Source organism: Saimiri boliviensis, chromosome 6 (assembly GCF_048565385.1).
Source record: "Saimiri boliviensis isolate mSaiBol1 chromosome 6, mSaiBol1.pri, whole genome shotgun sequence".
Lineage (NCBI taxonomy): Eukaryota > Metazoa > Chordata > Mammalia > Primates > Cebidae > Saimiri > Saimiri boliviensis.
In genome coordinates, this window is record NC_133454.1 from 33,399,152 (window position 1) to 34,513,764 (window position 1,114,613).

Consider the following 1,114,613-nt stretch of genomic DNA (forward strand, 5'->3'; position numbering starts at 1 on the left):
CTTAAAATTCAGTGCTTTGATGTATCACACAGTACGTTGTTTTTAGGTCATTTTGGTTTCACTCATGCGCTTTGTTATTGTCTCCCTTTGTGTAAGAACCTGATGTTTTTGCTCATCATATTTCTTGTGTGACTTGGGAATGTTTTAAAACATTTTTATCTGTTGCATGAAAAATACCATCTATTCCCCAGTTTATACAATAATGTTTAACAAGTATAGACATACTATACGAACCTAACGTGTACAGTAGTTATCAAACTTTACTAATACACATCAAAACATGCTATTTCTACTAATACACAAATGTGGCAAACAAATCTAAGTCCATTATTTTCAGCTGTTGGCATTTCTATTTAAGGCGAAAACCTAATTTCTTCATACTTTTTTCATGTAACGGTCTGGATAGGCTAGGTTATGCTAATGGTAACAAAGCCAAAATTTGAGTTGCTTAAAAGAGAAGAGGTTATTTCCTGTTCATTGTGTGTGTGTGTGTGTGTGTGTGTGTGTGTGTGTGTGTGTGTGTTATGAGTTGGCTGGTGGCTCTTTTGCGGATGGTTGTTTTCCTCACATTGCAGCCTCGATTGAAAGAGGAGCCATGAACATTGCTGGCAATCTGGGAAGACAGTCAAAAAATAGTGTGGCAAATTGTCCACTCATTAACTTGTTACCTAGAATAAGAAATAGCTGGAATAGTTTGAACTGTCCAAATTACTAATAAAATCTGCAGACAAAACCCTATTAACCCTATTTGTGATCTAAATAGTTGTCTCTTATCAAATACTTAAAATTCTCTGTGGAGTGTGTGGGGTTGGGGGAGAGGAGAGATATCACACATTTGATGATTACCAAGTCAGGATCAAAACTTCCTGCATCTACCACAGAATTCTGAATACAGTAGGTTCAGAGAACACATCCACCATATGTAGCAAATACTCTACTATTGTTTGTGCTGTAGCTCCAAATTTCATGTCTTGAAAAACTGAGTTTGAAATAGTCAAACTCCTTTAGCATAACCAAGTAAAATCAGCGTTCCCCATCTCTCTCTTCTACTCATCTCATTCTTACACCCTTGGTTTGCCAACATAGGACATATCCCATAATGGAAAGCTCGGGTCCTTCCAGGTTGCACTCAGCAGCGTTGTCAAAAAGAAAGCAGACAAGAAGAATCCAAAAGATTAACAAAACAAAACAAATCAAAACAAAATCATGCTAAAAACAGAGATTCCAAAATAGAGAACAGGCCAATAAACCAGAAATGTGAAAGACCAAGAAAACTGGTTGGCCATTTCCATGTATCTTTCTCAAATCAACAACTAAAATCATCATCTAAATTTGTCCAGGATATTTTTATTTATCTTATATATTTTTTCACTTGCTTTTTTGTTATTGTTGTAGTTTTGTTGTTGTTATAAAGGTCAGAACTCCATATTTTAAAAATCCCCTGCATTTGGTTTGACTGTAGCCAGATAGAAGCATAGGAACGTATCTGGCTTGTGTTACCTGCTAACACGAAGGGCACACCTAGCCACCCAGTGGATCTGAAAGCTACTAGCTAACACAGTTAACCTAGTGTGATAGAAAACTGAGAGGGGAAAGGAAGAGACAGAGGCAGAGAGAGAGATCATTGGCATCAAGAAAAGATTTGTACATAAATGCCATTTTCCTGGGGAGGATTAATTTTTGACTTTTCCGAATTAATTTTTGTGCTAGTACTCAGATACTTAGTTTATCTCTCTGCTAGTCCATAAACAAATAGTGAATAATTTCTGAATGAATAATATTGGATATTGCAGATTTTCCTTTCCTGCAGTTCTCAATCCAGTCCCTTTGACCTCTATTACAGAAAGTTATTTTTGCTGATAATCTATGGTTTTAAGCCTACTGACAGGCCACTCCATGTGGTACATTCCTGCTAAGTAACTTAATTGAGATCAGATTAGTCTGAGACAATTACCTAGATTAACATATTTATGAAACCAGCCTTGGCATTGCCTGAAACATGAAAGCAATAAGAATGAATCTAGAAAAAAGAAACAAGAACTTCCCCTCCTCACCCTCAAAAAAAGAGTAGTTTAGAGAGAATGTCATAATTTTTCTATAATTTACAGATACTTTCATTTTCATGTATTAGAATTGTTAAACTTACAGTGCCTAGTGTTATTAAATTATAACTATAATTAGTACACTTTAAGCTGTGGGAGGTGATGCAATAGAGAAATCAAATAAAGTTTTAAAAATCAAGTTTTAATAGCAACAGCAGTTCACACAATTAAGCTAGCAATTCAGTGAACTGCATCTTTTACAAATTCCAAGCTTTGCCGCATCATGGGGTGACTTTATAGCCTACTGTTTTCACATCCTTGTTGATATCTTGAATTAGTCAAGCATCTGTTACCCCAATGAAGTCAGATATCTATTTCAATACTTTTGTTTTCAGCACTGCAGTCATGATCTCATTGCTTTTGTATATGTTTAGAAATGAAAAACTTGTTTCTAATACTTTCTGTATTTATTTTTTCCACATGCTTGTTAACAAAGGGCAGATATGAGGGGTTGTTTTTCAAATTGATCTATATAAAGGCACATTCTCTCAGTGTTTCCATTTACTTTTTTGTTGTTGTTGCCATAAGAAAACTATTCAAGTCAAAAAGAGGATTTATTCTGAAACTTAATGGAGTAAATTGGCAGGTAGTCATTAACTGTGCTTTGGTAAACCATGAGTTCTGGATCATTTTACTTCCATCATAATGTGTAGACAAAATAAGGAGGCGTTAACCTAAGGAGTCTAGATAATTTTTATTTGAAATACTTTAAGAATACCTTGACATCAAGTATATTAAACATATCAGGCACAGTAAGAAAAACGAAAAAGCATATAACCCATTTTAAATCTCATACTGTTAATAAAATGACTCATCAACATACTTTTCACTAAGTTCTGATTTTTTAATAGCATAAAAATGAAACACAAATATTTTCAGCTAAATACCTTTTCTAAGTTCTAAGCATTAGAGAAAAAGTCTCAAAATATATTCCTTTTTATATTAAGTTCAATCACTATTATTGAAATGCTTTAGATTCAAAATGCTAAGCTGACAGAAGAGTGACTGGCATGAAAGGGTAACAGATATCCGTCTTTAAATTTTGTTCACATGTCATATGGTTGTCTGGAAGACTATCATTTAATGCTAACTCTTTTTTTTCTCCCTGTTATTGTTGATACCCTTTCTTCCTGGGTGGGCAAAACAGATTACACCTCCCAATAAAAAGAATAAAAATATACAGCTGTAGGTGGTTTGGAGTTCTGAAACTATATGCTATCCAGAAAAATAAACATTGGAATTATATTAAGAATGTATTGATTGCATGAATGGCAAACAACTTTCAAATAACAGCACATATTATCCATAGTTTATAAATTCTCAAAAGAAAATAACAAAGGTGTTTCAATCAATCAAAAATAGCTATTTATAATGGCTTAAAAAACAACGGGTGATGTTTGACACATTATACCAAGACAGCAGACAATTCTAAACATAGCTCATTCTTCATACTTTAGTATCTGTGGATCAGAAAGAATCAATTACTTTATTTTTGTCTCCAAGGATTTATTGAAGGGCTAAGGAGGGCAGAGAACTGGGAAAAGTGACTGGCAGAGCAGTTAAAAAGTATTTTAATTTATATATCTTAAATCTTATAAAATCATGTCTAGGAAGACATTTTTAATTACAGAGGGAAAAAACAAAAGCTTGCCTGGGAGCACACAGTCAAACACAGGGAGAGATTTTACATGAATGCAGGGTTTCTGCACCCAGAATCCAGGTGTGTATTTATTCACCCTGAGTTTTCTCAAAAACAAAACTGAAAAGCAGAAACGAGAATAAGCTAAGGGAAAGGGTGGATATAGTTAAGGAGGCTTTTCTTTCCTTTCAAATTAAGGTGTAGCTAAGTCCAGTTTGTGGGAGGAATGGATGGAAAAACATGTACTGTGTTTAGGATTCAAAATAAATTGGCAGCTCCTTGAGGAAGGAAGAGGAGGATAAAGTAAGGAGAATGCAGAGGCTTGAACTGAGGACCCCAGGGATTCATTAAGGGTGGTTTCATCAGTCATACATGGCACATTCACTCTCTGTATTTAATGGGCATTGGAGGAGGAGCTCTATAATCTTTCCAGGAGTTTTGCTTCTTTCAGTTTTGTTGTGTCAGTTACTTGGAGGGTACTTGATTTTTGCATAAGGCCGTCAGGAAGGGCCAAGGGCACCTTTGTGAAAAACACATTAACAGAACACATGTTAAAGAAACCCAGCCCATATTTAGTATTTCTCTTTGTTCTACCTGATTGCCTAAGACTTCGCTGGTAAAAACTTTAGAGGAGACAATTTGAGAAGATGTATCAAAAATGTTTTTAATGTCTATTTTATGAATTCTAAAATATACAAAAAAAATTGTACAAGTACACAAAGATGTACAGAGGGTAACTGACATATATTCATGCTCACAAAATGTTAAAAATGACGGAAATATCCAAAAAACAGAAGCTGGTTTAAATACATTACTCTGTGTCTACAAAATGAGTTAATACGCAGTAATTGATTGTTATAATTAAGAAATGTATGACAATATGTTGCTAACGGAAAAAGCAGATTTTAGACATTATGTTCTGGTTTAAAATTATCTCATACATGTTTACATAGGTTGAGAGATACAAAGTTTCAAACAGATATGAATGTTTAAGTTCTGTGTTGCAGATCATTGAATATTTTGATACTTCCTTTTACTTGAGTTTTCTGTTTTCTTCTGACCATTTTTTTAACTGTAAAAATGGTAAGCAGTAAATATATGAAGAAAGCCTTCCCGCTACCAAATTTGAGTAGGAATACCAAATTTGACAAATAAAACTTGAGTAGCAATACCAAATTTGACATATAAAACTCAATACTGAGATATTTATAAGAAAGAGTGCCTTGCAATTCATTAATCAAAAGGGCATTTGCAGAATCCAGTGACTTTTTCAAGGAATCTTGATGCCAAGTTCTGAAAAAACTCCCTTTTCTGAAACAAGTCTTTCAAAAATAACACTTTGTATCATAATCCCTAAGTCTACATGACCTAAGTCATGTGTAAAATAAGAATAAATATTTAATAAGCTTGGATGATTATTCTTAATGCTGACAATATTTCGGAATACAAAATCTTATCACCCGAACATTATTCCCAGCAAACTGTAACTGAGAGATTGTATGATTATTTTTTACTCATTTTGATGGTTTTGCAAAAGAAACACACATATTTTCATCTATTGCAGGTCAAATAATTCCAGAAATCCTTGTGAACATTACAACACAGGTAAGATGAATCTTATAAGCCTTAATTATTCTGAGATACCTGATATTTGTATGTGAGCTTCTCCTTTTCGACCTGACTTATGATAGGACAAGGTTCATATCCTTCGCACTTTTGACATTGTATCTGGTGCTCCATCCTTTGGCTTGCTCAGTACCTGAATTAGCCCATGGACTTGCATTTTGTGGTGTCTACCCTGTGGGTACGCTTTTTGTCCTATTTTTGATACCTGTTTGGTACAGTGTTTTCTAGTTTGTGTCTTGAGCGCTGAATTTCTTAAAATGTTCCGAAAGTTGTACAGTCTACGGTGTTCTGCTTTGTAAATACTATGATATTTAATATGAATGCAAAGTGGACAAAATATATTCTTATTTATCAAAGTAAGTTAACAATATAGCATTTAAGTTTCTTTGGTGATGCTTGGCCAATTTGCTTAATGTTTTAAGTGCAGAAAAAAACTGACCGAAAAGTTCTGTCTAAAGAATTGTGAAATTTGGACTTAATGTAAAATAGAGGAAGTCAGTTTATTCATGTAGATTTATTGGAATCTCCTCCCCTATACTGACTGCAGGTATTGGGCCAAAGGTGATTTTTACCCAAAGATGGAAAAAGACCTCTTACTTGCTGACTTATAAATTGTCGTATCTCTGAGAGAAAGAACCAGTAAAATAAGATGAAAAAAGATTTGTGGAACGTAGAGCTAAACATATTTAGATGTGGTTTCTATTTTAGTTAGTTCTCAGCATGTCTCTTTGAGCAGATTACTCATCCTCTTTGACTTTTGTCTCCCTGTATAGCAAATGCAGAAAATAATGTGAAATTTAGAGTGTTGTCGAAATTAAATATACTTTTTTATATAAGGAAACAAATATAATTCCTGGCATTTGGCAGTTCCTTTTTCTCTAAATACCTAAAATGATATGGGTGAAAATGCTTGTTGAAAATAAATTTTGCAGAAATTGCCAGTGTCATATCTTGTTGTATTTAGCAAGGAATGTACAACATTTTGCTTGTCGGGTGTTATTTTAAATCTGTCTATGGAAACTTAATGTGCTCATTCACAGTGTTCCTGGCTACTTCTATTTCTGCCATTCAGCTCTGTTGCTTCCATAGCCTGTCCTTAGGTCCAAGTCTTTTGAACTTTTTAAGTCTGATTCTTCCTATCTACAATATGGGAATAATACTCATTGGAGATTATGAAATTTAAGTGAGATTATCTACATCTGTGGCTTTCAAATGTATAAAATACTATGCAATTATGCTGGCATGTTGTTGCTATTATTAAATGTAGATGCTTAAATCACTAAAAAGACTGATAAGAATTGAGAATATTAGCATGTGTCCAACTGTACAATTTGCAAATTCTAGCCTCAGTGAAAGAAGTATATTGGACTGTCAAAATGGCATGCTTGTGAATAATTGAGCAAATTGGCTTGGTGCAGTCTTACTATTCACATAATTTAGGACTAAGGAGCACCGAGGGCCACTGGCACAAGCAGTTGTATGCTGATGCCAGTTCATGCTGGTGCCAGTCTTTACTGACTCTTGATAGCTGACTGTGCCCAGGCTCTTTCCAACTCCAAATTCAGTGACCTCACACTGGTAGCTTAAAATTGGCAACAATCAGAGTACTTCACCAAGGAAATCGAGGCACTACAAATTAGGACTTGTTTTGAGACCCAGCTGTCAAACATTTACCAGCATGCCACTGGGCACAGCCATTGTTATGCCCATTAAGAGCATATCATGGTTAATAAAATTCCACTGGATGTATTTATACACAGTAAGAATGTCTGTTTGAAAAAAGTAACCTTTTCTCTAATGTTGAAAGGATGTGTTATTTCTGATAAGGTAAATTCTTTTTACATTATATTATGAAATAGAGAATACAGCCAAACAGAGCAGTGATACCCAGTAGCAGAAAGATTTCTTGCTTTCAAACTAAGATGTTTGAGACAGCTAATTGTCAGGTGAGAGCATTAAGGAGTGACTATTAACAACAGTAGCTGGTATTTGCTATTCACATTTTATTTGACAGTCTTTCTTGTTTTTTGTATCTAGCAATTTCTTTAGACTCGGAGGAAAGATTTAGTCTGCCTGTTGACTCAATGAAAGTGCAATTTGTTTCTAATTCATCAGGGCTTCTGAATTTTTGTTTGAATTTATAATTAAAATATGGTTCCTTTGAAAGAAATATAGAAGCTGAATTTATATATGCATTTTTATTATATTCCAGTGTACTGCCACCATACGACTCCATTTCATGATTAACAAACTTCTTAAGAACACCAATAGCACTTAATGTAATAGAGGGTCTTTCACAATTTATGCAACTTAAATTGAGATTATTTTAAAACAGTTATGTCTACTTAATAATGGCATAATAGTATCACTTTAATTAATAGGAATGAACACAAGACTCTTTCCTCTGTGTTAAGTTACTCCTTAGTCTTAAGTCAGACACCTTAGAAATACAGGTTCCAGGGTCATAAATGGCAATTTAGTAACCAAAGTGGTTGTTAGGTACATTAGATATTTAGTGGAGTGAATTTAAAATTAACATTCACTCAGAAACTATATGTACTGATTGACTGTTACATGCACAGTTCCACATGGATGCCCTCTATTTGAGAGTCCACAGTATATGCTTTGCAAATATTTGAAGGAGGAAGGAAGGGTCCTGAAGAATACACAAAAATGTAACACTCAAAGAGTTTTCTCTAAAAAGCATGAAAGTCTAAAGAATTGTAGTCAGACTTCTTCAGAGAAATAGGATATGGTGTGTATATATGTATATATTCATATACCCAGATTTATTTCAGGAATTGGCTCATGTAATTGTAGAGGCTCACTAGCATAACATCTGCAACGTAGGCTGGAGACCCAGGAAAAAGTTGCAAAAGCAGTCTGATGGCAGAATTTCATTTCCTTCTGGTGAACTCAGTCTTTTAACCATTAATACCTTTAAGTGATTAGATGAGGCCCATTCACATTATGGAGGAAAATCTGCTTTACTCAGTCTGCTGATTTCAATGTTAATCTCACATAAAAATACCTTCATGGGGCCAGGCGAGGTGTCTCACGCCTGTCATCCCAGCACTTTGGGAGGCCAAGGAGAGTGGATCACAAGGTGAGGAGCTCAAAACCATCCTGGCTAACACAGTAAAACCCTATCTCTACTAAAAATGCAAAAAATTAGCTGGGCATGGTGGCACGTGCCTATAGTCCCAGGTACTCAGGAGGCTGAGGCAGGAGAATCGCTTGAACTTGGAAGGCGGAGGTTGCAGTGAGCCGAGATGGTGACAAAGGGAGACTCTGTCTCAAAAAAAAAAAAAAAAAAAAGAAAGAAATCAAGTAACTTCATGGAAACATCTAGCATATTGTTACTCCAAATATCTAGGTATTGTGACCTAGTTGAAAAATAGAATCACCCCAGGAGGTAAGACTGTGACGCACAAAGAGTTAAAGCACATATTAAATAATGGACTAAAATTGTGATTACAATGTAATACTAAAGGTTATTATACAGAGAAACATAGTCTGAATTGGACCTTGGGACACAGGTGGGATTCTGACATAAAAGCTAAGTATATTCCACGAATAACAGAGTGTTAGCAATGTGAAACTGTTTTCAAATTATTACACTGATAGATCACCTAATCTGGGCTAGGTACTACCCAGGACTTCAAAAAGGATATCATCTGATTAAACCAGAGAGTCAGTGGTATGTTTCAGAAAGGATCTATGAGTTATAAAATATGATTAAGATGAAACATTAACCATGGACTGAAAGATCAGATTCACTATCTTATTAAGTAAGCTTCCTGCAAAATAGATTGGGTGCTTATTATTTCATTTAATAGAGGAGAGCTCATTGTGTGATAGATCTGCATCTACTAGCAGTATGAACAGTTAACAGTAACTTTCTTTATAGCAAGAGACTCCATTAACTCATCTATAAACTAGGAATACTTGCTTCATGGCTATTATAAAGCTAAATGTTAAATCATGTTATTTTATTTATAATATTGAATGCAGGTATATTACATTCCAGGCATTATGCTATTTGCTAAACCTAAAAGAACAAGCAGAATCATACATTCATGGAGCTTATATTTAGGTCATTCCTTTATTTAAAATGTTACATATGTGTGCTGCAACAGTAGAGGGCCTATAATAGAAAACTAATAGCAGACACCTATGATTAATGCAAATTGTCTTAATATTTTCCTCACTCTGTATGCAGAGACACATAATATGTTTATATATACTTACAATTGCAATATGAAGTTCTTCCATCCTTGACCTCCATTAGGTGTTAGTTTTAAAGTTACATTTCAAAGTACAAAAATATTTTCAAGCTAAATAGTCCTATCACAGAACCAAACCTGATGAAAAATCACAGGGCTTGACATTGATTTAATATCCAATCTTGCCCTTGGGTGTGTGAATCACATTGCAGTGTGTTTTAGAAAAACATGTAGTACGTTTATGAGTCAGACTTTGGAGAGAGGTTGTCTTAGACAAACAAACGTGATTCATCTATGCAAAATTTAGAAAGGACTGCATAGAGAACGTGTCCTAAAGACTTCACATTCAGACAGGTTGTATTCCCTTGGAACACGGCATGTGGGAAACTTCAACCCAGCAGTGTGTGAACAGTATACTACTCCTTTTCAGATAGAGCTATAATGGTTTGACGGCACAGGGACACAGAACACTGAAGAAAGTGTTGACCTTAAATATTTGTGGATAAACCTGGGTTTTCTTTGACATTTATTGTGGGTTCTCTGTATAATATAATCACGTCAGAATTTAACACACATTCTGCTGGCATATGTCAAGGCTATTCCTATTAAGGCCATAACTATAATTAATTATATTATGTGGCTGAGAAAGTAATTGATTGGCTACTTAATTTTAAACTACACCAATATCTTTTGTTCCTAAAGCTTGGAAGCCAAGGCAGGTGGATTTCCTGAGGTCAGGAGTTCGAGACGAGCCTGGCCAACATAGTGAAACCCTGTCTCTACTAAAAATACAAAAATTAGCCACATGTGGTGGCAGGTGCCTGTAATCCCAGCTAGTTGGGAGGCTGGGGCAGGAGAATTGCTTGAACCCAGGAGGTAGAGATCCTGCTACTGCACTCCAGCCCAAGTGACAGAGTGAAAAAAAGGTTTTTTCTCCTGGATATATTTTTATTGTGCATGGCTGTTGCCACAATCTACCTGTAGCTACTTACATTTAAGGGTTTAAGTCATGACTTTAACCTTCAGAAGCTCTGAAATTTCTGCCAAGTTGTTGAATGTACTGGTATCATCTAGATAATGAAAGTAATTATCCCAGGGTTGCTGGGAAAATTATATATGAGATTTTAAAATTGTGTTGGCACAAAGTAACTGCTCACAAAATAGTAGATAATAATTTATTGGTTTGGGGGAGTTGGGGTAGGACAATAATATTGAGATGCTAGACGTCAGATTTAGATAAATTTGTGCAGTTCTTTTAGGCAAAGTGCACAATGAGGATTTCAGGTGATGCTAAATGAAAAACCTTTTCATGCTTGGTTTATTTTGGGTAGCTATGGTAAGGATGCAGAGTGTTAAAAAATCTTGACATTTCATTGTATTTAAGTAGAATCCATATTACTGAGAATATTCATGTAACTATGATTCAGGTGTGAATGCCTATAGTAAGTTATATCATGATCAAAATCCCATATATAAATTTTTTTTCTACTTTATTTGCATACTTATGAATACTCTGCAGGAAAATCGCTTTTGGAAAAAAGACCTCTGAGAATTATTTTCTTCATGAATAAATTGTCAAAAATCAACTTTAGAGCTGGGGATGCTACCCCAAGATTTGCATTTTCGTCAAGAAAATGGCTGAATCTTGGTAAGAAGAGTGAGCTTTGTGGCTATTTAACTTGCCCTCTTCCCATGCCCTCTCCCCAGCTCTACAGTAACATCAACAACCGACAGGCAAACCACCCTGCTAGCAATGAACACCAACCTTGTAACATTCACTAGAGGGATCAGAATAGCATTTGGAAAATACACCAAGGCCCTTCCTAATTAAAGTTTTTTTCTCCTGGGGATGACTGATGCTGCAGACTCCAGAGCCCAATCTACCTCTAACTACTTACCTTTATGGGTTTTACACCTTAGGGCATAATCTCCTTGAGGACTGTCACCATTTGACCTGTCTGACAGTTACTCTGGAAAGGCCCATTTTCTATGATAGGCTTTATCTAACCCCAGGGCATAGTTAGAAAACAATTAGTGGCAAATGTTTACAAATGCAGCTACCTAAGTTTAGGACCACCAAAGGCAAAAAAAAAAAAAAAAAAAAAAACGAGGTTAAACTAGTAAATGAATTGTGAATTGGGGTGTATGTTTCTGGTAACACAGAAGGCCCCTTGCATGTTCAGGACCATTTAAAGAGATCTCTGACCAATCACTAGTTTATCGCTAAGCTACTGAGAGACTCTTATGGCTAAATATGAAAGAGAATAGCACAGGAAAATTAAACAAACCTTGAGGTAGCTGATTAGGAGAGAGGAAGAAACACACGTGAGAGAACCAGGAAATTATGGCACTTACACAAGAATAAAAAGCATTCAGTAGAAACAAAATTGGCTAATACAAATATAAGCAAAGAACTAAATGAACCATTCTTGAATCACTTCTTTCCATAGTTATTCAAGAATAACTGAAATAATGTCTAACAAAAGAGAACACATCAGTAAAGACTATTTAAAAACAGAATAGAAATTCTAGAGTTAAAGCAGAATAAACAGCCTACAAATATTTGAAGAAAAAATGACCACAGACTTCCAAAGTCTGAAAAAACTAACACATCAAAGTTCAGACAACTCTAACTTGGATAAACTCCAAGAGATGCACACTTAGACAAATCATAGTCAAACTCTGAAAAACGAAACAGAAATAGACTCTTGAAATCAGGAAGAGAGAAGTGAGTCATCACATAAAATGGCTTTAATAGATTAATAGCCAACTTTGAGAAAAACTATGGAACCCAGAACCCAGTGAGATGACATATTTACAGTGCTATCAGAAAAAGGCTCAAAAGAGTATCATAGAAATTTAATAGAATATTCTTCAAAAGGAGGAAAAATAAATACTTCAAATATAAAAGAAAAAACCCACAAGAATTACGAGAGAGAAGTTTTATCAGGCTGAAGGAAGGTAAAACAATTACCACGAATACAAAGCAATGCTGGAAATAACTACATAGGTAAATATGAAAGATGGTATTTTGTAGTAATTTTTTTTCTGCTTGATTTTAAGAAACAATTGTATAAAACAACAGATAGTAACCTTTGGAACTGGGTCTAGCTATTACAAGATGGCAGAGTAAGATGTTATACCTTGAATCCCCCTGTAGAAACAGCAACTTAAATTATTGGCTACATGCAAAATACACTTTCTTAAGAGCTAAACAAACCAGACGAGAGATTAAAGCATCTAGATGTAGAACAGAACTAAGAAAAAAATTGCATTAAACATGGGCAAAAGAGGAGTTTTTACATTGTCCCTGTTACCCCCTCCTTGACCAGCAGTACAACTTGAAACCAGGTACCCTGCATTTCCCAAGGAGAGAGGACTGAGCACCAGACTTTTCCTTGAACTCACAGCAATTTTCAGCAAAAGAACAAACCAGAGGCATTGCACACATTATTTGATTTCAAGTATACTACAAAGCTATAGTAATCAAAACATCATGGTGATTGTATAGAAACAGACACATACACCAGTACAATAGGGAACAGACACATACACCACTACAATAGGGACTGTAAATATTTACAGTCATGTGATGATGCCAGGAACACACAATGGAGATAGAACAGTGTCTTCAGTGAACTGGGTTGGGATTAATGGATATCCATGTGCTGAAAAATAAAATTGTACCCTCTCTCAGAACATATAAAAAAAATCAAAAGGAATTAAAGATGCAGCAAAAAACTAAAACTACTGGAATAAACTTCTTGACATTCATTTGGACGATAATTTTTAAGATACTTACACCACCTCATAAGCAACAAAAACAAACACAGACAAATGGGATTACATCAGCTAGAAACCTTCTGCACAACCAAGGAAAAAATCAACAGAGTGAAGAGACAAGGGGGTTAACATCTACAGCATACAAAGAGCTCAACAGAAAGAAAAATAACATAATTAAAAATCAACCAAGGACTTGAATAGACAACAAATGGCCAACAGTTACATTAAAAATGTTCATCACTAATCATCAGGTAAATGCAAATTAAAACCATAATGGGGTATCACCTTACATCTGCCATAATGGTATTATCAAAAAGACAAAAGGTTAGTATTGGCAAGATGTGAAAAAAAGGAAATGCTTACATACTGTTGGATGGAATATAAATTACTACATACATTATTAAAAAATAGTGTACCCGTACCTCAAAAAATTAAAAATAGAACTTCTGTATGATTCAGCAATCTCACTACTGGGTACATAAAATGAAATCAATATGTTAATGATATCTGCACTCCCGTGGTTATTGCAGCACTCTTTACATTGGCCAAAATATAAAAACAATCCTTATGTATCTGGGTGCTCCTGTATTCGGTGCGTATATATTTAGGATCGTTAGCTCTTCTAGTTGCAGTGATCCTTTTACCATTATGTAATGTCCTTCTTTGTCTCTTTTGATCTTTGTTGCTTTAAAGTCTATTTTATCAGAGATGAGAATTGCAACTCCTGTTTTTTTTTTTTTTTTTTGCTCTCCATTTGCTTGGTAGATCTTCCTCCATCCCTTTATTTTGAGCCTTTGTGTATCCTTGCATGTAAGATAGGTTTCCTGGATACAGCACACTGATGGGTTTTGGCTTTTTATCCAATTTGCCAGTCTGTGTCTTTTGATTGAGGCATTTAGTCCATTTACATTTAGGGATAGTATTGTTATGTGTGAATTTGATACTGTCATTTTGATGCTAGCTGGCTGTTTTGTTGGTTGGTTGATGCAGATTCTTGATTGTGTTGATACTCTTTTACCATTTGGTATGGGTTTTTGGAGTGGCTGGTACTGGTTGTTCCTTTATATGTGTAGAGCCTCTTTCAGGAGTTCTTGTAGAGCAGGTTTGGTGGTGATGAAATCTGAGTACTTGCTTGTTCGCAGAGGATTTTATTTTTCCTTCAGTTATGAAGCTTAGTCTGGCTGGATAGGAGATTCTGGGTTGAAAGTTCTTTTCTTTAAGGATGTTGAATATTGGCCCCCAATCTCTTCTCACTTGTAGGGTTTCTGCTGAGAGATCTGCTGTGAGTCTAATGGGCTTCCCTCTGTGGGTAACCTGACCTTTCTCTCTGGCTGCCCTTAGCATTTTCTCTTTCATTTCAACCCTGGTGAATCTGACGATTATGTGCCTTGGGATTGCTCTTCTTGAGGAATATCTTTGTGGTGTTCTCTGTATTTCCTGGATTTGAATATTGGCCTGCCTTGCTAGGTTGGATGCACACAAATGTTCACGGCAGCACTGTTTACAATAGCAAAGACCTGGAACCAACCCAAATGCCCATCGATGATAGACTGGACAGGGAAAATGTGGTACATATATACCATGGAATATTACGCAGCCATCAAAAACGATGAGTTCACATCCTTTGTAGGGACATGGATGAACCTGGAAACCATCATTCTCAGCATATTGACACAAGAGCAGAAAATCAAACACCACATGTTCTCACTCATAGGCGGGTGTTGAACAATGAGAACACATGGACACAGGGAGGGGAGCACTACACCCTGGGGTCCATTGGGGGGAGATTGGGGAGGGATGGGGGGTGGGGAGGTGGGAAGAGATAGCATGGGGAGAAATGACAGATACAGGTGAGGGGAAGGAATGCAGCAAACCACACTGCCATGTGTGTACCTATGCAACAATCTTACATGTTCTTCACATGTACCCCAAAACCTAAAATGCAATTAAAAAAAAAAAACCACCACATTGAGATACCATCTCACACCAGTTAGGATGGCAATCATTAAAAAGTCAGGAAACAACAGATGTTGTTGAGGCTGAGGAGAAATAGAAACAGTTTTACACTGTTGGTGGGAGTGTAAATTAGTTCAACCATTTTGGAAGACAGTGTAACCTGTCTTTGCCATGGCTGGTACTGGTTTTTCCTTTCTATAATTAGTACTTCCTTTAGGAGCTCTTGTAAGGCAGGCCTGGTGTTGACAAAATCTCTCAGCATTTGCTTGTCTGTAAAAGATTTTTTTTTCTCCTTCACTTATGAAGCTTAGTTTGGCTAGATATGAAATTCTGGGTTAAAAATTCTTTTCTTTAAGAATGCTGAATATTGGCTCCCACTCTCTTCTGGCTTGTAGGGTTTCTGCAGAAAAATCCACTATTAGTCTGATGGGCCACCATTGGTGGCTAACCTCAAGGATCTAGAACCAGAAATACCATTTGACCCAGCAAACCATTGCTGGGTATGTACCCAAAGAATTATAAGTCATTCAATGGTAAAGATACATAAACATATGTGCTTACTGCAGCACTATTTACAATGGCAAAGACATGAAATTGTAAAGACCATCGACACTGTGAAGAAATGACATCAACTAATGGGCAAAATAAACAGCTAGCATGACAGAATCAAATTCACACATAACAATATTCACCTTAAATGTAAATGGGATAAATGCCCCAATCAAAAGACACAGACTGGTAAATTGGATAGAGCCAAGACCCATCAGTGTGCTATATTCAGGAGACCTATCTATGTGCGAAGATACACATAGGCTCAAAATAAAGGATTTGAAGAAGATTTACCAAGCAAATGGAAAGAAAAAAAAAAAAAAGGTTGCAATCCTAGTCTCTGATAAAAGACTTTAAACCAACAAAGATCAAAACAGACAAAGAAGGGCATTACATAATACTAAAGGGATCAATGCAATAAGAAGAGCTAACTATGCTAAATATATATGCACCCAACACAGGAGCACCCAGATTCATAAAGCAAGTTCTTAGAGAAGTGCAAAGAGACCTAGACTCCCACACCATAATAGTGGCAGACTGTAACATACCACTGTCAATTTTCTGTCTCATTGATCATTCTAATATTGACAAGAATATCCAGGACTAGGACTCGGCTCTGGACCAAGCAGACCTAATAGACTCTATAGAACTCTCCACCCCAACTCAACAGAATACACATTCTTCTGTTTTAGTCTGTGAATAGACTACAAACCACATTGCACTTATTCTAAAATTGACGACATAATTAGAAGTAAAACACTTCTTAACAAATGTGTAACAATGGAAATCATAACAATCAGTTTCCCATACTACAGTGCAATCAAATTAGAACTCAGGATTAAGAAATTCACTCAAAACTGCACAACTACCAGGAAACTGAACAACCTGCTCCTGAATGACTACTGGGTAAATAACAAAATTGAGACAGAAATATTGTTGATTTTAAAAACCTACTTAAATAAAAAGACTTCCCATGCTCATGGATTGAAAGATTTAATATTGTTCACATGGCAGTCTCCCCAAATCGATCTATAGATTCATTAATTTTATCAAACCACTGTCTTGTTTTGTTGGAATCAATCCCCAAATTCATATAAAAGTTCATGAGAACCAAAATAACCAAAACGATTCTGAAAAGAACCAAGTTAAAGGACCCAAACTTGTTTATTTCACAACTTATTACAAAGCCACAGTAATCATAATTGTGTAGTACTGGCATAAAGACAGACACATAGATTAATGAAATATAATTGAGAGTCTAGAAATAAATCTTATGTATATGGTCAGTCGATTTTTGAAAATTGTTTTCAACCAATAGTGTTGCAACAATACACACATGCAAAAGAATGAAGTTGAACCTCTAATTATAACACACACAAAGATTATCAGATAATAATCAAATATTTAAATAAAAAACTATAACTTGTAAAAATCTTAGAGGAAAAATAGGCATAAATATTTGTAACCTAAGATTAGGCCAAAATGTCTTATGATGTAACACCACTGGGCTTCATCAAAATTAAACAGTTTATGTTTCCAAAGACACTGTTACTAGAGTGAGTAGACAATCCAGAGAATGGAAGAAATCATTTTTAAATCATATGTCTGATAATGCTCTATATTCAAGACAATATAAACAACTCTTGCAACTCAACAATAAAGAAATAACACAATTTTTTAAATGGAAAAATTATTTAAATGGATACTTTTCCAAAGAAGATAAATGGCCAATAAGCACATGAAAAGGTGTTCATTAGCATTAATCATTAGTGAAACATAAAACCTCAATGAGGTATCACTGCACATATACTAGGATGGTTATAATTATTTTTTTTTAAAAAAAGATGGATAATATGAAAAGTTGGTGAGCATGTTGAACACTGAACCTCTCATCTACTGCTAATGTGAATTATTGTAAAATGGTGCAGCTACTCTGATAAACAGGATGGCAGTTACTCATGATGTTCAACATAGTTACTATATGACACAGTAATTCTAATTCTAGAAATATACTGAAGATAATTAAAAACACATTTCTAAAAAAAAAATTCATGAATGTTTACAGCAGCATTATTCATAATAGTCACAAAGTAGAACTAACATAAATATTTACAGACTGATGAATGGAAGAATAAAATGTGGTATATTAATATGAGGGAAATCATTCTGCAATAAAAAAATAAAGTACTAATTTATGCTATAACATAGATGAACCTTGAAAACATAGTACGTATAAAAAGTAATCACAAAAGATCACGTATCACATGAGTCTCTATATATCGGATTTCCAGGATAGCCAAATCTATGGATAGAAAGTATTATAAAACAGTGGTAGCCTAGGGCTGGGGGTATAGGTTTGGGGTGATACTAGCAGTCATTGCTAAAGACTATGGGATTTCTTTTGGATTTCTTTTTGTGTTGATGGTTTCACATTTCTCTGAATAGACTAAAAACTACTGAATTGTATATTTTAAATGAATGGATTCATAGTACATAAATTATGTCATGTTATGAATGTTAAATACATCTCAATAAAGTTATAAAATAAAAACTCTTCAGAGACAGTGGAAAAATTAAGAGATCCATATTTGAGTATATACTACCCTTATTTTGATATGACATTTTAAATATGGCTATTTATAACAAATAGCTTGAGAATTTCTGAATATTTAAGACCTATTTTAAGCTGGCATCTACTGTCATCTATATTATATGCATATATGTGTATAATATATATGAGGGATATCATATATATATGTTATATACATATTATATACATATATGAGGGATATTAATGTATATATATTATATACATATATATGAAGGATATAGAGATATATATATACATAGTATATATACATATATATGAGGGATATATATATACACACACACATACATACATATTATATATATATATATATGACAGTGGATGCCAGTTTATAATAGTTCTTACATACATATATTTCCCTCATAAGCAAAACGTGGTTCTCATATATATGTAAACACATATATCCCTCATAAACAAAATGTGGATCTCAATTTTTCTACTGTCTCTGATTAAATTATATATACACACACACACACATATATATATATATTACTGTAAAAAAGACTGATTAAAAATACCTCAAGGGTGAAAAGAATTTTAGATTGGCAATGTTAGAAAAGCACACATATTTAGTAATACAGAGAGCAGGATAAAAATAATTATTTTGGGTTGTGAAATTCAATCTACCTTTTGTTATACGTAAGGAGAGAGGAAATCTTGTCTCAAACACTGAAAATGCAGTGGAACATTCTGCCTTGTTAAAATACGTCTAAAACTAGTAATCAGAAAGTTTGTTCTGTATTACAGATACTATGATGTTTCTTGTTAAAATACTAAAGAAAATAGTAGAAAAAATAAATTATAGTAATAAATAATATTCTTTAAAAAGATACTTTAAATTTAACGTGACAAATTAGGCATTCCAGAGAAGAATAGTGAGCTGTGCAGCAATGTTACTATACAGTAGCATTGGGAACTGTGAGTCTTTGTGTGCCTACTGGGCAGATGTTGGAATATTCTGAGATGGGAATGATGATGAATACTAAGACTATGTGACCTAAGGGGGCAGCCCCTAAGTGAACCATGCATGTGTTCAGTAGAAAAATAAAAATGAAAAATAAATAAATCCCAGAAAACATAATCACAGGTGACTCCTTGCATGAAGAAAGAGTGGAAATCCATATAGCTAAGTCCCTCACCCAGATGTGTGCTAGAGACAGTGGATGCCAGCTTATAATAGCTCTTAAATATTCAAAAATTCTTAAGCTATTTGTTTTAAATAGCCATTATTTAAAAGTATCGTATCAAAACAAGGGTAATATGTACTTAAAACACATCACTTCATATTTATTTTAGTGTTTTACTGTATTTATTTTAGTGTTTTACTGTCAACTTTGCTCTTGAGGTTGTTTATGTCTATTTCATCTCTGATAAAAATACTGCATAAATCTGCTACTGTGCATCTTTTCTTAACTCTCTATTTAGTGCTTTGTTAAAATCAAATATAGTTGAAGTATTTACACCATAGAACTGGCCATCTTCTACTAGGGCTTTGTTGATTTTGTAAATTTAAGAAAATGAAGAAAATATTAATAATTTGAATTACATCTGTTGCAACATCATTGGGAATAGCACAAAACTGAGGATTATTTATCAACTGTCACTACTTCTCATTTAATCTATACAGCACTATGAAGTTTTTAAAACTGTTATTTTCAATTCAGGGGTAAATGTGCAAGTTTGTTATATAGGTAAACTTGTATCATGGGGCTTTATTGTACAAACTGTTTATCACCCAAGTATTAAGCCTAGCACCCATTATTTTTCCTGATACTCTCCCTCGTCCCACCTCCCAGCTTCCAATAGGCCCCAGTATGTGTTGTTCTCCTCTACATGTGAATTTGTTCTCATTTAGTGCCCACATATAAATGAGAGTGTGCAGTATTTGGTTTTCTGTTCCTGTATTAGTTTGCTAAGGTTAATGGCATCCACCTCCATCCATGTCCCTGCAAAAGACATGATTGCATTCTGTTTTATGGCTGCATAATATTCCATGATGTATATGTACCACATTTTCTTTATCCAGTCTACAATTGATGGACATTTAGGGGGATTCCATATCTTTGTTATTGTGAATAGTACTGCAATGAACATATGTGTGATATGTCTTTGTAACAGAATGATTTATATTACTTTGGTTATATACCCAGGAATGGGAATGCTGGGTAGAATGGCATTTCTCTTTCTTTGATCTTTGAGGAATTGGTCTTCCATCATGAATGAACTAATTTACACTCCCACTGACAGTGTATAAGCATTCCTTTTTCTCTACAGTCTTGCCAGCATCTGTTATTTTTTGACTTTTTAATAATGGCCATTCTGACTGGTGTGTGATTGCATTTCTCTCACGGTCAGTGATGAGCTTTTTTTCTTTTTTGTTTTTTGTTTTCTTTTTGAGACAGAATCTCACTCTATTCACTTAGGAGGGAGTGCAGTGGTGCAATCTCAGCTCACTGCAACCTCCACCTCCTGTGTTCAAATGATTCTCCTGCCTCAGACTCCCATGTAGCTGGGACTACAGATATATGCCACCACGCCTAGATAATTTTTTATATTTTTAGTACAGACAGCAGTTTCTCCATGTTGGCCAGGCTGGTCTTGAGCTCCTGACCTCAGGTGCTTCACCTGCCTCAGCCTCCCAAAGTGCTTGGATTACAGGCATGAGCCATGGGGCCCAGCCAGATGTACTTATTCTCATATGCTTGTTGGCTGCATGTATGCCTTCTTTTGCAAAGTATCTGTTCCTATCCTTTGCTTATTCTAATAGGTTTGCTTTTTCTTGTAAATTTTAGTTCCTCATAGATGCTGGATATAACACCTGTGTCAGAGGCATAGTCTGTAAAAATGTTCTCCCTGTAGGTTTTTCACTCTGATGATAGTTTCTTTTGCTGTGCAGAAGCTCTTTCATTTAATTAGATCCCATTTGTCAAGTTTTGCTTTTGTTGCAATTGCTTTTGGTGTCTTTTCATGAAATTTTTGCCAATTCCTGTGTCCAGGATGGTTGTGCCTAGTTTGTCTTCCAGGTTATTTATAGTTCTGAGTTTACATTTAAGTCTTTAATCCATCATGAGTTAATTGTTTTATATGGTGTAAGGATAGAATCCAGTTTTAATCTTCTTCATATGGCTAGCCAGTTGTCCCAGCAGCATTTATTGATTATGGAATCCTTTCCCCATTGCTTGTGTCACGTTTGCAATGACTAGATAGCTGTAGGTTCAACTTTATTTCTTTGTCCTCTTTTCTGTTCCCTTGGTCTGTGCATCTGTTTTTGTGTAAGTGCCATGCCGTTTTGGTTACTATAGCCCTGTAATATACTTTGAAGTTGGGTAGTGTGATGCCTCCAGCTTTGTTCTTTTTTCTTTTTACCAGTGATCCCACAGAAAAACAACCATCAGAGAATATTATAAATACCTCTATCCATGTAAAACAGAAGCTCTAGAAGAAAGGAATAATTTCTGGACACATGCACTCTCCCAACTGAACCAGGAAGAAACTGAATCCCTGAACAGACGAATAATGAGTTCTGACCCTGAGTCAGTAACAAAAAGCCTAGCAACCAAAACTAAAAACAAAAACAAAACAAAACCATCCACATCCAGACAGATTCATAGCTGAATTCTACCAGACATATAAAAAGGAGCTGGTACCATTCCTGCTGAAACTATTTTACAAATACTAAGGTGGATGGACTCCAGCATCATACTGATACTAAAACCTGTCAGAGACACAACAAAAGCAGAAAATTACAGCCAGTATCTTTGATGAACATCAATGCAGAAATCTTCACAAACATACTGGCAAACCAAATCCAGCGGCATATCAAAAAGCTTATCCACTATGATCAAGTAGGCTTTATCCCTGAGATGAAAGATTTCTTCAACATACGCAAATCAATAAATGTGATTGATCACACTAACAGAACTAAAGTTAAAAAAAAATAGATGAAAAAAAGGCTTTCAGGAAAATTCACTCCGTTATGTTAAAAACTCTCAATAACATAAGTATTGAAGGAACATACATCCAAATAAAAATAGCCATCTATGACAAATCCAAAGCTAGTATCATACTGAATGGGCAAAAGCTTAAGCATTCTCTTTGAAAACTGGCACAAGACAGGGATGCCCTCTCTCACCACTTCTATTCAGCATAGATTAGATGTCCTGGCCAGGGAAAATCAAACAAGACAAAGGAAGAAAGTGCATGCACACAGTAAGAGAGAAAGTCAAACCATCTCTGTGTGCAGATGATGTGATCCTATATCTAGAAAACCCCATGGTCTTGTCCCTAAAGCTCCTGAAGCTGATAAACAATTTCAGCGAATCTAGGATACAAAACCAATGTACTGAAATTACTAACATTCCTATACACAAGCAGTCTAGCTGAGAGCCAAATCAGAAATGCAATCCCATTCACAATTGCCACAAAAAGAATAAAAAACCTACAAATACAGGTAACTGTAGAGGTGAAAGATCTCTACAATGAGAACTAAAAAACACTGCTCAACGAAATCAGAGATGACACAAACGGAAAAACATTTCATGCTGATGGATAGAAAGGATCTTTACCATTAAAATGGCCATACTACCCATAACAATTGATAGATTTAATGCTATTCCTATAAAGCTACCATGGAGATTCTTCACAAGAGTAGTAAAAACTATTTTAAAATTCATATGGAAACATACAGGAGCCCAAATAGCCAAGGGAACACTGTAAAAATTATGAATAAGGAAACTGAGACCTATGGCTATTAAGTAACATAACATGTTTATTATCACATGGGCTATGAGTAAATGTAGCCAGGATTTGAATTCCAGTCTCTATTCTTTTAAGTCACACTGAATTTCTTTGTAGCCTTTTCATAATGGGGATTTTTGTTGTTGTTGTTTCTTTTGGAGACAATTTCACTGTTACTGCCCAGGCTGGCATGCAGTGGTGCAATCTTGGCTCACTGCAACCTCCACCTCCTGGGTTCAAGTGATTCTCCTGTCTCAGCCTCCTGAGTAGCTGGGATTAACAGGCATGTGCCACCATGCCTGATTATTGTATTTTTAGTAGAGAATGGTTTTTTACCATGTTAGCCAGGCTGGTCTCGAACTCCTGGCCTCAGATGATCTGCCTGCCTCGGCCTCCCAAAGTGCTGGAATTACAGGCATGAGCCACCACACCTGGCACTTCATGATGTTTTATAGCACCACCAAGGAAGCATGAATTGTGATTGAAAGAAAAAATAGAGCATAACATGAATGAACCAAAAAGGATAACTTCAGTGACTGATGATTACCTGATGTTAAAAAGTCCAACTAATGAAAATTTGATTCAGAATACAAGTCACTTAAGTCACTGATGAATGAACTTCCAAAATACACATCTGTTGTTTAACATTTACCTTACTAATTAATGTAAAAAGAAAAAAAGTACTGATCAACATTGATGTTGTAAGTGTACCTGATCAGCATTTGCAGCCATGGGTTGTGAATGGATGATACATGATTTTGGCAAAAATCAATTAAAGCTTTCTGTGATAATTAACAGGCTTTCTTCAATGTATCATAAAATATCTTATGTACTTTATAAAAGTTTTATAGTACACATTTATACTTGTCTAATTTATAATCACACACACACACACACACACACATACATACATACATATATACACACACATACTGTCTTTTGGAGATCTAGTTGGCAAACTTTTATGAACACACCACTGCCCTCATCCCACTAAACACATTTATAAATAGTAAAGTCATTTAATTGTCCACTTCTTTCTCTTCCTCAGTCCCTTCCTCCCATGTATATCACTATACTTACAGCCCTCACTGATAGTTACTTCTTTTCACTACTTGGCTCTTGCTTTTTTACTGATACTGGCCAGCCCTGTATAGTCTTTCTACAAATTCCAGATCTACTGCCTCAACCAAGTAACTGTGACCTTTGTTTTTCCTCATTGCCCAAATGTTCCATTCTGCACAAGAGCTAGGCTGTGGCTTTATAATTATAAATTCCCCTTACTTCCTGTTTAAAGTTTTCCATGTCTTATCACACTTAAAATAATATTCAAAATCTTCCTATGGCTTACAAGGCCCAGTATAATCTGGCTTCTCACTCTTCAAGCATATTTTCTTTCCCTTCTCTACCATTTTCAGAATTGGTTTTGCATGGGGCCCCATCCTCAGAAGGGTCCCATGTTTGGTTTAATCATCTGCTGTTATTTAAAAAAACAATTACTTTTATTAAGATGGGTCTCTCTACGCTGCCCAGGCTGAACTTAACCTCTTGGCCTCAAGCAATTCTCCCTCCTTAGCCTCCCCATTATCTTTGACTACTGGTGTATACTACCACACACAGTCATTTTCTTGAAATCCTGTGTGATTTATGAACAAGTGGTCCCCCATTTTCACTTGATAGTAGGACCTACTAATTATGTAACCAGCCGTTCTCAATAATGAGGATAGCTTTAGCTTATGACCCTTAACTACTTTTTCTCAAATGTGACAAAGTATTTTCCATCTCAGGCCTCCTGCCAACCATTTTATCTGTTTCTGGAAAGATTTTTCCCTCAGCCATTCTCCAAACTGATTTCACTGTTGTTATTCAAGCTCAGCTCTATTTTAACTGAATATGAATAAAGATTTTTCTCTATGAAATTTAACACTGTATTCCCAGCAGGTAGAATAGTATCTAGCATATAGCATTAAACAAATACTTGCTAAATAAATAAATCTATTCCTTTCTATTATTTGTAATGACACAACTCTAGTTGCCTCATCTGAAAACCCTCCGGTTAAGTAACCTCACTGGTCTCCTCCTGTATCCGTCACTGAACAGATCCCTCATGATTTGTTTCAGTTTAAGTTGATTGTATGCAATGCTTATACATTTTTTTTCCAATAATGATGTCTGCTTTTTGGGTGTTATTACATAAGACATTGTAAGATGGCTGAAGTTTCCCATGGTCTAAGACATTGAAAAATGGTGTTCCGATCCTAGTTATACTACCTATAGTTTTGTAATAATGGGAAGCATATTAGTCCATTTTTATGCTGCTGCAGAAGGCAACCTGAGACTGGGCAAATTAGAAAAGAAAGAGGTTTAATTGCATTTACAGTTTCACATGACTGGAGAAGCCTCACAATCATGGCAGAAAACAAGGAGGAGCAAGTCACATCTTACATGGATGGCAGCAGGCAACAAGAGGTAACTTATCTAAGGAAACTCCACTTTATAAAGCCATCAGACTTCATGAAACTTACTCACTATCATGAGAACAGCACCGGAAAGACCTGCCCCCATGATTCAGTTACTTCTCATCAGGTTCCTCCTACAACATGTGGGAAATCAAGATGAGATATGGGAGGAGACCCAGCTAAACCATATCAGGAAGGTTATTGAAGGGTTCCAGGTATCAATTTCTTTCTCTATAAAACAAATATTCTGTAGAATAAGTGAGGAAATGCATGAAAACAATTTAAAAAAGAATCAGTTTATACAAACACCTCAAAATATACTGGCAATGAGTCTTACTCAACGTCTCTTCAGTTATTCTAATCATAGCTACTGATGTTAGGTGACAACTTCACTGACACAAAATTGATACCTAATGTGACATTATACTTAATTGTGGCTTTGGTTAATCACAAAGGATAAACTTACATGAAGGTATGTGTGTATATAAATATATGCCCATAGAACACTTGAAAATAAGAAATAAATAGTCCAGGATTAACAAGGTTGTTAGCACACCACAACCTTGTTAATTCTGAACTATTTATATCTTGTTTTCAAGTGTTCTATGGGCATATATACAAACAATATTTAAATTCTAAGAAATTGAAATATCATTTTGCTCCAATATTTCCTATAATCATGCTTGCTGGCTTTCTATTTTTGTCATGAAATTCTACATTACCCTGAAGTTTCAGTATTTCATACAACCCCAATTACATTTGCATACCACACAAGTATTTCTCTAAGCAACAATACTACTCTGTAGGGACATTTCTGTATCTTTTCTTCTTTTGAGACACATACATTTTTTCATCACTAACAAGAAATCAAAAACAAAAAACATCAACTTGGTTTTTTAGCAATGTCTACTGACAAAGATGCTGTAACATTTTGAAAAGGAAGTAAAGAGCAGAGTTGAAATGTTAAGAGCATAGTTTATTGTAAATGCTTGAATCAGAGCAAACAACCAGTGAAAGGTCAACATAACAGCCCATTGATCTGTACAAGCACATTTGCTAAACCTAGAAATAAATTCCCCAAGATCCACAGTAGCAATTCCTTCAAATATTTGTGATATCTTTTTGTATGAGGCAGCTGGTCAAAAAGTATAGTATAGCAGAATTTGGTCTTTATCAGTGTTAATCACTATGCCAGTAGCCTATAGGTCCATGGTACAATTTAAACATTATTGTTCCTACAAATTTAGTTTTACTGAACCCACATTTTGAGCATATATGCCAGTCAATGAGCAACCCTGGTCTTTTGGAAACAGTCATTAATAATACCATTAGTATATTGTCCCTGTGATTGAAGGGTTCAGTGTATTTGGGGAGAAATTACAACAATAATTACCGTAACGTAAGTATGCAAAGACTGCTACCAGATAATAGGGGTAATTTCTAAGTTTTTCTCTTTTTATGATGATGTGGTTATAGGCCTAATAAAAAATAATGTGGAAGAAAATACATTTGAGGGGTCCTGGAAATGTAAGTAGGAGAAAAAAGCAGAAATAGACTTAACCTAAAAAACGGTGGGACACATGTAGGACACACTGACTAAAGAAAAAATCAGCAGAGGCACACGATTCCTTGCTTAGGCAATAGCCAGGTTGTGTTAGAGAAACACTGTAGAAATTCCAGGGTCTATGCTATAACCCTTACAATATAGCATTGAATAAAATTAACTTAGCACAAGATAATTAAGATGTGAAAACAACAAAACACAAAGGTTCTTAAGACTTCACTATCCAAGCACGAATAATTTCAGTTCTCCTATTGAGCTGATCTTTATTCTCATTCCCAGTTTGTCCAATCATTGCTCAAAGCTTACTATCCAAGGTAAAAAAAAAAAAATCTCATATTTTAAATATACATAGTGTATCTCTTTGGTTATTGTGAGGGATGCCATACAAAATATAGGATGTCCAGTTAAATTTGAATTTCCAGTGAATAACAATTTTTATTGTAGCTATATTTCTAGTTTTTGTCTCATCTTTTTCTCTGTTATACTGTGAGTAATGTTACTTTTTAAAAAAAATTACTTAGCTGCTTTTAATAATTGCTGTTATCATGGTTTTCTAAAATTTGGTTAACATATCCTTTGGAGTGATTTTTTAAATTATAATTGACTTTGGATTGCTACAGTGCCTAATCTGTATACCCTATACACTATAACTGTATTTCAAATACTATATTTTTACCTCTACAAAGCTGGGCAGTTCTATAGATTGTGGATATAAAGAAAGTGCCAGAAAGGTATGAGTATGTATTTTTATCACTCCACTAACTGCTTTCTATATATTATGAAAATTTATACTTATAAAATTTCAGTGATCCTTTAACCCCAAAGCACTTTGCACACTAATTGTGGTTAGTGCTTCTCATAGCAAAATGTAATGAAGATTTCAAAAGTGGAAGCCCTGCTTCAAAAATTATTACTCAAATGCTTGGGCATATACATTTACTTATATAAACATGACACAGCTATATACTTCCTCTATGCATCTGTGTGCACACACACTCATGTGGTAAATATCATTTTTAAGGTCTAGTATGGCTTCCTGTAACATAATTTTTAAAAATGTCTTACTATAGTCTTGAGGCTCTGGCTTGAGGCTAGCCAGTTTTTCTTCTTAAACAGCCAATTAAGTCCATATTTCTGTCCATTTCCCTTTGGGGCTGTCACACAGCAGGCCACTATATACACTTGTTCTGTTTCCCAGAGCTTGCTGAAATTATTTAAGTTAGGCAGTTCTAACTCTGCTTGCCCTGCCTCCCTTTTTCCTTCCTGCGAAAAACACGATGCATGAGCGTGTCCACAGTTCCCCTCTCTCGTTTTGCCTCGACATTGGTTGCTGTGCTTCCCCTGAGTGGCCCTGTGTGATATGCCCTTCATTCTCTCAGGGCAATGTGTGCATAAAAACTGTACGTCTGATTTACCTTTCTTGATCTGTATCTGACTTCACCATACCTCACCTGAGGTAACGTGGTTAAAACATGCCAGGTGTTCTTTGTCCTAGACCAGGAGCTATTATAACCAGGTAAATGACCAAACTTACAAGGGTTGATCTAATTTTAATAAAACAATACCAAAAACCTATTTAGTGTACTTACACTATTTTTTACTTTCTGCATTTTCATCTAACTGGAATGAAGGTAAGTATGACCCTGTAACTCCTTTATTGAAAGGAGAAGTAATTATTTTTTAAAATAGTCTGTGAAGAATACATTTTAGTATAGAACTCATTATGAATGCAGTCTAGTTTTGTATGTAGAAAGGAATTGATTCTAGTTTTTGAAGTGGAAGGGATTTAAATCAGAAAGTTAGAAGCTTATGAAACTTTTAGAAGGAAGGGGTGTGAAGAGAAAAGAATAATAAAGCTAAAGCAAGTAACACCTAGCGTTCAGAAATTTGGAAATGGCAGAAACCGCTTCTGATGAACTCAACTGTCTGTAGCACCAAAGCAGATGATTTGCCAGAGGCTGCTCAAAACTACTTGTAAAAAAATTATTTCATGATGTCTGCTGAAGCCTTCACATGCTTGCCAATCCCACATCAGGCTTGTTTTGTGTCTTTCAAATCTTGTGAGGTATGGCTTTCCTTGGCAATTTTCAACTTGAAATTCTGCTAGCAGTGTTTGTAGAGTGTGTAGTTTTATAATATCCCAGCCCTGTGATAGGAGAACACTGGCAAAGAAACAGCCTGGCCTGCTACCCCATTCCCTATCAAGCATCCATCCCAGCCTCTTGGCAATATTCAGTTTAAAAGAACAATGTCAACTGGAGTGGTGTTCTTTATAAGCAACTGAAATCATGCCTCATGCAAACTAAGATTCATTCTCTGAAAAAGGAGAGACCGTAGCATAATCACTGTTTTCGTCTAAGTATGTTGTTTATTTTGCCCCTTTTCAGTCAGAATCCTCCTTTGATTTACTAGAAGACAGTATTTTAAGTATCACTAACACACCTTATAGAAAATAGCAAGGGAAAGAAAAAAATGGCTAATATTATAGAAATGTATGCCTAAAAGCATAGAAGAAAATAATGCTCAGTTACTACACATCTTGTTTGAAGTTGTTAATGCAGCCATGATTGTTAGTAAAACTGCTTTTCTCTGCTGGGAACAGTGGCTCATACCTGTAATCTCAGCACTTTGGGAGACTGAGGTGGGCGGATCATTTGAGGTCAGGAGTTTGAGATCAGCCTGACTAACACGGTGAAACCCCATTTCCACTAAAAATACAAAATTAGCTGGGTGTGGTGGTGCATTCCTGTAATCCCAGCTATTCCAGAAGCTGAGGCAGGAGAACTGATTGAACCCAGGAGACAGAGGTTGCAATGAGCAGAGATTGCACCACTGCACTCCAGCCTGGGCTATAGGGTGAGTGAGACTCCATCTCAAAACAAAACGAAAAACTGCTTTTGTCTACTGTCTTCATTAGTTTCTTTTGTCATTTTTTAAACAAATGATCACAAACCTAATTTTTCAAGAGTCTGATTTGTTATGCCTGGATTCCTAATATTATTTCATTAATCACTACCTCCATTAATTCTCTTACTGCTGACTATGAGAAAATGAAAAGGTGCTCTCTCTGGATTCCAGGTATTTTCTTCATCTTCATTATGAAGCACTGCCCCTACTTTAATATCCCAAAGCAGCTGTCCCCAACCTTTTGGGTACCAGGGATCAGTTTCATGGAAGACAATTTTTCCACAGAGCGGGTGGGGGCGGATGGTGAGGATGTTTTCAGGATGAAACCGATTCACTTCGGATCATCAGGCATTAGAAGTAGACTCTCATAAAAGCGTGCAATCTAGATCTCTCGCAGCACAGTTCACACCATTGTTCCTGCTCCTATGAGAATCTAGTGCCCCCGCTGATCTGCCAGACTGATACCAGTCCATGGCCTGAGGGTTGGGGATCCCTGCCCCAAAGGGCACGGTAACTTGCCATTTGTTTCAGTGGCGCAAATAGAACAAATCAACTCGCTATGAGTCACAGATTCCAATTCAATAGAAACACTGTTTGCAGAATGATAAAAGCAATCCTCTGCTGGCAACAAGAATGAACGAGTCTATAGTCAAGAATGGGAGGGAAAATTTCTGCAATGGTGTTACTGGGCAGTAATGTAAGGGGTCAGCCAGACTTCACTAATTCCTAGACCTGTACAATATCATATATTAACTACTGTTCAAAATGCTGCACATCTTGAAGCATAGGACTGCAAATTCTCAAGCTGTCTCCCTGCTGTCTGTGAGCCAGACTTCAATATTCCACCATTTTCAACATTTCTCAGTGATTTGAAATGTGCTATCAGTGAACTTTACTGGTGTATGCATATTGTCTCAATATTTGGTTGTAAAATACTTTCTTGATCACAATCCAAGATATAATTTAAACCATGACAGGGAGTAAGGCACTTTGTAAGATTAGATTTTGGTGCTTGGCAAAACTATATCTGACAGTCAAAAAAACCAAATTCATATCCAGGATAATTGCCAGTTCTGGTGACAAAACAATCGTCATCATCATCACAGAAGGGGAATAATGGAATTGACCTGCCACTAGGAGACCTTAAAAAATAAATCCTGCTGAATGTTGCCATGTTGGATTAAGCATTGGCCTCTAATGCTGCCAGGTTGGTATTCAGCAGCAACAATCCAATCTGCCTTACTGAGAGGAAGTCCATGTTGATGAGTCAATGCTCATTATTTCTGCAACTGTGATCGCTTTTGTTAAAGTCTATTGAATAAGATCTCTATAACTAGAAAAAAATGGAATGATATCCATATGGCAGGATACCTTGTTCATCTGACTAATGAGGATCTTCTATATTGGTGCCCTTTTGTTAGTGGCCCTATGAGTTAAATACATTAATTCTCAGCTGTGTATATACCACTTCCACAGAATTGTCATCAAATATTTTACATTTGCAGACTGTGCATCCATCCTTATAAGACCTATATTCTGATTACTTTCCTTCTGAATTAAGTAGGCAAATAAGTGGCTTAAATGTTTGCCCCCAGAGGTAACTTAGATTTTCCAATGGTCAAGCCATGCTCCTTACTCCACTGAATGGGACTATAATGTAATACCAGTACCCTTCCAATTGCTGCCAGTGTGTGTGAACTGAGCTTTTGTTATTCAAACAGCTAGTCACGGAAATAGTTTCATGAAACTGTATGTGTGGATTGAGAGAAAAGTGGGTGAACAGAGCAGGAAATGACACCACTGAGTCTAAAACACCTGCTCATATAAATTACTGTCACTTCAGGGACATTTTGAATCCATCACATATATACAACTTCCAATTACAGATAGAGTACTTCCAAACAACTTTATGGTTTGGTGGGTTAGATAATATCTATTTCATTTTGGTGGCTCAAGTTACATGGTCACTTGCATTTGATGGTCAAACTTTCACTCCTTGTTATGTCCCAGTAGCAAAGCAGGACGTGTTTCACAAATAGAGCATTGAAGAAGTCATCAGTGTCTGAACTTGAGCTATTTAGTGTCAAATTTTGTCAACACAGAAAATGAAGCCATTCAGGGATGAACTTAACTTTGTCCAGGCTTATAACGTATAAAAGTGGTATATAAATCCAGAAGGCTGATCTATTATCTATGTGATCTCAGTAAGTGACCATGGTTAATATGTTATTTCTCTGTTGTCTAATCCTTTGAAAATTTAGTCTATATAGAGTTGCATTGCAACTCCATTTTAACTAGAATGTTTACTCAGAATATTCTGTTCTCTAAGCTATCTTAGACATGTTTTAAAACTGTATATAGGTAATATAGATCTACCAAGTGACATTCTTTCTTTGATTGCTTATGTTCTTTTGAAATGTACTTTATGAGATTCTTAAAAAGATCTTAAATATGCATAAAAAGGTAGACCAATGACTTGGAGTCTTTTTTTCTGACAAGGTCAAGGCTCTAGAAACAACCTTTCCAATCCTAGCACAGTCTTTGGTCTGCACATGTTTACAAAGGCAAATAAAAGCAGAGAGCACAGCTAATTTATACTCCTTAAATAACATAAGCTTATATTTGTATAGACAATTTCTTACGTAGTAAATTTATTTCTTTCTGCAGATTCTGTTTTCATGTTTTGTCAGTCGAATCCCAGTGTGAAGATGGGTGAATAAAACTATCATTTATTCACCAAAAAAAAAAAAAAAGAAACAAAAAGACTTATTTTCAGAAGAAGGTATGGCTTTGCTTCACACTGGGCAAAGAGCAAGCTTTGTGAATCTGACAGGGGCTTGCCTAAAATTTCCTGGAGCATCCGATATGCCCCAAATATTTAGGACACTATTTAATCAGCTGGGTCCTAAATACCAAGTAGCAAAACAGCTTGCTCCTACAAACTAGAACAGCTGTAGATCTTTATCTGGCTTATGGCATCATTTAAAACTTGCAACCCTACTATTTAATCAATCAAAGCAGCACATACAGAGGAATTATATGTTCCTTCTATAATCTAGAGTCTCACTAAAAATCTGTCCATTTCTTAGTAGCAGGTACTGTAATATATTAAGTAGCTATTATTTTATTTTATTGTGGTTTTACACATATATAAATAAAAATTACCATTTTAATCACTTTTTAGTGTACAAGTCTATAGCATCAGTTATACTCACAATATTTTCCAACCATCACCACTATCTCTTATTAAATTTTTTTCCAACACCCCAAACAGAAACTCTGTACCAATGAAACAATAACTCCCCACTCTTTTTCCCCTAGCTGCTAAACTCTAATCCACTGTCTATATGAATTTGTCTAATCTAGATATTTCATAAAAATCGAATCATACAATATTCTTTTGTGTCTGCCTAATTTTATGCAGCATGTTTTCAAGATTCATCCATGTTATAGCATGCATCAGAATTTATTTTTATTATGGAATATTCCATTGTATGTATAGATCTCCTTTTGTTTATCCATTAATCTGTTGCTAGACACAAATTGCTTCCACCTTTTGGCTGTGATGAGTAATGCTGCAGTGAACACCAGCCTACAGGTAAATGTTTGAGTCTCTGCTTTCTATTACTTTGATTATATACGTATCCTAGGAGTTGAATTGCTGGGTCATATTTATAGCATGTTGTCTTTCCTAGGGAATGTTCCATGTGCACTTGAGGAGAAAGTGTATTCTGTTGTCGACTGGAGTGTTTTATGTCTGTTAGGCCTAGTTGATTTATAGTATTGTTTAAGTCCTCTATTTCCTTACTGATTTTCTGTCCAGATGCTCTGTCCATTATGGAAAGTATTGAAGTCTCTATTATCATAGAACTGACTGTTTTTCTCTTCAATTCTGTCAGTGTTTGCATCATGTACTTTGTGGCTCTGTTTGGTGTATGTATGACCATAATTGTTACAGCTTCTTGATGATTTGATCCCTTGATCAATATAAAATGTTCTTTGTCTCTTATGAGACTTTGACTTAAAATCTGTTTTTTTGTGGTACTAATATAGCCACCCTACATCTCTTGGTGACTATTTCCATGAATTATCTTTTTCTGTACTTTTAACCTCTTTTTGTCTTTGATTTAAGGAGACTCTCTTACAGTAAAGCCCTGGATGATGTTTTCTGTTCTGCTAACCTTTGCCTTTTGATTGAAGACTTTAATCCACTAACATTTCAAGTGAGTACTAATAAGGAAATAATTACTTCTGTCATTTTGCCAGCTTTTTGGCCATTTTCCCCACTGTTACAGCTTTCCTGTGTATTTAGTGTATTTTTTTATTGCATTTTAGGTTTTGGGGTACATGTGAAGGACATGCAAGATTGTTGCATAGGTACACACATGGCAGTGTGGTTTGCTGCCTTCCTTCCCCTAACCTGTATCTGTCATTTCTCCCCATGCTATCTCTTCCCACCTCCCCACCCCCCATCCCTCCCCTGTTTCATTGTTCAACACCTGCCTATGAGTGAGAACATGCGGTGTTTGATTTTCTGCTCCTGTGTCAGTGTGCTGAGAATGATGGTTTCCAGGTTCTTCCATGTCCCTACAAAGGACAGGAACTCATCGTTTTTGATGGCTGTGTAATATTCCATGGTGTATATGTACCACATTTTCCCTATCCAGTCTATCATCGATGGGCATTTGGGTTGGTTCCAGGTCTTTGCTACTGTAAACAGTACTGCAATGAACATTCGTGTGCACGTGTCCTTATAGTAGAATGATTTATAATCCTTTGGATATATACCCAGTAATGGGATTGCTGGGTCAAATGGGATTTCAATTTTTAGGCCATTGAGGAATTGCCACACTGTCTTCCACAATGATTGAACTAATTTACACTCCCACCAACAGTGTAAAAGTGTTCCTATTTCTCCACATCCTCTCCAGCATCTGTTGTCTCCAGATTTTTTAATGATCGCCATTCTAACTGGTGTGAGATGGTATCTCAATGTGGTTTTGATTTGCATTTCTCTGATGACCAGTGATGATGAGCATTTTTTCATATGTTTGTTGGCCTCCTGTATGTCTTCTTTTGTAAAGTATCTGTTCATATCCTTTGCCCATTTTTGAATGGGCTTGTTTGTTTTTTTCTTGTAGATCTGTTTTAGTTCTTTGTAAATTCTGGATGGGTAGACTGCAAAAACTTTTTCCCATTCTGTTGGTTGCCGATTCACTCTACTGACTGTTTCTTTTGCCGTGCAGAAGCTGTGGAGTTTGATTAGGTCCCATTTGTCTATTTTGGCTTTTGTTGCCATTGCGTTTGGCGTTTTGGTCATGAAGTCCTTGCCTACACCTATGTCCTGAATGGTTTTGCCTAGACTTTCTTCTAGGGTTTTCATGGTGTTAGGTCTAAAGTTTAAGTCTTTAATCCATCTGGAGTTAATTTTGGTGTGTCAGGAAGGGGTCCTGTTTCTGCTTTCTGCACATGGCTAGCCAGTTTTCCCAACACCATTTATTAAACAGGGAGTCCTTCCGCCATTGCTTGTTTTTGTCAGGTTTGTCGAAGATCGGATGGTTGTAGATATGTTGTATTTCCTCTGAGGCCTCTGTTCTGTTGGTCTATACCTCTGTTTTGGTACCAGTACCATGCTGTTTTGACTACAAGGCTATAGTAATCAAAACAGCATGGTACTGGTACCAAAACAGAGGTATAGACCAATGGAATAGTGTATTTTTTAATAATGAACCATTTTAGTTCCCTTCTCACATTCTTATATGCACATTTTTACTACAATGTAGATTTAGTGTCAAATTTAATTCCATAGCATACAAAACTTGATCCAGTAAAGCCACGTCTTCCCTTTTATATTGCTTTTGTCACAAATTACCTTTTTATATTGTTTGCTTAATAAATTTGAATTATAATTTTTATTCATTTTTGTTTAAATCTATGTATGCAATTAAAAAGTAGAGCTACAAATAAGAAATAGAAAACACTGGCTTTTATATATTTTCCCATGTACTTACCTTTACTGAAGATAATTTATTTCTTCATACAGCTTTTGGCTGCTGTCTAGTGTCCTTTCATTTTAAATAAAGTAATATGTTGTTGATAATGTATATAGCCATATGTATCCATGTCCTAGAGTAATAATCACAGGGTATATTTAAAATCCCACTGAGCTGATAATCAGTTGAGCTAAAAAAAAAAAAAAAAAAAAGAAAAGAAAAACTTAACTTATCTTTCATGTTTATAAGCCCCATGCAGACTGAGAGATCACAATTTAGATCTCTGAGAATTTGCAATTCACTTCTTTCTCTTAACGTACAATAATCCAACTAGTAGCTACAGATCACTGTTTAAAAACCTAGGAGATTATTTATGGTAAATATTTATTGAAGTATTTTAAGAATCTCCTTTTAGGGAAACAAGTATCCTCTTTATTAGAGGAGCTTTAAATCTACTTACTGGCTTCGTTTTAGAAATCGGATTGAATATTATGCTCTATTTTGGGGTAAATGAATTATCTGTTTCTATAAGGTACTGAATTTTTTTTTTTTTTAAGCTCGATCACAGATCAAGGAATTATTTAGATGACTATTTATTTCAGCAACAGGAACGCTATGACTTATTTAGCCTCACCAAACACTATGCACAGGTCACACAAATTTGGTTGTACCTCCAGATCTACTATCCAATATACTGTACTGTGTATCTGATGTTTAACAGCTATGATTTAATTGCTGTCACTCTGGAACACAGCTTTTATAAATTAAATTCAGAATTTTGTCAAAGTTTCTATCTTATTGCTGAACTGCAGAAGACAGCCACTACAAAGCATTTTAATGATGCTGGCGATCTTGATAATATGTATTATAACATCTGGATGAAGAAAATGTCCTCCACATATTTTCTCCCAGCAATGATGTATGACAAAATGCACAGAGTACTGCCAATCAAGAATACCCACCTGAGCATTGGTTGCTGGTACTTTCATTGGAGCTAGGTCTTGTGGACATTGTTGATTACCACAAAGCTGACTTAAGTTTTCATCCCTTCCAGATGTTAAGCTGGTAAGAATTTTTTTAAAATAAAAAACGAGTTTAATTTACTTGAGTACATAATAGTTGTATATATTTATAGATACACAAGATGTTTTGACAGGGCCATGCAATGCGTAATAATCAGATCATGGAGAATGGGCTATGCATCCCCTTAAGCATTCATCCTTTGTGTTATAAACAATTCTATTCTTAATAATTTAATCATACATTTAAAAATAACTAACTATAGTCACCCTATAGTGCTATCAAACAGTAGCTCTCATTCATTTCTTCTATTGTTTTTTGTACCCACTGACCATCCACACACCTACCCCAACCCTCCCACTATATATCTCAAACCTGGTAACCATTGTTCAACCCTCTGTGAGTTCCATCATTCTGATTTTTAGATCCCCAAAATAAGTAGGAAGATGAGATGTTTGTCTTTCTGCACCTAGTTTACTTAACAAAATGACCTCCACTTCCTTTCATGTTGTTGCAAATGACAGGATCTCATTTTTTTATGGCTGAATAGTAATCCATTGTACACAAGTAACACATTTTCCTCATCCATTCAGCTATTGTTGGACATTTAGGTTGCTTCCAGATCTTGGCTTTTGTGAACAGAGCTGCAACAAACATGGGGAGCAACCATCTCCCTGATATACTGATTTTCTTTCTTTGGGTATATACCCAGCAGAGGGATTGCTGCATCATATGAGAGCTCTATTTTTAGTTGTTTGAGAAACCTCCACACTGTTCTCCATAGTGGTTGTACCAGTTTACATTCCCATCAACAGCCTAAGAAGGTTTCCTTTTCTCCATAGCCTTGCCAGCATTTGTTACTGCCTCTCTTTGCATATAGGCCATTTTAACTAGAGTGAGAAGATATTTCATTATAGTTTTGATTTGCATTTCTCTGAGGATCAATGATGTTGAGCACCTATTCATGTGTCTGTTTGACATTTGTAGGTTTCCTTTAGAGAAATGTCTATTCAAATCTTTAGCTTATCTTTTGACCAGATTATTAGATTTTTCCTATAGAGTTGAGCTCCTTACATATTTTGGTTATTAATTCCTTGTCCAATGGGTAGTTTGAAAATGGGTTCCTCCATTCTATGGGTTGTCTCTTTACTTTCTTCATAGTTTCCTTCACTGTGCAAAAGTTTTTTTTTAATTTGACAGGATCATATTTGTCCATTTTGTTTAGAATGCCTGAGCCTATGAGGTATTATTCAAGGAATTATGGCCCAGTCCAGTATCTTAGAGATCTCCCCAATGTTTCCCTGTAGTAGTTTCATGGCTTGAGGTCTTAGATTTAAGTCTTTAATCTATTTTGTTTTGATTTTTCTATATGGTGAGATGTAGGTGCCTACTTTCCTTCATTTGCATACAGTTTTCCCGGACCATTTGTTGAAAAGACTGGCTTTCTTGACTCTATGTTCTTGGTACCTTTGTTGAAAATGAGTTCACTGTAGGTGTATGGATTTATTTCTGGATTTTCTATTGTATTCCTTTGGTCTATGTGTCATTTTTTGTGCTAGCCATTTGGGTTACTATAGCTCTGTTGCATAGTTTGAAGTGAGGTAATGTGATTCCTCCAGTTTGCTTAGGATAGCTTTGGCTATTCTCTGTTTTTTTGAGTTCTAAATTAAGATAGATTTTTTTCTGTTTCTGTGAAGAATGTTGTTATTTTGATAGGGATTGCACTGAATCTGTACATGGCCTCAGGTAGTACAAAAATTTGAAGAATATTGATTCTCCTAATTCATGAACATGAATATTTGTCCTTCTTTTTGGTGTCCTCTTCAACTTCTTTTATCAGTGTTTTACAGTTTTCATTATAGAGATTTTTCTCTTCTTTGGTTCATTCCTAGGTAGTTATTTTATATGTCGTTATTGTATGTGGCATAACTTAAAATTTTTTAGACTGTTTGCTGTTGCCATATAGAAATGCTACTGAATTTTTTGTTGATTTTTTGTCTGGCAACTTCTACTTGAATTCTACTAGTTTTCCTGGGGAATCTTTATAGGTTTTTCCTAATATGAGATTATATCATCAGCAAACAAGGTGACATCATTTGATTTCTTTTCCAATATGAATTCCCTTTATATATTTTTCTCTTGTCTGATTGCTCAAGCTGTCTTCTAGTAGTATGCTGAATAACATTAGTGACACTAGACATCCTTGTCTTGTTCCAGATCTTAGAGGAAAGGCTTTCAGTTTCTCCCTATTCAATATATTAGCTATGTCTGTAATATGCAGCTTTTATTATATTGAAGTATCTTCCTTCTATATACTATATTTAAGGTTTTTATCATGAAAAGTTGAATTTCATCAAATGCTTTTCCATCATCAATTCAAATAATGTTTTTGCCCATTATTTTGATATTATGTATTACACTGATTAATTTGCATATGTTGAAGCAACTTTCCATTCCAGAAATAAAACCCATTTGGTCATGATGAATGTTATTTTTAATGTATTCTGAAATTCAGTTTGCTAGTATTTTGCTGAGGATTTATTTTTGGTCAACATTCATCAGAAATATTGGTCAATAGTTTCCTTTTTTGATTTGCCTTTGGTTTTGGTATCAGTAATACTGGCCTTGAGGAATGAGTCTGGAAGTATTTCTTCCTTCTCTATTTTTTAGAATACTTTGACTAGGTTTGGTATTAGTTCTTCTTTAAATGTTTGGTAGAATTCATCAGTGAATCCATAGGGTTCTAGGCTTTTCTTTACTGGGAGACTTTTAATTAAGGCTTCAGTCCTGTTACTTGTTACTAGTTTTTTCGGGTTTTGAATTTCTTCCTGGTTCAATCTTAGTAGGTTGCATGTGTATAGGAATTTGTCCATTTTGACTAGGATTCCAATTTATTGGCATATAGTTGCTCATAGTAACCACTGATGATACTCTGAAATTCTGAGGTACCAATTGTAATGTCTCCTTTATTGTCTCTGATTTTATTTGGATCTTCTCTCTCTTTTGTCTAATTAAACTTGTAAGCTTTAACGTTTCAAAAAAACAAAGCTTTTTTATATTGATCTTTTGTATTTTCTTCATTTTATTTTATTTCTGCTCTAATCTTTATTATTTCTTCTACTAATATTGGGTTTATGTTGTTTTTCTGGCCCTTTAAGATGTATAATTACATGGTTCATTTGAAGTTTTCTTTTTTTTTGATGTAAGCACTTACAGCTACAAACTTCCCTGTTAGTACTGCTTTTGCTGGATTCCATACATTTTGGTATGTTGTGTTTTCACCATCGTTTATTTCAAAAATGTTTTGATTTTCTTAATTCTTCACTAAGGAGCATATAGTTTAATGTACATGTATTTGTTTAGTTTCCCAAATTCGTCACTATTGATTTCTAGTTTTATTCCAGTGTGGCTGGAGAAGATGCTTGATATTATTTCAATTTATTTTGAATATTTTAAGACTTGTTTTGTGACCTAACATGTGGTCTATCCTTGAGAATGATCCATGTGCAGGGACAAGAATGTGTATTCTGCAGCTCTTAGATGAAATATTCAATCCCTTTGTTGTACAGTGCATGTTAAGCTTGATGTTTTATTGTTTATTTTCTGCCTGGAAGATGTGTCCAGTGGTGAGAATGGGGTCTCCATCTATTACTGTGTTGAGACCTATCTCTCTCTGTAGCTCTAATAATATTTGCTTTATATATCTGGGTACTCAGTGATGGGTGCATATATATTTTAAATTACTATATTATCCTGTGGAATTGACCCCTTTATTATTCAGTGGCCTTCTTTGTTTTTTCTTATATTAGAAAAAAAAAAAGGTTTCAAGTCCAAAATTATAAGTTTCGTGACTTTCGCTCCTTTTTGGTTTCCATTGGCACAGAATATCTTTTTCCATCCCTTTATTTTCAATCACATGTATATTCATAGATGAAGTGTGTTTCTTGTAGAACACTGGTAAGAGTTTTCCTTTTTCATTCATTCAGCCAGCCACTCTCTGTGTATGTTCATATAAATTCTGGAATCTTTTTTCCATTTTATTTTTATTTTAAAAAATAAAAAATTGCCGGGCACGGTGGCTCAAGCCTGTAATCCCAGCACTTTGGGAGGCCGAGGCGGGTGGATCACGAGGTCAAGAGATCGAGACCATCCTGGTCAACAAGGTGAAACCCCGTCTCTACTAAAAATACAAAAAGTAGCTGGGCATGGTTGTGCGTGCCTGTAATCCCAGCTACTCAGGAGGCTGAGACAGGAGAATTGCCTGAACCCAGGAGGCGGAGTTTGCGGTGAGCCGAGATCGCGCCATTGCACTCCAGCCTGGGAAATAAGAGTGAAACTCCGTCTCAAAAAAAAAAAAAAAAGTTGGCACTCTGATAGGAATAACACTGAAACTTTACATTGCTTTGGGGAGGATGGCCATTTTGACAATATAGATTCACCCTGTTCATGACCATGGAATATTTTTCCACTTGTTTATTTCATCTGTTTTCCATGAGCACTGTTTTGTAATTCTCATTGTAGATATTTTCCCCCTTTCTAGTTAGCTGTATTCCTCGATATTTTATTATTTTTGTGGCTATTGTGAAAGAAATTACATTCATCATTTGGCTCAGGTTGGATGTGCTGATTAATCGAAATGCTACTGATTCGTGATTTGACTTTGTATTCTGAAACTTGACTAAAGTTGTTTATCAGTTCCAGGAACCTTTGGGCAAAGACTGAGTTTTTTCAGGTATAGAATTACACTGCCTACAGAGTGATAGTTTGATGTCCTCTCTTTCTATTTGGATGCCTTTTATTTCCATCTTTTAGCTGATTGCTCTGGCTAGGACTTCCAAGACTATGTTGAATAGGAATGGTCAAAGTGGGCAGCTTTGTCTTGCTCCAGTTTTCAAGGGCAATGTTTCCAGTTTGTGTGCATTATGATGCTGGCTATGTGTCTGTCATAAATGCCTATTATTCTGATTTATGTACTGTTGATGTCTAGTTTTGTGAAGAGTTTTTATATGTTACGAGATACTAAATTTTATCAAAAGGCTTTTCTTGCATCTATTGGGGTAATCATGTCATTTTTGGATTTTGTATTTATGCAAATTAGCCACATTTCAATTGCTAACTACTTGTCTTGCTAACTTTTGTACCACATAGGATATTACTGCTATAGAAAATTTCTATCATGACCAAAAATTCTGTTGGACAGCATTGCACTAGATTATTGAAAGTAGTGATTTTTCTATTCTAACCCATTTTTTCCTCAAATGAATTCAATGTGAACAGGCTCATTTACAATTTCTTCAATCTCTGTTTATCAGAATTATAGAATTTAAAAAATAAATTTTGAACTGAATTACAGTACAAAGTTATTTGACAGTCTTAAAAGTTAAATTGTCATACAATATAAAATTTAATAAGGGATTTGAAATGATTACAGTATTTGAAACTTCAGCTCTTAGAAATGTCAAATACACTACAGTAAAAGACTCCACAGGTGCTCAGGTAGTGAATCGTATGAAGAGGATACACAAACCGTGAGCTCAGGAAAATGCAGCATAAGGTTGGGCCAGTGCCCATGATTGGCAATCCCCCGTCAGGGGCACTGGACCAGCCTTATGCTGTGTTTACTAGCTGCAAAGTCCTTTCAGCATCACTTTATTTGCTCTGAGACTATTTTGTGATTTTTTTCAGAGACACTGTGTCTATCAAATTAAATTGTAGCACAAGAAGTGTTGTAGATGTCATAAAACCAGTGTGTTAGTGACATGGGAAAACAGAGCTAGGTATAAACATGTTCTTTTTCTTTCCTTTCTCATTTTACTAATCAGTGCACTGATCTTGAATTTAATGAAATGGAATGGGTTAGAATGTGGGCACTGAATCTAACATGATAATGTTAAAGTAACAGAAGCTGCACCTTCATGTCCCACAAGCCAAGGAGGGGCTGTAAATTTGGAAAACAAGTTATAAGTTTTATAGAGCATAGGTGAGAGGGTCTTCTGGAGGTACTCAAAAAGCATATTGCTATTGAAGAACATACAGGATTAATGACTAGGGTCTTCTGGTAATGGGTCTTCTGGTAATGGGTCTTCTAGCCTTTTCTGGTAATAGCAGAGTAAGACATCTTTTTATTTTTATTTTTTAAGAATTACTGTAACAGTAAACTTCTTACAGTTCTCAGGAATAATATGAGCATATCTCTTACAACTAAAACAGTGTTTTATGCACATTTCCAATATATCTTACTTAGGTAAAGATAAAGAATTCCTGAGACATACTTGTATAAGTGATGTAGAGTATCTTTGATTCCAACATAATTTCCTTTATTTTTATTATTAATTAATTTTCTGATTTTCTGAAAATTTCCATTGTCTTCTTGAAGTCATCCAGGTGTCTGTGGATTTCAGAGTACCACACGCAGATTGGGTTTTAGTTTCTATTTACGTATCCCTTATTTTGTGCCTCTATCTTTCCCTTGTCCATATTACACTTTATATTCACTAAAATCTATTTTGTTATGATTATGTTGGAAAGCTTTTATTAATTTAGAATAAGAAGAACTAATAACTAGATTCAATAGATAAGTGTTTCCTTTTTTAAAAGACTGAAAAAATGAACTTAGGAGAGCTGCAATTGTCTTCTACAAGATTATTTTATGAATAATGCTCTGAAGCCTGTATGATTCCACTTCTGAGGATCCTGTTCTCTTCACAAAGAAATTTAAGGAATGATCCTATGGTCTATGAACAGCCATTAATGCAATGTACACCGTTGTCATAATGGAACTTAATAGCATCATACATGGGGATCATGATTTGCTAAAATTTCAATATAGTAGTTTTTCACATGTACTACAAATACATATGTGTAATTTATAATATATAAATATATAATATAAATACAAATATACATAATATAAATAAGTAATATAAATACAAATATATGCCTAATTTTTATGTCCATAAAACACACGTATTTGTAGGGGTTGCTTCATATTACATATGTTATATATGTAGGACATACATATATATGAGCCTGGGTTATTCTCAGTGTTTAGTTTCTCCTCCATGAGTAGGTTGGGGACAAATGATGACTAAAATGTTTTAATGGAGAATAAGTTAGTCCTTCCTTAAATTTTTTACGCCGTTCAGATTTTTAAGCTAATGGACATTGCCTAAGGATGGTTAAGGTTAGCTAAAAGCAAAATTATACAGTGAAACTCATCATTTGGGGAAACCGCTATTAATTAGTATATAAATTTTTCAAAGGAGACCCTAGATCTTAAATGTGCTAAGCATCGTATCTCAGTAGATGGCATAAAGTACGATTCTGATTAAATTATGTCCTTCAAACTAAGCAATCTATATCTCATATGTCTATGCTTTATGCCTAGTTATCTTTCAAGCAAGTTGAAACAAGAGGAGTGTTGGAACACATTTCAGTGGACAATTTAGAAACAAGTGCATTACTCAATATAGAACCTGGAAGAGAATGGCTAACCATATGGATTTATCTTTGAACTGAGATAAAATCTGTGCACAACAGCTCACCCTATTTAGGTATCTGGGAAGACTGTGCCCAGTGAAGAGAGACATAAGTACAAAATCAAGACTGTCAAATAAAAATTATGTGATGCTAAATTTAAACTGAAAATATAGTATAAATTCATTGAAACTGTGTGTTCCTACTATGTCCACTGGAAAAGTCTAGCAGTGACTGACAACTCACCACTGATAAGCATCTCTACTGCCCAGATTGTAGTATGTAAGTACAATTTCCCAGTATAAGAAATCAGGATTGCTTGAGGGAAAAAAAAAAAAAAAAAAGGTTATTTCAAAGCTTTAAAAGCTGCAAGATAAGCCTGGGAAATCTTGTGTAAGAAATCAAGGATGTAACATAGAATGAAAAAAACAAAAGTTACCTTAAAAGTGCTTCGATAGTGTAAGATGGGGTGATGTATGCACTGAAAAGAAGAATAATTTCAGTTTATTGAAACATAAAATGTATAAAAGTCCGTATGTTTATACTACCACTTAAAAAAATCCTCACAGTTCATCAGTAAATAAGGTACCAACTCATTTAAAATTTAGGAAAGAAAGTAAATCAGTTACCTTCTCTTTATTATAGTTTAAGGAAATAATAAGGAAAATTTTTTAAACATAAAAAGATAAAATTTTAAAATTTAAGGAATTCTGATTATATATTAAACATAGTCAACAATCACTAGAGAATGATAAAACTACCAGGCAAAAGGTCAATGGTGAACTTTATATCAGATGGATTAGGCTGAGGATATCTGAATCATGATTAATTTTGTTACCAATGTAAGTGAAAAATTGGGTCTTATGCATTTGTACCAGTATTGTAGAATATGAAGCACCGAATACCATGTGTGAAAATATTGTTACAAAAATGCTAACTCACAATCCAGTCTACCCTCTAGAGATAACTTCCACTTAATGGAAATATAGAGGCTAAAGAGACAAATTCCAAAAAGGAAAAAGCAGACAATTCAAAAAGACAGGATATTCTAAAAGACCACTGAATCAGTATTTGCCAGCCAGTATCATAAAGGAACCCGTCTCTCCCTTCCAGTTCATTATTATATTACAATAGATTTCTGAAGAATGGTATTGGAGAGATACCATAGATGCTCAAACTTACACTGTCTTGAGTGTCATATCACATACTACTCATTAATTGTATAAAAAAAAGTAATCTGTAGGAAATAAATGGTGGATACTACCTTAACAAAGTAATATAAGGTAAAAATAATGGAGTAACTGATGTCATGTGCCTCCTATGATGACACACAGAGAAGAATGCATCTCATATGTAGTATTTTTGCCAACAGTGCATATCCTGAATTTAATAATCAGGAAGTCCCAGACAAAACCAAACAGAGTCATTCTATAGAACATCTTATTCATTAAAACAGTCCATTTAGTTTATGAAGAGACTAAAGTGGCGTGGTCACTAAATATGTGTATAATATTAAATTAAATTTGATCTTATACTAGAAAAAAAAAAAGAAAGAAGGCATTAAACAACTGAAAAATAACAGATGCCAGTAAGGTTGAGGAGAAATAGCAATGTTTATATACTGTTGGTGGGTGTGTAAATAAGTTCAGCCTTTGTGGAAGACAGTGTGGCGATTTCTCAAAGACCAAAAAGAGAACTATCATTCAACCCTAAAATCCCATTAGTGGGTATATACCCAAAGGAATAGAAATCATCCTGTTATAAAGACCCATGCATACCTATGTTCACTACAGCATTATTCACAAAAGCAAAGACATGGAATCAACCTAAATGTCCATCAGTGACAGACTGGATAAAGAAAATATGGTGTATATGCATCATGGAATACTATGCAGTGATAAAAAGGACAAGGTTATGTACTTTGTAGGAACGTGAATGGAACTGGAGGCCATCATCCTTAGCAAACTAACACAGGAACTGAAAACCAAATATAACATGTTGTCATTTATAAGTGGGAGCTCATTGATGAAAACAAATGGACATGCAGAGGGGAACAAAACATCCTGGGGCCAATTTGAGGGTGGAGGCTGGAAGGAGGGAGAGGATCAGTAAAAATAACTAATGAGTACTAGGCTTAATACCTGGGTGATAAGATAATTTGTGCAACAACCTCATGACACAAATTTACCTATAAAACCAATCGGCACATGTACCTCTGAGCTTAAAAGTTAGAAAAATAAATACAAAGCATCAAGTTTGAATGTTGGATTATATAGCAGTATCGTGTTAAAATTTCTTCAGGTTGATACTGTGGTTATAAAACAAAATATTCTCCTTAAGAAGTATACACCAAGATATTCAGGTGGAAGAAAGCAGGATATCTTCACAAGTCCATAGATGCATGTATACACACACACAGATGGATCAATAATAGATGGATAGAGAGAATAATTATTTTTAAAATAGTATAAAATGTAATGAATAGGTGGTGAGTCTGTTTAAAGGATATACTGTAGCTAACCAATGCAAAAAAACTAAGACCCTAGACAAGAGGTTAGATGAGATGCTAACTAGAATAAACAGCTTAGAGAAGAATATAAATGACTTGATGGAGCTGAAAAAAACAGCACAAAACTTTGTGAAACATACACAAGTTTCAATAGCTGAATCGACCAAGCAGAAGAAAGGATATCAGAGATGGAAGAACAATTCAATGAAATAAAATGAGAACACAAGAATAGAGAAAAGAGTGAAAAGAAATGAGCAACTCTTCCAAGAAATATGGGATTATGTGGAAAGACCTAATCTGTATTTCATAGGTGTACCTGAATGTGACAGAGAGAATGAATCCAAGCTGGAAAACACTTCTTCAGGATATTATCCAGGAGAACTTCCCCAACCTAGCAAGGCAGGCAACCATTCAAGTCCAGGAAATACAGAGAACACCACAAAGATATTCCTCAAGATGAGTAACCACATTGCACATAATCATCAGATTCACCAGGGTTGAAATGAAGAAAAAAATTCTAAGGGCAGCTAGAGAGAAAAGTCAGGTTACCCACAAAGGGAAGCCCATCAGACTCACAGTGGTTCTCTCAGCAGAAACCCTACAAGCCAGAAGAGTGTGGGGGCCAATATTCAACATCCTTAAAGAAGGGAACATTCAACCTAGAATTTCATAATCAGCCAAACTAAGCTTCATAAGCAAAGGAAAAATAAATTCCTTTATGGACAAGCAATTGCTTAGAGATTTTGTCACCACCAGGCCTGCCTTACAAGAGCTCCTGAAAGAAGCACTAAACAAGGAAAGGAACAACCAGTACAGCCACTCCAAAAATTTACCAAATGGTAAAGACCATTCACACCATGAAAAAAATGTGTCAACTAACAGGTTAAACATCCAGCTAGCATCAAAATAGCAGGATCAAATTCACACATAAGAATATTAACCTTAAATGCAAATGGGTTAAGTGCCCCAATCAAAAGACACAGGCTGGCAAATTGGATAAGAAGTCAAGATTCATCAGTGTGCTGTATGCAGGAAACCCATCTCAAGTGGAAGAACACATATAGGCTCAAAATAACAGAATGGAGGAAGATTTATCAAGGAAATGGAGAGCAAAAAAAAAAAAAAAAAAAAAGCAGGAGTTGCAATCCTAGTTTCTAATTAAAATGGACTTTAAACCAACAGAGATCAAAAGAGACAAAGAAAGGCAAAGGATGACAAAGAATGCTAAAAAAGGGACAAAGAAGACAAAGAATAGTAAAAGGATCAGTACGTCAAGAAAAGCTCACCATCCTAAATATGTATGCACCCAATACAGGAGCACCCAGGTACATAAAGCAAGTTCTTAATGACCGACAAAGAGACTTAGATTCCCACACAATAATAGTGGGTAACTTTAAAACTCCACTGCCAATATTAGACAGATTAATGAGACAGAAAATTAACAAGGATATCCAGGACTTGAAATCAGATCTGGACCAAGTGGACCTAATAGACATCTACAGAAATCTCTACCCCAAATCCACAGAATATACATTCTTCTCAGCAATGCATGGCATCTACTCTAAAATTGACCACGGAATTAGAAGTAAATCACTCCTCAGCAAATGCAAAAAAATCATAATCATAACAAACAGTCTCTCAGACCCTAGGGCAATCAAATTCCAACTCAGAATTAAGAAACTAACTCAGAAACGCACAGCTTCATGGAGACTGAACAACTGGCTCAACAATGAAATGAAGGCAGAAATAAAGACATTCTTTGAAACCAAGGAGAATGAAGACACAACATACCAGAATCTCTGGAACACATTTAAAGCAGTGCCTAGAGGAAATTTTATAGCAAGAAATGCCCACATGAGAAGCTAGGAAAGATCTAAGATTGACACCCTATCATTGAAATTGAAAGAGCTAGAGGAGCAAGATCAAAAAACTCAAAATCTAGCAGAAGACAAGAAATAACTAAGATCAGAGTCAAACTGAAGGACATAGAGACAAAAAAAAAAATTAACCTCAAAAAATCAAAAAATCCAGGAGCTGCTTTTTTGAAAAGATCAACAAAATAGACTGCTAGGCAGATTAATAAAGAAGAAAAGAGAAAAGAATCAAACAGGTGCAATAAAAAATGAGAAAGGGGCTATCACCACTGATTCCACCAAAATACAAACTACCATCAGAGATTACTACAAACAACTCTATGCACATAAACCAGTAAACCTGAAAGAAATAGATAAATTTCTGGACACTTGCACCCTCCAAAGCCCAAACCAGGAAGAAGTTGAAACCTTGAACAGACCAATAAAAACAGCTGAAGTTGAGGCAGCAATTGATAGCCTACCAACCAAAAAAAGTCCACTTCCAGACAGTTTCACACTGAATTCTATCAGACATACAAAGAGGAGCTGGTACCACTCCTTCTGAAACCATTTCAAACAATCCAAAAAGAGGGAATCCTTCCCAAATCATTTTATGAGACCAACATCATCCCGATACCAATACCCAGCAGAGACTCAACAAAAAAAGAAAACTTCAGGCAAATATCCATGATGAACACAGATGCAAAAATCTTCAATAAAATACTGGCAAACTGATTTCAACAGCACATCAAAAAGCTTATCCATCATCATCAAGTAGACTTCATTCTGGAGGTGCAAGGCTGGTTCAACATATGCAAGTCTGTAAACGTAATTCACCACATAAACAGAACCAAAGACAAAAACGACATGATTATCTCAACAGATGCAGAGAAGGCCTTTGACAAAATTCAACAGTGCTTTATGCTAAAAACTCTCAATAAACTAGGTAATGAAGGAACATATCTCAAAACAGTAAAAGCCATTTTTGACAGACCTACAGCCAGTATCGTACCGAATGGGCAAAAACTGGAAGCATTCCCTTTGAAATCTTGCACTAGACAACGATGCCCTCTCTCACTACTCCTATTCAGTATAGTATTGGAAGTTCTAGCCAGAGCAATTAGGCAAAAAATAATAATAAAAACATAAAATAAAATAAAGGGTATTCAATTAGGAAAAGATGAAGTCAAATAGTCTCTTTTTGCAGATGACATGATTGTATATATAGAATACCCTATCATGTCTGCCCCAAATCTCCTTAAACTGATAAGCAACTTCAGCAAGGTCTCAGGATACAAAATCAAGGTGCAGAAATCACTAGCATTTCTATACACCAATAACAGACCAGCAGAGAGCCAAATGCTGAGCAAACTCCCATTCACAATTGCTACAAAGAGAATAAAATACCTAGGAATACAACTAACAAAGGATGTAAAAGACCTCTTCAAGGAGAACTACAAACCACTGCTCAAGGAAATAAGAGAAGCTACAAACAGATGAAGAAACATTCCATGCTCATGGTTAAGAAGAATCAATATCGTGAAAATGGCCATACTGCCCAAAGTAATTTATAGATTCAAGGCTATCTCCATAAAGCTACCAATAACCTTCTTCACAAAACTGGAAAAAACCACCTTAAACTTCATACGGAAGCAAAAGAGAGCCCACATAGCCAAGACAATCCTAAACAAAAAGAACAAAACTTAAGTCATGCTACCTGATTTCAAACTATGCTACAATGCTACAGTAATCAAAACAGCATGGGACTGGTACCAAAACAGAGATGTAGACCAATGGAACAGAACAGAGGCCCTGGAGGCAATGCCACACATCTACAACCATCTGATCTTTGACAAGCCTGACAAAAGCAATGGGGAAAGGATTCCCTGTTTAATAAATGGTGTTCTAAAAATTGGCTAGCAATGTACAGAAAGCAGAATCTGGACCCCTTCCTGACACCTTACACTAAAATTAACTCCAGATGGATTAAAGACTTAAACAAAAGAACCTATCACCATAAAAACCCTAGAAGAATACCTAGGCAAAGCCATTCAGGACACAGGCATAGGCAAGGACTTATGACTAAAACACCAAAAGCACTGGCAGTAAAAGCCAAAATAGACAAATGGGACCCAATAAAACTCCAGAGTTTCTGTGCAGCAAAAGAAACAATCATTACACTGAACCAGCAACCAACAGAATGGGAAAACAATTTTGCAATCTACCCATCTGACAAAGGGCTAATATCCAGAATCTACAAAGAAATGAAACAGATTTATAAGAAGAAAGCAAACCCATCCAAAAGTGGGTGAAGGATATGAACAGACACTTTACAAAAGAAGACATATATGAGGCCAACAAACTTATGAAAAAAAAGCTCATCATCATTGATTATTAGAGAAATGCAAACCAAAACCACACTGAGATACCACTTCATGCATTTTAGAATGGCAATCATTAAAAAATCTGGAGACAACAGATGCTGGAGAGGATGTGGAGAAAAAGGATCACTTTTACACTTTTGGTGGGAGTATAAATTAGTTCAACCATTGTGGAGGACACTGCGGTGCTTCCTCAAGGACCTAGAAATAGAAATTCCATTTGACCCAGCAATCGCATTACTGGGTATGTATCCAAAGGATTACAAATCGTTCTCTTATAAAGACACATGCACACATATGTTCATAGCAGCACTGTTTACAATAGCAAAGACCTGGAACCAACCAAAATGCCCATCGACGAAAGACTGGACAAGGAAAATGTGGCACATATACATCATGGAATATTATGCAGCCATAAAAAATGATGAGTTTGTGTCATTTGTAGGGACATGGATGAATCTGGAAACCGTCATTCTCAGCAAACTGACACAAGAACAGAAAATCAAACATCGCATGTTCTCACTCATAGGCAGTTGATGAACAAACAGAACACATGGACACAGGGAGGGGAGCATCACACACTGAAGTCTGTTGTGGGGGGCCAAAGGAAGGACAGCAGAGGGATGGGGAGGTCGGGGAGGGATGACATGGGGAGAATTACCAGATGTAGGTGACGGAGGGATGGAGGCAGCAAACCACATTGTCATGTGTGTACCTGTGCAACAATCCTGCATGTTCTGCACATGTAACCCAGAAGCTAACATACAATAAAAAAAAAAACTGCATGTCAAAAAACAACAACAAAAAGACATAGTCATGAGCAAAGATTTCTTGATGAAAACACAAAAAGCAATTGCAACAAAAGCAAAAATTGACAAATAGAATCTAACTAAACAAAAGAGCTTCTGCCTAGCAGAAGAAACTATCATCAGATTGAATAGACAATCTACAGAACTGGAGAAAATTTTTGCAATTTGTCCATCTGACAAAGCTCTAATACTTATATTCTATAAGAAACAACAAATTTACAAAAAAAAAAAAAAAGAAATGAACAATGCCATTAAAAAGTGGGCAAAGGAGAGGAACGGATGCTTATTAAAAGGAATTGATGCTACCAACAAACTTATGAAAAAAAACTCAGTATCACCGATCATTAGAAAAATGTAAATCAAAACCACAATGAGATACCATCTTACACCAGTCAGAATGGCAATTCTTTTAAAAAATCAGGAAATAACAGGTGCTGGTTAAGTTGTGGAGAAAAAGGAATGCTTTTACACAGTTAGTTGGAATGTAAATTAGCTCAACCACTGTGGAAGACAGTGTGGCAATTCCTCAAAGATCTAGAATCAGAAATACCATTTGACCCAGCAATCCCATTACCAGTTGTATACCCCAGGGAATATAAATCATTTTAATATAAAGAAACATGTATGAGTATGTTTACTGCGGTACTACTCACAATAGCAAAGACATGGAATCAACGCAAATGCCCATCAATGATATACCAGATAAAGAAAATGTGGTACATATACACCATGGAATATTATACATCCATAAAAAGGACAGAGATTACTTCCTTTGCATGGACACAGATGGAGCTGAAAGCCATTATCCTCAGCAAACTAACACAGGAACAGAAAACCAAATGTCTAAGTGGAAGATGAGCAATGAGAACACATGGACACATGGTGGGGAACACCACATACTGGGACCTGTTGTAGGGGGTGGTACAGAAGTAGGGAGAGCATTAGGAAGAATAGATAATGGGTTCTGGGCTTAACCTAGGTGATGGGTTGATTGCTGCAGCAAACTACCATGGCACATGTTTACCTGTGTAACAAACTGACACCTCCTGCATAGGGACCCTTCAACTTAAAAATCTGAAGAAAAAAAGATAATAAACGGGTAATTAAAAAAAGGCTGAGTCATGGGAGAATTCACTCTCTCTCTGCTTGACTGTCTTTAAGATGGGATATCATTCTCATGACTTAGGGCTAGGACTCAGACTAAAACCTACATTAGTGATTCTCCTGGTTCTCAAGCCTTCTGATTAGGACTGGACCTGTATCAGTGCCTCTATTACCTCTCCAGCTTGCCAACTCTCAATCATGGGACTTAGGCTCCATAACAACGTGAGCCAAGTGAACCAATTCCTTATAACAAATCTCTTTAAAGATACACAATATATAGATATATGTAAATAATACATATTAGCATATGTGTGTGTGTGTGTGTGTGTGTGTGCAGCTCTATAAAATCCAGTTGTTTCTGTTTTATCAGAGAACAGAGACTAATTCTACCTATTTATCTATCAGTCTGTCTGCATTCAGGTAAACTGAAGTGTGCAAAGGGCAGAATTTTAAAATACATTGAAATCTCAAGATCACAGCTGGATAGAGGAGGCAGTCACTAAAAGATAACCTCAAACAGGTAAGAGCAATCCTTGTGCTGCTTCTGAAGAATTGTTGCAAGATGGGTTTTGTGCTTTCAAAAAGGCTTCACATTAGGAATGGTGCCTGAGTAGGCTCTAGAAAGAAAAGGCGTTTCTCAAGCCAAATGTTCAGCACGGTTATAGGCAATGAGGCGTAGAGCAGCATGACACAGCTAGGAGACTACAAGTTGCTGTGCATTGGCTTATCATTCAGAAATGTGCTGACAGTGGAAACCTGCAGAAACGGTAAGTTACAGATCTCAGGGGCCCTTTTATGTCGTGTTAGAGTATTTGAACACCTTTCTGCTGGGTGATGAGTAGTCACTGGTTTGGTTTTAATCAGCAGAGTGACAAAATCCATTTGTTCCCCTAGAACAATTGCTCTGTCAAAAGTATAAAAAATAGCATATAGTGACAAGGGGGAAGAGTTCACACTTATTTTCTTACTTCAGATTGATTTATTTTCTTGCTTTCCCAAAGGCTTTTGAACAAAACAAAATGAACAAGTAGAGCCTATAAAATATTTTCAAAATAAAAATGAAATTGCTTACAATGTTAATTTCAATAACTTTATCTTGAGAAATATGCATCATTGTTTTAACTGAGAACCAATATATATTTAACATCCTCAAGTATAACAGAAAAGATATACCAAATTGGAATCCAACTCAATGAGCTGAGCAAAACATTTGGGAAATCTCAGATTAACAGAACAGCATTTAGGCCAGGTACAATGGCTCATGCTTGTAATCCTAGCCAGTTTGGGAGGCTGAGGCAGGAGGATTGCTTGAGGCCAGGAGTTTGAAACCAGCCTGGCAAACATGGCAAAATCTGTCTCTACTAAAAATTCAAAAATTAGTCAGGCATTGTGGTGTGCACCTGTGGTCCCAGCTACACAGGAGGCTGAGCAGGGAGGATTGCGTAAATCCAGGAAGTCGAGGCTGCAGTGAGCCATGACTGCACCACTGCACTCTGGGTGAAAGAGGAGACCCTGTCTCAACAACAGCAACAAAAGTGCAACATTCTGGGCACAGTGGCTCACGCCTGTAATCCCAGAACTTTGGGAGGCCAAGGCGGGTGGATCAACTGAGGTCACGAGTTCGAGGCCAGCCTGGCCAACATGGCAAAACCCCATCTCTACTAAAAAAAATAAAAATAAATAAATAAATAAATAAATAAATAAAAACTGGGCAGGGTGGCCTGCACCTGTAATCCTAGCTACTCAGGAGGCTGATACAGGAGAATGGTCTGAACCTGGGAGGATGAGTTTGCAGTGAGCTGAGATTGTACCATTGCATTCCTGTGTGGGCAACAAGAGCAAAACTCCATCTCAAAAAAAAAAAAAAAAAAAAAAAAAAAAAAAAAAGAAAAGGCAACACACAGTAGTACATTACTTTGAAACTTAGGAAGGCATTCATGTGACAATAAGTGAGCAAAGAACAACAAAATTTATATGAGATAAAGCCTGAAATGCTTCTAAGCAGTATTTAATGTTTCCTGCTCTGTTTTCAAAAGGACAACTGGAAATGAGAAATGACCAATCTTCCGTCTAGACTAGTGTCCAGGTTTATGAGGGGAATCCAACAGAAGTGTCATTTGGTGTCTCCTCTTGAAATCTGCAACCAAAATACATCTCTCGCTTATTGTCAAACTTGCCTTTTCTTTTGGCTCTGTGGCTACTCTTCTGAAGTCTGACAGAACATTGGGATGGTTCATGAGTTATGAAGAGAAAATATGCTACACTCTCCATTGAACAAAAACATGTTTATTCTCTTGTTGGTATTACACATTTTACTACAACCTTTACACATACTCTAAAATCAGCCTTGAATCTTGTTGAAGGTAATAAAAATGACTTAGCCCCTGGAGGTTGAAAATTAGTTTCAGTGCAGAGAATACAGAGTTTATTTCTCTAAGTAAACTATCAATGGGTAAAACACATTTTTTTTTTTTACAGTTAAGTATGGGTCCTGTAATCTACTCTGAGAAATACTCTCTTCACACCTTTAGTCATAGTATGCCACAAAGAAAAAACATGATTGTGTGTTGTAAGACATTTAATAAAGCTGAGTTTATCTAATTCAACTTTTGTTTGCCACACACTGTGTGAGTGTTTGTGTGTTTAAGTTAATAAGTTGTTCAACAGACCATTGTAAAACAAAAACTACATAGTAATGAGCACAAAACAGGTACTGTTTTTTATGTAAGCTTCAGAAAATCCCATTGTTTCTAGTTCCTGATCCTTCCCTTGCTTTTCAAATCCTTTATATTTATATATATTTCATGTTTTCAATAATAGCAGTTTACAGAAAAGAGACAGGCGAAGAAGAGGCAATGCAAAAGGTTTTCTTACAGAGACACTTGATTGGTCTTTATTGCAATTTTTCCAAGGTTGGAGTATACATCAGGTCTCTTGAAAATGTAGCTCAGTGTCATCATCAATTTGGACTATAACCTGAGCTGTGCAATGCCTTCTGTTAGCTTACTTAGCACAGTGGCCCTCAACCATTTTTATGGCTGTACTTCATTTACATGTGCAGCAGTATTTCATCAGTAGTATTTTCTGCTTTGTATTGTCCTGCAGGTTACAGAGCTTGCAATAACCAAATGTGTACCAGAATTCAGACATCCTGATTTCCCAGCTAGTAATTTATTCCATGATAACACAGTATTTCCTAAGTCACTGCTGAAAGGGCTTGGTAAAAGAAAAATTCTTGGATCATGGCAGATTATGCTATGCTTAAAATACACAAAGTTTTTATCCTCTAAAGCAATGCTTTTTAAACAACTGTTGTTTGTAGCTTCAGTTACATGAATGGAAGTTATCCAACTGGTTGACAAATTATAATAGTAATATTAAGACCTATTACTACCCACCAATGAATATTTGGACAAGAGTTGTTAGTACCAATGATCCTTTCTGACAAGTGAGAGTAAGAAGAAATAAAACATTCAAAATTGTCTAAACAAGGCCATGGTGGGAAAACCTGTTATATCTTTGCAATGGGAAAGATAATGTTATGTTTTCCTGAGACAAACAAATATGGGTCTATCTATTAATGCTAACTTTCAATTATTGAAAACAGAATTCATGATGGGCACAAGTTGCTTTCAGGCTTGATTTTATAACTGCCAACTAGCATTCTTCTAATTCCCTCTTGATGTTGGTTAGATGGATCAGAAGGAAGTGAAAATGTATCATTAATTTCCTAGAACACTGATTTGAGCTCATTTTAATTAAAAAACTAAGAGCACTTTTAGAAAAACAGAATGGTTTTACAAAATGAAAAAGAACTGGAACACTCAAGTATCATTTACTTAAACAGTGACATGTCAAAAATTTTAAAAAAAATCTAGGTTAATCTTTTAACTATTATTTCTATAATCTTCCTATTAATTTCCTTTTAATTCATTTTTTACATGCTTTTTTCCAATTATGTACTTGGCTACGTTTATTGTATAGTGTGTATTCTGTGGCAGGATGGTTAAACACCGTAATTCTTATTTCCATTCCATAGAACCTCTCAGTCAAACTCTCCATTCCTCAGTCCCCTTTCATCATTTTGGCAGTCATGTGACAACTTTTGGCAACGGAATGTGATTTCCGGGCCTGAGTGTTCATATACCTCGTATTCATCCTTTTGTTCTCTTCTCCTTTCATAGGAAACTTGACCGTGATACAAGGAAAATGTCTACATCACAAGATAAAAGCAACCTGGATTCCCGAATCACTGCTTGGGAAAGAACCTTGCAATCAGGAATGTTCACATTGGACTTTAGGTAAACGAGCAGTAAATTTACATCTTACTCAGTTATTCAGGCTTGCTTAAACTCTCATTTTGTTGTTGTTTTGTTAAAGGAATGAGCTCACTCTAATACATATGTATAATCCTTAAAATAATCCAAATAAGGTACAATTATGTTTTACAGATAAATTTGACTCACAAAAATAAGTATTTGCACAAGTTAGGAAGTGGCAGGGGCCATACTGAACTAAGAACTGAATAAATATGTAGGCCACATGCTTAAAAAATAGACAGCTACAGGATAAGAACTTCTCTACCTTCTAACAGAATGTATTATTCAAAGACATTCCAGACATAAAAGAAACAGACATAAAAGAAGGCTGTAGGCCGGGCGCGGTGGCTCAAGCCTGTAATCCCAGCACTTTGGGAGGCCGAGGCGGGTGGATCACGAGGTCAAGAGATCGAGACCAGCCTGGTCAACATGGTGAAACCCCGTCTCTACTAAAAATTCAAAAAATTAGCTGGGCATGGTGGCGTGTGCCTGTAATCCCAGCTACTCAGGAGGCTGAGGCAGGAGAATTGCCTGAACCCAGGAGGCGGAGGTTGCGGTGAGCCGAGATCGTGCCATTGCACTCCAGCCTGGGTTAACAAGAGCGAAACTCCGTCTCAAAAAAAAAAAAAAAAAAAAAAAGAAGGCTGTATACTTGGGAACTGATTAGATTGTGCTGTTTCTCACAGCCTCCCCTTCTTCTTGCTATGTATCAATATGTAAATAATATTCCCTGAGCCATTGATTTGGGGTTTGGCCATGTAACTTGCTTTGGTAGTAGCATGAGTAGGCAAGTGATGGTGGGCCTGTTAGTGAAAAGAGCTTTAGAAGACATATGATTTTATGTTTCTTCTTGAGTTTTATACCTGTACATGAGAAAAATCAGATATTGGTTGCTCTGTGTACTAAGGTCAGAGAATAAAAAGATACACTGAGAAGTCTTAAATCTGATCCAGCCAAGCCTAGCTGAACTTGTCTAAAACTAGCTGAACCCAGCTAAATTCAGCTGAGCCATAAATAAACGACACTGGTATGAATAAGAAATAAATAAGTGTTTCATATTGCAAAACACTGAGATTCTCGGTTATTTGGTGACGTATTTAGTATAGAGGGACCGAGGTACATTTCGTAGTGTGCATTGCTGATAATGAAAGAAGATGTGACAAAAATGGTAAGTTGAGGCTAGGCTATGGTTGGGCTTACATGCCATATCAAGCAGTATAAATTATCTATTGCAAAAATTAGAGAGATACTAGAATGTCATCAGTGAGTGTTCCATTTTGATCTAGTTATATAGTTTATCCTCTGATGATAGTAAAATAAAACATAGAAAGCTTTTTGAAGGAGGCAGTTTTGGCATGAGAGCAATAGTAAACCGGCCATGGTGCCAACAAGTTTGATGTCAGATGTGTCAGATTTTGTTTATGCATCATCCCAGACTGGCCCACTTAACTTGGTTTCTGACCACAATAGCCCTCGCACTCACTTGTCTTATTATTGCTCTCATGGGCCTAGCTTGCTACTGCTCAAGCCATGGTTCCTCTAGCACAGAAACACCATGAGGAGTATTAACTGGTCAAGGGAGATTGCTTTGCCTGCTCACTAGCCAGAAAGTATTCACAGTTGCTCTGGTCTTCATTTAGCTGCCTAGGGATGCAAGGCAAGCTGAAAGTTCAGGGAAATAGATGGCCTATAAGATAGATGTTGTTGAAGGAGCCATGAGAGTGAGAGATGAGAAAGGGAAGGCAGAAAAAAAGATTTCTCCTTGTCCTGAGATGTAGTGGTACATATTGCCTCTCTGAAGACGTCCCATGAGATACTGCAATTGTATGCTATGGCCAGGCAAGAAAACACCTATTCCTATTTGTTATACCTCCTACTAGCTTACTTCTACACAATTTTTTGTGTGTGTACAGATTTTTATTTTTATTTTTTTTTTAGCCCTAAGGAGCCCAAATATAGTGAGCTAACAAAAAAAGTATTAGTTTCTAACCTTCACATCAGAGAACAGTGCTTACTAATAGAAATATTATTTTGACAAAAGGAGACCTGAGTTTGAGTCCCAGCTCATGCAGTTATGATTTCACTGATCTTTGGTAATGCTCTTAAACTGTTTACGTCTAAACCTTTTCTGTCAAAAAGATTGATCCTTGCTCGCAGTTTTCTGTACAATAACATGAGTTAATCTGTTCAGAATTATTATTAAATAGCACTGCCTAAATCCCAAAAGTGTCAAAATCCTCCTTGCAAGGAGATATTGGTGCAGCAGAGAAATGTTTGGTAATGACAAAGTGAACATATGATTTTGGAGTATTAGTATATAAATTCCAGACATCTGCTTGGAGAAAAATCAAGTAGTGTTCATTAAGCATTTAAAATATTACAAGTCTTTCACAAAGTCCCTGATATACACTAACATATCTAAAACTTAGAATAACATTTCAAGAGAGGAAACATGGAAACTAAGGAACAGAAATGCTTAGCACATATCTACAGGTTATCAACTAGAAAGCATTAGATCCAGGACTCAAATCCAACAAGTGTTTGTAATCATTATAAGCTGCCAGAAATAGTGAGAAAATATTGAGGTCTTTAAATAGTGACACAACTTAGTTAAAGTAGCTCTATACAAAAGCTGTCTTCACACTGTATGTTTGATGTATTATTGCTCATTGTTTAAAACTTCATTTTGTTACATATATCAATGTCACTAGTAATTGCATCTTTATTATCAGATAAAACTGCTTAGGAGAGGACAAGAATTTCCTTCTGACAGATCCCTGCAAAAATAAAATTCTTAAAAATAGAGAAAGGAAAAGTTACAATATATTTTATTAGTAGGTATTTATTGCTGCTTTGATGTATTCATTCAAGACCATAGACATTTTTTTTTTTACCAGTGCTTAGTTACATGTAATTTGTACCTATATGATTATGGTTTTAAAATGTCACTGAATCTTACTAATAATTACACAGAAAACAGTTCCTCCTTTTTAAACACTTAACTGCCATGGCTATATTTTAATATCAGTTCTAAGATTTCATTTCATATAATATAATTCACCAATTTTAAATATATAATTTGAGGTCTTTTGACAAATATATAGCATTGTGTATAACATGATATACAGTGTTTCCATTACCCCCCAATTTTTTTTTTTCTTTTTTTGCAGTAAAGGGGAAGAGAAACCACGCTGTGAATAAAGGGCATAATAGACTTGTATCCGAATTACAGAAAAGATGAAACATAATAAGAACAAATAACCCAACTAAAGATAACTAAGAGAGTAGAAAAAGAGTTGAACATATACTTCCCCAAAGTATATATTCCCCAAAGTATATGTTACCTTTTTTCTAAGAGAAGAGAAATCTGGGGCTTAGAGAGAATTAATGACTAGCTCAGGTTTATGTTTCGTAAGCAGTAGAGTTAAAACTCAGCTTATATCAAGTAGTATCAGTTTAAGACTCAAATGTGAGTTAAGTGAGAAAGAGGTAAGAAAGAGAGGAAAGGGAGGTAAGGGGACAGGGAAAACAACCTAGTAACAATGGTCATAATTTGAATGATTCGTCTTACCACAAGCCTGACAATTAATTCCACACTATGCTGTTGCAAAAAATGACTCATAAAATCAGTAATGGCCACATTTACATATTTTTTTTTTTTTTTTGAGACAAAGTCTTGCTCTGTCGCCAGGTGCCAAGCCAGAGTGCCGTAGCACGATCTCAGCTCACTGCAACCTCCGCCTCCTGGGTTCAAGCAATTCTCCTACCTCAGCCTCCCACGTAGCTGGGACTAGGGGCACGTGATACCATGCCCAGCTAATTTTTGTATTTTTTAGTAAAGAGGGGGTTTCACCATGTTGGCTGGGATGGTTTTGATCTCTTGATCTCCTGCCCGCCTGGGCCTCCCAAAGTGCTGGGATTACAGGCATGAGCCACCGCACCCAGCCAATTTAACTACATCACTAGTGCTTCTTGTAGAAACCAGAGAGAAGGCATCTATGTTCATTTTTACCAAGCTGAAAGAAATACCAACTTTTCATTTTGATTTGTATAGGGATTTAAAAGGTAATAGTATCACATGATATGGAGGAAATATTTCTGATGGTTACGTGGGGGTTGAGAGATTGGAATACCAGATAACAAGCAAACAGAAGTTACCTTTCAGCTAGCCTTCTTTCCTAAGACTATCAGGTAGAAAAATAAAAAAAAAAAAAATTTAAAACAAAAATATTTTAAAAACTTGTAATATGCTTTATCAGATGTATGCTAATGGAAGGTAAAGTGGAAGTAAACGTGTTTGTAAAGTTAGACGTGCGGAACAGCATTTTTGTGTGTGAAGGGGGAAGATAATGGTGTTTATTTTTGTTTAAAGGTGTTAAAGGAACATAAGTAAATACGAAAACAGCTGCAAAACATCTCACATGTCATAGCAACTTGTCATCTGTGTGTATGTGAACAGAAAGGTCCTGTGACTGCAACAACAGGAAGAAGGTTAGATTCCTAGTTTTATCTGACCTCTTAATTAGTCGCTGTTTTAATTTGAGAAGCCTGAGCTGTGAATCTCTCAGACTTAGTGAATTAAATAATTTAAAGAGAAAGGCCCTGAGATAAAACTGTCAGTTAAGAAAAAAGTGCCAAGAGTTTCAAATCATCACAGCAGTTTCCAGCATAGTTCCTGGGTCTAAAAAACATGCTCACAACTGGATGTTTTCTTTGCCTTCTAATCATAATCAGAATTATAATTTAAAAATTCTGCCTTATAGATAGTGATATAGAGTTTATGTACTACTTTCCCATGCTGTTTCAAGCAATTCTCTAAGAAAAGTAGTATTTTTATTCCTATTTCATAGATTTAAGATACTCCTTCCTTAGAGTGTGTAAACTTGCTGTTTTTTCCCTTTGGAGACTCTTCCTTCAGATGTATCAATAGCTAGCTTTCTTGTGATAGATTTTCATGAACGTGTCATCTCACTGAGACCATCTTAGCCCACTCTATAAAATTTCAGTACCTAACCTTTGAACACTCCTTATCCTCTTTCCCTGCTCTATATTCCTCCCTATCACAGCATTTATTGTCTAACAAAATTTAGTTTTTTAAATCTACCTTTTCTGTTGCTTCTCTCACCTCTCCACAGGGTAAACTCTGAGTCTATGTCTCTCAAGACTGATTTGACCAACACCATGTATTCTAAATGACATTTTATGATTGAATCTATAATGGAATCACAGTTAATGGGTGTTGAAGATAGAATGAAAACTGAGACTGATTACAGGCTCAATTTTGGTTTTTGAATACCATTCACAGAATGTTTACACGAAGGAGGCTGCACGAAGAGTTGGAATGATGCAAATACTGGTAATATTAACCAAATCCTTTATTTTTAAAGTAAATAAGCATTCTAACACGTTTCTTAAATAGCATTAAAAATTTGAATTTTTAAAATACTTATTCTTGTCAATTTGTTTTTACTCCTTTATGTGATAAAACATACTGTCAGGTGGGAGATGTCCATGCAGGAAATGGGAATGTGGGTTCTGTTTATGGCCCGCAAACTGTGGTTGCCAGAAAGTTGTCTATATTTTCTACACTTAAGTTTTCTCATCCAAGTATAAGGAAGAATGGGTGGGATTATTTCAAGTCCCTTTGCTGGTTTATATCAAAGATTCTCATCAATGTATAATTGTGTAATTATATGAACTGTAAACAGTAGTAAAATGGAAAAGACTTTCAAGTTCTAATTATGTTTCTGTTTCTAGAAATCCTGAAACACACATTCTATCTAAATGTATTTTAGTTGATAATCAGTCCTTTACAATGTTTATAAGCAAAGTGTAAATCAAATAAGCTCTGTAAAGCTTGTAATTTTCTGCCACTTTGATGGCTAGTTAGGTATTTTTTGCATGAAATAAAAACTCAATTCCATTTTCTAATCCTTGTAATTTGACTGAAGGCCGCTTCTTTACTTGCTTTTATATAAGAAAGCTCAGATGACAAAGGAGACAAGCAAGTCATTGCTAAATCAAAATTTATAGCATCAGATAATGAAATTTTACTAACGAGTAATAGGAGAGAAAAAAGCCTCTAATACCATAAAATTCTCAGGATAAACATTCCTTAAGAACATCAACACATCCGACTTGGCACTTTCAGTAAAGGCCTAGAGGAACCCTAATTCCAAAATATGTCCTATACTTCTTTATTGATAATTTGCTTTGCTCAGTGAGTTTCTAGTTTCTTGAGAAATGTTTACTTGTGATTTAGTACTACAAAGCTATTTCAGGCAAATTGAATGAGAGAGCATAAAGACTATTTAATATAATGCAGGCAAATTTTTTAAAAGCCCTTATTATTTAGAAGAAATCTTTCTAATGTTCTTTGGTCAGACTGACTGTCTACAATGATTGGCTTTGATGAAAGGGAAAAAAAAGGCCTGGCTAATATCTGCCGTAGAGAAGGAAACCTAGCAATTATATTATCCTTTGCTTAGACCTCAAACAAATAAGCTAATAGCTTCTTACTTAGCTGTTTGTGCTCTGAATACAGGCCATTAGTGGGCATTATAAAATGACAAAGTTTGCTTATATTCTTCCCATGGATGTTTCAACTGTGTACTTACAAGTCAAGTTCAGACCATCTTTTCATACATTAGATCCTTGAGGAAGCCCTATGGGTTAACTGAAGCGGAATAACAAATGGTTATCCAAACTCTGTAACAAGTTTTATATTATCTCAATAAAGATCTTTCCTTTTAAGGTAGAACAAAAGTTCCAACTAGGAATCTGAATCTCAGTAACCGTTACTAACAGAAAAATACATTTGAACTACCACGGGGATTTAGTTTGTCAGTTTATAGTCTCTGAAGATAGATACTCATGTAAATTCTCAGTTCCAATTTATATTTATTAGTACTTCACTGCCGTTTTTCAAGACAAGCAGAAAGAACTTGACTGTGATTGAGATTTTGGTAAGGATCAACAGGGAGAATGGATAATAAGCAGCAGATTCATGGAGTTAGAGCCTGGTGAACAGGGTATACATGGCTGGAGGACATTCCCATGGGTAATCATTGAGGGGAGAATATTTCTTCTAGTTGAAAGCCAAATGGCAGTACAGACTCTCTTTGAAGGCAACTGCTTTAAGAGGGAATAATTTTCACTTGGAAGAACTTAGGAGCAGATACTCTACTTCCTACTCTTCTGATATTTTTCCCCAATGAGAAACAACCTGTTCTACTTTCAAAGAGTAAAAGCCAGGTGTGGAGTATGATTTGAGATATAACAAATTATTTCTCTCCATCTCTGGCATCTTCCTTTCTTCTCTGTGTGTTACAATATTCTACATACTGTGTCTCTCCTCAGCAAAAATAATTAAAATAATGAAATCAAGGTCATGCCTCAGTTACACTATCATTTGTATATCACCATTCCAACAAAAAAGGTGGTTATATTTGTAGTTTTTTCTTACAAAAAATTAAAAGCACACATTAATATAACTCTCATTTTACATTTATGGAATTTGTGTCTCAGATATTATTTAATTATTTGCCAAACATTATACAGGTTTGATCACGCAACTTGGGTCTGGAACCTAAATCATGTGACACTTGGCTTGTGTACCCCTTCATAAGCACACTGCTAAATAAGACACCTTCTAAGCAATGTACGATTGAATAATCTCCAGTATTAAATTATTTGGAGGATATCCTGGAAGTGAAGAAGAAAAATGACGAATTGAAATTTTAGATGACATAAGCAATGAATATTCTGTTGATGGAGGTTTAAGGAGACGTAACAGAATAGATAAATGTTCATGGGGATTAAGGTTAAACTGATCAGAAAATCTTTCATGAAGATGATAGAACCTTTTCTTTAAACATAATTAGGATTTGACACGGATGGATGAAGAGGTCAGGACATTCGCACTAGAGAGAAAGGCATGGACAAGTCTAAAAGTTATAAAGCATAACAAATAAAAGGCTATTACAACTAGGATCCAAACTTATGAGACAATGAGAGGCATGTTAAAGTATTGTAAGATAAATAGAAACTTATATTAAAACATAAAACTACCTAAACAAAACATTGAAGAGTAGACTTACTTTACAAGGCGGTAAGAAATTTGATCAATATCTGATCTAAGTTTGATCTGGCTTTACCAAATTTTGAACTGAAGCAGGTATGCTAATCTGGAAGGAGTTTTACAATTATTAGTCATGGGAAAGAAAAGAGCTGGATTTGATTAGTTTCCATGCTGAGACTGAAAGAGTCCAGATCTGAGGTAAATTAAATTACACATGATAGTTAGACGTCAATGATAATAAGATATTATACATGTTATGTTAACGATTATGTGGTATATATATTTCACAGAGAATGGATTTAAGACTCAGATTTATTTCATGTTCATGGTCTATTATACATAGATATATATTCAAGATATTTCAATGTTGTTTATTTTCCTCATAAAAAATGAGGGCATATTATTGATATTTATTTAATATTTATCTCTGCAACAAATGTGCTTGGTGAATAATTCTCAGGCCCCCTTAAAAGTCAAATATGTGACTTGAAGCTGCCAGAGTACAAATGTAGCCAATCACAATTATAGCAGTGCTTATTAAACAGTTTTCTCATGTTGCTTTGAAGGCATCTAAAGTATTAGATCTATTAGTTTTATTTGATAAATTCATACTTCATAGTTTGACAAATAAAACTAATAATCTAGTGTTTTCTTTTTGTATTTTGGCAGTAATTTGATTAAACTTAATTATGCTAGGTAAAATAACATAGAATATGCAACTGTTCATTTTGACCAGAACAGTTCTGGTTTTGGCATTCAGAGTTTTACATTCTGGGAAACCTGTTATCTGAGGCAAATCAGGATGGCTGACAAGCCTCTTATTTCAGTACAACTAGAAGTAACTGGATGTTTATATCTATCATTGAATTGCTAATACTGATTTTTATTATTAAATAGCTTATGATATAATCTGGGATTCTCAGATTAATCAAATTGGAGACCTTAAATTCAAGCATTTACTCTGTTTTTGAATGATCAGTTTAGCCTCCTCCTGTGATAGCCGTTATCTAGAGTGTGTTTAAAATCTATAAGTGATATACAATAAATCCTCATTTAATGTCATCAGTAGGTTGTCAACTGCAACTTTCAGCAAAACTGCATATAAGGAACCCACTTTTTTTTTCTCATCAGCATTATATGAAAACCACACTGAACAAAACAACTTTATTTAAGGACCTACTGTATATCACTTTGCTTAAAGCTAGTTTCCAAGACTTTATAATGTTAACAGAGGACTTACTATATATAGTTTTGCTATTTTAAACATGCATGTATATTAGTCAGTCTGTTATTTATTTATATATGTGTGTGTGTAACCAATACAAACTTTCTTGCTGTTTCTTGTTTTGTTTTGTTTTACAACATACAACAGTGATGTCTAGCAAACAGAATTCTACCCATGATTCTCAATTCTGGGGAAGATGGACTTCTCTTTTAAGTTTTTTTGGGAAACAATGCAAAGTAATCAATGGTATTTTTTTTTTTAAAACGGAGTCTTTCTCTGTCTCCTGGGCTGGAGTACAATGGCATGGTCTCGGCTCACTGCAACCTCTGCCTCCCAGGTCGAAGCCATTCTCCTGCCTCAGCCTCCCAAGTAGCTGGGATTGCAGGCACCTGCCACCAGACCTGGCTAATTTTTGTATTTTGAGTAGAGACAGGGTTTCACCATGTTGGCCAGGCTGGTCTTGAACTCCTGACCTTGGGATCTGCCTGCCTCGACCTCCCAAGGTGCTGAGATTACAGGCATGACCCACCACGCCCGGCCAGTAATCAGTGTTTTAAAAGAGAAAATAAATCCAAGATTTTGGGACAAATGGTCTTTTTCCTGCAATAATGTGCTTCTACCTACATCTTAATGTGAAAACAAACTGAAATCATTATAATTAAAGTGATGCTACATCTAAAATGCAACCTGTTGGTGCAAAAGAAAGCAACAGCATATACATCTCTACACCCAAAACACATCAGCAACATCTCAAAAACTCAAAAGGGAGACAGTAGTTAACCACAAACACAACTCTACCTCTTTTGTGGAAGCATAGCTACAGAAGTAAGATGTTCTGTAAGAGATACATGGTGTAGCAAGCCTCTCTCCGTAATACTTCTTCCCCTATGTCTACTGAAAACAAATGTCATTTGAAGATAATTCTGTTTGGATATTTATTGAGGAGTAAAGAGAGCCAGACTCCCTTTATCAAGTGATAAGATGAGTAAGTTATGAGTGACCCTTGACTGGACAGCTAGGCAGACTACTGTAGGTAGTTCACACCTTGCCTGGCTTTCTGTCTCTATTAATTTATATTTCTTCTTCCCTTTCTAAATCATTTACAATATAATATAACCTTAACAGGTACATAAAACTGCACTCTTTCTTTTAATCAATAATCTGAGAAATATGCAGATTTAAATCTTTTAAGTTTATAAGAAATTCTAATTGCTAAAATCAAAGTGAGAATAAAATGGGGAGTTAAAGAAATATACTTCTTGTGAGGCATATCAGACAAGCAAAATGAAGCTGAAAGCCAGAGCAATTATTAAATCAATTTCTGAGTGAAAATAAACTTTGGTTCTTTACTGTAACTGCCAAATTTCTGAGTCACATCATTTTATTAACATAAAAATATAGTTTTTACATAGTTAGCTATTTATCTATAGAAAAACCTCATAAAAGACCAAGAAAACATAGAAACTGATAAGTGTTTCTGTATAACATAAATCATACACATATGACAATTGCTCTATGTCATGGTCTTGCTTCCATCATGAACTAATTGTATAACCTTGAGGTGTATCACTAATTCTCTGCACACGTATATCTAGGAAACTAAAATGGTTGTGTTTTCAGATCTTTTCAATATAAAAATCATAGGATTTATTTCTGATGTTTTGGTCACTTAGTCTTTAATTATGTCTTTTTGGTTAGCAAAAAGAATGTACATCTCAGGATATACTCTCTTATTGGCATCCAGAAACCTCAACTGTGTGATCACTCCAGGGTGATGTGTTCACTGAGTTCTAATCCTTCCTTAAACTATAGACAAAATGGCCTAGGCCATACAACTGTTCTTGATTTCCTTATTTTTTCTTTAGTCTCGTATGGATTTAGAGTACTTTTCTTATAAACAGCCTGATTGGCTGAGTTCCAGAGATTCTGGCCCTCTGTTTTCTTTACTCTCATCTGTAGCAGTCATCTAAATTCACAGTCCTGTCAAGTATTTAGCCTTGAGCAATGCTACCGCTCATTTGAAGGGATTTTAAGACCAGTATTTAAAGAAGTTCATTTTACATATGGAACCTATAGATAGCAACAGATTTATAGTATTCAAGTATTCACAAAAGTTTATGAAGTACTGGCATGTATACCCTTGCTGACATGAAACAGTGTGTGAGTTAGTATGTCATGTCTATGCTTTCCAAGGCCCTTGGACACTGACCCTTGGGAAAAAGACTAATGCCAAGTAAATTATTTTTGCTTTATCTCAAACATCTTCTACCTGTTTCCTCTTCTCCACAAGTTAGCCCATGACTGAGTTCCTAGCACATCGTGTGTCAGAACACACTGATATCTATTTCAGATGCCCCCTGTAAAATCACAGTTTTATTGTTTTAATGTTGTACTATACTTATTTTGAAATAGTCTCCTTCAAAAAAAAATCAGTAAAACCAGGGGATGATTTTTGAAACAATTTACAAAATAGATCACTAGTTAGACTAATAAAGAAGAAAAGAGAGAACTGTGGGGAATCCATGAGCCCCACATTCAGCACCAAAATGTAGGGAGCCAGCCATACATCATCCATGTGTACCCTGAGTTTGGTGGTGACAAAGGAATGAGAAAAAGACGGATTAAGAGAGACAGTGAGACCAGGGGGCCATCACTCATTACTTTGGAGGAAACAGTGAAGGCCCTGAGCTCTGATCTTCCACACTATTGGTTATAATCACTTTCATCTATAGCAGGCATCCCCAAACTATGGCCCGTGGGCCACATGCAGCCCCCTGAGGCCATTTATCTGGCCCCCCCTGCCGCACTTCAGGAAGGGGCACCTCTTTCATTGGTAGTCAGTGAGAGGAGCACAGTATGTGGCAGCCCTCCAACAGTCTGAGGGACAATGAACTGGCCCCCTGTGTAAAAAGTTTGGGGATGCCTGACTATAGGATAGGGGTGGAGTGATGGTGGAGTGAATCAGTGAGCTGGAACTAGTATGTCATCCTAAGGATTGATAACAGTGGTGGTTTGGGAGTTTCACAAAACAAGAACATGTGGTTATCTTTAACTTATTATCTATGTACAGCTTACAAGGAGCCTACAAGTCTGGCTATGCCATAGTGCTACAAAGGGGTTTTACATCCTTGAGCACAATGTTTATGGTAACAGAGCCTAGGTCCCCCTGCACCAGAACATGAGGCATGGAGAGGTCTTCCTCCTCAGAGGCCTCCTGCAAACTTCTGCAGTTTGTTGTTCCTTGTTTATATGTTATTCATAACCAATTCATGTAGGCACTCTGTAAGTCCTTTATCGTTTGCTGCTTTTCCCAAGAAGAATCAAATAGACACAATAAAAAATGATAAAGGGAAGAGTACCATTGATTCCATGAAAATACAAACTGCTATCACAATAATATAAACACCTCTATGCAAATAAACTAGAAAATCTAGAAAAAAATGGATAAATTCCTAGAAACATACACCCTCCTAAAACTAAAACAGAAAGAAATCAAATCCCCGAATAGACCAATAACAAGTTTTGAAATTCAGGCAGTAATTAATAGCCTACCAACTCAAAAAAGTCCAGGAATAGATGCATTCACAGCTGAATTCTACCAGAGGTACAAAGAGAAGCTGGTGTCATACTTCTGAAACTATTCCAAACAATAGAAATAGAAGGTGTCCTTCATAACTCACTTTAAGGCCAGCATAATCTTGAGACCAAACCCTAGCACAGACACAACCAAAAAAAAAAAAAAAAAAAAGAAAGAAAGAAAGTCTAAGGCCAATACCCTTGATGAACATTAATGAAAAAAATCCCCCATAAAATACTGGCAAACCAAATCCGGCAGCACATCTAAAAGCTTATCCACCACAATCAATTTGACTTCATCCCTGGGATGCAAGGCTTGTTCAACATATGAAAATCAATAAACATAATCCATCACATAAACAGAACCAATGACAGAAACCACATGATTATTTCAATAGATGCAGAAAAGTCCTTTGATGAAATTTAACATCCTTTCATGCTAAAAACTCCCAATAAACTAGGTATTGAGGGAACATATCTCAAAATAGTAAGAGCTATTTATGACAAACCCACAGCCAATACCATACTAAATGGGCAAATGCTGGTAGCATTGCCTTTGAAAACTGGTACAAGACAAGGATGCCCTCTCTCACCACTCCTATTCAACAAGGAACTGGAAGTTCTGGCAAGGGCAAACAGGCAACAGAAAGAAAGAGAAGTATTCAAATGGGAAGAGAGGGAAGCAGTTGTCTCTGTTTGCAGATAACATGATTGTATATTTAGAAAACCCCAACACTCAGCCCCAAAATTCTGTAAGCAGATAAGCAAGTTCAGCTAAGTCTTGGGATACAAAATCAATGTGTAAAAATCACAAGCATTCCTATACAACAATAATAGACAAACAGCCAAATCATGAGTGAACTCCCATTCAAAGTTGCTACAAAGAGAATAAAATACCTGTGAATATAACTTACAAGACATGTGAAGGACCTCTTCAAGGAGAACTACAAACCACTACTCAAGAAAATAAGAGAGGACATAAACAGATGGAAAAACATTCCATGTTCACGCGTAAAAGAATCAATATCATGAAAATGGCCATACTGCCCAAAGTAATTTATAGATTCAATGCTATTCATAATCAAGCTACCATTGACTTTATTCACAGCACTGGAAAAAAAAAATGTTAAATTTCATATTGAAACCAAAAAAAGCCCATATAACCAAGACAATCCTAAGCAAAAAGAACAAAACTGGAGGCATCATGCTACCTGACCTCACACTATACTACAAGGCTACAGTAACTAAAACAGCATGGCACTGGTACCAAAACAGATATATAAACCAATGAAACAGTACAGAGACCTCAGAAACAATGCCACACATCCACAACCATCTGATCTTTCACAACCTGACAAAAACTAGCAATGTGGAAAAGATTCCCTATTTAATAAATGGTGCTTGCAAAACTGGCTAGTCATATGAGGAAAATAGACACTGGACCCCTTACTTGCACCTTATACAAAAATTAGCTCAAGATGGATTAAACACTTAAATGTAAAACCCAAAACCATAAAATCCCTAGAAGAAAACCAAGGCAATATCATTCAGGACACAGGCATGGGCAAGGACTTCATGACTAAAACACCAAAAGCCAAAATTGAGTGTTAGTGGGATCTAATAAAACTAAAGAGCTTCTATACAGAAAAAAGAAAAAATACATATCATCAGAGTAAACAGGCAACCTACAGAATGGGAAAAAATTTTTGGATCTACCCATCTGACAAAGGTCTAATACCCAGAATTTAAAAGGAACTTAATATTTACAAGATAAAAAATAACCCCATCAGAAAGTGGGCAAAGGATATGAACAGACACTTCTCAAAAGAAAACATTTATGCAGCCAAAAACAAAAAATAAGAAAAAAAGCTCATTATCACTGGTCATTAAAGAAATGTGAATAAAAACCACAATGAGATACCATCTCATGCCAGTTACAATGGCGACTATTAAAAAGTCAGGAAACAACAGATGCTGGCGAGGCTGCAGAGAGATAAGAATGCTTTTACACTGTTTTTGGGAGTATGCATTAGTTCAACCATTGTGGAAGACAGTGTGGCAATTCCTCAAGGATCTACAACCAGTAATACCATTTGACCCAGCAATCCATTACTGGGTATATACCGAAAGGATTATAAATCATTCTACTGTAAAGATACATAAATGCGTTTGTTTACTGCAGCACTATTTGCAATAGCAAAGAAGTGAAACCAACCCAAATGTCCATCAGTGACAGACTGGATAAAGAAAATGTGGTACATATATACCATGGAATATAATGCAGCCATAAAAAGGATGAGTTCATGTCCTTTGCAGGGACATGGATGAAGCTGGAAACCATCATTCTCAGCAAACTGACACAAAATAGAAAACCAAACACCACATGTTCTCACTCATAAGTGGGAGTTGAACAATGAGAACACATGGACACAGGAAGGGGTACATCACACATTGGGGCCTGTCAGCAGGATGGGGAACAAGGGGAGGGAAAGCATTAGTACAAATACTTAATGCATGCAGGGGTTAAAACCTAGATGATGGGTTGACAGGTCCAGCAAACCACCATGGCACATGTATATCCGTGTAACAAACCTGCACATTCTGCATATGTATCCCAGAACTTACAGTAAAATAAAAAGTAGAAAGAAAATAGAATAGTCTTCCTGATTTGCTACGAGATTTCAGAGTGTTTTGGCCCTTTTGCTACCATTTCTTCCTTAATCAAGTGTAAGAATGTTTTAATTTTTATTTCTCTGCCTTTTACACACACACACACACACACACACACACACATAAGTATATAAATTTTAAGTGGAAAATTTACATGAATACAGGGTTTTTGGTTGCTACTTTTCTTTCATACCTCAGTATGACTAATTCTGACTTCTTCAAATTGCTTCAGATCGCTAACACATATTAGCAGTCTAAGATAGGTTATTAAAAGTATGTATTTAGCTGTGTCTAAGCTTCTGATTAATATACATTGAAATTTAGATCTCAGTGTATGTTTTTGAATATCTACCTGAGTTCTTTTCAAATCTGTTAATTTTTTATAATATCTTGTCCTTTAGCCATACATTTAATTAACTTACTTTAACACTAAACATATTAACATATGTATTTAATAGTCTTTCACAGCAAATGCCCTTAGTCAGGTTGCCGTGATGGATTGTTAACCTTCCTCCCCTCTTTCTTCTTTCTGTGAGACAGAACTATAGAGAATTTCCCTTAATTTATGGGGAAAACAGTACATATATGATCTCTCTGTATATAAGCATACATTTATAAAAACCTCTCTGTAAGTACACACATGCACACACACACATATGTGTGTGTGTGTGTGTGTGTGTGTGTGTGTGTGTGTGTCTACAAAATATCAAACAGCATTTTTTGCAATTGTTTTTGGAGTGAAATACTTGGAAAATGAGAATTATTTTTCAACAGTTTCCTACTCTTCTCCATAATTTGCCAACGAATTCCATCCTACAGAAATTTGTATACTCATGTTTCATTTATTAATATAAAACAAATAGGCAAGCAAATGATCATCAAGTAAGCACCAGGCCTTTTGGAGACTGAGTAGATAGAGTCTGTTATACAACTTTATGACATGTCAAATACAGGCCCCCATGAGTGGTATAGGAAGTACCTAATTTCTAAAATCTTAAGACAGGATACTATTTATAGGACATACAGACACTAATATAATATTTAAGAAAGGTATTTGATTTAATTCAAATGAAACTGTTTGTATAAATCCATGGCTGACCTGATACTTTCCAGAACAAATAACGTAATAGTATCCTTGATATCGTTGGTCTTTATAAAACAGCAGTATATAATAAAGCACTTTATGATATAATAATTTGATTAATACTAATTATACGTTCTAAATTTAATTTGCTTAGAATTATATTTCTGAAAATATGACCTTAAGTTACATTATCTGCTTTTTCAAACTTAAAGTAGTTTCCTATGTAGTAGGAATCAATGATCATTAACAAGTTTTACAATAATTTTTTTATGTGGGTTTGATGTATCACACATAACATGTAGCTAGGACAGATATCTCTGTAGTATTTTTACATATCCCTCTCAGTTAAAAATGAAGTCTCAAGCAGAAATAAAAACTAGAAAAATTTAAATAATGCTCTTTGAACAATCCAAAACGACAATAACAATTGTATCTATTCTTTGGTTTTAATGACTTGAATGACTTTTAAGCTTACAAATAAGTGAGTAAAAGTCTTTATTTCATTTTCAATTTTCCTCAGCTAAAAATTGAAAAATTACAGTTCTTGTTAAATTATGGAACTTATTATCTTAAATAATTTTTATTTTCTAATCAAATTCATACAAGTTTATGCCACCAGTAAATGTCAGTATCCCTATAAAGGCCTTCATCATTTGAGTAGAAAATTTTTTCTTTAATGAGCTTAATTGAGCAGATAGTTCTACCCAATTAAAAATTCTTATAAGTGACTAAATGCTACATAAAAATAGGTGTTTATTTTTTTCCCAGTGACAAGCAGTTTGTGGAGGCATGGTAAGGCACACAGGAAATATTTGCTTAATGAAAATATAAAAAGAAACATTCAAACAGTTGTCCACTCATACCTTCAAACACTCTTCTTGTAGCTTTCATAAAATCATAGTATTTTTTTTTCTCTTTCCTCACTGGCTATCTCAATCCCACTTGCTAGCTCATCTACCAATGAAATAGTATGCAATATTAGTTATTTAAGCACACTGTATTTATGTACATCAGTGTAATTGAGTCAATGATACAAATCAGTATTTTTAAAATTGTTTTCTATGTAACAGTTGGATTTCTCAGAAGTGCACTCAGATTCCACGAAACTGAGACAGAAAACTCTATAACTCTAGCATTTCCTATTTTGGCTTACTTTATTTGTATTTGTAAGGTCCTATTTCAGAGTATAACGTATACATAATTTGAGCCCTCTTTCTAGGTTTAAAACCCACATATGATGCATCCAGATCAGCAGACGGCCCCTCTGTCTCTCAGGTATACACTTCCCCAGAACAAAACCATGCTATCAGAAACACAGCTGCCCAGCTCACCCCATTGTCTGCCACTTCACTAGGACAGACTGAATAGGCCTCCTTGGCCATTTAGTGAAACTCAGTTCTGAAATCAGGACTTGGCTTTTCTTTCCCTCCTCTTCCTTTTTTTTACTGCTAGTATGACGAGTGACTCCTGGGAAAAGGACCTCTGTCCTTCCCTACTGTCTCCATTAGTGCTGTGCTAATTCATCCCAGTGAGTTCCAGAAACCAGTTCAGAGAAAAGAACTTCTAGTCATAATACCTTACACTTCAGTTAGTTATGCAAATTTGTCTACCTTCTCAGGCACAGATCTCAAGTTTGAAATATCAACGTTCCCAAAATGTGAGGGAGGAAAAGAGAAAGAGTGCGAGAATGGAAAAACATGGAGGAAAGGAGAGATTGCAGGTCTACAATACTAGATGTTTGTGTGTTCGTTACTATGCCACGTATTGCTTTGTTAGGTTGCCATAGTTTTGTTTTATTAGAACAAAGTGTTTTTCATTGAAAACTTTGAAAGTGAATACTCTACATTCACTACCATCAAATCAGATGAGTTTATTCTCACATAATCACAATATCCACTTTAAAGTTATGCCTATTTAACTATATTCAAACTGTTTCATCATTTATTTTCAACTTAAAAAACTATATAGCCTCCCTTTAAAACACTGAAAAATACAGATATGTATTAAAAATACAGATATGTATTATAAAAAGAAAAGAAAAATGTGTGTATACCTACCATCAAAGTAAACAGTAATTTTATACTAGATTATTTCACCATAAAATTAGGATGCAACTTTTTCACTTATTTTTTATTTCCTTGTTATAAAAAGATTATTAAATATCATTTAAAAATTTTGTATTTTATTCCATGTAGAACCAGAGTTTAATCTGTTTTTCAAATTTGTGATAATCATTAATACTCTCAAATACGTTTGTTTATATGTGATGATTACCTGAAGACGTAACCCTTAAAGAGGAACTGATAGACAAAACAGTATACCATACATATAATCTAAGGTTCTTGATACTGTAAGAGAGAAGATTTTTCTGAAGCCCTTATAAGATAGTTAAATAAACCTTGGACATTACATAATGGTAAAGCAATCAATGCAACAAGAAGAGCTAAGGATCCTAAATATATACACACCCAATACAGGAGCACCCAGATACATAGAGCAAGTTCTTAACAATCTGCAAGGAAACTTAGACTCCCACACAATAATAGTGGGAGACTCTAACACCCCACTGATAATATTGGACAAATCAATGAGACAGAAAATTTACAAGGATATCCAGGACTTGAACTCAGATCTGGACCAAGTGGACCTAATAGACATCTACAGAACTCTCCACACCAAATCCACAGAATATACATTCTCCTCATCACCTACTCTAAAACTGACCACAGAATTGGAAGTGAATCACTCCTCAGCAAATGCAAAAGAACGGAAATCATAACAAACAGTCTCTCAGACCACAGTGCAATCAAATTAGAACACAGGATTAAGAAACTAACTCAGAACCACACAGCTTCATGGAAGCTGAACAACTGGCTCTTTAGTGTCAACTGGGCAAACAATGAAATGAAGGCAGAAATAAACATGTTCTTCAAAACCAAAAAGAATGAAGACACAACATACCAGAATCTCTGGGACGCATTTAAAGCAGTGTCTAGAGGAAAATATAAAGCAATAAATGCCCATATGAGAAGCAATGAAAGATCTAAAATCGACACCCTATCATCAAAATCGAAAGAGCTAGAGGAGCATGATCAAAAAACCTCAAAAGCTAATAGAAGACAAGAAATAACTAAGATCAGAGCAGAACTGAAGGAGATAGAGACACAAAAAAAAACCCTTCAAAAAATCAATAAATCCAGGAGCTGGTTTTTTGAAATGATCAACAAAACAGAAAGACCACTAGCCAGACTAATATAAAAGAAAAGAGAGAAGAATCATATAGATGCTATAAAAAAATGATAAAGGGGGTATCACCGCCGATTTAACAGAAATACAAACTACCATCAGAGATTCCTACAAACAACTCTATGCACATAAACTAGTAAACCTGAAAGAAATGGATAAATCCCTATATATTTACACCCTCCCAAGCCTAAACCAGGAAGAAGTTGAAACCCTGAACAGACCAATAGAAACTAAGGCTAAAATTGAGGCAGCAATTAATAGCCTACCAACTAAAAAAAGTCCAGGTCCCGACAGGTTCACAGCCAAATTCTACCAGACATACAAAAAGGAGCTGGTACCACTCCTTGTGAAACTATTCCAAACAACCCAAAAAGAGGGAATCCTTCCCAAATCATTTTATGAGACCAACACCTTCCTGATACCAAAACCAGACAGACTTCAACAAAAAAAGAAAACTTCAGGCCAATATCCATGATGAACATAGATGCAAAAATCTTCAATAAAATACTGGCAAACCGATTGCAGCAGCACATCAAAAAGCTTATCCATCACGATCAAGTAAGCTACATCCCAGGCATAGATTGGTAATTCTTGAAGAAATAACCTCTTCAGAGTAATCTTTGAACTTAAGGAGACTAAGACATACCACTTTGGTCAATTTATTTCTAGAATTTCAGCTGGTATATAATTTGGGCTAAATTTGCCCAAATTTGCATTTGTAAAAATTGCGTTCTTTCCCTTTAATGATCCCATACAACACTTTTGCCCCCACAAATCCAAAAACGGTTTCAGAGAAAAAAAAAATAATAATCCTTCTGGAGAAAATGCTCTAGACAGAAATCTGACAAAATTTTTACTTAGGAACCAAAAATATAAGGAATGCAGACTTTCTAACTTATGGCAGAATGGAAGGTTTGGAATTCAGATTACTGTACCTCCACAATGAATAAGAAGGAGGGACATTCATCTTGAGAGCTGTCGGTCTAAGTACTTTGCAAACATTACATTCACTCTTTTAAATGAACAAATGTGTTGAAATAACTCCATCGAGTAATATGCATATTAGTTTCTGCATTATAACTCACTGAAAAACGGTAAATCAGGTTTTGATGAATTGCTTTCTATGTCAGCAGCTGTCTTTGTTATTAGTCACTGCTTTGTTTCCTGAGTCATGATGAACAAGTTAAAACAATATCTACCATACTAAAGATCTCCAAACAAGAATAAAATATATAATGGATGAACAAGGCATAAAAAACTCGGACTGCAAATTCAAAAACCATGATTTGCCAGATTTGAGTTATACAGTTTTCATAGTGATTTTCAGCTCAGTTTAATACTCTCAAGGTGCTCTGAGGAAACACTACTGTAATGTTCGGAATATCTTTACCTTAGCTTTCTGAATGCAGAACAAAAATTTCTTTTCTGCAAAATTATTTTTATTAGATAGTAAATATGCTGTAATTTCCACAATCTTAACAAAAACCCTCTCCCTCTACACCACATACCTCTTCCAATGGTTGTTCATTTTTTTCAGCTCCTCTTCATAACAAATTCCTTGAAGTTGCTGTCCCTACACTTTATCTCTGTGTTCAGATCTCCACCCACACTCTTGAAGCACTGCAAAGAGGCTTTCACCCACACTGCTCTATTTATCTCGCTAAGGTTGCCAAAGGCTTCAATATTACAAAACCCTAGAGTCAACTCCTAATTAAATATCATCACACCTCTCTGTTGGCAGCATTTAGCTGATCTGCATTCCTGTCTTTTCCTGACATCTGAGTTGCCTGCCTATTGAAATCACTTTTTCTCTGTTCCTTTGCTCATTATTACCTACCTTCCAACCTAAAAGTGTTGGAGCACTTGGCATCTACCTTTTGGAAGACCTCTCTCTTGATGACTTAATTTAGTCTTATGGTCATCTAAATAATTACAACTCCCAAAGGTATTTACAGTCTGGAATGTTCCCTTGAAGATCAAATTTATGTAATCAAGTGCCTACTCAACAGCCTCTTACATTAGAGGTCTGCAGACATTCCAAAATTGATAATGCCAAGGAGAACTTCTGATCTTCCTTGCCAATACCCAAACCTACTCTTCTCCGTATTAGAAAATGGAATATTGCTCATTACTCAATTAACTATGTATAAAAAAAAATCTTGAAACACACACACACAAAAAAATCCCTAAAACACCCTTGTTACCATCCATTCTTTTATACCCTACATCCCACCCATCAGCAAATGCCAATTGATCCAAACAACTATCATCTTTGGTGTGGAGGAACAACTTCCTACCCAGTCTTTTGTTTTCACTGTTGTCCCCAGAGAATAGCCAAAGTGATCTTTTAAGAAACTTAATAAAAAAAATTTAAAAAAAAGTCAATGCTTCTCATCTCAAAGAAAAAAAAATCCTAAATTCAGTGGAAATATCTTTCAGATCTTAGCCTTCCTTTTTGATCTCTATGTTGGTTCTGCCAGTTTGCACCTGTCTCACTTCACTGGAACCAAACAGACATCTTTATTGCCTGGAAAAGTTCAGAAGTGTTTGTCTAGTTTTGTTGTTGTTTCCTACCATATCCCTAGCTGTGAGAATAGTGCCTGCAATATACTGGGTAGTAAATACTTGCTGAGTTAGAGAATGAAAAAAATGTGATTGAATGAATAGAAAAATAAATCCAATTCATAATACATTTCTGCTTTAGTGGTGGCAGGTTTTTTTCAAATATAAATAATATTGTAAATTTCATAAAAAATAGTTGTGTCTTTACATCTAAATAGATGAAAATGCCAACGTCATTACTTAACAATTTAAAAGCTAGATTGAGTCTTATTCAACCTAAATATCTATAGCAATCTGTATAAGTCTAAGAAAATGATTGTTTGTTCTAGTGGTCTGGATATTTCAAACAATATGCTGAACAAAAATGTAACATATGGACACTTGTTTAAATTATCCACTTTGTATGTGCAGACTATAAAGGCTATCTTGACTAAAATATCCTAATCCGCATGTTCTATCAATCAAAGTATAATGGCTAAACTAGAGGAATTGTGCTCCATTGGACTTAAGTTCCTTCAATCAAACTCACTGTGGTTCACAAAAATCTCATTTATTTTGTGAATCTCAGTGAGTTTGCGGCTAATTTGGGCATTACAAAAAGTTAAAATGTATAAATTTCAGTGCATACTTACATTTTTTATTTTCAATTTAAATGGTTTTTGTTTATATCTCATCACCTTCTGATACATTTTTACTTATTTAAATGAAACATTCAACTATTTATCACATCATTTCATTGTCGCTAACAACAAAATTTTCATATTATAGTAGTTTATTCCTTAAGCAGAAAACCTTGTAGGTAAATATAACTTTCCATGGGAATAAAAGAAAAGCATTCTCTTATTTTCTCATGTAAACAATAGAATGGTATGGTAGATAAGAGAGAGTTTGTACTTAGGCTTAACACATTTCTCTGTTGATTGTGCTAAGTCAAGCCAAATTGTGAGTGATGCTAACCCAAGGGTAATCCAACACTTAGTTTTTTTCCTGGTAGTCCCAAGAAGCCAAAAGTGCCTTAGATAATGTATTCCAGTACAGAGGCCTCTTTGAGGTCTACTTTTCCTGTCCCAGTGTTTTGTTTATGACCAAGAAAATTATGACTGTAATATTCCCTAAGGCTCTTTAACAACGTTAACATTTACCCATGTGACTCTTAAGATTCTGGCCTCCCTAACACACTACCACCCCTGATCACCTTCAGAAGCTATTTTCAGTTCACCTTTAACCTGTTTCTCCAGTACCAAAAATTACCACAGACTGTTAAGGTTTAGTGTCTTTGTTATACAAACAATTTTTTCACTATGAAGCAGTATTGATTGTTGCTGGCAAGTTACTTTTAATTCAAAGCAGAATAAATATATCTGTATGAGAGAGAGAGAGAGAGAGAGAGAGTGTTTGTGTGTGTGTATCAGTCTCAAAATTTTACCTTTTTTATATCAAATGAAGTTTGGAGGCTTCTGGTAAAAATGTATGTTTATGAGTTTTTTTGAATAAATACAGCAGTTAACCCTTCTAATCTTAAAATTTGAGAAAATTACATTTTGTCTAATCAGAGTTTGTTTCTCAGGAAGCCAACCTTTAGGTCTCCTGGATAGTACTAAGGAACTGAAACCTACCAGATCAGGACATCTGGACAAAGAGAAGCCAGACTCCTCACCTGCCATGATTGCCTATGTCACCACCTGCTTCCTGTTGACCAACTCCTTTTCATTTCCTCTCTAATTCCTGTTTTTCCACATGATTACATTTCTTGTTGCAATATAAACCCCTAATTTGAGTCAGTTGGGATGATGGATTTGAGGCTGATATCCCATCTTTTCAGCTGTAGCACCTGAATAAAGTTTTTTTTTTCCCTCTGGCAATACTGGTTGTCTCAGTGATTGGTGTTCTATATATTACCCCTGGCATTTTGGTAATATAATGTTCAAAAGGTTATACATATTTACATACCTACCTGGTATACTGTAGAAACCCAAAAATCATAATATCTTTTAGGCGTAGTAACTATGAGTGAGCAGATCATAATGTCAATTATAAGAGCAGCTATCATTAAAGAGCAGTTGTCCACTAAATGCTCACTCAAATAAACAGGTCCAATATAAACATAATTGGTATCCTTCTACAACATGCAAATATACTTTTAAAAAAAAGTGCAGTCAATGTATAGAACCTTTCTACTAATTAGGGTAGACTGTTCATCATAACTAATGAGTGCCTCATTTTATAAACTATATTAGATCATAAATGTTTTCATGTATGTTTATCACGATTTTAGATACTGAGATTTTGCTATACAGTATAAAACATTTTAGGTTTAAAGTCTGGCAAATATGTTATGATTCAGAAGGAAATGATGGCTGATTATGTTCAGGGAAATTCTCAGGGACATTAACCATCAATCAGGACATAAAGCTAATGCTTGATATTAGTGGGCTGATCTGAACAAATTAGCTGATGATCCAGACTATCTTTAGTAATAATTAATACAGGATTTAATAAGATGTATGACTCAGAAAATAAGCAAATTGGAATGTTAACATCATGAAAACTGCAATCTTACTCAAAACATGTTCATAATGTAAACTAGCAGTATGTGTTTCACCCTCTATAGCATGTTACCAGCTTCCTTGTGAATTAAATGTAACTACAATTTATTTCAGAATGAGAGATACATTCTCACTTTTTCCTAGTTTTTTGTCCTTTTCTTTCTTTCTTTTTTTTTTTTTTTTTTTTTTTTTTTTTTTTTTTTTTTTTTTTTTTTGTTAAGTGTACCTGTTCCCTGCTTATATGGCACAAATCAGAACTGACACCAGTGATCTCCTGATAACAGCTTTCTTTGGGCCTGCATTATTTCTTCTAACTTAACAGAAAAAAGAAGAGAATGTCTCATAGTCCCCTTTTTGTTTCATTGTGGCTTGGTTCATTTTCTGTCTTCTGGATTCTGTTCATTTGCATTCTCCCAGTAGTTATTTGAGATGTCAGGGATTGCTTAAAATGCACAGAACAGAGAATTTGCTTCTGGCCACTCTTACAGATTCAAAACAAAGTATAAGCACTATCCATTCTAAACACAGAGGAAATAGCTAAGTTTTTCCAATGCCTTGGAGTCATGAATAAAGAAAATAAGTGTTCCTTTGTCAGAATCTTACTCTGTTTGTAGATGTCTTACTTCATTTTTAAAGGAGATAAACCTGGATTGAATCAGCAGTAAAATTTTCATGTCCTTTAGTTGGTTCACCCTTAACCATAAAGAATTCTTACACCAACCTTGTTAGTATTTTTTGATCAATGATCATTTTTAGCATATTGTACTAAGTTGTAAAATATGAAAGTATGTATCTAAAAAAATGTTACTAGCATAATTTTTTTCTTGAGTTTTATGCTGTATGTATGGAAATAACATATAAGGATAACATTATATTCAATTTAGTGTTCATGATTAGGCATCCATTTTAGCTGAGACCAGATTTTTAAAATGATTAACATTACAAGCACAGTCTACTTTATTTTGTGTTGAATTGAGAACAGAGATGCATTTTGTTTCTTGATAGACCAGTCTTAGAGATAAAGGAAATAGTTTTAACTTCCTTTTCATTCAATTCAATTCGTGTCACATTATACAGTAATTCTACCTTATCCACAGGGGATAGTTCCCAAGACCCTCATTGGATGCCTGAAACCTCAGATACTATCAAACCCCATAAATCCTATGTATTTTTCTATATGTATATGTGGCAAAATTTAATTTATAAATTAGGCACTATAAGAGATTAACAATAACCAATAATAAAACACAACAATTATAACAATATTCTATAAGAAAATTGCTAACCCAATCCGAGATGGCTGATTAGGAGCAGCTCCGGATTGCAGCTCCCAGTGAAAGCATGGAGGGTGAGTGGACGCTGCATTTCCAGACAGATTTTTATTGCCCACAGACCAGGAGACTCCCAGGCAGAGGAGCCCCATGGGTCACCACTGCAGCTGTTTTGGCTGGCAAGGAGGGTCTCCACACAAAATACATGAGTCCAGGTGCCATTTTAGCTGGTGATTAGAGCACCTGGAAGACAGAGTCACCCATTCAACTCATTAAAAACAGGACTGAGATACGGAGCCAGGCCAGGAGATTCCTGGGCAAAAAAGCACCACAAATCTCCGGGACGGCTGTTTCAGCCAGTGCAGTGGGTCATTGCACAGGACATCACACAGATCCCAACACCTTTTGAACAGGTGACTGGAATGCCTGGGAGACAGAGTCACCCATTCAACTGATCAAAAGGTGACTGAAACAGAGAGCCAGGCCAGGAGATTCCTGAGTGAAAATGCACCATGAACCCCCAGTGCAGCTGTTTCAGTGGGTCTCTGCACAAAATCTCACACAAATCCAGGTGCCTTTTCAACTGGTGACTGGAATGCCTGAGAGACAGAGTTGCCTGTTCAACTGAAAAAAAGAGGACTGAAATAGGGAGCTAGGCCAGGAGATTCCCTGGTGAAAAAGCACCATGGGTCTCCAGCAGCTATTTCAACTGGTGCAGTGGGTCTACACACAAGACATCACACAAATCCAGGCACCATTTCAACTGGTGACTGGGACGCCTGTGAGACAGAGTTGCCCATTGAAGTGAAAAAAAAAAAAATGGGGTCTGAGGCAAGGAGCCAGGTGATCAGGCTCGGCTGGTCCCACCTCCACAAGAAACAGCAATCGGAAATGCTCGGGATTGAGAGTTTCACAGCAAGCAGAGCTGAACCCAGGACGGTCCAGCTCTGTGGCAGAGGAGCGTCCACCATTACTGAGGCAGTCCACCACTATTGAGGTAGTCCGCCATTGCTGACATGGACCGCCACTGCCAAGGCAGTCCGTCATTACAGAGAGAGTCCACTATTACAAAGGTGGATCGCCACTGCAGAGGCAGTTCTAACTATACCCCTATAAACAGGACTGCGGGGAAGTTCACACAGCAGCTGGGCGGAGCACACAGCAGCTCACCCATGCTTCTGCAGGCAGATTGTGACTAGGCTGACTCCTTGCTGGGCAGGGCAGCCCTGAAAAAAGGCAGCAGCATGACAGAAACTTATAAATAAAGATCGACCTTCCTGGGACACAGCACCTGGGGGAAAAAGGCATTTATGAGTTCTGCTGCAGCAGACATGAACGTATCTGCCCAGCAGCTCTCAATGGAACAATGGAGCCCACAGCTCAGCACTTGAGCTCCTATGAAGGACAGACTGTCTCCTCAAGCAGCTCCATGACCCCCATATACCCAAAGAGTCACCACATAAAGGAGAGCTCAGACTGACATCTGGCAGGTATCCTTCTGGGACAAAGATAACAGAAGAAGAAACTGGCAGAAACCCTTACTGTTCTGCAGCCACTGCAAGTGATCCCCAGGCAAGGAGGGCCTGGAGTAGACCTCCAGCAGTCCTACAGCAGAGGGACCTGACTGTCAGAAGAAAAATTAAGAAACAGAAGTAACTTCACCATCAACAAACTGGATGTCCACTCAGAGACCTCATATGAAAGTCACCAACTACAAAGACAACAGGTAAATAAATACACAAAGACGTGAAGAAACAAGTGCAAAATGAATGAATCACCCAAAACCAAAACCCCTCTCCTCCTCCAAGAGATCACAACTCCTCAGCAGCAAGGGAACAAGGCTGGATGGACAATGAGCCTGATGAATTGACAGAAACAGGCTTCAGAAGGTGGATAAGAAGAAACTTCTCTGAGTCATAAGAACTTGTGCTAACCCAATGCAAAGAAACTAAGAACCTTGAAAAAAAGGTTTGACGAATTGCTAATGAGCATAAACAGCTTAGAGAAGAATATAAATGAATTGATGGAGCTAAAAATAACAACACGAGAACTTCAAGAAGCATACACTAGTTTGAATATCTGAATTGACCAAGCAGAAGAAAGGATATCAGAGGTTGAAGATCAACCCAATGAAATAAAATGAGAAGGCAAGATTAGAGACAAAAGAGTAATAAGAAATGAAAAAAAGCCTCCAAGAAATATGGGACTATGTGAGAAGACCTAACTGCATTTGATAGGTGTACCTGAATGTGACAGAGAGAATGAATCCAAGCTGGAAAATACTCTTCAGGATATTATCCAGGAAAACTTCCCCAACATAGCAAGGCAGGCCAATATTTAAGTCCAGGAAATACAGAGAACACCACAAAGATATTCCTCAAGAAGAGCAACCCCAAGGCACATAATCGTCAGATTCACAAGGGTGAAATGAAGGAGAAAATGCTAAGGGCAGCCAGAGAGAAAGGTTGGGTTACTCACAAAGGGAAGCCCATCAGACTTACAGCAGACCCCTCAGCAGAAGACCTACAAGCCATAAGAGAGTGGGGGCTAATATTCAACATCCTTAAAGAAAAGAACTTTCAACCCAGAATTTCATATCCAGCCAAACTAAGCTTCATAAGAGAAGGAGAAATAAAATCCTTTACGAACAAGCAATTACTCAGAGATTTCATCACCACCAGTCCTGCTTTAAAAGAGCTCCTGAAAGAAGCACTAAACATAGAAATGAACAACCAGTACCAGCCACTCCAAAAACATACCAAATGGTAAAGAACATCGGAACAATAAAGAAACTGCATCAACTGCCGGGCAAAACAGCTAACTAGCATCAAAATGGCTGGATCAAATTCACATGTAACAATATTAACCCTAAATGTAAATGGGCTAAATACCCCAATCAAAAGACACAGAATGGCAAATGGATAAAAAGTCAAAACCAATCAGTGTGCTGTATCCAGGAAATGCATCTCACAGGCAAAGATACACAGAAGCTCAAAATAAAGGGATGGAGGAAGATTTACCAAGCAAATGGAGAGGAAAAAAAAAAAAAAAAAAAAAAAAAAAGCAGGAGTGCAATCCTAGTCTTTGATACAATAGACTTTAAACCAACAAAGATCAAAAGAGACAAAGAAGGGCATTACATAACGGTAAAGCAATCAATGCAATAAGAAGAGCTAACGATACTAAATATATACACACCCAATACAGGAGCACCCAGATACATAAAGCAAGTTCTTAATGACCTATAAAGAGACTTAGACTCCCACATAATAATAGTGGGAGACTTTAACACTCCGCTGTCAATATTAGACAGATCAACAAGATAGAAAATTAACAAGGATATCCAGGACCTGAACTCAGACCTGGACCAAGCAAATCTAATAGACATTTACTGAACTCTCCACACCAAATCCACGGAATATACATTCTTCTCAGCACCACATCACACCTACCCTAAAATTGACCACATAATTTGAAGTAAATCATTCCTCAGCAAATGCACAAGCACGGAAATGAAAACAAACAGTCTCTCAGACCACAGTGCAATCAAGATAGAACTCAGAATTCAAAAACTAACTTAGAACCACATAGCTTCATGGAAACTCAACAACTGACTCTTGAATGTTGACTAGATAAACAATGAAATGAAGGCAGAAATAAAGATGTCCTTCAAAACCAATGAGAATGAAGACACAACACACTGGAATCTCTGGGATGCATTTAAGGCAGTGTCTAGAGGAAAATATAAAGCAATAAATGACCACATGAGAAGCAAGGAAAGATATAAAATTGATCTTATCATCAAAATTGAAAGAGCTAGAGGAGCAAGATCAATAAAACTCAAAAGCTAGAAGAAGACAAGAAATAACTAAGATCAGAGCAGAACTGAAGGAGACAGAGACACAAAAACCCTTCAAAAACCAGCAAATCCAGAAACTGTTTTTTCGAAAAGATCAACAAAACAGACAGACCACTAGCCAGATTAATAAAAAAGAAAAGAGATAAATAGATCCAATAAAAAAACGATAAAGGGCATATCACCACAGATTCCACAGAAATACATACCATCATCAGAGGTTATTACAAACAACTCTATGCATATAAACTAGTAAACCTGGAAGCAATGGATAAATTCGGACACTTGCATCCTCCCAAGCCTAAACCAGGAAGAAGTCGAAACCCTGAATAGACTGAAGTTGTGGCAACAATTAATAGACTACCAACTAAAAAAAGCCCAGGTCCAGTTGGGTAGACAGGTAAGTTCTACCAGGCATACAAAGGGGAGGTGGTACCATTTCTTCTGAAACTATTCCAAACAATCCAAAAAGAGGGAATCCTTCCCAAATCATTTTATGAGACCAACATCATCCTGATACCAAAACCCAACAGAGACTTAACAAGAAAAGAAAACTTTAGGCCAATATCCATGATGAACATAGATGCAAAAATCTCCAATAAAATACTAGCAAACCGATTGGAACAGAGCATCAAAAAGATTATCCACCATGACAAGTAGGCTTCATCCTGGGGATGCAAGGCTGGTTCAACATATGGAAGTCTATCAACATAATTCACCACATAAACAGAACCAAATACAAAAACCATATGATTATCTCAACAGATGCAGAGAAGGCCTTTGACAAAATTCAACAGTCCTTTGTGTTAAAAACCCTCAATAAACGAGGTATTGATGGAACATATCTCAAAATAATGAAAGCTATTTCCAACAAACCCACAGCCAATATCATACAGAATGGGCAAAAACTGGAAACATTCCCTTTGAAATTTGGCACTAGACAAGGATGCCCTCTCTCACCACTCCTACTCAATATAGTATTGAAAGTTCTAGCTGGAACAATCAGGAAAGAAAAAGAAATAAAATGTATTCAAATGGCAAAGGAGGAAGTCAAACTGTCTCTCTTTGCAGACAACATGCCTGTATGTTTAGAAGACCCCATTGTCTCAGCCCCAAATCTCCTGAAACTGATAAGCAACTTCAGCAAAGTCTCAGGACACAAAATCAATGTGCAAAAATCACAAGCATCCCTATACACCAATAACAGACTTAAAGAGAGCCAAATCAAGAATGAACTGCCATTCACAATTGCTACAAAGAGAATAAAATACCTAGGAATACAACAAACAAAGAATGTAAAGGACCTCTTCAAGGACAACTACGAAACACTGCTCAAGGAAATAAGAGAAGACACAAACAGATGGAGAAATATTCCATGCTCATGGTTAGGAAGAATCAATATCATGAAAATGGCCATACTGCCCAAAGTAATTTACAGATTCAGTGCTATCCTCATCAAGCTATAAATCGCCTTCTTCACAGAACTGGAGAAAACCACCTTCAACTTCATATGGAACCAAAAGATAGCCCACATAGCCAAGACAATCCTAAGCTAAAAGAACAAAGCTGGAGGCATCACACTACCTGACTTCAAACTATACTACAAGGCTACAGTAATCAAAACAGCATTGTACTGGTACCAAAACAGAGATATAGACCAATGGAACAGAATAGAGGCCTTGAAGGCAATGCCACACATCTACAACCATTTGATCTTTGACAAACCTGACAAAAACAAGGAATGGGGAAAGGATTCCCTGTTTAATAAATGGTGTGAGGAAAACTGGCTAGCCATGTGCAGAAAGCAGAAACTGGCCCCCTTCCTGACACCTTACACTAAAATTAACTCCAGATGGATTAAAGACTTAAACATATGACCTAAGACCATAAAAACTCTAGAAGAAAATCTAGGAAAAACCATTCAGGAAATAGGCATAGGCAAGGACTTCATGACCAAAACACCAAAAGCATTAGCAACAAAAGCCAAAATAGATAAATGGGACCTAATCAAACTCCACAGCTTCTGCACAGCAAAAGAAATAGTCATTAGAGTGAACCAGCAACCCACAGAATGAGAAAAAATGTTTGCAATCTACCCATCTGACAAAGGTCTAATATCCAGAATCTACAAAGAACCAAAACATATTTACAAGAAAAAAACAAGCCCAATCCAAAGTAGGTAAAGGATATGAATAGACACTTTTCAAAAGAAGACATATATGAGGCCCACAAACATGAAAAAATGCTCATCATCACTGGTCATTAGAGAAATGCAAATCAAAACCACACTGACATACCATCTCACGCCAGTTAGAATAGCAATCATTAAAAAATCTGGGGACAACAGATGCTGGAGAGGATGTGGAGAAATAGGAACACTTTTACACTGTTTGCGAGAGTGTACATTAGTTCAACCATTGTAGAAGACAGTGTGGTAATTCCTCAAGGACTTAGAAATAGAAATTCTATTTGACCGAGCAATCCCATTACTGGGTATATATCCAAAGGATTATAAATTGTTCTATTACAAGGACACATGCACATGAATGTTCATTGTACCACTGTTTACAGTAGCAAAGACTTAGAACCAACCTAAATGCCCATCGATGATAGACTGGCAGGGAAAATGTGGCTCATATACACCATGGAATACCATGAAGCCTGAAAAACAATGAGTTCGTGTCCTTTGTAGGGACATGGATGAACCTAGAAACCATCATTCTCAGCAAACTGACACAAGAACAAAAAATCAAACATCACATGTTCTCACTCACAGGCAGGTGTTGAACAATGAGAACACATGGACACAAAGAGGGGAGCATCACACACTGAGGTCTTTGGGCAAAACTAAGGGAGGGACAGCACAGAGGGGAGTTGGGGAGGGATAATATAGGGAGAAATGCCAGATACAGTTGATGGGTAGGAAGGCAGCAAACCACAATGCCATGTGTGTACCTATTCAACAATCTTACATGTTCTCCACATGTACCCCCAAACCTAAAATACAATAAAAAAGAAAGAAAAGAAAATGTATGTGAATGTGCCTCCCTTTCTCAAAATATCTTACTGTACTCACCTAGTTTTAGACCATATTTGACAGTGGGTAACTGAAATTAATAAATGCAAAACTGCATATAATGGGGACTACCATATATAATAATGCTCAAAGTAAGATCTTATTGAATGAATTACTGAATATATGAATTAAAAGCTAGCAAATCATATCAAATAAGCTGTATCACTTGCTATTAATAAGTCATTAGCAAGAGCAGCATTGTTAATTAAAAGCATTATGTCACAAGTCATGTTTAATTATTTTCCACTTCACATATGGTATATGGCTGACATGTCACTATTTCTCAATAATGAACAAGCATACCTTTAAATAAATTGTCTAGGATAATTTGACATTCATATAAGAAAACAGGAAACTGGATTCTCACCTTATTCCATACACAAAAATAAATTCCTGATCCATTTAAAACATTCTTGTGAACTGCAAAATTATAAAGATTTTAAATATACTATGCCTGGGTGTGGTGGCTCATGCTTGTAACCCCAGCACGTTGGGAAGCCAAGACAGGAGTATGACTTGAGCCCAGGAGTTCTAGACCAGCCTGGATAACACAGCAAGACCCCTGCCTTTAGAAAAAGCAAAAAGATTAACCAGACGTGGTGGCACACCCCATAATTCCAACTACTTAATGAGGCTAAGGTGAGAGGATTACTTAAGCCCAGGAGGGTAAGGCTGCAGTGAGCCCTGATTTTTACTGCACTCCAACCTGGGGGACAGAGTGAGTTCCCATCATTTATTTATTCATTTATTTGAGTAAAGAAAGTTTTCCTAATCAAAAGACAGAGAATTCTAACTCCATTTAAAACCCCTGTTAAAGACATTTTAATGAAAGAAAAGAATCAACAGAATAATGAAAGATATTAACAATACCTATTATTGACAAGAAAACTTCTGAATATGTTAAAAATTTCTAAAATCAGAATTTAGAAAACAAAACAATAAAAAATAGGCAAGATACTTTTACACTTTATAAAATGACTAGAACATATATAAAATAATCATAAATAACCAGGTAATGACAGTAAAAATCACTAAGTGATGCTCTTACACATATGACATTAGCAAAAACAGAAAATGGTAACCCTAAACATAATTGATGATGCAGAGCTACTTCACACTCCTGAACAGGGTGTAAACGGGAAGAGTTTAGCTTTTTCTGATAAAGTTGAAGGTGTACCTCTCTTAATACCTAGAGAAACTCAGGAACATGTGCCCCCAAAATCATATTCAAGATATGTGTGGTCGAATTTTTTATGATAATTAAAAATAGAATAGCCCAATTGGTGATTTAAAATAGCATGGCTGAATACACTGTTGTACATTTTTCCAATGAATTTCAAGGAGAAATAGAAATAAATGATACAATAAAAAGTGGATAAATCTACAATATGATTTTAATTAAACAAAAATCCACACAGCATAATTCCAATCATATATAGATTACAATAACAAAAATTATATTGTTTAGGGTTGTATTAAGAATTAATGAAATTTATTATGAAAGCAAGAAAATGATTATTACAAAAGTCAGAACTGTAACTGGAAATAAATAATCAGCACTGGCAAGAAAGGAAAGGAAAACAGGCATGGAGGGAAGCTGAAGGTTAGGTTGCCTCTGTTTGAGGTATTTATTTCAACAACACATTACATTTCAATTAAATATTTAAAATAGTTCCTTGCTCAAAATAAGAGCTAGATACCTAATATGAAGAGATAAATTAATTAATGAACATGAAAACTGATAAAGATAGCAAATTAAAGAACAAACAAAAGAGAGTCTTTCAAGGTAAATTTTTGTAGGAACTACAGAAGGAGAAAGATCCAAGATGGCTGAATAGGAACAGCTCTGGAGTGCAGTTCCCAGCGAGAACAACACCGACGGTGAGTAATCACATTTCCAAACAAGTTTTACTGCCCACAGATCAGGAGATTCCCAGGCTGAAAAGCACTATGAGTTTTCAGCACAGCTGTTTAAGCCAGCGCAGTGGGTCTCCGCACAAAAACTCCCACAAATTGGGTTGGCCATTTCAACTGGTACCTGGAACACCTGGGAGACAGAGTCATCCATTCAACTTTAAAAAGGGGGGCTGAAATGGAGCCAGGTGATCAATGCATTCCTAAAGAAGTTATTACTGCCTACAGACCAGGAGATTCCCGGGCTGAAAAGTGTCATGTGTTTTCAACACAGCTGTTTAAGCCAGAGCAGCAAGTCTCTGCACAAAAATTCATACAAATCTGGGCAGCCATTTCAGCTGGTGCCTGGAATGCCTGGGAGACAGAGCCACCCATTCAACTGAAAAAAGGGGGGCTGAAACAGGGAGCCAGGTCTCAGTGGGTCCCACCCCCACAAAGACCAGCCATCGAAAATGCTCCGGATTGAGAGTTTTGCAGCAAGTGCAGCTGGACCTGGGATGGTCCAGCTCTGTGGATGGAAGGATATCCACTATTACCAAGGCACTCTACCACTACCGAGGCAGTCTGCCATTGCTGAGGCAGTCCACCATTCCAAGGCAGTCCGCAATTACCAAGGTAGTCCACCATCACCGAGGCAGACCACCATTTCAGAGGCAGTCCATCCATTACTGAGGCAGACCACCATTACCAAGGCAGTTCCATCTATACCTCTATATACAAAGTTCACAAAGCAACTTGGCAGAGCCCACGAGAGCTCATCAATGCCTCCGCGGGCAGACTATGACTAGGGTACCTCCTAGCTGGGCAGGGCATCTCTGAAAAAAGGCAGTAGCACATCAGGAACTTATAAATAAAGACCCACCTTCCCAGGACAAAGCATCTGGGGAAAAAGGAGGTTATGAATTCTGCTGCAGCAGACTTAAACGTACCTGCCCAGCAGCTCTGAACAGAAAAACGGAGCTCACAGTCCAGCACTTGAGCTCTTATAAGGGTCAAACTGTCTCCTCATGCAGCTTTTCAATCCCATATATCCAAAGAGAAACCTCATAAAGGAGAGTTCAGGCTGTCATCTGGCAGGTCTCCTTCTGGGACAAAGATAACAGAAGAAGAAACTGGCAGAAACCCTTACTATTCTGCAGCTGCCACAGGTGATCCCCAGTCAAGCAGGGTCTGGAGTGGACCTCCAGCAATCCTACAGCAGAGGGGCCTGACTGTTAGAAGGAAAACTAAAAAAAAAAACAAACAAAAAAAAAAAAAAAAACAAAGAAATAACTTCATCATCAACAAAAACGACATCCACTCAGAGACCCCATCCAAAAGTCACCAACTATAAAGACCACAGGTAGATACATCCACAAAGATGGAAAAAAAAAAACAAGTGCAAAAGGATGAAAACACCCAAAACCTGAACATCTCTCCTCCTCTAAGGGATCACAACTCCTCACCAGCAAGGGAACAAGGCTGGATGGAGAATGAGTCTAATGAATTAACAGAAACAGGCTTCAGAAAGTGGTTAATAACAAACTTCTCTGAGCTAAAAGAACATGTTCTAACCCAATGCAAGGAAACTAAGACCCTTGAAAAAGGGTTTGACAAAATGCTAACAAGAATAAACAGCTTAAAGAAGAATATAAATGACCTGATAGAGCTGAAAAACACAACATGAGAACTTCACAAAGCATACACAAGTTTCAATAGCTGAATTGACCGAGCAGAAGAAAGGATATCAAAGGTTGAAGATCAACTCAATGAAATTAAATGAGAAGGCAAAATTAGAGAAAAAAGAGTGAAAAGAAATGAGCAAATCTTCCAAGAAATATGAGATTATATGGAAAGACCTAATCTATATTTCATAGGTATACCTGAATGTGACAGAGAGAATGAATCCAAACTGGAAAATACTCTTGAGGATATTATCCAGTAAAACTCCCCCAACCTAGCAAGGCAGGCTAACATTCAAGTCCAGGAAATACAGAGAACACCACAAAGATAATCCTCAAAAAGAGCAATGCAAAGGCACATAATCGTCAGATTCACCAGGGTTGAAATGAAGGAGGAAATGCTAAGGGCAGCCAGAGACAAAGGTCGAGTTACCTGCAAAGGGAAGCTCATCAGACTCACAGTGGATCTCTTGGCAAAAACCCTACAAGCCAGAAGAGAGTGAGGGCCAATATTCAACAACCTCAAAGAAAAGAACATTCAACCTAGAATTTCATATCCAGCCAAACTAAGCTTTATAAGCAAAGGAGAAATAAATTCCTTTATGAACAAGCAATTGCTTAGAGATTTTGTCACCACCATGCCTGCCTTACAAGAGCTCCTGAAAGAAGCAGTAAATATAGAAAGGAACAACCCATACCAGCCACTAAAAAATGATCAAATTGTAAAGATCATCAACACAATGAAAAAAATGTGTCAACTAATGGGCAAAACATCCAGCTAGCATCAAAATGGCAGGACCAAATTCACACTTAACAATATTAACCTTAAAGGTAAATGGGCTAAATGCCCCAATCAAAAGACACAGCCTGGCAAATTAGATAAAAAGTCAAAACCCATCAGTGTGCTGTATCCAGGAAACCCATCTGACATGGAAAGACACACACAGGCTCAAAATAAAGGGATGGAGGAAGATTCACCAAGCAACTGGAGAACAAAAAAAAGCAGGAGTTGCAATTCTAGTCTCTGTTGTAATAGACTTCAAATCAACAAAGATCAAAAGAGACAAAAAAGGACATTACATAATGGTAAAAGGATCAATGCAACAAGAAGAGCTCACCATCCTAAAAAAATATATGCACCCAATACAGGAGCACCCAGATACATAAAGCAACTTCTTAATGATCAACAAAGAGACTTACGCTCTGTCACAATAATCGTAGGAGACTTTAATACTCCACTGATAATATAAGAGAGATGAATGAGACAGAAAATGAACAAAGATATCCAGGACTTGAACTCATATCTCGACCAAGCAGACCTAACAGACATCCACAGAACTCTCCACCCCAAATCCACAGAATATACATTCTTCTTAGCACTACGTCACATGTAGTCTAAAATTGACCACAGAATTGGAAGTAAATCACTCCTCAGCAAATGCAAAAGAAGAGAAATCATAATAAACCATGTCTCAGACCACAATGAAATCAAATTAGAACTCAGGATTAAGAAACTAACTCAGAACTGCACAATTTCATGGAAACTGAACAACTGGTTACTCAATGTCAACTGGATAAACAATGAAATGAAGGCAGAAATAAACATGTTATTCTAAATCAACAAGAATGACTACAAAACATAGCAGAATCTCTGGGACACATTTAAAGCAGTGTCTAGAGAAAAACTTACAGCAAGAAATGCCCACATGAGAAGCAAGGAAAGATCTAAAATTGACACCCTCTCATCAAAATTGAAAGAGCTAGAGGAGCAAGATCAAAAAAACTCAAAACCTAGCAGAAAACAAGAGATAACTAAGATCAGAGCCAAACTGAAGGAGATAGGGACACAAAATCCCTTCAAAAAATCTATAAATCCAGGAGCAGTTTTTTTGAAAAGATCAACAAAATAGACCACTAGCCAGAGAGAGAAGAATCAGATAAATGCAATAAAGAATGATAAAGGGAATAACACCACAGATTCCACAGATATACAAACTACCATCAGATATTACTACAAACAACTCTATGCACAAAAACCAGTAAACCTGGAAGAAATTGATAAATTCCTGGACACTTTCACCTCTTAAGCCTAAACCAGGGAGAAATAAAAACCCTGAATAGACAAATAACAAGGGCTGAAGTTGAGACAGCTATTAATATCCTGCCAACCAAAAAAAGCCCAGAACCAGATGGGTTGACAGCCAAATTCTACCAGACATACAAAGAGAAGATGGTACCACTCCTTCTTAAACTATTCCAGACATTCTAAAAATAGGGAATCCTTCCCAAATCATTTTATGAGACCAACATCTTCCTGATACAATATCCGGCACAGACTCAACAAAAAAAGAAAAATTCTGGCCAATAGCCATGATGCAAAAATCTTCAATACAATACTGGCAAACTGATTGCGACAGCACATCAAAAAGCTTATCCGTCATGATCGAGTAGGCTTCATCCCAGGGATGCAAGGCTGGTTCTGTAATAACCTAGTTTGTGTTTGCCTAACTGACTCCATCTCAGCAGTAAGCTCCACCTTTGCTTCTCCCTCCCTGCCTCGGTCCCCACAGGTGTATTACTGGGTCACACTGCACTCCAAGCTTTGAACCGTTGAGAGTGGTTCACACTGTTCACATTACCTTTAACCATCGTAACCACATCCTGCCTGGCAAGTCTACCTGCTATTGTGAATACCCTCCTTGGTGAATGATTGTATGGAAATTTCCCCCTGCTACCCTCCTTAGTGATTGTATGAAAACACCCTTAGCAACCAACAATCCTGGCAACCTCCTGCCCCATGGTTACCAGCTACCATATCTAACTTGCTTATTCTGCTTCTGTAAAATTCTGCTTCAGATAGGCTCCCCCTCCCCTACCTAACTCAAGGTATAAAGGGACATCAAGCCCCTTCCATGGGGCCGAGAGATTATAAGCATGAGCTGACTCTCAGTTGCTGGCTAATAAAGGACTCTTAATTTGGAACTCAGAGCATGGCATCTTCCTTCTGACTTGCTCGGTTACAACAGTTCAACACACGCAAGTCTATAAACAAAATTCACCACATACACAGAACCAAAGACAGAAACCACATGATTATCTCAATAGACGCAGAGAAGGCCTTCAACAAAATTCAACAGCCCTTTATGCTAAAAACTCTCAATAAACTAGGTATCGACAGAATGTATCTCAAAATAGTAAAAGCTATTTATGAAAAACCTGCAGCCAATATCATACTGAATGGGCAAAAACTGGAAGCATTCCCTTTGAAATCTGGTGCTAGACAAGGATGCCCCCTCTCCCCACTCCTGTTCAATATAGTATTGGAAATTCTAGGCAGAGAAATCAAGCAAGAAAAAGAAACAAAGGGTATTCAATTAGGAAAGGAGGAGGTCAAATTCTCTCTACTTGCAGAGGACATGATTATATGTTTAGAAGACCCCATCGTCTCAGCCCAAAATTTCCTGAAACTGATAACCAACTTGAGCAAAGTCTCAGGATACAAAATCAATGTGCAGAAATCACAATCATTCCTTTACACCAATAACAGACTTAAAGAGAGCAAAATCAAGAACAAACTGCCATTCACAATTGCTACTTAGCAATAAAACTAACAAAGAATTTAAAGACCTTTTCAAGGAGAACTACAAACCACTACTCAAGAAAAAAAGAGAGGACACAAACAGATGGAAAAACATTCCATGCTCATGGTTAGGAAGAATAAATATTGTGAAAATGGCCATATTGCCCAAAGTAACTTATAGATTCAATGCTATCCCCATCAAGCTACCTATTACCCTCTTCACAGACTGGAAAAAACCACCTTCAACTTCATATGGAACCAAGAGAGAGCTCACATAGCCAAGACAATTCTAAGCAAAAAGAACAAAGCTGGAGGCATCACACTACCTGACTTCAAACCATACTACAAGGCTACAGTAACCAAAACAGCACGGTACTGGTACCAAAACAGAGATATACACCAATGAAACAGAACAAAGGTATAGGAGGCAATGCCATACATCTACAACCATCTGATCTTTGACAAGCCTGACAACAACAAGGAATGGGGAAAGATTCCCTGTTTAATAAATGGTGTTGGGAAAACTGGCTAGCCATGTGCAGAAAGCTCTAACTGGACCCCTTCCTGACACCTTACACTAAAATTAACTCCAGATGGATTAAATACTTAAACATAAGACTTAACACCATAAACACCCTAGAAGAAAATCTAGGCAAAACCATTCAGGACATAGGCACAGGCAAGGACTTATGACTAAAACATCAAAAGCACTGACAACAAAAGCCAAAATAGACAAATGGGATCTAATTAAACTCCATAGCTCTGTACAGCAAAAGAAACAATTAGAGTAAACCGGCAACCAATAGGATGGGAAAAAATGTTTGCAATCTACCCATCTGACAAAGGGCTAATATCCATAATTTACAAAGAACTAAAACATATTTACAAGAAAAAAAAAACATTCAAAAGTGGGCAAGGATATGAACAGACACTTTTCAAAAGAAGACATTTATGAGGCCAACAAACATATTTTTTAAATGCTCATCATCACTGATCATTAGAGAAATGCAAATCTAAACCACATTGAGATAGCATCTCACGCCAGTTAGAATGGTGATCATTAAAAAATCTGGAGACAATAGATGCTGGAGAGGATGTGGAGAAATAGGAACACTTTTACACTGTTGGTTGGAGTGTAAACTAGTTCAACCATTGTGGAAGACAATGTGGTGATTCCTCAAGGACCTAGAAATAGAAATTCCATTTGACCCAGCAATCCCATTACTGGGTATATATGCAAAGGACTATAAATGGTTATATCATAAAGACACATGCACACATATGTTCACTGTAGCACTGTTTACAATAGCAAAGACACGGAATAGACCCAAATGCCCATGGATAATAGAATGGACAAGGAAAATGTGGCACATATACACCATGGAATAATATGCAGCCATTAAAAAACAATGAGTTCATATCCTTTGTAGGGTCATAGATAATCTGGAAACCATCATTCTCAGCAAGCTGACACAAGAACAGAAAATCAAACACTGCATGTTCTCACTCACAGGTGGGTGTTCAACAATGAGAATACATGGACATAGGAAGGGGAGCATCACACACTCCAGTCTGTTGGTGGGGGAATAGGGGAGGGACAGCGGGGGATTAGGGAGGTTGGGGAGAGATAACATGGGGACAAGTGCCAGATATAGATGACAGGGGGATGGAGACATCAAACCACGTTGCCATGTAGGTACCTATGCAACAATCCTGCACATTCTGCACATGTACCCCAGAACCTAAAGTGCAATTATATATATAGTTATTTACATATGTGTGTGTGTGTGTGTGTGTGTGTGTGTGTGTGTGTGTAAAGAACTACAGAAAATTATGTGTTTAAGGGAGGAAATTATTAGCATTACTAGAAGGACATTTACCAATCCATTTTATTTAGTCATATATAAATATATTCAACAAATAGAAAAATAACAAATCCTCTACTCTGAAGATTTGGATTAGGAAGCCAGAGACAAGATGCATTTAAAACACTTTGGTTATAGAAATAATGGGGATTTGGTGATTTGATACACAGCAGGCCAAAGGTGATGGCAAGGATGATGCCTGGACTCTCTCTCTGGACCTCCCAATGATTGCAGACCATTAATGGAGACAGAAATATCACAGAAGACTAGATTTGGAAAAAGAATGAGGTAGGAGGCAGAGTCATAAAAGTGATACAGAGGTTTGTGTAGAATGCCTGCAAAATTTGAAAAATATAGACATCAGTGATACTGCTGTTTGTGTTTGGAGTTCTTAACAAAAGAATAGTCTGGAAATATGCATTGGGGGATTATCAATGGAGAAATGATACTCAAAATCATAAGAAATTGTAAGACTGTTGGGGGAAAGAGTTTACAGCTTGTCATGAGGAATCTGAAATGCCAAGTTTTGGGAAAATTCTGAATTTAGAAATGAGATTAAGAAGAGAGTTTTTTCAATGGAGACAAAGAAATAGAAACAAGAAATTCATTTCACTAAATAAAAAGTGTGTTTCAGGAAGCAGAGAATAAGGGTAGTTGCCTGAAGACTTCTTTGAGGATTTGGTATCTGAATTGTTACCTAAATGACAAGTGGTATCTGGAATGGCAGGTGGCATAGTGAATGGCATCCCCTGCTAAGGAAACCCTGAGGAGAGAGAGAGAAGTGGAAAAGTATGCAACCGACTCATAGGTATTTTCTTGGATTTTATATGGAAGTTAGTTGAACTGTAGGGAGGTATGTTATATGTAGGAGGTGAGAAAAGTAGTAAAGAGATTTATATTTTGCATATTTAACTATTTTTTTTTTCTACTTGTGTAATGGCACAACTAGGAGAGCAGAGAGTCATATATGTGAGTATAGAAGAAAGTTAGTTGTAGTAAGAGATAAATTCTGGACGGCACTGCACTGTAATTCATATGCATTTCAGTTGAAGCTTGATGGATGTTAGGACCCAAACACTGTTAGGAGAAATTGTTTCCAAGTGTAAAATAAATACAGATTTGACTGACTGATCAATCTCCATCTTTCTGACTTAACAGAGGTGGGCTCAGTCATGCTCAGATTTTCTCTCAGAGTTTCACAATCTATTTGAATAGATATGGGAACAGGGAAGTCTCTACTGATAAAATTTTCAGCAGTCATTTCATATTTGAAACAAATATTCCACTTGGCTATAAAAAAATGTTCATAATACTTTAGGCTATACCTAAAATCCTCAAATCATGTTGGTCAACTCCAGATCCAAATTGCTCTCAAAAATGTTCATATTAAAATAAATTTGTGATTTACTTTTAGTTTCCAGACACTTTTTAGAGTTTTAAGCTTTCCAACACCCAAAAATAGTATCAAGAAAAGCTTTTATGAGTCACAGTACTGTGTAAAACATTTCACTTATTTTTATGAAAATGTAATGGCAAATTTTCTCGTTTATTATGCTCTGTACATTTATACAAGGCACAAATAGTGTGATTTGAGGATTAAATATTTGCCAGCTAGCTAGCAAATGATCAATAATATTCCTGTCATTTTGGAAATTACTCAAGAATTATTACATTTATTGACAGAATGCTCTATGAATTTGCCAAACTATTTTCCTCAGTGGTTTGTACTGTAACTCTACATAGTTTTAAAGATTAAGAGTCTTAGCTTGATTTTTGTGGCAGGACACTTTAGAAAATATCCTTTAGATAATGCACCAGTTTCTTTTTAAAATTTGGTTACATATAAATAAAGTCCTAATATAGGAAGCATTTCCATCTGTAAACAAGTTCTATGTGCATTAAACTTTCCCTTGATTCTTATTTCATCTTTTGACTCTGAAGACAGAAAAGCTAAAAGCAGTAGCTGTTTCTAGTACCCAGTAGGTGGTGCTTTCAACCAGAGTTTGACAGTCCTGGCTCTACTTCTATTCTCTGTATCCTCGTCTTAGTAACTGTCCATAGATGCATTTGAAATCAATTTGGATTAAGAAAACTGGTTTGGCTTTTCATATTAAACCTTCAGGTCCATCAATGATGAACAAATATTACTAGTTTAAAAATGGTAATGCCTTACTATACACTTTTAAAAGTAAGTAAAGTACATAAAAACAACATTCCTCTTTCCTTCTTTCTATATTTTAACTTTTTTCTTTATTTCCTTTGTAGAACCAGTACAGCTACCAATAAGAAAGACAGGTTCTTTCTCATGGCATTTATCTGTTCCTGATGCATTTGTCAAATTTTTCTTCACAAAAGGAGTTTCTTGGCTATATGAAAAACAACAACAACGTAGGAATCTTCATCTACATCCCACTCTAAATGGGAAACATTTTTCACTTTGTAAAGTTTTGTGAACCTCTGATAATGAGGAAAAGTCGAGCGGCACTTTCCATGTGAATTCACCAAATGTATGCTTTTGATCTATGAGTAAAGTTGCTTGCTGAGAGCCAAAGGCTGACCTCTGCCAGCCAAACATTCACCTTAAATCTCCCATTCTAATCACTTTTTCTTACATTATACTAGCATGTAGGATTACCTGTTTAAAACCCCAATTGTGGAAGAGAAGACAGGAAGGAGTTGGATGGGTTTAAATAATTTTGTATTATGAGATCCACATATAATTTAAATCAGAAAAACTAGGATAAAACAATGAGTAGCTTGGATTCACATTTGATCTCTAACCTCCCCTATCTCTGATCACTATTGGGGAAGGCAATCATGGTTTTAACTCTTACTTACTTCATTCTGGTATATTGATGCTTAAAATTTCATAATCAGTAAATTGAAAACTTACTGATTATACACACATTTATGGGCTGCCCAGTGATTCTCAGATTTAACTCTGCCTGAAAAAGACCTGTGCCTTCTTCCCAACACCTGTGAATCCAAATTGAAAAAATTCTGAAGCTGCAACCTCAGAATTCTTATTCAGCAGATCTGATACGGAGCCAAATTCACAGGTAATTCTGAGAACAGTGTATGTCACTTCCATCAAAGCCATTTTTCACAAATATTTTCAGATAACAGATTTATAAATGATGAATAAAACAACATAGCTTCCTGCAATATTTCTGGGACGCATCTGAATCATGGGATCTCACTGTACTGGTTCACTTGTACAAGTGGAGGGAATGCCAGCATCCTGCTCCCTAAGTTATCAACATTCAAATATGGTAAACATATTCTATTTTTGTCTTTAAATGAATATCATCTATACCATTTGTGCATCATTCACTAGAAATGCAATTATTTGATGAAGAGTGAGAGGGGCGTCATAGACTTAGTGAAGACGTATGCCTTCCAAACTTGTATGTCTAAGGCACAGGATGAACGGATGGTGCATCTCTTTATTTCTTTCTTGTCTTTCTGTCATCCTTGCCACATCCTTCCAGCTACGTATCAAATCATCACCAAATTCCTATTATTTCTATATCCAAAATGTTTCGAACCTTCTTCAAGCTTAGTCCTTTCATCTTTGAAGCTCAATGAAGTATTTTCTTGTGTTCTTGCATATATGAGCATAGTGGTATCAACTACATTTCATTACCAAATTATAACATATTAAGAAGTTGAATTAACATGAATTACTACATAGAATATACTAAATAATAATTTTTAATTTTTTTTTACTTGATTTTAAAACTTCCTGGGCTTATACAATATTAAATATTTCTCATATGACTATTGAGGAAAAGATAAAAATAAAATGAGACAAACAAAACAAAATACAAGGCAAATATTCTGTTTCATTTCTGTAGCTTCATCTTCATGTTTCCAAATAACTTCTAAAAACTATTGCTTTTGGGTTTTTGGAGGGTTTTGTGGGGCCCCAACTAATAGCACATTTTTTGCTCCAAAATGCCTAACCCGATTTATAAAATAAGGAAAGATACAAGTGTAAAGGCACAAATATCAACTTTAAAAATTATTATTCCATCTCTGGACAAGCAGTCTTATAATACAAGACCCAGAATTAGTCACAATTATCTAACTAGTAATCAGCAGGACTGGAAAAGTGCAGGATTTCCTGAGTGGGAAGCCTGCCCTTATCATGAAGGCACAGTCCAGAACACATGGGTACTGTGGGCAGAAGAGGGAAAAATGCGCCAGACTACAGATTTGAAATTTCTCTCTCTAGTCTTACTAGTCAAGATCAGTTACTCCTCTACCCCAGGAGAGGAATGAGTGAGTAGAAGGCAGAGAGGATAAAGAAACTGCATCCAATTGAAAACCAAAAACCAACAGGAGGAATAGTCCCCCTTATAGTGCATTGGATATTGGTTCTTGTCATTTGTATGTAACAACATTTTAGTCAATCAGTCTAAGAAGAAAAGCAGTTTATCAAAATACATTTTGGAACCTTTGTACAACAGTTTATTTTCTTCATTATAGAATATTAAGTAAGTCAGAAAAAATTAATTAAATCATTCTGCACCCAAGGTTGATAACTTATATTCTATTTTCAATCAAAAATTATAACCAGTTATATCACTCTAGAGAGCATAAGAAATTCTGCAGTAAGATTACATTTTGACAAGATGCTTCCATAATAAAAAGTGAAAACAGAGATACCCAAATTTTGAATATTATTCCATTTTCCATTATCAAATTATCAGGTAAAATTCAAATTCAAATATTATATCTCCTCACAAACTAAATTTTTCAGACATTTAATTCCAAAGGAATTAAATCCAAAATCAAAATATATTGACCATGTGAGTAAAATCTCCAAAATTATTTTCCCATTTTTTTAAATTCTTTTCAATCTCTGTTAGAAGTATAACCAATGACTGAATTTAGCTGGTATGCATTCAATAGTTCCAGTGTCTTCTGTTTTATAGTGGACTGAGTATACATTTTTACGATTTCCAGAATTATAGTATTTCAGCAACAAACCTTGACTTCACTTTTAAGGACTTTTTTTCCCCTCTGTGCTTTAAATCTGTATTTCTTTGACATTCCACTTCTAACAGTTAACAGCATCATCTACACAAATGTATCAAGCAAATGTGTGTGCCTTTTCTCTTTGATTTACCCCCTACATTTATTCATTAACCAATACCTGCAACTGTACTCTTTGTGCCTGATCAAGAACAGATTATTGTGTGTCTTTCACTCCTGATATCCAATCACTAACTTAATTTCAACTATTTCTCAAATCTACATGGCTACATTCTTAGTTCATACTATAATTATCCCACATTTGGATTACTGTGAGAGTAACCCTGCCTTTCAGAACAGATAAAAAGCTCTGTCTGTCCAAGACATCATTCTTTACCTTGCGATAGAAAGCATCCTGTCTCTTACTCAAGCACTTTGAAATACATGGAAATGTATCTATTTATATTCCAGTTTCTTCTGCACAAGGAAACACATAAGAAAACAGGAATATGTAGACAATTTTAATTAGCTGTATTCCTTATCAATGCTTTCTTTGCTGTTTGCCCACTACAGTGTATATAACATGCCTATTTTCTTCTGTGTAATAATATTCACAGCAGAAAACATAGTATCTTGAATGTAATTATCTTAACAACAATTAAATCAGGATTTTTGCTCAGAGTAAAATATTGTACTCAACATTCAGTAAGTTGCAGAAATTAGCAATTTGAAAATCACGTTTTATCTGTCCTAGAAGAATGGTCACAAATATGATGAGGCAACCAGAAGTTAACAGTAATCATTGGCTATCTGAGCAGGTCTCTTAAGTGTGGTCTGGTTCCAGTTTACCAAATCTGGATAGCAGGATGTCACTGCAGAAGTGATGGAGAGAAAAACTCAATTAACTTTACTTCACTAGCAGGTTGCTATGGATATTTCTTAGCTGCCAGAGAGTCATTTCCAGGACCCAATGGGACCACTTTGTCTTGGTAATTCTCTTGGAGTCTCTTTTTACTTAGTCATTACTATCTTTGAATTTCTTAAAGATGCAGTCCAGTGTTTCAGGAAATGTTAGGAAAATTTATAACAATTTAGGTACAAACGTGTACCCAATAGAATCCTGGAAAGACCAGATTAATGGTTACAAAATTCAGCCCAAATTGACTCAAGCAGAGAAAAAAAAAAAACCAAAAAAATTATGCAGTATTCTCATGTGAGGCATTATTATATAGATAATAAATATTTTCAAAACACTTCCACTTCCATCTCTAATTCCTCCTTTCTACTCTATTAGGTCCATGTTCAGACACATTTTCCCCCATGTAGGCCCTCTCATCAACTGAAAGTGCTAATAGAAGGAAATGTTTTATTTTACACTGTTCCAAAAGAATTTGAAAATTAAATCTTGTTGACCTTTCTGGATTCTATTCCACTCTTTAAATCACGTACTCTGGTCCTAGAATGGAAGAATGGTATACTCTTGTGACTGATTCCTGGGACAAATAAGTTGCCTCCACATGTCAGGAGCTGTGAAGTGGAGTCAACCCTGTCTAATTCCAATGAGTTTCTTTCATACTTTGGAGAAGATATTTCTCAAAGGAATATAATTTTATTTATGAAAGTGAAAGAAAATGGATACAGAGCAGCCAAACAAGAAATTAACGTATTTTCCACATAGAACTGATGGAAGCAGAGTCCCATCTGCAGCAGGGGAGGTACAGCCAAAGATGTTTGCTCCACAGAGCTGGTGGAAGCTGAGAACAGTTGGAAGCCCCATCCCCTTCTAAGCATGGAAGCCCTGGCCTCCTGGGCACAGCTATAGCTACCCAGCTGTGTCTGTGGACCTGGGCATTCCTTTGTTCTCAAGGGGTCCAGAAGCATACCCTCTCCTCACAGCTTTGAAAATGTCTGCTACCACTACCCAGCATCTCCCTACTCCCAACACATGTTCGGATTTCTGAGTAAAGTTGACGATGAGCCTGGGTGCTGTCACAACCTGGACAGGTGTGGACAAACTCGGGGCAATGCTAACATGTGAGCCTCCTGCCACCTCAGCCCCCTTGGGACTTTGGAGAAGGACCCGGTGGGAGGTAATTGAATCATGGGCATGGTTACTTCCGTGCTGTTTTTGTGATAGTGAGTTTTCATGAGATCTGATAGTTTTACAAGGGCTTTCCCCACCTTTGCTCTCAACTTTTTGCTGCCACCATGTGACGAAGGACATATTTACTTCCCCTTCTGCCGTGACTGTAAGTTTCCTGAGGTCTCCCCAGCCATGCTGAATTGTGAGTCAATTAAACTTCTTCTCTTTATACATTATCAAGTCTCAGACAGTTCTTTATTAGTAGCATGAGAACAAAATAATACACTAAATTGGTACGAGGGAGTGGGGCACTGCCATAAAGATACTCAAAACTATGGAAGTGACTTTGGAACTGGGAAACAAGAACAGATTGGACAGTTTGGAGGGCTGAGAAGAAAAGAGAAAAAGGTGTAAAAGTTCTAAACATCCTGGAGACTTGAAGAGCTCTAAACAAGGGAAAAGTTGGGAATGTTTGGAACTTAGTAGAGACTTGTTGAATGGTTTTGACCAAAATGTTGATAATGACATCAACAATGAAGTCCAGGTTGAGGTGGTCTCAGATGGAGATGAGAAAGTTGTTTGGATCTGGAATACAGCTGATTCTTGCTTTAGCAAAGATACTGGGAGCATTTTCCCCCTGCCCTAGAGATCTGTGGAACTTTGAACTTGAGAGAGATGATTTAGGGTAACCTAGAGAAGAAATTTTGAACTGGCAAAACATACAAGAAGAAACTGAGCATAAAAGTTAGGAAATTTTTCAGCCTGGTCATGAGGTAGGAAAAAATACCTTGTTTTCCGGAGTGAAATTCAAGCCACTTAGAGAAATTTGCATAAGTAATAAGGAGCCAAATGCCAAATGTTAATCACCAAGACAATGGGGAATATATCTTCAGGAGATGTCAGAGATCTTCACAGCAGCCTCTCCCATCACAGACCCAAAGGCCTAAGAAAGAAAAATGGTTTCTTGGGCCAAGTCCAGAACCCCACTTCTGTGCCCAGCTTCAGGACTCTACCAGCTAAAGGTGGCTAAGATACAGCTTGGGCTATTGCTTCAGAGGGTGCAAGCCCCAAGCCTTGGCAGCTCCACATGGTATTGGTCCTTAAGGTGTGCAGAAAACAAGTATTGAGGTTAGGGATTTCAAAGAACATATGAAAACACCTGGACGTTGAAACAGGTTTGCTGCAGGGGTGGAACCCTCATGGAGAATCTCTGCTAGGGCAGTGCATAAGGAAAATGTGGGGTTGGGGCCACCACACAGTCTCCACTAGGGCACTGCCTAGTGGAGCCATAAGAAGAGAGCCACTGTCCTCCAGACCTCAGAATGGTAGATCCACTGGCAGCTTGCACTTTATGCCTGGAATAGCTGTAGAGATTCAATGCCAGCCCATGACAGCAGCCCGGAATGGAGCTATGCCCTGCAGAGCCACAGGAGTGGAGCTGCTGAACACCATGGGAGCCCACCTCTTGCATCAGTGTTACCTGCATATGAGACATGGAGTCAAAGGAGATCATTTGGGAACTTTAAGGTTTAATGACTGCCCTACTGGAATTCAAACATGCCAAGGGCCTATGGCCCCTCATTTATGGCCAGTTCCTCCATTTGGAATGGGTGTTTACCCATGCCTGTACCTCCATTGTATCTAGGAAGTAAGTAACTTGCTTTTGATTTTAGAGGCTCATAGGTGGAATGGACTTGCCTTGTCTAAGACTTTGAACTTGGACTTTTGAGTTAATGCTGGAATGAGCTAAGACTTTGAGGGACTGTTGGGAAGGTATGATTGTGTTTTGAAATGTGAGGACATGAAATTTGGGAGGTGCCAGGAGCAGAATGATATCGTTTCGCTCTATGTCCCCACCCAAATCTCATCTTGAATTGTAGTTCTCATAATCCCCACATGAGGTGGAAGGGATTCAGTGGGTGGTAACTGAATCCTGCAGATGGTTACCTCCATGCTGTTCTTGTGATAAGGAGTTCACACAAGATCTGATGGTTTTATAAGGAGCTTTACCCTCAGCTTCACTATGTACCTCTCCTTGCTGCTGCCATGTGAAGAAGCTTGTGTTTTCTTCCCCTTATGCCAATACTGTAAGTTTCCTGAGGCCTCCTCAGCCATGCTGAACTGTGAGTCAGTAAAATCTTTCCTTGATAAATTATCCATTCTTCGATAGTTCTAGATTAGCAGCATGAGAGCAAACTAATACAACATGCAACAGATTTAATGAGGGTGATTTCTATAAAGGATAAGTCAATAAGGAGAACTCAGAATATGATGTAGGTCCGATACCTGTGCAAGGACAAGGGAAAGAAAGGAGGATGGATAGGAAGTGTTTCAAATTAAACCACAATTCTTGGAAAAATTTAACCACACTGGTACTGAGTCTCCTAACCAAAACTGCCCATTACAGGAGTCCCACACTTCATAACAATGGGTCAACAATTGTGCAGGTACCATGCTCAGACATTGGCTGGGGGCAGCGGAAGGGAAAGGTGACCTTGGTTAAAAAAAAAAAATGTGGTGTTGGATACAATAGTATGGAAGCTGGGTCTGTCATGTCTTATGCTTCCTACAGTAGTTTCTCTTAAATGAGATCCAAAAGTGCATTTCCATGGCAGCTAAAATATAGTAACATCCCTGTGATTATACTCTACTATCTTGTGTGGTTGCCCTATAGTATGTGCACATATTTGTGTATATTTAATAGTTACCCTAACTTGAGAATATCAGTTTTTAATAGAGAACTTGTGTATAACACTACCACCTGTATTTATTTTTTTTTTCTAAAAAAAAAAAAACTCTAGAGTTGAATGGCTACTTCAACTTAAAAATGCTGGGAAAATAAACAGGAATGATTTCAGAAATCATAAATTAGCAATTCAGTGAAAACATATTAAAGCTTTATTGAACCTTGATAAAAGCACATAAACATATGTAAGCATGACTAAACACTGAAGAAAGAATATTATTCTAAATGTGATCTCAAAACAGTGTATTGTTAAAAAAGTAATTAGGTCATTTTAAATGATTATATTGCATTAATGAATTTTATGCAAAAATCAAGATCCCTGTTATTAATGCAATGCAACACCCTGATAAAAAAATACTGAAATATTTATAAATATAAAATGAAAGTTGAGAACAGAAGAATGAGATCTGGGTACATGACAAAAATGAAAGTACACAAGTGAATATAAGGTTTTAGTTTGTTAGGAGGGTATCATATAAATTAATTCATATATTCAAAAAATTTGTATTGGGTATCTACCATGTGCTATAAAACATCTAGAAATGGTGCTGGAAGCTGTCTCCCCCACCGCAAGCACACACACAGCCTTAATGTCATGAAGCTTACATTCTTGTGAACGTAGTCAGAATGTAAACAACCCTTTCATCCAAATACAAAGAATTATTTCTAAGTTGTCTGGTATCCTAGAATCTGTTTATCCAATTCAAGCATGACATTGTATAGATGAATAAAATAAAATGCAATCTCTTAAAGAGAGGAAAAAAACAGAACTAACATTTCCCAAACCCAAGCTTAGGAAAGAATACACAAACCAAAGTAGAAGATTCTGATTTTTTTTTTTTTTTCCAGTTTTCTAGAGTTTAACCTTAACTTTCCAACTTTATGCTCCAAAGATGAACGATAAGGCCACACAAGCAAATGTGAGTTTATGACATCCCTGATCTCTATTTGAAGTTGCTCTAAATATTATAATACATTTTCCCTTTCTTGTATTCTTTGAGGACAGTAAGTGTGCTTACTCCTTATAAGAGCCTGGAGCCTACCCCTTCCACATGTGATACATAATTCTCCACTATTCTCTCATTATCTTTGTCTCTCCCAACCCACCTCTGCCTCAGAGTGAACACTGCTATGGTACACTGTTACATGTTTTTCTAAGACTCTCACCAATATTCTAATAAGTTAAGTCGATATGATTTAGTAGAGTCTACAAGGATTCTCAAACACAAGATAAATGTTTAGGACCCTGCAATTTTTCAGTATCAGAAGAAGGGCAATGCCCTATTAGCTCATCACTTTATAAATTCTCTTCCACTGAGCTGCCTTTTGTCATAACCTTAGCTTTTATTGAGAACCATTAACAAAAACAGCCATATGAAAATTTATGCTGCATTTGCTCTATAAAAGTGATAAGAACCATTATCTACTTTGTAGCTCCAAAATTGTATATTAGATCCCTTGTGAAAAATGAGTTAAAGTATTAGTCACTTTCTTTCCACTGAGAAATGATGTGTTTTCTACTTTCTGAAAAAAAAAGCCATACAATTTCTGGTGGCATATATTGCATTTTGGCTGCTCAGATTATAATCTGATATTCCACTGTAGCAACAATGCTAATCACATTAATATTTCGACAGTACTCTTTTTCAGCTTTGTAAATATTAAGTTCTATGTCTGTGGGACTTGTGGCTGGAAATGAAAGTGGCCCTAGATCTTTAGAATAAATCCTTAACCTAAGATTGATCAATTAGTCAATAAATAGGAATGTCCCACTCTTTGGGGGTACCTAAGCCTCAGGGTTTTCCATGAATAATTTCATATTAGCCCTCAAAGCCTTGATCTTTAGGGGAAAAGCACCAAAAATATTCCAAAAAAAGCAGAGGCCATCTTAGGTCTGTGTGTGAGACCAGAATGCCAAAAGGACCCAAGTTCTCTTGATAAAAAACCATTCTATCAAGAGGAATAAATCTAACAACCCCACTAATGGTTAAGAGTACTTTTTAAAGAGCTGCTCTTGTAGATGATGTGTAAAGCTGCATTCCAGAAACAAGCACTGCCAGATAGCATTTCTCAGGCCTAGCAGTCCTTGTGGGAAGTTCACATACCATTAGCATGGGCCTCTTGAGGATTCATGGAAACTGCCTCGGACTTCCATCCCTGCATGAAAGTTCTACCTCTTACGTTTTGTTGGCCTAGACACATTATTTCATTTTTCTGTGGGTGGAATTCTCAACTGGAGTCAGCCCAGCTAGACTTTGTTTGATATCGGTGCCCTTTGGCTGTTAACCTGACTGAAACTTTCTCTTCCAACTGCCTCCAGTCCTTCAGTTTGTTCCAAAATACCTCCTTGGGTAGGAAGCCAATGATTCTAAGATATTGGTTTTATATTAAAGAACTTCACATTCCCCATATTAACTACTTCAGCGTTAATCAGACTCAACTCTAGCCACTGGTAATGATAAGATGTAATTCTTTTTGTCAGTATATCATCTTGGATTTGTACCAGAGATTTTTGCAGAATCTCTCTTTACAGGAAGACATGTAAAGTGTTCGACAGGAGCTGGTCTCTGAGTTCAGTACTTACTACTTTAAAACCCAGATCCATGTACCTCCTTAGTTCCAGAGCCCCAGTCCCGTACCTCTGTAAGCTCTTCTAGCCCTCTATTCCACTATTCCATTCATATCTGAGCAATCCCCCCATAAACCTCTCCATCAATTAGGGTCCCATGGACCCTAGTGTGGACTTACTGGTAGTCTTGCTTGGAACTGTGAATGTTTTTCTAAAACTGCTCATGCACCACGGGTCCACTATTTTGAACAGTGTATACACTTTGATTTATAATACACATATAATTTTTTCAAAGCCCTGTTTTGTTCTATAAATCTTCATACGAAATTCTTACTTTAACAATCCCGTTAAAAGTCTACCTGACTCTTGCCTTAATCGCCCATGATGTTGTACTAGACAGAGGTCTTTAGCAGTTCAAATATTTTTTACAGATTATGTTGAAGTTTCTACATATATTTTAAATTTATATAATTATAATATAGTATAAATTTTACTTTGTAAATATTTCAGTCAATAGAATGCTTTCAAGATTTCTCTATATTTTCAATTTCATTGGCATACATTTATTTGTAATATTTTATTATATATTAAAAATTGGCTTTATCTGCTTTCATTTCCTAGTCTTGTTTCATCGTGTTTTTCACTCATTAAAATTCTAAATAGTTTTATTCACTTTATTCATTTTTCCCAAAAATGTACTTTTAACTTATTGATCCTTTTTGTATTTTTATTTATATTTGATCAATTTCTATCACTATTTTTATTTCTTCTACTTTATCTTAGACTTATTTCGAATAGTACAATTTCTTAAATAGTACACTTTTTGCATTAACTTTTTGACTCATTTTGGTACATAAGCATTTAAAATCGATTTCTCATTAAGTATACTAATTTAGATGTATCCTACAGTTATGATGTATTGTATTTTTATTTCTTATTTTCTAAAATAACTACTGTTTATTGAGATACAAATCATATTACCTTTCATTTGCTATATTATAGTAAAAACTGTTTTCAGCACACTAAATTGCCTCGTTTTATATTTCTTATTGCCAAATTGCACATGTAAAACACTATTGTTGAAGTTACTGCTAATTAACATTTTTAAAGTATTTATACTATGTAAAGAATATAAATAATGTAGCAATAATGAATTTGTAAGCTTCATATAAAAATAATTATAAAATACTCCAAGTGTTATTCCATTTTGTTTCAGTTTAAGCAAATGGATTATCTCTTCAGAGTCATCAATTTGTTAAACTGTTAAGAAAGAGGTAAAATTCCTATTGAGGAAAGCCTACAAAAACTCACATTTTTTGTGTGAGGTTTCAAGAGCCTTGTTAGCTGATTTGAAAGTTGAATTAACTAAGAAGGAAATTGTATTTTCAGAATGTGTTGGTGTGAAAAGTTTATTCCATGGAGCTCCCTAAATATAAACTGGTAGCCTGGTAGCAGAGTGGAGAGGAAACAAAAGCCCTGTTTTTAGATTGACAGATCCCCCAATATTTTTGATTAAATATTTTAAAGTAGATTATTCTTGGCTAGATGTTCTCTTTAGAAGAACTACTTGTAATATGTCATCATATTACAAGTCATATCAGTCATCATCTAGTGATTAGATTATTCTTACAATCTTAACCAACAACATTCCTTGCTCTGTGCATCTGTACTTCTCTTCATTCAATTATTACTGTTGGGAAGTTATTTTCTCTCTAGGGGTTGAGCTGGTCTTCTTCAGGTTTTTACATTTTGATTCCAAATTCCTTTTTTGTCATGACTTTTTCTCTAGGCTAGCATTTTCTAAAGATGACCCTGATTCTGCCCAATGCTTTTGAATAGAAATATACTTGCAAAGGATTTCATTTCTTTTCCCTGAATCATTTTAGCAATAGTTTGAGCTAGATCTTTTTCCTCATTATATAAAATCTCAATGAAAATAAACTCATTAAAAAGCTGAAGACAGAAGAACATACCACTGACATTCACATAAAGCCATAATTTTAAGGACTAAGTTCAGGTCATTCAATGCTATCATTATCTTCTTGTGTAGCTACCCATGGATCTAGCTGAAACCAAGATCCACTATAGTCTGCAGCCTCTCCATAGTGACAGAGCCCATAGCAAAGTTTGTTAAAATAACCTATGGCTTCACAGACAACAACAACTTATATAAATGTCCTAGCTTTCAACTTGGAATCCAAAGTCAACTCAGGAAACAAGAAAGAATACAAATACAGATGGTAAAGGGAATGATGTATATAATAAGGAATGAACACAGTCCACTGTCCAGTGCCCTCTAGCCAATCTCCAACTTACCCTCTCTGTCCCCACAAAACAATATGACTACAGTTTTCAATATAAGAAACAGGACAATGAACACCCATACATCTATTATCCAAAATCAGTAAATTAAATTTTGCCATATTTTCTTAATCTTTTTCTCTCATTACACTTTCTCTTTTCTTAAAACCTTTCCAAGTAAATAATACGTAATTCAATACCTTGCCTTATATCACTAAAAGTAAAGACATCAGTTTTATTTGCCTTATACTGCTATCACACTTAATAATTCTAGTGAGTCACTTTAGCAAATGGCAGAATAGGACTTTCAACACTCATTTTCTAGCAGAAATCCCAATTTGAATAACTGTTCATGTCCAAAAATATCTTCACAAGAGCTACGGAATCCACATGAGAGATTATGGCACCAGACTAAAACACAAAAATAAGGAACTATTCATTGAAGAGGTTAGGAAGAACAATTTTACATTACCCGACTGACCCCCCCTCAAACATGTACAACACAGTTTAGAAGACATGTTTCCTATGAGGGAAGAACAAAGTGATCACTGGTTTTTGTCATGAAACCCACACCAAGGCCACAATAGTAAAACCTGGCTTGAAGATGTCACCTGCGTACTAAGCTTCCATGCTTGTACCAATATTAAGCCATCCTCTTAAACTCAAAATTGATGCCCCAGCCTTAGTCTTCAAGCCTACCCAGGCCTGTCCTATTTGAGTGGCTCCAGGCCCACTCAAAAAAGTGCCAGAGCCCCAGGCTCCAGGCCAGCTTCTGGGGACTCAGTCTTTAGGCTCAACCAAGGCGCCACACTGACCGCTGCAACAAGGCAGCCTCTGTGGCCCCAGGTTTCAGGCTTGTCCCAGTGCCAAACTGGTGTCTATGGTCCTGGACTTTAAGCTGGCACCCACAAGCCAGTCAGCCTCTAGACCTACCTTAGTGCAGGCTGGTTGGTACACAAGCTCAAGGTTAGCCCCTGCGTTTATGCCTGCTTAGTGCAAGACTAGCATCTCTTATCCCAAACCCCAGCAGATCCTGGGTCTATGCCCATTCCAATAGAGCCAAGCATGAGGCCAGGCACCATAGACCCAGCCTCCACATCAGTTGAGGTACTAGACCAGATGCAGTGTCTGAAGGCTTTAGGTTAGCCCTCACAGACCTAGACTGCAGGCAGGTCCACACAAACTCAACCTTAACAAAACCCCTACCCTAGGCACCAGGCCAGCACCAGCATATCAAGACTCTAGGCTGGTTCTTGTGGTCCTAGGCTACAGTGTGCCCAAAATACATGACCATCCCTGTGGACCCAGGTGTCAGATTCATCAACCTGATGACTCAGACACCATGACAGCATGTCCAAGGATGTCATCAGCAAGCTTACTCACGGATCATACCAGATGTTTTGAGCACGATCTCTGGATGTGATGTGGTGGAAGAGTTTTTTTCTACTGACACTAATCTATAGATACAGGAATAGATGCCTACTTTCTCAAATGTACAGACATCAGTGCATGGCCACAAGAATCAATCAGGGAAATATTACCCCAATGAAAGAAAAAAATAAAGTACCAGTAATCAACCATACACAAATAGAGATTTGTCTCAGCAGAAATCTTACAGGCCAACCAAGAGGAAGTGGGAAGATATAATGCTTTTAATAGCAAAACTGCAGTTATTTTTCACCAACCTAATATTTTTTAAAACTCTTCACAGAAATCCTAGAACTGAAAAATACAATAAAACAAATGAAAAAATGCAGTAAAAGGCAACAAAGGCAGCATTTATCAAGCAAAAGAATTAGTGAACTCAAAGATGGCATTTGGAAATACACAATGGGAGAAAATGAAAAAAAAAAAAGGAAAAAAGAAGGCCTAAAAGAATTATAGCAAAAGAAAGAAAGAGAGAGAGAGAGAGAGAGAGAGAGAGAGAGAGAGAGAGAAGGAAAGAAAGAAAGGAAGGAAAAGAAAAGAAAAAAGAGAAAGAAAGGGAAAAGAAAAGCAAAGAAACGCAAAAACAAAAAAAGAAAAAAAGAAAAGGAAAGGAAAAGAAAGAAAAGACAAAGCAGAAACAGGCTGGGCACAGTGTCTCATGCCTGTAATCCCAGCACTTTGGGAGTCCAAAGCAGGAGGATCATGAGATCAGGAGATTGAGACCATCCTGGCTACCACAGTGAAACCCTGTCTTTTCAAAAAATATAAAAAATTAGTCGGGCATGGTGACACATGCCCGTAGTTCCAGCTACATGGGGGGAGCTAAGGTAGGAGAATCGCTCAAACCTGCATGGCAGAGGCTGCAGTGACCCAAGATTTTTCCACTGCACCCCAGCCTGGTGACAGAGTGAGACTGTGTTAAGAAAGAAAAGAAAAGAAAAAAGAAACGAGAGAGAAAGAGAGAAAGAAAGGAAGAGATGGAAGAAAAGAGGGAAGGAGGGAAAGAAGAAAGGAAGGGGAGGAGGGAGGGAGGGAAGGAGGGAGGAAAGAATTACAAAACAGCACAAAAAGATGCCAAGTTTGAGTTATTACGGTTCAGAAAAAAAAAAAATTGAGAATGCCAAAAGAGTAGAAAGTTTATTCAAAGAGGTAATAACAGAAAACTTTCAAAATCTAGAGAAGTATATAAACATCCAGATACAGGAAACCCAAAAGTCATCAATCAGATTCAATACAAATAGTTCTAACCCAAGACATATTGTGATCAAATCCAAGGTAAAAGAAAAAGAGAGGATTCTTAAAGCAGCAAGTGAAAAGAAGTAAATAACACACAGAAGAGTTTGATTTTTCTGGCAGCAGACTTCTTCATAAAAATATTACAGGCTAGGCCGGGCGCAGTGGCTCAAGCCTGTAATCCCAGCACTTTGGGAGGCCGAGGCGGGTGGATCACAAGGTCGAGAGATCGAGACCAACCTGGTCAACATGGTGAAACCCCGTCTCTACTAAAAAAAAAATACAAAAAAAGAAAAAAATTAGCTGAGCATGGTGGTGTATGCCTGTAATCCCAGCTACTCAGGAGGCTGAGGCAGGAGAACTGCCTGAACCCAGGAGGCGGAGGTTGCGGTGAGCCGAGATCGCGCCATTGCACTCCAGCCTGGGTAACAAGAGCGAAACTCCATCTTAAATAAATAAATAAATAAATAAATAAATAAATAAATAAATATTACAGGCTAGGAGAGTGGGATATGTTCAAAGGGCTAAAGAAAAAAACAAAATACCTGTCAACCAAGAATACTGTACTCATCAAACCAATCTTTCAGAAATGAAAATGAGAATGAGACTTTCCAAGAAAAACAAAAGCTGAGATAATTTATCACTACAGAGCTATCTTTTTTTATATATCTACTTTAGGTTCTGGGGTACATGTGCAGATCATGCAAGATTGTTGCATAGGTACATAATGGCAAGGTAGTTTGCTACCTCCATCCCCCTGTCACCCACATCTGGCATTTCTCCCCATGTTATCTCTCCCACCCCCTACTGTCCCTCCCCTAGCCTGCCCCCAACAGACCCCAGTGTATGATGTTCCCCTCCCTGTCCCTATGTGTTCTCGTTGTTCAACAACCACCTATCAGTGAGAACATGCAGTGTTTGATTTTCTGTTCTTGTCAGTTTGCTGAAAATGATGGCTTCCAGATTCATCCATGTGCCTACAAAGGACAGAACCTCATCTTTTTTATGGCTGTATATTATTCCACGGTGTATATGTGTCACATTTTCCTTGTCCAGTCTATCATCGATGGGCATTTGGGTCTGTTCCAGGTCTTTGCTATTGTAAACAGTGTCACAATGATCATACGTGTGCATGTGTCTTTATAACAGGACCATTTATAATCCTTTGGATATATACTCAGTAATTGGGATTGATGGGTCAAATGGTATTTCTATTTATAGATCCTTGAGGAATTGCTACACTGTCTTCCACAATGGTGGAACTAATTTACACTCCCACAAATAATGTAAAAGTGTTCCTATTTCTTCACATCCTCTCCAGCATCTGTTATCTCCACATTTTTTAATGATTGCCATTCTAACTGGTGTGAGGTGGTATCTCAGTGTGGTTTTGGTTTGCATTTCTCTAATCTTATAAGAAATGTTTAAGGGAGTTCTTCACACTGGAAGAAAGAGATGCTAAAGTGTAATGAGAAAACATCTGAAGAAATAAAACTCACTGCTATGCAGGAAGTACATAGGCAAACCCTGAATATTCTAATGCTATAAACATCGATCAAAAACTACTTATAAATTAGGTATGAAGACTGAAATAAAAATATTAAAAGTCATAGCTACATTAATTTTTTAGGAGACAGGCAATATAAATACACATAAAAGCTTTAACTCCTGTAATATCACTAGGTGACAAGTTATCCCCCAAAACTCCAAAATACAGAGCTATGGTGACAAATTACTGAGAACAACAAGTTGCTGTGGTATCATCAAGTTATGAGAAAACATTTAAAAAGGCAAAATGAATTTAGGCCATGAGAGTAAGAGAAGCCACAAAACACTTCAATTCAGTTGCCAACCAGAAAAGACATTTAACAAATTGGGAAGAATATGCAAATGAAATGAGGTAAGGTTAGACTGTATTTGGGCAATCTGGGTCCTATGAACTGTAAAATTCAACCAAATTTTAAAAGTCAAAGGCAGAGAAACAGAGAATAAAATAGTAATTAATAAAGGCTGGGGAACTGGGATTGGAGAGATGATCGTCAAGGGGCACAAAATTTTAGCTAGTTAAGAGGAATACTTTCAAGAGAGCTATTGTATATCATGATAACTAGAATTGATATCAATATATTATAATTAAAATTTGCTGAGAGTAGATTTTAAGTATTCTTACCACAAAAAACTGATAAATATGTGAGATAATATGTTAAATAGTTTGATTTAGCCATTCCACTATATATATGTATCAAAATATTATGTTATATAATATACACATAATTTTTATTAATTAAAAAAACCAACTTATTCATTTATCTAAAAAGGCTTTATAAAAGAGATCATGATGGGAATAGAATATAAACTTAGAAATATAGGAATACTAAATCTAACAAAAAAGAGTAGTATGTGATATTATGAGGATTAATGAGAAAATTAAGAATATAAAAAATTTTACAGCAGGCAATCTGGGCTCTCTGATAAATAAATTATAAGGATAAAAGTACTTGTGAAGAGAACTCAATGTTCTAACATAGATTTCTAAGAGCCATATTAGCTAAATAGCAATACACGCTTATAATAGTAAGGAATAGAGAAGAACTTGTCTTTTGATAGGAGAAAAGGACTGTGCCATGTAATTTGCCATCTTATGTCTCATTTTCAGTGTGATTTGTCTCACTCAACTTTAGTTCTTGGAGATATATACTATTTTCTCCATCTGGACCAGTTGGCAATGATGGTACTTATGCTTATTTATCTTTCTGATTTTACCTTGTTACTTATTCAACCTCCTAGGCAAAATCAGCCCACTGTCATATATATTCATCCTGTAATTCTCCTTAATGTGACATATAAAAATATTTATTTTCATCATTTGTTTAATGTCTTCTTTCTTAGAAGGTGAAAGACTATTATTTTTATTTGTTGCTGTAGTCTCACTGTTATCTTGGTTTCTGTCATATAATACATCTTCAGTAGCTGGTCAGTAAAGAATGAATGAGTCAGAGGTAATAAATACATAAATGAAAATTCGTGTGTTACATATGACCATTTCTGTTTACAGCTTTAGATCCATTTCTTCCTTCTTTATACATGTTACCTTTCAGTGTCCCTTATGTGCACAACTAGGTGCCTTTATTGCCCTGTTTTGTTTTGTCTTTGACACCTCTAATTTAACAAAAGGACATCTCTCTTGTCGGGTAGTCAGGTCTACTCGAGTTTCAATTGAGGCTTTGGAAGTTTGAGCACAAAAAATATCGAAATAGCACCTAGAAATAAGACTCAAAATGTTCTCTACATGTTTTGCTGTTATTCAATATTACAGTTATATTAGGACTTCTGCAATAGTGTTTTTGAAAAAAATGCTTTAAATGTCAAATAATTATCTGAAAAGGGGGCTTGAAAAGCCTGACATCAGAATCAAGGCCCAATAAAACCATGAAATGCCCAGATGAAAAGCTGTGATCTCAATGTGAAGAAACCTGACAAGCATCTGAGAAGATCTAAGCAGGCAACATGAGGACATCCAGACATTTCACAGGGTGGCATCAACAAAGTGTAATGGTGGCAGACAACAGTCCAGACAGATGGGAGAACACACAACAGGAGGGTTTAAGAAGTAGAATTGGCTAAAATTAAGGAAACAGACATTAAGCAGAAGGATTTATTAAGAGGAATCTGTCAGACTGTCAGACAGAGGAAAGCAATAAACAGGAAACAATAAGTAAAACTTGTTTGGTAGTTGAAGGGTAGTCGTAAGAAACAAAGCGAAATACTCCAACAAGGACTCAAGAATCCAGTGAAAAGTAAATGGTGACAGTAATGAGGAAAAGTATTATATGCCTATACATATAATTTGAGAACTCACCGCAAAACTGACCTGGACTTACGTTCAAAAGATAGAACACCACAAAACCAATTATTATAAACAGTAGTCTGTGTAAGAAAATGTGCCTAAATATAGATCCCAAAATTTGTTTCATTAACAATCACACACACACACACACACACACACACACACACACACCTGTATTCATATTTCAGTATCTAATCTGAGGATTCAATAATTCGTTAAATATAAATTTACTTTTACTTTATTGATGTTATAGCTAATGGATGGTTAAATATAATATAGTATATAGAGGTACAATGAAACACAGAAAGAAAAGTCAATAGTAATGATCACAAAGGACTTCCTGGAAGCAGAAAGACTTAAGTGAATCATAAAGGTAGTTTTAAGTAAAAGATTGATATGTATCACTAATTGGTACCATAAGAAAATCTAATGCCAGTAACAGTACATAGTATCTTAAAAACATAATTTATAAGCTTGAGCTAATGGAGAAAAACCACCCAATAACTGCAGAATATATATTCATTTCAATTGATTTAAATGTCAATAAATCTCAAAGGATTTAATTAAAAATGTGTCATTTTACTACAATTCAATTAAGCAAGACATCCACAACTAAAAGTGCTTGATGAATGCCAACTTTAAACTATGATCCATACAGTTCTTATCAAACTAGAAATAGAATATTATTCAGATGAAGTATATCTATATAGAATCAATAGGAATCATAATTAATGTGAACTATTAAAGCTTTCTTTTTAGATTAAGAACAAATCAGAACTACTTTTCTTCACCAATTCTATTCAACATCGTGCTGGAGAACTAATCAGTAAGAGGAGAAAAGAAACAAAAGGCTAGGAGTTGGCCAGGAGAAAAAACAACTATCAATTTTATTTTCTTAAACCACAGATATGATTGTTTTAGAAAACATAAAATTATTGATAAAGTATTTCAATCAATATGAGAGCTACCATTGTTACTGGATGTAAAGTCATTTGACATTAAAAAAGTACATTTGTATATACCAAAAAGGAAAATAAAAATTTTATTATTTATAACAATATCAAACTATTAAACAGTGCATAAAGAAACAGTTATCTTGTAGTGGGCTTGAGGTATCTCTATGTTTATCTTCAGAGAACCTGGAGATGATCATGACCTTCAGCCAAAATACGGATGAGAACGTCTAGCTAGTGATTTATAACATACTATGTAAAACTGAAAATCTTTTGTAGGAACCATGTTCTAGCTTATACAGCTTTTTCAGGGATGTATAGATTAATGGCTTTTACTTGGTTTAATAATTCACAGGGCCTGCTTTTAAATATGTAAGCAGCAGATTATAAAAAAAGTTCCTCAAACTTTTGCCTAGTCTCCCCTGGAAATAATCTTACATACACCTTAAAGGTTCATAATTCAAAAGTGAAGTATGTCTGTGCAGAGAGAGTGTGCCAAGGGGTGTATGTACATGCCTGGACTACTCAATGATAGCCAATGTTTTAATTATCTTTCTATACTGTATCATTAGCTATATTAAAGCCTTATGTGAGTGTACTCTGCAGATTCATGAGTCTTTTCAACCAACTGATTCTGTGTAATTGTAATATTTAGTAACAAATATAAGATTTAACATTTACCAGATTCTACAAAGACGAATATAAAACATGTTCAGAAAAAATAAGATCAACATATATAGAGAGATATACAAATTTTTAATTGAAAGTCCCAATATGCTTATTCTCATGGTACTAATCTATAGTTTAAATACAATCCCTATCAATATCAAAATAGAAATTTTACTTCTGGCTAAGATATGTTACCGGGAAATGACTTATCCTCACATATAAACAACCAACAAAATAACTGTAAAACCTAGTGAAATATACAGAAGAACAACAGGTAGCACCATGAAGTGATTTCTAAGAGGAAGGAAGCAAGCAAGGTGGATCCTACAACTACTACTGATTTCTGCTTTTCCGTAGCAGGCAAAAGGGGAATCTAAGAACCTAGTGGTTGCATTTATTTCAGAAAATAGAGAATAGATTTCAGGAAGTCAAATATAGCTAACATTGCAGGATCAATTAAGAGAGAGAGAAAAGTTTTATAAATCAGCATCAAGTTTCCCTTAAGACTGGAAATGATTCTGCATGTATGTACAAGAAAAATATTCTAGGCTGGAGAATAAACCATGGAACAGTAGACTAAACAATTCCCAGAACTCAATAGTGGGAGTATCAATACTTCTTAGCTCACAGACTCATATATTAGTACCAGAAGAGTAAGCATATTGACAATACTGAGACTTTCAGTTAAAAATGTATCTCTAACGTATGTTGATATTTCCTTAACATGTTTTATAATTGTCTTTGTAGAATCTTAGCTCATAGTACTAAGAACTGTTGATATTCCTACTAGTGTTTAAAAAAAAAAAACATATACAGAGCATCAGAATCCTCACCGCTTACCACCTTAGTAATGGTACTATTAGCTCAACACCAACCACTGCCCTGAAACCACCATAACAAATGTGAAAAGAAAATTTTCAAAGTATTGAATTGATTCCAAGTAACTTAACTCTGGGCCTTAATAAAATCTAGTACAACTAAAAAATACAACAAAAGAAACCAACAATGAAAAAATCACAAAATATATTATCTCATAAAACATTCTGAATCATGTGGAGAAGCCCCAAAATGACTGATAATCAGAAGACAAACCCATCAATAGATCTAGAAATTATAGCGATGACAGAACTTGCTACAAATCAAATGCAAAAATACAATATCAAAGGATAGAGAGATGAGTAAGACAAAGTACAGAGGAACAAAAGACATATGAGAGATTTATCAGGCATTACACAGCAAAAATTAGGTGAAGCGAAACATCTGAAGAACTGAAAGAAAAAAAAAGATAAATCAACTTAGAACTGTTGCCTCATAAATATATTCTCAAAAACTGAAGGCAAAATCAAGATGTTTTCACACAGAAACTGACTGCCATAATGCACTACTGCCATAAAATCTTGCACTATAACAAATGTTAAAGTTATTCTCATAGAAGAAAAATGGAATCAGATGGAAACCTGGACCTACCTAAAGGAATAAAGAGTGATAGCAGAGCTAAAGGTGTTAGTAAATGTATAAGTTACTTCTTGATTTTAAAATATTTCTTAAAACATAACTGGGAGAATTCTGATTATGGTGATTTAAAGAAGTTGACAATTCTGCTCTTTCAAAAGAAGTATAAAATCTACAAAAGTATAAAGTAAGCATAGAGTATAGCATATAAAAATTAACATATTACAAATTCCAATAATTTATCAACAGAAATGATAAATATTGGAAAATCATACTATTTCTTCCATTTAAAATTATATATTTAAGGCAATAATTCTACATGGATGTATATAAAGGAAAGGTGCCAAGTAGAGCATATGAGCAACTTATATGTTACTATAATTAACATAGTATTAATTTATAATAGTTTTGGTATTTAAGATGAAAATTGTAATCCCAATTACAAAATCAATGTAAAATATATAGGAAAAATGAAGTAACTTCAATGTTATGTAAAAAACATTGTTTAATAAAAGAAAACAGTGAAGAAGGAAGAGATAGATGAGTAACAAGATTTGTATAGAAAACAAATAGCTAAATGGCATATACAGTCTAACACTACTGATAACTGCATTAAAAAAGTGAATCCACTATATACCAATCAAAAGGAAGAGAGTTTCATAGTGGGTAAGAAAACAAGATACAACTGTGTAATGTCTAAAAGAGATATAATCAGTTGAAAGCAAAAGGGTAGGAAAATATATAACATGCTAAATTAACAATAAGAGAATGACTATATTATCAAAAAAAGACAAAATAGGATTAGTTCTAGAGGAAAAGATAATTTATCATGATATAAGTGTCACTGCATCAGTCTGTCTCTCTCTATATTATATATATATATATAATATATAATATATATAAGAGAGTGAGAGAGAATGAGCCACAAGATCGAATATTTATAAAAATGAAACAATTGAGAAATAAAATAATAAAAACATACATTTATTATTTAAATACTCAGTAATTTATAGAGCAACCAGACAGAAAATTAGCAAGGATATAGAAGCCTTCAACAATACCATTAGCAAAATTAACATAACTGACATACAGAACGGTATATTTAACAAAGGCAGAATACACAGCCTTTTGAAGCCCATGAGGAATATTTAGAATGACAGTATGATAGGCAAAAAAAAAAAAAAAAAAGTAGCAAACTGATTTCAATTTACATTTCTCTGATAGTTTGTGATGCTGAGAATTTTTTCACATACCTATTTGCCATTTGTATGTCTTCTTCAGAGAAATATCTTTTCTGATTCTTAGCTAATTTTTATAATTAGGTTATTTGTTGTATTGCTACTGAGTTCCCAATATATTTTGGATATTAAGCACTAACAGATGTATTGTTAGCACATATTGTCTCCTTTTCCATGTGTTGACTTTGTACACTGTCTTTTTATTTGCTGTGCATAAGCTTTTGAGATATCACTTTACACATGTTAGTATGGCTATTATCAAAAAGACAGTTTAAGACTTATTGGGGAGCTTGTGGAGAAAAAAGGATTCTTGCATGCTGTCAGTGGGAATGTAAGTTAGGATAGCCATTATGGAAAACAGTAGAAAACTTCCTCAACCAACTAAAAATTGAACTATCATATCATCTAGCAATCTCACTTCCCTTCCAAAGGAAATAACATTGGTATGTTGAAGAAATTTCTACATGTTTATGATCATTGAAGCATTATCCACAATAGCTAAGAAACAGAATCAACCCATGTCCATCAACGCATGAATAGCCAAAGAAAATGTGGTTTATATATACAATGGAATGCTATTTTGCCTTTAAAAAGAAGAAAAACTGGTTATTTGCAACAACATGGCTAAATCTGGAGGACATTATGTTAAGTGACATAAGCCAGACACATAAAGTCAAAATACTGCATAATGTCAATTACATGTGGCATATAAAAAGCTAAATTCGTAGAAGCAAAGAGTAGAATGGTAGTAATTAGAGTCTGGGAAAGGGTGGAGTGCACATTTGTAGATGTTAGTCAAAAGGTACAAAATTTCAGTTAGATGGGATGAAAACATCCAAAGACCTATTGTACAGCATAGTGATACAGTTAGGAACAATGTATTGTATACTCACAAACTGCTAAGAGAGTAGATTTTAAAAGTTCTCATCACAGAAAAAAGAAAAACAGATGTTGAGGTAATTGATATGCCAATTAGCCTGATCTAGTTATTTTGCACTGCATACACATATCAAACATCATGTTTTATATCATAAATATACACAACTTTTGTCAATTAAAAAGTAATTAAAAGTCTAAATAAATTTAAAATAATTAAAATTCTACCAACAGTGTTCTCAAGATAATATGAAATTAAATTACAAAACATTAAAAAACAACTACAGAAAAAAACAGAAATTCACCAAATATTTATATATTAAATAAACACATTTAAATAACCCATTGTTTAAACAATAATTAAAATAAAAATTTAAAAATATATATACTGATCGATATCACTAGGGTGATTTTCAGAAAAGTTAAAAAGAAGCTAGCTAACTAAATCCTTACCAAATATTTCTAAAGTAATGGAACCATAATTACTGGTATGATTGATTTTCTAAATTCTTTGATATTTTACTCACTTAAGCACAACCTAGCTTAAGCTGTATGGCAGCAAATGTGTGTGAGGGGGTGTCGTACGTATAAAGTACATAAACCGGTGTATCATTTGAGACCATCCACTTTTAGAAAACTTTAGGTAGATACCGTTCACAATAATTAGCAAGAAGAGACACAGTTTATTTAAAATTAAGAAATATATGCAGTTAAAATCTGTAATTATTTTAGACTAGTTAGCCATTATTTCATAATTAAAAAATATATGCTCTGCTGTATGCTACTAATTATATCAGTAAATGAGTTAAATAAGTATAAATACCAACTTACTATATTTTTAGTTTTTTCTTCAAAATTTATTCTTAAGTTAATGTATTGGATATTATGAAATATCTATGTAATATATAACGTGTATTTTTTCAGCACAGATGCAAAGTGCTGTAAAAATATCCTACTTGCAAATAGATTTTGCTAACATCAAGCTTTTTAAATATTTCCTCAAACACTGAATAGAAACACCAAGGCATATTAATGATAGTAATGAAAAAAAAACAGTGAAACTATTTTAAATATTAGCTAATATCATTTAAAATCATACATATAGGACAAGGGTAAGATTGTTATTAGTTCTCCCTTATAAATCTACTTTGTAAATGTGGTAGTATAACATTTTTATAGAAGATCAGTGTGCAATCTGATTTTAAATGCCTTTTCCCTGAAATAAGAACACATGCTGAGAATACACAATTTCATTGACCATAATGTATTTACAATGCTTACAAAATAACTGTAGTATAAAATATGCACTATGCTTTTGGCAATTAACTAAGTGATTCCTGACACTAAACATTAATCTTTTCAATTAAATATATAATAGTTTTATAATAGTAGAATTTTTCTTACCTCATATTTGATTTGTATGAAGCTAAGGTTATTTTAGATGGCACATGTTTTCATCTCTGAAGGTACTGGAAGGAAAAGATTTAAGTCAACTGTGTGTTATTTGTTATTGCTAATATTTGTATTTGGATCTTCTGTATATTAGAAGCCAATGTGTTCGTGGAATAAAAATGTTTTAAACGTTGGTGAAAAAGAACCTATCTCTTAATGAGGAATTAGCATACTGAACTAGGGATTACATGTTTAGCCCAATTCTGTCTTCTACCTAGTTCTGTCAGGAGAAGTTAAGGTATATATGTACATCTCTATATTTACACATATGCAAAATTAGACCAATTAGAAAGTAAAATGTATGATATGAATTCATGGAGTTGTTTTTAATTTTTGTTCCATGATGTAATCCCTATTCCTAAAATAGTGTCTTTCTTCCCACCTTTAACAGTTTATTAAAATTTACTAACTGCCAGATACTATTCTTACTACTAAAGATACAAAAATAAAACATACATCCTGGAGAAGATGTCCAACCAGAGGTAACCAAGAAGAGCTTCTCCAAGTATGCTCTGAACATGGTTTCAGAAAGAAGGCATTGAGAGTGGAGAGAAGGGATGCAGACCATAGCTGAAAGAGAAAGTAGCTGGGCATCAGGACTCAATTCTGGCCCTGTGTGGCCCCTAGAGGGGAGGTGAGTGAAATAAAGTGGAGTGACTCACTCCCGCCCCAGACCATCAGGGTCCTAGATGCATGAGATCCCACAACACTCATGGACATCTGAGCTGGCAAGGAAGACTACCTGGAGAGTTGGCAGAGACAGAACTTCAGCCTGGGCAGAGCCCAGAAGTTTTGGCCTGGGAACGCCTTCAGTCATGGGCACCCATACTCCAAGGCTTGCCAAACACCTCTATGTGGCTTTATAGCATTTATTAGCTTCTGGACTTGGACTGAGCAGACCTGTCTTGCCTGTGGGACTAGGCCAGTCTGATCTGAGTACACACCTGTCAAATGTCAAAGTACACTTCTGCCAAGGTCCCTGCCTGGCTACATTTGCTTGTAGCCCATCCTCAGCTTGCCCATGGCCACTGCCATAGGTTTTTCACCAGTAGACCCTGACTACCCAATGGAGTGCTTTTGCAGACAACCCACACTAGAGTACACCTGCCCCCTGCCTCCCCTGCAATGGCATGTACCTGCCAGCAACCTTCCCCACCAGTACACATCCACCTACAGCATACCCCTGCTCCCCTGCTGGCAAACATGTTTTTAGGGAACCAAAGAGGGGAACATGCATGGACCCACTGCTGGTATTTTCACACGTAAGAAACCCTGCTCACATGGCAGGCTGCACACGCATGAGGAATCACTACCTCACTGCCAGAGCACCTTTGCTGGCAGTCCCCAATGGAGTGTCAATGGCAGCATACTGAAAACACCTCAGCCCTTCCAGTGCAGCTGGTGCTTAGAGACCAAAGAACAAAGTCACAAGCCAGGTCCAGCACCCCCAGGGTTAGACCACATGGCCCAGAAGTGCTGAGATTAAGCCCAGTTGATAACACAGTCAAATTCTCACAGGCATCAAAGAATATAAAATCAAAAAGCCCCATTCTAAAGGCAGCAATTTCAAATATTAAAGAGACCTCAGCCCACCCAGATGAAAAAGAACCAGTGAAATGGGCTGTCTTCAAGAGACCTGTTTTATATGCCGTAACATCCATATGCTCAAAGTAAAGGGAGGGAGCAAGAGTCCTCAAGCAAACAAAACACAAAAAAGAACAGGGTTGCTATTCTTCTTTCAGACAAAACAGACTTTAAACCAACAATGATTACAAAGGACAAAGAAGGGCATTACATAACGACAAAGTGTTCAATTCAACCAGAAGACTTAACTTTCTTAAATATATATGCACCCACTCTGGGGTACTCAGATTCATAAAACAAGTTCTCAGAGACCCGTGAAGAGATGTAAATAAACATACAATAATAATTGGAGACTTCAACACCCCACTGTGTTAAACCGATCATTGAAGCTGAAAACTAACAAATTCGAGACTTAAACTTGGCACTTGAGTAAATGGACCTAGCAGACATCCACAACATACTCCAACCAATAACCAAATATATATTCTTCTCACCTGCACATGGCCTATACTCTAAGACCTACCACATGGTTGGTTATAAAGCAATTCTCAACAAATTCAAAAAACTGAAATTGTATCAATTATACTCAAAAACCATAGTTTGATAAAACTGAAATCAGTATAAAACAGATCTCTCAAAGCAATAAAATTAAATGGGAATTACACAACCTGCTCCTGAATGACTTATGAGTAAAGAATGAAATTCAGGCAGAAAACAAAACAAAAAAAAATTGAAACAAAAGATAAAAAAAGATATAACATACCAGGATCTCTGGGACACAGAAAAAAGCAGTCTTAAGAGGAATGTTTATAGCACTAAATGGGAACATAAAGTTAGAAACATCTCAGGTTAACAACCTAACATCACACCCAGAGTAACTGGAAAAACAAGAGAAAATCAATCCCAAAGCTAGAAGGAAAAAAACAATAAACAAAATCAGACCGACTTGAAGAAAACTGAGACACGGAAACCTATACAAATGATCAACTAAAGCAAAAGTTGGTTCTCCGAAAAAATAAAGAAGAGTAATAAACTGCTAACTAGAATAATACAGGAAGAGAGAGTAGATTCAAATAAGCACAATGAGAAATAACAAAGGGGACATTACCATTGAACCCATAGAAATACAAAACATTATGAGGAACACCACACTGTAAACAAACTATAAAACCTAGAAGGAATGGATAAAATCGTGGAAAAAATTAAACCTCCCAAGATTAAACCAGGAAGAAATTGAAATCCTCAACAGACTGACAATGAGTTCCAAAATTAAATCACTAATATAAAATCTACTAACCTGAAGCACTGGCAGAGAGCCTTTCACAGCCAAAATCTGGTAGACATTTAAGTAGCACTAAAACTAATCCTACTGAAATTATTCTAAAAAATCAAGGAACAGGGACTGCTCCCTAACTACTTCTATGAGGTCAGCATCATCCTGTTATCAAGACCTGCCAGAAACACAACAAAAAAAAAGAGAAAACTTTGGATTAATATCCCTGAAGAACAAAATGCGAAAATTCTCAATAAAATGCTAGAAACTAAATATAGTAGCACATCTAAAAGCTAATCCAACATGATCAAGTAGGCTTTATCCTTGGGATGCAAGTTTGGCTCAACATACGCAGTCAGTAAATGTGATTCATCACATAAACAGTACTAAAAGCAAAACCACATGATCATCTCAAGAAATAAAGAAAAGGCTTGGACCTTTCCAAATTTTGGAAAGGGTGGAAATTGAACCCCTTCCTTTCACCATACACAAAAATCTGCTCAAGATTTAAAGACTTACATGTAGTATCTAAAACTATAAAAACCCTGGAAGAAAACCTAGGCAATACCATTCTGGGCATAGGTGTTGGCAAAAATGTCATGACAAAGTCTCCAAAAGCATTTGCAACGAAAATAAAACTAGAGAAGTGGGACCAAATTAACTAAAGAGTTTCTGCACAGCAAGAAAAAAAATGATCAATAAACAGACAAGCTACCAAATGAAAGAAAGTATTTGGAAACTACACATCAGACAAACATCTAATATCCAGAATCTATAAGGAACTTCAACAGATCAGCAAGTCAAACACAAACAATCTCATTAAAAAATAGGCAAAGGACATGAACAGACACTTCTGAAAAGAAGATATATACAGAACCAACAAGCATATTTTTAAAAGCTAATCACTAATTATTAGACAAACGCAAATCAAAATCACAATCAGGTATCATCTCACAGTACTCCCAGTGATTATTGTTAATTTCTATGACTGTAGAAAGTAGCTTAGAGATTCCTCAAAGAACTTAAAACAACTGTCATTTGACACAGCAATCCCATACTGGGTATATACCAAAAGGAATACAAATTACATTACAAAAAGACACATGCATACCTATGTTTACCACAGCATTATGCATAATAGCAAAGACATATAATCAACATAGATGCCCATTAATAGTTGACTGGATAAAGACATTGTTGTACACAGACACCATGCAACCAAAAAGAAGAGCAGGATCATATCCTTGGAAACAACATGGATAGAGCTAGAGGCCATTATACTAAGCCAATCAATGCAGGAACAGAAAGCCAAATACCACATGTTCTCAGTTATAAGTGAGAGCTAAATATTGAACACATATAGACACAAAGAGGGGAACGACAGACATCAGGGCGTACTTGAAGGTGGATTTGTGGGAGAAGGGTGAGAGTCAAAAAACTACCTATTGGGCATTATGCTCACTACCTGGGTGACAAAATCATTTGTACACCAAATCCCACAAAGATACAATGTACCCCTTGAACTTTAAATAAAAGTTGAAAAAAAAAAAACTACATCCATCCTGCATCAAGGACTTAAGAAACGTACACAGTTAAATGTAATAATATGTGACAAGTATATGGGTATGTATCTGGATCATGGTGAACATAAAAGGCAATAATAAATTATATACTCATGGAGTCGGGAGAAATATCACAAAGGCAGTATAAAGGACCTGACTTAGGGGTCTCCCAGATTTTCTTCAGTCAAGCTATTTGTCCACAAGGTATAATTTGAATATCTGTGCAAATATTTTATTTTTACCTAAGATGTTTTATGAATAAACACAAGAAAACTCCTACCATGAAATATCTTTTCATCTATCTAAAATAAACACTACCAATTACGTATCAGAAAGTATGGCCCCAAATTGAACCACAAAATAAGTTGAGAGCAGGAAGAAAATCAGACAGAAAATAGGAACAGAAATGACACTTGAGTAATCTGTTAAATTTGAATGAGAAGAGAAAACGTACTTAGTAGGCAAATAAATATTTTAAATTACTTAATTTTTATGGTCCCAAGTGCTCATGAAGAGAAAAATAAATTTTGTGGAATAATCAATAAATAAACACATGAACTTTTAATAGACTTCCTTTTAAAACAGAGGTATCCCACTTAGGGGTGACACATTTAAGTGCCTAACGATACTAGGGTTGAATTGATTAGCATCTTTTTAGCTGGATTTAGACGCATGAGAGAGGAACTTTATCAACATGAAAAAAATTTGATGCCTAGGAAGCAGAGTTGCCAAAGAGGACAAAAGATTCCTGAGGATAAATATCATGTCCTAATGACATTGCCATAAAAGCAGCCTCAGGTAGCACTTTTACACTAATATGATTTCCATCATTACAGTTGAGTTACAAACTTCCTTTAAAAGAAGTTAAGGTACTAGGCAAAAATCACACAGCCTATACATAGAATAAAATCTTGAATAATATTTTCATTCATCAACTATTTTCATTATATCCAAACTGAGTAATCAAAACTTTCCTGAGAATCTCAGCATGAGAACAAAAGGCCATCTCTCAAATGCTGGAAAGATTCTTATTGTTACAGTTCTGTGAGCAATGATGTCCCAGTGACGTGAGGTTAGGAAAATTGAAACTGCAGCACTCAATGAAGTGGGTTAGGCCTCTGCACTTATATTTATTCCCAACTTCTTTTTTGTCTCAAACTTCTTCTGACACTCTTCCTCGCTGACTCCCAGCCAATGGTCTTGCTGCATAATTTAGTAAAGATAAACAGATTTAAAGAAAGTCCCTTATCTTCCCTCTTGTAACAATAAATAAACTGTCCTTGCTTCAGACAAAACCGAAACTTTCCATTATGACTTTTGAATGTGTTCCATGTTCAAGTGCGTATTTCTAAAAATGACCCCTCCTTTTCTTAAGATAATGATAGCCAATTTCCACCTCATCCACCTCCACTCCTGAACACTTCCATTGCATCTCATAAGCATCCTCAGGCACGAATATATTCTTTAATCATTTAAAAATCCCTTCCTTAGTTTCCTTTCAGGTACCATCTTTTCTTTAATATTTTGCATTTTGAGAGAAAGAGTCATGCCTTTATCCACATTAAAATAATATATCAAATATCATAAACTCTGATCAACAATATAATTGTGATACCACAATTTTTAATTTTGGTAACAATTTGAGGAAGGAAAATGAAAATTCATTTTGATTTAAGAAGAAAAAACACTAGACCCTATGAAACAAATTAGAAATTAATAGTCTTGGTATTTCACATCTACACATATTGAGAATCTGTTCCATATAAGGCCTACAGATTGTTATAAGTAATTTAGAGCAGATGTCTGATGCTTGTCCTGTTTCATACCTGCAGGCATGATTGTTAACTGGTGTCATGTCTTATTTCTAAAACATTTAACCAAAAACAAAAAAGAGCAACATAAGAGTAAGGTGATTAGCAGCCCAGCAGCTGCCAGAAAATAGATGTCTTGGTGGTTTATTCTGAAAACTTAACTGATAGAGGAGGATCACAAGTGAATATATACCTCAGTTCACATTCTTTTTACTTGTTTAAGATGGAATTTTTCTCTGTCACCAGAGTGGAATGCAGTGGCATGATTTCAGCTCACTGCAACCTCCACCTCTTGGGTTCAAGCAATTTTTGTGCCTCAGCCTCCAAAGTAGCTAAGACTACAGGCATTTTCCACCACATTTGGTTAATTTTTTATTTTTTATTTTTTTTGTATTTTTAGTAGAGATGAGGTCACAGCATGTTGGCCAGGCTGGTCTCGATCTCGTGGCCTCAATTGATCCGCCTGCCTCGGCCTCCCAAAGCACTGAGATTACAGGCATAAGCCCTGTTGCGATTCATTTTTATTCTGACTTGGCATAGCCAGTAGGAACTGATCAGTGCCAAGACAATCTCCAGTGACTCACCATTCGCATTATCACTTTCCTGGGAAGTTAATGTACTAATCAGCCCTTGTTCACAAACTGATCTGTGAGGCATAACTGGCAGGTTGGAATGTGTGTTGTCAGTCATAGAAATAACAATCTACCCTTCATGTGTTATCTTTCTCAGAGCAACCACTGACATCATCCAGCTTTCTTTCTCAAGATATCTGTGCTGCAAACCCAAGAACAAATGCTATTATCTTGAATGTTTTGATAAAGAAATGGAAATACTGAGATAGCAAGTGACAACCTGAAGGTCAAACAAGTAAATGCTTCTTGATTTGAATCCTTTACTTTGTGTACTCAATACAGAGCACCAAGAGAAATCCTATCAAAACATACTAAATTATGTTACTCTTTCCAAATGACTTCTCACCTAAGTTCGGAACAGTTCTCCACAAACTACAAGGCTTTATATGAACTGGCTTCCATCTCTTCACATTCATTTTGCTCCTCTTATTCATTACTAACTCCATGCTTTCCAAATTTGCCACAATTTTGACACATGGAGAACAAAGGTAATATTTTTGTGGAACACTGGGTAATTTAAAGAGACTACTTACGATCAGCAGATTCTGCGCCAGGAGCTCAGGCCACATATACCTTGCCCAGTTGCCTTGAGTACTGAGAGCATGGATATCTCTGCACATCTGTAGGCCATTTGTGTCACACTGCTGCGACTTGGTCAAGTTGAGAAGCTCTGCACTAGCATCACAGCCCTTCATTTTTTCCCCCTCAAATGTGCTGAGCTGCTTTTCCTGCTCAGTGAATTTGTGCTTACTGTTCTTTCGCATTACACGTTTATACTTCAGGAGTCTAGCATGCAGTTGTCTTCTAATTCAAGTCTCAGGTTAAAAATATCTGCTTGGCCGGGCGCGGTGGCTCAAGCCTGTAATCCCAGCACTTTGGGAGGCCGAGGCGGGTGGATCACGAGGTCGAGAGATCGAGACCGTCCTTGTCAACATGGTGAAACCCTGTCTCTACTAAAAATACAAAAAATTAGCTGGGCATGGTGGCACGTGCCTGTAATCCCAGCTGCTCAGGAGGCTGAGGCAGGAGAATTGCCTGAACCCAGGAGGCGGAGGTTGCGGTGAGCCGAGATCGCGCCATTGCACTCCAGCCTGGGTAACAAGAGCGAAACTCTATCTCAAAAAAAAAAAAAAAAAAAAAAATCTGCTTGACAGAGAGCTGTGTCCGACCCTCAATCTAAAAGAACCCTTAGTTTTTTCTGCCAAATCCTGTGCCCTGCTCTATTTCCTTCCTAATATTTATGATTAGCTGAGTTCATCCATGTTATTTCTTCATCTGTCATCTTTGTCTCCCCTATAAAATATAACCTAATGAAAAATACAACCTAATTTGTCTTGCTCATTGCCTTTTTCCAATGCCTATTACATTTTTTCATATAAAAGGTGCAAAATATTTGTTGAATAGATTGTATACACTTCTTAGAATTTCTATTTTGGAATAATATTTCTAATCTTTTCAAAAGAGATTGCCATATAAAATGGTGTACACAGCCATAGGACCTTCACTGAGTCCTAATAGGTATGATTATATCTCTGCATTGAAATGGATTGTTTACTGTGCCATCGTATCACAGATCATAAAGGTTGCACCAAGAATACACAGGGAGATCCATCTTTCTGTGAGAAATAAATGTGCCAAATCTCCAGGACAACTTTACATTACCTTCTTCATGACTTAAACACTTCCAAGAGGCTGGAGGCATAACTTCCTTGTTAGGTTACTTAACAATAACATTGAGGCCCCATCCTCCCTCAGCTTGTCTTACATATTGCCATCATTAAGCAGATATGAAGAATTTGTAGCAGCACAGTGGATGATAACAGGCCAGATACTACAATGGGAGTCAAGATTCTTATCTACTAATCTTGGCTTCATTCTAACTAACACACTAGATAAACAACTTATACCCTACCCAGGTGCTCAGCTTTATGTTTATTAGCATATACATAGGAATGATTCCGCGCCAGGAGCTGGACATGAATGTTGTGACTAAAATTAAAAGTACAGAAATGAAAGTTTTATAGGTTTAAATAAATGCAGTGTTAATCCAAGTTCAAACAATGCTTTTCTGAAGTGAAGCAACATAAAAATAAAAAAGACATGACACAAAATAAAAAGATACAACACAAAGTTGCCTTCCTTTATCCCCTATTATTCCATGAATTCTATCCTCCTCCCTACCATACTGTTCCACTTCTAATAGGCAAACAATCTTATATTCTTCATAAAAAATATGGAGTTATTAAGTAATTGATCAAAATTAATTCATCAATACATGGTAGTATTAGTGTTGAGTAACACCCACACATCATATTCCAGCTAAAGCATTTACTACCTGAATGATGTTGGCCTTATTATTTAACCTTCCTCTACCTCAACTTATCATCTGAAAATGGGGATAATAATTTTAACCATTTCTTTCATGTGACTAAAATAAGTTAATACATTTAAATCATTTAAAGTATTTAAAATTGTATAACTTATCCTGAGCATATCATTGATGGTTCTAATATAATTATTTTTATTAGAAATCCACTAGTACCTCCTTTATTTGAAACCTCATTTTCGTAATAAATATCATCTCACATTTTGGTTAATTTTATTTTTGTTTTGTCAAGTAGCATACTAAATGCCTTTCATTTTTCATACAACTTTTAAGCATTATTTTCTGATTTATCACTGTCTCCACCCTCCTTTCTCATTTGATCTATTATCAAGGGAAGTATAACATGAATATCTAACATAGTTTTTCCTTAAATTTCCATAACTCTATAAAATAATTACCAACTAAACCACCTACATTATATCGGTCAAATAATTTCTGATTCATTTGCTTTCTGGAGAATATTCATTCTGGAGCCCTCCAGCCTCTGTTCCTGTCTAGCCTGGTGGCTTTAGAGAACTGCTATATGGCTGTTATATTGGCGCTTTCTATTTTACTATAATCTCATGAACATTCTTTTCCTCATTTTTTCTTCCTATATCTTACTTCAATTTCTCAGTTTTCTCCTAATTATATTGGAGCCCATGGTTCAGTAGCTTCTAAGATTAGTTGATTATTAGATATTCTTTTGAAAAATGCCATTAAGGTTGGGGCCCTTAAGATACTATTATAAGGTGATATTTCCACAGTAGCTGTCTTATTTAATCTCAAATTGTTCTGTGACTTCAGTTAAGTCCCACTGTATGACTGTATAATTGTTTTTGGTTTTTTGTGGGTAAGTGGAAAAATGGGGAATCCCTTTTCTATAAAAAAAGCTTCAATTCATTATTCTGGTCTGTGTTGCATATGTTACTTCTCCTTTTTACTGCATTTGCTATATTCAAGTATTCAAGCCCTTTTTGAAGTATTCTAGGTTACTACTTTTAGCATTTTGCCATCTAGTTCCTTTTATCAGACATTTGCCTACAAAAATGCATATGATAGAGTGTGTATGTGCACCTATGTAAATTTGAACATGGTATTGACAAAATAAAACATTTTCAAATATTTGTAGATTTATGTAAGTCATACAGGGAAATGTGTAACTATTCTAGCATAAAAGTTTCATTTGACCGTGTTAGATTTTTAATAATTTCTGAAATGAGAATAATATGTCTTTACTATGTCCTCCCTTCAGCTTCCACTCTTTATGCACAATAAAAAAGGAAAGATTTAAATACATGACTTATCCCCTTATTAAAATGGATTCTGTAAGAGTGGTTGGCTGACTTTAAAATAGAGATGACTTTAAAATAGAGATGACACCTCACTGACTTTAAAAATAGAGATGTACTGTATCAACCCACAGATATTTTAAATTAATTTTTCTACTATAAGGTTAAGACATCTGGATTTAAAACAAACAATCAAACAAACAACTTCTGGCCAGGTGAAGTGGCTCAGACCGTAATCCCAGCACTCTGGGAGGCCAGAGCAAGTGGATCACCTGAGGTCAGGAGTTTGAGACCAGACAGAACAACATGGTGAATCCCTGCCTCTACTAAAAAGGTATAAAAAATTAGCCAGGTATGGTGGGAAGTGCCTGTAATCCCAGTTACTCAGGAGGCTGAGACTGGAGAATTGCTTGAACCCAGGAGGTGAAGGTTACAGTGAGCCAAGATCCACCACTGCACTCTAGCCTGGGCGACAAGAGCAAGACTCCATCTCCAAAAACAAAAATAAAAATAATTCCTATGCTTATGCTGTTCAAACACTTTATTAATGTATTATAAATATCTGTTGTTTTGGTCACTATGCTCCATTGTGGTTTAATAGCCACAGCCTGAATTATTCTAAACTTACTAACAATTTTTAAAATCACAAATAGTTCTTACAGAACTGTGTGTTCATTTGGAAGCTTTTGTCCATTACCTTAAAATATGTTCTATTTTTAAATTAATCAAACAGAACACTTTTAATAAAAATTAAAATTCACATTGATACATCTTTAAACATATGAGTGGCAAAATATATTTTCTAACATCTCACTGCCAGGGACTTGCTCTGAAATATATTTGTCTTTTTACCTAGAAAGCAATGGGGAGAGAATGTTTTTAAGGTATCCAGTGTTTATGCAATAACTTTTAATTTCCATTTCTTTCTTAATTTGGCTTCATGACATTCCTAAAGGAAAGATGCATTTAATTTGCGACGTGCTACTTCAGGATATTCCTCTGCATAGGTGAACTCATTGGCTTTGTGATTGTAAAGCACCCAGTAGTAATAGAAAATAAAAAATCTCTTTTCATCAAGCAAGATTTTGACCTCATTAAAACTTTAAGATCAGCATTTGATACTCCTATAGATTATAAGCTGTTTAAGAACTAAACACATATTTTCTAGTTACTTATTCTTTCCTTCATGTGAATACAATGCTCATACCGTACAGAGGCAGTATGTGGAATCTTGTTTATCGTTCAGAGATCACAGAACTTTGAGAAGTGGGGCTATCTATTCCATTCCATTTCTAGTGTCCTTGCTGGCTATCAGAAAAAAATCATAGTAGCTATACTCTAAATAAATGCAGTTAAGATTCAAAGCTTGATTCACAACTCTAAAGGAAATAAATTTGTTTAAAGAAGGAAGACAGCATCAGCCCAAAAGTTACCAAAATTGCATTACATAGGAACTAAAGTGATGAAATGATGGAGGCAAATGGTGTTTTCAGAAGACTTTGAAAAACCTAATTTAATCTTCTGTAGCTGTTTTTTTTGCTGGAGCAAGGATAATTCTCAATGGTAAGGATACACTTGTGTCTTTTAGGGTATACAATATCTGACAGTAACTTATAGAGTATCTGACAGAGTAAACCCTTTATATATTATAGAATAAATAATTCAAAACATATAAACTCTTCCCCAAGTGAGTTGTGAAATTCTTGCTTATTGTCATTTTGTGATTTGGTGGGCGAAAAGGGGCCATCAATACTCTTCCCCATCTCATTGTCCCTTCTCTAAGAAGGCTACACTATAGACCTCACCCTGCCAGTGAGTAAAATTTGATGATTTATCCTTTTGTGAGCTGTGTGTGTGTGTGTGTGTGTGTGTGTGTGTGCGTGCGTGCACGCGCGCACGTGCATGCGTGCTGCTGTCTTGTCCGGAGATAATATTTAGTCAATCATATTCAATATTGTTCTAGCTCTCACAGGATTTTATTTTGCTTGATATAGCTGCATTTCAGATCCTATTACTAAGGTAATAATGTTATTGCCTTTTTCATGGAGAAGTGTATGTGTACGCATGTTTTTAAACCATTTCTCAGATGATACTTCAAAAATGAAAATTTATACTTATTATAATGGAACCGAGCACAATGCACTGTATGAATGCATCACTTTCACAGGTGATGTAAAATATTTTATACTCAGGTCCAACTTTTGAAATTATGAAGATAAACCGGTTTACTGACAAAGCTCTTCTCTATTCTTAGTTATCAAGATGAGTACCATTCACCTGATTTCCCTATCCAGTATGGATGGCTGCTACTATCAGACCTCCAGCGTTATAAAGAGAAGACTGTCTGTTCCAATGAAAACACCATAGGCAGTTTGGAAAAGAAGTCCTTCAGACAAATTCCCTTGGTGGGAAGAAATGTTTATCAGGCTTGTACACAGACACCTTCCTTCTCAAGGCAATTTCTCAAGACCACAGCAAATGAAATTCTACCCTCAAAACAAATCTCTGTTCAAGTAGTTGAAGTAATGTTTGTAGAATGCTAAGTAAATTCTATCATTTTTCAAAAAAACTATTTGCTCACACACTAGAGCATACTCAATAAATAAAATTACATGCAGTTTACTATAAAATTATTGGAACTACAGAAAAGTAACATCTGTGAGGTCACATACAAATAAACTATTTCTTCCTGCATGTTTATAATGCTCTAATTTCCCTAATGTACCTATTGGCAGAAATCATTCCTGATGCTATTTGAATTTTATTCTTTAATGTCCTTATATCATGCCCTTACCATTTTCTAAAATTATACATCCTTAAAATTGTATTTTATATTTTGAGAATCTATGTATTTCAATTACTGAAATAAAAAGCTGGCATCTCCTATTATCAATTAGCTAAAATATATAACTTACTGTTTTGAAATCGGACCCATAATGGGATTACAATGTATTCAAATTCATTGTTGCTGTTTCCTTTATGGAAACAACACTGTACTGGTTATCAAGGTCAGCAGATTACAGTCCTGGATTTCTTGTAAGTTATATAACCTTAAAAAAGTAATTCATTCCAGTTCTTTTTTTTTTTTTTTTTTTTTTTTGAGACGGAGTTTCGCTCTTGTTACCCAGGCTGGAGTGCAATGGCGCGATCTCGGCTCACCGCAACCTCTGCCTCCTGGGCTCAGGCAATTCTCCTGCCTCAGCCTCCTGAGTAGCTGGGATTACAGGCACGTGCCACCATGCCCAGCTAATTTTTTGTGTTTTTAGTAGAGACGGGGTTTCACCATGTTGACCGGGATGGTCTCGATCTCTTGACCTGGTGATCCACTCGCCTCGGCCTCCCAAAGTGCTGGGATTACAGGCTTGAGCCACCGCGCCCGGCCAATTCATTCCAGTTCTTAGACTCAAATTTGAAACGTGTGTGTATGCATGTATGGATATGTGTGACACAGAGAAAAAGAGAAATATGAACCAGATAATAGCTCTTGTTCTATCCAGTGCTTTTATTAACTTTTTAATAAAGAATACATACTGTAACACACTTTTCTATCAGGTAAACATATGGTGTCCATATGATCTAAAGACGTATTTTGGCTCAGTCATGTAATAATTATATGTTATATAGAATTACTAATAGTTTCTACTTTCACTCCCCAAAATATCTTAGTTTGGATGATTAATGATATGTTACCTTAGATTTCAGCAGTATTGTGAGCTAACTCCTTTGATGTGCAATTCAGGGCAAATAGCAAATAATGTAAAATACTGTAAATGGTTAATTGAGCTCCAAGATCATTCTTAGAATTTAGCTTTTGGAAATTCGGCGATTTTGAAATTGGAGACACTTTATATGCAATTTACAGCCATGTGACAGTGAGTTATGTCTATATATTCATAACAGATAATAATGAAAACAATTAAGTAACCATCTTGAACTCTTCCTACAGTTTTTCTAAAAACATATTTAATTGGAAGAATCTGCCATCTGTTGTCATTGCCACTGGATTTGAAAGATATATCTTGTGTTTCCTACCTTCCAAACATTACTGTATATGTTTATTTTTTTCCTTATGTTTGGAAAAATATTATTATGAAAAATCTCAACATATACAGAAATGCATTTTATAATAAACTTTCATATATCTACCACCTCTCTCCAAGAACTATCAAAACTTGCCAAACTTTTTCACTCATGTATTTATTTTGCTCTACCATGTCTTTCGTTTTGCTAGAATATTTTAAAGAAAAATCTGGTGAGAATGCTGGGAAGATGGCCGCCTAAGAACAGCTCAGGACTTCAGGTCCCAGTGAAAGTGCAGAGGGTGAGTGGACGCCGCATTTCCAGACGAACTCTTATTGCCCACAGACCAGGAGATACCCAGGCAGAGGGGTCGCCAGCGTCACAGTCCCAGCCGGTGCGGCTGTTTTGGCCCCCGCGGGGCTGATTCCGCCCACGCCCCTGCTGTGACCACGCCCTGTTGCTGTGGTTCTCCTTACAAAAGCCACTGGTCTGGGAGCCCTCTTAGCTGGCGAGCAGAGCCCTGAGACGGCAGAATAGCCCATTCATCTGAAATAGCGAGTCAGGCCAGGAGATTCCTAGGGAAAAAATCTGCCAGGAGCCGGCGCCTCAGTTCCAGCCGACTCCGTGAGTCGCAGCACGGGAGATCCTGGCGCCTTTTCAACAAGCGACCAGAACGCGGGGTCTTCAACTTAAAAGAAAAGACTCTGAGTCAGGGAACCAGGTGATCAGGCTCGGTTGGTCCCACCCCTCCACCCCCAACAACAAGGAAAACAAAAACAGTAATTGGAAACCCTCTGGGTTGAGCCCTTCAAACCAAGCACAGCTGAACCAGGACAGTCTGGCTCCGTGGGGGAGGGGCTTCCGCCATTACTGAGACTCTCCACCTCTACGGAGGCAGGCTGTCCTTGCCGAGGCAACCTGCCACAACAGAGAGAGTCCACCATAACGGAGGCGGGGCCACCATTGCCAAGACAGTTCTAACTACGCCCTTATAAAAAGGACTACAGGGAAGAGCTCAGGGCAGCTGGGCGGAGCCCACAGCAGCTCAGCAAAGCCCCTGCCGGCAGGCAGTGGCTAGGCGTGCTGCTAGCTGGGCAGGTCCGACCTGAAAGAAAAATCAAAAAAGGCAGTAGTGCAAGGGAAACTCATAAAGCTCCAACTCCCTGGGACAGAGACAGACAACAGGTGGATAAACCCACAAAAATGGGAAGAACCCAGCGCAAAAAGGATGAAAACTCCCGAAACCAGAACACCTCTCCTCCTAAAAGGGATCACAACTCCTCACCAGCAAGGGAACCAGACCGGATGGAGAAGGAGGGTGATGAAATGACAGAATCAGACTTCAGAAGGTGGGTGGTAAGAAACTACAATGAGCTAAAAGAACATGTTCTAACCCATCGCAAAGAAAATAGGAACCTTGAAAAAAGATTGGACAAACTGCTGACGAGAATGGACAGCATAGAGGAGTATAAATGAATTGATGGAGCTGAAAAACGCAACACGAGAACTTTGTGAAGCATGCACAAGCTTCAACAGCCGAATTGACCAAGCAGAAGAAAGGATATCAGAGGTCGAAGATCAACTCAATGAAATAAAAAGAGAAGGCAAGAACAGAGAAAAAAGCGCAAAAAGGAATGAACAAAATCTTCAAGAAATGTGGGACTATGTGAAAAGACCTAATCTACGTCTGATAGGTGTACCTGAATGTGATGAAGAGAATGAATCCAAGCTGGAAAATACTCTTCAGGATATTATCCAGGAAAACTTCTCTAACCTAGCAAGGCAGACCAATATTCAAATCCAGGAAATACAGAGAACACCACAAAGATATTCCTCAAGAAGAGCAACCCCAAGGCACATAATCGTCAGATTCACCAGGGTTGAAATGAAAGAGAAAATGCTAAGGGCAGCCAGAGAGAAAGGTCGGGTTACCCACAAAGGGAAGCCCATTAGACTCACAGCAGATCTCTCAGCAGAAACCCTACAAGCCAGAAGAGATTGGGGGCCAATATTCAACATCCTAAAAGAAAAGAACTTTCAACCCAGAATCTCCTATCCAGCCAAACTAAGCTTCATAAGTGAAGGAAAAATAAAATCCTTTGTGAACAAGCAAGCACTCAGAGATTTCATCACCACCAAACCTGCTCTACAAGAACTCCTGAAAGAGGCTCTACACATGTAAAGGAACAGCCAGTACCAGCCACTCGAAAAACACACCAAATGGTAAAAGAGCATCAACACAATCAAGAAGCTGCATCAACTAACCAACAAAACAGCCAGGTAGCATCAAAATGACAGCATCAAATTCACACATAACAATACTATCCCTAAATGTCAATGGACTAAATGCCCCAATCAAAAGACACAGACTGGCAAATTGGATAAAAAGCCAAAACCCATCAGTGTGCTGTATCCAGGAAACCCATCTTACATGCAAGGATACACAAAGGCTCAAAATAAAGGGACGGAGGAAGATCTACCAAGCAAATGGAGAGCAAAAAAAGGCAGGAGTTGCAATTCTCATCTCTGATAAAATAGACTTTAAAGCAACAAAGATCAAAAGAGACAAAGAAGGACATTACATAATGGGAAAAGGATCACTGCAACAAGAAGAGCTAACGATCCTAAATATATACGCACCCAATACAGGAGCACCCAGATACATAAGGCAAGTTCTTAATGACTTACAAAGAGACTTAGACTCCCACACAGTAATAGTGGGAGACTTTAACACCCCATTGTCAATATTAGACAGATCAACCAGACAGAAAATCAACAAGGATATCCAGGACCTGAATACAGACCTGGAACAAGCAAACCTAATAGACATTTACAGAACTCTCCACCCCAAATCCACAGAATATACATTCTTCTCAGCACCACATCACACCTACTCTAAAATTGACCACATAATTGGCAATAAATCACTCCTCAGCAAATGCAAAAGAACAGAAATCATAACAAACAGTCTCTCAGACCACAGTGCAATCGAGTTAGAACTCAGAGTGCAGAAACTAACTCAGAACCACACAGCTTCAATGGAAACTGAACAACTTGCTCTTGAATGTTGACTGGATAAACAATGAAATGAAGGCAGAAATAAAGATGTTCTTCGAAACCAATGAGAATGAAGACACAACATACCAGAATCTCTGGGACACATTTAAAGCAGTCTCTAGAGGAAAATATATAGCAATGAGTGCCCACATGAGAAGAAAGGAGAAATCTAAAATTGACACCCTATCATCAAAATTGAAAGAGCTAGAGGAGCAAGATCAAAAAAACTCAAAACCTAGCAGAAGACAGGAAATAACTAAGATCAGAGCAGAACTGAAGGAAATAGAGACACAAAAAACTCTTCAAAAAATCAATAAATCCAGGAGCTGGTTTTTTGAAAAGATCAACAAAATAGACAGACCACTAGCCAGATTAATAAAAAAGAAAAGAGAGAATAACCAAATTGATGCAATAAAAAATGATAAAGGTGATATCACCACAGATTCCACAGAAATCCAAACCATCATCAGAGATTATTACAAACAACTGTATGCACATAAACTAGTAAACCTGGAAGAAATGGATAAATTCCTGAACACCTGCAACCTCCCAAGCCTAAACCTGGAAGAAGCCGAAAACCTGAATAGACCAATAACATGGTCTGAAGTCGAGGCAGCAATAAAGAGCCTACCACCCAAAAAAAGCCCAGGTCCAGATGGGTTCACAGCTGAATTCTACCAGACATACAAGGAGGAGCTGATACCATTCCTTCTGAAACTATTCCAGACAATCCAAAAAGAGGGAATCCTTCCCAAATCATTTTACAAGACAAACATCATACTGATACCAAAACCTGGCAGAGACTCAACAAGAAAAGAAAATTTCAGGCCAATATCCATGATGAACATAGATGCAAAAATCTTCAATAAAATACTGGCAAACCGATTGCAACAGCATATCAAAAAGCTCATCCACCATGATCAAGTGGGATTCATCCCGGGGATGCAAGGCTAGTTCAACATACGCAAGTCCATAAACGTAATCCACCACATAAACAGAACCAAAGACAAAAACCACATGATTATCTCGATTGATGCAGAGAAGGCTTTTGACAAAATTCAACAACCCTTTATGCTAAAAACCCTCAATAAACTAGGTATTGACGGAACGTATCTCAAAACAATAAAAGCTATTTACGACAAACCAACAGCCAATATCATACTGAATGGGCAAAAACTGGAAGCATTCCCTTTGAAATCTGGCACTAGACAAGGATGACCTCTCTCACCACTCCTATTCAATATAGTACTGGAAGTTCTAGCCAGAGCAATCAGGCAAGAAAAAGAAATAAAGGGTATCCAAATTGGAAAGGAGGAAATCAAATTGTCTCTATTTGCAGATGACATGATTGTATATCTGGAAGACCCCATCATCTCAGCCCAAAATCTCCTGAAACTGATAAACAACTTCAGCAAAGTCTCAGGATACAAAATCAACGTGCAAAAATCACAAGCATTCCTATACACCAGTAATAGACTTAAAGAGAGCCAAATCAAGAACGAACTGCCATTCACAATTGCTACAAAGAGAATAAAGTACCTAGGAATACAACTAACAAGGAACGTAAAGGACCTCTTCAAGGAGAACTACAAGCCATTGCTCAACGAAATAAGAGAGGATACAAACAGATGGAGAAACATTCCATGTTCATGGTTAGGAAGAATCAACATCGTGAAAATGGCCATACTGCCCAAAGTAATTTACAGATTCAACGCTATTCCCATCAAGCTACCAATGACCTTCTTCACAGAACTGGAAAAAAACACCTTAAACTTCATATGGAACCAAAAGAGAGCCCGCATAGCCAAGTCAATTCTAAGCAAAAAGAACAAAGCGGGAGGCATCACACTACCGGACTTCAAACTATACTACAAGGCTACAGTAATCAAAACAGCATGGTACTGGTACCAAAACAGAAATATAGTCCAATGGAACAGAACAGAGGCCTCAGAGGAAATACAACATACCCACAACCATCTGATCTTCGACAAACCTGACAAAAACAAGCAATGGGGAAAGGACTCCCTGTTTAATAAATGGTGTTGGGAAAACTGGCTAGCCATGTGCAGAAAGCAGAAACAGGACCCCTTCCTGACACCTTACACCAAAATTAACTCCAGATGGATTAAAGACTTAAACATCAGACCTAATACCATAAAAACCTTACAAGAAAATCTAGGTAAAACCATTCAGGACATAGGCGTAGGCAAGGACTTCATGACCAAAACGCCAAAAGCAATGGCAACAAAAGCCAAAATAGACAAATGGGACCTAATCAAACTCCACAGCTTCTGCACGGCAAAAGAAACAGTCAGTAGAGTGAATCGGCAACCAACAGAATGGGAAAAAATTTTTGCAGTCTACCCATCTGACAAGGGGCTGATATCCAGAATTTACAAAGAACTAAAGCAGATCTACAAGAAAAAAACAAACAAGCCCATTCAAAAATGGGCAAAGGATATGAACAGATACTTTACAAAAGAAGACATACGGGAGGCCAACAAACATATGAAAAAATGCTCATCATCACTGGTCATCAGAGAAATGCAAATCAAAACCACATTGAGATACCATCTCACACCAGTTAGAATGGCGATCATTAAAAAATCGGGAAACAACAGATGATGGAGAGGATGTGGAGAAATAGGAACACTTTTACACTGTTGGTGGGAATGTAAATTAATTCAACCATTGTGGAAGACAGTGTGGCGATTCCTCAAGGACCTAAAAATAGAAATCCCATTTGACCCAGCAATCTCATTACTGGGTATATATCCAAAGGATTATAAATCATTCTACTACAAGGACACATGCACACGAATGTTCATTGCAGCACTGTTTACAATAGCAAAGACCTGGAACCAACCCAAATGCCCAACGATGATAGACTGGATAGGGAAAATGTGGTACATATACACCATGGAATATTATGCAGCCATCAAAAACGATGAGTTCACGTCCTTTGTAGGGACATGGATGAACCTGGAAACCATTATTCTCAGCAAACTGACACAAGAGCAGAAAATCAAACACCGTATATTCTCGCTCATAGGCGGGTGTTGAACAATGAGAACACATGGACACTTGGAGGGGAGTACTACACACTGGGATCCGTTGGGGGGAAATGGGGGAGGGGCGTGGGGGTGGGGAGGTGGGAAGAGATAGCATGGGGAGAAATGACAGATACAGGTGAGGGGACGGAAGGAAGCAAAGCACACTGCCATGTGTGTACCTATGCAACAATCTTGCATGTTCATCACATGTACCCCAAAACCTAAAATGCAATTAAAAAAAAGAAAAAAAAAGAAAAAAAAAGAAAAATCTACATAAAATGTAATCTCAACCATAAATACTTTAATATACATTTTAATAACCTCATATCAAATTCAATTAATCAGACTATAAAAATCTTGCAGTGTATTTTCTATAATTTTAATGTGATAGTTTTCCTCTATGAAATATTTTCATATCAAAACCTAGAAAATAGTTCATGATACAGAAACATTTATTCAAACATTTCTACTGTAATCTCTATAACATGACCAAGTACTAGATCAGTTTTGTTTTATCATGATTAGAAAGAGGAGGAAGGGTATACGATCTTGTCCCACAGACCCACTATCTAGTAATAAAAATGAAGCTAAAATATTTTTTTCATCATTTAAATTACCTCAAAATTGTCCTAAAGGAATGCAGCAAACATTAAAAATATAGATATTTAAGAAAATCAACTGTAACTCAACAAGGAGAACAAGGATCTGTGGCACCTGACACATAGCTCACTCTCATGCCTTTCCCTGTTGATTTGGGTGGAAGCTACACCATAGTTCTGGATGGATGTGGCAAAAGACTAACCCTCTCTGCAAAACATCAATTAAGGCTTACTCTATTTCCCCAGGAGGGCAAGTGCCAATAAATCTCATCGCCTCCAAATACACATTGCAGAAATTAAATTCCTGGTGAAGTTAGTTGGGAGGAGCTCCCTTTCTCCACCCAGCCCTTCCTACTAAGACCAAGGCTCTACCACTGGTGAGGCAAGATGAGAATAGTGAGGCCCTGACAACCTTAACTATGATTTGCTCAAAGAGCAGAAATAGCATCCAGGAGCAGGAAAACCAGAGCTTTCTGCCCTGTAAGCAGAGTATTGTCAGAGAATGACTCATAAAACTATTTCATGGGGAAAGAAAATCAGGAAGAAAGAGAGCTCCGAAACTACCCCCAAAAGGACTGACTCTATTATAAACAGAATGTGCAGAAGGTGAAATATAAAAGCACTCTTGAAAACAATAGATTATTATAATTAAAAATAGCAAGCCAAACTATAAGCTAGCTAATTTACCAGAGGGAAAGAGACCCCTAAGATAATACATATTGTGACCACACACACACACACAGATATATATAGAGAGATAGATAGATAGATAGATAGATACACACACATGTATGTGTGTGTGTGTGTGTGTGTGTGTGTGTGTAGTCACAATATGTATTATCACTCACTCTCATGCCTTTCCCTGTTGATTTGGGTGGATTTTATATATATATACTTATAGATATAATAAGTATATATATATATAAAATCCACCCAAATCAACAGATATATATATATCTCACATATATTTAAGTATATATATAAAATTACATATATATGTATATACAATCAAAATTTGCCTCAAAATAATAAACAAAATTTAATTATTGAATAAGAATAATCAAAATATAATGAAAATGTGCCTCAAAATATGTCTCTGACCAAATTTAATTGGATCAAACCGCTGAAACATTTATAATCTCAGGCATTATCAAAAACAATAACGCAATAAGCCTGTAATTAGTGGAGCCTGATATATGAGGTCTAATGGCAACTTAAGCAGACAGATTAACCGGGAGATTAAGTAGAAAGACAGTCAAGAAGAACTCAAAACCAGTCATTTGAGGACAACTGTGCGCATACCAAGGATAAGCCCTCTGATGAGCAATATCAAAGGCTTCACAATGCAGGGGAAATACACTTTAATAAAATATCCTAGCAACATCATTAATAAGTAAACAAACAAATAAAAACAGGTCCTGGAGAAGCGTGAAGGAAATTCATATCCAGAGAGTACACAGTATATTACTTAAATGTCCAGTTTTCAATTAAATAATAAGACAACCAAAAAACACCACCACCAACAAATGTTACCCATATAAAGGGGAGAAGGAGCAAGACAGGCAACAAAACCTGCCTGTGAGATGGACTAGATATCAGATTTAATAAAAATGTCAAGGAGTCCTTATAAACACATTTTAAAAAACTAAAGGAAATCATGCTAAAGAAGTAGAGATAAATACAGTGTTAAATCAAATAGAAAATATTAATAAAAATACAGAATTTATTAAAAAGAACAAAGTTAAAATCTTAGAGTTGACATGTACAATAACTGAAAATTTAAAAATTTACCAGAGGGTATACAGAGTAGTTTTTAAATAACAGGAGAAAGAATTAGTGGACTTGAAGACTGATCCATGCTGAATGGACTCTAAAGACCAGCAAGAAAACAGAATGAAGAAATTATATAAAGCCTTAGAAAAATATGGAATCTCTTTAAGCACACCAAGATACACATATTGGGAGTACAAGAGAAGAGAAAAAAGCAGAAAAAAAAATATTTTAATAGACAATAGCTGAAAACTCCTCAAATTTGCTAAAAAAAAAAAAAAAAAAAAAAAAAAAAAAAAAAAACCATTAACCTACACATCCAAGAATTTTAAAAACCCTCAAGTAAGGTGGATGGATAGCAATATATTCCTGGACATACATTAAAATAAAACTACTCAAAGTCAAACAGAAAAAAAACTTGAAAGAGGCAAGAGAAAAACAACTGACTACGTATCAGAGAAATCCAGTAAAATTAACTGCTAATATCTCATCAGGAACAATGAAGGCCACAGCCAGTGGGAAGACATATCAGAAAGGCCAAAACCTAATGATAAGAGAATGTGTGCCTTGCTTAAATAAATGAATCTAAAAGATTATAAGAATTAACCCTAAATTTTATTTCTCTAAGTCAGTGAGTTTAGTAGTATTCAATGGATCTCTGACCTCAATGGACATAAAATTTACTTGAGTTTCTTATCTAAAAAGCAGACATCTGGACTACAGTCTTAGAAATTCTCATAATGGATTTGGCATGTGTATCAAGAATCTGCATTTTAATGTGCTCTAGAAGTAATTTTATGTGGGTCATCTGAATTACAGTACAATAGCACAAGGAGATATAGTAAAGAGTGACCATGGCACTAGAGAGATGAGCATTTGAATTCTCATTCATCACTATCTGCCTATTTAACTGATGTAAATATGAGCTTCTTGCATTTCTCGGTGTTATAGTAAGTAAAAATGGTAACTCCAATACCTTGTAGAGTTGTGGTAAGAATTAAATAAGATAGATGAAGTTGACTACCAAATCTGATAGGCCTTTTTCTCTTATTCCCACTTTCTTGGTTATTCTACTGTCATTCTCATTTTCTGATGCTACCTTCCCCTAAAACCATAATTATTTTCATCTCAAATTGGAACTTAGTTTTCTTCTAGTATGTCTTTTCTCAAGAAAAAAAAATAAATTTTAACTGAAATTGTCTAATAATTAAAAGAAGAAAATTAAATTTTGGGCCTGGTTAGAAAATACAAATTTTGGATTTTTTTAAATAAAAATCCAAGTTTTCTTCTTTTAATAAATGCTATAGTATTTACTAAAGCTTGTTTCAGGCAATAAATGAATATTGTTATAGAAAACAGAGAACCAAATATCTCTCTTAATTTTTCAATATTTAAATTGAACATATTATATTTCTTTGTAAAAAGAAATACACTCACATATCCACATTTGTGTGTATATATGAGTATATATGCATGGATACTTAAACACTGCATTTATCATTGTATTTATTATTTTCTTAGGATGATTACATCAGTATATGAAAATCAACATACTCAAAGTTCTCTGTTTCTTGGGAGGATATCACCATTCATATGTGGTTTTTTATTAAAACCTATCTGAGGAAAGCATATACTGAACCTCCAAGCCACTCTATATATGTGGACAGACTCCCTAGTAAGCCCCCATGATCCCCATATATCCTGGCATGAACAACCTATGTGAGTCCCTCTGCTCTTAGTGTGTCTGCAGTCCTTATGACTCACTTGTAACCAGTGAATACAGCAGTGATGATGGGATATAATGATTACTTGTACTTAGTTGCATTATTACATTGCAAAAGATGTTAGCATTAAGAAAAGAAAAGAGTGACCGTGGAACTAGAGAAATGAACATTTGAATCCTCATTCATCACTACCTGCCTGTTTAATTAGGGGAAAATATAGAGCCTCTCAGATTTCTACTAAAAATGGAAATTATGATACCGTGCAGACTTGTTATAAGAAATAATATATATGAAGCTGACTTCCAAATCTGTTAGGCCCTTTCTTTTCTTATTCCTATTTTCTTACTCATTCCACTCTGTTGTCATTCTGTGCATATGGCCTACAGCCAGCGAGAAACTGACATCTACATTCGTACAACCACAGGAAATGAATTCTACACAACAGAGTGTGTATGGATTATACCCAGCAAGCAACTAAGGCCTACATTTCTACAACCACAGGAGACAAATTCTACCAACACCCTGAGCAATCTTGAGAGATTTTCTCATGAGATGACATCCCCAGACATCACTTAGATTGAAGCCTTCTGAGATCCTAAGCAGAAGGCTCAGCTAATCAGTACCATCTCCTGATCCACAGACGCTATGAACAAATCAATGTTTGTTATTTCAAACTGCTAAGTTAGTGGCAATTTATTACTCAGCAATATAAAATAATATGATACAATGTTTTGTTTTGTATTCGCTTTCCTTGTTTGATTACATATTCTTTGGAGACTAGACCATGTCTTATTTGGACTTGCTTTTAAGGGTTTTCAAAATAAAACACTGAGAATAACCATAACCTTTACAAATACACAAAACTGATATGTAAGTATACATACTAATATATGTCTGCGGTTTTGTTATTTTTTCCCAAGCATTTTAGTATATATAGTCTAATATGGTAAACATATTCTGTGGTAAAAGCAGAAAGGTATTACGCCTACTTCACAGGTGGAAAAACCAGGGTTAAGTGAGTTCCACTAAACTCACTAGAAAGTGAGCCAAGATGATTACAAAGCCAAGTTAATCAAGCCAGGTCACAAGCTTGTTCCCTAATCAAGGATTGGTTGAAAAGATACCTTAGACTATGTCGCTTTGCTTTACCATCAAACTGACAAACATGCAGTAAAAATATACAAACAGACAAGAAAACAAATGAGTGAAAAAAGTGCTCTGATAGGTCTCTAGTTCCTCCAAAAGGTACACCCAAATTTGTCAGTCAGTACAGCATGGACCAATTAAGAAAACCACCATGAGAGAAAAACGTGTCTTTGCCCTTTAAACCATTATTGAAGGGGAGTTTCCAAATAAGCACCCATTCATTTACTTTAAAATCACATAAATAATTCCTTGCTTTACCATATTACATAGTATTTATTTCAACTTTCTGGATCATCAGGCTAAGTATATAATTTTCTGCATGTAATTTTTCACTCGACTTGCAATTTTAAACTATTAAGAAAAATAGCTTAAGATAGAAATATGACTTAGAAATTTCAAATACATAATAATTACTTAGTTTCTAGATTTGAGAGATAATTGAGTGAAATAAATTGTAATGTTTTGAGTGTGTCTGTCCTGTTGAGGTAAGTTAGCATATTTGGTAATTGTATAAATAATTCATTGTGCTGTATAATGGGCCACTTCCAGCATTTGTGGCTTATACATGGCATTCTAAGAGATCCTCATAGGAGACTCTATGTTCCTAAGAGAGGTTGTAGTTCAGTGTGTTGAGTCAGCATGATGCCATTTGAAAGGATGTGTGTACAATCTGTGAACTTGATTCAGTTGGTTGAAGAAGTATAGCACACAGCAGGTGAGAATAAATTTCCTTTACTCTGATATGGTTAAAGTTACAAGGCGGTGAGTGACAGAGAAGGCAGTATCAGAGATGATACAAGTTCTTTCTAACTTGTCTAGGTTTCACTGCTACTTACCTGTGATTTACAATTAAAACAGTTTGAACTTGCTGTCTTTAAATAACCTCATCTGTTTTCAGCAAGGTACTTTAAATAACCTTTGCTGAATTATATGTGCGATTTCCTAAACTTAAGTAAACAAAAAGATAGTTGTGATCCAGGGTCAATTTTTAACATATTAAGAAGTTCTTCTAATTTATTGATTCAGTCATTTGGGAGCACCTTTGACCACTTATTACAAGCCAGATTTGGTACTGGGAACACAACCAAAAAATAAAACAACAGCATATGGCATTGGGCATCAGATCTTCAGCTCTGGGCCTCCTAAATGAGATGTAATTTTTTTCTCTCTCTATTACACTGCTCTTGCTAAGACATGCTCCTATGCTTAATAAGATGTAGACCTGGCTTGCAATGGAAAGTAACATCTCTTGGGATAGTAAAATGTTATAATAACTGGATTGCAAAGTTAAACATACGCTAGGCATGTGTAAACATTTTTATTACATTTCTCTGTCCAAATTTTTTAATCCTCTCTACTTTTTCAACCACATTTCTTTCTTACTTTGTGTCTTACTTTCCAGAGCAGTCTTAAGGGTCATGAAAAACTGGCATCAAAGGACAAAAATGTCAAATCTTTTTCATTTCGAACTTGTACAAAAGTGAGAAAATTCTGGTACAATGTAGCTTAGAAAACGTGCTGTTCAGCTATTCCCGAAGTTAGCAGTCTCCTATCCTTGAAGACAGGCTCGAAGTTGCTCAGCCATTAAAGAGATGTGTGATGCTGAGCCAAATTAGAATAAATAATCATACACTGTGACTATCACTGTTTTGTTTTTGAGAATCAAACAGTTCTGTTTGCAAATGAAGAGTACATACTGAGAGAAAGCTGTAGAAAAGTTTGAGCTGGACGTGTTTCGGGCACCTCAACAGAGGACAAAGAAAATAATAACATGAAAAGTGAATGAGATGAATCATGAGAATCTGTTCAAAGAAATAAATATTTAAAGGACAACCTCAGGAAAAGCAGAGCCTAAGCTTCATCACCTTCTGCCTGCCACAGCCCAGCTCCAGCCAGAGATACAGTGAGCACTTTGATATGAAGTTTGAGAGAAAAAGAAGAAAAGGAGGGAGACTATTAATAATTCAATAGTACATAGAACTGGAGGGAAAAGAGAGGGTAAAAAGAAACAAAACTGACAATACTTGTTTTGGCTTCCCTACAACAAAGACTATCAAAGAGACTCTATTCTGAAGAATGAGATCTCTTCAGATGAAAAATAGTAAAAGAAAAAAAACTATTAGTGAATACTTCCTGCCTGATATAGTTTCGCATATTATTATGCATTACATACATACATTATATATATTATTTAATTTTCCAGATAACTCTGAGCTGCAATATTATATATGAAAATTAATGGTCAGAAATATAATTTTGTTTATCCTAGGTCATACAATAAACTGAATTTCAAATTTGTATTAAAAATAGGTTAATACTAACACTCAGTAAAAAACAAACAGATAAATATAAAAACTGTAGTATTCTGCCCAGATGGTTGGTATTAACATACTGTATAGTCAACCTGAATCAGTTTATCTACCATCAATAGTAATAGGAAAGGCTGGCCACAGTGGCTCACATCTGTAATTCCAGCACTTTAGAAGCCCAAGGCAGGCAGATCACTTGAGATCAGGAGTTCGAGACCAGACACGGTCAAACCTTATCTCTACTAAAAATAAAAAAATAGGAGGCGGGGCTTGTATTCCCAGCTACTTGGGATGCTTAGGCAGGAAAATCGCTTGAACCTGGGAGGCAAAGGTTGCAGTGAGCGGAAATCATGCCACTGCACTCCAGTCTGGGTGACACAGCCAGACTGCAACTCAAAAAAAAGTAATAGGACATATCCACACACAAAAATAAATGTTTTTAAAATAGCACAGGGTCATGAATACCATGACCTAGAGTTTTCCTTGGACACTACATGTGCAATGGCAGGCCAAGGAAGAGGTTAATATGAATGCATATGTCATATTACAAAGGAATTTTGAGTAAGTAACACGGATAGGTAACAGCCTGGACTAGGCCTGAGTCCTCATGTAACTAAAGAGGAAACTGATGAGTCATGTTGGTTTTAAATTTTGGCCAACTGAACACTTATTTTTAAAATCAAGAAATAAACGTTTACCAAAGCTAATAAAAGTTGTATGTCTTTTCCTCTAACAAAATCAGAAATTAATTTATTCATTCATAAATTAAATGTTTATTGAGCACAAACACCTACTATGTGAAAGACCCGTGTTAGTCAACTGGAGAGAATCATGACTGGGGACTGAAGCTGACCCTGCTATTCATCAAAGAGCATACTGCCTAATGAAGGAGATAGGCACATAAACTATTATGAGATGAATTAAATAAAGTTTTACAAATATTGCACCACCAATAAGAAAATCAACTTATTTGTACAAAGCTAAGGACAGTTTTATAGTAAAAGGTACATATATATAAACACACGCATACATATACACATACTTTTTTTCTTTTGATTGTCAGTCAAATAAAGATAGTGGGGAAGGGCCCTCTGGGTAAGGAAGATTTTAAGAAGGAAACTGGAACATTTTTATATGAAAAACACAAATGCAATTTAAATCCTCATTTTAGCACTGAGTAATTTGAAATCTTGGGTACTTTCTTAACTTCTCTGTACTTTAATTTTCTCATCTATTAAATGGTAATAAAAACCCCCAAACAGTTGTGAAGAATGACTAAGTAGTAGGATGTCAGGCCATTATGTCTGATACTTGATGATGATTTTCTGTATATACACTGTCTGCATACATCTGATGTTTTGTGAGTGTAAACTTCAAAATTGGGTGAGGAAGGGCAATTCTATTTTTCTAAAAGTTTACTTAAAAACTCTGTTGGCTACTCACTGCTATGCTAGATGAATCACAGTTCTGGCTTAGCATGACAATTCTTTTGGTTTCCAGCCTATCCTTTTAAATCCCTTAGATTCAAGTAATAGCCTGGGTAAACGTTTTTGCATGTCATATACAAATAGCCACATCACACACCTTGTTTAACTTTAGCATCCCTATATTAAGAGATGCCACAGACACCTACTTTGCTAAGGAAAAGGTTGTTGTGACAGCTGAGATACAAACATTCTGAAAATGAGGAGCTTAGGGTACTAATTTGCATGTCAAAACCCAAATTTCACTTCTTTTTCATTTCTATTGACAATGACTGTGTCTAGTTAATGGGAGTAACCTGAAAGAGTTGCGCATTTCAGTAAGTTCTCTAAGAGCTTCGCTATAGTAAAGACTACAAATTAAAATAAAATTTTAATCATGTAACAGCCTGCAAGAACTGGACTAATAATGATTAAGGACCTTTTTATTCTACAAAAGGAGCCTGGACTTCCACAGCAAAAACAAACAAACAAAAAATAAAAAATATATATTTACTTTCTTCACTGGCAGCTTTTATTGAAAGCTTGCTGGGAAAACCTAAAAGTCTGCCCAATTTTTTATAGCCAGAGAGTACATTTTAAATTTTACAGTTTTGATAATACAATTTAGTCTTGGAAAAAACACATCTTTATGAAACCTCACCTATAAGCAGTGCTTCATTTATCATGTTCATCGTTAAATTATAGAATGTGGGTATAGATGAAAACTGAATTAAGTGAAAAAATACTTGGTGGATAAACCCCAAATCCAACACCCTTTGCTGTTATTTAATACCTTACCAGACACAGATGTAGCAGTTTATGTGTCTCACAGTTTGTATATTATATGCTTCAGGAAAATGGTCTTCCTTCCTTGCCTTTGTCACCAATTAGTGTGTGATTCAAATGAGCCGACATATATGAAAATATCTTAAATTTTGTCATGTTATAAAACGTGCAAAATCTAGTCAATATCCTAAAAGCCAAAATGGATATTTGTTGTAATTGTAAAATACAGTAAATTTAAGCTAATGTAAAAATTTTAACTGTACAAATAGTAATTTTAAATGTAAAGGTAAAATTATAGATCATTTTTAAAGTCAGATCAGACATCCTCATAGAGTCATTAAAACTTAGGGGTCAACAAGTTAAGGTAGTATATTCTTTAATTGGAGTAGTTCAACGGCATTCATACCTATATGATAACGTGAAAATAAATTGGGGGAGACAGTATCCCAGTAATGTTGATGTGGAACTATTAGTCCCATTTTTATTAAAAAAAATATTACTGCTGAACTCATGTCTTCACTTTGGCTTGGGTCCTGAAGCTGATGACCCCTGAAGATAAGGAGATATTTTCTCATTCCCTTTCATTTGGATAGCCAAATAGTGTTTACAAGAGTTTTAATAAATGAATTTATCTATTCTTAACCAATTTATAATCTACACTAGTTTATCTTTAGGCTATATTCACTAACATGGATTTATTATTCCATTGCTTGTAACAACCTGACTTAACTATTTCAAAAAACTCTTTGAGAAGATAAAGAATTGCTGATAACTTTACTGTTAGCTCCCAAAAGCAACTCCTCCCAGATTTACTCAACAGATAACTTCAAGCTATATGCTATAGAGTGTTAAATTATTAGTTATCCTTAAGCCTCTTAGAAGCCTATGTGTCAAAATCCTTGACTTGCTGTGTTTACTAATCCTAAACTACTCTCTCATGATTGGCTCAGTCCTAATCAAGGCTCCATGAAGGAAGACCCACATTATGGTACAATTCAAAACTACATAAATATACCAATTTTACCCAAGCTCCTCTGAGATGATAGGAATTTATCAAAGTAGTTCTCTCCATAACTGCCCTAAAAAATTAGCTCAGCTTCATATTATTAGCAAATTATCTTGGAAGAATTTAGTTGGAGCCAATATTTGAGAATTTTTGTTACTACAAAAATTCATTTGAAACCTTCTCACAGCTGTGGCCCAAGATCTTATCTCAGAAACAGTACAATCTTCTGGGGCTTGTTGGACCCCTGACCTGAAAAATTTCACAGCTATACCTGTAACACATGCATCGTATTGGATTCAAGCTCTGATTTCTTTCTTCTCCTTCCTAATTATCGTTAAGTATTTATATCTGTGAGGGGTCTCAACTAGTCACTGGGATTTTGACTTTATCTCATGTCAGTTATCAGAAATAAGATTACTACAGTCTCACTGTGACCCACCTCTGTATAAAGGCAATAGCTTCAGACTATTGGATATGTCTGCCAACTTGGTTTTAGAGCTTCCTTGAAGATTCATAGTCCCTTATTTGCTATACAACCTTTGCTGCTTACTGAAAATACAATTTCTCAACAGATAAGCTTACCTTCAATGAAATTCTGTTCCATTATTTCTCACCCATTTCTGTTCATGACTTTAACACTTTAATTCCTGCATTTCTTCCTCCATTATCTGATTTTTAAAAAATCACAATTAACTTCTGCTTCTAAGCTCTCTATACTTCAAATAAGTTTATTATAAATCCTTTAGTTTATCTAGCTTTATTCATGTTTGCTAATGGATCATATGCTATGACAAAAGCAAGAAAATATTAGGCAGGTTAAAATGCAGCATATCTCACTTTACTCCTCGAATAATATTTCTTACTGGAGGCAAATATGTCAAGATAGTAAACTTGTCCCATTCACCAGAAACATTGACTAGTGTGTCAGTCTGTGTCCAGTCAGAAGAAAGAAACCGCACAGTGATGTACACAGAGGAAATTTAATGAAAACAATTAAGTTTTAATAAAAGACTAGCTAAAAATGTAAAGGGATTACCTAGGACTGAGAAAAAGTGCTCATGAAGAGATAGACTTGGAAGTAGGACCATGCAAAAATAGGCCACAGGTCAGCTTTAGCATGTGGGCTGCAGTTTGCTGACTTTTGACCCAGTTGGAAATGCAGAAATCACCCGCCTTGTGTGTTGATCTCACTGGGAGCTGCAGACAGGAGCTGTTCCTATTCAGCCATCTTGTCAGCCATCAAGGTCCATATTTTAAGTATTGCTTTCTGCTTCCTTAAAGCCTCCTTGGTGTGAATACAGTAGCTGGCTCATATTTGTTCACAAATAGGTTAACACATATAATCAAACTGATCGGTAGTCATTTACATGTATTCTTATGGGATTCATGCAGCTTTTCCTTGTTACAGTATTTTTGAAATAGATCCTTCGGTTTGCTAGGTAACTGAACTAAATTGATAGGTAATATTTTAGATGGCAAACATCATGATTAGTCATGAGTCAAAAATCTAAAACCATTTTTCCTGTGATACCTAGAAAAGGAGGCTCCTTTCTCTACTAAATTAACACAGAGGAAGAACCTTTCGAGGATACTAGCTATGGTAATAAAACTTTCCCAGAAATAGAAATTGGAAGGGAACTAGGAAACAGATTGTGTATATTTGGAGGCTGCTTTAATTTCCCCAAGTCTTAAAAGATGCACAACTTCTTTTTCTTTAAATATATCAGATGATCACAAGAGGGCAAATGTTATTGCCTGACCACTGGACGAATTTTGCCAAACTATTACAAAACTATTTGACATTCTTCTATGGATAATTTGGCCAAAAACAGATTGTTGGTGGCCCTAAAAGGCTGGTATGCATTTGCAGCACAAAAGCTTCTTGGTTACTACCCAAAAACTAGACATTTACATTTTATCGTTGCAAATGGATGTCTGACTTTAGGATAGTACCTGATTTGCTAGTCTGTTTTGTTCTATTAGCTATTCCTCTATGAAAAGGACATTGTTAGATAACTGAATAGCATCAAAAATCAGAAGGAAAAATTAAACTTGAGAACTAAAACATTAACCACTCAAGACAAATTCTGGATTATTCTTTCTACCATTAAGACTTTTTACTTCATGCTTTACAAGAGTGTCAGAAAGCAGCAAAACAATCTGTTATTCAGAGGAGTATGTAAGAGAATAGCAGGAAAATCAGCCAATGCCACCAGGGCATTAAATTCTTCACCCAATGAAGTTCATAAAATCAGTCATGCAGTATGTGAAAACAGAGCCATTTTAGATAGAATGCTGGTCTCACAAAGGGGTGTATTCAATGTTTCCAAGAAATATTGCTGTGCAAAATATCTCTGCAGACTACTGTGGGAACGTCAATATTACTAGCAGAAAGCAAATGAAAGAAAATAAAACTAAACAATTTGTCTAATAATCCCATGCCTGGTTTTGTTGGCTCTTCATATTAAGGATAGGACCATACTTAATATGATGAGCACTCTTGGATCCTGGCTGAGAATTGGACTACAAATGGTGATAATAATCCTTCTGTAAGTTTTTATTTCATTGCAGTATTTTTATATGTATTGACCTCAAATGCTGCTGTGACAACTTTGTGCCATCAAATGATCTAACAAATTATCACTCAACAAAAGAACACAGACTGCAACATTGTTAAGGTTGAAGTAATCATCCCTGAAAAAGTGACACATGACCGTGACATCTTACATAGCAGTGAATATCTGATTTGATTGTGTCTTCAAATATTCACGTTCTGTTGGCTAAACATAGAAAATTGATGGCCTTGAACTCCATCAATGTTTCTGCAAAGGACATGATCTTGTTCCTTTTTATGGCTACACAGTATTCCATGATTTATATGTGCCACATTTTTTTTTATCCAGTATAACACTGATGGGCATTTAGGTTGATTCCGTGTCTTTGTTATCGTGAATAATGCTTCAATGAGCATATATATGCATGTGTCTCCATTATAGAATTATTTATACTCTTTTGGGTATGTATCTGCTAATGGTCTTTCTTGATTGAATGTGTGGACTAAAAGAGTTAAACTTTGTAAAATAGTTGAAGAGATTTATTCTGAGCCAAATATGAGTGCCCATGGCCCATGACACAGCCCTTAGGAGGTCCTGAGAACATGTGCCCTAGGTGGTCAGGGTAACACTTGGCTTTATGTATTTTAGTGAGGCATGAGACATCAACCAAATACATTTAAGAAATACATTAGTTTGGTGAGGTGTGGCGGCTCTCACTTGTAATCCCAGCACTTTTGGAGGCCAAGGTGGGTGGATCATGAGGTCCAAAGATCAAGATCATCCTGGCTAACAGAGTGAAACCCCATCTCTACTAAAAATACACACAAAAAAATTAGTGAGGTGTAGTTGTACGCACCTACAGTCCCAGCTACTTGGGAAGCTGAGGCAGGAGAATGGCTTGAACCTGAGAGGCAAAGGTTGCAATGAGCCAAAATTACGCCACCGTACTCCGGCCTGGCAACAAAGCGAGACTCCCTATCAAAAAACCACACAGGTAGAAATTTGAGCCAGATCAAAAATCAGAGCTTAGTTCCCAGTCCCCCGCTCTTGGCCATACAGCATTCCACAGAATGCATATGCAGGCCAAAATAGCAATAGGTCCCAAAGTGCTAGGAAGCTGGGGTTGTTTGATCTGGTTATTTGGTAAGACCCCATGGCCCTAGGAATGCTTATTCCTAGAGTAATTTGGTTGGTGGTAATAATTTTAAGTATTTGTGATTTGGGTTGTGGGGAGAGGACATAATCTGACCTGATATAACAGCTAATAGTTTAACGGGTGAGATGGAGTCAGGCCTAGGGATTAGTCTAAAAAAAAAAACCTCCCAGATCATACTTATTCTGTGAGCTATCATGATCTGGGTCTTTAATTGTACCTTCTTTATTTTACTGTATCTGGCATAACATTTACAAAATATATATAATGCTAATACTGTGACAAGTAGCAAATATTAGGCATCCAAGAAGGTTATAGGTAGAGTCAGAGGGCAGTAAACAACCTAACTAGCCAAGAAACCAACTGCATGCATCATCATACTCTTTGATTAGACTAATAGTGTATTTACCCTATTTATTAAGGGTCATTTGAACCTTATAACTAATCTTATTTAAGGATTGTAGGACCAACACTAAATCAGAATCTAATAAATTTAATCTCTCTTTTGGCCAATTTATCTCCATAGGTGTAACATCCTGAGGAGGATATAAATTAAATCCAAGGAATTCCTGGTCCTCAATGTCTAAATTGCTATAGGACTTGTTAGCAGAGAACAAATCCATTTTTCCCACCACTGTTGCATTTTACCATAGATTGGTATTCGGGAGACAAAAGGAAGTTTTGCACAGGAGAAGTTACATAATTCTACAGTATCATTTTGTTGTCCCTCTCAACAGAAGTGGTCCTTTTCCATCTACCAGATGCTTGGGAGTGGATAGTAGAGATCAAGTTTGGAAAAAAAAGTCAAGTTTCCAAGTAGTTTGATGGCATAGATACTCTCCTTTTCCGTTTTTAAAATCTGAAAGGGAGATGGGATGTCATGATTGTGTATTTAGAAGACCCTATCATTTCAGCCCCAAATCTCCTTAAGCTAGTAAGTAACTTCAGCAAAGTCTCAGGATACAAAATCATTGTGCAAAAATCACAAGCATTTCTATACACCAATAACAGACAAACAGAGAGCCAAATCATGAATGAACTCCCATTCACAATTGCTACAAAGAGAATAAAATACCCAGGAATACAACTAACAAGGGATGTAAAGGACCTCTTCAAGGAGAACTAAAAACAACTGCTCAAGGAAATAAGAGAGAACACAAAATGATGGAAAAACATTTCATGCTCATGGTTAGGAAGAATCAATATTGTGAAAATGGCCATACATCCCAAGGTAATTTACAGATTCAAGCTACCCCATCAAGCTACCATTGATGTTCTTCACAGAATTGGAAAAAAATACCTTAAACGTCACATGGAACCAAACAAGAACCCGCATAGCCCAGAAAATCCTAAGGAAAAAACAAACAAACAAAGCTGGAGGTATCAGGCTACCTAACTTTAAACTATACTACAAGGCTACAGTAATCAAAACAGCATGGTACTGGTGCCCAAACAGAAATACAGACCAATGGAACAGAATAGAGGCCTCAGAAATAACATCACACATCTACAACCATCTGATCTTTGACAAGGCTGACAAAACAGGCAGAGGGAAAAGGATTCCCTATTTAATAAATGGTGTTGGAAAACGGGCTAGCCATATGCAGAAAGCTGAAACAGGATTCCTTCCTTATAACTTATACAAAAAACTAATTCCAGGTGGATTAAAGATTTAAACACAAGACTTAACACCATAAAAACCCTAGAAGAAAACCTAGGCAATACAATGCAGGACATCAAGGACTTCATGACAAAAACACCAAAAGCAATGGCAACAAAAGCCAAAATAGACAAATGGGATCTAATTAAACTTAAGAGTTTCTGCACAGTGAACGAAACGATCATTAGAGGGAACTAGCAACCAACAGAATGGGAAAAAATGTTTATAATGTACTCATCTGACAAAGGGCTAATATCCAGAATCTACAAAGAACTTGAACACATTCACAAGAAAAAAACAACCCCATTGAAAAGCGGGTGAAGGATATGAACAGATACTTTTCAAAAGAAGACATTTATGCAGCCAAAGAAAACATGAAAAAAAATGCTCATCATCACTGATCATAGGGAAATGTAACAAAAACCACATTGAGATACCATCTCATGCCAGTTAGAACGGCGATCATTAAAAATCAGGAGACAATAGATGCTGGAGAGGATGTGGAGAAAATGAAATGCTTTTACACTGTTGGTGGAAGTGTAAATTAGTTCAACCATTGTGAAAGACAGTGTGGTGATTCCTCGAGGATCTAGATCTAGAAAAAACATTTGACCCAGCAATCCCATTACTGGGTATACACCCAAAGGATTATCAATCATTCTATTATAAAGACACATGGACACGTATGTTTACTGCAGCATTGTTTACAGTAGCAAAGACTTGGAACCAACCCAAATGCCCATCAATGATAGGCTGGATAAAGAAAATGTGGCACATACACACCATGAAATACTATGCAGCCATAAAAAAGGATGAGTTCATGTCCTTTGCAGGGAGATAGATGAACCTGGAAATCATCATTCTCAGCATACTGACACAAGAATAGAAAACCAAACATTGTATGTTCTCACTCATAAATGGGTGTTGAACAACGAGAACACATGGACACCAGGAAGGGAACATCATACACCTGGGCCTGTTCCCGGGTGGGAGGTTAGGGGAGGGATAGTTGTGGGTGGGGATAAGAGGAGGGATAGCATTGGGAGAAATATCTAATGCAAATGATGGAGTGATGGATGCAGCAAACCACCATAGCATGTGTATACCAATGGAACAAACCTACACGTTCTGCACACGTACCTCAGAACTTAAAGTATAATGATAATAAAAAAAGAAATACTGCAGAAAAAAAAATGTTCAATAATATCCCTAGGTTCCTGGGATACATCAGTGAACAAAACAAAGGTCTCTACCCTGTGGAGGTTACAGTCTATAATGAGACATTAGTCAAAATAGTAAGTAAATTATATAATGTTTTTAAAGGTGAGAAGACAGGAAAAGGAAAACAGAGTAGGATAAAGAGGATATGTAATTCTTAGAAGGGGAAGGAATTTAACTATTTAGTTTTGTGAAAATGTTTTATTACAGATATTTTTAAATATTTAAGATTTCATCCAAGAGCAATCAATGGAATTCACTGCTTCCTCCTAGGATAGAAATTCCTTGCAGTCAAGGCCATTTTTGAGATTTCAGAGTTCTCTCCTTTGTCATTAACCTCCTCGGATGAAGTTTAGAGCAACATGTAAAACCCAAAACCTGGCTCAAGCCAAGCAAAGTATGCCTCCTTCACATTGAATAGTTTTTTTTTTTTTTACAAAATCTGAATGGGTCTCCTCTCTCAGAACCAGGATATCGCTACATGGTAATTAGCCATAGTCCTGTGCGAATATCCAGCCCTATCTGACAACAAACCATGGTAACAGGTCGTGTGCAAGAGGCAAATACACAGGAGGGCCTCCCAGAACTCTAGGCAAGGGGTAGGCATCGCAGATGCAATGTAGCATAATTAGGAAGGACTCCATAATTGCATCTTTCTACTAATCACAGCTGCTTTCCAAAAGTTTGAGATGGGTTCAAAGATAAGCTCAGCAGCATAAAAGACCAGGCTTCTTGTTCTCAAATTCCTCAATTCTCAAAGGTCAGCACACACACACACACACACACACACACACACACACACACACACAGACACACACACACACACAGACAAGTGTGTCTCTCTTTATTAGTCTTGAAATCAGCTTGCCCCAGTATTCCTAGCTCTGCCCCAGTTCCTCTAGTGAGGTCACACTTCAGCTTTTTGGGTGGCCAGTTTTGGTATGTTCACCAGGAATGCTGTTGCCATTGTATACTGATGGCATTTGTACAGTTTGGATAAATGATGTTAATCCAGAACCATTCGGTATCCCAAACAATCGTCAGGTGAGTAGAGGTTACACCTAAGTATACATTTGTGTGGGTATTCCGTAAGGCTTTGCAAAGGTGCCCTGGTCTTAGGGTATAATTTATGATGTCAGGGACTTCTGACTCTCGACTGACTCCCATAATTAGTTCTCTAGGGGCTGTGTCAGTGTGATTTGTGCTGAATAGGGGCCTCTAGCCACAAGCACAGGGCTGGTAGTTATTTGGATGGGCCATGCTATGGCTGTTTACTCAGGAGGCAGCCAGATTTTTCCCACTGTAACCAGGCAATTGTCTCAACTGATTATCCCTAATATGTATTGTTATGCAATATTCTACCTGGTTAGAGCCCCTCAGTGATTCCTGATTGTTAGGCAAGTATTTTTGCAGGGCATCATATTTGCTGGCAGCCCTATAAAAGAGCTACCCTAAAAAGGGGGGACTGTGGGGAATGTTATATAGAATGGTGCTGTTGCATATAACAGTCTTCATTTCATCCTGGTCTATATCATAACAAATGATGTGGGCTCTGCCTGCAGGAAGATTGCTGAGGTTTACAGGGGACCAGGAGAAATTTTCAGTTTTGAAAAGAGAATGATTGTGAGGTAGGCAGACAGAAAAGATTGTGGGAAAGAAAATGAACAGTAAAATATATGTGTGTGTGTGTGTGTGTGTATACATATATATATATATATATCTTTCCCCCTAATTATTGCTCATAGCCTTTATCACTATCTAAAATATTTATTTAATTCCTGATTCTCACTATCTTAGTTTTCTATCACTACAACAGATGCATATTGGATAATTTATAAAGAATAGAAGCTTATTTGACTCATGGCAGTAGAGGTTAGAAAGCCCAAGAGCATGGTGCCAGCAGCAGTCAAGGGTTATTCCCTGATGGTGAACAAGCACAAAGACAGAGAAAATTGGGGCCAAACTTATGCTTTTATCAGGAATCCACTCCTGGGATAACTATCCCACTCTTGTGATAATGGCATTAATTAATTAATGAGAGCAGAACCCTCATGACCTAGTATCCTCATAAAGGCCCCACCTCTCTCTTAATATCATCACAATGATAAATTTCAATGTGAATTTTGGAGAGGGCATTCAAACCACAGCACACAGCAACAGAATGCAGGCTCTTATAGAACAGAAACTTTATCTACTACTATAATTTTAGCATGCAGTATAGGGACTCATGTTAAGTAAAAGATTAATATATAAAAATTAATGCAAAATAAATTATGTGGTAGTAGGAAATAATGAAGTGCGTATGTTGTAAAGAGTTATTACTAAGTAGGTGAAAGGGGAAGATAGGAAATTAAGTAACAGATCAAGAGAAAAATTTCTAAGGTTGATAGAAGGTTTTTAAGAATGAGAAATACATCTTCATGGGAAACGGCCAATGAGGAAAACAAGAAGCAATTAACAGAGTAAGACAGTTGAGTACCAAAGTGCATGGAATTTAGAATAGGGATGAATTATTTTGGTTCAAAGAGGAGAAATAACGCTTCAATTTTCACTGATGGTCTAAGGAAATAATAGGAAAACAAACAAATGATGATAAAAATGGTTCACCATATAATACCATTTTTTGAAAAATAAATAGGAGTTTTATGTATGTGGAGAAGATTCTATTTTGTCTATAAAGTTGGACGTGAGGTTACTTGCTACAGTTAAATGCGCCTGGTGGTAAAATAAGAGGATTAAACAAACAGGTGTTTTAAAATAGTAAATTATAATGAGCAGAAGAGAACTAATTAGGTACATTTTGGAAGAAACTAGGAAGCATGGAGAAACCATTTGATTTTTGAAACCATACATTTTCAGTGTTCTAATAGTTCTCCTGTGTTGCTCAACAGGAAAGATATAGGAATATAGCAGAGCAGTACAGTAAAAAATTATTGTAATTATGCATATTTTTTAAGAAATAATTACTTTGCATATCAACTTAATAATAAGCCTGTCATATTAGAATAACACTAACTAAATTATTTAAATTTTATGTGCTACCTATAGGAATTCTAAGACTTTTAGCCATAGGACATTTTAGCCATCAGGAGCCTGTAAAATTTTTATTGGGTCTAAATTTCAATGCTGTTTTAACTTTTGAAATTAGAGTATTAGTAAGATATCATTATTTATTAAAAGATAACTGAAAAGGCTTGAAACTTCAAGGTATTTAAGAAATTCTGCTTCATCCTCAAAACAGATCAAGAAGAAACTTTTTCAGTTAAGATCATTAACAAACTCAGATAATTTTCTAAAGTCATATTTAAATCTTTCTTATTCTATTCATGTCCTTCCTAAGACTAAAATTTATAAAGAAACAAATATGCCCATTCATCAGGATTTCAGCGTAAGGTTAAATTCAACCATGCTAACACATCCTCTTATTTCTTAAAGGGAATTTTCTTGAAAAAGGAAATTTAAGAAATACATGAGTCATTGTGAAAGTTAAAAGTGTGTGGCAGGTCTATGTACATAAATGAGCTTATTATCAGATTGCTTTGGTTTCTAAGATCTTCTTAGCTAGCTTAATTCATCAAACTTGAAAAGGAATTTTTAAATTAGGTGTTTAGCTATCATCAATTGTTATTCATTCTACTTAATGTGCTCTTTTAAAAGACTTGCAGTTTAACTTTTTACTCCATTAGTGTATAAATCCTTAGAGGAAGAACAAGGCCCTCTTTGTATTTATATAATCAGTACCTAGTATATCACCAGCACATTCAGGCATTCAGTAAATGTTTCAATTTAGGAGTTGGATTAAGGAAGAAAATTACAAGTGTTGAACTGTAGTAGAAAAACTTTCTAATGAAGATATACATTATATACTAAGCAAAGCACCCATCAGTTTTTAGCCACTGGAATAAGAAAGGTTTGAAACATTTATAAGAGCGAACATAAAATAAATTTTAAAGTATATTAGTTATCAACAAACCATTCAGAGTTGTTTACTGAGACAGTGCTATTGTTATTGCAGCAAAATCAAGCAATTATTATTCCCAAGGAGAAAAATGACATCCCATTGTCACAAGCAGTTGTAACACAGAAAAACTGTGTGATACTAAACATGACAACTTAAATAGGTAGATGAATTTTGACACAGGAAAATTTTCATTTTAAAACTGACAGATAAGACATTTAGAAAATCTTTTATTCACATATACACACACACAGTTTAACACAAATTAGAAATTGTTATGGGTCAATTATTTTTTGTTATAAAAATGATTGGTTAGTTATTTTTGGCTCCATAGAAATAAAAAATTATTTTTAGATTGCAAGCTTGGTAACCTCAGCACTTAATGGAGGTACCTTATATTTGTAAATGTGACAATAGCAGACTGTTCTACTGAAAACAAAGTATTTTGCCATTGGAGAAGTATTTTAACAAATATGTATTGGGCATGATCATTTGAAGTGCCACATAGAATTATGATTGTTGTTTTCCTAATATTTCAGATTGATTCTTCTAAAATAGATCTTACACAGAGCTATGCAGATGTAAAAAACTTATGTTTGAGGTTCAAATGGATTTGAGTTTATATTATTAAGCAGACTAATTTTTCTTTCAAAATAACTCCCAATAAGTCTTAAGGAAATTGCCTACTTTCAAATAAAATCTTTATAAGTTTTAGTTATTTTGTAGTCTCTCTTATAAGCTTTATTTCCTCCTATTCTATTATCAGGTATGGAACCCCAGATATGAAATAAGTTCAAGCATCTGAGGAGATTCAATGAGATGAGACATGTATTGACATTAAAACTAGTTTGACTTAATGTGCAGCAACATTTCCAAATTTTGCAGGAAACCACTGGAAAGCAAAGTAATTTCTTTTTTCAATAATCTGTATTAAGTCAAATCTCATCACTTTTCAAGATTGTTTTTGCTAAATCTGAAAGGCTTATATAGAAGTGAAAGTATGATTAAGACTAAATGAATGAGATATAGAGAGAGAAAATGGAATTCTACATAAAAAATTAGAATAATGTAAGTATTACAAAATTGAAAATGGAAACCTTTCATATATTTGTATGTTTCTAAAAGGCAGTATAGAGACATGTTATTCACAGGCTATGTGCCTTATACATGGTAGAATATATACCATGACAGAAATATGTTATATACTTCTTATATTTTTCAAATGATTTCATACTGTGCAGTTGTAATAGCTTTTGATTACCTTGAAAAATATAACACTTCCTAATCGCTAATATTTCTGATTTTAAAAATGAATTAGGTTGTTAAAATCTAGCTCTGTCTGAACAACATAAGCCTAAATCAAAGTTATGGAGTCTCCCAGTTTTTAAAATACAGACTTTATGTTTTAGAGCAGTTTAGGTTCATAGCAAAATTGAGTGCAAAATTCAGGAAGCTCCCAAATACCACTTTATCCCTATATGCACGGCCTTCACCATGACCATCCTCTCCCAGAGTGGTACATTTATTACGATCAATGAAGCTACATTGGCACCTCATCACCTCAAGTCCATAGTTTACATTAGGGTTCACTTTCGGTGTAGTGCATCCCACTGGTTTTGAAACATGTGTAATGACATGTATCCAACATTACAGTATAATACATAATTATTTCACTGCCTCAAAAATCTCCTGCACTCCACCTATTCCCCCCAACTCCTGGAAACCACTGATCATTTTACTATTTCCAAAGTTTTGCCCTTTCCAGAATGGTATATACTTGGAATCATAGAGCACATAGCCTTTTCATATTTGCTCATTCACTTAGTAATATATATTTAATTTTCCTCATATTTCTGACCTGATATCTCATTTTTTAAATTGCTGAATAATATTCCATTGCATGAATATAACACTATCCATTCTCCTACTGAAGGAGATCATGATTGTGTCTAAATTTTGGCAATTGTTGATAAAACTGCTATAAACATCCATGAGCAGGTTTTTTTGTGAATGTAAGTTTTCAACTTTTTGGCATAAATACCAAGGATGACAGTTGCTGGATTGTACAGTAAGAGTATGTTTACTTGGGTAAGAATCTGCTAAACTGCCTTCCCAAGTGGCTGTAACACTATGCATTCTGACCATCAGTGAGTGGGAGTTCCTGTTGCTTCAGGGTCTTCCACTTTTAAATTGAGAAACCCATCAAAATTTACTGAATGTACAAGTACATTAACTATGCATTTTTGAGTTTTATTATTTTTTCAGCACTCTAATACATACATATTAAAAATTACAGTGAAGAGACACTATTACAACACACTAGATTAATAAATAATAATTAAGAAATTGATGTAATGCACCAACATAGCTGAATTAGGTGGAGGAAAAATGTTTCACAATGGAAGCCATGCAACTTTATCTAATTATAGCAGCTACATGCTATCATGTTTTGAGCTCTTTGGTAGATCAAGAACAGTGCTTTCCAGAGATAAATCCCCATCCTTTGATACTTTTCTGTATATTTACTCTAAAGAAAACTTCACGGCAAATATGAACACAGTAACATCACATTGTACATCTCACATGCCAATTAACATTTGCCTCGAAAGTGAAATGGAACCAAATCTCACTCTATTTCCTCTCAACAGACTGTTTGGCTTTGGATTCAGTGCTATTTCTCTGTCACTTGCTCACACAATTATTAAATGGATGCCATTCTAGATATTTTCTTAATTGCCTTACTTAGGCAATTAACTATTTACTAATGGTATATCTACTTTAATCTTCACACCACCACTGTAGAATGGAATAATTATTAAAATTATATAAATGATGAAACTGAAGTGTGCAGAAAAATAAAAACATACATATACATTATATTCTTTGAAAAAATGCTTTTAAAAGTAAATTATACAAAGTAAGTTATAGGAAGTATAAAAGTTATAGAAATAATAGGCAGCATATATTAAAAGAAATTAAAGATATTTATGAATCCAGCATAAGAATTTTGACATTCAGCAACCTACCTTATGTGATTGTTGGGAGAATAAATTGGAATACTTGAGTGTTAAATGATCAATATATTCACTGAACCAAAGTATTTATTTTGGTTATTACTACTGTTACTATTTCATCTATTTATTCAGCAAACATTGAGTGGCTTCTGTATTTCTGATATTATATGCTTTCTGGACTCTGGGTTTGCATATCACTGTCACAGTCCTTTAAGCAATGCTTCAAATTTGAGAAGCTCTGCTCTAGAAGACAGACAAATAAGCAAGGTTTAAGGGGAGGGTCAAGACTGGAGGTTTATACAGTTGAGACAGTTGATGTGACAGAGATAAGAGGTAAAGGCATATTTACACTATATACATATTTGCATATATAGATAAAAGTATAACATATACGTATATGTATGTATATATGTATATGTGTATATATATGTATATGGGTGTGTATATATGTGTATGTATATAGAGAGAGAAGTATCGATATACACTTATCCATGTATTTATACTGTGGTTTAAGATTTAACATTCATGATCATCAGTGTTTGTGTCTAATAATGCTGAGAAAATCATTGTGATATTTATATAAATTCTTTATTATTTGTAACTAACATTAAGGTAAAAATGCAACTTATCTTATTGAATGAGGACTAATACATGATATGATCTTCATTTTAATCAATGTTCCTGCCCCCACTGAGTGTCCCAGACAATATATTGCTGCTTTGGACTATCTCTACCTCATTTGAAAAAATTTAAAGCTCTAAGGCAATTTTATCTTTCTAATTAGAAATTAGATAATATCACATGGGATTCTACACAAATTATATTAGGATCTAAAAAGGAAATATAGACTTTCTATAATAAACTCAAAAATGAATAATTTGAAATTTGAACCAACGAGATTGTTGCATTCACCTGTACCAAATAGAAGGGTTAAATATTTGAGGAAGAAACCAGTTCATTTAAATCCTATTACCATGGTATTTCCTGTTGTTTGATGCTCTAATTCCTGACATGTAATAAAAGCTTTTACATAGCTGTACTAAATAAGAGAAATAACCAGAGATTATTCTCCTTTAAACAGACATAAAAATTTGGAATTAAGATATATTGAGGTAGATGTAGAAATTGACTTCTGTTTTTAAAATTTTGTGTTGAAAGATGTTTTCATACAATGAGGAAAGAAAAAACATTCACTTTTTATCTAAAAGTTAACACAGATGTTCTAAGTCAAGATAATGTATGTAACAAATATTAAATCTCCTGTCCTCCAACTAGAGATCTTGAAGATAAAATGTGAATAATTAAGCAAGTATCTGCACTTAAAAAAATTAATATAGACAAGAAATAGAAAATGAAGAAAGCATGGGTTCAAGTTCTACAGAAAATGGCTTGTGGGGAGTTGAAGACAGGAAGGGAGCCCATCACTTAAGAGGATGGAGTCAAATTAAATCTCCATATGGTGTGAGACTGGGCTGCCTGTGCAATCAGAACTGATTCATTAATGTAAGCTGATTTACATAAATACTAACATCTTTTGAAATCATCTTCGAGAGATAATACTTATATATTTAAATCAGAACCTGATTAACAAGAACTACAAAGCTATGATAAAACTAATAAATATAATCAAAAGATAAAAAACTAAAATAAGGAATAGGACAAATGTAGCAATTTGAAAATTTTTTCATTCATTGTTTTTAAATTTTAAAAGAGGTAAATTTGGAATTAGCAACAGTGATTTAAAAATAAGAGCTTATAAAACAAAATCTGCTTGGTTATACAAACTGAAAACTATCTGAACAACTACCAATAGCACAACAGATACATATATTGTGACATATTCGTATTTTCACTCTGTCATACTATTCACTGATGAGCTATTATCCAATGCATGAAATAAAAGGGAGCTTCTGGGGTCCTGATAATGTTGTACTTCTTGATTTGAATACGTATTATATGAGTTTTTATTTTGGGCAAATTCATCAATATTTCCAACTGTAATATGTGTATATTTGTGGATTTATATAATACTTCCAATCTTTTAAACATGTAGTTGATAATTAGAAAAACAACATACTGAAAATAAAAAATGTAGTCACTGAAATTGTAAAGGCAACAGGTGGGTTAGTTGGCAGATGTAAAACATGTAAATAGGGAGTTAACAGATTAGTAGTCAATACCTATAAAGCTCTTACTATGTGCCAGGCAGTGTTCTGACCACATAACACACTGATTATTTAGTCATCACAACAAAACCCCACGGTCCCCTTTTTTGCAGATGAGGAGATTAAAGGACATAAGAGTTAAACAGTGTTCCCCAAAATACTTGGTAATTTTCAATTACGTGATAATCCTAGATTCTGACTAAGGTATTCTGGTTCCAGAGTCCCAGTCTTAGCTGCATATCTGTAGTTATTGCTTTACATTTCCAAGACTATAACAGAAATTCACCAACAACACAATGATGGTTATATGTCATTTCATTTAACAAATATGCATTGAGTACCTGCAGTGAGTCAACCACTGTTTTAGGCATTTGGGATGCATTAGTTGTTGCGGTGCGGGAGAAAGGAAACAAATACTTCTGTTTATATGGATGCTATATCATTTGCTAGAAGGTAAAAAATATATTAAAAGGGATTGAATCATTCTGTTAGGTGAGAAATCAAAATTCAGCTGTTGTACCAATAGCCCAATAACATTTTCAGAAAAAGGATACAGGGCATGGTGTAGAGGCAAAATTCTAAACTATATGATTGAAGAATTTCCTATAACTAAAGAAAATTTTAAATCCTTAATTTGACCATAACATTCAATAAAAGTTTTATACCTTATCATTTATACTTTTTTCCCTAAAGTTCTTGCAAATTTTAAAAAATGTATTTACTTTTGACACAATTAATTATGTATATTTGTAGGATACCCTATGATGTTCTGATATATGCATATATTGCAGAAAATTTTAATAAAGCTAATCAACGTATCTATCACCTCACCAATTTATCTTTTTCATGGTGAGAATGTTAAAAACCTATTATTTTTGCAATTTTCAAACATATAACATTTCATAGATTTACCTCTACATAACTTTCAGTTTGGGGGCCAATTGTGAGTGGAATTGTTTTCCAAATTGTATCTAATTATTTATGATAAATGAGAATTATTTCATATGATGTTTCTCATGTCAAATCAAAATCAACTGTTAGATCTAATCTACTAAAACATAATCTATAGATCTTGTGCTTACTATGTACACTATCAAAACTCTTAAAGAACAATTGTGTTTGTTTCTCAGATGTTTTGCCTATTGCATTCATGTATAATAGATACTTACACTTTTTGCCTACCAAGAATCGTTGAACATTTCAATTTTGTTTGGATAATATTTCACATTTTATTCTTCCTATCAAATATACAGATTAATCATTCATTTTCCTAGCATAACTCTCAGCTGGAGCTAAAAACTGCAAATTATGCTTTTAAAATCTGATAGACATTTCTTAGATATTTAAATACATTGCAACATAATTTATGTATAGTAACATGCATCAATTTTAAGTGTAGAGGTAATGATTTTGGACAAAAGTTTAAAGCCATGCATCCACCATCCCAATCAAAATATTTTCCAACACCAAAGAGTTTCGTCGTAAATTCACCCAACTTCCACTTCAGGAACAAAATTATCTGATCAATATTTGGTACAGGTTAATTTTTCTTTGTCAGTACTCAAACTTCATAAAAATGGAAAATACACTATGTAGTAATTGATGTCTTGGTTTCTTTTACTAAAATAATACAGTCACATGACATTTAATGATGGGGATATGTTCTGAAAACTGCATGGTTAAGTAATTTTTTTCATCATACAAACTTTATAGACTATACTTGCACAAACTTAGATGGTATAGCTTACTATACACATAGGTTGTATGAAAAGCCTATTGCTCCTAGGGTACATATCTATATAGCATGTTACTATAAAATGGATAGAGTAAAATTACACTATAAAAAGTAAAAAATGATACACCTGTATAAGGCAGCATAATTACCATCTTTTGAGACCACCATTGTATATGTGTCCACCACTGACAAAACGTCACGTGGTGCATTACTGTATTTCAGACATTTATCTATGTTGTTGCTTGTATTAATACATTCTTTTCCATTGCTGAACAATGTTCACTATATGGATATATCGCAATTTGTTTATCCATGCATTATTTTGCTGGACATTTATGTTGCTTCAAATATTTGCCTGTTACTAACTAGTAGAGGCAAAGCTCTGTGAACATTTTTGTGCAAGTCTTTTTTTAAAACATTTCTAAAAGTTGACTTTGGATGTAGAATTTATGTAAGAGCAGAGTCACTTGGTCATGTGTTAAGTGTAGACTTAACTTTATAAGGAACTGCCAAGGTGTTTCCTACAGTAATTATATTACTTGACACCCTAGCCATATATGACTTTCAGTAACTTTACATCTTTGTCAACACTTACTATTATCTGTCTTTTAACTTTCAGCCATTCTAGCTACCACATAGTAAAATGTATGGTTTCAATTTGTATTTTCCTGATGACTAAAGATGGTGAGCCTTTTTCTAGCACTTATTGTTCATTTCTGTATCTTCATATGTATAGTGCTATTCAAGTTTTTGCCCTTTTTTTGCTTTTATTTTTAACATTAAGTCTGAAAATTATGATCTATATTCTGAGCACAAGTCTTTTGTGATATATATAAAATGCAAATATGCCCTCATAGTCTGTGGCTTGCCTTTTTATTTTCTCAACACTGTATTCTGATGAATTACAATTTTAACAGCTGCTGATGTTCATTTTACCAAAGTTTTCTTTTAAATATAGTGTTTTGTGTTTCCTGTCTAAGAAATCTGTGCATAGTTGAGAAATTTTCCTCTGGTTTTCTTGGAAAAGAAGCTTAATAAGTTTACCTTTGAAACTCGGGCCTATGACTGTTACCCATTTTAAGTTAACTTTCATGCGTTTTGTGAGGTAGGGTTCTAGGTTTTTGTTTTTTTCCAAATGAATTTTTTGTAGAAAATTTTAATAAAGACTTTATTAAATACTCAGATATTTTAGTTTAACTGAATGAAAAGACTTCTCATTTACACCTAACTCTTACCCTGTAATTACTTTAACCCTATTGTTAAAAAGCCTTGACCGTATATGTGTAGCTTTATTTCTGAACTCAGTTCAATTACACTGAAATGAAACATCTTTACAATGAGTCTTGATATCCAAAATATGTCTTCACCTTCACTTTTGTTTACAGAATTATGTTGGCAATGATTAACATTTTGCATTACTGAATAATTTTTAAATGTGTGGAGTCTCTATCACCCAGGCTGGAGTGCGGTGGCATCATCTTGGCTCACTGCAACCTCTGTGCCTCCCAGGTTCAAGTGATTCTCCTGCCTCAGCCACCCAATTAGTTGAGATTACAAGCACGCCCCATCATGCCCAGCTAATTTTTGTACTTTTAGTAGAGACAGGGTTTCACCATATTGTTCAGGCTAGCCTTGAATTCTTGACCTCATGATCCGCCCACCTCAGCATCCCAAAGTGTTGGGATTACAGGTGTGAGCCACTGAGCCTGGCCAATTTATACAAAAGTTTTCTTGGATTTTGACTGGACTAGTGCTACATCAATTTTCAGGTAATTCACATGCCAACAATATTTTCTTCTGATCAAAGAATGTGCTATCTCTAAATTTATGTAGGCATTCTATTATTTCTCTAAGAAGAGTTTTATAGTTTTCAATGAATAAGTCTAGTATATATACATTACATTCCTTTTGCATATCTTATGTTTCCTGATATTATATAACTAGTTTTAAGTTACATTATCTAAAAATTTTTGGTATGCATGTTTGTGTGGTGACCTTGTTTCTTATGGCCTTACTAAATTCACATACACATTTTTGTAAGTTTATTATTTTTGTGAATATTATAGTTAATATTTTTCTAAATAAAAACAATTGTACTTCTCCTAAATGCTTTTTGATAATAAAGGGTTGGAGAATGATGCCTTATTATCTTACTTGAATCTCTACCTGTCGAATAGGAGTGGGAAGAGCCAACATCTTTGCTTTGTTTTATATTAGCAAGGAAAGTGCCCAACATTTCAAATCTAAATATGGTGTTGCAGGTTTTTGCTTAAAAGTGCTCTTGATAAACAAGAAGGAATTCCTTTATATTCCTGTCATTCTGATTTATTTTGTGTGAATGACGTTAGTTTTGATAAATATTTTTCTGGCTCTATTGAGAGTCTTATGGGATTTCTCTTTTATTCTGGTGTGATCAATTTTACTGATAAATTTTTGAATGTTAATAAAGCTTTACATTGGTGGTATAAACCCTAGTTGCTTGTGATATACAACAATAACGTGTTATTATATTTAATTTGATATTATTTTGTTAAAGATTTTTGCAACTTAAGAGCTATTACTCTGAAGTGTTATTTTTTAGTAAGTCCCTTCTCTGGATTTGGCCTCAGGGAGGCTGGCTTTCTAATATAAATTGAGAAATGTTTGTTCTTTATGAGAAAAATTATAAGATTATATAATTGGTATTAAACCATTCTTAGTATAATTCAAAATGATGTTTTACATAAATTTATGATAGTGGCAGGAGGCAGACAAATTCCTAGGCAGATAGGGGTGAATCCCCGGTGAAACTCAACCTTCAAGCCAAAGGCAGCCTGAAGCCTGAGAACCAGGCTTTCAGCTCCAAGTGGAATCCATGACCCAGAGTGATAACTTCCTTGATGCCTTTCAGCTAGTTAATTGGTGCTTTTCCAGGGCTGCCAAAGGACTGACTAGCAGGCACTTTGCCCATTCTGAGCTCACAAAAACCCTGAACTCAGTCACATGTCAGGACTACCCGTTGGTAGAAAATATCCATTTTGAATCTCCTCTCTGCTGAGAGCTGTTCTGTCACTCACTAACATTCTCCTCCGCCTTTCTCACCCTCCAGGTGTCTGTATAACCTCATTCTTCGTGAATGCAGGACAAGAACTTGGGACCCATTGTAGGGTGAGTGCAAAACAGGCTATAACACATTCCTGGCCAGCTCACCGAGCTGTGGGTTATAACAAGATTACATTTGTTAGATTTTGGCAGGAAGAGCAGTGACCCTTCTAGGGGCTCAGGTCTCAGGATTTCCTGAGCCAGAGCTATAACACTATAGCCCTCCTGCCTTCTGCTTGCATCAGGTGTCCACCCCAAGTGAAGCAAAGTGGTGGTGGGGTCAAGCCAGCCTGGAAGCCATGGGCCTGAGCAAGGTATCAGGACTAATTGAGTTGAAAACATGCCCCTCACCCCCACTTGCCAAGCTGATAGCAGTGGGAAAGACAGAGCTTAGCATCCTCCCCACCAATCCCTTGGGGATCTGTGATTGTTGGCATCTCCAAGTTTTTATGACCTACCATGTTCCCCTCATCCAGATGCTGGCACCTGCAGTGGAAGCCACTTGTAGTATGCCTGGTCCAGCTGCAGTTTTGCACAAAGCCAGTGCCTGGAGCAGCCTGTCCCAATGCAATGGTTGGCTCACTTGGCTGTGCACAGTGGCCAGACCCCATGCTCACTTGCTTACACACTCCTCATTGCTCTATGGCTGGCTCATCACTGACAGGCACGAGATCTGGGCTGGTAGCAATAGATGAGCACAGCCTGCTGAACTCAGTGGATGGAACAAGCCCAGTGAACATGAGTAAAACTCAAGCCACAGAGGTTTTGGCTGGTGAAACATTACCAAAGGATCACAGGACATTTATACAATAATGCAAAAATGATTTTTAAAAAAAAGTATAATCTATTTTTACTTCACAAATAACTTGTGCTCACTTATATTACTCTGGTTTTAATTGTAGAATTTATTGTTATTAGTCTTAAAGGTTCAAGCGTGATTTACAGATATTTAAAAAGAATTTAACCTTTGTATTAGCCACACATTTATCATTTCCAGCATTCTTTAATCCTTTGTGTTGATCCAACTTATAATCTGTTATCATTTTCCTAGTTGCTGAATGCTATGAAATTTCTTTTATGCATATGGTCTGCCTATAAATTCTTTCACACCATTTTCTGTATTCTTACTTCACCATCATTTCACTTCTTAAAATTTTTGATATGCCAGTAAAAGCAGTGCTTATAAGGAAATTTACTGAATTAAGTTCATATATTAGAAAAACAGAAAGACCTAAAAATAGCCAAATCTTCTACCTTGAAACATCAGAAAAAGAAGAGAAATTTAAGCTGAATATCAGCAGGATGAAAAAAAATTTAAAAACTGGAGCACAAACCAATCATTTAAAAACAGGAAATCAACAATAAAAAACACCAAGAAAACAAAAACCTGGATCTTCATAAGGATCAATGAAATCGATAAAATATAGCCTACTAAACAAAAAAGGGAAAACATCATTACAAGGTTCAGGAACAAAAGATGAGTTATCCCTATTCTCATAGATATTAAAATTGTAAATAAAAGAATATTGCGAACATCTTCATAACCACAAATTTGAAAACTTTAAGTGGACACTTTCCTTGAAAGACTTTACAATAAAAACCCCACACAGCAGTAGATAATCATAACAGGACTTTATTTATTAAAGTAATAGGACCAAAAATTAATCATTTTGCAAAAAATAAAAACATCAAACCAGATGGATTCACTGCTAATTTCCACCAAATTTTTAAGCAACATACTATACCAGTACAGCAGTGTCTATTTCAGAAAATAGAAGGATGGGTAAGCTTCTTGACTCATCCTGTGAGGTCTGCATTACATGAATACTAAAAACAAATAACCAACAAGCATCATGATGACAGCATCAAATTCACACATAACAATATTAACCTTAAATGTAAAGCAGCTAAATTTCCCAGCTAAAAGACACAGACTGGCAAAGTGGACAGAGTCAAGGCCCATCATTGTGCCATATTCAGGAGACCCATCTCACATGCAAAGACATACATGGGCTCAAAATAAAAGGATGGAGGAATCTTTACCAAAGAAATAGAAAGCCAAAAAAAAAAAAAAAAAAAAAGGCAGGGTTTGCAATCATAAGCCTCTGATAAAACAGACTTTAAACCAAAGAGGATCAAAAAAGACAAAGAAGGGCATTACCATTACATAATGGTAAAGGGACCAATGCAACAAGAAAAGCTAACAATTCTAAATATATCATGTATCCAATACAGGAGCAGCCAGATTCATAAAGCAAGTTCTTAGAGACCTGCAAAGAGACTTGGACTCCCACACAATAACAGTGGGAGACTTTAACACCCTACTGTAAATATTACACAGATCAACAAGACAGAAAATTAACAAGGATATTCAGGACTTGAATTCAGCTCTGGACCAAGCAGACCTAATAGACATCTACAGAACTCTCCACCTCATATCAACAGAATATACGTTCTTCTCAGTGCCATATAGCATGTATCATAAAATCGGCTGCATAACTGGAAGTAAAACACTCCTCTGCAAATGCAAAATAACGGAAATAATAGGACTGCAGTGCAATAAAAGTAGTACTCAGAATTAAGAAACTCACTCAAAACCACACAACTACATGGAAATTGAACAACCTGCTCCTGAATGACTACTGGGTAAATAACAAAATTAAGGCAGAAATAAAGTTCTTTCAAACCAATGAGAACAAAGAGACAATATAATACAATATCTGGGACAAAGCTAAAGCACTGTTAAGAGGGAAACTGATAGCACTAAATGTTCACATCAGAAAGCTGGAAAAGATCTGAAATCGATTCCTTAACATCACAATTAAAAAAAAAAAAAAACTACAGAAGAGCAAACAAATTCAAAAACTAGAAAATGGAAATAATTAAGATCAGAGCAGAAATGAAGGAGATAAAGACAAAAAAAAAAAAAAAAAAAAAAAACCTTCAAAAATTCAGTGAATCCAGGAGCTGGTTTTTTGAAAAGATTAAGAAAATAGATCACTAGCCAGACTAATATAGAAGAAAAGAGAGAAGAAACAAATAAACATAATAAAAATGATAAAACATATACCACCACTGATCCCACAGAAATACAACCTTCCATCAGATAATACTATGAACACTTCTGTGCAAATAAACTGGAAAACCTGGAAGATATGGATAAATTCCTGCACACAAACACTCTCCCAAGACTCAATCAGGAAGAAGTCAAATCTCTGAATAGACCAGTAACGAGTCCTGAAATTGAGGTAATAATTAATAGTCCACCAACCAAAAAAACACCCAGGACCAGATGGATTCACAGCCAAATTCCCCCAGAGGTAGAAAGAAGAGCTGGTACCATTCCTTCAGAAACTATTCCAAACATTAGAAAAAGAGGGACTCCTCTTTAACTCATTTTATGATTCCAGCATCATCCTGATTCCAAAACCTGGCAGAGACACAACAAAAAAGCAAAATTTCAGGCCAACATTCCTGATGAACATCAATGCAACAATCCTCAATAAAATACTGGCAAATTGAATCCAGCAGCACATTAAACAGCTTCTCCACCACAATCAGGTCAGCTTCATCTTTGGGATGCAAACCTAGTTCAACAGACATAAATTGATAAACGTAATCAACAAACATAAATCAATAAACGTAATCACATAAACAGAACCATTGACAAAAACCATGATTATCTCAATAGTCACAAAAAATACTTTAATTCAACATCCTTTTATGCTAAAAACTCTCAAAAAACTAGATATCAATGGAACATATCTGAAAAAAATAAGACCTATTTATGACGAACCCATAGTCAATATCATACTGAATAGGAAAAGCTGGAGGCATTCCCTTTGAAAATCTGCACAAGACAAAGGCATCCTGTCTCACCACTCCTATTCAACATAGTATTGGAAGTTCTGGCCAGGGCAATTAGGCAAAAGAAAGAAATAAACCGTATTCAAATGAAAGAGAGGAAGTCAAATTGTCTCTGTTTGCAGATAACATGATCCTGTATCTAGAAAACCCCATTATCTCAGCCCCAAAACTCTGTAAGCTGATAAGCAACTTCAGCAGTCTCAGGATACAAAAATCACAAGCATTCCTAACAACAAACAGAGAGTCAAATCATGAGTGAACTCCCATTCACAATTGCTACAAAGAGCATAAAATACCTAGGATTACAACTTACAAGAAACATGAAGGACCTCTTCGAGGAGAACTACAAATAACTGTTCAAGGAAATGAGAAAGGACAAAAAGAAGTGGTAAGAAAGTTCCATGCTCATGGAAAGGAAGAATCAATACCGTGAAAATGGCGATAGTGCCCAAAGTAATTTATAGATTCAATGCTATTCCCACCAAGCTACCATTGACTTTCTTCACAAAATTAGATAAAACTGATTTAAATTTCATATGGACCCAAAAAGAGCCCATATAGCCAAGACAATCCTAAGTAAAAAGAACAAAGCCAGAGGCAGCATGAAACCTGTCTTATATTACAAGGCTACAATAACCAAAACGGCATTGTACTGGTACCAAAGCAGATATATATACCAATGGAACACAACAGAGACCTCAGAAATATCACCACACATCTCCATCCATCTGATCTTTGACAAGCCTGACAAAGACAAGCAATGGGGAAAGGATTCCCTATATAATAAATGGTGCGAGGAAAACTGGCTAGGCATGTGCAGAAAACAGAAACTAGATGCCTTCCTTAACCTCATACAAAAATTAACTCAAGATGGATTAAAGACTGAAATGTAAAACCCAAAACCACGAAAATCCTAGAAGAAAACGTAGGCAATACCATTCAGGACATAGGCATCAACAAAGATTTCATGACTAAAACACCAAAAGCAATGGCAACAAAAGCCCAAATTGACAAATGGCATCTAATCAAACTAAAGAGCTTCTGAACAGCAAAAGAAACCATTATTAGAGTGAACTGGCAACAAACAAAATGGGAAAAATTTTTGGAATCCACCCATCTCACAAAGGGCTAATATCCAGAATCTACAAAGATCTAAAACAGATTTACAAGAAAAAAACAAAAGCCCATTCAAAAGTGGGTGAAGGATATGAACAAACACTTCTCAAAAGAAGACATTTATGAGTCCACCACACAAATGAAAAAAAAAATGCATCATCACTGGTCATTAGAGAAATGCAAATCAAAACCACAATGAGATAGTATCTCATGCCAGTTAGAATGGCTATCATTAAAAAGTCAAGAAACGACAGATGTTGGTGAGGCTATGGAGAAGTAGAAACGCTTGTACACTTGTTGGTGGGAATGTAACTTAGTTCAACTGCTGTGGAAGACAGCATGAGGATTTCTCGAGGATCTCCAATCAGATGTATCATTTGACCCAGCAATCTAATCATCATTGGGTATATACTCAAAAGATTATAAATCATTCTACTATAAAGACACATGCACACATATGTTTATTGCAGTGCTATTTATGATACCAAAGACTTGGAACCAGCCCAATGGCCATCAATGATAGACTGGATAAAGCAAATGTGGCACATATATACCATGGAATACTATGCAGCCATAAAAAGGGATGACTTCATGTCCTTTGCAGGGACATAGATGAAGCTGGAAACCATCATTCTCAGCAAACTAACACAGGAACAGAAAACTAAACACCACATGTTCTCAGAAGTGGGAGATAAACAATGAGAGTACATGAACACAGGGAGGGGAACATCACACTGCGTCCTGTTGTGGGGTACAGGGGCAAAGGGAGGGAGAGCATTCAGACAAGTATCTAATACATGCAGGGCTTAAAACCTAGATGATGGGTTGATAGATACAGCAAAAAAGTACCATGACACATATATCCTATGTAACAAACCTGCATGTTCTATGCAAGTATCACAGAACTTAAAGTAAAATAAAAAGAAATAAAAAGAAATCAGGACATTACAAAGATAAACTACAGCCCAATATCTCTCACAAATATATATGCAAAACAATCAACAAAATATTAGCAAATCAAACATAACAATGTATTAAAAGAATTCTACACCATGTATTTCAGGTATTCACATTCATGAAAAGTAGTTTCAGCCATTAGAAATAGAGAAGAACATTCCCAGCTTTTCAAAGAACATCTACAAAAATTGTATAGGTAGCATCATCTTCAATGGTAGGAAATCTCTTAGTGACAATTTACCCTAGGATCAGGAACAAGGATATCCTCTCTCAACACTCTTATTCAACATTGAACTAAAATTCCTACATAATGAAATGGGACACTGAAAGTAAATAAAATATACAGGTTTGGGGGAAAAAGTATACTGACATGGTTGTCTATGTAGAAAATCCCAAAGAACTCAACAAAACTTCTGAAATTTGTAAGTGAGTATGTCATGGTCACAGATACAAGATCCATATATAAAAGTGAATTGCTTTCCTAATCAAAAAGGAACAAATGAAATTTGAAATTAAAAGTGTAATACCATTTTGCAATAGTATCAAAAGTTTTAAATAACTAAAAATCTAACAAAATGTGTGCTATATATGAAAAAAACCTCCAAAAAGTTAAAAGATAAAAAATTTAAAAAACAAAAAGACAGAACTAAGTGAATGGAGAGATGTACCATGCTTGTTGCCTGGACAATTCAACATTTTAAGGTGTTAATTTTTCACAGATCACCTGTAGATTCAATGAGTAAGTACAAACAAAAGCCCAGAGAGCCATTTTATAAATAGCAAATTGATGCTATAGTTTTATAGGAAAGTAAAAGATCTGGAATAGTCAACATGATTCTAAAGAGGAAGGACAAAGTTAGAGGTCTCTTACTACCCGACTGAAAGCTTAATACAAAGGTACAGTAATCAGGACACAATAATATTGCCAAAAGGACAGAAACAGACATAAATAGAATAGTCAATCTAAAAATATACCTGTGCAAATACAGTTAATTGGTATTTTACCAATGATCAAAGGTAAATTGAATGGAGAAAGGGTAATCTTTACAGTAAATGGTGCTGGAAAGCTGAATATATACATAAAACAATGATTCTAGACTCATATCTACAACCTTCACAAAAATTCATTCAAAGTTGACAGACCTAAAATGCAAAATTATAAAACTCTTAGAAAATAGAATAATATATACGTGAATTTAGATTTGGGAGTTCTTTTTAGATATAGGAAAAAGTCGTAATACATGAAAACAAGTGATAATTTGGACTTCCTTAAAATTAAGCACTTTTGCTCTGAGAAAGACAATGTCAAGAAAATGAGAAGGTAAGTCACAGACTGGGTGAAAGTATTTGCAAAATATATGTCTTATGAAGGAATCCTACCAAAAATAAACACATTACCCCTAAAACTCAATAATATGAAAATAACCTGATTACAAAATAGAAAATAGATCTGGCATCTCATCAAAGAAGATATACAATTGGCCCATAAGCATATAAAGTGATGTTTATTTGATCTTAGTACATATCACATTTATTAAAAAGGATAAAATCCAAACATGCCAGCAATATCAATTTTTGGCTAGGAGATAGAGCAACAAGAATTCTCTTTCATTGCTGGTGGTGATGTCAAATGTTATATTCACTTTGGAAAATAGATAGGATAAATATAGCCTTGTCATATGATCCAATATTTTTACTCCTTGGTACCTACCTAATTGATTTAAAACAGGAAGAAATGTTCATAGCAGGCTTTTTCTTAATTGCCTAAACTTAGAAATCACCAAGATGTAAATGAATTAGCAAACTGCTATACATTCATACAATGCAGTATTATTTATGATAAATAAAAATGAGCTATCAAGTCATGAAATGGATGAAACAAATGCATATTTCTAGGAGAAAGAAAACAGTCTAAAAGGCTACATACTGTATGATTCAAATTACATGACATTCTGGAAAAAGCAAACTTATAAGATGTTAAAAAGATTGATTGCTACCAAGTATCCTGATGAAGAAGGTAAAGCACAGGGGATTTTTTAGGGTAGTGAAAATCTTCAATATGATAGTTGCATGATGGATACCTGACTTTACATACAAAACAAAACTCATGTAACTTCACAGAACAAACAGTGAACCTTAATGTGTAGGTAGAAAAAAAAGACAAACATTTTGTTGGTTGAGGGTCCCCGTAACAGAATGCTAGTTTTAACAAAAGATTCTAACCATACTCTGGTTATGAATAACTAATGTACAAAATAAGCTCATTAAGATAAGGATTGGGGGGATACATATTAACCCAAATAATTTTGAAGATGAGTGCAGTATCAGAGCAGTATTCTGATATTGCTGTACATGTATACTAGAATTCATCAATTAAGTAAATGGAAGATGGTTGGGGTCAGTCTACTTCATACTGGACTGGGAGTTTACATATAAGCAAGAATGCCAGAATAACCTATGTACTAATGGATGATATTCAGGTACATGAATATGAACTTATACTTAGGTTAATATAGACACAGATGGTTACATATAGAAATATATATGTATGTGTGTATACATACTGGTTTGGATATACACACACATTTCTTTTCCATTGACTAAGAATTTCTAGAAGCAGTGAAATCTCAGCTATATAACAATGGTCACACAGAACCTAGACCTTCGTTTCTAATACCATTCTTCAGTGCCAAGAACCAGGATTCCTTGGATTAAAATAACTGATTCTAGGACTGGGGAAGAAAATATACAAGAATAGTCTGAATTATCTCACAGTGCCAGAAAGTAAAGTAGTCAGGCTACTTCATATCACAGTGGGAGTTTACATATAAGCAAGAGAAGAATGCCCTTTAACAAAAATAACATGGCCTTTGCTGGGGGTGTATTAAAAAACACACAGAAGCCAATTGAAAGAGATCCCACTCAAAACAAGAACAATTTAAATAAAGTAGTACTAGATTATAACCCAAAGTATAAGACTAAATACCTATGAGTCCATATTAAGATAAATGAATGAGTACATAAAAGGGTAGAAGAGGAAAATCTACCATGCAGAAAAATTCCAAACGATTTATGTAGATATTTCATGCTCAAGAAGGGAGCAGGACTCTCACTCTTTAGTGTTGACTGATCATTGTCACTTCATTATGAAGAATAGAGTATGGAAAGAGGAAAAATCACATTACAGTGGAGAAAGCTGATGAGTACTACTTCTGCCAAGTAAGAAATATTAACATCAACAGCAATAGGTCATGTGACAATATATACTCTTGATTTGATGTGATGAAAAGAGCACTTTACTTACCAGCTTTCTCCCTCAAACCCATAGCCCTACTTTAATTACCAAAAAAAATTAGACAAACCCTAACATAGGAACATTCTACAAATTACCTGGCCAGTAATATTGGGAAATGTCAAAGTCATCAAAATAAGGGAAATCTAATAAACCGTCACAGCCAAGATGAGCCAAAGGTGATGTGACACAAAAATGTAATATGGTACCCTAAATGGAATCTCAAAACGGAAAAAAAAAGTGAAAACTAGTGAAGTCTGGATAAAGTATAAACTTGAGTTAGTAATAACGAATCAATATTAGATCACTGGTTCATTACTATTCACAAATATACTTGTTATATTAACATATATGTTATATTAACGTGTAAATTTAATAGGAAGGAAACTGAGCACAGGGTATATACGAACTCTACACTAACTTCACAAGTTTTCTCTATCATAAAACAGTATTAAACATAGATTTTTAGAAATATTATTTCGTTAAATGCTATAAATGCATTAAAATGTAAATGCATATAACATTTGTTATCTCCAGGTGGTAATGTTATCAATGTTTTGCAATTTTTGTGCATGTCCATTTTTGGCATCAAGGCTACTTTTTTTTAATTTAAAAAAGTTACTTTATAGACTGAAAAGTGTTACTATACACACCAAAAGGTAGATATTCAAGCAAAAAGAACTAAAATTATATGTGTAAGTATATGTGTGTAGACAAGTAAAATATCTATTTTTTGTACATTATATTTAATTATACATCCATATATATGTATGCACATAATATTGGCCTTAATTGAGTAAATACAAGGGCATAATATTTATAATGTTCAGTCTGGAGATAATTAAATCTTAATAGAGCAAAAGAAAAGTTAAAAAGCATTCCTTAATGCATTATATTAACATTGAAGAAATTAAATATGAATTTGAAAATGGAAATATAAATTAATATATTACATTAGCATAATATTTAAATGCAAATATATACATTTATTAATATGATAAACTAGTACTTGAAACAATAAGACTATTCAAACAAATATGCTTTTTATCCAATTCATTACAATTTTTCTGAGAACAATGAAAGTTTGATTATATATTTCATGATGATGATTAGAAATGCCATTTCTATTATATTCGCCTCCATATTTTAGCTGATTAAACCAAGAATTTGATTAACAATGAGAAACTGGAAGCAATTGGTAATATTTTTATCTTATCAAAATAGTTATTTTTACAATTTTATCACTGTAATTAAAATGACTAAAAATAAAAATAAATACTTATTTGGCTTTATATGTTTCTAAAATAGTACTCAAGTGCTTCATATAAAATTAAGTATTTCTAGGACACTCTATCTCTAGATTTATTGATAATTTAATCAAAAGACATTTGTAATTTTTCAGAAGAAATTTCTGCTGTAAATTAGCAACATTAGAAGCAGAGATAAATATTGACATAGAAGGCTCCATCAGTTGCCTCCAGCAAGAACACCAATTTAACAACTATCTACACAAAACAAGCAACTTCATAAAAACCAAAGAACAGGTGAGTACTCACAGTACCTAGTTTTAACTTTGCATTTCTGAAAGAGACACTCAAGAGGTTCTAAAAATAAAACCAGTCATTAATTGCTGACATGTCTCCTCTCCTATCCCCCAGCAGCAGCAGTAGCCTGGTGTGCAAAGTGTTACTGCACCCTAGGGAGAGGGAGAGCCAGGAATTGTGAGCACTGAACTCAGTGCTACCCTTGTTACAGCAGAGAGCAAAACTGAACCAAACTCACCTAATGACTGCACGTGGAAGGAGCATTTAAACCAGCTCTAGGCACAGAGGAATTGCTGGTCTAAGACATCCGAACTACAGTTCCCATAAGCCCTACTACTGTGGGCTAAAGTGGTCCGGAGCCTCAAATGAACTTGAATGGAAATCTAAACCACAAGGACTGCAACACCTAGCTGAGTCCCAGGACCGAACTGGTCCTACAGACAGATCAGGAGGGTACCTGATGGACTGAGATACCAGCAGAGAAAGCTAAGGGAGTGATGACATCATTCCTTTCCCAATACCAGGCTGTACAGCTCATGGCTCCAAAAGATGTCTCTTCAATTCATTACAGCAGAGGAAAGAATGAGGAAAATATTCTCTTTCACTTTGAAATCAGTTCTGCCCCAGCAGAATAGGGCAGTCAGAGTTGTGAGGCCCTCTTTCTAGGCCCTAGACCCCAGATGACATTTCCAGACACACTTTGGGTCAGAAAGAAACCTGCTGCCTGAAAGAGAAGAACCTAATCCTGACATTGCATTAACATCTAACTGAAGGACCCACAAGCTCTCTAACTAAAGAGTTTGTGGGTACTTGAATAACCAGCAGTGATATCCAGGGACTACACTGAGAGCCTTGGATAAGACTCTGAGACCCGCTGGCTTTAGGTGAGACTCGGCACACTGCAGCTGTGGTCACAATAGGGTGAGACTCCTTCTGTCTGAGGAAACTAGAGGAAAAAGTAAAGGGGACATTGTTTTGCATCTTGGATACAAGTTGAGCCATAGGGAAGTAGACCAAGAAAGGTCTTAGGGTTCCCCAATTCTAAAACTTGGCTCAGGGATGGCAATTCTGGACCTGACTTCGGCTAGAGGGGAGCCCATTTCCCTGAAGGATGAGTTCTAGGCCAGTCAGCATTTATCATAAGCTAACTAAAAAGGTATTTGACCTCAAGAGAACATTGGCATCAGTCTGGCAGCATTCCCCATGGGCCTGTGGTGGCAGGGGCCAGAGAGTGAGACCTTCTAGCCTTTGAAAAGGGTGAAGAAAGGGTGGGAAGGACTTCATCTTGTGGTTTGACTATCAGCTCAGTTGCAATACCATAGAAAACCAAGTAGACTTCTAAGGTTTTTGATTCTAGACCCTAGTTCCTAGAAGGTACCTCTGGATCCACTGTGTGTCTGGTGGAACTTGCTGCTCTGAATGAAAGGACACAGGCCTGGCTTGTTTTGCCACCTGCTTATTGTAGAGCTCCAGGGCCATGAGCAAATATAGGCAGTAGACAGGGAGTCCTCACATCAGCAATTGGGTGAGACCCAGTGCTGCGCTGGCTTTGGGTCTGACCCAGTGCAATTACGATGGTGGTAGACACAGGGCTGCTCGTGCCACTCTAACACCAGTTTCAGGTAGCTCAGAACAGAGAGATAAACACCAACTGTTTGTGAGAAAGTAAGAGAAGTGAACAAGAATCTCTCCATAATTATCCAGAGAATTCTCCCAGAACTTGTCCAACACTATCAAGGTGGTACCTCAACCAGTCTGCAAGAACCACAGTTTTACAGGGTTTGAGGTGTCCCCTAGAGTAGATACAGCTTAGATTACAACACCCATGTCCAGTCAAATATATTGAAAACCTTCCCAAAAAGGACGAGTACAAACAATGCTAGACAGTGAAGATTACAATAAATACTTATACTTAGCATTTTAACGCACCAACAGAAAGACATCTACGAGTATCAAGACATCCAGAAAAACATATTCTCATGAAATAACCTGAATAAGGCCCTAGGGCCCAGTTCTGGATCAACAGAGATACATGACTTTTAGACAGAGAATTCAAAATAGCAGTGTTAAGAAAACTCAAAGAAATTCAAAATGACACAGAGAAGGAATTCAGAATGCTAGCAAATACATTTAACAGAATTTTAAATAATTTTTAAAAAATAAAACAGAAGTTCCAGAGCTGAAAAGTGCAATTAGCATACTGAAGAATGCATCAGAGTCCCTTAACAGCAGAACTCATCAAGCAGAAGAAAGAATTAGTGAGGCTGAAGATAGGATATTTGAAAATACATAGTAACGAGACAAAAAAATAATAATAAATGAAGCTTTCCTGTATGATCTAGGAAATAGCCTAAAAAGGGCAAATCTAAGAGTTACTGGACTTAAAGAGGAGGTAGATAAAGAGATATGAATAGAAAGTTTATTCAAAGGGATAATAACAGAGAACTTCCTAAACCTAGAGAAATATATCTACAGCCAAGTACAAGAAGGTTATCAGATGCTAAGCAGATTTAACCCAAAGAAGACTACCTCAACACATTTAATAAGCAAATCCTGAAGGTCAAGGATACCAAAAGAATTCTAAAAGCAGCAAGAGAAAAGAAATAACGTATAATGGAGCTCCAGTATGTCTGGTAGCATATTTTTTATTGGAAATTTTACAGGCAGGACAGAGTAACATGACATCTTTAACGACCTGAAGGAAATAATAATAATAAACTTTCTACCCCAGAATAGTAGATCCAACAAAAGTATCCTTCAAACATAAAGGAGAAAGACTTTTCCAGACAAAATAAAAGCTCATAGATTTCATCAACACCAGTTGTCCCATAAGAAATGCTAAAAGGAGTACTTCAATTAGAAAGAAAAGGATGTTAATGAGCAACAAGTAATAACCTAAAGGTACAGAATCTACTTGTAATAGTAACCAGTACACAGAAAAACACAGAATGTGCTAACATTTTAACTGTGATGTATAAACTACAGTTTTCTTAAGTAAAAAGACTAAATGATGAACCAATGAAAAATAATAACCACAACATTTCAAGATGTAATACAATGAGAAATAAACAGAAATGACAGAAAGTTAAAAGGGGAAGGGAATAAGTTAAGGCATACTTTTTTATTAGTTTTATCTTTTCTTGTTTGTTTATGGAAATAGTGTTAAGTTGCTATAAGATTAAAATAAGGGCTTGTAAAACAGCATTTGCAATCTTCATGGTAAACTAAAACTGAGACATTCCAGAGATACACACACAAAAAAATAAAAACAAGAAGCTAAATCATATCACCAGAGAAAATTTCTTCACTAAAGTAATACAGGAACAACAACAACAACAAGGGAACAGAAGACCACAAAACAACCAGAAAACAAATAACAAAATGGCAGGAGCAATTCCTTAGTTATTAATAACATTAAATGTAAATGGACTAAACTCTCCAATAAAAGACACAGAGTGGCAGAATGAATTAAAAAACAAGACTTACTGATTTGTTGCCTACAGGAAACACACTTGACCTATAAACACAGACATATGAAACTTAAGTCATAGAAAAAGTTATTTCATGTAAACAAAACCAACAAAGATCATAAGTCACTAGACTGATATTAGACAAAATCAATTTCAAGACCAAAACTATAAGAAGAGACAAAAAAAAGTCACTATATGATGACAAAGGGGTCAATTAACTAAGAGGATATAATAATTTTAAATATATGTATATATGCAACCAACACTGGAGCACTCAGATATATAAAGGAAATACCTTGAGCTAAAGAAGAGATGGGTTTCAATACAGTAGTAACTGGAGACTTCAACACTCTACTTTCAGCATTGGACAGATCTCCCAGATAGAAAATCAACAAAGAAACATCAGAATTAATCTGCACTGTAGATTAAATGGCTCTAGTAGATATTTAAGGAATATGTCACCAAATGGCTGCAGAATACACATTATTTTCTGTAGCATCTGGATCATTCCCTAGGTTTGAACATATGTTAAGTCACAAAACAAGGCTTAACACATTTAAAAAAAAAAAAAAAACTGATATAATATCAAACATCGTCTCTGACCACAATGGAATGAAACTAAAAATGAATAGTGAGAAATTTTGGCAACTACACAAATACATGGAATTTAAAGCATATGCTCCTGAATGATCAGTTAAAGAAAAACATGGAGATTCAAAAATGTTTTATAACAAATGCGAATGGAAATAAAACATGTCAAAACCTGTGGGATACAGCAGAAGCAGTACTAAGAGGCAAGTTAATAGCTGTAAGTGCCAAGATCAAAAAAAAAAAAAATTCAAATATACAAGCTAACAGTGCATCTTAAAGAACTACAAAAACAAGAGCAAACAAAACCCAAAATTAATAGACAAAAATATATAAAGGTCAGAGCAGAAATAAATGAAATTGAAATGAAGAAAATACAAAAGATCAATAAAACAGTTGTTTTTTTACAAACGTAAAATTCACAAATCTTTAGACTATTAAAAAAATAGAGAAGATCCAAATAAAGTCAGAGATGAAAAAGAAGACATAACTGATACTGCAAAGTGTAAAGAATCATTAGTGACTATTATGAGCAATCATATGCCAAGAAACTAAAAAACCTCAAGTAAATAAGACAAATTTCTAGACACAAATAACCTATAAATATTTGAACCAGGAAGAAATCCAAAACCTGAACAGACCAATAACAACTAAGTACTATTCAGCCATTAAAAAAATGATATTCTGTAATTTGCAACAACATGGTTGGAAGTGGAGGTCATTATGTTAAGTGAAATAAACCAGGCACAGAAAAGACAAACTTCACATGTTCTTATCTGTGGGATCTAAAAATCTAAACTGAACTCATGGATATAGAGACTGCTACCAGATGCTGGGAAGGTAATGAGTGGGTAGGAGTGAAGTGAATATGGGTAACAGGTACAAAAAAAAAGAAAAAAAAAAAAAAAGTAGAAAAAATGAGTAAGACCTACTATTTTATAGCACAACAGGGAGGCTATAGTTAATAACTTAACTGAACATTTTACAATAACTAAAAGTATAATTGGATTTGAAGACAGAATAAATTCTTGAGGGAGTGGCTACCCCATTTTCTATGTTGTATTGTACACTGCATGCCTTTATCAAAACATCCCATGTATTCCATATATACACTACTGTACCCACAACAATTTAAAATAAAAATGTATTTATTAAAGGCTGTCTAAACTGCAAAAGTTATTCATCATATAGCTAAATTACTGAAATTTAAATTATTACATTAGACATCAGGATTTATTTTTCTCAACATCAGTTCCATATTTCTATTTAAGTAGAAAGCTTATGCCTCATTTTATTAAGTAATTTTTAAACTAAAAAAAGCCTTTACTGTTCTAAATATTCAGAGTAGGGAATCACATTAAAATACCAATTTTTAAGATTATTATTTGAGAAATACAAATCATTTCTCAGTACATGAAACATTTACAGTGCTAATGCTCATGGTTAATCTGAATTTTTTTTTAACTAGGGTGTAGTATTCTAATAATTTGGTAAGAAACACACGAATAGTGAGAATACTTATTCCAAAATTTCTTAGAACCTTCATTTTGCTGTAAATAAAGCTAACTTTCATGTTGACTTACTTTCCTGATTGGGATGGATAAACCAGTTCCATAATACTGTAATTATCTTGAATCATTGCTAGAATTCAAACTTAAGTACTGCTAAAAATTTTTTAAGCCCTCATTAAATGTCTTCTCTAAACCCTTCTGTTTAGCAAATATGTTTTTGTCCTATCAAAATTAGATCAGGCTACCAAATTTAAAAACTTGTATATACATTTTTTCTATGTGTCTTTGTGGAAATATATATTCATACTATTTATACATCATATATTATTTATCATATATTTATTTCTTCCATCTATACCTAGAGTTGGAAATGTTGAATCATAGGGCAGAAAAATTCTTGGCTTTAGTATATTGTGCTAAACAATTTTCCAAATGGTTTGTATCAATTCAGACCCTTCAGCAACATATGAAATAAGTTTCTCACGTGGTAATGTCACTTTTTGGTTTTCTTTTCAGCTATCCTGGTGGAAGTGTAGTGGTTTTAATTTTCATTTCCCTGAAAATGAATGTCACATATATTTTATATAATATTTGCCATTTGGATAGCCTCTTTTTATGAGGTCTCTACTCAATCTATACCCTATTTATATTGTCTTTTTGTTACTGCTTTGAAGTTCTTCATGTATCCTGTATAAGAGTTCTCTACCATATATGTATGTCATAAGTTTATCTACCTATCTGTCCTTCAGTCCATCCACAATAACAAACATATTGACTTTCTTCTGTCTGTACCTTGACTAGACACTTCATTACTACTGTATTTTAATGCTTATTTTTTTCTTTTAACAAAAATTATTTTTATTTTATGGTTAATACCGTTGAGTTCAATCTAAGAAATCCTTGCCTGTCCCAGGGTCAAAAAGAAATTCCATGAATTCTTCCCAGAATTCACTTTTTGCTAAAACTGGATGTGTGGTGTTTCATTGTGAACACAAATCTGATTTATTTTCTCACCTTGCCCTAATAACCACACTGCCTTATTTTATCTTTGTAATAAGTCCAAATTTTTGATAGAGAATCAACTTAGTAATTCTCTATCTATTGAGACTTGGGTTCATATTACATTAAATCTTCATAGCGTTTAGAAAAAAAAATGTTATTTTAACAATTTTGAATTTTCAAATACGGACATAGTCTACAATTTCTGTTGGTGTGTCTTCGTTAAATATTTCAACCATGTTTTGTACTTTTACGCATGGAAACTTGAACATCTTTTGATGGATTTTTTTCTCATGTAGCTTATTTTTAATGCTATTGTGGTATTTTAAGTTTACTGTTGTTAGTTGCTAGTACACAGAAATAAACTGAATTTTCTATATTAAATTATATTCAGTGACTATTATTTGTAACTTTTTGTAGGTTCTTTTGCATTTACTCTACATACAAACACACTTGGGAATAAAGATGTTTATTTTTTCCTTCCAATAGGTATGCCTTTTATTTATTTTTCTCTCCTTATTACACTGGTGGAAATTGAAGTAAATGTTTAATAAAAATAATGAGTAGACTTTGTTTTCTTCCTCCTACATTGAGGAGGAAAGCTTTTAATATTTCACCAATTAATTCTTATGTTAGCCATTTTTTGTTTCAGAGCTACCTTTCAGTAGGTCACAAAATATCTCTTCTCCTATAGTATATTATATATATACCTAAAACTGCTATCAAAATATGTTGAGAAAGACAAAGAATAATAATTATAATAGTGAATAGAAATGTTCAATTGTATTCAAAGTGATAGTTGGTCACATGCTATTTGCCATTTCCTTTTTGTTTTAAAGTATGGAAACATGACTCAGAAATTATAATATAGAAAATTTAGTATCTTTCAGAAAGACAGATTCATATTTGGTCCCACAGAGGTATTTAACACCTCTACAACAAGGTCCATTGCATTGGGTCCTGACATTTACCAGTCCCTCAGTCCCTCCTCTGTTCTTTAAAGTGTACCGTCTTCCTGGGTTTGAGTTTTTTGGGGAAAAGTACCCATAAAGGCAAGGGAAGTTCTCACCAGGAGCTTACCAGGAGATAAAATTAGCATTATGCAGGTACATCAAATCTACAAAATTTCTGTTCTGGTTAACATATGGGGAGGTTCTGCTTATTTTGTTCAACATCTTTTGTTTTGTCTTGATATTATTCTCCAAACCTCAAAATCTTGCTTTCAAAAGGTTAATTCTACATTGTTTGTTTGGCTTTTATTCTAACTCTGATAATATGTGACCATTTAGCTGGTTGACGTTTGCATAAATTTATTTTTTCCCCCACAGCATTTAGGCTAATATCAGACCTTTTTCTATTCTGGTGTCACTGCTTCCTATTAAAAAAGACGGTGCACTTGTCATCAAGTCATGACAATACTCCCATGTGTTCCATACTGATTTATGGACATTGGTATCTAGAACAAAAATGACACAGAATAACATTCAATAGGCATGCATGGTAGGATACCATGGGATTGTTTATCATTAAATTTTTGTTCTCAAGTCTTTTTATTATTCTGTGGTGTTCTTTTCATTGCAACTTTTTTAGCTTTCACTAATTCCCCTCTAATGGGTTATCTTATGCCTGCTGCAACTGTCCATATTCTTGTTTTATTCACAGCTTTATTTGTTCTATCAGGAGTTTGACACCAAATTTACTTAAATATAAAAATTACTGCCTATATCTAGTTTCTCTAGATAAATATATCTAGTTATCCCTTCTTCTAGGTTACTTGCAGATAATATGGATATGGCAATATTTTAAAAAAAATGGTCGAGAGATTGCTATATTTGAAGATAAGCATGAAACATGATAGTTAAGGATTAAATCAAGTAATCAACCACAATAATTTCATACCAAGGTCATAAAACTAAGAAATATGAATAAATCTTTACAACAGCTATAGCTATTATGAAAAAAATATTAAGTATTAACAATGCTTCTAATGTTAGACCCCTCACCAGACTGATGTCCAAAAGGCTCTTAATATCCTCAACATAGTAAGGATTAATCACCATCAATCTAAAATTATATATCACACTAAAAGTTTATTCAAGAATGACGGTTAAATAATGACAAGTTAAAATATAGGAAAACAGAGTATTAATTGTAGCTAATTGTTTAAGGAAATACAAGAAACAATGTACCACAATAAGGACATTGAATCCAGATGGAAAGACTGGACAGTAATTGTTGAGGGTGAACAAAGAAATTAGTCTACTTGACAGCAGTTCAATAGAGTGCTTCACTAATTACTGTTAAGAATAATTTTAATTATTTTGAATGATTATATTTTAATGAGTCAGTAGTTCGAACAAAAACAAAAAATAACTTTTTTTCTCCTACTTCCAATTCTCCCATGCATTTACTTTATGCTACGGTATAATAAAACCTTATGTATAAAGGCAGAGCTGGCATTTTTTCCCCTTATCCTGAAAGAGTGAGGATTATATAAGTAGAACATACTTAGAGCAATATGATTAATATGGAGTTTCCTGAAATTTTGCTCAGGCCACACGTAGAATGTATTCAGTAATTTGCAAAACAAAAGATTATGGTCCTTATTTACAATAAAATAAAATCTCCCATGAAGGTTAAAAAAAGTTGTTAGTTGGCTAGGTGTAATGGCTCATGCCTGTAATCCCAGCACTTTGGAAGGCTGAGGCAGGCAGATCACCTGAGGTTAGGGGTTTGAGACCAGTGTGAACAACATGGTGAAATCCTGTCTCTAATAAAAATACAAAAATTAGTTGGACATAGTGGTGGGTGCCTGTAATACCAGCTACTCAGGAGACTAAGGCAGGAGAATTGCTTGAGCCTGCAAGGCAAAGTTTGCAGTGAGCTGAGACTATTCCACTACACTCCAGCCTGGGCAACAGAGCAAGACTCCATATCAAGAAAAAAAAAGCTGTTAGTGTATTAAAAATGGAAATAGTAAGTGTATCTGATGGTTTTTATGGATGTGGATGTGTGGTAAGTGTAAACAAGTTTGCCAGATTTTCCTTTGTCAAATTACATACACTATCATGTGTTCTACAAAATGATTCAGTATGTATGGTCACCTGATTCTCCCTCATAGAATTCATTTGATTATCACCATCATTTTACTTTTACTTCTAATATAGTGATTTCTTGATATATTTTTAATATCTATTATGTACACCATTGTATTTTGCTAGAGATTTTTTAAAAATGTTTTTCACCTAAGTTTAGAGTTAAGAACATCTGGCCAATAATAGTAAGAATATTTTGAGGGCTCAAACTAATTACCTTGTTTTCCCATTTCAGTTAAAGAGAATGGTATCACATGAAAAAAACAGATGCACCAATATAAAAGTATATCTTGTAAATATTTTATGCCAGCTTTGATTCTAAAACATCTGTAATTTTATTTGGCACCTCATATTTTTTCTGGAGTACAAACAGTTGTGCTTTATAGTGGGACTAAATCAGCATGCATCTTCCCTTGAGTTTGTCTGCCACTCTTTAATACTTAGATTCTTGAATGTCTGTTGTCAGTAAAACAAATAATGCAAAACACTATGGGGGACAAGATTGTTGGGAGAAGCAGCAAAGGAGAAAGGACTTACAGAGTACCTACGTAAATTGGGTATGAGTAACATATAAACTCGGAACAACAAACTGCAGCAAACTGCGGGAGGCCTGTGGGGAGGCGAACTTCATGCCTCGTGTTCTGGTGCTGGGTGACTTAGGCTCTGTTACCATAAACATTGTGCTCAAGTATGTAAAACTCCTTCGTAGTACTATGACATAGCCAGACTTGTGGGTGCCCTGTAAGGCCTGTGTTCTAGCTGCTACACATGGATAATAAGCTAAAGATATCTACATGTTCTTGTTTTGTGAAACTTCTAAACCTCCACTGTTATCAATCTTTAGAATGACACACCACTCCAGCTCATTGATTCACTCTACCGTCATATCACCCTCTCCCCACCATCACTCCACCCCTACCCTATAGATCAAAGTGACTATAACCAATAAATTGTGTGGATGATCAAAGTTCGGGACATTCACTGTCTCCTCCAGTAATAAGTGATGGCCCCCTGGTCCCACTTTCTCTCTTAATCTGCCTTTTTCTCATTCCTTTGTCACTACATAACTCAGGGTACACATGAGTGTAATGTGAGGCTGGTTCCCTATACAACATGAATCTATAAGGTAAGTATTTCAATAACATCAGCCACTGTTTGCAAGAAAAGATTGCCAGTTGCTATGGACATATAATTAGTGGTGACTGCAAATGCATACAGATAAAAGCACTTCTCGGCAAAAAGTTGAACACTATTTTGTCATGTAATTTAAAAGGAAATGTGGAGGATGATCAATAAGCCCAATTGAATATGGGAAAGCTATTTAAAATGTTGAAATACTGACAGTTACTGTTAAAAAAAAAAAAAAAAACAGATTTCTTAATATTTTTGCAAAAAAAAAAATCACCAAAAGTATAAGAAACTAATATAGCTAGCATATCACACTTGTGGGCCAGGGAAGATGAATGCACTAAATACAAGTAGGATGTTCTTTCATTTGATGCTATGGCTATTTGAGTAATTCCACTCTAAACACATACGCTCCAGAGGAGAATTTTATATTAAATGTATGTAATATAAAAGGACTAGATAATATTAAAGCTTTACAACATAACTGACTCGTTATAATAAACAATGCAAGTATTTGAGAGTTTCTTTTGGTGTGTGTATGTTTCCAACATTGAATAAAAATATGATAACCACTATGAGTTTTTGTTTCTGGAATACTACCAAAAAGATCTTACCACTTTCTTTCTTTTTTTTTTTCTACCCTTATGTAAGTACTCTCAGAAGAGTCCAATTTATAGCTATTTTGAAATGGCAACATTTCAAAATCATAAAGCTTTGTTGTTCTAGGGTTATATATTATCCTCTAAATAATAGAATTCCAGTGAGCTGGAACAGTCTGCTGCAGCTGATGTTTTAGCAAACAGACTATTCCCTGAAGCACAGTTGGAATTGCATCCAACTGTCAAGGAGATCCACAGAGAGCATACCTAAGTATCTATATTGTCTGTGCCCAGGTAAAATGGTAACAAACATCATTCCTAATATTTTCTTGTTGTTCACTGGACCTCTTCCCTGTGGTTGAAAAAAATAGAAATTTGTTAATGAGTTTGTTAGATATGAGTTTACTATGCTATGTAAATGTGCATTTAATTGAATTGAATTATTTCTGGATTCAGTACATGAGGCTTAGAAATCAATGTGCCAGTGGGCTTCCTTTGAATACTGAATTTGCTAAAACTTAAGATGTTTAATCACAGAATAGGTGACCTTTTAAAGAGATGTTATAGCTGAGATGGAAGCACTGGAAGTAGCGCTAGACAAACTTTAAGTATGTTTTCAACCCTAACATTTTATTTGTACTTTAACTATAACTTAACAACTTAACAGTCCCATGAAGTAGAAACTTAAAAGACAGACCAGTGAGTGCATGTGAGAGGTAACATTTCTCTACTTGGGTATCCCTCATATAATTGCTTTATTAATGTTTTCAACAAATGTTTATTGAGCTTCCACTATGTCCTGTATCAGATAAGGTACTGGGCTTATATCTGTAAATGTAACACATATTATCCCTGACTTTGTGGAACTTAAAATCTGATGAATATTATTGATTTTAAACACTAATTTAATGATCACACTTGTGATCGCTCAAGTGATAAAAACAGGATCTCTAAGTATATATTACAAGGGTACCTGACTTCATTTCTTGAGAATTGAAAATGGTTTTTCCTGAGTAAATGTTTAAGTTGGGTACGAAGTAGCCAGGTAAACACAAAGCCAATTTAATTCATGTTAGAAGGACAAGACAGCCAAAGACAGTGTTTTGGTAAGAAAGAAAGGAATTAGGGTGACTGGGCCAGAGTTGGGGGATAATAGACATGATGCTAAAGAAAAGTAAGGCATCATGCTTAACTCTCACACATATATTAGTTATGTCTTATTATCATCAGAAGAATAAGAAATGCAGCATCATGAAAAGAGAAACAGCTTTGAAATTAGACGGATACATATTTGAATGCTTTCTGTTCCTTTTACTTACTTTGTTACCTAGGGAAACAGTTATCCTCTCTTACCCTTATTAAGGTTAAAATAATAATAGACTATTTGCAGGGTTGTTGCAAAAATGAGAGATCCTTGGAAGAGGGCTGTTTGAAAGACCAAAAATGCTCAGTAAGAGCTGATATAATGATGCTGCTATTAACGTTATTATTCAATGTTAAGATGGCATTGGCTGAGTATGGTGGCTCACACCTGTAATCCCAACACTTTGGGAGGTCAAGGCGGATGGATCACTTGAGGTCAGGAGTTCAAGACCAGCCAGGCCAACATGGCAAAACTCTGTCTCTACTAAAAATACAAAAAATTAGCCGGGCATGGTGGCAGGCACTTGTAGTATCAGCTACTCGGGAGGCTGAGGCAGGAGAATCACTTGAACCTGGGAAGTGGAGGTTGCAATGAGCCAAGATTGTGCACCACTGACACCAGCCCAGGCAGCACAACCTGGTCCACAATGCCAGAATCCATCTAAAAAAAAATTAAAAATAAAGAAAGTCCTCATATTTTTCAGTAGTTCAACAAACAGAACAGGGGAGATACAGATAGCTGTTACTTTGTTATTGGGGAACTTTCAGTAATTATTTTTGCATATTTAAAATCCTTTCCCATACACCTTTTTATGTAGTGTTTATGTTGTCAGGTTTTTCTGGATTCTTTTTCTTGTTACTGAAAGAATTGCTCTATTCCAGACAGGAAATGTATTCCTCCTCCTTGACAGATGTATAGCCAGGAAAAAGTCCTGGTATTCCAAATCATGAGTGATTTTTAAAAATGTAATCGCTTCATCTGTTGTCCAGTGATTTATTTTGGAGAATACAAGCCTGCTTTTCAAAATGTACATACATAATGGACCACTAGAGTACATAAGACACCTCTGTAAACAAACATCTGCATACCAGTAATGACCTTAATTGACAAGCAAACATTTGTAATAATAGCTGGAGCAAATAAGTTTTTCAGGGAAGGTTAAAAATTTAGAGTAAGAGAAATGAAATATTACACATTGTTTTCCATATTTAAGATTTTCTATGGAAATAACTTTGTAATTCAATGGTAACGTATGAAAAATAAAGCATGAATTTCTGACAGATATTGTTTTTATGAGGCATGAAGAGATTTCTGAATTTCTCATCATCACAGAGTAAGTTAAAATGAGTAATAAATGAATAATTGTTAAATGAATAATTGTATTCAGCCTTCAATAACTAGACCATGAAACAAATTGTTTTAAAGACTATAACTAGTTGTAAGAAAAATCAGATCAGGTATTGGGAGAAGTGACACTTTTTGCCAACCTTACTTTTGTGTCTGAATTTTTGTTACTTGTCAAAAAAAATTCTCATAAAATGAAAATATGTGTGAACATGATATTGTGCAAATATATGCAAATGTTTATTTATACATTTCTAATTTTAACTTTTGAGTCTCAAAATCTTAAATTTATCTCAAAAATACCTGGTTTTCAAATCTTCAAATTAAATATATGCTTTTATCATGTTGATTGTTTACAATTCGAAATGGCATTGTATTGACCAATGAATCTCTCAAGAACAGCAGAGAAGTCTATTGATAAAATTTGAATTTATTAAATTTACTGCAGCAAGGGAAAACATAATATAATAGGGTCTCTGAAGTAGGTTGAAAAAGGATATTTATAGGTTTTTGTGTGTCTAGGCTTATGTGATTTAAGGAAGGTGTTTCAGAGAGAGGAGCTTACATGGACTGGACAAAGTTTATGGCATACTTGTTATAAAGACAAAATATTGTTTTGAAATATTTCAAAATATTGTTTTGAAAAAATGTACAAAAATGTATTGTCTAATAAACAGACTGTTTGCCCATGTGAGCAATCTATTGTTTCAATAAGAGAAATGTCTGTCCAGAGGAGCAAACTATTTGGACAAAGTGGTTTGTGAGAACTTCCTAAAGCAAACAGTGAATTTCTTTGGTTTAAATTCATATTTTCTTTGGTAAGAATTTCTTCGAACAGCTTTATTAATACAGGTACTTAACTGAGTTATATTTATGATGATTCTATCATTCTCAGAATCCCCATATCCACCCTCCAACTGTGTGTTATTCTCTAGCCTAAACTGGAAGATGTACCTCTACTATCTGGGAATGTGATGAGATCAGATTTTCACCTTATTATTACTATTATTTTCAAAGACAGACAGAGTCTCACTGTAACACCTAAGCTTGTCTGGAACTCCTGGGCTCAAGCAATCCTTGTGACACAGTCTCCTGAGTACTTGGGATTTATAGATATGAGCCACCATGACTGACTCAGATCTCAGTCTTTATATGAAAGCATCTGTCTCAATATATTGAATTGTCTCAGCTGATATTTTGTTATATTTACATCATACATTGCTGAGAATTATCAGTCCGTAGTTTTAGTTATCAGTATTATGTGTGCTTTATAGAAGGGCTTGGAAAGATCTTCTGCCTTTTTAATATCTCAAATAATTCACATAATAGTTGGATTATTTATTCTGTAAATATTTGGCAGAATTATTTTGAGGTCTTGTAGGTCTGATGATATTTGGTGGGGTAATATCTTAATAATTACCAAGATCTTTTTTATTTATTTATTTATTGGAATATGTAAACTTTCAATAGGATCAACTTTTGTAGTCTTTCTTAGAAAATTAACCATTACCTATAAATGTTCATATTTATTTGTACAGAGTCTGCACGTTAGTCTTAAGATTTTTGAGTCACTTATTTTCAATGTTTATTTCCCCTTCACATTTCTTGTTTTCTTAGTGCTTTCTCCCTTTTATTCTTTAACTAGTTAGCTACCAATTTCTGAACTTTTTTATGTCTACAGTTTTTCTATTTTTTTAACCTCATTTTACCATTAGTATTCCCTCCATTCTCAATATAAAAAGATTTTTCTTTGTCTATTTTGAGGAAAGATATTTTTTCATTCTTTCTGTATTACTAAACTTTTTAATGACATGAATTTTCATCTAATTCTTATTTAAGTGTATCATGTATTGTGATGTGCAGTGATTTCCTTATCATTAACTTGTTTATTTGTTTGAGATAGACTCTCACTCTGTCTCCCAGGCTGCAGTGCAATGGCACCATTATATCTCACTTCAGCCTCAAATTCCAGAGATCAAGTGACCTTCCTATCTCAGCCTCCCCAAATCCTGAAATTACAGGTGTCAGCTATCACACCTGGACAAAATTTAAATTGTTTAAAGTATCTTTCCACTCATCTTTTTATTTGTTTTGAATTTATATGTGTATGGAAACGTTTTCAAATACCGTCATGACTCATGCTGATGTTTTCTCAGGCATCAAGGGATAATGGATGCAGAATTTCCTAAGTTTATGTTGTTTTTCCTTATAGCCCTGTTATTTTGAAGACCGAATGGCTTGATGTAACATTTTTCACCTTTGTTCACTGAATTAAAATAAAAAGAATGTTGCTTCATTGTTACCTTGCTTTGGATGTTGCTTTTGAAAAGGCTGACACTAGCCTAGTTCTTTTGCCTTGAAAGTTGTAATGTATTTGCTGTGTGGATTTTATCTTCGCTTTTCAAATCTGAGTATTTTGCTTGGCTATTTCTCAGAGTGGGACATTCCTCACCAGCTCCTGTCTCCCTATTCCCTATCCCCTCCACCCAGTGTCTTCCCAGGTAGTCAGTGTGCCCTTCCAAATTTTGGACATTTTCTGAAAATATTTCTTACACTTTGAAAGTATGACTATTACTCTTTCTTTGCCAGTTTTCCATGTCTCTTGTTTTCCTCTGACCTGCCAAGAGTCTTCCTTATGTCATTTCTTTTCTCTTTGTGATTGTTTCCTTGCCACTTATTATTTTTTGAGGCTATTGTGTCAGATAATTTTTGAGATAATCTTGAATTAAATCTTTACTTAACTCCATTTCTTCCCAATTTTTGTACACTTCTTTTTAATTTTTGTAATTCTGATTCCTAGTTTTTCATACCATTACATACTTGTCTCAATATATTTGCTTCTCTTTAGTGAACTAGTTATAGATTTCTTCTGGTTCATGGTTGTTATTCAGAGGAAGAAGGTTTTCTTCAGTTAATTTATGTAAAATTAATGGCACATACTTGTCAGTGTATTAAAATCTAGGTTGTTTGGTAGGCTTTGTTTCATGATGGTTGGGAGAATTGTTAGTACTCCAAATTTATGGTTTGCTTTTGCCTTATAGAACTATAATATTCGTATGTCGTTTTTTAAATTTCATACCTGAAATTCCAATGGGTGCTTTTTAACTTTTTCTCTTTTATTTTAAAATATATTTTATTAATTAACACACAATAGTTGTGTGTATACATGTGTTAGGAGGTACACAGTGATGTTTAGATACATACAATTTAGTGATCAGATAAGAGTATTATCTATCAGTCCTCCCAAACATTTATCATTTCTTTCTTTTGGAAACACTCAATATCCTCCTTCTACCTATTTGAAACTGTGTAATATATGAATCTCAACTATAGTCATTTTACAGTGCTATAGAGTGCTGGAACTTACTCTTCTATCTAGCTATAATCAAAATATGGTATGGCATAAAAACAAATAGCCCAATGCAACAGAATATTCTAACTGTTTTAACAGCAAAAGTAGACAACATATAGAATAACTGGATAATGTAAGCAAAAAGGTACAAATTCTAAGAAAGAATACAAAAGAAATGATAGAGAACAAAAATAATCTAACATAAAAAAAGCCTCTGGTGGGTTTATTATGACTATACATGGGCTGAAGAAAGAATCACTCAGCTTGAGATTAGGACATTAGAAGCTTCAGTTAAAAAGTGAAAAATTAGACTGCAAAAAAAAAAAAAACAGAACACTCAATGACAGTGGGACAACTACAAAAGTTCTAATTATGTATAATGAGAATGCCAGAAGAAGAAAGAGACAGTAAGAAAAAAGAAATTAAGCAATAATAACTAAAATTTCACCAACTTAATGCCAGAAATCTAATGAGACCCAGGAAACTCAGAGAACACCAAATAAGATAAATGCCAAAAGTAAGCTACTCTCAGGCATGTATGTCATATTCAAACTTGAGAAAAATCAAAGGTAAGGAAAAAATATGTTGAAAGAGGCCAGAGGAAACCAAACCTACCGAGGAGTGAAAATAAGAATTCCATCTGACATTTCAGAAAGCATGGAAACAAGAAGACAAGTATGGAGTGAAATATTTATAGTGTTGAGAGAGAAGAAGCAAACAAAGAAACCTGCCACTCCTGTAATGCCAGCACTTTGTGAGGCTGCGGTGGGTGATCACTCGAGCCCAGGAGTCTTGAGACCAGACTGGGCAATGTAGCAAAACCCCATCTCCACTAGCAATATAAAAATTAGCTGGTGTGGGGGCACATGCCTGTAGTCCCAGCTACTCAGAAGGCCAAGGTGGGAAGATCACTTGAGACTGGGAGGCAGATGTTGCAGTGATGCCATAAGCCAAGATCATGTAACTGCATTCCACCTGAGCCACAGAGCAAGATGTCCTCAAAAAAGAAAAGAAAAGAAAAGAAAACACAAACAAAATATAAACAACAAAAAACCCACTGTATTAGTCTACACTATTACTGCTATAAAAATACTACCTGAGACTGGGTAATTTATAAACAAAAGAGGTTTAGTTAACTCATAGTTCCATATGTCTTCAGAGGCCTCAGGAAATGTACAATCATGGAGGCAGGAGAACAGGAAGCAAGGCAGCTTACATGGTGGCAGGAGAAAGATCGAGTGCTCAGGGGAAAACTGACACTTGTAAAAGTACCAGATCTTTTAAGAGCTCCTCACTATCATGAGAACAGCATGGGGGAAACGGCCCCATGATTCAATCACCTCCCACCAAGTGCCTCCCTCAACACATGTGGATTACAACTTAAGATGTGATTTGGGTGAAGACACAGAGCCAAACCATTATCATTCCACCCTGGCCCCTCCAAAATCTTAAGTCCTCTTCACATTTCAGAACCCATCATGTCTTCCCAACAGTCCTCCAAAGTCTTAACTCATTCCAGCATTAACCCCAAAGTCCAAGTCCAAAGGCTCATCTAAGACAAGTCCCTATACCTATGGACTTGTAATATCAAAAGCAAGTTACTTCCATGATACAATGGGAGTACAGGCACTGGGTAAACATTCCCACTCCAATTGCGAGAGATTGGCAATAACGGAGGGGCCACAGGCCCCAGGCAAGTCTAAAACCCAGCCAGGCAGTCATTAAATTTTGAAGCTCTGAAATCTCCTTTGACTCCATGTCTTGCATCCAGGTTTCTCACTGTCTTGGGAAGCTCCACCCCTGTGGCTCTTCAGGAAATACCACTCCTGGCTGCTTTGATGGGCTGGCATTGAGTGCCTGTGGCTTTTCTAGGTATAAGGTGCAAGCTGTCAGTGGATCTGTCTTTCTGCAGTCTGGAGGACAGTGGCCCTCTTCTCCCAGCTCCACTAGGCAGTGTCCTAATGGGAACTCTGTGTGGGGACTCCAACCCCACATGTCCCCTCTGCACTGCCCTAGCAGAGGTTCTTCAACCCATGTGTTCTGCCTACCCAGAGGCACACCATCATATGGAAGCTTCCAAGGCCTGGGGCTTACACTCTCTGAAGCAATGGCCAAATCTGAACCTTGGCCCTTTTTAGCCATGGCTGGAGCAAGAGCAGCGGAGTTGCAGGGTGCCATTTCCCAGGGCTGCACAGACCAGCAGGGCCCTCAGCCAGGCCCATGAAACCATTTTTTTCCTCCTTTGCCTCCGGGCCTGTGATGGGAGGGGTTGCCACAAAGATCTCTGTCATGCCCTGAAGACATTTTCCCCAATGTCTTGGCAATTAATGTTTTGCTCCTTATTACTTATGCAAATTTATGCAGCAGCCTTGAATTTCTACCCCCCCAGAATGGGTTTTTCTTTTTACTACATGGTCAGGCTGCAAATGTTCCAGACTCTGCTTCCCCTTTACATTCTAGTTTCACATCATCTCTTTGTGAGTGCATATAATGGCATGCTTTTAGGAAAAACTAGGTCACCTCTTGAATTCTTTGCTGCTTAGCAATTTCTTCTACTATATATCCTAAATCCTCTCTCAGGTTCAAAGTTCTATAGGTCTCTACAGAAGAGGCAAAATGCCACCAGTCTCTTTGCCAAAACATAGTAAGAGTGACCTTTGCTCCAATTTCCAATAAGTTCCTTATCTCCATCTGAGACTACCTTGGACTGGACTTCATTTTCCATATCACTATCAGCATATTGGTCAAAACGATTCATTCAGTAAGTCTTTAGGAAGTTCCCAACTTTTGCACATCTTCCTGTCTTTTTCTGAGCCCTCCAAACTGTTCAAACCTCTGCCTGTTACCCAGTTCCAAAGTTGATTACCCATTTTCAGGTTATTTTTATGACAGTACCAACCTTTACCAGTAGTAATTCTGTTAGTTCTCACAGTGCTATAAAGCATAAAGATATTACCTGACACTGGGTAATTTATAAACAAGAGGTTAGTTTGACTCACAGTTCTACATGGCTGGGGGGCCTCAGGAAACTTACAATCACGGGGTTAGGAAACGGGAAGCAAGGCAATGTTACACAGAAGCAGGAGAGAGAGGGAGTGCACAGGGAAAAACTGCCACTTTTAAAACCATCAGATCTCGTGAGAGCTCCCTCACTGTCATAAGAGCACCATGGGGGAAACGGCCCCCATAATCCAATTACCACCCACCAATTACCAGATGGCAGAATCAGTGTTTTCAACCCTTCTCCCCTGAGTCACCTCCCTCAAAACATGGGGACTACAATTTGAAATTATATTTGGGTCAGGACACAGAGCAAAACCATATCAACCATCAACCTTGAGATCTATACCCTGCAAAATTATCCTTCTAAAGTCAGATAAAAAAACACTATGCCACCTCTTGAATTCTTTGCTGAAATTCTTGAAAGCTTTCTCAAACAAAAATTGATAATCTGTTGTTAGTTGACTTGCTTTTCAGGAAATGTTAAAAGTTCTTCAGAAAGAATTTTAGGCAGGTCAGAAATTCAGATCAACATAAAGGAAGAGCACTGGAGAAAGGAGAAGATAAGGAAATGTTTTTCTTACTGCTAATTGATCTAACAGATAACAGTTGATTCAAGATAATAATTATATCAATCTTTTCAACTATGGAAAATTATAGTTTCTTTGGTAGTGACATGCTTCCTTGATTTCTTGTGTGTTTGAAAAAGCAGTCATCCATCTCCTCCAGTCTTCACTTACTGGCTTCAGAAAGGCCTTCACCAGTAGGCCTGCCTATGGATTTTAGGAGTGTATCAGAAGTTTTTTTTAGGAATGCACCTGTTCTACTCCTACTGTTTTTCTCTTGGGAAAGTGGCGGGGGGCAGGGAGGGTAAGGAGTGTTAGGATTGTTATGCCTTTTCCCTCAAAGCCAGGCTGAGTGCTGAGAGCCTCACATTTATTAGTGCAATGTCCTGAAACACTCAACATTAAGCTACCTCTGCCAATCCAGCAGAGTCTACCTGTCTCTGGGTGTGCTAATGCATGACCTGTGGAGACAGTGCAAACTACTTGTATGGGGTATACCCAGGGTGGTAGCTACAGGGGAATAGGATGGGAGGAGTTCTATAGGTGTTCATGGGCTAAATGCAGGAGTCCACCGGGGATGCGTACTACAAGGTTAATGGGTGGGTTCTCTTAGTGGAACCAGCAACAGAGTATTAACTGTAGCTCACTGTTGAGTTTTGTGCCCTAGTTGCTTTGCCCTTCTACCCTGTTTTCCTGCTTCTAGCTGCCTCAGGCTGTTCAGACATACCAACCCCCTCAGTGCTCTGATTAAGGTGTGAAGAGGTCCTCTCCGACAGTGTCCAGCAAAGCTGGGGAAGCCTGGTGCTTATTGCCCTTTCACTTTCCTCAGTGACATATATCCTGAGCTGAGGGAATTCTTTCTTGGCACTGAGCTATGCTACCTTAAGGGAGGGAGTATTAAAGTGCAACTGTTCTTACCCTCTTCAGTGCATCTATTCTCAGACTGTTCTGCTCAAACAATGCAATGTCTTCAATGGTACTCTCATTCATGGGTGGTTATCAAAATGTTTTTTTTCTGTGGGGGAGAAGGGCTGAAAGCACACTGATTCTGCCATCCTGTTGATGTCACTTTCAATATTTTTACATTTTTCCCCCAACTATCCATCAAATATCCCCCATGGTAGATCATATTGTAGGCCATAAAATGAAACTTGATGAATTTAAAATAATTCAAACTATACAGAAAATTTACAATAGAATGAAAATGGAAATCAGTAACCATAGTACTAAGTAAAATAAAATCCCAAGGCTCCTCAAACCAGTTATGCAATGGAAAAGTTAAACCTGGCAACTCAGTTATGCAGCACTGCCATTCCCCTTTCCCAGATGGCTGTGACTTCATAACCCAGGGTCATAACATTAGAACCAAACCAGTTTCCCACAAAGTTAAAAGGCCTCATGCCTCTCTGGATGGCTGTCCATACAAATTGCTCACAAGGTAATTCCCTGATGGCCGCTAACCTTTCAGGATTTATGTCCTCCTATATAACAAGCACATACCAGTTGTAACCTTAGTCTGCAATCTAAGTTTAACTCGTAAAATGGAATTCTGTTAAAACTTCCACTGACAAGGTTGATTGTAAGGTATCTTCCCAGGTATATAATGCAGACAAAATGAGATCAATCACTCCTCCACTCACACAGAGACTGCTACATAATGGACACTTTCCTCCCTCTTCTTCAAACATTCACTTTACCTTCTGTAAAATGTAGACTTACTGAGCTCTAATTAGAGCTTTATAAGAATGTGATCATTTGCCTCAACGCCTGTCACCACTCCTGCCCACCCTCTTATTTTTCCTGCATGCTTTTCCCCTTAAATACCAAGCCTCCCAAACCTTCTTTGCAAAACACAAGAAACAGATGCTTCTGTAACATGCTTTCCCCCAGGTAGGTCTTCAAATTTTGGCTCAATGAACCTTGACCAGTTGACACTCTTGCCTCATTATGGGTTAAGTAAGAAATTGAGGAAAGTTCGCCGGGCGCGATGGCTCAAGCCTGTAATCCCAGCACTTTGGGAGGCCGAGGCGGGTGGATCATGAGGTCAAGAGATCGAGACCATCCTGGTCAACATGATGAAACCCCGTCTCTACTAAAAGTGCAAAAAATTAGCTGGGCATGGTGGCACGTGCCTGTAATCCCAGCTACTCAGGAGGCTGAGGCAGGAGAATTGCCTGAGCCCAGGAGGCGGAGGTTGTGGTGAGCCGAGATCGCGCCATTGCACTCCAGCCTGGGTAACAAGGGCGAAACTCCTTCTCAAAAAAAAAAAAAAAAGAAAAAAAGAAATTGAGGAAAGTTCTAAAATTAGTAATGTAAGTTTTTACCCCAAGACCCAAATAAGTAGAGCAATACAAATCTAAAGTGAACAGAAGAAAATAAGTAATTATAATAGTGCAAATAAATAAAATTGAAAGAAGGAAAATTTAAAAAAAAAATCTAATCAACTGATAAACCTCTAGTAAGAATGACAGAAGAAAACACAATTAGTAATGTCAAGAATGAATTATAAGCTATCACTACAGATCCTACAGACATTAAAAGGACAATAAGTACTATAAATACCTTTATGCTTGATTTTAGAAGTTTATTTGAAATAAACCAGTATCATAAAAACATCAAAAGATAAAAACTGAACCAAGATAAAATATATAATCAAACTTGCCCTTTACCAAAGCAATTGAACTTATATTTAAAACATGCCTTAAAAAATGTCCAGGCCCCAATAATTTTACTTGGCAATGCTACCAAATATTTTAAGAATTAACTTTAATTCTGCAAAATCTCCTCCCAAGAACAGAAGAAAACACTTCCTGAAAAATTTTATGAGAACAGAATTATTCATATCAAAATCAAACAGCACAAAATGCATATGACTAAACATTTATAAATTTACACGAAGAATACACACCAATACACACAAAAAAAAATTTTTAAATAAAATTATAAGAAGGACACACCATCACCAAGTGAAGTTTAGAGAGCCAGGCTTGATTATTAGAATATCAATGCCATTCACCATATTAACAGATTAAAGAAGAAAAATCATATTACATATAAATTGATTCATAAAAAGCATTTGACAAATTTCAGTGGTGATGAATGATAAAACATTTGGCAAAGTCAGAAAACAAAGGAATTTTTTGAACTTGATAGTGGATATTTTCAAAAAATCCAACAGTTAATGCCATCCTATGAATAAAGACCACTGTTTCCTATCCCATCCTTTGCCAAGATCAGGAATAAGGCAAGGATGTCCATTCACATCAATTTTACTTACATAATTTCTAGCCACTACAATAAGACAGGGAAAAGGCATACATATTAGTAATAAATTTACATGCATAATATGTGCATATATAATCGTATGCATAGTATACACATATATGATAGTTGTATGCATAAAATCCAAAGAAATTTAGATTTTAAAAAACTCATGAGTTTAACAATGCAAAGACTCATCAACACACAAAAATCAATATTACTTATAATTTTAGATATGAACAGTGAATATGCAGAAGTTCAAACTAAAAACACAATGTAATTTATAATCACTCCAAGTGAAATGGAATTCTTAACAAAGTATATAAGATATATATTTAATAAAATGTATGCAAGACCTATATGCTAAATTTCATAAAATTCTGATGAAGCAACTCAGACACTAAGATGAATGGATAAATTCTGTTCATTGATTGAAAGACTCATAATAAAGACGTGAATTATCCCCAAATAATTCTACAAGCCTAATTCAATTTCTATTAAAATTCCAGCATATTTGTGGGCATAGACAATCATTTAAAATTTGTAAAGAATAGCACAGGGCCCAGAATTTAAGGAAAAAGAAAATATTGACACCTAAGATGGTAAGAATTTCTCTTCCCAAGTTTCAGGCTTACTAAATATCTACCTAAGCATATCCAAGAAAGTGTGGCTTTGGCAGGATAGACACAAAGGTCAAAAGAATAAAAAAACTCAAATGGACCCACATGAATGCATTCAAGTGACTTTTTAAATACAAGAACAAAAGCAATTTGAAAAATAGTTATAGACTTTTCAAATGGTACTAGAGCAATGGGACATGTATAGGCCAAAAAAAATGAAATTTAATGCAAACTTCATGCTTTAATAAAAAATTAACTCAGATCAAATATGAAACAAAAGTATAGGAGACATTGTTTTGGATCTAGAAATAAAATTCTTATGATATCATAAAATTCTTTATGATACCATAAACAGTTCATAGGAGAAATAATTGATGAACTGTACTTCTTAAACACACACACACACACACACACACACACACACACACACACCCCTTTCTATACACAAGACCAGGTGAAGAGCATGGAAAGACAAACTACATTTAGAAATGAATGACAGAAAAGTAGTATACAAGAGTTAAAGATGACTGAAGGGGAGAAAGGGAAAAGAATTGGGAGAGTCAGTTGTGGTTATAAAAGGGCAAAATGAGAGACCAGTGTGATGATGAAACTTTTCTGTATCTTGAATATGATAATGTATATATAAATATACACAAGTGACAACTGTGTAGAATTAAACACGCACTAATACTGTACACAAGAGGGATATTGAAACCTTAATGTTGGGTTATATTAATGTCAATATCCTGACTGTAATATTAAATTACAGTTTTTAAAGTTATTACCATTGGTGAAAACTGGGTAAGGTTTTTAAAAATCTGTTTGTATTATTTCTTATAATCCACGTGACTCTACAATTATCACAATAAATTTTTCATTAAAAATAAGTATATGGACATAAATACAAAAATTATATGTCCAATAAAACTCAATTCTGTGAACAATCTTACTGTAAAACACATAGAAGTACCTAGTAAATATACTAACACCATAATTTTGGTTCAAGAAAAGTAAGGACAATACTTAGGGACAAATATTGATGAGAAAGGATAAAATTATCATGTCACACTGACGGTGATAAGCAAATATACAAATTTCTCTACAGGATTGGTAGCAGACACAAAAGTCAAAGAAGTGAAAGAATCAGTAACAAACATGGAGAGAAAAGTGGAACATAAAGGTAAGAACCGCAAATATATTTGCCAAAATTTAAAGGATGTACTAAAATACATCATTCCTAAACCAAAAAAAAAAAAAAAACGGCAAATGAGGAACTCAGATTATGTACCTTTCTTTTAAATGGTAAGACGCAGCTTCCCAGATTTGTTAAACACAGGTCTTCCCTCACCTTCATTTGAAGTTAAATATATATTACTTACATGATTTGGAAACCACAAGCTACTGCCATCCCCAGTTAACTTGAAGTCATTCTGGTATAAGTGAAAAGCCCATGCCCAAGCATTATAAAGGCAGACCATAAAAAATGTAAAGAGGTGGCTTATCCCTATAATCTCAGCACTTTTGGAGGCCAAGGCAGGAGGACTGTTTAAACTCAGGAGTTTGAGACCAGCCTAGGCAACCTAGGGAGAACGCCACCTCCATGAAAAATTACAAAATTAGCTAGGCTTGGTGTCACACACGTGTAATCCTGGCTACTCTGAAGGCTGAGGCTGGAGGATCACTTGAGCCCAGGAGTTCAAAGCTGCAGTGAGTCATAATCACTCCAATGCACTCCAGCCTGGATGACAGAAAGAAACCCCATCTCAAAAAACAAAAACACTAACAGAAGATCTTAAATGTAAACAAAGAAAGGACTACTTACAAAGAAACTACTACAACTGAAAGTACATCTGTAACAGTACCAAGGAAAGCCAGAAGACAATGGAACAGTATTAAAATACTGAAAAGCAAGGAAAATTTTAAAAATTGTATAGTCCAGTACACTTTACAGACATATAATCTGAACAAATTTAACTATATTGATGTTAAAAAGTTTTCTTCAAAAAAAAATGGTATTTTACACATTAAGAGGTAGATCTTTCCAAATACACACTGAAAGCATTAATGGCAAGTCTTTTAAAATACTCATATAAACCACTAAGAGAGGCCTCAAAAATGATTTGCCAATATTTAGTAAAAATGAAGAGGTTAATATGATGTAATTGGTAATTGCTTTCTCAGTTGTAAATTTTAGACACTTTTATGTACATCATGCTACCATTTATATAAAGTTTCAAAATGTGATGACAAATCTTCTGAGATACATAACTATAAACTATTTTTTAAGAAGACATCTGATGATAGAAACTACCTTCAGGTATATCATTACCTCTAGGCAGGAGAGGGGAAAATGCTGCAGAGAAGAAACATTTCTACTTATTAGTAATGTTTTCTCCTCTGTGTTTGTCACTGGTAGTCTATTCCGGATATATATATATGTACACACACACACACACACACACACACACACACACATAGAGAGAGAGAGAGAAAGAGAGAGAGAGAGAGTTTTAAATATTTCATACATGTAAAATTTCTAATTCTCCCAACCACAGCTGCCCTATTCTATTTAAAGACATCAGTGGTAACAGGCTGCTGTTTACCTTCTCTAAATATGAGGAATAAGATTATGAATACATAAATGTTTTAACAAAATGTCTCTATTTGAGTCATTCAAGGAAACAGATTCATTTAGTTGTCTATCTTCGTGGTAAAAAATAAAATTGACACAAGTGAATTAAGCAGAGGAAATGAATTCATATTCATATAAATGTATTTTGTTAAAAGACAGACATATGTGTTTTCTTGACATCCATACCAGATCACACCTCAAATTACCCAAAGCCCATTCTTTGTGTTTTCCTATCTTTACTTTTACCTCTAGGGCCTATAGTAGATATATGAATGACACTAGTATTCCTTTCCAAGTCTTCCTGAGCAATTGCCTATGAATGATGTAAACCAGTCATTTAAATTCTTTATTTAGTATTCATATTAAGTTTTTTCTGTAATTACATCTAGAAAATATGTACTATTTTTTTTTCAAGAAGATTTAAAAGTGGTTAATGCCATGTCTCAGCCACATAGAGAGCTTCAGGAAAAATAATTCACATTATAGCATTCATATTCATATAAATGTACATATAGATTTATTTCTGATCTGAGAAAGGTAAGAGGAGATTTCAGGTACACTATATTGATGCTTCTGAATTCTAGCTTCAGCCAAAATGTTATTGGCCCCTACTGAATGTGCTACACTATATTATATATTAAAGCAAGATTTAATATACTTATGTGAATACTGTTAGTCGTTATTAATGTCTGGAAAAATGACAAGTAAACATAGAAAACATATTAAACTAATATTTTAAAGCTCAAGCCACTTGAGAAAGCTCAGGTAATCAAGGTGCCAGTCATGTTTTAATAAAGACCTTTCCACGACATACATAATTGCTTAGTGTAACATCAATATTTTCGATTCCCTGAGAACTTAGAATAATAGCTCAGTATTATTTTGAGAATTTCCAATTAAAAATCCCTAGACATCGCTTAGACTCAGCCACATATTTGAAAACAAAAACCATGGACTGCTTGGGCCAAAACTAACTTGACCAGATGCATTTAGTAAGTTCTTCCCTCCCACCCCAACCCCCGCCCAGTTGGTGGTGAAACAAGAAGTCCCCAGTGAGTTAAGGGAGGTCAGCTGTGGAAGGAGATTTAACATGAGAACAACTGATCCTACTTGAAGGGCAATGATTACATCAACGCAAAATTTAACCCAGAAAAACCGTACTTTGAGTATTTACCATGGACAAATCAGTTGACCAAACATCACAAGTGACACAAATATGGCTCTATGTCACAATTTCTAAATTCTAGGAGCTCAAACTCGTCAATGTTGTAGACAGTGTTTTAAGGTGTACTGTCTTGATCTAACAAACAACAACAAGGAGAGAACAAACAGTGATCTCGAAGTGATTCTTCAAGACGTTGCATGGATAGATCTGACAGGATAGAGCACCGATGGACAAATATTTCAGGGCAAGCCTAGAGGGAAAGTTATGGCTACAAAAGACACTTGCTCAGGTGGCTATTTTGAGAGTTTGAAGATGAAGGAGCAACAGAAAAGACTAGAGAGGCATAAGAAATAGCTGAACTGCACAATCATCTGTGTATCTGACAGGTGAATTTGAAGATTTTGACTCATTAAGGCTTTCTTTTCATAATATATTTAGAGCCACACCAAGGATAAATGACTGGAAAGAAGTAACATATAGAAATATGAAGGAAGGAAGAAATTATCACTATCCCAATTTAGGAGAAGGAAAAACGAACAAAGAAGTGAATTTTTAAATTAGGCAGTTAGCGAGTGGTAATTGGGATATAAACCTGGGTCTCTAAATAAAAACTCATGGTTTTTCTACCATATCCAGCTGTTTTGAGGTAACTTGGTCACACAGCTTTTGTACGACCTACCACTGCGTCTTTTTTTTTTTAAGTTTGGATAACTGAATCCACATCACAAGGTGCTACTTCCAAAAAAAAGTCAAATACAATGGGCATGCAGATGCCTAACACACACACACACACACACACACACACACACACACACACCCGTTGGAAGAAATTGGTCCTAAGACAAACTTCTGTTGGGGCCCAGGGGATACTACACCAAAATATGACTATAGGAGACCAAACCAGGCCACCTCAAAAGATTCCTCTTTGACGTATAGATTAGTTCAAGCTGATTAAGAAACTGCAGACAGAGGTAGCTCTGAAAAGCTTCCATGTTGTAAATAAAACTTTCACCTATAAAGGAAGTTTTTTTACTAGTACAATATCCACAAGAGAGTTACAGATAACAGCTATCGCTTCAGAGATTTTATCTTTATAGCAACAACTACGTGCCATACATTTGCTCCTCTCATGCTCCCATAATTTGTCTCTATCATCACCCCAGAAAACCCAAGTTGCTCTTCTTTTCCGTAGCTCAAGATGCCATATAAACTCTAATCATCTGTCCCTTCTTGGGTCTCATATCTGTGGGACTCCTGTGCATATGTACATAATGTATATGGGTTTTTTTTTTTTACTAGTAATCTGTCTTCTGTCAATTTAATTCATAGCCCAGCCAAAGAACCCAGAAGGGTAGAGAGAAGCCACTTTTTCCCTGTCTACACTTTCAACTTATCATATTTACACTATATTATTGTTTAAAATTTCAGTACTGTAACCTCATCATTCACATTCTAAAAAGTGTTATTGAGAACCTAAAAATTGTCTACTTTCCTGTCCTAAGAATTCTGTGCTTAGTGAGGTGAAATTTATACTATAAAGTTTATACTTACTTTATAAAACATAGCATTTACTATTGTGAAAAACTGTTGTATATAATATATAAAACACTTTTTATAAAATTCATGAAATCACCTAAAAATGCAGCCTCCCAGAGAAACCCCCAATTAATCTGTTGATGTATTTGGTCATTTATATTGCTCAATGTACATATAAGAATGAGTAATATATTTGAAAGCATTTGCCTAGTTCCACTATTTCCATGAAATTTTCATTAGCCAAAGATTCCATATCTGATACCATGACTGGGCAATAATATTACGCTCTTTCAAAGGTAATTTCAGATTTGACATATAAAGAACTTTATATTCATCATCCCACCCTTACAACCACAAAGCTAGACATAAAAGAAGTAAACAACTTTTCTTGGACTCACCAGAGAATTGAGTTCTCAGGGCAAACTCACTGCAAGAGGCTTGAGCAGGCAAGGAGTCAGTGGAGGTGTTGTTTACCTGGAGCAAAAGCCGCTGGAGTCATTAATTCGTAGGAATACTTGAAACGCCAGAGGATAACTCTGAGGCATTAAACTCCATGAATCAGTTTTAAGGGGGCCCCCACACTTTTGTGGGTTTTACCTCCAAGAATCCCACAAAGTTCTCACAGTAAAGGGTCAAAAAGCTTTCCAGCAAGGCTCTAGCAGGGTAAGAGAAAAAGAAGCCAGTCTGAAATACTTCTAGAGGCTTCCTCCTCACAAAGATTTAGTCTTCAGGTGATAAGACTTTCAGAGAGCTTTATCACACCTGGAGAGGAGGGCATTTATCCACTGATAGTTACTCTAGAGCCTCCTGTCTCATGTAAATGAGGGGTGGGTAGATGATTAGAAACATCGTGAAGTGCTCATTGCAGCCCAGGAGCAAAAGCATTAAAATAACGTGATTTAATTTAAGATTATAAAGACCTTTCTCCCTCACACCTTAGTATCACATCAATAGGGGCCTAGTATAATGACAGTGGAATGCAGCTAAAAGAGACTTTTCAGGAGGAGTTCTTAGACAAAGACAACAGAAGAGCAACAGAAGGAAACTGGGCCTGTAGATGCAGCAATCCCACAAAACGCACCTCCTGGCAATTCACCTGTTAACCTCAATGAAGCCCAAACAACTTCAATTATCCTCAGATTACAGGCCTTTCCCTTAGTCTCTACTACCTAGTGAGACTGAGGGACAGGCCTAGCTTTTAGCACACAAAACAAGCAAAAACAAGAAATGCTATGGGTAAGACAAAGCATATTGTGAAGATAAAACAACAGAACTAGACTAAAAAATGACACAGATGTTATTACAGAAATAAGAAAGGGAGTTGAAATAACTATGATTTATCCAGATATTTACTCAGAATAAGTAGACAATATTTAAGAGTAGATGTGTAATGTAAACAAAGAGATAAAAACTCTTAAGAATTAATCGAAAGAGCCGGGCGCGGTGGCTCAAGCCTGTAATCCCAGCACTTTGGGAGGCCAAGGCGGGTGGATCACGAGGTCAAGAGATCGAGACCATCCTGGTCAATGTGGTGAAACCCCCATCTCTACTAAAAAAAAATACTAAAAATTAGCTGGACATGGTGGCACGTGCCTGTAGTCCCAGCTACTCAGGAGGCTGAGGCAGGAGAAATGCTTGAACCCAGGAGGCGGAGGTTGCGGTGAGCGGAGATCGCGCCATTGCACTCCAGCCTGGGCACAAGAGCGAAACTCCGTCTCAAAAAAAAAAAAAAAAAAGAATTAATCGAAAGAAAATGCTAGGATAAAAAACAAAAATAAGCACAGTGAATGTCTTTGAGATGCTCATTCATAGCTTGGCTATGGCTGAAAATGCATCAGTGGGCTAAAGAGATGCCAATGGAAATTTCCAATACTGAAACGCAGGGATAAAAAGTAACAAGAAATGCAAAACAATACGAAAAACAGACAATCCAATAACTGTGGAACAATTTCAAAAGATATAAAAGCATGTAATTGAAATATCAGCAGAAGAAAGAATGGAACAGAAAAAAATATTTTTAATAATATTCAAAATTTTCCAGAATTAATAACAGATAGTAAACTACAGATCCAGGAAGGAAACTGAGGAGAATGAATATACCCCAAAAAATCTACAGGAAGGCATACCACACTCAAACTGCATAAAACCAAATGCAAACAGAATCCTGAAAGAAGCAGGGAAGGGGTAGAAGGCGATGGAGAAAACATCTTACCCAAGGGTAACAAGCAGTAAAAATTGCAGCATTTTTCTCATCAAAACCATGCAAACATGAAGAAATTGAAGTGAAATAAATACTGTTGAAAGAAAGAAAAAAAATGTAACCTAGTATTTTATATTCATGAAAATATTCTTTCAAAAGTGAGGGCAAAATAAAGACAGCAAATAATTCAGCAAATCAAAAGACAGTGCAGCCATTCGAAACTATTATTTTCTTTGAAGCCTGAATCTCAAGATATGGTTAGCAGTCACTTCTAAAATAATAGTTTATTTAACTTTTCCTAGGTTCATACAATAAATACCTCATAAATTGACATTCTTTTAGTTTCTAAAATCATTTTTCCACCCACAGCATAGAAAAGGTATGCATATCAGTGTGCTATATAGATGGGTTGGCTAAATAAAATATAGTTAACAGAGTTGACTTGTAATTTATTATAAATAACAAAAATATTTTAAGTAGATCCCATGAATTTGAGATCTCCTTATATACAAATATTTTTGTTGTTTATATGTAACTCAAATTTAATTGAATATTTTGTATTTTGTTGGCTAAAGATGGTAAGCTTACATACAAGTAAAACAAACCACAGCCTCAATTACAGCCAAAAGTTGCCCAAAACACTAATCCCAATAAGGTAGCTTTAATTAGAATAATCAGATGTCTCTAGCAGTTCATCATGCCTTACATCTTAATAAATATCAGTTGTCACCAATAACAAACACCTGTCAAAACTCAGTCTATTTGTTGAACAAAATACTCTGTAACTTCAATTTTTGCTTATTTTTAAAAATAATAACTGTGATTTTTTTGGACTCTAAAACTCTTCAAAGTCTCCTGATTTTAACTTAAGCAGTCATCATTTAGTGGTAGCTGTTATTTTTCTCTCCCATGCCAATCAGTGTAGGGATTATAGTTGAGGTAAGTTGGCTTCTTGCTGCTTCTTGCAAATTTCAGACTGTAGTTTCTGTCACATCTCTAATGTCCTGAGCGCCTTTAAAGCAAATGCTATTAAGTAAACCACTTTTACTGTTACCGGCTGGGTGGGTTGTTGACTCTCAGTAAATAGAAATAAACTAAGAGTCTGAGATGGGTTTGAGCTCCAGCAGAAAGGGAAACAGCAAAAGAAAGAGACTTGAAGCTGGCTTCAGAAAGCAAGTTAGTCATTAGTCTGAGGTTTCATTTCCTTTGGACCTCCTCCAGGTGACATCATTGCATATTTGGGGTGGTCTGTCATTTTCACCTGTGCAGTTTCTCCTTCTGCTTCTTCATTGGATGCCTGTTTCATTAGCATCTTAAATCTCCACCGAGGAGCATGATTTTTACTATTAAAATGAAGCAAAGATCAGGATAGGACATTACTGGGCATGCACATTTGGGGAGGGTCTTTTGGAAAGTGCCTGCACTTGTTAACTAGGATGTTTGTTTCCAGCATGCTGGGTTCCTTTCTGTTCTGGGTTGGTTAACTTTGTGAAAGAAAATGTTCACAGTTGCCAGGCTGCAAGGTTGAACAAAGCTAGCACAGTCAACTTCACATAAGGAAAAGTGGAGAGGGGTCCCATCCAGTTTTCCTTATCTGTCTTAGTACTTTCCAGACTATCAAATCCAAGATTACTTGCTTCTTTAGTTGAAGATTTTAATACCTTTACCATCTTCATTGCCATCACTATTTAGAGCGTCAATCCTCATCTTTCAACATCCATGTAGAGGATCCATCCAATGCTCTAAACTCTCAATTGCTTTATCTCATGCCAACAGAATTTACATTTTCTCCTTCACCTTAGCCACCATAGTCATCTATGTGTCAAGTCTAACCAGCAGACTCAACAGCGCAATGGATGAAAGATGTACACTGGCACAGACTTGCCAGTCAGCATGGCCAGGAGACCTTTGCCAGAGTCAGCAGCAGCCTAGCTAAGCCAGCGATGCCCACATTTATTTAGTACAGATTAAATGACAAAGGTCTCAAGTAAACACCATTAGAGTGTAATTAACATTTCCAACTCCTCCAGCAGAAAGCAGTCATGCACCAAAGAATGATCAAAGCTCAGTCTTAGGACTGTAAACAAGCTATTTAGATAAACTCCTCTACATTCTCTTTTTATTTGCTTTTTGATATTAGTTCAAGGTAAGAGGATCAGGCTGCTTTCAGCCACGATCTTGGAACTCTCTTCCAAGGCTTTTGCAAAACCTTCCAGCCTTCCAAGACGGTTTGCATTTTCTGTAATTTCTCCCACCATTCTGACTGATCTCCTACATCTGTGGTCTTAGTTTAGGCCAGAGTCTCATCATCTTGCTGTGGCATACATCTGTGTCATTATTAAAATACAAGTGTATTCCAGGTTTTCACTTCAGTCACAAGGGTAGCTGTGTGGGGACTGCTAAGCCTAGTGTCTTACTGGTCCTGAATCTGAGCCTGGTGCCTCACTTGCCCTGAATGAGAGGCACCCTGTTTACCTCAGCTTGCCATGTACATATTTTCACTTGTATCTGTGCCCTGAATAGAAAACATTTGTGAAGCTTCTTAGTTGAATATTCACTACTGCACAACATCTTACTATTAATTTCTGGAATCCACCTTCAACCAAATTTCTCACACTTCCTGCTCATGTCTTCTAAATAACCTCTCTAACAATTTTGAATTCCAACTGAGGCCACCTACCAATTGACTCCACCATACTTACATTTTCAATTGTTCTTCTATCCTGACCAGACTAGATTGTAGGGTCTGTGACTGTTATCACATCCTCAAATATATACAATGGTTTAGTCAAACTCTCCTTGTTATCCCTTGACAGATATTTATCCCGGATTCAAAGTAGTTAAGCATGCCAAAAAAAATAAAATAAAAAGCAAGCACGTATGTTCCACCTTAAATAGGTTGCCACAAGTTACATCTGGTCTCTCAACACTGTTAATTATCTTATATTATTTCTCACTTAATTTCCCATTTAATTAAACACCTTCTCAGTTGACTATATCTTACCTTGTCTTCTCTACTCAAAATTTCAAACTACCTTCCTTTAATTTATTTGTAGTTTTATGTAGCTTCTTAATTTACTGAGGGATCAAAAATATTGCAAGAGATATTTTTATACCACCAACTCTGCTAACCATTTATGACCCATGTAATTTACTTTTCCTTCTTCTAATGAGGAGTGATTTTGACTTCTGTATTAGTTACTTTGTGGTGTCATAATAAAGTTTAAGCAACCGAAAACTGGGTGGCTTAAAATAACACAAATTTATTATTATACAGTTCTAGAAACTAAAAGTTTGAAATCAACGTGTTAGTGGGGTCGTGTTTCCTCTGAAACCTGTAAGGAACAACCCTTCTTTCCCATTCTAGCTTGTAGTAGAGGCTGTCAGTCTTTGGCAACCCTTGGCTTGCAGCTTGATGTAGTTTGGATGTTTGTCCCCTCCAAATTTCATGTTGAAATTTGATTTCCAGTATTGGAGCTGGGGCCTGGTCGGAGGTGATTAGATCATGGAAGTGGATCCCTGATGAATGGTTTAGCACCCCTCCACCCCACTTCATGATAAGTGATAACTCATTCAGATAGTTGACAGAAGATCTGGTTGTTGAAAAGCCTGGAACCCCATTCCCCAACTTCTGTCATGTCCACTATCACCATATGATGTGCCTATTCTTGCTTTACCTTCAGCCATGAGTAAAATCTCCCCAAGGCCGCATCAGAAGCTAAGCAAATGCCAGCAGCATGCTTCCTGTACAGCAAAAGACAGATACTCTTGAGACCTTTACGACTCCACCATTGCCTGAGAAATTAGAATAGTTACCCTCGCCAACACAGGGCAAGCTCAGATCCCCCTACTATTACCATAGTTGATACCCTCTAGAATACATGAGTGGGTTGCCTGGAGGCCAAGCAACTGAGGCAACTGCAGCAACTCATGACAGAATAACCCTGCTCCCAGGAAGGAGAACACAATGGCTAATTCCATTGCCTAAAAGTTAACCAGAGGTCCTGAGTCTGTCCACATGACAGCTTCCCTTCTAGCATAACAAGCATTTGAGAAAGCCAGCACACTAAACATATCTAAAACCAAGGACTCTCACAGAGCATACTTCACTCCCTTGCTACCTCCACCAGAGCAGGTAAGTGCTGGTATCCATTGCTGGGAGACCTGAAGATGAACGACATCACAGGACTCTTTGCAGACATTCCCAAGTACTGACCCAGAACCCAGTAGCTCCACTGGGTGGCTAGACCAAGAAGAGCAGTAATAATCACTGCAGTCTGACTCTCAGGAAGACCTAGCTCTAGGGGAGGGAGGAGGGCACCACATTAATGTATTACACTAAGGGATGAAAGAATCTGAAGAGTAGGACTTGAGTTCCAGATTGTTCCACTGAAATAGTCTATCCAAATGAGAGGGAACCAGAAAAGTAATGTAGCAAAATAACAAAACGGGGTTTGGTAACATCCCCAAAAGATTACAGTAGCTCCCCAGCAATGGATTCAAACCAAGATGAAACAGAATTGTCAGATAAATAATTCAGAAAGCTGATTATTAAGCTACTTAAGAAGATACCAGAGGAAAGTGAAAAACAAAAAAATTATTTAAAAAAAATACAGGATATGAATAAAAAAATTTTCAGAGAAATAGATATCATAAGGAAAGAACAGTCACATCTTCTGGAAATGAAAGACACAATTAGAGAAATGCTAAATGAACTAGAATATTTCAGCAATAGACTAGAACAACTAGAATAAAACTTCAGAGCGCAAAGACAAGGCTTTTGAATTAACCCAATCAGACAAAGACAACAACAACAACAAATAATAATAATAATAATAATAATAAACCTTTAAAAAATAGAATTTTATGAAATGGTCAAACCTAAGAATAATTGGCATTCCTCGAGTAAGAAGAGAAATTTAAAAGTTTGGAAAACTTTTTTAAGGAAATAAATGAAGAAAACTTCCTTGGCTTTGCTAGAGATCTATACATTCAAATACAAAATGCTAAACACACACACACACGCAAACACACACACACACACACACACACACACCAGGGGAATTCATTGCAAAAAAACATTATCACCTAGGCATATTGTTATCAGGATATCTAAAGTCCTGATAAAGAAAATAATCTTAACAGCTGTGAGACCAAAGTACCAGGTAACCTATAAAGACAAACCTATCAGATTGACAGCAGATTTCTCAGCAAAGACCTTACATGCCAGAAGGGATTGAGGTCCCATCTTTAGCCTCCTAAAACAAAATAATTTTCAGCCAAGAATTGTATGTCCAGAAAATCTAAGCCTCATAAATGAAGAAGAGATAAAGTCTTTTTCAGATCAACAAATGCTGAGATAATTTGCCACTACCAAGCCAGCACTATAAGAATTGCTAAAAAGGAGCTCTAAATTTTGAAACAAAACCTCAAAATACACCAAAATAGACCTTCTTAAAGCATAAATATCACAGGGCCCATAAAACAATAACATAATGAGAAAAAAAAAGATATTAAGGCAACAACTAGAATAATTAAAAGTAATTTATATCTCAATAAATGGTATAAAGAGTAATTTATATCTCAATAAATAAATGTAAATGGCCTAAATGCTCCACTTAAAAGATGCATAATGGCAGAATGAATAAAAATTTACCAACTAAGTATCTGCTGGTTCTAAGAGGCTCATATAACGTATAAGGACTCATGTAAATTTGAGGTAAAGGAGTAGAAAAGATACCCACGCAAATGAAAACCAAAAGTGAGCAGGAATAGCTATTCTTATACCAGTAAAACAGATTTTGAAGCAGCAACAGTAAATTAAGACAAAGTGGGACATTATATAACAAAAATTAGTACAGAAGGAAAATATCATTAGTCTAAATATGTATAAAACCAATGCTGCGTTTTATACATATTTTATACATAAACTATGGCTTCCAAATTCATAAAACAATTACTACTGGACCTAAGAAATGAGATAGATGGCAACAAAATAATAGTGGGGGACTTCAATGCGCCACTCACAGCATTAGATGGATCATCAAAGCAGAAACTCAACAAAGAAACAATGGACTTAAACTATTTTTAATACACAATCTTTTCATCAGCACATAGAACATATTCCAAGATAGACCATATGATAGGTCACAAAACAAGTCTCAATAAATTTAACAAAATCTAAATTATATTGAGCATCCTCTCAGGCCTCAGTGAAACAAAGCTGAAAATTAACTTTAAAAGAAGCCCTCAAAACTATACAAATACATCTAAATTCAATAATATTCTCTAGAATGATCTTTGAGTCAACAATAAAATCAAGATAGAAATTTTAAAATTTTTGAAAATAAAATCAAGATAGAAATTTTAAAATTTTTGAATGGATCAATAGTGAAACATCTTATCAAAACTTCTGAGTTACAGAAAAAGCACTGCCAAGAGGAAAGTTCACAGCATTAAATTCCTACATCAAAAGTCTGAAACAATGCAAATAGGCAATATAATATCATACCTCAAGGAACTACAGAAATAAGTACATACCAAATCCAAAGACTGCAGAAAACAAGAAATAACAAATTTCAGAGCAGAATTAAATGAAATTGAAACAAAAAATACAAAATATAAATGAAACAAAAAGCTGCTTCTTTGAAAAGATAAACAAATTTGATAGATTATTAGCAAGATTAACCAAGAAAAGAAGAAATAGGAACAAAATATGCTGAATTAGGAACAAAACAATACAACAGAAAAGCAAAAGACCATTCGAGTCTACTACTACATAACTAACTGGAAAATCCAGGGGAGATGGATAAATTCCTGGAATTATATAATCCTCCCAGATTAAATCATGAAGAAATAGAAATTCTGAACAGACCAATAAGTAGCAAGATCGAAATAGCAATAAAAAAAAATTGCCCCAAAATTTCCAGAACCATGAGACATTCAAAAAAGAATTGGTACTGATGCTGCTGAAACTATTATAAAAGATAAAAAAAAATGTGAATCCTTCCTAAATCATTCTATGAAACCAGTAATATCCTAATACCAAAACAAGGAAATGACATTACAAAAAAAGGGAACTACAGACCAGTATCCCTGATGAACACAGATGCAAAAATCCTCAACAAAATACTAGCTAACCAAACCCAACAGCAAATCAGAAAGATAATTCACCATGATCAAGTGGCTTCCATGTCAAGGATGCAGAGATGATTTAACATACACAAGTCAATAAATGTGATACATGACATAAACAGAAAGGAAAATTAAAATCTTGTGATTATCTAATAGATATAGAAAAAGAATTTGGCAAAATTCAGCATTGCTTTATGATTAAAACCTCAGCAAAAATTAGCATAAAAGGTACATACCTCCAGGTAATAAAAGTCATCTATGACAAACCCATAGCCAACATTATACTGAATGAGGAAAAGTTAAAAGCATTTCCCCTGAGGGCTGGAAGAAGACAGGATGCCCACTTTTACCACTGCTATTCAACATACTACTAGAAGTCCTAGCCAGAGAAATTGGCCAAGAGAAAGAAATAAAAGGTATCCAAATCAGTAAAGAAGTCAAACCGTGCTGTTCACTAATGATATGATTGTATACTTAGGAAACCCTAACCCTAAAGACTCATCGAAAAAGCTCCTAAATCTGATAAACGAATTCAATACAGTTCCAGGATACAAAATCGGTATACAAAATCAGTAACACTGCTATACACCAACAATTAGCAAGCTGAGAATAAATTCAAGAACACAACCTTTTTTACAACACCTGCGAAAAATAAAAATAAAATTGTGTTACCCGACTTCAAACTATACTACAAGGCTATAGCTACCAAAACAGCATGGGACTCGTATAAAAATTGGCAAGTAGACCAATGGAAAAGAATAGGGAACTCAGAAACAAAGCCAAATGCTTACAGCCAACTGATCTTCACAAATGAACTAAAAATAAATTGGAGAAATAATACCCTATAAAACAAATGGCGCTGGGATAATTTGCAAACCACATGTAGAAGAATGAAACTGGATCCCATCTTTTATCTTACACAAAAATCAACTCAAGATCAAAGACTTAAATCTAAGAGCTATAACTATAAAAATTCTAGAAGATAACATTGGAAAAACCCTTCTAGACATTGGCTTAGGCAAAGAGTTCATGACTAAGAAAACAAAAGCAAATGCTACCAAAAACAAAAATAAAAAGATAGGACCTTATTACACTAAAAACTTCTGCATATCAAAAGAAATAATCAGAAGAGTAAACAGACAACCCACAGAGTAGGAGAAAATACTCACAAACCATACCTCTAACAAAGGACTAATATCCAGAATCTTCAAGGAGCTCAAACAAATCAGCAAGAGAAAAACAAATAATCTCATCAAAAAGTTGAAATGAAAGCCAATCGTCAATTCTGAGAAGATATACAAATGGCCAACAGACATGTGAAAAATACTCAACATCTCTAATTATCAGGGAAATTAAAGCCACAATGAGATATCACCTTACACTACAAGAATGGCCATAATTAATCAATTTTTAAAAAATAGATGTTGGCATGGATGTGGTGAAAAGGAAACACTTCACTACTAGTGGAAACGTAAACTGGTACAATCATTATGGAAAACAGTATGGGGATTCCTTAAAGAATTAAAAGTTGATCTACCATTTGATCCAGCAATACTACTACTGGTTATTTACCCGCATTAAAAGACATCGTTATATGAAAAAGACACTTGCATGTGCATGCTAATAGCAGCACAATTCACTGTTGCAAAAATATGGATCCTACCTAAATGTCCATCAACCAACAAGTAAAAAAAAATTTATATATATATATGTATATATATATAAAATACATATACACACACACAGCATAGAATACTACTCTGCCATAAAAAGAAATGAAATAATGGCATTTGGAGCAACCCAAACATGGTTAAACACTATTATTCTAAGTGAAGTAACTCAGAAATCTAAGCCAAACATTGTATGTTCTTACTTAAAAGCAAGAGCTAAGCTATGAGGATGCAAAGGCATAAGAATGATATAATTACATAATAAACTTTGGGGACTTGGGGGGAAGGGTGGGAGAAGAGTGAGGGATAAAAGACTGCACACTGGGTACATTGTACACAGCTCAGTTGATGGGTGCTCCAGAATCTCAGAAATCACCACTAAAGCCCTTATCCATGTAACCAAAAACTACTGAAATAATACAAAAGAACTGAGCACGGTGGCTCAAGCCTGTAATCCCAGCACTTTGGGAGGCCGAGGCAGGTGGATCATGAGGTCAAGAGATCAAGACCATCCTGGTCAACATGGTGAAACCCCGTTTCTACTAAAAATACAAAAAATTAGCTGGGCATGCTGGTGTGTGCCTGTAATCCCAGCTACTCAGGAGGCTGAGGCAGGAGAATTGCCTGAACCCAGGAGGCGGAGGTTGCGGTGAGCCGAGATCGTGCTATTGCACTCCAGCCTGGGTAACAAGAGTGAAACTCTGTCTCAAAAAAAGAGAAAAAGAAAAAAAAAGAAATAATACAAAACAATATAAAATCACCTCCTAAATATATACATATGTGTGTGTGTGTGTGTGTGCGTGTGTGTGTGTGTGTGTCTGTGTGTGTCAGGCAAAGGTGTCATGCAGAATACAGAACTCATAAAGATTAATCTGGAAAAGCAGACAAGTACTTCAAAAAACTGGCAAAAAACTAAAGTATTCTTAAAAGAGGATATTCAAAATCCCAATAACTGTACTGAAGACATGCCAACTAAAACTACAATGAGATATGACTCTATATTCCAGAGTATCAAAAAAGTATTAGACTTTTCATAAACTGCCGGTGGAAGTATAAATTAGCATATGTACTATGAAATACTATTTGTCAGTATTTTCTAAAACTGAGTGTACACCAACCCTGTCACTTGGTATTGCTCCACTACATATATAAAAAAGAGAAATATCCAAAATATATACACAATTATGAACATAGTAGCATTATTCATAGTAGTTCCAAACTGGAAGTACTCTAAATGTCTATCAACATTAGATTGGGTTAAAGAAAATTATAGTCTAAGAATCAGTTACTTTTAAACACAACAGTAGATGAATATCAACGAGCATCACCGTCATCATAGTTAGTAAAGGAGCCCTGCTACAAAAAGCAAGTATTATAAACTTTGATTTGATTGGAATTTAAAATAAGAGAAAACTAGTCTATCATGATAAAGGTCAGAATATTGACTATTTCTTAGAATAACAATTATTGGAAAGAGGTACCACGGAGGCTTCTGAATATTGATAATATCCTACACATTGATGAGGCGGCCTCATTTTTCCAACAAACTAAAAAGCACAGCTATTAGTTTACTCAACTGGGTCATAAGGCCATTGAATGAAGAATACGGGAGGATGCAAAGCCTGATTTTCTCATGTTGACCATGGGATATCTGGAAATACAAGCTAGGGGTATCTATAGAAAGGGCAGTAATTGAAAGATTGGATATTTCACTGCTGGGATCATGCCGGGTAGCAGGTTTTTCTTTACCAATTGACATTGATGAAAACATGCCATTTAGTATTCAGTGGTTTCTAAGCCGTAGAGTCAAAGAAACAGCTATATATTACCCTTTAATAATATGAGAAAACAGACTAGTAGACAAACAGTGAGGATGGCTTATATCATTACTCAGGAGTCCAGTAAAGAAAATTATATAAGCCACTGCCCTACAAACAGATTTTGCTGCCTTTGAGAAAATAGTGTTTTCCTAACAAGGGTTGACACTGAGTCAAGTATGCTTGTTTTATAATGGCAGTGTTAGCTTTGATTTTAGATCCCTGAAGATGTTTTAAATTGTGAGTATACAAGTCCTAGAAAAATCTATGTTGCAAAAGTAAATATCTTCACAAAAATTATTTTTTACAGCCTTATTGTAGAAAATAATATTTTGAGAATTTTACTAATCTTAAAAGTTGCTATTCTAAAACTAAGCATTCTTCATATCATTTGGCTGAGTTTACTAAAGTAATAATATTAAAGAAATATTAAAATAAGAGATAGTCTGAGCTTATATTTTTTAGAAATCAATTGCTTTACCAAAATAATTATGAAATGTCTGCCAAGTATTCAAGTGTCTGGGACATGAGTTTAATAGATAGTTTCTATCGAAATTAATTATATTTTATATCAAAGTAAAAAAAAAGCTACATAACACTATTTAAATGATATTAACATTCTCAAAGACAAAAATAATTGATCCTAAACAGATCTATTTTCACAAAGTTAATACATCAGAGATTAAATACTCAGTAAAAAAATCTTAAAAATAAGGCAAAATAGTAAATTAATTGAATGCTCAGAATATTATTGTTATTTGTTAGCTATTTTTCAATTTTTACACAGTGGATGGTGTTAAGCATTTCTGTCTGAACCTTGTCATATCTTTCACTATTTTTAGTATATCATTTGTTCAGTTATAAAATCTGTTTCTGACACAGGTATCTATCGTTGATTCAAAATTTCTATGCATTAAAATATATTTTTAAATGTTTTAATGTATAAAATTTAATGTAAAAATGTATAAAACTTTATGTCAAAAAGTTTATATAGATAGATAGACAGATAGACATCAGTACTCCTGCTATTAGTAATAGCCAATTTTATTAAATTCTTACTATTCACTAGACTTAGCTTAAGGGGATTTATTCATATTATTTTTATCAAATGAGTAAAACAAGGCTAGAAGATACTAACATTGTTCCTGTTTTAGAGACAAGGAAAATAAAGCCTGGAGAGGTGTAATAGCTTACTCAAAGTCAAGCAGTTTTTAAATAGCAGCTAGAATTCAAACTCTGGAAGTCTAAATCCAAACCCAATTTCATTAAATATGTTTGTTTTTGTATAAACACAAACATATGATACAGAGAAAATAGTTATATACACCAAATGAGGATAAAAGTAACCCAAAACACAGAATTACATAATTTATCATATATTTCAGAGATATTATGAAATGATAAGGTAGACATTAATAAGTTGCATTAATAAATTTGGAAAATCATTAATAAAGTTTCAAAATGTCTCCAAAATCAAAGAAGATGACAAATAAATATGAAGTTAGTTATGTTGGACAAAATATCCACTTTATAATAAACAGGGAGATCCTATATGTGTGCTTTCTGAAAGACTGGGCTTTTACATAGACTTTATAATTGTATATGAAAGACATACGAAAAAGAAATCTTTTAATATATATTAGTTAGGAAAGAGGCATATGTTCCAATGGATGCCCTTCATGTGAAAATATAGAAAGGAAAAAAAATGTTGAAAGGAGTCATATTAAAAAGTTGAGGCTTTAAAATTGTGTTATATTTTTCTTCAAATTATGCACATGAAATACATATTACTCATATAGTCTCAAAAACAAATAGTTACAGGAATCAATAATACATACTACGTATAAAATTTTACATTTCTAACATTCTTATCTGGTTCTTTACGATAAAAATAAATTCTTTTTTTTCGTGAATTCTCTCTTCACTATAATCACATTGAAACTTTACTGTAGATGGCACATTTTACAAGTTGAAAGTAGACAGAATACATTTCCTCTTTCCATTTCTAAACCCTCTAGTGTTTCTATTCATGTGGTGAAATAGATTTTCAAAGCAAAATTTGCCTATCAGTCCCTGTTAAGAGGATTTTATGGAAGTAAGAGAGACAGAGGACCACTTGGGAAAAAAGAATATGCTAATATTTTTCTTTATCTTTGAAAATAACTTGAAAGTATTTTAAGTTAATATTAAAATATTAACTTTAGGAATATTGTTAAAGGATAAAGAAAACATTTATATTAAAAATCATAGGTGATATATATTTGGTTTTGGATAACAGAACATTTTCATATGGAAATCAGTGGTGACTTCGTGAGGTGTGGAATCTATGGCCCATGTCTTCTATTCTGCGGGGCTAGATTACTTTACTCTTTATTGACTAGGTTTCCTGTTGGGTCACTAAATCAGACAATGCCCGTTAGCCATCTTTCTTTTATACCATGAAGATTAATGTCTCTCATTGCAACTACTCCAGGCTAGTCAGTAAGTTTACTTGTTCCTTTTTTAAAAATAATAAATTATATAAAAAATAAAATTAAGGGCCAGCACAGTGGCCCATTGCCCTTAATCCTATCACTTTGAGAGGCCTAGGCAAGTGGGTCACTCGAGGTCAGGAGTTCAAGAACAGTCTGGAAAACATGGCAAAACCCTGAAACCCCATCTCTACAAAATATCTAAAAATTAGGCAAGTGTGGTGGGTCTCACCTATAGTCCCAGCTACTCCAGAGGCTGAAGTTGGAGGACTGCTTGAGCCTGGGAGGCAGAGGTTGCATGCGGAGAGCCAAGATTGCACTCCAGTCTGGGCAACAGAGAAAGAATCTGTTTCAAAATACTAAAAATAACAATTATTGTTAATAATAATAACAAGCATATGAAGTAGGATGCAGCCTATCTCTTCAAATTAGGGATCGAATAGACTATTATTTGTAGTTGGCACTAGATGAATTTAGATGATTTAGATATCATCTGAAAACAGGATTACATTTATTATTAGGACAACTTTTTCTTCACTACATGAGTACATTGAACTTAGAAAATAATTGTTTATACCGACATATTCGTAAAAGCAAAAGATGCCTCAAATGTATTTTTCATACCAGACTTTTATCCTTTAAAATATTGCTCTACAATGGTATGCTAATTATACATATGGGAAAACTGAGGCACAAAAATGGCATGGCTACTCATTAGTTGATTTTTCACTAGTGATACTTATTATTTATTATTTATCAAATGTAGTGCTGTGTGCTGGGAATATGATGATAGATAAGAATGCAGGCAAGAATGCCCTAAAGTAGGTTGCTGCTCACAAGAGAAAATGGACTAAATAGGAAATTACAATACTTGTTGAAAATATCTCTGATACAGAGGAATAATGGGGTTTGAACAGACTAAAGGCCCTGATTTTTCTACTACATAATCATATGTCAATAAAACATCAAAATAAATAGAAAAACTCAGTAAAGGAGACCTGGTTGGAAAATATAAAACAAATTTTCTTTAAACATTTTGAAAAGATCTATTCATTCTGAAAACAATGTTTCATGATGAATTTTATTTTAATCAATAATTTGCATCATTGAATTATGTATGGAAATTTTTCTTACTTTGGACAAATAGACTCAGTACTGTCAATAGTTTGTTTTACACTTTCTGCAGCTAATGATATATTAGGTCATAATATAATAACATAATATATGGTCATCATCCAGAATTTAAATATATATCTTAAGATATATAATGTATCATTTTCGTTTTTTTTTTTTGTTTGAGAAATCTGAAGAGAGGCAGAGGCTTTGAACACATTTTTGGAAAAAGTCAAATTACTATATCTAAAACTCATTATCTACAATAAGAAGAAAACAAAAATTTGCTAAGCATATTAATGAGATTTGTAGAAAAATTCCCCGTAGGGTTTGATCAAAATAAAACAAAGGAATCGGAATAGTAAATATTCATTTAATCCTTTCCTTATATCACGCTTTGTGTTGAAAATTCATAGATGCCATTTTATTTAATCAATATAAATAGTTTAGAGCTTAGAGGTCCCTAAATAACATCTAATACAGTACCTAACTCAGACAAAGAAACTGAACTCAAAGGAATAAATGGTAATCATCTAGTAGTCTTGACTGTCTAATGATATTTTTAAAATCCACATTTGGTCTTAATTTGAGGATCGGGAAGACTGACCTGTAATAATGCTTCTTCAATTAAAGTATTACATTATATTACCTACTTAATTTAATTGCAGATGAGATTTAAATGCATTTGCAAAACTAGGTAGAAATAAATATGCTGTTTTAAAAAAAACCTTTTGTGCATTTAAACCTAAATATGCACACATAAACACACACATACACACACGTCTCTCAGTATGAATCCACATGACTTGAGAGATGAAAAACCCAATTTACAACAATGTCCTCTATGTAGCTTGCACAGATGGCATATTCTTTTTGAGATGTAATTGGGCCGAACTCAGTGACCTAACTACCCTCTCATTCTGCTACAAAACACCCATAATACTCACTGAAAAAGCTTAAACCTCAGAAAAACAAAATGCCATAAGAAAGACCATATGTTAAAAAAAAAAAAAAAAATGTTTCCCAAAATGAAGACCCTGAACTTACCCAGGGTCTTTTTTTTTTTCTGACCAAAAATATTCTCTGAAATTCTATTTCACATGAACATGCCACTCATCTGCACCCACCTGGAAGATGGCACAGTTTTCCAGAATTCATGTAGTTCCAAGTTTAATCTCCATGACACAATTGACACAGTTGCTGGCAATTTCTAAGAAGTGGCCCTTGAAGTATTACAGGACACTCTGTACTTTCTGATTTAGTCGTTTTTATCCAGATATATTTAGAGCAGAATTAAAATATATCATTGAAATGGGGACACACATCAACAAAGTGCAATTACATTGCAGCAGAGATTTTTGTGGGAGTGTAATCTCACCCAATTCGTTTTCCTGAGATGAATCTGATTTGTTTGGTCTGTTGATAGCTAGAACTTTAGTGCTTAATTCATTAACTTCTGGGGGCTCTTTGATTGTCCAGTCCCTCCTCTGGCTCTCAGAGGTTCTGCACACACACACTAAGACGCCAGGGCAATCTTCAATATTCAAGCCAAGCCAAGAGTACTTTCATTTTAAGTATTACTTGTATTGCTCTTTAATTTACCAAAAACAGAAAAACTTTCAGGGAAAAGATGCAAACATTGTCCCCGCAGAAGTAAGAACTTGTAATTTTTCACTGGATTTTCTGTTAATTGTCAGCACATGCCTATGAGTAAAATTAAGCCTGGCCTCATGTAATTTGGCAGCCAAGGATATTGTGAAGATCGTGCTTCTTTTCCACTTATTAATCAAATATTGAATTTATTCTAGCCAGAGAGCTTTCTGAACAGTTTATTTTCTAATTCTATACAGTAATATTTTTATATAAACAGTGGGATGTCTTCGAAGCCATGACTTGGCAGGATTGACATTGTGTCAATATAAACAATAAAGTAAAAGGAACAGTATTATATATATTAGTGATAATTTGTAGATCATTTGCCAGGACTTTTAGTGTTTACTCTATGGCCTTATCCTTCAGGAAAACCATCAGTCTTGTTAGAAATGTATAACTTTCAATTTCTTAGGAAGTACCCTCCCATTAAGAACTGAGGAGACAACACAGATGACAGAAAGGAGGAAGAGCATGGATTATTTAGCATAAAGAACTCTCAGCCTCCTCTATTCAGCGACCATTTTTCTGAAGCTGCCTTACTGTAATTACAAAGATGAAGATATAGTTTCTTCCTATTCCTTGTTTCTCACACATTTGGCTACCATTTGCAAGCCATGAAGGTAGAAAGGTTACTAAAATATTTATATTTAAGAATTACTAATTCATTTAAACAGTAGTCATTGTGAGTATATCATAACACACAAAGTCAGAAAAAAATAACAAAATACATATCTCAGGCAATCAGGATTTGAGACACCAATTGCAGCAGATAGCATACTCTCCAAGAGCCTACAGTTAAGCAGAATGATAAATAGGACTTCAAACTGTATTTGTATAAGGGGTATGGGACTTCTGATAAATATGGGTAATAAAGCCAAAGTAGGATATACCTTAATGTCTATTTTGGATGCAAGGCCCTCATAAAGCACACCTTCCCAGTTGACCTATCTCATTATCCTTGACATCAAGTTCCTCTAAGTTGCTGGTGTGGCCTTTTGGATGTAAGAGCTAGAAAGTGACTACTTGAGGCTGATGCATTTTTCATAATGGCAACCCTGAGATACCTTGTGGCAGAAATTGTAGTTAATTCCAAGGTGATTAGCATATATTCCAGCTGCAGCCAGTCCTTCTGCTGATTTCCCCAATGAACTGTGAACCTCAGAAGTGTTTTGCTGACCTTGTGTTGAATGTGCTTTTCTGGAATTCCCACTTGGAAAGATATAAAATATATTTAACTTACAGTGGCAGCTGTCTTTTGCTTATGGGTTAACTTGGGTGGTGATGGCACCTGTGTCCAAATCATAACAATGTCATTTTAGATGGAAAAGGATGATAACTTTCAAAGACAGAGACAGCCCAACTATAATGATAAATTAATAGAGTGAGACTTTAGAACTGTAAAATAATTTATAATCTAAATCACTGTGAATGTATTTAAAATCTTTACCTGAAGTGGCAGTACAATTGTCCCAATGCTGTTACCATTGATCAAAACAGTTTAGGAACATTGAATTTTATTGTTAAAATCTTTTATACTTTTAGATGAATCACTCTCATTTACATATTTTTTCTGTTACAACCAGCATTAAACCTACAAATAATGCATTAGCACTAGTTTGAAATTGCAGGGAGCTGCACCTGTAATGTCATAATCATGAAATTTTAAATTATTTTCATGAAAGGTTAGTTTTAAACTCTCTCTAAGGAAATTTTTACTATAGTTTATATATGCCATATTCTTCTGATAAAATCAAATCGCCCCAAGGGACACACTAGGTAAATCTATAATATATGTTATGATACCATTCCTAGATTCTTAGATAAGATGATAGCAAACACAATGAAAATTTCCATCTGATATTTATAGCCTTCAATAAAAGAAAAAGATATCCCCACAGTCCCATTTCAAACAAAATACATGTAGAAATAAGCATCCCATAGTCTGAAGCAAGGACCTTTTTAATGTAAATTTTGATTTTGAATAAGCTAATATTGTAAAAGGAGAATAACAGCTACATAAATCTTCAGATGTCTTTCATTTACTGACATAGTCATTTTGCAAAATGCTAATTAAATTCCTAATGTGCAGTAGGTTATGCAGAGATTGGAGACTCTTAGGTAAAGCGCAAAAGAGTTGGTAATTTTATAGGGAATAAATTAATTCCAGTGTTCCTAAAAAATAGCTCATGGTTTGATCACTAAATATTAACTCAATGACAGCTTAGAATTCAGGATAACTTCAGAGCTAGAGGAATCAGACAATTCAGTATGTATTTCATAAGGTAAGAGAGAGAGGCAAATGTAAACGCACATCTGCAGTGATGGAGCAGGGAAGAATCACTATCATTTGTTGTGTGAAGATGTAGTGCAGATTGAATTCAAAGATATGATTTGCAATAGCCAGCAACAAAGATCTTTGTTTTCTCATTAACTGGGAATGTGAAGAGAAACCTCCTTCATGGACTGATGATAAAGGTTAAATGATGTAATTTCAAAAAAGAGAGAATAGCAGGGCCAGTAACAGCATAAATAAAAACTTGATCCATGAAGGAGGTGACAGTTGACATTGAAGATCGCTTAAGAAAATGCCTACTATTTAATATAGGTGGAAAAGTGGAAATAATGCATGTTATTACTCCACTCCACACACAAAATGAATTTCAAGTAATTAAATACATATATCTTAAAAGTAAAACTGTATAACTTTTCAAAAAATATGGATGAATACTCATATGTTAGGATTTGTAAGCATTTACTAAACAAGAGAAAATAAAAGCTATAAAAGTGGAGACTGCATATAAATGTTAATTAATTCCATCAGAGAATTTTATTGATTTTATTATTTGTTAGTCAGTTTCCAGTGCTTGAGAATACATCAGTAAGCAAAACAAAGATCTCTGCCCTCTTGGAGTTTATATTCTGATAACAAGACAGACTGCAAATGATTTTTTTAAATGTACATTATAGAAATGTCTTTACACAATATGTTAGAAAGTTATACAGGGTTAAGTTAAAAGTAGACTAAAGTAAAGACATTAGAATTTCTGAAGAGATGATTAGGAAAATTGTCATTTTAAAAAGGGAAACGTGGGTAGCTCTCGTGAAAAAGTGATATTTACAAAAAAACAAATTGGCAAGAGACAAAGCATCAACAACCATGGAGATGCTGAGGGAAAAGCACTCATGGGAGAAGGAAGAGTGTGTACAATAGTCTTAAAGCATAAAAAGTTTTAATGTATTTGAAAACACTATGAGGTCACTATAGCTAAAGCAGAGTGAACAAAGGTCAGAATATTAGTAGCTGATGTCAGAGGTAGAATGATGAAATAGATTACTGATTTCTGTGTTATGTTTCAAAAATCATTTCTTATTTTGGAAAATAAAGATATTCACATGCATTTTTCTCAGTGTTTTGACTCTTACAACTTGTGATATATTTAATCACATACAGCTGCCAGTCATCTTCAGAGAATTGTTATAATGAGGAGGCAGGTCTCACGTCACGAATCTGTAAATTTTTCTAGAAAAGCTGGGTTTATGAATTTTAATGTTAAGTATCATGTAGGTAATTTTTTTTTTTTTTTTTTTTTTTTTTTTTTTTTTTTTTTGAGACAGAGTCTCGTTCTGTCACCAGAAGCCAGGCTGAAGTGCAGAGGCGCAATCTCGGCTCACTGCAACCTCCGCCTCTTGGGTTCAAGCAATTCTTCTGCCTCAGCCTCCTGAGTAGCTGGGACTATAGACTCGTGCCACCACACTCAGCTAATTTGGGTACTTTAGTAGAGACAGGGTTTCTCTATGTTGGCCAGGATGGTCTCGATCTCTTGACCTCATGATCCACCTGCCTCAGCCTCCCAAAGTGCTGGGATTACAGGCCTGAGCCACTGTGCCCGGCAAAATTTTTCCACATTGATTATTTTCAATGATAAGAGAAAATTGTCTAATTATATATATTTTTCTTATTGAAAATCAAGTGCTCTACCACAGTCATTGAATAGTCCTTATTATCTCTACTGCTTTCTTTTGCCACCACTGCCATATCATTTTATGTATGCATATGTTGTATTCTGGGTTATTTTGGTCTTACTTTGTCTATTCCTATAACAAAACTACATGGTATTACTCACTATAGCTTTATAATAAGCCCTGTTACCTTGAGCCTCTGATGGCAAAATTGTCTTGCTATTCTTTGCCTTCTGATCTTCGTTTAAAAAAATAGAATTAGTTTGCTGAGTTCCAACAGAAATAACAATTTTAAGGACGTGAATAAAATTATACTAAATGAATAGGTTAATATAAACAAAACTAACACTTTAAAAAATTGAGTCTGACAATTACCCCTTATATATCCTGATTTCGTCAGAATCATTTCATATGTATGTTTATTTCAGTTATTTTATGTTTTAAATTGTGTAAAATTTTTAAATTATACCTTGAATGGCTCCTAGCATATACAATTCTTATTGATTTTTGAAATAGGTGTGTTATATATAGCAGTCTTATTAATCTATCATTTACCACTTAGTTGTACTTTTAACTAAGTACTGCTTAGTTGTACTTAGTTGCACAAATAAATGTACTTAGTTGTAAATTTATTTGTGTTTCTGAGAAGGGAATCATAGTATCTTTGAATATCTTTATAATGCTAAAATTTAATTTTATTGCTTTATTTTTCTATACTTTTGTCTGACTTAATCTATCTAGGTCTTTCAATCCAGTGTTAAGTAGAAATTAGGTTGTTGGATGCCTCTGTTTCCTTTCTTACTTCTAAATCTTTTTTTAGTAAGTGCAACTTTTGATGTATGATATTTGTAGACACACTTTAACCTGGTAAGGAAATTCAATTCTATTTTAAGGTAGGGTTTTTTTTAAACCACAGTTGTTGATAGTTTTGTACATATTTTTGCCTCTGTTTCAGTCATTTCATTTATATATGTATTTTTTTTTTTACTTTAATCTATTAATGTGGTAAATAATACATTCCTGGGATAAATCTAATTTGGTCATGATATATTTTTATGTACATTTTTAGACTTTTTTTGCAAATATCATGTTTTATGTTTTTAAAATAATCTGAATGCTTTCTAGTATGTATCATATCTGTATACGTTTAGCATAAAGAAATTTAAACTAGAAACAATGCAACTATTACTATGAATGTTTCTAAGAAAAAATATAATAAATTTATTATTCATGATCTTCAAACAAATAATTAAATATAAGCATGTTTCATTGTCATGTTTTGTTTGACCTTACGTTTCAAAATTTTAATATTGTTAAAAAAGAAATTTTTGCCAATCTGGAGATTTAACATTAAAATCTAAAAACATAAGTCCCACCTTTTCTTGAAAAAAATCTATAGATTTGCTAACATTAGAGCTGTCTCCTCCATTACAAGAATTCTCTGAATGTGAATAACAGCTGCAACATTTAGTCAAGAAAAACAAAGCTTGCAAGAGTTCTGACTACTGTCTATGGTTTAGACTCACCCCACTTACATAATTTTCATAACAATTCTGGCACACACAGCCCCTTTCTTGTATTTTTCATCTCTTACTCTCTTTACTATCTTGGGAAACAAAGAACTGAATCCCATTTCTAAGAAGATGATACTTATTTCTGTGCACGTGAGTATACATCCTTTTATCCAGCAATAACAACTACATCATCAGCTTTTATTTTATGTTTTATTGTTAGACATATCAGAATAAAATTTAGTCAGTTTTTTTTAGCACACTTCCCTTTGAAGTAATTGAGTAACATCTCTCTAAAATAAGAGCTCATTTCAAGTCTCATCTGAGTCACAAATTGTGTAATCTTAGTCTAATAACTTTATGCCTGTTTTTTTATTTGCAAAATGGAGATAATTTTAATTTCCATCATTTCATAACACTGTTTTAAGTATCAAATATATTCAAAGTGGAACTATCTCACAATCATGAGACAGTGGGCTGAAGTTAGGTAGAAATTTGAGGACCACAAATTCTCAGGATGTCTATCACCCTTCTTGTCATATCTCCTTTGTTCTCCAATACATTTTTTAAAAATTGGGACATAACTTACATACCATAATACAAACATTTTTAAAGTGCATAATTCAGTAGTTTTGGGTATGTTGAAAAGGCTGTAAAACTAACAATAGTAACTAATTTAGAATATTTTCATCTGCACCATAAAAACTTACACCTATTAGAAGTCACATCCTATACCTCTTACTCCAGGCCCTGGAAATGACTGGTCTATTTCCTGTCTTGATATACCTTCCAGTTTTTGAAATGTTATATAAATAAAATCATAGAATATATGATCTTCTCTGACTGGCTTGTTTTCTATATAACATGTTTTCAATGTTTATTCATGGGGTAGCATGTATTAGCATTTAATTTCTTGTATTTTACCTGAATAATATTTCACTGCATAGGTATCTTACAATTTTTCATGCATGTATCAATGTATAGACAAAAATTGCTATGAATATGAATAATGCTATGAATATTCACTTGCAAGCATCTGTTTGTTCATACCTTTTCATTACACTTACACACCAGGAATGAGAGTATTGGTCACCCTATGTTTAATTTTCTGAGGAACTATCAAATTATTTTCCAAAGTGGTTACATCACTTTATGTTCTTATAAACAATGTCTGAGAGTTCCAATTTCTCTAATTCTTTGCCAACACTTATTACTGCCTGTCATTTTGATCAAAGCCATCACGGTGAAACAGCAAGGTTTCCATATCCCCCTCACAGGGCATGTGACAGAGGTTTGGCTCACATCCTTGGTGCCCTGCTACTCAAACCCCTAGTGGGAGCATGCAGACAGGCAGGTGCAGAGGTTGCAGGGAGTGCTTTTGGGCTATGACCCCATGGCATCATCTAAGGGTGAGGATTTATGATACCCAAAGCCCAAGCGCATGTGTTTTACAGTGTGCTCTTTCAGCTTTGCCATCTTCAGACAGCTTATGTGAGCTCAGTTGGATCCTCTGCCTTATTGCAAGGGCAGAGGGCTTTCTGTATCCTGACTTCTTGCCCAGTGAAGCAGAAAAATAGGATCACATGTGGGCTTGGAGGGTGAGTGCAAGGTTTTATTGAGTGGTGGAGGTGGCTCTCAGGGATATGGATGGGGAGCCAAAGGGAGGTGGAGTAGGAAGGTGGTCTTACCCGGAGTCAGGCTGCCCAGTGGCTGTACTCTCCTCCAACTGCTCCCAGCCAAACTCCCGTCAGGGTCTGAGCTGTTCCTCCATCACTGGTCTGCAGGTGTCTGCTAGTGTGTCCCTCTGCTTCTTTTGACATCCAGCCACTTATGTCTTTGCCTGCTTAAGGTGTCAGGTTTATATGGGTTCAGGATGGGGTATACGGTAGGCCAAAAAGCAACTTTTTGGAAACACAAACAGAAATGCCTGTCATCATTCAGGTTCATTTGCACAGGCCCAAGGGCGGAGCCCTCACCCACCGGGGACCCTGCCCTTCCCTACCCAGCACTTTTTTTGCCCCCCTCCCATATCATTTTCATCCTCTGAAGAGGCACATCTAACTGCCTTTAGAATATGGATGATGACTGTGCTTAGCTACTTCCTGCTGACAAGCGTGTTGTTTTAGGGAAAATAGCAGTCAGATTCCTCCCAGAGGTCTAACTAAAGGTTCCTGGCAAAGGGGAGCCATCATCTGAAGCTCCAGTTGCCTGTTTGGAGTTTGATGGCCTCTAAGTAAAAGAGAAAAAACCTTATAAAAACCTTTATAAGGTCAAATATGCATGGATTGAACATGTATTATACAAGGAAAGAATTTAGTGCCAAAGATTACAGAGATAAGAAGTGAAAAATACTACCACCCAATGTGGTATGCGCCCATGAAGTAGGGAAGGCCTAGGGAATAGGAATTAATGGCCCTCACCTTTGCCTCCTTCTTCCTCTGCTGTTGACAACCTTTGAGTCCCTGGGCCTCATTTATGCCATGGAGTATGGCCTCCTTCCATGGGGTAGGAGTTCAGTCGGCAGGAATTGTTCCTGCCCATTGACATTGTGCTTGTCACCTGGCTTTAGATCCCTCAGATTTGGTTTTCCTTTCTAGGGCCTCAGCCTGAAGCTTGAAATTAAGTTCGAGACTAAAAAGTATTTCAAGGGGCTGCATGTAACTGTTTAAAGTGTCTCAAGTGGGTCCTGCCGAATTTGCAGTTATCAGCCAACGGTGGTCATTCCTCTGATAAGTTCCCTAGTAGAAGCAGAGCGCTGCAGAGGGGAACCCTCTCACTTAGAAAAGCAAAAAAATGAAAAAAACAAAAACAAAACAGTTTAAGTGGCCAAAGGGGGAGGTGCTGGGGAAGAACCACTTTTTCCGTGGAGGGGTGTCCCTTTAATCCTTGTATCCTTTTCCTGCTTCAGGCTGGAAGTACCAGACAATTCGCCCTGCAGGGTCCCTGTGGTAGCCGCAGTTTTCTCCCACCCTTTGTGGCTACTGGGCATGACCTTTGCGTGCTGTGAGCTGTGCATGCCTGAAACTGTCATGGTGGAAGCAGAAATGGTACCTCTAAGAACAATTGCTCTCATTTGTACCTTTGACATCTGAGCCAAACTCTCATTTTACATAGCTGCATTTCTGCAGCCTGTAGCAAAACTCTTAACATTATAAAGGAAATGATAAGAGCCATTTCAAACGGTGAGAGAAGCAAAGACACCAAACAAAGTCTGGGGTTTTTGACAAGTGCCCATTAAGGTGTTTAAACCTCTGTGAAGGGAATGGAGCCTTTTACCTGCCAGAAATAGAGGTGGCAGAGTCTTGGAAGAGACAGATCCAACAGTTTCACATTTGACCTTACTCTCTGAAGTCTACTTTGTTGGCCTAGTTGTCAGCTAATAAATGGATAGTAATTTCCTTAGATGCCTGGAACAAATACATCTCTTAGTCTTTACTGGCTCTGTGTTCATGTTGAAGCATACTTTGAGCAATCAGCCATGAAGCTTGGCCTTTCCTTTCTATTTGTGCGGAGTTTCCAGGAGCCCAGTGTGAGATATCAGGGCATTCTCAGTTATTTTTTGAACACTCACATAATTATGAGCATGCATTCACCCCTATATGTATGTGGTCTTAGAGATAACCAGCAATAAGTAGCTGCACTTCACAGCTCATATAAACATATTATGATCAAGCTTTTACTTTTAAACTTTTAGATTAGCCTATTGTTTTCCCAAACTTTTATTTATAACCTCAGGTCACGCCACATGGTATTTTAAAAATCGCCACTAATTATTTTCAACCAATGCTCCTACAGAAAGAGCTGTTAGTTCTGGGCAAGCTCCAAGTTAGGTCAAATAAAGACCTGAGTCAGGAAAACCTGAGAGTGTGCACTTCCAGGGACTCATTAGACAAATTAAACAAGGACAATTCTCTGGAAATGGAGCTGTGAAAATCTCTGACATCATTATGCCTCTTCACTGGTTTCCAAGCTTTTGGTTTTCAACATTACTGCAGGATGTTGGTTTTCAAGGATATCACTGGAATCATCCCTATACTATAAAATTAATTAGGGGGTCAGGTGTGGGGGCTATCTCTGTTATCCCAGCACTTTGGGAGGACAAGGAGGGTGGACTGTCTGATGTCAGGAGTTCAATACCAGCCTGGGCAACATGATGAAAGCCTGTATCTACAAAAAACAAACAAACAAACAAATACACAAAAAATTAGCCAGGTGAGGTGATGCACAGCACTTGTTCCAAGTCCTCGGGAGGCTGAAGTGTGAGAATCACCTGAATCTGGGAAGTTGGGGGTGCAGTGAGCCATGACTGCACCACGGCACTCCAGCTTGGGTGACAGAGTGGGACAGACCCCGTCTCAAAAACAATAATAATAATAATCAGGGAAGAACAGAGGAAGAGAGACAAAAATAAAGCAAGGTTACAGCACATTCAGCATTAATCATTAGGTCGGCTTGCCCTCTGACCTTCTTCCTTATAGTTGTTTGGTGCCTATTGTCCTAGAATCACATAGACCCTAGATTATAGTTTTCCTTATCTGTTCTGTAAATAACAACTTGAATATTACAAAACATGAAGTTTTCTCTTTGTTATATTCTTTCAGGCCTGCATACTGAGGAAACTACTGATTCAGCTGGGTCTGAAGGTCCCGACTGACACCAGCTTATCTGAAGAACTCCATGAGGAGCTGACTCACCAAAGAATGCAGATATTCTGAAGATTTCATATCCCTTACCACAACCAATCAACAACCTCAATTTTCTAGTCCTCCACACTCCATGATCTTAAAAATCTCATCCCAGAACTCCTCAGGAGATGAATTTGAGGGTTTTGTCTTATTTTCTCACTTGGTACCCTGTAATCATTACTCTTTCTCTGATGCATCCCTGCTGTCTCAGTGTAATTGGCCTGTTACTGCTCAGCAGGCTTACAAGCCTGTTGGTCCTATACCACCATGCAACTGGAGATAGAACAAATTAAGTTATTACAAAACTCACTGTTCTTGCATAGTTTCAGACATTTTCTTTGAATAAATCATCTCTGAATTATTTCAAGTCTTTGCTACACTCCATGCTTCATAGAAAAATGATTCTAACAATTACCCAGGATTCTCATAGCTTTTTTAGAAGAGATAATTTTTGAGAGTTTATTTCACCATTTCCACTGATAATACCACACCAAGTATTTTCTTACTTTGTTTACTTTTTTACAGACAGGGTCTTACTCTGTTGCTCAGGCTGGACTCAAACTCCTGGGCTCAAGCAGTCCTCCTACCTGAGCCCTCCAAGTATCTGAGACTATGTGTGTGTGCCAATGTGCCCACCATTTCTAAATTTTCAACTATCTTTTATAGATTACAAGCTTAGTGAAATATATTCAATTAATAATATATACTATATAATTTCAAAAGTATACTATAAAATGTATATATGTTTTTAGTTTACATATTTATAAAGTTTAAATATTTATAAAGTTGACATCTAGATTAAAAATATATCATTTACTGCTGCAAACATTCTTATACATTATTTGGTCTTATACAGTTTAATTCTAATTATATAATCTTTGTTCAAACCTATATTACTGATTTGTTTACTGTTTGTTTCCTTGATTATCAAGTACTGGAAAATGTGCATCAAAGGACAGTATAGTAAGGTTGTATTAATTTATTTATAGTCCTAGTTTTAGCAATATTTTTATGTCATTAGCAAGCAATGTTATTAAAAGCATATAAGTTTATAATTATTTCTTAATTCATTCAATACAATTGTCATGTGAAGAATTGGTTTTCTCCCTTAAAAGTAAAGAAAATAACTTGGGAAATTGGTAAAACTGAGATGCAGAGATGTAAATTAAGAATCATTATAGTTATTATTGTAAAATATGATGGTTAGTGGCAGGGAATGAGACTAGAAATCCAAGAGATATTGCAAAAGAAAAAAGAACAATGACTGATGGTGGATTTGTACTGAGAGAATCAGAGAGTTTACTTCATCAGAGAATATTTGTCAAGTATTAATATTGATAATAATAGCCAATATACATATATATTTGTATGCATACATACAAATATATATGTATATATAATACACACACATATATTTCATATGTCTAAACTTACCTCTGAAGTAGTACTATTTTTATTTCCTGTACTATATATATTATAGCATTGTAATTTAATTTCTGAAAGTCTGATTATAGAGTTGTACATTTTTTGTTTATTGATCAGCATTTGACATATATATGGCTTTTCATCATTTCACTTTTTAGTTTTTCTGCAGTTGGAAAATATCTTTTGTTAAGAATGTAGCTGAATTTCTAAAATGTTTCAGACAATATGTTTTTTAAATATATATTTTAAGAAGAGAGTTTTTCAGTTGTTTGTAAATATTTATTTTTCTTTGTATTTATTTGAAATTTAATAACAATAAAAATGATTCAGGTGTTTAAAAGTATCAAATGAACTACAACAGAAACCCATAATCACGCAAAAATTTGTTAAATCCAAATTAATCAGCCAATTTCTCATTCCAAGGAACATGGGTGTAGCAATTTTCCTTTCTTTTTCTACTTCCTTATTTATCAGTCCAACTCCAACAGCAATGATTTTTCTTTTTTCTTTTCCAGTATCTCTTAAATATTTGTTTTTTCATTCACTTCCATTAGCCACTAGATTTTACAATAATAACTATAAAGGCTCCTTAATTTACATCTCTGCATCTAATTTTTAACCAATTTCCCAAATTATTCTATTTCTCGCAACCAGCCTGGTCGGAGGTGTTTGGGTCATGAGGTGGATCCCTCATGGCTTACTGCTGTCCTTGTAATAGTGAGCAATAGTGAGATCTGGTTAAGTGGGTGGCACCCAACCCCCACCAACCTGGCTCCCAATCTACCATGTGACATGCCTGCTCCTGTTTCCACTTCCACCATTAATAAAAGCTCCTTGAGGTCTCCACAGAAGCTGAGCAGAGGCTGGCACAGTGTTTCATGTCCAGCCTGCAGAACTGTGAGCCAATTAAACCTCTTTTCTTTATAAATTACCCAGTCTCCAGTATTTCTTATAGCAATGCAAGTATGGCCTAACACAATTCTTCTCACCAAAGTATTTTGTGGCCTCTCTACTTTAATTTTTGTTCTCCAGCAAAATTGGTCATTGGTCATTAAATACATGTTACTTGCATTTGGATGTATTATTTCCAATAACTTTAGCTCTTTTCTGGAAACTCTTCACAAAACTGGCTTTTTACCTTCCTGTAGATCTCTGCTTATATGTCATTCCCTCAGTGTGCTCTTTCCTGAGTAAATACATCTCACTATTCACATCAGTGTTATATTTTCCATTAGAGCACCACTGTGCTTTTTTCCTTAAGAACCCTAAAACTTATAATAAAAAAAATAAAAATAATTTTTTTAAAAAAAAGAATCTTTGTTACTTTATAATCATGTACTTTTTCTCAGCAGAATGTGCACTTCACACAAACATAAACTATAGTTCATTCCAAGTAGTCCCTGTATGTGGCACTGTACACAGAGGGTTCACTCAAATGCATTACTCAGGTGAATTATTCTTTCAGAGTTGAATGCAATATGCTTTCCAGTAATCCTTTTAGTAAAATATAAGAGTATTTTATTGTTTGTGGAAAATAAGATTTAAGTTTGAAACAAACTTATTTACAAGCTGTTTCCCCTAGCTAGTTTAGTAAAGACCTCAGGGACTCAATTTTTCTTTATAAAGCATAGATAATTATTTACATATTATTCTTATTAGAATAAAATATGCAAAATGTTTTTCATGCTCAAGTATTTACATACAATTTTATTATTGATATTGAATTATTCACCAAGATTATTATGGACAAGGACTGCTCCCAGGGGTGGAAGTGAAAAAGAAGATGAATGAAGAGTGTTAGTTTAAAATGTTAATAAATAAATATGGTACAAATTGAGAACTGAACTTAAATAGTTCAGATCTGCAAAATGCCAAAATTATAAAATCAAGCACATATTGAGTATGTATCTTTCATACTCTTCCTGCCAGTATTAGTCAGGAAAGTCTCGCTAAATACTTCATTTCTGACTTCCCACTTACAATGAATAGTATTTCCTTTTCTTCTTAGAAGACTCATTATGGAACTGAATTAGCCAACTTACTCTTCATCTTGAGAGCTCTTGTTAACTCTCCTCTTTTTTCAGCTTCACAATGCTAACCACCAAATTGATAGACACATTCTCAAGATGTTATTTTAGAGATAAATTGCTTTTTTAAAATTGCACTTTAGGTTCTGGGGTACATGTGCAGATCATGCAGGATTGTTGCATAGGTACACACATGGCAATGTGGTTTGCTGGCTCCATTCCCCTATCACCTACATCTGGCATTCCTCCCCGTGTTATCCCTCCCCAGCCTCTCTGCTCCACTGCTGTCCCTCCCTTGCCCCCTCCCCAACAGACCCCAGTGTGTGATGCTCCCCTCCCTGTGTCCATGTGTTGTTCTCATTGTTCAACACCTGCCTATGAGTGAGAACATGTGGTGTTTGATTTTCTATTCTTGTGTAAGTTTGTTGGGAATTATGGTTTCCAGATTCATCCATGTCCCTACAAAGGACACAGGCTCATCATTGTTTATGGCTGTATAATATTCCATGGTGTATATGTGCCACATTTTCTTGTCCAGCCTATCATCAGTAGGCATTTTGGTTGGTTCCAGGTCTTTGCCATCATAAACAGTGCCAATATAATAAATTGCTTTTTTACGCTGTGTCTTTATATATTTCATATTCTGTTCAAAGTGATGAATGTATTTTCTGAAAATACTAATTTATAATCCTATTTTTGTACTGAGGTAAAATTATAAATTGAAATGAAAATATTACTATAATATAATTACTGATTAATACAGTTAAACCTTAACAAACTAACATGTTATTATAATAGCATTCCATGGCTAGTGTAGGGGTCAATGCAACAGAACTATTGAACTAAAAAGGAAATATACAATAAAGAAATCTGATGACATGTCATATCTTCTAGGACTACAGGTAAAAATTTGCTTTCTGATCATTATATAAACAAAAGGCAATACTTGTGAAATAATGTAAGTACACCGTTTTGCAGATTTTGTGCGTTCCCAAGGAAAGGTAAAGAATTACCACAGCCCAAACGCTCATAGGCTTGATTACTGGGCTTTGATTTCAACTCTCTTTCATTTGGTTTCAGTTCTCCTTCTCTTTTCATTATCTTTCTTATTTCATTTCTCTTTCTCTATCTCTTTATGCTTGACTCTGATGTCCTAGGTCTCGAATTTCCATTTATGTCTCAGGTCTTTCACAGTGAGTAGCCCTCATTGTTATGTTTCCTAGTGAAATGAGAAATATCTTCTTCAACTACTTCTTCATTTGGAATTAGATAGATTTATTTATTAATTGAAAGACTGGCAATCATGGGAGGGAGTCTTTTAGGATTTGGTACACTTCATTTGTTTATATTCATACTATAGTAGTCGGGATGCTTTCGGGTACAGATCACAGGAACCCAGCTCTCACTAAGAAAATGTGTCTATTATCAGACTTCATCACCCAAAGTTCTGAGAATGAACATGTCACTGACAGACCAACCACTGTAATCCATTCTTTTGACCACAGATATTACTTCAGCAATTGTTTCTTATTATTAAGTAAGCAGAAATGCACTTCATCTTTTTTCCAAAGTAGGCTACCTAAAATCACATCCAGGAACTGTACTGTAAAATACTCTCATGAAAATATTTACTTATGGGCCAGAATCTCTGGTCATACTCACACCTACTCTTTTTTATTAATAACATTTTTCAATAGTAATATGCACCAATATATTTAACCATAAGAAAGCAAAAGGACATTTTGTAAGTAAAATATTTGGCTCATCTCTCTAAAGTTTTCTAAGAAAAAAAAGCTGCTTTCAGATAGAGCTATTTTTAGGGGCTTGGCCACTATAATCAAAAGCCTGTGTCCATCTATCAGCTCTGTGTGGTTTGGCTTGACTTCAGTCTGCGTATAAACACTCCGTGAAATAGGTAAGAGAGCTTTAACAATCAGAGGCAAACATGCAGAACATCACATCCCTTTGTCATTGTCACTCATATATATCCTACAGTACTTACATTAAACATTAAGTATATGGCATTTACTGTAATATAGCTATGCTATATAGAATAGAAAAAAAAAACCTGTCAAATCCACAACAGAATTAAAGTGTTACTCCCCAGATATCTTATTCCAAAGTAATAACATGATAGCAAAATGAATTTAAGACACGCCAAATATATTTTGAATTTTATGGTGATCTTCTTTCAGTATTCAGCAATCTCTTATCTAAATAAAAAATGTAATCATCTACATTCAGTATGTAATGGTAGAAGATCAGGAGGAAAGATGAATAACATAAGGCATTTACAATTTTTAACACAAATCCTATTCCTTGGGCCAGGTTCAATATGAATTCCTTCCCAGATAGTGAAGGGCCTCCCACTGTGTTACTCAATATAGATAACTGAGGTCCTGTGTTCTTGGTTACGGTCCTCAGTTCACTGAATTGAGATAAGCGAAGCGGTGGAATTCTCTTCAGAAAGCTATTCAGACTCTTCTATCCACTGTCTAAATGTCCTATTATAGGGATTTGGAGGATGCTTTGAGGACAGCATTCATAATGACTCATTAACAAGTCTTACTCTGGTTCTATATTTTCTTACAAACACAGAAAGACTGGCCAGTTTGGGTTTTGCCTATGTCAGAGGCGTAATGAAATTCAGAGATTAAGTAAAGTTACAACGCTTGAATTTGGACACCCGTGATAAGATTTATCATCCTCTAAAAACAGCACTTCATGTACTGTACATGTCCAAAGCTTTCAGTCTAATAGACTGTCTGACTGTGGGATAAAGCAGAAACATGGACATAATATTTTTCTCTGCTTTAATCAAGTAATTCAGATGAAGAATTAAATTTATAGCAATTTTGTTAATTTTGTTAATCTCAGGTACCAGTCTTATATACTTCTGTTTACCATCATCACTCTGAATTCTGCTTAAAATCCAGATTTTCAGGTCTGTGAGGATCTAGTTATCTAAGTAACACTGTTTATGTTAGACAGAACTGAGTGCCAGTTAGAAGATATAATCAAACTAACTTAAACAAAAGGCAATGGATTTTGACCCAATAAATGTCAAAACCTAAGTGTGTAGAATACCTTTAGGCAAAGTGTTTCAAACTCTTATCACATTGTTTCTCTCTCTCTCTCTCTCTCTCTCTCTCTCTCTCTCTCTCTCTCTCTCCTTATATAACAGGGAAGGGGGGATCAAGTGACCGATAGTTCCAGTAAAACCCCATGGATTAGAAGAGAGGTAGATATTCACAGAGGTATGTTATCAGACAAAAGCAATATGTGTTTACTAGAGCTATTCTGCAAGATACTGCCTTAGGTACCTGGCATGAGTTAGAGGGTTTAAAGGAGTGATTAGCCAATAGAAAAAGAAATATAAGACATGCTTTCTTGGAAGCACATAAAATCTGATAATGTAGTTACTCAAATAAGGGATCTTCACAAATAAAAATAATAGAGAGTAAAATATACTAAGGCTAGTACAGAATATTTGTGGCAGCCTTTGAAGAGCAGTGAGTTGCTAATGTTGTTCCTGGTTCCTTCTGCATCAAGGCTGTTCCTGCAGCATTTTATTTCCTCTTGTGTATATCTCACTGCTAGCTAGCCCTGTAATCATTTTTTTCTCTTGAATGACCACAAACACTGGGAGGCAACATTTTACTGAAGAAAATACAGCAATCAATTTAGATATTTACAGTACAGGAAAACATTTTGCTCACTTAAAATGAAATAATTGTCTTTTTAGAATCCCTTGTATAGCTCCTACCACCGGTCTTTGAAATTTCATCATTTCCTCTGTTATGACATTGTGAAAATAGTTAAATACACCGCTTTTTATATTACTCTGTGTCAATCATGGTTTGGTCAGAGAAGCAGAGCTCTTACAATTGTTATGGGAATAACAGATTTCTTATAGTTAATTAGACTTTACACAAATATGGAAGGATCTGAGAAAACCGAAAGAATAAAATGAATGTTACAGAGTCAGAAAAAGGTGAATTACTAGCTCACAGGAAATAAACTGAGACCTTGCAGCGAAATTTTGACAAGCAAATGTGTCAGATCACCGAAGTGAGAAATTGTGAAACGGGAGCTTGAGGAAAGGTCTACTGGAAATTGTTACCTCTATAAAGGTAAAACGTGTGCTGGGCACCCAAGCTTCTGCTAGTGGTCCCTGGAGATCCTATTTATCAAAGAGTCAACAGTTGAGAAGATAAGCTCAATGAAGACAGAGAAAAGAGGATGAGCTGAAATCGTTTGGGTAAATCTGTGCCTATCTAACTACATAACTTATCGTTATAACCATTTAGTAATAGTGGCTCCATCCTACTTTTACCTTCACATCACACTCAAGTTCCTTTGTGGTCAACTCTATCCCACAGGCTTAACTGAAAGGGGATTATGGGAAATGTAGTTACCAGCTTCAAATATATGTTGACTAACACAATCAACTACACTCTACCATTCTCAGTTTGTCATTCATATATGCCTCATTTGATAGTCATATTGATTTATTTTATTTTTTTTATTATTTTTTTATTGCATTTTAGGTTTTGGGGTACATGTGATAGTCATATTTAAAATCCAAATAAAGAAATAGAAAAACCATGTATTGGCCTAATGAAACATTAGGTCAAATAACTAACCACGTATCAACCTTCTCCCAAAAAGAATATATGTTACTTTAGCCATAATTCGGTAATGTTTATTTTCCTCGAGCTGGTTCAACCTGTCTTTGATATGTGGCAAATTAATACAGATAATATTAACATATGTCATGTAACAGCAGTGAGAAGGAAAAGCGATATACATATGTATACAAATATATTAATATTAATACAGGAAAGATATACAAATACTACATAACTAGACCCATTTTCATAACTGGTCATTATGTTATGTGTAATAAATTACTACAAATTTCATAGCTTAAAACAACATCCATTTATTATCTCACAGTCTTATCATTGAGATACTAGGCTAGCATAACTGGGTTCTCTGTTCAAGGTCTCACGAAGCTGAAAGAATGACTGGAGCCAGGCCTCTCTCCCCTCTGATGCTCTGTGTATTATTCTAAACTCATGTGGCTATTAGCAGTATTTGGTTTCATGTGGTTATGTGCCTGAGGTTCTCTACTTTCTGGTCTCATGGCTAAGGATCATTCTTAGGTCTTAGATTCCATCCACAAGTCTTGACCTTTACACATCATTACACCTCACTTCTTCAAAGGCAGAATAATCTCTCCCAAGGAAGATCCCAATCTCTTACAGGCCGCTCTGATTATGAGAACTATCTAGAATAAGTCTCTTTAGATGAACTCAGATACGACTTAATTACTGCTATAAAATTTAATCATCTTTGTATGTAATATAATCTAACTATGAGACTGAAACCCATCATATTCACAGTCTATCCCACTCTCAAACAGGACACCTGGGATTTGGACTACGAAATTATTTTAGAATTCTGCTAACCATATATGGTCATAGTTTGTAATCCTAGCTTTTGTCTTCAGTTCCCAAGTATTTTATACACACCCGCGCATGTGCACACAGATAGATGCAGACATGTATATAAAATCTCCCTTGCTAGTTGTGGTCTCTTTCTGCTGAGGTGACTCAAACTTTCCTTATTGAAAGACCTAGTACACTTGTAGCTTTGCCTGTATTGGGTGGTTGTAGTTTCAATTTAGCTTATGCCACAAGACATAAAAGTGCTCAAAGGAACTACAAAGGATTACTAGGATTCTAGACACTTAACATTTTTCTCCATTATGCAATAATGGTTCCCCCTTGCTTTTCAAGATTAATTACCCAAAGCAGTAAAGTAGTCCCTTTCTTTTTATCTTACTTTAATGGCATATAAAAAGACAATTTTTTTTTTAGTAAAATAAAGCAAAAAGAACAGTCCATGGTTGCCATGGAAGCTGCTCCCCTACTTAAGCCACTTGACTCAGCAGGTCTAATGTTGTCAAAGATAGCAATGCTGTGTGGAACCCTGGCCAACTACGATAAATGACTAGGAGTGTGGACCTTTGAAATTCCAGAACAAGGTGATTCCACCATTTGCAGCAAAGTATTCTTTTTATCAACATATTTTGTCTTGCTATTGGGCCTTAGTAGGGACTAAATGCTTGGCCATAGGTCACCAGGTTTTGATGTAACATGAGCTGCTCGTCATAAATTGGACATAACTTAGCATTATAGGTGATAAAGTTTGGTATACAAAGCATCATTTTGTCATCAAACGGAAATGATATATGCAATATCTGGCTTCAGCAGTTCCTCAAGGCACAGATAAGTTGTGTGAGCAAGTGACTCCAATTTATATGTACACATTTTCTGCAATATCCCTGCCTCTGTCTCAGTCCGCATCTGTGGCCTCCATTAGTGAGGTGCTCACTATGAACAGTTGATTGAGGAACAAAAAGTTGGGTCTGGCTTACAGAGAACACTGAACAATATGCTGCCATGACCTGAAAGTGGACAGCAGTATCATTACAACTTTGCTCAGCATTTACATTACAGACAGTCTTGAAAAGGAATCGTCCCAGTGGACAGAATTTAAAGCAGTGCACATATTCAAGGACTTGGAAGGAACACATTTGAAAATTGGTTCTGAGTAGTTCTTGGGAAAAGATGTATGGATAACCTTCTTAGAATAATGAACAAGTATAAATATATATACATATATATGTCTCCCTCCATATTTATAATTTTACATTATATATAATATATGTTTATATATAATTTTACATTATATAATATATATGTTTATATATATAAATAATATGTCTCCAACTATATCCATCTCTATCTACATCTAATCATCTACCTATATCCATGTTTCCAGCCCTTGAGCCTGAGAGGAATGTTGTTTGGTTATACATAAAGAAGCAATGAAAGATAATGAAGAAAGAGACTAGCATCCCCTATAAAGCAGCTGCCTCAAGAATGCTCATTTTCCTTTCTGTGGGCAAGTGGAAATTGTCCTGCTCAAATAGGAAAGGAGAGCTGTTTCTAGAGGCAAAAGAATTTCAGGAAAAATTTAAAATTTAAAATTTTCATCTTTAGAGGAATCTATCTGTGCTCTTAACCAAGTTTTAAAGTTCTATTCCTTCTGAACTAATAACCCTAACTTTAACATAAGAGAAAGTGAAATGCTGTGAATCTAATTTGCTTTGTAATTAAGCTAGTAAAATGCACTTATATATAACGTCGGAATTGTTGATTCCCAGGACCGTTGACTGTTTACTGTCAGTCCCAACCATGTCCTATCCTCTGAGCCATAGTTAAGGCAAGAGAGCAGAAGTTAGGCCCCTCCCTGCCATAACTGTATCAACACCAGACAAACTGAAAAGTCACCAGAATATAAGCTTTTGGCATACCAAACCACATGATATTGTTCCAGGCTTGAATGTATGACCAATATGCTATACTATTACTCTTACAAATAAAAGAAAGAGTAAAAAAAAAATTTAAACAGATTGATATTCTAAGTTTTAAGATATAAGGCACTGAATGTTCATTATGTGTGGTTCTCAATCTTGTTTGGGGAAAAACTATAAAAAAAAATTATCAAAATGCCTTAAGGCTTTTTCAGACTCTACACAAGTTCCTGAGGCTTTCATCCCTCTTACCCAGTCTTCCCCCCACTCCTAACACTTATACACACAAAATGAATGCTACGCATTTCCTAAAACTGAGTTTTAATAAATTGATATTGTGGAAAATACAAGAAATATTTTAGTTCAGAGTATTAGAATATTTTAAGCAGAGTAAACACATTGAAGTCCAAGATAATATGCAAAATTCCCTAAAATGTTTTTAAATTTACATAGATTGTTCAAATTAAAACACAAAATCATTTTTCTATATATTATTGATTTTTCACACATATATATGATAAGACACAAATACCAGTTTTGCTCATACAAATAATCAAATTTCTATCTGCTTTTGTGATGTTTCAACATCTCAAACAAGTATGTCTTGATATATGTGTGAAAGAAGCTAAAGTGCTTTTTAAATTTGGTACATATCTTTGTGTATTATTTAAATAATTATCTCAAAATTAATTAAGGTCTTAGATCTTATGAAAAAAAATAAAATTATGCATATGATTTCAAAAATGTCTCCAAAATTACTAATAAATGAATGATTCCAATGCATGGTAAGAATTGATATCAGTTTTTATATTGTTTCTAATTTCAATTATCTGAAGAGATGACTAAAAAGGCACAAAGTAGTTCTAACTGATGGAATGTCCCTGCAATATAAGGATGGCTACCTGCTAAAACCTGAATGAAAACCTCAAACTCTAATAAATAAATGCTAATAGAAACAATGCTGTTGATTGATGTAATGTGACAACATTACTGCATCAAACTTTTTTAAAACTTTTGATTTGATTAGAAGTGAAACACAGGCTGGGTTTGGTGGCTCAAGCCTGTAATTTCAGCACTTTGGGAGGCTAAGGTGCGTACATCATGAGGTCAAGAGTTTGAAACCAACTGGCCAATATAGTGAAACCCCATGTTTACTAAAAATACTATAATTAGCTAGGCAGGTTGGCGCATGCTTATAGTCCCAGCTACTTGAGAGGCTGAGGCAGGAGAATTGCTTGAACCCAGGAAGTGGAGGTTGTGGTGAGTAAAGATCACACCACTGCATTGCAGCCTGGGCAATAAAGCGAGACTCTTTCTCAAAAAAAAAAAAAAAAAGAAGTAGAACACAAGGTTAGGTTTTAAATTATAAAAACCAATGAGACTAGATACTAGTTACCACTTTTTCGCACTATAACTACTTGAAAGCTGGATATTTTCCCACTTGTGTTCCCAAATATTTATAAGTGATTTTCTTGGTAAAATTATAAGAACTGGTTTTTTTGTGTGTGTGACTGAAGTGACAGAATAAATAATATTGTTTCCTTCATTTTATTCAGGCAAATTTACGAGATATATATAATGTCAAAATAATTGTTCACAGAAAAAAATGCAAGGTTTTATGAAAATTCCTAATTGTGTATTTTTTCTTTTGTGGTAAAATTTTCCACACTACTCTAGAAAATGACTAACAGTTTTGCTTAGTGCTTTTTTCTCCATTTCATACAGGCCTTCTGAAATTTATGCCATTGAATGAAAACAAAAAAGCAAAAAAAACTACACAACTCTATAGATTATGGTTCCAACCCAATTTCAAGTTGAATAGTCTAGGTAGAAAAATGTCAAATGGGTCTAGAGAAACCATATGGACATCATTAATCAGGGACCTTTTCTTATTCATGGATTTTCATAGCCTTTCTCATTATCAGGCTCAAATTTTACTGCATGCTATAACCCTAGGGAATTTTTCTATTCTTTCTCATCTTCCGTTTTTGTAGGAAGATATTTTTAAACTTACATCTATTCTTCTGTATTCCACCCCCATTAACTGCTGCACACAGCTTGCCCAAATGCAAACATTTTCGTTTGTAAAAAGATATTTTACTTTCAGTTCTAACTTAATGATTCATTCAAATCAAGTCCTTTTTATGTATGACTGGTACTTATCTTGTGAATAATTAGAGTACATTTTAATGAGGAAACATAACAAGATGATAATAAAATTGAATATTTACATTCAAGTTTACAATTTCTTAAAATCTATGTTGACACAACAATTACATGTTTGAATGTTTTAATAAATAGAATTCAATACACAATTTCAAGACATCGTGATGGGCAGAGCTAAGATGTTTTGATTAAGTGCTGAATGTCAATAACTCAGAAGTGTCTTTTAGATATGGGAACACATTTCAGGCTCAAAGCAAAACTCTGTGGAAAGAATTATCATTGAAAACCTACAGATAAGAAAATTGGCTCAGAAAGATTAAGAAATTTATTCGTGATCTTAACAGATACCAATTATTGCATAGAAAATAAGGAGCTATAAATCTCTGTTATTGTTAGTATTTTCCAGTTGAAAACAATTAGCTTTAACACAAAGGACAAAATTAGGGAACACAGAAAATATTTTAGGCAAATCTCAAATTGAGAAAAATCATATTCCACATATGTTCTAATTTACTACAATAACATATGCAAAGTATTTTTTTAAATTATTATTATTTGTTTATTTTTGACATGGAGTCTTGTCTGTCACCAGGCTGGAGGGCAGTAGAGCAATCTCAACTCACTGCAACTCCCACCTCCTTGGTTCAAGCAATTCTCTTGCCTCAGCCTCCTGAGTAGCTGGGACTACAGACATACTAGCTAGACTAATAAAAAAGATAATAGAGAAGAATCAAATAGATGCAATAAAAAATGATAAAGGGGAGATCACCACCATTTCCTCAGAAATACAAACTACCATCAGGGATTACTACAAAGAGCTCTATGCACATAAATCAGTAAATCTGGAAGAAATGGATAAATTCCTGGACACTTGCACACTCCCAGGACTAAGCTAAGAAGAAGTTGAATCCCTGCATAGACCAAAAACAAGGTCTGAAATCCAGGCAGCAATTGATAGCCTACCAACCAAAAAAAGTCCAAGACCAGATGGGTTTACAGCTGAATTCTTCCAGATGTACTAAAGGGAGCTGGTACATTCCTGTTTAAACTATTCCAAGCAATACAAAAAGAGAGAATCCTCCCTACTCTTTCTGTGAGACCAATATCATCATGATACCAAACTCCAGAAGAGACACAACGAAAAAGGAAAACTATAGGCCAATATCCATGATGAACATTGATGCAAAAAGCTTCAGTAAAATACTGGCAAACCAAATCCAACAGCACATCAAAAAGCTTACCCACCACAATCAAGTAGGCTTCATCCCAGAAATGCAAGACTGGTTCAACATATGTAAATCTATAAATGTAATCCACCACATAAACAGAACCAAAGATAAAAACCACATGATTATCTCAATAGATGCAGAGAAGGCCTTCAACAAAAATTCAACAGCCCTTTATACTAAAAACTCTCAATAAACTAGGCATCAGTGAAATAATAAAAGAACAAAGCTGGAGGCATCACACTACCTGACTTCTAACTAAAAGTCTACAGTAATCAAAACAGCATAGTACAAGTACCAAAACAGAGATATAAACGAATGTAACAGAACAGAGGCCTCGGAAGCAACTCCAGACATCTACAACCATCTGATCTTTGACAAACTCACAAAAACAAGCAATGGGGAAAGGATTCCCCTGTTTAATAAACAATGTTGGGAAAACTGGCTAGCTATATGCAGGAAGCTGAAACTGGACCCCTTCCTTACATCTGATACAAAAATTAACTCCAGATGTATTAAAGATGTAAACATAAGAACTAACACCAAGCCGGGTGCAGTGGCTCAAGCCTGTAATCCCAGCACTTTGGGAGGCCGAGGCAGGTGGATCACGAGGTCAAGAGATCGAGACCATCCTGGTCAACATGGTGAAACCCCGTCTCTACTAAAAATACAAAAAATTAGGGAGAATGCTGGGAAGATGGCCGCCTAAGAACAGCTCAGGACTTCAGCTCCCAGTGAAGGTGCAGAGGGTGAGTGGACGCCGCATTTCCAGACGAACTCTTATTGCCCACAGACCAGGAGATACCCAGGCAGAGGGGTTGCCAGCATCGCAGTCCCAGCTGGTGCGGCTGTTTTGGCCCCTGTGGGGCTGATTCCGCCCGCGCGGCTGCTGTGACCACGCCCTGTTGCTGCCGGTTCTCCGTACAAAAGCCACTGCTCTGGAAGCCCTCTTAGCTGGCGAGCAGAGCCCTGAGACGGCAGAGTTGCCCATTCATCTGAAATAGCAAGTCAGGCCAGGAGATTCCTAGGCAAAAAATCTGCCAGGAGCCGGCGCCACAGTTCGAGCCGACTCCGTCAGTCGAAGAACGGGAGATCCCGGCGTCTTTTCAGCAGGCAACCCAAACGCGGGGTCATTCAACTTAAAAGAAAAGACTCTAAGTCAGGGAGCCAGGTGATCAGGCTCGGTTGGTCCCATCCCTCCACCCCCAACAACAACTAAAACAAAAACAGTAATTGGAAACCCTCTGGGTTGAGTCCTACAAAGCAAGCACAGCTGAACCGGGAGGGTCCAGCTCCGTGGGGGAGGGGCTTCCGCCATTACTGACTCACCAGGGCTACGGAGGCAGGCTGCCATTGCTGAGGCAACCCGCCGTTGCCGAGGCAACCTGCCAAAACAGAGAGAGTCCGCCATAACAGAGGTGGGGCCACCATTGCCAAGACAGTTCTAACTACGCCCATATAAAAAGGACTACAGGGAAGAGCTCAGGGCAGCTGGGCGGAGCCCACAGCAGCTCAGTAAAGCCCCTGCGGGCAGGCAGAGGCTAGGCCTGCTGCTAGCTGGGCGGGTCAGACCTGAAAGAAAAATCAAAAAAAGGCAGTAGTGCAATGGAAACTCATAAAGCTCCAACTCCCTGGGACAGAGACAGACAACAGGTGGATAAACCCACAAAAATGGGAAGAAACCAGCGCAAAAAGGATGAAAACTCCCGAAACCAGAACACCTCTCCTCCTAAAAGGGATCACAACTCCTCACCAGCAAGGGAACCAGACCGGATGGAGAAGGAGGGTGATGAAATGACAGAATCAGACTTCAGAAGGTGGGTAGTAAGAAACTACAATGAGCTAAAAGAACATGCTCTAACCCATCGCAAAGAAAATAGGAACCTTGAAAAAAGATTGGATGAACTGCTGACGAGAATGGACAGCATAGAGAGGAGTATAAGTGAATTGATGGAGCTGAAAAACGTAACACGAGAACTTCGTGAAGCATGCACAAGCTTCAACAGCCGAATTGACCAAGCAGAAGAAAGGATATCAGAGGTCGAAGATCAACTCAATGAAATAAAAAGAGAAGGCAAGAACAGAGAAAAAAGCGCAAAAAGGAATGAACAAAATCTTCAAGAAATGTGGGACTATGTGAAAAGACCTAATCTACGTCTGATAGATGTACCTGAATGTGATGAAGAGAATGAATCCAAGCTGGAAAATACTCTTCAGGGTATTATCCAGGAAAACTTCCCCAACCTAGCAAGGCAGACCAATATTCAAATCCAGGAAATACAGAGAACACCACAAAGATATTCCTCAAGAAGAGCAACCCCAAGGCACATAATCGTCAGATTCACCAGGGTTGAAATGAAGGAGAAAATGCTAAGGGCAGCCAGAGAGAAAGGTCGGGTTACCCACAAAGGGAAGCCCATTAGACTCACAGCAGATCTCTCAGCAGAAACCCTACAAGCCAGAAGAGATTGGGGGCCAATATTCAACATCCTTAAAGAAAAGAACTTTCAACCCAGAATCTCCTATCCAGCCAAACTAAGCTTCATAAGTGAAGGAAAAATAAAATCCTTTGTGAACAAGCAAGCACTCAGAGATTTCATCACCACCAAACCTGCTCTACAAGAACTCCTGAAAGAGGCTCTACACATATAAAGGAACAACCAGTACCAGCCACTCCAAAAACACACCAAATGGTAAAAGAGCATCAACACAATCAAGAAGCTGCATCAACTAACCAACAAAACAGCCAGGTAGCATCAAAATGACAGTATCAAATTCACACATAACAATACTATTCCTAAATGTCAATGGACTAAATGCCCCAATCAAAAGACACAGACTGGCAAATTGGATAAAAAGCCAAAACCCATCAGTGTGCTGTATCCAGGAAACCCATCTTACATGCAAGGATACACAAAGGCTCAAAATAAAGGGATGGAGGAAGATCTACCAAGCAAATGGAGAGCAAAAAAAGGCAGGAGTTGCAATTCTCATCTCTGATAAAATAGACTTTAAAGCAATAAAGATCAAAAGAGACAAAGAAGGACATTACATAATGGTAAAAGGATCACTGCAACAAGAAGAGCTAACGATCCTAAATATATACGCACCCAATACAGGAGCACCCAGATACATAAGGCAAGTTCTTAATGACTTACAAAGAGACTTAGACTCCCACACAATAATAGTGGGAGACTTTAACACCCCATTGTCAATATTAGACAGATCATCCAGACAGAAAATCAACAAGGATATCCAGGACCTGAATACAGACCTGGAACAAGCAAACCTAATAGACATTTACAGAACTCTCCACCCCAAATCCACAGAATATACATTCTTCTCAGCACCACATCACACCTACTCTAAAATTGACCACATAATTGGCAATAAATCACTCCTCAGCAAATGCAAAAGAACAGAAATCATAACAAACAGTCTCTCAGACCACAGTGCAATCGAGTTAGAACTCAGAATGCAGAAACTAACTCAGAACCGCACAGCTTCATGGAAACTGAACAACTTGCTCTTGAATGTTGACTGGATAAACAATGAAATGAAGGCAGAAATAAAGATGTTCTTCGAAACCAATGAGAACGAAGACACAACATACCAGAATCTCTGGGACACATTTAAAGCAGTCTCTAGAGGAAAATATATAGCAATGAGTGCCCACATGAGAAGAAAGGAGAGATCTAAAATTGACACACTATCATCAAAATTGAAAGAGCTAGAGGAGCAAGATCAAAAAAACTCAAAACCTAGCAGAAGACAGGAAATAACTAAGATCAGAGCAGAACTGAAGGAAATAGAGACACAAAAAAACTCTTCAAAAAATCAATAAATCCAGGAGCTGGTTCTTTGAAAAGATCAACAAAATAGACAGACCACTAGCCAGATTAATAAAAAAGAAAAGAGAGAATAACCAAATTGATGCAATAAAAAACGATAAAGGTGATATCACCACAGATTCCACAGAAATCCAAACCATCATCAGAGATTATTACAAACAATTCTATGCACATAAACTAGTAAACCTGGAAGAAATGGATAAATTCCTGGACACCTGCATCCTCCCAAGCCTAAACCTGGAAGAAGCCGAAACCCTGAAAAGACCAATAACATGGTCTGAAGTCGAGGCAGCAATAAAGAGCCTACCACCCAAAAAAAGCCCAGGTCCAGATGGGTTCACAGCTGAATTCTACCAGACATACAAAGAGGAGCTGATACCATTCCTTCTGAAACTATTCCAGACAATCCAAAAAGAGGGAATTCTTCCCAAATCATTTTACGAGACAAACATCATCCTGATACCAAAACCCGGCAGAGACTCAACAAAAAAAGAAAATTTCAGGCCAATATCCATGATGAACATAGATGCAAAAATCTTCAATAAAATACTGGCAAACCGATTGCAACAGCATATCAAAAAGCTCATCCACCATGATCAAGTAGGATTCATCCCGGAGATGCAAGGCTGGTTCAACATAAAGCACATGATTATCTCAATTGATGCAGAGAAGGCTTTTGACAAAATTCAACAACGCTTTATGCTAAAAACCCTCAATAAACTAGGTATTGATGGAATGTATCTCAAAACAATAAAAGCTATTTACGACAAACCAACAGCCAATATCATACTGAATGGGCAAAAACTGGAAGCATTCCCTTTAAAATCTGGCACTAGACAAGGGTGTCCTCTCTCACCACTCCTATTCAATATAGTACTGGAAGTTCTAGCCAGAGCAATCAGGCAAGAAAAAGAAATAAAGAGTATCCAAATTGGAAAGGAGGAAATCAAATTGTCTCTATTTGCAGATGACATGATTGTATATCTGGAAGACCCCATCATCTCAGCCCAAAATCTCCTGAAACTGATAAACAACTTCAGCAAAGTCTCAGGATACAAAATCAATGTGCAAAAATCACAAGCATTCCTATACACCAGTAATAGACTTCAAGAGAGCCAAATCAAGAACGAACTGCCATTCACAATTGCTACAAAAGAATAAAGTACCTAGGAATACAACTAACAAGGAACGTAAAGGACCTCTTCAAGGAGAACTACAAGCCATTGCTCAACGAAATAAGAGAGGATACAAACAGATGGAGAAACATTCCATGTTCATGGTTAGGAAGAATCAACATCGTGAAAATGGCCATACTGCCCAAAGTAATTTACAGATTCAACGCTATTCCCATCAAGCTACCAATGACCTTCTTCACAGAACTGGAAAAAAACACCTTAAACTTCATATGGAACCAAAAGAGAGCCCACATAGCCAAGTCAATTCTAAGCAAAAAGAACAAAGCAGGAGGCATCACACTACCGGACTTCAAACTATACTACAAGGCTACAGTAATCAAAACAGCATGGTACTGGTACCAAAACAGAGATATAGACCAATGGAACAGAACAGAGGTCTCAGAGGAAATACAACATACCCACAACCATCTGATCTTTGACAAACCTGACAAAAACAATCAATGGGGAAAGGACTCCCTGTTTAATAAATGGTGTTGGGAAAACTGGCTAGCCATGTGCAGAAAGCAGAAACAGGACCCCTTCCTGACACCTTACACCAAAATTAACTCCAGATGGATTAAAGACTTAAACATCAGACCTACCATAAAAACCTTAGAAGAAAATTTAGGCAAAACCATTCAGGACATAGGTGTAGGCAAGGACTTCATGACCAAAACGCCAAAAGCGATGGCAACAAAAGCCAAAATAGACAAATGGGACCTAATCAAACTCCACAGCTTCTGCACGGCAAAAGAAACAGTCAGTAGAGTGAATCGGCAACCAACAGAATGGGAAAAAATTTTTGCAGCCTACACATCTGACAAGGGGCTGATATCCAGAATTTACAAAGAACTAAAGCAGATCTACAAGAAAAAAACAAACAAGCCTATTCAAAAATGGGCGAAGGATATGAACAGATACTTTACAAAAGAAGACATACAGGAGGCCAACAAACATATGAAAAAATGCTCATCATCACTGGTCATCAGAGAAATGCAAATCAAAACCACATTGAGATACCATCTCACACCAATTAGAATGGCGATCATTAAAAAATCGGGAAACAACAGATGCTGGAGAGGAGGTGGAGAAATAGGAACACTTTTACACTGTTGGTGGGAAGGTAAATTAATTCAACCATTGTGGAAGACAGTGTGGCAATTCCTCAAGGACCTAAAAATAGAAATCCCATTTGACCCAGCAATCCCATTACTGGGTATATATCCAAAGGATTATAAATCATTCTACTACAAGGACACGTGCACACGAATGTTCATTGCAGCACTGTTTACAATAGCAAAGACCTGGAACCAACCCAAGTGCCCAACGATGATAGACTGGATAAGGAAAATGTGGTACATATACACCACGGAATATTACGCAGCCATCAAAAACGATGAGTTCACGTCCTTTGTAGGGACATGGATGAACCTGGAAACCATCATTCTCAGCAAACTGACACAAGAGCAGAAAATCAAACACCGTATATTCTCACTCATAGGTGGGTGTTGAACAATGAGAACACATGGACACAGGGAGGGGAGCACTACACACTGGGGTCCGTTGGGGGGAAGTGGGGGAGGGGCGTGGGGGTGGGGAGGTGGGAAGAGATAGCATGGGGAGAAATGACAGATACAGGTGAAGGGACGGAAGGCAGCAAACCATACTGCCAAGTGTGTACCTATGCAACAATCTTGCATGTTCATCACATGTACCCCAAAACCTAAAATGCAATTTAAAAAAAAAGAAAAAAAAAAAGAAATATCCCATTATATCCCCAAAATATGTACAATTATGTTAATTAAAAAAATTTAAAGCACTAGCAACTTAAAATTGTACACTGCAGAATGAAGTTTTGGCCAAAGACCAACCATATATACGATGATGGTCCCATAAGATTATAATACTGAATTTTTACTGTACTCTTTCTGTGTTTAGATGTTTAGATACAAAAATACTTACCATTGTGTTACAGCTGCCTACAGGATTCAGCACAGTCATATGGTGTACAGGTTTTTAGCCTAGGAGCAATAGGTTATACATGTAGCCTAGGTGTGTGTAGTAGGCTATCCCATTCAAGTTTATGTAAGTACACTCTACGATGTATGCACGATGAGGAAATCACCTAATGACACATTTTTCTCTGAGCCTATTCCTGTCATTAAGCAGCACATGTTTGTATATGCATATGAGAGAGAGACAGAGAGAGAAACTACAGTATTTACACTTCAAATTTACGTACTGTTGCTGGTAAACATAGACTTTCCCCCCAGCATAGCTGGAGTTTAATGCCACTATCAATTTCATACACATTCTTTTTTTCTTTCCCAGCAATGAAGCATGTATCTTTAAAAAGAAATTTCAAATTCATCTCCTGGGTGGATGGTGATCACACAATAATCATGCTTTGCTTTCAACTGCTTCATAAATAAAATCTGTGAATCTGACAAGAAAATTTCTTACCTAAACTCTAATTGATGATTATGACACATGAAAAACTACCTTTCCCCTATCCTCACAAACCTCCAGCTGTAGATGGACATTAAAGTTAGTTCATCAGATATTTCTCTTCTGGGAAAGATTTCTCAGATATCTGAGCTTTAGTATTCTGGGTTCGAGGACAGTCAACCTCTACTGAACCCTCTCCCATAAAGTGGAGGGGAACTTTCATACACTTAAGCTCATTTTATTTCACAACTCTGTGTTACGGTTCTTTATTCTCATTTTACAATTCAAGAAATTGAGAGACAGAAAAATAAAGGTATTTACCCAACGTTTCTCAGCCATTAATTCATTTTTGTCATTTAAAAACATCTTTGATATAGGTAAAACCCCTGATGAACTTGAGGTTTAACGATGTTGATCTGCCCATGAACATATCCAAAATCAGTGGTTGAGACTTAGCTTGCATGGCTTCAAATCCAGCACATTCTAAATCACAATCATAATCTCTATTCATCCAGCCACCCCCTTTTCCCACTGAAATGTCTCTCAGGATTTCCATTCCTCACTGAGATCATGGGTTTGTGCTCAGTAATTTTCTAGTATATCCCTCCTAATCTAACTCTTTTATCTTCTCAATTCTCAACTGGAAAGATGATGAAAAGTGTGCCAACTGTCCATCAGGTGTAAAGTGAAGCCAGTGCATAAAAGGCCAGCCAGAAAATCTCAGAATACACCAGATGGATGTGTGAGAACTTCCTGTTAAAGCACACAAATGCTTCCAAATATAGACACAAAGAATGGCAACTCACATATACACAATGGACAAAGTTCACTTATTTCTCTGTCATCCATGATGGAAGCTTGCTGGTTTGAATAATTTACCAGACATCCAGAGGAATTTAAATGTTCATGGTCTTACTAAATATCAATATCCTTCCTGAATCCTACACATAGTTTTATCTGTATCTGCATGTTTCAACAACATATTTCTAAATTTGAATTTCTTTATACAATGAATCAGTGAATAAAGATTTTGTTTAAAAAAAAAGAAAAAAAAATACAAAAAAAATAGCTGGGCATGGTGGCGTGCGCCTGTAATCCCAGCTACTCAGGAGGCTGGCAGAAGAAATGCCTGAACCCAGGAAGCGGAGGTTGCGGTGAGCCGAGATCGCGCCATTGCACTCCAGCCTGGGTAACAAGAGCGAAACTCCGTCTCAAAAAAAAAAAAAGAACTAACACCATAAAAACCCTAGAAGAAAATCTAGGCAACACCATTCAGGACATAGGCACAGGCAAGGACTTCATGACTAAAACACCAAAAGCAATGGCAACAAAAGCCAAAATAGACAAATGGGACCTAATTAAACTTAAGAGCTTCTGTACAGCAAAAGAAACAATCATTAGAGTAAACCGACAACCAGCAGAACGGGAAATAATTTCTGCAAACTACCCCATCTGACAAAAGGCTAATATCCCGAATCTACAAAAGAACTAAAGCAGATTTACAAGAAAAAACAAACAAATCCATTCAAAAGTGGGCAAAGGATGTGAACAGACACTTTTCAAAATAAGACATTTATGCAGCCAACAATCATGAAAAAATGCTCATTATCATTGGTCACTAGAGAAATGCAAATCAAAACCACATTGAGATACCACCTTACACCAGTTAGGATGGTGATAATTAAAGAATCTGGAGACAACAGATGCTGGAGAGGATGTGGAGAAAAAGGAACACTTTTACACTGTTGGTGGGAGTATAAATTAGTTTAATCATTGTGGAAGACAGTGTGGCGATTCCTAAAGGATCCAGAAATAGAAATTCCATTTGACCCAGCAATCCCATTACTGGGTATATACCCATAGTATTATAAATCATTCTATTATAAAGACACATGCACATGTATGTTCATTGCATCACTGTTTACGATAGCAAAGACCTGGAAACAACCCAAATGTCCATCAATAATAGACTGGACAAAGAAAATGTGGCCATACACACCATGGAATACTATGCAGCCATAAAAAACAATTAGTTTGTGTCCTTTGTAGAGACATGGATGAATCTAGAAACCATCATTCTCAGCAAACTGACACAAGAACAGAAAACCAAACACCTCATGTTTTCACTCATAGGTGGGTGATGAACATTGAGAACACTTGGGCACAGGGAAGGATACAACAGTCACTGTGCTAGGTGGGGGGTGGATGAAAGGGGACGGAGGGACATTGAGGGGAGGGGAGGATGGGGATAGATAACACCAGGAGAAATTCCTGATGTAGGCGATGGAGGGGGTTGGTTGGAGACAGCAAACCACCATGGCATGTATGTGCCTATGCAACAATCCTAGTGTCTATAGTACAAATCAAAAACAAAAACAATAAATCCCCTAGAATTTAAAGAGTACTAAGGAAACATAAAACTAATATCACAGCTGACTTTCATAATACAGAGGGGATGTGTTTTGAGATATTTTTTTTTAATGTAGTGTGAAATTTTTAATATAATTCTCTCCATAATTGAAAGAGCAGATAAACAATAATTTAAAAATGAGAATACTTGAACAAGTTTAGCATATATTACCTAACTGACATATATAAGATACAATAACCTAAACTGCAAAATACAACATTACTTTCCAATGCACATTGAAAATTTACCAATATCGATCATATACTAACTAATAAAGCAAGTATCAACAATATTTAAGAGATTAAAATCTTTCAAAGTACATTCTTTTCTTGGCATTTGTATTTTATTTATTTATTTATTTATTTATTTATTTATTATTGTATTTTAGGTTTGGGGGTACATGTGAAGAACATGTAAGATTGTTGCATAGGTACACACATGGCAGTGTAATTTGCTGCCTTCCTACCCATCACCTATATCTGGCATTTCTCCCCATGCCATCTCTCACCAACTCCCCACCCCCTGCTGTCCCTCCCCTATTTCCCCCCAACAGACCCCATTGTGTGATGCTCCCCTCCCTGTGTCCATGTGTTCTCATTGTTCAACACCCACCTATGAGTGAGAACATGTGGTGTTTGATTTTCTGTTCTTGTGCCAGTTTGCTGAGAATGATGGTTTCCAGGTTCATCCATGTCCCTACAAGGGACATGAACTCATCACTTTTGATAGCTGTATAATATTTCATGGTGCATATGTGCCACATTTTCCCTGTCCAGTCTATCATCGATGGGCATTTGGGTTGGTTTCAGGTCTTTGCTATCGTAAACTGTGCTGTAATGAACATTCGTGTGCATGTGTCCTTTTAATAGAACGATTTATAAACCTTTAGATATATGCCCAGTAATGGAATTGCTGGGTCAAATGGAATTTCTATTTCTAGGTCCATGAGGAATAGTCACACTGTCTTCCACAATTGTTGGACTCATTTACACTCCCACCAACAGTGTAAAAGTGTTCCTATTTCTCTGCATCCTCTCCAGCATCTGTTGTCTCCAGATTTTTTAATGATTGCCATTCTAACTAGCATGAGATGGTATCTCAGTGTATTTTTGATTGGCATTTCTCTAATGACCAGTGATGATAAGCATTTTTTCATACGTTTGTTGGCCTCATGTATGTCTTCTTTTGTAAAGTGTCTGTTCATTTCCTTCGCTCACTTTTGAATGGGCTTGTTTGTTTTTTTCTTGTAAATTTGTTTTAGTTCTTTATAGATTCTGGATATCAGCTCTTTGTCAGATGGGTAGACTGTAAAAATTTTTAAATCTTTAAATGTCTTTGTTTGGGGAATATTTGTTATTTTTGTTAATATTTAGTTGGAAGTAAATAATAGGCTATTGAGATCTTATATAAATTGTTGTCTCCTAGTATTTGTCTTTCACATTCTGTGCTCTCTTTTCCATACACTAAATTATAAACTTATGTAAGGCTTTGTGATTAACTCAGGAGTAGTGAACAACTGATTAAAATAATGAACGCAGTAATTATGTCCCTCACAATTTTTTATTCACAGTCATGTAATTTAATGCTAGTTTACTGACTACTAGGGAAGAAATAAACTAATGTTTGAAAAATGAACTAGAAACCATTTTCATGTTCAGCTTAAATAAATCTTATACTATAAGTCTAATGAATGGTGATTCCTATATACATACTGATATCAGTAACATCACAGAATCGCATACTGGGAAATTGCCTTGGCCATGCCCACATTTAAGTTATTTTTTCTCTTGGAAAATATTGAAGCACTAATTATAAGATGAAATCTGGAACTAAATGAAAAAGAAAAATGTAAAGATTGTGTTCTTCATCTAAAATTTAAAAGTAAAATATTTACAATGTATCCAGAGTATATCTTCCTTTCTCATAGGTAAGAAAGAGAAAAGTACAAAAGGAAGGAATGTAAATTATTTCATATCATGATACTGAGATAAAGAATATTTCACTATAGATCAGCAAAAGTGCATCCTATACCAGGAAATACAAATCTAGTATATAGTTTGGTGAAAGGAATAAAATCATTATTTTTTATATTTTAAAATGACCTAAAGCAACCCAAGTAGTCTCAATAATTGATAATTGACATTAGTATTTCTAAAGTTGATTTTTAAGACATTATTTCATGAATTTCAATTTTATTTTCCACTCTTGTAAACAACAAAAAGCTTTGATTGGTCATGGTATGCTCACACCTATAATCCCAGTACTTCAGGAGGCTGAAGCAGGCAGATAGAAAATACATGGTTTGAAATATAGATGCATGTATGTATTTATACAATATATACAATATAATAATATAACTGTGTAATATTGTTAATTTTATATTTAATATATTTTAAATATACATAAAATATATATTTTAAATACGTATTTGAATACATGAGCCATTTATTTAAGAGAAAAAAGTACAATGAAATAGTTTTAATATCAGTAGCAGATTGATGATTACATTTTCATTTTAAGTGACTTAGGAATCCTGATTACCTTATCATTGCTCTTTCCCATTAAAAAGACATAAGCACAGAATTTTCTAATTCTACTGAAAATTAGCCATGGAGGAGTTCCCACAAATCACACTTCAGAAGAAAGTTACTCTTCAGCTTTGATAACTACTTTTCTTATATATATCTCTACTTGTCAGTTGGTGTTAAAATGTGTACAGACCACTTGAAGCACGGTAGTATATAATTCAAACCATAAATATTCATTTATTTCTGCCATTACATGTATCAGTTTTCTCCACTGCCCTCCCCTTCATGCACACACACACAAAATAAACTTTAAAACATGAAATAAAAAATTATGGCTTCCAGCTGCTAGCACAGTCTGTCCCAACTCTGAAGAAATATATAGTCCAGTAGGATGAGACAGATAATAAACATGACATGAACGTGACAATTTAAAATTCTACTTGTACTGTGAAGGAAATACAGCCTAGAAACTGTCGGTCTCCAGCAGGACTATAGTTTTGGATACAGTGGCATGGTTGACATTGCTTTGCTTGGTCTCAGGATCTGCTATCTATCTGCAAGCTAGAGACCCTGGACCTCCAAAGTTCTGAGGCGAGGCAGCTCACACCTGTAATCCCAGAACTTTAGGAGGCTAGGCAGGTGAATCACTTGAGGTCAGCAGTTCGAGACCAGTCTGGCTAACATGGTGAAATCCTATCTCTAATAAAAACACAAAAATTAGCTGAGCATGGTGGTAGGCACCTATAATCCCGTCTCCTTGAAAGGCTGAGGCATGAGAATCCTTTGAACCTGGGAGGCAAAGGTTGCAGTGAGCTGAGATTGCACCACAGCACTCAGAGCAAGAATCTGTCTCAAAAAAATGAAAAACAAAACAAAACAACTGAGAGGAGATACGTCTTAGCTCAAATAAGCAAAGAGATGTTTCTTCCTCTTCCTATTTTTCTATTCAGGCCCTCGATAATGCCCACCACACTAGGGAGGGTGGTGTGGTTTACTTATTTCACCAATCTCATCTGAAAATATCCTCAGACACACATCCAGAAACAATGCTTTATCTGGGACACCTACGACCACTCAAGTTAACACATAAAATTAAGCACCACAGAAGATCATAGCCAAAATTTTAATACATTTCAGTTTTTACTCCAAACGGAGTGTTGACGGTTAGATATAACATTGTATAATATCAATTTTCTTATTTCAGAAGGATTTGTGATACACTCTTCAAAATATTGTGTTACATTGACATTTTCTAACCATATTTGTAATTTGTATTTTAAGCATGATAATCAAGCATATTATCATTAGTTATCACATCTTTTACTTGGTCTTTTTAATTCTCAAATGCTATTACTGTATTCATCCATTCATAGAAGATAAACATTTACTTCCCTTTATGCTTCTTAGTTATTTCATAACATGTCTAGTCTTGTTGTACATAATTAATTTGTTAAGAAAGTTTGTGTGAAACTTTCCTGCTGTTCTGTAACCTAAATCAGAAAGGTACAAAAGCAGCTCCATCAGAGCTGCAAATGGCAATTGCTTGTTGATTGCTCATTATGAAAAAGCTTAGTTATGGTGCATTTTCACAGTGTTATTATATCTGAATTTTATCACTTTAAAATGCTTCTAGAACTGTTTCTATGTAGCTATGTAATCATTAATTTCTCATGTATTGCATTTAAATTGCAGAATTCAAGAGGGCTTATTCTTTCCATAATAAGATAATGGTGTTTACATATATGGCATCTTATAATTCTTCTATTTCAATATAACATGCATGAAAAACAATACTAATATTATTAAAATTATGATGGCATTTGAATAAAACATGATTTTCTGTGGTTTCCAAACTAATCAATGCTTATAACAGAGATAATTTTATACAACTTTGTTTTTTTTAATATGCCACATAACAATGTATGTGAGTATGTGTTTACTATCAGTATTTCTACATCTATCATTAAACAGATGAAGAAAATGGAAACAGGTATGTTTGTTGCTTTCTTAATATCCCAATTAGGCCTAGAATACTGGTATCTTGGTTATAAAACTAGTTCATCACAGTGAGTGGAATCAAAATTCAGTTTGTTTAAATAGGGTAATACAAAAACAAGAAGACAGCCTGTTGGCTATCAATTTTTAAAATAAATATGTAGTAGCTTATTTACTTTCATATTTCAGTAAAGAAGAAATAGTTTACTGTTTCTGAAACTTCTCTATGAAAGACTAAAGGCAGTTTAAGGGAAATAATGTATTTTTTAAAAAATACGTAAAAGTAAACTATGTGACAACAATAGCAAAGAGGCTGGGAGAGAAAACACAGAAGTACCTGCTATAACATTTTCATAATACAAGTGTGAAATAGTATGAAAATGCATGAAAGTCAACTATGTTAATATAAAAATATATTTAAGTCTAGAATACTCTAAAGATACACTAAAACATCACTAAAATATAAATTTTAAAGATACACTTAAAAAGGTAAGTAGAGATAATTGGAAGATAAGAATAATTTTAAATTAATATTTTAATTTTGATGTGAATATTCTAAAACAACCAGTTAAAACTCTATGAGCATCATAATGGCTAAAAACATGTAGATCAAACTCTTAGTTGTCTACAAGATACCCACTTCATATGTAAAGATTTGTATGCAAAGACACAAACAGATTTTCTTTAAATATTAAAAAAAATTAGTTTACTAATACTAATCCAAAGAAAACCAGAATAAAAATACTGTATCAGATTAAGCAGCTGTAGAGCAAAGAGTTTATGGTTAAAATGGAAATTGTGTACTACATAATACTTCTAAATGATTTTGTGCAAAATATATTAGACTCAAAATAAATGAGGCAACAGTGATAGAACTAAATGAGGAAATAATTCATAATTATAGTTGGATGGTTCATTAATTATTCATAAAAATATTACAGAACACATAAAACTACAGACTATATCTTCCTAACATTATCAAAAATTCTTCAAAAAATTTTGGAAAATTAACTCCAACAACATGTAAAAAGAGTAATCCATTGTGAACAAGTAAATTTCAGCTCAGAAATACAGGGTTGGTTTAAAATCCCAACTGAATGTGATCTACCATGTTTACATTCTCACAAAATTTTAAAAAATGGTAATTAATATATACAGAAAATAAGTGATGAACAAGCTGCCATTCATCATTAAAAATTATCAGCAGTTTATAAATACATAAGACCTTCATCAATCTGATAAAAGGTTTTTACAAAAACAAGCTTATTTTTCTTAGCATGATTGTTTTGGGTCCCTTTATTTTTTCTCAAGTGGTAGAATTGCTTTCTTTTTTAAGGCTGAATAATATTGCATTGTGTGTATACACCATGCTTGCTTTATGCATTCATCCACTTATGTGCATTCAGTTTGTTTCCATATCATAGTTATTTTTCATAATGCTCAAAAGAATAAGTGAGTTTGGGTATATCTTCAAAATTCTGACTTCAACTCCTTTGGATAAATATCTGAAGTGGGATAGTTGAAACATCCAATCACTACATTTTTAATTTTTTAAGCACCTCCATAGTAAAATTTTGGTTATGCAAGATAAGTTTCAATAATCCACTATGCAGCATAGTGTCTAGAGTTAGCAATATTTTACTGTATATTTAAAATTTTCTAGGAGGCCATATCTTATGTTAAATGTTCTTATCACAAAAAATGAAATAATAAAATTAAGGTGGTGGAAGAAAACTTTGGAAGGTTGTGGATACACCTATGGTCTTGATGGTAGTGATAGTTTCATGGGTGTATACTTATCTTCAAACTCATGAAGATGTATACATTATATGTACACCTTTTTATATGCTTATCATATCTAAATAAAATAGTTTAGAAAAATACTAACTCTAGGCTATGCGTGGTGGCTCATGCATATAGTCCCAGCACTTTGGGAGGCTAAGGTGGGTAGATCATGAGATCAGGAGATCGAGACCATCCTGGCCAACATAAAGAAACCCCGTTTCTGCTAAAAATACAAAAATTGGCTGGCAATTGTGGTCCCAGCTACTCGGGAGGCTAAGACAGGAGAATCATTTGAACGCGCGAGGCAGAAGTTGCAATGAGCTGAAATCGCACTACTGCACTCCAGCTTGGTGACAGAGTAATTCTTAAAAAAAAAAAAAAAAAAAAAAAAAAAAAAGTAATTCTAAAGATGTTTAACATATACATTAAGAAATAAATGGCATTAATAAAAACAAATATTATATAACTAATATCATGCTTAATGCTAAAAACTGAATGTCTACCTCTTCATCAGAAATAAGTAAAGCCTGTCCATTCTAATCATTACTGTTCAACACTGTACAAGAGGTTCCAACCATTGCGAAAAGGCAAGAAAAATAAATAAAATATATCCACAGTTTGAATGAAAAAGAATGAAATTCTTATTATCCATAGTCTACATTATTATCTATATAGATAATCTAAAAATACTAAAAAATTTTTAGAATTTAGCAACTTTACAGAATAAAAGGCATAATTTAAATATGTTTATGCATCAAAATGAATTTTTACAAGACAATATTATATTCAATAGTTTTTGAAATATGAAACACTTAAATATTTACAAGTGTATAAGACTTTAACAACAAAAGCTGTAAAACATTGCTACTATAAATTAGAAATCTAAATTAATAGGATGATATACCATGTGCATATATAAGAACACATAATATTGTTTAATCACTTCTCCCCAAATTAATTTAGAGATTCAATGAAATCTCAGTAAAATCGTAGCATACTTTATGGAAGGAAATTGACAAGCTGATTGTAAAATTTGTATGGAGATGCAAAGGACCTAGAATAGCTGGAACAACTCTGAAGGAGAGCAAAGTTGTATGACATACACTATTTGATTGCAAAAGCTAACATAAACCATAAGAATTAAGATCTTGTAATATTTACATAAAGATGAGACTATAGATCAATATAACGGATTAGAGAGTGGGAAAATATGCCCCAGAGATACGAAAAATTGATTTTGATCAAAGAACCAACACAGGAGAAAGCCAAGTGCAGTGTCTCATGCCTGCAGTCACTGCTTGGGAGGCTGAGGTTGGAGGATTGCTTAAGCCCAGGAGTTCAAGAGTAGAGTGAATTATGATCACATCACTGCACTCCAGCCTGGGTGAAACCATCTCTCTTAAAAATATGTGTGTGTGTGTGTGTGTGTGTGTGTGTGTGTGTGTGTGTGATATAAATATATATATTTTATGTATATACACACACATAACAAGTCCTTAATTTTATCTCAGTCTATGTACAAAAATTAACATAAAATGGATATAGTTAGAAATTTAATGTTAAAATTTTAACTTTTTTTAAAAAAGCATAAAAGAATATCTTAGTAATTGTAAATTTTTCAAAGCTTTCTTAACAATAAAAAAATCAGGAAATCCAACTCGGTCAAAATTAAAACTTTTTTAAACTGTTACTGATTTCTGGTTTCATTTCATTATGGTCAGAGAGACCAAAATAGATGACTCTTTATCAACTAAAATGGATCCTAAAACTAAAGAAACAGTTAATATTAGTTGAAAGTTCAAGACCTGGGTGGCTTGGCAAATTTCTAAATTCCTAAAGTACAAGAAAAATCACTCTGTTAAACTCTGATAATAGGTACTATCAGGCAAATTATCAGACCTTTCCTAACTCTGACATACAACCCAGACCACCACAACTCTGACTGGACAAAGGAATGGCTTTACAAATATTCCCTTCCGATAAACTACTGCAGACCTTAAGCTAGTTTCAAACGGCTTATAGTGGCTGCACATAAACTCTGGGTCTTACAGTTTACCTTTTATGTAAAGAGCCAAATTTCACCCCATTTTAATGCTAAAACCCCACACCAAGTGAACATGAGATGTATGTTACATATATGTTTACCCATTCCTCATGTACTCAATTCCCCTCATAAATATATATAGCTTTTCCCCCAAACTTGCTTAACATGTATGACTCTACTGTGTGATACAGGTCCCGTGTGGCATAAAACTCAACATGTCCTTCTCTCCAGCATACACAAGACTGTCTCTTCTTGGCTTGCAAACCAGTATCGTCAATAAAGCTCTGTTTTATACTATTTACCTATTCTGGTAGTCTTTCAGATGACAAATTTGATCTTCGATATGGTAAGAATTTTTTGTGGTCTAAATTTTCAGTGAAATTCTAGCAAACTGAATTAAACACTACATTAAAAAGATTATACATCATGGCCAAATGGGATTTTTCCCTGGCATGTAAGGATGGTTAAACATAGGCAAATTAATCAATGTGATAAACCACATTAACTACATGAAAGAAAAAGTGACATGGTCATCTCAACAGACACAGAAAGAGTACTTCACAAAGGTTAAGATCCATTTATAATTAAAACTGCTGATAAGTTAGGTATAATAGGAAGCTGAAAACAATACATGCCACAAATGAACAATCCACAGTTAACATCATAATCAAATGAGAAAAACTGAAAGCTTTTCCTCTAATATCTGGTCCAAGTCAACTCTCACCACTTCTATTTGACAGTCCTGGAACTCCTAGCCAGAGCAAGTAGATAAGAAGATGAAATAAATGGCATTCAAGTACAAAGGAAATAAAACTAATCTCTGCTTCCAGATGACATGATCATACAGGTAGAAAACTCTAAAAACTCCACAAAAATATGTAAGAACTAAAATTCAGAAAAGTTGCAGCATACAAAATCAACATGCACAAATCAATTGTCTATTCCAGGCATCCCCAAACTTTTTACACAGGGAGCCAGTTCACTGTCCCTCAGACTGTTGGAGGGCCGCCACATACTGTGCTCCTCTCACTGACCACCAATGAAAAAGGTGCCCCTTCCTGAAGTGCGGCGGTGGGCCAGATATATGGCCTCAGGGGGCCGCATGCAGCCTGCGGGCCGTAGTTTGGGGATGCCTGGTCTATACAAACAGAAACTATACACAACCAAGAAACTATCCACAAAGGGCATTCAGAAAGCAATTATTTTTACAATAGTAACAAAAAGAGTAAAGTACTGAGGAATAAACTTAACCAGGAGATACAAGATTTATGCATTAAAAACCACAAAACACTGATAAAAGAAATTGAAGACACAGATAAATAGAAATATAGCCTGTGTTCACATATTGGAAAAATTAAAATTGTTAGCATGTTTATGTTACCCAACATCATTTACAGATTCAATGAAATCTCTGTGAAAATAACCAATGGCAGGTTTTATAGAAATACACAAATATCTAAAATTTATATGGTAACACAAAAGGCCCTAATTTTAAAAAAGTAGTCTTGAGCAAAAAGAATAAAACTGAAAGTACCACACTGCCAGATTTCAAAATATTCAAAGCTACAATTGTCAGCCAGCAGGGTACTAACATAAACAGAAAACATATAGGCCAATGGAACAATACAGAGAACCAAGAAATAAATCGACGTATCTATAGTCAACTGATCTGCAATAACAGTAGCCAGAACACACAATGAAGAAAAGATAGTCTCTTCAATATGTAATAACCTAGTTTGTGTCAGCCTAACTGACTACGTCTCAGTGGTAAACTCCAGCCTAGCTTCTCCCTCCCTGCCACAGCCCCCTCAGGTGCATTACTGGGTCATGTACTCAGTACATGAACCATTAAGAGTGGTTCACACTGTTCACAGTACCTGTAACCATCATAACCACATCCTAATTGGCAAGTCTACCTCCTATTGTGAATAACCCTCTTGGTGATTGATTGTATGGAAAGGTCCCTGATGCCCCCCCTTGATGATTGTATGGAAATACCCTTAGCAACCAACAATCCTGGGAAGCTCCTGCCCCCCCACCGCCCCACCCCCCACCACCGGTTACCAGCTTCCATACCTAACTTGCTTGTTCTGCTTCTGTAAAATTCCTCTTCAGCTAGGCTCTCCCTCCCCTACCTAAATCAAGGTATAAAGGGAAATCAAGTCCCTCTCTCAGGGCTGAGAGATTTTCAGCTTGAGCTGACTCTCGGTCGCCAGCTAATAAAGAACTCTTAATTTGGAACTCAGAGTGTGGTGCGTTCCTTCTGACTCACTCAGTTACAACATTTGGAGGCCCCAGCAATATCATTGTTGCCACCAGGCATGGACTAGACTCATTCTGAGTTTCCTCAAATATGGTGGAGAACTATAGGGGAGGCACCCCCTGAGATGTATCAGGCCCCATAGGTCACCATCCTCCAGAGGAGATTAGATCAACCACCAGCTTGCCCACCAAATTATTCTTATGAGTCCCCAATCCTGCTCTGCAGAGAAGGTAAGTCAGGCCTGACCTGGTTATTCCAGGAAGTTACAGGAGTCATCCAATTACCAGGACACCAGAATTGACTACTGTGATTCCTATATTCTGATTTCTGCCTGGTTTAAGAAATTTCTCCTGTAATCTGGTTTTCTGACTCTGGGTTTTTAATTCATGGAGGGCCATTGGCCCTAATAAGGGCACCCCTCAGGGCTTTGCCAATACGCCACAACACTGGAGGACAGAGTCCTGGTTCTGCAGACTCTTTGGAGTCTGGTCCTGCTTGGCTCTTGGAGCTGTCATTGGTTTTCTAAGTTGCTCAAGTCTTGGTTTTGTCTGGATGGTTGTGTGCACACATGTGTGAATGAGTGAGAAAGAAAATTTCTCTGGGATCCTGACTGGTTTACAAAAGGTGCAAAACTGCCATAACCTCTGAGTGCATGCATGCATGCATGTGTGCATGGGGACCTTAGAGGCTTGCATCTATGGATCCAGTTTCTGGCTCCACGGTAAAAGCTACGGAGTCTGAATGAGCCCTAACCTGCAGTTCCATGATGACCTCTTTTGGCTTAACAACAGCATCACACTAGTTGTTCCACAGCATCAAACTAGTTCTGATCCAAGTCGGGGATTTATACTGACCTGTATATGTCAAGAGGCACCTAAGTCCACATAAGTGGAGTGGCCAGGCGGGCATCTGAGTAATCCCAGTACAGGGCCCTCCTTTCCATTGTCTGTCCTTTTGAAACCAAAATCATTTATCTACCTCAGTGCCCGATCTACCTCAGTGTCTGTTGTCCTGTTTTGCCCCTAACCTCTGAATTTGTATGTCTCATGTCTATTGTCCTGTTTGTCTCTAGCATTTGAATTTATATGCCCTGTTGTCTTTATTGCCTGAGATGATTGGGTAAAAACTTTTTCAAGGTCCTTAGTGCAGACTTCCTATCTCAGGAAGTCAAATCCCTCATTAGCAATTTGAGCTGGCCATCTCAGTCCTGTCTTTTCTGTCAAAAACATATCAGGTGTTTTTAAGGGAAAACCTGTGCTAAACATCCACCAGTCTGGAATTTCTGGCACCATAAAGGTTGTTTGTGTCTAGACTGTCACACACCATGCTCAAACAACCGGTCTGACCCCTTCTTGACTGAGCCGGACTTCTCCTTTACTCTGACCCTCAGCCTCCTGCTCCCCTGGGAACCCCCTCAGTCTCCTTGAAGTCATCTCCTGTGGTCTTTCCACCTACTGCCTCCCAAGTGCGGCCTCGGTTGGAGGAGGCTGCCTCACTCCTCCCTCTAAGGGAGGCACCACTCCCTCCAGGTATTGAGCGAGCTGTCCCATTTTTGGTCTATGCCCATTTTTCTACTTCTGACCTGTACAACTAGAAGGCTCAAAAACCCACCTTTCTCAGAAATCTCAGGTCCTAACCTCACTGGTTAGGACTTTGGACAATTTCCACTGGTATCTCCTTGTGGTTATTAAAGGAGCCACTCAAAATCCCATAAATCTGTCTAAGCTGACTGAAGTTGCCTAGGGGCCCGATACGTCACCCGGAGTATTTTTGGAATGCCTCCAGGAGGCCTATCGAATTTACCCCATTTAATCCAGCTGCACCAAAAAATAGCCATGCTATTAATTTGGCATGTGTGGCCCAGGCAGCTCAAGACATTCGAAAGCAATTATAAAAACTTAAGAGATTTGCCGGGTTGACTATCACCCAGCTCCTAGAAATAGCTCAGAATGTCTTTGACAATGGAGACCATGAGAAACAGAAACAGGCTTCTCTGGCAGCTAAAAATGCAGCTGAAAAGGCAGGCAAAAATCTTAGTGGCTGCACCCTAAGAAGTTAAACATGCGCATTCCACGTTGTCTGTGAGCCGTGACAGCAACCAGAAGTCTGGTCCAGGGTGGGTTTATTAGCTTTTCTCCCCCACGAGGTGTTTAAATCCAGCTACTCCCTGATCCAAATTTGACTGAACCTGTCCATGGCTGCCAAGAGCTGTTAGAGACTGCAGGAACTGGCTGACCTGATCTCCAGGATATTCCCCTGGAGAAGGCAGATGCCACCGTATTTATGGACAGTAGCAGCTTCCTTGGGTAGGGAGTCCAAAAAAATAAGCAGGTGCTGCCATCACCACAGAGACAGACATTGTGTGGGCTCAGGCTTTGCTAGCTGGAAAATCTGCCCAAAATGCTGAGCCCTCACCCAAGCTCTCAGGTGGGGAAAGGACAGATGTATTAACATCTATACTGATAGTCAGTATGCTTTTGCCACTGTGCAAGTCCATGATGCCATCTACCAGGAAAGGGGATTACTCACATCAGCAAGAAAGACTATTTTAAAAACCAAGAAGAAATCCTGGCCTTATGGAAAGCCATGTGGCTTCCCCACCAGGTGGCTGTTATCCATTTCAAAGGGCACCAGAAGGAAAACACGGCTGTTTCCAGGGGAAACCAAAAGGCAGATTCTACAGCCCGTGAGGCAGCTACACTCCCAGTTGCCCCATTAACGTTGTTGCCAGCTATTTCATTCCCACTTCCTAGCCTGCCCGACTACCCCGTCTACTCTCCAGAAGAAGAAAAGCAAGCTTCAGATCTTCAAGCCAGTAAAAACTCAGATGACTGGTGGATTCTTCCAGATTCCAGGATTTTCCTGCCCTCTTCCCTAGGAGAAGCCTTGATAAATCATCTCCATTCTTCCGCCCACTAGGAGGAATAAAATTGGCCCAGCTTTTGAGAAGTCATTTCGAATTCCTCACCTCCAGGACTTAGCTAATCAGGCAGCCTCCTGAGGTCCGGCCTGAGCACAGGTAAACACCAAACAAGGCCCGAGGCCTGAACTGGGCCACTGCCTCCAGGAACGTGGCCCAGGAGACAGGTGAAAAATAAACTTCACAGAAGTATAGCCACACTGGGCAGGATATAAGTATCTCCTAGTAATGGTGAACATTTTCTCTGGGTGGACTGAGGCATTCACCACCAAAAACAAAACTGCCTTTATGGTAGTTAAATTTTTACTCAGTGAAATTATCCCTCAGCATGAATTGCCATTTGCCATAGGTGCCAACAATGGGCCAGCTTACAAAACTAATCTTGAAGACCAGTGATGGCTGGACACACTTCCTTCCTTTAGCCCTTCCTAGAGTCAGATGCACCCCTTACAAGGTGAGGTTCTCTCCTTTTAAAATCATGTATGGAAGGGCTCCCCCATCTTGCCTAAGTGAAGGAATGCCCATCTAGCAGAAATATTCCAAGCTAACTTGTTATAGCACCTGCAGTCTGTCCTACAGGTTCAAGGCATCATCCAGCCACTTGTCCGGGGACCACACCCTAATCTTTCTGGTTTGTCCCCTTTACCTGCTCCCTCCAGTTATGTCACCTGGAGGACAGGTGCTTCTAACAAGGTTTGTCTTGTGGTTGATTTGTGTGCTTTGCTCTCAGAACCCAGCCCTCGCCCAGCCAGTGCTATCAGAGCAGGTGCCGCTAACCTCGCCACTGGTTTTGGACATACGGCAGCCCAAGTCGGATGTGAGACAGAAGCAGAAAGGAAACTTCAGTTAGTTGACTTTTACCTCTGTCCAGGAGATCACCCTGATACTAGCTGCTAGCAAGTTAATGAATTTTTCTGCCCTTATTAGACTTATGTAATCTTGGCTATTTATTTTTCATAGCTCACGCTTCTCACCCTAAAACATGTACTATAGGAACATGCAATCCTCTTAGCATAACTGTTCCTAACCCTAGCTTAACTAATTGATACTATGATATGACATGGGGATTAAGACTAAACTGTCCAGAGATTGTTGGCTGTGCCTAAAGGCTAAACCCCCATACTATATTGGACTGCAAGTTAAAGCCCCTTTCAACATTGGGCCTCTTTCTTGCCAGACACTCCCCCATTTCCTTACACTGAGGGATGTTGCAGGAAACACCTCTTGCTTAATCAGCAATGGGTATAAAGTGTCTAATTCTCCTTTTCAGGCTACTTGTAACAAGTCTTTACTTACTTCCCTGAGCTTCTCACTCTCCTACCAGGGACCTAAAAATACTTGGCTGGCCTGCACCTCAGGCCTCACTTGCTGCATCAGTGGAACTGAACCTGGACCTGTCCTGTGCCTCTTGGTTCACATACTGCCCCAGGTCTATGTGTATAGTTGACCAGAAGGATGGCATCTCCTCACTCCCCCTGGCTTACACTCCAGGTTTTGTCGAGCTGTTCCTCTCATTGTGCCTCTCCTGACCAGCCTTAGCATAGCTGGGTCGGCTGCTATTGGCACTGAGGCTTTGGTCCGAAGGGAAACTGGGCTGATGTCTCTATCTTAACAAGTAAATGCTGATTTAAGAAATCTCCAGTCTGCCTTAGTGTAAAGACTGGAATATAATCCATGGCTGAAGTTGCTCTCCAGAACCGCCGTGGCTTAGATCTAGTGTTCCTTTCCCAGGGAGGCTTGTGTGCAACATTGGGGGAAAGCTGTTGTTTTTATGCTAACCAATCTGCAGTCATTAAAGACACTCTTCAAAGGGTTCAAGGTAATTTAAATAAATGCCAACAGGAGTGGGAGAAGAATATCCCATTGTACCAAAGCATGTTTAACTGGAGCCCATGACTAACTACTTTAATAACTGGGCTAGCAAGACCTCTTCTTCTCCTCTTATTAGGCTTAGTCTTTGGGTACTGTATACTAAACTGGCCCCTTACTTTCATAAGGCAGCCCATAAACTCCGTCAAACTTACATATCCCAGAAGCCACTATAACCTCCTTGTTGTAACTGAAGAGTCAATGCTTTGACTCCTCAAAAACACAAGTTGGGAATGTAATAACCTAGCTTGTGCTAGCCTAACTGACTCCATCTTAGCTGTGAGCCTGACATGCTCCATCTTAGCTTCTCCCTCCCTGCCGCGGCCCTTCAGGTGCGTCACTGGGTCATGCTGCACTCAGAGCTTTGAACCCTTAAGAGTGGTTCACGCTGTTCTCAGTACCTGTAACCACTGTAACTGCATCCTGCTTGGCAAGTCTACCTGCTATTGTGAATACCTTCCTTGGTGATTGATTGTATGGAAAGTTCTCCCTGCTACCCAGCTTGATGATTGTATGGATATAACCTTAGCAACCAACAATCCTGGGAACCTCCTGCCCCCCGGTTACCAGCTTCCTTACCTAACTTGCTTGTTCTGCTTCTGTAAAATTCTGCTTCAGCTAGGCTCGCCCTCCCCTACCTAAATCAAGGTATAAAGGGGAATCAAGCCCCTTCCTCAGGGCCAAGAGATTTTCAGCTTGAGCTGACTCTCGGTCACTAGCCAATAAAGGACTCTTAATTTGAAACTCAGAGCACGGCACATTCCTTCTGACTCACTCAGTTACAACAAATAAAAGGTTCTAGGAAAACTGGCTATCCACATGCAGAATACCCATATTTCATACAATTGTTAACCTTAAATAAGATTCAGAAAAATATATTAACTATAGAGTTTATATGAGTGCAAATCTTGAGGATGAAAACCCATTAAAAAACCTTAATCAAATGGTGTTAGCATTACAAAGAAGAGAAGCTAAGTATTCACTTTTATAGGCAGCTGCATGCCAAATGACTCAGGCTGTACAGTCATATTTCCTTTAAGGTTCAGGATAGTTTAAAATTGCAATGGCTTTGGAAAGTGTTATTAATAGGCTAATAATGCATGTCATGCTTAGACTATTGTTAAACACCAATGACTGTTCTTGAGAAAAAGGTATCTATCTCTCATATTCTTTTTATTCCTGTCCTTAGAAAGAACATACCCACCATCATAGGCCAGACCACTGGAAAGTATCATGAGGTCCCATACCCAACCAAGTGTTTTTCTGTAATTTATCAGCATAGTCTTTAGCCCATTGCAAAGAGGTTTGCTTAATGAGCAACAGCTAGTGATAGTAAAAACAAAACATAAGAACTCAACATGAAAATTTTTTTAAAAAATAGTAGGAACCTGAAAAGGAAGACCTTCTCTATCTGTTAACAATTATTAAGTGTTCATTTAAATACAGGCCTGGTCTGGTGTTTTGAAAAATCTGACTACCTAAGATATTGTCTTTTTCTCAGCTTTGTTAGTTCTGCAAAATTTTAATTTTAGATCACTCACTTGAGATAAAATCCAAATTGGTGAAACACCTTTCTTTAAATGGGTGATGTGTATTCACGAGCTGATCCTTTCATCTTAGTGACACAAGGGTTGGTTTGAAGAACCCGATAATGTACATTTCACTTTGGTTGGAGAAGGTCATTTAAAAGTTGCTGTTTCTAACAGACAAAGCTTCCTAGTTGAAGTCTGTGGTCCTTGAGTTTTTACCTCCTGGAAGTTCATTGGAAAGAATCTTTTATGAAATTACAGTTTTTAGTTAGCTGCCTTAGAAGGCTGCTGAAACGATACAGCATATCTCCTTTGAATATCACAGATTCACAATTTCCAGAAGACAATTTTCATAGGTCTGCCTTTTGTAATTCCAATTAGAGACAGTTGATGTTTACCCACAGGGGTCAATTTTATGTTAAGCAAAAACAAAGGAAGAGCTTTTGGCCGAGGAATTATAAAAGCCCCAGATAATTTTGCCAATTGAGTTTGATTATTCCATTTGTGCACTCCACTAATTCAAATGACTGGGAGCAATAGGCACAATGGACATGTTGAATAATGGACCAGGTTTTACATACTGACTGGATTACTTGTCTAATAAAATGAGTATTTCTGTTGCTATGAAGTTCTAGAGGAACTTCCCAAGTTGGAAAATTTGTTTCTAAGATTTTATTTACTGCTATTTCTGTTGCTCTTCTGCATGGAAATGTTTCTACCCAATAAGACAATACGCAAACCATCATCAGAACATATTTGTATTTGTATGATGATGGCAGCTGACTAAAATCTAGTTGCCATGCTTCAAAATGCAATTCTAGTCAAGGAAAATCACCTTAAGAACTACACAAATGTTTCCCTGAATTGTTTTGGGCAGATGTGTCAGCCATCGTAAACCTTAAGAGAAACTATTGGAGATGATTTCCAACAACATTGTTCACCCAAAACAATCATTTTATTATGGCTCCAAAGTTAGATCATGTAAAAAAGTAAAGAAAATGACAGTAATTTGTTTGGAAATATGGGCAGATAATTGGCCTATACCATAGCACATTCTCAGAGGAGTACATTTCTCCTTTTGATTCCCAAATTTCTTGTTCTGTTTTTGGAGTTTTGGTTTAAACTAATTGTATATCAAGATCAAGGGCTTCCATAAATGCTAAAAATTGGTTGATTTTCTTGCTCATGTACATTAAATAACGCTTTTAGCTACATTATCTGCTAATCGATTTCCTTTGCTTTCTGGAATATCTAACTTTGAATGGCCTGAAATCTGGATAGTGGATAATGATTTGGGCAATGATATGGCTTCCAATATTTATGAAATGAGGTATTCATTTTTTATGGACTGACCCAAAGAGGTTAAAAATCCTTTGCTTTCATCACATTTCAAAGTCATGAGCTAGTTTGAAAATATATCTGCTATCTGTAAAAATATTATCAGTTATTCCTTATGCCAATTGACAGGCTCTAATTAAAGCTGTTAAGTCTGCTTGTTGAGCCAAGGTCATTCCTTGAAAGTAAGCACATTCTATTTCCTAAGTCAAAGATGTTACAGCATAACCTGCACAAAAAATTCCAGTTATTTCCTCAAATACAATCCATCTGTAAGCCAAAAAACACGATTGTTAGCAACAGGGCGTTCTTGCAGGTCCATTTTAGGAGAAAGAAGCCAATCAGTTAAGATTATGCAATCACCTGACATTTCATCTAAAGGCAGAGGCAGAAGAGGAGCAGGATTGAGATTATTATACCTGGAGGCTGTAATGTTGGGAACAGAAGAAATAACTTCATAAGAAGCCAGTCTACTAACTGAATAGTGCTGAGTGTGTGGCGAATTTGGGAGCACTTCCACACATAGAGGAAGGAAGCAAGTGTGGGAGATGACATCACTATTTCTTTGTTCTTAATAGGGTGGTAACAGTTATTACTTTCATGCAAATTGGAAATCTTTCAGCCATAGGTTCCAGTTGTTGACTATAGTATTCTACATGTGCGTTTTGATCTCCAAGTATTTGAGTCAGAATGCCAAAGGCACTTCTTTTCTGATTTTCATGAAAAGTCAATTTTTAAAAATGGATGCCTTAACACTGGGGCATCTACAAGACTATAATTTCTTCCAGTGGTGACTAGTTCTTCTCTCTTGATTCCAGAGGGTTTGGCTTAACTTGTTTTAAAACATGTTTTAAAACAGTATATAAAGACTGAGTTTTTAAGAAGTTTGAAGTCTAATTTATGCAGTATTCTACCAACCTCCCAAATTCTTTCAGTTGTTTCTTAGTTTTGGTGTTGGAGAAAGCCAGTATTTATTTTATTCTATCAAGATTAATTAAAATTTTGGTCTTAGAAATTAGGTGACCTAAATACCTTTCTTGTTTTTTGGCAGAACTGAAGTTTTCATTTTGAGATACTGTATCCCTTTGAAGCTAATAGTTGTAATAAATAAATTATTTCCTCTATGGAAGCTTGCTTATCTCCTAAACAGTGAAGAAAACAGTCTACATACAGTAGCAAGGTGGATTTATTAGGGAAGTCAGAATCTGAAGAATCTGCTTTTAATATTTATGAAAAATAAATTGAAATCTATCTCTGAGGCATAATTGTCCATGTAGATCATCTGTCTTCTCAAGTGAAGGTGAAGAGAAATTCACTATCATTGTCTACAGGTGTGATAAATAATGCACTACACAGATATGTTATAGTGAAGAATTCACCTTCAGTTGAGATGGCAGGTGACAACATATGGGGGTTAAGGAATGACTTATTAATTACTCTCAAATCCTGTGTAAATCTTCACATTCTACTGTTTGGTTTTCTTAGAGAAAGGACTTCAGTCCTTCAGCATTACACAGACTTGTGAAAGGAATAATCAAGGTTGGTTCTTTATAATTCAAATTTATAGGTCTTATCCCTTTCAAGCACTCTAAGCTTAGAGGGTTTTAGGATTTGAAACAGGTTTTGATGGATCTACTTGAAAATTAATTGGGGAAGATGAAAACATTTCCCAATATTGGTGGAAGATTTCAACCACAGTTGAGACGGTACTAATTTTAATAGCTCTTGCAATTTTTTATTATTTAACAATTTAGTTTATTCCATGACAAAATTAATTGCAATTTGTAAATTCAGAGGATCATATTTTTAAAAACTGTTTTAAACCTAAAAATTTTATTGTATCTTCTAATTCTAAATGCATTTTTTCATTTTGAAATAAAAAGATGTGGATATTATTGAATTCTAAAAAATTTAACCCTATAAAATGCATGAGGACAAAGGGAACCAAGAGGAAAACATGTGTTCCTTTTAAGAGACCTAACTGGAAAACTATAGGTTGAGATTTATATCCTGATGGAGTGGTATTTGTAACACCCATCATTTGTATTTTCTGCTCTGAGGAATAAGACCTTGTAATAAATAAGGTTGGATTTATTGCCAATAACAAAACTCCAGCATCAATAACAGCTCATGTTTTAATATTCATTTGAATTAATTTCACTTTCCTCTAAGGTGTTACTTAAAAGAATAAAGAAGGTCCCTATAATTTCCATGGACCATGTTTATTCTACTTTCTCTCTGGCTTGTTCATGTTCTTTACATTTTAGTTTTCTGTAATTCCTTTTGAAACATCCAGGCTTTTGCAGTAATTGCAGAACAGGGAATTCAGTTGACTTTGAAACTTATTAGGCTGTTTGGGGTTAGAGATTGGTTGGAAAATTGGTTGTAGACTCATGAACTTATTTACTTCTCCTCTCTGTTTAACTTCCTTTTCCTTTTCTTCCTTGGTTAGGGAGATACATACATTTGATCAACAAAATTAACTAAATCATGAGTTTGAGAGGGCAGCCCAAATTTGCCTTTGCTATCTAATCTTTGGCTTTACTTTTTGATGTTAACATGTGAAATAATTGATATAAATCAGATAATCCAGGGTCATAAGATCAAATGTTTAATTCAATCTATCTAATAAAATCAATCACGTCTGGAAGAGAATCTGGGAATTTTAAAATTATGCTTTTACATTCTATTTATAACCATGATTGCTTAACTAAGGCAAGTACTTCTCTACCATACACAGGATATTCCCCAAATGGAGCCAGAACATCAGAAGAATAAGGAGGAAAAAGAGAAAGAGAAGGAGGAGGAGGAAAAGAAGGAGGGGGAGGAGGAGGTAAGTCTAGACAAGACAGTTTTGCTAAAATAAAAGAAGTTTGAGAAAGGGGAGAAATTTTGGCATTTTTTTTTTCCATTCAGAAATTGTTTTAGACAATCTTTCGTTTTTCCTTTCAAAGAAATGACTTTTCCTGAACCTCTTTTGGTGGGTTTCTAAGTGCCACTGAATAAGTATGGTGCCTCTTCTTATTTTGCTTTATTTTACAGCCAGCTTTTTCAAATTGAGTGCACAGAAACTCATTTAGCTATTTCAAAGGCACACCACTTTAGCCATTGTAATTTGGGGTCAGCATGAGTTTGTGAGACCATTTTCCTAAATATTTACATGAGGAGGAAGCATAAGGATTACACAGAAATTTTGATGGTATTTGTAATGGTGGAGCTCTTCTGAAAAAGTAAGACTTTATTTTAGAAGTATTGTTTTCCATAATTTAGATTTTACTTTTGAATGGCCAAAAAGAGCTATGTGAATTGTTTAGCATCACATGTGTTGCTTGGGGAGATAGCTCCTTAAGAAATCACCCTTCTCTTCATTCTGCCATTTTATGTGCCTTCATCATCTCAAGAGACTTGAGTGCTTAAGTCACCAGGTCATCAAAATAAAGCAAGACACCCTGTATGTTATTCTTAAGGGTATCCACCATTACCAAGGCAGTCCACCATTTCCAAAGCAGTCTGCCATTACTGAGGAAGTCCTAACTGTATCTCTGTAAACAAAACTGCAAGGAAGTTTACATAGCAGCTGGAAGAGCCCACAGCAGCTCTGCAATGCTTCTGCTGGCAGACTGTGACTAGACCCCCTCGTTGCTGGGCAGGGCATATCTGGTAAAAAGCAGCAGCACATCAGAAATTATTAGTTCTGCTGCAGCAGACTTAAATGTACCTACCCAACAGCTCTGAATGGAACAACAGAGCTCCCAGCACAGCACTTGAGCTCCTATAAGGGAAAGACTGTCAAGGAAGCAGCCTCTGACCCTTGTATATCCAGAGGCACCTCATAAAGGAGAGCTCTGAGTGATATATGCCAGGTACCCTTTTGAGATGAAGATAACAGAATAAAAAACTGGCAGCAAACTTTACTGTTCTGCAGCCCCCGTGGGTGACTCCCAGGAAGGCAGGGGCTGTAGTGGACCTCCAGTAGTCCTGCAGCAGAGGGGCCTGACTATTAGAAAGAAAACTAAAAAACACAAATAAATAGCTTCAACATTAACAAAAAGGATGTCACCTCAGAGACCACATGAAAAAGTCACTAAATTCAAAGACCACAGATTGATACATCTATAAAGATGGGAAGAAACCAGTGCAAAAAAGATGAACACACAAAAATCCAGAACGTCTCTCCTTCTAGGGATCACAACTCCTCACCAGCAAGGGAAAAAAGCTGAATGGAGAGTTAGTCTGATGAATTGACAGAAGCAGGCTTCAAAAGGTGGGTAATAACAAACTACTCTGAGCTAAAGGAACATTTTAACTCAATGCAAAGAAACTGAGAATCTTGAAAAAGGTTAGACAAAATGCTAACTAGAATAACCAGCTTAGAAGAGAACATAAACAACTTGATGGAGCTGAAAAACATAGCACGAGAACTTTGTGAAGCATACACAAGTTTTAATAGCTGAATCACCCAAGTGGAGGAAATGATTTCAGAGGTTGAAGGTCAAGTCAATGAAATAAAATGAGAAGGCAAGATTAGAGAAAAAAGAGTGAAAAGAAATGAACAAAGCCTCCAAGCATTACGAGATTATGTGAAAAGACGAATCTGCATTTGATAGTTTTACCTGAATGTGACAGGAAAAATGAATCCAAGCTGGAAAACACTCTTCAGGATATTATCCAGGAGAACTTCCCCAATCTAGCAAGCCAGGCACACGTGCAGGTCCAGGAAATACAGAGAATACCACAAAGATATTCCTCAAGAAGAGCAACCCCAAGAGACATAATTATCACATTCAGCAGAGTTGAAATGAAGGATAAAAACGCTAAGGAAAGCCAGAGAGAAAGGTTGGGTTATCCACAAAGGGAAGCCCATCAGACTCAAAGCAGATCTCTTGGCAGAAACACTACAAGCCAGAAGAGAGTGGGGGCCAATATCAACATCCTTAAAGAAAAGAACTTTCAATCTAGAATTTCATAACTGGCCAAATTAAGCTTCATAAGCGAATGAGAAATACAATCCTTTATAAACAAGCAATTGCTGAGAGATTTCATCACCACCAGGCCTGCCTTACAAAAGCTTCTGAAAGAAGCACTAAACAAGGAAACAAACAACCAGTACCAGTCACTCCAAACATACCAAATGGTAAAGACCATTGACACAATGAAGGAACTGCAACAACTAATGGGTAAAACAACCAGCTAGCATCAAAATGGCAGAATAAAATTCACACATAACAATATTAACCTTAAATGTAAATGGGTTAAATGCCCCAATGAAAAGATACAGATTGGCAAATTGGATAAAAAGTCAAGACCCATTGGTGTGCTGTATTCAGGAAACCCATCTCACTTGCAAGGACACACTATGCTAAAAATAAAGGGAAGGAGGAAGATTTATCAAGCAAATGGAGAGCAAATAAAAGCAGGAGTTACAATCCTAGTCTCTGATAAAATAGACTTTAAACCAACAAAGATCAAAAGAGACAAAGAAGGGCATTACATAATGGTAAAAAGATCAATACAACAAACAGCGCTAATGATCCTAAATATATACAAACCCAATACAAGAGCACCCAGCTATATAAAGCAACTTCTTAATGACCTATAAAGAGACTTAAATTCCCACACAATAATAGTGGGTGACTTTAAAACTCCACTGCCAATATTAGACAGATTGATGAGACAGAAAATTAACAAGCATATCCAGGACTTGAACTCGGATCTGGGCAAAGCAGATCTAATAGTCATCCACAGAACTCTCCATCTCAAATTCACAGAATATACATTCTTTTCAGCACCACATCACACCTACTCTAAAAGTGACCACATAATTGGAAGTAAATCACTCCTCAGCAAATACAAAGACAGAAATTATAACAAACAGTATCTCAGACCACAGTGCAATCAAATTAGAACTCAGGATTAAGAAACTAACTCAGAATCACAACTTCATGGAAACTGAAAAACTGGCTTCTGAATGTCGACTGGATAAACAATGATATAAAGGCAAAAATAAAGATGTTCTTTGAAACCAACAAGAACAAAGATACAACATACCAGAAACTATAAGCCACATGTAAAGCAGTGTCTAGAGGGAAATTTATAGCAGTAAATGCCCACATAAGAAGCAAGGAAAGATCTAAAGTTGATACCCTATAGTCAACATTGAAAGAGCTAGAGGAGCAAGATCAAAAAAACTCAAAAGCTAGCAGAAGACAAGAAATAACTAAGATCAGAGCAGAACTGAACAATATACAGAAAAAAAAAACTCTTCAAAAAAATAGATAAATATAGGAGCCCGTTTTTTTAAAAGATCCACAAAATAGACAGACCACTAGCCAGATTAATAAAAAAAAAAGAGAAGGCCGGGCACGGTGGCTCAAGCCTGTAATCCCAGCACTTTGGGAGGCCGAGGCGGGTGGATCACAAGGTCGAGAGTTCGAGACCATCCTGGTCGACATGGTGAAACCCCGTCTCTACTAAAAATACAAAAAAAAAAAATCAGCTGGGCATGGTGACGTGTGCCTGTAATCCCAGCTACTCAGGAGGCTGAGGCAGGGGAATTGCCTAAACCCAGGAGGCGGAGGTTGCGGTGAGCCGAGATCGCGCCATTGCACTCCAGCCTGGGTAACAAGAGCGAAACTCCGTCTCAAAAAAAACAAAAACAAAAACAAAAAAAAAAAAAAAAAAAAAAAGAGAAGAATAAAATAGATTCAATAAAAAATGATAAAGGGGATATCACCACTGATTCCAAAGAATATAAACTACCATCAGAGATTACTACAAACAACTCTATGCACAAAAACCAGTAAATCTGGAAGAAATGGATAAATTCCTGGATACTTGCATCCTCCCAAGACTAAACCAGGAAAAGTTGAAAGCCTGAATAACAAGGGCTGTAGTTGAGGCAGCAATTAATGGCCTACCACCTAAAAAAAAAGTCCAGGTCCAAACAGGTTTACAGCTGAATTCTACCAGACATACAAAGAGGAGCTGGTACCAATCCTTCTGAAACTATTCCACACAATACAAAAAGAAGGAATCCTTCCCAAATCATTTTATGAGACCAACATCATCCTGATACCAAAACCTGGCAGAGACTCAACAAAAAAAGAAAACTTCAGGCCAATATCCATGATGAACGTAGATGCAAAAATCTTCAATAAAATACTGGCAAAGCAACTGTAACAATACATCAAAAGGCTTATCCATCACAATTAAGTAGGCTTCATCCCTAGGATACAAGGCTGGCTCAACATACGCAGGTCTATAAATGTAATCCACCACAAAAACAGAACTAAAGACAAAAAACCATACGACTATCTCAATAGATGCAGAGGTCATCAACAAAATTCAACAGCTGTTTATGCTAGAAACTCTCAATAAACTAGGAATCAATAGAACATATCTCAAAATAATAAAAGCTATTTATGACAAACCCACAGCCAACATCATACTGAATGGTCAAAAACTGGAAACACTCCCTTTGAAATCTGGCAGAAGACAAGGGTGCCCTCTCTAACCACTCCTATTTAATATAGTATTGGAAGTTCTTGCCAGGTCAATCAGGCAAGAAAAAGAAATGAAGGATATTCCATTAGGAAAGGAGAAGTCAAATTGTCTCTATTTGCAGAGGACATGATTGTATATTTAGAAGACCCCATTGTCTCAGCCCCAAATCTCCTGAAACTGATAAAAAACTTCAGCAAAGTCTCAGGATACAAAATAAATGTGCAGAAATCACACATATTCCTATACACCAATAACAGACAGAGAGTCAAACAAGAGCAAACTCCCATTCACAATTGCTACAAAATGAATAAAATACTTAGAATACATCTAACAAAGAATGTAAGGCATCTCTTCAAGAAGAACTACAAACCACTGCTCAAAGAAATAAGAGAGAACACAGAGGGAGAAACATTCCATGCTCACGAATAGGAAGAATCAATGTCGTGAAAATGGCCATACTGCCCAAAGTAACTTATAGATTCAATGCTATCCCCATCAAGCTACCAATGACCTTCTTCACAGAACTGGGGGAAAAAAAACACTTCAAACTTCATATGGAACCAAAAGATAGCCCACATAGCCAAGACAATCCTAAGCAAAAAGAACAAAGGTGGAGGCATCATGCTACGTGACGTCAAAATAGACTACAAGGCTACTGTAATCAAAACAGCATGATACTAGTTCCAAAACAGAGATACAGACCAATGGAACAGAACAGAGGCCTCAGAAACAATGCCACACATCAACCACCTGATCTCTGACGAACCAGGCAAAAACAAGCAATGGGGAAAGGATTCCCTGTTTAATTAATGGTGTTGCAAAAACTGGCTAGCCATAGACAGAAAGCTGGTACTGGGCCCCTTCCTTACACCTCATACAAAAATTAACTCCAGATGGATTAAAGATTTAAATATAAGAACTAACACCATAAAATCCCTAGAAGAAAATCTAGGCAACACCATTCAGGACATAGGCACAGGCAAAAACTTCATGTCTAAAACACCAAAAGCGATGGCAACAAAATCCAAAATAGACAAATGGGATCTAATTAAACTTAAGTATATATCTTAAGAATACTTAAGAATTACTATTTGAATATTATATTTGTCACTATGTTTCACTGACAAATATAATATTCAAATAGTAGTATAATAATACTATAGAATAGTATTATATAATACTATATAATAATACTAGATCATTTCATTGGTGCTTACTCATGGATCACATTAGAGAAAAAAGAATGAAAAGGAACAAACAAAGCCTCCAAGTTATATGGAACTATGTGAAAAGACCAAACCTACAATGGATTGGCATATCTGAAAGTCATGGAGAGAATGGAAACAAGTTGGAAAACACTCTTCAGTATATTATCCAGGAGAATTTCCCCAACATATCAAGGCAGGCCAACATTCAAATTCAGAAAATATCAAGAACACCACAAAGAAAATTTGCCAAGGTTGAAATGAAAGAAAAAATTTTAAGGTCAGAGAGAAAGATTTGGTTACCCACAAAGGGAAGCCCATCAGATTATAACAGTGGATCTCTCGGCAGAAACCCTACATGTCAGAAGACAGTGGGGGCCAATATTCAATATTCTTAAAGAAAATAATCTTCAACCCAGAATTTCATATCCAGTCAAAACCTTTGTGAGCTAAGGAGAAATAAAATCCTTTACAGACAAGAAAATGCTGAAAGATTCTGTCACCACCAGACCTGCCTTACAACAGATCCTGAAGGAAGCACTAAGCATGGAAAGGAACAACCAGTAACAGCCACTTCAAAAGCACATCAAATTGTAAAGACCGTCAACGCGATGAAGAAACCACATCAACTTATGGGCAAAGTAACCAGCTAGAATCATAATGACAGGATCAAATTCACACGTAACAATATTAACCTTAAATGTAAGTGGACTAAATGCCCAATTAAAAGACACAGACTGGCAAATTAAATAAAGAGTCAAGACTCATTGGTGTGCTGTAGTCAGAAGACCCATCTCATGTTCAAAGACACACATAGGCTCAAAATAAAGAGATGGAATTAAAATATCTTGTAATTTTTATGCATTTTATGGTTGTTGCTAATTCTATCTCATTATTGGTCTCAAATCTCTCATGTTATACAATTTTACCCCTCTATTCTCTAATAAATGTACCTAAATATAAGTCTTAGAATATGTTTATATTTCATGCAGTATAGCTAATGGTGAACAATTCATTTCTTAAGAAGGAAGTCAAAGTTAATACATCTCATTGTAAAATGTATGTCACTGTAATATACTCAGTTTTGATCACTTAGCCAAGGTAAACTTGGTGTTGCTTTATATTATTTATGGAGCTCAAATTAGATAAAAAACCTCATGTGATCCATGAGTAAGCACCAATGATATGCTCTTACTATTATTTTTATCTTTTCTACAAAAACTATTTAGATAATAGAAATATTCTAGATATATACAGAACTAAAACAAGGTGCCTATGGGAACAATTCAGAAGCACACTTTTCATACATTTTACTCTTTGGTACTGCTCTAGGATTTAGATGTGACTAATCAGAACAATTATGTCAAGGATGTGTGCTTTTACTATCTTACAGAACATTCTGTAGACTTTATACATACATGTACTCTTTATAATAAAAAGGCTAATCCAGAATTAATGCCAATATAAAATTGCAACTAGCAACTATGAAAGAAAAGTTAAAGTGTAACTTTAACAGTTATAATAACAAAATCCTGAAAGAAAATTTTCAATATAACTTTTACTATGTAGATACCTTCTTAGTATGAGAACCTCTAAAAATTTGCAGAGGAGTTTCAAATAAAAGGGCTTATTTTTCATTTATCTAGGACAAGGCATTCAAGAACAAAAACTAACTTAAAATACTACACCCATACAATTTCTTCTCAGTTCCTATTCATTTAGCGTTAACTGGAAATGAATGCTTTAAATGCTAATAAACTATAATGATTTATTCCTATCAACTCTATCTTAATGTTGCTTTCTAAATTACTGATGATGAAATTTTCTCAAGTTGACCTGTAATAAGAAGCAATTATAATTGCCAGTTCATTGTAATATGCAAAAGAGAGCATATCACATTTTTCACTGAAATAGAAAAGACAAATCTATTGTCTTTATTTTTATTCATGAAAATGCCCACTATGTAAACGATATCAGTCTACAGCCATACCACACTGAATGTGCCCAATCTCATCTGATCTCAGAATCTAAGCAGGATTGGGCCTGGTTAGTATATGGATGAGAGACCACTTGTGAAGACAGGGTGCTGTTGGCTTTCTTTATTTTGAAAATTAAAAATAAGAATAGAAAATTGCATAAATAAATGCCATGGTTATAGTATAGATTTAATGTGTCTTTACAGACAATTCAGATCTTTTCTTTCCTGTATAAATGGTATGACCTCTGATCTATCCATTTTTCCTTTTTAATATATTATGAACAAACCTGTATTCATTTTCATGATGCTATGAAGAAATACTTGAGACTGTAATCTATAAAGGGAAGAAGTTTAAATGACTCAGTTCTGAAAGGCTGGGGAGGCTTCAGGAAACTTACAATCATGGTGTACATGAATCAAATTTTTTGTTATTCATGGACAGAAAATTAGTTTGTTGCAACATCTTGACTACTATGAGTAATGCTTCAGCGACATGGGAATACTGGTATATCTGTGAGATTCTGACTTCAATTTTGGATAGACATCTGAAGATACTTTGTAATCTTTTTATCATTGCCAAAGCTTTTGTTAGTCCTGTTTTGATTTTTGAGAGCAACTTTCATATTGTTTTTTATAATGGGTCTACAATTTACATTCTCAATAAAAATATAATAGGGTTATCTTATCTCTACATCCTTGCTGACACATCTTTTGTTTTTTTTGAAAACAGCCATTCTAACAGGTAGTAAGGAGATATCTCATTATAATTTTGATTTGCATTTAACTAATGATTAGTGATGTTGAGTATATAATTTTTGGCCATTTTTATGTCTTTTTATAAGAAATGTCTATTAACTTTAAGGTTTTTCGTCCTGGTAAACTAACAATTTTGGTACTAACAATTTTTTATTAGATTTCTCACTATTTGCTATCTACATAATCATGTTATATGTAAGTAGTATTCGATCAAAGAGATCATTGCATAATCTTGACATTCTTGCCAAAGATCATTTGTCATCAGTTTATTTCTGTGCTCTCTATTCTGTTCCATTGGTCTATATATCTATTTTATCCAGCACCATATGGTTTTTACTACAATACCTTTGCAATATGTTTTGAAATCAAGTAATTTGCCTCTATCTTTGTTCTTGTTACTTAAAATTGCTTTGCCTATCAGGGGTTTTTAGTGGTATTGTAAGAATTTAATTTTTTTCTATTTCTGTAAAAAATTCCATTAAGATTTTGATAGGGATTGCATTAAATCATTAGGTTGCTTTTGTTAGTATGGACATTTTAACAATATTAATTCTTTTGATCCATGAACATGGAATGTCTTCACACTTACTTGGTTTGATTTAATTTTTTATCAGTGTCTTATAGTTTTCAGTATACAATATTTTAAGCCTTTATTTGTGTTTATTCTTAACTATATTGTTGTAAATAAAATTGTAAAATGTATTGTAAATGAGATTGTTTTAATTTCTGTCTCAACGATTCTTTGTTCATATATAGAAATGCAACTACTTTTGTGTGTTAACTTTGTATTCTGCAACTTTACATAATTTATTTGTTAGTTCTAACAGTGTTCCAAAGTGAATGTGTGTTTAGGGTTTTCTATGTATATGATTGTGTCATCTGCAAACACATAATTTTACTTATTCCTTTTTAATTTGGCTATCTTTCATTTTTTTTGTCTTGCCCAATTGCTCTGACTAGTATTGAAAGAGCCATGTTGAATAGTAGCAGTGAGAGTAAGCATCCTTCTCTTACTCTGAAGCTTACAGAAAAAGCTTTCAATTTTTCACTAATTTGTTGAGATAAATCTTTTTAATCTGAAAAAATGTTGAATTTTGACAGAGGCTTTTTCTACATTTATTAAGAAAATTATATGTTTTGTATCATTAATTATCCTAAGGTATAGTATTACTTTGATTTGTGTACGTTGTACCATACTTTTTTCAAAATTTAATGCATATGAGTTATTTTAAGAAATTAGAAGGGTTTTTTTCGAAATAAAATCTTAACAAGTGCAAATCTAAGAGCCCTTGACATAAAAAAATCCACAGAAAGCCAGAGAGTAAGACAGAAATAAAAGAAGAAATGTATTTGCATTAAAGAAATATTTTCTGATAATTGTCCTTTCACTTGTTTTGTTTTTGTTATAAATTGACAGTTTATAATTGTATACGTTTATGAGGAAGAAAAGGGATATTATAATTAAGGAATGCAATGTAGAATAAAATCAAGCTATTTAACATATATATCACCTCAAATACCTAGTATTTTTTGTGATGGGAATATTTGCAATTCATTAGCAATTTTGAAATTTGCAATACTCTGTTATTAACTATATTTACAATGCTATGCAAGAAAACAAAACAAAACAAAAAACCAAAAACATATTTTTCCTTTCTACGTAAGATTTTATACCCTTTGAACATAATCTTCCTATTTTTCTCATCCTCCAGGCTCTATAACCACCGTTCTACACTTTGCTTCTATGGATTCAATTTTTTAGATTCCACACATTTTAGAGATTATACAGTGTTTTAATAGATATTTTATAAAATATGTATACATATTTAGGAATTATTAGGACAAATAATTTTTTAAAATAAATTTACATTAATAATAGACAGGGGTGGGATCCAAGATGGCCAAATAGGAACAGTTCTGGAGTGCAGTTCCCAGGAATAACAATGCAAAGGGTGAGTACTCACCACATTTCCAAACAAGTTTTCACTGCCCATAGACCAGGAGATTCCCAGACTGAAAAGCACCATGAGTTTTCAGCATGGAGGTTTCAGCCAGTGCCATGGGTTGGCACACAGAAACTCACACAAATCTCGGCAGCTGTTTCAACTGGCACCTGAAATGCCTGGGAGACAACAATTCAACTGAAAGGGAGGGGGCTGAGACAGGCAGCCATGCAATCTGGCTAGGTGCATACTACCCAGACAAAACAAGCAATCTGAAATGCTCTGGATTGAGAGACTTGCAGGAAGTGCAGCTGGACCCGGGATGGTCCAGCTCTATGGGAGGAAGAATGTGCACCACTATTGAGGCAGCCTGCCAATACTGAGGCAGTTCACACAGCAGCTGGGCAGAGCTTGTGGCAGCTCAACAATGCCTCTCCTGGCAGACTACAACTAGACTACTCCATGCAGGGAAAGGCATCTAAGAAAAAAGGCAGCAGCATGTCAGAAACTTATAAGTAAAGCCCTACATTCCCAGGACAGAGTACCTGTGAAAAGAGGCAGTTATGAGTTCCACTGCAGCAGACTTAAAGGTACCTGCCCAGCAGCTCTGCATGGAAAAACGGAGCTCCCACACAGCACTTGAGCTCCTATAAGGGACAGACTGTCTCCTCAAGCAGCTCCCCAACCCCCATATACCCAAAGAGATATCTCATAAAGTAGAGCTCAGGCCAACATCTGGCGATTACCCTTCGGGGACAAAGATAAGAGATGAAGAAACTGGCAGCAACCCTTACAGCTGCAGTCCCAGCTGGTGATCATCAGGCAAGCAGGGTCTGGAGTGGACAACAAGCAGTTCTGCAGCAGAGGGGCCTGACTGTTAGAAAGAAAACTAAGAAACAGAAAGAAATCACTTCAACATCAACAAAAAGGATGTCCACTTGGAGATCCCATCTAAAAGTCACCAACTACAAAGACCACAGGTAGATAAAGCCACTAAAATGGGAAGAAACCAGTGCAAAAAGGATGAAAACACCAAAAACCAGAACACCTCTCCTCCTCCAAGGGATCACAACTCCTCATCAGCTAGGGATCAAAGATGAATGGAGAATGAATTTGATGAATTGACAGAAACAGGCTTCAAAAGGTGGGTAATAACAAACTTCTCAGAGCTAAAAGAATATGTGCTAACCCAATGCAAAGACTAAGAACGTAGAAAAAAAGGTTAGATGAGATGCCAACTAGAATAAACAGCTTAGAGAAGAATATAAATGACTTGATGGGGCTGAAAAACACAGCACAAGAACTTTGTGAAGCATACACAAGTTTCAATAACAGAATTGACCAAGCAGAAGAAAGGATATCAGAGATTAAAGATCAATTCAATGAAATAAAATGAGAAGGCAAGAATAGATTTAAAAGGGTGAAAAGAAATAAACAAAGCCTCCAAGAAATATGGGATTGTGTGAAGACGTAATCTACCTGAATGTGATGGACAGAATGAATCCAAGCTGGAAAACACTCTTCAGGATATTATCCAGGAGAATTCCCCAACCTAGCAAGTCAGGCCACCATTCAAGTCCAAGAAATAGAGAAAACACCACAAAGATATTCCTCAAGAAGAGCAACCACAAAAAACATAATAGTCACATTCAGCATGGTTGAAATGAAGGGAAAAATGCTAAGGAAAGCCAGAGAGAAAGATCGGGTTATCCACAAAGGAAAGCCCATCAGACTCAAAGCAGATCTCTCGGCAGAAACACTACAAGCCAGAAGAGAGTGGGGGGCCAATACTCAACATCCTTAAAGAAAAGAACTTTCAATCTAGAATTTCATAACTGGCCAAATTAAGCTTCATAAGCAAATGAGAAATACAATCCTTTATGGACAAGCAATTGCTGAGAGATTTCATCACCACCAGGCCTGCCTTACAAAAGCTTCTGAAAGAAGCACTAAACAAGGAAACGAACAACCAGTACCAGTCACTCCAAAAACATACCAAATGGTAAAGACCATTGACACAATGAAGAAAACACATCAACTAATGGGCAAAACATCCAGCTAGCATCAAAATGCCAGGATCAAACTAAACATAACAACATTAGACTGGTAAATTGGATAAAAAGTCACAATCCATCAGTGTGCTGTATTCAGGAAACCCATCTCATGTACAAGGACACACATAGGCTCAAAATAAAGGAATGGAGGAAGATTTATCAAGCAAATGGAAAGCAAATAAAAGCAGGAGTTGCTGTCCTAGTCTCTGATAAAATAGACTTTAAACCAAAGGATCAAAAGGGACAAAGAAGGACATTACATAATGGAAAAAGGATCAATGCAATAAGAAGCACTAATGATCCTAAATATACATGCACCCAATACAGGACCACTTAGGTATATAAAGCAAGTTCTTAACGACCTACAAAGAGATTTAGACTCTACACCAGGCGTCCCCAAACTTTTTTTTTTTTTTTTTTTGAGACAGAGTTTTGCTCTTGTTACCCAGGCTGGAGTGCAATGGTGCGATCTCGGCTCACCGCAACCTCCGCCTCCTGGGTTCAGGCAATTCTCCTGCCTCAGCCTCCTGAGTAGCTGGGATTACAGGCACGCACCACCATGCCCAGCTAATTTTTTTTTTTTTTTTTTTTTTTTTTTTTTTTTTTTGAGACGGAGTTTCACTTTGGTTACCCAGGCTGGAGTGCAATGGCGCGATCTCGGCTCACCGCAACCTCCGCCTCCTGGGTTCAGGCAATTCTCCTGCCTCAGCCTCCTGAGTAGCTGGGATTACAGGCACGCGCCACCACGCGCAGCTAATGTTTTGTATTTTTAGTAGAGGCGGGGTTTCACCATGTTGACCAGGATGGTCTCTATCTCTTGACCTAGTGATCCACCCACCTCGGCCTCCCAAAGTGCTGGGATTATAGGCTTGAGCCACTGCGCCCGGCCAATTTTTTGTATTTTGAGTACAGACGGGGTTTCACCATGTTGACCAGGATGGTCTTGATCTCTTGACCTCGTGAGCCACCCGCCTAGGCCTCCCAAAGTGCTGGGATTACAGGCTTGAGCCACCGTGCCCAGCCCCAAACTTTTTACACAGGGGGCTAGTTCACTGTCCCTCAGACCTTTGGAGGGCCGCCACATACTGTGATCCTCTCATTGACCACCAATCAAAGAGGTGGCCCTTCCTGAAGTGCAGCGGGGGGCCGGATAAATGGCCTCAGGGGGCAGCATGTGGCCCGCGGGCTGTAGTTTGGGGACACCTGCTCTACACAATAATCGTGAGAGACTTTAACACTCCACTGTCAACATTAGACAGATCAATAAGACAGAAACTTAACAAGGATATCAACTTGAACTCAGATCTGGACCAAGCGGGCCTAACAGACATCTACAGAAATCTTCACCCCAAATCCACAGAATATACATTCTTCTCAGCACCGCATTGTACCTCCTCTAAAATTGACCACAGAATTAAAAGTAAATCACTCAGCAAAAGCAAAAGAAAGGAAATCATTACAGTCTTTCAGATCACATTCCAACCAAAATAGAACTCAGAATTATAAACGAACTCAGAATTCCACAATGTCATGGAAACCGAACAACTGGCTCCTGAATGTTGACTGGACAAACAATGAAATGAAGGCAGAAATAAAGATGTTCTTTGAAGCCAACAAGAATGAAGACACAATATACCAGAATCTCTGGGAAACATTTGAAGCAGTATCTAGGGGGAAATTTATAGCAATAAATGCCCAGCAGAGAAACAAGGAAAGATCTAATATTGATACCCTATCATCAAAATGGAAAGAGCTAGAGGAACAAGAGCAAAACTCAAAAGCTAGCCGAAGACAAGAAATAACTAAGATCAGAGCAGAACTGAAGGAGACAGAGACACAAAAAAACACCTCAAAAAAATCAATAAATCCAGGAGCTGGTGATTTGAAAAGATCAACAAAATACACAGACCACTAGCCAGATTAAAAAAAGAAAAAAGAGAATCATATAGATGCAATAAAGAACAATAAAGGGGATATCAGCACCAATTCCACAGAAATGCAAACTACCTTCAGAGATTACTACAAACAACTATATGTACATAAACCAGTAAACCTGGAAGAAATGGATAAATTCCTGGAAACTTACACACTCCCAAGCCTAAACCAGGAAGGAGTTGAAACCTTGAATGGACCAACAACAAGGGCTGAAGTTGAGGCAGCAATTAACAGCCTGCCAACCAAAAAAATTCTAGTTCCAGAAGGGTTCACAGCTGAACTCTACCAGACATGCAAAGAGAAGCTGGTACCAATCCTTCTGAAACTATTCCAAACAGTACAAAAAGAGGGAATCCTTCCCAGATCATTTTATGAGACCAACATCATCCTGCTACCAAAACCCAGCAGTGATGCAACAAAAAAAAGAAAATTTCAGGCCAATATCCATGATGAACATAGATGCAAAAATCTTCAATAAAATACTGGCAAACTAATTGCAACAGCATATCAAAAAACTAATTCACCACGATCAAGTAGGCTTCATCCCAGGGATGCAAGGTTGGTTCACCATAGACAAGTCTATAAATGTAATCCACCACATAAACAGAACTAAAGACAAAAACAACATGAGTCTCTCAATAGATGCAGATAAGGCTTTCAACAAAATTCAATAGCACTTTATGCAAAAAACCCTCAATAAACTAGGTATGGAAGGAACATATTTCAAAACAATAAAAGCTATTTATGGCAAAACTACAGCCAATATCAGACTGAATGGGCAAAAACTGGAAGCATTCCCTTTGAAGTCTGGCACTAGACAAGGATGCCCCCTCTCACCACTTCTATTCAATAAAGTATGGAAGTTCTAGCCAGAGTAATTAGGCAAAAAATAAATAAATAAAGGATATTCAATTAGGAAAGGAGGAAGTCAAATTGTCTCTATTTGCAGATGACATGATTATATATTTAGAAGACCCTATCATCTTAGCCCAAAATTTCTGTAAACTGATAAGCAACTTCAGCAAAGTCTCAGACACAAAATCAGTGTGCAGAAATCACAAGCATTCCTATACACCAATAACAGACTAACAGAGAGCCAAATCAAGAGCGAACTTCCATTCACAATTGCTACAAAGAGAATAAAATACCTAGGAATACAACTAACAAAGGATGTAAAGGAACTCTTCAAGGAGAACTACACGCCACTGCTAAAGGAAATAAGAGAAGGCACAAACAGGTGGAAAAACATTCCATGCTCATGGTTAGGAAGAATCAATATTGTAAAGATGGTCATATGGCCCAAAGTAATTTATAGATTCACTGCTATCCCCATCAAGTTACCAATGACCTTCCTTGCAGAACTTGAAAAAACCACCTTAAACTTCATATGAAACCAAAGGACAGCCCGCATAGCAAAGTCAATTCTAAGCAAAAAGAACAAAGCTGTACGCATCACTCTACCTGACTTCAAACTATACTACAAGGCTACAGTAATCAAAACAGCATGGTACTGGTACCAAAACAGAGATATAGACAAATGGAACAGAACAGAGGCCTTGGAGGCAATGAACCCCATAAGCTCTTCCTGTAATGGAAAGGCCACAATGACATTTTGGTTTCCTGGAATCAGTGTCAGCTCACAGCCAGTGTCTGGTAGTCTCTGAAATGTCTGATAATTTCCCTTTTCCCAATGCACACTTACTCTGGTAAAAGGTGTACTCCTTGGAAGAAGGACGGGAGAAAGATTAACAGCATAAATTTTCATTAGTGTAGTGAGGGCCTTCCTCAAAGGGACTTGGCCTCCCCTTCATTCATGGGGTTCTGGGTCTGAAAACTAGCTCAAGTCTGGAAATTGATTGAGGGTCTGTGTTTCTCTGTTTTTAGAATTCACATTAGTCTTTTGTATGTTTGACCTAGAAGTTTTCTGTTTATATAAATTAAGTAGGAATGCAATAGGCTTCCTATCAATTTCACTTCCAGAAACACTATGATTAATAAGCCAATGCCAGAGCTCTACATGAGTCAGACTATTGTTATTGCTGCTTTGCCTCTGCTGTCCATTACAGTAGCTACATCCACCTTGTCTTTGATGGTTGAGTGCTGCCACTTGGCCCCTGCCACCTTGGTATCCAATTATATCCATTGTATTTAAATTTTGTAGTTGAGTGACTATGATTTCCACTGTATATCTGACATACAGAAAAGAGCAATTACAGGGCTCTTCAAAGATGCAGGTGCTGCCCTCAGAAATCTATTTTACAAGGTATTGTTCAAGAGTATATCTTCTGGACTCTCCCAGCTAATATGAGTAGATCTAAAGTGCCTAAACCACTCCACCATCCCAATCCCTAAGGCTTTGGATCTCTACCTCTACATTAAACCAAAGGAGATTAGGCATTTCTAGCTCACTCACAGTGGGACATCTTTTAATCCGTATTTCAGTTAACCAAGCAAGTAAACTATTAGAACCTTTTTGACATCTGAGCTGCAATATTAAATGCAGAGTCCCTACTTACTGGGTTCCAATCAAGAAATTCAGCCTGATCCAACTCTATGTTCCTTCCACCTTATCTCATTCCCTTAATATCCATTCCCATGCCTGCTCTCCAGATTTGTTTATATAAATTGGAAAACTCAAGCCGTTATCTTCGAGTGCATTACACCTCTGGTCTGGATTATCTGAACTGGTTTTGATATTAAGTAACATGGTCATGAGAAAACATCATTTTCTCTTTGGGATATAATCTTGCTTGTAAAATAAGTAAATAGAGTAAGATTTCTTTCAAATCTGCTCTTCAATGATTTATATGTTTTTTGTACAGTCTCTAGATAAGTGGTGATTGGAAGCAGGTGATGCTGTGAAATCATACACAAACTCTAGATCCTCTTTCCCTTGGTTTTAAGTGGGATCAAAGTTTTCTTCCTTTTTATTATGATTTTTTGGAGGTGAAGAATGAGGGTAAGATCTTGATGTTATTTGTCTAGGAATAAGCAGTTAAAACTGTGGATTCACCAATAAACAAGTCCCAATAACCATCTGAGCTAGGAAATCGTAGCATGAGATCCCCAAATTTTAATTTCAGGCTTCTTAGGAGAAAGAAGTTACGGCTTAAGAATTGAAGAAAAGACTTTTGACAACAGAGTCGTTCATGGTAAGTTATATAAATGACTTCATGTTTTGTTCCCGGTTTAGTACATTTTTATCTTCTCAATCAGTATCAGTATAAAATGTTAACATCTGAGAATTTTATATCATCAGTATATGCATCATATATGCATAATAAAATAATTAAAATAAAATAAATGTAAATAGATTGAATGATGTAGTTAATAAAAGCTTGTGCTAAAACAACATCGAGGAAGCCAAAGTATTTTTTGGAGGCAGATTTAATACGTAGGAGAATGTTGGAGAAGAATAAAGTAGAACTTGTCTTAATTGCCAGAATTTTTTAGAAAATCATATACTTACATGGAAATGTCTTAAAAGTCTATATACTACCAAAGAAAATTTAAAAAAAAAAAGAAAGAAAAACTGACAACACAATCTGTTTTTTATACAATACAAGAGCTGATCAGAAATGGAAGGTACACATATGGGAGCATTTACCCTTAGAAGAAAATAATCATATACTAGTTGGGGAACAACATCTGCTCAGCTAGCTGCTGCTGATCAGTTGTGTCCCCCAGGAGAGAAGGAAAACCTCAGGGAAAACAAGCATCAGGGATATGGTGCAAGTCAAATTAGCAAAGCAGTTCCTCTAGTATAACAAGGATTTGCAGCTTCCGAGTTTAAATATTCTAGGGAAATTAAGGTGTTTTCCCTAAGGTGGAAAAGGAAAATCTGGCTATATTTTACGAAGGACCGTGGCTCAAATATCTTATTGAAACTCTGCATTATAAACCAATGATTGCTAGGATCCAGACTTTTTTATATTCTTAGGAAAATTTTTTGTTTCCTTCAACAGTCCTATTCCTCAAAATTAAAATTCACCATGCCAACTTGCCTGCCTGAAATTAACAGTCAATTCTAAAATTAAATCTGTATGAGTAATTCTTTTATTTCCTTTGGGGTTATTAGAATTAAACACACCAAAATAATGCCATTGCTTTAATATGCTTGCTCCAAGGGATAAACACAACTGTCTTTGCTTTCCAAAGGCCCTAATTTGGTTGCTAATAAATAAGTAAATCCATAAAATAATTTATAATTTTTCTTATGACCAGTGTTCACATACATATAAAACTGAATGAGTGATTTGAGTAATAACATACAAATCACAATCTATTACTAATTGCATACTTTTCATAAAGACAAAATTATACTAAATTTTGTTTCATTCACATACTATTTAAAAATAATTTTACCACATGGCACAATATTTTCATTTTTCTGGATTTCATGCTTCACAATTATACAATTTTTGACAGTTTAGATGCAACTGACCTCTTGATGATGAATTCAGTCATATAGCATAAGTCACTATTCTTTTGGTAATCAAATTTTAAGTAATTATTTTGTTAATAAAATGATTTCAATGTGATCATATGGAAACAACCTTTATATTACTAAGAGGCTTATTTTGTTTAAGAAACTAAATGTTTCTCTCTTAACTTGTTTACTTTCTTATTTCCTATTATTTCACTACCTATATTTCTGATTACTTTCTTTGAAACCTATACTTTCAGGACTGCATATATATGTTTTAATACATACATTATATATTTTACATATATATATGTAAAAGAAACATATTTTGATTTTAGAACACTTGGAAATATGCTGAATCCCATATCTAATTCATTGCTTCTTTTCAGTGGAAGAGTGTCTTTTAATCATTAAGGAGAAGCAACACTCTTACAGCCAATAGCAAACATACACAAAAAATAGTCCTTTTTCCTTCAGAAAATTGAAGTGCATTCAAGTGATGGTTGTTACACTTTTTTATTTGCTAAAAGACGAGGGATTTTATAAAATTCCATGTGTGCTTAGTCACTATTGTCTTTTAGCTTCAAATCCGTCCTTCTATAAGTGATTTGTCATGCTGGGGCTGGGACTAGGAAATCACATTTTCCCTTGCCAGTTGATCTCTCTTATATCCTGTCTGTGGTGGGTGGAGTGTGGGAGCGGTCATAGGAAAGGAGAGTGTTGGGCTTGAGAAAGGAAAGCAGGTCTCTTTCTTTATGTTTGCTGCCTGTTCCTGAAAGCTTTGCAGAAGCAATAACTGGACACTAAGGCAATGGGTATCCGTTTTAGTAACTGTAACAACAAGTTGTCTCAATTCCCAGTTATTTTCTTTTTTTTTTTTAAGTTTCCTGAAACCAGGCTCATTGCGTCTCAAGATACCACATCAGCCAAGCTCTAAGCCCTCTTCAGAAATCCATGCTCAATTTCCAATCGGTTTCCCCTGTAGCCTACTAAGGTACTTTTCCAGCCAGTGCAGACCCATTCTTTAGAAATTGGGTCTCTGCTCTGCCCCAGGATTTTTTTGTTTTCTCAGTTCAAGGGATAGCAACTGCTTTATGAGTTTACCACCTCTGTGATATCTTGGTGCTCTAGTTTTGCCTCTAATACATGTGTAGACACTTTCTTATGATATCTATTAAAATACCTGATGTGGTTTTTATTTTCTAGAGTGATCCTAACTGAAACACTGTGACTAAAGTCCCCTAAGAATGACCTTCATAAATTAAGATACTTTGTCTCTCACAGTAAATATGGCTTCCAGTTTGCCTTTATTTTACTGTAGCCATCAATAAAAACACTACTGTAGTTGTTCCTGTTGAAATCCCAATTTCTCTGTCCCTTCACATTATGAATTATATTAGATGAAAAATCATAAAGTTTTGTTTGTGGTTTTGGGACTGTGTCATCAAAAGGATGATCTTCCCTCTCAATTCTTAAAACAGCACAATGCTTAAAGATTATAAAATATTATAAGCTGTGTCTAAACACTGACTTAAGCTAACAAGCTTTCATTTTCAAATCCAGAATTTTAAACTAGATTTTAGAGTTTAGTTGCTTCAAGCCAAATAAAACAAAGCACTAATTCTTATTCTCTCCACTCCTATGTATCTTGTGCATAAATCTATGGAGTATATTAGAAACAGAGGATGTGCTGCTTTACATTCTTCTCACTCAATACATGTGAAACTAAAAGGCCCAGAAAGGAAGTCACAGAGTGAAATGGAAATATTGAAAAGGCCAGTAACATTAGAATTTTTCTAAGACTATAATACATTAAAGAAAATAAAATAAATAAACAAAAAATAAATTTAAAGGGATGATAAAAAAACTTAAAAAGTGCTCATGTCTAAAAAATATGAGTGCCTGAGTAATTCATCTCAGTGTATCCTAAGGATATAGCAATATTGCCTGAAATAATAAAGGAGGGAATCCATGGGATTCATATATCTTCTGTAATGTGCCCAACCACAAACACATGCAAATGCACGTCTGTTTAACACTGTCTGAATAAGATGAATAATGTCATAGTCCATGACCCAGCTCTTCCACTCTCAGGGTTTGTTTTATCTTATAAAATTTCATGTATTAATACCTATGTAAGACAGACATGGAGCAGCATTTAGGATAGCCGCAAAATGAAAACAACCCACATATTCATCAGCAGTGGAAGGGATAAATTGGGACGTATTAATATAATTAAATACTATTCAAGAAGCCACAAAAGAGAACATATAGTATGATTTTACTTATTTAAATTGTCAAAACCTGATAAAACCAATCCACACTGTTTTAATTTTTTTAAAAAATGGAGTAAACACAATCTTTTCCAAGTCAAAGAATTATAATTGTTCTTTATCATGTTTATTTATGAGTTTTTGTTTTGTTTTGTTTTGTTTTGTTTTGTTTGAGATGGAGTCTCACCCTGCCACCCAGGCTGGACTGCAGTGGCATAATCTTGGCTTACTGCAACCTCTGCCTCCCAGGTTCAAGCAATTCTCCTGCCTCAGCTTTCCAAGCAGCTGGGATTACAGGCATGTGCCACCATGCCAGGCTGAATTTTTGTATTTTTAGTAGAGATGGAGTTTCACCATGCTGGCAAGGTTGATCTTGAACTCCTGACCTCAAGTGATCTGCTGATCTTGGCCTCCCAAAGTGCTGGAATTACAGGCATGAGCCACCATGCCCAACCTATTTATGTTTTATATACTATTTCATGTATATGTTATTTTTCAAAATACTAATTTATATAAAACCACTTTTATTTTTCAAACAATTACAATATTTTAAAACATTTTAAATTTTGAGTTACTTTTTAAAGCCTTCTTTTCACTTTTGTTTTCATTTTTATTTTTCAACTTCATTGAGGTAGAATTTATATACAACTAAATGCACACATTTTAAGTTTACAATTTCGTGAGTGATGGCAACTAGATACAACCTTATAAACTTGTAATTATTACCTCTACCTAGAAATAGAGAGTCCCATTACACCAAATAGTGCCCCTTCGCCTTTTTGCAATTATGCCTACACATGCACACACACACACACACACACACACACACACACAAAATACACACACACACACACACACACACACACACACACAGTCCCAGGTAATCACTGATCTAGGTATTGTCAACAGAAGTTAATAAAAATGGAGTCCTGCAGTACACATACTTTTATTCCTGACTTCATTTGTTCAGCATGTTTTACATTTATGTTTTTAAGTATATCACTAGGTTATTTCTTTATATTGCTGAGTAATTGATTATTTTATAGAGGGCAAATGGATAAAACGTTTGTGATATATAGATTTTTGGGTTACTTTCAACATGAATTGTTAATATTTGTATAAAATTTCTTATTTCTCTTGGATATTATTTAGAAGTAGAATTGCTGGGTCACATAAAAAGTGTATTCTTTTTTTGTTTGAAAAAACATCACACTATTTTCCAAAGTGATTTTACCATTTTACACTGTCATGAAAATAAGAGTTCTAACAATGCTATATACTGGGCAATACTTGTGTTTTTTTTGTATTATGGAGATGTAGGAGTGTAAGTATTCTTTAAATGTATTGCACAAAGGCCCTTTGTCAAACATATGTGCAAATATTTTATCCTAATTTATGACTTAACTTTTTAAATCATTTCAAAATTATTTTTAAAGTGTAAGTTTCTAATTTTCATAAAGTCCACTCTATCAATTTTTTTTATTTCCTGCCCTAATGACTTTTTGCTGAAACTTGTCAGGATGATTTTCACTCTGTTAACATTTTGTCAGCGTGTGTGTGTGTGTGTGTGTGTGTGTGTCTATTCTGACAAATATATGTGGAATAAATATATACACATATATATGCCACAGTATAAAGTTTCAAAGGCCACTGTAACCCCAAAATTGCTAAGGTCAATAGATCAAATAAAATGTCCTGGAACATTAATTGGAATGGAGGTCGCTATTCTTTTATGAATACTATCTCAGAATTAGGAAGCCAGGAGAATAAGTCATTTAAAGTTTTCAGTTAATAATTATTCATGTTATAATAATTAACATGTGTCAGTGTTCTATGTGCTTTACAAATATTTCTTATAAAATCCTGATAATTATTCTATAAGATAGTGATTTACTAATTTTACAAAGGGGAAAAGGATAGTCCATAAATCTGTCATAAAGTCATTGACTCATACATGGTGCCAGAATCCTAGAAGGCAGATTCCAGAGCATATTCTCTGAACCACTATACATGTTTTAACTTACTTCCAGTAATTATTTTCCACAATTTCTTGTTAAGAACATCTTTTCTTATTTAACTCCACATGGTTTAACATCCCACATCTTGGTTAGTCCTGAGTATGAATCCTATATAAGTCGGGTCCTGTTTGTAGATAGAAGACAACTTTTTTTCCTGATTGCTTTTTGTTTGTTAACTTTTTCCATTTAGGTAAAAATTCACTGTCATTCAACTTACCCATGGCAATCATATAAAAAGGAATGGCATTCTTCTAAACACAAAGGCTAAAATTCAGCAGTAAGCCACAAAATAAAAAGAGAAAGAAAAAATCAGTGCAATAACAATAACCAAAAAACCAAACCACAGTGACACATTATGTTCTGACAGTTTTTAATTGGCTTTTGTATGGGTAAAAAAAGATGGGGAATGTAATTTGTTACATAAGGTTTCGCATTTATGTCAAAGTATAGCAGTTTTTTCTTTTATGTTCAAATGAAATGGCAGATGGCCTGTTTGACTGCTTTTGAGTTCACAAATTATGTACAATGAAGCTTTCCAGGAGTAAAGATTCTTGAAAAAGCAGGTATGTGAGACTACAGTATAGATTATTATCAATAATGTAAAACTGTTTTAAATTTTGAAGTAATGTTGCCTGAAAATACTGGATTATACTTATCTCTTTTCCATAACAGTTGTCACAGACTCTGTAGGCCATTTAATTAATCATAATCAAACATTATATAATTTTCTTTCATAATACAGGGAAATAACAAGTCATTTTAGAATTTAAGAATCCTTAGAAATTAAACAATTTGGTTACTTTCTTATGAGTTGTGTACTAAATATATTAATTGTTCAGTTCCAAATCACTGCACAACAGCATGACACATGGCCAGATGAATTCAGGCAGCCTGAATAATGGTCACTCCACTTAAACTTTACCATAATTGAGGTGGCTGAAACTTTATGGTTAGATTGGCTTAGTCTGTCTTTCAAAGAATGAACTTGATGTGAGGCAGATTTCCATGAAAAAGCCATTTAGCTTTACTTCGCTTCCATCCCACACCCACTGTCAACCTCCGCTATTTCCCCAGCACCATATCTTGAAAAGTAACCTTTGTCTAAGTGATTACATCCCTTAGATTATCTAAATTATAGAGAGATTTCTAGGATTTGATTATTAAACGATCAATTTTAATAAGATCAAGTTGCTGCTATCTAACTAAATTCTTCACTGGATTCTTCAACAAGAGCTCATATCCTTGATCTATTTTTCTTAACCGAATTTACAGATTTCACAGTCAGACACACACACACACACACACACACACACACGCAACACATTTTTTTTTTTTACAATTTTACAAAACTCCTATAAGTGGCAGTGGTTAAAGCTGCTAAAATAAAATATATGACTAGAAATCACCCTTTTTTTTTAAATATTCTTCAAAACGTATTGGGTATTCCTTCTTAGTGAGACAACTGGTCATTCTGGCAGCATAGAATTTTACCTCAAATATCCCTTCATTGTACTTAAAGCACTGAATACAATTTAGATTTGTGTTTCATTATACTTTATTCATATATCAAATAGGATAGAAATTATTAAAATCAACTGCTTAATTTTGGAGGAAGACTTAAAACATGCACATCACCCTCCTGATTGGTCTAGAAATCATGGATGTAAACTCTTGACTTTTTCTTGTTGTATAGATCACTACATCAAAACTAACATTGCTTATCATTTGAGCAAGTTTCCTGTATTCAATTCCCAAACATAAAATTTTTAATATCTTCTAGTAATCAGTAATGACACATGGCCAACTTAAAATAGTTTGAGGAAAAAAGGAACTGCATTGGCTGGAAGACTCCAGAGAGTGACTGAAAACCAACTGTAGGAAGTATGGTTATTCAATACAGCTTCAGGAATAACTGAAAGCAGGTCCAACCATCCAGTAGAGTAGAAAGATCTGTTTTCTATCTCTCCTTTTCTCTCCAAATTGGCTTTCTTACATCATTTTTTTTTTTTTTTTTTTTAATTTTTGTTTTTTTTTTAAGTCAGAGTCTCTCTCTGGAGTACAGTGATGTGATCTTGGCTCACTGCATCCTCTGCCTCACAGGTTCAAATAATTGTCCTGCCTGAGCCACCTGAGTAGCTAGAACTCCAGGCAAGCACCACCATGCCCAGCTAATTTTTGTATTTTTAGTAGGGACCGGGTTTCACCATACTGGCCAGGCTGGTCTTGAACTCCTGATCTTGTGATCTCACCACCTCGGCCTCCCAAAGTGCTGGGATTACAGATGTGAGCCACCTCACCCAGCCTATTTTGTTCTCTTTATATGGACTGAGTTTCTCTACTACAGAAAAAAAAGTTGGTTTTCTACATTTCAGAGCTTCTCAGATACATACATATATATGAAGCACTTTCTCCACTAAAAGGAGATAATCATGGGTGTCAGGTTGACAGTGCTGAATGTCCTGGCAAAGAAACTCTGGCATAACATGAATTAGGTGCCCTGCCTGAAATCTGATTTGAGTTTAAGAAATAAATAATAATACCAAAAATATATTTGATTCTCACAAATTTATAAAATTTACTTATAAACTATCAGTATCTAAATTTTACAGCTATTTGGTTGATTTAGAAATATTAAATTACTTCCTCAAATCACAAACATTGCCCTTAGTGGATTCAGGGTAACTCAAACAGTAGTATTTCTGGAGGTACATGAAGGGCAAGGAATGTGATGTCGATTGTCTCAGGAGAAGGGAAAGATTTTAGATAGACATTAACATAAACGTTCATTAAGGTCCTTCCTAGAGTTCTGGAATACCTTGTGAATTTTTACACACCTGGACAATTTATTAGATGGGGCAAGAGAGGAAGTAAAACTGGCAAACTCGTTTTACATTTTTTTAAAAAAGAGGACACAAACTGAATTATCCAAATTCACCAACTATGCCATTTGCTTTATCATAAGAATTAAGTATTTATCTATAATATACCACAGGCTATAAAGAGATAAAATTAGTTTTTGGTATATGGATTAAAAAACACAAGTTTTCCTCCCAGGTGGAAAAAAACAATCAAGGAAACTTAGGAGGCAATTGTTAGCATGCCCATGCATGCACACACACAAAATGAATTAAAAATTTACTCAGTTATATTAGCAAAGGCATGCAAGTTATGGGCATACGGGAGAAGGAAGGGATCATTAAGAATTGTAAGTTTTGTCTGTTCTCAGTTGCTTATTTAAGAAATTCAGGGAGTCAGATGGGTTATAGAAAGAAGCTTAATTCTTCTGTCATATGAGAATGTGCTCTAACACAAAAGCCAGTGCAAGGCGACTATTAGGGAATGGCTGCCTCACCAGTCCAACACACAAAAAGCATGGTAGGCACAGCTCAAATTTTATTTTGTGCTTGGATTTCAAGAGAATGCACACAGTAGAGGAAGACTTCCTTAAGCTGAACTTCATTTAATGACATTGAATAAAGGCGAAGGAAAGTAAAGGCATGGATTTAACGGGAATATTTTATTACCGTTTGCTAAACATTAAAAACTGATTGTAATGACAAAACAATTTTGTATTCTCATCTTTAGTGTTCATGACTTTTAGCTTATTTTTAAAAATTGGTTTTTGGTGTAATGTAAAAAAGGCAAATTATTTGTTAGATTTAAATTTGTTAGATACCAGTAGTTATATTTTTCTAAATAATACAAAAATTTTAATAATTTTATTATTTATTAGTAACATTCAAAATAGGTTGTCATCTTTGTCCATTTTGTGCTGCTATTACAAAATACTTGAGACTGGGTAATTTTTGCTTTTGTTTTTGTTTTTGTTTTTTTTTGTTTGAGACGAAGTTTTGCTCTTGTTGCCCAGGCTGGAGTACAGTGATGCTATCTCAGCTGGGTAATTTTTTAAAAGCACCAAAATTTATTTCTCATTGTTCTGAAGGCTAGGGAGTCCAAGATCAAAGTGATGGCATTTGGTTTAATGAGAGCCTTCATACTGCCTTCTAACATGGCAGAGGTGGAAGGGCAACCTAGCCAAATGCCCTCCAAACCTTCTTTCGCAACACCCTTAATCCCATGGGTGACAGCCTATCCCACATTGCCTAATCACCTCTTAAATGTGCCACCCCTTAATACCATCACATTGGCAATATCTGTAGTTTGAGGGGATAAATTCAGACCTTAGCATCTGCCTTCAGCATTCATTTTGTAACAACATTTTTTTCTATGCGCTTTTGCATTTCATTATTATTATTACAGGAAAGGTCAAAGGATAACTGAAGGCAGAAGAGAGATTTTAATCCACTCATGGATCAGTAACAGGCTAGACCAAGATTCCTATGTAATGAGCCATGTGTTCATGTCACAGTTCCTTCTGTCTCCTGAAATAACACAGAATCACTGAATTTGAAATGCACCGTCTTACTGACATTTCTGTCTTTGGTCTATGTCTATCGGAAAATGTGTTATTGAACCTTGCGAGTTTGTGTGAAGGTTACAGTGGACTTCTGCATGAAGAGAAAAGAACTTTAACAATAAAGTGCTCCGTACTGTGGACTGTATTCTCTTCATATACATATTACTCTCAAAGTCAACTGCATTTCATTTAACACGAGCATAGAGGTTTCAAATAAGGAATACATAATCCGACTTCAAAAGAATTGCAATAAGCCTAGCTGAATGTCAGATATATATGCATGTAAGAAGCAGAAGATATAATTTTAAGAACTTGAGAAGAATAAAATTAATTCTATTCCAAATTGTTTTCTACGGCTTTATTGGCATTTCCTTTCTTGGTACTTGAGGTTTTATATAAGAATGTATTTTATGGTTATCAATACATATGTCACTGTCTAATAATAACTTAGGAAAAAAATGACACTTTTCATGTATATGGAGTTTTATGTTTCACAAGACTTTTTTCATGTGTTATTTATGTAAATTACCAAATTAACTTTTCAATATGTTTTATTAAATTTATTTATAGGAAAAGGAACTAAATCTCATAGTATTTAGCCACATTATTAAGTATTGTACTGTGTAAGTTGCAACTTCCCAAACAAATGTTTTTCTGTCCTTGAAGGAAGAAGGCATGTGCTAAGATCTAAGGTGCAACACTCATTAATATTATTATTGAATGCATAAATAAAGGAATAAGTGAAAGAGTCAGGGACAAGAAACCCTCTCTTTTGATTTTAAAGGCAATGTTAATATTCATTAACAGTTATTTTGTTACATAATATTTTACTTTATGAGGCCAGTTTTGGCATGATCACTGGACGAGATCATAGTCAACAGCTAATATTTGAATAATTCACATTGCAAATTTGAAGCTCCAGTCTTCTAAAGAGTTTATTTGGGGGACAAATAGAGCTGAAAAAAGAGAGTTATTTTGTTTATATAGCCTCAACATTGATTTCAGTTTCCTGTGAATTTTTATTTCACAAATAATCTAGAAAATAAGTAATTTAAGAAATAGATTTATTTTGGGAGGTGGGGTTGGGGGTGTAATAGGTTTATTAGTTTTACGGAGTGGCAAGGAAGAAAACTAGTTTCTAGTTCTGTATATGATACTATAATTTTTGTGGGTATGTAATAGGTGTAGATATTTATGGGGTACATGGGTTATTTTGACACAGGCATGCAATGCATAATAATCACATCATGAAAAATGGGGTATCCATCCTCTGAAGCATTTATCTTTTGTGTTACAAATAATTTAACTACACTCTGTATTTTAAAATGTACAGTTAAATTATTATTGAACATAGTTACTCAGTTGTACTATCAAATATTAGGCCTTATTTATTCATTCTATTTTTTTGTGCCCATTAACCATCCACATCCCTTCAACCCACTCCCCACTACCCTCCCCAGCCTTCTACTCTCTATGTCCATGCGTTCAATTGTTTTGATTTTCAGATCCCACAAATAAGTGACATGTAATGCTTTTCTTTCTGTGCCTGGTTTACTTCACTTAACATAATGAATAACCTCCACTTCCATCCATGCTATTGCAAATGAGTGAATCTCATTTATTTAATGGCTGGATAGTACCTCATTGTGAGCAAGTACCACATTTTCTTTATCCATTCACCTGCTGATGGGCACTTAGGTTACTTCTACATCTTGCCTATTGCAAACAGAGCTGTAACAAACATGGCAGTGCAGATATCTTTTCAACACACTGATTCCCTTTCTTTTGAGTATATACCCAGCAGTGAGATTGCTGGATCACATGGGAGCTCTATTTTTAGTTTTTTGATTAAAAAAAAAAAATAGGGTTCTCCATAGTGGTCATACTAATTTACATTCCCAACAAAAGTATATGAGGGTTTCCTTTTCTCCACATCCTTGCCAGCATTTGTTGTTGCTTGTCATTTGGATAAAAGCCATTTTAACTGGGGTAAGATAGTTTTGATTTGCATTTGTCTGATGATCAGTGATGCTGAGCACCTTTTTATATGCCTGTTTGCCACTTTATGTCTTATTTTGAGAAATGTGTATTCAGATCTTTTTCTCTTTTTGATTGGATTACTAATTTTTTTTTCTGGTCGTTAATCTCTTGTCTGATGGATAGTATGCGAATATTTTCTCCTACTCTATAGATTCTAGGGTCTCTCTTCACTTTGTTGATGGTTTATTTTGCTGTGCAGAAGCTTGTTAAATTAATGAGATCCCATTTGTCCATTTTTGCTTTGGTTGCCTGTGCTTGTGGGGTGTTATTCAAGAAATGTTTACCCAGACCAATGTCTTGGAAAGTTTTTCCAATGTCTTCTTGAAGCAGTTTCATAGTTTGATGTCTTAATGTCTTTAATCGATTTTAATTTGAATTTTGTACCTGGTAAGATATAGGGGTCTAGTTTAATTATTCTGTACATAGATATACAGTTTTCCTAGTACCATTTATTGAAGAGAATGTCTTCCCCAGAGTCTGTTCTTGGCACCTTTGGTGAAAAAGAGCTCACTACAGATGTGTGGACTTCTTTTGGGGTTCTCTATTCTGTTTCATTGACCTATGTTTCTATTTTTATGCCAATACCATCCTGTTTTGATTATTACCACTCTGTAGTATAATCTGAAGTCAGGTAAAGTGATCCCTCCAGCTTTATTCATTTTGCTTAGGACAGCTTTAAGCTATTCTGGGTCTTTTGTGATTCCATATAAATTTTAGGTTTTTTTAATATTTATGTGGAAAATGTCATTGTTTTTTAATAGGGATTGCATTGAATCCATAGATTGCTTTGGGTCTAAATGTCTATGTAGACATTTATCAATATTAATTTTTCCAAACCATAAACATGGAATATTTTTCCATTTTTATGGTGTTTTCTTCAATTTCATCAACGTTTTTTAGTTTTGATTATAGATTTTTTTTCTTACTTTTTTGGTTACCTTCTAGGTATTTAATTCATTTGTGGCTATGGTAAATGGAATTACATTTAAATTTCTTTTTCATATTTTTCACTGTTGGTATAAAAATACTCCTATTTTTTCTATTTATATTTTGTACCCTGCAAAATATACTCAACTGGTTTATCAGTTCTAATAGTTTTTGATGGAATATTTAGGTTTTTAAATATAAGATCATATAGTTTGGAAAAATGATAATTTGACTTTTTTGTTTCCATTTTTAATAAGTTATAACAACAAATTTCTTATAATCTATTATTTTATACTGAGAACAACTTAACAGTGTTTGCATAAACAAACAAGTAACAAGGAAGCTAACAAAGACTATGCCTTAAATTTATTCCCCTGCTTTTTAACTTTTTGCTCTTTATTTCTCTTGTCTAATTGCTCCAGCTAAGACTTCTAGTACTGTGTTGAACAACAGTGGTGAAAGCAGGCATCCTTGTCATGTTCCATATCTTAGAGGAAAGTCATTCACATTTTCACATTTAGTATGATACTGGTGGCAGGTCTGTTGAATATGGCTTTTATTATTTTGAAGTATTCCTTCTTGTCTTTCTGTAGTGAAATTGAACTTCTCTGTCATAATTAGTTTCTGGCTTTTTATTTTTTGTGTTTTCATTGTATGTTTCTTGGTGTTAGGTTACCACAAAGCTTGCAAATACTTCCTTATAAGCTAATAACATTGTTTGCATAAACAAAAAAACAGCCAAGAAGAAAACTAACAAACAATTTATGCCTTAAATTCATTTACCCACTCTTAAACTTTTTGTTTTTATTATTTATATCTTATTATAGTATGTCTTGAAAATATACTGCAATAATTTTTTATTGGATCATTTATCCTTTCTACTTACGGTAAGTATAGTTTACACAACACAGTTACAGTGTTATAATATTCTGTTTTTCTCTGTACTTACTAGTACTAGTGAGTTTTGTACCTTCAGATGATTTCTTATTACTCATTAACATCTTTTTCTTTCTGATTGAAGTAATCCTTTTAGCATTTTTTGAAGGACAGGTCTGGTGTTGATGGAATCAGCTTTTGTTTGGGAAACTCTATTTCTTCTTCAGTTTGAAGAATAGTTTTACTAAATATACTATTCTAGGGTAAAAATTTTTTCCTTTAGCACTTTAAATATTTCATGTTACTCTCTCCCGGTCTGTAAAATTTCCTGAAAAGTTAGCTGCCAGAAGTAATGAAGCTCCATTGTATGTTTTGTTTCTTTTCTCTTGCTGCTTTTTGAAACTTTTTTTCATCTTTGACCACTGGGAGTTTGATTACTAAATGTCTTAAGGTAGTCTTCTTTGTGTTAAATCTGCTTGGTGTTCTATAACCTTCTCATACTTGGATATGCATATCTTTCTCAATGTTTGGGAAGTTCTCTGTTATTATCCATTTGAATAAACTTACTACTCCTATCCCTTTCTCAATCTTCTCTTTGAGGCCAATATCTCTTATTTACCTCTCTGAGGACTTTTTTTTTCTAGATCTTGTAGGCATGCTTCATTGTTTTTCATTCTTTTTTCTTTTGTCTCCTCTAATTGTGTATTTTCAAATAGTCTGTCTTCAAGCTCACTAATTTTTTCTTCTGCCTGATCAATTCTGCTATTAGAGGAGTCTGATGCATTCTTTAGTATGCCAGCTGCATTTTTTCAACTTCAAAATGTTTAATTAATTTTTCTAAAGTTATTTTAAATTTTTATTTAATTTAACTGATAGGATTCTGAATTCCTTCTCTTTGTTCTCTTGAATTTCTTCCAGTTCCCTAAAAACAACTATTTTTATTTCTCTGTCTAAAAGGTTTCATATCTCTGGTAACTGGTGCCTTATTTTGTTCGTTTGGTGAGGTCATGTTTTTGTGAATCATCTTCACACTTGTTTGTATCTAGGCATTGAAGTGCTAGGCATTTATTGTAGTACCTGCAGTCTGGACTGTTTTTACTCATCCTTCTTGGGAAGGCTTTCCAAATATTTGAAAAGTCTTGGAAATTGTGATCTAAGCATGATTTGTTTTTGAGGGGACCCCAAGCCAAGTAATGTTGTAGTTCTTGAAGATTTGTAGAGGTACCACCTTGGTGGTCTTGAAAAAGATCCAGAAGGATTCTCTAGATTACCAGGCAAAGAATCTTTTTTTCTCTATCCTTGTTTTTTTTCCCCAAAGAAACGGAGTCTCTCTTTCTGCCCTGAGCACCCTAGAGCTTGGAGTACTGTAACACCAGCACACCTGTGGTCACCAACCCTCGGACTGCGCTGGGTCAGACCTGAAGCTAACATAGTGTTGAGTCTTTCCCAAAATCTGCTATAACGACTCCTTGTCTACCACCCATGTTTACATAAAGCCCTTAGGCCAGGTGTCCCCAAACTACGGCCCTCAGGCCGCATTCGGCCCCCTGAGGCCATTTATCCGGCCCCCCGCCGCACTTCAGGAAGGGGCACCTCTTTGATTAGTGGTCAGCGACAGGAGCACAGTATGTGGCGGCCCTCCAACGGTCTGAGGGACAGTGAACTGGCCCCCTGTTTAAAAAGTTTGGGGACACCAGCCTTAGGCTCTACAATCAGCAGGTGCAAAGCCAGCCAGACTCATATCCTTTCCTTCTGGGCAAGGAGTTTCTCCAGACCTCAGACAGGTCCAGAGATACTATCTAGGAGCCAAGGAGTAGAGTCAAATATCTTAGAAGTCTATCTGATTTTCTATTGTACTGACTGAGCTGGCATTCAAACCACAAGACACACCCCTTCCCACCCTAGCCTCCTCTTTCTAGTCAGAGGATCATCATCCCATGGCCACTGCCACTTCAGGCCTATAGGGAATCCTACAGACTACTGCTGATATTCCCTTAAGGCCAAGGATTCTTCAGCTTACGGTGAATACTTCCTGGCTTGGGACTCACCCTTCGGGGAAATGAGCTCCCCTCTGGCCCAGAGCAGGTTCAAAAATGCCATCCAAGAGCCGAGCCCTGGAATCAAATGACCCCAAAACCCACTTTGGGCTCCACACACCTGTGGTTGATCTGGTACCTAAGGTGTAAGACAAAATCCCCTCTACTTGTCCCTCGACTTTTCTCAAGCAGAAGAGGTCTTTCCCAATAGACACCATAGCTGATAACATGCTGAGTCTTGCCTGAAGCCACTAAGTCACAGAATCTCACTCAAGACCCTCAACATAGTACCTGGGTGTTGCTGCTTGCTATTTAGGCCCCAATGATTCTTCAGCTTGTAGGCAATAAATCCTGCCAGGACTGGTTCCTTTCCTTTAAGCCAGCTAATTCTTTTATGGCCCAGGGAATGTCTGGAAATATTCAGAAACAAAAGGATGGAAAGGGGGCCTTATGACTCTGACCAGTGCTTTATCCTGCTTTGGCTGTGCTGGTATCCAAGATGCAAGACAAAGTCCTCCTCACTCTTCCATCTCCTCTCCTCAAGCAAAAGAAAGAGGTCCCTTCTGGAGCCATGAGGTTGTAGCAACCTGATGTTACTGGAGGGGTGATGCCAGTCTTCCCTTTGCCATCCTGGCTGGTGTCTCAGTAGGTTCCATGCCCTTCAAATTGACTGTCTCTGGGCCTAGTTCAGCCCTAGGACATGCCAAAGAGCTGCAGTCCTTATGGCCTAGATTGCCTTTCAAGTTTATTTGGGGCCCCAGAGTACTTTAGCTCCCAGTGGCAAGGTCGGCAGGAACTCAAGTCCCACGCCTATGACTGGCAATTCCCCTATGTCTAGGGCTGGTTTCAGTGGTCCCTCCATGGGCAGGAATCTGCAAAGTTTGATCTCTTTGGCTTTCTGCTATAACAAGGGCAGCAGTGACTTCAATGCCTCACAATTGCTGGCTCACCCTCTCCCCATGGCACAGAAACATTCTCCACATTAGGCTGCTGCTGAGGGATGAGAGAGGGGTGGTATCAGCAATTAATGGCTGTGCTTTAAAATCCCTTCAGTCTCTCTTTCAGTCACATGAAGTTAAAACTAAATATTTTGAGTGCTCACCTAATTTTTTTTTTAAAAAACGTGCTTTTTTGTGTGTAGATAATTGTTAAATTTTAGTTGTTGTTGTTGGGGTGGTGATGATTGATGGTGCCTTCTATTCTGCCATTATTCTTCCACCTTTTCCAAGAAACAGATTTAAAATTAAATTTTGGGACAGCATTCCAAATGTATTTATGATTCATAATATGATAAGGTCTCAACAAAGCCAAAATCTGTAATGCCTGATGAATGAGTAAACAAGGTTTCCTTTTTTGTGAATTCATATGAGTTCAAGTTTAGATGGCAATAAATAAATATATGTAATATCATTTAATATTTATATATTTTATATAATATTTAATATATATATGCTGTTACTACATATTAAATAATGTCAGGCTTTAAAATCATAGTTTTAACTTCGTAAATATAATTTGGGCATAGTATCTGATATTTTTAATGAAATTACTCACTTTTTAATTAGGGAAGGCATGAGATAGACAAATCAAAACAAGACAAGGAAAAAAATGTCATTGCGGTCTTTCTGAGAATAAACACTTTGGGCTCTCAGACCACCTAGTCAATGTATATACTTGGTAACCTTGGGCTATATATTTATTTAATATATATTTAATAATACTAATGCTATAAAAAGCCTACTAAGCATTCACAATAAAATGTTGTTTGTGCTTATTCAAATATATTTGAGGCACAGAATATGTTAACTCTCACTGCTGTGGTTGGATATTTGTCCCTTCCAAAACTTATGTTGAAATTTGATCAACATAGGAGTGTTTGAGTCATGAGGGGATATCCTTCATGAATAGATTATTGGCTCTCTTCAAAATGATTGTGTTCACTATTAGTTATGACAAGAGCTACCTGTTAAAAAGAGCCCAGCTCATCCCTCTTTCTTGCTTTCTCTCTTCATGTGTGGTATCTTGCCCATGAAGGCTCTCTTTTCACTTTCTGTTGTGAGTTGAAGCAGCCTGAGGCTCTCAGCAGATATACATGCCCAGTCTTGAACTTCCCAGCCCCAAAAATTGTGAGCCAAATGAGCCTAGTTTCTTTATAAATGACTCAGTGTCAGGTATTCTGTAATAGCAACAGTAAACAAACTAAGACATGTGTTAATAAACACATAGATACTTCCAAGTATCCACGATAATGGGTAGAGATGTAGATAACCAAGTAATTCCTATTTAGATTTTAAATTCATCACATGAAAATTTTATATTGTCTTTTATATCTTACTGATATTTTTATTAGAATGCTATTTATTAACTAGATTACAAAACTGAATCATGTTCGCATTGTGGCACAGATAAATGAACTCTAAATTAGTAAAAGAAAGCAAATCTGGAGCGAAAAATTTGCAGCAGAAAGATCCACAAAATTGTGAAGCTTATGGGTGTTATTCTTAATGTACTACTACTAATACTATTAATATTTGTCTGATACTGATTATTTAGTGAATGCTAAGCACATTGTATGAATTATTTTATTTTTTAAAACGTTATTTGTTTTTATAGCAACACTACAAGATATGTATTATTATTATTCTCCCTTTTGTCATAAGAATAGCTTAGAAATGCTTTAGGTTATAGACATACTGTTGTCAAAACCAAGACATAAATCCTAACTATAGCATCCATATTCAACCATGACACTTTTCTACCATATAGTCATTTATTCACTGTATTTAAATAAAAACTAGATCTTTGTAAAGTGTAATGTTTTGGGTACATCTGTGATCTAAGGTAGTAAATAATAAAGGTAACAAAAATATATGTATTATACTTTGAAGAACTGTATATATATATAAGACTATATGGAACTAGAATGTAATACGCAGAGTTAAAATCATTGTATGAACAGACTTGTGGGTATTCACGTTTTAAGTAATTTTAATTTAGAGTTTTAGTAATCGGTTGCGGTGAAATTTACAGTGGCCACCTTCTCCCACCTTCTTTTTTCTCTAGCAGAGCCTTCGTGATTGTGTTTTAGCCAGGGAGCATGATGAGGTACAGTGTGGGCTTTACTGCCACCTTCTCCCACCTTCTTTTTTCTCTAGCAGAGCCTTCGTGATTGTGTTTTAGCCAGGGAGCATGATGAGGTACAGTGTGGGCTTTACTGAATCTACAGTACTGTAACAGAAGGGGTGCCCAGCAGAGCAGAAGGTAGGCGGGGCTTAATTAGAGGCTAGAGAGAGACTGAAGGCCTATGACAAGAACAAATCAATGTTTTTGATCATGAGACCTTGCAGAGGCTAAGCTGCTATTGTAGCAGGAAAGCGGCACAAGCAATTGTCTTCAGAGGCCTTGACAAGCTGTCATACGCTCTTTGGGTCCTGGTTTATAAGAGATCTTTTGATGCTCTATTGTAGCACTGCTATCCTCTTCCTTCTCCCCTTTAAAATGGGAGAAAAAAAACCTATTCTTCTACTGTGGCTTTCCTTAGAAACATCCTCTACATTCTATAGACATGAAGACATTAAATAAAAATGGTTTAGAGACTGAAACATAATAAAATAGAGTTACTAAAGACAGTAGGAGTTTGAATTCTGTATGATATTTTTCATGTTTGAATCACCTGGAGGGTTTTATATTGGATAAACTGTAAAGCTATATATAGTTCTTAACACAAAAGTCCAATAAATATATTATGTATGAAGATAAACCTTCCTGTGGCATTGAACTTATTTTTTAACCATATAAATTGTTCAATGTTACTAATTACTAGAAATCAGAAAAGTAGGCATTGTTAAAAGTGTACTTATCTGTAAATATATTTAAGATGGCTGATGTCCTTTCACTTTAAATTTTTCCATGCCATAAAATAACAACAAAATAAATTCTACTTTGTCTTTAGACTCCTGTCTCATATATTATTAATCAGTAATTATCATTGCAATGGCATTATTGTTGCTCTTTTATTTCAAGTGTCCTCTTATTAGTTTGGCCTGAGAAACATTAGCTACAAAACTTAAGCTTACTTTTAGGCTATATCCTTTAATAATTGTACTATGGTGTAATTTTCTACCCCTTAGGACCAGTACCGAGTAAAGAACAAGTAATGTCATGCAAATTAAGCACATATTCTGCTCTCTGTGGGATGTAAAATTATAAGTGGTTGTGAAATAATTACTAGTTTCCTCAGATACTGGGCATTCTTATTTGTTGAGTATTTCCAAATATACTATTTTTCGGATGGAAAAATTCTTACTAACGTTCAAGTCTCTTGTATTTGTTAATGATTTTTTTTTTTTTTTTTTGCTAGTGAAACAATCACAAAACTAAATTAAAATATACAGGCAAACTAAATGATGAGAAATTGCTTGTATATTAAATGTGATAATAATATAGAAAACCTGATGCAGCATTTTGAAAAGTACATCTTACTGTGCCCAATAACAAAGAGCAGGTATGTGCTAATGCTCTTCAAAAATACATCATTATCCTTATTAGTGTTTGACCTCTTTACCATACTCATTCATGAGAAATCCTCTTTTTCATCATGCTAATCTCAAATGCTGCTACTAATAATAATTTTAAAATTATCCTTGATTGTAATTTGCTCTTCAAAATTCCTTCCTTATCTCTGCATCTTTATGTTAGAACCCCTCATTCTCTATCCATTTATAATTTCAATTGTTGCAAGAGTTTATCTAAAAACAAAGAAAAGTGTAAGAAAAACATAATAAAGAATAGCAATATTAATTACAATAAAATAACCTAAAAATAGCACTTTTCAATGGCCAGGCTTGGTTCTATGTGCATCATATGGTTTAGCTAAATATTTTCTCAAGTCCTCAAAAATGAAAAATGACAGCATCATAATTTGTACCCCTGTTGACCACATGCCAAAGAAAATTTTATTAAACAAATGGCCAAAATGTCCCCTACAGCTCATATCATACCCACCAAGTTCTCGCTATGTGCTTATTCCTATTCTTAACTAAAACAAGTCAATTTTTCACATTCAGCAGGTTACCACATTACTTCTCCCCTTCCTCCCTATTCCCAATGCCTCAGTTTTCTTCAGTGACCTTTCTTATTTCCATATTCAGAGTAGAAAGTCTGATAAGTTCAATCCAATTAAGGTATGGCATTTTCCAGACAAGTTTTTGGTTTAAGTCTCCTGAACTAAATCAGGTCGATTGTGTCAAAGGAAAAAATTTTGTTGCTGTTGTTTTGCAGTGTTGCATATTTAAGAGAATGCTGTTTAGCTATCTCTGCAGAAGAACGTTATAAAAGGAAAGATGTCATTTTTTATTTTTTTTTTACCACAATAGGAACCAGATATAGGAAGAAGCCAATACAGAAAATTGCAGAACAAAGAAAAAGAAAGAACTTGGACCTGACGACAATCCTGACCTTTTAATCATAATGAACCTGCAGCTTATCCTACCACTTTTTATTCTCATTAATTTTTATAAAACACTTAAAGGATTTTCTGCCACCTTCACCTAAAAGAATCCTGATATCAAGATTTAACAATATGTTAGATTAATGTAAAGATGCTTTCTATTTCCTGGTATGTTTTAACTACCACTCATTAATTTGCACTGGCCTTTAATACTCTACATCCTGATGTTTTGGGTTTTTTTCTTTTTGTTTTCCACTCGAACATGCTACCTTACTGCACTCCCACATTTTTCTACATCTGTTATCATCACTCTGCCTGGTATCTGTCGTGCTTCTTGCTGTGATTCTCACTATTCATCTGTATCCAAACTCTTGCTCCTCAGGGATTCTTTGAACTTTACTGATCCTTCAGCTTGATTCATCTATCCTCAATCTGGCTATTACTACTCACAACTCAACAGGACACCTCTCATAAACCTTCCTGCTAGCCACCAAACATTTCAATCATTTTAAAGTTAAATAAAAAAATAAAACAAAAGCAGATCATTTCTACATGATAGAATGGTAAGCTAACTCAGTTGCTATTCTTTGATCATTTTAGCTATACTAAGAACACTATTTTATGTTTATGGACCTAAAGTAGAAATTCAGCCAGCTGGGAGTACAGACAGCATCTACTTATAAATATTTAAAATTGCAAAATGAATTTTAAAAATATATATGTTATAAATAATGTTAATAATGACTATTAATTTTGATCTACTTGTTTTATCCTACAAAGCAGAAGCTTTATAGCTAAAGTTTTGGTTTTAGAAATGTTAACTATAGTAGCTATTCTTGATATCCTTGATACCTCAATTCTTAAAAATTGTCTTTTTGGTCACTTGTTCTATTCATGTCTATTTTTCTTTCTAAATAGCGTACATTATCTTTTCATAAGATCCATAGACTCCTATAAATTTTTTTCTTATTATAAATTCTTAATTTATCCTTTCATTGTGGAATATTTCTTTATGGCTTTATTATAATTAATAATTAAATTTAAAAAGACCCCCTTTTGAGTCTCACATTAAAAATACACTACAGTTTAAAACATAATAAAATAAACATTAAAATGGAATAAAATATTTAAAAGCTCTGCAAACTAACATCAATAAACCAATGTGAAGAAACTTTTTTCACCCAGACTGCTGAGAAGGAAGCCAACCTGTAATCACATTTGGCGGTTCCTTATTTCAAAGGAAGATGCTTCTATTTAACTGCTTCTTGCTTTTGTAAGCTTTTATTTTCTCAACTGTTATTGGTCATTCTGTCTTCTGAGGAATAAATTTTTTAAAAAATTTCTGGACTTCAAAATATCTGAATGGAGAGTATTTTCCTCAAACAAAATCATATGAGTAAATGTACTTAACAATCTTTTAATAGCTAAATTGGATGACTCTATGTCTGGCTTTATTTGACTAGATCCAATTTAACTGATGCCTTCAGCATAATTAATCAGCAAATGCACTTTAGTGAATACCATCATTTCATGTCTTGAGGATAGTACTAAACGGACTGGTTTTGGTATCTTGGGTCTTGCTTGTCATTCACATGACCACCTAGTTTTATTTTATTCTTCTTTCTGAGATACAAAAAACTGCTGATATAAATGCTCTGTAAATTGATATACATTGTTTGAGTTGACAAGCATAGTGTTTGATGTGTTTTCCTCTGTACCAAAAGTTAAAAAATCGGAAAATTATTAAATGTCAAGAAAGGAAATAAAAATCCCTAGAGAAGAAAAATAGCATATTTGCATTGCCTTTAAAAATTATAGATACAATATTTTTGCAATAGAAAACTACAATTAACGACACACTTCAGAATTGGAAAGATATCTGTTTATAACTTTGTCCCATGACATTTATTTGTATAATAGGAGATGAAAATTAAAGTAGAAAAAAGTTTACCAACAAGCTGATTCAAACATCTCCAATTAGATTACTTCTTATTCTTTCTCCAGTAAAATTCTAACCTCTTACTTTGCTCTCTAGACATACCAGTGGCCACCCCTGTCTCTGCACATGTCATAACATGTCACAAGTTACAATTCTATTATTTATATATTACCCCCCAAAATCTCTATTTTTATTTCAAAGTTGAGTATTTCATGCTACCATCCCTAAACCTTAATTTTTACTCAACCTCTAGTGTCAGGTAATCAATATTTATTTTTTGCACTCTTTGATAGCCTGGAAACACACAAAAAAAACTGCAATTATTCACTTATTATTCACTCAATGAGCTAATTAATTACTAATTAAATACCCAGGTAATTACAATAGAAAAATATGTTATAGACATATCATTTATTTATTATAAATAATTGCTTATTAACTAATTATTGGTATAGCATGTTAATAGTACTATTATTAATATTATCATTATTATTCTGTTTCTATCAGCATTGTTCAGTAAGACTGAACTGTGGAGACCACCAACTAACATGGCAAACTGAGAAGACGTGCTACTAACAGGACAAATGTGAGATATGGATAGGGAAGCCTGGATTTGAAAAACATCTCTCAAAAAAATTTTCAAAAAAAGGCTGACAAATTAGTTGAAAGCTAAGACATTTTTCACAGAAGCATACACATTATGTAATTAAGTTAGGTTTGTGTGATATCTGAGGAATAAAAGTGCTATGAAGGTGTGCTGTAATAGTGACATATGGTGGCGTGACATACCCAGAACTCGAGTGACTCAAGGTCACTCATTCTTCAAGGTCGTGTAAACGGCATATCTAAATAATGAGTCCCACTTCCTCTTGAATCCAAGATGAAACTCTTAAAATTATTGCTTATAGTAATTACCTGCATCTCAGCATGCAAATTTTCAGCATGTGTTACTTATTTATGTCACCAATGTCAAAAATTGTGCTTTTCTAAATTTTCCATTCACTTCAGTAGAAGTATGTTCTTTTAGAAGAAAATTGTTTCATTTGATCTTTGAAATTTTAGCCAAATAATTTTAAAGAAAACTGCAGATATAGTCAAAGGAGTCAAGATTAAAAGCATGGGTGTTTTTGTTTGTTTATTTTGCTACACTTTAACTTCTGGGATACACGTGCAGAATGTTCAGGTTTGTTACACGGCTATACACTTGTCATGGTAATTTGCTGCACCCATCAACTTGTCATCAAGATTAGGTATTTCTCCTAATGCTACCCCTCCCCTAGTCACACACACCCCAACAGGCCCCTATGTGTGATACTCCCCTCTGTGTGTCCATGTGTTCTCGTTGGTCAAGTCCTACTTATGAGTGAGAATATGCAGTGTTTGGTTTTCTGTTCCTGTGTTAGTTTGCTGAGGATGGTGGTTTCCAGCTTCATCCATGTCCATGCACAGGACAGGAACTCATCATTTTTTATGGCTGCATAGTATTCCATGGTGTATATGTGCCACATTTTCCTTATCCAGTCTATAATTGATAGACATTTGGATTGGTTTCGAGTCTTTGCTAATGTGAATAGTGATGCAATAAACATATGTGTGTATGTGTCTTTATGATAGAATGATTTGTAATCCTTTGAGTCTACACCCAGTAATGGAATTGCTAGGTCAAATGGTGTTTCTGGTTCCACATCCTTAAGGAATCTTCCACAATGGTTGAAATAATTTATACTCCCACAAACAGTGTAAAAGCATTTCTATTTTTCCACATTCTCTCCAGCATCTGTTGTTTCCTGACTTTTAGAAAACCTCATTGTCTCAGCCCAAAATCTCTTTAAGCTGATAATCATGATATAAAATCAATGTGCAAAAACCACAAACAATGCAATACACCAATAACAGAGAGCCAAATCATGAGGGAAGTCCCACTCACAATTGCTACAAAAAGAATAAAATACCTAGGCATACAACTTACAAGAGATATGAAGGACCTCTTCAAGGAGAACTACAAACCACTGCTCAAGGAAATAATAGAGGACACAAACAAATAGAAAAACATTCATTCTTATGGATCAAAGAATCAATATTGTGAAAATGGCCATATAGCCCAAAGTAATTTATAGTTTCAATGCTATCCCCAACAAGCTACCATTGACTTTCTTCACAAAATTAGAAAAAACTACTTTAAATTTCATATGGAATCAAAAAAGAGCCTGCATAGCCAAGACAATTCTAAGCAAAAAGAACAAAGCTGAAGGCATCACACTATCTGACTTCAAACTATATTACAGGGCTACAGTAACCAAGACAGCATTTTACTGGCACTAAAGCAAATGTATAGATCAATGGAACAAAACAGAGGCCTCAGAAATAACACCACACATCTACAATCATCTGATCTTTGACAAACTTGACAAAAACAAGCAATGGGGAAAGGATTCCCGATTTAATAAATGGTATTGGGAAAACTGGCTAGCCATGTGCAGAAAACTGAAACTGGTCCCCTTCCTTACACTTTTTACAAAAATTAACTGAAAATAGATTAAAGACTTAAATGTAAGACCTAACACCATAAAACCCTAGAAGAAAACCTAGGCAGTACCATTCAGGACATAGGTATGGGCAAAGATTTCATGACAAAAACACCAAAAGCAAAGGCAACAAAAGCCAAAATTGACAAACGGGATCTAATTAAACTAAAGGGCTTCTGTACAGCAAAAGAAACTATCATCAGAGTCAACAGGCAACCCACAGAATGAGAGAAAAATTTTGCAATCTGTCCATCTGACAAAGGGCTAATATCCAGAATCTACAAGGAACTTAAACAAATTTACAAGAAAAAAAAAATAAGTAAGTGGGCAAAGGATATGACAGACACTTCTCAAAATAAGACATTTATGCCACCAACAAGCATATGAAAAAAGCTCATCATTACTGGTCATTAGAGAAACGTGGGTGTCTTTTAAAGCATCTATGAGATAATTTCTTTTTTCTCTCTTTTTAATTATTATAATAAAATAATGTATATATTTTAATTTTGTTGTACTTTATATTAATTTTTCCATACACATTAACTTGTTTAATTTTCAAAACTGCATTCTAAGGTATTATAAAAACCACACTTAGACTAAATGAGATCTTTAGTGATATGATTTGGATCTGTGTCTCCACTCAAATTTCATGTGCAAATGTAATCCCCAGTGCTGGAGGTCAGGACTGGTAGAGGCAATTGGATCACAGGGCAGAGTACTTATGAATGGTTTAGAACCATCCCCTCCTGGTACTGTAGAGTGGGTGAGTTCTCAGGAGATTTGGTTGTTTAAAAGTGTGTGGCACCTCCCCTCTTCCTCCTGCACTGGCCTTCCACCATGATTGTAAGCTTCCTGAGGCCTCTTCAGGAGCTGAGAAGCTAGCCTGCAGAACTGTAAGCCAAAAAAAAAAAAACCCTTTTCCTCATAAAGTACCCAATTTCAGGTAATTTTTATAGCAGTGCAATAACAATCTAATACATTTAGTAACTATTTCGATTTGGATCTCTATGCCAACAACTTTGTATGAATATGATTGCTCATGATGAGGCTACACATCTGCTCCACTCTCTCTAAAGCAAAATACTTTTATTTAGTATACATACACAAGAGGTGAAATCCACGAGAGAAAGAGGGAAAGAACAAAATAATATAAAATTTAGGAAAATAATTTATTGAGCAGGACTGAAGGAAGCAAATGCAGCAATGAAGGAAAGTTTATGAAATGTTTCTGGGATGTGATGGTATTTTTACCACTAATACATCTACTCTTGTTTTGTTTCCTTTTAATCTGTGTCACTTGCAAGAACACAGATTAATGTTTCTGTTTCATAGTAATTATTTTTCGATTTTTAATTTTTTCATTTTTATTGATTTTTTGCTTCAGATTTGCTCTTTCTTTACTTGTCTCTTTGTATCTCATTGTTGTCCCCTCTTATTTCTTCTTTTGGTTTTATGTAAAATATACTATATTTCTCTATTTTCAGAAAAAAAATAAATATTTAATTTTAATATGCATATGTAACTTATCAAAGTCTATAGCAGTCAGTACATATATTATCTTCTAATCAGTGTAAAGTATAGAAATTCAATACATATACCATCCTCTAACTGAAGACTATATATCTGATACCATACACAACTCTTTTGACAGTGATGTCATTATTGTCATGTATTTAACTCTAACTTATCTCCTGTCATTCAACATTAATTAATACTAGGTAGCTTCTTTACTTGCCTGCTAATCATCTTATAATGCCTACTCAAGAATATGGCTCCAACCATACCTGCCCTCAATTTCTTTTGAAACATCAGGGATTTTTTTTACCTCTATTGGGTCTTTCACAGCAAATATAAAATTCTACTGTTTCTCATTTCTTCATTCAGCTACTACCACATTTCTTTTGTTCATTTTCAAGAATAAGTTCTCAAATTTTTCCCTATTCCATTTTCTGATGCTTTTTCCTCATACTTTTATGAATCTACTCCAATAGACTTTTCCTTACAATGCTTAAAAATCTGTCTTGCCAAGATCACCAGTGACATTTATAAAATATCCAAAAGAAAATACTGAAGTCTCATCTTAAATTGCCAGCAGAATTTGATTTGTTTCCTTGTATTTGACTTTGTTGGGGTAGGCATCTTGGTGATCTGGTTGTCTGGTTTTCCGTCAATTTCACTCCCTGTTCCTTCTCAGAATCCTCTTCATATTCATGATCATTTTTTACCAATCTCAGGCTTCAATCTGTGCTCCACTTATATTCTCATTTGCTTGGAAATTTCACCCAATTCCATGGTTTCAAATATCAACCAGTGGACAGCATTTCACAATTTATTTTTATAGCCTAGTCCTCTCTTCTGATAATCATACCTATATATGCAACAGGTTATTTATAGTCATTAGAAACTTGTCTTGTCTAAAATTGATCTTCTACTCTATTCCTCCAAGCTATTTCTTCCCAGTCTTCCCTATTTTAAGTAATGGCGACACCACACTCTCTTTTTCAGGTAACATTTTAAGAGTAATTTTGACTTCCTTCTTTCTTTCAACTTGTAAATTTAATGTGTCAGCATATTCCATTGTGTTTATCTTTAAAGCACATGGAATTTGGCCAATTTTTAAACCATGCTGAAACCATTCTGGTTTGAGCTCCCATTACTGTTTGCCCAGATAATGGCAGTAGCCCCCTTACCTGTCTACCAAAGTCTACCCTTGCTCCGATTGACTCTATTTGCTAAGAGAAAGAGGCCATATTAAAATATATGTCAAATCAGGTGACTTATCAGGTTAAATCTTCAAATAACTTTACATATGACTCAGAAGAAAAACCACATAGCTTATGTCTTACAAATAAGGTGACCATGTATTTATCATCCAAATTGAGATATATTTGAAAATAAAAAAGGATTCTAGTCAAAATTACATGGACCAGCAGGTTAGTATACTAACTGGAATTCTCATGGACAAAGCTGGATATGTATAGTTACCCTACTTGAAAAGTCTTGCCCAATCTGGTTTCCTGTTACCCCTTTAATTTAGTCTTCCTCTATTTACACTTTCATACACTCTTTCAGCCATACTGGTCTTGCTTTTGCTTCAAAATGCCAGAGGTATGTGCACATTTGTACTATTATTTGCCTGAAAAGTGTGACTCTAAGATATATACATGGGTTATTCCTTTACAGATTATTTCCTAAGTGTCATCTTTATGCTAGCTCTTTCTTACCAAGGTATTCAACATGCCAACTTCATAATACTGTCCCTCTTGCTATTTTATGTTTCCTTCATAGCATTTATCACCTTCAGATACATCGTATGTTTATCACGTCTCTTTTCCTCCATTAGAATATAAGCTTCATGTAAAGAGGTATTTTTGTACTGTGAATGTTCCTTTCATCCTTCCCTTCCCCTCCCCTCCCCTACTCTCCTCTCCCTTCCCCTCCCCTTCCCTTCTCTTTCCTTTCTTTTGTTTTTTTCTTTTCTGAGAGAGTCTCCCTCTGTTGTCCAGGCTAGAGTGCAGTGGTGCAATCTCCACTCACTACAACCTTCGCCTCCCAAGCTCCAGCAATTCTCCTGCTTCAGCCTCCAGAGTAGGTGGGATTAAAGGAGTGCACCTCCATGCCCAGCTAATGTTTGTATTTTTAGTAGGGACGGGGATTTGCCATGTTGGCCTGACTGGTCTCAAACTTTTGGCCTCAAGCAATCTGCTCCCCTTCAGCCTCCCAAAGTGTTGGGATAATAGGCGTGAGCTACTGCACTTGGCAGAGAATGCTATTTTCTAATCCATTTGGGATTTCGATTTATGGAGAGGCATTTATCAAGGTTTGCATTGGCTTATCTGGATTATGTTTCATCTCTCCCACAGAGGTGTAAAAAACTCTTATGCACAAATTTATGAAGATTGACAAAAACCCTCAATGCCTGATTAATTAAGTATGAATTGTTTAGTAGCAACTCAAGAACACACTTAAGAAGTTACACATCTTGTTGGCATATTTCTTTTTTTCCAAGTGGGATGATTGAGGAAAGAGGAAATGTCAATGCAAGTATTTACTCCAATATGTTGCCAGGAAATAAAGTTTCCTAGATATGATTTTTTAAATTGATCAAATCTAATAAATAATTTGCCTTGTGCTTCAATTTGATCTTATATTTAAAATGCTGCCAGATCTGAAAAGTTTAAGTATTTATTAAAACTAATAAGAATACTCATGTTACTTTTTTATACATAACTCAGGGAATTAGGACACCAGTTACTTTCTTAACATTCTTTCTCATTATTTCTTAGAATCCCCATCTTGTCTCACATTTCTTTGAGCTCTGTATAAACACACACACACACACACACACACACACTAAAAAGAAGTAGCATCAATAAACGTGAAATAAGTAGCATTAACTGCTGGTGATGCCTTCCACGAAAACTGTATATTTTACCTAGGGTTCCCCAAAGCTGAAGAACTCTTTTCATACCAGAACAATGCCAAACTATGTCATAATTCTTTACTGTAATGGCAGTGTCCAAAGCCTCTTAAAATGAATTTCTTCTGCCTTTTCCTCTTTCTTTTCTCTCTCCAGGAAGGATCACAGTTAATGCATAGACAAGATAAAAGAAGAGAAGCATGCCATTATTTTCCTACTCATTCTTTATGCTATTTTAAAAATTCCCATGCACATAGACTTGAGAAAAAAAGGCTAAGAATATTTGCCATTTAAAATTGGGTGCCAATTTTGACTTTGCCTAAGACACTGTGATATTTGCTTATGGTAAATTTGCTTTATTATTTCTTACCTTTCAGCAAATATCTTCTAAGGAAATAATTACCATATTATGAACAAAATATTTTCTATATATTAACTTAGTTTTTATTATTTATCTTCATCTATATATTTTCTAAAATACTATTCATTTTTTAATAAATGAAGAAAGAATAATTATTCTAGTCTATGACACGTTTTTAAGATGTTATGACATTTCTTTGTTAATTTACTAAAAATTCTTTAGAAATCAGCTGTCTCTAATCTCAAATTTAACAAAAATGACAAATGTTTTTGGGCAAACTTCTAAAATACGTAACTGTTAGAGAAATATGTTTAGCATTTTCTAATAAAATATGCAGTTAAATACTTCCCCCACAGACATTTCTGTTCCTTGTTGTATGATTTAATCAAAAGAAATATACATTGACTTTCTGATATTCAGATATTGTCTAAATATTCACACATATTCATATGTTAATTTACAACAGATTTCAAATACCCTCTTGGATGTTCTAAGAATTTTGTGAGCACCAATTTTTTGCCAATGAAGTATTATCTGATAGAAGGGATAGGAACTTCAGATTCAAAACGACTGGGCTGTTACTACTTCTTAATTCATAAACTACATAATTGTGGAAAATTAAACTTCTCTCCCCTCGCCTGCATTTAGACCTCTAAAAATATTATTACACTTATGATTGTAAATATTTGAACCCAATCAAACTCGTGAAAGAAAATGGGGAATTTTGTTCATGTGCAGCAAGTTTTCTAAGATACCTGATAAACCTTGAGAATAGTCATGTATCTGAGACTTCGGATGAACTGAAATCAAGTTCTGGAGCAGTGTAAAGAGGCCAGCAAGTCACTCAACCTTTAGGTTGTGTATCATTTGCTATGCATTCTTCTTCAACTCTGGAGTGTCATTATTAGCTTTTAAGTTTACATGGGCAGAAAAATGCCCCTTAAAAACTGAGCTGTAAATTTTATTAATTTACAAATACGTTTAAACTTAGGCTAAACTTTCCTGTTAATTTCAAATGCTCAGTTCATAGACAATTATTGACCTATTTGTGTTCAAGTGATCACCCCTGCATCAAACATCTTGGGGCCAGAGCAACAACTTCAAATTTTACAAGCATTTGGCTTCTGCTGCAATCAAATGAACAAGGTAGAATCAGGAGAGAAAAGATATTTAAACAGAAAAGGATGCCTGACTTTAAAATAGTGGCTTAATACTGTCAAGGAGCTACAATGAAAGTTGAAAATTGTAGGTGTGGTGTTTGGCTAGTAGTTGTTATCACACTTACATGTATAAACGTTGTCATTCCAGTTAGGTAGCTCCTTGTGTCACCCTTCTGAAGTGGCATAGTAGTTTCTTTAGCAATTTTATTGACTTCAGCAAACCAAATATTGGCCCAAGAGACTTAGGAATAACTTAGAAATTAGGTATCATACAATAGCATTAAGAAAAGAAATAGAGGACTGTAGTAGATACAATGTGCTCACTGAGAAGACCACATTTGGGACCACACTTGAAAAAGTTTCTGTGATTTATCTAACAATTAAATATTTAAACATATGTTTTAAGGAAGGCTTGAAGTCCTGTAATATTAAGCAAGTACAGAAAAAAAAGAAATACTGCTTTATAAATGATATTGGTGTAAAAGCATTCAGATTGGCAGTAGTTGATTTCTGAGTTAGTTTGGCTAAGAAACGCCTATAAATATAGTTAACAATTGCTGTGATACAATGATCAATATCAGCTCTTATCTTTTTGCATACTCAGCTAAACTACAATTCAAAAATCTTCTAGCTTCAAGCTGGAAACCGTGGCTATGTTTTAGACAAACAGTAAAAATGATTTAGAAAATGCCCGATCCATGGGCAAAGGATACGAACAGACACTTTACAAAAGAAGCCAACAAATATATGAAAAAATGCTCATCACTGGTTATTAGAGAAATGCAAATCAAAACTACACTGAGATACCATCTCACACCAGTTAGAATGGTGATCATTAAAAAATCTGGAGACAACAGATGCTGGAGAGGATATGAAGAAATAGGAACACTTTTACACTGTTGCTGGGAGTGTAAATTAGTGCAACCATTGTGGAAGACAGTGTGGCGATTCCTCAAGGACCTAAAAATAGAAATCCCATTTGACCCAGCAATCCCATTACTGGGTATGTATCAAAAGGATTATAAATCATTCTATTAAAAGGACACGTGCACACAAATGTTCACTGCAGCACTGTTTACAATAGCAAAGACTTGGAACCAACCCAAATGCCCATCGATGATAGACTGGCAGGGAAAATGTGGCACATATACACCATGAAATACTATGCAGCCATAAAACATTATGAATTTGTGTCCTTTGTAGGGACATGGATGAACCTGGAAACCATCATTCTCAGCAAACTGACAAAACAACAGAAAATCAAACACCACATGTTCTCACTCATAGGCGGGTGTTGAACAATGAGAACACATGGATACAGGGAGGGGAGCATCACACACTGAGGTCTGTAGGGCGTAACTAGGGGAGGGACAGCAGGGAGTGGGGAGCTGGGGAGGGATAACATGGGGAGAAATGCCAGATATAGTGATGGGGAGGAAGGCAGCAAGCCACAGTGCCATGTATGTACCTCTGCAACAATCCTGCATGTTGTTCACATGTACCCCAAAACCTAAAATGCAATAAAATACCTATATATGTGTATGTGTGTGTGTGTGTATAAACAAACAAAAAACTTTGGTTTCACTCCTGCCTCTGCTACTTTCTGTTATGATCCTGAGTGGGATACTTAATCCCTCGAAACCTTAGTTACGTCTAGTAAAATAGGAATACTAGTGTCTGCTCATGAGGTCCTTGTGAGAATTAAAGAACGCAAACCTTTTGCATAGCCTGACACAGGCAAAGTAATCAATAAGTACTTATTATTTTATTTTTTTTAAAAAAAGAAAATGCCCAATCCTGGCTATATAATGCATTATATGCCATTATCTGCTTGGTATGTCTAGGTTTTTAAGGGTCTGGAAGTCAGCAGGGTCACAAAGTACAAGAAAGCTCACCCTTGGTTTCTGCTTACTGCAGTCACTTGGGATACTCAATAAGGAACAACCAAGCATGGGTGAAAACTAAACGTTTATTATGCTAAGCTACTGATACTTGAGTTGCCTGTTTCTACATCCAATGTTCATCCTGGATATGGAAAGAAGTTTATAACATAAAGTAGAATAAAGCTTCCAGAAACTAGAATCAAAAAACCAAAGAGATAGAAAATGGGGGCAAAAATAAATCAGAATTAGAGATCTAAAAATCTAAACAAGAGATCTAAAAATCCAACCAATAGGTGTTCTCAGAAGAGAAAAGATAATAAAACACAAAATATTTATATTTTCTCTCTTAGCCCCATATACTTCTCATTGAAAATTGGTAAAATGGAGAAAAGTGTAAAGAAAAAACCTTTCTGTATCCTATCTCCCCAACACAGCTACTGCTAATATTTAGCATATTTTCTTTCACTTATCATTTGAGGCTTAACTATAGTGGTTATATTACACACATAACATTTATCTTTTTTCTTAACATTATACCATATAAATTTGTCTTTATTATAAATTTTCTGAAAGAGTAAATATAACAATTACAAACTATATTATCATTCCTGCATTGTCATAATATATTTAACAATTTTACTTAAGGCTGTACATTATTTTTATATACCACATTTAATGCTGAATCAAGTTATCTTTATATATTAACATATTTTGGGCTAAGTAATATGACAAAATTATCAGAAGTGGAATTATCTCATTTTTAAAACTATAATTAATACTTACTTCCCAAAAGACACACATCTAATCACTAATACTAACACCTTTCCATAAGCATGCTTTTATGGTGGCAATTAGCAGAGCACAAAGCCCCTCATCAGTGCACATGACTTCCACATATGTTTGGGTTTCAATTGTGTCCCCCTAAATAATGTTAGAGCCCCAATGACCAATAGTTAGAAATGTGTTATTATTTAGAAACATGGTTGTTGAAGACTTTAATAGTTCAAATAATGTCTTACTGGAGTAGGTTAGGCATTGAATCCCATATGACTGGTGTCTTCATAAGAAAAGAGGAAGCAGCCAGGTATGGTGGCTCACACCTGTAATCCCAGCACTTTGGGAGGCCAAGGTGGGCAGATCACGAAGTCAGGCATTCAAAACCAGCCTGGCCAACATAACGAAACCCCATCTCTACTAAAAATATAAAAAATTAGCTAGGTGTGGTGGTGCATGCCTATAATCCTAGCTACTCTGGAGGCTGAGGCAGGAGAATTGCTTGAACCCAGGAGGCGAAGGTTGTGGTGGGCAGAGCCCAGCTTGGGCAACAGACCAAGACTCTGACTCAAAAAAAAAAATGAAAGAAAGAAAAAGAAAAGGAAGAGAGACACACAACTAGATTTAAGTTCTGCAGCTATAAGCCAAGAAATACCAAGGATTGCAGGCAAACCATCAGAAACTGTAATGAAACAAAAGAATTCTTCCATGCCATTATCAGGGAGCGCATGGCCTTGATGACATCTTGATTTTTGGATATCTAGTCTTGAGAACTATATGACAAATCTGTGTTGTTCTAAGACACTGGACTTGTAGTCTTTGTTGTGACAGCTCTGGGAAATGGATATGACTTACTCATTCCTGCATGTCCACTGCCTGACACTCCTACTTTCCAACCTCCAATACAATCCCTGTCAAACATTCCTCTACTTTATTGTTAGTACTCTTCCAACCATTCTCTGTTTATAGTATTGACTCAAGCAAATTATTTATATTTCATTCTTTGGGCTGACTTGGGTCTTGCCGCTCATGTACTTTCCCAGGCAGAAGTTCAGTTTGCTTCAAAACCCCCAGCATTCTTTCACCTCATATTCACTTCTAGGGCAGCAAGTATCTTCTTCCGTTTTCTGATTCTTTAAACAATGTCCTGATATCCTTCTTTTATTGATTTCTTCATTTAACGTTTTTATATTTAATCACCTGTTACCTTTAAATACCTTTTCTCATTCCCCAAAAGTCTTTTCTAACTTTACTTAAACATTCATTGAATCAATATTCAAAAAACCTCCTCACATTTACATTTTATTTTAGCATCCTTCTAACAAAACAAATAAAATTTCCATACCATTAGAAAAAAATATGGGAGGTTCTAGTATATTTATTATGACAATATATTTTTTATATATTAAGGGAAAATATCTTACAGCTACTAGAGATCAGTACTGAGCTTATTCAATGAGTTATAGTTTGGATTAAGTTGTTATTTACATTTGAAGACTTCACTTTTTTTCCAACTGTGATGTTTAAAAATGAATTTTAATAATAAACTGCCAAATTATTCGTTTTAGTTGATTTACAGCAATGTTTAGAGGACTTAGAAAGTTGATTAAAATAACTTGCTGTTGTATTTGTCATCCAAATCTATAAATTTTGTAGTACTTTAAAAATTTATTTGCTCAAATAAACTAAGCTTTTCGTCTGTTCTCATTCAGGGGTGGTGTAAAGAGGAAAGGGAAGGCAGCTGCTGCATAAATTTTATCAAGACCCACGGCCCCAAATATACAATCTCAGTGAAAGTAGTTGTTTTCTAGGCAAATGTGTCATCTAGATAAGGCTCTTAGTCTCTCTTCTAACGCCGTTACCCATTCCTACACTCCTTGGATATGAAAACTCTGAAGTCCCCACTGATGTTATTCAGCTTTTCTCAAGTGTGTTCAAGACTCTGACTGAACTTTGCTCGGGCTTCTCTGAGCTCTTTTTCACTAGAGCTCAACCTTGGGCTTTGGGTTCTTCCTTGCAGAATCCAGCTTTAGCAGCCATCCTACTAAATCAATGTAGTGAGAATTCCCATGTTCCATATCTAATCAGATCCCTCATCCGTCACCCTTGTTATCCAATCACCCTGGCCCTCCTTTAGCAAGAATCCTGTCAAGTCAATTTAGCCATAATCCCTCTTATCCCTGATATTTTCTCTTAGTAATTTTCCATCCACTCACCCTCATCCTACTCCTTGGCTATAAATTCGCATTCATCCACACTGTGTTTGGAATTGAGCCCAGTTCTAAATGGAGGTGTCTTTCCTTCTGCTGGAATAGTTGTTTTGTTTTTTTAATAAAATGTATCTTCACTATTCTAACTTCCGTCCAGCTCTGGTCTTCTTTAACAACGGTAAGGCATTATTTAGAAATATCTAGAAAGAGGAGTGATGTATTTGCTGCAAACACATTATTTTTTCTTGTAAATAACTAACTTAGGCCTTTCTGAGAGACAATTTTCCATGCATCTCATGTTTTTAAACAGTCCAGGTCCTCTTAATTAAAATCATTTGCCGGCAGCTTAAGAATGTTTATATAGAGAGAGAGATATTGCAGGATAGTAAATGCTGAGGAACATTTTACTACCTGCCGAGGTTCAAGAGGTAAAGATATAGAGCTCCCCTTCCCTAAGTAAATTCCAGAATAATGATGTCTCTCTCCCTCTCTGGAAGGGAGAAGGTAGCCATTAGGCTTCTTAATTTCAGGATCACTTTCCTGTAATGCACTCTAGTACGTGTGCAAGTACCATCTGTCTTATACCACGTTCTGTTGTTGAGATTAGAGCTTGGGGTATTGAAACGAGCTGCTGCTTTGGCTTCTGATTTTGCAATGAGTAATAAACTGTCTTTGTCTCTGAACCAGAGGCAGACATTTTGTGTGTACACACATATGCATATATATACATATTATAATACATATTATATGTATATATACACATTTTATAGCATATGTGTTTGTGTATATATATATATATATATATATATATATATATATATAACACATACAACACACACACACACACAGTGACAAGCAAATTTGTTAGCTCCTAAGTAGCTTAAAAACTCAAACTCTTCTGACTTAGCTTTCTGAATTAACAGGTCTCTGTTACATTGTTCATAAAACCAATACAGTTTGAAATTGCTTTGTGCAAATTTGTAATATGGACTGTACAGGATATCATCATCTTTTATAAAATTAAGTGTTCTGATTTTGAAAATGTGCTGTGGTTATGTAAGGCACTGCTCTCGTTCCTAGAAATGTACACTGAAGCATTAAGGAGTAAAAGGGCATGATGTCTGGAACTTACCTCAAGTGATTGAGATAAAATAATTCAAAAGAAAAAAATTCTAATAAAATTAATGTAGCAAATGTTCACAACTGGTGAAACTGGGTGAAGATATAAGGGAGCTTCTCAAAAGACTACCATGAAAGCTTATTGATCAGCTATACCTATTCTGCATTGAGAGAATGCCACTTTGACCAAGTCTTAGTAGTATCTCAAAATGAGCAAATTAATAGGACAGGCCAGGTGCAGAGGCTTACACCTGTAATCCTAGCACTTTAAGAGGCCTAGGTGGGTGGATTGCCTGAGGTCTGGTGTTCGAGACCAGCCTGAACACAGTGAAACCTCATTTCTACTAAAATACAAAAATAAGCCAGGCGTGGCAGCGTGCACCTGTAGTCCCAGCTACTCGGGAGGCTGAAGCAGAAGAAATGTTTGATCCTGGGAGGCAGAGGTTGCAGTAAGCCAAGACTGTGCCACTGCACTCCAGCCTGGGTGACAGAGAGAGACTCCATTTCAAAAAAAAAAAAAAAGGATAAATAAGGCAGGTCTTGCCAGATGGGAAACTGTTTAGAATGGAAAGGAAGTGATAATAAATTCCCTTTAGATTGGTGATTACAGCAAGAGTCTCAATGAGTAAACTATTGGTTTTAAGTAATGTTATGTTTGTTCAGTCTTATCTCCCTTGAGTAGTTATTTCATGGAGAATCAGCTAACATATTTTGCTTGATCCCAGTATTAACACTGGGGCAGAAAAGTATGTTAGTTTCAGTTATCATTTTGCAAATTTTAATACATTTTAATTACAGCAAAATAAAAATTCATAAAAAATGCATATGATCCTCAGCCATCTAGGTAGTCATTAGGGGTAAAACATTTTAAAACTGGAAAGGCTGTCTAAGAAGAGAGACTGAGACACTAAATGGATGAACGGTTAAAGGCCTCTATGAGTTAGGCATCATAATTTTACGGTCAAATAATATGAGACTAGCATAATGTGTCAACTATATTTTTCTCATTAGTTAAGTCAGATTACTGATAAAGAAGGAGTCTATAATCCCTGTGCCTTCAGAAACAGTTTCTTTTGTTTTATGCAGAAGTCAGAAATCAGGCATGAATGCACAAAAACGTGCATTTCAGGAATACATATAATGTCATTTAAAAGTATACTCTAAATAACCATTGGAGAAGGCACATTAAAGCTGGTTTCCAACAAGTGGTTGTTATTATTTATGCTGTAGTTGTTTGATCTAAACGTTTGTACTCACTGTTGTGCAACATAATTGTATGAGAAACTTGTCAAAAATATCAGCAACCATAATTATTCACATTATAGGATTTTATTTTTCTCCTTCCACAATACTTTTAAGTTAATGAATTTACTGGGTGAAGAAGCTCAATGATATTAAAATGTATCATAAGACTCAAGGAAATCAATGTTATCATCTTAATTTTTAAAATATCTTTGCATTTCCCTGTCATGATTGTACAAATGTGTAAGTTTCATATTGAAGTCCCAATGATTTCCAAACATAAAAGTCTAACATTCTATTTTCAAGCATCCCTAATAGTCTAACTACTTTAGAACTTATGTTCGAATATCAATGCGTGTTTATAAACAAATATTTATATAATGGCACATACATATCACTAGCTATTGCATATATTACAAAATATTTTAGCAATGCATACTCAAGATATTTTCAAAATTAAAACGCAAAAGAAATTATTCTTAACCCATTATATATAATGTTTCTCTCTTCCTCTTCTCTCTTTCTTTCTCTCATTCTGTATGTATAAACACACACATATATAGCCATATGCTTCTTTGAGAGGCAAATTTCTCAGACCTATTTTTTTATGTCACCTTCTGCTCTTTAACATGCTTACTTCCTCAGAAGTTGAAATACGAATTCTCAGCTACTTAAATATTTTCTAGTGTTATAGGGAAAACAAGCAAAAGTGTTGTGTAAAAGATGTACAATCAAGCTTTTTTGAAATAGATGGGTGTGGATTGTGGAGCCTCATGCGCATTTTTCAAAACCACATTTACACATTTTCCTGTGGTATGAATCTGTGGATCTGTGGTGACATGTTGGTATTAAACTTCTTAAAGCATGATCACAGAAATAGATCTATGAATAATTGAGAAAATGGAACTGGCCTAAACCACAATAATATAATTTAATGTATTCATAAGTAACATATCTGCACTTACGTATTTCTAGTTATATAGAGTTTTAATGCTAAATTTATAAAATAACTGTCACATTAAAGATTATCTTGATCACCACCAATCTACCAGATTTATTTATCCCTGATAATTTGTTCAGGTAGATCTATTTTTAAAAGTTTGTCAAGACAAACAGTGATTTTTTAAAAAATTATATGGTGCTTTTAAAAAACAGGCAGTATGGGGCCGGGCGCGGTGGCTCAAGCCTGTAACCCCAGCACTTTGGGAGGCCAAGACAGGTGGGTCACGAGGTCGAGAGATCGAGACTATCCTGGTCAACATGGTGAAACCCCGTCTCTACTAAAAATACAAAAAACTAGCTGGGCGTGGTGACATGTGCCTGTAATCCCAGCTACTCAGGAGGCTGAGGCAGGAGAATTGCCTGAACCCAGGAGGCGGAGGTTGCGGTGAGCAGAGATCGCGCCATTGCACTCCAGCCTGGGTAACAAGAGCGAAACTCCATCTCAAAAAAAAAAAAAAAAACAGGCAGTACTAAATTATATTTTAACAAATTCACTTTTGACTGTTGAGGCAAATTTCAGGTGCTACATCTACTGTGTGAATTTAGACATACTGTTTAACTTTGTGATGATTCTTTTTATTTGTTGAGGCCACATATTAGTAGAATGATTAAAATATAGTTAAGAGGAAGGCTGGAGCAGACTTAGAATCCATATTCTGCTATGTTACTACCTATATGATGTTAGCAAGTACAAGTATCCTTGTGCCTTAGATTATTCATCTGAGAAAAAATTTCCTACCTCATAGAGGTCTTATGAGTATTAAATGAGGTAATCCATATAAACATTGAAGATAGAGCCTCTTTTATAATACATACTCAATAAACACTGATAGTTAATTAACCAGCATGTAGGTATTGAAGATATGAATGCCACATACTATTTCTTAGATAACAGAAACAGCCACTCTCATATATTGTTTACAGGAATCAAATTTTAAAATGTATGTAACCTTTAAATTAGCTAGTAAATATCTAGGAAGTTATCTTGTAGAACTTATTCACAAAAGTTTGCAAAGATAAATGTCTAAAGTTGCATTACTGATAATATTAAAATATGGGAAAATAACTAAATTTTCACATTGAAAATGTCAAAATCTTATCAATCCTATGGTTAGTTAACTTGGAGTTGATGCAAAGATCACAAAAAGTCTACATACACTGTGAATAAGGGGAAATACAGAATAGTATGATCTTATTTAGGAAATACGTGTGTGTAAAAAAAGGTAATTTAAGAACACTATTTTATAATAAGAACAACAGAACCGCTCAATGTTATCAACTAACCCATATGGAAAAATGTCAGCATAGCCGCATATGATATTCCAGAGTCAAAACTAGGTATCTTTGGTCGGAGACATGCATGAAATTATGGTTGTCTATTTCATATATGTCTGTATTTTTGAACTTTTAATAATAAACATTATTTTTATAATAATAAAAATAAAATTTGATATTAAATCTACTGAAAACCCTGATAAGCAATGTACAAAATAAGAATTTGCGGTTTCAACCAAATCACTATGTTACTCTAATGTCAAAAATTAATGTGTTCATTTTTACTTCTTACTTTTAGCTAGATAATCAATCATGGTGAATTCAGTCTATCCAATGCTTCCAAAGTACCTTCTTTAGCTTTGTTCATGCTACTATACCTGCCTGCACTTTTCTTCTCTATTCAAATTTTGTCTATCTTTTTACCACACATTCTTTATGAAGCCTCATTCACCTGTTTAATTAATAATCTTTTAAATCTCTTTGAAATTGCTTGCTCTGCCTTTGAGTTTGACTGCCATATATCTTAAATTGCAATACTCTATTGCTGTATCTGTTTGTATATTTACATATGTAATATAAAATATATATATACATACATATATATATATATATATATATATATTTATATTCTTCCTAACTTGGTGGCTACCTCTTTGAGGGGGTGCCTATTATTAATAACTGCATTTCTTTACCTCCTCACAAGATCATCCATAATTGTGTCTGCATAATACAGTTGGAATTGCATACTTAGTTGGTTGATTGACAAAGTAATTACAATATGAATAAACTAATTGTCATTTTAGCCAATATTTACATACTGAAGAAAATTATTCCCAACTCAGAGTGACAAAAAGTGCAGATTCAAAATTTCCTATTGCCTGAAGAAAGAAATGATGAGGTCTCAGTCTACAGGGAAAAAAATCTTAAAAAGTCATTTTCGTAGAGTGCTTCTAGCAAAATAGACTTTATCTATGCTCCTGAGAAGTCCCTAATATCCAGGAAATCAGGAGACTTTAAAAGTCCCAGAACATTCTTCAAGGTTTGGCTTTGCCTGGAGCAACTGGGTGGAAGTTACACCAGCCGCTACTGTTGTCTAGTAGGCAAGGTCATATTTTACTATTTTGTTTAAGTATTTTGATATTTTAAGCAAAATATTTTTCCTTCAAGAAAAGAGCAGTAAGAAAATGAACTATGTATATTTATTTACTGTATGAGACAGCCATTGTACTTATGCCAAGAAGGAAGAAAGCAATACATAAACTCTGTAAATATCATAGTTAAGAACTAAGCTGTAGACCACACACATCCCCACAAAAAAATTAAATGTGAAAAAAAATTAATATAAGGCATCAGAAATAATAGGTAAACTGGATCTACAGGATTATAAGGTATTTAAATAATAGCATCTTGGTACTGAAATGAGTGATACAATAAGAAAATATTTAATGTCAGTAGAAATCACCCTATAAATCAATTAAATAAATGTGTTTCTGATCATGAAAACTCCTTGTGTCTAGTCATAGATTCTTTATTCGTTTACATTTAACAAAAAGAAACATAAAAATGACAGTACTGACTTTCATTTTAGAAATGAGAAAATTGGGGTCCAGAAAAGTTAATGGACAAAAACAGTAGTAGAATTTGTTTCAAGATCTCCCAATTCCATTCTCTTCAAGTACCTTTCATGGCTGAAACTTGTTGAACTAATCCAAAATATTACCAGAAGACCTGTTAATAAAGCTAAATATATTAGGTCTTATTGCAGTAAGGAAGCACACTATATTGAAAGTGTCTCAAAAGGGAAGAAAGAAGAACTTTTTCATTGGATAAGTGGATTAAAGCACATCTTTCTAGGTGTTGAACTTTTTAGGATTGGGCAAAGTTTGTGATATAATAGCTTAGGATTGGTGGACACAATGCAGTAACTATTTTAAACTGGGTCTTGACAGAAAGCTATACTTGACAAGTAAGCTCTTTGCTTCTAATAGTTCTGGTAATCTTCTGAAAAAAAAATGTGATAAAGATATTTATTGGTTTACAGTCTTATCTTTCTCATGCAAAGTTTTCCTAAAAAACACAACTAAGTCATGTTGAAGCCAATAATCTATATTCTTGGGCCAGGTGTGGTAGCTCACGCCTATAATCCCAGCACTTTGGGAGGCCAAGGCGGGCAGTTCACCTAAAGTTGGGAGTTCGAGATCAGCCTGACCAATATGGTGAAACCCCATCTCTAAAAAAATAAATAAATAAAAATAAATAATATGTGGTACATGTATACTATGGAATACTATGCAGTCATAAAAATGAATGAGATCATGTTCTTTGCACGGACATGGATAAAGCTGGAAGCCATCATCCTCAGCGAACTAACATGGGAGCAGAAAAGCAAACACAACATGTTCTCACTCATAAGCAAAAACTAAACAATGAGAACACAGGGACACAGGGAGGGGAACAACAACCACCAGGGCTTGTTGTGGAGGGGCTATGGAGGGGAGAGCATCAGGACAAATGACTGATGCATGTGGGGTTTAATACCTAGATGACAGGTTGATATGTGCAGCAAACCACCATGGCATACGTTTACCTATGTAACAAACCTACACATTCTGCACATGTATTCTGAAACTTAAAGTAAAACTTTTAACAAATGTATAATTGTGAGAGGTGAATATTATGTTTAGGGACTGCTATGTTTTGAAATACTACCTTCTTGGTCTCACAGACTCCTTGGGTGAAAACTCCTACATGTTTACTGATTTTGTTTTCCTAGCAATTCTGCCAATCCTCAAACCATTGCCTGCTGGGTTTTTACAACTCTTTGTGCTTCTTGCAACGTATGATATGAAGAAGCTTGAGAACAGAAGTAGGCCAACCAGATTTTATCGTAAGATTTTACTGTTTCATATTTCAAATGAACAACCATATTATCTCCTTCCGGAATCAAGATAATTATAAATATTTTTGAGATGGGGAAATTGGGGGCCAAACGAAATGAAGTTTTTCATTAGGAGGGTCCAGAAGCGGGGATGCTGAAAGCTAAAGTAAAATCACATTTTTCTTCATATTTTAGTTCACAAGTCAGATGATTGGTTATCATGTTTTAGTTACGTTATATGTAAGTGTTACTGCTTCAGAAAAGCAGGAAACCCATTGTCTGCAGTAGCAAAAAAGACCAGGAAATACTGTAATTGCCTCTTAGTTTATATCTCACAAGTGAAGAATATACTTCTTTTGGATAAATTATCTTAATTTATTATAACAAAGGAGAATTGTTTTGATTATTTCACTTGAAATTTTATCTTTGGCTCTTAACATTCTTAATAATTCAAGTCCTCTATGTAACCAACATCTTTTTACTAAAATGAATAATATAATATATACTTAATTGAACACATAAAGTCCAATCAGATAAGATTTCTTAGACTGAAAACTCTTAGCTTAAATGTTTTAAGCTCAAAAATCAGTGACAGGCTTACATAATAAGGGCTGAAGTAAGTAACAACCTTAAAGCTGTTTAGAAAAGCATGCAAAAAGCTACCAAGAAATTTTCACCAAGTTTTACTCAAGAATTTTGAGATTTGAATTCATTTCTGTGTCTTCTGCCCACTTCTCACAGGCATCACCCATGTCAAGAATCTTTGTATCAATAGCTTTGTCATTTTCATTCTCATATCATCACAACCCTTCCTTTCTGTTTCTCATTCTTTCCACATATCACCTCTCATTTTATTTTTTCTGCTGGGTCCTACTAATTATGTATTCTTTCAAACCTGCATTTAAAAATTAATTGTAACAAAATACACATAACATATAATGAACTATTTTAACCATTTTTAACAGTATAGCTCAGAAGTATTAAGTACATTTACATTGTTCTGCAACAAATCTCCAGAATTATTTTATCTGGCAAAACCAGTCAGTCACCAAGGAATGTGTAGAATAGTGATGCAGAAGGAAATAAGTAAAATAATATTCCATATTAAGACAACTGAGTCATTTAGAGGACCAAAATGAAATAGAACTTTTTATGGCTCTAATGGTAAAAGGTGATAACTACAACAATACAAGAGTGTGAATTAACAGGGATTCCTGGGAGTATACATTAGAACAACTAGGAAAAAATGTATTATGTAAACACCAACCATAAATGACCTGCAATAGTTCACAGCTTTAAATAGCCACACAAATAGACTTGAAAGTGAATAAATGTTGAAGAAATAAAGAAAAACTTTATATTCTTGAAAAGGACTGCCAAAGATGCAGATGTAGCAATTATAAACATATATGCCCCCAACAGCAGAGCCTTAAAGTATTTGAAATAAAAGTGACAGAATTAAAGGGAAAATTAGGTGCTTCTCTATTAATAGTTAGAAATTTTAATACTCTACTATCACCGCTATATAGAAAAACTAGGCAGTATATTAAAAAGGTAATATAAGGCTTGTACAACACTGTAAATTAACTAGATCTAATCTATAAAACACTCCACCGCCAAAAGCAGAATATACATTTTTTTCAAATGTACAGAAAACCTTCTTAAAAATGAGCCACATGCCAGACCCAAACACAAGCCCCATCAAATTTTAAAAGGATGAAAAAATACAGAATGTGTCCTTTGACCATAATAAGATACAATTATACATCAATGATGAAAGGGAATTGGAAAATTTACCAACACGTGGGAATTGAATAACATACTCTATCAAGAAAGTGAAAAGACAATCCATGGAATGGAAAAAACAACCTAAAAATTAAACGTATAAAAAGGCACTTGTATCTAGAATATATAAATAACACTTACAACTCAATAATAAAAGACAAAAATAATCTTATTATAATGAACAAGGAATCTGACTAGGCATTTCTTCAAGGATGACATAAAAATGGCCAATATACACATAAAAAGATGTGTAACATAATCACCAGGCAAATGTAAACAAAAACCAGAATATTATAACCCTCTATACAGATGAGGTTTTGGAGAATGAAAATATCAGTTAACAGGTATTGATAAGGATACAGAGAAATTGAAATTAGTATAAATTTTAAATGGTATGGCTGTTTTGGAAAACAGTCTGGCAGTTTCTCAAGGGATTAAACAGAGTAGTACTGTACAATTCAGTGATTCCACTCCTAGGTAAAAAGACATGAGAAATGAAAACCTATGTCTAAACAAAAGGTTGTACATTAATATTTTAACAACATAATTAATAGCCAAAAAGTAGAAGCAATGCAAATGTCCATCAATAGATAAAAGAATAGACGAAATGTGTCTATTGATGAAATATTATTCAGCAATAAAATATAAAAGCACTGATATTGCTAGAGCATGGATAAATCTTGAAACATTATGCTAACTGAAAGTAACCAGAGGCAAAACACTTTACATTTTATTATTCCACTTTTTTGGAAGACAAAAGTGGGAAACAATATTATGTAGATAGAAAATGCATTAGTGGGTGCTTAGAACTGTGAAGTGTTGGGGAGAGCTAATGTCTATGATGCTTGTTTTTGAAGTGATGACATTGTTGTAAAATTGACTAAGGTAACCATTGCACATATCTCTGAATGCACTAAAAACTACTGAATTGTATAATTTAAATAAGTGAATTATATGATATGTAAATTATATTTTTTAAAAACTGAAAAAATAATGACTATTACTAATATATGTGTCTAGCTGTTCTGAATCCAGAGAAAATCCACAAAAACTAATTACTCCACTTACAATGAGAAACTTCACACTCAAATAAGTGTAAGAGAGGTGAAGAAAGGGAGTCCCTTTAATATAACGTATCTTATTAATAATAAATCAAAGTATCTTCACCAAACATACATATAGTTAGAAAGCAAAATTTTCATTATGAAATAAAAAAGATGAAAGATGTTAAGAGAGAACCTACAATTTTCTATCATATATCTGAATTAGAACAAACAATATGATGTTAATGTGTTTTCTCTAAATATTATGTATTTTCGGGAGACTTTTGGAAGATGGCAGATAGGAAACAGGGCTAACATGCATCTTCCTCTTGGATGGACAGAATAGCATGTCACACTATGAACTTTGCTCCAAGAGCTACTGCAGGAATGTACCAGGAAAACTGAAACAATTCACAGATCCTTTGAAAAACACAGCACACCTCTGCAAATTCCATGAAGCAGGTGAAGAATTGTGTTTCAAAATTGTGAGTGGGGGGAAACCTGCCTCTGAACACACATCCCCACTGGGGAACCTGAAAATTGAGATCACAGAAGAAGAATTTAACCTTATCTGGAGCTGAAATTGATTTAGAATGTTGCCTAAAATGTAAAAGTAGAAGCATCAATGGGAAGAGTCTCATAAGTACTCCTATTTTCAGCTCAAGCACAGGGAAGCCATCCCTGACTACATCTCACAGGGGCCTTCAGGGAAGACAAACAGTGGAATTATGGAGGGTTAACAGGGTAAAGTAAGGTTCCAGATGAATTTCGTAATAATATTGAGTATGCACAAATTTTTTGTGAGCAGAATCTGGGGGAAAAAATCCTACAGATAAGAGTGCAGGAGCCACCACTAACATTGTGGACAGACAGGGAGGGACAAGGCCTGAAAGCCTCACTTGCTTGTTCATGGGGAAGCTTATGGCCTGGGGCAACGTCTGAGTTCCTCATGCAGGCTGCCTGCATCTAAACTTGGTGCTGTTAGCGGGGCACTGCAGGGGCCAGACCAGCCTCACCAACTGCATGGGAACTGGGTGAGACTTTTGCTACTAGCTATCCCCCACTTCCCTGGAGAACTATACGGCACAGCAGATTATTATTTACTATATACTCCCCTCTGAAACATAATCCCATTGGCCCGAGAAATACACCTCCATGCCCCACAATGGCCAGGGAAGCCCTGCCCAAGGAGAGTTCAGACCTGCCTAACCCTGCCCCTACCTGATGGTTTTTCTCTACCCACCCTGCTAGCCAAACACAAAAGACACACTCTTGGGAGCTTTATGGGTCCGCACATTGCCTGAGAAACCAGAATACCCACCCTGGTCAACTTAGGGCAAGCTTATATCACATTGCTAATATCACACCGGGTGTTCTCTTGAAAGTACCACCTCCTGGCTGGAGGCCAATAATCTCGGACCTTTATAGCAACTCATGACAGAATAACCTTCCTCCCAGGAAAAAGAAAACAGTGACCAATACCACCAACTGCAACATCCTGGCTAACCAGAAGTCCTGAGTCTATCCATGTAACACCTTCACTGCTAGCATAGCTGGCATTTGAGAAAGCCAACACACTAAACAATCTACAACCAAGGACTTTCTCAGAGTATACTTCACTCCTCTGCCACCCCCACCAGAGTTGGTGCTGGCATCTATGGCTGGAAAACCTGAAGACAGATCACATCACAGGACTCTTTGTAGATATCTCCCAGAAGCAGCTTGGAGCCTGGTAGGCCTACTGGGTGGCTAGACCCAAAAGAGCAATAAAAATCACTGCAGTCCGACTCTCAGAAAGCCCCATTCCTAGAAGAAAGGGGAGAGCACCACATCAAATGATCACCCTGTGGGATAAAAGAATTTGAACACCAGGCCTTGAATTCCAGATCTTTGTACTGGTAGTTTGTTCCTCACAGCAGAGACACAACTGCGGTGCTGGGCACAGTCGGGAAAGTCTGCATCTGTAGCCCAACAGGCAGGCAGCCTCTGTGATCATGAAGGGCCTTGGAGAAGGGGTTCTTGTTCCCCTCTGGCACTCCACCACAGACACAACTGGGGCTTCTCACCTAGGAATGCAACCTGGAGGCACCTATAGTCAGACTTTCTGAAACAATTTGTTACCCCAGAACAAATGGTCTTAAAAGATATTTTCAGAACATTCTATCCAACAACTGCAGGATATACATTCTTTTATCTGCACATGGAACATTCTAGAAACTAGATCAAATTGTAAATGAATTTCAAAAGGAACATTTCACACTATAAAAATATATGGAAGTTAAATAATTTGTTCTTGAATGATCTTTGGGTTAAAAGTGAAATCAAGATGGAAATTTTAAAATTCTTTTAACTGAACAATAATAGTGATACAACTCATCAAAACCACTGGACACAGCAAAAGCAGTGCTAAGAGGAAAGTTCATAGAATTAAATGCCTACATCACAAGGACTTTATTACCAAAACGCCAAAAGCAATGGCAACAAAAGCCAAAATAGACAAATGGGACCTAATCAAACTCCACAGCTTCTGCACGGCAAAGGAAACAGTCAGTAGAGTGAATCGGCAACCAACAGAATGGGAAAAAATTTTTGCAGCCTACCCATCTGACAAGGGGCTGATATCCAGAATTTACAAAGAACTAAAGCAGATCTACAAGAAAAAAACAAATAAGCCTATTCAAAAATGGGTGAAGGATATGAACAGATACTTTACAAAAGAAGACATACAGGAGGCCAACAAACATATGAAAAAATGCTCATCATCACTGGTCATCAGAGAAATGCAAATCAAAACAACATTGAGATACCATCTCACACCAATTAGAATGGCGATCATTAAAAAATCGGGAAACAACAGATGCTGGAGAGGAGGTGGAGAAATAGGAACACTTTTACACTGTTGGTGGGAATGTAAGTTAATTCAACCATTGTGGAAGACAGTGTGGCGATTCCTCAAGGACCTAAAAATAGAAATCCCATTTGACCCAGCAATCCCATTACTGGGTATATATCCAAAGGATTATAAATCATTCTACTACAAGGACACGTGCACACGAATGTTCATTGCAGCACTGTTTACAATAGCAAAGACCTGGAACCAACCCAAGTGCCCAACGATGATAGACTGGATAGGGAAAATGTGGTACATATACACCATGGAATATTACGCAGCCATCAAAAACGATGAGTTCACGTCCTTTGTAGGGACATGGATGAACCTGGAAACCATCATTCTCAGCAAACTGACACAAGAGCAGAAAATCAAACACCGTATATTCTCACTCATAGGCGGGTGTTGAACAATGAAAACACATGGACACAGGGAGGGGAGCACTACACACTGGGGTCCATTGGGGGGAAATGGGGGAGGGGCGGGGGGGTGGGGAGGTGGGAAGAGATAGCATGGGGAGAAATGACAGATACAGGTGAGGGGACGGAAGGCAGCAAACCACACTGCCAAGTGTGTACCTATGCAACAATCTTGCATGTTCATCACATGTACCCCAAAACCTAAAATGCAATAAAAAAATTAAAAAAAAAAAAAGAATTAAATGCCTACATCAAAAAGTTTGAAAGAGCACAAATAGACAATCTAAGGTCACACCTGAAGGAACTAGAGAAACAGGAACAAACCAAAGCCAAACCCAGAAGAAGAAAAATAACAATGATCAGAGCAGAACAAAATGAAATTGAAACAACAACAATAACAACAAAACAATACAAAAGATGAATTTTTTAAAAGCTGGTTCTTCAAAAAATAAAATTGATAGACCATTAGTGAGATTAATAAAGAAGAGAGAAGATCCTAATAAGTTCAATTAGAAATGAAACAGGAGGTATTACAAACCATACTATAGAAATGCAAAAGATTATTCAAGGTTATAATGAACACCTTTACACATGTAAATTGGAAAATCTAGATAAGGTGGATAAATTTCTGCAAATATACACCCCTTCTGGATAAAATCGGGAATAAATGGATACTCCGAACTAACCAATAACAAGAAGTGAGATTAAAACAGTAATAACAAAACTGCCAGCAAAAAAAGTCCAGGACCAGATGGATTCACAAGTGAATTCTACAAGGTATTCAAATAATTGGTGCCAATCCTGCTGAAACTATTCCAAAGGAAAGAAAAAGAGGGAATCCTCCCTAAGCCATTCTATGAAGCCAGTATCACCTTAACACCAAAACCAAGAAACGCCATAACAAAAAGAAAACTACAGACCAATATCCATGTTGAACCTAGATTCAGAAATTCTCAACAAAATATTAGCTGACAGAATCAAACAGCATATCAAAAAGATAATATATCACAATCAAGTGGATTTTATACCATGGATGCATGGATGATTTAACATACGCAAGTCAATAAATATGACACATCACATAAACAGAATTAAAAACAAAAATCATATAATCATCTCAATAGATGCAGAAAAAATACCTTACAAAATCCAGCATTGCTTTATGATTAAAACCCTCAGCAAAAGTGACACAGAAGGGATACACTTCAAGGTAATAAAAGCCGTCTATGACAAACCCACAGCTAACATTATACTAAATGGGGACAAGTTGAAATCATTCTCCCTTAGAACTGGTATAAGAATGCCTACATTCACTACTTCTATTTCCACACAGTCCTGGAATTCCTAGCCAGAGCAAACAGACAATAGCAAAAGACAAAAGGCATCCAAATTAGTAAAGACAAAGTCAAACTGTTGCTGTTTGCTGATGATATGATCGCAGACCTAGAAAATCCCAGAGTCATCCAAAAAGCTCCCAGATTTGATAAATGAATTCAATAAAGTCTTAGTATACAAAATTGATGTACACAAATCAGTAGCACTGCTATACACTAACAATAACCAATCTGAGAGGCAAATCAAAAAGTCAATCCTTTTTACAACAGCTGCAAATAAAATAAAATAGAATAAAATACTTAGGAATATACTTAACGAAGGAGGCAAAATACCTCCACAAGAAAAATTGTGAAACACTGCTGAAAGAAATCACGGATAAGACAAACAAATGGAAACACACTCATAGATGGGTGGAATCAATATTGTGAAAATAACCATACTGTCAAAAGCAGTCTTCAGATTCAATGCAATTCCCCTCAAAATACCATCATTCTTCACAGAACTAGAAAAAACAATCCAAAAATTCATATAAAACCAAAAAAGAGCCCACAGAGACAAAGCAAGACTAAGCAAAAAGAACAAATCTGGAGGTATTATATTACCTGATTTCAAACTATACTATAAGGCCATAGTCACCAAAACATGGTAGTGGTGTAAAAATAGGCACATAGACCAACAGAACAGAACAGAAAACCCAGAAATAAAGACAAATACTTACAGCTAGCTAATCTTTCATAAAGCAAACCAAAACCTAAGGTGGGGAAAGGACACCCTAGTCAACAAAGGGTGCTGGGATATTTGGTAAACCACCTGTAAAAGACTGAAACTGGATCCTTATCTCTTATCTTACACAAAAATCAGCTCGAGATGGATCAAAGGCTTAAATCTAAGACCTGAAACCATAAAAATCCTAGATGATAACATGGGATAAATATATCTAGACATTGGCTTAGGCAAAGAGTTTGTGACTAAGAACCCAAAAACAAATTGTAACACAAACAAAAATAAATAGATGGGACCTAATTAAACTAAAAAGCTTCCGCACAGCAAAAGAAATGATAGCAGAATAAAAAGACAACCCACAGAGTGGGAGACATTATTCACAAACTTTGTATTTGACAAAGGACTAATATTCAGAATCTACAAGGAACTCAAACAAATCGGCAAGCAAAAAAAAGAAATCCCATCAAACAGTGGGCTAAGGGCATAGATGGTTCTCAAAAGAAGATATACAAATGGCCAACAAATATACGAAAAAATGCCTAGTATCACTAATTATCAGGGAAATGCAAATCACAACCACAATGAAATACCACCTTACTCCTGCAAAATGGCCTTAACTAAAAAATCAAAAAATAATAGATATTCACAAGGATTTAGTGAAAAGGGAACACTTATACACTGCTGTTGTGAACATAAACTAGTACAACCACTAGGGAAAACAGTATGGAGATTTGGTAAGGGACTAAAAGTTGAACACCATTCAATCCAGCAATCCTACTGCTAGGTATCTACCCAAAGGAAGAGAAGTTATTATATAAACAAGACAATTGCACATGGATGTTTATAGCAGCACAATTTGCTATTGCAAAAATATGGAACCAGCCTAAGTGCCCATCAACCAACAAGTGGATTAAAAAGAATATATATATACACACATACATATATGTATGTATGTGTGTGTGTGTGTGTGTGTGTGTGTGTGTATACACACACACATATATACATACCATGGGATATATATACCACTCTCAGCCCTTAAAAGGAACAAAAGAATGGTTTTTGAAACAACCTGGATGGAGCTGGAGACAATTATTCTAACTGAAGTAATACAGGAATTGAAAACCAAATATCATATGTTCTCATTTATAAATGGCAGCTAAGCTATGAGGATACAAACGCGTAAGAATGATGACTTTGGGGACTTAGGGGGACGGGTGGGAGGGAGGTGAGGGGTAAATACTACACAGTAAGTACAGTATACACTACTGAGTTGATAGATGCCCCAAAAGCTTAGAAATCACCACTGAAGAACTTATCCATGTAACCAAAAACCACCTGTTCCCCCAAAATTATTAAAATATAACATGATAAAATTAAAATAAATATTGTGTATTTTCTAGGGCTGTCATTGAAAAGGCTTAGAATGAAATAATCAAGTGGGAGTGTTGAAGCATGAAAGAGACATTAATGGTGACTATAACCTATGAGAGTTCTTTGCATCCTGATGCAAACAATAGTAAAATAACAGTAAAAAGTTTCAAGGCAGATAAATTTGGATTTGAATTAAGTGATATTGGGAAATAGTTATCATTTTCAGGTGTTATGGACATTTTAGTTTATTAAAAGCATACATGTATTTTCATATACATTCATATTCACAAACATATTTACATATAGATGCTATGTGTGTATTTATATATATTTACATACACATATAGATACTATGTGTGTGTATATGTAAATATATAAATATGTATCTATATGTAAATATGTTTATGAATATGTATATATACAATTGTGTTTGTGCACACTCATATATAAATTTGGTGAGAGGAAAATGAAGCTTAATATACAAGGATTAATACTAACATTTGAAACCGGGCCATGAATACAAGTTCATTACATCTCTCTACTTTTGTCTACAGTTAACATTTTTCATGATAAAATATTTTCAAATAACAAGTCATTAGTTTTTTGTCAATTTCAACCAGTATTTAAATATGAAATTATTCAGTGATAGATAGCATTATTATTAATGTGGCATGTTAAAAAGCGTTAGGTAAAGTCAAACGCTGTGCAACTATGGGTTAAGAGTGCAAAACGGTACAATCAACAGATGAAAGCAGAACCTGTGTATTTCTCTTTGTAACTATTTTTTAAAATACAGTAATCATTTATATGAACTTTTTTTTTTTTCATAAAATAGTAGCTACCTCATTTATGCCCATTCCTCCTATATTGATGTGGAAGAGGGAAAAAAGTTGATCAGCTCTGGTGGAAGGTAAAATTGTTTTGTTATTCATCAGTCTATGTATATTCATAACATTGTAATTTTAGTTGTACTAGTAGCTTTGTAATTGCCTTTGAAATGTCAAGAACCTGACTAACACTATTTGGTACACATATTACAATAACCCATCTTACCCCTCTTCTATCACAATAACAAATAATTCATCTTACCTCTCCCTATCACAGCTAGTTTTTTCTTCCTTTGCTTTTTGTATATGAACCATGGAAATCTAACTCTAGATAACCCATAATACTTTGTTTCCCAGAGTGTTGCAATGCATTTTTTTAATCCTAGATGTGAGCATTAGACAAAGCTTTCCAGGTGGTAAAACACAACAGTGAGGGACTGTGTTAGAGGAATTTCCAGGGTCGGCTACTGCTTTGTTCCCAGTGCCTGGATTTTCCCACCTATGGCGGGCTAGGGGCTTTGTTCCCCTGTGTAGGAATTTCCTGCCTCTGGCTCCTGAAGGCGGAGGCTTGGTGACTCGAGGTTTTAAAACAGTAACCAATGCAGTAAAGGACTCAGAGATCCACTGGTCCAGAGAAAGTTTTTGAAAAAAAAACCCTCTCATTGGATGAGAACAAGAAGGGGGAGGGAACAACCCGGGAGTATATGCTCCAGCCTCCCAAGCCTGCAGCAGCACCCTTCTGGGTCCCCTTCCACAGCGTGGAAGCTGTCCTTTCTCTCTGCCTAATAAACCACACTGCAGCACACTCTTTCGGTCCATGAGTTCTATTTGAGCTGTAGCACTCACCGCGATTCCAAGACCCCCTTCCCCATTCAGGATTGGAGAGGCCAAGAACCTACCTTCCAGAAAATCTGGTTGCATGAAATCCGGTTACAGCAAGCTATCTGTGATTTCTCATGTACTGCACTGCCGACTTGAAGAACAATTATAACGATTTGAAATGTATTAAACATGGTTACCCATGTCCCCAAACATCTCTCAAATGATAAAACAAAGCTCTGTTCTGGCAGCAGAGAATGCTGATAAAGAATACACAGATCTTTTACAGCTGTGGTTAAATTAAAAGTGAAATAAAATGCTATAATCTAAGCTGCTGAATTTAAATTAATAGAGTGTTTTCTATGACTCTGTGCCTCTTTATGAAGAGGGTTTCCCCCAGGATTTGCAAAAACAACGGGATAAATTAGGAAATACCCTGTGGTAGTGAAGAGTATGTGCATGTGATTTGGGAGAATCCTCACTTTCCACTTCAAGAGCTAAATGACCTTGGAAAACTAACCGCTAAGCCTCTCTATGTTAATATGTTTGGCTAGTAAAAGTAGACCTTATGATACATCTAACTGCAGATTTTGAATAACATCACTTCATAGCTGCCTCATATCTATTTGCATTTTCTAAAGTAAAAGGGACCTTTTGTTTCTACTAAAAGTGTAGTGAAAATATGCTTACTGATCAGAGGAGAAAAAAACATGTATTAGTTAAAATAACTCACTGCTGTTATGAAACAATACCAAAAATACAAAATTGTTAAGACATATAGATATTTATTATTCACTCTGTGAAAGCTTATGAGGTGTTCTATATCAGTTAAAAGCTCCTTTGTAAGAGGCGATTTAAATATTATCCATTCTGCTTTCATCTGTTGATTGTACCAACTAATGGTCCTCATAGTTGCCTAAGGTGACAGTATCCAGTTGGAGGATGAGAGAAAATAGCGCGAAGGTTAAACATAGTTTTAATTACAAAAGTCAAAAAGTAATATATAGCACTTTTGTTCACATAATACTTATGAAAACTTGTAGGGGCCTACAAATGAATTGGTTACTATAATCTTTAGCTAAACTCTTGCTGCTTCTGAACAATAACTCTACAATATGAAAGGTCATTACAAATTGATAGTTAGCTGTTTATTCTGACACAGGAACATTTGAGGAAAACAAGAAAGTGTGTTGGTTTGTGTATGCACTGGGATAGGGAACATATCTAATTTAGCAAAGACTATATTCTGTATGATTCGCTGAATATAATATATGAAAAGAAACAAATCGATTTCTCATTAAAGAAGTCAGTATAAAGGTTACCTTTGAGAAGATAGTTTCTGAGATGGAACATGAGAAGGGCTGTTTATGGTCTTGGCTATATATATATATATGTATATATAATATATAAATTTATGCATATATATGTATATATAAATTTATATATACATATATATGTATATATATACACACACACACATACACACACACACATATCTGTGTATATTCATACATACATACATATATCTTTTTTTAAAAATCAGGATATTAGTTAAATGGGTGTGATCACTATAATTCATTTGCTATATATTTCAGGTTGTGTGTTTAATACATAAAATACCCCACTAACACATATTGTTACAAAATTAAATACTTTTAAAAAATTAAAGACTACTGAAATGATATTAATACTGTAATCAGAGTAGCCACAACCAGATTCAGGTGTTGAACCTGGGCCAGCTGGGTGAAAACCAGTAGTCCTAACCACTCGGCCGCCACAGAAGTGGGGTGTGATAAGCCAGAACTTAGGCTCTTGGCCATGCTAACCCCGAAGAATGAGAAAAGAGGCCTGGGTCATGGTGAGTTTTACAGCTCAAATAGAACTCACGGATCCAAAGAGTGTGTGATAGTGCGATTTATTAGGCAGAGTGAAACGACAGCTTCCATGCCTGTGGAAGGGTACCGGAAGACAGGGTGCCCTCCAGGCTGGGGCAGCTAGAGCTTTTACCCCTGAGTTATCCCCTCCCCATTCATATTCTCTCCCAATGAGAGGGGTTCTTTCAAACTTCCTCTGTATTAATTTTTGAATCTTTTACCAGATTGGCTACTGTTTTACAACCGAGTCACAGAGCCCCCACCTTCAAGAGACAGAGGCAGGAAAATCAGAAACAAAGTCCCTACATAGCCTGCCAGAAGTGGAAAAATGGAAACAAAGGCACCTAGCCGTCCCAGGGTGGGGAAAGTGGAAACAAAGGGCCTTGGCTGGCCAGTCCTGTGCTGGAAACAATGCCCCCAGCCGACCTGGGAAGTCCCTCTAACACAGTCCCTCAATATTGATTACAGTGACAAAATGCAGTAAGGCATAATACACTTTGAGCCAAGCATTACCAGATCCCAGCTGTTCACCCAAAGGCACTTGTGACAGCATTTCAAGTTGAATGTAAAAAGAATTCAAGTAGTTTGGGAAAGAACATTGTAACATGGAGCCTAATATGCAGCCTGGTGAAGTGGTTTATTAATTAGTCCTGGAAAGCAACACATTTTTGAAAGAACATAGAAAGCTGATAAAATGAGAGGGGATGATTTACCCCTAATTAAAATAAAAGTGTTTGAAGTGTATTCTCTGTCTTTAAACCTCATTTTTTCACTATATTAAACATACGCTATCAAGTTAAAACCTGTAATTTAGTGAAACGATGTAACTCTCAAATGTTACAGCACTATCTTGGCCTACCCTTAGATATTTCAATAGAAGAATGCATTTTTTTGTTAAGTCATTTGCAAATTCTTGAAAAATCTTCCGCATATGCACTACGAATTATGCACTAGAAGAAATGATAACTATGGGTCAAGGTCACAACAAAGTTTTTACTTATAGTCGATCAACTTTTTTACTTTAATTTTTTTTTTTTCTGTGGTTTAGTCACCTCAGCAATTCCAGCCTTCTGGCTCTGGAGAGTCCAGGCAGTCTGGATGAGGAACGGTCCCCAACAATGTAGCACATCTGTTCTAACAAAAAACAGCCAGACAGCTTCTTTAAGTAGGTTCCTGATCCCATTCCTTCTGACTGGGTGAAACCTCCCTCAGGGGTTTTCAGACATCTCCTACAGGAGCATTTGGGCCAGCAGCTGATCAGTACCCCCCAGGGATAGAGCTTCCAGAGGAAGGAGCAGGCTGGTCTTTCCTGTTTTATAGGCTTCACCTCCAGGTATGAGAAGAACTGAGGATTACGGCCTGGAGTGGATTCCCACCACATTGCAACAGCCCTAAGGAAGAGTGGCCTGAGTGTTCGAAGAAACACAAACAACAGAAAGCAACAAGAGCAATAACATCAACAAAAAAGACCCCACAAAAAATCCATTCAAAGGTCAGTAACCTCAAAGATTGAGGTAGATAAGCCCACAAAGACGAGAAGGAATCGACGCCAAAATGCTGAAACCTCAAAAATCCAGAGTGCCTCTTCTCCTCCACGACATCGCTTCAGCAAGGGCACCGAACTAGGCTGAGGTTTAGTTAGCTGAACTGATAGAAATAGGCTTCAAATGGTGGGTAATAATTAACTTAGCTAAAGGAGCATGTTGTAACCTAACACACAGAACTGGGTTACATGAATCATTATAAAATAATATAGGAGCTTGTAACCAGAATGGCCAGTTTAGAGAGGAACATAACCAATCTGAATGGAGCCAAAAAATACAACACAAGAACGTTACAATGCAATCACAAGTCTCAATAGCAAAACAGACCAAGAGGAGAAAAGAAGCTGAGATCGTGAAGACTATTTTTCCGAAATAAGACAGGCAGACAAGATTAGAGAAAAAAAGAACAAAAAGTAATGAGCAAAACCTCTGAGAAATGTGGGACTATGTAGAAAGACGGAACCTGTGACTGACTGGGGTATCTAAATGGGACCGAGAGAATGATAAGACCAAATTGGAAAACATACTGCAGAATATCATCCAAGAGAACTTCCCCAACCTAGCAAGATGGGCCAAAATTCATATTCAGGAAATGCAGAGAACTCCGGTAAGTGACTCTATGAGAAAATCAATCCCCAGACAGATTCTCCAAGGTCAAATGAAAGGAAAAGTATTAAGGGCAGCCAGAGAGAAAGGCCAGGTCACTTACAAAGGGAAGTCTATAGACTAAAGTGTAGTTCTCAGTGGAAACCCTACAAACCAGAAAATATTGGGGGCTAATATTCAACATCCTTAAAGAAAAGAATTTCCAGCCCAGATTTTCATATCCAACAAAACTAACTTTCATAAGCAAAGGAGACATAAGGTCTTTATCAGACAAGCAAATGCTGAGGGAATTTGTCATCACTAGTCACGCCTTGCAAGAGTTCCTGAAGAAAGCACTAAGTATGGAAAGGAAAAACTGTTACCAGCCATTACAAAAACACACTGAAGTACACAGACAAATGACACTATGAAGCAACCATTTAAGCAGGTCTGCAAAATAACCAGCTAGCACCATAATGACAGGATCAAATTCACATATAAGTATACTAACCTTAAATGTAAATAGGCTACATACCCAGATTAAAAGTCACAGAATGGCAAGCAGGATGAACAACCAAGACCCATCAGCATGGTGTTCTCAACAGACCCAACTCATGTGAAAAGACACTCATAGGCAAAAAATAAAGAGATGGAAGTAAATTAACCAAGCAAATGAAAAGCAGAAAAAAGCAGGGGTTGTAATCCTAGTTTCTGACAAAACAGAGTATAAACCAACAAAGATTATAAATAAAAAAGAAAAAGAAGGGCATTACATAATGGTAAAGGGTTCAATACAATAAGAAGAGCTAAATATCCTAAATATATATGCACCCAATACAGGAAAACTCAGATTCATAAAGCAAGTTCTTAGAGACTAACAAAGAGACTTACACTCCCACACAATAATAGTGGGAGACTTAAACTCCACTGACAATATTAGGCAGGTCATAGAGACAAAAAATTAATAAAGATATTTGGGACCTGAGCTCAGCTCTGGATCAGGCAGATCTGATATACTTGTAAAGAACTATGCACCCTGCAAAAATAGAATATTCATTTTGCTCATCACCCCACATCAGTCACTCTAAAATTGATCATATAATGGGAAGTAAAACACCTGTCAGCAACTGCAAAAGAACTGAAATCATAACAATCTACCAGACCACAGCATAGTCAAATTACAACTCAAGATTAAGAAATTCACTTGAAAAGGCATAACTATATGGAAATCGAACAACCTGCCCTTGAGTGACTCCAGTAAATAATGAAATTACCACTGACAGAAACTAATGAGAAAAGAGGGACAATGTACCAGAATCTTTGGGACCCAGCTAAAGCAGTGTTAGGAGGAAATTTATAGCACTAAATGCCCACAGCAAAAACTAAAAAGATCTCAAGTTAACAATTTAACATCGCAACTGAAAGAAGTAGAGAACCAAGAACAAACAAGCTCCAAAGGTAGAAGAAGATAAGAAATAACCAAGACCAGAGCTGAACTGAAAGAGATGGAGACACACACAAAAAGAAACCCTTCAAACAAATTCAAAACACTGTTTTGAAAAATAAAATAAAATAGACTGCTAGCTAAACAAATAAGAAAAGAGAGAAGAATCAAATAAACACAATCAGAAATGATAAGGGGGATATTATCACTAACCCCACTGAAATACAAACAACCATCAAAGAACACAGTAACCACCTCTATGTATATAAACTAGAAAGTCTAGAGGAAATGAATAAATTTCTAGACACATACACTCTCCCAAGATGAAATCAGGAAGAAACTGAATCCCTGAATAGACCAATGACAAGTTTGGAAATTGAGGCAGTAATAAATAGCCTACCAACCAAAAAAAGCCCAAGGCCAGACAGACTCACAGCTGAATTCTACCAGAGGCACAAAAAAGACCTGATACCATTTCTACTGAAACTATTCCAAAAAGTTGAAAAGAAGAGACTCCTCCCTAATACATTTTATGAGGCTACCATGACCTTAATACCAAAACCTGGCAGAGACACAATAAAAAAAGAAGAAAACTTCAAACCAGTATCTCTGATGAACACTGATGTAAAAATTCTCAATAAAATACTGGCAAACTGACTCCAGCAGCACATCAAAATGCTTATCCACCACAATCAATTTGGCTTCATCTCTGGTATGCAAGGTTGGTTCAACATACACAAATCAATAAATGTGATTCATCACATAAACAGAACTAAAGACATAAACCACGTGATTATCTCAATAGATGCAGAAAAGGCCTGCAAAACCATTCAACATCCCTTCATGTTAAAAACTCTCAATAAACTAGGTATTGAGAACATCCCACAAAAAAATACAAGCCACATATGACAAACCCACAGCACATATCATACTAAATGGGCAAAAGCTAGAAGCACTCCCCTTGAAAATGAGGGCAAGACAAGGATGACCTCTCTCACCACTCCTATTTAATATAGTATTGGAATTTCTGTCCAGGACAATCAAGCAAGAGAAAGAAAGAAATGGTATTCAAATAGGAAGAGAGGAAGTCAAATTGTCTTTGCAGATGACATGATCCTATATCTAGAATACCCCATTGTCTCAGCCCCAAATCTTCTTAAGCTGATAAACAAACACAGCAAAGTCTCAGTAGAAAAAATCATTGTTCAAATAATGCTAGCAATCCTACACACCAACAACAGGCAAGCAGACAGCCAAATCATGAATGAACTCCCATTTACAATTGCTACAAAGAGAATAAAATACTAGCCAGGTGCAGTGGCTCAGGCCTGTAATCCCAGCACTTTGGGAGGCTGAGGTGGGGTGATCACCTGAGGTCAGGAGTTCGAGACCAACCTGACCAACATGGCAAAATTCCATCTCCCTGTCACTACTAAAAATACAAAATTAGCCAGGCTTGTTTGTGAATGCCTGTAATCCCGCTTCTTGGTAGGCAGAGGCAGGAGAATTGCTTAAATCCCAGAGGCAGAGTTGCAGTGAGCTGAGATCGAGCCACTGCACTCCAGCCTGGGCAACGAGAGTGAAACTCCCTCTCAAAAACAGAGAGAGAGAGAGAGAGAAAGAACAGAATACCAAAGAAGTAAGACTACAGCTAACAAGTAAAGTGAAGGCCCTCTTCAAGGAGAACAAACCACTGCTCAAATAATTCAGAGAGGACATAAACAAATGGCAAAATATTCCATGTTCATGGATAGAATCACTATCATGAAAATGGTCATACTGCTCAAAGTAATTTATAGACTCAGTGCTATCCCCATTAAACTACCATGACCTTCTTCACAGAATTAGAAAATAAAAACTATTTTAAAATTTATATGGAACAATAAAAGAGCCTGTATAGCCAAGAAAGTTCTAAGCAAGAAAAACAAAGTTGGAAGTATCACACTACCCATCTTCAAATAATACTACAAGTCTGCAGTAACCAAATCAGCACAACACTGCTACAAAAACAGACACACAGAACAATGGAACAGAGGAGAGAACTTAGAAATAAGATTGCATACCTACAATTATCTGATCTTTGAAAAACCACACAAAACAAGCAATGAGGAACGGACTTTCTATTTAATAAATGGTGCTGGGAGAAATGGCTAGCCATATGCAGAAAATTGAAACTAGACTCCTCCCTACCTTACACTTTATACAAAAATTAACTCAAGATGGATCAAAGACTTAAATGCAAAACTAGAATCCAGAAAAGCCCTAGAAGAAAATCTAGGCAATACCATTCAGGATATAGGCAAGGGCAAAAATTTCATAATAAAAACACCAAAAGCAGCTGGGCGCTGTGGCTCAAGCCTGTAATCCGAGCACTTTGGGAGGCCGAGGCGGGTGGATCACAAGGTCAAGAGATCGAGACCATCCTGGTCAACACGGTGAAACCCCGTCTCTACTAAAAATCTAAAAAATTAGCTGGGCATGGTGGCGCGTGCCTGTAATCCCAGCTACTCAGGAAGCTGAGGCAGGAGAATTGCCTGAACCCAGGAGGCGGAAGTTGTGGTGAGCCAAGATCGCGCCATTGCACTCCAGCCTGGGTAACAAGTGCGAAACTCTGTCTCAAAAAAAAAAAAAAAAAAAAAAAAAAACACCAAAAGCAATAACAACAAAAGCCAAAATTGAAAAGTGGAATCTAATTAACCCCTTAGGACATAAACATGGGCAAAGACTTCATGACTAAAACACCAAAAGCAATGGCAACAAATGGGATCTAATTGAACTAAAGAACTTCTGATAGCAAAAGCAACTATCATCAGAGTGAACTGATAACCTACAGAATAGGAGAAAAATTTTGCAATCTATCCATCTGACAAAGGTCTAATATCCAGGGTCTACAAGGAACTGAAACAAACTTATCAGAAAAAAAAAAAAAAAAAAAACGTTAAAAACTGAGCAAAGTAATGAACAGACATTTCTCAAAAGAAGACATTCATGTAATTAAGAAACATGAGAAAAAAAATGTTCAACATCACTGATCCTTAGAGAAATGCAAATCAAAAACACAATAAGATACCATCTCATGCCATTCAGAATGGCAATTATTAAAAGTCAAGAAACAACAGATGTTGGTGAGGCTGCAGAAAAAAAGAAATGCTTTTACAGTGTTGGTAGAAGTGTAAATTAGTTCCATCATTGTGGAAAACAGCATGGTGATTCCTCAAAAACCTAGAGGCAGAAATATCATTTGACCAAGCAATTCCATTGCTGAGTATCTACCCAAAGGAATATAAATCATTCAGTTATAAAGATACATGCATGTGTATGTTCCTTGCAGCACTATTCAAAATAGCAAATACATGGAATCAACCCAAATGTCCAGCAATGGTAGATTAGATTTTAAAAATGTGGTGCACAAACATCATGGAATACTATGCAACCATAAAAAAGAATGAGATCATGTGAGTTTTAGGGACATGAAAGGAGCTGGAAGCCTTTATCCTCAGTAAACTAACACAGGAGCAGAAAACCAAATATCATTAAGTTCTCCTTTATAAGTGGGATCTGAAAAATAAGAACACATAAACATTGTAGTAACAACACAAACTGGGACCCGTCAGGGGTATGAAGGGAAGGAAAACATCGGGAAAATTAGCTAATGGATGCTGGGCTTAATACCTAGGTGATGAGAATGTTCTATGCAAGAAGTCACCATGGCAAATGTTTACCTATGTAAAAAACCTACACATCCTGCACATGTACCACTGAACTTAAAAGCTGAAGAAAAAACTATTTTTAAAAATGTGTATATTTAAGTAATACAATATTGATATGTGCATGCATTGTTAAATTATCATAATTAAGCTACCACATACCATTTTTATGTGTGTGATGAGAACAGTTAAAACCTATTCTCAGCAAATTTCAAGTATACCATATAATATTACTATTATTACCATGTTATACATCAAATCTTCAAAACTTATTATACATATTTGAAACTTTGTACAATTTGCCAAGCATATTCCTCTTTCACTACCCCCTAGCCCTTGGCAACCACCATACCATTCCCCGCCTCTACGAATTCAACTTTTTTCGTTGTATATACGAGTGAGATTATGCAATGTTTTTCTTTCTGTATCTGGCTTATTTTACTGACAATAGCCTCTAGGTTAACCCACATTGTTGCAAATGGCAGAATTCCCTTCATTATTAACCCTGAATAAAAATGTATAATCATAGTTTACCAATTCATCTGCTGATGGACACTCAGCTTGTTTCCATATCTTGCCAATAGTGAATAATGCTGCAATGAAATGAACATGGGCACGCAGATATCTCTCCAATTGTTGATTTCATTTCCTTTAGATATATACCAAAATGTGGGATTTCTGAATCATATAGAAGTTTTAGTTTTAACTTTTTCAGTAAACTCCAAAATGTTTTTTCATAACGACTGTAGTAATTTACATTCCAGCTACTACTGTTGCATTGCCTATTTCTTCCTTCATTTCTGTCAGTTTTTACTTCATATATTTTGGTGCTTTGTTATCAGAGGCATATACGTGGAATTCTTGCTTATCTCTGGAAGAGATCTTTCTGGCTGGGAGCTGGGCGTAGAGTTTTGATAATTCTTTCTTGCAGGGATATGGAGTAGAAACTCCACCTCCCTGAGTTGGGTTAGGAGAAAGAGTAATCTCAGTGCAAATGCCAGTCTCTTGCCTTTCTTACTGAATTTTCATAGATTTTTAAAAATAAATATTTCTCTATTTGTTGTTTACCCTTGGGAGAATTTCCAGAAACTGATTTTTTTTAAGGAAATTTTACCAGTTATATTGGGAAGCTGGTTGGCAGAACTCTTTATACAGTTATACCTGAAGTCAATCTCAGAAAATGAACAATTTTTAAAAATATTAAACATTATAATTTATGATTTTTTAGTATCACTTTAATAGGAACAAAATAAAAATATCAGTCTTATGACTAATTTTGTAACATTTCACATTGTCCTTCAAGAGTAAAATTACTAAATACAGCCTATTAATCATTTGCAACCTTTTTCTATTCTTATCACACTAGAGATGTGCAGTGAAAAAAAACATTCTTTAAAAAATGAAAGTATTTTATCTGTGAGGTTATGCCTTTGACATGTAGTTAAATTTGTTTCATTTTATGACTTATTAAAGTCTTTACAGTGGCAATTTCGTTATTCTTTAAATTCTAAACATTAAAGAGGGTCCCACTAGTAGGAGAGTCATCAGAGAGCGACTGTGGACATACCTAAAACTGTACCAATCTGTGGATCAACATCACAGGCTTAACACTGTTGGAGGAGGAGAAATAAACTAAGATTTTGTTTCTAAGTATGTAAAAGACTTATGAATAACGGAAAATTGAAATAATGTGAATATGCACCTTTACATTCTTTATATTTCTGTTCTTTTTCCTAATCCCTCTTTATTAATCTAATAAACATTTCAAACATTTTTTTTTTTTTGAGATGCAGTCTCACTGTTGCCCATGCTAGAGTGCAGTGGTGTAATCTTGGCTCACTGTAACCTCCACCTCCCAGACTCAAGCAATTCTCCTGCCTCAGCCTCCTGAGTAGCTGGGATTACAAACACCTGCCACCAAGCCTGGCTATTTTTTGTATTTTTAGTAGAGGAGGAGTTTCACTATGTTTGCTTGGTTGGTCTTGAACTCCTGACCTCAAGTGATCCACCTGCCTTGCCCTCCTAAGGTGCTGGGATTATAGGCATGAGCCACTGCACCCAGCCAACATTTCTTTAAGTTTTAGATTTAAATATGTGCACACGCGTTTCTTTCCTTCCTTATATCCCATAAAAGAGCATAACATAAACTCTTGTGAATACAATTTTTTTAACTTAACAATATATGCAGGCCACTTATTATCATAATATGGCAATAAAAACTTTCTTATAACTCTATATCACTGAGTTACATGTGCTGCAACATCTTCAGCCAGTACTCTGGATATTTCCGTTCAAATGGTCTTTAATACTACAAACAATATTGCAGGGAATAGTTTCACATCTCTCATTTCCGTCCTTCCTCTCTCCCTGTCTGCCTTTTTCTCTTTCTTCCTTCTTTTCTCTCTTCATTTTCCTTCTTCCTTTTTCCCTTTTTGATTCTTTTTCCTGGTAGCTCTAATAATATCAAAAGGTAGAAGTCATTCCTACTTAGCTTATTTCTTAATAATCTTAAACAATGTTAGCCTTCTGAAAGTGCCTACTTTAGTGTAATGTAGCCTTGGTTTTTTGTTTTGTTTTTGTTTTTTGAGTTTGCTCTGTTGCCCAGGCTATGGCATGATAATTTCCGTAATTTTTTTTTTTTTTTTTTTTTTTTTTTGGTAAAGACAGGGTTTTGCTGTGTTGCCACTCTGATCTTGAACTCCTGGGCTCAAGAGATCCACCTACCTTGGTTTTCTAAAGTGCTAGGATTTCAGGCATGAGCCACTGTGGCTATCTTTGATAACTTTGCTCATGAGTTTTAATAGATTTTTAAAATTTAATAATGAATAATTTTAACTTAAAATTCCTACTACCAGTGTTAGCAACAGGCAGCCCTTATCAGTGGTAATTACTAGGGGACAAGAGAAAGTAGTGCTAGGTTATAAAATGAAAAGACAGAATGAGAAGAAAAACCTGCGAGCAAGCAAGAAGCTATATAGGGAAAGGAGATTTAGCAAGAAAAAGTAGAATTACAAGAAAAAAGGCCCTAATTATTTAACAAATAGTGTGCAAAATATTTTGATGAGTGGACTGAACAATCTGAGATCCAGCTACCTCATTCTCAATTTCTTTTTTATTTTGGGATGTTTAAAACTTACGTGTATCTTTTCACTTCTTTGATTTAATTTACACCAAGCCAGCTACTCTAGAGATCTCGGCTGCCCAAATTTCTTATTTGAGATTTCAGAGATTATTTGTAATAGTCATAAAATGAGGTAGATAGGTTTTATAAATATGACATTTGGTTCTTGCTTTGAAATGTTGAAAGAGATATTATAAATGAGACAACTAATTGCCAGCATCAATTTAAAGGAGATGAGCTACTAAGAGATCATCAGAAATTACTGACCTTTTTCTTCATTATTCATTATTTTATTTTCACAAATAAATGGTTCATACTATGTGGCAGGGTATCCCAATTAAAAAAAAAATCTGTTTGCGTTGATACTACCTATCTGTTTCTTGTAATTTCCTAGATACATTATGTATTATGTATTCATTTTCTTTACAGACTTCCTTTTTTAAAAAACTCTGTATCAAAACAACATAGCAATACATAGGTAGAAAATTTAGTTGGGGAGGGTTGTTACTGGTTGCTGATTTTCATCCCTGGATGTATCAATTCTATGGAATATTCCTAGAGATGCATCATGGTTTTCTTCAAAACATTTTCCCACTTATTACCTTTTCGCAGCAGCCTCATTCCTGCTATGTGACTATTTTAACATAGTAGCTTCAGTGCTCTTTTCTTATACCAAATAGAGTAAAAAGTGACTGAAAAATCATTTTAAAGAGACAAGCACACAATGTCCTGGGTTAAATGAGTTTAGTGATTTGTAATGCCATTTCTATTATATTGAAATAGGCTTGGCACTGGGGACATTCTTTGCTTAGGAAAGAGAGAATGGGGATTTCTCTGTGTTTTTATCTGAGCAGAGGGATCCCACTGAATGCAGAGCAGAATCAGAGAAAACTGCTAACTGGTGATTAAGCTCTGACAATTAAGCCGCTTGCCAATAAATTTCAAACCCATCTTTGCAAGTCATTCAATAACAGAAGACTTGCAAAGCAATTAAAGTCAGCCCTTCCTGTTTAATTTCTGCAAAATGGGGCTGGACTGTCTGAGCTTTCATTTGCTGTGCAAAAACGGTCAATGAAATGAGCCAGGGACATACGAAGTCCTGGTGACCACCTGTGCCTTCTCACAGATTCTTGGGACAAAATCTTACTAGCAGAAAAATTAAAACAAGAAAACCCATCTTAAGTATAGTTTCTGTTTTAAACAAAATCAAATATTTGTTTTATCATCTACAGACACTTTCTTTTGAGCAATTGTGTTTTTCTTTATGTTTTTTAAAAAACTAATTTCAAAGCAATGTTCCAGACATTTTAATATATGGAAGATAAATAAACAAACTATTTTGACAGACATAACCTAGATTTACCTGCATAAACCTCCGTACTCCCCTCTCTCTGCCCCAATGTTTCTATGCCTATGTCTAGTACTTCTTGCAATTATTACATTTCTGGAGAAACTGGGATTGAAGTGAGTATAGAATAGGGAATATTGTTTTTTAGGCTTTGATTCAGAACCCGATGATATAGTAATCAATTTATTGGATAAATTATTCCAAAAAAAATTCTGCTGTATATTCTTGGTGATTTATTTTTTTACTGTTTATGTAATCACATGTTTATATACTTTTAGCCAGGTTGTTTTAAAACACAAACTTACTCATTAAATATACTTTAGTTTTAGTATCAGTTCTACCACTAACTGGGTGGCCTTGTGAATTTGTGCACAAAAAAGTCTTCGGGTGTCACTGTCTCTAGCTTCAAATTGGTGATAACATTAATATCATAAATAAATGAGATAATGCTTATAAAGCTTTTAATATCTCTTTTTGAGCTGGTCCTAAATTTATATCAAATATCCATCTACATACTTTATTTTTAAAAAGTCATGCTACACAGTGTTTTATGACTTACTCTTCTTATTTAAGAGTATATTGCAGACTTTTATAATGATCTAAAAATATGGTGCATAACAGTAAATTTTAGTATTCATCACAACTTTAACTGTTGGCTTAGTATTTCAGTGTATGAATGCTTTCTCAATTATCTAAACATCCTCTTGAGATGGCTGTTTTCATATTTCCATTTCTTAGTATAATACGAATTTTTCAATGAGTAAACTTTAACCTGAATTTTTGCACTTTTTTTATTTTTCATGTTTACAATGACAAATGAATCAAGTCACATGAACAAGAGTCACATGACCTGTAAACAGATAGGCTTTCTATTAATATGGAAGATGTAAGAAACCAATATGATAATGTAACATTTTTCCAAAATTGCATCCTTTGGCTACTCAAATAGCGATGTGTGCTATTCTATGAACACATACAGTGTGCTCAGTAATTTAGGAGAAAAGAAACACCAAAAGAGTTTCATCCAATTTCTGCCTCTTTCTCAAAGTTCAGAGTTCTAGTATCACATTTCTCTCCACTAGGTGTGAAAGTAGCTTCCCATGATAGAGAGATTCCTAAACTAAAGGACAAGAAATCTGCCTTCCACCACAATCATCATACCCAGTATGTGATGGGCAAAAGTAGAACATGATAGAACATGATAACTACAATAAGGACTTTTACCTGGAAGACAATCAATACCTGGCAATCACTGGTCTACAAAAATTTTCACATCCTGTTGGACAGAAATAGAAATATCTATTTTTGTAGTAGTGCAATTTATTTTGTAAGTTCATTTAGAAGCTTCCGTGGGAAAAGTAATTCATCCTAACTCTGTGGGATAAAACAGTCTTGTTCACTATCTGCCATAGTTTCTGATCCTCTTTACTTTGGGGATTAGGGAGGGTGTATGCCATGTCTTAATTATTATCCATAGCTAAAATTGAAGTTATCATTGAAAAGCAACCACTTCTAGAATCTTAGCAGCTTTCACAGTCTCCTTTCTGCTGGTGTAAATTTGAGACTCCAAGAGTTGTATTAAGGATTTAAGTGGCCGGGCGCGGTGGCTCACGCCTGTAATCCCAACATTTTGGGAGGCAGAGGTGGGTGGATCACGAGGTCAGGAGATCGAGACCATCCTGGTCAACATGGTGAAACCCCGTCTCTACTAAAAATACAAAAAATTAGCTGGGCATGGTGGCGCGTGCCTGTAATCCCAGCTACTCAGGAGGCTGAGGCAGGAGAATTGCCTGAACCCAGGAGGCGGAGGTTGCGGTGAGCCGAGATCGCGCCATTGCACTCCAGCCTGGGTAACAAGAGTGAAACTCCGTCTCAAAAAAAAAAAAAAAAAAAGGATTTAAGTGCAGGCTTTTTTCAACTAGGCCTATAGTTTCTTTGGCAATATAATTCTCCCCAAATCTTAAAAGGCAGAGCTGCAAGTAACCATGGTGAAAGATTTTGCTCAGACCTAGTTTTAAACTTTGTATTTGTTTTCTTTTTCCTCTTGGGATCAGTGATAAAGTAACGGCCTTAGCCTGATATTTGCTGCTGGACTCATCTTCCTCTAATTGACAGCGAGACATTAGCAGTAATTTTTTGGTGAAAAAAAATGGGAAAATAGCCTCAACTTCTCCATTGTTATTTCTTCTATGTGTGTTCCATTTTGGAATCCAAATGCAATGGGCTTTTTCAGTCCTCTAAGATTCCAATTTGTTTAGACTATGTTAGCTTAGATTTCAGGCACCAGAGAGGAAAAACTCTTCCTTGGCAAAGCTATAATCCCTTCCACCTGTGTTTTCAGATGAACTGGTAATAAGCTGAGTTTTTCTCTTTTTAGGACTTTGCTAAAAGCTAAAAAAAAAAATAATAATAATACAATTTCCAGGTGCTCAATTCTGCTTCTGTTTGAGTAATATTTAATTCAAGGGGGAAAACATATTTGAAATAAGACACGAAAGACACGATACATTTTCTCTCTTTCATGAATAGATGCGAGAGGTAGGTGATCAGGGCAAGAATGGAGACTCAAATCCAGGAACCCAATCTTCATGCATCCTTTAAAGAATAATTTAATCCTGGTCTTCATCATCCATTAAGAATCTCTTATCATAAGATGCATGATCCAAACATCAAAATGCATGAAACAGGGTTAAAAAGTGAGCAAAGAACATGTATCTCATCTCTCTTACGTACATTTCCCAAAAGCTGACATTTCATGTTTCGGGGGATATTCTATCAGCTGGAACACAGACATGTAGGCTCACGTAAATGTATTGGAGGCTGGTAAATTAATCTTTGCTCTCATTGACCATATCTAAGCTAACCGACCTCATCATTGTGCCAAGAAAACCCTATGAATATTACAGAAAAAAAATCTTATTCTCTGCTATATTACATAAACCACTATGCTATCCAACAGTTTTCTTCCAATTATCAACCATCCTCCTTTCCTAGCCAGTTTATTCTGATTTGTAAGATTCAAGTATTAATTGAATTACAAACAAAATTGTTCATCATTAGGCATATATAAAGAAGTAAAAGAAATACTTGCATTTCTAAGCCAATAGCCTACCCTGATAAGCATCCATCTCTCATCTCTCTACCCCCTGAAAACAAAAACAAACACAAAACAAAAGCCTTTTGTTTTCCTTCTCAGTAAAATAACACAATTTCTTTATTTGATCCATATTTGGACAAGAAGACTACTGGAAGCAACCTAAGGCATTTCATCATCCATGAAACCCCCATCCATCAACCTCCATTTTATATTTTTCCTAACTTTGCCTTTAAACCCTGATGCATTTTATCATCTTAAACATCACATAGTACTCCCCAGGATCTCCCATTCTGACTGATGTTGCTCAACAGGATAGGTTTCCTGCTGTTATCTTTTTATAGAAACACCTATTACTGTGTGAGAAAGGGCAGAATGAACAACTCTTATTTTCCTTACCTTCACTTCTGAACAAGTTAGAAAATCTTGTTGAACAATCTCTAATATAAAGAATGCTTGACATTTTCTTCTATTTTAAATTGGCCATCATTTATAATATTTCTATCATAAGATTACATCTGTCAAAGACTTTTATGGAAAGTTTATCAGAAAAAGAGGAAGTTAGAGAAATATTGCTTAGTGCTTCTAAAAATGTACATAGTTGAATAGTAAGAATTAAGCTAAGTGACTCTTCACCATAAAAGTCAAGTAAAATCACTAAAACCAAGCATAAACAGAAAAACTCACAGATCTGTATTATAAGACATTCTATCTGAGAAACATTTTAAAACCCATGAAAATTGTTTCCAGGTTCAGATATGTTTGGGACATGTTTAACAAAACTTTAATTCAAATAACTGGAATTTATTTTCAGCTCACATGTTTCTAAAACTATTAGATATCAAGAAAAGTACTACAGTTAAATTTTTGGTTAGCTGCCATTCTGTGTCTCCTTTCATTCTGACAAGTTCTATATATTATGTGCATTTATATAGAGTAAAAAGAGAACACTCTTGACATGAGGAATTACTGGAAGAATTTATATTTCTTCTTCAAAATTACCCTTATATCTTTCCTGATGAAAAAAGAGACATTTCTTTCTTGGAATATGGTTCTAAAGTATATGTTTTTTCCCAATATTTCCCTCTTATTTCAGACTTTTATCTTTTATAATCTTAATTTTAAATTGCCATTGAGCATTGTTTTCTGAATAGCTAGATTATTTACTTTGAACATAAATAATGGATACTAATATAATACAAATATATATTAGTTATATATATATGTGTGTGTTATTCTCTGTAATAAATGATCTACATCATTTATATAATTAAAATAACTTTATTTTTATGTGTCAGTGTCTTGGGATCCTTCAGGTGTCCCTTTTCCAGCCGGAAACCTCTGTGGCTGATCTCACCTTTGCTTAAGTGTTTGCTCAGCCTGCTGGGCTCATTCCACCCACTCAGCCTGGCAGGCTGCACTCAGCTCCTTCTACTGGTCTGTCTGATGACTGCCAAGAACAAGCCACGTGCAGAGTGGCAAGTATTACATGAGTGAGTGAGCATGGGGTCCGGCTGCTGTGCACAGCCAGGCATGCCAGTTGCTACAGCAGAACAGGCAGCTCCAGGTGCCAGCACAGGTGCTGGATCAGATGCACCACAAGTGGCTTCTGCTGTGGGCATTTGTATCTGAATGAGGGGAACATGGTGATGCCCAGAAACTTGAGGATGCCACAAACTGTACACCCCCAAAGAGTGTGTCACAGTCCTGGCTCATGGATCCCCTAGGTTGAAGGGCTGGACCTCTTCTTTCCTTCCCATTTCCCACAGTGTGGCAAGTTGGTAGGGGATGTGGGGGTCATGCTTCAGCCCTGTTTGTGTTACAACTCTTTCAGTCTTGCCAATTGGCAGGTCCCAAGTTTTTGTCCCATGTCCAAGAAGAATGGGGTACATGGATAACTGGAGGGTATGAAAGGCAGAGAGAAACTTCATTAAGTGACAGAACAATTCTCAGGAGACCTAAAGTGGGTAATTCCTTTCTGCAGGCAGGTCATCCCTGCAAAAATCCAGCTATCAGTGAAGAATAGACCCACAGTGGGTAGCTTCTTTCCACAGGCAGGTCATCTTGAGGTCTGTGTAGCTCTCAGCCAAGAGGAGACTTGCAGTGGGTACCTCCCTTCCACAGCATGTCATCCTGCTATCTGTCTGAGTGTGGCTTAGTCAAGGTTTTCATGGGCTCAGAAGGCAGAAAGTGCGTGCTAATTGGTCCATAGGTAGCCATGAGTATGTTTAAAAAAAAACACCGTTAAGTTCTATTTTGCTGCTGTGGACTCCACCCAGAACTGGCAGTTCTAACCCCAGGCTTCAGGCCATCCCTGGCTTGAAGGTGGAGTTTCACTGAGGACCTGCCCCTTTCTGCCTAGAAGCCTATCTGCCTCTTCCTGCCATCAACAGGCCATCCATGGCACCCAGGTTGTTCATGCCAAGGGGGTGCCTGCAGGCCTGCACTAAGCTACCTCAGCCTTTATCTCAGCCTCCATCTCATGCTCACCAGTGTCCAAAGTCCAAAGGAGGTAGCAGGGGCTGGTGTGTCAATGCTGCCCTGAGTGCATGCTCACCTGGCCAGGTTGTGACAGCTTTTGCTTGGAAATTGAAGCAGGTGTCTGAAGCAGGGAGAGGCCAGGGATGGGAACAGGCACTTCAAAGCCTGTGAGGGAAGTGAGGATTCCTGGGCCCCTAATAACACAGGATTCCTGTATTCAGAGCCACAGCTGGGCAGCTGCAGCTCTTGCTTTGCCAACTTGGTACAGGACAGGGCTCCTTCCTGTTCCCAGCCTCCATGGGCTCCATGAAGTGCACAGCCCTGGCCATGCCTCCTCCACTGCAGCCAGCATCTTCACAGCAGCTGCTTCAGATGGGCCACCACTGCCATCATTACATCATTGTTTCCAATATACCCTACAGTATTTCTTAATAATCAAGCCTGACCTTTTAATATCTTATGATAATTGAGTACCCTCTTATTTATATATTTTCAAAATACATATAATCTCATATACACTGCATTGGCTAGAGTCATAGTTCCTTGCAAATCTTTCTTTGTATATTTCTAATAGAAAACAATGCATAGACTGAAAGATTCAGCTTCACTTTAAATTAGTTAGTAAAGTACGTTATGCAGGTACTTTTTCTTAGGTCATATTCACATTCATGAAATAGGCTGACCAATGGATATGAGACCTATTCTAGCAGCAAGTCCATAAGGTAATGCTTTGAAATAAGTTGTTCTCCAAACAAAACCATAAGGTATAAAAGGTAGTAGCATCACCAGGAGGGCCTTGGGAATGGGGTTCATATGTTGTTTATTTGTAAATTCCTGCTTAATATCTTAGTGCCATGTCTAACACTTGGTATTGCCTCAATAACTGATAACTTAATACAAATGAATGACTGTGTTTCTGGGTGTGTGCGTGTATATGGTGTTTGAACATGTCAACAAAGGTATACATGTAATTTATCATATGACACATTAAACATATATGGCCCTTATTCAACTAGTAATCTTCTTACAATAGGAATAAATAAATGTTTTTCATCCTGACTGGAAACACAGCCTCAGTTCTGGTCTTGGTCATACTTCTAATACTTGAATGAAAATAATTTATTTTCAGCATCATATTCATTCTTACTCAGATAGCTAACTTTTCTATATTTTTTTCAGGAGAATTTCATTTAAAAAACTGTTTAGAAAATCCAAATGTTAATATGCACAGCCATAAGTGTTATTCCTATTGCTACTCTCACATTTTTGCTATTATGCTTTTTTCATCTCTTTATAATCTGCCCATTTGTTTCTACTAATTCAGAAAATATATATGCCTTTTGTCTCAGACACATTGTACTTGGTACACTCTATTAATCTATATGGGCATTAGTTTCTTCAGTGTTACAATAAGCAATAAGCTGTGCTATTACACACTTTCTTTTTTCTTTTTTTTTTCTTTCTTTCTTTCTTTTTTTTTTTTTTTTTTTTTTTTTGAGGCAGAGTTTTGCTCTTGTTACCCAGGCTGGAGTGCAATGGTGTGATCTCGCCTCACCGCAACCTCCACCTCCTGGGTTCAGGCACTTCTCCCATCTCGGCCTCCCGAGTAGCTGGGATCACAGGCATGCACTACCATGCCAGGATAATTTTTTGTATTTTGATAGAGATGGGGGTTTCACCATGTTGGTAAGGCTGCTCTGAAACTCCTGGACTCAAGTAATCTGCATACCTCCAACTCCCAAAGCGTTGGGATTGCAGGCGTGAGCTACTGCACCCAGCCATAAAAATGCCTGGTTTCTAAATAATTCTTAAGTTTAGCCAAGTGCCCACAGGAACAAAGATATTACTAGTGACTCTTTCTTACGATTTTACTTGCCACATTGGCTGTGCTGAGCCACAGTGACATGGGTAAGTGACATATGCCTTTAAGACCAGTGCTAACCTCACTCCACCATTATTACATCTTTTTACTTCACTAAAAAACTTGAGTCTAGGACATTTCTTCCTTCCCCCTTGTATTAGTCAGTGTTCTCTAAGGGTCAGAGCTAATAGGATATATGTGTATGTGAAAGGGAGAATATTAGGGAGAATTGGTTCACAGATCACAAGGCAAAGTCCCACTGGCAAACTGGGAAAGAAGCCAGTAGTGGCTCAGTTCAAGACCAAAAGCCTTGAAAGCAGGGAAGCCAACAGGGCAGCCTTCAGTCTGTGTCCAAGGGCTTGACAGCCCCCGGCAAACAACTGGCCTAAGTCCGAGAGTCCAGTGGTGACGATCCTGGAGTCTGATGTCCAAGGGCAAGAGGAACAGAAGGAAGCAACAAATGTGGAGGAAAGATGAAAGCCAGAAGACTCAGGAGGCCAGCTTATCCCACATTCTTCCCCCTGCTTTGTTCTAGCTGCACTGGCCCCCAATTGGATCGTGCCCACCCACAATGAAGGTGTGGCTTTCTTTCCCAGTCTGCTGACTCAGATGTAAATCTCCTCTGGAAATATGCTCCCAGTCACACCCAGAAACAATACTTTACCAGTTATCTAGGCATCCTTCAATCCAATCAAGTTGACACCTAATATTAACCATCACATCCCTCAAATAGGGAATATTTATTTAACAAATCTTCTGAGAAAATAATATATTTTCAGTTAGGTTATTTCTGTTAGAAAAACTGTCCTGTTTGGAAACAACAGACAAGGTTTCAGTCTTTTACTGTTACTTTCTTAAATCTTCTTTGCCTTATTTAGGAGGTTCTCGTTCATATTCAAAAAGTAATATTTCAGCAGCAAAACTCCTTTCTTAATCATTGCCAAATGTCAGCCAACTGAATGGTAAAATAAAGTGGAGTTGCATGGATTAAGTAACAGGAAAGAGTAAATGTGTGTATATATATATATATATATATATATATATATATATATATATAAAACATATTTACAGAGGTGAGCACAAAGTCATGTTCCCTAAAATGGCAGCTACTATTTATAAGTTGATTATAGGAAACACAAAACAAATAAAAGTATTTTCATGTATAGGCTCATATGATTTTCTGCAAATGCATTTTTGCACATTTCTGATGATTGTGGATAACATGAAGACATTTCAAATCATACTAACATGCATGTGCTTTGTATTTAGATATACCACTCCCAAGTTTAAGGAGAGAACATTGATGAGTGGTCATTGGTAGCTTACAAGAATTTGTACCCATGTTCAAAAATTATGTCCTTATATTTATCAGAACTTCTACTGAAGTAGAAGCTAATTTATGACCCTGAAATTTCCATTTCTCTTTAAATACCCCCATGACTGGTTAGTTACATACACAGTTTTACCTAAATGTTTCTCCTACTTTTCTGCAGTTTAAATGAATTTATAGTTTGACGCTTAAATGCATGGCAAGAGCACACCAGAAAGATATAAATTACTAATACATAACTCCTTAAGTGTTTCAAAGAAACTGTTTTCCACTGTGGAATAGAAAAGTCATTTTACCTGTCATACTTTCTCCTTTTCTTCCCTTATTATTCTATTTACATAGCTCTGAGTTATGATGTATAATATTGTTACTTTTGTCACCAATAAAACTTGGTTTAACCTGTTAATACTTTAAATTTGTCCAGGACGTCCTGTGTATACATAGTCCCTGTTTTCCATGAGGATTTTGATTAAGTTGACTTTGGAGTTATTTTGAATACTCCTTTCTGTTTACCCCACATATTGTTTCCAAGCTCTGTTTTAATTCTCTTAGAAATTCTCTTTGACTCTCCTTTTTCATGACTTTCAAGTCATCAAATACACTGGTTATTGACCTAGTCACTTTGTACCAACATATAAAAAAAGAAAATCAAACTTCAGCTCACTTTGTTTTTTTCCTCCATCATTACATCACATATTTTTACAATATGAATCTTTCCAAGTCTATTTTTAATAATACCCATTGCTTTTTTAAAGAGCCTAAAGTGGTTCCATATAGTCTACTCTATCCCAAAGGCTTCTGAGTGAATTTCAAAGACCTGAGTCATTTTATTTCCATACTCCCTCTTTCCTCCTGCTTTATAGGACCCACATCCATTCTAAGAAAGCCCATAATCCACATGGGCCTGTGACAGATATTGGCCAAGTACTCCCAATTCTGTTTCCTTTGCCTGGGTACACATGAAGTTATGCTCCAGTTTCCTTGGCAGTTGGGGCCAGGTCATGTGACAGGGTTTAGCTAACTGATGCAGCTAAACATAATGTATGTTAATTTGAATTTTTACCCCTATTATTTCCAGAGATATCTTTGATGAACTCTCTTTCTTATTCATGCATCTGGAAATTAAAACTTCTAAGATGGTGGTGTGCCCCAGTAAAGAAATCTGGCTTTATCAGTAAACTGGTCAGAAGAAAGACATCCAAAACTTTCACCTGACGTAGAAGGGATTACGACCAGAATTGCAAAGGGGTGAGAAGTGCATGCTCTATACATCTTTTCAGATGGTGTTTACCAAAGCACGTATTTGGCAAACACCATCTGAAAGAATGTGTAGAACAATTACTGTGGCACAAACAGCACAAATTAGTTTTCCCAGTAATCAAAGTGGAAATGTCTTGTAATACACAGGTCATCAGAGTATTCAGATGGCTATCTTTTCAGTAGTGAATAACAATTAGGATTAGACCAAATGTTGCCCTGTTCCCACTTAAGAAACCTTTACCTCTTATGTACCTTTTGGAGGTAAATAAGTACCTCCAAATGATAAAAAGGTTTCAAACTACCTTAACGTACAAGGAAGAAAATTCCAAAATATTTAATGCAATATAAATATATCCAGCATCAAAAAGATACAATATATGGTGTTCGTCCTGCAAAATAAAAAATTACCAGTCCTTCAAACAAGTAGGTAATACAACTTAAAAAGAAAAAGAGATAGAAATCAAGTGAATCCAACCCAAAATAATACAGATGATATAATTGGCACACAAAGACATTACAATTTCTTGCAATTATGTTACAGAGCTTCAAGAAGATAGAGGAACACTACAACATATTAAGTAGACATATAAAAGGTAATTTTTTAAGGTTCAATTTCAGACTTCAAGAAACTTTACTAACTGTTATAAAACTCAGGGGCTTGCATTTTTTTAAAGTTAGATTAAATGCAGCAAGATAAAGGATTAATGAACTTGAAAATATAGAAGTAGAAACCATTTTAAATGTAACACAGAGGAATAAAGAGACACAACAAAAACACAACATTAACTAGTTCTGGGCCTAATACATGTGTAACTGTAGTAACTGAAAGACAGTAAAGAGAGGAAGAAACAGAAAATAAAAAAGTATTTGTTGAAAATATTTCAAATGTAATAAACTGTAAACCTGCAATTTCAAAAAGCTCAATAAGCCCCAAGCAAAAGTAATATGAGAAAACCACAATAGACTACATCATAATTCAGTTGCTTAAAACCAATAATAAATAGAAAGTTAAGAGCAGCCAGAAAGAAAAAAATGACATGTTACCTACAAAGGAACAATAACAAGAATAGCAGCAGTTGTCTTTTCAGAATCCATGCAGTTAAGAAGACAGTGAAACTACATCTTTAAAGTACTGGAAGAGGAAAAAGTAATGTATGAGCCTAGAATTCTCTTTCCTGGGAAAACATAGGTTTAAAAATGGATGCAAAATCATTTTTCAGATACACAAAAGCAGAAATAATTTCTCACTGGTATCTGGTATATCTGCATTACAGTAAATGGAAACAATATCTTTTAAGCAGAAGGAAAGTGATGGCAGATAGACAATTGGACATGCACAAAGAGTAAAAAGCACTCAAAATGGGAAACATGGGAAAATAAAATAATCTAATTTTTTAATCTACTAGTTTTCCACCTTTAAATTGTGAATAAATAATAAAGTAGAAAAGATCTGTAATACACGAGTCATCACAGTATACAGATGGCTATAACCTCAGAAGTGAATAAAAATTAGAGTTAGATCAAATGTAGCTCTGGTCCTTCCTAAAATATTTTAAATAAATACCTCAGAAAGATAAAAAAGTTTCAAAGTAATTGTGAAATGTGAACAATTTAGAACTTTGAATTGTGAGTAAATAATTCACAATTAAAGCAAATATTATAACACCATATTGAGAGTGTATAACATTCCAAAAGTGAAATGTTTGACAACAGTACCAAACTTGAAGAAGGGGAAATGCAAGTATATGCTTGTAAATTTCTCATATTATGTGTAAATTGGTAGAGTATTAACTGAAGTATTAGCTGACTCTCATCAGCTAAAAATATACAATATAAAACTTACAACCACAACTAAACTATTGTACACCACTTGGATCTATCCTTTGTCTCATAGTCCGCTGCATGTATAATATTCCTGTTGTAAACTTGGAGAATAAAGCAAGAAAAAGTAGATTATTATTTTATTTCTTAAAATTTCCCTATACCATGTATTATAACACTTTCCTTATAAATTAGATGAGAGAAATAAATTACATTGTGATAATATTTAGTTGAGATACAGGGTACATTTTATTTTAAAATTTACCATGACTCGAAGGTTGATTCTTACTGCTTTAAATGCCCTTGCTAGCCAGTTTTCTTCTGCTAATTAAATCTGTGTCTCTTTCAGTAAAACATTAGGATTACTACTGCTTATAATAGCAATACTCTAGAATAAAGGAGAAAATAAGCCAATCAGTGCAAAGCCCCCACTTGTGTTGTAATCACTAGGGAGTAGATGGAGCAGTCGGGAGTTAGCATTTCAGATGAGCAAAAGGAGGGAGTGAGCGGTGGGATGAAAGCCCTGGAAAGGGGCAGACAATTGTGCTGGTGGATAGCTTACTCTTTTCAGATACTCTGCTAGGACCCATCCGGACTCTGATGATGTCTTCAAAAGGAATAACCCAAACAATTGGCAATAAAATGGGGCCTACGGCAAAATATTAATCTCCTTCTATGGATCATCAATATCACATATAATGCCAGTAGTACCTATTCAGAGAAAAAAGAAATCTTAAAGATGATAAGACTTTGAAACAGGTGATAAAGAACTCAATGGTAAGGCTGTAGAAGAGAGATAATTTTTTGCTTTTCTCTGTATATGTTATATTTACATAAAAGGGTTTGTTTAATTTTAGGTGTCTTGTGTTCTTAAAACATTGCTTACATTTTAGAGTCATGAATAATTAAAAAGAATTTAAATAGATGCTCTGTAAATTCTTCAAGATTAGCTAAAACTATTGTACCATACAACACTTTTGAATTCACTGTTATTCTCTAACTTTCCTAAGTTTGTTATTTTTCTTCTCCCTGTAGCTTTAGTAGAAGAAATCATGTATTATATACTTACATTTAAATGCCTCTCTAGGTGTATGTAATTATATTTATATAAATGATAATAAGAAAATAAACTCTTTAAAGTTGAAAAACATAGGAATGAAGGCGTGTATGCCACTTTGAAATACAAAATAAATAGAAATTTAGCTTTAGAAAAGCTAACATTTTACAACATTCTTAGACAACAGAAGATTCAGAGAATAGAAAATTTACAACCTTCTTAGAGAATAGAAGATCTACTGAATCTGATGAGGTATGAAGAGAATGAACAGTCAGGCTAGCTTCCTTGTGACTACTTTAGAAAGACTTCAATTTGGTGCTTAGAATTCAAAATCTGAGTGAATAATGATGACAAATGATTTCATGGTCTTGGGTTAGACAATCTAAAAGTGGAATGTAACTTTGAGTTGCGTTCAACATTGAAATAAGAAAAACTATAGGATAATAATCTAAGCAAATGTGTTTGAAAAGGCCAAAGATGACAGGGACTTCAGGAGAATTGTGGAAATGGGATTGTTAAATATCTCTAGAAAACTTTTGTACAGAAATGGTCATCTTGACTTGAAAGTGAAATAAGAAAGTCTAGCTTTCTGCTTTGAACTCCAGAAAGTTTTAACTACATGTATGAGACACATAACCTAGAGAAATCTACCTAAATTTTGTTTCTTGATGGTGTTTTCTATAATAATAGATTTTAAAATAGCACTTATTTAATACAATTAGGAGGATTAAATGAGTTATACGTAAACTACTTAAAGTACTGCTTTGCACATGGCAAAGATTTAATAAATGCTAGTCACCATTAGTAACTAATAGCAGTTGATCAAAGTTGGAAGTAAAGAGATTGATAGACTGTTAAAACCACTTAGTAAACTACAATTCACTGTGTTAAGATGTATGATGAATTTCTTTTAAGTCTGAGCAGGAAAGATTATAATTATGTAAACTAGTGCACACAAAGATACCATAGGTGGGGGAATGATAATGTGTGTACCACATTTACCAGTCTAGTTTTAGGCCAGTGCTGACAATAAACTAGAATAAGAATTAGGGAGTATAATTGAGCATATGTAACATAAATGACAGAGAAAGAAGATCTAGAATTGGGGTAAATCATTGAAAAATACATAATGATAAAGGTATTTTAGCTTGCTTTTCAATTTTTAGCTTGTAAAAATAATAGTAGTGACTATCACATATATAAGTAGTTATAAATGATGTCTCTGAGTCAACTTGTACTTGCTCATAAGAACTGATTATATCCTTCTGAAAACTACAGTATCCCATGATATCACATTAATCTGTCATTGAAATATTTACACCACAGGAATTGTCAAATGTTATAAATCAGGCTTTTTCATCCCCTACTTGAGAGAACTAGTTATTAAACTTTTGCCATCAGAGCATTGCTTACGGTGCTGACCGATATAAACAGGTTCAATGACACTGGTTACTCCACTTAAAGAGACATCCAAAAATCATGTTCTTGCATTTATAATATGATGGGTTTTATTTATTTTAAAAACTTGAATATGATGCTTTACATGTATAATGCTTATATGATGCTGTATGTGCCATGCAATGTTATACAGACTTTACAAACGTGGGACTATAAAATAGATAATGTAGGTGGAATGCCAAAGGTTAGTACTTATTGTAGTTACAGAACTTGAAATATCATTGCAGAAAAAAATGAGATAAAAATATATTGTTGTTGTTTATTCTTGCTCTTAAAAAACTTGGAAGTATCAGAATGAGCTGTCTAGGACGATAATTAAATTCCCTAGCCCTAGTGAAATGCTCTTTCATGGCATTTCACAAGTCCTAGAAAAATTGCTACTGGTAATCACAATTTTCTATTTTTTTCCACTGGTAAGATATTGATTTCTCTCACAGAATTTCCTCCTTCTCTTAATCAGAAAAAACAGAATTCTTATGTGAACTATATGGTTTATAGAGAGGGATGACATTAAAGGTAGAAAAACTGCCTTCGATTTGAGAGCTGAAGTATATACTGTGTAGATTAATCTGGTTAGTGTTCAAAACTCAGTGTCCCTGCTGAGTTTAACATGCTGATATCAGTATGAGATGCAGTCTCAAAAGTTGACTTTAGTACGGCCTTAGCCATTTATATACATCATCCCACAAAAAAGTATTTATAATTATTTCAGATACGATTTCCTTTCCCAATATATGAATCTCTTTCATTGATCATGTGCTTATAAGCAGGTTTTATCAACTCAATAGTGTACTGGGAAAGTTTTCAAATATAAAATAAATTTTAATTATTTTCCAGGCCTTACAGCCAGTTCAGAGTTTACAGAGGAAGAGTATGAATTAAAGAAACAGTGAACGGTTGTTTGAGAAAATAACAAAACTTTGATTAATAGGCTAATTTTTACCTAGAGAAGTATCTGCACTTTGAACTACAACTTATTCATTAGCATCTATTAGGCAGTAGTCATTAAGTGTATTAGGCACTTACATGAAAGATAAATAATAAGACTGGTCTCTGGCTTTGATAAATTATAAATATTGACACATGTACTAAATTGAAGTTAAGCTTTCTAAAACATATCCTTCTTAATAACACATATGCTGTTGTGTCCTGGTGAGGTTGGTCAACAAGGAAATAATTTCTGAAACAATCAAAAATCTTCATAATCACTGCAAGGACTTTTTTCCTTCCACTAGCACAAGGGAATTGTGCCTAGATCCCTTACCAAAGAAATGAGTTTTCAAACCCAGCCCAAATTTTTGATTCCTTTCAGTTCTGTTGACTATGCTCCTGCTTCTATTTTCCCATTCATCCATATACTTAGGTCAAAACCCAGAAGTTATTCTGGATTGCTCTCAGTATTCCATCAACAAAGCTTGTTAGCTTTGTCTTCAAAATGAATCTTGAATTTCAGCTAAGTTACCATTCCTTGTTCTTATACCTTAGTACACACCAACAGTGTTTCTTTACTGGGCTATCAGAAGAGCAAGCTGCCTGATTGCCCCATTGTTTCTTTTGTGAAGCACCTTCTACAATGAACTCAATGAGCCTGCACTGGTCTTTCCATTTGTGAAATTATTAATTACTTTCATGAACCACATAATTCAGCTCTCATTTAAGCTATCTTTTATTGGTCATCTTATTTTATAATATATGTTTATTAAAGTCAGCAATCATATACATAACATTTTTTAAAACTCTATCTATAGTATAGTACCTGGAAAAATCATGTAAATATAGTAAAATGTAGTCGATAAATACTGTTTAGATTGTATCAGAAAAAAGTTATTCATCAGCTATGATCCAGATAGTCAATATTTTCCAAATTATTTGCAAGATAATTTTTTGAAAATAACTTATCATTGACTTGGTGAAATATCTTTAGAAACAAATTTAAATAAACAGGGTTTAAGAAAGAAAACCCAGGCGGGTGCAGTGGCTCACACCTGTAATCCCAGCACTTTGGGAGGCCAAGGCATGTGAATCACAAGGCCAGGAGATCATGTCCATCCTGGCTAACATGGAGAAACCCTGTCTCTACTAAATATACAAAAAATTAGCCATGCATGGTGGTATGTGTCTGTAGTCCCAACTACTTGAGAGGCTGAGGCAGGAGAATTGCTTGAACCCAGGAGGCAGAGGTTGCAGTGAGCCAAGATTGTGCCACTGCACTCCAGCCATGGTGACATAGTGAGATTCCATCTCAAGAAAAAAAAAAAAAAGGAAAATCCAACATTAAAACACACTTTCAAAATAAAAATATAAAATAGTTTTGCAAAGTTTCAAAATAGGAGGAAATATTTGTTTAATTATACTAGTATTATAAACCAAATTAGGAAATATTCATTAAATTATATTGGTATTGCAAATTAAATTGTATAGCCACATGTGTTTAACATTGTATTTTTACCTGGCATCTACTAATCCTATTACCAGCAGAAAAAAATAATGTCATACTCTCATGGGATCAAAATGTAACAATGCTCAGGATTTTTGATTGTTGATAAAAACACATTAAATATTTTTACATTTTTCAACTATTTTTTGTGCTGATGTGAGATAAAAATTGTTTCTTATATACAGAGCATTAGCATGCTACTGAATGAAAGTAATTTGTCTCCACAGTTTCTGTGAATTTTTGATGTAAAAATCCAATTGTATGTGGTCATGGGGAAAAATAATAACTTTCTTTACAAATATTTCATGATTGGAGGGAAAATTTTGACCTCTTAAGCTAGACTTTATTTTAAAATTCTTAACACTTCAAGGGAGGGCCTTCATCTCACCCTATAGCAGTATTGTAGCCAACATAAGCAGTTTTTACTTTTCTTATAACTCACTATTCTCAGCACTTGCCTAACGTAATGAGAAGAAAATGACTAAAATAATGAGTTAACCCTTTCCTGAAACCAGGCCTTCATAGCTTCTGATTGCTCTGTGGACTATATATGGCATTGTCTACAGAGCGTTCTGCATGTCAAAACCAGCACAGTACTTTCTCATGTCAGTTGCCATGGTGATTACCTTTTTAAAGAGTGAATTGCAGATTAAATAGCTTCATAAAACATAGATACATGGTTAGCACATAAACTACAGGTGCCCTGCAGCTAGAGAAATTTAAAGGCCACTTTTTAAAACTTTTAAAAACTTCACTTCTGAAAGGCACATCTAATAATAAAACCATAGTGGCTTGCCTCCCTTTGTCAGTTGATGGCAACACATTTCCCTCAGGGGAGAATCATCCTAGCCAAGTTCCAAAGGAAATTACAGTCAGAAAGCAAGAAAGGTTGCACAAGAGGGGTTGTCATGTCCTTCTCAAACTTCCAGGGTTCCCTGCCTTTCACTTATCTCCCCAGGGCAACACCAGCACGTTGACCCTCTGCATTTCCAGGTGCCAGGTAGAAATGTAGACGCAGGGGGAGTCAAAATGGCCGAACAGACACAACTCTGGTGCACAACACATAGCGAGAGAGACACAGAAATCCAGAGATCTCCTAGCTCCAACCAAGGTACCAGGGGCATTTCAATGGGTCTGTTCCAACAGTGAGCAAAGCCCAGGCATGGTAGACCAAGGCGAGGAGGTGTGCCTCTTCACCCAGAAAGTCAGAGGCTCCCCCTCTGGCACTCCAATCCAGATACTGTGCTTTCCCCAGAGCCTCAGCAATACAGAGAACAGGGGATCTTTGCCAGTCAAGCACTGGGATTACAAGCACAGAGTAGAATAATAATCCAGAATGGTGTCCCAGATTGGCACACAGATCTAAGCAAACACATAAGCCCATAAGCTGGCTGGGAGAGCCGGGGGACCAAGCTATTGCCCCCTCTCCCTGCTTGGAGGGAGAGGGAGCTGAGAGCAGGAAGACAGATGGAGCAGCAGGGCAGGCCTCTCCCCCATGACCAGAGAGAGGGAACTGAAAGAGGGGAGACAGGCGGTGTGGTTGGGTGGGTCCCTACCCTCCCCCACAAATCCCAGAAGGCTGAAGCACTATCTCTAGTGGATTACACAGCCAGTGCCACAGTATGAGCTGAACCCTGAATGATCCAGCCCTTTGGAGGAAAGACATAACCCTCCATTAAAGGGGTGGGACTAGGCTTCATGTTTTAACAAAAAACAGGAAGTCTACGTAGCAACAGACAGTGTTCTTGACCACCCAGAAACACCTCCAGGTCAGTGGAAGAGGAAGGCCTAATATATCAGTGTAAACAAAAAAGACAGGAAGCTTATTTAGCAACCTGAAGGAGTCCCTAGAAACCCAGTAGCACCTTGACAGGCAGGCAAGCAACCTCATCAAGCAGCTCCCAGAAACCACAGTCAGGTAAATCCACAAAGATGGGAAAACACTAGAGCAAAAAAGATGAAACCATCAGAGACCAGAATGCCTCTTCTCCTTTAAGGGATCACAACTCCTCAACAACATGGGAACACAACATGACCAAGAAAGGGTGTGATGAATTGACAGAAACAGGCTTCAGAAGGTGGATAATGACAAACTTTTCTGAGCTAAAGGAACACGTTCTAACTCAATGCAAAGAAACCAAAAACCTTGGGAAAAGGTTAGATGAAATGCTAACTAGAACATCCAGCTTAGAGAAGAACATAAACGACTTGATGGAGCTGAAAAACACAGCACAAGAACTAAGTGAAGCAAACACACATTTTAGCAGCCAAATCGATCAAGCAGAAGAAAGGATATCAGAGATTGAAGATCAACTCAATGAAATAAAAAGAGAAGGCAAGACAAGAGAAAAAAGAGTGAAAAGAAATGAACAAAGCCTCCAAGAAATATGGGATTACAAGAAAACACCGAATCTACACTTGATTGGTGTATGTATACTTGAATATGACGGGGAGAATGAATCCAAGCTGGAAAACATGCTCCAGGATATTATCCGGGAGAATTTCCCAAGCCTAGCAAGGCAGTCCAACATTCACATCTAGGAAATACAGAGAACTCCACAAAGAAATTCCTCAAAAAGAGCAACCCCAAGGCACATAATCATCAGATTCACCAGGTTTGAAATGAAAGAAAAAATGCTAAGGGCAGCCAGAGAGATAAGTGAGGTCACCCACAGAGGGAAGCCAATCAGGCTCACAGTGGATCTCTCAGCAGAAACCCTACAAGCCAGAAGAACGTGGGGACCAATATTCAATATCCTTAAAGAAAAGAACTTTCAACCCAGAATCTCATATCCAGCCAAACTAAGCTTCATAAGAGAAGGAGAAATAAAATCCTTTATGGACAAGCAATTACTAAGAGATGTCATCACCACCAGACCTGCCTTACAAGAGCTCCTGAAAGAAACACTTAACACAGAAAGGAACAAATACCAGCCACTGCAAAAGCACACCAAATAGCAAAGACCAAAAATGCAATGAAGAAACTGAGTCAACTAACGGGCAAGAAAACCAGCCAGTAACAAAATGGCAGGATCAAATTCACATATAACTATATTAACATTGAATGTAAATGGTCTAAATGCCCCCATCAAAAGACACAGACTGGCAAACTGTATAAAATGTCAAGACCCATCGGTGTGTTATATTAAGGAAACTCATCTCGCAGACAAAGACACACACAGACTCAAAATAAAGGGACGGAAAAAGATATAGCAAGCAAATGGAGAACAAAAAAAAGCAGGAGTTGCAATCCTAGTCTCTGATAAAACGGACTTCATACCAGCAAAGATCAAAAGACACAAAGAAGGGCATTACATAAAGGTAAAAGGATCATTTCAACAAGAAGGGCTAACTATTCTAAATATATACACACCCAACACAGGAGCACCCAGATACATAAAGCAAGTTCTTGACCACCTAAAATGAGATTAGACTCCCAAGCAATAATAGTGGGAAAATTCAACACTCCACTGTCAATATTTGACAGATCAATGAGACAGAAAATTAACAAGGACATCCAGGACTTTAATGCAGAGCTGGAATAAGTAGACCTAATAGACATACACAGAACGCTCAACTCCAAATCCACTGAATATACATTTTGCTCAGCACCACATTGCACTTACTCTAAAACGGACCACATCATTGGAAGCAAATCACTGCTCAGCAAATGCAAAAGAATGGAAATCATAACAGTCTATCAGACCACAGTGCAATCAGATCAGAACTCAAAATTAAGAAACACACTCAAATCCACACAACCACTGGAAACTGAATGACTTGCTTCTGAGTGTTGACTGGATAAACAATGAAATGAAGGCAGAAATAAAGATGTTCCCCGAAACCAATTAGAATGAAGACACAACTTATCGAATCTTTGGGACACCTTTAAGGCAGTGTCGAGAGGGAAATTTATAGCAATAAATGCCCATATGAGAAACACGGAAAGATCTAAAATTGACACCCTATCATCAAAATTGAAAGAGCTAGAGGAGGAAGATCAAAAAAACTCAAAAGCTATCAGAAGACAAGAAACAACTAAGATCAGAGCAGAAGTGAAGGAGATAGAGACACACACACAAAAAAAACCCTTAAAAAATCAATAAATTCAGAAGCTGATTTTTTGAAAAGATCAACAAAATAGACCACTAGCTGGACTGAATCAAATAGATGTAATAAAAAAATATAAAGGGAATATTCCCCACTGATCCCACAGTAATACAAACTACCATCAGAGATTACTACAAAAAGCTTTATGCACATAAACCAGTAAATTAAGAAGAAATGGATAAATTCCTGGACAATTGTCCTCTATCAAGACTAAACCAGGAAGAAGTTGAAACCCTGAATAGACCAATAACAAGGACTGAAGTTGAGGCAGCAATTAATAGACTACCAACCGAAAGAATTCCAGACCCAGACAGGTTCACAGTCGAATTCTATCAGACATACAAAGAGCTTGTTCCTTTCCTTCAGAATCTATTCCAAATAATACAAAAAGAGAGAATCCTCCCTAACTCATTTTATGAGACCAACATCATCCTGATAGCAAAACTATGTGGAGACTCAATTAAAAAAGAAAACTTCAGGCCAGTATCTGTGATAAACATGCAAACCGAATGCAACAACACATCAAAAAGCTTATCCATCACGATCCAGTAGGCTTCATCCCAGGGATGCAAGCCTGGCTCAACACATGCAATTCCATAAACATAATCCATCACAGAAACAGAACCAAAGACAAAAACCACATGATTATCTCAATAGACACAGAGAAGGCCTTCAACAAAATTCAGCAGCCCTTCCTGCTAAAAACTCTCAATAAACTAGGTATCGACAGAATATATCATAAAATGATAAAAGCTATTTATGACAAACCTATAGCCAATATCATACTGACCAGACAAAAGCTGGAAGAATTCCCTTTGAAATTAGGCACTGGACAAGAATGCCCTCTCTCACCACTCCTATTCAATACAGTATTGGAAGTTCTAGCCAGAGCCATCAGGCAAGAAAAAGAAATAAAGGGTATTCAATTAGGAAAGAAGGAAGTCAAACTGTTTCTGTTTGCAGACGACATGATTGTATGTTTAGAAGACCTCATCGTCTCAGCCCAAAATCTTCTCAAACTGATAAGCAACTTCAGCAAAGTTTCAGGATACAAAATCAATGTGCAAAAATCACAAGCATTCATACATATCAATAACAGACAAACAGAGAGCCAAATCAAGAGCAAACTCCCATTCACAATTGCTACAAAGAGAATAAAATACCAAGGAATACAACTAACAAAGGATGTAAAGGACTTCTTCAAGGAGAACTACAAACCACTGCTCAAGGAAATAAGAGAGGTCACAAACAGATGGAAAAACATTCCATGCTCATGGTTAGGAAGAAATAATGTCATGAAAATGGCCATACTGCCCAAAGTAATTTATAGATTCAACAGTATTCCCAATCACGCTACCAATCACCTTCTTCACAGATCTGGAAAAAGCCACCTTAAACTTCATATGGAATCACAAGAGAGCCCACATAGCCAGGACAATCCTAAGCAAAAAGAACAAAGCCAGAGGCATCACACTGCTGGACTTCAAACTGTACTACAAGGCTACAGTAATCAAAACAGCATGGTACTGGTACCAAAACAGAGACATAGACCAATGGAACAGAACAGAGGCCTCAGAAGCAACACCACACATCTACAACCATCTGATCTTTGACAAACCTGACAAAAATAAGCAGTGGGGAAAGGACTCCATATTTAATAAATGGTGTTGAAAAAAACTGGTAGCAAGGTGCAGAAAGCAGAAACTAGACCCCTTCCTGTCACCTTACACTAAAATTAACTCCAGATGGATTAAAGACTTAAACATAAAACCTAACACCATAAAAATCCTAGAAGAAAACCTAGTCAAAGCCATTCAGGACATAGGCATAGGCAGGGACTTCATGACTAAAATACCAAAAGCAATGGCAAAAGCCAAGATAGACAAATGGGACCTAATTTAAATTCAGAGCTCTGTACAGCAAAAGAAACCATCATTACTGAGAACTCAAACCAACAGAATGGGAAAAAAATTTTGCAGTCTACTCATCTGACAAAGGGCTAACATCCAGAATCTGCAAAGAACTAAAACAGATATACAAGAAAAAAACAAACAACCCCATGCAAAAGTGGGCAAAGGAAATGTATAGATACTTTTCAAAAGAAGACATACATGAGGCCAACAAACGTATGAAAAAATGCTCATTATCATTGGCCATTAGAGAAATGCAAATCAAAACTACATTGAGATACCATCTCATGCTAGTTACAATGGCGATCACTAAAAAATCTGGAGGCAACAGATGCTGGACAGGATGTGGAGAAATAGGAACACTCTTACACTGTTGGTGGGAGTGTAAATTAGTTCAACCATTGTGGAAGACAGTGTGGCAATTTCTCAAGGATCTAGAAATAGAAATTCCATTTGACCTGGCAATTCCATTACTGGGTGTATACCCAGAGAACTATAAATCGTTCTACTATAAAGACACATGCATATGTATATTCATTGTGGCCCAGTGTACAATATAGCAAAGACCGCAATTCCATTACTGGGTGTATACCCGGAGAACTATAAATCGTTCTACTATAAAGACACATGCATATGTATATTCATTGTGGCCCAGTGTACAATATAGCAAAGACCTGGAACCAGCCTAAATGCCAGTCAATGATAGACTGGACAAAGAAAATGTAGCCCATACACAACATGGTATACTACACAGCCATAAAAAAATGATGAGTTTGTATCCTTTGTAGGGACTTGGATGAATCTGGAAACCATCATTCTCAGCAAACTGACACAAGAACAGAAAACCAAACACTGCATGTGCTAACTCATAGACAGGTGTTGAACAATGAGAACACATGGACTCAGGGAGAGTGGCATATCACACTGGGGGCAGTGGGGGTGTAGTGGAGGGACAGTGGGGGGTGGGAAGTGTGGGGAGGGATAACACAAAGAGAAATGCCAGATATAGTATGCACCTATGCAACAACCCTGCATGACCTGCACATGTACCCCAGAACCTAAAGTAAAATTTTAAAACAATTTAATTATATTTATAGGAGCAATTTTCTATTTCCCAAAATTGAAACCCTGAACTGACGATATGCAAAAACTGTATTATTTGGGGGAGTGCTTACGCATTTCATAGTATTGCTTAAATCTTCAAAAACATAGTTTTAACCGTTAATTGTTTTCAAATATTCCAGGATTGAGAATGATAGAATTCTTAGGAAATGGTAGCAATAATTTCTTACAGTATCAATATAGCCAAACTTCCTAGAGATTCAAGAACATCTTACTTATATCAATGTTTTGTATTAGAGATGCAAACTTTTGTGATGATTTTCTTATTAATCTGTTCCTAAAATGGGAAAAAAAAACATATATAGTTGCCCTCAGTATTGGTGGGGGATTGGTTCCAGGACCCCCCTCAGTCACTAAAATTTGCAGATGCTTAAATATCTTACACAAAATGGAGTAGTATTTGTATATAAAACCTGCATACAACCTCCTACATATTTTAAATCATCTCTAGATTATTTGCAATACCTAATACAATGTAAATACTATGTAAATGGTTGTTATAGTATATCATTTATTTATTTTTATTGTTTGAGACAGGGTCTCTCTCTGTCACCCAGGCTGGAGTGGAGCAATCTTTGCTCACTGCAACCTCTGCCTCCCAAGTTCAAACGACTCTTGTGCCTCAGCCTCCTGAGTAACTAGTATTTATAGGAGTACACCACCAAGCCTGGGTAAATTTTTTGTATTTGTAGTAGAGATGGGGCTTTGCCATGTTGGCCAGGGTGGTTTTGAACTCAGTGATCCACTGTCTTGGGTTCTCAAAGTGCTGGGATTACAGGTGTGAGTCACCATGCCCAGTTTGTTACAGCGTATTCTTAATATTTGCATTATTTTTATTGTTGTGTTTTTTTTTACTGTGATTTTTATTTTTTATGAATACTTTTTAATCCATGATTGGTTGAATCTAAAAATGTAGAACCTATGAATATGGAAGGTTGAGTTTATTAATAATGGTTTAATATTTTAAACCTATTTTATTGATATATATTATTTTTCATTCCTTTTGCCTTTTATTTTGTGTCTTACTCTATCTATAAACACAAACTCTCACACAGAATATATACCTTGTTCATTCTTTTGCCCTCATGGCTCTCAACACATTGTTGAATTATCTGTAAACTTAACTCTATTGCAACTTTTATATGCATGTTTTTCTTCTACAGAAAAACTACTCAGCTTTTTCTTCTAGTGGTTTGTCCTGGCTTTGACAAGTTTCACTCTGTTCATAATTTCTAAGGTGGAAACACCTAGTGTGAATATGCAAAGCCTTTGGACTTCTGAATGTCAGCACTTTTACCTATATCATTGCTCCTAAATGTTGTATCTAAAATCTTAAAACTTCAACTTAACAAAAATAATTTAAATACCTGCTAGTTACCTCATTTAAAAAATATAGCCAGTAACAGTCTTGCATTTACTATCTAATGACAGCATCTACTATGTATATTTCATACCTCCTTGATTGCTTCAACAATTTGCCTAAAACCTATCTTACAAGATTCTCAGATTAATGTGATTATATATGTGAGGAATGTTCTGAAGCTTACAAAGCATTTGAAATTGCTAGCCACGTGCTGTTAAGTGGTACAGATAACAACACTAGAGAGATGTGGCAGATGTGGGTTTCCCTTGCCCGGGTCATCTTGTAAAGAACTTGCTGCCTGTCTAGAACAATTGCAGTCAACAGTTTTGAGTTGTCAGTTCCTTCAGGTTTTCCCTAGCTGCAGAGAGGCTCTTTGGTCTAAGATCATGCTTTCAGGGAACACCCTCACCTGGTAAAGGAGAGAAGGGTGTAAAGGCCTTGTCCATTTCATCCCTGTGCAGATACTTAGATGGGCAATACTCATGCCAGAGTTCCCACCATGCTGGCTGGGTATTTACCAGTTCCGCATAAGAGTTTAATTTTGTTTTATGCTTAGTCCTCTTCCTTCTCTTCCTAGACAGGTATCGATTTTTTCTTTAATTGTAGTTTTTTTTATTGCATTTTAGGTTTTGGGGTACATGAGGTATCCATTTTTAATAAGCCTATTGCATCCATCTCAGCACCTGCTTTCAGAGGACTCAATCTGTAACAGAACGGTCAGAGTCCCTAACATTCAGGGACCTAAAAAAGAAATAATTTGTCCTTAGTTAACCATCATTGCCACATTATCAGCAAAACTTCTTTTAGTTGATTAAGTGAATCCTAAATTCTGATTCCCCAGAAACAGATAAATAAACTTGAAAAAGATGATTATGATAGCTAAAACCTGTTAAAGGTACATAATGAACTAGAAAATACAATAAGTATTTTATATAACTTGAGTTTTTAGAAGTTGTTGGTTATTGTAGGTTGTTTGTATTTTCTTATAAATATTAGAATCAATTTGTCAATTACTCTTTTTTAAAAAGGCTGCTAGAATTTTTATTTGGTACCACATTGAATCTATAGTTTAATTTGGGAGAACCAAAAACCTGATAATATTGATTCTTTGCCTCCATGAATTAGTTATATATTTACATTTATTTACAGTCTCTAACTGTATGGGAGAAATAATTTTTCTCTAACCTCAGGATCAGTGGCTAGGCTTGCAAAATAAATTAATGAAAGACAGATTAATAGAAAGAAATCACACAGGTTTATTTGATGTTAAAAGTTTTGCATAGCATGAGAGGCTGGAGGGGAAGGAGGATTCATCAAAGGTCCTCCAAAGAAGCAACTGGGATTAGAGATTTTTAAGCTATACAGAGAAAGATGACGAACTTATGGAGAAGTGACAAGACAAAATAAAGGGGTTTCTGAACTCTTTATGGCAGTAAATTGTGGAAAGACATGGGGGACACTAATGGTAGTAAAGGTAGATAACAGTAGAGGTTCATATAGACTGTCTCCTTATCTGGTGGTAAGGTTGTTCTCCCCTTCCTACTGCAAAAAAAAAAAAAAAAAAATGTGAAGAGAGAAATCTTCACAAGGGGAATTTGTGCCTTCTTTTCAGCTGGTTGCAGGAGAGCAGAGAGCCGGTGCTATGTCTACCATTCCCCAGTTGCGTCAGCTCAAAACAATCCTCATGTCAGAGAGACATATTTTAGGGCACCACATTCTAACCTCCTTCATTTTTCTCTCAACGATGTTTGCAGTTGACAGGGAATAGGTCTTGCACATACTTTTTAAAAATCCAATTTCTTTTTTATTTCATTTTATATTGTTCATTGCTAATTTTACAAATACATTTTTATTCACCTGTGTTCTTCATCTTTCGAAATAAATTTATTTGCTCTAATAGTCTTTTTTTTTTTTCTTTTTAGATTCTTTGCATTTTTCTGTGTGGATGGCAATTCCTCTCCAAATGACGAGTTTTCCTTTTCTCCTGCTGATCTGCACGCCTCTTGTTTCCTTTTCTTCCCTTTTTGAATATGCTAGACTCTCCAGATTGCTGAATAAAAGCGAGGGTTCATTGCTAACCTTGTTCTTAATAATAGAGAAAAAGAATTCAGGTTTTTACCATTAAGAATAATAGTAGCTGTTTATTTTTTATAAAATCTCTGCATCAATATAAAGTTCTTCTCCATTATGGTTTCCTGTGAATTTTTATAGTCACACATTGTTGAAATTTTGTCAGATCTAATTTTGTCATCTATTAATATTATATTGTTCTTGTTTTCTTTATTGATATTTATCTTTTTATATATTTTTGATCTTTTGATAATAGTTGAGGACTTTGTTTCTATGTTTATGGAGGCTGATGGTTTATAATATTATTTTTGTCATGATAGTTTCAGAAGATATTGTTTGTATTGGATTTATGTTGTTTATTTTCTATAAATGTCTGATGAAGTAAACATTAATGGAACCATCTGGGCTTCAAGATTTCATTGTAGAAAGTTTTTAAAATTATGAATTCAATTTTTATAGTAACTAGAAGGTTAGTCAGATTTTCTAGTTCTTATGTAAGATTTCTTATTATCACAAAAACATTATTTTTAAGATATTAGTCCAATTCATCTAAGTTGTCAATTTTTGAGGAACAAAATGTGGCTTATAATATTTTCTTGGTATTTTATTTTCTATAGGATTTGTAGCATTGTACCATCTTTTACTATTGATAATGATAATATGCATCCTCCTTTTTTTTCTTGATCATTCTAGCTAGAAATCTGTAAACTATAAGAATATTTGGTTGCCTTGAATTTTGTCTATTTTATCTTAGTTTTCTATTAATTCAATATCTGTAGGGTTGACTTCAGTTATTATCTTCATTACTGTAATTTCCCTCTTGTCCTTACTCAGGTTTACTTGCTCTCTCTCTCTCTCTCTCTCTCTCTCTCTCTCTCTCTCTCTCTCTTTTTCTAAGAAACAGTCTTGCTCTGTCACCCAGGCTTGAGTGTAGTAATGTGACAATAACTCACTGCAGCCTCAAACGCCTGGACTCAATCAATCCTCCCACCTTGACCTCCCTAAGTGCTGGGATTACAGGAGTCAGCCACTGTCCTCGGCCTCTGCTCTTCTTTTCCTAGTTAACTAAGGTGTGGTGTTTGATTATCGATTTATACTTTGCTTCTTTTCTAGTATAATCATTCGTAACCACAACTTATCCCCTAAACTCTGCTCTGGATGCATCCCACTCATGTTGATATTACACGATTTTATAGTGTAACCAAGTTTTTATTGTTGCAGTTGCAAAAGTAGAAAACAGGTGGTACTTTTCTGTGATGCCTCTATATTTCTGTTTTAATAGGGTCCTTTCTCTCTTTTCCTAAGTATTCCTAAGAATTTATTCAAACTTAGTTCTTTGTGTATGGATTGCAAATAATTGTACGCTGCCTCTAAGCTATGATAATTTTTTGATGTTTTAATTTTTATGTAGTCTGATTTATTTAACTTTTCATTTAAGCTGCTGGCTTTCAGGGCATATGCATTCTGAAAATCTTCCCCAAGTAATTTTGAAATGCACCATAAAAAAGAGATGACACTTATGAATTTATCACATCCTCTAATGAATTTCACTCTCTTCCTTTTTTTGGGGGTGGCTCCATTGCTTGATTGGCACTTGTATTACTCCATTTGTGTTCCTATAAAGGAATACCAAAGACTGGGTAATTTATAAGGAAAAGAGGTTCACTGGGCTTCAGAAGCATGGTGCAAGCATCTGCTTCTTCTGGTGAGAATCTCAGACTGCTTCTACTCATGGCAGAAGGCTAAGGGTAGCGGGCTTGGATGTAACACATAGTGGAAGAGAAGAGGTGCCAGATACCTTTGAATAATCATCTCTCTGATACTAACAGAATGAGAACTAACTCATTTCTGACAGGACAGTACCAAGTTATTCATGAGGGATCTGCCCCCCATGACATAAACTCCTCCTATTAGGTCTTACCTCTAACATCTGAAATCAAATTTCAACATGAGGCTTGAGATGGTCAAACCAATTATATTCAAACTGTAGCAGCACTAAATGTGTAAATAAATAGTGTATTAAAGATTGTATTCTGACATTTGGAAAATTTGTGACATTATTTTTCTGCTCTATGCTTATAAACATACAGTTCATATATCATGATGAATTTTATATGTATACTAGAATATAATATTTTAAAAATCTTATCTATTACCATTATTTATTCCATTAGTAGATACATTTTCTGGAGGAAATCATCTGTCTACATTGTATATTACCCCTAATTAGCTATATTAGTAGCATTATATTTCAATATTGGTGAAAGGATCTTGAAACTATATTTGTAAGTCAAAGGAAAAATGTGCCCTTGCTCCTCTTTTGCTTATTCGTTATATTTAAGTCATTCAATAGCAGCCATCTGACCTGCACTCCACTAAATTGGCATAAGTCTCACCTGTAACAGCAAAATTCTGAATTACACGTAGTATTTCGCATAATATTTATTTTATAGAGTTTTCTGCCTCATTCTTCAGTTAAAAAAAATCATAGGTAATCTAAGTCTTAATAAGATAACAATCACTAAGTATGTAGTTTTACTCTCAGATTTTGGCACTTCCATATGACTGCTACTCTGGAAGGACATGGTTCTCCAAGCTAAAGAAATGCTATTTTGTTTGAGCTATCACAGCTCCCAAACCTATTCTTCATCATTGATTCACTAGTTTAAAACACTAGGTGGAAGGTTTCCTGGTGGGTTTTACTGAAACCAGGAAGCAAACGACAAAGAAATTATTGCTGCAAAAGTTACTATACTTTTAATAAAATCGAAATAGATATACGTTAGAAACTTTTAACAAAAACAAATAAAAGCCTACATTTTTGCACAGACTTTTAACTATTAACATAATAATGTAATTATGGATTAAGGTCAATATATTGAATCTAGTCCTATAGAAAACTGGCAACATTAATTTCTTTTGTGTACCAACTTTGCTTATAAACTTTCTAAGTATTATTATGAATGTAAAATATGTTCCAAAACCAAAATTCACTCATTTTTCAGCAGCGAGATATACTAAAGCCCTTTCAACAACTAATGAACCATGATGTTACATGCTTTCTAAAAAAAGAAGTTACTATGTACATTTTCGTATGCTAAAGTAAAATTACAATTATCTCCAGGCAAGAACACCTATCTCCCATGAAAGGAGTATAAGTGTTCAAATATAAGTTATAAAATCTGAAATGTAATAGTGATTATTTCCAGTTCATCACTTTGCATATTCTTCTATAGTAACACACTGATGAAGGGGTCTACTTTCTGTAATTAATCTTTCCTAAAACACTTTTTTATGTGAATTCAGATGTGGACATCCTATTAAAAAATGCTAACATGTTGCAAGCATTTTGAGATCCCCAGATAAAAGTAGCTAGCCATACATCTGTGCACCAAATTTACTTGAAATATTAAATATAGCTTTATAAAACCTAAGAAAATGATTGACTTAATAGTCAGTTTTAATACAGATTTGATATATACTCATATTCTTGATGTTAAAGCATCTGTGAAAATGAGGCACTGATCCTATGATGTCTCAAACAGAATACCTATGTCTGCATCTTTCTTTGACAGAGAAATCACTTGTGAGATATTAAGGTGGTACACATAACTGTATATATTAAAAGAGGCACATTTACAATTCCCTTTTTTTCATTCATTCGTATTCCCAGGATGAGACATCAAAGCAAGAAGTTGGCAGTTCAATGTTATTTTGTCTTCTATTTTTGCATGCCCTGTTTGAAACAAATGTCCTAATTGACTTGTGATAGTAGCAAATCAATTGTAGAATGTCAGGAATGTCTGTGAACAGATGGTTGTGTGGATCTCATTCCTCCTAGGACTCACTCAGAGTTACAGCTGTCCAGGGTTACATGTAGTGTTTGCAGCCCTATTTTCTGTTAGTTGGCTATTTTGATGATGAATATGTGTGCAGATAACCCTTCTCCTTTGAGAATTCTGTCCCTCTGCATGGCTTCTATTTTGAATGCATTACACTCTGTACATTCATGGAATACCAATAGGTTTTATTTAAAAGGTGACCGCATTTAAAAAAATCAAAATGTCTCAATTAATAAATGTACTTTTTTTGATCTATCTAACTTGGATGTGTTATAGAATTGGAGACAGTAAAATAGTATACAGTAAATAAGAAATACCCTAATATACTCCAAGTTGATTTTCATTTTTTTATTTTCAAAATAATGTATAAAACTTTTAATGGCCCTTGCTTGAAGAGTAAAAAAATAATTTTAACTAAATATAAAAGTATAGTGAATAAATACCTTTGTGGCAATACTTTGAAAAGGTATTTATGTTTTTGTTAAGCCTGTAATTATATAAACATATTGAGATTCTTTTACCCCCTATATAAATTTATAGAATAAAATTTTTGAGAAATTTAAACATATTAACATAAAATACTGATAGAAAACTTAAAATTAAACAAATTATACATAAATTTAAAAATTATATTGTTTTCTGTATACATTATGCCTGAATAGTCCTGTTATATTGGAACACATGTATGAATACAAAACTTATGATGTAAGTATACAACATGAATTTATATGAAGTCACAGCATAGGTAAAGAAAATGCCCTGGGCCTTTTCTCTCAGCACTGAATACTGTTCACTAGAACTTCATACACAGATATTACTGATGGATTATTTTCTTTAAGAAATCCTAATTTGAATGATCTATATTGAATGCTTTACTCAATTATTTAATTAATAAAATCATCCTCATTCTATTTCTTAACTTGGTTTTTTTCTCTTAGAATTCTAAGAAAGGTATCAGTAAAAGAAAATACCTATCTCTATTTAGAAATTTGTTTGCCGTTTCTGTTAAACACATCCCTTCTTAAAGCAATATATTATCTTTCCTCTTTCTTTTTGAAGCTACCTTTTTTTGAAGTGGAAATTTACATAATTAACTTAGCATGCACAAAGATCTCAGGCTTTCAACTTGACAAAGCGGGAATTTTCTTTATTCCTAATTATTGATTTAGACATTTAGGAGATGAAAGCAATTCAAGCCATGACTTTCAAGCACATAGAAATATGAACTTGATTGGTTGGTAAATTGCCTACGTCTAATAAATAAATTTAGAGTTTTTGCCATCACAGATACCTAAGCGGCAACCAGCAACCTGTCACAATGACAGTTTTCTTAAAAATATGAATATTTTTATAAATATTTGAACATTATTATATGTGGGAGAAACTGTGGAAGTGACACATCAACTAGGGTCTCCCTAGAAAAATACTTGTATATTTCTAGAGGCAATCAGAATATTCAATATTTAATGTCTCCTGCCCAGACATAATCCACATATATAGTTTGAGAAGAAATCTGATTTGGATTAAATTCAACGGACATTCCACTCAGTGGATAGAACTCAAACTCTGAGAGTGTTGCAGAGTAAGGACACATCTTTGGGAATATAAACTGTGGAATAAAATTGTGGTTGCTGACTAAGATGCCTGGGTGGGTAGCTCACATAGATCCCCACAGTATTGGCCAGTTCACGGATGGAGCAGATGGGCACCCAGCTCCTGACAGTTCCTGTGCTGTCCCTGCTGCTACAATCACCACACAAACTCATCACCACAGCGGACATGGCAAACCGCTCACCATCATACACCAGGCACACACACACAAACTCTGATGCAGAGGCTATAAGTGCATGCCAGATTTGTGATTCCTGACAAAAGCTGCAAGACGGAGGGGTTGACATGACCCTCTGCCCACTCTTGGCAGATTTATTACACCTGGTTATTGACAAGTATTGGTGTTTTCTGAGGCATTTTTCAGTGTTAATTTGTTTGTTCTTGTTACTGATCAGTTAATTTCAGTCATGCTGATAGGGCCATAGAAATGAATGTCTCTTGTGTTCAGCTTCCCGAACTAATTGCAGTTTGTCAATTTGTGATTTTCATGGCAGAAGTTACTCAATGAGCTGATAGGGTAACTTCACCTCCTTCACCTCCTTCTGATCTACACACCATAGTATGACAGTTTGATTATTAAATACAGTTGTTCTCAGAAAGAGACCATCTCCTCTTGATTACTTCTTACATACCGATATGAACAAAAGGAGTTAGAAGTATAGACTTATTTTGTATATTCATGATTTTAACTTTACCATTTCTGAACTTCAGGCTTCTTTATTTTCTCTAGTGGCAAAACCAGGCAGGCTGGGCCGGTATATTTATTTGCTTGGTGACTTCCAGCCTTAAGAGGGTTAGGAGATTCAAATGTAATAGCCCTGGATTCTTGTTAGAGTGACATGATTTTAGATTAAAGGATTACAGACTACTGAGTTGAGTGCACTACCCACTCAGTTGTCCATCCAGGGGCTGCTTAACAACACCAAAAGTAGATTAGATAGTTGTGGTATCTTCACCCTTATTGAGACCAGAATAAGCCCCAAAGAGGGTAGTTAGGTAAATTCTGAAACCAATGAAGAACTTACTCTTTTTCTGTTTATAGATCTGGACATTAACCAAGCAACTTTAACAGAAAATACCTAAGGATAAAGATAGCTGCTAAAAGATCTTGTCCTATTTGTATATTATTTTGTATGTATCCATTATCAAGTATTGATGCACATATCTACAGTACTTTTAGTAATCAATCTATCTTCCTTTATTTTAACAAAGTCTTAGCAGTGTTGGGGGCTTACAGTATCACTAATTCATAGAAATAAGGGAATCCTGAACTATAATTTCTAAAATCAATCCTATTTTTTGTTTGTCTTTCCTTATGAGGGTTTAAAAAGATCTTGGCTGGGCACGGTGCCTATGTCTATAATCCCAGCACTTTGGGAGGCCAAGGTAGGTGGACCACTTGAGATCAGGAGCTCTAGACCAGCCTGGCCAACATGGTGAAACCGTGTCTCTGCTAAAAATACAAAAATTAGCCAGGTGTGGTAGTGAGTGCCTGTAATTCCAGCTTCTTGAGAGGATGAGGCAGAAGAAACACTCAAAGCCGAGAGGCAGAGGTTGCAGTGAGGCAAGATCACGCCACTGCACTCCAGCCTGGGTGACAAGAGTGAAACTCTGTCTCAAAAAAAAAAGAAAAGATCTTAGCTGGGTTTTGTAAATCTGATCTTTGCCAAGTTCCAGACTGTAGGACTGATGAGGCTGGTCATTCTATCTACTCAAGTTAGACATTAGAATGGGATATTTTTCAGTGAGAGGGGAGGTCAACGAAAGAGTAAAAATGTTTGGAAAAAGCACAGAAGATAAAGGAGTAGAGTGAAAGAGGAAGGAGGAAATCAAGTTACAAGAGTCCAGGAGAGAGACCAATTTGCAGGTGGGCAGAAAGAATGAGAGGAAGTATGTACTATGTTTTTATATTTCTCTAAGGAATTCATAATGAAGAAAGAATTTTAGAATTTTCATTTATTGTTGAGACATCTTTATACCAGTAAAAAATGCTGACCATTGATATCCATAAGCTTTGAATCCTTTCATTCTAAGGCACCTCACGAATGGCTTATTTTGTTCATATATCAAATTCCACAGCGACTGTAAAAGTTCTAAATTGTCTTTGGTAATAGTCTACAGAGCTTCAACTATTCTGCACTAAATATTTAGTGTCATCGGCACCATAATGTTTGTACATGTAAGAAGATGGGCAAAAAACTGGTGACACATTGAATCGTAGATAATTGCTCATGTTACAGTGACAACAATAAATGAGAGACAAACAATCACATTGAGAAAGCCTTGTTACCGTGTTTCTGTATCATGCATTATCCCCCTGAAATAGTGAAACAAATCACATCAAAGATTTTGCTAAAATGCTTAAGCCAGAATAATAAATATCTATGTGGTACTTTAATGCAAAGGGAGTGGAACACTAGTTCATCATAAGCAAAACTTACTCACGTGTGCAGACACTGGGACCCTAAGGAAAGAAACTATCAAAGAATCCTTGGCATGACCTGTCCTGTTCAAGTGGCCTGGACTGAGCATAAGCGAACCCAATACTGATTCAAGCCCCAACACTAACATCTGCAGAAGAAAATCAGCTAGAGCCTTGCTAAGCATAAACTTTTATTTGAAAATCCTGGGTACCAAAAGATTCTGAAGGAATGTTTTGCCTTGGGAGAAAAAAAAAAAAAAAAGGAGATGGAGGATGGTTTTATCCAGATGGGTGAATTGACTATTCCACTTGTTTTAGGAATAGATGATTCTTTTAAATGGTGATCTGAGAGGAGGAAACTGTTCTTGAGGTGTTCATAGCCACTGGTTGAGCAATTTGGGTTTATTAAGATGGGGAGAGAGGATGGGGAGGGGAAGTCTAAGAAACTGTCTTTAAGGGTCTCTTACATAATCTTTTTTAAGGCATAAAAATTAGTACGTTTTAAGAAAATGGATTAAGTTTAAATGAAAATACTTCCAATGTCCAGGGTTGATTTAGAAATTTTTTAAAGGTTTAATTTATTCTAATAATTACATCTCTTTGGAAACTATTAAGCCTGTATTTTATCTTTTATAATATCTATTTATGTTTTATATTTTATTTTTCTAAAATGTATCTTTAATAGTAATGTTGTCCCAGGTTCCATAATATCTCAGCTATTTCCAACACTTCAACTATTACAATTTTAAAAATAAAATCTAAATCATGTTGAGCTCTTCATGCCTAGGATATGTTTCCTTCCCTTTTCCTACAGTAAAATCAGACTCAGGTCTCATGTCTCACCATTTTTATCATAATTCTTTAGAGTGCTAAGCATGCTAAATTTTCCTTATCTGTTTATATGTTAATCTCTACTTCTGTGTCAGCTTTGAGAGTGTCATTCATATTTTAGGGTTTCAGTGTGTCACATATATCTGACACATAGGACTTATTTAACAAGTGTTAATGATTGTTTTTCTTTAAAACATCGGTCAAATCCTTCTTTTTTTTTATGAAATATTCAACTTAGTTCATTTAGGAAAGATTCCTTTGGTAACAATGAACAGAAAGATAACTTGAAGTAGCTCAAATTAAAAAGAAACCAAACAGGAATTACAGGACATACGAGCCTCAAGCAAGCATGGAATCAAGTTTTGAATATCCCCATAACTCTTGCCACATTACAGCTCTAGTTTTTTCTTCCTGTCAACCTCACTATTTCACAGAGCTTCCTCCACATAGCTTAATACACAGTCTCACAACACGCACAACTGATATGTCCCAACTTTATATAAGACAGGTAAATTTATTTCTATTAGTTCCAAGTAGAAAAAACATTCTAAAAAGTTTTGAAGATGCAGGTTAATTCGCCTGTCTCAATCAATGTCTACTTTTGAGCGTCTGTGCTCAGATGGTTGGCCTTTGCATGGTGGTTCCATTCAGAGCACGACCATGGCATTTGTATACCTGTGTAACAAACCTGCATAATCTGCACATGCATCCAAGAACTTGAAGTATAATAAATAATTTAAAAAAAGAAAAGGGCGCATTTCATCAAAGAAAGTAGTGCTATACTGGGCAGATTTTTTAAAAATGTTTATATCTTATCTGTTACTTTTTAAATATAATCCTACTTTCTTTTTGAGTGAATGCAGCAATTTCATTTTCCTTTATAAAATCACATTTTTTTATATTTTTTTCCTTTACATGAATGTCTTCTGTGCAATTTTCTATTCCTTAAGGTCAAGTATCCATGGCCTATCATTTAATTTTTCTTTATTTGTTATATTCCTGGGAACTTCAAGTACAAAAAAATAGATTTACTATTGTGCAATAAAGAGTTAGATCAGTCTGCCTGGGTTGCTGAAACCCTGCATAGGCTAAAGGCAGGACTGTCTTCAGAAGCACTAACTCAAGACCAGCCCCTGAGAAATAAGCTCTGAGCCCCGGAATATGCCTCCTGATAGACAGTGTTTTGGTGTGCTTGAGAATCTGGGCCACATAGTCCTCTAGGGGAATGGAAATTGAGGAGTTAAGTTTGGTCAAGCTGCTGCTGTATGCTTATGGGACTGAACCCAAAATATACCTGGATGCCCTGGCTCAGGTGAGCTACCCTGGCTGGCAGTAGTTCACAGGTGTTGTCACAGGCCGTTGTCAGAGGAATCGAGTGCAATTCTCCTGAAGGGGACACCAGGAAGTTTTTGCCTGATGTCTCCTTGATTTCACCCATGTGCCTTTTCCATTTCTAATGTTAATCCGTTTTCTTTCTCTGTAACAAACCATAACTATAAATATAACCAATTTACTGAGCTCTGTTAATCCTTCCGTCATATCACTGAGTCTGAGGGTGGTCTTCAGGATCCCCGACATAATTATAACCCATTTTCAGTAAAGCTCTCTCATTAATTGACTCATGGATGGCCTAATTTTACTCCTCTATTTATTTTAATTTTCCATTAGTAATTTTTTTCTTTCTTTCTTTAAACAGAACTTCATTTTTACAATAGGTTTAGATTTACAGAAATGTGGTAAACTAGAATTTCTGTATACGTCTCACTTACTTCTTCCTGTTTTTAATGCCCTACATCACTGCTGGATGTTTGCCACAATGCAAACCAATTTTGGTGCATGAGTATTAACTAAACGGTAAATCTAATTCAGAATTCATACATTCTTCCCCAATATTCTTTTTTTTTTTTTTTTCCAAGATCTCACTCATGGTACCACATTACATGTAGTCATGTCTGTCTGTCTAGCCTCTTCTCATCTGTGACAGTGTCTCAGCCATCTCTTGTCCTAGTAACTTTGTTTTTAGGAATACCATTTAGGATTTTGAATAATGCTTCTCAATGTTGTGTACTGAATTGTATTCCTCTCCAAAATGTGTATGTTAAGCTTCATTGAAACCGTCAGATGATTGTATTTAGACGCAATTAAGGTAAACTGAAGTCACAAGAGTAGAGTCCTGATCCCATAGGACTGGTGTCCTTAGAAGACAAAGAAAAGGCACCAGAGCTCACTCCCTCCACACAGGCTCACAGAGGAAGGGCTATGTGAGGGCCCAGTGAGAAGTGTTCAACTGCAAGCCAGAAAAAGAGGTCTCACTGGAAATCCACACTGCAGCGACCTCGATGTTGGACTTTCAGCCTTCAGAACCATGAGACAATAAAAGCCTGTTAAGTTACACAACTGTGATATTTTTTTATCTCACCCCAAACAGACTAAAACATGTAATTTGGTTTGTTGCATTCTTTATCTCATGGCTAGACTGAGCAAGTTATTATTTTTTTACTACAGTTTCATTGTCACATAATAGAGTGCTTAGTGTGGGAATACATGTGCTATTTAATACATTCATATAATTTGAAAAGATCAAATCAGTGTACTGAGGATATCCCTCACATTAAATATGTATTTTTTCTTTATGCTGGGATCGCTCAAATTCTTCTCTTCTAGCAAATTTGAAATATGAAATACATTGTAAAATGTCACCCAACTAACCTAACTTTCAGTCCAGTTTCTTCTATCAGTCTGTATATTTGTACCTATTAATCACTTGTTTTTCCTCGCCTCACTCTCCTCTACCCTTCCAGCCTCTGATAACCACCCGTCTACTCTCTTAGCTCCCACATATGGGTGAGAATATGCAATAGTTGTCTTTCTGTGCCTGATTTATTTCACTTAACATAATGACTGCCAGTTTCATCCATGTTGCTGCAAATGACAAGATTTAATTATTTTTATGGCAGAATAATATTTCATTGAAAATACATAGCACATTTTCTTCATCCATTCATCAGTTTTTGCACGTAGGCTAGTTCCATATTTTAGCTAGTGTGAATAGTGCTACAATAAAAATGAAAGTGCAGATGTCTTTTCAACATATTTATTTTCTTTCTTTGGCTATATACCTAAGAGTAGAATTGTTGGATCATAAGATAGCTTTATCTTTAGTTTTTTCAGGAACCTCCATATTGTTCTGTAAATTGCCTATAGTAATTTACATTCCCTCCAACATTGTACAAGGGTTCCCCTCTCTCAGCATCTTCACCAGCATCTATTGTTGCCTGTTTTTAGATAAAAGCCATTTTAACTATGGTTAGAGGTAATCTCATTGTAGTTTTGATTGTATTTCTGTAATGATTTGTAATATTAAGCATTTTTCATATACCTATTGGCCATTTGTATGTCTTCTTTTGAGAAATGTTTATTTATTTTGCCTATTTTTAATTGGATTAACTGGGATTATTTTTGTTATTGAGTTGCTTTTGCCACTTACATATTCTGGTTATTAATCCCTAGTCAGATGGATAGTTTGCAAATATTTTCTCCAATGTGGGTTGTCTCATCACTTTCTGGAGTGTTTCTTGTGCTATGCAGAAGCTTTTTGACTTGATGTAATCTCAATTGTCTATTTCTGCTTTGTCTACCTGTGCTTTTGAGGTCTTACACAAAAACCTTTGCCCAGACCAATGTCCTGGAGTATTTCCCCAATGTTTACTTTTAGTAGTTTCATAGTTGCAGGTCTTAGCTTTAAGTTTTAAGCCATTTTGATTTGATTTTTATGTCTGGTGAGAGATAAGGATCTAGTTTCACTCTTCTGCATATAGGTATCCTGTTTTTGCCACATCTTTTATTGAGGAAACTGTCCATTCCCATGGTAGGTTCTTGACACCTTTGTCACAGATGAGTTGACTGTAAATGTGTGGATTCATATCTGAGTTCTTTATTCTGTTCCATTGTTCTACATGTCTGTTTTTATGCCACTACCATGATAATTTGCTTACTGCTGCTTTGTAGAAAATGTTGAAGTCAGGTAATGTGATGTCTCCAGCTCCTTTATTTTTTTTCTTATATTTATGGGATGGAATAATTTACTTTTATTTTTAAGTTCCAGGGTAGATATGCAGGATGTACAGGTTTGTTACATAGGAAAACATGTGCCATAGTAGTTTGCTGCACCTCTCAACCCGTCATATGGACATTAAGCCTAGCGTGCTTTAGCTATTTAACCTGCTGATCTCTTTACTCCCACCCTACTCGGCAACAGACATCAGTGTGGTGTTCCCCTTCCTGTTGCTAAGGATTTCTTTGGCTACTGAGGGTCTCTTATAGACCATATGAATTTGATAATTGTTTCCTATTTCTGTAAATAATGGCATTGGTATTTTGGTAGGTATTTTATTAAAACTGTAAACTGCTTTGAATAGACTGTTTTCACAATATTAATTCTTCAAGTCTATGAAAATGAAATATCTCTTTTCATTTTTTGTGTCCCATTTAATTCATCAATGTTTACAGTTTCCCTTGTATTAATATAAATCTTTCACTTCATTGGCTAAATTCATGGATAAGTATTTTATACTCTTTGTAGCTACTGTAAATGTGATTGCCTTCTTCAGTTCTTTTTCAGATTTTTGGTGTTAGTGTATATAAATGCTACTGATTTTTATATATTGATTTTGTGTCCTCCAACTATGATGAATTTGTTTATTAGTTCTAACATATTTCTGGTCGTGTCTTTAGGTTTTTTAAGTCTAAGATTATTTCATCTACAAACAAAGTTAATTTGGCTTCTTCCTTTTCCATTCTGATGCCCTTTCTTTCTCTCTCCTTGCCCTGACTGGGACATCCAGTATTATATTAAATAAAAATGGCAAAAGTGAGCATCCTTGTCTTGTTCCTAATCTTACAGAAAAGGCTGGCCAGGTTTTATTTCCCCATTTAGTGCAGTGTTAGTTGTGAGTCTGTTCATACACGGCTTTATTTTCAGGTATGTTCACTCTATACTGAATTTAACATTGGTTTTTATAATAAAGGGATAGTGAATTCTATTGAACACTTTTTTGGCATCTACTGAAATAATCATATTGCTTTTATTCTTTGTTTTGTTAACATGATATATTCTGTTTACTGATTTGCATAGGTTCAGCCATCTTTGCATACCTTAGATAAATCCCACTTGATTATAGTGAATATTTTTAGTGTATTGTTGACTTTGGTTTGCCAGTATTTTGTTGAGTTTTTCTATCCATATTTGTATTAGTCAGGGCTCTCGTGAGGAGCAAAGCTAATAGAATATGTATATATGCACATATATATGTATATACATACATACATATTTATATATGTATATTTTTATATACATACATATATATATATATATATATATACATACACATGTACCCAGATTAATGGTGCATCTGCCTTCCCAGCCCACTGACTCAAATGTTAATCCTTTTTGGCAACACCCTCACAGACACACCCAGGATCGGTACTTTGCATCCTTCAATCCAGTCAAGTTGACACTCAGTATTAACCATCAGAAGTCCACCCCTTGTCAACTTGAACCCATACATATCTTCTGAGATTATACATAATCTTCAAATAAAGACAATATTTTAAAAAGGAGACCATAAGGTCAAATTATGCCTAACATAATACTATGCCTAACATAAACTATCCTTCATATATTGATTTTTGATTTACTATTTTTCTAGGTAGAGGCAGCTCTAATGGCTTCCATTTGGCCTTTCCCACCATAATAGCACTTCTCCCACCATTCAGGGAGCAAATCTTGGGGTTCTTCCAGCTGCTAAGTATATCTATGCCAATTATGCCTTCTGGCACTAGGTAAATGACCACAGGATGAGTCCAGGGACCCACTGGACCCACTGTAAGTTGGGTCTGAACTAAAACTCCATTAATTACCTGAGCTCCATAAGCCCCTACTTTAACTGCAGGACCATGATGACGTTTTGGGTCTCCTGGAATTAACAAGTCAGAGCTAGTGTCCAGTAGTCCCTGAAACGTCTGATCATTTCCCTGTCCCCAATGCACAGTTATCCTGGTAAAAGGCCATAGGTCTCCTTGGGTAAGGATGAAGGAAAAATTCATTGCATAAATTGTCAGTAATGTAGTGGAGTCTTTCCTCAAAGGGACCCAGACTCCCCTTCATTCAAGGGGTTCTGGGTCTCTAAACTGGCTAAAGTCTGGAAATTGATTGAGGGGACATGATTCTCTGTTTTTATAATTCAAATTAGTTCTTTGTCCATTCAACCTAGAAGTTTTCTGCTTGCATAAATAAAGTAGGAATGCGTTAGGTTTCCTATCAATTTCACTTCTAGGAACACCGTGATTAATTAGCCAGTGCCAGAGCTCTACACAAGTCAGACTACTCTGATTGTTCCTTTGTCTTTGGTGTCCATTAAGGTGGCTGTGCCCACCTTGCCTTTGATGATTGAGTGCCACCATTTGGCCCCTGCCACCTCGAGATACAATTATTCCCATTGTATTTAAATTTTTTAGTTGAGTGACTGAGTTCCCACTGTTAGATCTGATATACAGAGAGGATCAATTACAGGGCTCTTTAGAGACGCAGGTGCTGCCCACACAAATCTGTTTTCCAAGTCCTTAGTCAAGGGTGTATCTTCTGGACCCTCCCAACTGGGATAAGTAGGTCTCAAATGACTAAATCTCCCTAAGCCTTTGGATCACTTCTACATTAAACCAAGGGAGATCAGGCATTTCCAGCTCACTCTCAGTGAGTCATCTTCTTTTTTTTTTTTTTTTTTTTTTTGAGACAGAGTCTTGCTCTGTTGCTCAGGTTACAACCTCCACCTCCTGGGCTCAAGCAATTCTTGTGCCTCAGCCAGTAGCTGGGACTACAGGTCTGTGCCACCACACGTGGCTTTGTTTTCTTTTTAGTAGAGACAGGGTTTTGCCATATTTGCCAGTCTACTCTTCAACTCCTGACCTCAGGTGATTCACCCACCTTGGCTTCTAAAATGCTGGGATTACAGATGTGAGCCACCACACCCAGGTGCCATCTTTTAATCCATATTTCATTTCAGCTAACAAAGCAAATAAACTACTAGGACCTTGTCTTTTTTCAGACGGAGTCTCACACCATCACCCAAGCAGGAGTGCAATGGTGCAATCTCGGCTCACTGCAACCTCCACCTCCCAGGTTCAAGCAATTCTCCTGCCTCAGCCACCGAAGTAGCTGGGATTACAGGTGCCTGCCACCATGCCTGGCCAATTTTTTAGTAGACATGGGGCTTCACTATGTTGGCCAGACTGGTCTCGAACTCCTGACTTCATGATCCACCCATCTTGACCTCCCAAAGTGCTGGGACTACAGGCATGAACCAAAGTAACCAGCCTATTAGAAGCTTTTTTTAACTCCCTGAGCTTCAACATTAAATGCAGAGTCCCTAGTTAAGTGGGCCCAAATCAATAAATTCAGCCTGATCCAACTCTATTTCTTTCTTTCTTTTTCTTTTGAGACAAAGTCTCACTCTGTTACCCAGGCTGGAGTGCAATGGCACAATCTCAGCTCACCACAACCTCTGCCCCTCGGGTCCAAGCAATTCTCCTGCCTCAGCCTCCTGAGTAGCTGGGACCACAGGCATGTGCCACCATACCTGGCTAATTTTTTGTATTTCTAGTAGAGGCACAGTTTCACGGTGTTAGCCAGGATGGTCTCAATCTCCTGACCTTGTGATCCGCCCTCTTCAGCTTCCCAAAGTGCTGGGATTACAGGTGTGAGCCACCGCGCCTAGCCCCAGCTCTGTTTCTTCTACCATTATCCCACACCCTTAATATCTATTCCCATGCCTGTTCTCCAGACGTCTGTTTATATAAATTAGAAAACTCAAGCAGTATTTTGTTTTGTTTTGTTTTTGTTTTTTTTTTACTAGCATCTTACTCTGTCACCTAGGCTGGAGGCTGGAGAGTAGTGACACAATCATAGCTTACTGCAGCCTTGTACTCCTGGGCTCAAGCAATACTCCTGCATCAGCCTCCTAAGTAGCTAGAACTGCAGGCACATTCTACCACATGCAGGTATTTTCTTTTCTTTAATCTTTGTAGAGAGAGTCTCATTATGTTTCCCAGGCTAGCATCAAATTCCTTACATAACGCAACTCTTCCTGGGTCTTCCAAAGCACTGGGATTATAAGCATAAGCCAACATGTTTGGCATTAATTTACATATTTTATAGTACCTATTTCTTAACAGGTTGCTATAGGAATTATTACCATTTTATAGGTTTGTTTTTTGTGCCTCTTAGTATAATTATGTTTAGATTATATGCCACAGTTAAAACATTTGCGTTTTCCAGGTTTGTCCATGTACTTGCTTTACCAGTGGGTTATCCCTTCAATTTTTTGATTGTTTGTTTTTGTACATCAGTGATTTTTTTCTTTCAGATTTAAGAACTTTAAGCATTTTTTGTAAGATGGTTGAGGTGGTAGTGAATTCTCTCAGCTTTTGTTTGTCTGATAAAGACCTTCTCTCTCTTTTATATTTGAAATAAAACTGTAATGGATACAATATTCTAGAGCGGCAGTTTGTTGTTTTTGTGTTTTTTATTTGTTTTTTTTTTTTCTTTCAAAACTTTTAGAATGTCATTTTACTCTCTCCTACCCTGCCTGGTTTCTATTGAGAAGTCAGTTTCCACATGAATTAAAGCTTGTCATTTATTTCTTTTCTCTTGCTGCTTCTAGGGTTCTCTATTTGACCTTGACCTGTGACAGCTTGATTATTATATGCTTTGGGCCAGTCTTACTTGGGTTAAATTTCTCTGGTATTCCCTGACATTCCTGTACCTGGATGTTCATATCTTGCTCAAATTTGGGACTTTTTCTTTTGATTTCTTAGAGTATTTTCTAAACCCTACTCTTGCTCAACTCCCTATTGAATGTCAACAATTCTCAGATTTGATTTTTTTAAATTTTCTATATCTTCCAGGCAATCTTTATTGTTTTTCATTATTTTTCTTTCTCTTCTATGTATGTTTAAACAGCCTGTCCATAAACTCACTGATTCTTTTCTCTGCTTAACCCATTCTGCTATTAAGAACTTCTAAAATATTTTTCTGTTCAGCAATTTATTCCTCAATTCCAAGATTTCTGTTTCTTTTTCAAATTATTTCAATCTCTTTGTTCAATTTCTGTGATAAATTGCTGCATTGCTTTTCTATGTTATGTTGGAAATTACTGAGCTTCCTTTGAAATCTTAGCCATAGGGCTTACAAATCACTGTCTCCGTGTCAGTTACTGGTCCCTTGCTTTGTCCATTTGGGGAAATCACAATTCTCTGTTTGCCGTTGTTCCTTGTGGATGTATGTCTACGTCTTTGTATTAAAGGAGTATTTATTTCAGTCTTCCTTGGTTTGTTTTGGTGTTTTATTGGTTATATTAGGTTAGAGATTCTTCACCACTAGGTCCTTGCCTTCTTTTTAGCTCTAGCTGGTGCCTTAAGCCCATTTTCACATTGACTCCGGTAACCATTCAGAGTACTTACCTTCCAAATTAGAGGAAGTCACAAAGAGAATATCCTGGATGTATGGGAAAGCTAGTTAGGGGTTCATGCCTAGAGAACCTGTGGGATGAACCTCCTACAATGTGGTGATGCTGAGCAGCCACTCTGATTTTGCCAATTTACATAGCAGAGTTTCTAGGGCTAGGAATGGAACTTTGACCTCTCTCTCTTTGTCTCTGCCTCTCCTCAGAAATATTTCTTCCTCAGGCACTTGTAGTGCTTCCCATTGCTTAGAGCCGGGACAAGTCTCCTGACAGGGAACCAAAGATGGTGAAAAAGCTGACTGTCCACTTCATTCTCATCCTTTCCAGTGTAAAAACAGTGAATTGGGGCAAAATTTTCCCCATGCTTGGTGCTGAAGAGAATGGAGGGAGGGGTTTCATGGATGTGTAAGTCCTATTCTCTTACCATCCTCTCAGAGAATTTTACTTTTCTGTAGCCACAGGAACTGTTTCATTTTCATATTTGAGTTCGGGGATATTTCTGGTGATAAATCTAGGAACTGTATATTTGAATTTTGGTTTTCCCAGTGGGGGAAGGCAAGGAACAGTGTGAAGCCAGCTTTCTTTTTTCTTTTCTTTTTTTTATTGCATTTTAGGTTTTGGGGTACATGTGAAGAACATGCAAAATTGTTGCATAGGAACACACATGGCAGCGTGTTGTGTGTTCTCACTAATAGGCAGGTGTTGAACAATGAAGCCAGCTTTCTTCTATTCTAAACCAGAAGTTCTCACCCATTGTTTTTTGAGAGGAGGACCACAGATGTTAAGTGTGATTTTCGTCCCATTGTATCAAGGATACATATTGTTGAAATGACTTTCTATTGAAGATACTAACCTTGATTGCCTGACTGAAGTACTACTTAACAAATTTCTGCATTGCAGAGTTCCTTTTATCCCCGCCTCCCTCTTTCGTTCTCTACTCTTTGGAGGCAAGCCACTATGCACATTCACATGCAAGGGAAGGGGAAAAAGTTAAGCTCCACCACCATAGGTGGTAGTATCTATATACATCATTTAAATTTTGTAAGTACAAGAGATATATCTCTACTCTCTCATTTGTTAATTAATTGTTTATTTAGATTTACATAGATTTATTTTCTGCTTCAGATTTTAATCTATTATTACATTACGTATTTTGATACTAAATCATTTTAGCTCTGACCACTGGGGGCACCTAAACCGCAGAACACATTTTATAGGCTCAATGACAGCCTGTGTCTAAAACTGCAGTGCCTCTCTCTTATCAACCTATTCTTATGACTTTCTTCAATGTAGCCATCATCCTAAATTCTGCTTTCATCGTTTTCTTGTTTTATCCTAAACATAAATTATATATATTTTTACTTTATCTGTATGCTTTCTTAAAATGTTTTTTGTTCCAAAGATACAACAATATATGTAAATATTTGGTAGTATTTTACCCTGATTATCATGTTGCTAAGATTAATTCATATGATTGCAGCTCATACATTTTTATTATTAACTAACATTCCTTTATATGAACATGGAAATATATAATTTAGTATATGACACACAGTCTGATTAATTATTTTAGTTAAATGAGAATTTCTTCAGTATATAAAACTATTAAATGGAACACCCAATGAAGACTATAGCTATATACCTATGTGTGATAAGTCAACACATATGCTTTTAAAGAGAAAGTCATCTGTGCTATTACTATATTACCCCTTCAAAAGTAATATCAAGGCCGGGTACCATATCTCATGTGGGTAATCCCAGCACTTTGAAGGCCAAGGCAGGGGAATCACCTGAGGTCAGGAGCTCAAGACCAGCCTGGACAATATGGAGAAACCCTGTCTCTGCTAAAAGTACAAAAAAATTAGATGGATGTGGTGGCACGTGACTGTAATCCCAGCTAATAGAGAAGCTGAGGCAGAAGAATAGCTTGAACCCAGGAGGCAGAGGTTGCAGTGAGCCGAGATCACACCACTGCACTCCAGCCTGGGCCACAGAGTGAGACTCCATCTCAAAAAAAAAAAAAAAAAAAAAAAAAGTAATATAAAAAAAGACACTTTTTTTAACGCCCTGAATTATTTCTTGACATTAAAATTCAAACAAGCATCTGTTTGGTTAATTTATCCTGTCTCTCTGTCAGTAGTCATTATAATTGAGTAACTTAAAATTCACCTCTATAAATATTTAAAACTCTATATCCATATTTATTTTTTTTAATTAGGAAACAATAGCGGTCTGCAAAATAGTCATGAAGAATGTCATATCTAAAGAATGCTATTGATAGAATTTAAAATGTTTATCTTACAATATGTTTTATATAAGGAAAGAGGAAAGAATCCTCATTATAAATAGAGAAATCACTTTCTTCTCTTTTTACTGTGGCTGCCTAACCAGCAAATGGGTTCCTCATTCTCTTATCTCTGTTATCTACAGTAGGCCTGTTCAGGGATGTTCATGTAGTAGAGGAGGAAGCCAACTCTTCTGTGTAACCTGGAGTTCTCAGAGTAGAATTCTACATGAATTGACAAAAGAGTGCATCACCCTCTTAATCAGGTATCATTATAGCTTTGTTAACTTCTACATGATGAAGAGGCTTATGTCAAATTGTACAATGATTACTCTTGAGATAATGAGCCCTTATAAATAGAAATACCATCATACAACTATTGAATTTCTTAAGAAGTTTGAGAAGTTTAGGATCAACTAAATTATGACAGAAAAATTGATTGGTATGGCAAAGTAAACAGAATTCAAATAAGTATGGAATTACATGGAAGGAAGGACTACTGGCTGAATATAAGAAGAAGGTATAACAGGTAAGCAGAATACAGTGACTAGAAAATACGTCATTAGATAATATATGCTGTTTTTCTTTTGTTTAAGCTGATGTAAAAACATAATTTCATGTTAAATACTATGTTTTCCAGAGTATTGAATTGGTTGAGACTACTCTCCAAAAATCTAGTATGACTCCAAAAAAAATTAAAGTTTTAAATCTATATATGCATTATACACTATTAAATATATCATTTATATAGTAGCAATTTGACTAGTCCTAAAAGATTAAGAAGAAGAGATAGTTCTACTGTGGGCATTAAACAACTCATTATCAATCTGTGTGTGTGTGTACGTGTTTTGTGTGAGTATTTGAGAGACAAGGAGAATATTAACATCTGTTGAGTAAGTTCATGCACAAAAGTAGTCTTTTTAAATATAATCCCTTTTGTGGCTAACATTTCTATAAAATGGGCACTGTTATATCCATTTAAAAATAAGGAAACTGAGGTTTAGCGGGGTAGATGACTGTAAATTAGTAGAGACTAGATCAAAACTGAGTTCATGTTAATCATGTTTCAAGCTCATACAATTTTCAGCCTCACCTCTTTTATCCTCAATTCTCTCGTCTTCAAAATAGAATAAAATAATTACTTCTGGATCTAAAAGTCATGGCTCTCTAAACTTTTATGACTAGAATGAGTGGCTGATTCTATTAAAACAGGTCATAATTAAGATGATTTCTTGAATTTTGAAAATGGTTCTTTGCCCATTATCTCATTTTGTCACATTACTTTCTTGGCAGAAAATAACAGTTTACACTGCCTTACAGTTGTATGAGTAACATAGCTTAAACATTCAATGCTTTATATGACTAAGTTCGTTTCCAAATACTGATTTGAAGAGAAGTCTAAATAATGTCATGACAATTATTAATTTTGTAAACATAATTAGCAAGTATTGCTATGTATCAGGCGCTCTACTAGATGCTTTACATGTAGTATTTATTTAATGCTCACAAAAAACATAAGAGACAGATAAAAAGACTGATATTTGGCAGAAAACTTATAAAGTAATACAGAACATCTAAGTTTTTAAAAGTAGGATTTGAACCTAGATCTTCCTGGTGTTTACTGAAAAGCCACACTGAAGATGGAATAAGATGGTGCTATTAAAAAGAAGCAGTGTGTAGGATCTGATAACAAAGAAGTAAACCCCAGAAACTGAACAGCAAAAAAAAAAAAAAAGGGTGGGGGGCATAAGGAGCAGTATAGTACTTTGCAGCTGCTCCTAAACTGTACATGTGAGAAAGTACAACAGCATATGGGGCTATACTGGATGAAACAACTTTTAACAATTAACTCTCTTGATACCATGGGACAGAGTAAAATAAACTTTCATAGTGTAAAAGCGGCAGTATATTTCGATAGAAAGAGCATTCTAAGGTATCATTTCAATTTTATTCAGTTCAAAGTACATGCTTTCTACGTTCAGGGAATTGTTCCAGATGCTTAGGGAAGACATAAAGACGTATAAACTTCAAAACTTGTACTGGCAGAATATTCAGGCTTGAGAACGTGACAGATGTGTCACCTTCTCAAGTGTAAATTATGAGATAAAAAGTGGTAAGGTACAAAAAGATTAGTGAGGATAGCACAGTATCTAAAGCTTTATTTTTATTCCATAGGTCAAGTTTGTATTCTTGGATTTGGGCCAATTTGGACAAATAGAGATGGGATAGTGGGCATTTCAAGAGGAGAACAGGGTAAATAAAACTGGAATAATGTATAGCATGTTTGGAGAAGAAAAAAATATGACTCCTCTGCTATTGTACTAGTGTGTTTGTGTGTGTGTGTGTGTATGTGTGTGGTTGCAAATGGACAAACTTGGAACAGATAGTAGACCAGGACTATGAACAGATAATAGAACAGGACTGTGGAAGCAAGAGATTTTTGTGATAAGAGATTTGTACATTATTCTTATGTCCTGAAGAAGCAAACGGATAGCTAATTTGTTCGATCCCTGCTGGTAACAAATATCCCAAATGATTTCTTTTAGAGATTACAGTGGATTGATCAAATCTCAGATGTCATTCCACTGTTATTTATAGTTATATAAATAAGCATATATATAACTATATGTAGTTAAATATAGAGCATATTTATATATAAATATATAATATATTTTAGTTATATATTGTAGTTATATAACTATAATTTATATTGTAGTTACATCATACATATACTAAACATAAATTGTATATGTATGTTAAACATATATTGTAGTTATATATACATATATTGTTAACTACAATATATTATAGTTATACTTATTTATATAAATAACAGCAGTTAATTTGCATTTCCCTCCTACGCTTTATTTTAAAATACTTTCATTGTATTTGTACTTTTTTCCTGAGTCAGCTATTCATATGCAGACATCAAAACTTTTTTTATCATCCCAGACAAGCTTTGTTCACTGCTGAGGACAGATAATTGTATCAGTCAGCATTCTCCAGAGAGACAACCAATAGGATACTTACATTTATGTGTGTATGTATATATATATATATATATATATATATATATATATATATATATACACATTGCGGATAATATTTTGGTGGGCTGACAGAAATTGGGGATTTCATTGATCCACAGAGTTCATAATTAATGATGTCCCTTCAATCAAGTGTTACAGAAATGGTCATACGGGAAATGTAGATGTTTCCTTTGCCTGACCGTGGGCCCAGAGGGCCTCATAACATATTCAGTGCTAAACACACACTTCTCAGCAGTCTATGAAAGACTGAAATACAATGATCTCTTTCTTAAATTCCATGCTCCTAATAATATATTTTAGCTTCATAATTGGTTGTTTAGGATTATTTCTTATTATTTTCATAAGGATCACTTCCTTCCATTAAGCAGAATAGAACATTTCCCCTCAGAAATGTTTATCTTTAGTTTATCAGCAGTGTTTATCTCATCAATAGTGAAAAATAGCATATTTAAAACTCAAATATTCTGGCCTGTAATCCCAGTAATTTGGGAGTCTGAGGTGGTCAGATCATGAGGTCAAGAGACCATCCTGGCCAGCATGGTGAAACCCCATCTCTACTAACAAAAATATTAGCTGGGTGTGGTGGTAGGCTCCTCTAGTCCCAGCTACTCAGGAGGCGAAGGCCAGAGAACCACTTGAACTGGGAAGCAGAGTTTGCAGTGAGCAGAGATGACTCCACTGCACTCCACCCTGGTGCAGAGCAAGACTCTGTCTCAAAAAAATTAAAATTAAAATTAAAAATCATAAAAACTAAAATATTCTAATGATTTTCCAAATGTGTTCCTAAAAGTGTTTTGTAAGATCATTCCATTTTTTTCAATGAATACTTGTATGTTTATAATAAACCTAACAGCTCAAATGTGACCTTTATGTTGTCCCATCGAAAGGAGACCAAATGACTTTATTGCCTTCAGCCTTCCCATTTGGCAATGTTTCACCAGAATGAATTAATAGTAGTACACTGGATCTTTTACCCTAAGAAAAATACTGGGACAAAGTCTGTAGTTCCCCTAATAAGGAAGTTACTGCCATTTTTCTTGCGAAATGTTGTAAATTTGAGTCTTTTTCTTTGCTGCCTGGATTACAATTTCCTACTGGTCACCATTTCTCAAAACTGTTTTTATCAGCTATTATTCAAACACTGGATAAGAAATCATGAATACCGATAATGATAAAGCTAAACTAGTCAAGTTGCTAGGCTTGGTCATCAGAAGATAATGATGATGGTTACCTGAAAACTTATTAAAAGCAGTAAGAGCCATATGTGATTACATTTCTTTAATGCTTGTCCTGTTTTGGCTTAGTATCTATTCAGAAGTGTATCATTAGCATTCAGAAGAAATTATGAAAAAGATAATGACTGGAAAATAACCTTTTAAATGACTGCTGTTATATTTTTAAAGAATGATTCATTGGCAATAAAGCTTTAAAAGTCTGTTGCAACATATATCATAGTGAACATCTACTTCCATGTTAGCCAGTTTCAAGAAAATGCTCCCAAGGAATGTAGACTTTACCTGACAAGGAACCCAAGCTCATTACCACTAGAGTAATCAATAACCTCTGCTAATGTGTTCAGCTGGCGACACAGGCCAGATCAATAAAACCTGCCACATGCTTTTGTTTTAGGAAATGAAGCCTTTTAGTTCTTAATTAAGGGAGAGCCCTCACATCCGTAATGATTTTTACAATGAATATTACCACAGAGGACATGGGAATGAATCTGCATTTTTCATTAAAGAAATTGCATAAGGAAGGAGGAAAAAAAAGGTCAAAAATAAGAGGACTTTGTTTGTTGCTTCCTTTGTTTACATTTTAAAATGTAAACCCATAGGAAGTTGTGTTCCCCTTGAAGTGAGAGAATGGCAAAAATTCCGTTTTAGAAGCATCAGTGGCAGGAGGCAAAAATTATTTATTCAGCAAATCTCCAAATAGTGACCAAGCAAGGTACCATATGTCAGGAAGAGTTCAGTAAATCAACTGCTTGGAGAATTTACAAAGAGAGGACACAGAAAACTGAAGGAAATTATTGAAAAATATAGGTATTTGAGCATAGCACTAGAATTTAACGTACTCTAATCTAATTCAACGTTTTATGCTAGTTTTAAAGAATTAAGACATTTTTATAAAGTTATATTACAGGATCATTTAGGATCTTAACAGTTATAGAGCCCCCACATAATTTACAGTAAGGAAACAGTTTATAAAATATTCTGTTTATATTAATTAAAAATGATGAAATAACATTGGACTGTATACCTGACTCTAAGATACACCAAATTTCCTGAAAGTTAAAAGACAAATTTAGAGGGATAAGTTATTTCTTTTATTACTCTTTAATCAACATTTTCTTTAAATTGAGTATAAAATCACAAATGTTCTTAAAGCATAATCACAAAAATAAGAGATGCCCAACTCCCTTGTACAAATAAGGCAAAGAGTTAGAGGATTCAGTTCCTTTCTGAGTCAATATCAGATCATTCTTCCTTTATTTTTCCAAATACTTATTTATTAGGCTTAGCTGAATATGACAGACTTCCTTGGATTGCAATAATTTCATCTATTCACTTATTCATAAGATGGAACATTCTGACTCAAGTCTTTGTAAACTATTACTATTAGCTCGTATGTCCTAAAAATTCGACTATTCTTAAGTGCATTCTCATTAATTTTGGACATATTTGCAATTTAAGCATGTTTTCTGCTTGTAAGTGAATTCACCTCACTACCAGATTGAAGTAACCTCTTATATTTCCCAACTGTTTTGTTTTGTTTTGTTTTTCTTTGTTGCAGATTTAGATCAAATTCTGCCTTTGGAAACTTCACCTTTTTATCTACATAAAAGATGAGGACAGATGTTTCAAATGCTTTCTATAGCTTCAAAAAATGTTTCAAAATCCTGATAAGTTCTATGCACATGAACTCTTTTGCTTACACTGGTGTATTTTTAAACTTATTGACCACATACCAGATATGTTGCCCAACTACCTCTATAATCACTAGGGACTCTGTAAGAAGGAAACTTGGACAAAAGGAAGTGAAAGCATTGTAGCTTATGAGAACTTCAAACCAGCTGAGAGCACTTACAGAGCTGTATTTTTAAATAAATATACCCATAGGATTTGGAAAACATTGGCAATAAAAATCCTGCTAATATGAAGTACAACTCCCTTATATGATCTTCGTTACATTTCAAAAGTCCTTACTAGTATACTTTATTGTGTGTGTGTGTGTGTGTGTGTGTGTGTGTGTGTGTGTGCCTAAGCTCAGGAGGGAGGAAGAAGGGGAGAAAGAATATGGAAGAGAGGAAAGGAGGAAGGAGAAGTAAGTGGCCAAGACAGATTCCTGAGAATTTTAGTTAACACATGGCATTCTGGCTGTCTCTAACCACACCATAGCAAAGCTGGCTCTTTTCAATTATTTTTTTCCCTCCTTTGGTTGCTTATTTGTTTTATTGTATTCCATTTAATAAACACATGTATGTATAGGACTTAGGCAATGCCATTTCCTATTTGGCAACTCATTTAATTTTTAAGGTAAGCCTATGGTGAATGTACTGCTATTACTATCCTAACTCAACAATGAGGGACCTTGAAATTAGAATTGAAACATGATTGTAGAAGGCAACTAAAAACTGGCAAAGCTGGGTTTTGAACTCAGCACCCCACAATATATTGTCTCTCCGTTTGTGGTTAGTCATAACTTTGTAATTCCTTAAGAACTGCAGGAACCCAGAAAAACACTCTGCTTTTCTTTTGGACTTACCTCTAACTTAAGTCTTAAAATAGACATAATTTTGCAATTATTGGGAAAATATAGCAACAATTATTTAATAAAAGAAAAATCAGATCTAAAGAGAAACATTAGATACCATTTCTACATTTCTATCAACTCTTTTTTTAAGTTCATATGAGGTATCATATTTTTAAATTTTCCTCCAAATGTATACATGGAATACTTGTAAATATTAACTATTACCTCATCTTAAGCTCACTTATACTTGCCCATATAGAATAAGAAGTGGTGATTAGCTTATAGGTAGCAAATAAATACTTACTCACTTGAAAAAGCAGTGTTTCATAACCAGTGAAAATTGTTCAGGGTATTATAGACTTTCTTTAAATACCTCGAAAAATAGAACATACAATGAAAGAGAGAAGAGCAAGATTCATCTTGCTTCTTGGTCTCCATTTGACTGTTTTCTTAAATTTCAGCCTTTGCCAAAAAAGGCATGTGTTTTTCCATCCCCTAAGTAGTAGCTTTGAGCCATACACCTAATACAGTCACAGAAAATGAAGTTTTATGAGGGTTCAAATTGTATTTTTTTACTGTTAGAATGGACAAATGAGATATGATCTAAGCTGAACATAAACTAGCATTAAATAAGAAATATTTTTAGTAGATTCTTAGCCTGAAGTCCTGTAACTGCTAACGTTAACACACTTTAGAATAAAGAATCATTTCATAGCATTCTGAGGAAATACAATTTTTAATATTTATTTAATGAGAAAATTTTTAAGAGAAGATTACACTACTTGTGAAGTGCTTTTTCTCAAATAGCTTATTTTTGAAGCGTCAAATAGAATTTTTTAATGTGAGAGTTGTTTTCGTGGCATAATTTGCTAATTATTTGTCTGAACTATCTTAAGCAAATAGGATGATTATATTCACACAGCTATTGCTGAAGTGAGTGATCAAAGTGACATGAGATTTATTTTGTATGCTTTGCATTTATTAAAATCATAAGATAGTATCGTAGAATGAGCTACAAGAAAATTTAAAGCAGAAGGGGTGTAATACAAGGAAAACTATATAATTCATTGAATACCAAGAATGTACAAAGCATTTTTCTTATTAATGAAATCAACAAATGAAGTAATTATTTCTTCTTGTTACAGATGAAGTAAACTGAGGCTTAGAAAAAATAACTTTCCTAAGGTTAAACAGAAGTAATAAAAGTTGGTAAGTGAAAGAACAAGAATCCCTTATATTTAAATCTAATAGTCATTTTCTTTTTACCAGTGACTAGAACATGCTACCCTCCCAAAAGTCTCTAAAGGCATACCTTTCATTTTTGGAGGAAAAAGCGGAGGCATGAGAGATTAAGACCTGAATAAGGTTTCACATAAAACATGGATAGGTATAGGAATGGGTCTGAGTTCTCTATATTCAGTCCAAAATTCATGTGTCGCATTTCAGTATGATATTGTTGGTTTTGCAAGATCTGTCTGTTTTCATGGCACTATTTACTCCTACTTTATGAAATTTATGAAGCAAAATGAAACTCATGAATATCTGAGAGCAGTGGGGAGAAGTTTGCATTTTATAGCTTTTTTCCTCTCCAGGAATCTACAATTAGAAGTAGAGAACAATTGATCATTAAGAAATCAAGCAATGATATTTGAATTAATATTTTTATTCTTCCTGGTAAGCAACAAAATTCTAAGTAGTTGGTACTTGAAACCTGTATGTTTCACACAAATTGCCATCGTGTTAACGTGAAATATATTTTAAAATTGAAGACTCAACTAAGAAAATCCCTAGAAACAAAACCCAGCTGTACTGTAAATCAAAGATGAAATACATTTAATGGTTGTAATTTTCAAATGGCCTGCAGGCAATTGGTATGCTTTTAGGATCATGATACTGGTATCACAGCAACAGATAATAGAATTTTTTTATGGCCCCATTATTTGTTAGTATTTCAGTAATCAAAACCATTAGCCAATGTGCTGAGCTGGTGGCAAACTGGAGTCAATCATCTTGCCACATGCTTTGGTTTTAGGAAATGCACCCTAACATCTTTTAATTAAAGGCCACTCTTTCCTTCCCATCTGAGTTCATTATACATGTAAGAATATTCAAGAGGAATAGAAAAGTAACTTTAACATTGATAGGTAGTAAGTAAATTATGTATCAATTAGAACATATAGGCTAGTAGCATATATATCCTAGCTCAAGAAAACCTCATGCAAAATATGTTTACCCTCAAATCAGAAAATCATTATTTAAATTATTATTAGTAGTATTTTTCTGTAGTATTTTTAAACTTTAAATATCACAGTATAAGGCATTTCAAACCCACTAAACTAATGAAAAATCCACTTTCCCCAAAGTTATAGAAAACATATCAATCTCAATATATTTGTTTTCTCAAATTCTACTCCCTTTAACTAAAAAAAAGTAGTCATTTTCAGATGCCATTAAATGCAATTATAGAATTTTGTTCAATAATTATTTGTAAATTAACCTAACATGGTAAGAATCAAAAATCATTAACTATGATCATTTTGTTGGTTTCTGTGAGTCTATGACTCACACATGACATTTGTTGGGTCGTTATTTAAGTGTTGTGTTTCTGATGGAATCCAGTATATTCCTTCCTGTGACTTTTTAAGTACAGGAGACACAATCAAGGTAGCTACAGCTAATGCCAACAGTTAAAGCTAACCCAATGAGGATGGCTCTCAATTAGAGGGACCAATTATGGTTTCTACAGGACAATCATTTTCATAGCTAAAAGAGTTCTCCTAAATCCCTATCAATTGTCATTGTTTTTTAAGAAATATGTTTGTTATTACCTGAGGTTTGTCTAATTTAAGTTACTCCAAAGTAAAAGTCATAATAGCCTAATATTAAAGGTTTCTTAATAATGAATTCAAAAGTCAGAAAATATCAAGGTTAATATTCTAAAAGTAAGAGTCACCATGCACATTTATCCAACAGTATTTCTAACAAAAGTCTTCAATATATAGCTGGAATAATTTACTGCTGTTTGAATTATTTCATAAATTCTTATAGGAAGCCTACATTACTCAGGTACTTACATTATTTCATTGCTGTTCAGTAGGTAAAACACAAGTTCTATATCTGGCTAACATGATTAATTTCCATTATCAGGAAGAAACTGTCTTGTTCTTACTATAATGTAGCCAGCTAATCTATGTCTGTAATCCAGAGAATTCTTTGGCACCTCTTGCTTATTGTGAAAACATTAGTTAAAAACTACATCAACTCAAGAAAGTCAGGAAAAATAAGTATGTAAACCATTCAAGAATGAGTTTAATTCTCAAAAGATTTTTTAAAATAACAATAAACTGAGTTGCTGGCTTAGGGAAAAGTATGCAGTGGGTAGTAAGAAAAGGAAATAATAAACAACTATTGCTTTAAAGCTATGTATAGAAATAAGGAATGTAGTGGCATCAAATGCATGTGTGTATGAGAAAGATCATATATGTATATATTAACCTATATATATTAACGACTATATCCCTCTACTCCCTTTTTCCCTGCTCTTCTATATGAGGTGTACAAATGTTTAAATTTACAATTTAGTCTGTAGGTCATAAGACCACAATAAGCCACATCTGGATTCGATGGTGAAGCATTCATATTGCCTGAACATCCTGAACTATTAGATTTAATGAAATCAGTAATGAGCATCAGAGGGGAAAGGAAGAGTATTAGTGTTTTATGAAATACACTTGTGCCATATTAAACAGAGATATACTATTTTGTATGGGTGTTAAATAGAGTATAATGGTGAAATGCAGGAATTTTAAAGATGGAAATTGATATAGTTTGAATATTTGTCCCACCCAGATCTCAGTGTTGGAAGTGGGGCTGGAGAGAAGTGTTTGGGTCATGGGGAAGAGATCCCCTTTGGCTTATGCAGTCTTCATGACAGTGAGTTCTTGTGAGATCATTTAAAAGTGCGTGGCACCTCCCCCTCTCCTCACTCTTTCTTGATCCTGCTTTGGTCATGTCATATGCTTGTTCCTGCTTTGCCTTCTGCCATGATTGCAAGCTTTCTGAGGCCTTTCCAGAATCTAAGTAGATGCCAACACCATGTGTCCTGTAAAGCCTCCAGAAGTGTGAGTCAATTAAACCTCTCTTCTTTATACATTACCTTCTTAGGAACTTCTTCATAGCAATGCTTCTTGCTATAAAGTTCTTCTGCCTAATCCAGAAAACTGGTACCAAGACTGGGTGTTGCCATACAGATACCTGAAAATGTAGAAGTGGCTTTGGAACTGGGGAATGGGGAGAGATTTTGAGGGAATGTATTCTCTTCCCGGGTCCACAAGGGGGCATAGTTTCAAAAGCAAGAACTTCTCAGCACCATACCTCCACCCATGTCTCCATCCAGGACTCCAGCGGAAACTTAAAGGAACTCCTTTCATAAGACAGAAAATTTGAATGGGGCGGAAATTACTCCAAGGTTAAAAGTCCCCTTCTCCCACATCCAGGCAGACTCCATTTCTGGATCCCCTTCCATGACCTCATGGGAGTTGTTCTCTCTCTATTGATCTTGCTCTTTTTTCTCTGTCTAAATAAATCACTCTCTACAAAAATTCTTTGGAGTCCAGTATTTTACTTAAATAAGCCACTGCATATAGCAGGGTCCTCTGTCCCATTCTTGGGTGACTGAGGGATCCAGGGCCCGGCAGAAAACATCCTAGCGAGGGAGCTGAGCCTCCCCCTCACCACGGAACCCGGTCTCAATCTGAAGCATTTGGAGGACTCACAAGAAGACATAAAGATGAAAAAGACTTCTGAACTTATTAGAGACTGTTTAAATGACTGTGACCAAAATACTGATAATGATGTGTACAGTGAAGTCCAGGCTGATGAGATCTCAGATGGAAATAAGGAACGTACTGGGAACTGGAACAATGATCATGCATGTCATGCCTTAGCAAAAACTTGGCTGCATTCTGTTCATGCCCTAGGAATCTGTGAAAGTTTGAGCTTCATAGTGATAATTTAGAGTATCTGGTGAAAAATTTGTAAGCATCAAAGCATTCAACATGTCAAGTCTGGCTGCTTCTAACAGCCTATTCTCAGATGCAGGAGAAAAGGAATAACTTAAAATTGTAACTAACATTTAAAAGGAAAGTACAGGATTTAAGTTTCAAAAATTTGCAGCCCTAGCAATGTGGCAGAGAAAGAAAAAGCTTTTTCAGGGGGAGGAATTCAAGTGGGCTGTGGAACAACACTTACAAAAGATGGTTGCATAACTGAAAGGGATTGAAGTGCTAATATCCAAGACAACGAGAAAAAGGCCTCAAGGACATTTCAGAGACATTTGCAGCAGCCACTCCAACCACAGACCCAGAGAACTAGGAGGCAAGAACAGTTTCATAGGTGTGGCCCAGGACTCTGTTGCCCTATGTAGCCTTGGGTCACTGCTTCCCTCATTCAAGCCACTCCAGCTCCAGCCTCAGCTCAGAGGACCTCAAGTATAACTCAGACCATTGCTTTAGATGGTACAAGGCATAAGTATTGGCAGCTTCCACTTAGTGTTAAGCCTGCAAGTGCACAGAATGCAATAGGGAATGAGTCTGCACAGCCTCCAGGTAGATTTTAGAAGATGTATGGAAAAGCCTGGGTGTCTAGGCAGAAGCCTTTTGCAGAGGTGAAGCCCTTGCAGAGAACCCTTAGTTGGACAGTATCAAGGGAAAAGTTGGAGTTTGAGCCCCCACACAGCACTGTGGCATTGCCTTGCAGAGCTATGAGAAGGTGATTACCACCCTCCAGACCTGAGAATGGTAGATCCACCAGTGGCTTGTACCTTGCACCTAGAAAAGCCACAGTCACTCAGCAACCTGTGAGAGCAGCCATGAGGGCTGTACCCTGCAAAATCATAGAGGTAAGCTTCCAAAGGCCTTGCGAGCCTACCCCATGCATGAGTGTGCCCTGGATGTGGGACATGGAGTAAAAGGAGATTATTTTGGAGTTGAAGATTTAATGATTTCCCTGCTGAGTTTCACATTTGCCTGGGGCTGTAGCCCCTTTCTTTTGGTCAATATCTCCCTTTTGGAACAGAATGTTTACCTGATATCTATAACCCCATTGGATCTTGAAAGTAACTAACTTGTCTTTTATTTCATAGGCTCATAAGTGGAATGGATTTACATTGTTTCAGATGAGACTTTGGACTTTTGAGTTAATACTGGACTGAGTTTAGACACTGGAGGACTTTTAAGAAAGCGTGATTGTATTTTGAAATGTGAGGAGGACATGAGAGTTGGGAGGGACCAAGGATGAAATGATATAGTTTGAATATTTGTCCTTGCCCAAATCTCATATTGAATTACTATCCCCATGTTGGATTTGGGACCAAGTAGGAGATGTTTTGATCATGGCGGCAAATCCCTTGTGGCTTGGTGCTGTCTTCATGATAATGGCTTCTTGTGGGATATGCTCATTTAAAAGTTTGTGGTGCCTCCCCAACCCACACACTGTCTCTATTGCTCTTGCTCTGGCCATGTGATATGCCTGCTCCTCCTTTACCTTCCACCATAATTGTGAGATTTCTGAGGCCTCCTCAGAAGCCAAGCATATCCTGTAAAGCCTGCAAAACTGTGAGCTAATCAAACCTCTTTTCTTTATAAATTATGTAGTCTAAAATATTTTTTTTTTTTTTTTTTTTGAGACGGAGTTTCACTCTTGTTACCCAGGCTGGAGTGCAATGGCGCAATCTCGGCTCACCACAACCTCCACCTCCTGGGTTCAGGCAATTCTCCTGCCTCAGCCTCCTGAGTAGCTGGGATTACAGGCACGTGCCACTATGCCCAGCTAATTTTTTGTATATTTAGTAGAGACGGGGTTTCACCATGTTGACCAGGATGGTCTCGATCTCTTGACCTCGTGATCCACCCACCTTGGCCTCCCAAAGTGCTGGGATTATAGGCGTGAGCCACTGTGCCCAGCCAATATTTCTTTATATCAATGCAAGAATGACCTAATACCAGAACTGAACAGATAATTTGTCTCTCTTCTCTCAAATCTATTCCTCACTTTTTCTTTATTCACTGAGTCAAAGAAATAAGACTCAGAAGTCTATATTTCTAGGATTAAATATGGCCCTCATAAAATTCATATATTAAAGCCCTAACCCCCAAACTATTGGTATTTAGAGTTGTGGTCTTAAGGAGGTAATTAGGTTTAGATGAGGTTATAGGTGTAGGGCCACCATAATGTTATTAGGGCCCTTGTAAAGAGACAAAGAGACAGTGGAGTGCTCTCTTCATCTGCTACAAAAGAACACAATAAAAACACAGCTGTGCTCAAGCCAGGAAAAGAGTCTTTGTCAAGGAATGGAATTAGCCAGTAACCTTGATCTTAGACTTCTCAGCTTTCAAAACTGTGAAGCAAATAAATGTTGTTTAAACCACTATTCAGTGGTATTTTGTGATGGAAGCCCAAGCTGACTGATACAGAGCCATTATTTCAGGAAAGATCTCTAGGTATTATTGTGGCCGCTCTGAGAATCCAGACATAACTGACAACCCCTCTGTCCAGAGTTCTTTCACTAAAAAGCATAGCTTCTTTATTCTTCTGTCATAAGCTTCTCATTTTGTCCCTTCAAACTGAAATGGTAGCAGCTTTATTGCTAAACTCTGAATTACTTCACTAATTGGCTTATATTTGTTATATGAGTAACAAATATGTTGAATTAAATTCTAATCTTATAGATTAGGTATGCTAGTAATTAATTTTTACAGGTCCCTTCATTTAGGAAAGATATTTTTGCTGTGTACAAAATTCTGGGTAGACAGTTGTTGCTGCTGTTATTGTTTTTCTGGCTACTGGTTTTTCGCAGCACTCTAGAAATACCACTTGATTGTCTTTAGCTTGCATGGATTCTGATGTAAAGTTGTTTGTATTTCTTATATTTCATGATATAAGTAGAGACCGAGGTAAGTAGTTTTAATATTTGGACATAGATATATCATTTCCTTTTGATATATCAAAAGGAAATGATATATTTAAAAGATAAGTTATGTAATTCTAGCTGGAATTCGAGCTAAGTCTGAGAATTATTATTTCTATGATAGCCCTCAATGCTCTAAAGTTTTCATATGCGTGCTGTGAATATATTGCTTCATTTGCATTGCCTTGCCAGTCTGCATTTGGCCTTCACCAACTAGTAAAATATTCTAGCTGAACTCTATTTTTCTTTTATCTAGTTGTATCTATAGCAAGCGAGTGAGTGCTCATGTTCTGTTTCCATGCAGTTACTTGTCTCTCCTTAGACTTTGGGCCAGATAGAGGGTATCTGTCCACAATTCTTTAGTAGGTCCAAATAAGTTAGAAAGTTCATGTGAGTCTTGGTTTCTCCGGATTAATTTTAAAAAGCAAAACCACAAAAAATCTATTTCTTGCTCTCCACTTCCCAGAGCAGAAGTCAAAAGTTCAATAATATGTTTCTAACTTATTACCCAGATATCTATTTAGACTTTTGTTGACTAAATATCATGAACTCTGCTAGTTTTTAAGTACACAAAAGTTTTTTGAAGAAAGTAGAGGCCTTGTGCTCAAAAAGATTTGGTCATTTGGAGATATTATAATCACATATATGCAAACATACAATTGCCGTGGCAAAAATAACTTAAGGAATCAATAGGGCCACGCAAAGACATGGACATTGCTAACAAGGAGCCACTCTTATCAAAATTAGGGAGGATAAGCAAGAGTAAATTCGGACCATATAATCAGTTAAGATGATGCAGAATCTGGGAAGGAAATAAGATGGCAATTATCTTTCTGGAACATGCTTGGGGAAATATAAGTATGATAACTATGATGTTTTCTATGCTTCCCTAAATTTTATGCAAATGTTGTGCAATTGGCCAAGTCTCACCAACTCTATTGGACTCCAGCCCTTGTTTATGTACCTCATTAAAATATTTATATCATTTCATGTCTATACCACCCAATTTAGTATTTAAATATATTCTAACTTGTGGTGTATATTTTTACACATATTTAGGTATAAACCTAAAGCATTCTAATATCCAAAAAAGACAAGGACATATTATATTTCTTTCCATGCAGAGAGACTGAGGTCATGAGGAAAGCCTGTGCATTATGATCAAATAGAAGAATTTTTGCATCTTGGCCTGTATTCTTTCTATCTTCATTCCCTAGAGTAAGTTACTTATGCTTAATAAACCTTGAATTACTTAACCACAAAATGACTGGCTCTAATGGTGCTGCATAATTATGATCATTGCTAAGTTCAATGTAAACTGTATTAGCAAGAGACTTCTGAAACTTTTCTTTTGAAAAATAAATCATACAAATCACCTGAAAGAAATTTGGTAAGGGTAATTATAGTCCCATATGGAAAACTACAGCCAACATCTGCTTATACATCCACAAATGTCTCTTCAAAAAACACCATCATATAAATATTATTTCAATGAAGGTGAAGCACACTGAAAGTTTTGGGGTGAAAATGTTCTACATAAGTATATTTTATTGGTAATCTAAAAGTAAAAAAAAATTTAAAAATCTCTAATTCACTCAGTTGACAGTTTCTCCCTTTGATGTTGCGAATTTACATATACAGATTTCATTTTAACTTTAGATGTAAACATATTGCAGTAAAACTATCTACATTCATGAATTTTTAGCAAATGCCTTAACTCAAATGGCCCTAGTTGAGGTGCCTGCCCATTGAATGCAAATAAGAAATATTCCTTATATATATTCAAATGCGTAATTTAAATCTTTCACATCTCAAAAATAGTTAACCAATGTTCCTCAAATATGGTATAATTTTCCTCCCACAATAAAAACTGCAATCCTGCCAACTTTGGAGTTGTATAGCTTTAGCTGTTTTTTAATTACACCGAGGAAAAAAAGAGTTGAAGTGTTTTTCTTCTAAGTGAAGAAAAATTTTCTATTCATACTTGTATTACTCAATACCATATGAATGAATCTTGCACAAATGTGTTTTTAAGGAAATCAAGGGGCTTTGAGCAAAGACCAAGTTCTACCCACAAGGAGTGGCAAAGATATTATTTTTGAAGTACCATTAAGGAATTGAATTTGCAATGTAATTCTTAGTCTAACTACTGTATTTGTTATTTTAAATGTGTTATTTTAAACTTTATATTCGACATTAACATTAGAAAAAAAAAACACTGTCCTCCCTACACCACCTTTGCTTGAAAAAATAATGTTTTATTTAGGGATTTTTAAAAATAACTCCTCTTGGTTTATCCAAATTTCTCTCATTGAGTCTATGGACATTTTTTTTTTACTCTGTCTAGGATGAACACCTCACTTCTTTCCACTTTTGCTATTCTGTTTTCACTTCCGTATCTCTGTGTATACTATTTTCTCTGCATAAAACACATTGATTTCTACCTGTCCAAATGCAACTCAGCTTTTTAAGCCTAAGTTACACTTTCAATGAATGCTTGTCAAACCATTTTGGGTTATACAAATCTCTTTTTTCTCATATAACTTTCTTCCTTGCCTCTGTTTTATTTTTCTTTTTTTCTTTCTTTTTCTTTGTATTTATGCATTGTAATAGTGACAATAAGAAGGTGTAATTTCAAGTCCTGACATTTTTGTTATTTGTTAGAATTTACATCTTGGATAAGTCCTTTGACATCATTGAAACTATTTTGTTATTATAATGGAAATAATAATAATATATTTTATGTGTTTATAAATTTAGTAGTAAATGATGGGATATTCTTTTGTGTACTATAACTTGCTATGCAAATTTAAGGATATATTAGATTTAATATATGTAATCATTTGACATACTGCAACTTAACAGTTCATCAATGAACCCCACATTCAGGGCTTCAATATGCACACATTAATATGAGGGGTTAGGCTAATGATCATCTCTCCATGACTATTCAACTCTTCTGTGGAATGCTATTCTCTTGAGGTACTCTGAAAATTAAGGATCACATAGCCGGCCAGGCACAGTGGATCACACCTATAATCCCAGCACTTCGGGAGGCCGAGGTGGGTGGATCACGAGGTCAAGAGATAGAGATCATCCTGGTCAACATGGTGAAACCCGTCTCTACTAGAAATACAAAAATTAGCTGGGCATGGTGGCACGTGCCTGTAGTCCCAGCTACTCAGGAGGCTGAGGCAGGAGAATTGATTGAACCCAGGAGGCAGAGGTTGCGGTGAACCGAGATCGTGCCACTGCACTCCAGCCTGGGCAACAAGAGCGAAACTCTGTCTCAAAAAAAACAAAAAAAAAAACAAAAAGAATCAGGTAGCCAAGTAATTTTGGAAAGCACTGCCCATAGTATTTATAGTATTTCTCAGGGAACATTAAATATTAAGATTATGAGATTAAGAAACTTTTTTAACTTTGTTTAAATTGATAGTTTTTCAAAAATGTTTGTAAATATTAAAAATATGCAACTATATTAATCTCTTTTTGTTCTAACATCTATTATATCAATATTATGGCTAATAATCCTGTAGATATTAAAATAAGTCATCTTTGCTCTTTTCCAGTGATACAACTTGAAATTTCTAATTATTTTTTCAGTCATACCCCTTTAGTTTCTGATACAGTCCTAAATATATTGATAGTATATAATACATTATTTAGGACTCATTAAATGACATCATTTACTAACATGGTCCAGCATATTATTATAAAAATTATGTGAGTTACATATTCAAGACAGTTCACCTCTACTCAAGGACGTTTTCTATAGACTTTCACTAGCTGCTCAGGAAAGGATGAGAATAAGGTAAAAAACTTAGAAAGACTGTGTACACAGTATGGATATGGAGGAAGAACAGTCTGCTGATGTTTGGAAAGGAATGAAAGACTGACCCTATCTCAGTTGTTCTTTCAAAAGCCTTGTGTCTCTAGAGAAGGGTGAGCAAATGCTGTTGCCTCCAGGGCACAGATAGTGATTGATCATTTCTGGAGGAACTAATACAGAAAAAAGTTCTCAACTGCTGCTGGTGTCAGGCATAGGAAACAATCCTGCACCTATAATACTTACCACTATAATTAGAATTTGCCTAGTACTGGAAAAGGGACAAGAAATTCCCACAGAAACTCCACCAGAGATACAAGACAGGATTGGGCTACCTATTTAGGAGCAGCACAAATGCAAAGAAAATCCCAAACCCTGAGGCTAGGCATTCTGGACTCCCTAAAACTAAAGCAAACAAAAAAAGACTTGTAAAATATAGGAACCCTTAATAATGAGCAACAGATGTGTTTATCTGGAGTTTCCTCCAGGCCACGAATGGAAAATCCTTTGTGCTGCAAAGCTATAGAGATGGCTCAAAGATGAGGGTAGAACCTCAGTATTACGAAAAATCCTTCAAGATCTCAGCCACACCATAACTACAAAGAATCATTAGAGAAATTTGAAGCCTGTGATACAATGAAGACACTCAAAAGCAACAAATTCAAACCCAGCTCAACTCCTGATAAGATTGAGTCAATCTTTATCTAAAATGCCTGAAAAGAGGTATTTTTATATGGAGGTTTAAACTGTATTTATCTCAGTCTCTTATAACCTACACAAGATATTCAATATTCCATAAAATTAAGCATGGACACACACACACACACACACACACACACACACACACACACCCCAGGAAGGAAAAACACACACACATACATTTTCAAAAGACAATGCAACCAGCAGAATCAGAGATGACCAAGAAGTTGGAACTATCGAAGAGAGAGAGAGAGACTTTAAAATGTATGTAATTAATATGACATAAAATCTAATTGTAAAGATGGGTAAATATGCATGAAAAAAACCAGAAATTTTTCCTATAACTAAAGTAGTACATGAGATATTTCCAGATGAGTCAGAGCCAGGGTTTTAGGCATACTTATACCTACTCTTATGGTCATAAAATTTCAGAAATTAGAACAAAAGGGAAACCTTAAAAGGTTTCTGTGGGTTAGAAAAGCAAATAAACAAAACCAAATACATACAGGTAACATATAAAAATAAAGAAGTAGGCTGGGCGTAGTGTAATCCCAGCACTTCAGGAGGCTGAGGCAGGCAGATCACAAGGTCAGGAAATCAAGACCATCCTGGCTAACACAGTGAAACCCTGTCTCTACTAAAAGTACAGAATGTTAGCCAGGCATGGTGGTACATGCCTGTAGTCCCAGTTACTTGGGAGACTGAGGCAGGAAAATCGCTTGAACCCAGGAGGCAGAGGTTGCAGTGAGCTGAGATCACCACTGCATTCCAGCCTGGGCAACAAAGTGATACTCCATCTCAATAAATAAATAAATAATAAATAAAATTAAAAAGTAGAATAAATTTTAAAAGCGTAATATTGGTCCCAGATTGAATCCTGGCTTAGATAAATAAACTGTAAAGAACATGTTTTAGGAAACAATGAAATTTTATATTTTGATTTAAAGTATTGTAACAGAAAGGTAGAGATTGTTAGGTAAAAAGCACAGGTTAAAACAATAGTATTTATTTAGTATTTTTGTGTGTAAGGTTTTGGAGACTTGAATGTTCTGTTTATTCTCTAATTTTACTTCTTTCCAGGAAAGATGACTCATAAAATGAAATGAATTGAATTTGACAAAATATGCTGGAAGGAGCTTAGAGTTTTTAAGGAATAATGATAAAAATTTGCTTTAAAAATGTACAAAAGTGATGCATTCTTTAACTTCAGGCCTCAAGGTATAAGGGTATATCATGAGGGGTGGGTGGAGATACTCTTGGATTGTGAGGTGGGGGCAGAATGTTTTTGTTCTAAGGGGCAGACATATTTCAATCAGAGCAAGAAGATAAGGGAATCTTTATAGAAATATGTACAGATAGAGGAGTTTCAAGATTTAAAAAAAGGTTGACTGAGGACCTGGAAAAAAAAAAGTTCGATATGAAAAAAATGGAGTGGATATGATGCATATTTAGGAAATGTACAAAGCAATATGAGGGTAAGTACGCAAAAACTGGGTACCAGAAGAGTAAGATTTCTGATGTGAATGAGTTTAACTGGATTATTAAATCAAAGTTAGATTTGAAGAAATCCAACTATTAGTCTTAGAAACAAATGTGAGTAATCAGTGAAAGTCAAAGCTTAGAAGATTTAGCTGAAAGGTATGGAACCCTGGACATATATTCAGTTTTTCAAATTGAGATTGTGTCTTTGTCTGTTTATTAGACAAGGATATTTCTGAGAGATAGGTCTTTAAGGTAGGTAACTGAGTTCTGACAACTTGAGGAGTTATTGCAACAAGATTACGAGTAGATGTAAAATTCTCAGGGGTGCCTGGTCTCTTCTACAGTGCCATTGTGTCATTGTGTCATCATTAAAGAAGGAATATTTATTTCCTTTTGAGTAAGAGACACAACATGTTAAGTGGATTAGTTAGAGTGTATTGGGCTCTAAGTAGCAGAAAGTCTGACATGCTTACTACTAATAGAGAAATTTACTATCTTGCAGAATTTTAATCCCATAGGAAGATATACTCAAAATACTGGTTGATTCTGCAGATTAATCGCAGCATCAAAAAGCCATAATCTGTCTGGTGCTCCTTTCTGACACTTTCAGTGGGTTGGTTTTGTAATAATATTAGTTCTCTGTAGAATCATGCATTGGCTGTCAGTAGTAGCTTGAGGAACACGCTCCTTTGTTCTTGTCCAGAAAGGTAATAGCTTTTCTGTTTCTATTTACCAAAAGTCTTAAATGAGAACTTCCTCACTTATTTCTTAGGTCTATCATTTGAGTAGAACGAAAAATAGATTAATCCCAACAGTCGATAAATAAATTATATATTATTCAATACATAGTATCATTTTTGTCAATCATTAGGTAATAAGAAACATTACTTGAAAGAATGGATCATCAATAAATGTTTATTGATTTTAATGAACTTATACAAGAGGACACATTTTACATTTTGAAAATTTTGTACATTGATTATTTTCTAAGAGCCATTTTATATACTTTCATCAGTACTCATTTTTCAGTGTGATCATAATGTCTTTGGCTCCTTAATTCTCTGACAAAATTGCATTTGAGTAAGGAAAGCGATGTCACATTTATGCCTCATATTTGGCAGGTATGTCCCAGGTCACATCTCTAAGCAAATACCTTTGCTAATAGAATGTAACACTGAATGACTGAGCTAGATTAAGATATTTGCTTACTCTCTGGTTTATTATGGAAGAAATATTGGAAATGAACTCACTGATGTCTTGTAGTATCCTATAGATACCATGTCATATCATTAGCCCAAACTAAATAGTTAAAAAAAAATTTTTTTTCTTTATTTTGAGACAGGGTCTCACTCTGTCTCCCAGGCTGGAGCACAATGGTAGGGACATTCGCTCACTGCAGCCTCAACCTCCTGGATTCAAGCAATACTCCTGCATCAGCCTTTCCAGAAGCTGGAACTAGAGTCATGCACCACCACGCCTGGCTAATTTTTGTATTTTTTCATGGAGATGGTGTTCTGCTATGGTTGCCCAAGATGGTTTCAAATTCCTGATCTCAAGTGATCCACTGTCCTTAGCCTCCCAAAGTTCTGAGATTACAGGGGTGAGCCACCATGTTTAACTGAAAATTCAGTCATTTTAAAAGCTATACTTATTTCTTTCAACTAACTAGATTTTCCTCTACCATCTCCCCCAAAAAAATGCATTTGAGTGACTTCAACATCCATCACATTTTTTCCAGACTAAAAAAAATACATTATAGTCAACTATTTACTCTCTAAAAATCAAGTTTAGTCTATCCTCTATCCTCCACCCATTCATTCAAGAAACATTTTTTGCACTGTGTACAACATATTATCCTAAGCCTGGCCTTCGTTAAAATACAGTCTAGCTTAGAAGACAAAACATAAGCAAGTATTTATAAGTGTTATGTACTACCTACATTTAATTAAGTACATGTAACCTATATTTAATTAAGTACATAGATCTTAGACATAAAATTTAAGTCTTGCCAAAGGTATACATTCATGTAAACCACACTCTCATTAGGTTAGAATATTTTTTTGTCACCCAAGAAAGCCCACTTTTACCTTTTCTTTTCAAATTAATACCCCCATTCTCTGCAGAGGTAACCAGCCTTCTAATTTCTAGCATAGAATTAATTTTTCCTATTTTAAAGCTTTCTATATATGTAATTATACAGTATGTACACTTTTATGGCATATTTAGTTTTGTTCAGTTTAATGTCTGTGATAGTCACCCGTTTGTGTATATCAGATCATCTCCTTTGATGTTGTACAGCATAATATATTTGAGATAATGACAATCTGTTCTATTGATTATATTTATCATAGATAAGAGAAATATGAGTTCTTTCTCTGGACATTTTTTTTTTTTGGTCTCGTGATCTCTGTCACCGAGGCTGGAGTAAAGTGTACTTTACTCCAAAATTTTTTAGCCAAAAAAAATTTAGATATTTAGCCAAAAAATATTTAGATATTTAGATATTTAAAAATATTTAGATATTTTTATATTAGATATATAAAAATATTTAGATATTTAGCCAAAAAAAATTTAGATATTTAGCCAAAAAAGTATTCATTTTTCTTGGCTAAATATCTCTAGGAACTGCTAGGTCTTGTGGTGAGTATATGCTATTAGAATCTACAAAGCAGTGCTACAACATAGGTAAACCATTTACATTACCATCAGTGGTGTGTGCATTACACCTTCAATGATACTTGGTGCTGTCAATCTTTATAATTTTATTCATTATAGTTGGTTTGAAGTGGCATAAAATTATGGTTTCAATGTTTATTTCTCTGATGACCAATGGCACTCATCACCTTTTCAACGTGCTGGTTCCTACGTCACTTTGTTAGGTAATTTTTCAGACTTTTCACATTTTTAGGGGAGCTATTTGTCTTTTTTGTATAGTAGGGCTTGTTGTCTGGATGCAAGTTAATTGCTAAATATATGCTAGATTTGGGGACAAAATTTGTTACTGTAAAGGTATATTGATATTTTCTGTGAAGATATTTAAATATGTTTGGCTTCTTGCATACATACTAAGCTTACACTATAGGATTTTTTTGAAACATAAATGTATAGGATCATATATTTAAATATAGAAATGAGCAGCTAATTGAAAAATAAATATGATTATATTAAAATTCAATTTATCAACATATATAGGCTTCCTAAATATATTTATATATAATAGCTTTCTACAGATATATATATGCATATTAAAGAAACCACCTTTTTTGATAATACAAAAATGAAAAATGAAATATTTTATAGAAATAATCTCTATTCTATGCAGCCATAGAAAATATCTGTTTTTATTACCATCAACTATACATGTCAAAATTAATCATTCTATGTTTAACTTCTGATCACTTTGAAAAATCTCATATAGAAAGTTCTTGACACAACATTAATTATAATCTCCCTCATAACATGGCTGTACATTATGTACATGTTAGATTTCATTTTCTTTTGTTGTATTGTTATCATATGTACTTTAATAACAAATCTTATATTTTCACCAGTTTCTGAATTGCAATTTCAAATCTGTAAACTCTACAGTTGGCTAGCATCTTCTTACAAATTAATTACACTGTTTGAGAAAATTGCATAGGCCTAGAAAACTGACTAAATATATTATGGATTCTAGAAACAAATCACACAATAATATTCCTAAAGGGATGTGAGACTCAATGAAGCACTGTTTCTCATAGAAAAAAAGAGAAGAGGGAAAAAAAAATAAAATAAAATTAGAAAAGGTTGTAACTTATATTACAATATTACATTTTTCTTATAAATTTACCTGTAACAAAGATGAGGTTTTAAAACATAAATTCAGTGTTTTATACTTTGAGACAGTGGAGATCACAGTACAAGAAATGTCAAAATGTGCGATGTAGTTCTGTCTGTGATTATGAACAAGGTAGATAACTTCTAAGGGTGTTGATTTCTGTGCTATGAATTAGGTAAGGTTAGCTTTGTTGTCTACAAACATTTAAAATGTTAAATGCTGTATCATTCAGTAATTCATTCCCTTATAGTTAAGTAAAATCATATTCTTACAAATATTATTGAGTTGGTGCTTAAACATATAAGATTTCAAAAAATGATTATTACTGGAAACAACGGGGTTAGTGCTATAAGCATCAAAATACTTTCCACACTAGTTTGATTAGTTGACTATTTAGATTTATTTGAAATTATCTGCAATAACCATAGAATTATTAGCCCCATTCCATTATTTGAAGTCTGTATAGTTATGAGAGAAGTCATGTAGTTATTACATCATGGGGACAATAAAGTGATTCCCTTTTTTCTCCCCTAGGTATTAAGAAATGAAAGAAATAAGATATTTCTTACTGAATTTTTTCTAACTCAGGAGATTCGATTGTCAGTTAAGTCTCACATGAATCAGAAAGCATACCCAGTGATAAGTTTTATGAAATAATTTCCAGCATACAGAAAATCAGAAGCTCAGAAGACACAGAAATATGTCTGTGACACTGACACTGAGGGTCGTTCCCTAGGCTCTTGTTTCACATGTTGAGTATGCACCTCTGGCCCAGCAGGTAAGGACTCTGGATGAGGTTTTCAGATATTCTTACAAAGTAGAGAGCATTTAACTTGTTAAAACAATTCCATTCATTATTCTAGACAGCCATACATCTTCTGCGACATTTTCCGGAGAGGCATGCCTCATACACTCTATGCTCTCTTTACTGCAGAGGATCCTCTGCCAGGACATGTGCTAAGAACATTTCACGGGGGAGGTCTCTTCCTTCTGTTTATGCAGTGGTCCATCAGAAAATATTAAACATGGTTCCCTGTCTTGTATTTCTGTCCCAGGACTGTTCTCTAAGTAAGGAACTTAAATAAATATAGACCTGCTGCTTTAACCCATTCCTCCCTGAGTTAGACTGTAAAATCAGCACATACTTGATCAGAAAAGAAACAGAGAAAGACACTGCAAAAGAAATGTCTTATAAGAAGAACAAGATTAAATTGAAGTTATTATGTATCTTTTAAAAAAGTTAATCAGAGTAATGTTAGTAAGAAATGGAGGACAGAAAATTGACAGCCACCACGTTAAAAGTTCATGTCACATCAAAGAGCAGGTGTTTGAGAGGTCTGGCCATCACAACATCCATGCCTAAAGAATCCTTGAAGCAGTCAAGTGACAAACCTCTATTTCCTTTTGCAGTGAGCTATTTTTCCATTCAAAAAATATTTTTTTTAAATTCATTCTCCTTGTAGCTAGCCAACAGAGAAACTGTTCAGACTTACGTGACAGTTTTGTTTCTCACTGTTAATTAATGTAATATCAAGTTTTTTGTGAACTATCTATGCATAATTAACATCTTTAAATTCTTGAGGATTTGACCGAGTAATGGAATTAGGAATATTTTAAGGTAATAACATTACAGATAAGTTGGATAGTAATTGGCTATGAAAATAACATGCTAACATCTCTTTTTCTTTAATGAGTCATCTACCTCTGTATTTATTCATCTCTTTTCCGTACTAATACATTAATATAATTCATAAAAGTTAAGATTCTAAGGTTACCAAGGTTCTCAGAGGTCCAGATCATCATGCATAAGATTCCTCTCCACAAGATCCTTAATGTCAATTAAATATTTTACACATTTCTAGATGGTTTCAGTGTTAAAATATTCATAATCTCATAGGGGAAACCATTATACTAACTACAAAATATTTATTAGTCACCTTGTTATCTTAGACCTCGTAGGTTGCTTCATAATTATTTCATTCATTTATTCTATACATATTTATTAAGATGCTGCTCTTTGATGAACTGTAGAAAAATAAAAACCACCTTCAAGTATTATATCTGGGGTTTGGGGAGGCTCCCACCAAATACATGTAGCATACTAACGTACTGGAACATTGGAATGTATTTTACTGGTTACTAAGAAAATGCATGGAAAGCACATCTAACGTAGTTTGTAGTTATGGAGAAAGATTAATAGAGTAGGCAATGAATTAGGTGAGAAGTAAAAAAATAAAAGCAGTCTATTCTCATATAAGCTCATGGCTTTAAATAGCATACTTATGTGCCCGAAGTGTGTATCCCCAGACCTGACCTCTGCCCTAAATTTCATTTATCAATTGCAAATACAGATCCACTGGATACCTAATACCATAACTGAGTAACTTATCTTGCTAAAAACTGAGCCAGTGATATTCTACACACAGACAATCCCATTGCAATCTTCCCTGTTTCAGAAATAGTAACTTCATCCTTTCCCAGAAACTTAGGCAAAATACCTAAACGTATCTATTTTTCTTTTTGAAATAGAGTCTCTCTGCTGCCCAGGCTGAAGTGCAGTGGGATGGTCTCAGCTCACTTCAAACTCCATCTCCCCAGTTCAAGTGGTTCTCATGCCTCAGCCTCCTGTGTAGCTGGGACTGTAGGTGTGTGCCACCACACCAGGCTAATTCTTTCTGTATTTTTAGTAGAGATGGGGTTTTACCATGTTGACCAGACTGGTCTCAAACTCTTGACCTCAAGTAATTTACCTGCCTTGGCCTCCCAAAGTGCTGGGATTGCAGGCACGAGTCACTGTGCCTGGCCTAAATCTATCTTTTTAAACCACTTTGCCCATAATCTGCCAATAAATTTTGTTGGTGCTACCTTAAAAATTTATCTAGAATTTGGTACCCTCTATACCACTCATGTTAACTGAGACCTTATGTGGCACAATTTCAGAGGTACCATTTATATTATATCCTACATAACAAGTTTACTACCAATCTGAGCTAGTATTACTATCTCATGCCTCTAGTATTGAAAAACAAAACAAAAGCACGTAACTGATGTCATCCTTTCTCTCTTATCCTGCTACAGAATACCCTTAAAGCCTAACAAGATCAATTATATTAAAATATAATTTACATGCCATTTCTTTTATAATGAATATCTTCTAAGATTTTCTTATTTCAAGCATAAAAAAGTGAGGAGTAATTAACTCCTTATCAAAATCCAAAAAGTTCTGTTTCCTTACAAGACTTCACAAACCTTGCCCAATAAAGTTGTTATACTTATGTCCTTCTCAACATACCTCATTCATTTACCTTGCAAATTGTATTGCTTTCCATTGCTATTCCATTCATATTCATAAATACAAAAACAATATTGTTAAGATGGGTTAATACTTACATTTTTTTTCTACAGATTCAATGCGTTCCCCATCAAAAATACAAGCTGACCAGCCTGGCCAAGATGGCAAAACTCCATCTCTACTTGAAATTTAAAAATTAGCTGTGTGGGTGGTGGGCACCCGTAATCCCAGCTACTCAGAAGACTGAGGCAGGAGAATTGTTTGAACTCCAGAGTGGAAGTTTTAGTGAGCCAAGATCATGTCATTGCACTCTAGCCTGGTGACAGAGCAAGACTTCATTTCAGAAAACAAAACAAAACAAAAAAAGTGAGAGCTAAACACCAAAATACACAAAGAAGGGAATAGTAGACACTGGGACCATCCTGAGTGTGAAGGATAGAAGGAAGATGAGGAGTGAAAAATTACCTACCTATCAGGTACTATGTTAATTTCCTCTGTGACAAAATAATCCGTACAGCAGACCCTCACAACATGCAATTTACCTGCGTAACAAATCTGCATATGTACCTGCTGAACTTAAAAAGTTAGAAAGAAAAAAAAAAGAAGTCAGCTTATATTTTGATGGGGAATGCACTGAATCTGCAGAAAAAATCTATTAACCTATCTTAACAATATTGTTTTTCTACTTATGAATATGAGGTATTTTTCTGTTAAAGTTTTAATTCTTTCAACAATATCTTACAATTTCTGAGAATAAATTTTTTACTTATCTTGTTAAATTTAGAGGTGGATTTTCTATCATTTTGATGCTACTGTAAAATTGAATTGTTTTTCTAATTAAATTTTTGAAATGTTCTTCACTAGGGTATAGAAATTCAACATATTTTTATACAATTGTTCTCACAATTTTGTATTTTGGATCCTGCATCCTGATGTCCTATATTTATTTTAATACTTTTTAGTGGTTTTTCATAGGATTTTCTTTATAGAAGATTGTGTCATCTGCAAATAGAGATGGTTTTTATTGTGCATACTCATTATCTGGTTGAGGGAGTTTCCTTCTATTTTGAGTTTGTTGGGTGTTTTCATCATGAAGTAGTGTTTTATCTCAAAATATATCCTAATTTCTAATTTGACTTATTCTTTGACCCATTGGCTATTTAGGAGTGTTTGATTTAATCTCCAAATATCTGTGAGTTTCTCAACTGTCTTTCAGTTATTGATTTCTAATTATACTCAATTATGACCATAGAACATACATGTATTATTACAACTCTTTCTAAATTTATTGTGGTTTTGTTAAGACCTGTTAAATAATCTAACCTGGTGAATGTCTATAGTGTCTAGCTGGTTTACTGTATAGTTATTTATCTTTTTATTGGAACACAAGTGGGAATTTCTGAGACTAAGAAATACAGGTGGAAAATGATAGAGACTTGCATTCTTCAAGTTCTAAAGTAATCATGACATTTTTTGAGTTTGCTTAGTGTTATTAAACTTTACCTTAGCACAAAAAGAAAACTATAAAAAATTTTCAATTTCTACCTATTGACCATATATCTGCCCTGTGGAGCTCAAGGTTTTCCCTCTCCACTCATCTGTTCTTCAAATATTAGAATAAAATTTTCTGGATGTCTTAAACCTTTTTCTCAATTTCAAAGTTCTCTCTTTGACACTACTATTCTTCAAATCATAATTTCTCTATGCCAGATGCTAGGTAGAAATAGTCAACAATAAAGAAGTAGTTATGGACTGCTCAGGATAAGAAAATGTTTTGTAAAAAAACAGATAAATACAGACAGATAACTTACAAGGTTTACATTTTTACATTAAGATTTCCCCTGTAAAATATATAACATATTTCATGCCATAGGTTTGTTCACAGTTAAGCTCAGCAATGGGAAAAAGTTTTCTATTCCATAAATGGTGCTGGGAGAACTGGCTAGCAATATGCAGAAGATTGAAAGTGAATCTTTTTTTTTAACCATGTGCAAGAATTAACTCAAGATAAATTAAAGACTTAAATATAGCCGGGCACGGTTAAAAAAAAAAAAAAAAAGAACTGGCTAGCAATATGCAGAAGATTGAAAGTGAATCTTTTTTTTTAACCATGTGCAAGAATTAACTCAAGATAAATTAAAGACTTAAATATAGCCAGGCGCGGTGGCTCAAGCCTGTAATCCCAGCACTTTGGGAGGCCGAGGCGGGTGGATCACGAGGTCAAGAGATCGAGACCATCCTGGTCAACATGGTGAAACCCCGTCTCTACTAAAGGTGCAAAAAATTAGCTGGGCATGGTGGCGCGTGCCTGTAATCCCAGCTACTCCGGAGGCTGAGGCAGGAGAATTTCCTGAACTCAGGAGGCGGAGGTTGCGGTGAGCCGAGATCGCGCCATTGCACTCCAGCCTGGGTAACAAGAGCGAAACTCCGTCTCAAAAAAAAAAAAAAAAAAAAAAAAAAAAGACTTAAATATAAAACCGAAAACTATAAAATCCCTGGAAGACAAGGTAAGCAACACCATTTAGAATGCAGGCTCGGGCAAAGATTTCATGACAAAGATGCCAAAAGCAACTACAAAGAAAAAATAACTGACAAATGGAATATAATTAAACTAAAGTGCTTCTGCACAGCAAAAGAAACTATCAACAGAATAAAACAACAACGTACAGAATGCGAGAAAGTTTTTACAAATTATGTATCCAGTGAAAGTCTAATATTTAGCATCTGTAAGTTACTTAAACTAATTTACAAAAATAACAAAAAGATAGGCAAAGGATATGAACAGACACATTTCAAAAGAAGACATACATGCAACTGACAATCATATAAAAAAAAGTTCAACATTACTGATCATTAGAAAAATGCAAATCAAAACCACAGTGAGATACCATCTCACAACAGTTAGAATGACTATTACTAATAAGTCAGAAAACAACCAGTGTTGGCAAGGCTGTAGAGAAAAAGAAATGCTTATATGCTGTTGGTGGGAGTGTAAATTAGTTCAACCATTGTGGAAGACAGTATGGTGATTCTTCAAAGACCTAAAGAAAGAAATACCATTCAATCTACCAATCCATTACTGGGTATATAAGGAATATAAATTGTTCTATTATAAAGACACGTGCATGCATATGCTGCACTATTCACAATAGCAAAGACATGACATCAACCTAAATACCCATCAGTGGTAGACTTGATAAAGAAAGTGTGGTACATATATAACATAAAATATTATACGGCCATATAAAAGAATAAGATCATGTCCTTTGCAGGACCATGGATGGACCTGGAGGCCACTATCCTTAGCAAACTAATGCAGGAACAGAAAACCAAATACTGTATGTTCTCATTTGTAAGTGGGAGCTAAGTGATGAGTACACATGGAAACATAGAGGGGAACAACACACACTGGGACCTATCAGAGGGTGGAGGGTAGCAGGAGGGAGAAGATCAGGAAAAATAATGAATGGGTACTATTAATAGGCTTAACATCTGGGTGATAAAAATAACCTGTATAACAACAAACGCCCATGACACAAGTTTGCCTTGTAATAAACCTGCACTTGTATCCCCAAACTTAAAATAAGAGTTATGCTCAGTTACTAAAGGCTACCATCCTATCTCCTCCTAGAAAGAAAGGGGAATTTTCTTTGGGGTATCATTGCAGATACTAGTGAAGGAACAACAATCAGAAACCCTGATGTGGATGAAACATAGGCCCACCAGAGACGGGTGCTCCTGCATTTCCTCCATAGGTCTAGATCATTCACAGAGGTGCCTCTATGCCTTCCTTTAATAATCACAAGAAATAACTTGTCTTTCCTTTGCTAACCTACAGCATGTTTCCTATTTAAGCTTTGTTAATAAAGGTTGGTGTTTTTTCAGGATATCTGGATTTGTCTTCTAAAAACAGAAATCTCAAAAATACTTTATCTATTATTGCGCAGTTTATTTTCTTTCCCTTTTTCTGCCAAGATGCACATTTCTATTTCCTAAACTGTTCATAATGGATTTACCTTACTTGTGCCTTCCTAGAACCTTCTTTCCCTAAGAATTGTTCTTCCATCACATCTAGGAGTTCTCATTCTTTCTGACAAGAAAGATCATTCCTCAAGCTCTTTCAGGCACTTTGCTACAGAGAAAAACAGCTCATATTTATTGCTTGTATATTGTTACCTCATCAAAAAGGATATTGAAGCAGAAATTAGTAACCAAAATTTATGGGTGTCAAGATAAACTATACTGTTTTTTTTCCGATCTACCAGGACACTACGAGGATAAGAATCATTCCTTAATGTCCAAGTTATACCTGTATGTATATTATTCACATTTTCTACTTTAATTTTCTTCCTGTCTCACTCCTATCCTGAATAATTGTCATTGGTTCAAGGTCTATTGGTATTTATCATATTCATCCTATCCTTGGTACTTACTCAGATTTTAAATAGCCTCCAATAAATTTACTCATACATTTGTCTAAATATTTCAGAATGTGCATTTTATTAAATATCTATCAAAACAGAATTCTATACTCTCAATACTACAAAATCTTACATATTATGTCCGCCTCTTAAAGATATATAAAGTTTACATTATGCTTTTAAAAACTTTTGGAAGTACTGCCATCTACACTTCTGTTTAACTTGTTTATTAATTTGTTAAACCAATATTTATGTAGAACCCATTTTTCCAGGCATACAAATATAATTTTATCAAATACCTGCTTATCCATTTTTAAAATTTATTTTCCAATGTTATTTTAGCTATATGTGTATTATATGAAATACATAAATATTTCAACATTAATATTTACCTATCAATAAATATTTATGGAATCTGCAAAGTGTCCATGGCATATTAGATTAAAAAAATTATAAAACATGCATTCTGCTTTTAAGAATTTTATACCATTTATTGGATAGCATGATATATAAATATGAAAGGTAAATAAAATAATAAAATGTAACACAGGTTCTGGTTTTACTAGGAGTCAGAGTGTGAGGATATGAAGAAGGTAGGAACTGATCACCTCCTTGAAGGCTGAGGGCAAGAGAATGGTATAAATATAAAACTGTAATTAATAAGCTTGAATTTAAAATTTACAGGAAATAATTCTAGAGACCTTATTTACTAAATACTCTTCTACCTCACTGTCCAATTTTAGCCAGTCTAGGCTCTTTTTATCTCAGACATCAGTATATTTTGAACAACAGTTTCCACATTTGTAAACAGAGTCTATAAGTAAACACCTAACTATCCAGATAATAAAACTGATTAATTAACTATTATTCTAAAAGAGAAAGTATAATCACATTTTTTAAAGCTAGGGGAAAAAAAAAACTTTATTTTAGACTACTAGTTACTAGGGAATGTGGATTATTTTGCCAATTGCACATCATATTAATTTAAAAAGAGATATGGTAATTTTAGAGCATAGAAATATTCAGATATGACTTTGACCAAGTGATCAAAATGAACAATACCAATAGGGTTGATGTCATATACTCTTTTGACATATGGAGATGGATACAACATCATTTCTGAATTTAATGATGAGGAAACCTTAGACAAATCCTAATTAAGAGATAGTCTATAAATAAATTGACCAACATTCTTCAAAATACCAAAGTCATAATAGGTAAAGAAATATTGGGGATCTTAGAAGACACTTACTAAACAGGATTACTAATTACAAACTGGGATACTCCATATGGTACTGGACTATTACCCAAAGAAAGGGTACAGCTGAGCCAATATTTATCAATCACAGGAAAAATGAAGTTCAGAAACATAACAATTTTCCTTCTTTAAATGAAAGAAGCATTCCCAAGAAACTGCCCTCTTCATTGTCATTGTTGTTATCACCTCTATCATCATTATTATAAAAATAACAGTAGTAAAACAGCAATAATGTGATACCCAGGTAAAACAATATAAATTTAAATCGTATATTTATTATAATGTATTAGAAGTATAGCTAGATCATGAGAATGATACTTTTTCTGGTCTTTATTCTTAAATTACTGTCTTATTCACTCTCTAATATGAATGTATCTTATATCTTTATTCTTATACTACAGTCTTATATACATACATATATATATAGTGGTGACTATAACTTTGCAAATAGGAATATCTAATGTTTTTATTGGCATGTCCCTCTCTATAAAAAAAATCATATCTTAAATATACATATACATGTTGAAAAATAGTAACATATATACAGGTATGTATATATGAGTAAAATATATATATACATGTATATTTTTATATATACAAGTAACATATATACAAGTAAAATATATATATACATGTATATTTATATATATACAAGTAACATATATACATACAAGTAAAATATATATACATGTATATTTATACATGTATAAATATACATATACATGTTATATTTATAACATATATATACAAGTTATATTTATAATATATACAAGTTATTAATTTGTTATATTTATAACATATATATACTTATATAACATATATACATATTTATAACATATAAAATAAAATATACAAGTAACATATATACACATATATATTTATACATGTATAAATACACATATACATGTTGTTAGCACATGTATATGATTTATAAATGTGTATATAACAAATATCACAGATATCAATGCTTAATTTTTTTTAATTTCCCCATGAAAATGAATGTAAACACATAGAATCCTCAACATAAAGATCTTCTTATACACCCTTTAGGGTTCCTAGCAATTCATGCAGAAGTCTACATGTCTACACTATTTTTAGCTTAATAACCCTTCCACTTTTGACAAGGGACCTTTTCTGTGCTCTCAGTATGTACCAATATACGTCCTAAACAAGAACCCTAAAAAGCAATTTTAGTGTTTCTCAAGAGAAATCCTCTATAGAAGACAGAAAAGATTGGGAAGAAGGCAAATGAGCTTTTTTCTTGTGTTGAGTGCCCAAACAGAACAAAAAAAGTAAATAAATAATAATTAAATATACGAATAAACCAAGAGATTTCCCTAGCACAAGAAGGGGGTCAAAATGAAATTACAGCCTGATAATTTTCTAAAGATTAATTTTCATAAGATTTCTAAAACAGAGATTACTTTTTAAGAATAATTACAGTTCATGGGTATGTCTTCATTCCCTCGGTTTCAGAATACAGATCAATACATGTGGGCGGGCTGGTGAACTGATCACTCTGGTAATCGCAACTGCTGAAGAAGTTCAGAATTTTTCTTTGCATCTACTTTCATATATTAAATTACTCTGAAATTGGAAATGCATTTCCTTTTGCAGTAAATCTAGACAGTGTCTGCTGGTACATAGTCACACATATGATCACCTTTTCTGTATTAAAATAAACAAATGCTTACTTTAATAAATAGTTCAATCATTCTCTGATGTAAATTCATTTTCATTCACTTTTATTTCTACTTTTTATTGAACATTTAATTATGAGCCATATGCTTTCTAATACTGTAGGTATCAAAATCTGGGAAGGTAAACAAGCAAGTAAGCAAATAATTTCAATTGAACATAATCTGTACTTAAATTATGTATATATATTAACTAGCTTCATATGGTAGGTTGAGGAAAAATTTCACAGTATAGGAAATGGTTAAGGTGGATCTTGAAGGATGAGTAAGAGTTTAGCACATGAACATAAAGGTGTGGTATTTCAGGGAAAAGGCACAAATAAGACGGTATAGAAGACATGGAATACTATCTACATATGAAATGAGGCTATGTACGAAATGAGGGAGTAAAAGCCACAGAAAGAATGAAGGAGAGAGGAGAGCTAGACTTTCATAAACTTTATAATTCAGTGTAGATATGGAAAGATTCTAGCACAAAAGTGAAATTCTTTATGGACACAGTCTTAGGTGCACTGAATGCCAAGATCAAAATATTAAGATAATAGGACAGGGGGTCTTTCCTCTACACACAAAATAATTCAGGCTATAAGAAAATAAACAATTGGCCAGGTGCAATGGCTCAGGCCTGTAATCCCAGCACTTTGGAAGGCTGAGGTGGGAGAATCATCTGAGGTTGGGAGTTCAAGACCAGCCTGACCAACATGGAGACACCCCATCACCACTAAAAATATAAAAGTAGCTGGGCTCGGTAGCACATGCCTGTAATCCCAGCTACTCAGGAGGCTGAGGCAGGAGAATTGCTTGAACCCAGGAGGCGGAAGTTGTGGTGAGCTGAAATGGCACTGAGCTGAGATCGCACCATTGCACTCCAGCCTGGACAACAAGAGTGAAACTCCATCTCAAAAGAGAGAAACAAAAAAAATAGTTGTTCTGATGTCTGAGTAGATTATGTATATTCGTTGGTCACTTGAGATGGGGAAAGGAGTTAGGATAACAAATGCTTATTGACATTTACAATTTACAAGAGAAGATACAAGAATATACAGTCTAGGGACCCTGATAGCGAGATAGGATGTGGTAGAGATTTTATATTATTTATTGTTCACTGAAGTATAACTTTCCTGTCTCATTTATTCTATAGTCAAATTTTCAAGTTTACCTTCTCCAATTATTTTTCCTTTCTGCAATGTACATGATAAAACCTGCTAAGATGAATCTTCTGATATCTTCCCTTTTCCTATGGTTACTTTTTTGAGCAACATTTTGATTATCACATGAAACTCACAACTTATAAATTGCCACTGCTCTACACAACAGTCTGATTTCTCACCAAGTTACTCACTGTTCTAAGGAACTGGAATAAAAAATCATTCATTTCCTATTGATGGGAGCATCTTTAACCTAAGCAAAACTGCCTCCAAAAGATTTGGATCTTCTCAGAATGCTTCAGCAGGACTTTTGAACTAAATGTCTTAAAGAAGTCATTATAAATCACAGTATAACAGCAATGTATGCCTAATGACCAATTATTAGATGTCTAACAGGTTGTTTTATATCAGTAGTATTCAAAACACCAACTGATTCAACATTTTTAAAATGTTAGATAAAATTCAAAGCTTTCTCTAAAATAATTCTATATAGCTGCTTTTTAATATACTTTATTGAGGCCAGGCATTGTGGCTTATGACTGCTAACCAGCACTTTGGGAGGCTGAGGCAGGCAGATCACTTGAGGCCAGGAGTTCGAGACCAGCACGGCCAGCATAGCAAAACCTATGTCTCTAATAAAAATACAAAAATTAGCCAGGTGTGGTGGCATGCATCTGTAGTCCCAGCTACTTGAGAGGCTGAGGCAGGAGAATTGCTTGAATCTGGGACGCGGAGGTTGCAGTGAGACAAAATCTAGCCATTGCACTCCAGCCTGGGTGAGAAAGCAAGGCTCCATCTCAAAAACAAAAAATAAATGTTAAGTTAAAATAAATGTACTTTATTGAGAGAGAAAAATAAAGTGGGAATTATGTAGCCTAAGTGCGTCTGTGTGCCTAAAAGTGGATAATATTTAATGCATGACAGCAAGGGAGAAACTAACTCCTAATAAAAAGTATGGAAAAGGCAACCATAAAATACATTATGCACAACTCTTAATGAGTATTTGTTTTGGAGCAAGCATATATTTTGAAAGGCCTATGGAGACCAAATCAAGCTGTAAACAGTATTCTCACAACACTCCACAAGCTGAAGCTTTTTTAATTTTTATTATTATTTTGAGATAGAGTCTCACTTTGTAACCCAGACTGGAAGGCAGTGGCACTATCCTGGCTCACTGCAACCTCCATCGCCCAGGTTCAAGTGATTCTCTAGCCTCAGCCTCCCAAGTAGGTAAGATTACAGGTGCCCACCACTATACCCAGCTAATTTTTGTATTTTTTATAGAGACAGGGTTTTGCTATGTCAGTCAGGCTGGTCTTGAACTCCTGGCCTCAAGCCATCCCTCTGCCTTGGCCTCCCAAAGTGCTGTGACTATAGGCATGAGCCACCTTGCCCAGCCTGAAGTTTTAAATGAAGTATTTTATAATATTCTTCCATATGTTAAAGCTTATCTGCATACCCAGTAATCACCAGTATTTTGTCTGATGACAATTAGACAATCTGTTTTTGTGGCCAATCTGGCATTTGTTTATAAGATTGTAATTTTACCAGAGAAAAGATGTATCTATTTACATTCACTAGAGTAAGACACCAGGTAGGCAGGTATTTCTTTTTTAAAAAAAAATGTATTCAAAAGAGGATTACTAAAACAAATAGAATTTGTTTTATGAGACACTATAGCAAGAAAATTATATAACTGGAAATGGGAAAAGAAAGAGACACCTCAATCTAATAAACGCAAAGCCAATTTTCTTTTTCCAGAAGGGTTCAAATTATAGTCTTGTCTCAACCTACTGTGAGGCACTTGTTTTCACATTCCTTGTACCTGTTCACAAGACTCTGACCAAAATTTGTTATGAGGTAGTCCTTGGATTTATACTGTTTCTTGCATTTTCTTTTAAAAAGTTTCCCTAAAAAATTAGCATTCATTATGTGTCATGTCTTTCACCAAGTGGCCTCTACTCATTACTTTACTTAATTTTCATAAAATTCTGTGAGGTAGATGCTATTAAAATTTATTCTAGAGATGAACACAGTAAAGCTAAAAAGAGTGAAATGTTTGACTAATACTTAATGAATTTTTTAAAAAGTACTGCATTCAGTTCAAAGTCATGGAATTTTCTGTAAAACTTTTTTTCCATGCTATTCCACCTAAAACTTTTTTCACCTGTGTGCCTATAAACACTGCATCTAATCCTCAAAGCCCAATTTTAAGTAGGGATTATCTTACCTTCTATGACCAATTCAAATTACATTTCACATTCTTGTGAATTACAGCACTTAAGTTTTTTGCTAAGTATCTAGTACATATTTATATTGTTTTCTATATATAGTTTATATATTCTACCTTAAGCTACTTGAGAGCAAAGGAGCCTCAGTGATCTTTTTGTCTCCACTTTTATTGATTTTGGCACACAGAGTGTCCAATAAGACATTGAGTTTCTCTTACTACCACTAATGGAACATTTAGCATTTCCTAATGTCTCGTGGGGACTGACTGGAGACCAAGAGCATTTACAGTTTGATCCATCTTATGGGCCTGTGTCTGGTATTATTTGCCAAGCATAAATTCCCATGGGTCTTTGGGAAGCAACAGATGAACATTTTAAACATAAAATCTAATCGAAAAAATTTTCATTAAGCTGGTTTTCTTCAGTTTTCAAGGGGTTGATTTTGCCATGAATTTCTAGGTTGGTTGGTTTGTTTCTCTCTGAGCAATTATGTACAAAATGCAAGATGGAAGAAAAGGAAGAGGATGGTGGAACGAAAAAAAAGAAGAAAGGAAGAAAAGTAGAAAGCAAAAATAAAAAAAGAAAAGAGCAATAAACAAAAAAAAAATCTTAGTTTTAAATTCATTAGTAATAGAATTTACGGCTCCTTAGACATTCAACCTTGCTCAATTGTCTTCATGACTGCAATCCTCCAAACATATAGTTTAAAATGATTTAGAATTACTGACATCTGGAGGCCTCAACAAGAGCTCTAATTTGCATAAAGCTATGGCATATCTAGACAGTGGACACATATTAGGATGAGCTAATTCTTGTTTTCAGAAAAGGATGTGATTTTTCTTAAAGTTTCAACATGATTTTCTCTAGAAATTGTTAATAGTCAAAATGCATAGAAGGTGTGCCTTAACCTGAATGTTTCATTCTTTTACCTCTTCACGTAAAATATTTCAATGTTTTTGCTTTATCTAATAGCTACCAAATAACTAACCTAAAGAAGGATAAACACAGATTTTTAAAAAATTAATAATATATACCACATGATCCTTGTATAAGTACTAGAATCTCCAAAATTCCTGGTGAAAAAAAAAAAAAGAGGTCAAAAAATAAATCTTTTGAAAATGGCAAATAGTATACCTATGGGAGCCCTTGATTTCAGTTTTGAATCTGTAGATCCTAAATATGATGTTCACTTAAAAGCTTGAATCTGTCAGAGGAGGAAGAAAAGACAATTCTTTAACAGACACAGAGTTTCAGAGCTTCAGATTTGAAAAATGGAAAAGTTATGGAGATCTTTTTACACAAAAATGTTAATATGCTTAACACTACTGAACTATACTTAAAATGTACAGTTTAAATTAAAATGTGCTGGTTGAGATGGCAAATTTTATGTTAGGCATTTTATCACAATTTTTTTTAAAAAAGCTTGACTCTATGTCATAGTGTTTAATCAGGAGATTAAAAAGAAAAGTAAGGCTCTGCTTGCCTTCATGTAACTTAAAATTTTTACAGGGTTATAGTACAATGCATAAATAATTAATTACACTAAAGAACCCCAGTGTACTGTAGGTAAGTTGGTTTAAAAAATTTAAAGAGGAAGAATTTTGTCTAGGTGAGAAAACCATAAATTAAGTACTTCTGCTGAAAGAGGGAAAAGATTGTGTGGGAATACTTATCTATACATACACCAGTGAAATTTCTGATTCACAGTTATAAAGAAAAATGAGGCGGTGAAACCTAATCCCCTTCAGAGGCTTTAGTTAGCTTAGGTTCTAATTAAATTTTGTGCCTTTTATTTTAGTAAACATAAAAATCCATTAAACAGCCTTCTTATTTCTGGGATTTTTCACAAAGGAAAATGATTAAACATAGACACTGCAGGATCCATGTTTTTACCAAAAGCTTCTAAAGCTTCTGACTAGCATCATCAAACATAATTTTAATATATGCCTGGGCTTATTATACAGATAATTAAAAATGAGAAACTGAAAACTGATCAAGAGGGTGTATGCAGAAGGAACCTCAAAAGTCTTCATTGCCCTTGGTGCAAATGTGAACACGTCATCTTGATACTAAGCCTCCAGACCCAAGATGAAAAACTTGAATCTAAAATTCTTACTTTAAGATAAGAATCAGTGGGGAATAATATGAACAATATGATCTCATATTAGTGTAACTCCCCGCAAAGAGGAAAAAACGGCAGTTTTTTTACTGAGAAGGAAAGCCTCCTCACTAAAGGGTCCCAGGATACTATAGATTATAATCAAGTGAAAATACACTTAGAATAAAAAGTCCCAAGAACATGAAGAAACCATCTATTATGACTGAGTATACATTAAAAATAAATATATTTAGGCCAGGTACAGTGACAATGACTCACACCTTTAATTCCAGCATTTTTGGAGGCAGATTACTTGAGGTCCGGAGTTCAGACCAGTCTGGCCAACATGCGGAAATCTCATCTCTACTAAAAATACAAAAATTAGCTGGGTGTGGTGGCTCATGCCTATTGTCCCAGCTACTCAGGAGGCTGATGTGGGAGAATCACTTGAACCTGGAAGGTAGAGTTTGCAGTAAGCTGAGATCACACCACTGCACTGAATGAAGCCTGGGCAACAAAGCAAGACTCCCTCTCTAAAATAAAATAAAATAAAACATATTTAAATCTCAAATGACTTCAAATATTTAATAATCAGGAAGAGGTTTTAAAATAATAAGCAAGTAGAAAATACAGATGCTTCTTTCTCCTCTTTTTAAAGTTCCTCGTGTTTTTCTTTCATGCAATGTTTAAAAAAAATCAAAAAGCAAACCAATAATGTAAAAATACAGTTGACCCTTGAACAATGTGCTGGCCAGGGTGCTGACACCTTGTGCAGTAAAAAATTTACTTATAATTTTTGATTTTCCAAAAACTTAACTCTTAATACTAATAGCCTACTTTTGACCAGGCACCCTACCAATATCGAAAACAGACGATTCATATATATTTGTATGTTATATGCATTACATACCATATTTTTACAATAAAGTTAGAACTAGAGAAAAGAAAATGTTATCAAGAAAATTATAAAGGTCAAACAATAACAGATGCTAGTGAGGTTGCAGAGAAAGGGAACACTTATATACCACTGGTAGGAGTGTAAATTACTTCAATCACTGTGGAAGGCAGTGTGGCAATTCTTCAAAGAGCCCAGCAAGCCCATCACTCAGCACATACCATTTTACTATAAAGACACATGTACGCAAATGGTCACTGCAGCATTGTGCAAAATAGTAAAGACATGGGATCAACCTAAATGTGAATCACTGACAGATTGGATAAGGGAAATGCGGTACATATACACCATGGAATACTATGCAGCCATACGAAAGAAAGAGATCATGTCTTTTGTGGGAACATGGATGGAACGAAAGGCCATTATCCTTGACAAACTAAAGCTGGAACAGAAAACCAAATACTGCATGTTAAATGGTGAAAACTCATGAAAACAAAGACGGGAACAACAGACACTGAGGCCTACTTGAGGGCGGAGAATGGGAGGAGGGAGAGGAACAGAAAAAATAGCTATTGGATATTAGGCTTAGTACCTGAGTAATGAAATTTATCTGTACAACAAACCCCCATTACATGAGTTTATTTGTATAACAAATTTGCACAGCTACCCCTGAACCTAAAAGTTAAAAAAATGAAAAATTAAAAAGAAAATAAGAAAGAGATAGTATATTTACCATTTATTAAGTGCAAGTAGATCATCATAAAGGTCTTCATCCTTACCATTTTATGTACACTGGTCTGAGGGAAGGAGTAAGTGAGGTGGGTGTTGTTGTCTCAGGAGTATCAGAGGTGGAAGAGGTAGAAAAGGTGGTAGATGAGGCAGAAGAGTCAGGCATTTTCCATGTAATCTTGCAAAATTACACAATAATTTCTGACTTGTTTGCTTTCACATTTCTCTAAAAATGTTGCTATGTGGTACAGATCCTTCTTGTACCATTTGCTTTAATTTCTGTGTTTGTATCATGGAAGGATCCATGTCATAAAAGAAATCAAAGGCAGCCTTAAATAATCAAAATCCTTTTGCCAGGTTGTCTAACGTCAATTTGTTTTCAAGTACTCTTTCTTTTGTATTGTTTTCCTCATTGTCTAGCACTGGTTCAGAAGCATTCATCTCCATCAAGTCGTCTTTTGTCAATACTGCTGATGTGATGTTTACTAGCTTTTAAATTTCTCCAAAATCCATATCTTAAAATGCTTCACCCTTCCCCTTTCTGCCATATCCATAATCTTACTCAGGGTTTCCTTAATTGGCTCTGAAGTAAATCCTGTGAAGTTATTTACAACATCTGGACACAGTTTTCTCCAGTAAGAATTTATTATTTCAGGCTTGATGACTTTCATAGCTTCTTTATAATAACAATGGGATCTTCAAAGGAGTAACCCTTTCAAACATTCAAAATGTTATCTCTACTGAGGTTCTCTTCCATAGTGTTGACAATTCTTTCCACTGAATACTTTATGTAATGAGACAAAGTTCCTTTGACCCCATGATCTACAGTATAAATTGGAAACTTTGTTTTGGGGGACAATTAGACCACTTTGGTGCATTCGGTGATGAATACATGGGGTTCTGAGGGTTCAGGGCATTGTCCAATACCAAAAGAACTTTAAAAGGTTATTCCTTATCTGTAATATACTCTCTGACTTTGGGGACAAAGCATGAATGGAATCAGTTCAGAAAAAAAGTGTTCTCCTTCTCCATGACTTCTTGTAATGCAACCAAAAGTCTGGTAGTTGGTGTTTATCTTTACCCTTCAAGGCTCAGGGGTTAGCAGCTTTATAGATAAGAACAGTACTAATGATAAACCCAACTACATTTTCACAAATCTGTAGAGTTAGTTTACCCCTTATTACCTTAAATTCTGCTCTTTCACTTCTCTTACATACTAATAAATGTCCTTTGTGGCATTTTTTTTTCCAGAGGAGGGCACTTTTGTTTGCATTAAAATCTTTTCAGGCAGGTATCCTTTCTTCTCAATAATTTTCTTAATGACATCTGGAAACTTGTTGGCTGCCTTTTGGTAGGCAGAAGCTGCTTGTCCTGTTGCCTTTTTTGTTTTCAACCTTTTACTTTATGTTCAGGTGAACATGTACAGGTATGTTACTCAGGTAAATTGCATGTCGATGGGGATTTGGTATACAGACTTTTTCATCACTCAGGTAATAACCACAGGCAAACCTCTTTCTAAAGTTATCAAAAAACAAGCTTTGCTGGCATCAAATTCTCCAGCTTTAGATCTTTCACTATCCTTTTGCTTTAAGTTGTCACAAAATGACTTCACTTTTTTTCAAATCATATTAGGTTTAGTAGGTATGCCATTTGTATAGCAATCCTGCACCCACATAAATGCTGCATTTTCAATACAAGATAAAAATGTATTTCACAAAAAGTACAAGGCTTTTGCACCTGCAGGCATACCTGCAAGCAAAGGCTTCACAAATTTCCTTTCCTTCTTCTTCTTCTTTTTTTTTTTTTTTAAATCAGTGGTTCTAATGCTAGGTTTATTTTTTATAAAACTGCAGGCAATCACAACTGCAGACCTCAATTGGTGGTCAGTTCAAGATTTTCCTGTATTCTCGTAACTTTTCTATACTTATTGAGAATACTTCTAGGATTTTGACACTTTGTAGGAGTCCTCTGGGGTTATTTAAGGTTTAAGGCATTATGCTAAACATTACAAAAAATACATGAGAAATGTGAGAGATCATTTTTCACTACTATTTACAATTTACTGAAGAGGAACTGCTCACATGGAAATGATTAACATTTCATTGTATTTTAAGCTCATATTCACAACAATTGAACACTCCATACAAGCAACAGAAGGTGGCTATAAAATCACTATAGTAGTACAGTGCTACTATGGTTAGTATTATGTAGTTATGCTTTAATACTGCATCCTTAAATTTTTCCTTGACTTTGAATAGCAGCATGTATAGTCTGTGTTTGTGTACACAGTTTTGATAAATTTGAACTTTTCATGAGAGATACGTATATATTTTTAGTAGTAAATGATAAAATATACTACATTGACATAGTTTATGCATTTATGGCATACCTTTTTCTTATGTGTTTGATATTTCATGCTAGCAGTTTGTCTTCAAGTTTTTCCAATTTGTCATAAATCTCCAAAAAAGATTCCAATATATTTATTTTTTTAAATCCACATATAAGTGGACCCACATAGTAGAAACCTGTATTGTTCAGCGGCCAACTATATTCTGAAAATATATTTTAGAAAATAGGAAAATCTTAAATGTATTTGGACAAATGTGTTCAACTGAACTGCATTGCTTGATAGTTATTTTTGTAGACACAAATTACTTCACATATTGTTTTAAGTGGAAATTATTATAAAATTACTACACCTACCTCTTCAAGATAAACTTCTGGACATCAAAATCTCTTTTTAAATAAGCATTTCTTTGTTTACAGCCCACAGATAGGATTAGACATTTAGCAAATAAAATATACCACACCAAGTTAAATTTAAAGTCAAAATAAATAACAGATAATGCTTTAGGGTAAGTATATCTCAAAGGAACATCTAAGTAGGCATTCTTTATTTTACCTGACAAACACACACATAAGTCTTGTGCTAGGTACTAGGGATTAAAAGCAGAACAAGATAGACACAATCTCTGTCTTAATAAACAATATATTCAGAAGTGGCTTGAAAAAAATACAAAGACAATAAAATATTTATAGCTGTTTTTTGAATGAAAGAGATTCTGCATATCCCATATTAAGGATTCCATCATGGTTGATTGAAATAGACACGGTTATGCGATTCTCTGCAACCAACGAAGCCTGTAGGTTTTGTCTACTATTTTGATGTTTGACAATGAAGCTAAAATAACAGCATTTCTACACCGTTTCTTTACACCTCTCATGATCTAGTTCCAAAAAGGGGATTGATCCTTACAGGTGATTTCGGAATAGGTGAGCTGTTATTCTTCCACTTTAACATAATTCTTATGTACAGGTTACTACATGGGATTTGTCAAGGAGCTGTCAGTGAAGTTTGAAATAGGGATTAAATATTAAGATGAGTTTTAAAATTTTAATTAGGTCACTTATTTGAAGAAGGTGTTTAAGTATTCCACACCAGCAGCTATAAGTATATGCTAAATGAAAATAAATTCAAATGAGAAAATAAATGTCTTGTTTAGCTACACTATTCTGAAGTTATTATGGAAATTATCTTTTCATTGACTAAGAAAAAATCAGTAAGCATTAATGCACAAATCTCATTCAGAATTGGGGTTATATCCGGAATATACTCTCAAAATCACAAATATAAGAACTTAATGTTCTCTCTGCTAATAGCTTGTAATTATGTCTCTTAATTTTTATAGAAGTAATTCTCGTATAATCTCAAGAGAAAAATGCCTTCAATGACAATTTTTAGACTTCCCTTTTGTCATCTTGCTTAGATTTCTAAATCTTAGTTACAAACAGCTTTTATTTTTAAGTCATCACACATTTGATCTCTTGGCAGTTTGTCTGCCATTCAGTATGCTGGTGCCAGACTTCTCAAAACTTTCAGTAATAGACAATATATATTAGCATCTCGGAATTTTGCCACTGACTTGATGGCACGAGGAAGGAGATGAGAAATCAGAGACACACAGCAGATGCAATTGAGTTGATGCTTTTTAATTACCCTGTATCTTTGCTGGGTAATGCATTCTGTATTTCAATCATCTTGAGTGCAATGACTTCTAGGTGGTATACTGTAGATGGATAAGTATGAAACCCAACGCACCCTGTTTATGTTATATCCTGATTGTTGGAAGTGTATTTGTAGATCAAGCAGTTTGTTTATTCCCATTTTCTTCTTGATAAAGGAGGTACGGAACTTGGTCAGAGCTTTATAGGTGATAAACTAGAAATTTATTAAGATTAAAAATAATATTAGAACTCAACTTCCCCCTTCCTTGCTTTGCCTATTTACCTTCTCCAAATACTAAAGAAAAAATTAGGGAGAAAAAAATAGAAAAAGAAATTAGAGAGTAGTTTACAAGGCCCAGCTGTGTACATATGCATTTAGCTAGCAAGCATTAGAAAATGCATGAAGATGAGCAGATTGGAAGGGAATACAAAAGCAAGGAAGAAAAGTGTATAGAAAAGTGATAAGACACAAAGAGGAGTTTCATAGATGTAAACCTGAATATGAATTTGAAAAGTATTAATTAATTAAAACAAATGAGAGCATAACCGTGCTTTCCAAGCTAGTATATTTTATTTTCACAAAAGAAAAGAGATTTCACTGTACTGTGTGGGAAGAGGAGACATTCTGAATAAAATGAATTTCTAAGAATAGAATGCTGTTTGAACCACAGATGAGAACACAGAATACATTTTGACATATCTTGTATCAGCCTTCAGTTTAATAGTATTTCATGCACACATTTCCCTTTTCCTGGAAACAGATTAGAATATACTTATATTTTCCATTATTCCTTCCATTCTCTTTATTTTTCTGCAAAACACGTTTTATGCTTGGATCAGGTTATGCTCATAGATATGCATTTATAGCAAGCTGTGAGCAGTATCCTGAGTATATGTTCTCTGCAGGATGCCAAGCTATCAGGTTCTCTTAAAACTGACTATGTTGGATTTATTGGAATAAAATAGAAAACAAAAATATAAAGAGACTATTTATATGCAATGGCTAAAATGTCTGTGGTTCAAATATATATATACATAAACATATATATGCATATGCATATATGAATATTATATATATTTACAGATATATATACATATACATGAATAGGCAGATTCATTTATTATTAAAGAAAACATTTAAGAAAGGTTACAATAGGAGTGACAGCTGGTAACAGCTACATGCTGGACCATATGTCTTTTGCTATATGCACATCATTTCATTTAGTCCTTTCAAAAACCTTATGAGTTGGACTTTACTAATAATCCTTCTGTAAAGATGAAGAAACCAATGCTTACACAGGTTAAGTAACTTTTCTACAGTTCCATAACTAGGCAGGGATGGAGAAAATATTTGCTCTAAAAAGATTTTCAGCAAAAAGAATATATATCTTTTCCACAATAAAGAAAAACAAATAAAAAGTGGGTGACAGAGGACATACCAGATATTAAATTAATAGAAAGATGCTAGTATTGATTTTAGCCAAATAGCCAAAACAATAAAATCCTGTCATTTGCAGCAACATGGATGAAATTGGAGATCATTATGTTTAGTAAAATAAGTCAGAAACAGAAAGACAAATATCACATGTTCTCACTCATGTGTGAGAGCTAAAAAAGTAGGTCTCAGAGAGACAGAGAGTAGAATGGTGTTTACCAGAGTCTGGGAAAGGACAGGAGGAGAGGTGATGAACAGAACATGGCCAAGGAGTACAAAAATACAGCTAGACAGAAAAAGAAAGTTCAAGTACTTGATAGTACAGTAGAAATACGTTGTTAACAATAACATACTCTATTCTCAAAATAGCTAGAAGAATTATAATGTTCCCAACACAGAGAAAAAAAAAATGTGTTTGAGGTGATAAATATTCCAATTACCTCTATTGGATCATTACATATTATATACAGATATTAAAATATCATCTGTACGCCAAAAATATGTACAGCTATTATCAATAAAATTTACAAAAAGGAAAGTTTACACTTAATTTTATTCAGACTAGGTAGATACTGCTTAATTCTATTCTAAAACTGACTGTTGTCAACAATCTGAGATAAACATAATTACCTACATCCTTCAGTTATGTGCATGCCACTTTGGGAAGTCAACTTTGAGAAAGGAGAATTGGCTAGAGTTCCAGTGTGTTCATTTCCTTAATGTCCAATAACCTCACTAAAATATTGTTACATGTTATTTGTTTTCAAACCACTCTGCCCTTAGAAAGATATGTTAGATTCCTCATTATCTCAGAATGTGGCCTTATTTGCAGATAAGTTCTTCATAGAGGTAATCAAATTAAAATAAAGTGATGATGAACAGGATATACTATCTGCAATATGGCACCTTAACATATTGGATATTTTAAGATAAAGAATTTGAGCCATGGCATATGCAAAAAATATTTGTTGACCTTACCCTGAAGCAGGCTATAAAATCTATTAATAGAGAGAACTTTCTGTCCTTATCCTAAAGCAGTCAGTACAAGAAGACCCTAACTACAGATGTCACTCCCTTAGACCTAGAGAAAAGGAATATACTTGCTCCTGAAGATGAAGGGACAGAGGAGACTGAAAAAAATCTAAATTTAGCAGCTAATACATTGCTAAATTTCCCCAGCATATTAGCACTAGCTCATATTTTTTGCCTTATTATATTTATTGCCATTTGTATCAACCTACAATAAAAACACACAGATTTAACTGTTTCTTTGGGTCTGCATTGCTTATTAAACCTACCATGTCACATAAAGATTAAATTCTAAAAACCTCACTAAAATATAAATTTGCATGCTTTTGTCATGTTAATCTGTCTTTTTGTCACAGGGCCCTAGACAATGAACCTAAGACAGAAAGGAAAATGAACCTAAGATTGTAGAAGGAAAAACATATATATATATATATATATATATATATATATATATATATTTTTTTGACATGGAGTTTTGCTCTGTTGCCCAGGCTGGAATGAAGTGTCACAATCTTGGCTCACTGCAACCTCCACCTCCTAGGTTCAAACGATTCTCCCACCTCAGCCTCCCAAGTAGCTGGAACTATAGGTGTACACCACCACACCAGGCTAATTTTTGTATTTTTTGTAGAGATGGGGTTTTACCATGTTGGCCAGACTAATCTCAAACTCATAGCCTCAAGTGATCTACCCACCTTGGCCTCCCAAAGTGCTGGGATTACAGGTGTGAGCCCTTCACCCTGCCAGAAAAAATATTTTTCACCCCCCTAGAGGTCATTAGGTGGGTCCTAATGCAATATGACTGGCATTCTTGTACAAAGAGGGAATGTGGAAACTGAGCACATGTGCACGTAGGGAACCCAATGTGAAGACCCACAGAGAACACCACCATCTACAAGCCAAAGAGAAAGACCTAGAACAAATCCTTCCCTAAAAGCCCTTGGAAGGCAGTAACCCTGCTGACAACTTATCTAAACTGGTAGCCTCCAGAACCGTGAGACAAGACATTTCCATTGTTTAAACTGCTCAGTTTTTGGTCTTCATTACTGGCATCCTTAGCAAATGAATGCAAATGCAATTTAAATTTGATTACTTTGTATCTTTTTTATAGATGCTCATGTCTCCTCTAGATACATAGGTTTATCTTTATTTCATAGTCAAATTTTCAATTTAATTTAGAAGTTTCTTTTGGGTTATGATCTTCCAATACAATTCCATAAGCCTTGATTTTCCTTTGATTACTCAAAAGATTTGATGTACTGATGTACACTTATGTTTCAATAATCTGATAAATTAATATTTATTTGCCTATTTGAATATGACCTTGGAAAGAACAAAGTTGAAGCATGCACACTTACTTGACACTTGAATTGAATGTTTGTAAGGTGATTCAGCCAGTTACTGCCCTAATATAAAAAATGCCTTCACATTTTCTCTATGTTTACCTTTTTCTCTAAAATAATTTTACACTGCTCTTCCCTGTCTATCTACTTAAAAGTTCAGCTAACACATTTATTTTTCTTTCTTAAACATAAATTATGTTTAAAGGATTTGGAAATATAAGGGTAAGTGGTAGAAACAATCATTAAGTGCAAACTCAAGAAATGGAGTGTGTTCTCATAGAATAATTTCCTATAGATACCACCAATTTGCAAAAACATCAAAGATAAGAAAGTGAGGCTTTCTGTGTGTGAGATTCATACAAGTATGAAATAGTCTTTTTAGTTCATAATAATGCCTCACATTTTATAATTAGCTTTTATCACTTGTTACATTTAAACTTTTATCCTTTAATTATAATACTTAAGTCATATGGGAATTCTAAAAAAAGAAATGAGTTCTGATTTTCTCTCTCATTTGCTTTTCCTTTCTGTGACTTAGTTTCTTCAACACAATGACCAAAATGTATACCAGAGTGTTCGTTGTAATTGCATCAAGTTAAAGTCTAAAAGTCTTACAAATTTTTCATAGGTACATACAATATTTACAAATATATCATAGGCCATTCAACCTACCCAAAGTTAAGTTTAAAAGCTCATAAGTTTTAAAATCCTATATTTACTACTGTGACAAAAGAATTTAATATGTGTATATATATATATAAGTTGTTCTTAACGTTTTCTTTAATCATGTTTACTCTGTCTCAGTGAAAAAGAATTATACCATTTTATAGACATATTTTTCTTATAAATAATGATAATATTTGCCATGGTTTGTATGTCAGACTTTTAAAAATATGCTTATTTAACACTACTTTGATAGTTGCTTGAAGGGAAAATAATAGCTCACAGTTTTCTTTAGATGATAAGACTTTGATCAGTTTCTTTGTTGTTAGTCTAAGTGGCTGCATTTGGTCCCCAGAAAAATTTTCATGCATATCAGATAACCAGACAGTTTTTCTACCCATTAAGATATTGTGTTTTTCCTTCCTTAACTTAATTTCTTGTAACAAGGCTATTTTTCAGTGTATTGAATTTTTTTATATCATGGAGAAATACATGCTCTATTACTTCTTAACAAAGTCATTTGCATATAAATGAGCTCCCCCTCCTATCCCTATTGTCTTCATTCTGCAAACATTTGCATATTTGAACAAGTCTTTCAGACCACAGATTAAGTTTCAGCACAAAAAAAGTATTTGCAATACTGCATTTTGGAAAATGGCAACACAATGCTGCTACTTATTTTCTGTGTTCCTATTCTTCACTGTCAGACATTATACCCCCTAAGAACAATCAAAAAAAATCAAAATTGAAGAAATAAAATACATTCAGAACATGAGAATAAATAAGAAGGACTCAAGAGCTTGTACCACAGACATATATCTTTTGTCTTTATTATTAACTCATCTGCTGGGAGGTTGAAACATTCTATTTGATTCTCTAATTTGTAATCAAATTAACTGAATAATAGATCAGTCTTTTACTTTTCTTAACTAGTACAGATTCAACAAAGTTCAACTTTCCAGAAGTCACCAATAGTGTGTTTTTGATTGCCACCATGATTCTAACTACCCTACACTGAGTATTTATTACCAAAAAAAAAAAAAATGAAAGAAAAGAAAAACTTAGGCATGATGCTGTGGCTCACGCCTGTAATCCAGCAATATGTGAGGCCACGGTGGGTGGATCACCTGAGGTCAGGAGTTTGAGTACAGCCTGGCCAACATGGTGGAACCCCATCTCTACTAAAAATAAAAAATTAGCAGGGCTTAATGGCAGGTGCATTTACTCCCAGCTACTTGGGAGGCTGAGGCACGAGAATTGCTTGAACCAGGGAGATGAAGATTGCAGTGAGCTGAGACCACGCCACTGCACTCCAGCCTGGGTGACAGAGTAAGACTCTGCTTATAAATAAATAAATAAACAAACTCAGCTAACAGTTTACTATTAAAAATTCTATTGATTCTGTTATTTTACTTTCATTCATCTACTTATATATCATTATTTTAATTATGATATAGTTTCTGATATAAAATTTTTAAACTACAAGATTAAAAGATACAAATTCTAAGATGTAAAAAAATACCAAGGACATGAAAGGAGTTAAGCTTCACCCTATGCACTCAGGCCTCATCCCATTTTCTGACTATTGATGATTTAGGGATCGTGATGGTTAACATTGAGTGTCAAAATGATTGGATTGGAGAATGCAAAGTATTTTTCCCCATTGTGTCTGTGAGGGTGTTGTCAAAGGAGATTAATATTTAAGTCAGTGGACTGGGAGAGGCAGACCCACCCTCAAGCTGGGAGGGCACCATCTAGTCAGCTGCCAGCAGAGGCAGAATAAATGCAGGCAGAAGAATGTGGAACGATTAGACTGGTTAAGTCTTCTGGCCAACATTATCCTCCCATCCTGGATGCTCCCTGCCCTTGAACATTGTACTCCAAGTTCTTCAGCTTTTATACCCTTAGACCTACACCAGTGGTTTGCCAGGAGCTCTTGGGCCTTCAGCCACAGACTAAAGGGTAACCTGTCAGCTTCCCTACTTTGAGGTTTTGAGACAGGGACTGGCTTCCTTGCTCCTCAGCTTGCAAATGGCCTATTGAAGGACTTCACCTTATTATACTCCTTAATAAACTCCCCTTTATATATACATCTATCTTATAAGTTCTGTCCCTCTAGAGAACCCTAACTAATATATCAGAGATATATTCAACAAATATTGTCATTTGTAAAGAGGTCATATTCTTCTCATTATAAGACCCAACCCAAAATAGGCACAAATAACCTGAACAAAAATATACACAGGCACAGATACATACACACACACACACACACACACACACACACACACAGACACACACACAGAAAAACACACAGAAACAAGCCTCTTCTCTAGACAGCATTCTCATTTTGCCTCCAAACCCATTTTGCCTCTCACCATAGCTGGTGATCATAAATAATTTTTGAAAATATTATATTGGCTAGCTTTTAAAATTACCCAAAGATTGATTGATTGATTGATTTAGATAACACAGAATATGATTATAGACATGCATAAACTCTCTTCCACGTCTTCTAGATTGGGTTAAATACACACTTTTTGGTATAGGCTATTCTCCTTTGGTGTGTTCTATCCATTATTTCCTTCAGAAGTGACTGATAACTTTGCGTCTATGAAATTAATGTTCTGATATTTTCTTCTAGCAATTGCCTTCTCAAGGTTTATAAGTACTACTTGATCACACTAGTGATTAAAATGACATCACCCCTCTAGGTTACTGCTTATCTGTGAGTATATGCAGTCTGCACATGAAGTGAAATAGACGAAATAGTTCATAAAGATAGTTTGTCCTGAAATTTCAGGAGGTTTGACTTGTATTCTTTCCCGTTACACTGAAAATAAAATATGATGAGGAATATTGAGGTAACTTTCTACCTTTCAGGGAAGTAAGGGGATTATAAATTGTCCCATATTTCCTGAAAAATCATTTGACACTGTATAAAAGGTAACAACCATGTATTTTGAAAAAGTACTATCGCTTCTGGCTTTATAACCCAATAAAATAATTATAAATTCAAAGACTCATGAACAAAGGGTTTTTTGCTACATCATTTGCCATCTATATGACCATCAATTGATCCTGCTTAGATAAATTATGATATCTCTAATGAAACATTCAGTCAATATCAATATCATAGTGTTTATTTTGAGAAATGCAGTTAAGAGAAATATTTACCATCCAAACTGGGCTAAGTCAAATTTGTCTTAAACAACTCAAGTTATTTTGCCACTTTTAGTAGCTTCCAGTAGCTTTTGGTAAGGGGAAGCTTCTCCAGAATCATCCCATTAAAAGTTTTAATGAAATCACATCTCTGGCCATTTTCTGCTACACATGTTGATGTGCTTCTGTTTGTTCTTGCTGTTGCTTTATGAGTCCGTCTCCAGGTCTCAAACTCCTCACCTCAAGTGACCTTCCTACCTTGGCCTCCCAAAGTGCTGGGGATTACAAGAGTGAGCTACCACACCTGACCTGCTGACTTTCCTTTTAAGCATGAATTTAACAAGAGAGTGACATAAAATGTTGTGTAAGATCTCTGCCATTTTTTGAGTTCTCAAAACATCATCTATTGAAGATTTCCCTGATGCAAATGGGACCATATTGCAGCTACACTATTCGTCTAATCATATTTAGTAGGAACTTGTTACTAAGATTCTCAGAAGAAGGGTTAGAATATTGACCACTTAAAGATCAAGCCTATGGAGTTTTACCACCATTACATGATAAAGTGCTTCTTAAATTTTTATACCATGCTAACGTAAAGAAGAAGAAGAAGCTCTACAATATTCTACATATTTCATTTGTCGTTAATATCATTTCTAATAACTTTTTGCCAATTAACTAATTTTGCCAACAAAAACTTAATTCTTTAATAGATTATACAAAGCCTCTGGTACAGATGGTGGATAGAGATAGCTAAATTACTCACTGCAGCAGCCTCTGTAATGTGGTATTTCTGATAAATGTTAGTTGACCCTTCCTGGAGTGTGAATTACTGATTGTGAAACTAACAGGTCCTGGAGCATAACTTACATATTGTGAAGAATTCTAAAATACATTCAAAATATACACAACATTGCATTTAAAAATTTAATGAAAATCATATGCTATGATTTGACACTGAAAATACACCAAAATGTGAACAATGTTAAATAAGTGAGTTTTATTTTTTACCTTATTTTTACTATAGAATAAATAGAGAAACAAGAAATCATATTACTTAAACCCAAAATGCATACATTAAGGGAAGATCTTCTGAACCGTGTTCGAGGCAAACAGGAGGCCTCCATCCTGATCCTTCAAATTTGTACTTAGGGGTCCACTAGTCAGGATTATTGCATTAACTATGCTTTCAGGCCGGCTGCCATAGCTAATGCCTGTAATCCCGGCACTTCGGGAGGCTGAGGCGAGCAGAACACTTAGAGCCAGGAGTTCAAGACCAGCCTGAACAACATGGAGAAACAGTCTCTGCTAAAAAATACAGAAAGTTGCTAGATCTGGCGGCGTGAGCCTGTAATCTCTGCTTCTTGGGAGGCTAAGGCAAGAGAATTGCTTGAACCTGGGACACGGAGGCTGCAGTGAGCTGAGATCATGCCACTGCACTCCAGCCTGGGCATCAGAGTGAGACTCTGTCTCAAAAAGAAGAAAAAATAACTACTATTTGTTAGTTATTAATTATTTATTAGTTAGCCTTCAATTTGTAAATAGATGACTTTCAACATTTCTTGTAAAGTATTTGTATCTGATTCTGTGCTTCTTTCTTTAAAGAAGAATAGTTGGACTGCAAAGCCAAACTAATTAATAATAAGAGGCTTAATTCTCCCCCATTGAAAATAAAGGAATTTCCCTGCCTTTCTTTTTCTTAGAAAACTTGTAATTTATTTTTATTTTTATTTTTTTAGAAGACATGAACTTTAAAGTTTTTTAACTATTTCTCTGAAATGTATGTAAATCCTCCTAAAAGCTATACAGGCCTTTTGCAGCCTTGTAAGGCAGGACTCTCTTTCTCAAGGACCTGGGAATCCTTTCTTTGCAATGTAAACAGCCAAAGAGATAATGCCACTTGTTTCTGTGTGAGGATAGGCACTTACCTTTGGCTTCTGGCTCCAACTGGTAACTATCTTCTTTCAAAAAGATTTGAGCAGTTTATTCTTCCTTTGTATAAAGGCAATTAACTAACACAAATAATCACCCCAATTGCCAAGTGAATTTAGGATAAACTATGTGTAACAAATGGAGATGTCAAGTCCTCTTACTTGAGGACCACTTACTGTTCATCTTGAGAATATGTATGTAATGAATTTTATCTGTTTGGCTGTATAAACAGGTAAATCATTTTCTGCTTTTGCAACCTTTTAGCAGACTTCCTGTGATGCACATTATGTTCTTGCTTAATACTGCTTCAACAATAACACTGTATTATTTTCTTTTCTTTTCTTTTTTTTTTTTAACTTTATGGAGATGTTCTGGGTAAGGAGGGGGTTTTGTTTTTAATTATTTTTCCCCAACTACACATATCTTCAAAAATTCATTAACATGTTTTAAAATCTATCATTTTATAGCAATCATTTCTTCTAAAGAAATCATCAGTTTAAATATATTTGTTCCAAAATCTGCATTTATGCCTTATTTTTGAAAAGTTCTTTTTAAACCTGTATGTGTGTGTCTGTGTATTTATAAGATTTAAAAAGTTTGAAACACAAAATATAAAAGAATAGAAAGAAGGACATAAAAGGAGTGAAGCGCTGCCCTCTGTACGCTTCACACTCAGCATCTCCACTTCTCTGAGATCACCAAGGCACCCAATTGGCATTTTTTTCACACCCTTCTCCGTGTAGATTTATAATTCCATATATAATTCCATATAAAAACCTCTTTGCCAGCTATGTAGTACTAGGTTAGGAACAGATGATTTTGGAGCGCCATGAGTGTAAGATGTAATTTGACAGGGTAAATTTCCATGGCTCCTCATCTTGATTCTTAGGTATGGGGCTTTTAATAATGTCAAAGAAAAATGGCACCAAATGAAGGTAAGCAGGAAGAAACACTTTTTAATCAAGACTACTGTAATAGGGGTTACATCTAGTACAATAGAGGAGAAGATTAAATTCAACTGTTGAAACAAAAGGCCAGAGAGTTTATAAGCATTCAGATACGTTGATAGAAAAGTCTGGGAGGATATTAAGGGAGAAGCTGGTAAACATAATTAGCCCATGTATGTTTTCTACTTGGCATTTAACAAAGTTAGGCTTCTACCTTCTCACAGAGACTGAGATACAGGGACCCTCTCTTTCTTGATGATTATATTTCAAAGAAATAGCTCCCAGTTTCTTGAGAAAGAAATTTCTGTGTTGTAAAACTGGCAAGAGGTTGGAAGAAGATTTACATCTCAAAGGGGTGGAGAAAGAACTTAAATTGCAAATTTCCTAAAGTAAATGCTCTAAGAAAACAGAAATTAGGTGCCAATAGTAGGGAAGAAATGCATCTATTATTTAGTCAAGCTGAGGGGAATATTAAGGCCATCTAGGTTAATAGTTAATAACCTGGTTAGAGCTGTTAAGTGACCTGGTAGAAAAATATAAAATTCCAACAGGCATCAGGTGGCAAGTGTAGTAACATGTTTAGCCTTTTCCAAAACAATCAACAGATAGTTGTTCAGGATAAAATATCAAGGGAATTCTGTATGTGGGTAGCTTTTGCTGAAATAAATACATTAATATGTATACTAAGCTAGGCCCTTACGTATTCTATTCTACATAACCATTTTAAATAGTTGAACACTTAATTTCTAATTTCTCTATGTGATCAGTCTATTGTTTCACCATCTTATTGACTGGAAATAGACGCCAATTACATTTTTTCTAGCTATCATTTCAGGAACTATAACAAAACTGAAATATCAATAAATATTGATACAACTTAGCTCAGTCAGCATAGTCCAATGTTCTCATAACTTCCACTTCTTTTTGACAGTTTTTCACAAATGTAGTTTGACTAGGCTGTATATTTCCCAGTTTCCTCCAACGTTTAACCATTTCTCTTCCTAAGAATGAATAACTCACCCCATCTACTGAGTTTCATAAACTTACACCTTGTTCAGAATATTTCTAATCGTAGGCATGTCTAATTGTTTATTTGAATTGATTATTTGAATTGATTATTTGAAAATAAAAATTAGTAATCATACATGAATACCATTTTTCCCATAAATATCACCTGTTGATGGTCAACTGCATAAATCACACAGGAATAAGGGTACATTAAGTCTTCAAATACTGTAGTAAATCATAATGAGGATAATACTTTCCCTTTTAACTTATTTGTTTTGCTCTGTTTGTACAATACACAGAAAATTGCTCAGCTTGTGGTCTACAGCCAGCAATTAACACCACTTAGCAGCTGTTCAAATGGGTAATCGCCTGTTGTTATCTTCATGTGGCTTAATTCAAATGCTAATTGCTCTCTGAGCACTGATCATAAACCTATCACATCCAGTATAATCTGCAGACATTTCGAAGTAAAATAACTACTACCTTTTTATGGTGGGGGAAACGACAGTGATAGTGGGAGAAAGAAATGTTGAAGATATTTTAAAATTTGAACCATGATAAAATGCAATGGGGCAAATTTCAAAGGGATTTAGTATTCATGAGGTACTACAGTTCCATCATGCAGAATTGTGTTGTCCATTATGGTACCTATTTGTCATACATGGCTACTGAACACATAAAATAAACCTAGCCCAAATTTAAATGTACTGTAAATGTAAAATATACACCTATTTCAAACATGTATTACTAAAAAAAATGTGAAATATCTCATTGATAATTTTTATATTGATTGCATGTTGAAATAACATTTTGGATACACTAGGTTAAATAAAAGATAATGTTATGATTACTTTTATTTCTTTTATTTTTTAATGTGGCTACTAAAAAATTAAAAATTACATGACTTACATTGTACTTCTATTACATAGAACTGAACTAGTGTATGGACAAATTCCTAAAGTTTCTGGAAGGAACAGAAACAACTCTCTTGCCTTTTCAGTTATATAACTTCCACTTTGTGTAGGCAAGCATAAAACATGAGAATTAATAAGTTCACATATCCCAATTAATAACTTTAGAAAATTGACATAATTGTCTTTTCAAAATTTAACTCTAACTTTTAAAAATTAAGCTAAAATATAATTTCCAAAACCAAACAAACTTTTAAAATGTAAAGAAAAAAAGAAATGGAAATATCACTGGGAGAAGTAAAGCAGGCTACAATTAATCAATTATTGAATAAATGGAAAGAAACAACATGCATTTTTAAAGTTAGTTTTAATAAAATACATTTGATTATGTGCACTTTGGAGCCTTCACCAGGCAGTGGGAAGCAACAGTTCCATCTGTGTGCAATTTCAGATGAATGCAATTTCTACCCCACCCGTTTTGGCTCCATGGCTAATGAGAAAATGGAATGTGTTTGGTCTAAATAGCCTTGTTTGAATATAACACTATTGATTTCCTTATGACTCAGTCTCATTTTAGTGTCTTGAGAGACAAGAGGTCTTATTGGATGAGACAAAAAGTTGAGGTCCTGATAATTTGTGATCATTAAGCATCCCAAGTCACATTTTGCTAGACAGCAGGATGGTGAGCTTTTACTCTGACCCAGTTCCACTGTAAGTCAAAATAGTCTAGTCACCTAAATTCTCCATGTATGTTCAACAAGGTTTCTTCTCAACCTTCACGCCACAAGCTGCAAATTTTGACTATTTTTTCTACTAAACTGCTGCCAACTTTCACTTCGTAGTCCCTACTTTTGAGTAAACTGAAAATTTACAAAATTTTACACCAGGCACGGTGGTTTACCCATGTAATCCTAGAACATTGGGAGAGTAAGGTTAGGAGGATCACTTGAGCCTAGGAGATAAAGGCTGCAGTGATCTGTTATCATGTCACTGCACTCTAGCAGGGGCAACGAAGTGAGATCCTGTCTCTTAAAAAACAACAAAAAACATCTTGTTTCATAGAACCATTGTTATTTTGTAGTGAATTACAACATATAGTATAGTAGTGTAATACTATATTATATATTTGATGATTTTTTTTTTTTTTTTTTAATTTAGAGACAGGGTCTTGTTCTGTCACCCAGACTGGAGTACAATGGCATGATCACAGCTCACTGCAGCCTTGAACTCCTGGCCTCAAGCAATCCTCCCACGTCAATCTCCCAAGTAGCTGGGAACACAGGCATACACTGCTATGCCAGGCTAACGCATTATTTTTTGTAGCAACAGGATCTCACTAAATTACCGAGGCTTATCTTGAACTCCAGAGCTCAAGTAATCCTCTTGCCTTGTCCTCCCAAAGTGCTGATATTACAGGCATGAACAACCACACCCAGCCCCAAAGATATTCTTTAGAAATGTAGAAATGCATGTTTGCATATCATGATCTATATTATTACTAAATTTTTAAACAGCAGTTTATTTCAGCAAACACACACGGTGTGCCTACAACTAAAATAGGTTATATTAGACAGTAGGGATACAAACAACCAAAACTGATTACTATTTTTAAGAAGCTAAAGGTCTTGTGGACAAGATAGGAAAGTTAACAGATATTTGAGATATCAAATGGTAAATGTTACCAAGTTATAATGAAGAAAACAAAGAGGATCGTTTCCTAATCCACAGGATCTGACAGCAGGAAGACTGACCACATAAAAGAGCCATATGTTTGACATTTGGCCTTATATATAAAAGGAAGAATATGAATAGAAATTAAACAGTGGTGGAGGAGTGGAGAAGATGAACACAGAGGAAATCATATCAATAAAATCAAGGAGGCTTGACTTGGGACGACATGTGCAAGAAATTCTCAGTAGGTTTAATTTAAGAAGTAATGTGGAATGCAGAAGAGTAATGTAAAGAGGTTAGGAAGAAGCGGGCCATGGAAGGCTTTGATTTTATACAGTTTTTCTTTGTGTCTCTATTGATTACTTGTATTAGTGTCACGTTAGGGTCTTAATACAATGTAGATTCTTGAGCCACTCCCCTAAAAATCTGGGTGTCAGGGCTATAGTCTGTATCAGGCTCTTCAGGTGAAGTCTAGCAGTTTCAGAAAGAAGTTTATGAGTAATGAGAACTATCAGAGTAGTTAAGAGTGGGGAACCTCTCATGAACAGATGTTGGACTTGCAGCATAGATAGATTACTCTGACAATTACAGAAAGATAGTTTTGAAAAAGGGAAAGACTACCTGAAGTTATTTATAAGACTAGCTAGAAGTGAAAGACTAAAGTTAAAAGTAGAACATGCTTGTAGGGAATTTACTCATTGCGGTATATAACCCCAACTTCTGCAAGGAGGAAACAACAACCCAAAACAGGGCCTGAAAACAACGTTAGTTTTTCTTACGTTCTAATAAATAATTTGCACCCAGTGCTACCCCAGGACTTTTAGAAAAAGATAGGCATTGGAGCAATGTCATTGTCCCTTTTCTTCCACATTAACTCAGAAAGACAGTATGTAAAGTTAAACCAAAAATAGCATGTGTACCAAAATTTAAAATATTTTATGAAGTGTATTTCTGAATAAATTTATTCATTCTGATTTTTCAAAATGTAACGTCCCTTCTTTGATATGCCAAAAGCACATATTTTATTGTGCTTATTGGGTAATTCAGAACTGTTTATACAATATTCCTGAGATTTAAAAAAATGTTTTCAAAGGATTCGATTACATTTTTTTTTCCATCTTGTGTATTTAAACATGAGATTTGAAGGCTATTCATAAGTACAATAGTAAATTTATTTTCTCTTGGGAGAAAGAAACCAAGAGAAATCCAATCTATAAGAAGATATGCGGCCAGGCGCAGTGGCTCAAGTCTGTAATCCCAGCACTTTGGGAGGCCGAGGCGGGTGGATCACAAGGTCAAGAGATCGAGACCATCCTGGTCAACAAGGTGAAACCCCGTCTCTACTAAAAATACAAAAAAGTTAGCTGGGCATGGTGGTGCATGCCTGTAATCCCAGCTACTCAGGAGACTGAGGCAGGAGAATTGCCTGAACCCGGGAGGCGGAGGTTGCGGTGAGCCGAGATTGCGCCATTGCACTCCAGCCTGGGTAACAAGAGCGAAACTCCGTCTCAAAAAAAAAAAAAAAAGAAAAGAAAAAAGAAAAAGAAAAACTATCTAAAGGAAGTTCTTTAAATAGAAAGGAAAGGTAAAATAAGAAATCTTGGGACATCTGGTGGAAAGATAGAAAAATAAAAACAGCAAAACTTTCCTTTTTTTGAATTTTTAAAATCACTTTTAATGGTTGAAAAAGTATAATATTTTCTGATGTGGTTTTCAAAATGGGTAGAGAAAATATTTAAGATAGTTATATAGCAAACTATATAGAATTAAGAGACTTAAGGTAACATAAGATTTTTATACTAAACTCAAACATAAAATGTGGGCATGAGCAGAATCTAATAAGTTATGCATATATAATGTAATGTCTATAAAAACCACTAAAATTTAAACAAGATGTACATGAACACTATACAGGTAAAGTAAAATATTATAATAAAAAATTCAAGTAACACAGAGGAAAAAAGCAAAAAGAAAATGGAGAAACAAAAAACAGCAAATGAAAAAACAAAATGTCAGACTTGTCCTAACATACAAATAATTCTATCAAAGGTAAACAGACTAAATTCACTAATTAAAAGAAATAGGCATAATGGATTTAAAACATAAACCAACTATATTCTAGGGCACTATTCTGACTAAAAATGCCAATCAAAAATGTTATATATTGTATGATTCCATTTATATAACGTTCTCAAAATGACAAAATTATACGTCGAACAAATTAGTAGTTGCTCATGCTTAAGAGTGGGTATGCCTAATTCCCTAGCACTAGAAGAAGGGAAATCTTCCTGGTGAGGGACAGTTCTAATCTTGATTCTGTTGGTGGTGACATAATGTGATAATATGGCATAAGACAATATACACAGATTGTATTGTTGTTTTTGGTTTTGATGTTGTGCTATAGTTATACAAGTTATGGCCACTGGAGGAAACTGGGTGAAAAGTTCATGAGATTTTTCACTGGAGTAAAAGTATTTCAGAGCTAGAAGGAATTTAACGCATTTCTCAAAAAAAAATATGAGGACAGACATAATAGTCTCCATTTTTATATGTCATTTTAGGTGTAATTCTGTTCTTCAGTAAAACATCTTGATCTTTAATTGGCAACTTCTCTCACTTTCCTGCCTGCTACCGTAACGTATCAACTCTATATTATATTAATCATACTATCATATTTTGCTCCCGTGAAATTTCCTATAAAACAAAAATGACTTTGTAAAATCATAGTTCTTAATGCTGTGTCTCCTTTCATATGTGTGAAATATGTAAATCAGTTTTCTCAGATGACCATCACCTCCTTAGAGAATGTACAGTCATTGTTTCTTCTATAGTTTGTAAGTATTTAAGAAGCTGTAGTCTCAAAAATTTTTTCTATGGATTTATTTTCTGTGTGACAGAATGTTAAAACTGAACTATTTATGTGTCATTTCTACTGTGGTACCAATACAATGGATATAAGATACTGTAATAAGTATAAAACAAAGCTTTCCTGTATGCAGATTTTTCTAAAACAAATATTTGAGAATATGTTTAATGAATCTTACACTATTTAGCTCTTTAGATAGATAAAAGATAAAGAACATGAGGTATACGTACACCATGAAGTACTATAAAAAATAATAAGGTCATGTCCTTTGCAGGGACATAGATTGAGCTGAAGCGCATTATTCTTAGCAAAATAATACAGGAACAGAAAACCAAATCTAAAACATGTTCTCACTTATAAGTGGCAGAGGGGAACAACATACCCTATGGCCTGTTAAATTGGGTGGAGGGTGGGAGTAGGAGAGGATCAGGAAAAATAACAAATGGGTACAAGGCTTAATACTTAGATGATGAAATAATCTGTACAACAAACCCCATAACAAATATTTACCTATTTAACAAACCTGCACATGGACCCCCGAACTTAGAATAAGAGTTTTCAAAAAAAGCAAAACAAACAAACAAAAAAGGATTTATTTGACACACAGATGCATATACACATAAAGAGAGATTTTTTAAATGAATGGATATTTTCTTGGAAATAGTTCATGCTGTGGGTTCATGATTCCCCCATTTGGGGTTGTGGATTTGGGGGTTATACCTCCTTCACCTTAGTTCTAGAGAAAGTGAGCATTAATAGGATCCATTGGCAAGTCATCTACTTCCCTATGATAGAAGATACTCTGGACTGTAGTCTCACTCTCAATGCAAAATTTATGGGGAGAAAGATAAGCTAACTGTGGGTTTTGTTTTTGCCTTGTTTCAATTTTTGATAGAATGTTTGTTCTCCTAAAAGTTGTCATATCGGAGAATACATGAGTATATTCTGTGAACACAAAAAAGGAAGAATGCCAGAGTGGGTCATCTTTGCCCCTACAATATGCCTTTTGAGAGCTGCAAAAGACTCAGTAGAAGAAAGCTCATGGTGACAAGTGAATGTTTAGGCATTAAAGAAAGAGCTACATTGACTATCCAGAAAAGACATATATCATGAAAGAAGTCCTCAGCTAGGGACATATCTGGGGCCCTTCGATATGCCCAGAAAAGAAAATGGCAGTTTTAAGTATTTACCATACCCAGAGAGTACAAAGCCAGCATACACAGTAAGCTGAATATATTTTAAAGGAATGTGAGCTCAAAATCAAGATGTGTTTTTATTTTATCACAAGTATTTTTACCAAAGATTAGTCAAATAGACAGATTTTTCAAATGCATATTGTCTGTAGTCCAAATAATCTTACAATTATTATTCTTTTTAAATTTCTGAACTTTCCCCTAGCTTCTCCAAACACTTCTATAGTGACCATTAATTATTCAGTGCAGTGGCTTAGAGCAGAATAATTTTTCAGCTAATTAATAGTATCACTTTCTTTACACAAGTCTTTAAGTTTGAAGGAGAGAATCATACCCTGTACAATGACTACAGTGTGGTCAAGAAGAATAAAAAACGACAAGAGATTTAGCTTCAGATTGTGGTTTAAAAAAACAAAGTGAAATGCCATTTTTGTGTCAGCTGAGTGTGCACAATAAAAGTCAAATTGAATGTGTTGAGGAGTATCAGACAAGAATGTGGAAAGGCAGGTGTATGAGGCAAGCTTGAAGAACTAGGAATACACCTCAATATGCTTATACATTAGATTTATCTACAGAAATTACAAGCATAATATCCCTATCAAGATAAATTTCTCAACAAAATAATTTACATAAATGTCAAATATTTTTGCTTCACATAAAATATATTTAGATTGCTAGAAATCATTTAAATAGTTTTTTACTTAGAAAAAAATAAGCAGATTTGTTTCAGAAGATAAAATTTAAAAGATGAAGATACAGATTCTAAAAATTTCTTAAAGAGCATTTTCCCTAATAGTAGCATATGCTAAATGTGAGAGCAGAAAAAAATTTGTATTTTAATGATTGAACAGTGTCATATTTTAACTTATTTTTAATGTTTTATAGTTGTTTTCCTTTATGTTAAACATTATTTTAAAATATTTTTTAATTTGACAAGAGAATACAGATAGTTTCCTAGGTCATCACTCCTTATGGGGCACATGGGATATTTTGATACAGGCATGCAATGCTTAATAATCACATCATGAAAAATGGAGTATCCATCCCCTTGGAGTAACCAAATGTATCCTTTGTGTTATAATCATCCACGTTTAGTTATTTTAAATCATAAAATTACATTCTTATTCCCTATAGTCAACCTGTTGTGCTAGCAAATACTAAGCCTTTTCCTTTCTGTATTTTTTATACCTGTTAAGCATCCCCACTTCTCTACCCGGTCCCCCACTAACCTTACCAGCTTCCAGTAACCATCTTTCTAGTCTCTATCTCAGTGGATTCGATTGTTTTGAGTTTCAGATCCCACAAAGAAGTGAGAACATGCACGGTTGTCCTTCTGTGGCTGACTTATTTCACTTAACATAATGACCTCCAGTTCCGTCCATTTACAACAACATGCAAATCTTGCTTCTAAATCTTGGCTATTGTGAACTGTGCTGAGACAAACATGGGAGTGCAGATATATCTTCAATGCTGATTTCGTTTCTTGGTGGTGGGCTACATACCCAACAGTGAAACTGCTGGATTATTAAGTAGTTCTATTTTTAGTTTTATGAGGCACCTCCAAACTATTCTCCATAGTGGCTGGACTAATTTACTTCCCCACCAATAGTGTACAAGGGTTCCCCTTTTCACCACATCCTTGCCAACATTTGTTATTGCCTGTCTTTTGGGTAAAAGCCATTTAACTGGGGTGAAATGATATCTCACTATAGTTTTTATCTGTATTTCTCTGATTATCAATGATGTTGAGCACAGTTTCATATGCCTGTTTACCATTTGTATGTCTCCTTTAGAGAAATGGCTATTCAAATCTTTTGTCAACCTTTTAATCAGATTATTAGATATTTTATCTACATAGTATTTTGAGCTTCCTATATACTCTGGTTATTAATGTCTTCTTAGATGGGTAGTTTGAAAATATTTTTCCCATTCTGTAGGTTGTGGTTTGTCTCTTCATTTTGTTGATTGTTTCCTTTCCTGTATAAAAGCTTTTAACTTGATGTGATTCCATTTGTCCATTTTTGCTTTGCTTGCCTGTGCTTATGGGGTATTACTCAAAAAATTTTTGCCCAGACCAACGTCCTAGAGAATTTCCCTAATGTTTTCTTGTAGTAGTTTCATAGTTTGTGATCCAAGATTTAAGACTTTATTACATTTTGATTTGATTTTTGTATATGGTGAGAGAGAGGCATTTGGTTTCATTCTTCTGCACATGAATATCTAGTTTTCTCAGCATCATTTATTAGAGACATTGTATTTCCCCAAAGTATGTTCTCAGCACTTTTGTTGAAATATTTGTAGGTATGTGGATTTGTTTCTGGGTTCTCATTCTGTTCTATCGGTCTATGTGTCTGTTTTAATGCCAGTACCATGCTGTTTTGGTTACTATAGCTCTGTAGCATAATTTGAAGTCAGGTAATGTGATTTCTCCAGTTTTGTTCTTTTGGCTTAGGAGAGCTTTGGCTATTTGGGATATTTTGTGGTACCATATAAATTTTAGAATTTTTCTTCTATATTTGTGTAGAATGTCTTTGGTATTTTCATAGAGATCGCATTGAATCTGAAGAACGCTTTGTGTAGCATGGACATTTTAACAATATTGATTCTTCCAATCCATGAACAGTGAATATATTTTTGTTTTGTTTTGTTTTCTCTTTAATTTTTTTCATTAGTGTTTTATGGGTTTCATTTTAAAGATTTTTTTACTTCTTTGGTTAATTCCTAGGTATTGAATTTTATGTCTGTCTATTGTAAATGGAATTACTTTCTTGATTTCTGTTTCAGATTGTTCACTATTTGCATATAGAAATGTTAATAATTTTTGTATGCTTTTTTGTTCTGCAACTTTACTAAATTTGTCTATTAGTTCTCTTTGATTTTTGGTAGTGTCTTTAGGTTTTTCTCAAATATAAGATCATATATCATCTGCAAACTAGAATAATTTGATTTCTTTCTTTGTAATTTGGATGCCCTTTATTTCTTCTCATCTCTCAGCTCTAGCTAGAACTTCCAGTACTATGTTGAATAACACTGGCAAAAGTGGGCATTCTTGTCCTGTTCCAGGTCTTAGAAAAAAGGCTTTCAGTTTTTCTCTATTTGGTATGATACTAGCTGATGATCTGTTGTATATGGCTTTTATTATGTTGCAGTACATTCCATCTATACCCAGTTTTTTGAGTGTTTTTTCATTAAGGGATGTTGAATTTTAGCAAATGCTTTTCAGCATCAGTTTAAATGATTATATGGTTTTTGTACTTTATTCCTTTGATATATCACATTGCTTAATTTGTATATGTTGAACCAACCTTCTGTCCAGGGATAAATCCTACTCAGTCATGATGAATGATCATGTTAACATATTGTTGAATATGGTTTGCTAGTAATTTGTTGAGAATTTCTGTATCAATATTTATCAGAGATATTGACAAGGAGTTTTTGTGTTTGTTTTTATGTGTGTCTGTCTGGTTTTGGTATCAGGGTAATACTGGCCTCATAGAATAAGTTCACAAGTATTTTTTCCTCCTTTATTTTTTGGAATAGCTTCAGTAGGATTGGTATTAGTTCTTCAAATCCTTGATAGAATTCAGCTGTGAAGCAATAGGGTACTGAGTTTTTCTTTACTGGAAGACTTTTTTATCATGGCCTCAATATCATTACTTGTTATTTGTCTGTTCAGGTTTTGGATTTCTTCATACTTCAGTCTTGGTAGGTTGTACTTGTCTAGAAATGTATTCATTTCATCTAGATTTTCCAATTTTTTGGTATAAAATTGCTTCTAGTAGCCACTAATTATTAGTGTGAAACATTCTGTAATGTCTTCTCTGAGTATATGCATTTGGGTCTTTTCCTTTTTTTTTTTTTTTTTTCATTAGGCTAAAGTTTTGTTGATTTTCTTTTCAGAAAAACAACTTTTTATTTCCTTGATCTTTTGTATTGTTTTCTTCATTCCAAATTCATTTATTTTGGCTCTAATCTTTATTATTTATTCTACTAGTTTGGGGTTTGGTTTGCTCCTACTTTTTAACTTCTTTAAGATGCATTGTTAGACTATTTACCTGAAGTTTTTCTTCTTTTTTGATGTAGGCACTTATTGCTATAAATTTTCCTTTTAATACTGCTTTTGCTATAATCCATAGGTTTTGGTATGTTGGGTTTACATTATAATTTGTAACAAGAAATTTTTCAATTTTCTTCTTAATTTCCTGCATGAGTCACTGATCATTCAGGAAAATATTGTTTAACTTTTATGTGTATAGTTTCTAAAATTTCTCTTGTTATTGATTTCTAGTTTTATTCCAATGTGATCAGAGAAAACGCTTATTATTATTTTATTTTATTTTTGAACATTTAATAATTGTTTTGTGACCTAACATATGGTCTATCATTGAGAATGATCCATGTGGTGAGGAGAATAATGTGTACTCTGCAGCAGTTGGATGAAATGTTTTGTAAACATTTATTAGCTTCATTTGCTCTATACTGCAGAGTAAGTCTGATTTTTTTTCCTAATTGATTTTTATCTGGAAGATCTGTCCAGAGTTGAAGTATCCAGCTATTATTGTATTGAGGTCTTTCTCTTTCTTTAGCTTTAATATTTGCTTAATATTAAATATTAATATTAAATATTAATTTAATATTTAATATGCAGACTCAAGTGTTGTGTGCACATGTATTTATATCCTCTTGTTGACATGACTTCTTTTTTATTATATAATGACCTTTTTGTCTTTTACAATATTTGTCTTGAAATCTATTTTGTCTAATATAAGTATAGCAACTGCGGCTATTTTTTGGTTTCCCATGGCATAGAATATCTTTTACTATTCCTTTATTTTCAGTCTATATGTATCTTTAAATGTGAAGCATGTTTCTTGTAGGCAACAGATCACTGGGTCATGTTTCTCAATACATTTTTTATATTCTATCTTTATATTGGAGAATTTAGTCTATTTATATTCAGTGTTACTATTGATATGTTGAGACTTATTCTTGTCATTTAGTTATTTGTGTTGTGGTTGTTTTTTGGTCTTCCATTCCTATTGTACTTTTAGTGAAAGTGATTTTCTTTGCTGGTATACTTTAATCTCTTGCCTTTTATTTTTTGTGCTACCTGTTGTATCTTATAATGCAATATTTAAAACTGATTATAACTTAACATTGATTGCATAACAAACATGCAAAAGGAAAACTTATGATTACTCTACACTTTAACCTCATCCCTCTACTTTCATCTTTTTCTCATTTCTCTTCATGTCTTATCCTACTGTTTTAAGTCTTATTTCTTTTCTCTTGCTGCTTTTGAGATGCTTTCTTTATCGTTGACCTTGGAGAGTTTTGGTTATTAAATGTCTTTAGGTAGTCATCTTTGGGTTAATGTTTTATAACCTTCTTGTTATAAAAGGTGTTTTACAACTTTCTTGTTCTTGGATATGTATTTTTTTCTCTAGGTTTCAGAATTTCGCTGTTATTATTCCTTTTAATAATTTTTCTACCCCTGTCTCTTTCTCTGTCTCTTTTTTTAAGGCAATCTTAGATTTGCCTTTTTGAGGCTATTTTCTAGGTCTTGTAGGCCTGCTTTATTCATTTTTATTCATTTTTCTTTTGTCTTCTCTGACTGTATATTTTCAAATAGCCTGCCTCCAAATTCACCAATTACTTCTTCCCCTTGACCAATAGCAGAAATTCTGCTATTAAGAGATTCAGATACATTTTTCAGCATGTCAATTGAATTTTTCAACTCTAGAATTTCTGCTTGATTCTTTTAATTATTTAACTATCTTTGTTAAATTTATCTAATAGAATTCTGAATGCTTTCTCTGTGTTATCTTGAATTTCTTTGAGTTTCCCCAAAACAGCTATTTTGAATTCTTTCTTTGAAAGGGCTCTAGAATGAACAGTTAATGAAACCAGCCATATTTGTATCCTTCCCTTCAGAGTAACGAGTTCCCCCACATCCCTAGATGATCCAAAGAGGCTGTCTGGGAGCCAGGGACTGAAGTCCAAAATCTTTGAAATTTATCTGATATTCTATTCTATTGTGACTAAACTGTCACTGAAACCACAACACAAATTCCTTCTCTCTCTTTCTTCCTCTTTCCACAGGCAGAAGCTCCTCTCTCTGTGGCCAGCACTACCTCTCAATCTATGGTGGATTCTGCCAAGCCACTGCCAACATTCACTAAAAGCCCAAGGGCTCTTCACTCATCTTGTGGTGAACACTGCCAGACCCAGGACTCTGCCTTCAGGGTAGGGAAGGTCCAGAAATGCTGTCCAAGAGCCTAGCCCTGGATTTGGGGAAACTGAGAGCTCATTTGTTGCTCTACCCTACTCTGGCCAAACTGGGACGTAAGGTGCAAGGGAAAAGCCCCCTTTACTTTTCCCTCTGCTTTTCTCAAATAGAAGGAGTCTCTCCCTGTAGCCATAACAGCTAGGAATGTGCTGGGTCACACCAGAAGCCAGCATATCTTAGAGTCTAAGGCTTATGGCACATTACCTGGGGTAATGCTGTTGGTTACTTAGGGCCCATGGCCTTTTTTATTCAGCAGGTGATTAACTCTGCCAGAACTTGGTTCTTCCCTTCAGGGCAGCAGGTTCCCTTTAGGCCTAGTGTGTCTATAAATGTTGTCAGTGAGCTAGGGCCTGGAATGGGGGCCTCATGGCTCTGCCTGGTGCTATATACTATTGTGGCTGAGCTGGTATCTAAGATGAAAGATAAAGTCCTCCTTAGTCTTCACCCAGCTCTCCTTAAGCAGAAGGAATGAGTCACTTTCATTTCTGTGAGCTGCATGGCCTGGGGTTGGGAGAGAGATGGCAAAAGCACTCCCTTAGCCACCCCAGCTGGTGTTTTTCTAGGACACATTCTACCCTAATCCACTGGCTCTGAGTCCAGGCTAGCACTAGAAGTTGCTTAGACTGTCCTTTTAAGTTTAGTCAGGATCCCAGAGCACTCTGTCCTGTGGTAGCCATGCTTGCTTAGAAACTCAAGTTCTGACCACTGGGATGGGTGTTTCCCTCTAGCTAGGTCTGGTCCGAATGCTTCCTCCATGCATGGGTGCTGGCTGAGCCCAGAACAACTTAGCTCTCTGCTGTGACAGGACAGCATTGAGTTCAATGGAAAGTCCCCTGTGTTCTCTCTCCTTCACATGCACAGACTCTTTCTCCACGCTGCATGACTGCTGCCAGTGGACAGGGTAGGGGTGGGATCCGTGATTCATGACTCTCTCTCCTACCTTCTTCAATGCCTCTTTCAGTGATATAAAGTTAAAACCAGGTACTGTGATTTCTCACTTTATTTTTGGTACTTGTGACAGTGTTTTACTGTGTGCAGATTCTTATTAAATTTGGTGTTCCTGTGGAGGAGATGAATAGTGCAGTCATTTATTCCACCATCTTGCTCTCTCCTGTGTAACTTTTCTAGCATACAGATGTCACCCTACTGCTGAAACACTAGTAACTGCACATAGCTTTAAGTTAAAGTTTTAATCTCTCAGCATGTTTATAGATAAAATGTGAAAAGACATTTTGATGTCATCATAGAAGTTTCATTCACAACGAAGTGTATGACTGTCAATCAATAGTTGCATTTTATTACTGGATCTTTTATTCATAGCTTCTTATGTGTCTACTTTTCCTTACATGATTTCAGAATCTATTATTTCATATCTGTTAATCCTCTAGTTGAATATATGAATATTGGCCTTGTTTTATATTTGCATAGACATAGGTATTACAATAAAAATTCACAGAAGCCTTTTTAAACAAAACTTCTATATAATTCTTCAAACACTGTATTAAACTGAAATATGCCTGCTTTGGTTAAAATCCAGAATCATAGAAATACTAGTCAATTACCATGACTTTGGCTTACATTTAGCTCTAAATCAATTTTTATTGAAATATAGCGACTTGAATAAAAACAAAAAAATTGAGTGCAGTTTTGTGACTGATCTCTTTCTAAGTGTAAGTATTAACCTTCAAAGTGCTGAAACCAGATCATAGATTAGGGTATCCTCAAATTTAGAATTCTTAGAAGTCCAATAATGCTATTTATTACAAGACACATATTCTTGAATTTTCCACTGTCTCTCCCAATATCAGACACATACCTACAACATCTGGTAAATATATACTGAATAAATTAATTTCTGGCATTATATCCATGTATATAAATAGATCCTTTGAGAATTTTAAACCCTGGCTAGAATGTTCAGTCTAAGAAAAAAAAAAAAAAAGACTCTTTTAAAAATTAAATTAGTTTAACTGGATTGGCTTTATATAATAAAAATTAGTTTAACTGGATTGGCTTTATATAATAAAAATTCAAAATGGGCAGCCAACTTAATGTTGGCTTATCTTGAACTCTATCCAAATTCATTACAGCCGAATCAAAGATACATTTGTTATGCCATGATTCTAACCTATAACTCATTACTACAGAAAAGACCATTCTAAATGGCACAGTGAGACTTCAGTGTGGACTTTAATCATTACATTACTATTGCAATTTTGGTAACAGTATGCAGGCATCTTGAGCGCCATATATTAAACATATTGGAAGCACCTACAGCACCTTACACCTATATATATATATATTTAATACTTTAAGTTCTGGGGTACATGTGCAAACTGTGCAGGTTTGTTACATAGGTATACATACGCCATGTTGGTTTACTGCATCCATCACCCCATCATCTACATTAGGTATTTCTCCTAATGCTATCCCTCCCCTAACTCCTCACTCCCCTGCTGTCCCTCCCCTAGCCCCTGACTCCCTGACAAGCCCCGTGTATGATATTCCCCTCCCCGTGTCCATGTGTTCTCATTACTTATAAGTGAGAACACGAAGCCTCACACCTATATTTTTAAGAGCAAAATAAACACATATGATACAGAATGAATAAACTGGCATCTTTGGGGGCTTTAGATGATCAAATAATAGTTTAAATATACCCAGATGACATGATACAGGCTTCATTTTTTCTGTAGCCGATTTAGTAAAATATTAATACATTAATTCTTCTTAATCATAATCACAAAGTTGAATAAAAATTAAATTGAGAATATACTATACTCTTGAAACAGTTCCCTCAGAATGGAATTCCTATAGCTTTAGATTTACCATTTTCCTCTTCCTCCATAATTTTTTCATATCTTTAAAGAATGAATTTCTTAGCAAGCAAGCATGTTCTTTTATGAATTATTTATAAACTAATTAAAATAGCATAAATCACAAATTTCTGATGGATACAGATGGGACTCTGTAATGACAGTCCACCAGGAAGGACAGTTTTGATATGACCTTAAAGTGTTCAGTAATTGCCATTTAGTAGAGCAGTTGAGAATTGTAATATTGTCTATTTTGTAGCTCAGATTGAACCAGCACCATGTTGATTAGCATATGTTAAAGCTACCCCTGTTTTATTCTATTGCTAGTGGAGCAGCTGTGCTGAGGAACTGATTTCTCATTGGGCTTTTGAAAGCAAAAACTCAAAACAATAGAGTCAAAGCAGGAATACTGTGAAAACTGTTTTACCCATTATTATAGGAGAAACACTCACACACATACATACACATACACAACACACACACAAATATGTCTACATCTATGTCTATATAGTTTTTGCTAGTTGATTCTTTTTTAACAAATTGCTCAGTCTACCAAAGTCTGCCTGCAGATTTTTCTTCTGTGCTTGGGCAGAGACAGAAATTACAAGTTTTACTCAGTACTAGTGCTAGCTATTTGAGACAAAATAAAAAGTCTTGTCTATGTTGAGCATGGAAAAGGAAAAATGAAAGAAAATGCTCTCATAACTTTGTTGTTGAAAGAGTAATAGCAGAGTGAATAGCATAAGGAGTAATAGAAGGTCGAAGTGGGAAATGAGAGTCAACCAAGGAAGTACAAAAAGCCTTAAGTGACCAAGAAGGCCAAATGCGGAGGAGAAGGCCTTTCAGGCAACAGATAATGAATGGCCAGTGAAAGCATTGTCCATTACCAGGCTTCAAAAACATTGTCGAGAATTTCTCTATATAACAAACTACTTGAAAACGAAAATAAAATAGAGGCTGAACTCTGTAAACTTCTTACCTATCTATTTTCAGACTCACCAGGATGTACTAGTTTTCTAAATCTAACTTAACTAATTACTATGAGCTTGGAGACATAAAAGAACAGAAATGTATTCTCTTACAGTTCAGCAGAGCAGAAGTCCAAAATCAAGGTATCGACAAGGTTGGTTTCCTCCCGAGGCTCTAAAGGAGAAGGCTTCCTTTTCCCTCTCTCCTAAATTGTGATGGTTGCTCGCAGTCCTTGGCCTGTAGACAAAATCTCTGCATTCATTTTTGCATCACATTTCTCTCTGGGACTGTGTATCTTTTTCTCTCTTATAAGGATACTCTCATTGAATTTAGAGCCCAATCAAATCCAGTATAATCTCATTTATTGCTTGCCTTAATTTTATATGCAACCCCCCCCCCCATTTCTGAATAAGATCAAATTCTTATGTTATAGGTGGGAGAGAATTTGGGGACACAATTCAGCACATTCAGCATGATTTCTATCAAGGTTTAGAAACAGATTATTCAGTTATTTAAGATTTCTTAAAAAAAGCTTTGTTTTCATATTTAATAATCAAGAGCTATATAATATAGACTTGAATTATTATTTTTAATCAAGTGATAGAATGGCTATACAGCTACCTGTATCAACACTATAAAACATTCTCTGTTGCTCAATTTAGAAAAAGCAAATACATATTAATATCTACAGAATCTATTTTGTTTCCATTCTTTATGAAAATTGTTTGCAGAATTCTGTCTGTATATGTGGGGAGGTTATCTTTTCTATTAGATAGAAGGACGTCAATACAATTGGTAGCCATTGCCTTGTTATGATGCCCCAAAGCCCTGCTTTAACAAGTCCTCCAGGTGATTCTAGTACTCACTAAAGTTTAAGAAGCACCGAACTAGAGCAACAAGTGATTTCACTTGTGTTACCCGTTTATTTCTTGAAACAAGCCAGTAGATCAGGCATTAATACATTTCTTTCCTTACAGATCTAGAATATAAGGCTCAGAGGCGACTTGACTCAAGTTAGACAATTCACTGAGTCAACGGCAGAGCTAGATGGAAAATTTATTCACATTAGTTAATATTCTAGTCAGTTTCATGAACTAAAATTGTGATAAGAATATAGAAACAAATACATGTAGTCCACAAACTTCACCGAACCTGGGATATCTCTCACCTGTTTTTTTTTTTTCTTCCTGTTTTCTGTATTCTCACGCTGGATGCACATGGAAAGCCATTTCAGACACCAACACTGTCAGCTGCCAGGATATTCTGACTGCCTCCATGCTGTGCCCTGCTGCTCTGTGCTCCAGTGAGCGCAGGCGTTTGGCCTGACCTCCACAGGTGTATCACCTTCCCTCCTTCAGGAAAATTCTCAGTTAAAGAGACATGGCTGGTAAATTTAGATTTGAATGTTTAGATCCATAGCTCCTCCCTGAATATTTCTCTCTTCTATAAAAACAAGTGCTTTACATTCACCAGTAAGCCACACATGGAGGAAAGTTATTCTTAAGTGTAGCAAACAAACATCAAAATAACAGTCAACCTTTCAAATATTGCTCATTGCTAATCAGCAGGAACTGTGAATTACAACTCACAGAATAAACAGAATCTTAATTACTCCTTTCATCTTGCCCGCCAAGTGACATCTCTCATCTAGAAAATGTAAAAAAAAAAAAAAAAAGAGTTGAAAATAAGATGACTAATGAATTGATCAGACGATATGTATCAGAAAAGAGAGTATGTAATTGTGTAAAGAGAACACTCAGATCTGTTCTAGGCCCATTGCTAACTCAATGTATGACTTTTTAATCCATTGGCTATTTTCATATTTGTCGATATATAGCAGTGAGATAAATGTTATCCTTCTTCTGTATTAGGATTTACACAATATGAATGAACCTTTAACATTCCGTCAAAAATATTCAGCTAAAATATTTCTATTTTGAGAAAGATTCCAGGTTAAAGTTCACAGAAATGATTTAGATCACAGAAATAATCTGAAAATCACATGTTGTTAAAAATCTGTAAGGGAGCTATTTTGCTATCTTGTTCAAGGGTGAAATCTGAACACGACTGACAATGCCTAACACAGTATTGCTCCTAAGACCATGTTCTCAAGTCTAATAAGTTATGCAAAACCCATACACTCTGAACCATGTAACCATGACTGTAAATCAACATTTAGTGATCATCAATAGTACACAAAGGATTTGAGTGTAACTTTGACTTTTTTTCATAGTTGTTCAACTTCTTGGAGTAAGTGAGGTTTTATAATGTCATTTTACAAAAACAATGCCAGCAAAGCAGATGTCCTGATAGAGGTGTTTCCTCAAGTTAACACCAAATGTTACACATAGAAGTTCTCAATACTTGCACTGCCCTTGGTTAAAATAGCACCCTCAAATTACAAGGCATAATTCAGCATCTTAAATAAGAATTATTTATTTTTAACCTAAATTTTGTTGCCTTCAAAAGAGTACTAGAAAACTTAAAATACCCTGACATTACAAGGATTTAAAACCATAACCTTAAAGATTTTGGAGTTTATCTCAGAATGATTATGCTATGCAAAGTATGATCTATTAGCCACATGAGGCTATTTAAATGACAAATTAATCTGTCTTAATAAGATTAAATATTCGGTTTCTCAGTTGCAATAGTCACATTTTAAGTCCTCAATAGCCACTTGTGCCTAGTGGCTACTGTAATGGATAGATTAGAAAACATTCCCATCACGAAAAAAAGTCCTACAGTGCTGGTGTAGGTTCTTGAAATTTCGAAACAATGGCTTGATTTGGGAGAATGGGATGCCATGAAATTTGTATTCAAGATAATTTATTTGGGGTACAATGTGGAGAATAAATTTGTGGGCAGAGAAGACTGGAAGAGAGAATTCTAGGTAGTTCCTTGTATTAGGGCTATCTGGGGAAACAGAACTAACAGGATAGATGTATATATAAAGGCAGGGCACATTTATTAAGCAGTATTGACTCACATGATCACATGGACACAATAGGTAATCTGCAAGCCGAAGAGCAGGGAAGCCAGTCTGAGTCCCAAAACCTCAAAAGTAGGGAACCCGATAGTCCAAGACTACCAAACCGGAAGAACATAAAGTCCCATGTTTGAGGGAAGGAAGCATCCAGCATGGAACAAAGATGTAGGCCGAAGGCTAACCCAATATAATCTTTCCACGTTCCTCTGTCTACCTTTATCCTAGCTGTGCTGGCAAATGATTTGATGGTGCCCACCCAGATTCAGGGTGGGTCTGCCTCTTCCAGTTCACTGACTAAAATGTTAATCTCCTGAAGACACCCAGAAACAGGAAAATTAACTCCCTAGATACCTTTGATTTGTTGAAGTATATCAGAGAGTAAGAAAAATTTAAAACCCATAAATAATTAAGAAGTGATTTAATGTGAGTAAATAGAAATTGGTGAGATCAGTGGTGAGGTGGAAGGTAAAAAAGGAGGGCAAAAGAGCTTATAGGAAATCTGATAACACAGAGTTCAGAGATGCCACTACAAGGATTCTACCTATGTGAAGCTCAGGACAGATTATTTACAACTCCTCGACACTGCTGAAAACCAAAAATATTTTGAGTTACCTGATCACAGCTTACCTCGTAAGTTATGTTTTCTTCAGTTCCTGCTTATATTAGTTGGCTTGGGCTGCTATAACGTACCATAGACAACGTGGCACAAAGATTCACTTATTTCTCACAGTTGCAAAGGCTGAGAAGCATAAGATCAAGGTGAAGACTGATTCAGTTCCTCATGAGGATTTTTTTTTTTTTTTTTTTTTTTTTTGAGACGGAGTTTTGCTCTTGTTACCCAGGCTGGAGTGCAATGGCGCAATCTCGGCTCACCGCAACCTCCGCCTCCTGGGTTCAAGCATTTCTCCTGCCTCAGCCTCCTGAGTGGCTGGGACTACAGGCACGTGCCACCATGCCCAGCTAATTTTTAGTATTTTTTTTAGTAGAGACGGGGGTTTCACCATGTTGACCAGGATGGTCTCGATCTCTTGACCTCGTGATCCACCCGCCTCGGCCTCCCAAAATGCTGGGATTACAGGCATGAGCCACCTCGCCTGGCCTGAGGACTTTCTTTCTGGTTTGCAAATGACTGTCTTCTTACTGTGGAAAGAGACAGAGAGAGAGAAAGAGAGAGAGAGAGAGAGAGAGAGAGAGAGAGAGAGAGAGAGATTCCTTTTTCTTTTTATTAAGCCATTAATCCCAGCATCAGGAGGGTACTACCTTCATGACTTCATCTGCCCCTAATTACCTTTCCAAGTTAGGACTTCAAAATATGAATGTTACAGGAACAGGAACTCACTCCATAACACTCTTTTCAATTTTCTATGAGGGTCCTTCACTGCTGGAATCTAACTAGAATATTATTGAAAAGGAAATCTGGAAAATTCCTTTAGCAAGTATTCTACTCCTAAGGTATAGAGAAAAGCTTACAAGATCTGTGATGATACTGAGATTCAATTAATCATATATTTGTGATATAGTTTGCAGCACTGGATAAAGCAAATTCTTTCATCTTCTCTCATCCATATATAGTATTGAAAAAACAGACCAGTAAGAATAACAAGGGTGCCTGGTTTTAGCACTTGAATCAGGTATTGTACTAGAGATCTTTGCCATTTCAACAAGATAATATAAAAATATAGGGTATACCGATTGCAAAGAACAAAGTAACTACAAAAATATAGGGTATTCGGATTGCAAAGAACTAAGTAACTACTTCTATATGCAGACTCATAATAATCTCAGGAGAGGATCCTTAGGAGTATCCAAAACAGTGTTTACAATTAATAAGTAATTATAGCAAGGTCCCAGGATATAAATTAATATAAAACACCCCTTGTATTATAGCAATGTGATTCCAAATAGATTTGAATAACCATAAAATATTTAGAAATAAATTAAACAAAGCATATACCATATCATGTTTTTTGTTTTGTTTTTCCTGTGGTTTTGTAAATAAAGTTTTATTAGAACACAGCCACACACATTTGTTTTTTAATCCAACTTTTATTTTAAGTTCAGGGGTACAAGTTTAAGTTTGTTATATAGGTAAAACTGTGTCATGGGAGATTGTTGTGCAGATTATTTCATCACCCAGGTATTAATATTAGTTATTTTACCTGATCCTCTCCCTCTGCCCACCCTCCATCCTAGTGTGTGTTGTTCCCCTCTATATATCCATGTGCTCTCATCATTTAGCTCCCACTTATAAGTGAGAGCAAGGAGTATTTGGTTTTCTGTTCCTGCATTAGTTAGCTAAGGATAATGGCCTCCAGCTCCATCTATGTCCCTACGAAGGATGTGATCTTGTTCTTTTTTACAACTGCATAGTATTCCATGATGTATATGTACCAAATATTCTTTATCCAGTATATCATTGTGGGCATTTAGGTTGATTCCATGTCTTTGCTATTGTGAATATTGCTGCAATGAATGTATGAGTGTATGTGTCTTTATAATAAAACAATTTCTATTCCTGTGGGTATATACCCAATAATGGGATTGCTGGGTCAAATGGTTTTTGTTTTTGATTTTGAGGAATTACCACACTGTCTTACACAATGGCTAAACTAATTTACACTCCTATCAACACTGTGTAAATGTTTTCACACTTTTTCTCTGCAGTCTTGCCAACAACTACTATTTTTTCTCTGCAGCCTTGACAGCAACTACTATTTTTTGATTTTTTTAATAATAGCCATTCTGACTGCTGTGAGATGGTATTTCTTTGTGGTTTTGATTTGCATTTCTCTAACCAGATCTTGTCCTTTTAAAACTGCAGAGTATTTCTGAGAGAATGTTTTTAAACAATACTCAAGGAAGATACATATTATATTTATGAATTAGAAGAACTCAGTATCATTAAGATGTTACATCTTTTCAAATTGATCTGGAGAGCCAAAGCAGCCACAATCAAAACTTGTTTGCATTAAAAAAAAATGAATCCAACAACTTGATTACAAATTTATATGGAAATGGAAATGACTAATGATAGCAAAAACAAGTTTTGAAAGGAAGAACAAAGTTAGAGGACTTATATTTAAATTTTTATTTGAAGAATTATTTTAAAATTAATTAAGAGAGCATGGTAATGACAACGAGGTAGGCATACATCATTGAAACAAAACAAACAATCCAGGTATAGATCCATACACACCTAAGTAAATGTCAACAAAGACTCCAAAGCAATTCAACGGGAAAAGAAAACTTTTTTTTTTTTTCCTAAAAGCATTGCTAGAAAAACTAAATATGCATATGGAAATAAACAGGAAAATAAAATTATCTCTCACCCCATACACAGAATATAATTTAAAATGGATCAAACATCTGAAGTAAAACGGTACAACTATCATACTTATTTAAAAAATTAAAAAATATCTTGTAAAACTTGAAACAGGCAAATATTTTGAGTTCTTAGGAAATAAGCATTAATCATAACAAAACTGATGAACTGGACTTAATAAAATTTAAAATATTGTTGTTCAGAAGTAAGAAACAATGAAAGCCACAGAATATAAGAAAATATGGACAATACATGTATCTAACAAAGGACATACACCTTAAGTACATAAAGAGCACTACCAACTCAATAATTAGAACACAAACACCCCAACACTAAAGTTTTCCCCTCTGAAACTGCATCTCTCTCTCTCTCTATTCCCTTCCACTCAGTGTGGAAGCTGCTTTTCTCTCCTGGATTCCATCTTTCTGGATTCTCTCACTTAGCATGAGAGTTAGCTCTTTCTTTCTCTCTTTAAATAAGATCACTTTCTACCAAAAAAAAAAAAAAAAAAAAAAAAAAGAAAGAAAGAAAAGAAATTAAAAACACTTGACTATACCAAGTGTTGATGAGGTTACATAACTATTGTTAACTCACAATGCTTGTGGGAACGTGAAACGGTTTAATCATTTTGGAAACTGGTTAACAGTCTCCTCAAAAGTTCAACATAAACCTACATTGAATAGAAACATTTTACTCTCGGATATTAAACAAAAACATATTTCTGCATAACAAATTATGGAAAAAGTTGATGGTAGCTTTATTCACAGCTGCAAAATAATGGAAATGAGCCAAATGTCCATCAACAGGTAAACAGATAAATTGTGGTATACTCAGACAATGGAATTTTACTCAGAAATAAAAACAACTAACTACTGATATACAGAGTAACATGGATAACTCTCAAAACTATTGTGCTGAGTAAAAGAAGCTAGACACACAAAATACTTATTAAATGGTCACATTTATATAAGATTCTAGAAAGTGCAATTAAAGTATACCAGCAAAAAGCAGATAACTGGTTGTCTTTGGCAGTGGGACGAAGGAGGAATAGATTACAAATGGACATGGGAAGTATTTTAGTTGTAATTTTTAAAAAAGTTTTGACTACATGGCATGTAATTACAGTTTCACAGGTATATATAACTGTGAAAATAAATCAAATTCTACAATATAAATGGGTGCTGATTTATATATACTGTTTCTCACTTAAGTTAAAGAAAAAGCAATATTTTCTCTCAGCCTAACATAATGCTCCTGTACCTTGAAAAAAAATGCATTTTCTCACATGAAAGGTAAGGCACAGTCATCTGAAAGTCATTCTATATATCTCTGTGTGATAGTCATTACTTCACTAGATTAATCACAATTCCACTTAAAATCCTTAACTTAAAAACTGAATTAGGGGCTCAACCAACACTAGAATGAAATACAGGTGACGTTTACATAAAATACAGGTGACCCTTGAACAACATAGATTTAAACTGTATAGGTGCACTTATATTTTCTTTTGCTCTGGCACCCCTGAGACATCAACACCAACCCCTCCTCTTCCTTCCTTTCTTCAGCCTACTCAGTGTGCAGGTGACAAAGGTGAAGATCTTTATGATGATTCACTTCCACTTAACGAATAATAAATGTATTTTTTCCTCATAATTGTCTTCGTAACATTCTTCCCTAGCTCACTTTATTGTAGGAATACAGTATATAACACCTATAAAATGCAAAATATGTGTTAATTGACCGTTTATGTTAACAGTAAGGCTTCTAGTCAACAGTAGGCTTTGAAAAGTCAGAATATTATACAGAAATTTCGGCTGCATAGAAGTCTGGCACACCTAGCCCCTGTGTTGTTCAAGGGTCAACTGTAGTAGGAAAAGATGAGAAGGGGGTTGGTCAGTATATTTAATGATAAATAATCAAGGAAGAAAACTGCACACCTTTTACGGTAGTCGTCTGCATCTGGATATATAGCCAGAGCTGGTACTTAAGAGTGTATGTGTGTGTTTGTGTGTGTGTGTGTGTGTGTGTGTGTGTGTGTTTGTGTGTCTATTTTTCCCTTCACTATCCAAACCAGATACTCATTCCCTTTGCTTTCAGCCAACTATAAGGCTGGTTGAAGTCTTTTCTTAGGTGAGAGAGAGTCTAACTTTCATTCTGGAAAGGTCTGAGCTATTAGTAGTGCTGTTTTTCAGGATGTTAGAATGTTAAAAAATTACGTGGGAGGCCATCAGGTTGAGATGGCTCCAGTACATTGGGTCCCAACATAAGCAAAACAAAACCTAACTCAGAGTCAATGTGTTTAGCAAAGAAAAACAAAACCTAAGCTTTACCAATCAGAAACTGCCAACTAGCCTCTAACTAGGGAATTTCCATTTTAACTAACCAAACATTTTCTTTGTCTTGCTTCCTCCAAGACCTGATAAAAGTTTTCCCCTCCTGCCTTTTCTGTGGAGTGCTGAACCCCTGCAGTCTGGTCCTGCCCTATTTGTAAATGGTTGAATGTTGAAATAAACATGCTAAGTTCTATTGTGCCTAAATTCATCTTTTAACCATAGGATATCTTCACAATTTACCCTGCAATAGCAGAGTTTTAAGGAAGTGCTCTAAGAATTCTCTAGGCTTACACAGAATCCTCTCTGGTCTGAAGGTTAAAAATGCTCTCTTCATACTCAGGATGAATCGGCCCAGGCAATGAAATTATCCCCTTTTTACCCATTGCTTAAATGGTAAAATAGACTCAAAGAGGCCAGGTGGCAGCATCAGCTTACAGTGCATGGGCCATTCTTCTAATAAGAATTATTATCTATGAGCCAGGAAGCCCACATAGTATGATAAGCCAAAATACAAAAGAAATAAGTGAAGAAAGCACCGAAATAATTCAAACAATTCAAAGATTTAATGAAAGTGCAGGTGATAACTAAGGACTTTAAGGAGACGTGCAGAAGATTGGCAGAAAACCAAGAGCATTTGAAGTTATAAAAGCCCATAAAGAAGCATTTCAAGAAAAAATAAAAGTTGAATGTGTTGACTGGCACTTAGAGAACTGTTCAGTTAAGAAGAAAGAATTGAAAATTGCATTTGACAAGAAAAAGATCCCCAGTGACTTTAATGTGTGTAGAAGTGAATAAGTGGTGTGAACAAATCAGACTAAAAGTAAGTTGAAAGCAAAAAGAAGGTGGGGATGTGGAGAAAGCAAGTGCTGCTTTTGTTTTTGTGTTTTAGAAAGTAATGTGGAAAAAATCAAAGGATTAGAGAAATAGTTGGAGAGTGACAAAAAAGAAGGGATTTTAGTGGTAGGTAAACTTTTCTTTGCAGCAGATCATGATATACTAGAGAGGGAAAAACATATGATTCAGACAACAGAAATAAAACTCTTGCCAATGAAATGTGACTCCAAGCTTTTAAATATACAGGCATGCAGACTTTAACTTCAGTCATCACTTACGCTGCCTCTCTTCTCCTCTCTACTCTTGAGAACGTTGGTGATGGGATGGCACTGGCAAAAAAAAACAAAAACAAAACAAAACTCACTCTTTTGGTTCACCTGGTCCCATCAAGTCCACCAGCTCTGTTGCTTCCATGTAATAATTGAAGCATAAATTAGTTTTGTGTTGAGGGAGTCTTAAGGCCTAGAATTCCTCCTTAGCCTCTCATTTTCAAGATATCCTATATCTACTCTGCAGGAGTATTTTTAACCTGATGTGACTTTCTCTTTATTAATATTTATTTTACAGTCATTTCTCTGTTCCTCAAAATCTATCTTCCTAGGTGTTCATAACACAAATCAAATCATAACCTCTTCAGTGATTTTGTTTATTTATTTATGTATTAATTTAGAGACGGAGTTTCACACTGTCGCCTGGACTGCAGTGCAGTGGTGTGATCTCAGCTCACTGCTATCTCCGCCTTCCTGGGTCAAGCAATTCTCCTACCTCAGCCTCCCAAGTAGCTGGGATTACAGGTGCCTGCCAACATGCCCAGCTAATTTTTATATTTTTAATAGAGGCAGGTTTGACCATGTTGGGCAGGCTGGTCCCAAACTCCTGACTTCAGATGATCCACCCACCTTGGCCTCCCAGAGTGCTGGGATTACAGTCCTGAACTATTGGGTTGGCCTCTTTAATGATTTTAAACATTTGTAAACAAAGCCCAGAAAAGAAAGTGCCTACAGGGACCTTTGCCTTCTGCCAAGACACAAACCTTCTCTAAAGCAAGAAAGCACAAATGAGACACTTACCTAAATACAGTATGAAGAGAGAAAGAAAAATATTAGGTTGGTACAAAAGTAATTGTGGTTTTTGCCATGACTTTTGCACCAACCTATTATGTGGAGGAAAACAAAAGAAACGAATTCAGTCACATTTGATAGTATGTTGCACAACTATCACACGCACAAACACACATACACATATATACATATACACATCTATATAATTTCAAGAAGCAATAGATAAACCTTCAGGTCCACAAGCCAGGCAACTATCAGTTTACCCTTAAAGTTTTTTACCTAGCAATCTGTCTTTTGCAGATGCTTCTTTTTCACTAAGGAAAGCCCAACCAAAAATGTTTCACCATTCATCATCTAATCTTTAAGTCCATATGCTGTACAAGGAAAGCACTGTGCTAGAAGCTGGATAGTCTAGCTAGGTTTGAGCTACATAACCTTTGTTATTAAAGAACCTAGTTACTGGTTTCCTCATTTCATACCCAGACCCCCGAGTGGTGCAATTCATCTTGCATACCAATTTGCAGAGCTTTGATTTGCTAACTTACCCTCAAACTTTTAAAGTGGACTTTATTAAACATGGTTATTTAATTAAATGGAACTAATAACATAATTAAGTACTATTAATCCATACTTGCATACTGTAGTGATTTTATTACAGAGGATTGTTTTCTAAATACAAAAATCACTAAATTTATGTCGGTAATTTAAATAAACCACCAATCTTTTCTCCTTGAAATTTATGCTTGTATTTTATTTCAATTCGAGATCTTTACTTTCCCCAGAATTAAGATAAAATTTGGGCACTTTGATTTTGTCTAATTTCTCATAGTACTGAATAAACTGGAGGATGACACAGTTTAACAGTGGTAAAGTTCAGGTCACCCATCAACTTTTCTTCCTGTCTTAGGTGATGTTGGCGGTTGAGCATTAGGATTCTTCCACGTTGTCTTTTCTCAAAACTGCAGCATTTTTTTTTTCATACCTACTTTTCTTTTCTTTTTCTTTTTTGTTTTTCTTTCTGCGACAGAGTTTCGCTCTTGGTGCCTAAGCTGGAGTGCAGTAATTTGATCTCGGTTCACCGCAACCTCTGCCTTCTGGGTTCAAGCAATTCTCCTGCTTCAGCATCCTGAGTATCTGGGATTACCGGTGCATGCCATCATGCCTGGCTAATTTTATGTATTTTTAGTAGAAACAGGGTTTCAACATGTTAACCAGGCTGGTCTCGAACTGCTGATCTCAGGTGATTTGCCCGCCTCAGCCTCCCAAAGTGCAGGGATTACAGGCATGATCCATGGCACTCAGCCATATATACTTTTCTTTTGCAGTAAAGCACCTATTCAGCACAGAAGAACAAAGTAACTTTAATAATTATATCTAACCATTTCTGATTTCTGATTCTGAATGCAGCTATATGACAGATTTAGATGTATACAGAAGCATTTATGCATGTTAGATTGAGAATTTTTTCTTCAGAAGGAAAACAATGAGATAAAGAGAAGGAAAAATATATTTGTATGCAAATGTTTCCATGGTACATCTTGTTTTAATCATGAAAATAGTTATTACTAGCAAATAATCCAGTTAGGAAGGTCAATGGCCACTACTCCAAAGAAAGTACCTCTTAAACACAAAACAAAATGCACATTTACTATCCGAGTAGAGGTAGCAATAACTGGACTGCCTAGTAACTGTCATTAAAGACTATTATTGAGAAGTATGGATCACAGAAATACTCTGCTTCTCATAAATAAATTGACTATCTGCGCCAAAACCAAAGAAGTCTTAAGTCAGTGCTTGACTAACTGCATTCCCAATGACATTCTTTCACTGTTTTTACTTATAATAAAGGTACGTGGGCAATATATCTCACAGTGTTCCTGTGCTCACCTCTCCCTCTGACACCACACCAAGTGTTTTCTTGCAGGCAAAACATTTCGTCATAAAAGTTTTAAGGAAAGGAGTGGAACCAAGAATATTTTGGCTAGTAACTTTTATTAATATCAAAAACAGCCTATTTGGAAATTCAATGTAATAGTTGCCATAATTGAATCTCCTATGCATCTTCTTGTTATTATAATGTTATGATTTAAATCTGAATTACAAGATAATGTGAACTTCACAGGAAGAAGAAATGTGTGCTTCATAGCTTTCTAGTTATTACGGGGCTTTAAACCTGAACATCGGCTCTCTCAGCTCTTAGAAATTAGAATCTCATGTTAGGAACTGAGAAGAAACTGAAGGTTTAAGGAATTCCACATTATTTCTTTGGGCGGTTGCAAAAATTTGGCCGATTCCACTCAACTTCATAAAGGCAGAATTAGAAAAGAAAGAAACAAGAGCAGATTAATTGATCACCATCAACATTCTAGATTCTGACAAATACTACATCTTTTAATTTAAAAAACCCTACTACATAGACTAATATCCTATCTATGAAATTTTAACATAAAGTCTAGCAGACACCATGCATGCCCTGTCCACAGCCTCCTGTCCTTACTACCTCAGTGCCCACCAACATAATTTCTAACTCCCAACTCTAGATTTCCTCTTGATGCTGGACACTGCTTTGCTACATTCTCAAGACATCAGTCATATTATCTCTAGTAGTTTTAAACTTTGGTCAATAAAATTTAGAAGGCATTTCTGTACAAACATCTCTGCCTTCTGCAGAAGAAATCTTCCCTGAGATGAGAAAGCACAGACACTGCTTTATTTCCCCACCACCAAGAACCTTCCATCCATGACTAAAGAAATTTGGTCTATATATATGTTCTTCAGCTTCCTTATATTTCAGGTGAGATAAATCTTAGCCATGTGTTGCATGCTTTACTCCATGAAGTTTACCAGTGGGATTATGTTCCAGGAACCCACAGTGGTAGCTGGCCTGGCAGCACACCCTTTGCTGTCTGTCTTTACTTTTTGTTCCCCTATTGGAATATTACGTTATCTCTCAAGTAAACCTGTTTTACTTGAATTTTTACTTTTGGAGATAACCAAACAAAAACAGTAATTTTGTTTCCTAACAATTTATTTTGATCCTAGCAGTTTTAGCACCAATGCTACAAAAGGGTAAACTTAAGTATAATTACTCCGCTCCCTTCCACAAGAAAAGGAAGGAGGAGAAGAGGAGTAGGTGAAGACTGCAACTCAATAGCAGGTTCAGAATGTATGACCTCAAAATATGCTGCTTTGGCATATGGATTATTTTGAGCTGAAGTCACTGAGATAAAGCAGATTCAGGAATGGCTCCCTCACCTTCCTTTTTCTACCTAAAAGCAGGCCGTAAAATTTCCCTGTTACCAGGAAAAGTATAACACTGTTATCTCTAGAGACTGTAATATGATGTCAGAATGGACTTCTGCAAACAAACCTATTAAAATAACTCTTATCTTCCATTAGTTCCTGCTCATTCTCATTTTATTTCCTGGTCACTAGCCCACAATTTACTGCTGCTGACCCAAGCCCCTGTATTTTATTATATGCCCATAATTTATCATTCTTTATGAAAACAATTGTAAGCTTTCAGGCTGATGGTTTCTTCTGGTCTTCACTTTCCTTCTGTTGCAGGGTGAACCTCAAAACTGAGGCTCAATCTGAGAGGCCAAATGGGTTTTTGGTTTTGTGGTGGAAATAATTCAAGAAAGGGTTGACAGAGTAAAGTGAAAGCAAGTTTATTTAAAAAGTAAAGGAATAGAGGGTGGCTACTCCATAGGTGGCTATTTTCATGGTTTTATATATATGTATGTATGGCAAATCAGTGGTGGATTATGCATGAGTTTTTGGGAAAGAGGTGGGGAGTTCTCAGAACCAGGTTTCTCCTGCTCAGACCATACAGGTCAACTTCTGGGCACTCCCATGGCATTTGTAAACTGTCTTGGTGCTGGTGTGAGTGTCTTTAGCACTTTAATGCATTATAATTTGCATATAACGAGCAGTCCAGGCAACCAGAGGTAGCTTTCTTCCCCATCTTGGTTTTAGTTGGTTTTGGTCATAGTTTCTTTACTGTCTCCTGTCTTATCAATGGGGTTTTATGACCTGTTATTGGAAACTAGTCCTGCCACATTCCTACCTCATTTCTATAGGCTTCCCATGTACATGTAAAAATGCTAAATAAATTTGTATCCTTTTCTCTTGCTAATCTGTCTTATGTACGTTTAATTCTTAGGCCAGTCACTTAACATGAGGGTGGAAGAACTTTTTTCCTCCTACACTGTGCTCCAGGCTCCAGGTCTTAACATAGAATATTTCATTAGCGTTATATGTAACTTTTTTAGGGGAACTCTATCGACATACAATTTTTCTTACTTTTTTTTCTTTTTTTTTTTTTTGTCTAAAACCTTTTTTTTTTGGTCATCAGCTTTGGCTGTTTACATGTTAGCCTATATTTGCAAATATGGCTTAGGAACTACTAAACTGCTCCTGCTTACTATGTGCAAACACACACACACACACACACACACACACACACACACACACTTTACACAAATCCACACAAAAATATGTTAACTTTTATAAACAGCCTAAACTATGGATGCTTTTTATTCTGTACAAAAGACAATGGCACAGCATTTTTACCTGTGAGGGCATCTCACTTCTGGGCTGGACTTCATACCACATTCATTCAGAAACAGAAAGCAATCATGGTTAAACGTTCAATGTTAAAATAAAATTAGTTCTCCTCTTTGTTCTGCCTGGCATTAGCTGTGTATCTAAGGCAAATTACTTTACATGTTTATTTTTAGGTTTCTTCATCAGCCAACCAGAGGTATTAATTTTGGTGCAACAAGAATTAAATTAAACACTGCTGTATAGCACTTAGCATAGTGGCCAGGATTAGCATTATCCAATAAGGGTGAGATTACAGTAATAATAATAATGGTAATAAAATGATAAGCATTTCCTACTTAACAATTAAAGCAGATGTGATGACCAAATGCATTTGCTTCACTGTTAGAATCCGAAGATGGCAAAAAACTACTTCTTCAAAATCTTTACTTAATATTGAGATACACAATAAACTGCATGAAAAAAAAATCTAATGTTTAAAGCATTTAGTTGCCCTGGCCTCATCTATAGGAATATGTCGTATGGTAATTAATCCAGCTAAGCTTTCCATTAGCTTCTATGAAGATCCAAAACAAAACGTTTTTCCTCAAGTTTTAATGGCCTTGGCTATGTTTACTAATTTTAGTATGAGCAGCAAATGCTCAAAACATAGACTCTTTTTTATTATTTTGATAACAAAGCCCTTCTACAAAACCGCCTGCCCCTTCTTCTTCAGCAAACGTCAACACTGGAAAACTTTTTAAAATATTAATTTGATGGTTTTTAGACCCAGTGAGCACAGAAAATGAAAATCATTTTAATTATTTCTACCCTCAATGCCCAAACACAATAAAGATGTAGTGGCAGAGGGAATCAAACACCAGAAAAATGATTACATGAAGACATCGACTTTTATTTTCTTATTCCCAAATCATCAGTATTGAACAAGAAACTCAATAGCACAAAGCATTCAGCAGAAACTATAAAAGACTCACGTGTATAGGGGATTGTTGGCCTCATTAATAAGTGACAGCAGACAAACATTATGTTGTACCTACCTTTCTGAGACTTTCCTTGTTCTCAAGATACGTGTGTTGAATGACTTGTACTATATGAATTTACTCACGTCAAGATACTCAACATGTGGTCCATTAGGTTTATCGTAAACCAGTCTTGCTGATCGCTTAAACTTTTGCCAGCAGTCTTTAAAATTTAAGCTCTTCTAATATTTTGATTTTCCATGATATGTGAATTCACAGCGTCTCCTATTGCCCCACCCCCATAATGGGAGAAAAGTACATGTTCATTCAAGTATATTACATGAACGAGGAAATTCAGAGTAGAATTTTGAGTTACAAAAGTGATTAAATGGTTAAATTATTGTTTGATGTCAAATTGACAAGAAGGGCATATATTATTCAGCTTATGTGAATGAGTTTCTTCACTCTTGAAAAATAAAAGTTGTCATTTAACTGATAATTTATGGAAAAAGATTCCTATAACACTTGTTGCAACTTCTTTATCTTACTCTTCAGTATTGTTTTCTCCCACTATGCCACTGAAACTGCTTGTAATAATCCTACCAATTGATACCAATAAATAAGAAACCAATGTCTGATTTTAATTATAGTAGGAAAATTCAGTTTTTAAATTTGACCTCTATGCAGCATACGGTTATTAACTCATCAGCCATTTTTTTCTTGCGATTATCTTGTCCCTGATTCTGTGATCTGGTTTCTTGACATTTTGCCATGTTCATTTCTGGTCTTGCCTTCTATGTCCAATTAAATCAATGGATCACAAGCTTTACTCTACATTGACTCACCTGAGATGCCCCTTAAAGAACAAAACAAAACAAAACAGTAAAACCCAGCAGATTCCTGAGCTCTGTCACTAAAATATATCAAAGGGATAGCATATTAACCTGAATCTTCATAAAATAGCTTAGATGATCCTGATGCATATGGTCCTTGGATTATATTCCTTCCATTGTTAAGGTTATCTACCATCTAACACTTCTGTTATTTTACTTAACTGTATTGCCTAGTATTATCTGCTCCCTGATACTTATCACATTTTTATACCTCTGAATTATATTCAAACAAGACCTCTTTTCTAAATTTCAGACTCAGATTTCCAACTCTTAATGATATCTTTGCCTGTGTAACCCACAGGTACCTCATCTAAACAAATCCTAAAGTGAGCATATCTTTTGTTTACTTCTCAAATTTACTTATCTTTCTGTTACACTCAGTTTTTACTGGCTGAACCATCACTTATTATTCATTAGAGCCAAATCTCTTGACAGTAATCCCAGTATCTTTGGTCTCTTCTCAACCTTCATGTTCCACTATCTTCAATACTCACTAATTGCTTAGTCTTTTATAAAAGTCCTTATTCAGTGAAAGAAGGAAAAATCAAAACAAAATTCCAAAATGCCCTGTCTTATCTCAACACTGGATTAAAGTTCTGAATTTATTTTTATTTGAAAGATGCAGTCTATGGGAAAGTTTGTTCCATTCATTCAACCATTAGACTGTTTTATTATTTATCCTTAAGCCAAATCAATATTTTAATTAACAGAATAGTTTCTGAAGTTCTTATTTTTTGATATTTTTTATTCATGTGAAATAACCTCTAAGGAAGGCTTAACTATGTCTCTTTTTTTGGGAGAAAAAAGAGAATAAAGTATCTTTGGCAGTGTTATTTTATTAGAGGAAAGTTTTAAAAATAATTGACATATTCATAGAAAGTTATTTGTCAAAGGAATGAATTTCCCTCACACATGTAAATGTAAAATTATTTCCTGTAATGTGCACAAATCTAATTTTTCTCTGCTAATATTTTAATTTTTTCATTGAATTTATTAGAAATTTTAAGAAAAATGAAATATTTTGTCTGCTTTTCAGAAAACGTATTATATGACCAGGTGTAAAAATTAATTTTTACAATAAATATTTAACAACTGAAACTTTAAATAAATCTTTTCTATATTTAAATACCTGAATTCTAATGGTGCAGAAAAATTCAGTATAGACATGTGCCATATCTAATATTCATTTTTTTTTTTTTTCTGTGAGACAGAATCTCCTTCTGTCATCAGCTGGAGTGCAGTGGCGTCATCTCAGCTCACTGCAACCTCCGCCACCCAGGTTCAAGCGATTCGCCTGCCTCAGCCTACAAAGTAGCTGGGACTACAAGCTCGTGCCACCACATCCAGCTAATTTTTGTATTTTTAGTGGAGACGGGGTTTCACCCTGTTGGCCAGGGTCTTTTTAACCTCTTGATCTCGTGATCCACCTGCCTCAGCCTCACAAAGTGCTTGGATTACAGGTGTAAGCCACCGCACCCGGCCTCTAATATTCTTAAAAATTTTTCTGTCATTGCTGCCAGAAAATTGCTTTCTACTCCTTTTTTCTGAAGTACTGATAATTTCCTGATGTTAAGTTAAACAACGACTTACAATGAAGATTATTTAGGAGTAATTTTTTAAAAAAATTTCTTCATAAAGTATACTTTTTCTTCCTTTGAAAATGGTCAAGGGCATGTATTTCTTACATGCAACTATATATTTTATGCCTTTATCAAGTTTATAATTTATGAAAGTATTTTCTAGTGCTTATTAAAATTACCTTATATGTTATACTAGTGCCAAAAAAAATAAAATGATAATGGGATCATTGCAGTGTAAATGGAGTAACTGACATGCCATCTGCCGCACATGTCTGAAATGAATATAAGACTGGCCTGGTGCCATCCTCTTGGGTCCCAAAGCTATGTTCATTTACTTGCCGAAAAAAAAAAAGAAATGATTCATGTTAGATATTGTTTTAATTTTGCCGCTATTAGTAACGTGTATTAACCATTACTCTATTTAATTACCTGAACTATTTCATTTTAGTTTAATTTGGAAATGAAATGAAAATATTTATATCTCAGTTTTAAGGCCACCTTTAAGGCACTAAATAGAATTATATGTTTGCCTTGAATGAAAAAAAGTTTTGGTCACACTCTTATTATCTACAAATAATAAATTTGGTCATTTCAACTGGCATTTTTTCCTATGTCCTTTGTTGCTGTTGTTACCACTTCTTTTCTGATTAAAAACATTGCCCTTGTTTTTAGTACTTATATGCTTGTGATCTAACATTAGCTTTAACCAGTATCTCTGCCTAATGAATTGAGTGTGCGGTTACTCCATACCCTTTTGGTAGAACAACACTAATTTTTGACACTTTTTGTTATGTGTATTTCAACTAAGATTTGCGGATACGTTCTTCAGGTCTCATAAAATGTTATATGTGTGTGTGTATAATTTTGTGATTTTATTCAAATATATTTTTAATGTTTGTTTTTAATTGGCACATTATAATTGTACATATTAATAGGGTATAATGTGATGTTTCTATACATTTGCACATTGTGTAAAAATCACATCAAATTAAAAAAAAAAACAAAGTATAGTTATTAGATTTCAGTGGCAGCATTTGCCTTTGTGTATACAATTCCAACACCAACAAATGAACCCAAATGATGTTTAGCACAATGTATCAGTAAATGATGCATATTAGTTTGAATCTAGAAAAAAAGTGGAAAACAAACATAATTTGGCACACAGTAACATAGTTATGTTGAATTCCAAAGAACGTTCTAAGCGTCAGTGTTTCAGTTGTGATCCTTCATACCAGAGTAAAAATAATCAGTTCAAACACTAAGAAAATACAATTTTTAAAAACCATAAAAATACAAATTCTTCCTTTTAATACATCCAGTATTGATAATATAATTTCAGTAAAACAAACACTATCATTTGTCAAAGTTGAATATTTTCAATTTGTTTTTTTTTCTCATTTTTTAATGCTTTATTAATTGAGTAAAATAATATAAGTTACAGTAAGTTACGCAAGATCAGCCATCATGTTTAACATTCAGCTGGTTTTATTAGTTTCTCTCAGCAGTTACTTTATCTGATTACATTTATAAGATAAAACCTTATCACATTTCTCATATACACACATTGTGCCAGTGGATTCACATTACTGATATATGTATAAAATCTGCCTGGTGTGTACACTGGAGACAAATCAGTGAACATCTGTCAAAGATTATTTTAATAAAGAATGCTAAAAGCATTTGTAAAATACATAGAATCTTTTTCCACAAATAGATTCATATCTAAACATCTGTTGCATAAATTACGTTTCCAAAGTTTATGGTAGAACCCATGTTGGCTTACTTACTTTATTATTGTAGACTGTCTTTTAACATAAAATGCACAACATTCATTTCACTAACAACTGGGATTAGGTGAAATCTCACCAGAGACAGTATCTGCACTGTGGATGACCTGAAATAGTTAAATCATCTTGCAAAGCCACTTCCGTAATAAAAATGTTTTAACACATACTTCATGGAATCTGGTTCACATATCATAGCATTTCACTCCTGTGATAGAACAAGCTTTTAGTTTTTCATTTGTTTCCTTTACATTTTATTCTCCGTGAAACAGGTTCATGGTATTATTCCTTTTTTCTCTTTGATTTTTGTTTCTTTCACAGTTTTGAAGTTGCTGCCTGATCCACAGAACAATTTTGTACCACAGGTTGAAATCTGACCTTAAATATTACAATCAAGCAGCATCTGTCTGGTCAGAGTGGGCCAGCCCTTGCCAGCATGTGGGCACTTTTATTATTTCATTCTATTCTTTGGCACCTGATAAGTGTGCTGAAAGAGAGAAATCCAGAGACTTGTTGCTAAGGATTTTACAACTAATGTTTGTTTGCAAGCCTGTGTATTTAAAACCCTGTATTTTGATTTTCTTTTCTGCTGGAATAGTTTCTTTCTCCTCCATTATTTGCAATCTGGGTTAAAAAGCTAAGATGAACATATAATATAATTAATTAATACAATTATAGTTGAAAAATCTAATAGTTTGGGTATTAATGTTATTTTTTAAAAATCTTTAAAAATTCATTTCTTGATTTCTTGATTTTAAGCTGGATTAGAGCTATAACCACAAGACATTTATGACTGGTTTAGGAGCTGAGGAAAAAGTTCATATTCTAAAAGAAACCTTTAGTAAATCTGACTTAGAAACCGCCAAAATTCTATTAATGGAATAACTGAATTCCCAAAGTGTCCCACAGTTATGGTGAAGTATTTAAATTAAAATGAAAATATGCAAGTAGGAGGTATAAGTGGCATTTGATAAATATCTCCTATGTGCCAAGGCTAAGAAGCATGCTTTATAATTGTGCTATTTTGGTATAATTAAAAATACATGTGTGGTCTTCATCCCTGGTTCCTGACTCAGAGTTCCTAAAACCCTTGAGATCTCCTGAGTGACAGCAGCACTAGGAACATCTTTTGTTCTAACATTTGGTTTTTGTCTTCAGTTCCTGACACAGACCTCCATGTCCTTTGGAATTCTGTAAGTGATAAGAACATATTTTTTTTCTAAAATGGAGACTCTTTTAAGGATAATCGCTGGTCACCAGAAAGACCAAACCTTAATTAGAAGCTTGGAATTTTCAGCCTTTCCCAGCAACCTCTCCACGAGGCTGCCCCCTCCACCGCACCTCCCCCAATCTCACCCCAGCTTAACCTCTAGAAAGGAGAGTGCTAGAGATTGAGTTAATAATCCATCATTCCTATAATGATGAAACCTCCACAAAAACTCTGAAACAATGGAGAGTGCTTCTGGTCTGATGAATGTGTCTGTATGCCAGGAGGATAACACATGCCAACTCCATGGGACCCTTGTTAACCTTGCACTATGTATGTCTTTATATGAATGTTCATTTGTGTCCTTCATAATGTTATTTATAATAAATCAGTAATAGTAAGTAAGCTGTTTTTCTGAGTTCTGACAGCTGTTCTTGCAGATTATCATGCCTGAAGGTGGAGTTGTACAAACTCCCAACTTTGTAGCCAACTAGGACAAAAATGTGGGCAATCTGAGCACTCCATACTTGCAACTGACATCTAAAATAGGGGCAGTCTTGTGGGCTTGAGCCCTTCATTTGTGGGGGTCTGCATGAACACCAGGTAGTTAGTGACAAAACTAAACTAAATCATAGTATATCCATTTGGAGTACGGGAAGTGAAATAACTGGTTAGGGTGTGGAACAAGCAACAAGAAAACACAAACTTGATATCACAACTGTTGAGAGTAGAATTAAATAACAGTAATACAGGATTTCACTCCAGGGTCAGAAAATACAATAACACCCAAAATTTCAAAGTTGGAGTCTGGAAAAATCACTTCCCAAAGCGACCACATAAGAACTTCAGGTGAGAAATCTTAAAAATGCCTAAAATGTGATTAGCTTCTCTCCCCAGAAAGAGAGAGCATATTAAATTGATTGCCATATCAGCTTAACAATGTTAATATGGGAAAACAGGCATGTATAAGGCTAGATTAATAAAAGCCCATAGTTTCGGACATTCCATAAGAAGAAGTAAATATATCCTTAGGAGAGGGTCCATTCCAACTTAACAAGTGTGTTTTCTGCTTTACTTAACCTCCTTTACACATTCTTATTATGCACAGACTCAGAAAGAAGTTAGACTCAAATACACATCCTTTAAATTTATACACAAATACACTCCTTTAAATTTATAGGTATCAAGTCTATTCATTATTCTTAAGCCAAACTTAAAGCCAGGAAGGCCACATCTTCATCCAGAGGAAGAAAGCAGAGTTAATGCCTGAGAATCTCCAGACATTACTGCTATCCACAGTTTCCCAACTTAAGGCTCTTATCTTAAACTGATTTAACATCTTTTATCACAAAGGTCTGAGGATTACAACAAAAAACTATTGCCCCAAAATGAAAAAATTAAAACCAATGTAAAAATTATTATCAGCAGTTAAAGAGATTGAATTAATATGTTAAATGGCAAAAGAAAACTTATTGGCTTAAGAACTGAAATCCATTATTTTGCCATATATCAGAAACATATCTAAAAGAGAATGAAATGAAGTATTTAATAAGAAATGGTTAGATATGACTAATATAAATGACAATGACAAAAAATAATAATGATTATCAAATAAACATTTAAAACCCTCAAATAGACAATGAGATAATATACATGTAATTGAAGTCTGATATAGTTTGCATAATTGTCCTGGCCTAAATCCCATATTGAATTGTAATCCCCAGTGCTGGAGGTGGGGGCCTGGTGGGTTTAGGCTTATGGGTGTAGATCTCCAATGGCTTGGTGCTGTTTTTGTGATAGTGAGTTCTTGTAAGATCTGGTCATTTGAAAGTGTGCAGCACCTCCCCCGCCCCCATCTCTCTCTCTCTCTTTCCCTCACTTACTGGCTCCTGTGTTCTCCATGTGAAATAACTGCTCCTGCTTTGCCTTCTGGCATAGTAAACGCTCCCTAAAGCCTACCAAGAAGCAGATCCCACCATGCTTCCTGCAGTCTACAGAACCATAAGCCAATTCAACCTCTTTTCTCATAAATTACCCAGTCTCAAGTATTTCTTTATAGCAGGGCAAGAGGGTCTAAACACAAAGTTTGAGAAGAATAAGTGAGACAAAGAGGCAGAAAGACTATTTGAAACATAAAAGCCCTTTTCCAGTCTGGCATGTTCTGAAATTTATAAGAAATTTGTAAGTCATCATTCTATCTTAAAACATACAAAATGCCAACCAAAGCAAAAAATGAACAACTCTTTTTAGATCTGAGAAAGAAGAGGTAAACAGGGCAAACTGCTTCCCCTCAAACTGGAAGAGACAGAGAGACAGTAAGTCATAACCTACGGGAGTAGAAGCCTAGGAGCAGAACCTTCCATGGGAGCCAGTCCAGAGTAGGAAAACCTAAACTGTAATTGATAAAAGCTGGATGCCAGTAACAGGATTAAAGGAGATAAAAGAAAGTAAAAGGAGTAATACATAAAGCAATCATGGCTGAGAATCTCCCCCAAATTACTGTTAGACGCAGAATTACAGATCCAGGAAAGTAAGAGAATGAATGTCAAGGATGACGAATACCAAAAAATCAATGTCTAGGTATATCATATACAAACTTCAGAAAACCAGAAAAGAAGAAAAAAAATATTGAATGAAACTGGGGTAGAAGAGCAAAACAGCTAACCCACAGAAGAGAAAAATGCGAGCGATATCTGATTTCTCCTCAGAAACCATACAAGGAAGAAGACAGTGAATAACATAAAGTGTTGAGAATAATAAAAAAAAAAAAGGCACCAACATAGAACATTGAATCCTGTAGAATTATCTCCCAAAATAAGAAGGTGTGTATGCATTTTCATTAGAAAATTTTCAGAAATAACATTTATAAAAATAAGTAATGCTTTTTATTGAGTAGTTGACTATATTTCACTTTATTTTAAGCTAGAAATATACCTATGATTGTAAGGTGATGTATTCTGTTTATTAAAATTCCTGGATATCCACGTTATTAAAAAAAATTTTTAATAAATTGATTTAAAATTTTTTCAAAAAATACAAAAAATAAAATTTTCATTGAAACATTATCATTCCATAAACAGAATACCCAGATATTCCAATAAAAATAAAATTCAGTTATCTCTGATGTCTTACCAACTTTAGCCATTTGTAAGATCATAGCTTTTACTTTTTAATTTTTAAATTTTTTAAAATTTTATTTTAAGTTCTTGGATCAGCTTTATTGCAATATAACTGGCATGAGACATGTAGGGAATAATACCGTGTCTTGGGGCATTTCATATAAGGGTTACATTATATTGTCATTATTGGTCGTTCAATCAACAAAAATAAATATTATGCAAAATAAGACAAAAATTTGATAAATATTTATAAACCCATAATAATGTGGAGAGGCAATAAAACTATTCTCAAACTAAAATTGGGACCATTTATAGAGAGTTGACTGATGTCGCAAGACACATCAAAATAAATTCTTCAGAAAGAAACAAAACACAGAGACCATTGAACACATCTTAGAATGGCCAAAATCCTAAACGTTGTCTAAACCAAACTTGCAAGGATGTGGAGCAATAGGAACTCTCACTAATTGCTATTAGGCATGCATAATGGTATAGCCACACTGGAAGACAGTTTGGCAGTTCCCTACAAAATGTAACATTATCCTACCATATGATCCAGCAATTGACTTCATTGATATTTACTCAAGTGAACTGAAAACTTATATCCATATAAAAGTCTGACTAGACTTTACAGCAGCTTTATTATTAATTGTTAAAACTTGGAAGCAGCCAACATGAATGGCTGTATAAAATGTGGTAGTTTAATTAGTGCTAAAAAGAAATGACCTATCAAGCTATGAAAAGACATGGAGAAAACATACATTCATATTACTAAATAAAAGAAGCCAATCTAAATAGGCTAATAATGTATTATTCTATGTGACATTCTAAAAAAAAACAAACCTGTGAAAGCAGTTGTAAGAACCTTGGTTACTAGAGACTGTGTGTGTAGAAACAGATTAGGCAAAGCACAGAGAGTTTTTAGGGGAGTGAGGCTGCTCTGTGTGATACAACTATTGTAGATACAGGTCCTTAAACATTTGTCCTAACTCATAGTATGTACACCACCAAGAGTAAACCCTAGTATGAACATGGAGTTTGAGTCATAATGATATATCAGTGTAGGTTCATCAATCATAACAAATGTTCTACTATAATGCAGAATGCTAACAGTGAGGGAGGCTGGGTATGTGTGGAGACAGGAAATACATGAGAACTCCCCATACTTTCTGCTCAGTTTTGTTATAAAGTGAATAGTGGGAAAGGCTGGGTATGCCTGGGCACAGGGAGTATATGGGAACCCTCTATACTTTCTACTTAATTTTGCTATAAACCTGAAACTGCTGTAAAATTGAAGTTTATTAATTGAACAAAATAATATTGAATAATTTTGCATTAGCTATTATTATAATAGCTTATAATAAATATCACCAAAAGCACTATTAATCCAGCAAACTCCAAGACAAGTAAATCCATACCTAGGCAAATCTTAGCAAACTGCTGCAATAAAACTGTTGGTAACGTTCCAGAGAGAGAGAAAGAGAAAGAGAAAATTCTTAGAAGCAGTGTAGGTCGGGACACAATATACTTGGGGGAATAAAGAGTGTTAAATGGCTGGTTTTAACCAAAAATCATAGAGTACAGAACATTTTTTATCAACTCCCCCAAAAAAATTTTAATTGGAAATTAAGGCATTTAGAAATGCACAAAAGATAAAAGAATTGATCATTGGCAAACCTGCACTAGATATGCTAAAGGAAGTTCTTCAGGCTGAGGGGAAAGAATTAGAAATTAGAAGCAATAGAAATGAAGACAGAACGTTGGAAATCATAAATAAGAGAGCAAATATAAAAGACTATTGCTTTGTTTCTAAATTTACTTAAAAGACACTTTAGTTACTAAAACAAAAACATCTTTGGGTTTATATTATATATAGAGAAATAAAATATATGACAAAACAGGGGAGACAGTGGGAAATGGAAATATACTGTCATAACTTTCTTACACTATACTTGAAAAAGGATATTATTTCATAGCAAATTGTATTAACAATGTATACGTAAATCCTAGAGAAACCCTTGAAAAAATGGGCATAGGTTAATAACAAAGACAGAATGAAAAGCCAAAAAAAAACCAAAAAAACAAAAAAAAACCAATTCTAAATTCTATGAAGGCAGGAAAATGTATTTTTAAAACATTAAGAAATATAGAATAAACAATAAATTCACACATTTACGCCGGGCGTGGTGGCTCAAGCCTGTAATCCCAGCACTTTGGGAGGCCGAGGTAGGTGGCTCACGAGGTCAAGAGATCGAGACCATCCTGGTCAACATGGTGAAACCGCATCTCTACTAAAAACAAAAAAAAATTAGCTGGGCATGGTGGCGTGTGCCTGTAATTCCAGCTTCAGGAGGCTGAGGCAGCAGAATTGCCTGAACCCAGGAGGCGGAGGTTGTGGTGAGCCGAGATCGCGCCATTGCACTCCAGCCTGGGTAACAAGAGCGAAACTCCGTCTAAAAAAAAAAAAAAAAAAAAAAAAAAAATTCACACATTTAAACTCAATCACTTTGACACCTCCTTTCTTCTCTCCCTTTGTCTTTCTCTCCCCCTAACCTTTGCTACTTCCTTATTTTCTTCTGTCTTTCCTGGCATTCTCTTATTTGCTCATCTTGCTTTCTTTATAACTAGCTTCATTTTCTTTACCAACTAAAGAAAATGGAGTTGTTTTCTTTCCTCTTTTAAAATTTCTTTTCTTTTGATGTTATTTTCTTAAATATTTATGTCGTAAGTATTTGTGATTACTCTTCACTCCACTGTCTTTATCTGGAATTATAATAAACACATGTTCAATGACTCTTCTCTATGTTCTGCCATTATGGTAGGTGCTAGAGATATAATAGTAGATTATAGTTTTAAATTAACACACAGGAAGGACACTTAGCCAAATCTTAGTGAATCATGAAAGCTTTCCAGGAAACTAACATATAAAATAACCTGAAAATAAAAAGGTACACAGGTTGTACCTTTTTATTCTCCTTAAATGAAGATGGAGTGGTAAATAGGGCCAGAATTTGAATCACTTACATTTTAAGTCATGTAAAGAAACTTGAAATGAAATCAAAGATTTATTTTGTAAGGCATATTTGAGATGGCATTGTGATTGATTTGGTTTGGGAAGAGACTATTGTCTCTTGAGTTCAGGAGGGCATCAAGTTTCAGGGCTTGAACAACCTGGTGAGGCCGAATATTCCTTCAGCTAAGAAACAGCAGAGAAGAGAACAAGAAGTTAGGAAAGTTAATACATGAGTTCTGTTATTGAAGGCTGAATGTCCCTGCCTAAGGAATAACCCAGCAGAGAGGTGTACAGACCACTGTGTGTATGAGTCTGAAACTCAAAGGAGCTTCTGGGCTAGAGACTAATTTGGAAAATTTTAACAGATCAATAATTATAGAAATGAATGAGACCATCAAAAGAGGATTTCTAAACATTTTGAAAGTCACAGATTGTTCGGAGAAGCTAATGAAATTTGGTAATGTTCCAGAATACACATAAAAATTGCCTATCATTTCTGGGATTTCAAGACTCTTCTAGATATTGTTTATAGTCTCTAGTCTATAAATCTCTGATATATTCAGAGAAAAAGTAAGTGGTGTAGGTAGTATGCTTAAGAAAGAAAATTTTGAAACAAAACATTTCACAATTATCTACATATTGTCAATTTCAGAACTGATGAAAATCAGTGACTAGTATTTTTATTATACTGAGGATTAATTGATGAATTATAATCTATATATGGTAGAAATCAGGATTCTGGCAGGTCACTTTTCTGAGATTTTTGCAATCACTTAAAGTGGACTGCAAGAAAACTTTGTAAGTTTCTTGGGAATATGGGTTGCTTTTTCTTTAAACAATTCTTGATATTTTCAGATTTAAAAAGTCACATAATCAACGGCAATCTAACTTAGAAAGATGAAGTGATTTTCATTTATGTATCTCCCACTATGGAATATCTTGATTGCTCATGAATAAAGTAAACATTAATTTACACTGGCATTTTAGTTAAAAAATAAATTACATTCACCGTTTTTGTTCCAAACCTCAGTGAGAGCCCTAAATACTATGTATTTCTCATATAATATTTAGTCAATAATTATACTTCTTCCCGTATCTCTAACTTGTTTTACAATGTTGCCTGAATATAAATCTAGTAAAACAAACTTAATAGAACAAATTTACAAAATATACTATGTAGCATTCAATTCAAGAAATATATTAAACTTCAATTGTCAGAGTAGTATTAAACTAGACCCTTTAGTATTTCATAGAAAACTCAGTACAAAGTCTATCAGAAATCAAAATATCCTTCCATAAAACTTTCAGAAAATACATGTTCATAGTCTGGTTTAGAATTAATATTCAATACATATGGATTTATTCAAATCAATTACATGTTCTTTGACTAACTGCTAAATATTGTGTGATAATCTGGACAGGAGCTAGATTATAAATATTTTAAGTTTTGCAGGCCATACAATGTGTGCTGCCACTACACTGCTACTGTAGTGCAAAAGTGACCATAAGTATATACAAGCAGTAAATTGTTTTCCAAAGAAACCAACAGGTGGCTGTCTGGATTTGACCTATGGGCCTTCTCTAGTAGATACAAGATGAACTGGACTGAGTGATTATCCCCAAAAGATTATGTAATTTAAAACATAAATATACAAAAATTATATCAGAACAAAGATGGAAATAAAGAGCAATGATAGAAAAGTATTACTGTGAAAGCAGAATTATAAGAGATGATTTTTTAAAATTAATGCATTAGTGGAAGATATTATCAGGGGTCTTTAGCATATAAAATAGACCTTAAAAAGGTGAGTGATAATAATGGTAACAGTTAGGTTATGTTTTACATTTTAAAAGTATTTTCATTCATGTTGTCTAATTTGGGTAGAGAGATATATGATAGGCCCTATGTCTGAAGCTGAGAGATCAATTTAAGCGAAGCTGAGAGACCAATTTAAGCAAAGCTAAGAGACCAGAAACTGCAAGGCATGTTTGAGATAAATGAATTCTTTGATTGGACAAAACTACAGGGCTAAGAGTTTTGCCCCCCCACCTCCAAAAAAAAAAGAGATTAGAGTCAGAAATGTAGGAAATGTATAGAATTCATATATAAGGTTTTAGGTGATGGGGAGGCATTAAATATGCTTGAGCAGCATAGTGATGAATCTGAGCTATGCATGAAAAGAAATTAATACAGCAATTTCTTTTCTACAGGATTGTAAGGGAGATACAAGAGGTGAAATAATAAATAGAATAGAATTGTAGAACATTATTTATGGGAAGAATTGATGTCCTGAAATAGAGAAGTGGTAAAGGAAATGGAAAAACGACAGTGTTTGTGGCAGCATGCATTGGGAGCATAATAAACTGTTACAACTATTGTTTTTGATTCTCCCATTTTTCAGGAAAGAACAAGCATTTTCCCTAACATGAGTTTAAATCTCATTTCCTGTAATTCTAGGGGAGCAAACAATTTGAATTCTTTCTAAACACCAACACTTGCCTACCTCCCTTGTTGTTCAATCTTTATCCAAACTGAAAAATAGAAGTCCTTCCCCTCAAAAAAACCAAACTGGGGTTGATGGGGATGGCTCCTCTTACTCTTTGGACAGATATATTAATAATGATAATAGTAACTATAAACGATGATACTATTTTAAACTGACACCTATCATGTAGGAAAGAGTCTTTAAGTGATTTATAAATACTAAGTCATGTGAGTCTAAGCTGTTGGTGAAAATGAGAAGAGTTGCGGAGGCAGTTTCTTAGTGATATTAAAACCACAATCTTGTTTCATGTAGTTCTTTCTTTAGATACTATGAATTCCCCAGATATCCTTCTTAGATATTTGAGACAACAAATTCTAGTTTTTTTTTCCTTAAGCCAATTTGAAGTAGTTTCCTCATACTACAAAGAAAACTGTACCAACCAAAAGTTCTTGACTGATTAAACATAAAGACAATAAAAACAGGAAAAATAGACAATTATTCTGTAGTTCAGAGTCATGTTAACTGTAAAAAGGGGATTCATTAAAAAAGAGAAATAATGATGGATCTATGGTAGACAGTGATAATTTCAGGGTTGAAGGGCTTGTAAGATATTAGTAGTGTATTTGGGAATTATTTAATGAATGAAAAGAAAACCCAAAAGGCCAACCAGGGATGGTGTCATAGATGTGAGACCTGTGCAGACATTCAGGGTCCGAAATCAGACTACATACTTATTTTAATGCTTTGCTGTAATTTTATATTTGAACTTTGTCTTTTTCCAGTGGGACAACAGAGCACATGTGTGAGCAGAAGAGATATGTGCAATATGCATATCTGCGATTCCTTCCTCCTCCATTTGCATATAACATTCACTGTACAGCATGCACATCAGATTCCAGGTGTGTCATTATATGTGGGAGTTCAGTGAATCTCAAAGCAAGTGCAAAGTAAGTATGTTACATTCATGACTGAGAAAGCAAGAGCGCTGACAAATCCAAGAGGTCACACTTTTTGTCTGAACTAAAGCCTACTCTGAACACAGGAAAAAGACAATGGCGTTCTAATTAAGACAAGGGATTTAGGAACTCTCATATAATTTCTTACTCATGTTACTTCCCTGTATTGTCCAATCACTTATATTGAAAATGATGACATACTAGGACAAGGAAAGATAAAGGAATTCATGTTTTAAAATTCCTTCTGTACTCATTAGTAAGCCAAAGGTAGACAGTCTCAATAGAATGTACACATATTGAAACGTAAAAGAAAAATAGTTGAGTTAGTTTTGTGCAGTATGTCCACTATTTTGGCAAGAACAAAATACATATGAATGAATAAACTATGGAATATGAATTGTGTCATTTTGGTGACCCTGCATGTCAGTTAATGCTCTTATATTTGCATTTAAACCTGGCATTATATAACATAAAAATGAATGGCAAAATTCACAGTAATAATTAACATTTTACATTTCTATTTAAAACAACATTAAATACAAATTTAAAACACCATGACATGAAAAAAAAAACTTTGTATTTTATCTTTAATGGAATTTTTTCCTGTTTTTTGAACAAAAGGTCCTGCATTTTTATTTTTCAGTGGGCCCTACAAATTATGTACTTCACCGTGAAATCCACACAAAAAATTATACAACATGTATATCTATTCTTTCATCTGCTAGGGATGCTTTGTTGCCCAGGCCAAGTTGGGTTTAAAGGGGTCAGGGCTGGAGAATGAAGTGACATTTACAATGCGATAATAAATGATATAAAGAGTGCATGACCAGCATGCCAAGTTCAGTGAGCCAATTAAGGGAAACCACCAGGATATTGCCCAGAAGTAAACTACATTTCCATATACCTTAAAAGTATTTACATGTCTATAAGAAAACAACTTAGGAGAAACATTTCTTCTTTTCTCTTCTTTCATTATACTTTATCCCTCCATCAGAGAAGTGATTTATCAGATATTGAGAATCTATCCTCCACAAGTCTACTTCTCTATCGGGTGGAGCAAAGATGATAAATGTTGCTGTTATTGCTTTGCCCTTTTTTCCTCTGGTGATAGCAATCAGGCTTCTTTCTTTTGAGTAGGAGATTACCAGAGTAGGCTCTGTTTCTGCCATTGAGAAGTCTCCAAACATGAATGCCTAAACTCACAACAGAAAACATGACTGTGGCAGAAGATCCAAGTTTGTTCTACAGTACAGCATTACTCTTGTCAAGAAAGGCTGATATTTTATCTGTTTTTGAAAGTTTTGTTTATTCTTTACTGGCTTAAAACTCAGGGAAGATAACTGGGATTATTTCATAAGGGAAAATGATTTCTCTTAAACTCTTGAAATACAGATGTCAGAAGATAAGGCATGGGTCAAACGGTTATAAAACTGGGACAGAGTTGTTAGGGAAAATACATGTGTTGCCATCTGAGCTGGTTTTTAGGTCCTCACTTCAGCTCTGTTTTGTTCTTTCATAATTTTATAGGTGATTTTGTTGGTTATGTTAAGGGTCAGTAAACAGACATTTGAATTCGTACATGATTTTGAACATACATGCTGAAAATCTAAAAAGCCATATTGCAATTCTTTTCTAAGATGTTATTCCAATGACTTTCCCGCTTAATATTTGGAGGCAAATTTTCCTTAAGAGGAAATGTTGATACGCTGTCACATAAGCCCCTCTAATTCATAATTTAACATAAGATATACTACATAATCCAATTTTCAATCTTTCACAGCACATTAACAATGTTATCAGGAAAACTGGACTATGAGTCTTAAAGGAGTTAGCAAGTCTACACAATTATGACAGGGAGAGCCAAGATCAAGGTGTGGTTTTCTTTAGGAAACAATTATACTAAACAACATAGGAACAGAAGTAACTTAAAATGTTCAAGACATAGTAAATGTACGACGGTGGCTCCAAATTGCCATTTACTATGCTTGTATTATAGGATGTAGAAACTGCTACACCCCTATCTTTGCAATGTTAAGCTGATACTTAAGGCAGTCAAGATCTCTTATAATTCAGTATCTCGGTATTTTTTGATTGTACCAAAAAATAGAAACAACTAGAAAATGAAATGCTTCTAGATCTTCTAAAAATTTTTTACAAAATAGTTGTTAAAAATACGCCTTTGGATTACACAACAAGGGAGATGGGAACAACTGATAACAGAGGGTATAAAACATTAATCGGCTTTGGCTTTTCTTTCCTGTTTCACCAGAGTCTGAATTCTCCTCGTTTTTATCTTCTCTGTTCTTTGCAGGTAAATCTGTTTCCTGGTTATCCACTTCTTTCTTTTTTCCCTTTTGTTTGTGCTTTTTAGCCTTAAGATTTATCCTTTCCTGCTGCTGTTTTGGGGCTTTGTTTACAGTTTTTCAGAGAAGTTTTAGTTAACAACCTCACCGATCTCCTTTGGGGTTGTTCCTGAACCATCTCTAACTTGGCTATTTTGCTGCAGCAAGGGTGCATGCCAGGTACTTGTGGGCCACAGCATCCCAAGAGCCTTCTAGAAGCTGGGTTGCCTGGCAGCAGTCGCTTCTCCAACAGCCAGAGCTGCTGGGACCCACTCACAGTAGCTTTTCAAATTGCAAGAGAGACAATAGTTTTCAGAGAACTTTAAGATTCCTGAAAAGTCACTGCTACTGTAGTTGGAATATTTTCAACATTTAACTATATCTAAAGTTACTACTTTCATCTTACTTCGAATGTAGTTAGTTGAAAACCAGTTGTAGGGAATGGGAAGAATGGAAAACTAGGAAGCTAGTGGAAGCTCACCTTGCCTGTTCCCAAACTACCTTTGTGAATTATTACTACATTAGTTACTAGCAGTGTGAAATGCAGGAATGAAGGTTGAGCAACTTGATCAATATTATCATCCATCAACCATGATGTCGCTTACTATAAAATGATGGTTTGGAAAAATATTCAGAAGTACTCAAAAAAACATGTGAAGAATTGGGGCTGTACAAATCTTTGGATTTGTATCCACTGTTATCATTCACAATTTAATGGCAAATCAGTTGTGTCAGGTTTATTTTAACATATAGATACACCCAATAAAATACACAGTTTCTTTATTTGGGGGTTTAAAAGTTAAGAAAAAATAATACAGCGTGAGAGAAATAACTGATTATTATATTGTTAGTTAAAGCTATAAACACATTTTTAAAGGTATTCTGTAAAAGCCAAGCTGTTTTTAACATGAATTTGTTTTCTAAAACTATTTTTCTAGATCTGAATTTTAGGGAACATATCAAATACAGTCACATAAAATAGATACCTCACAGCATGAAATACTGTACTTTAGGGGCCAAAAGTTGCAATTTCTAAGCAAACACATTCTGCACCTATAAAAATATAAGAATAAGGCTACTTAAGGGAGATTAAATAGTGTGGTTACTATTTATTTGCAAACATAAAAAGGGTCTTATAGGTTCATTTTTTTTCAGACACTAAAATTGAAAATGATGGGAATCTAATTTTGGTATGGATGGTTGTTATAAGAATAAATATATTTTTTAACCTGACCCATTTCAACCTCCTGACAGATAATTTCTGAAGCAAATCCAAATCTGTCAGAAACCAATATTTATCTACATTTATGTTAGCTTTGGCAAGGGTAAATTATCTAAACTTTGAGGCATGGCATTCATGAGCATGAATCTTTTCTGATCCACAAACCATTAATGTAATGAATAGAAAGTAAGGTGAATTGTTAATTCTTTGCACATTTACCATGCCTTTGTGAACATCTTAAAAGCATTTTAAGATGCATTCTTTCTTAGATTTAGTTGAAAAGCCTGCCAGAGTCTTTTTTTTTTTTTTTTTTAAGTTGGGGAGCTTAATATAGGGATAAGTAAAATTTTAATGTAACAAATCAAAAGAAATAAAAGAGCAACCATGATTTGTTCTACTGAAAGTTTATTGCCAGAGTGCTTTATGTGCAACTAGCTTTATATATTGTAATCGTGCAGCGTGACTGTGTTGAGATATTGAACTTTTAGAGTATGCATGCTTATTCTTAGTATATGTTCCTTCCTTCCTGTTGTTTATTTCTAAAATAGTTTTCATCTGAGTTGTTGAAGGATTCCGTGGCTGAAATAAAGGAAACCACACAAGATAAACCGCACAAATAAAACTGGGCTATCCATAAGCTTGAGAGGACAACCTAGAGCAGAAGCACTTACGTGCAACCCTCTCTGTATGTAAAAGGCTGATCTTAAAAACCAACCACGAATCAACATGATCTTATAGACCCAGTGTTTACTTCTCAGCCAAGTTTATATCTCATTTCACATTTTTGAGAGAGAGAATGTCTTAAGTTCCTGATCATGTCATAAAAGTCAGATTATGATCCTTTAACAGATAGCTATGTCTTGTTTGAGAAGTGATGTGAGTATTATGAGGTACAAACTTGATTTGAGCTTCTAGGGAAACTATAATATAATCTGGAAAATCATCCCAAAATGCCTATGTTGAAGGCTTTATATGGATTTGATCATGTTACAAAATGGGCAAGATGGGTCATTAAACTATGTAGAAGTGATTAAAAACTGCAATTTGTATCAAGAACTACAAGGACATTAACAATATCTATTTCTATATTCTTATCACTTATTAATAATAAAAATAACTAATATCCAAGCATTAGCTTGAAGCTAAAAAGTTAAAGACAGTTAAAACTAGATTTGAATCAAGTAAGGTAACTCTACAATCCACGCTCCCAATTATCTGTGTGTTTCTGGATCTTTAGAATGCTAAGAACAGTAATTTTGGAGCATGATCTTTTTTGCAAGTTTAAAAAAATGACAATATAAAAATTATTAATCTATTGATAATAGAAAGAAGATGGCTATGGTATATGTATATTGACAGAAAGCAAAAGAAACAAGCAAAGAAACTTAAGAAGGCATCAAGCAAGGTAATCAGCTTTCTGGATTTCAATATAAATAATGTCTGTGTGTGTGTGTGTGTGTGTGTGTGTGTGTGTGTGTGTGTGTATTTTTAGGCTTTTGTATTAGTTTGCTACAACTATTACAACAAAGCATTACATACTGAATAGCTTAAACATAAATTTATTTTCTCATAATTCTGGAGACTGGAAGTCTGATATGATGGTGGTGGCATGGTTGGTTTCTTCTAAGACTTCCCTCCTTGGCTTATATATGGTGTAATTCTTTTGGTGTCTTCACATCGTACTTCTGAATGCTGTTGTTTCTGTTCTAATCTCCTCTTATTATAAAGACACCAGTCATACTGCATTAAGAATCACTCTAATAACCCAATTTTAATTTATATTCTTTTTAAAGTTCCTATTTCCAAATACGGTCACATTCTGAGGTACCAGGGGTTAGGCTTTCAACATGATAATATTAAGGCAACACAAATCAGCCCATAACAGTGCAAAAATAGTAACTTAGAGGATAAATTTTTCCATGTTTCCAAGTTCTGTAAATTATTTTCTTTGTACTCTCTTTAGATTATAGGACATATTGTCGAAGTTTTTGTTATGCCACAATTGTGAAAAATAAATTTGGTAAGATGTTTTGGCTTCAATTTTGAGAAAAAGTATTAGTTCTGTATGGAACAGATTCCTTGTACAGAATGGTAATAAAAAAACAAGAGTGGGTAAAGTGAAACTTTTACATAAAGAGTTGAATTTGTGCAATTGATCTTGCAATTGTACAAGGTCATTTACTCTCAGTAGTGCTTTTCTAAAAATAGACATATGTTTATTTTTGGAAATTTTCCTCTACATATACATTAATATATATTATTCTATTATAATACATATGATATGCATTTGATGTGAAAAAAGTTGCTATTTGGCCCAGGCATAGGAAAATGCCAGAAAAGTTTGTCTAATACTATGATCTCCAAACCTCGGATATCAAATTCATCTAGAATACCTGGGTCCCATTCCAGCCCTAACTTATCAGAGTACGTTAAAATGGATTCTAGAAATCTGCTTTTAAAAATAATAACCAGATTGTTCTCCTAATAAAATTAGAGAAATATTGCATTACATATATTTATAACAAAGATGTAACAATAAAAATGTATGTTGTGTTGGTTATGATATACTTTAAGCTGATGTAACAATGATAGAGACTCAAAAAAGTAGTTTAATTATTCTTATGTAAAAATCCAGAGGCAAGATTTCCCAGCAGGGACATAAGGAAAGCTACTCTCTAGGACCCGTCAGGGACTTAGTTTCTTTGTATCTTGTTCTTTTGGAAACAAAACAATCTAAGCTAGCACCCCCGAATCATGCTTATGTTTAGGCCTGAAGTGAAAAATAACAAGCAAAGAGCAAAATCTTTATGAATACATTATTTAAAAAGCACTGACATCTCCTTTAATTATGTCCCATTGTGCAGCACATAGTTATGTGGCAAGATCTACCTTAATAGGAAACCGGAAATGTAGTTTGTGACTAAGTGGTCTCATATCCACCTAAAAACCAGGATAGATATCTATTAGGTTGGTGCCAAGGTAATTGCGGTTTTTGTTATTAATTTCAGTTGCAGAAGTTACAGTTACTTTGGCACCAACTTAATACAACTAAAAACAATAATGAAAAAACTGTATACCTATAGTGGCTGTGTGTGTGTGTGTGTGTGTGTGTGTGTGTGTGTGTGTAATGACTAAAAAACCACAAATATCCATCAACTAAAGAATGAATAAATATTTGTTGTCTATTTATATAATGGAATAATGTTCAACCATAAAAATAAATTATTGATACACCAAACAACAAGAATAAATAATTTTAAATATAATGATGGAGTAAAACTAGCTGAATATTTAAAAAGTACATATTGCTTAATTCAATATATTATATTTGAAAACTGGCAAAATGAATCTATGGAAATAAAAATTAAGTGTTTAAAAATATGCCTTTATGCATTTTTAGTTTCTACAGGACAGGCAATGATATCATTAATGTTTTCTGATTAGTATTTTTTGTCTTTTTTCTTTTAGTGATCTTTCTAAAATCTTACAAATTTTCTTAGTGTTTTCAAAAAATAATTTTTTATTTTATCGTTTTTCTCTCTTGGTTGTGTCTCTATTTTACTAATTTCATCTATTATTAATATTTTCCTGATTATAGTTAATATAAGTTTCATATTTTTGTTCCTAGATATTCTGGGTAACAATTTAGCTCATTAATTTGATCATTAACCTTTCATATTATATAAACATGTAAATCTGTAAATTTACAACTAAACCCTGTTTCAGATGCATATCATAAATTTCAATTTTTAAAATATTTTTCTTCAGTTGAAAATAGCTTTTTTTCTATTGATATTTCTTTTCTTTATCTCTTTTTTAGTTTGTTAATATCCACATATTTGTGAACTTAGTAATTTTTGTCATTGATGAATGGATTTGTTTCTTCATCATTAAAGAACATTCCCTTTTTAAGATTTTAATAATTTTAAATTACTAAAATGTGTTTTGTGGCCAGTAAGTTCTTCTATATTGGTGAATATCCCATGTGTATTTGGATAGAGTATGAACCACTATTATAAGATTACATAGAATGTTCTATAAAAAATAGACTTTAATTTGGTTAGTAATGTTATTCAAGTCTTCTTTACTAATGAAGAAGTTTTTCTGTATTTGCCATGAATTGTGTTTTTATCCATCTGACACTCTGTGACTTCAATTGAAGTCCTCAAAACATTAAAAATTAATATAATTACCAGGTGATTTAGCAAAAGTTTTCAGTCTTGGCATTTAAATTTCAATTGTTTAATCTGTTTCTGTACTTCCCATCCTTTTTCTATGTCTTTTTATTTAAATGAATATTGTAATTGCATTTTATAACCACCATTTTTTATTAGCTACACTTCTTTATTTCTTTAGAATTTACATTGATATTTTTAACTTATCAGTCAAGTTTGTATATATGCAACTGTATTTATAGTGAAAATGTTGCAAATATACACATCAATTTCTCATTGAATTCTATTATACTATTGGTGACACACAATTTCCAGGTGTGTGTGTGTGTGTGTATATATATATGTATATGTATATGTATGTATGTGAGTGTGCATATATATATATATATATGCACACACACACATATATGTGTGTATAAACCCCAAATACATTGCTACATTTGCATTAAAGATTAAAAAAAGTTTTATATTTTCTGATATGTTTGCCATGTTCATCATTCTTTATTCCTTTCTTTAGACCCAAATTTCATCTGGCAAAAAAAAAAAAAACCTACCATGATTTTTCTTTCTTCTTCTTTCTTTTTCTTTTTTCCTTGCCTTTTTTTTTTAAGTGCAATTCTATCTGCTGGCAATAAATTTTCCCAGCTTTACAGCTTTTGCTTTTCTTAAAATGTATTTGTTTTATGTTAGCTAAATTTCTTAAAATAATTTGAGTGTAGAATTCTAAGTTAACTTTTTCTCTTTCAGTATTTTAAAAACATTACTCCTTTACCTCTAATGTAGTTTGTAACAGTAAGCCACCAGAAACTTTTGTTTATTTTAAAATGTTCTTTTTCTCTGCTTGTTCATGGAAAAGAAGGTTTAGTGCACATTGATTCATTCTATGACAGCCCTTCTCATTACTTAGTATATTCATTTATATGAAGTCATTTGAAAACTTAATATAATCATAACAACACCATTTAATAAATTTTGATTTAGTTCTATTTCGATTTAGTTCAATTAATTTAAACGTTTCAGAATTTCTGTCCCAGAAATGTTTGAATTTTCAAAATGAGAAATCATTTGCAGTTTGCCTATTTAGCAACCTGATATTTTCTGGCTAATAAATCAGTATTTGTAAAGCAAAGGTAATTGTAGAGGAGTATCTTCTAGGTGGAAAATCATTGGAGTAATTTCCCCGAAGCACATTGTACTCTCATGACTTTTTGATCTCTCTCCTGTTTCTTATTAAGTCTGGAATGTCATTTTCATTTTTGGCTGAATGAAAAATTCTTACCAATTCTTTAAGTTGGTAGTTAAGATGATTCTCAATGATTCTTCACAGATATGCTGTTCACATCCATGAAGCTTTCCCTAATTTTTCTCAACTTCCTCTGTCCCATCTACAGGCATTTAGTTCTCCTTTATAGTCCAGTAGTAATACATCATTATTTAATATCATAAGTAGTTGTTATTACTTGGCCTTACTATACTGTATATTTAGTATACTCTTCAAAATTAAAACAGTGTTTATAGAATTTTATTTCTCTATTACCTATAGCAATAAGTAAAAATAGTATAAGCTGAAGGAAGTGTTGAGTGTTATTTTTCTTTTATTGTGGGCTGTTTTAAGCTGTAACCTATTCTTTCCTTACTTCATGCAGAAAAGTTGCTTTTATTCTACTTCAAAAAGTTTCTACTTTCAACAGTGTGGTTTTTTTTTTTTTGTTTTTTGTTGTTGTTGTTTTTTTACAGGTTCAGATATGTTTGTTACATTTTGTGGAGACAGAAGAAAAACTAGATCTAAAGCCTAGACAGTATGGTGAAACCCAGTCCCTACTAAAAATACAAAAATTATCGGAGGGTGGTGGTGCATGCCTATAGACCCAGCTACTTGGGAGGCTGAGGCATGAGGATCATTTGAAACCAGGAGGTGAAGGTTGCAGTGAGCTGATGCTGCACCACTGTATTCTAGTCTGGTCTACAGAGCAAGATATTGTCTCACAAAAAAAAAAAAAAAAAGAGAGAAAGAAAAACTAGATCTTATAAATGATTACTTTCTATTGTCATACAGTGAAAATATTATTTTCTTATAAACTAAATATATGTATAATAATAGTTATATTTCTTAACATACATAATCATACATATATTTTACATATAAATACCTAAAATCTATGGCACTGAGGCAGAAAGTATTTTGGTTTTATTGATAAGAAAATTAAAGCTCTCAAATTTAATTGACTGGATATATTTACAAATCTTTGTGTGAATTATACATGACAACACCGGACATTGTATTATTATTATTGCATTCTCTATAACAGTTTAAACCAAAATAAATGGTAAGTCTGTATGCAAATGACAACCTTTTGAAGTAGCAAACTGTCAACTTCCCATTATACAAGGAGTTCATGATGTTCTTTTAAAGTTAACAAATATAAACAATTTGAGTCTCTGATTTTGATGCATAGTAAAAAGTATTTAATATCAGAAAAAATTTTATTTATATGTGTATATTTGATGCAAAAATTAGGGTTATTAAAAATTTTGAAAACGAGAAAGTCAGTACAAAATAGAATCCTACTTTGAATTTTGAATTTAAAGAATCTATTATTGGATCAACTATTTCAAACACATTTAATTAACAGATGTACTAATAGCTAATACTATAATACTACTGTCCACTCTTTTATTCTTTCATTTATAAATGAGTTATTTTCCCAGTTATTATTACGTAGTTAACATTAGTAAAGATGAAGGGAATTTAGAAATGAGACAAGTGTACAGCTGTAACTCAAATAGTTACAGTTTAGTGAAGATCTTTATAAAATTAACAGTATGTCAAGGAACAGTGCAAGGAGGACCTTAATTGAGAACTGCTTTCTGAAATAAAAGAATTTCCTCAACTTGGAATATCAGGGAATGTTTCACTGAGAATGTGGCATTTAGGTTGAGCCTCGATGGAATACATATTAGCCACATATTTGAATCTGTAAACCCAAGATCAAAGAACATGAATGCAGCTTATGACTCAAAGCAACAGGATACAAAACTAAAGTGATAGGAAAAGAATGAGTTTAGGAAACATGCTTGTATCCAAGTTCCATAATCAGAAACAAATTACTTAAGTTTCGATTATCAGATCTTCTATATGAAGAACACACGGTGATATTTAAATATAATTAAATCTGATAATTTACTTAAATCACATGGTGGATAATAGGTTCTTAATAAAAGATAGCTCTCAGAGAGTGTGTTCATAAAATCAGTAACACGCCTTCGGAAGAGAGAACCAGCTACAATATTTATTTGCTTCTTTTTTCCTTACACACATTTATCCTTCCACTCTATCTCTTTTCTTCTTTTCTCAGATTCTGTGTTCATCACTTTATGGTATTCAAAGCAGAAACTCAAACCCAGTCCTTCATGATTCTGTGAACTGAGTTACTGAGAAGTTATTTTTATCACCACATTAAATAGGAAGAAACTTCTGATCCTTCAACAAATGTGTTTTTGAGCAGCATTGTACATGCTGGTAAGTATTTGTTGATAAGACATAGCATTGCCTTGAAAGAAAAAGAAGCATCATATATTCATCATTTTTCCACCTAAATAATGCAACAGAGCAGTGTGTCACAATTATTTTTTATTCAACAGACTAGCCAGTGCTTTTCCTTCTCCTAAATACTTAAATTCTCCTTTTAGGAGATTTTATTTGAAAACAGCCTTCAGTCATGATATAAAGAAAGTTTTTAAACTGACTTTGCAGCATACTGAGGGATTGAATTGGGTAGAAAAGCTGCATGCAACATTTCACATGCATGTAAAAATAGATACACTTTTAAATTAAAGAGACACATTTTTGTCCTTGAATATTCTAGAGGACTTCAAGTGGAACAAAAGTTTACCAAAAAAAAAAAAAAAAAAAATTTTGCCTTCTCAAAATAGATTTATGGCCGAGGCTCAAAGTTAACATTTTATAGAAGTCAATTTTTAACATTTCCACAGTTCACTTTAAATAACAGTAAATTCAAGATAAAAATTCATTGCATTCTACCTTAGATATTTATATACAGTTTTACTGAAAGGGAGGTCAGATAAATTAATATCTGATAACCTGAGTATAATTTATTCAATTCAGTAATCAAATCTTCTTTTGTTCTGTAGTCATTGTGTTGTTTTTAACCAAAAAAAATCTAATAATCATATTCATTACTTGTATTTTTAGAAGTTAAATAACACTTATGCAACTGAACATTGTTTGAATTTCTTTTAAGGAATGTTGGTTTATTTTTAAAGCATCATTCAAATTCATGAATAATCGAGTTTTTACATAATATACATCATTTATGAAAAAAATAGAGCAATGTGATTTTGGTTAAACAGCAATTAGATCAATAATTCATGCACATCTGCATAGAGTGATAGCTAAACTGTTTTCATGTCATGAAAACACTGAAGTGAAATCATAATAAGAAATTATGTTAATTAAACCACATTAAAATATTTTATCAAACCAAAAATGCTTTAACCTGCCTTTATTTGAAATTTAAACTTAATAACTCATCTAAAAGTCATTTTCTCACCAATAACTGGTTATTTAAAATAAATATAAATAATACAGCATAACAGATAATTGTGCTATTGTTACAGGATGAAAATAAATTTTTACAAATAATTTATGTTCAATTTATACTATGTATATGTATAAGCAGAATAACTAAAACAGCGATTTTAAACAAATATTTTAATTTAGTCTAATACAACTTGGTATGATGGTTCTGCCCACTACACTTTGACCATTGTACCATCATTCTTCAAGTTTCATTTTCTTCAACTGTAATATGGAATAATGATATCTGTCATATAAAGTTGTTTTGTAGAATATGTGAGGGATTGTATCTAAATTTCCCTGAAAAGTTCTGCAAAAATCACTTGTTTGTTTCTTCTAAACAAGAAAGATAAATTGAAATAAAAAACCCTAGAAATTGTATATTTTATGTGGACAAATAATACTTAGCATTTTTTTACACTAGCAAATAATATGTGAATGGTAAGTATAACTAATAACACTGGTTAATCTTAAGGCCAGTTTCTTATTGCAGGTGGCTCTAAATGCATTTTAAAAGTATGACAGTGGGCCTTGCGTGGTGGCTCATGCCTGTAATCTCAGCACTTTGGGAGGCGGAGGCAGGCAGATCACAAGGTCAGGAGTTCAAGACCAGCCTGATCAACATAGTGAAACTCTGTCTCTACTAAAAATACAAAAATCAGCCAGGCATGATGGCACGCACCTGTAATCCAAGCTACTCAGAAGGCTGAGGCAGGAGAATCACTTGAACCTGGGAGGCGGCGGTTTTGGTGAGCCAAGATCATGCCATTGCACTCCAGCCTGGGCAACACAGCAAGACTCCATCTCAAAAAAAAAAAAAAAAAAAAAAAAAAAGTACTACAGTGGTGCAATATGGCTGCCCAAATTTCTCACCACACTATAGGATTAGTTTTCTACAAGTTGATAATGATCATCCTGTAAGGGGTATACTACACTTTCAAGGCAGCTCTCATAATGTTGGCTATTCAAAATAAAAATTGCATAGTACTGGCCTCAGATGAACTCTACAACTCCTGCAACAGGAATTTCCTATAGTCTGATTCAGTTCCCCAGCAAGATAGATGTTATTTGTCAACATAATATATGACTGTCAATGTGCTTTAGGGTTCTTTCAGGATATTCCATAATCTCAAAATTTTAGAATTTTTTTTCTTGACACAATTATATTCGATATTTGAAATACCACATTTGAGATTAACTCTGTAAAAGAAAGACATGTGGAGGATTATAATATAGGAAAGACAATCCACGTGAGAGCCTGGATTAAGGAGAGTGTTACTGGACAAGGCATAGCACATGTTATATAGCTGTACTTCTGAAACTGCACATACCTACCTTGTATGTGCCTTGAAAAAAAAGCCCATACAAAGAACACATAGCTTCTACCTTGAAAGAGCATTCTTTCTTCGATTAAGGTCACCTTCCACCCTGGCATGGCCAGAAAAGAAAACCTGGTGCATTGCTCTTTCTTCTCACTTCTCACATCTTGGTGCCGAGGGCAATTTGTTTGGCATAATGATAATTCTGAAGTAAGTTATTTTAAGAGGTCAGCTCTACACTTTCAAGGCAGCTCTCATAATGTAGTTGAACTTCCTTTGGAAAGTCTAGGTTCTAGTAAGAATGATCTAACCTAAGAAAACAGACCTGACTAAGTACTGTACCTTTTTCTTCACCTATCTTCTAATCACAGGTAAAACCCAAAGTAAGATACTCAGATACAGATGATTTGGGGCTTCTTTGTTCATCATCAGAATCTATGCTAGAGAAAAAAAAATGTTCTGGAGATGTCTTAGTCTTCAGAGATTTAATATGTAAATGTAATGCTATTTTATGATGATAGAAATCATCTATTATTATCTTATTGTCTAAAAACCTATCGTCTTAAAACTGAAGATGATTGTCACCTTCCCTTCCACTTATTAGTAGAATTCAACTAATGGGGAAGTATTTTCACAATGTTTTCAGGAAAGGATTGGTTCTATTTTTGTTTAGTATGACATTTATGTTTCTCAATCACTCTCACAAATTGGTATTTGTCCTTTTTTTTTTTTTTTCAGCTTAGGAACTGTACACGCTTCTTTGGCACAGATTACCCAACTGTACGATCTCAAGTGAAACTTCTTGAGAATCTCCTGCATGGATCCACTCTTGCCTCCATCTTAGATGAACTTGCCCACACACCCCACAGACTCTCATATTTCTGGAAACTGGCTGGTTAAATATGGTCTAACTTTTATTGGCTGAAGGTAACTTACAAAACTTAAAATGAATAAATTATAGCCTTTTTCTATAAAAAGAGAGTTAAGCTGAATATTAAGACCTGTATATGGGTGTGTGGATTTACAGAAATTTAAAAATCTAGTAAACTTTCTAAAAATGTGTTCCCCAAAACATTAACATTTCCTTCCATATATAGTTGGCTATTCAAAATAAAAATTGCATAGTATTGGCCTCAGATGAACTCTGCAACTCCTGTAATAGGAATTTCCTATAGTTCTGATTCAGTTCCCCAGCAAGATAGGTGTTATTTGTCAATATAATATATGATTGTCAATGTGCAGCCTGTTATTGATGCAGACTTAAATATCAAAATAACTACGCCATAGCTCTTACTAGAAAATTATGTCCCTATTCTAGAAACACATAAAATTGTTTAATTATATTAATTATATGTATATATACATATTTATATACATATACATACATAATATATATAATTTTATATGTGTGTGTGTGTGTGTGTGTATATATATATATAACCTTTAATTTGGGTTCAGGGGTACATCTGCACATTTGTTTTGTGGGTAAACTCATGTCACAGAGGTTTGTTGTACAGACTATTTAATCACCCAGGTACTAAGACTAGTTCCAAATAGTTATTTCTTCTTGCTTTGAGCAAATAATCTAGGCTTTTTGGATTTTCATCAGACCATGAATTTTGGCAAGTTACTTAACTCTGTGTGCTTATTTTCATCTTCTAAAAAAATGAGTACAATAATTATATGTGCCTCAGAGGGGTATCTTTATAATTAAACCAAGTAATCATATATAAAGCACTTAAAACAGTACCTGTCACGTAATAAGTGTTAGGTATGATTAGGAGATTTTTATTATTAGTCTTGGGTCCAAGTTCCTGGATTATGTATACCAAATACAAAATATCAGACTAAATGTATAAGATCCTGCAAGTTTTCACTTATTCTTAGGTATTATTTTTCATTTATCTCATCTTGTATAGATAAATAAGGATATGAATTTTTGGCATGGTTGTCCTGGAACCCATCATCTTTTATTATTGGACTGATGAATAATAGAGGCCTAAGAGTAACAGACAGGCTCAGAGACTTTAAGGCACTTCTTATGACATTTTGTTCCAAACTCTTCTCATGACATTTAAAATCTGCGTCAGGTACTTCACAAAGAGCTTTTGCTCTTACTTTATTTATGTGAATGCTGAAAATTAAAAATCACTTTCATCTGCCATGATTATATTGTTAAGGTAGAAAGGATTATGCCTTTTGAATGTCAATTAGAGCAGACATATTAAATCCCATTTACCAAATTCAGCTGAGAGGCAACCACATACAGAAATCTGTCCTTATTTTTAACTCTTATGAGCAAACCCCCAAAGAACATTTACATCTGTATTTGTTTATTTGTTTGTTTTTGCTTGTTTGTTCTTTATACTGTGATCTTGAGAGTTCTGTTCTGATTTTTGGTTTGCATTTTGCTTCACTAATGTGGGCCAGAATTTCTGCAGGTTGTTCATTATTTTTTAAACCTTCTACCATGCCTAATTTGTTTCTATCACAATGAGCAGCGTACTTTCTAAAGTAAGGAAACGATTAAAATTTCTGAGATAGTCTCCCTTACTCTCACAAGCTATCGTAAGGAAGCAGTAAAAGAGGGACTCTGTTAAGCTGTCAAAATTGCAAATTAGTAAAACCTACCCTGAAATCATTTTGTTGTATTCAATAAAAATTATCTATGCTTTAAATTTTAATCCAGTAATTTTACATCTCGAATTTATCTTAAAATATTTGGAGAGTTTGAACAGAATTGTTGTACAATTTGTATACTAACTTTCTTGATCACAATAGTATTAATAGAAAATAAAAATAATGGCCGAGCACAGTGGGTCAACTCTGTAATCCCAGCACTTTGGAAGGCTGAAGTGGGAGGATACTTTGAAGCTAGGAGTTCAAGACCAGCCTGGGCAACATGGCCAAACTTCTTCTCTACAAAAAAATAGACAAATTAGCTCGGCATGGTGGTGCATGCCTTTAATCTCAGCTACTCCAGAGGCTGAGGTGGGAGGATCACCTCAGCCTGAGAGGCAGAGTTTGCAGTGAGACAAGATCATACCACTGCACTCCAGCCTAAGTGACAGCATGAAACCCTGTCCCAAAAATAAAAATAAAAAAATAAAAATAATGATGTATCATTACTAGTGATATTATATCAAATGAAAAAACATATATAAATGTATATTAATTATATGTAAATTGTTATGATAATGTATTAGGTATGACAAAGCTGAAATGTTGTTGGCTATCATTTTGTCTACTAATTATAAAAACGTGTGTATATAGCCATATATATTTCTTTAGAATTTCTTTTACAATTTGCTCTTCTCCATTTAAACTAACCTTGTCTTGGAACCTCAATGGTAGGGCAGGCACAAAGTTGGAATAAAATAAGTTTAATCTTAGCCTCTAAACTAAATAATATATTAGGAAAATTGTATGCTAAGTCAAGAATCTGTCTTAATTCCCCTTCCTTTCTTTTTTTAGGGAAATAAAAATATCTGAGCTATAGGAGTAAGAAAGAGCAAAATAACTTAAAGCAAGTAGATGTGGGGATTTGAGGTCAGAGAGATTCTGTGCTTATTTTTCTGTATAACTGGGAAGGTGGCAAACTTTGCAGAAACTCTTCCAATATTCTTGTCCCATCTAAGTGTGAGGTGAAAGCAGTAAATTAAAATCCTATGTAGGATTTTGGTCATATAGCCTTAGGAAGTGGTAGATGCTAGAGTATCATCATTCTGTGCAGTTTACAGTGACAAAAATATGGCATTAATAATTTCCAGGTTTTGAGAATTCTTAAAATTATGATAAGATATCTGAATGTATCAAAGAACAGAGGAAAACAAATCAGTAATTGTAATAACTGTGAATTTAATAAGGAATCATGAAGATGAGACTTTCCACTACAGTTGAATAGATATTCAAGATAAAATTTGAATTTGGGTTAAAAAAATTAAAATTTTGTATTTTTGGCATCCGACTTTCTGGTCAATAAAGTCAGTGATTAAAAATAACATAACCCAAACAGAGCATCTAGGTAAAGCTGGTAGACTAAACAGCTACATCAAGTTTTGCTCTTTTTAAAACCCCTCTATGAAACAGTATGGAAATTATTTTCCAAACATTTGTCTAGGAGAAAATGAAGAATGAGAGAGAAGTCACCACTGTAGTTATGAAAGCTGGGAACTGATGAACAAAAGATCAAGGACAGCATGATCCAAGGAAAGCAAATCCCAAGCAGTCAATGGGGATGCCAATCGCTAACCTATTTTACACTTTATAGTCCTCCTAAGACATAAAATTTGGTGGTACCAGTCACCTGGGAGAGTATCTTTCTGCAGGCATCTTAGTTTAAATAAAGTTAAGTGGTTAAAAGTCAGTTTAAGAAGAAGCAAAAACCTTCTCTCATTTGTGCAGCTAGATGACTGACTTCATATCATTATACCCAATGCTTAGAACTGGAGGAAACATGTAAAGTTGAAATTGGAATTGTAAACATGTAAAGTTGAAACTGAAATCAAGGGATTAGAACATATGCATACAGCATTCCCGACTTGGTTTCTAGACCCTAAGCAGCAATACCTTTTCCCAATAAATTGGGCTCCTGATATCTGAGTAGATCAAGAAGACATTCCTAATGTATTGATGTTGGTATTTTCTAAAGCTAAGGGCCAGGAAAATCACCTTGCCACAATACTCATTGTCCACAGTTAAGTCTCAAGCTCTCAGAACTCCTAATCAGCTTCAATGCTTGAATACAGGAAATCAATCAAAGTTTATCAGACACCTGAGAAAAAATTTTCACATAAAAGGGACCACCAAAGAGAGAGGAAGAAAAACAAAACTTACAGAAAACAAATTATATAAGGTTAAAAAAAGCTGCAAATTATGCATTAATATGTTAGAGAAATATATATTATTACAATTATAGAACAAGAACATAATATAATTCAGAAATGAATATTTAGGGAACACATAAGGGCTCTGTTCTCTTCTACATTAAAAATATAAAAGAAGGGGAGAAAAAAGTTTATTAGAAAACCTTGAAAATAAAGTTGCAAAAATCTCCTAGAAAATAGCTTAAAACAAAAAATAGGTAAAGAGTTGGAGAGAAAACACAGAAAAGAGATCAATCCTATATAGAAATAATAGAACTTCAGAAATAGAAAAAAGAACCAAGAGAAGAAAATCATCACTGAAATATGCAACGACATTTCTCAAAAGGGAAAGACAATGCTTAGATCAATGAATGAAAGCAGAGTACATCAGCACTAAATTATAGTACACATGGAACAAAAAGAAAATCTTACAGAGAAGAAAATGTCAGGCTAAATAGAGTAACCATATAATTCACTATGTAAATCAGAACCTCTTTGATATCAAAGAGGCTACCAGCAATAATTATGCTTTAAAAACAAGACATTAAAGGACAATCTTGGACAAATCGGGACACATAATCAATCTATATGTAATAACATAATAAAGATGGATTTTCATAGCAAAATTGAAAATAGAATTTTCAGGTACAATTCCTTCAGAATTCAAAGGAAAAGATTCAAAAACTGAAATTCTATTTTTGACCAAACATATGTTAGTGTAAAGTCATTTTAATATACACCAGGTCTAAAATAAAAACAAAACAAAATGAAAACCCCAAAACATAGTTGCTGGAAAACAAACTCTACTGAAACAAAGGGAAAATATAACAAGAAATGAATGGGGTACAATAAACAAGATTTTAAAATGAAGAGAGATAAAGAAATAGTACGTTTTAGGTTATGGTGAAGGAGGATCCACAGTACCACAGATAGAGAAGGCTGGCAAATCTGAGGAACATAGGATAACAGTGTCCTGAAAAGTCTCACTTAGGAATATTAATTGATAAAATACATAATGTGTCTATGCTTCAAAGGGATAATTAGATAATTGCTGAGGGTTTGGTGTTGCTGTTGTTGTTTTATAAAAACAACATTGAATACCAAGTAAATGAAAACCACACAAATGATTAACTTCAAGGAAAATAAAAAGCAGTGTAAGAAGAAAGGTTAATTATGGTTAATTGAATGGCTCTGATGTAAACAGAATTTAGAGAGTCATGGCAAAGTAAACAATGAATGTTGATCTAAACAAAACTACAACATGACTGTTTTGAAGACAGGTGAATAGGGAGAGTATGCACGTCTCATGAGTGATGTTGGGGGAGGGGTGTGCTTGGGCAAACAACCAAATTGTTATGTTGCATAATAGGAGTAAATAGTACATTCCTAAAACTAAAAACTCTGAAGAGTTAACATCAGCATGTGTTTTTCCAGGCATGAATATAAACACCAAAATAATTACTTAAAAGAGATTAAAAATGGTTCCTTCTGGTGTGGGTGAAGTGCAAAAAATGAGAAGCAGATGAATTTCTGAATTTTTTAATTGAAAATCTTGTAGAAATAACTTATTAAAAGTAAGTTAACATATCTGTTAAAACTAGTAGAAAATATTTGGATATGATATTATCCAAATATTTTTCATCTTCATTAGGATAATGAAGATGAAAGACATAGAAAATGGGCTGTACCTTCTTTCAGAATTCCATGATGCACAGAAGATTGCAGGGACTCTAAGCCATTCTCTCCTCTGTATAACTGTCAAAATCATGTTGCAGATGAAAAGATATTTGAATCTGTGTAAGTCATACTTTGTCTGGATGTATGATTCCTTGCGCTGTCATCCAGCACAGTATGTAGCACACTGAAGGTAAGCAATAAGTATTGTCAGATACATACCTGCAGTGTTGCACTGCCTATAGATTATTTCACTGAAATAGATTAAAGTTATATGGGGATATTCACAACTTGGCCAAGTAAAAAAAGTTAGTCTGGGCTAAAAACTAAAGGATCACAAAATTAAGAATGTTGTAGAGGGAATTAGGTAGAAAGAAACATAACTAGACTTAGAATTTAAGAATGTTAATTAAGTGGCAATAGGCTGTGATAGTGATGGTGATGGTGGGGTTCATTGTGAAGATTAAATTACATATTTGAAGTCTTCTGTTGAATAATTAGAACACAAATGCAGTCAGGTTTGATCTAATTATCTTGACTTACAGCCAGTAGACTGAAATTCAATCTTAAATGAAGACAGGCTATAGACACAATGTGAGAATAAAAAACATTTCCATATCTGTTTACTATATTGGTTAAAACACAAATTATAAATATAAAAAGGGCTTGAATGTAATCAGAAAAGGTTTGGCACAGATTAATGAGTGTAGCTGTGATTAGTGAAAGCAACAATGAATGTGACACCAATGTCACCAGAATTAAACAAAATTTCAGAACCTTTAATTCTTTTTTTTTTTTTTTTTTTTTTTTGAGACGGAGTTTCGCTCTTGTTACCCAGGCTGGAGTGCAATGGCGCGATCTCGGCTCACCGCAACCTCCGCCTCCTGGGTTCAGGCAATTCTCCTGCCTCAGCCTCCTGAGTAGCTGGGATTACAGGCACGCGCCACCATGCCCAGCTAATTTTTGTATTTTTAGTAGAGATGGGGTTTCACCATGTTGACCAGGATGGTCTCGATCTCTTGACCTCGTGATCCACCCGCCTCGGCCTCCCAAAGTGCTGGGATTACAGGCTTGAGCCACCGCGCCCGGCGAACCTTTAATTCTTATTGGCTAATTCACTTCTGAAATGTACTTGAGCTTAGTTCTAAATAACATATAAAGGAATTTACAGTGGGAAAAGTTAAATAGATGGCCCAAGGGTACACAGAATGTAATTTGAAGAGCAAGGTGTTAAACCCAATTTAATATGGTTACATATTTAATGTAGAATCCACTGCATATGTCCTGTTACTGTTGCAAACTATACTACTGCCTTCAATATTGCCAGTGATCTAAGATGATGTACTGAAGTTACAATTAATAGAAGCTTTTCTATACTTGATTTTGCCAAAACTTAGCACGTACCCATCATCCCAATTCAGTGTTTTGCACATCCTGGGTGTTAAATGAGTATTTTTTGATAAATAAATATATGAAGTACCTATTATGATTCTGATGGTAAATATTTGACATTTTAAAGTTATTTTCCTGGTAGAAAAATTTACTTTCCTTGGTCAGAAGAATATTCAGGCCTCATTGTACTCTGTTTCTGACTCTATTTTCCTTAATGCCTTTATGTTACTATTTGCATCTAGTAAAATGTTGCTTTCCTGAGATTTGAAGCTTATTCTCCTAAAAGCATGCAGAATTCCAAGTTGTAGATCAGAAAATCCTTTCTTAAGCACTGGTTTTTCAATGAAATTACTTATATTTAATGGTCTTTGCTTACCAGATATTTTTTTCTGCTTTAAATAACAGCGTAAAAAACAAAAATGAAAATTGAAGCAAGCAGTCTTGAGCTTGATTTACTAAACTTCATTCGAGGAAATGCATTTTCATTATATAATACATTTCCTTGGAGATAAAATGTCCATATTTTGTGTGAGGAGGTATATATAAAAATTAGGCTAATAATTCATGTATTCTAGGGCATTATAATGTCAAATAAAAATACCACTCTCTTTTCAAAGTCTGTAAGCTCAATGAGATAAATATTAAGTTGTGATTTATTATATTTTCAATTCAAATTTATCTAAGGAACAAAACAGCATAAACTTTTTTTATTCAATATTGAGAACATCATCTAGTATGTGAATTCAAAATACGTGTAAGAATTACCTAAGTGAAACACCCAACAGAGTGTCTTATATGTTGTATATGTTTGAACAATAAATTCATTAGATTTTTTAAAAGTATATATAAAAGATGGAAAAGAAAGAAAGTGTCAGAAAGAGAAAGAAAATAGGAAAAGAAAGAAAAGCTTCGTATATTTTGATATGTCATCCCAAGAGTCTGGCAAATATGCTCTATGTATTGTTTATTGTATAAGACTGTTTACTGTTTTTAATACTACATAATTTTAAATCTGTGGATATCGTGACTGTACGTTCCTTAGCACTACAACTGAATCAACAACTAGAGCAAATCCAAACAAAGTCTTGTTCAGGAAAAAAATGAGAAATATTTCAGTTACATTACATTTTCTTTTAACATGTCATAAAGACCAATATACATGTAATGTAACAGGCAACTTTGAAATACAATCTTTTTTTTTTTTCTGATTAAACTTACAAGTGGTCTTCTATTTGCTCAGGAAGGAGAGGAAAGCAGAAAAAATTGAAGGATGAGAATATCAACCTAACTACTGAGCATTTCAAATCACAGAGTGCATGCAGCCTGTGCACCAGGGCAGCCCAGCAGATTTGCCTTCAGTTAAGCACTATAAATGCACATTCATCCAAATGAACTTTAAATAAATCAAAGTCTTTGCAACTGAAAAAAGAGAAGAGAAAAAATAACGTAATTTCAGTGAGACCAAAATAATCTATAGAAACGTCAGTGCTCAACCATATTTGAAAAACTGTAAGTTACTTAAAGTTGGAGACTAAAATGGAATAAGAAATATCTCAAATTTTAAAGATGTTATATTAAGAGTAAAGAGTAAATGCTGTGGAAAGTGACAGCACAATGGAAAAAAATTAACTTCTTGGAATTACTTCATGATTAAGTGGCATTTCAGGTTGTACAGAGAGTCATCCTCTTATCAAGATAAATATATTCAGTTGTTGATTTCTGTGGCATTAGGTCCACCTGCTTTGTGAAGTAGCTATAGAGACATGCACTTGAGTGCACATACACACACACATTAGGTTGGTTACATAAATATAAACTATGGTGCACACATGCAATAGAATATTATGTAGGTATAAAAATTAAGAAAAACTCTCCAGAAGTTGTGACAGAGTAATTTCAGAATATACTGCTAAATAAAAAAGCCAAGGGAAGAGAAACAGGAATACTTATTTGCTGCTGGTAGGAATGCAAAACGGTACAGCCATATCAGGTGATAGTTTGGCAGGGTTTTTTCACACTTTAAGCCCACTTATCTAGAAATTGCCTTCTTTGGCATTTGCCTAAATAAATTGAAAACTTACTCTCACACGAAAACCTACAGATGCGTGTTTATGGTAGCTTTATTTAAAATTGCCAAAACTTGGAAGCAGCCAAGATGTTCCTTGGTAGCTGAATGGATAAATAAAATGTGGTAGTCCAGTCTCAGCTTGCAAATGAAATGATCTATCAAGTCATTGTAAGACATGGAGGAAACTTAAATGCATATTGCTAAGTGAGAAAAGCCAATCTAAAAAGGCTACACATTGTATGCTTCTAACTAAATGTCATTCTGGGAATGGAGACAGTAAAAAGATTAGTAGCTGACAAGACTTGAGAGAGAAAAGTATAAATGGGTAATGTATGATAATTTTTAAGAGAGCAAAATTACTTTCTATGTTATATGGTGAATACATATCATTATGTATTTCACAGATTGTATAACAAGAATGAACCCTGATGGAAACTGTGAACTTAGGTGATAATGATGTGTCAGTGTAGGTTCATCAATTGCAGCAATGTACCACTCAAAGAAGGATGCTGATAGTGAGGAAAGTTGTGGGTATATGAAGGTAAGGGGCATATGGTAACTGTAATTTCCACTCAGTTTTGCTGTGAACCTAAAGCTGCTCTGAAAAATAAGGTCTATTTTAAAAAGCAAAATGATATATATTATTTTGCAAGGAGAAAAGGAGGAAGCATGCTTATTTTTGTAAAAGAAATAATAGGAAGAATGAAACAAAACCAGTGAATTTTGTTGTCTAGAGGAGATGGGTAGTAACAATCAATGAAGGAAGTAATTACATTTAAAAGTATATATTTTCATATGTTGTTGACTTCTAGATATAAATTATTTTACACATTAGAAATAAAATTAATAAATATTAAAATCTAAAACTGAATACATAACAATCTACCTGTAAGCTAAATTAATAACACATTAAGAAGAGGAAAAATAAAATTATCTAAGTAATAGACCATATACAGAGTTCATTAAAATTTAAAAGAACTATAAATAAACCTTGAACATTAATTAGCACTTTTGATATTCTTATGGCATACATATATCAATATCATAAATATTTTGTATATATCATATTATTGTGTAAATGAGTAATAGATTGGTATCATTAGCAGTTAGAATTCTCAGCATGAAAGAAAGTCATGCAAAAAGGGAATGGGTGGATTAAAAGGAAGAACTCTGTGGTACTGAAATGGAATTGGAGGATTTTGTTTTAAATCGTTATATATATGTGTGTGTGTGTGTGTTATAAATATGTATGTTACTTTATATACACATATAAGATATATGTGTGTATGCTATATACACAGAAAACATATACACATAGGAATATATATATATCTGTATATATTTATACACACGTACATATACATGTATATGTGTATATATACATGTAATACCTACATATACATATATACATATGTGTGTGTATATATAAGTGTGTGCAACAAGAAGGATGAAACAAAACCAATGAATTCGGTTGTCTAGAGGAGATAGGTAGTAGCAATTAAAGGAGGAAGTATTTCATTTTAAAGTATATATATATAAGTATATATATATATAAAGTATACATATACTTTATATATATATGTATATGTATATATATATATACACATATATATATATATATATATACATATATATATATATATATATATGTCTGCTGCAAAGACAAAGAGAAGAAACAATGATCCTGATCTTTATTCTTCACATCAAAGGAAGTAGAACTTCTTGAAGAAATGACTGATCCTGGGACTGATGAAGTAAAGCTATAAGGGGGAGCCTTGAACATTTTCTTGGGCCAAAAATTAAAGATGTGCTCAGAAATTGATAGAGACATGTGGAAAGAACATATGATCTTGCAAATGGCCAGAGAAGGGCCTTTTGCACTGCACTTTCTCCTACTATGGGTGCTCTGGCTTCTATCTGACCTTTTCTAACTATTCTTAGTTCCTTCTCTTAGTGCTACACCAATACCCTTTGCTGTTGGAGTCTCTGAACTAGGCCAAACATGTTAGGGTGTTCAAGCCCAGTTACTTTCTGGGGTATTAAAAAACTCACAGGAAACCAGTGCATTACTGGCAAGCTATAAAATGAATCACAGTCTGATCTCAGTTAATCTAATGCAGCCTTGAATTTTTTTTTCTATACATTACAGCACATGTACAGCCTGGAAAATGAAAGCAATTTTCCATCTTACTTTCATAACTCATGTTTACTGCCAATTCTTTTGTAGCCCCTCTCCCTGTCTTTTTTTCCTTTCCAAAAAATGATGAGTTGATATTGCAGGCACTGAAACCAAGTGGCACTTCTCAGTAACCTGAGGAAGTAAAACAGTAGTCTACCCCAATTTTTGACCAGGGTCTGTCTCTTACATATGCAAACACACATACTTACATGCATGCACACACAAACACTATTATATAAAATGAATGCATATGTATACGTTCTTTTCACTATTTTCACTTAAATTGTATTATGAGTATTTGACATATTATTGAATTATCTTTGAACCATGAATTTAAGTACTACATATTTAAGGATATAGTTATGCTAAATTTTCTAGACAATATATTAATGAATAGTATATTAGTTTACATATAGATTTTCAATATTTAATAACATGAATTACATTGTCATCACTTAGCATAAAATTTGATAACATTTCTGATTATGTCATTAAAACAATTTGGAAGATATACAGACAAAGAGCTTAGACAGTTTTTTTTGGAAAAAGATCTATTAAGTTGTGCAAAAGTAATTGCAGTTTTTGCCATTACTTTTAATCTGTATATAATTTCTCCAAGTGACCTTCCGAATTATATGAAAGCAACAAAAATATTGTCAATTAAGAATTTATTAATTATTAAGGTATTCCACAATATTAGTTTTAGAAATGAGGCATTTGTAATGGTGACAGAAAATTAATAATTTTCTGATTTAGCATATGCTTCCAGGGAAGAGTATGACCCCATATTTTTTGCCAAAGGCTTTAGTGGCTAGTATTTTGTGGAAATAACAAAGAAGGACATAAAATAGCAGATTGATAACCCTTAAGTAATTTATGTCATATTTGGGAACTTCCTTCTTAGTTTACCTTAAAGTATTTACTTTTGGTCATCTCAGCAAAAGCCTATTAGAGTAGGACCTTATATTTTACGATTCTGATTCCTCCATAGTATTCAGTACAGTGCTTTTCTGTGTATAATAAATATGTGTTAAATTGAAATAATTTATACTTCTTTTATCTAAAGCCTCTTAAAAATTCTGAGTTACAGTGTTATAAGTATAGACCCTTATTTTCAAAACAAGTCTAATACAAACATATTTTTTTATTAGATAAAATAAGTTAAAAAAAAATCTCTTGCAAATACCTGTACCATAACTTCTCAATTTCAGACAACTTTTGCAACTGTGTCAGTTTTTTAAAGTTTAAATTTTGTACCAAAAATATCTAAAATGTTATGTAACATCACCTTCTAAATGCAGTTTCACAATGACTTTTCTTTTTCTGGTAAAATTGCTCTTTGCTGAGAAATCATAAAGTTATGCCATTGATTTAGGTACTGTATGAAGATTTAAGATCATTTGTAATTATCAAATTTAGTTTTTAAGACATATGAGTAAAATGTTAAATGCAACATATTTCAGATATTTGGTCCATGCAGACTACTTGAACAAAAGTTTTACTACTTTTAAGATAAGAACATAGAAATGATTAAATTACTATTACTATATAGTCGATTAATCAAACTATGCCCTCAATCTATGTTAATGACATATTACGAGTATTTTCATGGTCTTTATCAGTATCCAAGACTCAATTGACAATAATATGGCATACACTACTAGTTTACAAGATCAAAATAAATATTTAAACTTGTTATACTTTCTTTCTTCCAAAGCTATACAGTTAAAACTAACGATTTTATAGAGATTTATTTTTTATTAAATGGTTTCCTTTCATTTGAATGAAATATCTATATTTTATTCATTTGTATCAATCCCTAAAAAATTATAATTAGACCAGAACGTATTTCTAATTTAGGAAATGTATCTTCTTCTATAAGATAATTTGAACATAGACATGTAAGTTAAAGCACGTACCTTGTTATGTGGCGATTATAAGAGGCATTTTCTATTTTGCCATCCAATAAAGTGGATGCATTCCTGATGACTAGTTGAAAAAAAAAGAAGCTTCTATCAAAGATGAGTGATAAACTCTCAATTTACATTGTCTGCTACATGCCCATTACAAATAAAATTTCTAAGTAAGATATATTTAGTCTAATTGCCTAGGACTAGCCTATTAGTGATACAAACATAGTGCTTTAGTGAAATATAATCATATGGTATTAGAACAATTATTTCTCTTGTAGAAAAGTCAGCAGTTCAGACAGACATTTAGGCCAATGCTAAGGATTTTATCACTATCCTATAGTTGAATCTTTGTTTATATCTTTCTATTAATAAAAGTTGTCTTAATAACCACTATAAATTTTGCTGCAATAATGCATTTGCTCTCTGATTAAAAAGGTCTATCAACTAAATACAGCAAAGCTGGGGGAATATTCAAATAATGGGTCTGAACATTTCAGAAAACTTGAGAGAATTTTTTGAAGTAGTGAAATTCTATTTCTGGCAAAGGTACAGTAAGCAATTCAAACAAATTTTCATTCACTGAAGACAAGTATAAAATATCTGACTAACTTTTAAAAAATATTCCAGAAAGAGAGATAAAAAGATAGAGTCTGATAATGAGCCAGGAGTCAGCAATGACTCAAGTTTTGGAGTCATCCAAGCTTAGAGCTCTTAATTTGGGGCCACTTTTCCTCACCATGGGTGAGAACTCCGAGGGGAAATTTACACATATTTGCTGGGGCAAGCAGACAGAATTGGAACATAGCATCCGCATAGGTGAGGAACACTGGTGACACTTTTTAATCTTGCTTGGAATGTTGAGAGCTGCACATTAGGAGTAGGTTGCACTGGAAGTAGATAAGCCCTAAAAGGACTGTTGCTCAGCTTCAAATTATCTCAATTCTTGGAACTATAGTCGTTGTCAAGCTACAGTAGCGTCTGAAAACATTTCAAAATGCAAGTGTCCCTGGAAACAAAGAAAAAGCCATTCTGGAGGAAGATGATATCATTTAGACCTAAAACTATTTATATAAATGATTTATCTAACAAAATGATGAGTATGCAATATAAATATGGCTACATGTAAGAACAAAAGGGAACTAGAATAAATAGCAGAAAATAAAAATAGAACTCAAAAGTTCAAGTGATTGGAGTAGTCATAAAAATGCTTTAAAATAACATTGCATGTTGTGTTCAAGGAAATGAAACTCGTTTGAAAAACTTGTAAAAAAATAGATATTTTCAATAAGAGCAACTTAAAGGAATTAAGAACTCAATGGGTAGATTAAAGGTAAATTAGTCATAGTTAAATAAAGAGTAAATAAACTGAAAACTATATCATAGAAAATATTTAGAATAAAGTATAAAGGTTAAAATAGAATTTAAAATACAAAGGATAAGAGACAAGACAAGGAAGATACATCAAGAAGGCCTAATACATGTTTAATTGGAATCTAAGGAAAGGAAAGAGAAAAGGGTGAAGCAGTTTATAAAGTTATAATAGCTTTAAAAAAATCCAAAACAACTTTTAAAAACAATACATTCAACAGGTCATAAAATTTCTAAGAGAGATTTTTAAAAAAGCAATTTACACCTTAGTGCTTCAGAGTAAAACCTCTGAAATGCAGAGACAGAGGAAAAAAATGGGAAAATGGGGAAAGATCTCAGAGAAAAAACACATAGTATTTCAAAATATCAAGAGTTTTGCATTAAGATATTTCCAAATGGATACTGAGGCAAGAGTTTGCATACAAATAGTTTATTTGAATGGTGATGAAGGCAACATAGTTAAGGTAATCGGTATTTAAGAAAAAGAAAGAAGGAAAAAAAAAAGAAAAAGAAGGAAGGTAATATAAGTTGTATTAATTGATCAACTGACACAATTCTGTCGATCAACTGACTTAATTCTGTTGAGAATCTCCAAAAGCCTGTGTAGAAAGTGCCTTAGGATTCACACAACAGCTGAGGACTGAGGTTGTTGTATTTATTCACCAGCTCCCATCCATCACTAATTGAAGGGTACTCTTAGTTCATTAACTTCTAGGCACTACCAGCCAGCACCACATGAAGGCCAAATAAGCTTTTGTAGCTAAAAACTAACTCTAGCTGAGATTTGTAGGATATGGGAATAAGAACTTGTTGTAGTATACAGCAATTGTCAGAGCTTAGGAGTTACATGAGGAATATTGAGCACATCTGCTTCATTTCTCAAAAGAAAAGACAAAAGCCTGAAGAAAATTGAATGATGCTATTTAAAAAACCCTAGAATCAAAATTGAAAGAGCTAGAGGAGCAAGATGAAAAAAACTCAAAGCCTAGCAGAAGACAAGAAATAACTAAGATCAAAGCAGGACTGAAGGAGACAGAGACACAAAAAAACCCTTCAAAAAATCAATAAATCCAGGAGCTGGTTTTTCGAAAAGATCAACAAAATAGACAGATCACTAGCCAGACTAATAAAAAAGAAAAGAGAGAATAACCAAATTGATGCAATAAAAAATGATAAAGGGGATATCACCACAGATTCCACAGAAACCCAAACCATCATCAGAGATTATTACAAACAACTCTATGCACATAAACTAGTAAACCTGGAAGAAATGGATAAATTCCTGGACACCTGCATTCCCCCAAGCCTAAACCAGGAAGAAGTCGAAACCTTGAATAGACCAATAATAAGGTCTGAAGTTGAGGCAGCAATTAAGAGCCTACCACCCAAAAAAAGCCCAGGTCCAGATGGGTTCACAACCGAATTCTACCAGACATACAAAGAGGAGCTGGTACCATTCCTTCTGAAACTATTCCAGACAATCCAAAAAGAGGGAACCCTTCCCAAATCATTTTATGAGACAAACATCATCCTGATACCAAAATCTGGCAGAGACTCAAAAAGAAAAGAAAACTTCAGGCCAATATCCATGATGAACATAGATGCAAAAATCTTCAATAAAATACTGGCAAGCTGACTGCAACAGCACATCAAAAAGCTTATTCACCATGATCAAGTAGGATTCATCCCAGGGATGCATGGCTGGTTCAATATAAGCAAGTCCATAAACGTAATTCACCACATAAACAGAACCAAAGACAAAAACCACATTATTATCTCAATTGATGCAGAGAAGGCCTTTGAGAAAATTCAACAGTCCTTTATGCTAAAAACCCTCAATAAACTAGGTATTGACGGAAAGTATCTCAAAACAATAAAAGCTATTTATGACAAACCAACAGCCAATATCATACTGAATGGGCAAAAACTGGAAGCATTCCCTTTGAAATCTGGCACTAGACAAGGATGCCCTCTCTCACCACTCCTATTCAATATAGTACTGGAAGTTCTAGCCAGAGCAATCAGGCAAGAAAAGGAAAAAAAGGGTATTCAAATAGGAAAGGAGGAAATCAAATTGTCTCTATTTGCAGATGACATGATTGTGTATCTAGAAGACCCCACTGTCTCAGCCCAAAATCTCCTGAAACTGATAAACAACTTGAGCCAAGTCTCAGGATACAAAATCAAGGTGCAAAAATCACAAGCACTCCTATACACCAGTAACAGATTTAAACAGAGCCAAATCAAGAACGAACTGCCATTCACAATTGCTACAAAGAGAATAAAATACCTAGGAATACAACTAACAAGGAATGTAAAGGACCTCTTCAAGGAGAACTATAAGCCACTGCTCAATGAAATAAGAGAGGACATACGCAGATGGAGAAACATTCCATGTTCATGGTTAGGAAGACTCAACATCGTGAAAATAGCCATACTGCCCAAAGCAGTTCACAGATTCAACACCATTCCCATCAAGCTACCAATGATCTTCTTCACAGAACTGGAAAAAAACACCTTAAACTTCATATGGAACCAAAAGAGAGCCCGCATAGCCAAGTCAATTCTAAGCAAAAAGAACAAAGCGGGAGGCATCACACTACTGGACTTCAAACTATACTACAAGGCTACAGTAGTCAAAACAGCATGGTAGTGCTACCAAAACAGAGATATAGACCAATGGAACAGAACAGAGGTCTCGGAGGAAACACAACATATCTACAACCATCTGATCTTTGACAAACCTGAAAAAAACAAGCAATGGGGAAAGGATTCCCTGTTTAATAAATGGTGTTGGGAAAACTGGCTAGCCATGTGCAGAAAGCAGAAACTGGACCCCTTCCTGACACCTTACACTAAAATTAACTCCTGATGGATTAAAGATCTAAACATAAGACCTAACACCATAAAAACCCTAGAAGAAAATCTAGGCAAAACCATTCAGGACACAGGCGTAGGCAAGGACTTCATGACCAAAACGCCAAAAGCATTGGCAACAAAAGCCAAAATGGACAAATGGGACCTAATGAAACTCCACAGCTTCTGCACGGCAAAAGAAACGGTCACTAGAGTGAATCAGCAACCAACAGAATGGGAAAAAATTTTTGCAGTCTACCCATCTGACAAGAGGCTGATATCCAGAATTTACAAAGAACTAAAGCAGATCTGCAAGAAAAAAACAAACAAGCCCATTCAAAAGTGGGAGATGGATATGAACAGACATTTTACAAAAGAAGACATACAGGAGGCCAACAAACATATGAAAAAATGCTCATCATCACTGGTCATTAGAGAAACGCAAATCAAAAACTACATTGAGATACCATCTCAGGCCAGTCAGAAAGGCGATCATTAAAAAATCTGGAGACAAACAGATGCTGGAGAGGATGTGGAGAAATAGGAACACTTTTACACTGTTGGTGGGAGTGTAAATTAGTTCAACCATTGTGGAAGACAGTGTGGCGATTCCTCAATGACCTAAAAATAGAAATCCCATTTGACCCAGCAATCCCATTACTGGGTATATATCCAAAGGATAAATCATTCTACTATAAGGACACATGCACACAAATGTTCATTGCAGCACTGTTTACAAAAGCAAAGACCTGGAACCAACCCAAATGCCCTTTGACGATAGACTAGACAGGGAAACTGTGGTACATATACACCATGGAATATTACGCAGCCATCAAAAACAATGAGTTTGTGTCCTTTGTAGGGACATGGATGAAGCTGGAAACCATCATTCTCAGCAAAATGGCACAAGAGCAGAAAATCAAACACTGCATGTTCTCACTCATAGGCGGGTGTTGAACAATGAGAACACATGGACACGGGAAGGGGAGCACTACACAGTGGGGTCTGTTGGGGGGAAATGGGGGAGGGACAGGGGTGGGGAGATGGGGAGAGATAGCATGGGGAGAAATGACATATATAGGTGAGGGAAAGGAAGGCAGCAAATCACACTGCCATGTGTGTACCTATGGAACAATCTTGCATGTTCTTCACATGTACCCCAAAACCTAAAATGCAATAAAAAATAAAAAAAAAAAGAGCCAGAGATTCAGGAAGAATTAAAGAACAGCTAAAACGTTAAGTAATGGGTATATAAATAGAGTATCTAATTTAGTATATAGATCAGTCAAAACAATAAAAAATAAAATAAAAGCTCATAGATTGAGAGTAGATAATAAAATTAAAAGAAACATTCTGAGAACTTTTATCACAGAAGAGAAAGAAAATAGGTATTAATATTACACTTGAAGTAAAAAACATATGCTATAACTTTTAGCATAGCCCTTATAGGACAGTAAACATGTATATAGTTCCAACGTTATAATGCTTAAAAATTGGAACAACAAGAAAAAAATGACTGTTACAGAGAATAAGAAAAAAAGGAATAATAGGCATTTCAATATATAAGCATACCTCATTTTTGCACTTCACTTTACTGTGCTTTGAAAATGTTGCAGTTTTTTAAGAATGAAAGTTTACAGCAACTGCATTGAGCAAGTCTATTGGCTCCATTTTTCTAATAGGACATGCCAACTTAATGTCTCTATGTCACATTTTGGTAATTCTCAGAATATTTCGAACTTCTCCCTTATCATTATATCTATTATGGTGATTGATCTATGACGAGTGATCTCTGATGTTACAATTGTTCTAGGGTTACACAAAGCATGCCCATGAAAGATGGCAAACTTAATCAATAAATGATGTGTGTTTCCTGACTGCTCCACTGACTGGCCATTCCTCCCACTCCCTTTTCTTGAGACACAGCTATTCCCTGAGACACAGCAATATTGAAATTAGGCCAGTTAACAACCTTACAAGGGCATTTAAGTGTTCAAATGAAAAACAGATTTGCATGTCTCTCACTTTAAATCAAAAGCTAAAAATCATTAAGCTTAGTGAGGAAGCCCTTTGAAATCTGCAATAGACAAAAATCAAGTCCTCTTGAGCCAGTTGGTTGGTCAAGTTATGAAAGGAAAAGAAAACTTTGTGAAGAAAATTAAGTGTCATGCCACTGAACACATAGACAAAAAAATAAAAATAAAAAAATGAAACAGGCTTATTCTGATAGAAAGTTTTAGTGGTCTAGATAGATCAAAACTGCCACAGCATCCCTTAAACCAAAGCCTAACCCAGAGCAATACTCAAACTTTTATCAATTCTACAAAAGCTGAGAGATAAGGAGGCTGCAGAAACAACATTTGATGCTAACAGAGGTTGGTACACAAGGTTTAAGAAAAGAAGCCATCTCCATAACATAGAAGTCAAGGTGAAGCAACAAATACTGAAGTGGAAGTTGCAGCAAGTTGTCCAGATGATCTAGCTAAGATCATTGATCCAAGTGACTACATCAAACAATGGATTTTCAATGTGATAAAATAGATTTATATTGGAAAAAGACACCATTTAGGCCTTTCATAGCTAGAGAAGAGGAGCCAATGCCTGGCTTGAAAGCTTCAAAGCAGCTTTCTTAGGAGCACTCTCTTAAGTGCTAATGCAGGTGACTAAGTTGAAGCCAGTGCTTCTTTACCATTATAAATATCCTAGGGCTCTTAAGAATTATGCTAACTCTACTCTGCCTGTGCTCTAGCAATGGAACAACCAAGCTTGGATGACAGCTCATCTGTTTGCAGCATAGTTTATTGAATATTTTAAGTCCAATATTGTGACCTACTTGTCAGTAAAATAGAGTCATTTTAAAATATTACTGCTAATTGAGAAGATACCACCTAGTCATCTAAGAGCTCTGATGGAGTTGTACAAGGAGACTGAAATTGTTTTCATGCCTACTAACACAACATCCATTCTGCAGCCAATGGATAAAGGACTAATTTAGACTTTAAACTTTTAGTCTAAATTTAAAAAATACATTTTATAAGGCCCTAGATCCATAGATAGTGATTTCTGTCATGGACCTAGGAAAAGTAAATGGAGAATCTTTTGGAAATAATTCACCATCTTAGATGTCATCAAGAACATTCAAGGTGCATGAAAGGAAGTCAAAATATCAACATTACCAGAGATTTGGAAGAAGCTGATTCCAACACTCATGAATCACTTGGAGGAGTTCAAGACTTCAGTGAAGGAACTAAGTGCTGATGTTATGGAAATGGCAAGGGAAGTACAATTAGAAGTGAAACTTGAAGATGTAACTGAATTGCTTCAATCCTTTGATGAAACTTGAACAGATGAGAAGTTGCTTCCTATGGAAAAAGAAAAGTTTCTTGAGACAGAGTGTACTCCTGTTGAAGACGCTGTGAATATCATTGAAATGACAAAGGATTTAGAATATTTGATATTCACTTATTTAATAAAGCAGCAGTAGGGTTTCTGAAAACTGCCTCCAGTTCTAAAAGAAGTTCTGCAGTTAATAAAATGCTATCAAAAAGCATCAGAGAACATACCACAGAGAAATATTTCATGAAGAAAGAGTCAGTTGATGTTTAAAACTTCACTATCGTCTTATTTTTAGAAATTGCCACAGGCACCCAGCCTTCAGCAACCACCGTGCTGATCAGTAAGCAATCATCAACATCAAGGCAAGATCCTCCAGCAGAAAAGAAGAGTATGACTCCTTGAAGTCTCTGATGGTTGTTAACATATTTTAGCAATGAAGTATTTTTAAATTAACATATACACATTATTTTCTTAGTCATAATGCTAATATACACTCAATATCCTTGCATACAGGGCAAATATAACTTTAATTTCCACTGGAAAACCAAAAAATCCACTTGCTTTAGTGTGATATTTGTTTTATGGCAGTGAGTCTAGAACTGAATCCATAGTATCTCCAAGCTACGCCTGTACATGACAAATAAAAGCAGTTCATGTTATTTAGGTTTAAATATAACTCTATTTGTAACTTCCATAAATATAAATGAATAAAATACTATAATTAATAGAAAAAGATTATCAGATTAAATAATCTAAAGCCAGCCATAGTGGGTTGAATAGTTTCCCTCCAGAAATTAAGTCTACCAGATGCCTTAGAATGTGACCTTCTTTTGACATAAAATCTTTGTAAATGTAACTGAAGTAGAAATTAAGATAAAACCATGGTGAATTAGAGTGGATCCTAAATCCAGTGATAGTGTCCTTGTAAGAGACGGAAAAGAATCTATGTGGACACAGAGAAGAAAACCATGTGAAGACAGAAACAGAATGAGAATTACGCTGCCATAAGTCAAAAAATACTTGGGGTTATCAGAAGCAAAAAGAGACAAAAATCAATTCTTTTCTTAGAGTAATGATGGCCTTATTGATATCTTGATTGCAGATTTGTAGCCTCAGGACTGTGAGAGTACTAATTTGTGTTGCTTTAAGCCTCCAAGTTGTGGCAATTCATTATAGTAGACCTAGGAAACAAAGATTTAGTCCAGGGAAGTGGGCTGCAAATAGAAAAAATACTAAAAAGGCCAGGCACAGTGGCTCACGCTTGTAATCCTGGTACTTTGGGAGGCCAAGGCAGGTGGATCATGAGATCAGGAGTTCAAGACCAGCCTGGCCAAGATGGTGAAACCTCTGTCTCTACTAAAAATAAAAAAAATTAGCTAGGCATGGTGGTGGGCACCTGTAATCCCAGTTACTGAGGAAGCTGAGGTAGGGAATTCCTAGAACCCGGTAGCTGAGGTTGTAGTGAGCGGAGATCACACCACCGCATTCCAGCCTGGGTGACAGAGCAAGATTCTCTCTCAAAACAAACAAACAAACAAACAAAGACACAAAAAATACCACCAAAAATACGTAAGTGGCTTTGGAAATGGGGAATGGCTTGAGATTGGAATAATTTTGAATTGCGTAACACAAAAAGTATATACTGCCTTGGAGAGACTTGGTGGAAATACAGAGGTAGTAAGTACTTATGGCAAGGTCTCGGAGAGAGAAAAGAAACACGATATTTGGAACTGTAGGAAATGTAATCCTTGTTATAAACTGGCAGAAAACTTGACTTAATTGTTTCTATTGATGGGTGAGGAACATAACTTGTAAGAAATTGCCTTGGATATTTTGGTTAAGAGATTTCTAAGCAAAGTTTTTAAGGTGTGGCCTGGATTCTTTTTATTACTGATAGTAAAATGCAAAAAGACAAAGATACGTTGATGAAGAAACTGTTAAGCAAAAAGGAAGCAACACTCAATGATTTGGAAAATTCTCAGCCTATCAAGACTGCAGAAGATACTAGCACATGCTCTAGAGAATGGGTCAAGTGTGACTGGACAAGCTTCTGGTAAAGACATGATATATATATACATAACTCATGCATCCAATCAACCATCTTCCCAGAAGCCATAAATAGAGACAAGTTATGATAAAGAAAGGATCTGTGGAGAACACTTTCTTTAGCAATGTGGGTCTGCTTGACAGACACAGAGGCCCTCAAGGTTTTTTATAATGTTATACCAGCAAAAACACTGGCAGCTTGGACTGAAGAGGACAGAAATAAGATGAAATGAAAAGGCTATCATTATTTGGGTATTCTACAAGTAAAAAATGTCCTGATACAGCAACTCTGGCAGAAAACAGGTGTTACCCTTCAGAGAAATGAAGAATAATTCTGAGGGCAGAAGTGTCACAAGGTAACTACAAAGTTAATTCTAGAGGGTGGGGCCAAAGAAGAGACCATCAAGCCTAAAAGGACTAGGCCTAAGCCTTGAATTTACAAAATGTGCTCTGCTAGGATTTGGAGTTGCTTGGAACTAGTGATCCTTTACTCCCGCAAATTTCTACCTGTGAATATAAAAATATGTATCTAATGCCTGTACCACCATTGTGTTTTAAAAGCAGATAATTTTTTTGGTTTTACCTGTTCATAGATGAAGGAGTATTTTGATTCAGGGTGGACAATATATATTACATATTTCCAAACAAACATGGTCAAGAAGATTTAGATGATGAAATTTGGTACTTCAGAATTTTTCTATTTTAGTGGAAATACATATACATGACATAAAATTTGTCATTTTTATTTTTATGTGTAAAATGTTTTTGTCACCTCCCCTAAAAAATCATTAATTTTTAAGTAAAAATTCAATAGTCCCCTATTCTATAAAACGCAGTAACCTCTAATTTATTGAAAGTCTCTATGAATTTGCTTACTATAGACATTTTCTTTAAATTATAAAATAATTGGCATTTTGTTCCTGGCTTATTTCATTTAGTGTATTTTTCTTGGTTTATCCTTGTTGTAGCATGTATTAGAACTTCATTTTCTTTTTGTATGGCTAAATAATGCTCCACTGTAAGCATACATATTTTATTTATTTATATGCTAATGGATACTCAGTTTATTTTCATCTTTTATTTGTTGTGAGTAGTACTGCAATAAATTTTGGTGTTGATTATCATTTGGTTTCATGCTTTCAATTCTTTTGGGTATATACCTAGACATCAAATTTCTGGGTCATATGGTAATTTTATATTTAGCTTTCTGAGGAAGCATCAATCTGTTTTCCACAGCTGCTGCACTAATTTTATGTTCCCACCAGCAATGTATAAATGTTCCACTTTCTCCACATCTTCACAAACACTTGTTATTTTTCACTGTTGAATTTTAGTGTTCATTTAGGTTGTATGGACATTTTAACAATATTATGTCAATCCATGAACACAGGCTATCTTTCTATTTATTTTTGTCTTCTTCAAATCTTCCATCCAAGTTTTATACCTTTTAAGTGTATAGGTCTTTTACTTTTTGGTTAAATTTTATTTATTTATTTATTTGAGACAAGAGTCTTGCTCTGTTTCCCATGCTGGAGTGTGGTGGCCAGATCTTGGCTCACTGCAACCTCTGCCTCTCAGGTTCAAAAGATTTGCCTGCCTCAGCCTTCACAGTAGCTGAGATTACAGGTACCCACCACCATCCCCAGCTAATTTTTTGTATTTTTAGTAGAGATGGGGTTTTGTCACGTTGCCCAGGCTGGTTCTGAACTCCCAAGCTCAGGCAATCCCCCCTCCTCGGCTTCCCCAAGTGCTGGGATTATAGGCATGAGCCACTGCACTCAGTAGGTTACATTTATTTTTAAGGTGTTTTCTGTTTGGTTTGGTTTTGTAGGTACTTTAACTCAATTGTTTTTGTAATTTTTTTTTTAGTTTGTTGTCAACAACTAAAGAAATCTTACTGAATTTTCTATCTTGACTTTTTTATTTTTACACTGTTTACTAATTTATTAGCTGGGACTCAGGGCCCTGTTGGAGTCTGCTGCCAGTATAAGGTCAGCAAGCCAGGAAATGGGGACTCAGGGGTGCCTGTATCCCTCTGAATCCCTATGCTGCCAACAGGACTGAACTCCAACCACTACTGAGAGGGGCTACAGCCAATTTTCAGAGACTTTTCTATTGTATTTTTTGGAATATGATAACATTGTACAATATATATGGAAACCCACCGGACCAAATTAGCAAAAGCATTTGTGAACTAGTTGGAAAAATTTGTTCAATCAGACAACATTAATATAAATATACAAAAAAACTAGTAAGAGTAACCGTAAAAGAAAATAAGACAAAAAAACCGCACTGAAATGAAAACACACATACACATCAAAATTCACCATATGAATTTAGGAAAAATTCATGAACTGTGGAGGTTCATAAATGTTAGTCAAAAGCTTACATCCAAATATGCATAAATTATTATTACAAATAAAAGACAAATAGCTCAATAAAAAGTATACAAATGAATTTTACAGAAGACTTCCAATAAAAACATGCTCAACCTCATTAATAATTAGGAAAATGCAAATTTAAATCCTGTCTTAGTGAGTTCAAGCTACTGTAGAAAATTATCATATACAGAGTGGCTTACACAAAAATATATTCTTATAGTCTGGAAGCTGCGAAGTCTAATATCAGAGTGCCAGCATGGTAAGGTTCCGGTGAGGAACCTCTTCTTAGATTGTAGATGTCTTTCTTCTTGCTGTGTCTTCATAGTCAGTGTACAGAGAGAGAAGTAAGTTCTCTCTTGTGTCTTCTTAGAAAGGCCCTAATCCCATTCTCAAGGCTCTACTTTCACAACCTAATTAGCTCCCAAAAGCCCCATTCCCAAATACCATCAAATTGGAAGTTAGGGTTTCAAAATATGCATTTGGGGAGGCTCAAACCCTAAAAATATCCAACTAAACACTGACCAAATGGCTGTAATTTTTAAAATTTTGGTATTTTCAAATGGTGGAGATGATAGTAAGCAAAGGAATGTTCATAAGCTTTTGATGGAATGTGAAATGGTACCATCACATGACTAGGGGAGCAGTAAATTCATTCCTGATTCTAGTCTTGCATATTGATGTGTGCATATTTACACAAAAAACAAACATCATGAAAACAACAAAAATAATATCTGCCATGAAAGAATGAATTGTGGCAAATTTATATAAGAAACACTGTTTATCAACAAAAATAAATAAAGTACGGCTATGTACAACTACACAGGTCAACCTTACAACTATGAAGTTAATAAAGAAGTCAGATAAAAATATATATGCAGAGAGTATGTGTGTGTGTGTGTGTGTGTGTGTGTGTGTGTGTGTGTGTGTATACTCTATTATGCTATTTATGCAAAGTATATAAAACAGGCATTGCTACTGATATGGAAGTGCTGGGAAGGGAAGTGCTGGTCCCTTTAAACAATATAAAAGTGGGAAAGGGAAGTGGGTATTCCCTGGCTAGGGCTCCTCCCCTATGGATCTAGGTAAGGACAGGCATTTTCTGACCAAATGTATATAGGAAACACTATTTATCGACAAAAATAAATAAAGTACAGCTACATACAACTACACAGGTCAACCTCATAACTATGAAGTTAATAAAAAAGTCAGATACAAGTTTATATATATATATATATATATATATATATATATATATTCTATTATTCTATTTATGCAAAGCTTATAAAACAGGCATTGTTAAAGTGTTTGGAAGACATAATCAGTTGGCAAACCTAAAAAAAAAAATCTAGGTGATGATCACAATAAAAGTAGAAGAGTGGTAAACTCTGGAACATGGATAGGCTTTGTGCTCATCAAGGAGATGGGAGATTAGTCTCAAATTCATCTCCCTCACCAACTAAACTCAGGTTTATACAGCAGAGAAGAAATGTAGTTATATGCAGGAAAACAGGAATTAGGGAGAGGTAAGGAGAAAGAATTGGCCAACAGGAACCAGATAGTCTATTTATTAGGCAATCATGACAGATGAGATTTCAGTTCCTTGATACTCTCTGGGAGGCCTGGTGGTTGCTTTCCTGCTAAAGGAACATGGATAAGACAAATGTGACTTTAAGTTTTAACACTTTTGAAGGGTCAATTTTTGTGTTTATTGAAAGGAAACTCTAAACAGTTCTATGGAACAACTGGGCCAGTTTCAGCCATACCCTCCTTAGACCTGTGCCACTAATACTGAAAATCTGATTTGTGATAAATTATCTTTGTATACTTTTTAAATGTGATTTTTAATTTGTGATTTATTTATATGTAGTTTATTATACAATTTTTAAAAGTCTTAAATAAAAATTCAAATGTATGGGATCATCTTTCTTCTTGGATCCAAGAAACCAGTTTTTTTGCCTTTTCAATTTGTAACTATTTAAATAAAGGACACTTTATAGGTGTCTGGCCCCAACTTTTATAATATATCATAGAGCAACCTGAGTTACAAGTACATATATAACCAAAATAATAAAATTCATCATTTAAAATACTTGATCACTACATTTAAGGTTGCAATATGTCCATAAAAAAAGATTGCACAGCACCTGAAAATTGGTATCTTATTTTAGTAACTTAATGAATAAAAAAATCTATGAAGGATTATCATCCTTAGCATTTATAATTAGCTATTTTAAAGGTCTTTCAAATAGCTTGAATATCCTACCAATGTAGGGGGGTTGTTTCAGTAGCGCTTACTTTGGCAAATAATCTTAATTCTTATAACTTATTTTGATATGGTCTTTATGTAGTGAGTACATATTTATCCAAGACTTTTTTCTCTCCAGTGTCTCAAACTTTTATGTAGTGAGTACCTATTTATCCAAGACTTTTTTCTCTCCAGTGTCTCAAACTTTTATGTAGTGAGTACCTATTTATCCAAGACTTTTTTCTCTCCAATGTCTCAAACTTTACATAATTCTTAACTTCATCAATACTTATTTTATCATAATCAATTCATACAGGATAAACATTTTTTTGAAATGTCATCTTATTAGTGAAGACTTCTTTGAAATCATGACCTAAATTGAATCTTCCTATTGCTTCTCTCTTTTTAGACTTTTACATTTTTCTCATTGCACTTAGAATTATCTGATATAAATATTTTTTCCTTGTCTCCCTCACCAATAGAATGTAAACTTCATGTGAACAGATAATTTTCTATTGATAAATGTCTATATCCACAATTCCTAGAACAGTTCCAAGAACATTAAAAGCTTTCAAGTATATTTGCTAGATAAACGAATGACCCACATAATAAGTTCATGTTTAGGTCACACTGAATAATGTTCGTCTAATGTGTTATCTCTATTATCATTTAAACTTCCAACAAGTATTCCAAAAGTTGCTTTTCCAACTCATTGTGCAAGGAAAAGCCAAGAAGAAAAGCAATTTAATGTTTCTCAAGTTATGTTATATATTTAATCTCCACATACCTGAGGCCCAGCATAATCATTGTCATTATTATGCTGAATTTCACTATCTATATTTCTGCTAGAGATAGAACTATCAGATTATCTAAGAATAGAATTAACAGTTTTAATGCTGGTTCTCGAATGGTGATGATACAATATCTAAGATGATTTGAGCACAAATGCTATTTGGAGACTGCGTATGATAAAATTTATTTTGAGCTTTCATATCACTGAAGTATGTTTGTTTTGCTTTGTTTTTTGAGACAAAGTCTTGCTCTGTTGCCCAGGCTGGAATGCAGTGGTACAATCTCAGCTCACTGCAACCTCAACCTCACCGGTTCAAGCAATTCTCCTGCCTCAGCCTTCCCAGTAGCTGGGATTACAGGTGCGTGCCACCACACCAGGCTATTTTTTTCATTTTTGGTAGAGATGGGGTTTCATCATGTTGGCCAGGCTGGTCTCAAACTCCTGAACTTGTGATCCACCTACTTTAGCCTCCCAAAGTGCTGAGATTACAGGTGTGAGCCATGAGGCCCAGCCTGAAAAATGTTTTTGATAAGGAGGTATGAAATTAAAAATGGCATGATGGAAATTTAACTGAACAATAAATTTCAGTTGGAAAAAAATAAACAGGGTTTTAAAATTATTATTTTATAAATAATCATTAAACATAGATTCCATAGAAAACAAATCTCCATAGTCTCTGCAAATTTTCATTTTAAGGCAGAAAACCTGTATCATTGTGTTCCACTTTACTGATTCTGGTGTTCTAGTTGATGTCAAACAATTATTCCACTTTAATTTGCATGTACTTGGTGAAGGAACACACACTGAATGCTATGGGTTGAATGTGTCTTCCAAAGTTCATGTTCTGGAAACTTAATCCTCAATGCAACAGTGTTGAGAGGTAGAAGGTTTAAAAGGTGATAACGTCATGAGTGTTCAATACTCATGAATGGATTAACATTATTTTCTTGGGTGTGGGTTCATTATCATGAGTGAGAGCGCTTTTTTCTTTTCTTATAAAAGTGATTTTGGTCCTCTCTTGCCATACAATGCCTCTTACCATGTTGTCATAGCAATAAGGCACTCACCAGATGCAACCCCCAGATCTTGGACTTCCTAGCCTCAAGAACTGTGCACTAATATATTTCTGTTGATATATACATCATTGATATATGAAAAAGACATAACTGCAGAGCAGTTAGGAAAGGATGGAAAACATGAACCACTACTTAATACTATTAACACACAGGCACACACACACACATACACACATACAGCAAGTCTGCATAGCTTATATAACCAATAAAACTCCCTCTATTTATTAAAAAATAGCAAATAAACTTGACCACATTAAGAATTTGAATTTCAGAAATACATTTAAGAAAGTGAAAAATCAGCTATGCAGTGGAAAAGGTATTTTCAATACACATAATTGGTAAAGGGAATAGGTTTATAATATTTTTGAGTTAAAACATGTAAGAAATAGATAACAGGAAAATCAGCAGGAAAGAAATGCTGAAAGGAAGAAAAAAGAAAGGAGAAAAGGATGCAGGGAGGGAAAAAGGGAATGAGGAAGGTAGAAAAGTAGGAATACGTTAAGATTATATCAGAAAAGAGGACACACACACATGTATAGCCAAGTGTTAAAAATAAGAGAAATGTAATTAGTAATTTATGAATGCAATGTAAACCCACAATTACACTGTATTAGTCTGTTCTCATGCTGCTTTGAAGAAATGCCTGAGACTGGGTAATTCATAAAGAAAAGATGTTTGACTCACAGTTTTGCATGGCTGGGAAGACCTCAGGAAACTTATAATCATGGTGGAAGGCACCTCTTCACAGGGGGGCATGAGAGAACATGAGAGCCAAGCAAAAGGGGAAGTCCCTTTTAACCATTAGATCTCCTAAGAACTTACTCACTACCATGAGAATACCATGTGCTAAACCACCACCATGATTCTATTACCTCACACCAAGTCCCTCCCATGATATGAGGGGATTTTGGGAACTACAATTCAGGATGAGATTTGGGTAGGGACACAGCCAGACTATATAACAGATTCCACTAAAAACTAAAATTTAAACAAATAAAAATTCTGACAATACCAAATTAGAAAAGATTAGGAAAAGTCAGAACTCACAGTGGCAGTGAAAATAAAACTAAGCTAGAAGAGTTATAGTTTGGCTTTGAAAGCCAAAATGAACATCAGTGGAAAACAAACAAAGGGTGTTATTTCACACAACAGAAAATTCATATACTTTCAGATTCAGCAATTATACCCTATACAACTATTGTGCAGAGCCATGCTTATTTGCACCAAGATATACGTACAAGTATGCTTATGGTAAATAAAACTAGATCAAATCCAAAATAAGATCAATAATAAAACAAAAAATAATGCATTCATACAAGAAAATATATAACTGCAAAAAATATAGAAACTATATTTACTAAAAATATCTTTAGTAATTTTTTAATGTTATGCTGAGTATAAGAAGATAGAAAAAATTAATACTAACTGAATATTTTAATTAGTATAAAATAAAAATCAGGAAAAACAAAATAACATAGAGGTTATGTGGATGTTTGCTTTGCAAACTGATAATTCTAAATGTGTATATTGTATACACACTGTACAGGCAATATGTAAAAATTTTTAAAGTTTAAAAACTAAAACAACATTTTCAGTAGAAAAAAAATGGCAAAAGATATCACAGGCAATTTATGAAAGAGGAAACCAGACGACTAACAAATGTATGAAAGGATATTACAACATCACTAATAAAGAAATTCAAATTAGAACTAGAATTAGCTTCAGACCTGTCTGAGACACAAGATTAAAGTCTGATAACTTACTTGTTTTACTAGTGCGGAACATAACATGTGGAAAAGATGTCATTTATACTGCTCATGGTAATGTAATCTGATAAAACTAATTTGGAGATAAATTTGATTTTAAAGTTTTGAAACTGTGCGTACTTTGAAATACAGTAATTCCACTTCAAAAAATCTACCCTCAGAAAATATTTGTTGTAGACGGACAAGAAGACAAGCCTATGAATGTTTATTGTAGCACTCTTAACCATGTGAGAAGATATGCAAACAATGCAACCATCTATCAGCAGTTGTACAAAATAATAAATTCACCTTTATTTATTCAGCAGAGAGTATTTCAATCTAAAATCAATAAACCAACTCTATGTATACGGTTGTAAATTCATTTCAAAAATATAATGTGGAATAACAATGAACTGCAAAATATTTACAGTATGATAGGCAAACACATTCCTTCTAATCGTATGGGTGGGAGTTCACATGCATAGTTGCAGATGAGTAGGTTGCTTATTTTCACAAAGAATGAAGATACTTTCTCAACTCAAAATGAGAAGGCAACATTGAAGGCTTGGTGATGTAAGTATAGGAATGAAATAGTTCTTTTGGAAAGTGGAAGAGAGAATTCTTCAGGGAACTGCAGCATTTTTGCCAGGTGGTACTGAGTTTCCACTTGAAATTTACAGTAACAATTTAATGGAGTCCAGTCAGGAGAAACCTAAAGTTTTTCAACAGCTGTGTTTAGCTGCTAGTATTAGAATACAGAGAAGGTACAAATGTTGCAGAGTTGGGGTTTCTCATGAGATGTTATCCTTGTAATATTTTTGGACAAGTCCTTTTGGTCATTATAGATATGTGTGTGTGTATGTATGTATGTGAGAGAGAGAATATGTGTGGGTGTGCTCAATGTATATTTTTTTATATATAAGGTAGTAACTAATTTTTTTTCTGTTTTATACTATCCGCTTTTGGCATTGCAATAGTATCAAAGGTTGAATTCTTAAAACAGACTCAGATAAGCAGTCATTCAGGTAGAGAACCTACCTGTATGTATCAACCTAGCATTCTTCATTCAGTGGAGTCCCATAAGTCCATACATTCCAGGTTTATGTGCAATAACACATCTCAACATACTAAGTATATCGTTACATAACAATTTCTTAGGTCATGTGATTGCCAAAAAATTGCATTAGAGCGTTACTAAGAAGGTTAGGAAGAGGTAGAAAACACCATTAGCTTTTCACTTCCAAGCATCACGGTTGTACTACTGTCATAAAAGGAGTAGGGTAATGTCACAATAGTTTTTTTCTTTTTGTTTTTTATGACGTAAGAAGTATTGTTGCTTGAAAGTTTGGTAAAACATATTTAAATATGTCTGGGACTCATGATTTTTTTTCTCACTTCACCCCAACTCAGTCATTTTGGTTTTGTCATTTCTTTTCAATACTGATTCACTTTTAAAGTTCTATGCATGTTTCCTATTTTTTCTTGAGTCTTACCTTCATAGATTAGTAGAGAATTATAGATTCCATGATTTATACAGTGTTCTCTCCCATATTTCTCAGTTTTGAACAAATATATTTTGTCCAGCTATGAGAATGAAATCCTAGATCCCTTGAATTAGAGCACATATAAAAGTCAAAATCCTCATTAGGTAGTATATAGTATCCGTTTTTGTTTATTCTGATTTTCCTTGTGTTTCCATTTCTTTCTGGCACCTTCAGGCTTCTGTGTTTCGTGTTTTTTTGTTTTTTTGTTTTTTTTCTTGCAAGCTCAGTACCACATTCTTAATTTTCAAGAATTATACTAATTCATCCTGTGCTTTTGTAATAGAAAAGCACTTAACTTTTCTCACTTAACTTCCTGGACACAATTCACTTCTAGTGATTCTCCTACTTCACTGACCACTTCTTCATGATTCCCTTTCCTGATTACTTTTTCTTACTCCTTTCCCTTTCTATATATCAAGCTCTCTAAATAAAATTCAGTCCTGTGCTTTACATGTTTCCTGATTTTTTCTCAATTTTTCTCTTAGGTTCTGTCCTACACCTCCTGCAGTCACCAGACTCTATATTCAACTTTTTGCTTGCCATCTGGCCTCTTTTATTAAGAGCCAAATTACATTGACATGTCCTAAAAATTTTTTGGTTCTACCTGTCCCAATATGCTACTATCAAATGGCAATATCATTCACTCATTTGCTCAGGACAAAAAGCTAAGGAAGGCATATTTTACTTCATTCCTGTTTTTCCTATATCCTCTAAAAACTAACTTCAGAATATTACCATAAGAAATATTCTGAAGTTAGTTGTCTTCTTAATCTCTCCTCCATACCCTTACCTCACTTCCCTTCGGTCATTACCTTCCAGTCACACTGGCATTATTTAGGTTTTCTAACAAGACAGTCAAGGTCCTCTGCCTAGCACCCAATGCCCTTTAAGGCCTTCACAAATCTGGCTATATCTGATTATTTATCTCTCTATCCTTACGACCATATCTGACCGCCCTATATCAAATATTCTACCACATATTCTATTATGTTGATGCCTTTAAATGCTTAATAGAGCCTGAAATTATATTATTTATTTTTATTATTTTTCTTTTTGTTTCCTTTATTTTACTTTATGTTCTGGGATACATGTGCAAAACGTGAAGGTTTATAATATAGGTGTATATGTGCCATGGTGGTTTGCTGCACCTATCAACCTATCATCTAGGTTTTAAGCCCCACAGACATTAAGTATTTGTCTTAATGCTCTCTTTCCCCTTATCCCTCACCCGCTGACAGGACTGATGGTCCCCTCCCTGTATCCATGTGTTCTCATTGTTTAACTTCCACTTATGAGTGAAAACATGAGGTGTTTCCTTTTCTATTTTATCCTATTACTTTTAAATTAGTTTTCCCCCTTAGTGGAAACAGCCTCATTGTCTGAGGTGTCACCTAAAGTCTTGGTCTCATGGCACATCAAGGACACAAACACTCCAAAGGTGAGTGTAGAGTGGAAGTTTAGTAAGCTAAAGAAAGAAAGATCTCTGGAGCAGAGAGGGGTCCCAGAAAGATGGGTTGACATTTTACAGTGATGTGCAAGGGTATATATACACAAGCTGGAGGGAGGAGTGTTTCATTTGCATAAGGTGTGAATTTCTGAGCCCCCCCCCCACCCCCCCACTCCTTTCTAGTGTGCATGCAGGCACATGTATTAAAAAGGCTCAGGGCAGAACACTCCAAGGTGGATGTGCCTAGTTCAGGGTAGCTCTTCCTATCAGTGCTGCTGCAGGCCCTTCCCCTGCACAAGCTTCCCTGTTTGAGTATTTCCAAGAGGGGAGGGGACTTTGCTTACTGGGGCCCACTGTGTATCTGTATGTCACACAGTGTCACACAGGAGGCTCCTTTTTGTGTTACAGCGTGCCTTCATGATGTGTTTGCTGCCTGGTATCTCAGGTTGCTCTTTGATGAAGAAGAAATGACTTCTTGGGCTGCTTTTTGTCAGAAGCTGCTTTCTGTTAAAAGGGAATTCTACCAAGGGCCCTTGCCGTAACTATTTGCCTAGTTGATTTCTCTCTCTCTCTTTTCACATTCCCCCCTCAGGAGTGGGGACCCTAACTGCTACTAGGAGGTTTGGGCAATGACTCATCTAGCTACTTCCTGCTGGAGAGGGTCACTGAATGGGGAAACAGCATCTAGGGTTTCTACTGAGGTCGAGCTAGAGGTCCTCAGAAGAATGGAGTGTCCATATGTGGCTCCATCTGTAACACCATTTGGAGTCAGATGGCTTCCAGGCAAGGAAAAGAATCTGGTTAAAAGGTTTAACAAACATGGTCCAAAAATTAAAGCTAGGACAACCATTAATAGTGCGCCTCCAAAAGGGAGGAGCCATGATCCCCAAATCAGCCATTTAGATCAAGAGCCCCGTGACTCAAACTGCTGTTGCTGTATCTTAGAGGCCCAATTGGCTAATGTTTGGGTGACATCCCTTAATATCTCCAATTGGTTGAAATAGAAACAGCATTCTTTCTCTAGAGAGAGGCATAGGCCACCCTTTTCAGCAGTTAGGAGGTCTAGTCCTCTCATTTTACAGAGTGACTGTTGCCAGGAAATTTATTTGATTCTGTATAGTGTTAATGGTTCAGGCAATGTCCTTTAAACTTTCTGTAAAATCTTTGGATAAGTCTTCACAGTAGGATAGAGAGGTTGCAAATCCTCCAATCCCGGCCCTATACTTGCTGCAGTTCCTAATCCTACCAAGAAGGGTATGAACTGGATAGCTTGTTTTGCTAAGGGATTGGTTGTTGGGAGCTATATTAATTTCAGAAGCTAGGTAAACAAGCATACAGTTTCTAGTCCAATTGGCTGGTAAACATAAGTAGGAGTTGGTTTTGCACAGGAAGAAGACTCCCTGTTTTTCAAGGCAGAAATTATTTTCTATGAAGAACAAATAGGTTAGTTCGCCATTTTCATTTTCCAAGGTGGTTAGCATTCCTGCCAAGATGACCCCAGTCTAAGGTTGGAAAGCACCCAGGGAAATATCCTGTTTTATCCCAACAGTTTTGTTTTCCCAGTGTAGGTAGCTGCATTTCATATTCACCAGCAGCTACTCAGAAGCTTCTTCATACCAAAAAGTTACTGAGATACTCAGTAGTTGTATAATCTTCCCAAGGAAAGTGTGAACACAACTAGTGGGTCTATTTATACAATACCTAGATTGCACATCCTTCAAAGTCCCCTTATTTACAGATGGTCTCCTCGAGAATTATACTGGTCTCCTATATGGTACAGTTGGAAAACATATAGTTTACATGATCATGTGAGGGGTTAATCACTAGAGAATAGTTGCTTTGATGTTCTTTTCATGGTCCCTAGGGCTTGACCAAAATGTTGGCTTCTCCTAATACAAAGTGAAATCAATAAAGAAACTTTATTTCTGTGTGTGTTGATATTGGGCCCTAAATGGGTTTTCTGTGGGGTACGACCCCAGAAAATTTACCTTGACAGGACTGGAGAAGGTTTACTGTTTGACCTGTTAGTGTGACCCCTGTCATCTCATTAATTTGGAAGTTATACAAGTCATTCAAGTTCATTAACATAAATGGGACTCCCCCCTTGTATTGAGGTTGATAGATCACCTTATTAAGGGTGCAATATCGGGCTGGGACAGGGATGGCAGTACTGTGAGATGAGGATGACAGACAAAGCCAGCAGTCCCTTGCCAAAGTTGGGTTGCTGGTGTTTAACAACTTCTGTGCTAAAGTCTTTAAAAGATACGCTGAGTTAATTGTTAGAGGGGTGCAGCAAAACTTGGTAGCATGATGAGGCTAATTCCTAATATATACAGGCTGTGGGTGGCCATCTTGAGAAAGATAAAGACCCTCTATAGAAAAGATAACCCAACAATATACAACAGCAATTGAAGCTCTTTATCCAAAATTCCACTCAGAGGGTGCTACAGTGCATAGTCCTATTGCAAATTAAGTATAGCATTCCCCACAAATGTGGCATAGTAAATAATTTCCATCTAAAATTTTGCTCACCAAGATATAGAATTTCCTTTTGGAGAAGTAAATTTTGATTGGAATGGTAGAAATGACAGAACGTATCTAGTAAGGCAGGGGTGGAACTGAGTAGGACAAGTAGCCCTCATTCATTGACTTATCTTCGGTGATTTTCAATGTAAGATTCCCTATTTTTTCCCAGTGATATTCAGAGCATTCTTCTGTATTGTCAGATTGTCTGGGGCTTCTCCGTCAGCATTCCAGGCTTTGACTCAGTGTGATGAATCTAAGAGTCAATTCCTGCAACTTTTACCACCGAGAGGGTGTAGAGAAAACAGCATGAGGGCCTTCCCAACTAGGGTCTAGAAAAGGGAAAAGAGAAAGGAGAGCCTTTATCAGTAGTAAGTCTCCCAGATTAAATAAAGTTGTCCTATTTCCTGCGGTTGGATCTCCATTAGCTGTGTCAACTCCTGTTGGAAATGGGCCAGGGTAGTTACAGGTGTGACCAATTCAGAGGTGTCCTGATCTAATGGAAATCATTTGTAAAAAAAGGTCACCCATTCAACATTTCTAACGGACTTTAACCTAACTTTGAGGGGATATTTCTTATTTGTAGTAGGGCCATGGGAAGGAGAGTAGTCCAGGGGAGGTGGGTCTCTTGAGACAACTTTCTGAGGTGTCTTTTGATAATGTCATTTGTTTTTTCTGCCTTTCCTGAGGACTGAGGTCTCCAGGCACAGTGGAGACAGTATCATATGACCAGTGCTTTTGAGTCCCCCTGAGCAACAGCTGCTTTACATGAGGAGCCATTGCCACTTTGGAGGTATTTAGGGAGTCTAAAATGGGGAATTATTTCATTAATACTCGTACTATCTCAGAGGCCCTTTCTGTTTGATATGGAAATGCTTCCACCTAGTTAGTGAAGGTATCCACCCACATCAGCAGGTAGCAAGTGCTCCTTGATTTTGGCATATGGGTGAAGTCTATTTGTGAGTCTTCCCCTGGATAACTTCCCATTCTCTGAGCTTGAGGGGGAAGAAGCCATCTGTTGAAGGTGTTTTTAAGACTGACTTCGCAAGCATGAACAACCTGCTTAACTGTTTTTAGTAGGTTCTCCCCTGAGAATATCTTTGGACACATTGGTAAGTTTTATCCTTCCCTAGATGAAAAGTATGGTGAAGGGTTTTAAGGACCTTCCACTGGTTGGAGGGTGGCAAGTGGAGCTTCCTATCCTCTGACTGTAACCATCGTTAAGGGCTGGAAAGTGGATCCCTAAGAATTGGCCCATTATATTTCTGCAGGGGAATACTGAGGCTTTATTCCCTTGATGGAGCCTTCCCAGATTAGAGGGGTTTCGAGGGTGTTGGCACCCTGCGACTTTTGTGCTGCTGACTTGGCTGCCTGGTTGGCTAACTTGTTTCCATGGCGATTTCATCCATTCCTTTTTGGTGTACTTTACAATGCATTACTGCTACTTTTCATGAAAAACAAAAACAAAAACAAAAACAAAACAGGATAATAGCCTGTTAATTTCCTGAGGGTATTTTATGGGAGACCCATTAGCAATGAGAAAGGGTCTCTCCTTCCAAATGGTGGCATGAGCACTGAGGGTAAGAAAGGCATATTTGGAGTCCATGTAAATGTTAGCCATTTTTCCTTTGCTTAATTCAAGAGCTCTTGTGAGAGCTATCAGCTCAGCTAATTGGGCACCTGTGTCTGGTGAGAGACGTGATTTCAATGGCACTGTTCAAAGTGACTAATATGTACCCTGCCTTATAGAGTCCCTCTTTCACAAAGGAGCTCCCATCTTGCAAAGAGGGTCCAGTCTGTATTTTCTAGGGAAGTTTCCCTGAGAGCTTCCCTGGCTGCATAGGTTTGTATTACAACTTGCTCCCAGTCATATTCAGGTTTCCTCTGAGAGGAAGGTGGTTGGATTTAAGTTTTTAGTTGGACTACAGATCTCTCTAGTAGCAGATCTTGGTATTTAAGGAGGTGGCTTTCTATTGGCCAAAGGCCTCCTCTAGAGGACAGCAATCCTGCCACAATATATGGTGTGTAAACAGTTAAGCTATGCCCCAGGGTTAATTTGGTGGCTTCTGGCACCAGTAGGGCCACTGTTGCCACTTTCTGGAGGCAGGCTGGCCATCCTTCAGCCACTAAGTCCAGTTCCTTACTTAGGGAACCCACTGGCTTTTGAGCTGGTCCATACGACTGAGTTAAAACTCCCAGGGCCATTCCCTTTCTTTCTAACACCTAAAGACTTGAATGCCTTCCCTATTGGAAGGCTAAGGGCTGGTGCCCCAAGCAGGGCTTGTTTTAACTGGTTAAAAGCTCTTTTTGCCAGTTTCTGTAATTTTCTTCTAACATCAGGGGCTGTCTGAGTAATAAACTTGTTTTTTTAGGATTAGCTGTCCCTCAACTGAGTCAGGAGACAGGGAAGTGTGTTTTATTAAAGCCTCCCTCAGCCTTTCCATAAAAGTTGAGGGATTCTCATCTGGTCTCTGATCTATCATGGACAGCTTAGACCAGGTGTCCCCAAACTGCGGCCCCCTGAGGCCATTTATCCGGCCCCCCCGCCGCACTTCAGGAAGGGGCACCTCTTTCACTGGTGGTCAGTGAGAGGAGCACAGTATGTGGCGGCCCTCCAACAGTCTGAGGGACAGTGAACTGGCCCCTGTGTAAAAAGTTTGGGGACGCCTGGCTTAGACTAATTAAGAGGTTTGACCCTAGTTTTTCACAGGCCCTCCAATGTGCACATTAAAAAATGTTTTTCTTTTCCCTTCATCTGTGGGGTCACTGGGGTCCCTGTCAGGGTTTTCAAGGGGTATTGCCTATCTCCCTATTGGGAATGGTTGTTCCGTAATTTCCTCACCTACCTTATCTCCTCTTTTCCTTTTTGGCCTGCTATAAGACACTTGTTGTTCATCCCCAAATTTCTGAGCTGCCTGCAGAGCTGTCTGCCTCTCAGCAGCTTTTAGGGGTTGGTTTAAGAGTAACATGACATCTCTCCATGTGAGGTCACACACCTAGTCTAGATTTTGGAAAGCCTCCATATACTTGCTGGGGTCATCAGAGAACCTACCCAGGTATCCTTTTATCTGACTAAGGTCTTGCGATGAGCAGGGTACCTGAACCCTAGTGGCATCATGTTTATTGGACATTTCTTGCAGAGGTAAAAGTATAGCTGGGGAAGTGGGGAGTTTTGGAAGTGGTTTAACTGGAGGAGCTGATGGTGCAGTTGGAGGAGGGGGCCCCAGATAAAGGGGACAAGAGTGGCTGAGACACTTAATTGTTGTCTCAGAAAATTCTCCAGAAATTTGTTGTTTTAGCTGTGGGGAATCATTCCTCATGGGTCTGCCTGATATGTCCGCTAAAAGAGCTGGGTCAGTTGTGCATCACTTGGAGAAGTCTGGTTTGTCCTGCAGGGTAAAGAAAGCTTGTATATAGGGAACCATTTTCTCTTCCATCTATAGAAAAAAATCTAATTGTTACAGAATATTAAAATCAAGACCTCCCTCAGAAGGCCAGGTTTATTCATCCCGAAGCTGGCAAGAAGGCCACACCCCTGTGCAAAAGAATGTGAGCCACTTTTTCTTCAGAGTCTTGGAGTCAAAGGAGTTCCAGGGTTTCAGAATGCACTCCAGAGAAGTGTAGGCTGAAGATGGTTTGTTACCCATTTAAAAAGAGATAGAGGGAAGGAAAGGCATCCCTTAATCTTCTCTCTCCTTTTGGAGTGACCCATGTGGGGAGGAAAATAGTGGGGCATCCACCCTACTATCTTCCTTCCTTTGTTCCCTGGGTCCTGATATCCATCAATGGTGCCACCTTGAGATGCAAGTGTGACTTCCACTTATGGACCCAGAGGAGTGGGTCAGGCAGGAATAGTCACACTTACCTGCTTGAGACCCTAGTCCTCTGCTGATAACTCCTTTTAATGATTCCTTAGATTTGTGTGGCTGGTGTGTCCCACCTATAAATGGATCTTGGGAGAGACTATATAACAGTTGCTTCTGGACCAGGTCTCTTAGTGAAGGAAGTATTCTGGGTTGGGTATTATATTCTGCTATTATGGCCCGAGCTAAAGTATTTATCTTAGGTTACAGTTCTGACTGACTTCCAAACATAGAATCCCTTCTCTATTTAAATGCCATTCTAGTCAGAGGCAGAAGAGGTGTCTCAAAATGACATAAAGATCAAATGACTGTCTTTCTGTTGATGAAGATGATATTGAGGCCAAAATCTAGATTAGGAGGACCTCTTCTCCTCCGTGTCATAGACAGACTTTTCCTGTTCACAGAGAGGGTATAAGGCCTGGAACAGAGAGGGTATAATGCCTGGTCTTTAGTGGAGGGGATCAATAAGGAAAAGAGTTGGTAAACTAGAGGTTTTAGGCAAAGAGCCAACAAGGTTCCCCATGGAGAAGATTCCCATTCTACTAAGTGGGCATTGTAAACCTTGAAATACCAGGCTGTAGCTTTGTTTCCAAATGGTCTCCAGAAAACGGGTTGAGAGAGGACTGAGGTGTGACAGGCTGTCCCCACAACATGACTCCCAATAGGAGAAAGTTATTTCGCCTCATATAAAGACTATCTAGTTCAAGTGGGCAGTGCTGGCTCCTCACATGGGAAAATAAATAGCCTAAATGAAGAGGGGCCACTCTCTGGGAGGGAAATAACCCCCTGTCCAGCCCCAGGAACTGTCATCATTGGGAGTTAAATGATCCCTTAGACCCATATTGTGAAACCCTCCCGTCTCTAAAAAATTAATAAAACAGTCCGGGCTCGATGGCTCACAAATCCCAGCACGTTGGGAGGCTGAGTCGGGTGGATCATGATGTCAAGAAATCCAGACCTTCCTGGCCAACATGGTGAAACTCTGTCTCTACCAAAAATACAATATTAGCTGCAGTGTGGTGCCGTGCACCTGTAGTCCCAGGTACTCAGGAGACTGAGGCAGGAGAATCACTTAAACCCAGTAGGTGGAGGTTGCAGTGAGCCAAGATTGTACCACTACACTTCAGCCTGGTGACAGAGTGAGATGCCGTCTCAAAAAAAAAAAAAAAAAATCAAAACAGGAATCTCTTAAGCTACATTCCCAGTTGCCAAGGCACTTGCTAATCCTGCCTAACAGGACTATTTCCCCAGGCTGTAAAACTTCTCGCAACATTGCATACAGAGAGGGGACAAGAGACATAGTAGCCATGGAAAGGAAAGAAGGAAACCGTGATAGGAAAAGCTTGGAGCCTTCAGGTAACACTGGTGTGTGGCCCCCAGCCAGAAACCTTCGATTGACTCAGGACCTCTTTCAGCCCCTTACGATGGCTACAGCCCCACGAAAGGCAACTGGGTTTGGATCAGAGCCAACGTTCTCAGAACCCTGAGGGCACTGGGGGATTAGCTAAATCCTCCCCAGCAAGCCTATCATTTATGTCCTTAGACCAGTAATCGCACTTGTCATGTTTAAATGGCCAACAGATGCCTGATGTTTCTCTTGATTTGATAGAAATGAGGACCAGAGGCCTTGGAAGAGAAAGTAGAGTTTGGGTTTGCTCCTACTCACCCTTTTGATGAAATCCCAGATAAGCCCCCCTAAATGAAACCAGCCTTATTGTCTGAGATGTCACCTGAAGTTCCTGGTCTCATGGCCAAGGAACTCAAGGAACTAGACACTCCAAACATGAGGTTAGAGCAGAAGTTTAGTAGGTGAAAGGAAGAAAACTCTCTGGAGCAGTAAAGGTTCACAGAAAGATAGGTTGCCATTTTAGAGTGAAGTGCAAGGGTTTTTATAGACAAGCTGGAGGGTAGGGGTGCTTCACTTGCATAAGGCACAAATTTCTCAGTTCCCAGCCCCCCTTTCTAGTGAGTTACTTCATGTTGTTTAGCTCTTCCTGCTGCTGCACAGGTGTAAAAAAGACGGGGTAGGGAGCAGGCAGAACATTCCAAGGTGAATGTGCCTGGTTCAGGGTAGCTCTTCTTATCAGTGCTGCTGCAGGCACTCCACCTGCCCAAGCCTCCTTTGAGTATTTCCAAGAAGGGAGGAGCCTGTGCTTACTGGGGCCCACTGCATGTCTGCACATACCCTCTTAGGCTGCTTTTTGTCAGAAGAAAGACTGCTTTTTGTTATAAGGGAATTCTACCAAGGACCTTTACCCTATTTGCCTAGGTGATTTGTCCCTTTCCTCTCACATTAGCATATGCAAAAGTAACTTACCTCTCTTTTGTTTACAACAGAATTATCAGCATCTGACAGAGTTCTTGGAATTTAGCAGATTCTCAGAATATATTTATTTAACAAATGAATGAGAAATAGATAGTAAATAAGTCTAAAGTGAAATGCTGACCATTATGTAATGAGTGTGTATTCAAAATATTACAAAAAATAATTACCTTCCTTTCAGTGTTGTTAAAACGAAAACAATTTTAGTCTAAAAATTGTAAGTCTATAAAGTGTTTGCTAAAACTTTATTGAAAATTTTATTTGGAGCATCTTACAAAAAAACTGAATGTCTATGAATTTTTATTTTTCATGCTTATTGTTCCTTTATTATGAAAAATTATTGTTAGTTGAATTATTTTTCTTGCCTTTTTTCAGCTTTAGTTGTAATTGATAAATAAAACATATACATTGAGGGTACACACAGCTTGATGTTTTGATATACATATATATTGTGAAATAATCATCATAGCAAACTAATATACATATTCATAAACTCAGAGGCTTGTGCAGGGGGAGTGCTTGCAGCAGCACCGATAAGAAGGGCTACCTTGAACCAGGCACATCCACCTTAGAGTGTTCTGCCCACCACCCACCACCCCCTCCCCCATCGTTTTTTTTTTTTAACACATGTGCAGTAGGAAGAGATAAACACAGAGTATTTGTGTGTTTGTGTGAGGTGAGAATATTGAAGATCTACCCTTTTACCAAATTTTGGGGAGGAGAATATCGGCAGATGTTGTCAACCTGTCTTTAAATGGTCTGTGAACAACCATCTTCAGGTTTACTCAGGGGATCATTAAAAAGCTAATTCCTCAGCGCTACCCTCGAGCTACTCAACTTGCAGCTCCTTTCGTAAGAATCATCAACTGATTACCAAAACCGAAATATCCATGTTTATTTCACCCAGAATGCAAGCAACATAAGTGTATTTCTTGAGTTCAAAAACCTAAGATATTTAATTGAATTTTATTAGATGGACATTAACAAATTACAGTCGTTACGTATTTAAATGTTTGCTTTAATTTATCTATCTCAGGAAATTGTGCATTACTTTTACAGGTCATTACAACTTCTTGGCAAAAAGAGAGATTTTTCTAGTCATCTAGTGTCAAGTCTTTCATGTAAAAGTTGGAGACCTGGCTTTTAAAATAATCTTTAAATTGGCTTAATCTTGGGAATTGAAATACTTTTGTTTAATACAATAGCTGAAATCAGACTACTCTGGGCTATTCTGCTCTTCTATTTGAATTGCAAGAAAAACACATTTCAGCTAATCTTTCTGCCTCTAGTTTTGGATGGTAGGTGGAGATTCTCACTAGAACTCAACAATAAAACTACACCCTGTGACTTCTTTTTTTGAAACCTCTTTTGTTTAGAAACAAATAAAAAGAAACCTGACATTTTATTTTATAGCATTGCTCAGCTTTCCTACTGATGTTTTGGTTTATTTGTCCCATTTTAATAGTAAATTCCTGAGCAAAATACAGTTTAACTGTAACATTTGGATTACTTAAACAGCTGTCTGCAACTGTGACATTCCACTGACGTGACTATCCTCGGGAGAATGTGTTTTATTTATATCAATGGAATAACTTGAGTGATTGGCTCTATGCAAACCTTAATCTTTTGCTCCTCTTGCTTGTATCTTTATAGGTAGGGTGAACAAGGGGAGGCCAGGGTCTTTCTCACTTTGTTAAAAAAAAAAAATCTACTTGCCCTTGACGATTTATAATTAAAGCTCATTTTGGCTTATTTTTCAGAATTTATATTGGGCATAAAAGTAATATATGCCCCAATTCTGTGATGCATTCTATGGTTTCTCAGTAGCCTAGTTCTAATTTATATCATAAAATATTTATTAATTTATTTACAATCTATTTTTCAAGTCCAATACTACTACTACCATATAGAAGGAAATCAACAGCGTTTTCAGTAGAGAGGCAGTCTGCTGTGTCCCAAAATTCTCAGCTAGGTAGCTACAATAATCACTGAAACTTCTAGCACATAGTAGGTACTTAATAAAAATGTAAGCTATTAATAATCATTATCAATAGGAAGAAGGAACAGAGCACAGATCCCCACAGAATGTGTTTGACCCTCAAGACATATAGTCAGGAAACAATGGCTTCCATGAGAAAGCAATGACTGTGGTACCCATTCCACCTGGAATATACTGCTCTTTCACTTTGTCAGAAAATTTGAAATCTGTCAGGAAGAAAATAAGCCCCAAACGGCAATAAAAATCACTAAGTTTTGTTTTATTTCTTAGCTAGATCAAGGGTTATTCAGAGTAACTCTATATACAACGTTTTATTGGATTGTTTTCATTTCCAAATTGTCTCATATTATTCACATAAAATCATCAATGTTCATTGCTGTATCTGTTCTCTCTCTCTCTCTCTCTCTCTCTCTCTCTCTCTCTCTCTCTCGTCTCTCCCCTTTCCTCTTATTCCAAAGGGATAAACTGAACATACCCATATTATACAATCATACAATTTTATAATATATGAGTTGCAAGGACAAGAAAACTCATCTTCTCTAAACATCTAGTTGATTTCGGAATATCCTTTAAAACATACTTCATAACAAATTTCCTGGAATTAACTGCTCTCATGATAAACATGCCTATATATCTAAATGTGTTACATTTCATTCTGAATGTACATCTATTATTCTCAGGACCCCTCTGCATGTAATAAAAGTGATTAAAAACTAACTTTGGCATGTGGTTATATTGATTAAACCTCTTTTAAGATTTTTCACCACAAATTAATTTTAAAATCTTATATCACAGAGAAAACTTACTGGTTCTCTGGAGAATAAATTACATCTTTAGATTTCAAAGACTACCTAACAATAATCACATTTCCTCTATCATTGATTTTCTAGGACTGTAAAATCACAGTTACTACATTTAACTAGTTGCCTTTTTTTAGTTTCCTGATATTATTTTATTTAAAAAGTCTAAAATGGACAGAAACATAATCTGAAACTGACCTGATACAAAACAAAACAAAGCATGCATGATAGTTAATAGATAGCTATAAAGTCACAAGCATAAATAAGCTTAATATGTATTTTTAGAAATGCTCATCTAAGACCATTTAAATTTTTTCTTCAACCTGAAAACTCTAGAATGTAATGCCACTACCATTATTTCAAAGTACTAACCAAAGAGTTTCTTTTATTATTTCAGGAACAGTATAAGAACCATTTCAAATATAACCACCTACAGTATTCCATTACCAACAATCACAAATTAGCCCATTCATCATCTTCTTTTAATGTAATCCTTTATCCAGGTGTCAATTCAGATAACAATTTTACAATTAAAGTCAATGTGAAAATTTTTCCCTTATGAGAAATACGAATTCTAGAGGAGGATTTTGTAAATTAAGATCAACTAAACTTTATATACTTTCAAACCCCTGCAGCTGCACTACAGATGCTTAAATCCCACTGATTTCAAAAAGAGGTCAGTTTATGGAAATGCTCTGCAGTCATGCAGTGGCTGAATAACTGCAAAATTCCTGTGAAATGCTATTTAGGAAAGTAAATGTTAGAAGAAAATATCATAAATGGATTACTTTTGAAACCTTCCTAAAAGCCAAAAAAGAGGCCAGGGTAAATTAGCAATCATCCAACCAAGCACACAAACAAAAAATCCAAAACAATGACAAAAATAGGTACATATAGAGTTTTGGCATGTAAAAGTTTTCTACAAATGATTATTCCTGGCACAATAGACTAAATCCTACCCCAGTCGATTCCATTAAAAACAACAACAACAAAAAACAAAACAAAACCAAAAGAACTTGTTTCTCACATTTTGCACATATTTCTAGGTAGAAATAATGTACTCAATGTCACATGGTCAGAAACTATTTTATAATCACTCTTATAATTGAAGGTTTTTCTTTATAATTGCTTTTGTTTTAAAACATGTTCCTGTATTATGGTCACTCCTTCAACAAATGCTGCACTATTTCCCCTATTCATCACTTCAAAATACATTCTCAGAATTCCCTTTACTCTCTTTAGCTCTTGACAACCTACTTTATCTTTAATCCCTAATAATAAGACTTAAATATTGTACTTGTTTTCTGTTTGCCAGTAGGATTTCAAGATCACCTCCCCATCCAAAACTTGTTCAGATGTCCATTGATCACGACATCATATACACATTAAGAAGGTCTAGAGAAATATCTTTTGAGGTTTTTGGAGAAGGAAAGTATCCAAGCTGATTCCTCTGGCTTGGGTCAAAGGAGTTACTTTGGTTTTCAGTGGTTAGAAGGTTCCTGGTATTAGGGTTTCTCTAAGGTGAGCAGGACAGGAGGGGGCTCTCCTCCACACTCTAGAAATGCTGCGTGATGGTCTGGCAATTATCACATTGTAACTGGAGTAACTGAAGCTGGATTCCCTCGTTCCCACACGGAGAGTCGAACCCTGGGTGAAAACCAGGAGTCCTAACCACTAGACCACCACAGAAGCAGAGTAGCTGCAACCGGACCTTAGGTTCTTGGACTTCCTAACCCTAAAGAATGGGGAAAGGGGCCCCAGAGATGGGTAAGCGTTACCGCCCATATAAAACTTGTGGACCCAGAGTGTGCGATCATGCAGTTTATTAGGCTGAAAGGACGGCTTCCACACTCTTGTGGAACGGGATCCAGAGGATTCCATCCCAGGATGGGGCGGCTAGAGTTTTTACCCGAGTTATTCCCGCCCCATTCATGTTCTCATCCAATGAGAGGGCTTCTTTCAAACTTCCTCTGGATTGATTGACCTTTGACTCCATTACCAGATTGGCTACTGTCTTATAAGTCTGAGTCACAGAGCCCCGCGTCTAAGAGCCGGAAGCGGTGGACAACAGAAACAAAGTTCCTACCTGGGCTGCCAGAGGCGGGAAAGTAGAAACAAAGGGCCCTAGCCAGCCAGAGGCGGGAAAACTGGAGAATTCGTGCACTCGAAACAAAGCCCTCGGCCGACCCCGGAAGTCCCTTTAACCTCAGCATTACCTCTCTAAAAATGATAATTTGGCAGTGCTAGGGAGAGGCCATTTCCTGATGGTGATACCTGTTAACATCAAAATGTTAACTGAATGCAGTCCCCAGGGAGAAGCAACTTCTATGGTATGCGATGTAAAAGACAAAAACTGTGAAGTATGATCTTCTGGGTACACTCTAATAGAAAAGGAAAGACAGACTTATATGAGCATGCATATAACTCCCTAAACACACCGCGTGTGCTCAATTCCAAAAAATAACGAAAGCACTGGGCATGGAAAGCCCACCCTAAGAGAAGAATCATGGAAAAGAGGCGAGCTTACAGAAGTCCTAGCATCACAGTTAAGCAGGGCGCTTGAGCTTCTCTCTTTAACCTTCACATGCCTGCTTGGCTCTCTTCCAAGCACACCTTTTCTTTCCAGTTCTATGGCCTTTTAAAATAAATTTCCATTCCTGATTTGCAACTTACCTTAGTCTCCTTTTCTGACTTATGCCCCACAGTCGAATTACTTCTTCTGAGGAGGCAAGACTGAAGTTGCTACGGACTCATGTGGATATGCTACCAGTAACTCAGGGTAACTCGGATTTCTGCCACTGGTAAAAAAAAGGGACTGGGGTTTGTGAATTTGGCACCAACATAAGGATCAACGGGGGCTTTCCTATCTGCCTGCACAGATTTTGTTTGCCCAGATATGGGGCAAGTGTAAAAGGCGGAGGCATGAAGCCTCAAAGCTGTTAACAATCAAAGATCAAAATGGAGTCAGATACTTTATTACCTATTGAAGCAGCTTCCTCTGTAGAACTGATGACTTCTAGATGCTCACAGTCTTCATTATTCCGTCAAGACAGGCTTCTGTGTAATACATAGTTCTCTTGTTGGTTAGCTAGAGGAGAAGGGATTGAGGGACTGTGTTAGAGGAATTTCCTGGGTTAGCTAGGGGCTTTGTTTCAACTGCAGGAATTTTCCCACCTCTGGCTGGCCAGGGGCTTTGTTTTCAGTTTTCCCACCTCTGGCTCCTAGGGGCTTTGTTCAAATGCGAGTACTTTTCCCGCCTTTGACCCTGGAGAAAGAGGCTCAGTGACTCAGGGTTTGAAAACAGTAACCAATCCGGTAAAGGATTCAAAGATCAGTTAATTCAGAGAAAGGTTGAAAGATCCCCTCATTGGACAAGAACAACAATGGGAAGGAAATAATGCAGGGGTATAAACTCCAGCCTCTCAATCCTGCAGTGGCACCCCTTCCAGGTCCCCTTCCATGGCTGTCCTTTCGCTTTGCCTAATATACTGTACTACTACTGCACAGTCTTTCGGTCCATGAGTTCTATTTAAGCAGTGACACTCACCACAATACTGAGCTCCCCGCCCCGCCCCCGCTTTCCCATTCATCGGGGTTGGGGAGGCCAAGATCCCGAGTCCGGAGACACTGATTGCAGCTAATCCGGTTACAGGATGATTGTTCTTACCTGGGTTAGATTCTTATCCTATAGCCAAGTGGAAAGGAGTCATATAGAAAATGGCAGCGTTTTTGAGTGATGTATAGTACCAGTGAAAGATAACATGAAAACGGTTAAAATTCCTGGTGTTAGTGGGAATCTTAGGAAGAAAATGAAATGAATGGCTGCTAGTTCTTTGAACTGTCAACTATATTGATTTCTAGAAGAAAAAAAAAAGTATCTGACCACTAATCCTATGTCATTAGCTGCATTTTCTTTCACTCTTTTGGGCTTTTAAATAAATACTCTCCCTTTAGATATTTTCTATATTCAGTTATTTGATATATTTTAATATAGTATATTGACATTTGAATGTTTTACTAAATGTCTATGCATATTGATGTGAGATAATTCTCCCTGGGTCTCCCCTATTTCCTTAACAATGTGTGAAAAAGACATTAATTGCCCATTGTTGCAAACTATTTTTTTGTTTTTTAAGGAAGGATGCTAGTATAGCAAACACCTTGGGGAAAAAGCCCTTCTGAGCAAAGTGAAGGCATGGTAACTGTACAGTGTAATAAAGAAAATGTATCCCTCCAGAGTAAAGGGTAGGCATGTTTACTGTTTATTATGAAGGCTTCAGATTCCCTACATTCAGAATCCTTCTGTATCTAATTCACTGCATGAACAGGAATCACCTCACCCTCTTTACATTGCTTAGTGGGAATTAAGATTTGAGGAACTCTTAGAAAAAGTTTATATCTAACTACTGACTAAGGATTTGTGTGTGTGTGTGTGTGTGTGTGTGTGTGTGTGTGTGTGTGTGTGTCTCCACCGTTGGACATTATCTCTTTTTACTCAAAATCCAAGAGAAAGAGAGGAAGAAAAAGAATGAGTTAGATCATTTGCAAAATTTATTTTAGCTTCAATAGTTTATGTATATATGAGCATATTTATACCTATGTCTGTACCTATGTCTATGTATGCATGTAATAGAGATATATATCTATATCTATTGATGTCTATGCATCTACAGAGATATATCTGTATCTATATCTATTGGTTGAATCTATAATTAAAAATTAATGCTGTCAATAACAAAAACAGGATGCCCATATAAGTTAAGTGAATGACTAGATGGTGAGGTGATATATCACACTGGATGGGTGAATATCAAAAACTATATAAAATTATCAAAAGTGATATGAATAAACACCAAAAATGATATTTTTGGTGATTAATAAAAACAAGTCATGTCTATAACTGTGGGATGTGTTTTCAGGCAATTCTGGAAAAGCCAAAGCAAAAATGTTTGAAGATGTTCAAGGAAGTGAAGAGGTACAGAGTAGGTGGAATACAGTGATTAAAAGGTAAAACAATATAGGTGGTTAAGACCCATGATGAGATATGAGTTCTTAGTTGCCCTCTAATATGCTCTCATTTGCTTGTGTTCACAGCATCCCTAGATTTTCTCTGGCAAATCATTCCACTTTGCTTTCTTAAAAGAAGCTCTTAAAGTCAACTTGGGCCATTAGGAGGAGGATCAGCTACAAGAGATGGCAGATGAGGGAGCTAAAAGGATCATGAGTTGCCACTAAATGTTTGTCATATTGTTAACTCTGGACTACCTCTGGATTTTTAAGCAAGAGATAAATACTCTTTTTGTTAAGTTAATTTTGATCTTTTTAATTATCTACTCTGAAAATGAATAAATCAGAAATTATACTAAATGGCATAAATATATGAGCAAAGAAATAAATCATAAGTTTAACAAATTTTCAATAGAATTTTGACAACTGCTACATAATTTAATTATACTGTAATACCTTTAATTATGATATATTAACAGTGCATTGTTAACATGTATTTTCCTCTATGAAAATGATACTAATATAATGACCTGAGTTGACAACTATTTTTAGTTCCCTGTTTCCTTCCTGCAGGCATTTTAAATATGAATACATTTAAAGTCATTTCACTTCTCATACTTCTTGTATGTTCTTTATGATGCAAAAATTTACAGCTGCATTATGAATAATTTATGGGAAATAAAAATTAGAGGTAGTTGGAGGAAAACGCAACAGAAAGCACGGAAGGGTAATGAAGGCCATCTTGGAAGGAGAGAGGCTGTTGGAGTGGAAGACAACTTACAAATTACGATTTGAAGGGTTCCAAATATTGTCTCTGACCTCCACTGTTTATCTCACTGGTTAGCAACCAGAACCCAAAATAACTATGAGATACATAATTTTAGTATTATTTCTTAAAAACCTATAAAGTAGGAATATTAAGAAGCAAATTTAATAATCCATAAATAATTGTTAATTATTCAATACTCTTTGTTCTTGGCAACTTTTCTCTTTATCCTTTCTCTATCTTGTGCTATGAACTTTGTCCTCTCTTTTGTTGTCTTTCCTTTACTATCCTGAACTATGGACATTTTCCTCTCTTTTGTAGCCTTGCCTTCATTTTTTGTGTATAATTTTCTACTAACAGTTTGGGGGGTTAAGGGACTTCCCTTGACTTTTCTTTTCCCTTTAATGGTCACTCTAAATCTTTGCTCTCCTTAAAAGCCAAACTAAAGAAAAAAATAAAAAATCATCAGTCTTCATTACTATACTCCCCCTACCTCATTAATTCAATCTGTTTGCTGTCACTACTTTCAAATAACTCTTGTTGAGGTGAACAATGACTTCCATACCTCTACATCAAAAAACGTTGTCCCCATTGTATTTGATCTCTCGAGTATTTAACTTCCTATTTCACTCTATCTTTTCAAATGACTCTTTCATTTTCCTTTTTCAGTCTTACATCCCTCGAAGCACGGCTAACTCCTACCAGTTTTAATCTCTTTTACTTTTTACTTGTACATTTTTGCTGGATGGTCATGCCTGTTTGTGCATCCCAAACTTTTACTTTAATATTTCCATCCCAAGTTTCATCTCTGAGATCTCAAGATCACATTCAACATGCTATTTAATACTTAAACTTTGAGATCTCAGTTAAAATTCACATTACCAAGACATTTGTCCAAAATTATGTTTTCTTCTAGGCACTACATGGATGGGCAATCACGTCCATCTGATAGTGACAGGACACAGACAAATTCCTAGGCAGACAGGAAGGGGCCTCCAGTGAAACCTGAATGTCAAGCCAAAGAGAGTTTATAGCCTAAAAACTGAACTGCCAGTTCCAGATAGAGTCCATAACCAGAGTAAGAACTTCTGTCCCTGTCTTACCCCTTCTCTCATTGGTTTCTTCTGGATAATGTCTTTTAGACAATCAAATGGTGCTTTTTTGAAAGACCACCCATGGACCAATCAGCATGCATTCACCATTCTAAGCCCAAAAAAACCTCAGACTCAATCACACATACACCTGCCCACTCCCAAGTCCCCTCTCAGAGCTGACAGCTTTCACTCCCTCATTCAGTAAAGTTCTGCTCTGCCTTTACTCACTTTCCAGTGTCCATACACCTTATTTCTCTTGGAAGCAAGATGAGAAGCCAGAACTAGCTGTAAAACACTCTTGCTCACTGGATGAAATGAGAGAAAAAGCAGTAACACGCCCCCACTCGCTGAGGTACAAGAGTAAAGAGCTGTGACATCTCTTGGAAGTTTGGACCTCAGGACTAGGCAAGTAAAAGTTGTAATACCCCTTGGGCTCTGTGATTGCTGGCATCTCTGAGTCTTTGGGTGCCACTGCATTCCCCTGATCTAGATGCCAGTCCAGCTGCAAGCTAAGCATGGCATGCCTGGTCCAGCTGCGAGCTAAGCATGGATCTTCAATAAGCACAGGATCCGAGCAGGTGTAAGCCAAGCACAGCCTACTGGGCCAAGCAGGCAGAGCCACACCAGTGGGCCCCCAGTGAGGTCTGGACAGAGGCGGCGGCAGCTGCAGAGATTTCTGGCTGGCAAAGCAGCACTGGAGGAATCCTGGCTGGCAAAGATTTCTGGCTGGCAAAATGGCACTGTAATGCGTCCAATTTTGCAAATAAGAATGCCAGGAGGCATCCTTGATACCTCTTCTTTCTCTTGGCGCACATTAAATCCACATCCACATTCTAATGATCTTATTTTCCAAATATCTGTCCCATATGCTTTTGTCTTTCCATTAATACTGACTCTGAACTTTGAGTTGGATCAGAATATTAAACATTAACTAACTGAACATTAATTAAGTCAACTTCATGGACACTGTACTGTACTTTGAAAATCTACTTATTCTCCATGTCATTTCATATTATAGTGTGCTACATTATACAAAATGACTTAGTAGAGGTTTTATGATGAGATTAAATAGCAACATAAAAACACCAACATAATTATTATAGAGATTTCCTCAAATTTAGGTAGTTAAGGAAAAGTAGACGGTTTTAGTATATAATTAATTTATCAGCACATAAAACCAATTAATGTAAGAAGTATTGTGATTTAAGATGTAAGAGAGCAGATCATGGTACTTTCTACCCTGTTATCAAAAGTTAGTATATTTTTATTTTTTGATTTTAAGCATAAAACATGTTTTGCAAATAATAATAATAATAAACTAGTAAATATTGAGGGACGTAAAACTGAAATACATGTTCCTTGTGTGTGACAAAAGAAAAAAGAATGTCTGGTTCAACCAGAGTCCTAATTTTTAGAGAAAAAAAATTTTCCCCTAAAATTTTCTCTCTAAAAATTAGGACATCTCAACCCCAAGCCTAGGATAACATTTGAGACCATAACTGTAAAGATAAAAAAATTTATAACAAGAAAATAATATTTTAGTATTACATTATAGAAAGTAACCTTCTGAGTAGACATACGGTCTCTAATTCAGCAAACATATATTTAAATTTTTTAAGTTGGCATGTTCTGTATCAGGATCTGATGTGTGTGGGAATGTACTGCCCAGTCCTGACTTCAGAGAGTTCTGATAGGTAGTTCTTTATAGCTTTAATCATAAAATCTGCACCTACAATAGAAGTGTCATATTTTTTGAAAAGTGTCACATTCCAAAATACCATTGAGGAATATCCACCAATGGTATTTTGAAATGACCCTAGAAATTAGGACTAAGCCAAATGAATGCTTTGGGTGGGCTTTTGTGATGGATGGCAAACCAATTTCAAATATAAAAATATGTTGCAATAAGGACATTAACTTAGCCAAGAATGATATCAGAGGAATAACAGACATTGAATTAGCCTTGTCAAAACAGATCTGTATTGTGAAATGATACTTCAAAGTCTGAGGTAAAATACTAATTCATGATAACTTTAGAGAGAAGCTAGAAATACGGGAACTATATTTCGCTCTGAGTGAAAACCCAGCAGTATTGGCTAGGCATAAAGGCAGGATGCCAGCCAAGTGTTCTGAATTTTTAAAATATGGCTTCATTATAGTGAAGTATTTAATTATTAATCAAAATCTGGGAAAAACAAACCTCCATTCACAATGAATGAATGCATAAGAAGATGAAGTCTGTAATGGGATGGGCGTTAGCCTTCTGAGCTTGTTACATGGTTATGCAGCATACTAACTTCATTGCTATCTAATGAGTGCATGTTAAATAAATGGTTAAAATCAGCAAATGAGAACAGTGACAGGTTACCCTTTAGGGGTAAAGTAAAATAAATGATTAGAAAAAATTTTATTTTTTCTGAAAATATATACAACAAATCAAGCTTGTAAAAGTTTTTGAGGTGAACAAACAAAACTTGTGAACATTCTAGGATCCTGCATATTAATTAAGAGTAAGTTGAAAGGATGCAATCTAAAACACATGTTAATAATGACTTAAACTTCCCACTGAACTTTAGGATGCAGAAAGCTGAAATGTCCATCATTCCCATCCTAATGATAATACAAAGCAAGGTGATCTGTAAAATTAACATTTTCCTTGAACCCATAAGAAAGACAACAGTACAGGACAAGCCTACAGCTAGAATTTAAGGGAAGTCAAACTTCCCCAAGAAGAGTCCAGGCATATGTACTGGCTTACATGTGACAAACACTGGAGGGAAACAGAGCCACTGAGGAAGCAGATAGGAACAGAGTTATAATTATGAATGAATTTCTAAAGCTAAATGTAGACTGATCAGAGAGTATATAATTTAAGAGAATCACCAAAGAAAAGCGATTTCTAATTTTCAAACTGTTTTTCACCAATTTTCCTGGGGTGATCATGAGAAACACTGGGAACAGGATGGCAGACAGGAGATAGTCGACCTGAGTGATTTGGGCCTGGGGAAGTGGGAGCAATCACTTTTCCAGGCAAAGCATGAAATTCTGCCTACATTTCTCTCACTTAAGGAACCAAAGTCTAAAGTAAATATAGAGGAAGAAAGTAAAATATTAGAATATTTCGGTATACAAATGTTTACAGTTTCCACTTAAAAATATATTACCATTATCTTTAAAGGATAAATCATAATTGTATTACATTTATGGAGTACTCTGTGATGTGTATACACACACACACACACACAATGTGGAATGATTAAATTAGGCCAGTTAACATATTCATTGCCTCATCTACTTAACATTTCTTTAAAGTTTTGTTTTTTAATCAGCACATAATAATTGTACATATTTATGGAGCAGAGTGTGTTTTTTTTTGACACATGTATAGATTGTGTAATGATCAAATCAGAGTAAACAGTCTATCCATCACTTCAAACATTTGATCTCATTCCTATGGTTCTGTAATTTTCTTCAGTTCTTAAAAGCCGAAATGCATTAGAAAGATCATTTGTTTCCAAATGAGTCTCCGAATGTGGCAAAGTACAATGAATATGTACTCAGTATTCTATTTCAACTACAAATAATGTGTGTAAAATTTTCAAATGCAATTGTTTAAATGCTTTCCTAGAAAAATTTAATAATAATAATAATAATAATAATAAAGAGGAGCACTGAAAAAAAAGGTACCACAGAACTTCCTTCTCAAATTTGCTTTAAAGAAAGTTGACATTTTCTAACTACCCTTATAAGACAATCTCCACTAAGGCTGCTACCATCTCCCTTCCTAAATGATACCTTCACTGCCATTTACCATGGATCATATCACCTTGTTAATTCCTTACAGCACTTGTCATCTATACTCTGTAAATTGTTCCAGTTATGTCATACTCATGAGATTATCACAGAACTAGGTGAATAAAAACTACTTAAAAAACAATTGTCATTAAAACAGCAAGTTGTACTCTCTCTCAGGTATTAAACCCCAAAATGATGGGGAAATTCTTTAAAATCATTATAGACACAGTCTTTCTTTGTCTTTTTGCTAGCTATCCTAGGATGTCACTCTCATCTGTGTGATCTAAGGTAGCTCGAATGAATGTCTGTACTATATCCAGCAGAGATAATAAAGGAGAGAAAAATAACATGCTTCTCTAATTATCAAAGTCACAACTTAGAAGTTGCCTGAAGAATTTGGGTTCCTCTTTCACTGGCCATATCTAGCTATTAGAGAGGCTGAGGAATATCACTCTTTTTGAGCAGCAATATAACAAACTAAAATTTGGTGAGTTTAATATCTCAAGAAAAAAATGAAGTTAAAAGTTTCAGATTAATTGAAATTGATATCTTCTATGTAACATTTATCACTGTTGAATTTTCTTAAGATATTTGAAAGTTAGCAGACTGGCCTACAGTGATTTTACTGAAAACAATTTTTAAAGTAATAATAAAAAAAATCATCACAAATCACATGAAATGGCAAGAGTGCAGACTTAGAGATTACCTAACCAGAGAGAAATAAAATGTAAATTTATCTGACTTTACCAAAAATGAATTTAGCAGTCCTATGCAATTAAAGCAATACTGGAATGAGTGTTTGTAATTGTGTAACAGTAGTATAAATAATAATATGCTAATGCTTTAAAAAATCTTAAAAGATTTTTAAATCCATATTTTTTATTATAAATGAAGAAACTAAAGTGTGTGGATGTTAACTGTCTTTCTTAAATTCATGATGCTAACTAGTAAGAGAGAGGAGTAGATACCCATCTCCTTTTACCTATGCTCTATATTTTATACCAGAGTGTCAGGTTAGGTTTTAAACAAGGGTATCATTTGTGTAAGAGGACCCAGTTTGCCATCTAATTTTTATTCTCACAATAATATGAATATGAACATAAGTTCATATTCACTGCTGTTCCTTGAAGAAACTCAAGTGGTGGCTGTTATTTATATGTTCTCTGAGGAGATAAGTAATATAGAGAAGATGGTGAGGGATGGGGAAGTAAATTCACCTCAGGGATATGGTAGGTAGAAGATAAGTATCTACATCCTCACTATATTTTAAGCTGATTCTTCTAAGATTGTGCTGAATAAATAGCTAATAACAGGAATAGTGGCCACTTTCCTGGAAGTCCTAGGCAGATACTGGTACAGAATTTTCTCCATCAATCTATAACCCAAAACTATCAACAGCTATAAAATGGATTCCAAACTGCAACTAAGACTCCAGATTTTGCAGCGTGCATATGGATTCCAGAACATCTAACAGACTAACTGTATAGGTTCGTGCAAAAAATGCCATTAACCATACAGCAATGTGATTGTGAAATATATATATATTTTTTGTATTTCATTTACTTCATCATGTCTGCTTTTTACTATTATTAATCATAATCAGTTTTGCCATTCAGCCCATGTGCACTGGTACAGTTATACAAATTACTCAAATAATAAAAAGTGTTTATAGCAGTTGGTAAATAGCTACTGGTATGATTGCTACTCCCTTTCATGGCTTATATTTTGATCAAATCTGGATTTTCTCAAATCTGGAAATTAAAATAGTTATACCAGGCACACATAAACACTCAAAGCCTCCAGGATCATGATTCGGTGATATGGACTGCTTCTATTCTGATTGGTTTATGCCTGTGTCTTTCCAAGCATTAAATATTTTGAAAGTTACATCTAATTATAACCAATGCAAATTAAACTTTCTGAATGCTTTTTCCCTGATTGTTTTTGTGCGCTTTTCCTATTTTCAACCAATCCTCATGTTTCTCCTACTATCTTCATTTATCTTAGCATTTTACTGCTGTTATGCCTTTATGAATAAATGCATTTATTCTTCCGGAAATTTAAAAAAATCCCTAAACTCTAGTAAAAAGCAATGTATATTTAAGAAATATTATAACTAAGTTTTATGCATAGAGTTATTTATCAATATTTAGTTGAAAACAAGCAAATTTATTTCAAAATATATACAATTTAAGTTGGCCTTTTCAGTATAACATACTTAAGCCAAAATTCCCGAAAGTAAATTATAGACAATTAAAATAACAAATCAATATATGCAGTTACCACATATATATGTAGTTACCACATATAGGTATTAGTGAATTGATTCATTAATATACTTAGTAAACAGTTATTTATTGAATAACTATAATGTTTGAAGTATTGTAGAAGCTGGATATTTGAGGCTCCCTTCATTCTTTCAATAAGCTTCCTATTAAGAAAGTGAAAAAACATATAGCCAAATTATTGTAACTCATTTCAAATGTTAAATGTGTCATAAGATAACCTTCTAACACCACAGCTGGGGCCGGGCGCGGTGGCTCAAGCCTATAATCCCAGCACTTTGGGAGGCCAAGGCGGGTGGATCACGAGGTCAAGAGATCGAGACCATCCTGGTCAACATGGTGAAACCCCGTCTCTACTAAAAAATACAAAAAAAAAAAAAGTTAGCTGGGCACGGTGGCACACACCTGTAGTCCCAGCTACTGGGGAGGCTGAGGCAGGAGAATTGCTTGAACCCAGGAGGCAAAGGTTGCAGTGAGCTGATATTGTACCATTGCACTCCAGCCTAGGTAACATGAGTGAAACTCCATGTCAAAAACAAACAAAAACTTCAGCTGAAGATATACTGGAAAGGTGAGTAATACTGAAAAAATACTAAGCTATATAGCTTGAAAATCTTGAGTAATTTGAAGAAAACAGTTTCCTAATCGAACAATCACTTTATCCATAATTCTCAATTTTAGAATTCATAAAATTATAGAATCTGTGTTAGAAAAATACATATTCCTAGGTTCCAATCTCAATGTAGTAATATGAATCTGTAGACTGAGACCAGGGATCTATGTTATAAACCAACACTTTTCTAATCTCTCTTATGTACATACTTTTCCTATGTAACTATTTAAAAGTGTTTAAATATATCCCTAAATCATACATAATATAATTTTAAATATGTAGTTATAAATAAATAAAACAGTAGTAAAAGTGTAACATTTCTTACTATTCTCATTTTAACATTAGGTTTTTGAGATCTATCCATGTTGCTGTATAAACATCTAATTCATTGCCTCTGGCTTCTAAAGAGGACTCCACCAGTAAAGGAAAGCACATTTAACTTAAAATAGACACCTAGATAACCTCTATCGACTTACTAATGCAAACAAAGCTGTGATAAATATCTTTCAGCATGTCCACTTTCTGACAAATTATAAGTTTCTCTAGATTATTCTCATAATTTGAAGTCCTAGGTAATAAAAGGTAAGTATATTAAGTGCTTTCAGGTTGCTTTCTAGAATAGTTGTATGTATTTTCTTTGCACTAACAGTCCACAAGAGTTCCTGTGATTCCTCTACCTTGTCAATGCACAGCGCAGGAAATTTGGGGGAGTCAGAGGAATTATAAAAATAATGGGATTTTTTTCCATTTGATTTCTGAACTAATTAATAAAATGTTTAAAGTGGCTCCTGGGAGGTCAACATATATTTCTTTCCATAATAACATGGGCCAAGATAGAACATAGTTTTTCTTCACTTGATCAGGCAGGCTTTCTGATACTCACCAGGCAAAGGTGTGCAAGAAGCTGCTCCTTAGAAAGACCTGTACTAAATAGCTGGTCTTGAAGGAAGATTCCTCCTAAAAGGAAAAAGAAAAGGTTTACACATGTGCAGCACTTGTTCCTAAATGTATCAGTTCAATAAACCATTTCATCTGAAGAATAAGCATTGGAAAAAGGTCAAATCATATTAATGGATTCCATCTACACAGAAAGAGAAACCAGGAGAAGAAATATTTTCCACTAACATATACCTGAGCAACCTTCCTTTTATTATATTGAATTTAACCACATGGCTCATTGTTAGTCTAGTTGTAGATGGCCCTTTGAGAAAATATGAGCAGTTTATTGGGGCAAATCTAGTCCAATTTTCATCAATCTTTCCTCATTTATAATGAATCTTCCCTTGAGTATTCTTTGGGGACTAAAAATAGGTATAATGAATTTTAGACAAAAAAAAATATAAATTGGTCAAATTAATATATTAATTGAATAAATTCCAATAAAAATTTGTCTCCAGGTCTGAAAATTAATTTTTTATTCCATTACTCATCTTATATTTTGTTTAGCTATGTTGGAAAGCATAGTCCATCAGTGTTTTACCAAATGACTCTAATGATAAATACGTAAGCACTCCGACAAATTAATGGCAAAAATTAATTAAAAGGTCAAAATTTGAATATAAATTTGTTATATTTTCAAATTCTCAGGAAAAAAAGGCTTAAGAGCAACCTCCCTTGCAAGTAGAAATCTAACAAGACTCAAGCACAACATTTAAAAGCCAATGAAATATTTTTCCCCTGATGAATTAAGTCTTGACTGACTGACATTAAAATTTTTAAAATCACCCTCAAATTTGTTATTCAATTAAGTCTCAGTAAGTATCTGCTCTTGTGTCCCACGTAGAGTAAGAGTTATTTTATCAGCTGCTTCCTGAAAACAATGTACATTCTTCAAGATATCAAAGGTCCCATTAGCTTAGCAACACATGCTTCATGAAGCTCACTACTAAGCTATTCAGAGAAGGTTCCAAAGAGTTTTTTAAAGTTTAAAGGTGTCCCGACCTGCAGGACAACAACAGGAGCTCGAAGGGAGGGAGTGGGGATGGATGGGCAGGAGACGCGAGAAATGGAGACAAGACAGGAGTCTGATCAAGTCTCCTTTATTGTTGCTGAGCTCACAGCTTAAATAGGCCAGGCAGGGAGGCGGGGCAAAGGAAGCTTGCAGTTGGGAAATTCCGGCCTTCCTAAGTTTCAAAAAACTGAAACTTACCAGCAGGAAACAGAAACTGAAACATTCAGCGGAGAAACAGGAACTGACTGAAACATTCAGCAGAGAAACAGAAACATTACTGAAACTTATCAGCGAGGAAACAAAGACTGAAACTTGTCAACAGGAAAACAGGAACTGAAACTTAACTTGTGCAAACCTCAAGAGATCACAAAATGGCGGCTATTGCTGCCCACATAAAGGCAGACAACTTTTTACCTATGAATTTTATACTAGGCCATAGAGGTGTTGTGACAGGCAGTGTTGGTGTTTTCAAAGCTCATTACTTTCATGTGTCCAAATAATCCAGTAGAAATTTAATTTTTTCTGAGGTCAGGAGGGTAGGTGGGGAAAAACTTCTTGCCAACTGTCTAAATGTGTCGGCTTTGTGACGTTTTCCAGCCGGAATTCACAATCTTTAGACTTAAACTCAACTAGAAGACACCTCGAAGAAAGCAATTAATTTGGTACTGGGCAGTTTTCCTAATTCCACAGGTGGGTTTATTCATATTCCCTTGCTGCTATAACAAGTTACCACAAATCTGGCTTGAAACAACACAGTTATATCATCTTGCATTTCGGTGTTCTTCAGTCTAACATGCATTACCAGGGCTGTGTTACTTCTAGTGGTGCTGAGATTATGTTACCATGGCTTTTCCAGCTTCTAGAGGCTGCCTGCAATCTTCGAATTATGGCCTCCTATCACTATGACCTCTGTTTTTAATATACCATCTCCTTCTCTCCACTCTGACCCTCCTGACTCACTCATATAAAGATCCTGGTTATTATACTGAACCCATCTAGATAACCCAGGACAATCGCCCTATCTCAAGATCCTTAAATTAGTTATATTTTTAAGATGTGGATATCTTTTGTGGATCATTACTAGGCTTACTATGCAGTGTTTGGAAATTCACCAGGCAAGTCAACTTCTCACTGATACTGGTAATCTTTCTTACCCAGATTATTTTAAAAATTAACTTAATTGTATTGTTAAACATAGACTTCTGGCCACTTCAGTGCTTTTGGTAGTTGAGCTTTCTCAGATAATAGAAAATATATATGCATATATGGAATACTTTTATGTTAAATAATTACAAAACATGCACGAATAATTCATAGTTTGATAAGATATATTTCTCTATATCATTGTAACACATTTCCACAATCTCAGTGATTTAAAGAAAAACAACTTTTTAATCTTACAATTCTAAAGGTCAGAAGACAGAAATGGATCTTTCTGGGCTAAAACCGAAGGGTAAGGTTGTATTCCTTCTGTAATGGTTTCCTTGCCTTTCCCAGCTTCTAGATACCACCCGCATTCCATGGCTCAAGGCACCATTCCTTCATCTTCAATGCCGGCAATGTAGGACTGAATCCTTTTCATAATACCATCTCTCTGGTTTCCTCACTTCTGCCTCCCTCTTCCACTTAAAAGGACTGTGATCTCTCAACCCATCCTACCTTTATAATTCAGGATAATCTTTCCATCTCAAGGTCATCTGATTATTAACTTTAATTATACTTGCAATCTTAATTCCCCTCAGCCATTTGACCTAACATATTTACAAGATTCAGCAGTTTGGACCTGAACATGTTTGGCAGGGGAAAGGGGCATTATTTTGCCTACCGTCCCATCAGTTGTTATTATTTAAATACACCCAAGAAATCATAAACACAGGTCAAGAAATGGTTCATCGCCAGCGTATTGGAAACCTCCCACATGTCAACTCTGTATCATTTCTACCTCCTTCTTCTCCAAATATAAACACTATCTTGAATTTTACAATTATAGATTGATTTGTTACTTTGGGAACTTATCAAAAATGATACCTTATAGTGTGTATGCTTTTGTGCCTGACTTTTAGTCTTTCAACATTTTGCTTGTGATATTAATCTATGTTCTACTGGTGTATGTTTATGTTTAGTGCTATGTAGTATTTTACTGCCTGAATAATACACAACATATATATTCATTCAAATATTAATGAACATTTCAATTGCTTTCAAATTGAGATGATTTCAAATGGTGAAACAAAATTTTATAAATGAATTTTATTGTTTATATGCATGTATTTTGAGCATAAAACTAGAAGGTAAAATGTGGGGCCACTAGACAAGCATATGTGCATATTTGACAATGATGAAACAGTTTTCCCCATTAGCTAATATAATTACATTCCCATCAGAAATGTAAGAATATTAGTTTGCCAGGATAGTTTATCATGAACCACGTCGAATTTTATTATGCATATTTTCCTGAATCGATTGTAAAAATCAATTTTCTTCTCCTTTATTTGGTTAATATGTTGAGTTACAACCGATTTTCTTTTTTTTTTTTGAGACGGAGTTTCACTTTTGTTACCCAGGCTGGAGTGCAATGGCGTGATCTCGGCTCACCGCAACCTCCGCCTCCTAGCTCAGGCAATTCTCCTGCCTCAGCCTCCTGAGTAGCTAGGATTACAGGCATGTGCCACCATGCCCAGCTAATTTTTTTTTTTGTATTTTTAGTAGAGACGGGGTTTCACCATGTTGACCAGGATGGTCTCAATCTCTTGACCTCGTGATCCACCCGCCTCGGCCTCCCAAAGTGCTGGGTTTACAGGCTTGAGCCACCGCACCCGGCCCTACAACCGATTTTCAAATGTTGAAATAGTGTTGCATTCCTGGAGATGAAAATAGTTTGCTCATGGCATATTTATATGTTTATTATCTATCACTTGATATCATTTAAGATATTTTTTGGGATTTTCACATTTATGAACAATAGTGACTTCTTTTTTTTTTTAATTTCATGTCTTATCTTTGCCAGGTTTTGTAACAAACTGAATTAAAAATTAAGTTCTTTATTATGATTTCTGGAAGTGCTTGCATGTTTGCTCTTTAAATTACTGGCAGAATTTACCAATGATGCCATCTCAACCTAGAGATTATGAACGCGTGTGTGAAAAGTGTTAATTATAAATTTAATTACTATTCCAATTATCAATTTCTGCATATGAACATATCTCAAAATTTAGCAGCTCTAAAAAACAATTTTATTTTGTGGGTCAGGAATTTGAAAAGAGCTCAGCTGGGCACTTCTTAATTGAGTTTATTTAAGAGATAATACCCAAATACCGGCTGATGTAATAGCACCCTGAAGGTTCAATTGGGCTGACATCTAATATGGCTCACTCACATAACTGTGAGTTCATGCAGGCTGTCTGCTGGCAGATCATCTGAAGCTTTTAAATGCCTACACGTGGACTCTCCAGATGACAGTCTTAGGATAATTTAACATCTTACATGGTTACTGGCTTCCCCCAGAGTAGTGTCCCATTAGAAATAGGCAGAAGCTGTGTAGTCTTCAATTTTATCTTCATGATCTATCAGTTACTGAGGGAACTGTGTTAAAGTGCCTCACTATGACTATAAATTTGGCTGTTCTTTGTAGCTTATCAAATTTGGGAAACTTTGTTACTGCTTCTTTAAATATTTTTTTCTGTCTCTGGTTTCTAACTTCTCATCGTGTGACTCTAATTATGAAAATTAGATCACTTGATATTGTCTCATAGGCCACTGGAAGTCAGCTAATATTCTTCTAACTTATTTGCTCTCTGCTTCAGTTTAGACTGGATAGATAGGATTTATTATGTCTTCAAAGTCACTGATACTTTCTTCTGCAATATCTAATCTGGAACTAACTAGAATCAGCAAATTTCTCAGTATACACAATGCATGCTCATTTTTCAAAGTTTCACTTAGTTTTATGTTTCCCATTTCTTATCAATTCACATTTCCCTTTAAGTCTGTGAGCAGATTTGTGATAGCTACTTTAGAGATCATGTCTACTAATGACATAATCTTATCACTTCTGGATCTCTTTCTGGATACTGATTTTTCTCTTGGTTTTAGGTTACATTTTTCTGATGTTTGATATGTTTAGTAATATTTAAATCAGAAGTTACACATCACTTTTCTATATTTTTAAATTCTATATTACTATAATACTATTCTTTTCTTTTTCTTTTTTTTTTTTTTGAGACGGAGTTTCGCTCTCGTTACCCAGGCTGGAGTGCAATGGCGCGATCTCGGCTCACCGCAACCTCCGCCTCCTGGGTTCAGGCAATTCTCCTGCCTCAGCCTCCTAAGTAGCTGGGATTACAGGCACGCACCACCACGCCCAGCTAGTTTTTTGTATTTTTAGTAGAGATGGGGTTTCACTATGTTGACCAGGATGGTCTCGATCTCTCGACCTCGTGATCCACCCGCCTCAGCCTCCCAAAGTGCTGGGATTACAGGCTGAGCCACCGCGCCGGGCCCTATTTTTTCTTTAGTGAGTGCTGAGTTCTGTTCTGGCAGGAAGCTAATCTATTTGCAGACTACCTTACCCTGTTTCTGACCTGTTTGTAACTTTTGTTGGAGGGAGGCAGAGTTACCTTTATTTCAGAACTATTTCAGTCATCTCAATAAAGCACAACTCGTCTACTACTGTCTCTTTTGAATGTTGTTGGTGCTTACGAGGACTCTTCACACTGGATAGTTAGAACTCAAATATCTTCAAGGCTTGTGTGAGCATTCTTCAACATACAGCTCCTGGATCATTCTTTCCTAACCTCATAGAATTTCACCCTCTGCATCCATGCTTGGTATTTACCAACAGATTCAAAGGTCTTTTCAGTTCTCTGGATCTCTTCATCTATGTATTTCCCTACTGTCTATAACTCCACAAATTTCAGCTGCTACAAAAGCCTCCCTGAATCTGATCTCTGTCTCTTCATGCAGAAAAATGATAATGCCTTCTTAATATGTCACTGAGCATTAGGCATGAATTTCTGATGAACTGTGTATGATTCAATGCAGCCTAATAACATCTGGGAAACAAACAAACATAAACAGCATTGAAACTATGATAATAAAATTTATACTGGCCATTGGGCAGTTATATCAATTTCATTCACAAAACAATTCATCGTTAAGATTTTTACAGTCAACTTTAAACCTTATAAAGCAAACAATATTTCTTAAACTGAACAGATAAATTTATGCAGTGAAATATTTTGGATAAATAAAATTTTATTACTAAAGATTTTTATTTTATAAGTGTATCTAAGTAATAAACATTCCTTTAGTCTCATTAGTGAGACATAAATATTAGATTCAAATAAAAGTGATGGTGTGGTCTCCCATTATTGTGAATATTAAAACTATGTTTATTGATTTTTCTACTGTTCAAGGCTTACTAGTCACTTTGTCTTCTAAATCTCATTAAGCCAGGATAAAAAATTCAAAGGGACAGTGTTAATCTTTTATAATCTATTACTTCATGCCAAATGCATTTCAGAACAAAGGATAAAAGCTGACCAGTATTATGTTAGTTTGAAGAAAAGTGATACACTGACATGGTTAATGACATTCTATATGGTGGTTTAAGACCAAAGGCTCAGAAATTAGCCTACCTGGGTTTAAATCTTGGCTTTACTAGTTACTGAAACTAAAATTCAGCAAGTTACTTAACTCTTCAATGCCTCTTTTTCTTCATTTAAAATAAGAATTATACTATATTTAATATTTAAGCTGTTGTGAAGATTAAAATGAAATAGTGCATTTAAAGTTTTTAGCATAAGGATAAGCAAACGAGTAAATATTGAAAATGGTTAAATACTTTTATAAATTTTTAATGCAGAGAAGAGAGGATGGAGACAGAAGATCTGTGCCCAAGAACATTTGAATATTCAAATTTTCAATGAGCTTGAACCATGAATTAGCCAAAGTTCCTTTTTACATGACATCATTTAACTTTTGGTACTAGCCTCTTTGGTATTAGAATAAAAGTTTTGATAATCCTCTTTTAAGTTCATGAAAATGAATATTTGATATTGTCTTAAGTCCTTTGCGGATGTTAAAATAAAATAGCATAGACTGTGTGGCTTATACGCAACTGAAATTTATTTCTTGCAGTTTTAGAGACTGTTAAGTTCAAGATAAAGGCACTAGTGCATTCATTGTTTGGTGAGGGCCCATTTCTTATTTCATAAACAGTACCTTCTCACTGTATTTTCACAGAGACCCTCTTTTATAAGGGATCTAATCCCATTCATAAAGATTCCGCTTCGTGACCTAATCTCTTCCCAGATGCCCCATCTTGTAATATCATCAATATGGGGATAGGGTTTTAACTTACGACTTTAGGGGGTTAAAAACATTCAGACCATAGCAGGTATCATATCTGTCTCATAAGTAGAGTGAAACAATGCCCTACATTTGAGTTAAATCTTTCTTAATGGTAGCTGGACCAACTTGTCAAAATCTAAGTTCCCTCTAATGTTGTTCCCAAGCACCATGTGGTGACCTTAACAATTAACACACACTCCCTTGCACCTCCCTGATTTTTTCCTTTCTCTACCACCAACTGTGACTTCCTTGAGGACAGGTTTATCTTAGTCATTACCATTTACTTAATTTTATTATAAAATACCAACATGGGTAGATACCTTTTAAATGTCTTTTGGATGAATAAGTAAATAAATGAATAGAAACTTGGAAACATTTTCAATATAATCAGTTCTGGTTTTTGTTTGTTTTAAGAATTACTTGCAAAGATTGACAGTGATCTCCACAGTGGTAAAGATATTCAGATTAATTTCTGGAACACAGTGCTTTCTTTTCCAATTCTTAACTTCTGTGTAATAGGTTACTTTAAAATAATAATTTTGAGAATAACAATACAAGTGCTGATATAAGGAGCATTTATTCTTAATGTGTTAAGAATAAAATACAAAACATAAGGATTTAAATACTGAAAATTATAAAATAATGCATCAAACCACTCCTTCTTTCTGTAGCTCTATACCTCTTAATCAAGTTCACAATCTTCCACAAAGGCCCATTTCTTGGAACATCTGTGTAGAAAATGTGTTTTACAAGAGAGAAAAAAGATATTACAAAAAATAATGAAGTAGAAAAAGAAAGAATCTAAGCTTTAATGGTGTTGGCCTGCAAATGCCTCAAAGTGGAAAAGATTATAAATATTGGTAAATTTCTGTGTCTTTGATGTAGTAAACAACCTAAAAAAGTTAGTGTATCATTTATTATTTGAAAGCAATTTTAAATTCATTCAAATTGCTTCTCTTGTATTACCCATCAGCATATATACATACATACATACTTACACAAATATTCATGGGTGTGCATATAAAGACTATAGCTAATTCTCAAACATGCAAGCAAGATCGGGCGTGCCCAGATAAGATATGGTAAAGTAGCAAATGGGGATTTATCTCTCAACCATTTTGAGAGTTCTGCTGATTCAAAGAAATCTATTTACATATTTATTGGGAAAGTCAAATGTGCCAAAATACTGCATTATATACAATATCCAATTCTGTTACATCGTTGATTTCTCAGAAGTCAGTAATTTGGCTTTTGAAGGGTAATTCCATTAGAGAAGGTAGTTAGTTAAAAAGTACTAAGCCAGCAGTCAAAATTCCCAGGTTTAGCACAATATTTTTCAATTTCTCACTGTGTGACCTCAGAAATATTATTCATTTTCAGATATACATATTTTTATAGACTCTTAACTCTAAAACACTGTTTCAATAAAAGGATTCTATATGAAGAAATTGTGAATGAAAAGATTAAAAAATAACATAGATCCACATAACCAAAGTAGTCTATTTTGATTTACTTGAAATAGGTTACTGCCTGAGCTCCCAATCATTTAAGTTCACATTAGTACCATATTATATAATTCTTACAAGTTACTGTGTGTGAACATATGCACTTGAGTTTAACTGTTTTGTGAAAGATACATTATCCTTACTCCATATTGGGTTCAGTAATGATTTCTTAATTCCTTTATGAAGATTTTGAGCAAAACTATTTAAAAAAAATATAAAATGTTGGCTAAATTAGACACATCTTTAATGATTCATAATTCTTATGCCTACAGTTGCCATACTGAATTAAATGTTACTTGCATTCTAGAACCATAGAGCACTTGGAGTAAATCCTGATTTTGCAACTTGTTAGTTATGTGATACAAAGTGTTATTTAAATATTCTAAATTTAAGTTTTCTGAAGTATAAAAGAAGGGATGATAAAAGAAAGCTTTTTTTTCCTGTGATTCATATGTGTCAAGCATGTTCTAAGTACCTTAAGTGTGTTTTCTAATTTAGTTCTCACAGCAATCTTATGAGTCAGGTTGTATTATTCTTTTTATTTGTTATATGGCTGGGGAAACCTAGAGAAATGAAAGGGCCACGTTAATGAAACAAAATAGAAATCAACTTATTAGGTGAAAGACGTAGGATTTTGAAATTCTGTCTGTCTGATTGCAGAGACACTCCGCGGCAAGTTCTAGATGAAATGAATGAAAGGCATTTACCTGCAGAGGAAGGCAGCTGGCACTAACAACCGATTATCTATTAAAAGAAAAAAAATCACTCTTGTTCTTTCTATTGCTTCTGATGCTATTATTATGCCTACTAGCTACGAAACTCCTTTTCTGTCAAGGGATCTACATATTACAATGCATTCTTCCATTTGTCTATCTTGTCTTTCTCTTAGAATAAAAATACTCTGAACAATTTCATTAAAGTTAAAAATAACAAAAAGCTAACAGTGATGCTTCATACAATTTTACTGCCTATGTCACTGACTAAGAAACACATATCCCAAGCTGCACTTCCCTGAAAATTGTCACTTGATCTCAAAACTGCAATTACTTTTGCATCAACCTAATATTTTAATTGCTGTTAGAATACCGTACTGTTATAAAGGAATTGAGTCCTAATATTCTTATTTGGTTCATTATTATAAGGTATGTATTGCCAAGTTACCTACTGATTTTTTATTAGAATTCACTTTATCATAAAAACTAAAAGAAATTAACATACCCTTATCCTTCACTAATTGAGTGTGCTGGATCTATTTTCAGAGAACACATCACAGAACCATTTTATTTTATTATTTATTTTATTTTTTGGAGATGGAGTCTTGCTCTCTTGCCCAGGCGGGAGTGCAATGGCACGATCTTGGCTCACTGCAACCTCCACCTCCCAGGTTCAAAGGATTCTCTTGCCTTAGACTCCCAAGTAACTGGGATCACAGGCACCCACCACCACCACTATGTGGGGCTAAATTTTGTATTTTTAGTAGAGACAGAGTTTCACCATGTTGGTCAGGCTGGTCCTGAACTCCTGACCTCAAATGATCTGCCTGCTTCGGCCACCCAAAGTGCTGGGATTACAGGTGTGAGTCACTGTGCTCCGCCACATACATTACCTTTAATAAGCATGCATGATTGCATACACAGAGAATTCAATGTCCTAACATCACTATCTGGCCTGGAAAAATTTGTTATGGTATTAGGGACAAACACTTTGTAGAAAAATCTCAACTAATTTATGTATAGTACAAAGGTTATAACACTTGTACTGGAAACATTTCAGACTATTATCAATAAATACCTTCAAATTATACTAGAATGCTATGCTCTTCCTGGAAGGCATGGCCTTCTGTGGTGAATTACATTCTTAAATTGCAACTCTACAAGATTTCTTGAACTCTGCTGATCCCACCCTGTCCATTAAGTTCTAAAGAAAACTCAAATTTACATTTATATAATCAGGGATAAAATGGAGATTTTAAACTGCAGGTCTAGTTCATATTTTAAGGTACAGTTTGTTATTTTACTTTCACACAATGACTTTTGTTGTTGTTGATTTGCGCTTCCTAAAACATTCTTTTTAGCAGATACTATACTTTCTCTTCCATAAATCTTAAATTAAGCAAAAATCTTGATTTTGCTTAATTTCTTTTTAAATTTTTTAAAATGCGATTTCCTAATGACCATTTCTCAGTTAGTTGGAGACGTCTTTTGCATGACTAAAGAGAAAATACAGTAACTACAATAATTTTAAAAGCTCTAATTTCCATAAAGTTATAAAACTCACATACCCTTTTAGAAGTCAGAAAACAGCATGTTGCCTAACTGAATTATACCAATCATAATGCATTCAAATTGCTGTTTTACTTAGCTTTCATAAATCTAACAAAGAAAACAAGATTATTTTTAGTCACTCTAGAATTGACGGAAAATAAAAGTACAAGATGTAGTTAAAATTTCATGTTGAATATAATGAAAACAAAAATTCCCCATTGAAGGATACTACCAAGCAAACAGAAAAGCAATAGCATTCTCTGTTAGTGTCAATGAAACCACTTTAAAATAAATAAAAGTACTGACTCTTTCACTTTAGAGTGGCATAAGCACGATCAGTATGATAAAAAATTTTTCATGCCATTGAATTAATTATGAGTATCTTATCACAGCCTTCATTTTTTTTTTTTTTAAGTTGGGGTTTCACCATGATGGCCAGGCTGGTCTTGAACTCCTGACCTCAGGTGATCCACTGCACCCGGCACAGCCTTCATTTAACAGCAGACATACAATTTTAAAATACAGAGAGAATTTGGACAACTAATCAATTTTCTTCACAAAGGATTTTTTCATAAGAATATAATGTTCAAATTTTACATTTACTTTTTCTCAGAAAAAAATGGATAAATTCAGGGGAAAAATCACTTAAATACATAGAAATAAAAAGCATTCATATATTTATTGCAATATAAAGGACTTTTAAAATCAGTGAGATAAATATTAAAATAGGAAAAGAACTTGTCCATATAGCACTTATCACCATCCAATATTGTAAATATTTACTTTGTAATTTGTTTTATATCTGTTTCTCTTTCTCTACAATGTAAGCTATATAAGGTCAGAGACTTGCTTTGAGGAGTTTGTAGTATACATATATGTACCCAAAACAACGTTTGACATGACTATGTATTAAATATGTTGTATGAAAAGAGTTTTTAAAATTTAAATCTTTCCATCACTTACAATGGTTGCAACTTTGATTTTATACCTTGCTTTCAAGTGTTGTCAATGAAGATAATGCAAAATACATATTTATCTTATAAAGATCATTTTTTTTTCCTTTTTATCTCAGTTTTATGTTATCTATGCCAGCATCTGAACAGACAATCTCTGTGAGCAGTATTGGTTGATCAATGTTAAAGAGAGAGAGAAAGAGAGTGAGAAGAGAGAGAGAGAACTAGAGAGAGAGAGAGACAGAGAGAGAGAGAGAGAGAAAGCGAGCCCACATGTACATTATATTCAATGAACAATGGTTACCCAGGAGAGAATTTGTGCCATCTTCTCTGCTCCCAGTAAAAACAGGGCTATAGTCATATAAAACCAGAACTGGTTTTATAAAAGCATTACTAACTACTAATTGTTCTCATTCATTTAGCATTGCAAGTATATAGGCAATGAAGTCAAGTATTTCCAGTCTTTACACCTTATTATTTCTAAACTCTAAGCCATGTCCTTTAAAATTAAACCTTGCAAATAAAGGGAGTTTCTATTCAATAATATTCAAGTTTAATTTTAGTTTTGTTATTTCAAGAACAATTCCATCTATAGATATTGCCTTAGTGTCCACTAAAAGTCAAGTACTATGTTACACAGAAGACCTAAGAAGGAATAAAACAGATACAATATTCTCTCAGCATTTACAGTTTACTAATGAATGTAGACAAATTACTTGTAAGTTAACATTTGAAGCATCCACTCGACTGTAGGGTTTTTTTGAGAATTAAATGGAGCTCAGTACTCGGTATGAGCTACCACATTAAGAGATTATTAAATGATGTCTGATTTCCTCTCTCTTTGCTACTTTCTTCATCATGACTCAATGTTGTGATTAAGTTAATTGCACTACTGCAACCTAAGCTTTGAGCTCTTAAGGTGCTCCTGTACCACTACATTAAGGACTATTGGTCTTACATGTTTGCTTTGATAATTAGTTTAACGCCCCATATCACATTGATGTTAAGATCTTTTTCTATTAAGTTTTTAAGAAGGGTTGGCAGTAATCTCCAACCTCTGTGTAAGCTTTTGCTATATGTGTCTGATTCTAGAAATACCTGCCACTGTGTTCCAGCTGTCTGCTAGGTCACCCTGACACATTATCTTGAAAAACTTTGTTATCAATTATCATCCATGCTTGCAATGAGACACCACACACTCACAATGCCTGCCTCCACTGTTAGCACTGGTGTGCTATACAGCAATAACAGTACCCTTACATATTCTCCCTCTATACCCATCTACTGTCAAGAATTTACCACAGTCATTATCTCAATAATGACATTCTCACCATTAAAAAGATACGCATTTATAAAATGGCTACTGTACTAGTTTGGGGTGTCAACTATTCTAGGGAATCTTTTGTAGCATGTTATGTTCACAGCTATCTTGCTCCAACTGTACATGTTTTTATTACAGATGATTCATTATTTTCCCATATAGTTTCCTTTTAGAACTCTTCAATAGTAATGTGTTTACATAAATGAATTAAAATAAATAGTGAATAGAGAGTAATAACAATGACGTCTTAAACTTTCTATCTCTAGAATTTTTAAAAAACAAAATTCAAATGTCCTTTTTTTTTTTTTTTTGAGAAATGGAAGGCATACCCATACAACTGAAAATTCTAACAGACTAGAGGACTAGAGTCATTAGTTCACTGGTAAATTGGTTTATCTTATGTATCATAAAAATCTTCATTTTAGTAAATTATACTACTAAAAGTCAGTAATATACCTAAAAAGTCGGCTTTTGAGATACTACTAATTTTAAAAGGCATTCATATATGAAGTTTTGCTCAAGCACAGAGTTGATTTAAATAATTTTCTTAACATTCCCTATTTTTGAAAGAACTGTTTTATATTGCTTGATGAAAAATAACTACTTTGTTTATCTATTTTGAAATAATACAAGACAAAGAAATTTTTAATAAAACAAGTGTTCCCATATCTCTTGCTATAATGTATTAGAGTTATCTGTTCTTCTTTGGAGTAAGGTACAACTTTTCATGGTATAGGAAAATAATCATAAGCATTGATTGGCTTGCAAACAAGAGTATTAATCAGTGGATAATTAGGTGAAATCACTCACCTAATGATTTATTTTTATTTTTCTTGCCTTTCTTTCATATTTCTTGTCAACAACTGTATTATGGAGTAGGGATACATTCTATTAAATAGTTCCTTTTGTCATACCTAGAAAATTTCTGTAAAGTACATACATGAGAGCAGAGTTGTAGAAATAATCAAAGAGACTATAAATATGGTTTTACTAGGCTGAAAGTGAGGAAATATTATAATGAATTTCCAGGGAAATTATCTTCTTAAATATAAATGGTAAAAAGGTAAAACTGCTGTTTCGATGACGAAACGAAATGTAATAAACTTGTTAAAAATGCCTCAACAAAGAACACAGTTTCATTCCCAGAATTGAGAAATTTACTGTTTTGTTTGTTTGCTTGCTTTTTGAGACAGAGTCTCACTCTCACCCAGGCTGGAGTACAGTCTATCTTGGCTCAGTGCAACCTCTCCCGCACTGGGTTTGAGTGATTCTCCTGCCTCAGCTTCCCAAGTAGCTGGGACTACAGGTGCGTGCCACCAAGCCCAGCTAATTTCTGTATTTTTAGTAGAGATAGGGTTTCACCATATTGGCTAGGCTGATCTCACACTCTTGGCCTCAAGTGATCCGTCCACCTCAGCCTCCCCAAGTGCTGCGATTACAGGCATGAGCCATTGCACCCACCCTGGTGTTCATTTTTTAAATTTGTGGTTTGACTATGGATCACTTGGAGCCTCACAAGCAGACGTCACTGATGAGCTATGTGAGGATTTCTCATTAGAAATGAAGAAGGCATAATTTCTATGGGTACAAAGTTTCAATTAGGCAAGATAAATAAGTTCTGAGAGCTAACATACAGCAGTGACTATAGCTAATATGAGATTCTATACTTCAAATTTACTGAGAGTAGATCTTAAGTAATTTTATCACACATGCACAAAAAATTATGTGAAGTGATGAATATGTTTATTTATTGCAGTAATTATTTTAGAATGTATGCATATATCAAAATGTCACTTTGTATGTCATAAATTCATAAAACTTTAATTTATTAAATATACATCAATAAAGCTTTTTAGAAAGTGACTTCAAAGCAATCTCCATTCAATAGAAACTTCCAAACTTGAAATACTGAAAGCATTTCCCACATAATCAAGACAAATGTTTTATGTAATTATTGTTGTAATAACTTTCTTATTCTCCTTTTCTATACCAAACTCTGAAAGAATACATCAAGTGGAATTTTGTACCATAACAAATGTAAATTCTAAATAAGTGAATTTTTAAAAGAAAAACAAAACTTAAAAAAATACAAATGCTATTTATGTTTTTATATAAAATATGACCTAATTTATCTAACTTATTTGATCTATTTTCTCATATATATAAAAACCTGTGTGTTTGTTGGGTTTGGGGAGGTGTGAGTGTGTGTGCATGTGTTTGTGTGTGGCATACCCATGCCTGAGAAATCCACCTGATAAGTGTTCTTTCGCGTTTTGTGCAAGCTATTGCCTAGAACTTCTGGACAAGTAGGTCCTTAATGGAACAATGGACTCTCTGCAAAGGGGAAGAATTTTAGCTGACTATGTTTCTCTTTATTATATTTCTACTTATTTTTCACATGTACCACACAAGACTTAAGATTTATCAGACTGTATTGTGTATCTAACCTCAAAGCAGTGCAAATAATGTGGAATGCAATGTTAGATTCCTTTCATTGAGAAGTCCTTCCTCATCTCATCTTTGGGAGGTCTTACTGATCATCTTCCTTGGCTAACCAGCTTCCTGCCATGTTGTGGGGCCACCTTTCCCATTCCAAACTTCTCTTCTTATCTCTTTCTTTTTTTATCTGTCTCTTTGTCTTCCTTTGCTAACTGCCTTTTTATGTCTCATTTAAAGTTCTCTTTCTCTCTCTTCCTGTCATTTCTCTCAATCCTTGTCTTCGTTTTGTTCTCACATTCTGTTTTTGTTTTTATTTCATTCACATGCTCATACTTTCTTTTTTACTATTGTCTTCCTAACTAAAAAGCAGCCTACGATGATATTTCTTCTTAATTAAAGGCAAATACTATTTAAGAGAAGCTCTGGTTCTAAATACTAAAATTTTTTTTTTACCTCAATGCATGAATAATCATTTTAGGAATAACTAGAGAAAAATTTACACTGGCATGTAAGATTTCTTTTCATAAATATGAAAACTGTGTTTATCATGATTCCTTTTAATGATATCAGTACATTTCTGAGTAAAATATATCATTTGAATATCTTAGGACACGTAAAAAATGTTAAGTAGGTTTGAAAATTATACAATTATTATTCAAAACTAGTATGTATAAGTAAAGTTATTATTAACAGATTTAAAAAATTAGAACAGGAGAAATCAAAAAAGCAAACCAATGCATTTGCTTCTGTAGAAACGTGTAAAATAATACAGAAATAAAAAATAATGTAAAAGATAAAGTAACTCTTTATATAGCAATTATCCAGCTTAAAAATAAAATGTAATTAACACAACTGAAGAACCATTTTATACTTGATAGGTTGTATCCATTATCTGCCATCTCCCTTAATCATCATCCTCAAGATACATACATGTGTGTGTATGTAAATATAAATAGATATATATTTACATACCTATCAAGTCAGCAATATGTACTTATACTTTTATATACATTATTTCATATTTTATGGTTGCTGTGCTTGCAGATATTTTAAATCTTGATATAGTCAATGTAATATTTTACAGGTTTTCTTAAGTTAAATAACTCGTGTTTCTACTGAGATGAATTTAATTTGATCATAGTATTTTCTAAACATTCACACACACACACACACACGCACATGCCCACACACACATACATAATTAAATGCATGCAAACAGAGAAAAGTGGTTTTTATTCCATTTGTTACATTTTTAAATATTATTGCATCTATTGTCATTAATGAGAAATTACATTGGACTGTAATCATAACTTTTTATGCAGTACTTTTCTGATTTTTTTGGTGTTTCCTTTTTTGGGTATCACATCTTACGAGTCTCATAAAATTAGCAGACAGGATAACTGTGTTGTACATTTTATGCTAATAAGTTTTTATAAATTTGGAAGTAACCATTTCTTGAATGTATGATAGCACTTGCATGTGAAATCACATGTGCCTGTTGTTACTTATGGCTGACTTCTTTAGATACTATTTTTAAATGTACATTTCAGTGGTTCCGCATGTAATATCACAACTAATTCTTGGACATTTCATTTTTCATCTTTTAAACCAAAAAAAAAAAGAAAAAAAAAACACCATCATACCAATTAGCAGTTAGTCCCAATTCTCTGTTTTCCCTATCCCCTGACAACTAATTTACTTTTTGTCTCTATAGATTTGCCTATTCTGGGCATTTCACATAATGAAACGATAGTGGCCTTTCACGTCTGGCTTCTTTCACATAACAAAATGTCTTTAAAGTGCACCCATATTGTTGCATGTAACAGTATATTATTCCTTTAATGGCTAAATTATATTCTAATTTATGATTATACCACACTTTGCTTATCCACTCACTAGTTGATGAACACGTAAGTTGTTTCCATATTTTGGCTGTTGTGAATAATGCTGCCATGAACATTTTTCTGCATGAACATATGTTTTCAATCCTTTTAAGACCTGAAAACATATGTTCATTTATGTTTTCTTAAAATGATTGAAAACACATGTTTACATACCTCAGAATGAGATTGCTAGGTTATAGGTGATATGATTTTTAAGTATGTCCTCTGCAGACCTCATGCTGAAATGTGATCTTCAATGTTGAAGGTGGGGCACTTTAAATAGGAGGTGTTTGGGGCATGAGAGTGGATTCTTCATAAATGGCTTGGTGGTGGTGGTGTCACTGCGTTAAAGAGTGAGTTCTCAATTTGACAGTTCACATGAGAGCTAATTGCTTAAAAGAGCCTGGCACCTCCTCCCTTTTCTCTTGCTCCTTCTCTTGCCATGTGACATGCTGGTTCCCCTTCACCTTCCACAATCATTGTAAGCTTCCTGAGGCACTCATCAAAAACAGATGTGGGCACTATGCTTCATATACAGCCTGCAGACCCACACGCCAAATCAACTTCTTTTCTTTGTAATGACCCAGCCTCAGGTGTTCCTTTATAGAAATGCAAATAGACTAACACATGTGGTAATTTTATGTTTAACTTTTTTGAGGAACTACCGGACTATCTTCCATAGTGACTTCATGAGCTTACAACCTCACCAGCAATTAACAAAAGTCCAAATTTTTTCACATCCTGGCCACACTTATTTTCCTTTAAAAAAAAAAAAAAAAACCTATTACAGCCAAGTGTCACCTCATTTTAGATTTGATTGGGATTTTCTTTATAGCTATATGGAAAGATTCTAAATAGCCAAAGCAATGTCATTATGGCTTCAAATATCCTGTCTGTCCATTTATCTTTTTTCTCTTTTTCTTGAACACTTATGATGCATATGTGGTTATTGTTGATGATGTTCTACAGATTTCTGTTGATGATGTTCCACAGATTTTTCTTCAGTCTTTTTTCTGTTTCTCCAATAGAATAGTCTTAATTAACCAATCTACATTAATTCTTTCTTCTGTCCACTTGATTTTGTTGAGCCCCTCTAGTGAATTTGTTATTTCAGCAATTTTAATTTTCAACTCCCAAATTATTTGGTTGCTTCTCATTATTTCTTCCTTTTATTAATATTCTCAGTTGTGAAGGCATCCTTCCTACAGTTTCCTTTAGTTCTTTACACATAGTTAACTTTATCTCATTGTTTATATTTAAAATAGCTGACTGAGATATTTCTCTAGAAAATCCAAGATCTGAACTTCCTCAGCCACAGCTTGTATTACATTTTCTTAAGAGATGTGATTTCCTAGCTTTTCCTCCCGAGTTTTTGGTTAGTCTATTATTTGAACCACCTATTGTCTATTACTTTAAACAACTTTCAGAACTCATAATAAATTGATTTAAATATTTTTAGCCCATTTTCCATGTAGGGGTTAGCTTTCGAGTTTCTCATTCTGTCGTTTCACTGATGTCAATCTAGCACCAACATTTTTTTTTTTTTTTTGTGACGGAGTTTCGCTCGTTACCCAGGCTGGAGTGCAATGGCGCGATCTCGGCTCACCGCAACCTCCGCCTCCTGGGCTCAGGCAATTCTCCTGCCTCAGCCTCCTGAGTAGCTGGGATTACAGGCACACGCCACCACGCCCAGCTAGTTTTTTGTATTTTTAGTAGAGACGGAGTTTCACTATGTTGACCAGGATGGTCTAGATCTCTCGACCTCGTGATGCACCTGCCTCGGCCTCCCAAAGTGCTGGGATTACAGGCTTGAGCCACCGCGCCCGGCCCTAGCACCAACATTTTAAACTACTGGTCTATTCCTTTGATACTCAAGTACTCTTTTCATTTGTGAATTACTTTTGTTAACTATTTTGCTTCCACTCTTCTACCCTGCCTCCTCTGGGAAATTATTTATTTATATCTGTATTCAAGTTAATTGAAACAAATTAGTTGATTGTCATCTTACTTGATAAAATATTCATTGTTCTCTAAATTACGTCCTCTCTTTCATTTTGTTTGCAAGAATGATTTTTTTTTTTGGAGTCTTTGTCTCCTTTCTTTCTGTTTTTCTTCTTTCTTTTTTCTATTTATTTTCTTCCTCCTTTGATTCCCTATCTCTTCTCTTCTCTACCCCACTGCTTTCTGACAAAATTTAAATTTTTTGAAATTGGTCTTTTCAAAGAACCAGTTTTGGGCTCTGCTAGCTCCTTCTATTTAGTGTTTATTTCTCTTTTGTAATTTTTAATTACTCTTGCATTTCTTCTTTTTTGTAGTTTATTTGGTTTCTTTTTTGTTTTAGCTTATAAATATTGCACAGTATAGTAAATTTTAGCCAGATTTATAATTAACTAATTAAGGATTTGAAGCTATACAATTTAAACAATCTATGTAGCTTCATTTCACAATGTTTATTACAAGATTTTACTTCAAAATTTTATCAGTTATATAAATGTATAAATTCATCAGACATATAATTGATGAACTAATAAATATAAAAATATAAATATATATACATACATATGGTAATATATTTGCTAATTAAATTTATTACATATATATACACACACAGAGTATACATTTATTTTCTTTCATAAGTTATTTAAACTAGGGTAATTTTGGTGGTGTATCTAAACATTTTCAGAAGTAAGTTATAAATCATAGAGTCAAATTTCAAACAGCACGAGATTGAATGGCATGGGTCCATATATACAGAGGTTTTCTTATGCCTCTGCCACCCCTAAGACAGTCAGACTAACCCCTCCTCTTATTCCTTCACCTCGGCCTACTCAAAGTGAAGATGTTTAAAACAAAGACCTTTATGATGATCCACTTACACTTAATAAACAGTAAGTGTATTTTCTCTTCCTTACATTTTATTTCCTTTAGCTTACTTTATTGAAAAAATAGAGTATATAATACATATAATATACAAAACGTGTGTTAATCAAATGTTTATGTTATTGTACGGCTTCCAGTTGACAGTAGGTTATTATTACATTTTAAGGAATCAAAAGTTATATGCAGATTTTCAACTCATGAGGGCTTGGGACCCCAATCCCCACATTGTTAAAAAGTCAATGGCATTTATCATTCATTTAATTATGAATTGCTGTTTTGATTCTAGTCTTTTTACATGATCCCTCTAATGCATATATTTTTCAGATTTCCTTAGATAACCTTAATGACTTGCCCTATGGTTAATTTGTTAATTGTTAATTTATAATTTACTGTGAAATAATGCTTGTTAATTAACATTTTTATCTTTATTTCATTATTGTCTGGTTGAGCCACAAATTTATAATAAAGGGTAAATAAACTTTTTTTCTTATGATGGTTAAATTTCAATTTTTTTTGTTTTGTAAATTTTTGCTTTATGTATTTTGAGACTCATTAAATTCTTATAAATTTAGAATATACATTTTTCCAGATGAAATTAATATATGAATGATTCTCCCTAATCCTATTAGTGAAGTATTGCCTAAAATTATACTTTTTAATCTTCATATAATAGCTTCATCTTCATTTTTATTTGTTTTTCAGGAATAATTTCTGTATCTGTTATCTTACTTTAAAATTTCTGAGCTTCTCTATTTTAAGTGTATGTCTTTGTACATGTGAAATTTTTCTATTATTTTGATTTTCTTCCTTGTTGTCTTTCTTTGTCATATTTTATTTATTTTTTATGCCTATATTTTAATTTTCCCAGTACCTACATTTTATTGTTTATTTTCTTGCTTTCAATATCTTCTTCAAATTTTTCCTTCTATTTTTGTAAGAATTATTCATTTTGATTATTAGTTGACTACTTATGGGAGTTATTCATTCTATTTGATTATTGATTACTCTTTAGTTTTTAACAAGGATTTTTAACTTAAAAGTATAATTTGCAAATATAATTACTGCTACTTTAAAACTGTTTTAACTTTATATTTTTATTTAATGTATTTGAGTACATTATTCAGCAGATTGTTCCAATGAGCTAATGAGTTACTTCATTCTAAGTACCATAGAACAATAAATACTTCATTATAAGAACTGAATTAGTGTTACCTATCATCATTGTTGATGTCATAAGCCACATAATTTCATATTGCTAACATTTTATGTTTGTGATATTTGTTTGATTTAATGATGTCTTTACCAATTTCTTTACTCAACATTTATTTTTTCATCTTGGAAATTTCCAGGGAAATAATTGTATTTCTCTCTTAGTTTATTCTTTATAAATGAGTTGAGTGTAATCGTGGTAATCTCTTGATCTTTATCCGTTTGAGTTTCTCTTTTAAAAAATCCTGTTGAGTTAAATATTACTTGGTTACTGAACGCACTTACTTTCGCTCAGTAGTTTGCAAATATTATTCTATTCTCTTTTTTCTAACATCACTTTTGTTATGACATCTGTGTTTTCTGTTGTTCAACTTATAATGCTTGATGTTCTCTACTTTTACAGCAGTTTCAGTGCATATTTTTATTTTCCCTAATGAGCATATTTTATGTTCCTGTAACTTAAGACTCCTTTTCAGTGTTCCCAAATTATTATTTTTCCTAATATAGAGTTTTTTATTCATTGCATTTGCTCCATTTGATAATCTGATTAAAATTGAATTGAACAGATGATATTATGTTGTTGTTGTTTTCTTGGAACTGTTAGTTTCCTCTCCCTCTAATCTACATCCCATTTACTAACTACCTCTATAGCTTTGTTCGAATTTGATTTAATCCCTCCAATGAGTTTCTATTTTCAATGATAACAGTTTGTTGCCTTTAAAAAAAACCATTTTAAATCTGAATTATACTTTTTAAAATTATCTTTAGCTATATATTTCATGATTATATTTGTTTTTATGAATAACACGGTATTCATATCATCATACATTATATTCAATATCAATGTTTAATTCTTGATATTGAATATAAACATTATATTCAATATCAATGTTTAATTGATATTGATTATATTCATTATCAATGTTTAATGCAAACCCTAGCTCACAGGGTTTTGGTTTTGATTTATGTTTAGCAAATTTTCATTTGAAATGGATGCAAGTTGGGGCCGGGTGCAGTGGTTCACACCTGTAATCCTAGCACTTTGGGAGGCCGAGGCGGGTGGATCACGAGGTCAGGAGATCGAGACTATCCTGGTCAACATGGTGAAACCCCATTTCTACCAAAAATACAAAAAAAAAAAAAAATTAGCTGGGCATGGTGGCAAGTGCCTGTAATCCCAGCTACTCAGGAGACTGAGACAGGAGAATTACTTGAACCCAGGAGGCGGAGGCTGCGGTGAGCCGAGATCGTGCCATTGCATTCCAGCCTGGGTAACAAGAGCGAAACTCTGTCTAAAAAAAAAAAAGAAAAGAAAAGAAATGCATGCAAGTAAAGTAAAAATAATAATGTGTATTTAGAAATAACACATTTTTCTACTGCTTGATGTATTAGTCCATAATCACGCTACTAAAAAGAACTGTCTGAGACAAGGTGATTTATAAGGAAAAAATGTTTAACTGACTCAGAGTTCAGGATGGCTTCAAAGGCCTCAGGAAACTTACAATCATGGTGGAAGGGGAAGAAAACATGCCCTTCTTCACAAGGTGGCAGCAAGGAGAAGAATGACAGCCAAACAAGCAGAAAGCCCCTTAAAAAACCATCAGATCACATGAGAACTTACTATCATGAGAAGAGCACGGGTGACACTGTCCCCATGATTCAGTTACCTCCCACTGGGTCTCTCCCATGACACGTGGAGATTATAGGAACTATAATTCAAGATGAGATTTGGGTGGGGACACAGCCAAACGTTATCACCTGATGTCCTAGGTGTAGGCCAGTTCTATATATAAATTTTTCTAAATTTATATTATTCTCAGAAAGATGAAGAATATCAAAGTGTGATGCCTTGTCATCATTTATGACTCAATCTGATGTGTACTCAATTGTTTACTTTTTTCAATGTTTGCTCATCTGCTTTTGTAACAATAGGGATACCATAAAAATGTTCTTTTTAATTAATCTCACAATTTTATGTACCCATGGTTTATATAATTGCATTTTGGATTCTGCCTATTATGACAATTTTAACCTTATTTTTTATTTATTTAAATATATAAAAACCTTGAGATTCCTTCAAGAAAATACAGTCTTTCTTTACATTAATTTGATTTAGGATTCCCTGGCAAGATTGCTGAATAGGAACAGCTTTGGTCTGTAGCCCTCAAAGAGACGAACGCAGAAGAAGGGCGATTTCTACATTTTCAACCGAGGTACCTGGTTTATCTCACTGGGACTGGTTAGAGAGTGGGTACAGCCCATGGACGGTGAGCAGAAAAAAGTTTCGGCGTCACCTCACCCAGGAACCGCGAGGGGTCCAGGTACTCCTTCCCCTAGCTAAGAGAAGCTGTAACGGACTGTGTCCTGAGGGACAGTGCTATTCAGCCCAGATAATATACTCTTCCCATGTCTTTGCAACCCACAAACCAGGAGATTTTCTCAGGTGCCAACACTACCAGGGCAGGATCCTGGGTTTCCAACACAAAACTGGGTGGCCATTTGGGTAGACACCGAGTTAACTGCAGGAGGTTTTCTTTTTGTACTCCAGTGGCACCTGGAGCACCAGTGAGACAGAACCATTCACTCTCCCAGAAATTGAGCTGAAGCCAGAGAGCCAGATGGTCTAGCTCAGTGGATCCCACCCCCACAAAGCCCAGCAACCTAAGATCCACTGGCTTGACATTCATGCTGCCAACACAGCAGTGTGAACTCAACCTGGAACACTTGAGCTTGCTGGGGAGAAGGGTGTCCACCATTACTGGGTCTTGAGTAGCTGCTTTTCCCTCACAGGGTAAACAAAGTCACTGGGAAGTTCAGACTGGACAGAGCCCACCACAGCACCTCAAAGCTTCTGTAGCCAGATTGTCTCTCCAGGTTCCTCCTCTCTGGGTAGGGCATCTCTGAAAGAAAGGCAGCAACTCCAGTCAAGGGCTTACAGACAAAACTCTCATTTCCCTGGAACAGAGCACCTGGAGGAAGGGGTGGCTGTGGGCCCAGTTTCAGCAGACTTAAATGTTCCTGCCTGCCAGCTCTGAAGGGAGCAGTAGATCTCCAAGCACAGTGCTCAAGCTCTGCTAAGGGTCAGACTGCCTCGTCATGTGAGTATCTGACCCCCATGCCTCCTGACGGACAGAAGCTTCCAAGCAAGGGTCAACAGATACCTCATAAAGAAGAGCTCCAGCTAGAATCTGGCTGATGCCCGTCAGGGATGAAGCTTCCAGAGGAAGGAGGCAGCAATCTTTGCTGTTCTGCAGCCTCCGCTGGTGATACCCAGGCAAACAGGGTCTGAAGTGGACCCCAAGCAAACTCCAGCAGATCTTCAGAGGGAAGAGGGACCTGACTGTTAGAAGGAAAACTAGGCCGGGCGCGGTGGCTCAAGCCTGTAATCCCGGCACTTTGGGAGGCCGAGGCGGGTGGATCACGAGGTCAAGAGATCGAGACCATCCTGGTCAACATGGTGAAACCCCATCTTTACTAAAAATACCAAAAAAAATTAGCTGGGCATGGTGGCGTGTGCCTGTAATCCCAGCTACTCAGGAGGCTGAGGCAGGACAATTGCCTGAACCCAGGAGGTGGAGGTTGCGGTAAGCCGAGATCGTGCCATTGCACTCCAGCCTGGGCAACAAGAGCGAAACTCTGTCTCAAAAGAAAAAAAAAAAAAAAAAAAAAGAAGGAAAACTAACAGAAAGCAACAGCAACAGCATCAACAAAAAGGACGACCATGCAAAAACTCCATTTGAAGGTCATCACCAACAAAGACCAAAGGTAGATAAATACATGAAGATGAAAAAAGCCAGCAAAAAAAAAAGCTAAAACTTTCAAAAAGTAGAATGCCTCTTATCCTCCAAAGGATCACAACTCTTTGCCAGAGAGGAAACAAAACTGTACAGAGAATGAGTCTGATGAATTGACAGAAGCAGACTTCAAACAGTGGATAATAACAAACTCCTCTGAGCTAAAGGAGCATGTTCTAATCCAAAGCAAGGAAGCTAAGGAGGAATTGCTAACTAGAATAGTAAGTTTAGAGAAGAACATAAATGTCCTGATAGAGCCAAAAAACACAACATGAGAACTTCATAAAGCATACACAAGTTTCAACAGCTGAATTGATCAAGCAGAAGAAAGGATACCAGAGATTGCAGATCAACTTACTGAAAAACATGAAGACAAAATTGGAGAATAAAGTACAAAAAGGAATGAACCAAGCCTCCAAGAAATATGGGACTATGTGAAAACACCAAACCTACATTTGATTGGTGTGCCTGAAAGTGATAGGCAGAATGGAACCAAGCTGGAAAACACACTTCAGGATATTTGTTACAGAGGAGAACTTCACCAACCTGGTAAGACATGCCAACGTTCAAATTCAGGATATACACAAAACACCACAGAGATATTTCGTAAGAAGAGCAACCCCATGGAGTAGAAATGTCAGATTCACCAAAGTTGAAATGAAGGAAAAAATGTTAAAGAGTAGCCAGAGAGAAACATCACATTACCAACAAAAAGAAGCCCATCAGACTAACAGCAGATCTCTCTGCAGAAGCCCTACAAGCCAGAAGAGAGCAGAAGCCAATATTCAACACTCCTTAGGAAAAGAATTTTCAGACCAGAATTTCATATCCAGCCAAACTAGGCTTCATAAGTGAAGGAGAAATAAAATTCTTTACAAGCAAGCAAATGCTGAGGGATTTGGTCACCACCAGGTGTGCATTATAAGAGGTCTTGAAGAAAGCACTAAGTATGTGCTTTCTTCTTAGAAAAAACTAGTACCAGCCACTGCAAAACAAACCAAAATGTAAAGGCCATCCATACTATGAAGAAACTGCATCAACTAATGGGCAAAATAACCAGGTAGCATCATAATGACAGGATCAAATTCACACATAACAATATTAACCTTAAATGTACACAGGCTAAATGCCACAATTACAAGGCACAGACTGGCAAACTGGATACAGAGTCAAGAACTATTGGTATGCTATATTCAGCAGACCCATCTTACATGCAAAGACACACACAGGCTCAAAATAAAGAGATGGAGGAAGATTTACCACGCAAATAGAAAGCAAAAAAAAAAAAAAAAAAAAAAAAAAGCAGGGGTTGCAATGCTAGTCTTTGATAAAAAGAGACTTTAAACCGACAAAGATTAAAAAAGACAAAGAAGGGCATTACATAATGCTAAAGGGATTGATGTAACAAGAAGAGCTAACTACCCTAAATATATATGCACCCAATACAGTAGCACCCAGATTCATAAAGCAAGTTCTTAGAACACTACAAAGAGACTTAGATTCACACACAATAATAATGGAAGACTTTAACACCTCGCTATCAATATTAGACAAATCAATGAGATAAAATTAAAAAGGATATTAGGCCTTAAACTTAGCTCTGGAACAAGAAGACCTAATAGACATCTACAGAACTCTCCACCACAAATCAACAGTATATATATTTATCTCAGCACCACATAGCAACTATTCTAAAATCAAACATATAATTGGAAGCAAAACACTTCTCACCAAATGCAAAAGAAAAGAAATCATAACAGAGTCTCTCGGACCACAGTGAAATCAAATTACAAAGCGGGATTCAGAAAGTAAGTCAAAAGGACACAACTACATGGAAACCGAACAATCTCTTCCTCAATGACTACTGAATAAATAAAAAAATTAAGGCAGAAATAAATAAGTTATTTGACACCAATGAGAAAAAAGACACATGTGCCAGAATCTCTGGGACACAGCTAAAGCAAAGTTTACAGAGAAATTTATAGAACTAATTGCCCATAAGAGAAAGCAGGAAGCATCTAAAATAGATTCCCTAACATCACAATATAAAAAACTAGAGAAGCAAGAACAAACAAATTGAAAAGTTAGGAGAAGACAAGCAGTAACTAAGACCAGAGTAGAAATAAAGAAGATAGAGATATGAAAAACCCTTCAAAAAAACCAATGAAACCAGGAGCTGGTTTTTTGGAAAGATTAACAAAGTAGATACACCACTAGCCAGACTAATAAAGAAGAGATAAGAATCAAATAGACACAATAAAAAATGATAAAGGGGAGATCACCACTGATTCCACAGAAATGCAAACTATTATCAGAGAATACCATAAACACCTCTATCCAAATGAACTAGAAAATCTATAAGAAATGGATGAATTCCCAGACACTTACTCCCTCCCAAAACTAAACCAGGAAGAAATCGAAACCCTAAATAGACCAATAACAAGTTCTGAAACTGAGCCAGTAATTAGTAGCCTACCAACCAAGAAAAGCACAGGACCAGACAGACTCACAGCTAAATTCTACCAGAGGTACAAAGAGGAGCTGGTACCATTCCTTCTGAAACAAGACCAAACAATAAAAAAAGAGGGACTCCTCCCTAACTCATTTTATGAAGTCAGCATCATCCTGACATCAAAACCTGGCAGAGACACAACAAAAAAAGAAAATTTCAGGCCACTGTGCCAGATGAACATAGATGTGAAAATCTTCAATAAAAAGCTGGCAAACCAAATCCAGCAACACATGAAAAAGCTTATACACCACAATCAAGTTGGCTTCATTCCTGGGATGCAAGACTAGTTCAACAGATGCAAATCAATATATGTAATCCATCACCTCAACATAGCTGTGTTTGTGATGGATTACGTATGACAAAAGCTACATGATTGCCTCAATAGATGCAGAAAAAGCCTTTGATAAAACTCAGCACCCCTTCATGTGGAAGACACTCAATAAACTAGGTACTGATGAAACGCATTTTAAAATAATAAAGAGCAATTTATGATAAACCTCCAGCCAATATCATACTGGATGGGAAAAAGCTGAAAGCATTCCTGTTGAAAACAGGCACAAGACAAGGATGCCCTCTCACCACTCTTATACAACACAGTATTGGAAGTTCTGGCCAGGGCAATGAGCAAGAGAAAGAAATGAAGAGTATTCAAACAGGAAGAGAGAAAGTCAAATTATTTCTGTTGCAGATGACATGACTGTATATTGAGAAAACCCCATCATCTCAGCCCAAAAACTTCATAAGCTAATAAGCAACTTCAGCAAGGTTTCAAGATACAAAATCAGTATGCAAAAAATAACAAGCATTCCTACACACCAATAATAGACAAACAGAGAGCCATAACATGAGCAAACTCCCATTCACAATTTCTACAAAATGAATAATATACCTAGGAATACAACTTACAAGGGATGTGAAGGACCTCTTTCAGGAAAACTACAAACCACTGCTCAAGGAAATAAGAGAGAACACAAACAAATGAAAAACCATTCCATGGTCATAGATAGGAAGAATCAATATTGTAAAAATAGCCATACTGCTGAAAGTAATTTATAGATTCAATGCTATTCCCGTCAAGCTACCACTGACTTTCTTCACAGAATTTGAAAAACCTACTTTAAATTTCATATGGAACCAAAAAGGGGCCCATATACCCAAGACAAACCTAAGCAAAAAGAACAAAGCTGGAGGAATCATGTTACCTCACTTCAAACTATACTACAAAGCTACAGTAACCAAAACAGTCATGGTACCGGCACCAAAACAGATATATATATATATATATATATATATATATATATATACCAAAAGAAAAGAACCAAGGTCTCAGAAATAATACCACATATCTACAATCAATCTTGGACAAACCTGACAAAAACAAGAAATGGGGAAAGGATTTCCTATTTAATAAATGGTGTTGGGAAAACTGGCTAGCCATATGCAGAAAACTGAAATTGGACCACTTCTTTACACCTTACACAAAAATTAACACAAGATGGATTAAAGATTTAAATGTAAGACCTAAAACCATAAAAGCCCTAGAAGAAAACCTAGGTAATACCGTTCAGGACATAGGCGTGGGCAAGGACTTCATAACTAAAACACCAAAAGCAAAGGCAACACAAGCCAAAATAGACAAATGGGATCTAACTAAACTGAAGGGCCTCTGCACAGCAAAAGAAACTACCATCAGAGTGAACAGGCCACTTACAGAATGGGAGAAAACTTTTGCAATCTAGCCATCTGAAAAAGGACTAATATCCAGAATCTACAAAGAACTTACATTTACAAGAAAAAAAAATCACCGCATCAAAAAGTGGGCAAAGGATGAAGAGACACTCATCAAAATAAGACCCTTATGAGGTCAATGAACATAGAAAAAAAGGCTCATCATCACTGGTCATTAGAGAAATGCAAATCAAAACCACAGTGAGATACAACCTCATGCCAGTTAGAATGGTGATTATTAAAAAGTCAGAGAACAACAGATGCTGGAGAGAATGTGGAGAAATAGGAACGATTGTACACTGTTGGTAGGAGTGTAAATTAGTTCAACCATTAAATTTAAAGACATGATACGGAACTTGAGAAGGTACCGCCTGAATCCTTTGTATTGTTTTTGACATGGAACTCTATTTATGCATATTATAAAACACAAATCAGGGGGCTATGCAATAAAAACCATCTGTCACAGAGAAGCCATGTGATATTTCTCTGGCCTACATTTTTTTTACTTATAAATCCTGTTTTCACACTCTCCAAGTCAACTGACTTTTAAATTTGAACAGCTCTGTCAAGGCAAATGACATATTTTAATAATTACTGTAATATAAATGTAAAAGCTAAAAAACTTATAGTTAATAAATTTAAATCACACCTCTTCAGCATTTCCTTGTGCTGAACAATAAAGAAAAAATCCAACTTCTATTTAATTTGTGAAGTTTTCTAGATGCCTTTTTAAAGCCATGTATTCAATGAGGACTGTATTATGCAGCATTTATTTATCTGAATAGAAGTCACATCTCAGCACCTTTAAAAAAAGGAGTTTATGTGGTGAAAAGGATTCAAATAAGATCAACTTCTAGTGGAAGGCTAAGTATCCTGTGGGTGTATGGGAAATGATATTTAAGGGAATTTGGCAGCAAATTCAATTCAATCCAATCAACTTTTATTGAGAGTCCAAGCTCTTATGGATGCTAAGGTTATGAAAACTGATGAAAAGATTGCCTGCAATTTAAGAAAGTTTAAGGTCTTTTGCTAGAGACAGACATTTTCATAACTATAGAAAGGTTATTTGTTTTTTTCCTAGATCATCCAATATTAGTCAAGGTTTATATATACTAAGTAATATGTGAGGCTCTAGATAATATAAAATCCTGGTCCTCTTGTTCTAAAAGCTCAAAGTGAATTTTCAAATATAAACCATGACAAAACAATATTCACAGTTTCATAAATGCCTATTTTGTGCAAAATACAGTAACACATTTTGCTGAGATCAGGAAATTTATAATTGCATAATTAATGCAGGCACAAAAATATGTGTATATGTGTGTTTCACGTAATACTTTATGAAGACAATGATAGCCATTCTGTGCCACCCTGCATGAGTAGTGCTTGGATGGGTAGAGAAGGTATAAATAAATTGAATTTTAAGGTTGGGGAAGACCCAAGAGTTATGACTTGGTGCTTGAATGTAAACATTAGGAAGTGATAAAGTTTAGTATCCCAGGAAGGACTGTGGAGGGAATTGCATGGTATAACAAAGTCTTTATGTTTTTTTATGGCAAGAAGCTGTAAATTATGGTATGTACAGATCATAAATATCATCCTTCTGATTGGGTAGTGAATCCCTATCCTGCTTGCTAGACTAGAAGAACAGGAAAATATTATGTAGATAAGTATGGTTCAATTGGGATGTAACATATGAGATCAATTTCAAAAACCAGGAAGAGGTCAAAAGACAGTTTAAATATTAATAATATGGATCAAAAGAAATGGAACATATTGGCCTTGTGCAGTGGCTTACTCCTGTAATCCCAGCACTTTGGGAGGTCAAAGAAGGCACATCACTTGAGACACGAGTCTGAGATTAGCCTGGCCAACATGGTGAAACCCCATCTCTACCAAAAATTCAAAAATTAGTAGGCATGGTGGTACATGCTCGTAATTCCACCTTCATTGGAGTCTGAGACATAAGAATTGCTTGAACTCTGCCATCCAAGTTCAAGCCGAGATTAAGATTGCACCACCACATTCCAGCAGCCTGGGCAACAGATAGAATTCTCAGAATAAAAAAAAAAAAAAGAAAAGAAAAAGATTACATTAAACAAATGAACAAGCCCTCTAGAGCTTTGTTATTCTTTGCCTTTGGAAATATAACATGTACCATTGACAGGCACCTAAATGATGTTGAAGTAGTCAGGATCTTTTGCAAGAGGCTTCTTTTCTTCCTCTGTCTCAGAACAAAGACCTTGAAGGCCAAATAAATTGGATCTATCCTTGAATTCATAAGATCTATCCTGGCTGGACATTAAAAATGGTTCTTTTCTCTAGATGGTGGGAGAGAGGGTTACATATGTAGGTGATGAGAGTGGAAATTGTAACTATAGGAAATACCTGTAATAGTCTACTTTTAGCCTTAAGACTGCAATAGTAAAAATAAATAAATTATTATGTAACATGATCAGCTTCCCCAGCTTTTTTTTTTTTTTTGCCGTTGTGAAGACCACTGTGTCTTCAAAATTTCCAACAGTTCTGTTTTACCCCTTTTTCCCCCACATTGGCATATTCCGTTTTATTACACATTGAAAGCTACAGAAGTGCATCTGATATCCCAGGAAGCCTCTTAAGGTGCTGAAATTTGCAAGTGACTTATTCTAGCATCATTTACTATAAATGGAAAAACATGGCAATGTCCAGAAGAGCACATTCTGTGAATTTTAATTTTGTTGTGGAACTTAAGTAAAGAGAGAGGAAATAAAGATTGACATTAAAATGTTTTATATTAATTTGCAGTAAAACAGAGTGTCTTAGAGAAGGCTATATTTGTTTTTACATCCTAGTTTTGTTACATATTGAGGAATCACAACCAACTTTTCAAACAACATTAACTCCCAATTCTAATATATAAAATATAAAATGTTTTGGGGGTGTGCTACATCTGAAAAAATATTTAAAACTATCCAATGTCAGGCACTCTCAAATTCTTTGATAAATATTAGCTTATTTTCTCTATACTCATCCTAACCCCACCTCATCACTCTGGTCAGATTGTATATTACTAGATTAAGAATTTTGAGGTCAGAATCTCTTTCCCATTAGTCTTTGCCTCCCCAGGTACAGAAAACAAAATGGCTTGCTCATGGTGGGTGAAAAATAATATTGTGTGTTTAAAAAACGAAATGATAAATTGATATATAAGAAATAGAAAGAAGTGAGGAAGGAAGTGAAAGGGAGAGGGAGAAAAGAGAAAGAAAAGAGGAAAGGATGAAAGCAAGGAGGAACTGCCAAGGTATATACAGTTTTACACTTTATTAAGAGCAGGAATGGAAGTGATCTGATGATTTAATAATAAGAACACTTACGTTTTTAAACAAAAATCATACATAAACTGCTGCTTCTTTCTCTATATTAAGTTCTCTCAAACAAAATTTCATATTTTCTTTTTATTCTCCATTTACAAATAGCTCCAGAATATATTATGTAAGCCTAGGAGATTTTAGTCTTTTATTTTAGTCCTGAACTTATTTATTAATAAATATTTGTATAAATCTGAACAGATGAAGTACTATAAAGGACACAAAACCCATATATTCTCCTCCTCTGAAATTACATACTATTATTCTCATTTGAAAAGTAAACTGAGGCTCCTTTTTTTTTTTTTTTGATACAGTCTCACTTTGGTGCCCAGGGTAGTCTCAAACTCCTGGGCTCAAGTCATCCTCCCATCTCAACCTTTTGAGTAGCTGGGATTATAGGCATTCATCACAGTGCCCTGTTGAAGTTACCTTTTAATGCAAGATAATGCAATGAGTAGATGTGAATTTAGAATTTGAATCTATGTGTGTTTAGCTTTGTGATTCTCCAACAGATTCAGCCTGTCTTGACTTTCCTGACTCGAACAAAAAAGTCTGACTCCAAAAGCATTGCTATATTTGTTATAGTGTGAATGATGGTTAAACACAAGAGATGTTTAATTATGAATCATTTGGGAGTATTAAAATGTTAATATGATTTCTATAAACATTTATTTGGTTAAGCTATGTCATAAATGCAAAAAAATGCATTTGTCTCAGAGATTAAAAGAATTAAATAATAATGATGGAATTATCATATCACAGGTGCAAAGATTAAAGAGAAAAAGGAATTCTGAAGTTTGATTATATGGCAGTATATAAAAGAGTGCATCTCATGAAAGAATTTCAAAATGTATTTATTTCTAGATAGATAAAAGCATAAGGATTATCATATTGAAAAACATTAAAATATTGAAGCACATTTAGCAATTACAAGACAACATTCTTGGAGAATGAAAAAAACTTCTTAAATAGTATACTGATCACCATAGGAAGACAATTAATTAAATATCGGTATCAGAAAGTAGGATTATTCTGATAAAACATTAAAATGTAAATAAATTCAAACAGAAAATGGATGAAATATATGGCATTACTTAGTCTACATTATTTGGGTCAGAATATTTCTATTCTTAAAGAAAAATCAATTATACTTTAACAGGTAAACTGTTAAAGAACTATTTAGAAAGTTCTAAATTCCTAAACCAAAAGTGATCTATTCCAGATAAGCATGCCCACAAAGACATGAGATTAGGGAATATGCTGAAATAGAAGAACTCCTGCCTTTAGCTCATTTTATATTTCAAACATGGTATCTTGAGTTCTCTTGAAACCTTTAAGTGAACAATAAAAACAAATTTGTTCTGAGAATTTGCAAATGAAGTTTCAACTCAGCACAGTGGTTTCCCTCACAGGCAAAGAGAAAAGTAAGGGATTTCTTCTTAGAAAGCAGTGTGGGCTAAAGCAAAATAAAGTTTAAGCAGCTTCACAGTGTTCTGGCTCCTCAATATATCACAGTGGGTGAGAGTTCTCTCTCATGAGTTGGTTTCTATCTACTTGACTGAAACATGTCAAAAGAAACAAGAAAGGGTATCTCTTAATCTCTTGCACAATTTAGTGGATGAAGCCATCCATTCTAAATAAAGCTTGAAACTCAAGCAGGACCAGCTGGTTGTATCCCATGGAATGATCTATAAGAAAGCCTGAAAAAAGGCTCCAGGTTTTAAAGTGGTTATGTATTCTGGAGTTACATCTCTGAACTGTTCACAGCATAAAAACTGGAATACTAAGCTTCAATAAGATTTAAGCAAATCCAACAGGTAATTTGGTGACTTCATTTGGGAAGTAGGCTATGTGGGAAGCTTGTCTTGTCTTATTCTAAAATTAAACTATCATGATTGTGTTTCATTAAAGAGGAAAATGTAATATTATCCCTCTGAAAAAGTCTCTGGTCTAATGGATTATAATTATTAAAGGAAAAAGAAATAATATAGGATTTTAACTGTTCCACATTTATTAAATTATAATAGAAATAAAAATCAAACTTGTCCTGAGATAATCCAGGTGAAGTTCATATTCAACCGATGGGTTTTCTTGTAAAAAGCACTCAGAAAAAAAGCACTCCCTCAAACTAACTCCAAAGGGCAGTGATGGATGGAGCTAGGTTTATATTACAGCCCTGTCACTTAAACACTATGTGAGCATGGTCAAGTTATATAATATCTTAGAGTTATGTAACATCTACTTTTTTCCTGTACAACATAACCGTAATGGCATATGATTTTCAGTGCTACAGATAGGCGAGCAGAAAATGTATATAATCTACTTAACCCAATAGAAGGTAGTTAATAAACGACAAAGGTATGATGAAGAAAGTTTAATTATGAAGCTATAGTTCATTCATTTCTTACATTCTTTGAGCAGCTATATGTCTTAGTATTAACCAAGCTTACAGACAGATGTCTGTTGTCATATAAATATTTTGTAATAGTAAGATGCTTTAATCTTGCTAATTACAAAATATTTGTATTAATATATATTGATCAATATCCATCTGACAGTGAATCATCTGAAAATGAATCCACAATATTCATTATCAGAGTGTGAATATATATTCTCTGCATGTACACTTTATGTGAAAATAAATATTACTTTCTGTTCTTTTTATGTTTGAAACTTTTCTCAGTATATTGAGCACAATTTTACTTTTGTATTCTTGAAACAACATAAATTTTTGATTAAAGGTAATTCACTCTAATTTTTAGAAGAATCTACTTGGTCAGGAGTGCATTGCTTTACTAGTGCCTGAGAACAGCTGGAGACGGTGGTGAACAGATTGTTTGCATTTCTTGGAAGATCTTTTATTCTGTTGCTCAACTCAGGTCTGTGCCTTCCTTAGAGACTGAGACTCATCCTTCAGTTTCCCTGATTTTGGAGAATGGCCTGCAGCCTCCTACTCGCATTTTGGCTATGCTCATCTACTTTCTCCCAGAGCTGGAAGGGACGTCTCTGATGGTCCACAAAGGTGTCCCAGCAGTGCTTAAACTCTGTATTTCATCATGGAAATTGGGGCCCCAGCCCTGTCCAGCCTGTGCAGGCCCTCTTTATATCTTCCGTGATGATCACAGATGAGGTCAGCAAAGGTGCTCAGCCTCACCTGCGTGTTCTCTTCAAGGAATTTAGCCATCATCTGGGCACAGCTGAAGCAGGTGACCCTGTAGTGCTGGGCCAGGTTCAATTTCCAAAAAGAAATCACACCCAGGAAGCACAGCTCTGCACGGCGGCCTTCAAGGGCTGAGACTATTTGAAGCCTTGTTTAGTATGATGCCCTGTGCTGGTCCAGCAGCAACCAGGTGCCATTGTCCAGGTGCACTCCACCTCTTAACACAGGTAGGTTTGACCAAAGAGTCATTGGTAAAGTTGTCAGTGAATGTGCCTGGATCCATCTGAAAATCTCCCCCAGTGTGATGCACAGCAATGTTTAATGTGTGGGCAGTTTATTCCAATGCTCAATAGCTCTCTTTGGTTGTACATGAAATTGTCACAGAAGTGTTAAAATTTGTTGTAATTCATGATCTTCATGGCGGCATGTGGTCTATCTCTTTTCTGACACAGTATGTGAAGCTCCTCCTGGTAATCCGGGTCCCAGAAGCAGAAGGAGGACAATGAAGACGGTCAGTGTGACCTTGCCATCCTTGGCCAGGAACTCTGCCACATTCCTTGCACACACTGTGCAGTAGCTCCAGGATACATACCAGGTAACCATGTACTACTGCTCATGATGCAGCTTCCAGCTGTGGAACCAATGAAGGAATCCCGTCTTTCGGTGGTGTTCAGATTTGGAATACACCTGGCCTTGAAAGATCTTTGCAACCAAAGTGGACTTGAGGAATCCTTTGTTTTCATTTTCACTTCGTAGCACAGCCAGATGGTATTCCAATGAGAAAGGATGGGTCTATTATGAAAGTTGTAGAAGAATTTGTCTTTAGACATTTGCTCCACCGTGCTTCTGGTCTTAGGCTTCATCCATGGCTGGCTAGTATGAACCATGATCTCTGTCTCGCACACTAGGGTTTCATTTTCTGCTACAGGCCTGATTCTGTTTTTAATAAATTCAGTTTATATTACATGAACCTAAATTTATTATGAATTTTACATTCAAGAGAGCAGATACCTAGATTAATTCTATGTAAAGAGTAACCATGTTCTTGTGAAATTTGACTATGATTAATGACTAGTCAAAAACAAAAATAAACTCTCATTGGAGAGGAAGCCCCATGTTTACAGCAAGGCTGCCAGAGATACATATTTTAGGTCTGAATCCAGCCTTTGCTGTTAGCTATCTGTATGATGATGGGCAAAGTATTTAACCTGTTTGTGCCTCAATTGCCTTATATGTGGTGCATTCAACCTAAGGTTGTTGTAATGGTAAAGTTAATCAGTGTTTGAAAAGCACCTAAAATAATGTCTGGCACAGAGTTAATACTATATTTGTTTGTTAAACAAATCTGCACGAAAGAACACTGTGATTTTGTTTGTCTCTTGAAGTTCTAAAAACAACAAAACAGCCCATTTTAGTTGGGTCACACGGTGAATGAAAGAAACATTTTTCCATTCTTGAATGTGTGTGTTCCGATATACGAAAGGAAATTATCTTGCAATATCACTCCTTGCCTTTCTCTAATCCCTTACTCCATTTTTTCCAGGGTGACAATCATTTGAGTAATTTGCAAGGAGAAAGTGTGCATGCTTACAGGAACCTTTCGCTTGCCTGTCTCCTGAACTGAATTGTCCACAGGCAGTGAATATTCTGTTCTGACTCCATCTTCATTTTTACAGGAGCAGTTTCTATACAGGCAAACCTGTAGAACATAACACATCCCATTTTTGGTAGAATAATTTAACCTGGGGTTGAATTCTAGGGTTTATTATTAGCATGGGGACTTGTCCACAAATGTACACATTTCTGTATTAATATTCTGCCTTCCACCTGCTTGATATATCTGCTATTTTCATATTTATGTTTTGCTATACAAATACCTATCCTAAGAAAGAGCTACATTTCACATATACTATTGAGCAGGTGGATGCATGGCGATAAGATGACCTTTATCTTAATAAATACTATGTTCGCCAGGGTGAATTTCTGTCAAGATGCTCACAGAGCTTAACAAAGTCCTTATTTTACAGCTGAGACCAAATTGCTTGTTCCCATTAAGAAAGACCTTTATGGCCTTTCCACATTTCCTTCCACAAAACTAAAAGGAGACTAAGCATGGGTGACAGCACTTGGTAAAAGTGATTGTAGTGACATTTTAGATCTGTCAAGTCTTTCTGTAACTACCGCGCCGTAGGTAGCCTAATGAGACACAGTGCATAGTAACACAGTGAGAAAAACCCTTTAGAACTCTTGTTATAGTCACTTGAAGGGGGTTATCACTCTGAAGGCCATCATTTCCTGCTGGGCAGTGGAATCTTTCGGTAGCTACTGAATTGCTGCAAAATGTCTTGAAAGCAATTCCCTTTCAGTCATAACCACACAAAGATTTAGGTATTCTGGGCTTCTGTTGGGGATGGATAGAAGCTTGGCATCTACACAACTGGAAATCACATCCTGGGCAGTGCTTTCTTAAAATTCAAAGATTTACTTATATAACTTATAACTCCTATGTATGCAGAGACTAAAGCTGCATTAAATAGACTTAGGCTATTTCTTAAATTAGTCTTTTAATACTATAGCCTTATATTTTTCTGTCACAATAATAAGTTTGCAGCTATTGAGAATGGTGTTGTTTGGACATTTCCTTTGGAGAGATGACTGTAAAAAGATTTATATTCAGAATAACTGAATATACAATTTTAGATTTGGAGAAGTCTAGGGAAATAAAAATTATGCATGCCACTTCAACAAATATTTATTGAGAATTTACTTCATATAATATAGTATTTCTGGCACCATGGTAAGAATAATGATTTAGGTATGATTGCAGTACCAAAATAGCTCAAACGATGGAAATGAAAAGGCCTAACATAAGCAGTTATAACACAAGGCAGAATAAAGTAAGGATAAGAATTTATATGGCATTTTTATATGTATATCCACTATCAGATATGTGCCCTTTCATTTATTTACATCTTATTTTACATTCTTACTTTTCAAAAAAATTATTCCAGGAACCTTATTATACATGAGTATGTACATGTGTGTAGACTGAATGCTACTTTTGTCTATAGGATTCCTATAAGACTGAAATAAAAAGGAAGTGTGAAGATATAAATAATTCATTTTATCAGATAGAAACTTTTTTCTGATACTTATTTCTTGAAGGAAATATCCACGTAATCATGTAAGATGCTATACTAGATGTTGGTTACTGGAGTGAATATATTTTAAATATATTCTAAAAAGGTGTAAAATAAATTCTGTACCTTTGCAGCTATATCAGAAGCAATTTCACTATAATGTTTATTTTTAGTATCTCCATAAAGGATCATTTATTTCATTAAATTGTAAGGAGTCTTATGAACTAAATTAAGATAGACTGTATATGTATTTTTCTAATGAATTGTCGGTGTAGAAAATTAGCATGATAAAATTAGGTGATAAAAGAATGGTATTTACACATCCTTCACAGCAGGAATTAAACAGATCATATCTACCAATGGAAAATTAAGATACTGATGTAAATTTTATTTCAACATTAGAAAAATGGTGTTTTTCCTTTGGGAATAATAAATAGCATAAGATAGGGGTAGAAAATTGACTATTTTTCATTATAAGCTTTATGGTACTATTTGACTTTTTAAAATAAGGTATATGTAATACTTTAATCACATCTATTTATTTATAAATACACTGGATAGGCCGGGTGCGGTGGCTCAAGCCTGTAATCCCAGCACTTTGGGAGGCCGAGGCGGGTGGATCACAAGGTCAAGAGATCGAGACCATCCTGGTCAACATGGTGAAACCCCATCTCTACTAAAAATACAAAAAATTAGCTGGGCATGGTGGCGCGTGCCTGTAATCCCAGCTACTCAGGAGGCTGAGGCAGGAGAATTGCCTGAACCCAGGAGACGGAGGTTGTGGTGAGCCGAGATCGCGCCATTTGCACTCCAGCCTGGGTAACAAGAGCGAAACTCTGTCTCAAAATAAATAAATAAATAAATAAATACATAAATAAATACACTGGATATTTGATTCTTCCTTTCTATATTGTTTTTAACTTCAAGATTGTGTTTCACATGTATTCATACAGTTAATTTGGTAAAATAAATCTCCTAATTAGGAGAAGTTGCCCTTATGCCATTTAGGAAATTAAGAGGAAACATCTAAGAGAGAAGGGCCCATAACAGGTTACTTAAACTCATTAAGATCTTTGCCTTTAGCTAGATTAACATAAATTGTTCTTGCATTTTAGGATTGGATCAGCTAAACTGATGATTAGGAAAGACTCTGGAAGAGTTCAGTACTAGAACCCTAATAATCATTTATTCTTCCATAATGCTTATTTCCCCTAAAGGCCATTTGGGAAAATCTGTCTTAGGAATTTATAGTAGTAGCTGTGGCAAGTGTAAGTGGTTCGCACCTCCTCTCTTCATAGCAGAAAAGCAGGAAGTTTTAAATTTTGTTTATTTGTCTATATGACTGCCTCCTCCTACTTTAATGTAAGCTCATGGTGAACCATGACTCTGACTTACTAATACCTTGTCTAACATAGATTATGGCACAGGCAGGTGAGGTAACAGGATAAATACAAGTCTAAATGACAGAAATGGCCTCACAAAGTTTAAACATTCATGCTTTATTTTGAATGTCACTACGTTTGTGAAACAATTTTCTAGATTGTTTCACAAAACGATGTGATGTCTCATCAAAATTAACTTATTTCTTACTCATGTTGTTATAGTTTTCTTATATTCCAAGAAGGTAGAGTTTAGTGATCAAATGTCTTAACTGTAATTAAATTATATAATTTCAAAGTCCAAGTGCTATAGAAAACTGTCTGTAAATCTGGCATTTTACCCCATTTTTCTTTAACTTATATATTTTCAATTGTAATATGAAGAAAATGCTAGTTCCTACCAATAATTCAAATCACAGAATAAAAATTTATATATAAAAGTGATGAGAACAGTAAATAAAATATAATAAACAATTTATATATAACTTAAATAGAATGATTAGTATACCTCTGTAGCATTACACATGTATTTCCAATAACTGGAATGTAAGTTTCTTATAAATATTCACTCAATGTTATTTGAGTCTGTCCTCCTATCACATGGCAGCTAGCAAAGGAAAATGAAAGGAAAGATGTAAGGAAGTGAGTCTTAAATTATCATGCCTTTGAGTTTCCTGTTCCATCTATTCATTTTGATATTTTACTTTCCTGAAACTTATGTGCGAAAAATTCCTATAAAACACAGTATATGCTTAATATAAGCTGTATGTATTTTATTTCATGTATATTATTTAACACATTTTGTTTATTTGTCCCAGCCAAATCTCAATTTGAAATAAGATCTCCAAGGCTGTGGGTGGGACCTACTGGGAGGTGTCTGGGTGATGGAGGCGACTCCCTCATGGGTTGGTGCTGCCCTCTCCACAGTCAGTGAGTTCTCAAAAGATCTGTTTAAAGGTGTGTGGTACCTCCTTCCCCTCCCTCTTGCTCCTGCTCTTGCCATTTGATGTGCTTCCACTTCACCTTCCACCAGGGTAAAAGCTTCCTGAGGCCTCATCAGAAATCAAGCAAATGCCAGCACCATATTTCCTGTTCAGCCTGCAGAGCCATGAGCCAGTTCAACCTCTTTTCTTTATAAATTACCCAGTCTCAGATATTTCTTTATAGCAATGCAAAAATGGCCTAATACATTATCTTATCACTATATACCAACTAAAACATTTTGATATTTCGTAATCCCTGCCAGTGAAATTCTAGTTGCCTACCATTTCTTCTACTTCATATTTCTACAGCATTTAATATATTTACCTATGTGGTCTATGATGTTTTCTGTGTCTGGGGTATTTCCACATGCATAAACTTACATCTCCTCTAAAAGATGTGTGCTATTGAAAATGGGCGTGGCCTGACGACCTTTATGGTTCAAATGAAATCCAGCTTCCTTCTACCCTGCCACATTTTTTTTTAAAACCTTTTAACCTTCTTTTCCCACGAAGGCTTGGATTGCCTTTATCCTATGGTCTCACAGGCTTCTTCAAAATTCAAGAAACATGTCAGGTGCTAAATAAGTACTTTTTCAAATCAAATAATTGGTATAGTTTGAAATGTATGTGTCCCTCCAAAATTCATACTAAGGTGATAGTATTAGAAGGTGGGGCCTTTGAGAACGGATTAAATCATGAAGGTTCTGCCCTGATCAGTAAGATTAATGCCTTTATAAAAAAGCTGGCAGTATGTGTTTCCATTTGTTTGTGTCATCTATGATTTCTTTCAGCAGTGTTTTGTAGTTTTCCTTGCAGCAATCTTTCACATTCTTGGTTAGGTGTATCCCTAACTATTTTATTTTATTTATTTTATTTGGCACCTACTGTAAAGCAGGTTAAGTTCTTGATTTGATTCTGAGCTTGGCTGCTATTGGTGTATAGCATAGCTACTGATTTGTGTACATTAATTCTGTATCCTGAAACTCTGATGAAATTGTTTACCAGTTCTAAGAGCTTTCTGGAGGAGTCTTCAGGGTTTTCTATGTATACAGCCATATCATCAGCAAACAGTGACAGTTTGACTTCTTTAACAATTTGGATGCCCTTTATTTCTTTCTCTTGTATGATTGCTCTGGCTAAGACTTTCAGTACTATGCTGAATAGAAGTGGTGAAAGTGGGCATACTTGTCTTGTAACAATTCTCAGGGAAAATACTTTCAGCTTTTCCCCATTCAATATAATTTTGGCTGTGGGGTTGTAATAGATTGTTTTTATTACCTTAACATGTGTTCCTTTTACGCCAATTTTGCAGAGGGTTTTAGTAACAAAATGCTTTTTCTGCATCTATTGAGATGATCATGTGATTTTAGTTTTAAATTTTATTTATGTGGTGTATCACATTTGTTGACTGGCAGATGTTAAATTAACCCTATATCCCTGGTATGAAACCCACTTTATCATGGTGGATTATCTTTTGGATATGCTATTGGATTTGGTTTGCCAGTGTTTTGTTGAAGATTTTCGCATCTATGTTCATCATCTCATGCTCATGGATGAGTAGAATTAATTGTGAAAATTACTATACTGCCAAAAACAATTTGTAAATTCAATGCAATTCCCATCAAAATACCACCATCATTCTTCACAGCATTAGAAAAAACAATTATAAAATTCATATGGAACTAAAAAAGAGCCCATATAACCAAAGCAAGAATAAACAGTAAAATACAAATCTGGAGGCATCACATTACTCAACTTAATTCAAACTATACTGTAAGGCTATATAGTCACCAAAGGAGCATGGTACTGGTATAAAAATATGCACATAGACCAATGGAACAGAATAGAGATCCCAGAAATAAAGCCAAATACCTATACCCAGATGCTCTTTGACAAAGTAAACAGAAACTTAATATGGGGAAGAACACCCTATTCCATAAATGATGCTGGGATAAGTAGCCAGCTACAGGTAGAAGAATGAAACTGGACCCTGTTCTCTCACTTTATAAAAAAATCAACTCAAGATAGATCAAAGACAAAAAGCTAAGGCCTGACACCATAAACATTCTAGAAGATAACATCTGAAAAACCTTTCCAGACATTGGCTTAGGCAAAGACTTCACAACCAAGAACGCAAAAGCAAATGCAACAAAAACAAGGATAAATAGATGGGACCTAATTACACTAAAAAGCTTCTGCACAGCCAAATAATCAGCAGAGTTTACAGACAACCTATAGTATAGGAGAAAATCTTCACAATCCATAAACCCAACCAAAGACTAACAGAATCTACAAAGAACTCAAATTAGCTAGAAAAAAAAAGTCCAACCAAAAAGTGGCTAAGGACATGAATAGATAGTTCTCAACAGAAGATACACAAATGGTCAACAAGCATATGCAAAAATCAACATCAGTAAATATCAGGGAAAATGCAAATCAAACCCACAATGCAATACCACCTTACTCCTGCAAGAATAGCCATCACAAAAAAATTTAAAAAAATAATAGATGTTGGTGTGGATGAGGTGAAAAGAGAATACTTTACACTGTTGGTGGGAATGTAAACTGTAGGGAACCCTCCATATAGGAACCGAGGAATGAGAGCTAAGCAGAACTCTTGCACAGTTAGGGCTTGAGGAATATCTCACTTTATAGTATTACTACTCAGCTATTTCCTTTTATATATCCTTTACATAATCATATATTAGTTTAGAGAAATAGGGCTTGAAGTCTCCCTTCATATAATCCTCTATATATAATCATTAATAATTGATAGTATGAGTACCTGAAGAATATTTCCCTATATATATACCTATAATTATATCTTAGTTCATAAATCGGAGGAATGCCTAGAGTGGACACAGTACAGAGCATGAATTAAGGAGTAAGCAGCTTATAATCAGAGGAACGCCTAGAGCATACACAGTGAAGAATATGAATTAAGGGAAAACAGTTATACCAGGACAAGAATCCATGGCCCAGGCGGCAGCGTTCAGTATCGTAAAGATACCCGCTGTATGGCAGGCTTGGGGCGAGAGCCACTCCTCCTGATAAAGAAGTTGGAGGACCTTGCTCCAGTTCTTGTGGAAGGCTGCCCTCAGAATGGCAATCCACCTTGGTGACTGTGAACTTTGTCAGCTCTTGCTACTGTGCTGCTTGAAAAGCATCTTCCCATAGAATCCATTGGAAACTGCCAGAAGGTGGCGGTAACCTTGACAGCTCTGTCACTGCTATGTGACTTAAAGCATCCTCCCATAAATCTTCTTAGAAGTAGTTTCCCATAGATAGAAGTATTGCACACTACACCCTCTTCACTTCGCACAGCCCACCTTCAAGCCTCGGTGACCTAATGGGGGTGGACCCCTTACTGCACACGGCCCTTGCCTTCGTGGGAACAGGGCCCTTGCCTTCATGGGAACAGGCCCCTTGTTGCGCGCTGTCCACCTCCTGGCCTAGGTGACCTAATTGGGGTGGACCCTATGTTTTATTGCTCATGAGCCTATCACTATCCTTAAAGATGATTTCACTCACTGCTCTATACCTTAACCTGTACACAATAAATACTCATGCTTCTGGACATTCAGGGCCTCGCCAGCCTCTCGCCAGCCTTGCCGGCCTCGCACCTGACTCTGCTTAGAGGTGGCATGGCCCGCCGAGCCCAGCTACATTTTCTTTGTACTTCTGTGTCCTGTCTCTTTCTCGGATCCTGTGCTTCAGCACAGCATAAGGCTCACCCCACGACCCTGTGGGGCATTCAGCCTTACATCTGGCTCCCAACGTGCCCTACAGCAAACTAGTACAACCACTATGGAAATCATTGTGGATTTCCTTAGAGTACTAAAAGTAGATTGCCATTTGATCCAGCAATTTCTCTACTAGGTAACTTCCAAGAGGGAAAGAACTCATTACCAAAAAGATACTTACTTGCACATGCATGTTTACAGCAGCATAATTTTAACTGCAAAAATATGGAACCAGCCCAAGTGCCCATCAGTCAATGAAAGGATAAAGAAAATGTTACCCATACATACACACACACACACACACACACACACACACACACACACACACCATAGAATACTACCCAGCCAAAAAAAGGAACAAAATAATGGCATTTGCAGCAACCTGGATGGAACTGGAAAATATTATTCTAAGTGAAGTAACTCAGGAAAAACCAAACATTGTATGTTCTCACTCGTAAGTAGGAGCTAAGATATGAGAACGTAAAGGCATAAGAATCTTACAATGGGTACTTGAGGGATAGGATGGGGGATGAGGAATAAGACTACAGATTGGGTACAGCATACACAACTTGGGTGATGGGTGCACCAAAATCTCAGAAATCACCACTAAAGAATTTATTCATGTAACCAAATACCACCTGCTCCCCCAAAACCTATTAAAATAAAAAATAAATTAAAACAAACAAAAATAAAACAAAACAGAATAGTTTTAAAGGCTGGCAGTAACTAGCTACTCCCTTTTTGCCCTCCCTCCATATCAGAGAGCAGCAAGAAAGTGCTGTCAATGAGGAATGCACCTTCACCAGGCACTGAATCTTCCCACGCCTTGATCTTGAACTTCCCAGCCTGTGGTATTTTGTTATAGCAGTGGGAAGACATTAAGACAAAAATAAATAATGATACGAGAATAAGAATTATATGATTTAGAAAGCAACTGCTTGAATTAAGTTTTCCATGAATAACGCTGCTTGTATGCACAAAAATTTTGTAATGGTAAATATAACAAGAGAAGGGTATTCTCCTAAAGATCAACTAATCAAAGGATCTAGAGACAAAGTCAGGAGGGGAGAAGAGAAAGGGCTTGTTCTGTTCCATGCCTAAGAGGATCCTTTTGGCTCCCTAAAGGTGGAAAGCAGACACTATAATTTATTCTTTACTTACAAGTTAATGGTAACTTTGTTTTTGAGAATGTATTCTATTTTATAATAGATATGCCAAATACTTACTGTACTTTCAGAAATAGTTTTGCTCTTTTTTTTATCAGCATATATTGTACTTGAATGATTTTCAAATCACACCTCAAAATAAAAACATTTCGGCCAGGCACAGTGGCTCTGCCTGTAATCCCAGCACTTTGGGAGGCTGAGGTTGGCAGATAACTTGAGGTCAGGAGTTCAACACCAGCCTGGCCAATGTGGTGAAACCCCACCCTAACTCTACTGAAACAAAACAAACAAAAACAAAAATATTCGAAATAAGAAAATTAATAAAACTATGATAAAGTTACCGCAGGGCGAAGAATATTATGGGGTTAAAGATAGTTAATGGGGTTAAAGATAATAGAACTCAAAATCACCACATGTATTTAGGGATCTGGAAGTCAAAATTAAAAATAAAATCCATTCTATTTGTGTTGAAAATAAAGCCAATACAGTAAGTTCAAATAGTTCATGATTAGAAAGATTTTTTCCTTCTATACAAGCAGAGACAATACTTTAGAATCTAGAAAAATGTTTTATGAAATAATATAAAATTATGAATTATATCAAAAATATTGTAACATTAGTTAATACTTTTCTTCCTAAGAATGATGTTCTCAAATACAGAATGGAAATAATTTTAAGACAACAAACCAGATAGTACAACATAGGTCAGAAGAAAATATCTGTGGTATTTAGCCTGCATTAATAAAATTGGTTTCCTTGAGGAGGCACAATATACAATGAATCTCTCTTATGTAGATTAAAAAATAGAAAAATGCAACGGAGTAAACTTAACATAACTTTAAGAGCACACTCCCAGAAGCAATAGCCTTCCATGTTACTTTTTATATCATGCTATCTCAATTCAAATGAGAGTTAAAAAATGAAATATTCTTAACTATATAAAATGAAATTCAGTAATTTCATGATAGTTATGATAGTTTGATATACATTTCTGTAATGAGTCAAAAGATCTATTAACACCAAAATCAGAAATTTTTCCTTTGCCAAAGTATACATTAAAAATCAGTTCATAAAATATGCAAAGAAAGCCTGGTTTTGAGACATAAATTAACATGGCATTTGTTCACTTTTTTTATTATGAAATACCTTGAATTCTCTAACTTGGAATATTTATATATTATGATATGTAAATTAACAACTTCAATCAAAATATACATAGTGGGATGCTGTATATTGCTTATTTTATATAATCAGGATAGAATCCCATTGAAAATCTGGTTTCAATGTTAAGACTGATGATACCACTCACACACCAAGAGGACATGAAGAAATTTGTTACTTACATAGCTGAGCCTTTTCTGGGGAAAGCAGAGGACTCCTCCATATCAGGTCTAAAAGTCTTGAGAAAGGAGACTGGCTGAGGGCTTTTAACGCATTTACCGAAGTTTGCTGCACATTGGCAGAAGTTTGCATGGAGTCTACCTGGTGAAAAGTGACAGAACACCCAGGCTTTTCTATCAGGTTTTTTGATGTGGTGCACAACGAAAAGGGGGAAGGATGAGGCTTACAATCTGTCAGGTGTCAACTTCCGAAAATGGAGTCAAACTCCTTATTACAAATGACATAAAATATTCTCCACCAAGTTTAGCAGCTCCTTCCTTGGAAATGTTTTTGAAACATTGGAAATTGCTTCATAAAATTTTTGGAAGAGTTATTATAAGTGACTAATACCTGCATGGATTTCTGGATTTCTTTCTTTTTTTTCCCTCTCTTCTTTCCTCCCTGCTTCTCTTTCTTTCTCCTTCCTTTCATCCTATTCTTTCATTTATCTTTAATAGATAGCCTACTATTTATTCTGTATTTTTACCAAGCATAATTTCTAACAATGGGAAAATAGGCTTTAAATAAATATTTACACAGGTAACTATGAATCTTGTAAATGTTATAAAGAACTTAATTGCTATGGGTGCTTTCAACATGAATCTGGGATGGTGTCCTTAAGTGACCTGCCAATCAAAACCTATAAATTAGTTATATTAGTACAGTAAATAGCAAACTATAACTGATAGAAGCACAGTCCGAAAATTTCAATGACAATTCAACTATTATTTTTACCAGCAATGCTAATTTCTTATATATATTGCTATAACCTTAGTATATAGTTCATCTGACTGATTACCTTTCCTTAAGAAAATTATAAGGGAATCCATGATTATTATCAAAAATTAAAAACAAGAAAAAGACCAAAAAATGGAAACAATGATGAATAGAGGAAAACTTTTTTTTCACATCATTGTATTTCCTATTTCTAGCATGATACATGTAGATTACAACTGGTCAATATATATTGGTATATATCGATACACACACACACACACACACACACATATATATATTAAAATTAATGGAGAAAATCTCAATTAAGTTTGCACCACCATAGTAAAATAAGGGAATGAATGAATAAATGTCAGGGAAAGAGAAGAAGAATTAAATGTTGAAATAGCTTAACTTTTACAGATGTAAATATGGTAAGACCTGAATAAATTTAAATACAGAAATTTCTGACCACGTATATTAAGAGAATTGCCTCAGAAATGCATCATACTTTTGAAAAGGTCAGCTGCTGAATTATGTTGATTCTGTTAAGAAAGTTGTGAAAGTTACTGTTATCTTTATTTTCTTTCTGCTTTAAAACTATTTTCTGGTCTTTGCATAAACAATTGTGTTACAATTTGTCAAATATAATTTTATTTATGGTTATTTTGTTTTAATTTCTCAGAGATTTTGATGCTGTCATTTTCATTTCTATCACTTTTGAAAAATGTGTGGCTATTATCTCTTAAAATATTATGTCTGTATAATTTGTTTTTTTCCTAGGACTAGGATTACAAATATAATAAAATACTTTCATTCACTATTTAAAAATTATTCTTTTTGTGATGCATTTAGACATTCTCTATTGACTGACACTCCAGTTCTCAAATACAGCCTTTGGGTGTATTTAATCTGCTATCTACTATCAAAAACATTTACTAATTTCTTAACTTCATAAAGGTATTTTTTAAGTTCTAAAATATCTACTCACAAACATTAATAATGTTTATTTAAAGTATTTTACCACTAACTCTAATATCTGGAAAATCTGTGTGGTTTCTAGTTATTTGTTTTTCCTCTTGATTCTCTATCATATGCTCCTGTTTCCTGGAATGCCTAAAAATTTTTCTTTAAGCACAGAAATTAAACATTAAGAATTATAAAATATTACAATAACATTTTCTTCCTCCCGAAAGGGTTAGTTTTTTCGCCTAGGTAAATGGTGTTGGGAGTGCTCGCCATGATCTAGTCATGGACCAATGGAAGTTGAGACAGGAGTCTAATTTTGTTCAATCTCTTACTATTATTTGCCTTCCTTCTAGCACCTAGAAGTTTCAACTGAGGGTCAGATGTGTTCAATGGGATTGCCCTCCCTGGCAGTTTCTGAATTAAAAGCTTTGTTTTCCTTAGTCTGGAGAGACATCTAACAACTGTACTATTACTCAGAGCCTTTCTGCTTAGAACTCATCCTCTAACCCAATATAGAAATGGATTTGGCAAAAATCCTGAGACAATAAAAATAAAGCTATCAGCCTCAGTTTATCTCTTCTCTTTAGGATCTTGTTCCTTCAAGTTTCCGGAATCTAATAGGAGACAACAAATCTACCTATGCAGAAATAAAGTCATTTGTAAGAAAATAGCAGGGAGAAAGAGAAAGAGACAGCTCCCCTAACCCTCCCACACACAAATGGGCACACACACATACAGAGACAGTGGGAATGGGAAAATGAGAGCCAGATATGTGTATGTGTATATATATATATATATATATATATATATACACATATATATATATATACATACACATACACACACACACACAAATAGAGAAAGACAGAGAGATACTTAAATAGGTAATGTTTTTGAAGTCATGTCTTCATTTATTCCTTTGTGATACAGTTCTCATCTATTGAGCTTTGTTGACATGTTTAATGTAAGTCTGAAATAAGTTTTGATGATCTGTCAGATTTATTCCATTAATTTATGTATTTTATTTAATTTATAGTTGATTAAAATAAATTTGGTTTAATAAGTCTGAATGAAAAGGTATGAACTATTATTCTCTTACTCTTCTTTCAAATCTGAAAAAAAAGGTGTCTTTTCTGATTTCAAATAGGTGATTTCAGATCAGAATATGTATTAGGGTTCTCTAAAAAATTACAGGATGTATGTAGATATGGAGGGGAGTTTATTAAAGAGTACTGACTCAGAGGATCACAAAGTGAAGTCCCACGGTAGGCCATCTGCAAGCTTAGGAGCAAGGAAGCCAGTCTGAGTCCCAAAAACCTCAAAAGTAGGGAAGCCAACAGGCCGCCTTTAGTTTGTGGCTAAAGGCCCAAGAGCCCCTGGCAAACCACTTGTTAAAACAAGTCTAAGAGTCCAAACGTGGAAGAGCTTGGAGTCTGATATTTGAGAGTAGAAAGCAACCAGCATGGGAAAAGATGAAGGTTGGAAGACTCAGCAAGTCAGCTTCTTCCACCTTCGTCTGCCTGTTTTTTCTTGCTGTGCTGGCAGTCGACTGGATGGTGCCCACCCACATTGTGGATGGGTCTTGCTAAGGATGAGTCTTCCTCTCCCAGTTGACTGACTCAAATGTTAATCTCTTCCCGAAACACTCAGTTACACCCAGACACAATATGTTCATCCTTTCATCCAATCAAATTGATAATATTAGCCATCACGAGAAATTTCGAATTTTTTTAAGGAAAATCATTTGTACACTTATACTACTTTTTATTTGGAACTTAATAGCAAACCTCCTGTGGTAAGAAGGATACTTGATACTTTCATTCCTTATAAACATATTTAACTGTGTAATAAAAAGGCATCCATAAAAACAAGAGTTCCTGTCCTTTGTAGGGACATGGAAGAAACTGGAAACCATCATTTTCAGCAAACTGACACAAGAACAGAAAATCAAACACCGCAATGTTCTCACTCATAGGCGGGTGTTGAACAATGAGAACACATGGACACAGAGAGGGGAGCATCACACACTGGGATCTGTGGGGGAGGACTAAGGGAGGGACAGTTGGGGGTAGGGAGTTGGGAAGGGATAACATGGGGAGAAATGGCAGATATAGGTGATGGGGATGGAGGCAGCAAACCACATTGCCATGTATGTACCTATGCAACAATCCTGCATGTTCTTCACATGTACCCCAGAACCTAAAATGCAATAAATTTTATATATATATGTAAAACATCACCAGTTCCAGAAAAAAATTTAAAAAATTTTAAAAGGCATCAACATTTTATATGTTGATTATATCAAGAATCAAAAATTGAACATAAATTTTAGGTTTGCATTTTGACTAAATTTTAAGTTGGTACTTTTAGCTTATCTCCAATCTAAAAAGCAGTATGTCAAGAATTGTTTGAGAGTATAAGTACAGTGTTAGGAAAAAAAACTGTCAAAAATGTCTAGAATTATTAGCTTTACTAAAAGAAAACGAAATATTGAAAACAAAGCCAAATACAGAACAAAACTGGCCTAAGTGTTTAGCCAAAAATAAGCAATTACACAACTGTCAATAATATAATTATAAAACAAAATAAAAAACTATTGAGATTATCCATAATGTTAACACATGGTAAAATATTTATACTTATGAATTTAACTGGAAAATTGGAGATTATGTTCATTTCTAGAAAAACAACCTGAAACAGCTTTTAATACAAACTTAAGATGTGCAATACATAAAGTTAAATCACAGAGATTACATGAACGATGCATGGTTTTATGAATCTTAATTATGAACTAGGTTAACATGGATTTTAAAATGTGTGCAGTAAAATAAAAAATTCTATATTAATACTAAAATCAAGAACAATATTTTTGCTTATATGTTAAAAAGCACAATGAAGAAAAAGAAAAATATACTGATGAATCTTTTGTTTCAAAAAAACAGAAACAGCTTTTTTATGTTCTCCCTAAAATTGTAATGGAAGAGGACTAACAGATTCATTAAGGCAAATTTTATTTTTTCTTTCTCCTTAGTGCCTTTTACTGCAAAATTAATTGTGAGTGTTTTGAAGATACCTGGATTCTTTTCTATATTTAAAGTCATGCATGGCTCAGTATGATGGTTCACACCTGTAATGCTAGCACTTTGGGAGGCCAAGGTAGGAGGACTGCTTGAGGCAAGGAGTTTGAGACATGCCTGGGCAACATAGTGAGACCCTGCTTCTCCAAAAAATAAAATAAATAAATAAATAATTAGCAAGGTGTGGTGTGGCACACTAGCAGTCCCAGCTACTAACAAGGCTGAGGCAGGAGGGTAGTTTGAGCTTGGGAGGTAAGGCTGCAGTGTGTTATGATCACGCTACTGCACTCTGCCTAGGCAGCAGGGTAAGACACTGTCTCAAAGCCATGTACAGGTTATGATATTAAAAAAAAAAAAAGGACCGGGCGCGGTGGCTCAAGCCTGTAATCCCAGCACTTTGGGAGGCCGAGGCGGGTGGATCACAAGGTCGAGAGATCGAGACCAACCTGGACAACATGGTGAAACCCCGTCTCTACTAAAAATACAAAAAATTAGCTGGGCATGGTGGCGCGTGCCTGTAATCCCAGCTACTCAGGAAGCTGAGGCAGGAGAATTGCCTGAACCCAGGAGGCAGAGGTTGCGGTGAGCCGAGATCGTGCCATTGCACTCCAGCCTGGGTAACAAGAGCGAAACTCCGTCTCAAAAAAAAGAAAAAGAAAATTCACAATCCTCACTAGACCCTCTTATCTCAAATATTCTTGCAATGCAGCTAGTGATAGTAATGGATAAATGAATATATGTATGAAAATGCTAAGCTATAGAATATATGACTCTCAGAAAAACCAATCCCTAAATTCCATCACTAGGAGAGAATGTGCTTTTTAGTATGTGTAGCTCCCTCTTCCTATATACTTCATTGTGGGCAAAACCTCTTTACTCCTCTTCTTTACAGAGCACAAATTTCATTTGCATTCTAGTTATACTACTTTGCTCTAATAAATGGCTTATTTCTGCTTTTTTTTTTCCTTCCTTTTCATGGACATCTTGCATTTGCCCAGCTAAAATTTATTGCTGAGTGTCTAGTATCTATGGAAATCTCCTCATTAGGCACTGAAATATCTTGATTCTTACATGTATTTCTGAGTAAGAAAGCTTTTCCTGAGACTTGCCACTGGAAGCATGAAAAGACTTAAGTGGCAGGTCTCTGAGTCTTTACAGTTTATCTCCTACGTTCTAGCATATATGTGGCTTACCCAGATTTCTAGTACATTAGCCATGTGTTGCTTATCCTGCTTGACTCATGCAATACTACTGATAGAACAGAATAATGTGGTGTTCTGAGGGAAGTCCAGGCTATCTAGTTCTCTTGGGCGTACACTGTGGCAGAGCAGGAAAGTTAAGATAGCCCTGGGATAAAGCTGTGTACAATTTTGTCTTTTTAAAAAAATTGTGGTAACAACACTTACCATGAGATCTACTATCATACAAATTTCTTAGTGTATAATACATGATTGTTGACTGTAGTCACAATGTTATACAGTAAATCTCTAGAGCTCATTCATCTTCCATAACTGAAACTTTATGCCCATTGATATCTGCAACTCTACATTTCCTTCTGCCCACAGTCCCTGGTAACCACTTTTCCACCATTTGATTCTATGAATTTCACCATTTTAAATGCATCATATAAGTGCAATAACGCCATATTTGTCTTTCTGTAATGTCTTATTCCCCTAGCATAATGTCCTCAATGTTCATACATATTGTTACACACTGAAGCATTTCCTTTTATAATGCTGCGTAGTATTCTACTGTGTATATATACATTTTCTTCATTCCTTCATCTATCTATTTACATTTTGGTTGTTTGTACATTTTGACTACTGTGAGTAGTACTGCAATGAACATAGGAAGGCTAGTATCTCTTTGAGACCCTGACCTCATTTTTTTTTTTTATAAATATCTGGAAGTGAGGTTGCATCTATTTTGTCTTAATGAAACTATTTCTGATTGTTTCTTAATTGAGACAGAAACGAATGCATTTGCTAAACAACTACATATCCTGCACCTAAGACCATATGTAGCTGCTCCAACAATACCACAACGTCAGCTAGAATTGGGGTTCTGATTTTACTGGGCTTGTCATTGGTTGGCCACTGTTCTCAGGTATCCATCTGATGTCTGCAAGGGCCAGACTGGAAAATTAAAAGGGGTATGATAGCAATTACTATTCCTGTATTCTTTAGATGTTTAAGTGTAGCATTAGTCTTCACTACCAATAAAACATTGTATTTACTATGTTGGCCAGGGGGCAACAGTTTTCTTCCTCTTGGCTTTCCCACGGAGACAGCTCTAACTCCAATATGAGGTTATTTGAACTGCCAAGTCTATCAGTCTCCCTCATGCATTCAGAGACTGGGAAATGACCACTGGGTGGAACCAAGAATCCAATGGACCCACTGTGTACTGGACTCGAGGCCAAGGTTCCATTTTTTACCCAAACCCAATCTGCTGTCACACAGTTGGACCATGACAAAATTTCAGAGTTTTTACATCAGCAGTAATTCAGACTCTTTCTCCAACAGTCTTCAAAAAGTCTCATCACTACTATTTCACAATGCAGATCACCCAAGTTACAAATTGTAGGCCGCACCAATTTCATGGACAGGTGACCTATGCTGACATATAGAACTCATGCTCAAGAGGGTCCTGCACTTGGTTTAATGCTTTGTTGTCATTGTCTTGAAATTCTTGATCATTTCTGAACAAGACGTCTACCATGCTTTGTCTATAGGCCTTTTGGGGTGTAGGGATGGAGGAATCATTATTAGCATATACTCCATGTTGTTCAAGGGCCTTCACTCTTTGAGACCCAGTTACTTTTTCTATCAATCCATAGATTCAGTGTCTGAAAACTGACTCATGTCTGATAATTCAGACAAAGGATCCTGAATTTTTATTGTGGTTATAGCTATTTAATCTGACTCTCTGAAGATTAGATTCATTTCATTTTCATAATTGCAATCTTCTGGCTTCTGGCAATAAACAATGCCAATAACAGTCCCATCATTTCAATGACATCAATCAACCACCTTCTATGTTCACTTTCCCTTATATCAACCCTAGCCTTCAGGAGAGAGCTACCATTGAACTTCATATTTTATGCATTTATGACTCTCATCACCAAATTCCTGATGACTTGTTGACTGTTTTGTCCCCCGGGCATTTCTGTGTAAAATAATACTCTGACGAGTCTTCTAGTCTTACAGAATATGTTACTCCTGGTACTCCAAATAGCAACAGAAGGATAAAACTAAATATCCAGGGATTTTTGTTACAAGAAACACCTGTGTGAAAGAAAAGGGAAGTGGAATTTTGGAAGACAGAGAACATAAAAGTATGCAAATATAATCCTGACAGAAGAAGAGGAGAACATTAGGTAGAAACGTCCTTCACTGCCACGCAGTCTAAGCAGAGGTTGGCAGAAGTGCAGGGGTATGCTCAAGCCAATGTCAGCCACCTGAAGGTTCACATCTCTTTCGGGAATGGGCTGCATTGGTTTCTTTACAATAATCAGTCATTGGCTGGCAGCAGTCTGAGGTAAGTGTGCCTTGGTGCAAACATGAAGATAAATTTTAGTGTAACAAATGGGACTTTGTCAGTTAACACCCTCGAACTTTAAGGTCCATGAGGCACCTTCTCATGACCATCTCAGTCCATTTTTGTACCATGCAGATGTACAACTCTGCACAGATTCAAGGATAAGCTGTTTCCCATTTTCTATGGGCCTTTTTTGCCTAAAGGGAAACTGAGATGGGAAAGCGGTGATAAAAGCTAAAGTCCCTGTCACTGAAGTTGATCTCAGACCCATCACTGTTATTCACACTCCTTTTCCTTCAAAATCTATTCTGAATCTCCTCTTCAGCTAACACCAAGGCTTGTGGCTTAACTAGATGCATAACAGAAATCTTTATTTTAGAGGCATCTGAACCCTATGTAATCATACCTTCTCAGTCTCAAGTTACAGCATGTGTTCACCGACATTCAAGACGGAGCATGGGATTGTCAGCAGGTACCCAGTAGCTGATCTGGGATCAAAACATACTCCTCTCAGCCCACAAAACGAAAGGCACCATTGACGGTCATGATCAATTAACTCTGCCAGTATCTGCTAGTTCCTGGACAAAATGAATCCATAAAGTCCTGGCAGCAACTATAACAAACACGTTGTTCAATGGGAATTTTTCTGTGTTGCCTGGTAAGTGTGTGCCTTTTTTAGGTCCAGAACTTACAACCCTACATAGTCGAGATTTGCTGTGGGAAGAAACAATAAAATTCTCAAGTAGATCATTTCAGAGTGCTTGTAAGCAAGGCATAAACAAATTATTTGCTTCCTGGACTCACATATACTGCCTCTTGGGAATATGGTACCATAGGAATATCTGGTTTCATAAATATTTTGTGAGCTGCAATAGGGTACTTCAAAAATTCTGAGTGCTTTCTCTGAGCTGGCACTTCAGCTGCACATTTAGAAGGCCGTTTTGCATTCTATAAGGCCAGCTGCCTTAGAGTGCTGCAGCATGTGATAGGACATCGATTCCACGCTTATACCTCTTTTGCTATAAAATGGGTCTTCTGGTTGAATGTTGTGATAAGTGTAATTCTATAAACACTCATAATAGTTTCAGTTGAAATTCCACTAAACAGAAAAGGCAAACTTAGTCATGAATAGCTATCTATCCCTGCTAGAATTAATCACCGACTATTGTGGCTCTTCCTTTCATGGGTACATTATGCCAATTCTGAGATGACTGATAACAAAGGCTGGCTACTTTAAATTTATATGTTTGATTATTTGTTGCTTCTTCTATGGTGGATGCTTTTCTGAGGACATGAAACTAAACTCTAAAATCTTTGTGCTTTTTTTCCTACTCCAATATGTTCATTTGCATGCCTCTTATAACCTCTTCTTTCCAGATCCCTGACCGATAGCCAGGCATGTTACCACTGCCCAGGGCCAAACTTTGCCATTACAGACTTGTTTTAGATGACCATTGCACCCTGTCTTTGAAATTTAGCCAGTCTGCTTACTAAATCTTGAGTTTGGTGTTCAGCTGCTTCTCCTCTTGTACAATATCAAAGAGAGCCTTTGACCTTCATGTTTGATAAGGCTTTAACTTATTATTGTCTCCCTGCATGACACCAACACAACTTAACAACAAATTCTATTCAATTTTTGGTACAGGTGCCTTTCTCATCTCCTCCTCCTCCCGTTTCTGCATCTCTGGATTTTCCCAATGTCTTGTATCATCATGCAGACTAGGGTGTTTCTTTTTATCGGAACATTCTGTCAAGTCACCACTGAGGAAAGTTTTAGCAATTGGCTGCCACCTTGTTCCAGAGAATACCATTGCCCAATCAGCATGGGAAACTCATTGCCAGCCACACAAGTCATCAAGTCCTAAACTCCATCCTGCTCCCTGCTTTCTCAGATGACTCTTAAAACTTTTGTGTTAGTTTTGTCCTGTGGAAAGGAGATGCTGAATGAGTTAGGAGTACAAAATATTTCTAGAGTGTAAAAACCAAGAAAAAAGAAGGGAGAAAACAAATTTGATCAGGTAAAGTGGTAGGACCACTAAGTAGATCTAACAAGGTCTTTCCTAGATCAGAGTAGGGTTTTACAGCAAAAATTTGCCCATAAAAGGAGTGCCATACTACGTTTAAATGGCCAGGTGCGTGTACCTCAGTCCTGTTTAGTCACTTACGAGGGCCATTTCTAGAAGAGTATAACCTAAGCTCACAACCAGAGGTAAACTATTAGGAAGTAAGAGTTAGAAGCTGTCATCTAGCCACATATCATCTGTTTAGAAAGTCACTTTAAGGATTTGAGCAGTAATTTTCTGTGTTGGCTGTAAGAAAACAGTGTTGTGAAAGTTCATATGGCTGAGGAGATTAGCTCTACAAGCTTAACATAATGTATAATAATTATAGTATCCATATGCGTAAGTTACCAGTACCACAAAATTACCTTATCATTCACAAATCACAAAGTAAGTCTGACTTGACACTTCCATTCAAAATCCAATATTTATTTAATCTATGACTGCTTTTAACCAATTAGATGCTGTCAAACTGACAGAATTATTATGGTTCTCTGTTTTTATTCTTCCTTACAATAAATTTAACATGTTTTATTTTAAATATATAATAACATTGTGGCTTTGGAAAATAATAATGTAGACTGAAAATAATTCTATTTTCTGCAATTATTGGCATATATACTATTCATCATCTGTTTTTTTTCAACAGAAAACATTTTTGTGACAATAACTCAGTGTTTAGAAAAATAAGTGGAAAATTTTTATTTTAAATTTATTATAAATATTAAATATCCATTTGCTTTTACAGCTACCATTTTTTGGAGAATTTACTATTTCATAGCTTCACCAATATATAAATGTACACATTTGTACAAATTCACAAATATATATTCTTAAGACATCTGATTTAATGAATACTGAAATTATTCACTAATATTTTGTTAATAGTTATTTTATTTCTCTTTAGTCAAAAGGTTTTTGATAAATTATGTGATTTTCAATGCTTCAATTTTCTCACCTATGAAATGCGGGTAATAAACTTCTCTGTCAGTACCTCTGAGCTCTAAACTGAGATCATCATATCTTACATGTAGCATTTTTAAAAATGTTTGTTCTCTTATTCTTTTCTCTTTATGTAAGCATTAATCATTAGATCTGTCAGAATATAGCTGAGGGAATAAAAATGTCATTTTAGGAAACTCTGTGGCATTGCTCATATTTTTCTGTCCTCTACCTAGCCACATCATGTTTCACCTGAAAAGTTATTAAAAAAAAAAGTTTAAAAGTATGATAACAATTCTTGATTTTACATTATTTTTCTATGTATATTACTTTTACACTATCTCTGATTAAATGAAGAAGGTCTCATCCTGTTTCTTACCAGGTGACTATATCATAGATAGCTTCAAATAATATTTTGTCTATCAATCCATCTTATAAGAAACTTGAAATTATTTGAAGATGCTTTTGTTGTAAATACAACATGTTTCAACCTACTACAAACACATCATTAATATTCTAAAGCATTATTCAAGAAAAGGACATTTTAATGGCTTTTTTAAGGTAACATATAGGGCAAAGCAGTTGAAGTAGAAAAGAAAGAAAGAAACCCTAGCAGTCTTCATGTTATGTCCTCTAGCCACATAGATATTGCAATATAAACTTACATTATATCTACTTCTTTATGAACGGTTTGGATTTAGCTGACTTGTACAAATTCTAGTTATTTCTTAGTAAATATGGCATAGCAGTTGTTAAGTTTAATATTTAATCTTAATAAACTTTACTATTAATAAGAAATACATTATTTCCAAATGTAGAAGTGTCTTTATTTCTAACATCATTTATTTTCTTTTTTCATATATTCATGTTTCATATTCACCTACAATGGCATAAAACTACCAGCTTGTTTAATTCATATAAGAAGTCTAGACTCAGTTCACAGGTAATACAGCTGATGGAGTATATCATAGAGGACTCAGTTTTTTTTATCTGTCTGCTCCACCTTTCCTGCAAGTTAGCTTATGTCTTTGGAAATGGAAATGGAAATGGAAGTGGCGGAGCGGTAGAGTTACTTTTAGAAAGAAAAAATTCTAAAATCCCAGCCTACCTCTTCTTGTATCCCATTGGCCAGAAATGTGTTATATCATTACTCCTACCTACAAAGGGGTATGGAAAGCTAAGTATGTTTAGCTGGGTATGTTTTCATACCCCCTAAAAATCAAGATTCTCAGCAAGGAATAAAATGACACCAATATATGCAGCAAGCTTAAATAGTTTTGTCTCTAGTAAATAAATTTAAGTTAAAAGACTTCAACAAAGAAAACTCCATGTGCAGATGGTTTCCTAGGAAAAAATACCAAGTTGCAAAGTCTCTGAAGAGGGGAAAATATACAACTAATTTTAAGAGGCCAGAATTACCATAATATCAATACCACGGACATTAGGAATAAAGAACAGCACAGAGCTACTTGGAAGGCTGAGGTGGGAGAAGTGCTTGAGGCCAGGAAGAATAGCAAGACCTCCCTCTCTACAAAAGATAGTAATAATAAAAAAAAATTAGCCATGTGTGGTAGTACACACCTGTAGTCCTAGCTACTCAGGATGCTCAGGGAGGAGGATTGCTTGGGCCCATGAGTTAGAGGCCATAGTGAAATATGACTGAGTCATTGCACTCTAACATGGGGCACAGGGACAGACCCTGTCACAAATGAATAGTACCTACCAAAAAAAGACGTCATAAAAATATATGAAAAAAAATCTTAGAAAATATTAATAAATCGAATCCAAATATATATATAAATGTTCATAAATCACGATCAATTTGGCCTTATGCCAAGAATTCAAAGTGAAATTTTGAATACTTATCCTGTAAGATAGGAACAAGGCAAAAATCACTCTTCTTGGTATTTCTGTTTAACATTGTACAGGAGGTTCTTGCCAGTGCAAAACAAAATTTAAATAACTTACTTTTTGTCTTCGTATCTTCTTTTATTCTTTCGTTACAATTTAAATAAAGGATTGCTTCTCATCTGATCTTAACTTCACTATATTACCAAATTTTTGGTCAAAGTCCCCATTCTCTTGCATATTCAAACTACTCTCATTGTTTGGATGAAACTGCACTATGAAATTTTTTTTTTTAATTCTAAAGAGCTTTAATAAAATAAAAAGCCCCATAGTTTCCAAATGTTCATCAAGAAGAGAATATCAGTCCCATCCATACAGGGGAAATTCAAAGAAAAAAAAAAGGAGAGGGTGAGAGATGAATGAAGGTTGACAACTATTCTCCTTTATAAAGAGAAAACACTGCTTCCTCAATGTCACTTAAGAATAGGAACAGGCAGGAGGAAAGTAACTGTCCATATTTGCCTTATATACGGTATCGGGTAATTAAATGCCAATTGTGCTGTTTAGGAATGGCTTGCTAAAACATTGAAAAAATGAAAGACTTCATCCTTGTCATAGACTGCCACTTCAGTGGAACATTCGGTGCACATGACTGGGTGATAGATTTCTTCCACATCTGTCTCTGCCTTCTTGGCAGTATCTTCCTGGTTAGACCTCATCTTCTTATGACCCCGCCTTTTCTTCCTGTTCTCTGAGGCTTTATATCTTAGAACCTCCTCTTTGTTAATAGAACAATTCATCACGAACATCGCTCTATATTGAGTTTTGTACGATTCATGCCTTTGGCAATCAAGGCACAATGTGGTCATGCAGGCAGGACAATTCAAGACAGCGTCACTATTTGGAACAGGCTGTTGTTGATGTGACCTCTGGCGTCCCAAACCATGGTAACCTCTTCTCTGTGCATCAACCCAGGCCTGATCTCTGTTATCTTTTTCAGGATCATATAGTAGCTCACCATTTGTCGGAATCTTGTGTTGTTTCTTCTTTTTTTTCTTGGTCACCTGTACTGCTTTGTCTTCATCTTCAGAATCAGAATCAAAATATATATCATCATAGTATCTTGCTGGAGCTGTTGCAACTTTTCCATTTCCTGAGGAAGACCCAGTTCCTAGAGAGGATAACTTGTCCTCCATTGTTTTCATGGTAGAATTTAATTCAGCTTCCATTTCCTTTTCAAATTCATCTTCACTAGATGATTCACTTTCTCCAGTAAGACATTCTCTGATGAGTTTTCGTTTTTGGTCAGGAGTTCCATGTAAAAGCACATCCACTTCATCTTCAGAGCTGCTCAAAGCCGGCTGCTCGTCACTAGGCTCGTCAATCGCGTAGGGGTCGTAGTCATTCGGAAGCCGGTTCATGGTGGCCTGCAGCGGCCTACGCCGTCCACTGCGATCTGCAGCGTCTCTGTTTACTCTGCAAGTCCCGTCACTAAAGCATCCCAACGCCACTTCCCTGCACTATGAAATTTTATCTGAATTTTTAGGTGCATTTTTTTCATGGTAGTGAAATAATATTTTTTTTCTCTAATTGAAAACAAGCCAAATATTCAAGTAAAAAAGGAAAAGTGTTTCCCTCCTCAAATATCTTACATGTAGAACATTCAGTTTAAATGTTTGCTTTCCTAGTATGCAATCTTTATTTCCTGTGAGACTGTAATCATTTTTTATTCAAAATTGTTTTTAACTTCAATTTATGTGACTTCAACTTCCACTTCTAGTTGTACTTTTTCTGTTTCACACAATTTTCTCAAACTCATTTTTTCACTTACTCTATCACATAGTACCTCTAGAACTGTTACCACTCTCTCAGAAATAAATTTAGCATCATATATCAAGTTTTTATGTCTATTGACAAAATAAACATCATATTTGTCTCTTCTGATATGTTCTGTAATCTATATTCAGTGCCTATTTAAGAAGATCAGAATTGTTTTTATTAAGTATATTCTTTTGAATGTCAACAGAAAAACTAGAAGAATTACTGTATTTTCAATGCTCATCCATAAAAAGTATTGCTTTATTTTTCATATAATCAAAGTATGAATTCATGTATTTATATTTTAGATGCAAAATATTCTCATATAACTAAAAAATGAAAATAAAATTACTGAACATCTACTCTATATAAAACACAAAATGTGGAAGGAAAAAAACGGGCCGTTCCTATCCACAAAAAGTTTGTAATCAATTGGTAACTTCTGTTCTATTGGACTTCAGTAAGTTCTTCTGGGACACATCAGTGAGTTTTCATGTCACTACCCACTTAAAACACTGCTTTTGATGAGGAGATTGCAAATTTCCGTCTGTGGCCAAATCCAGCTCACCATTTGATTTTGTAGATAAAATTTAATTGGAACAGAGCCAAACTCATATTTTAAAAATGTCTTGCCTATGGTGGCTCTCATGCCACAATGGCAGAGCCATATGATGGCAGCAATATGGTTTAAAACATATAGTATCTGGATATTTTTAGAAAAAGCTTTCTGATCTCTGGTTTTTGTGACAGCTATTATTTACAGGTCTATTTTAGAAAAGTTTTATAATTTGATAATTTTATGTAACAGAACTGACATGTTCAGTTTGCTGTCAACTTATTATTCAGTGTAGATATAACCAAGACAACATAAGGAATCATTTTCTGTAATAAAGTGTTTAATAGAGCTTGATTTGGGAGACTCCCAGAAAGACAGGAGGCAAACAAACCACTGACTAATCTGAGAATATCACTTACCACTTGAAAATCACCGAAGTCTAATTAAAACATAAATAAGGGACAAGTGAAGGAAGAATAATTACATATTCTGAGGATTAACTATATGACAGGCACTGATCTAGCTCTATCTACATATCTATTTAAGTATATTTTGTTTTTAAAAATCTAACAATGATGTATTCAGCTGCGAAATACACAGAAATACCACAATTTTTAAAAAGAAGAATCTCAAGTAACCCATCACAAAGGGTTCTTAGGAGAGAGTAAAGCACAAATTTCTTGCCAACCAATAAACTTTAGTCACATTTTTCTGGTGTTCTTCTACAATTAGGATTAGTATTATTAGGCCCAAGAGAAGAAATGGGCCCCATTCATTCATAAATAACTGGAACAGAAATAACTATAGATTCTTGTATTTAAGCTAAGAGGATAAATGACTATGACAAGAAAGATTTAAAAAAGGCAAGGAGGAGATGAAAACTATTAACACAACACATGGAAGTTTAAAACCTAAATTAAAAACCTAAGTTAACTGGATATAGGATGTTAAAAACCTAAATTAACTGGATATACAGTGCTGAAAGTAATTATTATGTGTTATTTATTTACATAACATCCAGTAAACTGTGGTTAATTCAGTCAAGTTAAATGGTCTGATTAAACCAGACCAAACGGTTCAAGTAGTTCTGTGTTAGTATGGGAATAATGAATATGTATGCAGTTCCAAAGATAATGCTGGCACATAGAAGTTGCTCAATATATTTTTGTATAATAGGAATCTCCATGTGTACATGCAAGTGTATGTGTATTTGAATGTCTCTGTATGAGGTGTGCAGTGTGTTTAAGACACATACCTAGATACCGAGAGGAAGACACTGTAATATTCCTTCCTAGGTACAGTTCATGATGAAGACAGTCCAGAAACTCCACTTCAATAATACAGTTCATCAGAAGTTGTAATTGTCGTGCTCATTTTACTTCCTTATCTTCCTATAAAAATTGACACATTTTTTCTTTCTTCATATGGTAATTATTTTAGAATTAAAAAACTGAGGAACCATCTGTTCAACTAATGAAGGTTAGACATATTTTTTTCTTAGAGGAGTTCCTGTATCTTTTACATTTCAGGATCTTACCTGCTTCTGTCACATCTTTCCTCAGCTCTTAAAAATTATTTTTACCTTGTGTCGGATCAAAATTTTTCTGTTCAGAAGTTGGAGTTCTAGCCTTTGCAGTTCTCTCAGCTTGCTGGTGATTATTGCTCAATAGCATTCACTTTTCTCCATCTCTTGTTGAATATAGCTTCTATTTTCTCTTCAAAAAAAGGTTATAAATTTCTGCAATCTGTTTTGCCCTACGTGAATCACATCAAACATGCCCTTGAGATATTATAGTTCATACTTTCTGACATCTAGGGGAGCAGCCCAAAGCTCAGAAGAAAAATTCAGCACTGAGCTCTTTGAGTAAGGGGCTTGAAAATTCTATTTGATGATTTTTATATTTCCCCTGCAAAGCACTGAAAGAATGACAATACTTATCCCATATCTATTTTATGGAACTATTGCAGGGATTCATTAGATCATCTATGTTATGTGCTTCAGGTCTTCAAAGTAAACTGCTCCAGGTTCTTATCCCCAGCTGTTCATCCTTTGGCCCTTTGATGACCTTTCACTGGAGCTAGGATAGTTAATTATTTGAATTTTTTTTTTCAAAACATAGCAGTGATAAAGAGATGGTATCACACAGCTTTCCCTTAGAAGCTTAGTATAAAACAGCAGGCATTTGGACAATATTTGTTTTCTTCCCTGTGAGATATCTCTCCAATGAATACCTCAAAAGTACCCTGCAACTGTGTGCTTAACTGCAGGTCTCCGTTCAGCAAGATATTTTGTACTAATGTAGGTCCTTGAGGAGGCTATGACTCTCCTTTCAAGACTCCAAAATTCCATGCAATGCGTGCACTGTACATTCAGTGCATATAACTACATGTCACATAGTGACACAGAGTGATGATAAGACTCTATATAAATTAAAATCTGCCACCAATTTCTGGAGTTGTAAGAACACATACATAAAACATAAAAGTTAATCTGGGTTCATAAAATCTAGTCGCACAAAATTGTAACAAATAGTCTTAAAACAACTATCACCACGTTTGACATATACAGTAGGTGCTCAATAAATGTTCACTTAATGAAATAATTACTAGAAAAGGGCAGTTCTGCTTTATCTATGTAATAACTGGTTTAGTAACTTGAGTTCTTCCTTCCTCATGCATTTTCGTACTAAGAAAGATAAAAATTTTCTTCTCATCTCATTTTAGAAAAGAAAAAGGGGCTTTGTTAACCACTGAACCATCATCACAAGAGATAAAACATTCTTAGAGATTTGTGATTTTTATTTCTCTACGATCATCCTGGACTCTTCCACAGGTGACACATTACCCGTAAGTTTCCTATTTTCATTCTTCATAGTGGTCCATTAGTTTCCTATTTTCATTCTTCATAGTGGTCCAATCTTTGTATTTATTTTTTTCTGCAGTGGCACTGATATACCTATTTAACCTTTCACATAAGGAATTTCACTAACTAGATGCTACTGAAAATGCTTTATAACCTTGTAACAAACAATACAATTCTCCTTACATCTTTTTTACATATATTTGGTGCTACACCCTAGTAGAACTGGGCCAATTTTGGGCTCTACAGCTACTGTAAGAAGGACAAAAGTCAAATAAAAATAAAATACAACCACATTATTGAAGAAATACTGTGGTTTTCACAAAGAAAAAAAGTAATGATAGTACTTTATCTTTAGGTTTGCATATTTATATTTATAAACTATACTCAGGTAAATTATCTCACTTGATTCTCATATTCTTGAATAATAAGTCCTATTATTCACCTATTCTGCAGATACATACACTTTATAAATAAGGGGATTAAAACCAAATATTTAAATGCTACTTATATTAAACTAATTCACTCTGAAACGTCCATCTCGTTCACTTTCAAAATATTTCCATGCTGTTCTCCAAAGTAGTTGTACTGTTTCACATTCCCACCAGTGATGGGAGCGGTCCTTGCCAACTGTTGATACGGTTGCTCATTTTACTTTTAACCATTCTCGTCGGTATATAATAGCATCTCACATGTGAGAAAAAATGTTAATTTTTCTTTTCCTAATGATATATGATATTGAGTAAAATTTTATATGCTCATTTGCCATTTATATTCCCAATTTGGTATGGTGTTTGATAAAATATGCTTTTTATCTTTTTTTTATTTTTTATTTTTTTAAGACAGCGTCTTACTCTGTTACTCAGGGTAGAAAGTAGTGGCACCATATCAGCTCACTGCCGCCCAGAATTCTGGGCTTAAAGGAGGCTCCCACCTCAGTCTCATGATCAGATACAACCACAAGTCCACCACGCTTGGCCAATTACTATTATTTTTTGTAGAGATGGGATTTCACCATGTTGCCCAGGTTGGTCATGAACTCCTGAGCTCAAGCAGTCCATTCACGTCAGCCTCTCCAAGTAATGGGATTACAGGTGTGAGCTACACCACCTGGTTCAAGAATTCTTTATCTTCTGGATAGAAGTTATTTTTTAGATGTGTCACTTGCAAATATTTTTTTTCCTGTGTTGTCTTTTTATTATCTGAGTAGTGGCACCATCTCTACTACATGACTTTCATAAAATAGAACTTATGATTTTAATAATTTCAATGTATCAATTTGGAATTCTATAGGTCATGTTTTTTGGTGTCATATCTAAGAAATCTTTGCTTTGATGCTTTTACCAGTAGGTGTGACATTAACTTACAGGTATTTTTAGATGCTCTTTATTATATTTAGCAAGTTCCTTGCATTTTTAGCCTGAAGAGAGTTTATATCAGAATGGGATATTGGATATTTTCAAGTGCCTTTTCTGTGACTATTGAAGATAAGCATACATTTTCTCTCCTATGAGAAAAATTTTCTAAAATTCTGTTCAGAATTTTTTCATGTATATGCATTAAGAATTTTGGTCTATGATTTTATTTTTGTAATATCTTTGTATGGTTTTGCTATCAGGGTAATACTGATACCTTACAATACTGGCCTTACAAAATTAGTAGAGAAATACTCTCTTTTTTGAAATTTCTGGAATTACTTGCAGAAAATTGATGTAATTTCTTGCATGTCTGTCTGCTAGATATGCAAACATCTACAGATAAGGCCATCTGAGCCTCGAGTTTTATGTGTGTAAAGATTTTGTCAAAAACAAGGAAGGGGCTGAGATTTTAGACAATTTGCAAACCAACAATTAAGCCTGACATGATTTCATGGATGCAGAAAGAGGACACAAGACAACTTTACTACTCACAGCACAGGAAACATCATGATTATTACCATATTTGTGTCATTTCCCTTTTCACTTAAGTTCATATGTCATCCTGTTGGACCCAGATAGGTGCCTGTATATGCACACTGAGAAACACCTTCAGTTAATGGAACCCACATATTTTTTTAATGGTCTGTAGACACTTGGTTGCTATCCTGAACATAGGTGAGCCTGTCTTTTCCTCTAGAGGGAGATACTATCTCTGTCATCCAAGGCTTTAAGGAAACATTTTTTACCCTCCCAAGGCTAACATTACCTCTGTCTTCCAAGACTACTCTACAAACATTCTTAAAAACATAGTCGGAAACAAAGGACAGTTAGTACCTCTGCTCAAAAGATAATCTTGCATGTTCTTCACATGTACCCCAAAACCTAAAACGCAATTAAAAAAAAAAAGATATGCAGATATGGATAAACCCATAGATTATTCTCTCTTATAGGCTGTTAAATACACATTCAATTCCTTTAATAATATAAAACTTTTCAGGTGTTATATTTCTTCTTGAGAGTGCTTTGGAATGCAATTTTTCTATTTTATCTCATTTGCTGAATGTATTTACATAAAATTTTTCATAACATTCTTTTACTGTACTTTTGCTGTCTGCAGAATCTGTCACCTTTGGGAACTTGAGAACTACTCTATATTTTCATATATATACATGGGGGGCATACAATAATAAATGCTGTTCCTATTAATAAAGCAAATGTTTGTATATATGCATATATACATGTGTGCATGTGTGTGGTGTTTGGCAAGACCCCCTTGACAATAAGCGATAGAAATTGAATTTATAATTCTAAATATCTTAGACAAACTTAGAAGGGGGTTTTCGGAAGTGTACTGGGATATACTGACAATTAAAACCAGGGTAGGGCTTGGTGCAGTGGCTCCTGCCTGCAATTCCAGCACTTTGGGAGGCTAAGGAGGACAGATTACTTGAGATTGGGACTTCGAGATTAGCCAGACCAACATGGTAAAATCCTGTCTCTAGTAAAAATACAAAAATTAGCCAGGGGTGGTGGCACATGCCTGTAATGGCAGCTACTTGGGAGGCTGAAGCAGAAAAACTGCTTGAACCCCGGAAGCAGAGGCTGCAGTATGCCAAGATTATGCCACTACATTACAGCCTGGGCTACAGAATGAATGAGACTCCATTTGAAAAAAAAAAAAAAAAAAAAAAAAAAAGAGTAAGATCTATTAAACCACTAAAATGAGTAAGAAGAAGGGGTGTTTAGTTTACCTGGGCCTCATGAGCCTGATAGTGCTAGTATTCTCTTTCTACATACTCTATGCTTTTCTTTTTTTGAGACGGAGTTTCGCTCTTGTTACCCAGGCTGGAGTGCAATGGCACGATCTCGGCTCACCGCAACCTCCGCCTCCTGGGTTCAGGCAATTCTCCTGCCTCAGCCTCCTGTGTAGCTGGGATTACAGGCACGCGCCACCATGTCCAGCTAATTTTTTGTATTTTTAGTAGAGACGGGGTTTCACCATGTTGACCAGGATGGTCTCGATCTCTTGACCTCGTGATCCACCCGCCTCGGCCTCCCAAAGTGCTGGGATTACAGGCTTGAGCCACCACGCCCGGCCTTACTCTATGCTTTTATTTGTGGATCATCTTAATTTGTTTCTGTCTGAAAACCGGGTCCTCTTACATGGTAAGAAATATTACCACTGACAAGTTTGACATTTCTTATCTCACAGCATATGCTCAGATAGGATTGACCTATTGGCTGTTTAATCTCCAATTCCAAAATTGACAGAAAGTTTTATGATAGGTAAGAGATTAATCCCAGGCAGACTGGGGTAAGTACACGCTAGAAAACACAGAGGAGTCTTGTGTTCTGGAGACTCTATTAGTGCAGGCATCAAGCTCGCGCAGGCAATGTGTAAAGAGTAGGTAATCCTGGTGTCTAACTCCAAGTAAAACTAAGCTGACTTATTTGTGTAAGATGCACCTAATAGGGTATATGAGAAAATTAGGATTGTTTCTCTGACAATTCCTCAGTCCTCAGTTCTACAGGCATCAATGCATCTGAATACATTTAACTTAGTATCTTCAGTGTCTTCTGGAAAGTTGATGTTAGCCAGATTTTACCCTAAATTAGTCATCATGGGAACCCTTTCTCCATCATTATGGTCATGTGAATTTGAAAACATCTAATATCTATGATGTTCAGTTATATCATGTGAAAGATGAGAAACTGATTATATAAGCTTGATATGTCAATACCAATGATGCAAAAATCACCAGATATTGATTTCAGCCTTCGGATATATTTTGTTTGACCTGTACTATATTAATTTATTTTTGAATGAAAACCTGTGATTATCTGGCTTCAGCTGAATTATAGAAATACATAACAACACAAATCTGGAGCCGAGTCATGGTCACGCCCTTTAAAAAGGCATGCCCTCTACCTTCTATTTCTGTCCCTATTTAACTGGCATCACTGTGATGTGGTACCACTTGATCTTGTCAGGTATTTAATATTGTGAACCCTGGTTAATTGGAACCATGAATGTGAAAATTCATAGCCTTCTTTCTGTTTAAAGAGATTTCTAAATTTGCATTCTGAAAGTTATCTTTATTGCCCTCATTCATCTACAAATTTTTAAGTTCCTTGAACACAGAGTTTATGTCTATGTAATTTGAGAATTCTTCACATCACTTAATATATTGCTCATGAGAAATAAAATTTCTGGAAGCAATATTTGGTAAAATATTATTTAGCATTTCTATTTCTGTGCATTGTACTTTCAGATTCAAGGGCTTATGAGTTCCAACCTCATCCAGAGGGCCTCTTCCAAGCTTCTTACAGGCGCAGGGGAGAAGTACAGACAGAAACCAGGATCTGTAATAATCACTTGATGCTGACATCTAAGATATTACAATACTACATAGAATACTTCGTTCTTTAAAAATATTATGAAGACAGAAAAATAAACAGTTTAGAATAGCTAAACCTGAATCCACATTTCCAATATAACCTTCTAATACATTTAATTTTGAATTTATTCTCTCTCAATACTTTGTTAAATATAGCTAAAAACAAGGCAGCAAGTTTTGAAGAGGAATTAAAAATAAATAGGCAGATATATTAGAGTTAATTGAGGTGTGTGTGTGTGTGTGTGCGCGCGCTTGCACACATGCACATGCATACCCCCCCACTTCTATTTGTATAATTTTGCCTCAGGATGGCATTACAATTTCTCTCTATAAAATTCTTATTTTGAAAACTGTATGCTATTTAGACAAGTATAACAAAACCAACAAAAATTAAAACTGAAACCAAAGACCTCTGCTTATCCTCATTTGCTGCTAAATAATACTGATATTCATCTTAATTCATAGCTATGGCTATATCCACAATTATATCTATATATAGATACATTTATAGTATCCTGTTAATTCTAATTCTTTAAATTGTATTTTTGCTTTCCAAATTTATTAAAACCATTGCATTCAAATTTTCTAAATTATTCATCTCTTTTGAAAATCTAACATAGCAGGAGTAGGCAAACTATGACTGGCCTTCTGCCTGGTTTCTGGAAGGAAATTTTTTTGGAATACAGCCATGCCTGTTCACTTACATGTTATTCATGGCTGTTTTCACACCACAAATACGGAGTGGAATAGCTGTACCAGAGACCATGTGGCCCACACAGCTGAAGTAAATTTACAAACTGGTATTTAGAGAAAAGTCTACCAATTCTTGCTTTAAACGATACTAAGGAAATAATAATTATGACACATAAGGTGAAAGTTCACACAGATACATACACATGCACAAACACATAAATAGAAAGAAAGGAAGCAACTTTTCAAGGTAATTTAGGTCCTGCGGTGATTTTATTTTGTTTCTATTTAAAGCCAGTCATTTCTTAGTAGGCATTTTTTTTTCCTTTCTTGCAAAACTCTTAATATAGAATTGCTTGCTGGAGGCTTAATATTTTTATTATAAACAAACACGTTTTTAAGCAATAATATATCAGTAATTTCATGGTTTAATGTGTCCCTGAAATATTTTTCTATAAATATCTTTGCTATAAAATTACTGATGATCCCAAATACACCATGAAAAACCTAGAGATGTATCTGTCCTCAAAAGCTATGTTGATACTATGAGTAGCACTGGAATTAGAAATATAACTATTATTTTTCTTTCGAAGTTCACACAAACCTATTAAGATGGCTTATATAATAGCATTACAAACCATCAGGTGAAGGATTACATAAAACTAACTGTAATTATTGACCTGAAATCTTAAAATTTCCCCTCATATATTATTTTCAACTACTTAATGACACGTTTGTTTCATTTGAAAATATTACCTAACCGTAATGGCAGGAGTCAAGTGTTGATTTAGGTTTTTGAAAGGAAAGCATTTCTAATTTTGATTAACAAAGCAAAATACATATATCAATAAAAACATAAAGATTAAATGTACTGGCCTATTTAGTCAGTATCTTATTGCTGTATATTAAAAAAACACCATGAGAAGAATTTTGTTATTTTAATTGTAAACCTGTCAGTGTTTAAAGATAATGCCTAAGGAAGAAAATTGTTTGATTTTGACGTCATTTTTTTCTTATTTAATAAACAAAAATAAAGGTTTTATCCAAGAAAGACAGAGTGGCTCTATCTAATTCTTTATGTGTTTATTTCTAATTATTTATTCACAGTATATTGAAATAATTTAAAACAAAAGGAAAATTAGCAGTCATAAAATTAGCCCACTCTACTTTTTCATAGCACACATTCTAGACATATGCTTTGTATTTTCAGAAAACGAATTTTGGAATAAGGCCAGTACAAATATGTAAAAGTGTGAAATATTTTATTCTAGTTTTGTCATTCAGATAAAGATACACTGAATAAATCATAGTAGCACTCCATGGGAAGACATAAATCACACCTGCCCAGATATGAGAAAAGAGATGTTTGTTTTCCTCCTCATAAATTATCTCTCAAGAAAGAGTTAACGTGCATACCTTGACAAACACACACAGAAACTTCTCTCCTGTCCAATGGATGAGCCATGCCTATCCCAACCTAATGTCAAATCCTTAATGGTGCACCAGTTCCCATTCCGTCTCTCCCATTCAGCTGATTTTTCTCTGGCATTCTTTTCTATATCCTCTATATTAAATATGCTCTTCTTTTACAGTTAATAATATAAAATGCTTATAATACGCCAAGCAAACTTCTAAGTGCTTTACACATCTTGATTTCATAATCCTTATTTAATCCTATGGTTCACTATTATCGAAACCATTTTTACAAGTAAAGGAATTAAGCCAGAATTTGAATACAGGAAATGTGGCTCCAGATTCTATGATATTAAACACCATATTATTGTGTTTTTCTTCTTAAGCAGGAAAAAAAACAAACTGTAAAACCTCCCATCTTTAAACAAACAAAGAGACAGTGTGGCAATTCCTTAAGGACCTAGAAATAGAAATTCCATTTGACCCAGCAATCCCATTACTGGGTATATATCCAAAGGATTATAAATTGTTCTATAAGGACACATGCACACGAATGTTCACTGCAGCACGGTTTACAATAGCAAAGACCTGGAACCAACCCAAATGCCCATCAATGATAGACTGGATAGGGAAAATGTGGCACATATACACCATAGAATATTACGCAGCCATCAAAAACGATGAATTCGTGTCCTTTGTAGGGACATGGATGAACCTGGAAACCATCATTCTCAGCAAACTGACACAAGAGCAGAAAATCAAATACCACATATTCTCACTCATAGGCGGGTGCTGAACAATAAGAACACATGGACACAGGGAGGGGAGCACTACACACTGGGGTCTGTTGGTGGGAAAATCGGGGAGGGATGGGGGGTAGGGAGGTGGGGAAAGATAGCATAGGGAGAAATGTCAGATATAGGTGAAGGGGAGGAAGGCAGCAAATCACAATGCCATGTGTGTACCTATGCAACAATCTTGCATGTTCTTCACATGTACTCCAAAACATAAAATGCAACTTAAAAAACAACAACAACAACAACAACAACAACAACAAAGAAAACAATGCCCTCTCTTGATTCCCACAATGTTCTCTAGCTACAAACTCCTTTCTTACCTAGGTCAGCAATTACCTTTTTTGCCAATTGGATTGCTTCGTAAACATCTTACTCAAGTAATCAGCATTTAACATGGTAGTTTATCCTTTTAAAATATAAATCAAGACCTGTCCCTCTCTTCTTGCATAGACCCTTCCATTGACTTCCTGTCACATTTAGAGGTACTCTAACTTATCATGGTATACAAGACTCTGCCATAGGGGCTTTGGCTATCTTTCAGCCTTACATCCTACCTCTTTCCTCCTTGATGGTTTTCTGAACATCACAGAAACCTTCTTCAGCCCTTTTCCTCTGTTTTTCTTTCTGATGAGAATACTGTAGCTTGTGCTTTTATCAGTTTTTCTGTCTTCAAGGCTTTGAGTTAATTTCATTTTACTTGGCTTAATCTGACCAGAAAGTCTGTAAAAGACAGAGGTACGAAAAGAGCCTCATTAGCCTCAGTTGTTTCATGAATCAAATGGCTGTGCTTTGTAGACAGACTCTCTAATTTACCAAACTTTGCTTAAAATCAGACAACAGGGTTAAAGTCTCGTATTAGCATTTATTAATCAGAGCATTTGTGCTGGAATAAAAAGTATTCTCAGCTCTTTCTGAAGAGATTGTGTTTACATATATAGTTTCCTGTTGCTATACATACAGACGCACATACAAACATGAGACACAAATGAGAAAAAGAAACAGGAAGAGAGATGGCGAGGAGAGAGAGAAGATGTAAAGGGAAGAGAAACGAAGGAGAGGGGAGTGAAGGGGATGAAATTACCTCTATATTTAAATAAAATAGTTAACCACGTCTTTTAGCTCAACGTGTATGCATTTTAATTTCCTGTGGGGTATCATTTCTTTTCTTTTAAATTAATAGCTTACTATTCATCTAAACCTAGAAAATCCCCCTACAATTTAAAATAGATGACTACAGATATATACATGTATATTGAATTTCATTATTACTTAATTTGTAGGATTTCTAAGTATTTTAAGAGATAACAGTATTTTTAACATGCATGACATATAATAAACAATGAATATTCATTTTAGTAATTATTTATTTATAGTAATACATTTGTGACTACTATTAGTTTTAGGTAAACTACCAAGGCAGCTTCTATGATCAACTTTATCCAAAAAAAAGTACTCATTCTCATATTGCTATAAAGAAATGACCGAGACTGGGTAATTTATATTTAAAAATAAAAAAAGAAGTTAATTGGCTTAGGATCCTGCAGGCTGTACCGGAAACAGTGGCATCTGCTTCTGAGGAAGCCTCAGGAAGTTTACAATCATGGCAGAAGGGGAAGCAGGAGCAAGCATATCATATGGAAAAACCAGGAGAGAGGGGGTGGAGGGGAAGAAGCGAAACACAATTTTAAGCAACCAGATCTTCAACAATACACACATACAAACATGAGAGAAAGAGAGAGCCAGAAAGAGAAAGAGAACAACTGTACCAAAAACAGCATCAAGGGGATGGTGTTAAACCATTCATGAGAAATCCACCTCCATGTTCCAATCACCTCCTATTAGGCCCCACCTCCAACAATGGAAATTTACAATTCAACATGAGATTTGGTTAGGGGTAGCCAAACTAAGTCACTCTTTAAGAATATAAAGTACATATATTACCTTGAAGGCAACAGGAATTTAACATTTAAGTGGCATCCACCAAGGACTTCTCACTCTCTACAAAGAAGTTTACAAACTTAACCTTAATTATAATTGATAGCATACACTCAGACACTAGAATTTCAGAAATCTCATGCAATTTTGGAACACGTACTAGCATTATTTACCAACATATAACCTAAAGAAGATTGACCATTACTTTGGCAATCCCAAGTACCTAACATGTCAAGTAATCTTGTTTACCTCTCTTTTATGGACATCCCAGGGGCCCCTGGACAATCCAAAAAGCCAAGTGTCAGGAAAGACCATTTTGAAACTTGTTTCATTTTGGGTAGCCTGTTAAATGTGTTCGAGGTTCAAAGCACTGGATATTATGAAATAGAAGTCCAGATTACCCTAGGTTATTTAAATTGCCAAAATGACTCAGAAAGTGTAAAAAGGCAAAACCTATAATAACCCTTTACAAATTTTGCCAAAGAGCAGATTAGCCCCTTAATAAAATCTTGTTAGGCTTTTATTTCCATGCTCAATTTACAGAAAAATCATCTAACACTCTTTTACATTTAGTCAGTATGTTCAGACAGAGAACTTGTTCTGCAGAATTAATTTCCACAATGTTTGCACTTGTTTGAACCCTCAGCTACTCCTAACTCAAAACAATCCTTTAACCTTAGGCAAAAATATACATTTCCATGCCTTCTTATAACCTTTTACTAAAAAACACATTTTACTCTTCTTACACCCCTTGCATATAACTCTATTTTCAGTAATTTCAATTGCATGTTGTAATAATGCCTAGCAACTTTTAACTTTTAGGCAAAACCTGGTAAGTTGCTTTAATTGTGTGTTAAGTGCAGCCAAGTTTGACTCCGGCTTAATTAAGGGTGTGGTTAGTTCCACACGTCCCCAGGACTTACCAATTGTAAAAGCCAGCAAATTAAATAGTTTTCAAAACCTAAAAAACAGTTTGTAACCTCAAAACACTTAGCAAATCTTCTGTCTGACCTTCATAATTTAGTCACCTATTTACATTTTCATGACATCTACTTTTTACCAATAATCTTGAAGGGTGTTCCTATTTAGCAAAGATTAAAGTCACATGAACTGAAAGGTACCACAGCTTTTATCTTCTTTTCAAAAAATATTAGATCTTTTCTTTCTTTTGGCTAAATTAATCAGAGTTTTATCCACAGACATCACACAGACAGGCAGAGGAAAACCCGGTCCCCTCAAGATCATTTTTTTCAACCAAAACTTTACAGATAATATGAACGGTGATAGTTCGGGTATCTGGCCTAGTAAAACGTCTTCTAGAAGGGGGAAAGAAAATCTTAAAAGTTAACTTGCTAATGAGGTAAAGAAGAGGAAGAAAAGAAACCCTTTAAAAATTTCTGGGGACGAACCTCTTATTCTTAGGCAACTGGTTCCTCCACCAGGGTGAAAAGATTAATTACTGTCCAAGGGAGTAAAACCCCTAGGCTGGGCGGGACGAGGTGCCTCAAGCCTGTAATCCCAGAACTTCAGGAGGCCGGCAGAAAACAAAGTCAGGAATAGGAGACCAGTCTGGCCAATATGTTAAAACCCCGTCTATACGAAAAATACAAAAATTAGCCAGGTGTGGTAGCCCGCATCTGTAGTCCCGGCTACGCGGGAGGCTGAGGCAGGAGAATCGGTTGAACCCGGTGAGCCGAGACGGCGCCATGGACTCCCGGGTGAACGAGCGCGACTCCATCCCCGCACACCGCAGAAACCCTCGTCCGGGGAAGGGGAAGGCTGCACTCCGACCAGATCTCTGCTGGGCGTGACCCTTGGGTTCTGCCTCCTACGCAGGCACAGAGGCGACGGGGAGAGCCCCCACCTGCCAGTCTTTCCTGACCCCAGGGAGTGACAGGGGCTGGGGGCGTGTTTCCCCTAATCTCAGGAGTCGGAGGATGAAAAGGCTTAGAAACCACGGTGAGAGGTTTTGAGTTCCCATTTCACTCACCGCTTTTCCGGCCCCCACGTCGTGCACCAAAAACGTTACAGGACTCTTTCTTTTAATTCGGCTAAAGACAGGGTTTTTTGTCCTACGGTCACAAAAGTTCAGGCTCGCAGACAGTTTGAACGGTAAGACGGGTTTTGAGGGGTGAAAAGGAAGAAAAGAGAGAAACAGGGACTCTCCTGAGACCACAGCTCTCGTCCTAGCCGCGGCTTAAACGAGGGTGGACACAGGAAGAGGAGGGGCCAGGCTCCTCCCCACAGCAAACAACTTCCGGAGACTCCGCCTCAGTGTGCACAGGGCTTCGAGTTTGTCCCGGGAACCTCTCTCACCTGGCTGTCTCAACACGCGTGTGACTCTTGCTTTTAACAATTACCCTGCGGTAAAATTGGTTTCCTTACATGCCGTTTTAATTACAGACGCCGTTTCCAAGAAACTGTGAAGGAGGTTAAGTGACGACTTACTGTGTACAGGTATAGCAACGTTTTGGTTAATAATGGATTGCATATATGATAGCGGTCCAATAATACAGCTGAAAAATTTACAGTATTTCCTAGTGATGTCCTAGCTGTGGTAAAAGTTGGTCGGGCACAGTGGCTCATACTTGTCATCCTGGCACTTTGGGAGGCTGGGGGCGGGGAGCATCTGAGGTCAGGGGTTGAAGACCAGCCTCACCAACATGGAGAAACTCCATCTCTACTAAAAATACAAAATTAGTGTGGTGGTGCGCACCTGTAGTCCCAGCTACTCAGGAGGCTGAGGCAGGAGAATCACTTGAACCCGGCGGGCAGAGGTTGCGGTGAGCAGAGATCTCACCATTGCACTCCAGCCTGGGTAACAAGACCGAAACTTCCTCTCAAAAAAAAAAAAAAAAAAAAAAAAAAAAGTTGCAGCATAACAGCTTATTTGTCTGTTGTAGTAGTGGTGTAAATAGACTTAATGTGCTGCCAGTCATCAAAAAGTCTACCATATACAGTTTTATGTGGTACATCATAATTGATAAGAGTAATAAATGACTGTGGTACTGGTTTATGTATTTACTATACTATACATTTTATCATTTTAGAGTGTACGCCTTCTCCTTATTTAAAAATAAGAGTTAACTGTAAAACAGCCTCAGGCAGGTCCTTAAGGGGTGTTCCAGTAGAAGGCATCCTTGTCATAGGAGACACACATGTTATTGCCCGTGAAGAACTTCCAGTGGGACAATATGTAAAGGTAAAAGGCAATGATTGTGATGACCTTGACGCTTTGTAGACCCAGGCTAATGTGTGTGCTTGCGTCTTAGTTTTTAACAACAACACCAAATTAAAGTAAGAAATAATTAAGTCATACAAAGCTTATGAAGATTGAAAGAAAATGTTTTGGTACGGCACACAATGTGTATGTGTTTTAAGCTTCATGTTATTACTGAAGAGTCAAAAAGCTTAAAAAGTTAAATTTATAGAGTAAAAACGTCACGGCTGGGTGTGGTGGCTCATGCCTGGAATCCCAGCACTCTGGGAGGCTCAGGCGAGTAGATCATGAGGTCAGGAGTTTGAGACCAGCCTGACCAATGTGATGAACACGGTCTCTACTAAAAATTTAAAAAATTAGCGGGGTGTGGTGGCACATGCCTGTAATCCCAACTACTTGGGAGGCTGAGATAGGAGAATTGCTTGAATACTGGAGGCAGAGGTTGCAGTGAGCCAAGATTGCGCCATTTGCACTCCAGCCTAAACAACAAGGGTGAAACTCCAACTCAAAAAAAAAAAAAAAAAAAAAGTCACAGTAGGCTTAAGTTAATTTATTATAAAGGAAATAATACAGATATTTAAAATACATTTAGTGTAGCCTATATATCATGTTTAAGAAGTCCAAATATTGTACAGTAGTGTTCTTGGCCTTTACGTTTACTCACTTGCTCGCGCATTCCCTCACCCAGAGCAACTTCCAGACCTGCAAGCTCCATTCATGGCCAGTGCCCTGTATATAAAAATTGTACAAGTTTTTATCTTTTATACCATATTTAGCTTACCTTTTCTATGTTTAGATATTATATACACAAATATTACATACACAGACAATTTTATAATTGTCTAGAGTATGCAGTACAGAGGGTCCTCAAATTTTTGGTTCTAATGTCAATGAGAAAAAAAAAAGAGTCACTTTCTGTCTAGGTACTCTGGTTTCCTCCACTATTCCAAAGTTGTGAATGTCATGTGAATTGGTGTGTCTACATGGTTGCAGTCTGAGTGTGTGTGGAGGTGTTTGTGAGTATAGTCTCCCACAAGATAGAGCCCTATCCAGAGCTGGTTTCTGCCTTATGCATGAGCTACATGGACAGGCTTCTACCACCTGGGACCCTAAACTAAAATAAGGGGGTTGGAAAAGGAATGAATGAGTGAGTACAAATTATTGTAAAACAAGAATTCATAAAATATATGATCATCATAAAAATGCATGACAAGAAATGATGTAGTTTGTGGCAGGCCAGGTCTTACTAACAAAGGCCTCCCTAACAACTGTTTCTGTACTGACTAAGTGACTAAGTTAAATATTAAAAGCCAGTGACCTTATGCAAAGGCTGGGGTATAACCAAAGCTCACCAAGGGTTTTAACTGGGCTTTTCCTGGACCTTAAAGCATGGTAAAATAAGCAAGGAATTCTTAATAGGACCCATTTAGGATTAAGTAAGTTTTATTGTGGGTGTAGAAAACTCCCTAGGCTTCCACAAAAAAAGTTTATTGGCGGTCTAAAGGAACTCCACAAACCTGGAGATTTAGCAAGCGGCGAGATAAGGTTAATTACTGCAGCACCTGGATCCATTTAGGTTAAGTAATTTACTGAGGCTCCAGAGGAAAAATTGGTTTGTGATATGTCATTTTGCTTAAAGGCACAGTTTCCCAGAACTGATTGATGACATTAAATAAAAACGTACTATATTACTTTTGTGTGTTTTTGAACTTTATATAAAGGTCATCAAACAGTATTATTTTTTGTGCTTCGTTTCTTTCCCTTACCACTATAACTAAAATCTATCTATGTAATTACTTACAGATTGTAGCTTTATCATAGCTGAGTATATTGTATTCACTTTTATGAATACATTTCAGAAGTGTTTTTGTAATCATAAATGTTAACTTTGTCCAAATTAAGTTGCATGGACATTACACCCCAGAATATTTAATGTGCATGAAGATTCTAAATAAATTGTTAATTTTGGGATCCATGATTACCCACAAAATATCATTATTCATTGTCTTTCAGTGGAGAACAAATTGGGCACTTTCCCCTCAAAAGACTTACACAAGCTCTAGCCACTGTATTGATCTTCATTCTTTCTAATCAAGATCATTTTCTAAATAAGGCAAGAAGAGAGGATATGAGGAGGCTGGTATTCTTCAGTGTAGCTAGTCAACAAGAACTCTTTATTCTTTTGTTTGCCTTTTATTTGGTGATTAAAATTTTTGATTTGTATGCTTATGTGTATTTGTTTTATAAAAATAATCTTTTAGCACAGTAGATGAGTGCTCTCAGTAATATTTTTCATGAACTACATGGACCAAATTTGGGAAATATTTTTCCAACTACCACATAATCAGAGTTTGGATAAAGTTCATACAAGAGAGGAAGGGAATTCATTATGTTTAGCTTGGACAAAAACACATGTTGTTGTAACTCTAGATTTATATAATATCAGACAGATTCCCCTTACTCTTTTTAGAGTAAGATTGAGATTCCTTTGAAAACTTATTAAAGGAAGGATTTTGGGACAGTTTAGCTTACATGCTGCAGTTAATCCTGAGGTTGTGACTGATATCCATAATCTCTGTCCTTCACAACAATTTTAAATTCCCCTTTCCTTCAACTGTCAATTTTGCTGATTAATTTGTCTAAAAAGGTAACCTAGACTCTTTCATAAGGGTCTGAAGTTCTGTCAAGTATATTTATTAGTCCATGTGGATTCCACTTGTTTATTTACAGTTTAAAATGGCTTTAGAAGTAATAAGAGATACACCCAAAGATCTCCTGTGTGTTAAATATGTTCTCCCCTACCGTCATGAAAATCAGGGTTAGTAACCTTTACCATTATGGTAACTTCTCTCTCTGCCTGCTGGTCTATTGGTACAAGGAACCCATAGAGATTAAGTGACAACCATAGCTTTGTGCTCCATGAGACTCTAAATATTTAGTGGTAAGAAGTCCTCTTCTGGGAAACAGGACAACAGGAGCCCAGTGTTTCTAAAGATGACAAGCACAAATCCCTTAATGGATTACTGGAAATTACTGGATTTTGGAGTATCAAACTTTCAGCTGTTGTATGTAAAGGTCATTGGTTTAAAGTGTATAGTGAATACTCAATCATAGTGCCTCACCTTTGCCTAGAGTCATCTTCAAGCTAGTATTTAGCATTTTCAAGCATATTGGTCATCCATTTTTGTTTAAAGAAGTCAGTAGTCAGGTTTTATCTTTCCCCTACTGAAGTACATGTGTCTTATCATGATCTCAAAAGTACTGGCTATATCTTGTTCATTTGGCCTTATAAACATAATGTCAAAAATATAAGCCGATCAACATACATTCTAGTACAATGCTCTGAGAGTCCAGATACCTCCAAATTATATTTTGGTAAAGTTTGGGTGAAAAGCCTGGAACAAGATATATGTTATGTTGTCTACCTCAGGAGTACAAAATGCTTTTGGTCCTTTATTCTGATGGTAATAGAAATACTGTATTATTTTCATCACTGGTCATGTAACATGACAGATGCTGCACGAATCTGCTCTAACAAAAATACCACATCTGGCAAGCAGTGCAAACAAATTTACTACCTGATTGAGTTTGGGGTAGTCCAGTGTTCTCTTTCTAGATGATTCTTGGAGTTCGAAGGAGTCGGACAAGTATAATAAATGAATATTTGATGGGAACCACCACTCTTACCTCCTTTGCTGTTTAAGATTGACATAAATTTTTGCTCTTCCTCCTGGAATATAGTGTTGCTTTTTTATTTTTTGTATTCCTGGATATGGGGAGTAGTTTCAAGAACTTCCTACTTGCCTTACTACTGGTAATAATAATTTCTACTACCATCCAACCAGTGTCATATTCAATTCTAAAATCTTACCCTGAGAGCATGCTAATGATTCCAACTGCTTAGGTCATGTTTCAAGAAACAGAGATAGAGAGAGAGAGAGAGAGGAAGGGAGGGAAGGAGGGTGGGAGAGAGGAAGGAAAGAAGACATTTAACCTAGGAATTTTTATTAGAAGGATTTAGGAAATGCTGTCAAGCAGAATGGGTGTAGAATGAGAAAAGGAAGATTGGGTAACGGGTAAAAAGCTAAGCAGGTATAGCCTAGGAGATAACAGGCTAGTTTTAGTGGGATCTCATAGGAAAGATCTGAAGCATGAAATGCACATGTAATCCCATATTGATTCAAGGAGTGGGCTTTTCATACAGGTATGTTTGTCAGTTACTGGCCACAGGCTGCTTGCTATGATACGGGGGAGAATAGTCTCCGGAGTTAGGCAGCTCCCATTTAACCAAGAAAAGTTCTTTGGAGAAGAAGGAAACTGATCTATATAGGCAGGTAGTATTCAGGCAACATGAAGGTGGGTGCATTGCTGCAGTTAAAGAAATCTTGACAAAGCACCAATAGCACTGAAGACAAGATTTCAGACATCAATCATGTTGTTGATACACTGCAGTTGTAAACAGTTAGAGTAGGCAGTTTACACTCTGATAACAACTACATTCCAAACCCAGTAACACAGCAACATTTCTTTATTTCTCATGTTTCATTTCAACTCTAGCTGAACCTATGCCTCTTTCTCTTTCTAATAGGATCCAGGTTGGATAAAATATTCCTGGGCTTGGACAAACAGGCAGAAGAAAAAGAGAACTGAAACAATTGCTTTTGTTTATCTATCTATCTATCTATCTATCTATCACTTATCTATCTATCTATCTATCTATCTATCTATCTTATTCTATCAATCAATGAATTAATCACCAGGGCAACAATTCTGAAATTCTGAAGAGATTCTACCCTTCTATGGTCTGCCCCACCTTCCCTTCCATCCTCCCTCTTCTCTGTCTTCTTTTTCTCCACCGTTGATCTATTCTAGGACAGACAATCCTCAGTCTAATGTTCTGCATGGCCCTAGGGTCTGATCCTCTTGTAGGTACTTTTCTTACTCACTATCTTCAGAGGTTACATCAAATTTTAGAGGCTATTCTTTTCCCAAAGTCTGAGCGGCTTTTTCACTCTGATTCCTGGTCATAGGAAATTGGGTGACCCAGAGGTCATTTCAGATATTTGACAGTCACATATTCTTTTGGTCCAGGCTGTTGTTTATCTTGACAGCAAAAATTTCCAAAGCAATAGTGGGCTTTTACTTTATTTGATTACAGTCTACCTCAGGTACTGATAACTATACCAATAATTCTTTATAAGATTTTTTCTTCCCTCCAGGCTTAAATGCTGTTGTGTTGAGCCTATGAAGATTCTAAGAGATATTTTAGTCTTGTCTTAAACAATTTTGTTTAACTGAAAGGATTAAATCAATGCAACATTAGTAGGTGTTTGTCTTTAATGTTTTAAAAGATGTAAACTTTATGCAGTTCTTGCTTGAGGCTGAATTTTAGTTGTTTTTTGTTGCTCAAGGACTTCATAGTTTATCTTTTACCAGTTGGAGTTGAGAAACAGTTCTGATTTCTAATTCTGCAAATTCTGGACTTTGCTAGATTTCTGTGCTTCTTTTTATGTTTGAGAAGTGGTCAAATGGTTTCTGAATTGATCTTTCTCTAGGAATACTTGTCACTACATGACAATAGTAATCAAATAATGTTAACAGCACACTAGTTGTCTTTTTACTCCCTTAAATTAATAAGTTAATTAAAGAAAAGAAGCCAGGCGTGGTGGCTCATGCCAGTAATCCCAGCACTTGGGAGGCTGAGGTGTGTGGATCACAAGGTCAGGAGATCGAGACCATCCTGGCCAACACGGTGAAACCCCATCTCTAATAAAAATACAAAAAAAAAAAAAAAAGTAGCTGGGCATGGTGGCACTCACCTGTAGTCCCAGCTACTTGGAAGGCTGAGGCAGGAGAATTGCTTGAACCTGGGAGGCAGAGGTTGCAGTGAGCTGAGATCACGCCACTGCCCTGCAGCCTGGCAACAAAGCGAGACTGTCTCTCTCTCTCTCTCTCTCCAACAAAGCGAGACTGTCTCTCTCTCTCTTTCTCTCTCTCTCTCTCTCTCTCTCTCACACACACACACACACACACACACACACACACACACACACAAAGTACTAGCAGACGTGAGTTGTTTATTATAGGGATTTACTTGATCCCTCATAGGCCTTGAGTCTGTGAAGAGTTGAATTATTTCCTAGGTTATCATTATTCTTTTGCATAAACAGACCTGATGGAGGACTGGGATGAGAACTTCCCCTCTTTAAACCAGACCCTTCCTTTGTTCATTAGAGAGCATACTTTCACTTCTGCTGGAGGTTGTGTCTCTCCAATCTGCAAATTGTTTCTTGATAGAAAACAGGACTCTCTCTTTTTCCTCTGCAGTTTTCATGGTCTTTTTTTTAACAATGTTATTCCAATTGCTAAAGTTGGGTTCTTAACTTCAGAAATAAAAATTAACTAAGCAACTAAAATTTAAAACCCCTTAGAAATGTTAAATGTGCATAACATTTATGTGACTAATCAATAACATTTTAAAATATGTTGTAAATGAGAGAATTTTTTCTCCTTTCTTTTATTTTGACTAAAAGTCTAAGATGAGGAATTGCTTTTATAGCCTATTGATTTGTATATTTTCTTTCTTCAGAGACTAGGAACTAAAACCTAGAGATAACAGGTATCACATCTATGAAGGTCAGAGGGACATACTCATTTTATTAAAAGATTGATTTAGGAATTATACTACTTTTAAATAAATTTAATGCATATTTTCTAATTTATAGATGGCTTATTAAAGGGATCATTTGTGAAAATTAGATAAATAAATTTATAAAACCTATGACTACTTACAATCTGTGAAGAGAATGCTATTTTAATTTATTGAATTGACTATAACATTTAGAAGTATCTGTATTACTGTAAAGAATTAGTTTAAAAATCAGACATGATATAATATTAATAGTTGCTCTTGCATTTAAAAGACTAGTTTACGGGTGGTCTTAGTGGCTTATGCGTGCAATCCCAGCACTTTGCTAAGCAAAGGTTGGGGTATGGCTTGAGCCCAGCAATTAGAGATCAGCCTGGGCAAAACATAGTGAAAGTCTGTCTCTACATAAATTCTTTTTAAAAAAAGCCAAGCATGGTGGTACACCGATAGTCTCAGCTACTTGGGAGGCTGAAATAGGAACAGCCTTTTAGACCAGGAAACCTGGGCTTCAGAGCCATTATTGTGCTGCTGCACTCCAGCCTGAGTGACAGGTAAAGAGAACCTATCTCAAAAAAATAAAATGTAAAAAAAATAAAAATAAAGACTAAATTAGTTGCTTAATTGCTTTCAGCTTCTCTTTCTAGTTTACGAACTTGAGTTAAAACCACCAACATTATAACATCATTGTGAGAAATAGAAGTGAAATATAAGGTATCAGTAATTTGCAAATATGATTTTTATTTATATAGTGCCATCACCAATCTAGATCAAATGGCTAAGTACAATCATGGTACAAAAAAACAAAAAAAGAAAAAAATGACAAAACCATGGTATAGCTTTTATTTTAAAAATTGTTTTATTTTTTATATTGTCTTATTATTTTTCACATTCGACAATGCCAGAGACAAGAAGCTGCACTACATGGTCCATTAGCCCATTCAGGAAGATCCTGTTTTATTTCCTGATATTCTTTATAGTATGTCATATTAATATCTCTTGAGTTTCACATTCCTTTTTTTCCTATGGCTTTCTATACCCATAAAACAGAAATACATTTTAAAATCAAATGATATTACTTTCAAATAATTTAGTCTCTAATATGGTTTAGATCTTTGTCTCCACCCAAAGCTCCTACTGAAATGTAATCCGCAATGCTAGAGGTAAGGCCTAGTGGGAGGTGATTGAATCACAGGAAGGTTTCTAATAGTTTGACACCATCCTCCTAGTGGTGGAGTTCTGGTGAGATCTAGTTGTTTAAATGTATTTGGCACCTCCCACCTGCCCCTTCTTCCTGCTCTCGCTGTATGCCTGCTTCTCCTTCACCTTTTGTCATGATTGTAAGTTTCCTGGGCCTCCCCTAAAGCACATGCTGCCATGCATTCTGTAGTCTCTGCGGAACTGTGAGCCAGTTAAATCTTTTTTTCCTTTTAAATTACCCAGTCCTAAGCAATTCCTTATAGCAATGCAAAAATTGACTAATACAGAAAATTGGTACCAAGAAGTGAGGCATTGCTATAAAGATACTTGAGGAGGTATCTTTATAGCAATATGGAGGTGACTTTGGAACTGGGTAATGAGGAGAATTTTGAAGAATGTGGAGGGGTCAGAAGAAGACAGGGAAATGAGGGAAAGTTCAGAACTTCCTTGAGATCTGTTAAATAGTTTTGACAAAATGTGCTGATAGTGTCTTGGACAGAGAAGTCCAACCTGAGAGGGTCTCAGATGGAGATGACCAACTTATTGGGAACTGGAGTAAAGGTCACTTTTGTTATGTGCTAGCAAAGAGGTTGGCAGCATTTTGCCCCTACTCTAGGAATTAGTGGAACTTTAAACTTGAGAGTGACGAATTTGGGCATCTGGTGAAAGAAATATCTAAGCCACACAGCATTCGGTATGTGGATTAGCTATTCCTAAAAGCCTATCTCATCTGCATTAGCAAAGAAATTACCTGAAACTGGAGCTTGTATTTAAAAGAAAAGCAGAGCATAAAAGTTTGGAAAATTTGCAGTCCAACAATGTGATGGAAAATAAAAGCCCATTTTCAAGGGAGCAATTCAAGTCAGCTGCAGAAATTTGCATAACTAAAAGGAAGGCAAGTGCTGATAGCCAAGACAATAAGGAAGAGGCCTGGAAGGCATTTCAAAGACCTTTGAGGCAGTGCCTCCCATCACAGGCCTGGAGGGATAGGAGAAAAGGATGGTTTAGAGGGGACCAGGACCATGACCCCACTGCCTTCTGCAGCCTTGGGACACCCATTCTGACATCCCAATCACTCCAACTCCAGTCATGGTTTAAAGGGACCAATACACTGCTTGGGCCACAGCTTCAGAGCGAACAAGGTGTAAGCCTTGGTGGCTTCCACATGGTGTTAAGTTTTGGGCACACAGATTTTAAGACTTGAGTTTTGGGAGCCTTCACCTAGATTTCAGAGGATGTATGGAAAAGCTTGTATGTTCACGCTGAAGCCTGCTGCAACAGCAGAGCATTCATGGAGAACCTTGACTATGGCAGTATGGAGGGGAAATATGGGGTGAAATTCCCACAGAATCCCCACTGGAACACTGCCTGGGGGAGGTGTGAGAAGAGAACCATCATCCTCCACATCCTGGAATTGTAAGTCCACCAACAGCTTGCATTGTGTACCTGAAAAAGTGATGGGCACTGAATACCAGCCCTAGAGAGGTCATAAGGGGACAGCTGCCCAAGGACTTGGAAGCCGACCCCTTGTGTCAGTGTGCTCTGGTTGTGAGCTATGGAATCAAATAAGATTATTTTGGAGCTTTAAGATTCAATGACTGCCCTGCTGGGTTTTGGACTTGCATAAATCATGTAGCACCCCCCAACCGAACCCTTTTTTTTGACTGACTACTTCCTTCTGCAATAAGAGTATTTATCAAGTGCCTGTACTCCCATTGTATCTTAGAAGTAACTAACTTGTTTTGTATTTTCAGACTCATAGGTAGAAGAAACTTTCATTGTCTCAGATGAGACTTTGGATTGTGGACTTTTGAGTTAATGCTGGACTGGGTTAAGACTTGGGGGACTGTTTGGAAGGCATGATTTTACATCGCAATGTGTAAAGAACACAGGATTTGGGAGGGGCCATGAGCAGAATAACATGGTTTGGATTTTGTGTTGCTTCCCAAATATCGTTTTGAAATATGATCCTGAATGCTGGAGGTAGGGCCTGGTGGAAGGTGATTGGAGGATGGGGGTAGTTTCTAATGGTTTAGCACCATTGCCCTAGTGCTGAGGTTTGGTTGTTAAAAAGTATGTGGTGCTCTTTCCCCTCTCTTTCTTCGTCCTGCTTTGGTCATGTAAGATGTTCCTACTTCCCCCTTTGTCTTCTGCCATGATTTTAAGTTTCCTGAGGCATCCCCAGAAGCCAAGCAGATGCTGCCATGCTTCCTTTTGGAACTTTGAGCCAATTAACACTCTTTTCTTTATAAGTTACCCAGTCTCAAGTATTTTTAGCAATGTGAAAAAGGTCTACCACAGTACCTGTTTTCTGGAGTTACTTCTACATCTCATAATCTATTTATACCATTGATACGATAATTTATATCTGTCATGATATTCCTGAAATATCCCCAGGAATACTTTGACAAGATAAAGGAAAACCAAACACGTCCACACATAAGCTTTCTAAACAAAACTTATAAAGATTTTGGTAGGATCTAGCTTTCTTATCTATTTATGTTTTAGGAACCAAGTCAGAAAATAGAATGATAATATGAAGGTCAGCAGGAAGCTTTTTTCTAAGTTCAAATTGTATTTTTAAAAGGAAAATTTTAGTTCTGTTCAGAGATGTCAAAAGCAAACTAATTTTTGCTATGTACTATTACATACATGGATAAAAGTCTTTGACCCTTACATGTTTTGCAGTTGACTTATAAATTGTCCCTTACCTACAACTCTGTATTTTCATTGGAATGTTGAATACAGATTTGATAGGATTTTCTTTGTATTGCTTATAAAAAATGCTAATAGAATTGTCATTCATAATCAAAATTATATAAAAATAGTAAGTGAGATTTTTCAAAGATCAGAATGTCTAAGAATATAACCATGGGTGCTTGATAACATATTCCTAGACTTAATTACCAAACTATTGAATCCATACTTTGGAAGTGGACCTGAGAATATGCATGTTGACAAATCTCTCACAACTGAGTTTTCCAGGTGTTATTTTACTGGTTTTTATTGTGTTAGGTACTTAAAAATCAAAAAATGAAAGAATAGCTGTTTATGATAGTTTATATATTATACACATAATGATTTACCTGTTTAAGCCAAAGTCCTTTAAAAAAGTTTCAATGAAATTCCAATGTATAAAATAAATTATCTTTTTACAAATGTATAGGTCAAACTTTTTCTATATTCACCTGTGTTCAACACAAAAAGTAAAAGAATTGAGATGTGAGGAAGTGTTGAGTCCTGAAATTCCAAGTTCCATTCACAATTCAAATAGGAAAGGCTGAACAAATTTGATATTTCATTAATTAAAATTTTTTCATGAAAAATAAATCATAAGATAAAAAGTTAATATTCAAAAAAAGTTTTTGTTCACAATAGACAACATTTTAATGTTTAACATATATATATATATATATATATATATATATATATATATATATATATAATCTACATTTAAAAAGACCAAACAACAAAATAAATATAGCCTTTGGTATAAATAGGATATTCATGGAAAATATTTAAAACAAATGAATGTAAAGAAAGATGATTCATATCCTTAGTAATCAGGGAAATTAAAATGAAATAGGGAAATTTAAAGTAAAATTAAAATTTTATAGCTCAGACAGGCAAATAGAAGTGTAAATTCTGAGTTGTCAAAACACAGGCTCTTTCATACACTCATATATTATAGGGATTATAAATTAAAATTGCTTTTTGAGGAATTTGACAGCTTATTAAAAAGCATAAGTCCTTTGCTTCAACAACTCTGCTTTTACAAGTCTAAGCCAAAGAATGATTAACATGTAACCATAAGGACAATGTATGTTGAAAAGTATTTATTTGTGCTATTTTAAAATTATTTGAATATTTAAAATTCTGTAAAGAAATGGTTGCATACATGTAGTTTATTCATTATAACTGAACTCAATAAAAAGGTAAAATAATACAATATATTTATAAGTGCTATACTGAAATGATTTCTACCCCATGTGGGTAAGCAGAAAGACAACTCATATAAAATATAAATAGGGCCGGACGTGGTGGCTCAAGTCTGTAATCCCAGAACTTTGGGAGGCCGAGGCAGGCGGATCACAAGGTCAAAAGATCGAGATCATCCTGGCCAACATGGTGAAACCCCATCTCTACTAAAAATACAAAAATTAGCTGGGTGTGGTGGCGTGTACCTGTAGTCCCAACTACTTGGGAGGCTGAGGCAGAATAATTGCTTGAACCCAGGAGGCAGAGGTTGCAGTGAGACGAGATTGTGCCACTGCACTCCAGCCTAGCGCCTAGCAACAGAGTGAGACTCTGTCTCAAAAAAAAAGAAAAGAAAATATAAATAGTTTGGTCTTATTTCTGAAAAAAAAAAAAAAAAAAAAAAAAAAAAAAAAAAAAGTTATTTATAACCATGAGGAAAAGTTTTGTGGATGCCTGTCAGGCTAGTAACATTAGTTGTCACCAAAAAGTGGAACAAAGGAGTATAAGATATTATCACTTTTTATCTTGTAGGTTTTGAAATATTAAGTAATTGGTACCAATTGAAAATTCAAGAGAAGGATATTTAAAATAACAGAATGAAATGAGTTAACAACCACGAATTCTAATTTTTTTCTTTTTTTTTTGAGACAGAGTTTCACTCTTGTTGCCCAGGCTGGAGTGCAATGGAGCAATCTCAGCTCACCGCAACCTCTGTCTACCTCCCAGGTTCAAGTGATTCTCCTGCCTCAGACTCCCAAGTAGCTGGGATTACAGGCATATGCCACCATGCCCAGCTAATTTAGTATTTTTAGTGGAGACAGGGTTTTTCCATCTCGGTCTTGAACTCCCAACCTTCAGGTGACCTTCCCACCTTGGCCTCCCAAAGTGCTGGTATTACAGTCATGAGCCACTGCTCCCAGCCTTCTAATCTTTAGTTCTTGGCAATTGATGGAGTCTGATTCTCCATCAGTAGTTTTGTGTCCTTTTCTGGGAAGAAACAGAAGGGCTAGAAAGGGTTCAGTTCTGTGCCCTCTTGGGAGTGAATCAGAAATCATCTCATAAAAGGGTGAGAACATGGGCCAAGGAATAGCAAACTCTGTACAACAGGTTGAGTTAAAACAGAAATGAATGGGGATCAAATATGGGTGACTTCAAAGTTTATGTGATATCCAACATTCCATATTGTTTTATATTCCATATTGTTTTTTTATTTTCTTTGTAATTTCTTATTGTTACCAGAACCTGAATATGTCAACTTTTACTGAAGTACTTTCTACCCCATATATTTTAAAAATCTTGAGTCTTCTTTTTTCAAATCAAAGCTTTATAAATAAAAAGGGGTAAATAAATATTTATTTAATATCTACTATATCATAGTCACTGTTCTGGGATATTAAAATGCAGCAGAAAAGGAAATAGATCAAAGCCCCTGCTTTCATAGGCAGGGAGAGGCTCAATAAACAAACATGTAAAATTTGAATTGTTTCAAATATCCCTTTATTAATTAGGGGGAAAACAAATAGGGAAGTGGAATGGCAGTGTCAAGCCAAGGCAGTGAGGTTGCTGCTTAAAATAGCGTGATCAAACAAGCTTCACTGAGGAGGTAAGAACAGATACAAAAGAATGGAAAGATTAAAACCTTGCTAATATTCCAGAAAGGGGAAGCAGAGAAAACACTGGCAAAAGCTCTGAGTCAGGAGTGTGCTTGGCTTATTTTAGAAACAACATGGAAGCAAGTCTCATTGCAGGAGAGTGAGCAAGGGAGTGAAGCGTAGAAACAACATCACCTGTGTAGTGTGCCTATGTCATGTGTGTCTGTGTGTATTAGAGGGGCATGATATATATAGCCCTTCAGTATGGGATCAGTAAACTAGCAGCCTGCTACCTGTTTTAGTAAATAAACTTGAATCAAGATACACCGATACCTATTCCTTATGTATTGTCCGTGACTGATTTCATGCTACAAAGCAGAGTTAAGTAGTTGCAACAGAGACTGAATGGCCCACAAAGTCTGAAATATTACCGTGTGGCCCTTTTCAGTTTGCTGACCCTGACTCAAGGCCACTGTAAGGACTTTGCCTTTTATTTGTAAGTTGGACAAGAAGCCAGATGCTTGATCCTTATTACTTTTGTGCCTTAGGGTCATTATAAGCATTTTGGGTTTACTATATGTGTTATTAGAATTCTTTGAAGATTGTTAATTAGAGCAGTGTTCAAGAGGATGACTATAGCTATTTTGTGGAGGGTATATTGTAAGAAAGCACTCCCGTGAATGTACACAGAATAATTATATGATTTAAACATAGTATAAATTTTTTAAAAAATGGAGGCTTCACCAAAGGAGATAATGTTAGGAAGAAGAAATGTACATTCAATGGGAATTTCTAAAAAGTTCAACAGTGTGGTGAGAAAAAGTCAAAAATCGTGAATGACTCATATTTTGGTCTTCCATAATTGCTGATATATAATGGGTATAAGAATTCAATAAGGCACAAATTGGTAGAAAAATCTGGGAGAAAGTAAATACTTTGAAGACATTGGATGAGATGATTTAGGAAGAAATATTGAAGAAATATTTCTTAGATGTGGAGCAGGAAAACAGGATAAGAACAGAAGGCCCATGAGAGTATATTGACCAGGGTCCACACAGAAAAAAATGACAGCATTCAGCTCCAAGATTAGAGTCTTGGTATACTCAGTAGTTCATTTTAACTATAGTTGGAAGTAGAGTAAGGAGCACTGGTACAATAAACACAGAACAGTTTGGGAGTTAAAAATTTGGAAAAATTGATTTTAATAATATACCATGAAATATAAACTGTGTAGGAAAATAAGTAAGACAAGAGGAATATAATAGGTCTTGAAAAAGTAGCAGGATAAATGAACTGTATACACGTGAAAACAAATCTCAGCGTAGAATTCTTGTTTACCAGAGTACTCATGGTCCCAAATAAGCATTTATCACTCAAAGTTGACCTTTAACTTTCCTTTATTTATCATAAGAACCGTAACTGTATATCATTTTAGTAACTGCTCGTATTTATGCATCATTTTACAATTTAGAAGATATTCATGCATGTATCAGAATGTCCAAAAGTTAATAAAATAGCAAACAAAGCATTGAACATTGTCTTAGAGAGTTAATAAATGAAGGTTAATCCAATAGTAATGAAAATACCAACAGAGGATATATCAGGTAAGTCTTAAGCTGCAAAACAGAAAATTTTCTAAATAAAAAAATAGGCTTAAAATGTGATAAAATTGGACTTTCTTACTCTAAGAATCCCAATTATTTGAGCTACATTTTAATCATTTGAAGATGTGCTATAAATATTGGATCATTAGTAAAACCAAAGTACTTCTTTGCCCATGCAATTCTTTGAAAATGAACAATTATTTTGTAAGTTATAGGCATTTATTAAGACATGAACCTTAGTGTTTTCTGAAGTCCACTCCTAAGACATGTACTCTTTGTTCTAAAAATACCTTGGAGTTTGAGGATGACAGTAATATTGAGCTTCAGCTAGTAGGTGACAGTGGACAAATCCTGCTTATAAGATTTTGCTTACATAGGTTAACTTTGTACTTGGGTAGACAAAATTGACATTTTTTTTTGTTAAGGAGGAAAATATACTACATGTCCCTTACCTTAGATGCAATAAGTTCCCACTCTGTTACAGTAGAAATATAAATTAAACATTAGCTATGTTTCAAAAGCTTGCCTTATAAATGTAAGCACAGAATCAGCCAGTTAATATCAAATGTAAATACATATAGTCCCGCATAAACGCTTCACATGCACAAGTACTTGGTAGCAAAGCATTCTCAACAATTTACTGAACTCTTTCATATGATTGCACACCCAGCTAACACAGCCATTTTCCACTTAACTAAGCAGCTTCAGAGCCAAAGCAGAGACACTATTTATTTCATTGTCACCTATAGTTAAGGTTACATCAAGATTTCCATTATGAACCTGTTTTTGGAGCTTCATACCTTTGTAATGGTTCTAATTACATAGTGAAGCCAAATCTCTCTCAAAGTGCATCAAGCAACATGCATTTTGAAAAAGCAAGCCAAACATGTAAGGCTAAGAAAACACTCCTATACTGAAAGGATTACAATTTCTACTGAGCTTGTAAGTATTTTTAGCAAGGTAAGTGAACAATACAAGTACAATTTTTAAGTAAAGCAATGACCTACACTTTTATAAAAATAGACTAAAGTGAGAAATGTCCATGGTAATTTAGACAGGATTAGATTTGAAAATTGTGCTCAGTCAAGGTTATCAATCAAGGTTATCCATGCTGCATCTCTCTCTCCAACCTCCTGTGCAGTATTATTCATTTCACAAAATTGTTATTACATGTGTGTTATTGCCTAATACATATAAAAATTATATTCTTGCTTTTTCCTCTTTACTCTGTCACCAATTCTACATTTAAAATTTTTATTTTCAAATAAGGGAAAGTTGATTTTTAGCAATTATAGCAAATGTGCAACAATGAATTTCCCCCTCTCAATACTGTGTACTGAAAAAGGCTAGAAATATTTCCAGGGGACATGCTGATTTCTGATGAGGAATATCAAATCCTCAAGTGGCCTTTAGCCTTTATAAAAATCTATATGTTCTCACCTTTTATCATTCACTTAATGTTTTAGCTTTCTCACCTACCACTTCATGTTTTTTTGTTTTTTGTTTTTTTGTTTTTTCCTTATGGGCTTTGGAAGATGCGAAAATGACTAATATGTTGCTTTAGTAAATCTTGTGCATGTTCCAGATCATTGCTTTGTATGTCTACCTATGTATCGCTTTTAGAAGATCATCCCTTTTCTTTCTGATTTTCCTCTTCTGTCATTTCTCCTATCTATGACACTATAACTAGATGTTTGCTATGTGATCAAAACTCTGAAATGTCAAGGAGAATGAGAACAAAAAATGAGAAAAATGGATTCTAGAATGTGGCATATATAATATATTTGATAAATTTTAGGAAGCAGTTTTGAGAGAATTGCAAGGAAAATAACTTGTTTAGATGAATAAAGAATGGACAGCTTGTGAGGAAGCTAATTGTAACATAGAACTATTTCAATTTATTTAAATACAAAGAGACATCTGGAGGTATTCAGGAATCGAAAAAGATGAAGAAATAGCAGACTTGATCATGGTAATAGGTTACAGGAGACAAAAGAGGAATAGCATCAATGTGTCACATGCTTACGTAATTGAGGTTATATGTCTGTTTTAATTTGCATTCTCTCAATAGGAGAACCTATGTACAAAAAATAAGATTGTTGGCAGTTTATTTGAGATATGACTCCAAAAAGGTAAAGTGAGGAGACAAGGAAAGTGAGATGAAGAAGTAGGAAGATTTAATATCAGAATGTTTTCTAGATCATTTATGTGAGCCATGGTGGCTTGATCCAGGCAACCTCTAGAAAGTAGCTAGGATGTTCTCCAGAAGTATGTCTTTGAGATAAGGATCATCGAAGTATTTCCCTGTTAGCTCTAATTCTTCAGAATTCATGGGGGCTCTTGGGGAACTAATTCCTTTATATTGCCTGGCTGTGCTTGTGTTGAACCCAGTATACTCTGTCATGTATAGAAGACATCAGTTACTAGAAGCATGAGATAAGCCTCAGTTTAAAGCAGCTGTGGTTGCCATTAAAATGAGGCCATGTAATATAGGATCACACATGTCTATTACAGTGAGTAGTACTGAAACTGGTAACAATGAGAGATAAATCAGGGAAAAGAGAAAATATAATATAGTAGTCTTGGAAATATGAGAGGTTAGTTTTTTTTTTAATTTATTTTTTAATTTAAGTTCTAGGGTACATGTGCAGAGTGTGTAGGTTTGTTACATAGATATACATGTGCCATAGTGGTTTGCTGCGTCCATCACCCCATCCTACATTAGGTATTTCTCCTAATGCTATCTCTCCCCAATCCCCCCACTCCCTGCTATCCCTCACCCGTGCCCCCATCCCCCGAAAGGCCCAGGTGTATGATTTTCCCTTCCCTGTATCCATTCGTTCTCATTGTTCAACACCCACTTATGAGTGGGAACATGTGATGTTTGGGTTTCTGTTCTTGTGTCAGTTTGCTGAGAATGATGGTTTCCAGCTTCATCCGTGTCCCTGCAAAGGACATGAACTCACCCTTTTTGATGGCTGCATAGTATTCCATGGTGTATATGTGCCACATTTTCTTTATCCAGTCTATCATTGACGGGCATTTGGGTTGGTTCCAAGTCTTTGCTATTGTGAACAGTGCCGCAATAAACATACATCTACATGTGTCTTTATAATTGAATGTTTTATAATCCTTTGGCTATATACCCAGTAATGAGATTGTTGGGTCAAATGGTATTTCTAGTTCTAGGTCCTTGAGGAATTGTCATACTGTCTTCCACAGTGGTTGAACTAATTTACATTCCTACCAACAGTGTAAAAGCATTCCTATGTAGAAGCTTGTTAGTTTAATTAGATCCCATTTATCTGTTTTGGCTTTTGTTATCATTGCTTTTCGTGTTTTAGTCATGAAGTCTTTGCCCATGCATATGTCCTGAATGGTGTTGCCTAGATTTTCTTCTAGGGTTTTTTTTTATAGTGTTAGGTCTTATGCTTAAATCTTTAATTCATCTGGAGTTAATTTTTCTGTGAGGTGTAAGGAAGGGATCCAGTTTCAGCTTTCTGCATATGGTTAGCCAGTTTTCCCAGCACTATTTATTAAATAGAGAATCTTCTCCCCAGAATACCTAGAAATACAACTAAAAAGGAATGTGCAGGACCTCTTCAAGGAGAACTACAAACTACTGATCAAGGAAATAAGAGAGGACACAGACAGGAAAACATTCCATGCTTATGTTTAGCAAGAATCAATATCGTGAAAATGGCCATACTGCCCAAATTAATTTATAGATTCAATGCTATCCCCATTAAGCTGCCATTGACTTTCTTCACAGAATTGGAAAAAAATACCTTAAACTTTACATGGAAACAAAAAAGAGCCCACATAGCCAAGACAATTCTAAGCAAAAATAAAAAAAAGAAAAGCCTAGAGGCATCACACTACTTGACATCAAACTATACTACAAGGCTACAGTAATCAAAACAGCATGGTACTGGCACCAAAACAGAGATATAGATCAATGGAACAGAACAGAGGCCTCAGAAAGAATGCCACATATATACAACCATCTGATCTTTGACAAACATGTGAAAGACTATTTGAAAGAATTGAAAATGAAGATAAGAAGACTGACCAGTTTTTCTCCATGGCCTATGAGTTTGGGTCGGTAGGAAAATGAGGGACTCAACTAGAAGAGCTGCATGACAACTGTTACTGGAAAAGTGAAAAACGGCTTTCAGTGAAGATGAGCAAGGGACAAATGTTATAGAAGAAAAGAGTGAAGGAGTTTCCACATAATTAGAAATGGCCACAGTTCAAATGGGACAAGTGCTTATTATAGTTGAGATAAGGTAGGAATACATTCTAGGGAAATGAAAAATCTAAAAAGACTGAGTGTGGAGGTTTAGAGGGTGATTTCGTTAGAAAAAGAGGTAAGTTTTTAGTGTTGAAGACAAAAGATGAACATAAGAAACTGCTCTACAGTAGGTGCTTGATATATTCTGTTCTTACCAACCCTGTGTGTTATGTATAATTACTCTTTATTTGAGGGAACTGAAGCTAAAGGCACATGTAAAATGTGCATAGAGATCTTTCTGTCCACAAAGCCTTTGCTCATCCACTCTATTATGCGAATTCCTTTGGAAAGAGAAACAAGTTGATAATTGGACTGTAACTATATTAATCATTTCTGGGCAGAAAGAATTGGCAGCATAAAGAGAGCAATTGATTTGTTGTTGTTTAGTGCTGGTTCATCATGCACATCCAAAGAAAAAGCCAGAAAAAAGAGTCATTAAGGACTGTGTGTGTTGGGGGATGGAGGGGAGCTAGTGGAGGAAGAGTTAGAGAAAGGACTCAGATAAGGGAAAATGAGCAGAATGTCAAAACGAGAGCCAGAGGGACAGATGGACTGTAGCCAGATTGGTGGATATGCCATTTGGAGAAGAAAAACAGAAAGTTGTTCTTAAAATCAATATCAAGAAAAATGTTTTGGGCTCCCTCCTCCTTACTGCTCTGTATTAGTCAATAAATAGCACTGAGTGGTATTATATTGTTAGTGGTGACAAAACAGAAATACTCTTCTCAAGCCCATTGTCTATTGAGGAGGAAATAGAAGAACAAATATTTAAGGAAAATTGTAATAACTACTATAAAGGAAATGTACTACATATTGTGACATATAATTTAGGATTCTTTCTTAGTGCAAGGCTTAGAGAAGTAACTCCTGGATTGATAAATGGAATGAACAACTGGAATAAAAGCTAGGAAACTGGAGGTCTAGCAGCAGCTCTGGCATTTGCTACTTTTGTAAAAGTGATAATTTAATTTTTTTACTCTGTTTTCTTATTGGAAAAGTAAGACTAGTATTCAGGAAGAAAAGTTAATTGTTCTAGCACAGTGGTAGAAATGCACTCAAGTCAGCAGGCTGAAGCTGAGTTTATTCAAAACAAAGCTTCTGCCAGAATCTGACAGATGCATCCTGGTATGACACCTCCTAAGCTGTCATTGATTTACCAGTCACCCAAAGCAGTAATTTCTGATAGGTATTCTTCAACATCAAGGTAGTGTTTGGGATACCGACCTTATGAGGGAATTGCAGAAATAGCAAGACAGAAGCATAAGAGCATAGAAGCAATATTAGTTGTCAGCAGCCCTGTCACATCAGTTAAATGTAGCATGCTTTAAGATATCTACCCAAATACTGTGGATTTTGCTTTTAGTGATTTTAACCACATGAGGTGCTTTGTTCCCAGTCAAAGAAACGTTAAATAATAATGATACAATTTTTTTTAAGGAATAATGAAACCCCGCACATTTTGAAAGGCTTGCCTGTGAAAAAGCCCCTGGAGCATCATCCATGTAAAATGCTGCCAAATTCTATTTCTAGACCAAATTTTCTTAGTCTTTAGGGAACAGCTGTCAAATGGTTTCTTCAATGACATTCAGACAAAGTCATAAAGTCTATTGATAACTTTTAACAAATAAAGTCAACTGAATGAATACTTGTTGACTTGCTTTGGAAATTAAAAAAAAAAAAAGCCCCTGTTATTTCTTGGCCTTCTAATTTCATACTGTGAAAAAATAATGGAGAAAGCAAAAGTATGTAAATTACCAGTAGCCCTGGTTTTACAGAACCTCCATATACATGGCAGTCATTTGTATCACGAGAGTAAGGGACTCAGTTGGGGGACCTAAGCAGTATACCAGTTGCCTCTATGAATTCTTCTGAGGAAATGATATACAGTAATAAATTATTTAAAAGCAATGTAATTTCAATTATAAGATTGACAAAAAAGTGGAATTTTTATGTCTTTAAACAATTTCTTTCTGAAGCTCTGTAATTGTAGGCTGTTGAAAGTTTCTCTCTCTGTGTGTGTGTGTGTGTATAAAGTAATAAACACAAAATCACTGTTTCTATAATATACTAGGAAATTCAGAAATAAGAACTCACACTTCTAAATTTCAGATAGTGCATTTATCTCACTATTCAAATTCACAGTGCTATCCAAATTTACTTCTAAATAATAATGAGATACATATTAATTGTGTTAAATTGATTGTGTTAAGTTGATTTTCAAACTGGTAACTTTTATTAACATCATATTTAATTTCTTCATCAAAATAAAGATATATCTTAGAGTTCACTTAAGAGTTTTTAATGTAGTTCCTCTATTTTATTTAGAAATAAAAGCATATTTTAAAATATTCATTCATTCGTTTAACAAAGTATACTTTATCTGAAATTATGCTGGGTCTAGCAATAAGATGAAAAAGACACATCTCTTCTGTCAAGGAGTTGGTAGACAATTACTATGTGATGAGAGTGATAATAGATCTATATATAGAGAAACTCTGTCTCTGAAAGTCATGCACATCCAAGAACTTAGCATTAAAATGTGAATTAATGTGGACCAGGGAGATACAGCAGGGAATAGCATGTGCAAAGTCACAGAGGCTTCGAGTAATATTGCATATTTGAAGAATACAAAGAAGTTCAGTATAACTCTAATGGAAGTTGCTTATAGTTTTAGACATTGAAAGGAGACAAAATGTCAATTGCACATGACCAGAGATAAATTAATAAAAATATTGATATAGATTAGCCTGTGGTTAAATTTGAGTCCTTTCTAAGCATAACTAAAAAATAGTCTTTTTTTCTGGATATTAAAGTGAAATATTAGCTCGTAAATTGAAATATGGTCAAAACAAGAAATAGCATCTTTCATTCTTGGAGGGGTCATGAATAAGGGAAGAATATTTTTTACAAAATAGGAAGAAAAATGAGATACAACTGAATAATTATTAATATAGAGTAAAATCTTACTGATATGAAGGAAAAAAACCATAACATTTATATATTAAGCATGCATGAACAAATAACAGTAGCAGTTTTCACATTAGTGTATACTCTATGGTAGCATATCCAAAGAGTCATCCTGAACTACCAACAGAAAGAAATTTTTATCTAATGAAATCTGTCAGTAGTAATTTTCAAATATTCATCCATAACAATTTCAAAGGGAAACTTGAAAATAAATGTAGACTTTTTTTTTTTTTGAGACGGAGTTTCGCTCTTGTTACCCAGGCTGGAGTGCAATGGCGCGATCTCGGCTCACCGCAACCTCCGCCTCCTGGGTTCAGGCCATTCTCCTGTCTCAGCCTCCTGAGTAGCTGGGATTACAGGCACACACTACCATGTCCAGCTAATTTTTTGTGTTTTTAGTAGAAACGGGGTTTTACCTCGTTGACCAGGATGGTCTAGATCTCTTGACCTCGTGATCCACCCGCCTCGGCCTCCCAAAGTGCTGGGATTACAGGCTTGAGCCACCGTGCCCGGCCCAAATGTAGACTTTTAAGCTCAATTTTGGAATATGTGGATATATGATTAGGTAACAAAAATATTAACTGAACATTTTTAAAACAGAAAACTTTGGATTATGCTAATAAAATGCCAGATTCAGGTACCTCAGTCCTATAAATGTGTCTATCATTTCTATAATACATTGTATCATTCAAAAGTATTAATACAAATCTCCTCTATTGAATCTGTTTTATTCTGTTTGTTAATTTCTGTATGTAAAACATTGACTAATATTATGTCTGATACCTATGAATACTTGTTTAATAAATATTTTGTCAATCAATATTCAGAGATTTATATTTATGTATATGTATGTATTTTAAAGTATATATGAGTAATAGATATTTTTTCTCTCAGCATTATTATGCTTCTCTTAGTTATATAAACAAAATTTTATTAAATAGACTTCCAAGTTTTCAGAATGTTCATTTGTTGTTATTGAAATACAATAGATTTTCCTCATTGTCAGTAATTACTGCCTGATGGTATATATGATATACAGTATGGTTTAGAGATAAAATAATTCAATATTATTATTTATATTTAGATCTACTTAAGCAAATATAACTATACTGCACCAAAATATTATATCAAAACTTTCTTCAAACTTCAATAATGTTAATTTATTTTGAAATTGAAATGATAAAATTAGACTTTCTGTGCATTAGGATTATAAAAATTAAGACACTTTTATCTCTAATCAGAAATAATCTATCAAGAAGTAGTTTATCTCAATAATTCTGTTAAATGAAATGTACTCCAAATTCAATTGATTTCCATGAATTCAGTTTAGATTCTATAAATACAGTATATTATTATAGTCATATTTAGATTTATTTCATTTGATTTGGTAGAACACACCTAGGTGGTACGTTCTGTAATTTTCATTTTATAAGTGAGAAAATGACTGCCCTAAGAGTTTAAGTAGGCAGGGAAAGGTGGCTCATGCCTGTAATCCCAGCACTTTGGGATGTTGAGGCGGGAAGATCACCAGGACAGATCAAGACCATCTTGGCCAACATGGTGAAACCTTGTCTCTACTAAAAATACAAAAATTAGTTGGGCGTGGTGGCATGTGTCTGTAGTCCCAGCTACTTGGGAGGCTGAGGCAGAAGAATGGCTTGAACCTGGGAAGCAGAGGTTGCAGTGAGCCGAGATTGTGCCATTGCACTCCAGCCTGGCGGTAGAACGAGACAGTGTTTAAAAAAAAAAAGAGTTTAAGTAGTTGGTCCACGGCCACAAAGTTACTATAGCACAGCCAAATACAGGATTTGGACCTAAATCTGTCCTTTCCAACTTCATCTGACTTCCTTCTATGAGTAATACATAAATGGGGAAAAATTCTTAAGGAAATTCTGTGAAAATCTGCCATTGTATGTGATTGCATACAACTCATCTGCAAACCTGAAACGTGGGGACTTAAAAAGCATTTTATTTATTTATTTATATTATACTTTAAGTTCTTGGGTATATGTGCAGATTGTGCAGGTTTGTTACATAGGTATACAAGTGGCATGGTGGTTTGCTGCATCCATCCCCTTGTCATCTACGTTAGGTGTTTCTCGTAATGTTATCCCTCCCCAATCCCCCCACCCCTTGCTATCCCCCCGAGCACCCCACCCCCTGAAATGCCCCAGTGTGTGATGTTCCCCTCCCTGTATCCATATGTTGTCATTGTTCAACACCCACTTATGAATATGTGGTGGTTGGTTTTCTGTTCTTGTGTTAGTTTGCTGAGAATGATGGTTTCCAGTTTCATCCACGTCCCTGCAAAAGACATGAACTCATCCTTTTTTATGGCTGCATAGTATTACATGGTGTATATGTACCACATTTTGTTTATCCAGTCTATCATTGATGGACATTTGGATTGGTTCTAGGTCTTTGCTATTGTAAACAGTGTCATAATGAACATACATCTACATGGGTCTTTATAATTGAATGTTTTATAATCCTTTGGGTATATACCCAGTAATGGGGATTGCTGGTCAAATGGTATTTCTAGTTCTAGATCCTTGAGGAATCGTCACACTGTCTTTCACAATGGTTGAACTAATTTACACTCTTAACAACAATGTAAAAGTATCCCTATTCCTCCACATCCTCTCTAGCATCTACTGTCTCCTGATTTTTTTTAGTGGTCACCATTCTAACTGGTGTGATATGGTATATCATTGTGGTTTTGATTTGCATTTCTCTAATGACCAGTGATTATGAGCTTTCTTTCATGTGTTTGTTGGCTGCATAAATTATATAGTGCCTTTAATTTAAAAACAATTTCATAGATTATTCTTTGGAAGAGTTGGATGGTATTTTCTGATTTAGTTAAAGTGCTGACCACTGCTTTCTAGTCATGCTACTCTTTGAGATTTGAGAAAAACACAGTGCTTATATACCATCCTCATTAAGCAAATTCTTGTGCCTCAGAACTTTTAAATATATGACATTTTTCAATATATCTTATAATTGATTCTATGTAGAGCAACGTGTTAAAGGTGGAGCTAATAGAGCTATTTTAGTTGGTTATATATTACAGATTTTCAGTCCCATCACAATCAAATCAATAACAGAATTCAAATCAAACAGAACCAAATCAACTACCAATATAAGTAAGAGATAGTGGATTTCCCTTTATATGCTTTTTTATATTCATTAAAACATCTAGTAATACTCTCATGTTGTCATGATGCTGTGATTTTCCTTTAATGCAGTTTGATTTGCCCTTCACAAAAAGGCAAAATCAAGACTCATCCAAAGTTAGCGGCTGAGAATCTCTACTGAAGATAGTAAAAAAAAAAACCAAAATGGGAAGATTTATGTCACCATCTGAAGCAGCAAAGAGTATTTGCCTTTCATAGACTGTAGCAATTATTTTGAATGGACCCGCACATGCCACATTTTAACCTATTAATGGGGATCATGTGGATGAAATAAGACTTTCCTTGTCTTACTAATTCAAATGCCAAACTAAGTGCATTGACAGTTTGCTTATTAAACTGACTCTAGACTCACTGTACAGAGAGATCTATGGGCTACACTTTGTTTACTTATAAGAATCTTGTTTTTGTTTAAAAATTTATTATTGAGATGTTTATTTAAACTGAATTTCTATAGTGAGAATAAAGATTGTTAAACAGAATTCTGCATTTTACATGAAAAACAGTTTGTAAATATGAACCATCCTTCCATGTATTAACTATATTAATAAACTCACATTGCTAAATTTGTAATTACACTTTTTTTTTTTTTGTCTTTTTGTTTTCTTCCTTTTTGTGGAGAACGGGGTCTTGCTATATTGCCCAGGCAGGTCTCGAACTCCTGGGCTCAAGCTATCCTCCCGCCTCTGCCTCCTGAAGAGCTGGGATTACAGGCGTGAGCCACAGCGCCCGGCCGCTAAATTTGTAATTAATACATGATTGAATATCCTGGAATGCCTCTTCTCTCTGATTATATGAACCTAATCAATAGTCTAGATAGTGTTTGACTTGATAGACCTGTGTTGAATAGATTATAGGTTAAATAAATAAGTGAATGAATAAATAAATATGGAGTACTAAACTCAAAGTTGATCAATTTAGTTTTTAACAAAAACAGTATATGACAATGCTTGTTGCTCTAATGAAGACATTTTTATCACTTTGTCTAGCAATATATATTTCGGCATCAGATAAATAAGGTTATATTTTGAGCAAATGTCTATCAGAACATTTTAAGTATATATATATATATGAATAGGCCCACTGAGTGTGCCATGCATGATGTCACTTTGTCATAGCAAGAAAAAAAATTCAATAGCGTTCAACATCAGTGAAAAACAATTAAAAAAGAGGGTTAGTAATGAGCCAGGACATTTTAGTTTCTAGTTCTGGATTTTCCATCATTTAATGATTACATGACTAATTGTCTAAAACAGATAGGGAAGTAGAAGAAATAGGAAGCCTAAGTATTTGCTGCAGTTTTAAAATAATTGAATATAGTGGAAGGGTAGACTTTAAAGTGAATAGAAAGAAAAGGTGAATGAGAGATTGGATGAAAAGTGGCAGACATAGGTCCATCCTTATTTTTCCCCAGTCTCTTTGTAGCCAGTGTGGTGATTATCATTCCTTCTGTGTGTCTGAGATCGTAATGAGAGTCAGTGCCGGTAGAAATGGTGTTCATAGATTTCATAAAAGGGGAAGCATATGAAACTAATAGTAGAGAATACAATTGTACAATTGAAAAAATAGAGAAGGCATTCTAGATACATCTCAAATAGACTGACCTTTTCCATTATTCTAGGTTGAACCACACCTCAGGGCAACTCCTCTTCCATACGTAGTCGAATTAGAGTTGATTCAAGTTCTACTCAAGGTGGGGAACATTCTTCTACTGTCTTTTACTGTCAACCAAAAGGGATTATTCTACTCTGTCTTTCACTGCCAACTTGGCTATGACTAAAAAGCCACAGAATTCCACTTTTGGCTAATGCTGCTAATCATACAGAGGCATCTTTGGTCTAAGCTTGTATATGTTTCCCTCATCTGTCATATTCTCACGGGTGTAAATGGAGGGAAGAACATTAGTGTGACGGGAGTGAGCATGCTGGCCTGCTGAGATTGAGCAAGGTGTTCAAACCGTTTACGTATAAAACATATACTCTTGCCAAGTCTCATTTCTAACTATTTAACTTTATAATGATGTGGTACTTGGTATGTATGCCTCTTGATCAACTTAATTCAGTGCCATTAGAATGTCATCATTTGCCAAAAGATGATGGATCTTTAAAACTCAATAGCAAAACTGGACAGAAACTTTTTCTCAAAGAGAAAACCAAAATTCTAAAAACAAAGCTTTGTGCTCCCAAAGGCTTTTTTATCAGGATAGTCTAAATGGGCTCTCTTGTCTTTTTTTTTTGTTGTTGTTATTTGTTTTTTTACTGTGTGAGCCTTTATTTTGTTGTTGTTTTTCTAAATTGCATTTTAGGTTTTGGGGTACGTGTGAAGAACATGCAAAATTGTTGCATAGGTACATACATTGCTGCGTGATTTGCTGCCTTACTCCCCTTCACCTATATCAGGCATTTCTCCCCATGCTGTCTCTCTCCAACTCCCCACCTCCCGCTGTCCCTCCCCTATTTCCCTCTAACAGGCCCCAGTGTGTGATGTTCCCCTCCCTGTGTCCATGTGTTCTCATTGTTCAACACCTGCCTATGAGAACATGAGGTGTTTGATTTTCTATTCTTGTGTCAGTTTGCTGAGAATGATGGTTTTCAGGTTCATCCATGTCCCTACAAAGGACACAAACTCATCATTTTTGATGGATGCATAATATTCCATGGTGTATATGTACCACATTTTTTCTGTCCAGTCTGTCATCAATGGGCATTTGGGTTGATTTCAGGTCTTTGCTATTGTAAACAGTGCTGCAATGAACATTTGTGTGCATATGTCCTTCTAGTAGAATGATTTATAATCCTTTGGATATATACCCAGTAATGGGATTGCTGGGTCAAATGGAATTTCTGTTTCTAGGTCATTGAGGAATGGCCACGCTGTCTTCCACAATGGTTGAACTAATTTACGCTCCCACCAACAGTGTAAAAGTGTTCCTATTTCTCCACATCCTCTCCAGCATCTGTTGTTTCCAGATTTTTTAATGATCGCAATTCAAACTGGCATGAGATGGTATCTCAATGTAGTTTTGATTTGCATTACTCTAATGACCAGTGATGATGAGCATTTTTTCATATGTTTGTTGGCCTCATGTATGTCTTCTTCTGTAAAATATCTGTTCATATCCTTCTCCCGCTTTTGAATGGGTTGGTTTGATTTTTTCTTGTAAATCTGTCTTAGTTCTTTGTAAATTCTGGATATCAGCCCTTTGTCAGATGGGTAGACTGCAAAATTTTTTTCCCATTCTGTTGGTCACTTTAATGACTGTTTCTTTTGCCATGCAGAAGCTGTGGAGTTTCATTTGTCTATTTTGGCTTTTGTTGCCAATGCTTTTGGTGTTTTGGTCATGAAGTCCTTGTCTACGCCTATGTCCTGAATGGTTTTGCCTAGATTTTCTTCTAGCGTTTTTATGGTTTTAGGTCTTATGTTTAAGTCTTTTAATCCATCTGGAGTTAATTTTAGTGTAAGGTGTCAGGAAGGGGACCAGTTTCTGCTTTCTGCACATGGCTAGCCAGTTTCCCCAATACCATTTATTAAACACAGAATCCTTTACCCATTGCTTGTTTTTGTCAGGCTTATCAAAGATCGGATGGTTGTAGATATGTTTTGTTGCCTCCGAGGCCTCTGTTCTGTTCCATTGGTCTACATCTCTGTTTTGGTAGCAGTACCATGCTGTTTTGATCGTTGTAGTTTTGTAGTGTAGTTTGAAGTCCAGTAGTGTGATGCCTCTCACTTTGTTCTTTTTGCTTAGAATTGACATGGCTATACGGGCTCTCTTTTGGTTCGATATGAAGTTTAAGGTGTTTTTTTCCAGTTCTGTGAAGAAGGTCCTTGGTAGCTTGATGGGGATAGCGTTGAATCTGTAAATTACTTTGGGCAGTATGGCCATTTTCATGATATTGATTCTTTCTAACTATGAACATGGAATGTTTCTCCATCTGTTTGTGTTCTCTCTTATTTCGTTGAGCAGTGGCTTGTAGTTCTCCTTGAAGAGGTCCTTTACGTTCCTTGTTAGTTGTGTTCCTAGGTATTTTATTCTCTTTGTAGCAATTGTGAATGGCAGTTCATTTTTGATTTGGCTCTCCTTAAGTCTGTTATTGGTGTATAGGAATTCTTGTGATTTTTGCACATTGATTTTGTATCCTGAGACTTTGCTGAAGTTTCTTACCAGTTTTAGGAGATTTTGGGCTGAGTCAATGCGGTCTTCTAGATATACAATCATGTCGTCTGCAAATAGAGACAATTTGACCTCCTTCTTTCCTATTTGAACACTCTTTATTTCTTTTTCTTGCCTGATTGCTCTGGCTAGAACTTCCAGTACTGTATTGAATAGGAGTGGTGAGAGAGGGCATCCTTGTCTAGTGCCAGATTTCCAAGGGAATGCTTCCAGTTTTTGCCCATTCAGTATGATATTGGCTGTTGGTTTGTCATAAATAGCTTTTACTATTTTGAGATAGATTCCATCAATACCTAGTTTATTGAGGGTTTTTAGCATAAAGGGCTGTTGAATTTTTTCAAAGACCTTCTCTGCATCAATTGAGATAATCATGTGGTTTTTGTCTTTGGTTCTGTTTATGTGGTGAATTACTTTTATAGACTTGCCTGTGTTGAACCAGCCTTGCATCCCTGGAATGAATCCTACTTCATCATGGTGAATAAGCTTTTTGATGTGCTATTGCAATTGGCTTGCCAGTATTTTATTGAAGATTTTTGCATCTATGTTCATCATGGATATTGGCCTGAAGTTTTCTTTTCTTACTGAGTCTTTGCCACGTTTTGGTATCACGATGATGTTTGTCTCATAAAATGATTTGGGAAGGATTCCCTCTTTTTGGATTATTTGGAATAGTTTCAGAAGGAATGATACCAGCTCCTCTTTGTATGTCTGGTAGAATTTGGCTGTGAACCCATCTGGACCTGGGCTTTTTTTGAGTGGTAGGCTCTTAATTGCTGCCTCAACTTCAGACCTTGTTATTGTTCTATTCAGGGTTTCTACTTCTTCCTGGTTTAGGCTTGGGAGGATGCAAGTGTCCAGAAATTTATCCATTTCTTCCAGGTTTACTAGTTTATGTTCCTAGAGTTGTTTGTAATAATCTCTGATGATGGTTTGAATTTCTGTCGAATCCGTGGTGATATCCACTTTATTGTTTTTTTATTGCACCTATTTGATTATTCTCTCTTTTCTTTTTTATTAATCTGGCTAGTGGTCTATTTTGTTCATCTTTTCAAAAACTCAGCTCTTGGATTTATTGATTTTTTGTGTCTCTGTCTCCTTCAGTTCTGCTCTGATCTTAATTATTTCTTGTCTTCTGCTAGGTTTTGAGGTTTTTTGATCTTGTTCCTCTAGCTCTTTCAATTTTGATGGTAGGGTGTCAATTTTAGATCTCTCCTTGCTTCTCATGTGGGCATTTAATGCTATATATTTTCCTCTAGAGACTGCTTTAAATGTGTCCCTGAGATTCTGATATGTTGTGTCTTCGTTCTCGTTGGTTTTGAAGAACATCTTTATTTCTGCCTTCATTTCATTGTTTATCCAGTCAACACTCAAGAGCCGGTTGTTCAGTTTCCATGAAGCTGTGCGGTTCTGAGTTAGTTTCTGAATTCTGAGTTCTAACTTGATTGCACTGTGGTCTGAGAAACTGTTCGTTATGATTTCTGTTCTTTTGCATTTGCTGAGGAGTGATTTACTTCCAATTATGTGGTCAATTTTAAAGTAGGTGTGATGTGCTGAGAAGAGTGTATATTCTGTGGATTTGGGGTGGAGAGTTCTATAAATATCTATTAGGTTTGCTTAATCTAGATCTGAGTTCAAGTCCTGGATATCCTTGTTAATTTTCTATCTGGTTGATCTGTCTAATATTGACAATGGGTTGTTAAAGTCTTCCACTATTACTGTGTGGGAGTCTAATTCTCTTTGTAAGTCATTAAGAACTTGCCTTATGTATCTGGGTGCTCCTGTATTGGGTGCATGTATATTTAGGACTGTTAGCTCTTCTTGTTGCATTAATTCTTTTACCATTATCTAATGTCCTTCTTTGTCTCTTCTCATCTTTGTTGTTTTAAAGTCTATTTTATCAGAGATGAGAATTGCAACTCCTGCTTTTTTTTTTTTGCTCTCCATTTGCTTGATAAATCTTCCTCCATCCCTTTATTTTGAGCCTTTGTGTATCCTTGCATGTGAGATGGGTTTCCTGGATACAGCACACCAATGGGTTTTGGCTTTTTATACAGTTTGCCAGTCTGTGTCTTTTGATTGGGGCATTTAGCCTATTTACAGTTAGGGTTAATATTGTTATATGTGAATTTGATCCTGCCATTTTGATGCTAGCTGGCTGTTTTGCCCGTTCGTTGATGTAGTTTCTTCATTGTGTTGATACTCTTTACCATTTTTTTTAATCACAATTAATAGCAAGGCTGACCAGCCATTTTTGTAGAGCATTTACTATTTTCCAGCACATTTGCTAATATGTGGAAATGTTACTTTATTCAGTCCATAAGACAGCCCAGTGGAGCAGGTGTTTCTGTTACTGTCATTTTAAAAATGAGGAAAAGGGAGGCACCAGGAGATGAAGTCGCTTGCTGAGACGGAAGGTGGCCTGAGCTGGAATACAGACAGGAGTTCAGATCTGAGGCTGGCCGGAGCTTAAATCAACACAAGCCACCTCTTCTCCCAGGTCATTGCTTGCATTCAGAGAATTTGAAGAGTGGTCCCAGGTCTAGGAGCTTTTTTTTTTTTTTTTTTTTTTAAATATTTTTTCTTTTTTTCTAAAGAAAGAACGAGAGAAAGGAAAAAAAGAATAATAAAAAAAAAGAATAAAGAAGAGGAAGAAAGAGAAAGAGGAAGAAGGAGAGAGAATGGAGGTATTGCTTTATTGCCCAGGCTAAAATGCAGTCTAAATATGGGTATGCCTATAATTGTGCTTAATAATGGCGACATGAAAAAACAATGAGGGAAGAAAATAACAAACAAGGACCAACCAATATTTCATTTAAACTTGTAAGTTGATATGATGTGGTACTGATAAGAGTGTATATTTTGTGTATTTAAAGTGGAGAGTTCCATAAATGTTAATTAAGTTTGCTCGTTCCAGATCTGAGTTCAAGTCCTGGATATCGTTGTTAACTTTCTATCTCATCAATCTATCTAATATTAATGTTGAAGTCTCCCACTAGTATTATGTGGGAGTCTAAGTCTTTTTATAAGTCTTGCATATCTGGGTATTCCTGTATTGGGTGTGTATACATTTAGGATCTTTAGCTCTTCTTGTTGTTGCATTGATCCTTTTATCATGATATAATGTCCTTTTTTGCTTCTTTTGATCTTTGTTGTTTTAAAGACTATTTTATCAGAGGCAAAATTTGTAACTTCTGCTTTTTGTTTATTTATTTATTTTTGCTCTCCATTTGGATGGTAAATCTTTCTCCATCCCTTTGTTTTGAGTCTTTGTGTATCCTTGCATGTGAGATGGGTCTGAATGCAGCATACCAATGGGTTTTAGGCCCATTAGTTGATGTAAATTCTTCATTATATTGATGCTCTTTACTTTTTGGTATTTTTTAGAAAGGCTAATACTATTTGTTCCGCTCTTTACCATTTGTTATGTTTTTGGAGTGGCTGGTACTGGTTGTTCTTTTCTATGTTTAGTGAAAGGGGCTTTTATAAAGCAGGCCTGGTTGTGATGAAAAAAAAAGCTCTTTCAGGAGCTTTTATAAAGCAGGCCTGGTGGTGATGAAATCTGTGAGTACTTGCTTGTTTGCAAAGGATTTTATTTTTCCTTGACTTATGAAGCCTAGTTTGGCTGGAGCTCTCCTGTCTTTTGTCCTATGTAGTTTCAGTAAATGTAAGACCGAGTACAAGAAAAAAGAGAGAGTGGAAATTTTATTTCTCTTGCCCATTTCTTGCTGGGGAAACTTTAGGTTGGATTTGTTCTTTATCCAAAAACCAAAACTCATGGCAGTTGTAGACTCTTAGCTTCTATAAATGTTTCTCTATCTTTTGCCGCAAGGCTTAGAAATGGTAATAATTCCCCATTGCTAGTCCTAGCAAACTGCACTATTCTATGTTGGTAACCTGAAACCCTGTCAACACATTTTGCACATACAGTCATGAGCCTCATCAGAACATTTCAGTAAAAGATGGACCACATGTATATCAGTGGTTCCATATGATTATAGTACTATGTTTTAATGGTACCCTTTTATGCTTAGATATGTTTAGATACAGAAATACCACTGTGTTACAAATGCCTATAGTATTTATTGTAATAATGCTGTACAGGGTTGAAACCTAGGAGAAATAGGCTATATCAGCCTAAGTGTGTGGTAGGTTATACCTCATAATTATGTGTAAGTACATTCTATGATGTTCTCACAATGAAAAAATATCGCCAAATGGTGCATTTATCAGAACACATTCTCATCATTAAGCAACACATGGCTGTAGTTTCTTTAGTAAACTTCTAAATTGTTCAATTGGAATGTGCATGTGTATCTTGCCAGGATTCTCATCAGTAAGTTAATTTTAGGGAAATAAATGATGCTTATTGGTGTAGTTTGATGGTAGAAAATTAAAAATTGGGATTTTATTTTAAGAGAGATGAGATTAACAAATCTGCACATGTATCCCTTGCATCTAAAATTAAAAAATAGCAATAAATATATTTATTCTAAAAATTGTTAGGATGTAGAAAAAAAAAAAAAAAAAAAAAGACAAAGAGGAAACTTTTGACCCTTCCAGACATACTAATATAAAGGAAGTAGCAAGATAAATATCTACACTTAATTCTTAATTAGTGTGGTAAACAATATCCTTAGTGAAGAGTAAGAACATGAAGAAAAAGTTTCATTTGAATAAGAACATAAAGATTGGAGAAGTTAAAGATACAGAAGGTTTGCTGGCTCAGTCTGGAGGCATGGTAGAAGGGATATTAATGCAGTCGGAAAAGTGAATGTATGAAACTATGAGAAGTTTAGAGTAGCAATTGATAAGACATCTGGATTATTTAGAGTGACTGACAAAGATGAGTGATGAAAGGTATGGTGCTATTAATTCTGATTGTTTCAAACAGATAATGATTGTGAAAAGATTATGGGAGAGGGGAGAGCATCAGCTATTAACAAATGTACAGAGATATTTTTTATTATGTACCTATGCAACAATCCCTCATTTCAACCCTGGCGAATTTGACAATTATATGTCTTTGCGTTGCTCTTCTCAACCGGTATCATTTTGGTGTTCTCTGTATTTCCTGAATTTGAATGTTGACCTGCCTTGCTAGGTTGGGGAAGTTCTCCTGCATGATCTGCACATGTACCCCAGAACCTGAAGTACAATTTTAAAAAATGGTTTACAAGAAATAAATAAAATAAAAACACAAAATATTCCAAATAAATACTAAACATTTCTGATAGAATAAAAAAAAAGAGTTGACTATTTACTACTTTTAAAATATAAATTCAGGACAGAAAACATTTGAAAATAAATTGATAGAAACTATGCAAGCATTAACTAAAAGGGATCTGGTATAGAAAGATTAATATCAAAGTAGATTTTAAGCCAGGATGCATTACTAAAATTAAGGAGAAATATTTAATAACAAAATCAGGATCAATCTAAAAGAATATGTCAAAATCCTAAATGTATATTCATGTACAATAGCTTTAAAATATGCAAAGAAAATGTTGACAGAATTGAAAGAAGAAATAAACTGAAAACCACAGTGAGTAGAGTAAATTTGGCTTTATTTACCTAAAAAAAAAGCACTCTACCTAACAACTATATTTATATAGTCTATTCAAGTACACATGAGAGATTTAATAAATTGGCACTTCTGTGGTCACAAAGCAAATTATAACAGATTAGATTATAAACCTTAATTTGAAAGTTAAAACAATGTTTTCTTGAAGATGATATGAGAGCATGTTTTTGTTTTTGTTTTGTGATGAAGCCTCGCACTGTCACCAGGCTAGAGTGCAGTGGCGCGATCTTGGCTCACTGCAAACTCCAACTTCTGGGTTCACGTGATTCTCCTGCCTCAGCCTCCTGAGTAGCTGGGACTACAGTCATGCGCCTCCACACATGACTAATTTTTGTATTTTTAGTAGAGACAGGGTTTCATCATATTGGCCAGGATAGTCTCAATCTCCTGACCTCATGATCTGACTGCCTTGGCCTGCCAAAGTGCTGGGATTACAGGTGTGAGCCACTGCACCTGGCCAAGAGCCTGTTTTAATGACCTTGCTGTAGACAAGTGGTTTTGAGGGACACACAAAAGTTATTAAGAAAAAAATACTAAAATGAAAAAAAATGATGTCCGTGTTGATGTATAAGCCAAAGTACCTTTTAAAATAATATATACCATATGATTGTATTTATATATTTAAAAAATCATCAGTTTTTGCTTTGAAATCACCAAGCTATTTCTGTACTATATAAATTATTTTCTTTCTCTCTACTGACAAATAATTTTCCCTATAATAGAACTAAGAAAAAGTGGTTTGCAACAAATAACATGTTATCATTGCCTCATATAAGCACAACTAAATACATTTTCTTTCTTTTTTTAATGATATATTACATATGTTAGAGAGCAAACATTTTGACCAAGATAATAAACTATAAAATTTAGCTCTAGTATTTGTCGATAAAGTAAAAGTGTCATGCTGATCAATAAAGGACAAGGATGAATAAGTCCTTTATTTCTTCCTGTATGTCAGTGTATGAGTTTGCATGGTACAAGCAGTCAGACCACCCATTAAGAGCAGTTTTATTAATAGTTCCTGCTTACATAAGAGCACTTCATTTATCAATTTCATTGACTGCGACAAAGTGCTTATGCCGCTGGCAAAGGCTAACTCAGCCAACAGGCAAAGAAACAGCAACTGCAGAAAAGTCACTTAAAGAATGGTGCCTACTTGAATCAGCCAACTTAGGGATATCCCTAATTTTTTAGCTGAGAAAAAAATTGTGGACTCAAATGGCCTAACTTTTATTTTATGCAAAAACTGGTATTCCTAATGATGACAAAAATTATAATTATGCGATTGGAGAAAATACTATCAAGTATTGTCTCAGTTTGTTGCATCATATTATAATTTATAATAGAGTTTTTTGAATCTGAGAATTTTTATGCCAATGTTTATTTATAGAATCAGGCAAGAGTGGAAGATTTGGTTCATATGGTTTAACCAGAGTTCCCTAAAAAATCTGAAGTCAGTTCAGATTATTTGGCCATGAAAAATTGAGTTTGATTTAATCGATTCTATTGAAAATTTGTGTTGCCCTGATACATTTATTCTTAGGTATTTCATGATAAATAAGATAAGACTTTCATTAGTTCTGGAAAATTAGTGTAAAGGTAATTTAATATAGAAAAGCATCTATTTTACAGGATATATGTTTTAAATAAGCAAACATTTTATTAATGTTGAGATTTAGATGAACTTAACTATAAGAATCCCATTAAATGTGAAACAATTCTATCTTAGTGCCTATAAGAATTGGAAATTGTTTTTCTTTTTGTTTTGTTATTGCTGCTGGTTCATCAAAACTAAGCTTCCACTTAGTTGCTGTTCACGTTTTCACCAGTTTTCATTTAGTAGGATCTTACTAGGTTTTAGTAAGAAAACAGTATTGCCCTGCATTTGACACTTTCCACTGCTCATGGAAATAAGGAGAACCAACACAAAACGAAACCAAACCCTAAAATTATATATTTAGTGAAACAAAGAGTGAAAATTAGGTCTCCAAATTGTGTAAATGCTGGTAGAAGTACTTATACCACCAGAGTCAGGCAAGAGCCCAACATGAAAAAACTTAAATAACACAATTTATAAGGTTACTTTAGTAAAGATATATGGAAATCTGTGCCCTGAAAATACCAGAATTCGACTTCTTTTTTTCTAAGCAGTGATGTTGCATTTCCAAAAATTTTTCATGTATGCCACAAAGAAAATCTCAGTAAATTTCAGGAAGTATAAATAATGCAGAAGATGTTCTCTGACCACAGTGTAATGAAACAGTAAATAAATAACAAAGTCAGATCGCAAACAGAAAAATCCATCTGGAAATGAAAAAATTTCTTAACTTTTAGTAAAGTTCAGATTTCCTAGAAAACAACAATCCTTAATACACTATAAATTACAGCTTATTGGGTAAGACCACAGAGTAAAGCAATAATGGAAAAGAAAAATATTATTTAAAGAAAGTAAATTATTTAGACTAATGGCTAAAAGGTATGTAAAAAAGACAAACTGATGAAACAAAACTAATATGATCTGAATTAATAAAATTTTAGGGCACTTTAATACCTAGTCTCATTTTATTTATTTTTAAAATATTTGCAATGGCTTGCTTTGTGCTACTTTCAAGCACATATATAAACAGGAATAGAATAGTGTCTCCAAGTGAGTGTCTGAGGGTTTATGTGATATGTGTGGGAACTTCAAATATGTAGAAATATAAAAGATGCTGTTTGTATTTATCATTTAAACCTTTATTTTTATAAATATCTTCTGATATATATACATATATATATATAGACACACACACACACACACACAAACTATATTGATTGAAAAATGGAACCCTTTGTGATATTAAAATTGTTCTTTGTTCCTGTGTTTCAATCAACATCAAGCCAGATCTGATCCCAAAAGCATGATTCCTACTTAGTGGTTGGAATGAATTAAAAAGATCAGCGGTTGTGTGTGGTTGGGGGGTGGGGATGGTTATAGGATACCAAAATAAGTATTTAGAAAGAAAAAATAAGACTACTATTTGATAGCACAACAGTGTGACTATAGTCAATAATGACATAATTGTACATTTTAAAATAACTAAAAGTATAATTGGATTGTTTGTAACACAAATAATAAATGCTTAAGGGGTTGGATATTCCATTCTCCATAATGTGACTATTACCCATTGCATACTTGTGTTAAATCATCTCATATACCCCATAAGTGTTTACAACTAATCAATATCACCCAGAATTAAAAAAAATTAAAAGATTATATATTAATGATCCTGTTATCCTTCAGAGTTAGGAGAGAAAATGTTAATGTCTTCTTGTATCACCAAGAAAAGTCCAAGTAGCTTCCTCAGCAAATCCCGCACTCAGGAGATTCTTCCTTGTGTTAGAAATGCCACTGAAGTCATGGCCTCAACATGACAATGAGTGGCAAATCTATGTCACTTTTGTATAGCTTTTCCATTGCCATCACTGTCACCCTCATCATATCCACAGTGATATTCATCCCTGTCACTGACACTGTCTATAGTGATGTTATTGCCACACTGACATTACCACTCTCTGTTCTTAGCTTTTAGATTGACAGTCCCAGTACAGCTCCTCTCTCTCAGATTAGATAGAGATTTAGACTGTTGTTAAAAAGAAAACAGTGACTAGCCAAACAAACTTGCCTCGAGGCACATATATGACTCTTTTCTTGCTTTTCTTCTTTCAAAACAACCCATTAAAATATAATGTGCTAATTCCATATGTTACATTGCTGCCTTCTTCTTCTCTCACTGGAAGAGGAGCTGGAACAAGCACCTTAAATTTCTGAGAAGGGCAAAATCTTAAGACTGTTTCAAAGTTGGGAAATTCTTCATTTGGAGAATGCGTTAGATCTCAGGTAAAATTAGAACTCTGCTGCAGGTACTTTTTTCAGTTTTCAACTTCCCACCCCAGTTATCTAAACTGCTTATTAAAACATAATCTCCTTTTTCCTTAAGCCAGTATTTTTCAGTCCTAAATATAATGAGAAATGCCTGGGGTGGGGGCTTTAAAAAATAGACAATTTAATTTGTATTCTAGATCTGTGGGTACAGGGGTATAGAATCTGAGCATTGTTATTTATTTTTAGTCTCAATGTGATTTGTGCAGTCATGACTGAGACCCTTTGCACAATAATACCTGTTTGTAGCTCCAGAGAATAGGCATATAACTGGAAAACTTCAGATTTCTAATGTGTTAAAATGTTGTATAATGTCAGATTTTACAAAGACCTTCTTATTTCAGTTTAAATAAATCATTACTAAATAGCAAATGTCATACTACCTTACACTTAATGGAGGTAGAAACTTACACATTCATGCATATACTCATTTTACTTTTTACTTTAATAAATGTGATCATGAGTCCTTTCCTGAGTCAAGAATGGATCTTGTTTGCTTTGGTGTTCCTCATCAATGTCTACCAAATTACTTTGATCCCAAAGATGTGAAGAATATACAGGTTATTAGTATGATTATCCAGTAAATAAATGTCATCTATAGCCCCAGAGTTAATCTCTCTTTGACCTGCAAATTTATGTATTTAATAGAGAGAGCCCTGCACTTACGAAAAGGTTGCATCCTGTTAAACCCACTGTAAGTAGAAAATATCAGAAGTCAAAGATGCTTTTAATACAAAACCGACCAAACTTCATGGCTTAACCTGGTCTACCTTAAACGTTCTGAGAACACTTACATTAGCCTACGGTTGGGCAAAATTATCTGACATAAAGCCTATTTTATAGTAAAGTGTTAAATAACTCATGTAATTTAATGTATACAGTATACTGTAAAATACAGTGTTGGTTGTTTACCTTGGTGAATGTGTGGCCGACTGGGAGCCTGTTGAAACCTTATCTTTTTATTGCATAAATCAGATGACGTCACTCCTTTCCCTTGCTGCTACTGTATTCCCAGTGCTTAAAGTAGTGACTGGTACATAGTTGGATATTAATAATATTTGAATGTATAATACATGAGTGAATAATAAATATAGAGTAGTGCACATGGAATAAATATCTATAGAACATTCTTTAAAGTAAACAGAAATTCAGCTAATGAGAAAACACATATGTTCTTTTTAAAGAGTGAGAAGACATTTATGCGTCTGACAAACATATGAAAAAAAGCTCATTAATATCACTGGTCATTAAAGAAATGCAAATCAAAATCACAATGAGATACCACCTCCCACCAGTTAGAGTGGCAATTACCCAAAAATCGGAAAACAACAGATACTGGAGAGGACGTGGAGAAAGAGGAATGCTTTTACACTGTTGGTGGGAGTGTAAATTAATCATTGTGGAAGGCAGTGTGACAATTCTTCAAGGATCTGGAACTGGAAATACCATTTGACTCAGCAATCCCATTACTGGGTATATACGCAAAGGATTTTAAATCATTCTACTGTAAAGGCACATGCACACATATATTTATTGCAGCACTATTCACAATAGCAAAGACTTGGAACCAACCCAAATGCATAGACTGGATAAAGAAAATGTGGCACATGTACACCATGGAATACTATGCAGCCATAAAAAAGGATGGATTCATGTTCTTTGCAGGAAGATGGATGAAGCTGGAAACCATAATTCTTAGCAAACTGACACCAGAACAGAAAACCAAACACAGCATGTTCTCCCTCATAAGTGGGAGTTGAGCAATGAAAACATATGGACACAGGGAGCAGAACATCACACATTGGGGCCTGTCAGAGGGTGGGGAGCCAGGAGAAGGATACTATTAGGAGAAATAAATAATGTAGATGACAGGGTGATGGGTGCAGCACACCACGATGGCACGTATATACATAAGTAACAAACCTGCATGTTCTGCTCATGTATCCCCAAACTTAAAATATAATTAAAATAAAAAACAAAAAAACTTAGAGCCATAGAGAACAAAATAACTAGATATCAAGAGATTGTCTTTTGTTTTCTTTTTCTTTTCTTTTCTTTTTTCTTTTTTTGAGATGGAATCTGGCTCTGTCACCCAGACTGAAATGCAGTGACACAATCTTGGTGATTCTCTTGCCTCAGGTGTGTGCCACCATGCCTGGCTAATTTTTGTATTTTTAGTAGAGACAAGGTTTTGCCATATTGGCCAGGCTGGTCTTGAATTCCAGACCTCAGGAGTTCATGATCCACCTGCGTTGGCCTTCCAAAGTGCTGGGATTACAGGTATGAGCCAATGCACACAGCTGAGGTTGTCTTAAAAGCCATCGGAGACTGGAAATGCTATTGGACATGTTTCTCATGGACGTCACTATCATCATTACCTAGAAATAGTTACAAAGGGTCCTGAGGGCTTAAATCAGGTGTCCCCAAACTACGGCCCGCGGGCTGCATGCAGCTCCCTGAGGCCGTTTATCCGGCCCCCCGCCGTACTTCAGGAAGGGGCACCTCTTTCATTGGTGGTCAGTGAGAGGAGCACAGTATGTGGCGGCCCTCCAACGGTCTGAGGGACAGCGAACTGCCCCCCTGTGTAAAAAGTTGGGGACGCCTGGCTTAAATGATACCTAGCAAATAAAACAGACCTTATTAATTAGCTCCTGATGTTTTCCATCATCCCCATTAGTTCTTCTGTTACATAATGCTGCTATTAAATATTGGTCCTATAAACTGAATGTAGCATGACCACTCTTGGAAGCTTCAGATATGTTTACTCTGCTTTTCTTTCCACTGAACAGATTTAAAACAAAGACCTCTACTAATGGTCTTAAGGAAGATTATGGCAAGTTATTCATCTGATGCTTGCAAAAATAATCTCTGAGATCCCCCAGCACATAGAAAACCCCCAAATACCCTCCCCAGCTGAGTGGGATTGAAGTCACATTCTTCCAGCCTCCTTTCATCTTTTGTCTTCATGGCAGGTGCACCTAAATCTTTTTAAGTAGGATTGGCTCCCAAACAGTGGCCTGGATAAAGAATGGCCTCTGGTTTTCTGACAACTCTTGTTTTAGGTACTATCATATGGAAGCCACTGATACTTCCTTAGAGTCAGTGAGTGCTGAATTCATAATACAAAAGGATTACCCATCTTGTCATTTTTTGGTCTCCTGTTAGTTCCAAGAGCAAGATAAATGAAAGATTAATGATGATGACTTAAAACATCGTGAACTAGCCTAATAAATTATCCTGACATCCTACCCAAACTAATAGTTAACACTTATGTGGCATATACTGTGTACTGGCTGTGTTCTGAGATTTTAAAAAAATATATGTATAGTTATTTTCAGAGGAGGAAATAGGAGCAGAGAGATTAGGCAATTTATACAAGGTTACTCAGTGGTAGATCCAGGATTAGAGATCTCATTTTCTGGAGTCTGGGTGTATAATGACAATGCTCTGCTATGCGGCCTCTCAGCTCTTGAGCACTGCCTCCTTGCCCAGTTGTATGTTGGAAGTTTTCCAAATGTCAGTGCCTTTAATTCTCATGTCACACTAATGGAGCAGGTATTGGCATTCCATTGGACCCTGCAAAATGGAGACTTAAAAAAAAAAAAGATTTTTTTTTTTTGGGGGGGTGTGGGAGTTCCTTTTGTTTTGTATTATCTCTCAAAAGTCAAACACCCAGAAGTAAAAGAATCATGGTTTGGAATAGCTTATCTGATTAATAGCAGTATATACCGTAATATTGTGAAACATACTTTGTTTCTTATCCCACAACAAACTTTCTGCATTGTCACTTTCATATTTTTAAATCACACCCTCTACCTAAAATGCTCTTCTTCTGTCTCTACTTATTATGGTTAACTTTTATGTTTCAAATTATGTAGGTCACAGTACCCCAATATAGGGTTAAAAATTTGTCTAGATGTTGCTGTGAAGATATTTTTCAAGATGAGATCAACACTGAAATCAGTGTATTTTGAGTAAACTGGATTATAATCCATAATATGAGTGGCCCTCCATCGAAGGCTTTAAATGAGAAAAGATTGACCTCCCCCAAGGAAAAGTGAATTTTGCTAGTAGGCTGTCTTTGGGCTTGAGCTGGATCTCCAGCTTGCTGACCTTACTTGTAGATTTTGGACTTGTCAGTTTCTATAATCAATCATATGAGTTATTTCCTTAAAATAAATTTGTCTTTGTGTGTGTCTTTGTGTATGTGTGTGTGTGTGTGTGTGTGTGTATTTATAGAGAATGTACAAAAAGAATGTATAGTGTTCTTTAAAATAAACATAAAAGTCCAGGTAATAAGAAACATCTATGTGTTTCTCACATTGCACACCTGCACATGTGAGTGCATGCGCACACGCACACACACACACACACACACAAACACAAAATTTCCTATTGGTTCTGTTTCTCTAGAGAACCCTGACTAATGCTACCTTTACACAGTCTGTCCGTTTTTGAAGCCCCTCCTCAAATATTAATAAAGGCTTTACAGATCCCTAAAGCTGATGTTCTCTATTTCAAATCCACATAGAATTCTATGGCAACACATTCTCTCATGTTACACCAATATTTTTATTTTATATAGGATTTTTAGGACATCGATAGCATAGAACATGTAGAGTAACTTCTTTACGCAATCTGAACCACCTAGCAAAATCACCTGCTACACATTAAGTATTCCATGTATGTTTTTGAATGGATAAGAATATGAGGGGATAGAATAAATTAATTTTTGGGTCCCAAGTAGCACTTTAATTCTAAGCAAGTCTCTTAAACACATTTCTCTCTCTTTGTCTCTAATAACAATTTTACTTCAATATGTGAAGAAATTCAATAATTATCTTAGAGCCAATAAAGTTTCTGAATAAAATACATTCATCATAGAAATTAAAGATTGTATCAATAATAGCAATTTTATTTTTACCATTAAAGTGAAGATACGGAGAGATTGTGATTTAATGAGGTGGGATTTTTTACTAATAAGAATATTTGATCTGCTTTGGGATATAATTATGTCTAAAAATAGGGAGGACTTTGACATCAGGGCCCAATAAGACAAGAAATTAAATTTAATCCCTAGTGAATCTGCATATAAACTTCTGTTGTTGCTATGATATGCTTGTTCTATTCGCTTTTCCCTCATTTTCTATATATTTCATTATGTTCTTTTATGCATCTAACGACCCATATGTTTGTGAAATAATGATTTTCTATCTTATTTGAATGCATCTTACAGGATTTTAATTGTATTGGCTTCAAGTCCCATTGGATTGATGAGTTCAGAAATATGTACTTTTCCTTTTTTTCTTTTCTCTGTATCCCATGTTTGATCTTTTCCTGCTGCCTTGGCACCTAATTAGCTGTGAACTAGTTATTGCACTTCACAGTAATAGTGAGCAACTCCTTGCAATAAAGTAAAACATAAATTTTCTATTTTGATACATAGTATTTGGACATTATTTTTAAGATTCCTGACAAAACAATTTGTCCTAACTAGCTTCCTATAGGTTACTGGTGTTAACTATGCCATTTACCTTAGTGCTACCTCTCCAGTCTCTAAGCCTCTCTTTAGAATGTTCCACATTCAGAAAGGTCACACAGACCAGACATTAGTTGCATTGCCCTTTCTCTTCTTACAGGCTGTATGCTCCTGAAAGAGGTAATCATTTTTAGATAGGTAAATATTCTGTGTTGAGTTGAACAGGAACCTTAATTAAATAAGGGTGTTTTATTTATTCTCCCATATTTCCTCACACAAAAGTTAAAAAATGGTCTAGGTGCCAGACTAGTAACATGCATACCAGACTAATTTTAAGAAGAAATTCAGATGAGATGATTCCATGTAAATAGGAAAAAAGATAAACAATTTAATACTCAATACTCTCCATTAAGACAGTATCTACAGTAGGAATACAGAAGATAATCACATTCTTGCTACATTTGTAGCAGTAATTAGGCATTAATATTAATGCCCAATGAGTCTTCATATTCACCTACTATCTGTTAGACGTGCTTCCAGGTGTGCAAAATAGATTTATGACTCCTTAAATATCTATTTTGAGATAGGTACTATTATTATTATCATTATTTTCGTTTTGCAAACCATGATACCAAGTTTTACAGAGATTGAGTAATTCATACAAAATAGATTATAATTACCCATCATCAAATCAGACCTATTTTCTTTTCTAAGCTCTTATTTAATGTTTGAACTATCTCATATTTATCCCATTCAAATATGTGGATTATATCTTTGACTCATTAATTATTACTTAAACAATTTCAATTCTTTTTTTTTTTTTTTTTTGCTTCAAGTTATAGGATATATGTGCAGAACATGCAGATTTGTTACATAGGTATACATGTATAAATGTGCCATGGTGGTTTGCTGCACCTATCGACCCATCATCTAGTTTTTGGGTTGTTGTTTTTTTTTTCTTTCTTTTTTTTTTTTTTTTGAGAAGGAATTTTGTTCTTGTTGCCCAGGCTGGAGTGCAATGGCGTGATCTCCACTCACTGCAACCTCAGTCTCATGGGCTCAAGTGATTCTCCTGCCTCAGCCTCCAAGTACCTGGGATTACAGGCATGTGCCACCATGCCCAGCTAATTTTGTATTTTTAGTAAAGACAGAGTTTCTCCATGTTAGTCAGGCTGCTCTTCAACTCCCAACTGTAGGTGATCCACCCACATCGGCCTCCCAAAGTGCTGGGATTACAGGCCTGAGCCACCATGCCTGGCTATCATCTAGGTTTCAAAACGAGCATGCATTAGGTATTACAGCTCCAAATCTCCTCCCTCTCCTTGCCAACTACCACCCCCTACCACCTCCACCACAGGCCCCAGGGTGTGATGTTCCACTCTCTGTGTCCATGTGTTCTCATTGTTCAACACCCACTTACGAATAAGAACATGTGGTGTTTGGTTTTCTGTACCTGTGTTAGTTTGCTGAGAATGATGGCTTCCAGCTTCATCCATGTCCTTGCAAAGGACATGAACTTATTCTTTTTTATGGCTGCATAATATTCCATGGTGTATATGTGCCACGTTTTCTTTATCCAGTCTATCATTGGTGGGTATTTGTGTTGGTTCCAAATCTTTGCTATTGTAAATAGTGTTGCAATAAACATTTAAGTGTGCATGTGTCTTTTTAATAGAATGATTTATAATCTTTTGGATATGTAACCAGTAATGGGATTGCTGGGTCAAATGGTATTTCTGGTTCTAGATCCTTGAGGAATTGCCACACTGTCTTCCACAATGGTTGAGCTAATTTACACTCCCACCAACAGTGTAAAAGCGTTCCTATTTCTCCACAGCCTCACCAGCATCTGTTCTGTCCTGACTTTCTGATAATTGTCATTCTAACTGGTGTGAAATGTTATCTCATTGTGGTTTTGATTTGCATTTCTCTACTGACCAGTGATAGTAATTTTTTTTTACATGTTTGTTGGCTGCATAAATGTCTTCTTTTGACAAGTGTCTGTTCATATTCATCGCCTGTTTTTTGATGGGGTTATTTGTTTTTTTCTTCTAAATTTGTTTAAGTTCCTTATAGATTCTATATATTAGACCTTTGTCAGATAGTTAGATTGCAAAAATGTTCTCCCATTCTTCAGGTTGCCTGTTCACTGTGATGATAGTTTCTTTTGCTGTGCAGAAGCACTTTACTTTAATTAGATCCCATTTGTCAATTTTGGCTTTTGTTGCCATTGCTTTTGGTGTTTTAGTCATGAAGTCTTTGCCCATGCCTATGTCTTGAACGGTATTGCCTAGGTTTTCTTCTAGGGTTTTTATGGTTTTGGGTTTTACATTTAAGTATTTAATCCATCTCGAGTTAATTTTTGTATAAGGTGTATGGAAGGGGTGTAGTTTCTGTTTTCTGCACAGGTCCCAGCCAGTTTTCCCAACACCATTTATTAAATAGGGAATACTTTCCCGACTGCTTCTTAGTGTCAAGTTTGTTGAAGATCAGATGGTTGTAAATGTGTGGTGTTATTTCTGAGAGCTCTGTTCTGTTCCATTGAGATATATATATATATATATATCTGTTTTGGTACCAGTACTATGTTGTTTTGGTTACTGTGGCCTTGTAGTATAGTTTGAAGTCAGGTAGCATGATGCCTCCAGCATTGTTCTTTTTGCTTAGGATTGTCTTGGCCATACAGGCTCTTTTTAGGTTCCATATGAAATTTAAAGTAGGTTTTTCAAATTCTGTGAAGAAAGTCAATGGTAGCTTGATGGGAATGGCATTGAATCTATAAATTATATTGGGCAGTATGGCCATTTTTACGATATTGATTCTTCCTATCCATGAGCAAGGAATGTTTTTCCATCTGTTTTTGTCCTCTCTTATTTCCTTGAGCAGTGGTTTGTAGTTCTCCTTGAAGAGATCCTTCACATCCCTTGTAAGTTGTATTCCTAGGTATTTTATCCCCTTTGTAGCAATTGTGAATGTGAATTCTCTTATGATTTGGCCTCTGTTTGTCTATAATTGGTGTATAGGAATGCTTGTGATTTTCGCATATTGATTTTTGTATCCTGAGACATTGCTGAAGTTGCTTATCATCTGAAAGAGTTTTCAGGTTGAAATGGTGGGTTTTTCTAAGTATGCAAGCATGTCAGCTACAAACAGAGACAATCTGACTTTCTCTCTTTTTGTTTAAATATGCTTTATTTCATTTTCTTGCCTGATTCCCTTGCCAGAACTTTCAATACTATGTTGAATAGGAGTGGTGAGAGGAATAGGAGTAGTAAGACAGGGCATCCTTGTCTTGCACTGATTTTTAAAGGGAATGCTTCCATCTTTTGCCCATTCACTATGATACGGGCTATGAATTTGTCATAAATAACTCCTAAAATTTTGAGATATGTTCCATGAATACCTAGTTTATTTGAGAGTTTTTAACATGAAGGGATGTTGAATTTTTTCAAAGGCCTTTTCTGCCTCTATTGAGATAATCATGTGGTTTTTATCATTGGTTCTGTTTGTGTGATGGATTAAATTTATTTATTTGCATATGTTGAACCAGCCTTAGATCCCAAAGATGAAGCTGACTTCATTGCGGTGTATGAGCTTTTTGATGTGCTGCTGAATTTGGATTGCCAGTATTTTATTGAGAATTTTCACATTGATGTTCACCAGGGATATTGGCCTGAAATTTTCTTTTCTTGTACCTCTTCTAGGTTTTGATATCAAGATGATGCTGGCCTCATAAAATGGGTTAGGTAGGAGTCCCTCTTTTTCTATTGTTTGGAATAATTTCAGAAGGAATGGTACCAGCTCCTCATTGTACCTCTGGTGGAATTCAGCTGTGAATCCATCCTGTCCTGGGCTTTTTTTTTTTTTTTTTTTTTTCCGGTTGGTAGGCTATTAATTACTACCTCAGTTTCAGAAATTGTTATCTGTCTCTTCAAGGATTCAACTTCTAACTGATTCATTGTTGGGAGAGTGTATGTGTCCAGGAATTTATCCATTTTTTCTAGATTTTCTACTTTATTTATGTAGAGTTGTTTATAGTATTTTCTGATGGTAATTTGTATTTCTGTGGGACAGTTATGATATCCTCTTTAACGTTTTTTATTGTGTCTATTTGAGTCTTCTCTCTTTTCTTCTTTATTAGTCTAGCTAGTGGTCTGTCAATTTTGTTGATCTTTTAAAAAAACTAGCTTCTGGATTCATTGATTTTTTTGAAGGGTTTTTTGTGTTTCTTTCTTCTTTAGTTCTGCTCTGATCTTTGTTATTTCTTATCTTCTGCTAGCTTTTGAATTTGTTCGCTCTTGCTTCTCCATTTCTTTTAATTGTGATGTTAATGTGTTGATTTCAGATTTTTCCAGCGTTCTGATGTGGGCATTTAGTTAGAAATAAATTTCCCCTGCTTTAACTGTGTTCCACAGATTCTAGTATGTTGTCTCTTTGTTCTCCTTGGTTTCAAAGAACTTCTTTATTTCTTTCTTAATTTCATTATTTACTCAGTAATCATTCAGGAATGGGTTGTTCAATTTCCATGTAGGTGTGAGATTTTTAGTGAGTTTCTTGAGTTCTAATTCGATAGTACTGTTGTCTGAGAGACTGTTATGATTTATGTTCTTTCACTTTTGCTGAGAAGTGTTTTACTTTAAATTATGTGGTCAATTTTAGAATAAGTGCTATGTGGCACTGAGAATAATGTATTCTATAGATTTGGGGTGAATAGTTCTGTAAATGTCTATTAGGTCCACTTGGTCCAGAGCTAAGTTCAAGTCCTAAATATCCTTATCAATTTTCTGTCTCGTTGATCTGTGCAATATATTGACAGTGGGTGTTAAAAAGTCTTCCACTATTATTGTGTGGGAGGCTAAGTCTCATTATGTGTCTCTAAGAAGTTCCTTTATGTATTTGGGTGCTCCTGTATTCGGTGCATATATATTTAGGATAATTAGCTCTTCTTGTTGCATTGGTTCCTCTACCATTATGTAATGCTGTTGTCTTTAAAAAAAAAAAAAAAATCTTTGTTGGTTTAAAGTCTGTTTTATCTCAATTGATTCTTAACTGCTGTTTCTCCAACCAGTTTTTCTACAAATAAATTTATTCTCAAGCTTGATACGCATTACTTATCAGCCTATACCTATTAAAAGAAAACAATTACTAAAGGTTCTAAAATTATCTTTAAAGTATAAAATCAAAACTCAACTCTCATTGTACAACCCCTTTTGAAATTTGACATTGAACATCCTTTCCTTCTCATCGCTCATTCTCTTCTCTTAAGCATCCTCACAGTCTGTTATCTTGCCTCATTTCCAACCTGAAACATTCAAAGACCATTCATTGCATTACAACTTGACATTGTTAAGAAACTTATTTTATTCTACCTTTGTCTGGCAAAATTCTATTCATTCTTTAGACAGATAACATGGTTGGGATAATAGGTGCTGATGGTCTATGTCAAAATTGTGCTTTCTTAGGCAAGTCTCTTAACCACTTTAAGTTTAGGAGGTTTAACATTCTGTTTTATGAGACATTTGCAAAACTCAAAATGATGATTATGTAAAGCACCAATAGAGATCCTGGTTTACTCATGTTCTCAACAAATGGTATATTTTATGATATACTTATGCAAAATTCCACTAACTCTTAAAAATTAATTTTTGTAATCTGTGCAAGCCTCAGTATTTGGGTCATGTATAATGCTTCTTGTAACACTTAAGCTGTATATGTAATTTATATTGCATGGACTTCATGAAACTCAGCTGAGCATCACCTTATATTGCTTCCAAGGGAAAGAAAAGAAGTCTCAGACAAATATTTTAAAGTTATCAAACCTTCAAGAATTTCAGACCATTCATCTAACCACACAGGTCACACTGTCCCTTATCTTTACATATCTTCACTCAAATATCATAAGAACACTGAAGTGACAGAATCACTGGAAGACAATCTTTGCTCAAAAACAGTAATGAGACACCAAGAACCACTCATTTCACAGTTTTTAGTGTTACTCAATGTGTTGTTTCTGGTAAGAAACTTGCATCAGAATGTAAATCAGCAAACTACTTCATTCTTTCCATAACAACAGAAAAAAAGCTATTCATGTATAAAGAGATGGTTTATGGATCATCCTTTTAGTATAATTTGTCTATGTCATTTATATCCAGTATTTGCCATGTTTAATACCATACTTTCTATTTAGAAACTAAATGATATGATTCTGCATTTTCAATTTTCCAAACCAATCTATAGACATGAAAATACTATGATGTCCATAGCTTGAATGTTCATTAATATGACTCAAGGGGAACAAAAAGATGACCATCAATAGAAAGTTTTAAATATTATGATGCTTTCATAGAAGAGGAAACAGAAATTAGATAACAATCAAATATAGTAAATACAATTTGTAATATACCACATGTCTTTATGGTTTATCTTAGAATGGAAGCTTCTGGAAAGAATTAGTAGGCTATATAATTTAACAAATAATTATTGCATTTAGGCTTATATAGACACCAAACATTCAACTGCATTTAAAACTAAAATGACTTTATGTTTAATATGCATCTCCTGTAAACAGCATAATAGTTTCATCTTGCTTTTTTATCTAGCCTGTCAAGTTCTGTTATTTAAATAGGGTGTCCCATCTATTAATATTTGATCTAATTAATGATACATTTAGTTTTAATTTTACTATCTTGCTTCTCTTTTTATTTGTTTAATCTGTTCTTTTTAAATTCTCATTTCCATGCTTCCTTCATTTTAGATGAATTTAATACTATTTAGTATTTCATTTTTACATATATTATTGAACTAGTAGCTTTATCTTTGTTTTATTTTTTTAAAGGATGATCCTGGGTTTATAGCATGTATCTTTAGCTTTTTACAAGTTGCCCCTAAATAACTATTTTAATACTTCGCATATAACATAAGTACCTTTAACAATAGTTGGTATCGATTTTCCCTTTGCATCATTTGTACTGTTATACCTGTATATTTTACTCTTATATATGTTATACTATCTAGTTATTCACTTGGATTTACACTGCCAATTATAGTTTAAATAAATTAAGACAGGTGAGAAAAATTGTCACATTTACCATTTCAGCACATTTTGTTTCTTTGTGTACATCAGGGATTCCAAGTATTATTAATGTTTGCTTTTACTTGAGGAAATTGCTTATTTTTTTCTTGTAAGGCAGGTTTACACAAAAACATTTCTGGGTTCTCTATTCTGTTCCATTGGTCTATGTGTCTGTTCTTGTACGAGTAGCATGCTGTTTTGGTCACTGTAGCCCTATAGTATAGTTTAAAGACATCAACAGAACTCTCCACTTGAAATCTACAGAATATGCATACTTCTCAGCACCACATCACACTTATTCTAAAATTGACTGTATAATTGGAAGTAAAACACTCCTCAGCAAATGCAAAAGAATGGAAATCCTACCAGTCTCTCAGACCTCAGTGCAATCAAATTAGAACTTAGGATTAAGAAACTCACTCAAAACCACATAACCACATGGAAACTGAACAACTTGCTCCTGAATGACTACTGGATAGTGAAATGAAGGCAGAAATACAGATGTTATTTGCAACCAATGAGAACAAAGACACAACATACCGGAATCTCTGGGACACATTTAAAGCAGTGTCTAGAGGGAAATTTATAGCAGTAAATGACCATGAGAGAAAGCAGAAAAGATCTAAAACTGACACCCTAACATTGCAATTAAAAGAACTAGAGGAGCAAGAACAAACAAATTCAGTAGATAGCAGAAGACAAGAAATAACTAAGATCAGAGCAGAAATGAAGGCGATAGAGACACGAAAAGCCTTTAAAAAAAATCAGTGAATCCAAGAGATGGATTTTTGAATTTTTATTAGCCAGACTAATAAAAAAGTAAAGAGAGAAGATTCAAATAGATGCAATAAAAAATGATAAAGAGGATATCACCACCAATCCCACAGAAATACAAACTACCCTCAGTGAATATTATAAACCCCTCTAGGCAAATAAACCAGGAAATCTAGAAGAAATGGATAAATTCCTGGACACTTAACATCCTCCCAAGACTAATCAGAAAGAATTCAAATCCCTGAATAGACCAATAACAAGATCTGAAATTGAGGCATCAATTAATAGCATACTAACCAAAAAATGTCCCGGATCCTATCAGAGGTACAAAAAGGAGCTGCTACCATTTCTTCTGAAAATTTTCCAAACATTAGAAAAAAATCCTCCCTAACTCATTTTACAAGACCAATATCATACTGATATCAAAACCTGGCAGAGACGCAACTAACAAAGAAAGTTTCAGTCTAATATCCATGGAAAACATTGATGCAAAAATCCTCACTACTGGCAAGCCAAATCCAATAGCACATCAAAAAGCTTATCCATCATGATCAAATTGGCTTCATCCCTGGGATGCAAGGCTGGTTCAACATATGCAAATCAATAAACATAATCCATCACATAAACAGAACCAATGACAAAAACCAAACGATTATCTTAATAGATGCAGAGAAGGAGGCCTTCAACAAAACTCAACAGCCCTTTATGCTAAAAACTCTCAATAAGCTAGGTATTGTTAGAATATATCTCAAAATAATAAGAACTGTTTATAACAAACCCACAGCCAATACTGAATGGGCAAAAATGAAGCATTCCCTTTGAAAACTGGCACAAGACAAGGATGCCCTCTCTCACCAGTCCTATTCAACATAGTATTGGAAGTTCTGGCCAGGGCAATCAGGCAAGAAAAATAAATAAAGTGTATTCAATTATCAAAAAAGGAAGTCAAATTGTCTCTATTTGTAAACAACATGATTGTGTATTTAGAAGACCTAATTGTCTCAGCTCAAAATCTCCTTAAGTTACTAAGCAACTTCAGCAAAGTCTCAAGATAAAAAATCAATGTGCAGAAATCACAAGCATTCGTATACACCAATAACAGATGAACAGAGTCAAATTGTAAGTGAACTCATGTTTACAATTGCTATAAAGAGAATAAAATACTTAGGAGTACAACTAACAAGAGATGTGAAGGACCTCTTCAAGGAAAACTACAAACCACTGCTCAAGGAAATAAGAGAAGACAGAAAAAGGTGGTAAGATATTCCATGCTCATGGTTAGGAAGAATCAGTATCATGATAATGGCCATACTGTCCAACATCAAGCTATAATTGACTTTCTTGACAGAATTGGAAAAATACCGCCTTAAGTTTTATATGAAATCAAAAAAGAGCCTGCATAGCCAAGACAATCTTAATCAAAAATAACAAATCTGGAAGGATCATGCTATCTGACTTCAAACTATGCTACAAGTCTACAATAATCAAAACAGCATGATACTGGCCTCAAAACAGAGATATAGACCAATGAAACAGAACAGAGGCCTCAGAAATAATGCCACAAATCTACAACCATCTGATCATTGACAAACCTGACAAATGCAAGGAATGGGGAAAGGATTCCCTATTTAATAAATGGTTTTGGAAAAACTTGCTAGCCATATGCAGAAATCTGAAACTGGATCCTTTCCACACTTTATACAAAAATTAACTCAAGATGGATTAAAGATTTAAACATAAGACCTAACACTGTAAATACCCTGGAAGAAAACCTAGGAAGTACCATTCAGGACATAGGCATAGGCAAGGACTTCATGACTAAAACACCAAAAGCAATGGCAACAAAAGCCACAATTGACAAATGGGATCTAATTAAACTAAAGGGCTTCTGCATAGCAAAAGAAACTATCATTAAAGTGTACTAGCAACCAACAGAATGGGAAAAAAAAATTTGCAATATGCTCTTCTGATGAAGGGCTAATATCCAGAATCAACAAAGAACTTAAACAAATATACAAGAAAAAACAGACAAACTCATGAAAAAGTGTGTGAAGGATATGAACAGACAGTTTTCAGAAGAAGACATTTATGCAGCCAACAAATATGTGAAAAAAAGCTCATCATCACTATTCTTTAGAGAAATGCAAATCAAAACCACATTGAGATACCATTTAATGCCAGTTAGAATGACAATCATTAAAAAAATCAGGAGACAAGAGATGCTGGAGACGATGTGGAGAAATAGAAATGCTTTTACAGTGTTGATGGGTGTGTAAATTCATTCAACCATTGTGGAAGACAGTGTGGTGATTCCTCAAGGATCTAGAACTAGAAATTCCGTTTGACCCAACAATCCCATCTCTGGGTATATACCTAAAGGATTATAAATCATTCTGTTATAAAGACACATGCACACATTTTATTGCAACATTGTTCACAATAGCAAAGACTTGGAACCAACCCAAATGTCCATCAATGATAGACTGGTTAAAGAAAATGTGGCACATATATACTATGGAATACTATGCAGCTATGAAAAAGGATGAGTTCATGTTCTTTGCAGGGACATGGATACAGTTGGAAACCGTCCTCAGCAATCTGACACAAGATCAGAAAACTAAACACCATATATTTTCACCTACAAGTGGTGTTGAACAGTGAGAACACATAGACACAGGGAGGGGAATATCAGTCACTGGGGCCTCTAGAGGGGTGGGGGGCTATAGGTGGTATGGCAGGGAAATGGGGTGCTAGGGGAGGGATAGCATTAGGAGAAATATCTAATGTAGATGATGGGGTGATGGATGCAGCAAACCCCCATGGCACATGTATACCTATGTAACAAACTTGCATGTTCTGCACATGTACCCCCAAAATTAAAGTATAATAATAATAAACATTAATACAATGAAAAAATAATGTATTCTAGGTCATGAACCAGTACAGTAAATTCACCAGAATACCTGTGTCAGCTGTCAGACAACAGGGACAGCAAATAAAGGCAGGCTTTCAGTCTTCTTGTCAGTGCTCTAAAGTTTCAAATTTTGCAGCATTTCATATTTTGGATTTGTGTAATAGGGATGCTTAACCTGTATTTTGTGACGAATTTTTGTGCTATGTTGATGAGACATTGATCTATAAATTTGTTTGCTTGTAATATATTTGTCAGGTTTTGGAATCTTAGTTATGCTGGTCTTATAAAACATGGGCAGTGTTTTCTTCACCTCTATGCTTTGAAATGAACAAACAAAAATGACGCTAGCAGTTTTTGCACATTGATTTTGTATCTTGAGACTTTGTTAAAGTTGCTCATCAGCTTAAGGTTTTGGGCTGAGATGATGAGGTTTTCTAGATACAGGTTCAAATAATCTGCAAACAAGAATCACTTGACTTCTTCTCTTATTATTCAAATGCCCTTATTTCTCTCTGTTACTTGATTAGTCTGGCCAGAACTCAAATTTTGTTTATAGCTTCTTTCAAATCTTAGAACATATTTTTTGTAGTTATTTTAAATTTTGTGTCTGCTATTTTCATAATTTCTCTGATTCAATGTATGTGTTTCTTCTGGCTGATTTTTCTCCTGGCTATGGATAAAATTTTCCGACTTCTTCATCAATTCAGAAATTTATGATTACATGTTGTTTGCTACTAAGACTACATTGGTTAGTGTCTAGATTTTGTTATATGTCTTAATAAAGCATTGAATTTTCACCTTGAATGCAGATAATTTTCCTTTGTTTCAGCTTGACACTGTTGAGGCTTTTTAAATTTCTTTAATAAGATTAGTATAGAGTACTCTTTAAGGCTTTATAATGCTACTCTAACGTCGTAAGCTTTCTGAGTTATCAGTGAAATGCTCAAGGTGTTCACGAAGTTCTCTTTACTCTGGATACTTGAAACTCTGCTGTCTACCCCCATTGTGGAAGTGGCTTTTATTCAGAAGATATATGGTAATTTTTGTTTCCAAAATCCAAGCTTTACAAATAGTTCATTCTTTAATATCTGATTGATTAGTTTAGCAAGATTATCCTGTTCTGAGCTCCTCTCTGCAATATAGTGAGAATGGTAACTTAATACAGAAATTTAAAGAAACGATTGAGGATAACTTGTTTACTTTGCTCAAGGAAATCAGCCCTCTATATCCTTTAGCCCAACACATCTAAAAATGCTTATCTTATATAATTTTTCTAATTTTAAGGTGGTGTAAAAAAAGAGGACTAGACCATTTAAAGTTGGATAATAGTAAAAATGAACAGAAGTGAATAAATTTAAGATCCATTTTTTTAAAAAACATTGGATTACATGTATCAGTATCTCTTTCCAGTTCTTAGCTATAGACATTAAACAGTTATAAAAATATTGGTTAATTTATTTTCTGAACATATCAACACAATCTGAATGAATAAAAATTGACATACACTCCTGAGCTTCTAAAACGTTTTTTGACCTGATGCTTCAAGTGTGGCTGATAGGAGTCCCAGTAATTTTGTGTCCAGTGAGTATTGCCATCAAATAAATATGTTATTGCTATGCTTCACTGAAATAATTAAGTCCCTTTGGATATACCATAAGCTTTGAAGGAAGAATCTTGTGGGGAAAAAACGTTAAAGTCTTGTTTGTTTATGTATTTGTAGTCTTATAATCCCTGGCTTCTTCTTTCCCTGCTCTAACCTGTGCTTCTGTGGTTCCAGACTGACACAAGCAAATGCATCAGGCATTATAGAAAATTGAAGTTATTTGGTGCCAGTATAAATGAGAGGGCATTCTCTTATTTTTTACAAAATGGAATATTTTATATATTATCTGTTTGCATTTCCTTTTTTAAAATATATATTTTATTGCATTTTAGGTTTTGGGGTACATGTGAAGAACATGCAAGATTGTTTCATAGGTACATACATGGCAGTGTGGTTTGCTGCCTTCCTCCTCATCACCTATATTTATTAATATTTACAAAATAAATGTTCAGAAGTAGTTTTGAAATGACTTAAGTATTGCATATTTATTTTTCAAAGAAATACAAAAATATCCAAATAGATGAGTTTCAAACTCAACCCACTGCTTTATTAATAAAAAATTTAATCAACAAAAATATTGCTTAGTAATATTTAGAACTAAATTGAGAAAATCCCACACTGATGATTAAGAAGATCAATATTAAGCTTGGTGCTTACTGATGTATATTTATTTTTACTGGAAAAATGATACAGAAATTTTATCTAACAAGAACATATTGGACAAATATCTTTGAATTTACCATTGTCTCTAAACAAGTGACAGATCCATGTCAGAACTGCCCCAATTTGTAACATCAATTCTTTCAGCCATGCCTGAGATTTTTGCTACTATATGAGAAGAACCAATGCATTGATCTGACAGAAAATAATAGACAAAATAGTTGTGTGACAATGTTACCACTCAAAATAGCTAGAAACAGTTTAACGCTTTGTTATTTATTTGACTTCCGTGAGAAAATATAGTAAGACTTCTGATATTTCGTGCAATCAATTAAAAATGCCTGCATGTTTTTGTTCAGTTCCAATTTATGCTTCCACAGACATACTCTGACAATTCTCTCTTAATTGTATTTGTTCCTCAGAAATACAGGAGTACAATTCTGAGAGAATCGTATACTTAAATTGCTAACTGCTTGCTCATGCCATTAGAAAGCACTTTATTTTGTAATGGAATCTTCGTTAATTGTTTCATGTGGAAAATGAACAGTTATGATAACTAGTAGATTTTAATGGTTCCATTTATTTGTTGGTTGGATTGGACCAAGAAATATATATGTCTAGGTAAATGTAATTATTCTTAGAATTTTATTATAACTATAAACAGCATGAATATATAATAGGTGCTTTGATATGTTATCAGATATAATCTAGCAGACAAGTTCTCTCTCAGAGATGAAAATATGATTCTACATTCTGGCATTCCTAAGTAATCTCTATCACTTAGGCTAGTTTACATCAGTTTATTTTCTGCTGTTCTACCTATTTTTTTCCTTCTTAACTTAGTTTTCAGCTTTATATCTTCTTAGTATATTGACTCAAAAGTAAAAACAAACCCACCTGTGGTTTTCCAGATAAAAACAATAAAAACACTCACTTCAAAAATTTAAAAATTTATTAGACTTAGCTCTTCAGAGACCATGGGGTGGAGGTAACACAGTATAAACTTCACCAATCTACCGTGTAGTAGTTCTCTTTCCTGTCATTCCTTGCTCCTCATTTTGTTCCTATAGAAATATCTTGAGGAATTCTAAATATTCTCTTTTATATACATGTAACAGTGTTTACTAGAGGATCCAAGACACTCATTAAACTTCTCTCAGGGAAATGTATGCCTCTGACATGGTAATTATTATATAATAGAGGCCTCTTATGTTTTTATTTCCAAAATAAATTAAATACAGTTCTATGTCACTTGTCTTATAAACCTAGTCATTAAAGAGTCTAATAATGTGTATATTTAAGTTATGTTTCACTACCAAAAAATTAATTATATATAGGCCCTATGGATTAGTAATATGTTATATGAGATATTATTATTATGAAGGTACCCTTATGGAAAATAAATTACTTGACACAGAGAGTTCATATTTTTTGAGGGCCATAGAAAATAATGATGATTACCTAGAGAAATGAAGGGAGAGGGTGAAAGAAGACAAAATTAATGAGAACTGGATATGTCTAAGTTTAAAAGAATCCAAATTAATGGAAAATTTGGAATAGAGAATAAGAAAGTAGCATAGAACTGATAAAAGCTCAAAAAGCAAAAATGATGAAAGGAAACACATGCAGAAAATAAGACTGATCTTGAATGAAAGAGGGAAGAGTTGGAAAGGAGAAGGCATGTGAACATCCATGAGCAAGGAGATAAATACAGGCTAGCAGCGATGGTGTAAGCCAATCCAATATTATAAATTCAAGTATAAGAATTGGATTACTTAACAGCAGATATTATAACTGAAAACATGAGAATGTAGGAATTTGACCTTTATTGCAAAGGAAGGTGTATAAATTATTAGGTAAAGGGAAATTTATTTTTTTAAAAATAGTAGAAATTTGGTTGACTGACAGGAAAATAATATAGAGTTTAGACTTACATACCACAAAAATTTTAATAGTGCAGCTATTACAAAGGAAAATGAAAATAATTATAAAATGACAACAGTGAGAAAAGGGAAATAAAATTGAAACTGAATTTTATCATTTTTTGGTGCCCTTGTGAGTTTAAAAACAATGTAAGTCATTACAAAGTAAAAGTTATGCTTGATTATGATGGCAGTGACAGACTGTCTGGGGAGGCCACTGAGAGGAAGACAGCTGCAGCAGGGGAGGTGGGGCCAGGGCTGTACACTCACGGAACCCATGGGAGCTGGAAACAGATAGGATCCCTACCCTCTACCCAGTTGGTGGAGTAGAAGCCCATGCTCCCTGGCAGAGCTGCAGCTGTTTAGGTATAGCTCCAGACCCTGGCATTACTGAGCTCTTGGGAGCCCAGGAAGCCCCCTGCCCCTGCAGTCTTGAAAGTACCTGCTTCTGTTTGCTGTCCTCTCTGGCCTCATGACACGTGCTCTGTGGTGGATCCTGGTGAAGCCACACCTTCCAACCAGGGAGAGCCTGAAGCCAGGGGGCCAAGCTGCCAGTTTCAGGTGAAGTCTGCATCCTGGAATGAGAACTTCATTGATGACCATTTAGCCAATCAGATGGCACTTTTTCCATAGCTGCCTATAGTTGCCACGGACCAGTCAGCATACAAGTACTCCATTCTGAGCACATAAAAATCCCAGACTCAGCCAGACTCACTCACTCATCAAGATGACCTGTCTGCAGAATGGAGCTACCTACTACAGGTCTCTTGTCCACTGAGAGCTGGACACTCATCAGGACAACCTGCCTGCAGAAAGGTGCTATCTACTTTAGGTCTCGTCACTCAATAAGTCTCCTCTCCACCTTGCTTACTGTCTAGTTGTCCATGTACCTCATTCTTCCTGGATCTGAGATAAGAACTCAAGACCTGCCAAATGATGGGACTGAAAGAGCTGTAACACAAATAGGGCTGAAACACACTTACTCCCTGTGTCCTCCATGTTGTGGGCAATGAGAAGAAGAGAAGAGCTGCAGTCCTTTGGGTTCTCCAGACCTAGGGGCTCCATGAGCTATAGCTGTAACACCACCTTTGGGCCTCTGTGGTTCTTGGTATCTCCAAGCTGTTGGGTCCCGCTGAGTTCCCCTCATCCAGATGTTGCTGCCCACAGTGGTAGCCACTTGCAGTACATCTAATCCAGCCACAGCCTTGCACAAAGGCTGAGGCTGAGGCAAGAGAATCACTTTAACTCAGGAGGCAGAGGTTCTGTGAGCCAAGATGGCACCACTGCACTCCAGTCTGGGCAACAGAGCAAAACTCCATCTCAGGAAAAAAACAAAATCCTCTTTATATGCACCTTCCACAGCCTTGCACAAAGCCAATGCCTTTGCTGGTACCTAAAGCTGTGAGCTCCACCACAGAGGCCAATGTGTCTGGCTCTGCACAGTGACCACACCCCACATTCACTTGCTCACACACCCCATACCACTTCTGCCTTGCTCACCCTTGGCAGGAATGGGATCTGGGCTAGTAGCGTGAATGAAGTGCAGCCTGCTAGGCCGAGTGGGCAGAATGAGTTCAAAAGGCTGAAGCAAAACTCAGGCATAGGCAACACCAGCTGCAGAGGTTTTCACCTGGAAAATCAATACCCTAAGGAACCTGTGACAGTTATGCAGTCTAAAATTAATATCTACACATGGAAAAATGTTTTAAAAGTCAACTAAATTATGGAAAATAGATGTGGTTTGGCTCTGTGTCCCCACCCAAATCTCATCTTGAATTGTAATAATCCCCACTTGTCAAGGACAGAAACAGGTGGAGATAATTTAATCATGGGGGTGGTTTCCCTCATACTTTTGTCATGATAGTGAGTTCTCACAAGAGCTGATGGTTTTATAGGGGGCTTCCCTCTTCACTTGGCATTCATTCTCTCTCCTCCCACCCTGTGAAGAGGTGCCTTCCATCATGATGGTAAGTTTTCTGAGGCCTCCCCAGCCATGTAAAACTGTGAGTCGATTAAACCTGTTTTCTTTATAAATTACCCAGTCTCAGGTATTCCTTCATAGCAGCATGAGAATGAACTAATACAGAAATGTTTGTAGCAAATGCTGAAAACCATTAGTATTTTAAATTAAAGTGTTTATATAAATCAGTAATATAATAGTATGGGGGCAGGAACCCCTTAAATTGCCGCTTAGGATTCTAGACTCCTTGTATTCAGTAGAAGTGTATATATGTTATTAGGTGTTTATTGTCAATACAGAAAAATGCTCTGGATTTCTGTGCCCTTCCTTCTTAGAAAATTGTTTTAACTGAGAAAGAATATTAGAATATCTTTTTATGGGTTCATATTTGCACATATTTATGGACTACCTGTGATATTTTGTTACATGAGTAGAATGTGGAGTAATTAAGTCAGGTTATTAAGAATGTCAATCACCTTGAGAATTTATTAATTCTATGTGTTGAGAACATTTCAAGTCCTCACTTCTAGCTATTTTGAAATGTACACTATATTGTTGTTAACTGTAGTCACCCTACTCTACAATTGAACATTAGAACTTATCTCTTCTACGTAACTGTATGTTTGTACCCATTTAAAAAAACCTCCTTAAGGCCAGGTGCAGTGGCTCATGCCTGTAATCCCAGCACTTTGGGAGGCAGATATGGGTAAATCACAGGGTCAGGAGTTTGAGATCAGCCTACCCAACATAGTCAAACCTCGTCTCTACCAAAAATACAAAAATTAGCAAAGCATGGTGGTGCATACTTGTAGTCCAAGTTCCTCAGGAGGCTAAGCCAGGAGAATCATTTTAACCCAGGAGGGAGAGGTTGTGTGAGCCATGATGGCACCATTGCACTCCAGTCTGGGCAATGGAGCAAGACTCCATCTCAAGAAAAAAAAATCCTCTTTATATGCACCTTCCTCATATGCACCTATATCCTTCCCAACATCTGCTAATTATCATTCTGCTTTCTACATTGACAATAATATTTTTCTTTTAGCTCCACATATATAAGAAAGTCTATTTATACAATCATATAATCAAAAAAAGTGACAGTTTTGCCCTTTCTTTTCTAATACTTTTTGAAATAATTCTTACTTGGTGATTATAATAAATTATTATTTAGGTATATCATTGATTTCTATTTTCTATTATTTTAATTATAATTTTTGTTTTTGTAATCATGATTAAGATTCATCTGGAGATTTTTAGAAACTCTCTGTTTTTGCTGGTAAATTTGTCCTGACTTTATAAAATAAATTTGGGGCTATACTTTATGGATTGGAATATTTTAAATAATGTTGGAACCATTCTTTTTTTAAAGGTTAAATAGAACTAATCATTAAATAATGTGGTCCTGGGGCATTTTTTATTCTTAGATTTTTAATCACTCAATCCAATTATTCATTAGTGATTGTTCTATCATGTTTTATACTTCTTATTACTATTTTCATAACATATTTTGTTGAAAAGCATTAATCTGTTGTTCTTAAAATGTATGTATTAGAATTGTATGAGGTATTGCTACAACTGGAATGTTTGCATCACCTCAAAATTCATATACTGAAAGCTAATCTTCAATGTTAAAATTTTGGGTGTGGAGACTTTGAGAAGTGATTAGATTATGAATGTGAGATCCTTATGAGTGTAATTAGTACCATTGTAAAAGTGATGCCAGGGAGCTTCCTCTCCTCTACCACATGTGAGGTTATCATCAGAAGATTGCTATTTATGAACCAGACACTAAATCTATGGATAGCTTGATCTTGGACTTCCAACTTCAGGAACTTTGGTAAATAAATTTCTGTTGTTTATAATACCAAGTTTATGGTATCTTGTAATAACAACTCAAACGGACAAAGTCTAATGTTTCTTGTCATTCTTTTAATTGTGACTATATCCATAATTATGTCTCCTTTCTCATCAGGATCAGTCATTCTGATCTGGAGAAAAATTTTGAAAAAAGTAGGTTTCAAGTAGACATTTCTTTTATGTGGATGACATGGCAGCTCAGTAGGGCAGACCTTTTAAAATTATCAGAATGATAAAAAAAAATATTGGTATTAAGCATCCAGGGCATTCACAGTACATTTTTAAACTCTCACATTCCAGAGTGATTATATTGTTTTTAAAGTATATTCATAATCTTATTTATAAAATTGTGTTCACAATTAAATCATGAGGGCCAAATCATTTTGGCCCTTATGCCAAAAGTTTGTACAAATTCTTTATAATTTATAAAGTTTCTCCTAAGGATTAATTCCTGTATACACAATAAATTTGGGTATCTTGCTCAAGGCATTCTCACAATTATATTTCAATTCTTCTAGGCATTCTTTCTAGCACAAGTTTATCATGTCTGCAAATGTTGTCTTCTGGTAGAAAATTTTGCCACATTCATTGCATCCATAAGTTTTTTTCTTCTGCATGAGTTCTCCAATGTTTACTTATTTATTTTTTTTTTAATTTTTATTTTTTTTTGAGGTGGAGTTTCACTCTTGTTACCCAGGCTGGAGTGCAATGGTGCGATCTCGGCTCACCGCAACCTCTGCCTCCTGGGTTCAGGCAATTCTCCTGCCTCAGCCTCCTGAGTAGCTGGGATTACAGGCACGAGCCACCATGCCCAGCTAATGTTTTGTATTTTTAGTAGAGACGGGGTTTCACCATGTTGGCCAGGACGGTCTCGATCTCTTGACCTCGTGATCCACCCGCCTCGGCCTCCCAAAGTGCTGGGATTACAGGCTTGAGCCACCGCGCCCGGCTCTCCAATGTTTATTGATGCATGACTCTGGCTAAAGGATTTCCCACATTCTCTGCAACAGTGGGTCTTTATACTGCATGTGTTTTCCAATGTGCATTGAGGTATGACTTTTTTGTCAAATGACTTTTCACATTAATTGCACACAAAGGCACAAAGCATTTTTCTCCTGCACGTGTTCTCTGATGTTCTGTGAGATATGATTATGAGTGAAGGCTTTCCTACAAATATATAGTGTGAATTCTTTGATGTTTGATGAGGGTTGACTTATGTGAAAAGGCTTTCCCACGGTTAGAACACCCATATGGTTACTCTGTAGTTTGATTTCTCTGATACCTAATGAATTCAGACTTGTGGCAGAAGCCTTTTTTGTACTCCTCACAGATGTGTAGTTTCTCTGAAGGTGGATCTTTATTCATTTGCAAGAAAATTGGTTACTGCGGTTTATACTTAAGTGCTGTATTATAATTGAAAGCTTTCTCACAGTGGCTACATTCCCAGGATTTTTCCTATTATGTCTTTTATCATGGTTTGTACACTTATCTAACAATTTCCTATGCAGATTATTTTTTTAAGTAGTTTCCCTTAAAACTCTACAGGTCTAAATTATATTTCAAACTCTTTCCCAAAGGATCTCAATTATTAAAGCTTTGGATTGAACGGAAATTATCAGTGTTCAAAAGTGATATTTTCCTGAACATTATTCATAGCTTCTTATCTTGGGCAATCAATGCTTTTTTTTTTTAAATTGATGGATGCACCTTATCATAAAAGCATGCTTTGCTGTCCTTTCATCTCAAAGTTAACTTGTCAGGTACCTTGTCAACAAGGGCAGCCTGGATGTGCATCCTTAAAAATCCATGTGCTTCTTCCTGTTTCATCCTGAGGATCACATCTGATTTGATGCCTTCATAACCTGCAGAGATGAGGTTGTTCTTTTAATATTTTCCCTTACTCTAACATGCAGCCTTACAGAGGCTTTGAACTGCATTTTGAGTGAGGGACCAAGGAGACACAAAGAGACTACCTATCTTTGAAACCCATTTAGTGAATATAATTATCTAATATACTTCCAATTACTTCTTTTAGCCTTAGGTGGCAGCATTTGTGATTCCCAAGATCCTTGAGAGTCCCCAGCGGGCTAAAGGGGCATGAGGTTTAAGTAACTCTAGGTAGTTAAGTGACTGGAGTAGGGTGGGTGAGATCTTGCATTTAAGAGTAAAAGAACATCTTAAAAGTGTTATATAAATATTGCTAGACAGCTTAGCCCTCATGTTGAGCGAGCAGGTATTCTCAACTTGTCATAAGTTGCAGTTATGTTAGAGGATAGCTGGTCTTCTTGTCTCCACTTTGTTGACTGACGACAATAAAGGTTGAAAGGATTGTGGAGTAAATAAAGGAAGATATAAGGAGGGGAAGGTATGGAAGCATTCTAAAAATTCACTGAGGCTGCAAGAATACCTAGCTCTGTTTGAGCTCTTTTGAGTAGCTGCTAGGCATACTATGTATGACATCTTTTTCCTACATAGAAATGGGTTTGACTTGGATTAGAATTATTAAACCATGGCTTCATTTTTTTTCTTAGAAATCTATAAATACATTTTACTTATAAACATTTTTTGTTGTTGTTAAAATTAAAAATCTTATATGTTCTTCAAGGGTATGCTCACTTCAAGATTTTTAAAGAATAACACATATCGAGAGGTGGTTACCTTGCAAATAGGTGTGTCTCAGAGATCTGAACTTGGGAATGACAGAAAAAAAACTCAGGTGTCCTGGAAAATGGCATTGGTTTTGACTAGGAAATGTCAAGTTGTCTAAGAAGCACATGCTGAAGTGTGGGTGTTAAAATGTTTCTACCTTCTTGTAGATAGTTCAGGAACTAGAAATTTAATAAGTCAGACAAGGAGACTGTGTAGTTATGCATGCATTTCCAGGAAAAATATATCCCAGCTATTAAGGGCTTATAACGTAATTAGTTTCCAGACAGCGGAAGGAGGCTTCTAAAAATCATGAAGACTCTCAGGTCAAGTCATTGTGTAAATTGGATAGTTTGATGCTTGTTTTCTTGTTTTTGTTCTGTATGATCTTTTAGTGAAATCTTTTGAATGTTTAGAAATCAATAGAACAATCTGATTGTCAGTGAAAAGAAGCATTCTTCTGACAGAAGGGCTCATCATTGAATTCTATAAATATTTGAGGATTTTTTTGAAAAAAGAATTGATAAACTTGGCTATTGCCTTTAATATATAGTAAAAGGAAAATAAAATCTTAAAGGAATGATATGTTTAAATAGATTTAAGTATCAGCAAAGCAAGCTACAACTTTTCAACAGCGGAGAATAAAAAACAGTATTAAAAATAAAATAATGAAAAAGGAATTGATGCAATACTTTTGCATACAGTTTACATAACCTAATGGGGAATTTAACAATTTTAGAAGAATATTGTCAGATGAGAATTTAGATAATCATTATTATGGTGAAGCAGTGTAAGAATACGTATTTTCCGGCATAGTATTCTGGGATATTACATATGTGTGCTTCAAATAAACAGGAAGTAAAAAGAAGGTGTAACATGTTAACTTTGGAGCAATAAGGACACAGTCAAGAGGCAACTAGGATAAAGGAAATAGATTTAGATATTAGTCTAATAATTCAATGTATAATACATGTAATTGTGACAGGTTGGAGTCTGCATGGAAAAGGTTACGTTATTTTTTTCCTAGAAGGCTACATTTAGATGTGAGTATTTTTAGAATTCCAGAAAAAAAAAAATGTAAAACAGCCTTTTGACTCTACTTTTATGTGACAGAAACAGACACAAATACACTGATAGTTTTTTGAAAAGAGAAATAGATAATCCAGAAATACAAATGCTTTTTTATTTAATGATAGTCAATATAACAAAGAATTTAGTAGCATGAACTCTGAAAACAAACTGCTTGGGTTCAAACCCTGACTTTACCATGTACTAGCAGAGTGATATTTTGTAATTTGTATAACATCTCATATTTGTTTCATTTATAAAGTTGGGGCTGATCATGTTATCTATTTCAAAGACTTATTATTAGTTCAAATTAAATCAAAAATGTAAAGCACTTAACCAGGCGTCCCCAAACTATGGCCCCGCAGGCCGCATGCAGCCCCCTGAGGCCATTTATCCAGCCCCCCGCTGCACTTCAGGAAGGGGCACCTCTTTCATTGGTGGTCACTGAGAGGAGCACAGTATGTGGCGGCCCTCCAAGGGTCTGAGGGACAGTGAACTGGCCCCCCTGTGTAAAAAGTTTGGGGACGCCTGACTTAAACAGTGATTAGCACATTACAGTTACTGTCTAAGTATTTGGTTCATTTTATAATTTTCATCACTAATTATAAAAAATGTTAGTTACTTAACTCTGGTCCATGAGTTACTGGTATATTGAAGCGTAGGACAGAGTGAAATTGAAAAATTAGCATTTTAAAAGTAAAAATGGAAAGTATTAGACATAACCATCACAATACTATGTAAACTACTTCAGGATGAGGAAATTAAATAGATCATACAGACTGAGGGATTTTAGAAGAAATCAGATTCCCACATTAAATTTCTAAATAGGTGAGAAAACTCAGGGATAGTGGCTGAATTATCAAATAGAAAAATACTGTGGAGATAATTTAGCCAAGATTATGGTTTAAATTGTGAAAAATACCATCTGATAGCAGAAAGAAATATCTAAAAACATCATCTGGCAAGAAAGCAAATGATTTAAGGAGTAGATATACAATTTAGCATTGCATCAAACAGTTAAAATGACAAAATGATACAACAGAGTTTAGAACCATTGGTTTTCAAATAAGGCCAAACTAAATTTGTGTCCAAACTCTAATACTACGTGAGCCTCAGTTACCTTATTTATAAAATGAGGATATAATGTCTATTTTGGATGGTGTCATTAAGGTTAAATATAATAGTAAATATAAGGTACCTAGCAATGGCCAGGAAGAGAGTAAGAATACAAGGTATAGTAAGTAATATTATTAGATTTTTTAATGAATTGAAAGTGTTGAATGTTAAGATGAAAAAGGAGACTGCAAAAACAATCATAATGTGACTAACAATTTATAAAATATTAATAACATTTATATTTAAAAATTATGCCTATGAATCAAAAATATGTGTTAGTGTACTTTATTAATAAAAACTTTTGAGGATAATCTAGCATATTATATCCCAAAACAGAAGAATTATAAAGTGCTAATTAAATATATTGGATAAATAGGTACTAAGTTATCATTAAGTTAAAGCGTCAGGGCAATTAACAGATGAGAGAGCAGGTGTAGTGAAAATAATACAACTTTGATGTTAGGACTAAAATTATAAATTGCTCTATAGTAAAGAGCAACTCAATAGAGCAGAAGGAAACAATTTTTGAAGGACTAAATTGAATGGATTTTTGGGACTGTAAGAGTGCCTGTCATTGAGAAGTTTTGATATATGTATGTACCCATTAAACAATCATCATAGTTAAAAAATTGAATATATTCATTACTCCAAGTATTTTCTGTGGCCTGTTATTATCTGCTTTTACCTTTTGTGTCTTTCTCTGGCAACAACTAATGTACATTTTGTTACTATAGATTAATCTGAATTTTCTAGAATTTTGTATACATGGACTTATACAGTATACATTTTTGTCATTTAGTTTCTTTCACTTAGTCTAATTATTTTGAAATTCTTTAATGTTGTGGTGTGTGTTATTAGTTCATTCCTTTTATTGTGTAGTATTCAATTGCATAGGTATAGCACCAAATGTTTATTCATTTTTCCATTGATGGCCATTTGGTGTTTCCCATTTTTGGCTATTATAAATAAAACTTATAGTAGTATTCATACTCAGCAAGAAGACCTAACTACCCTAAATATATATGCACCCAACACAGCAGCACCCAGATTCATAAAGTATTTTCTTAGAGACCTAAAAAATGACATAGACTCCTATTGATAATGATCCTTTGTGCATGATGAGTTGGATTTCTCTTGCTGCCTTTAGAAATGTCTGGCTTTGTTTCTTAATAATAATTTTTCTCATCTTTGAGTTGACTCTATTTAGAGTTTGTTGACCCCCTTAGATATGTAGATAAATGTTTTTCATCAAAATTGAAAATTATTTGTCCATTATTAAAATATTGTTTTGAGTCTATATCTTTCTCTTCCTTTTCTGGGATTGTATTATGCATAAACTTTACAGATCTCTAAACTTTATTTATCTTTATTGTTTTAATGTCCCTAAGCCTGGGTTAAACTCAATTGACTAATCTTCAATATTGCTGATTCTTTCTTCTACCAGCTGAAATATATTGTTGAACCCCTGTAGTAAATTTTCATTTCACTTACTGAAATTTCCAACTTAAACATTTCCATATGTCTCTTTTTATAATTTAAATTTCTTTATTGGCATTCTCAAATTGTTTTCATGTTTTCCTATAATTCCTTGACATGGTTTCCTTGAAATGTTTATACATATGTATAATGCTTTCTTAAAATACTTTTCTAGTAATTCCAGCATCTGTGCTTCCTTAGGGAAATTGTCTGTTGTCTTTTATTTTGTCCTGTGTATGGGCCAAATTTTTCTATTTCTTTGCATATCTGCACATTTTAAATGATAATGTGGCAACTGTGGAAATTAAGTATCCCTTGTCCTGTATTTTATGTTGCTATTTGTTGTATTATTGTTGTTGTCAATTGTTTGCTTAATAAATTCCATGAACAACTTCTGTAATGACTGTATTCATTATTGCTGTGGCCACTGAAATCTATTTTCGATTAGCTTAGTGGCCTGCTAATGACTAGACACAGATTTCTTAAATAACCTGAAGCAGTTTCTCACACCCTTTGCTGAAGGGCTCTGTGTGTGTGTTGGAGCATGCTTTGAATGATTAAGGAGTTTGCAAGACTCTCAGCCTTCACTTTCCATTTTTGCAGAGGCCTCAAGCTCAGACAGAAGTAAGAAACTGGAGCCCTCTCAGGTCTTTCCACACAAGTGTCTTGGTTAAGTATTTTTATCTGCCTCTTATTTTCTCCCAGTGTTATTGCCACCTCAGATAATATATTCAGCTGCAATGCTAAACAGTTGTCATGGACATTTATCAACAAAATCTTTGGGGATAAAGCTTTCCTCACTGAGCAAGTCTGCAGGTCAAATGAAAGGAAGTAATAAGAACGGGAATTTTCCCAATAGTTGCTAGACAAATCAAGCTATTATAATTCCCTGAGGTTTGGGCTTGGAGGGAACTACAAAGCCATCTGTTTTCTCCAGGTGATGTTAAGTTTTTTCCTATTGTTGTTGTTGTTTTGTTTTGTTTTAATAAAGACTGGGTTTCACCATGATACCCAGGCTGACCTCCTGACCTGAAGTGATTTGCTTGCCTTTGCCTCCCAAAGTGCTGGGATTACAGGCGTAAGCCATTGCATCCGGCCAGGTTTTTCTTTTTCTTCTTTTTTTTTAAAAAATATGATTCAAAGAAACAAATCAAACGGAGTTCAGTAAAACAAACTCTCTAAATTGCTTTTATGGGTTACTATTATAAAAAATTATTACAGAAGAGGTAGGTGATGACATATGGAAACTATCAATGAATTAAGAAATTCATAAAATATTTTGAATTTTCTTTACTGTTAAAATTTATAGAAACTTTAAATTCAAATTTTCTATACATTAAAAAATAGAGAAAATTTATGTTTCTAGGGCTTATTCTTTTATTGAAAAATTTAAAATTTTATCACAAATTTACAAATTAAATATTCGGAATTGGCTATTAATAAATAATTCAATATTAATTTTTAAAACAATATTTTTCATTGTGGATAAATTACATTAAATCTTTCTAGTTTTTTAATTCCAGTCTCATCAACATATATTTGTAAAAATGATTTCTCCTCACTGAATGTTATTAAAATAAAACATGGAAACAGTTTAGCTACACATTATTCCTTGTGGTTACCATTGTCGTCAGTCTGTCCAAGATTAGATAATGAGCAAGAAGCAAGTTCATTTATTATATTACAATACTTTAAATATAGGTACACTCAGTGTTTGTTCAAAGTATATATGTATCTTTGTTGTTCAAAGTATATATATAGATACACACACACACACACACACACACTTAATATGAGGAAACCATTGTTTCATGTATAACTTTTGTTTTATTATAATGGCAGAACGACAGCCTTTAAAATATAATCGTGGTTTGTCACAGTACCTATCTTTGTGTTCTTGTGCTCTTGCAATGAATGCTATTTACAGATTTCTGTTACATTTTACCAATCATATTTACTAAAATGTAATTTTCTCCTTGTAGAATCATATAATTTAAAATGTGGTTATAATTTATGTATCTGTGGCTTTTCAACTTATTTGATTCTAGTAATAATTTTTGTATTACTGCAATTACTACTATTATTTTGATAATAAAAATAAAACTGATCGGGAATTTAAACACATTTGCTAAATGGCTGCTTGCTTATCACTGATATTTAAACAGTATTGAATAAGAGGGCCCCTGGTCTGTCCCTTCTCTTTCTAATGTCTTTCTCAGAAAATAAGAAAGCAAGAATGTGCTCACCTGAATGCCCTGCTGTCCTCTGCTAAATAGGGCTCCTTGGAACTGATACCCTTGATTCTCTACCAAAAAATTCTCAGACCATTCCCATGTCCTCTACCAACCTTTTTGCTAGATGTGACTTCATTGGGGCAAATCATACTCTGGATTTTTGTACCTGTTATCTGAGAGTGATCAAATGTTAGACATTTCAGAGAGTGTTAACAGAGCATCTGTTTATGAACTAGGACAGCTATATTGTTCAAGGTAGCTATGTATCTATCTCTGGGGCACCTGGACATCCACGTCACTTAAAATACAGTTGTAAAGAGAGAAAAATAGAATTTGTCTTATTTAACAGCTTCTTAGCTTTCTTGTAAGTTTTGTGTATGTATACATATGAAATGTGTGCTTCCATTATACTCTCCTGCCTTTGTCCCAGGAGATTTGATTATTGGGGTAGATTTGACTTATCACTTAAGGTCAATATTCATTCATTCATTCATTCAACAAATATTTATTTAATTCCTACCATGTGTCAAGCAGTCTATTTGGTGTTGATAATAACAGCAGAATAACAACATTAGAGTCTACCTCACTGACTTCATATTTCTGAGGAAAAAAATGTACAGTATTTAATTAATTTGTACATTCCTTTATTAAATGGCACAACAGTTCCACTACTAGGGATATTTTCCAGATAAGGTCTTACATTTTTACATGAAAATATGCAAGAATACATTTGCATCAAAAATGGAAATAACACAAAATCAATTTGCAAGAGATTTCTTGTCTACTGTGCTATTTTTAGAAGTGCAATACCATAAAGCACTGAAAATCCCCACAGGAACTAGGTTTACATGTATAAGTAAGGACTATATTTTTAATAAAATTAGTGACATAATTTCAGAAGAGGTATTCATTATATTTAGACAGTATGTTAAAACATTCACAGCTCTTAGGATAGATATAAGTGGAAATTATAAATGGGATTCATAAAATCCCATTTATAAATTTAGATATAAGTGAGATTTACAAAATCATGGAAATAACAAACCTCCTTTCTGGTGAGTGTTTATTCCAGCAGGTGGGTGCTGTGATGAGGTTTCACAGAAGATTGCACTGAAAGCTCCAAACATTATGATATCATGTTAATTTTTATGTTGTATATTGATTATACGGATGCTTATTGTATTGCTCTTTACATCTCTTCATCAGTCTCAAAGTTTTTTACAATAAATTAGAAAAGAATGAAGATTGTCAAGCAATGATACATTGGCTTCCATCCTTGTAGACTATGGATTTACTCCAACAGGGCTTATTAACTCACGTATTTGAACAGATGATTATGATTACTTGGGTAAGATTTTTCTTTTTCTAAGGTTGAAATAACAGTGATGGTACAACTCTGTTCTGGTGAGGGCAAGGCCATGTTCATGGGCCTGGAAGTATGTGGATGAAATGTAGTTGAGTAATTTAAACAAAGAATGCTAGGAGACCAGATGAATTTCTACTTGCTATTCCTAGTTGTCTCTTTCTCCTTCTCTCTCTTAACTCTCTCTCTATGTCTCTTTCTGTATCTCATTTCTATCCTTTTCCTCCCACTAATTCTATTTTAGAAAGATAAAGGAATAATCTTTTGGAAGAAGAATAATACCAACTTCTGAGCAGCATCTGTAGCAAATACAAAGTAGTAAAGTTTCCATGAAGATACATAAATCATTCAGTAACAAGTTAGAAGGTGTTTGTTTATTTGTTTAGAATAGCATAGAGTTCCAACAGGCATTGGAAAAATTCAGATGAGCAGAAATCAATGCTGGGTAGGAGACATGTCAGGGAGCTGGGTAGGAGACATGTTCAGGTTTCATTCTGCAAGAATTTTGGAAAAGGTAGGCACTTATTTACCATATACACCATAGAGACTTACAAAATCTTGTTTATGAGATTTCTGGTGATTTTATAAGGGTGAAATAACAGTGGTTCAAAAACATTTGTTCCCTAGGTATAGAATAGAGATGTGTCTTAAATATCTATTATAACCTCTACAGTTCATGCTATGCCATCTTGCAGCAAATGTCCAAGAGTTCTTAATTCAGAATTATGTAACTGTGGAATGTTTTAGTAAAATACACTGGAAAGATTATTCTTTGTTAAAGAGCACTAAGGTACATAAAAGGCAATAATAAGTTAGAGTTTCAAGAAATTCCACAGGGTTGGAGAGTTCTCAAAGAACTAAAAATAGAACTGCCATTCAACCCAATAATCCCATTAGTGAGTATATACCCAAAGGAAAAGAAATTGTTCCATGAAAAAGACACTTGCACTCTATGTTGTATGTGTACCATGAAAACATGGTACACATACAACAGGGAATATTACACAGCCATAAAATGGAATGGAATTGTTTTCTTTGCAGCAACATGGATGAGGTTAGAGGCCATTGCTTTAAGCAAATACATGCAGAAACAGAGAACGAAATACCATATACTCCCACAGTGGTAGCTAAACATTGGGTGCACACACATACCAAGATGAGCACAATAGACACTGGGATTCCAAAAAGGGAGGGAGGGCAGGCATTGAAAAACTACATCTCCGCTATTCTGCTCACTGCTTGGGTTACGGGATCATTAGAAACTCAAGTATCAGTATTATGCAATATACCCATGACACAAACCTGCACATGTACTCCTTGAATCTAAAAGGAAAAATTTTACAAGGTTATGATTCTTTTCCAGTGTTAACTAATGTGAACTTTATACTGTTTCCAAAAAAAAAATAACAAAAAATCACTTGAGATCTTATCAGGTATATGAGCCAAGATACAGGTCATCAATATTTTAAATGAGAAAGTTGTAACTTAATGATTCATGTGTTTATTTCATCAATTGTTTTTACAAACGTACTTACTGAGTCTTTTATTCTATGTTTGATTATATATATGTGTGTGTGTGTGTGTGTGTGTGTGTGTGTGTATGTATAGATAGATAGATAGATAGATAAATAGATAGAAACAGAGGAGACACGGAGTCTCACCCTGTCTCTAGGCTTGAGAGAAGTGGCAAGATCTTGGCTCACTGCAACCTCTACCTCCTGGGTTCAAGTGGTTCTCCTGCCTCAGCCTCCAGAGTAGCTGGGACTACTGGTGTGTGCCACCACACCCAACTCATTTTTGTATTTTTAGTAGAGATGTGGTTTCGCCATGTTGGCCAGGATGGTCTCGATCTCTAGACATTGTGATCTGCCCACCTCAGCCTCCCAAAGTTCTGGGATTACAGGTGTGAGCCACCATGACCAGCTTGTAATAAATATATTTTTAAAGAGATTTAAACATATTTGACAAAGAGATGAGAGAAAATAAGAGACCAAGTTACTAAGTTTCAACTCTGATTTGATAGATTGTTTTTGTTTACATTTCTTTTATTTCTGTAACACCATTCCATAATATGGTTAAATTCATTATACAAAGTGTAAAATTTATTCTTTGAAGATAGGAGCTGAGTAAAAAACGAGGAAACTGAGGCCAGCACAAGAAAATTAGATGCCAATTCCAATTTATTTTAGCTCCCCTGCGAGGTTCTGTGGTCCTGGGGAGAGGGGCCTGGGAAGTTGCACTGCTACCTCTCAGGAGAGGGGTTTTATAGGTAGTGAAGGCGTTTGACTGGATTTGGGGAGACAGGATGTGGACAGTGGGAGCTGCTATTGGTAGGGAGGTGGGACTTCCTGTGAGCCGGCTAAGTGCTGAGTGCAGAGGGGATTTCCAAGGGAGGGGTTAGGTGCCAAGTGCAGAGGGGATTTTCAAGGCGGACTAGGTGCCAGTGCAAAGGGGATTTCCAAGGCGGAGCTAGATGATTGGCATCCTAGTGCACAGGGGATTTCCAAGGTGGGGCTAGATGATTGACATATTCTAATTTTCAAGCAGGGAGAGAGATGGGCGTGTCTGAACTCCCAGCGAGGCAACCAGCCTTACACAAAGGATATACAAAAATGAATTTTTAGTATTATCTCTTTACATTATAATAAATAAGTGCTCAACGAGTTACTTTTTGGTATTATATATGTGTCTTTGTCTTTAACTATAGCCCCCATCATAATGCTGAACCAGTACCCCCAACCCACTTTTATTTATTCATGCAGTATCAATCTAAGTTTGCTTATGAGAGTTGTTCACATAAAATTTTTATTTCAATACTTCAGAATAATCTGGCATCTTTATTCTTTATTTATTATTTGTTAAATAGCTTGTTTTCTGACATTCATCTTGTTCTCTTTTGTCTAGAGTAAACGTATATTAAAATTACATTTCAGATTCATTGAGGTCAGATGCCTTTGGGAAAAAGGTTTCCTTACTCTGGTTTACAAAACTCACTCAATGGTTTTTAATATAATTTTTCTTTATTGTCCTTCCACAAAATCTCTCATATGTTGTACTGTAACCTGTGTGCTTTTTGAAAATTTCAAAGTTAATTTGAACTGCCTTAGATTTATCAAGGTTTGTGATTAAATTGTCCGAAATGTTTCTAAATAGGTATGTGACCGAATTGCAGTACCATGTCAAAAGGCATTATTTTCCTGATCACAGAATATTCACATACACATATATATAAACATAACATTCCAAACTATTTCTATCTGCATCCAAATAAAATTAATAACACTGTATTCATTCTATTTGATTTTGTTCAGTGCACTTCAGTCTTGATTATTCGGGTTTACTACTGTGTGCGAAAAAGTCTACTTTAGCACTGTTAGACTGTGGTATTTATGCCAACCTACATTCCAAAAACAAATGTATATGAGAACTCCAGATGAAAATCTTTTTGTCATCTGCTGTACTACTGAGATACCGTAGTATCAAAAATGTGGATAGATTTTAGGTGTCATCAGGATGACACTGCTGTTTTCTGCCTAACTCATCCTAGTAGCATTGTGCCTACCCTTCTGTAATAATTCATTCTTCATTTAAATCTATTTAGGTTAGAAAATCCATTAGTTTCTCAAAGCAGGATGTTACATTTCTGGACAGCTCTACTATTATTAAGCCAGGTCATGAATTTCTTAAACCTATTAATTTGTCCTAATATAGGAAGAACTAGTTTGTAATTTTATTTCTCCATGACAGCTATGTTAGTTCCTGAAGCCAGTGGTCTTACCATCCTTTGTATCTATTCTAAGTCACATGTAACCATTTTAAGTCATTTTTCAAACTAAAAATGGTCAGGTGATTTCTATCAGCACATCTTAGATTCTTCTATATCACTTGTGTCTATACTCAAGATAGGCGTCCCTCATTATGTTGCTAACTCCCTTGGAATGAAAAATAAATGCAAAACATGTTATAATAAGATTTACGTTCCATGTGTCCGTTTTAGTTTCTGTCAGCCCTTTGTACCCCCACTCTTCTTTTCTTTATGTGATTATGTTTCATCTTGTCTCTTTTTTCCTGTAATATTGTAAACACCCTTGAAGATAAGCACTCTCATTTGTGTTTGTATTCCTGGTGTGTCAGAAATTGTGCTTTGCAAATCAGAGATACTTCATGAATGCCTCTGAAGTACCATTGGTAAGTGTACTTACACTTTCCATAAGAATTAGGTGATACTATACTATTAAGCTTTGAGTCATTGTTCAGAACTTATTAGATAATTTGATAATTTTGTAATTGAAAATTTTGGAAGATTAAAAGAACATTTTACACTCTCTGTGTCTCTGTTATGATAGACTTTTTAGAGTAAACTTGTGCTTAATATTAGTCTGAGGTATTTAATCATACTGATTGCCACAAATTATCAGTCTATTCTCATAAAGTACTTGGGTATGCATTTATAACTTCAATTTGTAAACAATATGTTTCTAGTTTGCCTGATTAAAGTTTCAATAGCTCAATTGCCTTTTTTTTAACTAATAGAAATAATAAAGTCTTCTATTTGGATTTACTTTAAAACATCCTTGGTCTTTATGTATTATCTTTATGCGACACCTTCGTGTCGTATTTAACTACTACCTCTATTAATACTTTATTAGTTTATTTAAAAAATTGAAACTAAAGCAACTTACTTTTCAAAGTTAGGTGCATTCTAAATTTTTTTTTTCATGAAATCATGAGTTTTCTATGCCAATTATATTTATTTTAATATACATTAAAATTGATATAACATTATTTTAAAAATTTTAAGTGCTGATTTATGTATCACATAAAATAAATCTCATATATTATCACTGAAACACACATGTAAGATAATGTATGGGAAGATTATTCTTATAACTTCCCAGAGTAATTGTAGCTCAAATCTGAGGTTTATAATGCCGTCTTTTATGAAGAGAAATATACTAGGAGCTACAAAAATTGGTTGCAGGCACTTAATGGTTATTCAGAGATGGTCGCATATAGTCTGTTAATCTAAATGTTATGAAAGCAGAAGCATGAAAAGTAATTTTGAGTTGTGGTCTAGAAGAGACTGCTCTGTCTGCTACCTAGGGGCGCATTAGTCCTGTCCTCATTAACCAACAAAGCAATACATCTGGCAACCTGCTGAATTGTTTAATGAAAGACTCATTTCTTTTCCTGTCATCTGCCTCCAAGCCTCCTCTAATACTAAAGTAGTTTAATTTAAACAATGTACAGTTAATCTACAACAAGATCCAACTGCCTACCTTTCTTCCAGGATGAGAGAGGAAAGGAATAGAAGTGCATTGTACATCCTCTTTCTTTCTTCATTTACTTGAAGAAACAAGTTGATCAGCAATGCATGGAGGAGGACAGGGAAGGTTTTGAGAACCAGGTAAGACTTAGAGCTTAAAACTGAATAAAATTTTAGTAACTGAAATTGACAGGAAGTTATGGACTATGATCAAGATATAAGTAAATGGTCCTCTGCCCATTGATGAAAAAAATAGGTTGACATGAAACTGTTATAGAAAAAGAATGGGGGAAAAGATAATCTTCTTGTAATCATACCCCATCAAGTTGAGTTAACTGGGTAAATTCATTGCATAAATTCACTATATTGATTATTAGCAAAGTGGAAAATGAAGCAAGGATACAGGGTTGAAACACAGGTTTTGGGAGTGCAATACACTTGGTGTATTATTCCCTTTAATACTGCTACAAGAATGCTACCTTAACTGGGTAATTTATAAATAAAAAAGGTTTAATTGACTCATTTCTACACGCCTGGGGGTGCTTTGGAAACTTACAATCATGGTGCAAGCTGAAGGGACAGGAAGACACATATTTTCACGGTGGCAGGAGAGAGAGAGCATATCGGGAAAGTGCCAGCTACTTATCGAACAACCGGATCTCATGAGAACTCACTATCCTGAGAACAGCATGAGAAAACTACCCGCATGATCCAATCACCTGCAACCAGGTCCCTCCCCAAACACATGGGGATTTCAATTTAGATTACAATTCAAGGTGAAATTTTGGTGAGGACACAGCCAAACCATATTATTCTTTCCCTGGCCCCTCCCAAATCTCATGTCCTTCTTACAATTTAAAACCAATCACACCTTCCCAACAGTCCCCTAAATTCTTAACTCATTTTAGCATTAACTCAAAAGTCGAAGTCCAAAGTCTTATCTGATACAAGTCCCTTCTGCCTATGAGACTGTAACGTCAAAAGCCAGTTTATTACTTCCAAGATGCAATGTGGGTACCAGCCCAAAGGAAGTCTGAAAGCCAACAGAGTAGTCATTAAATATTGAGTCCAAAATAACCTCCTTGACTCCATGTCTCATTGAAAGTGTGTCCATACTAGGGGTGTGCTCTGAAGGCCGTGGGCATCTCTGCCCCTGTGGCTTTGCATGGTATAGCCTCTGCAGCTGCTTTCACAGGCTGGTGTTGAGAATCTGTAGCTTTTACAGGAACATAGTGCAAGCTGTCAGTGAGTCTCATTCTGGGGCCTGGAGGACAGTGGCCCTCTTTTCATAGCCCCACTGAACAGTGCCCCACTGAGAACTCTGTGTGGAGGCTCCAACTCTGCATTTTCCCTCTGCATTGCCCTAGTAGAGGCTCTCCATGAGGGTTCTGTTCCTGCACTACACTTCTGCCTGAGCATCTAGGCATTTCCATACATCCTCTGAAATCTAGGCAGAGGCCCCCAAGCTCAACTTTTTTCTTCGTGCACCTGCAGGCCCAACACCACATGGAAGCTGCCAATGCTTGAGACTTGCACCCTGTGAAGTGATCACATGAGCTGTGCCTTTGCCCCTTTTAGCCATGACTAAAGCTGAAGTGGCTGGAACACAAGGTACCAAGTCCCTAGGATGCACACAGTAGAGGGGCCCTGGGCCCAGTCAGGCATCCCCGAACTATGGCCCACGGGCCACATGCGGCTCCCTGAGGCCATTTATCCGACCCCCCACTGCACTTCAGGAAGGGGCACCTCTTTCATTGGTGGTCACTGAGAGGAGCACAGTATGTGACAGCCCTCCAACGGTCTGAGGGACAGTGAACTGGCCCCCTGTGTAAAAAGTTTGGGGACACCTGGCTAAGACATTGAAAAATGGTGTTCTGATCCTAGTCCAATAAAGGGCAGACTGTCTCCTCAAGCAGCTCCCTGACCCCTGTATATCCAAAGCAGGCATCCCCAAACTACGGCCCATGGGCTGCATGCGGCCCCTGAGGCCATTTATCCCCCCCCCCCCCCCGTTGCACTTCAGGAAGGGGCACCTCTTTCATTGGTGGTCAGTGAGAGGAGCACAGTATGTGGTGGCCCTCCAACAGTCTGAGGGACAGTTAACTGGCCTGGCCCCCTGTGTAAAAAGTTTGGGGACGCCTGGCCTAGCCCAAGAAACCATTTTTCTTTCCTAGGCCTTTAGGCCTATGATGGGAGGAGTTGATGTGAAGATCTCTGAAATGCTCTGGAGACACTTTTTGCATTGTCCTGTCAATTAACATTCAGTGTCTTGTTACTTATGCAAATTTCTGCAGCTGACCTGAATGTCTCCCCAGAAAATGATTTTTTCTTTTCTACCCCAGTCAGGCTGCAAATTTTCTAGACTTTTATGCTCTGCTTCCCCATTAGACATATTTTAAACCAATTCTTTGTGAATCCATATAGCTGTATGCTGTTAAGAGCACCTAAACCACTTCTTGAATGCTTTGCTGCTTAGAAATTTCTTCTCCCAGATACCCTAAATCATGTCTCTTAACTTCAAAGTTCCACAGATCTCTCGGACAAAAATTTAGTTACCAGCTAGTATTTTTTTTGATTATAGGATGTGATTGATTCATTAAGAAAAAAATATTCTAATGTAAAAATTCTGTGCTCCTTTAAGCTGGAACAAGTTGGTTTGTTTTTGGCAGAGACATTTGTTCAAATTAAATTGCTCAAACTTGTGTAGATAATATAATTTATTCCTCTGAGATTACTTTTTGCTATTATATTGTATAGACCTTTATAATGTCGAATATAAGATCATAATTCATATATTTTAATTCTTACATGATTTAAATAAAAGAGGAAGTGAAACTAAACAAAATTTTAAGAGTGTAAAAACTTGACCTATTAGCACAAATTTTCTTTATACAAAATAATGAAAACCTATTATGACTTGAAAAGTTAATATAAACATACACACACACACACAAGAAAGAGAGAGAGAGAGAGAATCAGGTAGCACTTAATGAAAGGAGTAAACTCTGATAAATACGTAATTACATAATTCATCATTGTGTGAATGTCTTAGAGTATACTTATCCAAACCTAGGCAATGTAGCCTACTACACACCTAGGCTGTACGGCGTAGCCTATTGCTCCTATGCTACAACTCTGTACCACATATTACTCTGCTGAATACTGTAGGTATTTGTGCATCTAAACATAGAAAAGATACCTTAACAATGAAGTATAAATGATTAAAAAATGGCACTCCTATCTGGAGCACTTACCACAAATAGAACTTGCTGGAATGGATTTTGCTTTGGGTGATCAGTGAATGAGTTGTGTGTGATGTGGAGACCTTGGACTTCACTGTCCATTACTGCAGACCTTATACACAACATACACCTAAGCTACACTAAATTTATAAAATATATTGTCTTTAACAATAAATTAACCTTTGATTAATGTAAATTTTTTACTTTATAAACTTTTTAAAACTTTTTGTGTTAACACTTAGCTTAAAAAACACATTATACAGCTTTAGAAAAATGTTTTCTTTGTTTGTATCCCTATTCTATAAGCTTTCTTCTAATTTATGTTTTTTCTTTGTTAACTTTATAAATTTTTGGGTGAAAACTAAGACATAAATGCATATGTTAGCTGAGCCTTACACAGAGTCAAGATCATGGATATTACTGTCCTCCACCTCCACATCTTGTTCTACTGGAAGGTCTTTATGACAATAACATGCATGGAGCTGCCATCCCCTGTGATAATGCCTTCTTCTAGAAACCTGCCTGATTCTGTTTTACAGTTGACTTTATATATGTATGTGTATGCATATTTGCATGTGTGTACAAACATATATAAAATCTTATATAAATATATTTATCTATAATTTTATTATATATAAAAATATATTAATATATTTATATATTAATTTTTAATATATATTATAATTATATATTATATAATTATATATTATATAATTATATATTATATATAAATATATTTACATAAAAACTCTAATATATATTTATATATATTAAGTTAAATAAGTAGAAGGAATACACATTAAAATGACGATAAAAAGTATAATAAAGTAAATTGGTAAATATATAAGCCAGTAACATCGTCATTTATTGCAATTATTAAGTATTATGTGTTGTACATAATTGTATATGCTGTACTGTACTTTTACACCCATGGAAGAATAATTTATTTATACCAGCATCACAACAAACATATGAGCAGCTATCTACATCCTCAGTAAGCAATAGAAAATTTTCAGCTTTATATAATCTTATGGCCCCGCTATATATGCCCTCTGTTATTAACTGAAATGTTATGTGGAACATGACTGTGGCTGTATGTATATGAACATGTAGATATGTACATGACTGTATATATAGAAATACAAGCTTGTAGAATCACTTTAAAATCGCTTAAAATTAATTTCATCTTGAAAAATTATAAATGACTTAGGCATCAATGTTATTCAGACTTTTATTTTTATTTATTTTTTACTTTTTTAATTTTTTTTTTGAGACGGAGTTTTGCTCTTGGTACCCAGGCTGGAGTGCAATCGTGTGATCTCGGCTTACCGCAACCTCTGCCTCAGGGTTCAGGCAATTCTCCTGCCTCAGCCTCCTGTTATTCAGACTTTTAAACTAGATACAGACATTTTAGATCTGATATCACTAACCCATTAACAATCACTTCCTACACCTTAGCAATTTCTCTTCCCTTGGGTTGCACAAACACTTTATGCATTGTATCTGCATCTTTTTGATTTCTACAGTCTTCAATTAGACCATCTATAATATGTGGGAAGAAACCAGACTTGTTTTGTGAAATATAGTTTAGATTATTTGGCTAGTGTTACAAGAAAAGGTAAACAAATTAAATTTATAGAGTTTAATTTAGCAAAGAATAATGATATATTTTGGCCGTGTTCCCACCCAAATCTCATCTTGAATTTTAACTCCCACAATTCCCACGTGTTGTGGAAGGATCCTGGTGGGAGGTGATTGAATTATGGGGTGGGTCTTTCCTATGATGTTCTTGTGATAGTGAATGAATCTCATGAGATCTGATGGTTTTAACAATGGAAGTTTCCCCAAACAAGCTCTGTTCTCTTGTCTGCTGCCACGTGAGATATACTTTCACCTTCCACCATGATTGTGAGACCTCCCCAGCCATGTGGAACTGTATGCAATAAACCTTTTTGTTTTATAAATTGCCCAGTGTCAGGGAGGTCTTAATCAGCAGCATGAAAACAGAATGCAGTAAATTGGTACCAGTAGAGTGGGGCACTGCTGAAAAGATACCTGAAAATGTGGAAGAGACTTTGGAACTGGGTGACAGGCAGCTGTTGAAACAGTTTGGAGGGCTCAGAAGTCAGGAAAATATGGGAAAGGTTGGAACATCCTAGAGACTTGTTGAATGGCTTTGCCCAAAATGCTCATAGTGTTATGGACAATAAAGTCCAGGCTGAGGTGTTATCAGATGGAAATCAGGAACTTGTTTGGAACTGGAGCAAAGGTGACTTTTGTTATGTTTTAGCAAAGAGACTGGTGGCATTTTGCCTCTGCCCTAGAGATTTGTGGAACTCTGAACTTAAGAGTGATGATTTAGGGCAGGCGTCCCCAAACTACGGCCCATGGGCCGCATGCGGCCCGCTGAGGCCATTTATCCGGCCCCCCACTGCACTTCAGGCAGGGGCACCTCTTTCATTGGTGGTCAGTGAGAGGAGCACAGTATGTGGCAGCCCTCCAACGGTCTGAGGGACAGTGAACTGGTCCCCTGTGTAAAAAGTTTGGGGATGCCTGATTTAGGGTATCTAGCAGAAGAAATTTCTAAGCAGCAAGGAATTCAAGAGTTGACTTGGGTGCTGTTAAAGGCATTCCATTTTATAAGGGAAGCAGAGCATGAAAGTTTAGAAAATTTGCAGCCTGACAATGTGATAGAAGAGAAAATCCCATTTTCTGGGGAAAAATTCAAGCCAGCTGCAGAATTAGTGTAAGTAACAAGGAACTGAATGTTAATCCCCAAGTTAATGGGGAAAATGTCTCCAGGGCATGTCAGAGGTCTTCACGGCAGACTATCTCATCACAGGCCCAGAGGCCTAAGAGGAAAAAGTGGTGTTTTTTTGGGCTAGGCCAGGATCTCTGTGCTGTGTGCAGCTTAGGAACTTGATGCCTGGTGTCCCGGCTCCTCCAACCATGGCTAAAGGGAGACAACCTAGAGCTTCGGCCATGGCTTCAGTGGGTACAAGCCTCAAGTATTGGCAGCTTCCACATGGTGTTGAGCCTGCTAGTGCACAGAAGTCAAGAACTGGGGTTTGGGAACCTCCGTCTAGATTTCAGAGGATGCATGGAAACATCTGGATGTCCAGGGAGAAGTTTGCTGCAGGAGTGGGGCTCTCACAGAGAACCTCTGTTAGGGCATTGCAGAAGGGTAATATGGAGTTTGATTCCCTACATGGAGTCCCTACTGGGGCACCATCTAATGGTGCTGTGGGAAGAGGGCCTTTGTCCTCCAGATCCTAGAATGGTAGATCCACTGATAGCTTGCACCGTGTACCTGGAAAAGCCACTGACACACAATGCCTGCTCAGGAAAGCAGCCAAGAGGGAGACTGTACCCTGCAAAGCCACATGGGTAGAGCTGGCCAAGATCATGGGAGCCCAGCTCTGGCTTCAGTGTGACCTGCATGTGAGACATAGAGTCAAAGGGGATAATTTTGGAACTTTAAGATTTGACTGCCCCACTGGATTTCCGACTTGCATTGGGTCTGTAGTTCCTTTGTTTTGGCCAAATTTTTACATTAGGAATGTATCCCCATTGTATCTAGGAGGTAACTAACTTGCCTTCGATTTTAGAGGCTCATAGGTGGAAGGGACTTGCCTTGTGTCAGGTGAGACTTTGGACTGTGGACTTGTGGGAAACTGCTGAAATGAGTTAAGACTTAGGGGGACTGTTGGGAAGGCATGATTGGTTTTGAAATGTGAGAACATGAGATTTGGGAGGGGCCACAGCTGGAATGATATGCTTTGGCTGTGTCCTCACCCAAATAACATCTTGAATAGTAACTCCCACAGTTCCCACATGTTTGGGAGGAACACAGTGAGAGGTGATTGAATTATGGGAGTAGGTCTTTCCTATGCTGCTCTTGTGATAGTGAATGAGTCCCACAAGATCTGATGGTTTTAAAAATGGGAGTTTCCCTGCACAGTCTCTCTCCTCTTGTCTGCTGGCATGTGCCTTTCACCTTCTGCCATGATTGTGCTGCCTCCTCAGCCTGTGGAACTGTAAGCCCAATAAGTCTCTTTCTTTTGTAAATTGCCCAGTCTCGGGTATGTTTTTATCAGCAACATAAAAATTAACTAATACAAATGATTTGTGAATTAGGCAGCCCTGGGAACCTCCATAGTTTGAGAATGACTCTGGGGCTGCCACATGGTTGGATAACATTTATAGACAGAAGAAAAGTGATATATAAAAAGGAAAAGTGAGATATAGAAATAACTCTATTGGTTATAGCTCGGCATCTGTCTTGTTTGAACATAGTTTAACCAGTTGGCTTTCTGTGATTGGATAAAACTCTAGGATTGTTATAAGAGTGTGTTATAGTCTGTTCATATATCTATTTAAGTTATATCTTATTACATATGGAGAAACTTTTAGGTGGAACTTAAAATATATAAGGAGGCAGTGTTAGGCTAAATTAAAGAATTTTTCCCTTTTGGTCAACCTCTCAATTTTAAAAGATTGATTAAAACTTTAGGCATTGATGTCATTCTGTCACCATCATAATGGACATATTTGGTCTCAGCTCTCACTAGGAAACAACAAAACAGTAGGTTTGTTAGGTGGAAATGAAGGAACAGAGCAACCACAAAAACTGGTTAATTGAGGTTACTTTTTTGTAAGGATTAGCACAGAGGTGACTTCCATATTATGTTGGAAACTTGTATTAAAGAAAGAATTTTAAAAAAAACTAGTCTGTTTTAGGATTTGTCTTCTGTTTTGAAGTTTCAGCTTGATTACATCAAGATTAGTATAAGTGTCTCCATTTTGGTTTGGTTTTATCTGATGGAGCCTAGTGTAAGAAATCAGTCGAGACAATGGCCTCTTGTAATTTTATTTCACAATAGATAGTGATTGCCTTCAAAATATTTTGAAGTAGATTGCTATTCTACCATATAAGAAGACTAAAATAAAAGCAAGTCTCAGAAGAAATTTTCCTCAAGATGTAGCAATTTATTGAATGAACAGCTATTTACCCTCTACTTTGGGGGATCGTAGATGACCACCACCTATTAGAAAGGTGTACTTAAGTCAGAAATGGGAACATTTACAAGACAAATTCAATCAATTATACTTACGTTGTGAAACAGGCAACAAGAAAACCTCTTAAATTAGTAGCTAGATCCAGGAACATTTAGGTATCAGGCCTTCAGAACTTGTTTCCAAAAGTAACTGTATAGACTTATAATGATTTTATTAATTTAATTTTTTTTTAAATTTGTTATATTTATGTAACACTGAGAGTGTCACTGGAACAAGTCATAGTTCTTGGATCTCACATGAGAAAGATTCAAGGCAAAACCACAAAGTGAAAGCAAGTTTATTAAGAAAGTGAAGGAATAAAGACTGGCTGCCCCATAGGCAGAGCAGTCCCAAGGGCTACTGGTTGGTGATTTTAATGTTTTTTTTTTTTTTATATGCTAACCACGGTGTAGACTATTCATGAGTTTTCCAGTAAAGGAGTTGGCAATTCCCTGAACTGAAGGCTTTTTTCCCTTTTTAGACCTTATAGGACAACTTCCCAGTATTGCCATGGCATTTATGATCTCTTATGACACTGGTGGGAATGTTTTTTTAGCATGCTAATGCATTGTAATTAGCATATAATGAGCAGAGAGGATGACCAGAGGTCACTTTCTTCAATATGTTGGTTTTGGTCAGATTCTTTATCACATGCAACCTGTTTTATCAGCAAGGTATTCTTGACCTGTATCTCATGCTGACCTCCTATCTCATGCTATGACGTAGAATGCCTAACCTCCCAGAAATGCAGCTCAGTAGATAGCAACCTCATTTTACCCAGCCCCTATTCAAGATGGAATCACTCTGGTTCAAATGCCTCTGACAAGAGCATTTGATATATATAAAATATAATCGTATATAAATTATATAAAATTATATATAAATCAGATATAAATTACATATATAATAATGTAATTTACTATTACATATATAATGCGTTATATAAATTACATTTTATATGTAATATATAAATTACATTTACATATATAAATTACATTAACTTCACAAATACCTTTTAACACTTATGTTGATTAACAGGCAGCTCCATTTTATTAATAATTTTATTATAAATTATTTCCTCATATTCTAAAGAGTAAATATTAACTGACATAGAGGTAACAGACAGCTTAAAGCATCCTTTTTTGTAGTATGTATTTTATGATTCTAACACTAGTTGATCACTTCTGAACTTTGTTTTTCTTTCTTTAGAGAGGGTCTCCCAGGCTGATTTAGAATTCCTGGGCTTAAGCAAAACTCCCTTCTCAGCTTCCTGAGTAGCTATAGGCTTTTTCTTCTTTAGAAATAGCTTCACTGAGATACATTCATTTTATATACAATTTGTCCACTTAAAGTGTATCATTGTGTGGTTTTTAGTATATTTATAACTTTGTGTCATGATGACCACAATGTATTTTAAAACAGTTTCATAACTTTAAAAAGTAATTTTGTACACATGAGCAGTTACTCCTCATTTCCTTCCACTCTTTCCCACCATAGTTTAGCTTCAGGCAACCACTTACCTTTTTTGTGATTTTAAGGGGTTCCTTATTCCATATGAATTAAATAATAACAACATGCAATCTTTTCTGAGTGGCATATTTCACTTATAATGATGTTGTCAAGGTTCATCCATTTTGGAGTACGTATGGATACTTCATCATTTTATTGCTGAATAATATTTTATTATAGAAATAATCCAGTTTCTACTTATCCATTCATTATTTGGTGGACATTTAGGTCATTTACGCTTTTGACTATTATGACTATGAATATTTGTGTACACTCTTCATGTGGAAATAATGTTTTATTTCTTTTGAGTATATGCCTAGAAGTGAAATATCTGGGCCACAGGTTACTGTATGTTTAACATTTAGAGAACTGTCAAGATTCTCACACAAAGTAGGTAACCATTTTACATTCCCACAAGTTGTGTGTAAGGGTTCTAATTTCTCTACATCCTTACAACACTTCTTATTTTAGTATAGTCATTCAACTGGTCATGAGGTGGTAGGTTATGGTGGTTAAGATTTACATTTCCTTGGTAAATAATAATATTGAACATTTTCACTGATTATTGACCATTTTCATATCTTCTGTTGAGAAATGACTGTTCAATAGCATGCTTATTTTAATTTTAATTTTTTAAATTATTTAATTGGAAGAATCCTTTACATACTTTAGATTCAAGTTCCTTAACAGAAATCATTTTCAATTACTTGCTTCCAATTAGCGGATTGTCCTTTTACCTTCTTTATGGTGTTCTTTGAAGAACAAAGACATTTTAATTCTGAGGAAGAACTTACATTTTTGTTGTTATTATCCCTTATGCTTTAAATTGGTTCTAAGTAGTCATTGCCCAATTCATGTTCAAGAACATATATGTATATTTTTTCTAAGATTTTTATAGTTTTTGGTCTTATTTTTTAACCTTTGATCTAATGTAAGTCAATTTTTATATGTGGTATGGGGTAGGGATTGGAGTCATTGTTTTGCATGTGAATATCTAGACCTAGAACCATTAGTTAAAAGAACAATTAATTCTAACATTGAATTGTCTTGAAACCTTTGCCAAAGATCATTCAAGCAAAATGTGAGGGTTTATTTATTCCATTGATCTATTTCTCTACCCTTTGCTAGTATTTTACTTTAGTTTTTTAGTAAGCTTTGAAATTAGAAAATGTGTTTTCTCCAAATTTATTCTTCTATATCAAGAATGTTTAAGCAATACGGAGTTCTTGAGAATTTTAAATACATTTTAGGATTATTTTTGAAATGGTCTCATTGTCTGGCGTAACATCCAGGGTTTGTTGTCTCATTGCCAAGGAGAAAAAGGATGTGGACACACAGAGAGTCAGGTTGAGAGCGGAAGTTTAATATGTGAAAAAAACAGAATAACTTTCTGCTACAGAGAGGAGTCCAAGAAAAATGGGTTGCCATTCCATGGCAAAATGCAGAGGGTTTTATAGATGAGTTACTGAGGAGGTGGTGTCTGATTTACATAGGGCACAAAAGACTGATTGTAACAGGTGTGCCATTTGCATAGGGCATGAAAAACTGGTTAGGACTAGGTGTGCAATTTGCATAGGGTGTGAATTTCTGGCTATCTCCATTGTAATATTTTATTATGCAAACAGGTTCTCTGCCTCAGCTGTACCACATTGCCCATTCCTTACTGTACAGGTGGTAACAAAAAAAGGGATGATGGAACTTCCATGTTGGACATGCCTGGCCCCCATGTAGCCCTTTTCTATTGGCACTCCGGCATTCCCTCATGAAAACGTCCAGCTTGCTTATCTATGTTTGCAATTTGATTTTTCAGGCTGCTTTTGTTAGAAAAGACATGTTCCGGAGGGCTGCTTTTTTATTTTTTAGAAGGGAAGCTCTGCCGAGGACTCTGTTGCCCTCACTATCTGCCTAAATAATTTCTTTCTAGCTCCTGTATTATTTTGTAAATTTCCAAAGGCCCCAGCTGTAGTTTTGAGACAGTTTGTATTTCAACTGCACACCAATTTGGAGATTATAGTTATTTTAACAACATTAAGACTGCTGATCCATTTACATGGAATTCTTTCCATATTTTTTGGTATTTTTTAATTTCTTTTCACAATGTTTTACACATTTTAGTGTGCAAGTATTGCATTTGTTTTCTAAATTTTTATTTGTATATATTATTCTTTTTACCGATTTTCAAAATTGAATGTTTTTAATTTTTTTAATTATTTCTTGAAAGTATACAGAAGTACAATTGATTTCTATGTATTGATCTCGGATCCTTACCTTGCTAAACTTGTTTATTAGGTGTAATAGTTGCCTAGTGGATTCCTTGGGATTTCACGTATAAAGTATAATGTAATTAACAAATAAAGATAACTGTACTTTTCCCTTCCAATTTTGGTCCCCACTCTTTTGTTGTTGTTTTTCCTGCCTAGTTTATATGACTAAAATTCTAACCCAATGTTTAATAAGAGTGAAGAGAATGGCTATCTTCATCTTATCCCTGATATTTCTGGTAAAAATTCAGTCTTTCACAAATAAGTATGATGTCAGCTATAAAATCTTTATAGATGCTTTTAATCAGTTTGATAAAGTTTTATTTTTCATCTCTACTACTTCCTTTAATATGAAGGGTTCATGAATTTTGACAAATGTTTTTCTTCATGTATTGGAATGATCATGCATTTTAAAAAATTCTGTTGATTGCTGTATTACTCAAGAGTTGTTCAGAGAAATACGACCATTGTTTGATTATATTTTCTATAAAGTATTGGCTCACATGATTATGGTGACTGAGAAGTCCTATAATCTGCAAGCTGGAGATGCAGAAAGGCCAGTAGTGTGAATTCAAAGTCTTGAGAGTCAGAGAACCAATGGTATATATTTCAGTTCAAGTATGAAGGCCTGGCAACTAGGGACAGTAAGTCCAAGAGAAGATCAGTGTCCTAACTCAAGTTTTCAGGCAGAGTGAGGGAAAAAAAATCCTCCCTTCCTCCACATTTTTGTTCCGTTTAGGCTCTCAATGGATTCGATGATATCCACCCACAAAAGAGATGGCAAATGCACATATTTACTCTACCAATTTAAATATCAATATCTCCCAGAGGCACCCTCTCAGACATGCTAGTGCTGGCAGAGATTCCAGTTACCCCGAGTTACTGGTGGTGGATCTACATGGGTCTGAAGCAACTTCAGTTTTGCCTCCTCTGAAGAAATAATTCGACTGAGGGGCATACAACAGCAAAGAGACCAAGGCAAGTTCCAAAGCAGGAGAGAAGGTTTATTTTAAAAGGATTTTCAACAGGAAAAAAGGAAAATTTGCTTGCAAGAGACCCAAGTGAGCCAAAAAGGGCATTTGACCTTGATGTTTGGACTTCAGAGGCTTGTCTCTTTCCCATGATTCTTCTTTCAAGGTGCCCTTTCTGCATGCTCAGTACTCTCCTTACGCTTTGGACTTGAGCTCGTGCAGTGTGTTTTAGGAAGTTACATGCATGCCCAGCAGAGGTTTTCTTTCCTTTTCCAGTTTAGTGTGTCCCTAAAATGTCCTCACTGCCTTCCAAGGGAAGATATTTTTTAGTATTATTTTTGTTTTGCTTTATTGCTTTTTTTTTTCTTGCATATGATAAGGAAGCAGAATATTCCAGACAGTAAAAAAAAAAGAAAGTATGAAAACACACTCAAAGAGGTTTGAAGATAATATCTGGATTGTGTACATTTGGGGAAAGATGTGAGCAAGGAGGCATGCATATGTCTAAATACTTTCAGCTTATTTTTATGACAACTTAGCATACATAAAATTTGATGTTAGTGTTAAAAACTTAAGATAATAAAATTATTATGTAATAAAAATAATAGAAGCTTTTAGTTGATATGTAAGCCCTCACAATGGTGGGGTACTGAAATTTTTAGACATATTAATTTAATCCTCACAAACTTGTATGGAGTAAGACGTGATAACTAATTTACGAAAGAGAAAACTGAGGCACAGAGAAAGTTATAGAGCTCTTAAGTAGAAGAATCAGTGTTTGAAACTTAGCACTATGATTCTACAACCCACCTTCTGAACCTTTAAATTATCTTGTTTCTCAAATTAATATGTCATCGCTATTATTAATCCATTTTAAAATTATACATATTTTGTGAAATTGCTTCTTTCCTTCCTCTTCTTGTTGATCCTTTCTTAGATATAAATGCATGTCAGAGTTCTTTTAAAATGTGAGCTTAATGAGAATAATATACATTTGAACCAAATGTGCTGAGAATATACTTAAGGCATGACAATGCCATTTTTATACAGGCTTTAGTGCGTGGCATAGATAACGTAATGGGCCTTTAAAGAAAAGGATAATTTATTGTCATTATGCCAGAGGTAAGATGGTCTTAAAACAAATAATTGGCACTAGCTCAATGATCAGCAGCATTAATAACTAAATAGTGCAGGTTTCTTCCTATCAATACAGATAATACAGATACACATAGATAAAAATATGTTTGCTTTTTATTTAGGTAATACTAATCTACATAAATAAAGATGCTTCATACATCCATGCAAAAGAAAGACAAATATAAATGGGTATTAGTTTTGTTGAAAAGCTATTAAATACTTACATATAATGGCCACAATATATGCAACGTTTTAACCATTTCATTGACAATGTTTTGTGGATTCAGGAAGCATGGCGCCGTGTGTGTGTGTGTGTGTGTGTGTGTGTGTGTGTGTGTGTAGTGCTGGCATTTGTTTCTGCATGCATTATGTCCTATCCTTGTTGCATCTTACTATAGTCAAATATGTTTCTTTTTTTTTAACAAAAAATCTTTGCCATAAAGGAAAGACATTCCCATAATAAATTTTTAAAGTTCATCATTAAATATCCATTATATGTGAAGCAGTAGTGCTTTCTAAAATACAGTATCTGTGCATCTAAGTAAACAGCTCAATGCATTAAACATATATTCCATGTTTGGTTTCAAAAGTGCTCTCCTTCACCCTTACCTGTCTCAATGAGCAAAACTCATGAAGACGAAATTTTTTTCAAAATCTTAAGCATTTATGAACTCAGTTTAATTGCAGTCATGTTCAAGTTTCTTTTTTTGAAAGAGAGGAAAAGAAGAGATTCTGCTGCCTTTTTAGAATACCATGACTTTCTTCTTTTTAAGATTTAATACTTCAGACATAATTATCTCTCTATTTTAAAGTAGATATACCTCTACAACTTTAGATCAGATTGTTAGATGTACACATTACCTTCTCCTGTAAACCTTAATCAAGATTCATATTAAAAAAAACCAAAGAATCAACTATATATTTTATGGTAAGCCCAGTAGGTTTCAAAGTAATAATACGCGCATTATGCTAAGAATTACAGTTTTTCTTACAAAATTTATTACAACATTTTTAATGAAAAGAAAACAGACTTATGATTCTATCAAGACAACAAATGTGCAGTGCACATGAAGTGGACTTTACTTAATGATAGATATATCTATGTTTTAATTTCTTGGACTTCCAAAAGTGTATTTGCTTATAGAACAGTATTTTTCTCATGTTACCAAAGATGAGTTCTTCTTCATTAATTGTTTTCATGTTTTTTTTCCAATTCATTTATTTATTTTCAATTCCAATTTTTATTTTAAGTTTGGGTATACATGTGCAAAATGTGCAGGTTTGTTACATAGGAAAACATGTGCCATGGTGGTTTGCTGTGCAGGTGATCCCATCATCTAAATATTAAGTCCAGCATCCATTAGAGATTGTTTTGGACTCTAGAACAACTTAACATAATTTTTCTCTCATTTATATTTTATTTAACCATAAAGATCTATCACACAAATAAATATTTCAAATTGTATTTCCTGAGTAATATATATCGCTAAGATGTTCTTTTAAAAATGCTGCTGTAATTCTCACAGTTAGATTTGTTCTTAGTTCTTACAGCCTGATGCAATTGCACTCAGTCTACAAATCATCCAGTTCATTGGTTTCTGTACTTATTCCTTGAAATTTCAAGATACCTGATAAAGTTCTTTCATTACTAAGTACAGTATCTTTTTATTTCAGTTCATATATATCAGAATTAAAAAAAAAATTGGCCAGTCATGGTGGCTCATGCCTGTAATCCCAACTCCTTTGGAGGCTGAGGCAGGCAGATCACCTGAGGTGCAGAGTTTGAGACCAGCCTGACAAACATGGAGAAACTCCATCTCTACTAAAAATACAAAATTAGTCAGGCATGGTGGCATATGCCTGTAATCCCAGTTACTCAGGAGGCTGAGGTAGGAGAATTGCTTGAACCCGGGAAGCAGAGGTTGCAGTGAGCCCTATTGCCCTCCAACCTGGGTAGCAAGAGCAAAACTCCATCTCTCCCCTCTCTCTCTTTCTCTCTCTCTCTCTCTCTCTCTCTCACCTCTCTCTCATATACACACACACACACAAACACACACGCACACAAACATAGATTTGATTTGATCTTAAATAGACATACTGAAGCCTATAAAAGCTAGCAATAAAGAATTAAAATATAGAAGGAAGATTTGATTATAATAATGACACTTCACTAAATGGGAAAATTAGGTCATAAATCTTAAGAGAATTGAAGGCCAGAATCTAAAACAGGTTCCAGGATTCATAAGGATACTAGTTTTGTGCCTGGGCTTTAGAGTCATATAGACCACATTTAAAATCCTCCCATTGTTTCCCCTAGATTTCATATATTTGTCTGAGTGTTTAATGAATAGTTGTCTCACCATAGGAATACTACTGCAGTGATGGCTTGTGTTTTGCTTATATAACAATTGAGGACTAAGTACTAAGAATATTATAGGCACACACAGTATAGTTGGGAAGAGTGCTAGTTTAAAAAGACTATTTAGACTAGTTTCAAAATACTATTATTTCTTTTATTATTATACTCTAAGTTCTGGGACACATGTGCAGAACATGCAAGTTTGTAACATAAGTATACATGTGCCATGGTGGCTTGCTGCACCCATCAAACCATCGTCTACATTAGGCATTTCTCCTAATGCTGTCACTCCACCAGCACCCCCACCCCCTGACAGGCCACAGTGTGTGATGATCCCCTTTCTGTGTCTATGTGTTCTCCTTGTTCAACTTCCACTTATCAGTGAGAACATGAAGTGTTTTATTTTCTGTTCCTGTGTCAGTTTGCTGAGAATGATGGTTTCCAGCTTCATCCATGTCCCTGCAAAGGACATGAATTCATCTCTTTCATGATTGCATAGTAGTCCATGGTGCATATGTGTCACATTTTCTTTATCCAGTCTATCATTCATGGGCATTTGGGTTGGTTTCAAGTCTTTGCTATTGTGAACAGTGCTGCAGTAAACAGGTGTGCATGCGTCTTTATAGTAGAATGATTTGTAATCCTTTGGGTATATACCCAGTAATGGGATTGCTGGGTCAAATGGTATTTCTAGCTCTAAATCCATGAGAAATTGAGACACAATCTTCCACAATGGTTGAACTAATCTACACTCCTAATAGTGTAAAAGCATTCCTACTTCTCCACATCCTCTCCAGCATCTGTTGTTTCCTGACATTTTAATGATTGCCATTCTAACTGGTATGAGATTGTATCTCATTGTGGTTTTGATTTGCATTTCTCGAATGACCAGTGATAATGAGCTTTTTTTCGTAAGTGTTTTGGTCACATAAATGTCTCTTTTTGAGAAGTGTCTGTTCATATCCTCTGCCCACTTTTGATGTGGTGGTTTATCTTTTTCTTGCAAATTTGTTTAAGATCTTTGTAGATTCTGGATATTAGCCCTTTGTCAGATGAATAGCTTGCAGAATTCTGTAGGTTTCCTTCACACTGATGATCGTTTCTTCTGGTGTGCAGAAGCTCTTGAGTCTAATTGGATCCCATTTGTCATTTTGGCTTTTGTTGCTTTTTATGTTTAATCATGAAGTCTTTGCCTATACCTATGTCCTAAATGGTATTGCCTAGGTTTTCTTCTAGGATTTTTATAGTTTAAAGTCTTATGTTTAAGTCTTTAATGCATCTGAAGTTAATTTTTGTGTAAGGTGTGAGGAAGGGGTCCAGTTTCTGTCTTCTGCATATAGCTAGACAGTTTACTGAACACCATTTATCAAATAAGGAATGTTTTCCCCATTGCTTGTTTTTGTCTGATTTGTCAAAGTTCAGATGGTTGTAGATATGTGGTGTTATTTCTTAGGCTTCTGTTCTTTTCCATTAGTTTGTATATCTGTTTCGGTACCAGTACCATGCTGTTTTGCTTACTGTAGCATTATAGTATAGCTTGAAGTCAGGTAGCGTGATGCCTCCAGCTTTGTTCTTTTTTGCTTGGCTATATGGAATTTTTTTGTTGCATATGAAATTTAAGATATTTTCTAAGTCTGGGAAGAAAGTCAATGACAGCTTGATGGAGATAGCATTGAATCTATAAGTTATTTTGAGCAGTATGGCCATTTTCATGATAGTGATTTTTCCTATCCATAAGCATAGAATATTTTTTCAATTGTTTGTGTCCTCTCTTATTTTCTTGAGCAGTGGTTTGTAGTTCTCCTTGAAGATGTCCTTCACATCCTTGGTAAGTTAATATTCTTAGGTATTTTATTCTCTTTGTAGCAATTGTTAATAGGAGTTCACTCAGGATTTGGCTCTTTATCTATTATTGGTATATAGGAATGCTTGTAATTTCTGCACATTGATTATTGTTGCTTATCAGCTGAAGGAGTTTTTGGGTTGAGATGATGGGAGTTTTCTAAGTATACAATCATGTCATCTGCAAACAGAGGCAATTTGACTTCCTCTCTTCCTATTTGAATACCTTTTACTTCTTTCTCTTGCCTGATTTCCCTGGCCAAAACTTCCAATACTATGTTGAGTAGGAGCGGTAAGAGAGGGCATCCTTGTCTTGTGCCAGTTTTCAAAGAGAATGCTCCCAGCTTTTGCCCATTCCATATGATATTGGCTGTGAGTTTATCTTAATTAGCTCTTACAATTTTGAAATATGTTCCAACAATACCTAGTTTATTGAGAGTGTTTAACATGAAGAGGTGTGGAATTTTACCGAAGGCCTTTTCTGCATCTATTGAGATAATCATGTGGTTTTTGCCATTTGTTTTGTTTATGTGATGGAATACATTTATTGATTTGCATATTGAATCAGCCTTGCATCTTGGGGATGAAACCGACTTCATCATGATGTATAAGCTTTTCGATGTGCTGCTGCATTCTGTTTTCCAGTATTTTATTGAGGATGTTTGCATCAATGTTCATCAGGGATATTGACCTGAAATTTTCTTTGTTAGTTGTGTGTCTGCCAGGTTTGGGTATCAGGATGATGCTGATCTCATAAAATAAATTAGGGAGGTGTCCCTCTTTTTCTATTGTTTGTAATAATTTCAGAAGGAGTGGTACCAGCTCCTCTTTGTACCGCTGGTTGAATTTGGCTGTGAATCCATCTGCCTTATAAGGGCTCCTAAAGGAAGCACTAGGCCGGGCGTGGTGGCTCAAGCCTGTAATCCCAGCACTTTGGGAGGCCGAGGTGGGTGGATCACGAGGTCTAGAGATCGAGACCATCCTGGTCAACATGGTGAAACCCCGTCTCTACTAAAAATACAAAAAATTAGCTGGGCATAGTGGCACGTGCCTGTAATCCCAGCTACTCAGGAGGCTGAGGCAAGAGAATTGCCTGAACCCAGGAGGCGGAGGTTGCGGTGAGCCGAGATCGCGCCATTGCACTCCAGCCTGGGTAACAAGAGCGAAACTCTGTCTCAAAAAAAAAAAAAAAAAAGGAAGCACTAAATAAGGAAAGGAAAAACTGGTACTAGCCACTGGAAAAATACCAAATTGTAAAGACCATCCACACTATGAAGAAACTGCATCAACTAATGGGCAAATTAACCATATGACAGGATCAGATTCACACATAATAATCTTAATGTAAATGGGCTAAGTGACTCAATTAAATCTTAACAATCTTAAATGTAAATGGGCTAAATGCCTCAATTAAAAGACACAGACTGGCAAATTAGATAAAGAGTCAAGACCCATCAGTTTGCTATAGTCAGGAGACTCATCTCACATGCAAAGACACACAAAGGATCAAAATAAAGGGATGGAGGAATATTTACAAATGGAAATGGAAAGAAAAAAAAAAAACCAGCAGGAATTGCAATCTTAGTCTCTGATAAAACAGACTCTAAACCAACAAAGATCAAAAAAAGACAAAGAAGGGCATTACATAATAGTAAAGGGACCAATTCAACAATAATGCTGGAACACCCAGATTCATAAGCAAGTTCTTAGGGACATACAAAGAGACTTAGACTCACACCCAGTAATAGTGGGAGATTTTAATGCCCTACTGTCAATGTTAGACAGATCAATGAGACAGAAAATTAACAATGATGTTCAGGACTTGAACTAGCTACATACCAAGCAGGCCTAATGGACATCTGTTTAGTTATTTCCATTACTGAAATGACCAGGTCATCTTTGCATTGTGGAATCTGCAATCTACAAAAGGTAGAAATATGTTCTCCATAATTCTTTCTAATATAAACATTGAAATGTTCCATTTAACATTTCAGAGATGGAAGTAAGTATTTTGTATTATTTTAAAGACTAGTTTTTTGTTTTGTTTTATTTTGTTTCTTTTCATTTACCTCTGATTCGAAACTTTTGTGTTTCAGGCCTTTTTTTTTTTTGAGATAGAATTTCATTATTGTTGCCCAGGCTGGAGTGAAAATGGCATGATCTCAACTCACTACAACCTCCACCTCCCGGGTTCAAGTGATTCTCCTGCCTCAGCCTCCTGAGTAGCTGGGATTATAGGCATATGCCATCACACCCAGCTAATTTTGTTATTTTAGTGGAAATGGGGTTTCTCCATGTTGGTCAGGCTGGCTTGAACTCCTGACCTTAGGTTATTTGCCTGCTTTGGGCTCCAAAAGTGTTGTGATTACAGGCATGAGCCACCATGGCTGGCCTACAACTTCTTTTTAGTACATCATATTTTCAACTTATGGGGAATATAAAACTGAAAATCCCTAGCACATTGTTGTAATTGACTTTTTAGAAAATCTTAAAATATAGTGCCATTTCTTGTTGTGAAGATTTATGAACATGTATATATTCTGAATTTTCACATTTTTGTCATGTCTCCATATTTGAGGACATTTATGTTCTTTTCATTTTCAAACTTTCTGAAATGTGTGTAATGCTTTATTGTACATATATGTTTATTCCAAACTCTATTGATCTGTGGAGCCTGGAAAGTGGAGATACAAAATATCCTTATGTTTTGTCCTTGTACATTTCTCCTTTTTCTCTAATTTTGGAATAATATTCTTTAACCAATTTAGGAATCTGGACATTCAAATTTTACCAGACATGATGGATGATTTTTACCTCATATTTTAGTCTGATAAAAGAAGAAGTGAATGTGTCAATTTTTTATAACATTCAGTTGTGAGCAAGAGTATTATTTTGTTTGTCCTTTAGTAAATTTTTATTACCTTTAGTCTCATGATTAAACATACACATTAACTGTACAGTTATCTTCCTGTGGTCAGACAGGCATTTGGGTGTATTCACTATTTCTTTTGTCTACTTGCTCATTCATGTCTTATCCTTCCATTGAAAAAACATCAAAAATGACAGAGTAACCAAATGATTGTGGTTGGCATGGAATCTCAGAACTTAGTTGACTCTGTTGTAAAAGGTGCATTTTTTTCTAATCATTCATATTTAAAAATATACCTACAGGAATAAAACAGTGATAAAGTTTAATTAATCTAAGGCAACAAAATGCATAATGCTAAATAAAACTCCATAAAAATCCAACAACAAAAAATTATTGTCATGTCTATATTATTATACTTAGTACACACACACACACACACACACACTGAATTATTTCTCAAAGATTTATGCATTTGAACTTAAGAGTAGTATTCTGTCTAAGAGGAAATGCATGCTTTTGATTCCTTATTATAGATATGGAGAATTAGGATTTAAGAGGGATAGTTTACCAAATCACACACAAAACTTCAATTGACGGGTCAAAAGACAATGATATTTCCACTGCAGTTTTTATATTTGATGTGATTAGTGTCCAATTTTTATTTGCTTCTGGCTTCTGAGGATTAATGAAAGTCCAGATGCAAGTATTAAAATCGATGAGCTACTGTGTGGCACTTCCAATTTATTATCTATTTTCAAAATTGTATTTTCAGAAATCATGGGGATATAGACATTTATAGTATTTCTCCAAAAATGAAATTTAATTCAACTTATCAGAATTATTTAACCCCTAATGTATGAAAGCACTCTTCTAGTTACTGTGAGAAAAATATTTTTAATAAAATAATTTCTAGTGGCTCACACCTGTAATCCAGCATTTTGGGAGGCTGAGGTGGGCGGATCACCTGAGGTCAGGAGTTAGAGACCAGCCTGGCCAACATGGTGAAACCCCACCTCTACTAAAAATACAGAAATTAGCTGGGCATGGTGGTGGGTGGGCAGCTGTACTTCCAGCTACTTGGGAGGCTGAGGCAGGAGAATCACTTGAACTGGGGAGGCAGAAGTGAGCTGAGGTCATGCCACAGACTCCACCTTGGGCAGCAAAGTGAGTGAGACTCCATCTCCAAAATAAAAAAAAAAAAAATTATTAGTTTGAGGAGAAAAAAAAAATATATATATATATATATATATATATATATATATATATATATTATATTTTTTTAAATTAACATTGCAAGCTTGATACAACTAATATTACATATTAAAACTTTTAAAATTCCTGTTAGGGGAACACATTTAAGCATGGTACCCATTATGATGGAGGTAAGAGAATCCAGACTTTTTATAGACAGAAAAGATCATATTGCATGGTGCATTTTTTGAAGGCTGAAGATCTGCAGTACCTATAAAACAGATCAACTGTATGCAAGCGGAGGACACATCTTAGTCTCTTCTCCCCACAAAAAGGAAATCTAACAATAGACTTCATGAATGCTGTAGTTTGATTTGAGAAGCAATCTCATGGAATGGAAGTGGAGTCTGGGGAGCATAAAACAAAGAAGAATGAAAAATAATGCAAATATCCAAATGAAAAATAATACAGATATCCCAGAATCTTCTGAAAGAATGTGGATAATGTGTCTCGGTACATTCTACCTGAGCAATTGAAGATAGGAGCACACATTCACATTTTCCTCTACTGTGCAATGACTAACTTATGATGTGTTCTCCATGCTTCTAGGCTGCATATACATGAGTGCCAGGTGTGTTCCTAGAGGCATACTGCATAGTGGATCAGAGAAGCCCTGGTGCAGAAAATAGGAGATGCATGCTTCAGCAGATGGAAACTTCGGTTATATCTTTATAAAGCTAGTGGTGGTGACAACAGCTAGTATAAAAAGGGGGCATGGTAATGGTCAGACCTCTTAACTAATTCAGTAAAAATTTCCCTCAGCATCTGCTGTATGTCCTGGAAATTGTGTTACAAAGAATAATCAGAAAGATATTTTGAAGAATTCAAAGCAAATTAAGAGAGAAACAAACTGCAAAAAACTAAAAAGTACTGTGATAGAGATTATTTTGTTTGTTTGTTTGTTTTGAGACCTAGTTTCGCTCTTGTTACCCAGGCTGGAGTGCAATGGCGCGATCTCTGCTCACTGCAACCTCCGCCTCCTGGGTTCAGGCAATTCTCCTGCCTCAGCCTCCTGAGTAGCTGGGATTACAGGCACGTGCCACCATGCCCAGCTAATTTTTTGTATTTTTAGTAGAGACGGGGTTTCACCATGTTGACCAGGATGGTCTCGATCTCTCGACCTTGTGATCCACCCACCTCGGCCTCCCAAAGTGCTGAGATTACAGGCTTGAGCCACCGCGCCCGGCTGATAGAGATTAAAATATAAAAATAGCCAGGACAGAAACTTCGCCAAATCTTAATATAATACAATTAAAAATGTAAATGCCTAAATAAGTTTGATAAATATTTTGTAAATTGAATGTGACTATGCAAATAAAATAGGAAGAAGGAGAAGGAAAAAAAATGTCTTCAAGTTCAGAAGAAAATCTTCTTTGAGAGAATAACTAGAAGTTTAATTTCAAAGTGAGACAGCCTTTGGGAACCCACCCTAGCCTAAAACCATTTTGTTTTCTTCTTGGCTCAGTTTTGAGTATCTCAGCTTAAACATAGGTGGAAGTTACTCATGAATGTCCTCTGAAAGACTGGTGAGGTCGGAATAAGTTAACCTTGAAGATGTAAGTTTTACCTGAAACTAAATACCTGATGTCAATTAAAGATTTTCTAAAGAGAAATTATAAAACTGATTTTGGAGCAGTGGTTTGGGGCTGTTACTTATTCTTGAGATGACAAAACTCTGAAAACCTGCAAGTGTTGTCTTTATTATAGTGCTCAGAAATAATTCTTTTGTTCACTTTTCACCATCTTCCTTTCCCCCAAAACCAATAATTTAATCTTATAAAATAGAGATTTTAATAGTTGCTATCATCTAAGCTGAAGATCAGTGTAGTCAAGTAATATGTACTGAGATATGTTATACACATATACACATTGAGACTAGGAATTTCTATACTGATGAGACTAATCTGTTGCTTGTGAATAATTTAGAAATAGGATACTCTAGGCAAGCAGATCCTACTCAACTTATTTAAATCTTGGGCTTTTCAAGTTAGTCTGTGACTAATTCTTAGTTTTTGGAATATCTCCTCATGCTTTTTCTGAGGTTATAATCTTCTTCTTCTGTTTTTGAGATTTGGTTTTGCTCTTTTTGCCCAGGCTGGAGTGTGCAATGGCAGGGTCTTGGCTCACTGCAACCTCCATCTTCTGAGTTCAAGCAATTCTTCTGCCTCAGCCTCCTGAGTAGCTGGGATTAAAGGCACCTGCCACCCTGCCTGGCTAATTGATACTCCTTCTTTGGTGTCCTTGATGCACTGTTCTTTATCTTTACTCTTATTGGAACGTCTAAAGCTGAGTATTTGCAGCTCTTGTGGTTATTTATATCCCCTTGGTGATTTTTTAACTGTGTCACTTTGAATACCAGCTGCATGCCAAACACTCCCAAATTTATATATGCAGCCCCAGCCTGAATTTTATACCCATTATTTAACTGCTAAATAGACACCTCTAGTTAGAGATCAAGTAGACATCTGTAATTTTACTTTTCAACACCAGAATTTATTCCTTCCTCTATCTTCCAAATCTGCTGCAGCTTCAGAATTCCCAATTCCAGTTGATTGCAAGTCTCTTCTAAAAATTGTATAACCCAAGTTTTGGAATTCTTCTTCTTTTTTTTTTTTTTTTTTTTTTTTTTTTTTTTTTTTTTGAGATGGAGTTTTGCTCTTGTTGCCCAGGCTGGAGTGCAGTGCAGTGGCATGATTTTGGCTGACTACATCCTCCACCTCCCAGGTTCAAGCGATTCTCCTGCCTCAGCCTCCTGAGTAGCTGGGATTACAGGCATGCACCACCATGCCCAGCTAATTTTGTATTTTTAGTAGAGATGGGGTTTCAACATGTTGGCCAGGCTGGTTTCGAACTCCTGACCTCAAGTGATCCGCCTGCCTTAGCCTCCCAAAGTGCTGGGATTACAGGTGTGAGCCACCTCGATTGGCAGTTTTGGAATTCTTTTGACTTCTCCCTTTTCTCTCATATCATCTTTTTAATCAGTTAAGGCTTTCTGTTAGTGAGACGTTGATCACCACCTGTCAGGGTCTGTCCTGCAAAACCTGACTCCGAGATAGTTGAATAAATAAAATACACTCACACACCAACTACAGTGAACCCGTGAGCTAGGGAGGTCGCCAGCTGCTCTCAGAGGGCTATTGGAGCTACCAAATTCCTACTGGCTGTTCCCCCTCACTTTTATTCAGTATAGATTTAATAACAGAGGTTCTAAGTCAACATATTGGTGAATAATTAACATGGTAAATAGAGGGGTTTTAGGAATAATAAAAGCTTTGGTTCCAGAGTGCAGAGTAAACACCCCCTTTAACCTCCCCCTGAGAGAGCCATCAGGCACAAAGTTCACATGAGTAAATAAGTAGTTACAGTAGAGACAAAGGAATGTGAGGCAAACAGACTTAACTGAGGAAGCTTCTATTATCCCTAATCTTCACCCTATGACCTCATTCTTACCTTAGAAGGTAAGAACTGGCTGCCTTCAGCCTGTCCCATTATCACAAAATAATAAAAACCTTTCAGCCTTCCAAAAGGTTTGAGACTATATTTTTATAACTTTCCCTAATATTTTCCTTAATATTTTGCCAACCACCCTGAGGGAATCCCAACATGTTATTTCTATCTTTAGAGTGTCTCCAAATTACATAATATTTTAATGACTTACGAGGATATCAGATTCATCCAGGCACCAAAATTTTCACTTGCATTATTGCAAAAGACACCAAAATAGTATTCCATCATCAACTTTTGTCTCCCTACGTATATTACCATCTCAATTGTCAGAGTGATCCTTTTACCATCTTTATCAGTGGCTGTAATTTCTTTCCACAGAAATCACCAATGGCTTCTTATTCCCGAGAGTAAAAACAAACATACTTTTAATGGCCAGCAAAACTCTTTAAGTAACTTATTCCTTCTTAGTGCTCTGACCTCATTTCTTATGACATTGTTTTTGGCTTGTTGTCCCCTAGCCAAACTGCACTTCTTTCTGTTTCTGGAATGTGCCAGTGTACAAGTGTTCTTCTCTCTGCCTTTTATGCTTTTGCCACACATGCCCACATGGTTAAAACTCTTACCTTCAATCTTCTCCATAAATATCAGCTTCTCAATGGAACTATCCTTACAATTGTATAAACCCCCTCCCTGAAGCTGCTGATCTTCATTTCTCTGCCATTTCCCCTTCTAGCAGCACTTATCCCCTTCTAACAGACTATATGAATTCCTTAAATTCTATCCTTACTGTTTATTGATGGCATTTAGCTGTTAGAAGTTAATTCTGATAAAGCAGAGATTTTCATCTAAATTTTCCTGTTTTTTTCCCATGCCTAAAAAAGTGCCTGATATATACTAGACATTTGACAAATACTTATTCAATGCATGAATAAAGAACTTGCTGAAAACATATACAAACCAGATTGTACCCACTGTAGTATTGCTTGAGTTGTAAATGTCTCTTTCCCTATAGATATCTTGTTCATACCACCTAATATGATAGCCAGTGCACTCAAGCCTTTAGGCACTTAAGCATTATCTTGAACATGTCTATAAAAACATAGATGGATCATGTGGTCAGTGTAACACATTATCTTCTCATCGCATAATAACATTTTAATATTGTTGGCATAAAACCTGATTTTTGGAGTGAGTTTTTGAAGGGAAGGGTCATATTTAAATTAAAGTAGGAAGACATAGTTGTAAGAATACTAATATGGCAGAGCAGTAGACTATGATGCTACTGTGTGAAAATTTATGTACTTGATAATAATGGAGTAAGATTCAAAAGCAATTGGAGTGTGTGAGTATAAATTATAGACTCTTAAAATAAAATTAATGACCTCAAAATCTAGAGCATCAGAAATGTTAAAATCCAATGAAAAATGGAACCTTTGCAAAAGGTACACTTCAAAATTTGCATACTGATGCTATTTACTGAGGAGAGTTTACCAAAAGTATTTTCTACCAAGGTAAAATATACAAAGGCTCTGTCCCATAATCAGCTTTATTCAATTGAAACAGGTAATATCAATTTATTTCTAGAAATGTTAATTAGAAATTAATGACATATCACTAAATAAGTGAATGCACTTTGATTTCACAGTGTTTTTTTCTAAATTTGGTAGCTCAAGCTCAGACAATTATGTACAAATTACTGAAAATAAATAGTTAAGATAAGCTTGAAGGGATAAAGTATTACACTTATGAAAATAATCCATAACCAATCAGATCAGATAGCTTTTCCCTACTGAGATATTAATGTGTTGATTAAAGGAGGGACATTATTGAATGGGGAAAGAATAAAACTAAAACCTCATATTGTTTTATTGTATGTTCTCATTACAGTGCATTGCACATGTAAGAGAAATATCACAAGTGTTTAATAAAAATGCTATTCAGAGCACATTTAGGCAAAATGAGAATTAAAGTATTAAAGAGTAAGCTATTCTCATCAATAAGCCTAAAATTTATCAAATTTTGGAGTATTGTTTAAAAGTTATGTAAGTCAGAAAGTAATATAAATTTAAAACTAGAACTAATATGTACTAAAATATTTTGATAAATATTTTATATGTATTATCCCATTTAATTTTAATAAAAAATCCAAAGGGAAGTCTTTTATTATCTCCATTGCTCAGGCTTAACACGAGAAATAAGTTGCTCACAATAGTGTATATTAGAAACTAGATTTACACCTCACAGCCTGATCACTACATTGCCGTGATACTTTAAACTATTTGTTTTCCCAAAAGTCATTCAAGAGCAAGTTGTTTAATTTCTATATAATTGTGTGTTTTTTGAGAGATATTCTTGGTATTGATTTATATTTTTATTCCGTTTTGGTCTGAGAGTATGCTTGGTATAATTTTGATTTTTAAAATATTTATTGAGACTTACTTTATGACTGGGTATGGGGTTAAGCTTAGAGTATGTGCTATGTGCAGATGAAAAGAATGTATATTTTGTCCTTGTTAGATGGCATATTCTGTAAATGACTTTTAGGTCTAACTGGTCTAGTATAAAATTTAAGTCTACAATTTCTTTGTTAGTTTTCTGCCTTAATGATTTTGTCTAATGCTGTCAGTAGAGTGTCGAAGTTTCTCGTTATTATTGTGTGGTTGTTTAAGTCTTTTCATGAATCTACTAGTACTAGTTTTATAAATCTGGGTGCTCCATTGTTGGATGTGTGTATATTTACGGTAGGTAAGTCTTCTTTTTGAATTGAACCCTTTTATCATTATGTAACGACCTACTTGGTTTTTTTTAACTGTTGCTAGTTCAAAGTCTGTTTTATCTGGTGTAGGAATAGTGACCACTGTTCTTTTTTGTTTGTTTGTTTTCCATTAGTGTGCCATATCTTTCTCACTTTACCTTGGGACTGTGGGTGTCATTATAGGGAATCCACATTATATGGAACCCACAAAGGGTCTCTTGAAGAAAGCAGATGGTTTGTTATTGTTTTTTTATCCAACATGCCAAATTGTGCCTTTCAAGTGGGGTATTTAGAACATTTATATTCAAGGTTAATACTGATATTTGGGGTTTTGTTTCTGTGGTGGTATTGTAAGCTGGTTGCTTTGTATTCTCAATTATTCAGTTGCTTTCTAGCATCTGTGGGCTATGCACATAAATGTTATTTTAAAAAACCCTCAACAAATTAGGCTTTGAAGGAACCTACCTCAAAATAATGAGTCATCTATAACAATCTCAAAGTCAACATCATATGGAGTGGACTCAAGCTGGAGCCATTCCTTTGAAGAACTAGAACAAGATAAGGAAGCTCACTATCATCAACCCTCTTCAACGTAGTACTAGAAGTCTTACTCAGAGTAATCAGGAAAGATAATGAAATAAAAGGCATCCAAATAGGATAAGAAAATATCAACCTATCGTCACTGAAGATATGATTTTATATGATTTTAAAACATGCAAATACTGCATGTTTGTGGGATGTTGGAGAGGGTCAGAAAAAATATCTATTGGGAACTATGCTTATTACCTGTGTGGTGAAATCTGTATACCAAACCCACATGACATGCAGTTTACCTATATAACAAACTTTTACCTGTACCCATGCATCCAAAATAAAAGCTAAAGAAAAGCAAAAAGAAAAAATGTGGTATCCAAGAGAGGAGAAATTATAGTAAACACCACCATTCATCATGCTAGGAAAAATAACAGAGAACACTGCCCAAAGCCAATGATCCATATGCCACATAGGCTTCTGGAGCATTTGTGGTGCTGTATCTATTGGAATCACTATTGTTGAAGCTTTGCAGGAGCCACAAGTCTATAGTCCCATTAGACAAGCCAGGCCTGGCAGCCTCGAATTGCCCAAAGCTTTTATTGCTGTAGTTAAATGCAGAAGTCAGAGTCTATGGGCACTCTGCTATTGAGATTAATGTGGTGCTTACTGTTGTTGCTTCTGCTTCCTGACCCAGGTCCATGGGTGCTATGCTTCTGACTGAGGGTACTGGAATTTACTTCAACTGGTTTTATTGACACAACACTGCCTAAATAAGAAGCTGTTGTTGCTGCTACTGGACACATGAGTAGACCAAAAAAGAGAAAAGGACACATTGTCTCTTCTCCCATCTTCCAGTCTTCTTTCACTATCTCCCACTGGTTGACAAGGGAACACGAGAAACATAGTCTTCAGCCTTCTAAACTCCAGTGATATGGGAGAGGACATGTAAATGCAGAGATGGAGATAAAAGCCAAAGACAAACAATAAACATAAAATACACAGTGCCTCAATTGCATTTTAAAAAGTTGTAAATACATGGGAAATTAATCATATCATCTCAGTTGACTGAAATGTTATTTCTAGTAGGCTTAAAGTCATGGCTAGCAGGGGTAAGAAACAGGGAGAGGAAACTAATACAGTTGCAAAATAAGAAAAAGTTTAGAAAACTAAAGGATCAACATTCTGGGACCCAAAATATTCACTCTAAATTCTATTTGTAGAATTTATTTACAAAAAACAAAGCATAGTAAAATGAAATTATACCTAGAGGATGGACAGAACACTGCATGGAGTTAGGACACAGAAAGACACTGATGCACATACTGAATGATGGGCAGATCATGTGACTATAGCACAATCTTTTCAGCTGTTATCTACAGCTCTTGACACTCTGAAAGTCAGAGGAAAAAAAAATTCAGCTTGAGGTCCTGAAGTTATTCAAACAATGTAGCTTTATTAGTACTCTCCAAAATTATGGTTCTCAATCCTACCTGACCTACATCATTTCTGGTACTTCCTTTACATCCTAAAATGTATTTTATGAATTACATAACCTAATTAACTCTATATACTTTTTAAATCACTGAGAAGGCAATGACATAAATATAAAAGATAAATGGGATCAAGGAAAATCATTATAATATGCAATTCATAAGTAATAGCTCAGGTGTGCAAGCAGTAGAAGACCCAATAAAAGGACATTAATGCCTGTTGTGTTATATATTTCCTCTTTGCCTCCCCATATCTACACTCCACACTTAGACATCATGCTGTATGTTCTAGAAAAATGACTCAGATATATCATTGAGCTGTTTTGCTTTCTGACTTCTGCTGGAATTTGTCAATACAAGACACCAGTAGGTGTCAAAGGCAGGGATAAAAAGGTGTGTCATTTATTTATTAATATTTGAGATAGGATGTTGCCCAGGAAAGAGTGCAGTGACAAGATCATGGCTCACTACAGCCTCAAACTCCCCGGTTCTGGTGGTTCTTCCTCCTCAGCCTCTTGAGTAGCTGGAACTACAGTCAGGCACAACCACGCCCATCTAATTTTTTAAATGTTTTGAGAGAAAGGGCCTCAGTATGTAGCCCATCTGGTCTGAAACTCCTGAGTTCAGGGAATCGTGCCTCCTTAACCTCCCAAAGTGTCAAGATTTCAGAAGTGAGCTACCACTATGCTGCACTCCGGTTGCTGCTAATGTTTCTCTCCTTGCCAGTTCATAGGTTTGTCACATTTTAGTACAGATGACAACAGTCATCTCTATACAACTATACTCTCCAGGTTATAGCAATTGCTTTATTCTTTGTTTTTTTCAGGTTAGGAATGATATTAGAACCTTAAATTTATGATTCCTGGGTTACTCTGGTATTCTTACCCACCCCCACCAAGCTCTGTCCACATCTTTATAAGGAGATCTTTTATTAAAATTTCTTCCAATCACACAGTTTGTAAATTTTATCTGTCTTTATCATGTCATGACATTGTTATAGATTTATTGAATATGCTTAGATATATGAAAAATAAGATGGTTGGAAGCTGTTTAATAACAAATATACAAGAAAATTATGTAAGAAAATTATGACTGAATTCAGAAATAAAGTCTCATATTTAGATAAAAAATTATCTTTTTTGTATATACAAAAGAAGTAGAGAAATAATCTCAATTGGAATGTAGAGAATATTCCAAGATACAGAGTGACAAAGTGGAAAAACTGAAGTATGATATTCTCACAACTGGGTTAGATCTTATTTATTAGAATGAGAATAATTCCTTGTATGTTTATGGTTAAGTACTACAGGATATAGTTAATGTCTTGAAATTTTACCATAAATTGACAAACATATTCATTTTAATACATAAGACAAATATGAAGAGCTTTTATTTCAATAAGTAATAGGGAATAGAGAATGAATTAGAAAAAGGAGCCTGATCAACATGGCGAAACCCTATTTCCACTAAAAATACGAAAATGGTGGGACACTCCTGTAATCCCAGCTACTCAGAACACTGAGGCATGAGAACTGCTTGAACCTGGGAGGTGGAGATTGCAGTGAGCTGAGTTTGTGCCACTTGCTCCACAAAGCAAGACCCTATCTCAAAAAAAAAAAGGTTAGGTGTGGTGTCTTACACCTGTAATCTCAGCACTTTGGAAGACCAGGGTGGGAAGATCACCAGAGGTCCGAAGTTTGAGACCCAAAGAAAGAAAAAAAATGAAGGATGGAAGGAAGGGAGGGAGGGAGGGAGGGAGGGAAGGAAGGAAGGAAGGAAGGAAGGAAGGAAGGGAGAGAGAAAAAGGAAGAGTGTAAAATGTAATGGAGTGCTCAGAGGTTAGACATCTGTGAACAGTATCTGTGTTACGGCAAAAAAGCTAACAAAAAATGTAATATATAGTCAAGATAGTAAGTGCAATGCTATGTATTTAGGAATGTTTGTTGTTAAATAACTAGGTATGTTTTTGAAGTCATCTTCCCCAAGTAGATGTGAAAGTATGAGGCATTTAAAAGTAACCTTTTTAAAAACATTATAAGGAAATCACATTGCAGTTTTTAAAGATTCTACAGACATCACTAAATTGGACAGAATTCAGTGAAAGTTTTCCTGTGTGTGTTTGTATACTGGCATTAAAATTAAAAAGAACATAATGCAAAAAGTATAAACCTTCTCTTATATCCAGCAATAATGGTGAATTTCTCTCCACATATTAGCTCTCACAGTATGAGCCAAAGCTCATATTTTGTATTATTATGTCATTTTTAAGCTTCTCCATTTGTATTGCTGTTATATAAATTTAATGGAGGCTGCCCTAGTGGTATGAGCTTTTTCCTCCTTTAAATCTTAAGAAGGCTACTTATAAGCTATCAGTTTGCTAAGCCCTCTATCGCTCTTAACAGATATAAATATAGAAAGAAAAATGATTAACAGTTACTCTATATCTACCTCAAAGGGAATTTGTGAGGTTTAATTGGATAATGTCTGTAAAGTGTTTCAATTCCTAGGAGAAAATAGTATATAAGCATAAGGAGGAAAGGCACCACGGTAAAATTATACTGAGTAAGTAGCAATAAAGGTAGGTTTTGGTTTGAATTCTGACAGGCTAGCAGTAGGATATTGTTATGAATTGCTCTAAATCTCTATTTCAAATGTTATCAGCAAACACTCATAAAACTGAGCTATTATGGAAAGTATAAGAGATTGATAGAGGAAGAAGAGCATAAGTTCAAGTTTTTGCTCCTTCTTATCAGTTGGGAGTTGGTAAGCCTTTCATGGAAACTTTCAGACCCACAGTTTTCTCAGCTATAAAATAATGCAAAAAGTCTCTTTCTACCTCACAGGTATTCTGTGAGGATTATACATTTTTTTTAAAAAAAAAGTAGTTAAAAATGTTCAGAAATATTTAACATGATCTATAAGTGTTTGCCAAAAAAAATTGGTCATCAATGGGATAGTTCAAAACAAGGAATGTAAGTATGTTTATTCTAAAAAATAAAATACATTCAGTTTGTGTTTATCTTTTTTTTTTTTAAATTTGAGAGAGTCTGGGTTCCAGATGGTGAATTTAACATAACATTTGCCAGATGTATTTCTATCCCTCCCTTTCAGCATGACTTCACAGAGAATGACGATGATCTTTTTCTGATCTTATGGATCTTTAAATAAAGACATTCACCATATGTGGTTTGGATTAAATTAGACAAGGAAAAGTCCCAGGAAAAAAACGTGTCTCTTCACTCACCCCTAGTCAGCACGATACACATGACTACCCTCTTAACCGTTGCCAGTTACCACTTTTAGTTAATCCTCTATCCCAGAACTTTGGGAGGTCAAGGTGGAAGGATTGCTGAGCTCAGGAGTTCAAAACCAATCTGGGCAACAAAGCAAGAACCATCTCCTCCTTCTCTACCAAAAAAGCAAAACAAAACAAAACAAAATTTAAAAATTAGTCATCCATGGTTGTATTAGCTAGCCGAGAGGCCAAGGTGGGATATCCCTTAAGACCAAGAATTCAAGCTGCAGTGAGCTGTGATTGTGCCACTGCATTCCAGCCTCAGTGACAGAGTAAAACCTTGTGTCAATAATAAATAAATAAATAAATATAAGTAAGAGCTGGACTGTTTATGAGAATTGTTATGGACAAATTTCTTGATAGTTAAAAAAACATAGCAAGAGAGTTTGAATTACAATTTACTATTAGTTATAGTTTATACTATGTAGTTACAATTTTAACTTGTTCCATAGTAGCAGTGGCTGTTTGTCCTGTATTCTATTATAGATTACTGTCTTTTCACATTGCACATACAAATTAAATATTTTTTAAATGAAAGATGAAATGAAGGATTTGTATGATCATTTCATACCACTTCCACTGCTACTACCTAGTCTGCTCTTCCATCATGTTTTACCTAGGATACTTTAATAATCTTCTAAATGGTCTCTACATTTCTAACTGGAATTTGTGCTTTTGTAAACTTTTAAATATGTGTGAAAACATTTTAAAATATTTTGATTATATGTGTATATAAACTGAAAAATTATTAAATGTTTCTGTAAAACCTTTTGACATTTCCTTATTTATGTCATATATTTTACCTATTATCTATTTTGCATATTTTTAAATTTCCCTATGATTTTTAAAAATGTAAATATTTTAATTTTATTATTTGGTCACTAACCTGTGTTCTGTATAAAATAATACATTTTCTTCTAAATTTTAGGTGTAGTTGTTCAATTTTAGGATACAATTTTGCTCTTCTTACTGATTCATTTTTTCTGTGAAATTTGACATGTCACTGATTTGTCTAATTTTCTTATAAAAATTAATCATGGTTATTTTAAGTCAATTTCTGCTAACTGCAGTATCTAAATGATCGTTGAGTCACCTTCTATCATTCTTGTGATTACATCATATTTTCTTGCCTCTCCACATTTATGATTACTTTTAGCAGCCATTATGTATGAAAAGGAATATAAAACACCCAGATATCATGTTTCAACAGAGATCATTTAATTGATATGCTTGGGGCTGGTAGCTGCAATCTTCATCTGACTTGACCTTTACAAATTATGCTTTCATTGAGTTTTGTATGAGTATGGAAGGGTTTAATTTATAAATGCTAAAAGTCTTTGCAAATTCTTAAATATTATATTTGAAGGGATCTTCTGCCCTATTATTTCTTTCCTCTTCATTCTGAGAGTGTAAAACACAGTTCTACCATTGAGATATTTTCCAGCCCATTTCTCAAGTCTCAGATCAAAACTAGTTTCAAAATATGGCAAATGGTTTCAGGTAGAAAAGCTTTTACTCAGAAAAAAAGGCCCATAACCTGGTGGCTTTTTAGTTTAGTTTCCTTTTGTTTTGGTAAAATTACCACAAGACTGCAGGCAATTTTACTCTTGTTTTGAATGTATAGACCTAAGTAAAATTTCTAGACACATCTGCAAAAACAAATATCTTAAAAAAAAAAAAATTGTCCGGGGGCAATAAACAGGCTCCATTTTTGTGCTGCCTCCATTTTCCCATTTGTGGTTTTAGCCATATACAATTACTAAAACTCTTGGTAGTTTTGTTTCTTTTTTTGTCTAGCAAAATCTTTACATCCATGCCAGCAAAATTCTCTTCTTGATTTCAATTAATACTAATTATCCCGGTATTACTGAAACACCAGGGGTTTGGTCTAGGTCCTGCTGCTCACAGCATGGAAAGCCAATCACTGAAATGACAGTTGTTGCAAAAAAGCAGGCTTTAATCCAGTGCTGCAGCCATGGAGATGGGAGCTCAGTCTCAAATCCATCTCCCATCTGCTAAAACCAGCGTTTATGTAGCAGGACAGAAATGAAACAATGTGTAAGAAAACAGGAACCAGGGAGAGGCAAGGATGCAATCATGATAAATAAGAATCAGGCATCTCATTGTTAGGATAGGTGATCTGCTGAGTTTCAGTTCTTTGATAATGTTTTTTGAGAGGCCTGAAGGCCCTTTCCTGAGGAAAAAAATTCAGATAGAACAAACAAATTTCGAGCTTTAAGACCAGAATAGTCCATTTCTATGCTTATTTAAAAGAAAGTCTAGGGGACTTTTGGGTCAATTTCACCAGGTGGAAAATTGCTGAGGATAACAAAGGCAAAAATAAATGAGAAAGGAAGACAAAGTGCTTGTAAATTGTACAGACTTCTTTGAATTCAGAACACTGTTTCTCTTTTCAGTTCTCTTAGAAGATGTGCCACTAGAGAGGAAAACAGACCAAATAAATCTTCTTTGTCATGTGCCATGTTCTGACAATTTTTGTTTGACTTTTCCATATATATTTAATAATTCAATAATCTTAATATTACCATGATTATCTGGACCCCTGCTTTTTCTATAACAATAGCAAGTAATCTTTTGGCAGCATTAGTAGTATTTATCACTAAATAAATACTTAAAACCCTACCTGAATAATTTCCCTTTGCCTAATTATTTTAATCCTTCTTAAAGTGATGTATATTAGTATATTTTTTATCATCTCCTCCTACATCTTTTCATGGGTATTACTGTGATAGAAGAACATTAAATATATTATCATAATCCATAAGATAAAAATTATATTAAGAGGTAGAATTATGCAAAGCTCTGACCTAAAAACTTGTCTTGGGATTTTTCCCCACAGTCCTTGATGTGAATTAAATTTTAAGGTATAATAGGTTATAAAATGTATGGTTTTCTCTCCTCTGTATAATTAACAACGTAGACACTCAGAGAACAGAGCTACTCAAGACACTGGTAGAGTATTAAAATAAGACTCAGATATTTAAATACAACTCTGAACATTTGCTTCAACACTGCTTTGTTGGGTTACCTGGAATAAAAAAATGTTCCCTTTGTCTCTAATTTTCTATAAGAGGGAAAAACTAATACCCTATTGTTCTCCTATGTATAATAAGAAATAAAATAATGAAATGTGTGACTATAGTTAAGCAAAGCATTATAGCACTGAAAGAGGAGAAAATTTTGAAAACAATTTTAAAAAATTATATGTGGATGAATATATATAAACATATATGAATATATACATATATATTCATTCTAAAAATGAATAAAAACAGAGAATAAAATGGAAAAATAATGAAAAAATCTTGCACAGTTCCAATAGCCAATAGTTTAATTAAAAGATCTAAAAATTTATTTGAAACTTGTAAATACATCAGAGATTATTGTACATTTTTGTAGTGCAGTACTGTATTTGTAGCTTTGGTGGTTTTACTAGCTGGTGAGCTACTTTGCAAGTCTGTAGGATCAGAGATTATCTTTTATATGTTGACCTCAAAAAGTGCAAATATTTCCTGCCATTGTAAAGATAAAATTTAAAGGATTATTGATTTTTGTCCTGTTGGACATGAATCACTTTTATAGAAATCTAGCATTTATATCCTAATAGACATTTATTAAAATTCCTATGAATATTCAACTCTTAAAATGCACTTTAAACTGGTTTTAACATCTTACCTGTTCCCTCATTAACATATTATTTAAATAAAAATTTGCTGCATTTTCACTTTATGTTTGTAGTTTTGGATGTCCTATGGAGTAGCCCAAATGGATATATTTAATGGAGTCAAGTAATTTACATTATGGGCTGCATAAGTCCAGGCACATTTTTTTCTTTCCTGATTTCCAGAGAAAAACACAAGAAACACAGAACTTTTATTTCGTAAAACTCTATTTATCCTTTCCTTCTCCAACCCTACTAATTTTATTTTTTGCTGCTAGTTAATGTATATCAGTAACTAATTTCCCAATGGTGACATGATTCAGAATTTGATTTTTAGTTTGATAATTTTGAGATTTCTGTCAAGTGAATGATGAAGATTTATACCTTCTGGGTAAAAGATGACAGAAAATATACTTTTCAGTCTTTTTTGTCTATTTATGAACTGAAATTAATTAAGAAAATTATTTTTTGCCCAGTTAGGAAAATAATTTTTTGACATCTGGATTGGTGAATTTTTATAGATTTTGTTAATTTGTTTTCTTTTTTCTTCTTTTGACATGTAACTGAAATTGTAGAAATGAAATTGCAGGCATTATATGTTCCTGTTTGTCTCTTTGTCTATAACTCAGAAAGCTGTTTACCTTAGGGCAAAGTCTTTTTCTACGTATGGAGGGTATTTATCAGGTAAAATTGTATATCTCTTCAATTAAAAAGGTATTAGAAGTTTATAGAAATAAGTTACTGATTATATCTTTTCTCCGATTTATTAATATAGAATATAATATAAAGGTGAACTTTATATTTTCAGTCTTATTTAGGATTGTTTCTTCTGGAGTTTCTAATTTTGAGTTTCTAATCTCATACCAATTTTCTGATCAAAATAATAAGCTTTATTCTAGTATAGTCTTTAAAATTATAAAAAAACACAAATTGTGTTCAACAAAATCGAGTTTTAACTATGAATTTTTTATGTTATCATTTATTTTATATATATATATATATATATATATTTTTTTTTTTTTTCTGAGACAGGGTCTTGTCCTGTCACAGAGGCTGGAATGAAGTGGCAGAATCACAGCTCTGTGTAACCTCAAACTCCTGGACTCCAGCAGCCCTCCTGCCTCAGCCTCCTGAGTAGCTGGAACTACAGGTGTGTACCACCATGCCCATTTAATTATTTAAATTTTTTGTAGCGATAAGGTCTTGCTCTGTTTCTCAGTCTGGCCTAGAACTCCCGGCCTCAATAATATTCCTGTCTTAGCCTCCCAGCGTTCTGGGATAACAGGCATGTGCCACCATGAGCTATCATATTTTTAATGTGTTAATGTGGCATTATTTCTAAAATCTTTTGGTAACTTGAAACGTTGAATGAGTATTTAATTAATGACTACCCTTCAGATAACTGTATAATAGCTAAGTAATTCAGAAGGTGAAAATATTGATTGGTAACTGAGAATAATTTTTAGATATAATATTTTCATGTTATGAAATTACTGTTTACTGGGTCATAGAAAAGGAAATGTTTACTTTTGCCACCTAAAAATGTACAAGGAAAAGTTGTGCTTTGGATATTCATGCATTTTGCTAGTTTGCTAATACATTTGTGTATGGTGAGCATGTAACCTGGAGAGCATACTCAGCTCCCAGTTCCGAAGAGGTTCTAAGCCTCGTTAACTCTGAAGAATGGAGTAAGGGGCCCTGGAGGCGCGGTGAGTTTGCCATTCAAGTAAATATTGTGGACCCAAAGAGTTTTGCAGAAAAGTGATTTATTAGACAGAGAGAGAAAGAGAGAGAAAGAAAGGCAGCTCCCACTCTGTCATGGGGGAGGACCCAGAGAAGGAATCCATATAGGAAGGAGCAGCTGGAAGTTTAGTGCTTGAGTTATTCCCTCTGCATTCATGTTCTTGTCCAATGAAAGGAATTCTTTCAAATTTCTGGAGTGATTGATCTTTGACTCTGATACTGGATTGGCTGCTTGGTCCACAATGCTAAGCTACGGAGACCCTCCGCCCAGAGCTTTGGGCGGCTTTTTTTGGACATAGGAGCCTCACCTGGCTTTCTCCACCTTCTCCAAGCGTGGGAAACCCAGACAAATAACTTTATATTTGAAACCCCTCTGGTTTCCAAGTGGAAATGTGGAACCGGGAAACTCCTGCCTTTGAAACCCTGCCCCTCATGGACCGGGGAAGAGAAGTCTCTCAGTCCCTCATCTGAATAGGAAAGTCCATCTGCTGTCGGGACACAGGTGTTGATTGCTCTTTGACTATTTCCTGCTCAATTGGGGCATAGAAGGGGCCCTGCAGGTGAGGTTTCCTCCAGAGAAGAGTCTTCCAGGGGTGAAGGTTGATCCAGAGGTCAATGGTAGAACTCATGAGCCAAGGATATTCAGGGTTTTATTTTCAGGACCATTTGTAGCCTCATGGCCTCAATTCTAGAAGAAACGAATTTGACAAGAAGATTAAAATGAGAGGCTCAGGGGAAGCAATAATAGAATGGTTATAAATGGGCCTAAAAGAGGGTAAAGCCAGGACAGCCAGTTGTTAAACAAGCTCCATGATCCTGTTTCTTGAAGGTCTTTAGCCCTGTGTTCGATTTGGTCCCTGAGTTCTTTAACTTTGTTTAAGACAATGCCTGATTGGTTTATAAAGTAGCAGCATTCTTCTCCTAAAAAGAAACAGGTTCCTCCCTACTCTGCTTTTCGCAGATCCAGGGACCTTCTATTTTGACAAGCCAAGACAGCTAAAGAGTTAAGCTGCTTCTGCAGAGTGAGCTTCCTCTGTCTACAGAGAGAATTAGCAACCTTTCTCCATGTCACCATGTAACTCCTGAGATAGCTTATTGTAAAACTGAGTAGAGGTAGTAATTCCTCCAGTTCCAGTACCAAGTCCTCTTACTATTCCAGCGCCCCCTACCACTATGAAAGGAATAACGGGGGTTTGAGTATGGCATGGCCTTGGCAAGAGAAGACTCTGAACTTGAGAGTCGGTGAAAGTTGTCATGGGGGGGGGCACTAGGAAGGAGAGGAGGCATATTTCCCTAGGGGTATTGTTTAGGCAGTGGTAAGCTGAAGTGCCACAAAGAGTAAGCCTGGTGCTAGGCGGTTGAGATCTGGGGATAAGGCAACCCAGTTTTGGCATAGGGAAGCATTGGAGTTGTTTAAATAGAGTTCACACAAGTGAAGTCTGAGGTAGATGGGATTCGTAGGTTGTGACCAAGGGACCTGTAAGCCCTGAATGATTTGTGGGAGTCATATCAGAGGGAGGGGAGAAGAGCTATTAGGCCAATCCATAGGGGTAACCACAGAGAGTCCAGTTGCAAATGATAAAGTCAAGAGTGATAGTCCTGTTAATGCCAGGATGTAAGTTACACTCATGAGTAGTTACTTTCCTGGGGATCTTGTTGGAAGAGCAAACGTAGATTCTCTAAGGCTCGCAGGTATAGGATGGGTCGTCTCCTGGAACTTCAGGCTGTGGAGTGGAGGGCCTATGATTTTCTTTAGGAGGTGTCCAAGGCTTCAGCCAAGTGTGATGAATCCACGATTCATTCCCACTACCTTAAGCACCATTGGGGTAGACAGAATAACCGAAAATGGTCCTTCCCAAGATGGTCCTAGAGAGGGAGAGTCTGAAGAGAGAGACTTAACAAGCACTAAGTCTCCAGGGCAGAACAACTCTTTCCCCTTTTCCTTAGAGTGTCCTTCAGATAAGGTCCTAAGAGCCTGTTAGTACTTAGCCAAGGAGGTTATATATTTTATCAGATCAGCTGTTTCCTTGTCTAATACGAAATCATTAGTAAGAAAGGGCCATCCATAAAGCATCTCATAGGAGCTGAATCCTGTTTTCTGAGGAGAGTTTTGAGCCCTTAAGAGTACTATTGGTAATAGAGAAGGCAACATGAGGTGGGTTTCCTGTGCCAGTTTCTTGAGGCATTTCTTAAGAATTTTGTTCATCTTCTTCACTTTCCCTGAGGACTGAGGCCTCCAAGCCCAGTGGAGATGATACTGTATTTCTAATGCTTTGGTCACTGCAACATTGAAGGGAGGGCCATTATCACTTTGAAGACAGTGAGGGAGTCCGAATCTAAGGATTATTTCATTAATCAGGACTCTTATTAACTCTTGGGCTTTTTCTGTTTACAAGAGAAAGCCTCAACTCATTTTGTGTAGGTATCTACGCATACTACCAGTTATTGATATCCTTGAGACTTAGACATATGGGTAAAATCCATTTGTCACTACTCACCTGGGTAATGACTGGTTTGCTGTTACCAAGGAGGAACTTTGCAATGTGCTAAAGAATTATTTTTCTGGCATATTTCTCATCCTCTGACTATTTGTTGGATAGCCTTGAAGAGATCTTTTTCTGTAAATATAAATTTGGCCATTTGATATGTATTTTCTATACCCATATGGAAGGTTTGATGTAGGGTTTTAGGTACTTTCCACTGGCTGGCAGCAGGTAGGAGTACTTTTCCCTCCTCAGTAGCTAGCCATCCTGAAGGAAGAAGATTGTGTCCCTGGGAGATTGCCCACTCTACCTCTTCTGCTGAGTATTGAGGTCTGGTTCCCTGGAGAGGGTTTTCCCATGTTAAATGACCTTCTATAAATTCTTGTCTGGCTGCTCTTTTTTGCCTCTAGGTCAGCTCGGCCATTGCCCTCTGCTTCCTTCTCATCTCCTTTCTGGTGACCTCGGCAGTGTAAGACTGCTACCTCTTTGGGTTCTTGGACAGCTTGTAATAAGTCTAAAATTTCCTTGTGATTAAATGGGAGTTCCCTCTAAGGTTAGGAATTGTCTTTCCTTCCATATGGCAACATGAGCATGCAGAACCAGGTAAGCATATTTGGAATCTGTGTATATGTTTATTCTCTTTTTCTTTTCCTAATTTTAGAGCTCTACTGAGGGCTACTAGTTTTGACAGTTGGATGCTAGTTTCAGGAGGGGGAATTACTTTCGAGCATTGTTTAATCACTGACTACAGCATATCCTGCCTTTCGAGCTCCGTTTTCCATAAATGAACTTCTGTCAGTGTATAGGTTAAGGTCAGCATTGGCTAGAGGAGGTACTAAGAGATCATCTTGAACCACATAGTTCTGGACTATAACCTGCTGACGGCCATGTTCTCTGTCTGCCCCTTCCTCAGAAAGAAAAGTAGCTGGATTGAGGGATGTGCATATGCGCAGCTGAAATACAGGCCCTTCCAGCATTAAGGCCTGATATTTGAGTAAGCGGCTATTGGACAGCCATAAGCCTCCTTTAGAGGCCAGAATTCCAGCTACATCCTGTGAAGTCCATATGGTTACATCTTTCCCTTGCACCATTTTAACAGCTTCTGAGACCAGTATAGCCACTGGGGCTATAACTCACAATCAATGTGGCCAGGCTTTTGAAACTGCATCAGTTTCCTTACTTAGGTATGCCGCTGGTTGTTGCATGGTCCCCTGAGTCTGGGTGAGAACCCCCAGTGCCATTCATGACTTTTCCATAACATGTGGGGAGAGGTCATTCTCTGTAGGACGGCTTAAAGCTGGAGCCTACCATAGTGCCTACTTTAGGGTCAGCTATAGGATCCCATTGCATTAGATGCTTGTTAGCCTTTTGGGTTTTCTTAATAAGAGTGTAAAGGGGCTTGGCTATTTTATCATGTCTGGGATCCACAACAGGTAGAAACCAGTTATTACTAAGAATCTCCACAACTATTTTTAGGTTTTTGGATGGGGGAAAGCCAGTATGGGTTGGAGACATTCTCCATCAAGGAGCCAAGTTCCCTTAGATAATACAAGCCCTGGGTATTTCACCTCTTACTTACAAAGTTGAGCTTTTGATTTGGAAACCTTATATCCACAGGTGGTTAGAAAGTTTATGAGGTCCTGGGTGGCCTGCTGACTCTGGGTTTCTGAGTTACTTTATAAGTAAGTCATCTATATATTGAAGAACCAGGGTACCTGGATGTGAAAAATGACTGAGGTCCTGAGCTAAGGCCAAACAGGTGAGGGCTATCTCAAAAGCCCTGGAGTAACAATGTCCAGATGAGCTGAGACTTATGGTCTAAAGGGTCTTCAAAGGCAAACAGAAACTGGGAGTCAGGATGTCATGGAACACAGAAAAAGACATTCTTAAGGTCCAGGACTGTAAACCATTGTGCCTTTCCTGGTATTTGAGAGAGCAAGGTGTACGGCTTGGGTACAGCTGGATATAAAGGGATCACATTTTCATTAATAAGCCTGAGATCTTGCACCAGCCTCCATTGTCTATTAGGTTTTTTAATCCTTAAAATTGGACTATTACAATGGCTGTTACAGGACCTGACTAGACCCTGAGTTTTTAAGTTCGTTACAATATCCTTTAGCCCCTTTTTGGCTGCTGGTCTATCTTTGCTAAGGAAAAGAGATGGGATCCTTTAGCTTTATTTGAATTGGTCAGGCATTCTTTGGCTACCCAAATTGTCCCTCCATTGCCCAAACCTCAAGATTAATCCTTCTTTAAATAATGGGCAGCAGAGAAGGATTTCCTCTCTGACGATATTCATATAAATAATGGCTCCTGCTCTTACTAACAGGTCCCATCCTAGTAAGGGAGTGGAACTTTCCGGCATGATAAGGAAGGCATGGGAGAAGAATATATCTCCCTAGTTACAGCTTAGGGGCTGGGAGAAATATTGGGAAGCTGATTGTCCTAGGACTTCTTGGACAGTTACAGACTTGGAGGACAACCAACCAGGACAGGAAAGCAAAACTGAGAAGGCTGCACTAGTGTCCAGGAGAAGATCAACCTCCTGGCCCTCTGTGGTTAGCTTTATCCAGGGCTCAGTGAAGGTGATGGCTTGTGCTGGTGACTACCCCGAGCACCCTCAGTCCTGCTGTTGGGTCATCTGGTTAGCCACCGCAGGCCCTGGGAACCTGAGAAAGTGTGCCTTCCAGTGATCCGCTTGGCACAGTGGGCAAGAACAAGGAGATGGTCCATTCCTATGGGGATCATCTTTCTTAAAGTGTCTTGGTAGGCCACAGTGGTAGAAAGCTCTGCCAGCCTGGCGGCTAACCCAAGCCTTTCCCTCTTCCCAGCTTCTTGGGTCTGCTTGCCTGAAGGCCATGACTAGGGCTGTGGCCTTCCTCTTGTCCCTCTTATTCCTTTCAGCCTTTACTTCCTGGTCTCTATTATAGAACACCGCAGTTGCTAGATTTAGTAATTATTCTAGACTTTGTTCTGGCCCTAGGGCCAGCTTCTGGAGCTTCCTCCTAATTGTACCTTCCTCTGTCTGTTGCTGATTAATAAATTTGTCTTTTAGTATTAGCTAACCCCTGACGGAGTCTGATGACAGGAAGTGTATTTTCTTAAGGCCTTCCATAACCACTGAAGGAAGGCTGTTGTTTTTTTTTTTTTCCTTTTCCTGAGTTATGATGGATAACATTGCATAGTTCATGGGCTTTTTCCTAGTATGCCTTAATCCCTCAAATATGCAGGTTAATAGGTACCTACGACTCCAGTCCCCCTGTTGTGTTTCAGGATCCCAGTCATGCTAGGGACTGCTTGTCTACCTGCAGGGAATCTATCCTTCTCCTTTAACATCATTAGGTCATATGCTTGACTACGGTACCAGATGTCTCCAAACTCTTGAGCCACTGCTACAGCAGCCTCCCTCTAATTGCTGGTTAGGGTCTGACTAAGCAATAACATGTCTTTCCAATCCAATTCAAAGGATTGACCCAGGCCCTGCAGAATATCTATGTACCTATCTGTGTAATCTGAAAAATTTCCTGAGTCTGCCTTGATTTGCTTTAAGTCAGAAAGTGAAAAGGGAGTATGTAGTTCGGTTGGGTCAAATTCTCCTCCTACTGCCTGTAGGGGGCAGAATTGGGGCATACTAATAGCCTGAGGTGCCTTGGCTGCTTTGGCCTTCCCTGACTTATCTTGGGTTATAGGAGCTGAGGAGACCTGATGAGTATTGGTGGAGGGAGGAGCTCCAGGGCTTCTTAAATATGGGAGTAGTCCTGAAGAGGGGCCAGTAGGCCATAGGTTACAAGTCTTACATAGCAGAGGATTATCCCTTAGAGAAAAGAAAACTTGCACATAGGGGACCTCCATCCATTTACCTTCCCTCTTACAGAATACGTCTAATTGTAGAAGGGTGTTATAATTTATACTTCCCTTAGGAGGCCAGGTTTCTCCATTTGGCAAAGGGTATCACGACCACCCTGTTTGTCAGAGAGAAATGATCTTCTTCTTCAAAGATCATGGGTCAAATTGGTCCCAGTTATCCAGAATACACTTTAAGGGTTATTTTGCCTTGGGAAGGGTAGCACCCACTGAAACTGAACACAGGGATGCCTGCATCCCTGGTTATTCTTTGCGACTGCTAGCCCTGGAGCATCCCCCAGTTACAGTACCTTGCAGTTTCCTTGTGTCCTAGATGCGTGATCATCTTCTGGTCCCCCATGTGCCTGGTGTAATCATGCTTACTGGCATCATGAGCACACCCTCACTGTCTAATGTCCTTATGGACACCTTAAGGGCATGGGGACTGCTGAACTTAGTGGCCCTGTACCGGCGTGTCCTTAAAGAACTAGGCCAGTGAGGCTTGGATGATGGGTGCCAATATTCCCTAGCAAGAGTTTAATTAACGTAGGCCTGACCATAAACCTGCCCTAGGAGGATAAACTTTTTGAGAAAGGCCTCTAAGCACAACAGTATTAAAGAAGATAATGGCTGGCCACACGGCCAAGACTAAAACAATGCCCTCAGGACCTGGGCCTTCTCCCTCACCCCACCTTTCATTATAGGAATATGCCCTAGGATTGTGGGCATACAACTATTTGAGCCTCAGACCAGGTCTGACTATGATATTCTAGATGGAGAAATTCTGTTGTATGGAGAGCCAATCCTAAGCAAGACAAATTGTACATCATTGGAATCTGGCACCACTCAGTTGGATAAGGAAATTGCGGGTGACAAAAAACACAATGTCCTATAGCTTCCAGTACCCACTGATGGATGCTGGCTCTGTTAGGATATAATCTAGCACAGTGGACTAAGGGAACTGGCTCTTTGTATGTATCCTGTAGGAGGTCCTCATAGGCATAAGCCTGAGGGCACCATGGACACAGGTCCCTGGACTGCTACCCCAAGAGCCTTGAAGTCCTAGCAAGAAGGGTAATAGCCTCATGTGTAGGAAATATCTTAGAGGAAAGAGCCGGGAAGAAGTTTGCCTTACAGAAGTCTGGACCCAGGAGGTTGGGGTCTGAAAGGCTGGGCATGGCTCGCATAGGTGGCTTTTACTTAGGAGCTTTAGAGGGGCCCCAACCTCAACCAGACTGAACCAGGAGTTCGAGACTGCTGCCTTTTCCTCTGGTGGGCCCTTGGCTTGACCCAGAGAAAGAAGCTGATTCAGAGCTAGCTAATGCTCACAGTTCTGAAGAGCTGGGGGTTGCTGCAGAGTCTGTTTCCAGAAAGCCTGATACTCGTGTCTGCAGATCCCCGCACTAATTGCTTTTAGAAGGCTGACGGGTGCCCGGTTTTTACCTCATTAACAAATTTAAAAGAAGGGAAAGGACAGAGTAGCAAGCGAAAGGGGTCCAATATCACTCACTGCTCTGAAGTATGATGTTCTGCTGACTGGCTCACCGAAAGATGTAACCTGGTAAGCATACTCAGCTCCCAGTTCCAAAGAGGTTCTTAGCCTCACTAACCCTGAAGAATGGGGAAAGGGGCCCTGGAGACACAGTGAGTTTGCTGTTCTAATAAATATTATGGACCCAAAGAGTTTTGTGGAATTGTGATTTATTAGACAGAGAGAGAAAGAAAGACAGGGCTCATGCTATGCGGGAGGGGACCCAGAGAAGGATTCCATATAGGTAGGAGCAGCTGGGATTTTAACCCTTAAATTATTCCCTCCCCATTCATGTTCTTGTCAAAGGAGAGGAGTTCTTCCATACTTCCTCTGGAGTGATTAATCTTTGACTCTGATATCAGATTGGCTGCTTGGTCCACAATGCTGAGTTACAGACCGCCCTCCTTCAAGAGCTTTGGGTGGGTTCTTTTGGACGAAGGAGCCTCACCTGGTTTCTCTACCTACCCTTAGTGTGGGAAACACAGACAAAGAACTTCACATTTGAAACCCCTCTGGTTTCTGGGTGGAGGGTGGAGCTGGGAAACTCCTGCCTTTGAAACCACGCCCCTTGCGGACAGGGAAGAGAAGTCCCTCAAGCAGTTCTCAATTATTTACCACCCCAATTTCTCTGTGAAATAAAGTTATAGTAATACCTTCCTAAAAAGTTATAATTGATACAATGGTTGAGATTAGCTAGGAACAACAGTGACTTAGAAACATCACCACATATCCTGAGTAGTAAGGTGAGTTTTATTTTGTAAGAAAAATGAAAAGTCATTTTGCTCTAAAGCGTTACTTTGTTCCGAAATATAAAAACATAATGAAAGACAAAATTTGAGAGTGTATTGAAGGTTGTAGAATATTGAAAAGGGGTAATATTTTTTACTTTGTTTTATAATACCTGAGCAGCTGAAGATGCTATTGTGTTAACTTTCCCACAATTCATTCATTTTTAATGAGCTTCTGTATGAAAAACTTAAGAACAAAAGAGGACCCCATGACGACTTTGCTCTCAAAGAGTAAATTAGTTCAAAATAAGAATTTGGCTTTTTTTCTTTTTTTTTTTTTTTCAATTGTTTCTGAGACAGAGTCTCCCTGTGTCATCCAAGTTGGAATGCAGTGGAGTGATCTTTGCTTACTGCAAGCCAGCGCCTCCCAGGTTCCAGCAATTCTTGTGCCTCAGCCTCCCAAGTATTTGGGATTACAGGTATGTGTCACCATGACTGGCTAATTTTTGTAGTTTTTGTAGAGAGAATATTTTGCCCTGTTGTCCAAGCTGGTCTTAAACTCCTGACAAGTGATTTGCCTGAACTGGTCTCACAAAGTGCTGTTTTATAAGCACAAGTGTGAGCTACCTCGCGCAGCCTGGCTTTTTTTTGTTGTTAAAAAAAAAAAAAATCATCTGGCTAGGCTTGATGGCTCATGCTTGCAATCCCATCATTTTGGGAGGCCAAGGTGAGCAGATCACTTGAGGTCTGGAGTTGAAGACCAGCCTGGCCAATATGATCAAACTCTGTCTCTACCAAAAATACAAAAAAATAAAAAATAGCTGGGTATGGTGGTGCATGCCTGTAAATCCAGCTACTAAGAAGGCTGAGGAAGAAGAATCACTTGAATCTGGGAGGTGGAGGTTGCAGTGAGGCAAGATCATGCCACTGCACTCCAGTTTGGGTGACAGAGGGAGACTTTGTCTCAAAAAAATACCAAAAGAAAGAAAGAAAGAAACACACACACACACATTAATCCTAGAGGTATTCATTAGGGGATATAAATGATAATACTTTATTTTCTATGTAATCTCCCTAGAAGATTAATTTTTACTGCTCGTGTTGATTTTATTATTCTTTGATTTTTTATAAAAACAAATAAAAAAACCTCAGTATACAAAGAACAAATGTTCCTTGCTTATCAGAACTAAATTTAACAACATTTATGCTACCTTCTTATTTAAAAATTTTTATTGTCATTTTGATTATAAGCATAACTTCCCATTTACTCATTATTCTGTCTAAGTGATTACATCTCCTCTAACAACTTTTACTTTTGCTGTTTTAATATCTGAAACTATATTTAGAAAATAAAAAAACTCTGCACCAAAAATTGTCTTTGAAATTTTCCAGAAGTTCTTGAAATCACAAGGATTTATTATTTTACATTATAAAAAGAAGGACTAAAAATATTCCATATGTATGCAACATATATTATCTCATCACTGCTGGAAGAGCGGCTTGGTAAGAATTGTGAAATCAGAAGAGACACTGAGTCTTTCCTAGTTAATTTCATCCAGACGATGTGCTATTAGAGTGAATACTTCAGAAATTGTATGCATCATGGAAGAGCACTGGATAATTCCCATGCCTTTACTCTACATACTGTGCTCTTACCTTTGAGGAAACATGGATCATGCCATTAATAAATAGTTATGAATTGTAATTCAAAGAGGATTTTATACTCCTCGAGTTTTTATAATTGGTTACTGAAATAAATTAATCATAGCCATTTAGTCTCATTATCAAACATATTTCTGCTTATCTATATATTCCCTGCCACAGTTTAGAAGCTAAGTGTTCAACAAATAAAGATATTCTCAGAGGTCTATGGAAGTAATTGCATCAAGTTGCTTAAAATATTCTTGCCTCAAAGAATGAAAACTTTTTAAAGCTACTTAGCTGACATTGTTTATACAACTTTTTACTGTATCATTGATCTCTGTATTTTACGATTTTTAGTTCAGAAACAAAGATTGCTGACCCAACACCTGAAGGAACTAATTAAAGAAATGTATACTTGTTATTTGTTTGAAATGTTGTTGGCAATGTTTTCATTGTTCTATTGGTACCTGATATGCAACACCTCAGTTTTCATAGGTGGTAAGTTCATAAACCTTAACAAAATTTGAGGACCGCAAAAAAGTGAAATTCATTCAAATTAGATGTCCTGTGGGTTAAAACGAGGAAAGAGAGCATTTCTATTCAGTTTTTTAGTCTCAGTATATAAGAGCAAATGATACAGAAGTGCAATCTAAGATTCCTTATGAAAATGTATAGATGAAAGTTAGTTGTCTGGTGTTGGTTAACACAAGATACTCAAAGAAGCCTATGTAATTAATTAACACTTTAGTTGGACCTATATATTTAATAATCCAACCAAACATAATAAACTAGGCTTATTATAATTAATAAAAATCTTCAGAGATTATTAACCAATGGGTGGTGAGAAACTTTTAGAATTATTATTAGAAGCTTGGAAATAAGTAAAAGAGATTACTAGCTATTTATTTAGTGCATTACTGGTCTTAATACCTTTGGTTGCTTTCTGCTGACTGTGATATTTTACAGTTCTGTAAGGGCAGAATTTATTTTGCAGATTATTGTCAAGTAAAAACTAAATTATTTCTGTCTTGTGGAAATACACTTTTAAAAGTTACAACGTAGCCAGGCACAATGGTTTACACCTGGAATCCCAGCACTTTGGGAGATAGAGGTAGGCAGATCATGAGGTCAGGAGTTTGAGACTTCATCTCTACTAAATATGATGAAACCTCATCTTTACTAAAAATATAAAAATTAGCTGGACGTGGTGACATGCACCGGTAGTCCCAGCTACTCAGGAAGCTGAGACAGAAGAGTTGCTTGAACCTGAGAGGTGGAGGTTGCAGTGAGCCAACATTATACTGCACTCCAGCCTGGGTGACAGAGCAAGACTCCATCTCAAAAAAAAATTACAGTGTACTGCCCTAAAAGGCACCAATCTGTTTTCCAGTTTTGGATCTAAAAACTAATTTTACCTGAAATTCCTTTATTGGATTGCCAAAATTATTCAGCAACTCAAAAGGAACTTTTAACTGGTTTCAACCTCCTACTGCTTTCCCCATCAATTAACAAGTAAAATAAAGTAGTTGACATATATTCTCTATATAATTGCATGAGTCTTTTTTAAACTTTTAATATCTTATCATCAAAAGAGATAACAACAAATTAAAACCACATTATTAAAGAGAAACACTACAAAGAGTGGTCAATAAAAAATATTATAAATGCCAAAAATGTTGGCAAGAATGTGGAGACACTAAAAATCTCATATACAATTTATGAAAGAATAAATTAGTAACCACTTAGGTAAATATTGGCACATCTACCAAAGCTTAACATATATAAATCTTATGACTGAGTAATTTTAGATACATATATATGTGAAATAAGTAAATAAATATTTATGAGGGGGTATATATGTTTGCATGTATTTATATATATATATAGAATACTTACATATTCAACATATATGCAAACATATAATGTTGAGAGAAGCCAGATGCAAAATATTCACACTCTGTAATTAATTCCATTTATATTTAGTGTAAAAGTAATAAAAATTAATCTATGCTATTATAAATCAGGATTATGGGATGGGTTGCTGGAAAAGAGCATTAAGGAGACATCTAGAGTACTGACAATTTCTTTGGTGTGTTCAGTTTGTAAACACTTTTGGGCTAGATACACAAAAAGTGCACTTTTTTAGTATATATATTAGATGTTAGTAAAAGTATGTGTATAAGGTAATCATATATATATAATGTGTATATATTAATATATATATAAATATACACACACATGTACAGTAATATAGCCATGTCTCTATATTTTTACCTCTATCAAATTTGATGGTTAGCCTAATGAGCAACTCACTAATGTTAGATGTCCCGGGAGACCCATAAACTGTGGCAGTCAGAGAAAGTGAATTTAATATTAACATGGTTATCAAATTATGCTCTAAAACTCAGTAAAAATTGCCAAATATCCACATGTTGACTTTTGTCTAAAAATTCATACTTCTGAGGATTTATTCTAAAGACAAATATGAATACATGAAATGATATGTATAAAGGATATCTATTGCAGCAGTGCTTATCAGAGTGGAAGGTTAGAAACTATTGATATAAAAAGGGTTTGAATATATATTAGTGAAAAAAGCAAATTTTAGAACATGCTATATAATAGGCTATCTTTTGTGTAAAAATAGCATAAGAAAAATATGAATATATGTATATATTTGTGCAATAATTCCTTAAAGTATACAGAATAAATTAATATAATTGGATATTTATGGGGATTTAGAAGAAAAATATGATTAGAACACAATTGAGAGTAAAACATCTAACTCTCTGTCGTTAATACATAAAACTGGAATTTGAATTCTGGGAATTTGTTCCCTTTCAAAGATGTAAAATTAAAAAAAAAATAAAGCAAATATGAGATTTATATTGAAATCAGCAGCCCACTAGATGACAGAATCTGAAAGAGCTGGATTGTAAGGTCAAGAGTTTTTATCCTGCTATATAACAGAGTAGAATGTTGTGAGTCTCTGTGAAAAGACTTCAGGTAAAATACAATATTCAGGAACCTATGCACTAACAGCAAGTAATAGCAAAATGGTGGCCTCAAACTACAGCATGGGTAACAGGAACTTCAAAATTTGTTTTGATGTTCTATATTCATTAAATTGTAAGTTCCTTAGGGGTAAGCATTGCCTTTTTATATAATTTATTTCATTTCTGATATTTCTATGTCATATTAGCCTTTTAAGCTTATATATTCTGTTTATGATAACTTATAGGCTAGAATATTAATAATAAAACATTTAACATCTAATGATTACATAGCATGTGTCAAACACTGAAAATCAATTTAAGTGGATTAGCTTATTTTAAAATTTCAGTAATTATTTGTGGAAGGTTTTAGAGTGCTTGTGTTACGTAAAAACCATTTTAGGGCTGTCAAGGTTGACTACAAAGACTTAATGAACACGGAGAATGTCAAGCTCTCCCTGATTTTCTGCTTGTTAAGCAGATTGGTTTCCTTGGTTAGGTTTTCAAGGTGTCTTTTGCACCTCTAATCATTACATTCAGCATTCCAGACAGAAAGAAAAACAAAAGAGAAGGGAAATAGTGGAATGCTTTCTCCTCCTTCTTTTATAAGAAAAGCAAAAACTCTCCCAAACTTTCTGCAAAGAAGAATTTTCTTACTTCTTATTGACTAGAAGCAAAGTACATGTAGGTGCCTAGACAGCTATATACCTTAAGTGAATACTAATGAATGGCCATCAAGTGTGGGGGTGGGGGTTTGTAGCATAACTTAGCATACCTTTGAAAAGTTATTTGAAATTAATTTCAAAAGCATAGTGTAAAACAATGTCAATTTGTATTCAGTAAAATATTAACACTGTATCATTTCTTTTTTCTAACTACTGATGTGCAGTAATGACTATGAAGGGACTGATTTCTTCATGTGGGAGCCACTTCCATTAAAACGGATCTCATGGATAAAATGCTAATCACGTCAGGAAATCTACAAATAGGAAAGAAATTCAAAACTTGAAAAAAATGGGAAAATTAAAAGGGGAGGAAACAAATATAAAAGCATGTTGAAAGGAATTTTAAAACAGATTGTGATTAAAATCTTCAAAGAGTAAAAGGAAGTAATACGATAAGCAAGCATGTGTAACTTGTTCAAGGTTATATAATTTCAAATGATAGATCTAAATTCAAACTCAGATCATTATGATTTTACAGCCTTCTCTTTTAAAACTATTTTATTTTAATTCATTCTGCCTTATCTACTTATATTCTAATACTATTATACTAGTTGGTTAAAGCATGCTGCTCAAAGAGACTTAATTAGTTCTGTGGCATTTCTAAGTCTGATTCTTCCATATACCTAATGGCCTGGGGTAAGGTGACAGTATCTCTGAGATTCAGACTCATATTCATAATACCTACCACATAGGGCAAGGAGAAAGATGAATAACAGTGATATGAAAATAATCTAGGTTCTAAACAATGACAGTACAAATCTCAATCATTTGATGATAGATGAATGCACTCAATTAAAAAAGTCCGGATGAAATGTAGGTCTAATAGCAATTACTGGAAAACAGAATATTTTCCTTTTGCTAGCAGCTTTTTCCTTGTATTACAAATTATTGCACACTGGAATTACTGGGGTGGGGGAATCGGGTTTGGCTGGTACTGACTGGTTTGTTGCTATTATTTTGCATTTTAAAAGCAAGTGAGTTTTAGACTTTGTGATCACATATGAAATATTTATACAGATTGGAAAATCCAGTATTCTCATTATCAAATTCTGAAGTATTTTAGATGAAGAAACGTTTTTAAAATACCCTGACAAATATGATTTCACTGCAAAATCAGACTATCCTGAACACATTTGGAAAACATAATCAGAAATGAGATAAGACTATTTGTATTCCATATTTATGCCATTTAATTAATATTTTTATTGGGAAAAAAATAGCATGCAGCTGCGCGAGGTGGCTCATGCCTTTAATCCCAGCACTTTGGGAGGCGAGGTGGGTCGGTCAACTGAGGTCAGGAGTTCAAGACCAACCTGACCAACATGCTGAAACATCATCTCTACTAAAAATATAAAAGTAGCTGAGTGTGATGGTACATACCTGTAATCCCAGCTGCTTGAGAGGCTGAGGCAGAAAAGTTTCTTGAACCCAAGAGATGGAGGTTGCAGTGAGCCAAGATTGAGCCATTGTACTCCAGCCTAGGCAACAAGAGCGAAACACTGTCTCAAAAAAAAAAAAAAAAAAAAGAAAAACGGAAGAAAGGAAGAAAAAAATAATATGTATCATTAGGAAATTCTATCTAAGCCCATGCTGAGGATAATATGTATTATATATAAACTGTATCACATTTCCAAAATCCAAAAATCTCTCTATTGAGAATATTTCTGACCCCAAATATTTCCAGTGAGGGAACTTGGATTAATATAAAGAAAAATAAGTAAATCTCTTTAAAAGTCTAAGAATCTACTAGCAATGAAAAATCTCCCAATTACTATATTGCTATTTCAGAAGAAGTACCCAAGAAGTAAATAATCTAATTCACTATTATGTTTAAATGAAGAAAATATATCCTGTCCTGCAGATAAATTCTTTTTTTTTTTTTTTTGAGGCGGAGTTTCACTCCTTACCCAGACTGGAGTGCAATGGCGCAATCTCGGCTCACCGCAACCTCCGCCTCCTGGGTTCAGGCAATTCTCCTGCCTCAGCCTCCTCAGTAGCTGGGATCACAGGCACGCGCCACCATGCCCAGCTAATTTTTTATTTTTATTTTTTTTAGTAGAGACGGGGTTTCACCATGTTGACCAGGATGGTCTTGATCTCTTGACCTCGTGATCCATCCGCCTCGGCCTCCCAAAGTGCTGGGATTACAGGCTTGAGCCACCATGCCCGGCCCAGATAAATTCTTAAAAGGGTGCTGACTGAAAGACTTTTAGTAATTATCTTGGGAATATCATTTTTTGTTTCTATATTTAAAGGAAGCTCTTTGACCTCCAGGAACAATAGGTCATCATAAGTTTAAGTAACACAGAGGAAGAGCTGGACTGTGAATGGTCCATCTACTAGCATTAACTCCACATTACAGGACATTGCTAATTTGTCCTCTTTATGAAATAGTAAATCAAGTGGTTTCTATTTTCTTGGAAGACATGTCTCAAATCAGAATAATAATTCCAAGTCAAAGGCCTTTGAACTGGTACTTAACTATGACACATAATGAGTATAGTTCATGAAGATTTGAGTATCTGGATTATCTTGTCTTGATTCACTTTAATTCGAATTTTTTCCTAGAGAAGTTTCTAATTGCTACTTAATAAAAATGATTCTAAACATATTTAGACTATGGCGTAAGTGAAAATAAAGCAATACAAATATCCTGCATGCTTTTAAGATTAAGACAATGATTTCTTATAATTCTTTTATACTTCCCACTCTCAGTTTAAAAGATCAATGCTATCTGCATTTTATTACAGCAATCATGAAATACTATTAGATGTAAAACTACTTTTGGAAAATGTTAAGTCACTATAAAGTGCAATGTTATATTCATCCATAATTATAACTTAATATATGAAACATATGTAAATTTTGCATTTTAGTAATTATTTTCTAGCTCTGGATTCCAACTTCCCGTTAGTTTTGGCATGTTTTTATGAAAGCAACAATGATATATAAATAATCATATGTACATGAAATGTTAGGTTCAACATTAAAATATTATTTTTGAAGATATCCCAAATATTTGGATATACTTGTTGATAGAGTTTTAATTATGTAATTTTGTTTTGTCTTTATCAATACATATTTTAAGAATTCTCTGCCAAGGACATTAAAATTGAGGGGACTCATAAAAAATCTGCTAGCTTGAAATATTTTACAGCTAAGCGGAAAATGTTTTACTTTTTAAGTGTTAGATATCAGTGAGAATCATGGAGTAGGTAATTGAGCTTGTTATGGTGAATATTATACCATCATTTAAAATAAAATTCAAGTTCAAGAAAACACAACATATGTATTCTAAGATTTTATATAAAGCATATCTCACTAAAAAGAGGAGCACTTACTATTCTGAGTAACTTGAGAATGAATCATTAAATTCCTTGGCAGCCACCCTGTGTCCCTGGGCAGTTCAGTTACCTCTCTGATACCTTTTCTCGGTAAAACAGGATTAATGAAAACTACTTATTGCAATTACTGAGAGGCTTTATAACAGTGGATACAGCACATTGTCTACAAAACAAAAAGATGATGTTAGGTTTTTGTTTTGTGTGTTTCTTTTTTACTGCCTAGTTCCTCTTCAGCACTCTCCAAACTCTGTAAAATGTTTATTGTGTCTGGACCATCTTCTTGATTAATATCATCCAGAGCTTTGTAACCACTCAAGAAAAATATTTGGACCAAAAAATCATGCATTTACTTGTCATCAGAATAGGGAAAGGCCGTAAATGTTAAATCACCCATCTAAGGATTGGGTTTTTTTCCAAGGAATCAGTCTTGGTGAACACAAGAAGCTAAAAAAATCTTTAACTATTTGTACAGTGGACAGGAGATGACTATCTCTCTAGTACTCCTTCCACTTAGTTGGGGTACTCTCTAGTTTATATTAGGCAATATGTAAGCAAGCCTAATTTTTGATCCAGCCAGGTTTGAATTACTGTGCATTCCCACATTTGTAAAATAGAGATATGTATCCTGTATGTTTGTTATGTATAGCAAATGATATATTCTATTTAGAGTTCATATAATTTATAGTACCAGTAATAAAAATAAGTATATGATACATTTTTTAGCATTTTATGACTACATACTTAACATTTACTCGGTGCATGTTACTTGTCAGACACTGTAATAAACGTTTACATGCATCATTTCATCTAATTCCTATATCCTATGCGATAGATTAAATTATTGGACAATTTTACAGATAAGAAAACTGACATTTGAAATTATGCCTGTGGAATCATCAAAAGTGGTTGGATACTAAGGAAATCTCATGTAAATATTGGAACAGCTTCACAATACTGTCTACTTCTGAATCTCTTCTTTTTAACCAGTACTGATAATTACTATCAAATTAAACACTTTAAATTTTCTGTTTCAGAGTCATGTAAAACTCGATTATTATCAATTGTCCGAGTTCAGCTCTGTTAGTCCCACTAATTACATATTAATAATTTATGCCTACCTGGAATTAGCCATTGTAGTGAGATTCAGTACTTTTCTAATATCCACAGATTTTTATTTATTGACATATATACACCTGGGTCCGGAGTACGTTGGACTGCTTGCAAGATGCAGAGACAAGGACCTTTTATTACCTTCCTTTTGTCTATCATACCATGGGTGTTTCACAAGCCTGACTCAGAGCAGGACAATTAACAAATATTTAATAGTTTCCAATACTAGTATACATTCTCTAGGTTTCTGCTATTGTTCTACATTTCCATGAATGATCTACATCTGCATTTTTGTCATACTCAGAAGCATTGTCTGTACAAATTTTACATATCTTATGGGTGTGGGCATTAGTGGAAGAGAAAGGACTAAAAATGTGTGTGTAGCAACACTATTTTAAAGAAAATACTAACCAAAACCAATGATGGATCATCAGCATGGAAAAGCAAATATAGGGACATTTTACTCAGAAGAAGAAATGATGGAAGGAAAGATAGAAAGTATTAAAAAATTTCCTGTACATCTGAGTGTATTCTGTTTATCCTGTTTTGAAAATAGGCACCTTGATATTCATGAATAATACTGAGCAGGTCATAATAAATTATTTTTAATATTAAATTATGGCAGAATTAAGTCTCTCAAACCCTAAATATCACTTTTATTGTTTACAAAGAAATATTAATTGCATTGAAACTTTTTTTATTTTCCGAGAAAACTCATAGATGACAGTTTTGGCTTTTAGTAACTCTTCCAATTACTAAGTACAGTTGGCTCATAACATTCTGTCCAAAGTGATTCTTAATTATTTTAGTCTATTATTTTATGATCTCTTCAATATGTTCTTATTTTTCATATTTTTAATCTGAAACATTTCCACTTGAGTGATAATTTTTAAAATCCATGTCACTGCAAAGGACATGATCTCATGCCTTTTTATGGCTGCATAGTATTCCATGGTGTATATGCACCACATTTTGTTTATCCAGTCTATCATTGTTGGATATTTTGGTTGGTTCCATGTCTTTGCTATTGTAAACAGTGCTGCAATGGGATTAATGGAATTACTCGGTCAAATGGTATTTCTGGTTCTAGATCCTTGAGGAATCCCCATACTGTCTTCTACAGTGATTGAACTAATTTACATTTCCATCAATAGCATAAAAAGTTTCTATTTCTCTACAGCCTTGCCAGCATTATTTCCTGACTTTTTAATAATTGCTGTTCTGAATGGCCAGAGATGGTATCTCATTGTGGTTTTGATTTGCATTTCTCTGATGATCAGTGATGTTGAGCATTTTTTCATATGTTGGTCACATAATGTCTTCTTTTGAGAAGTGTCTGTTCATATCCTCTGCCCATTTTTTGATGAGTTGTCTTTTTCTTGTAAATATGTTTAAGTTCCTTATGAATTCTGGATATTAGACCCTTGTCAAATGGATAGATTGCAAAAATTGTCTTCCAGGTTTGTGGAAGATCAGATGGTTGTAGATGTTTGGTGTTATTTCTGAGGTCTCTGTTCTGCTCCATTGGGCTATCTGTCTGTTTTGGTACCAGTGCCATGGAAGGAGAGAGAGACACAAAAATCCCTTCAATGAATCAACAGATCCAGGAGCTGTTTCTTTCTTTTTGTTCTTTTTTTTTAAAATTAACAAAATAGATAAACTGCTAGCTACACTAATAAAAAAGAAGAGAGAGAAGAATCAAATAGTCAAAATAAAAAATGATAAAGGGGATATAAAAAATGACCCCATAGAAATAAAAACTACCATCAGAGAATACTATAGACACCTCTATGCAAATAAACTAGAAAATCTATAAGAAATGGATAAATTCCTGGATGCATACACCCTACCAAGACTAAACCAGGAAGAATCCCTGAATAGACTAATAATATGCTCTGAAATTGAGGCAGTTGTTAATAGCTTACCAACCAGAAGAAGCCCAGACATATTCACCGCTGCATTCTACCAGAAATACAAACAGTAGCTGATACTATTCCTTCTGAAACTATTCCAATCAGTTGGAAAGAAGAGACTCCTCCCTAACTCATTTTATGAAGCCAGTGTCATCCTGATACCAAAACCAGGAAGAGACACAAAAAAAGAAAACCTCAGGCCAATATCCCTGATGAACATTGATGAGAAAATACTCAATAAAATACAGGCAAACTGAATCCAGCAGCACAACAAAAAACTTAGCTGCTATGATCAATTTGGCTTTATCCATGGGATGCAAATCTGGTCCAACATAGGCAAATCAATAAATGTAATCCATTGCATAACCAAAACAAAAGAAAAAAACACATCATTATCTCAGTAGATGCAGAAAAGGCCTTTGATTAAATCAACATCTCCTCATGTGAAAAGCTCCCAGTAAACTAAGTACCTGATGGAACATATCTCAAAATAATAAGAGCTATTTATGACACACCCACAGCCAGTATCATATTGAATGGGCAAAAACTGGAAGGATTCCCTTTGAAAACCAGTAAAAGCCAAGGGTGCCCTGTCTCACCACTCCTATTGAACAAAGTATTAGAAGTTCTGGCCAAGACAATCAGACAAGAGAAAGAAATAAAGCATATTTAAATAGGAAGAGAAGAAGTCAAGTTGTCTCTGTTTGCAGATGACATGATTTTATATTTACTTTTAGAAAACCCCATCATCTCAGCCCCAAAACTTCTTGAACTGATAAGCAACTTCAGTAGTGTCTCAGGATAAAAAATTTATGTACAAAAATCACAAGCATTTCTATATACCAACAATAGACAAGCAGCCAAATCACAAATGAACTCCCATTCACTGTCACTAGAAAGAGAATAAAATAGGAGTACAGCTAACAAGGGATGTCGAGGACTTCTTCAAAGAGAACTACAAGCCACTGCTCAATAAAATGAGAGAGGACACAAACAAATGAAGAATGTTCCATCCTCGTGCATAGGAAGAATCAATATCATCAAAATGGCCATACTATCCAAAGTAATTTATAGATTCAATCCCATTCCCATCATATTACCAGTGACATTCTTCACAGAATAAGAAAAATCTATTTTAAATTTCTTATGGAATCAAGGAATACCCCATAAACCCAAGACAATTTTAGGCAAAAGAACAAAGCTGGAGGCATCACATGTGACTTCAAATTATACTACAAGGCTACAGTAACCAAAACAGCATGGTACTGTTACCAAAACAGACATATAGACCAATGGAGTATTTCAAGGTTTCAAAAGCAATGAGATTTATTTTCAAAATTCTTTGAAAAAACATTTTTATCAGATAATCTATCTGTATGTCTGTAGGTATTTTATGTTTCATTGTACCTATAACAGGATTTTTTTAAAAATAAAAATATCCATAGGCATAAACAGCAATGTTACTATTTCAACTAGAGAGTTCCGTATGACCCCTACCCCACATTTGATCCTTTAACTGAGAAATCTAATATTAGGGAATTAAATTCAATACTATCTTTGGAAGTAAAAAATACTTCCAAATATGCACAGACAATTTTTATGAAAGTGCACTCTGAATTTCACAAACTTTGCACTTTGCATAACCTCCAAGCATATCAAGGCAAAAAAATAAACATTACCAACACCAGAGAAGTCCACTCTTGCTTCTTTCCAGTCAATAACCTACACCTTTCAACATTATACAGATGTCTTAACAGTAAATATTATTTATTTTCTCTTTTTTACATTATATAAATGCAATCAAAAAGTGTATAATTTTTGGATCTGCCTTTATTGTTTCAACATTATGGTTGTAATTGTTTATTCTTATCTCAGTAAAGCACTCCATTATTTAATATATTATAACCAATGATGTGAAAGAGCTCTACAAGGAAAACTATAAAACACTGATGAAAGAAATTATGGATGACACAAACAAATAGGAACATGTCATGCTTATGAATGGGTAGAATCAATATTGTAAAACTGATCATACTATCATTAAATGCAATTCCTATAAAAATATCATCATCATTCTTCACAGAACTAAAAAAAAAAAAATCCTAAAATTCATATGTAACAAAATACAGACTTTAAAGCAAAACTAAGCAAAAAGAATAAATCAGGAGGCATCACATTACCTGAATTCAAACTATACTATAGGCTACATTTACCAAAGCAGCATGGTACTGTTATAAAAATAGTCATGCAGACCAATGGAACAGAAAAGATAACCCAGAAATAAAGCCAAATAATTATAGCCTATTAAACTTTGACAAAACTAACAAAAACATAAAGTGGTAAAATGACACTCTCTTCAACAAATGGTGCTGGGATAACTGACAAGCCACATGCAGAAGAATGAAACTAAATCTTCATCTCTCACCTTATACAAAAATCACCTCAAGATGCATCACAGTTCTAAATCTAAGACCAGAAACCATGAAAATTCTGTAACATCAGCAACTCTTCTAGACAGTGGTTTAGGCAAATAGTTCATGACCAAGGACCCAAAGCAAATGCAACAAAACAAATTCAAATAGACAGGAAGTAAACTAAAAAGCTTCTGCACAGCAAAAGAAATAAATAATAAGCAGAGTAAAGAGACAACCCACAGAGTGGGAGAAAATATTCACAAATTATGCATCCACCAAAGGACTAATATCCAGAATCTACAAGGAACTCAAACCAATCAGAATAAAAATCCCATCAAAAACATTATTGTGCTAGTACCAAAACGGACATATGGACCAATGGAACAGAACACAGACCTCAGAAATAATGCCACACATCTAAAGCCATCTGTGGCAAAACTGACAAAAACGAGCAGTCAATAAGATTCCCTATTTAATAAATGGTGTTAGGAAAACTGGCTAGCCGTATGCAAAAAGCTGAAACTGGATCCCTTCCTTACACCTTATACAAAAATTAACTCAAGATGGATTAAAGACTTAAACCTAAGACCTAAAATCATAAAAACTGTAGAAGAAAACCTAGGCAGTACCATTCAGGACATAGGCATGGACAAAGGTTCCATGGCTAAAACACCAAAAGCAATGGTAACAAAAGCCAAAATTGACAAATGGGATCTAATTAAACTAAATAGCTTCTGCACAGCAAAGTCAAGTATCATCAGAGTGAACAGGCAACCTACAGAATGAAAGAAAATTTTTGCAATCTATCCACCTGACAAAGGGCTACGGGGGGAGGGGTAGCTTTAGGAGAAATACCTAATGTAGATGACGGGTTGATGGATGCAGCAGACCACCAAGGCACATGTATACCTATGTAACAAACTGCATTTTCTATATGTGTACCCCAGAACTTAAAAGTATAATTTTTTTTAAAAAAGTGGGCTAAGAACTAAAGGGGCTGAGAATAATTTTATGTGATTATTGGCCTCTTAGATTTCTTGTTTGGAAGAGAGAATTTTTTAGTTTGTTTCATAGTGCTCATATAAACCTACCCAAGACTGGATAATTTTAAAGGAAGGAGGTTTAATGGTCTCACAGTTCCATAAAGCTGGGGAGGCCTCGCAATCAAGGCATGAGGCAAAGGAAGAGCAAAACCGTGTCTTATATGGTGTCAGGCAAAAGAGCTTTGCAGGGGAACTTCCATTTATAAAACGATCAGATCTCCTGAGACTTCTCCACTCACATGAGAACACTCTCAGGGAAACCACCCCCATGAGTCTGTTATCTCCACCTGGCCCTACCCTTGACATGTGGGGATTATTACAATTCAAGGTGTGATTTGGGTGGGGACACAGCCAAACCATATCAGGCATGTTCAAGTACCTTGGCAATTTTTCGTTGTTGTTTAATTGTTTGCCATTTCTGACTGGGTATTGGTAATTGCTTTGTACTTGAATGTGATTTTTATGTCGTCTGTATATATCAGAAGCATCATCTCTCTGTGACTACTGTTTGAATCTTATAATTTTTTTAAGAACATGTTCTTAATTTAAATACAGTCAACTATATCTTCTATCTTCATGGTATTTGAATCCTTCACATGGAAACTATACCTTCTTCAAGATATAAAGATTTTCTACAGTTTTTTTTTTCTAGAACATTCATATTATCATTCTCATTTATAACTACAATTCTTCAGGAATTAATTATTGTGTATAACATAAAGTACAGATCCAGAGTCACTTTTTTCCTATATAGATATCAAATTGACTAAGAACAATTTGTAGAACAATTATTTCTCTACTTTGTTCTAGGATCACATTGTTATAAATCAGGTGCATATATGTATTTGTTTCTGGAATTTATTATGTCAACTGGTTTAATTGGCAGTCCTCAAATCAATACCACACTATCCTGAGAAATATATTTTTACATTTAGATTTTTACTGTATGTATTTAACAAAATTATTTTTGTTGTATTTGTTTGTTTTTAGAGATGAGATCTGACTATGTTGCTTATCCTGAACTCAAATTGATGGGTTTGTTATTCTTTCACCTCAGTTTCCCACTTAACTGGGGACACAGGTACATACCACCATGGCTGGTTCTTGATATTTTAATATACACATACAAAGTGAAATAATTACTACAGATAAGCAAATTAACATATCCATGATGTCAAATAGTTACCTTTTTTGTTGGTAAAAGTACCTAAAATCCATTCTTTTATGAAATTTTCAATAGTTTTAACTAGAGTAGTCCCACCCATTCTTGTGGTTTCACTTTCCATGGTTTCAGTTGCCCATGGTCAAGCACAATCCACAAATACTATATAAAATAAGATATTGAGAGAGACATTACATTCACATAAACTACAGTATATTGTAATTATTCCTTCTGATTGTTAATATTTTACTGTAAATTTATAAGTTTAACTTTATCATAGATATATGTATATATATAAATAGAAAATGGAGTGTATATAGGGCTTGATACTAACCATGGTTTGAGGCATCCAAGAGTGTCTCAGAAAATGTCTCCTGCTATAAGAGGGAACTAGTCTATGGTCCTCATTGCTGTATCTTAAATCTCTAGACTTATGAAACTATAACTTTGTATACTTTCACGTCCATATCCTCATTCCCCCACTCCATCTTGCTACCTGGTAACTACCTATCTTCTCTCTGTTTTTATGTATTCCAGTTTTGTTGTTGTTTTCAAGTCACTTATAAGTATGATCATTCGGTATTTTTCTTTCTGTAATTGGCTTACTGAACTTAACATAATGTCTTCTAGGTTCATCCATGTTGTTGCAAATTGCTGGATTGTGACAGAGAATCTTAGGTATTCCGTTGTCAACCAGAAATCTCTGTGGCTGGCAGCACCTCTGCTTGGGTTTGCTGACGCCTGCTGGACTCATTCCACCCATGTGGCCCAGTAAGCTGTGCTTGGCTTGCTCTACTAGCCCAGATCCCATGCCTGCCAAGGGCGAACCAAGCACAGAGCTTCTAGTGGTGTGTGAGCAAGTGAGTGTGGTGTCCAGCCACTGCACACAGCCACATACACCAGCTGTGGCGGGATGAGCAGCTCCAGGCGCAAGCCCAGGCAATGGCTGACTTCGTGCATGGGTGCAGCTATACCAGGCATACTGCGGTCACTGGGGAACATGGTGGAACCCAAATGCTCAGAGATGCTAGGAACAACAGAGTACCAAAAGGGTGTTACAGGGTGTCACAGTCCAGGCTCAGGGACCCCAAAATCTGGGCCCCAGGATGGGCCACAGCTCTTCTCTCTTCATCACCTGCAGGTCAGTGAGCAGTGGAGTGGGTGTGTGTTTCAGGAGTGTGTATTTCAGCCCATCTGTATTATAGCTATTTCAGTACTGCTGCCCTGCTCTAGCCCACAGCACCTGGGATGGCCAAGCCTGCCACTGCTTTCCAATGCATTGGGCAGCTGCCCAGCACCAGCAGAAGATGGGAGTGCTATACTGTTATGGCAGCTCAGCTAGGAGAACCCCAATGCCTGGGTCCACAGAAGGGTCACCACTCTTCCCTCCCATAGTTTGGGAGCATAACACATCTTGTAGCTCAGCACTCCAGCCAGGAACCTGTCACAGCTCCTTTCACTCCTGTCAGCGGGTCCCAAGTTCTTGTTCTGCATCCAGGAAGAATGAGGTTATGTGGACAACTGTAGGATAAACAAGGTGAAGAGGAGCTTTATTGAGCAACAGAACAGCTTCTGAAGCGGGTAGCTCGTATTCATAGGCAGGCTATCCTAAAGAGTGCATAGGAGACACAAAGTGGGTAGCTCCTATCTGCAGGCAGGTCTTCTCGAAGAGCATCTGAGTTTGGATGAGTCTGGGGGCTTTTATGGGCTCAGAAGGCAGAAAGGTGTGCTGATTGGTCCATAGGTGGCCGTGGGTTGGCCTGGACAAGACACTATCAGACAGGCCAAAAGTCATTAAGGAAGTTCTCACTGTAGGTTGTAGACTCCACCAGAACTCGTAGCCCAGCCCCCAAGCTTCAGGTTGTCCCTGCCTTGTAGGTGGGGATTCTGCAGGGGACTACCCCTTTCCACTAGGAATCTGTCTGCCTCCTGCTGCCATCAACAGGCTGTCCACAGCACCCAGGTAGTTCATGCAAGGGGCACTTTCAATTCCTTGCCTACCCACCTTCAGCTCCCCAGCTTCCCTCTGATGCTTACCAGTGCCCAAAGTCCAAAGGGGACCAAGGTTCAGGGGTCTGACATGTCAGCACTGCCCTGAGTGTAAGCATACCTGTCCAGGTCACAACAGTAGCTAGGCTTGGCCATAACTTTGCTACTTAATGGAACATGTGCTGGGAATGGGGAGAGGCCAAGGAGTGGGAGTAAGCACTTCAAGCCTGTGGGGGCAGGGGGCTTCCCAGGCCCCAAGAGCACAGGGATGCCCAGGTCTGGCGCCACAGGTATGCCAGGGAACATGGGGCTCCAACCCTACCAACTCACTAGGGGGTGGGGCTCTCACCTCTTCCTGGCCCCCACCAGCTCCATCTGAGCACACAGCTCTGGCCGCACCTCTCCTGCTGCTGCTGGTGTCCTCCTCACAGCAGCTGCCCCATATGAGCTGCTGCTGCCATCAATTTCCTTCTAAGACTGAAAACAATTCCATTGTATATATAGACCACAATTTTTTTTTTCATTCATCCCATCAGTGAACACTTTAGTTGTTTCCATATCTTAGCTATTGTGGATATTGCTGAAAAGAACATGCAGATACAGATATCTCTATGAGAGCTAATTTTATTTATTTTTGGTAAATACCTGAAGAAGGATTGCTGAGTCATATGATAGTTGTGTTTTTATATGCTGTATTAGGCCATTCTTGCATTTCTGTAAAGAAATATTTGAGACTGGGTAATTTATAAAGAAAACAGTTTTCATTGGATTACAGGTCTGCAGGCTATGCATGCCACCATCCCCAGCTAAGTTGTTGTTGTTTTGTGTTTGTTTGTTTGTTTGTTTGTTTGTTTTTCGTTTTTGTACGGACAAGGTCTTGCTATCTTATTAATACTGTGTCTTCAAATCCTTGGGCACACTACATTTATAAATTTATGTCTTTGATTTCTTTCATCATTTTTGTTCTGCTTTGTTTTGCTTTCAGCAACAGAACTTAATGCAGAATTTTGTCTGTCTTTGTAGTACATTGGAGATAACCTGATTCCTAGTACTTGTTCAATGGATATTTGTCAAATAAGGTAATGAGCTGAGAAAAGTCAAGACAAAGCAAGCATACGCAGGGCTTCTTCAGGGTGTTGGCAAAAATTAATGAGGAGAAATGAGAGTATATTTTAGAGCTCAGAGTTCAACATTATGATATGAAAATAGCACTGTGGCATATGGAGTGGTGTCAGACTCTTTATTTTGACTCATACATTTTATTTACACTTGAAAGCATCAGTGTTTGGAGCAAGGTATGATGTTTATATTTGCTTGACCCATGTGTGCTACTTTTGGAAACATAAATGTATGAATGGCCATTCATGCTGAAATATAAAAAGTGAGGAATACTAAAGAGATAGCTCAAATTTGGCTGAACATGCAATATTTTGTTAGAGCCTACAAAGCCAGGAAAATAAATATAGAATAATGTGTAATATCCTACAAGGAATGTCTTGGAAGGCTTTCTTTCCATTATACAAAGACCATGTACTCATTCAAATATCTGAATTTATTTTAGGCAGTTGTGTTTATCAACATTACTCAGAACTCATTTTTCAAATCATAAATTACAGTGTTGGAGGGAGACTTAACTTCTCACGTTTCTGGCCACTTCAGTATTATCAAAATCTCTGAGAAAATAAGAATCCAATTTATGGTTATAGTAATTAATAATAACATTGTACATACTTTTGACTTTGTTCTGATTCCTTGACACATACATTATTAATCATTTATTTCTCACAAATTTCCCATGGTACAAGAATAATTATTATTTTCAGTTTATAGAAGAGGAAACAGAGGCAACACAGCTTATGTGACCTACTCAAAGTCACACAGTAAATTATTTACTTTTTCTTAAATGTATGACAATTAAATTTATCTCAACATTTTCTATAAGCCTATGTAATTTAAATATTTAAATATTCTTTCCTGATATGCTTGCATTTTTCTTGTTACGCATACCATTCCCACATTTTATATAACTTTTTTCAACACTTTTATAGTTTTCCAACACTTGTATAGCTATATATAGTATTTATATGCCATAATAAAAAGTAAATATCATTAAAATTTTTATGACCTCAAATTTGGTTTTTTCTTTTCATAGTTTTATGCCATGAAATAGTGTACCTGTGTGTCTATCATCTATCTTGTTTTCTTCCCCCTATTGTACAAAATGGCTGATATTCTCTAGGAAATATATCTTATTCATATCATAAATATGATCTTTTAGTAAATAGCTTAGATTCCACTTGACTGTGCTGTGTGTGAAGACGGTTGTGTGTACAAATTTATGAGTAGTCTTTTTAGATTCTCCACATCTTACTGTTTCCACAAAGAATCCATTCCTGTGCTTATTTTTCTTTGTTATGAAAGCTTTACTAATAAACTAAAAATGTCTGGCAAGTTAACATTAACATTCCCAAGTTAGTGTTTATTATTTTAAAATAGTTTTGCTATAAATTGACAATTTATAATTGTATGTATTTGTGGGATATGGAATAATGCTATAATGTATTAATACAATGTGAAATAATTAAATTTACCCAATTATCATGTGTGGTGAGAAAATTTGAAATGTACTCTCTTAACATTTTTGAGATACACAATATGCTATTAATGATATTCACCATGCTGTGCATAGATCTCAAAAAAATAAATAAAACTACTCCTCCTAGATGGGATTTGTAACCTTTGACCAACATCTTCCCATTCCTCCACCCCTATCCGTTATAACCACTATTCTGCTTCTTTGAGTTCAATTGTTATAGATTCCACGTATACGTGAGAAAGTCAGATACTGTTTTTCTGTGTCTGGCTTATTTCACTTAGGATAATGTTCTCCAATGACATCTAAATTGTTACAAATGACAGAATTTCTTTCTTCTTAAGGGAGAATAGTATTTCATTGTGTATAAATACCACAATTTCTTTATTCATTTATTTTATGTTGGACACTTAGGTTGACTTCACAGCTTGGCTATTATAAATAGTGCTACAATGAACATGAGAGTGCAGACTTCTCTTTAACCAACTGCTTTCAAATCTATTAAATAAGTACTGAAAGGTGGAATTTCTGGATCACGTAGCAATTCTATTTTGTTTTTGGAGGAACCTCCAAAGGGTTGTCCATAATGGCTATTCTAATTTATATTCCTAACAGTGTAGAAGTGTTCTCTTTTCCCCACATCCTCACCAACACTTATCTGTGTGTCATTAGTTATGTAGCTGGCTATGTTTTTTTTTTTTTAACTAATATGATGTTGTTTTAATTAACACAGTTTTGTAGTGTAGTTTGAAATAAGGTACTGTAATGCCTGCAGATTTGTTCTTTTTGCATAGGATTGGCTTGTCTATTTGGGTTTTTGTGTGTGTTTCTATGTGAATTTTAGCAGTGTTTTTCCTGTTTCTAAGACTATGACATTGGGGCCGGGCACGGTGGCTCAAGCCTGTAATCCCAGCACTTTGAGGGCCGAGGCGGGTGAATCATGAGGTCAAGAGACCGAGACCATCCTGGTCAACATGGTGAAACCCCGTCTCTAGTAAAAATACAAAAATTTAGCTGGGCATGGTGGCATGTGCCTGTAATCCCAGCTACTCAGGAAGCTGAGGCAGGAGAACTGCCTGAACCCAGGAGGCGGAGGTTGCGGTGAGCCGAGATCGTGCCATTGCACTCCAGCCTGGGTAACAAGAGCGAAACTCCGTCTCAAAAAAAAAATATGACATTGGGATTTTGATAGGGATTATATAGCACCTGTAGATTTCTTTAGGTAGTTTGTATATTTTAACAATGGCAATTTTTCCAATCCATGAACATGGGATATATTTCCATTTATTCATGTCTCCTTTAAATTGTTTCATCAATGTTTTAAAGGTTTTGGTGTGCAGATCCCTTACTTCCTTGGTTAAATTTGTTCCGAAGTATTTTATTTTTTGTAGCTCTTATAGATGGGATTTTTCCCTTGATTCCTTTTGCAAATAACTTCTTATTAGTATATAGATATGCTGTTGATTTTTGTAGGTTAATTATGTTTCCTGTAACTTTACTGCAATTGTTTCTTAGTTCTAAAAGTTTTTTGGTGGATTATTTAAAGTTTTTAAATGTAAGATTATATTATCAACAAACACAATTTCACTTCTTTCCTTTCTTTTCAAATGCCTCCTATTTATCTATCATGCCTAATTTCTCTGACAAGCACTTGGAAAACTATATTGATTGAAAGTGCTCAGAGTGGGCATCCTCATCTTGTTCCAAATCTTATAGGAAGACTTTCAAGTTTTTATCATTGGGTATAATGTTAGCTGAGGCTTCTCATATATGGTCTTTACTATATTGAATTACATTCCTTCTACACCTAATTTGGTGAGAGTTATTATTACAAATGTGTTGAATTTTGCCCAGTACTTTTTCTGCATCTAATGAGATGACCATGTTTTTTGTCATTCATTCTGCTGATGTGATGCATCACATTTATTGATTTACATATATTGAATAATCCTTCAATGAACCAATCTCAAACTGAGGATTTATTTTTTGAAACATGTTTATTTAATTTCAAATACATGTCTTTAGTAATTATAGGGTTATTTACATTTTCTCTCTTATTGGGTGGGTTGCATTTGTGTTTTTCAAGAAATTGTTCTGTCTCAACTAATTGTCAAAATTGGGTGGATTCTTTTCTCTCTTTCTTTCTTTGTTTCTCTCTCTCTCTTCTTTCTTTCTTCCCTTTTCTTTTCTTTTCTTTTCTTTATTTCTTTTCTTTTCTTTTCAGACTCTTATTCTGTCACCCAGGATGGAGTACAGTGGTATGATCTCAGCTCACTGCAACCTCTGTCTCTCAGGTTCAAGTGATTCTCCTGCCGCAGCCTTCCGAGTAGGTAGGACTACAGGCACACACCACCACACCCTGCCAATTTTTTGTATTTTTAGTAAAGACAGGGTTTCACCATGTTGCCCAAGCTGGTTTTGAACTCCTGAGCTCACCCTCCTTGGCTTCTCAAAGTGCTGGAATTACAGGTATGAGCCACCACACCAGGCCTACAGTTATTTCTTTTCTATTATGCTACTGTTGACAGCTTCTGTAGTAATACCTTCTTTTTTATTCCTGATATTTATCATTTGAGCTTTCTCTCTATCTCCCTCTTTTTATCTACATCTGTCTTTTGGTAATCCTGCAATCATACCAATTGTATTTGCCTTTAAAGAGTCAATTTTTGTGTCATTAACTTTCTATATTTTTTATGTTAATTTTTCTTGTTTATTAACTTTTTTTCTGCTTACGTTATTGGTTTCAATGGTTTCTCTTCTGTAAATTTAGTACTATAAATTTCCTTTTCTACTGATCAAATTTTAACTCTCTCCTTAGTTTTAAAGACATTAAGATTTGGGGCCTCGAGTGGCAGTGGTTTGCATCTATAGTGCCAGCACTTTGGGACTGTTTTAAAGATAGGGTGGAACCCCATCAAAAAAAAAAAACCATGCAGGGATATTGTGAATTTGCCTCCATATTTGTTTTACCATTTTTCACTTTTACTGGCATTGTATGAGAGAGTGCTTGTTTCCATCACTGTCTCACTAAAATTGTTTAATGTGAAGTGTTAGCTCTTCTTTCTTTCTTTCTTTGTTCTTTTTTTTTTGGAGCAGGAGTTTTACTCATGTTGCCCAGGCTGAAGTGCTCATCACGATCTCTGCTCCTAGGTTCAAGCAATTCTTCTGCCTGAGTCTCCTGAGTTGCTGGGATTACAGGCATATGCCACCACACCCGGCTGATTTTTGTATTTTTACTAATAGTTTTTCCATGTTGGTCAGGTCAGGCTGGTCACGGACTCCCGACTTCAGGCAGTCCTCCCTCTTCAGCCTCCCAAAGTGCTGAGATTACAGGCGTGAGCACCACAGCCAGCCTTTTATTTATTTATTTATTTATTTATTTGTTTGTTTGTTTATTTATTTATTTATTCATTTTGAGACAGAATTTCCCTTTTATCACCCGGGCTGGAGTGCAATGGCACAATGTTGGCTCACTGCAACCTCTGCCTCCTGAATTCTAGCAATTATCCTACCGCAGCCTCCTGAGTAACTAAGATCACAGGCATGCGACATCACACCTGGCTAATTTTGTATTTTTATTAGAGACGGGGTTTCATCATGTTGGTCAGGCTGGTCTTGAACTCCTGACCTCAAGTGATCCACCTGCCTTGGCCTCCCAAAGTACTGAGATTAGAGGTGGGAGCCGCCACTCCTGGCCCAAGGGTTTGCATATTTCTAAAGAAAGGATTGAGAAGTGACACTTTAGTATAACTTAATTTGTTTTCCTCTTACTGTGAGTGATTGGAGTTTACTTTTCATGTATATGGGAGTGATTTGTATGATTTAACGTAAACTATTTCTTTTGTCCTGTGTTACTTCATTTGTGAGAACTCTCATTTAATATTTTACTTTGACGTTGTTTGTGGTTTTCTTTCACTATGAAATCCTTTTTAAATAAGTTGTAAAAAAGTTATCAAGATTTTAAAAATTTTAACTCAATTTTAACTTATAGTTGGAAGCTATTTCTCTGTATTCAGATATGTCAGACAATCCACATTTTAATTAGTATATTTATGTTTTTAATATACAGATATCTTACCAATAACAAAAATTTAGTGTTGTTTAACATGAGCCATGAGTCAGGTTTTATTATGTCCAAATGGCTATTAAAAGATCCCAGCTGAGTTCATTAAAAATTCCATACTTTCTGTAACCATTTAATGGGAATTGGATTTTCCGATATACTCTTTTTTTTTTTCCAAACTTCATATTTGTTCCCCTGGTCGATCTGTCTATTTATATACCAGTGTAGCATTTCCATTTTGGAGACCTTATAAATATTTTAATATTTGGAAAGGTTGTTTACCTTTTCAATGGCATTTTTATTAGATGTCTTTTATTACATGAAATGCTTGTTTTTCTATATAAATTCAACAATCATCTTGTCTCTTCCAGAAGGACAATAAAACACAGACAATAGAACTTTGTATTTATATTTGGATTATACCAAATTTGTATATTCATATGCAGAAAACATTTTTACATGCTAAATTATTCTAAGCAAGAAATGAAGATGGTTTCCCATTTGCTCAGGTGACTTCTGTGTCTTTTAGGAGTGTTTCATTTTAACATTTTTTTGTTACTATCTTTAACATTTTTATTTAAGTATAGAATTATCTTTGTAAAAATGTCTTGAGGTATGTAAAGTAACTAAATCTTAATTGTACAGCTTGGTGAATTTATACATATATATTTGGTGAATTTATACTATGTATTCGATGAATTCATACATACATATGTATATATACTTATACAGACCAGTGTATCCATCATGATCACCTCTATCATAAACAGAATATTTGTAGCACTGTACATGGTTTAGTCATGTTCCTTCACAATCAATACCATATGCTGTCCTCAAAAAAATCATTTTTCTGTGACTAAAAAGTAGCATTTCTATTTGACACCTTTATTGAAGAGTAATGACCAAGCATTTCGAAGACTGTTCTACAAATTGGATTAATCTGATGTTTTCTCATGATTATACTAAGCTTATTTTTTAAAAAGACTGTCACAAAAGTTATGTGCTCTTTTCATTACAACACGTCGGGGTTATATGATACACATAAAATTCAGTATGAGTGATATTCACCTTAATTATTTGGTTGAAGGAATATCTATCAGGTTTTTCCATTCTAAGGTTTCTATTTTTATAATTCTCCAGTCTGTTTATTAGAAGTCAGTCACTAGTCCAGTGCATTTTCAAAGGAAAAGGAGTCAAGTTCTACCTTAATCCCTATCTTTCATAAAAAGTGGGCTGTCTGGGAGGAAAAGCTGACACAAGTGTGTAAACTTCCCTGAGACTGGGGTCTCTGTGGGCTTGCTACTCACACACTGGCCAATGCTTGGAATTTAACAACTAATTAAAAATTTCCAGGCCAATATTCATATAAGTTCATTTGCAGGCTATCTCCCTGGTAATTTTATTTTGGAGTCTATTTATTCCAACAGGCAGTTTTTCTTTTCATTCTGGGATTCAAATGATACATAAATTAGTACTTCATCTCAATTTTGTACACTTTTTATATATTCCCAACTTTTATCTCTCTGTACCTCATTGTGAATAGTTTCTCAATTCGATCTACCTGTTTTATAATTTTCTCTACAGATCTGCTTAATCTTCTGGTAAATCTGTTATTGCATAATACCATATTTGTGTTTCATACTGCATTTTACTTGAGGAGTTTTATTATTTTCTTTCTTATAGTTTTCAATGTTTTCTGATAGTTATGAGAATATTGAAATTTACTATTTGTTTTAAAACAGTTATTTTGAAATTATTAGATATCAGACCATTTTATGATGTATTGCTCACTATTTTATAGTTACATTTTGTTTTACCAGACAATATTTTCTTAATACACTCAGAAGGGAAAATTATTTGAATATATGTATCAATTCAGGAGAGACAGATTAGTTGCATCTTATTGTTACTCCTAGTTTATACTTCTTCAGGCTCCCACAAAAACAAAAAGAAAAAAGAAGAAGAAGAAATTTTACACTTTGGTGAACCCCGAACTCTATTTGGTATCTGATGCATGAATCTATAAACCACTCTGGTTTTCTCATCTTCTATGCTACCATATTAGGGATTAGAATATTCCTCAAAGGTTACATCATTCCCAAATATGGGTCTTAATGTTTCAGACATATCTAATTGTTCTTAGTGCAACAAATTCTCCCTTATTTGACAACAGTTTCATACATATATTGTTTCTGTATATTTTTTTCTCACTTTTTTCAAACAGAAGAGTTATTGTGAAAATAAGTCTACTCGGCCATTTATAGAAGCAACATTTTTAAAATCTTGTTTTACCCATGTTATTTTGTAACCAAACGGAGATTTTAAATAGTATTTAAATATACCAAATGTTTACAATTTGAAAGTGTCTATCCAGATGAAAGTGATATTTAAGTTAGTAAAAGTGAATGATTAAATGTAATAGTGACATTTAAGTTAGTAAAGCTGAATGATTAAAGTTTCAATGCTCACTGTAGAGAAATGATACAAAAACTGTTTTGTAATTCCACTACAAAACCACTACAAAAGACAAACAGTTATTAATCAAATAGGAATAACATTGAAGTATAGGCAAATAAGATTCTAATTAACTTGAGGAAAACTGAGTCAATTAGCACTGCAGTGAGATGTAACAACCACGATCTATCATATGCCAAAATAACTTCTGTCCTTGAAAAAAAGGTGAGAACATATATACGTGCATGAAACTACCTTTAATTACCTATATTTTAATAAAATATTTACCATATATATCTATATATATAGCAGATATTTCCTCCCTTTTAAATCTCCCCAAATCATTTGGTTTAGTCAGAGGGGAGAATATTGTATATATTGATAAAAAGTTAATTTCTAATTGATATAAAATTAATACATCATTTTTAAGTGTTATGAGCTAACATACTCAATTATTGGACATCTTAACCTAATTCATTTTTTGAAAAGTGTCTATTTGAATGTGTTGAAACTAGAATTTCACACATTTAACCAATATTACTAAAAATTACAAATCTTGTAATTTTAGTTATCACAACACAAACGTTAATTCTGTAGCAAAATAAATAAGTAAATGAGACAAGGAAAAGTAAGTATTAAATTACCAGTCTAGAAACATGTGTAGTTAAATATATATGCTGGGGATCACGTATTTTTAGTAAATGTCTGCTTCTTTTCAAATGACTGGACACTATAGATGAACCTTCTTTTACTCATTATCTCTGAATATTTACCCTGCAGTAGAAAAAGTAACTTAATTATTTAAGAATGTTGATTTAAAATGCTTCTACTTACTCCTTTCAATATGTGATTGAGCACAGTAGAGACTTAGAAGTGTATTTTTGAATTAAAATTATACGTACTTAATTTCTGCAAAACTTAGTACTACATATCCATTCTAAAGATTTATATGTGTCTTTCCAGCAACAATATATAGCAGTGCACAATATAGCAGTACTCATTTCATTATAGGTGTTTTAACAGGCATTTTTTTTTTTTATCTTGAGACTAAGTTTCACTCTGTCTCCCAGGCTGGTGTGCAGCGGCGCGATCTCGGCTCACTGCAGCCTCTGCCTACTGGGTTCCAGTGATTCTCCTGCCTCAGCCTGCTGAGTAACTGGGATTATAGGTGCCTGCCACCACACTCCGCTAGTTTTTGTGTTTTTGTAGAGATGGAGTTTCACGATGCTGGCCAGGCTGATCTCAACTCCTGAACTCAGGTAATCCACCCACCTCAGCCCATGCCCATTTTTAATTTTTTTTTTTTAGTCTGATGGAGTAGAAATTTGCTTCTCACGAAATAGAAATTTGTTCCCATGAAGTACAAATTTGCTCTCATTTTTTAGAAGTTTTTTCAATAAATAAGTCATCTAACATGATATATACCTTATATAAATATGTAAGTATGTTGCTCAGCTTATTCAAAATGAACATTATATCATATTTTATGGATGAAATCAATTATTACACATTTTATGGATAAAATCAAGCTAACTTCCAGTAAGAAAGCTTAATGCATTAAATAATAGAGAAAAGTTTACTTTTGCTAAGTCAAATCCAAATATAAAAAATATATTTTAGCTAGACCACATCTCAAACCCTGAATTTAACTGATGTTGTTGTAAACTGCTTAATAACGTTCTAAAATGCACTCATAGCCAAAGTATAAATTGAACTTGCTTTAGTGACTTGGTGATAAATTTATAGAGTAAGATTTAGAAATAATTCTGGTACCTTAAAGATGTCTCAAGCAGTTAAGATTTTGTCTCCCATTTTTTTTTCTATTTTGTATTTTTTCTAATATCTCTAATTTGATAAAATTGAAGGTTAATATCAAACAGCAAATTTAAATGAAAACATCTTGATAGTTGGATTCTTCAAGTCAATTGGGAAAAAATAAGCTTTTAATTAGTGGGTTATAATAACCTACATTTATAATTACAAAAATATTGTTTGTATAAAAATCTTCAATTATAAAAGGAATGTGTTTAATGGCCATGCATATTAATTAACATTTATTAATATAATATAGGATCATTAATGTCTACATGTAATTAGTAAAAGACCTTGAGTCAGAATGAATGTTACTTATTATTTATTATGCTATCTAGTTATCAAATACCTAGATCACAGATAATTGTTTTTACTCCTGTTAGTGATATTTAATGGCATTGTGAAAAGTAAATATTTTGACATTTAAACACCATGCCTATCATCAGTTAGTCTCATTTTTGTCCCTTTCTATTCTCATGAAACCTTCCATATAAATCATCATGAAAACAAAACAAAAAACAGTGTATTGATATGGTGCTATGGCAAAATTACACTGCAACTTAAATTTCATGGGATTAGATGGTCAGTCTTGATATATATCTCCTCTAACACTCAAAACCACTGAAGAAATATCAGGATGTTAGTAAAAGCTACAAATGTACAGGACCAGAAAATATTCAGCTCCAAGATGCCAAGAACATGAAATTAAAAGGGAGCAGCTTGTGAACATATTTGTATAAGCTTTCATGGTTCAGAGTTGAAAAGTAGCTGTAATGATACCATTCCAAAAACACATTAGGGAAATGTTAGGAAGCATTACTCCAATTACTTTAATGTTCTGTATGGTCAAAATCTTGGCAAGTCTTTTATGTGTTTAACTAGGGAAATATTTGGAAAAGCATCACTTGATTTAAGCTTGTGTATACTGCCTTAAATAACAAATGAACAGAGTGTATTAGTGTATTTGGTATTAAGTAGAGCTTCTATTGCCACTGAATACTGTCAAACTGCTTTTCCAGCATTTAAAAACCATTTTAAAGCCAATTTCTATAACAGTAAATGAATAAAACTGACCATTATTTTTCTACTCTTGGAGAAATATTTTATAGAGTTAAGACATGGGTAAAATATCTTCTTCCCAGAATCTGAAGGCTATCTCATATAACTTTCAATTGAAAATAGTAAAGCAGAGGTCTTTTACTTTTTAGTAAATACTGAACCCATAAACCTCAATTTAGCAGTTAAGTAATAATATTCTATTAGACATTAACCAATTTTGAAGAAAATAAGTGTGATTAATTATTCAAAGAATCTTATAGTGTGGGTCATTCAATTGATTAGCCCCTGAAAATTTTTCCAAGCCCTTAACATTTTTAGCAGCTTTTATCTATGATACATAAACATATTACTGAAGACCATTGATGTATAACTTGAAGCTCAGATATTATTAAAACTACTCTTTCCTTACTTGTAGTTAGTTGTAAGTGATAGAGTGAGTAATTTATGCTTCCGTAAAAAAAAGGTGAAAAACAAGTAATCTGGGAAATATGGAGTTAACTAGAATTTCAGTAGAAAAAAATATAAAATATTCTACTAATGATAATATTCTAAGATATTCAACTTACTCTAATAATGTTGTGGAATATTAGTTTCTACAGAAGAAATAGTTGTTACATACAAAGTAAAATTAACATTTTATTTTATTTTTATTTTACTTTTTTTTTTTACTTTCCTTTACCTAAACATCTTTTATTGACTAAATATCTTAAAGATAATGGTGTTTTTACTCTATATGTGCTAGTACATTTAAACAGCTTTGTTCAAGTCTTGGCTAGAGCTTATTCTGTCTCTGTTTTGTGATTTTATATACCTCTCTAATTTAAATGATTATTTAATAAATAGTTTAAAATTCAATGTGCAACATTCTTCCCAACTTTCTGAAGACACTGTCATTATTTTCTCTATGAACCATGTACTAAAATTCTAAAGTTAACATTTTAGACAAATTATTTCTTAAAAATATTTCTGAGCACTACTCATTACTAAAAAATACTCAACAAATGTATATTTTAAAGTGGAATAAACTGTTTTGTTTGCTTCCTTATTTACATATCTTTCCTTCTATTGGTTAGCAGTCTTTTCTGTCTCTTTTAAAAAATTTATGTTTATTTTCTTATTTCTATTTTATTTATGTAGCCAGCACATTAATCTGACATTTGTAATAAGTAATTTGCCAAAAACAATTTATCAATTTTCACTTATCTATACACTTTTTATGGTAGAAAAATATGTCACTATTCTACATATGTCATTTTCTAGGGTCCCTTGACTTATTTAGAGAAAGGCATTCCAATTTTGACCTAAAAATATGTAATCAATATTTTTTCCTCATGGATGAATGAAACTGAGAGAGGCTTTCTACTGGATATTGATAAAGATCTCCTAGACAGATTAAGACATTACATTTTATATGTAATGCTCCAAGTCCCATATTTCAGCAGCAAAAATTATAAATTTGATTAACATATTCAGTTCACTTTCCATCAACCTAACAATAAAAAGAATACTTTTTTATAGCAGACATTTTGAAAGAAAAATTAAATCCACAGGCAATTCTTGCTTTTATTGTTTTTGTGAAAATAAAAAAAAAAATTGTCAACAAAGATTTCTTTAATAATCTAGGCTTTGTTATACATAAACTAACATTGATTTATGATGTAAACCAGCATTAGTTTAGTATGTGCCAGACATTATGTTACTTTAAATACATAATTTATTTTAAACATTGTAAGCATGAAATTATTATGTCTCCTACATACAGATAAGAAAAGTGACAACACAAGCCTACATAGCTAGAGTAACAGAGCCAGAGATTAAAATTAATCATGCTATTAATATTTCCAAAGGAAAACTTTTTTTTTTTTATTACAAAAGCATAGAAAGCACAGAATCTTTTGTTGGCCAGGATAAACTGTCATGATTTTGAAATTATGGCTTTTCACTTTGTTGATTGTGATTTTCCACATTGCCGTTCATGAGAAATTAGTTTACATTTTTTCAGTGCTTTAATGATTATAAGAACTTGATTTGGCAGTGCTATGTAATTATGGCCCCTCCCTTCAGTTCATTTCTTCAATTTACCTTTTTTGTTCTCTCTAAGTACTAATAATATTAATTTAAAATAGAAGAAAGCATTGTTTCATGCTCTAGAAAAAAACCTGTGGGTCATATGATTTTACTTGTGATGCAATTGTAATTAACTAATCAAAATAAGGATGCATCTAGACATCCCCTTCTGTAAAAGCTGAGGCTTCCAGTTATTTGGCCCAGTGTTTGGAATATAGGATGCAATCTATAGTCCCCTAGGGTATTTGTTCATTAACTTAATCTAAAAATGTTTAAATGAATTATTTCAGGGATATAGATGTTTTCTCTGTGGGTGAATTAGGAAGGGTTTCATGTATATTGATAAAGCAAAAATGGTAAGTAGATACTTTCATTTAGATAAATATATGTTCCTCTATTCTCAAAAGGGTAAAAAAAAAACCCGAAACTAAATATTGCTAATGGAAAAAGGATAATTTAGAAACTAAATTAACTTAGATAGTTTCCTTCATTGATTGTGCTCCAGACTTAATTACTTATCTCTCACTTTTCAGGTATAAATTTAGCAACCAGACTCTAATCCCTAGCTTTGGACAGAAAAGATTTATTCATTGAGGCATCTGTTAAAGTATTTTATTCATATTCAGCAGGGCATGGAATACCTTCCTACACATTTTACATTTGACAGACTGTAGATTTGTATATAACAACATAATTCCTGTTAACAGCAACATTATGAGTCCATTGTAAAATTTTTAAGTCTTAAACTATTAAATTTTGATTCTCAAATTTTCTGTTTCTTTTTCAAATTAGTTGATCTCTCTCTATGTCATATTTTTATGGTAAATTATTTTATTATAACATTTTTATAAAGCGTTTGCATATGTTACCTTACAAAGAAATTTAGATGTATTCAAAAGAAATTATTTGAGTTTTAAGCTTTCAAAAATATAGTCTTATCATCAAAGGCTATGTAGCCTTTATGCATTTATATGCAATTTCTCTGAAAGAAGAACTTTCATGGATATAAGGAGACTTTTAGTTGTCCAAGATCTTATATTATACCTATGTTACTCCTTTATGGACTTGAACTGCAGTAAATTGTTACCTCCTTTTAGGAGGCAAAGGTAGTAGGTGGTATTGAATGGAAAGAGGGGCTCAGTTATCTTTTCTGAACTATTCCTTCTCCTTTCACTCAGGCAGTGACTCAAGAGATACAGAATTATTTTTTAGGGACTAAAAAGAGGAGAAAAAAGACCTTAAAATTGTTGACACTGAACGCTGAATATTTCAAACATGAATCTTCCCTTGCCTTTCATTCTATTTCCTTACTATTAACTTCTAAATCCTTGTCTACTTCTATCCCAGGTCAAAATTCAGTGATTTAGCATTTGTTTTTATTCTGACATAGACCCTAATAGTCCATGCTATACAAGTAGACGTACTATTAGAAAACTTTTTGTAATAGAGGTACTCTGAAGCGTAAACTGGCATGAGGAGTAGGGCACTCAAGACGTGGGATGGGAGACAGAAGGTTGTATGAGGAATTTCAATATATGTTTGTGTGTTTGTGTGGATGTAAGAATGAGAGAGACAGAGAGGGAGTATTGTAAGATTGATAATGATTACTGAACCAGAAAGTAACTTATGATTTATTAAGCACTGATTATGTGCTAAGGTCTAAGGACCATGGCAAGTAATTTATACATTGCTTATTTAGTACTGGTAGCAATTATATTAAATAAAAATGAGTATTATCTCCATTTTGCATGATGTCTTAGTCCATTTTATAACAAATACTTGAGAATGGGTAATTCATAAATCTCAGAAATTTACTTATCATGGCAGTTCTGAAGGCTATGGAATCCAATATCCTGGTGTTGCTATTTAGCAATGGCCTTCTCCTGACATGCACACGTAGAAGAACAGAAGAGTACAAACCTATTCTGGCAAATTTCTTTTATAATGTTATTAATCCATTAGGTCCTACCTCTCAAAATGCTCTTTCATTAATAATTAGGTTAACAACACATGATGTTGGAGGGGGGGAACCTGCTTAAAGAATAGCATATGGAAATCAAGACACAGTAAATAATTTATCTCAATGTTATATAGTTAGTAAAAGAAAAGAGTTATTAAAACCTCAGTCTGACTCCTGAGACGTGACCAGCATTAACAGGCTGAATCAGAAGCCCTTCTCGTAATATCAGTATCAGTTAGTGGTTTTCTCTTTGAAAGGCTTATTTAGTAATAGTTTTAATTTTTCCTTCTCACTCCATGGACTCTGACTTTATTAGCAAAGGTTAACATATTTGTATATTAAAACCCAATAATGTTTATTATTAATAAAAGCTCAAAACATAGTTCTTACTCAATGTGAATAAAGAGATACTTTATATTTCCTAGTTTGTAGGTGCAAATAACTTTGCCTTAAGATAAATTAGATGTTCAAATTCTTAAAATTTAAACATGATTCATTTCATTTTTGGAGAATTATGTTTTTAAAGATAGATATATACAATGCTATATGCATAGTTCTTTCTGCTTATTTCACTGCCTTTATTATTCAGAATACATTCCCTGTACAGATATTTCATATGAGTAACAGAAGAAATGACAGTTTTTTAGTAAATATATTTTACACACCAATCATAAAAATTAGGAATAAATTTTAAATTCTTATGGTAAACTTATATGATCTCATTATCTTTTATGAAAGTATCATTTTCATCTCATTATTAGAGGTCATTCACGTAGGTTTAAAATGTCAATGAATAGTTATAAAGACAGTTCTCCAAGAAGTTAGTTTCTCTATCCCAATCTCTAATGTTTAGACTTACTAAAAAAGTGATAAAAAGCAGTAGTTTTTATTTATCAGTAATTTATATATGCATCTATAAACTTTCTAATAGCTCCCATAAAAGTGGAATTAGTAACAGATAGTATCACAGTAATATTTGATACTTTATATATCTTCTTACTCAGATACCACTACACAAGAAGACAGTCTAACATACCCAGGATTCAAATTAAATTGGCAAATTTTCAGGAAATGCTCTATACACTCAATAGTAGAGCTCAGCTTTCTGTGTAACTTTGATTATGCTAGGAAATTACAAAAAGGAGAGACTATTTTCTTAAATTGACAAATATGTTTAAACATTTTTTCCACAATTGTAATGACTGGCTCTTTTTATATGAACAGAAATCTCCAAGGGAACAAAATAGGAGTAGTGAATTCTAAACATTTTATAGTTGGCTATAATAATATTCTATCAGTTAAAAACAGCATGAAGCTGACTAATTCCCATATATTTATTAACAAATTTAATTTTATAATACCAATTATGTGTCATCAAATTGATTTCCACAAAATCTTATGCAATTCTTGGTTGGTAAGAATGTTTCTTAGAATTAATGCTACATTATGCCACCTAAGGCATAAAGGGGTAATCACTCTATAATATACTGCTTTTTATTCCATTACTGCCTATCAATTAACCTATTTCTCCTGGCTACAGTTGTCACTTATGCCACAAAATAGCAGTAGATTAATTATAGCCTTCAAAATTGAGATCCATGAAAGTTGTGGATGATGTCACTTTTCATGCACTCTCCTCTGCTTTTTCTATCACCAGTGTTCAGACTATGGATACATAGTAAAAAAAACCAGGAAGTTGAAAATCAATATTTTTTTTTTGAATGTTCAAAATATTCAGTTTGATCTCTTTTATGCAATTATTTATGATTTTTAAAATTGTTTTTAAGATCAAAGTCTCTATTATTTTTATTTTAACTTTCAAGAACAGCCATGTTAAGGAAGCTATCCCTTAATTCTGACAGACTCAAATTCCTATTTGTCTTTGCCACAACCACAAACATGCACTCTACCATAACTGAGAACATTCCAGGAGCTTCAGTGCTTTTTCAGAGTTTATAAGCTGCCGTGGCTGTCTTTCATTAATGTCTTTATGAGGAGAAAACACGAAGAAATATAAAACATTTATAAAGCAATATATTGTACTGGTTAAAATGCTATACTCTGGAGTCAGATATGGGTTTCAGTATCTCCTATTTAATAACTATTTAATACATAAACTTAGGCAAATTACTTCGTAATTATGCCTCAGTTTCTCTGTAAAATGCAGCCATTATATTTACTTAATTTAACTTATGAGAAATAAATTGAGGGAGATGTATAGAGTACTTCACATAGCGTTTGGCACATAATACTTGATAAACCTTAGTTAATTTGGAGAAGGCAATGCAATATTCTGATTATAGATGACCCTAAGGAAATTATTTAAAGAACTTTATCAACCTAATTTGGGAAGCTATTAGAGTGTAACAAGATTGTAATACCTTAAATTAGACTGTTTTCTTTTTTTACATTTTTGATTGTGAAGATAATTCATTTACTAGAAAAGTTTATCTTGATGATTTTATGATATAAGAAAACTTATACTTTAGTAATTGCTCTCAAGTTGTTCACTTCATAGCAGGACTGTGGGATAGTCCTTAGCAAATATGCAAGCTCTTTGGGAAAACTAAATACATACAATAAACAATAAAGAATGCAAACTTTTACAAAAATTCAGATGTACATATTCTACAAAGAATGCCTAAATGCTAAATGGATGTGAAGTAACGAACAATGCATAACTAATAAGGAAAAAAACCATATGCCTAGTCATACAGAATAGAAATATAGATGTTTACACATAGAAAAGTTATGGATAAAGAGTCAGTAATAAATATGATAAAAAAATCTAATATCAATAAAAATATAACAAGCTTATAAAAATAATCCCTAATGCAAATTTAATAAAAATAAAAAGAAATACGTTGGCTTTCTATACCCAGATCATCATTTAAGTCAATTTAATACCAGCCAGCCCATTACTACACATAGGCAGGTTGAAAATAAAGGCCAATGTGGTGGCTCATGCCTGTAATCCCAGCACTTTGGGAGGCCAAGGGCAGGAGGATCACGAGGTCAGAAAATCAAGAGCATTCTGGCCAACATGGTGAAACCCTGTCTCTACTAAAAATACAAAAATTAGCTGGGCATGGTGGCATGTGCCTGTAGTCCTGGCTACTCGGGTGGCTGAGGCAGGAGAACCACTTGAACCCGGAAGTCAACAGTTACAGTGAGCCAAGATCGCACCGCTTAACTCCAGCCTGGCAACAGAAGGACACTACATCTCAAAAAAAAAAAAAAAAAAAAAGTAAATAAATAAAAATAAAATAAAATAGGTTGTAAGAATTACATTGTGTTTGAAAGTAAAAACTATTATGAGATTATACTTTATTAAAAACTACAAAATACCATAAAATTAATTTTTTTCTGTATTTAAAAGAAAAAAACAATCCTGAATTTACATTGAAAGAATATCTGAAACTCAATTTTTATGAAAGACAATTACTTAAAAGATTTCTGTAAGACTAAGAAAACAGATTATGAAAAACACAACTAAGAAAGCAATTCATTTAGTTAAACTTCTTAAATATTAGGCAGTATATTTATTAATCTTTTTTTTTTTTACAATGAATTAGTGTAATCTTCTAATTTTTTTGTCTCATCTCACTGTTTCCAGTAATTGTTTTAATAAATTATTCCTTCCTTTCAGGTTTAGATGTTACTTTCTGTTCCATATAGTGTGGTAATAGATACCATAGACTGTGGATTCAGATTGCTGAGATTCAATCAAAACATTGCCATATAGCTATATACATTTTAACTCATTATTTTACTTTTTTATTCCTCAGTTTCTTCATCAATTGAATAAGAATAATAGCATATTTGCCTTACTGAGTAAGCTGCATAAAATAGTTAACTACTGTTTTATTATTTTGTTTATTTTGTAATTATGACTAGTAAATTGTTCAGTATTTATCTATTTGAATAATATCTTCACCAATCTCTAGTCCTTACACTGTGGCTCTGCTATTCTTAAATTCTTTATTTTGAGTTGCGTCTTAATTTTTTCAGCAATATTTCAGGTATTTTATAACCAAATCCTTTCAAGTTTGAAAATTTCTATGTTTTATAGGTATACTTCTAGTAAAATCTTGGCTGGGTATAATATTCTTAGTAGAGCTTTTCTTTTTCCTTTAACTGTATAAATATTCTTTTCTGTTATTGAATATTATGATAAAATATTTATTTTTTTGTGAGGGAGCAACTAACTTTAATGTTTGTAGACAATTTCCTTAGTCTATTTGGATGGATTAAAAAGTATTATTGCCTTAAAACTTATTACCTATTTGGGATTTGTCTTAGTTTTTAAAATTACATAAAAAAGAAAATTATTAACATTTTTTTCTCTCTATCTGCAAATTTAATTTTGCTAGGTAAAAGATATCAACAGGCCATTTTGGAAAAAAATTACAAATGTTTAATGAACATAAAGATATACTCAACCTTACCAATAATCATAGCTGCAAAATAAAATAACATGGGATTAACTAAATAGTTACATTTATTTATTTCTTTTAAATGGAGTCTCACTGTGTCACCCAGGCGGGAGTGCATTGGTACAATCTTGGCTCACTGAAACCTCCACCTCCTTTGTTCAAGCGATTCTCCTACCTCAGCCTCCTGAGTAGCTAGGATTACAGGCGTGTGCCACCACACCCGGCTAATTTTTGTATTTTTCATAGAAACAAGGTTTAACCATGTTGGTCAGGCTGATCTCAAACTCTGACCTCGTGATCCACCTGCCTTGGACTCTCAAAGTGCTGGAATTAAAGTCTGAGCCACCACACCCAGCCGTATTTACATTTCTATAATGTCTATTGAGTTTTAAGTAGTCAGTTTTTAAAAAAAAAAAATTGTTGTTTTCTTACCTGAGGTACGAACATAAAATCAAATAATAGATTTCCAAATTTTAGCTCAATGACTGCTAAAAATGTAAATGAAATGCCTGGTCTAAGTGTACAGCCAAACAGATTTAGTATCACATTCTAAATTAGATAATCTTTTCTGCCCAGTCTCAGGCAGCACTGATCAAAGACAGACCACATGCAAAGGGGCAGAACCAACCTCACAACATTTTTCACAGATCTCTGAGACATCAGAATTTCCCTTCTCTTCAAGCGCACAGATCAGACAATAGGAAAGATCATCTGAACATCTGAAGGCTCAGTGCCATCTCCACCTCTCACAAATTCCCTAGTGAAAAGTATTGTTAATGTAACTGAAATACCTTTACATAGAATAATGAGAGGTCTGAGAAAAGCCTGTCTTCACTAGAAATGTCAACTATCAGCAAAGGTGTAGGGAGCCAGGGGCTCTCAACAACCACCAATGGGAGTTACACATATGACCAATTTGGAAATATCTTGTGAAGTTTACTGTAGTGAAGTATTCTAGATACTATACTCAAAATTATAGTATCTGTGCCTGTCTCTGTCTCTCTGTCTCTCTCCCTCTCTCATTCTTTCTCTCTCATACATGTATATATATGTGTATATATGTGTCCTTATATTAATATGTATTTATGTGTATATATATATCTGTATGTATATGTGTGTATAACTATGTATATATGTATAGGCTACGCTGCTTTGATAAAATAACCTTGCAACAAGTATCTCAAAAAAGATAGACATTTATTTCTCCTTCACACACTAATCTGAAGTTAGCCAGGAAATTTAAGATGGATACAGAGATATACTGCATCAACTGTTGCAGGATAAGCTGATTTTGACCTGGATTACTTTAATTTTTCCCATTTCTGATTCCTGAGAGGAAGCAAAATAACTTTCTGAGATGATGACAATGTTCTACATTTGCATCTTCTATTTTGATAGTTATTAGACAAATATTGCTGTTACACATGTGAAACATGGCTGGTGTGACTGAAAACTACAATTTTAATTTAATTGAATTGCCATATGTGCTACAGGGCAGGCAAGCCCCAAAGTGCAGGTTTGCCTGCTGGGTTCTTGGCTTTGCCCAGGAATGAATTCAAAGGTAAGCCAGAGGTAGAAGAAAACAACTTTATTGAAGAGACAGCGTTACAGCTCCAGTTATGTTACAGATCTGTGATTGATCTGTAGCCAGGACTACCCTGTAGGCATACAGTAGCAGCTGAGGGCAGTTTTGCATTCAAATTTATATCCACTTTTATAGCATGCTGGGTAAGGGGTAGTTTATGCAGAAATTTCTCGGGAAGGGGTAGTAATCATTGAGTCACACATAGTTACATTTTTTTCCCTGCTACATAAACACCTAATATTAGTGGTTGAGGAGATGGATTAAAGACTGAGCTCTCATTCTTCTCTGAAGAAGCACCTGAAAAAGCCTTCTTCCCTCGTACTAATTACTGTCTGCAGTGATTGGTCTTCTGTGCAGCAAGCAACAGGACTTAGACCAAACCTCTGGCATTTTGGTAACAATTTAAGAACCATAAATTCTAAAAGTCAAGTTTATTAAAGGCTAATTAAGGGTGGATTAAAGCACAGGTAAATTAATATCAAGTAAATCTCAAACAAAAAATATTAAATTAAAATTCACTTTATATTTTGTTACCAGAAATAATTCATCAACACACAAACATTTGGTAATAATAATTTCAGTGGAAATGTCATACTTACTTAAAATTTGATATAACTTAATTTCAAACCTTTTAAATCCAGTATGAGATTATTTTATCATAAAGAGAAATATAAAAAATCAGACATTTTTGGTACAAATATCATTTGGTTTTAAAACGTCTTATACTAATACTATCACATATCTTTTGTAAGTAATGTCATTTTGTTTTTTCTTTGTAATATGATAGAATTTTCTCAATTATCAGATATTCTACTACAAATTAAACCTCTCAAAATTTACATTGAAATATAAAAATAAATGTAGTAAGGCTTTTAACCTTCTGAGGGAAAAGTAATTCTAACTTAGACGTCACAATTCATGCAATCCATCAACCAATTACAAGATTAGAATGTAAATATTTTCAGTTGTGTTAGATTTCAAAGTACTATGTCTCATTCTCTTATTATTATGGTAATAAAGGATATATTAACAAATTTCTTATTAATATATAGAAATATATAGAAAGTATATATTTAGAAAACTAATACATAGAAAACCAAGAAAAAGACTATCTTGTATCTAGAAAAGAGAAGTTAGAGAATAGAAAGGAGGCACAGAGAATTTTGAAGACAATGAAAAGAAAAGCCCCTTGAAGGCAAATGATTTCAGCAGAGATGTCTTCAATGAGAAAAAGAGCACTAATGGGTTTTCTCATATATTTTAAAGTATTGAGAAGTAATTTGCAATTCTCTATGAGTGTTTGAAGAAAAAAAGGAATGTAAGTATATAGAAAATTATTCCCAAATGTAGGATCATTAACTCCAAATCCCCAAAATGTGAGATCATTAATTCCAAAATGTGGGATAATTAACTCCAAAATTTTTTTGGAAATTTTACATTTCAGATAAGTATTTGATAAACCCAAATTAATATAACTTAATAAATTGGTATTCCTTTATTAGTTGCTTTATTTTCTGTGCTTGAGTATAATGTTGTACCATAGGTTTTAACCACTGATTACCATGGTTAACTTTACATGAAGTTGTCTTAGGTTTCCACAATCAGTGTCCCAAATGTTAACTAAGTCAGAAGCTTGTTTTAGGTACAGATATTTAATGTTATATGTGTGACCTGTAAAAATCACTTTACCCGTCTATCTTTCCAAAGTAAATCGAAGAGAATACAATAAAAATAAATACTATTAACATACTATAGATGCAAGAAAAGAATCATGTTAAAGTCAAGATACTGTAAATATAGAATATTACACATACAAATAATGTTGTATAACTAATTAGAAAATATACGTGTGTCTGTTGTGGGATAGGGAGAGAAAAACTTATATAAGCATAGGGTATTATATTTTCAAACAGTATCTAATATTGAATACAGTAGTAATGAAAGATGGTTGCTGAAGAAATTGTGCATTTATGATTAAATCCACCTTACATAATATCTCAATTTAAAAATACCTATTAAAAATAGCTATTTGCAAATGCAGCAAAAACAAAAATGACAAATGGGATTTAATTAAAGAGCTTTCTACACAGTAAAAGAAACAATCAACAGAGTAAACAGAAAACCTAAAGAATGGGAGAAAACATTTGCAAAGTGTGAATCTGACAAAGAACTGCTTTCCAGATTCTATAAGGAACAAATAAATCAACAAGAAAAGAACAAACAAGCCTCATTAAAAAGTGGGCAAAGGACAGGAACAGACACATCTCAAAAGAAAACATACAGACAGAGAATGACATATGAAAAATATGTTCACTAATTATCAGAGAAATCCAAATAAAATAATAATTATTAATAGATATACCTCAAACCAATCAGAATGGCTATTATTAAAAAGTCAAAAAATACCAGGTGTTGGCAGGGATGCAGAGGAAAGGGAACACATATACATTGTTGGTGAGATTGTAAATTAGTTCAACCCTTTGGAAAATTATATGGATATATCTTTAAAAACTAAAAATACTACTATTCAACCCAGAAATCTCACTAATGGGTAAATGCTCAAAGGAAAGTAAGTCATGCTTTCAATAGAAAAGAAACTTTCCTTTGTATTTTTATTGCAGTACTATTCACAGTAGCAAAGTCACAGAATCAATCTAAGTGCCCATCAATGGTGGATTGGATAAAGAAAATGCAGTGCATATATACCGTGAAATACTACACAGCCATGAAAATGAAATTATGTGTTTCGCAGCAACATGGATGTAGGTTGATGCCATTAACAAAAGAAAATCAAATACTACACATTCTCACCTATAAGTGGGAGGTAAACAATGGAAATAAATGGATATAAAGATGGAATAAAAAAAGACTCTGGGGACTTCAAAAAGGAGTAAAGGAAGGAGGCAAGGGTTAAGAAACTGACCATTGGGTGCTATGTTCATTCTTTGGGTCATATGTACGAGAGAATCCCAAACTCAAACATTATGTAATATATCCATGTCACAAACCTGCACATATATACCTAAAATAATTCTGGAAAATGAAAGAAATGCTATTTGGGAATGTGGAAGAAATTATCATCATAAGCATCTAAAATAATTTAAATGATTTTTCTGGAAGAGACAAGGAAGTAGTGGCAGAGAAGTGAAAGTCAGGAAAACACTGATTCTGAATTATTTTTGTTTTGTTTAGTTGTTAAAGGTTCATAGTAGTATTTATCTTCAAGTTAGGGGAAGTCATTATTTGCAGATAAGCAAATAATAGAGTAAAAATAAGAGCTTAAGACAATATGATAAATTATGAACGTAAGTTAAATCTTAAAATTTCTAATTTCTCTTCTCTAAGCTTTTATAAGTACCTTAAGTGTATAAAATGTGTCAGATGGCTGGGTAGATTTGCTATACAGAAAATGTTTACGCAATTTGATATATGTAGATTTTACAATAAATCTGACATTATATAAATCTGTTTGTTTTTAAGTATATCATTTTGTAAAAATTATGACTGTAATATCTAACTTTATATGTTTTGAAACAAAGAGGAAAGGTGCTCCAGCTTTACATCCAGAAATATTAAATCCCCAAATTACAACTCTTCAAAAAGTTGCATGCTATTTTGCCACAATTATTATGCTGTTTTCAAATTTGTTTGTATTAAATCATTATTTCTTACCAGAAAAGGAAGTTAGAAGTTCAAAACAATTTATTAATGAAAGCATATGTAACATGGGTCACACATGTGCTTTAAAATTTTAGGACATTATTTTTTTCTATAATGTATGAATCAGATGTTGAGACTTCTTACATAAAACTGACAGTTGAGCAAGGATTGCTTATTATGAAGTTCAATAGTTAGAACTTTATATAGGTTTTATTCATTTGATACAGATTTATTAAAAACTTAATACATAGATGAATAAGCAGCACTTCTGCCCTAAGAGCTATGGTCCTAAAAGGGAGAGAGACAATACATAGGCAATTATGGAGTATAATAATCACTGAGAAGTATCTGTAGTTAGGGTGTGGTGGAAGCATATAGAAAGAACTACCAATCCGCCACCAAGACTTCAGAGGTACTTTTTCAAAGGAATTGATTTTCAGCTGAGTTCCAAAGAGTGAACAGGTGTCAGCTAGAGAAAGATCACAAAAATAGTAATTTGTCTTTACTGCAGTCATCCTTTATTAAGGTTTTGATTTCTACTTTTTTCATAATCACTACTTTTTAATGATTTTGAATTTTTCAAGTATTTTTACTTTAATGCATCTTAAAAATCACTTTATAGGTCTGTCTGTACTTTATTATATTACAATGGCCCAGAACATTGACTCACCAGTTTGCTAATCAGATTAGCCTAGTTATTTTATTTAATAGTGACAAAATAGCCAGAAGTGAGTAGTTAAGTATAATTCAGCATTAATATTAACATAATAAAGGCTAATATAGGTATCCAGTGAACTAACATAATGTGTTTACAGAAATAGTCTTCATGGAAAGGTTAATTTCTTTCAAGGCCTTGCATCTCAGGATTATACATAAGTATGATATTTTAATGACTTTCAAGCACTTATTGTTCTTCCTTTTATAGTCCTGTACCTGGGTGGCAGAATGGGAAGGGGCTCAGCTCACTCTCCAACTGGATGTGCCTGAGGTTCTTGAGCTCCCTTTGCCTCAAGAATGAGGAAGGGGCTCTGGAGGCCTGGTGAGCTTACCGGTCAAGTAAATACCAACCCAAAGAGTTTAGCAGAAAGCGATTTATTAGGCAGAGAGAGAAAAAGAGAGTGGTCCCACACCGCTATGGGAGGGGAATCCGAAGGGGATATCCACACAGGTAGAGAGGGAGAGATAGCTCCTTTGTTGCGTAGGAGGGGATCTGGGGAAGGAGTCTGCACAGGTAAGGAGCAGCGGGACTTTGCTTTTGGAGTTATTCCCGCCCCATTCATGTTCTCATCCAACGAAAGAAGTTCTTTCAAACTTCCTCTGGAGTGATTGATCTTTGACTCTGATCTGGAATTAGTTGCTTGAGCCCACAGCAGAGACCTGCCTTCCAGGGCTTTTGGCGGGCTTTCTGAACAAAGAAGCTAACCTGGAATTTCTACTTAGCCTGCCTGGGAAAGTTAGACAAAGAACTTTACATTTGAAAACCCTCTGGTCCCTGGATGATGGCGTGGATGGAGGTATGGCGCTGGGAAATTCCTGGCTTTGAAACACAGGGAATTTTCCTTAACACAGTCCCTCAGTCTTAATCTTCGAGAATGGAACACACACACACACACACACACACACACACACACACACACACACACTTGCTAAAATCTTCAGAATGGGTGTTTTTTTACTTACGTGTTTCCAGAGTCCAGAACAGTTCAAATTAACTGAGTATATGATTTCTGCTTACATGAATAAATATTAATTTTAAATAGATACTGTAAATGAAATTCAGTTCTCTGTCATAGTCTTTTATGATCTGCAGACTAGAATGAAAGATTCCTTTATTCAAACATTCACCATTACATCTGGCTTGAAATTGATGCTAAAATGGACCTCTTTTCATTGTATTTTCAAATGAGGCTCTAAAGTACATAACATACCAACGTGGGTAAGTGATCATTTTTAAGCACCTATATTCCATGCTTAATTGAATGACCTAACTCTAACTTTCAATACCTAAGATTAAAAAGGCAGGGCCATGAATAAACTCCAGAATAGAGGAACGTTATTGAACTGCAACACTCGGCTCTCCCCTTCCACCACTGGAAAATACAAAGATTGTTTTACTATTCATCCAAAGTTCTGAAAAAACAGTTATGGAGACTACTCAGATAACTTAACATTTGTAATGTGCTGTTTCTGAAACTTAGTAGATTGTTGTGTGACTTGTGTTTAAGATACATAGGCAGGGAGTTAGTGATTGATGTTCTTTCTGGTGCCCTGACAAGAAAAATTTGATGCTGCATGGCATTTAGCCTATGTTCCCAATATTTGTTTTGATAAAAGATGCCATGGGACATGTGTGGGTTTTTTATGAGAAAAAAAATAAATTGGGCATTTATGAGAAAAAAATAAATTGATCATGTCTACAGAGCTAGTTGGACAGACAATGAGAGCCCAAAAGTAGTGTGTCATTGTATTCCCTGAGGCTGAGCAAACGAACTTAAGTGATCAACTGGAGAACACAGGCATGATAAATAGCAAAGGAATTGCAATTGAGAGAACCAAACAAGATGAAATTTGCCTACTGACTTTTGTATTACAAACTACCTTTGCAACACAAGTGGTAATATATGTTAAAAAACTAAACTCAGTGTCCTATTTTCAGTGAAGGTTTGTGTTCTTAATTTTTTCAGATCAAATCAAATGAGAATGATTTCAGGTTTCTATACAGTTTGGGGTAGTAAATAGTCTATATCTTGTTACATTGATAATTTTTAAAAAGCAATGATTCATACATGTTTTAATGTAATAAATACTTAGTCTGAACTGATTTTATCTGTAGTTTATACAAAATCTATATTTTGTCATATTGTACTGTTGATTATAATTCTTCAGTGCTTACTTTTCAACAGATAAATTTTTTACAAAGCTTTATATGAACTAATTCTTGCCTTTTCTTCTGATATAGCCTACATTCTCCTCCTGCTCCTTCTAAATAAACACCTCTAAAACTCCAAGGTCTGTCCTGACTTACTCCATTTTTATGCATTGCTATCTTTGTAACAGTACACACCCAGTACATCTTTAAAATTTACAAATATCTCTTCCAATTTTTTAACCTAAATTTCATTTAGACACTTTCTAATCATACAATATAATGACATTTTAGCCTTCCCTCAGTTATGCCATGTTTTATGCCTTTATATATTTTACCCAAGAGCACTTACTCTACTCTATGATTCTTACTTTGCTTTTGTTTGATTTTTTTTTTGGCTTCATTAAAATATAAACGTGATAAGGGAAATAATTCTGACTATATTTTTCACCTTTCCTTTCATCATTAGTAGTTTGCACTGAGCAGTCATTTAGTGAATGTTCTTTGAATTAACGGAAAGGTAAAAAGGAAGGAAAAAGGAAGTAAGGAAGGTAGAGAGAGGGAGAATTTGTAAGCTTCGAAAGCACTGTATTAGTTTTTAAAGGTTCAACTCATTGTTTAATCTATAATATGGTGAGACATAGTCCTCAGTGTGACAGAAGAAAGGCACTTCATGTAATTTTGACATTTTTGGGAGTTTCCAAATTGGCTTATTATTGATGTTCATGTTACTTTAGAGAGAATTTCATGTATTGAGCAATACATACAATTTTGTACATCTAGAACAAAGAGTGATAAATAGTAGATTCCCTGTTGAATAAATTAACAATAATCTCCCAGAGTCCATAAGATGCACCCATATAATAATGGGGTAATTTTTCTATAAGAAGAATATCTCTGTCTTGATTGCTCTACTGTTTCTACAATTAAGATTTTATTTCTTTTTTGCTGATGCAGAATAATTGTACATATTTTTGAAGTGAATATGTTATTCCAATATATGCATACAATGTACATTGATCAAATCAGGGTAATTAGGATATCCATCACCTCAAACATTTATCATTTTATTCTTTACTTGTAGTTATTTTGAAATAGACAATAAATTATTGTCAATTACAGTCATTCTACTGTGATATCCAACACGAGTCCTTGGTCATTCTATCTCACTTTAGTATTGTACTCATTTACCAGCCTCTCATCATCCTCACTTCCCAGCTTAAACTTCCTGGCCTTTGCTATCTATCATTCTGTTCTCTGCCTCTATCAGGTCAACTTTTTTACTTCACAGATATAAGGGAGAACATGTATTTGTTTATCTGTGCCTCACTTACTTCAATTAACATAATGTCCTCCAGTTCCATCCATGTTGTTACAATGATGAAATTTTATTCTTTGTAATGGCTAAATAATAGTCCATTGTGTATGCATACCACATTTTCTTTATCTATTCATCTACTAATTGGCATTTATGTTGATTTCCTATCTTGGCTACTGTGAATGCAGCTGTATATCTCTTCCATATATTTATTTTCTTTCTTTAAGATATATACCCACAGTGAAATTGCTGAATCATATGATAGATCTATTTTTAGGTTTTTGAGAAATTTTCTTACTGTTTCCCGTAGTGGTTGTTCTAATTTACTTTCCCACGGATCATGTGTTTTTCCCTTTCAATGCATCCTCATCTGCATTTTGTTATTTTTTGCCTTTTTTTAATGATAGCCATTTTAACTGGGATGAGATATCTCATTCTGGTTTTGATTTGCATTTCTTTAATGATTAGTTTTGTCAAACATTTTTTCATAACCGTGTTGGTCATTTGTATGTTTTCTTTTGTGAAATGTCTATTTGGATCTTTTTCCTGTTTTAATTTGATTATTATTTATTACTTTTAAGCTGTTTGCATTTGTTACATGTTGTGGTTATTACTCCCTTATCAGATAAATAGTTTGCAAATATTTTCTCCTGTTATGTAGCTTGCCACTTTTTTATTGTTTCCTTTTCTGTGCCGCAGCTTTTCAGTGTGATGTAATCCCTTATGTCTATTTTTGTTGCCTGTGTTTTTGAAATCTTACCTCCAAAATCTTTACCCAAACCAATGTCCTGAAGCACTTCCCCAGTGTTTCCTTCTATTAGTTTCCATTTCAGATCTTACATTAGAGTAATTAATTCATTTTGAATTGATTTTTGTTTATGGTGTAAGATAGGAATCTAGTTTTCTTCTTATTCATATGGATATCCAGTGTTCTCGGCATCATTTATTAAATAGATTATTCTTTCCCCAATATATGTTTTTTAAATCTTGTTAAAAAGGAGTTGGCTGCAAACGTGTGGCCGTATATCTTGGATTTCTATATAATTTCATTGGTCTATTTGTCTAGTTTTACGCCAGTACTGTGCTGTTTTGTTTAGAATGCTTTGTAGCATATTTTGACATCACGTAGTGTGATGTTTCCAGCTTTGCTCTTTTTACTGCCTTGTCTATATGTGGTCTTTTCTGATGCCATATAAATTTTAGAATTGTTTTTCTACATTTCCTTCTTCTACTGAAAAGTGGCATTTGTATTTTGATGGGGATTTCATTGAATCTCTGATCTGCTTTTGGTAGTGTAGTCATTTTCACAATATTAATTCTTATAATCTATCAACATAAGATATCATTTCACTATTTGTGACCCCTTCAATTGCCTTCATCAATGTTGTATAATTTTCCTTACAGAGATCTTTCACTTACTTGGTTAAATTCATTCCTATGTATTTTGTAGTTACTGAAAATGTGATCAGTATCTTGACCTTTTTCAGATTGTTTACTGTTGTATAGAAATGATACTGATTTCTGTATGTAGATTTTGAATAAAGCAAATTTACTGAATTCAGTTATTAGTTCTAACAGCATTTTGGTGAAATCATTAGATTTTTCTTAGTATAGGATTATGTCACTTACAAACAGAAAATTCCACTTTTTCTTTTTAAATTCAGATGTCTTTCATAAGTTTCTCTTGCTTATTTAGTCTGTTTAGGACATTCAGTTCTATAATGAATAAAAATTGTGAAAATGGGGATCCTTATCTTTTTTTGAGATCTTAGAGGAAAGGCTTTTAATTTTGTCCCATTTAGTATTATATTAACTTTAGATTTATTATATATGGCCTTAATTGTTTTGATATCTGTTCTACCTATACCAAGTTTTTCAAGAGTTTTAATAAAGAATGGTTGTTAATTTTTACTGAATGCTTTCTCAGCATCTATTGAAATAGTCATATAATTTTTGTTCTTGATTCTTTTAATATAACAGGTAGCATTTATTGATTAGTGTACACTGAATCATCCTTGAATCCCTGTGATGAATCCACTTGATCACCACGAATGAACTTTTCAACGTGTTGTTGAATTTGATTTACTGGTAGTTTGTTGAAGATTTCTGCATTTGTGTTCATCAGGGTTGTTGACCTATAGTTTTCTTTCTCCATTGTGTTCTTACATGATTTTGGCATCAGGATTATGCTGACCTTTTAGATGAGTTTGAATGTAATCCCTCCTTTTTAATGTTTTTAAATAGTTGAGAAAAATTGATATTAATGATTCTTTTAATGTTTTGTAGAATCTAGCAGTGAATCATTCAGACTCTGGGCTTTTCTTTGATGAGACATCTTTTATAACTGCTTTGATCTCCTTACTTAGTATCAGTCTTTTCAGACTTTCTGTTTCTTCATGGCACAAGTTTGTCAGTTGTATGTCCATAAATTCATCTGTTTCTTCTAAGTTTCCTAATAGTTTATGATGATCCTTTGTATTTCAGTGGTATCAGTTTTAATGTTTCTTTTTTTCATCTCTAATTTTATTAATTTGAATCTTCTTAGTGAATTTCTCAATTCTATCTCTTTAAAGTCCTTTTCATTTTATTTCTTTATTTGTTTTTAGTCTAAAATTTACTTATCTCTGTTCTGATACATATGTATCAGAACATAAATAATATATATATAAAGAGAAATTATATATATATATATGAACAGAGATAAGTAAAATTTAGACTAAAAACAAATAAAATGAAAGGTATATATATATATATATATATATATATATATATATATATATATACCTTTTCTCTTACTGGGTTTGGAAGATTTTCTTTTCATTTGTTCAAGTTTTTTTAGTTAATTGTGGTGTATTATTAGTTTAAGTCTTTCTCCTTTTTTATTGCTGTAAGCTTCCCTCACAACTACTTTTGCTGTATCCCATACATTTTGATAAGTTGTGATTATATTTTTATTTATCTCAAGCAATTTTAATATTTGCTTTCAAATTTCTTCCTTGATCTATTTGTCATTCGAGAGCATATTGTTTAATTTCCATAAATTTATACAGTTTCCCACGTTCCTTCTGTTATTGATTTCTAGTTTTATTCCATTGCGGTCAGAAAAGATCCTTGATATGATTTCCATTTTTTAAAAATTACTAAGACCTGTTTTTTTACCTAACATATGGTTTATCCTGAAGAATATTCCATGTGGTGTAGAGAAATACGTGTATTCTGCAGCTGTGGGAATGTTCTTTAAATGTTTCTTTAAAGACATCTACTTCATTTTGTCTCCAGTGCAGTTTAAAGTCAATGTTTATCAATTTTTGACTGAATTATCTGTCCATTGCTGAAAATGAGGCGTGGAACAGACTTATTATTACTGTATTGCAGTCAGTCTCTCCCTTTAGGTCTATTAATATTTGTTTCATATATTTGGGTGCTACAGTATTGGGTGCATATGTGTCTATAATTGTGGTATCATCTTGCTATGTTGATACTTTTTCATTATATAATGACCTTTTTGTCTTTTTTATTGCTTCTGATTTAAACTCTACTATATATATTATATTATATATAATATTATATATATAATATAATCTCATATGATATAAGCTACTCCTATTCTTTTTGTTTCCATTTTCATGGAGAAACTTTTTCCATCTCTTCACTCTCAGTCTGTGTGTCCATATGGGTAAGGAGTTTCTTGTAGGTAGTATATATTATATATTTGGATTTTTAAAAATGCATTCAGCCACTCTGTCTTTTAGCTGGAGGATTTAAATTATATTATATTGATAGGTAAGGGTTTGCTACTGCCATCTTATTACTTATTTCTAATTGTTAGATCCTTCTTTTTTTCTTTCTGTGTCCCTAGCTGCTAAGTGATTTTCTTTCTTCTGTTTGATCAATTCTGTTGTTTGAGCTTTTTAATGAGTTTTTCAGATTAGAATGTTTTCATTTCATTTTCTATCTGCACTTTGGTGTAATTCCCTGAAATTCTTTAAGAGGTTTATTCTGAATTCTCTGTTTGACTTTGCATAATTAGTGGTCATGGTTATTTGCTAGAACTCCATTGTTTTGTATTTGGTTTTTGTTTGTTTGTTTGTTTGTTTGTTTTTAATGGTGACACATTCTCTTGAGTTTTTGCAATCCTTGTGACTTTATGTTGATGTCTGCAAAACTGCAATCATCACTCCTTCTAGTTTTGCAGGTGTTCTTTGGTGGTGTTAGTATTTTTTTCTGCTTAGTATTGGAGCTTGAACTCTGGCCTGTGATTTCTTCAAATTTTGTGGAAAACTAATAGTGAACACCAGAACTAAAACACTTCACTGGAACTGACTTGTTGCCCTGATATGTTATATCCAGTCTAGAAAAACTTACAGTGCTCACAGAAACCTAAACACTGTTCTAGAACTAAATCACTTCTTTCCTATTTTTACCTAATCTAGGGAAGGCTTATAGTGAGCACCAAAACTTAAACTTTGCCCCAGAGGAATATTGCTATCCTGCCATTTTAATTCCCCATTCTAGGGAAGACTTAAGTGGGCACTGAAGCTTAAGCCTGACCCTTTAATTGTTTCTGAGTCAGGAGTAACCTCTACAAGAGCACCTGGGCTTTGTGAAAAACACAGCCAGGAGTTTACATTTTCCTGTAAATTGTGCCTTCGTAGCAATAGGGTCCTGGACAGTCTCTTCAATTTGGCATCCCCCTGATCTCAGCATGGAGTAGACACCAAGATCCATGTGCCAAGGACTGCAGTTAGTGTCTGGCTCTTTATCTGTAATTCACCCCACGTAGTCCAGCCCTCCTGATACTCTCATTGGTTCCCATGAGATGGGACCAAAGTTGGCTTACCACAAAGATTCCCAGACCAATAGAGAAATAAAAAGTCCACCTAAAATGTCCTCCTCTCACCTCTGAAACCCTGAGTCTTGGAAAATTCTGTGTGTGTGGCATTACGCTGGTTTTGAGGAGGGGCCCTTATAGTCTGAAATTACCCACCATGGTTTATTTCTAAATTCTGTCACCCAGGGAGTTTTTCCACGTCTCCTCTGATTTCTGGTAAATTCATGGTGATATCTTTTTAATTTAATAATTCCTTTTGTATATTTTTGTTGGGGGAGTGATGCCATGAAATCTGTTCTACCATCTTGCTGATGTTCCTCAGCCTAATCAGTTCTTCATTATCATGATGATGCTTCTGAGATAGAAAATATTGCAAAATAAAATAAAATAGCTGTCAGTAAAAAATAAAATAAAAAGGTAAGTGTTATTATAAAATCTATTGTGTGAAATTTATAATTAATTCAGAATGTCAGAAAAATTTTCTCTAATCTCTATAACTTTTTGTATCATTTTATTGAAAAGAAATGTAAAGTAAGACTAATACTTATTTAATAGTAAAAATTAGTTACACTTTATAGATGCAGTACATGAGTTTGGAATGATAATAAGTGAATTTTCTCAGACAGTGAAGTTTATATTTATTCATATATACATTATCTGTCCTCTGATTATTTTTCTAGCCTTACTAAAGAGACTTCTACTAAATATCTCTGTTCTCAAAATTATTAAATACATTTTATTTTTAACCCTACCTACTGAGGCTTTTCTATATCTTTTTAATAATGAGCTTTCAAGTGTTAAAGTTGGGCTTTGTCATTTGGAGAAAAAGAACAAAAGACACAATACTTTTTTTGTCTTTTTCTAACTAATACTTTATGTATATATAAAATTAGAAGTGTGTGTCATTATTATTATTTTTATTGTACTTTAAGGTCTGGGGTACATGTGCAGATCTTACAGGACTGCCGCATAGGTACATACATGCCATGGTGGTTTGCTGTCTCCATCCCCTCATCACCTACAACAGGCATTTCTCCCAATGTCATCTCTCTGCAACCTCCCTAGACCCCGCTGTTCCTCCCCTAGCCCCCATCCTCCAACACACCCCAGTGTGTGATGTTCTCCTCCCTGTACCTATGTGTTCTCATTGTTTAATACCCACGTTCGAGTGAGAACTTGCCGTGTTTTGTTTTCTGTTCTTGTGTCAGGTTGCTGAGAATGATAGTTTCCAGATGCATCCATGTTCCTACAAAGGACATGAACTCATTTCTTTTTATGGCTGCATAGTATTCCATGGTGTATATGTGCCACGTTTTCTTTGTCCAGTCTATCATTGATGGGCATTTGGTTTGGTTCCAGGTCTTTGCTATTGTAGAGAGTGCCACAATGAACATATATCTGCATGTGTCTTAGTAATAGAATGATTTATAATTCTTTGATATATACCCAGTAATGGGATTGCTGGGTCAAATGAAATTTCTGTTTCTAGGTTCTTGAGGAATCACCACACTGTCTCCACAGTGGCTGAACTAATTTACACTCCCTCCAACAGTGTAAAACTGTTCTTATTTCTCCATATCCTCTCCAGCATCTGTTGTCTCCAGATTTTTTAGTGATCGCCATTCTAACTGGTGTGGTTTTGATTTGCATTTCTCTAATGACAATGTGGTTTTGATTTGCATTTCTCTAATGACCAGTGATGATGAGCATTTTTTCATATGTTTGTTGGCCTCATAAATCTCTTCTTTTGAAAAGCGTTACTTCATATCTTTCACCCACTTTTGAACGGGTTTGTTTGTTTGTTTCTTGTAAATCTGCTTTAGTTCTTTGTAGATTCTGGATATTAGCCCTTTTTCAGATGGGTAGATTGCAAAAAATTTTTCCCATTCTGTTGGTTGTGGGTTCACTCTGATGATTGTTTCTCTTGCCTTGCAGAAACTCTTAGGTTTAATTAGATCCCATTTGTCTCTTTTGGCTTTTGTTGCCATTACTTTTGCCTATGCCTACGTCCTGAATGGTTTTGCCTAAGTTTTCTTCTAGGATTTTTATGGTGTTAAGTCTTATGTTTAAATATTTAATCCATCTGGAGTGATTTTTAGTGTAAGGTTTAAGGAAGGGGTCCGGTTTCAGCTTTCTGCATGCACATGGCTAGCCAATTCTCCCAACAGTATTTATTAAACAGGGAATCCTTTCCCCTTTGCTTGTTTTTGTCAGATTTGTCAAAGATCAGACAGTTGTAGATGTGTGGCATTACATCTGAGACCTCTATTCTATTCCATTGGTCTATATCTCTGTTTTGATACCAGTATCATGCTGTTTTGATTATGTAGCCTTTTAGTATGGTCTGAAGTCAGGTAGCATGATGCATCCAGCTTTGATCTTTTTGCTTAGGATTATATTGGCTATGAGGGCTCTTTTTTGGTTCCATATCAAGTTTACAGTGGTTTTTTTTCCAGTTCTGTGAAAAAAGTCAATGGTAGCTTGATGGTGATAGCATTGAATCTTTAAATTACTTTGGGCACTATAGCCATTTTCACGATATTGATTCTTCCTAACCGTAAGCATGGAGTGTTTTTCCATCTGTTTGTGTCCTCTCTTATTTCCTTGAGCAGTGGTTTGTAGTTCTCCTTGAAGAGGTCCTTCACATCCTTTGTTAGTTGTACTCCTAGGTATTTGATTCTTTTTGTAGCTATTGTGAGTGGGAGTTCACTCATGATTTGGCTCTCTGTTTGTCTACTATTGGTGTATAGGAATGCTTGTGATTTCTGCACATTGATTTTGTATCCTGAGACTTTGCTGAAGTTGCTTACCAGCTTAAGGAGATTTTGGCCTGGGACAATGGGGTCTTCTAAATATACAATTATGTCTTCTGGAATTGCCTTTATAAAAGCATTTGCCAAAGAAGCCAGCTGCAATACTATAGATGTATTTTCTAAGCCTACCATTTTGGAATGTACATTATACATTGAATCTTTATGTATGTTACTATGTTTATAGTTTAAGTAATTAACATATGGCAGTTTGCTTTACCAAGTATGGTTTTCCAAGATAAAACATCTCATTTGATTTTGATTCAAGTCTTAACTGAGTCTTATAAAGACTATCTTATGAATCATAAACATTTTTTTGCAATACCGTATTTATATTTAAAAAAATAAAAAGAATTATTTTCCCATTATAAAAGAGAAAATATCAATGTTGATCAATTAGAAAATTCCATCTCTTCCTTTCGTAAACTGTAAACATGAAGAAAATATTTTTTGTCAAGCCATGTGAAAAAGCTATTGAATCATTACTACAGTAGTATTATTTATGCATATTAATATAATGCTATACTTGACAATACATTTAAGACTAATATAGCTCGATAAATCTAAAATAGAGACAGGTTGAAGACTGAGGAAATTCCTTGACCTTGTCTGTATGTCTATTTATGTGCATATGAAACCAAGGTATAAAAGAATGATTAAATTTTTAAAAATCCTCCAGAAAAAAATAAAATATTTTAATATTAATTTTTAAAACACTGTAGGATTTTCAAAAAATTATTTGATGCAGAATGTGTCATAAAATAGCACAGAATTTCCTTAAGTGGGTAATTTGATTATAATCAGGGCATAATAGTTGCTATTATTGGAATATGGAATTTCAAAATATAGAAAAGGCTAAGATTAAAATGAGCTTTAGTAATAAAGAAAGTTTTTATGTCACAGTTGATGTCCTGAATCTTGAAATGTAAGTAAAATTTGCAGTGGTAGAGATGAGAAAAGAAAGAAATCTGAACCCAAGAGGGAAGTATCAGCATATGACACAAGGCTATTTAATAAGACACTTCTCTATGAATCTAAGTCAATTAATAATGAAAGTGATCTTTTATATCCACAATGATAATAATTTTATCAAAGTGACAGTGACTACTAATGATGAATTATAGAGGCAATATTAGTATTTTTGTTCAACTTGTAAGGTAATTTTCAATGATAATTAAAGTTACACTAAGTAAACCAAAGTGAAATTATATTGATTTTGCTAATACTAATGAATGATTCTTAATTTAATCTTAAACACATTTTATTGAATGTCTATTGTGGACCAGTTTCTAAATTAAACACCTAGTGGGAATATGAGTAAGGCATATTCCTTAGGTTTAAACATACCAGATACTCTGTTATGAAGAAGCTAATATAAATGCATGCAGTATTACACAATGTAATGTTTTCAAAGGTAAATAAAGACATGCCCAGGAGCAGTTAATATATACTAAAACATCATTGTAGTGATCAAATGTTATCCGGAAAGTTAAGATATTTTATTTAACCAAACACTTATGGAGTACTGCATGAGTTTAACAGAGATATTTTGATCATTTGAATAGGATAAAAGAGTAAGGATCTTATTCTCCCTTCCAATGAAACCTATACAAGAAACATTAGCATCACTACACCAAACTTTCAAAAGGGTAGTTGTTTTTGGCAAGATTTTTGTTTTAGTTGAATTGAATAAGATAAGTGCCAAAACAGAGCTGTTTCAGATGATAATAAGCTGAGTATTCCTCCAGTATTTCTTCTGATTACTTCACCAAATTCCTATATACAATTGCTTAGTTTGTATATAAGGAACAAATCGAGCTGAAGAAAGACATGGAACTCAAATAGTCTGGTACAAAATGAAACACAGATTAATTAGGATTAGAATTTACTATATCTAAATGAGAGTGAAACTGGAGAACCAGTTTCTGCATTCTTTTTTTTTTTTAACCCCTTTCAACTTTTAGTTTAAGTTCTGGGGAACATGTGTGGGATGCACAGGTTTGTTATATAGGTAAGTGTGTGCCATGGTGCTTTGCTGCACAGATCAACCCATCACCTAGGTGTTAACCCCAGCATGCTTCTTAATCCTCTTCCTCCACCTACATCCTCCCCTTCAACAGACCTCAGTGTTTGCTGTTTTACCCAGTGTATCCATATATTCTCATCATTCAGCTCCTAGTTATGAGTGAGAACATGTGGTATTTGGTTTACTGTTCCTGCATTAGTTTGCTGAGGATAATGGCTTCCAGCTCATCTATGTCCCTGAAAAGGAGACAATCTCCTTCCTTTTTTATGACTGCACAGTATTCCATGGTGTATATGTACCACATTTTCTTTATCCAGTGTATCATTGATGGGAATTTGGGTTGATCCCATGACTTTGCTACTATGAATAATGCACAGTGCTCATACATGTGCATGTATCTTTATAATATGATCATTTATTTTCCTTTATATATTGTAATAGTTCATTCTTGTGCTGCTACAAAGAACTGCCCTAGATCAGATAATTTATAAAGGATAGAGGTTTAATTTACTCACAGTTCAGAATGGCTGTGTGGCCTTAGGAAACTTACAATCATGGAAGAAGGGGAAGCAAACATGTTCTTCTTTCTGTAGTGGCAGGAGAGAATAATGCCAAGCAAAGAATGAAAAACCCCTTATAAAACCATCAGCTGTCATAACTGAGTAACTATCATGAGAACAGCATGAGGGTAACAACCCCCATGATTCAATTATCTCCCATTGGTTCCCTCCCACAATATGTGGAAATTATGAGAAGTGCAATTCAGGATGAAATTTGGGGGGAAGCACAGCCAAACTATATCAGGTATATACCTAGTAATGGGATTGCTGGGTCAAATGGTATTTTTGCCTCTAGGTCTTTGAGGAATCACCACATCATCTTCCACAATGGTTTAACTAACTTAAACTATCACCAACAGTGTATAAGCTTCTTTTTTTCCTCACAACCTCGCTAGCATCTGTTATTTTTTGACATTTTAATGATAGCCATTCTGACTGGCATGAGATGGAATATTGTTATAGTTTTGGTTTGCATTTTCTATTGATCAGTGATATTGAGCTTTTATTCATATGGTTGTTGGCTGCATGTATTTTTTTTTTTCTTTGAAGTATCTGTTCATGTCATTTGGCCACTTTTTAATTGGGTTGCTTGTTTTTTTCTCATACATTTGTTTAAGTTCCTTTTAGATGCTGGATATTAGACCTTTGCCAGATGTACAGTTTGCAGGATGTTTATCCCATTCTATTCTACAATATAGCCTACTGGTGGTCTTTTGGGTGAATTTTCATGAATGCCCTTGGGCATGACATTCTCCAAAGTCTGATTTAATTAAATTTGGTCCCCTTTATTAAGGTAATATTTGAGGCCAGTCTTCTTGATTTGCTCTGACCTTAGAAAGACTATTTTTATCTATCTCTTTTCTTGGTTTTCTCAATAAATTTGCTGGTATATCGCTTATCTTATTGCTCTCACGGATCGGCCAGTCTCTTTTTAATTGTTCACTTCCAAAATCTTTTTTATTGAGTGCACCCTTAGGCTTGAACTTTTCCCACTGTTTCAAATAATGTCAGTTACTTTGGGGAAATCTTTGGAGCTCTCAATTCTGATGGTCTGCCTCTACATCTGGATAGTACCTCTGAGTCACTGCTCTGTAGCAGTGTGCAGGAATAATGACCTATTTCTCTTGGAGTGTCATCTCTACTTTATGAGAATACTGCTTTGCATGGGCAGTAGTTTCTGCTCTTCTTGGCTTGTCTCTCTTAGTGTAGAATTTTATCCTTATAAGCAAGTTGTATTGACAGTAATCAGGTTCCTGCTATTCTTGACCTGCCATACTTGGATGTTAGATGAAAGAAGTGAGGCCCTGTGTTTTGGCTATAGTTATTGGATTTAATATCTGCAACACAATTACCAGCCTTTCTCATTTCCTGCTTTCGCTCACCAACAAATTCTGTGTTTCAGAAGTTAAATTCCAAAATATAGGTTTTACTACCCAATAAGCTAGGGATACTGCCCTTTTATCCTCATTCATTATGGTGCTACAAGACAGGAATATTAACATTTAATTTTGTCTTAGTCACATGGTGAATATGTTTTTTTAAATATAATGCCATACTCAGTTGAATACTAGGAACTTAATATTAATATTACCTTTAGAATTATAAATCAAATAGTCTGGTTAACCTTTCATCTGCCAAAATGCCTGACTCTTGTTGCCCTAGAAGGCTATAAACAGAAATATTTACATTATTAGATTCCTCATTTCCAATAACACCCTGTGTCTCATTATTCCGTATTCTTTTGTCAATGAATGTTCAATATATACGTTCATAGAATTTTCTAATACAGAACCATAAGTCTTATGATCCTTGATTCTTCCTACTCAATCCCCCAAATTTTTCTGGCACCAAATTTTCTGATTATAAATCCTTATAATTTATGTATAGCTCTGATGAAAAATATCTGGTCACTAGTGTTAAGAATTCTCATTGAGATATTTTCAAGACAAATGAGTTACTATATCCTTTGTAAATAGAATAAAAATTACCAAAATATGCATAAGATAAGAGTAATACTTTTAAGAATAATTACCTGTACTGGGACAAAAACATTGTCAGTTAAAATTCCAATTCATCATTAGAAGTTTGTAGATATGACTACTTTTTTGGGAAAATTAATACTTATACATATCTTTTATTCTACTTAACATCTTAATTCTGTAATAATAGCACAAAAGGATATTACTATATTAACATTTAAACCTTTTATCAGGATTCTAAGAATTTCCTAGTTCTTAACTTGTGATGAAAGGGAGAGAACAACATTGTGAATGGGTTGATGAGATGTAAGAGATTTTCAGTGTCTAAATTCTTATTATATATCTTAAAATATATGATATTTGGTAACAGAGATTCATTATTTGTTTACTTACAGGAAGTTGAACATTATTAAATTAAAATACAAATGCTTATTTATGCAAATGCTAGTAAACATAACATGGTATAAGCATGTAATAGGTACCCAATGTGCATGTTTTGAATAAATAAGTACTAATCCAAAATCTATTACTTGCTACAATATACTCAGAAATGTGCATTTTCTTCTCATGACTGTGATGCATATCTCAAGAATTCATACTGAAATAAGTTAAATTTTTAATTTTATTACATCACCAACAGTGTAAAAATAGTTGAAGGTTTGAAGACTTGAAAGTAAAAGCAATGGCAGTATAAACGGTGATATCATTATCACAAGTCAATAAAAGGTGTTTTGTTTTTCACTTAATTAAACAGCAGTAAATCTCACATTTAGTGCCTTAAATCATTTTATCTCTACTAATGACCTGGAATAATTTTACTTCATCAAACTGCCTTCTAAATCGCAGAAACATGCATTAATAAGTTAGTGTAACTTTAAGCCAGCATTTCAATAATTTAGTGTTATAATATTGTCATTAAACCAAAAGGTTAGATCATAGACTGTTTTTTTATCTACAAAATTATGAGAATCCAAGGTAGTGTTTAGTTTTTATGAAATAGTCTGCTGCTAGGGTGACCAGAAATAGGTTAATATGCTAAATTCCACAAATAGGTTAATATGCTAAATACCACAGATATCATTAATATCAATGGACTCTGGAAAATGCAACTTAGTAAGATGTGAAACCTATTGCAACTGTTAATATTATTTCTGAATTGCATTGGTCACATAAAATGTGTTTGTATAAATAATTTTATCTATAGTCTGAGTCTCTTCTCAAATTAGTGTGTTTAAGGCAGTAGACCTTTTAGCAGTTCAAGTGGTCAAAAATAGTATTTCACATTATACATTTTCAAATTGTGGTGTGATTTGGTTTCGCTTGTCCCCACCCAAAATCTCAGTCTGAATTTTATCTCCCAGAGTTCCCACGTGCTGTGAGAGGGATCCAGTGGGAGGTAACTGAATCATGGGGGTTGGTCTTTCCTGTGCTATTCTTATGATAGTAAATAAGTCTCATGAGAAATGATGGGTTTATCTGGGGTTTCCTCTTTTGCTTCTTCCTCATTTTTTATTGCCATCATCATGTAAGGAGTACCTTTCAACCCCCTTCCCTGACCCTTCCATAATTCTGAGCATTCCCCAGACACATGGAACTGTAAGTCCAATTCAACCTCTTTTTATTCCCAGTTTCGGGTAAGTCTTTATCAGCAGTGTGAAAACAGACTAATACATGGTGTTGCCAAAATATATTTTATATTTAAACAATTAACTTGTGTTATTGAAATGAGTCTTTTAATATGCTGTGTGATATAGTGTGTTGCTGTGCATTTATTTAAAAAAATAATTTTCTCATATCACTCTTCTAAAATTGTTTGTTGGGGTCACCGATATTCCACATGTTGCTAAATGTAATTGTCAAATCTCAGTTGGTAAATTTGTCATAGCTTTTGATGGTTAACCACACTCTTTATTTTCCTTCTCCCTTGTTTCTTTATTGCTGTCTGCTTTTCCCTTTTTTTTTTAACTTGAGAGTGTTTGCATGACTCAGTCTTTACCTTTTCCTCGAGTACCTCCTTTAGTGTTATGACTTCATATATCCTCTATACATTAATCACTCTGTGTGTGTATGTGTGTGCATACTAGAAAATATATAATTTTATATATTATACAAGTTTATATATTTTATAATATAAAATTTATTTACATAAAATTATGTAACTTTATATAATTTATTTGTGAATACATATTTTTTCAGAGAACTCTTTGATAATAACTAGGGAATTTAGAATCTTGTATCAAACTCTCAGTGAACTAATAGAACCAACCTTTGTTATTTACTCATGCAAAGTCTACTGTCAGTCTGAGTGATTGATGAGATCAGCTTTCATTCACGAGTAGGTTTACAAGCCTAGATGGTTTCAGTATCAAGTCACCTACAGAGAATATCCATGATCTCATAATTCTCGTAAGGGCCTTGGGGAACTGAACCAACCCAGTTAAATACTCCTATTCTCAAGCGAAAGGAAAGGATATCTGTTCACATTTAATTGGCCAAAGGAGATGACATACTGGGGAAGTGTAATCTTTCTGTATGACTAGAACTGTAGAACTAAATATTGATGAATACGTGAACTATCAGAAATGTATTTGTCATAGTTTTTAAAGGTTTAATCTATTTTATATGTGAAGTGCTTATAGCATGCCCAGCACAAATTAGACACATGTGTCAGGAATTATAATTTTAGACAAACAATTATATTCTTAGCTGATATGCTGAGGAAACAATTAGGATAAAGTTTTAGATAGTAAGTCAGTAATACAGAATAAATAGTTTATAGCAAAGAAAATAAACAGGTGAGTTAAGCATCTATAAGGAAAAAATTACCTAGTACTGACTTCTGGGAAGGAGGGCATATCTGAAATAGTAAACATAGAATAAAGGAAATTATTTTATTCCAAAATTCAAATAAAGATATTAAGCCCAAATCATAATAGAATAGTTTCTGACAAGCCAGGTACTCTTGTAACTAAACCCACTCAAATTATATATTATGGAGCAATATATTGTCTTCTGCAGATATAAGATAAAGTGGAAGAACAGCAATATTAACTTCCAGTGTTCTCAAGTCTCATTATTAAGAAGTAATTATGTAGTAATTATAAACAGAATAAACAGAGACAGAAAATACTTACTTTATGAAACAAAAAAGCAAGTTTTACTTGCCTCTTCATCTTCTATTCCATAGATGGATGAAACTTATTACTCTGAGTTATAACTAAAAAAAAAAAAAAAAATTTGATCTGGGCACGGTGGCTCAAGCCTGTAATCCCAAATTTTTGGGAGGCCTAGGCGGAAGGATCACAAGGTCAAGAGATCTAGATCGTCCTGAGACTCCGTCTCTACTAAAAATACAAAAATTAGCTGGGCGTGATGGTGTGAGCCTGTAGTCCTAGCTACTCAGGAGGCTGAGGCAGGAGAATTGCTTCAACCCAGGAGACGGAGGTTGCAGTGAGGTGAGTTCATGCCACTGCACTGCAGCCTGGCACCTGGCAACAGAGTGAGACTCTGAGTCAAAAAAAAATTTTTTTTTTTTTTTTTTTTTTTTTTTTGCTGGTGAATATATAACACTAATTCCCAAGGGAAATGGACAATAAACTATGGCACAAAACTATCAATAATAATAGGAAAACAAGTGAGATAAAATGGCATAACTCGTTGGATATTTATATTAAGAAACATCTTGCATCTACTGTCTTTAGTTTCAATTGTAAGGACAAAATGAGATACTGTCCTTAGAGAGCAAAGTGTTCAAATCCACACATATAATCAAGATATCCTTCAAGGCAGTGGTAGTTTTAATTTTGAGAATATTCAGAAAAGATAAATAGATGGCAAAACAGAATTTACATTTTTGAGGGAACTAAATATGAGAAAAATTGGCAGTAAAGTAGATAGTTTCTATGTGATGTGCTCATAATTTCCCTCTGAGAAATAACAAGCCATGAATACTGCCACTATAGCATTTATTTTATATGTTGGTAGAACAAACCAAACAGAATGGAAATAATCCCTTTAGAAGAGTAATGATCCTCGGTTATAGGAGGCATAAAAACATTTTCAAAATTGAGTAGGAATAGAAAAGCTACTGTGAATTGACTGATGATTATCACTTTCTTAACACAAAAATATTCAAACTGCCTTTTTAAGGGGTATAATAAAATATGTCATGCTGTTTTAGACATTGTGGAAAAACTTTCTTTTAGCTAAAAGTAACAATTTTTTTCTTTGACCTCAGATTTTTGGAGTTATGGTTTAGCCCAAATATCTGAAGAGGAATGTGTGAAATGACTCCAAACATGTCAAAGGTCGTTGTCACAAAAGGATTAAACTATTTTCTTTATCTACTCTAAAATCTAAAAGCAAGGAGCAAACTTTTAATTTTTCTTCAAAAAGTAGCTGAGGCCAGGCATGGTGGCTCACGCTTGTAATCCCAGCACTTTGGGAGGCCAAGGTGGGAGGATCACGAGTGAGACCATAGTGGCCAACATTGTGAAACCCTGTCTCTATTAAAAATACAAAAACTTAGCTGGGCATGGTGGCACGTGCCTGTAGTCCCAGCTACTTGGGAGGCTGAGATAGGGGAATTGCTTGAACTCAGGAGGCAGAGGTTGCAGTGAACCGAGATTGGGCTACTGCACTCCAGCCTGGGTGACAGACTCCCATCTCAAAAATAAAAAAATTTAAAAAGTCACTGGAAGTGTTTTTACCTTTGAACATCCCTCTTCCTTGAATGAGGTACAGCTGTACACATCTAAATGCTAAATTTTGGTTATACATGTTTTTATATTTTTCTACCAGTAATGCACCTTGTCCTTTACTCACCACTCTGCCTCCTGCTCCCCTTCTTCCTCGTTTTCCTTCTACTATTCCTCTTTCTCCTTTGTTCTTCTTTTCTTCCTTCTATTTTTTTCATCCTTCTCACTTTTCATTTTCTAAAATAATTTCATCAATTGTGTCAGGTATTATCAGCCTGACATACTCATAATAAATGTACCCATTAATCATTTACCCGAAAGTTTTAGCTTGCATTTATAACCATTACATAAGTCTATTGTTTCATGAGAGCTTAAATTATAATATCAAAAAACTTTAGATTCAGTTCATTGCTACATAAAACAAGTTTTCTTGGTGAATTATTTGGTTAACCTGAAATATGGGTTACCAAGGAAAGTAGTATAGATGTTTGAACTTTTTCTTACATTTATCCGTTTTCAAGATAATTGGTGTCCTAACAAAGTGTATGGCATATTACATGTTATCTTTAAATACATTGTGAACTTATGGATATTTAGATATTTCATGTCTTTTAATATACTGTGTGTTAATATTTTTGTTGGTCAACCTATTCTGTTTGTTAATTCAAAAGTCATTAAATTCCATTTGAGCTTTTGTTTCTTTCTATTTATTTTCTTTATTGTCTTTTTATTTACAATAGATATCTAGATATCTACTGGTGTTATGGTTTTAATTTTTTGAATTTTGACATCACTGGAAATTTATATGCAGTTGAAAGAAGTTTTTAAAATAAGAGATCCTATATACTTTTTAACCTGTTTCCCCCAATGGTAAAATATTACATATATTTCTATATCATACCTATTATATATAATTCTATGTCACAATAAATATTGACATTGAGGTAATTCATCTACCTTATTTTTTGTGTCCTTTTCACAAAATTCAAGCAATCTTTGCTTCCTTTGCCTTCTGGCCCAACAATATAATCAGGATGATTTGGTAATCTCTGTGCATCACACCTGAAATTAGTCACATTGCTGAAGAGCCCAAATTCTTTTCAGTGGAAAAATGATATTAATGACAATAATCTAGACACTAGGGTCTCCACTGATACATACTAGGTTGTCATTAGTCATTATTTCTTTTTTTTTTTTTTTTTTTTTTCTTTTTTTTTTATTGCATTTTAGGTTTTGGGGTACATGTGATGAACATGCAAGATTGTTGCATAGGTACACACATGGCAGTGTGCTTTGCTGCCTTCCGTCCCCTCACCTGTATCTGTCATTTCTCCCCATGCTATCTCTTCCCACCTCCCCACCCCCGCCCCTCCCCCATTTCCCCCCAACAGACCCCAGTGTGTAGTGCTCCCCTCCCTGTGTCCATGTGTTCTCATTGTTCAACACCCGCCTATGAGCGAGAATATACGGTGTTTGATTTTCTGCTCTTGTGTCAGTTTGCTGAGAATGATGGTTTCCAGGTTCATCCATGTCCCTATAAAGGACGTGAACTCATCGTTTTTGATGGCTGCATAATATTCCATGGTGTATATGTACCACATTTTCCCTATCCAGTCTATCATCGTTGGGCATTTGGGTTGGTTCCAGGTCTTTGCTATTGTAAACAGTGCTGCAATGAACATTCGTGTGCACGTGTCCTTGTAGTAGAATGATTTATAATCCTTGGGATATATACCCAGTAATGGGATTGCTGGGTCAAATGGGATTTCTATTTTTAGGTCCTTGAGGAATTGCCACACTGTCTTCCACAATGGTTGAATTAATTTACATTCCCACCAACAGTGTAAAAGTGTTCCTATTTCTCCACCTCCTCTCCAGCATCTGTTGTTTCCCGATTTTTTAATGATCGCCATTCTAACTGGTGTGAGATGGTATCTCAATGTGGTTTTGATTTGCATTTCTCTGATGACCAGTGATGATGAGCATTTTTTCATATGTTTGTTGGCCTCCTGTATGTCTTCTTTTGTAAAGTATCTTTTCATATCCTTTGCCCATTTTTGAATGGGCTTGTTTGTTTTTTTCTTGTAGATCTGCTTTAGTTCTTTGTAAATTCTGGATATCAGCCCCTTGTCAGATGGGTAGACTGCAAAAATTTTTTCCCATTCTGTTGGTTGCCGATTCACTCTACTGACTGTTTCTTTTGCCGTGCAGAAGCTGTGGAGTTTGATTAGGTCCCATTTGTCTATTTTGGCTTTTGTTGCCATTGCTTTTGGCGTTTTGGTCATGAAGTCCTTGCCTACACCTATGTCCTGAATGGTTTTGCCTAGATTTTCTTCTAAGGTTTTTATGGTATTAGGTCTGATGTTTAAGTCTTTAATCCATCTGGAGTTAATTTTGGTGTAAGGTGTCAGGAAGGGGTCCTGTTTCTGCTTTCTGCACATGGCTAGCCAGTTTTCCCAACACCATTTATTAAACAGGGAGTCCTTTCCCCATTGCTTGTTTTTGTCAGGTTTGTCGAAGATCAGATGGTTGTGGGTATGTTGTATTTCCTGTGAGGCCTCTGTTCTGTTCCATTGGTCTATATCTCTGTTTTGGTACCAGTACCATGCTGTTTTGATTACTGTAGCCTTGTAGTATAGTTTGAAGTCTGGTAGTGTGATGCCTCCCGCTTTGTTCTTTTTGCTTAGAATTGACTTGGCTATGCGGGCTCTCTTTTGGTTCCATATGAAGTTTAAGGTGTTTTTTTCCAGTTCTGTGAAGAAGGTCATTGGTAGCTTGATGGGAATAGCATTGAATCTGTAAATTACTTTGGGCAGTATGGCCATTTTCACGATGTTGATTCTTCCTAACCATGAACATGGAATGTTTCTCCATCTGTTTGTATCCTCTCTTATTTCGTTGAGCAATGGCTTGTAGTTCTCCTTGAAGAGGTCCTTTACGTTCCTTGTTAGTTGTATTCCTAGGTACTTTATTCTCTTTGTAGCAATTGTGAATGGCAGTTCGTTCTTGATTTGGCTCTCTTTAAGTCTATTACTGGTGTATAGGAATGCTTGTGATTTTTGCACGTTGATTTTGTATCCTGAGACTTTGCTGAAGTTGTTTATCAGTTTCAGGAGATTTTGGGCTGAGATGATGGGGTCTTCCAGATATACAATTATGTCATCTGCAAATAGAGACAATTTGATTTCCTCCTTTCCAATTTGGATACCCTTTATTTCTTTTTCTTGCCTGATTGCTCTGGCTAGAACTTCCAGTACTATATTGAATAGGAGTGGTGAGAGAGGGCATCCTTGTCTAGTGCCAGATTTCAAAGGGAATGCTTCCAGTTTTTGCCCATTCAGTATGATATTGGCTGTTGGTTTGTCGTAAATAGCTTTTATTGTTTTGAGATACGTTCCGTCAATACCTAGTTTATTGAGGGTTTTTAGCATAAAGGGTTGTTGAATTTTGTCAAAAGCCTTCTCTGCATCAATCGAGATAATCATGTGGTTTTTGTCTTTGGTTCTGTTTATGTGGTGAATTACGTTTATGGACTTGCGTATGTTGAACCAGCCTTGCATCCCCGGGATGAATCCTACTTGATCATGGTGGATGAGCTTTTTGATATGCTGTTGCAATCGGTTTGCCAGTATTTTATTGAAGATTTTTGCATCTATGTTCATCATGGATATTGGCCTGAAATTTTCTTTTCTTGTTGAGTCTCTGCCGGGTTTTGGTATCAGGATGATGTTTGTCTCGTAAAATGATTTGGGAAGGATTCCCTGTTTTTGGATTGTCTGGAATAGTTTCAGAAGGAATGGTATCAGCTCCTCCTTGTATGTCTGGTAGAATTCAGCTGTGAACCCATCTGGACCTGGGCTTTTTTTGGGTGGTAGGCTCTTTATTGCTGCCTCGACTTCAGACCATGTTATTGGTCTATTCAGGGTTTCGGCTTCTTCCAGGTTTAGGCTTGGGAGGTTGCAGGTGTCCAGGAATTTATCCATTTCTTCCAGGTTTACTAGTTTATGTGCATAGAGTTGTTTGTAATAATCTCTGATGATGGTTTGGATTTCTGTGGAATCTGTGGTGATATCCCCTTTATCGTTTTTTATTGCATCAATTTGGTTATTCTCTCTTTTCTTTTTTATTAATCTGGCTAGTGGTCTGTCTATTTTGTTGATCTTTTCAAAGAACCAGCTCCTGGATTTATTGATTTTTTGAAGAGTTTTTTGTGTCTCTATTTCCTTCAGTTCTGCTCTGATCTTAGTTATTTCCTGTCTTCTGCTAGGTTTTGAGTTTTTTTGATCTTGCTCCTCTAGCTCTTTCAATTTTGATGATAGGGTGTCAATTTTAGATCTCTCCTTTCTTCTCATGTGGGCACTCATTGCTATATATTTTCCTCTAGAGACTGCTTTAAATGTGTCCCAGAGATTCTGGTATGTTGTGTCTTCGTTCTCATTGGTTTCGAAGAACATCTTTATTTCTGCCTTCATTTCATTGTTTATCCAGTCAACATTCAAGAGCAAGTTGTTCAGTTTCCATGAAGCTGTGCGGTTCTGAGTTAGTTTCTGCATTCTGAGTTCTAACTCGATTGCACTGTGGTCTGAGAGACTGTTTGTTATGATTTCTGTTCTTTTGCATTTGCTGAGGAGTGACTTATTGCCAATTATGTGGTCAATTTTAGAGTAGGTGTGATGTGGTGCTGAGAAGAATGTATATTCTGTGGATTTGGGGTGGAGAGTTCTGTAAATGTCTATTAGGTTTGCTCGTTCCAGGTCTGTGTTCAGGTCCTGGATATCCTTGTTAATTTTCTGTCTGGTTGATCTGTCTAATATTGACAATGGGGTGTTAAAGTCTCCCACTATTATTGTGTGGGAGTCTAAGTCTCTTTGTAAGTCATTAAGAACTTGCCTTATGTATCTGGGTGCTCCTGTATTGGGTGCGTATATATTTAGGATCGTTAGCTCTTCTTGTTGCAGTGATCCTTTTACCATTATGTAATGTCCTTCTTTGTCTCTTTTGATCTTTGTTGCTTTAAAGTCTATTTTATCAGAGATGAGAATTGCAACTCCTGCCTTTTTTTGCTCTCCATTTGCTTGGTAGACCTTCCTCCATCCCTTTATTTTGAGCCTTTGTGTATCCTTGCATGTAAGATGGGTTTCCTGGATACAGCACACTGATGGGTTTTGGCTTTTTATCCAATTTGCCAGTCTGTGTCTTTTGATTGGGGCATTTAGTCCATTGACATTTAGGGATAGTATTGTTATGTGTGAATTTGATGCTGTCATTTTGATGCTACCTGGCTGTTTTGTTGGTTAGTTGATGCAGATTCTTGATTGTGTTGCTGCTTTTTTACCATTTGGTGTGTTTTTGGAGTGGCTGGTACTGGTTTTTCCTTTATGTGTGTAGAGCCTCTTTCAGGAGTTCTTGTAGAGCAGGTTTGGTGGTGATGAAATCTCTGAGTGCTTGCTTGTTCACAAAGGATTTTATTTTTCCTTCACTTATGAAGCTGAGTTTGGCTGGATAGGAGATTCTGGGTTGAAAGTTCTTTTCTTTAAGGATGTTGAATATTGGCCCCCAGTCTCTTCTGGCTTGTAGGGTTTCTGCTGAGAGATCTGCTGTGAGTCTAATGGGCTTCCCTTTGTGGGTAACCCGACCTTTCTCTCTGGCTGCCCTTAGCATTTTCTCTTTCATTTCAACCCTGGTGAATCTGACGATTATGTGCCTTGGGGTTGCTCTTCTTGAGGAATATCTCTGTGGTGTTCTCTGTATTTCCTGGATTTGAATATTGGTCTGCCTTGCTAGGTTGGGGAAGTTTTCCTGGATAATATCCTGAAGAGTATTTTCCAGCTTGGATTCATTCTCTTCATCACATTCAGGTACACCTATCAGACGTAGATTAGGTCTTTTCACATAGTCCCACATTTCTTGAAGATTTTGTTCATTCCTTTTTGCGCTTTTTTCTCTGTTCTTGCCTTCTCTTTTTATTTCATTGAGTTGGTCTTCGACCTCTGATATCCTTTCTTCTGCTTGGTCAATTCGGCTGTTGAAGCTTGTGCATGCTTCACGAAGTTCTCGTGTTACATTTTTCAGCTCCATCAATTCACTTATTCTCCTCTCTATGCTGTCCATTCTCGTCAGCAGTTCGTCCAATCTTTTTTCAAGGTTCCTATTTTCTTTGCGATGGGTTAGAACATGTTCTTTTAGCTCATTGTAGTTTCTTACTACCCATCTTCTGAAGTCTGATTCTGTCATTTCATCACCCTCCTTCTCCATCCGGTCTGGTTCCCTTGCTGGTGAGGAGTTGTGATCACTTTTAGGAGGAGAGGTGTTCTGGTTTCGGGAGTTTTCATCCTTTTTACGCTGGTTTCTACCCATTTTTGTGGGTTTATCCACCTGTTGTCTGTCTCTGTCCCAGGGAGTTGGAGTTTTATGAGTTTCCGTTGCACTACTGCCTTTTTCGATTTTTTTTTTTTTTCAGGTCGGACCCGCCCAGCTAGCAGCACGCCTAGCCTCTGCCTGCCCGCGGGGGCTTTGCTGAGCTGCTGTGGGCTCCGCCCAGCTGCCCTGAGCTCTTCCCTGTAGTCCTTTTTATATGGGCGTAGTTAGAACTGTCTGGGCAATGGTGGCCCCGCCTCTGTTATGGCGGACTCTCTCTGTTGTGGCAGGTTGCCTCGGCAATGGCGGGTTGCCTCGGCAATGGCAGCCTGCCTCCGTAGCCGTGGAGAGTCTCAGTAATGGCGGAAGCCCCTCCCCCACGGAGCCGGACCGTCCCGGTTCAGCTGTGCTTGGTTTGAAGGGCTCAACCCAGAGGGTTTCCAATTACTGTTTTTGTTTTCCTTGTTGTTGGGGGTGGAGGGGTGGGACCAACCGAGCCTGATCACCTGGCTCCCTGACTCAGAGTCTTTTCTTTTAAGTTGAACGACCCCGCGTTCCGGTCGCTTGTTGAAAAGGTGCCGGGATCTCCCGTGCTGCGACTCACGGAGTCGGCTCGAACCGCGGCGCCGGCTCCTGGCGGATTTTTTGCCTAGGAATCTCCTGGCCTGGCTCGCTGTTTCAGATGAATGGGCTATTCTGCCGTCTCAAGGCTCTGCTCGCCAGCTAAGAGGGCTCCCAGACCAGTGGCTTTTGTACGGAGAACCGCAGCAACAGGGAGTGGTCACAGCAGCCGCGCGGGCGGAATCAGCCCCGCGGGGGCCAAAACAGCCGCACCGGCTGGGACTGCGACGCTGGCGACCCCTCTGCCTGGGTATCTCCTGGTCTGTGGGCAATAAGAGTTCGTCTGGAAATGCGGCGTCCACTCACCCTCTGCACTTTCACTGGGAGCTGAAGTCCTGAGCTGTTCTTAGGCGGCCATCTTGAAAGTCGGATGGTTGTCATTATTTCTAATCTACTTTTGTGTTCAGAGCCTACAAACATGCATTATTTTACTATGAAAAATAAATGAGTTCATATTGATAGTTTCTCCGACAAAAGATTACAGATGTGGGATTTTTGTTGTTGTTTCTTAACAGTTTTTGTCTTTTATTTGTATTTTCTTTTTTACTGATAATCTGGGTTATGTTGACATTCACATGTCATATTTAACAAATATTTGATGGTTATCGTCATCTATTGACTCTCCTCATTCAAATTTCACTGTTTTCGATTCTGTGCTTTTCTTTAGAAGGCTGATGCAAAAGTTTGCTGTACTGCTTTTATTTGAGTTTACCAAATGGTAGCAACTGGAAAGAAGCTGGAGAATAGAGGGATTATATAATAGAAGTTTTATTCCTTTGGTTCTTGGTCCCTAACTTATCTGAGGTGACCTTTATCATCAAAATATTTTCTTGGATTTACAGTAACTGTGTCCGGATTCTGCCTTTCTGGTATTGGAGTAAAGGGGTTTTGCTGCCAATCCCAGGGCACTGCAGTAATCTTTGTTGCGTAGCCTCAACCTATTCACACGTTTTTTAATTTCCCTGTGTTTAAAAACTTCTGAAATTCCTTAGCTTAGGTGTGACATTTACTTGCTGCTGAAACTGTCATTGATACAACAGAGCAGCCTAAAAGTTGAAATCAACGAAGATTCATCTAGAATTTACTGTTATCTGTCATTTGTTCTAATTGAAAAAAAAATTTTAAAGACATAAAATATGGCCTCTGTTCTCAAGATACTAACAGGTTACTTGGTGAAATTGACAAATAAATACATAATTCTATGTAAAATAGTAATTCTATTATAGAACTATGGAAAATTTGCTTTGAGAGCACGAAATAAACCTGCATAACCCAACATGAGTTAAGAGGTCAGGCTGGGTGTGATGTCTCATGCCTGTAGTCCCAGAACTTTGAGAAGACAAGGTAGGTGGATCACTTGAGGTCAGGAGTTCACGACCAGCCTGGCTAACACGGTGAAACCCCGTCTCTACTAAAAATACAAAAATTAACTGGGCGTGGTGGTGCGTGTCTGTAGTTCCCAGCTACTCAGGGGTCTGAGACAGGAGAATTGCTTTACTCTGGGAGGCGGAGGTTGCAGTGAGCTGAGATAGCATCACTACACTCCAGCCTGGCACCTGGTGACAGAGCAAGACTCTGCCTGTAATCCCAGCTACTTAGGATGCTGTGGCAGGAGAATCACTTGAACCCGGGAGGTGGAGGATGCAGTGAGCCAAGATCACGACACTGCACTCCAGCCTGGGTGACAAAGAGAGGCTCTGTCTCAAAAAACAGAAAAAAAAAAATAATAAGAAGAAGTCTTCCTAGTTAACTTGATCCTGAGCTATACTTATTAAGAATTTTTGTATATATATAAAAAGTGCTCTGAAAAAAGAATACAACTTGTTTATTTTCATAATGTATACAAATTCCACTGTACATAGTAGGTTTGATGCATATATTTTGAATGACTAATTGAAAAAATAAGCATAAGTAACAAAACATCCCAAACAGAAAATAGTTGTGTGTGTGATTCTTTTTAATTAAACTAAAAGCTCATTTTTACATATGATTTTTAATAAATTTTACTTTCTTATAATCCTCTCATCATCAGTGCATGCAATTGAATAATTTCATATGTCCTTATAGTTTTTATCTAAATATTTGAATGATTGTGAATAAATATTTGTAAAATCAGTAATGCCTATTCAAATACTTGTTAAATTTTATATATGGACTATGGAAGGAGGAATAAAAAACCTCAGGGTTTCAGGAGACTGATCTTAAAAACAACTAAGATCAATAAGGTGATCAATATTTGGACTGTAGATGAAGCATTTTCCCTGCAATGGTCACAAGTCTACAGTTAAATACCTCTAGTTACTGAGATCTTATTTTCTTTGAAGGTTGCACAATCCATTTTCTTTCAAGATTGATATTTCACAAAATGTGTAGAGTCTGCAAATAGAGTCAACCATAATCATAAGAAATAAGGAATAGATTTTTCTAAATTATATAATTCTCATATGTGGTCATTATAATTGCTTTTCAGATAAACTACTAATATACTATGTCAGATCATTTCTTTCAATATAGTTCTCTCACAAGTAATTGTTGTTTTCTGAATTTTTTTCTCACCAAAATGTTAGAAACTTCATGGGATTATGTTTCACATGAAGTTGAGGGCTATTTTATGTCATAGTTTTTTATCTTATTATAAACCTATTGTGAATCTTGCTTAAGATATCAATAGTTATTAGAAAATAGGAGACTGTTCTTTTCTATGATAATATTAAAACTTTTTTTTTTTTTTTTGAGATGGAGTTTCACTCTTGTTACCCAGGTGCGATCTCAGCTCGCTGCAACCTCCGCTTCCTGGGTTCGGGCAATTCTCCTGCCTCAGCCTCCTGAGTAGCTGGGATTACAGGCACGTGCCACCATGCCCAGCTAATTTTTTGTATTTTTAGTAGAAACGGGGTTTCACCATGTTGACCAGGATGGTCTTGATCTCTTGACCTTGTGATCCACCCGCCTCGGCCTCCCAAAGTGCTGGGATTACAGGCTTGAGCCACCGCACCAGGCGTATTAAAACTTTTAAGCACAATCCTTGCACAGTTAATGATAAGAAAAAAATTATTTAACTCAATTACTAAGAGAGAAAATATCAGTAATAACATGGGGTGACACCCTTTGGCTCCATACTTGCCTCCATTCTTTATTTATAGAAGTTAAATTACCATCTAAAAAGTGACATGCACAAGATGGCAAAATAGAAATTCCCCAGCTTCACTTTCCCACACGGAAATCTGATATGTGGCCTTTATATATGCATTTCAGATAAACTACTAATATACTATATCAGATAATTTCTTTCAATATCGTTCTCTCATAAGTAATTGTTCATTTTCTGAATTTTTCTTGCCAAAATATTAGAAACTTCATGGGATTATGTTTCACATGAAGCTGAGGGTTCTTTTATGTCATAGTTTTATATCTTATTTTAAACCTATTGTGAATATTGCTTAAAATATCAATAGTAATTATAAAACATTAGAAAACAAGATAATTTTAAGACATTAACATTGCAATTATCCACATACAAGAATATCACCCTTAATATCCCTGTACGAGGAAGTGAGCCTAAGATACCTACTTGGACCACAGAAACAAGACACATGTGATCAAATAGTAAGAGAATTGTTCCCTATTACTATGCTGGCCATACTCCAAGCCAGTGCAGTGACACCTACACAAAAATATCCTAGACTCATAATTTGTACAATAGAAAAAGCGAATTGGAGGTGGACATTCAGCTTCCTTAGCATTCTGGGACACCTTGAAGGAAGCTCACTTCTGTCAGATCCCAATGAATAATACTGTATCCAGGAAATCTCTCCTTCAGAAATAAAGAAATATTAATTTTTCCAAGAAAATACTTAGCAAGTTTATCTGAAGTTGTTCAAGGTGATAAAAAGGATGCTAATGAGTAACATGGAAATATCTGAAAGTATCAAATTCACTGGTATAAGTAAGTACATAGTAAAATTCAGAATACTCTGATAAAGTAATAGTGGCACTGAAGTCATTTATATCTTTAGTATGAAGTTGAAAGACAGAACTGGCCAGGCACAGCAGCTCATGCCTGTAATAGTAGCACTTTGGGTGGCCGAGGTGGGCAGATAACGAGGTCAAGACATGGAGACCATACTGGCCAACATGGTGAAACCCCGTCTCTACTAAAAACACAAAAATTAGCTAAGCATAGTGGTGTGCCCTGTAAATCTCAGCTACTCAGGAGGCAGTGGCAGGGGAACTGCTTGAATTCAGGAAGAAGAGGTTGTGGGGAGCTGAGATAGAGCCACTGCATTCTGGCCTGGCTACCAAGACTGCATCTCAAAAAAAAAAAAAAAAAAAAAAGAAAAAGAAAAAGATAGAACTATTAAAATAGTATTTTATTTACATAACAATAATTTAGTAATCTGTTGAATGTTAGGTAACATCAAATGCCAAAAGCTGTAAATTGTGACATTGGAAATTCAAAATGTGGGTGAGCAGTGGAGATACAGTTTACAGGTTTTGCCTGTTTCTTTCTTTTTTTTTTTTAAATTTGCAATCAAAGTTGTTATTAGCTTTAAATAAACTGCCATAAGATGTATTTTGTAAGCTTCATGAAAACAACAAAGCAAAAACTTAAAAAATATACACTACAAATTAAAAGCAAGGAATTAAAATATACTACTACAGAAAATTACTTGGCCAAAATGAAGACAGGAAGAGAGAAAAAAAGGCAGAAATTTCCTACAATACAACTAGAAAGTCATTAACAAAATGGCAGTAGTAGGTCCTTACCTATCAATAATTACCTTGAGCTTAAATTGGTTAAATTATTAAATTAAAAGGCATAAAACAGCTGAATGGATGAAAATGTGAGAATCAACTAAATTCTGCTTACAAGTGACTCGTTTAATCTGTAAGCATACACGTGGAACTGAAAGTGTAGAGGTGAAAAAAGATATTTTATGCAATAGAAGCCAAAAGAGTAGAAGTAGCTATAGTTTTAACAGATAAAATAGACTTTAAATCAAAAACTGTAAAAAGAGAAAAAGAAATTCATAATATAATGATAAAAGGGTTAATTCAGCAAGAGGACATAGGAATTCCAAATACATATACACCTAACATTGGAGCACCTTAATGTATATATATAATATTAATGGATCTAATAGATCTAAAGGGAGAAGTTGATTGTAATACAATTATAGTAGAGGATTTTAACACTTCATTTTTAGCTGTGGGCAAATCATCCATACAGAAAATTTAAAAAGAAACATTGGATTTAAATTGCACTCTAGGCCAAATGGTCCTAACATAAATTAAAAGAATATTTCATCCCACAATAGCAAAATACATGTTACTATTAACTGTACGTGGTATTATTTTCAGGATAGACCATACTTTAGGATACAAAACAAGCCTTAAAATTTTTAATATAATTGAAATCATATAAAGAATATTTTTTTTTTCTGACCAAAATGGTATAAAAGTAAAGTGCCGTAACAGAAGGAATTTCTGAAACTTCAGAAAGTTGGACAACTCTCTCTTAAATGTAGTCATTGGTGTATTTTTCAAGGCAGTATTAGTTTATTTCAGAGCAGTGGAGTCATTTTCTTCTACTGAAAAAAAGTTCAAGGGTGCTTGAAGAGTTCAGTGTTTTCAGCCACATGATCTATGTTCCTGGGACAATAATGGTTGGAAACCTTATTTTAAATCTCACCATACCTTTTCAGAAAGTGACATATCAACAAGAGGAGCAGGAAAAAAGCCATAAAGAGGAGAAGACCTACAAAATTTTTTCTACAAAAAAAGAGAAATAAATCTCATGATAGTTATTAAAAAATAATCTTGGCTGGGTATGGTGGCTCACGCCTGTAATCCCAACACTTTGAGAGGCCAAGGTGGGCCAATCATGAGGTCAAGGGATCAAGACCATCTTGGCCAACATGGTGAAACCCCATCTCTACTAAAAATACAAAAAATACAAATAGCTGGGCGTAGTGGCCTGTGTCTGTAGTCTCAGCTACTCAGAAAGCTGAGGCAAGAGAATCCCTTGAACCTGGGAGGCAGAGGTTGCAGTGAGCCAAGATTGTGCCACTCACTCCAGTCTGGTGACAAAGCAAGACTGTGTCAAAAAAAAAAAAAAAAAAAAAAAAAAAGTAATCCTGAAAGGACTGTGGTCTTTAGTGGGGAGTTGGGGGTATGGCCAAGATATGATGACATGGCAGGGAATAAATATTCTGGACCCCAGGTTACTCTGATTAATTGAGTTTCTTTTCTGTGCTGCTAAATGACTTAACTTAGAAGCTGGAGAGTAAAAAACATTTTGATGCAGTTGTTATAGGACAACTAACTCTGGAACTCAGCAAGGTGAAGAAAGAAGGAGATTGTATCTGGAGAGCCAAAAGAAAGATATTTAACCTGCGTAGCTACATGGAAACTTAAATTAGTGTGACACATATTTCTATGTATTAATGCTATAGCCTAAATATTGCTCTAAAACTTTTTTTTTGATATTTAATTGCATTTGTAAAAGTATTAAGAGGTAAGACTTTTAAGAGGCGATGAGGCCATGACAGCTCCACTCTCATGGGTGCAATTGATGCATTATGAAAGGATGAGATCAGCTTCCTTACTCTCTCTACCCCTCTTGACTTTTGCCATGTGATGTCACAGCCAGAAGGCCCTTATAAGATGTCAACATCTTAATATTAAACTCCCCAACCTTCAGAATGGTGACTCAATAAATTTCTGCTCATCATATATCAACAGCTGTCAGGCACTCTGTTATAGCTATAAAAAATACACTAAACAACTAACTAAAAATCTGGATTTTTCTTAAAAATACAGGTAAACTACATGTTTCAAACTTACTTTGTGTGGTCATATTACAGCAGTCTGAATCATCATAAATTGACAGATTGAACAGATAAATATTCAGGAGACTCAAATTTAAATATGAAGTAAACAACAAATACTTAGTAAAAGTATAATTCCTTAAATATTTGCTATATAATCATACAAAAATACAATCATTGTTTATCTGAAATTGAGATATAACTGGGTGTCCTTTTTTTATCTAACAAAAACAAATCAATGGAAAGTGGATGGAAATATTAGACTGGTTTGCTGGTAGGTTGCCTCATTATAAAATAATTAAATTAATAACAGTAATAATGATGATGATAAAAACCTAAATTTATAGAGTTTGACAATCTCTGTTATTTAAATAGTCTCCCATGGCCAATTTCAAACTACCAACATAAACCATATACACGTAAAAACGACAAGGACAGTAAATCATTGTAAGCTAACTTTAGTACAACACTGACTATACATTATTTTAAATTTTCTCACTTAAAATTAAAAAAAGATATCTCACACAGTCCTCCTTGTGTGTTTATTTATATATTTATTTATTTATTTTTGAGATGGAGTCTTGCTCTGTCGCCAGGCTGGAGTGCAGTGGTTTGATCTCGGCTCACTGCAACCTCTGCCTCCTAGGTTCAAGCAATTCCCCTGCCTCAGCCTCCCGAGTAGCTAGGCTACAGGGTCACGCCACCACACCCAACTAATTTTTGTATTTTTAGTAAAGACGGGTTTCACCATGTTGGCCAGGATGGTCTTGATGTCTTGACCTCATAATCCACCCGATTTGGCCTCCCAAAGTGCTGGGATTACAGGTGTGAGCCACTGTACCTGGCCCTATTTTCTTTGCTTCTTTTAGATGGCAGGATTTAGTTATGTGTCTACCATCTATAAGAAGCAAAGAAAATAGATTTAGTTACATGTCTGCCATCTAGAAGAGCCTTGAAGAGAGGACATCAAAATATCCACAACATGAAAGATGCCTAAGCCCTATGTCATTTACTGGAGAAGAACTATGACATCAGGTACACTTGCATTGAAATATGTGTTGTGAGTAGAAATGAACTTTAATTTTGTGAAGTCACTGATAGTTTGAAATTTATCCATTAAAATATCTAGAATTTATATCATCTTATAAGTCAATTTTGTTATATGGATCATAACACAGGCAAACATTAGGGACCAAAATAAAAATTTCACTATTTTAGTCATCATTTAAAATATTTATTATATGCCTATTAAATCAGAAACATTGTATTTGATAGGGGGAATGCAACAATGATTTCTGTAGAGAGTTTAGAAAACTTATGGGAAGTTTAGACGTTTAGAAGCCAAAAAAATCCAATGTAATATAGACTACTAATAGTAAAGTGCACTGTTTTAGAAGCATACTGAACAATCGAAAGGGAGGATGCTTAATATTTCATGTCTTTCTACTTACTGTTATAATACCAGAAATGTCATCTTGCTTTTCTGTTTATCAAATTGCTGCTTATTATTCAAGACCTACCGTAAATGTTATCTCTGTTTTCCAAATATTGCTTCCTTTATACTTTATATTTTGAGGAAACTTCATCTATAGCTCTCTTGTAATCGTATTTTTCCATATTCATTCTTATCACAGAACATTGTACTTATTGAAATCTCAGATACAGACATATTTACCTTTATTTGCTCCTCCATTCCCAACAAAATGCTTCTGCAAACAGTATTTAAGAACAGTCTTCGTGGCTTCTGTTTTGTATGAAATGGTTTATTCCAGAAATCCAGGTATGTAGCCATAGTTAACTTTGTAATTATTCCTAGAAAGCCAGATATGCTTTATAAATAATGGTCCATGTGACTGGCTATGACATATTTTAATTTTGGAGATGCATTTTCATATTTGCTCTTTCTGTCAGTACTTGTCTATATGCATGGCTGAAGAAATAATCCATCTGTACATTGAATATACTATGTGGAAGCTACATTTTTCTTTGTATTATACTTAAGATTAAAGACTGCTTCTTATTTTGATTCCTCCGAAGATCTAGCACAGTGCCTTCTGCTTTTAAAATACTAAGTAGGATTTCAAACAACCTTTTTCTTATCTATCTGTGCAATGCTATGCTAGCATAATCAATGGTGAAAAGTAATACGATAACTCAGGAGAATTGTCCATCAATGCTAGTCACATTTTGCCATGCCTGGCAGAAGTTGCTTTTCTCCCTTGCTTTGTAACAATATCTTCCTATGTTTCGATGGTAAACAACTTTGATTGCTACTTTCTAGTCTGTTCCATCTGCTACTCCCTGATCTCCCACCAAACAAGCCACTATACTGTGCCACTTTAATTTTTGCTTTAGTGCCCTTAAACAGCTTCTCTGTCTTACCAGCCAGGCTTTAGCTCACCATAAAGCACCTGCTAAGGAATTCTGTGGCCAGCCTGGTGACTGTGGTATGCTTTCAGAAATAAAGTGAAAGTGTTTGTGAAATTGAGGTCAAAAACCTCCTTCATTTTTCTTGGCTCTGAATTGACCATGTTTTTCAGAGTAGGAAAGTGAGTTAGAGCATACTTTTTTTCACAAGGTCAGAGTTAGAAATCGACAGTTTCTGACACTGACATTTCTAGATTCACTAAAAGGCCAAAGTAAGGCCACAGCACATGTGCACATGCTTTTAGTGTCATAGCCCTGTTACTGGCAGGTGTTTATTCTGTCAAATTATAATACAGCTACAGCATAATCTCATCAGCTGCTATAGGTGCCAAGTTCAGACTACTGTTGACACAGTCTTCTTATAGAGCTTCTGCAAAGATCCTAGCCTTAGCTAATTAAAGAAGTTACCCTATGCCAGTCTTTAGTTGATTTAGTTTTTTATATAATGCCACCTATACATGGCTGAATATTAAGAAATAATTATTTCTTCTCTTGATAGCATGGAGTGAACCCGTAACTGATGGAATGAAATACAAGTATTCAGGCATAATAAATTGAATATTCATCTAGTATGAAAATTTTCCCTCCAAAGAAAGCATGTTTTCATGACACATGATTCTCAGGATTATTGTCTCTTTGATATATAATGATAATCCAGGTATTTATGTTTTAAAAATTCCTTAAAATAATTATCATTTTATTAACATTTATGCAGAATCTAGTTAGTTGCCTTATATCTAATCCATGTGCTTTCTGGAGGGCAAAAGGGGGATTAAAATGTCATCTTTAGGCAGGTCTTCCTAACGTGAAAGTAAATGATTCTTAGACATTTCTACGGTCTGGAATTTATTTTTAATTCTATAAAAATCCTACGAACACTGTCTATAATTTTGATTAAAGGTACACATATTCCACATGATATTTTCCCCCTTCTTGTCTGCTTATTTTTTCTCATTAAGAAGGCTTGTAATTCTTTCTGTACCTTGCTTAAGCATGAGTCATATTGTCATATGGTGAAAACGACACCTCAAGGGTTTTTCTGTACTACTGCTTGCCAATAATGAAGCTGGTGTTTCTGAAGCCTCTGTTCACTTTATGCTGGGATGTGATAAGATGCAAGTGCATGCTAACAGCAAGAATGTTAATCTTCAAAAGTAGGTAATTCTGTAACATTATTTTTCATCCGTATGCTTTTTCTTCAAGTAATTCTACGTAAAAGAATAAAAATAAACAGATAAAAGACAAGCACGACCTTATTGCTCTGTGTAAGGGCAGTAAAGACACCGAAGCCTACAAACTTATTGCTCTCCTAGTATTTCTATATAAGTCAATCATCCTTCCTTAGTGTGTCTTAAAGCACTGCATGAAAACCACGGATGGATGTGATTATATAGTTCTATCAGACTACCTCTGTTTGGGGCTATTGTGATTTGTGTATATACATAAACACATACACACACAAATATATCTGTGTATATGTGTACATATGTGTATATGTATGTGCCATATAGACACATACACCCATGGATGCACACATGTATGCATGTTAGAGAATTATTAAATATCATTAATAAATGGTAGCTATTTCAGAGCCTGATTTTAAAGAGTATTCATTCTGTGAGAGAGAAATAAATGATTTCAAAGCAAATTGTAGGACTTCTAAAAACATGGGTGCAGAGAAAAATCCATAAGTACGGAGCAATAATTATCTTAGGAAGGCAAAATACTGTCACTTTTGATTATAAAGCTCAATGGTTTTAACAGTGTAAAAATGATTATGAAAGTGGTTAGATGTTATGTGATGAAAGGTTTTATTATATCTACTATTTTCAAAACTTTCCCATTCTAATCTGGATTTATAGTGCATTCTACCCACAAATTCTTTACATCTCTATTTTATATAATTTGTTTTTATTTATGTTTTCTGCAGAGTAACTATCTTTCCATGTATTATGCCTCAAAATTAAGGCTTCACTCAAGAAAAATTGTTATGCTGTATGCATATGAACATCAATGTGGTATGATATTTCTGCAAATAATTAACAGATGTACTGTTTGCTACATCTGATGTACTAGGCATTTCAAAGCACTCTGCAGTAAGATGGTGGCATAATACAAGTGTTTATGAAGTGCTTACCATGTGATAAGAACAGAAGACACCATTTTCTGTAATCCTCAAAATAAGTAGTTTTTTGCCAAAATTATAGGCAATTAAATAATGTTAGAGGCGTAAGTGACTAGCCAATAGATGCATAACTAGTATATAATCTAGCCGAAGTTTAACTCCTAAGTTAACTACTAAGCCCTGTAATTAAACACCATTTTGGGGCATTTCCCAGTAGTTATTAATCTCAATAAGATTATATAAAATGATATACACATATATGTATATATGTATGTATATTATATATGTAGACACACTTGTAATATTTAAATTACAAGCTTTGTTTAGTAACCCAGAGGCTATGGTTAACAGTTAAGAATTCATGCAATGTACACATAAGAATTTTTTTTTTATGATTCACTGTTTCATTGGCTGTGGGGAAGAAGGGAAGGTGCACATTAGAAAAATTTTGTACAGTCTGGCAGAAGCCTAATATTTGTTGAGGTCAACTTTTGTTTCTCCCAGCACTTCAGCAGATGTGTGGACAGGCTATAGCAGTAGTAGTCATGGAAAGAAGGAATCTCTACTTTTCACATTAGAGTCCTGGTTTTTTTGAGATGGAGTCTCACTCTGTTGCCTGGGCTGGAGTGCAGTGGCGTGATCTCAGCTTACTGCAACCTCTACTCCCGGATTCAAGTGAATTTCCTGCTTCTGTAATCTCAGCTGGGATTGCAGGTGTTGGCCACTATGCCCAACTAATTTTTTGGATTTTTAGTAGAGGCAGGGTTTCACCATGTTGGCCAGGCTGGTCTTGACCTTATGATTTGCCTGCCTCAGCCTCCCAAAGTGCTGGGATTACAGGCATGAGTCATAACGACTGGCCAGTTTCACTCTTCTTTTTAAACATTCTTTTATCTATATATCTCTCCCCAATATCCATCTCCCTATAATGGGCAAACATCTTTATCTGTTATTTGTTTCATGTTAATATATTTGCATGTGTTTTTAAAAATGGGAATATTTTATTAATACCCTTTTAGATACTGTATGTTTTTTTCTAAATAGCTTGAGATAAAATTCACATCCCATACAATTCATCCACATGAAGTGCACAATTCAATGACTTTTAGGATATTTGGAGAGTAGTGCATCAGTTATCACAGTCAGTTTTGCAATAGTTTCATTATGAAAAACAGAAACAGAAGCAAAAAAAAAAGTACACTTAGCCTTAGTCATCACCCTACAACCCCTGTGATGGTTAATATTAAGTGTCAACTTGATCAGATTGATGGATGTAAAGTATTGTTATGGGTGTGTCTGTGAGGGTGGTGCCAGAGATTAGCATTTCAGTAAGCAGACTGCCTATCCTGGGACTTCACCTTGTGATCATATGAGTCAATTCTCCCTAATAAACTACCATATATATATAGTAGTTTATAATAGGATATGTATATATCCTATTAAATCTGTCTGTCTGGAAAATCCTGATTAATAAAACACCCATCCCACTCCCCACCCACAGCTCTAGACAACCACTCATCTACTTCTCTTTCTGTAGATTTGCCTACCATGGACAATTCATGTGAATAGGTTTGTCCAGTGTGTAATCTTTTGTGCCTAATTTAGTTCGTTTAGCATAGTGTTTTCAAGGTTTTCCATGGCGTAGCACATAACAACAATTCAATTCTTTATATTGCTGAATCATACACCATTACATGGGTTTACCATTTTGTATGTCTGTTCATCAGTTTATCAACATCTGGGTTATTTGCAAATTTTAACTATTATAAATGCAGCTATGGAAATTCATGTATATTTTTTATGTAGATTTAAAAAAATTCTTTTGGGTAATCAACCATGTCATAACTGTTTGTTTTATTCCATTACAAACAGTTTTTCTTAGCTAGTCTTGCTAAAGATTTATCTATTGCATAAACCTTAAAAGAACTGGTTTTCTTGACTTTATTGTTTTTCTATTTTTTACTTTATTAATTTCTTCATGAATTCATATTACACCTTTCCTTCTGCTTGGTTTGGGGTTAGCTTGCTTTGCTTTTAGTATTTTAAGGTGGAAGTTTTGTGTTCTTTTTAATTTAGACATTTAAGGGTGTACATTTTCCCTTAAGCACTGGTTTAGCACATTCTGTGTTTTACATTATAATCATCTTCAATAAGTCGGAGTATTTTCCAGTTCAACTTGTAATTTCCTCCTTGACCAGTTTGTTATCTAGCAGTTTTATTTGTGAATTTCCCGCATTTCTTTTCGTTCTTAATTTTAAATTTCACTGAATGTGTACAATTTGTATGATTCCAATAATTTTAAATTTATTGTGGCTTGTTTATTGGCTTACCCAATGGTCTTAACACATGCTAAATCCAGATAATGTTTCTTGTGTTTGTTTATTTTGAGACAGGGTATTGCTCTGTCATCCAGGCTGGAGGAGTGTAGTGGTAGATCTCAGCTCACTGCAAGTCCACTCCCTGCGGTTAAGGAATCCTTTCACCTCAGCCTTCCACGTAGTTGGGACTACAGGTGCACAACTCCAAATCCAACTTTTTTTTTTTTTTTTGTATTTTTGGTAGAGACGGGGTCTTACCATATTGCCCAAGCTGGTCTCGAACTCCTGAGCTCAAGCGATCTGCCACTCTTGGCCTCCCAAAGCACTGAGATTACAGGTATGCTACCTCACCTGGCCTTCTTGTGTTTTTCATGTGTATTTTGTTTTGTTGAGTGTTCTACAGGTTTTATTAGATCTAATTTGTGTTACTGGTGGGTATGTTTTAATTCCCTTATTGATCTTCTGATGAGTTCTTCTATCCATTACATAAAGTCAGATATTGAAATCTCCAAATATTATTGTTGAATTATCTATTTTTTTCCTTAATTACACCTGCCTTCGCTTGGCATATTTGGGGACTTAGGTGTTTGATTTAAGTTTATCATTGTTAAACTTCCTAATAAATTGAACCTATTATGAAATTATGTTTCCATTTTGATCTCCACTTACCCTTTTGATCTCCAGTATTATTTGTTGTTAATTTTTCTTTATGAAGTCAAATAGTCTGGTATTAATATAGCCAATGCAAATTTCTAATGGTTATTTATAATATATATATTTCTCTATTTTTACTTCTGATGTATAATATTTGTACTTCTGAGTCTAAAATGTGTCTCTTCAGGCAACGTATAATTACATATTGACTTTTAGCTAGTCTAACAATCTCTGCCTTTAATTAGATTATGTATTTCATTCACAAATTGTTATTAATAATCTGGCTGGATTTAAGCATGCTATAATACTTTTTGTTTTCTAAATTCCTCATGTCTTCCTTGTTCTATACTTAATTTATTGATTTTTTTCACTAAGTAAACATTTTTTATTGCAATGTTTTAGTTCCCTTAAAGTTCTTTTTTTTTATTTTCAGCTAAAAGTTTTGTGATATTTTCTGTTTTTTCTTTTCTTTTTTTTTTTTTTTTTTTTTTTTTTTTTGAGACAGTGTCTCACTCTGTCACCCAGACTGGAGTGCAATGGCATCACTGCAGCCTTCGCCTCCTAGCTTCAAGTGATTCTCCTGGCTCAGCCTCCTGAGTAGCTAGGACTACAGGTACATGCCACCATGCCTGGCTAATTTTTGTATTTTTAGTAGCGATGGGGTTTCACCATGTTGGCCAGGCTGGTCTTGAACTCCTGACCTCATGATCCACCTGCCCAGCCTCCCAAAATGCTGGGATTACAGGAATGAGCCACTGTGCTCAGCCCAGTTTTGTGTTATTTTCTTAGTGGTTTGTCTAGGCTTACAATATACATCTTAAATTACTGGAAGGTACTTCACTTGACCAATTGCTTATACACAGCTCTAGTCTTTCATATCCTTTTCTTTTTTCTCTTTTTTTGACTATTGTTATGCATATGTTTCCTGTGTGTATATATTATTATGGGCCCCAAAATACATTGTTATAATGATTATTTTATGTAATTTTATGTCTATTGAAAAAGGAGAGAAACACAAGTATGTATTTATAGAATTTGTTATATCGATTGCATTATTTATCACTTTGGATTCTTTTAACATGTTTCCATGGGTTAGAGTTCACAATCAATGTCATTTGTTTTACTCTAACACAACTGTGTTAACATCCATTTCTTTGTACTATTATTGTCAAATATATTACATTTATATATGTCATAAACTGCAACATAATTATATAGAGATTGATATATGCAATTATTTTATATGATTGCTTTTCAGTCAAGTAAGAGAAGCTACAATATGCATTTGTACTGCCTTTTATAATTATGCAATTACTTGTACTGGTTCTTCCTCTTTCTCTTTCCATATAATATGTTTTAGTGGATAATATAGTTTGGATCTGTGTCCCCACCAAATCCCATGTTTAAATGTAATGCCCATTGTGGGAGGTGCAGCCTGGTGAGAGGTATTTGGATTACGGGGGTGGATTTCTCATGAATGGTTTAGCATCATTCTCATGAATGGTTTAGCTGTCCTCCCAGTAGTGAATGAGTTCACATGAGATCCGGTTGTTTAAAATTGTATGGCGCCCACCTCCTACCTTAACCCCCCACCACTCTCTTGCTTCTGCTTTCATAAAGTGAAGTGCCTATTCCCACTTTGCCTTTGTCAAGAGTACAAGCTCTGTAAGGCCTTCCAAAAAGCTGAGCAGATGCTGGAGCCATGCTTCCTGTAGAGCCTGCAGGACCATGAGCCAATTAAGCCTCATATTTAAATAAATAACTGAGTCTCAGATATTTAATTATTGTTGGAGGAAACAGCAAAAGAGAAAGGACTTACAGTGTGCATACATAAACTGGTTATATGTATAAAAGACATCAGGAACAATAAACTGCAGAAGGACGCAGGAGGCCTCAGGAGAGGAGGGCTTCTCCATGCCTCATGTTCTGGTGCAGGGTGACCTAGACTCTGTTACCATAAACATTGTGCTCAAGGATGTAAAACCCCTTTGTAGCACTAAGGTGTAACCAGACTTGTTGGCTCCTTGTGAGGCCCGAGTTCCACCAGCTGCACATAGATAATAGGCTAAAGATAACCACATGTTCTTGTTTTATGGAACTCCCAAACTGCCACTGTGATCCATCTTTAGAATGACATACCACTTCCTGCTCACTGTTTCACTCCACTATCACGTTACCCTCTCCTCACCATCACTCCACCCCTACCCTACAGATCAAAGTGATTGTAACCAATAAATACTGTGGGGAAACTCAGCTCCGGGCCTTCACTGTCTCCAGTAATAAGTGATGATGGCCTCTGGTCCTACTTTCACTCTTAATCTGTCTTTTCCTCAATCCTTTGTCGCCACTGAACTTGAGGTACCAATCGGTGATGTGGGGACTGGTTCCCTACATTCATAGCAATGCAACAATGGTCTAATACAGTGGATTTAGAAGTCTATCTGGGTTTACTTGTTTTTGGTTTGAGAACTTTTTTTTTTTTTTTGGAGACGGAGTTTCGCCCTTGTTACCCAGGCTGGAGTGCAATGGCGCGATCTTGGCTCACTGCAACCTCCGCCTCCTGGGCTCAGGCAATTCTCCTGTCTCAGCCTCCTGAGTAGCTGGGATTACAGGCACGTGCCACCATGCCCAGCTGATTTTTTGCACTTTTAGTAGAGACGGGGTTTCACCATGTTGACCAGGATGGTCTCGATCTCTCGACCTCGTGATCCACCTGCCTTGGCATCCCAAAGTGCTGGGATTACAGGCTTGAGCCACTGCGCCCGGCGGTTTGAGAACTTTTGTTAGTGTTCTTGTAAAGCAGGCCACATAGCAACACATTCTCTTTTTTTTATATGGATATTTCTTTATTTTGCATTGAGTTTTGAAAGATAAATTGCTGGATATAAGGTTTTTGTTTTGCTCTTCATTTTCTTTTGCTACATTTAATATGCCATTTCAATATCTTCTGGCCTCTATTAGTTTCTACAGAGACATCAACTCTTAATTTTATTCAGGTTCCTTTGTTGATTTTAGTTTTCTAGCTATCGTCAGATGTCCTCTTTCTCTTTGGCTTTCAGTACTTTTTTTTATCATGTATCTGAATGTGGATCTCTTTGCATTTATTCTACTTGGAGTTGCAGCTTAATGTTTTTCAGTAAATTGGTAAGTTTTCTTGTTATTATATATTCTTCAAGTATTTCTCTGCTTCTTTCACTTTTTCTTTTCCCACTAGTACGTCTTGTATGCATATGTTGCTGCTTTTAAAAATACTTTGCACTTCTCTGAGACTCTATTCAACTTTCTTTATTCCATTTTCTCCCTGGTCTTGGATTGCCTAATCTATCTTACGGTTTGTTGATTCTTGCTTCTTGTTCAAATCTATTGTTAAACCCCTCTGATGATTAATTAATTCAGTTATTGTGACTTTCACCTCCAGAATTATCATTTGGTTTATATTTCATAAATTTTACCTCCTTGTTGATAGTCTTTATTTGGTGGGACACTGACATTATACCTTCCTTTACTTCTTAAGATTGTTTCTTTAGTTCTTTGAACATATTTTATAATAGCTCTTTAACATCTCTGTTAAATATTCAATATTTCCTTTTCACAGAAAATTGTTGTCTACTTTTTCTTGTTCTTGAGTTTCAAATTTCTGTTTCTTTGTATGCCTCATAATTTTTTTTTGTAGGAAATTAGTCATTTTTGTTAGCTATTCTAGAATTTATGTTAGCTATTCTAGATACTGATCTCATTTCTGAGCTTGTTTTTGGTGTTTTTTACTTGCTTGTTTATTTTATGAAATGAGTAGTTTAATTTAGTGAACACTATTTCTTCTGTAGTGTTAAGCCCTTGGTGTTACTCAGTGGGCACAGCATTGGTTGTGTGCTGCTTTAATCTGGGATTACAATGGTTTGTACAGGTTTCTCTTTGTTTCTTGACTTGGTCACTCTCTTAACCTGCTTCCTTTATTTGGTATTATGCCAGGTGTATTAGTCTTTACTAATTACTGGTCATTTGCTCTATTGCCCTGGAACACACATGCCTAATACATTAAATTTTTCAAGAGTAGTTTTTAAGGTGAGTCTTTGAGGTTTGTTTGATCCCTGGAGGGCTCTTATTAGCTATACCTTTCTGTGGTTTTCTGTGGTGAACTAGGTGGGCTGTGGTCTATCTTGTGCTTAATTAAGAGAAACAGTTTATTCAAGAAAGCCCTTAGGCTTGAACTTCCTCAAACTCTTTTTTTTTTTTCCTTCTAAAGAAAAGCCAGTTCTTTTTGAAGAACTTTCTACTCTCACAAATAAAATGCAATAAATCTTATTGTACATGTTCATATATTGAATGGTATGGGAATTCTTAGAAATATAACTTTAGGAAAGACAGGACAACATTCAAATTCAGGAAATACGGAGAATACCACAAAGATACTCCTCAAGAAGAGCAACTCAAAAAGACATAATGGTCAGATTCACCAAGGTTGAAATGAAGGAATACATGTTGCAGGCAGCCAGAGAGAAAGGTCAAGTTACCAACAAAGGGAAGCCCATCACACTAACAGCAGATCTCTGTGAGGAAATCCTACAAGCCAGAAAAGAGTGGGGGCCAATATTTAACATTCCTACAGAAAAGACTTCAACCCGGAATTTCATATCCAGGCAAACTAAGTTTCCTAAACAAAGGAGAAATAAAATCCTTTACAAACAAGCAAATGCTGAGAGATTTCATTACCACCAGGTCTGCCTTACAAGAGTTCCTGAAGGAAGCACTAAATATGGAAAGAAAAAGCTGGTACCAGCCACTGCAAAAACATACCCAGTTGTAACGACCATTGACACCATGAAGAAACTGCATTAACTAGTGGGCTATATAACCAGCTAGCATCAAAATGACAGGATCAAATTCACACGTAGCAATATTGACCTTAAATGTTAACAGGCTAAATGCCCCACTTAAAAGACACAGAGTGGCAAATTAGATAAAGAGTCAAGAACCACTGGTTTGCTGTATTCAGGTAACCCATCTCACATGCAAAGACAAACATAATAGGCTCAATAAAGGGCTGGAAGAATATTTACCAAGCAAATGGAAAGCAAAAATAGCAGGGGTTGCAATCTTAGTCTCTGATAGAAGACTTTAAACCAACAAGGATCAAAAAAGACAAAGAAGGGCATTACATAATGGTAAAAGGATCAATGCAACAAGAAGAGCTATCTGTATTAAATACATATGTACCCAATGCAGGAGCATCCAGAGTCATAAAGGAAGCTCATAGAGACCTAAGAGACTTAGACTCCCACGCAATAATAGGAGGATACTTTAACACCCCTCAGTATTGGATCATTGAGACAGAAAATTAACAGATATTCAGGACTTGAACTCAACTCTGGAACAAGAAGACTTAATACCTATCTACAGAACTCTCAGCCCCAAATCAACAGAATATACATTCTTCTCAACACAACATCACACTTATTATAAAATTGACCCTATAATTAGAAGTAAAACACTCCTCAGCAAATGCAAAACAACGGAAATCCTAACAGTCTGCCAGACAACAGTGCAATCAAAACTCAGGATTAAGAAACTCACTCAGAACTGCACAACTACATGGAAACAGAACAACCTACTCCTGAATGACTAATGGGTAAATAACGAAATTAAGGCAGAAATAAATTAGTTCGTTGAAACCAGTGAGATCACTTGTACCAGAATCTCTGGGGCACAGCTAAAGCAGTGCTTAGAGGGAAATTTATAGAACTAAATTCCCACAGGAGAAGGTGGGAAAGATCTGAAATCGACTCACTAACATCATAATTAAAAGAACAAGAGAAGCAAGAGCAAACAAATTCAAAAGCTAGCAGAAGACAATAAATACCTAGGATCAGAGCAGAACTGAAGGAGATAGAAACATGAAAAACTCTTCAAAAAATCAGTGTATCCAGGAGGTGGTTTTTTTTAAAAGATTAATGCAATAGATAGAATGCTGGCCAAACTAATGAAGAAAAAAAGAGAAGAATCAAATAGAAACAATAAAAATGATAAAGGAGATATTACCACTGATCTCACAGAAATGCATACTAACATCAGAGAATACTATAAACACAGGCATGCAAATATTCTAGAAAATCTAGAAGAAATGGGTAAATTCCTGGACACATACACCTTCCCAAGGTTAAACCAGGAAGAATTTGAATCCCTGAATAGACCAATAACAAGTTCTGAAATTGAGGCAGCAATTAATAGCCTATCAATCAAAAAATGGCCAGGACCAGACAAACTCACAGTCAGATTAGGAGGAGCAAGTACCATTCCTTCTGAAACTATTCCAAACAATAGGAAAAGAGGGACTCCTCCCTAACTCATTTTATGAGGCCAGCATCATCCTGATACCAAAACCTGGCAGAGACATGGTAAAAAAAAAAAAATTACAGGCCAATATCCCTGATGAACATTGATGTAAAGTACTGGCAAACTGAATCCATCAGCACATCAAAAAGCTTATCCATCATGATTGAGTTAGCTTCGTCTCTGAGATGCAAGGCTGATTCACCATATGCAAATCAATAAATGTAATGTATCACATAAACAGAACCAATGGCAAAAAACACACGATTATCTCAATAGATGCAGAAAAGGCCTTTGATAAAATTCAGTACCCTTCCATGCTAAAAACTCTCAATAAACTAGGTATTCATGGAACATACCTCAAAATAATAACTATTTATGACAAACCCACAGCCAATATCATACTGAATGGCCCAAAGCTGTAAGCATTCCCTTTGAAAACCAGCACAAAACAAGGATGTCCTCTCTTACCAATCCTATTCAACATAATATTGGAAGTTCTGGCTAGGGCAATCAGGCAAGAGAAGGACATAAAGGATATTCAAATAGGAAGACAGAAAGTCAAGTTGTCTCTGTTTGCAAGTGACATGATTGTATATTTAGAAAGCCCCATTGTCTCAGCCAAAAAACTTCTTCAGCTGATAAGCAACCTTAGCCAAGTCTTGAGATACAAAATCAGTGCCCCATTCCTATACACCAATAATAGCAAATCATGAGTGAACCAAATTATGAGTGAACTCCCATTCACAACTCCTACAAAGTATAAAATACCTTGGAATACAACTTACAAGGGATGTGAAGGACCTCTTCAAGGAGAACTGCAAACCACTGCTCAAGGAAATAAGAGAGGACACAAACAAATGGAAAAAATTGTGTGTGTGTGTGTGTGTGTGTGTGTGTGTGTGTGTATTCATATATTGCGATATGAATGTAGCAATATTTTGTATATATTTAATATTGTAATGACTGGATAATACAACATTCATATCTTCACATTTACTGGTAATGACAAATCATCTTCTAATGTGGTTGTTCCAATTTTCACCCTTGCTGGCAGTTTATGAGAGGTCTTTTTACTCCAGTGAGCCAACCTCTGTCTTTTGTTGTTGTTGTTTTTGAGACAGAGTTTTGCACTGCTGCGCAGGCTGGAGTGCAATGGCGCAATCTCAGCTCACTGCAACCTCAACCTCCGAGGTTCAAATGATTATCCTGCCCTAGCCTCCCGAGTAACTGGGATTTCAGGTGCCCACCAGCACGCCCAGCTAATTTTTGTATTTTTAGTAGAGATGGGGTTTCACCATTTTTGCCAGGCTGGTCTGAAACTCCTGTCCTCAGCCTCCCAAAGTGCTGGCATTACAGGCATGAGTCACTGTGCCCAGCTGCATATTTTTAAATGTTTGGTAATCTGTTGGGTATGTAATAGTTTTACATTTTGGCTTTAATTTACATTTCACTCATTACTAAAAAAGTTGAAAACATTTGTATAGGTTTATTGACCATTGCTGTCAAGGTGCCTCTCTGCAAACACGAGGTCTTTTCTAAAATACTTATTTTTATGAAGCTTCTTACTTCATGGTTTCAGTTTTATAGGTCCACGACAGAAAGCTTCCTGTATTCTGAGGACATAAAGATATTTTCTGTATTATGTGGTAAAAGCTTCATTGTTTAAATATATGATTAATTTTTATTGTTTGCTCATTTATTTAGTAAAATTTGCAGTCAGTTTCCTTTTTTTAATTGCTTCTTCTCTTTTTTCTTCCCTTCTTTTCTTTTTGTTCTTCCTCCTCCTTTTTCTTCTTTTATTAAGGCCAACCATTTATACTGATACTTACTTCATGAAATATTTTTACGCTTTATTTTTCATAAAGTGACCATAAATATAGGTCCGCTTGTGTTTGTATTGAGTGCTTGCAGGAATACCACACTGCCTTGATTTATGCACCTTCACAAGTGTCAACATTGAGTAGAGTGACTCCTCCAACCTTGCTGTCTTTTAAAATGCAACATTTTTGTCTTTTGCATTTCCATGAAGTTTTAGAATCAGGATTTTCAGTTATACAGGCATGCATATGGATATAAACAAATGAAACCACATAGAAACTGTTGAGATTTTTATTGGCATTGCATCGGAATTATAGATCAATTTGTAGAAAACAAGCATATTAATAACAGTGAGTCATTCAGTGTGTGAGCATGGTTCGTTCACGTCTTCATTAAATTTGATATTATTTAACTTTCTCTAGAATACTTTATACTTTCCTGGAAAAATTATTATTTGGAACTTGACATAAAATGGTTTTGGTTATAGATTTTGTTCTAATATTTTTAGTAAATGATATAATAATTTTAATGGTAATAGAATTACTTGTGGGTTCTATGTTTTGGAATTATGTAGCCATTGTGTCCAGCCCTGGTTAGAATTATTTCTGGGTATTTTATAATTTTCAAGAAATTTAAAATGGTTTTATATTTTAATATTTATTTCTATTAAAAATATTGCAAATGTAGAGCATTATGACTGAAATTTATGCCAATTGACTTTACATTTAACATATTTACTAAATTCTCGTACTAATTTTATTACTTTATCTCCACCTATTTAATCATATTTTTAAAAGTAATTCCAGTTGTCTTAGTTTGCTCTTTTGAAATCTCATGACTTTGTTGTTGTTTGCGTCTTGCATTAGTGATGTAGTGTGGTGTAGAATAAAAGTGGTGAAAATAAGCACCCTTTTTTGTTTTGTTGCTCTGTCTTGAGTATTATTTTAATAATTTGAATTATTTATAGAAATTTATCCCTTTAAATTTCATTTTTAAAATGCAGTGTAATTCTTAAAAATAGAGTATACAGTATTCTCTTGTCATTTTTAATGTCTCTGAGACTTGTAATGTTGTTTTTGATTATTGACATTCTTTTTTAATTAGAAGAGTTATTTAGGATATATATGTTTATATATACATATATATTTCTATAACTATATCTATATAGTTGTTTCTTTTTTAACTTTATTTTACTTTCATATACACATGTGCGAGTTTTCTGTGTAGGTTAATAGCATGTCACAGGAGCACAGCATACAGATGATTTTATCTCCTGGGTACTAGTCATAGTACCTGACAGATGGTTTTTCAATCCTCATCCTTCTCTTATCATCCACCTCAAGTAGATCTCAGTGTCTATTGTTCCCTTCTTTTTGTCCATGTCCTCAATGTTCAGCTCTCACTTATGCATGCGAACATGTGACGTTTGGCTTTCTGTTCCTGCATTAGTATCCTTAGGACAAGTTTGCCCAACTTGTGGCCTACCAGCCTCAGGCAGCCCAGGATGGATTTGAATATAGTCCAACACAAATTCATAAACTTTCTTAAAACATTAAGAGATATTTTTTGCATTTCTTTTCACCTCTTCAGCTGTCATTAGTGTTAGTGTATTTTATGTGTGGCCCAAGACAATTGATCTCCCAACGTGGCCCAGGGAAGCCAAAATATTCGACTATCCTGATTAAGATAATGGCCTCCAGCTCCATACATGTTGCCATGCAGAACATGACCTCATTCTTTTTATGGCTGCAGAGTAATCCATGATGTGTATGTACATTTTCTGTATCCAGTCTGCCATTGACAGAGATCTAGATTAATTCCATGTCATTGCTATTGTGGAAAGTGCTGCAATGAACATATACCTGCATGTGTATGTTCATATTCCTTTAGACGTATACCCAGTAATGGGATTGCTGTGTTGAATGGTCATTTTAAGTTCTTTGAGAAATCTCTAAATGGCTTTCCACAGTGGCTGAATTAATTTACACTCCCACCAGTAGTTTATCAGTGTTCACTTTTCTCCACAACTTTGCCAACATCTGTTATTTAAAAAAATTTAATAATAACCATTCTGATTTCTGTGAGATGGTGTCTCATGGACAGTTATGTTTGCATTTCTCAAATGAATAATGATATAGACCAGTTTTTCATATGCTTGTTGGTCGCATATATGTCTTCTATTGAGAAGTGTCTCTTCATGACCTTTGTCCACATTCTTTATGATATTCTCTTGATCTTTTGATTGGGCTCACTGGAGTTTTATAAGTTATATTAGCTTTAATAGAGACTCTAGAATTTTTTGATGCCATCCATTGAATAACTGCTTTTACTTATTTTAATAATATATTGTCCTTTAGGAATAACTTTATTTCTCCAAATCGTTTTGGTTTATTTTTATTTTACTTTCTACCTTCTTATTATGCATGATTCAGTTATTTTTGAGGTTGAACCATTTGCAATATATGCATTGGAAGCTGTATATTTTCTTCTTATCTGCATTTCACAAATTTTAATATGTAGTATTTTAACTGTCATTCAAGTCTGTATTTTAATAATTTCTATCATGATGTATTGCTTTATGCAGGATTATTTTAAGTGTGTTTCTTAACTTCTGGATCTAAGTAGATTTTTAAGTGACCTATTTGTTAAACATCTGAAACATAATTTTGTAGTAATAATATGAAACATTTTCTACAATATCAATCTTTTGATATTTTGAATATTAATGAACTCTATATTAATCAAATTTCTAAATATTCCACATGTACTTGAGTCACAAGTTGTCAAGGATATGGAGGAAAAAAGAACTCTCATACATTTTTGATGGCAGTGTAAAGCTAGCAAATGTTTAGTGGAGGTTACTATGGTCAATCAAATATATATTCCATGCCCGGCAATTAATTCATTACTATATATTATATATAAATGTATATATATAAAATTTATATTATATGTTATTTGCTAAAATACATATTTTTTCCCTTCAGAGTATTTCTGCTGATCAGATAGGCCTAAACAGATATGAACCACCTTTGTCTTATTCATGAACATATTCACTATGTGTAGAAGAATGTCTGTCACATAATACATGCTTACTAGGTACCTCTAGACTGGCTACATATCTTTGGAAAATCACTTGTCCTCTCTGTTCCTCAGTTTCTTTGTCTGTTAAATATGAATAATACTTCTTACTAATTAGTTGCTCTGAATTTTAAATAATTCATCATTTTCAAAAATTTAAAGTAGTCCTAGGGCATTTAATTCTTGTGTAATTGCTTGCTGTTATTATTGTAGTTGAGAGGTTTGTATGAGTGAAATGAGGTTAGCTCAGAAATGTGGGGAAAATTTGGCAATTGCTGTTTACAGTGGAGATGAGTAAAGAAGCTTAGGCTGGCAGATAGACAAAATGAGAGCATTTGGCTAATTATTTGGCTGAGGGAGGAGGATGTTAAATGTAGAAAATTTTGTACTGTCTTTATTCAAATGTATTCCCTACCACAATGTTTATTGAATAGATAGGTCTGAGATCTCTTAAGAGACACTTCTGCCTTATTAAAAACATAGCCACTAAATCAATAGACCAGACCACTAGTGTCTACAGAAGAATGGTAATTGTCACTCTTGCAAACATTATCACAATTATATAATGCATGTGAAGACTTTTCATAAATCACAAAAAGCTATACAAATGATATTAGTAGCAAAAAGTCAGCTTTGATGGGCGCCACTGGTAATTTCATTTATATTTTATGTACTTTCTCAGGTTTCTTACCTCTCTATAATCATATAGTTGGAGCTTTCATTTCCCCACAGCTTTCTATCTATCCTGATAGAACGATCTTTCTTGCTTCTGGTCTCTTTCTGTCAAGTCTCTTATCTCTCTCTGTCTCCCAGACATCTCTACTTAAGTGTCTTCCTATCACATCAAATGCTCTATGACAAAGACAGAATGTCTAATCTTTTCCTAAAGCCCTGTTCTCTGCTTCTTTTCTCTCTGTTGAAGTTATAACATTTTATTAATATTTAAATACAGACTTGTAAAACTAATCTGAGACATACAACAGTACATGTGCAGATGTTTCCAATATCCTCACAAAAATCTGCAGTATTTGTATTAATCTTAATGCAATAACTTCACTTGTTTTAACATTGTAATCTAAATATATAAATCAAAAAGTGACCTGAATATAGTTTTATTATTTTCCCAGAGTAATCAATATTAGTCATACTAGTATTTGAAATATATTATCTGGAGTCCTTAACTTTAAAATGACTATATACAATTTGATATGTGTAAGACTGAAAAAATACTACACTTTAAAAATAAATAAAAGATACAGCAACTGAAATTACTGAGATTAGATGGAGAAATGAGGCATATAAGGTAACATAATTTTTAGAGACTGGATAAAAAAAGGAAACAAGAATTTGGTTTATGAACCTATATTCCACTACTCTATTCATATTAAACCAATATTTCTTAGTTTTTCATGATATACTTACATTTTAAAAATATTATTTTATTTCCACAATTTCCTAGTTAATATATATTAAGTATTGCCAAACATTGCTAACTCTGTACTTCACCTTCAATTTATTTCTTATATGAAAGCATTGTAGCAATCAGAAACAAAAAATAAGAAAGCAAGTTGTCTTCCAAGATGTCAACAAATCAAAGTTTAACAAAGAAATATTTAAAACCTTATGGTTACCTTAATTTTCACCAGCTGATCTTTTATTATTTTAAATGTTTTAGTCTGTGTTAGCATGTTGAATTTATATGCTTATAATAGGGGAAGTACAAATTACATATTGTCTCTCTAGGAAAAGAATGGAATTTAATAATGGAATACATATATGAAGAAATAATAGCAATAAAAACACTCTGGGTGCATGATCTATAGTGTAGTTTACATACAGAATTATAATAAAGGTGACATGGATGAAAAGTGTCACTCCCCTTTGTGGGCTATTAACTGCTTCACAGGCAACTGATATTTGAACCAAAATTTAAAAAATGAGTAAGTTTTTGTCTTATGAATAGGAAGGATAGACCTGTTTGAGTGAAAGGTGAAATTTGGGAAAATTCATTAAATAATTAAAACTTCATGCAATTCAATATAATTGTACTTTAAGAGCAAGGTGTGGGTACAGGAATAAAATGAGGCAGAAGATGTAGGCTTCAGTCAAGCTTAGACAAGTTTTATACATCTTCTAAACATGTTATTTTAAATAAACATCTTGGAGATAGAGAGCAAGAAGAAAATGATCTATAGTCATGGCTCATTTCTTGATAGTGAAAGAAAATCTAGATCAAGCAAACTTAACCAACTATCACAACATAAATATATATATTCACAGAATGGAAAAATCTACAATGAAGTTTTATTTCAGGCATAGTTGGATTTAGATGCTGACACAATAATTTTAATTGTAGCCCCAGTTTTTCTCTGTGTTGCTATAATTTTCAGATAGACTCTGCAAATAATTACAAAAATATTTTTTAACAATCCTACACATAGGTCAGGTGCAGTGGCTCATGCCTATAATCCCAGGATTTTGGGAGGCCATGGCGGGCAAATCACTTGAAGTCAGTAGTTTGGAGACCAACCTGGTCAAATGGCGTAACCTGTCTCTACTAAAAATATGAACAGGACATTAGCTGGACATGATGGTATGTGCCTGTAATCCCAGCTACTCAGGTGACTGAGGCAAGAGAATGGCAGGCCAGTCTGCGTAACAGAGCAAGACCCCATCTCAAACAAAAAAAAGGAAAGTAAAAAGAAATCCCACACACACATTATACTGCATAGAACATCTTTTCTAATATTTGATTAGCATTTTTTAGTATTATTTACTTTGGCTTTGACTGATTCATATGCCCAGGCTGGATTCAATCCCAGTAAAGAGATACAGTGTTGTAATTGTCCAAACTAGAATACAAGCTCACTTCTGTAGTTGGAAGAGGTTTCAGCTCTAACATGAAGCAGATAGAATTATAAAGATGAAAAGATGGAATGTATTAAAATTGTAGAAATCTTCAGATATATAAGTTTTACAAGAAAATTGAAATAATCTCAACTAGTGGCATAAAATATGATAAGCACAAATTTTTGGATACTCTTAACTCTGAGAGTCAAAGTACCAATATTTTATAACAAAGTGAGCTCTGGTGTAGTGGAAGTGACGCTGTTTATTATTCACAGGTCAGTTTCAGAACTGTTGTCAGAGTAGTTTAAGGAGCTCAAGAAGCTGAGTTTCTACTTCTTGTGTCTTAGAAAACTCACTTTTGTAAATGAGCTACCATACTGCAAAAAGAGACTTAATACTTCTATGGAGAGGCTCATGTACAGAATGAGCGAGGGCCTCAAGCCTGCATACCTGGCTGAGTTCCCAGAAAATAGCCAACTTATATCTTCTACCCTTGTGATTGAGCTATTTTCAAAGTAACCTGTTCTAGATGACATGCCATCAAGCAAAGTGTTGTTGTCTTTAGGAAAACCTGCCCACACTGCAGATTCATTGTTTTTACATGGCAGTAGATAAACAGAATTCTGTTTTTTGTCCCTGAATGTGATGTGTTGCCATAAGGAAAACCTAAAACCTTTGAAATTGTACCCTCTTTTACTGGTTGGGAAAGAAAGATTATAAAATTTAAATAAATAAATTAATTAAAAAGTCAATAAATACATAAAAGACCTTTGGATTCTCTACCTTACGTGGGCAGAAAGCAGAATAAAATGGCTGTTCAGTTGCAAACATGTGGGCCATTTCCTGTGAGAAATGAACTATAATTTAAAAGAAGGAAGGAAAATCTTCCAGAGCCAAGTCAATACCTACAAACAATCATAGATAGCAGGACTGGGCCCTACTGAAAGAACTGGCAACATGCAGCCAGATGGATTTAGGAATTTGTACGAACCTATGAGTACTATAAGCCTTTGTCTTTCGCTCCTTTTTGGAATGGTAGTAAATATCATGATTAACTTACTTTCCCAGGATTTCAGCACTTTGTGCTGTGTGTGGGGATGGCAGACAACAGTTTACTTTAATTCACCTATTTTTATATTAATATGAACCGCACCCAAGAAGCCTCATCCATATCTGAATTTGATTTAGACAACAATATCCTAGCTTTAATGAGATGAAATGTGGGTGGGCCTTGGCAAGGGTCAGTCTAAAATAAACAAACAAAAAAGTAGATACTTTGTGACCAGTGTAGACTAAAATAGATTACTGCAAATGCTTCCATATTTTTTCCTCAAAATGAGTGGTCTATATACTTTACTGGTAAATTTGGGTGGGTTCCATGACTACTTAATCATTAGAATATGATAATAGAGATCCACTGCCAATTTTTTTTTTTTTTTTGAGACAAAGTTTTGCTCTTGTTGTCCAGGCTGTGTAATAACCTACCCTGGGCTAGCATAACTGACTCTATTTTAGCTGTAAACTCCAACCTGGCTTCCCCCTCCTTATCACAGCCCCTTTGGGTGCATAACTGGGTCATGCACTTAGAAGCATTGAAGCCTACTGTTCTCAACATTGGTAACCATTGTAACCGAATCCTTCTTGGCATACCTCCCCCCCCACCCCGCCACTACTGGAAGAAAAAAGTTTCCCTTTGATCATTGTGTAGAAGGAGCCTGATGGCCCCCCCCTTCTTGGTAATTGTAATGGAAACCAACTGTGCCTGCAGCTCCTTTCTCTAATCTGCTTTTCTGCTTCTGAAAAATTCTGCTTCAACTAGGTACTTCCCTCCCCTACCTAAATCAAGGTACAAAAGATAACCAGGCCCCTACTTGGGGGCCGAGAGAATTTTGAACATTAGCCATATCTTGGTCGTCAGCAAATCAGTAAAGGACTCTTAATTTGGAACTCAGAGCGTGGTGCATTTCTTCTAACTCCTTTGGTTACAACAGCTGGAGTTAAATGGCACGATCTCGGCTCACTGCAGCCTCAGCCTCCCAGGTTCAAGTGATTGTTCTGCCCTAAGCCTCCAGAGTAGCTGGGATTATAGGCACCTGCCACCCACCCCCCCCCCGACCTCCCGCCAAGTTTTTGTATTTTTGGTAGAGACCGTGTTTCGCTATGTTGGCCAGGCTGGTCTCGCACTCCTGACCTCAGGCAATCCAACTGCCTTAGCTTCCCAACGTGCTGGGATTGGAAATGTGAGCCACTGCCCGGCCCACTGCCAATTTTTGACCCCAGTCCTCAAAAAACTGGAAGCTGCTTCTGGCTCTGAATAATGCCAGATGTTTTACATTCTTGTTACTGTGTTTTAGAACTCACTCACAATGCTACAAGGAAATCTAGGTAGAAGCAGAGAGAAGTGTTTGTGAAGAAGGGGGACCACTAGACAACAGCCGGCACATTCTTGCCAGCTATGTGACTGAGAAGTCTTAAAATGGATCTTCCGATTCCAGTTTACTGCGCACACTAACCTTCCTTAGCATGTTCTGCTCAAATCGCAAATTCTTGAGTAAAAAACATCTTTATTTCTTAAGTCATCACTAGTTTGGGGCTAATTTGACACACAGAAAGTAACAATTGTAACACTTAGGGTGGGGTATATGAAACAGAACAAAAATGAGAACCAAAAAAGGAGTTATAGGAAATACACTTTAAATGGAGTGTCTCTTTTCTTTTTCCTATGGAAAGTCCTCAAGAATAATGAGCAAAAAGCAGGGCCAGAGCTAGGAAGGGAATGGATTCCACTGCAATGTTGAAGATGCTAATTATTCTTTATGTCTTTGCTAGTGATTAAGGTGGACGAAGTTGTAGCATATTATATGCCTGCTGCAGATTTGATGTTCACTGCTGCTCTTCATGTGTATTAAAATTTTTCCTTCAAAATTAGCATATTAAAATTGCTTTTATGTATACAACACTAGACTGACATCCCTGTAATATTCTTCTGTGTTCTAGGAGAGCGCTTAATGCCTAAACTAATTTAGTGCCTTCCTGCAGGATCCTCTGTGATGCAGTTGTTAAGCTAGCATTCCAGATCCTGTCTGTTTTCTTCACCACTGAATTTCTATCATATTAAATGCTCTATAAATATTTTGATACATCTATTAGGTAGAGAAGTTGGAAAATAAGACCATGATCACTCATGTATGTGTGCGTGTGTGTATATATATGCATATTTAACAATTTTAATCATTACATATAAAACTGTTACCGTATATTGGTTAAAGAGGAAAGGCTCTGTGCTCAAAATATCTGGGCTGGAATGACCCTAGCTCTGCCATTCTTAAGTTATCTGCCAATTACTTCATGTTCAATTACTTCATCTGTAAAATAGGAATACTAATAGTACATGCTCCAGAGTTTGTGAGAATTAAATGACATAAAGATTAAAATACTTAGCTCTGTCAGTGGAAACAAAGTAAGTCCTCAACATAAACTAGTTTTTATTATAATTTTTTTACATTTCACTTTTAAACTGCAGTTTTTCTCCCTGTCAATTTTACATCTTTACCTAATATCCGGTTCTTTCCTTATAAAAGGAAAGCTAGAATGCCCTATATTTTAATTTGTAATTCTTGTCAGCAAGTTTTATGTTTTCATTACATGTTTTTTCCATACCCTGCCATGTGCTGTGATTATTTATCATTGCTAACAAACTACCCCCAAACTTAGTGTCTTAAAACATCAGAGGCTGGGTGCAGGCTCATGCCTATAATCCCAACACTTAGCGATGTCATAGTGCTATGAAGGGGTTTTATGTTCTTGAGCACAATGTTTATGGTAACAGAGCCTAGGTCACCCTGCACTGGAACATGAGGCACGGGGAGGACTCCCTCCTCAGAGGCCTCCTGCAGCCTTCTGCGCTTTGTTGTTCCTTGACGTTTATATGTTACTCATAATCAATTTATGTAGGCACTCTGTAAGTCCTTTCTGTTTTGCTGCTTTTCCCAAGAAGTAGCTTTAAAGTAGCCACAGAAGTATGAAAATATCTATGAAGAGTTGTTTAGGAGTGTTTCTGTTTCTGTTCCTATATGTTTGATTGTAATCCATGCAAATATATATGCAGTTACTAGGTTTGTCTACTATATCAACTCATTGTGGCTTTGTTTTTTGTTTTGTGACAGAGTCTTGCTCTGTCACCAGGCTGGAGCGCAGTGGTGCAATCTTGGCTCACTGCAACTTCCACCTCCCAGGTTCAAGCGATTCTCCTGCCTCAGCCTCCCAAGTAGCTGGATCTACAGGTTCCCACCACCACACCTAGCTTTCAGTAGAGATGGGGTTTCACCACGTTGGCCAGGATGGTTTTGATCTCTTGACCTAGTGATCTGCCTGCCTCGGCCTCCCAAAGTGCTGGAATTACAGATGTCAGCCACCGTATCTGGTCCATCAACTCATTCTTAATCAATCAGCATGCTTTTCCTTCATTATATTTTGTTCCTACACATTAACTGCATGTAGAAACACAAGGAAATCCTTTGGTCAAAAACAGCAAAATGTGGAAGTCTGCCTAGAAGACAACTTTAGTGTTAGGAAAAATTATGTTGTGTGAACAGCCTAGGAACTTCAGATTTATACAACATATTCATTCTAACATCTGTGCTGAATATTTTATGTGTAAAAAATATTACTTTGATAAATGTTTAATTTAAATATTTTATTATACGTAAACTATTTTATTAAATTAATAGAGGTTAAAACATGATTGCTTTGCTTACTTAGTCATTTCTAGTTTGATTTGTGAAACTTTTTATTTTAGAAATTTAAAAATTATATTATCATTAAAGGATATTAGTATGTATTTTCAGTAATATTTAAGTTCTGTCTGACATGAACTTCTGACATTTAACACAAATTATAAATCAAAATAATTTATAATTTGAAATTATGTGATTGTTAGTGCTAAAAATATATTATTAAATATGTTTAATATTAAATATATATTATTACATAATATATTTAATTATTAAAATATATTATTGAATAATTATTAAATATATTTTAACAATATATTTTTAGTACTAACAATCATATAATTTCAAATTATAAATTATTTATGTTTTTGGTTTAAAAAGAAACTTTTATGTAACCAATTATAACAAGTTTCAAAATTATGTGAGTATATAATCTGAATTTGTGTTTTATATTAACAAAATATTTTGTGTGAATCAATTTATTTCAAGTAAAGTACTATAAAATAATCTTGAGAGTGCTAAAGTTTTGCAATAAACTGCTGCATAGTCTAAATCTTAAATCTGTTTTAAAAGACACAAAAAAGTCCTCAAAGTGACCTAGCTTCCATTACACTCATTTCCAGCCACGAGAGCATTAACCATCTATGTATTTTTTAGAATAAAACTAGCTTCTCCTTGATAATTTATCTAGAGTAGATATCTGGTTGAGAGACTTTAGAAAAATCAAATTACATTGAGCTAAGCCTTTTAGTATCACTGGCAAGTATATGGTAAATCTCTAATTGGTAGGCTGTTTATATTTGTTCTTATAATGACATGATGACTTCAAAGCAGTCTCTGTTGACTTTAATTCCCAATATGATTCTTGTTGCAAGATGTTTAGTGGGGAAAATCTAAAATGAATTCCATTACATAAAAATGAGAGGTAGTGTCTTGCATTTTCACTACATTGTATTGTATTAATTATATATAACCACATGCTGAAACATGGAAAAGTTAGACATTTTACAGATTTCTGTTAAAAGAAACAAAACCCTGAGTTCATGCAGAAAATAAGTAATTACTTGTATACTTAGATTTTCAACACAAGTTCTTTTAATACTTAGTTAATGATTTTATGTGGAATCAGACAGGCTGTTAGTTTACAACTTAAAAAAAGCAATATGATTTTTAAAAGCTAAAAATAATAGAAGAAAAAATTTCAGAAGAGCCGTTTTTTTCTTTTATATTCATGTTTTCTGAATATGGCCATTCCTCAGATGATTATTTCACCTTTCAAGCAGTATATGGCATTTGGGATTTGTTACTATTTCCATAGAACAGCCAAAGTGATCTATTAAAAGTACCTGTTAGCTCCTATTATTGTTCACTTAAAAATCTTCAGTGACTTCTTCTTACAAAGTGGATAAAAATCCCAACTTGCTATGGCTCCTTTGACCTATGTGTTTCCTGCCATTCCAACTTCATTTTATTCCTCTGACTTTGTTCTCTCCCTAACTCACTGTACTGCTCTTTGCTGGGTTTCTCAAAATACCAAACTCTTTCTTACCTTATTGATGAGAATAACTCTTCTTTCTCCCCCTTTTAATTCATTTTTTACATGGCTGATTCCTTTTTGTAATTCAGATCTTAATTTATATATCACCTCTTCAAGTAACCTTCACCGTTGACTGAGTATTGCAGTTGCTGTCACAATAGCAATTCCCCATTTGCTTTTAACTTAAATATAGTTTCCAGTTCCATCTCTACTTTGTGGAAATTTGACTTCACTCTAGGCCACAGATGATGATTTTTCTTTCTAACTTCATCATAATTACACTAAATTCTCATCACGGTCATTCTTTTTCAGAACACCCCAATTCAGATTCGTGTGATCCAGGCAAGCATATGCTAGGGTCTTCCCACTGCAAAGCAGCGTTTGTCGTAATTTATATGTATATTTTTCTAGTTCTTTTTGTGTTTCAAACTTTTCATGTAAAATTTTAATTATTTTTGAATGGATGGATGTTAGAGGTGCCTTTGGTATTTGTTGAAATTATTTTCCTGTGTATCTAAAGTGTCACTTTTGTGGTATAGGAAATCTTTGTATATATACTGTATCAATTCCTAGGCTTCCTATTTTGTTACCTTGTCTCTCTGTGGCATCCACCGTTTTGATTGTTGTAGCTTTATGATATGTTTTAATAAGTGGTAAAGCAACTGTTCTTGTTATTTTTGCTCTTAAATCCCTGTTTATTACAGCAATGTTGGTGGTCAAAGAAAATGATAAACGACTTAAATGTTCAATAGTGCTGAAATTCATAACAATATTTTAGTATGTCATAAAGTAGAATCCTCTGTTCATAATGAACAAGATGGCATAATGAACAACATATATTAGAAAGTCTGAGATATTAATTCCAAAATATGCAGACATTGTTAAAGGGGAAAAGATTGCAATAAAATGTTTGTAATGTAATATAAACAAAGCAAAACCCTGAAAAAAAAATAATAATAATAACTGAAATAATTTTTTAAATATTTTAAAAGCAAGACTTTAATGATCTTGTTCTTTCTCTGTCTCTCAACTTAGTCAAGGTCAAGGAAACATATAATGTGGGAAGTCTTTGACAGACCCACAGTAATAGAAAATCTACTTTAAAGTGAAAATAGGCCGGGTGCGGTGGCTCACACCTGTATCGGAGCACTTTGGAAGGCCAAGGCTGGTGGATCACCTCAGGTCAGGAGTTTGAGACCAGCCTGACATGGTGAAACTTGTCTTCACTAAAAATACAACAGTTAGCTGGGCACAGTGGCAGGCACCTGTAATACCAGCTACTTGGGAGCCTGAGGCAGAGGAATCCTTGAACCTGGGAGATGGAGGTTGGTGTGAGACAAGATTGAGATCGTGCCATTGCACTCCAGCCTGAGTGATAGAGTGAGACTCCACCTCAAAAAAAAAGGTAATACTAAATCTGAGCCCCTTGAGGTTATCATTAAGCTACTGATTTGAAGTAGTCCTGAAGTTCACCTTGCCTTTAGAATTAGTGTCATTATTTTTACTTGTATATTTTTTTCATTTCTTGCAGTTGAATGCATTTTACTGATACATGTCCATTTTTTTTAATGTTACTATCCTTTCGTGATTTTCTGTCCAATTGCCCTGTTTTATTTTCTACTGTGAATTTATATTCTGATGTAAATTGTCGTTTATTTGTTTGATGTTTATCTATGTAGCCATAAGAACAAGAACATTAAAAACTAGAGATTAATTTCTCTAGTTTATTTTTCTATTTCTTAGCACATAGGAAGTAAAAAAAGTAATTTTTATATGATAAATGAGTGATGAAAATGGCTGGATATTGGATCTCAGAGTCAGTTTGGTTATATCAGATATATTAAGCTGTTTCCCCTCATTCTTGACAGCAATTTTGAAATCACAGAGAACCTGAAGCCCTAAAGTTATAAAAGTTACACTGCATATTTTTAAAAGAAATCTCATCTTACCACATCTCTTTAAATTGCCTGTGTTCGTTTCAATTTCTCTAAGTTGAGTTTATAGTCAACTCTGTTAAACAGGGTTTTTGCACATGCCTGAGACTTAGGCCCAACTCTGTATCACTAGTCCTAAACTTTTTTCTGAGTTGCCCTAAGCACTGATTCCTCCCACATGAATGCACCATAATCATCTGAAACTCTACACATATGTTTAAATTAAAGCACTGTGCCTTTCTGTTATTGTACCTAATTTCAATTTAGTGGAATTTGGAACGTGAACACTTGAGCCAAAATGTTTTTACTGAGATATTAGCTGAGGATGAAAGAAAAGCAAAATGACAAGAAGGTTTAACTGTCACACTGCTGACAGCTGTTTAGCCCTTGGCTGTTTATTTCTATATTTCTTTCACTTGAGAGGCATTATACATCTATCTTGTTTATGCTACTATTATTTTAAGAGGTATGCCATAGTCAGGTGGACCTTGTTTTAACAAATGTATTTATATATATATATATATATATATATTTTTTTTATATAGACACACACACTCTATATACATACTATATATATATATATATATATATATATACACACACACTAAAAGCACATGCACGTATACAGTATTTAAAATATTTAAATATATGTATATATGCATACATACAGCTAAGTATATAAACACACATGCATTTACATAAATGCACATGTTTTATGAGAGCAAAATCTTCATATCCCTCAAAGTACATGCAGAATTTTTGTTGATTAGAGTTATTTGGCTTTTGCATGATGATGCAAGATCAGAACATCAAAGGAAAAAATAAGCAACGCAGAACCAGACACAGTTGAGTATGTTATTGGCTTATTAACTTTTAAATGTACATAATTTTACTCATCTATAGGTTGATGTTAATATTGACATCTATGTAAAAGTACTTTAATGACAATTAAATGAGATAAATATTATTGTATAATTTTTAAAAATAAAGTAAAATCCAGCAACCTCATTTGAATTACATGCATCTACTTGCCCATTACACAATGTTAGGTTATGTAAGCGTCCACGGTGTTAGTATCTTCATGTAATAAAAGTATAATATATACTTCAAAATGCTGTGAAGAATAAGTGAGACATATATACAGAGCACTTACAGTGGTTCTTCAAATACATTAAGGTATCAATATATAATAATTTGATAATTTTATTTTTGAAGAGTTGTTTTGAAAAATTGATTACTGCTTATAATGCCAGAACATAGCTTAGTTTATAGTAAGTTTTTAGTTAATGGATTGTATTTTTGTTCTATTTTATTCACATTTGTGTGTTGAAGTATTTTGTGATCATGGATCAAACTCTAAGACATTATTTACTTTAAAAAGACCCTTATAGATTTTTTTCAACTCTTTAAAAATTTTGAATTGAAAGATAGTTTAGAGAGTTCCATTTATATTATATCAAATTTCTTCTATTCCTAACTTCTTAACATTTACTCAGGATCCCATGTGAGTTACCATATTACATTTACTAATTGTATCTCCTTAAGCTCTTCTTGGCTGTAACAATTTCTCAGTCCTTCCCTATTTTTAATGATACAGTTTTGAGGTGTGCTGGTGAGGTATTTCAGAACGTACCTTAATTGGGATTTGTCTGGTGTTATTTTCTTGTTTAAAGTGAGGTTATGTGTTCTGGGGGGAAGATGTGAGAGATACACTGTCATTTTCATCACATCATATTAGTGGTACATACTCTCAACATGACATCACTGCTGATTTGAAACCTGATCATTTGTTTGAGGTAGTGTTCATTGGGTCTTTACTATAAAATTATCCTTTATTTTTTCCCTGACTTTACTCCTTGGAAATCATTATTTCTAACTTGCTGGGGTATTATTTTATCTAGGCTTTCTCAGCTGACAGAGCAAGAAAATGTATGTAGGTATATTTAATATCTGCAAATACTTCAAATGCAATATTATGTATCTATAGCAAGTTAAAGTGTAGCACATACTGATATCCTTAACTGTAATCAGTGACCACATGGATTATTCTAACTTCCTCCTCTTGCTTAACTGTAAACTCCCACTACAACAGTGAGAATAGCCTTCCACCATTCTTTTACTTAGTTGCTCAAATCTAGTATGCATGAGTGATAGTGTCTGAATTAACACATAATCCTGTGGTAAAGAACATATCGTATAGTATGTACATAATGCTTATCAATACTGACTTTTGTCTGCAGTCTTACAGACACCCCACAATTCAAAATTTATTTATGGCAGCATCTTTTTCCCTACTCCTTTCAGTGACGTGGCTACATATATTTGTAATACAGTTATATTGTTTTGTCACATTCTATATTCCATCCTAGAATCCCTTGACACTCTAAATTATTATGATATTTTACTCTATATACATTAAGTTTCACTCTGTTATGAAGTTCTATATAATTTAACAGATGCATAGGTTTTTGCATTGTCTTCATCCCCTAAGCATTCTTAGTTGAATGTTTGGTGCTTTATTATTAAACAGTTTGCTTTTATCTAACCTAATAAAATATGTTTCCTTTGAACAATAACTAAATTTTATACTACATAGCAATAATTATGGATGCAGAGTTCCTGTACTGAGTTTAAGATACGTTATTATTTTTCTTGGAAAAATCTTTAGTCCTCAGAGTCTGCTTTGCTGCCTTCAGCACTGACCAAATCTTCATATTTTGAGGTGAACCAAAATATGAAGTCTCATAACACATTTTTCTAGCTAGGTAACAGTAAATAACAGTAAATAAGATATTATTCCAGTGGATAGATTGTAATGGTGGGAATTTTACAAAAATACATAGAAAGCAAACCCAGACTATTTCTAATAAATAATCTCAGTGTAGTTACAGCTCACCTTATTTAATATTCGTGTGAAAATCTACTGTTAACAACTTTTCCTTTCATTTTTTTATTTTGGTAAAATGCATAAAACCAAATTTATCATGTTGGCCATTTCTAAGTGTACAGTTCAGTAGTATTAAATATATTTACAATATTGTGCAACTATGACCACCATCCATTTCCATAACACTTTTCATCTTGTAAAACTGAAACTATACCTATTAAACAATAAATCCCCATTCTCCCCATTGCCCCTGCCAATCCCTGGCATCTATCATTCTATTTTTTGTCTTTTTGATTTTGACTACTCTCAGGACCTCATATAAATGGTATCATACATTATTTGTCTTTTTGTGACTGGCTTATTTCACTTAGCATAATACCCTCAGGTTTATTCTTGTAGCATTATGTCAGAATTTTACTCTTTTTTAAAGCTGAATAATATTTCACTGTGTGTATATACAATATCTTTTTTATTCATACATCCATCAATGGACACTTGAATTATTTCCACATTTTAGTTATTGTGAATAATTCTGTTCTCAACAAGGGAATACAAATATCTCTTTAAGACTCTAAATTCAAAATCTTATGTTTTTAGAGTATTTCACTAATTTGCCTTTTTTTCTCGAACCTGCCCACATGTAAATCTAAGACATAGAATTTATTAGCAACTTTCAAGCATAGAATTAACAAGTTGTCTCTAAAAGAGTGAAGACCTTAATATTCTCATTACTTCCAGATTTCTTACTCCTGCTGTTTTCCTGACCACAAAGAATTCTGTTTACTTTTTTGAAGGTCATTTAATTTTCCAAAATATATATTTCTTGTTATTTTATTATATACATTTAGGTTTCTTTTGGAGGGAGAGATTTTTCAGCATCTGCACTTTGTCAAAAATGGTCGCCTCGAAGCTTCTTGTTTCAATGTTTCAGTTTCTTCTAAATTATTTTCCTTTCAATTGTTTTCATTTTTCTCTTTTTCTAGTTAATGGCATTCATCAAATGTCTCTTGATCCTTAGATAAAAGCTTTGTGTGCATGTGACAGGCTCATTAAGTGCTAAGCCTGACTGAATTATCTGTGATGCAACTAACCCATTTAATTGTAGGAATCACAACTATCAATGTGTTTAGGTTTTTATTCTTGGACTCATTAGTTTCTGTATGCTGTATATGCTGGAGTACTTTAATATCCTTCTAGGAGGTACTAACTTGGTACTACCTTGATCATTTTATTATTTAGTAGTATTTAAGTGATATGACATAACTTAGATCAAAGCCCAATTCCCTCTTTCTTTGGGATTTGCCATGTTCTTACTCACTGGATTAAAAATAATCACTAGACTAGGAGGGGTGACTCACACCTAAAATCCCAGCACTTTGGGAGGCTGAGGCAGCTGGATCACCTGAAACTAGGAGTTTGAGACCATCCTTGCCAAAATGGTGAGACCCAGTCTCTACTGAAAATGCAAAAATTAGCCGTGAGTAGTGGTACACACCTGTAATCCCAGCTACTCAGGAGGCCGAGGCAGGAGAATCGCTTGAACTCAGGTGGTGGAGATTGCAGTGAGCTGAGATCATGCCATGGCACTCCAGTGTGGGTGACAGAGCTAGACTCTGTCTCCAAATAAATAAATAAAAATAATCACCATTATTATGTTTTTGTCCTCCAGTTACACCATATAACTTCTACCCCTAGAGCTAAACTATTAGAGCATTTTCTAGAAGATTTTGAAGTGCCATGCCTCTCCTAAACTGAAGATTTGTTTATAAAAGTGCCTATGTGCACAGTTATATTGAGGCTGTTGAAGGTTCAGGAGTGAAATAATTCACATACTTCCACAGCAAAATATACAGATTACACATGATTATGATTAATGCTTTCTTCTTATCCTCATTAAGTATTGTTCCTATCATTCACATAATATCCTAAAAGAGGAGAAAAAATAAATTGGCTCCATAAGCAATCACAAGAACAATATAATAACATTATTGTCAATAACATTATTTTAATGGTTATTTCCAAGTACTTTTATGAATTTTGAATCTGACCTTATTATTACATTGTTGGGTGTAAAGTTACATATATGGTCCTTTGGTGAAACATGAGATATTTGCTTCTCTTTTTTCTATATACATATTTTTTGATTTTTGAAGAAAAAGGACTGCTAGTAAAGCATCAGTTTTATATCACAATAAATGAGATTCCAGAGAAGAATATTCCTTTAAGTTTCAGTATTTCCCAATGTAATGTCTGTGCTTAGTCAATTCTATTAAAAGGAAAATTTTAAACAAATTAAGCTTAAGAGAGTTTAGTAGAGCAGAGAGTGATTCACAAATCAGTAAGTTCCCTGCACCAGAAAACACCCAGAATACCTCCTGGATTGCCACATGATTGAATAATATTTATAGAGAGAAAAAAGAAAGGGGCTAACAGAAAACAGAAATGAGGTAAAGAAACAGCTGAATTGATTATAGCTCAGTTTTGCCTTATTTTAACACAGTTTGAACAGTTGGCCATTTGTGAATGCTGAAACTCCATGATTAGTATGTGTAGTCTCTTTACATATCCTGTTAGTTTGCCATTTAATATGCGTGGAGAAATCTTTAGGCTTAACTTTAAATATGTAAGAAAGTGGTTTGGGGCTAAATTAAATAATAATTCATTATGCTATAATTATTTCTTTTTCCTCTGCACAGTATTCATTTTTTCTGTTCTTAAAATACCGGCATTTTTTTTTATTTCTTGATATCTTGTTCATTATAAAGGTGGTTTTAACTGGAGATTTAGGGCAAAATCCTGACTACTTTTCTTGGAAAACATCAAATATTGTTCTGAAATTTCTTAAATCTGTTCCAAAATTGCAACACTTGTTTTCTAGTGTCTCATTTAACTTAAAAATCACAAGGGCAAAAGTTATGTCCTATCACACACACACATATTTATATATATAATCTAGCATATTTCCTTTTACAAAATCTTACCTATATGGGTTGCTAATGTAGCTTACATAAACTTACAGATTCAACATTGAAAAATTTTTATTAAAAACTGTGCCACATATCTCAAATGAAAAGAAATTCTGACAATTTTAGGATAGCAGACTCTCATTTTGTCATAGATGAGTGTATGACCCATGAGTTTAAAAGGCAAAGGAACACAGGCTCAGACCCCATCATTTAGTTGGATTGGTCTACTCAAACCATTCATTCCAGAAAATTACTTGGCTTTCAGATGTATCTTGCAGGTGCAATCCCCACCTACCTCCAATCTTTCAAGATCAACCTCTCCAGAGAATAAACTCCTTGTTTATTCCAGGTTGGGGAGGAGTAGTCACATAGACACAGGTGGTAAGGAATTTGCCTGGATTCTGATGCTTTTTAAAAAAAATTTGTTTGAGACAGAGTCTCACTCCATCACCCAGGCTAGAGTGCAGTGTAGTCACAGGATCTTTAGGGTGTCACTTAGCAACCAGAAACCTTAGTGGCCAGTGGTGCTTTTAGCCAAGTTTTGCCTGGGCACAGTAGGTTTGTTCTACACACTTGGCCCGGCTGGCTGCACTCAGCTCACACTACCAGCCCAGATTTTATGACTGCCTAGGGCAAGCCAGGTGCAGAGCAGTGAGGCGGGTGTGTGAGCAAGCAGACACAGAGTCCAGTCCCTGCACACAGCCTGGTATGCTGGCTGTTGCATGGCAGGCAGCTCCAGGTGCCAGCATCAGCACTGGCTCCCTGGGAGGCTGCAGCTAGACCAGGCATACTGCAAGCAGCTAGCACCGGGGAATACAGTGGCTCCCAGAAGCTTGGAGATGCAAGAAACTGCAGAGCCCCAAAGAGGCTATCACAGCCCTGGCTCAGAGAGCTCCTAGGTCAGGGCTCCCCAGAAGGTGGCAGCTCTCTCCTTCTCTCCTGTTTTTCTCATCACCCGTAATGTGTTGAGCAAGGACCATGTTTCAGCCCTGTTTGTGTTACACCTTTTTCAGTCCTTCCATTTGGCAGGTCCTGAGTTCTTGTTCCTTGACCAGGAAGAATGAGGTAGGCCGACAGCTGGAGGGTGAGTAAGGCTAAAAGGTGCTTTGTTGAGTGACAGAACAGCTTTTAGTAGACCCAAAATGGGTAGTCCTTTCCACAGGCAGGTCATCCCAACGAGTGCAGCTCTCAGCAGGTAGGAGGCCCAGAGTGTGTAGCTCCTATCCACAAGTAGGTCATCCCACCAAGTGGACAGGTCTCAGCTGAGAGGAGACCCACATTGGGTAGCTCCTTTTCACAGGCAGATTGTCCTGATATCTGCCAGAGTCTGGCTGAGTTGAGGGTTTTTATGGGTTTCAGAGGGGAAGAAGTGCATGCTGATTGGTCCGTTGGTGGCCATGGGGACGTGGGGCAAAAGCACTATAAGTTCTTACACCAGTCCACAGAATTGGCAGCTTAGCTCCCAGACTTCAGGCCATCCCCGGGGACCTGCCCCTTTCCACCCAGGAGCCAGTATGCCGCCTGCCACCATTAACTTGCTATTCGTGGTGCCCAGGCTCTTCATTCCAATGGAAGCCTGCAGGCCTGTGCCAAGATGGGCTCAGGTCTTCCTTAATCTCCTTCCCATGCTTGTCAGTGCCCCGAGTCCAGAGGGGGGCTGAGGCAGCATGAGGCTGATGCATACTGGGGGCTGGAGAGTCTGCTGCTGGCCCCAGTGCACACACAAGTGACAGGGTTTGACAGCATTTGGGCTCAGCCAGAACTTTCTTCCAAAATCTGAGCAGGTGCGAGGGGCATGGAGAGACTAGGCAGAGGGATCAGGCATTTTGAAGCCTGGAGGGCCAAGGGGCTTCCTGGACCCCAAGAGTGCAGGGATGCCCAGGTCCACAGTCACAGCTGAGTGGCTTCAACTGTGCCCAGGAGCACAAGGCTCCTGCCCCACCAACTTGGAAGAGGCAAGGCTCCCACCTGTTCCCAGCTCCCTCTGACTCTATGGAGCTTTCATCACCAGCCATGCCTCCCACACTGCAGCCAGCATTTTTGCAGCAGCCACTCCAGACAAGAAGCTACTGCCTTCAATGGCATTATCTCTGTTCATTGCAACCTCTTCCTCGCAGGTTCAAGCAATGCTTGTGCCTCAGCATCCCAAGTAGCTGGACTTACAGGTGTCTACCACCATACCTGGCTATTTTTTGTATTTTCAGTAAAGACAAGGTTTTGCCATGTTAGCCAGGCTAGTCTCAGACTCCTGACCTCAAGTGATCTGCCGACTTTGGCCTCCCAAAGTGCTGGGATTTCAGACATGAGCCACTGTGCCTGGCCCCTTCTGATACTGCTTTAGGGATTTTCAAATTCTCTTATTTTTATCACTCTACTTTCAATGGTTCTGGTTTCCAAAATTACTAAAGCTGTTTGAAGTTCTGTGGTGTGGATGAACCAACTGCCAGGATTCCTTCATTACTTGTATGTTTCATCTTTTTGCCAATAATTCAATTTGCTATACCCATTTAATTTCCACTTACAAACACTTGTTAATATTTGTTTCTTTTCTTATTCTTGAGAGTATATCTGTGTGTGTGTGTGTGTGTGTGTGTGTGTGTGTGTGTGTGTATTTGTGTATTACCCTTTATGATTTTCAGTGCTGTCTTCTCTCCAGGGGGAAGACACAAAGTTTAAGTAGTTCATCTGGACATGTAACAATATTTTCATCCTAGTCTTATGATAGGCTCTTTTCCATTTCTTTAACAGATAAATCTGATACATCAGATACATCAAAATTCACACATCTTCCTGACTAAGCCTTGTAGCTCTTACATTTTTATTCTCCATAGGCAATGCTCTCTTTAATTTTCTCTTTTTTACTTTTGAATATAATTGATCATGAATATAATTTTTGTCAGGAGCATATTTTGAGCCTTTTATCTTTCCATCAAATCAAACAATATCATGTCACGAAGTTTTCATAAGGACTTTGAACTTTTCTAAAACATCACAGCTACTAATCCTAAAAGGTGTACCAGAAAGATCATAGCATATCTTCCATATTACACTGTGTGTTAAACATGTAAGTCTGACATTTTAATTTATAATTTTCTGAACACACACACACATATATATGCATACACACACACACACGTAAACACACATATACATACATAAGTGGAAAATTTTGAAAAGGTATTCATCCGCTAATATAGCTTTGAGGGGTAAAAAGGTAGAGAAAAAAAGAAGGGAGAGATGGGAAATATCAATTCTAATGTATAAAAGGAAATATACCAATAATAAAATAACATTCTTTGTCTATGTGTGTATCATAGAAATGTGAGAATGACTAATAATCTGCTAGCAGTGATTACATCTGTATGGTGAGATTTTATGTCATATTTATCTTCTCCCTTGAACTATTCTTATTTTATATAATTTTCTGAAAATAAATTACGGTATATTTTTACCTGAAAAGGGTTAGTTCTACATAAACAAAACCAGGTACTTTACCAGACTCCTTCTTTGTATTTTATAAAACACATAATATACATATTATTCAGAATTTCTGAAGTTTTTGTCATCTGTGATTTTTTGAAAGCTGAGATTTAAACTTTTAAAGTAGAATATTAATTAACAGTAAAAATATCAAAATGCTTATCTTTAAATATAGAGTGATATTTATTTTGTACATGATTTCTACAGATTTGTATCACTCTTCTGCCCAAATTCATGAAGTTATGACCCACTGAACTATTGAATTGAGATGAAGGCAATCCCAAGAGTCATACTAGCTGTGATTCAATCACTAGCAAAATATTGGCCCCTGCCATAAGCACACACTAAAATAACTATGCTAATTTGATAAATTGTAATAAATCTTATTTTCCTACCTGCTGTATATCATTGAGAATGGACTAATGAAAGTAAGAAAAAACTTCTTTAAATATAAAGAAGAAATGCAACATAAAGAGCAGAAGTTAGAAAAAGAATACATGTATATGTGTATTACATCTACATGCCAAAAGCTATACTAAGCACATATATTGTAATTAATAGTCTGAAGCACTTATGAGAATATCATATCCTTTGTAAGTGTCACTCTTCTTTTTTTATTAAAGAAATTAAGGGACAAACAAGTTAAATTAATTTGACAAAGTTATTGTAGCTGGTAGCTCTATATGAATCGACAGTGCTGAAGTCATTAAATAAGTTTAGAAAAGGGCTTTAGGCCTGAACACAGAAGAATTCTGACAAAGTATCATTAACATTATTCAGTATATGAAGAAATCTAAATAGGACCGTGTTTTTATTTTCTTGTGATTGTTGATTACTAAATCTGAGCCACTCTTGACATGCGAGGAAAGTATCAGGCCATAGACTGAAATTAGATGCACGTGCATCTAAATCCTGGTTTCTTTAATGTGACCTTGAGAACACTAAGACACTCTAGTGAAGTATCATACAAATAATATTGACTTCATCTATAATATATGACTATAAAAATTAAATTGTGATTCATGTGGAAAGTTTTCCCCAGTCGATATTCCTTCTTAATATTTACTGTTAAACTCCTCTTTTTCCCTAGAGATAAAACAAGTAAATAAGGCACAATTTTTGTCTTTAACTTTAAGACATTGTTTATTTCTTCTAAATTTGGAAGAAAAAAGTACACAAGAGTAATGGCAGACTTAATTTCTAACTATAATAGTGGTAGAATTAGCATTTGATTATTTAATGCGTTGAAGAGCATTATTTAATATATATCTGCATTTAATACAATTAGGCTAATGTGCTTGGCTCTAGGGATAAAAATGTGAATACAAAAACACCATATTTTGAAGCAACTTGCAACTTGATGGGGGTAGGAAGCAGTTGGTACTGACACAGGTGTGAAAGTCCAGCATCTCGTGGACAATGACACATATGCAATTAGTCTCAGTAAAGGAGAGATGGAATAGGAAACCACATGCAATAATGGGCGAATAGACAGGTGCAGGTAAATGGCATCATTATCAAGGCCACTAATTGTGCCTTTTATTATATTGCCTATTCTTATTTTGGCCACTTTGAGACGTTTCAAAAAGAAAAATTTTGGTAGGCAGAAATGTTCTGTACCTTTTCTGAGCACTGAGTGTGCCTGAACCACTCACCAAAATTGCCTGCTTCACTTGAAATTTATTAAGCTGTTTTGAAAATTATAATCTTGGTTTGCAAACCCCACACATTGGCTTGCTTGGTTACTCCAAATGTGCAACAATTCCCTTCTTCTCTTCTACTTACATTATTTCATGGGCAACTTTTCCACCTGAAGTCTAGAATTCAAACTAGACGTTAGGTTGCCAAGTTTAGGTTGCCTATAAATAGGAAGGAGCATCATAATTTTACTTTTGCTCCAGTCATGTATGAACTCATCCATATCCTCTACTTTCTCTACATATTCTCAATCTGCTTTCAGTATTGTAGATTAATGTTTGTTTCCATTCCATCTCCACTGCTGATATATTTGTTGGCCTAAATCCCTAGCAGCTCATCAAGTTTTATTATTTACAGCTTAATTTGTTTTTGTTTTTCTTCTGCTAATAATTGGAGTGACTATTAAATATCTGGACTCTTTTCGGATTGTCCTAAGCATCCACTTTTAAGAATTGTTCTGTGGGTAGTCTTAATGCAAACCTCACATATAATGTTTCTTGAGCTCTTTCATTAGATCACCAGGAAAGGTAAATTATTGTAGTGAGCTATCCAAATGACCCTATTGTTTTCTGTACTGAAGAAGAATGCCATATCTCATGATCTATCTTAAGTGTAGATTGCATCAATTTTTTTGGGGGGGCAGGTAATTTTAAATGGAGGAATAACAGCATGGCTTATTCTGCACATTTAATGACTCATCTTTTGTTTGGTTCCTAACTTGGTTCAAGGGCAAGCAGTTAGCCCAGCTAAACCCTGAGCACATGCTCTTATAAATCTTCTGTAATAGAGTCCACTGTTATCTTGAACTGGTGATAATAAAAATGCTTTCAGTGGTAGCATAGATGAACTACTTTTAATGGCTATGTAAGTACTGTATTGCATGAAGTAATTAATGCATGATTCCCATGACTTAATGGATAAAGCATACCATTTTAGATAAAGCAGAATTTTAAAAATGAGTTGATTTAAATAAAATGTTAAATAATAATAAGTTGTAGAGTCATATAACAAAATTATGAACATGCTGCTCAAATAATTGATACTTGTAAAAATCAGCTGTTATGTTTACGCATCTTTTTTCACCAAATCAAAAGATTTCTGCACTGTAGATCTCTTGATTCCCATGGTCTCTAGACCACGTTAAGTCCCTATTCACAATCATCACTCTATACTTTTCTCTAGGAAACGTCATCCAGTTTCTCATTATTGATTTGATGCTTTTTTATACGTTAGGTTCAATGAACATGTATAGTTTTAGGTCTTATACTCATTAGCTCCTGACTTAGTAACTGAGGCATGGTAGGTAGGCTTTAATATTTGTTACATGAATAAGTGGGAAACCCTGTTTCACAGGGTTTCAATCATGGAAAAGGCAAACTCTGTAAAAAGTAGGATTTACAAGACAGATGGCACTGATCTTTAAAGTTATTATTCTGAGTCCTTTTACTGTGACTGCTTTATTATATATAAAGCAAAAATGCTATTAGTAAATTTTTTATTTTCTGCTGTTCCTTTTTGTTGTTAAGTAGTTTTCAGATATGCCTGTTGGTAGGTTTCAGGTAGGAGAATGTGGAACTGGATCTGTGTTTCAGATTCAGGGCTTCAGAAAATTGGATTTTCAAAATAGAGACAGACGAGCCTTGGGTTCCTTGGCATAAGTCAGAATAGAGGTCCTGAGAGGTGGGATGGGTGGGTAAGGTAAGAGGATAAATGGGAGAATCAAGAAAAAGCAGAGATATAGAATAGAATGGCAAGCCAGTGAGCACTGCCGATGGGACTGTTCAGTGATAATTTAGAACAGGTACACCTGATCCTGAATCTAATGTTTACTTTATTTCTGTAGTTTAAAGCTATTGTATATGCTTCATACTTTGTATAAATTGAATTTTATCAATAGAAAAGGTTAATTAAAGAAAGGCACTGGATCTACCCAATTCAGAACAAGGACAGCAAATCTATTGTTATTGGAAGATTGATAGACAGAATTAATTTACACAAAGCTGGAACTTAGGGTCCAGAAGGGACTAAGATAGCTGCCCATAGTCCTATAAATCAGAGATACTGTGAGAGATTAAGAGATATTCTAAAACTGTACAATTGGATTTCCAGTCATTTTTTTGTAAGTATTAAAGGGTAGAATAGTCCAACTCAATTATTGAACAGTAATTGTTGAACAATAATGGATTATTAAACAATAGTTCAACATTTATATATGAATTTATTAATCTAGTATTTATGTTCATCTTTTTTATTTTTACAAAATGGTGATATAAGTAAAGGCTTTTGTTAGCCTTCAAGTTCAGTGCATCAGATAATAAAAAAAGGAGCAAAGAAGAGGTTTAGGTACATATGTTCATTAAATTTAACGTACTTCTACCAGGAGTTCTGTTTTGTAACCTATATATACTGGATTAATCTAATCTAAAAGTTAGAAGTTAACTATAAGCATCAGTCCATGTTATAACATTACATGGATTCAAAATCAATTGCCTGTTTTTGAGGGAGTTCCTTAGAGTTAACTGGTAATTTTTATTTATTTATTTTTAATTTGTGAAATTGGCTTTATATATTTAGCAAAGCTTATGAAACCCATCTGGATAGACGGTGAAAGTGAAAACAGAGAAGTATTTGGGGCAGTGTTTCTGGAGAGTTGAGGAAGGAGAGAGACCCGTGAGATATTTAATGGATATATGGACTTATTAATACTAATTAATTGTCTTTGCCTACAATTGAACACTAGCTTGGATTATAAATGCAACATAAAGGAATGGTACTTTATATCTTGGATTGAACTCACAAAAATAGAAATTTCAAATTATTATACTCAGATATTTTAAGGGGACTTTTCCATTAATGATGCCCCATAAGATGGAATCAGCCTTTATACTTGCTTTAACCTCAGCCTTAATCTCAGAAAACTTACACAGTGAGGGAGAATTTGAATGACAACCCAGATCTATAAAAATATTAGATACACAGAAACTTAGAAGCCATGTTAAAAGATCCATATATATATATATATATATATGGTAGTTTATTTTACATGGTTGAAATTAATTTATTTTCAACTTAAATCTGACTGATTCATAGTCACAATATATTCTTTTTGGGAGGGTTTCACAGTCTGCCATATAAAATATTTATATCAGTTTTTCTTCATATGAATCAAAATTATCACCATTCCTCTTCTCACTGATTTTACAAATGAAACTGCATAACTAATCCATAGCATTTTTAGAGAAGAAAAATGACTTGACACACAGCAGGAATATGCTCACCTGACAAGCCATCACTCTAAAGTCTTCATTAGCACAATCAGAAAATGGCTTTACAGTAAAGAAATATGAAGGCTTGGAGTCTATTACTCCCATGGCTATAGTTTGGGAAACTTACAGAAAAAAATCATTTTTTTCTCACAGCCTGATAATATTCAAACTTTTTCAATCAGTCCTTAACAGTTAGCATTATTCTCTCACCTGGAAAAACAAAAATAAAACAGAAATGAGGAGAGAGGAAAGGTGTGGATACAGGAATAAAAGGGAAAGGAAGAGTGTAGAGGAAGAGATAAAAGAAACAAAGGGAAAAGGAGGGAAGGATGTATCTGGCTGTTGAGAAAGAATAATAAGAGGTAGTAACACTGGCAAAAGTGGCAAGGTTTCTGGAAATTTCCAGTGTCAACCAACAACTTACAGACATTCTTGGAATGAGAAATAATTGGTGAAATAATTGGTGAAATAAGATTGATATAGTAATTTAAAAAAAAGAAACAAATTTGTTTCTGTCTCACTAGAGTGAGGCAGAACATCAAATGGCTATTACTTGTAGAGCTTCTTACAATGGAATCTTCTTTCTGTGTTGCTGTGCACTGCACAGAGAAGGTAAAGGTGAGGGAAGCAGTACTAATAACTTATGATGTGGCATCAGGGTCTATTCTGTTTCACATTCTCTATAAACCGTGAGAGGTTTTATTTGCCTTTTTTAGACAAGAAAAAAATGTCTCAGAGACATCATCTTCTTTGGTTTGCATCTTAGGTAATCACCTTTAATCCTTCTTACCCATTATCCATTTTTATTCAAGATACTTTTCTCTCCAGATCACTGATATCCATGAACTGCTTCAGAGGGATCTCTTGCATTTTGATTTCTTGTTGGGTTCAGCCAATGGAAGACAACAGAGGAAGATTAGAAAACAGTAAGAAAGAGAGGACAGAGTAAATGGTCCTTCAGTGCTCCCTCTGCCTGGCTGTTTTCTTCTACCTCAAGTCACATTTCCTACCTTTCAGTTCCTTCTACAGCTATATCCCCCATCTGAATTACATATTCTCTCCCCCACTTTATCAGGCCTAGCAGCGACAAAAGTTCCCCAGTATTTCTAACCTTTAGAGACTTACACAATCTTTGTTCTTTTTCTTAATATGGTCCATACGTTTTTGTAAATTAATAGAAAAATACTTGTTCTTAATGCCTCTTCAATTAACTCACATCAGGGTGAAGTCACTTTCTATTAGGATTCATCTACCAGTTGACAAAGCCAAGGTTTTCCTATAAAACCAAAGCCAAGGTTTTCCTTTAAACCCAGGTTTTCCTATAAAACCTAGAATATCTTACCAGCCCACAACCTATTTGGAAATTCTTCTTCTTATTATTATTGAGACAGAATTTCACACTTGTTGCCCAGATTGGGGTGCAATAGCACAATTTCAGTTCACTGCAACCTCCCGGGTTCAAGCAATTCTCCTGCCTCAGCCTCCCAAGTAGCTGGGATTACAGGCATGCACCACCACACCCAGCTAATTTTGTATTTTTAGTAGAGATGGGGTTTCACCCTGTTGATCAGACTGGTCTCGAACTCCTAACCTCAAGTGATCCACCCACTTTGGCCTCCCAAAGTGCTAAGATTACGGGCGTGAACCACTGTGCCTGGCCTGGGAGATTATTTTTAAGGACCATTGGCATGAAAGTTATGTTTATTTCAAATCCATCAATTACTAACTGTTTTCAACATTTTAGGATGATCATCTATTTAATGAAATTTATCTTCCCAGAAAAATAAATAGTGACGTAATTTCTTGAAGGCATTTATTAGAGATTTTGTTCCAGGACCAGATTCACACAATTCAATAAATACGTTTGTTTTCACTGTTTCCAACCCCATGTAGGCTAACTTATCTATCATAGCCAGCATTCCTAGATTGTTCACAGCTCCATGCAACTTTTTAAATAAATGTGACTCTACTGGGACTTCTACTTATGTCTCTGGAAACAGTCAATCTGTTTATTGCCTTATACTACACAATAACATTAAGGATGCATTTTTAAGCCAACATAAGTGAGGGTATAGTTGAATCCAAATCAGGCAGATTATGAACAACTTGGAAGCAGTCAACACACACTTCACATCTTTGAATCCCAGGTGTTTAGTGCTACATTGACCTACAATAAATGTTAATAAATAAATTAATAGACAAGGTATTCATAATGTAAATAATGTATATTCTTATTTATGTGATTAATCTTCTCTTTAATAATGGCCAGATGCTTCTGATTTCTCTTCTGACTCATTGATCAGTAATTCCTCATCTTATTTGCTGACTCCTTCTCTCTAATCTACCGTCTCAGTTTTGACAAGTCTCCTAGGCTCTACAATCTCCCTTTTTGAGGTAATTTAAGATTTTTATTTTTGTGTATATGACATGGATCTCTTTGTTAGCCTGGTAAAATATCAAGACTCATTCTTAGAATATTGTTTTTATGCATAAGATAAAATAGTATAAAGAAAACCAAGCATCAAAATATATTTTAGAAGGTTTGTATTCTAGTAATATTTGTACTTTTTAACATATTAAATAGGAAAATCTCAGGCATGTCTACTACTGCAATAAACCACATTTTGAGATATCAGCAAAACTAAAATGATTAAAACAATAGCTATAATTCCTGTAGGTGGTTTATTTATTTATTTATTTTTGCTTTTGGTAATAAAGAAAATGCTAGTTATTGAAGCTTGGTAAAAAATTAAATGCAAACATTTGCATCCATATTAATCTTTGGATTTCATCTATATCTTTATTTTTTGTTAAAAGCTCTGACTTAAATGGGTTATTCAATATTATGATGAGAAATAGAATCTAGATGCTGAAGACTCACACATTTACATCTTTATTTCAGACTGCTCTCCAGAGTTTCAGTGAAGCTGGCCTGTGTTTGAGACCTCCCAAATTTACCAAAGCCAAAACAGAATTCTTTGAATTCTTGATTCATGTCGTAAAAGGATCTTTCTCTTAATTTTCTCACTATTAAAGCTAAGGAAAGGCAAAACTATGGCACTGTTTTCTCATTTGCTCATTTAAACAAAAATCTGGCTTTCTTCTTAGTCATTGCTTTACCTTATTTTGCCACACCCAGTTCATCTGAGAAAATTGTCAGTTTTACCAAGGTACAAATGTTTTTTTTTTACCCTGGTCCAAGTCTGGTAAGTTTTCATCTGGATAATGCTAAGCTTTTCTAAACTTTTTTTTCTTTATACAGTTATTGACCCCTACTATTTATCTTCTAAGAGCAGTTTGAACTATATTTACAATATAAATCAAGTGATTTTGCCTATTTCTATAAATTTTGGTTGTTTTAATCACTCAGGTCCATCCACATCCAAGAATCCCTTTGTTTGTAGAATACATCAAGCTCTTTCCCATTTTAAGGATACCCAATATGCTCCTACCATCTCAAAACCTCCTTCTTTCTTTTAAAACAATGCAAATATTATCTTTTTAGAGAGGCCATTGTTGATAGCCTACCCAACAGAGTAAAATCATGTACAGTACTCTTTTAAACATTGTCCTTCAAATGCAGCATCTGTGTAATAATGACACATACATAAATAATGGTAGATAGATGAATAGGTAGATAGATAGATAGATAGATAGATACATACATACATACATACATACATACATATTGTCTCATCCAAGAGAATAATTGTTAAGCGAGAAAAAAATGTGTCTTTCACTGAATCTTTATTGCCTAGTAGAAAGTCTATCTTATACTAGTTAATAATAAATCCCTGACTCATTGATTATTCATAATTGGTAAGCTTCCCTAAACCTTTGCTCAGCAATATGTTTCCTTCCAAATAAGAAATAGTTAGTGATTATTTTTAATAATCCTAATTCAACAGTTTTTTTTTTAAATGCCATAACAGGCTGGGTGGAATGGCTTATGCCTGTAATCCCAGCACTTTGGGAGTCTGAGGCAAGTGGAACACCTGAGGTCAGGATTTTGAGACCAGCCTGATCAACATGGTGAAACCCACATCTCTACTAAATACAAAATATTATCCAGGAGTGGTGGCACATGCCTGTAATCCCAGCTACTCTGGAGGCTGAGGCAGGAGGCTTGCTTTAACCCAGGAGAAGGAGGTTAGAGTGAGCAAAGATCGTGCCACTGCACTCCAGCCTGGGTGACAGAGTGAGACTCTGTCTCAAAAAAAAAAAAAAGTCATAATAAAGAGATAGTTGTTTGTATATAACATGATTCCATATTGCACTGAATAAAAATATTCCTTTCAAAGTGATCTGACCAGTATTTTTTAATATGTTCTAAGATATAGACAGTGTGAAGATCAATTTCCTTTGTCATTGTTCAAGGTCCTCACTTAAGAACTAAATTTTGTTGCTTACAATTATTCATAAACAGCTGGAATATTTAGTTATGAAACTCATTGTGATCATTTTAGGATTGGAAGTGATGATGACCTTATTTATGTCTGTGTGATTTTCTGACAATAATTAAGAAAACATGAAAGTAATCAGAGAGTAATTATGACTTTACAAAATAGCTGTGACAAAAATCAGGCAAAGATAATACTTGGGAAATTTAACATATGCAAATCAGCAGGTCCAGATGACAAACATCTTAGGCTATTAAGGGAAGAGATAAACATTCTGGACCACTTAAAGTTATTTGAAACAAAAAAAAAGTTCAAATTCAAAAACAAAGCATAATGTTGAGAAAATATAAATAAGCAATCAATTTCTTTTTGAATAGAAAAAAACTAGTCTGCATGATGCTGATATTAATACATATGAAGATAGTGAGGTAGTACAATGGCATCGGGGACAAATGCAGAATAGATTTTTATGGGAAAACAGCATTTCATCTATTCTCATAGCTTTTGCATTGTAATGCAATTACTATGGGCAGTACCATTATCATTCAAATATTACAATAACCTCTATTTAGATGTAGTTATAAAGTAGATTTAGTGATACCTCTAGCTATATATAATCAATGTGGAATCAGAATATAAACAGCAAATAATAATCTCTGTAAATGAAATCATCTTAGGAAACTTTTGGAAAGTTGCCGATGAAATAATATCAAATTTGAACTTAATTATAACCTCTGCAGTAAACTGGAAGAATGAAAAGCCTGTCTCAAATTTCAGATAATATTAAATGGAGAAGAATTAAGAAGTTGAGAAAGACAGAAATACGGTGTAAGTCTAAAGATAAAAATGTGAGCAGAGAAAACAAAATTAAATTTACATTGAGAAAGTAAGTGATAACATATTAGATTAAATATAATTTTAATTAATATAATATTTGGGACAGAAATCTGTATAAAACACTGTTCAAAGAAACCTACATGAAATATGGTTAGACCAATTAGATATTAGATAGGAGAAAAAAAAAGAAAAAGCAACTTGATTTTAAATCCATCTGGAATCCAGTACCTGTATGCAATCCTTAATTGTAATAAGTTCCAAGAATAATTTAAAATTTTGTTAAACAAAAATATTTATTTACTATCACTGAGAACTTAAAAATAAACCAATAGTGTTACTACTTTGACACTGGAATTAAGCAAAATACTGACTTTAGAACACAAAATGAGCGAATCTGAAAGTTTTTATGGAAAGTGGTACAGTAAAGTGGAAATGAAATCTTAAAACGCTGCCCTAACCTTATTGTGGCAGAAGCTGTACAAAAGCCAGAGTCTATTTTCCTTCAAAATCCAGACATCAGAGATGTATTCTCTGAATTAAAATTATATCAGTTATTAGTATAGAAGAAGAAAAAATGGATTGTACAAAATGAACACTATTATCAAACTAGTAATAAAAAGCTAAATAAATTTCCACTATAAAATAAATATACACACCATATAATTTTAAACATATTTTTATATTTCTTTCAGGTAAATAAATATAACTTTTGAGGCAATGCCTTCATTGAATGGTTTATATTAGAACCTGGAAAAAGGAAAGGAAATTTTAATTCATCATAAACTATATATGTAGAGTATATATGTAATCATATCATGTACTGTATATGTATAATGAGGTTCACTATTTTATTAAAAGCACAAAATACATCTGTTCTTTGTTATATCAGTAGCATTTCAATGGTGAAATACTATTATTAAAGTTATTTTTAAGTATAAAATTGTAGTTTTCTTTCAATATCACTAAGCTACATATATTTTGAATGACATTAAAAAGTAGATCACTGATTTTTTTTATCATCATCAATATTTGAAAGCAATATGTAAGTCAGGTAGGGGCTGTTTGCCCTATAGACCTGGATAAGGACCAGTTTGGGTAATTATATTCCACCTATCAAATTTCTCCCTATAGTTTCTAGTCTGCAGAGCTGTTATATAGCTGTTACATGTTATCCCAGTGATAACTGCAATTTGGTGATGAAGGAAATGACTCTTATTTATTTATTTATTTATTTGAATTTAATAAAACTCAGTAGCTGTCTTAAATACAAATCTTAACACATAAAACTCCACAATCAAGTTTTAAAATAATAAGTGATTTTCCTGAATAACATATAATGACAACACATTTATTTGAAGACAATGAATAGGAGGAACTAAACTATTTTGAAATGGGGATGAAATTTAGAAGAAAATGATACCTAGACCCAATGAAAAGTATAGATATGCAACCTCAAGCCATGTAAAATTAGAGTTGTAAGTTTTGTCAAATATTTAGATTTTCGTTTCCATCAGTTTGGAAGAAATTTATTCCATGCACATTTAAAATGGTTTCATTTGATATACTATTGGCTTGTATTTTCTCATTATGAATTTCATTTTGCTTTTCTCTGTTCATGTTTCTTATCTTTATACTTACATCAGGGTCCTGCCCTTGTTAGTGTTCTCCATTCTTTTCCAGTTAAAACATGTTTCTTGGAGAAACCACTATCTTTCTCACACACACACACACACACACACACACACACACACACACACACATTGTCAGATACACACATAATCCTTTATCTACTGAACTTATCCATCTTTAGGGGTCATTCAAGAGTGATCTCCTTAGGGAAGAGTTCTGATTCACCACACATAGTCCAATTCAATTTCCTTTGTCATTTTTTTTTATAGAAACACTTTTTATTTACTTCACTGTATAATACTTTCCTTGAGTTTATAATTATATATTTGTTTGCATCATTATTTTCTGTTCTTACTACAGCATAACTTCATGAGAACAGGGTACTTTGTATAAATATTTTACAAATATTTTCTAAGTTAACCTTTTGGAAAATATTTCTCTAATTTTATATTGCTTACCCTTCCTTATAACTTAGCCCTTTTTCACTTCTGCATATGTATTTAATATCAAAAATTGAATAAATGCTAAGTGCAATACTACAGTGTATTACATATGATATAGCATTTATTTTTCGCAACAATCATATAAACATGTATTCATATTGTCATTTTATAAGCAAAGAACAAAGACTCAGATAAGATAAATATGTTTTCACCTAGAAGTGACATGCTGAATTTAAACTTAGATTTTTTTTTTTTGGTCCAGAACACCAAATATTTTATTCTGTTTCAGTTGATTACAGATAACAGAACAGCAACACACTAAAATCAATGAGTATTATGAAATCAAGTAGATGCAGTTCAACAAATCCCAGCTTTTAACTATTAAAGCCTAGGTAATGCATTTTGTAATTTAGAGAAGAATACTTAGAGATCTACTCAATCTTCATATCTTTAGATATTATTGTGAGGCTCCTGCTGGTCACTGCTATCTATATGCTTTTGTAGAAAATGTCAACATCATAAATGGTTACAAATTTTGTATTCCCACTTTAACACACTGTATCTACCGACAAAACTGAGAACTCTTCAGTGGTAAACAAGTCAAAAGATAAACTCTAAAAGTGAGAGGCACAGATCAAACCAATTTTAGAGATAACGTAAGTGGCAATTGTAAGAATAAACTATAGGGGCTGGCAAGATGGCTGAGTAGCAACAGCTCCAGTCTGCAACTCCTAGCAAGATCAATGCAGAAGGTGGGTGATTTCTGCATTTCCAGCTGAGGTACCCGGCTCATCCCATTGGGACTGGTTAGATAGTGGGTACAGCCCAATGAGGGTGAGCCAAAGCAGGGTGGGGTGTTGCCTCACCCAGGAAGTACAAGGAGATGGAGAACTCCTTCCCCTAGCCAAGGGAAGCTGTGAGGGACTGCTATCTGGCCCAGATACTGTGCTTTTCCCATGGTCTTTGCAACCTGCAGACCAGGAGATTGCCTTGGGTGCCTATGCCAGCAGGGGCCTGGGTTTCAAGCACAAAACGAGGTGGCCATTTGGGCAGACACTGAGCTAGCTGCAGGGTTTTGTTTTGTTTTTGTTTTTGTTTTTTCTTCATACCCCAGTGGTGCCTGGAATGCCAGTAAGACAGATTGGTGTGTGGTATTCAGGAGACCCATCTCACATGCAAAGACACAAATAGAGTGAAAATAAAGGGATGGAGGAATTTTTTTAAATTAATTACAAAGCAAATGAAAAGCAAAAAAAGCAGGGGTTGCAATCTTAGTCTCTGATACAACATACATTAAACCACAAAGATTTAAAAAAAAAAAAAAAGGAAGAACGTTACATAATAGTAAATGGATCAATGCAACAAGAAGAGCTATCTATACTAAATCTACATGTTCCCAATACAGGAGCACCCATATTCATAAAGCGAGTTCTCAGAGACCTCCAAAAATCTTAGACTCCAACACAATACTAGTGGGAGACTTTAACACCCCACTGTCAATATTAGATCAACAAGACAGAAAATTAAAAAAGGTATTTATAACTTGAACTCAGCTCTGTACCAAGTGAACCTAATAGACATCTAAGAACTCTTTACCCCAGATCAACAGAGTATACATTCTTCTCAGTACCACATCACACTTACTCTAAAACTGACCACCTAATTGGAAGTAAAACACTCCTCAGCAAATGTAAAAGAAGGGAAATCATAACAAACAGTCTCTCGGACCACAGTGCAAACAAATTAGAACACAGGACTATAAACCTCACTCAAAACTGCACAATAACATGGAAACTGAAAAACCTGCTCCTGAATGACTACTGGGTAAATAACAAAATGAAGGCAGAAGTAAACATGTTCCTTGAAATCAATGAGAACAAAGCCACACGTACCAGAATCTCTAGGAGACATTTAAAGCATTGTGTAGAGGGACATTTATAGCACTACATGCCCATAGGAGAAAGCAGAAATGACCACAAATCAATACACTAACATTGCAAATAAAAGAACTAGAGAAGCAAGAGTAAACAAATTCAAAAGCTAGCAGAAGACAAGAATAACTAAGACCAGAGCAGAACTGAAGGAGATGGAGAATGAAAGAAACCCTCAAAAATCAATGAATCCAGGAGATGACTTTTTAAAAAGATTAACAAAAAATACATAGACTGCTAGCCAGACTAATAAAGAAGAAGAGACAGAAGAATCAAACAGACACAATAAAAATTGATAAAGGGGAGATCACCACTGATCCCACAGAAATACAAACTACCATCAGAGAATATTATAAACACCTATGCACAAAGAAACTTGAAAATCTAGAAGAAATGGATAAATTCCTGGACACATACACCCTCCCAAGACTAAACCAAGACTAAACCCTGAATAGACTAATGACAAGTTCTGAAATTGAGGCAGTAATTAATAGGCTATCAACAAAAAAAGCCCACACCAGACAGACTGACAGCTGAATTCTACCAGAGGTACAAAGAGGACCTGGTACCAACCCTTCTGAAACTATTCCATACAACAAAAAGAGGAACTCCTTCCTAACTCATTTTATGAGCTCAGCATCATGCTGATACCAAACATGGTAGAGACACAATAAAAAAAGGCAATTGCAAGTCAATGTTCCTGATGAACTTTGGTGCAAAAATTCTAAATAAAATACTGGCAAAACCAAATCCAGCAGCACATTGAATAGATTATCCACCACAATCAAGTTGGCTTCCTCCCTGGGATGCAAGTCTGGTTCAACATATGCAAATCAATAAATGTTATCAATCTCATAAAAAGATCCAATGACAAAAACCACATTATTATCTCAATAGATGCAGAAAAGGCCTTTGATAAAATTCAGCATCCCTTCATGCTAAAAACTCTCAATAAGCGAGGTATTGGTGAAACATATCTCAAAATAATAAGAGCTATTTATGACAAACCCACAGCCAATATCATACTAAATGGGCAAAAGCTGGAAGCATCCCCTTTGAAAATCAGTACAGGACAAGGATGTCCTCTCTCATGACTCCTATTCAACATAGTATTGGAAGTTCTGGCAAGGGCAATCAGGCAACAGAAAGAAATAAAGGGTATTCGAGTAGTAAGAGAGGAAGTGAAATTGTCTCTATTTGCAGATGACATGATTGAATATTTAGAAAACCCCATTGTCTCACCTCAAAATATCCTTAAACTGATAAGCAACTTCAGCGGTCTCAGGATACAAAAATCAAGGTGCATAAATGACAAGCATTCCTATATACCAATAACAGACAAACAGAGCAAATTCATGAGTGAACTCCCATTAACAACTGCTACAAAGAGCATAAAATACCTAGGAATACAATTTAGAAGGCATGTGAAGGAGCACTTCAGGGAAAACTACAAAACACTGCTCAAGGAAATAAGAGAGGAAATAAACAAACGGATAGGAAGAATCAATATAGTGAAAATGGCCATACTGCCCAAAGTAATTTATATATTAAATGTTATCCCCACCAAACTTCTGTTGACTTTCTTCACAGAATGAGAAGAAAAAACCACTTTAAATTTCATGTGGAATCAGAAAAAGAGCCTGTATAGCCAATTCAATCCTAACCAAAAAGAAGAAAGCTCAAGGCATCATGCTACCTGACTTCAAACTATAGTACAAGGCTACAGTAACCCAAACAAAATGGTACTGGTACCAAAACAGATATATAGCCCAATGGAACAGAGGCCTCAGAATTAGCGCCAATCATCTGCAGCTATTTGATGTTTGACAAATTTGACAAAAACAAGCAAAAAACAGGGAAAATGATTTTCTATTTAATAAATGGTGTTTGGAAAACTGGCTAGCCACATGCAGAAAACTGAAATTGGACCTGTTCCTTACACTTTATACAAAAATTCACTCAAGATGGATTAAAGCCTTAAACATATAACCTGAAACCATAAAAACCCTAGAAGAAAACCTAGGCAATAGAGTCAAGACACAGGCATGGGCAAAAACTATAAGACTAAAACACGAAAATCAATGGCAACAAAAGCCAAAACTGACAAAGAAGATCTAATTAAACTAAAGAGTTTCTGCACAGCAAAATAAGCTATCAGCATGAACAGGCAACCTACACCTTGGGAGAAAATTTTTCAATCTATCCATCTGACACTTTAAAGGCTAATATCCAGAATCAGAACTTAAACAAATTTACAAGAAAAAACCCTATCAAAAAATAGGCAGAGTTTGAACAGACACTCTTCAAAAGAAGACATTTATGTGGCAAACAAAATGAGAAAAAGCTTATTATCACTGGTCATTAGTGAAATGCAAATCAAAACCATAGGGAGATACCATATCATACCAGTTAGACAGGTGATCGCTAAAATGTCAGGAAACAACAAAAGCTGGAGAGGATGTGGAGAAATAGGAATGCTTTTACATTATTGGTAGGAGTGTAAATTAGTTCAACCAGTATGGCGATTCCTCAAGGATCTAGAACCAGAAATGCCATTTGACTCAGCAATCTTGTTACTGGGGATATACTCAGAGGATTACAAATCATTTTTATATAAAGACACATGCACATGTATGGTGAGCACTGTTTACAGTAACAAAGACTTGGAACTAACCGCAATGCCCAACAATGATAGACTGGATAAAGAAAATGTGGCACATACACACCATGGAATACAATGCAGCCATAAAATGGATGAGTTTATGTCCTTTGCAGGGATATGGATGGAGCTGGAAACCATCATTCTCAGCAAATTGACACAGGAGGAACAAAACAAACACTGCATGTTCTTACTCATAAGTGGGAATTCAACAGTGAGAACACATGGACACAGGAAGGGGAACACCACACACTGGGCTTGTCAGGGGGCTGGCAGCTAGTGGAGGGATAGCATTAGGAGAAATACCTAATGTAGATGGGTGCAGCAAACCACCATGGGACGCGCGTACCTATGTAACAAACCTTCACATTCTGCACATGTATCCCAGAACGTAAGGTGTAATTAAACAAAATACCATGTGACCCCCCCACATATAAGAAGAGTCAACTATGTTATCTGAAGAATATGTAAGATCAATGATCTAGAATCCTGGCACATATAATATAGAAAACTGAAAATTATATAACTAAAGAAATAAGTAGTATCCAATGTTTTAATCTAAATTATTTGTATCCAGACTTTATATAACATGTTAATAAGTTTCATGATTTTTGGAATCTGGAAAATAATTATGCCAGAGCTATTCTGATGAGCATCTGAATTAGAAGTCTATAGCTTATATTCTGAGTTGAAACTCTACAAATAATTTTTCTGGCAAGCTCAGTTCTAATTAGTATGCATTTCTGGAAATTTCAAAACCCGAGAAGCTGGAACCAATCTTTTAGCCTCAGGCAGAAACTGCTAACAACATTTCAGTACAATATTTCAAATGTACATGTTGAAAAGTGAAAGAAAATCTCTCCTAAATCAGCAATACATAATCCAAAAGAGAAAGTAACAATCACATTAGTGTTTTCTCAGAACTAACTAAATTTGAAATTTCAACTAGATTAAGTTTCAACAATGATTTTTAAAAAACATATTTAATGCTTATTGCAATTCTAACCTGATGTCAGGTTTTCAAGATGCAGATTGGTCATGATGACAATGCTTCTCAAAATCCAGGGTGTACCCCCAGAATCTGATAATGGGAGCTAGATATCATTAGCTGATTCCAATGTTCAATAAAGGTGGAGAACTACTGGTCTAATGAAGTGACCACAGCCATGGCTTATAATTAGAATAACAGGGTATGTATTAGTGATGAGGGTGGCTGGGGAGTGATTCTTCTGTCATAAATTTAATCATATTCTTAATCTCTTAGTGCTCCTCATAACTCTTTAATTGAATCCTGTCTTCAGCATGAATACCCAGATTCTTTGTCAACTCTCAGTTAAATGAAGTCCACAGATCCCTCTCTATTTAATTCTCTCATAAGAGAATTGGGAGACAGAGTCAGAGTTCTTCTATCTTTCTGATTCTCTCTTATTTTCCTAAACTTCATGGCAAAAGTTGTTTGTTCTGGACTCTCATATCATTCTCTATGCACCCTGTACTCCTCTTTATTCTGTCCATTTACAAACACTTGAGTTTCCTTACAATTTTTTTTTAAGTTTCTATATTGGGGCTTATGATTTTACTTCTTATCCTAGTCCCATACATTATTGTGGGAGACTTTGCACTCTCTTGGATAATCATTCAGCATGGTTATACACAATGCTTGACTTGCTCAAATTATACAGTCTTCAACTTCTTTCCACTTAAATCCCTCAAGTCTACTTAAATCTTTATTTTGTCATAGAGAATTGCTCTTCCTCTTATACAAGAAAAATTATTCCCTTCCATAAATATATATTTTTCAGACTAAAAAAATAATTTTTTTATTTCTCTACTCCCATTAAACATATCCTTAAAACTCATCAGTATATACTGATCTATATATACAGGCCTACAGTAGTCAATCATTTTTTTTAAGTTACTCTAGACCCTATAATCCATCACATAGATTACATTCTTTTTATCCTTAGACTTTGAACTTTTTTTTTATAGATTCTGTATTAGAAAGATTTTCTTCAAAAACACTGTCAAGAGTAACTATTCTCAGCATTTGAGAAATAAGAAAACTATCATGTCAAAGTTTCTTGGTTGACAAAATTAAGGGAAAGCCTAGGAATATTTGTACTATAACAATTTGTTTGCTTTCACAAATACACACTCATCATGTCATTTAAATGTACTATTGCCCTTAGTTTTGTGTAATTATTTTCTCTGTGCAGACACTAACATGGTAACTGATACACATTAGAGTATGTGTGTGTTTGTATAATACATGGATGGATGAATTACAGACCTAAGAAGTCATTTTTATTTTATCCTTAGGCAGAAGTGTCATGCTTATGAGGAAATGACTCATCATCAACAAATAACATGAGAAAGAGGTGGGGAAGGCTTGCAGATTTAAAAGGATTAATATAGGCCAGGCATGATGTTTCATGCCTGTAATCCTGGCACTTTGGGAGGCCGAGGCGGGCGGATCATGAGGTCAGGAGATAGAGACCATTCTAGCTAACAAGGAGGTGAAACCCTATCTCTATTAAAATACAAAAAAATTAGCCAGGCGCAGTGGCATGTCCCTGTAGTCCCAGCTACTCAGAAAGTGGAGGCAGGAGAATCACTTGAACCCTGGAGACAGAGGTTGCAGTGAGCCAAGATCTTGCCACTGCACTCCAGCCTGGGCAACAGAAACAGACTCCATCTCAAAAAAAAAAAAAAAAAAAAAAAAAGCTTGAGATATATTTCTTGAATTATGATCCTTCTAAACTTTAAAAAAAATCTAACATTTATATAATAATCAGAAAATATGAACACTGCCTAAATATTAGATTAGTGGTCCCTAATCTTTTTGACACCAGGGACCAGCTTGGTGGAAGACAATTTTTCTACAGAGTAGGGTTGGGGTGGTAGGAGGTAGGGGTTGGAGATGGCAAGGTGGGGTGGGGGTGCTTTCTGCATGCCTCAAGCACCTTACATTTATTATTTTAAAAATGTTCTTGTATTCCATTACTAACAATTCATTATGTTTTAATTTTCTGTCATTTATAAACTATTTTCAAATACATTAGACTGATCTCAGAAACTTTATTTCTCTTTAGTCTTAAGAAAATCTTATGAAAAGCTCAGGTTTTAAAAGTGATGTGCAAGTGGAGATTTAAATCTAATTTTTCTCTAATTCTTAATTTAATGTTGATTACTCTAGTACACTGGGTATCTTGTTCATGAACCTATAGTGGTTCTTCATTCTTCCTGAATATATCAGTTGATAAATAAGTTATCCTCATCTATAATTTTTTATTTCTACTCTGTGTGTGTGTTTCCTATCATTTGGCATTTCATTTTTACTCATTTTAGATGAAAGCTGATCAGAGCCCTTTTTCCTTGCATGCATTGAATCTACTGCCAACCTCATAAATTTCCTGCAACCTAAAATTTTATCCCATTGTAATTCAAATTTTTCCATCTTTCTTAACATTTTTAAAATTATCAGCAGCAATATTTTTCTCATTAATTTGCAAACATACTCATTGCATAAAAATGTTATAAAAGGTTTTAAATTATATCAAGTGCTGACATTATACATAGCTTTAAATAATCCTATACTAGCTCATCATGTACATAAGAATTCTGTAAATATTAATTGGTTGAAACAACTGTTAAACTTGCTTACATTGAAATTAGGAAGAGTTAGATGTACCTCCTAGCTTATCTTAGCACTTTGATTTTCAATATGTCACTGATTCTCTCTGAGTCAACAGTTCAGTATCAGTCATTATCCAAGCATTTTAATGATACTTATTCTTTATTTTATATTAAAATAATTTCTACGGAGGCTTAACTTATATAATAAAACCTTGAATAACTTTTGATTACTTCATTATTAGATAACCACTTAAAAAAGCCTTCTTGTTAAAGGTTTGTTGAATTTAATTGTTGTCAAAACTACGTGCACACCTCAGCAATGTATTTTATTGGGTACATATAAAGAAAGGCCGGGAGTAGGATGTAGGATAGAGAGATATAATTATAATGTATTCTTCTTGGCATGTCTTTATAATTCTTGATCAGAAATGATTTACTGAATTCTGAATAAATATGGGAAAGAGAATGCATGAGAACATTGTAGATAAAACTCACATTTGTGCCTAACACTATGTAGAGAGAATATAGTATCAAAATTCAGAAGTAGAAAAAAAGTCACCAAGTTGCATTGTCTACACAAGGGTAATAAAATTAGAGGGGTTTTTTTGCTTTTGTTTTTTCTCATTCCTCAACTGACTATGCAAAATTTCCAAACGTGTATATGCATATAAACACATATAGTCAAATATACTTCATTTGCTTAGAATTAGTAGAAAGTAGATAGAAATTGATTCAGTAAGCAATTTTAAGTAATTTTAGCATTGTATAATTAAAGCCATAACATAAATTGATTCTTTAAAGTTAAAAATTGTTTATGAAAGTAAATTGTTAATATTTTTCAATGAATAAGATTGCCAAAATATCATGAATACATTAAATTGTGCCCAGAGGCCTTAAGGCTGACAATGCATCAGTAAACACGTACTCACCAAGTCTATGGTTTGAAAGGCTTGTGATAAGTTATCAAGCCTGGCTTACCACAGTCTCTCAAGAGCTGATGATTATAAAGGCAATGTTAAATTGGCTATAAAGATGGAAGAAAGGGCAGGTGTTTCACGATCTATTGACTACTAACTACCCAAAAACGTAGGAATTGAAAAACCCAGTAATTTTCTTTTCCATACAATATTGTGAGTTAGTTCAGGAAGGGCTCTGCTGGGCAATTTACCTTTAGCTGAGAGGGGCCAGAAGATTCACTTCCAACTTGGATCCCAAACTCAAATGTCTGTATCTCTGATGGAAGCAGTTGGAATATTGGCCTCAACTGGACTTGTCATCTTCATCTTCCTCTTGAGATACCAGGGCCACTCCACGTGGTTTTCTCAGTACGTTAGATTTCTCACATGGTAGCTCAGGCCTTTGAAAAACAAGACAGCAACTGCCCATCTTCTTAAAAGATGGGCCTGGAATCGGCATGTTGTAACTCCCACTGTATTTTATTTGTCAATGCAGCTGCAGCTTACTCTACATTCAAAGGATGGGGAAAAGAACCTCACTTCCGGATGGAAGATATATCGGAAAATCGCCATTTTTTTTTTTTTTTTAATTTTAGTTCACCACAGAAGGAAAAACGAAGGGAAAGTTTTCTTTAGAAAGAGTCTTGAAAGCCAGAATTTTGAAAATAACAAGAAGTATTCCCATGTAATACAGTGTTACTGACCTTCCTCGGTAGGAGATTCTGTGATGAACCATCTAGATATTCCCTTTAAGACTGAGGGACTCATTTGTACCGCAGGAAACGTTGCCTACTGACAGCTGTATCTCTGTTTGTGAATTGCTCTCAGTAAAAGGAAGCTTCCATACTCAAAATTCCACTCTTCCACGAGATCAGTCACATCCAATGACTAGTATATATGGCAAACCTGGACCTTGATCTTTTCAAGTCAATTTGGGACAATACTGAGTTGCTATTCCAGCTCTAATGTTCCTTGAGGATCAAGACAGCTCAACTTCTCCTTCTGTCTACACTAGCTTCCTTCTTTTTCTCACTGCTGTTTTTGAGGGTACCCTAAAAAAAAACTCCTCATACAAAACAGCATTGGTGTTTCCTGGAGAATCAACTTAGATGCTTTTTCTATATATGATAAATGGCTATAAAGCAATCTATAAATTACATCACATAGATATTATTTGTGTTTTTTTATGCAAAATATTCTGCATAGTTTTTTGTATGCTTATATTTTTGTTATAAAATCAGTAACAAGCTTTATTTGAAATTCGATGCATTCAATTATTTTTATTATTCCTATAATATTTCCATAAAAAGTAAATACTTACTAACAGTTACAACATGGTATTGAATGGCAGCCCACTGTGAGTGTTTGCAGGGAGATGATTTTTTTTTTTTATAAAGTTCCACAACTAAACATTTCCTCCAATGAAGCTCAAATAAATTACAATGTCATTATTTATAATACTTTGTTGATTCATTGTATATTTGAAAGGAATTGGGGCTTATCTAAAAACAAAATCCCCACAGTCAAAGAGCTTAGAAGTACAAAAGAGAAAAAGGCAATCAGAACTGCAGGTGGGCTACAAATCACATTGATTTGAAGATTAAAGATACGCGATTGAATGAGACAAAAGTAATGCAAATTCCATGCCAAATTCAGTCAGAACAAAGTCATTTTGCCTAGTTCACAAAACGGTACTCTTTTTTTATTGTTTTCTTTTACACATTTCAGCTCTTCCTAAGCCTTGAAGAAAACAAAAGTGCTTACAGACTGTGTGGTCACACATATTGACAGCAAATATTTCATGCCCAAGACAAAATGATTTGAATCATCATATTTGAAATTTTTAATCCAAATCCTTCTACCTGGTGTCTTTTTATATAACTGACCTCATTTTCCACAGAAACCAAGTAGAATCCTTCAGTGCTTTCTGCATGTACCCCATTCCTTTCACATCAGCATTCAGTCTCCTTCACTTTTTTCTATTTGCTTCCCAGGCATTGACTTTCTCAATGCTTAGCCCCTTATTGCTGTGTTCCCATTCTCTTTTAAGATATCACTTTGTCCTTAAACTTCACACGTTCTTTAATACATGAAAAAATAAAACTAATGAACCTAAATTTGTATTTTCAGTCCTATCTTTATGTTTCTAGGGCATTTCCACTAAATATCTCACTATTATATCTAACAACAGGCCCATGACTATCTTTATGTTTCTAGGGCATTTCCACTAAATATCTCACTATTATATCTAACAACAGGCCTATGACTATCTTTATGTTTCCAGGGCATTTCCACGAAATGTCTCACTATTATATCTAACAACAGGCCCATGACTTGTCTTTTCACTTAATTAGTATCATACCATATAATCATTATTCCATTATTACTGTATTTATGTGAATAACATCATTATCCTTATACTTTCAACATTTTAAATATTACCTTTTCTTTGGCAATTTTATTTCTTCCAAGTCTCATATAACATCAGGTCAAACATCATTATTAAGCCTGCCTCGTTTCTCTTGTTAGTTGTTACCTGCCTTAGTTAGGTTGTCTCATACATTCACACCTAAACTGCTGCATTTTACTCATTTAACAAATATTAATTCTGCTCCAATAATTTGCCAAGCTCTATGCTCAGAATTGAGAATACAGTTTTTACCAAGCTGGATATGCTGCTTGAAGTCAAGAACCTCACCTGCTCCAAAAAGAAAAATATTATGACAATATGGGAAGTGTGGGGTGCTAGGGATATAAAGATGAGAGAAACTTTTTGATTTGTCCTTAGCTGCTGCTTCTTTAATTCACACAGAATATCCACATAGGGAGTATGTAATCTGTTTTAGTCACTGGTACAAAATAGATACCAATAAATAAGAAAAAAAGAAAATGGGTATTGTATTTCATCTTCATTTAATGTGTATGTGCCAGGCTCTTTAGATGTTTCTAGGCATAAATACAAAATACATTTTTGGAAAAGTGTAGGTTAACTTATAGTAGCTCATAGACAGTAAAAGAAATGTTACTTTAAACAAATAATTAAAGCATACTTTTCCCTAGTCTTAAAATGCTTCTTTTTAAGCTTGTGTATTGTCTTCACAATTAATCAGATGCTGTATTATAAGATATGCTGTAGTCTTGAAATAATTTTTATTGAGGTTTGCTTCTTCATGAATTTATAGTCTTTTATTTGTGCTTCACTGAATAATTTTTGAGAGAGCAATATCTGATATATATTTTTATGTCTTAGAGTGATAGTTCAATATTTTGTACTTAATATTTTTTCATATATCTATGTATTGGTAATTTTTCTTTCTTATGCTTTGTATATATTACATATCATTCCTCCAATCTGAAGTCCTAATTTCTTTCAACAGGTCCAAATGAATGCCTTACAAAAGCTTTGTTAAAGCGAATGCATTATTGTTTCCCATTTCTAAAGAATTTAATCAAATCACTTCAGAAGATGGATTATACAGAAGCTGTCATGTAAGTCACTTTTTAATATCATTATTTAAATATATAAATGTTCAGCTTGAAGAATGGATCTCAGGCCTTCTAGTTCATCTTGCTCATTTTTTTGGTCAACATAGTTCTGCTTATTACACCTGCTGTTAAAAAGCTTTATTTAAAATATGCACTGCTGCCTCCACTGAATGATCCCAGTACATTCCTCCTGTCTTAGGTTCTGACACCTGTAAACCATCATTTGAGCTTATTAAGATAGTTGTTTTCCCAAAGACTGCTTGGCCAAAGAGAAATCACTAGAGTAGCTTCCTTTTTTGATTTATCTGTACAATGTTTATGAGTTATTAATTACAGTTCAAATAATTCATAATTTCTGTCGTCATACCTTACTAAGGTGAGATATCTTTCAGTGACAGATTGGCCAATGATTTTTATGGTTTATCTCAAACTTCTTTTCTATATTTTAAGCTTGGAGGGTTATTAGTTAATTCTTTTTAGAATATGACATTTCCTTTAGCCAAAAGACATGTACACTAATTGTCTAATGTTTGAACAGAAATTTGGGAAGATGAGAGATAAAAGTTAATAGTTAATTTCAGCATAATGATAGGTGAAGAATTATATACATAATATAGCATCACATATATTACTTCTTAATTTCTTTTTCTTGATACAGAGTCTCACTCTGTCACCTGGACTGGAGTGCAGTGGTGCCATCTCAGCTCACTGCAACCTCCCACTCCTGAAGCAATTCTTCTGCCTCAGCCTCCCAAGTAGCTGAGATTACAAGTGCCCACCCCCATGCCTGGCTAATTTTTGTATTTTTATTATAGACGGGGTTCCACCATGTTGCCCAGGCTGTTCTCAAACTCCTGACCTCAAGTGATACACCGGCCTTGGCCTCCCAAAGTGCTGAGAATACAGGCATAAGCCACTGCCCTCGGCCCATATATATTACTTTTAATTTTTGTAACCTATTGTGTGTATATATGTGTACATACACACACACACACATATATATGAATTTTTATAGTCTTATATTATTATTTTGTAGCATTAAACAGATACTGAAGTAATTCATTCCATTGCCAAAAATTTCAGCTTGCTGCTACCAGTACCTCCTTCAATTAATTATTTAATAATCTTCAAGATGTGGAAGGAAAATCTTTCTTTTTCAAGTTTACTCTTCACTACTTCTTTTTACTACTTCCGTATTCCCTTTTTAATTTCCATTTATGAAATTCATTAAACTGACTTCATACTTTCATATTTCTCTTCTCAGATTCCCATGTCCTCATTTCTGTAATTTACTGGTCTTTCAACTACCAACACAGAAATAAAAATAACACATTCTACATGAAGTACTTCCTGAAACCTTACCTCCTAATAAATACTTTCCCTCTACTATTATATCAATTTAACTGTGATTCTCTTATGTCCTGTTAATTCAAGAATCACTACATTTTATAGTCTAGGCACTATAAAATGTAGGCATAGAAGATAGGTTGTTAAGCGGGATGTGTATGCTCCATGTTATTATAGACCTTACCTCATAGCATAACAGATGGACATTGTGCAAGTAATAATGCTAAAGTATGATTGGTATTATGCTAAGGGGATTAATGCAAATTATGTAAACATAAACCTAAATATGTAAAGCATAAGGTAGACTTCTATAGAGACATTTAAGAAATAGTAAAGTTTAAAGAAAGAAAAATGAGTAAGGTAGTGCTGGAGAGATAATGTACCAGGAAAGAGAAAGAACTTGGTAGAAGGCTGAGGTTTGGGAGAGATTATGACAAATGCGAAGAATTATAAAACGAGCAGAGTAGCAGGAACGTGAATGTGGCTGGAGAGGTAAGTCAGATTGATATCATGGATATCTTAATTTTATGTAAAGGGCAGTTTGAGAACTCTGAACAACTTAGTGAAGTGAATGATTTGACGATATATATAGTTTGGGAGATCTCTCTAACTGTAGTCTTAAAGATGAATTGATAATTATAAAGCAAGTCATAAGCAGTGACAGTGATAAGGAACAAAATTACAGGGATTTCATGTAACTAGTAATTTGAAAAATATTTTGGGGGATTTATAAAATTTGGCAGTAGCATAAATGTGAGGAAAATAGTGAAGAAAGAGATAGGAATGTTCATATTTCTGTGTTGAGCCATTAACTGCTATGTTATTCTGAGATGTAAATCAGCGTGTCATAAGTAATGGGAGTATTTGAAGTTTAGTAATTATCATGTTAATTTAGCAATACTTACATGAGATCAAGGTGAAGATATTGAGCTATCTTTAACTGAATATATATATTGCACATATATATAGAGAGAGTGCAATGGAAGAAGATAAATAATATCTTAAAAAATGGATGAGACTTATTTTTGAGATTAAAAAAATGTATCTTAAAATTTACTTAATACAATGAACCTTAACAGAACAGATAAAAATGAATCCAAATAAAAGGGTTTCCAAGCAGATCTTCCTAAGATTGAAGTTAAATGAAGTACCAGCCATCTCAAAGCTTATACAACCTTTTATGAGTTGATTATGGTATTGATATCAAATTAGTCAAGAGTAATTTCAGTAATGAAAATAGGTATAAAATTCTTGACAAACTATTAAGAAACTGAAATTAGCAATATCTTAAAATAAAACAAATTATCATAACAGTGCTATTCCCTTATATCTCCCCATGAGAATCAGGATAATTTAGCATAGAAATGTAAGGATTTTCTGATGGCTCTGTATGTATAATATATATGTGTGTGTGTATATATGTGTGTGTAGCATTTGGGGATTGTCACATGGCCATGTTAAAAAGTTAAAATTGAGAGTAAATGAGGAGGAATTAATACATTTCATTAGTCGAATATTACCCAACCCTAAATGATATGGATTTGGAAATTAATATAATAAATAGTATGGGATTAGGAGGCAAATTCAGATACCAGCAGGGTGGAAGATCAAACTAATCTTTCTCCCATTCTAATGTTTATTTCTCCACCAAAGGACTGTAGAGGAAGATAGCTAATATATTTGGCTTTATCAGAATGAGGTTTAACTGTGTATAGTCCTAAAAAACCAAGATTAAAATTTAATTTTAAGTAATCTACAGTTTGTTTGCCTGATAATTGTCTAACATAAACAAACATATTTATTATTTGGGTGAATATAAACAAATAACTCAGACTTTGAAAAAATGTGGCATAGCAGGAACAAGATTTACCATCTTATCCAAACAAAATTTAAAAATGGATGAAAAGATACAAAATAATGGTTTTCCAGTCACTGGATATTAGGCATAGAGGACAGTGATCCTTGATACATAGGTAACAAGCAAACAAAGAAACAGAAACAAGCCTTATGATTGCCTGGAGAGTGTTTCTAGGCTGGAGTATAAGAAAACCAGTGAGGAGTCTGGTCTTTTCACTGAAATGATGAGAAAGCTAGATGTATGCTGAGGCCGAGAAGACTAGATTTTAATAGAGAAGAGTTCCAAGATGAGAGAGCTACATAGAAAGAAACCTCCTACGTTTTCTCTGCTTCATGGGTACATACCACATTGGTACTTAATGTCTGGCACATGGCAAGGTTGCTGGGACTCAAGGATAAGAGGTGGAGAGTGAAGGGAGGATGCTCACATTCTCTCTCCATCACACTGTTAAGTTTTCACTGAAAGAAGGAAGGGAATGGACGCCTCTATTCCCTGCGTTTCAGGATGGGCAGTTCTCTTCACCACCCTCAGCTTATACTCCTCTGGACTGTATCCTGAATCACTGGGACTGATTTGGCCCTCAGAAACTGGAGAAAAAGTGCCTCCTAGCCATCTGCACAAAGGTTTGGCTAAATTATCATTTACAGGAAGGACTGGCTTGGCCTCAGGAAGAAACCATTCATTTCTATACCATCTGGCAATTGTAACATTTCAGTACACATGAGGACAGATGGTCTGAGGCCCCACATGTGCAGGCTTTCTATACTTTTCAAGGCAATCCAGAGCTTTGTCAACAGTGTAGGACTGATCCAGCCCTCCTGTTTGCTATCTCAGGGAAGGCGGCAAGGGGCAAGCCCAGGGAATTAGAGATACCAGGCTCAGAGGCACCCCCAGCAGAGGAGCCAGCTCCCTCAAGCCCTGCTCTTCTGAGTCCACCATGACCTCCCTATCCATCTTCAGCCTCTCCCTTGCCCCCTCCTAGAAATACTCACTCTAGACAAGTCCCAGTCTCACTCTTTCCCCTCCAACAGATGAACACTTTTGAGATTTGAATAAACCAATAGTGAAAGGAAAATTATGGCACCAAATGCTTATATTAGAGAGATCAGTTTCTATCTTAAGAAGAAACAAACAAAACCTAAGAGAAAAAAAAATACAAAAAAAGAATTCCACAAAGAAAGGAAATGATAAAGATCAGAGCAGCTGTGGAAAACAGTATTATATGTGTGGATCTACTTTTCAATTCATTCTATGGGTCAACCTATTTTTTTCTTTTCTGTTTGTTAGAGTCTCGATCTTTTGCCCAGGCTGGAGTGCAGTGGCATCATGTTGGCTCAATGCAACCTCCACCTCATGGGTTCAAGCAGTTCTTCTGCATCAATGTCCCGAGTAGCTGGGATTGCAGGTGCCCACCATGACACCCAGCTAATTTTTGTATTTTTAATAGAAACAATGTTTTACCATGTTGGCCTGGCTAATCTCAAACTCCTGACCTCAGCTAATCCGTCTGCCTTGGCCTCCCAAATTGCTGGGATTACAGGTGTAAGCCACAGTGCCCGGCCAACATGACTTTGTAACCAAGTGAGATAACATGTTAAAAGAAAAATGAAATGACAAATAAATATTTCTCAAAATCACACTCTAAAATTTGTACCAGAATTTCAACAAATTGAATCTAGCAATGTAACAAAATAATAATCATAAGTAGGTGTTCATTGCAGGTGCAAGGTATAAAAGATAACCAGGCCCCTTCCTCAGGGCGGAGAGAATTTTGAGTGTTAGCCTTCTCTCATTCGCCAGCTAAATAATAAAGGACTTTTAATTTGGAACTGTAACTTGCTCAGTTACAACAGATACAATATCAAGTTGATTTTACAGATAATGCAAATGAGGCTTAGCATAGATGAGGTAGACCAATGTGAAACTAACTGAGAGATGGGAGACATAACACTGTGATTTACCATTCTGATTCACATTAGCAGAGGCAGTATGTTTTTGCCCCTCTGTTTTCTTTGATGTCTTCTCCAGAATTATCTTTAGCTCCTTCTTCCTCCTTTCCCTTTGCCTCCCACATTCAGTTTCAAATCTTAATTCATCCTCTGTAATATTTTTTCACTGTGATGATTTTCCTAGTCTTCTCTACTACTAAAATAAACCCATTTTATTTTCTTCTACTATTGAAGGGCCTAAGTAAATCATTCTTGGTCTTTAATATTTTTCCAATTTATCCAACCCATGGTCTACATATATTAAAACCAGTATTGTCATTTTTCTATACACCAATATAAATAGAAACATATACACTAAAAAAAGTACTTTGTTTTAATAAGAGTCAAAGAAAATAAGAGGGGAGAGGGAGAAGTCAGGAAAGAAGATTGTGGAAAATAAATGGCATTGTAAAACTTTAACATTGAACATTTTCATTGCAGAAAAGGAAGGTTGTTTCTTACTGATACATGGCAGATGTGTATAAACTATTGACATATGCTACAACTGAAAATGGCAGTTCCTTGTCCTTTCCTATTCCCAAAGCCAAAAATGCCTTCCCCCTTTTAATATTCCTTTCTTTTCTTATTTGTGTGTCTATCGCAGTGGAACTATATTGAACTTCCTTTCTGGGTAGTCCATTAGCATGAACATATAAACAAATGAAGAAAAAGACGGTGATGACAGAAGAATTCTGTTTCACTCATGAATAAAATCTCATAGACTCATTATATTTTCAAAGGGAGGCATTTTATGTACGACTGACAATGATTAAGTATCTGGACAAGTAAAGGGAAACATTGATAGGGTTATGACAAAAAGTAAATTGTTAACTTCCTTCTTTGATGGCAATTAAAGGAAGAATTATTATGTATTCTATTTGGAATTTTAGCATTTATTATGTACCTAGAATTTCAACCTCTCATCTGCCTTAACACTAACAATTCTTTTAGTGAAATTGAAATATAGCACAGCTGCCAAAGAAAGGAAATTAAGCAATTAAGAAAGGAAATTCAATAATACATATTTATTTTTCAATTACTGGCTCAAGAATGTGAACAAGTCACATATTAGAATTTTTTTAAAATTAACATAGAGTAAAAATAAAATGTGGAAACAAAAATATCTTCATTGTTAAAAATACATAATCTCCCATCCCTCATAGCTATTATAGTGTATATTTAATATTTTTATTGTGTAAAAAGAAGCATTTGGATAAGCATTTGAAAATATATGTTTATAAGACTAAAAAAAATCAACCTATAATTTTATTTCAATTTTTGAAATATACTGGAAATATTTACTAATTACATTTAATTACATTTCAATTTTTGAAATACACTTGTAATATTTACTAACTTTATTGTTTTGTGTATTTATTTATTTGAGACAGGGTCTCACTCTGTCACCCAGGCTGGAGTGCGGTAGCATGATCTCAGCTCAGTGCAACCTCCACCTACTGGCAAGCCATTCTCATGTCTCAGCCTCCCAAGTAACTGGGACTACAGATGTGTGCCACCATATCGGGCTAATTTTTGTATTTTTAGTAGAGATATAGTTTCACTGTGTTGGTCAGGCTGGTCTTGAACGCCTGACCTCAAGCAATCCACCCATCTTGGTCTCCCAAAGTACAGGGATTACAGGCATTTGCCACTATACCTGGCCAGAATATTTATTAATTTTAAATAGAATTTAAGAAAAATATGTGTATAAAATTTGTCTTAAAAATATCCATTTTAGCTAGACTGTGTTCAGGAAACAGTAATATTGATTATTCAGAAGGCCGTAAAGGATTTTACCAGTTTAGAAATGATTTCAAAATTATTGGTTGTTTTTATTTTAAAAGTTTTAAAAGTTTAAAAGTTTGTATTTTCTTTTAGTAGAATCTGTCTGTTCTTTCCTTAGTGTCTACTCTTCACTGATAACCTTTGTACCCAGTGTGATGTTTTACTGCTTTTTTCTTTTGCGTCTTGGCTCTTTTTGTTTTTAATTTCTCCCCTTCACTAACATTGATCATTATTTGTCTTTTTGTTGTCCTCTTCATCACTAAGCCTGAGTGGAGGAAGCCACTCAGTAGTGACTTGCTGGAAGATGGGAATTAATACAGATGTTCAGAGAATGTTAAGAGTGAAGTTTATTTCTTTTTCAAACTGCTGCTCCTGTGATGTTAAAGAAATATTTTCAGTAGTATTTTTCTTATATGTTCCATAAGTTGGTCCCAGGAGATAGCAAGTTTAAGTAAAAAAAAATTAAATAAGCCACACAGATGATACCACTTCTAGACAGAGACTTCTTTGGACATGGTATCAAAAGATGATAGATGTGAATTACGTTTGCAATACTTAAATGTGTATTTTGTTATTTCTTTAATTGTTGTTATCAAAACCATTATCTTTTGTTTATTTTCATTACAGCAAAGGTGAAAGGTGTTGTTGGTATGATAAATTTTAATTGAAGAAATTGAGGCTCAGCCAGGTCTCGTAAAATTGGATCCGTCATGTTTATACAACTGGATTCTGAGTTGTTATTACTAAACAAGCAATCTTTTCTGAGGTCTTGTCTATATCTTAAGCACAATTTGCCTAAAATATGTTAAATGAATATTGACTTTAGTTATTGAATTTGATCATTACAGTAGTCATATGCTAAATACAAATTAATGTTTGTGTTTTCTACATGTAAATAAATTAGTAAAAGAGGAAGAAATGAGTAATATTTCTCACTGCTGGAAAAAAAAGTATTATGATAATGTAGAAGAAGACTAAAATGCACCTTTAAGTATTGAAATATAATTGGAAATACCATAATGTAGTCATGATTTTTAACAAGGAATCTGTATAAAGATATGTATCCTGAAACAGTATCTGTCAGTCTTTACTTATTTCCTAGAGGCCTTGAAATCCGTGTCATGCCACCAGTAAAGGAATACAAAGCACCAAATCTTGATTTCTAAATATCATTCTCAACAGAAAATACCAAATTAAACCAAATCAAAATTAGATTCCTTGAAGTGGTTCATTTTATGTCTGGGATACAGAATGTATGTGTCTTAAACACGTCATTGCGACACAAAGTAATGAAGTGCTCATGGAGTGATGATGATGTATCAAGAGCATACAGGAAAAAAAGTGGTAGAGAGAAAAAAAATGAAAAGAAAGTAAATAAGAACAAATATAAACAATGGGTGAATATAATAAAAAAGTAACTACCATTACTAGAATATTCCTGTAAATTACTATATCAAACCAACCATTAGAAATCCAGGTTCTGTTAATGGCAGACTATTTCTATCACACAATTGCTAATTTAAAGCAAAGCTAATTGGAATGTACTGCAGTGTTGATAATACATGTTGTTATATATTATTCTTTGTTACAAAATCCTTGTTATTTTAAGTCACTGTGTTGTGGTAATTTGTTATACCAGACATAGGAAACTAATACTTAAATTTAAATATGAAAAACTGGGGTGATAGTATGCTCCATACATAAACATGTAGAAGTGGCTTAGGAATTGGGTAGTGCGTAAAGGCTGGAAAAGTTTTGAAGTATATGGTAGAAAAAGAGTCTAGATTTTCTTGACAGAACTGCTAGTAGAAATATGAATGTTAAAGGTGATTCTAGTGAGGGCTCAGAAAGAAAGAAGGGGAGCTGCAAGAGAAAGCTTCTATTATCTTAGGAAATACACCCACCACCACAAACAAAATGTTTCCAGAAGTATGAATGGCAGAAGTGCTTCTGGTAAGGTCTAAGACTGAAAAAAGAAACATAATATTAGAACCTGGAGAGAAAGTGATCCTTATTAAAGAATGGCAAAAAAAAAAAAAAATGCCAAATTAGGTTTTATTGGACAGAAAGTAGAACTTTTAAGTGAAAAACTTGAGTATGAAGCTGAGGAAATTCTTAAGCATAACGTTGAAAGTGTCCCTGATGTCTTTTTGATTCTTATATTCAAATGTGACAGAGAAGAGACACATTAAGGAAAGAATTAATAAACAGAAAATAACAGAGCTTGGTGATATGGAAAATTCTGTCTGTCAGTATTACAAAAGATGTTCATACATACTCTTGAAAAATTGTCAAAGGTATGGCTGGAGAATCTGGCTAAAGAGATGAGTCCTGTGACCTTTCACATCTAAACAACCATCTCAGCAGATACCAGGAATAGAGATGGGGTTATCTTAGATGGATCTGTGGACAACTTTTATGTCTAGGGCATGGATTCCATTAACACTGACAAAGATTTGAGAACTTATCCCAGCAGAAACACTGCTAGTCTAGACATGGATGTAGCAAAACAAGAAGATTGACTCTGAGAGCAGGGCTACAGAGGAACAGGTCATCAGAGATGGAAGAGCTGCAGCCCTGGAGGACTAAGAGGGTGTGCACCAAACCGTGGAGGATAAAGGTGTCTAACCAAACACAGAGGTTTCTTAAGTCTTGAAACCTAATAACATAATAAAATAAATCTTGCTGTGTTGTAAAGTTGCTTTAGATCAGTACCATTTTTTTTTCTATTTAAAAATGGGAATTTGTTCTCATACCTGCCCTACCATTGTATTATGGAAGAAATAAATTATTTCCTGGTTTCAGAGGTCTGTGAATGGGGAAGCATTTTACTCTGGGAAGGATCATGCCTGATTGTATGCATACTTTATTTAAATGATGAGATTTGAAACTATTTGAATTAATATTTAGATGGTATTTGGGACTTGAAAGTGGTAATGGAGTAGATTAATTCTTAATTCTTTGGAGGATGTTTGAATGACATCACTTTATGTTGTATGTAGGACATGTACATTATGGGGAAAGGCAAAAAGAGGAATACACTGGGTTGCATAGTGTCCCCTTGGAATCCATGCCTACCTAGAATATCAGAGTGTTCATTCATTTAGGAGTAGGATTGAAGTGCTGATCTAACTAAACTAGGGCCTACAGTTTCTTTGGTATCAAATCTTTGTACATATTTAGAAGTCCTACCTTTTTCTCAGCAAAATTATGACTTGACAATAGTTATTAGTCCAATGACTAAGAGGGAGTGATAATGGTAGATCCTGAGGAGGCTGTATGTGTTATTTCAAGGAAGGCACTCTTGTATGGTCTTCAAGCAATAGAGTGAACTGTTTAAACAGGGAGGACTGAGTCACTTTTGCAGTTCTAAGGATTTTAACCTAAAAATTCAGGAAATTTGAAGCGTATGGTCCCATAAGTGTCCATAAGAAATCTAATGGTCCCCAAATTTCCTAATTAAGTTTCTAATCTTCATAGAGCAAATTTTCAAGAATTTAACTTTTGCCTAAGCTTTTTTCTGGCATCCAGCTAAATGAGGTAACACTCTTTTATTTGATGCTAAATAGACTCTCATTTATTAATCATTCATAAACCTTTATTGAATTTCTCCAGTGAATCAATAGCATCTAGCAAGTGTCATCAATTAAATATTCTTTACTATGACCACTTCCACTGAACCTCCCAAATGCTAGAAATACTACAATGTCCACCCCTTCCTTTTTATGTTATTCCTTCACAATTTACTACTGGATGAATTTTTTTTTTTTTTTTTTTTTTATACTGAGCCTCACTCTGTCACCCAGGCTGGAGTGCAGTGGCGCAATCTTGACTAACTGCAACCTCTGCCTCCTGGGTTCAAGTGATTCTCCTGCCTCAGTCTCCTGCATGCACGACGACGCCTGTCTAATTTTGTATTTTTAGTAGAGACAAGAGTTTCAACATGTTGCCCAGGCTAGTCTTGAACTCCTGATCTCAGGTGATCCACCCACCTAGGCCTCCCAAAGTGCCAGGATTACAGGCATGAGCCACTGTGCCACGCCTACTGGATGAAATTTAAACAACAGCATCTCTATAGCATGCAAGGGACAATTGCTACTAAACTTGACCAATGCCTGAATACTCATTAGCATCTGGCTGGCAGTTTACTCTGCTTCATTTTAGGATCAGTTTCCTATTTAGCGTAGAATACCAACAAGCGGAATTCACTTTCCCCAAGAAATAAAGATTTGGTTACAGAAATTTTGATGATGAGTGCTACTGAGGACACTATTTGTAAGAGAGTGAATCAATCAAGACTGGGTATAGAGAGAAGCTGTATTATGATTCAGTTGTAATTGAGGCATCAGTTAGTTGGACTTTAGAAATGAGATGGGTTTTTAGGGATAGCCTGAATATATGTAAGAAGCATCTACCTCTGTACACCTTCATCATCAAATCATTGAAGATAGAATGCTATTAAACTATACTATTAATGATGAAAATTAAAGTTAATTAAAATGTTGATTTCAAAATAGGAACTGTGACTTTTTTATTTCTATGTATTATAAAGAGGAACATTCCTCAAGGTCATGTTTCTTTTTTCCTTTCTTCAAATAATAAGGGCAAGATGTTACGTGAAGCAGCTCCCTTCAGCTTGACACTATTGCTAGAAAAGAAGTTGACTATGAAAATTCAGCAGACAGTACTCCAAGCAGTTGCAGTAATTAGATCCTTATATATCTGGAAGTACTCAACAGCATTCACTAAAAGTAATTAGTCCTGACGTCCTTCAAGCATATAAATGGCTATGAATGATAGGGGAGAGGACACATTTACAAAAATGACTTGGAATTCCAGAACTTGTCTGCAGTCTTACCAATGGAAAAGCGGATGTCAGGAATAGTTGAGGAATAGTTACAAGAAAAGAAAATGCCCCAGAAAGATAAATTGAGAATCTCATAATTGCTCTTAATCTAGGAAATCACAACAAATATTCTACTAAAATTAAATATAAACTGATGCCATTTCTCTTGTTTTAAATGAAAAATAAACCATAATTCTACATAAAATTTAAATTGCCCATGGAAATAAAGCCCACCAGCTTCTTTGAGGCAATGATCTTTTCTTGAAAATTAGATCCAAAAAATTTTTGAGAGATATGTAGAGGCGTAAAGTATACAGAAATATATCACTCAATCCACTTAAACTTCATCTGTTTTTCTAAAGTAGGTTAGAATATATTTGTCAGCCAGCCAATGATGAAGAAAATATGTCCTAGAGCTACAATAAGGATGTGTTTTGACTAGACCATCTTGTTTTTTTGGAGATGCGAGACAGTATGCTTTTCTTATATACCATCTTTTGAAATGATTGGTAAGTAGCTAAGACTGTGAATTCTGGCTGACTGAGACCACTGATATGCATTTTTAGCATGTGTATTATATATGTTCTGTGTGTAAGACTGATTCTAAATTTGATGTACCAAAATACCTGCTTCCAATTTTGCCTTTAATTTATTAGAATGCGTAAGATAGGGGCTGTCTCAAACACAGAGCTCTTACTAGAGTGACAGTTATTCATTACTACTTGGCTAAAGCATTATATCACTTGTGTTTTATTTTAGAAGCCTTTCATCATTCGGAAAGATTTGGAAATTATTCTTGATTGGTTATGCTAGCATGTTTGGAATGCTACATTATATAGGTTATTATTCATATTAGTTCATTTGTTTTTCTTTATTGGGGTCAAAAATTTGGCATGCATTTATTATATTTGATATTTCACAGTGCTATGCATTGGATACAAGTTTGTATTACATATTTATTTGTTGCATGTTAATTTATTTTGAGGATTTATTTTGTTTATGGTAGTAGTTCTCTATGAATTCTTTGCCCTATTGAATGCCACACTAATAATATATGGTATACATTTGTGGGAGAGTAGTAAGTTCTCTGCCTCAAACTATACTATTAATGATGAAAAGTAAAGTTAATTAAAGTGTTGATTTCAAAATAGGAACTGTGACTTTTTTATTTCTATGTATTATAAAGAGGAACATTCCTCAAGGTCATGTTTCTTTTTTCCTTTCTTCAAACAACAAAGCAAATCATTTCAGAGGATAATAATAAATAATTTAAATAATAAAAGACAATGGCAGAGGAAGATTTGCCATGAAACTAGTGAAGCTTAAGCTTCAAGGCTTTTAACTTAAATGGATGCCATCTGAGTCTCTGGAAGGGGTGTTAGCAGAGTGTTTTAAAATATATATTTTAATGATTTTTTCAAATGTAAGATATTTCAACTTCTATTTTCATTCTAACTTCCTCTTTATCACAGTTATCTCTGTGTTAGATAATATTGACTACCAGCAGGGTTTGAGGATCTGGCTAAGGAAAAGAAGGTAGAAAGACAGATTTAATTGAGATTTTACATGCTACAGTCACTCCTGTATATAATTAAGATATTGTTAGTAATCTCCATATATTGTAATGGCTTCTGGGAGTAATTCTAATATGCCGTGTGCTTATTCATAAACATTTGGTACCAGAACTGTTATCAATCTACCCTAGAATATTTTCCATTCTAGGTGACAATCAGGAATGGCAGCTTTTTAGGCCAGTTGGTACATGGATCAGTGCAATTTTCTATGTGTGAAATTTGTTGCTTCCAGCCTCTATATTATCATGAGAAACTTCACTTTCCTCTTTGTGGTAGGAGAATCACAATGTAACAATTATTTTTACCCTCTAAAAGGGATATTTCAGCAAGCTCCTAGCAGTCCAGAAGTTTGCTGAAATACTCTGAAGTGAGAGGTTAACAAACTGATTAGATTTATATTCCTATCTATGAAGGCTATGGTGTTACTTCAAGTGCAGTGCTTTCAAAGAACTAGCCAGTTTTTGCTCATCCTGTCCAATCACCTGTGTCATCTATGTAACAGATCGATAAGGTACTATGCAGACTTTCAGATAGTCTAGGCCTCTACCTATTATATCGTGACAGAGAGCAGAAGAGTCCATCTAGCTTTGAGAGAATTTGTGAATGAATATTTTTATATTCCATGAATACCAGTTAAGTTTTTTTTTTTTTTTTTTTTGGACTAGAGGAGAATACTTTCTCAAATCTATACTAGTAATAACACTACATCTGGCAAACAACCACAACTGGGTTGTTTGTGAAATGCTTAAACTTGGGTCAGTTTATGGCCATTCTCACAAATTAAATGGAGGTAAAAGCCTCATGGGCAAAGACTTCATGACTAAAACACCAAAAGCAATTGCAACAAAAGCCAAAATTGACAAATGGGATCTAATTAACTTAAGGAACTTCTGCACAGCAAAAGAAACTAGCATCAGAGTGAACAGGCAACCTACAGAATGGGAGACAATTTTTGCAATCTACCCATCTGACAGAGGTCTAATATCCAGAAGCTACAAAGAACTTAAACAAATTTACAAGAAAAAAACACCACCTTTGAAAAGCGGGTGAAGGATATGAACAGACACTTCTCAAAAGAAGACATTCATGCAGCCAACAAACATATGAAAAAAAAAACAAAAAACTCATCATCACTGGCCATTAAAGAAATGCATATCAAGGCTACAATGAAATAGATACCATCTCACGCCTGTTAGAATGGCGATTTTTTAAAAGTTGGGAAACAGAAGCTGGCAAGGCTGTGGAGAAATAGGAATGCTTTTAGATACCTATTTCTAGATTGGTGGGAGTGTAAATTAGTTCAACCATTGTGGAAGATAGTGTGGTAATTCCTCAAGGCTCTAGAACCAGAAATACCATTTGACCCAGAAATCTCATTACTGAGTGTATACCCAAAGGATTATAAATCATTCTACTATGAAGAATCATGCAGACATATGTTTATTTCAGCACTATTTACAATAGCAAAAACTTGAAACCAACCCAAATGCCCGTCAATGATAGACTGGATAAAGAAAATATGGCACATACACACCGTGGAATACTATGCAGCTGTTAAAAAGAATGAGTTCATGTCATTTGCAGGACATGGATAAAGCTGGAAGCCATCATTCTCAGCAAACTAACACAGCAACAGAAAGCCAAACACTGCATTTCTCACTCATAAGTAGGAGTTGAACAATGAGAACACATGGACACAGGGAGGGGAACATCACATACTGGGATCTGTTGTGGGTTAGGGGGAAAGGGAAGGGAGAGTATTAGGACAATACTTAACGCATGGAGAACTTAAAACCTAGATAATGGGTTGATAGGTGCAGCAAACCACCGTGGCATGTATGGTGGTTTGCACGTTCTGCACATGTATCCCAAAACTTAAAAAAAAAAAAAAGCCTCAATCCTGATTTTTTTATGTTCTAAATGGTGACGTTAATGTCCACAACTTCAAGAACTCAGTATAATTTTTTGAAGTATCTATTTTCTTAGCTGGGAGTACAACAGCTTCAGAGGCTTCCACTTGGCCTTCTCCACTATGATAGTGCTTGCCCCCTAAGCCACAGACCACATAGGCTTCCTCTTACTGCCAAATACGTTAATCCAAGCTGTATACTCAATGAGACAATAATCACTGGATATCTCTGCAGACTTATAGGACTCACTATAAATTGGATTTCAAACAGAGTTATATGTCTTATCCACTCTTTATAAGAAATTATATTTTACACCTTGGCATATCATTTTCATCTCAGATGCTATGTTTCAGAGTCTTACAAGTGTTGGAGTATTCAAATTTTCAAGTATATATTCATTCCTATGAATGACTCTAGATACTTCTGGGAAAATTACCAGGGACATAATTACAATACATGCTTGTGGTGATGTGGCAGGGTCCTTCCTCCTCTAGACTTGTCCATTTCATTAGCCAAAGGATCAGAGTTAGAAGAGTGGCTCAGGTCCAGGAACTGAGTAAGGAATATGACTTTTTATTAGAATAACTGCTCCCAGGTTTCTTTCCTGCCTTCCTTTGATTGTATATGTAAAAATAAGCAAACAAACAAAACCTTTGGCTGCTCATCTGCTGCTACTTGGCCATATGTTATAAGACCATGTTTTATTAACCATGTCCGTAACTACTTGTGGGTCAAATCTCCTGTGTTGCTGCTGTATTCTTGCTAGCTATTATAGTAAAAGTCATCCTTTTGCCTCTGGTGGATAAGCAATGTTATCTAATCTCTATACTTTAGGGCTCCATCATTCCCGTGGATATTGATAAGCCCATTTATATGACCTCTTTTAGCATCATCAGCTCTGTCTGCAGAGAAGAATCAATACTGAACTGCTTAGATGTCTAGAGCCTCTCACTAGAATGTTCTCAGTGGTCTCGGTGAACAATGTTTCCTCTGAACTCTTCTGTGAAGGTCATCCTCTGGTGTATCTTCTGACCTCACATAATAAATATGGTTCAAAGTCGCTCACTGCTTGACTTTTGTATTCTTTCCTCTATTATCTGCTAGAGAATTTCAGGAATTTTCACCTCACTCAGCATAGGCCATAACTTTTACAATGGGCTAAATGCTGGTATCCATCCCCTGCCCCCAACACACACACACAGTGAGCAGAGATTGCACCACTGCACTCCAGCCTGGGTGACAGAGTGAGAGTCTGTCTTAAAACAAAACAAAACCAAACCAAAACAAAACAAAACAAAACAAAGTGAATCAGAGGATAAAATAACTACATTAAAGCAACTGAAAAAAACTATGGAAATTAGAGATAGTAGTCTAGTACTGGGTTGTCAATTGGTGACCCTGAGTTAGAGAACCCCTCAAAAAATAAAACAGGGCTGGGCACAGTAGCTCATGCCTATAATCCCAGTGCTTTAGGAGGCTAAGGTGGGAGGATAGCTTGAGGCTATATGTATATATATGTATATATATATATATATTTGTATGTATATAGTATTTTAGAGCCTAAGAAGTATAGAGCCTAAAGTATACAATACTATATATATACATATATATGTATATATATATATGTAGGTATGTATGTATATAATAACACAATCATAGAGCCTAAGAATATTATATATATGAAGAATATATATGTATGTATATGAAGAAAATATATGTGTATACATATATATGAAGAATATATGTACATATATATACATATATGTGATTGCCTTACACAATTTTATAATTATGTATTATAGTAATATTTGTATGTAATATATGTCTACCCATCTATAATAAAAATATATATAATATATGTATACCTATCTATATTTATATCTTTCTATATGTCTTTTTGTATCTGTCTATCTAGATCTATCTATTCATCCATCATTGTATTGGTTCTAATCTTCTGGAAAACTCAGACTAAGAGACTAATACGTAATACAACACAGGCTATCTTTATTTGTAATGTAGAGATAGGAAGGCCTCTGCAGGATTAGCCATCAACCCAGCCAGCAGAAGTGGTGTTATTAGGGATCGGTGATCTACTCCAGTTGAGTTTTTAAGGTTTAAGGGGAACTGCTTGGAAAAATACTTAGAACTATTCACCCAGATGTCCCATCACATTTTTTATGTATTCACATTTTTAGTGCCTATAATCCTCTTTTTTTGCTAACATAATCATTTATGATTTTATTTTATTACTTTTATCTAAAATCATTATGTTTTACATGTACCTATTATGAGTAGAGCCATCATTAATCTTATTTAACTTTTGTCTTTATCTCTTTCTTCTTCTCTAATTAGATTTACGTGGACTTTCCAATTGGTCAGAACATTAATATTTGACATGCTACTTTTCCATCAATTTCTGTGCCTTTGTGAAAGTCTTAGATAAATAATGAAATATATATACTCATTATCAGCCCTTTTATTAAGATTATCCTAGTAATCTCTTAGTTCATTGTAATTCATCCCATAATGAATTCTTTGAGAAGAACTCATCAGTACAGTTTTACCTCAGTTCTTCCATCTTTAAAAATTTTGGTGAAAAATATACTTGACACTTAATGAGCAGTGTGATTAGAACATAAAATACTTAACTTACATGTTCTTGTTTTTTTCATGCTGCTTCAACTGTAACCTTGCTTCATGTATTACATGTGAGAAATATGACACCAACCTAATTATGGAGGCCTTGAAGATTTTTACCTTGTTTATAATGTCTAATATTTTTGTGATACTTTTTATCAGGGTTCATAATTCTGTCGCAATTTTTTTATGTAGAGTGCAAATTTTTAGTATGTGGGTTTAGGATTTCTGTTGAGTGCAAATTTTTAGTATGTGGGTTTAGGATTTCTGTTATATTTCAATTTCTTGAATTTTAGTTTTAATTTTCTTCCATGTTTTTGTGCTTTTTCAAAAAGGATTTAGTTTGGTATATATTGTACCCTCTTTGCCTATATTCCATTATGACTACTTTCCCTCTAACCCTTTCTACTTTCTGCAGCACATATTCATTTTATTAATAACTTCCCAACTTCTCTTCAATATGACTTCTTAGGTATTGATTCTAAACTATTATCCAATGGGAACTTTGTAATTTAATCCTCATTTGTGAAATTGCTTTGTATTTTTCTAAACAAGATTTTCTGTTTTGAATCTGATCTACTTTTTTATTTCTTTTTATTATTCATATGTTTTCAGTGTCTGAATTTCAGATTCCGTTTCTAATATATAACTATAAATTTAAGTGTGAAAATATTTAGTAATGTTTGATATGCTGTATAACAGTTTTCTTCTGCTGCAGTATTGTCTCTCAAATAGTAGAGTTCAGCTTTATTATTTTAATTCCCATTTTCCGTTTTCTTCCTCCGTTATTGATTCATGAGGTTTGTCTCTTTTTTCCTAGTTTTAGGCATTTGTACGGGTAGTGTGCTTAGATAATTTTTTTTTTTATTTCTGTCGTGGCTTATTTTATCGTGGCACTGGTAGGAAGGGAAAGATTTGGGGCAGGACTATGATTCTTCTTGTGTGTGTGTCATCCATAACTTTTTCATTTTATTTTAAGTTTACTTATTTTTTCCCACATTGCCAAACCTAAAAAAACAAACAAACAAACAAAAAACCCGCTTTTCTTTTTTATATATTCCCTTATTTTCTCAAAATAATGTTTTCTTTAGGTTGCCATTTTCAGTCTACGTGTTTTTAAGCTCTTCTCTGAACTTAATTCTGTAAACTGGCAAATGTCATACTTGTCTTCTCTAACACTTAGCATTGACATTCCCTTTTTGTGAGTGGTGTTGTTTGTGCTTCATCTGTGATCTCATGTTTCTTCTTTTCCATGGAATATCTTTAGAATTCTTCTTGCCACAAGCTTACAACATAACTATAATTCTACCGGACACATTGCTGTTGTAAGCTTGTTGCCAGGGGATAGGTAATTTGAGGACTAAAGTATTGACTTCACCTAGTAGTTGCTGAAGTTGTGATTTATATGTAATTTTTATCCATCATATAGAGTTTTTAATTTTATTTTTTAATGTTTGTAGAGATTTAGATACATAGAGCCACCATTATCTTAGGGCCAATTTATTCCATGGTACACTTTAAATGATCAAGGTCCTAAATAACTTTTCTTGACAAATATATCTACATTTTTATCTATACATTTCTTACTAAAAATAGTATATATGTGCTATGTGTGCATTTGTGTGTGTGGTGTATACATATGTGTAAACATACTATAATATTCTTTTTTTTCAGGATATAGATATGGACAAAGAAGTGGTAGCTGATACTTTTAACAAATTACATAACTACCTCTGAAAGTAATTTAGACAGGTAAACCACAGAATATATAACCATCAATAAACATAACTTTAATAATACAATAAGATTGAATAAAGCAAATGGTAAAAATCATTATGTATTTTATTGAATATATTTGATATTTTTGTTCTACTACATAAATATTGCATAAAATGGTTCATCCACAGAAGTTCAAGTTAGAAACACGAAAGCCCAAGGTATATTTCAAGTAGGCTTACACAGATAATGTATGACAGATTTCTTAACTGCCTATCTTTTAACCTGACCTGGTGCCAAAAACATCATAATATAGAATTGTTAAAAGATTTACCATGATGCAGTGATTGTCATGACTACCTTTTTGGAAAAAATAAACTTTTTTCAGTATGAATCAGCTTTACTACAGATAATATGCTCATCCTAGTAATTCTGCTCTTGTAGGAGACCATTTTACATTTAATGTATTTTATGGATATTTTCGTGGTTATTTAAATACGGATTCTTAAGATTCTATGACAAAATTTGACCTGCACCACACAGGATTACAAAGCTCTAAGGATCTTAAAATAATGTCTGGTCCAGAGGCCTGATTTTATTTCATCCTACATGCTACTGCAGAAAATGAATTATACAACAAATACCTGTACTTCAATTAAATTAATAGTGGTAATCAAGCCATACTTACCATTTTAATATAAATAAAATGTAAGAAAGAAAACTTTAATATGAATTTTCTCAGGTAAGACATTACTTTAGATTTTATAAGTTGTCTTCCCCCTTACTAAAATAGCTATGTCTTAAATCTCATACTGTTGCCTTTAATATGATATTTAACCCTTAAAACGGAAACTTTGTAAGGCTGTCATTGCTAAGAAATCAACAAGATTCTTTTGAGTAACTGATGATGTATAATCCCATGGATAATTATATATTGCTTAACTTTACTTGGTATTTGAAAGTTGTTAGTACTCTAAGCTAGTTACATCACCAACCACAAGGCAGTTAGACTGAAGATGAAGAGCAGACAAAAGAAGCTTCAACGATATTGAATTCTAATTAATTACTCTTTAGTAATTATCCATTCTGTAGAAATTTTCAACAAAATATGTGTTTACTATACTTTCTCATAGCCAACCAGCATTATTAATAAGAAATAACTGCCCTTTATTACATTTACAAATTTCCTCATCGCCTCATATGTATTCTGTTAAGAAAAAAGAAGGTAGGCTGGCACTGTCTCATGCCTGTAATCCCAGCCCTTTGGGAGGCCGAGGCAGGTGGATCACTTCAGGTCAGAAGTACAAGATCAGGCTGGCCAACAAGGCAAAACCTCGTCTCTGTTAAAAACACAAAAATGAGCCAGGCATGATGGTGTATGCCTATAATTCCAGCTACTCAGGAGGCTGATTAAGGAGAATTGCTTAAACCCAGGAGGCGGAGGTTGCAGTGAGCCAAGATGAAACCACTGCACTCCAGCTTGGGCAACAGAGTAAGACCTTTGTCTCAAAAAAAAAAAAAAAAAAAAAAAAAAAAAAAAAAAAAGGAAAAAGCTAAAAAGTTTAGTTAATCTTCCTAGCATTATATCAAATGAAAATAACAATGAATGTTTGCCCTGGATTCTTATGAAACATGACCAAGTGAATTAATAAAGTATAACTTAATGAATACATTTCTTGAGTCCTTGTCCAGTGTCAGTCAGAACGTATGGGAGCAAGACTTAGGGTATACAACCAACCTACTTTGTTTCATTACCAAGTTACTAATTTCTCTGTGCTTCATTTTCTTTAATTATTAAAAATAAATTGGCAAGCTGACTAGGTTTACATTGTTCACTTCTAAGTACATGGATCAGACAAGTATTCATTTTTTAAATCAATGATTCAACAACAAACAATTCTATCTTAGTTTATCATGGTGTTTTGAAGGTAGAATGAAAACTAACATATTTTTAGAAGAATTCCATTGACATAGCTAAATTATTTTTGATGTTGAATTTTATTTTATATTTAGTTCATAAACATTAAGAGTACATACAGTCCTGGTTTTATTATTTTATATAGTATATAAGATCCTTGTTTAAAGGAAAATGTGAAAAAAATTAGAGATAAGTCATTTTTCAGTCTTATTATGGAAAATTGTATTAATTTACTGGAATATTGTTAGAATAACAATAACTAATCTAATGTTTTTACATAAACATAGAATATTTTACAATTATGTGCAAAACATAGTTTTTAAATGAACAAGAAACATTAAATGCAGTGAAAGTGATTTAAAAACAAAAAGCAATCAAATCTAGACTAAAATATATCAAATAAAAATGAAGAAATCCTAACATACAATACAGTTCTCTTCTTCCTCAACTCCTCCTCTAAAAGTTCTGTGTACTCATCACATCATTTAACTAATTAGTTGATACCATTTTCTCTAATACAACTAATACCTCCATGGAATTGGGTCAAAAAATATATATATATATATATATAAATGACAACCTAATCAATTAAGATTGATAATATCTCAATAATTTTTCTTTCCAATTGCAAGTCAAAATCTTTGCCAAATATTTCTTTTCGTGCTTATTGCTTATCATTACACCTAGATTCTGAACTCCCTGAAAAATTCTAACTTTTGCCAATTATATTGCTACCAGGAAAAAATATATACATTTTCCTAAATCTTAGCAATCGAATCCCATAATAAAATGTTTTAACATTAAGAGTAATTCAGCAACTAGCAACCTCTCTCACCATCTTATGTTTCATTTTACAAAAAAGGAAATACTATCAAAGGAAATTCGGTGTCCAGCACTATATACGTGCATGATACACCCACAATTTGAAATATATTACAAGACACATTTTCCCCAGGAGATGTATTGCTTCTCTTTTTCTGAGTTAAAATAGTGAATCAGGTAAGTACATGATTAAAAAATTAGCTGGGAGGCCAGTAAACTGAGTTTGCTCTAGCATGGTTTCTTATGTAGCCAAGTAAACCTCAACTCAGCATAAATGGTCATATTCTAGGAAAGCAAAACTTAAGCTTAACCAATCAAAAACTTCCAACTAACTTCTAAATAGAGATTTTCTACTGGAATTATCCAAATAAGGCTGCTGTTCCACTTTAACTAATTCAATAATTCCTATATTTTGCTTCTTTTTCACCTTCTGAAAGCCTTCCTCGAACACTTCCTCAGGGTAGCCCCTAGCTGCTAGGTGTCTGGCACTGCTTGATTGATAAGTCACTGTGGGACGGAATAAGTCCTTTCATATCTTAATGTACCTCAGCTTATCTTTTAGCAACATATACACAATGGTACCCAGTGGTCTCAATACTATTAGGCAATTTGTGTAAAAGTAATTGCAGCTTTTGCTATTTAAAGTAATGGTATTAAAACAGTGGCATTACTTTTAATGACAAAAGCTGCAATTACTTTTTCACCATCCTAATAGTGTTATGATGGGTACAGAACAGATATGTAGAAGAATTTATTTCTGAATTCTCAAAAAAATTGATGCAAGAATAACAATGAAATGTAACTCAAATAATTGATTCTATAAAGATATATGCTACTGATGTACAAGTCAGTGGCTTTTAGGTCCTCTAAACTGATATACAGAAGTAGTCCCAAACTTTTTGGCACCAGAGACTAGTTTTGTGAAGACGGTTTTTCCTCAGATCAGTGGGGATGGTTTTGAGGTGATAACAAGGCATTACTTAGATTTTAATAAAGAGCACGCAAGCTAGATTCCTTGCATGTGCATGCAGTTCACAGTAGGGTTTGGGCTCCTATGAGAATCTAATGCTGCTGCTATCTGACAGGAGGCAGAGCTCAGACAGTAATGCTTGCCCTCCTGCTTTGCCCCCCAGGCACCCAGTTAATAACAAGTCAGGAACTGGGACTGGTCCATGGCCTGGGGCTTGAGGACCCCTGAAAAGGGGGTGACTTACATCTGTTAACCAAAAAGTGACTGAGGCAGGTCTCAAGTTATAGAGGTTTATTTAGCCAAGGATGAGCATACACCTGGGAAAAAGCACAAATTACAGGAGCATGTATGACCTGTGTTTTTTCCAAAAGGGGTTTGGGAACTCAGTATTTAAAGGGAAAAGAGCATGCAGGAGCGAAAAGAGGAAGGAAAGGCAGGTAATGAGGCAAATGGTTATGTTCTTGTGAGGGTCTGACTAGACTCAGAAAATCTACATTTTACATATGATGAAGTAAATGTGAAGAAGGAGTAGAGGAAAATGTCTATCGTGCATTTGTCTCAGGGTAGGTGAATGGGTATTTCTGGTCTCGCCTGTAACCTGTGAAGATAAACTGGTTATTGACATTGTCAGAGTAAGATTCAACAGAACTCAGTTTTAGGGCTAGTTTATAGTGGGGTATATGTATCCTAAAAGATATGGTGGCTTACAAGGAACTTCCTTGTGAGCAATTTGTGAGGGATGCCATCTGGGGAAATATGTGATCCTCTATCATTGCAGGAACCTGGCTTATGGATGAGGCTATGACACAGAGGTGTGAAGTTACAGCTATCTGTTTGGGAACAAAAGGAATGTAATATCGTGTGACACATTCCCCACCCTGAATTTTCCTTTTGGCCTGATAAGTTTGAGGTCCCAAGATTCTATTTTCTTTCATACATCTTAGAGAAATGTAAAAGGCATGGCCATTAGCTCAGGTGTCTGATTTATAAATTCTTTTCATCAAGCTTTTGGCATAAATTGACATCCTGTTTCTGTTTAAATCTCTAGTGAGAATTTAAAATACATACATATGTCGAATAACTAGAGAAGTTTCACATTTGTTTCTGATTACGAAACATTCATGGGGGTTCCAGAATGTCAGAAATGGTCCAAAATGCCACTCCTCTCATGAAAACTAAAGTAGAAAAAATTCAAAACTAACTTTTATAAAACTTTTCAAAGCAACCAAAGACTTCTAACCTTAAGAAGCATTAATTCAAGAAAGTCTGGTAAAAACATTGAACTTTGTAGCATGTAAGTTGTCCTATTTGTATTCATCTCTTCCCAGCTCTGTTGTAGCCTTAGAAGCCAAACAGCATCACCTCTGTTGTGAAAACAGCAATCTAGAATCCACCGGAAGTAGAGAACCACTTATTGGAATGGCTAAAAAATTCTTATCCCCAAAGTATTGGCCCTTTTGACTACCTGACAGCTCCTAGGATGAGCCCCACTCACAAAACCTTTTTTTGTTATAATTGACTGAGAGCTACATTAATGGGAAAAGCCCTATCCTCAGGGCTGTTTTTGATAACAATCAATCAATGCCACTGTTTAACTCTGCAGTCACTTAAGGCCGTATTCACGGATAGACCAACAAAAGCCTGACCAAAACACAGAAGAGTAGCATTTAGGGAACCAAATGTTTCTAGGACACTTTAGTAATAGTAATAAGTTCTTCAGGCAAAACTCCTATGTTCATTAAAAGCAAAAGAAAAGACAGGTAGAAAGTGTAAGGTGTGGCCTAAACATTTCGCCAAAGAACTTTCACCTGAAGCTTTCAAGACTTTTGAAAGACTTCTACCACAGAATAATTTTCTATGTATGAGCTTATTTATTCCATTTCCTGGGAACATATTACAAAACTCCATAAACTATATTAACCCACTAAGATATATTACATGCTTTAGACTTTATATGTTAGTCATTTGATTTTTTTTTTTACCAGCATCACATTTATTGTTGTATACCAAAAAAAGCTATAGATACAGTAAAAATATACTTATGAAACAATTTCTATTCTAACAATGAATAAAATAACTAATATCAATACCTTTTTATACTGAGAAACACAAACATGAGTTTGACATTCATTCTTCTAAGTAATTAGCATGAGTGATAATCAATTCAATAGATGTTATATATGCTTACCTGTTTACATTATCATAGTTGGATACTTCATATCATTATCGAAACCAGTGTGTATTCTTCTATTTAAGCCAGGAAGTATTCTGTCTTGTTCTATTTGATCATGATCCAAATTGAATAAGTTAAATATTTGTGTTGTTTCTGTGTATAAAAGCTCTCTTAATTTACACTCTTCTTATAAATTCTTAGTTGACTTTTTCTTTAGTTGATTTTTTCTAGTTTCTAATATATGTCATTATCTTATAGTCTTTCTCTACTCTTATTTTTGCCTAGAGAAGGACATATGTCTTAAAAGAAAAATCTGAGCCAGTCATATTTTTTAACTTGCACTTTTACACACACAAAACTGTATTGTAGCAGTTATTGTAGAAGAGAGGATTACTTGAAGTTGAAAAGATGGAAATTGTGTCATCGTTTCCTGGCATTAGGTAATAAACATTTGATAAATTAATATCAGAAGTAAACTGAGTTCTTTTAATATGTTATATCTGTCACAAAGAAAGAAAACCCAATTGGATAAAAGGGCAAGCAGGTTTTATTTCTGGGCAGAAAAGTAGAGGGAGTGAGCTTATGCCCTAAAGACTCCTTCTCCGTGGACAATAGACGACATTGGGTTCTTATGGACTGGGTATGAGGACAAAAAGGAATGTTACCATGTGCAGGGTAGGACTCCAGACACACAGGCTCAATTCATAAACATACATCTTCATACAACCCATGTACGTAAAATGGCAAAGGTTTTATTTGGGGGGGGGGAATTTTAGCATTATAATGATATGTTAATAATGTAAAGGCAACCAAGGTTGTTCCAGTTTGGGCAGGCTTAGGGGTCTTTTCTCCTTTTGATGGCGGATCAGGGGTTACAAAGCTCTGGCACCATCCCCGACCATCTGGTTTCTTTAAGCTGCTGCATCTGTAAACAAGAAACTAATGAAAAACAGTAAGAAAAAGAACTTTCCCAACTATTTCATCAGAGCTGACCTGGTGACGTTAATGCTTGGGTAAATTAGTAGATAAACACTTTCAGAAGGTAAAAATAATAATTGAGAATATTCCAAAGCAGAAGTCAAAGATTCATTCAAAGTAGAAATTTTCCCATTTTTAATAATGACATTAGTAGACTATATAAACTCTCATGGTGACTACCATGAAGAATTTATAGTTACTTAAATTTGCAAGATATTATTATCTAAGGAGTTACCATATTTATTTATTGTCTTATTTGTGGTTTATGTATTCTTTATTATGTAAGCCTTCAGATTTCTAGAAATTCTCTCTTTGTTTTAAAAAAATAACAATAACCTTCACCAAAAAAGGATTTAAGTTCACTACCTCTGGCCCACATGGCAACAACATCCTGGATGAGGACAGCCACACACACATACACACACATACACACACACACACTCACAAACACACTTTCTCTCTCGAGATATATTTATAGATATAGATCTATAGATAGATACAGATATAAGGTACATATTCTCTATCTATAGATATCTATACCTATATCTATCTGTATATACAAAGAGTCTATTATACATGTGTCTGTGTTTGTGCTTGTGTCTATATGTATATATACACGTAAATATTCTCTATTATTTCAATACATTGTTCTTTTTTTTCTCTTTTGATATTATTAAAGAAAAATAAAACCAAGCTTTGGTTTCCCAATTAATATAAGGTCAGAATTCATTGTTTCAGAATAGAATCTGTTACAATTTGAAGAAATAATGTAGTAGAAGTTGGCCTTCTGGGTATAAGCTTTGTGTGATTCCTTAACATTTTAATTTAAATTTAGATTGACCTCTTAACTCAACACCTTGCTTTAAATTAATTTTTCTCAGATGACACAAATTACAAAAACATTTCGCTAATGCTTCATTGATACAAGATCGCAGATAAACCCTTGAAATGTATTCAAGTGCTTATGATTAAAAATGAAGTTGTCCATTGTAATGCTAATCCATTATGTTTTATTTATGAGGTATATAAAAATTAATTCCCTAATTTAAAGTGTTACTAGATACATTTTTATGTCAATCATTTCATTGTTGATGTTTTTATTGTGTGTTTGTTTTGAGATGGAGTCTCGCTCTGTTGCCCAGGCTGGAGTGCAGTGGCATGATCTCGGCTCACTGCAACTTTTGACCCCCAGGTTCATGGGATTCTCCTACCTCAGCCTCCTGAGTAGCAGGGATCACAGGCACCCAATACCATGACTGTTCATTTTTTTTTGTGTGCGTGTGTGTTTTTAGTAGAGACAGTGTTTCAACATGTTTGCTAGGCTTGTCTCGAACTCCTGACTGCAAATGATCTGCCTGCCTTGGCCTCCCAAAGTGCTGGGATTACAGGCGTGAGCCACTCGTGCTTTTATTGTCTTAAGTGATAGGTCTTTTATAATCAGAATGAAAAAACGTTTCCGTGTATTGAAAACCTTGAGATAAATCTGTTTTAGTAGATTAACACCTGATATTTGGCAACAGTTATAAGAATATCATCAATATTACTTTTGGCAGAAAATACATCTCCTAAAGATTTCTATTATAACTGTTCCATGCCCAGGTAACAATGATCTTGGCATTCAGTACTTTTCAGTCTCCTTTAAAAATAATAATATCTAGAATTTTGAAATGGTTGTTATTAACTAGCCTCATCTCAGAAACATGGTTTAGTTGGTATTTATGTTAATTCCCCTTCTCATCACAAGTGGACACTAAAGGCTTAATCCAATAAGGTTATTTGATGACCCTAATGAAAATAGATTTTTTCCTCCAAAAATACAGACAGAAGCTAGTGTTGGCCCATGAAAAAAGATATTTTCTATGGATTCCAGCAAAGCAAAGTTCCTTGTCTTTTCCCTCAGTTATGACATAGATAGACTCTCATCAACCTTCTTGTTGAAGGTATAAAGTCTGAAATAACACCTCATTTTCAACTACAAAGGAAAGCTGATGAAAATATTTGAGATGATGGACCAAACCTTACTTCATTTAGTTTTATTTCTGAAATTTTCATTTGTGACAGACAAAACTTCCTCTTACTATCTAACTGGCAATGAGGTTGATTTTATGTCACTTAAAATAATAAGCTTCCCAAAAGATACTTTGATGCTCAAAGCTGTTTGCTTTTAAGGAAGACTCCTTATAATTATAGTATTATTTATGTGAGCCATTAAGGCAAGAAATGGAATCATACATAGCAATCATTTTTAACTTTTTTAAATGTGAAGCTAGAGTTGCCTCCATTTGAAAGCTTTACAATGCTATATTCATAGACTAAGAGGTACATTGTATCTAGATGTAAATTTTTAGAAGATACTCAAGTAGTCACTAATATTGATTTTTATCTTCAGAAAAATCTTTCAAATACGTACCTTTTTATCAGTATCACTGCTTAAACTTTTTTTTTTTTTGTAATGGAGTCTTGCTCTTTCGCCCAGGCTGGAATGCAGTGGCACGATCTGAGCTCACTGCAACCTGCACCTTCTGGGTTCCAGTGATTCTCCTGCCTCAGCCGCCTGAGTAGCTGGGATTATAGGTGCCCACCACCGCACCTAGTTAATTTTTTTATATTTTTAGTAGAGATGGGGTTTTGCCATGTTGGCCAGGCTGGTCTCAAACTCTTGACCTCAGGTGATCAACTCCCCTCACTTCCCAAAGTGCTGGGATTACAGATGTGAGCCCCTGCCTCCAGCCTCACTGTTGAGACTTTATGCACTCAGTTTCTCCCACTTTGAAAACTGAAATAGATTTCTAACTAGATTACTTGACTGTATCCTTGTCCAATAAGTACATTGCCAAAATGACCTAACAAAACATATCTGTCCATGTTACTATCTGCTGATCAAACATTTAATAGCTTTCATCTTTTCAGAATGAAAGTTAAACTAATTATGACCTACGTGCATTTTTATTGATCTAAAAGGAATGCTATAAAATAGGAAAATAGCACTCTAAACATAAAACTATTACAAACCAGCTATACTATGTTACTAAAAAACCTGTCGATGATTAACAAAGTATTTTAAAGACTACTAAATTACTAAATAACTAAATAAAATAAAAATGAATATGTCAATGGTGAATTGGTGCTATATCACAAATGCAGTATTAAAAAAAATTATGTACTTAGAAATATTCTATCCTTTCAGTTTCTTAGTGTAGTTAGCCACTAGCCACATGATTGTTGACGTTTAAATTTAAATTTATAATTAAAGAAATGAATGCATTGAAAATTTTAAAAAATCTAAAAATCAGCTTTTCAACTTTGTTAATAACTTTTCAAGTGCTTGGTAGTTGCATGTAGCTGGTAGTTACTGTACTGGATACTGAAAATGTAGAATATGTTTAGCATATCAAACATAGTACTGCAATATTATCTAGTCCTTTTAGGAAAAAAAAATCTTTTTTATATACCATCAGTTAATTTGGGACTTTATCCAATCTGAATATATATTTATACCACAGACAAAACTGAAAATTAGTATCTTTCTGGGTTAAACTATTAAACATACAGGATCTATCTTCTTCTGCTATGTCTTTGATTTTAAATTCAGAGAGGTTTTGAACCTGCAATACCAAGATTCATATTCTAATGCAGGTGTAAACTCATCCTTGCATTTGTAGAGATGGAAATTTCTACTCAGTTACAGGTTCACAGCCAGATCACCAACACTGACTTCACTGCCTCTTTGGGACCCTGGTCACACCACTGCTAAGCCCCAGATACATGATATCTATCTATCTATCTATCTATCTATCTATCTACCTATCTATTATATATCTATCTATAATTCATTATATTTGAAACTTAGAAGTCTTCCCTTGAAGCTCTGGTATATACCAAGTTGTTGCAGCAATGTAGACCTGTTTATTCCTGCAGGCTATTGCCTAAGTACCTTATACACACTTCCCAGAGAAAAATAGGAGCACTGTTAGGTTGGAATCAATACACCTTCCTCTGACAAGTGCTTTCCCAGTCACAAACATGGAGTACATTGGCTCACGTGCCTGCATTCACCACTCGGCAATGTATCAGTACCAGTGTTGGCTTTTCTCCGTCATAACCAATAACATTATCACCTCTACAAATGGTATTTAGTACAAAGGTATTAATCACACTAAAGGCAAGCTCGCTATAAACCACCTAGTTACAACTGAGTGAGCAGGTTTATATCATGGTCAGTGAAGGAAAAAGGCAATATTCCTCCATGATGATCCTGCCTCTGTCTGGATTTAATTTACCCAAAGGAAGGAGATCGATCTTCTGTTATTTGCCATAGACAACTTTCACTATCAATCAGAAGTAGATTTAATCTCTCACTGGGGCATTGATTTCTCTTTAGCATCTCTTTTCTTGTGCTTTTTACTGCATATTCTTGAGTTGTAGGTTAGAAAGAGCATCCTATTTTGGACACTACAATATACAAACTTTGAAGTATTAGCATTAATGAGACAGTTAGGAGACCCTCAAGAAGTCATAGCAGGCCCCAAGGATCAGGGCAGAAAAACTGCATGCCAGCAAAACTGCGTCAGGTGCATCTCTAAAATGACAGTTCCCATTTCAGTCAAGCAGCAAATTTCTTGTCCTTATCCACACACTTATACCTAGGAAACTCAGCAACATACTCAGTAATATAGCAACTATATTACAGCGTGGCTATGAAAGTGACCCTGCTTAAAAGTCATACACTTTAAAAACGGAACCAATATTGCTTATAACAGTCCATGAGCACCAATTTTAGCATCCAATTGCAAGAACAGCACATTCAGGGAAGCCCAACCTTTTGACTTAATACTGGATGGTATAGTCAAGAACATATGGAAGAAAATGTTCACAAGATTTTTATGAAAACATAAGAAAAATTGACTTGCTTTATCGGGTGTTTTTTCTCCATCCACTTGCTTCTTTTATAAATTTTGATTATTTCAAATTAATAATTGACTTTTAATGAGGCTGGTGCTTCTTTGACCAGCTGTTGTTTGTGTTAGAAATAATTATCTCCGACTCAATGAACTTTATAAGCATCTAAGTTATTTTGCATCTTCCTACTCTATAGAGATTAGAAACTTCAGGTCTTTTCAAAATACAGTCTTTTCTTTCCCTCTAACATGCTTTGCTGAAAGATTGTGTGTGTGTGTGTGTGTGTGTGTGTGTGTGTGTGTGTGTGTGTGTCTGTCTGTCTGTCTGTATTGCCCTATGGTGCCCACTGTGTTTACTAAAATTCCTGCTTTGTAGGTTAGCTTTGTTTATCCCTATTTTTATAAAAATGAGTTTATGTGTCCCTACTTTAAATGCATATGCTATACTATTTGTCTGAAACTCCAAATCAACTTATGTTCTCTTTCTGCCCTGCCATAATATCTCCCAGTTTGAGACCCCTTCCTCAGTGTTATGCTGTAAGCCTGAGTAAGACTCCCAAGTTTAATGTTCATCATAATTCTTGTTGATATCCGTATGTTTTTTTTTTTTTTTTCTGAGATGGAGTCTCACTTTGTCACCCAAGAAGGAGTGCATTGCAGCAGCACCATATTAGCTCACTGCAACCTCTGCCTCTCGGGTTCAAGTGATTCTCCTGTCTCAGCCTTCCAAGTAGCTGGGATTACAGGTGCCCACCACCATGCCCCGCTAATTTTTCTATTTTTAGTAGAGACGGGGTTTTGCCATCTTGGCCTGGCTAGTCTCAAACTCCTGACCTCAGTTGATCTGCCTGCCTTGATGGCCCAAAGTGCTGGGATTACAGGCATGAGCCACCGTGCCCAGCCTCATTATCAGTAAATTTTAAAAGTATAACTGGGCAATGCTATATGGATTAACAGTATATATAAGGTATTTTTAATATTATTATTTATAAAGCTTCTCTTTGTTCATTAAAAGCTGAATAGAATTCTCCTCCTATGATGTATCAAATTCATTTATCAAATGCTCTTTTGAAAAATGTTTTTGTGATTCTAGATTTTCTTCTATTATAAACACTACTGCAATAATGATATCCTTAAATATCTGTTTTATAGAGGGTGTATTGATTCATAACCCCTTTCTGCACTAGCAACTTACATACTCTTTATTAGCTTCCAAGATTATGTGTCTTCATGGTTTTATGTTCAATTTTTCTTTCAAAACAAACTCAAGCATACATTGCCAACTGGTGAATCCCATTCTTTTTGTTATAAACAAAGGACCAGCACCTTTTCTGAAGAGCTGACTTGGTCTGAGGTCTGGACTACAATCATCTTTTCTAACTGTCTTTTCTCTCCTGTTTTTGAGTTTCACTGCATTTAGCAATTTTAGTTTTTCTATCCCTTGTTGGAGTTACAGACACTGCTTACTTTTGTGGAAAATGGCAATTGCTTTTCTGGTTCTCTTTCTGTTTGTGGTTCTAAGGTGGGTTCTGACAAAATAAATCAATTCTATTTTATATTTGACATATTAAACTAGAAGTTGTATAGCTTCAAGACACTTCCTATGAATGTAGTCACATATGAAGCTCCAATAACCACATATACTTAGGTAATTAGCTGCTCTAATCAGAATTCTTTTTTCCTTATTTACTCCCATGCAACAAAAATTGACTAAAGATCTGTTTCAGAGTAACAGAATGGTTAGTTCTTAATTTAACAATGAATAAAAGTTTGAGAAAAATTGTACACATCATTTTTGTACCTTCATTTACCCAACTCAACAATAATCAAATGGTTTGATAAGAATTTTGTTCTGGAAGAAATCTTGGATAATTCTCTCTCTCTTTCTTTCTCTTTGTTTCTCTCTCAGGCCTCTTCAGAGAATCTTTGTGTTAACAACTAGTGCACTGCCATATTTCCTAATGAAAAAACAGTGCAATATTTTAAAGAAAAAGATACGCAAAATTATTTAGTTATATCACTATATTATTGATCTCTTTTAGTATCTATAGGGATTGTCAAAAGTGATAATCACTTGTTACATACGTCAGAATATAACCACTATTCATAAAAAAGTACACACACATTCCTCATATGCTAACTCCCACTTTAAATGCTTTACCTGTATTGGCATTCAGTCTTTGCACTTACCTTATGTGGTATGTACAAATATTATCGACACTATATAGATTAGGAAACTGTGGCACTGTGAGTAACCTGTCCTGAATTACATAGTTAATAACTGATAGAGCTGAGGTCAAGGCAATCAGCCTCCAAAGTTCATGCTTTCAAATACTGCTTTCTTTTCTCTCTAAGCCTCATTCTAAATGCTTTGAAGAAAATAGGAACTCTCATCAGTCACACTAGAACTACATTTTACAGATGACAGCTAAGCTTCAGGAAGTTAAGTAACTTATTTGTAGTTATACAAGTTGAAAGTAAAACATTTCCCTTTCTAACAAAATTCTGTGTTCTATTATTTTCACTGGCTATAGATAGACTGATGTCCATTCCTACTTTGTAAAGGGATTATTTGAAGATTTGGATGCAGGTTGCCCAAATCTAGGGAGTAATTTATATTTTTGATTAGTTGATTTTTAATTTGATTGGAAACAGAAAAAGGAATATATTTTGTTTAAATAAGTAGTATATACTAACCATGAAACAAATACCTGCTTGAGATTTTAATATTTGTATATGCTGCATTAGCACACATATTTTTTAACATTAAAATATAACTGCCTTGTGAATTTTAACAGAACAAAGCGTATTTTTGAAATTATTTTATTAGATTCCAAAAATAGTTAATAAATTTTTTCTTTAATAAATATTGAACACAGACTTCTTCAAAATAGTGTCATATTTTTCTGTGTCCCTAAAACCTTCTTTGAAATCTTACATGAGAGAGACCAAATGATGTTTTTACAAAAGAAAACAAGAAGGTGCAAAGTCACAATTTTTACTTTCCATGAGAAAGTTCGTGGGAATGACCATTTTCTGACAATATGTACAGTGGCAAGCCTTGAAATATTTTTAGGAAGCCACTAAGTACTGCACAGCTGTATCAAAACTCCTTTTATACCACAGATATCCACACTGAAAGTTTTTGCAACAGAATTTAACATAGTCTCCCATTTTCCCATTTTCCCTTCTACAGAGCCATGTGGATTTAGTAGATACAAAAAAGTTGAAGGCCCAGCGTGATGGTTCATGTCTGTAATCCCAGCACTTTGGGAAGTTGAGGTGGGCAGATCACCAGGTCAGGAGATCAATACCATCCTGGCTAACACAGTGAAACCCTGTCTCCACTAAAAATACAAAAAATAAGCCAGGCGTGGTGGCAGGCACCTGTAGTCCCAGCTACTTGGGAGGCTTAGGCTGGAGAATTGCTTGAACTCAGGAGGTGGAGGTTACAGTGAACTGAGATTGCACCAATCCACTCCAGCCGGGGTGACAGAGCAAAACTCTATCTCAAAAATATAAAATAAAATAAAATGAAAAAATAAAAATAAAAATTATTAAAAAGTTAAAATAATGTTTAATATTTCTGTTAAAAGAAAGGACATTTGGACAATCAATACTTTTTCTTATTAAAAAGACAGCACAATATTATGTTTACTAAGATTTTGAAATAAAGATATATTAAGCCAAAATAATTCATCAGTTATTTAATTTATAATTTAAAATGGTAATATGATTTAAGTATGAACAATCGTTGCAATTCCAAAAATAACTTGGAGCCTGAATCTCGCTCTGTCACCCAGGTGGAATACAGTGGTGCAATCTCGGCTCACTGCAACCTCCACCTCCTGGGTTCAAGCAATTCTCATACCTCAGGCTCCCGAGTAGCTGGGATTATAGGTGTGCACCACCACACCCAACTAATTTTTGTATTTTTAGTAGAGACAGGGTTTCATCATGTTGGTCAGGCTGTTCTCAAACTCCTGACCTCAGATGAGCCACCCACCCCAGCCTCCAAAAGTGCAGGAATTACAGGCAAAATCATATTTTTTAAGAAGAAAAAACTATAGTGATCATACTTAATGAACCAATTTTTACTGACAACCTGCAGTTTTACTACTGTTATCACTTTGATCTGTTTAAGAGGTGATTAGGTATCAATACACAGCATTTCATCATGGATATCAAAATTATGGGTTTTATGAGTGCTTTTCCTATGAAAGGAGTTTTTATATCTGCATGTAATATTTAATTATTATTTGTCATATTTAATATTATTTTTTTTAAATTCAGGTTTGATATTGATGACTACACAGTATTTTATCATTTATATCCAAATGAAATTTTATCTTACATTAAGGTTTTATACTCTAACATGATGTTATCTTATACTCACTTTAATTTTATGGATAGATGTCGGGAACTAGGGAAGAAAGCACTTTTCATCTATGCAGGAATAGTTTGACCTGTATTGAATACAATAAGGAAAGGGGAGTTCCTGGTGTTGATGAGCCTGCATTATGTTTCTGTGGATGCAAGGATATAATTTTTTGTCAGATGAACTGACAGATGACTGTTGCATCTGGTGGTACTTTGAAATTCAACCTTTTAATGAGATGCCCCTTTCCAACTAATCACTGTCACAGAATATGGCACATTACCAAAAATATGATTCTAGTCATTGCTGGAGCAGATAATGTATAGTGACAACTGGGAACTCTAGGAGACTTTGGGAATAGAGAAGGTTAATTGGAAATGCTGAAATTAATGTTCATTAATTTAATAAACTGAAGAGCCAAAGCTTGTTAAAACTAGATTGCATTTCTTTTATCTAATAATGCCTGTTATTTATTTGAGGAGATCCATTATACAAATTAAAATAAATGACTATAGAGAACTTAAAAGAGAGAAAAATAGTATCCAAAGAAGTAAACTTTGAAATCCTTTCTAATTCTAGAATAAATAATTAATATATATTTAATAACTAATCCTTGGGGCCCCTGATTGTTTTTACAAATTGTGTTTTGAGTGTCTAATTATTTTACACTGTTAAACACGTTACAGTGTTTAGCAGTAAATTGCATATTCTCAAAATATGCTCCATAAAATACATTTTATAAAACAAGTTTCTACGGTAAGTTTGGGAAACTCTAAAAAAATTAATTAGAAAGAGTTACAATGCTCATTAACATTGATATAAACCACATTTAACCCCAAGTTTCTCAGCCTTTTACCATTGAGTATGTTTTCCAAATTATACCTATTAAAAGATGATGAAAACATGATTTGGCAAGAGCTGGTCTGAGGTTATAAAACTATCTCAAATATTTCTCTTTATCTTGTTTTTTTTGTTTTGTTTTGTTTTGTTTTTTTAAAGATAATTCTCTTAACAGAAAAAGTAGAAGAAACAAATAAAAACTCTCAACAACAAAAAAAGCTATAACATGACAATACTTTTACTCATTACAAAATAATTAAGAGAACCTACAAGCGACTGTAGATGTGGTCAGAATTAACTGCGTAAAAGACCCTGACAAATAGAGCAGGGAAGAGCAAAGGCAGGGTTCTCATGAACAAATGCCAAATAAAAACTATCACTAAAAACTCTGCAAAAACCACAACTTAGCACAAAGGCCACCGTGTTACATAAAAATTATATTTCTTCAAGAACACCTGCCCAGCAACTACCTGTTCAACCTCATACTCATGCCAGCCTTGTCATTAGCCACTGTGTCCAAGTAATAACTTTAATAATTTTGAAATTCTGCTCAGTTTTTTCTTTAAAAATCTTAATTTTCCTTTACCTCTTTGAAATGCACATAGTTTACTATGGCACATATATTCCCATTGCAATGCCCATTCACAGGTAAATGCCATTTTCTTTTATGTTTCTTTGGTTTATTTAGATTGACAAAGCTTAGTTTGCCACATGACAAATTTCTTTGGGTTATGCATGTCTTGTTTTCATTTTGATTAAATTAAATAAAAGAAAATACAATCTTAACAACTCATTTAAAATATTAATTCATATTTGTTATCAAGACCAGCTAATAAATGCTTATTTATTTTTATTTTTTAATTTGTCATTTTATGCTTTTAAAGATCAAATGTTATTTTCATTCCCTAATGCCTTTAAAGTTACTCCATGTTTCTGGAAACTGTTGATACAAGGTCAGCACATGACAAAAGATTTATATCAAGGTCAACTGGATATGTTCTATCAGTCTCAGGGTTGTAGCCATATTTTTGTGTCTTTTCGTAGAATATATTTGAAGTTTGGATGTTGTATACATAGTAAAAAATAGAAATATTTACTTTTTCTTAAAGTATCACAAATATTATTAATGAATTCATCTTTGTGCCATATATGCAAATTTTTACAATACACTGCATATCAATATGTATATGTACCTATTTTTGAACTCTCTAAATTCTTGTTTTTATGTTCTGCTCATTTATCTAGTCCTGTGGCAATACACACTGTTTTATTATCATAGAATAATAGATGTTTGGCATCTCAATAGAAAAACAACTTCCATATCTTTGTTCTTGTTTTTCTAAATTATTCTTATGATTCTTGAATGTATTTTTCATATATATTTTAGAATTAACTGGGTAAGATACAAAAATATTCAGCACGTATTTTTATGGAAATAATATTGCACTGGCTGATTAATTCGGGCAAAATTTACAATATAATAGTACTGAAAGATTCACAGAATTGAGTGGATCCATGGACAAGCTGGACATGTACATGAGGAACTTTTTTACATTTTTCAGTATATTTTTACAGGTCCTTCAAAGGGATTCAGTTAATTCGTAGTTTCTTCAGGTTTTGGCTGTTATTTTAAATTGACTATTCTTTCCTATTATACATTCCTTGATTTTTTTTTTTTTTTAGCAGAAGCAAAAATTTTCCTACAGCTTCATTGAGATATAATTGAAAAAAGATTTATGTGTACAACTTACTGTCTTGATACACTTAAACACTGAAAAGTAATTACCTCAATCAAGCTAAGTAACATATGCATTAACTCATTTAGATACTTTTTTGTGGTGAGTATGCTTAAGATTTGCTTAAGATAGGCTTAAGATTAGCAAATTTAAAGTATACAACACATTGTTATTAACTATAGCCACCATGGTATACATTAGCTCTCCAGAACTTATTCATTTTACAAATGGTAGTCTTCAGCTGTTTACCAACATCTGCCCATTTCTCCCAACCCCCCAACTCTGGTAAACACCTTATACTCTCTGTTTTTGTGAGTTTGAGGTTTTTTGTTTTCTTTGGGGGGGGGGGGGGTTGATTCCACAATGTGAGGTAACGTAATATTTGTCTTTCTACATCTTGTTTATTTCACTTACCATACATTCTCCTGGCTTATCTGTGTGTTGCAGCTGGCAGGATTTTCTCCCCTTTTTGTAGCTGAATAATATGCTATGTATGCGTGATATATATATATTTCACATTTTCTCTATCCGTTTGTCTGCCAGTGAACAAAAGTTGACTTCATATCTTGGCTACTATGAATAATACTGCAATAAACAAGAGAATGAAGATTTCTCTTTGAGATACTTATATCATTTCCTTTTGATATATACCCAGTAGTAGGAATGCTGGATCATATTGTAGTTCTGTTTTTAATATTTTGAGGAACCTCTATATTGTTTTTCCACAATGGATGTACTGGTAGCCATTCCCGGTCCACAAAATAGAATGATTTCCTTTTCTCCACATCCTTGACAACAGTTGTTACCATTTTACTTTCTGATAATAACCATCCTAACAGCTGCACAGTGATGCCTCATTGTGAGTTATGTTGGCATTTTCCTGATGATTAGTGAGGTCGACCACCTATGTATTACCCTGTTAGTTATTCCTATGTCATCTTTGAGAAAATGTCTCTTCAGGTCCTTTGCCCATTTTTTAAACAGGTTATATATATATATATATTCTTTTTTTTAGCTATTGAGTTGAATACATTCCTTATGTATTTTGGATATTAACTCCTTATCAGGTATATAATTTGCAAATATTTTCTCTAGCATTCCATAGGTTGCCTTTTCATTTTTAAAAATTATTTGCTCTGCAGAATCATTTTAGTTTCATATAGTCCTACTGTTTATTGTACCTTTTGCTGTCTATACTTTTGCTGTCATATTAAAAAAATCATTGCCAAGAATAATGTTATGTAGTATTTCCTCTGTGTATTCTTCTAAGAGTTTTAAAGTTTCACGTCTTGTTCTTATTCATACCACATACAAAAATTAGCTCAAAATGGATTAAAGACTTACGGGTAAGATTTGAAACTGTAAAACTACTAGAACAAAACATAGGGGCAAAGCTCTATAAGATACATCTGGGAAACTTTTTTATGTGAATCTCAAAGCATAGGCAACAAAAGTGAAAACAACGGGGTTACATCACACTGAAAGATTTCTACACAGCAAAGGAAACAATGACCAGAGTGAAAAGACAAGTTAGAAAATTGAAAAAAATAGAAAAACGTGTTTGCAATGCATGCATCTGATAAAGAGTTAATATTCAAAATATATAAGAAACTCAGACAACTTGATAATAAGAAAACAAATAACCTAATTAAAAGAAATAGGCAGGCTGGCAACAGTGGCTCGCCTGTAGTCTCAGCACTTTGTGAGGCCAAAACAGGCAGATTACGAGGTCAAGAGATCAAAACCATCCTGGCCAACATGGTGAAACCCCGTCTCTACTAAAAATACAAAAACTAGCTGGGCGTGGTGGCATGTTCCTATAGTCCTAGCTACTCAGTAGGCTGAGGTAGGAGAATTGCTTGGAACCGAGAGGCAGAGAGGTTGCAGTGAGCTGAGATCACACCAAGGCCAGCCTGGTGGCAGAGCAAAATGGGCAAAGTACCTAATAGATATTTCTTGGTTGTCAAAATCGATGTTTCCTTTGGTGTATGAGACTAAAACAGCCTATTCAACCATACTGCCCATTTCCCTTAAATTGGACATTTTAGATAATTCATTAAAGCAACTCTGTATTTTAAATTTTTTTTTTCAGTTATTTTTAATTTCTAAGTAAGTTGCCTAGACTTAAACGGCAAAATCTTCCTCCTCTCAAAAAAAAAAAAAAAAAAAAAAAAAAAAAGATGGCCCCTACTATTATTATTGTTGTTTTTTATTTTCATCTCTTAGACCAACTTTTGAGGCATCACCCAATATAACACATTACTTAGTTGTCAGCTAATACTTTGAGCTGAAGTTTCGTTCAAGCTCATCAAACCTGAGAAGCTTCTATTCAATATTGATGGTTCTATCTGTGGGCTGAGAAGCATATTCAGAATTGATCCAATTCTTTAAAAATTATTTGATTTCAGTATTTACTGTTCTCTTCGGTTGTCTTTCCTTTGCAGCAGTACAGTTTTCAAAAAACCAGGGATGTCTTAGAGCTTATTTAATTCAGTATGTATTAGTTTTCTAGGGCTACCATAGAAAAATAATGCAGCGAGTGGCTTAAAGATCAACCATTTATTTTCTCACAGTTCTGGGGGCTAGAAGTCCAAAATCAAAGTATTGTTATGCTTGTTTGTTCATTGTCTCCTGAGGCCGTTCTCTTTGGCTTGCAGGTGGCTGCCTTCTTGTGTACTCCCATGGCTCTTGCTCTGTGTGAACACATCCTCTATGTCTCTTGCTCCTTTTATGTAGACATCAATCTTCTTGGATCGCGGCCAACCTGTATGATCTTATTTAAACTTAGTCATCCCTTTAAATATCTTATATTCAAATGCAACCACATTGAGAGATGTATTAAAAGTCAGAACTTTAAAATATAAATTTTGGGAGGATACAATTCAATCTGATACACTATGACTCTTTCTCATTTCCAGGATCTGTCTGTTTCTGGTTGGTCCACTATTTACCGTAATCAAGATCATAACTCTGGATACTCAAAGCAAGGTGTTTTCCCCATATACTTTCTACCACTTTTACTTGACTAAACCTTGGGGTTTTGCCTCCAACCCATATGCCAGATTGAATCTGCACACTCTGGCAGCACAGCTGCTTGCTTTTGCATCCAAGTCTGCTCTGGTGAAACTGTAGTTCTTAACAATTTGGTGTGAGAATCAAGAATAGTAACAGGTCCCAGCAATGAACGAGCAGATTCCTACTTGCTCTTATCCTAAGAATTAACGGTTTATTTTAAAATACTTACAAGTTTATCGTATGCCTTTCATCGATTTCGAGAAACTTGAAATTGTTGTTATCAGAATTTTTGTTCTGTTTTACACTTTTGTTTTCTTTTGTGTGTAAATTTTTTTCTCTCCTTCCCCACCCCACATATTTTGTGTGTGATAGGATTTGCCAACTTCTTTATTCCTTCACTTATGGAAATTCAATCTCTTCTGAGTTTTGCTTTTGCTCTAACAAGTTCCTCTTGGGTTTAATTTTGTCTTTGCAAGAATACATATTTTAGTAATGATCTAGGATGAGTCTGGTAACAAATTTTGTGAGTTCTTGTAGATCTTAAAATGTCTTCATTCAATAAATTTTGACGGGACACAGAATTTAAGAATAAACATTATTTTCTCGCTCAATATGAAAGAACTATTTTAAATAATATATGTAAAGACTCATATTTATTCTCACACATAGCTTTTAATTCACTAAAATATTTAGACATTGTATTAATTCAGAAATAGTTAAGATATTGTCGTATATATTTTTAAATTTTCTTAAGGTTTTAATAAAAAATATGTATGTGTGTGCTATTTTTGATGCATATGAACCTAAAGTATATTCCCCTCTTCCTATAGAATCTCTTGACCTAGTCCACTTGTTTCCTATGAAGCATCTGCACATATCAGATATTCAGTGGAGAAAACTGCTCATTTTAATGATTTCTATTTACCCTTTCTAGATCAAGTCCTTTTCCAAATCTGCAGAGACAAAAGATAGTGTCCTTAAAGAAAAGTCGCTTGCAATAAAAAGCTCATGTCAGAACAGACCTTTTTTTCCATTCAATCTAATTCATCTTTTCCTCATTTTTTTCACAGATCTCTGATGCCTCTAAAGATACCAGTTTTCTAGATAGCCTGCTAGGATTTGCTGTATCTTTCTCAGAAATAGAAGTTATCTACCACTTTTTATTTATTACTATTCGAGTATTAATTTTTATTATACCTATATATTAGCAATTATGTGATCATAGCATCATGAAACATGATGTGATCGATGTTAAGTATTTTGGCTTTATGTGTTTTTAAAAAGCTCTCCAAACTACCTATTCAACCCATTTAAACCTTGAAATGACCAATTGTTGAAGTATTTTCCAACTAACAATGTTCTCTGAACCAAATAATAATTTAGTTATTTAAAAAAATTGGGGGGTTATATAGTAGGTATATTTATAGGGTACATGAGATACTTTAATACAGGCATGCAATGTATAATAATTATATCAGGGTAAATGGGTTATCCATCACCTCAAGCATCTATCATTTCTTTGCGTAATGAACAATTCAATTTTACTTCTAATTATTTTTAACTCTATAATAAATCATTGTTGACTGCGGTTACCCTGTCGTGCTATCAAGTACTAGATCTTATTCATTCTATCTAATTATATTCTTGTACACATTAATCATCACCACCTCCTGCCCACTTCCCACAAGCCTTCCCACTATCCTTTTTTGATTCTCTATGGCCTTGAATTCAAATCTTTTCATTTTTCATTTCTGCACACAACTGAGAACATGAAAAGTTTGTCTCTTAGTGCCTGCCTTATTTCACTTAGTATAGGGTGCTACATCCATCCATGTTGTAAATAACAGGATCTCATTTTTTTTTTAGCTGCATAGAACTCAGCTGTGTATACATACATACCATATTGTCTTTATACATGCATCCATTGATGGACATTTGGGTTTATTTCAGATATTGGCTACTGTGAATAATGCTGCAATAAACAGGGAAGTACAGCAAAGGATATACTGAATTTCTTTCTTCTGGGTATATCTAGCAGTGGGCTGCTGGATTGTATGTTAGTTTTATTTTTAGATTTTTGAAGAACTTCCATAATGTTCTCCATAGTGGCTGTAGTAATTACATTCCCACCAACATTGTATGAGGATTCTCTTTTCTGACACTCTAACCAACATTCATTATTGCCTACCTTTAGGATTAGAGCCATTTTAACTGGAATGAAAGGATATCTCATTGTAGTTTTGATTTGCATTTTTTTGATTATAACATTGACCACATTTTCATGTATCTGGTTGCTGTTTGCATGTCTTCTTTTCAGAAATGCCTGTTCAGAATGCCTTTTTTTTTTTTTCTTTTTTGAGATGGGTTTTCACTCTTGTTACCCAGGCTGGAGTGCAATGGCATGATCTCGGCTCACTGCAACCTCTGCCTCCTAGGTTCAAGCAATTCTCCTGCTGCCTCAGCCTCCCAAGTAGCTGGGACTACAAGCAAGCTCCACCATGCCCAGCTAATTTTTGTATTTTTAGTAGAGACGGCGTTTCACATTGTTGACTAGGATGGTCTCGATCTCTTGACCTTGTGATCCACCCACCTTTGCCTCCCAAAGTGTTGGGATTATAGGCATGAGCCACGGTGCCTGGCCCAGAATTCCTATTCATTTGCGTTTTGTTTTGTTTTGTTTTGTTTTGTTTTGTTTGAGTGGGGCAGAGTCTCGCTGTTGCCAGGCTGGAGTGCAGTGGTGTCATCTTGGCTTACTGCAGCCTCTACCTCCTGGGTTCAAGCTATTCTCCTGCCTCAGCCATCTGAGTAGTTAAAGCTACAGGCACGCACCACCACACCCAGCTAATTTTTATATTTTTAGTAGAGTCAGGGCTTCATCATGTTGACCAGAATGGTCTCTACCTCCTAACTTTGTGATCCGCCTACCCCAGGCTTCCAGAGCGCCGGGATTACAGATGTGAGCCACCATGCCCAGCCTCATATGCCTATTTTTAAATCAGATTGTTAGATGTTTCCCTGTCGACTTGAGTTCCTTATATATTCTGCTTATTAATCCCTTGTCAAATAGATAGTTCGCAAATATTTTCTTCCATTACATGGATTGTCTCTTCACTTTGTTGATTGCTTACTTTGCTGTGAAGAGCTTTTTAATTTTATATGGTCACATTCGTCCATTTTTGTTTTGGTTGTCTGTGCTTTTGGGGTATGACTCAAGAAATCTGTGCCCAGATCAATATCCTGAAGAGTTTCCTTGATGTTTTCTTGTAGTCGTTCCATAGTTTGAGATCTTAGATTATGTCTTCAATTCATTTTGATTTGATTTTTGTATATGGTAAGAGATAGGGGTCTAGTTTTATTCTTCCATATATATATATATATATATATCTCCAATTTTCCCAGTACCATTTATTGAAGAGACTGTTCACCAATGTATATTTTTGGCACATTTGTTGAAAATGACTTCAGTGTAGAAATGTGGATTTATTTATGAGTTTATTATTCTATTCTATTGTTTTATGTATCTGTTTCTATGCTACTACAATGCTGTTTTGTATACTGTAGCTCTGAAACACAATTTAAAGGCAGGAAATGTAATTTCTCCGGTTTTGTTCATTTTTTTCAGAATGGCTTTAGTTATTCTAGGTCTTTTTCAATTCCATATAAATTTTAGGAGTTTTCTGTATTTCTGTGAAGAATGTCGTTAGTATAGTTAGAGACATTGTATTGAATCTGTCAATTGCTTTGGGTAGTATGGGCATTTTAACAATATTGAGTCTTCCAATTCATGAACATAAAATATTTTTCCACTTTTTGTATCCTCTTCATTTTTGAATTTATGTTTTTTAGTTTTTATTGTATAGATCTTTCACTTCTTTGGTTAAATTTATTCTTTGGTCTTTTAACTGTAGCTATTTTAAATAGGATTACATTATTTTTTGAGATAATTTGCTGTTGACTTATAGAAATACTACTGATTTTCTCACCACCGTAAGTGAACTCCTACAAGTAGTCTCTAATATTCCTTGGAATTTCTGTAATATCAGTTGTAATATCTCTTTTTTCACTTCTTATTGTATGTATTTGGGTCTTCTCTCTTTTCTTAGTCTGCTAAAGATTTGTTGATTTTTAGTTCTTTAGGATGCATAATTAGGTTGTTTATTTAAAGTTTTTCTACTTTTTTGTAAGTGGTTATTGTTATAAACTTTTCTCTTAGTATTGCTTTTGCTGTATCACCTAGGTTTTGGTATGTTGTGTTTCCATTTTTGTTTATTTGAAAAGCCTTTTTCGTTTTCTTATTTCCTTTATACATTGATGATTCAGTCACATATTGTTTAATTTCCATGTATTTGTATAGCTTCCAAAATTATTTGTTATTGATTTCTAGTTTTATTACATTATGCAAACAGGAGATACTTGAGATGATTTCAATTTTTTTTGAATTTTTTAAAATTTTTATGTGGCCTAACATAAGGTCTCTCCTTAAGAATTACCCATGTGTTGAAGAGAAGAGTACACATTCAGTAGACATTGGTTAAGATCTTCTGTAAATAGCTTAGGTCCGATTGATCTATAGTGCAAACTATGTTCAATATTTCTTTGTTTATTTTCTATCTGGATGATATTTCCAATGCTGAAAGTGTGGTGTTGGAAACTCTGGGTATTGTTGTATGTGGGTCTATCTGTCTCTTTACCTTTAATAATATTTGCTTTATATATATATGGGTATTGCATTGTTGGGTGCATATATATTTACAGCTGCTATATGCTCTTGCTAAATTGACTCCTTTATTATTATATAATGACCATCTTTTTCCCTTTTTATAGTTTCCTTCTTGAAATTTATTTTATCTGACATAGAGGTATCTACTCCTCCATTTTGTAGTTTCCATTTGTATAGAACATATTTTCTATCCCTTTATGTTCAGTTTGTGTGTGTCCTTATACATGTGCTCTTGAAGGGAGCAGATGGGTCTTGCTTTTTTATTCAACCAGCCACTCTATATATTTTGGTTAAATAGTTCAGCACATTTACAATGAATTCTTGATAAGTAATGACTTTCTTCTGCCATTGTGTCATTTTATGATGAAGGAACGGAATCAAATAACAGGCAAAATAACCAGCTAGCATCATAATGACAGGATCAAATTCACACATAACAGTATTAACCTTAAATATAAATAAGCTAAATGCCCCAATTAAGACACACACTGGCAAACTGGATAAAGAGTCAAGACTCATCAATATGATATATTCAGGTGACCCCTCTCACATGCAAAGACACACAAAGGCTCAGAATAAAAGTATGAAGGAGTATTCACCAAGCAAATGAAAAGCAAAAAAAAAAAAAAAAGCAGAGGTTGCAATCCTAGTCTCTGATAAAACAGACTTTAAACCAACAAAGATAAAACAAACAAAAAACAAAGAGGGCATTACATACTGATAAAGGGATCAGTGCAATCAGAAGAGCTAACTATCCTAAATATACATGCACCTAATACAGGAGCACCCAGATTCATAGAGCAAGTTCCTAAAGACCTGCAAAAAGACTTAGATTCCCACACAATAATAGTGGGAGACTTTGACACCCCACTGTCAATGTTAGACAGATTAAGGAGACCAAAAATTAACAAAGATATTCAGGACTTGAACTCAGCTCTGGACAAAGCAGACCTAATAGACATCTACACAACTCTTCATCCCAAATCCACAGAACATACATTCTTGTCAGTACCACATCACACTTACTCTAAAACTGACCAGATAATTGGAAGTAAAACAATTTTCAGCAAATTAAAAAGAACAGAAATCAAAACAAACAGTCTCTCAGACTACAGTACAATCAAATTAGAACTCAGGATTCAGAAACTCACTTAAAATTGCATAACTACTTAGAAACTGAACAACCTGCTTGTGAATAACTACTGGGTAAATAACAAAATTTAGGGAGAAATAAGTAAGTTCTTTGAAATCAATGAGAGCAAAGACACAAAGTACAAGAATCTCTGGGACACAGCTAAGGCAGTGTTTACAGGGAAAATTTCAGCACTAAATACCCACAGGAGAAAGCAGGAAAGATATAAAATTGACACCTGAACTTCAAAGTTAAAAGAACTAGAGAAGCAATAGCAAATATATTTAAAAGCTAGCAGAAGACAAGAAATAACTATGATCAGAGCAGAAGTGAAAGAGACAGATACAAGAAACCCTTCAAAAGAGTCAGTGAATCCAAGAGCTGGTTTTTTGAAAAACATTAACAAAATAGATAGACCATTAGCCAGACTAATAAAGAAAAAAAAAAAAAGATAGAAGAATGAAGTAGACACAATAAAAGAAAAATAAATGGGATATCACCACTGATCCCAGAGAAATACAAACTACCATCAGAAAATATTATAAATACCTCTATGCAAATAAACTAGAAAATCTAGAAAAAATAGATAAATTCCTGTACACACATACCCTTCCAAGACTAAACTAAGAAGTAGAATCCCTGAATAGACCAATAACCAGTTCTGAAATTGAGGCAGTAATTAATAGCCTACTAACCAATAAAAGCTGACAACCAGGCAGATTCACAGCTGAATTCTACCAGATGTACAAAGAAGAGCTGGTATCATCCCTTCTGAAACTATTCCAAACAATAGATAAAGAGGAACTACTCCGTAACTCATTTTATGAGGCCAGAATCATCTTGATGGCAAAACCTGGCAGAGACACAACAAAAAAGGGAAAATTTCAGGCCAATATCCTTGATGAACATTGATCCAAAAATCTTCAATAAAATACAGGAAAACAGAATTCAGTACCACATCAAAAAGCTTATGCACCACAATCAAGTCAGCTTCATTCCTGGAATACAAGGCTGGTTCACCATACAGAAATCAATAAACATAATCCATTACATAAACAGAACCAAAGACAAAAACCATAATTATCTCAGTAGATGCAGAAAAGGCCTTCAATAAAATTCAACACCGTTTCATGCTAAAAATTGTCAATAACTTGACAAACCCACAGCCAATATCATACTGAGTGGGAAATGCTGGCAACATTCCCCTTGAAAACCAGCACAAGACAAGGATGTCCTTTCTTACCACTCCTATTCAATATAGTATTGGAAGTTCTGGCCGGGGCAATGAGGCAAGGGAAGGAAATAAAGGGTATTCATATAAGAAGAGAGAAAATCAAATTGTCTCTGTTTGCAGATGACAGGATTGTGTATTTAGAAAACCTTATCATCTCAGCCCAAAATCTCCTTAAGCTGATAAGCCACTTCAGCAAAGTCTCAGGATACAAAATCAGTGTGCAAAAACCATTTTTCTTGTGTGTGCAAAAAAGTGTGCAAAAAAGCATTCCTATGCACAAAAATCAGAGAGCCAAATCATGAGTGAACTCCCATTCACAATTGCTACAAAGTGAATAAATACCTAGGAATACAACTTACAATTGATGTCAAGGACCTCTTCAAGGAAAACTACAAACAACTGCTCAAGGAAATACAAGAGCAAACAAACAAATGGAAAAACTTTCCATGCTCATGGATAGGAAAAATCAATATTGTGAAAATGGTTACACTTCCCAAAGTAATAAATAGATTCAGTGCTATCACCATCAAACTACCACTGACTTTCTTCACAGAATTAGAAGAAACTACTTTAAATTTCATATGGAACCCAAAAAAGAGCTTATATAGCCAATACAATCCTAACCAAAAAGAACAAAGGTGGAGGCCACCTGACTTCAAACTATACTATAAGGCTACAGTAAACAAAACAGCATGGCACTGATACCAAAACATAGATCTAGACCAATGGAACAGAACAGAGGCCTCAGAAATAACATCACACATCTACAACCATCTGATCATTTAAAACCCTGACAAAAGCAAGCAATAGGGAAAGGATTCTGTATTTAATAAATAACGTTGGGAAAACTGGCTAGCCATATACAGAAAACAGAAACTGGACCCTTCCTTACATCTTATACAAAAATTAACTCAATAAGGATTAAAGACTTAAACTTAAGACCTAAAATTATAAAAAAACCTGTAAGAAAACCTAGGCTATACCATTCAGGACATAGGCACGGGCAAAGACTTCATGACTAAAACAGCAAAAGCAATGGCACAAAAGCCAAAATTGACAAATGTGATGTAATTAAACTAAAGAGGTTTTGCACAGCAAAATAAACTGTCATCAGAGTGAACAAAAAACCCACAGAGTGGGAAACAGTTTTGCAATCTGTCCATCTGACAAATGCTAATATCCAGAGCCTACAAAGAAATTAAACAAATTTACAAGAAAAAAAAAAAACATCAAAATTGGGCAATGGGTGTGAACAGAGACTTCTCAAAGGAAGACATTTATGTGGACAAGAAACATAGGAAAAAAGCTCAGCATCACCAGTCATTAGACAAATGCAAATAAAAACCACAATAAGATACCATCTTATGCCAGTTAGGATAGTGATCATTAAAAAGTCAGGAAACAACAGATGCTGGAGAGGATGTGGAGAAACAGGAATGCTTTTACACTGTTGGTGGGAATGTAAATTAGTTCAACCATTGTAGATGACAGCGTGGCAATTCCTCAAGAATCTAGAACCAGTAATACCATTTGACCCAGTGATTTCATTACTGGGTATATATCCAAAGGATTATAAATCATTCTACTATAAAGACACATTCACACATATGTTTATTGCAGTACTATTCATGATAGCAAAGACTGGAACCAACCCAAATGCCCATCATTGATAGACTGGATAAAGAGAAAATGTGGTACATATATGGAACATTATTGTTCCATAATGTTCCATTATTGTTCCATAATGTTCCATTATTGTTCCAATTATTGTTCCAATAATGTTCCATTATTGTTCCATAGTATTCCCATACCATGGAATATTATGCAGCCATAAAAAGGATGGGTTCATGTCCTTTGCAGGGAGACGGATAAAGCTGACAACCATCATTCCCAGCAAGCTAACACAGGAACAGAAAACTAAACACTGCGTATTCTCACTCCTAAGTGGGAGTTAAACAAGGAAAACACACGGACACAGGGAGGGGAACATCACACACCAGGGTCTATTGGTGGTGGGGGTTAGGGGAGGGATAGCATTAGGAGAAATACCTAATGTAGATGACAAGTTGATGGGTGCAGCAAACCACCGTGACACATGTATACCTATGTAACAAACTTGCATGTTCTGCACATGTATCCCAGAACTTAAAGTATAATATATATACATTAAAAATTTATATAGTTACTTTTTATTTTAATATATTAACTTGCATGTAATGAACTTACTGTTATTTTAGGTGAATTAATAAATATGTGTTTTATTGTAAAAAATATGTAAATCAAATCAGGTTAATCCCCTACTCTCAATTTTCAAGTTTCTTGTAACACTTGCAATAAAATCTAAATTGCTTACAAGAGACTTTACTTCCTCTAGTATTCTCTCTGAACTTATGCCTTAATCCACTTTGATCACTGTGTTCTAATCACAGTGATTTCACTGATATTTTCTGGACATGTGAATAATATTTTTGACTCAAGAACTTTGCAGGTAATTATTTTTCTTATCATAGATTGATTACAAAAATAACTATAATTCTTAACTCATCTGTATCTACATCCTTTGTAAAATGACTCTACCACTCATTCCAGCAAGACATAATCTCTTTCCTTCAGCCCATGACTTTAGGCTGAACTTGTGATTTTCCTAGGCCAATAGAATGTAACAAAAGTGATGAAGGATTAGTTAAAAATCTAGGCCTCAAGAACCTCTGAGTACCTCCATCTCTTTCTTGAGCCTCAATAATGAGCTAGCATGATAAAGAATGAGGGAGCTCGAGGAGGAGTAGAGCTAATATATTCTCAACAGGGCAATCCTAGATTAGTCAACTCCCACCTACCTGGCAAGCTGAAACAGATGTATAGCTGAGTCATCCTATAATATCCAAAGCTGGCCTAGATTAAAATGATCCAAAGACCCATGAACTCATGAATTAAACAAATGCTAATTGTTTTGAGTCACTCAGTTCTTAGATGGCTTTGTTACATAGCAATAGCTTAAAAATACAATTATCTTTCCTTGATATAATAGTCTGTAAGACACCTTTAATAGCATCCTCACTTTAAATTTTTGTTTATATGCTACTGCATCGGAACATACTTCTCTGACCATCTTTTCTAAAATCACTGTTTCCTTATCCTACATTATTTCTTCGTTGAGCAAATAAGTGAAGAATTCTATCAATTCATTAGGTATTTGTTTTTATTCAAACTTATCATCTTTGTTCCAGGGTTAAATGTACAATAAAAATAGAATACTTTGGTATACCTGGCACAATGGAAGGGATCTATAATATTGTGTTTTATTTTACTGTTTGTACTATATAAATCCATACTTTTTATCTCTTTGATGAACTTTGCTATTAAATTTTCCAATCACTCAAGTAAATTGTTCCTCTGAAGGTCCATTTCACATGGTTTATAAAATATCAAAATTCTAGGGCGACTACGACTTAAGAAATCGAGCCGATCCATCTCCTCATGTGATGAACTAGGGAGGAAAATGTTCAATAGTCAATGTAAGTATTACTTAAATATCTCTTAGATACATAGCTGAATTAGATGAAGCCACCAAGGATTATCTGAATCTCACACTGGTTGGAACTGCGCTCTTTGGAAGTTGTTTTCACTTAAGTATATTACAGATCCAGCAACTGAGCAATGTTTGATTATTAAATGTTTTGAGGTAATCTTATTTGGGTTAAATCTCCTTGGGTTTATATTAGTCAAGACTTGCCCTTTGCTTTTTAATTTTTCACAAAGAGCCTGAAGTGTCCGAAGTGTTCAGTGCAGACGCAAAAACCAATAATTCTTTATTACCTTTGTGGGGCAAGTGTTATATTAACACTCCAGCACTGTTACTCTAGAGGAAAATGTCTGTTAAAACACTCACTTATTTACATGTACTAAATGTTTCTCATTGTTGATCCTTGATCAAGGTTTACTATTATCTTCCCAATAATAAGTACAAATTTTCTAAATAAAGACAGCTGTATCTACTTCCATACATCCTGGTAAGAAAATTATGGTTATTGATAGATAGTCTGGGGAAAAAAAAGCTTGAGAACAACCTAAAAGAAAATATTTCATTTGGTTTTTAAAAAAGATAGAATGAACAGGCTAGATTACTAGTATATGACTTTTCAGCATAATAGTGAAGCATGTCTTATTTTTTAAAAAATCTTCTTAAGTAAACATTACATGAGACTGAATCAAAAAGGGTGTTTGAATTTATGAACACACAAAACAGTAAAACTCCTAGACAGAGAGTATAACTGTTGATCATTGCTAACTTTATCTTCTATACACAGTAAAAACACACACACACACACACACACACACACACACACACACACAAACAAAAACAAATCTTATTTGTTGGAAAAACTACTTCTGATAAAGAACTTGGAGATTCTAGCATGACAGTGTAAGAACCTCTGCTGACTCATTCTCCAGTCGAACTAGTGAAAATGCACACACACACACACACACACACACACACATTTAACGTCTCTGAAAAGGTTCATTAAAGCAAAGAACAAATGAAGAAACTCCGATTCAGAAAAATTTATGAAAATGTGATGTTAAAAGAATAGAATATGTATTTAAACCAATACTACTGTCCTATTCCACAACAATCCTGTGTTGTTTCATTAGGGTTTAGTTGGGAACCCAGCTCTTCTTATAAGTAAAATTAAATTATGCTATCATGGCATAGTTATACAATCCATGTAAGACTAACATTTTAACAAGCATTTTAAAAACAAAAAGCAAGATTTTATGTTGGAACTAGGAATATTCCTATAACCTTACCAGAGTAAACGTTTTAAAGAACCTGGGCATTGAGGAATCCTACAAATGTACTCCTTAAGGTATGCTAATTTTAGGATGAAATCTGAATAAGCCCAAATATATGAATCTTTCTATTTTGTCCAAGCTGTATTGTGCCGAACCAGGGTAATAAAGACAAGAAAACAAATCTGACTTCAGCAGTTTTTCATATTTCCTTTAAAGCAATATTAACTTCAAATGACCTAGGAAAGACATTTGTATTACGTTTAACTTTAGACAGATGGATAGTTAATAGCTTGATAGACCTTAGCAACTATGACTCAAGAGAGTTTTGTTTTCATTTCTTATAGCTGACATCCAAAGGAACATTATTTCTTGAGGGCAGAGTCTTTCACTTGCATCCTTTAGGGTAGTGCATCTAAATCTGGATCTAAGGTAAGACCTAGTGTATTATTGGTGTTTTATGTGTTTCAGTAAATTGTTAATTCTAGTAGCTACCATAAAACAATTTCTCCAGTGCTTTGTTATGCCCAATAATTGACTCAATTATTTTAAATAGTTCTATATTCATGTAAAGAAATAAACAACCCACTACATTTTTCTGTGCTTGTTTGCTCCAGTAATCATAAACAGAGAAAATGAAAATTACAATAATTTCAAGAACTTGCTTTACTCTTGGTAGAAAAAATTCAGTATGTAACTGATAATTGTATTGAGAGACATCTGATTACTCCTAGTATACTTTTAAGTATATTACAGCTGAAATGAACCCTATAATCATTTACAAATATTTTAGTATTCATCAAAATGTGTTACATAGGAAGGTGAAACTTTTTTTCTCATTTGTAATGAATTCTCCTTGAATCCCAAAGCACTGATATCCATGCGTTTGAGTTACTGTAAGAAAATTGAGTAGGAATTTAATTTGCCTGATAAGTGATCTCTTCCTTCTGAAACAGCATTGTATCACCAAGGATAAAGTGAATCCTATTAAAAAAAGGCAAAACCAAGCTGTAAAAAAATGTCGACGGGTTTTGAGATTTAAATATTCACAATATTTTGCCCGTGTATTGGCATCCATCACAAGTACATAATTTCTGCCAGTTAGTCATTTTGTATAAAATGGGTGACAGAACAGGTCTCTTTACTGAAATGTAGGTACTATTCTAATGGTTGCATCTCTGTGGTGTCAGGTATTAGCTTTAGCTTGTAACCTACACTCTTATTATAGAGTTTATTAGATTTTCCTAGATAGAATTATAAGAACAAATATAATGAGTTTATTTCTGATTTTTTCTATATCCTTCAGGTCCATTATTTTGCAATATTTTGACATTTGAAAAAAAAATTCCTCTGGCAAATAAATTAAATTTCTTAAGAATTTTTTTATGCAAAACATTTTTAAATGCTGTGAATGAAAAGCTTGGCTCTATGTTTGTGTGTGTGTGAGTCTGTGCATGCATATGTATGTGTGCATGCATATGTATGTATGCTTGCATATACATATATTGAAGGGCATATGTAATATATATACACTGAATTAGCCAACATTTTCCAGAGAAACAGAACCTATATATAGAGAGATGATAGATGATAGACAAATTGATAGATTAGAAAAGTAGATTATATATATATATATATAAAGACAGAGAGACAATTATTGTAGCAATTGGCTGACACAATTATGGAGGACTAAAAGTCCCGCAATCCCCAAATCTGCCATCTGCAAGCTGGAGACAGAGGAAAGCCAAAGCCAGTGGCACGATTCAGTCAGTCTGAACAGTCAGTCTGAACATATGAGAACCAGGAACAGCAAAATGCATGGATGAGCAAAAGAAGCTGGATATCTCCAGCACAAACAGGAAGCAAATTTGCCCTTTCTCCACCTTTTGTTCTATTCAGGCCCTCAGGGAATTGGAAGATGCATACCTGCATTCATAAGAAGACCTTCTTCACTCAATCTACTTAAGTGCTAATCTCTTCCAATAACATCCTCACTGACACACCTCAAAATAATGTTTTACCAGCTGTTTTGGGATCCATTAGCCCAGTCAGGATGACACATAAAATTAATCATGACATGCATCCATGCACATATGTTGGTGTAGATGAGTGGTTAGGAAACAAAAGTGTTGAAAATTTTATATTGTGAATATTTTCTTACATTTAGCTCACTTTCATCTAAAAGTTTGGGATAATCAAATGACTAAAAAATATAAAATTGGAAAAATAAAAGCATATAAGATGAAACAATAATACAAAAATTATGTGTGACTTTCTCTAATACTCCCAGAAACTATTTCACATATCTCCCCTCATCTTTCATTTCCTTTTCAGAGGAATAAATTAAAAGCTTCCAAAAGATCAGTCAAATAATTTTATGTGTAAATAAACTTGGAAGATTTTCATAGTTCCATACATTTGTTTTACTAATATGTTAAAGGGTTCTCAGTGAAATAATTAAGACTTAATAACAGGATAAAATTTTGCCTTAAAAATGATTTTTTTTGGCCCAAGTACAATGGGCCACAGCTCTTTACAAGGAGAATTTGAGAACTGAAATCCTAAATTTTTTTGGTGTAATTTATTAGGTACCAAAGGAAATGTTACGCTTATGTACAAATAATGAATTAAGATTGTTATTTACAAGCACTTAAAAGTATATTCGTTTGATGATATATTCTTATCATATATAAATATTTATACAAATGCATATATAACAAAACCTGTGATAGTATTAGGATAAAAATATTGCTAATTTGTGCTGGGTATCAGAGGGGATTCCACTTAGTTACAATATTTAAATTTTGATGAGAAATAATGTGTAGAACTTAGCTAGGTGAAGAGTAAGAGGGTGTCCCAGAGAGATACAATAGTATGTACTCAGGCCTCAAAGCAGAAGGCAATATGTTGCCCTTGCCTTTTCCAGAATGTCATAGAGTTGGAACAGTAGGTAACCTTTTTAAATTGTCTTTTTTTACTTAGTAATATGCATTTAAATTTCTACTCTGTCTTTTCTTGTCATAATAACACATTTCTTTTTAGCACTGAGTAATATTCTGTTCTCTGAATATAGCACATTTTATTTAGTCATTCACCTATGGAAGGACATCTTGGTTATAAGTTTTAGCAATTATGAAAAAGGAGCTATTAGTATCTGTGTATTGGTTTTATATGGACATATGAACTCAACTCCTCTGAGTAAATATCCAGGAACATGAATGCTGGATCATATGGTTAGAGTATGTTTTCTTCTGCATAAAACTGCCAAACTGTCTTTTTTTTTCTTCTAATTTTGCATTTCCTCCATCAATGAAAGAGTTTCTGTTGCTCCACATGCTTGTCAGCGATTGTTACTGTCAGTATTCCAGAGTTTAGCCATTCTAGTGTCTCATCATTTTACCTCTACTTTTTGTATATGGTTTTTATGCTCTCTCTAAGAAATAAAATATACCTAATCCTTTCACAGTCTTCTAAATATTAATATTGTGTCACTTGTCACAAAATGTAGAAAGCTTCTTAAATCTTTCCTCATCATCTTTCATTGTATCACTGTCAGATGAATTGTATTTGTGTGCATCTAAACCCTACATGCCTGTGGTACAATTTTTGTTTTAAATAGTGATATAAGTTTTTGATTTCAGTAATCATGACTATTTAGTCTTGAATCTTTTCTACTTCTACTTATTATTTTCAGTGTTTTTCTTGATATATTTCTCTGAAAACCTTTTCCCAGCTATCTAATATTTCTGATTTTTACTGTTACCTATTCAAGTGTTGATTCATGTCCACAGTCTTTCATTTTTGTTTACTTTTTAGAATTTTTTTTGTTTGTTTTTGAGATGGAGTCTAGCTCTGTCACCCAGGCTGGAGTGCAGTGGTATGATCTTGGCTCACTGCAACCTCCACTTCCCAGGTTCAAGTGATTCTCCTACCTCAGGCCTCCCAAGTCGCTGAGACTACAGGTGCATTCCATTACACTTGGATAATTTTTGTATTTTTAGTAAAGATAGGTTTTCACCGTGTTAGCCAGGATGGTCTCGATCTCCAAACCTCTGATCTGCCCACCTTGGCCTTCCAAAGTGCTGGGATTACAGGCATGGACCACTACAGCCGGCCTTTCCTTTCCTTTCTTCCCTAGAGGTTTTAGTTGTAATCAGCAAAAGAGAATGGCTTTATTTTATATATACTACCATTCTCAAACTCAATTACCACCTCACAAAGTTTTGATATATTCTCTCTTTTTTTTTCTTGAGATGGAGTCTTGCTCTGTTGTCCAGGCTGGAGTGCAATGGCATGATTTTGGCTCACTGCAACCTCTTCCTCCAAGGTTAAAGAGCTTCTCCTACCTCAGTCTCCTGAGTAGCTGGGATTGCAGGCATGCACCACCACACCCAGCTAATTTTTGTATTTTTAGTAGAAATGGGTTTTCACCATGCTGGCCAGACTGGTCTCAAACTCATGACCTCATGATCTGTCCACCTGAGCCCCACAAAGTGCTGTGATTAAAGGTGTGAACCACCCCACCCAGACAGATACATGTTCAGTATTATTTTGTTTCAACTATCTTCCCTCAGATTTCTTCTTTGACATGTGAGTTATTTAGGAATGTGTAACTTAATTAGCAAATCTGAGGTATTATGAAAGTCATATTTTATTTTATTATTTTCTAGTTGTTTAATTCTATTGTACTCAGAGATACTACTCTGTGAAATGTCAATGATTTTACATTTTTAAGACACATTTTATAAGTTGACTTATAGTCACTATTGGTAAAAGTTCTCTGTTCATTTGAAAAATATATAATCTTGACTTATTTAGTGGGACATTATGTCATTTTATAGAAACACACAGATACATATATTAAAAAGTTGATTAGGTCAAATTTGTTAATTTTGTTTTCAAATCTAGTTTTTTCTTAATGAATTACTTTCTTGTTCTATCATATGCTCAAAGAGGTAAGTTAAACATATGCAACCATGAATGTGGATCATTTCTCTTTCAAATGATAAATCTGTTGAATTTTGTTATATACAAGTATATTTGTATTGTGAGGATTACCTCGTGAAATTGGAGAAGTTCCCGTGTTCCCCAGCAGGCTGCCTGATGGGGATGTGACCTGCCTCCTCAGTGCCCTACTGCTAAACCTCTAGGGGAGCATAGAGATGGGCAGACTGTGGGGCTTCAACCCCAAGGCAGCATCTAGGAGTAAATGTTTACAGCTGAAGCCCTAGTGGGCATGTGTCTTGTGCTAATCGGCTCAATTAGACCCTGCCTTAATGAAAAGACAAAGGGCTTTCTGTATCCCGGCGTTCTTGCCTTGGCGTACTGAACAAATTGGATCACACGTGGGCTTGGAAAATGAGTGCAAGGCTTTACTGAGTGGAAGTAGCTCTCAGCAGATGGAGAGCCAAAAGGAAGATTGTGTTCCCCAGGAGTTGGGATGCTGGGCAGCCTCCGACAGCCCTGGCCAAACTGTGTCTTTCGGCCGGTCAGTGGCCTGCCATGATGCTGGTGCCTATCGGTGAGTTCCTCTTGAAGTCCAGCTGCCCGTATGTTCCTCCCCTGATGTGGTCCTCTTGGCATCTAGCTGCCTGTGTGTCTGTCTGCCAGGGTGTTGGGGTTTTTATAGGCACAGGATGGGAGTGTGGCAGGCCAGGGTGGTCTTGGGAAATGCAACATTTGAGTGGAAAACAAAAATGCCTGTCCTCACCTAGGTCGGTGGTTACTGGCCCAGGGGTGGATCCTTAGCCAGGGACCATGGCCTTCTCCCCTTCTGCATCATTTAAAGGGACCATGCTCTTCCCTTTCTAGCACTTCCTTTCTACCCTTACATATAATTTTCCCTGTCTGAAGAGGTACATGTAACTGCCTTTAGAATATGGATAATGACTGGCGTTGCTGCTTCCTGCTGACAGGGGGCATTGTTTGGGGGGAAAACAGTGATCAGATTCCTCCCAGAGGTCTAAGGATTTCTTGCAAAGAGAAACCAATGGCTTCCAGGCAAGATTAAAAACAAAAACAAAAACAAAAACAAAAAACAAGTTTTATAAAGTTATGTAAGTATACATGGGTTAAATGTGTATTATGCAAGGAAAAAATGTAGTTCCAGAGATTACAAAGCTAAAAAGTGAAAATACTAACAACATTCTACCCCAAGCTGTTTCACCTGGTAGAAGAAATTAAACCTTTTATGGGAGCAGGTAAACTTTAGAAGAGAGATAAGTCTTCTAGCCTTATTTTAGCAGTTAATAGGTATACCTTGGGAATTCTGGGGTTTGTGGGCTTGCAAGGTGACCATTAAAGCTTTCCCCTCTTTCCTGTATCTCCTCTTTCTTTCCTGGGCCTCCCTGTGTCTGTTATAAAAGACCAAGGTGGCCACTTTCAGGAGGTCCTCTAACGTACTATGTGGTTCAAGGGCCCATTTCTGCAACTTCCGCCTGATATTAGGAGCAGCCTGAGTAATAAATTTATCTTTGAGAATTAGCTGTTCCTTGACTGAATCAGAAGATAGAGAGGTGTGCTTTACCAGGGCCCCTCTTAGCCTTTTAAGAAAGGCAGTGGAATTTTCATCAAATCCCTGGTCAATCATGGAAAACTTAGTATAACTGAGAGTCTTCCTCTTAGTTCTACATAAGCCCTTCGTTATGCACACCTGAAAGTATCTCCTCTTCCAGGCTTCCATCTCAGCACTGGGATCCCATTTACGGTCATTCACCGGTACTGCTTCTCTTCCAGTTGGATAATCTTTACCCCCTTCCCTGAAGCTATATGTGATACAAAGCTCATCCCCAAATCTCTCTGCTGCTTGCAGAGTGACCTGCTTCTTCTCAGTGTCTGTCAGGGTCTGATTCAAAAGTAGCATAATGTCTCTCAAGGAGAGGTGAAATATTTGGATGAAATTCTGGAAAACCTCTATATATGAGGGTCATCTGAAAACTTGCCAAGATCCCCCTAAATTTGCTTTAAGTCTTGTAGAAAGAAGGAGACCTGGACCTTACTGGGCCCACATTCAGTGGGTATCTGATGGAGGAAACAGAGTGTAACTGGGACTTGTTTAGAGCGAGGATTTCTAGGAGGGGGCAGGTGAGAGGCTGAAGCTATAGAGGGAGGATGGGATACACCTGGGGAGGCGGGGCTTGAGGGAGCTGGCTCCCATGCTGGGAGTGCTTCTGGGATTCCTAGTTTTAATTTGCTGTGCTTGCCCCTTGCAGCCTTCCCTGAGATGGCAAACAGGAGGGCTGGATCAATCCTACATTGCCAGCAAACATCTGGATTGCTGAGTCCTGGCAACCTTGTTAAATGCCAGCGATAGGTACCAATGGGATATATTTCCATGAAGCAGGAAAAACCTAGAGAACAGGAGTTCACTGCCCTCACCTATGCCTCCCTTTCTCCTTGCTGTCAGCAAATGTTGAGTTCCCTGAAACTGTTTATGCCATGGACCATGGCCTTTTTCTGTGGGGTGGGGTTCAATCGGTAGGAATTGGTCCTTTCCATTTACATTGTGCCTGTTGCCTGGCTTTGGATCCCTCAGAAGGTTGGAATTGAGTTTGAGATTGAAAAGGTTATCTCAGAGGCTCTCTGTATCCATTTAGTGTCTCAAATACACCCGGCCAAATTTGCAGTTATCAGCCAGCAGGAGTCACTCCTTCCTTAACTTCCCTATCAGAAACAGAGGAGGTACCCTCTCACTTAGAAAAGGAAAAAAGAGAAAAAAATGTTAAAAGGGCAAAAGTTGGGAGATACCATGGGAAGAACCCCTTGCTTAGTGCAAGTGGACCCTCTAATCCTTATAACTTTCCCATCCTTCCCCCAGTTCAGACCAGGTTGAATTCCTTGGCCAGGGGAGGAAAAGCTCTGTTGATGTGACTGTGATCGGCAAGAAGCAACCTTTAGGGTCCCGGCTACCATAAGTTGTCTCCTGTCTCTCTCGTGGCTGTTGGGTTCAGCCTTTGCCTGCTGCAGGCACACCTAATCATGTGATCTGGGAGGGGAAAGAATAAGGAGAGGTGCCCTGAGCTGTGCATGCCTGTGGCTGTCAAGGTGGAGGAATACGTAACACCTCCAGGAACAGTTGGTCTGATCTGCAACTTTGGCAGCTGAGCCAAATGCTCTTTTTACTTACTAACATTGCCACACGCTGTAGCAAAACTCTTTAACATGATAAAGGAAAAGATAAGAGACATTTCAAACGATGAGAGACAGAAAAACGATGAAAGAAAAACAGAGCCTCTTACTTGCAGGAAAGAGAGGTGTCAGGGTTTTGGAAAAAAAGGCAGACCCAACAGTTTTGAATTGGTTCACACTCACCTTCCGAGGTCCCGAATGAGCCGCCGTTTGAAATGGGAGTTCTCACGTTTCCCTAGCAGCGTGTGCAATGAGGGTGTGACTCACTTCGTCAGTGCTCCACTGCTTGAACCTCTAGGGGGAGCATACAGACAGGCAGGCCGTGGGACTCTGACCCCACGGCAGTGTCTAGGGGTGAATATTTACAGCTGAAGCCTCAGTGGGTGTGTGTTACATGGTGCTGTTTTAGTTTAGCCGTCCATAGGTGGCTTGTGTTAATCAGCTCTATTAGTTCCCCACCTTATGGCAAGGACAGAGGGCTATCTGTATCCTGGGATTCTTGCCTTGGTGTACCAAAAGAATCAGATCACACGTGGGCTTGGAGAATGAGTGCAAAGTTTTATTGAGTGGAAGTATCTCTCAGCAGATGGGGGAGCCAGAAGGGAGATGGTTTTCCCCTGGAGTTGGGCTGCTTAGTGGCCTGGACTCTCCTCTGACTGCTCAGCCAAACTCCATGGTTTTCTGCTAGTTGTGGCCTGCTGGCATGCCTGTACCTGCTGATGTGCTCCTCTCAATGTACTCCTCTCGACGTCCAGCCACCTGTGTGTCTGCCTACTAAGGTCTAGGAGATTTTGTAGGCACAGGATGGGGCATGTTACTTAGTGACTTCACAGCAGCCCGTAGCAAAACTCTTAACATTGTAAAGGAAAAGATAAGAGCCCTTTCACTCCAGGAGAAGAAAGATGAAAGGAAAACAGAGGCTGTTACTTGAAGGAAAGAGAAAGAGGTGGCAGGGTTTTGGAAAAAAGGCAGGCTCAACCGTTTTGTATTGGCTCACACTCATCTTTCGTGGTCCTGAATGAGCCCCAGGTTGAAACGGGAAAAGCTCTCATGTCCCCCCCGCAGGGTGTGCAGTGAGGGTGTGACTCACTTCTTCAGTACTTCTTCAGGGTGGTTTTGGGAAATGCATTATTTGGGCAGAAAAACAAAACTGCCTGTCCTCACCTAGGTCCATGGGCACAGGCCTGGGGGTGGAGCCCTGCCAGAGGTCATGCCCCTCCCCACTTTTGTGTCATTTAAAGGGACCACATCCTTTCCTTCCTAGCACTTTCCTTCCCCACATTTTTTAAAAAATCACTTTTACTTATATAGAATTTTGGCACAAGATTGTGAGGGTGATCCTTCTTTGTTTATCACGTGCTCTTATCATAAGATTCTTTTCTCTGTTCTATACTTTCTGTCTTAATATATATATGGGGGCTGGTATTAATGTAGCTATGTTAGCTTTTGTTGTTTGCTGTTTGTATGCGATATATTTTTCTATCTTTTAAACATTTACTATTCTTATATTTAAAAGTTTCCTCCTGTATATAGCATAAAATTTTCACTTTATGCTATTATTCTGATCATCTTTGCACATTACTTGGAAATTTTATTCTGTTTAAATTTAATCACCAACATTAGTTTAAATCACAATCTTATTTTCCGCTTTCCATTTTTATTTGTTTGTTAGTAATTTTCATCCCTCTTCGTTGTCTTCTTCCAGCTTATTCATAGTTTTAATTATTTTATATCTCATAAATTTGTTTTGTAAAATTTTACTCTTATATTATTTTCTTAGCGTTTACCTAAAAAGTATAATATTCATTGTGATTTATTAAATGTTATGTTAAATCATGTTTTCAATGTTTTCTGAAAAAAAAGGAAATGACAATTTACTACATTTAATGAATCTCTCACCTACACTGAGCTGTGCTCTTTTTAAATAGTCAGATTGAATATTGGATATTTCCATGTTTTCATCAGTAGGACATGGATCTTAATGAAGTCGTCTAAAGAGTGGTGGACTTGTTCTGGCTCACACTTAAGTTAATTGCAATTAGTTTGCTAAAATTGAGACTTGCCTGATTAGGGTAGATCCAGAGCAGCATACTGTGGTGTCACCTTTTTGAGGAATCTACTCATTGCCTATGTATGATGTAGTCTCTTCAGTCTGACTAGATGCAAATATAAAATATTTCCAGCTATGCATCAGCTAATAGAATTATTTAGTCTATTACTTTCTGTTGGTTCTTTCCCAATGTGATATAGTTTTTTCTCATACATGAGCAGATCAGTACATAAACAAAGCCTTGAAGGAAATGCCACTCCTCACTCTCCATGAATATCTTTAGAGCTCTCTCTGTGTAGTTCTCTCTTCTGCAGTATTATCATGAAAAATGTAGCTTTTTGGGCTCCTTAGGAAACAGTAGGTTCCTAAGGAGACTGAGCGAGACTTTTAGACTGTGTGTGGCTTTCCCTTCTTGCTGTGTGGCTTGCAAATGGTGTCCAGACAATGAACTTGGATAGTCATAGTTTTTACTCTGTTTGTTTACTTTCCCCTAGGGATCACATCGCTATGTTACGTACTGGGATGTCCAATATATTAAAGTGGTAGATTGTGGTTTTCTAGTTATTTATAATGGGAAGACAGTTCCTGGGACAATCACAGTTAGGGCAGAAGTCCCTCAATTTCATTTTGAAAAGAGATAAAATAATGAAACATGAACAAAGACATTTCTATGAAACTAAGTGATATGGTTTGTATTTGTGTCCCTGCCTAAATGTCATGTTGAATAGCAATCCCTAGTCTTAGAGACGGGGCTTGGTGGAAGGTGACTGGATCATGGGGACAGATGTACCCCTTGCTGTTCTCGTTAGTGCATGAGTTATCTAAAGACATGGTTATTTAAAAGTGCATAGCACTCCCTCCTCCCTCTTCTTTCTCTTTTCTTCCATCTCTAGCCATGTAAGATGTGACTGCTTCCCCTTTACCTCCCACAACGATTGTAAGTTTCCTGAGGCCTCCCCAGTCATGCTTCTTATAAGACTTCAGAACTGTGAGTCAATTAAACCTCTTTTTAAAATAAATTGCCCAGTTTCAGATAGTTTTTTGTTTGTTTGTTTGTTTTTTGAGATGGAGTTTCACTTTTGTTGCCCAGCCTGGAGTACCCTAGGGTAATCTAGCTCACTGCAATCTCTGCCTCCCCAGTTCATACAATGCTTCTGCCTCAGCCTCCTGAGTAGCTGGGATTACAAGTATGTACCACCATGCCCGACTAATTATTTGTATTTAGTAGAGATGGGGTTTCACCATGTTGGTCCAGCTGGTCTTGAACTCCTGATCTCAGGTGATCCAACAACCTCGTTCTCCCAAAGTGCTGTGAGGACAGGTATGAGCCATTGCTCTCAGTTAGTTCTTTATAGTAGTGTGAGAACAGACTAATATGTGGATGCAAGTGATGTATACCACTCACAGCTCTGGCTTCTAAAATATTTGGGGTTATACTCTGCACTCTCTATCTATTCTTATTGGCCAATTAGGTGCAGGAATCTGGTGGAAAATCTAAAGACTAATAATGCAGCCACTACATGGAAAACCCCTGCTTCTGTGATTGATGAAAAGCCTTATTTGTGTCTACCAAAGTTATTTGTCCTTGGCATATTCATATAATGAATTATGGGATGAGTGACAAGTGTTCATTTTTGTTAAACAACGAACCTTGTGGGTTGTGTGAGTATATGTTGTCTCCTTTGGTGCATTTGGTGCTGGCATCAGCCTTAATATTCATGTTGGTCCACTTAACAGAATTCATTGAACATTGCTATCAGACATAACATAATTTGGTGATAAAGGAGGAATTTTTAATTCTTTCAAAGAACTCATACTTAGAAAGGTAGATGTATAAATATTAAATGTAGAATAATAAATATGATAATAAATATCTTTGTAAGCTCTGGTAAAAAGCTGGTTAAAAACAAACAAACATAAAACAGAATTATCTGCTTTTTTTTTTAAGGATGAGAAGAAAGTCTTAAATAAGGGGAACAGAAGTAAGCTGGATGTGAAGAATTAGGAACTATTGACAGTACAGGAGAGAAAATATTTCAATATAGGACAAAAGTTTGTGCAGAGCCACAGAAATGGATTATATAGTGGGGGTACTATAAGACTTCAGCACATCCTAATTAAAACTGCTGAAAACCACAGGTAAAAGAGAAATTTTAAAAGCTTTCAGAGAAATATGATGCATTCAGGGAAACGACTACTTGAACAACTTAATTTTTGAACAGAAAACATTGAGGCCAGGAGACAGTAGAGAAAATTTTAAAGTACTGAAAGAAAAAAATCTCAATTCAAGAATTCTATAACCAGTGAAAATGTTCCTAGGAATGATGATTAAGAGAAGAAATTTTCAGGTGAAGAAAACCCGCAATAATTTATCACTTACAGATGAATTTAAAGAAAATGCTAAAATATTTTTAGGCTAAAGGAAAATTAAAAGATAATAATCTTCATGAATGACATTAATTTTTTGTAGTTGTTGAGATGGAGCCTTTCTCTGTTGTTCAGGCTGGAGTGTACAATGCTGCAGTCTTGGCCCACTGCAACCTCCACCTCCCGGTTTCAAGTGATTCTCCTGCCTCAGCCTCCCTAGTAGCTGGGATTACAGGGATGCACCACAACGCCCAGCTAATTTTTCTATTTTTAGTAGATACAGGGTTTCACCATGTTGGTCAGGCTGGTCTCAAACTCCTGACCTCAGGTGATCAGCCTGCCTCAGCCTCCCAAAGTGCTGGGATTACAGGTGTGAGCCACCATGCCCAGCTGACATGAATTTTTAAAAATGTAAAACAAATGATAACTGAATAAATTTTTAAAAATTACCTTTTGCTGTTTTTAAAAATATGTATATGACTGTTGAAAATTTTAGAATTATATCTGTTAAGTTCTTAAAGTCTAAATAGTTAATGAGTATTTGAAATGCATCTTATTTCTAGTGAGACTGAGGTAGTACTTTTTGATTTTGTTTAATTATATTACCTTAAATAGCTGCATTCAGCTAATAACCTTATATATTGAACATCCTATGCACTCCAAGGAAACAGAGATTGATGAGTGGTTACAAAAGAAATATTCTACTGCTTCCTTCAAGAGATACCATTAAATATAGAAACACAGGTAAAAGTAAAAATCTTTATCATGCTATCAGTAAATACAAAAAGGCTAGAGTGAGATGTTTTCAACATTTTTAATGTTAGAATAATTTTAGATTAACATAAACATAAACTTTACAAAAACAGTAGCAAGTTTTTATATACCCAACACCATCTCCACTATTATTAACATCTTCTATTCATATCACATATTTGTTATAATTAACCAAAATTAATGATTTTTTTTTTTGAGTCAGAGTCTTGTTCTGTTGCCCAGGCTGGAGTGCAATGGTGCAGTCCTGGCTCACTACAACCTCTGTCTCCTGGGTTCAAGTGATTCTCCTGCCTCAGCCTCCCAAGTAGCTTCCAAGATACCAACTAAGACTATCACGTAACATTTAATCATCATGTCTCTTTGGGCTTCTCTTTGCTGTGAAAATTTCTCAAACTTTTCTCATTCTTGATGATCTTGACATTTTTAGTACTTTTGAGAAGTACTGGTCAGGTGTTTTGTAGAAATTCTCTTATTTATAATTGGCTTGATGTCTTTCTTGTAAGAGGGCTAATAGGGCTATGGTTCGCATTTCTCCCAAAATTTATGTGTTGAAACTTAATTGCCAATGTGGTAGTATTAAGAGGTGAGGTCTTTAGGGGGTGATTAAGTCATGAGGGCAGTGCCTTCCTGGATGAGATGAGGGCCCTTAAAAATAATGTGAAGGAGTGGGTTCACTCCCTTCTGCACTTCTGCTATGTGAATACAAAGAGTTTGTCTCTTTTTTCCATTTTAACTCTTTCCACCTTGTGGTATTCAATAAGAAGACCCTCACTAGAAACCAATGCCACTGCCTTAACTGCTGATTTATTCTGCCCTCCAGAACGATTAAATTTCCATTTTTTATAAATTACACAGGATCACAGATTTTGTTGTAATAGTATAAATAGGTTGAGACAGATACTGGTACCAAAAACTGGGAATGTTGCTACAACATACCTGAAATTGTAGAAGCATCATTAGTACTACATAATGGATATAGGATGGAATAGTTTTGAAATGAATGTTGGGAAAACAGGTATTACCCTGAACAGTTGAGGAAGGGCAATTCTGATGAACAATCCAAAGAAGAGGAGAGTTGTAGAGAAATTGTCCGCCTTAGAGATTACTGAGGTGGTCATGGACAAAATGTTGGTAGAAATATAGATAGTAAAGGCCATTCTGGGGAGATCCTAGGTGGAAGTAAGGAATATCCTTTTTGAAAACTGGAGAGAAGGCCATTTAACTTAGCTAAATTGTCCATGCACTAGGGATTTGTAAAGGCAGAATTTAAGAGCATTGAACTAGAATATTTGTTGTTAACAAATCTCAAAGCAAAATGTTCAGGGTGCTGCATGGCTTCTCTTTACTGCTTATAAAAAATATGAAAATAAATAAATAATACAGAGATTGAAACTTAAAAGGAAACAAGAATAAAAAGATTTTGAAAAATTATCAACCTGGTTATGTAAAGAATAAAAAGTATGTTTAGGACAGAAAACCAAGAGTGAGGCCAAGAAACCATGTGATAAGGAAAATAGGATGTGTAGAGGGAAGCCAGAAGCCATGCATCAGGACAATGGGAGAATGACTCTGAACACATTTTGGAGATCTTGTAGGCTTCTACATCCATCACAGTCTCAGATTGCCAGGGCCTTAAAAGCAGAATAGTTGCCCAGGAGAAACCCAGAGCACCAGTGTCCAGGGCATCCCTGGGACCTCAGGGCTTGCTGCCCAGTGCCACCTTAACTCTCTTCTCCCTCCATTCTGGTTGCAGTGTTCCTTGACCACCCCAGCTCTGGTTCGAGGACTAGGCTGGAGCTCAGGCCACCCCACAATGGGCACATATGGCAAGCTCCAGCAACATTCACATGCCACTACCTCTGCAGGCATGCAGTGCAAGAGCTGTGGAGGCATAGCTTCCTCCAACAAGATTTCAAGGGATTTCTTTGTGAGTATTGGGGCTGAGGCTGAGACCTGCTGCAGGGGCAGGGGTATTATTTATATCCCTGACTAAGGCAATGCCCAGCAGAGCTGTGAGATCAGAGCCACTACACAGAGGCCCCCTTAAGGCAATGCTTAATGGAGCCATGGGGCCAGGGCCATTACTAAGACCCCACACCTATAGCGCCACCAGCATACCACACCAGCCTAGCAGAGCTGCAGGGGCTGGACTTAAACCCGTGAATGCTGTCACATGGAATGTACCCACTGAAGCCAGGGAGGCAGGGCTGCCCAGGGTCTTAGGGGTCCAACCCCCACTCCAGTTTGTCTGGAAGGTAAAATACGGAGTCAAAGATTATTCTCAAAACTTAAGGCTTGATGTTGCTTGCCCTGTTGAGTTTTGATCTTACTTGCTACCTGTTACTGCTTTCTTCTTGTCTACCTCTCCTTTTGGGAATGGGATGTTTATCCTATGCTTGATCCACTACTGTATTTTGAAAGTGTCTATCTTGTTTTATTTAACTTGTTCACATCTGAAGAGAAATTTATCTCAGATAAATCATACCTTCAGTCTCACCCGTATCTGATATATCTGATTTGTTTTTTCATGGAGATGGGTTTCACTGTGTTGCCAAAGCCGGTCTTGAACAAGTAATCCTTCTGCCTTGGACTTCGTAAAAGCTAGGATTACAGATGTAAGCCGCTATGCCTGACCCATATCTGATTTAAATAAGACTCTGGACATCAAACTTTTGAGTTAATACCAGAACAAGTTAAGACTTTCACGGCTATTGGGGTGGAATTAATGTTTTTTACATGCCAGAATGACATACATTTGGGGGAATATGGGTGGAATGCTATGGTCTGAATGTCCTTCAAAATTTGTGTGCCTTGTTCTCACTCATAAGTGGGAGTTGAACCATGAGAACATATGGACACAAGGAGGGGAGCATCCACACTGGGGCCTGTGTCCCTTTGACATACACTCATCAGTGGTGATTTTGTTGTTGTTTCTGTTATTGTTTAGTACAACTTTCTAGTAGTGTAAAAAAAAAATGCTTCTCCATATATCCTGCCCCAGTCTTAGAATCGGCCATTTCTCCATGGATCTCTGGTTTCTTTTACTGGACAGTAGTATTAGAAAACATGATCTGACCACTAGCTGTGCTAGCTGCTACTGAATGTCATTGCTTCTTGCCGACAGATCTAGAAACTCAGTGGCAGAGTGAGGAAATTATTATAGGAATACCAACCCATATTTATGTACAGGTATGTTATGTAAATATAAATACACACATATCTATAAGTATTTCTATATATAATAATATATATCTATGTTAAACTAAAGATGAGTTTGTTTCCATCTCTAATTCATTACCACATGGATCAGTCCAGTTCTTATGTTATTTGCATATTTTCACATTCTGAGGTTTTGTTTTTGCATTTTATATGATTGCATTTTATCTCTTAGGAAATTGACTATTGTTAAAATACTTCTTTAATTGTCATAGTTTTTTAATATGCATTTTAAACTAATCTTAGATAAATTAAAAAATATATAAAATTTTATGTGTAGTGTGGGTAGGTTATAACAACTTACACCTAATTCATCTCTCTACTCTGTTATAATTTATTGTTATTCATTCCATTTATCTGTATGCTATCATCACCCAATACATTGTTACTATTATTACATCTTTTGCATCAATAGCAAAACTATTTTTAAAACGTGACCCTCATGTATACTTTCTCCCATATTTCTCCTTCTTTATGTAGATCTAAGTTGCTAATTTATATTATTTTTCTTCTCCATAAAATACTTTTTAAAACATTTTTTGCATAATGGGTCTGTTGATAATAATCGAATGCTATAAATTTTTGATTATCTGAGAATGTATTTGTTTCTCTTTCCTTTTTGAAAGATAATTTTACTGGATACAGAATATTAGCCTGGTAGGTTTTTCTTTTAACATTTTAATTATTTTTTTCATTTTTTCTTCTTGCTTATATGGTTTCTGATGGTAAGTCCATTGTAATTTTTACCTTTCAACTCTATGAGTTAGATGTTTTCTGAGTTCTGACAAGACATTCTATTTATTATTGGTTTTCTGAAGTTTGCATATGACATTTGTAGGTGAGGACATTTTATTGTTTATTCTGCTTGTTGTTCCCTAAGCTTCCTTCATTTGTTGTTTGGTTGAGGTTAATTTTCAAGCAACCTTAGATAATATTACTTCAAATTTTACTTCTATTCCATTATCCTTTTCTTTTCTTTTGACAGAGTTCTGTTCTTACTGCCGAGGCTAGAGTGCAATGGTGCAATCTTGGCTCATTGCAACCTCTGCTTCTCAAGTTAAAGCAATTCTCCTGCCTCTGCCTCCAAATAGCTGGGATTATAGGCATGCGCCACCATGCCCAGCTAATTTTGTATTTTTAGTAGAGACAGCGTTTCTCCATGTTGGTCAGGCTGGTCTCGGACTCCCGACCTCAGGTAATCTGCCTGCTTCAGCTTCCCAAAGTGCTGAGATTACAGGCGTGAGCCACCACTCCCGGCCTATCCTTTCCTTTCTTGAGTTCTAATTACACATATGATAACGTCTTTTAAAATTGTTTCCCAGTTCTCAAACATATTGTTCTTTTCCATTCATTTTTTTTTCCTCTTTACATTTCAGTTTTGGGAAGTTTCTTTTTATCTATCTTTAAGCTTATTGATTCCACATTTGGGTCAGTGATGATCCCATGAAAAGTGTTTTTCATTTCTGCTAGAGTTATTTTTATCATTTTATTTTGATTCTTAGAACTTCTGCCTCTGCTTTTATTGTCCATATTTTCTTGCATGACTTTTTATTTTACATTAAAGCTCTTAATGTGTTAGTAATCGTTAGATAAATTTTCTGTTTAATAATGATAGATGCAGGAGGCAGATAAGGGGGAGTGTCCCTGGAGAATCTCCAACTCACCTGTGCAATGAGAGAACTGGGTCAGACCTTGGGAAGTTCTGGCCTTTTGCCAGGAGGAGAAGCCTGGTGTTTTCAGTTCCTATGTGGTGGCCTGGAATCATTCTGTGAGATGGGAGCCTGCTGACAGGAATCCCTCTAGCTTTGCTGAGAGTTTTGTGGGTTTTTTTTTCTCAATAAATTCTGCTCCCCTTACCCATCATTGTGTCTGCTTGCCTAAGTTTTCCTTGTTTGTGACACAAGAACCCAGATTTAGAGTCCTAAGGAGCAGAAATTCTGCAACAATAATTCCAACATCTGTGTCACCTGAGTTTTGTTCTTATGCTTGTTTTAGCTATTCATACTTTATTTTTTATTGTCTTTTAGCATGACTCATAATATTTTGTTGAAAGCCCAAATGATGTAGTAGGTAATTGAAACTCAGGTAATGGCTTTTATTGTGTGGCTTCATGTTAACTTGTCTAAGAGTTGGCCCTTTCTACTATTTGCTATAGATTTACATGCCTTTGGTTTTTAATTTCTCTAATGCCATTTTTAAAAATGATTTTTATTTTTTTTGTTTTGTTTTGTTTTTCGGTCTACCTTGTTAACTTCAGGCCTCCTTAAGCACCCCTCTTCAGAGAGTGTCTGTGTTTTGTAGCTCATTCAGCTGCAATCCACTGTTGTTGTGCTGAAGCTTTCTTTATGTAGTGGAGAGATGTGGGAAAGGGAAACTGTTCTATTATCTCATGATGAAATCTCGAACTTTTAGTAGAACTGTGACCCTGGCATAAAATCCTCACAAGTTTCTTAAGTTTCTGTTTACGCCCTTGGTTGAGACAAAAACAATAGAAGTTGGAATGAGATAGTTCTCCTACCCTCAGGTACAATAAGACTGCAGTAAAGTGTTTTTCCTTGGTGAATAGACGTTTGCTTTGGAGAATACTCTGGACAAATTTACAATGGCTGCTTTTCAACTTCCAGACCTGTAAGAAAATATTACTTGGCTCTTTACTATGAGACCCTGATGAGATATCTTAAGATAAAGCCCATGAAAATGTAGGGGCCCCCTCAGATTACATCTCCCAGGAGTTTCTCACTCTCATGTTAGTCCACATGTGGCCTCCTGCTATTCATCAAAATTACCTTTTTATGTGTTCCTACAAGCTTATATTTCTAAACATTTCACCTCTGGATAAGTTCTGACTCTGGATTTGCTTGTCTCTCCATATTTCAGGATGGCAATTTGTCATAAATCTTGTTTCTATAACTGGTCCATAAAAAGTCACTGATTAACAATTTGTTTAGTTTTTGTTTTTAGTAATAAAGATACGTTGACTTCCCAGTACTTCATACATTGGAACTGAAGGCAAGTTTCCTGGTGTGGTATTTTAATATAAGATAAAATAAAATAGATTCTAGACAAAAATAAAAATTATTACCCAAACTAGAGGGACATTTTACAATAAAAACATAAAAACATGTAAGGAAGACACATACATGCTAATTTAGAAAGTATATGCACCAACAACCAAGATTTGAAACACATGAGGCAAAAAATTAACAGAATTAAAGGGAAAAATAAATAGTTTTATATTCATGGTAGAAGTAATTAATACTTTCTCTTAGTAATTGGTAGAAAAACTACACAAAATTAAGGCTAGGCACAGTGGCTCACACCTGTAATCCCAGCACTTTGGGAGGCTGAGGCAGGTGGATCACCTGAGGTCAGCAGTTCAAGACCAGCCTGGTCCACAAGGTGAAACCTTTACTAAACATGTAAAAAATAGCCAGGCATGGTGGCAGGTAATGGTAGTCCTGGCTACTTGGGGTAGGGTGGCGGGCTGAGAGAGGCAAATTGTTTGAACCAGAGAGTGGAGGTTGTAGTGAGCCAAGATCATGCCACTGCACTTCAGTCTGGGTGAAAGAGTAAGGCTTCATCTCAAAAAAAAAAAAAAAAAAAAAGAAAGAAAGAAAAACTATGCAAAATTAGTAGACATAGAAAATATGGGAACACTGCTGCAATGAACTGAATTTTTGCATCTTCCCAGATTTATATATTAATGCCTAAATTCCCAATGTGAAGGTATTTGGAGGTAGGACCTTTGGGATATCATTAGGTCATGCAGGTGGAGCCCTCATGAATGGGATTCATTCCTTACTAGAAGAAACGTGGGAGAAATGCTCTCTGCTCTCTACCACTTGAAGAGGTACAATGACAGTACCGTTATCTGCAAACCAGACAGTGTGCCTTTATCAGAACCCACCATGAAACTTATGTGTCATACTTCCCAGCCTCCAAACCAGTGAGAAATAAATTTCTGTTGTTTAAGACACCCAGCCTATACTGAGTTACAGCCGGCTCACCTTACTAAGACAAATACTATCAGCCACCTTGATCCAGTAATATTTATTTAAAAATGCATATAACTATGACAGAATACATACTTCTTTCAAGTGTACATGTACAGTTATTGAGGAAATGCTAGACTACAAAAAAGGTCAATATATAAAAAATTATCTATATCAAACCCAAATGAAATTAAATTAGAAATAATGTATAAAAAATATCTAGGAAAACTCTGAATTACAGAAGACATTTTAAATAATTTACAAAGGTAAAAATGTAAGGAAAATTTTAAAAAATTAACTCAATGGTAAAAATACATGTAAAATTTGTAAGATAAATTTAATGTGTTCTAGGAGTAGAAATTATAGCTCTAGGTACTTATATTAGGAACTAAAAAAAAAAAAGTCTGAACCAAGAACATAAGTTTCAACCTTTTTAAGCTAGAAAAGTAAGTACAAAATAAACAAAGTATAGAAAGGATGAAATTAAAGTAAGAGCAGAAATTTAACGAGATTAAAATAATAAAAATAGAAAAAAAATTAGCAAAGTCAAAAGCTTATATTTTGATAGATTCACAAAATTAGTAAAATCTAGCTCAGGTGATCATGTAAAAAAGAGAATAAACACAAATCACCCATTCAAAAATGAGAGAGTAATGTAGCAAAACGTAAGATATCTGAGCATCACCTTAATTATTAAGGAAATTAATGTGTTACTGGACTGCCAATTAGTACATGTAAAAATGATCAAGATCACAGAAATTTAAGACTATACCCTATGAAATGACTAAAATTTCTTCATTTACAAAATATGTTGATTGAGGGAGATAATCTCTAAAACTCTTGATCACTTTACATTTTAAGAAAATAATATTGTAGACAAATGTTTACAGAGATGATGCTAAAATTATAAACATAGCTATTTAAATATTGAAATCTAATTAATGCCTTATAGCTCAAAGTCTATTTTGACTCCCTCTCTTAAAGGTCAACTGTTTTGGAAAATAACAAGCATAGTTTAATTCAAAATGTATACTAAGCACTAAAGAAACATTTACTATAAATTAATGTATTCCAAGAAGCATGAGATTGGATTATATTTTAATTTGACATGCATGACTAAAAGGGCTGTTATTTTTCATTGTACTATAATTAATACATTAACAACAGTTACTGTATACTAACTTAGATTAAATTTCTTATTACATGGGGTAAATATTGTGTGAATGTGTACATATTTGATCTGTAGTCATTCTTCCTGCTATTATTTTTATTAAGAATCCTATACATTAAAATTATCTTAAAACTTTGGGAAAATACTAGTAATTCATAAACAGAAAAGTTTAGTCAGTCGCTCCTATTCTGCAGAGAAATGAACACTGTACTTACTTTAAACACAGAAAATTCATTTTTCATAGATTATATCTAAATATTACCATCCATTTTCTGATATTCTTTCTTCCACACAACAGTTTTCTGTTTGTTGTTGTATATTGTTCCATTGCAAGAATGTACAGCAAGCTAACCTTTCATTCTTTTCCTGTTGGTCATTTAGGTTTTTCAGTGTTGGTTTACTATTAAAAGTGCTACTATGCTCATTCTTGTGTATACGTTTTGTCATATTTTTGCACAGTTGTCTTGTCAATATCTCTAGGAAAGAATTCGATGTGCTATAGGGTACACACATGCATATATATGAATTCTTGACCCTGGTACCTTTCAGTAATTTCATAAAATTTTGGCTGGTTGTCTCTTCAAATATATCTTCTAGTCCGTTTCCTCTGACTGACTGGAACTCCAGTAGAACACATGCTAAATTGTTAAAAATTATCCAACAACTCTTGGAGGCCTCTTTCAAATCTGTAATCAGTTGAGGAATGTAAGAGTGGAAATATAACAACTTTATTGCTTATACAGATGATTAGAGAATTTGGATATTGAAAGATATGCTAATCTTCTTTAAACTGACCCATATATTAACATACATAGGTTTACCCCACAAGAGAAGAGCCTGCTGATAAAAATTTCTAATTACAGAGAAAACAAACCAGCCTGAACCATCTCTGAAAACAGGTAGTCGCAAAATAAGCACTGATGTGGTATTACTGGAGGCAAATACCCAAGTCACACAGCACCAAACATGTTACCAGTGGAAGGTATCCAAGCTAACAACGGTGGTGCATCTGTATGGTCTGCAGCAACCTCAATGCTTGACTCCTCAGAAGAAATAATTCAACTGAGGGTCATAAGGCAGAAAAAGAGGCCAAGGCAAGTTTCAGAACAGGAGTGAAAGTTTATTTTAAGAGGCTTTAAAACAGACGATAAATGAAAGTAAGCTTGGAAGAGACCCAACAGGGCCCATGAAGGTCAAGTGTGGTGTTTAACCTTGATCCTAAGGACTTCAGGACTTTATAGGCTGACCACTTTCCTGTGATTCTTCACTAGGGTGGGCTGCCCACATGTGCAGTGTCCTCCTCCTCCTCCTTGGAAGGTGAGCATGTCCAGTGTGTTTAGGAAGTTGCATGCATGCCCATCGGAGGCTTTCTTTCCTTTTCCTGTGGTGTGCCCCTATATGGTCATACTTCAACATTTTGTCTTCTAATGTGCATGCCCATGAAGTTGCTTCTTCCTGGCATCCTCATTCAATTAACATTTTAGTGCAACAGGTGTGGACCATCAGGAAATGGCTTCTCCCTGGCACCAGCTGCCAAAATTATAAAACAAAAATAAGTAAATGGGACCTAATTAAAATAAAAATCTTCTGTACAGCAAAAGAAATAATCAGCAAACAGACAAACCATGTAATGGGAGAAAATATTCCCAAACTATGCATTTTACAAAAACCAATGTCTAGTATCTATAAGGAACTCAAATGAATCAGCAAGAGAAAACAAAAACAATACATTTAAAAAGTCAGCAAAGGACATGAATAGACATTTATCAAAATATATGCAATTGGCCAACAAACATGAAGTAAATTTTCATTACTTCTAATTTTCAGAGAAATAAAAATTAAAATCACAGTCAGATACTACTTTACTCCTGCAATAACGGGCATTATAAGAAGTCTAAAAACAACAGATTTTGGTGTGGATGTAGGGAAAAGGGAATGTTTATACACTGCTGGTGGGAATGTAAATTAGTGTAATACAACCTGTATGGAAAACAGTATGGGATTCCTTAAAGAGCTGTAAGTGGACTTTCTTTTTCTTTGATTAGATACCCAGTAGTGGGATGAATCTGGCAATGCCACTACTGGGTGTCTACTCAAAGGAAATGAAGTCATTATATGAAAAAAGACATTTGCACACATATTTTTATAGCAGCACAATTCACAATTGCAAAAATGTAGAACCAACTGAAGTACCCTTTGACTAATGAGTAGATAAAGAAAATATGGTATATATACACAATGGAATACTATTCAGCCATTGAAAGGATTGAAATAATGTAAAAGAATTGAAATAATGTCTTTTGCAACAAGTTGGTTGGAGCTGAAGGTCATTATTCCAAGTGAAATAACAAAGGAGTGAAAAACCAAAAACTATGTTCTTACAAGTGAAAGCTAAGCTATGAGTATGCAAAGGCACACAGAGTGATATAATGGACTTTTGAGATTCATAAGTAGGGTGGGAGGGGGCTAAGGATAAAAACTACATTAGATACAATGTACACTACTTGGGTGACAGGTGCACTAAAATCTCAGAATTCACTGCTAAATAATTCATGCACACAACAAAAAACCACCTGTAGCCCAAAAGCTATTGAAATAAAAATTAATTAATTAAATAAAAATAAGCATTTACCCCTATGAATATTTACCAATATGAATTTACCTCTCAGTATTGCTAATAGATGCATATGGTAAGTTTTAGTGTGTTGTATCTTCAGTTTCATTCATCTCAGAGTATATTTTAATTGTTCTTTTGATTTCTTATTTGACCCAGTGGTATTCAGGACTGTGTTGTTTAATTTGTCCATATTTGTCAGTTTTCCAAATTTATTTCTGTTATCGATTTCTAATTTTATTTCTTTGTGGTCATAGAATATATTGTATTGTTTCTTTTTAAATTTATTGAGGTTTATTTTATGTTTTAGCATGTGGTTTATACTGACAAATATTCCATTTGCTCTTGAGAAGTGCGCATGTTCTGCTGTTGATGGGTGTAGTGTTATGCTGCTGTATTTTAGGTCTAGTTGGTTTATAGAGGTATTCAACTCTTCTATTTCCTCTTGATTTTTACCTTTTTTATTCATTTTTGGAAGCAAGACATTTAAATCTCTCACTCTTATTGTAGAATTGTCCATTTTCCATCCATTTCTGTCAGTTTATGTTTCATCTGTTTTGATATGTTAATATATATTTGCAATTCTTTTACCTGTTTGATGGATTGCTGCTTTTATCATCATAAATGTCCTTCATCTCTAATCATTTTTTGTCTTAAATTCAGTATTATTTGATATTAATACAGCTACTTCAGCCTGTTGGTTGTTTGCAAGATAATCCTTTTTATTTGTTCAGTTTTGTACTTTGAATCTATTTACATCTTTGAAGCTAAAGTGTGTCTCCTTTTGACAGCATGCAGTTGGCTCTTGTTTCTTTTCTTTTCTTTTCTTTTTTTTTTTTTTTTTTGAGACAGTCTCACTCTTTTGCCAGGTGCCAAGCTGGAGTGCAGTGGCACAATCTCGGCTCACTGCAACCTCTGCCTCCCCGGTTCAAGCAATTCTCCTGCCTCAACCTCCTGAGTACCTGGGACTGCAGGCACACATCACCACGCCCAGCTAATTTTTGTAGTTTTAGTAGAGACGGGGTTTCACCATGTTGGCCAGGATGGTCTCGATCTCTTAACCTCGTGATCCACCCACCTCTGCCTCCCAAAGTGCTGGGATTACAGGCTTGAGCCACTGCACCCGGCTCGGCTCTTGTTTCTTTATCCAGTCTTACAATCTCTGCCTCTTAAATGACTTGTGTATTTATCATTAGCCATATAAAAATATGACCCCATGGGGTAAAATTTCACAGGATCTAGTAAATGGGGAATGTTGAAATAGCCTCTCCAAAGTGGAAAACAAAACAAAACAAAGCAAAAAAAACATTTATTCACCAAATACTTAGAGACACATCACATAATAGGCCTCTTTGAAGGGATTATATACCACATTTTACCTTGATCTAACTCAGGGGTCAAAAAATTGTTTTTTTGTTAACCAGAGAGAAAATATTTTAAACTTGTTGGGATACAGTCTCTGTTAGCACTACTCATCTCTGCTATTGTAGTGTGTAAACAGTCATAAACAATTCATAAACAAATGGACATGTATGTAATATTACAATAAAACTTTATTAACAAGAACAGATGGCCAGCTCATGGGTCATGGTTTGCCGACTCTGTTATAACTCATTTACTGTGCAATCTTTAAAGCTGTCTACTATAAAAACAAACAAATAAATAAAAAATTGGAGCTAGTGTAGAGTTTCTCTTTTTAATAATGCATAAATGCTCTCTGCAGATAGGAATTCTGTATAAAACTTTTGACACCACTCAATAATAGAAGTGAGTATAAAAACCGAGAGAACTTTTACTGAAATCACACTGTCTTCTAAAGGTCACTTTTGTTATTTTCCATAATAGCTTCTTACTTAAACCTGAGATACCAAATAATCATGCAGCCCAAACTCTTCATACTGAACTGCATATTATATAACCACAAAATAACCTAATTAGCTGTATGCATCATAATCATAATGAGTACCTCATGATTAAGAGGAAATTGGACATCTATATCTATACAGATATATATATCTATATGTCCATATCTGTATATAAGAGGAAAATTTGTTTAAGAGGAAATTGGATACAATTTCTTCTTAATCCTATTAGGTATGGATATAGATATAGATGTGTAGATATCTCCAATTTCCTCTTAATCATATACATTGAATATAGAATATAATATTGAATGATATATATTATATATTATCAAATATATGATATATGTAATATTATATATATCTTCTATATATTAGATATAAACCAATTTGATTCTCCTTTACCCTTCACTATTCTATCTAAGTAATTTTAGTACTTATTAATAAATATAGCTGGGATTAGAAATAAAAATAAAAAGTAATTAACATTACTAGCCAGAACTAGATATTGTGATTAAACTTTGTGTTTCTATTTTGGCGAAAGATGTTGAGAAAAATTTTACGGTTTTTATTTTATTAGCTATGATAAAGTATAATTTACATGCAGTGAAATTTACCATGTTTAGGTGTACAATTTGATGAGTTTTCTCAAATGCTTACACTACCGTAATCAACATAGGAAACATTTTTATCACTCCGAAAGTTCTTTCCTGCCCTTGATCAAGTAAACTGTCCAATCGTTTGCCACAATTGTGGCAAACATATTTTTGCTTTCCTTCACTATAATTTGCAAATTTCATGTCCTTTACAATTTTTTGCTTTATTGCAAAGTGCAGGAAATTCAGAACACATTGAAAGAAAACAGGAAAATGAATGTTTTTGCCTTTTTTCTGATTATAGGGGGAAAATATCTGTAGTCAGTAACAATAAAATGACATGTTAGCTTTTGTGTTTCCACCCACAACCTCTAAGATATTCTGTATAAAAGTTAAAAAAAAAATAGTTGTTTGTTTCCAGTTTACTGAGTGATGTTTTTTGGTTTGGGGTTTGGTTTTTGTTTTTTTAAATCATGAATGTATGCTGAAATTTTTCAGTAGTTTTGCTGCATCTATTGAAATGATTGTATCCAGTTGCCATGTAGTTGTCTGGAGGGAAAGTGCTTGTATTTTACGTATTTTTCATCTGAAAAATATTTCTCCCAGAATGAAAGTATCTCTCAATTCTTCTACTCCATCAAAAATTTGATCAAATTCTAAGTTCTTATGATACCTTACTTCACTTCTTTCCTCCTTTGCTTGTTTTATGTCCTTCCAAGGACATATATAGCATATTATCTTGGTGATAAATTTGTGCCTCTGGCCATTTCTATTGGGAGCAGTCACATATAGCATATCACAAAGTGGTTGCATATCACCAGGTGATATGCTATATGTGTCTTCTCCCACTAGAATGTGACCTTCTTGGGGAATTGATGTATATTTTCAGCTATATTTTCAGTGCCTACTATAATGTTGTAAAGATTAATTGTCAGCATACATATTCAGGACCTGACATAATGTTTTCTCAATAACTGATGTTTATTTACTCTCCATTATTTTTCTGCATGGTGACATTGTTCAAAGATTGTCTAAAAACAGAGAATCACATTATAATACCTTGCAAAGGGTAACAAAAGAGTGAGGATATCTTTCTTTTTGTTTCCATTTGTACTTCAAATCCTGACTGTTTTCCTATGCACAAAATAATCTTTTATTTCAAAGTAATAACAATGACTAAACTTCCCTTTCTCCTCTCTGGTTGATTTGAAATTTTGACTTTTCTTTTGGATATAAATTCAGTACTTTTTAATTATATTTTTTACTTTTAGCCTGTGTGATGGCAAATGATATTTCACTGTTTTGCAAGTTGATTTTACCGGTTAACTAATAATAAATAACAAAATGTTTTCTTAATTTAACAATTTACTATTTTATAATGTCTTGGGACAACCCTCCAGGTGAAGCATTTGTTATTAAAAGTTTTAAATTCAAAGTAAAATCACTTTAGCTGAGAATGATATTAGTAATTGAGATGTATGTAAGTTAACGATGCTAATCATGTTAACCCAGCGAATGAACTATAGAAGATCTGTTAGGAAATTCTAACTTTACAAAAAAACCTCTCCCGCTCCTGCTTCCCAAATCCTGTTCCTTCTCCAGCAACCTTGAGGCCCCCACCCCAAACTTTTCATAGACTGAGGCTTTCCGAGATCTTCGTCTGCCTCTCTAAAGGGTAACAAGAGACTAGATTTTCATTGCCTTAAGAATTCGCCCCAAATTTCCCATAGGCAGTCCTCAAGTTCTTTTCCTAAAGAGAAAGGAGAGCTTCTGAGGAAAGGAGGGCGTCTTTGAAAATTTCACAAGTAGGTCATATGGAACCCATGTATTTCTGAGAGGTTGGCAAAAGGATTCCACGTCTGTCCCTTGAGGGTCATGGTGAGACATGGGAGCAGAGAAAAAGCTAGAGAAGGCCCAGAGAAAGGAATGGGCAGCAGGAGAGTTTTAGGAAAAAAGAGCCTTTTTTAAGAGTGTCAGAAAGAAAGAAGCTTTGCCTTAATAGAGAATCACAAAAGCCCACCATTTTTATGTGTTTATTTTACGTTATTTTACCTTGTCTTTATAATAATGTAATAAAGAAAATATTGTGAGTCCATTTCTATATATTAATAAACTTAGACTCACAGACACATAACTTGAACTAAACCTATTAAATAGCAAGGTTAGCTCTGAAGAGCTGGTCTTTCTATTCTAAATATATTTCTGCTATACTAGAGATACCTCACATGTTGGGCTTAATAACTTAGGTGATGTGGTTGACAGGTGCAGCAAACCACCATGACACATGTTTACTTATGTAACAAACCTGCACATTCTGTACATGTACTCTGGAGCTTAAAAATTAAAATAAATACATAAATAGAAATAAATCATTAGTTATTAATCATCATATTATCCAAAAAAATAAAATGTAATCCCACTATGGACTAATTATATGTAAGCCCCAAGGTGTCCTTGATATAAAATGAGGATCTTCAATGACTTCAAAAATTATTTAAAATTACACTTAGGTAGCTTATCTTTAATTTTGAAGGACTTACTGAATATTTGTGAGGTCATAGAAAACACATAGAATTTTATTTAAAAATCTTTCATTAAGTATTTTTATCTCAAGGCCCTTCTAGTTCCTGTCTTTGGGTCTGTTTCTTCCTCCAAGTAGTCTTTGGACCCACTCATCCTGTTCTGTGAATTATTTAGCAGGATAGCTTTAATATGCTTTGTAAAACCTCTAGGTAAACCTACTCAAGGGAGGTAAACCTACTCAAGGGGCCCTGGAGGCTCCCTTAAAACTTGCTAACATTGAAAGCATATACTAAACAAAACCCTATACAATGAAAAATAATGTACATCTCAGCTGCTAAGAGAAATGAAAATACACCATATTCATTCATTACATTTGGAAAATTTGACTACTATCTCTGTTGATTTGGAAATTTGTGATGGAACTACTTAATTGTCTTAATGAATATCTCTACTGATCCTCACCTTCTGAGCTATTTGGAGTAGCAGTACAAAGATTTCTGACATTACTTCTAATTAAAGTAAGCTTGTTATATTAGCTATCTATCTGTTGCTGTATTACAATCTTAGTTTAAATCAATACACATTTATTAAGTCAGTTTCTGTGGGTCAGGAATTTGATCATAGCTTAGCTCTTTATTTTCCTGAGGTTTTTATAAAAGTATAATCCAGGTCCTGGCTGGGACTGTGGTTATGTCTGATATGTAATGTAATTAAATTTGGTCCTTCACCTTTATCCTATTACATTTTTTATAAAGAAGCTACAGTCTCACTTCAGTCAAAAGAAGAGGATCATATAAGGACACGAATACCAAGAATTTGGAACATGGGAGCCACCAAATGTCTGCCACATTTAGGCTACAAACACTAATCTTAGAAGTAAGTGCTTCTATGAAGCAAATGTTTTCCAACAGAGATTTGATCCATGCTATTTCTGACAGAGTTAATTAGCCCCAAATATTATAAATATAATTAATAAATATCTGTGGCAAACATGAAGTATTTTTAAAAACAAACAAACAGAAAAACAATTTATTGAAACTAAGAAAAATAGGGCAGTTATAAAATGGAAATGGGCTGGACATGGTGGCTCATTCCTGTAATCCCAACATTTTGGGAGGCTGAGGCAGAAGGATTGCTTGAGCCTAAAATTCAAAACCAGCCAGGGCAATGTAATGGGACTCTATCTCTACAATTTTTTTTTTGTTGTTGTTGTTTAATAGCTGGGTATGGTGGCATGCAGATCTAGCCCCAGCTATTCAGGAGGCTGATGTGGGAAGACTGCTTGAGCCCCAAAGGCTGAGGTTACAGTGAGCCATTACCATGCCACTGCACTCTGGGCTGGGCAACACAGCAAGACCCTGTGATATGGCTTGACTCTGTTCCCAACCCAAATCTCATCTCAAACTGTAATCCCATGTGTCGAGAGAGGGACCTGGTGCTGGGTGATTGGATAATTGGGACAATTTCCTGCATGCTGTTCTGATGATAGTGAGTTTTCTTGAGATCTGATGGTTTCATGAGGGGCTCTTCTCCCTTTTGCTGCTACCTTGTGAAGATCATAATTGGTTCTTCGCATCTTCTGCCGTGATTGTATTTGTTATAGTAGTGTGAAATGAAATAATACGCCCTATCTCAAAAAATAATAAAAATAAGTAAATAAAATGGAAATAGAAACTTCTATTCTCCTACCAAATTCTCATAAATATTAGCATCATGGATGCAGAAAAGAAGGAAATAAAATAAATGTATGCATTTCCTGTTATTGCCATGCCAAATGACCACAAATTCAGCAGTTTAAACTAACATCCATTATTATCTGACGTTGTGTAGGTCAGAAGTCGGGGCACAGCATAACTCTTCCGGTTCTCTAGGTTTCACAAAGCAGAAAGTTAAGGTGTCACTATGGCTATACTTCTTCACTACGGCTGTGCTTCTTTTTGCATGCTCTGGGGATGAATCCCTTTCAAATTTATTTAGGTGGTTGGCAGACTTCATTTCACATTATTGTAAGAAGAAAGTTCCCATTTGCTGTCTGTTGGCTAAGATAGGGTTCAAAGTTGTTAGATGCTGCCCACATTCCATGGCTATGTTTACCTTCCTCCATTGTCAAAGCCAGCAGCATGGGTCAAGTCCTTCACATGCTTCATGTCTCTCTGATCTTCCTTCTTACTCCCTGCTTCTCTGGTTTGAGTTAAAGAAAGATCTTGGGTTTTTAAAGGCTTCTAGTATTAGATTAGACCCACCAGGATAATTTCCTTACACATGGGTACACAACCTTAACTCATTTATGCCTGAGGTTGCAATTTTTTTTTAATTTTTGCATGAGTGAAAAATTAGACCTTGGCAATGGCCTTGAACAGTAGGATATAAATAACTCCCATATACTTACCATTCCAGTAATGGAATAGTAGGCATATCAATTACATCCACAAATTTCCTTGGGTGGTGTAACCCACTCAAAGGTTGTGAGGATTAGGGAATAGACATCTTTGTTGGGATATTCTTCTGCCTGTCACAGTAAGCTACAAAATGACAATAAGACATGGTGAGATTTATTTTCTTGTTAAAAGAAAAATAAAGTTTTACTATGTGTTTTCTAAAGGAAAGTATAAATTGAGAACCCAAATACATGAAATTCATTGCAGAGATTTAAGAGCTTTTAGTTATAATCTTTTATCCAGCAAGACACAACTTCTCCTGAATCCCATTTCATTGTTACTAATCTCAGTAACAGCATTATTTTTAGAAAAGTGAAATCAAAGCTGATTACAAAGTATTTTGGCATTGACTATACAATCTTTGAGCAGTTCTTGGATTTAGAAGAAACATGCCAAGGAGGCATAATATTTTTTATGCAATATCATCTATTGGATTGGCAACATTATAATTGTCTATATTTTAAACAACCAGTGCCACAACTTTGCTTAAAGGATTTGAGAGTTGTTTGTTTATTTTCAGCAGTCTTTTTTAAAATTTGAAACCTTAAGGCATCAAGTGGTCCTAAAGAAGTTGATATATTTTATGTGTTTGTATTTGATGAACTCTTTTTTGTTTTTTGAGACGGAGTCTCACTCTGTCACCAGGCTGGACTGCAGTGGCACAATCTAGGTTCTGCAACCTCTGCTCCCAGGTTCAAGCCATTCTCCTGCCTCAGCCTCCTGATTAGCTGAAACTACAGGCACCTGCCACCATGCCCAGCTAATTTTTTGTATTTTTAGTAGAGATGGGGTTTCACCATGTTACTTGATGGTCTCGATTTCCTAACCTGGTGATCCGCCTGTCTTGGCCTCTCAAAGTGAGCCCAGCCAGCGCTAACTGATCTTTAGAAGGATGATAAACAACAATCATCATGGTATGTTATTTAAATGATTCCTGTATGAAATATTGTGCTAAACATTTTTCTAAAGCAGTGCACTTAATTCTGATTGAATAGCAGGCACTACTATTGTCTCACATTCAAATATGACAAAACTGAGGTTAACATAATATTTATACTGCTAATACCTAATAAAGGTGCATGTAAAATCATGAATGTCTGTTGTTGGCACATAGGAACTTTATTTTGTTATCTGTCCTCTACACACACACACACACACACACGCACACGCACACACACAGGCACATGCACACAAACACATATATGTCCAAAATCTAAAAACATCTGCACAGCTGGTATACATTTTTAAGGCTTCAATGTTTGTCCCTAGCTCAGACCATGATGTTAAGTGCTGATGCTGAGGATTAGCAATATGCTGGAACCATTAAATATGATTGGATATGTAAATTCTATATCTTTATTTTACTTTATAAGATTGTATTAGTCCCTTCTCATGCTGTTAATAAAGACATACCCACTACTGGGTAATTGATAAAGAAAAAGAGGTTTAATGCACTCACAGTTCCACATGGCTGGGGAGGCCTCACAATCATGGCAGAAGGTGAAGGAGGAACAAAGGTTCATCTTGCATGGCAGCAGGCAAGAGAGTGTGTGCAGGGCAACTGCCCCTTACAAAACCATCAGATCTTGTGAGACTTATTCACTGTCATGAGAACAGCACGCCCCCATAATTCAATTACTTCCCGTCAGGTCCCTCCCACAACACATGGGGATTGTGGGAGCTACATTTCAAGATGAGATTTGGGTGGGGTAACAGCCAAATCATATTAGAGACAGTCATGTTCATTATATTCACTTCAGTATATTCCAGTTTTAAAGTGAAGTTTTGCTGCTACTTTAGGCAGGACCTCCCATTATACCAGTTTAGCTGAAACTGAAGCCGTAATTAAGATATGTTGATAAGGCAAACCACAGTAAATTACAAAATAAGTTATATCACCAATTCTATAAATTCTGGGTGCCATAAGGGGCACTTCGTTAAAAGACACATTAAATGAGTCCCTGAAGGTTTGAAATATTTGGGACAAAACACACTGGCTGAACTCCAAGATATCAGATAATTGAAATTAGATCCTTTAATGGGAATAATTAGGGATCATTTGCATAGGTGTGGTCATTTGAGCAACTTTCTGGTGGAAAATAAAGCTAATTGAGATTAATGATTCTTAAATATATTGCTTCTCTACCTAGCATATCACGGCAGTGTTTTCTGGAGAACAGAAAATGCTTCTTTAATTCAATTAGGAAAATAGGAGTTATAGGTTTTTTATTTTCATTCATTTTATCACAAAACATTTTTATATGTGACTATAATATTTAAAAATATTACATATTTTTAAATATTATATTTTTAAATATTAAATAACATTACATATATATTTACATATATACACATATGTACATATTATATATAATGTATATATATGCATATATTATCTATTGCATATAATTACATATATAATACACATTAAATTATATCATGTACATTGAATTATTTTACAAAACATTTTTAAATTAGGTATTCAGAGAAGTACAGCTACTTGCTAAAGACTATACAATTAATAAATAAGTCAGGATCAGCCACCAAGTCTCTTTAACCCCCAAACCATTTCAAAGCCTAAATAGAAATAAGTAGAAAGGGATATATATAATTTACCTACAAATGTACAGCAATACAGTTTTTCTTCTTCGTTTGTGTTCTTATTATGTGTTTTCTACCAAGTAAACACAGGACATAGAATGGATGTATTTATTTTATGTAGCTAGGTACAGATATATGAAGCTACAAACAAATTAACTTATCAAAAACACTGCATCAGCATCTTGATTTTGTCAAAATATCCAGTAACAATTGTTTCAAAAGAGAGGGTAATATATTTGCTCTAGCTATAATGCTTCAGTGTGTATTTTGAACAAACGTGGTTATCTGCAAATGTTGATTAATTGACCTGCCACTCATTCATCATACTGTAAAATAATTGACAAGTAAGGCTAAGTCTGGCTCTGAACTAAGACTACAAATTGCCCTCTTTCATAGAACAGATTTAGGGAAGCACATGAACTGAATGGCTCAGTATTGCCTAATGATTACAAACAAAAAGGAACCTGAACATTTATTTGCTACCTTATTATGGACTCCAGTGTGCCCCCTCCAAATTCATGTGTTGGAACCCTAACCTTCAATATCTCACAATGTGACTGTATTTGTAAATAGGGCATTTACAGAGATAATTAATGTACAGTGAGGTTGTTGGGGGGGGGCCTGATTCAGTATGATGAATGTCTTCATAAGTAGAAGAAAAAAAAAGAAAGAATTTATGAAAAATCATATCGTAATGTTTTTAGTAGGAAAAAAGCATTCAATTTTCAAATTGGCAAGGTTTTCAGCCCTTTGTTTCTCTATGGCCTTCTGAGTTTGCCATTGTCCAAAGCCATTCCTATTGTATGTATCCAAATGTTTCTTGCCACACACTGATTATGGATTTGGTACTTTATTTGGCTAAGTGATGACCATTTCTAGTCCTTGGCCAAGAGCAAATGGGTAAACACCCAGAGATTGTGGGGGGTTGGGGGGGAAGGCAATGAAAATCATTATTAGCATCTCATAAGAAAGACATGTTCATTATCTCTTGCTACATAAAACCCAACAATATTTAGTAGCTTAAAAACAACAAGCATTTATTATTTCGTGGTTTCTGTTGGTCAGGCATTTAGGTGCCACTAAGCTAGGTCCATCTAGCTCAAGGCTTCCCAGAAAGCCATAGTTTAGGTTTTCACCAGGGCTGCAGTCATCTCAAAGCTCAACTAAGGGAGGATTCACATTCAAACTAATGAAGTGGTTTTTGGCAAGACTATTGGCAGAAGACATCTGTTCCTTACCATGAGGGTCTCTCTCTCTCTCAGGTTACACAAAACATAGTAGCTGGCTTTTCTCTGAGCAAATAATGGGAAATGGAGACAGGAAGCAATACAGAAGTCACCGATTTTATTGTAACCCAATCTGAGAAGTGACTTCTCATCTCTTTTATCATATTGAGTTCACTATAATTAATTCACTAATTCCAGCCCACACTCCAGGGTAGAGGATTACTTAGGTGTGTAAAAAGCAGGAGGCATGGATTATAGAGGACTGTTTAGATGTTGCTTTCTACAAGGATAATATCTTTACTAGAGATTTTGGAATCTGCCTCTATTGGTTCTTTCTTATGCTGCCATGAAAAAATACTGAAGACTGGATAATTTATAAAGGAGAGGGGTTTAATTGAGTCATAGTTCCTCATGGCTGGGGAGGCTCAGAAAATTTAAAATCATGGCAAAAGGGGAAGTAAACACGTGTTTCATCACAGGGTGTCAGGAGAGAGAAGTGCCAAGAAAAGAGGGAAAAGCCTCTTATAAAACCATCAGATCTCTATCATGAGAACGGCATGGGGGTTATGGCTTCCGTGATTAAATTACCTCCCTCTGAGTTCCTCCTATGACATTTGGAGATAATGTAACTAAAATTCTAGATAAGATTTGGGTAAAAACACGAAGCCAAACCACAGCACTGCCTGATCTCCCTACCCTACGGTGGGTATCATTATTAACTCATAGGTACTATTTCAGATATAAACAATTTCTACATTATTCATACTGGTTCCAGGTTATAATTAATTGGTCTGCCGATGCATTAAGGTGTTACAGGGAAAATAGGGGCTGGAGTTTCCAAAGTAATATTACCTTGACTCTCATTCTGACACTTTCCATAGGCATTTCAATAAATAAAAGCTTTTTGTCCCACATATAAAGGTAGAAGTTCCACTTCAAATTACAAGTAATTTGAACAAATAAAACAATAGTATCAGTATTTTGTAAATCTACGTTTCCTTCCTTTTTTCCTTTTCTTTTTTCTTTTCTTCCTCTCTCATTTCTTTACTTTTTCTTTCTTTTTAGCTAACTTTTCAATGAAAACTTAAACAAGTCCCAATCATATTCTTTAGTTTACCTTGTAACCGTCTAGAAATAGTATCCCTATTTCAAAACTCATTAACAACAGAAAATTACTGAGACCTTCAGCAAGCTACCAGCTTCCATCTGTGAATCCAGTCTCACTGCCTGCTGTACTTTTCTTTTTGTTCATGATAGAATATTGTCTAAGAAGTCATAACTCTTTATCTCAAGGCATATTTATTTTTCTTAAATTCCAGTCTCTTCATTCTGACATAATTAAAACAAATGCAATTAACAAATACTTAGTTTCCAAGGTTTAGCTCAAAATTCCACACAACCGTGAAGCATTTATAAAATTAACTAATCCTTTCTTTGATAACTCAAAGCATTTTTACCGCAGTACTAGCGTAGTACTTACTGTATTAAAACTATGGTTGGTTTTAGTTTTTGTAGTTGTTTTAGTTTTTCAAGGCTAGAATGTGAAAGTACTGAGCCCATAATGAAGAAGGCAAATAACAAAGTGAATGGCCCTGTGGAATGCAAGGGGTTTTCAAGGGTTGTCTGCTCACATTTATAATTGAGAGCAAAGGGTAGATTCAAAAGGAACTGTAACTGTAACTATAACTATATATATGTAATAAATAATTTTAGGGCAATGAACACATCCTATTTAGTGTTATTAACTAAAATATGTAGCACAGTTGTTTGGCATATAGTAGACACCCTCTGATTAATGAATAGATTCAAGAAAACTTTATAAGATATTTTATTGCTGACAGCTATGTTTAAGTGTACCAGATAATCTTCTAAAAACTGCACGAGCACAGATGTGTATGCATACACACAACAGGCACGTACATACACACATACATTAATTTAATCTGTATAACAGTGTTACATTCCTGCATATTTCTATTCGGTGATGATTTCCATATTCCAGAGGAAAAACAAAGACACACAAAGATATATGTAACTTTATGTATATTATATATAAACACACACACACACACACACACACACACATATATATATATATATATATATATATATATATATATATAATTTTTTTTGAGACAGAGTCTTACTTTGTTGCCCAAGCTAGAGTGGCCATCTCAGCTCACTGACACCTTTGCCTCTGGGTTCAAGTTACTCTCATGCCTCAACCTCCCAAGTAGCTGGGATTACAGGTGCATACAACCATGCCTGTGTAATTTTTTTGTATTTTTAGTAAAGATGAGGTTTCGCCATGTTGGCCAGGCTGGTCTCGAACTCCTGGCCTCTAGTGATTCACCCATCTGACCTCCCAAACTTCTGGGATTACAGGCTTGAGTCACTGTGCCCAGCATAGGAACAAAATGTTTTCTGTCACGTATCCTTTTCAAGCTAACCTTTCACACTGTTCAGGTGTTGTTTGTTTTCTGGTCACCATCTTTGAGAAACAACCTTCTCTTATTCATATCATTAATTTCAGGTGATGGGATGAGGAGTTTTACTTGACCAAAATGCCACAAAATTCTCTTTTTATGGGTCATTGATAAGAAATTGATTTGATGCTTTCCCCAGGAACTTTGTTTAAATTTTAGGCGAGGGGCACTAATCCCTTATATTTCTGGTGAAAAGAGCCTTTGGAGCTTACAGAAGCTGGGGGGTAATTTTAAGAACATAGAGAGACATCTAATAATGAAAATATCAGAAGAGAAAGGACAGTGAGGGAATGAAGAGATTAGAGACTGATTTGTGTAATTGTTTTGTGAAATGACTCAGTACATAATTTTTTGTAAAAAAAAAAAAATGATTTTTTTTGTAAGCCTATTTGTTATATTTTATTACAATAGTATAAGGTGGGATTCTGTCATTTCCAATTAAAGGAATGACAATAAACACAGAAGGTAATGCAATTTTAATGTATTAATTTATCAATGAGTGTTTAAAAGCATTTCAACAGGACAGTCATATAATGTAGAACAAAGAACATGCACTTCAGAGGTAAATTGCTCAAGTCTGTATTCACAGCCTGCCATTTCTTAGCAGCATGTCTATGGGAAAGTTACATACTCTTTATGTGCCTTTGTTTTTTCCTCTGGAATATGGAAATAATCACTGAACAGATATATACAGGAATATAACATTGTTATACAGATTAAATTAGTATGTGTGTGTGTGTTGTGTGTATGCATGCACAGGTGTGCTTGTGCAGTTTGTAGAAGATTATTGGTGCACTGAAGCAGCTGTCAGCAATAAAATACCTTATAAAGTTTGCTTGAACCCATTAATTAATCAGAGGGTGTCCACTATATGCCAAACGACTGTGCTACACATTTTAGTTAATAACATTAAATAGGATGTGTTCATTGCCCTAAAATTATTTATGATATTTTAAGTAGGTTACTAAAATAGAGTAAAATGTGACAGATCTGTTACACATTCCTCTGCTCTGACTGAAACTTTTTACCCATTGGTAAACATTTTCCCATTCCACACTCCAAACCCCAGACTCTGGCAACCACTATTTTACTCTCTACTTCTATAAATTTGACTTTTTAGATTCTGTATATAAGTTAAATCATGGTATTTGAGCTGCCTGGCTATTTCACAATTATTGTTTGTCAATTAACAATAAGATTTTGAATAAATATTTTAAAAAACTAAACACTCCTCCCAAAACATGAATTTAAAAAACTAAACACTCCTCCCAAAACATGGGGTAGACTAGAGAACAGAAGTGTTTTAAAAAGGTAAAGAAATATAAAGTCTCATCTAGCTATTGGATTACCTACAATAACATTTAAATGATAAAGTAGTTTTGAAGTTTTCTTGTACATCAAAGCAATTCTGATCTGTAAGATTTAATTGTGAGTTAATCATTTTCTAAAAAATCAAGGATGTTTTCTGCATAGATATTAAAGGTATATGCTACTTCTATTTACATAATTCATATTCTTACATTAAACCTGTTTTCTAGGAAGAAATTAGTTTCATAATTTTAACTGAATCAAATAACTAAAATGAATACAATAGGTCAAAAACTAGTTCATAGAAACAATTTCGATTAAGTTATGGAATTTCATTTTCATTAAGTTCTTTATTAGTGTTCTTAAAATAACTTCTCCAATACAATTTTAATTCTGTAACACCAATGTTTTTATTAGATTAGATGAATAGTTATCTACCATGAAATTTGATATGTCCTTTAAAATTTATCTCTAATTGTAATACATTTACTTATTTAATATATTAATGGATTAATTAATTTAATTATTATCCACCTCTTTGGTTGTTGGAACTTTTTCAATGATTTATTGGGCTATTTCCAAACAACTCTGTATTCAAATCTCTCAAGCATTTCTTTTTCTTTCACAACTGAGTGAAGCGGTCCACTGGAGACCAGGGTGTAACGTTTTGTTTTTTTAAAAAAAAGTCCCCATGTTCTGAACACCCAGAACTTATGATCTGGGCTTCTGGAACTTAAAATAGTAACATTTTATTGATCCCATGATTACTTTATATACCTTGTTTTATTGTGTTTAAAATTATGACAGGTGAGAAGCTCTTTGCAGTGTTTCATTTGTCAGGATTAGTGGTGCCAGATGTTTGAAGTAAACAACATTTTGAGGATATGTGGTTATCCTACATATATATAAGAATTGGGATTAAACTTTCCCTTTCTTAAGAACCCTTTATTCATAGGAGTGGTTTAATAGTTACCGTCTTCTCTCACTTACAATATGCAAGGATAAGTGCCAAACCAAACCCTTATGTTAAACTAATTAAAACATATTTTCCTTTAATTTTCTCAGTGTAAAACTATGATGCAAAAAGTGAAAATAAAAAGGGATAAACTAAAAGATTAAGTTTATTATAACTTTAAGCAAAAATTTGTGAGTGGGGCTAATATGTATACCCCAAAACAGCTTATTTTCATATTTTAAAATATTTCATAATGCATAAAGCATGAAGTTAGTCAAAAAGTAAGATAGAGCTAGTGCATGACTCTATCTCTGTATCCCCTGCAAGTTACTTTACTGATACGAAGTTTAGTTTTCTCATCAGCAAATTAGGAACAATAATAGAATTGAAGTAAAACCTATTGCAATGATAAAATAGCACACACAATCATTTAACCCAATGTTTTGCAAAATAACTTTGGTCAGACACATTGGGAGAAGTTGTCAAATTAAATGGTGATATGGAAGAAAATATATGAATTTAGGTGAAAAACTTCTCTCTATATACTCATATAAAATTTGTATATAACAAATTATGTGTATATATGCATGTGTGTGTATTTCCTTATGTATTTACAGTTCGTTTATTTTTTCCAATCTCTATGAGATAAACAGTTCCTTGAACTTGAACAAGTAAACCTTTACTTACTCATTTGAATGTCAAAATTGTACAGACCATTATAGGAACCCTATATGGTAATAAGGTAAAATATACAAACATTATCAAATGACAGGAGTAGAGGGTATTCTTCTAAGCTGTTCCTCTTTAATACATATTAAGGCTGTAATTCCGTCAAGAACAAATGATATATGACCAACACTGGAGGAATTTTGACTTCTAATAGTTGACGGTAAAGTGGAGAGCCTAAGATGGACATTAAGTTCTCTATGAAGACTCCTATCAGGTCACCCAACACAGAATTCAGCACAGATGTAACTATTTAATCATTATATGCTCAGTAGTGTAGGGTGTGAGTGAAAAATGATGTCACTTTTGGGCATATATTTTTTAAGGTTTTTTTTGTAAATACACAAATGTTTCAGCTCAAAACTCTGCTTATCTGCTAATGTAAAATATAAAGGTGAATCCTTAACTGTAACACATGTCCCACCACTTAAATTAAGACCAATTTAGGCCAATCACTAAGTTAAATAATATAAGACAAATAATAACTAGAATTTTTAAAAATGATCTTGTAAGTTATATAATATTATAATTAATTTTTGATGCTCTTATGTCTGAAGTCCATTTTCTATGCGCTTTATGCTCTAACAAATTGTATATATTTTAAGTAAAAAATTAATGTTTTATTTCTAAGCTTTTACAATTGTTTCCTTAGCCAGATAAGGCAAATTATTTAGAATGAAATCATTTGCATTTACTTATAAATGGAAATTTATATTTTTGTTACACATTTTAGCTATAAAAACATATAGAATACGTTGGATGCTGAAACTGAAAAGAACAAAATTGTCATTGTAAATAACAAAAAGAGACTCTCTAAAAAAGAATATTTATTTGAGAATGGGCATTGCAATTAGATTGCAGGTGCCATAGTACATTATGTGCATTTCAGGGAGGTAACAAAAGACAAATGTTTTTAGATGAAAAACCAAGAATGATTATGTAATTGTTTTGAGATTTTCCCTGCCTACAAGAATCAATAGCAAATGTGGTGTCAGTCAGAAGTGGAAGAGGCAGTTTCTGAGCTGATGTCCTCACAGACAAATTATTTTTTGGTGTAAAGTTGACATTGCCTTTGTGCAAGATAGTGGTTTTCCCAGAATTTTTTGTATTTTTTTTTTCATGATAGTTTTTGCTATGGACAATTGTGTCTGAGCATCTTCCATTCGTGGCTTTCCTGGGGTTCATTTTCATTTTTTAAAGGTTTTGTTTCCTTATTTGGTTGGGTTGTTTTTGTTTTTGTTTGAGACAGGGTCTTATTCTATTACTGAGGCTAAAGTCTGTGGCTATACATAGGTATGACCATGCTTACTGCAGCCTCCAACTGCTAGGCTCAAGTGATCCTCCTATCTCTGTCCTCCCAAATAGCTGGGACTATAAGCATGTGCTACCATGCCAGGCTAACTTTTCAAAACTTTTTATTAGAGACAAGGTCTCACTTTATTGCCTACACTGGTCTCAAACTCCTACCTTCAATCAATATTCCAACCTCAGCCTCCCAAAGATTTGTACTTACATACGTAAGCCACCATGCCTGGCTTTGTTTTGTTTTTAACAGAAGTGACTCCATTTTGACTTTTCACAACTTTAACAAAGTAAAACAATAACAAGGAAAAAAAAAACCTGTCTTCATTAATCAAGGTGAAAACAAATTTAAATTTCTTATTCTCCTGTTATATTAAATCACTGATTGTATTAAGTCTGAGTTCTACAGAGAAAAAGAACCAATAGGATAGAAAAACACTTATTCTTAGGATTTGGCTCACAGTATTATGGAAGCTGGAGGAAGAAAGCCAACAGGTGTAGTTCCAGTCGAAGCCTGAATTTTGGAGAACTATGGGAGCCAACAGTTTAAATCTCATTCCAAGTCCAAAGGCCTGAGAGTGAGAACGAATAGAAATTTACCCTTTGTCTTTTTATTCTGTTTATGCCATCAAAGGATTGAATGGTGCCCACCCACATTGGTAAGAGTGATCTTATTTACTCATTCTTCTAATTCAAATACTAATCTCTTCTAAAAATATTTTCACAAATCTTATCAGTACACCAGGGATTCAGTCTATGTTCTAATGCTCACTTCACCATCATTGAGATGAAAAATACTGGCAGATGAAAAATCTTTATTCAGGTGCTACAGCTGAGCAGGGGGTAAGTCTCAAATCCATCTCCCTGACCAACTAAAATGGGGACGTTCAGTCACTTGATATTATCTGGTAGAACTGATTATTGGTTTCCAAAGACAGGAACTCAGATAAGACAAACATAATTTTAAGTTTTAAATGTGGGAGGGTCAATTTCTATGTTTGTTCAAAGGAAAACATAATCATAAGTTCTTTTTTTTTTTTTTTGGAGATGGAGTCTCACTCTGTTGCCCAGGCTGGAGTGCAGTGATATAATCTCGGCTCACTGCAACCTCTGCTCCCAGATTCAAGCAATTCTTTGATTCAGCCTTCCAAGCAGCTGAGATTACAGGCACCTGCCACCATGCCTGGCTAATGTTTATACTTTTAGTAGAGATGGGGTTTCACCATCTTGGCCAGGCTGATCTTGAGCTCCTGACCTCTTGATCCACCCACCTCAGCCCCCTAAAGTGCTGAGATTACAGGCGTGAGTCACCACACCCGGCCCATAATCGTAAGTTTTATGAGACAATTGGGCTGATTTCACAGACATACCCAGGAATACCAACTAAACAGACATCTCTTAGGCTAGTCAAGTTGACACATAAAATTAACAGTCACACTCATTAAGTAAATTCTATTAACTCAAATTTTAAGCTACTGATAACCAAAAAAACCCTACTAAGTGATCCAATATTTTTACTCAAATATAAATGTATAATTTTGAAGATAGTTGTATCAACTTGACTGGATTGAAGGATGCAAATATTGTTTCTGGATGTGTCTGTGAAAGGGTTGCCAGAGGAGATTAGCATTTGAGTCAGTGGACTGGGAGAGGCACTCAGCCTGGGTGGGCACCATCTAATGACTGCCAGCTAGAATAAAGCAGGCTTGCTGAGTCTTCTGACCAACATCTTTCTCCAGTGCTGGATGCTTCCTGTACTGGAACATCAGACTCCAAGTTCTTCAGTTTTGAGACCTTTGGACTTAAACCAGTGATTGACCAGGGGATCTCTAGTCTTCAACCAGACTGAAGACTATACTCTTGGCTTCCCTCCTTTGAGATTTTGGGACTCAGACTGGCTTCTTTGCTCCTCAGTTTGCAGGTGGCCTATAGTGGGACTTCACCATGTGATCATGTGAATCAATACTTCTTAACAAACCCCTCTTCATATATTTATCTATCCCATTAGTTCTGCCCCTCTAGAGAGCCCAGTCTAAAACAATCACAAACTAAATATTGTTTCTTTCAAATCATATGCCATTTATAATAAAACTATTTTATCATTTCCATTAGCCCTCGATATCCATGGGTGCTGCATCCATGGCTTCAACCAACCATGGACTAAATATATTCTTTTTTTTTTTTTTTTTTTTTGAGATGGAGTTTCACTCTTGTTACCCAGGCTGGAGTGCAATGGCACGATCTTGGCTCACCGCAACCTCTGCCTCCCGGGTTCAGGCAATTCTCCTGCCTCAGCCTCCTGAGTAGCTGGGATTACAGGCACGTGCCACCACACCCAGCTAATTTTTTGTATTTTTAGTAGAGACAGGGTTTCACCATGTTGACCAGGATGCTCTCAAACTCTTGACCTTGTGATCCACCCGCCTCGGCCTCCCAAAGAATATATTCTTTTGATCAGCATTTGCTTTAATTTGCAGATATGGAATCTGCAGATGTAGGGGCTGACTTAAGACACAAGCATCCACAGACTGACATTCATGGTGGGTATTTGTTCAAATCCCCAGTGAATGCTAAGAGACAACTGTGTTTGTTTTATAAAAGGGTTAAAATTTTTAGAAAAATGTGAATTAAAAACCTATCTAATAAGTGAGAAACTTTTGATTTGAATAATAATTATTGTATATGCTATAGCACTGATAATTAACAGTAAATATTTCAATAACATGTTTGTATTCTTAAAACAATGTCCTTGGTGGCAAAATAGCAAGATGACAATGTGATGTAGATTATCTAGAGCAGCAGTTCACTGGCGCTCTAGTAAAAAGGCTTAGAAGAACATGAAAATTGAATTATATGTGTTACTTCTTCATTATTCTAGTATCCCCAAAAAAGGCCACTCTGTCCTCCTATATTGATAGAAATGTGGAGGCAAGGCATAGAGAATGATGGTGCATTAATGAGCCCATCTGTATATAGAAAAACAGTTCATTTTCAATGTTGGAAGTAAATTCTATGCATAAGATGGGCAACTTTAGGAAAATAATTTGGCAAGAAATCATCGAGTCAGCACTATTTTGTCATCATTACTACTTTGGATGATATGGGCTCTTGGCCTTGTTTGTACCACACTTGTTCTCTTCTTCACTCAGTTACTGAATTCCTGTCTTCTTGCATCCACCAGCTGCTGAAGTGTCTGCAGTTGCCCTTCCCTTAGCACTAATGATTCATTTAAAAGCATGATAAACTAATTCCTCTAAGAGACCATTCAGACCATCATTTTGCATATGCTTTTATATCTTACCTTTAGAATTATAAACCTTCTAGGTCATTCATCATGATCTTATCTCATATAACTATATATTTTTATTTATTCTCTTACCAGATACTGTCTTTTACATACCTGGGAGACACATATATTAAAAAAAAATTACAGTATGCCTTCAGGAAGTCGTAATATCCTAGCTATAAAATCTCCTATATTCATTTTTCAAAGTTCTTCTTGTTCCTAGTATAACTGAATTCAGGCTGCCAAATGAAGACACTGGGTCCTCTTCTGAAGGTGATATGTCTCTTTCTCTTCTCCACATTATGTACCACATAACCCAAAGATGTGCTGCTCTCACTATGTCTCCTTTTCCCCTTTTCATTACTCACTTTTATATTGTATTCCTCTCTTCTACCTTAAAATGTACAATTAGGTTGGAGTCATTTGTTATGACTTCAGTATCAAAGGAGAATATAGAGCAAACACCTGGTGTCTGTATTCTTTTCACTTCCTCATTTCTAAAGACCTTTTTCTTCACTTAACCTCAGCCTCTTATTCTTTATTTGGTGATTTGGTATTTGCCGACAACAAATAGGTATACCACCTCTGAAATTCATAATTTAAGTATCTCTTATATACTTTAATTATATATATCTCTTTATATACTGTCTATATATCTCTTTATATAGATATACTATATAAAGAGTCTATCTCTTTATATACCCTCTTAATAACACCACCTAACTTTCAAGCTATCTTTTTATTTCCCCCATGTCAGTGTTTTCTCAAATTCCTGGCAACTTTCAGTCATTACCCACCATTACCTATGTCCTCTCTTCTATCTTTAAACCGCTTGATTTTGTAGTGTATTACTAAAGCAGGAGTGGTGGGAAACAAACCTCTCGAACTCCAAACTGAGGAAAGAAGCGACTTTTTTATTTGGCCAGGATCTGCAGGGAGCTGAAGCCTTATTCACTGAGGTCCCAGAGAAGCAACTTCTTTCCTTTTTTATAGGCATACAACACTAAATGGGAAACAGGTAAAACTGTGTCATTGCCCATTGGCCGGACTTTGACCTTACAATCTTTTGGCTTCATTGATTTGCTAGTTGTTTATACTTATTATTTTTAATTCTCAATGTTCTATTCTGTTGTTAATTATCTCCAATTAGGTACTTATTCCCTACTGAAGTCATTCTATTTAAGTACATGAATAACTACTATCCTGACTCTAAATGTATCATTCTTAGAAAGTTTACCAGTGATTGACTCTCCCAACACCATCTTTTCAGCTTTTATCAGTGACTGTTTTTCCAAATTTAATCATTTATACATTTCACTGTTACTTGAACTCTGAGCAACTTTGACAAAATCATTATTTCCACCTTATTGAAACACTTTAATGCCTTAGTTAAATGACCTCATTAAACTCACAGAGTCTTAGTTTCGCATTTATAAATGAGGGTAATTATCTTGCAGGATTGTTATGATGATTCAGTGAGGTATTATGTATAAGATCTACCAGTGGTTGGCTTTTAGGATGGACTCAATGAAGTGAAGCCAATGTAATAATAATTAATTCCTTAAGTATGCTAATCTTGTCTGTAGATCATATCTATTCGTTATGAATTGCAAGTGATCAGAAAGCTTTCCTATATTATATTCTACTTCAGACTGAATTCTGATCATAAACATAACAAAATATCTGAAAGAGCAAGGGTCCAGTAAATAATTGTTAGAATTTATGAATCTTACTGTTGATTCACCTTTTTTTTTTTTAACAAGGAAGCAGCAAACTAGGTAATTCACATGCTTGTTTTTCAGCAGGACAGGTAGAAAATTGCTTATGTTGTCACTCTATGCTGCCCGTAGCTCTATTTTTATCAACATGGTTCAAAAGATATTTCAGTATTTACCTGATACATGATACTGAAGACTTCATTTCTTCAGACAGTGGAGCCACAACCTAAAGTCCCAGATTCCTTTAATAAGCCTCTGCACTTAAACTGTGTGAATTCACAAACCATATTCTTCTCTTCTTGTAAAATTTGTTATATTGGAGCTTTAATTATGGATAAATTATTAAATTGGTTGTTCCTATGTAGATGTATTTCCTAAGAGGAAGAATGCTAAGTCTATAGATATCAAACTTTAATATATTTTTACATTGACATCATCTAACACAAATTGTCGAATATAACCAAAGCTATACATTTATTGTGGTTTATATTACCCACATGTAGCACAAATTCTAATTCTTGTGTGTCTGAGTTATGGATGCTTGGAGTCCTCTGTGAACTTTCATTTCAGGATTTATTATTTCTTATGAGACGTAGCCTCTCTAGATTCAACCCATTACACAAAAAAAAGTATGCCTGTATTTCCTCCATTCCTTTCAATCAACTAAATATGTTCACATCAATGTTGAAATAGGAAATTAGTTTTATAGTAGCAAGATCATTATATGATAATTATTTCTTATAAGGCTACAACCTTGGACAAGGGGATAATAGAAAGCAACTTTACTTGTTTAAAATACAACATAGGTATCTTTTTTTTTTTTTCAGTCACCAATCTGTGTCTTGTTTCATCTCTAACCCATCTCCTCACTTCTTTTTATAAAGTTTCTTTTTATTTACTCGGCTTCATATATTACACATCCTTTTGAATTGTCTTTCTACTTCAGTGGTAGCACCTTCTCAATCATCTTTGCTTGCTTTGTTTTTTCCTATATCCTCAACTTGAGGCAGTGGAAAGCCAGGACTGGGTCATGTTCTTATTTAGAAACACATTTACTCCCTAGGTAAGCTCTTTACCTACTTCCTCTGTTTTAAATACTAGCCATATAATGGTGACTGGTAAATTTTAATCTCCAGCTCTGACTTCCTACCTACCTTTTAGAACCTTATGCTAAACTCAGCGCTGATTACTTGACATCTCCACTTGGATTTCTCATCAGCTTGTCTAACTTAAAAGTTCCCAAAGGTATACAATTGATTCTCTGTTTTGTCAATCATACCTCCTACGTTAGGGATTCATATCTTATTAAGCAGCAACACCATTCATCCAATTGCTCAGACCAAGACATTCTCTCTGCTTTTTCTACTAGTGTGCTTTATCTCAGTAAATAGTACCACCATTTACCCATTAAATTCTTCACTCTTAAGCCTTATATTTTGAAGCATCCTAGTAAGTCTCTTGTTTCCATTTTTGTTTATCCAAACTAGTCCTAGCAATTATTAAGAGAAAGAGTGGCTTTCACTTTTTCTCTGTCTTATTCAGTTCCAGCCACAGTGATTTTATTGTTTAGTGACTATTTAAATACACACTTAATTCACAGTATTTTTTATCTATTGTGTTCAAAATACTTGTTCACTGGGCTCAGTATAATCTCATTTAAGCACACTTTATGTTGTTGATGGCAACTGATAAAGTTTTATCCTTTGAGTTGAAATTGTAACATTGTCATTCTTTGAGTTGGAAATGTAATATTGAATAAACATGGAATTCATAACTTACTTAATACCCCAAATGACACTCACTAAATAGCTTCCTGTACCTCTCAATTCTAAGAAATACTAGGGCCCTTATTTCCAAAACTGCTGAAAAGAAGATGCTTTTTTCATTCTGTCTCTTCTTTCCAACCCTAAATTACTTAACTGATTTGAAAGATTCACAAAGGCCTGCAGGAAGGAGAATCAAGTTAATTTAATGTTTTACTAGCAAGTTTCTGCTAAAAAAAAAAAAAAAAAAAAAAAAAAATTCTAAATCATACTCTTCTCTTGATGCCCCTTGTTAATTTCTGCTATTCATTTGCAGCCCAGCAAGAATTATTACCAATATTATATTTAATATAAAAGAGCTATAGTCTCTCATAGGAAAAAAAACTTCATATTATGATAATCCACAAAATTTTAATAAGCATTCATATAATTAAATACCTAAAATGGATTATAAATCGTATTATAGTGATTTTTATCCTAATAGTTGGATTGCAATTCTGAGTAGACCTGAAATTTTTCTTAAACATAGAACCGTGGTTCTCAGCCAAGAACAATTTTCTCTTCCAGAGGAAAAATGTCTGGAGACATTTTTAATTACCACAGCTTGGGGTTGGCGGGGGTTGTTACTGACATCAAGTGGATAAAGGTCAGGGATGCTGCTAAATATTACATCCCTAAGTACATCCTACATTGTCTCCTGCACACGAAGAATTATCTGGCCCTAAATGCCGAAAGTGCCAAGGTTCAGACATGTTAATCTACAGCAAGTAAGTATAATCAGAAAATTACATAATTTTTAACTTGTATAAGCAAGATACAGTAAAGAATAAAAATTAATTTGCTTTAAAGAAATCATAATAAAACACAATTTTTAAAACACATTTTAAAAATACCAGAATATAAAATTAAACTTTCTATATATTAGAAAAAAGAAAACATGAAAGATAATATGCAAGGTTTCCCCCTCTTCTCACGCCGTAGTTTTCTTATTTATAATTACTTCATGAATTTGTCTCTGTATATAGAAATTGTGTTATAAATGTATGGTAGTTATAAATTTACTTTTATTAGTCATTTCTCTAAAAGAGTACCATGTACTTTAAAGATTCATAAATATTCATGTTTTCTATAAAACTATAGTCAGTTTCTAAGATGTTTACGAAAACATTAGGCAGTTAAGAGGTTATCTGAAAATGCGACTAAACTCAAAACCAAAGAGAAGTTTAAAGTTAAGGGTTGTGAACAGCAGATCCAATAAAAAGACCATAAGGCTAGAGGAGGAATATTTTACTCTACACAAAATTGATTTTTCTAGAAACCATCAGGGTGAAATGAATTATGTTGTTCTTAGGATTCCTGTTTAGATTATTTTCTCTTCTTTATCTACCAAATACTTTCCAAGGAAATTTTATTTGCTCTCGTAGCTTTAACTCTTCCTTGATTCACTAAAATGTATGATACTCCTTAGTTCTCTTTTCCTCAGTTCTAGGCATAACTATACAACTGGACACTTAGCAAAACACTAGAGAGAATTCAAAGTGTTGGTCTGGGTTGGTTTCACAGACAAATGGAACCATAGACAGGGACCCACAGCCACAAGGGCATTTTTCTTTTGCACAAGGTCCCACAGATTATACTGCCTTCCTCCTGTGTGTCAGACTCTGAATTCATCCTTCCAACTAGACCATCTCCTAATAATCAGAACCCTCAAGTCCATTTCCTCTGGGTTTCTTGTTCTATGTAGGCAATAGAGCATTCCACACTTTTAACTACTTTTTAGATGTTTATTTCCATGTTTTCAATAGGATTTTTGTATTTTCATTACTTGACTTTCCTGTTTTAGAATCCATTTGGCTCCCCCTTATATAAGGTGAATACTCAGTTCCCTGACACCCATTCCAAAAAAACAGAAAACAGAAAAAAAAAAAACAAAAAAACAACCACTTTCCTTTGTCACACATAGGGATCATACCAGATATTTTAGTCAAATCAACACCTAGTTTATATATTATTATGACTATATAAATATTATTTGCATATCAACTACATTTGACACTTTGAGTATATTTATTTCCTTATGCTAACTTTTATTTTCTCTGAGATAATATCTGAATCATATTAAAACACTTCTTTGGGACATCTACTTTTGTGTCTTTGTCTTCCCTCTTTAGTCTGGCTGTTTACTCATTGGATCTCCCTTCAACGTAATCGGGAATTGCCTTATCATTTCTTCTATGTTAATTTTTTGGTCTTATAACTCTGTGAATATATTTCTTTGTTTATTTCTTACTTGATTAAGTATATTCTAGAGTATTTTCCTGGGAAGGATGAATATAAGATTATTTTTGAAATTATGGACAGTGGATATTATAAATTGGCAGTATTCAGTGTCTGTTTTCAGCACCTTCTAATGTGGCTACCATTAGTTCATTTCTGCCTGAAAAGCTGTAAATATTTCACAGACACTCTTTGTAGAGAGGGTTCTGGATATAGCTTATAGTTCACAAATTTTACTCACTTTTTTTGTAAAATTTAGATAGTAGAGGACTCCACTTCAACTGTTCTTTCTGTTTTTACTGCTAAGCAGGGTCTTAGAAGGCTTCAGACTTTCTATAGCCTTGTCAGGTACATCCTTGTTCAGTTATGAGTTTTCTTATTATAGGACATATGGCCCAAGGTATCTATTTTGTTGATGTACATCACAGTAGGCTCAATGTAATAGGAGATTTAGGTAAAATAAAACTACTCTTAATCACTGTTGAGTATTATACTTCACACACACAATCGCACACACAGTCTGCCAGTATCAGAATTCAAAGTTTTGTATCCAACACAGCATTAGCTACTGGTGTCAATCCAGTATATTAGAACGTATATTTCATCTGTTTCTTTATTTAAGTCTTTTAATTCTCTCCTCCCAATAGTCATAGTTTCCTTGAAATCTTTAATTGTATTTCTAAGGGCTACTGGAAACTGCTTGCTAATTTCATTATCTCATTCATGTAAATATTATGTTTTGAGTATATATAAAAATGCCATATTGAATTAAGAATCTTAACATTCATATTGAAAAGTGTTTAATTTAGGTCAGATGTAGTGGCTCACGCCTGTCATCCCAGCACTTTGGGAGGCCAAGGTGGATGGATTACCCGAGATCAGGAATTGTGAACAGCCTGGGCAACATGGTGAAATCCTGTCTCTACTGAAACACAAAAAGTTAGCTTGGCATTGTGGTGGATACCTGTAATCCCAGCTACTTGGGAGGCTACGTGGGAGAATTGCTTGAACCCAGGAGGCAGAGGTTGCAGTGAGCTGAGATTGTGCCACTGCACTCCAGTCTGGGTGACAGAGCAAGACTCCATCTCAAAAAAAAAAAAAAATATATATATATATATATATATATATATATATATATATATACACACACACACACACACACACACACACACACACACATTTAATTTGATTGAGAACCAGCTTGATCATTTTATTGGTAGTGGTTGAATAATTTTTACTCTAGGAAGTATAAATTACTGTGATCTCTAGGTATCCAGAGAATGGGCCACATATTCAATGTGGCCTAATAGGCAAGAGCTTGAACATCTCCTAATCTTTTGTGTGGTCTGGTAATTGTTGATGTTACAGTTCTCTTGGTGTTCTTTGTATAGCATTGTTGAATTTTACAATTGATAGGCATTACTTCTTACTAAGTGAAAAAATCAAAAGGACATATATGCCTTTTGGTCTATACTGTCGGCTTTCTCTGTGTTCTTCCTTAGACACTAACACTCCATGTTGCAAATTCAGTTGACTATCTTATCTCCTCAAAACTTAAACACACACATACACAACATCAAATCTGGTAAGGGCTTTATTTTTGATATTTTATTATTACTATTATTAAGGTTAGAAATTTTGTCACATATTTGAAGAGCCTTAGCTGTCTGTTTATATATGGGGTGTAGTGCCAACAAAATTGTGTTCCCTAACATTTTATGTTTATGTATGGATTTGGTACAAAAGGTCTCATCATCTGGCTACACTCCTCATTGTGCATGACTCAGTTATGATATGTATTTGTATTTTTCTTGATTTATTTACTTTCTTAAAGGTAAATCTTCTAGTATGTTGCTATGTGGTTTAATCCTAGCTTTCCAACTTTTCTGAGAGCTAAGTGGTATCAATAGTGATGATACCCCACACTTCTGGATGTAGACCTTCATTTTATTACTTTTTATTCTAGTAGAGTTTTATAGTACTCACTTAAGCATAGTTCCAAAATGACGAGAATAATTCTGTATAATCTTTTACCAGATAAACCTACTTCTCATGGTTTTGAAATAAGAAATAGATGGGGAATTCCATGCTGCTTGGAGCATCCTGGAGTCTGTCTTCTCATATAGTCAGTAATCATTTATGATTATCTTTCCCAAGTTTACTATCATCTACAGTGATTTCTGGCTTCTGTAATTTCCTTCTATTTGTGGCATTCTGCAATATAATCTTATTTATTACAGTATTCTTGCTGTGACTTAGGTATATCTGTTACTCCATTTCCTTCTACATTATAAAATACTGCTTGATATTTTACATTTGTATTGTATGTGACTACTTCATTTATTTGTGCTTATAAAAATACCATTAATGCTACTTTAATGGAATTTTAAGTGAGTCTAACACTAGTGTTTATTTTTATTGAAAGTCATAACGTTCTTTTTTCCTTTTTAAAGTTTCATTTCTAATTGACATATAAATATACATATTTACTGGATTTAGTGTGATGCATACATCATATAATGACCAAATCAGAGCAATTACCGTACCTGTTACTTTACATATTTATCATTTCTGTGGAATGGAAACATTCTAAATCTTCTCTTTTAGGAATTTTAATATAAATATGACATTGTTATTAGCTATAGTCACCCTACTGTGTAATAGAACACCACGACATATTTCTCCTTTTTAACTATATCTTTGTGTCTGTTTGCCAGCTTCTCCCCAACCACCTTTCATTCTCTCTTTCTCACCTTCTGGTAACCACCATTCAACTCTCTACTTCTTCATCTTCTTTTTATTTATTTATTTATTTTTTGGTCTTTCTTTTTTTGGAGATGGAGTCTTGCTTTGTCACCCAGGCTGGAGTGCAGTGGCACAATCTCAGCTGACCATATATTTTCAAATTGCCTGTCTTCCTGCTCATACACCCTTTCTCCTGTTTGATATATTCTGCTATTGAGACTTTCTAATGCATTTTTAGTTATTCTTGAATTCTGTTTGATATCTTTAAAATCATTTTAACCTCTTTCTTAAATTTCTCTAATAAATTTCTGAAAGATCTCTGTGTACTTTCTTGAAGTTCATCAAATTTCTAAAAACAGTTATTCTAAATTACACATCTGATAGATCACGTATCTCCATCTCTTAAGGGCTAGTCGCTAGCACTTTATTTAGTATGTTTGGTTAAGGCATTTAAAAAAAATGTTCTTGATGCTTATGGATGTACATCAATGTCTGGGCATTGAAGAATTTTATATTTACTCCAGTCTTCACAGTCTGTCTTTGTTTGTACCTGTCCTTCTTCAAAGAACTTTCCAGGAATTCATAGGGAACTAAATGTTTAGTTTCTTAAGTCCATGATCACTGCAGTTTTGGCCCTGGAGGATGCCCTAAGGCCTTGTTTATGAAATTATCTCACAGTCTGTGAAGTCACTAAATCAATGAACCTGCAGGGACACCAGGAGAAAGTACACTGGATTCCCAAAGTCCGTCTCTCATTTTCCTTTCTCTCCATCAAGTGGAGGGAGTCTTTCTCTTCACTGTGCTTCCTGGCGATGGGCAGGGATTATGTAGGCAATGTGGCACTGTCCTTTCTATCCTCATCAACGTGCCTTTTCTTATTGTTTTTCTGAAACCAGGACTATAATCTCCCATTTTGTTTTCCAGCTTTTGTGAATGTATTTTCTTGCATAAATATTTGTTCAAATTGTTCTTTTTTGTGTGTATATGGGAGAAGGAGCACTCACTGGCGGTTTTTTTTTTTTTTTTTTTTTTCACTATCTTGTGCTACCTCTTCAAAAAAATTTTTTTTTTATTTTTTTTGAGACAGAGTCTCACTCTGTTGCCCATGCTGGAGTGCAGTGGCGCAATATCGGCTCCCTGGAAACTTCACCTCCCTAGTTGAAGCAATTCCCCTGCCTCCGCCTCCCAAGTAGCTGGGATTACAGGTGCATGCCACCACACTTGGCTAATTTTCTTTGTATTTTTAGTAGAGACAGTGTTTCACCCTGTTCGTCAGGCTGATCTCGAACTCCTAACCTCAGGCAATCTGCCCACCTCAGCCTCCCAAAGTACCGGGAATGCAGGCATGAGCCACCGCATCCAGCCAACGTTATTTCTTAATGAAACTTTTACTATTGACCGAAAGAAATTGGATCAATAACTTAGAACACATAGTAATTAAATATAAAGTTTAGTGTAACATAAAATGTTCCTTCACTGCATTAACAATTAAAGAAACCATTTTGTTTAAATATCATGTAAATACAACAAATTGCCTATACCACAAATATAGAACATAAATTTTTTCATAAAGTAGAAATGGCTTTGTAAGTTTCACCAATTAGTCACTACTGCAGGTGTTTTAGGTCAGTGTTCAGTTTATCAACTTCCCCTTACCACTCAAATTACAGGCACTATGTTGACATTTAGAATCACAGATTTGTTTTATACCTTCCAGATTTCATAAAAGTTATATCATATCACATGTACTCATTTGTCTCTCATTTATCAGTGAATTTATATTTGTAGTTTCTTGAAATTTTTCATTTTGTGGTAGAGTTACTGAGTTATAGCATTTTATTATGTGAACAGACCACAATTCATTGGTGTAATTTATTACTGATGGGCATTTGAGGTAATTTATAGTTTGGGATTATCATTAATTACTTTTTTGAATAATTAAAACATGACTTTTAATGAAATGAAAGTTTTTCCATTGGGTATACACTAAGTGGAATTTCTCAATTATAGACAATATTTGCAATCTGCTTCTTTATGCAATGCCAAAAAATTTTCCAAGGTCATTGTTCACTGAACTGAATTATTTTGTATCCTCAAAATGTATACATTCAAGCTCTAACCCCCTATGTGGTTATATTTTTGGAAGGAAGGAATAAAGGTTAAATGGGGTTATTAGAAGTGTAGGGCCCTTATTTTATAGAAAATTAGTGCCTTAATGAGCAGAGACACCAGAGAGCTTGCTGCTTCTGTCTTCAAACATACTCACCAAGGAAAGGCCATGTGAGAACACAGTGAAAAGGCTACTGCTACAAACCAGGAAAAAAAAAAAAAAAAGCTATCACTAGAAACTAAACTGGCTGGCACTTGATGACGGATATCTAGCCTCTAGAACTGTGAGAAAATAAATATCTGTTGTTTAAGCCACAAAGTCTATGGGTTTTTTGTTTGTTTGTTTTGTTTTGTTTTGTTTTGTTAGGAAGCCCAAACAAATAGACAGACTGTACTAATTTTAACTCCATCAACAATGTATGATTGTTTTTTTGTTCATTTAACCTTTTTATTTTCATAGGTTTTAAAGGAATAGGTGGTATTTTGATACATGAGTGAGTTCTTTTGTGGTGATTTGTGAGAATTTGGTGCACCCATTACCCAAGCATATACACTGAATTTAATTTGTAGTCTTTTATCCCTCACCCCCTTCCCACTCTGTCCCCTGAGTATCCAAAGTCCACTGTATCATTCTTTTTCTTTCTTTCTTTTTTTTTTCCTAAGGTGGGGTTTCACCATGATGGCCAGGCTGGTCTTGAACTCCTGACCTCAGGTGATCCACACACCTTGGCCTCCCAAAGTGCTAGGATTACAGGCGTGAGCCACACACTGTATCATTCTTATGCCTTTATATCCTCATAGCTTAGCTCCCACTTATAAGTGAGAACTAGGATGTTTGCTTTCCATTCCTGAGTTACTTCGCTTAGAATAATAGTCTCCAGTTCTATCCAGGTTGCAAATGCCATTATTTCATTCCTTTTTATAGCTGAGTAATATTCCATTGTGTATACACACACACACACACACACACACACACACACCCCACAATTGCTTTATCCACTCGTTGATTTGGGCTAGTTTCATATTTTAGCAATTGTGAATTGTGCTGCTACAACAAATTTGTCATCCATGTGACATTCAAGGCCTCAGAGCTCCAGCGCCAGCCTGCCTTGCTGACCTCAGGCCTGGGGCTGGGTGGACCAGGAAGTGCTCCCAGTCCCATCTCTCCCCCATCCCTCCAGTCACAAGCCAGAGCCCTCCAGTTCCCTCCCTACCCCAGGGACCCAGCCAAGGCTCCCTGAGGCTGAGGCAGGAGAATTGCTGGAACCCCAGAAGTGGAGACAGGGTTGCAGTGAGCCGAGATTGTGCCATTGCACTCCAGCCTGGGCAAAAGAGCGAGACTCCATCTTAAATAAACAATAATAATAAAAAAAAATGTGTGGAACCACCTTTTTCATATAATGGCTTTTATCCCTCTGGGTGGATACACAATAGTGGGATTGTTAGATCAAATGGCAGTTCTACTTTTAGTTCTTTAAGGAATCTGTAGTGGCTGTACTATCTTATATCCCACCAGCAGTGTAGAAGCATTCCCTTATCACTGCATTCATGCCAGCATTATTATTTTTTGATTTTTTGATTATGGCCATTCTTGCAGCAGTAAGGATATCACATTGTGGTTTTGATTTGCATTTCCCTGATCATTAGTGATGCTGAGTATTTTTTTCATATGTTTGTTGGCCAATTGTGTATCTTCTTTTGAGAATTGTCTATTCATGTCCTTAGCCTACTTTTAAATGGGATTGTTTGTTTCTTTCTTGCTAATTTGTTTGAGTTTGCTGTAGATTCTGAATATTAGTCTGTTTTGGATGTATAGACTGTGAAGATTTTCTTCAAATCTGTGGGTTATCTGTTTATTCTCCTGTTTTTTTGTTGTTGTTTGTTTTTTGCTGTGCAGAAGCTGTTTAATTAAGTCCCACATATTTAACTTTTTTTTTTATTTTTTGGCTTGGGTTTTGGGTTCTTGATCCTGAAGTCTTTGCCAAACTCAATGTACAGAAAGGTTTTTCTGAAGTTTTCTTCTAGAATTTTTATAGTATGAAGGCTTTAATTTTTTGGCATACTTGTCCATGCTTGGTGTATTTCATCTTTTCCATTTCGTTCTTGAGGAAAATAGTTAAATCACACTGTGATTTTGATTTTCATTTTTCTTATGACCAATAAATTTAAGTTTCCATTTACTTATTGTCCATTTGGATATTTGCTTTTTTTTTTTTTTTTTTAATTTTAGGGCTAAATTTTAATAGAATGTGAGTCTGAACTCGTACATTTAAAACAAAACCTTAAAATTACTGATTGGTTCAAAATGGTTTTATGGAAAAATTAATGTGTAACAAAAAGTTGGCATTGAGTGCGAAGGCTCCACCATTTTTTGAGCAAAGCGTAAAAGGGTTCCAAGGGACAGGACCAAAAACGAGGGGCTCCAACATATTTATAACAGCAGGCATTTTCTCTACCTCTTCTTTATGGGAGGTGGACAGAGGATTGCTGGGACCGCTTCGTCCAACACTGTCTTGAAGCCTCGCTGTGTGAGCGCTGAGCACGCCAAGTATTTCACAGCACCAATCTCCTCATCCACGGCTAGACCCTGCTCACAGGGGAGTCAGCTTCTTCTCCTTCAGTTTCCTGATGGTGTCTTTGTCATCCCTAGTGGATTACGGTAGTGTTGGGTCGGTGGTGCCGCACCTCAGGATATGCGCTCACATTTTCAAACGATGCAGGACTCACAAGGGAAAAGCAAATTAAGAACACATCTGTTTGTGGATAGGCTCGGAGGCTAATCTGTCCTAATTTTCTTGTCCAGCTGTATCCCATAAGCCGAGATTCACCGGTTTTCCATCTACCGTAACACCGACAGAGTAATTGTTAAAGCCGACTCACACCACCGCGCGCTTGATGACCTGCACCTGCGCGGCCCTCTGCGCGGCCCTCTGCGCGGCAGGGCTCCGAGACCGGAAGCGGCGGCTCCGAGACCGGAAGCGGCGGCGGCTGCGCGCGGCTGACCAAGCCGGCCTGCGGGCCGCGGGCGCCGGGCGCTGGGGCGTGGTCCACGCCGCCTTCCCTCCGGACCGGACGCCGACGCCCAAAGCTGAGGGAAACCGGTATTTGCTCTTTTATAAATTATAGTAAATATCTGCCCGTTGTTTAAGTGAGTTATTTTTATAGTAGCAGTTGGAAACTTTTTTTTCCGGTTTTCATTATTAACCGTTCTTAGAAGGTATAATACTGTTTTTCTTTATGAAAATGCCTCTGACCGGGCCTGGTGGCTCACGCCTGTAGTCCCAGCACTTTGGGAGGTCGAGGCGAGCGGATCATGAGGTCAAGGTATCAAGACCATCCTGGCAAACATGGTAAAACGCATCTTTACTAAACATACACAAGTTAGCTGGGCTGGTGGTGTCTGTCTACAGTCTCAGCTACTTGGCAGGCTGAGGCAGGAGAATGGCTTGAAGCCGGCGGGCGGAGGTTGCAGTGAGCCCAGATTGTGTCACTGTCCCCCGGCCTGGGCCACAGAGCAAGACTCTGTCTCAAAAAAAAAAAAAAAAAAAAAAAAAAAAAAATCTTCCATTTCTTTTTTCTTTTTTTTTTTTTGGAGATGGAGTTTCGCTCTTGTTACCCAGGCTGGAGTGCAATGGCGCGATCTCGGCTCACCACAACCTCCGCCTCCTGGGTTCGGGCAATTCTCCTGCCTCAGCCTCCTGAGTAGCTGGGATTACAGGCACGTGCCACCATGCCCAGCTAATTTTTTGTATTTTTAGTAGAGACGGGGTTTCACCATGTTGACCAGGATGGTCTCGATCTCTTGACCTCGTGATCCACCCGCCTCGGCCTCCCAAAGTGCTGGGATTACAGGCTTGAGCCACCGCGCCCGACTTAATTTCTATTTGAATTAATTAACTTTGTTAGGCATTATGGATTTTGAGTCTCAGCAAATATTCCTGCTTTCTAAAGTAGTTTAAAATTCTCACATTTGTTCTCCTAAAATTGTTTCTATTTTTAATGTCGTAAAAACACATAAAATAATATTTGCTATTTGGAACCTTTACTAAAGTGTACAGCATACGGTGGTATTAAATACAATCATGTTGTCATGCAAATCTCATCACCATTCCTCTCCAGAGTCCTTTCAACTTGCAAGACTAAAACTCCACACCAATTAAATAACAACTGCCCATTTTCCATTCCCACTATCCTGTGGAAACCACCATTCTGCTTTATTTCTCCACGTTTTAACTGTAAGTACCTTATTTTGTGATTGGTTTATTTTACTTACTGTAATGTTTTCAACGCTCATATATGTTGTAACATGTCAGGATTGTTTTTAAGGAAAAATCGTATTTAATTCTATATATGTACCACATTTTGCTTTTAATGTGCTTATTGGATATTTATATTTCTTTTTCGGAGAAATGATTATTCAAGTCCTTTGCCTATTCTTTAATGAGATTGGTTGTTTTACTAAATTTTGAGTCCTCTGTGTATTTTGATATTAACTCATTATCAGATGTGTGATTTGCAAACATCTTTTTCCCATTTTGTGGGGTGCCTTTTACTCTGTTGATAGTATTTTAATACACAAATTTAAAAATGTTTATAAACACCAAATTATCTTTTTTTGTTGCCTATGGCTTTGATGTTATATTTTCTTTTTTCCTTTTTTTTTTTAATTGTACTTTAGGTTCTGAGGTACATGTGTATGTCATGCAGGATTGTTGCATAGCTATACAGATGGCAATGTGGTTTGCTGCCTCCATCCCCCCTTCACCTACATCTGGCATTTGTCCCCATGTTACACCTCCCCGACCTTCCCACCCCACCACTGACCCTCTCTTGGCACCCCCGAACGGAACCCGGTGTGTGATGTTCCCTGTGTCCATGTGTTCTCATTGTTCAACACCAGCCTATGAATGAGAACCTGCAGTGTTTGATTTTCTGTTCTTGTGTTAGTTTGCTGAGAATTATGGTTTCCAGATTCATTCATGTTCCTGCAAAGGACACAAACTCATCGTTTTTTATGGCTGCATAGTATTCCATGGTGTATATGTGCCACATTTTCCTTGTCCAGTCTATCGTCGATGGGCATTTGGGTTGGTTCCAGGTCTTTGCTATTGTAAACGGTGCTGCTATGAACATACATGTGGATGTGTCTTTATAATAGAATGATATATTTTCTAATACATTTTTATTTTCTTTTTATTCAGTATTGGTGTTTTTGAGTCTACTGGAATTTTTTCTAGTGTTCTTTCTGAGACATTAAGATTATTAACCATCCCCAAATATAAGAAACCCCCTTCTCCTTACACTTACTTTTTAATTTACATGACGTTTAACCCATGCAGTTGTGTGTTCTCCTTTTCTCCTTCTATATCGTAAGTTTCTGTAAAAATAGAAACTTACTCCCTAAAATCTGTTTTATGTATTTTAAAATGCCTGGTATATAGATACATCTCAATAGGTATTTGCTAAGCAAATAAAAGCTTTTATATTTATTTATAGAAATAGTAAATATTTTCTTGACATAAGTATTATTTATCAATTCCCAGACATGAAGTAACACAAAATATCGTTTTATAAGATCTAAGATAAAAATGCTGATGAAATAAATACCTGATAGTATTTTATTATTTAGGATTCATTATCTACTTATATGTTTATATACAGTTTTATCATTTCTATGCAAATATTAAAAAGTAAAATATAAACAATATTAATTGTTTAAGACAGGGTCCAGCAAACATTTTCTGTAAAGAGTCATATTAAATATACTTTACTGTGCAGCTATGATGTGTCCATCACAGCTCCTCAAAACTGCCATTATAAAACAGAAACAGCCATAGACAGTATGTAAACTAATATATATGACTGTGTTCAGGTAAACATCTTTTTATTAGAACAAGTGGCAGGTGGATTTAGATCATGGGCCATACTTAGCAAAAAACCCTTATGTTAAAAAAAAATTTCAAAATTACTTTCACATTCCAAATCTTCAGAATTATTATTTGGCTCACAGCCATCTGTGTCTGTATTTTCCATGTAACATCTTTTGGCCCATCAAAATATTTTTAATGCAGCAGTGTTGCAATAAATGATCCATATACTCTAAAGCAACACTGTGCAATAGAAATATATGAGCTATGTGTGTAATTTTAAGTTTTCTTATGACTGCCTTTTAAATTGTAAAACAGATGAGATTCATTACAATATATTTTAATTAAATAAATGTATTCAATATTTTGTCATTTCAACATATACAGGCAAAAAAGTTATACTAAAATATTTATTTTTATATATTATATACTGTATTTTGAAATTTTATATTGTTAACTTACAACCTATCTTAATTTATACTAGCCACATTTTACGTGCCCAGTATTCACTACTACACAGTATTAAGTGTGAAAGATATTCTTCCAAGATCCTGACAAAACTTCTGCAAAGTTTTGAAGTTGTTTGCTTTGTGAAGTATCCTATTGGAGGCTTTCAGGAACAAACAGTACTCCCATTTAAACTCATCATTCTTAAGTGCTTTGATTACTGAATTTTTGAGAGTACATTTGTCTGGTTATGTTATCAGGAATAAAAATTATGATACTATAGCCATTTGGCTGACAGCTATTGCAAATGTCATTTTTAAACGACATCTAATTATTTTTTAATTTCGATTCTTAAATTGATATAATACTGAAATTAATTAACTCCCCTAAAATAAACAACTGTTGTCTTAAATATCTACTTCTTTTCTCTCAATATATAAAACCTATGCAAAAATTTGTGTGTGTGTGTGTGTGCGCGCGCGCGCGTGCGTTCGCCATGCGCACGTGTTTGCATCTATGGATAAAAGAGAGAAAGATAATAAAATAATTTTCTCTATGGCATAGGGTGCTGGAATAAATAATTGGAAAAAAGCTGTAGTTTGTTCTTTCAAAAAGTGTGATTGTGATGTAATTATTTCCTTTTAATCACAGTTAACTTTATCACTAGTTAATTTACTCTTCTGAATATCACTCTCCCATTCTAATGATAGCTAAAACTGTAATTTTCAGTTTATAGGTAATCAACAAGGATTATCTCCTGTTACATAGGAATGATTTGGTAAGTTAATTGCATGAAGTACAACTTCACTCATAGAAAATCCTCTCACAAAATTAAAATTAAATGATCTAATTCAGAATTGCTGGGAGTTTCTGGAATGATAGGGTATGTCTCAGCCAGAAGTATGTAACAATCTTTTGTCAAACAGAAAACCCAGTGTACATTAATGAAATTTTAAGTTTGTTCTCCTACTGAGATCCATGAGTTTAAAAGCTGTTACATGCTGGAAACTTTGGTAACCAAGCAGGCTTGACTGAGCATCGAGATTTTAGCTGTTGAATTTTTGTCTGGTGCTGTATTTATTATAAAGACTAAAGGAGGAGGAGAGATGTTAACAAATATTTCTTTTGGTTCTGTCTTCTCAGGTAGGCCATTGTGTTTATGAAAAGCATTTTTTTTCTGTTTTATATTTGGATGCTTTTCCTTGTTATTCAAAGCTTTTATTTTTGCTTGTGATTTAGCAAAATCCATGAGCCAAAAACAAAAGCAAAACCAGCTAATGTATATCTGAATGGAACAAGTATTGAATGATGTTTAAATATATCTGATGTGGTGAGCAGTGTGTGTGTGTGTGTGTCTGTGTGTGTGTTAAATTCATATCCAGGTCTTATATTATGATATGCTTCTGCATTTTTTTCCTTCTGGGCACTTATGTAAGAATGTGATTAACTGGTGACTCTTAGCTTTTTGGTGAACCAATTACTTTGTGTTTGATAAAACTGTTAGTTGACTTGAATATAAAGAACTGAGAAAGAAGCATCCACAAATGAGGGGGTGGATGTACCCTGTGAAAATTAATATGAAACAGGAAGTATAATAGGGTTTGGTACAACACCTTCAACCTATTGAGGGTATTGTACCAAACTTGGAGTTTCAGGAAAGTTGTGGCTTCCATCATGCCAGTAGGGGAGAATGTGTCTTTGCTTGAGCTCAGTGTTTCTAGGTGTTTGGCAGTTGACACTCTCAAACAACTGCTATCAATAACTGACACAAAAAATCCAGATTCCTTGAAGCCAGAGTTTAAACTTATGGCACTGAAGAGGTTGCTTCTATGTTTACCTCATGACTAGGGAGACCACCAGGAGAGTGGGGAAATACCAGTTGAATACAAACCCACTCACTAAATTTATCTAGCAAGTGTACCAGGCCTTGGCATGCTTGTAAAATAATGCAAGAATAGGGAATTTAGTTTTTTCTTTTCTTAATTGCATCTGACAAGTTTTAATGTAATTTTTTTCTCCTTTTTACATTAAAAACTCTCCCTAACTGGTATGACATTTTAGAATTACTTCTGAGTTCCAATGCACAACAGATGACAACCTAGAAGAGAGCAACATGAGTCAGTTTTTTAACTAAGAAATGGCCGGGCACGGTGGCTCAAGCCTGTAATTCCAGCACTTTGGGAGGCCGAGGCGGGTGGATCACGAGGTCAACAGATCAAGACCATCCTGGTCAACATGGTGAAACCCCGTCTCTACTAAAAATACGAAAAAATTAGCTGGGCATGGTGGCGCGTGCCTGTAATCCCAGCTACTCAGGAGGTTGAGGCAGGAGAATTGCCTGAACCCAGGAGGCGGAGGTTGCGGTGAGCCGAGATCGCACCATTGCACTCCAGCCTGGGTAACAAAAGTGAAACTCCGTCTCAAAAAAAAAAAAAAAAATTATTAAAAAAATTAAAAAATCAACTAAGAAATATACTTTACATGATGAAAAAATTATATAGTATACTTCTTAGAGTCTCAGTGTCGTATTTTACCATGTTTAGTTACATTGAGAAGTGTGTGTAAACATGCATATGCTTTATGTGTATCAAATGAAGAAAATAGAAATATTAAATATTTTTAAAATCAGAGAATGTTAAATATATTGCTGTTTTTGTCTGGCATCTTTGATTCCTCAGGTGCCTTTAAAAAATTTAAAAATATGGAACATATGTTTCATGTGCCTATCAATCAACAGACTCAACAAAAACGATATGCCAAATAAATACTAAACTAAAACACTGATCAGTTTGACCTTATTGTGATTCTGTTATATCAATTAGAAATTGTGAATTGTAGAAATTATGCTGGCCATCTGGAACACTTTGTACTCAATCCTTATGTCATCTGTCTATTCCCTGCACTTGGATAGAGGAGTATGAAAAAAGGGAAGTAATTTATTAGAACCCTTTAGGTTATCCTCAGTTTATTTTTGTCAGAAGTCATTATAATATACATAAAGTATGTGCATGGATACATACACTTCTCAATGTAGCTAAATATGGCAAAATACAATATTGAAACTCCTAGAAATGTGCTATATATTTTTCCTTAATCTTTACCTTTGTCTTATTAAGAAATAATATAGTCATGATTGTATGGGAATATGTTGGTAACTGGTAACAGAGACTACAAACATTCTGTCTTCCTCTCTTCTAAAATATTTCTTTTGTTTCTTAGAGGTTGTTTTCCCAGCATTTAGGTTAAGGGCGTACATGTGCAGATTTGTTACACAGGTACATTTTATGTCTCTAGGGGTTTGATTTACAAATTATTTTGTTCACCAAGGTCGTGAACATAGTAACAAACGGGTAGTATTTTGATCCTCACCCTCCTACCACCCTCCACCTTCAAGTAGACCCTGTTTATTTTTCCCGTCTTTGTATCCCAGTATATGTGATGTTTACCTCCCACTTTTCTCTCATAAATAAAAACAATGTGGTATCTGGTTTTCTATTCCCATGTTAATTTGCTTAGGATAATCACCTCCAGCTGAATCCATTTTGCTACCAAGAACATGATTTTATTATTTGCTATGGCTGCATAGTATTCCACTGCATATGTGTACAACATTTTCTTTATTCACTTCACCATTAATGAGGATGTAGGCTGATTCCATGCCTTTGCTATTGTGAACAGTGCTGTGATGAATATACAAGTACATATGTCTTGATGGTAGAGCGATTTCTATTCCTTTGGATATATACTCAGTAATGCAATTGTTAGGTCAAATGGAAGTTCTGTTTTAATTAAGTTCTAATCACCAAACTGCTTTCCACAGTGGCTGAACTAATTTACATTTTCACCAGTGGTGTATAAACATTCCCTTTCTCTGCAACCAGCATCTGTTATTTCTTCATTCTTTAATATGCACATTCTGAGTGGTTTGAGATGGTATCTCATTGTGGTTTTGATGTGCATTTCTGTATTGATTAGTAATGTTGAGCATGTTTTCATATGTGTGCTGGCTGTGTGTACATCTTCTTTCGAGAAGTGTCTGTTCATGTCCTTTGCCCATTTACTAATTTTTTTTCCTTGTTAATTTGTTACAATCTGTATAATTTGTGGGATTAGAAGTTTATTGGATGCACAGTTTGCAAATATTTTCTCCCATTCTCTAGATTGTCTGCTTACTATGTTAGTTTCTTTTACTCTGCAGAAGCTCTTTAGTTTAATTAAGTCCCAAGCTTTTTGTTGGAATTGTTTTTGGAGACTTTGTCATGAAACATTTGCCAAGGCCTATGTCCAGGATGGCATTTCCTAGGTTTTCATCTAGGATTTTTGTAATTTTAGGTTTACACTTAAGTCTTTAATGTATCTTCAGTTGATTTTTGTACATAATGAAAGGAAGGGGGTCCAATTTCAATCTTCTCCACCTGGCTAGTGAGTTATCCCAGAACCATTGATTGAATAGAAAGTCCTTTCCCCATTGCTCCTTATTGTCACTTTTGTAGAAGATCAGATGGTTGTAGGCGTGGAGCTTTTTTCTGGGTTTTCTAACATGTTTCTTTTGTTTATGTGTCTGTTTTCATACCAGGACCACATGCTATTTTGGTTGCTGTAGCCTTGTAGAATACTTTGAAGTCCAGTAATATGATGCTTCTGGCTTTGTTGTTTTGGCTTAGGATTTCTTTGTCTGTTCAGGCTCTTTTTTGATATCATATGTATTTTTAAATTGCTTTTTCAAATTTCATGAAAACATCATTGATAGTTTGATAGAAGTCTCATTAATTCTGTAAACTGTTTTGGGTAGTTTTCTCATTTTAGCAATATTTTTTATTTCTGCACATGAGAATGGCATGTTTTTCTGTTTTTCTGCATTGCCTCTGATTTTTTCAGGAGTGTCTTGTAATTGTCATGGTAAAGACTTTTGACCTCCTTGGTTGGCTATATTTCTATGTATTTTATTTATTTATTTATTTTTTATAGCTGTGAATGAAATTGCATTCTTGATTTGGTTCTCAGTTTGGATGTTATTGGTGTATAAAAATGCCACTGATTTTTATACATTGATTTTGTTTCATGAAATTTTGCTGAAGTTGTTTATCAGATACAGCAGCCTTTGGGAAAACACTCTGCAGTATTCTAGGCATAGAATCATATTGTCTGTGAAGAGAGAAAATTTCATTTCCTCTCTTCCTATTTCAGTGTCTTTTATTTCTTTATCTTGCCTGATGGCTCTGGCGATGATTTGCAGAACTATGTGGTATACAAGTGGTGAGAGTGGGCATCCTTTTCTTGTTCTGGTTCTCAAGGGGAGTGTTTCCAGATTTTGCGCATTCGGTATGATGTTGGATGTGGGTTTGTTACAGATAGCTTTTATTATTTTGAGTTATGTTCCTTAGATGTCTAGTTACTTGAGGGTTTTCAACATGCATGTATGTTGAATTTTATTGAAAGCTTTTTCTGTGTCTATTGAAATGATCACGTCATTTTTTATTTTAGTTCTGTTTTATATAATGAATAGCATTTATTCATTTGCATATGCTGAACCAGCCTTGTATCCCAGGAATAAAGGCTCTTCAGTCATGGTATATTAGCTTTCTGATATACTGCTAGATACTGTTTGCTAGTATTTTGTTGAGGATTTTTGCAAGTATGTTCATGAGGGATAATGCTCTCAAGTTTTCTTTTTTTCTTTTCTTTTTTTCTGCTAGAAAATCAATTCTTTGTTATCAGAATGATGCTGTCTTTATAGAATAAATTAACTCTTCCTCAATTTTTTGGAAGAGTTTTATTAAGTGATACTAGCTGTTCTTTATATGTCTGGTAGAATTCAGTCATGACTCTGGGATAGGGCTTTTTCTGGTTGTAGGTTTCTTACTACTGATTCAGTTTTGAAACTTGCTGTTGGTCTGTTTGGGGTTTCAGTTTTTTCATGGTTCAGTCTTGGGGAGTTGTATGCTTCCAGGAATGTATCCATTGGCTTTCTAGTTTGTATGTATTGTAGTGTTTGAAGAGTCTCTGGGGTGTTTATTATTATTATTATTATTGTGGGATCAGTGGTTATGTTCCCCTTGTCACTTCCGATTGTATTTATTTTGATCTTCTCTCTTGTTTTTTCATTAGTCTAGTTGGTGGTTTATCACCTTATTTATTTTTTTAAGAAACTAACTTCTTGGTTTTTTGATATTTTACAGTGTTTTCACATTTGCATTTCTCTCAATTCAGCTCTGATTTTAGTTATTTCTTTTCTTTCTTTCATTTTGTCATCAAGCATTGCCTCCATCATCAGTGAAAAAGTACTGTCTGCATGCTACCAATAGCCATTGTATAAGTGATTTAAACTGCAATTACATGACAGAATATTCCTGGCAGTTATACAGGAAATCACAAAAAGGCAGCATGTAGTTGGAGAATATCACTTTCTTGCAACAGGTAAATGCAAGCTTTTTAGGTCTAATTACTTTCTTTTTAATCTTGCTTGATCAAACATACTCTAAATCAAGGTTTTGTCATTAATTTCAAAGCATGAAAAAAAGAATGCTAGTAAGTTTGAAAATCCGTGCTTCATATTTTTTTCACGCCTGCAGATAAATTAGCACCCTGCAGCCACAAGATGTTCACCACATTCTGATATAAAGAATAACAACAACAACAAATAATGGAGCCAGTAACATTACCAAGATGGTAAAGTAGGAGATACCAACCTTTGTCCTCTCATAATAAACAAGACAAAATAAACAAAAACAAATCTAGACAGATATCCACAAACCAAAATAGCCCAGTGAGGGTTCATGGGCACATTTATGAATCTGAAGTAACATAGTAGAACCAGAATATTTACAAAGAAAGGGTCATTGGTTAGACTGGAATACCTGAGACTCCAGGAGACAACTAGGAATAAAGACAATAGAGAGAGACTATTGGCATCAGAAATGTGGTGGGAGCCACCATCGTTCCCAGTGTTCTGCTTTGCAGACAACACTAACATGCATTGCCACTGAGGTAAAGAGTAGCCATTCTTAGAGAAACCTAGAGAGGAAAATGTAGCTGCATACCCCACCCCTCACGAAGCAGTAGGACTCCATTCCTGTGCCACTCCAGGACTCAAGCCACTACTTTTCCCAACCTCATGCATGCTCCTGATCACCTGAGTAGTGGCCATGCTGTGAGTGCCCAAACTTCAGACTCCGGATCTGTGGCTTCACTGTGCCCTTCTATGCCTCAGAAACCAAAGCCATAATCATAGCAAGCCAAGTTTTACCCAAGCCCCAGAGCCAAGATTTTTCTGAGTGTGCTCACACCGCAGGCAGTAGCTCAGCTGCCAAAGAGAGCTTGCCTGCATTCCAGAACCTGGAGATGCTGCAGGTACTTGTATGCCTGTGTCCCAGGAAAAGACACAACAAACAAATTCAGTAAACTAGCAGGATACAAAATTAACATAGAAAAATCAATAGTATTTCTATACTCTACCTGAAATTTAATCAAGAAAACAACTCTATGTCCAATAGCTATATAAAATACAATAGGTAGTGATAACTTAAAACAAGGAAGTAAAAGATCTATACAATAAAAACTGTAAAACATTGATGAAAAAAATTGAAGAAGATACAAATAAGTAAAAAGATACACTGTGTTTATAGATTGGAAAAAGTAATATCGTAAAAAATGTTCATACTGCCCAAAGTGATCTACAAATTCACACCATCCCTAACAAAATTCCAATGAAATTTTTCACAGAAATAGAAAAAACAATTCTAAAATGTATGTGGCACCATAAAATACCCTTATACCTAAATGAATATTGAAGAAAATAACGAAGCCAGAGACATCACACTGCTTGATTTCAAAATCTGTCTCAAAGCTATGGTACTCAAAAGAACATGGCATTTTTTACCAAAACAGACACATAGTGCAATGGAATAAAATAGAAAGTCCAGAAATAAACCCACACATTTATAGTCAACTGATCTTTAAAAACGGTGTTAAGATCACATAGTGGGAAATGACATTTTCTTCAATAAATCATGTCAGACAACTGGGTGTCCACATGTAAGAGAATACAGTATGCACTAAAATCTACTCAAATTGTATTAGAGACTAAAATATAAGACCTACAACTGTAAATACTAAAAGAAAACATAGGGAAAAATCTCCATGATATTGGTCTGAGCAATGATATTTTAATATGACCCAAAAAGCCACAAATTAAAAATAGACAAATAATATTATACCAAACTACAACCATCTGCACAGCAGAGGGAACAATCAATAGAGTGAAAAAACAACCTATGGAATGGAATGACATATTTGCAAGTCACACATTTGTTAAGTAATTACTATCCAAAATATTTAAGAAATTCAAACAACTCAATAGCAAGGAAACAACCCAATTTAAAAAATGGACAAAATATCTGAATAGATATTCCTCACAGACATACAAGTGGCCTACAGGAATAGTAAAAGATGGTCAATCATCAGGGAAAGTAATTTTAATTTTTAAATTTAAAGTCAAATAATCCTGGCACAGAAAGACAAATATAGTGTGATCTCACTGATATGTGGACTCTAAAAAAAACTGAATTCATAGAAGCAGAGAGTATAATGGTTTTTACCAGAAGCTAGAGGGTATGGGGATTGGGGAGATATTTGTCAAATGATTCAAAATTTAGTTAGACACAGACTCTTCGACTGCATATTATTATTTCACAGATGAAAGAGAAATTCTGCTGAATCAAGAAAAATGTCAAAAAGCACTAAGAGTCTACAACTTGCCAAAGTAAAGCTACATACAGTAGCATTTGTGTTAATATTTATTTTCACATGCTTCTTGGTCCTTGGCTTTATATTCTTATCTACGTATATAATTATGAACCTTCTAGGAATTGTTTTTCTATTTAAGTTTTTTCTTTATATTCAGTCCTCAAACTAGTATGCAGCTTCTCATTTTTTTAAAATTGTACTTTCCATTCTGGGGTACATGTGCAGAATGTGCACATTTGTTACACAGGTATACACATGCCATGGTGGTTTGCTGTGTTCATAATCTACATTAGCTATTTCTCCTAATGCTATCCCTCCCCTAACCCTCCACCTCCCTGACAAGCCTCAGCATGTGATGTTCCCCTCCTTTGTCCATGTGTTCTCATTGTTCAGCTCCCACATATGAGTGAGAACATGTGGTGTTTGGTTTTGTTTTCCTCTGTTAGTTTGCTGAGAATGATGATTTCCAGCTTCATCCATGTTCATGCAAAGGACATGAATCATCCTTTTTTTATGGTTGCATAGTATTCCATGGTGTATATGTGCCACATTTTCTTTATCCAGTCTATCACTGATGGGCATTTGGGTTGGTTCCAAGACTTTCCTATTGTGAACAGTGTCACAGTAAATATACATGTGCATGTGTCTTTATAGTAGAATGATTTATAATCCTTTGGGTATATACCCAGTAATGAAATTGTTGGGTCAGACGGTATTTCTGGTTCTAGATCAGATCCTTGAGGATTGCCACACTGTCTTCCACAATGGTTGAACTAATTTACACTCCCACCAACAGTGTAAAAGCATGCCTATTTTTCCTCATCCTCTCCAGCATCTGTTGTTTCTTGACTTTTTTAATGACTGCCATTCTAACTGTTGTGAGATGGTATCTCAATGTCGTTTTGATTTGCATTTCTCTAATGACCAGAGATGATGAGCATTTTTTCACGTTTGTTGGCTACATAAATGTCTCCTCTTGAGAAGTCACTGTTTATATCCTTCACCCACTTTTTGATGGGATTGTTTTCTTCTTGCAAATTTATTTAAGTTCTTTGTAGATTCTAGATCTTAGCCTTTTGTCAGATGGATAGATTGCAAAAGTTTTCTCCCATTCTGTAGGTTGCCTCTTCACTCTCATGATGTTTTCTTTTGCTATGCAGAAGCTCTTTAGTTTAATTAGATCCTATTTGTCTATTTTGGCTTTTGTTGCCATTGATTGTGGCGTTTTGGTTATGAAGTTTTTGCCCATCCATATGTGCTGAATGGTATTGCCTATGTTTTCTTCTAGGGTTTTTATGGCTTTAGGTCTTAATCCATCTTGAGTTAATTTTTGTATAAGGTGTAAGGAAGGGATCCAGGTTCAGCTTTCTGCATATGGCTAGCTGGTTTTCCCAACACCATTTATTAAATAGGGAATCCTTTCTCCATTGCTTGTTTTTGTCATGTTTGTCAAAGATCAGATGGTTGTAGATGTGTGGTGTTATTTCTGAGACCTCTGTTCTGTTCCATTGATCTATTTATCTGTTTTGCTACCAGTACCATGCTGTTTTGGTTACTGTAGCCTTTTAGTATAGTTTAAAGTCAGATACTTTGATGCCTTCAGGTTTGTTCTTTTTGCTTAGGATTGTCTTGGCTATTTGGGCTCTTCAAGACAGACAGTCTGACTGAAAAGGCCTTGCTGAGCTGTGGTGGGCTCTTCCCAGTTCATACTGCCTGGGTGCTTTGTTCACACTCTGAGGGGAAAACTGCCTACTCAAGCCTCTGCAATGGCAGATACCCCTCCCTCCACCAAGCTTGATTGTCCCAAGTGGACCTCAGACTGCTGTGCTGGTAGCAAGAATTTCAAGCCAGTGGATCTTACCTTGCTGTGCTTCCTGGGGATCTCACCAAGCCAGACTGACCACTTGGCTCTCTGGCTTCAGTCTCCCTTCTAGAGGAGTGAAGGTTTCTGTCTCACTGGTGTTTCAGGTGCTGCTGGTGTAAGAAATAAAAAACAAACTCCTGCCATTAGCTTGATGTCCACTCAGTTTTGTGCTTATAACCCTGGGCTCTGGTGGTATAGGAACCAGAGGGAATTTCCTCATCTGCCCATTGTGAAGACCATGGGGAAAGTGCAGTACCTGAACCAAAATGTACCATTCTTCCTGGTACAGCCTCTCTTGGCTTCCCTTGGCTAGGCAAGAGAAATCCCCTGATCCCTTGTGCTTTCTGGGTGAGGCAACACCCCACCCTGCTTTGGCTTGCCCTTTGTGGTATGCACCCACTTTCCAGCTAGTCCCAATGAGATGAGCCATGTACCTCAGTTGGAAATGCAGAAATCACCAGCCTTCTGCATCAGTCTTGTTGGTAGCTGCAGACAGAAGTTATTCCTATTTGGCCATCTTGCCAGTGGCTCCGCAGCTTCTCATTTAGTCAGTATTTTGGTCATTTTACCTTTAGTTTCCTTAGGTAAGAACTCTTGGAATCATGCCTATATCTTGCCCTAATATAATTCTGTGTATTTTTTGCTTCTGCAAAACCAAAATAGCTGTAGTTGCACCTGAAGCTTTCATTAGGTATGGGAAGAGAAGTTTTGATTTTTGAGGTTTTCAAGATGCACTGAAGGAAATGTGAAACACTACTTGGAAAATACATAATTCCCCCAACTCCTGAATAAATTTGATTGAGCATTAGAGATAGTGAGAATGTGTTCATTATGTGCAAATGTGACTAACATGTTTATTTTCTAAGCAGACCCCTTATGATTAGAATGCAAAATATATCTTCATGTAAGTCTATTTATTGGAAAACATTCTTTTTTAAAATTCAATATTTTCATATAAGCCATCTATTCGATAAGAGAACTTCAGTCATGCTAGGGAGCTCTTTTCCTCCAGACTCCTATTTGCCATGTTTTCATGACTAATTCATGATAACTAACTCAAGAAATTAAAACGTTTACATTTTTCTTGCATTTTATTACCTAAATCATTCTGAATTTTAACAAGAGATTTTAGTGCCTTAAATTTAAAATGTGGAATGTTGGGTTATTATTATGCTTAATAAAATATAAAAGCAATTATATTCCTTAAACTAATTTTAACCTTACTGTTAAGCATGCTTTGAATGAAGAGACCACCTAAACAGGCTTGTGTGAGCCACATGGCTGTTTATTCACCTGGGTGCAGGTGAACTGAGTCTGAAAAGAGTATCAGTGGAGGGCAGTGGAATAGGAGTTGGTTTTATAAGTTTGGGGTGGGCAGTGGAAAGTTACAGAAATTACAGTTCAGGGCAGTTTTTTGCAAGCAGGGTAGGGGGTGGGGATGTTTCCTGAGGGGAGAATTTCACAAGGTCTAAGGTCCAGTGTTAAAAAGTTGGCTTATCAGTTGAGGCATGAAACGTGGAGTAAGGTACAATTGCAGAATATTGCAAGGTTGGTTAACCAGGCTGTAGAATCCAGTATCACAAGGTTGACTTAGACTTTCTCTGGGAGTCCCTCTGGAGGTGTACATGCAGGTGACAGAGGTCACCATGGCTTGACTTAAAGGTTCAAAGGGTCTAGCATTCCTGTCTTTTTATATTAATAATACAAAAATAAATAAAAATGGGAGGGGCAGTGAAATTTCAGGGGGTGGTACAGAGGGATGGTGGGTGACATTTCTCAGGGCTTCTGAGTGGGATTAGGGGTTGCATGGAAACCTAAAAATAGGATAGATTTTAGACTGCCAAGAGGTTTTAAGGCAAAGTTTGATAATGTGGGTTAGGAGGAGCATTTGCCACATTGACTGCTTGGTAATAGCCTGGATACAGTTTTGTAGGAATTAAGAGATTAGTCAGAAAAGACAAAGTACTAACAAGAGAAGGAGAAAAATGGGTGTGAGTGGGCCTGCTAATGGAAGGAACCATGATACCCAGTTAGAGAGTGGCCAGCTAGGTCTAGAATAATTGTTTGCCTGACTAGCGAGCTTTTGGACCCTGTCTTTAAGTCTTCTGATGGCATTATATACAACGCCAGATTGGTGTAGATAAAAGCAGCATCCCCTTTATTTAGGAATAGGCAGCGTCCTCCTTTTTTAGCAGTTAGTAGATTGAGGGCTTAAAGCACAATGGTCACCAAGGAATTAACTTCGGCTTGAAAGACGGATAGTGTTTGAGCTATGTCTGTATTGCTGGTGGAGAAATTATTAGAGAGACTACAGTATGTGGTTATGGAAGTAGTAACGCCTGCTACACCTGTTCCAGTTGCAGCAGTGGGGATTAATGGAATGAGATTTTTGTTGTGTAGGAGTTAGAAGGGAGACAGTGAGGAGTTTATTTCCATTGGCAGACTGAATTTTGGGAGTAAGGAAAATTAAGGCACAGGTGCCTGTCCAGTTGGTAGAAAGGCAGATATAGGTGGAAGAGTCACAGAGAAAGAAGAGTCCTTGGCTTAAGAAGAAGTGGAAGTGTAAACTGAAAAGTGAGAAAGTATTTATGGTTCTTGATTAGCGTTTGGTTTGGACAGGCAGGGAGGAGAAAGATAGGAAGGATGGATAGACAAGAAGGATTCTGAGTTACCGGCAGAGGGAGGGGGGCGGATGGAAGGGAGAGAAGAAAATTTGGGACAGGTTGCATTGAGAGCAGAGATTAGGGAGGGATTAGAGTGTTAAAAAATGCCTGGACGTTGGGCACCTCAGACCATTTGCCCATTTGATGACAAAAATTATCTAGGTCTCGCAGAGTAGAAAAATCAAAAGTGCTGTTTTCTGGCCATTTGGAATCAAATTTGTACTGAGGTCAGGCTGTATTACAGAAAAAATTAGATGTTTAGGTTTCAGATCCGACAACAGTTGAAGAGGTTTTAGGTTTTTTAAGATGCAGCCTAGACATGAAGACAGAGGAGTAGAGGGCGGAATATTGCCCCTGGCGAAGGCGGTACATTTAAGGAGAGAAGTAGAGACAAGGAGAATGAGAGCAGCTACTCGGGTTTTTAGTAGGCATCCCTGACTGAGTTCTGGGCTGTAACATGGGTGAGTGGTAAAGGCAGGCATCCCTGCTAATGACCAGACACCAAGGGAACACTGTCTTCCTGAGTCCCTGACCAATGTTGGGGTTTTCTGAGCACACGGATAAAGAATGTCTCCTTTGCCTCTACTTAAAAGGAGAAGGATTTAAAGGAAAGGAGAAAGAGAGGGAGAGATTTGTACTTAGAAAGAGAAGGATTTAAAGGAAAAGAGAGAGAGAGGGAGAGACTTGTCTGTCTCCTTTCCTCTACTTAGAAGGAATAGAATTTAAAAAAAGAAAAAGAACTGGAGAGACTTGTCTCCTTTTTTCTCTATTTAGAAGGAGGAGATTTAAAGAAAGAGAGAGATAGGGAGAGACTGCTTACCCAATCTGAAGGTGAGAACTGGGTTGTTGGGCTGGTGTGACATGCTGAGGTCACAGGTGGGTCTCTTCACAGAGGAAGAGCTGGAACACAGGGTCAGTCTCCCAAAGGAGTACCCCTGTCTCAGGTTTTGATACAAAATGTTAAGCACGTTCTGAAGAAAGAGACCACCTAAACAGGCTTTGTGTAAGCAACATGGCTGTTTATTCATCTGGGTGTGTGCAGGCTAAGTTTGAAAAGAGAGTCAGTGGAGGGCAATGGAATAGGAGTTGATTTTGTAACTTTGGGATAGGCAGTGGAAAGTTACAGAAGTTACAGTTTAGGGTGTTTTTTGCAAGCAGGGAAGGTGGTGTTGGTGGGGTGGGAGGAGGTGGAAGGGGTGGGGTTTCACAAGGTCCAAGGTCCAGTGTTACAAAGTTGGCTTATCGGTTGATGCAGGAACAGTGGAGGCAGGAACAATGGCAGAATATTGCAAGGTCAGTTAATCAGGCGGCAGAGTACAGTATCACAAGGTTGACTGAGACTTTCTGCCTCTGGGAGTCCTTCTGGAGGTGTACAGGTGGGTGTCAGGGGTCACCATGGCTTGACTTAATGCAGTCAGTTCCAAGGACCTTGCATTTACATTGTTCACTCAGGCTAGCTGTACAGTTGGGCACACTCTTCAAATGCAAATATGTGATGGTTAAACTTAGCTTGTACAATTCAGTGTTGTGGTGTATGATTCAAGACTTCAATTTTTTTATCCTTGACATTTTTACCTTAACAATTTCTGATATTAAAATATAACCCTATTTGCTCTCATATTTTCCTGATTCTACTCTGTTGGAATGGCTAGTGAATTACAAAGAGGAGGAAGCCTGGAACAGACCTAAACAAATCTACCACACATTTCTTTCATGTAACTTGGACTAGGCCTTAGGGAAGCACCATTATTTTTAAATTAATCGCTAGTTTGCTAAAACAGGCTTTAGTGTAACTAGGACATAATATCCATATTGTCCTAACTCTACTACTTTAAATCTATAGATTCCCTCATTGCAAATCTTATGGAGAGGATAGAAGTCATCTAAAACAAATTTCTGCAACGTCTAACTTGCCACATCAATTTTTTAATGCTCTCTTCTTTCTGTTTTCTAGCATTTTTCTCCAAACTTAAAAAAAAAAACAAACTATTTTGCATTCACTGTCTACACGTACAAATCACCTAAGTCACAAAATACGTAGTGGTCAAGCTTTGGCCTTCATTATTTTTTGAAATTTCTTTACTGAAATTCCTGAATCTAATTTTTGTTTGTTTTTCCAAGTCATTTTCTATTAACATTGCCAGATTGATTTTCCGGAAACATGCAACAGAGTATATCATTACTTATCTTAAAAGCTTCAAAGCATGGGACTTTGTTTCTGGCAAAATTGGAAATCAAATATTGTAAAATGTACTGGATACAAAATACATTAAAATGTTGGAACAAATACTGTAACAATTTCTTTAATTCTGTGGATGAACTGACAAGAAGGAAACTCTTTTGAAGCTGAAAGACTTAATAGAAACAGAAGACGAAAAAGGTCAGCAGACATTTGAGTCCATAATACTTCACAAATAGCCGGAGCTTCAGTTTTAATGGCCTCAAAACTCAAAACCTAAGACTGTTTAGAGATAACGCCTTACATTTACACAATGCAAAACATCTGACTTAGACCAAAAAGATCAGTTCCTTGGTTATTATCATACCCAGAGAAAGGAGAAACAAAGAAACAAAATGTTTGTTTTAGATGTGACTGGGTGGGTAGGGAAAAATTATAAAAGGTTATTTTAAGAATTTGAATAAATGTGCCCCACATTAGTTTGGGGTTGCAATTCACTCTATTTTCATGTTCCAAGAAAGTAAAACTAGTCAAAAATCTTTAATGTTATGCAAGTTAGACCTGTTTTGGTTGTGCCTCCAAACACTGCAACTGAAATAGACACAAACTCCAGTCCTGTCTGAAGTAGAAAAACAAAGAAGAAACTAACAACAGCAACAATAAAAATTTAATTGAGCCTCAGATATCTGTAAGATAAACTTAGGACAAACTTGACTTCACAATAAGTTAATGATACAAAAAGAAAAAGCAAAATATACATGTATCCTGAAAAAGAACAGGAAGAATTTTTTTTAAAAACCTGGAATAAGACCCATAAACAAATTAAAATTTTTAAGTATTATATCAGATCTATTCAGTATAAATATTCAGTATTTATACTGAATATTCAGTATAAATGTTTCTGACCAAGAAAAAAAATTAGAAGAAATCAAAATCACACGTAAGGAGAAAAGCCTGTCAAAGGGTCAAATACATATGAAAATTAAAAAAAATTTAATTGTAAAACTTTTAAAGGAAAAAAAATCAAAATTATAATTGTCTTATAATTATTAATTGGAATGTGATATACAGTTGAATAGAAAAGGAGTGAAGTGGATGTTGTTTCTGAAGAAATTAAAAATGCAGTACAATGTGATAAAGATATAAAATATGAAGGTGAGGCCGGGCGCGGTGGCTCAAGCCTGTAATCCCAGCACTTTGGGAGGCCGAGGAGGGTGGATCACGAGGTCGAGAGATCGAGACCATCCTGGTCAACATGGTGAAACCCCGTCTCTACTAAAAATACAAAAAAGTAGCTGGGCATGGTGGCGCTTGCCTGTAATCCCAGCTACTCAGGAGGCTGAGGCAGGAGAATTGCTTGAACCCAGGAGGCGGAGGTTGCGGTGAACCGAGATCGCGCCATTGCACTCCAGCCTGGGTAACGAGCGAAACTCCGTCTCAAAAAAAAAAAAAAAAAAAAAAAATGAAGATGAAGTTAAGAGACATGGATCACAGAGTGAGAAGGTAAAATAAGCTTAACTGGAGTTTCTAAGAAAGATATTAGAAAAAAAGCTAAATTAAGGACTTGCTTTTTTGCTTTTTTATTTGTTTTGAACAACAAAAAATGCATATAGACATATACAGGCTCAGGGAACAAAATAATTCTGATCAGGAAATGTAACAAATGTCTATACTTAGATTATCATAAAAACAACTCAGAATATCAAAAACAAGGAAAGAGAAAATTTTCATAGCAGCCAGAGGGTAAAAAAATTACATAATGCAGTAACAGCAAAGGAGCGGACAATCTCTCAATATACTGTTTTAAAACTATAAGAAAAATACACTATTAAATTAAATGGTAATCCAACAAACTAGTTTTCAATTTTTAGGATGAAATAATGCAATTATTGGCAAACTAAAACAGAAAAAATTTAAAATCCAGAAATTCAGTTAAGTCACTTGAAAGCATATACTTCAATAAGCAGAAATGTTTCCCCAGAAAAACTTAGAGATAAGACAAAGAGCTGCACAAGAATGGCAAACGTGTATACAAATCTAAACAAATATTGACCATATAAAACAATAATTATAACTGTCAGCACATTACTATTAGCTTATTGCTATATAACTTATCTATTGCTGCCTAAGTAATCACTGTAAAAGTAGATGATTGAAACAAATTTATACATATAAATAGTAACAAAAATGCAGAGCCTTAACTTTGTAATTTAACAGCATTTCAGGCTGAATTACATGTTAAAATTTTAGACATGTTTTGTTTAGAAGATATGTATTTAAACATAAAGCCATAGAAAGTAGAACATTAGCTGAAGAATAAAATTATAGCAATCAATTTATAAGCAAATTAATAAAAGGTGTTAGCACCAATGCACATAAAAAAAAAGGGCACTGAACTAAAGTTAGTCATTGCCCCCTTCACCAGGAGTAGATGTTAATGATAAATGTAGTTTAAATGGGATAGTTCCCTTGATCCCTTTGCAGGACATGTGAATGGGGTTGGCTTTTTTACTCAGCCCACAGCTCTCAACCCCTTGCAGGATGGGGAGCATGCAGGTGAGTGGGTGCAGAGACCAGGACAAGCACTTCTGGGCAACCACCAGGGGAAGAACTTTGTTCAGGCCTGCAGCAGCATCTGGGGATTGTCCACAACCTTCGGAGCCCCAGAGGGTGTGTTTTGCAGTGCACTCTCTTAGCTTTGATATCCATGGACAGCTTACTTGTTAAATAGCTCAGTGGAGGGTCAGTGTGACAGCCTCTTGCACTGGCACCTCGGTCCTTGTCTGGTGTCTAGAAGGAATGAGGTCACATGAATAAATAGGAGGGTGGTAAATGTGGACTATTTTATTGAGTAGTGGACATGGCTCTCAATGGTGGAAGTGGCTCTCAGCGGTATGGGCAGCTGGAAAGGGGATGGAGTGGGAAGGTGGTCTTCCCAGGAATCTGTTCATCCCTGGCCGAATTCCTCTCTGACCATAGTCACTGATGTCCCTATCCTTCTTCTCAATGTTTAGATACTTCTTTTTTTAATCTCCTTCTCTGCCTCACCACTCCACTGACAGTGGAGTTTGGGGTTTTGTGGGTAAAAGATGGGATTGGGGTGAGCCAGGGTGGTGTTGGAAAAAGCAACATTTGGGCAAGGAAATAGAAATACATGTTCTCACTTTGGGCCATAGGTCTAGGCTTGAGGGCAGAGCTTCACCAGGGACGCTGCCCTCTTCTACACAGTATTTTCCTGCCTCCTGTCCAAATCATAGTGACATACTATGAATGTAAATAATAAGAACCCTTTGCCCTCCCTTGTCCAGGTGTGCACTCACTGTTGTTCCATCTGTGAGCTGCATCTTTCTATGGAAGTAAATTGCCTTGCTGAGGAAATTTATATTTGAGTGCTTCTTTTGCAGCACCAAAACTTTACATATAACAAAAATATGGGAAATAAAGTATTATACAAGCACATATTACTGAAATCATAAATGATATCATTCCCCAAAATAAATATCAAAGATACAGGGAGCTTATTAAAAAACTCTTCATATTGAAAAAGTTGTACAATGATGAGAAAAAGGAAGATGACATAGGCTAAAAATGTTACGTCTAAGCAAAGATGAATAGATTATTTCAGATTTTAAAAAAATAAGTACTATAAATCGTTTTAAACTTTTGTATTTGATGGTGACAAAATAGAAAACTTTTAGAATAATAAATAATATCAAAAGTAATTAAAAGAGATTAAATGAATTAATATAATATTATACCCAGTATGATATGCAATCAGTAATTAAATATATTTCTATCAGGAAAATACCAAAAATGTATGCTAGTATACTATGCATTCAATAGAATTCTGCTAAGAACACATGACTAATTAACTATTTAAATGTATGTATTTTACCATATTATTAAAATAGAAAAGAAAAAAAAACATATGATCAGCTCCCTAGATTCAGATTGATTATTTGATAAATTGAAGCTATTAATTTTAGAAATAATTCTAAATTTAGGTCTAGAAGGGGACCATCTTAAATTTTATTAAAAGGTTATTAAAAGTTGCAAGGAGTAATGTTTTCATGGTGAACATTTAAAGCTTTTTCTTAAAACTCAGGAAATACACACTATTGTGATGTGCACTGAACATTTTTAAGTAAATATTAAGCAGACTTAAAATGAATATGGCTTTGCAAGGCAAAAATAGCATTTTTTGCAGACCATATGCCTATATATTTTTAATAAAAATAAGAGCTATATTATTTTAAGCTGTAGGATATTTTATGTAATTTAAAGTTATGAATTCCATATTTCAAAAAATATTTTTATCCTTGAAACAAATACTTTGGAAAAGTAATTTTAAAAAATATATGTAATGTAATAGAATGCAAATTACAATGAAGATGTATAGAAGAAATTCAAAATTTATATTTAAAACCGTGAATGAGAACATTCAGATTGGTAAAAAATGATACTGTTTTCATGAAATCTCAAGATTATGAAGATGTCAGTGTTTTGTGAACCACTCAAATCTTCAGTGGGGCCTTGCATATACAGTCATGCCTTGCTTGACAATGGGAACACATTCTGAGAAATGCATCATTAGGTAATTTGATCTTGTGTGAACATCATAGGGTGTACTTACACAAAACTAGGTAACATAGCCCACTACCTGCCTAGGCTATGTGGTGTAGCCTATTGTTCCTAGGCTATAGACCTTTATAGCACAGGACAGTACTGAATGCTGTAGGCAATTGTAACACATTGGAGAGTGTTAACAATGTATGTAAACATACCTAAACATAGAAAAGGTACAGTAAAAAACAAGTTAGTATCATCTTATAGTACAACTATCATATATGTAGTCCATTATTGACCAAAATGATGTGTGGTACATGATTGTATTTTCAATAGGTGATTAGAAATGCATCTAAGAGTAAAGAATATCTGACATATTCCTGGAGAAATACAAAATAGTGGGAAGAACTGCCCTAACTCATATCAATTATATTAATGGAGATGCTGTGGAATTGATAAATTGTCCAATGAAATTTGTAGGGCTAATAAATAGACCCATTTATACATGAAAACTTGATAAATAACAGAATTGACGATGCATACCTGGGGGAAATTATGGGCTATTCAACTCATTGTGAACAAATTGTAATACATAACAAGGTTAGAAGGAATGAGAAATTGAGTCCTTGCTTCACACAATTTCAATTCCTAAAAGAATGAAAATAACTGTGTGGAAGATAAAACTTTAACTGTTTTAAAACCATATTAGAAACTATATTAATTTGGTATAGAGAGGTTCTTAAGAAAAATTCAAAAAGTGAAAATTATTAAAAAGAGATAGACAGAGATGAACTGTCTATCAGAGATATTACTGATAGCTGCTTTTCAGAGTGTACCATGGAAAAGTAGAAAACACAAACAGGGAAATGGTTTGCCGTTACTAACTGACAAGTTATTAGTATCCAGACTATCTTTGAAAAGAACTACAAATTAATAAGAGAAATGAGAAATCAATAGTAAAATGGGCAAAATATGTTACTGCCTATTACAGAAAAAGAAATCGAAAACTGCCAAGATGCTTATGAAAAATTCTTAGCCTTGTTAATGAAATGGGAAATACTCCTGAAAAGTATAATGAAACATACACTGTTTAACATGTATTCTTTACTCACAGGAGAGCATGTTGGTAAAACTTTATGTAAGTAATTTTATTTGGTTAAGTAGAAAATATTCATACTCTTTCTAGAGAAGAAAATTTCTTGCACACATTTACCAGGGAAGAAGATCATAGAAGCATTTTAGTTAATAGAAAATTTGAAAACAACAAAAGTGACCTCAGTATAATGCATAAAAAAAAGGTAGTATCATCTTACGGGACAACTATTGCATATGTAGTCAATATTTATATAATGGGAAATATATAGCAATCTATAATTTATAGCTGTGTTCATCAGTCTAGCCATCTCTCACAAAGATGATATTGAATACAAATAAAAAGTCAGATATGGGTATGCCTGTGTGAATCTCGAATATCTGAGACATGTCTCAGTTAAGTTAAAACGTTTATTTTTCCAAGATTAAGATCGTGTGTCATGGTTCCTGAGGACTTGTGTTCAAGGTGGTCAAAGCACAGTTTGGTTTTGTACATCCTAAGGAGACGTGAGACATCAATTAACATATGTAAGATGAACATTGGTTTTCTCTCGAAACATGGGACAACTCAAAGTGGGGAAGCAAAGGTAGAACAACTCAAATGGGGAAGGGTTTCCAGGTCATAAGTAGATAAAATAGAGATGGATGTATTCTTTTGAGTTTTTGATTAGCCTCTCCAAAGGAGGCAATCAGATATGCATTTATCTCAATGAATCGAGGTGTGACTTTGAATAGAAGGGAGGCAGGTTTGCCCTCAGCCGTTCCCAGCTTGACTTTTCCCTTTAGCTTAGTAATTAAACCCCTAGGAGAGATGGATTTTAAATTTTCTCTTGTTTCCTTGTTCAGTGGCCTTATGATTAAACCTGTTTTTTTTCCGCAACTTGATTACTCAGTCTGTTGACTTGCTTTGTGCATCTGGCAATGGACCCATTATAGTAACAATTACTCATTCTCATCTTCATTTTAAATACTTTTTTCTACGACTTCATATATGATGTCATGTTGTTAGAATTTTCATTGAGATAGTTGTGGTTTAGATTCTCAGCTCTGCCATTTATATGAATGTAAACAATTAGCTTAATCTCTATGAGTTTTTAATTCTCCATTTATAACATGGGGCTAATAAGACGTACACTGGACTTCATCCATATTTGTATTAAAGAACTGATCCTACTCCACCTTGTTTGAATTTTTTCCAGACTTAATTTTAAAACTCTTACTAGTAGTCCACATTTAATAGTCTTTGTAGTTCCATATAAAGTGGCAATGTCTTGTATATAAATGATAGGTTGTTACTGTTGAAGGAATCAATGAATGTTCAAATAAATATATGACATTTAGTCAGTATATAGACTAATAACAAATTCCTCTAGAGGTTGCTGAGAAAAAGAAGATTAATAAACATACTAAGTATCAGAATATATACAGTCTATGAAATTCAATAATTACATGTATTTATTTAACTCACCTATTCCTAAAGAATATTCTTAAAAAAGCATTGATATACATATATGTATGTATCAATTATATGTATATGGAAAAATGTTTTACATATTTACTTGAAATGTATTTTTTCTTGGAAAATTTATTAGGCAAAAAAAAAGAAACTTAAGAAAAGTATATTGACCAACTGACTAGAATATTTGATTTCCGTGGGCTTACTAGTGCTTTGTTCCTTCAAGTGTGGTCCTTGGACCAGCCACATCTGTATCTGTATCACCTGAGAACTTGTTAACTTTCAGAAATTCGGAGCCCACCCATCATCTACAGAATCAAAATCTGCATTTTTAAAAAGATACTCTGTAATTCATACCTAAATTTTGTAGTTTGAAAACTGCTGTAGTGCAGATGAGTAAATCATCTGGTCACAATTTCTTAAATCTATCTGATTAAATAAACCTCTTCTCCATGTTTAATTCAGTATTCCAAGAAATATAATCACATGAAATAATTTATTTTCCCAGGGAGAATATTCTGTAAAAACAACAGAAACATTCTAACATGTTTGGCAGTTCCTTATTATTAATTGTCATTTTGCTCAGTGGTTTACTGTGAGTCTCTTTCGTAAGAATAGGTCTTCCATGCCTCTTTATCTTTGGACAAGGTAAAAAAGTAATTACTACATGTAATAAACTTGAGAAAAATCCCTAGGTTAGTATTCCTCTAATAACATGTTAGAGACAAATGTGGTACTAGTGAAAATGCAGATTCTTGCAATCTGTAGTAAGTCTGACTTTACCACTGAACTTTTATTATGTAGGTTTTTAACCAACCCCACATTCTAAAGCTTGTGAATCATTAGATTATTTTCTTGGCGAACCCCTCAGGAAGCATGTGGTACTTACTATTATTTTTTGAGATGGAATCTTACTCTTGTTGCCCAGACTGGTGCACTGTTGGCTTACTGCAACCTCTGCCTCCTAGGTTTAAGTAACTCTCCCGCCTCAGCCTCCTGAGTAGTTGGGATTATAGGCACCTGCCACCACACCTGGCTAACTTTTGTATTTTCAGTAGAGATGAGGTTTTAGCATGTTGGCCAGGGTGGTCTCAAACTCCTGACCTCAGGTGATCCACCCGCTTTGGCCTCCTAAAGTGCCAGTATTACATGCCTGAGCCACTGCACCTGGCCAAGCATGCGGTACTTTAAGTTTTTTTTTTTTTTAAGCATAATATTCAACTTAATGTTCAGCTTTTAATTTAAAACACCTGTTTGAAATTAATAGATTATACTAAAGAAATAATACTCACATGTCAGATCTAAGAACATCTGAGGCTATGAGGTCTTCTGCTTTTATAGTACCCATTATTTTACTTATTCTTTATTCCTTTGAGAAGTTAAAGGTAAGATTTACAAGCACAGCAGTTATGTGTACAGATAATGAATTGACATATATGTGAGACCTAAATGAATTGTACCAACATTTTATATTTATTGTTACCCTAATAATTATTCTTCATTCCTTGTTATTCATATCTACATAGACTATGTAGATGAAATCATTTCTATTTTATTTCTATTATCAACTAATTTACTTCTTTTATATAATAAATGCTTTTTAATCAATAAGTTGATGCACCATGTGCTAGAAGAATGTCACAGAAAAAGCAAATTGGCAAGACCTTATACATCATAGAGAAAAAGATTCACTTTGTCAGTTATACAAAGTCATTACATGGCATTGGAGCAATGGTAAAAACCATGTGAATAGATACCTGTTAGTGGTATTTTTTTATTAAGGGAAATTATTTACTGTGAAGACAATGAAAAGATGACCAAATATATTAATATGTAATCTGGTGCAGTATCCAGCCCCGCAGGCTCCAGTGGATGTTCTTTTGTGTGCGGAGATGATAGATCACAGGAAAGAAGGACAAAAGGACACAGAGATAAGAAAAGAATGCAGCTGAGCCCAGGGGACCGCTATTACCAAAGCACATGTAGTGGCCCCACATGCCTGGGCATGCTGATATTTATTGTACACAAGACAGGGGGGCAGGGTCAGGAGAGTGACTAACATGATTGGTAGGGGTCAGGCAAATCACATTCTTCCAATATGAGGGGCCACGAGTTCAGGAGGTTACATGGGTGTAGTACAGGAGGTCACGTGGGTACAGTACAGAGGGCCCCTCCTTCTCAGGTAGCTGCACGAAGGGGAGGCGCATACATCAGTGTCTTTCTATGCACTTATCAGAGAGATCAAAGGCTTTTAGGATTTCTCTATTCTTCTAAGAATTTACAAGGGAGCATTGGGTGGGAACGTGGAACATGACAGTGGACAAGTATGGTGACCATTGGAGCACAGCATTATGGAGAGGTGTTTAAGCCTGTAGATATCTGTGGGCCGGCCTGGCTAGTGTCAGACCTTCCTCAAGAGCTGGACAAAGGAGTGTTCTCTGAACTCTCCAGTGAAAAGGAAACTCTCCCTCATGGCCTACTAAGCAAGGGATGCCTCCCCAGGTTTTGGCGTTACCGCAAGGCCTGCCTGCTAAGTAATGGGCACCTTCCCAGGTGCTGATGTTACTGCAAGGCATTTACTCTAACCTCCTGATCACTTCTCACAGTGTCCCTTCAGTTCCAAATTATATTTTACCCGATTATTTCTATGTTATAAGGCTAAAAATGTTCCTACACTGTAATACTAAAGCAAAGGTTAATAATAGATAATAATAATATAGTAACATTGAATCTGTGATTATGTGATTGTATCTAAGTCTAATGGGTGTCATTGCTATAACTAATCAGTTATTATGCTATAACTAAGTAATCAGTAAATATATTTGGTAGCGTTGATGTATCTAAGGAATCAGTTATTTATTATGCTGGGACAGATTGTGGCTTCAGTCTCTTGCCTTGGCACCTGGGCAACTTTCTTCCCACAATCTTGCAAAGTATATATCTAGCTAAAATTGTGTAATTATTTTATGAAAGTTGTAGTGTTTAAGAACTTTTTAGTAAAGTAGCAAATACAAATTTATAAATACTACGTAATTCGCTGGATGTATTTGACTATCACTGTTTTAAAAAAATAAAAAAGGAATAATAAAATAACAACAATAAAACCTTCCTGGCCTACATCTTACTTAAATTACTGAATGTGCATCCTCAAAAAATAAAAATAGTGGTAAGAATCAATGAGAGTTTACAGAAGTCAAAGCCAATGAAAGAAATATTTTTTTTTTAGAGCTCAAGATACTAGTTATAATTATGGTAAGAAAACTTCCCATTTAGTGAAAATTATTTGAACCTAGATTCTCCATTTAATTTAATTGACATGTATATTAGTGGATTTTAAAATCAGAGTTAATTGAAGAAAGAAACAGAAGCTTATTTACAAAGCTTTCCATCAGCAATATTTCTCTTAATCTTGAATAATCAGAACAGTACTAAAATTCCCTCATGCTTAACCTCAGTTTGCCTATGTTCTAGATTAACGCCTCAATTTGTCTCATGTTGATGATTTTGGAGTAAGTTATTATAAGAGATTCTGTGACCTTTTTTACTGTTTCAGTATGAAGGAAGTAAAAGGTGTTATATAAAACTATGTAAAAAATGAAGAGTTAAAAATGTCTTCATCAGTGTAAATCAATCTGGATTCTTTATACTTAAATGTTTATATGAACTTAAGCCTTCAAGATGATTTGTGAAAGAAGACTATTTTTGCCTCACAATCTGGAGAGAAGCATATGCTAATTTCAATGGCTAATGTTCAATTATTCACTTTATTTTAGTTTTAAGTACTTATTTATTTATTTATTTATTGATTGATTTACCATCTCTGCTTCTCTATCTCATCAGAAACAAATTTTTTCCTTAGGCCGTTCAAAAACACTCTTTAATTCAGAAGTCTTAAAAGAAATATCCATAGATCTACTTGTTTTCAGATTTTGTATCCTGTATAATGAGAGAAGAATTTTGCCCTAAGCTAATGTAGAAATATGATTAACCTATTTTATTAGAAACCATTAAAGGCCATACTGGTACTAAGGTTTAGAAGCGATGATTTACACCCCTTCATTTGTAAACCAGTATCACTATTCTAGACCATTTCTTTAAAAGTTTAACTGCCTTCACTTTGAACTATTTGTGATTAACTTTTCATAGAATAATTTTTCTAAAAGTTTAGTCATCAAGTCTTATGACTCATTGTCTTTCCATAGAAGTAGGACATAAAAGATGTAGCCCTAATTTTAAACTACAATAACTAAAATATGATTTAAAAAATAGATGCTAAAAAAATAAAAATTAGTCTGGGTTGTGAAAGAGAATAAATATGGAACAGAGAGTTTGTGATTTGACTGATTTAAAGAGGTAATTTTTTGTTTTGTTTTTTGAGATGAAGTGTCACTCTGTCACCCAGGCTGGAGTGTAGTGGTGCGATCTGGGCTCCTATAACCTCCTCCTTGTGGGTTCAAGTGATTCCCCTGCCTCAGCCTCCCGAGTAGCTGAGACTAAAGGTGAATGCCACCATGCTCAGCTAATTTTTGTACTTTTAGTAGAGACCGGGTTTCACCATGTTGGCCAGGCTGGTTTTGAACTCCTAACCTCAGGTGATCACGTCTGTCACGTGCTGGGATTACAGGCATGAGCCACTGCACCCAGAAGTGAAATTTTTAATATGAAAACAATTTTTAAAAATTTATTTAAGGAACATAATTTCTATAGATTTTTAAAGTAACCTCTTTAAAAAGGATTATTCATGCCTATGGTTAATAAAAACCAAAAGTAAAACACAGTATATAATAAAAAGTAACCTCTGTTCACATCCCATAATTCCATTACCAAAAGCAAAGAGAACAGTGGTCTGTGCATGTACAGGTTAGTGTTTATCCTCCCAAAATTGCATGCATTTGTAAGCCTATTAATATATGTACTTTTTTTTTACAGAAATAAGAGCTAATATACATTCTTTTATAATAGTTATTGCTATTTGCAGTTATCATATGGATCATCTCATAATATCACATACAAACTTATTTCATTCCTCTTATCTCATTACTGCAAAGCTGAGTAACAGTACTTTGTATGGATGTTTCAGAAGTAACTTACTAATTTTCTTGTGATGAACATTGATTAATTTGCCTTCTGCTTCCCTTTGCTTTCCCAACTGCATCAGTTAGAAAAATATTTAATAGTAATGTGGTAGTTACATCCTGACTTAATGGAAGTCCTTCTAAAATTTCTGCAGTAAGTGATACTGATGGCTTTTTATTTATACACACATACACATAGTCATCATGATATAGCAGTTTCCATGTCTTCAATTATTTCTGTTTTACTAGTAGTTTTGGTAGTTGCTATTTTTGTCTTTGTTTTTGTGTATGTGTTTGTGAGTTTTTTGCACTCATGGCTATTGAATATAGTGAAATGCCTTTCTGCAACTGTGGAGATAACATTTTCTTTTTCTTCTGTGACTTAATGATTTATATTTATAGAGTTCTAATATTCTACGGTAATAAACTAGAATGCATTATATGTCATGATATGAGTATACTACTGTAACCAGGGTGGAGCCCAGGGGCTCAGCTCCCTCCCCGTGCTTGTCGACAGTGTAACCAGGGGACAGGGGCAGGGCTGTGGGGGAGTCCCAAAGATGCTTTCTGTTCTCCTATCCGATGTTTTCTCTATTGTGCCCAGGTCCTTGAGCTCTCTTGCCCCAGGAATGGAGAAGGGGTCCTGGAGGTACGGTGAGCTTACCATTCAAATAAATATCTGGGACCCAAAGAGTTTAGCAGAGAGCGATTTATTAGACAGAAAGAGAGAGAATGAGAGAAGGAGAGAGAGCTCCCATGCTGTCGTGGGAGGGGATCCAAGAGACAAACCCATATAAGTAAGGAGCAGTGGGTTAACCTTGGCGTTATTCCTATCCCATTCATGTTCTTGTCCAATGAGAGGAGTTCTTTCAAACTTCTGCTGGAGTGATTGATCTTTGACTCTGATATTGGATTGGCTGCTAGGTCTGCAACAGGAGCCCGTTCTCCCAGAACTTTTCACAGGCTTTTTGAACAAAGGAGCACACCTGGATTTTCCACTTAGCCCATGCACAGGAAAGTCAGACAAAGAAGTCTAGGTTCCTGGATGGGGGTGTGAATGGGGGTGTGGTGCTGGGAAGCTCCTTCCTTTGAAACCACACTCCTTGTGGTCCGGGAAAGAGAAATTTTTTGTTCCTTAACACAGTCCCTCAGGCACCCCCATGAACAGGGAAGGGCGTTCATTGCTCTTTAACTACTTCCTCTGAATTGGGGTATATAAGGGGTCCTGCAGTTGAGGTTTCCTCGATAGGAGAGTCTTTCAGGGTTGCATGTTGATCCAGAGGTCCACAATAGAACTCTTGAGCCAAGGACATCTTGGGTTTCATTTCTAGGACCATTTGTGACCTTATGGCTTTAATTCTTGAAACGAATTTGACGAGAAGATGAGAGTCCCAAAGACCAGCAATAATAGAATGGTTATAAATGGGCCCAGAAGAGGGTAGAGCCAGGACCGCCAGTTGTTAAATAAATGCTGTGATCCTGTTTCTTGAAGGTCTTTAGCCCCGTATTTTATTTTATTTTGTCCCTGAGTTTTTTAAACTTTGTTTAAGACAATACCTGATTGGTTTATAAAGTAGCAACATTTTTCTCCTAAAAAGAGATAGGTTCCTTCTCTGTCTGCTGTTAGCAGATCCAGGCCCCTTCTATTTTGAAGAGCTACAACAGCTGAAGAGTTAAGCTGCTTCTGCAGAGAGAAGTAGCAACCTCTTTCATGTAATTACTTAACTGCTGAGATATCTAACAGTAAAACTGTGTAGAGGTAGTAACTCTCCCAATGCCAGCACCAAGTCTTTCTATTATTCCACTGCCCCATGAAATAAATAATTGGGGTTTGAATATGGTGTGGGCTTGGCAAGAGAAGACTCTGCACCTGAGAGTCAATGTAAATTGTCATGGAGGGGGCACTAGGAAGGAGTGGAGGAGAGCTATTAGGCCAATCCATAGGGGCAACTGCATAGAGTCATGTCACAGATAGTAAAGTTAAGAATGATAGTCCTGTTAATGCCAGGTTATAAGTTAGAATCATGAGTAGTTCCTTTCCTGGAGATCTCATCGGAAGAGCAAACTTAGATCCTCTAAGTGCTTGTAGGTATATGAAGGGTAGTCTCCTAGAACTTCAGGCTGTAGAGTGGAGGGCTTATGATTTTCTTCAGGAGGTGTCCAAGGCTTCAGCCAAGTGTGATGAATCCACTATTCAGTTCCCACTACCTTAACTGCCATTGGGGTAGACAGAATAACCAAAAATGATCCTTCCCATGATGGCTCTAGAGAGGGAAAGTCTGATGGGAGAGACTTGGCAAGAACCAAGTCTCTAAAGCAGAACAAATATTTTCCTCTTTCCCCAGGGTGTCCTCAAAGAGTGTGGGTCAAATTGGTCCCAGTTATCCAGGATACACTTTAAGGGTGATAATGCCTTAGGAAGGGTAGCACCAATCTTAAATCGAACACAGGAATGCCTGCATCCCTGGTTATTCCCTGCAACTGCTAGCCCTGGGGAGTCCCCCAGTTATATTCCCCCTGAGGAATTCCCCAGCTATAGCACCTTGTAATTTCCTGTAATTTCCTTGCACCCTAGATGTCTGATCATATTCTGGGCCCCCCATGTGCTGGGTTTAATCATGCTTACTGGCATCATGGTCATACCCTCACTGTCTTAAATGTCCTTATTGGCCACCATAAGTACATGGGGACTGCAGGATTAGTGGCCCTGTATCACTGCCTCTTTGAAGAACTAGGCTAGTGAGGCTTGGGCGATGGGTGCCAATATTCCCTAGCAAGAGTTCAATTAACATAAGCCTGATCATAAAACTGCCCTAGGAGGGTAAACTCCTTGGGAGGGACCCATAAGCACAACAGTCTTAAAGAAGGTAATGGCTGGCCTCATGGCCTCACGGAGCAATGCCCTTGGGACCTGGACCTCCTCTCCCACCCCACCATTCATTATAGGAATATGCCCTAGGGTTGTGGGGACTGTAATTAACTGTTTGAACATTGGACCAGTCTGACTATGGTATTCTAGATGGAGAAGTTCCACCATATGGAGAGCTGATCCTAGGCAAGACAAATTGTACATCATTAGATTCTGGCCCCAATCATTTAGATTGGGAAATTTGTGGGTGACAAAAACACAATGTCCTATAGCTTCCAGTACCTGCTGATAGACATGGGCTCCATTAGGACATAACCTATCACTGCAGACTAAGGGAACTGGCCCTGTGCATTTATACTTTAAAAGGTTCTCATAGGCATAAGCCTGAGGGCACTGTGGGCATGGGTCCCTGACTGCCACTGCCCACCTTGGGGGTCAGGGCTACTAATGCTGCACCCCACGTCATGTGGCTATGTGCCATGGTGGCCACTGGGGCCACGTGTGTGCATCAGGCCCCTCTCTGCACTGCCACCTCCTGGACGCCCTCTGGCTAGCTCAGGTTAGCTTGTCTACTCAGCTCCATATGGCTCTGTGGCAAGTGCAGTGGCGGGGATGCCCAGGGACAGCTGCAGCCTGCGGAGTCCCTGGGTCTGGCCTGGTCATGCCCCACCCCCTTCCAGCCAATCTGCGCCTGCCTCCCAGTCCTTGACTTGGCCTGGAGAAACAGAGAGCAACGAAAAAAGGAAACTGGTTCAGAAAAAGCCTGGTGCCATGCTATTGAAAGGCTGGACATGGCTCCTGTGGGCAGCTCCAATCCAGCTGCCCAGCCTCGCTGCGCACAGCCTGGTGCAGCTGGTCCCGTGCGTGGCCCGGTGTTTCTCCTTAACGTATTTAAAAGAAGTGAATAGCAAAGATTTTTGCAAGGAGAAGGGATCCAGTATACTCACCGCTCTGATGTTTGCTCCTGGCTGGCTTGCCAAAGGTGTAAGTGGTGCAGGGCACAGGGTCTCAACTCCGTCCTCGTGCTCACCAAAGATGTAACCCCGTGTGGGTGAGGGGGCGGTAGCAGAGCGGCAGGGGCATCCCATAGATTATTACTGTTTTAGAATCTGATGTTTTCCCCAGCGTGCCCAGGTCCTTGACCACTCTTAGCCCAGGAATGGGGAGCTTGCTGTTCAAGTAAGTATCTTGGACCCAAAGAGTTTAGGCAGAGAGAGAGAGAGAGAGAGAGAGAGAGAGAGAGAGAGAGAAGGAGAAAGAGAGAAGGAGAGAGAGCTCCCATTGCTGTCGTGGGAGGGGATCAAAGGGAGGAATCTGCATAGGTAAGGAGCAGTGGATTTTTAACCTTGGAGTTATTCCCACCCCATTCACGTTCTCATCCAAGGAGAGGAATTCTTTCAAAGTTCCACTGGAATGATTAATCTTTCAGTCTGGCACTGGGTTGGCTGCTAGGTCTGCAGGGGCCCCTCCTCCCACAGCTTTTCACAAGGTTTGTGAGCAAAGGAGCACATCTGGATATTCCACCTAGCTCATGTTCGGGAAAGTCAGACAAAGAATTCTAGGTTCCTGGATGGGGTCATGGATGGAGGGAGGCACGGTGCTGGGAAGCTCCTGCCTTTGAAACCACACCATTTGTGGACTCGGGAAGAGCAGTTTTTTGTTTCTTAACAGAGTCCCTCACTACCGTATTTTCTTTTTTATTATTTAAAATAAATTTGAATATATATGAGTATATGTTTTCAGGTTTGTTTTTTTTTAATACTGGTTTTGTTACGTTTTGTCAATTCATCCCAGCCTTTTTAAGGAAAAATCTTTGAAATATATCCATGTTCTCATTACTAAAAAATTTAAAATGGCATTGAAACTGTGTAACTTTCATATTCACTTATAAAATCACATAGTTTTCTTTCTGAATTTGGCAATATGGAAGATACAATGATACTTGCTATTTACTTCTTTAATTTCTTCTATAATTGGTTTGTACACCATTTATATAACTTCATGTGTCTTGTCCTTGTCTTAAAATATCCTTAAATGCCTAAATAACAAAATAATTTCCTGAGGAGACAAAATGAAACTCATTTAATCACTTTCTGGTGTAAAATTCATTAATGGTGATCTTCTTGGTGTGTTTAGAATAAATAAAATACTGACTACCAAGCACACTTGGTCCTATGTGTTAAAGCTCCAGTCTCTCATTCTAGTCAAATTTTTCATGAATCACCATCCAACCCCTCTAGTCCTGTCATATGAAAATATTGGGTTGCTGTAAAATTAATTGCAGTTTTGCCGTGATTTTTAATACCTGTAAATTCTACATATGTCATGTTGGCCCACAACCTTATGGATTTACATTTATTATTTTCTCAGACATAAAACTGAGACAATATAACTACTATCTGAACACTTAGGAGATCAGCCTGGTTTCATTTATCCTCCTTAATATTTTTTCTTAGCATTCTTTACATATTTCTATCAAGTAATTACCATACTGTTCATAGTCATTGATTTGTATTTCTGTCTTCCTCTTTCCAATGCTTTGAGAGCTGATGACGTTTATCACAATTTAGGACCACCCTGCTATATCTATACCTTGCCTTATAGTAGGAAAGTCCTAAATGAATGTAAAATGCATTCCTTCAATTGATTTAAACAAAACAAAACAAAACAAAACAAAACAAAACAAAAACAACTTCAAACATTTTACCACTAGAATAAGAATTGCTATCATATTAGAGAATATGTTGTTTTAATTATTTTCTATTATTTTACAAGTTCATCTTTACCTTCTAATTTGATACAGGTTCATCTTTAACTTCTCGAATATGATGATTAACTTATGACAGAACTTAAGAGAATGGCCACTTTCCCCTGCCTCAAACCTAATCAAACAAAAACATACCAAAGAAAGCCGATTTACTAATCTCTTAACAACGTAAAAATTCAAATCAAACTATCTGTTATCTACCTAAGCAATTTTGTGCCAACTCACAAGAAGGGGACAGGGGCCAGAGATTATTTTCTCCATTTTTTAACTGAGGAAAAGAAATGTGAATAATTAAAATACTTATTACATTGTACAGAAAAAAATAGATGTTCTTGAATTGCAGTTTTGAAATAATAAAAAGGAATGTTACTCTTTAATTCATAATTTTCTTACTGAGAATTGACTGTCATCCTGCCTTTGAAAAGGTGACTAATTGCAGTATTGCAGCCTCATAACCCAAGATCAGAGAGTTTGCTTGGCCGAGAAACAGCATAAGGAGCAACAAAGCTCACCATTTAATCTCTGTTTTACTTAAAACTGAGTGAAATACCAAACAGGAAATCTGAGAGAATCAAAGAAAGAAAATACCTATTTTAACTATTAAAATCCTCCAGGAGAGCAAATCGAATTCGAACCTCAAGGGAATAAAGATGCCAGCTTAAGGAGAGGAGGTTTTTATTATTTCTTAGCAGCTGGATTTACTCAGTGAAATGAGGCAGTAAAGAGGCTTTTAATATAATGATAGGGAGTTGTGCTTTAAATTAAATAAATTTTTTTTTCAGTTGGATGTAATATATCTAGGTTAGTCTGAAGTCCACTGTATCTTCAGTTGTTTATAGTGTCTCTCTCTAAATATATAAAATCCCTTCAATATTAATAATACATATATACATATAATCACTTCAATATTAATCATACATATATACAATATAATCATGTCAATATTAATCATACATATACCATAATACTATGTTGCTGCATATCTTTTAAAATTTGTCATCTGCCTGTGAAAAGAGGTTAAAAAGAAAAAGAAAAAGATGGGAAGGGAAGAAAGGAGGAATGGAGGAAAGGGAAAAAAGGGAGAAAGAAAGGAATTTGCTACTCAAAAGTGAAACTATAACAGACAAGTACTTAAGGTCTGGAAATCTAGGGAATACCCATGATTATTTTCTCGTTAGATCACTATAGTTTGACTTATAAAATACCAGGGATATTCAAATAATTTTTGTGTTCTTTCCTGTCATAGTTTTCTATTCCTCATTTGATTACTGTTAAATGTACACATAAAAATGACTTGTTTTGCTTCTAATATTAAAAATACAGGGGATATTTTGATTGCTATAACACAGTAATTCTAAATTAGCCCAGTATTACTTTACCATGAATATATACAAAGGGCTAAATTTACCCTTTGAAATACTAGCATTCTAATCTCTGAAGAATGAAATGGTTTTTTAATAGATTTCAATTCTGATGTTTCACCTATAACCGGATGAAATAGAAATTAACATGATTTGGCTTTCTTGCAATAATTACTAGAATAGAAATTATTAAAAATTTTAAATCACATTTAGGAAACAGTTTCAATAAGATTCTCTAAGTTTTTACTTCTATTAATAAATTATAGCTAAAATAAACTGAAAATGGATAGTTTTAGTCTACTTTTGTAGCACCTTAAACCCAACAATTTATCAATGTTGAGAATCTTATATGAATTACCAATGAAAATAATCTGTATTCTTACATTATTTTTTGTTTGGAGTGGATAAGGGGATGGGATAGCAAAAATAATGTGATTGTAAAATGAACTAATATACCTAATTTCTTTCTTAGCTAATATACCAACACAATCATTGTGCATCACATAATAAAGAACTTTACAGTTACATTATAGAAAATTCTTACTATAGAGTTCATTTGCCATTATAAACACACTAGGAAGCCTTGATGACAGGTAATTCACAAATACAATATCCTGTACTAATTGAACCAGGATGAAATAGAAGAACAGTAATCAAAAATGATTTCACATTCTGCTAACCTTCTGGATTGAAAATGGTATCTTCTCCCCAGGGGGAAATATCATGGCAGCCTTAAACCAACAAGAATTATATTACCTAATGTCTCATGAGAAAGAGAGAAATCTAACAGCATAGCTTTCAGTTAACAAGTAAAAATACCTGGAAAGAAAGGGATAATTAGAAATGAAGGAAGCTACACTGAGAAGAGTAAATAGGATTCAATGCCCTATTTTGATTACACTCTGGTTGTCTGTTTTAAATTTACTACATATTTGGTTTGATAGTTGCTTTCCTCTCCTTTCTCCTCCACTTATTTCTTTTACCTGGGACAGAGTTTTTTGATGAATACTTTGCATAAATCAAAAGAAATACTACATGGCTTTTGACAGGTAATGTTGACATTAAATTTCCTTATTTCATCTTGGACAGCATAATAAAGACCTTACAAATTAAAAAAAAGGCTGGGCGCGGTGGCTCAAGCCTGTAATCCCAGCACTTTGGGAGGCCGAGACAGGTGGATCACGAGGTCAAGAGATCGAGACCATCCTGGTCAACATGGTGAAACCCCGTCTCTACTAAAAATACAAAAAATTAGCTGGGCATGGTGGCGGATGCCTGTAGTCCCAGCTACTCAGGAGGCTGAGGCAGGAGAATTGCTTGAACCCGGGAGGTGGAGGTTGCGGTGAGCCGAGACCGCGCCATTACACTCCAGCCTGGGTAACCAGAGCGAAACTCTGTCTCAAAAAAAAAAAAACAAAAAAACTCAAAAAAGAACATCCACACATGATTATAAATGTCTACTCTACAGATCTTGCATATTTTGTAGAATTAAAGACAATATACTGTTATTTGATGAAAATGGCAAATAACTTTTGTTTCATGTTTGTGAAAAGTGTTTGAAAAACTTTTCTAATTTTATGAATAATATATTTTATAAAAGCAAAATCTGGAAATTTTGTCTAAATTCAAAAAAAGAACAGAAGCAAATTGCCTTTTGTACATCTTCTAGTCTGTAAGCAACTTGCTTTCTTACCTTGTCTGCAGTAAAATTAGCTACTTTTAATAATAAACCTAGGTTCAAAAAAAGTAAAATGTCACGCCTGTTATTTCAAGCATATTGCTGTAATGCCAAATATTCCACTTTTTTTTTTTAGAGATAATCAGTGTGAATTAAAAATTTCCAGAAGATGACATGTTAATTTATTATTGGGCATCTGTTTATACTTAGATTTATAAACTTAATAATTTTGTATAGTTTATTTGATTAATAGAAATAAATAAATTGAACCTTGGCATAGCAAATGTAAGAAACAAAAGATAATGTATTTTTATAGTATAAACTACTCACAAAATATTCAAATAATACTTTACTTCCTGTTTAAAATATAATGTATAATTAAAGTAGAGGTAAACAGATACAAATAGGAATTATCTAATTGTTAAGTGATTTTTACTGTATGAAGTGGCTCATTTCAGAGGACATAGTTTGGTATGAGATTTGGCAGATATTTGGACAAAAGACATAGCATTGTTTTACTAAGTAGGTGGACTGGAGTCAAGGCATTGGGGAAATTTTACAAGTTAGAGCGAGAAGTAACAGAGATACTCATTTGGGAATCCATTATTGGGTATGGCCATATTTCATTTCATAGAACAGCAAAAATTGAGTGTATGCTACCAAGTGAAAAATCTTCATATGAATAGTAAAAAAGATATCTATCTCAAGTCTTCTTAGTACTTATAGTCTGTGAAATATATAAATATTAAATTGTTTTTATGAGGTTAAGTACAATTTATAGGAGGTGATTGTTGAACTAAGCACCTGAAGTAGGCTCCAACAAACTTGACAAAACCAGAATGGAGTCCGTCTTGCTAGGTACCACATAATCAAACAACCACATTGTTTTTTTCTAAAAATAGGAGATTTGCAGCAATCAGTTGAAAAGGGCCCAGTCAAATTGACCCAGCACAAGAAAGCTCCTCATTTTTTCCTATAAGGAAAGTGACTTTGAAATGACCAATCCACTTTTTGTCCTTTTCTTCTACTTTCTTCATCTTTTACTTGACCTATAATGCTCACTTTCTCTGCTTAGCTTATCAGAGCACCTATTCTATTTTATAAAATAAGATGCTGCCCAATTCATGAATCACAAACAAAAAAGTCACTAATGTCTTAAACATTTTATCTTTAGACATGAGTAAATTAATACAAATATATGTACAAATTATACTAATAAACAAAATGTGTATGTAATATGAAATATAGTAAGAAAGTTTAATTTAGACTTTCCGTAGAAGTGACATTTAAGCTGCTATTCAGTAGATGAGCAGGATTTAGCCATGTGAAAGGGAAGAAGAAGAAAATAGAATGTTCTAAGACAGGAAAAATGTGATACTTCTTAGGAGCTAAAAAGAGACCTTATGGCTGGAGCTGGGTGAGAAAGCTGCAGTGTAGTGGAAAGTGAGTGTGGAAAGATGAGCAACTATCACACCAAAGAGACCTCATAGGTTACTGTCATGACAGAAATGAGGCTGACGTTCATGAGAATTTTCTATTGTCTTCAGAATTAAAAAAATTTGTTATTTTGATACCTGTTAAACCACCTTGAAATCAATAGCCTTTGTTTTGAAAAATATTTAAACAGTTAACAAGTATAATTATAAACTTTACACTATTTATCTGACCTATTGGCGAAGAATAAGAGGAAGACAAACAACACCTGTGGTATCCAGATATATTTTTGACTGTAATAGATATTTAAGGTTTATAGTGAGAAGACTGGGTAATACTTTCACAGCTTCTCCAAATTGGAGATTAAAGTGGTAGTGATCATGGGTTCTCTCTTAAACAAAATAATACTCTTAAGTAAATAGATTGTACCGTTCACAATGGAACTGATGACTTATTGTACATACATGGGTCAAAACACACCCCCTTAAATTTGGAGAGTTTTATACCTAACCTAGTTCTAACGGCACAGTAAGCTTCCCGAATAAATACAAATTTCTAAGAGTCTGTATAATGGAACTTATCACACTTCATTTTATTATCCCTAAAGCCCAAAGATCCACCATATTTAAAATGGTAATGCCAATAATAGCAATTAAACAGTACATTAAACAAAGTATATTATGCAGGTATGTTTTGGAGAATTATTTCAACTTAAATAGATTGGTTATAAGGCAAAAAGATAGAAGACTAGCATAATTGAAGGATAACCAAAAATTATGGCAAAGGTATTGAATTCTGGTCTCATTTCTTCTGGGGATTTCCCCTTTAATTTTTTTAGCTGATCAGACAGCCCTGAACTCTGTTCATTTACTCCTCAAACAGGTAAGGATGAGGCTTTCTTTCTGAGTTCTATTTGAAATGCCACCACAAGAACTGGAGAGTGCTCTAAGGGATATTGTGTACATTTGTATCTTGGTACTCAGTCATAGTTGCTTCCTTTTTTCAAAGGTCACATATCCCCCAGTTTAATCATTTTTGTTTGGTTGTCTTACCTTCTCAAGAGGGAATCACTGTCTTTGACAAAAGTGTTATTATTATTTTATTATTAGTTTTAATAGCCAGAATCCTATAGAGAAGCTTTAAATTCATTTAATTTACACTCACATTTACTCCATGCTCCTCAGGAAACAATGAGATTATCACTGCAATTAACATTTTTACCTAAAACACTCTACTTAATTTCAATAACATGCAAAAAAAAAATGCTGCATTATGTCTCCTTTCCTAACCCCGTCACCTACTTTGTGCTATTATTGTCATACAAGATTTTGAAGCGCTGTCTATTTTTGGAAGAAGATACTTAGATAACAGGGAAACTATGTGCTAATTAGGCTTGAAGATAACTAATGTCAGCCTGCCAAGTTTATCTGTCATGATAAAGTAATAAGTGGTACTATAGTTTTAGATAAAATTCTCAGGCACATTGGTCTAAGCATGGTTCAACATTTTCTAATTTGATCAACTGTGAGAAACTAGCTGAAGTCTGGAAATTTGTTCACCATTATTTAGACTTTGATGAATTATCTGGAGTAATACCATATTGTAGTAATTTCTAAGAAACTCTTGGTGACCTTCTGTGGTGACAACCTATGATTAACATATAGTCTGTTTTGAATTTAAAATTTCTACCAGGCAATCTTCTGTACCTTCACACAAACTCTCAAGCTTGTACTTGTTATTATGAATTTAGTCTTGACATATTTAAGCCCCTACAGGATCCACATCAATAGAGAATAATTGGTAGCCATTGAAATGGCCCTTAGTTTTCTACTGTTTCTTTATGAGAGACTCTTTTGGTGTTGTTGAAAGTAGTCCTTCCACTCTCACACAATGAGTTTCTAGCCTCACTTTTCATTCCATTTAGAAACTAGTGGCCTTAACATTGGTATGAGGAGGGTGCCCATGATGCCTACTCCACAAAATATAGCTTGGGTCAATGACCTAAACGCCGGATACAAATCAGGGGTCGCAGAGTTCAAGTCTTGGTTCAGTCTACTAAATAATATATGACCCCCTGGTCTCTGGTTTCTTTTATAAAATGTAAGAAGGTTTAATTTGATCCTATTGAATTTCTTGTCAATTTTAATACTCCTCGTTTTCCTCAGTACTCATAACCAATCCAGTCAAATAATCTGCAAGTTTGCCTAAGTTTCCTGATGTTTCCTTGAATGTAATTCCTAACATTCTTCAGTGTTACATGAATAGATATATACCTTCAGTAAATATTTACATCTTTGCCTGTTTCTGCAAATTGCAAGGTAAAAATAAAGATGAGGAATAGCATAGTGAGAGGCTGGGACACACTTTTACTTTTTCATTCTTAGAAATAGTCATTATTTTACAGAATTACAGATTATTAACTATATTATTAAATTATTAATATATATTTATATATTATATATCATAAATATATATAATAAATATATAATATAAATATATTATAAATATATTATTAAATCATTAATATATTATTAAATTATTAAATTATTAAAATATATGGGCCAGCCATGGTGATTCATGCCTGTAACACTAGCACTTTGGGAGATTGAGGTGAGTGGATCTTTTTAGGAGTTTGAGACCAACCTGGCAACATGGAGAAACAAAAAGTATAAAAATTAGCTGGGTGAAGTGGCACACACCTGTAGTCTCAGGTACTGGGGTGGTGGTGGGCACTGAGGCAGGAGGATCCCTTTAGCCTGGGAGGTGGAGGTTGCAATAAGTCAAGATCATGCCCCTAAACTCCAGCCTGGGTGACTGAGTGGGACCTTGTCTCAAATAAAATAAAATTCTATATATATATACACACACACACACATACGCGTATACATACATACACATATACGTATATACGTGTGTGTGTGTGTGTATAGTGTGTATATATGGAAATATATGTCATATTCCTTTAATTGTGTATTTTTGTTGTTGTTTGTTTGTTTTTGAGAGGGAGTTTTGCTCTTGTTGCCCAGGCTGGAGTGCAATGATGTGATCTTTGCTCACCGCAACCTCTGCCTCCTGGGTTCAAGAGATTCTCCTTCCTCAGCCTCCCAAGTAGCTGGGATTATGGGCATGCACCACGTCACCTGGCTAATTTTGTATTTTTTAGTAGAGACAGGGTTTCTCTATGCTGGTCAGGTTGATCTCGAACTCCCGACCTCATATGATCCACCCGTCTCAGTTTCCCAAAGTGCTGGGATTACAGGAGTAAGCCACTGCACCTGGCCTCTTTAATTGTTTAAATCAAATTACATTTCCTTCAAACTTGATTCACTCCTCCACAAACCACGTGAGAGTATCTTAGGTTTTTGTGTTCTAAAAATCTAGAGGAGGAGC

At 35.3% G+C, this 1,114,613-nt stretch overlaps 1 protein-coding gene, 3 long non-coding RNA genes and 1 pseudogene across 7 annotated transcripts; 1 reads left to right on the top strand and 4 right to left on the bottom strand.

Moving 5' to 3' along the window:
- Positions 1 to 4,480: 4,480 nt before the first annotated feature.
- Positions 4,481 to 504,258, bottom strand: LOC141584809 (uncharacterized). The gene is made up of 6 exons (XR_012518004.1): positions 504,144 to 504,258; positions 503,089 to 503,212; positions 45,082 to 45,123; positions 37,109 to 37,208; positions 36,165 to 36,336; positions 4,481 to 8,658 (listed from the first exon to the last, which is right to left on the bottom strand). It is a non-coding gene; the product is annotated as an uncharacterized LOC141584809 (long non-coding RNA).
- On the top strand, positions 301,715 to 301,833 carry LOC120364734 (5S ribosomal RNA; annotated as a pseudogene).
- Positions 504,259 to 509,756: 5,498 nt separating the features above from the next.
- LOC141584810 (uncharacterized) lies at positions 509,757 to 529,482 on the bottom strand. 2 transcript variants are annotated; one of them, XR_012518006.1, is made up of 3 exons: positions 514,501 to 529,482; positions 512,732 to 512,782; positions 509,757 to 510,997 (listed from the first exon to the last, which is right to left on the bottom strand). It is a non-coding gene; the product is annotated as an uncharacterized LOC141584810 (long non-coding RNA). The 2 variants fall into 2 exon arrangements; XR_012518005.1 differs by having other exon boundaries at positions 514,497 to 529,482.
- Positions 529,483 to 559,386: 29,904 nt separating this feature from the next.
- LOC141584811 (uncharacterized) lies at positions 559,387 to 609,873 on the bottom strand. Of its 2 annotated transcripts, XR_012518007.1 has the most exons (5): positions 609,670 to 609,873; positions 608,612 to 608,685; positions 597,149 to 597,256; positions 569,224 to 569,409; positions 559,387 to 561,899 (listed from the first exon to the last, which is right to left on the bottom strand). It is a non-coding gene; the product is annotated as an uncharacterized LOC141584811 (long non-coding RNA). The 2 variants fall into 2 exon arrangements; XR_012518008.1 differs by lacking the exons at positions 559,387 to 561,899; positions 569,224 to 569,409 and adding an exon at positions 585,058 to 585,515.
- Positions 609,874 to 670,034: 60,161 nt separating this feature from the next.
- LOC101032803 (E2F-associated phosphoprotein) lies at positions 670,035 to 671,470 on the bottom strand. 2 transcript variants are annotated; one of them, XM_039471047.2, is made up of 2 exons: positions 671,040 to 671,470; positions 670,772 to 670,921 (listed from the first exon to the last, which is right to left on the bottom strand). In XM_039471047.2, exons 1-2 carry the CDS (start codon positions 671,388 to 671,390, stop codon positions 670,853 to 670,855), a joined length of 420 nt encoding a protein of 139 aa, XP_039326981.1. In that variant the 5' UTR covers positions 671,391 to 671,470; the 3' UTR covers positions 670,772 to 670,852. The 2 variants fall into 2 exon arrangements, with proteins under 2 accessions (XP_003923842.1, XP_039326981.1); XM_003923793.4 differs by having other exon boundaries at positions 670,035 to 671,470.
- Between the last annotated feature and the right edge of the window lie 443,143 nt (positions 671,471 to 1,114,613).

Coding starts and splice junctions, on each gene's coding strand:
- LOC101032803 (XM_003923793.4), bottom strand. CDS start 671,390: ATGAACCGGCTTCCGAATGACTACGACCCCTACGCGATTGACGAGCCT.